At 38.7% G+C, this 1114976-nt stretch overlaps 55 protein-coding genes, 7 long non-coding RNA genes, 96 other non-coding genes and 5 pseudogenes across 200 annotated transcripts; 43 read left to right on the top strand and 120 right to left on the bottom strand.

Moving 5' to 3' along the window:
* Positions 1-4177: 4177 nt before the first annotated feature.
* Positions 4178-6182, bottom strand: LOC114146274 (tripartite motif-containing protein 16-like). The gene has a single exon (XM_028020214.1). It carries the CDS (start codon positions 6116-6118, stop codon positions 4448-4450), a length of 1671 nt encoding a protein of 556 aa, XP_027876015.1. The 5' UTR covers positions 6119-6182; the 3' UTR covers positions 4178-4447.
* Positions 6183-9550: 3368 nt separating this feature from the next.
* Positions 9551-112241, top strand: myo10 (myosin X). The gene is made up of 41 exons (XM_028020150.1): positions 9551-9938; positions 38528-38626; positions 44270-44428; positions 57540-57727; positions 70081-70215; positions 70304-70428; positions 70785-70798; positions 71043-71127; positions 71244-71347; positions 71807-71936; positions 72183-72301; positions 72937-73083; positions 75490-75590; positions 76159-76225; positions 76416-76508; positions 76944-77012; positions 77150-77232; positions 77330-77438; positions 77791-77871; positions 96610-96734; positions 97427-97541; positions 101325-101431; positions 101515-101739; positions 101815-101854; positions 102398-103378; positions 103725-103845; positions 103931-104174; positions 104253-104348; positions 104904-104997; positions 105104-105159; positions 105249-105391; positions 105943-106134; positions 106220-106377; positions 107230-107353; positions 107480-107777; positions 108729-108936; positions 109429-109565; positions 109654-109774; positions 109937-110410; positions 111594-111785; positions 111867-112241. The coding sequence occupies exons 1-41, from the start codon at positions 9918-9920 to the stop codon at positions 111975-111977; spliced, it is 6291 nt and encodes a 2096-aa protein (XP_027875951.1). The 5' UTR covers positions 9551-9917; the 3' UTR covers positions 111978-112241.
* Positions 112242-114425: 2184 nt separating this feature from the next.
* Positions 114426-118173, top strand: LOC114146355 (uncharacterized). Its single transcript, XR_003595879.1, has 3 exons — positions 114426-114702; positions 115108-115200; positions 117875-118173. It is a non-coding gene; the product is annotated as an uncharacterized LOC114146355 (long non-coding RNA).
* marchf11 (membrane-associated ring finger (C3HC4) 11) lies at positions 116284-131771 on the bottom strand. Its single transcript, XM_028020286.1, has 4 exons — positions 131177-131771; positions 118604-118759; positions 117888-118080; positions 116284-117163 (listed from the first exon to the last, which is right to left on the bottom strand). Exons 1-4 carry the CDS (start codon positions 131525-131527, stop codon positions 116841-116843), a joined length of 1023 nt encoding a protein of 340 aa, XP_027876087.1. The 5' UTR covers positions 131528-131771; the 3' UTR covers positions 116284-116840.
* Positions 131772-135922: 4151 nt separating this feature from the next.
* znf622 (zinc finger protein 622) lies at positions 135923-141451 on the bottom strand. 2 transcript variants are annotated; one of them, XM_028020248.1, is made up of 7 exons: positions 141306-141451; positions 139454-140012; positions 138406-138675; positions 137769-137931; positions 137522-137634; positions 137312-137455; positions 135923-136576 (listed from the first exon to the last, which is right to left on the bottom strand). In XM_028020248.1, exons 2-7 carry the CDS (start codon positions 140004-140006, stop codon positions 136446-136448), a joined length of 1374 nt encoding a protein of 457 aa, XP_027876049.1. In that variant the 5' UTR covers positions 140007-140012; positions 141306-141451; the 3' UTR covers positions 135923-136445. The 2 variants fall into 2 exon arrangements, with proteins under 2 accessions (XP_027876049.1, XP_027876050.1); XM_028020249.1 differs by having other exon boundaries at positions 141302-141429.
* Positions 141452-142138: 687 nt separating this feature from the next.
* On the bottom strand, positions 142139-144692 carry LOC114146270 (tripartite motif-containing protein 16-like). Its single transcript, XM_028020206.1, has one exon. It carries the CDS (start codon positions 144036-144038, stop codon positions 142332-142334), a length of 1707 nt encoding a protein of 568 aa, XP_027876007.1. The 5' UTR covers positions 144039-144692; the 3' UTR covers positions 142139-142331.
* A 1776-nt stretch (positions 144693-146468) lies between these two features.
* On the bottom strand, positions 146469-167341 carry retreg1 (reticulophagy regulator 1). The gene is made up of 9 exons (XM_028020241.1): positions 167086-167341; positions 165611-165717; positions 164060-164090; positions 149734-149851; positions 149536-149620; positions 149333-149455; positions 148916-148986; positions 148563-148686; positions 146469-148022 (listed from the first exon to the last, which is right to left on the bottom strand). Exons 1-9 carry the CDS (start codon positions 167289-167291, stop codon positions 147511-147513), a joined length of 1377 nt encoding a protein of 458 aa, XP_027876042.1. The 5' UTR covers positions 167292-167341; the 3' UTR covers positions 146469-147510.
* Positions 155930-158355, top strand: saa (serum amyloid A). The gene is given in 4 exon segments (XM_028020324.1): positions 155930-156941; positions 157030-157062; positions 157065-157204; positions 157799-158355. Coding segments are annotated over 4 exon segments (369 nt in total). The 5' UTR covers positions 155930-156853; the 3' UTR covers positions 157907-158355.
* Positions 167342-168885: 1544 nt separating the features above from the next.
* Positions 168886-170091, bottom strand: rnf182 (ring finger protein 182). The gene has a single exon (XM_028020300.1). The coding sequence runs from the start codon at positions 169928-169930 to the stop codon at positions 169124-169126; it is 807 nt and encodes a 268-aa protein (XP_027876101.1). The 5' UTR covers positions 169931-170091; the 3' UTR covers positions 168886-169123.
* Positions 170092-172217: 2126 nt separating this feature from the next.
* LOC114146333 (transmembrane and coiled-coil domains protein 1-like) lies at positions 172218-175678 on the top strand. Of its 2 annotated transcripts, XM_028020307.1 has the most exons (5): positions 172218-172390; positions 172882-173183; positions 173477-173612; positions 174530-174598; positions 174722-175678. In XM_028020307.1, the coding sequence occupies exons 2-5, from the start codon at positions 172900-172902 to the stop codon at positions 174800-174802; spliced, it is 570 nt and encodes a 189-aa protein (XP_027876108.1). In that variant the 5' UTR covers positions 172218-172390; positions 172882-172899; the 3' UTR covers positions 174803-175678. The 2 variants fall into 2 exon arrangements, with proteins under 2 accessions (XP_027876108.1, XP_027876107.1); XM_028020306.1 differs by having other exon boundaries at positions 172238-172390; positions 174530-175678.
* A 1205-nt stretch (positions 175679-176883) lies between these two features.
* Positions 176884-213740, top strand: ranbp9 (RAN binding protein 9). 2 transcript variants are annotated; one of them, XM_028020202.1, is made up of 15 exons: positions 176884-177542; positions 179911-180022; positions 182115-182167; positions 185115-185282; positions 186925-186947; positions 189694-189878; positions 192032-192144; positions 193068-193176; positions 193318-193472; positions 193705-193858; positions 194045-194166; positions 194454-194605; positions 194976-195087; positions 195463-195609; positions 213709-213740. In XM_028020202.1, the coding sequence occupies exons 1-14, from the start codon at positions 177326-177328 to the stop codon at positions 195591-195593; spliced, it is 1806 nt and encodes a 601-aa protein (XP_027876003.1). In that variant the 5' UTR covers positions 176884-177325; the 3' UTR covers positions 195594-195609; positions 213709-213740. The 2 variants fall into 2 exon arrangements, with proteins under 2 accessions (XP_027876003.1, XP_027876002.1); XM_028020201.1 differs by lacking the exon at positions 213709-213740 and having other exon boundaries at positions 195463-199069.
* nol7 (nucleolar protein 7) lies at positions 199862-203039 on the bottom strand. Its single transcript, XM_028020309.1, has 8 exons — positions 202801-203039; positions 202478-202538; positions 201975-202030; positions 201875-201900; positions 201755-201803; positions 201478-201599; positions 201080-201157; positions 199862-200421 (listed from the first exon to the last, which is right to left on the bottom strand). The coding sequence occupies exons 1-8, from the start codon at positions 203022-203024 to the stop codon at positions 200348-200350; spliced, it is 690 nt and encodes a 229-aa protein (XP_027876110.1). The 5' UTR covers positions 203025-203039; the 3' UTR covers positions 199862-200347.
* On the top strand, positions 203816-207422 carry epdr1 (ependymin related 1). The gene is made up of 3 exons (XM_028020314.1): positions 203816-204125; positions 205941-206149; positions 206910-207422. The coding sequence occupies exons 1-3, from the start codon at positions 203890-203892 to the stop codon at positions 207101-207103; spliced, it is 639 nt and encodes a 212-aa protein (XP_027876115.1). The 5' UTR covers positions 203816-203889; the 3' UTR covers positions 207104-207422.
* Positions 208584-210512, top strand: LOC114146397 (tripartite motif-containing protein 16-like). Its single transcript, XM_028020385.1, has one exon. The coding sequence runs from the start codon at positions 208584-208586 to the stop codon at positions 210174-210176; it is 1593 nt and encodes a 530-aa protein (XP_027876186.1). The 3' UTR covers positions 210177-210512.
* LOC114146280 (tripartite motif-containing protein 16-like) lies at positions 212299-216181 on the top strand (annotated as a pseudogene).
* A 1006-nt stretch (positions 216182-217187) lies between these two features.
* On the top strand, positions 217188-226536 carry stard3nl (STARD3 N-terminal like). Of its 3 annotated transcripts, none has more exons than XM_028020303.1 (9): positions 217188-217362; positions 221107-221432; positions 223528-223605; positions 223688-223765; positions 224045-224098; positions 224715-224832; positions 224911-225009; positions 225142-225209; positions 225901-226536. In XM_028020303.1, the coding sequence occupies exons 2-8, from the start codon at positions 221232-221234 to the stop codon at positions 225204-225206; spliced, it is 693 nt and encodes a 230-aa protein (XP_027876104.1). In that variant the 5' UTR covers positions 217188-217362; positions 221107-221231; the 3' UTR covers positions 225207-225209; positions 225901-226536. The 3 variants fall into 3 exon arrangements, with proteins under 3 accessions (XP_027876104.1, XP_027876105.1, XP_027876106.1); XM_028020304.1 differs by having other exon boundaries at positions 225142-225229; positions 225899-226536; XM_028020305.1 differs by lacking the exon at positions 217188-217362 and adding an exon at positions 217769-217841.
* A 279-nt stretch (positions 226537-226815) lies between these two features.
* LOC114146253 (solute carrier organic anion transporter family member 5A1-like) lies at positions 226816-261315 on the bottom strand. Of its 2 annotated transcripts, XM_028020178.1 has the most exons (10): positions 259812-259911; positions 258768-258889; positions 243884-244016; positions 242140-242360; positions 240789-240953; positions 235976-236174; positions 234746-234905; positions 233616-233860; positions 232981-233045; positions 226816-232266 (listed from the first exon to the last, which is right to left on the bottom strand). In XM_028020178.1, exons 2-10 carry the CDS (start codon positions 258841-258843, stop codon positions 231623-231625), a joined length of 1908 nt encoding a protein of 635 aa, XP_027875979.1. In that variant the 5' UTR covers positions 258844-258889; positions 259812-259911; the 3' UTR covers positions 226816-231622. The 2 variants fall into 2 exon arrangements, with proteins under 2 accessions (XP_027875979.1, XP_027875978.1); XM_028020177.1 differs by lacking the exon at positions 258768-258889 and having other exon boundaries at positions 259812-261315.
* A 1772-nt stretch (positions 261316-263087) lies between these two features.
* On the bottom strand, positions 263088-264863 carry LOC114146272 (tripartite motif-containing protein 16-like). Its single transcript, XM_028020211.1, has one exon. The coding sequence runs from the start codon at positions 264829-264831 to the stop codon at positions 263161-263163; it is 1671 nt and encodes a 556-aa protein (XP_027876012.1). The 5' UTR covers positions 264832-264863; the 3' UTR covers positions 263088-263160.
* Positions 264864-274290: 9427 nt separating this feature from the next.
* Positions 274291-279846, bottom strand: LOC114146396 (uncharacterized). The gene has a single exon (XM_028020384.1). The coding sequence runs from the start codon at positions 279844-279846 to the stop codon at positions 274291-274293; it is 5556 nt and encodes a 1851-aa protein (XP_027876185.1).
* Positions 279847-284447: 4601 nt separating this feature from the next.
* trnas-cga (transfer RNA serine (anticodon CGA)) lies at positions 284448-284529 on the top strand. Its single transcript has one exon. It is a non-coding gene; the product is annotated as a tRNA-Ser (tRNA).
* A 688-nt stretch (positions 284530-285217) lies between these two features.
* On the bottom strand, positions 285218-285299 carry trnas-cga (transfer RNA serine (anticodon CGA)). The gene has a single exon. It is a non-coding gene; the product is annotated as a tRNA-Ser (tRNA).
* A 1414-nt stretch (positions 285300-286713) lies between these two features.
* On the bottom strand, positions 286714-290964 carry LOC114146258 (uncharacterized). The gene is made up of 7 exons (XM_028020186.1): positions 290391-290964; positions 290020-290232; positions 289653-289915; positions 289065-289190; positions 288271-288533; positions 287769-288026; positions 286714-287680 (listed from the first exon to the last, which is right to left on the bottom strand). Exons 1-7 carry the CDS (start codon positions 290902-290904, stop codon positions 286894-286896), a joined length of 2424 nt encoding a protein of 807 aa, XP_027875987.1. The 5' UTR covers positions 290905-290964; the 3' UTR covers positions 286714-286893.
* Positions 290965-291629: 665 nt separating this feature from the next.
* LOC114146335 (uncharacterized) lies at positions 291630-293816 on the bottom strand. The gene is made up of 3 exons (XM_028020308.1): positions 293725-293816; positions 293381-293610; positions 291630-292791 (listed from the first exon to the last, which is right to left on the bottom strand). The coding sequence occupies exons 2-3, from the start codon at positions 293600-293602 to the stop codon at positions 292321-292323; spliced, it is 693 nt and encodes a 230-aa protein (XP_027876109.1). The 5' UTR covers positions 293603-293610; positions 293725-293816; the 3' UTR covers positions 291630-292320.
* A 687-nt stretch (positions 293817-294503) lies between these two features.
* Positions 294504-294585, bottom strand: trnas-uga (transfer RNA serine (anticodon UGA)). Its single transcript has one exon. It is a non-coding gene; the product is annotated as a tRNA-Ser (tRNA).
* Positions 294586-294716: 131 nt separating this feature from the next.
* Positions 294717-294799, bottom strand: trnas-aga (transfer RNA serine (anticodon AGA)). Its single transcript has one exon. It is a non-coding gene; the product is annotated as a tRNA-Ser (tRNA).
* A 155-nt stretch (positions 294800-294954) lies between these two features.
* trnas-uga (transfer RNA serine (anticodon UGA)) lies at positions 294955-295036 on the bottom strand. The gene has a single exon. It is a non-coding gene; the product is annotated as a tRNA-Ser (tRNA).
* A 139-nt stretch (positions 295037-295175) lies between these two features.
* Positions 295176-295258, bottom strand: trnas-uga (transfer RNA serine (anticodon UGA)). The gene has a single exon. It is a non-coding gene; the product is annotated as a tRNA-Ser (tRNA).
* Positions 295259-295410: 152 nt separating this feature from the next.
* On the bottom strand, positions 295411-295491 carry trnas-aga (transfer RNA serine (anticodon AGA)). Its single transcript has one exon. It is a non-coding gene; the product is annotated as a tRNA-Ser (tRNA).
* A 152-nt stretch (positions 295492-295643) lies between these two features.
* Positions 295644-295724, bottom strand: trnas-aga (transfer RNA serine (anticodon AGA)). The gene has a single exon. It is a non-coding gene; the product is annotated as a tRNA-Ser (tRNA).
* A 139-nt stretch (positions 295725-295863) lies between these two features.
* Positions 295864-295944, bottom strand: trnas-aga (transfer RNA serine (anticodon AGA)). The gene has a single exon. It is a non-coding gene; the product is annotated as a tRNA-Ser (tRNA).
* Positions 295945-296096: 152 nt separating this feature from the next.
* Positions 296097-296177, bottom strand: trnas-aga (transfer RNA serine (anticodon AGA)). Its single transcript has one exon. It is a non-coding gene; the product is annotated as a tRNA-Ser (tRNA).
* A 139-nt stretch (positions 296178-296316) lies between these two features.
* trnas-aga (transfer RNA serine (anticodon AGA)) lies at positions 296317-296397 on the bottom strand. The gene has a single exon. It is a non-coding gene; the product is annotated as a tRNA-Ser (tRNA).
* A 156-nt stretch (positions 296398-296553) lies between these two features.
* trnas-uga (transfer RNA serine (anticodon UGA)) lies at positions 296554-296635 on the bottom strand. The gene has a single exon. It is a non-coding gene; the product is annotated as a tRNA-Ser (tRNA).
* A 152-nt stretch (positions 296636-296787) lies between these two features.
* Positions 296788-296869, bottom strand: trnas-uga (transfer RNA serine (anticodon UGA)). Its single transcript has one exon. It is a non-coding gene; the product is annotated as a tRNA-Ser (tRNA).
* A 139-nt stretch (positions 296870-297008) lies between these two features.
* On the bottom strand, positions 297009-297089 carry trnas-cga (transfer RNA serine (anticodon CGA)). Its single transcript has one exon. It is a non-coding gene; the product is annotated as a tRNA-Ser (tRNA).
* A 151-nt stretch (positions 297090-297240) lies between these two features.
* Positions 297241-297321, bottom strand: trnas-aga (transfer RNA serine (anticodon AGA)). The gene has a single exon. It is a non-coding gene; the product is annotated as a tRNA-Ser (tRNA).
* A 152-nt stretch (positions 297322-297473) lies between these two features.
* Positions 297474-297554, bottom strand: trnas-aga (transfer RNA serine (anticodon AGA)). Its single transcript has one exon. It is a non-coding gene; the product is annotated as a tRNA-Ser (tRNA).
* Positions 297555-297707: 153 nt separating this feature from the next.
* trnas-aga (transfer RNA serine (anticodon AGA)) lies at positions 297708-297788 on the bottom strand. Its single transcript has one exon. It is a non-coding gene; the product is annotated as a tRNA-Ser (tRNA).
* A 153-nt stretch (positions 297789-297941) lies between these two features.
* trnas-aga (transfer RNA serine (anticodon AGA)) lies at positions 297942-298022 on the bottom strand. The gene has a single exon. It is a non-coding gene; the product is annotated as a tRNA-Ser (tRNA).
* A 138-nt stretch (positions 298023-298160) lies between these two features.
* trnas-cga (transfer RNA serine (anticodon CGA)) lies at positions 298161-298241 on the bottom strand. The gene has a single exon. It is a non-coding gene; the product is annotated as a tRNA-Ser (tRNA).
* A 151-nt stretch (positions 298242-298392) lies between these two features.
* trnas-uga (transfer RNA serine (anticodon UGA)) lies at positions 298393-298474 on the bottom strand. Its single transcript has one exon. It is a non-coding gene; the product is annotated as a tRNA-Ser (tRNA).
* Positions 298475-298626: 152 nt separating this feature from the next.
* Positions 298627-298707, bottom strand: trnas-aga (transfer RNA serine (anticodon AGA)). Its single transcript has one exon. It is a non-coding gene; the product is annotated as a tRNA-Ser (tRNA).
* Positions 298708-298860: 153 nt separating this feature from the next.
* On the bottom strand, positions 298861-298941 carry trnas-aga (transfer RNA serine (anticodon AGA)). The gene has a single exon. It is a non-coding gene; the product is annotated as a tRNA-Ser (tRNA).
* Positions 298942-299094: 153 nt separating this feature from the next.
* On the bottom strand, positions 299095-299175 carry trnas-aga (transfer RNA serine (anticodon AGA)). The gene has a single exon. It is a non-coding gene; the product is annotated as a tRNA-Ser (tRNA).
* Positions 299176-299328: 153 nt separating this feature from the next.
* trnas-aga (transfer RNA serine (anticodon AGA)) lies at positions 299329-299409 on the bottom strand. Its single transcript has one exon. It is a non-coding gene; the product is annotated as a tRNA-Ser (tRNA).
* Positions 299410-299565: 156 nt separating this feature from the next.
* trnas-uga (transfer RNA serine (anticodon UGA)) lies at positions 299566-299647 on the bottom strand. Its single transcript has one exon. It is a non-coding gene; the product is annotated as a tRNA-Ser (tRNA).
* A 152-nt stretch (positions 299648-299799) lies between these two features.
* Positions 299800-299881, bottom strand: trnas-uga (transfer RNA serine (anticodon UGA)). The gene has a single exon. It is a non-coding gene; the product is annotated as a tRNA-Ser (tRNA).
* A 138-nt stretch (positions 299882-300019) lies between these two features.
* trnas-cga (transfer RNA serine (anticodon CGA)) lies at positions 300020-300100 on the bottom strand. The gene has a single exon. It is a non-coding gene; the product is annotated as a tRNA-Ser (tRNA).
* Positions 300101-300251: 151 nt separating this feature from the next.
* On the bottom strand, positions 300252-300333 carry trnas-uga (transfer RNA serine (anticodon UGA)). The gene has a single exon. It is a non-coding gene; the product is annotated as a tRNA-Ser (tRNA).
* Positions 300334-300485: 152 nt separating this feature from the next.
* trnas-aga (transfer RNA serine (anticodon AGA)) lies at positions 300486-300566 on the bottom strand. The gene has a single exon. It is a non-coding gene; the product is annotated as a tRNA-Ser (tRNA).
* Positions 300567-300718: 152 nt separating this feature from the next.
* On the bottom strand, positions 300719-300799 carry trnas-aga (transfer RNA serine (anticodon AGA)). The gene has a single exon. It is a non-coding gene; the product is annotated as a tRNA-Ser (tRNA).
* A 156-nt stretch (positions 300800-300955) lies between these two features.
* trnas-uga (transfer RNA serine (anticodon UGA)) lies at positions 300956-301037 on the bottom strand. The gene has a single exon. It is a non-coding gene; the product is annotated as a tRNA-Ser (tRNA).
* Positions 301038-301188: 151 nt separating this feature from the next.
* On the bottom strand, positions 301189-301270 carry trnas-aga (transfer RNA serine (anticodon AGA)). The gene has a single exon. It is a non-coding gene; the product is annotated as a tRNA-Ser (tRNA).
* A 153-nt stretch (positions 301271-301423) lies between these two features.
* trnas-aga (transfer RNA serine (anticodon AGA)) lies at positions 301424-301504 on the bottom strand. The gene has a single exon. It is a non-coding gene; the product is annotated as a tRNA-Ser (tRNA).
* A 156-nt stretch (positions 301505-301660) lies between these two features.
* trnas-uga (transfer RNA serine (anticodon UGA)) lies at positions 301661-301742 on the bottom strand. The gene has a single exon. It is a non-coding gene; the product is annotated as a tRNA-Ser (tRNA).
* Positions 301743-301894: 152 nt separating this feature from the next.
* trnas-aga (transfer RNA serine (anticodon AGA)) lies at positions 301895-301976 on the bottom strand. Its single transcript has one exon. It is a non-coding gene; the product is annotated as a tRNA-Ser (tRNA).
* A 138-nt stretch (positions 301977-302114) lies between these two features.
* On the bottom strand, positions 302115-302195 carry trnas-cga (transfer RNA serine (anticodon CGA)). The gene has a single exon. It is a non-coding gene; the product is annotated as a tRNA-Ser (tRNA).
* A 151-nt stretch (positions 302196-302346) lies between these two features.
* Positions 302347-302428, bottom strand: trnas-uga (transfer RNA serine (anticodon UGA)). The gene has a single exon. It is a non-coding gene; the product is annotated as a tRNA-Ser (tRNA).
* Positions 302429-302580: 152 nt separating this feature from the next.
* On the bottom strand, positions 302581-302661 carry trnas-aga (transfer RNA serine (anticodon AGA)). Its single transcript has one exon. It is a non-coding gene; the product is annotated as a tRNA-Ser (tRNA).
* Positions 302662-302813: 152 nt separating this feature from the next.
* On the bottom strand, positions 302814-302894 carry trnas-aga (transfer RNA serine (anticodon AGA)). Its single transcript has one exon. It is a non-coding gene; the product is annotated as a tRNA-Ser (tRNA).
* Positions 302895-303047: 153 nt separating this feature from the next.
* On the bottom strand, positions 303048-303128 carry trnas-aga (transfer RNA serine (anticodon AGA)). Its single transcript has one exon. It is a non-coding gene; the product is annotated as a tRNA-Ser (tRNA).
* A 153-nt stretch (positions 303129-303281) lies between these two features.
* Positions 303282-303362, bottom strand: trnas-aga (transfer RNA serine (anticodon AGA)). The gene has a single exon. It is a non-coding gene; the product is annotated as a tRNA-Ser (tRNA).
* Positions 303363-303500: 138 nt separating this feature from the next.
* Positions 303501-303581, bottom strand: trnas-cga (transfer RNA serine (anticodon CGA)). Its single transcript has one exon. It is a non-coding gene; the product is annotated as a tRNA-Ser (tRNA).
* A 151-nt stretch (positions 303582-303732) lies between these two features.
* trnas-uga (transfer RNA serine (anticodon UGA)) lies at positions 303733-303814 on the bottom strand. Its single transcript has one exon. It is a non-coding gene; the product is annotated as a tRNA-Ser (tRNA).
* Positions 303815-303966: 152 nt separating this feature from the next.
* Positions 303967-304047, bottom strand: trnas-aga (transfer RNA serine (anticodon AGA)). The gene has a single exon. It is a non-coding gene; the product is annotated as a tRNA-Ser (tRNA).
* A 153-nt stretch (positions 304048-304200) lies between these two features.
* Positions 304201-304281, bottom strand: trnas-aga (transfer RNA serine (anticodon AGA)). The gene has a single exon. It is a non-coding gene; the product is annotated as a tRNA-Ser (tRNA).
* A 153-nt stretch (positions 304282-304434) lies between these two features.
* On the bottom strand, positions 304435-304515 carry trnas-aga (transfer RNA serine (anticodon AGA)). Its single transcript has one exon. It is a non-coding gene; the product is annotated as a tRNA-Ser (tRNA).
* Positions 304516-304668: 153 nt separating this feature from the next.
* Positions 304669-304749, bottom strand: trnas-aga (transfer RNA serine (anticodon AGA)). The gene has a single exon. It is a non-coding gene; the product is annotated as a tRNA-Ser (tRNA).
* A 156-nt stretch (positions 304750-304905) lies between these two features.
* Positions 304906-304987, bottom strand: trnas-uga (transfer RNA serine (anticodon UGA)). The gene has a single exon. It is a non-coding gene; the product is annotated as a tRNA-Ser (tRNA).
* A 152-nt stretch (positions 304988-305139) lies between these two features.
* On the bottom strand, positions 305140-305221 carry trnas-uga (transfer RNA serine (anticodon UGA)). The gene has a single exon. It is a non-coding gene; the product is annotated as a tRNA-Ser (tRNA).
* Positions 305222-305359: 138 nt separating this feature from the next.
* Positions 305360-305440, bottom strand: trnas-cga (transfer RNA serine (anticodon CGA)). Its single transcript has one exon. It is a non-coding gene; the product is annotated as a tRNA-Ser (tRNA).
* A 151-nt stretch (positions 305441-305591) lies between these two features.
* Positions 305592-305673, bottom strand: trnas-uga (transfer RNA serine (anticodon UGA)). The gene has a single exon. It is a non-coding gene; the product is annotated as a tRNA-Ser (tRNA).
* Positions 305674-305825: 152 nt separating this feature from the next.
* Positions 305826-305906, bottom strand: trnas-aga (transfer RNA serine (anticodon AGA)). The gene has a single exon. It is a non-coding gene; the product is annotated as a tRNA-Ser (tRNA).
* A 152-nt stretch (positions 305907-306058) lies between these two features.
* Positions 306059-306139, bottom strand: trnas-aga (transfer RNA serine (anticodon AGA)). Its single transcript has one exon. It is a non-coding gene; the product is annotated as a tRNA-Ser (tRNA).
* Positions 306140-306295: 156 nt separating this feature from the next.
* Positions 306296-306377, bottom strand: trnas-uga (transfer RNA serine (anticodon UGA)). The gene has a single exon. It is a non-coding gene; the product is annotated as a tRNA-Ser (tRNA).
* Positions 306378-306530: 153 nt separating this feature from the next.
* trnas-aga (transfer RNA serine (anticodon AGA)) lies at positions 306531-306611 on the bottom strand. The gene has a single exon. It is a non-coding gene; the product is annotated as a tRNA-Ser (tRNA).
* A 139-nt stretch (positions 306612-306750) lies between these two features.
* Positions 306751-306831, bottom strand: trnas-cga (transfer RNA serine (anticodon CGA)). The gene has a single exon. It is a non-coding gene; the product is annotated as a tRNA-Ser (tRNA).
* A 148-nt stretch (positions 306832-306979) lies between these two features.
* Positions 306980-307060, bottom strand: trnas-aga (transfer RNA serine (anticodon AGA)). The gene has a single exon. It is a non-coding gene; the product is annotated as a tRNA-Ser (tRNA).
* A 372-nt stretch (positions 307061-307432) lies between these two features.
* trnas-aga (transfer RNA serine (anticodon AGA)) lies at positions 307433-307513 on the bottom strand. Its single transcript has one exon. It is a non-coding gene; the product is annotated as a tRNA-Ser (tRNA).
* A 139-nt stretch (positions 307514-307652) lies between these two features.
* trnay-aua (transfer RNA tyrosine (anticodon AUA)) lies at positions 307653-307734 on the bottom strand. The gene has a single exon. It is a non-coding gene; the product is annotated as a tRNA-Tyr (tRNA).
* A 152-nt stretch (positions 307735-307886) lies between these two features.
* On the bottom strand, positions 307887-307967 carry trnas-aga (transfer RNA serine (anticodon AGA)). Its single transcript has one exon. It is a non-coding gene; the product is annotated as a tRNA-Ser (tRNA).
* A 152-nt stretch (positions 307968-308119) lies between these two features.
* On the bottom strand, positions 308120-308200 carry trnas-aga (transfer RNA serine (anticodon AGA)). Its single transcript has one exon. It is a non-coding gene; the product is annotated as a tRNA-Ser (tRNA).
* Positions 308201-308353: 153 nt separating this feature from the next.
* Positions 308354-308435, bottom strand: trnas-uga (transfer RNA serine (anticodon UGA)). The gene has a single exon. It is a non-coding gene; the product is annotated as a tRNA-Ser (tRNA).
* Positions 308436-308574: 139 nt separating this feature from the next.
* trnas-cga (transfer RNA serine (anticodon CGA)) lies at positions 308575-308655 on the bottom strand. The gene has a single exon. It is a non-coding gene; the product is annotated as a tRNA-Ser (tRNA).
* Positions 308656-308806: 151 nt separating this feature from the next.
* On the bottom strand, positions 308807-308888 carry trnas-uga (transfer RNA serine (anticodon UGA)). Its single transcript has one exon. It is a non-coding gene; the product is annotated as a tRNA-Ser (tRNA).
* A 152-nt stretch (positions 308889-309040) lies between these two features.
* On the bottom strand, positions 309041-309121 carry trnas-aga (transfer RNA serine (anticodon AGA)). The gene has a single exon. It is a non-coding gene; the product is annotated as a tRNA-Ser (tRNA).
* Positions 309122-309276: 155 nt separating this feature from the next.
* Positions 309277-309358, bottom strand: trnas-uga (transfer RNA serine (anticodon UGA)). The gene has a single exon. It is a non-coding gene; the product is annotated as a tRNA-Ser (tRNA).
* Positions 309359-309510: 152 nt separating this feature from the next.
* Positions 309511-309592, bottom strand: trnas-uga (transfer RNA serine (anticodon UGA)). Its single transcript has one exon. It is a non-coding gene; the product is annotated as a tRNA-Ser (tRNA).
* A 139-nt stretch (positions 309593-309731) lies between these two features.
* trnas-uga (transfer RNA serine (anticodon UGA)) lies at positions 309732-309812 on the bottom strand. The gene has a single exon. It is a non-coding gene; the product is annotated as a tRNA-Ser (tRNA).
* A 148-nt stretch (positions 309813-309960) lies between these two features.
* Positions 309961-310041, bottom strand: trnas-aga (transfer RNA serine (anticodon AGA)). Its single transcript has one exon. It is a non-coding gene; the product is annotated as a tRNA-Ser (tRNA).
* A 139-nt stretch (positions 310042-310180) lies between these two features.
* Positions 310181-310262, bottom strand: trnas-aga (transfer RNA serine (anticodon AGA)). Its single transcript has one exon. It is a non-coding gene; the product is annotated as a tRNA-Ser (tRNA).
* A 152-nt stretch (positions 310263-310414) lies between these two features.
* Positions 310415-310495, bottom strand: trnas-aga (transfer RNA serine (anticodon AGA)). Its single transcript has one exon. It is a non-coding gene; the product is annotated as a tRNA-Ser (tRNA).
* Positions 310496-310648: 153 nt separating this feature from the next.
* trnas-aga (transfer RNA serine (anticodon AGA)) lies at positions 310649-310729 on the bottom strand. The gene has a single exon. It is a non-coding gene; the product is annotated as a tRNA-Ser (tRNA).
* Positions 310730-310885: 156 nt separating this feature from the next.
* trnas-uga (transfer RNA serine (anticodon UGA)) lies at positions 310886-310967 on the bottom strand. Its single transcript has one exon. It is a non-coding gene; the product is annotated as a tRNA-Ser (tRNA).
* Positions 310968-311119: 152 nt separating this feature from the next.
* Positions 311120-311201, bottom strand: trnas-uga (transfer RNA serine (anticodon UGA)). The gene has a single exon. It is a non-coding gene; the product is annotated as a tRNA-Ser (tRNA).
* Positions 311202-311340: 139 nt separating this feature from the next.
* On the bottom strand, positions 311341-311421 carry trnas-cga (transfer RNA serine (anticodon CGA)). The gene has a single exon. It is a non-coding gene; the product is annotated as a tRNA-Ser (tRNA).
* A 151-nt stretch (positions 311422-311572) lies between these two features.
* On the bottom strand, positions 311573-311654 carry trnas-uga (transfer RNA serine (anticodon UGA)). The gene has a single exon. It is a non-coding gene; the product is annotated as a tRNA-Ser (tRNA).
* A 152-nt stretch (positions 311655-311806) lies between these two features.
* On the bottom strand, positions 311807-311887 carry trnas-aga (transfer RNA serine (anticodon AGA)). Its single transcript has one exon. It is a non-coding gene; the product is annotated as a tRNA-Ser (tRNA).
* Positions 311888-312043: 156 nt separating this feature from the next.
* Positions 312044-312125, bottom strand: trnas-uga (transfer RNA serine (anticodon UGA)). The gene has a single exon. It is a non-coding gene; the product is annotated as a tRNA-Ser (tRNA).
* Positions 312126-312277: 152 nt separating this feature from the next.
* trnas-uga (transfer RNA serine (anticodon UGA)) lies at positions 312278-312359 on the bottom strand. The gene has a single exon. It is a non-coding gene; the product is annotated as a tRNA-Ser (tRNA).
* A 139-nt stretch (positions 312360-312498) lies between these two features.
* On the bottom strand, positions 312499-312579 carry trnas-uga (transfer RNA serine (anticodon UGA)). Its single transcript has one exon. It is a non-coding gene; the product is annotated as a tRNA-Ser (tRNA).
* Positions 312580-312727: 148 nt separating this feature from the next.
* On the bottom strand, positions 312728-312808 carry trnas-aga (transfer RNA serine (anticodon AGA)). Its single transcript has one exon. It is a non-coding gene; the product is annotated as a tRNA-Ser (tRNA).
* Positions 312809-312947: 139 nt separating this feature from the next.
* Positions 312948-313029, bottom strand: trnas-aga (transfer RNA serine (anticodon AGA)). The gene has a single exon. It is a non-coding gene; the product is annotated as a tRNA-Ser (tRNA).
* A 152-nt stretch (positions 313030-313181) lies between these two features.
* Positions 313182-313262, bottom strand: trnas-aga (transfer RNA serine (anticodon AGA)). Its single transcript has one exon. It is a non-coding gene; the product is annotated as a tRNA-Ser (tRNA).
* Positions 313263-313438: 176 nt separating this feature from the next.
* Positions 313439-313520, bottom strand: trnas-uga (transfer RNA serine (anticodon UGA)). Its single transcript has one exon. It is a non-coding gene; the product is annotated as a tRNA-Ser (tRNA).
* A 152-nt stretch (positions 313521-313672) lies between these two features.
* trnas-uga (transfer RNA serine (anticodon UGA)) lies at positions 313673-313754 on the bottom strand. Its single transcript has one exon. It is a non-coding gene; the product is annotated as a tRNA-Ser (tRNA).
* A 139-nt stretch (positions 313755-313893) lies between these two features.
* On the bottom strand, positions 313894-313974 carry trnas-uga (transfer RNA serine (anticodon UGA)). Its single transcript has one exon. It is a non-coding gene; the product is annotated as a tRNA-Ser (tRNA).
* Positions 313975-314125: 151 nt separating this feature from the next.
* On the bottom strand, positions 314126-314206 carry trnas-aga (transfer RNA serine (anticodon AGA)). Its single transcript has one exon. It is a non-coding gene; the product is annotated as a tRNA-Ser (tRNA).
* Positions 314207-314345: 139 nt separating this feature from the next.
* Positions 314346-314427, bottom strand: trnas-aga (transfer RNA serine (anticodon AGA)). Its single transcript has one exon. It is a non-coding gene; the product is annotated as a tRNA-Ser (tRNA).
* Positions 314428-314579: 152 nt separating this feature from the next.
* Positions 314580-314661, bottom strand: trnas-aga (transfer RNA serine (anticodon AGA)). Its single transcript has one exon. It is a non-coding gene; the product is annotated as a tRNA-Ser (tRNA).
* A 152-nt stretch (positions 314662-314813) lies between these two features.
* Positions 314814-314894, bottom strand: trnas-cga (transfer RNA serine (anticodon CGA)). The gene has a single exon. It is a non-coding gene; the product is annotated as a tRNA-Ser (tRNA).
* Positions 314895-315045: 151 nt separating this feature from the next.
* Positions 315046-315127, bottom strand: trnas-uga (transfer RNA serine (anticodon UGA)). The gene has a single exon. It is a non-coding gene; the product is annotated as a tRNA-Ser (tRNA).
* A 152-nt stretch (positions 315128-315279) lies between these two features.
* trnas-aga (transfer RNA serine (anticodon AGA)) lies at positions 315280-315360 on the bottom strand. Its single transcript has one exon. It is a non-coding gene; the product is annotated as a tRNA-Ser (tRNA).
* Positions 315361-315512: 152 nt separating this feature from the next.
* Positions 315513-315594, bottom strand: trnas-aga (transfer RNA serine (anticodon AGA)). The gene has a single exon. It is a non-coding gene; the product is annotated as a tRNA-Ser (tRNA).
* A 156-nt stretch (positions 315595-315750) lies between these two features.
* On the bottom strand, positions 315751-315832 carry trnas-uga (transfer RNA serine (anticodon UGA)). Its single transcript has one exon. It is a non-coding gene; the product is annotated as a tRNA-Ser (tRNA).
* Positions 315833-315985: 153 nt separating this feature from the next.
* On the bottom strand, positions 315986-316066 carry trnas-aga (transfer RNA serine (anticodon AGA)). Its single transcript has one exon. It is a non-coding gene; the product is annotated as a tRNA-Ser (tRNA).
* A 465-nt stretch (positions 316067-316531) lies between these two features.
* On the bottom strand, positions 316532-316612 carry trnas-aga (transfer RNA serine (anticodon AGA)). Its single transcript has one exon. It is a non-coding gene; the product is annotated as a tRNA-Ser (tRNA).
* A 787-nt stretch (positions 316613-317399) lies between these two features.
* LOC114146395 (double-stranded RNA-specific editase B2-like) lies at positions 317400-319799 on the top strand. Its single transcript, XM_028020383.1, has 3 exons — positions 317400-317482; positions 317602-318493; positions 319691-319799. Exons 2-3 carry the CDS (start codon positions 317955-317957, stop codon positions 319797-319799), a joined length of 648 nt encoding a protein of 215 aa, XP_027876184.1. The 5' UTR covers positions 317400-317482; positions 317602-317954.
* A 1251-nt stretch (positions 319800-321050) lies between these two features.
* LOC114146394 (double-stranded RNA-specific editase B2-like) lies at positions 321051-324081 on the top strand. Its single transcript, XM_028020382.1, has 4 exons — positions 321051-321104; positions 321903-322020; positions 322861-323029; positions 323886-324081. The coding sequence occupies exons 1-4, from the start codon at positions 321051-321053 to the stop codon at positions 324070-324072; spliced, it is 528 nt and encodes a 175-aa protein (XP_027876183.1). The 3' UTR covers positions 324073-324081.
* Positions 324082-324334: 253 nt separating this feature from the next.
* On the top strand, positions 324335-328140 carry LOC114146338 (double-stranded RNA-specific editase B2-like). Its single transcript, XM_028020312.1, has 4 exons — positions 324335-324491; positions 324571-324752; positions 325944-326125; positions 327956-328140. The coding sequence occupies exons 1-4, from the start codon at positions 324364-324366 to the stop codon at positions 328130-328132; spliced, it is 669 nt and encodes a 222-aa protein (XP_027876113.1). The 5' UTR covers positions 324335-324363; the 3' UTR covers positions 328133-328140.
* LOC114146356 (uncharacterized) lies at positions 325889-327960 on the bottom strand. Its single transcript, XR_003595880.1, has 2 exons — positions 327761-327960; positions 325889-326113 (listed from the first exon to the last, which is right to left on the bottom strand). It is a non-coding gene; the product is annotated as an uncharacterized LOC114146356 (long non-coding RNA).
* Positions 328141-331955: 3815 nt separating the features above from the next.
* LOC114146278 (tripartite motif-containing protein 16-like) lies at positions 331956-334320 on the top strand. Of its 2 annotated transcripts, XM_028020224.1 has the most exons (2): positions 331956-332452; positions 332534-334320. In XM_028020224.1, exons 1-2 carry the CDS (start codon positions 331993-331995, stop codon positions 333652-333654), a joined length of 1581 nt encoding a protein of 526 aa, XP_027876025.1. In that variant the 5' UTR covers positions 331956-331992; the 3' UTR covers positions 333655-334320. The 2 variants fall into 2 exon arrangements, with proteins under 2 accessions (XP_027876025.1, XP_027876024.1); XM_028020223.1 differs by having other exon boundaries at positions 331956-334320.
* Positions 334321-335249: 929 nt separating this feature from the next.
* Positions 335250-340054, top strand: LOC114146298 (zinc finger protein 664-like). Its single transcript, XM_028020255.1, has 2 exons — positions 335250-335517; positions 338427-340054. Exons 1-2 carry the CDS (start codon positions 335358-335360, stop codon positions 339545-339547), a joined length of 1281 nt encoding a protein of 426 aa, XP_027876056.1. The 5' UTR covers positions 335250-335357; the 3' UTR covers positions 339548-340054.
* Positions 340055-342971: 2917 nt separating this feature from the next.
* LOC114146267 (zinc finger protein OZF-like) lies at positions 342972-346384 on the top strand. Its single transcript, XM_028020204.1, has 2 exons — positions 342972-343202; positions 343945-346384. Exons 1-2 carry the CDS (start codon positions 343004-343006, stop codon positions 345354-345356), a joined length of 1611 nt encoding a protein of 536 aa, XP_027876005.1. The 5' UTR covers positions 342972-343003; the 3' UTR covers positions 345357-346384.
* On the top strand, positions 343064-351142 carry LOC114146290 (gastrula zinc finger protein XlCGF28.1-like). 3 transcript variants are annotated; one of them, XR_003595871.1, is made up of 3 exons: positions 343064-343202; positions 347870-350795; positions 350933-351142. XR_003595871.1 is itself a non-coding variant. In XM_028020240.1 (2 exons), the coding sequence occupies exon 2, from the start codon at positions 347905-347907 to the stop codon at positions 349288-349290; it is 1386 nt and encodes a 461-aa protein (XP_027876041.1). In that variant the 5' UTR covers positions 346919-347241; positions 347870-347904; the 3' UTR covers positions 349291-350797. The 3 variants fall into 3 exon arrangements, 1 of the variants encoding a protein (XP_027876041.1); XR_003595870.1 differs by lacking the exon at positions 343064-343202 and adding an exon at positions 346919-347241; XM_028020240.1 differs by lacking the exons at positions 343064-343202; positions 350933-351142 and adding an exon at positions 346919-347241 and having other exon boundaries at positions 347870-350797.
* Positions 351143-356321: 5179 nt separating this feature from the next.
* Positions 356322-358673, top strand: LOC114146279 (tripartite motif-containing protein 16-like). The gene has a single exon (XM_028020225.1). The coding sequence runs from the start codon at positions 356373-356375 to the stop codon at positions 358029-358031; it is 1659 nt and encodes a 552-aa protein (XP_027876026.1). The 5' UTR covers positions 356322-356372; the 3' UTR covers positions 358032-358673.
* Positions 358674-359833: 1160 nt separating this feature from the next.
* LOC114146307 (zinc finger protein with KRAB and SCAN domains 1-like) lies at positions 359834-363239 on the top strand. The gene is made up of 2 exons (XM_028020267.1): positions 359834-360148; positions 361702-363239. The coding sequence occupies exons 1-2, from the start codon at positions 359950-359952 to the stop codon at positions 362736-362738; spliced, it is 1236 nt and encodes a 411-aa protein (XP_027876068.1). The 5' UTR covers positions 359834-359949; the 3' UTR covers positions 362739-363239.
* Positions 363240-366884: 3645 nt separating this feature from the next.
* On the top strand, positions 366885-374332 carry LOC114146273 (zinc finger protein 391-like). 2 transcript variants are annotated; one of them, XM_028020212.1, is made up of 3 exons: positions 366890-367135; positions 370090-370392; positions 371709-374332. In XM_028020212.1, exons 1-3 carry the CDS (start codon positions 366976-366978, stop codon positions 372914-372916), a joined length of 1671 nt encoding a protein of 556 aa, XP_027876013.1. In that variant the 5' UTR covers positions 366890-366975; the 3' UTR covers positions 372917-374332. The 2 variants fall into 2 exon arrangements, with proteins under 2 accessions (XP_027876014.1, XP_027876013.1); XM_028020213.1 differs by lacking the exons at positions 370090-370392; positions 371709-374332 and adding an exon at positions 367244-367411 and having other exon boundaries at positions 366885-367135.
* Positions 374333-377638: 3306 nt separating this feature from the next.
* On the top strand, positions 377639-381166 carry LOC114146309 (zinc finger and SCAN domain-containing protein 2-like). 3 transcript variants are annotated; one of them, XM_028020270.1, is made up of 3 exons: positions 377640-377930; positions 379266-379423; positions 379493-381166. In XM_028020270.1, the coding sequence occupies exons 1-3, from the start codon at positions 377732-377734 to the stop codon at positions 380291-380293; spliced, it is 1158 nt and encodes a 385-aa protein (XP_027876071.1). In that variant the 5' UTR covers positions 377640-377731; the 3' UTR covers positions 380294-381166. The 3 variants fall into 3 exon arrangements, with proteins under 3 accessions (XP_027876070.1, XP_027876071.1, XP_027876072.1); XM_028020271.1 differs by having other exon boundaries at positions 379266-379429; positions 379499-381166; XM_028020269.1 differs by having other exon boundaries at positions 377639-377930; positions 379266-381166.
* A 567-nt stretch (positions 381167-381733) lies between these two features.
* On the top strand, positions 381734-395007 carry LOC114146275 (zinc finger protein OZF-like). Of its 2 annotated transcripts, XM_028020216.1 has the most exons (3): positions 381735-382033; positions 392971-393648; positions 393733-395007. In XM_028020216.1, exons 1-3 carry the CDS (start codon positions 381835-381837, stop codon positions 394431-394433), a joined length of 1578 nt encoding a protein of 525 aa, XP_027876017.1. In that variant the 5' UTR covers positions 381735-381834; the 3' UTR covers positions 394434-395007. The 2 variants fall into 2 exon arrangements, with proteins under 2 accessions (XP_027876016.1, XP_027876017.1); XM_028020215.1 differs by having other exon boundaries at positions 381734-382033; positions 392971-395007.
* LOC114146337 (lysine-specific demethylase 5B-like) lies at positions 387023-389850 on the top strand. The gene is made up of 9 exons (XM_028020311.1): positions 387023-387088; positions 387791-387909; positions 387993-388118; positions 388335-388400; positions 388494-388582; positions 388661-388766; positions 388891-388996; positions 389325-389386; positions 389598-389850. The coding sequence occupies exons 2-9, from the start codon at positions 387892-387894 to the stop codon at positions 389691-389693; spliced, it is 669 nt and encodes a 222-aa protein (XP_027876112.1). The 5' UTR covers positions 387023-387088; positions 387791-387891; the 3' UTR covers positions 389694-389850.
* Positions 395008-395577: 570 nt separating the features above from the next.
* LOC114146299 (zinc finger protein 771-like) lies at positions 395578-399043 on the top strand (annotated as a pseudogene).
* A 1235-nt stretch (positions 399044-400278) lies between these two features.
* LOC114146311 (zinc finger protein OZF-like) lies at positions 400279-412705 on the top strand (annotated as a pseudogene).
* On the top strand, positions 406461-407340 carry LOC114146353 (uncharacterized). The gene is made up of 4 exons (XR_003595877.1): positions 406461-406579; positions 406793-406858; positions 406952-407040; positions 407118-407340. It is a non-coding gene; the product is annotated as an uncharacterized LOC114146353 (long non-coding RNA).
* On the top strand, positions 407380-408025 carry LOC114146351 (uncharacterized). The gene is made up of 2 exons (XR_003595875.1): positions 407380-407451; positions 407779-408025. It is a non-coding gene; the product is annotated as an uncharacterized LOC114146351 (long non-coding RNA).
* A 1324-nt stretch (positions 412706-414029) lies between the features above and the next one.
* Positions 414030-418098, top strand: LOC114146300 (zinc finger protein 771-like). The gene is made up of 3 exons (XM_028020256.1): positions 414030-414325; positions 415848-416525; positions 416778-418098. Exons 1-3 carry the CDS (start codon positions 414127-414129, stop codon positions 417170-417172), a joined length of 1272 nt encoding a protein of 423 aa, XP_027876057.1. The 5' UTR covers positions 414030-414126; the 3' UTR covers positions 417173-418098.
* Positions 418099-418669: 571 nt separating this feature from the next.
* On the top strand, positions 418670-432440 carry LOC114146277 (zinc finger protein OZF-like). Of its 2 annotated transcripts, XM_028020222.1 has the most exons (3): positions 418671-418969; positions 429906-430583; positions 430668-432440. In XM_028020222.1, exons 1-3 carry the CDS (start codon positions 418771-418773, stop codon positions 431366-431368), a joined length of 1578 nt encoding a protein of 525 aa, XP_027876023.1. In that variant the 5' UTR covers positions 418671-418770; the 3' UTR covers positions 431369-432440. The 2 variants fall into 2 exon arrangements, with proteins under 2 accessions (XP_027876022.1, XP_027876023.1); XM_028020221.1 differs by having other exon boundaries at positions 418670-418969; positions 429906-432440.
* On the top strand, positions 423911-426786 carry LOC114146343 (lysine-specific demethylase 5B-like). Of its 2 annotated transcripts, XM_028020318.1 has the most exons (9): positions 423911-424024; positions 424727-424845; positions 424929-425054; positions 425271-425336; positions 425430-425518; positions 425597-425702; positions 425827-425932; positions 426261-426322; positions 426534-426786. In XM_028020318.1, exons 2-9 carry the CDS (start codon positions 424828-424830, stop codon positions 426627-426629), a joined length of 669 nt encoding a protein of 222 aa, XP_027876119.1. In that variant the 5' UTR covers positions 423911-424024; positions 424727-424827; the 3' UTR covers positions 426630-426786. The 2 variants fall into 2 exon arrangements, with proteins under 2 accessions (XP_027876119.1, XP_027876117.1); XM_028020316.1 differs by lacking the exon at positions 426261-426322 and having other exon boundaries at positions 423925-424024.
* A 66-nt stretch (positions 432441-432506) lies between the features above and the next one.
* LOC114146276 (zinc finger protein OZF-like) lies at positions 432507-472815 on the top strand. Of its 3 annotated transcripts, none has more exons than XM_028020219.1 (4): positions 432509-432811; positions 434334-435515; positions 449542-449578; positions 472159-472815. In XM_028020219.1, the coding sequence occupies exons 1-4, from the start codon at positions 432613-432615 to the stop codon at positions 472220-472222; spliced, it is 1482 nt and encodes a 493-aa protein (XP_027876020.1). In that variant the 5' UTR covers positions 432509-432612; the 3' UTR covers positions 472223-472815. The 3 variants fall into 3 exon arrangements, with proteins under 3 accessions (XP_027876019.1, XP_027876020.1, XP_027876021.1); XM_028020220.1 differs by lacking the exon at positions 472159-472815 and having other exon boundaries at positions 432511-432811; positions 434334-435011; positions 435264-435515; positions 449542-450632; XM_028020218.1 differs by lacking the exon at positions 472159-472815 and having other exon boundaries at positions 432507-432811; positions 449542-450632.
* LOC114146251 (zinc finger protein 260-like) lies at positions 437184-476747 on the top strand. Of its 10 annotated transcripts, none has more exons than XM_028020168.1 (7): positions 437184-437455; positions 440254-440685; positions 457863-458294; positions 462902-463657; positions 471466-472137; positions 475833-475868; positions 475952-476100. In XM_028020168.1, the coding sequence occupies exons 1-7, from the start codon at positions 437257-437259 to the stop codon at positions 476002-476004; spliced, it is 2580 nt and encodes an 859-aa protein (XP_027875969.1). In that variant the 5' UTR covers positions 437184-437256; the 3' UTR covers positions 476005-476100. The 10 variants fall into 10 exon arrangements, with proteins under 10 accessions (XP_027875969.1, XP_027875965.1, XP_027875963.1 ...); XM_028020166.1 differs by adding an exon at positions 438394-438748 and having other exon boundaries at positions 437329-437455; positions 475833-476747; XM_028020164.1 differs by having other exon boundaries at positions 462902-463573; positions 475833-476747.
* LOC114146354 (uncharacterized) lies at positions 449091-449493 on the bottom strand. The gene is made up of 2 exons (XR_003595878.1): positions 449383-449493; positions 449091-449139 (listed from the first exon to the last, which is right to left on the bottom strand). It is a non-coding gene; the product is annotated as an uncharacterized LOC114146354 (long non-coding RNA).
* On the bottom strand, positions 463437-487116 carry LOC114146364 (uncharacterized). The gene is made up of 2 exons (XR_003595888.1): positions 486928-487116; positions 463437-463582 (listed from the first exon to the last, which is right to left on the bottom strand). It is a non-coding gene; the product is annotated as an uncharacterized LOC114146364 (long non-coding RNA).
* LOC114146308 (zinc finger protein 32-like) lies at positions 478635-481742 on the top strand. Its single transcript, XM_028020268.1, has 2 exons — positions 478635-478861; positions 480387-481742. Exons 1-2 carry the CDS (start codon positions 478663-478665, stop codon positions 481418-481420), a joined length of 1233 nt encoding a protein of 410 aa, XP_027876069.1. The 5' UTR covers positions 478635-478662; the 3' UTR covers positions 481421-481742.
* Positions 483218-485583, top strand: LOC114146315 (oocyte zinc finger protein XlCOF22-like). The gene is made up of 2 exons (XM_028020277.1): positions 483218-483468; positions 484045-485583. Exons 1-2 carry the CDS (start codon positions 483270-483272, stop codon positions 484986-484988), a joined length of 1143 nt encoding a protein of 380 aa, XP_027876078.1. The 5' UTR covers positions 483218-483269; the 3' UTR covers positions 484989-485583.
* Positions 487117-488668: 1552 nt separating the features above from the next.
* On the top strand, positions 488669-497395 carry LOC114146271 (tripartite motif-containing protein 16-like). Of its 3 annotated transcripts, none has more exons than XM_028020207.1 (2): positions 488669-490337; positions 496629-497395. In XM_028020207.1, exons 1-2 carry the CDS (start codon positions 488708-488710, stop codon positions 496673-496675), a joined length of 1677 nt encoding a protein of 558 aa, XP_027876008.1. In that variant the 5' UTR covers positions 488669-488707; the 3' UTR covers positions 496676-497395. The 3 variants fall into 3 exon arrangements, with proteins under 3 accessions (XP_027876008.1, XP_027876011.1, XP_027876009.1); XM_028020208.1 differs by having other exon boundaries at positions 488688-489931; positions 496226-497395; XM_028020210.1 differs by lacking the exon at positions 496629-497395 and having other exon boundaries at positions 488670-491720.
* Positions 497396-498921: 1526 nt separating this feature from the next.
* On the bottom strand, positions 498922-522539 carry LOC114146285 (WD repeat-containing protein 37). 3 transcript variants are annotated; one of them, XM_028020230.1, is made up of 14 exons: positions 522390-522539; positions 520156-520353; positions 508626-508722; positions 507786-507881; positions 507451-507515; positions 504368-504503; positions 503313-503384; positions 503173-503217; positions 503020-503096; positions 502711-502945; positions 501625-501766; positions 501383-501517; positions 500262-500376; positions 498922-499072 (listed from the first exon to the last, which is right to left on the bottom strand). In XM_028020230.1, exons 2-14 carry the CDS (start codon positions 520291-520293, stop codon positions 498941-498943), a joined length of 1485 nt encoding a protein of 494 aa, XP_027876031.1. In that variant the 5' UTR covers positions 520294-520353; positions 522390-522539; the 3' UTR covers positions 498922-498940. The 3 variants fall into 3 exon arrangements, with proteins under 3 accessions (XP_027876031.1, XP_027876032.1, XP_027876033.1); XM_028020231.1 differs by having other exon boundaries at positions 520156-520349; positions 522390-522535; XM_028020232.1 differs by having other exon boundaries at positions 520156-520312; positions 522390-522526.
* Positions 522540-526074: 3535 nt separating this feature from the next.
* On the bottom strand, positions 526075-535840 carry gtpbp4 (GTP binding protein 4). The gene is made up of 17 exons (XM_028020200.1): positions 535793-535840; positions 534223-534393; positions 534040-534143; positions 532940-533076; positions 532764-532864; positions 531874-531966; positions 531606-531797; positions 530191-530256; positions 530029-530118; positions 529830-529940; positions 529204-529281; positions 528291-528342; positions 528105-528205; positions 527691-527888; positions 527517-527582; positions 526585-526737; positions 526075-526484 (listed from the first exon to the last, which is right to left on the bottom strand). Exons 1-17 carry the CDS (start codon positions 535838-535840, stop codon positions 526332-526334), a joined length of 1914 nt encoding a protein of 637 aa, XP_027876001.1. The 3' UTR covers positions 526075-526331.
* Positions 535841-539178: 3338 nt separating this feature from the next.
* On the top strand, positions 539179-575022 carry larp4b (La ribonucleoprotein 4B). 3 transcript variants are annotated; one of them, XM_028020188.1, is made up of 17 exons: positions 539179-539719; positions 545830-545963; positions 554171-554315; positions 558185-558358; positions 559093-559165; positions 564448-564584; positions 565675-565778; positions 565953-566063; positions 566238-566291; positions 567381-567611; positions 568499-568605; positions 568696-568953; positions 569293-569317; positions 569403-569567; positions 570134-570312; positions 570398-570509; positions 571125-575022. In XM_028020188.1, exons 2-17 carry the CDS (start codon positions 545883-545885, stop codon positions 571452-571454), a joined length of 2286 nt encoding a protein of 761 aa, XP_027875989.1. In that variant the 5' UTR covers positions 539179-539719; positions 545830-545882; the 3' UTR covers positions 571455-575022. The 3 variants fall into 3 exon arrangements, with proteins under 3 accessions (XP_027875989.1, XP_027875991.1, XP_027875988.1); XM_028020187.1 differs by lacking the exons at positions 539179-539719; positions 545830-545963 and adding an exon at positions 550630-551280; XM_028020190.1 differs by lacking the exons at positions 539179-539719; positions 545830-545963; positions 558185-558358 and adding an exon at positions 550627-551280.
* A 4063-nt stretch (positions 575023-579085) lies between these two features.
* LOC114146246 (disco-interacting protein 2 homolog C) lies at positions 579086-744003 on the top strand. Of its 4 annotated transcripts, none has more exons than XM_028020155.1 (39): positions 579086-579360; positions 665939-666010; positions 682489-682599; positions 684965-685090; positions 687201-687518; positions 692485-692577; positions 696142-696306; positions 697394-697513; positions 698739-698936; positions 704877-704968; positions 708911-709021; positions 709587-709710; positions 712900-713009; positions 714337-714439; positions 714553-714617; positions 715541-715634; positions 716459-716578; positions 717887-718001; positions 718606-718745; positions 719753-719889; positions 719963-720171; positions 720276-720390; positions 721036-721237; positions 722875-722984; positions 727759-727839; positions 727994-728117; positions 728617-728738; positions 728854-728965; positions 729498-729607; positions 730902-731032; positions 732255-732423; positions 732502-732672; positions 734643-734717; positions 735559-735620; positions 739168-739225; positions 739318-739392; positions 740134-740308; positions 741054-741177; positions 742031-744003. In XM_028020155.1, the coding sequence occupies exons 1-39, from the start codon at positions 579282-579284 to the stop codon at positions 742281-742283; spliced, it is 4971 nt and encodes a 1656-aa protein (XP_027875956.1). In that variant the 5' UTR covers positions 579086-579281; the 3' UTR covers positions 742284-744003. The 4 variants fall into 4 exon arrangements, with proteins under 4 accessions (XP_027875956.1, XP_027875953.1, XP_027875955.1 ...); XM_028020152.1 differs by lacking the exon at positions 579086-579360 and adding an exon at positions 632351-632486 and having other exon boundaries at positions 734643-734672; XM_028020154.1 differs by lacking the exons at positions 579086-579360; positions 734643-734717 and adding an exon at positions 632351-632486 and having other exon boundaries at positions 722875-722975.
* LOC114146264 (tripartite motif-containing protein 16-like) lies at positions 673067-675592 on the top strand (annotated as a pseudogene).
* Positions 677486-679958, top strand: LOC114146261 (E3 ubiquitin-protein ligase TRIM16-like). The gene has a single exon (XM_028020196.1). The coding sequence runs from the start codon at positions 677546-677548 to the stop codon at positions 679580-679582; it is 2037 nt and encodes a 678-aa protein (XP_027875997.1). The 5' UTR covers positions 677486-677545; the 3' UTR covers positions 679583-679958.
* Positions 740880-772981, bottom strand: zmynd11 (zinc finger, MYND-type containing 11). Of its 3 annotated transcripts, XR_003595869.1 has the most exons (17): positions 772796-772981; positions 768715-768850; positions 764169-764328; positions 762078-762101; positions 756912-757073; positions 756345-756422; positions 755220-755312; positions 754457-754544; positions 753570-753625; positions 753372-753449; positions 752628-752746; positions 751728-752082; positions 750731-750805; positions 749579-749857; positions 749311-749496; positions 748309-748508; positions 740880-741050 (listed from the first exon to the last, which is right to left on the bottom strand). XR_003595869.1 is itself a non-coding variant. In XM_028020197.1 (16 exons), exons 2-16 carry the CDS (start codon positions 768843-768845, stop codon positions 748386-748388), a joined length of 2007 nt encoding a protein of 668 aa, XP_027875998.1. In that variant the 5' UTR covers positions 768846-768850; positions 772796-772981; the 3' UTR covers positions 746056-748385. The 3 variants fall into 3 exon arrangements, 2 of the variants coding, with proteins under 2 accessions (XP_027875998.1, XP_027876000.1); XM_028020197.1 differs by lacking the exon at positions 740880-741050 and having other exon boundaries at positions 746056-748508; XM_028020199.1 differs by lacking the exons at positions 740880-741050; positions 762078-762101 and having other exon boundaries at positions 746056-748508.
* Positions 772982-774483: 1502 nt separating this feature from the next.
* On the bottom strand, positions 774484-791123 carry LOC114146312 (tripartite motif-containing protein 16-like; annotated as a pseudogene).
* On the top strand, positions 777094-778754 carry LOC114146317 (tripartite motif-containing protein 16-like). Its single transcript, XM_028020280.1, has one exon. The coding sequence runs from the start codon at positions 777190-777192 to the stop codon at positions 778306-778308; it is 1119 nt and encodes a 372-aa protein (XP_027876081.1). The 5' UTR covers positions 777094-777189; the 3' UTR covers positions 778309-778754.
* LOC114146269 (tripartite motif-containing protein 16-like) lies at positions 779576-782769 on the bottom strand. The gene has a single exon (XM_028020205.1). The coding sequence runs from the start codon at positions 782727-782729 to the stop codon at positions 781008-781010; it is 1722 nt and encodes a 573-aa protein (XP_027876006.1). The 5' UTR covers positions 782730-782769; the 3' UTR covers positions 779576-781007.
* Positions 783706-786159, bottom strand: LOC114146282 (tripartite motif-containing protein 16-like). Its single transcript, XM_028020226.1, has one exon. The coding sequence runs from the start codon at positions 786117-786119 to the stop codon at positions 784494-784496; it is 1626 nt and encodes a 541-aa protein (XP_027876027.1). The 5' UTR covers positions 786120-786159; the 3' UTR covers positions 783706-784493.
* Positions 791124-799063: 7940 nt separating the features above from the next.
* LOC114147087 (tripartite motif-containing protein 16-like) lies at positions 799064-801376 on the bottom strand. The gene has a single exon (XM_028021629.1). It carries the CDS (start codon positions 801283-801285, stop codon positions 799627-799629), a length of 1659 nt encoding a protein of 552 aa, XP_027877430.1. The 5' UTR covers positions 801286-801376; the 3' UTR covers positions 799064-799626.
* Positions 801377-801495: 119 nt separating this feature from the next.
* LOC114147086 (tripartite motif-containing protein 16-like) lies at positions 801496-816055 on the bottom strand. Of its 2 annotated transcripts, none has more exons than XM_028021627.1 (2): positions 815262-816055; positions 801496-803566 (listed from the first exon to the last, which is right to left on the bottom strand). In XM_028021627.1, the coding sequence occupies exons 1-2, from the start codon at positions 815417-815419 to the stop codon at positions 801877-801879; spliced, it is 1848 nt and encodes a 615-aa protein (XP_027877428.1). In that variant the 5' UTR covers positions 815420-816055; the 3' UTR covers positions 801496-801876. The 2 variants fall into 2 exon arrangements, with proteins under 2 accessions (XP_027877428.1, XP_027877429.1); XM_028021628.1 differs by lacking the exon at positions 815262-816055 and adding an exon at positions 807531-807551 and having other exon boundaries at positions 801496-803538.
* Positions 815992-819253, top strand: LOC114147089 (uncharacterized). The gene is made up of 3 exons (XR_003596022.1): positions 815992-816001; positions 817174-817179; positions 819033-819253. It is a non-coding gene; the product is annotated as an uncharacterized LOC114147089 (long non-coding RNA).
* vipr2 (vasoactive intestinal peptide receptor 2) lies at positions 816333-862123 on the bottom strand. 2 transcript variants are annotated; one of them, XM_028021632.1, is made up of 13 exons: positions 861879-862123; positions 844205-844310; positions 838827-838940; positions 833600-833691; positions 826878-826975; positions 823236-823368; positions 820968-821118; positions 819892-819952; positions 819642-819711; positions 818797-818888; positions 817437-817560; positions 817318-817359; positions 816333-816762 (listed from the first exon to the last, which is right to left on the bottom strand). In XM_028021632.1, exons 1-13 carry the CDS (start codon positions 861927-861929, stop codon positions 816589-816591), a joined length of 1308 nt encoding a protein of 435 aa, XP_027877433.1. In that variant the 5' UTR covers positions 861930-862123; the 3' UTR covers positions 816333-816588. The 2 variants fall into 2 exon arrangements, with proteins under 2 accessions (XP_027877433.1, XP_027877432.1); XM_028021631.1 differs by lacking the exon at positions 861879-862123 and adding an exon at positions 845082-845209.
* Positions 862124-864418: 2295 nt separating this feature from the next.
* esyt2a (extended synaptotagmin-like protein 2a) lies at positions 864419-909542 on the top strand. 3 transcript variants are annotated; one of them, XM_028019912.1, is made up of 25 exons: positions 864419-864594; positions 867379-867766; positions 882334-882375; positions 883298-883432; positions 884200-884276; positions 884649-884721; positions 886467-886556; positions 891528-891583; positions 894467-894587; positions 895455-895631; positions 895851-895933; positions 896254-896302; positions 896951-897040; positions 897551-897646; positions 898478-898579; positions 901281-901343; positions 901906-901980; positions 902688-902774; positions 902856-903005; positions 903118-903548; positions 904857-904955; positions 905044-905175; positions 905262-905367; positions 905526-905575; positions 906839-909542. In XM_028019912.1, exons 2-25 carry the CDS (start codon positions 867386-867388, stop codon positions 906873-906875), a joined length of 2802 nt encoding a protein of 933 aa, XP_027875713.1. In that variant the 5' UTR covers positions 864419-864594; positions 867379-867385; the 3' UTR covers positions 906876-909542. The 3 variants fall into 3 exon arrangements, with proteins under 3 accessions (XP_027875713.1, XP_027875714.1, XP_027875715.1); XM_028019913.1 differs by lacking the exon at positions 898478-898579 and having other exon boundaries at positions 864420-864594; XM_028019914.1 differs by lacking the exons at positions 898478-898579; positions 901281-901343 and having other exon boundaries at positions 864422-864594.
* On the bottom strand, positions 907293-915898 carry LOC114146117 (properdin). The gene is made up of 11 exons (XM_028019915.1): positions 915685-915898; positions 914691-914829; positions 913835-913998; positions 913576-913743; positions 913091-913288; positions 912843-913010; positions 912575-912766; positions 911931-912104; positions 911454-911651; positions 910571-910682; positions 907293-910476 (listed from the first exon to the last, which is right to left on the bottom strand). The coding sequence occupies exons 1-11, from the start codon at positions 915881-915883 to the stop codon at positions 910347-910349; spliced, it is 1842 nt and encodes a 613-aa protein (XP_027875716.1). The 5' UTR covers positions 915884-915898; the 3' UTR covers positions 907293-910346.
* Positions 915899-917330: 1432 nt separating this feature from the next.
* LOC114146631 (receptor-type tyrosine-protein phosphatase N2-like) lies at positions 917331-1103664 on the top strand. 2 transcript variants are annotated; one of them, XM_028020895.1, is made up of 23 exons: positions 917331-917609; positions 929400-929450; positions 939554-939667; positions 952525-952639; positions 953749-953893; positions 956368-956641; positions 958498-958809; positions 959231-959259; positions 960304-960677; positions 965246-965332; positions 979001-979080; positions 1020589-1020653; positions 1050894-1051106; positions 1064292-1064489; positions 1072070-1072217; positions 1073346-1073419; positions 1077866-1077943; positions 1082022-1082141; positions 1082961-1083127; positions 1089774-1089827; positions 1093480-1093544; positions 1100570-1100643; positions 1102261-1103664. In XM_028020895.1, exons 1-23 carry the CDS (start codon positions 917525-917527, stop codon positions 1102330-1102332), a joined length of 2994 nt encoding a protein of 997 aa, XP_027876696.1. In that variant the 5' UTR covers positions 917331-917524; the 3' UTR covers positions 1102333-1103664. The 2 variants fall into 2 exon arrangements, with proteins under 2 accessions (XP_027876696.1, XP_027876695.1); XM_028020894.1 differs by having other exon boundaries at positions 958480-958809.
* The last annotated feature ends 11312 nt before the right edge of the window (positions 1103665-1114976 follow it).

Raw genomic sequence — 1114976 nt, 5'->3', positions numbered from 1 at the left:
CAGACAGTGTTAGTTCAAAATATTAGTGAAAGAAAGAGAAGGGAAGAAATAATGAATTATAAAAATACATGAGCCAGAAAGAGAGAAATTGAGAAAAATAGAAGAACAGAGCAGGAATGGAGGAAACAGTCAATATTTATAGATTAAGGAAACCATTATTTATTTATCTTCATAATACAAAATTAGAAAACAGAATATAATGGGTGCGAGGTCGTGTTGCTACACACACATACAGTAGGTGGCGGTATGCACCTAAAAGTTGCTTGTGATTCGCCATAATAGAAAAGAAGAAGAAGTATAGCAAACCTCAGACAAACAAATAATGGCAGAGGTAGTGAAACTAAATTTCAAGTAATTTCTGTCTTTTCAGCCGACAGGTAAAAAAATCCTCTAAGGTGTTTTTCATCAGATCTGTGAGGTTATTTACGGGAAACAACAGAGAAATCAACGATCAAGTCCAAATCTGTCACAGCCAGATGGAAGTGAGGGACACCACCTCTCCTTGGATGTAAGCGTGAACGCCACATTTTAAACGTACAAAACCGATAATAACTTAAGAGCTTGTGAAAATCAGCCTTCAGAAAAATGCTTCAAAAATAAAAAACAGCATAAAAAGATGCTTAAATGTAAATACAGCAGTTACTGCGTAACGTTTCATCAGCTACCATTGGAATTTACGCACATACAATAAAGCATAGAAACCTTCACTTATAGATTTTTGATTTGACTTTCATTCTGTGTCCTTATGATGTTTACAACCAGTTATGTGTTAGTTTCGTTCAACCGGACATGAGGTTGGCTGCAGGCCTTAATCCATTTCCTGTATTATTGAAGTGGATCAATAACAAAAAATCTCTGTTTGGAATAAATCCAAACAGAGATTTTGGAAATATACCAAATCATATTCCGTCCTCTAAACTCTCTGGGTAACGGCTGTCGGATTATCAAGTTCCCCACTGACAGCTTTGGACATGATTTCCTGTTATTTCCCTCAAAACTAGTGATGTTACGTGATGTGCCGAGGCTTCGAGGCGTGTGTCGAGTAATGGAGGGGGCGTTTCCGTAAAGCGCGTATCGAGGCTTCATTTAGGGGAGGAGCCGAAAACGATGACGTCCGAAGCCTCGCTGCCCGGCTGTACCACGTGACTGCTTCGGGAAGTGGCTCAGAGTTTGGCGCGGCGTTTGACAGCTTTAGAAACCCCACAGGCTCCATTCAAAATGTGGGTTGTTGTGGCGAGTTCCGGTCAGTTGAGAGAGTGGATAGAGTTTTGGTAGTTTGGATAGCAGAGTTTGGATAGTGGTTATTTAGTTTGAGACAGTTAGTTTGGTGTTTGGAGAGTTTAGGAGAGAGAAAGAGAGAGAGATAGAGAGAGAGAGATATAGATAGATAGATAGATAGATAGATAGATAGATAGATAGATAGATAGATAGATAGACAGACAGACAGACAGACAGACAGACAGACAGACAGACAGACAGATAGGAGTAGGATGGAGCCGGCGAGAAAGAGGAGGATTTCCCCTATGTGGGAACATTTTGATTTGATAAGCCCTAACAAGGTAAGGTGAACTGAACATTTGCAGATGCATTATGTTTGCTTATGAGGAACTGTATTTTTCACTGTTTCTTATGTTCTGTAAAGGTGAGGTGTTTATTGTGCTCCAAGGAGTTGGGGTACAATAATAACACCTCATCCATGTAGTGTCAAAAAAGAGAAATCGTTTGAAACTAAAAACTGTGGAGAAATTGTTGTTTCTTAATAAAAATGCATAAAATCATCCAAGTTACACAAGCATTAGCCTATTCACTGCCCCTCCCTGGTTCCACAAGCACTTTCACTGTCCTCTGCCTGATTAAGCCCAGGCCATTTTTCTAGAGTCACAGAAAAACTTTATTACACAATATGCCATATCACATGACACTACTATTTTGGGAATAATTACACACAGAGGATACATTCAAACAATATTTTATTATACACATATGTGTATACATAATTTATGTAGACAAATTATTTCGTCCTACATCTTTTGTGAAGTCCTTCCCAAGAGCCATAATAGACAAAAATTCAATGCATCACACGTGTTAAGATACAGCTGGCTGTGATTATACACCTGGCCAGTAGGTGGTTTCGTGTGCACATGAAGCTTCAAGAAATGAACCCTTTCTCGAACCAGTTGGCTCAAGTGGTTCAATGCCTCATGAGGCTTCATCTCACCATCACTACTCAAAATCTTTCTGCCCGCAGCGCTTAGCGATGACGGACCGGACATGTTGACGGAAGTTCAGTTCCTCCAGAAAAGGGGCGTCGGGACAAATAGCGACCGTCGATTGGTCAGTTCCTGACAAACCGCCTAGAATGATTGACAGGTTACGTCATGACAGGTGACGTAATATCACGTTGACATGTAAACAAATTGTTCAGTAGTTTCTAATTATTAATTTTTCTTTAAAAAGAAAGAAACACCTCTGGGAAAATAGTTTGTTAAAGTTTGTCAAAACATCAATGCTTCTTTCTTGCTTTGTATCACCTACAGTTGGACTCTAGGGGGCGGCATTTGCAAAGATCTAGAGATTTTTTATTGTTTTTTTTGTACAATTTTCGTCAATCATCTCCGGTGTGTTGACTGTTTGTTTTCTAATGTTAGATTTACCAGAAGCTTTTGTCTCTCCTGATGTCTGGTTGTTTCCAAACGCAGAAAGAGAAACCGGAAGTGGATCCAGGATTTTATAATCCAGGTGCAGAGAGGACAGAAACATTTAATCTGCCTCCAGCAGGAATGATGATGGATTTCTGTTCAGATCCTGTTAACTCTGAACCTGCTGCCAGTTTATATTAAATGGTCAATTCACCCAAACAAACCGTTAAGACGTTTTCCTTAAAGGAAGAAATGCTGAACACTTTAATCTAAGGAAACTAGAAATGAAAATAAGGATTTTTGATAGAAAATAAATTATTCATACATTAACTTTTATAAGAGTTTTTGTGTCCAGCAGTGATAATCTGTTTCTCACATATTTAAAGACACAAAATTAATTAAGAAAAATGTTTGTTTTTAATTTTCACTATGTAAAAATCTGAGTTTAAAAACATAAAACAATCAAATGTGAGATTAATACAATTAAAATAAAAGTTCAATAACTTCTTAAACAGCAGAGTAAATAAGTCACAGAATGATTCTGATTTTGTCACTAATACTAACAAAACATACAATAATAAACTGAGGCGTTTGGTTTTATAGTAAAAACTAAAATCTGTAATTTCATAGCTCATAAATGAGGGAACAAACAGTGAAATCTGGAACCAACTGAGTTAAGGTCGTGTTGCTCCTGCTGATCTTCATGTCTTTGGCATTAACTTCATAAATACATTTTTAAATGCAGATGACTTTGTGTTGTTTTCTGCAGCTCAGCAGGAACAAGGAGCAGAAATATTGAAGTTTCTGTGCTGAAGGTGAGCAGCAGCCTGTTGTTACCACTGAGGCAGACTGGCCTCAGGCTGCAGGAGGAAACGTTTAGCGCAGCTGTGAGGCGCTGCTGCGTTCAGGTGTTCATGACAGACAAACTGCTGCAGGAAACTCCAACATTTCAGACTGAACTATAAAGCACAGATCACTCTGAAGGATTTTCCAAATGCAAGGTGAAAAACAGATCAAATGAGCTCAACAACTTCAATTACTTTTGCTTTTTAATGTGTGAAAAATGAAGCCGAGTTCTTAATTTAATGACTATAATGAGGAAATCTGCATTAAATTTTACAGCTGTAATTCCAGAGTGAAGTCAGGATATAATAACATGTTTTTAATCATTTTATTGGAGCAAAATGTGAAACTTGGATTTAAATGACAGGAACCTGAAAAACCAGGATAAAACCTGGTGATTCATCAGAGCAAAAATTGTTTTCATTCTGCAAAATACAAACTGTGAACAGAATATTAAAATGTCTTTTTTTTACAAAACAAAGTTTATAAATCTGTGAGATTCTGGGAGAAAATCAGGGATTAGAAAGAAAAATGAACCCTGACAGTCAGATGAATTTATGGAAAAATTTTCTGTCTTGTCTCAATATTTTAATAATTTAATTTCCCTCTTTAAAAAGCAAATATCTGGTTTTATCTCTATGTTGCCTGAAAGTGATCAGAGTTTCTGCCTGTGATGAAAACGACTCAGAGACTCGTTTGACTTCAGATGATTTGAACGAATTTCTTTTCTTTTCTTCTGTTTTCATTCATTAGGAAACTTTTCAGAGTTTTTACAGACAATCTGAGGTTTCATGAAGGTTTTCAGGTTAAGAGTTTAATAACAGCAGAACAGAAACAACTTCAGAGGAAAATGTTCCTTTAAAACATGAAACAAGTCAAACTTTAAGACCATTTTACAACATCTTTATTTCCTCAATTTATAAAACACTTTGAGACAAAAGAGAAGAAAATCTGAGAGAGGAAATTTATTTGGGTTTACAGAACTCTGCAGAACTTTCTGATGACCCAAACCAAACTCCAGCATGTAGCGGCTCAGTGAATCTGGTCTGGACTCTGTGGATCAGAGTCATGAATTCAGAGACGCTGTAGAAGGACAGAATACCTGCTCTGTGATCCAGGTACACTCCCACTCTGGAGGAAACTGGACCTGATCTGGAGGTCCAGATGTTGTTGTGACCAAATTCAGAACTGTTACAATATAAAGCCCAAGATTTGTCATTACCTCCAAATCTACATTCATTCCCATCTCCTGCTCTGCTGATGTTCTTGTATGCGACTGATACAAAAACTGACCCTCTCCACTCCACCTCCCAGTAACAACGTCCAGTTAAACTCTCTTTACTCAGAACCTGAAACCAATCAGTGAATCTCTCTGGGTGACTAGAATAAGACTGAGGTTGATTCATCCTTGTCACCTTCCTGTTCCCCTCTGACAGAACCAGCATTGTGTGAGCTGTGTTTGGATCCATTGTGATTTCACATGAATATTTTAAGAATCCAGCCCTTGTCGTTGGTTCTGGTCCTGGTTCTGGTTCTGACAGTAGAACATCCACCTCAGTGACCATCAGTGAGATGTTTGTCCATGAGTCTCTCAGGACGTCCTGTAGTTTCTCTCTGAGCTCTGACACAGCTGCTGCCACGTCCTCAAAGTGTCTCAGAGGACGGATGTTGATGCTGGATGAGTGTGTAGACTCACTGAGTGCTGGCAGTGAGGGGTAGTTGAGGAGAAACTGGTTGTGATCCTCTGTGTGTGAGAGCTGCTCCAGCTCAGCGTCTTTCCTCTTCAGCTCAGTGATCTCCTGCTCCAGCTTCTCCTGAACATCTTTGACTCGACTCACTTCAGTTTCCTGCTGGGATCTGATCTGCTGCTTCACATCAGAGTTTCTTTTCTGGAGGAGACGGATCAGCTCAGTGAAGATCTTCTCACTGTCCTCCACTGTTTTATCAGCAGAGTGATTGATGGCCTCCACCTCCTGTTGAAGCAGCTTCACATCTTTCTCTCTGTCCTGGATTCTCTGCTGGATGTTTCCTTGTCTCTCCTCCAGCTCTCTCTGCCTCTCAGTCCTTTCTACTGCAGCTGACACTGTGTCATGACCTTTATGTTCATCCACAGAGCAGAGATAACAGATACGCTTCTGATCAGTGCGGCAGAACATCTTCATCACCTCATCATGCTTAGAGCAGATGTTCTCCTGGAGGTTCTTGGACGGCTCCACCAGCTTGTGTTTCTTTAAAGGAGCCACATCATAATGAGGCTGAAGGTGTTTCTCACAGTAAGAGGCCAGACAGACTAAACAGGACTTGATGGCTTTCAGTTTTCTTCCAGTACAGAAATCACAGGCCACATCTTCAGGTCCAGCAGAACGGAGATCAGCAGCAGCAGCATGGACTCCAGTCTTCTTCAGCTGCTCCACTAAAGCTGCTAGCATGGTGTTTTTCTTTAAAACAGGCCTCGGTGTGAATGTCTCTCTGCATTGAGGACAGTGATAGTTCTTCTTCTGCTCACCTTCATCCCAGAAGCTGTTAATACAGTTCATACAGTAACTGTGTCCACAGGGAATCGTCACCGGATCCTTCAGTAGATCCAGGCAGATCGAACAGGAGAGAGTTTCTTGGTCCGGCTGATTCTGCTCCATTTCTGCTCTCAGTCACAGCGACTGTGTGAGTTTCACTTCCTGAAAACAGAAACTGGGTTGAGCTCTGATCTATGAATGACGTGTCAGGGCAGAGAGGCTGCAGCCAATCAGCTTTCACCGTCAGCAGATTTAAATCAGGACGCTGAAGGAGGGTTATCAGGATTTTACTGCCTGTACAAGGAGCAGAACTGGGAATCTAACCTTTGTCTCCTCATTTACAATCAGTAGTTAAATATTTACCGAGTTTATTCTCTTACGTTCACCTTGAACCTTAAAATAAAACCTTTAACTTCACAAGGATCAAATATTTAGTTTGACTTTAAACATTTTAAACATAAATCATAAACTAGATCAAGATGAGTATTATATTCCACTCATCTATAGATAAAAATAACTAATTGACTTGACGAGTGTTTGCACTGACAGGTTAACTGATCAGTATAATAGATGCTTATGACTTTATTCTTTCTGCAGCAGAAAGCAGATTATTCTCTATGAAGGAGAAGCCAAACATCAGAACTCACAATTTATAATGAGGAGAAAACTTTCCACATTTTTCTCTAATCACTTTGTTTTACTGAAGAAAGTCAAAGAGACAGAACAGCAGACGTTTATTTTTCTGATCTGCAATGAAAGACTTTAGAAAATCAGTTTGAATTTGATGTTAGTTTCAGTTTTTTCTTTGGTTCTCAAAGTTCAGTTCACTTCAATCTGAACTGATTTAAACAAGAACAACATTTGTTCTCCAACAGATGAAGACAAACCAGAACATCCAAATCCATCAATACAAATATTAAAGCAAAACTATTATTAGCCCAGAGAAGTTTAGATTTTCACATAGAGAAATATTTCTGTCATATAAGAATGAAAGAAAACATCAGTAATTAAATCCTTTATGGTTCCTGGAACTCAGATAAAGTCATTTTATTTATAGAGCACATTTTCAGCAACAAGACAGTTCAAAGTGTTTTACATGAATTAGAAGGAAATACAAAGAAAATAACAAACCAACAGAAAGACAAAAATGTAAAAGTATAAAACTACATATTGGTTCCCGTGTTTAATAAGAGTAAGAATAAGTAATCCATATTTCATAAACTAGCAGGAGTTTCTCTGGATACTTGTTCTGATGAAACTAAATGTTTGTTCTCCATGTTAGGTAAGATCAGTGAGGTATAAAACTAAATGTTGGTTCTTCTCCATGGTTGATTCTTGTTCAGGGTCGTCTAGTAGATGGTACTTTCTAAGTTTGTTCTAGATTTGTAAACTAACAGGAGTTTCTCTAGGTCTTGTTTTGATATTAAAAGTATAAAGCTAAATGTTGGTGTAGAGTAATAAGTACTCCACAGTTTATAAAAGCAGTAAATTAAAAAGTGTAAAGTTAAATGGTGGTCTGAAGTAATGAGTACTAAATAATTTCTAAAAGTAGTAACTAAACGGACAGAAAGGGCAAAGAAATGATACATCAGGAAAAATAGGCACATGTAGCAACATGAAGAAATAAGGAACAGACCTGGAGCCAGCGAAAGGCGCTGACAATCATGGAGTGTATCTGTTTGCTGTGTGTGTGCATGTGTGTGTATGACCATGAACCGTGTAGCGCGGTCTCCCAGGCAACAGTCTGATACGATGGTCTTATCTAAGAGCAAGTCCTTGGGAGCGCTCTGCTCCACAGTCACACGGTGGTCTTCAGAGGGGAGTGAGGTGGGAAGGTGCATCATGTTTACAAAACATCCAGGAGATTTTTTGATAGCCAGCCAAGTCTGACACAGGGAGCCAGTTCAGAAACAGACAACATGCTTTATGTCGGGCGGAGCTTGCAGCCATCTTAATGAGGGTCTGACTAAAGGAGGGCGGAGCTTGCAGCTGCAGCTTCTCCCTGAAACCTCAGGCGGAGCTGCAGGTCATCACAGGTCAGGTGTTGCTATGGTGACGGTGTCCTGCCCGGTGACCCGTGTAGAACCGATAGGTTTAAAAACACCTTTGAGACAAAGAGGCGGGCGGAGCTCCCAGAGACACATGAACCAGGAAATTATCTCATAAAACATGTCAGGTTTTCCGTATCAAGCAGCAGGAAGCGACACACCTGCATCCTGCAGGTAACAGACCTGCTGTAAGTCTGACCCAACCTGCATAATCCTTTATTTACATATTTGAACACATTTGAAAGATAGATGTTTATTTGGTAAACTAAATATTTAGCTGGTGAATTAAATACTTAGTTTGGGACTTTGAGATTTGAATAACATGTTGAAAATATGAAAAATTAACGTGTTTTTTATCCATGACGGGCCGAACCAGAATATTGCTGCTAATCATTTTACTGTAACTTTTAAATCCCCCTCGTTAATCCAGCAGAGGCGGCTGGATTAACGAAGATTGAACTCATTACTTCAAAATGGTTTTATGCAAGTTAAAGAAAAAATAACCATCCAAGAAATCAATCAAGAAAGAGTAAAGAAGTTAAACATTTTGTAAAATATTTCTGCTTCTATCTGCTGTTTGCACAATTTTATTGTCACTTATAATAATTAGTCTGTTTTTAATGTTTAAATACACATTTTATTAAATTAACCTCCTCAGCTACACATTGTTTGAACTGGATTATGTTAATTTTATAGCATTTTATGTTGTAGTTTTACTGTACAGTATGATGTTCTTAATTGTGTGAATTTTTATCTTTGTGTGAATTTCTCCACTGTAGGACAATAAAGAATATTTCTATTATATTTAATATATTGAAATATCAATCATTTAATAATATGAACTCAAATTATCAGATGGATGAAATATTAAGTTATGTGCAAACTTTGGTATTTTGAAGACTAAAATAAAAATAATTCATAAATAAGATAAGAAAAGGTCAAGTTTGTCCAGTTGACCAGTAGAAAATAAATAACATTAGAACAACAAAGCTTTTGTGTTCAAACAGGATGTCTCACTTTAACAAAACTTTTGGACTTTCTGGTGATTTTTGTTCTTTATTCAGATAAGTTACGCACAACTCAAACTGACATTTTACTCAAGTAGAAGTAAAGTATATAATGTAGTGAAACCTAAAATAAAATGTTTCCAAAATGATTCATGATACATGAAGTAAATGTAACCAGTTATTACCACCGCAGGTTGTTCTGTCGGGGAGGGTAAATGTTAAAATATTATTCTGACTATTAGTAAATAGAAATACTTTTATTAATCCTGTAAACAAAAACAGGAAACGCTTAACCTGATTTAAAGTCAGGCAGTTAGGAAAACATAAAGTTTTTTTTTATTTTTATGGTTTATGTAAATATCTGGTCGGTCGGTCCTGATTTTATGACAAACTGACTTGCCATTTGTCGTCTTCCATTCTGGATGCTGGATGTTTAAAGTGTCTCCTGGTCCACATGTTGACAGCAGGAGGAGTCAGTGAGACATGAGGAAGAGGAGCCGGAGGAGGAAGAGCAGGGGGAGGAGCTTCACTGTCCGGCGGGTCGGGCTCAGGGAGTCCCGGACTGAAGCGTCCAAAGTTTCCGCGGCGAGCCGCTTCTGCTCCAGACAAACGGACCTCGGTCGGATCCAGACGCGCAGCCGCGGCTCGCCGTGAGCAGGACGCAGAGTGTGACCAGGCGGGCTTTGACTGTTCCCACCGGATGAAAACTCCCGAAACAAAGAGTGAATGTGACGGAGGGCAGGAGCATCCCGCAGCGGCTGGCAGGAATGAAGAGGATGCGCTGAAACTCTCACTAACTTTTACCTTGGAATGAGTTGGATCAGCGTCCACACAGGGAATCCTCTGGGATTAAAATAAAGAGGAGCGATGGATAACTTCTTCACAGAGGTAAGAAAAGCTGCAGCAGCTGCTGCAGCAGATCAGGAAACTCCTGCTGCAGCAGATTGGTTCTCATAGTTTCTGTGAAACGTATAAATGTGATGAGATTTTAGATCCTGAATTTATTTCCTCCTGCTGATTTATAAAAACTTTATATTTTCTATAAACCCGTGACCCGGTCCAGTGAGGCTCGGTGGGGTTTCATTGAAACATGGAGTACCTCAAAGGAGGTTCGGTTCGGGTCCGGTCCCAGTGGGTCTTAGGTATTTCCGCACCTCATTTTCTGGTTTCCTCCAATAAAGAAAGAAGACGGAGTAAAAACGTCCCTTAGAGCTTTTATTAGATTCTGAAGCTCAGTGGGTCTGCAGCCACCTGATGAGTGACGGTTCTGGTTCTGGTTCTGGATGCTTTGAGGTCCAGCTGATCGTTTCCCCTGCAGTTCTGCACCGGTGGCGTCAGGTCAAAGCAGGTAGAGGTTCGTGTCATCTGGCAGCTTCTGAAGCACCTGACAGTGACCGCAGAAGGAGACGAGCGTTTAAAACCTATTACAGCTTCATGCAGGTGAAACGGAGTCACGTTGTCAGCATGAGGCTCATTTGCTTCATTCTCAGCAGGTCAGTCACACATGAACTCTGCGACGGTCGCTGAGGTTTAATGCCAGCAAAACGTCTAGAGATTCTTTGCTGTTTCCATTAAATGAGAAATGTGATCAAAATCCCAGGGCAATAATTGATAAGTTGCCTGCAAATAATCATTTTACTGCTGTAGACAAACTGACATGATGCAGAAAAAATGATTTTATTGCAGTTTGGCAAAATGTTTACAGATATGAAAAAGATGAAGAAAACAAAACCTCGTCCCGCCCAAACAGTTTGCATCAAAACTTATTTATTTATGTTTAGAAATTTGCATGTTTCCATTAAGTAAATTTATTTTCATAATTCCAGTTTGCTCAGTTTTCTGCATTGATGATGATTGGCTGACCTCAGCATGCGAGATGCTTGAAAGTTAAAACTGATGGTTTACAGAACATTTTGATTAACCTGGATAGAAATTAATTGATGAATCACATCATAAACACAGATCACAGATTGAACTCTAACAGTTGGAAGCTCAGGCTACTGCCTGATGACTGACGCTTCTCTTCAGATGCCAACTCTTTCATCCTCTGCTGACTGAACCTGGAGGAGATTCTGTCCAAACCGAACCGTTGATCACATTCCTCCTGAACTCAGAATGACATAAAATACCTTCTACCTTTTTAATGGATTTCATTTTATGTTTGCTGGAAATGTTTTCCTTTAACTAGGCCAGTTAGCGGCTGGGAGATGAATGCTGGCAGAGCAGGTGAGGCTGTTTGATCCATTTGGTTTTACTACATCATGAACCACCTGGTAGTGATGATGTCATCCAGGTGGAGCGCGAGTCGAGTCGAGTCGTTCAGCTGCAGGGAAACGGATTTTAAAACCAGTTCTACCTCATCTAGATCTGTAACGGCCGTTAACTCTGACTTCCTGGTTCACAGCCCTTCCTGTGCTCTGATTGGTGCTGAGCCGGTTTTGAAATCCAGAAGGAGTTTTTAGTGGAATGAAAGGTCAGAGGTCATGAGAGCTTAAAGGTGCGGGTGTAAAGCAAACGCTGCGGTACCGGAGCGTTTCCCCTGCAGTGCAGCGTGGCGCCGGCGGTGCGGCCCACCAGGTACGGGTTTTTTCCTGCTTCAGAGCCAGAAGCAGGCAGACGTGCACAATAGTTTCAGATGTCGTTGGCTTGGCTTTATGTCTGCTAACTGATCAGAACCGGAACAAAGAGTCCAGTCTGTAAGGAACTGGACTCTTTGTTCGAGGAAGTGAGGAAGAATCAGGCAGCAAGCTGGAAGGAAACTTTTATTCTCTCTGCTTTAGTTGTTATAAAGTTTAAATAAAGCTGATTGTGAATTAATAAAATCTGTTTTTAAAGTTCTGCTCATCCAAACCTCTGAGTTTTTAAAATCTATTAGCATTTTAGAAAGTCTTCCTTATTCATATTTTTGGTGTTTTTTTTTTTACAAAATATAAATTTTTTTAAATCCAGGAATTTCAAAATGTTTTGTTCTTTTAAAATGAGACATTTTATTAATAAAAATAAATTGTAAAACAGAATTTGTTCCTCTAATCAAAAACTTTTAGTTTATATTCTAGAATTTTGTTAATTGTTTTGTTTTCTGACTTTATATCAAAGTTTAATCAAGACTTTTGATATTTTTATTATTTTTCAGCTTTTGAAGCCCTGTTGTTGTTTTATAAAAAGGTTGTTTTTGGTATAACTAATATAGTTAAAAACTGTTCATGTTTACTTATATTTAAGGATATTGAAGCAAAACTATTAGTAAAAGCTACACAGGATGATTATAGTATTAGTTTAATACTTTATTTGTTATTTTCTAAGACTGTCTGACATCATATTTGATAAAGGATGAACAACTTTCTTTAAAAGATGCCAAATTTTGTCGAGAAGATTTTATTCCCCTTTCCAGTGATTATTTAGGATCGTCATGACAACAGGAAGTGATGAAAGTTTAAAACCAAAAACCAGCAGATTATTCAGTCAGTTAAAGACGTTGGAGTTTGACTTTATAGTTCTGGTCGGTGGATCGTCGCATTAGAACATTTTATTTCAGTCACATCATTAGTGAAGCAGCTGCTTTTAAAACTACAGTCTGTGAGAATGAGGTTCATATAACTACAGTTTATTCTTCTGATCCGACCTGCCTGATCCACGAAGCAAGGCAGTTCTTCAAACATCAAATCAAATCCCAGAGTTGGGGATAATTTCACAGTCGCTGCAGATCCGCATCCGGTCATAAATAGCAGTTTGTGGTGTTTGTGTTTGTTTTCCAGGACAGAAGTGTTAGAGCCTGGCGTGGCATGAAATATGGACGTTAAAAAGCCACAATCTAGTTTTAGTTGTTGTTCAGTCGGTCACACGCAGAGAAAACTTGTTCAGTTGAAGTTCTTATACTGAGGCTGTTATACTTCCTCCAACATTGGTGCTTTTATTTTGAAGTAAAACAACAAAAACTCACTTTCTTTTAAACATTTTCCTCCAAGATGCTGGAAAAAGAAACTTTGGGGAACAAAAAATCTTCACCATTAGCAGCTTGGCTGTAAAATGATTTGATCAGAGAATAGGGGATGATGTTTCTGCACCAACCTGACAGTATGCCTCTCAATGTTTTTATTTCATTGTGTTTTTCTGTAGGATTTGTTTGATTTTTATGCTTTATTTGTTTAATTCTTCTCTAAAACCTGGGAACGTTTTGTGCGGTAAAACTGGAAACTCTGGGCCAAAAGGAGAGAAGAAGAGAAACTGAAACTGATGAATCTGAGCAGAACTGAGATCGTTTTGTTCTGCAGGACTCAAACTCTGCACAGATGTTCATTCCACTTTCTTTCTTTATCTTCCATTTGGCTTCAGAACCAGAATCACAGAGCAGCAGCACCGTGAGCCCGGTCCGGTGTGAAATGCCTCAGCTGCAGGGTGTGTGATGTTTCCTCTGGGTTTCTGCCTGTGGTGAGAAATGCAGCAGGTTTAAAGGAAGCGTTATTTTCTTCACTGAGCAGGAACACAGACCTCTGCTGCTGCATGGCCTCAGCGACACCGCCGTGTCACCACCTTCAGCAGAACCCTGCGTGTCTCTAATTACTGAGCTGCAGCCACAACAGTCTGGACCAGAGCCGGCGCTGCCTCTATAAATAGTGTTTCCACAAATCCACAGCGCCGTTTTTCATCACGTTGCCATTTAAACAAAAAGCCGTTTTCCAGCACAGCGACAATCAGCCAGAATTTCCCCCGGTGGATTTTTACAGGAAAGGTTCTGAGCTGAGAGACCCGAACCCAAAAAACTGCTGCAGATTTCAGCTCCACCATGAAGACAGGATTCATACGGCAGCATATTAGAGCCGTTTCAGAAAAACCACGGAGGAAATTTCTACCACAAAACTCAGAAGTTTTGAGATTAATTTCAGAAATTGTCTAAAAAAATCTTGCAATTTTCTCAGTTTTAAAATTCCAAAATTTTTAGACTTTTTGACATTTTCTGAATTTCAAAAGTGGAAAATTTTTGAAACTGAGAAATTTCTCTGTTTTTTCGAGATTAGTCTTAAAATTTCAGACTTTTTTCTTGCAAATTTTTGACTTTTGGAACTCAGAAATTTCCAGATTTTTGTAGAAAAATTCTGAGTTTAATCTCAGACATTTCTGAGCTTTTTGTTGGAAATAAACTCACTTTTTTCCACCTTAAGTGGCAGTAATATGCCATCGTAGTTTTAGGAGGAGAGGAGTGTGTGGAGGGATGTTAGTCGGTTCTGGTCTTGGCTCAGGTTCTGGACTCTCCAACCTGTGAGAAACTTTAAAATTAAATCAACAGATTAAAACGTCAGACATGTTTAAATTCCATCTGAAGAAGAAAAGCTTCCTGCAGGAAACGAGTCTGAAACGTTTTTAAACTTGTGTCTCGTTTTAATTAAAGTCTCATCAGGCGACTCATCAGGGCTGCACAGCAACATGATGTGATTGGCTGGTTCTGGTCTGATTGTGTCCAATAGCGAGCCGGCAGCGGGTCGGTTAGCGCTGACCTGGAGTGTGTTTCACCCGGAGTGTGTTTCACCCGGAGTGTGTGTCACCCGGAGTGTGTGTCACCCGGAGTGTGTTTCACCTGGAGTGTGTTTCACCTGGAGTGTGTTTCACCCGGAGTGTGTTTCACCCGGAGTGTGTTTCACCCGGAGTGTGTTTCACCCGGAGTGTGTTTCACCCGGAGTGTGTGTCACCTGGAGTGTGTTTCACTTGGAGTGTGTTTCACCTGGAGTGTGTTTCACTTGGAGTGTGTTTAACCCGGAGTGTGTTTCACCCGGAGTGTGTTTCATCCGGAGTGTGTGTCACCTGGAGTGTGTGTCACCTGGAGTGTGTTTCACTTGGAGTGTGTTTCACCTGGAGTGTGTTTCACTTGGAGTGTGTTTCACCTGGAGTGTGTGTGTTGACACGGCGCAGTCAGTCGGTTTGTTTTTATTTGACCTGAAGGCGTGGAGCCTCGGCTGTTAGCCAATCAGAGAGCAGCTCTGCCTCAGGTGTGTGTTTGTAGTGATCACAGTATTAGTGACAGTGAAGTCGCTCAGCAACGTTACAAAGGACAGGTCAAAGGTCAGGTCAGGGTCTGAACTGAATGAAACGTTTTGATATTTGTAGTTTTCTGAGTGTTTGGCAGCCGACTGGCGGACGATTTATTTCCATAAACTGTTTAAAAAACAGCAGCAAGTTTCTCTTGTAAGCTGCAAACTGAACTTTATGAAACATAAAGTTGGATTTATTGTGTTGAATCAATTATTTCCATAATCGCTAATTAATTTAGTAACTGATTAATGATAGTTGGATTATACGGACTCAAGAAAAGAACAGTTAGAGCAGGAAATATAATATTCAAAATAATCTAAACATTTTGCATTTGACATGAAATAAATCTTTGTTTTTAAATCCAGAACTCCACCAGTCACAGTTTTAGTTTCACCAGGTTCAGATTCTGTAAAATCTCCCATTAAAACCTTTTAAATCTAATTATTCATCGATTAATCAGAGAAATAATCCTCAGATCATCTTTACTACAAATAATCAGCCATTGACTGAGGAAATGAAGTAAAACAATCATTGGTTGTTGCTCTAAATGCAGCAGGTTGTTTCAGTAAACACTGTCCTGTCCTGGTGTTGCAATCAGTTCCTCCAGTTTCTGGTCTCCTGGTTGACGAGTCGTTCATCCCAACCTGATCCTGCTTTTTGGAAACAAATCATTTTGTATCCATTCGGTTTATTTCTCCTGAATATCAGATTATTATTATTATTATGATATTTTGAAGATAAAAATCCCAAAGATGCTCAGAAACTTTGGGAATGTTTTGAGTCAAAACTGACCTAAATTTGATGCAGAAATCAGTGAATTTGAGTCTAGAAAATAAAATGATCCTGATCATGTTTCCTGTCAGTGAAATGCATTGTGGGTAATATCAGTTAGTTGGAGGTTTGTGGGAATATGCAGGTTTATAGTCCGAGTTGGCACAGCTGTGTTGCAGTTATGCTGTCAGAAAATAAACCCTGCCGAAGATAAATGATAAGCAAACATGAACGGTTGCAGCAGCTGCAGCTCCGGCGGTCCAAGCTCAGTTCTGGAGACGATATTTGAGCACTTTATGATTCCAAGAAAAGTTGCTTAACCCGGACGAGCCCAGAGAATCCCACTTCTGCTCCACGCTCCGGTTTTCAAGGAGTCGGTTTTATTCCTGCTGCTAAAAGCCTCAGCTGCATTTCTCATTAAAACCCATAAAAAGGAACGGCCCAATCACCGCCGTTAATCGGCTCGCCGCAACAAAGGCCAGCCCTGCCCTCGTTCTGCAGCAGCGTTTTAATGACGGAGCCGCACAGTTTCTCTTCCCTCCTGCCTTTGCTTCATGGCCTGTTTTAATGTTGAAACACGACACCTGTGGAGCCGAAAACCCGAGCTGGAAGGAATTTAAACGGCCTCCGCTGTCCAACGCCAACATGAACAACCAAACTGCTCAGGTCTTTGTCTTCATCAGGGTTTTTTAGACAACATTGATGAGTAACTGCTGGGAGTCTGAGGCGTTTTTAGACACAAATGACTGACATACTTCTGTTTCTGACCTTTGATGTCGTCGCTTTGCGTGCGCTGAAGGATTTGTCCTTAACCTGGGAGAAGTGACATTTTTAGATCAGCATTTCCTGGTTTTTCCTGCTGGATGACCTCTCAGCGTAGCTTACTGGTTGGCGGCAGAAGCAACAGCATCATCTGATGTCAGAATCCATTGTGTGGTTTAATTTGATGTCAGCAAACTTTTTAAAAGAAACACAATAAGCTGATCTCCAGACCGGGCTGCTGTTCTTTATTTATCCGTCCCTCTGTCATCCGTCCATCTGTCTGCTTCTCCAAGTCCAGGAATAAAACTCAGACTTCTCCGTTCCAGCACGTTGTGGGAAATCCCAAAGCGTTCCAGGCAGGACCCGATCTACAAGTCCAGTTCCTCTGCCATGTTCAGGTCCCAGGATGAGCCTGATCGACCTAAAACCTTTAGACAGCAGTAAAGATGTTTTTTGGTGCGTCACACCTGCGTCCTCTGATCTCGGCTCCTTTTTGCACATCATCATTTTGGCTCTTTGACTTCCTGCTGTGATGAATCACAGGCGTAACGTAACTGACGTGATGTCAGCGCCCCACTGCACCATGGTGGACGTATAAAACAACCTGTCTGTGCGTTAGCCTCCTATTGTCACTTTTATTAAGTTGATTTCTCTGAGGAAAGGGTCAAAAAAACGAGGATGTAAAACAAACTTGTCGTTTTATCATAAACATTTTGATGAGGAAAGAAGACGGTGATGAAAAGCTGTCCATGGTGAGGACTGGCAGCCCGACTGCAGAGAAAATGTTTAATATATGAAGGTTAATGTTCAAATATCTAATAAACAAGATTAGTAAGATGTAATTAAATATTTCATGATGGAGAAGGTGCACGTCTAATTATCAGTAACTATGGAGAAAATGCCAAACCACCATGTAGCCTAGCATGTATGAAATGAGCTGGTCTGTAGTTCAACGTTTGCTCCAGTGAGGAAACAACATTTGTGACAAAACGGTAGAAAACTTTCAGGCAAAGTCTTTTTCTCAAATCAACAAACGAGTCAGGAGGTTTGGGTCGGTTATCAGCTGTTTAAGATACGGCTAACTAGGTGAGCTACAGATGAACTGGATCAGCTGAAACCAGTAGAAGCCGTGGATAAACTGGGAAAATCAACTTAGGAAATAGTTCAGCGCTCCTGACGTCCATCATGGCGCCTCAGGGTGGTTGATGCTCAGGGTCAAGAGGTCGCGTATGAGAGCATTTCTACTCATTAGCATAAACACCACGACTCCGAGTCGAGTCGACTGAATGGTTCGAATTCCACCGACTCATTACTGGGAATGTCATCCTGTTCCTACCTGGGAACTGGTTTTCTTTGTGTGTAAACTGGGTAAAACTACAACAGATTATATATTCTCACACTTCTCCACTGAAGCTGCTTCACTAACAGCAGTTCTGCTATAAATGTCACGTCTGCAGCCGTCTGGTTATGTTTGGAACAAGCCTGTCGCCGGAGCGTTGGGATCTCATTTCTTACATCATTTTTATTTCTGCCGGTGGGAAAAGAGGCAGCTGAGTTCAGCTGCTGGCTTTAAGTGCTGCTGTTAAAATAACACGTAGTTGAAGAGGCACGCAGTCTAAATGTTGGGCTGCGCTCTGCCCGAAGCTGGCCGCGCTGCTGCAGCAGTAAGTGCTGCAGGGAGGCGGACGGTGCTGTGGGAAACCAAACAGAGTCAAGGCTGCGAGTCCAGACCGAAACCCAGACAGGAAGCCGGTCGGTTCCCTCCGCTGGGGGCAAAACCAGTCCAAATGCTCCACTACCCTCTGGTCCCGAGTCAGTCTGAGAAAGATGAAGAAATATGAACCCAACCGAAGTGATGGAGCGTTTTCAGCCAGCTGACAGGCAGGATGCAGCAACAGCTGGGGGAGGGAGGGAAGGAGGGAAGGAGGGAGGGAGGGAGGGAAGGAGGGAGGGAGGGAGGGAAGGAGGGTTCTCTGTTGCTTTTTTCTTTTAAACGAAAGTATTTATTATATATAATAATACAATATTCATAACAATAGTAATAAAAAGAAAAAACAAAAAAACTATGGTGGATTAATAAATCAATATTAATGACAGTGTGTGAGTGTGTCGGGTGTGTGGGTGTGTGTGTGCGTGTGTGTGTGTGTGTGTGTGTGTGTGTTGATTGTGAAATGAATTAATTAAAACTGTAAAGAATTTAAAACAACAACAATCAAGTAATAATAGTGATTATAATAATAAATCAATTAATTATCTTTAAGAAGCAGGTAAATAAAATTAAACATTGAATCTATTAAGAGTTAAAAATTTCCTTCTAAGTTCAGTTTGTTGGATTATATAAAGGAATTAAATGGGATTAGAAAGTAAGAATAAAACAGAAAGACTGAGAGAAAAAAGGGGCAAAAATAAAAACGATAATCATAATAAAACCCAGAAGTAAATTTCATAAACAGACATAAATTCAGGTTTTTTTCTATAATGTTTCCCAAGAAAACATTTTTCTGTGAATTTTCTCTTTATAAATAAAATGAGCTGAACAGAATAAAAATTCGCTCTGCATTAAATAAAATCCAGATTATTGAGACGTTTGTTTTTCTTTTAACACAAAAACCATAAATAACCAGAATAAACGTTATTCAGCAGCTGCAGCCGAGCGAAGAGAATTTATCAAATCATTTATCGTCTTGATAAACTTCAGTTATTGATTGTAGATAAAAAACACTGACATTATGATCAGAAATGTTATTTGTGCTGATTCCTCAATTCCTCAATCTGGTTTCTGCTCTAATCTGGTTTCTGCTCTAAACTGGTTTCTGCTCTAATCTGTTTGCTCTGGTCTGTTTCTTGCTGGTTTTTCCTGCGTTCTGCTGGTTCCGGTCGGCCCGGATCGTCTCTAAATGTTTTGACTATCAACACGTCGCCGTGAAGATTAGGACTCAAGGTTGAGCGTTATTTTATTTGTCTTAACACGAGCAGCTCTTTCTGCTTCACCTCTTTACAGCTTTATGGCCTGAATGGGGGAAAAACTTCAGACAGAAACTTCATTCACCTTCCAGCTGGAGGCAGAAAGTATTTAGGTTTCTATCACGGACTAAACTAAAACAACAAGCTGCTGTTTTGACTCAAACGTATCAGTTACTGAATCATCACAAGGCAGGAATTATTTTCTCTGCTATTTAACTTGCTGATATCAGCTGAAGGATTAAATCACCTCGTCTTGTTTCTGCCTCCTCTCTCCTTCTCCTGGACCGTTTTAGCTCTTCTTGGCTTCCTGTCCAACTGTCAGCTTCCACATTCCTCTGGATCCGGACACTTCCTAACTCCTGGCCCGGTCCAACTCCGTCCACATGTTCTTGTTTGAATTCATCAGAGTCTCATGGAGGAAAACAAGACGGAGAATCAAACGTATTTATTTCTGTCTTTAGATAAAACCAGAGTTGGTTTATGATCGACGGTTCTGCTCTTTGAGACTTTAATTTTTTCTGGACGGGTTTTGTTTGATGAACCACAGTTCCTCACAGTCTTCTGATGCCAACATGTTTTTGCAGCAGTTGATCTCGGTTCTGGATTTGTTTTTTAATTGTTACTTGGAGACATTTCTCTTTTTATTGTTTTATTGTCCGGCTGCCACTCGTTATGCTGAACGTGTGAAACAACTACAGATGTAAAATATGTCACAGATATTCACCACGGCTCAGAAACGATCCAGTAGCACATCCTAATCTCATGCTGCGCTACGCAAACGCTCTGTCTGCACTTGTGAAGATTCAGTCGGCTCAGCATGCAGAATGCAGAGGAGTTTATGCAAACATGCAACATTTCAAACATTTATAGTTTAGTGCAGCTTTCATGCTTTGATTTAGGAAACTTTATTGCTGTTTTAACGAAGTTCTCTTGGATTTACTGTGAATTAGTTTTAATAAAGGATGAAATCTGATCCAAAACATCTGATACAAAATCTGTCCTAAACAAAAAACACTTCAGATTCACTTTATTACCAAATAAATCAAACATCTCACCTGGTGATGCTGCAGCCTGAGTTAAACTGACCTTTGTTCTGTTGTGACTTTGTAGTTTTTTAATATCTTGGTTGAAATATAATTTCTGTAACGTTTCCTGTTTCCTGAAGGATGTTTGAATCGTTGAGCTCAGTGAAACTGAACACAGATCAGATATTTAAGAGATAAAAATGAAATTGTGCTGACACTAATCCCTCTGGACTCTGAGATTCCTGCTGATGAAATGTTCAATTAAAACGGATCTCAGAGGTTCTGATCCGACCCGATGAACTTCACAAACATTCAGTTAAACTAGAAATCCAGAGACGTGTTTAGTTGGTTTTTCCTGATGTGGAGACACGTTTCTTTGAGTGGATGTTGTTTGGTTCGGATCTACCTGAAGCTCTGACAACCTGACAGAAAATCTCCGTCTGTTCGACGGCCAGCAGCTGCAGGAAGGAAACGATTTTTCCACTTTCTCTTTACGAACCGAGGAAAACGTGTTGAAGAGGCATCAGAGGCAGGAGATGTCTGACTGCTGTTTCTACGGATTAGTCGGTTACCGTACAGATCCGGTCTTCTCCACTGGATCTGGATTTAAAGATGATGCTGAACTTTGACTGGGACATTTTTTGATTTCTGTTGAGTTAAAACTGACTCCATTGATCAGTTCTTCTTAAGTCCAGGCTAGTCATAGTTTCATTGGCAGTAAAAACTTTTCAAACATAACTTTCCTCTTCCAATCCAAACCTGGTGACCGAACACCTTTACCTCCGTTTCTCCTCCTGACCCCCCGCTGTGCTTTGACTTTTTCTACGCTCAGACCTTCAGGAATAGTCATGAAGCATTTTATTATTTTATTTTAATTTGTTTATTTAGGAGAGGAAAGCGCAGTAACATTCAGTTTTATTGTGTGTAACAGAATAAGACTGTGACACATTTACCAGTTATGAATCATGAAGTTTTTATAGTCAGAGCTGAACTGCCAGCTTTTTCAAAACGTTTCCCACTCATTTTTAAAGGACATGGGAACTTTACTTTATGATGTTTTTATTTTTAAAAAATCAACCTGACAGAAATTATTTATATTTGTGGGAACAAGAGAATAAAAATCAGAGACTTTCTTCAGTTTCTCTGCTTCAGTTTGTTGTTTAGAATCAATCAGGAACATTTCCTCCTAATTAAAGTTTAAACGTCTAAATGAGTTCATTAGTGTAACGTCTGCTTTAGTTTATTGCTTTCCTGTGAAGATGCAGATTGCTTTGTGTGGTTCAGTACAGACCAGAGCAGATAAAGCTGGAATAATGTTTTAAAATATGAAATCTGCCTGCATGCATTTCACTGCTGCAGGATGTTGCTTGTTGTTTTGGACATCCTCAGTCGTTCAGTTCTGTTTCTGATCAGATCTGAACAAGACGCTGGAGGAGAGTTATCTGATCCAATGTGAATGCAACTTCCTGAAAAACCCCCGACTGCACACACGCACACACACACACACACACACACACACACACACACACACACACACACACACACACACACACACAACACAAATCCTGGTTAGACACAACCCCAAAAAACCCAAACATCCATTTCCACCAATTAGCTGCCTTCCCATGCGATGCTGCTGCCAGTGAGGATGTTGGTTTCTCCTCTGAGAGCGGCTCAGAGTCCTTAATGGTTCATTAATCTGTGTTTTATTTGCGCTATTAGCAGGAGAGGATGTGATCGAATGCGGTGTTTGTTCGCAGCGTCAGGCTGCAGAGCGTCTCCCATCGTTAGCTGAACTCCACTCTGAGTCGGAGTTTTTATTAAAAACACATCCGGCTTGTAGAGTTTCAAACGGCTAAATCATCAGTTGTATAAATAAAAACGGAATTTCTTGCTCAGCAGCAGAATGCAGGGCAGATTTGTGCATGTTTGTGTCGTGATGCTGCTCCTGTTTCAGTCACAAACCCACATCGTTTGAAAGACCTTCGCTCTCTGACTCAGGGATCAAAGCCAAACTGGATTCCTGTCTGCTGAGTAATAACTGCAGATCTTCTGCTGCATCAGGACAAAACTGAACCATCCGCTCCAGTTAAAGCTCCTGCAGGTAAACTGGAGACGCCAACCTGCCTTTGCTCTCTGGATGTTTGCTGATGACAGCAGGCAGGAAGTTGGGAGGCGGAGGAGAGGAAGTGAAACCTGAGACCAGAACAGGCAGCAGCTTTGAAAGTTTCTCCTGAATGTCAGAGTTTTCCTACCTGAGCTCAGGTAGAGACTTTAAGACCAGAGGAGGCAGAGAAACCTGAAATTATACTCCGCTAAGAGTATCACTCAAGTTAGAGTAAAAAAGTATTTGGTAAAAAGTTTACTCAAGTACTGAGAAACTGATTACATTATCAATAATTTAACATCTAAAAATTACATCATCAGTGGATCCAAAATATAAATATAGGTGGAAATTTTGGTGTTTAAGGATGAAAATGACAATAATTCATAGAAGTAACAAAATCAGGCAAAATAATTTTTTCCAAATTAGTTTCTTTCAATAAAAAACTGATCAACTTTAACGCTTCTGGTTAAAACGTTTGTTTTTCATTCACGGGGAAGAAAATCCAGAAATTTTGAAATATATTTCTATGAAGTATTCTTCATAACAAAATTACTCAAAAAAAAGTGAAAAGTACAACGTAGTAAAAATACTCCTAAAAGTACATTTCAGAAAGTTGCTCATCTGAACTCTTTATTCATGATTACAAATTTAGAAAATCTGTATGACTGAGTTTAGCTTTTACTTGAGTCTTAATTTTTCTTAGTTTTCAATGTTTTTTCTTTCTTGTTTGTTGTTTCAGTCTCTTATTTTTTTATCATATTTTACTTTTATGCACACTTTAAATTTCCTGTCACTTTGCTGCTGAGAAACCTGAATATAAAAAACGTTTCTGTTCTGTTTTAATGCAGAGTGAATAAATAGTTTTTGAGCTTGAAGGACTTGCAGGAGGCTTGCTGCTTCATGACGTTTGTGGGTCTCTGACCTTTTATTTAATGTGTGATGCTGATAAACTATAATAAAGTATAGAAATATCTCAGATCCATTTTTCAGGCTCAAACTGAGGAATATGAGCAGAAAATAATTAGATTTTGTGCAGAAAATCATCCTTAAAGTATGAAAGAAAGTAGGAAAAATGCAGCAGAAGAAACTTAAATTGTGGCAGGAGAATCTGGATGTGTGAAAACATTGAAACCTGCTGATGTTTCCAAGGTTTCCCGTCTCTTCCTGCTGATCTCTGCAGTGACTGGGTGAGACGACGGACGGCGTTTCTCGGTAAAATCTTTTCATTTGCAGCAGGAGTAAATTCCTGTGGACGTGTTCGGGCCACAGTGAGTTACGGCTTTAATTCGCTGCTGCGTTTTGTTGGACAAGCCGCCTGCTGTTGGTCCAGGAGAAATGAAGACGGTGTTCATGTTCCTGTTCTGTGGCGATGCCAGGCCGCCACAGCTGGGGAACACATGGCGCTCACCGACCCACAATGCTCTCTGCTTCAGGCCGTCTCACTTTCACACACTTCTGTAAACAACAGAACAATACAGTCAGACACACACTTCCCTCCACACACACACACACACTGCAGGGAAAGTAGGTCAGGTTGGCCTTTAAAAGACGTTTGGACCCGGTGATCCTCAGCGATGGGAACCAGTAGAGGTCCAGTTAGCTTCCTGTGGGCTCGTTGTTGGGCTCCACGCCGCAGCCTCCTGTTCATGCTTTGAATCTGTAACTCATCTCACATGAGTTTGATTTTCTTGGAAGAGCAGCCGATAAAAATCCGTTTGAACGCTTCCTTCCCAGAGATAATGTTTACGTCACATCACCTCGTTTTTCACTCCTCAGGCAGAAATAACGACATAAAACTCCCAGCTTGGAGCCGACCCGGCAGCAGAGCGGCTTCGTTGGGCTTCCTGCGGTCTGGTCCGGCTTCAGCAAATCTGGAAAGTATCATCTGCCGGTTCTGCAGCAGCAGGAAGAGAAGCGATGGTGGAATGAAGGACAGTGACGGCGGTTCGGTCGTCCTGGTGTTTATTTGCTGAGCCACTTTGTGGGCTGAACTTCTTGGAAAACCTCTAATGAACTTTGGGAATGACGTGTGAGGAGATTTAATGCTGGGCCACCTTTACAATAATCTTTTCCTCTGAGATTCTCACGGCATCGAAACCTCGAGAAAAACGTCCACAGCATCACAGTAAACCACAAACCACAGGAAACACATTTATCATGTTTTTTATTCTAAACAGAAAAACAAAAACTCATCATGCTGCAATAATCAGTCATTATTAGTTATAATGATCTTATTTTTATCCATTCAGGTTAAACCTCTCAGTGAATTATTAAACTTTTTCCTCTCCACTGTTACCACAAAACTAAAAATTCAGAGTTTTTAACTTTATTTAAATCTGTTTACATTTTTATTCCAGTTGAATTAAAACGTTCATTAAGTTAAACCAGAACGTTTTTTTTTTTTACTAAGAGTTCAACTTTAATTGGTTGGGATGCCTCTTTCCGTTCCCCCTCCATGTGAAGCAGCAGGTGGGGGAGGGGCAACATTTAAAGGACCTGTCGGCGTTTGGCTGCTTGCCGGACCCGCTTGGCTCTTACTGGTTCTGGTTCTGCCTGGTAAGCAGCAGTCTTTCCTGCCTACTGTCGCCTCATGCTTCCTCAGAGTCCATCGATCATCGTTTATCCATCTGCTCATCAAACTCTGCAGGTCCAGGAGGAAACCTGATCTTTGTGCTTCTGTAACGTAAATGATTTCTGTTTCCAGCTGGTTGTAAATCCCGCTCAGCTTTTCTTTCTGTTTTCTGCTTTTCGTCGTTTTGGTTGTGCTTTTCCAGCCCAGCTCAGTTTTTCTAGCGATGAATCAGAGGAAAGTCCCACTCCTGTCCAGGAGTTGGAAAGGCATCAAGCAGAGGATGAAAGCCGGCCCAGAATAGCTGCTCTCACTCGGCGTTCATGTTGTTATTTCTGTGGAATAATTTTAGACATGAAGGTTGAATCAAACATAAATTTGTCCTGCATGCCACTGAAATCAGAGCGCAGCCTCCTCTTCTCTCACTCTGCTAATCTACACAAAATAAAAAGACTGTAAACAACAAGATTAATGGGAGCTTCCTGCACGGAAACAATCGGCATGAAAGAGGGAAGGGATTCATTGACAGAACGGGGAGAATTCGGCCGACCCTAAAACCGTTTGCTGCGTTTTTGTGGCTGCTGCATGTTTGCATCAATGGGAACAAAAACAAGGATCTGCCCTGCAAGCAGAGCGGAGATTACAGCCTGGGTTTGTGGCATTCCCGCTCACTTTGTTCTGCAAACCCAAAAGAAGCCCAAAACGGCCCGACTCATCCAGAAACATCTGCTGGTTGTTTCTGGATTAAAGTTGTTTTTAGTTGCTGGCATGCAGGGTAGTTTCTGTCAAACGGGATCCAGCGACAGTCTGTCAGAGAACATTAGAAACCTCCAGGCTCGGTTTTTAGCTCTCCTGCTGTCAGCCGAGACAAAGTCACTGCTGGGATAAAAAACCTCCACTTCAGATCAGGAAGATAATCTGAAACTTTGCCTCCAGACAGGAAAAGCAAGCGGGAAATTCTTCACTTCAAAGCCGTTAGCGTTCAAAGGCCGTCGCTTTTGAACCAGTTCAGCTCTTTAGCGTGCACAGGATAAGTGTGTTTATGTTCGGGTTTGAACATTTAGCTGATTTTTTCGCCCTCTGTTGTTTCATGTGGCTGCATTGAAACAGGAAACCCAAAGCATCGTCTGAAGCAGCGCCAGCATCCAGGTGCTGGCAGCGAATAACGAGGCGATTCAAAGAAACAAGGAGGTTTCTGCTGAGAGGCGAACGAGCGAAAGGTCAAAGTGTCCAGGTGGCCGCGCCGCCTGAGAGCCGCATGAGGAAAAACGTCACCAGGAAACGGAGATTTTAAAATGATCTGCATCCACCGAGAGCTAAAAACTGTCCCTCACCGGCGCTCTGTCGGAGTTTAGAACAAACCTCATTATTTACCTCATGACTTCTGATGTCTTCATGCCATCAGGTTTAAAAAACGGTTTCTGACTGACTGTTTACGCTGCTAAATAAATCCTAGTGTTGTTATATGACCTTTGTGTTTCCCTGCTGCTGCAGCTCCACTGAGCTCTGCTGGTTAAACCAGTCGGATCTTCAGCCTGGCATGTTGTTGTCAGCGGCCATCATTGCATTAGTTTGGTGTGGAGTGCTCCTCTCTACGTTTCCACTGCTATTTAATCAAATGATCGGTAACCTTCAGGAACAGTTCTTCCTTTGGGTTTGTGTTTAGCAGCAGCTAAACGTTTCAGGACGGCTGCGCTGAACCACTGGTGCAGATTTGTTCTCTCCACGATGGTTCGCCACAAATTTCCACCATTTTGCCGCTACTTCAGATCACAACCTGCATTTCCTCCCACATCCTGCGTATCGACTTTATTTAGTGTTTGTAATAAATGATGGCTGAGTTTGACACGTCGGCTGTAAATATGTGACTCCTGAGTAAATAGCTGAACAGCAACTCTTCTGTTTTTCACGTTTGGCTTCGGCTCACAGAGGCTCTCTGGACGCCGAACTTTTCAAATCAAGCAGCTGTTTCCTCCATCAGCTCCAACTCGCCCACCTCTGTCAGATATTCACATCCGACCCCCAAACAGCTCGTCTCTCTGCAAGCTTTCTCTGCACAATTATTCATTTCTGCTTGTTTGTTTCTTCCTTTTCAGACTGTAATTACAGTTTGGTTTGGGCTAATCTGTCCCACATTCAGACAGGCTGGATGTTTGTTGTTGCTGAGCCTCTATCACTGCCCAGCTTGTTGAGCAAAGTTCGTTTCTGCTGTAAATTAAGCCCTGAAGTTTCACCAAGCAGGAAAATGTTTCCACATCCACATTATCGCGCTCAGAGACGGAAGGAGCCAGCCGCCTGAAGTGCATGATGGGTAATTCAGGGCAGTTTGGAGCGAATGCACGAGTCAGGAGCGCGTTACCAGAGCGTCGTCATGGCAACAGGGAAAGACTAACTCGTCAGGAGGTTCAGGACAACCAGAGCTGCTTCTCATCAGGTTTTCATCAAAACACTCAGACTTGTAAATATCAGTTTGTTCGTACAGGACGTCTTAAAACGCCTGACATGTTTTTCACCTTTATTTTATTTGTCTGAAAAAATCCAGAACAGCCAGATCTGCAATAATAATAATAAAAAAAAGCTACAACAGAAAACTAAAAACAAGCAGGAAATGAAAACAGAGCCAGGAAAAAAGTCTTTTCTCCTTTTTCCAGTTCCTGTGTTTAAAACATCCATGGAAACAAAGTGGAGCCGTTTTCATCATCTGTTCGTCTTTCTGTCTCTGTGACCTTCGTATTTATTCTCTGGAATTTGCTTTGAAACTCAAAAGTTTGGAAAAGTTTTGAATTTTAAAAACATGTTGGACCTTATAGATTAATATGTTATTAATCCACAAATTCCTCCTTTGCAAAGGTTTGGGGGTTTTTAAGTAAAGGTGGAGCATCTAGAAATGTTTCCAGCGTTTTTCAGGAAAAGCTGCTCCTTCTCCTGAAAAATAAAATCTGTTCATCATCAGAGTCCAGCTCTTCACTTTGTCCTCATTGTCCAAGTGTCCTGTTGGGTCACATCGATGGAGACGGTTGTTGCTGTTATTATTCCACTCAGTTTTCAACCACAGCAGCCAAAGTTTGACTCTTTATTCATTAAGTTCTCCGTCAGCGTCGGTGTTTCGGGGAACTTTGCTCCTCAGCTGAGTCAATCAGGTTTCATCATCAGAACTGAAAACCCGTTCAGAAACCTTCAGACGTGTTCAGACCTGGATCCTTTCGTGATGAGCAGCTCACAGAGGACGGGATTAGCTCTGCAGGAAAATCTTTTCAGGAGGTTTAGCTGTGAAAACTTGACACAAACCTTCAGTTTGCAGAGACATATTGAATGTTGGATTCCTTAGAACTGAGCTGGTTCTGACAGCGCCGTCGGGCCAGGATAGAAAAAGAAAAGAAGAGTTCGTTTTTGCCTAAAAATATCAGAAATTTTCAAGAAAATGTTTTTATTTTTATTTTGAAAAGCTGAAAATTTGGTAGAAAAAACTGAATCTTTTAGACAAATTTTCTAAATTTCTAAAAAAAATTGGGGGAAAAAAAATAAATTTTCTTTTACTTTTGAAAAAACTCAGAAATTGTCGTTTTCCTCAAAATTTTCGGAGATTAGTCTCAAAATTTGAGTTTTTTTACTAGCAATATTTTTTCTTTCCAAGCTCAGAAATATTTTTGTTTTTCAAAAATTTCTGAATTTTCAAAACTTTTTTTATTTGAAATGTTCTCTTCCTGGTTCTACCTACAGCGACCCTAATGTCGTAGGTTCTTCTGTTTCTGCTGAGCCTCTGATTTGTCACCATGGAGGCCGTGGCGGTTGACTTCCGGGTCCGGTTTGGTTCTGGTTCTGGTTCTGGTTCTGGTTCTGGTTCTGCTCACGTCTCTGCCGGGTCGGCCGGATCTGCTCTCAGGCAGGACTGAGAGCTGCGGCGTTCACAGCGCAGCGTGGAAAACTCTCCGCCGTTTTCATGGATTGAAGGCGATCAGAACATTTTATCAGTAACTGGAAACGTTTGAAAAGCAATAATCAGCAATAATCAGTAATAATCAGTAATAATCAGCAATAATCAGTAATAATCAGTAATAATCAGCAATAATCAGTAATAATCAGTAATAATCAGCAATAATCAGTAATAATCAGTAATAATCAGCAATAATCAGTAATAATCAGTAATAATCAGCAATAATCAGTAATAATCAGTAATAATCAGCAATAATCAGTAATAATCAGCAATAATCAGTAATAATCAGCAATAATCAGTAATAATCAGCAAAAATCAGTAATAATCATCAATAATCAGTAATAATTAGCAATAATCAGTAATAATCAGCAATAATCAGTAGTAATCAGTAATAATCAGTAATAATCAGCAATAATCAGTAATAATCAGCAATAATCAGTAATAATTAGCAATAATCAGCAATAATCAGTAATAATCAGCAATAATCAGTAATAATTAGCAATAATCAGTAATAATCAGCAATAATCAGTAATAATCAGCAATAATCAGTAATAATTAGCAATAATCAGTAATAATCAGCAATAATCAGTAATAATCAGCAATAATCAGTCCCTCAGCCTGTTGATCTGCTGACAGGAGGAAGACGATCCGCCGAACTGCTTCCTGCTGAGCCTCACCTTTTTGTTCCTGACACCCTGATGTGACCTCTGACCCCGGTGTTAATATGCCAGGTTTTAGCTTCACTTTTTATTCATTTTGAAGAGTTCAAATCCATAAACCTTCAAAATGTTGATATTTACTGCTTTACTTTGGGAGACCATAACGTTGTTTCCTGAAATGCTTCATTTAGTTCACCAATAATCAGCTGATCTAAAACTGATTCTGTTCATCCATCAAAACTGTAAATTCCCACTGTGTCCTTTAGCCTGTAAACGTGTCATTGCTGCAGGTTCTTATAGCACAGAAACTGTTTGTAAAAGCTTCATTTTCTGCGTTGGCCTCTCAGTGACGCTGTGAGTCAGTTTTACCTTTTTATCGTCAATGTTTGTTGAATTAAAGTAAATCTGCGCAGTGAGTTTGGATTCATCGTGAACCAGCAGGTCAGGAAGTTAGGAGTGGAGAGTGAGAACCTGATTGGTGCGTCTGAAGTTGGGAGGATTTTTCAAAACGTTTTTCTCATAAATACCCAGAATATTTCATGTTTGTTTGCAGGTTTAAAGTTTGAAGCTTTTGACCAGTTTGTTCTCTGCTCTCTGACTCCAGCAGGAACAGATTCAACACTTTCTCCATGTCAACCTGATAAAATCACAAATCTCACAGCCCAGAGGAAATGTCATGGATCGTAATCTGGATGTCAGTTCAGTGAACTCACGTTCAGTTGTGTTTTTAATTTCCTATAAAATCCTGACAGACGTTCGTTGGGAAACGTTTCTTTATTTTTCAAAAATCTGTTTAAAATCATTAACAGATCTGGTTTTGACTTTAGAGTTGCATGTTTGTCTTTGCTTTAGCAAGATTGAATATTAGACAGAAATGATGTCATTTCTGCTCCCTAAACTTCTTGATTTACAAACTTTTTTCTGCTTCTGTTGCCACAAAGTGAAGAAGTTTTAGGACTGAAACTGTGTGAATTTGGTTCGCTGTGGTTCAGCCTAGTCTGCAGAAAACTGGGCTTGGATTAAGAAAAATTCAAGAAATATGATGGAAAGATTCCTGACTGAGCTTAGATAAATGATTCCTTTGGACTGAGAATGATTTTATTTTTCTGCACCGGTGTGTGCCGGGATCTGATTCCTCAGTTTCTCTACAGAAACGTCCTGTAACTCGAGCCTCTGCTTGTTCTGCCTCTGAGAAATCAGCTGAGAACAAAACGAACTCTCCTGGTTTGAACTCTGCAGAGCGATTCCAGCCACACATCGTCTCCAAGTCCAGTCCGGCCTCTAAATGTGTTCCAACCGCAGAGCATCTGAGCTCACGATGACGTTAATCTGCGGCAGAATAAGGCGCGGAGGCAAATAAGTGAAAGGGTTGTTTAAAAGTAGATCCTGTGGTCGCTGCAGCTGGAAACGTCTGGATGGGGTTTCTGGAAGAATTACCTTTTGTTTAGGTCCAAACAACGTTTTCATGGGAAGCTGTTTGTACTTGCCGGATTTCTCCTCAGTTCAGCCCTTTAATGTGAAACAAAGAATCCTGTGGAAAGTTTCCGTCAGTTTCTGTCTCATTGGCCGTTAAAACGAGAACGGTGTGTAACGTTTCACCCGGAACATTTTGGACAATCGACACAGAACATGTGTTTACACGGTCCATCTGAAACCGGCATGTTCAGCTGATTCCACAGGGGGCGCTGTGGTGCTAACACCTGGCATTCAAACCCCAGAGTCAGAGCAGATCCCGGTTTAACACGAGTTGTATGGTGGAAAAGGTTAAAAAGGTCCTGGGTTCAAATCCCAGTTTGCATGTTTCCCTATGGAGGTGAAAGCAGACTGGTAGTAAACTGGTTATACTGTCGCAGGGCGGTGGCTCAGGGCGGTAACACAAGGCGGGGCGGTAACTCAAGTTACCAAAAACACGGCTACATTTTCTCAAAATTCTATTTTAATACATTTACTGGTTTATTTATATTTATTCCTGTCAAAATCGATCATTTATGACATAATGCAAATAAAATGTGGATTTTTTTCTACCTTGTCATATTTTCTCTCTCTAATCACAGCTTTAGAGCGACAGATGAAGAAAGATACATTTTGGAAGTTGAGAAGTGCGTTATTTTATGACTGTTTTGTGAAATCTTGCGTTTCCCTCTGAGCGGAGCAGCATGTAGTGTAAATCTAGATTATCCATTTTGGTTTTAATCTGTAAGTTATCCTTCTTCACGTCATTCCTACTTGTTCTATTTGCTGCTGCCTTAGTAAAGAGCTTCAAAAGCCCCAATTATCACCATTAGCTCTTTTTCAGAAATCCTTTTCATTCTTTATAATCTCTGGTTTATTCATTGTAAATGTAAACTGCTTAATCACATGTTTCCCTCTGTTTTACAGTGTTAATAGTGAGGGCTTGCTGCTGTGCTTCGTCATAAAGATAACGCTGCTAAAGTTTGCAGTCAGCAGGAACTAAATTGACCCAAACATGTAAGCAGCTACATGTGTGCAGTTCGTCCATAAAGGCCTCGTTAAACGGCTTCATACGTGGACTGCAGTCAAATTATTGCAGCCTGTAAAAAACTAATAATTCTGGTTTTAAAAGCAGTTCAGTCAGCGGCCGATTGGCCGGTTCTGGTGTTGATCCGGGTCATGTGTGCGCGGCCGCTGTGATTTCTTTCCCATCGTTGCGGATCTTTCCCTGCCGCTCCCTCCATACAATGCCGCTCTCATCCCTGTAAACACAACCTGCTTTGGGAACGCCAACGGAGGATTTACAAGTTTTATGCCTCTAATGTCTGCTTCCAAGCAAAAAGCTTTTTCATAAAACATCTCTAAACACTTGTTGATCTGGGATCAGCGTTAGTTTCTGCGTCAGCAGCGATCTCTGCGTGTTTTAATAAAACAAGTTCTGGTGGATTAAGGAAGAAATGTCTGAGGAGAAGCTGGACGGAGCCGATGCCACACACACGGTTTCACTTAATCACCTACAAGCTAACGGTCGTGTTTCTCATCCGGAGTTTTTGTTTTAGTGTTTCTCACAGGCGGATCCAAAGTGTTTCGCTCCGTTTCCTCTCCTTCAGGAAGCTGCAGTTATAAATCCTCCTCATGCGTTTCGGATGAAGCAGAAATATTCCTGACAGCCAACATGACTCTGATTCTGAACGGCTTGATTTGGATCCATTAAACTCAATGAGGAGGAGCTGGAGAAATGCAGCTCTTATTTTGACAGACCAAGTCAACATTTTCCTGCTAATAAAGCGGAAAATTGAGTTTTATCCTTTGGGAATTTTTATCTTTTATTCTGTTAATTCCTTCCTGCCTTTCATGACGTTTTCAAAATTATTTCAGCTTCTGGAACCAACCGGAGAAATGTTTGATATTGGGACAGTTAAAACCAGAAGCATATAGCTACACCATATTAAATATGCATTTTTTCCAGATAAATCAGAATAAATGTTCCTGTTTTAGGTCAGTTAGGATTAACAGAAATATTCTATTTTCTAAATGCCAGAATAATGACAGAGAAAATGTCTAAAGGTGATTTTTATTACTTACTTCAGTGTGAAAAAAAAAGTCATTTTCTATCTTGTGTGTAAACTTGTGGTTTGGACTCATTGTGTTGGCTGACTCAAAGCGACCTTCGGTTTGTATAATCCAGATATAAATACTGTCTGTCGGATTGTTTTCTGCATGTAAAACGATTTTATGCTTTATGTTTTTATGCTTTCACACATCTGGGTGCCGTTATGCTTCATTCCCACGGGAACATCTGATCACATCATGAATTTGCTTCCTGCTTCACTTTAATCCAGTTAAAATCTTTATTTGCTTATACTGTGAAACATTTGCAGACTTTCAAATCCAAATAACTCCTTCTGATTGGCTCCCTCCAAGGCCGTTGCTCAGTGATTGGTCGGTGCGGCAGTCATGGACTTCCTTACTGCTGGTTCCCAGCCTGCGGTTTCATCATGTGGAGGATAATTTTAGTATTTTCAGAGATGTTAAAGATAATTTCTCTTTTCTTTTGCAAAATCTGAGAAAATTCTGTTTGCTTCAAAATCTCTTGAAGGTTTAATTTATGATTGAAATAATTTAATTTCCTCTGATAAAAATGAATAATTTTAAAAATTATTTAGCAGTTATATTTGAAACGTTTCATCTGTTTCCTTCTGACGAATTCAAAGGATGCAGAAGGAGAGCAGGTGAGGAGAGACCGTTGCTCACTTTTAACCTCGGCTGTAAAACGTAGCAGTTAATAATTAATGTGACCTGATGATTGATCCGGCTCTTATCTGCAGAAAACAAAACAAAGCTGACACGCAGAGGAAAACACTGCAGGCGGAACGATTCGCTTCACAAAGAAAAGCTGCAGAAAACGCCGAATCTGCTGGAAACGCCTGTTTGCCTTTAAACGTTTCGTTTGTCGTCACCTGAGAGGAAAAATGATGAAAAAAACAAAACGGCTCTGAAGTCAAACCACAGCTTCATGTTCAGACTGGGGTGTGTGTTGACTGAATGGATGGACAGTTTTATAGCAGCTGCTGAATCACTGACTGAACTTTCATGCCCTGAGGAGTCAGATTATTACACCCATTCAGTTCTCCTGAGCAGGTCAGAGGTCGGCTGAATTTAGTTAGATTTTCTCTGATGATTGTTGGTGAAGAGTTTTCCAACTCAGAGGAAACAACCTGCAGCCTCACACACTCCTGATAAACATCACAGTGTGTGTGTGTATGTGGGTGTGTGGGTGTGTGGGTGTGTCCTGCTGCCTCTTTGTCCCACTCTAAAGTCAAGCAGCACTTCAGTCACATCTAAACTCGTCTCCTGAATCTCACTGGAGAAAATCATCCCACAGCATTTAGCTGCCATGTTTAGCATCATCAGTTTGGTTGCTAGTTTATATCTGCATATATTTATGATGTTGTGGATCCGTTCAAACAGTCAGACTGAGTGTAAACATAATACAACATTTACCAAAAATAGTTTTCTCATGGCTGAACTCCTCCCATTCCCCCTGCTGGGTTTTATTTATGGGTATCAGAGTAAAGAAGGATTTTATAAAGTGGTGTGCAGCGCTAACTAAGGTGTTATGCTAACAGTTAGCTCCAATCATAAACATTAGTTGAGCTAACGTTTATAATAAAGTGCCATTTTATTTATGAAACATTTTAAAATGCATTAAATTAAACTGAGAAGGATTGAAAAACAACAAAAGACAAAACGGAGAATAAAGGAATAAAACTTTCAGGAAGTTTTCACAGTTTTGCTTCTTTTTCTTCTAACTAAAAGTTTTATTTCCATGTTTATTATTTTAGCTCAGTAAATGTTGAGTCTGTGGTTCTGTCCCTTCAGCCGGGTGTTTTTGGACCGCAGCTGTTAAAGACGTTCCTGTTCTCCATCAGAGCCGGTTCAGACAAGGTCAAAGGTCAGCGGCAGGAACTCTGGGCTCTGATTGTAACTGGGAAACAGCTGGACCCCTCAACCTGTCAGGCTGGTTTTAGCAGTGACCTTCAGAGCCGAGGGTCGATCCAGAACCAGGAGTCAGAGAACGAGTCGCCATGGCGATGTGCAGCTTCAGCGCTCAGAGAAAAGAAAAAACCGTCCAGTGTTTCTGCGACAGAAAGGACGCCTGTGGCCGAGCACAAGACTCAGTCTGTTGCAGGAGAGGAAGTGGAATCTCAGACCGGACAGCTGCTCATTCCCGACCCCGATGGCGTACGAACGCCCCCGCCGCCCCCCTCAGCGCCCTGAGCGTTCAGCCACACATGTGGAGGTTCTGCAGGGCGGCGGGTCGTCGCCTCGGCCCGCGGGGCGGCGGTGTCGGTTGGTGTTTTGGTGTCGGGATGGAGAAGAACAGAACCGTCCAGTGACCTGCTGTTCCTGATGACGCCGTGTTTCTTCCTTCCAGCCCTGGTGTTTTCAGCAGCCTGACTCCCCGGAGTCAGGCTGAGCCGTTTTCTGCTGCAGCCTGAGCCGTTTTCTGCTGCAGCCTGAGCCGTTTTCTGCTGCAGCCTGAGCCGTTTTCTGCTGCAGCCTGAGCCGTTTTCTGCTGCAGCCTGAGCCGTTTTCTGCTGCAGCCTGAGCCGTTTTCTGCTGCAGCCTGAGTCGTTTTCTGCTGCAGCCTGAGCCGTTTTCTGCTGCAGCCTGAGCCGTTTTCTGCTGCAGCCTGAGGCGTTTTCTGCTGCAGCCTGAGCCGTTTTCTGCTGCAGCCTGAGCCGTTTTCTGCTGCAGCCTGAGTCGTTTTCTGCTGCAGCCTGAGCCGTTTTCTGCTGCAGCCTGAGTCGTTTTCTGCTGCAGCCTGAGCCGTTTTCTGCTGCAGCCTGAGTCGTTTTCTGCTGCAGCCTGAGGCGTTTTCTGCTGCAGCCTGAGGCGTTTTCTGCTGCAGCCTGAGGCGTTTTCTGCTGCAGCCTGAGGCGTTTTCTGCTGCAGCCTGAGGCGTTTTCTGCTGCAGCCTGAGGCGTTTTCTGCTGCAGCCTGAGGCGTTTTCTGCTGCAGCCTGAGGCGTTTTCTGCTGCAGCCTGAGGCGTTTTCTGCTGCAGGGCGGCTCTCTGAGCTCCGCTGTGCTGCAGCAGCTGGGTCCGGGTCCACGTTTCAGTCTGTTCCGCTTCAGTTTGTTCTGGATTTTACTCTGCAGCAGAAATGTTGGCGGTTTCTTTATCAGCTGCTCTGGGCAGATATCTGCTCCTTAACTGGGATTTTTATCCATTAACGGGATGAGCAGCTCGGCTTTTCTCCGTCTTTAGTCCATCATTAACTCCAAACTGGGACTTTGATGTGAGTTCAGGCCGTCAGCGCTGATGAATGAGGGAGGGAGACGTTTGGCTCACAGTCGTGTTTAGAGAGTCTCCTGCTGGATTAAAGTGTAGAAGAAGAAGAGAGGGAGGGCTGAATGGATTAGGAGAGGGGGCACAACGCGCCCTCAGACGGTGGGGGGTAACGTGAAGAGCGCGTGTTGCTGCGGGGCGGAGGGACGCTGAGGCCTTCCCTCCGGTCGCAGCGGATTCCTGCGCCGCTGCACATCAGGAATGTTTCTGCTGGTAAACAGCGCCGGCCGCGTTTTGTGCTCCTTCCTTTGTTTGGCTCCTTTATGGATCATTAAACAACCATCAACCTTTGTCATCATCATGACTTTCTTTTTGTTTTCCTTTTCAAATATGATTCCATGTGGAGTCTTTACTTTAAAACTGGTTTCATACAGCAGCTGTGATCAGAACTTCCTCACTTTCTCTCCTTTGACTTCAGTCCAAAACTAACGACCTGCTGCTAAACTGCTCAGGTGTAAAATAAATGAATTTCATGTAGAGCAGAACAAAGTGAGCGCTTTGCTCCGACCTCTAACAGGTCGATCCAGAGACGATTCTGTTCAGATTAAATCCAACCGATTCTCCAGTGGGAACTTCTGACCAGAAACTCACAGCTTTTCCACCTTCAGCCTGTCTGACGTTGAAACTGCAGAGCAGCGAAGCAAACGAAGACCAACGTCTGCTTTGAGTCAGATCATCTCATCGTTCCCCTTCGTTAGCTTCTGACTGGCAGAAGTTCAAATAGTTCAGAGGGGAAAACCTTTTTCTCACTCCTGCATCCACATTATTATTATTATTATAAAAATATGAAGCCAAAGGGAATATCTATAAAAAACTAAGTACACCCTATGATCAAGCCCCTGAACCTGCTGTGTTTCTTTTTTGTCTGACTTCATCAGATTCGTGCGTCGCCATGGAAACATCTGATTGCGCTTCCTAATCCCACGCTGCTTTATTTTACTGAGTTATGCAAATATTTGTTTTTGCACAGCTCTGAGTTGAAACCACAGGTTGAGGTTTAATGAGGATGTAAAAATATACAAACGCCTTAAAGGTTTTAATGTCTGTGGATAGAAAACCCGGATCAGCTGAAGGGAAATGTTAACGTCGGTACAGCGGCTTTTTAAATTCTGTAAATCTGCAACGACGGATTATTTTTTCTAACGTTCAGTCAGAGAAGAGAGCGGGGGGCCGCGGGGGGCTCCGGGGGGCCCGGGCCCCTCTCATCTGCTGCTGACACTGCAAACCTGAGCTTTACATTCATCTGCTGGCCTCCCTCCTACCAGGAGCCTCTGAGGGCCGTCAGGTCAAAGGTCGTTTCGTTTTGGAGGTTCAGAGAGAGGAGGAAGGCGGGAGGGCTCCTCCGAAGCACGGCAGGTGTTTCTCCCATCAGCGTTATCCGTCCGCTGATGAGCCGCACAGCATGTGGCTCAGCAGGGGTCCATCGTCAATATTTAACTGGAAACACCGGTTTGTGCTGAATGAAAGCAGCCAGGCGAAGCTGTCGATCAGGACGGTTTTATTTACACGTCTGAAGCAGAACGGAGGAGCAAACGGCCCAAACGGTCCGAACCGTCCGGGTTTCTCCAGACTCTGAGGATCAGCTGGTGTTCTGACCCAAACATGAAATCCTGCTGAGGTTTTCCTGAACGGATCGGGTCCGAAACCCAACACTGCCCTGGCTTTCACCTGGAATGCCCTCCTGGTTGAAGGTCGTTGCCTTGGTAACGCCATGGTAACGCCATGGCAACCGCAGATCCTGCCAGTCTTCCCATAAGAATCACAGATGATTCCTGGTGGCTCCAGATTTCAACGCTTCACAGTTAAAGCAGCAACTGGTTGGTTTTTAGTAACCGTGATAATTTTCTTGTTTCCAGGGGGATCGGGTGTGGCTCCGGGAGGAGGAGCAGTTCCTCCCCGGCTGCGTGTCTTCCTGCTCTGGAGGCGTCGTCGTCTTCGCCACAGACTACGGCCAGGTGAGAAACCTCAGCCGGTCCGGCCGGCCGGTCCGGTCCGGTCCGGCCCGGATCGGACCGGACTCTGTCTGAAACCCGTCTTAGCTCTTTCTGAAGGGAGTCATAAACCCTGACGGTAACGTCAGTCTAGCTTTGGGTCAAGGAGAAATCCGTTAATCTGCACAAAGATAAAAAACATTCCCAGTGACCTTGAGCCTCAGAGAGAAGAAGCGTTTCTGTCAGGATTGAATCCCTCTGATGTTTTAGTTTATGTTTTTATTTCTGTTTTTATTGAAGCAACTTTCTGTGATGCAAAAACAATAAAACATATTAATTGTGCATAAACTCTGACAAAAACAAATAAACAAATGTTCCAACATGGACATAACGATCAACAGGCAGATTTTATGGTTTTGGTTCTGGGTCCAGATATCTGACCGGTTCTGGTTCTGGGTCCAGATCTCTAACCGGTTCTGCCTCTTTCAGCTGTCGTCCTGCTTTAGGACTTGGCTTGTTAAGCAGAACCGGGGTTCTAACAGAACCGGGGTTCTAACTGGATCTACGTTGAGCAGAACTCAGCTGCTGCAGACGTTTTATTCATCTGATTCCACATGAATGAATCTGGAAACGTTTCTGTTGGGTCGTTTTTATAAGAAGCTTCAGTCTTTTTCTGCGGAGCTGAACGAAAACGTCGTTCCCACATTTATCCCGACTCAGCAGCACGGAGTCTTCAGAGGATCCGTTTGGTAACGTGGATCAGCTGCAGAGCCGCTGAAGCTCGGCTGGTTCTGCCTCACGGCACTGATCCGTGTTGTGGAAACAGACAGGAAGGTGAAGGATGCTTTGAGTCGGTCATTTATGTTTTGGATATAAAGGAAAGTGAATATTTAGATGTGATCAGCCGGGATGAAACCTGGAGCAGGAAGTTTTTACTGAGCAGCAGGAAGTGATGAACTGCAGCTTCCAGCATCTTCAACCCGAATCTCACAAATAAAATAAAAAATTTATTTAAATGCAAACAAACAAAAGAAATCAACAAGCAAATGATAAAATAATAAAATAAATAATTCAACACAACATCAAAGTTTTTCCACTCGTGTTTTAAACATTAAACAAAATCTGTGGGATTTTATCACCAGACGACCTGAACGTCTGGATGTTGGTGGATAAACTTTAGTTTTACCTGAAAAACAGACAAGAAAATAACTTGTTGTCTTTCCAGAGGCAGATTTAAACAGAGTAAACAGCGACTCTGGTGTTTTTCAGATGTAACCAGCACAGCTGGTCGCTCTGTCTGTGCATCTAAACTCGGATATTAGCAGAGAATAAGTGACGTTTGTCCTGCAGTTTTTTTCAGAGGCGTTGGAGTCGCAGCTCGTCTTCCTCGGGTTTCAGGGTTTGTGCAGACAGGCTCCTCCTCTGGCTGCTGCAGGACAAAGCAGCAGCAGATGAATGGTGATTCGAACAGCAGCTGCTGCTTTTGATGCTGACAGAAAGGAGAAGCTGGAGGCTTACCTGCCGACCTCGCTGACACACAGACACGGCTCGGTTTCCCCGTCATTCTGCCCGTCTGACACGATGATTATTAGCGTGAAATATGAGCTGATGGTTAAACGTTACTGGACCGATCGGCCGCTCCAGGTTCTGTCGGGATAAAACACCTGAAGGAGTTTAAGGCAGGAGATGAAAGTTTGTTCAAAAAGCAAAATAAAAACTGAGAACACCACTTCCTCTGATATCAGTGAATGTCAATCATATCTTATCAGTTTCAATACATTTATTAAAAAATAATCTGAGGAAAATAAGAAATACTAAAAATGAGAATATTTTACTGTAAGATTTAATTAAAAGTAAAGCTGCTGCAACATTTAAGGAGATAAAGAAAGCATCTAGAGTATTCAGACAGCCGCTATCATGACTGTCTCCTCAGAGGATCGATAGATACGAAGTCTGAGAGGCTGGAGAACAGAGCTGCAAATAATCGATTATAGATTCTGACGCGTAATCAATTCATCGAGAAAAACTGGAACATTCTGCAAATTTTTCATTTAACCAATTCAGTTTATTTTTTGAAAGATTGGAAATGCACAAAAAATAAACAAATGATTCAATTCCTTTTTTAAGTCTTTATAAGCCAGTTAACAATTAACTCGTTACTGAATTGATTTTTTTCAGTAATCGGTTAATCACGAGTAACCCAATTAATTGTTTCAGTCGTAGTTAATTGATGTATTTTCAATCCATTCATTGTTTCATGTCTTTTAGATGTTTAAATGTTTTGAGCTAAAAATATTCAGCGTTTTTAAACTAGAAGTGTAGAAACTCAGATTGTCTGTTTTGCTCATTTTCAAGTATTTTCTTTAGTTTTTCCTGTAAGTGTAAATTCTTTCCTGGACTCATCTAAAACACAGTTGATCCTGACGGATCCAAAAGAGAATCCTAATGACGTTAGCAGTTAGCATGATCAGGATGTTAACTGGTGGTGGTTAACATCACTAGGATGCTAACTGGTAGCGGTTAGCATCACTAGGATGCTAACTGGTGGTGGTTAACATCACTAGGATGCTAACTGGTGGCGGTTAGCATCACTAGGATGCTAACTGGTGGCGGTTAACATCACTAGGATGCTAACTGGTGACAGTTAGCATCACTAGGATGCTAACTGATGGTGGTTAGCATCACTAGGATGCTAACCGGTGGCGGTTAACATCATTAGGATGCTAACCGGTGGCGGTTAGCATCACTAGGATGCTAACTGGTGGTGGTTAGCATCACTAGGATGCTAACCGGTGGCAGTTAGCTCTCTCCTGCCTGCTGACTTTGTGGCCCAGAGATTTACCCTTTATGGCATCTGCTGCTGGGCTTAGCGCCCGGCCCCCAGGTTTTCTGTCGAGATGCAGATCTCTGTTGACTCTCCAGAGAGATAAATGAGCTAAATATAGAAACGTAATTAAGTGAAAATCTGGGGTCCTGCTGACGGAGCTCTAATTCTGGGATGTCTCCGGATTGGGAATGTTTGAAGGGATTTCTGCGTTTGAACTTTTCTTACATCCTTGAACTTCATGACCTTTAGTTGGTTGAGTAAACCAACTAAAGGTCATGAACAAGTCAGTAATATTGCTGTAAGAGCCTCTCCCTGGTGTGAATGAACCTGATGAAAACCAGGACCAGTGAGGCTTTCTGTTGGGTTTCTGCTGCCATCATCTCCTGATCAGTCAGCTCTGGGCGCCGGCCGCAGAACGCAGCGCTTTCTTCTGGAAGAGCTTCAGTGATGACCCGTTTGTCGCTGACGCGTCACAGCGGGAGGAATGTGAGAAACGAAGGCTGACAGGATGCTGGGGGGCTTCTCTGCTGTTAATGTGTGAGTGTGCGTGGGGGGGTCGGGGGTCAGAGGTGACTGACTCCTCAGACAGAGACCGGCTTGTTTCAGGAGTCGCTGCTCTGAACTGGTGGACCGCAGCTGGTCTCAGAGGGGCCACAGCCGTCCCCCGCTTCACAGTGTTAGCTCCACTTTATTATTTTATTACAGAAAATCTGCATCATATTTGAATCATCAGACATTCTCAACATGCCAGATCCTTTCAAAATAAATCGGATCGTTCCTTCAGTGTGTCTAAAACATGAAAACTGTTCTGGTCAGTTCGGATCAATGAGATCAATTTTGTTTTTCATAAAAACTTTACCCTGCAAATACTCAATAATTCAGTTTCTCCTCAGAACAATAAATAACTGCATTCAATATATTTATTTTTTACATTTTAATTACTTAATTTGTACATATGCTATAAAAGTGAGTTTTATCAGGATCTGAAAAAGGTACATCAGTGTCCAGTCATAATAAAATAACTGATCTGTGAGTGAATAGTTTCTCCTGCTTCCTGTAAACGTTTAGAAAAGACTCAGACTTTCTCCTAAACCTGAACAAGAATCAGCCTTTTTCTGGCAGCGTTTAGCTTCAGAGTCGTTTTCTGCAGCTCAGGATCAAATGTATCCTCGCTGCCTGCCAGATGTCACCGCTGTGGAAGCAGAAACGTAACAGGAGATGTGAGCAGGTTCACCGGGATGAGCAGCAAAACGTTTGCTAATGAGGAGGTTCTCTGCATCCCGGGTCTTTACTTCACAGGTGAACAGAAGTAGACAAATGTTTTGACTTCTGACTGTTAGTCAAACACATTTCATAAACTGTTTAGTATATTTGGCTCCCAACATTTAACAAAAAGCAAAGACAGCAGAAGATCAGATTCGGTACCGATCCAGGGACGATCCGGTTTCCTGATGTATGATGAGATAAAGTGATATTCAAGTAAAAGTAAGTCCTGGTCCTGGCTGCTGTCAAAGCTTGAACTCAGAGAAGATGTCTGTTATTAATATTTTTGTTATTTAATAAATTACCTTAAGAAAATTAAACTGATAGAAAGGATATAAGTTTTATTTATTTATTTTTATTTTATTTGTATTTTTTAGGAGGGGAGAATATATAAGTAGCTTCCCGATCCACACTCCATTCCAGCTGATGGCGGTAATGCGGTTGTTTGCCAACCGATACAAAAAAAGAAAAGAAGAAGAAGAATTCTGATATTGACTCTTTTCACGTGACGTCACGCTCTCCGGAGCCCCGCCCACTCCGCCATGACGGACCAAAACGCTCCTTTAAAGCTAGTCTGAAAACAGACACCTGTAACCTAATATAATTTTAAAGATCTTTTTAAAGTGAAACATCATAATTTCAGCTGCAGAAACAGAGGAGGATGCAAACCAAACTTGTCATTTTATTGTTTAACTTAATGAGGAAAGATGGAGGCGATGGATGGATGTCAGTAATAATGACTGATTGGTGGCGAACTCTTTTTACAAGGCAAGAAATCTAACATTAATGTACTTCATAAGTAAGTATGATAACAAAAATATCAAATATCGCATTATGGAGAAGGTATGGTAACTATTAGTAACCATGGAGACAGAGCCGCACCGTCATGTAGCCTAGCATGTACGGAAAGAACTGGTTAGCATCTCCTCTTTGTACGTGTTTAATCCTGCTCCGGTGTAAAAGGAAGTTTATGGCAGCGATATAAACCATGTGGTGTGAATTCAGGCAAAGTCGGTAATTTGATCATCACGGCCGGAGGGAGGAGGTTCGGGTCGGTTTCTAAGCTAGCTGTTTCCAACTGTTGTAAATCCCGCCGCATAGGTGCCAAACCAGGCGAGTTACGTTCACAGACAGATGAGCTCGACTGGAACAAACAACAACCATGAATAAAATGACAAAAATAACTCTGGAAAACAGTTTCAGTTGCTCTGTCCAGTGGTCCCGTCTCTCACTCAGACGTCCATCATGGCGCCTGTCAGTTTAAGCTTTTTTTAAAAAAAATAACCAAACGTTACAATTTTGGTCTCCAGTGTAACTGAGTCTACTGGACTGCCAGGTGTGGCAGTTTCCAAAATGAACTCCAGACCTTAAGAAACTCAAATGTTCCTTTCAAAAATAAATTTAGCATCACAGTGAATCTTCTGAATTCGACATCACACTTTAACTCTTCTGACACAGAAGATGAACGTTTTCAGGAGCTGCAGTTGGTTGGTGCGAACCGTTGAAGGTTTGAATGAGGTCCAGGGTTCCTGTCATTGTCTGGGTCTGATCCCAGTGTTTTCTGTGCTCTGGTCCAGGTCTACACCTACAAGCAGAACGCCCTCACCAGGCAGAAGGTGCAGCCCATGCACCACAGCAGCGTCAGAGGCGTGGAGGACATGGCCACGCTGGAGGACCTTCACGACGGCGCCATCATGCACAACCTCTACCAGCGATACCATCAGAGGCAGATCTATGTGAGTTCACTTCAGACAGAACCAGACCCAGAGATCTCACTAATCACTATCAATAATGATAAATTCCTCTGTAGATTTGCCTGCTTTTACCAGATCACCAATTATATCCTCTTTTCCTTGTGTTCATGTTGGATCCAGAGTTCGGTAGTAACCAGTTACATTTACTAAATTACATTTGCTTCAGTAACTTTTTGGAAAAAAGTATTTCTACTACATTGTACTTTTTACTTTTACCTAAGTAATGAAGTATTTTTACTCTTACTGGAGTAACTGAATGAAAACAAACATGTTTTAACCAAAACCCACCAGACACAGACACTAGCTAAACAAGTCAGAGTGACTGTCATTCTGAAATCCATCTGAAATGAAGTACAACAAACCAAGAGAACAACAGAAGCATCAGGCTTCTGGTCACTAATGATGAAACAACACAAATTCAAATCAGTTCAGAACCGCGTATAGCGATCGTAATGTTTATGCTAATATGGCTCGCCATCGCTCCTTCTCAGTCTACTCCAAACCACGCCCACACACACTCGAGCTCAAGGAAAGTCCATCCTGATTGGTTGAATCCCTGGGTTGACCAAAATTAGCCCCAATGAGCCGCAAACAGAGGGGGCGTGGCTAGACGCCTGTCAGTCATTCTGAACCGTCAGTCAGTCTGAGCCGTCAGTCATTCTGAACCCGTCAGTCAGTCTGAGCCGTCAGTCATTCTGAACCTGTCAGTCAGTCTGAACCGTCAGTCAGTCTGAACCTGTCAGTCAGTCTGAGCCCGTCAGTCAGTCTGAGCCCGTCAGTCAGTCTGAACCGTCAGTCAGTCTGAACCGTCAGTCAGTCTGAACCCGTCAGTCAGTCTGAACCCGTCAGTCAGTCTGAACCGTCAGTCAGTCTGAACCGTCAGTCAGTCTGAGCCCGTCAGTCAGTCTGAACCGTCAGTCAGTCTGAGCCCGTCAGTCAGTCTGAACCGTCAGTCAGTCTGAACCCGTCAGTCAGTCTGAACCCGTCAGTCAGTCTGAGCCGTCAGTCAGTCTGAACCGTCAGTCAGTCTGAGCCCGTCAGTCATTCTGAGCCCGTCAGTCATTCTGAACCCGTCAGTCAGTCTGAGCCCGTCAGTCAGTCTGAGCCCGTCAGTCAGTCTGAGCCCGTCAGTCATTCTGAACCCGTCAGTCATTCTGAGCCCGTCAGTCAGTCTGAGCCCGTCAGTCAGTCTGAACCGTCAGTCAGTCTGAGCCCGTCAGTCAGTCAGTCTGAACCCGTCAGTCAGTCTGAGCCCGTCAGTCAGTCTGAACCCGTCAGTCATTCTGAACCCGTCAGTCAGTCTGAACCCGTCAGTCAGTCTGAGCCCGTCAGTCAGTCTGAGCCCGTCAGTCAGTCTGAGCCCGTCAGTCATTCTGAGCCCGTCAGTCAGTCTGAACCCGTCAGTCAGTCTGAACCCGTCAGTCAGTCTGAGCCCGTCAGTCATTCTGAGCCCGTCAGTCATTCTGAGCCCGTCAGTCAGTCTGAACCCGTCAGTCATTCTGAGCCCGTCAGTCATTCTGAACCCGTCAGTCAGTCTGACAGACAGTGACGCTGAATGGGGCTGTCAGAAGTTAGCCCTTCGGAAAGACCCCAGGATTTTCCCCAGGTGGTTTGACACCAGGTTTGTTGAAAATGTAACAAAATTTGACACATTATTTATAACATTTTTTTATTTTTAGGTAGATATTTTTAAGTTGTTTATTTTAACAACTTTATTGTAATTGTCAGGGAGGGCTTAGCCCCACTTATACCAGCCGTCGCTGCTTATATGAATTATTGTTATTTTCGTCCTTAAAACACCAAAGTTTCCACTCAACTTTATGTTTTGGTCCATCTAATTAATTGATTGATAATTTGATCAGTTACTTGGGACTTGAGTAGACTTTACCAAAAATGTTTTTAGTCTTACTGAGTAATTTCTTGGATGTATATTTTTTACTTTACTTCCTTGAGTTAAAACATGTTGGAATATTTCTCCTCTTACTTCATTGGTCTTTGGGTTCTCTGCCGCCTCTGGATGGTAACAAACATAAATTTCCTTTAAAAATGTGATTTAAATGGATCTGGATCGAAAGAAGTCGTATTTCCAGTTTCTAAAATGTAAAACCTGATAAATTAAAGGTTCACACATGAAGGAAATCATTCCACCTGACATGAAGAAGAGTCCAATCATGGCCATCAGTGATTCAGCTGCCCGGGAACAGTGCCCTCTCTGACCTGCTCTCTGCTGGAATCACCCTGACAGCCTGAAACGGCTCAGCTCTGTTGCGTAACGGCGCTGATAACCGGCTGGATGTTGGCAGAGAAAGTGAAAGCAGCGCGGCTTTTAAAGTGACGGGAAACGTGTGTCATGCAGGGTTTGGTACCGATGTGTCAAAAAACGTCCAGCTTCCTGTCTCTGATGATGCATCCTGACTGGGCACTTTGTTCTGTTCCTGGGAATGTTTCGTAAAATCCCTGGAGGAAATGTTTGAATTTGCTGAGTTTAGGCCGTGACATCCAGGAAAACATGTTCAGACACAGCAGGAATAATCACAGGGGCCCTGACTGTTCGTAATGTTGCAATATTTAACTGGGAAGAAAAGATCAACCTTCAAAATTTATGTATCCAGCAGTTTGTGCAAGAAAGTAGAAGCTATTTTTATTGCAATCTGGATTGTTGCCTGTAGGTGCCACTAAATTGCCTTCTTTTTTATCAACAATGTGGCTGATTATTACAATATTTTCCTGTTTTTTGGTTTTTCTGAAAACAAATTCCAGTATTTGGTTTAGAAAAACAAAAGTCATGCGGGACAAACGGCTCGTTACTGTCCTGTTCCTGAATTCCTGGATTAATGAACAATCCCGACCCGACACTTAACGCAGCAAAACAAACACAAAGCCGGCCTTGTTCTCTGCAGTTGGCACGCATCAGGCGAAGTAACCTTTGACAAATGCCATGTTGTTGCTTTAATGACGTTTGAATGTTCCCGTATGGTTGAAATTATCCAATCAATTCATCACAGCCGGCCGATCTGCAGCCCGACTCGTTTCTTCTCTTTTTGGAAAGAGGTAGCTGAGAAAAGGGAAAATTGGACAGGAAGATTTGGTGAAGTGGATTGTGGTGAACCAAAGAGAGTGGCTACACACACACACCCCTAACGTACACACCCACACACCCTCACACACACACACGTTGTGTGTCTGGTGGAAATGAGCGTGAGTCAGAACTTTAGAATTTCAGGATTAGTTCTAAAATATTTTTAACCAGTACCTAGTAAAGTTGAACAAAGAGGACTAGCCTGTAAAAGAACCAGATGTTTGAATCTTTCCAGCCTGGAAACAGAAATGTTTTCTCTCTGAATAACTTCCCGAGAAGTCCTTAATTTTTTAATTTGCTGCATCACAGCTTGAGTTTTTGGCTAATTTATTCATCCCACCAGTGACAGAGAAAAATCCAGAGTTTAAAAACATTAAAACCATATTTTGATGTCTTTTGGCCTCCAGATGCTCCAAGTTTAAGATTTTCACCTCGACTTGTTTACATGTGAAACAAAGCATTATGATTTCCAGTAATTTAAACTTCTACAAGCAGAATCAAACCTCATTTTGGGGACATGCAAAAAAAAAACTCCCCATATTTTTTGTATTAAGAAGCCCAGAATGTTAGAAAAACTCCCAGAAAAATCTAGAAATTTGATTATGGAAAAGTCAAAATAACTATTTATTTAACTTCAGAATAATTTAAATTCTTGTTTCAAATTGCATGAACAAAATTTCTGATCTAGTAATGAGTTTCATTAAACATCTCAACGAATTCTGCTTTAAAACATTTGATGTGAACAGAGAATTATCCTCACACTTTGCAAATGTAAAATAAACATTATAACACACACAAGAGTCAGATCAATGTAACACACTCCCATCTCAGGGTACAACAACACGCCGCTAAGCATTCTGGGAAATAGTTCCCACTCCTGTCCTTTTATTCTTTCATTTCTTTAAAGTGCTAACCTAAAAAACTCTTGGAGGTTTGACACAATTTATGAAAAGTTAACACAACTTACTATAAGTTTATCTTTCACAAACTCACATTTAAGTTCAAAATCTAAAACTTGTTAAATTTATTTGACTTAAAGATAGTAGACACAACTAAATGTGGCTCAAATGTTTTACAGTGAAGTTTAACTTTGAGAGAGTTTGAAAAACGTCTCAAAGTTTCGTTTCTGGATAAATTTAAAAATCTTCAGTGTAGCGAAACAAGCCTGCACACTGCGAGACCTTTGTGTGTGTGTGTGTGTGTGTGTGTGTGTGTGTGTAACATCTTTAGCCACTGTGATTGCAACCAGCTGTGCTGTCGACCGGTGGCCTCCCTCGTCTCCTCTGCAGATTCTAGTGCAAGCATTCACACACACACACACACACACACACACACACACACACACACACATTTCCAGCAGAGCGAGGCTCCGTGTTCCCCCCCCGACCCCTCGCTCGGTTCTCGGACCTGATCCGTACCACATGGTGCGTCTCTTGCTCGCACCGACAGCCGTGTTCTCTGGTTGTTCCGTCCCACATGTTTCTGTTTCAGCCTGTCGGTTCCGTTCGCTTCACGTTTCTCTGAGCAGACAGACGCTGAGGAATGCGGCCCTCTGGATCCGTTTCAGGGCCGGACCCCCCGGCCGCCTGCAGGGGGTCAGTCCAGTCAGAAGCTCCAGGAATTCCTAATAAACTGGTTTGGGATCCTGTTTGCATGATGGGAACGGATTCCGATGGACTTTTCTCCTCATCAGGCTGTTGATTTTCACACAGAGGTCTTTAATTGACCTCTTTGTCTGATTGGTGCTTTAATTAGATTTTGCTCCCAGTTCTCCCACTGGTAACCAGCAGTGGATGATGTGAGTGGAACTGCAGCTTCTGGCTCCGTTTCTCACCAGAATAAAAACAAACAGAAAAACTGATTTAAAATCATTCTTCTTTCAAAACTACCAAAATAAGGCTCTAATATGGCTGATAACTAATCAGTCTAAACATTCAGATGACCAATCGTTTATCTTGTTTTGGTTCCAGTTTCATTTTACAACTTGATCCATTCAGAAAATCTAATTTGAACGTCACAGAGTGGAAAGTGTTTCATCCTCAGTAAAAAGGGCCAGAAGTTCGCAGCAAAACGTCTCCTTCACTCTGAAGCAGAGTCTGGAGACGGACGGGTCCGTGGCCTCAGTCGGAACCGGCTTCAGCTCCTCATTGTGTTTTCATGCAGGAAGATTCATTCATGACCGTCTTCAACGTTCTGGTTCAGGACAACTGAAGATTTCATCATCAGTTTGTTCCTCAATGCAGTGAAATTATTCTGCAGGTGGAAAACAGAAACAAACGTTTCCACCTCCGTTCATCAAAGTGAGGAAAGACATTTTCACCCCAAAAATCAGATTTAATTCACTTCCAGATGTGGAGCAGAATCACAAATGGTCTGCAGTCTGAACGCTCATGTCGCTTTTCATCCGTCTGCTGCATCACATGCATCATGATTCTGCACCAGACGAAGCCGGACGGTAAATCTGGATGTAAATATTGTATGAAAGTTATAATTGTGAACTGATGAAGGAATCCTGTGTCAGTGAAGGCATCGCATCCCAAACGCTCCACTCCTGGTTTAACATCCAAACACAAACAAATTAAAGCGATCAGAAACTGGAAAATGTATTTTCTTCTTCCTCTCCATCAACATGGAAAACTCTGCAGGATCTGAAACTTTCCACTTTGAGTTCTTCCAACAATTTAGATTTATTTAAAGACAAAAAGAGAAATCTTCTAATGAAGCTCACTCTTGTTTTTAGCTCATGTTTTATCAACTTATTTAATCGAGTCAAATGTTTTAATTGCTTAATCTGTTAGAAATGTTGATAGTTGTATTGAGCCCTGCTGTGTGTCTGTTTAACGTCTGACAGCAGGGGTGTGAACAGTTTTGTGATTTTGATGGAAAGTATTCCTTCATGTCTGAGCTCTTGACTTTTCCAGTGTGAGATGTTTGTTCTGCAGTAAAGCTGCAGCTCCCTTCAGGTCTTTTACACGTCGTTTCTCAGGGTGTCAGTAATTATGGGGTGCTTTAAAAATAGTCCTAAAATGTTTTGTTCTGCCTGGAAACATGTGAGAGAACATCTTGTACAAATTTCCCACAGACGTCCTTGATTAGGGAGGAATCTGGGAAATGTAAAATATGCCTGTGAGCTTTAGTTGTATGAAATGTGAGACGACTGAAGACGTGGAGTCGGACAGAAAGTGTTTGTTCTGCAGGAGGCCGGAGGACAGAGAGCGAACAGGAAGCGCTTTCAGCTGAACTCAAACCGTCCCGATGGAAGGTCAGAGTGAAACGCTCGGGTTGCCTTCATGAAGCACCAGCGTGAAAACCCACTGGGCTCCCCTCCTCCTCTTCATCATCCCAGTGTGATGGTGGTGATGAAGGCTCTTCCAGGTCGGCGTTGTCAGTGGATCGGAGTAACTGGGTTTTTTTCACGAGTCTCTGCTGTCGGCCCGCTGACAGACGGACTGCAGCAGGCAGCGGGCAGCAGGCAGCGGCTGCTCCGCTTTCACAGGTTCTGCTATCAAAACAGAACCAAACTGGACTGACGCTGGGACCGACACAGTCCATGCTTTAGTTGGATCCAAATCTGACTTTCATAATATCTGGAGGAGTGCTTACCCAGCTCCTGGGAGACGCGTTTTCTTAAAATAAACCCTTAAAGAAAGGGATTTAAAATGTCTTTCTGTCTGGAGCGAGACTCCTTCGTTTGATTTGATCTGTCAGTTCAGTTCTGGTGGTTCTGGAACCAAATCAGACCCATTCCTTTACTTACTGACCAGATCTCTGTTGGCATGTTTTCAGTTTTGAGCTTCCGAACACAATAATCTCATCTCAAGCTGCTCTTTTCCTGGCTAAAAATACAAAAACTTTACATTATTTGTAGGTTATTATACAGTTTGTAACTATTTTTACTTGAAACATAAAAGTATTTACCTTATTTTATGTGACCAGGCGTCAATGTGTTTTCAGGAGTTTGTAATGTCCGATTTATTTCCAAACTGAGTTGGAAAAAGTTACTAAATGCTGAAAAACCAAAACATTTTTGTCCAAGAAAGAAAAAAGCTCTCAAACTGCCGTCAGACTGTTTCATATCTTGACATGTGTGTCATAAAGAATCTGTTGTGAACAGTTCATGTATCCTGGGATCGAAGGTGTAAAATGTTAAACTGCTTCCGGATTCTTTACTTTTCCGTGTCGTCGTTATCTTTTCTTTTTTCACACATTCAAGGATCTACCGACCATAAAGTAGGTCAAGCTGTCAGTTTCAGTTTCAAGCATCCGGCTTACAGAGGCGTGTTAATCTTCATGAGCGCAGACAGAGTGTCTGCAGACTGTTGCATCTGAATTAGTTGTTGTGATATTTGAGTACGTTATGCAAATATCAGTGACTCACCTGTGTTGGACATGCTGCATCGTATTGTGCGTGTTAAATGCACTGACAGGCAAACCTAATCCATACTATAATCCTAATTTATTTGTAATCTATTACTTTTATTATCAGCAGTTAATTTTGGATGTAATCCCAGTAACTATTCCTAATTTTTACTGTCAGTTCCTGTTTATTCCAGTTTTGATCTTTTATTTTATTTCATTATTTTACAAACACAACATTTTGTCAGTGAGTCCAATCTGCTGCAGCCTTTTTTAATGTTTTACATTCTACATGTTCTGTTTCTACATTGCAGAACTTAGTTTCATCTGTGCAGCAGCTCATGTGGTGAAATGAGTTTAACTTCGTTTTCACATTTGTAAAGTCACTTTGTGGTCCAGTTTGAAAACAAAAACAGAATTTGAATGTGTTGCCGTTCAGTAAACGTGTTTTATGATCTGCTGAAAGGTTCATGTTGTCAGGAAACCTGTGAAAACCAGAAGAAATCCATTCATTCCCCCGGAGCAGCCGGCCTGTCACGTCCGTCAGCATCGACAGTGAAACCAGGCGGCGCATCGAGAGCGCTTCAAATGTAGCAACTGTAGGAATGTCTGCGGTAACTTCACCGTGTTCATCATGAAGCCCCCGTCCGTTTTGTCTTTTTGTCAGTTGGGTTTTCCTTCTCCATCTGGTCTCCATTTCCCTCTCTGGCTCTCAGGCAGATCTGATGTTTAATGAATCTGCAGCTCCGCCACCATCAGCAGCGACTGACGCCTCTCTGTAAACACAGAGCTGCTCTACGGTCACCTCCATTAATCTGATCCCTTATGAAAAGGGCAGCCAGTGTTTCGCCTGACCGCATCTCTCCATTTATCAGTGTCACTGCTGGATTAAACATAAAACACGAAACTGAGATTTTTCTTAGTAAAACATTGTTCAAATACCAGAGACTTAACCGAGTTTGACAAGCTGGATGAAAGGGAGGAGAAATTTAAGATTCAGCCTCCATCAGCATTAATCAGCATCACAGAAACAAACCATAAGACCTGCAGCTGAAGTGTTTCACTGCAGCCATCATCAGGTTTAATTAACTCGGCAGCCATTTTAGATCCAGTGTTTGGAGTTCGTAAGGAATGTCCAGATCAAATTTTGTTTTTTGACTAGGAAATGATCAAATTTAGACTTCCAAGAACAAAAAATGAAATGCATTATTAGAATAACCAACTTAAATGCAGATAATAAAGAACATAACATAATGGGATGATAAATATTACAAGTAAATTGTTTGTAAAAGTGACAAGAAAGACATGTTTGCAAACAAGCCTTTAAAACCAGCTCAGTTTTAAACTTTAGATTAACTTGTGGATGAAACTTATGAAGTTGTTCAGACTTGAAAATACGAACTTCAAAAAATTCCCAGTGTTTATGTTTCTGGAGGCGGGACGGTGGCCCGTTCCACTAAAACCGTCTCAACTGTCAGAAACGCGTCAAACTTTAACAAGTGGATCTGAAGTTCCTGGTTTTATCTGATGTTCGGCTGAGAGTCTTGGAGCCGTCAGGGGGAAAAGTTTCGGTCCAGTTAAAGTTGCAGTTAATGAGCCTGGAGGTTCTGAGAGGAACCGGTACCAAGTCGGACCCACATCAGGGTCCAACCGGCGGTAACTCATCACGCTAAGGTCAGACCGAAGCTTTCTGCTCTGGCGAACGCTCAGCGTGAACACAGAGGCTTCATGGCTGCATGCTGAACCAAATGTGACTTTCCTGAAATGTTTCCCAGTGGGTTCAGGTTCAGGGAAGCAGATCATTGGATCCGTTTCTCCCTGAAAACGACTCGGATCATCGTTACAGTTAAAGCAACAGAAAAAGTTTGACACTTTTCTGCAACATTTAAAAACATGTCACTCTGTCAGGACTGAACGTTGTAACTGCATGGAAAGCAGATTCAGATTCACTCTGAAAAAAATGATCCGCTTGTAAAAATCCTTTAACTGACGTTTATAGTTAAGGATCTAATAACAGCCAGTTTGTTATTCAGCAAACCTTCCTGCAGTTGTAACTTCTACAATGAATCAGTCAGCTTGTATTTTTCTAAATATTGTCAGATTTTTTTCTCCCTTTTTGGAAAAACTTCATGGATACTTTAAAAAGCAAAATCACACAATAGAAAACTAAATTGAAACCTTTTTCAGGGTCTGATTTTCCTTCTGGTCACTTCAGTTTTATTTCTCTGAGGCTGTTAAGGAAAGTATTCACATCCGAGTCGGGGAGCAGGTGTGAAGTGAGATTGATTCATAAAAACCAGCAAAGCTGCTGCTGTTTGCTGGTATCAACGTGCATCACTGTTTGATTGGGTAACTTGTCAAAAGTTGAGTTTTCTGTCTGCCTGTGGATAATAATGCATAATTTATTCATCATGGAATATAATCCTGTGGACACCAAGCTTTGATTTTAAACCTGCATTTAACTTTTATCATTTCAGTCAAACTGTGAATCGGATCCAGGCTGAAAGCATCCAGAATGTAAACAAACACCAACCATGATGGCGTCTAATTACCAGATATTTCTTTGTGTGTTTTTTGCTAATTACTACCAAAAAAGGATTTGAAATCCTGAAAAACATTTGCTCAAATATTTGCTCAAAGACTCCGCCCTCAGAGCCCAACTGCCACCTGTTTCTACTTCCTGCAGAGGAAACGCGTCTCGGCTTTGTCCCTTTAACTCTGTCACCTGAGACGCCGCGCTGTGTTTGCATGCAGCTCTGCCTGAGTTATGATCCATTATGCGTCGGTTTAAACCTCCCCCCGCTGTCCGGGCCCTGAGTTTGTCATGTAAATACGTCAGCTCAACGTTCCTTCCAGTGTGCATTTGCATCTGGGCTGAATGTAGGTCAGTCGGCCACGATGGAGGCGTTCCACCTCAGAGCAGAGCCGGACGAATTCTGGCTTCATGTTCACTCATAAATAGTTTTCATTTCAAAACCAGGAAATAAAAGGGCATAAAAATGACACTCACCTGCTGTTTTACACACCATGTATTAAACTATGTGTTTATGGATTTTTTTGATTTGCTGTGAAAGAAATGAAGCAAAAAATGTTTTATTATGTTCAGCTTCTCTATTTCAGACTATTACAGCAATGTTAGTGTGAGATGGTAGACTGATAAATACATTTATATAAAAATATAACTCAACATAAATGAGCAACACAGGTGAAGTTTAGACTGCTTTGTTTCTCATGTTCTTTATAAAACAGACCAGGATGGTGACAGCCTCAAAATAATAGTCTGAAAGTTCATGGCAACATTGTTTTCCTTCTGCAATCAAATCAAAAATTTTCTTGCAATTTTCTCATACAGTTTAATTAAGTAATCCTTAGAGAAAGAAAAAATGTTCATAATTGTGTGACAAGTTCAACTAACATTTAAATACTGAAGATGTGACGTTCGCTCAGTCTAAGTGGCAAAGCTGTTTTATGATAAAAGGTAAAAACAAACTGTATTCAGGTAAAACTCAGGCTTGCTACAGAAACATTAGTTTATTAAACCAAACAAGAAGGAGAATAAAACTGATGCAGCTGCAGAAAAACGTAGAACATCCGTAGATAGAATCTGCTTTGTAGATGAGATCTATTTGCTCCGGCAGAGTTTCAGCATGTTGTCATCTGTCAGGATGAAATATGGTCACAATGTCTGAAGTCAGGGATTAATAGCTAAGAAATGTTTTGAGTTAAGGGACCAAATTTTAGGAGTTAGCAACCAGCAGCTGCAATTAGCAACAGAACCAGACGATCTAGACTGTGACCACCAGGTGAGATTCTTTTATTTCCCATAGGAATTTATCAGATTCACAAGCCTAAGGAAGTTAAAAAACCCACAGTCAGTGGAAACATTCACCTGAACCTTCATTTTTATTTTTGAAAGAAGGTTGAGTTTGCAGCAGTTTCTTTTTTCTTAGCTCCTCCTCCTTCCTACTTGTGTTGCTCTGGAAGGTTTCCTCCACCGTGCCTCAGCAGCAGCAGATCCATTCATCCTGCGTCTGCTGGTGGGTTTTTCTGCAGCTCCTGCTGGTGCCTCACCAGTTGGAGCTGTGGGCGCTGTGGGTGGATGCATGCAGAGTTTAGTCTGTATCTGTAAAACAGGCACCAGGCAGAAAGAAGCTGCTGCTTCTGTCCTGAGGAAACCTTGAAGTGTTTTCAGTCGGTTCTTCCTGGAACAGTTTGCGCCATAAAAAACAGAACAAAGCGGTTTGATCTTACAGGAGGACTCAGGAAGCTGAAGGAATGCTCTCTGAAGGTCTGACTCCCTTAAAGGAATGAAATATTAATACTGAGCAGAAAACCTCCGTCTCTGGGGGTGTAAGCCAACGCTGCAGAGTGAAGAAGCTAACAGCCAGTCTGTCTGAATCTGTTTGTCTCTTTGTGTCTCAGACGGTTTCAGGTCTCAGAACGTCAAACTGTTTGACCTCAGAGAACTTGGATGATCTCCAGATCAAAATCTCCCACCTGCTCTTCCTACATAATGTGTTTCTTCTTTTTCTTCTTCTCCTTGAGGCATTGATTGATTCTCCCCGCCTTAATCTGTTGTTATGGGAACAGTGTGCACTTACTGCTGTAATGAGATTTTCACTTTCAGTCCAGGTTGCATCATAGAAAACATCCTAGATCTGATCAGAACAGAACCTGGTGAAATGTTAACAATAACAGGATAAAAACACTGTTTACTTGGAGAAAACTCACCAGGTTCATTCTAGTTAAACAGTTTATATCTGTGTTTTTATTATAAATGTGTTCAAAACATTTGTGATATTCTGCTAATGTAAAAAATGTTTAGAGTCCCTGGAAGGTGAGCCTCCACCTTCGGGGTTTAACTCCATCCGTCATCCAACTTTACCAGCTTCTCTTTCCCTGCTGAAGAGAAGCAATAAATGAATTTCAGACTCAGGTTTCCACTGCAGAAACATCTCCCTCATGTTTTCTGCCAGATTTCCTCTGTTTTTGGTGTCTGACCCGACCTGAGCAGCGTCTTCCACATGTCTGACGTTTCTATTCTTAGCACTCTGTCATTCAGACCAGATTATGGAGTGGACAGCTCATGCTTGTCCTTCCTGCTGCTGTTTTCCTCTGATGTCCTCCTAGAAATAAGCAAAGTCTTCTCAGAACAGCTGCTTCTGGTTGGGTTGGTTCTGCTGCTGCAGCGTTTCAGAGCATTATCCAGCCGTTTTCTCCCAGATGCATGCAGATGTTTGCTTTCTTTTATACCTCTTAGTCACCACCGCAGCACCGAAGCTGCAGCCAAGACATATTTTGGCTTCACAAGCTTCTATTTCAGCAGTTTGGTTAGTTTTTCTTTGAACTCTGAAATGTGACGCTGGTTTGGAGCAATCTGCTGCTGCAGAGGTTTGGGAAAAAAAGAAAAGCTAAAGGTCACAAACGTCTGAATGTTGGTCACTCAGGCTTTGTGCAGAACCTCAGAGTTTCTAGCTTTCTGTTTTCATATGCTGGGAAATAATGGGACAATCCTTCCTCCATCTTCACAGTAACATAAACGTTTTTTAAGACTTTTGTAACTTTAAACCCTTGAACATTTTCACACCATGATTTCCAGTCGTTACTCAGCTGCATGTTGCCTGTCTTCACCGTTCCTCTCTCCTTGCGGCTCCTCAGACGTACATCGGCTCCATCCTGGCCGCGGTGAACCCGTACCAGCCGCTGCCCGGCCTGTACGACCGGCCCACCATCGAGCTCTACAGCCGCCACCACCTCGGCGAAATCTCTCCACACATCTTCGCCGTGGCCAACGACTGCTACCGCTCGCTGTGGAGGAGGCAGCAGAACCAGTGCGTCCTGATCAGGTGGGTCATCCGGGTCTTTTTCCACTGAATCACCGATACTCAGAAAAACAAATACATAAAAGCTGAGAATCGCTCTGGATTGTTTAACTGGAACCTTAATCAAACTGTCACATAAAGACAGTTGCAAAGTCGGCCTGATGTCTCAGCATCAGAGAAACTCATCCATGTTTTTATCTTCTGTCACATTGATTACTGCAACAGCGTGTTCAGGTCTGCCTAAAAAATCCAGAGCGCTGCTGCCGACGTTCTGACTAAAACCAGCACATCACCCAGTTCTTCACTGACAGAATAGACCTTAAACTACTGCTGGTAGTTTATGAATCACTGAACGGATTAAAGATCTGCTGCTGGTGGATCAAAACTTAAAGAAAACTGCAAAACAGCCGAAACACTGAGTTCCTTTAAGTCGAGGCTAAAAACCCACCTGGTCAGAGCTGCTTTTGATTAGCAGTAACTTTAGCACCTATCAATATATTTGACATTTATGATGTTTTATCATGTTTAACATAAACATAAATAAACGTAACTTGATCTAAATGAGGATAAATCTGCTAAGTTTTAGTAAAATTGCCCCTTCAGATTTTTTTTTTAACAGAAATAAAACTTTTCTCCACCAAACCTCACCTGGCATCTCTAACAGCTAATACTTGTTCCCTGGCAGCTCGCTCTCAGGCCAGCTGTGTGGTCTCTTCTACGCCAACTTTCAGTAAAAGCTGCAAACAGCTGTAATTTTCCCAAAATACGTATGATTATATAAAAGTGTGCATAAAAGCAGCCTGTGGCGTCGCAAGCCTGTCCCTCCACCAGACGTTTGTCCGTTTGGTGGGAGGAAGTCGATGCGTCGGCTGTGGCTGACTGCAGATGATTTATTTCGGCTTGTTTAGGCGGGTAAGTCGTGTTATTGTCGGTCATTTTGGCTGGAACTGAAAAGCTGGAGACGGTCAGTGAGTCTCAGCCTTTTGCTCGAGGCGAAAGTCCAGCAGTTTTCTGACAATTAGCCGCCGTTGAGTTGAAAGCCGGCCGTTTCATCGGATAATCAGACACATGTGGGACTTTTAAAATCAACCTAAACACGTTTTACAACCTATAAAGTTAACAGCTGCTTCAGTTTCTGCTTAACAATTAATAAAATACTCACACAAAAAGATAGAAAATAACATAAGTTGTAAGTTTGTTGTTATTTTTAGAAATAGCAGCTCTACAAAATAAAATACATTTTAATATTATTAAAAATTCTATTTATTTTATAGATTACACACAAATGGATGTGTGCCTTTATTTCTGTTAATTATGTCTGTTTTACACTTAATTATCGAAAACAGAACATCAAACTTAGAATATTACAACAAACCAGCAAAAAAACTGTTTAATTACAGAAATGTAATGAAAAGTTAGTTTAATATGTCATAAAAAGTTCTTATTTTCAAAAAGTTCTTTTAATCTGACAAACGAGACTCAACTGGATGTTTAATCTAATTTACTAAATGTGATTCCAAAAGTAATTTATGAAAAATAAAAATATTAGCATGTATGTAAATGAGATAAAGTTCTAAAAGAAAAATGAAATAAATAACAACTAACTTCATCATCAAAACATGTAGAAACAAATGCATTTAAAAACTTAAAAACTGTTTTTTTCACATAAAATGATCAAAGGAAGTTTTCTAATATGTTTATTACAGAAATAACCATTTGTAGGAAATTAGTACCACCACATTTAACCATTTAATGTTTTTAATCGTTTTTAAACATTGAGGTTTATCCTGGACATCAGGAATAGTCTGTGAGGTTGAAGCTGATGAACGCAGCATCTCAGATCAGATAAGTAATAAAATAAAACCATGAAGAACTGTGGAACCTCATTAAACTCAGTGGAGGTGGTATTATGTTTAGATCTTTGTAAATGAAGAGCTCAATGCAGCGGATCAAAGATGTATTTTAATGGAAAGTTTGCACTCGGTTTGCTTTGACCCGATAAAAGTTAAACCCAGTAGAATTTCTGTCCTGCGTTGCTGAGAGTGAGACGCTCTGAAAGCTGCGTGCCGCCGCTTGCAGTCTCTCCTCATGTTCCCTCGGTCGTCTGCTGGTGTCATTTGCCTCCGTCCTTCTGTTAAGGGAGCAGAAAGGCCTTTTGTGTGGCAGGATGTCGGTCAGTGGGAGGAATATGCGCCGTGGCGCGGCAGAGCAGGCGTAAACACAAACATGTCCCACTGCGGCACAAAGCTGCGTTTCTGTCTGCAGATCTGCTTTGTGTTCCTTCACATCTCACTGATTCCTCTGACTTTTATCGCTACAACAAAGCTTCTGCTTTTCAGGAAGGAAATCATTATTTCCTATGGATTTAACACATTTTAGACTCATTTTAGAGGCCTGGAGTTTATAACACTATTAGTGTACCACAGAATGACCTGAAGAGGAAGAAAAGAGTTTGGTTGTGTTTTTGTTCCATGACAGCAGAGCGGTGAGGTCGGCCAAGAAGGAGAAACCACAGACCACAGTCGTGACCTTTTACTATAGTTTCAGCTAAAACACAACCTGGTGGTTTACTGTCTGCTAAAACAGAGTAAATGTCACACTGAGCTTTCCAATGCACGGCTGTAAAACTCCTCACCAGCCCTTTAGTCCAGTTACTTCAATGTAAAATATGTTTTAAATGTTGCATATTTAAATGTTTTATACATATAATGTTTCATCTTTGCCCTTTAATAAAAATAAATGTGAAGGAGCTGAAATGGGCCAAAGACGGAGCCCTGGAGAACTCCACAGACACCTGACGAGCTCTCAGAGATTTTATATAAATTACCAATAATAACAAACAGCTGACATCCTCTTCTGGGCAAGAGGTGAACATTTTATATAATTTTGCAAAATCTGATAAATTGAACCATATGTTCTGTAAATAACTTAAACATATCATCTTTAAATGCCTGCTTATGGCATTGATATTTTTGCATATGTAAATATAAGATTAGATTAATTTTCATGGTTGTTTTTAATACTTTGATTTGATGTGGTGGCAAGAATCAAACATGTAAGCAGAAAATTAGATAAATGTGTTTCCAGTTGTGTAGTGGATGTAAATTTATCAGGTCTGTGTTTTTTATCTCTTGTTTCCTTTGACCCAAACGTGTCCTGATAAAACACTCGTCTTTAAATGTAGAGCTGTTGGCCAGATTTTCAACTTAATCCTCAACAAAATATTAAACTAACAGTGGAGATCTGGACCTGTTGAATTCATCCTGATGGGAAGAAACAGAGAAACCTTCTGGAGCTTCAGTTGGTCTGTAAATGACGGATGTGTGAAGCTGAGAATAATTGCAGGGCGGAGCAGAAACCCCCAGAACAGCCCGAGGGTTTCTGCCTGGCAAGGAGGTCCGACCTCTGACTGAATCTGTGGAGGATTTAACTAGGCTGCTCACAGTTAGAGAGCAACATGAGGTTGATGGCTTAAATAGTGATTATAAAATAAAGACACTGAAAGAACAGAGGGAACACAGCTGTATCGGTGCAGATGCTCCACATGTGGAATTCAAAGTTGTAAAAAACAAACAGAAAACTTAAGTCCTAGTTAAATTCAACACAGGTTTTGTATAAAACCAACTAGGAAAAACAAAAGAGCTAATTATGTAAATGAACAATTTTTAAATGGAAAGAATAAATGCAAACATAGTTTCCAAAATCAAATAAAAACTACAACAGCATGCAGTTATGAACGGGTTCCAAGTCCTACAAAAGATTACAAAATATATAAATATGTAGATAAACAAAATAGATATCTAAAAAATAATGATCAGATAATTCCAAACTAATAATTTACTAAGCAAAGTAATTTATAAAATCTTAAAAAGTAGATGTAAAAAAAAAACTAAATAGAAAAAACATAGAAGTATATAAATATATTAACATAATAAAAAAGGGAATTAAATCATTAAAAAAGTAAAAGTAACAATCAATAGATAAATTGATTAAGTGCATTTAACTAAAGCAGTGGTTACTGATTGGTGCATAAATGTCGATGTTTACTCTTCTTTACTCTCCGTCTGTCTTACCAAACATCGTTTCCTCCTCAATTCTTGAAAGTCTTCATGTTTTCCAAACAGCTCTGTGGTTCTGGTTGGTTCTGTTGGAGAACAAGGCTGCCCTGCTTTAGCGACATGTTGCGTGTTACTGTGCAGCTTGGATCGCGACCTGAACCCAGATGGGTTTGCTGTTGGTTTTATTTTTAACAGTTTCTGTCAGTCTGGCAGTCGTTTTGCCTCAGAGTTCAGAGTTCTGCACAGCTGCTCCAGAACCTGAACCGGTTCCGGTGATCACTGACCCTCAGAAACATGTCTGCTGATGGCGGGCCAGGAAAACCCGGAGCGGACCCCCCATAAAACGAGGAACATGCCGGGTCCCCCCCCTTACACAGAGGAAGAGGAGCTATAAATCTGCAAGCTGGCACTTTCAGCCGAGACAGGAAGCCTTCCCTTCGGATTTAGGGATTGTTGGTAATCAGATCCAGGCGAATGAAACAGGAGCTGGTGTGAAAGAAGAGGAGGAGGAGGAGGATGAAGAAACCAGCTCTCACATGAGACCATCTGCTCATTAAAGCTCATGAATGCCAGTCTGCGTTTCCACTAATGCGGTACCTACCTGCAACCAACCACATTGCTTTAAAGCGCAAGTCCTGGGGAGATTTTATTGCACACTTAAGCAAAAAGCCATCCTCAACACAAAATTTCTTGGAAATCCTTCAAAAATTCACCAAGCACAGCAAAGGCATTTTTTTTCTCGCTAATTGAGCAATAAACAGCAGATTCAGACTCTAAGGTACATTGTTACAGCAGCAGGTCCTGCGTTAGCATCTCTCTGTTGGCTCAGCTGAACAGAACAAAACCGGATGGTGAAGGACAAGTTCTGCCTCTTTGGTGCAAAAGAGCCTAATTGAACTTTTCCAGACCCAGAACCTTCAGGGGAAACTGTGAGACGCCACATCTGCCAACACAGCGCCTTCACCTCCCAGAGCCTCTGGTGGGTGAACTGGGCTAATCCCCGGAGCCGGGGTCCGACATCTGGCTGAAAGGTTGAACCCAGGACAGCAGCAGCACCCTGAGCGTTTAGGATCAGGGTGCTGGGTCAGCTCCCGTTTGTTTGGGTGTGCTTTAGGGACTGATGTGGGTCCTGCGGGTTTTCCTGGACTGGAGATCGGACCTCCTCATCAAAACAAAAAGTTCATTTAATCTCTGTTTTACCAGCCATCAACACCAGAACAACTGGGGAACTTTCATGCAAACTAAGCTTGTAAACTAAGTTTTAGACTGAGAGAGGAAGATATTCAAACTTATTATCTTTTAACATACATGCTTTTTTATAACTTCCCTCTAAATTGTCTATTTGGTGCTGGAATGTTTTCTATATTAAGGAATATTTCTCCTGCAACAATATCTACCGTTGCTTTTGTCACATTTAAATTCATACACTATTCAGGAGTCAGTTTGATAGAAGCATTTTAAACTCAGCTATACTTCCGGTTTGGCCTCCAGTATTTTAAAAACTTTAAAAACTCAGTTTGGCGGTAAGACGGCGTTTTGACAGGCCTGGTTCTGTTCATCCTCTGGTTTCAGCTCAAAAGTTCATAAAAAACGGAGAAATCAGATATTCAGTTGGGAAAATCTCAAGCAAATCCACACACATTAAAAAGTTAACAGAAATAAACCCAAGTGATATCTGCTGTAGTTCTGACTTTAAAAGTCAAAGGCTTGTCAACAAACCTGGTCTCAAAATCCAATATGGCTGCCAGACGTACAAAACACAACAGAAAACTTTTTATCTAGTTTTGCTTTTTCACATTGAATCGTCCTAATCCAATCCCACACAAACTGTACAATGACAAAACATTATTCGGTTTAATTACATGAAATACAGAAGAAATGCTTTATTAGCTTGTTTAGCTAGTTAGCCTTTTCAGTGAGAACAACGATTAGCTAATCCCAAATGGTTTCCATCTCTTGTTGGAAATATTTAAGTTAGGTTGGACACTTATTTAGAAACAACCTAAACAGACTGTGGCCACCCTTTGAATAAAATAGCTAACGTGTTCCCTCAGTAAATACTTTGGCACTGAAGAGTGGTGTGGCAGTGTGCAGCTGATCAGAAAAGATTGTGTTTTTGAGCCGGTCAGTTCCGCTCACCAGCTGATTTCTTGGAGAATCCTCCAACTCTATTTATTAGCATGTTTGTGCAAAGTCTGTAGAAAAACAACAACTTTACTCAGAAATAACACTTTAAACACAGAGCAACACAGGAACTTTATCACTTCACTTGAAAAGTGACATCCTGTTCTTTATTGCCCAGAAATTGTATTTCCTGCTGGGTTTGAGATCGTCAGAACCGAGTTCAGACCCGTTCCGTCTAAATGAATCATCAGCAGGAATCTCCCTGAGTGAAGATGTAAGCTCAGTTTTGCTAAAGCTCTTTGCAAAAAGTTCTTAAGATTAAAACGACATGGATGAAACTCAATCTGCGCTGACATATGTACGCCGGATATGCAAACTGTAAGGGATAATTCTACACCATGTGTTCATTGTTGCTAATTATTTGAAAACACAGACAGCCGGACCTCCGCAGGGTTCATTAAATCCTCCAACAGGCTTTGGTTACAGCCTGTTGGAAAGCATCAGGATTTATTTATTTTTAATAAGAGAAACATCCTGGATCCTCATTTTAATAAGATCTAAGCTGACAGCCTCCAGTGCAGAGCTGCATGGCTGTTAGCCTGCACAGTCATCAGATCCAGACCCGGCACTTTGTCCCTGACCTCTTGACCCCAGAGGTGGAGCGTGAGGTCAACGCAATAGTCTCGATCCTGGTTAATTAGTCAGGCATCTGGGGTCAGGAAAGCCCAGCAGCGAAGCTCTGTGAAAACATGCCTGAGAGCTTTCCTCTGGGGATCTGCTGAGATTCTGTTCTGCCTCGTTTCCACTGGGAGTCACAAGTTAACTGTGACTAAAGGAAGGAATGGACCAGAACAAAGGAGGCCGTACGGCGTTCAAAAAAACGTCCCACCATGTTGGTTTTAGGTGCAACATGAGACGGACGGAGCATTTTTAATGCATTCATAACTTCTTAAAGCAAGTTTGACCTCATAGTAAGAATGAGGTTTTTATGCTGCAGAGTCCTTGTTGTTTTAAAGACAGTTGTGAAAGTTCACTTTCTACAAGAAGTTGCTCAACATTCATTTCCATAATCTAATTACGTCGGTAGGGCAGCAGTTATACATTCTGAGCCAAATCCAAACTCCCAGGTTATTAAAACAGGTTTAATAAGATAGAAGCTTCCATAAAGGCCTTAAACTCTGTCATGCTTTATGGCGTCATCCATCACAACAATAATAGATTTAGTGTCTTTTACTTGGAATCTAATTTATATCTGATTCACTTTTCGTTGCTCACATAAAGGTTGCATTAATAATGCAGACTCAGAAAGTGAACGTCTCAAATGTTTATTTTTTTTTATTATTTCTCTGAATTGTTTGGAATGAAGTTCAGCTGCTGTCAGACACTGAATGCTACACAGCATTAAGAGGAAAGCTGCGTGTAAAACATTGAATTATTCTGTACCAGAAAGTCTCCACTGAACTGCCTAATCAGGATTTGCAGAAAATATTTGTATTTGAAAAAAATGACTGTTATTCTACAACTGAAAGAAGTGAAATTTAAACAAAAATGGGACAAATTGATCACTTGTAAAATATCAATAATTGTTGTAGATCAAATTGTTTTCTCTCATATATAAAAACTGGCTGCAGTCAGCCAAGTTTAATTGTGTATTTCATTTTATTTCATGTTTTGTTTTTTAATAAAGATTGTTGTTTTGATTTATTTTTATACCAATGTGTTTTTGGAAATTAGGCAATAAATACAGGTAATTGTCCAACATTAGCTCTTCACTGTGAAGAGCTAATTATTATTATTTTATTCAGATGCAAATAAAAAGACTCAACAACCTAAATGACTTCCTGTTGAATCAAACTTTATACCAGAGTGAAGTCAAACCAGGCGTTTGTTTCTGTGGCGTTTTGGAAGCTGCTGTTGGGTTGCTAATGGTTGGGAAGGTAAGCGAAGGCCTGTTGCGAAGGTCTTTGTGAGCTGAATGGAGCTTGTTGTGGGACAGGAAGCCAGCTGAGGTTCAGCCTCTTCCACTCTTTGGATCTTGGCTCTGTGTGTAAACAGTTTCTGTTTGTGTTTTGTTGCCTGCGTCTCAGCAACCAGGAAGTTGCTCCCTAAATCCGAACAGAGGGTCGGATGCCGTCCGCCTCCCACAGAGGGGCAAAGTGGGCTTTAGCTGTGCATGCAAGAAGTAATTTAATCTTAATCTTCTTTGTTGCCTAACAAGCTGGTGTTTTATCTCAGTAAGATCATTTCACTGTTTTCTTGTAAAACACTTTTCTTTCCCTGAGCAGACGGTCGAATAACACCGCTCTCACTTTCAGTCACGACTCGACTCACTTTCTGAGAAACTCTTTCAGTGGACTCAGTCTGCAGCTCTGTGTTTGTACAAAGAGTCTGGGTGAGGTCCAGAGCTGTGCAGGCACTTTGTCCAACATGCTGTTTGGTGGGTCTAAAGACTCCCTCCTTCCTGCCGGTGGGGGGTTTCTACCTTGGGTGGCAACATCGTGTGGAGGTCCAGTGAACGGCACAAAGACCGCCTGCTGTTTAGATGGATCTGAGTGTGTGTGTGTGTGTGTGTGTGGGTGTGTGTGTGTGTGTGTGTGTGTGTGTGTGTGTGTGTGTGTGTGTGTGTGTGTTTGCCGCCAGAAGCCCTTTAAATGAGTTACCTTTAAGGACCTCTGTTACAGCCGACATCCCAATAGTCTAAACTATTTACAAAAGACTAAACATGTGAGAAAACGTCAAACACTGTAAAAAAAAAAAAAATTCCAAGTAATTTGGGTCATGTAGCATTGATTGAAAGTCACAAATCAGTTTCATATTTTCCTCTAATTTCTTGTTTTTGAGACAAACTGCACAAGAAAAACTGAGAAATCATCCAAAGTCCAAAGGAAAACTCTGAAAACATCCAGAAATCTCAGTGATTAAGATCACTTTAAAGTAAAGTCGCCGGTCAGAGATGCATTTCCAAGTATTTAAAAAGAACTAATTTTCTAGCATAATAATTTACTGAATAGATTTTTTAACAAAAAAAGCTTTAAAAGTGATGTTAGTGCGACGGTTGTAGCTGTCGGGACGTTTCTGTGGGTCTTCCTGCTGCTTGGTGACCTAAAGCCTGAATGCCTGCTGCAGTCGTCTCCCATGCGTGTTTCCAAACCTCCGTCTCTGCTGTCATAACATCCCACCTCGCCTCAGCTGCAGCCAGAAACCCTGAGTGTTTACTTCATCCTCGGTCCTGTTCTCCATCAGGACCGTAACCTTTTCCTGATCCACAGCTTACAGGTGAAAGTTCAGCTTCATTTTTAAACCTAAAGTCATGAATGATTGCTCAGAGGCCGTCAGGTATGAGCGTTCGCTGCGACTCAGCTGGAGTTGTTTGCTTGGCTGCTGCAGTTCTGTCTGTTCCTGCTCCACAAGGCTGTTAGAAATGTCTGCTCTGCTTTATCTGAACCCATTTTGTCTCCTGTAGGAACGAGGAACGAGTCATGGAGTGTAATAACACCAGTTAACCCAAGGCACATGTTGGAACTGTGACAACATGCAAACGCCTCAACATGCAGATTACAGCAGTTTTCACCACTTTAGTAGGGAATACTTCTCTACTGACTGGATCTAACCATTACACGTTATTCAGACGTAATGATAAAGTATAATTTCACATCTTTTTAACAGCACAAGATCCCTCAGTCTTTTTTTTCTGCTGGAGCTAGCCCAATTTTTATTGATATGACTCCTTTGAACACAAAACAGTTAAATTATAAATCAATTTTAAAAAAGGCTCAAATTCACAGAGGAAGATTGCAGAACATTCAGGAGAGAAAATGTCATCAAAACAAACGTGAGCATCTTAAAAAGTTAACGTCAGTTTTTAGAAAAGATCGATGGAGCCGCCAAAAAGTTTTTACACTTGCTTGAGATGGTTCATGGCTTTTCCCAAAAGCAGATAACTCACTAAAGGGGAGTAAGAATAAATTTTAATGTAGCGATCGCTCCTATCCACCAGTGGGGCTGTGCCTTACCAGAGGCACAAAACTCTGAAAACTGAAATTTCAGGCCTCCAGTTCCAGTTCTCCATTTTTCTGAGATGTTTCCTTCTAGTCTGCAAACTTTACTTCCTGTTTATTACAGCTACATGTAGCATTAACATAAACAAAGTGCTTAAGCTGCTAATCGCACTTTGAGAATTTAGTTTAATTGGGTCCAAACTTGTAGATGGAAACAACCCAACTTTCTTTCTTTTTTTGCGACATTTTAAAAGTTTACTCAGAATTTGCAAAACAACTGGATGGAAATGAAGCTAGTGACTGTTAGCTTCTTCTAGCTACACACATAAACACAGCTGAGTATCGTCAGCATAGCAGTGAAACACTATTTACTGTTTGTTATATTTTATAGAGAAACTATAGAAATAGAGGGATTAAAACTGGACTAAAGGTCTGTACATATTAAGTATTTTTTGGATATTTTGTTTCTTATGTTCTCTTTTCTGCAGCTTTCCCTCCCTTAGTGTTTCACCTTTAAAGTTCCCACTTTATCTTTTATAAGGATCTACCCAACCATTATCCAGAGGGGCAGAGTCAGATAAGTCACACTTACTGTTAAAAGATGTTTACAAACCTGAAGGCAGCACTCATTTGAACGTAGCTTTAATTTAAAGTCAGCGGCTTAAAGACAGAATTTCTCTCAATAAAGAAGATGAAGGAATAAACATTTAGTCCTTCAGTCCGGCCTGGTTGTGCCACTAAGAGCTCAGGTTAGGCGGTTTGTTCATCCATGGCGCTCTGGAGTCTTGCAGCATCGGAGAAGTCGTCACTTCATCTTCTCTGGTGGGAGATTCTCTCCTTACTCAGAGTTTCAATGTTCCTGCTTTGTTTTAAATGAAAACCAGGTTTGTGTTTTATAAGAACAGAACGGAGACAGCCAGCAGGCGGCGTCATGTCTTGGTCGTGGAACTGACTTGTGTCCGCTCAGTAAGTGATTAACTGGGAGTGACACGCTGCACCAGTGATTACAGACCAGTCCAACGTGTCTGACTGGATGGTTGGACATGCAGAATCATAGTAATCAACGCAGTGAAAGGAGAGTAGCTGTTTTAAGTGCCAGCTTAGTGTAACACACAGTTTATGGCTTTTGTTTGTGTTTCAGCCTGAAATGGTGATGAATATATCTGATTTTTGTCCTTTTAACTGTTGCAATACAAAAACAAGTTTCATTTCTGTAAGTTTTATTGCAGCTCTTAGAATCCAAAGAAACATTTTGGGTCTCAGCAGCAAAATGAAGCTAATTTAGAGCCGCAACTGCACCATAAAAAGACTGAAGAGTTGCTGAATCCTGCATTCAGTATCTACATTTAATTTGTAATTTTAGCCAAAGTTATTAAAAGTGATTATTGAAGGTCCAAAGAGTTCCTTACCCTGGTCCAGACCGGTGCTCCTCCAGGCTTTGCTTTTGATTTTGGCTGCGTTTTTATTCATTTTACTCCATAGCTCAGTGAACTTTGTGTGTTCAGACTAACGGTGAAGGAGACAAGTTGAGGCCCAAAGAAGGACAGAGGATTTAAAGGCCTCAAAATGAATCCAGCAGATGAGAAGTACCTGAGAGCCATGTCAGGAAGAAATGAGCAAAGTCTTAATTTCCTATTTAATCATTAACTGCTTCCAGATTTTCTGATTTTTGGGAATCAAAAAATAGATTTTCTGTCCGGTGAAGTAACAACTTGTGTTTGTGTAACTTTATTTAACTTTTTTTTCTTGCCAAATAAAATTGACAGGCAGATTCTGATATCTTCTGATGAGGATAAATGTAAACAAGTATCAGTAAATATGATGGATGATGCCAGGTGGGAAGCATTATGGCGCCACCTGGAGGCTGGTAATGGAACAGATAAAGATTTTTATAAAAGTTATTAAAAAAAATCAAATTGGACCACATTAGATTTTATTCAATTCGGGGTTGTGCTTTATGAACATATATATATGTTTGTATTATTTTTTGTATTTTTTATAGCGGCCTGCAGTGCTTCTATACAGTGACGGTTTTTACTAATAACTTTTCCACCTGAGATAAAAGAAAATAAGCAATGACCCAGGAAACAAAACACAAATCCTCTGGATCTGACCTGAAATTATGCTTTTTTATTGCCATTCTAGTTTTATAGCTATAAACTGTAAATATAATTTTTTTTTGTTCTTTTGTCCCCAGTGGAGAAAGTGGAGCTGGTAAAACCGAAAGCACCAAGCTGATTTTGAGGTTTCTGTCCGCCATGAGCCAACACTCGCTGGAGGTTTCCTGCAGAGATAAAACGTCGCACGTGGAGGAGGCGCTGCTGGAGAGCAGGTTGTTATCCCGGCTAACGCTAACGCTCCCTGCTTCCCACCTCACTTCACCTTCTGCCTGATGGTTTAACGACTCGTTATCTCTTTAGCCCCATCATGGAGGCCTTCGGAAACGCCAAGACCGTCTACAACAACAACTCGAGCCGCTTCGGGAAGTTCGTCCAGCTGCATTTCAGTCAGAAGGGAAACATCCAGGGAGGAAGAATTGTTGACTGTATCCTTTCAAACACACTCAGGGTTAGATGGACAGAAACTCATTTCCTCTTTTTATACCTGGAAAAGGTTTTGGAGAAATTAAAGTAGGAAGAGGTTAAAGTCGGAAAAGGCTTCCTCCAGATATCTGTTGAAAGTGAAATAGCTTTTAGATTTTCTTAAATCAGTTTTTAATATTTGTAAGCCTTAGTTTTATGGTTTGCAGCCAGATTATGACTGATAGATGGTTAGTATTATGTGCTGGACTGTTGAGGTGTTATTGTCTTTGTCTGTGGATTCATTTCTGACATTTTGATGAATTTTGTAACTGAGATATTTGACTGTTTTGTACCTTAACTGATAATTTTCTGATGAAAGATCTGCTAGAGAAAGTAAGTGCTTGTGATTCTTCCAAGTCTCAACTTCTGCTAAAGTGTAGCACTGATGTTTAAGTCTTCATGGTCTGACAGCTGATTAAAGCAACAGCCGGAGCTCAAGTGATGTTAAACGTTAAAACTTAGACTGAGAAAATATCACAAAAACTTTGGGAAAACTTCTCATTTGTCTGGAAATCTTAGTCATCTCTGCAAAAACATAAATGATGACAATATTCTGACCAGTATTTATCTTCTTCAGAATCGAGTTGTGCGGCAGAACCCAGGAGAGAGAAACTATCACATTTTTTACGCCATATTAGCAGGAGCCAACAACCAGCAAAGAGGTGAGATAAAAAAGAAATGACATTTATTTGAGAACAGTTTCTTTGGGTTTTGTCATTGCTGTGTAACATTTTGCTTTGTGAAGGAGGATCAGATTGTTTTCTGTTTGTTTCTGCAGAGGCGTTTGGGTTGACGCGTCCTGAAAGCTACCACTACCTGAGACAGTCCAACTGCACGGAGGATAAGACAATCAACGACAGCGGCACCTTTCAGGACGTTCTGGTACCGACACAGAGTCTCTCTGAGCAAACACATTCAAAACCTAAACGTCACCTGCACTTCTAGTTTAAGCACATAGTTGGTCTGATTAGAAAAGTCTGAAATCTTCAACATCAGGAAGAGAAATTATCTTTATTCTGTGCTGTTACTTTAAGGGTGGTTTAAACATAACTGATTTTTATGTCTATATGTTTTATTCTAATTTAATTTCAGTGTATATGTTTACTGCTTGTCTTTTTTATTTCCCACCTCAGTGTACGTAGGTTGTATCTTATCAATGTTTAAGAAGTTATTGATAAACTTCCACCAGTGAAAACCTCAAAACTGAGAACATATTGACTGTAAATAATGCCAAACGACACAAAGACATGAGACCAGTTTATTTAATAACTCAGCAGCAGATCGGCTGGTATTCATGCTGAGGTTTTTCAGCTACGTCTCCTTCGTGTCTGTGGTTTTCAGAACGCGATGCAAACCATGCAGTTCACAGAGGAGAACATCAGGGAGATCCTGCGCCTCCTGGCGGGGATTCTCCATGCAGGAAACATCGAGTTCATGACGGCTGGAGGCGCTCAGGTCGCCTCCAAATCAGGTTGGAAAATTCATCCTCGCCTTCCACTCTTCACTGTTTTTACGTTGCCATTTTCTCTACCAGCTCGTCTCTGTCCTGACAGAAAAAACATCCTGCATCTTTAATCATATCTGAGAGTTTTTGATTGTGTTGTAAAAATCTATTATGCATAACGAATGTTTTAACGAATGTTTGAAATCTTTCCAGAGTTTCTGAGTTTACTTGATATTTGTGAAAGCTGTGGATTTTGTTGTTTTTATTCTGCAGCTCTGAGTTGGACGTCTGAACTTCTGGGCCTGAACTCGGATCAGCTGGCAGAAGTCCTGACTCACCGCTCCATGATCCTCAGGGGGGAGGAGATCTCCACGCCGCTAACAGTCGAACAGGTCAGAGGTCAATGCATGTAGGATGAAATACAGAGAAAATGCTTTTATTTTAACAAAAGTTCTGAGCTGTTCCTGACAAAGTCCAGCAAGTGATGAACTCAGGATAAAAAGTTAAATAACAATAAAAAGCTTTTAATTATAACAAACAAGATTCGTTACCATAACTACGTAGATACAGACATTACAATGTTAACATCACAAACCTGTTGAAGCTCTGATTCAGAGACAAGTCGATGTTTATTCAGCTCAACGGGAATTAAACTTAAATTATTGTTTTTAAAGAGGAACAATCAAGAGTGAGCACACTGATTCAGTCATAAACTACTGATCAGGCCTGAAATCTGGGTCAGACCTGAACCTCCACAGTCACATAAACACAGTTACAAAGTCGGCCTTTTCTCACTAAAACTAAGAAATTACAGCACATCACCTCTGCTCTAAAGCCTTCCACTGGCTTTAAGATACTTGTTAGTTTACACTTTTTAACTCCCAGAAAACAACAAAAATCCTTTTTTATTATTCTAAATTAACTTATAAGTTTCATCAGCTTCAGTTCTGCTTATTTCTGTGGTGATTCATGTCTGCCTGAGTGAATATTAATGTAATCTGTTTTCTAATAATCTGTGTTTTTGAAGGCGGTGGACTCCAGGGACTCCATGGCCATGGCACTTTATTCCCAGTGTTTCAACTGGATCATTCACAAGCTGAACCACCGCATCCGGAGCAAGGAGGACTTCAAATCCATCAGCATCCTCGACATTTTTGGATTTGAGAACTTTGAGGTTTGCATTTACCTTATCTTTGATGTGTGAGATCTGTTGTTGCGCAACACCCCCCCCCCCCCCCCCCCCCTCCTTTCTGTCTCTACTCTCTCACTCTCGTACTTCCTCTTCTGAGAGGGGAGATGTGCTACCAGCTCTCCGTCTAACGGGTACGTTGAGTTTCCTAAATCTGCTGGGATTTACCCTGTCCAGAACTGAAGTAAACTCTGTTTAAGCTGGTTTCGAGAAACGATTCGCCTGGTTATCTGACGGCCTACATCCAGGTGTCCCACCCTTCTTCCCCCTGTGAATTAGCCAGACTGAGCAGCCTACAGCCAACTAGTTTCACAGAGCACACCTGTTAACGGTCGCTCGTTCTCTATTTTGCAACTTGCATTTGTTATTGAACCAGGTAGGTTTTAGTGACTCGGGCGAGTCCCAAGGATGAGGTTTTAAATATGGGCTACCAGCAACCTAAAAACATTTTCCACCTCTTCCTCTCCAGAATCAAACATCACAGCTATTTTACAACCATCAAAGAACTTTAAGGTGACTCATTAACTGAATGTCCACAACATCTTTTAGATTTTCTTTATGCTAAATATTTTATTAGTAAGGCATTTTTGCAAGGGTCAGTACAGCTTAATTCAGTAGCAGAAATAATCAAATAAGTAAAATCAATCATCTAGTCTATCTTTCCCTACTGCTGATACTGAGAACTAAAAAAGGGAACCTTTGAGAGAGACGGACGGAGTTTGGCGCCTCGAACCCCAGACCTGGCACGATGATGAAGAAGGTGTTGCAACAGGAGGAAGATGTTGATCGGCGAAGGCCAGGATCTCCGCAGGTCCGATGAGCTTCTTCTCCGCATGGATGCTGAGGTCACACAGGACTTGGTGCTGGCAGGAAAAAAGGCACTAGTTCTTCTTCCTTGTCTTTGTCTTCATCTTTGTCTTTGGGGTCAGAACCCAGCCGATGAGAGAAGTGCGATTCGAAGCCACAGATTGTGGGCCAGACGGGTTGGTCTCCATGTGCAGGACAGTCTCCGGCTCCGTGGCCCCGGCTCTTCTTCAGCTTCAGAGTTCTTTGTCCATCTCGATCTTGGCTCGAAGCTGCCCGGAGGATCCAACGAACGGTTCCTCTTTTGCACTCACCTTATATAGGGTTCATCCACCCCCCTGGTGCGCCTGCTGTCTGCTTAGACAGATGATCTCATATCCATCACTGTCTTACAGACATTTCCTGATGTCTGTGCCAATGTCTCAGGGTTGCTCAACCTCCTGTGTCCCTTGCCTGCACAACCTTTCACCTACTCTCTACCTCCAACATATCAGTGATGTTTAATTGCAGTTACACCTTTTTACACCATTTCAAGTTTAATGTCAAAATCACATTTATATCACATTTATTTTCTTTAGCTTCTCTGATTTAGCATTCATTTATAATTTTATAACCATAACTTATATCACATTTATTTTCTTCAGCTTCTCTGATCTATCATTCATTTATGATTTTATAACCATAACTTATTAATTATTCTTATTATAATCTTAATGTGAGTTATTACAGATGTTTTTCTGAAAAGAAACCAAGAATAATACATGATTCTAATTATTTACTACTAAAGTTACAGTTACTTGTTTTTCTTGTAGTTCCCACAAATATAAGTGTATTATTACAAGTAAACCAATATTCATATAAGTATTTTACTTTGAATCTTATCCAATTACTAATAATGTTTAGATTTCATTCTTTAAAACTTTCATACTTTAAACTAAGGAATAGTCTCAGCTATTTTTATAAATCTGCAGGCTGGAAACTTCCTCTTTTTCCAGGAAACCTGCTTTTCTTGTTTCATGAATCTCTCTGACTGACTATGATTTCTTATGATTAGATAGAAAAATGTAGAATTAAAGCAAAGTTTGCATGAGACAAAAACAACACACACAACTAGATTTATTTTATTGACACTTAAGTCTACTGTTGGGCCTTGATATCACTTGAGTGATTCATTTTAAAGATAATTTTATTTATTATTACTGTTAAACTAACTTTATTGACACTTAAGTCTACTGTTGGGCCTTGATGTCACTTGAGTGATTCATTTTAAAGATAACTTTATTTATTATTACTGTTAAACTAACTTTATTGACACTTAAGTCTACTGTTGGGCCTTGATGTCACTTGAGTGATTCATTTTAAAGATAACTTTATTTATTATTACTGTTAAACTAAAATCTCCAGCATGGGGAAGTGGGATGAGCTCGGATTTTCTTGACAGATCAATAATAAACACTTTATAACATGATCTTGTAATTCTGTTCATCGTATTCCTGTATTATCTGTGTATTTAGTTTTGGATTGATGTACAAACCTCAGGAATGTTTTACTGTTCATGATTTTAGTATTTTGCTTTGCTCCCCTCAGGTTAACCGCTTTGAGCAGTTCAACATCAACTATGCAAACGAGAAGCTTCAGGAATATTTCAATAAGCACATTTTCTCCCTGGAGCAACTTGAATACAACAAGTAGGTGGCGACGCTTCGTTTGTTTTCCTCCACGCAGAACGTTTCGTTCTTTTTCAGCCGTTTCAGGTCTGGGTTGAAATGGAAAGAAGGGAAACAGACGATGGAAAAACATTTAAAAACATTTCAGCTGTTCCACATTTTGAAAAAAATCAAATTGGATGATCTTAAAGTAAATTAAACAGTGGATGTGTATGGCAACCTCAGATCTTGAATTTAAGGTTTTAATGGGGACATTTTGTTTGTGACACACAGAGACTCGGTTGTGTCTCAAGCGATAGAGTAGCAGTTTTACATTCACTTTTTGGGTTTTATAAACAGCTGTTGGCACATGCAGATAAATACACTGAGTTTCTAAAAGGCCATAAATGTATCTATGTAGAATATTTAATGGAAACAGAGCCTCCATCTGGGGAAGTGAGAAGCTTTGAAATGTAAAATGTGTCGAAGGAAAACGCTTGATGTTTCATTTTGAACTGAAACAGTCCAACATAATTTTCCTGTCAGCTCTCTGTTGTTTCTTGTTGTTCTGGAAAACAAAACTGTTCGTTTGTTCCTGCTCTTCCTGCAGAGAGGGCCTGGTTTGGGTCGACATCAACTGGATGGACAATGGAGAGTGTCTGGATTTGATTGAGAAGGTACGCAGATGATTTCTTACTCCAAACTGGATTATTTTTAAAGTTTGTAAAACAATTTTACGTCAGATTAAAATGACACATGTAAATTAATGAGACAAATCAAGTTTATTTTGGTAATAAACATTTATTTATTATTTGCTCTAAACTCTGCAGGAACAGTTTGAATGTCAAACTTTTCATTTGTTCTTAGAAACTGGGTCTCCTGGCGCTGATGAACGAGGAGAGTCACTTCCCCAAAGCCACAGACGACACCTTACTGGAGAAGCTCCACAGCCAGCACTCGGTTGGTCTCCAGCATCCTCCTCTCGTTTTTAGTGTGGAGCCATTTTATATTTATGCGAGACGCACAAATTGTCATAAAATCACTGGAAAAATAAATTATAAAGTCAAAAGTCTTAAATCACATTTTTACATATTTATCCCACCTGAATGGAATGTTCTCCTGTCTTTCCCATTTTAAAAACAGGCTAATTTATGTTATTCAGTAGCTACGCATGGTCAATATTAATTTTATTTGTATGGATTGTTAAAAAAAAACAAAAAGGAGCTTCATAATTTATCCAAATAGTAAAAATGAGACTTAAAATTTGAATAAAATGAGCTCTGATTTAGCACTAGATTAATGAAAAAAGGGTAAATTATATATCTTGTGTGTCCTGTTTGACTTTGTGAAGCTTATTACCTGAGAATAATAATTGACTTTTTCTTTTTTCTGCAGAAAAATCCATTTTATGTGAAACCTCGTGTTGCTGTGCACCTATTCGGAGTCAGACATTATGCAGGAGAGGTAACCGCCTCTGATATTTTTACTGCTGTTGACTTTGTGTTTTTATTGAGATCTGAAAATTGTGAGGAGAAAAAAGTTTCTTCTCTGCTGTGCTTTGCTCCTGTAAAACCATGCTGCCCCCTTGTGGCCGTTTCCAGGTGGTGTATGACGTGAGGGGGATGCTGGAGAAGAACAGAGACACTTTCAGGGATGACATCCTCAACATGCTGAGAGAAAGCAGGTCGGCTGCGTGTTTTTACAGACCGGAGGGATTTTCAGGATGAAAAATGTTTTTGACTTTTATCACCTGATTTCTGACTCCGCCCTTTGTTTGCCAGGTTGGATTTTGTCTATGATCTGTTTGAACACGTATTGAGCCGAAACAAGCAGGACACGCTGAAGAGCAGCACCAAGCACAGACGGCCCACCGTCAGCTCCCAGTTCAAGGCAAGTCAAACTGGGAGCAAACAGCAGAGGAGCTTTCTATGTACTTTTTCTATAGAAAATTTTCTTACTAATATGCAGAATATAGAATTCTGTAGAAAGTACAGAATACCATTCCCCGGTATACTTTCTAGTATACCGGGGAATACTACACATTGAATACTATTCTCCATACTATATACACATAAATCTACATATATGTATACATACATTTTCTTTTTTGAATTTTGTTAATATATTTACAGTAATGAAGTTTCCACTAATTACATCAGTAAAAGTGCAAATTAAAAGTTGAATCTGTTGAGCTAAGAAGGATGATAGAAAGTAAGAAATAAGAGTGTTCTTGTTTTTCCAGGACTCTTTGCACTCCCTGCTGGCCACCCTGAGCACGTCCAACCCGTACTTCATCCGGTGCATCAAGCCAAACACACACAAGGTGAGTCCCTGGTGCTTCACACACGGCCACATGCACCGCAGAGAGCAAATGTTTGTGGGTCAGGATGTCACAGTGCTGACAGTCTGTGTGAACTGGTTGTCATTTAATCGTTAAACAGTCCTCCCCCCTCCACGAGGTAGATGGAAAAAAAATGTCTGGCTCTTTTGATGACCTTTAGCCCCAGGTTTCCTAGCAACCGGCTCTGGTAGTGAAGCATGCAGGGCTTTGGCAGACAGCTGAAATACAGAAATTGGTTTTGGGATATTCCATCTGCACTGTGGTAATTGTTTCTGAGTGGGAGGCTGCTGTAGAGGGGATGGGCCAAGCAAAATTCACATTTTGCACATTTTTAAAAGTCCATACTGCTTCTAAAAACCCAAGTATTTAAAAAAACTCCAGGCTGTTTTTTGGCCATTGGATTCTGGAAAATGACCTGTTTCATAAAACCTGCAGAATGTAATAAATCTGTGCATTCACTGCCCCTTCATGACTTCTCGGCACTAGTGACGTTTATTCAACTGTTATCAGATAGAAAGGTTTTAAGAAAAGAGGAAATAAAAAAGAACTATCCATATAAATTAACATAAAACCTATCGGTCACACCTTCCGTTTCCCTTTAAAAGTCACTGAATTACATTTTGATGAAAAAGGAAGAGGCACAGATCAAGTCAGGTGTGATGTCAGGTATAGTCACAAATATATGTGATGTCACTGATGACATCACAGACTGTTACTTCAAAAGTTCTTGAATAGAGACCACTTAGCCTGGCACAGCATTGCTATCATGGCACGTAAATCGCGACAGAGACGACGGTCCTCCGACGCCTACCGGCGCAGGAGGCCCCGCAAACCTACCAAGGCCCGCGGCCAGAAGAGGCGCCACAATGCCTCGTCTGTCCGCAGACGCATGAAGTAGGCTTGTTGTCAGTTGTTCTCATTAAGCATGTAGCATGCGCTTTTTTCTTTGTTTTTGGCTCTAGTGGCCTTTATTTGACTGAGTGTAAACAAAAAAAACGGTGTTATGAGAGAGGAGAGAAGGGAAAGGCATGTGGCAAAGGTCAGCAGGCCGGACTCGAACCTGTGACCGCTGCATAGAGAACTGAGGCCTCTACGACTGAGGCGCCGCGTGCTTTATCCCTTCACCACCGCCCAGCACTAGCATGCACGTTTCAGTTTTCCCTCCATCTTTTTTTATCCTTTCTTGTCAAACAACCACCCGTTCGGGCGTTGTCTCTGTTTTATGTCTTTTCTTCTGCAGGAAGCAGAAAACAGTTATGAGACAGAATTGAACTAAACAGTTAACAAACATTTCCACCAATTTAAATATGAAAATGTTTTGAGAAAATAAACTTCTGTATAAATTTTTTTCAAGAAAAGATGTCAAGAGGAATTTAGCAAAAAAGAACTAACCATATAAATTTAAAATCCTAACCTTTGACCTGATTCATTAGCGAACAGGTTTAAAATATGCTGACTTACATTTTGATGAAAAAGGAAGAGGCACAGATAATGTCAGGACTGATGTCATGCATGGATGTGATGTCATTGATGACATCACCAGCTGTGAATTCGAAAGTTCTTGAATAAAAGGCCACTTAGCTTAGCCGTAGCATTGCTACAATGGCACGTAGAGTACGACGCAGACAGCGATCCTCCAACGCGCCCCGTCGTAGGAGAGTTCGTAAGGCTATCAAATTTCGCAGCCGGAAGAGGCGCCAAAACGCCTCGTCTGTCTGCAGACGTGGGAGAGTCTGTTGTCATTAGTCGCTCTCGTTCAATTGTAGCATGCACTTTTTTATTTTCCTTTTTCTCGTCTTTCTCTTTTTCTATTCTTTCTTCTATTTTCTTTCCTTTTTTTCTAATTGTGATTTGACTCTAGTGCCCTTTATTTTGCTGTGAGTCAACAACAAAGTAGTCTTGTCACGTGACTCTTCTCCCTCTTTCACAACCGCATTGGTTACAATTTCATGCTGAGTAACAGTAACTTGATCCAATCAGTATATTCTGATTTATAATTAGCTAAAAACAAAAAAAATGTTGGCTTAAATGCTACTATTATGCTTACACTAACATGATGGCTAACATTAACTCAGTTGATTTAATAAGTCAACTTTAGTTTATTTTACTTTAAAAGCTTATTGCTATGTCTAGTGTCCAAAGAGCTACTCTTTAATTGCTTAAATACAATATTAACGTCACATTATGATGTCAGAGATGTGGGAGAAAATGGATGAATGCTGAAAACTGTTTTTACTTGGTTACAAACCACATCCTCTAACTTAGAAAATAAAATTGCCATTGATGTGACATGTACACCGTAGGTAGCAGGAAGCTTCGGTGAACAACCGTGTCACGTTTTGTGTTTGTACCATCAGCCGTCTAGGAGCTGTGATGATGCACATGTGGAAGTTTTGAATTGGAGCCATTTTAGTGAAAGTCAGATTTGTTGCTGTCAAACAGACAAAATTGTTGGCAAAGTATCGGTCAGGTTGGTCACACTTCACGCTAAATACGTTTTAAAAAGAAAAGGCACAGACATTGTCAGGTCTGATGTCATCAGTCATAGTCAGGCATGGATGTGATGTCATTTATACTTAAAAAAATTCTTGAATGAAAGACAACTTAGCTTAGCATAGCATTGCTACAATGACACGTAGATCATGACAGAGACGGCTATCCTCTGAGGCCTACCGGCGCAGGAGAGCCCGCAAACCTACCAAGGTCCGCGGCCATAAAAGGCGCCACAACGCCTCCTCTGTCCGCAGGCTTATGAGGTAGGCCTGTTGCTACATGTTACATGCTACATGTTTCTGGTAAGCGAGAAACATGTAGCATGTGCTTTTCAACTGAAAAGCGTTCCCTTTGTCTTTCTCTTTTTTTTCTCTCTGTAAATTCCTCCTTGTCAAACAACCAGTAGATCAGGGATCCTCAAATCCAGTCCTCCAGGAAGGCTGTCCTGCAGGTTTTATTAGTGTCTCCGTGTCTGGATTGTTTCAAGAGGACCTTATTATACAATATTCATTTTTTGCACATCTTTGTGGTTCAGTTTGGGTTTTCACGGCTCCTAGAAAAAGTCCTAGTGCTTAAAAAAAACACACGACTGTTTTCCAGCAATAAATTAGAGTTTTTTCATGTCTGGAAAATGAACCATTTTAAAAACATACCGAATAATAAGTCACAATCTGCTGCCACTAACCCGTTACCTAGCAACCACTACCCAAGGCTCCAGCACATTTCAAATTCAAAAATACTTTATTGATCCCCAAGGGAAAATAAATGTCTTAACTCATTTTAATTAAAGAGACTGTTTTCAGAGAGGATCTCCTGAAGCGGTCTGCATTACAGTAAATTCTGTGATTTTATCTAAAATCCTTCTTCCCGTCATCATCCCCAGAACAGAACCAGCCTTCTTTATCAGGTTATTGGGCCTTTTTAGGTCCCTGGCTCTGATACTGATGCCCCCAAAGGATGATGGCGGAAGAGATGACACTCTCAACAACAGACTGGCAGAAGATCTGCAGCATCTTTCTGTAAACCTTGAAGGATCTTTGCTTCCTCAAGAAGTCCAGTCTGCACTGGCACTTCTTATAGATGCTTCACTGTTGCGTCTCCAGTCCAGTCCAGTCTATTGTCCAGATGAACACCAGCAGGAGTCTCTCCAAGACCTTGTGGGATGTCAAGAGATGATGAACTAAACTGACTCTGTTGAAGAATGTGTTCAGCTCATTGGCTGTGTCCAGACTTCTCATCCTCCTTTTGCTTGAAGCCTGTGATCTTCTTCCTCCCTGACCACATTTCATCCTGTTCCTCTGCAGTTTGTCCTCCAGATTCTTCCTGTACTTGACTTTGAGCTGCTTCATCAATAACTCCCTTGTTCCATAAAGGTTCTTTTTTCTTGTTTAACAGTTCATTTGGGTCACTGGTGATCCAGAGTTTATTATTAGGGAAGCATCTCACTGTTCTGGTGGGGATGGTGCTGTCCACACAGGCGTTTATATAATCTGTGACTCACTCAGTCATAACATTGATGTCATCTCCATTTGGCTGGCAAAGGGAAATCCAATCTGTTGCTTCAAGATTGTGATCTGTTTTCACCAAAGGAGGTCTTGATTCGGAGATTTATGAATCAATGTCTTGTTTTCTCTGCTAGAGCAAGTGTTTTGAAATGATGGCGGTGTAGAAGAGAGTGATTAAAATCACCAGATATTGCCACATATGCATTGAGGTGCTGAGTCTGTATCTTAAACTTGGTCAGCAAGTTTTCCAACTGTATTCGCTGTACAATGGATGCTGGAAAAGACGAAGCGTTTTCTTGTTCTCTCACCATTCATAAACCGCTTACTGGTTGCGGGATGCTCCACTTCCTCTGTTTCTGGGTCTGACTGGAAAAATCAAACAAGCTTTGACCTTGAGGAACTGAATCTCAGTCAAGGCTATTGGAGCTTATCACTGTGAACGGGATGTGCTCATCGAGATTTGATGAAAAGTAATCAGAAAAAAATAGTTGATTGTCAGTAGGGAGCATCCATTTGAGAGGGCAGAATAGAGTTTATTCTATTTCCAAAACCCAAACAGTCTGGAAAATTGTAAAAGATGGATAAATGCCTCATGAGCAGCTGAGTACTACAGTGATCAACAGCATAACTACAACCTGTATGGTGGATTATGTCATCATTACATTGTATGCTACAGGATTAAATCACAGATTTAAGTGTAATGCTGGGTCCAAAACAATAAACATTGCAAATCTGTTTTTCTTTCAGTTTCTTTGTAAAGCAGTAACATGTGGTACAAATATTCCCACACACCAAATATTCAGCAAGAGATCGGTCACACCTCTCGATTCACTTTAAGTTATTTAGAACTACATTCTGATGAAAAAGGAAGAGGCACAGATTATGTCAAGTCTGATGTCATCAGAGATGGACAAGAATGGAGTGATGTCATCGATGACATCACAGGCTGTTACTTCAGAAGTCCTTGAATAAAAAACCACTTAGCTTAGCGCAGCATTGCTACAATGGCACGTAGAGCACGACGCAGACGACGCTCGTCGTCATCGTCCTCCTCTGATGACGAAAACCCTCAGAGGCGTAGGAGGGGTCGCAAGAATCGCAAAGTCCGCGGCCGGAAGAGGCGTCAAAACGTCTCCTCCGGACGTAGACGAGGGAGGCATGTCTGCTGTCATTAGCCGCTCACGTTAAACATGTAGCAAGCACGTAAAAGCACTAAAAAAGTCATGCAAAATAAGAAAGAAGCACAGATAATGTCAGGTGTGATGTCATGAGTGATTGTCAGAAATATGATGTAACTGTTGACATCACAGGCTGTTACTTTAAAAGTTCTTCAATTAAATTCTAATTCAAAAATACTTTATTGATCCAAAGGGAAATTATTGTAATGTATATTAATTAAAAATTCTTCAAAGACCCATTACTTCGATACAGCTTTGCTATCTTGGCTCATTGACAATGACGGCGACGACGCTCCTACAGGCGTAGGAGGCGTAGAAACAGGACGTACCGTTTATCTGACCGTATATGTAGGATGTCTGTCCTTCATCCTTAACCACCAGCACTCAACATGTAGCATTTCAGTCTAAGATTTTAAAAATTGAAACGTATATCAACCAATAAGGCCTACAGGGTTGTTTTGAGGTTACAGATCGGATTGTTCTTTGCCAGCCACAATTATATAAACGTCTGTGTAAACAACACTATCTCCACCAGAATAGTGAGATGCTTCCCTTATAACAAACCAGTGAGCTACATGAACTGTTCAATGAGAAACATTGCAGAGGAAACTAGATGTGGTAAATTCGGATGTAAACCATGGCTGACTCTGTTCGCCGATGTGGTGTGGCCGTCGTCATTAGCTGCTCACATTAGACCAAAACTCTCACCGGAAAAGTAATACAAGAATTTAATTTAATTTTTGACAAAATTCTTAAAATTAAAATAACTTACAAATTATTAAAATAAGAATATTATGGTGGAAAAGCAATTGAAATAAAAGACACAATAAAAAATACTAACATTTATACAAATTTACAAATAGAAATGTTGCAGAAAATAAATTTCCAGATAGATGATGATTAGCATAAAACCCAGGTTGATCATACGTCACTTTAAAACATCTATGGAGTGATGTCATTGGTGACATCACTCCACGTCATCACAATTTACATAAATGTGATGTCACCACTTCTGATGTCATTGATGACATCACAAGCTCTTATTTCAAAAGACCTTGAATAAAAGATCACTTAGCTTAGCGCAGCATTGCTACCATGGCACGTAGACGACGACGGCGACGTCGCTCCTACAGGCGTAGAAGGAGGCGATACTACAGGCGTAGGAGGCGCAGAAGCGGCTACTATCGCCGTAGACGCAGGAGGTACCGCCGTCGTCGTTATTACTAGTCACTCACGTTGACCATGTAGCAAGCAGTTAAAAAAGCACTAAAAAAAATTTTTAAAAAGGAAAAAATTCTGATTAAAACACAGATGATGTCAGGTCAGACGTCATGAGTGACGTCATCTCTTCTAGATGGATGGCTGTGACGTCATTCATGACGTCTGACCTGACATCATCTGTGTTTTATCCATAATTTCTTTTACTTTAACACAACAAAGACCCTTAATAAAGTGTTTGACGAAAAGAGCACAAGCTACTTAAAGAGACAGAGGCCCAATTTCACCAATGTTTAATATATACATATTTTTTTATAACAACTGAAAGTGACATAGTTCCAGTTTAAATTGTCAAACGGTCCAAAATGCTGTGCAGAATACATGAAAATATTTAAAACACTACAAATGGTATTATATGGACATAAAAGGTAAGATAAGAAAAAACTTTATTTTCACCAAAGTGGAAAATTTCCTTCGGAATCACAATAGCTACAATTTGTGCAAGAAGAAAACCTATAAGTAGATGTTGTCATTTACTTTGGCTTAAAATTGTTATTGCACTGCGAAAAAATTATTTTATTAAACCCAATAATGCCTTCATGAGCTCAGAGGTTCAAAGTGATGAAAAAGAAAATATTCCTTGCCGTCTTCCATATTCTTTCAGCAAACAATTGAGACGGCAATTTTTGTGGTTCCCCCAGTTTTACAGCTCAGGTGATCATAGCAGCAGGCAGGGAGATAAAAAGTTCAAACTCTCTGAACAATTGACATGAGTGGAGCACAGCTTACACAGTTGAAGTTGTTTTCCGACCGGAGCAGCACATTAACAATTTAATCCTCATTACAGTCCGTTGTGGCTGTTGCTTTTCTTTCCGCTCGCATGTATTAGGACGCAAAATAGGGACATTTGTTGAGTATCGTGACATTAAAGTCAGAGGAATGCGACCTGGACGTTGCGTTACATTTGAATCGGATCTGTGTTCAGACTGTCATGAAAAGACAGGTCGCATTAGGTCAAAAAAATTGGATTTGGGTCACTTCAGGCTGCAGTGTGAACGCAGCCTTAGTGTATTACCCACAGTAACCTTGGAAACAGTGGTGCCAGCTCTCTTCGGGTCATCGACCACCTGTGTGGTTCTGGGTTGATTCCTCACCTCAGTTAAAGCATTGAGGATGGGTCGTGGCTGGGTCAAACCCACTGGAGTGATTGGCAGGTGAAGTCATGTCAATTGGCCCATAAATGGCAGGATCTGTGCGATCTATGGCAGGTTTTTAATTTATAGCAATTATATAGGTCAAAAAGAAAAACTAGTGCTTTCTAATAATATAATAATTTAATGTAGAATAGATTAATATGCATTTTTAAATAAGTAATGTTAAGATTTTAAAGATAGAAATAACTGTTCACACAAATAAATGTAAAATCCTAACCTTTAACCTTTAACCTGATACATGAGCAAATGTTTCGCTTTAAATGGTTTAGAACTACATTTTGATGAAAAAGGAAGAGGCACAGCTAGCATCAGGCGTGATGTCATCACCAGTAGTCCAGCTTTGCTGTGATGTCATCGATGACATCACGGCTGTCACCGTGATGTCATCGATGACATCACAGGCCAGTACTTCATAAGTCCTTGAATAAAAGAGTATAGTGCTTAGCACAGCGTTGCTACCATGGCACGTAAAGCACGACGCAGAAAGCGCTCATCCTCTGACGCCCCCAGGCGTAAGAGGAACCGCAAAAATCCCAAAGCCCGCAGCCAGAAGAGGCGCAAAAACGCCTCCACTGGCCGCGGGCGAGGGAAGTGTAGCTGTGGTAAGTAGTTGCTCGGGTGTTAAAAACACTGAAAAATAATAAAAATACAAATCAGAAAACAAATAAGGAATGAAACTGGAACAAATTTGCTGCCACGTGATGTTACTGATGACATCAACAACAACAAAGGCTTTTTATACAAAGTATTGAATAAATATGAGTACGAATCATTCCATGTTATTGCAACTTAAATGTTTTTGGTTTCTTTCTACATCTGGATTAGCTGTATTGTTTCAACACCCGGTGAAAACTTCATGTCACATTGTAAAACTACTTGCATGAAAAATGGAGATGTTTTCAATACTTTTTAAAAAACTTTTATTTAAACAATTCCTTGGCATAGTCCACACTTATGTATTTTTACTTTGCAGCATAATTACAGATACAACGTTCAAATATGCGTAGTCCAAATCTTGCCCTTCCCCTCCCTCCCTACAATATCACAAAGAATCAGGCCCTATTTTCCAGGTATAGATTTACGGAGAACCATCTTTTATTATAAATCTCTTTCCGCAGTCTCCTGCAACAGAGTTGCTGTTAGTTCTTCCATCAAGTTGACAGTCCTCAGCGATGTTATATTCAGTTTGAAGTTGCAAGAAGGCTTTTAATATTATTCCTGTAACCCTCCTTCCATGCGTTGCTCTAGGGTGTCCCTACGCTCTTTCAGGTCTCATACTGATGTTTCCAGTTTTGTTAGAGCAGCCTTTGTCTCAGCAAACACACTCTGATTTTCTTTCCACAACTCCTTTAGTTCACGCAGGACTTCGGCTACCGTTTCATTAGCTTCGTTAGCTTTTCTTCTCTAGCTAGCTGTATTGTTAGCCTGCTGCTGGTCTTTCTTCTCTTTGGACGCTTTTTGTTCAGTTTATTGTTTACCAACGGTGTTTCTTGTTGGCATCGTTTTCTTATTTGCTGTTTTTTTAAGGGGATGTCCAGGAAATTATGTAATTTGTCAGTTAATCATCAATTTGTCAGTTAATCATCAATCTCACTGGAGCCTCCACCCAATGCAGCCATCTCAGAGCATGGCACCGCTGGAAGTCTTCAATACTTATTTTAACTAATGTATTTCATTGTTTTTGAAAACATTTTAATTTGATATTTATTTATTTTTTTGCCAATGACTCTGTCATAATTTTTCTTATTTTAAGAATTTTTAACTGATTTTAATTCTTTTCAATTTAATTATTTGTATAATAATTTTAATTACTTTCTAAAAACTGGTCAGTGGTTTTTATAGTATTTGCTAAATGGCTATGTGACAACAGACGAACCTCGGACATGTGAAGACAGGGGGCATTTTATAAACCTCATTATGATTTTTATCTGGATAAATCGTGTTCAGGATGCCGCAGCCTCTCCTATCTGTTTTTCCTGACAGCAATTGAACAGTTGGGTCTGCAAAAAAGTATTAAGAAGCCGTTCAACCACAAGCTTAAATAGGTCAAGAATGTTGCAATGTCATTTCTAATAATAAAACATCTAGAAAAGTGAATGCTGTTAAACAGTCTAGTATAAGAATGTGCATCTCTATTTGAACTGTTTTTCATTGGAGAATTAATTAATAAGTTGTAATAATTTATTCAGTGAGTGAAAATTTACGCCAACATACATTCTAAGTCTTGTTAGGATTTTGTTTTAATTTGTGGATTTACATTTTACATTTTTAAATGTCATCTGAACTAACATGATCTGTGCCTCCGAAGTTTTAGTTCAATTGGAACAGCACTAAAAAAATACACTCATAATGCAGCCATTCATGGCTTGGAGCTGCTCATGACATCACTTAAGAATGGCTGTGATGTCACTCATGACGTGAACAACGATTTAGAGCACTTACAAATTATAATAAAAAATAATGTAGGTATAAAAAATATTTTTTCTGAGGTAACAGCCTGCGATGTCATCGATGACATCACGTCCGTCCCTGACTGTCACTGATGACATCAGACCTGATGCCTCTTCCTATTACTTAAAAGGAAGAGGCACAGATGTCATGAAAACGAAGGTGATGTCATCGATGACATCGCAGGCTGTTCCTTCAGAAGTACTTGAATAAGACGACCACGTGGTAATATGAAGGCCTGTGAAGGCCATCGCTCCACCACGTGGATGCGAAAGCCTGTGAAGGCCAGGGATCCTTCAAGGACCTGGCCTGTGAAGGCCCTCGCACCCCACGTGGATGCGAGAGCCTCTGAAGGCCAGGGATCCTTCAAGGACCTGGCCTGTGAAGGCCAGGGATCCTTCAAGGACCTGGCCTGTGAAGGCCCTCGCACCGCCACGTGGATGAGAGGGCCTGTGAAGGCCAGGGATCCTTGAAGTCCCTGGCCTGTGAAGGCCCTCGCACCGCCACGTGGATGCGATGGCCTGTGAAGGCCAGGGATCCTTCAAGGACCTGGCCTGTGAAGGCCAGGGATCCTTGAAGGCCCTGGCCTGTGAAGGCCCTCGCACCGCCACCTGGATGCAAAGGCCTGTGAAGGCGTTTAAAAGTAGTAGAAAACATTGAGTACCTTTCTACCGTTTCTACTCTCTGCTCCTTCCATGCGTTGCTCTAGGGTGTCCCTACGCTCTTTCAGGTCTCATACTGATGTTTCCAGTTTTGTTAGAGCAGCCTTTGTCTCAGCAAACACACTCTGATTTTCTTTCCACAACTCCTTTAGTTCACGCAGGACTTCGGCTGCCGTTTCCTTAGCTTCGTTAGCTTTTCTTCTCTAGCTAGCTGTATTGTTAGCCTGCTGCTGGTCTTTCTTCTCTTTGGACGCTTTTTGTTCAGTTTATTTCTTATTTGCTGTTTTTTTAAGGGGATGTCCAGGAAATTATGTAATTTGTCAGTTAATCATCAATTTGTCAGTTAATCATCAATCTCACTGGAGCCTCCACCCAATGCAGCCATCTCAGAGCATGGCACCACTGGAAGTCTTCAATACTTATTTTAACTAATGTATTTCATTGTTTTTAAAACATTTATATTTATATAATTCACGTGGATGCGAGAGCCTGTGAAGGCCATCGCACCACATCGTTTTTGTGATGTCATCGATGAGATGCTACGTGGTCGTCTTTTACAAATTTATCAAGAATAGATGTGGATAAGTTTTAAATGGACCCCCTGCTTTTCTCTAAAAAAAATGCAAAAAACCTGGGGTCAGCCTGTTGACCCTCTGTATGTGACATCGCGCTCTCCAGAGCCAAAAAACTTTGCAAAACAATTTCACTCTGTACAGTAATCCCATCCCTCACTCTCACTTCTGTCCATCATCATGGCGCCTCCAATGATTAATAAATCAAAAGGACTCCGAAGCATTTCACATTACATTCAGTCATTTGACATGGAAACCCACAAGCTGACCTCTGCTGCTCAAATAAATACATTGAAAAGGCTCCCCAGTAGTGTGCTATCTTTGATGCACCAAAGAAATACTTGATCAAACTAAATAAATGTCATTACTGTTTCTGCTAAATGTGTGCAGCCAGCCTGTTTTTTGAAGAACGGCCATCTGGACCTTTCCTCAGATCGAATGTTAAACAGGCCTGGATGATGACCTCTGAGTGGAGCTTAATGTAGTGAGGTACAGAGGTGGAGAGCATGTTAGCGTCTCCCCAGGGGGGAAACAGGGGTCAAAGTAACTCGGCCCCCAAGCCCCTGAGAGGGACCCCAGTTTGCCTGTTTGATTCAGAGCAGGTGTCAAAGCAGGACAGGGGGGTTCAAGTGAAAGTGGTTTTAAAAGATTTTGAATGTTCAGCAATTAGGGGTTTATTCATCGATGTTTATTAAAATCAGATTAAAGGTCAGGCTTTAAAGAAGGGCATGAAAATACAGACAAAACTGAAGCTTTGCTTTACTCTGCATTGCAAAACAGCAGATTTAAGACTTGAGTGTGATTAAAAGCTGAACATGAAAAAAATATGTTAAACATTTTCAGTTAAGTTTAAAATAATCATGGAAAGATACTGTGCATCTTCCAATTAACAAGGTGTTAGTGTTTTAGTGGACAGTTACCATCAAAGCAGATTTCTGAATGATATTCACACTTTTCTAGCTTGAAAAATGGCAAAATAAAAACCAAAAAGCAACCAGGATAATCTTTAGTTCCTCCTTAAAATAATTACTAAAGTTTGTTTCCTGAGCCGACATCCTCTGGACCGTCAGTCATAAAAGATTTCAGAGGAAACAAAAGAACTCCACCTCAGCCTTTGTGTCTCATTTTGTCTCTGTGTTCGCTGACATCCAGCTTCTCTAGATGACAGGATGTTCTGCACAAAGACACGATGAAAACAGAACAACTAAAAAACCTCTCTGGTTCCTAAAAGCTGTCAGAACAACAGCTGCTCACTCGTCACCATAGCAACTCTTTGGTCTGCTGGCAGCACAACAGTCTTTGTGTTAATATGTGAAGTGACAGTAATAATGATGGACCAGCAGCAGGTCTGGGCCTTTTACACAGTAGACAGTAAAAATAAGAGGAAAATGTAAATGATGTAAAAATGTAGATGAAACTGATAAAGAAAATTAAGGTCACGATTCAGCAACAAGGCAGTTCGAAGAGCGTTACATCAATAAAACCATCATGCTAATTATGAAACATTGACCAATATGTTGGTCAATGTTCAGTTATTAAAATTCAAAAGCAGCATTACCAGGCGGGTGTTAGCCTTGATTTAGAGCAACTCAGTGTTTCAGCAATTCGTTCCATTTAGTTTTAAACGATAAACTTTAAATACAGTTAAATGATATTCAGATATTATTCTAGGTTTGCTGTGTGAAACTTTTACACTGAAACATTTTTTAGATTCACACAAACAACATTAGATCAGACATGACAGTATTTTCTGTCCCGACTCGGCCCAGTTTGACCACTCCATCAGACCAGTCAGCTGCCCTGTTGGACACGTTTGAATGTAAACAGCCAGCCCTTTTTCTCCCTCAAACACACACACACACACACACACACACACACACACACACACGCATGCAGTCAGACCCTACAAGTGGCCAGCACAAATTAGCCTCAGCAGGAGATGCGTCCCCATGACAACACGGCCCTCCCTCCCTCCCTCACTCCCCACGTTAAAAGGGGGAGTGGAGCTGTGGGTTTGAAAGCCTTTGTTTGGCTCCGTGGCGGATGAATGTGCGTGAAGGAGTCAGTGTGCTGGAGGAGCAGACGCGCGGATGAGCCGCAGCTTTGGGAAGTTTCTATCGGATCTGGAAAGAAAGGAATCCTGTAGGGAAAGGAGAAGCTAAGATGCAAGGTGAGACCTGATGCAGATCTGAGGTGAACAGGGTTTAAATTTGCAGCTGTGATATTAAAATAGGATGAATCTGTGTTTATGACACAAAGCAAGCTTCTGACGTTGTCTGAAAGTTGTAATTTGTAGTTTTATCTGGATTATAAAATGTGAGCTTTTAGATGTCTGAAGAGAGCTCTACAACTTTCACAATCACCTGTTAGGCGTTAGCATCAAGCTGCGGGAGATTGTCCGAACCTCCAGAAACATCCTGGAGTTTGTGTTTGGAACTGAAACATGAATCAAAGCTGCAAAACTAAAAGTGTTTGGTGCATTTTTCTGCACATGGCTCCTCTGATGTTTCCTGTTTCCTTTCTAGGATAATTGAACATGAAGGCTTTCAGCTCTGAAGTGATGCATGGTCATTTATAATAGTTGAGATGAAGCCAGTGAGCTTATCTTTGTGATTATTATCAGGCCTGGAGGGCATGAAATTAATGAGATTGGATATGGGATGAGCCGGCTGTTCGGTAAATGACAGGTTAATGAAGAGGAAGTGGCATTCTGTTCTCTTCTCTTTCTAATGAGATTACACTTCTACTTAAAGCAGATTATTTTCCCTACACTATCAATCTGTGATGCTATATTGGGATATAATTACCTAATTGCAGTGTTTTATCTTTCTAAAATGTTACTTGTACAATTTTGGATAATTTATTTAAAAAAACACAGACATGTTCTTTAGTCCAGCCCAATATTAGTGGAAGAAAAATCTGCAGCTGCAGAAACTGGATTCCCAGTTTCATTTCTGGACACCACAGAAATCCTTTAGTGATGATTTTCTATCGCCAGCCTCAGACCTGGAGGTTTGATCTGATCAAACTTCAGATCCTCTGAGGCTCAAACTGGAAAAAGATTCAGGGAAGGAGAGAAAAAATAATCAAATGCAAAAACAACAAGAAGAGCAAAATTATTCTGTGTTTTAGACTGGAAGAAAATAGTCTCCATACATCCTTTCTTCCACTTTTCCATCCATCTGAATTTCTTTCTGTCATCCATCTATCTTTCATCCATCCATCCATCCATCCATCCATCCATCCATCCATCCATCCATGTTTAGCCATCAGCATCCATCCTCATATTCCTCTCCGTTCTGTCCATCAGGTTGACATCCAGCTGTTATTGTTAATGATCAATACCACATATTGATCATAATATCACCATCTAGTGTTTCTATCAAACTGAGCTGCTGCTTCTCTGTGGTTTTAACCTGCACAGTGCGCCCCCTGCAGGTATGTTGAGTGTTGCTGCTATCCAGTCCTTCTTCAAACAGACTCGTCTTTAAGTCCAGCTGAGGCCGTTTGGTTTGGGTTTATCTGCACTTTACGCCCAGCGCCATTGTTCCTCCTGCTGAGCTGGACTGATCTTCCAGGGTTCTGATGGATCCCTCCATCAGAACCGAGTGTCTCACAAACAGCAGCTTCAGGAATTTCATTGCTCTCAGTTTGTGGGTCAAAGCAGGAATGTGGAAACTTCTCTCATACTTTAAACCTTAACAGTGGGTAATAAAGTTACTTTTAACATTACTCTGTAATGTGCAGCTGTGTCTCATATTGGAAACTTAAGGGTTACAATAACGTCAATGCAAACTCTTCTGTTGGTAAAACTGTGTTGCTTTATTCACAGCGTATTGACGATGTTATTAGATTGAACCTGCATTAATTAACCTTTAATTGAACCAGATGGATTTTCAGTTTGGTGATAACTTATTTAAATTTTGTCCCATGAGACAGCGTGAACTTTGTAAGTCTCAGACGGGGAAGGAAAATGGCGTTCTTTGAAATGTCATGAGATAATTAGATTTTTTTACATGCCAACACTTCAGAGTGAATCCTGTTATCTGATCAGTGGATTATTGGGAGGCTTTGAGTCGCTGCTGACCATCAGATACTGGAAACAGCTCTGCAGCTCTCCATGCCGTCTTACTGGGCTGAGTGATGGACAGCGAACCCTGAGTTCAGCTGCCCCCCCAGGTTTGGCGTTTGCCACCCCAGCCCCCCAGGAGCAGACCCCCACGCCCCTGTTTGTTCCTGTGAATGCACCGATCTCTGGAGACGTCAGGCTGAGGCAGCAGCTATTGTTGTCATCCGTCAGTCAGCAGAGGACCAGAGGCTTCTCTCTGCTGGAGGGCCTGATTGTTCTGTCGTTACTTATTACTACTTCCTGCTACTGCAGACCAACTAAATGCCAACAAGGGAAGAACTGGTTAAGATTTTTATTTATGAGCAAAATTATATTGGAAGGATAGAAAACGAGATTTTATTTAATCTGAAAAAGGTTCAAGACTGGAACCATCCATCCCTCCATCCATCAATCCATCCATCCCTCCAGCCATCCATCCATCCATCCATCCATCCATCCATCCATCTATCCATCAATCCATCCATCCATCCATCCATCCATCTATCCATCAATCCATCCATCCATCCATCCATCCATCAATCCATCCATCCCTCCAGCCATCCATCCATCCATCCATCCATCCATCCATCCATCCATTCTTTGGTCCATCCATCCATCCATCCATCCATCCATCCATCCATCCATTCTTTGGTCCATCCATCCATCCATCCATCCATCCATCTATCCATCAATCCATCCATCCATCCATCCATTCTTTGGTCCATCCATCCATCCATCCATCCATCCATCCATCCATCCATCCATTCTTTGGTCCATCCATCCATCCATCCCTCCATCCATCAATCCATCCATCCCTCCATCCATCCATCCAGCCATCCATCCATCCATCCATCCATCCATCCATCCATCTATCCATCCATCCATCCATCCATCCATCCCTCCAGCCATCCATCCATCCATCCAGCCATCCATCCATCCATCCATCCATCCATCCATCCATCTATCCATCCATCCATCCATCCATCCATCCATCCAGCCATCCATCCATCCATCCATCCATCCCTCCAGCCATCCATCCATCCATCCATCCATCCATCCATCCATCCATCCATCCATCCATCTATCCATCAATCCATCCATCCATCCATCCATCCATCTATCCATCAATCCATCCATCCATCCATCCATTCTTTGGTCCATCCATCCATCCATCCATCCATCCATCAAGCCATCCATTCTTTGGTCCATCCATCCATCCATCCATCCATCCATCAAGCCATCCATCCCTCCATCCATTCTTTGGTCCATCCATCCATCCATCCATCCATCCATCAAGCCATCCATCCCTCCATCCATTCTTTGGTCCATCCATCCATCCATCCATCCATCCATCAAGCCATCCATCCCTCCATCCATTCTTTGGTCCATCCATCCATCCATCTATCCATCAATCCATCCATCCATCCATCCATCCATCTATCCATCAATCCATCCATCCATCCATCCATTCTTTGGTCCATCCATCCATCCATCCATCCATCCATCCATTCTTTGGTCCATCCATCCATCCATCCATCCATCCATCCATCCATCCATTATTTGGTCCATCCATCCATCCATCCATCCATCCATCAAGCCATCCATCCCTCCATCCATCCATCCATTCTTTGGTCCATCCATCCATCCATCCATTTGTTGATCCATCAATCCATCCATCCATCCATCCATCCATCCATCCATCCATCCATCCATCCATCCATCCATCCATCCATCCATCAAGCCATCCATCCCTCCATCCATCCATCCATTCTTTGGTCCATCCATCCATCCATCCATTTGTTGATCCATCAATCCATCCATCCATCCCTCCATCCATCCATCCCTCATCCATCAATCCATCCATCCATCCATCCATCAATCCATCCATCCATCCATTCTTTGGTCCATCCATCCATCCATCCATTTGTTGATCCATCAATCCATCCATCCATCCATCCATCCATCCATCCATCCATCCATCCATCCATTAGTACGCCGATCCATCAACATCCCTGAATGTTACTTTTACTGGTCCAGCTGATATTGAGCCATTGTTTGCATAGAAATATCTGCCATAGATTTTTTTAAAGCTCTGAGGTTTTTGGATCTGGATGTGGGACATGGAGTCTTGTTATGACCAGGGGAAGGATCTCTGAACTCCCTGAAGGCGAAGCAGAAACAGGAAACGACGGTGAATGAAACAGATCCTGGAGTCAGAGGACGTCGTCCTGACACCGCCCGCCTTTGTACGGCTGCATCGCCGTCCGTATGCAAATGCTAATTATGCTAATGAAGCGCTCCCTGCGGCCGGTGGCATTAAATGGCTCCATTCAATCGGTCAGGGAGGGTCTGCTGGTGAGTTGGCCTCCCTTCTAGACGACCCAAATGGGCCATCAGCGGCTATCAGGGGAGACCTGCTGAATAAAGGGGGCATTACCAGTGGGAATGAAAGCTCCCACTTATATGGAGCTAACCCCACCCCGCTAACGCCCACCGGGGTTACAGGGTGACGAGCGTCGCCTCAGAGAAAGGCTTCCTCTGAATGCCGCTCTGTCACTGGTATCTCAGTGCTCCGTGTGCTGGGGTCTGACTGGTCTGAAGGTTTATAAAACTGTTAAAGTTGCAGTCTGTAACTTTTATAAAAAATATTTTTTTTACATATTTATTGAAACTGTCACTATATTGTGACAGTTTAGTAGGAGTCAGATAATGTGTGAAAACATCAAGCTCCCTGCCTAACTAGAAACAACCAATCAGAGCCAGGAGGCGGGTCTTAGCGCTGTCAGTCATTGTGAATGCTAAGGCTGTAATTGAGGCTCTGATTGGTTGATTTTGGTCGAGAGCGGTGCATTTATTTTAACAGCAATAATAGAACAGGGAGGAGATCAATCTTTTCACAGATTATCTGTCTCATAACAAACTGTCTGTACATGGTTACAGTTTTTAAAAATACGTTAAAAAAAGTATATATATTTTTATAAAAGTTGCATCTTGCAGTTTTAATGTTTTGTGTTTTTTGTCTCTTTGTTTCCATTCATCACCTCCAGACGTGTTATTATCAGCCTCATAATACCCAGAGAGCACAGTGTTTGTGGCTGTGATATTGAGTCAGACCAGACCTCCAAAATCAATCCTCACAGAAACGACGTCCGACGCTGTGCTGAAAAGGTCAACCAGTAGCAGTTATAGATCAGCCTGTGATTATGAGGGCAGAGGAACATCTGTATTCACATCCTGTTAGATAACAGCACACAGATTCCTGTTACTCCAGCAGGGGGCGGGGTCATTTAGTAACCTGATGTTTCTTCTGTTTCTCCTGCAGATGCCTGACCAGTTCGACCAGACGGTGGTTCTGAACCAGCTCAGATACTCCGGCATGCTGGAAACGGTGAAGATCCGGCGCAGCGGCTTCCCGGTCCGCAGATCCTTCCAGGACTTCTGCTCCAGGTCTGAACCAGATTTACACAAGTCCAAACACTCAGACACGCAGCAGAAATACTTAAACACACAATCAGTTTCTACTTTTTACTAATTCAGGAGTATCAAAGCGTGGTGCAGGGGCTCATTTATGGCCCCATTGATGATTTTGTGCGGCCCCTGACCAAACTTCTGGAGTCAGGCAAATATAACCTGCAAGCTAACGATTGGTGCAAATGGACTTTTTGTTTTTTTATGCTTTTTTTTAGATTGACAAATTTTACAGACAAATAAAATCTTCTTAAAAATACAACAAAAGTTTGATGCAACTCAAGTTTTTTATTCATTGTTCATGTTTTTGTGTTTGTTGTATTTTGTAGTATTATAAACTTCCCCCAAAGGTTCAGCGTATGCCTTACAGGTTTTTATGTTTTATATTAAAAAACTGATTTTGTTTGCTTCAACAAAGACTCGTGTGGTTTAGTTTATTATTTTAATAGTTTTGATATAGAATTAAATAATATAACATCTGTTATGTTGTCTATTTTGATTGTTGCTTTACTTTGTTTTTGTTTGTTCATTTATATGTATGTTTGTTTATCTTGTATTTTTCATGCTACTGCTAAAAAAATAGAAATAATAGATGTGTTACCACCAGTAATGACCTGTTACCATAAGAAGATGAACATTTCTGTTTAGCTCAACGTTTCGCTCTTCTTTAGGTACAAAGTCCTGATGAGGGGCGTCCTGACTCCAGATGACCCCAGGGGGCGCTGCAAGCAGCTGCTGCACCTCTATGACAGCAGCAGTGCAGATTGGCAGCTTGGCAAGACCAAAGTAAGGCCCAAACCTTTTGGTGTTTTCAGTTTCCCTCTCTATTGCTGTTGTTTTCAGGAAAGTCGACCAAAAAAATTTTTTTTTTTTCCCTGTTGCTTTGAGCTGAAACTGAAGTCAAGCTGAAGGTTTTATTGTAATTTAGAAAAAAGAATAAAACAGTTGAGTAGCTTCAAACAACACCAGAAGAATATTTTTACTTGGTTAATTCTTCTTGGGCTTATTAAACACTAACTGAAGCCAGAAAATTAATTTCCTCAAACATTTCTCTGTGGATTTGCGTTTCCTGCCTATCAGCTGTGAGCTCCGTGCCTTCTGCTCAGTCTGCAGAATAATCGACTCGCTGCTGTTAAGCGCTGAGTTCCTGAACGCTCCACCGCCCTTGTTGCCTCCGGCTAACATCGGTGGAAACGTCTTCTCCTCGCCAACACAGAGCCTGATTGGACGGAGACTCAGGCCGCCTCCGGAGAGATGCCAATCCATTCTGGCTTCTCTCCCTCCAGGCTTAATTTGGCTTCATGTGTCCTACAAATTCAGCTCCATGGAGCCATTCAGAGCCGCTGCCTCTGTGTGTGTGTGCGTGTGCGTGTGTGTGTGTGTGTGTGTGAGTAACCGAGGTCAGCATCACCTGAAGCGTGGAACGCCACAGTTATTGGATCCACATTTCAGTCACTCTCTACTTCCACCACACCGGATCAGGACGAATGGCTACTGCCAGAGTGTGTGTGTGTGTGCGTGTGCGGGGTGTGTGTGCGTGTGTGTGTGTCGGGGTGAGTTTGTGTGATTGCGGTGGGAAAGTGACAGATGGGGGACACAGACCACCGACCACAGCAGGACTGTGTGACGCTGCAGGAGGGAGAAACCTGTGTGTGTCGATGTTGGCTTGGAATGCAAGGAAGAGATAAAAACATGAAAAAATATGAAATTTGATTTAGATATTTTCAAAGTCTGAAAAGCTTTTCCTTCTTCCACACTTCCTCCTTTCTTCCTCCCATGCATCAGAATTTTCATCCACATTTCCTTACTTACTTACGCCACACATCCTTCTGCACTTCCTTCCGGACTTACTCACACACTTACAAAATATTCTGCAGAGGTGACCGAGTTCTGATGTTAAGTTTGGAGAAATCTGGAAAAGAAAAGACCTGTAAAAATCTGCATGACTAATATTCCAGTGTAATATTAACTCCAACAATCACTGATAAAAGTTAAGTAGAGATTTTATTCATTTCCTGTTCAGTTTTCTTGCAGTAGAAACTCAGAGTGTCCAGCAGATTGGCAGAACCGGTTTAAGACCAGAAAGAACCTCCAACATGTTAACACACCTCAGAGAAACCATTCATCAGTCTGTCCACCGGGGGCGCTGTGCAGTAGACACTTCACAAAGCTGTAGAGATCTGAGCCATCATGGCTGCCAACCGTACAAACTTCTCTCTTTTTGCAGTTGGAAGGTTTCCAGTGTGAAACCTGAACATCAGGTCTTATTTGTGATGTCACCTGACTGTTTCCTGCCTCCTGCTGTCGTTGGGCCACAGAGTCACTGTTAAATCAATGCTGTGTCCCTCTGAGGAATTCGTCCACTTTGTCCCTCAGACAGATTTACGGCCTGCAGCTCCTTTCAGTCGGCTCGTGTCCCGACTGTTGCCTCTGAGCTCTGCTTTGTGCTTTTAGAGCCTGAAACTTAATTTTGTGGAGGGGAAGCGGCGCCGCGTGGCTCTGTTCCCTCTGAGGACCCGACCCGAGCTGACCCGGAGCAGCGAGAATCAAACACAGCGAGGCTTAGCCGAGCTTTTTGTTGTGCTAATTAACACAGTAATGATTAAAGAGTTTTTGTTGTGCGACTCATCAGGATGCAAATGTGTGCAGTTGTTCAGGGAGGCTGCGTGTTTTCATGCTGATCCATGTTGGGCCAGGACGGGTTTGTTGCTTTCTGTTGGTTTCTTTTGTTCTGGGTCTGACTTCCCTCCTGACATTCATCTTTACAGATAAAAGCTCCTACTGTCTCTGCTGTCCTGTGATTGGCTGAGGTTCTGTCCAGGTTGCAGAAAAAGCAGGTTTGCTCTGACATTAACCGTGTTTCCATCAAGGTTTTTCATTCATGAGCATTTTAAAGCATCGCATTAGAAACAGTTGGTGGAAACGGCAAATTAAAAATAGATGCATTTTATTTATTTATTTTATAGATTTAATGCATTTCCATTAACTGTACAACTGTGCAAATTGGAATAACAAAAATAAATTTGCATAATGGAAATGCATCAATTTTGAATAAACTCACAACAGCAAAAATAAAAGTTTCCTCTAGCAGGAAGTGGTTTTTCAGCTGTGTAGAAATTATTGCAGTTTGCAAAAAACAGCAATGGAAATACTTTTTTTGCATCACACGAGTCATGTGATCAACATCCAGATGTTAACGCAGCATCAATATGAAATCATGCTCTCTGAGTCCCAGTTGATTCACTTCTTTTTTTTTCTTTTTATTACCTTCAAAAAGTTTGCTCAAAACGTTCATGATAGTTGGATGACGTCTCCTCATGTTCATGCATGTAATGCAGCAGTTAATTAACCTGCATGCAAATGGCATCCAGACGAGGTTACGTCTCCTCAGAAAATCTCTTTAGTGCCTCAGTGCTCAGGATCCACCAACACACACACACACACACACACTGAGCTCCTCATTCAACAGGAGAAATCTGTTGTTGAACCTCCCAGTCCTGGGATATTTCCCTGCTGCATCGGCCGCCGGAGATCGTGTCCCGTATCTCATTTTCCTCCTCCCTACTTGGATTAACCCGGCCGGCCCGGTGGGCCCGGTTCCTCCATCGACGGTTTGGCTCATAAAACGGCCAGCTGCTCTGAAGGTTCGGCCTTTTCACACGGAGCTGTGGCAGGAACGCCTCGCCGCGGTAATCTGCTGACTTACGAGGTTCCAGGTTTGATTATGTCATGAATAGCGGTGGATGAGTGGTGAGGCAGGCGCGGTGGACCCAGGTTGAGGTGAAAATGATGGTTTTAATGATGAATATAGCAAAACAAAGTTTTACTATAAACCTGGCAGCACGACTGAGCGGAAACCTGGGCTCAACGTCGGTAGTGCCAGGATAACCGAAGGGACAGAAAGACAGACTGACACTACAAACGACAGACTGACACTACAAACGACAAGGACCCGACAGAGACGCAGGTGACATTAAATACGCAGGAGGTAATAAGGGAACGAGACACACCTGGGAACAATCAAGGGGAGACAGGACAACATGGAAACTCAAAATAAATACATAGAAAAACACAGATCCTGACAGATTAACGCCAAACGTTTGTTCAAATCTTGATTTTCTGGAAGGGAGTTTCTTAATTCTGCTGGATTTTAAATCTTTTATTCAGGGTGAGTCACAGCTAGTGGATTTCTGCACCGGGTTAAAACAGAAGAGATGGTTAGAAATAAATCGAGCTAATTTAAATTTATTATGTGATTAATTAATAATTTTTTTATTTCCACAGGTTTAGGTATATGTATATATATGAGCCTGTATGAATAATTATGAACCTGCCTTGATTTCAGGTCAAATGGACGTAAACATTTAATCCCAGCTGAATGTTTGTGTTTATTGAGACATTTATTCAAACATGAGATGTTTGAATAAATGAGGCTTTTTTTCTTCATAGTTTTTAGGACGTTCTTGGATCATTTGGATAATTATTGTGCATTTTTTGCCATTAAATGTTGTGAAGATGAAGAGAGTAAAAGCAGAATCCTTCATGAATTGTGTTTTCCTGCCTTCTCAGGTTTTCCTTCGTGAGTCTCTGGAGCAGCGGCTGGAGAAGCAGAGGGAGGTGGAGGTGCTGAAAGCAGCCATGATCATCCAGGCCCACGTCCTGGGCTACGTGGCCCGGTACGCTCTCTACATGTTCACTCATAAACTCTAAAAAGTTTTTATCCACATTAAATGATCATTTTATGCGGCTTCGCCTCCAGGAAGCAGTACAGGAAGCTGCTGCAGTGCATTGTGGTCATTCAGAAGAACTACCGGGCTTTCTACTGGAGGAGGAAGTTCCTGCTGCTCCGCTGGGCCGCGCTCACCTTCCAGAAGCGCCTGCGGGGCCAGCTGGCCCGCCGGGCCGTCGGCCGCCTGCTGGACGAGAGGAGGAAGAGGGAGGAGGAGGAGGAGCGCCGCAGAAAGATGGAGGAAGAGATGGAGAGGTGACGTTCGTCCTAGTTGCTCCTCCAACCCGCCTGCTGATAAACGCTGACGTTTGGCTGTTTCTGTTTGTGCAGAGAGAGACTGAGACTGGAGGCGGAGCGACGCGCCAAAGAGGTGGAAAACATCATATTTTTTATTTCAAAGTTTAAATATGGGAGCAGGAAAGATACTGGTGGAGTTTAGTCAAGTTAAATGTAGAGACTAATTAATTTTGACAATTTAATCCTAAACATATCTACAAAATGAGCTTCGTTGTACGAGAAACGCATGAATACAAAGGTTATGGTTATGAAAAAAATACTAATAATTTACTAAAAAATGTACTGCATTAAATCTATGTAATTTTTCAATCAAAAGGAATGTGTTAAAGTTACAGACCTAAAAGATGCATAAACAGAAACATTTCTTACAGGAGTTGAAATATTTTTGGGGATAATGGAAATTTTTTTTAATCCATGTTTAATATTTCAGGGGTGAATAATTATTTTAAAAACTTTTATCAGAAACTTTTAAAATTATCACTTCTACTGGTTCCAAATTGTCCTCAGAAAGTGAAAGCTGTCAAAGATGAAACATTATAAAGAAACCATCTCAGCTAACTCACCATTGTCCAAAATGTGTTTCCATCAGAGTTTCATGGTTTTCCTCTGTTTCTAGGCTGAGGAGGTTCTGCGACTGGAGGAGCTGCAGCGCTCCCAGGAGCTGCAGCGCGCCATGGAGCTGCAGCGCGCCATGGAGCTCACCTCTCTAGTTTTTACTCAGTCTCAGCTGGAGGAAGCAGCTGCAGCTTTACCCGAAACACCGGAGGAGCTGGAGTCGGTCTTCGAGGAGGCCGCTGAGGAGGAGGCGATCCGCCCCCAGGAGGCGTCCCAGGTGGAGGAGATCCTCCGGCTGGAGCGAGAGATCCAGGCTCTGCAGAGACAGAAGGAGCAGCAGGAGCTGTCCCTGACGGAGGCGTCGCTCCACCGCCTGCAGCGCCTGCGGGACCAGGAGCTGCAGCGGCTGGAGGACGAGGCCTGCAAGGCGGCGCAGCAGTTCCTGGACTCGCTCAACTTCGACGAGATTGATGAGTGTGTGAGGAACATTGAGAGCTCCCTGGGCGTCGGGGAGGAAGAGGAGAAGGAGAACGGAGGGAGAAGAGGCAACGACGAAGAGGAGGTTGATGAAGGGTTTGGAGCCGACGACGAGGCTTTCAAAGACTCTCCCAACCCCAGCGAGCATGGCCACTCTGACGGCCAGCGGACGAGCGGAATCCGGACGAGCGACGATTCCTCTGAAGAAGACCCGTACGCCAACGATGTTCCGATCCCGGCGATGCCCCTCACCACCCTGCTCCACCAGCCGCTGCCTCCGTTACCGCCAGCCGCCCACAGCGTCTCGTCCAGCGGCGACTCCGCCTTCTGCCACCCGCAGGCGTCGTCCGAGGCGCCGTCCGACGACCTGGTGGAGCTGATTCCTCCAGACGAGGACTCGGACTACGACCAGGACGACTACGACGAGGGCGCCATCGTGTCCAGCGGCAGCGTGGCGTTCTCCAGCTCCCGCAGCGGGCAGTGGTCTCCAGATTACCGGGGCTCCGTGGGAACGTACAACGGCTCAGGGGCTTACCGCTTCAGCTCCGAAGGCGCTCAGTCGTCGGTGAGTCACGTCTCCTGAACGGTCAGACTGACAGATGTTACCTCCACATACGAGTCCAGTTCATGGCTGAATCACTGCTTGTCAAAACCCCACATCATCAGCCCTCCACCACCATGCATAACAGCTAGTCACAGTTGTTTGTAGTGAGATGCACAATGATCAAACATCTTTCCGAATCAGATTACGTTGTTCTGGGTGTTTTGTGCTTCATTCAAGTGCAGCTTTATGAACCTAACTTTTGCCCCTGAGCAAGGCACTTAACTTCAACAGGGTTAAAACTCTCATTTAAATCCCATGGAGCTTCAGTAGAAAACTGCTGAATCATTTCCTTTGACTTTTGTTGCAGTTTGAGGACAGTGAAGACGACTTTGACCGGTTTGACACGGACGATGAGTTATCGTATCGACGGGACTCGGTCTACAGCTGTGTTACTCTGCCGTACTTCCACAGCTTCCTCTTCATCAAAGGTAGCTCCTTTAATTCGCTCTGAACACTTTGGGAGTCGTTCTCCTCGCTGTAGCAGGAACTGCAGTCCTGTCGTCTCGTCCTCAGGGGGCCTGATGAACACGTGGAAGCGGCGCTGGTGCGTTCTGAAGGACGAGACCTTCCTGTGGTTCCGGGCCAAGCAGGAAGCTCTGAAGCAGGGCTGGCTGCACAAGAAGGGCGGCGGCTCCTCCACGCTGTCCCGCCGCAACTGGAAGCGCCGCTGGTTCGTGCTGCGGCAGAGCCGGCTCATGTACTTTGAGAACGACAGCGAGGAGAAGATGAAGGGAGTGCTTGACATGCACAGTGCCAAGTAAGGTCAAAGGGCAATTTTAGTAAACATGATCAAATCCTGGTTATGCTTCTAAGAACTCTTTTTTGATTTCTGCAGAGAAATCGTTGATAACACGGGTAAGGAGAACGGTATCGACATTGTGATGCCAGAGAGGACCTACCACCTGATCGCAGAGTCTGCTGAGGACGCCAGGTGTGTGTTCACACACCGCCTCACACTCCAACAGTAAAGACCACATCCAGTCTGAGACGGGAGAAAACCTAAAAGCTTGATGTTGTCAGAGTTAGTCTGATTTTACAAACTCTTATATCGAGGATTGTTTATATAATAACCTCCCTCTCTTTAGCTTTATTATTGAAAACAGGAGGCCAATGCTTCAACCTGAAAAATGAACCCAATTTTCAACATTAACTATGAAAGAAATCAGCTAATAAGTGAATTTTCTGCAAATAATTAGGAGTTATGTTCTACAGAACATCTATGAACAGATGAGTCAGAAAAATGAATGCTGATTAGTCGGAGGTCCACTGTACATGAATCTCTTCACTCAGTTTTGCAGGCATGTCAATCGAATGACCCGGTTAAAAGTGTCCCACATCACCACCTCGCCACTGCTGAGCTCTGCAGTTGGTATCAGGTGTTTTTATTAATGTGCTGCGCTAGCAGTTCTGCAAAAATGGCCTCTGCAGCTGAAAGACTTGTTGCTGCTGTGACCTATTGATGATGATTGTGTTTCCATGGTTACAGTCAGTGGTTCAGCGTGCTGAGTCAGGTCCACGGCTCCACAGAACAGGAGATCAGCGAGATGCACGACGAGCAGGCCAATCCGCAGAACGCCGTGGTGAGTTGAGCAGAATATCTGCCTCCTCCGGGAGGAAAAACAAATCCAGCAAAGACGCAACTTCTTCTACCTGTAATCCTTCAACGCCTCACCTGTCTGTCTTCAGGGAACGCTGGACGTGGGCATGATCGACTCGGTTTGTGCGTCAGATAATCCAGAAAGGTGTGTTGTTGATTTGTTTAGGTCAAACTCTTTATATTACTCCCAGATCTGGTTGTTATCTGACTCTAAGCTTCTCCCGTTAAAATTAGACCAAACTCCTTTGTCATCATCACTGCGGAGCGGGTGCTGCACTGCAACGCCGACACGCCCGAGGAGATGCACCACTGGATCACTCTGCTGCAGCGCTCCAAAGGAGACGCGCGCGTCGACGGGCAGGAGTTCATCATCAGAGGTACGACTCAGGATGGAGACAAGCAGCACAGACTGCTACTGGAGCAGAACCTGTTCATTAAGGTCTTACACAATCTGGAGATTCAAAGTGGATTTATACGGTTAATAGACTTTATTCTCTCTTTTGTAGCTTGTATTTTTAAAGTTTACCTTTGTTACATCCTTTCAAAAGCAGAAAGTTCACATAGACCATAAAAATAATTAGAAATGGAAAAAATCCAACCTACTTTAGTCAGTAAAATGATATTTGAGCTCAATGTCTGTGAGCAAAACCAACTGCGTCAAAGCTGGAGGGTTTAAAAAGCTGCTGCTGTATGGAGCTACATCCAGAACAAAGTTTGTTCAAAAGAAAAAATTTAAACTGAAAAAAAATATTTAAACCTGAAAAATTATTTTGAAACTGGAAAACAACTGAAAAAAAAAATTTAAACAGAAAATAAATATTTCACACTGAAAAAATGTTTTGCCATTGAAACTAAGATGTGTGAGAAACGAAGCAGGAGTTTTATGCAGGTAAACACTAAAGGACATGAAATGGCGTTTTTCCTCCAGGCTGGTTGCACAAAGAGATGAAAAACAGCACCAAGGCTTCGCTGAAGCTGAAGAAGCGCTGGTTCCTGCTCACCCACAATTCCCTGGACTACTATAAGAGCTCCGAGCGGAACGCCTTGAAACTGGGAACGCTGGTTCTGAACAGCCTCTGCTCCGTGGTGCAGCCCGATGAGAAGCTCTACAAGGAGACCGGTGGGTTAGAGCGTCTCTGACGGGGTTCATGTCCCGGTTCCCCTTGTTTTAACACGACTCTCGTGTTCTGGCTGCTCCGCGGCAGGATACTGGAACGTGATCGTCTACGGGCGCAAACACTCGTACCGGCTCTACTGTAAGCTGCTGAACGAAGCCACGCGTTGGGCCAGCTCCATCCAGAACGTCATCGACACCAAAGCTCCCATCGACACGCCGACCCAGCAGCTCATCCAGGACATCAGGGTAGGAGAAAAACTCCTCCATGTCTGGGTTAACGAGGCTTTAACAGCCTCACCGCCACTCCAGGGACAAAATACGTAAAGAAACATCGACTTTCAGAATGTTTTATTTCTCACTTTTATTCACTATTCAATAATTATTACATTCATCTCATAAATGCTGCCTCATACCTTCTGTTTTAGTCGGCCATCAGCTCTTAGGTTTGTTTGTAATCCTTCTGTTTCATGACAGAAACTTTTTTCTTCCCTCTAGATTTCTGAGTCCCGCACTTTGAAAACACACATCTTGCTCTGTGTGACTGAAACTGGATTTAATGAATGAATGAATGAAAATACTTTATTAATCCCAGAGAGAAAGTCACGTGTGGTTAAAGAAACATTTTAAAACAGCTGGCGGCATTCAGCTTCCCTTAAAATTACTTTTCTGGATAAATTCTAAGAAATTTATTTGGCTCTTTTTGTAAATGTTCCACTTTTTGTAAAAGTTTGACATTTGTGTTAAAGTTTTGGTCATCAGCTGTTAAAAATACTTTGAAGTCGTGAGTCTTTTACATTAACGCTCTTATTTTGACTGCAGAGTTTCCGTTTCCTCTCATCACTTTGTCTTTGAAACAAACAGTAGAAACCGAGATATGAATAAAATATTCAGAAGCGATATGCTGTCCTAGCACCTAATATATATCAGCACGTTTGAAGTTAGCGCCTTAGCATTAGCTTCCACTAAACAGCATGTTGGTGTAGTGCTTTAGCATTAGCTGAACTAATTATGATTAGTGCGTTAGGGTTAGCATAGCTAACCTTTCAGTTAGCGAGGCAAAGTAAAGGTTCTGACCCAGATATGTGGTTCTGTCTGCAGGAGAACTGTCTGAACTCGGAGGTGGTGGAGCAGATCTACAAGAGGAACCCCATCCTCCGCTACAGCCACCACCCGCTGCATTCCCCGCTGCTGCCGCTGCCGTACGGAGACATCCAGCTGAGCGGTGAGCCACAAACCTGCCAGTCAGAGGAAAATGTTGTTTTAAATTAGATTCTATGAAGAAAAAATAACTTAATCTTCCTGCTTCACCGGAGAGTGAATTTAATCCTCCTGTTCCTCCGTCACCCAGCGTCACGGAGCCAGAGCTACACCACCCTGCAGGACGAAGCCCTCCGGGTGTTCGGCTCCCTGCAGCACCTGGACGGCGTGGCCGACCCGGTCGCCATCATTCAGGGCATCCTGCAGACGGGCCAGGAGCTCAAGCCGCTGCGCGACGAGCTCTACTGCCAGCTGATCAAGCAGACGGCCCGGCCGCCGCAGCCCGGCGGCCCGGGGAACCTCTGCAGCTGGAAGATCCTGGCCTGCATGTGCTGCACCTTCATGCCCTCACGGAGCGTCCTCAGATACCTGAAGTTCCACCTGAAGAGGTGAGCACAGCGCCGCTTTGTTATTTCACAAACTCCTACCATATTTATTAACCCAAAAAGTACATTTATGGTGGAAATGAAAAAACTTTAAGAAATCTGTAACTACAGGCTAATATTACCAGTAGCACAAATGAAACAGACTGCTGGTTTTGATTTGACCAGCTCTTAACGTCTTTCCTTCATTTGGAAAACTAAAAATCTCATTTTTAAGATAGAAGAAAATTAATTTTTAAAAATGCTCAACACCAAAATACGTATCCTATAGAAAAGAGAACGTGAACTGTGATGTCATAATTCCACACCTTGTCATCTGAGGCCCCGCCCCCTTGTGTGGGGGCGGGGCCTCAGATGGTTTGAACATTAAGAAAAAATACTTTAATACGAAAATTAGTTTTAAAATTTTTTCAGCTTCAATTTTTCTTTTTCTTTTGAACAAACTTTATGGCCCCAATTTAGCCATTTAGGCGACAGGCTGAGCCTAGCCGGGGTTGCTAGGCGACAGGCTGAGCCTAGCCGGGGTTGCTAGGCGACAGGCTGAGCCTAGCCGGGGTTGCTAGGCGACAGGCTGAACCTAGCCGGGGTTGCTAGGCGACAGGCTGAGCCTAGCCGGGGTTGCTAGGTGACAGGCTGAGCCTAGCCGGGGTTGCTAGGCGACAGGCTGAGCCTAGCCGGGGTTGCTAGGCGACAGGCTGAGCCTGCTGATTTGTGACGTTATATTCGTCCTGAAACGGCTCATTTTCCGGACACCAGAAAAATAACTGGATGTTTCTTTTAAGCCTTTCGGCTGGAAGCCCTGTTTGAGTTTTTCTAGTCAAGTTGAGATGGAATAACATTCAAAATGCTTGACAGGTCTCCTTTAAATTCTGCATTGTTAGATCATAGATCTAGATGGGTTTGTTTTACCCGTGTAGTTTACGTCTGACCTGTGACCTGGATGTGATCTCTCTGCAGAACCAGAGAGCTCTTCCCCGCCTCAGAGATGGACCGCTACGCCGCCTTCGCCTTCGACTCCTTGAAGAAGACTCGGTCCAGGGAGAACGTGCCGTCGCAGGAGGAAATCCGCTCCGTCGTGGCCCGGCAGGACATGAGCACCACAGTGCACTGCCACGGCGGAGGCTCCTGCAAGATCACCATCAACTCACACACCACTGCAGGGGAGGTGGGTTCCTCACCCACCATCATCAGTAACATCTAAAACCGATTTACCATCACAAGTCCACTGATGCTTTCTGACAGAAACGATCAAATCTCAGTTTGGTCATAGATTAGTTCCAAGTAATTGGTCAGGAAAGGCTGTTAGGATTCAACTTAGGATGTTTTTCCTCCTGATGGTCCAGGAAACTCGGATCAATTAGGGACCAGAATTTGTTCCATCTGCGGTTCACTTTATCTGCTCTGAGTCAAACCAACCTGTTCCCCTCCTGGCCTGTGGGGGCGCTGCACCAAGAACACAGAAGGAAAAGACACACAAACCTCTGAAGACACTGAGAGCAACTTCCTTCTTCACCAGATGGAAACTAAATTAGAGTCTCGTCAGATTTGAGCTGTTGTTGGATTTTTCTTTTGTCTTTGGCTAAAAGCCATAAGTTCCAGAAGTTAATCAGAAAGATGTTCTTATTTCTACGTTCATCCCACTGCGTCCGTCTGCCAGGTGGTGGAGAAGCTGATCCGCGGCCTGGCCATGGAGGACAGCAGGAACATGTTTGCTCTGTTCGAACACAACGACGCCTCAGAGAAAGCCATCGAGAGCCGGACCGTGGTGGCCGACGTTCTCGCCAAGTTTGAAAAGTAAGACCCTCTGTGTGAGTTTCAGTCTGACCTAAATGATTTTTCTCTTCTGCGGGTCCAGTTAATGTTCTGAATCGTTGCTCCGCAGACTTTCAGCCAGCTCAGAGGAAAGCAACACGGGCTGGAAGCTGTACTTCAAACTGTACTGCTTCCTGGACACGGACGGCGTTCCCAAGGACAGCGTGGAGTTCGCCTTCATGTTCGAACAGGTGAAAAGCAAAAGTCCGTTTCATGAAACACATCTGCCATGTTCCACATAAACCGCCAGTCAGTCATTTTACTCTCAGATGAATCTCTGGTTTTTGCTTCTGATTGAATGTAGCGCTGATTTCTTACAGCATCGTTTTAATTGACGGATCGTCTGGTTTCAGGCCCATGAGGCAGTGATCCAGGGCCACTATCCGGCCCCGGAGGAGACGCTCCAGTTCCTGGCCGCCCTCAGGCTCCAGTACCTCCTGGGCGACCAGAACCCCCAGAGCACCGTGCCCGAGATGTCCCAGGTGTTCCCCATGGCTCGACTGCGGACCCGGGTCCAGAACTCGGCCAAGACGTTTTCCGGCGCCGGCTCTGTGGCGGAGCGCTCGGGGACGGCGGAGCGGAAACGCTCCAGCTTCCTGGAGGGAACGCTGCGGCGGAGCTTCCGGAGCGGCTCCCTGAGCCGGCAGAGGCTGGAGGAGGAGAACAGCCTGGAGGCCTGGCTGAGGGAGGAGGCGGCCGCCGTCCGGACCAGCGTCCTGGACAAGTGGAGGAAGCTGCAGGGCGTGAGCCAGCAGCAGGCCATGGTCAAGTACATGGCGCTGGTCAAGGAGTGGCAGGGCTACGGATCCACGCTCTTCAACGTGGAGGTGAGCGCCGAGCTAAAGCTGCGCTGGTCCAAACGCTTCCCACCCAAAATCAACAGGCTGAAATGATCTTTGTAATATTAATAATATTATTAAAAATAATATTATTGGGAATTTTCTCCTTTTAGAAATGTTTTACTCAAACCAACATTAGTTTGACTCTTGCCTTGATGTTTACCTTTATTTCATTCTTAGGCCAGTCGTCTCGTCTCGTTGGTCTCTGAGCTGATTTTGCTTTTGTTTTAAAACTTTTAAAAAACTTTTAAATCTTTTAAAACTTTTGTCGTTTGTTTCGGGTAAAAAGTTTCAGGATGTTTTGACTTCATGCTCTGATCTGCTGATGAAAGAAAAATTGTTTGTGTTGAGCATTTCAGATTTAAATGGAAATCTCACATTAAAATCATTTTAAAACGAGTCCATCTCATCTGCAGCGGCTCCATGTGCCGCACAGACAAATCACTCCAGGGGCCACAAATGGCCCCCGGGCCGCAGTTTGGACACCACTGCTCTAGTCTGAGCAGCTCTGGGTTTTATTTATTGTAATATAAATAAATCAAATGATTAAGATCAAAGAAACAAAGAAAACAAAATGTGCAAAAAATAATAAGCAGTTCAGTTTGTTAAATATTCATATTCATATTTTTATTGATATGGCAGAGACAAAAAACATAGAATAGAATAGAATAAACTTTATTGATCCCAGAGAGGAAATTGCTGAGTTGTTGAACATAAACTGCATCTAAAGTGTTGAATATTGGACAATTAAAATATAACTATAAGCAATTTATATTATATATAATTTATATAATAAGCAAATTCTAAGAAATTTAAATAAGGCTTGCCTATAAAATAAATAAAATAATAAAAAGCATATTTATGGAAATATGTTAATCTGTAAATAAATCTATAAATGAGTCCAGAGTTAAAAAAGCAGAAACGTTTTTTGTCACATAATTAATTTTAACAAAAATAACAATACTACTAATAATAGGAAAATGTATTAATATTGGTAACGATAAATTAACTAATTAATCCGACTTCAGGCTTTGTGTGTAACAGAGTTTTAGTTCATTTTTCTGTTTGTTTTATTCTAAGCCTTCATTCATAATGTGATTATCATAAAGATGAAATCATTATCTGCTGATGGAGCACACCGTGTGACCCCATCTGACCTCTGTGGTTCCAGAGCCGTGACGGAGCCTTCCCGGCGGAGCTGTGGCTCGGCGTGAGCCGGGAGTCCATCTCCGTGTACAAACGCGGCGAGCCGTGGCCCCTGGAGGTCTTCCCCTACGAGCTCATCCTGTCCTTCGGCGCGCCGCTGCCCAACGCCTACAAGATCGCCGTGGAGGGCCGGGAGCTGGTGTTCGAGACCCAGATGGTCGGTGCCGATGAACTCCACCTGCTGCCTCCTGTGAAAAGCTTTCTGTGGCTCATGGCTGCTCTCTGTCGCCCCCTGCAGGTCATGGACATCGCCAAGCTCATGAAGGCGTACATCAGCATGATCGTGAAGAAGCGCCACAGCAACAGTCAGTCGGTCAGCAGCCATGAGAGCAAAGGCAGCGCCTGGTGAAGCCGGACGGAGCCTCAGGGGCCCGCAGGCCGGAGCAGGGCCAGAACCGAACCCAGAACCGAACCCAGAACCGAACCCAGAACTGAACCCAGAACGGAACCCAGAACCGAACCCGAGTCAAGATGAAACCCGCTCCTTCCTCAGATTATATGAAATAGGTGTCAAATGTTTTTTTGTGTCGTTATAATTTTTAAGAAAAAACTAGTTTCCATAAATAAAGTTTCCATTTTTATCCCAACATTAAATCAAACAAAATGGATGCAATAGAATAGAATAGAATTACTTTATTCATCCCAGCAGGGAAATTATTTCGCAGTTACAGCAGCATAGAGACAAGACACACAATAACAACCACTGAGTAGCAACTGTAGACAAGATAAAATAAAAATAAAATATAACATGCTGTCAATTAAGTTAATTGTGCTGCATTTGTGCAGGAATGTTTTTGTTCTTGCCATTTTAATTTCTAAGATTTAAAAAAAAAAAAGACTTTTCCAGAGGTCAACAGAAATCTGCCGAGCGACCTCTGACCCCACGCATGAACAAAACTGATAGAAATTAATTGTGCAGCAAAATCTTTTATATTGATTTAACTTTTAAGATGATTTTTTAGCTTTTCAGAGGTCACTAGAGGTCAACCTGCCCTTTAACAAAATCAAAACAAATTGATATAAATTAATTGTGCTTCGTTTGTGCTGAATTTTGCATCAAAATGTTTGTTTGTACCGTTATAATTTTTAAGATTTTTAATAGAAAAGAGTTTCCAAAGGTCACCAGACATCAACCCGTCGTTTAATTATTGCTGCAGAAACGTTTGACACCAGTTTCATTTAATTTAAAGAAGGTGGGTCCAGCTTCACTCAGCCTGCAGCATGAAGGATGAAGGCTAACATGAAGGCTAACATGAAGGCTATGCAAAAAGAAAACCTCTGAGGTTTCTCCACCGGGTCCAAGTCGAGCTGCGAGTCTCCATGGAAACCTGAGCTCAGACCAAAGCATCGCGTCTCTACACAAACGGAGTATTTCCACCTGGAAGTGCTTCTCATCAACAATCAGTCTGGAATAAAATTCATCAGAAAAACGTAACATTTTCCATCTGGACCACCTGAAATGATGCTTTCAGAGAAGCGGATTGTGGTTCGGTTCAATTCCAGTGACAGGAGGAAACTTTCTGAAAGAAACTAAATTTTACCCAAAAGAAAAAAGAATGGAACAAAAGCTACCAAAGAAAACCAGAACTCATCGAGTCTCTGCTGACTTTTAGCTACTCTTCAACATGAGAAAGACAAGAAGACACGCCAGGAGACGTTACCGTTTCAGACGCTTCTGGCTGTGGAACTGTGACTGTCATGAATTGTTTCTTTAGAGAAGAGACTGTTTGAATGTATTTTCCTTTCCAGTCCCAAACAAAACAACGACCCTGAATCCGATTCTGATTCTTTTATTAGCAGACAATGAAGAAATCACAAGTGCCTGTTTCCATCCGGATGAACTCCGATCGGGTCCGAGGTTCTGCTGAGGAATAAAAACGGCGCTCCGATGTTTCTGAACCGGTCCTGCTGCACGAGCTCAGAAACAGCAACTTCTCTCTCATGCAAAGCAATCAGTTCCCAAATATTAAAGCTTCCTGACTGAGTTTTAGGCAATCTGTTGTTGTGGACCACAGAAAATCCAAAAATCTAACATTTTTAGGGCTTTTGAGATTTCTGAAAGGAAAGGTTCCTAAATTAGTGGTAAAAACTTGGGAACATTGTGGTAAACATGGGTAAAGTAACAGTTATGGTGACTGTTGTGCAGTTTCTGCTTCAGCTTGACTGAGCCGCTCCACCGGACCCGGTCCGGCAGCGCAACATTCCCACGTTTCCCTGGAGCTCCGCGGGCGGCAGATCCATCCAAAGACCAAGACCTGCAGGTTCCTGCCACAGTTCAGTGCCTTGTTGTAAATTCTGTACACTTCCTGTTTTACATGCAGATTGGTTTTTGGTAGAATGTGTAATGTAATATATATATATATATATTATATGTGATATAATCATGTGGACTGTACATTTCAGGTTTTTGCCTTCTGATTTATTATGCCAGCAGTTTTTCTTGCATCTTTTTTTGTATCTTTTTAAATCTGAATTATCATTATGTGTTAGAATATGAATTAGAATTATGTGTTGATTTACAATAAATAAATAAAAATATTTAGTCAGACGTTTTATTACAATCTGGAAAAAAACCTTAAAAAAATTCAAATGTGTTTAAGTTAGTTTTATAATTTTACAAAGAGTTTTCAGAATGAGTTTTAGGGCGACTGTCACTTTAAATCCAAATAAGCTGCCGTTGGCCACGCCCCCCTTTGCACTCGCGTTTTAAAATGGCTGCCAACTGACGCGCGATTATACAACCGAACATCTTTGAACAAAAACGCAGCGGCTTCTGGACGCAAGTCAACAACAAAACTCGTCTTTCCCAGCAGCCGCCGTTCAGCACAGAGTAAAACCAGCAGCCAAACGCTGGAGCTTAGCTTTGGTTGCTAGGTTACGGCGTAGCTCCGCCGTGGTTGCTAGGTAGCGGGCAGGGCCTGCTGATTTACGGCTCATTTTTGGTTCTTTTTTAAGAGCTTGGTTTGTTTTTAGCAGCTGGATCCCAAATGGAAGAACAAACGTGCAGAACTTTGCATGTTTTTGAAAAGTTGTTCTTGATTTAGGACGTTTACAGAATATTCTAGTCCAGAGATGTGAGTAGTTCTGTCTCCATATTGTTCTTCATTGGACTGGATGAAAACGTAAAGTGAAAAATTTGTCTCCTTACCAATTTCTTCCGTTTTTTTTTCTTTCAAAAAAGCTTTTTATATTTGACAAAGATATCCAGATTAAATAAAAAAATATACATCGTTTTAAAATGAGACAAACTAAACAAACCCACCTGGAAATGTGTGAAAATATGAGTTAACTTCGTTTAGCTGAAGTTTGTTTTATGCCCCTGATCTCAGCTCCACTGATCACATCCTGGAAACAGTCTGACAACAGGAAGCAGGCTGAACGAACAGCTGGGTTAAAACTATTCTGCAAGGAAAAGTGGAGTGTTTTGTTTTTTTTTTTTTAAAGTAAAATGCAAACTTTTTAACATCAACAATAATCAGCGGCGTCTGCAGCATCCAGAGAGTTGGATCGTTTGGGTCGGACCTGGTTCTTCATGTTTTCCATCTCACTGATGGTTTGGAGCCTTAAAGAAAGTAAGTCACATTTCTCTGTCTGTGTACAAACATTCTTTATACATGTCAACCAGGTTACATACAAAGGAAACAAATACAGTCACATTCAAGTCATATCTGTGCTGCACAATGAGACGTTAATATTCAGCCTCTTAAGGCACCAAAAGAACCAAAATGATCCAAAATCCCCCAGAACCAAAAACCCAGCGAGCCCAAACGTCTCATTTATCCCAACACTTTTATGTCGAACGTTGCTATAGCAACATATCCCAGCCGATGAAGGAAAACAGGAACATAAATGACTTCCTGCATCATAAATGAAAATCAACACCATTCTGACGTCAGTTTGTGCTCATTGAAGCCAAACTGGCTTCTGAATCTCAGCCGTCTTCTTTTGGATGAACTATAATCAGTTTGGCATTTTTCTAAAGATCCGGTTTGTTTCTAAGCCTGATCCAGTTCAGTCTGCAGATGTTTTCCAGCCTGTCTCTAGTGGCCACCTGCAGTATTGCACCGAGGGTTTAGCGGGAATGAAATTTAGTTTGCTTCCCGCATATTTCTTCTGGGATTTACAAAAAACAACTAAATTGAAAAACCATTTAAGATTTCTTCGTCATCTTTGCTTCCATGCAGAAAACGTCTCAATCGTGACTAAGATGGATTCAGATTTTGTTTTTGCTCAGGAATGTGGCAGATGGAAGAGAAGTTATGATGAAGAGATTCAGTCTTTAGATTTTCTCTGTCAGAACATAAAACTAATGTATTCATCATTCTGTAAAATGATATAACTCTAACCTCCAGCACACAGATTAACTGACCGTCAGCAGCTTAAACCGTCTGTAAAAGCAGGAGTTTTATCATCGTTACGCTCTGGATCACACAGGCGGGTTAAAAATTATGAGGTCGTTTCCTAAATGTTTCAGGTCCATCAGAATACAGAGGGAAAGTTTATTATGTTAACAAATCATTTAAGGAAGCTGCTAATCATCCCAGAGGCAAAATATTCACAGAAAGCTCGACACGTCCATGTCAGGACGCAGTTAGCAGGATGAAGTGTTGCAGTGGCCTAGTCAAAGACCAAACTCCAAATTGTGCCTTTACAAATCTGAGCCAGAAGAAACATTTTTATTACAACCTGACAGGTGAAACGCAAGAACCAAAAGAGTTGTTTCCTCGGAGAAGAAGAAAAATGAGTTTCTGACGTCGTTCTGCCTCACAGTGCTTAAAGTCTGAATACAGCCAACGAATTCCTGACTAAACTTCACTAAACTTTTCAACCTTTTTGTGGTTTTTTTCATTTAAATCCTTTAGGAGCTGCTTGTCCTGATGACCTCAAAGGAATCTAAAACAGTGACTGATTTGTGCTTCAGTTGGACTGAAATGATCTTCCTGATGCGGCGTTAAAGTACCAGAGAACCCGGATGCAACACAACAGTTTGGTCTTATATGCTACGATGTAAACTGTTCATGATGGATGAGAGGAATACGTCACAGTGCCAACCGAACACATCCATCTTTATCTGGCTGAGGCTGGTTTGGGGACAAACTACAAGCCCAACTCATTGCAAACACCGGAAAAGCAGCAACCAATAAATGCAGGAACGTTCAGACTAAAGTTTCACCAGCCGAGGTCAGGCTGACGTCACGCGGATCAACCGAGGTCAGACCGACGTCACGCGGATGACCACCTCCCCCGAGTCGGCGTCCTGGCTCAGGCTGTTTCCGGGCACCAGCCCGGGGCAGAACGGGGCCAGACAGAGGCAGGTCCACGGCCGCGGCCCGAGCTGGGTGGGGTGCAGCGGCCCGCTGGGCCCGAACGTTGCCAGGGGCAACCAGAGCGTCCTGGGGCCCAGCGAGGAGGGGCCGGTGCTCGTCTCCTCCATGTCCTTGGCCTTGTCGTAACTCTGGACGTCCCAGTGGAGGTTCACCGCCCGCCAGCGCATGAACACGTTGTACACTGCTGCCCCCTCGTGGACAATCAGGCCTGTTGCAACGACAGGAAATCACAATAAATCAATGTTTTCTATAACGGCTTTATTACGACTGATTTAGGGCCTTACTTAAAAAATGAAAATAAAATCACAACATAAATTACAAGCATTTCAGCTTTATTCTCGAAATATTAATAGAACTTAATATTTTGACTTTATTTTAATATTTTAAGTATTATTTTTAAATGATCATTATCATTTACTATTATTACTATTACTTTCTAAAACTCTGTCGTGGAAAATTAACCCTTTTTTAATGACCAGGTACAAACTAAACGTTTAATTATTAATCCATCTCTTCCTGTTTTCCAGTGATATAAATATGATGTGGAACAGAAGATAATATTTTCTATCACTTTTCAAAAAGACAAAAATTCACACCATTCATGTAACACAAACCTGCTTTGAGCCAAACTACCAGAACGTAAAAGTCAGAATAATAAGATGAAAGTTGTAACTTTAATTTAAAAAAATGTTTTTTACATATTTGAAAAAGACTGTCACCATGTTGTGACAGTTTGTTATGAGAGTCTGTGGACAGATGGAGGAGGAGGGGCTTAGCGCTGCCAATCAATGCTGCTCAATGTGTTGATGGCGGAGAAACAACTCACTGTTCCAGGAAGAGAGTCATGCTAATTAATGCATTAAAACCTAATCGATGATTTAATGAAAATGAACGTGTTGACGTTCCACTCGTTCCTCAGCGTGCGGACGGACCTACGCAGACCAGGTCCATGAAGCCGTACATGCCGTAGCAGATCTGGAAGAGGACGTCTCTGCGCTGCCAGACGGCCTGCGGACTGAGAGCCGACCAGAGCAGCCAGGAGATGCTGGCCACCAGGAAGAGCGAGCCCAGGAACACGGCGATGATCTGGACCTTCTCCACCAGCGTGATGGTGATGGGCTGCCACTGAGGGCGCAGGACACAGAAAACTTCACATCTCTACGCAAACGTGACATCAATTCATCTACACTGGGAATAAAACCTTAAGTTTTTAATGTATTTTATTGGGATTTTATGTGACGTAGCAACAAAAAGCAGTGAGGTAGAAGGAAAACGAGGCATTGATTTAAGAATGTTTCACAAACAGCCTGAAAAGTAAAAGTGCTTAAAACTCCTGTTTAACGTCCAGCTGGCTTCAGAGATTAATTAATAAACATAATTCACTTATATGTGAGAATTGAGTCGTTCTATTTAGACTCTGCAAAACCTGCTGAGTCATGAATTTATCTTTTATAATTTAATCGCTGCTCAGTTCAAAATCAGCTCAGACTAAGAGTTTCACTTTAGGACCTGAAAAGACAATTTATGTGAATATTAGGATGTTTAAAACGGTGATGCTGACACAAATTTAATTTACATAACGTCAGACTGAGCTCCAGTACTCAGCAGAAAGCTGCAGCTCTGCGTGTTTCTAGCACTTCCTGTTTACCTGCCACGGTCTCTTCAGGTTGATGGCGATGACCTGGAAGCGGTAGCAGCAGAGCTCACAGGTCCAGCAGCCGCGCTCGCTGATCCACTTCAGCAGACACTGCTGATGGGTGTAGCGGACCGAGCCGTCACAGCGGCACGGGTTCAACAGGTCGCCCTGCGGCCCGACACACACACACACACACACACACACACACAGGCTGGTTAACAGGGAAGCAAAATCCATCTTAAGGTGTGTTTATTATCACACACAAAAACACAGAAACATGGCGACATCATCCAGGAGTTATTGTCAACTGGATGAAATTATGAATAACTTTAAATACCAAACGGTTCTGGTCCAAAACATTCAGGTGTTTTCTAGAAATATGAAGAAGCAGTGGAGTTTTTTTTTTTATCATCATAGTGAGTCTGAGCACAGACCGACAAAATAATGACTTTATGATTAAAATTAAAGTTTAATAAATCCAGAAGCCAGACATAAACCTGACAGAAAATCTGAGAGATTATCTGGAGAAAGAAAACATACGGGGCAAAAGTCACAACTTCAAATGTTACAAGGTGACAGAGTAAAAAAAAAGAATAATTTGTTAGTTTTCAATGTTATCCCCCAGAATTACAATATTAGGGTGAAGTTTCAGCAAACAGCAGCAACAAATGGAAAATGCATCTCACTGCTGCAACAGAGAGTTAATCTGGGGGATAATCTGGTGGCTCCACAACGTCTGCTCCTGATTTCATCCAAACTTTTTATGCTTTCTCCTCTAAAGTGACGAAGCTCCAAACAAATCTGTTGTTATTGCAGCACAATTAGAAATCTCATGGCTCTAGAGTCAAACGTTTAGATTTTCCTCCTGATGCTCGTTGATGAACTGAACAGGTGATTCCAGGGAGGTGAATTCAGCTGCCAGAAGACAAAACGTGAAATGAAAAGCTGCAGACTGCAGAGTTCCTCAGTCTTTGGTTTAGCAGAGTTTGACAGTAATGCCTGGTTAGTTTCTCTAAGCGCTAACAAAGACACGCTACATCATCGCTCTCAGAACAGAAACTGTGGAACGACACTGAATGTAGAAATGATTCAGAGCAACTATTGTTTCCAGTTACTGCAGGTGTCTGGAAGGCAGGAAATCAAGCGAGCGGCTTGGTGAAATCTGAAATAAATGAACAATAACCTCTTTTTCCAGACTTCCAGACTGCAGCAGCTCGTGTCAGGAAGTTATTTTTTCAGGAAACAAACTGATTCCTTCCATGTTTAATCCTCACTGCTGTCATGGAAAGCTGGATCAAATATCTGCATCTATCAAAGTTACAGTTTTTTGTGTATTATTTTGCTTCTCCTGCCCCTTCAATAAGCTTCAGAATCAGAGAGAAACTGTCTGCTTTCCATCGATTGCCCAGGATTAATCCTCCATTCGTTTCCATGATCCGGTTTTCCCCATCGTTAAGAAATGCTTTGTTTTCCAGCCTCTGTTCTCCCCCAGCAGGTGATCCATCAAAGCAAACCCATAACTTGTCCACCAGAGGCGTAAAATCAATGATCATTTCTCAAAGCTACAGCAGGACGCAGCCTGGCATTAATCATCACAGCCTATCTATTTATTTCTCTTTCCTCCTTCCTGGAGGTTTTTTCAGCGCAGGCCCGACCCGCAGGCCGGCCGTGTCCGGCATATTAACAGGACATTAAGGTCAGCGGTCAGAGAGCTCGATTTTTATCTGGTCTTATTAACCTTGTGGGTTTAAAACGACCTCAGAGGGTTTTGGTTCAGGCGGGTCGGACTGCCATGGAGGACGGTTTGATGAAAAGTCGTGTTTTTGTAAGAAACTAAAGATCCCAGAGAACAGAGTTTATTTATGATCCCTGTCTGAAAGCAGATAAAGTTATCAGAACTAAATGAATTAACCGTGATGAAGCAGTTATTGAAATAATCCTCAACTACTTTAGTGATGGATTAACCCTTAACTTCAGTAAGGCAAACTCAAAACAGCCTTTTGCTGAACGAATAAACAGCAGTAATTAAGTAAAAACTGCACTATATATATATCTAGATCTATATAGATAGATCTAGATATAAACTTTGTCTACCCAGAGCTCTTCTAGTTTCAGTTTTATCTTCACCTGATTTAAATACTGTAAAAAATAATCAGCTGGCTCCACTTTTCACATTTTCTGTTTAAACGTTGAGTTTAAAGGAAACCTTAATATAAATGATCAATACTTCACTAAAGAAATGCATTTTAGCCAATAAAATGTTTATTCTCTTATTTAAAAAAACTAATTAAATTAAATAAATAAAAATGATTAAATTAAATAACTGAAATACTTTATTTTCATCTTTTATTGTATTTGTAATGTAGTAATAAAAAAGGCTGAAGTGGTTAAATGAAAAATCTGAAGACTTTGACAATTCTTTGTCCAATAATCCTTGGAATAATCAGTTACTGAAATAATCATTAGTTCATCATGTCAAACCGTGTGGATTATTTTTTATTCTTAGATTATACAGCATAGTGATAAATATTATCCTGTTGGAGACGATTTCAGACATGCTAACAAGAGTCATGATATAATATAATGAATATAATTTTCTGTCATAATAATGTCATTAATGCTCAGCTCCAAAAAATAACAATAAATCAACAAAGTTTTAGCAACTTTTTAAGTTTTTGATGCTACATGTAACATTTATGGAGATTATTATTATACCTGTTTCCATCGCAGGAACCATTTTATTCAATCAGCGCAGAGAAAGTTGATTCTGCACCATTAAAAAGTTTAATTACTTCAGTAACGTGGCTTTAAACAAAATTATTGTCTTTGGACTGAAAACATGCTGCTGACATCATAAATAGCTGTGATGTCACTCATGACATCTGACCTTTTATTATCTGTGCCTCATATTTTTGTTTTAAATAATAATTTTTTTTCCTTACCCAAATAATCTCAATATTTAGATTTTTTTTTAGTGGTTTTAAAACTGCTGGCAACATATTTAACATGAGCGACTAACGACGGCGGTACCTCCTGCGTCTACGGCGATAGGAGCCGCTGCTGCGCCTCCTACGCCTGTAGTAGCGCCTCCTCCTGCGCCTGTAGGAGCGTCGTCTGCGACGTCGCCTACGTGCCATGGTAGCAATGCTACGCTAAGCTAACAGCTCTTTTATTCAAAGGCTTCTGATGTAACAGCCTGTGATGTCATCGATGACATCACATCCATTCCTGGCCATCACTGATGACATCATCTGAGCCTCTTCCTTTTTCATCAGAATGTAATTTAGCTTCATTTAAAGTGAAATGTGAGGTGAGACCGACGTGTTTAAGGGCAGGCGGGAGTTCAGGACGCTGCGGCATTTTGTCCCAAACTAATAAAAATTAAAAAGAAATATTCATTTCTTTTTCATTTCTATTTATATTAAAATTATAATAAGAATCATTTCATATGTTTATGACATAATAAACAGTTTGTACGTCTATGAAGACATACACGTAAACACCTGCTGATTTGTGATGAAATTGCTCATTTTCCAGATACCAAAAAAAGTTTTACTTATTGCCAAAAAAATGGTTTGGTGTTTTAAAAAAAAACAAAATATTTGGGCTATTTGGAGAAGCAGTTGAGACTTAAATGACAATACAAAAATGTGCAAAATGTGAATTTTGCATCATTGTCCTTCTTTACAGTGGACACCCAATGGAGTCATGGAGTTCGCAACCTGTTACTGGAATTTTAGAAAATAACTTCTTATTCTTAAAATATGCACTTCCTGCTGCAGCAGCAGATGCATTCATGTGAGGCTCATTGTATTTCCAATGAGCCTCAAGGTGTTTACATGTATATGTCTTCGTATACGTACAGAGTGTATCTCTATATGCATAAACACGTCACTAATAAAGCATAGCATGCTTTATTCTCTCTAAGTTTAACTATTTGTCCTGTTTTCAGCTTTATAAATTGTTGGGAACAGAATAAATGTAATTTAATACGATAAAGTTACATCCACTGAGGTTTATGTTTGTAACATTTACGTTTAATAAATCTGAATGAGGCTCTGAAAACTCCTGATTTATTACAGTGGATCTATTTTAACTATTATAATATGAGAGAACTAAAGGGCAAAATGACATTTAGACACAATTTCATTATTTTACACAACAAAGAGGAGGAAGGATTTGCTTAAACACCTAAACTTAAAAAAATACCATCCACATGAATTAGCATAAAATCACAAGCAGCTTAAAACGAAGCTAAATTACATTCTGATGAAAAAGGAAGAGGCTCAGATGATGTCATCAGTGATGGCCAGGAATGGATGTGACGTCATCGATGACATCACAGGCTATTACCTCAGAAGCCTTTGAATAAAGGAGCTGTTAGCTTAGCGCAGCATTGCTACCATGGCACGTAGGCGACGTCGTAGACGACGCTCCTCCTACAGACGCAGGAGGAGGCGCTACTACAGGCGAAGGAGGCGCCGCAGCGGCTACTATCGCCGTAGACGCAGGAGATACCGCCGGCGTCGTTATTACTAGTCGCTAACGTTGACCATGTAGCAAGCAGTTGAAAAACTACTAAAAAAATCATAAAACAATTCAAAAATGTCTATAGATAATGTTGTAACGTTGTTAAAATGGTGACCGCAGAATGCGCGCCGCCATTATTGGCCCAGATGAGCCAATAATGGCGCCAGGTGATGGTTTGATTTTAATCAGCAGGTTAACTGGGTTACAGGCCGGATGTGTGTGGTTCTACAAAACAATGAATAAATACATGAACACAGATACTCATTTATAAACATATTATAATCATATTATTTGTCTGTTTCATTACTATACATACAGCTAAACATAACATGGTTTACCATTTTAGAATAGAAATTAGCTTAGCCTAGCCTTCGCTTATTCTAAGAAAAAACTAACAACAGAAAATGTTCAAAGTACTAAAATACACATATAACGCCACTCAAACATAAATACACTGTAACCTACCACTCATATGGACGCACAGTCGCACAAAATCACAAAACCCTCAAACACCGTCTGCTGACCTGCACGGCTTCTTCTCTTTTTATATATGAAAAACAAATACCACCCACTAACGGCCGCGCCACCTGATGGCGAAGCTAGGAACTACAACATGGCCTTCAGAACAGATAAATATATAATCTGTTGCAGCGTACACACGTACGTTGCATATTTATATATATGTAACACACAGCGGCTTACCAAAGTATTCATGACCCCTGAATTTTTCCATATTTGTTCACATTATAACCACAAACATAAACATGTTTATTGGACTTTTATGTGAAAGGTCAACACAACATGATATACAATTGTAACCCAGGCTTTCCCTCTTTAACCCTGCAGCTGCTGGAAGACACCCAATGGACTCTGCGTTGTGTTTGTGTGAGGGTGGGATGTGTTCCGTGCAGGAGAGGAATCAGACAGGCGGCTCGTCGTTGTGGGGAGACTTTGGCGCGTTTATTTTGTTCACCTTACAGGCAGTAAACACACTGACAGCATTCAATCGTTTTTTTCTTTTTACAAAATAATCAAACATCACCAAAACAAAATGTAATTTATACTTAACAGGCAAACTGAACAAACAGAGATGGATCGGTATATTAATATACTGTATATGTTACACCGAGCTAGCAGAGCTGCTGCTTACCTTACAGGCAGTAAACACACTGTAAAGAATACGGCAGTTCGCGCGCAGAAATCCCCTGCGCTACGGTGTCCCCGGCAGGACAAACATGTCGGAATTGTGGTAGTGCCAGCAATTACAGAAAACAACAGCACCCTCTTTTGGAACATTTATGCACTGCTTTACACAATCATGAAGTAGGAAGAAAATTATACTTGATTAAAGTAAAAAAAATTAAAAGTGCAACATGCAAACGTATTCAGCCCCGTTTTCTGCGTGCAACCAGTTGCCTTCAGATGTTGCCTGATGATTGCTAAGACTGACTGGAGTCCAGCTGTTATGTAATCTAATTTAATCTAATCTCAGTAGAAGTCCAGCTGCTGTGTGACGCCTCACAGATTATTGGGAGCAAACAGCATCATGAAGGAGCACAGCAGGCAGGTCAGGGAGAAGCTGTGGATTTATGATTTAAACAGATTTCCCCGGGCTGTGCTGTGGTGGCGCAGGGGGTTAGCACGCCCCACGTTTGGAGGCCTTACTCCTCGACGCGGACGTCGCAGGTTCGGCGGCCTTTGCCGCGTGTCTTCCCCCCTCTCCTCGCCCTCTTTCCTGTCTGCCTGCTGTCGCAAAAAATACAAGCCACTAGCGCCGCAAAAACTATCTATCATCCAGAGACTGAACTGTAAACACCTACCAAGACAAGGCCTAGTTAATCTATAGCGGGCCGGATTTGGCCCCCGGGCCTTCAGTTTGACACAGTCTCTCGGGTTAGCAGGACTAACATTTTAACGTCATGTTATGATGTTATTCCCTCATCAAACCCCTAACTGAAGTATGTTTTTGATTCTATCATGCATGTTGGAGAAATCCTTCAGTCTCCATGGCAACCATTCAGCTGTGCAAAAACACCTCCTCCTCCTCAGGTGTGCAACCCTAACCCTGAACCTGGGAGGACAGAGCTCCTCCTCAGAGCTGCAGCCTCCACTCTGCTCCTTCAGACTAGCCACCAGCAATTGGAAAACATCAGATCATAACATCTGACCTGACATCATCTGTGCCTCCAGTATGTTAATTATTATTTTTATTTCTTAAACATTGCTTTTATTAAATTTTTTTAGTAGTTTTTAAACTGCTTGCTACATGGTTAACGCTAGCGACTAGTAATAACGACGCCGGCGGTATCTCCTGCGTCTACGGCGATAGTAGCTGCTGCGGCGCCTCCTTCGCCTGTAGTAGCGCCTCCTCCTGCGTCTGTAGGAGGAGCGTCGTCTACGACGTCGCCTACGTGCCATGGTAGCAATGCTGCGCTAAGCTAACAGCTCTTTTATTCAAAGGCCTGTGAAGTAACAGCCTGTGATGTCATCGATGACATCACATCCATTCCTGACCGTCACTGATGACATCAGACTTGATCGGTGCCTCTTCCTTTTTCATCAGAATAGTAGATTAGCTTCACTTAAAACGTTTTTTTTGTTGTTGTTGCTGTGTTAAACAAGGAAATCCTTCAGTTCTAAACTAAACTAAATATTAATAAATAGCTGTTTCTGCATTCAATGACTGCTTCTTGAAAATAAATAACATTTAAGGTTTGATTCAATTGATAAAATATATTTAAACACACAACCTTTATCTTTAAAGTTATATTTATGTGGCCCTCAGTCACACAGAAAGTTGCGGCGGACCGGATTTGGCCCCCGGGCCTTACGTTTGACATGCAGTTAGCAGTTTAAAATCTGCTGATGTCCGGTTGGATTTCTGACCAAAGCCGACTGTGGTCAATAGATAAAAGCAATAACAGAGTTAGCAAAACTCAGTTATAAAACGGGAACCGTGAAAGATCTGTCTCCAGGCATGCAGCTCTTTTTCTTTCACTCAAGAAATACACCAACAAATTTGAATTATTTAACCAAATGGAGGAGAGGAACACATGTACATACTGCATTTATAAATACACAAATCACTAAATGTTGGACTTACTCCAACATTTAGAGTAAGTCTAAATGGGTTTTTATAAAAGCAACTGATCAAAAAAAAAAAAAAAGTACATACTAAAATCCAGAGTGAAAATAAAATGACTTAAAAACCTCAAAGAACAAAAATAAAACAGTTATGTACATGTACATATGTTACATTTTTCCTTATTTCTGATTAAAATGCTACATGTTTAGATGACATCACTCAGGAATGGCTTTGACGTGGCTAACATCTGTGACATCATTTGTGCCTCCAGAGTTTTAATCTTTATTATTATTTCTTAAACATTGTTTTTATTATATTTTTTTTTGTGGTTTTTTAATTGCTTGCTACATGGTCAACGTCAGCGACTAGTAATAACGACGCCGGCGGTATCTCCTGCGTCTACGGCGATAGTAGCCGCTGCGGCGCCTCCTTCGCCTGTAGTAGCGCCTCCTCCTGCGTCTGTAGGAGGAGCGTCGTCTACGACGTCGCCTACGTGCCATGGTAGCAATGCTGCGCTAAGCTAACAGCTCCTTTATTCAAAGGCTTCTGAGGTAATAGCCTGTGATGTCATCGATGACGTCACATCCATTCCTGGCCATCACTGATGACATCAGACTTGATCTGTGCCTCTTCCTTTTTCATCAGAATGGTAGCCGCACTAGAGGGGCGCAAAAACGATGCGGGTTTTTTTTTTCTAGCGAGCATTTTATGAACGTAACAGCAGAGATTATTCGCCCCGCCCCTCCTACCAGCCGCGGTTTTTTCTTTTAAATTTGAATTGTAGTAAAGCCTAAACAACAGGGAGCTAAAGATGGGCGGCAGAAAAAAACTCCGGGGCACAAAACAGAAAACGGAAGAGGGGGAAGGATAAAGATGTTGGAGAGACGAAGAAAAGCTTTTCAAAGTGGTTGAAAGACAGAAGGTGAGTAAAGTCAGTGTATCAACAAGAGAGCTGTAAATATTCAGGTTAGCTTAAGCTAGGCTACAATGACAGGCGGTTGTTGTTGTCCAACACGGGACGCGATTTATTCCGTATGGCTACAAATGTCTGATAGACGCACATATCACACACACCTCAACAATAAGTGTAATAATAATGACCAAAACAAAACAGAGGAAATATTAGGGTCAGTTAAATGGTCGTTTCGGGACCTAAATAGGACCCCGCGAACTGGCTGTTGTCATGGTTACCTAGAGACAGACACTACGCAGCCGCAGTGAGCTGCTGTCAACCCTCGTCTTTTTAAAATGTCCGCCCGATAAAACACCGTCCTAAAGTAAAACCTCTGGCAAAAATACAGACGCAGTGGGAAAATACAGGCTAACCAACCATAGTGACATTTAATAAGGGCTTAAAACAAATATGTCGGCGATATTCAGTAGGTTGTTTGATATCAGACAGAATGGGTCAGGAGAGGAACCGCAGAACCTAAAGAACCTAAAGAACCAGACATCAGTCTCTTCATCCCTCAGTCATTTCCTGAGACCTAAAAATAATATAAATGACTATTTAAAATACAAATAGATTAATAAATAAATTAATAAATATTGTGTAGACTAGAAACCGTTTATTTTTTTCGACATTAAAAAGTTTGTTAGGATTGTGTAGGAAAAACGTTGATATCTTTTATAAATAGTGTTTTGTGGTCAATATTATTTCACCATTTTATTAATGTAGATTGCCAGTTTGGGTCAGGCTTCCTGTCAAGCTATAAGAATGATAGAAAACATGCTAACAAAAAGCCTCAGACCTGCAGCTGTTCTGGACACAAGCTAACAGAACCGTTAGCCTGTGTCTCTTTGGCTCATTTATATGTTAAATGATGAAATATTGCCTTGTTTTTTGTTTCATTGTTTTTTAATTGCCCTGTAGGCAGCAATGTATTCACATATATGTACATTTATTATTATTGATACTTTAATTAAAAATGAGTTGTAAAGGTTTATGCCGTTGGGGGGCAGGGGGGGCAGATGACATGTTCGCATACCTCAGAAAGTATGCAGTTGCGTCACTGTTTAGATCATTTTGGTTGAATGTCTCTTCCGTGGATTGGGAACTTGATGCGTTTTTCTAAGACAGCGTGGAGCGCCGTCTGTGGAGGGTTTCACCCGGCATCCTAGCAACGGGTTTAAGCAAAAGGCAGATTGCATTTGAAATCTTTGGATAGATTACATCAATCATGAACGTCTGCGATGTCACTCATATCTTGCTGTGCCTCAAATGTTTTAATGTGCAATATTTTAGGAAGCACTTTTTAAAAAATCATAAAACAATTCAGAAATAAAAAAAAAATCTTTTTTGTTTTTTGGTTGTTTTTTTTTCTAAATTGTTTTATTATATTTTTTTAGTAGTTTTTTAACTGCTTGCTACATGGTCAACGTTAGCGACTAGTAATAACGACGCCGGCGGTATCTCCTGCGTCTACGGCGATAGTAGCCGCTGCGGCGCCTCCTTCGCCTGTAGTAGCGCCTCCTCCTGCGTCTGTAGGAGGAGCGTCGTCTACGACGTCGCCTACGTGCCATGGTAGCAATGCTGCGCTAAGCTAACAGCTCCTTTATTCAAAGGCTTCTGAGGTAATAGCCTGTGATGTCATCGATGACGTCACATCCATTCCTGGCCATCACTGATGACATCAGACTTGATCTGTGCCTCTTCCTTTTTCATCAGAATGTAAGTCAGAAGCGTTTCTGTTTAGTGGAGAGAGATGGAAGAGTTTTTCCTGCTACTGCGAGGATGATTACTAAATTAAATAACAACATTTTTCATAACCTAAACATCAAGCCTACGTTTTTATTCAGAAATCTTAGTCGAAAATAAAAATTCTTTCCCGTAATTTGGCAGTTGGAGGGCCCAGTTTGGTTTGCTAGCACCTGTAAATATCTGTTTTCAACTATTACCATAAACTTTACCTCAGGACTTTGACTAGGCCATGCTAACCAATATGCTCAGAGCTTAAGAAATTCCATATTATCTTCACCATATTTTCTCGTCTTGCCCATCAACTCTGATATGTTCCTCTGTTCCTGCTGATAAAACCCACAGCATGACACAACCACCACCATGCTTCACTGTGGAGACGTTTACATGTAAAAATGTTTAAACCGATTTACTCCTTTGTGTTTATCCATCATATAACATTCCAGTAAAACAGATTGAAGTCTGTGGTTGTAACTAAACAAAATGAGGAAACGTTATGGAGGTATGAAAAGTTTTACAAGGTGTAGATGGATAGTTTTATAAGTGATCTTACTGAACTTCAGAACCTCTAAATGTCAGATCTGGAATCAATAAAAAAAATCTCAAAAAGCTCATTTTATAATAAAAGATGAAATATTGGCTTTTATTGACAGCAATGTTGCATTTTAATGAATAGATCAAAAGTTTGTCACATGTGGCTGCTAAAGGAAAAGCTACAGTTTAATTCATCAAACTGATCTAATGATGCAACTTTAGGCAGCAGAAAAAGTCAAGCTGTGGATTTTATCAGAGTTTTTAAAAAGCAGGTAACTAAGCTTTTCCCAGCCTCCAGGCCTTCACAGCAGCCATGAGTCTGGACCCGGAGGCGGAGTTATTAGATTTGATCTGCTAACAGGCTGGAGCCCACGTTGGGAAGACAGGATGTCCACTTAGGCGTTTGCTGCCTGCTCTCCTGCTTCCCTTCAGCTGTGGCAGCGATGAATCGTCCCTCATCTGCTGTCACAGGCCTGCAGCGTCTCAGGTTTCATCCTGGACTGATGGTCCATTTGTCCCTGCATGTCCACGTCTGTCCATCCGCTTTCAGGAAGACGGGCAGACAAATTGGTGCGTCACTTTGGGATGAGATTTTAACCTGATTATGGTTGGGTCGCTGTCCTGATGTGACGGATACCCTGCAGCTCAGGGTTTTACAACACATTTTATGACTTTCTTACTTATTTTACGATAATCTGCACCCGAGTTTATCATTCTGAAGAATCAAAATCTTGATAATAATGACAATCTTATCCTGATGGATGATAAACCATGTGATTAAAAACTCGTCCCTAATGTTACGTCACACAAAGTGAAAAGTTCAGAAAGTTAGAACGACTTTTGCGAGGCTCTGTAAACGATGGACTAATTAAATCTTTAATCTTACTGTAAACGCCTCCTACACATTTTCAGTTTTTAAAAATTTTATTCATTTTAATAATTTTTAAAGATTTCTTCCCGATATAAAAACAACCATCCAGAACTCTCACAGTGATTCTATAGTTATACTGATGTACATGTCTAGAACAACAGATGAAGAACATATGATATGTGATCCATGAATCTCTATAGATATATGGATCTCTAGATATATAGATCTATACATTAGAGAATTATGCATCTCTCTCTCTTTATATATACGTTTATATGTATACAAACATCCTACTTTGTATATAGATATATCTGTAGATGTAGGTATAAACCTATAGGTGTAGGAATAAACATGGAAATATACATAAACACCTATTGGAGTATTTAAGTACAAATGGCTTATTTAGTACATATAGACATATGTCTTTATATAGTTACACACACTTTGTCTTTGCGCTGTCTTTAGTTACTACCTTGGCTTTCTCAGTTAACAATAAATTCAATTATCATATTCTAATTTATAAAATAACGTCTTCAACGAGCTGCTGTGGTAAATTAGAGAGGTCAGAGGTCACTTCAGACAGGTTATAGGCATCGACTTCCAGCAGTGAGTGTTTGGGTTCGTGTTTCTGGTTCCTCTGATCTCAGCAGAACTGAAAGTATCCAATCAGCAGCTTCACCTCAACAGCACGAGCTGCTGCCGTCAGCCAATCACAAGGCAGCACGCTCACCTTCAGCCTCACTTCACCACCAACAGAACCGCAGTTTGAGATCTGATCGGGTCGAGCAGGTGACAGATGTGCGACCAGACCCAGCAGACCCATTAGACCCAGTAGAACCAGCAGACCCAGTAGAACCAGCAGCCTACCTGTTCCGCTCCCTGGAAGCAGATCCTGCAGCTCGGGGTCGGGATGCACGTCTCGCTGCTGCAGGTTGAAGGCATCGCCTGCGTTTTGCCACATCTGCCCCCCACCGCCCCCTCCTCGCTGGAAGTGTTGCCCCCGTTTTCCTCCCCGATGATTTTCTCAGCGTCAGCCGCACGCGCGCGGCCCTCTGCCTCCTCTTCCTCATCCTCATCCTCTCCCGGCTGCGGCTCCTCCTCGCCGTCGGGCTGCGGATGTCCTTGGGAGCCGAGCGGGTCGCTCTCCTCCCAGGTGAGGCGTTGCTTGGCGGCCGGATCTCCCGCCGCCGGTCCAGCATCTCCCTCCTCTGCGCTCATAATAAAATGCAAAGTCAAAATAAAATTGCATAGATGCCTCCTCCTCCTTCTCCTCCCCCCCCTCCTCCACTGCGACGCGCTGAAAGCCGGCTCGGTTCGGTTCCGCTACAGCTCGGTCCGCTCGCAGAGCTGCACATCAGCAGCCGGAAGCTCCCGCTGCTGGAACCGCCTGATGCGCTCCGGAGAGCCGCGGAGGCGCTCCATGTTCCTCCTCCTCCTCCTCCTCGGAGCAGAAGCTGGGAAATAAAACCTGAATGAATCTCCTGCCTGTCCGGCTCCTCCTCACCAGCAGGAGGAACGTTCTCTGAAGACCCTGCGCTCTCAGGAAGCAGCAAACAGCATTTCTCCGCGGAAATGACCAATCAATCACATTATTATCCCATTAATATGATGGAGGAGGCGAGTTTCCCGAGGCAACCAGAGGGAGGGAAGAGCTGCTTCATGGACCCAGCAGCGGCAGCGGCGGCGGCGGCATCAGGACCAGCAGGAAGAGGCTCCAGGTCACCGGGCAGAGAAAATGTAATGTGGTGAAACGTGGCGACCCGCTGCACTCCTCCTCTTCCTCCTCCTCCTCTTCCTCCCCCTGGTCTTAAAGGAGTCACCTGCAGGCGCGCAGATGCTGTCATCATCATCATCATCATCATCATCATCATCAGCTGCTGCTCAGACCTCAAAACATCCAAAACAAACCAGTTTTCACCCAGCGGAGGAATTAAGACCTGAATAACTAAATACCAAATTTGGCCGCAAATTCAGGAGTTTCTGGAAGTTATTGGAAGTGACTGTTTTGATAAAAATGGGTAAACCCTCAGGGGCGCTGCCCTAGAGGGGGCGCCAGAATATGGTGTAAAATGTAGTTAGCATTTTCTGTATTTAGCAGCCGTGTATGTAAATGATGACATCTATAACAGAGGCACGCCTGTACTGTGTTCCCATATTCCTCAAAAAGTACAAAAAAGTTCAAATTTCCAAGTTTTTTCTGCCGTCTGTACCAGTTCTGCAGGTCAGAGTTGAGTTCTCAGTCATTTTCTCAACATTTTTAAAAGTTAGCTGTGAAGCTAAGGCTCCCACAAACCGAACCCTGTGAGGTCAGACAGCCGATGTTCCTGCTCTGGGTTCCTGTTGCTCCTTTTTGACTTCTGTAAATAAACACTGGAAGCTGATTGGATGGAAACAAAAACACAAACCTGGAAGGAGAATTAAATCTGGAGTCCATCTTTCCAGACTCATCAGGTTTTAAATGATTCGTTTTCCAGACTCTAATCCATGTTTATCACAAAAAACAATTTCTCAGTATTTATGTCAGAAGTTACATCAGCAGGAGAAAAAGTCTAATTAGACCAAATTCTCAAATAATTTCTTCTTCTTGTGTTGGTAACATCAGCCTCCAAAGCAAAGCCAACAGTTAATTTGTTACATTTTTGACCTGCTCCATCTCCCCAGTACTGTGTTCTGGTTTATCTGATCGGACCCCAGTAAACATTCAGCTGTGTGGCGCTGCCTCTCTAAATTAAAGTCTGTTATAAGTTTCCTCTGAATAAATGGGAAAGACCAGCTGGGTTTAGCTAAATGAAGCGTTTCCAGCAGGAATCTCCACGCCGCTTCACTCCGTCATCGTCTCCGAACCTGAAGAGAAACTTTGAGGATCTTCAGACGTTAAATCATTTCTGTGAGAAGAATCCATTTCCAAGAACATTCTCTGTTGTTTTTTTTTTCCTTTTGAGGATGTCTTTCACTTTCCGGAGAGCGGGTCCAGTAATGGACTCTAATGTAGCAAAGGAAATTATCCACTCATGTCCAATCACTACCTACACAGCGCCGATCAATACCAGGTCCCCAGGGCTCAGAGGGAGACCGGGATCATGCAGACTGAAGAAGGGATGAGAACTAACTCACTATTATCACTAATATCACTATTATTACTATTATTACTAATATTACTTCAGCTCCTGGATTCAGTTTTCAGTTCTATATGAGTGAATTTTTTCCTTATTCAGTTTCTTATATTGCACTAATTAGAACTTCACTGTTCCATTTTACTTAAACTAGAACTATGTGTGTATATCTATATAAATAAATATCTAGACAAGCTTTATGAAATGCCAGATGTTGCTTTGATCTGAAACTATTCTTTCAGTCTCAACAGATGTGAAGCTGTAGATAGAAAAAAGGACTAAATTTCCACCAAAACTCTGAATTAATCTCAGAAATTTTCTAGAAATAACTTTGACATTTCTGAGCTCAAAAGTAAAAGAAAATTCAAGAGAAAAAAATTATGTTAATGTCAGAAATATTTTTACAAAATATTAGAAAATTTCTGAGTTCAAAATTCAGAAATCTGCCAGAAAACAAATTCAAACATGTTGAAAAAAAACCTGGAAATTTTCTAAACTCAGAAATAGAAAATTGAAAGTTTCAAAAGTAAAATATTTTCTGCTTTTCAAGCTCATAAATTTCCAAGTTTTGTGTTGAAACTTTCTGGGATTGGTTTCCAAATTCTGACTTTTTCCAAATTCGGACTTTTTTTTTCCTCCAAATTTTGACTAAACTCTGACTTTGATCTCACAAGATTAAAGTCAAAATTCTGTTTTGTTTTTTGCCGGTGACCCTAATCCGTAGTCTCCTACCAAGTCAAATAAAAAAAATAAATAAATAAATGTTCCTCCATGTGGGACTTCCACCATCAGTCCAGAATAATGGGGTGATAATCTGCGGATTTCCTCTGAGGATCAGACGCTTCAGAGGAAGTTTGCACAGGAAAGTTTTTGCTGATAACAGAAATTGTCTAAACTCAGGAGTTATACAACGATTTGTCATTTCATGCAATAATGCAAAACAAGGCACCAAATCCACTCAATCATGCTGTTTCCAAGCATCAATTTAAACTTTTCATTAACAGCAGGATGTCAGAAAAACAGCAACTTAAAGACTTTGAAGGAAGCTCATAAATTCTTGGTGAAACTCGTCTCATAAATCAGCATCTGAGTCGTAAACGAGCCGCTGCGGCCCTCAGACATCCATCACTCCTCTCTGACTCGCACAGATATAATGCTTCATCTCTCTCCCACGTCGTCCGGATCAATTAGTCTCCTCCTCGCCGTCGGCCTGTCTGCGCCGCCCCTCCTCCGCGGCCCTTTCCTGTCGGCCGTGTGCAGCGGCGGCGTGCGCCCGGGCAGAGTGCCCCAAACCTCCAAAACCATCAAACACACTCAGGAAGTGGAGCGGCTGCCAAATATAAAGTGGAGAACCGCAAACAAATGGAGTAACTGAGCTCATTAATGCGGCGCAGCAGCGCGGAGGGGTCACCATGACATCATCCGCTCCAGGCTCACGCTCATTCACAAATCTGACGTACGAGGAAGAGGAGGGAGAGACGAAGTTCGGCTTTTATTTTCATCATTTAACAGAAACGGGTCCAAGTCATAAATAATACTATTATAGACACGGTGGATTCTCTGAGGCTATAACAGCTAAATGTTGAAAAACTAAATGTTTATCATATAAACAAACCAAATTAATGCAACTTTTATTAAAAATAGGTTTTTGTATATTAGCTAAAACTGTTACCATGTCCTGACAGTATAATATGAGACAGATCATTTCCTGGGCTGCTATTGTCATCTGAATGAATGCACCGCTCCGGTCAGAAACAACCAATCAGAGCCAGGAGGAGGGACTTAGCGCCGCCAATCATCCTCGTGAACATGTTGCTAAATGTGCTAACAGCGGAGAAACTGTTTACCCACCGTCACTGATGGCTATGCTAACCACAATTAGCATTCACAGCATGGTATGCTGATGTAGCAAAGCTGATTGACAACGCTAAGACCCGCCTCCTGGCTCTGATTGGTTGTTTCTAGTTAGCGCTGGGAAACGGCAGAGTGGATTGGTTTTTTCACACATTATGTACAAATTTACTTATTTATTTCAATAAATATGTAAAAATATACATATTTTAACAAAAGTTACATGCTGCATCTTTACCTGCTGCTGCAGTCCGGAGGTACGGCAGACCATCAGCAGCCGCCATGTTTGTGTTAAAAATGTTGAAAGTTGACATGAAATATGATTATCTAATTATGTGTTATTGGAAGATATGGTTAACGATACTTAAGCACAACTATATAGTCATAAAAAGCAAACAAATATTGATATAAATTACATAATTCAGTATTCAGCTATCGACTAAAAACAGGCTGTGTAACGCTGGTCACACTCAGAGCCGACCCAAGGAATAAGAGAACCAAGCAGCTGCTAACATTTTAACACGGACCAAAGATCTAGGACCTTAACCTGTTTATTGGGAATTTAATTTAATGGTTTCAGAAGACATACATTAAAATATTTTAAATAGTTTAACATTTAAATTTAAGATTCAAAGGAGTGAAGCATGAACACACTTCATGGATTTAATCCAACAGTTTCTGATCCGAGACGAGTTTCAGTTTAAAGTTTTCAGACAAAAATAATTTCCTCAAACAGCTGCAGAAAAAAATGATGAAAGGAAATTTGGTGTAAATTTTTTACTCAATGAGTGAATGAATTTAAAAACCAGGTTGAATCATTTCAGAAGCATCATCAGTTTGAAATCATTTTTAATCTAATTAAGCCTCACCTGGAGGAGAACTCCTGAATATTTTCATATTATATGTGTGACTGTATTAGTAAAACGTAAGAATAATTTGATGAATTTGAGTTTTGCTCTTTATTTTTACTTTAACGGTTGTTTTTCTAACGAAGCTGATCAGATTCAGTTCAGTTCAGGAAAACAGTTCCTCCTTTTTTCAGCTTTGCGGTTCGTTTTCAGCTCATCTCTGCTTTTCAATCAAGACGAGACAGAAAAGTCTGAGTTCCCCTCGTTTCCCGGCAGCCATCATCCAGCTGTAGCAGTCTGTGTCGCAGCTGCTTCCTCTCCCTCTCAGAACATAACCTGGGCTCTGAAGTGCTTCTGCTTGGTGGCGTTGTTGCTCATCCCCGTCTTCAGCATCCAGCGGGATTTCATCCTCTGGACGTACTGCATGTCCCTCTGTCTCTGCTGGACCGAGCCGCCTGGACGGACGGACAGACAGACAGACAGCAGGGGACAGACAGACATTTTGTTAAAGACACAGGAGGACAAACGTCCTGCTGAGGGAAGTCAGGGAATCACAAACAGTTCACTGACGTCACAGCTGGGTTTATGTAGATTTTTTGCGTTTCAACGATAAAAACACAAATCTGCTGTAAATATGAATCATGATTAACTGGTTATGGTCTGGTTGCTATGGTTACAATGATAGCTCCAGAAGAGCTGATAGGTAATTGAACCTACATTTAGACCTGAACTGATCGACTTCTGCAGGATGTTTCAACCATAAATGCTCTTTGCCTCCTTGTCCTATTTTATTATAAAATATTTATTTTTCATAAAGATTTTTCATAAAATATATAAAGATACATATATTTTTAAAATTGTTCTTTTTATAATGTATATCTATTTGATCAAATAAATGGATAAACTTTTTCACTGGGTCTGGTATATACAGCTGTCTATACTTTGATATATTAAAGAAAAAAGTTTACAGGAGGATGAATTATTGTTTAGGATATAAAAAATATTTGTTTGTTACTATTATTAATAGTAAACAAGCCAAATTTTGCTACAAAAAAGGGAAACGTTTTTTTTTAAAATCACGTCATGAAGCATTTCTAACCCAGAAGCATCAAACTGAGGATTCAGCCTCCAAAGTTTGATAAATGATCTTTTTCGTCATATTTTACTGCAGAGACGCAGCGGAGTCTCACCTGCGTCTCCCGCCCAGCCCAGGGCTCTGTACTGCCGCAGGACCCGGCCCACGGCGTTCCCGCTGCGGCCCGGAACCACGGCCCGCTGCGTCCCGAACCGCTGCCGGTAGTACCTCATGAGGGAGCGGTGGCCCACCTTGGCACCTGAGGAAACAAGCAGCGGTTTGAACGGCTTCCAGACCAAAACCAGCAGCTGGAACCGAAGGTCACCTGAAGGCAGCGTCAGCTCCATCGTCTCATCGTCGTACTCCAGGTTCTTCTCGTCCGGCAGATCCTCGTCCGTCCCTTCAACCGCTCCGTCGCTCCGGTCCGGGTAGCTGCTCCTGTTGGACAAACAGCAGCAGCACATCGGATCACGATTCCACAAAGCAAAGGAGGAAATCTGTTCCAACTTCAGGAAACAGTAAAGTTCATCGTCTCAAACTGAAGGTTAAAAACATCTAAACCAGAGAAACACCTGAAGTCGTAGAAATCTGCGAACTCCAGGGCGGTGTCTCCGTCTGTGAACAGCTTGCAGTGGCTCTTATCCGTCATGTGACTCTGCACCGCCTCTGTGGAGTAAAACGAACGCCCCTTCTCATTGCACCACAAGCAAACGTTCCCAGCACCGACTTTCTCTCCTGAGAAAAAAAAGTTCAGAAATCTTCTTGTTTTGCAAAATAAAACTGAAATATTTTTGAAATAATCTAAAAAAAAAAAACTCAAATAAATAAGGAGATTTCTGTGATCCAAAAGTCAAACCAATGCAAGGAAAAACAAAGTTTTAGATTAATGACAGAAATTTTCTAGAAAAAATTTCTAAGTTGAAATTTTTTCTAAAACATTTCTAAGATTAATCTCAAAATTAGATGTTTTTTTTGGCAGAAATGTACCCCTCCTTTTAAATTATGTTCAAGTTTAATGTTTCTTTTTTACTCAGCAAATGAAAAATTTAACCCTTTATGTTCTGGATAGAATCTTCAAACAAGAGAAAAGTCAGGTTTAAGAAAATAGCCACTTAACAGTTGATAAGATCAATCTACTCAGTATCCGATATATAAAGCTAAATATGTAAAGCATGATGAGGAATGTGCAGCGATGTCCGTGGGACCCACCCAGGTACCGGACGAGGCCCCTGAGGTCCACCAGGAACTCCACGTCTGGGATGAAGAAGCTGTGGACTTCGGTCATGTGAGCCACGTTCTTCAGCAGCGAGCGGGAGCGGTGGGAGCAGAACAGGCAGTGTGTGACGGGGACCGAGCCCGGCAGGGGGCCCGACGTCCCCGAAGAGCCGCCTTCCTCCTCCTCCATCAGCTCCTCTTCATCCACATCTTCCTCCATGTCATCATCATCATCGTCATCCTCGTCGACATCCTCCCACTCCTCTGGAGGGTTTTACACAAACAGGTCAGACACTTTTCCCACAGTGAAATTTATATATTTTTATTTTTTTATTATTTATCTATTTATTTTTTTGTGTGTGTTGAAAATTTCTTAATCTGGGATCTGAGTTCAAATTTCGTACCACAAACTGAAGCTGGTATGATAATAAATAACCTTGAATCCTTGAATATAACATGTCTGTCTAAAACACATCCTGAAAAAAACACTAATTGAATAAAAAAATCCCCACATTTCAATGACTTTAATGTGTAAAATATAAGATGGTCAATAAGTCACTGAGCCATTATGAGTAATAAAGATTAATTACATTGAAACAATCCAATCTAAGAGCTGAGATAAATCACCTTCATGCTAAATTAAATGTTCAGAATATAGAAAGAAAAAAGTCCAAACAGACGATAAAAATGTCCTCACTAAGCTTTCTGGTGTTTAGCAAATATAATTTTAGTAATTCTAACTGAACTAAAATAAGAAACATTTGGTCTGATTTAATTTTGGACAGTTAGAAAAAAATGTTCATGAGTCTTTTTCTGATGGGATTTAAACTGTACATTTCCAAATTTTGTTTATTAATGAAACTTTATATTCCACATTATTACCAAACTGTGCAGTTTGAATATTAAGCACTTTCAAGGACTTCACATAGAAATCAAAAACTTTCCAAACCCCTAATAGAAATCTGGGATTTTCAAGCACCAACCCTGAAAACAACAAATCTTCTTCATTTAAACATTTAAATGTTTTTTATTCTCTGTTTACCTTCTGCTGCTGCCTCTCCTCCCTCCTCTCTCTCCCGTCTCTTCACCTGCTCCTCCAGCCACACCAAGCGGGGCGGTTTCTCCGCCTTCGCCGCGGCGGCGGTCTGGACCTTGGCCGGATTGGGCCTGTGCTGCTCCCTCAGCGCCTGCTGCAGCGCCTCGTTCTTGGCGTCGTTGTCTTCCTTCTCGTCGCAGACGCCCTTCTCCAGGTTCTTCTCGTTCATCCTCTCCACCTTCCTCTGCGCCGCCAGCAGCGCCTGCCTCTCCGCCTGCTGGTGCTTGTGGGACTGCAGGTGGTTCTGGTAGGCGTTGGCGCTGGAGAACTTCTTGTTGCAGACGCCGCAGCTCTCGGTGGCGGCGACGTGGGTCAGCTGCTGGTTGGCGGCGGCCCGCTGCGCCAGCACACGCTCCTGGAAGTTCTCTGCGGTGACCGGTGGCATGTCGGCCACCTTGCGCTTCAGGTTGTAGCGGTGCCAGTCGGTTTTGTAATGCGCCCGCTGCACCTCGCCGTCGGCGAAGGCCACCCGGCAGCTGATGCACGTGTAAGACGCCATGGCGACCTGAAGGACACATCGCTCATGTTTAGACTTCTCAATCACAATAAAGACAAAAATATAACTCTTATTATCAGATTAAAATACAGAAATCCGTCTAAAAGTTTCTGTTTGAAATGTTTCAAACCAAATGTAATAATTACTTTTATTTAACCAGAAAATAAAATAAAAAAGTCAAGTGAAAGTTTATTTCTATAACTCATTTACAACCTCAGTGCTTCAAAACAATCACAACTTCACAGGTAGACAGATGATAAAACAGAAAATAAAATTAAGTTTGTTAAAAATTACTAAAAACTGATATGAATAAAAACCAAGATATACTTAATTTCAGCTGCAGTGATTTCACACAAAAACTGAAATCAGTGAAAAGGGGGACTAGGGTTAGGGTTACCCTAACCCTAGTCCTCTTTCTTTAATAGGCATGTCACAATAAGCAATAAATCAATTAATCACATGATGAATTAAAACAAGCTCAACAATTTCCACTTGTATTATTTATGGTTTTCATCTTTTCTCTCATTCTAACTAAAATTGGATGATAAAAGTTTCAGTCTGCTGAAACAGACCATTTTGTTTCCAGAGATTTCATAATTTATTTTATTTATTCTTTCTGTTGTTTTGTTTATTTATTTGTGGATATTTACATGTCTTCCAGCTCCAGTGCTTAATGTCCATTCGATTTGAAAGTTTATTGATCTTTGAGAATGACTTGTTGCATTATTATTATTATTTTAAGTAAGTTGAGTCCTTAAGAAGCCTATATCAAAGAGAAATGTTTTTCAATAATAATGTTTGTGGCGCTATGAATGCTGGGACATGCAGTCACAGCCACCCAGACCTTAAAATCATGTGATCCCTGGTTTAAATCACAGGTAGTCGCTTCCCTGATGTCAGTCAGCATGAGTTAAACTCGTCTTACTACATTTTGTTGCTGTTTTGGTTGTTTCTATATTTAACTGAGACCCATTTCTGTAATGTCAGCAGATAAAGACCGGCTGAAATAATAAAACGGTTTCTGGGCAGCTTCTTTCATCACATTATTTCAGAAGAAATTTAAAAACTTTTACACCTCAGCTAGCAATCTGTTAAACAGATTATCAATCATTTTAGCGATTACTTAGAAAAGATTAACCATAAAACGATACATGTTTAGATAAACTGCCCTGATATCTGTTAGCAACAAGCTAGCCAAACTCCCAGCTTAGAGTAAACAGCCGATAAATAACTGAAGTTCGAACCTTTTCTACCTTCAACCCCATCTTAGAAAAACTGCTTTTACATCCAGTAATTACTTACTTATTTAACGTTTTCGCTGCTAAGACTGAGAGTCCGAGCCGTTTATTCTTGTAAACACGAGGGTAAACTGAGCTTTAAACTTCTTCTTTGAACTTCCGTCCGAATCCCGAACGGCGCTCTATCGCCCCCTTCAGGAGATACCGACGTTCTCATCATAGAAAAAGGCTTGATACGTCAGCACGTCCGCCATGTTGTGAGTGTCAAGTGAACACGGAAACTGGCTTTTCCGACTAAAGCAAGCAGCGAAATGGACTTTTAATTCACTTTTGGTTTAATAGCATTTTGAACAAAGATTCACATTCATTGACACAAACACGGAACAATATGCAAATCAAAATAAGGTGCAACAAAATCTCACCTGGGAAAAAATCTGAAGGAAACTACACTCATTTTTCTAGTTTGTTTTGTTGAGAAGATTTAAATGACAAATTCTACAGACAGATATTTCTGATGCAATAGTAATTTTTTTAGGAGAAAGCTTCTGATAAGCTACATTTTTATATTTACATTTTAGTTATCTGTTAAAAATACTGCTAGATCAGGGCTTCACAAAAGACACCAAGTAGGGTATCGTAAAATAATTTTCATTGTCATAGGAATGTGAGCCCTGATGTGTATTAAGGGCCAATAGAGACAAAATTAATTAAATGAATAAAATTAAGTAAATAAATGTACCATTAAGTGTCTCATTAAATAATGTATTATGCATTTTAAGTGATTAAAGTACATAATCCAAAATAATTTTTATAAAATAAATTTATTTAAAAACTTATACAATTAAATAACTATATGTATTTTATGAGGTTGCCAATCTCTAGCAATGTTACTTTAAGTCACAAGGCTGAAAAGTTTGGAACCCCAGACAGCAGCAATGAAAACATTTGCTTTGAATTTTCAAACAGGGTAAAATAACATGTCCAAAAATTTTAAGAATAGACGAAAGTGACTCTCCACAGTATTTTTACATAAAACAGCAATACAAAACACGTCACAGAAAAATTCAACACAGAGAAATTCAAACTCAGTCTATCTGAGTTTACAGAACTCTGCAGCGTCTTTGGTGTAATAAATCCAAACTCCAGCATGTAGCGGCTCAGTGAATCTGGTCTGGACTCTGTGGATCAGAGTCATGGATCCAGAGACGCTGTAGAAGGACAGAATACCTGCTCTGTGATCCAGGTACACTCCGACTCTGGAGGAAACTGGACCTGAGACAGGAGTTTTGATGTTCTTGTGAAAAAATGTATATTTTTTCTGGTAACAATCCAACGCCCAAGACTTGTGATTCCGACCAAATGCACATTCATTCCCACCTCCTGCTCTGCTGATATTATTGTATGAAACAGCTACAAATCCTCCCCTCCCTCTCCACTCCACCTCCCAGTAACAACGTCCAGTTAAACTCTCTCTGCTCAGAACCTGACAACACCCAGTGAATCTGCCTGGATGACTTGGATAAGACTGAGGTTGATTCATCAATGCCACCTTCCTGTTCCCCTCTGATAGCACCAACTGTGTGTGAGCTGTGTTTGGATCCAATGTGATTTTACATGCATATCTTAAAAAGTCAGATTTGCTCTTTGGTTCTACTTCTGGCAGTAGAACACCCACCTCCCTGATTTTCAGAGAGATGATTTTATATGAGTCTCTCAGGACGTCCTGTAGTTTCTCTCTGAGCTCTGACACAGCTGCTGCCACGTCCTCAAAGTGTCTCAGAGGACGGATGTTGATGCTGGATGAGTGTGTAGACTCACTGAGTGCTGGCAGTGAGGGGTAGTTGAGGAGAAACTGGTTGTGATCCTCTGTGTGTGAGAGCTGCTCCAGCTCAGCGTCTTTCCTCTTCAGCTCAGTGATCTCCTGCTCCAGCTTCTCCTGAACATCTTTGACTCGACTCACTTCAGTTTCCTGCTGGGATCTGATCTGCTGCTTCACATCAGAGTTTCTTTTCTGGAGGAGACGGATCAGCTCAGTGAAGATCTTCTCACTGTCCTCCACTGTTTTATCAGCAGAGTGATTGATGGCCTCCACCTCCTGTTGAAGCAGCTTCACATCTTTCTCTCTGTCCTGGATTCTCTGCTGGATGTTTCCTCGTCTCTCCTCCAGCTCTCTCTGCCTCTCAGTCCTTTCTGCTGCAGCTGACACTGTGTCATGGCCTTTATGTTCATCCACAGAGCAGAGATAACAGATACACTTCTGATCAGTGCGGCAGAACATGTTAATCACCTCATCATGCTTAGAGCAGATGTTCTCCTGGAGGTTCTTGGACGGCTCCACCAGCTTGTGTTTCTTTAAAGGAGCCACATCATAATGAGGCTGAAGGTGTTTCTCACAGTAAGAGGCCAGACAGAATAAACAGGACTTGATGGCTTTCAGTTTTCTCCCAGTACAGAAACCACAGGCCACATCTTCAGGTCCAGCATAGCGGTGATCAGCAGGAGCAGCTTGGAGTCCAGTCTTCTTCAGCTGCTCCACTAAAGCTGCTAGCATGGTGTTTTTCTCCAGGACAGGCCTTGGTGTGAAGGTTTTTCTGCACTGAGGGCAGCTGTACATACCTTTCTTATCCTGTTCATCCCAGTGGGTGTTAATACAGTTCATACAGTAGCTGTGTCCACAGGGAATCGTCACCGGATCCTTCAGTAGATCCAAACAGATCGGACAGGAGAAAGTTTCTCGGTCCAGCTGAACTGCCTGCTGCTCCATTTCTGCTTTCTGTAACTGTGACTGTTGAGTCATACCTATATTTAAACTTGAGCACAGAAGGGGAAGGAACAAGCAAATATGTGACCTGACAGGAAATGGTGGGAATACCAAGAGGAGAGCTGTTGATCAGGTTTGGTCACAGTAAAATGTGACGCGTGTTTCTGTTTGAGTAAAGACTCAACCTGAAGGTTTTCTGTCAATCAGTTCTACTGTCCATTAAATTTTATTATGAGCTTCTTTTAGACATTTACTGGATAATAATAATAAAATTTTCTCCCTGTCTAAAAAAACCAAATGCTGATTTTTTTTTAAATGCTGGAGTTTAGTTCAGAAAGCATTTCTTAATGACAAAATATAGAAAACCTCAAGAACTTATAAACGTCACTAAATCCTAACTTCTGAGTAATTACTCTATAATTTTAGTTTTTAATTCCGTCAAACTGCGATGTTTTGTTTGTTTGTTTAGATTTAAGCAACATTACAGGCTCCCGGGTCTGCAGCTCCCCCTAGTGGTGAACATCCTAAATAGCAACTCAACAGAAATTTTTATGAGGATCAAAGATCATAAGATTTCCATCTGCTGACAAAAATACTGGCAGCAGCAGCAGCCCACTGAAATAATGAAATATAAACATCTCAAACTGAGATTTCTTGTTATTCTTGTATTTGTTTTGTTGACATTTAATTTTTTGATGTTAGATCAAGTTAGAAAGAAGAACTATAACTCCTGGAAATCCCCTCATTTGTCATTGGTGGCTTTAAAAAAAATATATATATAATTAGATAAACTAAAATAAAAGTCAACAATATTCCCTCATGTCTACAAATAAAAATATCATTAAGATCGAACAGGATGCTTTAAAATAATTTATTGAATTAATGACTTGAATGACATTAAAGTACATTAAATATTAGCATTTTTAAATTATTTTCCACCTCAATCATATTTTGTCCTTAAATCCCATGCAGTAAGCTAATCCAAATTCACACAGCTGAGCTTTTGAATTATGGCAGAAATTAATAAATAGCAATCAGTGGTCTGGTGGAAATACAGGCTGGGAGTTTTCACATTATCAAGCCTCATTCTGGGTCACAATAAGTCAATTTGTTTTCCGTTTTCTGCCATCTGCTGGTAAAATAATTGAGATGCATCACTTCTGATTAATGTGGTCAGAAATAATTGCTGGATTTGTTTGGTCAAATAATAAAAACAATGTAATCTTGATTCTTTATTATTATTTTGCATTCATATGACCTTGCAGTTTAAAGCAGAAACTGTCACAGCTGGAACTAACATCATAAGGTGAAACAAATATCAAAAATAAAAATGAAACAACAAATGAAAGAGGATAATATTGTGGATAATAAAAGTCAGTACAATTATATTATCAAACTTTTATTGTTCCAACAGAATTCACAGTCAGTCTAACTTCTCTGTTTTTCCTCACTGGGATCCCGTCTTTCCCAGCAGCTCTCCGCCATAAATCCACAAGATCTCCTAAAGTTCCTCTGTTGGATGTTTCTTTAGATATTCATGCATATTATTCTGAGACCAGCTGCACGTTGCATCAAAAGACAAGTGAAAAAGCTGCAAAATGTTTGATAAAGTAAGGAACACTAAGATCCTAACGCAGGAGATACAATGAGCCTGATTATCTTCTTTAAACCTTCATCATCAATCATCCAGTCATGAACAACGTTTTCATCTCAGCCTGAAAAATGTAACTATGCAGTGACTGTCACCATTAACTCGCTCACTTCTTTGGATTTCTGGGTAATGTAGTTGAAAGAACTAAACTACAGGACATCCTGAGAGACCCATCAGATTTCAGGTGATGGGTTAGGATTGCTTCTGTGGAGTCAGTATGAGTAGTCAGTGTCTTATCTGTGTTGTTTTCAAAAAACTAATTTCACGACCTCATACTGGACGAAAAGAAAGAACTTTGTAGGGTACAAGCAAGCTGGCAGCCAGGTAGAACAGCTTCACACCAAATGAGAAGTGGTCAATTATGTTTTCATGAGCAGGTTAGGATAGATCTAACAAAATCCTTCTTAGATAAAGACATTTTATTCTGCTCCGTTCTGCCTATTTTTGATCTCCTTTCACAATGAGCTGTTTCGGCGCATCCTGTTATTTTAAATCCAGATAAGATACTGCTGGCCACGCCCCCCAACTCAGTTAGTCTCTCACCTGAAAATGGCTGAAATCAGATCTGCAATTATACAACCGTACATCTTTGAAAAGCAGAAGTGGAGCCTCCTGCACAACCAACAAGAATGCAGCAAAGTGGTTTCTGGATGGCACGTCAACAACAAAACACTTCTCTTTTCCAGCAGCCATTGTACAGCACAAGAATTGGGAAAGCCAGCTGACCAAATGTGTTGGAGCTCAGCTGGGGTTGCTAACAGTGCAGTGCCTGTTGATTGTGATTTAAAAATCGGGGTATGTTTTTGAAATTACTCTTTTTCTGGGCACCAAAAAGCTTTAAATTATTGTCAAAAAATGGTTGGGTGTATTTTTCAGGCACTCGGGCTGCTTGTAGAAGCATTCGAGACCCAAATGGAAGAAGAAAAACATGCAAAAGGTGAATAAAACTCCAACTCTCTTCACATCAACATTTCTGGTCATTTTTGCTCCTGATAAATTTCTTCTTGGCAACGAGTAATCCACACTACAGTATTCATGAGAACAAGCACCCCAGTAACCTCAGACTCCTTGCTAAAGGAAACTGGGATATGTTGAGTTCCCAGTTGAGAAGCAATGCACACACCTCCAAATTGCACCCAGGATCTGCTGTACTGATCGGTGAGAGACAGAGAAGCTCAGAGTTTAACAATAAGTTTGGCCTGCCTGTCAAAGATAAACCTGCAGTATTGTTGTTAGAAATAAGGAGCAGGAAAGTGTGACGTTGGGTTTATAATTGTAATGCATGTTAATAATGTGAAGTCCTGCAGCACCAGCCATAAAACATCCTCAGACTGTAAGGCCTCAGTATGAGCACCTGAGAAAGATTAAATGTTGTTTTGAGGTTCATGATTTCCTCTGACTGGCTGCTGCAGGATGGCTTACACTGACTGTGGAGGTGCAGAAACTTATTTGACGAGAAATGTCATAAAACAAGTATTAACTTGTTTAAAGGTTGACGGTCTGACCTACTGCGAGGCTTTTAAGTTCTTTTTAAACTTTGTAGAATCTAGTGTGGAACCACAATGATAGGCTTGTACATTCCTAGCTTCCTTTTCTTTATCCAGGCTGTTTCACTGCAGACAGATCTCAAATCACAGGTTGTTTCCTTTAAGAACTTCCACATCGTGATGAGATCGACATTTGTACTAAAGTAAATGAGCCTCTGCTGCACATGTGCTGAAATAGATGTTTCAAATGTGAACGCTAGCTCTAGAAGATAAAAATTGTAATATTTTCTCCTCAAAATGAAGCCAAAAGTGACAGAAACTCTGACTGTCCTTCGTGACCATCTACCCTCCCTGCCAAACTTTTCACCAATCAGTGGCGTCTGAGGAGTTTAGAGAAGAATCCAGACGAGGCTGGTTTGTCGGTCTTGGCCGGTTCCTCCTCTTTGGGTTTCGTCTTCTCCTCTACCAACCCCAGCTCCCCTTCCAGTTGCTCCAGCTCAGACTGGTCCAGCAGCTCAAAGTCCTCCACCTCGCTGTCAGACTCCTCGGCCAGGTCCAGCAGCCGGCTCGAATCCGGAGGCCTTGACCTCTCGGGGTCTTCGCTCAGAGCCAAGCAGCCGACTGCGGCCTCTATCCTCTCCTGGATGGCGGACGTAACGGCGGCGGCGATGACGTCGCCGGCCAGCTGGTTGACCAGTTCCAGGGCGCTGTCGCCCGGTTGGCCTTCGTGTGACGGAGGAGGCGAACGCTTTGATTTGATTTGTTGAGGCGGAGGTAAGGAAAGGTCAAGACTGAGGTCGTCGTCACCGTTGGTTGTTGTGCCGTTATCAAGGGAAGGAAAATCTGGGAGACCAGCGGTGAACAATTCCTCTTTATCAAGTTCTGAAAGAAGCAGAGTTGGACCAAGAAATGATTAAGAAGCACAGAATAACCAACCAGGGCTGTCATGTCTTCATCCTCCATCGCCAGCTGAAGGAGGGCAGAACTGAGCTGTGAACATACAGACCTTCAGAAATAATACACAGTAACAAACAATACAGCACTTAAATATATGTACAATAAATGTTCTCAGAAAATATTTATAGCTTTTATAGCTTTGATTATTCTTAATCAAAGCTATAAAAGTCTCAATAAAAGAAATGCTGCTTTCTAACAAACACCTGAATTATTCTTAATCAACAGAAATATCAATTGGAAATTTGAGAACATACCAGCAGCGCTTTCAAAGACCAACTTAATCTTAAGAGGTTGCCGTGTTACTGAGAGAAAACCAGGCTTTGTGTCGCCTGCATGTGCTGTAATATCTAAATTCCACCACTAGATGGCACTAAGTGTATATTCTTGCAGGACAAACCTGTAAAATGTCAATAAACTGGCAATCCACAGACTAAGAAAGACATAAACAGGTTCTGTTATTCTGACCTTCCGAGTTCTCCGTCTGCGGCGTGTGTCCCTCTGACAGGTTGAAGGTGCCGTTATCCGTCCAGGTCACGTCAGACACTTCAGTATCTGACACCGACATGTCTTTACACACCGTGGAGTCGAGCTGGCTCACCAGAAACACACAGAAATGTTACCTTTTGCACTAAAAGCTGTCAGTTGTATAAAATGTAGGGAAAAAACTCTGACTTTGATCAACAACCCACCCGACTCCCGCTGGAGGTTTAACAAGCTAACGAGACTCATCAGGATCATAAGTGGTGAATTCCAGTTGTTCTAACTGGACCCTGTTAGTGAACAGAATCAGATCCAAAAGGCAAAAATCAATTACAAACCTTGGGAAACATTGAAGAAAGGTCGGATTCGACGCCTTCTCTCTCCATCTCAGCCTGAACGAGTCTCTTCTCTGAAAAGAACGAATCATCAAGGATCAGATTAAATTCAAATAAATGCAACTTTGTTTAAAAAGAAAAGACAATGAAAAACACCTTCATGGATTGAATATTTTAATTTATTTGTGAGCTTATTTGGAAGAAGTTTTTACAAAAAACAAATAAAGTTATACTGCATTTATCTAAAAATACATTATGGCTGCTATTGTTTAATATGTGGATTCAATATTCAGGTTCGGGTTTGCAGAGGGGAGCATGTTATCCCCCACTACAGAGTAAAATCATTTCAAAGGCCTGCAGACTTTAACAGATTACAAATAAGTCTGCTTATTTTAAAGAAAAATAATGTTTAGTACTTACCATGGTTCTGCTTGATTTTATTAAAAAATTGCCCGATGCCGAAGTCCAGCTTCTGCAGAACTGGCTTCAGCCACAAACTTTTGTCTTGAGATGAAATCAAAGGCCACAGGAAAATACCTAGCACTACAGGAAGGAAACAACAACGATCGATGCAACAATAATTATAAAATCAATAGAAAAGAGCGACAGGTCGCTTCACTCACATATGATATAGGAAATAACGATTCCTGGAACGTAGCGACCCAACACAGCGAAGAAGGTGCAGAGGCTGCAAACCAGCAGGCAGAACTACAGCAGAAAAAACACAAACAGAACATCCTCACTCCTCCTCCTGGTTTTTCTGATTTCTTTCTGTTTTTTGATTTTAACTCAAGCTCAGGTTGCCAGGTTGTCAGCCTCACCTTGCCAGGGTTTTGCTGTTTGAACGCCGACGTCTCCTGGATGAAAAGTCTCAGGGAGTCACCGAGCTGAGGTCCGGTTCTGGACCGGCTGTCCTGCCCAGAATCAATGATCTCCCAACTAGAATCACACAAACCCAGGAACCAGAATCAGTCACTGAAGCTGAAAAATGTGTCCCTTCTTCACATGAGGATCCAAAACAGCTGAACTATTAAAAAGGTTTTTCAATAAAACAGGCGTCTGTTTATTATTGGACAGATTTTTACCAAATTACATTAAGCAGTTTAACTTTGTATATATTAGAGTAGTAACACAAAAAAATAAAGTCAAGGTTTTTGGTTCCTTTAATAATTAGAAACAAATAAAAAATGTTTTTTAAACAAGACTGCGCAGAATAAAAATGTACACATCACTTTTAAGGTGTTTTGATGTTTAGATAATCCAATGCAAGCGATGTACTTGAATGCACCATAAAAATGCAACTGTAGGAAAAACAATTTTGAAAGACATGTAAAAGCACAATCATTGTTATCAAAAACAGTTTGTATTGATCAGATGTGATACTATAACCTCAATGGTCATGTTTTAATTAGCTCTAAGTGGAAAATCATAAATAACAGAAAGAAAGGCTTGAAATGATGTGTATGAACATCACTTGCTGTTTTTTTCTTTGCATAACTGATGTTGATGCATATATTTAGCTGAGGATTTAGTGCATGTAAAACAGCCTGTCAAAATCCAGTGTCACCACTAAATCTAGTCATGTCCAAAGAAACAACAGGAGGATGATTGCTACAACAGGAGTCGGACGGAAACCGGGAGGAGACGGACTTTTCCAGAGTAAGATGGGAATTCAGAGACAGCTGAAATATAAAACTTTCATTTCTTTCCTGGGAGTTCCCTCGCATCACTTTGTGTTTTTATTTTACATAACAAGGATAAACCGTGACTGGTGTGGGAAAAACCAGGTAAGAGTGTAAAATGTAAGGCATGTTTCCTCCTTAAACCCAGGCGCTGGAATGTTGATCCTTCATCTGTCCTTGTTTCAAAGCCAACCCAACACACTGGACGTGATAATACTCTGGTCATGCTGTGATGAACAATGATCCAACCCCAGGTCAGCTATGAAATATATGAGAGGCTTTTTAATGTATGTAAAAAATGTTATTACATCAGGAGTTGTTACTTTTTGGCTAAAACTATGTTTAAAATACAATATGTGGGGAACAGAGTGAACAGAAGATAACTGCGTAGTTTAACCCAGGCCAAGTGGAATTGTTTCTGGCTTGATGCCTGATTGTTCCTTTTAAATTTGTCGAGCTGTTGTTCTGGTCGTGTTCATCACGTGAAATGACTCAGCACTAAATTTAAGTCCAGCTGAGGATGGAAACTTCCTGTCCTGTGTGAGCAGCTGTCCTGGAAACAGCGAACAACTGCTGCAAAATCACCATGAAGATCAAGTTGCAGCAACAACTCAGTCATCTCCTCTTGGTCTTTACGACTCACTGCTTACACTTTAGATGGTTGTTTATTGGTTGGTGATGATGTTTGTATGTATTTTTTATAAGACTCAGTTAATTGGATTTGCTGTGATTAATCAAGGAAGTTCAGGTTTTACATCAATGTGGTTCTTGAATCAAAACGCACAAATATTTACTAAACACAAACATTTTCCACACCAACTGTTTACAACAAAAGAGCGAATAATGAATACAGAAGAATTCAACACTTCACTGAACAGCTAGGGTGTTACTTTTATACAAATACATTCAAACATGTACATACTCTATGTGAATTGTTCTTCCTGTTCTCCTGGGCAACATGGTTGAATTTAGAGCTTTAGCATTAGCGTCTGCTAAATACCTTGTTTACATAATCATTAAGCATTAGCTCCAGCTAAATACATTTGTTGGTGTAGCGCTTTAGCATAGGTTCCTCTAAATATAATCTTAATATAGCACTTTAGTATTCATATTTTCTAAATACAAGGTTGGTTTTGTAATTTAGCACTAGCTTCTACTAAACACCATGTTGATATAGCACCCCAGTATAGCTCCTGCTAAATACAATGTTGGTATTCCATTTTAGCATTAGCATCAGATAAATACAATGTCTGTTTAGCACTTTATAAGCAGAAATGAACATTTCAGAGCCTTTGTGTTAGTCTTGTGATGGTTGTATTTGATGCTTTAGAATTAGTTTCCCATAAATATCATGTTAGTATAACTACTTAGCATTAGTGGAGCTAATGTTTATAATTAGCTCCTTAGTGTTAGCGCTGCTAACCTTTCAGTTAGTGGTGCGAACTGCTGCATCTTTCCATTCATTATCTAAATCACTGAAACCCTGAAGTCCAGGAGGGTGAGATGTTTCTCCCTCTCCAGCATTCATTGGGCGAGCGGTGGGCTGCGGGGGGGTTAAAGTTGCCAGACTATCAGTTGCTCAACAACTCAGGCTAATCTGAGCATTCATAGCTCTCCAATACAGAATGGCCACTTAACTCCAATGCCAACGCATTTTCTTATTTTCCCATTTATTTGCTTTGGCTAAATTAGTAGCTGGCTTTAGCCTCCTTCAGCTTATTCTGAACCTCACAGCCACTGACCTCCTCCACAAACCCCATCACAAATGGTCAAGCTTTTTTGTTTGCTGTTTTAGCCCTTTTATAGGTTTCTTATTCTCAAGACACTTTACAAAACCAAATTCTATTTTATTAATTTTAAAGATGGTGCAACAACATATCCTGAGTCAGCAGAGGGCGACGGTGGACAGAAACAACTTCTTTTAACAGGAAGGAACTTCAGCAAGAACCACAGCAGTGGTGCAGTGAGGATTCAGGTAAACACGGACCAACTGGACCTGGTGAACGTTTAATGGGAAAGGAAAGCAAAGGAACAGAAACTATCAACCAGCATGTTGGTCTAAACAAATATTTCTACAGTGTTTATTGGTTGGTTCTCAATGATTTCGTCAACACATCTGATTTAAGTTGACATGTCATGTTCCAGATGTATCTTCCATATTAGCACATCTGGCAAACAGGTTTTGTTTTTTAAGTACAAACCGTTTCCATTTTCTGGAGACTCAGAACAGACCGTAGAAGGACTTTTTCTTTCCTCAAAGAAAAGCTGCTGGACTTTACTTAAGAAGCTGCTGGAAACAAACACAGGTGGCCACAAAAAGCCAAAGTGTCTCATATGCACCCACCTGACCCAAACGTCAGCGTCTCAAGTAACTCCTATGACGAAATGTCCGCTGAAACCCGGCCCACCGCACGACTTCCAAGCACACGCGCCTGTTAGACTCTGATTTCCAGAGAGTGTGATGTAGCCGAACATGCAGGGATGATTCTGCAAAACACTTGGAGCTGCATGCGCCAGATGAAAAGCATCTGCTCCTTCCTCCTGTAACCAAGCTGGTTCTGAAATTGTTTGTAAATCCAGATTTAAAGTGAAAGGATGGACCTCGTCAGGGTTTGATCCTTGGTAGCCAGACGTAGGCGACAAAGGGAGGAGCAGCTGCTGGACGGAAATCCTGTTTAACCCTATCAGGACCTCAGAAACAACAGAGAGGACGGCACGGCTCAGCCTCTAACAAGTCCGGTCATGACACTTTCTAAAATAGACCCAAGACAAACAATGTGACTAATGGTAGCAGAGTTATCTTATGATGCGGCTTGGAGGCGGGTGTTAATATGTTTACCCGCATGTTTGTGTGGCTATTTGCTACAGCAACCCTGCCTCTGATGCAACTAATCCCTGTTTATGTTCTGCATACAGACACACATACAGTAACCGGGCGGAACGGGGTGATCTGATTCCCAGTAAACGTCAACAGGAAAAGCCAACCAGCGAGTGTCGACACTGGAGACCAAAAATCTACGAGTAACTCAAGACTTCAGAGAGATGGGGAGACGCAGAGCTGGGATGCAATAACGCTGCTTTAGTTCTACCATGAAACCAGGTCAGAAATATCCTAATTATAGGGAACCAACTTCCAGGAATTACATCGAAGCATAAAAAGCTCAACAACGGTGGCTAAAGATGTGTGATGGAAGCAGTTTTATCATCCCCCAATCTCTCAAATCCAAGAACTCACAAGACAAGAAAAACCAAAAAGCATCACGTATCGATCAGACAGTAGCTCTTTGTCATAGCAAAGCGTTGTACCTTAGTCCTGCCCCACGATCTTCAGGAGACATCTCCAGATGTTAGCACAAGCCTCCAGAGGTGTTGAAGGAACTACAAGAACAAAGTTTTCTGGTAGGATGTAAGACTGAGGTTGAATTAGTGTTTTTCAGCAGCTAAATCACGGCAAAGCAGGCGACAGTCTGACAGCAGATTCTGTTTATCCTCAATGAAACCCAGCTTGGAGTATTTCAAGTGGGCTCGTCTAAAAATAACTGGGTCACGCTGCATTCCGCCCGGCAGCCGTCAGGAGTACAGAGGAATGGGGCTGAGGGTGGAGGGGGGTCTTCATGAAACAGCTGCCACCACCAACAACACCCACCCACCTGCCCAACATCAACATGACCCCACAAACACACACACACACACACACACACACACACACACACACACACACACACACGTCTCCCAGTGACAGCGATGGATGGACTGATGAGAGGACAACTCTGTCTCACATTCTGACAATGTTATCCGTAGGTTCAACTTCTCCATCCATCCGTACGTCTGAATCCATTTATCCATGCAGTCACAGGGGGCTGGAGCCCGTATCCAGCAGCCATTGGATGAGACGCAGAGTAAATCCCGGGCAAATCCCCAGTCCACACACACTCCTAACAATCAGTTCCTCCAGATGATGGGATGTTTTTTCGTGACTGTTGTAGCATAAAATTACAGTTTTTGTGGCTTCCTTTTCAAATAACTTCAGAGAAATCTGCACATTTTCTTAATGCTATATCTCTGCCATAATAAGCTTATAAAAAAGTTAAAATTGCTGCTGGGATGAATAAAGTACATCTATTCTATTCTATTCTATTCTATTCTATAAACCTTCCAAGAAAAGACAGGAATTTTAACATAATACTATTTAAAAGTGCAAATAACATTTTTCAAATACCTTCTTGAAATATCACAATTATTGCCAATAAAATCATGTCAAAAGAAGAATTTATTATTGGTCATTCAAGTTAACATAAACTGGTGTTAGTCTAATCAAATCCTACAAAAGATCTTCAAGAGACATAGTGAAACAGGAAGTTAAATAAGAATAGGGTTCAGGGGATTGGTCCAAATTCAGCCGATTTGCAGTGATTTGTCAGAAAAGAAGAAAATGCAGAAAATGTGGAAGTGATTGGTCAGATTTGTGGAAAAGTTTAAACGATTAGTGAAAACCTGAAGTCCAGGCAACATCTACTGATGAATTTGCATTAAGTGCTTCAATTATGAGATTGCAGCTTCCTGGAGGAACCGAATAATCTGTTTAATCAGCGCAAATCTAACCGGATCCTTTCTGCGTGGTGCTGGTTCTATTGAGTGATCAGGCCGGGACACGGTTTGTCTTTAAAATGGATGATTTCTGGATTTATTCTGACGAGAACAACAAACAGAAAACAACCGAGTTATGGGTTCCCGCTCCGAGTCCTACACAAAACAGAAGTACATTACAAAAAATTACTTAATAAATCTATAAATTATTTAGATGGAAAAATAAACAGAACACACTTCTCCCGCAGGACAACATGACTTCTTCTTTTTTATGGCGGTTGGCAAGCAACGTTACCCCCATCTACTGGAATGGAGTGTGGATCGGGATGCGAATAAAAAAAACCTGTATATACTGTATATTCTCCCACCAAATAAAAAAATAAAATAAATAAAAATTATATCCTTTCTATCAATTCCGTTTTCTTAAGGTATTTCATTAAAGAACAAAAATATTCAGAAATAGAAATTTTGTCCAAAATATCTTGTATATTTAACTGTAATCTATTTTCTTCCCTTCTCGCAACAGAATATTTAGAACAAAACAAAACATGTTTTAAGGGGCGCAAAGTTTTTAAAGACAATACCACAGAAGAAGAAATAAAAAGGAGGGGTTTCAGATCTTAAAGTAACGCGGTTAAAACAATGACAGAGTTTTTTGTAGGTGTTTCGGTCAGTTAAGGAAAAATACAAATAACATAACAAAAGAGAAATACAACCAGGTTACACAACCAGACCTGAGCTCCTTATGACAAAGCAAAAGGCGGCCATTTTGCTCAGGGCATTTTACTCATATCGCAACGACATGAAGAAAAGGGTAAAATTACTAATGCAAAATCACTGAGTTTGAGAACTGCCATCTAGTGGCCAGAGTCTGAATTACATGATGTGACACTTGGACAAGGACTGATTATAGGAGCTACACTGCAATTCACATAATTTAACTATAATAGAATAATGTTTTGTGGATAATTCAATTTTTAGACATTATTCACAGTTTTCTTTATAAATATTTAGAGAAAAAGGTCAGATTTACTCAGTTTTAATGACCATCCTGAGGTCCAATCAGAGGCACTCGCTCTCAAAACAAGCTACTGACTGAGCGGTAATCTGGTTAATCCAGAGGGGAGTTTCTACTCATGTAGAACCATTCTGCTACAAAAACTCTATGCATCTGTAAAAAGTTCAGCATAAATATGCAATTAGGAAAGTCAGCTATTTTTTATTATTAATGTAATTAAAAATATCCCAGAGAAAAGAAAAAGGAAAAGCAGGAGAGATTTTTTTATTGTCCCACAAACAGCAAAACAAAAAAACAACCAACAAAGTTATGGCCGAAAGGAGAAAGTAAGGGCAGGTTTAAATGAAGTGAAGTTGAAAGTGAAATAATTGTCTTTGAAATGTAGTGAAAGTGAAAAAGTCACTCAGAAAATAAATGCTCAAGTAAAGTGAAGATACTCAAAAATGTACAATAATCAAGTAAATGCTCTCTGTTATTGTCAACTGTCAATTGAGACAACTGTTCTTCTATCTGCAGTTAGAAGAACGAATTCTCGAGGTTTTACCAAACGTCTGCACAGTCTGAGAAGTAAATAGTTAATTTAGAAAATGACCCAAACCCTCTGCATATGTTGGTGTATTTCCAGCTTTATTTTGGTTTCAGACTTCTGCAACAATGAAGCTGCTTTTAGCAGGAATTGTTCTAATTTTCATGGCTGGATCTGAAGCTGATCGATATAATTTTCCTGTTCAAGCTGCTCAAGGTAGGAAATGTGACAGTCAGTCCTGGGGTTGGTACTGAAACTCTTAAGGTTTATATTCAATGAATATCTGGTGATTTTTTCTGTTAAGGAGCTGGTGACATGTGGAGAGCCTATCAGGACCTGAAAAAACCAAATGGATTAACAGTGATAAATATTTCCATGCCAGAGGAAACTGTGACGCTGCGCAGAGAGGACCAGGAGGCTGCAGAGGTCATCAGGTGAGAAAGAGTCTTCAAAGCTCAAACTCCAGATCTATAATCTACGTAGATCCGACTGAGAGACCAGATGATTACTTTAAGATCATTGTTTCGTGATGTGATGCATTCATGTGCAGAACTGTTCAAATGTAAAGTATTAAACTGCAGTTTTATGTTAAGAACAAGAACTTGTGGAATGATTCTGCAGCTCAGTCTTATGGTAATGCAAACCCTGGACAACATGGACCAATATAAAAATAACTCAAATGTTAATTACTGATGTGGTTTCCTCTTATAACACTTATATAAATCTCATCCACCTTGTGAAAAATCTTAGCCCAAGAAAACCACATTTTCAGAGAAAAATCCCTAAATATTCAGACAGAAGGTTTTGATGCTCAATTCAGATTTTTTGATAAAATCCGATATTTTTTGCGTGGTTGTTCATGCTACTGATTAAACCTCTGTGTGAACGGCTTATCAACTGCTAAAAGAAAACATAGCTGTCACACAGCAGCGCTCTGTTTACAGCCGGCAGGAATAATGGATGAAACTGTCTACAGATCAATTTGTTTCATTTTTGTAAGTTTGTTTCCTGATAGTGATATTGTGGATTTTCCTTTTCAGTGATCTCAGAGAGACGACGAATGAACCGGTCAGGGTCAGGGTCCTGAAGACGAAGCTGCCGATCAGGCGGCCAATCGCTGGGGACGAAGCGGAGGAGATCCAAACCGCTACAGGCCAAACGGACTTCCAGAGAAATATTGACAAATTTAAAAACTGCTGTTAAAACATTACAGTGTTGAAGTCTGGGTGACCTCAGTTACAATGTGTGGCAAATTAAAAATTCTTTTTCTCTCTTCCTTTTTCAGCTTAAAAGGATCCATGTCGGCCTAAATGTGTTGCAGTTTTCCTTTTACCTAAGAAATTGCTGTTTGTGATACCCCAAAACTCATAATTACTTCAAAAATTTAAATCTTTCGTTATAATTGTCACCCTGGAGGTCGCCATTTTTAAAAAACTGAATAATCTACAGTATTATTACTGCACTGTTTTTACACCTAAGATAAATATTTCCCAAATAAGGTCTATTTTTATAACTAATCGTGGTTCCCTATAAAACGAGATCCTAATGTATTCAAGGCAGTTTGATATTTTACTCTTGCTTTAAATAAACTATTACTTCACAACGGACAAAGATTTGTGATATACTCCCTAGCGCCCTCTACCTGTCACACAGTTATTTCACTCTTGCTGTCATGTTAGATCTTTGTTTTTGTGTCGTTTTCTGCTCAGAGAACTGATTTGTTTTCTGTTTTCCCTTGGAGATTTTTGAATCTTCTGTTGTGTTCATTCACCTGCTGCTGCTGCTGAGGTTTGAGTCATTTTCTCCTTCAGTTTTCTGTTCCTCTGTCAACTAACCCACGTTTTTATCATCAAGTAATTACTCTCCTTTGCACAGTGCTGTAAAAAGAAACGTGTCTTCTTACAAATTTTCTCTGTTTTGTTTTACTGACACCTAATTCTTAAATAAATACATTGGAGCATCTTTCCTGTATATTTTCAAAAAATTATAAGGAATTTTAGCTAAACGTATGAACAAGCTCATGAAAGAAAGTAAACACTTACAGTTAAACCTGTATTGTGTTTGTTTAGGAGATTTTTTAAAATTTATTTATCTAAAAAGTGAACAAAACATTTTTAACTCCTAACACAAATTGAAATGAAATTATTTTTTATATTTATTCTGGCATTTAGTTTTTTAACCAAACCTCTCTCTTTTAATTAACACTTTTAATTTCAAACCACTTTTTTATAAAACTTGGGAGGAGCTTGTTATAAGTTTTGCATATTGTCCATCATGTTCTGATCTCTAAGTCATAAACTTTTAAAGTTTGAAATGTCATAAATATTTCGTGGGCTGGATGACGATGACGTGATTCTTACAGCTTTCCTCTGAAGCAGGAAGTCGAGTTTGTGTTGGTTTTTAGCAGTTTCTACAGATCACTACATGAAATTTAATGCATGGGAATATTACACAACATTTCCTTTAGAAGATATTCTATTTAATATTGATATTGTTGACATGAAATTTTAGCTTTTAATCTGCCAATATGTGCCTGAACATGAGCTGAGGAGGAAATAAAGATTAAAGAAAACTGAACACAAAGAAATGAGCTGAAACATGAAAACCATGGGCGGTTTTAGACGGGGCCCGTTAGGGGCCACGGCCCCAAAGATCAGGTCCGGGCCCCTGCTGTGTCCACTGGACTGAAGAACAATTACATTAATTTCTTATGATTTGCGCTGGCACAGTACTTGGACTAAATTTGTGTTTTATCTTCACAGTTTTACTTTAACGGTGAATTAAATCAAAGTGTTACAGCATTATGATCAGATCAGTTTTTATCTGCTAGATCAGAAATCCACAACAATGGGTTTGTGGTTCATGTTGTATATTAAACATTAAAATATTCATCCGTTTGTTTAGTAAGTGTTGCATGTAGAAGGCTGTGCAGCATTATTAGCATTAATGCAGTCGAGCCAAATAAGGTCAATTTTAAAGATTTCCCCAGCAGGTTTTTGCTTTTCCACACGCACATAAAAAGGCACGTAGACAGAGAGATGGCTCCGATCCTGCAGCTGTCAGTTTGCATTTCGGATCAGCAGCTAATCTCCTGAACTTGCTGTAAGCCTCCAGTAGAGTTACCCACAATGCAACAGGGAGCGACAGCAGCAGGTGGCGGCGGCACAATCCCATCCTGCTAGCCAAATGTCACACTGACATAGAGACGGCGCTACAATGGGTGGCGCTCGTTCAAATGGCCTCCCACCGTCAACAGAGCCGTCTCCATGGCAACCTGATCAACTTCAGTCTTTGTAAAGCAGCAGCCATGTTGTTTTTATCTCTTAACAAGCACAACCTGGATCATCCTTGACCCCAAACTCTCCCATTGGTCTGTTACATAAGGCTGATGTGTTGCATCCAGGTGGCGCCCACTAATCCCTGACACCTCTGCTGAATCCCAGCCAGCAGCCAGCTGTGGCCGGGAGGAACGGACAAACCAAACACCGGACGCCGTTCCAACGGAGAGCAGCCTGCGATACTCAGCAACGGTCATAACTCAGGCCAAGGTGAGAGGAGTAAGGCTGAACAATAGGTCAATAACAATATCTACCCCAACAGACACACGATCAGCATCAATAGATAAAACCTCTGATAGAATAATTTCACAATCCAGAACCGCACGGCACTCTGGGAGATGTAGGCAGAGGAAAACCTTTAGCCGCTCAACCTGTCAGAGCTAGCAAAGCAAAAAGGTGGCTTCAACTAACTCACTCACTGTGGTTACCTAGCAACTCACTCACTACGTGGTTGCCTAGCAACAACCTGTTCAGTGACTTGCAGCAGTAAAGAAGATATGGTGAAAATCTTGTTTGAAGGATGGAGGAGGAGGAGTCACAGGAACCATCCTGCACTGCAAAAACACTCAATTTTATCAAGTATTTCTGGTCTAGTTTCTAGCGAAAACATCTTAATACATTAGAAATGAGACAAACCTAACTTATATGTAACTTTTCATCAAAATATAGGAGCTTGTTTTAAGTAAATAATTCCTTAAAATTGATGGAAAAGATGGCAAATTATTTCACTTTTAACTCGGGATAAATGTCTTGTTATAAGTGAATTTATCTGCCAAAGGAACAAATACATTGTCATCAATATTAAGGAATTATTAACTTGAAACACACATCTATTTATTACTGAAAAGCTGCTTGTAAGATAGTTTTGTTACATTTCAAGTGTATTAAGAAATTTGCAATAGAAACTAGACCAAAAATATTTAGAGTTTTTGCAGTGTAAGCATAATATTGTAGCTTTCATTAAACTTTCATTGTTTAACTGTATGGAAGCAGCAAAAACATATTTCTCTGAATATTTACTTACTGTGAATGAATCGATCTGCTAAGTGACCATTCAGTGAGTCATTCAGAGGTTGAGTCTCTGTTTTGGTTGTTTCTATGCTGATCACATGATTCAGCCTCAGATCAGAGGATTAGATTAGACGGTCATATGTGATCCATCAGCTCTGGAGCTGCAGTCCAGGTTGTCATGAATCTGTATAATTAGGTGGGCAGGATGTGAAAAATGCAATGAAATCTGTGTTTGTGTCAGAAAGGAAACTTACTGTGAGGTGTTGTTAAAAGAAAAATAATAAATTCGTCAAAAACGTCAAAGTCTGAACAGCTCAGGGTCTTTGTCTTCAGATTAACCAAGATAAACAGAATCCATTTTATTTCTATCCGTTCTAATAGAATCCAAGTGGAAAACGTCTCACTGCGTTAACAATCCCTTTGTGTCATTTATGTGCCAATTCAAAACCAGTTCAATTTAAATCAAATTATTTAAACAGTGTTACAAAAAGGCATGAAAAAGTAGCGTCAAATATAGTCAAAGTAAAATAATCACTTTTCTCAGACGGAAACTGATAAATATGTTTAAAAGTGCCACTCTGGATTTGTTGGTGTGTGTATATCAGGACGATAACATCGTAGGATGTCAGGGATGTTAAAAAAAACTAAACTTCAGACTATTTGGGACATCTGCTCACACAGACCAACGTTTGTTTTCTTCATAAACAGGAAATCAGGTTATTTTCTGCAAGTTTGGCGTAAAAACAGAAACAAAACGCAACTGTATATTAAATCCTCTCTAGATTTTTACCTCAAAATGTTCTGGAGTAACAAGTGAGCTGTTAATAAAAGTAATCATAAGCAGAACAAATGATTAAAAATATGATCAATTCAACACTTTAACAGTCATTTTCATTCACAGTTCATTACTCAGATTTTCCTGTTTAGATTTATGACTCATTTGACAATCAAGTCTTTAGCTGCACAAACTCTAAAGTCGCTGAATTTTAATGCAGAAGCTGAGAGCCACAGTGTTACATTTATGCATAAAAAGTCAGCAGGAAGTATTAAAAAATTAAATCTATGAAATCAAATCCAAATCAATAAAATCTACAGCCAGGATCATTGAGCTAATTAAACATTTATTTAGACTGAATCACATGCAGGACCTGACTTCCTCTAGTTTATGTAAATAAACTGGTTACATTTTGATCATATTAACTCTTATTTATGGATCTATTAGATTTCAGAAAGATCTAATAAGAGCACGAACTGATGCCAGATCTGAAGCTTCTATAAATTTCTCAAACTAAATCTGCTGCAGATTATGAAACTGCTCTGACCTTCAGTACAAACGCGGTTTGTGAGAAGATAAGATGTTTTTATTTGATTTTTAAAGTGGCAGGCAGAATCAAGCTGAAGGCTCTGGGGGATCGAAACGTTGAAACACTTTTCAACGTTTATCCATTCAGTCTCTACCTGCTTGTCCTCACAGGGTCACAGGGGGAACTGGTGCCTGTCTCCAGCAGCCATTGGAAGAGGTCAGAGGTCACTGACCCATCACAGGGGAACAGAGACACACAACCAAACTCCACACAGAAAGACAAAGGCCAGGATTTGAACTCAAAACCTTTTTTCTGCAAGGCAACAGAGCAACGCTGCAAAACATAGAATCTTACCAACTATATTTAGTTTCTGCTACAAATATCTAAGTAGACCTGAAATAAAATAAAACTAACAAGTAACTTTTTAGCCACATATAAGAGTTTGTTTCAATCAAACAATTAATTAATATCAATTTAAAACAGAACTAGTTCCTATGGTAGACATTTCTCCCATGTGAAAAAGTCTGGCAGTGGAACTGATGCTTTATTTGAAGTGCACTCAAATATTTACGCTAGAAACAACAACAAAAATGCTTGATTTTGCGTTTTTGCAGTACAACTATGCCACCATGCAGCCCTAACTAGAAATATATTTTGTTCTGTAATTAAAAATCACCATGAAACTTTTCTGTCCTGCTCAATTTGCAGCTGTAAATGTGTGAACTTTAAAGTTCTGAACACAAAGTAATAAACGTGCAGTAAACTCAGAAGGCCAGAAATCCCAACAAGCAAACAGGGACAGACTGAAACTCTGAAGAGGAACAAAAACGGACGACTGGAGAGTTGTAGAAAAACTACGTCCTCTGATGAATCCTGCTGAAGAAAATGTGAAAACTTCCTTCAGTACGATTAATAAATTCATTAAAAAAATTCATTTTTATCCAGGGGAGTGAGCTTCCTCCTGATTCACCACATCTTTATCTCCTGCCTTTCATAGCTTTTAATTGCCAATATGGACATTTCAATGCAGGGCTGCTGTCTGCATGATAAAGCTTTGTGGCTACTGATTAGTGCGTAGTATTTGCCTCAGCTGCTAAAACAAAGCTGGTCAGGCTGACCTTCCGTCAAACTCTGCAGCAGCTTTGTATCTGTGCATGATGGAGGTAAAACATGTAAACAACAAGAAGAAGCGATTAGAAGACAGCAGAAGTCTGTTTGCTTTCTGAACTCTGTGTTCTGATCCAGCTGAAGAAAATTAACTCGATTCTCCCTGCAGCCCAGCGTTTCTGTCCGTCCAGCAGAGTTAGACGTCTTCCACCTACTGGATCATGTAACTCCAATTTGGAGTCACATTTATCCAGTTAGACCTTCCTTCATGTGATGTCAACATGATCAGCTTCATGTTTCAATCAAGGTGTTTGGTTTTTACATCAGGCAGCCTGAGAGCCAACAGGATCCGTTTCACCGTGAAGAATCAGATATTTACCTTCAGTATGAACGTTTGATTCATTTGGGGATTTTAGTGACACATTTGGGTTTTTCTCTGATCCAGTGAAAATGTACAAACAGCCTCTGCTATCCCATCACCGCTGCTTGTGGGAAAAGTCTGACTGGATTTTTGACTCTTCCAGGTGAAACAAACATTTCCTGTTTTTTGTCCAGAGGGTGAATCCTGTCTTACCTGCTGGTCATTCTGCGCCACACATGAGCTCCTGTGGGAGGAAAAATCAGAATTTACCATCCAGCTCTGAACATAAATGGTACTTTACAATCTAACTACCTTAAATATATCAGTGCTGTTTTTTATTAGTGACAACTAATGGAAAAGATGACCAACAACAACAGTAATATGATGAAAAAATCAACCTAAAACACATTTATCCAGGTAATATGAGGGGGATAAAAAGCTACCGACTTTCAGCTCTTATGTCTGAACTAAATGTAGAAGTAGAGTCATTTTTCCTTCTTTAAAGAGGAATGCATTACCGACGAGACTCCACAGGTTTCAGGTTTCAGTGCCTCAACTTTACTCATCGGGATAAAAATGACGAAACATTGAATGAAATCATCTAACAGTGGAGGAACCTGAGTTTGGACCTGCCTGTAGTTTGAAACATCTAACCAGAGAAAATTAACAGAAGGATGTTCAGGATGATTCATTTTAACTTTTTATAACCTTTGAAAACAAACACTGAGACATAATCCCGTCCAGAAATGGCCCAATTACTGGACCAAGTAATAGAAATGTTTAATGACTGCAGGAAGACAATGAAAATTTTACTATTTCTTAGGATAAATTTACACAGAATATGAATAATGTCAGCATGAAAACTTGTCTTGAGACATTAAAAATTATAAGTATTTTAGAATATTTAGAATATTCTTTCTGAAGCTCAGCTAAGCATCTTAACAGGAACAGTTCATTTAATCGATCCATCAACAATTCACTGAACCAACCAATCAATAAATCCAGTCCAGTGATTAGTCAGATTTTAAAAAATTACATTCTGAAAATTTTTCAACTAACCAATTATTTTTAAACAATATTATAAATACATTAAATTGTGCAAATACACTAATAATTCAATTCATTTTTTAAATAAGAAAATGATCATTATATTTTCAGCCACAGAAAAAGATTCTCCATGGGAGATTTTTCTTCCTGAATTTGATCCAGGCGAAGCTGAAGCTGCCACTTTCAGATTTGTGGGTAGAAAAGATTCACAGACCAAGAAACTTTGAAGTCTTAAATTAAAATCATTTGTTATTTGCGTAGTTTTGGCTTGATTTCTGGTCTTGGCATGTTTTTTCTGAAAAAAATTTCCCTTTTTGAGTTTTTTAATTTCTCAAAAGACAGAACAATAATTTCTCTAGTGAAAATTAATTGATTACTAAATTAATTGATGATTATTTCAATAATCGATTCATCTTGATTAATTGTTCCAGCTCTGCTTTACTTGGTAAGAATGTGCATGCAGAGTGTTAATGACTGGCACCTGAGAGATGATGTCCAAAAATTACATCAATTCATGCACGGTGGGGCAGTTGCCTAGCAACAAGAAGGTTTTGGGTTAAAATCCCGTCCTGGGATTTTCTGCGTGGAGTTTGCATGTTCTCCCTGTGGGTTCTCTCTGGGTACTCCAGCTTCCTCCCACAGCTACAAACATGGCTGCTAGGCTCATCGGTCTCTGTAAAGGTGTAAGTGTGCAGATAATAGACGGAGGAAAGAAACCTTTGGTCCTGGTCCAAACAGCGTATCTTGCGGTTACCGTGACGACCAACAGAACCAACAGGATGGAAATAAGGCTGTAGATCCGAAAAGAACTGAAGGCAACAAACCTGGAGAGACACAAGTCTGAGTTTTAGTTCAAAGGAGGCAATTTGGTTTAAATAAGTGTCACAATAAACTCATTTAAATTGTTTTTATTGTTCAAAAAGGAACAAAAAGAAGAAATAATGATAAATAAACCATCATGCTAATATTCTGTAAGATATTTATACCTGTACAATATTGTTTCAGTCAAATAACAGTTACTTTTGTTACACCATTTAAACTTATATAGTACTTTATAGTTTCTATGTCTCATCAGTTATTATTAAACTAAATTATATTTTTTTCCACTTGTGTAAAATTTATGTTCTTTTTAAGCAAATATAAAGACATTTGGAAACAAAAGACCAAATTAAACTTTTTCTATTAAATGCAACTTTACAGATTGTGCAAAAGAAAACATGTCAGTGAGATTAGGATTGAAATTATTAATCGGATTAATCGATTATTTAAGTAATCATCAGCTAATTTAGCAATCAATTAATCACTAACTGGAGTATACAGACTTTAAAATAAGTTATTTGCTGAAAGAATAAAAGAATCAGAGCAATAATTAATCCAAAACTGTAAGAAAGAAAAACTACATTTTGCTTTTAAGATGAAAATTCTTTAAGTTTTACCCAGAAAGTAGCATAGTCTTAGTTTCACCTACAGGTTGAAATTCTGAAAAAAATTAAATAAAATCTCCTGTTGAGTACCTTCTGCATCCAATTATTAATCAATAACACAAAAAATAAATCACCAGACCTACACCGTATTGATTAGCTGCAGCTGTTAGTGTTCACTAAAGGAAAGCTGTTACTGAATTTTCAATTTTAGGAAATAAATTGTTTACTTTCTTATTTCAAAAAGAGATTGAATGATTAGTTTTTATTTATATATGTTATGTATTTGTAATATTGTATAAAAATAAGGTTAAGTAAATTAAATGAAACATTTGCAGAAAATGTCAGTTTATCAGATTAAAGTATTCATTTTCAGAATAATCATTTATTAAAGTAATAATAATATAAAATGTTGGTATCCTAGAGCTGAACTGAATAATGAAACTATTATCCGTTAGTAGATAATTGTGACATTTCTCAATAGCAAAACACTTTTTAAAAGTTTTATTAAGTATTTATTACAACCACATCATAATAATACATGAAACTTTAAAATTAAAATAAACTAATTTATTGTAATATCAACGTTTGAACTCCTTAAAAATATTTATAGAACCAATTAGACTTGGGAGTATTTACTCTTAATGAAAACTGTTCAAACCAAGTTTATAAATGAATCTAAAGATCAGGTTGATCGGCTTCATATTTTAAATTTGATCTAAAATCTTGATGTTTTAACAGGTTTGCTTGTCGCTGCGTCATGATTCCTACCAGATCACCGCGTTGGCTGCAGCAAACAGGGCTGACGTCCTGACCCGATGCTGCCTCCAGCTGACCAGCCCGCTGACACGCCACCCTGCCCGGCCGGGAGGCCTCTCCTGCCCGCGGTGCTCCGGGTTCAGGGGCCCCGAGGGACCCACCGACCCGGGGGCCTCTTCCTGTCCGCCAGCGGCACCTGCTTCCCGGCTGCCCAGCATTGCTTAACGGCTCTCTGCCGCTGCGCTCCACCTAGTGTAGCATGGTGTCAATTTCCTGTATTAACCAAGGCCATTTCCGGATTGGGGTTTCAAAATAAAATTCCGTGTTTGCGTTTAAACAAAATAAAAATTCAAAAGCACTTTGTTAATCCCAAAGGGAAATTAAATAAAGTGGGAAATAATAAGAGTTGAAACTTTATGTAATCTAAATAATGCGAATCTAAAATGTAAAATGTTTTATTTTTATTATTAATGTGAATAAAGTGTAAATCTTGTTATTGAAGTATTATTATGACGACAATCTGAGTTGGTTACATAAAATAATGACCAACAAAAATAAAATGTCATTCTAAAACAAAAACACATAATATTATTATTAATAATAGTTTTTAAAAAAAGATAATAGAACCTGTTACTTTTCTCGCATTTCTCACATTGTTGATCAATTTGGGACAAAATTCTGTCTTTTATAGTTTCACAAAACATATTACAGTAATTTACCAAATTACAGAAGCAAAGGAGCATCCAGAATTGTATTCATCTCTTGAATGTATTTTCATTTCATTTTTAAACTATTCATTTATTTTATTGTGAAAGGAACTTTGCTACACTTTCCATCTGATTGACTTTAATTCCCACCAGCTTGCAGTTTCTCGTTCAGCTGATTCTCTGGCTGTGTGTCAAATCAATGACGTCAGGTTTTGTTGTTTGTTGTCTTATTTATTGGAGTGCAACATCATTCATTTATGTCTCACCATACACACGCACTGCCATCCGCCATGGTGTGAAATAAAGAGGCAAACTGAAATAAAGTAACTACATATTAAATGTAGGTAATTACAGAAGCACCAATGAAAAACAACAAAACCGATCTGACTTTAACTAAATATAAAATAAATATTTTTGAAGTGAAACAAATAGCCTGTCAGAATAAAATCAAAGTGAACACATGAAGATATGAGCCTTGAATATTCTGTAAATTACATCTGAGCTGCATGTGGCCTCCTGGGCAGCAGGGGGCGGCCGAGAGCACTTAACTTAACCTGAAATTGGTAGTTGCATTCATCAACCATGTGAAATTAACTTTAAAATTGATTGCAAATAATCTCAAAATGTTCTAGAAAAGAATTGGAAATTTCTCTGTTTAAAAAGTTTAACATCTGTGACTTTCAAATTCAGAACAAAAAAAAGTCTAAAAAAATTATTAGGTTAATCTCAACACTTCTGAGATTTTTATTTTTAGCAAATCTTTGACTTTTCAAACTCAGAACTTTATGATTTTTTTCTAGAAACATTCTGAGATTAATCATTAAATCATCCCAGAATTTTACTGGAAAAACAAAGAAATCTCTGAGCTCCAAAAGTCATAATAATAATAATAAAAAAAAATAATCTCCAAAAATGTTTATATAAAATGTTGATATTTAAGAGTTTCAAAAGTCAAAAATTTGCCTGATAAAAATACAAAAATATCAGATTAATCTACAAAACTTTGAGATTTTCAACTATTCAAACTCAGAAATTTCCAAAGACGGTCTAGAAAAATTCTGAGATTGATCTCAATATTTTGACAGAAATGTATTCCTCCTTTTTTTCTATCAATAAAGGTCCTAATCAATTAAAAGGTTCATCTATATCGATACACAATAAGATAACAAATCCACGGATATTTAAAGGTTTTTGAAGCAGATTCCTTAGAGAATTAGTAACTGGGTTATGAAGTGAGACTAAAGGGGATAAAAATGAGGTTTATTTAGGTCGTTCTCTCAGTGTCTAAGGCGGAAACATCCACATTACTTTCAGAGCTGTGATTGACCCGGTTCTTCTGCCCGTCACGGTGGCAAGCAGTGCCGTAGCTCATAGCAGACACACTGACAGACGCCGTAGATGAGGATCAAGACGAGGCTGGCGGGCACCAGGCTCACCAGCAGCACCCCGACCGTGGTCCGCTGCATGATGAGCAGGTAGACCCCCATGGGCAGCGAGCTGAAGTACAGCAGCCCCAGAACCCACACCAGAACCCGGGCCGAGGTCTGGCACAGCAGGGCCGTGCAGGTCCACACCGTCCACTGCTGGGAGGCGGAGGCCAGCGAGTCCGAACTGGACGAGTCCCGGGTCAGTCTGCAGGAGCCGACCCGGAGGTCCTGGGCCGCGGCCGGTGGAGGCTCCATGAAGGTGATGACTACGAAGTTAGGAGAGCTCCTGATGCTGGAGTAGGGGAGGCTGGAGGCAGAGTAGGACGGGTTGTTCCCCATCAGGGCGTTCAGGCGCCGCGGGCTGAGCAGCAGCTCCGCCTCAGAGTCCGGCTGGATCCGGAGGTTCCTCTGATTCCTGCTCTGCAGAGCCAGCCTCGCCACCAGGCTGCAGTCATCCGGCAGGTTCCTCACAGCCCCTTCCAGGAACCTGGTGGCGCAGCGACAGAACGGACACACCAGGGCGTCCGGCGGCGACTCGCCCAGGTCCAGGATCTTACAGAGACATTTGGAGCAAAGCCGGTGGCGGCACTCCAGGACCTTCGGCCTGCAGCTCTCCAGATTATACGCAGAGTAGCAGATCTTACACTCCATCTCATCAGAACCGAGCCCATCAGCGTGGGGCCCGGCGTCAGTAACATCCTCAAGGTTCTGCAGCTCGAGCATCTCAGACTTACCTAAACCTCAACCAGCTTCACATCGAGAGACGCAAGTCTCCACTTCACTGGAAACCCACAGTCCATTCCTGGGTTAAAAAGGCAATTTCAAAGTTTGCTTTGAAGCTCCTCACAAGTTGAGGTGACTGTGCCGAGGTTGAGGGAACCAAATCCTTTCACGGGCTGCAGGAGAAAAAGAGAGGGAAGGCGAAAAAGACTCTGACAGCAAGAGAGAGAGATGAAGGGATAACTGTTAACACAGCAAACAGCCGCGAAACGACAACAAAGCCGAGCCTGTGCAGACCGGAGCTGGAATTTTCGAGTCTGATCTTTTGTTACTCAGTGAAATTCAGTCCAATTAGTGCCTGATGCACACACACACACACACACACACCTACACACACACACACACACACAAAGGAAGCATATTTAATTCCTGATTACAGAGTGTAGCGTGAAAGTGCAAGAAAATATGAATCCATGTCATCAGATGATTTCAGCTGTCTGTGTTTGTGCATGATGTGAGTCAGAGAAATCACCTTCTCTCCACTATATATTTACAGAAATTTACTGAATAAACAGTTACAAGTGAACAAAAAATACAATTCTGGGACTAAATCACCAGTATGACACCAAAGACTGGGCCGTGTGCAGAAAGCAAAGGTTACTAAGATTTCCCATCATCTGAATTATTCTGACTGATCAGATCGGATCTGTAATCAGTTCATGACCAGCTCTGATTTCTGAACTCAGAACTTTTCCACTTCATCATTTCAGCCAAAGAGAGTCAAACATTCAGTCGTACTTGCTGGTTGTTCAGTGGGACATTATTTGTTTTTATTAACTTTGGGTTTAAATGTATTTTCCAGGAACATGGAACCATTTAATAGCACAATCAATAAACTGTGTTTCCTTCAGAAGTTATGGAAATACAGAGTTGGGTAGTAACTAGTGACTTTTACTCAAATGCAATTAGTTTAGTGACTTGTTTTGAAAAAAATTACTTTATCAGTATTTTTGATCTACTGTTTGTTTTACTTTTACTTGAGTAATTTTATTATGAAGTATCTTTACTCTTACTTGGGTAAGATTTCTGGATTTTCTACCCACTGGAATAAAAATCAAATCAAATCAAATCAAATTTTATTTGTAAAGCACGTTTCAGCAGCAAGGCATTTCAAAGTGCTTCACATCATATCAAACACAGAAACACAATGCAAGATAGAATCAATAATCAAAACACATTAAGTCAAATTCCATAATTGATTACGTTTCAAATACAATCCTAAACAGGTGAGTTTTAAAAAAACAAACATGTTTTACCCAAACTTTCACACAGAAACTGAAAGAAACTGATTTGGGAAAAAAATATTCTGCCTGATTTTGCTATTTTTTTTATTAATTATATGAATTATTGTCATTTTCATCCTTAAAATGTCAAAATTTCCACTTAACCTTATAATTTGGTCCGTCTGATGATGTAATTTGTAACTATTAAATGATTGATCATTTGACTAGTAAAATTTGTATCAAATAACTTTTTTAGTCTTACTTAGATAATTTCTTGGATGGATACTTTTTGCTTTTACTTCAGTAAAGACATGTTGAAGTGGTGCTACTATTGCTTGAGTATAATTTTTAGGTTTTCTGCCTCTGTAGAAATAAAACAAATCAAATCATTTAAAAACACTGGAACAATGAAGGCCAGTGGTCAAGCAGTTTTTAATGTTGTCTGCAAAAATGACAAGAACATTTAAAAGTTTAATATTGTTTTGATTCATTTAAATTAGAAGTTTCTTTATTTATTAAAATTAAACAGCAGAAAGACGAACAACCAATCCTCCTAAAGCACCAGCAGAGGGCGACAAAATATACAAATCTGAAGAGTCTCGATTCAAAAAATCTGGAAAACAAAAGGAAAGAGAAGATTGAAATGTAATCTAACTTTACAGAATTTAAGTTCAATAAATTGAGAAATACTTCCAAAATTATTCACATTATTGTGAAAGAAATTCTTAATGTGGGGACAGGAAGTGGCCGTCGGTCTTTTTCGCCTCATTATTTCAGGAAAAGATTTCATCCTTGGAAAAAATACGGTCCTGAAGTTGGTTTAAAATCTGCTCTTATTTTCTTCATTTAGCTGTTTTTTTTTTTAAATTAACACGTCACTTCCCATGTTTACTTGAGACACATTTTAACACCTGGATTTCATTTCCCTACCTGTGCTCCTCAAAGGCTCGAGTATTTTTATTTTTCCATTTCTTTATTCAGAAAAGTAGACATGTGTGTTAGAAATCCTTTTTCAATGTTTTTTATAGCAATAAATCGCCTTTTTCCAACTGTAACTCTAACAATTTGTTGCTTAGCAACGTGAATGTAGTTCAACAGTTCAGCGGCGTCAGTCAGGTGGCGCAAACTATGACCCATTTCCGAACCCTGACCCGTTTCGGATGATCCGGTTTGAAGCCAGGTGAGTGAAATCATAATTCAGTTCAGCTTTTCTCATTTTCGTCTCCAGATCCGTTTTTGTTTGTTGGTGGAAACGATTCAAAACGGAGATGCTGAGCATGTCTGATTGATGCTAAAAAAAGAGCTGAATTTTTTAAATTAAACACTATATTGTGTAGATTAATTAATATTATTCATATAAACACATTTAAATAACGTGAAGAAGGACTTCAACACCGGATTATCAAAATAAAAGCATCTTATTATTTTTTGGAACAATCTAAGAAAATCTGGGGGGATGAAGGGGACAACAAAATTACTCAAATCTATACCAGGGTGTCCAAAGTGTGGCGCGGGGGCCTTTATTGGCCGGTGGACTGATTTTGTGCGGCTCCTGACTCCAATTCAAGAATCACACAAATTTATCCCTCAACACAAGCTGATGCATTTGGAGGCGTTTTATTTTTAACAGACAAATTTAAATCAGTGAAATTCTCCTTCTCCATCCGTAAGTCTGGCAGAGTGAAGGACATGCATGAAACCCACGAAGGTGAAGCTAGAGGCCGGAGGCACTCGTCATCCTCAAATTCTGTAGACAAGCTCCAGGCAAGCAGCACCAGAAGCAGATCTTCTTCCAGGGAAACTGTGAAGTCTCACAGTGAGAACAAAACCGCACTTGTGAATTCTGCGCTCACTGACATCCAGCACATCAGAGAAACCCATAAGTACCTCGAGAAATCCCTGAAAACCTTGAGAACCGAGTACCAGCGGGACCACAACCAGATGCTGCATGCGCTGGAGGAAGAAAGGTCAAGGTCAGTTCTGCCACTGCAAAAACAAAGAAAGGAACCAGACTTTTCCCTCAGAGTCCTGACTATAATCTCAGAATTAAGAATTTTTTGTCAAAATGTTTTTCAGAATTCTGACTTTTCTAAGAATTCAGATTTTAGTCTCAGAATTAAGAGTTTTCCTCTCAGATTTCTAACTTTTTTTCTGAATTTTGACTTTAACCTCTGAATACTGACTACATTATATTCAGAATTCTCACTTTTACCTCATAATTCAGAGTTCTGACTTGTTTTCGTGATGCGGTGTTTTGGGTTGGCAGGCTGAATGGTTTGGAGCGGGAACTCGCTTACCTGACTGAGCTCCATCAGAGGGAAACGTCGAACTTGAAAGAGGAGATAAGCAGCACAAAGAAAATCATTGACATTCGGTATAACGGCAAAGCAGAGGAGTTTTCTGTAAGCAACCAGTTAAGGTTTTCATGCATCACTGAGAGCCATGTTTCACTTCCTGCCTTAATACTCCAGATTTTCTGAAAATTCCAACTTTTTCTTTAAAAATGTACCTTTAATTCCCTACGGGAGACTCTTATGTTGTACATGGTATTTATGCTCAAAGAATCACATCTTGCTTTAATCCTGGAAATGTCCTTAAGGTGTTAGAAGTCTGACTTTGTAACTGTCTTTATGTTGCTCTGAATGTTCGGGTCTGAGTCCATCGCCACACCCAGACTGAAGTCTGACCTTTAGTTTCCAGTTGTAATAACTGAAGCTGTGCGGTGACTCTAGATGGTTCCTCTTTAGATCCAGATAACTTCAGTTTTATTTCCATTCAAATTAAACACTTGATATTTCTAACATGTTCAGTTTGAGATTTTGATGCTCCAGTAAAAGATGAATATGCTTTGAAGCTTTTTCTACAATAATTTTTCATGGGGTCCCAATATGACGGAAAAACTTATCATGATATGTTAGTCGACTTTAATAGCTATTGATTTATTGTTGTTTTTATATCTGAAATATGCCAAACCGGTGATGTGATCGTTTCTGTTTTATCCACAGTTTTCGTTCCACAACATTGTGTTTTATTTTTAAGCAGTTTTGAGGCACAGCATGAAACTGTTGCTGCGCAAGTTACTCGACAAGTTGTTGCTAGGCAACCAAAGAGTGAGTGAGTTAGTTGATTCCACTCACCTAGCTGAGCTAAAAGCCTTTCCAGATCCACGCGGTTCTGATCTGTGAAAGTATTGAGTATTTTATCAGATGTATTAGACATTGATAATGCATCTATTGCGATATTATCAATTTAGCGTTCAGCACCAGATTTCATTCCAATGATGTTATTTCCACTTTATCTCATCTTTTCTGTTCTGTAGGAAGCGCTGGAAAAATGCCAGAGCCATCTCCTGAAGATGGAGCTGCAGCAGCAGCAAGAGATGGATATTGTGAGACACGAAGACAGCATAGCACAGATTATCCTCGAAAAGCTGATCAGACTGCTGCTTGTTGTCATGTCGACCATCTTGGTGTTTGTGTGCACACTGAACCAAGGCATCTTGTTTTTCAAGTCATCCAAACACATCCTCTCTGCTGTTCTCCTGGCTGCCTTCCTCTTTCTCCTCTACAAGTACTGGAATACTGTTAGCTGATTGGAGCCCAAGAAGATGCAACAAATAAACCTTTTTGAAGACCATCAGCATTTATCTTATCTGGATCAATCCAGCTTGTAGTTTAGCTTGGAGTTCCTAGTTATTGACAAACACAAATTGTTTTAATAATTATAAAAGTCCTCAGTTTTGTTCACTGTCGTTTTAATTGATCATATATCCAAAGTTTGACCTTGTTTTCTCCAGTGCAGGCGTTTAGTATAAGCTTAAACCACCAGGGGGCGCTGTGGTCAATCCACTGCTCTCCAACATGTTTATCCCTGCATTAGCTGAGTGGATTAGCATTAGTATTAGTGTAATTGTAGATAGAAAAAAGACTAAATTTCCCCAAAAAAACTCAGATATTTTGAGTATGCTTCTCAGATTTTCTCTAGAATTTTTTCTTTAAAAAAATCCCAATATTCAAGTTAGCAGGCTTGGAAGTAATTTATTTTTCAAGAAGTTTATTTTTTCATTCACAGGAACATTTTAGGAAAGTTTCACCCCTTCAGACGCGTTCTCCAAACACGAGAACTGTTCCCAGAACAACTGGTCTCTTTTTGCTCATGGATCTCACGGATTAGAAACAATCCCTCCTGTTTCCAGAGGTCCTGATCTAAATCCGAGCAAATGTTTCCCAACGGGGAGTGAGACATCACTTCATCATTCCTTTATAGTGAGGAAATGAATTTTCCCACATGCTGCTGTGTTGTGAGGGACATTCACAGGCTGCTAAACCAAACAGGGAGGAAACGTTCTGTCTGTGCTTCACTTTTATTATTCACACCAGAATGTTTTGGCTCAAACAGGCCCAACAAGACGGCCTGCAGGACTGATGTTATTCTCACTTTACTACTTTGATTAAAAACGCCACATGTATATGTTGTACCTGCATCACTTTCACTATTGCAGTTTTGGTCTAACTGATTATAGACCTTTCCCTTCCACATAAACATTGACTTTAGACTGTCTTTAAGCAATTAATTTCATTTTCAAAGTAATTTGTGCAACTTTTTAACATCAAGCATTGCAAAAATAATGGTGATGCAGAAGATGTTTACCTTTAGAAAACCATAGCTGAGCTTTAAAGGCCAAATAATGTCTTTAAGATGTTTCTGGTTACTAAAAATAGATAATCTGAGCAAATACTAATTTCAGTTTTTAAATCATCAGTTCATTTATTAAAGGAAAATATTTTCCAAACCATTCTGACCTTGTGCAGAAAACTAATAGTCTCCTAACTTAGGAGAGTTGACTTAGGAGTCCTAAGTCAATTAGTTTTTGTCTTTACTGTCATTCTGGGGGAAATACAGCAGAATCGTTTTAACTTCATTTAGTTCTTAACCCATTTGGATGGGGCCTTCTTGTGTGCTTCTGGTCATTATTGTGCATAATAACTAAGTCCATGTAAGCTAAAAGTCATGAACTTACATCTAAACATCCTCAGGATTTTCTGTCATTCAGACAGCAAAGTACTGTTCATGTTTGAGCTGTTTGGTTGCCGGAAAGAGTCCGAAAAGAAGCAGACGAATGAAACCAGAACCAAATCAGATATTATCAGCACATATTTATTTTGAGAAGCCATGATGGGGCATCTTTTAAACTGTGTGACATAACTGAAGCTCAGCTGAGGTTTACAATAAGACTGATAATTATTGTTACAAGAGTTAAACTACCTCAAATAAATGCAACACAAGAATGAGGACAGACAGACAAATGAGGAATGTAGTTTGAACCAGTTTACATACTGGTTAAATATAAAAAAACATCCAAGCATTTGAATGGAAAGTTGAGTGGAAGAAAAACAAACAATGTATGTGGATTAGGGATAATTGGTGAAAACTTGAATAAACCAAATAAAATGACTTTTTATTCATGTCATATAAAAAGTTTGTTTGATTATTAATAATTTGATGTATTGAGGTTTATAATACAGACCGAGTGCAGTAGTGGGACAACAAAACGTAACAGTCTCTGACTGTAAAAGTACAGCTCAGTTTTTTGAGTACAGATTTGTCTGTTCATCTGTTTTTGCACATTCACAGTTACTGACTTCACATTCCCATAGGAAGTGAGTGGAGCTGCTCTCAGCCAATCAGACTCGCGGAACACGCTCCGACAACAAACAAAAGATCGAGCCTAGCCGAGCTTATTATACTTTAGTCGATCCGCCTGGACTAACGCTTTTGTTACTTGCTATCCACCCGGACCCGTTCGTCTGTGTCTCAGCCGCTCTCATCAGATCCTTTCCTGCAGATATTGTTCTCCGTAGTGTCTATGTTGTGGCTTTGTGTCAGCTAATGTCAACCTGAGCCATTTCAGCGATCAGTTCGGCTAAACACGTTAGCCAGGTTAGCTTCTAGGCTAACCAGCTCTGGCAGCCTCAATACGAACCAGCGAAGCCAGTTAGCTTAGCCTCCTAGCTAGCTAGCTTTGCTAACCCCCCTTTAAAACTCGACACTGACCGACTCCAGCAGTTCTGGCTTGTTACTGACAAGCCACTTCACCAAAAGCCGTGTGGTAGCCATGTCTGGACAGTCGACGGGCTGTGGGTTTCTGATGTCGGTCGTTGTTCACGGAGATTCGGCTCTGAACGAGCAGGAAAAAGAGCTAAACCAGCGACTTCGACGGCTCTATCCGGCCGTTAACGAAAACGAGACACCGCTTCCACGCTCCTGGAGCCCGAAGGACAAGTTTAGCTACATCGGATTGTCTCAGAACAACCTCCGCGTTCACTATAAAGGTATGACAAAAAGACACGTTCAGAGTTTGTCACTTTATTTAGTTTATGCTAACATGCTAGCCTAACTTCACCGCTAGCTTAGCGAAGGCAGCTGCTGTTTGTGGCTAAAAACAAAGTAGGCTGGGTAGACTGATCAACAACAAGGCGGAGAGGACATCTTGCAACCCGACCAGCTGGCGAGGTGCAGCCGCTGCCAAAATTCACCTCCCTGCTCGTTAGCTTCGCTTCTACCAGTTAACCAGCCTGCCAACCCCATTAACTGTCTCCGTGAAGCTTCCTGTGCTGACAGTCCGTCGACCTGTCATATTCTTTAATAAATAACCTACCAGAATAAACATTTTTGATTGAATACAGACTGTATCTGTTTCAGACAGGTCAGAAAAAGCCAAACTGTAGCAGGCTAATTTAGCATTACAGGTTGATTAGAAATGTGAGAAAATAGTGTCAAATGTCGAGGTTAGGTTCAAGCCTCCATGATGACATGTTAGATTAGTTCCTTGCTGCTAAGGGTTTAATATCAAGTGTCTTGTCTGACATCCTGGTTGGACTAGTTGCCTAGCAAAGCTATCATAGTGAAGGTTTTAGGTGTAGGCCTAGAAGAAAAGGCTAGGGCTTTAAAAAAAAAAGGTGCAACTGAGCTTCCTGGGTGTGTTCTGCTATTCTGGGTCTGACCGGGCCTCTGCACACACACACATCCTCTTCCTTGTTGCAGCCAGAATATTTTCCCCCTTTCCACAACAAATTCACTCCAATCCTACATAGCAAGCTTGCAAATGTTCAGCATCCTTACACACAGTAATACAAAGCTTGTATTTTTTTTTTTATCTCCGGGGAGCAAAGCATATTTCCAGATTTAAATCTGCAATTATCTGCTGATTTTATATAAAATTGTTTTGCAAGTCATTAGTTTTAATTAAGACCTATTTGTTTAGGATCTGCTTTATAAAGCTTTTTTGTTTTTGATTTAGTCTGTAAGTATTTTACTAAGCCTTTTATCAAATCTTAAGGCTTCACTGTTAAATATCAATTTACAGTAAAATCATTAGAAATCTGGAAAAAAACACTAGAAAATTTTCTAGTGTGCACTTATTTTCTAAACTGGAAATTAATTAAGGAGAAATGTATCCTTCTAGTGTTTATGCTAAATAACATTTTTGTGTTGCATTTGGTAATATAATACTGTTGAATCATCAGATTTACTACACAAATGCACTGTAAATAAAAATCACATGCTTTCACCATATTAAGTATGGTGAAAGCAATACTTAGAGATTGGAGTAAATATTGAAAACCAGTTATTTTATCAACTTAATACAATGAAACAGTTTTACTATAACAAGAACAAATCTTGCTCTCACTCCTGGAAGACATAAGTTATTTTTACTGGAAAGATTAAAAACTTTAATCATTTATTAATAATTAATTAATAATGCTTCTTTAATGTGACTCCATCTCAGAAGCTTTGGACAGGAGAACAAATCTAAAAATTTGCATGTGGGTTTAGGTATTTTATTGCAATCTGAGCCTGGAGCAGAGCTGACATTTACTGCTCACAGAAGGCAGCCTCCTATAATATGAACATTAAATCCTCATCATGTAATTTGGGTTTAAGTGATTTAATTGCAAAAAAAGAAAAAGCAGAACAAACAAAGCAGCCACCTGAACTCTAAATGTAGCATATTTTGTTGCTTTCGTCATTGCAATGACTCAGTATGTTGGGAATATTTGTTGTCCACATATTGCAAAGGCTCCAAACGGCTCCTGTCTAATATTCAGCCGTGTAAACATGGCTGATATTTGACCCCTAATGATGCACTCACTGCTTGAGCTAATGTTAGCTTTAAAGACCGCCAGCATGAGCAGGTTCACAAATCAGTACATGAGGTTCAGACCATACATGTAAACTCACCACATCTTACAGAGAAAGTCTATTTTAAATAACCAGAAGCATTGAATCTGATTTTCTTCTTGTTTTATTATAGAAATCTCACATTTTTAGCAAAGACAGGAGAAAATGATTAGAGATAAAGGAACCAGCTAGAGTAAAAAAATAATTTCAGCTTCATGTATGTTTTTGGTTATTGTGCAAAACATTTAAATTACTTCTTGCTCTGATTTGTTAAAGGTTTATTAGTGGTTTTGGCTCCGAGTCCAAACTGTAGTGACGGGATGAAAGCTGGATCAGATACCTGTGATCTGGGTTTCTCGTTATCAGTGAGGATAATACCTCAGCGATCAATTTAAATCTGCATACAATCCCTCTGCAGGCTTTACTGTAGTTGAGGAGAAGCTTTTCGTCTTTATTTATAGGAGGTTGACCTGATAGACATTTATTTTTAATAATAAAACATTGTTTACTCCTTCCAAGGTCATGGGAAAACCCCCAAGGATGCTGCGTCTGTGCGGGCCACCCACCCCATCCCCGCCGCCTGCGGTGTCTACTACTTTGAGGTGAAGATCATCAGTAAAGGCCGAGATGGGTAAGAGACAGCTAAATATTGCAGAAGTGTGGCTTTGATCTAGTTTAAACTGACTGTAAAGTTAATTGATATAAAAGTTTTCTGTCAACTTACAGTTGGAAGAAATGATTTTACTGCAGTTGTTGCATTATAGAAGTTTAGTCATCGTTACTCTGCAGGTTGTGTGAAAGTAAATTTAATAGATAGAAAAAAATCCCCTCTGTTTCACATTAAGCATCAGAATGTTTATTTTAGTCCTGCAGAGTTTTATCTTGTTAAGCTGAAGTGACAATAGAATGATTTGCATGTTTAAAAGAAGAACGGCTCCTCCTGCCGAGTTCTCATGCAATTAGCTTCAGACCCTCCAAATGAAAAAAATACCTTCAAACTCTAATAATATTCTCATCTGGGATGGTGGACTGTTTTTTAATAAGTTATTAGAAAAATAAAAGCACAAGTTATGTTTTATGTTAGATTAAAGGCCAGTAATCTCCAACTTCTTCCCAGATTATTCAGCAAGCAACAAACAAAATGTCTGGATTAGATTTTGAGTTTGCAGAAATGAAACATCCAGTTTTTAATCTGTGGTTTTTAGAGCTAAGCATCACAAAATTATTGAGTTTTAAATCCTCTTAAAAAACAACAAAAATAATGGTAAGGAATTATTTAATCATGTTAAAAAAAGATTAAATTAAAAACAACACTTAGATCAGTGCTTCTCAATTCCAGTCCTCGCCCCCCCGCTCTGCAGGCTTAGATGTGCTTCTATTTCACAACAACTGATCCAAATGATTGCATTACCTCTTCTGCAGGCATCAAGTACTACAGAGGCCTGCTAATCACCCATTGATTCAATCCAGGTGTGTGGCAGCAGAGAAACACCTAAAGCAATCATTGGATCAGCTGTTGTGAAACAGAGGCACATCTAAAACATGCAGGGCAGGGGGCCTGAGGACCGGAATTGAGAAGCGCTGACTAAGAAAAATCAAAAAGCAATATATTGCTTGTCACTCCACTCTGGTTTATCTGACTTGACAGCAAAGCTCTGAATCTGTATAGTTTGGTTCTGAGTTATGTTTGTGATTAGACACAAAAATACTTGTATGGTTATAACCCTAACTTTGCTTTGCATTAACTTTTATAAAGTGTCACAACTTTCTGAAGATGAGCCTAACATTAGGATCTAAGAAAAATGATGAAGGACTCCAAGATTTTTCTGTTTTGATGTGTAACTGTTGTTATGTGTTGGAGGAAGTGCAGAAAAGCTGCAAAGCTTTCTGGAGCAGCGCTGGAAATAAAAACGAAGCTGCAGTTCAGTTTTATGCTCCAACATGTCGGCTTTGTTTGAAGCGTCTCGGTGTGGAAGAAAATCTTATAACATTAAGACAGAATTCATCTCAAACATTGTTTTTTGTTTTAAAGCAACGTTTCAGTCATAGTTTGGCTGCAACAGAACAGAATGTTAGAAATGCTGGTTTATAGTTTAGCAAAATAGTTTTATGGTAATCTTGTTGAAATTCAATGTAGTTCAGTTGCAAAAATCAGCATTTATTTTTTTTATCTATATTTTCCTAAAAATGGTTGGTCCTACATGTTTTCATTTAGAGCTCTGTGGAAGGTCCAACGAGCCACTTGTGGCTCCGGAGCCGCAGGTTGAACACCACTGGTCTACATGTTTAGACATGTTGGCGTAAAAAAAAAAAAAAAAAGAGTTTAGCTCATTGATCTGATTAACCACAAAACAACTGAGACCAACTGAAAAAATTACATTTAAAAAGAAACCTTAAAAGCATTTTTCTGTTTGGTTTTTACATTTTTTGTCTTACGTTAGTTTAACCTTTGTGCTGATGATGCCAACACTTTGAAACAAACTGACTTGAGTTTCATCTTCCCTCTTTGTTCCTTTTTAAACCATTTTGTCCTTCGTCTTGAACCAGAATGTTTCCCCGTGATAACGGCTCTCTGCTGAGAGCTTCAGGTAAGCAGGGAGGAACTGAAGTCAGTGCAGCAGGAATCAAAGCAGCTGCAGCCATAGGAGCGTTTTTATTCTTCTGTGTCTATAAACATTGTGTCTTGCATGTCAGGACTGAGTTATTTGTGTTTCTTCTTCCAGCTACATGGGGATCGGCCTCTCAGCTCAGGGTGTAAATATGAACAGACTCCCTGGTAAGTTCACTGTGTGTGTAATTGTTGGTTTTCTTCTGCTTGTGAGGAATCTGCTGAGCAGGAGGAACGTCTCTTTGAGAGGAAACTTCAATTATCTGATTACATCTGCATGTTCTCTGTTAGCGAGGCTGGAACACGGTGTTTATAGGAGCTGCTGCAGACAGCAGGAAGACGAACGAGGGAAAGTCGTTCAGCCGACTGTGTTCTCACTCAAACTACCCAGAAAATAAACAGAAACGCACTAAAGCTGCGGATTAGACGTCAGCTTTTGAATCTGAGCTTTATTGTTGCCGTCAGCAGGGTCGCTGCACAATAAACCATGAATATATCGTCATCAAAATATTTGTATCGCAAAGGACAGTTTGGAGAGCAGTAATTGTTGGTTTAGTTTGTAAATTCTGAAATTGTATAATTTATGCTAATGCAACATTTAGCTAGTAGGACAGAGTGTCATGGCTGCAAAACTCACACTAGACTCAAATACTAAAGGTCACATGGATTAGGAAGATTAGAGAGGAAATATCTCACCTGATATTATCATTTTAGTATTTTCTAATATTGTGCAGCCCAGATAAGTTTTTTAAAAATATATAAATTCTTATTATTGGTATTTAAAATTGTAAAAACTGATTGTATTGTCTGGAATAATTATTTTCTCTAGTGGTGCACCAATTCCACTTTTCTGGCTGATTGCTGATTTTTATTTTTTAAAGGCCTGACCTTTTGATACTGATTTTATTTAATTTTTTCCCCTCTTCTGAAATGTTGCTAAACATAGCAAGAAAGTTGCTGAGTTGATAAAAGTGAAGTGACTATTGTTAACTACAAACATGCAGACCTGACCTGGTGGGCCGGTCGGTTAGTCAAACCTCTCAAAAAAGGACAATGGATGAATTTTAGATGTTTTAGGTGAGATCAGTAGATAAGATCGACTTCACGTCGGCCGTTCTCCGATTTGTAAAGATAAAGGGAATCTGGGCCAATTTATTGTTGTATTCTTTATTTTCTCCACCGTTTGTCCCATAAGTGCACCATTAATATGATTAAATGCAGTTACTATGAAGTTTAGTGGTAAGAATCACCCTTCTTTATGAAACTGGAGTCTTGACGATTATCTCACATGTGAATTTTTTTAAGAGCACTATGTGTTTTCAGGGAGCTAATTTTACAGATTTAAATGAACAAAATTGATCCTAAATTCATCCTGGGTGTTATTTCTGGGTGCCGTAACCCGGCTCTGATCCAGTTCTAAGACAGTCACCCACTTCTTGTTTCTATAAGAGGGTTCTCCTCCTGTGAGCGGGTCCATAAGACACGGCACCGCTTCATCAACGTCATCCAGCGAGGTTATCAGAGCGAGCAGGAGCCCAGACAGCCTTTCATTAGTTTAAAACTGGACCCACCCAGAGATAACAGGGGGGGCAGAGATGGATGGAGGCTAATGAAGGAGTGGTAACTGAAGAACGGCTGCAGCAGAGCCGCATGCAGGCCGGGCTGGATTACATTCTGCTGCGGCGCTGGAACGTCCAGCCTCAGCGGCCCGAGGCCAGCGGGGCTGAAAGTGTCGTCCTCTTCAGAGGACAATGGACTCGGTTCAAGTTTAGCTCCAGTTCAGGGAAACTGGGGCATGTTCGTCACTCATTAAAAACCAACAGGAAACACTGGACACACCTGTTAAAGGAACGGCACAAATAACAACCATATGAGGTCAACTGCTCAGGCTTTAGCTCAACTAAAGCCAGTTGCATTCTGGGTAAATGCAACTAAAAGAGGCTAGCTGCTGGGTAAAATAAGGTTGGATTGTTTAGAAAACCCTCATTTTAGGAAAACCTGAATGTGAATAGGATGGTATGTTTTATCATTAAGAACATACCAGGTAAAAACAGCAAAGGTTTATTTATGTTCTTTTTTTAGTAGAATCACCCAGAAGAGTCCTTCAGCAAGATGTGAGGTTCATCATTCCCACCACCCCAGTTTAGTCCACTTTAATGCGACTCCAGTCCGTTTGCCTAGAAAATCCGGTTCGTTTGTTGAGGTGTGAATGCTAATCAAATTCTCGTCTGCCTGCAAACCTCGGTCTGTGTTCGGTTTTAAACTCCGGTGCGAATCGAATGGATATGTGAATACTGAGCGAACTGGAGACTGCTCTAAAAGCTGGAAGCAGACTACAGTGCAGGGCATTCTGGGTAAATAAAACTAAAACAAACATGCTAGACAAAAAAACCATGAGCTATTTCTGCTAGTGGTAGAAATATCTCGTTTTTTTTTGTTTTTTTTTACCAAAGACTAATCGTCCAATTGCTAAACTCTGACGCCACTTCATGTCTGCTTACATTTAATGAAAAAGGAAGTTGCATTCGGTGTTTTCTTCAGAGGTTTTTGTCGTTTCCTTTAGTTATTCTTGGTGCAGCGCCCCCAGAGGCGAGGAGGGGAACAGGTTTCTCAAAGGGTTTGGTTGGTTTGAGAACCACAGCAGCTGAAAATGTAACAAATGTTGTAACTTTGATCCCCAGTCGAGCTGAATCTACCAGACTATCAGAAGCGGTAATACAGCCTGTAAATCCCTCCACGTTTCTGATGCTGCCTTTTTGTCCCGTTACCAGTTACGACCTCTAATGACTAAAGACAGCGGAGCGTGCTGAAGCATGAATTGTGGTATTTTTCTTGCCTCGTCAACATATTTGGACTCTCTGTTTCCCTGCAGAGTTTCTGGCTGCTGCTCATTGATAATTATGCAGATTGATTCAGGTGCAACCTCAGCAGTTTTCTTTCAGACACTCTCTTTGATCCTCATTCTGATGCCATCAAGAGTTTTATATATTTTTTAAATACTTCCAGTGTTCATTACTTTTTGATTTCCTCCTGTTGATGAAATCTGTTGTCTGACTGCATCATCACTGCGTCTCGCCTTCCCACCGTTCACCTTCGTTTTGCTTTCTTCCTTCAGGTTGGGACAAGCACTCTTATGGTTACCATGGCGACGACGGCCACTCCTTCTGCTCATCCGGCACCGGGCAACCCTACGGCCCCACGTTTACAACGGGCGACGTGATTGGCTGCTGCGTTAACCTCATCAACAACACCTGCTTCTACACAAAGAACGGCCACAGCCTAGGTGAGTCCCGCTCTGTCCCCTGCTCTGTTCCCCGCTCTGGTCTCTCTCTGTTCCCTGCTCTGGTCCCGCTCTGTCCCCGCTCTGGGCCCGTTCTGGCCCGCTGTAGGATCCATAACTACGTTCCTGTTGTTTCACTGGATGCGTTTTACTTCCTGAAACCAAACAGCTGCTTCTCTCTCTGTGCTGCTGGGAATCTGGTCAAAAGGCTGAATCTGCACCGGCTGCAGGAGAGAATCACATATTTAAAACGTATTTAAGCTGAACGTCAAGATTTATTGTTTGGCATTAAGCAAAACTGTCTGTATATTTACACAAAACAATAATTGTGAGTGCAGATGAAGTTGATTTGGGTCCACTCTAAGGAACAAACAGCTGAGCTGCACTGATGTGGCTCTGGGTCTCTTTACTGCAAAGCCAGATAGCGCTGCATACCTCCATGATGGGCTGATTGTCCTGGTCACATGCGCTGCTGCCTGCGGCTCTGTTCAGCTCAGAAAGGGACAGATTGTAATGCTTGTCGTCTTCTTGAAGCTTTTAGCTGAGGATCAAATCGGTTGGAGCTCTGAGACTTTCTCTGGTTTTAGCTTCACACATTATTTACCACGACGACGTCCCTGAATTCTGCACAGAGGCGAAAATGTTTAAATAAATCTTTGATCCAATTTCCAACGGAGTTGAAATGTTTCTGTTGAGTTAAATATAAAGTAGGAATGCAAGTTCTCAAATGAGTTAATCTGAAGTTGATGGGTTGGCTAAATATTAAGTGATAAGCAATTAAAAACACGAGTTTGTTTTGAATCAAGAGGATCTTTAAATACCAAAGAGAAAAATTCATCTTTGCCAAATATTGACCCACGCCATTTTTTCCAAAAGATGTTTTGGGGGAAAAAAACATGAACAAAGAGACGGTGTGCATTTTGCTGTTCTGGGATGCCTCTGCCACGATTATTTCCTGTACCACCTGCTGCTTTTGGATGGAGGCCAGTCTACACCACTGACAGGATGTCATCAGTTAATTGAATGGAACAAATTTATAAACTATTAATCGACTGTTAACTATTGATTAACAGTTGATCAGTTATCTTTTCTGAGATCTCCATACGTCCACATGAACACAGGGGGCGTCGTTTTCTCTCCGAAGCTAATTTCCAAAAAGACCTTTAAAACTCCCTGAAGCAACGTTTCTGTGAAGCGTGAAGACAAATAAAATGGCTGGAGCTCCCATTCTGTAAAACATTTTGAGCACGTTTACGTCAAATGGTCACGTTTTCTTCTCCTTATGCTGTGCATTCTTCAGCTCATATTTGCAGCAGTGACACAAACCAGTCACAAACTCTGGTTTAAACCCAGTTAGTTAAATGTTAAACTGGTGAACTGCAGGGTGTTTCTGCAGAGAAGACGACTCTGGTTTCTCCTGAACAGATTTCCAGATAAATTTCTCCGCTGTAGAAATCTGTGTTCAGCTGCAAACCAGATTATTCTTCATGACTGAAACAGTCTGCCTGGTTTGCACAGCTTTGATTAAATTAAGCTACAGCTGAAAGATAATGATCCCATGTAAACAGACTGAGGCCTTCTGCTGCTTTCCGACATGGAGAGGAAACTTTTGTTTATGCTGACACTTTCTGTTTTCTCTTTGCAGGTATCGCCTTCACAGACTTGCCAGTAAGTACCAGCTCCTGTTGCTTTTTCTTCTTTGCTAATGGTTTATTTGGCTGTTTCAACAGATGTTGTTTGTATTTGCTTGTATTCTGTGGATTTTATGACGACTTGAGGGAGTTTTAGTTCAGAGGATGTTTTGCGTTCTGGTTATTGACCTCTGGCTCTGGTCAGCTGTTGGATCACAATGTGCTGAGATCCACAAGCTGGAAGTGCTGAATTTTTAATGAATCCTTTTTGTTTTATTTATTAATATTTTCAGCTTTTTGTTGAACTAAAAGCTCTTTGCTCTTCATTATTTACTAGTTTTTCTTCCCAGGCATCATTTTTACGTGACAGCCCTGTGCCACACTCTTTCCTTAGTTAATAGTAAAACTGCTCATTGTTTAAATTACTCAAGAGTACGAGTTATTTAAAAAAATTGTGAATATTGAAAAATATTCTGCTTAAAAGTAGTTCCACGGGGGGCGAGAAGGTGAGACATTAATCATGGTTCTCTGAATTATCCCACCTCCAGGGATCAGAGAGATTTGATCATAATGCTGAGATTTAATAGTATTTTTAAGATAACTGAGTTTTTATCTTTTTAAATCATAAGGAGCTTTCAGAAATCACAAACTGCGTTTAAAGATGGAGAATCAGTGTAAAATAACTTGGTTTAAAGTTGAACCTTTGAGTAGGAACCCATCTGATGTTCCTGCTCATGGAAAAATTTTAATTTGATGTTATTTATTCAAGAATAAATCCTTCACATATTACTGATTGGTATAAAACAACCTGCTTTGTTAATAATTCATCTAAAATGGTTTGTCAGAAAGTCAAACTCACTAGTTTTTATGTTTTACACTTTTTGTTATTTTTCAAATAAGTATTTTACATTTTGTACTTGAGATAATAAATGCAGTCTAAATTTCTTTTTTAAAAATTACTTAATATGCTTTGGGAACGGAGTGTTTTTTTATCTGTTAAGTAAAATCTCAGATTTTTATTTAATTCTACCAAATCCAATTTCCGATTTTATTTTACTTTAAAAACAAATTACAAATGAGAACAATATTTCCAAAACGTTTCTCCGGGGGAGCTGTCATAAACTACGGAAGCCCAGAGGAGTGCGTTGGTCAAAAAGAAATCTGATTTTTCCAAAAATGAAAAATTCATAAGTGGCAATTTCTCTCCAGTGAGTCAAAATTCCTACTTAAACAATCTTTATTCTGTATAATTTTGATATTTTCTGAAACCTTAAGCTCTTATTCTTGTGTAAGACAGTTGAGTTGTTGGGAATGACGGATTTATGAGCCGTGATCAAATCAAAGCAGCTCCAACCTAAAAGATGTTATTTATTGAGGCATAAAGGGGGATATCCTTACTGCAGATTATAAAAATATTATTGTTGGTATGTAGCAGCTCCACAGTAACTTTTTCCAGGACAATAGACATGACTTTCATAGACGAGTACGAAAGACCCCAGAGGATCACTGCATGACCCAGTGGGAATTAGTCTGAAACTGAAAGTTTAGAGATTTTATTGCCCTTTTTCAATCCTCCTCCTCCTGCTTTGTTATGGTGAGGAACTCCTACACCCAGCAGGCAGAGGTTCTTTTGACATTCATGCATTCATTAACTAAGCTGAGAATGAAAAGGTTTTTTTCCCCCTGCATGCTCGGGTTAAAATGAAAACACAGGGTCTGTTTTCTCCTTGGCCCCAACAGTGATCTATTGAGCTGCACAACAGACTTGGCTCTGAGCCTGACATTCATGTTCCTCCAGAGTTGTGCAGTGAAGTGCGTCACCTCGGCTCGGCTGACCTTTCTGGCAACTGATCCGTGACAAAGACGAGTGTGACGGAGACACGTCCAGCGTTTATTCACTGCATTTATGCTGCATTCAATTTTGTTTCAGGAGTCAATCTTGTTCTGGTTGGAAAATCAGTCAGATTTCTTTTCTAAGCTGCTGTTAGCAAAACAAACTATATCAATGTATTTATCTCACTTCTAATGAGATAAATACTTTGATTTTAAGGTTGTTTTTATGCATTTCTTATTCTGTAGTTTTGTGTTTTCTAGTCCTGTCTTTATAACCTCAACATGCCAATAGGATGATAATTAGCCATCTGGCTATAATCTCATGTATTTACATGTAGATGTTAATTAATGTGTTTTGTCCCATTTCTAAAAATAAATGTAAACAAGTGAAGCTCATGTGGTTTGATGAAAAGCAAACTAAGTGCAAATGTGCAGTTCATATTTGCAATTTTTTTGTATTTTCAGCACAGCAGCCATATTGGATTCTGAACCTCCAGCTTTCCCAGTCTGAATTCCCACTATTCCAAGATTCATTCTGGGATCTTGGAAAGGCTCATTTTTGAGTACAAATGTTCCTGTTCTAATTTTAAGAAAATTTAATTCCATAAATATGCAACAGCATAAAGTTCATGTATATCTGAAGTTCCTTACGATATCAGAGTTTCCTGACAGAAAATCTACACCAAACATTTGTTTTTATTCTGTTTTTAAAAATAATTACCACTCCTGACCTTTTTTTTCTCATCTCTCCCAGTTTTATTTTTGGATTTTATGCTGAAGATGTATTTTAAGGTTAATTGCAGTGAAAATGTTATTTCCTCAGTTTTCCTCTTTCCTGTTTTTCCCTCTCATTACTTCCTGCTTTGATTTATTGTCCAGATTAAATTCCTAACAGTTTCCTCCACTTCTACCTACATTTAACCCGTCATGGCTGTGTGCATCCTCTGCAGCCAAACCTGTACCCGACCGTCGGCCTTCAGACGCCAGGCGAGGTGGTGGACGCAAACTTCGGCCAGCACCCGTTCGTTTTTGACATTGAGGACTACATGCGAGAGTGGAGGACGAAGATCCAGGCCCAGATCGACAGATGCCCCATCGGAGAGCGGGAGGGCGAGTGGCAGTCCATGATCCAGAAGTAAGGGGCTTAAAACACCAAACTCTTCCCGTTTAAACCTTTTCACAGCTTGAAAGTCCTTCTCTGAACGTTTTGTAGGAACCGTCGTCATGTAAAAATTAATGGGACAATCAGAATTCAAATCATTGATCATAGTGGCTGTTTTTAGTTGCTGATATTTGACGGTTATGTCCGTTTGGTGCTTTATTGTAATATTTTCCTAAAGTGGGCGGCTTCTCACCCTGCCTTCATCGTTTCTGTTTTAAAGTGTAGACATCACACTGCAAAAACACAAAGTCACACCAAGTATTCTTAGTCTAATTTCTAGTGCAAATATCTCAGTATACTTGAAACGAGAAAAAAATATCCAACTGTTCAGCAAAATGTAGGAACTTTTTCAGTCGATACTGATGAGAAAGTATCAGTTTCACTGGCAGATTGTCTCACTTATAACAAGATTTTCCTCCCATGTTAAAGGTGAAATAATCTGTGAAATAATGGAACTAATTCATGTTTGAAATAAAACATTTTGAATTGACATGAAGAAGCAGTTGAAAGTTGATTCACCTTTGACCCCGTGCTGCTTGTCGACACACACAAAATGGCTGCTGGCTGACGGATATTTATCACTTTTGTTTCTGTTGAAACTTTCTCCCTGCTTTGGTCCAAACAAAACATCTTCATCTGCTGCTGATTCAGATATGAGGCGTATTATGTCTTATGTATAAGACTTTTCTTATATTTTCCATTAATGATGCAGTTATCTGCTAATTTTAATGAAGCGTCATCCTTTAAACTCACTGACTGTTTGAACATTTCATTTCTCCGTCTAATCTGTCATTTCAAACATCATAAACTTTTACTGATTCCTGCAGGAACAGCAGATGTTTTCAGTGTTTCTGGGTAGATTTAACAACATGTCGCTAAATTTCTCTGTTCTCTGGCTCGACTACATGGGGGAGTTTTTTATGGATTTTTTTTTTTTTTAAAGATCATGAATAGTTGTGATTCATCCTGAAGCAGAAGATTAAATCACTGAAGCTAAACAGAGGAGGAAACAAAGACAAATTATTCTGTTCTGGATGTTTCAGAGGTTCTTTGTTCAGTTTTCTGGTTCTTAAAAGTGTTTTAGAACTTTTTCCTGGTTATTATGTTGTAGCTTTAGTTGAGCATTACTAGCCTGCTGATGTTCAGATTACATGATATCAATCTGATGTTGTCAGATCTGCTGGACTGATGGGATTAGTCTGCTGCTGCTGCAGTGACGGCTGGTCCTGAACCGATTAAATCTCCATTTGGTGCAGATTTCAGCTGGAAGGGAGGCTGGGTGCAAACAGACCTGTTTTAGTAACACAAAGAGGAAAACCTTTTGTTTTTAAGAGAAGAAATGTAAGAAATCAGCTGGTCAGTTTAGTTGGAGTCGGAAAACGACGTGGAAGTGAGAACAAATGCAGACTTTCCTTTGCCTACAAACTGACTTCCTGTTTTTAATGGGTCTGTTTGTCAGCTGTAATGTGCTTCTAGTTTTCCTGTTGACTAATAGAAAAGGTTCAAACTAGTTTCTGCTTTCAGTTTCATTCTTTTTAAGAGTAAACCAGAAAATCTTGAGAAAATCATGAGCCTTCAGGTTCTGAAATGGTCAAATAAATCCTCTGAGTGACGCTTCATTTCCTGGTGACGGCAAAATAATTCAACTACAGCCTCTAAAGATCAATAAACTTTCATTTCTAACAAGCATTTAGCACTGGAAGACATTTCATATAGCCTAAATAAATAAATAAAACAACAAATAAAAGTGTCTGTAAACAAATTGTCCTTTTAAAAACGTTTGTAGTTGGAACTAATGCAGCAGACTGGAAACTTTTGTGATCCAGTTTTTGGTTAAAAAGAAAGAGAAATCAGGAACAAATGGCCATGCAATTTATCAAGCAACTAATTGATTTATTGCACCAGGCTTAGTTTTAAACTCCTCATGTGAAAACACACCTACACTCCTGATGGTTACAGCTCTAATAAACGGCTGATATCCGTTGCAACACACAGCAGGTAACTCCCACCGTTTTTTCAGCTCTGAGCTGGAATAAACTCGTGACATTGAGACTTTGGGCTTCCCTACAGATCTAAAGGAGTTTCATCGAGTCTCTAACCGCTGAGTCTGTTTGGTTTCTCTGCAGAATGGTGGCTTCGTACCTGGTGCACCACAGCTACTGCGCCACCGCCGAAGCCTTCGCCAAGTCCACCGACCAGGCTGTGCACGAGGAACTCGCCTCCATCAAAAACAGACAGAGTGAGTTTATTTCCTAACCCGCCTGGGAGCAGCTCAGGAAATGTTCTCTTCACAACAGAAAGGAGAAATGTTCTCATTTTCTCCTGGTCCAGGTAACCGGTGCTCCAGGTGGTTCCGCTGAATCCTGCTGATGACTCAGATATTTAACACGGTTCAAGTGGCTGCCTGGAGTCCTTGAAAATGCTTGAATTTCAATTCTGTGTTTTCAAGGTTTTTAAAGTCTTGATTTTTTTTTTTTTACAAAGCCTTGAACATGTTTAATATTCAAAATGCAACGTGTGATAAAAAGTCTAAATTTACATTTGAACCCAGATATTTTCATACACTGAATTAAAAGTTGTTGTTTTTTTCTCTTGTGATGCTAAACTTTTCTTCCTTTAGTTCAGTTAAAATTTCCAGAATATTTTCCACTGGATAAATGGCAGAAAACTTTGCAAGAATTATATTTTATTATATTTTTGTAACTTTTTTAATTTTGTGTTTAAGCATTCAATTTGAGCAGGAAGGTCGTTTACTTTAATACGATTTGTTTGGATTGTTTTAAAATAAAGGATATGAATTATTTCTAACAGTTCGATTAATTATTGGACACATTAAATCAGTGTTTTGTTCTCGGAGCAATCAGGTGTGCGACAGACATTTCAAAACATAAAATGTTTTCATTTACCTTGTCCATTGTCCACATTATTAATGACGGTAATAAATTGTCATTTATTTGTGAATTGAAATGTGTTTTTTCAGATCATTTGGGTTTTTTCGCTGTTGCTGACTTTATGTTCTTGAAAAGCTCTTGAATTTTCTGTGGGAAAAATGAACGAACTCTGATTTACATCAGTTTAGAAACGTCTAAAACATGAATGGGTTTCTAATGGAAACAAAGGAAATGTCTCCTCTACGCTGACTGACGTGTTTGTTGGTTGCAGAGATCCAGAAGTTGGTGTTGTCGGGTAGAATGGGCGAAGCCATCGAGACCACCCAGCAGCTGTACCCCAACCTCCTGGAGAGGAACCCAGACCTCCTCTTTATGCTCAAGTACGACTCGGGAGCCGTTTCTGTAAAATGACCAATGTGGATGCAGATCCTGATTCCAGAACTTCTCCTTAAAAATCTGATTTTATATTTTTTGTCAGTAGTTAAAATGTCGTCTCCTTGATCGCCCCTCTGTGTCTCCAGGGTGAGACAGTTCATAGAGATGGTGAACGGGACGGACAGCGAGGTGAGGTGTCTCGGGGGACGCAGCCCTAAGTCTCAGGACAGTTACTCCGGCTCCCCCCGGCCCTTCAGCAGCCCCAGCCACAAAGCCAGCAGCTCCCAGCCCTACCTCACAGGTACGCCCCCTGCTGGGCGCGGCAGGTTTACTGGTTATAGTTTATTACCCCCATCAGCTGGGCTTCACACACAACGGATGACGCATTTAACATAACACAGCCATAAAAATATTAATTACAACAAAAAAACTTGGATTACTTTTCTCTCCTTGTTGAGAATATAAGTGGAGCTGATGTATTTATATGATGCGGTGTTTAATATTTTCAGCCTTTGTCTTTTTTTCCTCTGCAGGGTTTGACAGCAACTGCTGTAACGGCGTGACGTCCAATAAGAGCCACAGCTCCTCCCCCTTCAGTCACAAGCCCTGCCCCCCCAGCTCTGGCTCCGCCCTGCAGGGCTCTGAGGTCAGCCTGAACGGCAGCCGCAGCCAGCAGCCCCTAACCAGGTACGACCTCTGACCCCTGTTCAGCCCTACATTTCCTTTTCTAAATTTGTCTGGTGGTGGAGTTGCGCTTTGTTTCACAGAGGGATTATTTTCACTTTAGATGATCTCAGATGAGATGTCAGGTTGTTTCCTTGTTCTCTGGAACGCAGCGTCGCCGTTCTCACTCCACTTCCTGTTTCCTCTCAGTAACGATGTGGACATGGAGGTCGACCACTTCACCAACGGTGTGACCGAGTCCTCCTCCAACGGCTTTCTGAACGGCACCTCCAAACACGCCACGGAGCCCGACGACTGCGACGCAGACATGGGTGGGTTCGATGCTTAAACGCAACATTCGGCATCCGTGCTGCTGCCTGGTTTCTGTCGAGAGTTTCAGTCCTGATTAATGAAGCTCTCTATGTTAGCAGCTTCTCTTCCAGCATCAGACTGTTACGATGAGCTGCTTGTAAGATACTCCAAACGCAACGAAACAGCAGAAACCGTTTGGTCACAGCTGTAAAGCTTCTTCAAACCCTGGACTGTAAAAGCTCCAAATCACTGAGGTGACGTGTAAATTCTGCATGTCTTGCATGGCGGACCGGCCGCGGTTCTGCAGAGGTGGAGTCGGCCCAGTCCAAGAGGCAGCTGTGTGGCGGGAGCCAGGCGGCCATCGAGAGGATGATCCACTTCGGCAGGGAGCTGCAGAGCATGAGCGAACACCTCCGCCGGGAATGCGGCAAGAACTCCGCCAACAAGAAGATGCTGAAGGTTCGGAAACCGTACCCGGTTATTTACTGCTCTTCCTCTGATTGTTCTCAACTAAATGTCAACATTTTCTCCGTTTTCTGCAGAAAAAGTGTTTTTACATTGTGAAAAAAAGACAATACAGCAAATATTTTGGACAAACTGTGTTCTTTAAAATGGAACCAAAATATTATTTTTTTATTGAAATCATCAGTTTTTAAATCCGTCTTGAGTTTCAACAGATGATTATAAAACATCCAGAACATGAGCAGCAACAAAGACTGATCTTCATGTAGATGATGATTCTGCAGAACCTGGTTGTGTTCTGATGTTAGAACCTCTGTGTTCTGATCCGGTCGTCTCTTCTTCTTCTTCTTCTTGTGTTCTGCTGCAGGATGCGTTCAGCCTGCTGGCGTACTCCGACCCCTGGAGCAGCCCGGTGGGCTACCAGCTGGACGCTGTCCAGAGAGAGCCGGTCTGCTCCACTCTCAATAGTGCAATATTAGGTAGGTCCGACCGGGCCGGAACCGGGGGGGTCCGGCTGATCAGAGTACAGGAGTAGGGTGCTGTTATAGAGCTTCAGATATCAATTATTTTACTAATTGATTATTCTGATGATTGATCAGAAAATATGGCACATTCTGCTGATTTTCCTTTAACCGTTTAAGTTTTATCAATCATTTTTTCTTACTCTTCCATAAAGACCAGATTTCTGGGCTGTAAAAACTTTAGCAAAGCATAAAACAACATTTAAATGTTGAGCAGCAGAATCAGAGAAAAGCTCTGCATGATGCAAACTACGGGCGACATGTTGAGCATAAATCTGGAGTTGTGTTATTTTAATTCATTGTTTTTCTCTTCTTCTGTGTTTTTGTCTGCAGAGACTCACAACCTCCCCAAGCAGCCCCCCCTGGCTCAGGCCGTGGGCCAGGCCGCCCAGTGCCTCGCCATCATGGCACGGACTGGCATTGGCTCCTGCGCCTTCGCCTCTGTGGACGATTACCTGCACTAGCCACACGTGTACACACCCACACACACACACACATTCTGAAGGCTCACCCAGAAAGCTACCTCCCCTCGCTGCTGGAGTACCCGGCCGGGTCAGAGGTCGTTTCTGGATGGACCTTCAGAGATCGCCACATTAAAACGAACCGACCACCTCCATCGTCGTAAATAATAACCTTCACCCTGGTCTCTCAGAGGCGGCCATGTTTGCATCCTTCTGACAGGGAGAGGAAGTGGGGGGGGTTGGCTTTCAAAATAAAAGAAATACTCTGAGAGGCGAACTCGTGACTCGAAGCCGAAACACAAAAAACCTGATCAAACTTTAAAAAAAAAAAGGTTCCCAGTGAGCGCTGAGGACGCGCTCCGCCGCCGCAGCCAATCGCAGCCCTCCACCCTCTCTGCACCCCCCACCCTCCACTCACCCCGGGACGCGGCGCAGGCCCGGCGCTTTGGACTCGGGAACTCGAGGAAGCCGGAGAGAATCTGCAAGTCTCGACTGTCCCGTTTTTAATCTTCTGTTTAGTTTTTTTTTTTGAGCAGTTTGTGGGTAGGGGGCGCTGTGGAGGAGGGGTCACCTGCCGCCTCTTGTTTTGGTTTTAGTTTGTTTGTTTTCCAGGTTTACAAGGCATGGTGCAGACCATAATGATGATGATTATTATTATTATTCTAATTATCATTATAATTATTGTTACTTGCATTCACAGTATATTTGTTGAGCGCCAGCCAGAGCGAGTTCCACCGACTTATTATAATAAAGGTCCCGATTCCACCGACTCCCCAGTGACCAGCGTGTGTACATGTAAATGTTTCTATATTACAAAGTGGAAATATATCAATAGAGCGACATATTTAGTTACCAAAATAATAACAAAGAGAGAGAAACCTTTAATACTTTTCCTGACACCAGCAGACCCCTGAAGCAGGCTGGTTGTGTCCAGTTTGGCTCCAGGGTTTCTGAGCAGGCAGTAAAGGGACGACTACGTCAGGCCCAGCGCTCTCGGCTGTGAAGCTGTTTAAAGCCATCGTTTGTTTTCCTGGTTTATTTTCTGCTTTTTGACCCCGAAGAACTCAGGAGCCAGAGTGACGTTTAGTTTCTCCTCCAACCAATCAGCTGATGTGGGCCTCATATCCGTACACATGAACCCGGTTTGGATCAGAACCCGGTTTGGATCAGAACCCACAGACCTGAGGCCTGTACTCCCAGGCAGGATTACTCTTTAACAGACTTTAAGTTCCACATTTTTTCCAAGAAAGAGCTCACTTCCACCTTGATTGTTTGAAAAATATGCAAAACTGTAGAGAAAACAATAACTAAAAATCTCTTGAAACCTTAAACGAAAGTTAACTTAATCTGATTTTACAAGTTAAAAGAAATTATTTTAAAAAATCCCTCTAGAGCTGCAGCTAGTTGTTTTCTTAATCTCTTAAATAATTAGGAGGATCTGCAAGTTATAAAACATAATCTACACAATTCCAAATATAAAAATTAATTACAGATTTTGGTCCCAAACTAACTTAAGTATTTTCCAACTGCCTAAAATAAAAACTAGATTGATAAAATTCAACATAAATGGCCACAATGTAGCAATGTAACAGAAGTTGGCTCAAAATCTAATAAAATGTCACTAAAACTGCATTAAGTAATTAATGCAGAATGGAATAAAATCATAGGAACCCTTACATTTTGTGCCAATTAGCTCTTTGTAATGTAATAATTATTACTTTGTTACAAAGTAATAATTATTACATTTATTTAATAAACCTGAAACCAGAGTCTGTGTTCATCCTGATTATTATTATTATTTCTAATAACAATCATGTTTAAATTTAAACTTTAAATTTAGTTTTCAGACAAAACACTTCATGTCAATTTTAATATGTTGTTCAAATGAGAAACTTTTTGGTTTTAAATCAGTTTTTCATCTTTTAAACATCTTGAATTTATTTCCAACCTCTGACAGTTTGATGGTTCTGCACCGTCAACATTAGTTACCGTTTAGTTTCTAAAATCTGAGCTTTTTTTTTCTTTAATGTTTTGATAGCAGATTGGAGAAATTTAATAAAATGAATCATTTTCATGGTTTGATGCTGTTTAAATTCATCCATAACAACTTTGATTAAAATAAGGAACAAAGATAAAGTTAAACCAGTTCAAAGAACATTAATAATAAAGTTTGAGACTGAAGAGTGAAATGTAGAAAGAGAAATGATGCAAACTTTGGATTTTTTCAGCGTTTTTAGACCCTGGAGATGTTCGGAAGAAGTTCACTCTCCAGGTCTGGATTCATTTATGGGGAAAAACTCAGAAATACTTCAGATAGATGAATCAAATTTTATGGTTTGACCAAAGATGAACGCTGAGCTAAAGTCAACAGAGCCAATCGGATCAGAACCATAAGCAACCACAACAGAATGGAAGATAAAATAATTAAGTCAAATGTGATATTTGAGCTTTTTGATCATTTTTTTGCTCCAGCATTGATTAAATCTTTAACACTCAAGAGAAATTAACGAATATATGATGATTAAATACATAAAGCTTTGATAAATTAACAAGAGGCCGAGCGACATGAACGGATGATTCAGTTTTTAGTTTACTGAAGGTGCATCTCAACATAAACCAACATTAAATTAAATGTATCAGTTTCTTCTGTTTGTGTTTATTCTGAATATTTAACAAAGTCATAAAAACAATGAAAATGTGAATAAAGTTTCTCTTAATCCTGCTCCAAAGTACAGATCTCAGGTCTGAAAGTTGAAGCAAATCCAAAGGAAATTCATGAAGGATGATATTTTATCTTTGAGGTTTTAAAACTGCAGATTGAAGAATCTGATCATAAACATCTGAATTCATCAGCTCCTGGTCCAAGTCAGCGTAGATCTAGATGAACCTTTATATAGAAGCAGCAGCTCCAGAAAAATGAAACCATCTCTTTGAATCGAACATCCAGTTTCTGACCACAGTGATGAGATTTAACCGACTGGAAAGCACGGTGGTGGCAGTATCATGTTCTGAAAACAACAGGAGCAGGAAAAGAAACCATTTCTAAAACCCGACGGGTCGCCCGAGCGTCCAGCGACTAAACCAATCGGTTCTGGAAGGAAACGGCTCCGCTGTGTTTTAATCCGTCTGGTTCCCAGAACTCATCCAGGTGGAACTAATCTGTTCTGTATCATCTTCTGTTTTCCTCTTTTTTTATCCTTATTTTTTGCAGTTCACAAGCAGTCAGAAAAAAAAAAAGAAATCTTTAGACGAAGTGTCTGTTGTCTCTTTCTGAGTAAGGTCTGAACCTATGCATGCCATAGTAAAGTGGTGGTAAGATCCAGCTAGATGTCTCCTTTCTTTCGGTTCTCCTCCTTTTAGCCAGGAAGATGTCAACCAGTAAGTTGTCCACTGCTGACTGTGTCCATTGGAGATGATTAAAAAATGTGCAATTTGTGTGAGGGTGAAAAGATTTATATTAAAAACAACCATGATGATGATGATGAGAGCAACTTGTGTGGATGCTGCATGAGGCTGGAAGCGAGAACTTTTTAATCCCAGAAATAATCCAGAAAAATCCCTTTATGAAGCTTTGCATAATGAAATCAGACAGAAATGATTTTAACGAAAATGTTGCTCTTCTGAAAATACTATAGAAAAACTCACTTGTTGAAATTTTGTTTTTTTTTTTTCCTTCAAAGATTCTTTGAATTGCTGCGTTGCCAGAAATCTTAGTTGTTGCTCAGTTAGCATCAAGCTAACAGACATTTAAGCTACAATGCTAAAATATATTTTATAAATCTGTCTGTGTATCGATGATGTTTGGACTGACAGATGATTTATGCTCAAACTGATGGATGGACTTTTTCAAGAGGAAATATTAATTTTTTCCTGTACAGTTTTCTAACTTTCATGCTGAAGGTTAATATTTGAAAAAATGTTGCTGCTGCTACAAGATTCCAAGTTTTTCAAACTTTTTGAACCAATTTTTAATAAACTACAAAACTTTATGAATTAGTTGCAATAACCCAGAACAATTCCTTAAATGATAACGATGGCAGAATAAAATTGTCCCTGAAATGATCGTGATAAACTATATTCATGTTTTGAAACCATTTTCAAGTAACATATTGATAATTACATAATAATGTAAGTTCACTCAGACTCTGAACGCTGCAAAATATTACAACCAAAAACAAAATAAAATAAACTTACAACTGAAAGCATAAAAAAAATAAATTATGATTCTGTAAACAAAATGGCTCTTAAAAAACAACTCATAATGGAAATGATTGATTTATCATTTTAATTTATCAGGTGATTAATTGATTATTGCGACACGCTAACATCAATTGTGTGGATCAATGCTGGAATGAAAAAAACAGATGAGTTCAAAATTATTCATACCCCTGGAAGATTTAAAGCAATAAGTACTTTGGTTTATAGAACCAGCAGGAATATGTAAAGCACTGACCAGCAAGGACAATAAATATTTTCCATGGATTAAAAACTTTAATTTTTATAAAGTATAAAGTTCACCTTTATTGTTAAAAAATATTTACATGTCATAAGCAGAACCATTAGATCATTTCTCCATGTGAAGCTTCCGGTCCTGAAACGAGGCTTAAAGTCCATCCAGGTTTGTTTTTCTGAAACTTTCAGTTCAGGTGAAGAAGCTCCAGCAGATTCTTCCTCCAGCTTTCTGACGGCGGCCATGTTGGATGAGTCATGGCAGCCATGTTGGATGAGTCACTGCGGTTTCAATCCTGATGTTCCGGTCAGCTGGTGGGAATCTGCTGCTTGTGGATCCACCTCTTCTTCAGCTTCTCTGCTTTAGCTTTCTCCTTACAGGCTGCAAAAATCAGAGCAGAGGCCAAATTAAGGTCTTTCTAGTTAAAATAAAAACTGAAATTGAACAAACATTTTAGTTAACTGAAATAAAAATGGTAATTAATGGGGAAAACCTCTAACTAACTGGAATTACATCATACATTTATAAAACAAAACCAAACTGAACTTATAGATATAATATCTTCTATTTTTGTGTTTATGAATCGATTTATTAGCCTTTCAAATTGATGTGAAATTTATTTATTTTTCCCAACACAACCAGTTTACATCACCAGTAAATTACAGCCTCCATAATCCTCCATAATAGTGACAAAAGTTAAAATAAAACTCCAGAGTTGGTTTATTGTTGAACAATTTTTTTGAAAATTGTCATTTTTGTTTATTATTCATTACCCAGTTGATGTAAACATGATCAGAATATAATAACTCTGACTCTAACCCTACAAATTACCCAGTCTGAAAAAATTAATACTACTATAACTAATAAAAACTAAACTGAAACCAAGCAACATGTAACTAATAAAAACAAGCAGACACTAAAAACTAAACTGAATTAGACAAAAAGTCACAATAAAATAAAACTAAACAATAATGAAAAACCCTAAACTATTGAATTTATAACATTGTTTGCGGCTCGTTAATCGTGTTTTTGAACGCACCCCAGTCCTTTTTAACAAACTGCACGGCTGCACTCTTATCCGCCCTCGTCTTGTTCTGCAGGGACAGCATCTCGTTATCTGGCAGGAGGAAAACAAAGCGTGAGCCTGAGAGTCTGGAGGTCAGCCTGAACGCGGAGGATGTCCCCGCCGTGTCCCCAGCGGGACGTCCAGATGGACGCCTCGGAGACACGAGGCGGGAAGTTTCTGTAGCAAAGCTCAAATTGAGACAGATCATCGTCTTTGCAGACTTCTGCCACAGAGTGTAGCTTGCGCTTATAGAAGTTTTACCAAAATAAAAACTGAAAACAGCCGTCAGAGGATTCATGTCAGAAAATCCAGAAAAATCTCAAGAATCTCTGGGTTTGAATCAGAAAAGTCTGACAGGATCGTCTTCTTACTGGAGCTCCTGCAGCTTCCCGGTCCGTACAATCTGGACTGGATGAAATCCTCCGCCGCCTGCCGCTGGTAGTCGCTCTGCCCTCGATCCGTCACCGTGGAAACCGTGTAGCTCCCCTTCAGGCTGCGAGGCAGGGCAGCAGAGGAAAGACGTTAATCTGATCTGATTTATTTAAAATGAGCAGAAATCTGTTAGGATGGAGGAGAGTTCCTCATTTCATTTCCTGGATTTTAACAAATGTTTTTACGCATCATCAGACTAACAGCTTTGTTTCCTACTTTCTGACTCCTGTGGGTTTCTTTGTCTTCCTCTTCTCTTCCTCTTCATCTGAGTGAGAACAACATGAATTAGTGATTAACAGACATTAATATTTACAATCCAACAGGATTATACCGTACCTTTATCCTCAGCCTGTTTCTGTTTCCTGAAAGGAAAAAAAGAAATTTAAACATCGAGTGAAACGACAAACGGTTGAATGAGTCCAGGAGTTTTACTCACTTTGAAGGAACCGAGTCGATTTCCTCCAACAGGTCGGCTGAGAGGAGTTTCTTCTTCTGTGAGGACAATGGAATAAATGCTTAAAAAATTTATTTAATGTTTCTTTATTCTCTACAAAAAGGTTTTGTTTCAAAAAATGTATTGAAAAATAAATTTTGAAGGAGTTAAAATTAAGATGAACTATAACCAGTGTCCTTTATCACAATTTTCAGTGTCACAACTAGTTTCCTGAAATCATCTGCCTACATTAACTGGTTAATTTAATGAATGAACTTTTCTTAATAAAATACTTTTGTAGGGGTTTTTCCCTTACCTTTTCAAAATAAAATATTAAAACTAATAATAAATCAAACAATATGGCACTGAATAAGTATTGTATTTCTAATCTAACTAAACCCACTATTCAGGTTTGTGATCCACATTGCAGTAATGGCGTAAAAATTAGCTCCTAATTTATATAAAAATGAAATATTTATGATGCAAGAGAAAAAAGTTAAACAAACCTTCTGTTCCTGGAAAAACTCTTGTCTCTTCCTCCTTTTCTCCTTCAGCAGCTCCTTCTCTCTTGAAACAAAAAAACAATTGAATTGATACAAACTCCTATAAGTTTAAACTCGAGTTTAACACATTTCTAATTATTACTAAAATAAGTTAAATTAGACGCTGCCGATGAAACGAGTTACTTAAAATAAATCTGATTGTCTTATAAAATTGATCTTTCAGTCTTAATTCCTGTTATTTATCAGAGAAATCTCTAAAAGGTGAAATTTATTGAACGGAGTTCCGTGACTCGGTGTAGCTTCGGAGCTAACTGAGTGTTAGCCACCTTCTGGCCGTGTCCAGCGCCAGCTTCAGGCTCTCCACGGCCCGGGCCTTCGAGTCCTCAAACGTTACTTCTTCTGGTGCCTCATCGTCGCTAGAATCCAGCGCCAAGTTGAAATCATCGGCACCTTTTTTATTTTCTGCCTTTTTCTCCACAGAGGTGCCTTCCCCACGTTGTTTGTTCGCCATGTTATCCCTCTCTGTAGGGTCCCAAGGAAGTGACATCATATCTTCGCGCAGCAGCGTGATGTTGGACAGAAGACAGGTGGGGAACCTTTGCCCCCTAATGGCGTAAATAAGAACTACAGTAGAAAAAAAAGATTTTTCATTACGTTTAAATATTTATGAAGTCATTTATTTTACATAACTTAAAAATAGTAGTTTTTATACCAGTTGGTTTACATGTATTTGTATTTTAAAATATATATTTTCATGTATTTTAAAATAACACAACCCCAAAGTGGTTTGTTCTATATGCTCTTCCCTCCTCGCCAGGTTGTTATTATAAGAATTTGCTATTAATAATTCACCTTGTTAGATAAAGAAATAAAATAAAAAGTTTATTTTAAATAAAATAATATTAGATAGAACTACAAACCAGCTTCTCTGATGTTGAATGTGTTATTAAAAATAAATAAATACAAAAATAATATTTACAAATAACTTATAAAATGCACATTTCTAAAATGAGTATAATTTATTTAACATTAATTATAGTAATTCTTTATATCAATATATAACTATTGATTTTTAAAAATTTTATTCAATAAAACCATATAAAAGTTGCATTCACATCTTTCTTAATTCATTAACGCTCAGGTTTCCCTCGTTAAAGAGTAAAACATTTTCTTTTTCAAGATGTTGATATACCTATTTAAATCATTTTTTTAAAAACCCTTTTTAATTTATTTTTTCTTATTTTATTTCACTACATTGATGACGGCAACTTTTCGAATCTATGCTTTTATTCTGAAAGCTAAATAACTCTACCGGAAGTCGCGCTGCAGCTTATTTTGGTTACCTTGTCAGCAGCCTCTGCAGACCGCTTCCATCATCAGCTACCACCGGAGCGAATAACGGGACTCCGGGCGAAATGCACCGACTCTTGCTAGTGTTTGTGGCCGCCGTCGGGGTTTCTGGGTTCGGCCTCCCCCGCCTGGATGCCTCCCCGGCGGCCGAGCCTTGCGACGCCCCGCTGCAGTGGGAGGGAAAGTGGGTGTTGTACGACCACAGCACGGGCAGAAACAGCCGGGCCGCGGTCTCCTACGACGGCCAGAACCAGCGGATCCGAGTCCTGCAGCAGCACAAGAAACACACTCCGTGTCAGAGGTACAAACAAGTCGTGGTTCGGTGATGAGTTTTAATCTATTGTAAATGCTCCAAAAAAAAAATAAAAATCTATCTCATATTTTGTTGTTTTAAATAATTAAATTTAATATATACACTTGTTCACTTTAAATATCAATTTAAAGTATCTGAAAAAGACCAAAATATTTAATAAAGTTGAATCAGGTAATATTTCCAATGCCACTGAGCAAGTTGGTGTTTTTGTTGTAACAAAAATATTAAACTAACAAATATTTTATCAACATGTTGAATAACTAAAAAACACCAGTATTTATTCACCGATTGTATAAACAAAAGAGCAACATATTGCAGTTGATTCATTAATAATTGCCAGATCACAAATGAAGATACTCCTAAACGTGAATTAGTCGTAAACCAAGATGAGGTTTAATGAATCTGTTTTAGAGACACAGATAAGTTTCAAATATGAATCTTTTTTCTCCAAAACTTTGATTTATCCACCAGATTTTCCACGTAAAAACTAAAACAGAACAGAGTCAAAACTCCTCCCACATGTCAGGCGTTAAAATCTGTAATTATCAGCAATAAAACAAGAACTTAAACTGATTCTGTCACAGCCACCAAACTCTGTAGGTGAGATATTTTAAAGTGATACGACTGAATTATAACGCGGGAAACAAATTTAAAAATCAACCAGTTAGAAATATTTAGCACTGAATGAAAATGACTAATAAAGTCCCCAGAAGATCCTGGTAAAGTTTCCTGTTGTAGAAACATTTATTTTCAATATTTATTTTACTTTATAACTTTGATCACTTTGGATGTTTAAATTTCCCCATACATAAAAGTTGATAAAAATAATAACTTCATTATAAGTCTTGTTTTAAGATAAGCTTATTACTGTTATTACATGAACTAAGAATTTGCTAATATTGTGGCAGGTAATAAATAATAATTAATAAATTACTCTATTTTTTATTTAGGAGGAAAATAAATGGATTATTTTGGAGTATATTTTTATTTTGTTTTAACCTTATGTTTGTATTTATCTTGTTCTTATTGTTATCTTGCTTCTTTTTATTGAATTCATTAAACAACGTCTGTTTTTATGTGCTACTGTGGATAGTTTTTATTATTATATGAGAAAAAGTTGAGGAAGTTTATCAAATAAAAATACATAAAACTAATCTAATTTCTTTTCCATTTTTTTTCTCCGAAGACTTTTTGCGGCGCTAGTGGCTGGTATTTCTTTAGACAGACAGGAAGAAGGGTGAGGAGAGGGGGGAAGACATGCGGCAAAGGTCATCGGGACCGGGAATCGAACCCGCGACGTCCGCGTCGAGGACTAAGGCCTCCAAACGTGGGGCGTGCTAACCCGCTGCGCCACCACAGCACGGCCCCTAATTTCTAATTAATTTTCTTCCCGAGTGAAAAATAGATAAGCTGATGTTAATTTATTGATTATTAATCACTTACAACAATATAAGCAAAGTTTTTAGTTTGTAGTAATACATGTTTATCACCTTTCTTCCATGTTCAGACCTCTGCTGGCTGCATTTCTGCAGAGTCTGTTGTCTAATAATCAGCGGCGCTGCAGGAGTAAACAAGCACAAAGTCTCTGTGGCTCTGAGTTGTGAAACGGCGTCTGGCAGATAAACAAAGGCTCAGCCTGTTTAATCAGCGTTAGTTTGCTTAGTGTGCAGCTTGGTTTGACATCACTGCACTCAATAAAGCCAATAAAAACATGCTTGTAATGCAGCTTTTCCAAAAAATATATTGCACTGCAGACAACTAATGTTTGCACTCCAAATCTCCTTTGTTTTCTTGTATTTGCAGGTTTTTTGAGTACATCTACCTGTACCAGAGCAAGGTGATGTTCCAGATCGACCAGAAGACCAAAGAGTGCTCTAAGGTGGCTCTGACCGAGGCCTGGGATCCCTTCGACATCCCGATTAACTCCACCTTCGAGGATCAGTACTTCATCGGAGGCCCCGGGGACAACGTGGAGGTGCAGGAGTGGTCGGACAGGAAGCCGGCTCGTCAGCGTAAGAACGCCGCGCCAAGCTGAAAAAACATAAAGGCTGAACTGAATCTGGGAAAACGAACTAAATGCTGAGTCACTGTAGTTGGTCAGAACCAGCTGCTTCTCAGACGACTCCAAACTGAGCTAAAATAAATCAATAGATAATAACAGAAATAATACATAACAGTTCAAATCTGCACTGCAAAAACATAAAATCTTACCAAGTATTTTTGGTCAAGTTTCTAGTGCAAATATCTTAGAACAGTTTAAAAAAGACAAAACTAACTTACATGTAACATTTCAGTAAGATGTAGGATTATAAGTCAACAATTCCTTAATATTGATGAAAAAGTACCAGTTCCATTGGCAGATAAATTCACTTATAACATGAGAAAAATGTCTTGTTAAAATGAACTAGTACTTTACATAAAAATTAAAGAATTATAGTCTTAAAACAAGCTCATATGTCTTTCTTAAAAGTTACTTGTAAGTTAGTTTTGTCTTATTGCAACTGTACTATAATATTTACTAGAAACTAAACTAAAAATACTTGGTAGGATTTTGTGTTTTTGCAGTTCCTAGCATGTTTTTGTAGCATTTTGCTCTTTAGCCTGCATGTTATCAGTCCACCAGCAGAGAGCGACATTTGCAGATGTTAAAATTAAACCTGATGTTAAAACTCTGGCTGAATTTTCTGTTTAAAGTGTTACAGACTTCAGAATGAACAGCTAAACTCTCCTTCATCTCCTGGTCTTCATACCATCTGCTCATTTTTCCTCCAGATGAGACCTGGGTTGGCATTTACACCCTGAAGGATTGCTACCCGGTGCAGGAGACCTACACCAAGAACAGCACCGTCACCACCTCCACCCGCTTCCTCAGCCTGCAGCTGGGCATCAGCGACCCCAAAGTCTTCACCCCGCCCTCCACCTGCCAGTCGTCTCGGCCGGAGAGGATGGCCGGGTTCTACTGCTGAGGCCTTCACCGATAATCAACAGCCTTTTCAGTCTGTAGCTGCTTCCTGGTACAATAATAAACACTAAGAGAACAAAACACACGTAGCTGCTGTAGAAACTGTCACTAACGATGCCAAGATCTTCTGTTGAAACTTTACTTTATTAATTTAAATCTGAATGAATAAATTCTGAAATCACTGCTGTGGGACGAAGATGCCTAAATAAACACTGGTTTATTGTAATCTGTTGCTTTTCAGAGTGAAGGAAACTACTGATTTCATTCTTAATGTTTTTTAATATGTGATGCCCATATAATAAAAAAAACATTGTTAATCTGAATGAAAAGTGAGTTTTGAGATCATTTTCTTGTACATTATTTTGAAAATACTCAAGTAGTCTCCAGAATGGAGTCAGCCATCTTTAAGAAGTCCTTGACCGCGGCATGCCTTCCAGAACGAGCTGAGTCCAGAGGTCTGTTGGTTCCTCTTTACACCAGCCGTGATTTTGAAAGTTTGCTCTAAGTGGACGACAACTGAGGAAGCGGTGTGGCTTTTTTAATGCATCTATCCATCCCTTATCCAACATGCTTGTCCTTACAGGGTTTCCCAAAGTGAACAGGGGAGAGGCAGGGGACACCTGGACGGATCGCCAGTCCACTTTACAGATGCCTTTATTCTGTATTCTCTGAAAATGAGCCCTCATAGAGGGATCACATGAATGCCTGTGCAGGTGGACCTGCTCTGCAGACACACCTTCCAAACCGTCCAGATGGAGTGAAAGGTGTCGTGCATGCTCTGCAGTAAGTTAGAAAAACGAGGAAGTGTGCTGCAGCAGCGTGCAAGGGTAACGGACCTGGTACCTGTCGGTTCAGTTCGATGCAGGGGATCCATCCCCACCGCTGGGCTTTGACCTGAACCGACAGGCACCAACCAGGTCGCTGCAGGTTACTGTTGTGGATGCCGAACCCTGGGTGTGGGATGAATTCTGTGCATCTATTGAGAAAAACTTCCTTTTGGCATCAAGAACGTTGATTTAGTGCCTCACAAGCAGGGAACAGGACATGCTGCTGTTTGTCTTCTCCATTTTCCAAGAGAAGTGTGGATGCTGCCAAAACTACTCGGTATTCCTGGATAGGATTATAAGGAAGTTCAAACTAATGTTTTTCATATACATTAATAAATGACTGACAGCTGATGAGATGTGTGAGAAACAAAACTTTAAACAGAAACCAGAACATCAAATTCCCTAAACGAATGGGATGTTTTTAATGGTTCTTCTTTCTCTGAACACACAGTAGGTATTGTTTAGTTATATTTTCCTCTTTGCCTCCAAGTCAGGTGTGCAAATGAGGGCTATTAACACGCCTCTCGGGTATTTATGAGCTGCAAAGGTTCATTCATTTTGCACAGCCAAACAATTTGTAAACAGGAACCAAAGCTTCTGCAAATACTAGCTCAGTGTTGCGGAAGAGGCACAGAGTCACCATTAGATAGAGCAGAAATGGAGCAGAAAGGAGATCAGATGAACCAGGACCCCTTCTCCTGTTCGATCTGCCTGGATCTACCGAAGGATCCGGTGACGATTCCCTGTGGACACAGCTACTGTATGAACTGTATTATAACCCACTGGGATGAAGAGGAAAAAAGCAACAGCTGCCCTCAGTGTGAGCAGACCTTCACACCGAGGCCTGTCCTGGAGAAAAACACCATGCTAGCAGCTTTAGTGGAGCAGCTGAAGAAGACTGGACTCCAAGCTGCTGCTGCTGATCACCGCTATGCTGGACCTGAAGACGTGGCCTGTGATTTCTGTACTGGAAGAAAACTGAAAGCCATCAAGTCCTGTTTAGTCTGTCTGGCCTCTTACTGTGAGAAACACCTTCAGCCTCATTATGATGTGGCTCCTTTAAAGAAACACAAGCTGGTGGAGCCGTCCAAGAACCTCCAGGAGAACATCTGCTCTGTGGATGAACATAAAGGCCACATCACAGTATCAGCTGCAGCAGAAAGGACTGAGAGGCAGAGAGAGCTGGAGGAGAGACGAGGAAACATCCAGCAGAGAATCCAGGAAAAAGAGAAAGATGTGAAGCTGCTTCAACAGGAGGTGGAGGCCATCAATCACTCTGCTGATAAAACAGTGGAGGACAGTGAGAAGATCTTCACTGAGCTGATCCGTCTCCTCCAGAAAAGAAGCTCTGATGTGAAGCAGCAGATCAAATTCCAGCAGGAAACTGAAGTGAGTCGAGTCAAAGATGTTCAGGAGAAGCTGGAGCAGGAGATCACTGAGCTGAAGAGGAAAGACGCTGAGCTGGAGCAGCTCTCACACACAGAGGATCACAACCAGTTTCTCCTCAACTACCCCTCACTGCCAGCACTCAGTGAGTCTACACACTCATCCAGCATCAACATCCGTCCTCTGAGACACTTTGAGGACGTGGCAGCAGCTGTGTCAGAGCTCAGAGAGAAACTACAGGACGTCCTGAGAGACTCATGGACAAACATCTCACTGATGGTCACTGAGGTGGATGTTCTACTGTCAGAACCAGAACCAAAGAGCAGAGATGAATTCTTAAAATATTCACATGAAATCACTCTGGACCCAAACACAGCTCACACTTATCTAAAGCTATCAGAGGGGAACAGGAAGGTTACAGCTTTGGATCAACCTCAGTCTTATTCCAGTCATCCAGAAAGATTCACTTCATGGTGGCAGGTTCTGAGCAGAGAGAGTCTGACTGGACGCTGTTACTGGGAGGTGGAGTGGAGAGGTAGAGGGGCTTATATAGCCGCTTCATGCAAGAATATCAGCAGAGCAGGAAATGAATGTGGATTTGGTCGAAATGACAAATCCTGGGCTTTAGATTGTCACCAAAATAGTTTCACGTTTTGGCACAACAACACTGCAAGCTCCATCTCGGTTCCTCAGTCCTCCAGAGTCGGAGTGTACCTGGATCACAGAGCAGGTATTCTGTCCTTCTACAGCGTCTCTAAAACCATAACCCTCCTCCACAAAGTCCAGACCAGATTCACTGAGCCGCTACATGCTGGAGTTTGGCTTTACATCTGTGGGAGCGCTGCTGAGTTCAGTAAACTTTAATTACGTCTGTCTTCTTTATCAGTTACTGGGTGTAATTAGCACTAATATACAGTATATTGCAATATTGTTTTCATTTAAGTTTCCATTCTGTATTTTTAGCTCATGTAGATGACACAATATACCACTGCTAATGTTTTAGCAAATACAATAATCATGTAAACTGTAATGGGATCTACTGTTTGTAAAATGGCTTGAGCATTTTATTCATGCGTAGATATTTCTTCATCACTCTTTTGTTGTGGGTTGAATCAACTAAATGTTGTATGTTTTGCAAAAACTTTACCATACCAGCAGAAAGACTTGACTACATTGCTCAATAAAGAGAGAAAAAGACTTTTATTTGGTTTGTCATTTATTTCTGAGCTCCTGAAACTTCAGTGGCAGAACATCTGCAGGTGTTGGATGATGTGAAAACAAAGCGCCACAGATTATGAGGAAGCAACAATCAAATCTAGATCAGCTCACTTCTCACTGAGAACTAAGTGAGAAAAAGGAGAACAGTCTCAGGTTTGTTCCCGATAAAGCTGCCGGATGATAAACAGTCATGTGTCCTTTTGACCCTCTGAGTGACGACTTGTTTTGATGTTTTTTCACAAATATCTTGGTCTCTAAAAGTGGGAGAAAAGGTGGAGTCATTTTCAGCTCATAAAGCCTGAAAGCCTAATTTTTCCAGCTCTGGTCTTTAACAATTTTCAGCTCAGATTCATCAATGAGACACAGATATGAGCAAACACTCCCAGTTTTAACATATTTTCATCCAAATCCCAGTTTAACCCCAGCTTGTAAGCGTTAGAGATGGTTTGTCATTATTATTATGTCAAACTGAGGTTTAAGACCCAGCGAGTCTGAAAGCCTCTGCAGGTGATTTCTACGGCCTTGTTGGGTTTTTTAGGCCGTGTTGAGCTTAGAAAAAATTAAAAACCCAATCAGCGCCTCCTAATTTTATTTTTATGTTTGAACAGAAAGCATAAGATGGTATAAGGCTTCCTAAAATATTTTATGGTTCACTAAACTGTAAAAGGTTTTTCTGGTAAAATTTGACTCTTGAAGATTTGGGGATTGAGGTAAAAGGCCATAAGCTCTGGCACTACCTTTATATAAAATCCCAAAATATGTGGTAATTTTGTTCAATGACTTTAGTGAACTCTTATCTGTTTTATGTATTGATTATGACAGTTTAATAATTGTAAGAGATAATCCCCAAGACGGTCAAAAAGCTGTGAAACATTTCAAACTCGAGCCAACAACCAACTGCTTATCTTTAGATTTCCGGTTGTGTTCAGCAGTTGATTGAAGTCATTTTTCAGAATTTCATGTTTGTGTTTGGAGTTATTATTAGCATGAATGGTTAAATTCTCAGCTATTGGGCGGTCATAAAGAATTGTCAGTATTTTGTTCTGTTTTATTGGGGCAACATGTCACCTCAACATTCACCTCAAGTCCATCAACCTTCATTTCTATCAGGTCAAATCTCTGGAGAAGCTTGTCAAAGTCCTCTGTGGTGAATAGAGTCAGAAAGTAAAGCAAACCTAAGTATTTTACTGGAATAAACATTTTATTTATTGAAGGTTTTTACACATTTGTCCGAGTCTGCAGATGGGGTTGCATGTGAATGTGTGTTAACACTTCCTTCTTTTGTATGATAGCATCTATTCATGAACTTCCTTGATGAATCAAATGCTCACAAACAAACAAACACAAACAAGTTTTTAAAGAAAAACATTGACTAAATCTTTTGAAACAGAGAAAAAACATTCAGTAGGTAAAGATTATATGTCTGCACACATTAAAATATGCAAAGGTTTAGTGTTACTGTCCAGAAAAACAGTCCAGTGTGAAAACATTTGTAAAGAAGCAGCCTGTGCTCTTCAGAGAAAAGCCCAAGATGATTTGACTGTCAAATGACTCTAATGTAACTGCATGCAGCGCCTGCTTTGTCTAAGTTAGAAGGAGAAAATATCAAAGTTTGCATACTCACATATTTACATTTCTGGGAGCGGATGCAGAACTTCCTGGCAGCTACTTCTTATCCAGTTACAACCAGAACGGTGCCTTAAAAGAAGAAGATGGTTAAGATTAAGATAGTTGGTGTCATCAGGTATTAACAGAAACATCACTGCTTAAATCAGCTTTGTGAAAGTCAGTTTATGCATGAATGAGCTGCCTGAGCCTGAGGGCTAACTGTGTTAGCTCAGTGTGTTGGTCTGTTGGACACAGAGCTTTAAACCCTTTAGAAAAGGTTCAGACATGCCATAAGAAGGCCGGCCAGACGCAGAGCCTCCAAATGAAGGATTCTTCTCTAATGAAAGGCAGAACCGGTGCTGATCCAAACAGAAGTTCACTGGGAACTTGTTTGTAACTCTCATGACGTAATCAGCACAAAGAACCCAAAGACTGTACTCAGGTAAGAGTAGAAATACTTCAACATATTTTACTCATGTAAAAGTAAAAGTAGCCATCCAAGAAATTATTCAAGTAAGAGTAAAAAAGTATTTGGTAAAAAGTAACTCAAGTGCTGAGTAACTGATCAAACTACGCAAGTAAAAATTAAAAGTATAGCGTAGTAAAAATACTTCTGAAGGCACATTTTTTCCAAAAAGTTACTCAAGTAAATGTAATTGAGTAAATGTAACTAGTTACTCTCCAGCTCTGGTAATCAGAGTGTTACAGGAAGTTTCTGACCAGGATCAGATTTGAATATCAGTTTTTACTCTCAGTGTTTTGCATAAACAAACGTTGGTTAAACAGAAATCAGCCGTCTTCGCTGCATGGAGACTCTGATCAATATTAAGCAATAAATATAACAAAACCACAGAAAATACAACTTCTACACAATCTCAAGTGTTTAAGCAATAAATATCTTATAAAAACTGAAAGGTTTTGTGATCAGAAAACTTTGGTTCAGACTCAAGGTCCACAAAGAAAAACAACTAAATAAACAACCAAACAGATGTACACATCCACAATCATATAAAAATAAAATTACATCAAATGTAAAATGAAAATTACATGGAGTTTAATGACAGGAAGCTGCAGCAGTGCTCCACAGCTGTGAATAAAATAAATATCAACCGTGGGTTTACTACGGCCGTGATCATTTTATTTTCAGATTCATTTATATCTAAACTCAAACATCAGATTTCTAAGCACAGCCTGCAGAGTACTGACTCCAGCTAACTTAATGTCTTCTCAGGCTTCCCTGTTCATATTCTGTCCACAGGCTTACAGTATGTAGAGGCATAAATATGCTTCAAAAATATTTTTATCTCAACTTTTCTGACCACAAACTAAATTTTTGTGAAAGAATGTCACCGAGCATCCAACGTGCTCCTGTTGAGCGTTTATCTGCAGCGTGGACAGAACCTGGACAACCTGGACAGATGGTCAGTCCATCGCAGGACAACACGGACACACACACACACACCCACACACACACACACACGCACACACACACACACACACACACATACACACACACACACACACACACACACACGCACACACACACATACACACACACACACACACACACACCCACACACACACACACACACACACACACATACACACACACACACACACACACACACACACACACACACACACACACACACACATACACACACACACACACACACACACACACACACACACACACACACACACACACACACACACACGCACCCACACACTCCTAATGAGAATCTAGACAGACCAATTCAACAGATTTCCCTTAAAACACATCCAGTCTGTGCAGCAACAATGATTCTTTTATTTTATTAACTGATAGTGTGGAGAGATTAGAGTTTAGATGTCTGAGTTTTGGTGAGTCAGTCAGTTGTTATGAACAGAAAACTCTTGTGGACATTGTTCAACTGTAATACTTTCAAAGACTTTGTCTTCCTGGAATTAAAACTTGATATCTCTCACTGCTCTCAAACAAACCTTGATGCTGGGTGGAACTAAAACCTGATGAAGGTGAAAACTGATTGGTTGCAGCTTCTCTGCGCTGAAACATGATTCCTAGATCAGAGCTTCATCCTGTATATGTTTCCAGGAAACAAAACTCACACAGTCGCTGTGACTGAGAACAGAAATGGAGCAAAATCTGCAAGACCGAAAAACTTTCTCCTGTTCGATCTGCCTGGATCTACTGAAGGATCCGGTGACGATTCCCTGTGGACACAGCTAATGTATGAACTGTATTAACAGCTTCTGGGATGAAGGTGATGAGAAAAACTACAGCTGCCCTCAGTGCAGAGAGACCTTCTCACCAAGACCTGTCCCAAAGAAAAACACCATGTTAGAACCTTTAGTGGAGCAGCTGAAGAAGACTGGACTTCAAGCTGCTCCTGCTGATCACCGTTATACTGGACCTGAAGATGTGGCCTGTGATTTCTGTACTGGAAGAAAACTGAAAGCCATCAAGTCCTGTTTAGTCTGTCTGGCCTCTTACTGTGAGAAACACCTTCAGCCTCATTATGATGTGGCTCCTTTAAAGAAACACAAGCTGGTGGAGCCGTCCAAGAACCTCCAGGAGAACATCTGCTCTAAGCATGATGAGGTGATGAAGATGTTCTGCCGCACTGATCAGAAGCGTATCTGTTATCTCTGCTCTGTGGATGAACATAAAGGTCATGACACAGTGTCAGCTGCAGCAGAAAGGACTGAGAGGCAGAGAGAGCTGGAGGAGAGACGAGGAAACATCCAGCAGAGAATCCAGGACAGAGAGAAAGATGTGAAGCTGCTTCAACAGGAGGTGGAGGCCATCAATCACTCTGCTGATAAAACAGTGGAGGACAGTGAGAAGATCTTCACTGAGCTGATCCGTCTCCTCCAGAAAAGAAGCTCTGATGTGAAGCAGCAGATCAGATCCCAGCAGGAAACTGAAGTGAGTCGAGTCAAAGATGTTCAGGAGAAGCTGGAGCAGGAGATCACTGAGCTGAAGAGGAAAGACGCTGAGCTGGAGCAGCTCTCACACACAGAGGATCACAACCAGTTTCTCCTCAACTACCCCTCACTGCCAGCACTCAGTGAGTCTACACACTCATCCAGCATCAACATCCGTCCTCTGAGACACTTTGAGGACGTGACAGCAGCTGTGTCAGAGCTCAGAGAGAAACTACAGGACGTCATGAGAGACTCATGGACAAACATCTCACTGATGGTCACTGAGGTGGATGTTCTACTGTCAGAACCAGAACCAAAGAGCAGAGATGAATTCTTAAAATATTCATGTGAAATCACAATGGATCCAGACACTGTACATAATAATCTGCATTTATCAGAGGAGAACAGGAAGGTAACGGTGCTAGATCAACTCCAGTCTTATCCAAGTCACCCAGGTAGATTCCCTGAATGCTTTCAAGTCCTGAGCAAAGAGAGTCTTACTGGATGCTGTTATTGGGAGGTGGAGTGGAAAGGGAATGTAATTTATATCGCCGTTTGATACAAAAACATAAGCAGAGTGGGGAATGGAAGTGGATTTGGGTATAATAATAAATCTTGGTCTTTGTATTGTTACCAAGACAAATATGAATTTTGGAACAAGAAAAAGCCAACCTCCATCTTGGTTCCTTGCTCCTCCAGAGTGGGAGTGTACCTGGATCACAGAGCAGGTATTCTGTCCTTCTACAGCGTCTCTGAATCCATGACTCTGATCCACAGAGTCCAGACCAGATTCACTGAGCCGCTACATGTTGGAGTTTGGATTTTTAACTACAGAAATTCTGCCAAGTTCTGTAAGCTGAAGAAAAAAACGCTCAGAAATAAAATGTTGGGTTCTCTTTGCTTTTATTTTGAAAGCCAGTTGTATAAGTTTGCTGCTGCTTTCCTCTAAACATGTTTTTTCAAATAGAAATGTAAACTAATTTCTTCCTTTTTTAAATTTGCCGACATTCAGTTGTTTGGCTATATCTGTATTTTATGGGTCCAGAAATAAAATCTTTATTTTCATGTTTTGCATCGTTGGTGTTTAGAAATAAAAAAAAAACCTCCTGAATATTTACAGATTCATGATATGTTGTCACAAAATAGGTTCAGTTATATTCCTATTCCTCAATTTAATTGAATTTCAGAACTTTTCTTTGAAATGTTTTTCTTTATGATTATACCAGATTTATAAAGCTATTAATAATTTGGTTTAACAATAGTTCATCTGAAAAAAGTCAGATTTTACAGTTTAATGAATGCATCATAAATATTAAAGGTTTTGACTCCAATAAACTCTCAGAACAATAATATAACTATTCAACTGCGGTATCAGGTGAACTACCAGAAGAGGGCGCTACAGACCTGCTGCCAGGTCTGTAGCGGAAGCTTCACTCTGTCACCATGGATTTTCTGATAAACATTATTTTTCTCCCATCAACTGGGACAAAATTAGTCATGAAATGCTAAAAATGTAACTCAATTATTTTTCAAACTTACATTTTTTTTTGGATTCATAAAAAAGTTTTCAAAAAAATCCTTGAAATGTATGCATAAAAATACATAAAATTGGTTTGACGATTTTCCAAGGTGTGATGAAAAAAATGAATTGAATATAATTCATTTTCTAGCTAAATAAAACTGCCTTCCAAAATTTAGACTAGAAGAAAGAAACAACCTCATTGTGATTCATTTAAACAGCTTGTCTTGTACAAACAGATCAATGAAGACATTTTGGTGTAAAGAATGTTTAGTATTTTTGGGTTCCACATAGATTCATATAGTGCATAATCGCCTCTGGTTCCTCCTTTCCTCTGACTCCTCCATAAAGTCAATTTTCTTTTTATTACCTCCTTATAGTCCATCTTAAAACAGTCTCTTTACCTTTTTTTTAGAGTTTATTTATATTATATATTCATTTTTTATTCAACAAACACATTAAACAAAGTAAATAAAATATAAAATGAATACATAGCAAATAAAAAAAGAATAAATAGGCAATAAATAAGTGATATTTATTCTCCACCAGAGGGCTCTGCCGCTTGTACTGAGGCCGTTTCCGGTTCCAGCTGCAGACTTTAATTCCCAGAATCCTTTGCTCCAACCTGCCTGCTAGCATGACTTCCATCCTTCCAGAGTAGCAGACGAAGAGGAAACAGATGACTTCTCCGCCTCCCCGAGCCTGAAATCAGCCGCAAAAACACGTCCGACTGTTTTATCCAGAGAACATTAAATCCTGTCTGAGCGTCTCTAACAGGTAAGAGTTGTGACGGAGTCAAATATTAGATTTAAAGGAAACCCGGAGGACGCTTTCTTGCTAGCTAGTTGTCAAATGAACCCAGTGATGCAGGTAAAAACGGCCGGAGAGCTGATCAGGGGTCGTTAATCTCATTTTATCTGTTTATTTAGTCGCTTTTTGTTTTCCTACCTGGCCAGGTGACTCAGATCAGATGACCCTTTAAAGGGACATTCCGAAGTGTTGTGTTTTTTTAGAGGCCTTGTCAGCTTGTTTATATCCGTCAGCTGCTGAAGATGTAAATAAACCTAATTTTTAAACCTGATCTAAAATATCTGGGTCTATATAGACTTTCAAAGAGTTTGTTTACATCAATACTGAAATCACAGTTTTAATTTTATAATCTGTTCCCTCCCAGTAAAAATGTTTTGCAAGGTTCCTGGTTACCTGGTAAACAGGTGTGTCCAGACACATCCTGGAAGGCTGAGTCGTGAAGCAACGTCAGTATATTTCATCTTAATTTACTACATTATTACAATTATGTTAATATTTGAGGCTCTTCTCTTGTCGTGTAGTTATCTCTTAAAGCAGGGATGTCCAAAGTGTGGCCCCGGGGCCATTTGCAGCCCTCTGTATGGTTTTGTTTGGCCCGTCGGTCCACAATTCAAGAATGTAGCAAATTTCAATTTGAGATTTTTACAGACAAATATTTTTTTTTTTATTATATTTATTTACCTGTCATTTAAAACAGCAACTGTTCAAGATTGTGTTTGTATTTTGGATCGAATGATTTACAGATTCCTTTCCTACTTATTAAAATATTTTCTTTATTAAAATATCGTCTATTTAGTATATTATTGTCCACAGTCAATTTCTTAATAAATAAATCTTTTCAGTTTTAATTTAAAGAAAGAAATGTAAAACATTTTGGCCCTAATGTCACAAAGTTTGGGCACCACTGTCTTACAGTATTATTTCACTAGCATTTAATAGAAAACTCTTAAGGTAATGATATTAAAAGTAAAAATCAGAGCTGTTGTACTTGTTGTGTTCTTCCTCCTCCATCCAGTTATTTTTATGTTTTTCTGACAATCCGGTTTTGTTAAAGTAGCTGCTTGATCAAACCAGTTACACCTGCACTACCATCATCCTTACTGGGATTGTTTTCTCCTCAGATGTTTTAGATCAGTGTTTGTTTTAGTGCAGCGTTCCAGCAGTCTGAGGTTATTCAGAGTTGTCACCAGAGCAACTCTTTGAACTCCAATGTTTTTTGTTTTATATATATAAATCTCTATGAGCTTCTGCTCACTCTTTTATGCTTTTGCTGTTTTTGGATATGATGGTAGAAGTTTTCTTTGACAATTTCCTTCAGTCTGTCTGAAGCCAGCACCTCTGGGTAAGGTGCAATTTGGAGGTGTGTGTTGCTTGTCACACACCCTCTCCTGACTCATCTCAAAAGCTGCTACAAAAAAAAAAAAATTAAAAAATGTTTGGCTTTTTTTATTATTATTGTTCCTAAAAACTTATTTTTCTCTCAAAAAGTTCACATTTATTATGTTGTGCAAAAATAACATGGAAATAAATATCTATACTTCAGTCTGTATTTTCTAGCTCGTCTTTATCAACCAACCTGCAACTGAAACGTTTTTTATTAGCCACGAAAGCTCAGCACGTGTTTTAAGACTGAATGCAGCCACAAATGAGAAGTTGAGAGGTCATATTTCCTGTTGGTAGAAACGAATTCATCACATGAATTCATTAACAGTAACTTCCCACATTGGGGAATATTTAATTAGGTCATCAGATGCTGGGAAAGCTGCTCACCGGTTCTCTTTCTGAACGCTTGTCTCTTTTCAAACTTTTTCAAATTATCTGAAAGCGTTGGAATAAAAGAGTCCAACTGTGATACTTTGTTAAATTTATAACATGTTTAAAGTTAAAAATGCCTGAAATATTTGTGTCAAACCTCAGCAGCTCATATTGCAGCTTTAATCAACCATAATTTAGCAAATTTGGGTCCATAATATTGATTTATTTTCTCTTAAATTAATAAGATGAATTTTGTTGGCCATGTCAGAGTTAAACCAGTTAAAACGTAACGTTGCTCTGCGGGCTGAGAGGGACGTGAAGAGGAAGCTACAAACTGACTCTGTTCATAATGTGAGAGAGAATATCAAAACCGTTTTATTGCTCTGGTTTTACCTCACTGGTTCAAGATCTGGGTTTGGATCATGCAGGTCTGGATAGGTTTTGTGTATTATTGCTATTATATTTATTATATATATATATATATATATATATATATAAGTCTTTATTATGCAAAAATTTGAAGCTTTTGTCTCAGATTTTTTGCAAAACGTGGGTTTTGTGAACCTGAAGGAAACAGCATCATAAGCAAAAACACTGTTGGAGTTTGAAACATGTTTTTTGTTACTTTGTATGAAAACTGCTAACAGTTGATGCAAAATTACAGTTAGTTTCACTTCCCCAGGCGCCGAGCAAATACAGCCGAGGAGTTACAGCTCTACTAATAGCTTCCTGAGTCACAGGAAAAGATACTTTCATTGTTCATGTAAAATATAAATATTCCAGCTAAACTTGGTGAAACTGCAGCTTGACGGTTTGAGGAAATTGCTGTTAAAGGTTATATTTATTGAAGGTTAAATTAAATAACAGAAAAACATTATCTGAGGTGAAACAGTAGCTATGATTGCTGTATTGGGTTTCTGTATAATTATGTGTTTTAAAATATTAAATCAAAGACATGACTCACTAGTTTTATTCAGAGTATAAGGACAGTAGCAGCATAAGGACAGTAGCAGCATAAGGACAGTAGCAGCATAAGGACAGTAGCAGCATAAGGACAGTAGCAGCATAAGGACAGTAGCAGCATAAGGACAGTAGCAGCATAAGGACAGTAGCAGCATAAGGACAGTAGCAGCACCTTGTATTTTGAAACAGAAGCCATATTTGTTCCAAAAATTAAAATTTTAAGCTTATTGCTGCTGAACAATTGTTACAGCAACGATACTGCTGTTTAATAAAAATCTTTAATTTTAGTAAGAAGTTAATTTCAAGGACTAAACTATAAAGTTTGAAATATTCAACATATTTCTCTTGCATTCAAAGTTATTACATGTTTATTAATTTTCATATGTAGTATAGAACTCAAACAGAAACTGATTAAGTAAAACTAGTAACATTTGTTTGAGGGAAATGTACATCACTAGTTTTAAATACGTTTTCAAGCAGAACTGCAGCAGTAACTATGTCTCTATTGTAACTCTGACAGATGATATTCTGTTTCTTTTCTATCTAGAATTTGCAGTGGTTAGCGAAATGTTTCTAAATTTAAGATTATCTTGAGACAAAATAAGATATTTGAACATTTTACCTTATTCTGAGTTGATTTTCTTTAGACTAAAGGTCTATAATTGTCCCTGATTAAGTGGAGTTTACTGGAGTGTAAGGTGGGAAAACACAGTCATTCAGTATTTAGTCTCAGAACGACAGATACTAACTGTAGGTGGGTTTTTGTTGTTTTTTGGTTTTTTGCATGTACACTTAATTGTTATTTGTATGAAAATGGAAAAATATCCTGTGGTTATCACTGAAATGACTAAAAGAAAACATGTTAATGTTATAGAGCATGGAAGGGGACCAAGGACACATCCCTGTGGTACACCACAACTCAGCTGAACTATGAAGAATTTAAATGTACACTCTGACAAAAAACTACTAAATGTAACATTTTTACTCTTCCAGATGCTGTGATGCCGTTTTCCTCCACAAACTGACTGCGAACCGCCACATGACCCACCGCTGCCGCCTGTGAGAGCGCCGTTCTGAGCAGTGGGCGGGGCCTGTCCTGTCCGGGGGCGGGACCAGCGATGGACAGCAGGTGCAGCAGCGTCGATTCGCGGCTGACCGGCAGAGGGCTGGGCTCGGTCAGCAGCACGCCGCTGTCTGCCAGGGTGGAGTCGTATGAAGCCGGGGAGAAGAAATGCATCTCAGACGTCCGGAGGACATTCTGCCTCTTCGTCACCTTTGACCTCTTGTTCATCACTCTGCTCTGGATAATTGAGCTAAACGTAAGACAAGAGTTTTTGCACTGTGTGTCGGTAACACTGCATGTCCTAAAATACTGATTTTAAACAAATTATTTTGTTGTTTTTGAGCAAAAACTTTCCAGAGAAACTTTAGCAGATTTAAAACTGCAGCTTAAATTATATCCAGCTAAACTGGAGTTAATTATTGACTCCCAGAAGAAAAGACGTTATTGCTATAAATGATAATATTGTTGCTTTAAAATCATTTTCAAGTAATACAATGGCAATGGCATAATAATACAAGGACCTATTCTCAAAGCTCATTTTAAATATCCAAAATAAATAAACAGAAACGGCAAATAAAAATAATTATGAAGTTTCTGTAAACCAAGTTGTCCAAAGACCGAAACTGAAGACTGAAGACGTTTGTCAGTTTTTGGTAGAGAGAAAATTAAAAGAAAAATTGTATTTATCATGCAATTAATAGATTTATTGCTTATTTTGACAGGCCTACTGTTAATGTGTTGTTGTTGTGCAGCAAACATTTTCAAAGCTTTTTAACGTGGAACAAATGGAAGAATCACTGATTGTAACTAATCCTGCAGCTGAACTTTGACAAACCGAAGCGAACGATTTATAGTTCAGTCATCTGCTGCTTTCTAAAATGGCTCCATGCAAATGTTATGTCGTCTGAAACACATAAAACCTTCAGAGTCAAAGTCACAGCAGCTCATGTTGTAAAAAAAGTCAGTTTATGTAATTAGAAGCCATTTTACTAAGTAAATAATTTACTTGTCACACATGCAGGAACAGGCCGAATTACTGTCTGCCTTGTTGGGTTTATAGCTTCGCTGTAAAAACTGCAGATTTGGTCGTCTGACTGCGGTTGGATAGAAGGAGGTCAGGGATTTTGTGGAGGAGCAGATCAAGGTCAGGCTTCTGCTCAGATTGAGGAAATATTTGGGTTTTTTTCCTCAGACTCTTAAAAAGATCCAGTTACTGCTGGTTCAACCTCCAACACTGAAAAAAACTCAAAATAACTTATTTTTTTGATTTGTTTGGATGTCAGCAGTGACTCATCAGACCGAAGTGAATTTACTTCTGTTATAAACAGTTTTAGTGACTTTTTGACCTGCTAATTCCTTTTCCGACATCAGGAGGGCGGCGCAGTTGGTGGCTCTGCTGCCTTGCAGTAGGAAGGTTCTGGGTTCGAATCCCGACCTACAGTCTTTCTGCATGGAGTTTGCATTTCCTCTCTGGGTACTCCGGCTAGAAGGATAAAGTCCCCAAGATGCTGAAACCATTAACTGGATTAATTCAAATGAATCCACTATTGAAATAATCAACTAATTTAGTAATGAATTGATCATTAGCTGGAGTATTGGGACTCAAACACAGACCATGTGCTGAAAGAACGACACACTCAGAGCAGAAATTAAAACAAAACTGTACAAAATATATGTAGATTTTACAAAAAAGTATTTAAAACTTGTTTAAATGCTTTACTCAGAGTTTGTTTTCACTTCAAATTCTCTCAAATAAATTAAAAATAAAACAAAAACATTTTATTAGAACATTTTTTAACTAGTTAATCTGAAAACTAATCAGCAGATCAGCCCCACACTGTCAGCGTTACGTCATGTGAGCTTTTCACATGCTGCTGTTAGAAATATTATTTTATCTGCAGATGATTAGGAGTAAACTAGAGGAATGTTTGTTATTGCATTTTAGGCAATAACATGTTTTTCTTATTGAAATAAATATATTTATTTGCATATTTTAATGTATTTCTATTATGGTATGAAAAGACATGGGTGGTTTAATTAAAAATCTGCAGAATGTGTCAATGTTTGAATCCGATTTATTGTCTGAATGCTCCAACTCTTCAGTAAAATAATTTAGTTGCAGATCTAGATGGAAACATTTGCTCTGTTTTGAAAAGCTGCAGACTTTAAAATATATTTACTATTAAACATGTTTATCATATTTTCTAATTAGGGTTTGTTAATTTTTGAGTGATGCTTTTGGTTGGAGCCAAACCTTTACATGTAATATGATGAAAATATTAAGAGTGTTTAATAATTAACATAATTTTATTGAGCAAAAACCCAAAAGGTTCCCGTTTCTCCCGCTGCAGGTGAGCGGAGGCGTTCAGGCGCAGCTGGAGAAGGAAGTGCTGCACTACGACTACCATGCCTCTTTCTTCGACATTTTTGTAATGCCGTCTCTAGTTTTTACTCTATTTTTTATTTCATTATCTTTTTGTTTAATCTGACTGCCTGACTCCTTGTTTCCAGCTGCTGGCCGTCTTCAGGTTCGCCGCTCTCATCCTGGCGTACGCCATCTGTAAGCTGCGTCACTGGTGGGCCGTCGCTGTAAGTGTTTCTGCCTTTAGGCCCGTTTTTCATTACTTAAACTAGAACAGAATCAGATTATTTTACAAAACATATATGGAGAAAAGATCCGAACAAACTAAGTACAACTTTGTTTTTTTTAGCCACATCTAAAAGGAAGTGAGGATGTTTACGGCTTTTGTGTTTCATATTTTCTATATTTGTTAATTTTATTGAATTATTTTAATTTTAAGTTCCTGCAAAAAGCTTGATGGAGTCATATACATATTACAGACTGTGTGTGTTTTTCTCATTGTGCAGATAACCACTGCAGTCAGCTGTGCCTTCCTGATTGTTAAAGTCATTTTATCTCAGGTAAGAGGAAGAATAAAGCTGCTGCTGCTGATCCAAAACTTCATGCAAATATTTTTAGAATGAATTGATCAGATATTAATACAATATCAGGTTTATTAAAGAGTCTGTTTCTATTATGACCTGCTAAATATTTCCATCTCTGCTGATCATGGGACTTATTTCAGTTTTTACCAAAGAAAATCTCCACCTTTATTAAAGCTCGGTGTTCACCCACCTATTAAACTGATTTAAATAAATACAACATTTTATATTCTAAAATATTTAGATTAAGCCGTAAGACTGACATTTTATGACCATTAACAAACATAAAAAAACTAAAATCCTGGATCTTAAAGTGATATTAGCTCAGACAAATCTGAATCTTCCACATTTTATGAAGCAGCTTATATGTTTGTCCAGATGCTAAGCTAACAGTTAAGTAGCCTTTTGCATCAGTGCTGTATTGGAAGCCAATTTGCTTTATATTTTATGGAACTTTCAGATAATAAAACAGTCAAATCATCTAGATTTTATGATGAATGTTAACAAAAAAATGTATAAAGTTGAGTTTAAAAAAATTCAGTAAACTGAATTTCTGATTTCCATAAACGGTTTGTTGGTTTGTTTGTGAGCGCAGCTGCTCCTCCAGGGCGCCTTCGGTTACCTGCTGCCCATCGTCTCCTTCATCCTGGCCTGGATAGAAACCTGGCTGCTCGACTTCAAGGTGCTGCCGCAGGAGAACGAGGACGAAAGCAGTGAGTCTGCTGGTCAGCCGCAGATTAACAACCTGAACTCCATGTCAGACCTGCTGACGACGTTTGTCCCGTCTGCAGGATATCAGTCGTTCCTGGACGCCGTTGAGCGCGCTCCTCCCATGGGTCCTGGTCCTCTATCCGACGGGCAGTTTTACTCTCCACCCGAGTCTCTAGCAGGTCACTTATCCTAAACCAACATTTACTTCTGAGAAAAGAACCAGAACTTTCCTGTGGCCTCTTGAATGTGGTTTGTCTTTCTGTTAAAGCCGTTTGGATCGTCGCAGTGACCGTTTTCTGTCCTGTTTTCAGACTCTGATGAAGATCTGGAGGATAAACACGACCCAGAAAAATGCCTGATCCAGAAAGTCTCCTAACGGGTAGAAAACTCTTCCTGCAGCAGATAAAGTGTCTCTGATGTTGAGCTGATCTCTGTGTGGGAGTTTCGGTTAAAGATGAACAAAAACAGCAGCGAGACTCAAAAAAATACAGATTTAAGATGTTAAGAAGGAGGATTAAAAGTTTAAAACCAAAAAATAACAGCCAGATGATGTTTGATTACAAATTACAAAACTCAGATCGTGCAGCAGAGAGAGACCTCTAGTGGTGAGACCAGACCAGTGTTCCCAATGCTCCTAAGGCTGTGGTAGCCACACGTCTTGCCAATTTAATATGCAGTTTGTTTTTTTTCCATGTAATATTTTAATGCATCTGATTGGCTGCCAGTCAAATTGATCAAGTAATTTTAATCCTCAAGCCAGAAATGGAAAAAGTTTTGACAAAAAAGAAGAAACCGTTCTGCTTCCCTAACAAAAGACGGGATTGAGGTGGAAAAAATGATCTGGTAATTTATTTGACATCAGATTAATAGTCATAATAAATATAATCTGATGAAAATGTTCCACCGCAGAACTCATTATCAGCTAAAATCAGACGATACGAGGCAGCATTCACTGATTATTGATGTATTTTTAAGATTAAATGTATTCAATTGAGGAAAAGCTGCTTGAGTTTGACCTTTAAAAGGTTAAAGTTCACTGGATGAGTGGGTTTGTTCTGCTCGTCCTTCAGGTTTTCCTCCAGCCTTGAACGTCCTGCTCCTCTCTGGACCTGCAGTCAAACATCAGCCTTCTGCACACGCCGCTGCTCAACGCCGTCCGAGTTCTGCTTCCAGACGGCTTTTTGTCTTTGGACGCTTTGAGGGAATTCATTTTTATACAAAATTAACTTAAAGTCTGGTTGAACAAAAAGATCTTCTTTTTTTTTTCTGTTTTTAAAAAGAGCCTTTTCAGATTTCAGCCATGATTCACGTTTTGTTTTACACGTTTTTGGACAGCTTGTCTTAAATTTACACCATGTTTACTGTAATATTTGGTTGGTTTTGATTTTACTGTGACATAAATCCTGTAATTGGATGAAGGAATGAGTGAAGGACCAGTTTGTAGCAGCAGATCGAAGTCTGAACAAGCAGATCACTGATTTAAAGAGACTGAATAAAAGTATTTAAGGGAAAATGAGCCACTTGAAGGAACCTGCACTGTATGTATCATATATATATTATATATCAAACTGCTTTTAAAAGCTGACGTTGGAGGAGGAAAAAGTCAAACAATGTAATTATACACGTCTTGATGCATGCCATCCAAACTGGTTGGTTTTCATGGAAAGCTTGTCTGTGAAATGGAACCAATAAAAGGTGAAACCTTGTTTTCTTTTGTTTGTGACACTTTGTTAGGATCTAATGTGGGACTGTTTAGGTGAAATAGTTTCCTGACTTCTAAACAAGAACAGCATGTTCTTTTGTCTTTCCCATTTTGAATAGTGGTAAGAAAACTGTCAGTGACACAGGAAGTCGTTGAGCTTTAGATAATTGTTTCCAAACACAGGGTCGTTTTTTCCCCAACTGAATTTTCAAAAATCTTTAGAGACTAAAACAGGGCAGCTGTTTAAAGACTTTAAAATAATTAAATACAATTAAAACTGTGGTTTTCTGTAATACTGTTTTATTCAGTTTGTCACATTTTTAATCAACAGAAGTCAAGAATCGGAGGCAGGTGTGAACATCCGCATCCTGCCTCTCATCAGTGCTGCGTCAAAAACACTTTTCTCCAAAATAAATAGGATACTGACTTCTTAAAAAAAAAAAACTACTAACCTACGTCTGATCCCTGATCAGTCTGGAAACGAAGAGATGAACCAGAAACGACAGAGAAAAATCTGACTTTTGAGGTGAAGAACGTAACGTTGTAAACCTTTGTTGTTGTTTTTATTGATGAGTTTTCAGACATGAGATCCTTCATCCTGTGAGCGTCGTTTAAAAAATGAGACATGAGCAGCTGAAGCAGTTTAAATACAGACATGACAAAAGTTTCTATTTCCTGCTCTTTTCTACATGAAGACAGTCGTGCTGAACATTTTACTCCATTCTGCTTCTAAAGTGTCACTGAAACTAAGCATCAAGTTTTATTTTTTCTTCTTTTACAGCATTATGAGATGATCACTGGCTCAGACACAACAAAAATGCTCCATCAGATCTTAAAGTCTCCTGTTGCATTGAATGTAACATTCATCCTGCGTCTGTGAACAAATATGCATCAATGTTTAGATTCATTTTTTCTGCATTAAAATAAAACCAGAAACTTTTTAATCCAGGCGGAACGCTGAGCTCAGCAACACGTTGCTCCAAAATAAAAAGTTTGAGACATTTTGCAGATTTTTGGTTAAAATCTCAACTTTAAAAAATAAAAAGTGATGCAGAAACATTAATTTTAAACAAAACAATCAGCACAAAACATGGAACAGGTAATTCTAAAGGAATTAAAACCCTAAAGGGGCAATAAAATGGTGCAGATGCATAATGGCTGATTCACAACAAGCAGCTGCAAACCTTCATCAAAACAGCAGAAAATAATTTAAATATATCAAACTCAATAAGTTTGTCTGATTTTTAATAAGGCAGAAACTAAAAATTGGAATTTAATTTAAACATTAAAACATGTTATGGAAATGAGCAGAACAGACTTTTCCAATAAGAGAATTAAAATTTATATTTTTAAAATTGTTGCTGTAAAAATTTGATTTTGTCCTAAAATTCAGTTATTAAGGTCAAGAAAATATCAGATTATTAATCAATATATTGCAAAATGTCCAAATAATGAGGAAGTAATCATGATTTTGAATATTTTATTTAGAAATTGTCGATTTGAAAGTATTTTTTAAGTTCTAACTTTCTAAACCTTAATTAATAAACTGCAGTTTTCTGTTCTTCAGTTTAAAACTAGTATAAATGTTTGAATTATCATCAAAAGCTTCAGATTTAGATATTTATCTGCAGTTTTCTGTTTTGAAAGAGCTGGACTGAGTAAGGAATTTATAAATATTAAAAATTAAACTGTCTTTACAGCAGGAAAAAGTATTTTTATCTCCAACTGTGCAGCGTCTAAACAGCAGTCTGCATCCTCCAACTGAATCTTTTGTTTTTTAGACAAGAAAACTTGCAGATAAATTCAAATGATAAATGTAAAACAGATTAGATGTAATTCTGCTGATAATCTGCCTGCAGTTCCCAACGTGACCAGCAGGTGTCCTCAGAAAACACTTTATTTAGAGATTTGTATTTCCAGAAAATTTTAAATGCTGTTTTTTATTTTACAGACAAAATGCTAACATTTAACTCATCTCATAAAGAACAAATTTATTCTAAACTTAAAAATCTTAAAATGTATTTAGTTGTTCAGATTTCCTTAAATGTGGCATATTTAGTGGATCCAGTTCATTATATTTCCACGCAAAAAAAAGTCACCCGGTGCTGATATTTTAAAAGATTCAGAAACATTTGATTACATATGATGTTTTAATTTAGTTTTGATTATCCTGCTAATGTAGGGATTGTACTCAGCAGGGGGCGATGATGGACCAATGGTGCACCTTAATTTTAGGATTTATAGAAAATGTTTGCAACTAATAACAAAATTAATCTGTTTTTGAATGATTTACAACAAAAAAAGAATAAACAAAATCAAAACATTAACCTTATCTGGGCTTTGTGTTCACAAATCAATAAAATATCAAATTAAATTTCAGTTGGGGCTCTGGTAAGGAAGCTAACCTACAGGCGTGATTTTTAACTAACTGTTTTTAAATCAGCAGTTTCTGCCTGAAGACTTTATGACGGAAACTCCATCATCTCTTTCAGGCAGACGGATCTACAGTTTTTACACCAGAAACACTGAAACATGTCGGAGGAATGTGCCGAGGAATGAGGTCCGGACTTTGTTCATGGTTCCTGTTTACACCTTCAGCAGGAGAAAGCCTGAGGAAGTTCCTGTTGGGAACACTGGGATTCTGCTGTGGGAAGTGGGACTGGACAGCGTGGAAAGATCTCAGAGCTGCAGCTGCTAACCTGGAAATCTCTCCAGTATGTCCCTCCTGTCTAAATCACTTCAGGCCGAATTTCTCTCAACTGTTTTTGAAAAACATATTTACATTTTTTTTTTACCGTTATTAAAAAGCAGAATCGTTTACTTTTATGACAATAATTGCAACGAATCAGTTCCAGGCTGGTCTTTACCTGTAATTTACAGACCATTTAGATTTAAATGTGATTTTAGGAGATAATATTAAGCAGAAACACATGAATAAAATTCTGAATTTAAAGTTTTGCAGAACAAATATTGTTAAGTCACCTGTGGTGGGCACCACAAGCTAAAGAGCTAGCTACGCTAACACTGAAACGCTAATCAGAAACATTAGTTCCACTAATGCTAGTGCCACAAACTAACATGGTATTTAGAGGAAGCTAATGCTAACACGCTAAAGTCAGTGACCCAACGTAGCATGTCGCCCTCTTCAGGATGACTGTTGTGATTCTTTGGAACAAATTTTTCACTCATGGTTTCAGTTTTATAGTTTTTATAGTTGCTGAGTTTTGCTAACTCTGCTGCTGATTTTTGTCGGCGGTTTGTTGCAGATAAGATTTTACAGAGCTTACTGGAGAGCTACAGTACTTGTAAAAAGTTTCTTTAAGAAAAATAGAGGTGAGGGAAAGGAATCAATGGATAAATTATTTCAAAATAAGAGCATGTAGATAAATGTCTACATAAATTAAGTTCATAAACAAAACTTCAATATAAAAGTTGAACTTTATTCGATTAAACATTTACAGAGCAGCTAGATAAATCAGAGGTTGAGAATTTATCCAGAAAAATTAATTCAGGGGAAGCTATGCGCGCTAGCAAAAATGCTAAACAAGAGAAATTAGCTCTGCTATTAGCGCATTAGCAGATTAGCAAAAGAGTGCCCACCACTGTCAGTTACTAATTTTAATACTTTTTAAAAGACTAAAACAAAACCCTGTGTATAGCTTGGCTATGCTGATTGCTTGAATCGAATTTTATTTTTATTTTGGTCCTTCTATATTAAAGAACGTATAATATTGTCATAAATATACCAGATTTAGCTAAATGCTCATTTTCTTCTGTAGTCCCTCCGAGTGATGAAGCTGTTGTTCACCCGCTGAGACCAAAGAGCAGAAATCGGCCTGCAGGTGGCGATAAAGTTCAGCTAGAGCAGAAATGAGGTGGCGTGGTGAGGAGAGCATCTCAGTGGAGCTAAACCTATTCTGCGATCACTAGCAGCGCCGGAGTGTCATGAAGAGGTTTCTATATTTACTTCCCTCCAGAGGAGAGCGGTGAAGTGCAGCGAACTGATGCAGAGAATTTAATCTCGTTGTTTCAGACATTTTTCCTTTCACAGCTGAGAGAGACAATTTGATTTGGAGCCACATGGAGATCAGCTGCCTGTTTTCAGTGCATCTGCTGCTGTTCTATCTGAAATATCTCAGCTATTTCCTTCCTGGAACTGGAGGAGAAACGCTGATCCTGTTCAGGGTGAGCTGCTTGCTGGGCTGCTGAGACGTACGGATGGGTTGTACGGAGCAACAAAAGGCCCGACCGACCCGTTTAAAACAGAAACAAACATAAAGCTGGACTCTAAACGCTGTTTTCATGTAGCACCATGCCATCGGTTTCCAGTTCCTAACACTGAATCATCCTGTATCACATTTCCAGGAGTTTTTTTTTGTTTTTCTTAGACGAGGACGAACATCGCTCGCGTGGCGGTGAAGAAAAGAAGAAGAAGAAGAAGAAGACGGAGGAAGTGAGGAGAAAGCTGAGGTATCCGTTCGGGAGAGTCCTGCAGTCTGACGGGGAGATTTCTGCTTGTTCTGTTCATGTGAGGATTGAGGCGACAGAAGGCACCAGTAGCCAGGGCGCACTGCAAAACAAAATCTTACTTCTGGTCTGGTTTCTAGTGCAAATACTTTAGTGCACTTTAAATAAGATAAAAATAATGTTTTAGCAAGAAATATGAGCTTACTTTAAGTCAAAAATGTATTAAAATTGCAGAAAAAGTCCTTACTTGCAGATTATTTCACTTGTAACAAAACATTTTTCCCATGCTATAAGTGAGATAATCTGCCAATTTTTTCCATCAAAATTAAGGAATTAAAACCAGCTCCTATGTCTTGCTGATAAGTTACTTATAAGTTAGTTTTGTCTTATTTTAAGTGTAATAAAATATTTGCACTAGAAACCAGACCAAAAATACTTGGTAGGATTTTGTGTTTTTGCAGTGTTGGGGGTTTATGAGCAGTGAACCGCCGTCCGTCCAAACGGCCGACTGAGCTTTTCTCCATGTCACAAAGAAATCCAGCAGATTTTTCTCTTCTTTTGTCAGAAAAGCTCAAAGCATTCCGCTCACTAAAACATGTGGATGAATCTGGGCCTCCGGTGGTTTAAACCCGAACTGAGACGTGTTCCAGCGAGCGGGCCGGAGCCGGGGCAGGGGCCGGAGCCGGGGCAGAGGCTGGGGCCGGGGCCGAGGCCGGGGCAGGGGCCGGAGCCGGGGCAGAGGCTGGGGCCGGGGCCGAGGCCGGGGCAGGGGCCGGAGCCGGGGTAGAGGCCGCGGTCGGGGCCGGGGTAGAGGCTGGGGCGGCTGCAGTCGGACCTGCAGGGGGAGGAGTTATTGCTTTCAGCTCGTTGCCGGGGCAACTCTGCGTGCTGACGCCTCGGTTGAGGGCGTTAGTGGCGTGTGGCGCGGCGGGGTCGGTGCGGGGGATGTTGACGGGGCAGGAGCGGGTGCGGGCGTGGCCCTTGTGGCCCCCCGGGTGGCACATGAGGCTTCCCACGGTGTCGACAGGCGACAGGTGGCGCTTCAGCCAGCGCTCCACCCGCTCCTCCTTGTACTTGATGGAGTACCAGGTGAGGAAGATGAAGAGGAAGCCGAGGAACTTGAGGCTGGCGGCCAGGCCGAAGTAGACGAAGCGCAGGGAGGTGACGTCGTACTCCCAGCAGGAGCCGTGAACGCCGCAGTCCTGCTGCCACAGCATGCAGGTGGTGTCGATGACGGCGCCGAAGTAGATGGGCGTCGGGATGTAGGCTGGGAGGAAGAGGAAGATTCAGAAACCAATTTTTCTTTTCAGACGGTCTAGAGATTCTGTTTGAATTATGTGGCTGACGAGAGGAAAACACAGAAGATGCGTTTCATAACTGCACAACTTCAAATTTTGAAAATAAATTCTCCTAAAGGAAACACGGCAATTTCGTAAAAGTTCTCGTTCTGTTGATAAAATGTTATGATGCTATGATGAGGTGGTTTAAAATGTGGTTTATTTTGCAAGGGAGTCACATGACCAAATGTTACCATTGATGCAAACCACAAAGAAGAAGAAAACAGGAAGTGGTGGGATAATCATTGCTCGCATGTTTTTAATGTCTTATCAGATGATCAAACTTATTCATGTGTGATTTTATCTCTGTTACTTATTTCATGGAAACACTGCAATTGCAAAACTGATTTTTCGCCATCAGAGGAATATTGACAAAGATTTGTAAACATTTGTAAAGGAAAAGCAGCTTCTGTAAATAAAAAGATTATTTATTTAAAACTTTGCGTAGCCGCCTGGCTTTTTCTTAAATAAAGAAATATCAAAGAATCATCTAAAATTAAATTTTACAAAAGAATGAAGCAGATTAAAATACATTTTCTAGCATTGTGAATCGATTCAGGAATTGTTTTGTTATTTATGTGAAGAGAAGACAGAACCAAACAAAACTTAACCAACAAGAAAACAATGAGTTTGTTTTTGCTCACCAAGAGTCCTGAGGAGAACAAACTGCATCCCCAAAGCGAACGGCCGCTCCTGCTCTGCAACAGACCTGCAGCACAAAAACACAAAAACGCTCAGAAATGTAAAAATTAAGAAAAAAACAAAACAAGAAGCAGTGCTGTGTTACACTGCAAAAACACACAATCTTACCAGTTCTAGTTCCACTGTCACGTTATTTCACTTATTTTCAATATTATATGTGAAATAATCTGATAGTGTAACTAGTATTTTTCCAATCAGTATTAAGGAATTATTTAAATCAAACTCCTATATCTCGCTGAAGCGTTAGAGGAGTTATAGTTATAGTTACTGTAAGTTAGTTTTATCTCATTTCAAGTTTTCTAAGCCATTTCCACAAGAAACTAGACAAAAATACTTGGTAAAATTTGTGTTTACTGCTATACTTCACTGTCCCTGTTAAGGTGGGGGTTCCCACACTTTTTCCTTCCAAGTAACTTTCCATGAACATGGATAATTTTTGAGACCCAAAAGTGTTTTCATTACGACCCAGGGGGTCGTAACGAAATGGTACACTGCTTCAGGGTATTTCAATGTAAAGTTCTTAACTCTGTTGCTCTGTTGATAACCGAGCAGAAGCACAAGTGAGAAAGCGAATTACCTGAGGGTGACGATGATGGCGGAGGGCTGGGCGCAGGCGGTGATGAGCGTGACGATGAAGAGGAAGATGAGGAAGGGGATGAGGGTGTTGCAGGTTCGGTTGCACTTCCCTGAAACGGCGTAGCCGTTCTCGTTCAGGTAGGTTTTGACGATGACGAGCTGCAGCTGGTTGCTGCCCTGACCGCCGGACGACGGCGTTATGACCTGGCGGCTCTGGACGCAGGCGCAGTCCGAGTAGTTCCTGATCTGAACGACACAACGACACATCTGGAGGTTCAGATATCACGAGGAAAACAAGACTGACGAGGTGTGGAGCAAGACACACAATCTGATGGTGGGAATACATGTCGCATTTATTTTGAGTTTTTAATGATGACTTCCTTTGAATCCAAAGAATCTGCTGCAGGCCACGCCCCCAAACTCAACTTTACACTCACATGAAAATGGCTGAAAACAGATGCGCAATCATACATCTTTGAACAGCAGAAGTGGAGCCTCCTGCACAACCAACAATGCAGCAAGTGATTTCTGGATGGTAAGTCAACAACAAAACTCTTTTTCTTTTCCAGCTGCCATTGTACAGAGCATACAACGGTAATACCAGAAGACCAAACGTTCTGGGGCTCGGCTGCGGTTGCTAGGTAACAGGCTGGCTAAAGTTAATTTTCTGGATATTTTTACCTAATCCCTGACCCGTTTCCAGGAAACGAACCAATTTATCTGAACTCTAGAAAATCTGCCAATAAGATCCAAAAACATCCAGTCACAATGAAGACAAAAACTTTTAGATGACAAGAAAAGCATGAAAGCTAGAAGACATTTAACATAATATTAATGCCAGAGGGGCGAATGCTAATATTCGGGTCTGTCTATAATTTTGACAAAATTCTGCAACCAGTTCCTATTGTTAAAATTCTTTGATTGCATATGTTTTATAATCATTTCTGTCCATTTTTCAGGAATTGTTATTTTAAGTTTGTATTCTGTAGAATAAAAAGAAACTTTTCTGTATTTCTGACAAAGCTTTTGACTTGTCTTTTTTAATTTCCATATTTTTAAGGTTTGCTGCTGAAATATTAATAGTAAAACATCATTTGCATGTGCATTTCCCCCCTCCCACCCGTTTCTTACCCCGTTTGTGTCGTTGGCCACGCTGCCGCAGCCGGCCAGGCAGGGGTTAAAGTACGTGATCCCGTCGGAGCCGCAGACCGGCGCGTACTCGTGGATTTTACATCCACAGTTCACGTTACAACCTCCTGTCAGGTTCCTCTGAGTCATGGTGAGCGTCGGTCTGCAGAGAGGAAAACACACTGAGAGGCAAGACTAATAACAGGGGAGATGAGCAGGATGCAGCAAGAAACACGTGAATTAGTGACGATTTAGCAAAAAAAATGATTGAGCATAGAGTAAGAAGGGAGGAGAAAGAAAAGATGAAAGGAGAAAGGCAGGATGAAGGAGGAAGAAACACGTGAAAAGACCCGGCAGCAATCCAGAGCGTCTGTCCCAAGCTGTCCTTGGACTCTCTCCATCTGAGTCATGTAATCTCCCTGAGAGACGCTGCGTCCAAACAGAAAACGCCTCCGTTTACCGACTCGTTATGCAGCATCTCTGCTCTGATCTGCAGACTCCACGAATTTACAGATGAGCTGATAATAAAATGGACCCAGGGGCCAAACTGGATTAGATTAAAACCTTTTCTGCTTACCGGTGGAGGCGAGAAGAGGTGAGGGGGGGTAACCTGCAAAAAGCTGTTTAAAATGTCTGCAGGTTGTATTCAGAAACCAGTGCAGAAGTATTTCAGTCAGTCAGCTACACTGCAGCACGGCAACATAGCTTCAAATTTAAATCTACAATCTTTTTAATCCAAATCTCAAAAGATTTTCCATCCCTTGCTTTTTCCTTAAAAATAAGATTTAAATGACAATAAATATCTGAAAAAAATGCTTTTTTCACTTAAAACTGGGACTTTTTAAAAATCAGTAATAAGGAATAATTGACTCAAAACAAGCTCTTATATCTTGCTGAAAAGTTACTTATAAATTGGTTTTGTCTTAAGATATTTGCACTAGAAACTAGATAAAAATACTTTGAATGATTTTGCAGTGTGTAATTATTTCTAAATTAGGGTGGCTGAACACAGATGCATGCCACACTTTTCTGATTTTTTATTAGGAAAACATTTTAAAAACCATATTATGACGTTGGTACGTCACATGGACTTTTTTGTCACATTATTCTAGTTAATAACTGAATAAAATGAAGCAACCTGCAGGAAATTCTTGATCAGATTCGACATAAAAACCTGAAACAACTCGACATCTCTAAGCATCTCTCGCTGTGTGTCTCTGCGTCTCTCCTCACCCGGTGGTGTAGGGGATGTTGATTCCTCCGAGGTTGATGCTTTCGCAGCCCACGATGAAGAGCGTGGAGAAGCAGAGCAGCGACACGCCGCTGCAGATCATCGCCAGCTTGGCCGACTCCCGAGCGCCCAGCTTCAGCTTCTTAATGATGTAGCCGCCCAGCACGATGCCCACGCCGGCGCTGGGCACAATGATCACACCTGGGGGACAAAACGGTACCAGAGCATCAGAAGACCGGGCTGGCGCCGCCCGCTGAGCCTAATGATGCATTTTAAAGAGAGTCCAGTGAATTTTCACTTACAAAATAATGGAGCAGAAACAAGAAACAAGTCAGACAACTTAAAAATATCCAGAATTAAGTACATTTTTGTGCAAATTATATTTAGCTGTTTAATTGCAGATGCACCATGTTAATAACAGACTAACAACACTGTGGAGCAAATTCACAAAGATGTTTGCATACCAGAGTCTGTGCATCTGAATTCCTAATTCTCTGCTGGATGTGATGTGTTTAGTGTAAAGTCCATCGTTAATCTGATGCGCAAACACAAATACAGCGTGTTTATTTTTATGTGCAAAATGTGATAGAAATGTAGAAACTTTGCATTAGTTTCTGGATTCTGCAGTCAGAGATCAAACAAGCAGAAAAATGTAAACATTTTGAAGCTAAATTAATATTTTTAGGGAAACTGGCCGACAACAGAAGTATTGTTCTGGTTCTGTTCCTTAGTTTTTGCTTTTGTGCTTCAAAAGTCACTTTGGAGCATAAAATGCAACATATAAGCTTTGCAACAGTCAAAAAATGTCTAAAAATAGCTAGAAGCCAAAGAAAGGAGAGTAAAATGGAGAACATATCAGTCATTTCTGATTTTACTAACCAGGAAATGTTGTTTCTAGATAGTAAATCCAAGCCTCTGTTTGTCCAGGAAGGAAAACAGAAACACAACAATGTATTTATCTAAATTAAATTCAAACAAAGGCGCACTAATCCTGTTTACAAGCAGGACTTTAACTGTTTCTACATTAATATGACAGGACGCGATACCTCTTCTACTTTCCTGTCCTACAAACACAAAGATAGATGTTTTTGTAGGATTTTAATTCATTAATAATTAGAAATGACAAAAATGTAACTACAACTCTCTTCCCTGACCATCATAAATGTAAATAAGGCCGAGATGGAAGCACAAATGTGGTCTGAGGAACACCAGGGCGGTTTGTGAGTTTTTTATGGAGCTAAATTGGGGCCATAAAGTTTGTTCAAAAGAGAAAAACTTGGAACAGAAAAAAAGTTTTAATAAAAAAGATTTAAAACTGATAAAACAAACATACACACATTTGAAACTGGAAAAAAATGCTCAAAACTACTTTTTGGATTCAAGGTTGTTTTTCAGTTTCAGATTTGTTTTTTTCGGTTATAACTTTTTTTCAGTTTCAGGTGGTTTCTGTCAAAACTTTGTGGGGGTTTTAAGGGAAAATGTTTGTCTGTCGAGTCATTACTTTTATTATTGCATGAGCTTTTATTTTTTAATTACTATCTGGTTTCCTTTTGGACAAACCAGCTGTGATGTGAGAGCTCTGATCCATTTTCCCATTAATTTCTGTCAAGTTCAACTTTTCCAAGCTGCTTTTGTTTTTTTGCACCCATCAGTTTGCCCTAAACAGCCACCAGCAGTAGAGAGCTGAGCGATCCCAGCCGCAGCCTCCAGGCATCACCATGGCAGCACACAGCGAGTGGGAGGCCAGGCAGGATGGCGAGCGTGGAGCCTCTCAGCTTCTTCCCTACATGCATCAAATCCCATCAGCCTCTATTAGTAAACTAATAAAATGTTTAAAGATGACCACAAATTAAATACATGTCAAAAACACAAATTTGATCAAGTATTTTTGGTCTAGTTTCTAGTGCAGATACACTTGAAATAAGATAAAAACTAACTAAATATAACTTTTCAGCCAGATATAGGAAAATAATTATTTCACTTATATGAAAACATGTAAGATAAATAATCTGCCAGTGGATCTAGGACGTTTTCATCAACATTAATGAGTTACTGATTTAAAATAAGTTCCTATATTTTGCTGAAACGTTAAGTGTAAATTAGTTTTGTCTTATTTCTAGTGCATTAAGATATTTGCACTAGAAACTAGATAAGTTACATTATCTTGTAACTCTGACAAGATAACAGTTTTATGAGTTTTTAGTGACTGTCAGTGTGGCTAATATCACAAATGCCTGGCGGTGTGAAGTATGTCCGGTGAAAACAGATAAAAATCTGCGTCATTAATCCTCCAGTGAATTAGAAACCTGAACAGGAAACCTGGAAGCTGAACACAGCCTCCAGCTTCCGACACACAGTTCACGACCAACACCAAGACCATATGAGCTGAAGGACCAACTGAGGACAGTAATAACTTCACAATAATAACATTGTAGCACAACAGTGAAGAAAGTGCTTATAACGGCCTATCGTACAAGTTAAAACACCAAATATACCTTAATATGCATCAACACAGCAGAAACCGTCGCAGCGCAGCCGCAGAAGCTAACACCAACACCAACGGTCTTCCTTATTTCGAACTTGAGGGCTCAGCCAATCAGCATCAAGGGAAATGAATGCTGTTCTAGGATTGGCTGCTTTTACAAACGCCAACCAATAGTACATCAAGTAGGATTATCAGCTTTATATTTTAAGGATATTTTCGATAGGCTTTATAAAAATATATATATTTTAGGGCTTTAAGTTACAATTATTTTAGTTGTTGATTAATCGGATAACGGATCATTTAACCACATAAGCATTTTTTATATAAAATATCAGAAATACATTAACATGTGGATATAAACAAACAATTCGGTTCATTTTATTGTCTAAATGCAGTAACATAGTATTCCTTTAGTGTACACTTGATCATTTGCAGATTCTTTTTGATGAACTGATTAATAATTAGATAGCAAGAGATGCTAATGAATGAAATAACAGACTAAATCGAAGACACTTTACAATGCTTAATAGGAGATTTAGTTTTTACAGAATTTGAACCAGCTAATGCTAAAACGATTCTATTTAAGGAGTTCTAGATAGATTTAGATACTTCTTTATTTTATATGCAAATATGTAGGACTTATGTACAGCTTTGGCTTAATTACTTCAACAGGATAAGAATCAGGTGCAAATAATACATAATATATGTATTTCCTCCATTAAAGTTTGGGTTTTTTGAAAACATTCAGCTCAACATTACTATACAGCAATTAAAAAATGCTTTTTATTTTTGGGATTTTTAGAAATCTGTACCAAAATAAATGTGCTAAAATGGAGGATTAGATGCAACGTTTCAGGACAGGAGAGCTTTTTAAATGTAAAAGCTGCTCTCTGGGTCGGATTTTACTCTGATGGGCATAAAGTGGGAATCAAAATGTCTGTGTCTGAGTGGCAGATTAAACCACGACTTCACAGCCCACTCCTGGTCCAGCTGAGACGGTTATGCAAGCAAATGCTTAAAGATCTCAGATAACAGAAGCCTCCCAAGGTGTGACTTCATGAGCCGAATCTTTCAGAAACGTTTAACTTAATTATAAACTTCATGAAGAGATTCAGCGACTAACATGCTTCACTTTAACCTCCTTTTAAAATGGATGCTCCACATTTTTATCCCTAAAAACAAAACCACTCTGAGCATTATTTGGATTTAACAACAGATGTTTTAACAAACTGGAACAAAGGAAAAGTCACCAGCTGCATGTTGGGTTAGCCATTAGCTGGAAAATACACCGAAACGAAGCCTGAAGCTTCATTTAGTGATGCTTCACTATTTCACAACGTCACAATAAAAACACATCTTTTCTGCTCCACACTACTGCTGCCCTATTTTCTTTCCTAACTTGTAATTTTCCACATTTAATTATGGCTTGACTAAAATTTAATATTCCCAATGCTGCTAACCAACACTTATTAACTCTACAGATTCAAAATTTATTCTAATTTATGTCGGGATATTTTGGAGTAGCGGTGCATAATGTATCGGCATTAATTAACGTCGGTGTTTTAACATTTTGGTACGTTTCTGACAGGTAAAACTGCTGTTTTAAATAACCCGTGTTTATTTTTATCTTCTGGAAGAGGAGAAGAGAGGATTGGTCATGTGGTCAAACATAAAGGTATTAAATATATACTTATTTGTTATATAAATATTATTAAAAAGTCATAATATTACAAGAATAAAGTTGAAATATTACGAGAAAAAAGTCATAACTTATCGTAATATTTTGATTTAATTCGCGTAATACTATGAGTTTCATCTCATATAATTATGACTTTATTCTCAAAATATTTCGACTTTCTACAACTCTATTCTCAAAAATATATAACAATTTTATTCTTGTACTATTTCAGTTTTATTGATGTAATTTTATTTTTTATGTTTTCTTAGTATGGCCCTAATTCTCAGTGGTACCTTTCCTGTAATCATGCAGGTAAATTGAGTTTAAATCTTATAAAGTGTAAGAAGTTTATCAGTGTAAATGCTGATTTAACTTCATGTTTTTGTACATATCTGTGTTTGTTTGTGGGGGTTTTATGAATATTTGGAGAGCGGTCCTGCAGCTCCGTCTCCTCTGTGCTCGCCTTCATGTGGAGACCAGCAGTTTCTTTATTATTACTGCTGGCTTGCAGCCCTGGACGTCTCTGCAGAGCAGCTTAGATGAGCTGAACGGAGGAGAGCGGAGCAGGGTGTTGTCCCGCTGTCTGCATCTCAGACGTTAAAGAAAGAAACGTTTCCGTTCTCATGGAGCGCTGTGCTGTTCTCCAGCTCACCGGTGTAGATGCTGGCGTTGGAGGCCGGGATCCCGAACTGCGACTCGATGAACTTGGGGATGAAGGTGATGAAGGCGGTGACGATGGCGCTCTCCGCCGTGTAGGACAGGCTGACGAAGACGAAGGTCACGTTGCTGAGGATCCTCACCGCAGCTTTGGGAAGATCTGCAAGACAACGAGAAAAAAAAGTCTACTAAAAAAATCATCTGTGGAAAAATAATAAAGTTCTGCAGGAGGAAATCTGCAAAACATCAAGGATGTAGATTTTATTATGACGTCTGCTTCATATCAAATTAAAACTGGTTCTCTGTTTGTTCCCAATCTAATTCTTCTGCTCAATGAAAATCAAGCATTTTCAAGGCAAGTTTTCAAACTTTTCCAGCACCAAACTTTGGAGATAAAATTAATATAAAGGAACTAAAAAAAGATAAGATATGTGACATTATTGATTACTGTTATTAATCATGTTTTGTGAGAGTTTTCTACATTTTGTTGTAAGGAAATGGAAAATAAAATAAAACAAAATTTTCTGTTTTATTTCACACACATGACCTGGTAGGAGATCAAAACACTTATTTAACAAAAAATCTCCTAATTTTAATAACATTTTTTATGTATAAAATATAATTAGATTTTTATTTCAGTTTCACAGATCAATAAGTAATTAAACCATTAATAATAATAAATATTCATTATGTTGAAACAATTGCTCAAAAGTTAAATGACCTTCCTGTTCAAATTAAATTCTTAAACAAAATATAAAAATAAATATCTAAAAAATATATATATACTGTATATTTCTGGCATTTAGCCAATTGAAATAATCTTGGTAATTGTAATTAACCTAAAACACTAAACATTAGCAAGATTTAACTTCACATAGTGAGTAAAAAAAATATGTTTGCATCTTTTTTCTACTGCGACAGACTGGCGGCCTGTCCAGGGTGTACCCCGCCTCTTGCCCGGAACGTAGCTGGAGATAGGCACCAGCAACCCTCCCGACCCCATTAGGGACAAGGGTGAACAGAAAATGGATGGATGGATGGATGGATCTTTTTTCTAGAAGTATGAAAATATCTGGTTTCAACTGTACATAATGTTTTAATATTATGCTGTAATCAAACATTAAATTGCACTTTATTAGGATTCAATCCGTGCAAAACCTGAACTAAAGCTACAAACAAAGAAATTAAACTTTTATTTCTCTCAACTAATAGAAAAAAAACATTGAAGAAACTGAATATGAAATTATAACCACTAGTTTCTTTCTCAATACTTTGCATCGCAGCAGAGATTTTTTTGTTCTTGAAAGCGGCTCTAAGACAGAAGAAAGATGGCGGCCGGCTGAAACCTTTGATGTCCTTCCCGAAGCCCATGGACGAGGCGACCGTCTGCTGCTTGCTGTTGTTGCTCTTCTCCTTCAGCACGTCGTCGTCGCTGGACATGTCGTCCAGGCTCAGCTTTTTCCTCCTCTTCTTCTTCTTGTGCCGAGGAGGGAGCTTCTTGGGGAAGGTGAACATGGGGAAAATGACCAGCAGCATGGCGACGGCGCACAGCAGGAAGCCGCTCCACCTGGGGGACAGGAACCGAATCAGTCGTAAAAACCAGAAACCAGAAACGCCTCTCTGGTGTTAGATCACATTTCATAACCATTCACATCATTTTTAAATTGTGAGGTACAATTAAAAAAACCCCAGATGAAGATTCATAATACACTCAAGTTGTACGAGAATAAAGTTGAAATACATTAATAAAGTTGTAATAAAGTTGTAGAGTTATGAGAATTATGATAAAGTTATTAATTTCTCATAATGTTATGATTTTATTCTCATGCAAGTTTATTCCTGTGATTTTATTTCATTTTTTAATAGTATGGCCCAAATACTTTGTTGTAAAAAACCCTCTGCACACACAAATAATTTTCTGTGATAGACCAACACAAAGTGGTGCAGAAATGTGAAAAGGAAGGAAAATAAAAATAAAAACTCAGAAAGATTTAGCGTTCTTTGCTGGTAGGTGAAAACTGAAGATTTTGGTTGTAATGTGATAAAATGCAAAGACGTTTACGGGGTATGAATACTTTTGCACGAATATTAAATATTGGAGCCAAATTATTGCGACTCAAACATTTTTAAAACACCTCAGATTAACATTTTGAATCTGGAGAGTGGGAGCAGATTTAGCAGGAACATTACCAACATGTTCCAGTTTGTTTTCATTTACAGAAGCAATGGGAGATCAGGAAACACACACACACACACACACACACACACACACTCTGATCAGAGACACGAGGCGAGAACAGAGGCGATCTGGATGTTATTGGGCGTAAATGAGCCGATCCGTTCACAAACACCCGTCCTGCCTTCATCGGCTGTAATTCATGCAGGAAGTCGACGGCCGCTTCCTGCTGAGTCACCAGCTACGCAGGCGGACAGACGGCGGCTTCGCTAGCAGCTCTGAACATCTGAATCATCAGCAGCGGCATGTTCAGAGAGACGACAGAACGATTTATGAAACGCATCCAAACGGAAAGTTCAGAATGATTAGAGCTTCAGAAACAGAAAAGAAACAAGAAAACCGTCATAGAAAACGGCTTTGTTCAATTCGGATGGATGGATGGATGGACGGATGGATGGATGATTTAAGAACTGGACTTTTTTCATAAAGTTTTGCTTATTTTTTCACTTAAATCTCAAGTTAATCAGTAAAATAAAATGAAGATGGGATCACATTAAATCCCAGGCCTGTAAAAACATGTTTACTAAACATATTTACAAAAGTAAATAAATCCTAAAATATCCCGTCTGACTTTGGTCAGACTTTTTTTTTCTTTAAATGAATCATGTTTTGTAAACATCGTATTTTATATGCCACTCGTCATCCATCTCAGGTGACTTGTGTAGATATTTTGGGATTTTTATGAATATGAACAAAAACTGAAGTATTTGAAAATTCTGAAGTTATTTATTTATTGTTTTGGTAAAAACATGGATCCTGCGGCCAGGAGAAGTTCAGCCCTGGGTCTGACAGTAAACATGTTTCCTGCTGTAACCTTTGACCTCCTCCCCAACAGAGCAGCTGATTGGTCTCACCAGTTGCCGATGAAGCGCGGGTCGCTCTGGTCGATGTTCACCACGGTCTTTGGGTCGACGTAAAACCCGATCAGGACTCCGCCCAGCAGGTAACCGGCCGCCGGGCCCAGAGCTCCCATCACATACATGATGGCTGCAAGCAGAAACACATAAACATTAAATTATTACGGTTTTCATCGCCACATTTATTACCTTTACTGCCGCTAGGGGGCGCAAATACACATTTATAGCTAGAATGGTAAGGAGTAGATTAATTCTGGTTCTTGTTTCCTCTAGTTCTGCTTTTTTTAAACACCCTAAAACCATCTGTATTGTTGAGATTGTTAGTTTTAATATTTTATCCACTTTTGTGTTCAAGTAGAGCATCAATTAACACAAATCCGTTGTGTAATCATGAAAATATGATTAAATGCAGATGCTGTGTGAAGTTTAGTGATACAAATCACAATAAATGGTTATTGTCACTTTTATTGTCATAACAATAGTACCACAAAATATTGTGATAAAACTTTAAGCCCATGTTGCCGTGAAAATATTAATAAATAGTTGTCTCTGCATTTTTTTAAGTTCTTCCTAAAGTTAAATAATATTAAAATACTTTTGTTTTTGTGATGTTTTTGCAATGAAAATCAAAGATTTTGTGGTGCTAATTTTCTAATATTTCCACTTATGTATGGCAGTATGTGACATTTTGTTAATCGCAAAATCTGGAAAAACTGGAGGAACTGATTGATGTAACTTGGAACTATAGAGGTAAAAACTGCTTTATTTGATTAATAGAATAATATTTAAAGACACGAATGTTACCTTTAGGGTTCCGTTTGTGTGTCTGGAGTCAAGGGGGCCACATAAAAAGTTATGGCGGGCCGGATTTGGCCCCTGAGCCTCGAGTTCAACACAGGGTTTACTGACTACCGTCCATTTTCTGCGTTTTATGTGTGAAAACATCAGTTTCTTCCTCAGAACTACAGAAAAGGGCCTTTGACATCAATTTGCTCATAAACTCAGTGACATTTGCTAATTGTTTTTTGGATTTATGCAACAATTCACACCATGACTACTCAAACAATAGGAGCCGGTCATGTGTGCAGATCATATGACGGAGCAACAAGGGCCCGGCTGGAGGCTGGGAGTTAAGATTTCTCCAATTAGAGGGAATTAAAGCAGATAAATCCCTGGCTCCGGTTGAAAGCAAACACAAAAATGTGATGGCGTGACTTAAAACTCAAAGCTGGGCCAGGCACAGAACCAGACTGAGGCTTAGTTAACCGGCCCAGTAAACCCACTGGGAGCACTGGGTTCATGACACCGATGATGGTCTACTTTCAATAATGGTTTTATTTCTGACTCCTGAGTCTTTCTTAGATAATTCTGAAATACTTTTCTTTCAGCAAAAACAACAAATCTAGATCACACGTCTTAATACATTTCAAATAGACAAAACAGGATAAATGAATTTGTTTTAAGTAGTTTTAGTTTCATATGCAGATTTTTTCCACCTATAACAACAAAACGTCTTATTTTCTGTATTTTTAATTTGTTTAGAAAAGGGGATTTTTATGATATTTCTGTAAGACTTTTATTTTTCGTACAACTGAGTGGATCTCAGTAGTTTGATGTCAAACTGCTAAACTGATCTTAATTCAAGTTATGAACAGTAATATGGTCAAAAAGTTCAACATTTCAGCAAATAAACAGTTAAATAATTATTTATATAACAGCTTTATATTTGGGTCGGTCTCATGATGCAAGAGAATCAGAACCAAACTGCTTCCTGGCCCTCCTGCATGCCCTGACAGACAAGCGAAGCTCGGGATGATAAAACATACGGCCTGCGCCGACGGCTCGGCCTTCAGCAGCATGGAGGATAATCCTGGACGGGGGAACGAGGGGAAACCCAGCGTCGGCCTCCAGCCGCGTTACGCAACGAGCTGCAGAGCGTCGGGTCGGATCAGACAGAACCAGGCTGACAGAAACGTGAGGACGGACAAACACCCAGGACGGGAAACGTGATAAATAATCCGGACAGAGACTAAAGACGGCAAGCGATGCAGTATTTTCTGTCCTTGTAATAAAACATTGAAGTTAAAATGGTTTTTTATGCTGGATCCTCATTTTGCAGCAGATAAATAATCCTGCAAATCACTTTAAAGGGAATAAATCATGAACTGATTCTGGAATTATTCTGCTGCTTTTAATGTTGATATGTATTCATTTATTGGCACAAACAAAAATTTGTGAGAAAATCAATCAGAAACAAAAAGTTTTATGATCTAAAAACACCAGAAATTAAAGATTCTAATAATTTTCCTGCATTTTAAATATGCAGGAGTTTCAACACAGCAACAGTTAAGTGCAGCTTTTTACCACAGGCTGATTTATTTAGTTTATTCTAATGTTGAGGTAAGCATGAAGGTCAGGCTGCAAAAGAAATTAAAAATAGCAGCAGTGCAGAGTTTTGTGGAGCCAAAATAAAATAAAAATACACATGTACACGTTTCTGAAAAACAAAACCTCAGCAGGTTTTTTCTCCCATACATCTCCCAAAAAATTATTTTTCACAAAATAACAAGGACAAAAAAAATCTCCAACTGATTCTCATGTGTTCTGGATTTACACCACAAATTCTGCATTTTTTTTCCTTTGCTTGACGTCTCTTGTTTCCTCTGGTTTAAAACACATTTCAAAGTTAAAATTACTCAAGTAAATGTAACCGAGTAAATGTACCTAGTTACTGTCCAACTCTGATGAGAGTAAAGAGCCTCGGTTGCAGCTGATATTCAGCCTCGTCGTTCCCTGATTCTCAGCCTCATCGTTCCCTGATATTCAGCCTCATCGTTCCCTGATATTCAGCCTCGTCGTTCCCTGATTCTCAGCCTCATCGTTCCCAGATATTCAGCCTCATCGTTCCCTGATATTCAGCCTCGTCGTTCCCTGATATTCAGCCTCATCGTTCCCTGATATTCAGCCTCGTCGTTCCCTGATTCTCAGCCTCATCGTTCCCAGATATTCAGCCTCATCGTTCCCTGATATTCAGCCTCGTCGTTCCCTGATATTCAGCCTCGTCATTCCCTGATATTCAGCCTCGTCGTTCCCTGATATTCAGCCTCGTCGTTCCCTGATATTCAGCCTCATCGTTCCCTGATATTCAGCCTCGTCGTTCCCTGATTCTCAGCCTCATCGTTCCCAGATATTCAGCCTCATCGTTCCCTGATATTCAGCCTCGTCGTTCCCTGATATTCAGCCTCGTCATTCCCTGATATTCAGCCTCGTCGTTCCCTGATATTCAGCCTCGTCGTTCCCTGATATTCAGCCTCATCGTTCCCTGATTTTCAGCCTCATCATTCCCTGGTATTCAGCCTCATACAGTAGTTCCCTGATATTCAGCCTCATCGTTCCCTGATATTCAGCCTCATTGTTCCCGTCCATCCCAGTCAACAGGTCTCTGGTTCCTGCAGCGCCGCCTCCACTCTGCAGCCCGGCCGTCTCCTCATCCCTCCATGATGGAGTCATTTATGATGAAATGTGTGAGCAGGGAATCGGACCGGAACCTAATCGTCTCTCTTTGAATCTATGTAGGTCAACATCGGCCCCAATCAAAAGACTGGAGCGTGACCCGATTACAGGTCAGCAGCAGAGAGGATCCGGTTTCCTGACACCACCTCCAGAGCTGGGTAGTAACTGGTTACATTTACTCAGCTACATTTACTTAAGTAACTTTTTTGGAAAAAAAACAATACTTTAAGTAGCATTATTGTACTTTACTTTTACTTCAGTAATGTTGTTATGAAGTATTTCTGCTCTTACTTGAGAAAAACTTCTGGATTTTCTGCCCACTGAATGAGAAACAAACATGTTTCAACCAGAAATTCACCAGACACAGAATCTCATCTGCAGTTTGTGTTAAAGTTTCATAAGTTGTTTGTTCAAACAAACTTTTCTATTTACAATTTTTTTGTAATTATGTTATTTATATGAATAATTTTCAGTATGATTCCTAAAATACTAAACTTTCCACAAAGCTTTATATTTCGGTCCATCTCATGATGTAATTTTAAATATTAAATGACGCTTATGTTGACTGATATTTTGATGACTTACTTAAAACTTAAATAGACTTTTTACCAAATACTTTTTTTCTTGAGTGAAAATATGTTGAAGTAGTGCTGCTCTTACCTGAGTACAATAATTTTTGGGTTCTTTATCCACCTCGGACCACCGCTTAATTTCCATTAACATCCTAGTCATTTTAGAGATGCGCCAATCCAATAACAATATCTGATCGATTACAATATTTAAGAAAATTCTAGATCAGGTATTGGTGACAATATTCACGATCTATGAGGGACGATCTCACTCTTGGTTCTGTTGAAGTGAACTCCGATGCGGTACTAATGCAAAGCAGATCGGAGACCCCTCCAAAAGAAGGAAGTGGACTACAGAGCAGAGCATTCTGGGTAAATACAACCAAAACAAACGTGCTAGCCTAGCGCTAGTGGTAGAAATGGCTCGTGGTCTTTTACCAACAGCAAAAGATAAATCCAAGAACCAATAAAATCTGACGCTACTCCATTTCCTTATACATTTCATAAAGAAGGAAATTGTGCTCAGAGTCTTTTTTGTGTTGTTTCCTTCCGTAGTTCTTGATGCAGCGCCCCCACAGGTTCGGAAGAGAACAGGTTTTTCAAATTGTTTTATTGGTTTGACTCAGAGCAGAGAGATAAAATAACCACAGCAGCTAAAAATGTAACAAATGTTGCAATGTTGGTTCCCAACCAAACTGAGTCTATCAGGAGTAAAATCAACCTTAAGCTGCACATCACACCAACAGCTAGATGCTTGAGACCCGAACAGTTTGATGTTCAGCAGGAAGTTGATCCCAAACGCATCAAAACAAAACTTTTTTTGCACAAAACAAAATATTTGAACTGAATAAACAATACATTTCATCTGAAATGATGATTTGGGGTTTAACAGGAGCTAAACGGGGCTAATAACGGCATTCTCCTCTTGTCTTATTGCAGCAAAATTGCTTTGCTTTTTTCTCTTCTGCACTGAAAACATGTATATATTTATCCTTTAGTTCAGTTTTCTGACTCCTCTGCTTATTTTCCCAGGACCATACGCTTCAGAGGTTAAACAGTCTGATATAACAGCCTTACATCCAAACTATAATCTCCTCCTCAAGCGCATAAATATAACCTCCTCATCGCTGCATCCAGAGCGCTGGAGTTACAAAGTGTATCTGAACATGCTTCCTGTTATACAACAGGTAGATTCAGTCCCATCTGGTCGGATCTGGTTTGAGTCGGCGCTGCGGCGTGACTCATGTTTCCAGGCTGGAGAAACCAGCTTCTGGCTGAAAGCAGGTCCAAAACGATGCAACCTTCTGCTGGAGACGGAGTTCACTCCAAACCCATTCAATAAAATATTACTGAGAAGGCCGTTTATATCACCAAGTGAAACATTATCTACATTACACAAAGGTGCATGTTGGAAAGCCTTTATTTCTGTTAATTATGATTATTTTCAGCTGACAGCTAATGAAAACATGACATTTAAAATTAGAATATTACATCAGATTAATAAAAAAACATTTTTAATGTGGGTTTGCTTAATACCTGCTTAAAGGTGCTTTTATTATAATAAATAAAATGAATCTATTTTAATTCACTGAATGTGACTTTATGTCATAAGACTCAGAAGGAATGACTGTCTTTTCTTTTTTAAGGAAAAATATATTTTTGGTTGTTCATAATTAAATATTTCAGATCATCAGAGAAGTTTTGAAAAGAGACAAACAGAAACCGAGTAAAAACAAAAATCTATTTTTAGATGTATTTTAAAATGAAGGAATCAATCAAACTCCAAAACCTTCACCATGACGTTGGGCTGGTTTTCAGCAGAAACAAACCTTCATTTCTGACTCCATGGGGTTTTCTTCAGAAATGGTCACACCCCATCAGGGGCCAAAACTGCAACCTTCTCAGCTGCTGCGGCTCTTTCTCGCTGCTCTGAGCAAAAGCAACAAAACCCTTTGAAAAACCTGTTCCCCTCCTCGCCTGTGGGGGCGCTGCACCATGAACCATGAAGACTATTTAAGTACCTAAAATAAATAAACAAAACAACAAATAAAATTAATTATGATGTCACTGTGAACAAAACTGTCCTATAAAAAAAAACTGAAGACTTGTGCTGTCCAGTTTTTGGTGAAAAGGGAGAGAAAATAGAAAAAATGATAAATCATTGAAATGGAAATTATTGGGTTTGTTTTAATTTAACGTGATTAATAGATTTAAGTTAAGGTCCAAATCAGCAACATTAAGGATAGACATTTATCTTTTTGCACCTCAGCATTAATCTAAACGGCTGCGTTTGGATCTACAACCATTTAAAACTTCCTTTCCAACAACATGCTGCGTTAGAGGATCCTTCACAGAATCTGCTGATCCTGGTTACTCGGCCCAATTAATCGGTACATTCCTGTCCCTAAAATGATTAAAGTCAGCCCTGCTGCTGCTGCATCATGAAGGCGCGGAGAGCCTCGATCCTCCAGCTGCGGCCGGACGGCCTGGACGAGCCCGAACCAGGGAATGCATGCAGCCTCAGCTGATCAGAAATGTAAAGCATCACTTTAAACTGCTGCGTGTTTGTATGCAAAAGTCATTCAACAAGCTACAAAGCTTGTAAGCTTTCAATCGGCTAATGTTTCCCTGGCTGTTTGCCTCTCCGCTCGGGTTTATTTACGACACGCAGCACTTTTTCCTGCACAACAGTCAGAGTAAACGCTGAGCGAGGAGCCATGCGGCTTTGTGAGACGGGCCGACCGGGTCGAGATGGAAACGGGGAGCAGACAATGAAACGCTGACACAGCAGTCTGCGTCCAACGTCACCAACCAACCAGTTCACAACTCCAGCATCAAAACCCATGAGGACTGTTGAGAAGAAACCTGATGTTTTTAACCGACCAGGACTTTCCTGAAGAATTTCTTGTTGCCAGGGGCAACAGCTTAACAATTTGACTCAAAGTACAAAAGAAACCAGATCTGATATTTAAAACGGATAATTTCCTAAAGCAAAATGTCATTTTCTCAGCTCTGCTCTCCGATATGCATTTGGCTGTGAATCCACACGGCCTGGTTTGGGTTTGGGTCGTTTCAGGCAGGTTTTTACAGAGGTCGGGCCACTGAGGACAGAAAAAAGGAGTAAATTAACCCCCCAAAATGACATTTTTAGATTAAACGCTGAAATTTCCTAAATTAATCTCAAATCTCTGAGTTTTTTCTCAAATATTTTCAACTTTTGAAACAGAGAAACTTCCCAGTTTTTTAACATTTCTAAAATTGATTTCTAAATCTTAGTTTTTCTTGCACATTTTTTACTTATTGAAGTTTTTTCCTACAATATTTCTGAGATTAAAACTCAAACGTTCTGAGTTTTTCTTTTTTACTTTTGGAGCTCAGAAATGTTTTTTTATAGAAAATTTCTGAGATTACTCTCAAACTTTTTGCCGGAAATTTGAGCCATTTTCTCTCTACAATGACCCAAATATATAAACTACAATGCAATTCTTCCTCCTAGGACAGACCCTACACAGATTTCACTAGATTGAAAGTTCTAGAGAGGCAAGAAATAAAACAGGCTGATTATCTGAAGCCATTAGAAGCTCTGACTCTTTCTGCTGCCCATTTACACCGACTGATAAAACTGAAGCAATAACTGAAACTCTGCGTCCTGATGAAGCTGAAAACATGAAGACGATTCAAGGCAGGACAGCCGGAGCACAAACAGCTGTTTGAGAGAAAAATGTTTCATTTTCCCATGCAGGTCCTTCCAGACTGCAGGAACTTCATGGTTTATAAAAACATTGAAGGAATTTCCTTTACTTGCCAATTTATTACAACAGTTTGTGATTCACTGTAGTAGAAACATTAAAATAAACATAAATAATTTAAATATACCAACAAGAACTCTGAAAAATATAATTTTGTCAGATTAGTTCTTAATTATTTGGGTCTGGTGTTCCAATGATGAAGGACTTCTTGGTTTAAGTGATGATTAACTGAGCATAAACGTTTCCATGTTGGCTGAAAACCATAGTAACAGGGCAGAAGGGACCGCTGACCGTTTATAGAGTAACTTAACATCCACCAGAGCAAGGAGGGGCTGGACATGAGGCTGAGTCACAAAGCTGCACTGTTAAAAAGTCATAATGCATATTCACAGAAAGTTTAGTGGAAGGAAAAAGCACCAGGGCTACAGGCAGCATGAGAGGATTGTGAAGTAAAGTCTATTTATGAATTTTAGGTGAGCTCCATACGACGTGGATTGTGGTCAGAACAGATTTAGAAGAATAAAATATAAATATTATTTATTGTCCCATAGTGGAGAACTTCCTGTGAAACGGCAGCAAAGCAACGACTCACAAAAACAAATATAAAATATACATAAAAACAGATTAAAGAATGAAAATACTGCACAGTACGGGCAAAATTTCAACATAAATACTAAATAAATAGTTCACTCCAGTACAGAGGAATGTTAATTAAAAGAAATGTATTTCTTAATTTAAAAAAAATACATTTAATAAAATAAATAAAATAAAAAATGTTAAAAACAAATTCTCTTTTTAATAAAAAAAAGTGCATCTTTTGATGATTAAAACTTGATTAGCTCAGAAACGCTGCAGCAGTCTGACTGGAATGTAATTTGATGAGTCCATAAATAATCTGATTTTTAAGGATCTGTGACTGAAGCTGGTCGGCTGGACTGGAAGCGCTGCTGTTCAGCCGGTTGGTTGGGGTAAATAACTGTTGCATTGTGGGTCATTATGGAGCCTGGGGGTTCTGCCGTGTAACTGCCCCACATTTCGGCTACACAGATGACACAGTGGCCCAGTGTTGGGCAAACGACTCCCCAGGGAAACAGTGAGGATCCACCATGAGGTCGGCTTCGTGAGAACTGAAAACTTAATCTGTCAAGTTCTGGAAACGCTGCCTAGAAAATCCAAACTAGGAGTCTGCAGCTCCGGATCTGCAAAGATCTTTGGACTTTTCACAATTTAAATATCCAAAATAAATAAATAAAACAACAGAAACAACAAATAAAATGAATTATGAAGTCTCGGAAACAAAACTGTCCTGATCAGACTGAAAACTTTTATCATCCAGTTTTTGGTTGAAAGAGAGAAAAGAGGAAAACGATAAATCATGCAAATGGAAATTATTGAGTTTATTTTAATTAATTATGCACTTAATTTATTTATTGCTTATAGTGACAAGCTCAAAAACAAATGTTTATTTAGACTGTAAATGCTGCAGGTCCTGATCCAGAAGGTTTTCTTGGCGTCTCTGTTTGACTGTCAGACGCTCAGGATACCGCCTGATAAAACCATCACTCTAGTTTATGCTCTGTTCTAGACGAACTAGCTCTTTGCTAATTGAATCTCCAGCGTTTCCATCACTGATGTATATTTGTACCAAATTACATCTGAATCAAAACTTTCCTTCTGCTTCATGCAGCAAAATATCAGTTTCACTTTTTTTACATTTATTATTCTTTTCTGTCTTTTCTTGGACCGTTGAAAAAAAAAATTACTTTTCTTGCACAGCTTTAAAAATCAGAAATATTAGAATATTAAGAATCTGAAAAGTTTATGTTTTATGGATTCTGTTAAACATTATTATTGCATCTCATGGATGTTTAATGTATATTTTGTGATGATAATAAAAGTCCTTCACTAAGCAAAGTCAGAATCTCACAAAGTATTTTTATTTTTTTTAATAATTCATGTATTCAGGGTAGAGTAAGTAACAAATGCATTGCATGTTTTGGGACTTGCAGAAATCACATTAATTTATTGATCTATCTTCCCCCATGATGGGTCATTCTGTAATAATTCCTTATTTATGGGATCTAACTGACAGAAGTACAACTTTCTGTGTCTTCTGACAAAGCTTCATCAAAGTCAAGTCAAGAAACAAAAGCTGCTGTAATCTACTTTAAACCTAAATCTAATTAAACAGCAACATTGGATGATGTTCATTACTGAGTATTGTTGATGACGGCGCCGTACAGAGCAGCAGAACCTAGAAAACCCGGTTCTGCTCTGTTGACGCCAGTCAGGGCCGCTCCACGTCTACAGATTCATTTTTAAAGTATTCCTGCCTACATGGCGGCCAAACAGAGCGTCTCTTATTGGGGTCACAAAGAAATATTGTCCTGAATTATTCTGGCGGACGTCTGCCGAGCCTTCAGGCACCGACGTGTATCGAGGTCGACACACAGAAAAGCTCAAATCGGCCAAAATGAGAGGAAGATCAGTGACTTTGTCTTTTCTCATTTCACCTGAACTTCAGTTGAGATGCTGACGTGCAAAATGTTGACACAAAACTGTCGTATCTAATGATCTGTAAAGTTGTGGTTTCTTAAACTGTGGCAGTGGAAACAAGGAAAATATCTCTGGAGACACATTTTGATGAGATCTGCCAACGTCGGATGAGACGCAGTGAAATGTTTTTACTGCATTTTTACAGGAAGAGGAAAAAATTTGATCATTTTAGTTATTCAGGTTAAAGATCCGTCTCACCAGGAAGCAAAGATGCCATGTGTACATTTTCTTTTCACTGGAAAGCTTAGTGGAAGAAAACCTACTTGAACTTCCACTTTATAGTAAAAGGTTTTAAAATGTAGTAGCAGCAGGATAGAAGTTCAACAAGAAATCGTAACATTTTGGTAAAAACTAAATGTTTTGTAGAGCTGAAACATCGTCTTCAGGTGGTAAATTATTTAAATTTTTGTTCCAAGTTCCTGAAAAGTTTTTGAGCCAGACCTCTGAGGCCTCTGCTTCGTAACGTCTGGTCTAATCCTTTAAAAGTAGAACCGTTAGTGTTTGTAGAGCTCTAAAAGCTGATGCAAACGTACCAGCAGCTGGATTCTTTGTGTGAGTCGCCCAACATAAAACCCAGATCTGAAAATAAAAAGCCTCTTTGTGCTGCTGCTGGCCATGCTCCCAGGAGGCTCAACCATGTGGTTTAAGATTTACATGACTCTTTATTTAAAACGTTTGTCCCAGTCAGCATTTTCTGCAGAAAAAAAAAATCAGAATACACTTTGATTCAGAGTGGAAATATGTTTAAATGCAAGTCTGTGTCAGGAAATGTGTTCCTTGCTTCTACATTTAAAAGATTTAAAAAGGTAAAGCAGGTCAGTAAACTGTCTGTATGTGTAGCATTCCACAATATGGCTCCAGATTAAATAAATCCATAATCTGTCGTCACTTATCTCAAGCTCTGCAACTAATGTAATAACCCCAGAAGGCTAAGTAGCATAAGAGGCCAATGAATGTACAGTCAGCTCTTTGTGTCGATTTCAGACACACTTCAGGTTTCCACTCATGCAATGCATCAGATATAAAACAATAACTCTGTAAAAGCTGCAAAGAGGTTCCACCATTTAAAACACATCCAGCAAATTCACAAAATGCATGAAAAACCAAAAGAGTGGCAGCAAAACCGAATTCCTGCTGACTGGAGAACCCAAGGCTCTAAATGAGCTGCTGTTGATATAACCTGATCAAATATCTGTTTAAACATAGTGCAGTCTAAAAAATGTTATTTATTAAGAAAATTAGATATGTACAAGACAAGGCACTTAGGACTTAACCACTGATCCTTGCTAAGTCTGCACAGTTACAAATTCAGAGGTGAAGCGTAATAAATAACGACATATTAAAAAAGCCCAAATTGTCCCATTAGTGAAGTAAAACCTTTAAAAAAGCTTCTATGAAATGGGAATAAACTGAGAAATATGCTAACGAGTTTATTCTGTGTCTCCTTTTGAATTAAAATTTAACTCTGAAAATTTTACTTCATCGGCTTTTTCTAGCAGATTATTTAAAAATAGCAAATAATCGGCCCAATCAATCAGTCAACCAATTAATGTGGCAGCAATCTGGAGGTTATCTACTGAGGAAAATGCATTCATAATTAAACTTTGGGTTAAATATTGATTTCATAATATGAAAAGCTACAGAACTCGGATGTGAAATGAGAAACTAAAAGCTGATTTTCAGCTCCGTTCCAGGAACAGGAGAAGCTGTCAGCAGCCGTTAGCCTAACCGACGCGTTTCTGGAGCCAAACTGTCTGCAGCAGCTCTCTGCGACGTCCAGCAGCCGCCGATTGTCAAACGGAGACAAAAACTCTGGCATTCACCGGCCACAAAAGCAGCTGAACGGAAACGGGCCGAATGGATCAAGGAAGACAAAACATTCTGGGAGCCGGCCAACATGGCGGGTAGAGCGACTCTCCTCTCTGTCTGCACAAGTTTAAAGACTAATACATAATTTCATTTTCAAATAATGTCAGGTCCGCTCTCCTCTAGAACTTCTCTGAAAGTGTTTTGAGATTTACTAGCAGAGTTTATCATCTAAACCAGCCAGACACTTTCCAACAGCCTCACTTTTCATGCATATCTGTTATTTTTCTTTAAATCACAACATTTTGGACTTAAAATCCTGCAAATTTCAGAACAAATAGTTACGATGATAACCAGAACTTGTCAAAATTGCTGCAGAAAATTTAGTAACAAAATGTTGGTACTTCAGTTTTTAGATGTAAAACATGAAGCAGCAGGTAAAATAAGTATTGAACACATCATCATTTTTAGAGTAAACATATTTAAAAAGGTGTTATTGACATGACATGTTGGTAATAACCCAAGAAAGAAACCAAGTCAGTTCAATAATTTGTCATTTTCACATAACTTAACCCTTTGAAACCTGATAACATGAAACAATTATCAGAATATTCAGATTTTTCTTTTAAATTAAGTATTGAATGTGTTTCATTATACAAAATAAACCATTTTTGACTCAAATTGTTTTCTAAATTTGTTTCTGTTATAATTAATACATCAGACTTTCAGACTAAATCTGACTACTTATACTTATTTAACAACCTTTACCAAAAAACCTAAAAAGGAAAATACTTTATTAGAGATATAAGATATCAAAAATGATACATTTGGCATTAAAGGGTTAATTTCTGAATGCATTTGTTTTGGTTACTTTCTATATATCGATTACTTGGGTTTTTACCAACTTTTGGTGAAAATTTCACGTCAATATCACCTTTAGAAATAAGTTAACTATGAAAACTTGCGATGCGTTCAGTCCTTACTTTCCGTGCTGCGTTCCCTGACGTTTAAAGCGGATGCACAGGATTTTTTCTGCTGTTCTGGGCTGACACAGTTTCTGGGGTCTTAATGAAATGCCTGTTCTGTGACACATTTAGCTTGAAATACAACAGGATTACAGCGCAGCACCTCCCTGCTAAGCCCGTTCTGCTGCTGCCATATTAAAACAATCAGCTCCTCTTTACAGCCTACATTCAGATTAATGTTGAATAATTGTAAAAATTAAAAACAAATAATCTCTACGGTGTAAATCTGGACAGTTATTATCAGCAGCCAGAGCTCGAAACACCCGACATGCTGCTCTGAAAAGCTTTTTCATTTTTTTACATACTAAACTAAATGAACCGCTGATAAAAACACGAAAGCATCATTAATACACCAAAGTTTTTTTACTTTTAGTTCATTTTTCTTCAATATTTAGACAGAAACAGAGAAAAAGGTCTGAAAGCACAAACACGTTCCATTTCCAGACTGTATCTTTTTACAGAATCAGTAAAAGCTCAGGTCCAGTTCCCGACCCTGACAGGCCGATATGAACAGAACCACCAAGTTTTCAAAGCGCTGCTTCTGTTTACAACAATGCTTTTAAAAACGTCGGGGTTTCTGAAGGTAAAATTATAAGAAAGATTCATCTGAAAAAACTAGCATTGTTTAAGTGATTAGAAAATGACGTAGAAGCTGCACTTCCTGTCTGTTCTCAATAAATAAAATCTTCTTGATTTTTGGAGATCGGTCGATATTTATTTGTAAAGCTGATCTTATTTACCTCAGCGAAGGTTTAAAACTCAACACCGTCCTCTATTGATCGGCTCAGAGAGAAGTTTGACTGAAAGATCAGAATCAGAATTCATTTTATTGTCGATGTGCACAAAAGAAAGAACAACGATATTTAAAAATGAAAGCAAGCCGAATAATTAATAAAATAATAATAAGTTAGTAAATATTAAAATATAGCAAAAACACACAAAACAACTGGGATGTTAAGGAAAAAATAAATAAGCAAAGGTTTATTTATTTATTATATCAGGTCATGTTTGAACATTTGCAGCTAACATTAGTCACCCTGCTGTAGATATAGCAACTTTCTTTATTTAGCACAATTTCAGATGAAACAAGTCTGAAGTTAGAATCAGCAGGTCAGGTTTAAAACTGCAATAGTCTGTTCATAGTTCATAACGTGATTTACTGTTTCTACTTTCCCTCTATTTGAGAATCGAAGAGGATTGTAGACGCCTAGAAATGCTTCTGAAGTCACAGAAAGTTAGATTCTGCTGTTTGATAATCTCTTAAGAACAAACATTTGCATTTCCTCATTCACATACATTTACGCATTATATCCACTTCAGGTCAGGATTAAATAAATTCGACCATTCCTGCGGACTTTACTCAGCCTTGTTACTATTCTGGTCATTTCCAAAAGAACATGTAGTTCCAGCTGAGTCCAACCCTCTGATGGGATTTCAGATGTTTGCCCCTGACTACAGGAGAAGCACAGCAGACCTCCCTGTTCGCTCCACCTCCCTCGGCCTCCTTCATGAACCCTGCTCCCATTAGCTGCTTTAATTACCGCAGAGTTTGTTTGAGGCTACTGGGGTGAGAATTTCTGGGGTAGAATGTGAATGTGCTTACAGTAGCTGCAGAACTTTGTGGAGCAAATTTTAGAGGAAACAAAGAGCTTTCTAAACCCACCTGAAATCAGAGCTGGACCCTGCTGCAGAAAATAGGAGTAAATCCCTGCAGATAGGATGCAGAAAATCAACGTCATCGTTCAAAACTTCTCCTTCTGTTCGCTGATTGGCCCGGGATAAAATCTACCAGAGGCACCCAAGTCAATGGGAGAAAGCGAATTGACTTGGGCTTAAAATAAAAATAATAATATTAAATAATCTCGTCCGCACCTGATCGGTTTAAGAAAAGTGTTCATCCACACCAACCTGCTGAATGACGCTACTGAGCGTTGTTTTAAACATGCCAAACCTACAGGGGCCAGTGTAGCACCAAGCTAAAACCTGTCAGCCAATCACAATGCTTCAAAAGAACCACGACTTCCTGTTAGGAATTAAACATGGCGCCGGGAGATTAATTTGTGTGAACAGACAGTGAGGTTGAACTACTTTTAAATACTGTGGGATACAAGTCAATGTCGACTGGGAATCATGTTAAAGTAAGTAAGCTGAGACTGAACGGCATTGTGCCTCCATATTGGGGAGGGATAGCTGGTGTAAAACCTCCAATGAAACTCCACATATTGGAGCAGTTGGGCTTCTAAATAAAACAAGTAAAATGCATTAAGATCAGCGCCTCTTGGTGCAGAGGGTCTGGACTCTAAGCTGTTGAGAAACCCCGGCTGTGGTGCAGTTTTAAATCCCGTGGCCTTTGTAAATGCGCCATTTCGTAGCAATGAAGGTCACCGGAAGTTGACTCTGCTGTAAGCAACCATTCTACACTGCTAGAGAAGGGCCGATCCGAAGGATGCAGGTGTTAAATGTTAATTCAATATTTGGAAGCTTCGTTACTTCCTCCGCTGCCATTGCTAAAGCTACAATTTTAAAACAGCAGCAAATTGACGTCATCATTCCGAGCTTCTCCTTTTGATGCTGATTGGCCCGGTGAAAAACCCGACCAGAGACAATTCGAGTCAAGGGGAGAAAAGCCAGACTGTTCTGGAAGCAGGAATTTTGTTTTGAGTGGAGTTGCGAAGGAAGGCAACGGCCAGGCGATAAGCAACCTTACCCAGATAGAGCGACGCGTTCTCCTTCTTCACGTTGTCGTCCAGGTACGTGGGACCCAGCGTGTAGATGGGCGTGGACCCCATCCCCACCAGGATCTGCGCGATGACGAACAGCGCCACATACAGGCGGTGCTCGTTTCCGTCCTGGTCCCTAGGACAGGAAGTGATGTCAACCCTGCCGCTGGCGTTGCTGTTCATGCACAGCCCCTCGTTGGCCGAGGAAGAGTTCAGCTCCTGGATCTGGTAGGCCGGGGAGATGAAGTGAGGTAAGGAGAAGAGAGCGGCGCCCACGGCGATGAAGATCCCGCCAACCGCCAACCAGCGTGGCCTTTGACCCCGACCGCCAAAGTAGCTGATGAAGACCACAACCACGAGGCTCCCAATGTCGAAGCAGCTGACCAGGAGGCCCGACTCCGAGCTGCGGAGGCTGTAGCGCTTCTCGATGGTGGTGATGACGCTGCTGAGGTAGCCGGACACCATGAGCGACTGGATGAAGGTCAGGTAGCACATGCAGAACAGGAAGCAGCGCGAGTCCTGCAGGATGAGCCGCAGGTACTTCCTGCTCGGCAGGCGGATCTGAGCCAGTCTGGACTTACTCCTCCGGACCTCCGGGTTGTCCAGGTAGGAGCTCGGCCTGTTCAGAGCCGACTTCCCGGGCTTTGGCAGGTAGGTGCTTCTGGTTGGGGACTCGGCCTGGAAAGACTCGGTCCGGGCCGGCAGCTGGATGAACTCGGAGCTCTCTTCGGCTGCTATGGACAAGCGGGTCGAGCTGTCCAGTAAGGTTTTCTCCTGGGGAGCTGCTTCGTTTAAGACGGGCAGACTTTTGGATTTGAGGTTGGCGGCCGGTTCCTCGTCCTCCTTCCTGAGAGACTCCGCTTCCTCGTGTTCGGCCATCGCTTCTACAACCCAAAAACTCACAGTCCGAGACCACAGCTGCCCGTCATGTTTAGAAGAGGAAGCTTGCAGCTTATCTGCAGTGCAGACGCACCAGCTTGGGGTGGCTTTTGTTTATCTGCTCATGCACACTTGCCTTGTGTCTGGCTGGATCTGATCCGGAGGTGGAGACCACTCAGGCCTCCCTACTTCCACCCCAACCTCCCCTGAGCCTCAGCGGGGACTCTGCTGCTGCTGCTGCTGCTCCGACCAGGACCCGGCCAGCATCCCCGGCGCTCCAGCTCCGTCACAATGTCACCTCCATCAGCCCCGTCCAAGTCCTCCCCGAGTCAAGGGCAACCCCGCAGAGGCGGTCACTCGCGGCGCATCGGTCTTCCTGCGCTCCTCCGCAGACGGAGGGATGAGGCGCTGTCGGCGGCTGGAGGAGGAGGAGAGGGTCGGTGTGGGGGAACCGGAGAGGACGGAGCAGGACTGCAGCGATCCGCAGTGCTCCGCTCAGCTGCTCGGTTTTCAAAAACAAGTGAGGCAAGTTAAAGCTCCGACACCCGGAAGTACAGTATCAGCCCTTCGAAATAAAAGCAGAAAGCTTTGGACAGGATCCTCTCAGTTTCATTTTATTCTCCTCTTTCTTCTTTCATCTGTCTTCAGTTAAATTAAAACAAAATGTATTTAACCCCAGAGGGACGATTACGTCATAATACACGCACACTAAGGTTAAATACACAATATTCTTTCTCTCCATCCTCTTTTCCTCTTTTTTCATCTTTATTGGTTTTTACTTTCCTCTTTCTATGCTACTTCCTACAATCATTTATACTTTTTTAAGAAAATAATTTATAATTTTTTTTATTTATATGTAAATAAAGCAGAATGTATAATGGGAGAAATTACTGTGCACCTTTTAATAAAAAAGTAAATAAGTGAAGCTGAACGTACAATTGAATAGCTTTAAAATAGATATAGAAATGCATTTATTTATAAATAATAAATTAGCAAATTATATAAATAAAGTACTAATCTATTATGGGAAAAATATTTTATACCTATTAAAATAAATAAATACATTTATTTATATTTAAGTAAATAAAGAACAATGTAACAAGAACGACTTAATCAAGCATTTTATTTTGAAAGTTAATCCACAGCGAGCCTTCAGCGTCAAAACATTGAGTCCTGCCTCTAAAACGACGGGATGTAATTTAGACGTTTATTTAACATTTAAATAATAATCAAACAAAATGTCTATTGGTGAAATCATTAAAAAGAATCGTTCGAATAAAAAATATCTCCTTTTAAATATTTCTCTTGAAGGTTATCAAGTTTCTGTATGACAGAGAAAAACGAAACACCGAATATTTTTCTTCAAAATAAAAGCAGGTTGACTAGTAATCCTGAAGTTTATATTTTCCACTCAAGCCATACCTTAATAAAAATCATTATTATGTATAATTACAAAATATTTAAATCACAAAAAAGTACCAAAACTTTGCCAATTCTTAAAAAAGCATTATTAAGCATTAATGTGACTATTAATAAAAAAGAAGAAAAGTATGTAAATAATGTGATTAATTATAACGAAAAACTAACTTCAACATGTTTTAGATTTGTAAAGTAAAACACCTTTCACACTCTATATGGTGCATGTTTGTTTTCTACAATACAGATTAAAATTTTCATTTGTAGCTGAAGAAACGCAAATCCAAACTGATCCCACTGCAAACATAAAGTAAATTAATAAAAACTGAATTCATTTATTGGTAAAATCATCACAAGAACAAAAAAATAATTTGGAGTTTTAAACATAATTTTCTTTTGCATTTCAAAGGTTGCAAAAACAATTTCAAAAATACAATTTTCTGTAAAACTAAGTAAAAGTGACCAAAATGTAAAAATAAAAAATGTGTTTTATCAATATGTGGAAAAGAACATTTTGTTTCTACTAAGAGGAAATGAGCATTAATGTTACAAAAAGATTATAAACACATTTTACAATAAGCAAAGACAAGACAGTGACCTCTAGTGGCCAATTGTGTGAACTGACAGCAAATCTTTCAATAAATCCCAGAATAATAAAACTATATATATTCCACTCTTTCTAAATTCATAAGAAAACCTAATTAAATCATTTTTTAATGACTACCAGCTTCCTAATTATGCTTAACGATCAAAGCAGCGCTTCCTGTGGATCTATGAAGTGTGATCCCAGCCTGCAGCGGCTGAGTGAATCTGGTCTGGACTGTAGGAGAATCAGAGGCGCTGTAGGACAGAATAACTGCTCTGTGGTCCAGAGAGCAGAGGTTTTGTGCAACATGGTATTTCTCACTGCACTGACAGATGGCTTTATAAAATCAAATGAAAAGGAAATGTGTTCTATATAGACAGAAAACAACACAGGTCAAAAAAATTATCTGTTGTAGAAATAAAAATCTGAATCGAACTCACTGAACTGGATTCCATCTATTTGGGTTTACAGAACTTTGCAGAACTTTCTTTACCAACTAAAACTCCAACATGTAGCGGCTCAGTGAATCTGGTCTGGACTCTGTGGATCAGAGTCATGGATTCAGAGACGCTGTAGAAGGACAGAATACCTGCTCTGTGATCCAGGTACACTCCGACTCTGGAGGAAACTGGACCTGAGATGGAGGTCCAGATGTTGTTGTGACCAAATATGGAACTGTTACAATTTACAGTCCAAGATTTGTCATTAAATCCAAATATACATTCATTCCCATCTCCTGTTCTGCTGATATTGTTGTATGCAACTGCTACATAAATTTCACTCCCTCTCCACTCCACCTCCCAGTAACAATGTCCAGTTAAACTCTCTTTACTCAGAACCTGAGAATAATGAGTGAATCTGTCTGGATGACTTGAATAAGACTGAGGTTGATTCATCCTTGTCACCTTCCTGTTCCCCTCTGACAGAACCAGCATTGTGTGAGCTGTGTTTGGATCCATTGTGATTTCACATGAATATTTTAAGAATCCAGCCCTTGTCGTTGGTTCTGGTCCTGGTTCTGGTTCTGACAGTAGAACATCCACCTCAGTGACCATCAGTGAGATGTTTGTCCATGAGTCTCTCAGGACGTCCTGTAGTTTCTCTCTGAGCTCTGACACAGCTGCTGCCACGTCCTCAAAGTGTCTCAGAGGACGGATGTTGATGCTGGATGAGTGTGTAGACTCACTGAGTGCTGGCAGTGAGGGGTAGTTGAGGAGAAACTGGTTGTGATCCTCTGTGTGTGAGAGCTGCTCCAGCTCAGCGTCTTTCCTCTTCAGCTCAGTGATCTCCTGCTCCAGCTTCTCCTGAACATCTTTGACTCGACTCACTTCAGTTTCCTGCTGGGATCTGATCTGCTGCTTCACATCAGAGCTTCTTTTCTGGAGGAGACGGATCAGCTCAGTGAAGATCTTCTCACTGTCCTCCACTGTTTTATCAGCAGAGTGATTGATGGCCTCCACCTCCTGTTGAAGCAGCTTCACATCTTTCTCTCTGTCCTGGATTCTCTGCTGGATGTTTCCTCGTCTCTCCTCCAGCTCTCTCTGCCTCTCAGTCCTTTCTGCTGCAGCTGACACTGTGTCATGACCTTTATGTTCATCCACAGAGCAGAGATAACAAATACACTTCTGATCAGTGCGGCAGAACATCTTCATCACCTCATCATGCTTAGAGCAGATGTTCTCCTGGAGGTTCTTGGACGGCTCCACCAGCTTGTGTTTCTTTAAAGGAGCCACATCATAATGAGGCTGAAGGTGTTTCTCACAGTAAGAGGCCAGACAGACTAAACAGGACTTGATGGCTTTCAGTTTTCTTCCAGTGCAGAAATCACAGGCCACATCTTCAGGTCCAGCATAGCAGTGATCAGCAGCAGTAGCTTGGAGTCCAGTCTTCTTCAGCTGCTCCACTAAAGCTGCTAGCATGGTGTTTTTCTTTAAAACAGGCCTCGGTGTGAATGTCTCTCTGCATTGAGGACAGTGATAGTTCTTCTTCTGCTCACCTTCATCCCAGAAGCTGTTAATACAGTTCATACAGTAACTGTGTCCACAGGGAATCGTCACCGGATCCTTCAGTAGATCCAGGCAGATCGAACAGGAGAAAGTTTCTTGGTCCAGCTGATTCTGCTCCATTTCTGCTCTCAGCCACAGCGACTGTGTGAGTTTCACTTCCTGAAAACAGAAACTGGGTTGAGCTCTGATCTATGAATGACGTGTCAGGGCAGAGAGGCTGCAGCCAATCAGCTTTCACCTTCAGCAGATGTTTTTTCCTCCCAGCTTCAAGGTTTGTTTAAGAGCAGGAAGATGGAATATCAACTTTTTATAGCCTGTAGAATCAACAGCAGGGCTTTAAATCTGACCTTTGTCTCCTCATTTACAATAGTTTAAATATTTACTGAGTGATATAAATTCTTGGTTCCTTATTTTGAGGATTTTAAAAACAATATGTTTAGCTCATGTCGAAGTTTCCCAATACATTCTTGTCAGACTTTACTATGATTACATTTAAGGAGAATGTGGTCTTTATAACTGAAAGGGAAATCAAATATTTTATCTTCTCCAGAATTACATAAGACACTCCTGATAAACTTCAATTTTTGTCTTGATGTTAGGTCTAAATACCTATTAAACAAAACACAGGAAAGACAAAAGAGTTAAATTCTTTTTGTACTCGCGAGGAGAGCAGACAGAGAGATGCTTTCAGTTACAAATCTCCAACCGCTCTGAAAACACATCTCCCGCTCCCTCTATTTTATTGCTTTTTTAGGGGACCCTCTTACACTGAGCGCTTTAACTCTCAAAGGGAGGGGGGAAACAATTTATCACATTGTTGCAGCGCTATTGACATTTACTATTTAGACACATGTTATCTACACTCTAAATCTTTCTGCTCCAGTCGAGTACCAGACACGGCGTCGAGTACCACAGGAGAGCAGACAGAGTTGTCTCCGCTATCTCCATGAAGGCTTCACTGCTCTCTTTCTCAAAGAGGTCACAGAAAGGAATCATAATTATTCAACACACAGAGACATTACTTAGAATAGAGGAAAAAGAGAAAAAGCATATAAATAAACATTATCTAAATGTTACTACAAAGCTACATGATACAACGAATATTTGATAATTACTAAAAATACAATTTATCCAACACTTGACCTCCTGCAGACCTGTGAAATTAGATTTGTCCAGTGTTGCAACATAAATTTAGCTGCTGGTTTATTTTCCTCGAGACCTTTTTAATGTAGCTGCTTGTAGATCTGCAGTGTTGTGCAGATGAACACATCCATTCGTTCAGTTCACAATTTTTGAGAATTTAAAACTGAACGGTGGTGTTTTTAAAAGATGTGACATCAAGGGAACACATCTGATCTTGATGTCACCCAACGATGCTCCATTGGGATTCAGAGACACATTTACACATTGATTTAAGGACAAACTTTATTTATTTCACACAGAAAGAGCCACAGCAAGTTTTGCTCAATGTATGCAGTGAGTCTCTCTTGAGGATCCATATCTGTGTTTTAGGTATATGTGTCTCCCTCACTTTGATATTTGGCTATTTCACTTTTGGTTTTGCTACATGAAATTGCACTACAAGGTGAAATTTCCAGATTTACATTGATGCTTTTTGCTGCTTATTTTTATTTATTTCCTGCATGTAACGAACTGGGGGAATAGCAGATTTATTTACGTAGCTGAAAGTTTTGGCAGCTAATGTGTTTTAGGTAAGAGGAGCACAGGAGGTAAGGATTCATCTGGCAAAGAAATAAAAACACTTTGTAAATTTTCACTGAATATGACTGATTGACCTACAGAAACTCGTAGATGGCTAAAAACTTTTACGTTCAAAACTTTCACATTTTTGCTAAATAAACACCAACAAAATCTCAACATGACACAATGTCACCACTAGATGTCGCCATTTCCAGTAGATCATCAATAACCTGTAATCCTCCTAACATTGAGTCATTGTTCCAACTTGTGCATTAATATTTCCAGGCTGATCATATTTCTTTACGCTCTTCTGTTTGGTTTATGCATAAATCCCTGAATTTTTATGTTGGCTCATCTGAAGTAAACATGATTAAAAGTGACAGCCGGACGCCCGGGTCACAGTGACCCGATGGTGGATTGCTCCACACAGTGAGCCCCGCTGGGAGGTGAGATTTGATCTGCCGGTCTGTCAGGGAGGAAACCAACAGTAAATACTTAATCAGCCATTCGGTTCGCCTTTCAGAAACTCATGAAATCTAATCAACTTAATCACGGTGTCACTTTCTCACGGCGTAATTAAACTCAACGCCTGTTCAGTGAAGGGTGGCTGACTTTAGGGCTCCAGCCTCAAACACAAAAAGACACAATGCAACTGGCATGCAGAGACTGGTGGAAATGTTTAAGTGTTTAAACAGAAAATACTGGAATTTCTTTAATATCCAACCCAATGAGCCCAAAACGTCTCAAAAGGTTAACATTAAATGCATGACAGACAGTTAGAAACAAACCAAAAGGAAATTAAGGCAAAGCCTAAAATACAGAGTTGATGCTCAGTGAGACCAGAAAACTTATTTGTTGTTGTTTTTTTTTTAACACATTAAAACCAATAAAACCAAAAACTGGGGAAAATACAGAGAGACAGATTTGGAGCTGATAAGTTAATTTGTGATCTTGACTAAAATAAGAAAGATCAAAGCACTTTGCAAGATAAAAACATGATAACCAATTATGAAACAAGAGACAAACATGGCATTTTGTCAAATGTCATCAAAATATACATCAGATATATTAATAAATGTTCTTGTTATCATTTAAAGACAACGCTAAACAAAATTTTTTGATTTAAATCTAAACAAATTATTCATAAATCAAAATCAGGTTCTGATTTAAGGGTTTTTAAGTATGAAAAGCACTTTAAAGTTATTTAAGTCTAAGGGTTTTTAATTGCTTTTAAGTCTAAAAACTTTTAAGTTGAGGGATTTTAACCTTGATTTAAAGGAACTCAGCGTTTCATCAGTTTTGCAGTTTTTTTTAAAGTTTATTCCAAATGCTGGATGCTGCTTCTCCATGTTTGGTGTTATAAGGTAAAGCTCTGTATCGTCTGCATAGTTATGGTAAGTGATTTCTTAAATCTGAATGAAACCAAGAGAATAAATAAACACATCCTTCCCCATTTCCCTATGGAATAAAACATTTTAAATGATGATAGAATCACTTCAAATTCTTCAAAATGTATTTGAAAAACCAAAATCTGGACAGAAACTCAAAGCAAACAGTGAGAAACTTGGGATCAGTTCATGCTCTCATGCAGCCAGTTGCAGCCAAACCTGCTTGACAAAGCGGCAGGAAGTTCGCCTGAAGGCTGCAGAAGGTTCTTACAGCGGCGCTCCGTAATGTCTGGCCTGAGGAGAACATCGAAGAGCGATTTGATGGGACGCTGAGCTCATTTCATACAACACCTCATTCCCTGTGCCCTGCGGGGTTTTAGCCACAGGCTGAACAATCTGTGAAATCTGTGTTTCCCATCAGATGCAGTAATAACCTCTGTGTTGTGTCTGCGTGATCTTATCTACTTTATCTGAGTTTGAATGTCAGGAAGCGGCAGGAGGAGATACAGTGCATATTGTTTTTTTTACCACATTACATGAAATGGTTGCACACCGTGGAAACGTCCAGGTGCTTCATATGTGAGAACATCTGACTTTATCGCCAGCTTCCTCTGATTCCCCCGGCGTCGCATCGGGAGAGTCTGCTGCGAGATTTTCCTGCATGTTTCACAGCCGAGTTACCAGGACAATAACTCAGAACGACCCTGGCCTCATTTACGCTTTAATGTCCAGCAATGGTGCAAAGAAAAAAACATACAGAAAATATTAAAATTAAAATGATGTGGAAAAAGAAACAATAAAAATGAATAATAGCCAAATAAAAATAAAAGAAATTAAAGTAAAATAAATTCCTGGTAGTGACTTCTTTTGTGAAATTGATCCAAAATATGCATAGAATCATCTGTAAAGACTTTTCTGCATAACTTCATGAATTAGTGACACAAAACAAACAGTTAAATAACTAGATAAATATTTAAAAATGAAAAGAAGATAAGTTTTTTAAAAGGTTAAAAATCAATTTATCAATAAAACACAAGTAAATAAAAATGCAAATACAAGTTGCTCTATCAGATGATCCACTTGTTGAAGATGATTGACGGGGATTAAGCGGCGAAGGAGCGAAGAACAAGGAGAGAGGATTATGCAAAACACGTATTATTATGCAAATAGAGGAGAAAATAGTCTGGTGTCACATATTGTGTCATTTATCAGGGTGAAAAAACTAGATAGTCTACATGTATTTTCAAAAACTTTACACCGACTTAGAAAATTATTACCAACAAATTTAAAAAATGTAAAAGTTTTAAGGATTGAAAATATTTTCCTGTCCCACATTTCACCTGCTGCAAACTTACATCATCTTAAACTTACATGTCTGGAACCTAACTCAAAAAGATTATCCATAAATGAAGCTATAAAAATTAACTTTTTATTGGTCTATTTGTTAATTGAAATCATTGCTGAAAATGAGGAAGGCTAGTTTTCATCTTCTTCATCAGACGTTTGAATATTTTGTGACGTTTTCACAGTTTAATAAGTTTTGCTTCTTTAATGCTGCACAGTGGGAGAAACTTTACATTTTTGTCCAATATTATCTGATACTTCTAATAGTTGAAATATGATTTTATTTCTCTGTGACTAATTAAATACAAGCTGAAATGTGACATGATTATACAAAAAATGGTTATACAGTCAAACAAATAAAATAAAAATTAGGAATTCGACTCTTCTGTTAAATCTTCATTAAAATGTTGATCTGGATTTTAAAGAGTTTTCTAGCTGCACATATGGAGGATATTTCTGTGGAGTTTTGCATTATTTCTATTAATACGGGAAGCAAGTTAAGTTAAAAAATGTTTAGGAAAGTTGTTCAAAATGAAGGTATTGCAGTATGAAAATGAAATCTGTTGTTGTCAGGTTAATTTTTTTCACTCAAGAAAACTTTAAAAGCAAGATGTAAATCATAAAAGAAGTGAATAACATCCTGCCATGTCTGAGATAATATCTTTAGAAATATGTGCCCAACATTTCCTTAACATGGAAACAAAAGCATCCCTGAGTCACCATCCCTCCACCACCGTGCCCAACAGTGTAGAAAAGACATTGGTGAATTTGTTGATACATTTGTTTCTAGGAAGCTGGTCCTAAATGTTTGTTGGGTTTTTCTACATGCTGCAGAAAGAACAACGGCTTTTGTTTTGCTGATGATCAGCAGCGACTGGCTGCGACTTTAAATCTGGATGAAGCAGCTGAAATTCTGCATCAAAAACACAAACAGAGCAGAGAAGAGACTTTTTACTATTGTTTGTTCTTGAAGGACGTTTCAAGCAACTGAAAGCTGCTCACAAAGCAACAGAACAAAACTTTAAAGGACAGAAACTTTGAACTAAACAAAAGAAGGAGAAAACATGGATTTCTGCTCTTAGATTTGAAAACAAAAATGTTGTGACCTCCACTTCCTCCTCCTCCTCCTTCTCCTCCTCCTCCTCCTCATGATGTCACTGCCTGCTAAAGCCTCCAGCAGCAGCAGAGCGGCGGGGAGAGAAGTCATCCTCTCTGCCAAACAGTTTGGAGGTTTTTCTTGTTGCGTGTCGATCAGAAGGAGAAGCGATGGCACCGGTGCAGGAGACCTGCAGCAGGAGCATGCAGCGGTCAGATGGTGACGTGAGCAGAAGGTCCGGGAGGAAGAGGAGGAGGAAGAGGAGGAGGAAAGCCAAAGGTTGGTCAAGAATCTAAACTCACACTGAGTCGAACTGAACGTTACATCTGTTATTATTCCAGTTTCTGTTAGAATGAGATTCTGCAGGCTGATCTTTGTCTGTTTGAAATATTTTTATTAATCTTTGTTTACAATAAACTTAATTACTTAAATGAAACTTTTTTTTAACTAAGCTAAACTTGTTTCTCCCTCTGAAGCTCCAACACTGCAAAAACACAAAATCCTACCAAATATTTTTGGTCTAGTTTCTAGTGAAAATATCTTAGTACACTTAAAATAAAATAAAAACTAATTTACAAGTAACTTTTTGGAATGACAGGAGTTTGTTTTAGGTCAAAATCTCCTTAATGAAAAGATTCTTGTTTCATTAGCACATTATTTCATATTTCCCATGTTGTAAGTGAAATAATCTACCATTGAACCCAGAACATTTTATAAATATTTAGAAATTATTGACTTAAAACAAACTCTTACTGAAAAGTTACTTCAAAGTTAATTGTGTCTTATTTCAAATGCACTAAGATATTTTCACTAGAAAAAACACTTGAGATTTTGTGTTTTTGCAGTAAATAAAGTCACGTGTTGTTAATGTATTACAGTCGGACTCAGTTCAGTTTTTGCCTGATTTATAAGCATGTTAGTTTTTCTACAGCATGATGAATGTCAACATCGATATTTTGAGCATCGCCATCCAGTTTTCTGCATCTGTAAACTCACGTTTCACTCTGTCAAATGTGGTTTTGGATGCTGTTAGTTGTTAAAGTTTAAGTATGCAGGAAACATAATTCCAGCTGCTATTTTGGTAAATTTCATTCATGTTAACAAACAAATCAACAGGTTTCATTCAGTTTTAACTAAAACAGAAGGAAGGCGACTGTTTTATAAAAATGAAGGTGGAAGAAGAGGCAAAAGTATCACATTGGCTTCAGGGTTTGTTGAAAAGTTGTCAGCTCAGAAAAATGACATGAGACTTCACAGACTCTGTATGATCAACACACAGTTATCAAGTAAAAAGAAAAATGCAATTTACGTGCAACATTCCTCCTCACCGAGACATGCATGCAGAGCTCTGCTCCAAGATGCCAAACTTGACGGTGTGCAACGATCTTTATAGAAAAACAGAAAACTTTTCTATCATGTTGTCCATAAACTGGTGAATGACTGGAACTGGCGGTTGAGGTGCAGAAACCAAACGCAGGTTAGACCGTCTCAGCCAGAGGAAAAAATGAGAACTTGGGTCTGTTGGGATGTTTTTAAACAGTTTATCTGATTTAATCCAACCTGATGAAACTTTTTGTTGGGAGGAAATTTAAGCAAACTCACAGAGAAATTTCAAATAGTCTAATATTTTTGCACCACAAACCAGAATAATATAAAGCAATAATTAATTTTCATCCTGAACTATTCTGCAGATTGTTAAAAACAATCTAATATTTCACTGTTTAAACAGATGAGCAGAAGGAGTTCAGAGGTTAAATCTGTGAAGCAAAAGTCAAAATGCTGGATTTTCTGTGTGCTGTTTGCATAAACGTATTATCTGATGGAGATAAGCTGGAAGCAGAATTAGTCATAATTACAGGTCAGCTTGATGAAGCAGCCATTGTTCTGCACATGTTGATCCTCTAAAAGCTACAGATTACTCCGTCATGACTGCAGTTTCACATCCAGTTCTTACTTTAAATGCTTTAAGCTTTTTCCACTATTATTAAAGACCCATCAACCTTTTTATAAGTGCTTCCTTTAAACAAAGCCCTCCAGGAATCGTTACTCTGCACAGTCCATAAAATTATGTGGTTTTTAAACAGCTGACGCTTCTGTTTGCAGCAGGTATTTTACAAATGACGGCATCTTTTTCTCACTGAGGAAAATTACTATTGTGACACAAGGATTAAAAAAATCTTTCAGTTCAGAGTCACATAAAATAAATAAAATGTCACCAACTGTGTAGTTATAACTTCATCTTTTCATTACAATAATGATTACATATCATTAAATTTTCATGCCAGATGAAAGAAAGGTTTTCTCTGAGCCTGTAGAGAAATCCATATTATTCTGTTGTGAAATAAAAATATTCTGCATAAAACAAGAAGTTCTGCTAAACAGGTCACATTCATTTGTACATTTTATTTACTCCATCAGGGGCTGCACAGTGGCGCAGTTGGTAGCACTGTTGCCTTGCAGCAAGAAGGTCCTGGGTTCGATTCCCGGCCGGGGTCTTTCTGCATGGAGTTTGCATGTTCTCCCTGTGCATGCGTGGGTTCTCTCCGGGTACTCCGGCTTCCTCCCACAGTCCAAAAACATGACTGTCAGGTCAATTGGTTTCTCTAAATTCTCCCTAGGTGTGAGTGTGTGTGTGCATGGTTGTTTGTCCTGTATGTCTCTGTGTTGCCCTGCGACAGACTGGCGACCTGTCCAGGGTGTACCCCGCCTCTCGCCCGGAACGTAGCTGGAGATAGGCACCAGCAACCCTCCCGACCCCATTAGGGACAAGGGTGAACAGAAAATGGATGGATGGATTTACTCCATCATTGCATTGTGAATAATCATAAATTTCTACAAGAAGGTCAATCAAGTTGATGCAGAATCTCAACATTAAACATCATTTTAGATGTTTGTTTTTATGATAATCTGCTTCTTTCGCTGTGAGCTGAGTTTGAACTTGCTCAAACTTTTAAACCCTATCGCAGAGTTTCCCAATTCCGGTCCTCAGGCCTCCCTGCTCTGCATGTTTTAGATGTGCCTCTATTCCAGAGCAGCTGATTCAAATGATTGCATGACCATCAAGTGCTGCAGAAACCTGTTGATCACCCATAGATTCAATCCAGGTGTGTAGCAGAAGGGAAACACCTAAAACATGCAGGGCAAGGAGGCCTGAGAACCGGAATTGGGAAACGCCGCCCTATCGGATTCCGAATCCAACGCCTTACCCACTCGGCTGTTAACCTTTCCTGCTCAGTCTTCTGACCGTGGTCGGAGGACACAGGGGAGCTCTTCCTCCAGGGCCGAAGTGAACTCTACTTCGGGGTTAACTCCTTCATACGCCTTGTACATGAATCACACGGTGGCACGAAGGTGGCTGGAAGTTTACTTTTAATAGCGCCAGCTTACAGTTGGAAGTTGACAGAGTTTTTCCTTTTGCTACTGCCCCGGTCGTCGGCTACACTCACACCTCCCACATACTGTCTCTTCTTCGCTTCCCCAGCCTCCCGGTTCTTCTTGTTTACAGCATGCAGCGCCCCCCTTCGGACCGGAGGATGCCTGCCACACATCTCGCTCAACTACACTCAACATACACACCACTTACTGAGCTATCATCTCATACAGTGGAGGCACTTTCCGCAACACTACCCCCACTCTGGATGGCAATTAAGCAATAATTCCACTCCAGCTTTACAATGCATAAAACCGATACACAATCCCCATCGCAAACAAGAGATTACTGTGACAATCATTCATGCATATAGGTGAGGCGTAGCATCAAACCATAATTAGCCAGTGACATAATTAGCTCATTTAAGGTGTACCTCATGTGCAAAATTAAGCTTTACATGCAACAGGGGAGGAGAGGAATTACTCAGCAACATACATGACGACCGGGCAGGACACTAACTGAACTCCATCAGGTATGAGAAACATACGGCAAAACATGTCTTACGAGATAAACCGTTTGCTCTGCTGTTAAATTTTCTTTGCAGTTCGAACAACTGAACAGTAATAAAGAGAACAGACACATGTGGCCTTGTTGGACAGGTTCAACTAACTTCTGGAACCTTAAACTGAGTCCATGGTCCTACTTGGAACTATCCATGTGCCGAACCGGTCTGGTGCTCTACGCCGGCGCCTGGATCGTCGAACCGGCGGGCCCAGAGGAGGTGAATATCCCACCACACCCCCACCATCCTCATGGTTGACATGGGAAGGGGATGATGGGACAAACACACCCAGATTGGGATCCTTTGCAGTTGAGGTAGGCAGCAGAGAACAGCCAGCGCCTCCACTGGTTGCATCAGCAAACAAACCCTGTAAATCCAGGTCACCATCTGCAGAGTCCTCCTCTAAGGTTGGTGGTGGAACCTCAGTAGGTTCCCAGTGTTGACTTTGCTCCAGGACCCACACGTTGTCCAGAGGCTCCCGGCTGCGGTAATGCTTTAGCTGGTCATGGTGGACGACTTTCACCTTGGACCTTGGGTTCTTTTGTATCCGGTAAACTAGATCATCCAGTTGGCCTAGGATGAAGAATGGGCCTTCATATGATGGGAGGAACTTTTTGACTTTATTCTTGACATGACGTGTTCCTTTAATGAGATACCACACAGGGTCTCCAATTTTATACTGTGTGTGGCAGCAGTTTTTGTCATACTGTCTCTTTGCACGTGTGACCGAGTCCCTCAGGGCTTCTCTAGCAATTTGGTGGGCCAGCTCCAACCGTTCCCGCATCTGCTGCACATATTCTGGAGCAGTGAGCTGGTGTTCCGAATCAGGGGGCAAACCTGCGACGAGGTCCACTGGTTCACTTACTTCTCGGCCTAACATCATAAAGTTTGGAGAGAAACCTGTCGCACTATGTTTGGTTGACCGGTACGCCATCACAGCATAAGGAATCATCAGGTCCCAATCCCAATGACAGCGTGCTGCTGTAGTAGCCAGGATCTTTTGGAGGGTGGCGTTGAAACGCTCGACCTGACCGTCTGACTGCGGCCTGAATGGTGTCGTGTGAGTCTTGTCTATCCCAAACAAACTGCACATCCCTTGAAACACCTCAGACTCGAAATTGCGTCCCTGGTCACTGTGTAGCGCTTGAGGGATTCCATAGCGGCACACCCACTCACTAGCAACGATACCTGCAACTGTCACAGCTCGCTCGTTCGGAATAGGAAATGCTTCAGTCCACTTTGTGAAGTAATCTTGTATCACAAGCACATAGCGGTTTCCACGCTCAGTCTCATTCAGTGGACCCATAATGTCCAGTGCAATGCGTTCCATAGGGGCTCCTACCTGGACTGTTCCCATAGGAGCCTGCGGTGTCTTCTGGGGTCGAGCCCTTGATGCACAACTGGTACAGGTTTTACACCAGAGGGCAACATCCTCCCTCATGTGGTACCAGTAATACCGGGTTCTTAATCTGGTCAGGGTCCGCTCTACACCAAAATGTCCACCCACTGGCCCCTCATGCATCTGTCTCATCACATCAAGTTGTAGTTTACGTGGCAGCACAATTTGTGGGTAGAATTGGGTGTCATCAAGGCAATAGAACCGACGGACCAGAACTCCATCTCTGAAGTAGAGTCGTTTCCATTGAGTCCAGTATGTCTTAGTGGCTGGGCTGCATGGCGAGACAACAGGCCACGGGGGGCGTTTATCACTAGCCTTCATCCAGCTGCGTATGGGTGCAATGTCCACATCAGCATCCTGGGCCTGGCTCAACTCCCCCATGGTCCAGCCATGAAACAAAGTCGTGTCAAGAGTCTTAGCCACATATATTTTCTCAGTCAATTTCAAAGTGCACCCATCAGTTTGAACATTGTGATGCATTCTATCTGTATCAGTGGAAATGTTTTGGTCTAAAGTCTTTGTATCTGTTGTAAGGGTGTTTTGACTTACCCCCACTGGACAAACCTCTGTGGTGGATGGTTGGTCCTCCTCCCCCACTGAACTCAGCAACAGGGAACTGATGTCAGAGTTCAACTCACACTGGACAGCCTGATGGTTGATGGGTTTGGATGATGTTGAGAGTTCCTGCACTTTACATGGGCAGGACTGGCGGCAGGGTCTCCTGGAGAGGCTGTCGGCATTAGTGTGCTGTCGACCCGGACGGTGGATAATCTCAAAGTCATATTCAGCCAGTTTCTCAAGCCATCGAGCTAACTGTCCTTCTGGCTCTCTCATTTTGGTCAGCCAGCGCAGACTGCTGTGGTCCGTACGCACCTTAAACGGCCGGCCGAGGAGATACTGACGAAAATGGGATGTGAAATCCACTATAGCCAGAAGTTCACGTCTTGTTGTGCAGTAGTTTTGTTCAGGCTTTGCCAACTTGCGACTGCCATAAGCCAACACTCGTTCCACACCCTCCTGCCTTTGCGACAGTACAGCGCCGATGCCGGTGTCACTTGCATCAGTATCGAGTACCATTTCACCGCAGTCCAGGGGATAGCCGAGAATGGGGGCTGAGATGAGGAGACTCTTTAATTCGTCGAAAGCAGCCTGGTGCTCAGCATGCCACTGGAAACGAGCATTTTTCTTAGTTAGGTTGTGAAGGGGTTCAGCAATGGATGCAAAGTCTTTCACAAATCGCCGATAGTATGAGGCCAAGCCAATGAAACGTCGAACCTCCTGAATGGATGACGGCGTGGGCCACATTTGGACTTTTTGGACCTTGCTGGGGTCCGTAGCTACACCATGTTCAGACACTATGTGACCTAGGTAGGCCACCTCCCGGCGGAAAAGGCAGCATTTGGCAGGTTTTAGTTTCAGGTTAGCTTGTTGGAGTCTGTAAAACACCTGGCCAAGCCGCCGCAGCATCTCTGGCACATCCCTCGCCAGGACGATGATGTCATCCAGGTAGACTAAACAGGTCTCCCACTGCATGCCAACCAGGATGCGGTCCATCAGCCGCTGGAATGTCGCCGGGGCGTTACACAACCCAAACGGCATGACATTCCACTCGAAGAGGCCCGTCCTGGCACAGAATGCAGTTGCTTTGCGTGCTCTTGGCGTCAGCTCCACCTGCCAGTAACCCGAGGTAAGGTCCAACGTGCTGAACCATCTGGCAGTAGACAGTGTATCCAGCGTATCCTGGATGCAGGGCAGGGGATACGCATCCGGTATGGTTCGCTCATTGAGAGCCCTATAATCAATGCAGAGCCGATATGTCCCATCCTTCTTACGTACCATAATTATGGGCGAGGCCCAGCTGCTGTGGCTGCGTTGGGCGAGACCATTCTGCAGACTGTCGTGTATCTGCTGGTCAGCGTATTGCTGCTTCTCTTTCGCCATTTTACGTGGATGTTGTTTGATCGGGGCACCTGGACGAAGTACAATATCGTGCTGGACGAGGTTGGTCCGGCCCAGGTCAGCAGGCCCAGTAGAGAACACCTGTCCATAAGTAGAAAGCAAACATTTAAGTTGGAGGCGTTCCCCATCATTGAGGTCTTTAGAGCTCTGAGTATAGAACTCCTCTAGGTGCAGAGGAACCACCGGAGAGCTGACTGGCGAGTCTGCGGCTGGGGAGGCACAGGGAGGCTGCAGGGCCTCAGCTGGCTGGAGGAGACCAGCCAGGGATCCTTCTTTAATGGTCACAGCTTTATTGCCAGGATTAAAGAGGCGAAGGGGGACCGTTTTGGACGTCTGGGGATGAACTAAGACTCTAGCGAGGAGCACTTTGTGCTTCTCAATAAAACCTTTAGTAGGGCTAAGTATCATGTCGCTGCGGGCTGTCCCACTTAGATGCATGCTGCCCCTCACAACATACTCCTGTCCTGGTTCCACCACCACAGTTCTGGATATTTTCACTGCATGCGACTTCGGGTTAGATTCAGGTTGGTAGTAGGGCACTTCTTCACCAAACAGGGTGATGCGGTGTCTGCCGAAATCAAGACGGGCTTCAGCTTGTGCGAGGAAGGGATGGCCCAGCAGCACTTCTAACCCTGCTATCTCTGCTACAAGAAAATCCACATCCACCTGACGGTTGTTGATGTGGACAGGTATCTGGGCCTCACCCAGCACTGGCACATCTACAGGTCCCACCCCAAGTAAAGTCTCAACATTTGATGGATACAGTTGAGGTCTCACGTCAGGGTGGATGGAATTATAGTAGCGCAGCGGCAGCACATTTCTCCGCGCCCCACTGTCCAACACAGCACACACCTCCACTTCGTAGATTTGCATGTGGATACTCATTTCTTGGCTTTGGTCTTTCAGGTGGAGCACAGTAGGTTCTTGGGTGTCACAGGGGGAGCTGCTGGATGTCAAATCTTTGGTGGTCTTGTGGGGAGAAGGGCACTGCTTCTGGATATGACCCCAACCTTGACAGTTATGGCAGCGGACTTTCCCTTTTGTAGAATTTTTGCGGTTATTAAAGGCCGAGGGTGTGTGTGTGGCAAACCAATTCGGTGAAGAACTGATTACAGGTGTAGTTTTGATAACTCTTTCATGTTTGTCATTTGCTCTGACCACAGCAGTTCTGGGCCGTCGTTCAATCATGCTGCGGGCTCCTGGCTGCATGGCACTGGTGACATAAGCTGCAGCCCTTTTGGTGGTTTCATGAGCATGAGCTATTTCATATGCACGGGCGAGTGTGGCTGGTCGTTGCTCTAATAGTTTCTGGACTATTTCTGCATCACCCAGCCCATTTGTGAAAACTTCGACAGCGATAGAGTCCTGTTCAACTTCTGCCCTGTCGCCATAAGCCACCGTCACTTTCCCATAAATATCATCTCTGAATGCATGCAGGGCCTCTCCATGTTTTCGTACTCGCTGCCTTAGTTCTACTGCCACCGCAGCAGCATGATCAGAGGATGGACCATATGCAGTTTCCAGTTCGTCCACCAGGCGGCGGTAGCCCCACCTGGAAGAGCGAGGATTTCTGTGGACAATGGCCCCTGCTGCGCCAACCAGGCAGAATTTCAACTGCACTGTCATCGTTTTTTCGGACCAGTAGTTCGCTTCGGCGCAGCTCTCAAACCGGTGCAGAAATTCTTTCCATGGTGTGGTGCCGTCGTATTGTCCCGGACGCAAAGTGGGGACCCTCTCCCTAGGATCTCCATCCTCCTCACTGTCGGACAAAGGCTGCTGCAACATGAAACGGGTTTTATTGGCTTTTAATCGGGGTTGGGGCCGTGCAGGGGTTTGCCTGTAGCTTATAGTTCCATCCAGCTTAGGGGTACATTGCACGGCGGGAAATGCCACAGGGTTAAATGGGGCCGGCGTGCTGTGTACAAAGCTTCGTACATGAGCAGGAGCGAATGGGTTGGAGATACAATTATCTTTCGTTTGAAACGTGGGGGCTGGGTAGTAATGCGTCCCGTCGTCTGCATCCCCCCCATGGGCATAACCTTGACATTCAGCAGCAACGAATGGGTTGGTAGAGCTAGCCTGTGGTTGAGCGGGGCCGTATTGCGGTGCGAGCATGTCCCCTCCTTTGGCGTACGAGCCGAAACAGCGTTCGTCACACAGAAAAGGGTTGTAATGTTCACATTTCCTCACCGCCACATCTTCAGTAGCTTTTCTACACTCTGCACCCTCGCAGGACACATCCAATGTCATGAACGGGTTGGAATAATCTGTTTCAAGCCCATAGTTTTTACGGGAGTGACGAGCGGCGGCGTCCATCTTGCAGTTGTTCAGCCACGGGCTAATGCAGTCTCTCGGCTTTATTGCTAGCAGCTACTATCTCTCTTATTCAAAGCTCACCACTCGTCCAACAAGGCGTAGAAGTCCCTTCGTGGTCGCCAGTGTTAACCTTTCCTGCTCAGTCTTCTGACCGTGGTCGGAGGACACAGGGGAGCTCTTCCTCCAGGGCCGAAGTGAACTCTACTTCGGGGTTAACTCCTTCATACGCCTTGTACATGAATCACACGGTGGCACGAAGGTGGCTGGAAGTTTACTTTTAATAGCGCCAGCTTACAGTTGGAAGTTGACAGAGTTTTTCCTTTTGCTACTGTCCCGGTCGTCGGCTACACTCACACCTCCCACATACTGTCTCTTCTTCGCTTCCCCAGCCTCCCGGTTCTTCTTGTTTACAGCATGCAGCGCCCCCCTTCGGACCGGAGGACGCCTGCCACACATCTCGCTCAACTACACTCAACATACACACCACTTACTGAGCTATCATCTCATACAGTGGAGGCACTTTCCGCAACACGGCCATCACAGCGCCCTCTGCTGGAGCGGAGTCATGCAACACCATAATATGAAAACAACAGAAGTTCATTACTGTTCAAAACAAAAACCTTCTGGTTTAAATAAGAGACTTAAATGCAACTTTAAAAACACAACTCAGATTTTTAATCATTAAAACTGAAACCGTTAAAGTCACGGAAAATGTAATGAAAATCGCGTTTTAATGTTGATTTACGCATTTTAGTTGAGCAGTTTTATTTGATATGGTTTTGCTGAAGATTCACATTTAAGGCGATTTTATTTAATGATTTGATCAAAAAGGATATCAAGAAAAAACTCCACACGTTAAATAAATAAATACGCAAAGCAATTTTTGTTTTGCTTTTTTTAACAACTTGAAAGGACGATTTCTTCCACTTCATAATAAAATAAATTAAAGCTGCAAGCAGCCTCGGGCGGCCCTCGCAGCAAGCGCCGCTCCGGCCTATTGGCCACCGCGGGGGTTCCGGCCACCGCAGAAGCTCTCGCTCGGTTTCCAGAGCCGCAGCCCGCTCCCCACCGCAGAAGCTCCGCCGCAGTTTCCAGCACCGCCGCCCGCCAGCCGCCGCAGAAGCTGTCGCGCATTTTCCCCGCCCGTCCACCGGGCGATACGCGTGAATGCGTTCGGCGGCGCTGCCCGACGACTGTCGAAAAATCTGGCGCAGATCGGTCGATGCGTCGAGGAGATACAACCCATGTATTAACTTAGGGGGCGCAGTGGAGCCAAATTACATTTCAAACCCGTTGGGCTCTTTAGAGGTGAACAAAGGTCATACATATCCAGTTTGGCGCCAATCGGATGATCTATGCCTGAATAAGAGCCAAACGTATGCATATGGCGAGGGACTGATATTCGCCATTTGGCCACGCCCACACGGTTCAGCCAGCAGCGAGCATTGACAGAGTTTATCATCCGAATCATCTTGATTAGGTCAAGAGAGCCATAAACGGAGCTTTCCAAGTAAAAAAACGGCACTTCCTGTTCTGAGGGGGCGGGGCTTAGATGACGTCATAATATGATGACATAGGGTCGTCAAGGATCCCACCAGGGTCACTCGTGCAAAGTTTGGTGCAGAAGCTATCGACCATTCACAGTAAAATACAAGACTTCCTGTTGTCAGAGGGCGTGGCCTACGTGATGTCATCATTTGACCATTGGATATTATTCTACACAAGAGGATGATCAATAACTCAAACTTTGGTGTCTCTGTGAGTTTTTGTGTTAGAATTACAAATTATTTAATTTTTTCCTCTTTAATTCAACATTGAACTGTCATTCCGTAGGGCAATGCTGCCCTCTGGTGTCGAATTACTGAAATAATGAAACTATTTCAGTGGCCAGCAGAGGGCAGCATTGCCCTACAAACGACGAACATGGACTGTTTATTATGTAATTACACAGAAGATCTCTCTAATTCATTCTGAGGGGGCGGGGCTTAGATGACGTCATAATATGATGACATAGCATTGTCAGGCATCACACCAGGATGAGTCAGGCCAAGTTTGGTGCAGCTCGGTCGAAACATGTGGAATCTAGAAGCAAACGTATGGCATCGGCGTTACAGGTCACTTCGCCACGCCGCCACACCCAGCTGCTTCATCGCAGCCGGTCGGGGCTTGAATCCACAACACACCAACATGTCTTCTGTCTCTGGACACAGTTTCATGTTGATTAGGTCAAAGGGCTAAGATAGCGACCGTTCACAGTAAAACATGACACTTCCTGTTCTCAGGGGGCGTGGCTTAAGCGATGTCATCATTTCACCACAGGGTATTTTAGGACACCTATTGATGATCAATCACTGATCGTTTGGTGTCTCTGTGAGTTTCTGTGCAGGATATATAAGAGTTTCGTGTTTCATGGCGTGTAGGTGAACTTTGACCCCTGGTAATCCCCCTTCAGCAAGCTCATACAGTCACCAATTTGATAACTTTAAATCAAACATGCCTTATGATCAGACTGACCGAGTTTGAAGCCGATCAATCGAAATCCCTAGGAGGAGTTCGATCAAATGCAAAGGCTGTAAACGGCCACAATAGGGCCCAAAATGGACCTTCAATCCAAAATGGCCGACTTCCTGTTGGGTTTAGAGCATGGCTCCAAGAGACTTTTTTGTACGTCCTGACAAGATACACATGTGTACCAAGTTTCGTAATTCTAAGTTAAAGCATGGCTTGGGGCTGATTTTTTAAAATATTCTAGGGGGCAGTATAGAGAAATTAGGCCACGCCCACCAAATATCGCTATGGATTCCTGTTGGCGGGTGGATAAGGATCCATCCTAGTGAGTTTGGAGCAGGTCACCCCGAAACTGTGGAATTCAAAGCCAAACGAAATTCGACGGCGTTCGCAACGCCGCCACGCCCACCTGCTTCATCGCAGCCAGTCGGGGTTGGAATCCACAACACACCAACATGTCTTCTGTCTCTGGACACAGTTTCATGTTGATTAGGTCAAAGGGCTAAGATAGCGACCGTTCACAGTAAAACATTACACTTCCTGCTCTCAGGGGGCGTGGCCTACGTAAAAAAAAAATTTCACTGCAGAGTATTATAGGACACCCGATGACGATCAATCACTGAAAGTTTGGTCCCTCTATGTGCTTTTGTATAGGAAATATAAGAGGTTTTTGTTTCATGGCGTGTAGGTGAACTTTGACCCCTGGTAACCCCCCTTCAACATGCTCCAAAACTCACCGATTTGATAACTTTAAATCAGACATGCCTTATGATCAGACTGACCGAGTTTGAAGCCGATCAATCGAAATCCCTAGGAGGAGTTCGATCAAATACGAAGGCTGTAAACATCAAAATCGAGGTAAAAAATGGACCTTCAATACAAAATGGCCGACTTCCTGCGATACTTGCACTATGACATTACTTGTAAATTCTGAGCGTCTTAGTGAGCTCTACAACTGTACCGAATTTCAAGTCTCTACGATGAAGTAAGTGAATAGCAATGGGTCTGTTGAAAATTGCTAGTTGCCGGCGTTGAGCAATTTTTTTTGCGATTTTTGCGGCGACCTTAAAATTCAAAATTTTTAAACCGCCTAGTCGCTTCCGCCAAGTTTGGTGAGTTTTTGAATATGATAAAGCCCCCAAAAAGGCACACGAAGAGGGGGGCAGAATAATAATAAAACAGTACAGATACAATAGGCCTTCGCAGCGCTTTGCTGCTCAGGCCTAATTAATTCCGTAAAGCTGACACTGCTGGACAAGGGGACGACATGATTGAATTAGTAAAACAGATAAAAACATGAGATCATTGTGAGATTTTAGGAAAAAAAGTGTTTGGGCTGCAATAAAAACCCTTCTGCTGCATTTTAAAGTCAAATGAACGAGCTGTTATTCGCTGGCCGCTGCGTCTCGGGGAAATGATTGGATTGTCCCGCTTTCAGGCAGGATTACCGGCCAACAGCTGCTGTCCTCCGCGTCTGTCTGCGTTTGGACGTTTTCATGGATGGGATGTATTTTGGATAAGTGTCTCCATCGCTGCCTTCAGACCTTTGAGGCATTTCAACGCACAACCCCCGCTGATGGGCGTTACGATGGCCCTCACTCCTCTGGGAACATTAGCGCGATGGTTTTCATTCCGCATAATGTCATAAATCCTCTGCAAAACAATATTTTTATTGCTTGGAAAGGAAGAACTCTGGTGCATTTAAACCTAGAAATCGCTGATACTAAATAGAAATAAGAGAATTAGAAATCATTAACAAGCAGTGACTTATGTTTTTCTGGAACAGATGTAAGTTTGCTCTCATTAGACCACAGGGTGTTTAAAATGTCATGTACGGCCCCTGGACCAAAATTAAAGAAACTAGGACAAAAACTCAAACTTTTAAATGAAAATCTACTTACAAAAATATTAGATGCGACACAAAGTGGTCATTTGGTTTCCCTCTGTTGTCATGGTAACTAAGAACACATCTACTCTAATGCTTTTAACAGCCACATTAAAACTTGGCTGACTTGTGCTCTGAGTGACCTACATCCTGTTCTTATTGCTGAGGATAGATTCATTTTATTATTTTATTCCTTCAGTGTCGTGAAGCTGTGATGGCCGAGTGGTTAAGGCGTTGGATTCGAAATCCAATAGGGTTTCCCTGCGCAGGTTCAAGCCCTGCTCACAGCGAACAAAGTTCTTATCAGGATTAGGAGAGCAAACATTTATTTGCACCTAAAAAGTGTCACAGTAATAAGCTCAGCTTATTTGCATCAACTCCTCTGAGGTGTGTTATCTGACTTTGAATCTGTTTATGATGCATCGCTCCAACTATCAGCAATGTCTAAACTCAAGATGTGACTTTATTTAACTTATATGCACAAAATATGTACAGACTTGGACAGAACTGTCTCAGAATATCATTACTCTAATGAAAAACGGAGGGACGGCTTGATGCAGCAATAATTTCATAGCCTGGTGAACGAATGAATGAACCAATTATAGAACAGGTCAGATGTTTTAATTACATTTGTTTAGTGAAACTTTCACTAAATGAAATTATTTATTGAATGAGGCTGTCTATAAAAACAACATAACGCTGCAAACGGGTCTTAATCCAAAAAGTTTCCACATTCCTGTGTCCTTGTGGAAGGGCAGTCCAGGTTGCAGGTAGATGAGACAATTTGCCATTAATTGTTGTGTGAAAATGAAATTATCCACAGCTGTCAGACCCCAAACCGAGAGCAGGACTTCCTCCCACCATGTCTAACTTAATTATCCCAAACACAACCAGAAGTCAGATATGGATTTATCTTTTCATCCCAGAGTAAAACCTTCATATGACATCAGCTTAACAGATAAAGAATAGTTTCCACTCCGCTGTGAGCAGGATTCGAACCTGCGCAGGGAAACCCCATTGGATTTCGAGTCCAACGCCTTAACCTCTCGGCCATCACAGCTACGTGTGTTTACATCTGAATAAAAACCTGAAGGAGGGACATAAAGGAAGGAACAACACGAGATGAGAAACTGAAGAGAGGACTGAAATGGATGCAGACACTTGGAGTAACTTTTATATTATTGAGATAAATATTAAAAATCCAGATAGGAACTGGTTTTAGTCTTTGGATTCTTTGCAAATAAAACAAGACAGAAGAACTCGATTCATGTTTTACTTTAATATACAGGAAATTTATTGGTCTAGTATTTTAAACCAACTGATTCTCCCAGTCTAAAATCATTGTGAGCAGGATTCGAACCTGCGCGGGGAAACCCCATTAGATTTCGAGTCGAGTTAACCGCTCGGCCATCACAGCTGCCTGCCTCCCAATCAGAAGAAAAATAAATCCAACATGATCCAAGCCAGAGGTCAAGTCCTCTAGGGTCGCCAGTCTGGACAAGAAACAGGAAAAAATAATTCATTAAAATTAATTACCCAAGTAAGCAGCAGATTAACATAACTGTTGTGTTTGCATTACCTGAGGAAGCCAGAGTACCCAGGAAGAACGCACAAATTCAGAAGGAGAACATGCAAACTGGAGCTCAAGAAGTTATCCAGTCTCCTTAAATAATAGCAATAATGTATACCTTATACAAGAAAACCACCAGAAACATAGAAATTCATTTAAAAAACAACACAATAGATATTAACTATAATTAAAACTTACTCAGATTTCTAAGCTCAGTTTCAGAATCAGGAGCACAACATGTATGACATTTAAAAAGTTATTCAAATCATTTCAACTCTCTGGTTCTGGAATAATATTTAAATTTTTAAGTATTAGTGTTAAGAGAGATTATTTGTATTTTCCACGTATTGTCAATACTGTCCATTTATAGACAAATATATGATGAAATCACTGTGAACAGGATTCAAAACACACGAGGAAATAACTTCATTTGCAAAGTTTCTTCCTAAATGATATTAAGAAGATGTATTTTCTGAAATCCTGGTCATTTTAATACTAAAACCTTCCAAGGATGATTTATAAATCACTCGCTGTGAGCAGGATTCGAACCTGCGTGGGGAAACCCCATTGGATTTCAAAGCCAACGCCTTAACCTCTCGGCCAAAAATGGGGCAAAAGGGACTGCTAGAGGTGGGGGAAAAAGAAAGGAGAGGGGAAAGAAAGGGGGGGAAAAAGAAAAAAGAGAGAGGAAATATCTGAAGCTTCTTCTTAAGTTCATGCTTCAGATATTATTGTATTATTGTAGTAATAATACCTGTTTTATGCTCCACAAAGCATTTTTTACACTAATTTCAAGTTCAATATAGCATAACATCCACATTACTGTTAATTCTGAATTACTGAATTACTATACTGTTGATAGTATCACTTTTGAGAGGGCCAACAAAATTATAGAACACACAAATAAATGATCAGTGACATTTATTCACTCTTACACAACTACATTCACAGAGGACTAACAATATACCTCAACATGTATAAAGCAGCACCTAAAGGCTCACTAAAAACATACAGATAGCAACAGAGAGAACAAAAATGATGAGATATTAAAAGATGAAAACTAAAAAGAAAATCTTTCAAACAGTCACTGCTTCCCAAGAGACTCTTTCCATTCCAAAATGGTCTGTCCAGAGGCTGGACAGTACCATTTTCCCTTAATCTGTGTATGGCCAGTGCGTTTGTTTTTCGCCTGGCCACAAACTGAACACTGGTAGTGGTAGTCCTGCTTCCATTGGCGCTTTTTGGGAGGCTCCCCTCTTGCCAGGCGTTCCTGGTCTTCTAATTCTGCCCTATTCTGTCTCCACTTCCTGTAGCGATTCATGTTGGCTGGAGCCTGATCTGATGGTGATGATGATGCTGAACCAGCAGCAGCTGCTGGGATTGATGAGTGAAGTGGTGGTCTATAGTACTGATATAATGGACCCAGAGGAGATGGCAGGGGTGGGAACTGTCCTTGTCCAAATGAGGTCAAAACTGGAGCTGGTGGACCGTAGCAGAAACCCAAAGAAGTGGATGGCGCTTGTGGCATCTGGTTCTGCTCACAGTAGGACCAAGCAGATGATGGTGGCTGGTTAGTCTGTGGACACAGGAAGCTGGCAGGAACTGGGGCCTGTGAAAAGAGTCCTGGCTGGTATGAAGGAGGACATTGCTGGGCGGAGCCAGCTTTACCACCAACCCGTTGACGGATCAGTGCCTCGCCTTCTCTGTTTTCAGGTTCCTTAAACTCCATGCTTTTATGTCCATGTTCCACAGGAAGGGAGGGGAGCTGTCTCGCTTCTGGAAAGGAGGCGTCAGCCACGGACACCTTCGGAGGAAGATTCACACCTTGGAGAAGAGTGTCCCTGTCTGTTCTCTTCTGCCGCTCATGTAGCCTGAAAGATAATACAACATAAATTGTTTCCTTTCAAAATCAAGCCATCTTTAAAGTGCAATATCTGTTAAAAATAAAGGACATCTTACCAAGCACACACAGTGGTATTGTTGATGGTGACCAACAACAAGTTGGTCTGGTCCTGTATGGGCCTGGAGTCCTCAAGTAGTTGTTTAAAGTGGCAGTACGTTTGAACAATAGATTGTGGGATGGGTAAAACCTTCCCCTTGCTGTCTTTTGGTCGGTTTCTTGCTTGCTGATATTCTTTCAACAGCTTGAGGCAAACGCACTCAGACACTCTGTTTGCGTCAGGTCTCTGGGCAGCCTGGCCATGGGTCATGAAGAGTCTGTGTAACAAACAGGTCATTCAAATAGCAGAAAAACACAAGCTCATTAACACTGATTTGATTGGAGCAGTAATGAAATGCAGTAGAAAAGTTCTTCTCATTTTTATGAGTTCAGCAAACCCATATTAATCTCCTAAGCTTAATGCTAAGAGAAAAAAAATATTGTATTTGCAATTCATGACTTGGCTTCCATCAGTGAATATGCAATCAAGTTATCCATTGTGTCAAATATTAGACAGGTTACCTTTCAGCTGCTTGCTGACCAGGTGCAGAGCCACTTCGTTTCCGGGAAGCCCTCCAAGGTCCTGGTAACGTGCTCTTCTTGGTTTTTAAGGTGTATTTGGCAGGCTGCTTGTCCATAGCATGCAGGTTAGAATACAGCTGCAAGACATTTTCTACCTCTGTTGTTGACAATGCAGTTATTGTTCTGTTGAGGCTCAAAAGGTACTCTGCCAAGCTGTCAACTGCCTCCCATCCAGGAAAACCTCTGTAGTCACACCGGGTCTCCTTAAAAGAAAAATACATAGATACAGATATGCACACAGTCATTTCTTTATGTTATCTGAAACAATTTCCTGGAACTGATGGTTGATCGGATTGGATAATCCGTATTTCTACCAAAGAAAAAGGCCAACATGCCACAAAAGAAAAAGAGAGAAATAATTTAGTCTAAAACAGTGGTCCCAAACAAGTGCTGCAGAAGCCTTTTAATCATTTAAGTAAGCTGTTTGCAAGCAAGACACCAAAAACATGCAGGGAAGGGGTACATGAGGACCAGGTAAGGGAACTACTGGTTTAAATAAAGTAGATTAAAGCATAAAATCAAGTACTGTTTCAGATTTATTAAGAAAAAATGTTTAGATGCTGAGAAAGATGGAAAAGGGAAAGTAAATCAAGCTAAGCCAAAGCCTAATCTGGAAATATGATTTTATAACAACAACTACATCCCAAAATTGTCTATTGAACATAATCCAGCAACCAAGCAAAGTGTTGCATGCTGTAATGAAACAAAATGAACCCACATAGGTCTCACTCTACCTGGGATACTTGGTCCACCTGGGAACAGCTACTTGGTCCACTAAAGGAGTGGTCATCAGTAAGCTGACCTCCGACTGAAGCAGCAGCATGAGTGGGAGAGGCAGGGGTTGAGTCGATACTGGTTTCCTGTAAACACACAGAAGCGACAGCAAATGTTCCTTATATCGCCCCAAAAAAACCTTTTTCTCTGCACTCATGATGGCAAGGTATTTATAGTGGCTGCTTATTTGTTTCAGTGTAAACCACTATATTAACGTGACAATGGAATCTTATTTTTAAGAAAATATCTAAATATGAAAATGGCGTACACAATAATAAACAATGTTACAAACTGACATTTTTGGCTCTTACAGTATTTATAACATAAAAGTTTGAAATGTTTTTTTTTTTGCTTTTGTTCATCTCATTTACATGATCATCACCAAACTATTCAATAACAACCATCTTCAGTTACTGATGATAATCTCATAAATTATAACAATAGATTGTAAATGCCAATGTAGAAGCATGGAACACATGAGGGTAATTTGCTCTGTTAATAAGACAAATTACTCACTAAATACAAGTGTAATGTAATTAAAGCATTACCTGAGATGACATGGGAGAAGATTCTTCCTGGAGAAAAAGAATGTTAGGGGATGGCATTTCCAACTGGCTTTCACACTGTAGGATGTCGTGGGGGCTCTCTGAGAGAATGTCAGTGACGTCACTGATGGTGACATCAGGACTGTCCTCCTGAGCGTTAGCTGGCATCTCTGGCAAAATAACTCCCAGTTCGCTGTCCTGCTGGGGACCTAAGAGGTCTCCTCTGTCTGACTGTGCAAGAAGATACTCCACAGCAATCCGCTCACCTTCAAGGAACATAAAGGACATTTGACAATTGTATTTGAAAGTGGCAAATTTGCTGTACAAAAATCAGCATTTTTGTGGAATTTGTTAGGTAAATGTCCAATACCTGTGGGACAGCCTGGGGGAACAAACTCTGGCAAGAGGGCATGACCCAGCACTTTGTTGCTCAGAGTGTTGAGGTTGGACATCAGACGAACATCATAGAGTTTACTGTGCGATCTGCGACTCATATCTAAAGCTTCTTGGGTTCTTTTCATGTTCCATCTGGATCCACCCTCAAGCATATACATTTGAGTGTGCATGGCATTGCTTCTCCATCCTTAAAAAACAGAGTTGCAAAGATTGGCAGCATTTATGAAATGATAACTTCTATGGAATTTTTTTCAGAAATTATGCTTACTCTCATTTTTAGATGTAAGGTTAAAATTCTGGTGTTACAAAAATGAATGACATCAAATATACCAATTCACAGTTTACCTGGTATGAAGGAGCACTGGTGTCGATGAAAGCTTTCAACTGAAGACGAGCCCCTGCTACATCTGAAGGTTTGAACTTCTTTGTCTCCCTTTTGTGTTGAGCGAAGCTTGGTGTACAGTTCAACACCAGGTGGATCTTGGATGCATGGCAGGTGCTTCTGCTGCACTTGCCACACATGAGTCATGCTCTCAGGGTTGATCAGGCGGAGACCTGAGGTGTCAGTCAGTTCCCACATGGAGTTTAATAATTCCTGAATGAGGTTCCGGGTTTCTTCTACCCCTCTTGTCCTTCTTCTGCAATGTTTAGCAAGCTCACTCGAATTAATGTTGGCCAAAACTTGGGCGTCAGTGGGAGGATGACCAGTATATTTTTTCTTCAGCTCTGACCTCTTTGCTTCTTTAAGGCAGCTGACATCATCTTGATCCCATTCAAAAATGCAGCAGGACAGCTTGGAGCAGAAAGTTCCATAAAGAGGATGATGTTCTGTGGTGAGACCGGTTGTGAATCGTCTCATGTAATGAAAGATGTCAAGCCTCACTTTAGTTTTCCATGGTCGAAACCACTCAAGCACTGGAGGCACGCCTGTTTAAGCAAAAATAAATATATAAATAAAACACAAATTAATCAATTCTACAGCAGTTAATTTACCTTATGACTCACAGCTGATTGTATTAATGTTGCTACATAAAACATAACTGCTACATAGATCACAATACCTTGTTCAAAATACATTTCTTAATAAAATAATTAAAGTGACCCTAAAATATTTTAAACTTTGAACTGTAAACAAATGTTACAGTGAAGTGCAACGAGGTCTAAAAATCACAAACCTGATTCACTACAGCAGTCTCTGTCAACATAAAGGATTTGTGGCTCTGGTTCCCCAGCATTCCGGAAGCGCATGACAATTCCTTGGCAAGGTTCCTCCAACCCTGCTCCTTCACCTGTGGTCAGCACACAGTTCAGAACCTGGCCATATTCATTGGTGATGTTTGTCATCCATGTAGCGGTCTCAGAAATTCCACCAGCAAGTTTCTTGGTGATCTGTTTGGTAAAAAAAAAAAAAAAAGGTAATTATAATCTGATTAGAATTTGGAATGCAAATTATAATCAGAATAACAACATATTTTAGAGGTGTTTTACTGTACCTTTTTGGTTGAATCAAGCTTTAAAATCCTTCCATATGTTGACGTGATGACACCCTTCATCTCGGACAAGTGACAGAGTATTTCATTGGCATGCACAGTCTCAAACCACTGTGCAAGAGGAAGGGGGCTAAACTCTGGTGGATTCTGATAGACCACTTCATGGATCCTACTTAACGCGCTCTTCTTCTTGTGAAGCTCACAGTCAGTCAGATAATCGATGGTGCGTTTTGCCCACTCCTCACTGTGCAGTTCTTCTAATGCTTGCTGCACGTAACTGGAGCTATTTCCAACAGTGCGTGGTTTCAGCAAAGTCACACACCTTTTGTCCAGAGCCAGTTGTGTGGTGAGAATGGCTGGAAACCTGTTTCTATGGGCAGGATCTAACTGATTTAGCACCTCTGTGCTCCATGGACAAACAGGAATCATGCATTTACTGCACCGTGGATAATCTCCCCCAATCAAATAATATCTTGAATCAAGATCTATAACTTCTCTGACCTTTGTGTAGATCCCAGAGTGATGCATCTTGGTGTTGCATTGATGACACTTAAGAGAAATACCCCACATCCGCATAGGTGCCCATAAAAACATCCTCTGCCTGAAGTAGACCAGGGGATCTGGAGGTGCATTCATTATCTTTGGTAGAGAGGGTGGATGAAACCAGTTTTGTGAGAAGTGTTGTTTAAACTGTCCAGTAGAATTATAAAGGCACTGTGCAATCCATTGCTGGTCTGCTGGCTTGATGACCCGCAAAAACTGCTTGGGAAGAAAGCTGACCCAATTCACCTCCGGAGGCCTAAGGTGGGGAATAGATGAAGCAACTGAAGGAGTTGGCTGGGGGTGTTGCACTGTTGCAAGGCACTGTTGTGGCTCAAGTGCTGGTTTCTGGGGAGGTGTTGCTGGTTTCTGGGGAGATGCTGCTGGTTTCTGGGGAAGTATTGCTGGTTTCTGGGGAGGTGTTGCTGGTTTCTGGGGAGATGCTGCTGGTTTCTGGGGAAGTATTGCTGGTTTCTGGGGAGGTGTTGCTGGTTTCTGGGGAGATGCTGCTGGTTTCTGGGGAAGTATTGCTGGTTTCTGGGGAGATGCTGCTGGTTTATGGGGTGAAGTTGCTGGTATCCCATGTAGTTTAAATACTTGATGTTGGTCTGGCATAGATGGTGATGTTTTGCCTGGTGGCTCATGACCTTCTTCAATATGATGAAGCAAACCAACTGCACCCATGACCTTTTTCCCACAATGTTCACAACATTGCTCTGCATGAAAGTCAGACAAATGTTCAGAGAAAAGTTCCACATTGACATCTTCACTACATAATGCACACTTTATCTGATTTGGAGTTTGACTGACTGACATAGTGGGAAGTTGGCAGCTCCCTGAACTTGAGCTCCTCTGCGCTGTCTGGTCAGCTGGAACTGTGCCTACACCTGAAATGTTTTGTGTGGCTGGATCTGCTGCAGCTTCAACTATGCTTGAGCTCCTGTGCATAGCAGGATTAACTGTTTTTAAAGCTGAACTGATTTGTGGGCTTGAATCTGCAGCAGCCCTAGGTACATCTGTGCTGCTCCCTGCACCTGGCATGCTTTCTGCTTCAATCCCTGTTGTATTTGCCTGCTCAGCTGACTGTGGAAAAACAACATTGAATAAACTTGTGTAATAAATCATTAAATTCTTTCCGGTGTTCTATAGCCATTTCGAATTATTGTCTGTTTTTGTCTTACATATTAAGATAGGTAACAAAATAATAACAAAAACTTAAGTGAAACACTTAAAAATGTCAACACTCACTGGTATGCAACATAGCCTTTTTTAATCTATTGTATACAATAAAAGAAATTAACTTACCGTATGATAACCACAGTTGCAGGGAATTTTTTTCCCAAATATGTCGATTGTCCTGACTTTTTGGTTGAAGGCAGGAGTCAGTGGGCATGTGTCTATCCGCTGGATGACAGATTTCCATCTTCTGGCTCCAGGTCTCTTCCCGGTGGTAAATCGGAACTTGCCCTGAGCATACAGCTGCATAACACCAGCCCAGTAAGAGTCCGGTTTTCCTGTCTTCGTCATCTTTAAAACTGTACAAATCACAGCAGATGTTAGAATAATATTCCAAGCAACAGTATCTTTTTATGGTGGACAGTAACTATCCACCATATAAATAAACTATTAACCATAAATACTCATTTTACCTCGATTAAACAGTCAAAAAGTAGGAGACGGAGGAGCAACAACATTCGTTTCTTTCCGCGCAGGTCACTGCGCATGTCATACGTGATGACGTAACACGCAAAATCCTAGGAGTTTGTTCGGATTGGTTAGGACTTTGTTAGGAATTGTTAGGACTTTGTTAGGAACTTGTTAGGACTTTGTTAGGACTGTTAGGAATTTGTTAGGAATGTTAGAAATTTGTTAGGAACTGGATTGACGGCCAGTCGGCAGCGGGTCACAGCTGCTTAAGGCTTAGGTAAATCTGAATAAAAAAACATAGATGGGATTTAAGTGGTTGGAAGGGCAGGGATGAGGAAAAAGAAGATTTTTGGAAAGAAAGAATTAATTGGGATGAAAAAATCCTCTAAAAACAGATGAGAAAGTGGAATTAGATGGAGAACAAAACTGGGAGTAAATGATGGTTCTGAAAATGCTAAGAAACACATAGGTGGAATAAAAAGGGTTGTGAAAAGGGGTAAAGAAGATCCTGATGATACTTGACAACAGGGAGAGTTCAACTTTTTAAAATCTGTGCATCAATTTCAGAAGATTAAATCAAACCCAGGGAACAAACTGAGATTTGGTAAATGCAGGATAACATCTGTGAAAGTCAACAAACAAGAGTTTGTGTCATCTTTAGTTTAAGATTTTATATCTGCTTTTGTTTCATGTGGAAATCAGAATTAATCGCAATCTAACAAAAAAACTGTCACACTTAAACTTTCATTTATTTGATCTACAACATTTTACAGTAAAAAGTCGCTGTGAGCAGGAATCAAACCTGCACGGGGAAACCCGATTGAATTTCAAATCCAACGCCTTAACCGCTCAGCCATCACAGCTGGTCAATGTGATACGCAGCAAGCGACCACTGAAGTAATAAAGACAAACATAAACTACATAAAGAGATCTCAGATGCTCTCCCTCGATCTGTTAAACAGCTTCATCTGTGTTGCAGCGTGTAGGCTAAAATCGCTGGGAGCAGGATTTGAACCTACGCGGGGGAAACCCCATTGGATTTCTAATCCAACATCGTAACCACTCGGCCATCACAGCTGGATGTTCTATTATGTAACCAAGGAGTAAAAGATGGATGTAACAAGTCACTGGAGAAATGAAGGCAACCTTGAACTAAACCAGGAGATCTCGGATGCTCTCCCTTGATTATTTGTTAAATAAATTCAGGTGGGATTGACCTTGTAGTCTAAAATCTCTGTGAGCAGGATTAGAACCTACACAGGGAAACCCCATTGGATTTCAAATCCAACGCCTTAACCGCTCGGCCATCACAGCTGGATGCCTTGACGTGTTATCAAGAAGCAACAAGTGAATGTACTACTGAACCTGAAATCTGAAATAAAGCATTGTTTTTCTGCAGCTTCTCATCAACCAAAGAAATAGCTCAGATATGGTGGACCCTGGAGTCTAAAATCACTGTGAGCAGGATTCGAGCCTACGCGGGGGAAACCCCATTGGATTTCAAATCTAACGCCTTAACCACTCGGCCATCACAGCTGGATATTCTGTTATGCAACCAAGGAGCAAAAGATGGATGTAACAAGTCATTGGAATAATAAAGGCAATCTTGAACTAAACCACAAGATCTCAGTTGCTCTCCCTTAATCTGATCAACAGCTTCAGGTGTGGTGGACCCTGGAGTCTAAAATCGCTGTGAGCAGGATTCGAACCTACGCGGGAAACCCCATTGGATTTCTAATCCAACGCCTTAACCTCTCGGCCATCACAGCTGAATATTGTGATATGTAGCGAACGATCAGAACATGGATGTAAAAGGTCACTAAAGTAAGAAACAAAATCAGGAGATCTTCAGAGCTGTTGGATGCTCTCCCTTGATTAGTAGCTAAATAAATTCAGGTGTGTTGGACCTGGAGTCTAAAATCGCTGTGAGCAGGATTCGAACCTACGTGGGAAACCCCATTAGATTTCTAATGCAACGCCTTAACCTCTCGGCCATCACAGCCTGATGCCTTGACATGTAATCAAGAAGCAACAAGTGAACGTACTACTGAACCTGAAATCTGAAATAAACCATGGTTTTTCTGCAGCTTTTCATCAACCAAACAAATAGCTCAGATATGGTGGACACTGGAGTCTAAAATCTCTGTGAGCAGGATTCGAACCTACGCGGGAAACACCATTGTATTTCTAATCCAATGACTTAACCACTCGGCCATCACAGCTGAATATTGTGATATGTAGCGAACGATCAGAACATGGATGTAAAAGGTCACTAAAGTAAGAAACAAAATCAGGAGATCTTCAGAGCTGTTGGATGCTCTCCCTTGATTAGTAGCTAAATAAATTCAGGTGTGTTGGACCTGGAGTCTAAAATTGCTGTGAGCAGGATTCGAACCTACGTGGGAAACCCCATTAGATTTCTAATGCAACGCCTTAACCTCTCGGCCATCACAGCCTGATGCCTTGACATGTAATCAAGAAGCAACAAGTGAACGTACTACTGAACCTGAAATCTGAAATAAACCATGGTTTTTCTGCAGCTTTTCATCAACCAAACAAATAGCTCAGATATGGTGGACACTGGAGTCTAAAATCTCTGTGAGCAGGATTCGAACCTACGCGGGAAACACCATTGTATTTCTAATCCAACGACTTAACCACTCGGCCATCACAGCTGGATATTCTAATAGGTAATATTAGGAGCAAAAGATGAATGTGATAAGTCACTGGCGTAATGAAGGCAACTTTGAACTACACCAAGAGATCGGAGATGCTCTCAATTCATTAGTTGTTAAAAAAATTCAGGTGTGTTGGAACCTGTAGTCTAAAATCGCTGTGAGCAGGATTTGAACCTGCGCGGGGAAACCCCATTGGATTTCAAATCCAACGCCTTAACTGCTCGGCCATCACAGCTGGATATTGTGATATGTAGCGAACGATCAGAATTTGGATGTGAACAGTCACTGAAGTATTAAAGACAAACCTAAACTACATAAGGAGATCTCAGATGCTCTCCCTCGATCTGTTAAACAGCATCAAGTTCGTTGGACCCTGTAGTATAAAATCGCTGTGAGCAGGATTTGAACCTACGCGGGGAAACCCCATTGGATTTCAAATCCAACGCCTTAACCTCTCGGCCATCACAGCTGAATGCCTTGACATGTAATCAAGGAGCAACAAGTGAACGTATTACTGAACCTGAAATCTGAAATAAAGCATGGTTTTTCTGCAGCTTTTCATCAACCAAACAAATAGTTCAGATATGGTGGACCCTGTAGTCTAAAATCGCTGTGAGCAGGATTCGAACCTACGCGGGAAACCCCATTGGATTTCGAATCCAAAGCCTTAACCTCTCGGCCATCACAGCAAGACATTGCCAAATGTTGCCAACGATCAGAACGTGGATGTAACAAGTCAGTGACATAATAAAAACAAATTTGACCTGAATCGGGAGATCTCAGATACTCTCCCTTTATCTGTTAACAGCTTCAGGTGTGTTGGAACTTGTTGTATAAAATCGCTGTGAGCAGGATTCGAACCTATGCGGGAAACCCCATTGGATTTCTAATCTAACGCCTTAACCGCTCGGCCATCACAGCTGGATATTCTGTTATGCAACCAAGGACCAAAAGATGGATGTAACAAGTCATTGGAATAATAAAGGCAATCTTGAACTAAACCACAAGATCTCAGATGCTCTTCCTTAATCTGATCAACAGCTTCAGGTGTGGTGGACCCTGGAGTCTAAAATCGCTGTGAGCAGGATTCGAACCTACGCGGGAAACCCCATTGGATTTCTAATCCAACGGCTTAACCGCTCGGCCATCACCGCTGGATATTGTGATATGTAGCGAACGATCAGAACATGGATGTTAAAGGTCACTAAAGTAAGAAACAAAATCAGGAGATCTTCAGAGCTGTTGGATGCTCTCCCTTGATTAGTAGCTAAATAAATTCAGGTGTGTTGGACCCTGGAGTCTAAAATCGCTGTGAGCAGGATTCGAACCTACGCGGGAAACCCCATTAGATTTCTAATCCAACGCCTTAACCTCTCGGCCATCACAGCTGGATATTGTGATATGTAGCGAACGATCAGAACATGGATGTAAAAGGTCACTAAAGTAAGAAACAAAATCAGGAGATCTTCAGAGCTGTTGGATGCTCTCCCTTGATTAGTAGCTAAATAAATTCAGGTGTGTTGGACCCTGTAGTCTAAAATCGCTGTGAGCAGGATTCGAACCTACGCGGGAAACCCCATTGGATTTCTAATCCAACGCCTTAACCTCTCGGCCATCACAGCTGGATGCCTTGACATGTAATCAAGGAGCAACAAGTGAACGTATTACTGAACCTGAAATCTGAAATAAACCATGGTTTTTCTGCAGCTTCTCATCAACCAAACAGATAGTTCAGATATGGTGGACCTGTAGTCTAAAATCGCTGTAAGCAGGATTCGAACCTACGCGGGAAACCCCATTGGATTTCGAATCCAACGCCTTAACCTCTCGGCAATCACAGCAAGACATTGCCATATGTTGCCGACGATCAGAACGTGGATGTAACAAGTCAGTGACATAATAAAAACAAATTTGACCTGAATCGGGAGGTCTCAGATACTCTCCCTTTATCTGTTAACATCTTCAGGTGTGTTGGAACTTGTTGTATAAAATCGCTGTGAGCAGGATTTGAACCTACGTGGGGAAACCCCATTGGATTTCAAATCTAACGCCTTAACCGCTCGGCCATCACAGCTGGATATTCTGTTATGCAACCAAGGAGCAAAAGATGGATGTAACAAGTCATTGGAATAATAAAGGCAATCTTGAACTAAACCACAAGATCTCAGTTGCTCTCCCTTAATCTGATCAACAGCTTCAGGTGTGGTGGACCCTGGACTCTAAAATCACTGTGAGCAGGATTCGAACCTACGCGGGAAACCCCATTAGATTTCTAATCCAAAGCCTTAACCTCTCGGCCATGACAGCTGAATATTGTGATATGTAGCGAACGATCAGAACATGGATGTAAAAGGTCACTAAAGTAAGAAACAAAATCAGGAGATCTTCAGAGCTGTTGGATGCTCTCCCTTGATTAGTAGCTAAATAAATTCAGGTGTGTTGGACCCTGGAGTCTAAAATCGCTGTGAGAAGGATTCGAACCTACGCGGGAAACCCCATTGGATTTCTAATCCAACGCCTTAACCGCTCGGCCATCATAGCTGGATATTCTGTTATGCAACCAAGGACCAAAAGATGGATGTAACAAGTCAATTGGAATAATAAAGGTAATCTTGAACTAAACCACAAGATCTCAGATGCTCTCCCTTAATCTGATCAACAGCTTCAGGTGTGGTGGACCCTGGAGTCTAAAATAGCTGTGAGCAGGATTCGAACCTACGCGGGAAACCCCATTAGATTTCTAATCCAACGCCTTAACCTCTCGGCCATCACAGCTGGATATTGTGATATGTAGCGAACGATCAGAACATGGATGTAAAAGGTCACTAAAGTAAGAAACAAAATCAGGAGATCTTCAGAGCTGTTGGATGCTCTCCCTTGATTAGTAGCTAAATAAATTCAGGTGTGTTGGACCCTGTAGTCTAAAATCGCTGTGAGCAGGATTCGAACCTACGCGGGAAACCCCATTGGATTTCTAATCCAACGCCTTAACCGCTCGGCCATCACAGCTGGATATTCTAATAGCTAATATTAGGAGCAAAAGATGAATGTGATAAGTCACTGGCGTAATGAAGGCAACTTTGAACTACACCAAGAGATCGGAGATGCTCTCAATTCATTAGTTGTTAAAAAAATTCAGGTGTGTTGGAACCTGTAGTCTAAAATCGCTGTGAGCAGAATTTGAACCTGCGTGGGGAAACCGCATTGGATTTCAAATCCAACGCCTTAACTGCTCGGCCATCACAGCTGGATATTGTGATATGTAGCGAACGATCAAAATGTGGATGTGAACAGTCACTGAAGTATTAAAGACAATCCTAAACTACATAAGGAGATCTCAGATGCTCTCCCTCGATCTGTTAAACAGCATCAAGTTTGTTGGACCCTGTAGTATAAAATCGCTGTGAGCATGATTTGAACCTACGCGGGGAAACCCCATTGGATTTCAAATCCAACGCCTTAACCTCTCGGCCATCACAGCTGGATGCCTTGACATGTAATCAAGGAGCAACAAGTGAACGTATTACTGAACCTGAAAACTGAAATAAACCATGGTTTTTCTGCAGCTTTACTTCAACCAAACAAATAGTTCAGATACGGTGGACCCTGTTTCTAAAATCGATGTAAGCAGTATTCGAACCTACGCGGGAAACCCCATTGGATTTCGAATCCAACGCCTTAACCTCTCTGCCATCACAGCAAGACATTGCCAAATGTTGCCAACGATCAGAACGTGGATGTAACAAGTCAGTGACATAATAAAAACAAATTTGACCTGAATCGGGAGATCTCAGATACTCTCCCTTTATCTGTTAACAGCTTCAGGTGTGTTGGAACTTGTTGTATAAAATCGCTGTGAGCAGGATTTGAACCTACGTGGGGAAACCCCATTGGATTTCAAATCTAACGCCTTAACCGCTCGGCCATCACAGCTGGATATTCTGTTATGCAACCAAGGAGCAAAAGATGGATGTAACAAGTCATTGGAATAATAAAGGCAATCTTGAACTAAAGCTCAAGATCTCAGATGCTCTTCCTTAATCTGATCAACAGCTTCAGGTGTGGTGGACCCTGGAGTCTAAAATCGCTGTGAGCAGGATTCGAACCTACGCGGGAAACCCCATTAGATTTCTAATCCAACGCCTTAACCGCTCGGCCATCACAGCTGGATATTCTGTTATGCAACCAAGGACCAAAAGATGGATGTAACAAGTCATTGGAATAATAAAGGCAATCTTGAACTAAACCACAAGATCTCAGATGCTCTCCCTTAATCTGATCAACAGCTTCAGGTGTGGTGGACCCTGGAGTCTAAAATCGCTGTGAGGAGGATTCGAACCTACGCTGGAAACCCCATTAGATTTCTAATCCAACGCCTTAACCACTCGGCCATCACAGCTGGATATTCTAATAGGTAATATTAGGAGCAAAAGATGAATGTGATAAGTCACTGGCGTAATGAAGGCAACTTTGAACTACACCAAGAGATCGGAGATGCTCTCAATTCATTAGTTGTTAAAAAAATTCAGGTGTGTTGGAAGCTGTAGTCTAAAATCGCTGTGAGCAGGATTTGAACCTGCGCGGGGAAACCCCATTGGATTTCAAATCCAACGCCTTAACTGCTCGGCCATCACAGCTGGATATTGTGATATGTAGCGAACGATCAGAATGTGGATGTGAACAGTCACTGAAGTATTAAAGACAAACCTAAACTACATAAGGAGGTCTCAGATGCTCTCCCTCGATCTGTTAAACAGCATCAAGTTGTTGGACCCTGTAGTATAAAATCTCTGTGAGTAGGATTTGAACCTACGCGGGGAAACCCCATTGGATTTCTAATCCAACGCCTTAACCTCTCGGCCATCACAGCTGGATATTGTGATATGTAGCGAACGATCAGAACATGGATGTAAAAGGTCACTAAAGTAAGAAACAAAATCAGGAGATCTTCAGAGCTGTTGGATGCTCTCCCTTGATTAGTAGCTAAATAAATTCAGGTGTGTTGGACCCTGTAGTCTAAAATCGCTGTGAGCAGGATTCGAACCTACGCGGGAAACCCCATTGGATTTCTAATCCAACGCCTTAACCGCTCGGCCATCACAGCTGGATATTCTAATAGGTAATATTAGGAGCAATAGATGAATGTGATAAGTCACTGGCGTAATGAAGGCAACTTTGAACTACACCAAGAGATCGGAGATGCTCTCAATTCATTAGTTGTTAAAAAAATTCAGGTGTGTTGGAACCTGTAGTCTAAAATCGCTGTGAGCAGAATTTGAACCTGCGTGGGGAAACCGCATTGGATTTCAAATCCAACGCCTTAACTGCTCGGCCATCACAGCTGGATATTGTGATATGTAGCGAACGATCAAAATGTGGATGTGAACAGTCACTGAAGTATTAAAGACAATCCTAAACTACATAAGGAGATCTCAGATGCTCTCCCTCGATCTGTTAAACAGCATCAAGTTTGTTGGACCCTGTAGTATAAAATCGCTGTGAGCATGATTTGAACCTACGCGGGGAAACCCCATTGGATTTCTAATCCAACGCCTTAACCTCTCGGCCATCACAGCTGGATGCCTTGACATGTAATCAAGGAGCAACAAGTGAACGTATTACTGAACCTGAAAACTGAAATAAACCATGGTTTTTCTGCAGCTTTACTTCAACCAAACAAATAGTTCAGATACGGTGGACCCTGTTTCTAAAATCGATGTAAGCAGTATTCGAACCTACGCGGGAAACCCCATTGGATTTCGAATCCAACGCCTTAACCTCTCTGCCATCACAGCAAGACATTGCCAAATGTTGCCAACGATCAGAACGTGGATGTAACAAGTCAGTGACATAATAAAAACAAATTTGACCTGAATCGGGAGATCTCAGATACTCTCCCTTTATCTGTTAACAGCTTCAGGTGTGTTGGAACTTGTTGTATAAAATCGCTGTGAGCAGGATTTGAACCTACGTGGGGAAACCCCATTGGATTTCAAATCTAACGCCTTAACCGCTCGGCCATCACAGCTGGATATTCTATTATGCAACATAGGAGCAAAAGATGGATGTAACAAGTCATTGGAATAATAAAGGCAATCTTGAACTAAACCACAAGATCTCAGATGCTCTCCCTTAATCTGATCAGCAGCTTCAGGTGTGGTGGACCCTGGACTCTAAAATCGCTGTGAGCAAGATTCGAACCTACGCGGGAAACCCCATTGGATTTCTAATCCAACGCCTTAACCGCTCGGCCATCACAGCTGGATATTCTGTTATGCAACCAAGGACCAAAAGATGGATGTAACAAGTCATTGGAATAATAAAGGCAATCTTGAACTAAACCACAAGATCTCAGATGCTCTTCCTTAATCTGATCAACAGCTTCAGGTGTGGTGGACCCTGGAGTCTAAAATCGCTGTGAGCAGGATTCGAACCTACGCGGGAAACCCCATTGGATTTCTAATCCAACGCCTTAACCGCTCGGCCATCACCGCTGGATATTGTGATATGTAGCGAACGATCAGAACATGGATGTTAAAGGTCACTAAAGTAAGAAACAAAATCAGGAGATCTTCAGAGCTGTTGGATGCTCTCCCTTGATTAGTAGCTAAATAAATTCAGGTGTGTTGGACCCTGGAGTCTAAAATCGCTGTGAGCAGGATTCGAACCTACGCGGGAAACCCCATTAGATTTCTAATCCAACGCCTTAACCTCTCGGCCATCACAGCTGGATATTGTGATATGTAGCGAACGATCAGAACATGGATGTAAAAGGTCACTAAAGTAAGAAACAAAATCAGGAGATCTTCAGAGCTGTTGGATGCTCTCCCTTGATTAGTAGCTAAATAAATTCAGGTGTGTTGGACCCTGTAGTCTAAAATCGCTGTGAGCAGGATTCGAACCTACGCGGGAAACCCCATTGGATTTCTAATCCAACGCCTTAACCTCTCGGCCATCACAGCTGGATGCCTTGACATGTAATCAAGGAGCAACAAGTGAACGTATTACTGAACCTGAAATCTGAAATAAACCATGGTTTTTCTGCAGCTTCTCATCAACCAAACAGATAGTTCAGATATGGTGGACCTGTAGTCTAAAATCGCTGTAAGCAGGATTCGAACCTACGCGGGAAACCCCATTGGATTTCGAATCCAACGCCTTAACCTCTCGGCAATCACAGCAAGACATTGCCATATGTTGCCGACGATCAGAACGTGGATGTAACAAGTCAGTGACATAATAAAAACAAATTTGACCTGAATCGGGAGGTCTCAGATACTCTCCCTTTATCTGTTAACATCTTCAGGTGTGTTGGAACTTGTTGTATAAAATCGCTGTGAGCAGGATTTGAACCTACGTGGGGAAACCCCATTGGATTTCAAATCTAACGCCTTAACCGCTCGGCCATCACAGCTGGATATTCTGTTATGCAACCAAGGAGCAAAAGATGGATGTAACAAGTCATTGGAATAATAAAGGCAATCTTGAACTAAACCACAAGATCTCAGTTGCTCTCCCTTAATCTGATCAACAGCTTCAGGTGTGGTGGACCCTGGACTCTAAAATCACTGTGAGCAGGATTCGAACCTACGCGGGAAACCCCATTAGATTTCTAATCCAAAGCCTTAACCTCTCGGCCATGACAGCTGAATATTGTGATATGTAGCGAACGATCAGAACATGGATGTAAAAGGTCACTAAAGTAAGAAACAAAATCAGGAGATCTTCAGAGCTGTTGGATGCTCTCCCTTGATTAGTAGCTAAATAAATTCAGGTGTGTTGGACCCTGGAGTCTAAAATCGCTGTGAGAAGGATTCGAACCTACGCGGGAAACCCCATTGGATTTCTAATCCAACGCCTTAACCGCTCGGCCATCACAGCTGGATATTCTGTTATGCAACCAAGGACCAAAAGATGGATGTAACAAGTCAATTGGAATAATAAAGGTAATCTTGAACTAAACCACAAGATCTCAGATGCTCTCCCTTAATCTGATCAACAGCTTCAGGTGTGGTGGACCCTGGAGTCTAAAATAGCTGTGAGCAGGATTCGAACCTACGCGGGAAACCCCATTAGATTTCTAATCCAACGCCTTAACCTCTCGGCCATCACAGCTGGATATTGTGATATGTAGCGAACGATCAGAACATGGATGTAAAAGGTCACTAAAGTAAGAAACAAAATCAGGAGATCTTCAGAGCTGTTGGATGCTCTCCCTTGATTAGTAGCTAAATAAATTCAGGTGTGTTGGACCCTGTAGTCTAAAATCGCTGTGAGCAGGATTCGAACCTACGCGGGAAACCCCATTGGATTTCTAATCCAACGCCTTAACCGCTCGGCCATCACAGCTGGATATTCTAATAGCTAATATTAGGAGCAAAAGATGAATGTGATAAGTCACTGGCGTAATGAAGGCAACGTTGAACTACACCAAGAGATCGGAGATGCTCTCAATTCATTAGTTGTTAAAAAAATTCAGGTGTGTTGGAACCTGTAGTCTAAAATCGCTGTGAGCAGAATTTGAACCTGCGTGGGGAAACCGCATTGGATTTCAAATCCAACGCCTTAACTGCTCGGCCATCACAGCTGGATATTGTGATATGTAGCGAACGATCAAAATGTGGATGTGAACAGTCACTGAAGTATTAAAGACAATCCTAAACTACATAAGGAGATCTCAGATGCTCTCCCTCGATCTGTTAAACAGCATCAAGTTTGTTGGACCCTGTAGTATAAAATCGCTGTGAGCATGATTTGAACCTACGCGGGGAAACCCCATTGGATTTCAAATCCAACGCCTTAACCTCTCGGCCATCACAGCTGGATGCCTTGACATGTAATCAAGGAGCAACAAGTGAACGTATTACTGAACCTGAAAACTGAAATAAACCATGGTTTTTCTGCAGCTTTACTTCAACCAAACAAATAGTTCAGATACGGTGGACCCTGTTTCTAAAATCGATGTAAGCAGTATTCGAACCTACGCGGGAAACCCCATTGGATTTCGAATCCAACACCTTAACCTCTCTGCCATCACAGCAAGACATTGCCAAATGTTGCCAACGATCAGAACGTGGATGTAACAAGTCAGTGACATAATAAAAACAAATTTGACCTGAATCGGGAGATCTCAGATACTCTCCCTTTATCTGTTAACAGCTTCAGGTGTGTTGGAACTTGTTGTATAAAATCGCTGTGAGCAGGATTTGAACCTACGTGGGGAAACCCCATTGGATTTCAAATCTAACGCCTTAACCGCTCGGCCATCACAGCTGGATATTCTGTTATGCAACCAAGGAGCAAAAGATGGATGTAACAAGTCATTGGAATAATAAAGGCAATCTTGAACTAAAGCTCAAGATCTCAGATGCTCTTCCTTAATCTGATCAACAGCTTCAGGTGTGGTGGACCCTGGAGTCTAAAATCGCTGTGAGCAGGATTCGAACCTACGCGGGAAACCCCATTAGATTTCTAATCCAACGCCTTAACCGCTCGGCCATCACAGCTGGATATTCTGTTATGCAACCAAGGACCAAAAGATGGATGTAACAAGTCATTGGAATAATAAAGGCAATCTTGAACTAAACCACAAGATCTCAGATGCTCTCCCTTAATCTGATCAACAGCTTCAGGTGTGGTGGACCCTGGAGTCTAAAATCGCTGTGAGGAGGATTCGAACCTACGCTGGAAACCCCATTAGATTTCTAATCCAACGCCTTAACCACTCGGCCATCACAGCTGGATATTCTAATAGGTAATATTAGGAGCAAAAGATGAATGTGATAAGTCACTGGCGTAATGAAGGCAACTTTGAACTACACCAAGAGATCGGAGATGCTCTCAATTCATTAGTTGTTAAAAAAATTCAGGTGTGTTGGAAGCTGTAGTCTAAAATCGCTGTGAGCAGGATTTGAACCTACGCGGGGAAACCCCATTGGATTTCAAATCCAACGCCTTAACTGCTCGGCCATCACAGCTGGATATTGTGATATGTAGCGAACGATCAGAACATGGATGTAAAAGGTCACTAAAGTAAGAAACAAAATCAGGAGATCTTCAGAGCTGTTGGATGCTCTCCCTTGATTAGTAGCTAAATAAATTCAGGTGTGTTGGACCCTGTAGTCTAAAATCGCTGTGAGCAGGATTCGAACCTACGCGGGAAACCCCATTGGATTTCTAATCCAACGCCTTAACCTCTCGGCCATCACAGCTGGATGCCTTGACATGTAATCAAGGAGCAACAAGTGAACGTATTACTGAACCTGAAATCTGAAATAAACCGTGGTTTTTCTGCAGCTTTTCATCAACCAAACAAATAGTTCAGATATGGTGGACCCTGTAGTCTAAAATCGCTGTAAGCAGGATTCGAACCTACGCGGGAAACCCCATTGGATTTCGAATCCAACGCCTTAACCTCTCGGCCATCACAGCAAGACATTTCCAAATGTTACCAACGATCAGAACGTCGATGGAACAAGTCAGTGACATAATAAAAACAAATTTGACCTGAACCACAAGATCTCAGATACTCTCCCTTTATCTGTTAACAGCTTGAGGTGTGTTGGAACTTGTATAAAATTGCTGTGAGCAGGATTCGAACCTACGCGGGAAACCCCATTGGATTTCTAATCCAACGCCTTAACCGCTCGGCCATCACAGCTGGATGCCTGGACATGTAATCAAGAAGCAACAAGTGAACGTACTACTGAACCTGAAATCTGAAATAAACCATGGTTTTTCTGCAGCTTTTCATCAACCAAACAAATAGCTCAGATATGGTGGACCCTGGAGTCTAAAATCTCTGTGAGTAGGATTTGAGCCTACGCGGGGATACCCCATTGGATTTCAATCCAACGACTTAACCGCTCGGCCATCACAGCTGGATATTCTATTATGCAACATAGGAGCAAAAGATGGATGTAACAAGTCATTGGAATAATAAAGGCAATCTTGAACTAAACCACAAGATCTCAGATGCTCTCCCTTAATCTGATCAGCAGCTTCAGGTGTGGTGGACCCTGGACTCTAAAATCGCTGTGAGCAGGATTCGAACCTACGCGGGAAACCCCATTGGATTTCTAATCCAACGCCTTAACCGCTCGGCCATCACAGCTGGATATTGTGATATGTAATCAAGAAGCAACAAGTGAACGTACTACTGAACCTGAAATCTGAAATAAACCATGGTTTTTCTGCAGCTTTTCATCAACCAAACAAATAGCTCAGATATGGTGGACCCCTGAGTCTAAAATCTCTGTGAGCAGGATTCGAGCCTACGCGGGAAAACCCCATTGGATTTATAATCCAACGACTTAACCACTCGGCCATCACAGCTGGATATTCTGTTATGTAACCAAGGAGCAAAAGATGGATGTAACAAGTCATTGGAGTAATAAACACAATCTGGAACTAAACCAGGAGATCTCAGATGCTCTCCCTTAATCTGATCAACAGCTTCAGGCGTGGTGGACCCTGGACTCTAAAATCGCTGTGAGCAGGATTCGAACCTACGCGGGAAACCCCATTGGATTTCTAATCCAACGCCTTAACCGCTCGGCCATCACAGCTGGATATTCTATTATGCAACCAAGGACCAAAAGATGGATGTAACAAGTCATTGGAATACTAAAGGCAATCTTGAACTAAACCACAAGATCTCAGATGCTCTCCCTTAATCTGATCAACAGCTTCAGGTGTGGTGGACCCTGGAGTCTAAAATCGCTGTGAGGAGGATTAGAACCTACGCGGGAAACCCCATTAGATTTCTAATCCAACGCCTTAACCTCTCGGCCATCACAGCTGGATATTGTGATATGTAGCGAACGATCAGAACATGGATGTAAAAGGTCACTAAAGTAAGAAACAAAATCAGGAGATCTTCAGAGCTGTTGGATGCTCTCCCTTGATTAGTAGCTAAATAAATTCAGGTGTGTGGGACCCTGGAGTCTAAAATCGCTCTGAGCAGGATTCGAACCTACGCGGGGAAACCCCATTGGATTTCAAATCCAACGCCTTAACCTCTCGGCCATCACAGCTGGATGCCTTGACATGTAATCAAGGAGCAACAAGTGAACGTATTACTGAACCTGAAATCTGAAATAAAGCATGGTTTTTCTGCAGCTTTTCATCAACCAAACAAATAGTTCAGATATGGTGGACCCTGTAGTCTAAAATCGCTGTGAGCAGGATTCGAACCTACGCGGGAAACCCCATTGGATTTCGAATCCAAAGCCTTAACCTCTCGGCCATCACAGCAAGACATTTCCAAATGTTGCCAACGATCAGAACGTGGATGTAACAAGTCAGTGACATAATAAAAACAAATTTGACCTGAATCGGGAGATCTCAGATACTCTCCCTTTATCTGTTAACAGCTTCAGGTGTGTTGGAACTTGTTGTATAAAATCGCTGTGAGCAGGATTTGAACCTACGTGGGGAAACCCCGTTGGATTTCAAATCTAACGCCTTAACCACTCGGCCATCACAGCTGGATATTTTGTTATGCAACCAAGGAGCAAAAGATGGATGTAACAAGTCATTGGAATAATAAAGGTAATCTTGAACTAAACCAAAAGATCTCAAATGCTCTTCCTTAATCTGATCAACAGCTTCAGGCGTGGTGGACCCTGGACTCTAAAATCGCTGTGAGCAGGATTCGAACCTACGCGGGAAACCCCATTAGATTTCTAATCCAACGCCTTAACCACTCGGCCATCACAGCTGGATATTCTAATAGGTAATATTAGGAGCAAAAGATGAATGTGATAAGTCACTGGCGTAATGAAGGCAACTTTGAACTACACCAAGAGATCTGAGATGCTCTCAATTCATTAGTTGTTAAAAAATTCAGGTGTGTTGGAAGCTGTAGTCTAAAATCGCTTTGAGCAGGATTTGAACCTGCGCGGGGAAACCCCATTGGATTTCAAATCCAACGCCTTAACCGCTCGGCCATCACAGCTGGATATTGTGATATGTAGCGAACGATCAGAATGTGGATGTGCACAGTCACTGAAGTATTAAAGACAAACCTAAACTACATATGGAGATCTCAGATGCTCTCCCTCGATCTGTTAAACAGCATCAAGTTTGTTGGACCCTGTAGTATAAAAACGCTGTGAGCAGGATTTGAACCTACGCGGGGAAACCCCATTGGATTTCAAATCCAACGCCTTAACCTCTCGGCCATCACAGCTGGATCCCTTGACATGTAATCAAGGAGCAACAAGTGAACGTATTACTGAACCTGAAATCTGAAATAAACCATGGTTTTTCTGCAGCTTTTCATCAACCAAACAAATAGTTCAGATATGGAGGACCCTGTAGTCTAAAATTGCTGTAAGCAGGATTCGAACCTACGTGGGAAACCCCATTGGATTTCAAATCCAACGCCTTAACCTCTCGGCCATCACAGCAAGACATTGCCAAACGTTGCCAACGATCAGAACTTGGATGTAACAAGTCAGTGACATAAAAACAAATTTGACCTGAATCGGGAGATCTCAGATACTCTCCCTTTATCTGTTAACAGCTTCAGGTGTGTTGGAACTTGTTGTATAAAATCGCTGTGAGCAGGATTCGAACCTACGCGGGAAACCCCATTGGATTTCTAATCCAACGCCTTAACCTCTCGGCCATCACAGCTGGATGCCTTGACATGTTATCAAGAAGCAACAAGTGAACGTACTACTGAACCTGAAATCTGAAATAAACCATGGTTTTTCTGCAGCTTTTCATCAACCAAACAAATAGCTCAGATATGGTGGACCCTGGAGTCTAAAATCTCTGTGAGTAGGATTCGAGCCTACGCGGGGATACCCCATTGGATTTCTAATCCAACGACTTAACCACTCGGCCATCACAGCTGGATATTCTATTATGCAACCAAGGACCAAAAGATGGATGTAACAAGTCATTGGAATACTAAAGGCAATCTTGAACTAAACCACAAGATCTCAGATGCTCTCCCTTAATCTGATCAACAGCTTCAGGTGTGGTGGACCCTGGAGTCTAAAATCGCTGTGAGGAGGATTAGAACCTACGCGGGAAACCCCATTAGATTTCTAATCCAACGCCTTAACCTCTCGGCCATCACAGCTGGATATTGTGATATGTAGCGAACGATCAGAACATGGATGTAAAAGGTCACTAAAGTAAGAAACAAAATCAGGAGATCTTCAGAGCTGTTGGATGCTCTCCCTTGATTAGTAGCTAAATAAATTCAGGTGTGTGGGACCCTGGAGTCTAAAATCGCTCTGAGCAGGATTCGAACCTACGCGGGAAACCCCATTGGATTTCTAATCCAACGACTTAACCACTCGGCCATCACAGCTGGATATTCTAATAGGTAATATTAGGAGCAAAAGATGAATGTGATAAGTCACTGGCGTAATGAAGGCAACTTTGAACTACACCAAGAGATCGGAGATGCTCTCAATTCATTAGTTGTTAAAAAAATTCAGGTGTGTTGGAACCTGTAGTCTAAAATCGCTGTGAGCAGGATTTGAACCTGCGCGGGGAAACCCCATTGGATTTCAAATCCAACGCCTTAACTGCTCGGCCATCACAGCTGGATATTGTGATATGTAGCGAACGATCAGAATGTGGATGTGAACAGTCACTGAAGTATTAAAGACAAACCTAAACTACATAAGGAGATCTCAGATGCTCTCCCTCGATCTGTTAAACAGCATCAAGTTTGTTGGACCCTGTAGTATAAAATCGCTGTGAGCAGGATTTGAACCTACGCGGGGAAACCCCATTGGATTTCAAATCCAACGCCTTAACCTCTCGGCCATCACAGCTGGATGCCTTGACATGTAATCAAGGAGCAACAAGTGAACGTATTACTGAACCTGAAATCTGAAATAAAGCATGGTTTTTCTGCAGCTTTTCATCAACCAAACAAATAGTTCAGATATGGTGGACCCTGTAGTCTAAAATCGCTGTGAGCAGGATTCGAACCTACGCGGGAAACCCCATTGGATTTCGAATCCAAAGCCTTAACCTCTCGGCCATCACAGCAAGACATTTCCAAATGTTGCCAACGATCAGAACGTGGATGTAACAAGTCAGTGACATAATAAAAACAAATTTGACCTGAATCGGGAGATCTCAGATACTCTCCCTTTATCTGTTAACAGCTTCAGGTGTGTTGGAACTTGTTGTATAAAATCGCTGTGAGCAGGATTTGAACCTACGTGGGGAAACCCCGTTGGATTTCAAATCTAACGCCTTAACCACTCGGCCATCACAGCTGGATATTTTGTTATGCAACCAAGGAGCAAAAGATGGATGTAACAAGTCATTGGAATAATAAAGGTAATCTTGAACTAAACCAAAAGATCTCAAATGCTCTTCCTTAATCTGATCAACAGCTTCAGGCGTGGTGGACCCTGGACTCTAAAATCGCTGTGAGCAGGATTCGAACCTACGCGGGAAACCCCATTAGATTTCTAATCCAACGCCTTAACCACTCGGCCATCACAGCTGGATATTCTAATAGGTAATATTAGGAGCAAAAGATGAATGTGATAAGTCACTGGCGTAATGAAGGCAACTTTGAACTACACCAAGAGATCTGAGATGCTCTCAATTCATTAGTTGTTAAAAAAATTCAGGTGTGTTGGAAGCTGTAGTCTAAAATCGCTTTGAGCAGGATTTGAACCTGCGCGGGGAAACCCCATTGGATTTCAAATCCAACGCCTTAACCGCTCGGCCATCACAGCTGGATATTGTGATATGTAGCGAACGATCAGAATGTGGATGTGCACAGTCACTGAAGTATTAAAGACAAACCTAAACTACATATGGAGATCTCAGATGCTCTCCCTCGATCTGTTAAACAGCATCAAGTTTGTTGGACCCTGTAGTATAAAATCGCTGTGAGCAGGATTTGAACCTACGCGGGGAAACCCCATTGGATTTCAAATCCAACGCCTTAACCTCTCGGCCATCACAGCTGGATCCCTTGACATGTAATCAAGGAGCAACAAGTGAACGTATTACTGAACCTGAAATCTGAAATAAACCATGGTTTTTCTGCAGCTTTTCATCAACCAAATAAATAGTTCAGATATGGAGGACCCTGTAGTCTAAAATTGCTGTAAGCAGGATTCGAACCTACGTGGGAAACCCCATTGGATTTCAAATCCAACGCCTTAACCTCTCGGCCATCACAGCAAGACATTGCCAAACGTTGCCAACGATCAGAACTTGGATGTAACAAGTCAGTGACATAAAAACAAATTTGACCTGAATCGGGAGATCTCAGATACTCTCCCTTTATCTGTTAACAGCTTCAGGTGTGTTGGAACTTGTTGTATAAAATCGCTGTGAGCAGGATTCGAACCTACGCGGGAAACCCCATTGGATTTCTAATCCAACGCCTTAACCTCTCGGCCATCACAGCTGGATGCCTTGACATGTTATCAAGAAGCAACAAGTGAACGTACTACTGAACCTGAAATCTGAAATAAACCATGGTTTTTCTGCAGCTTTTCATCAACCAAACAAATAGCTCAGATATGGCGGACCCTGGAGTCTAAAATCTCTGTGAGTAGGATTCGAGCCTACGCGGGGATACCCCATTGGATTTCTAATCCAACGACTTAACCACTCGGCCATCACAGCTGGATATTCTATTATGCAACCAAGGAGCAAAAGATGGATGTAACAAGTCATTGGAATAATAAAGGCAATCTTGAACTAAACCACAAGATCTCAGATGCTCTCCCTTAATCTGATCAACAGCTTCAGGTGTGGTGGACCCTGGACTCTAAAATCGCTGTGAGCAGGATTCGAACCTACGCGGGAATCCCCATTGGATTTCTAATCCAACGCCTTAACCGCTCGGCCATCACAGCTGGATATTGTGATATGTAGCGAACGATCAGAACATGGATGTAAAAGGTCACTGAAGTAAGAAACAAAATCAGGAGATCTTCAGAGCTGTTGGATGCTCTCCCTTGATTAGTAGCTAATTAATTGTTAAAAAAATTGTTAAAAAAATTCAGGTGTGTTGGAAGCTGTAGTCTAAAATCGCTGTGAGCAGGATTTGAACCTGCGCGGGGAAACCCCATTGGATTTCAAATCCAACGCCTTAACCGCTCGGCCATCACAGCTGGATATTGTGATATGTAGCGAACGATCAGAATGTGGATGTGAACAGTCACTCAAGTATTAAAGACAAACCTAAACTACATATGGAGATCTCAGATGCTCTCCCTCGATCTGTTAAACAGCATCAAGTTTGTTGGACCCTGTAGTATAAAATCGCTGTGAGCAGGATTTGAACCTACGCGGGGAAACTCCATTGGATTTCAAATCCAACGCCTTAACCTCTCAGCCATCACAGCTGGATCCCTTGACATGTAATCAAGGAGCAACAAGTGAACGTATTACTGAACCTGAAATCTGAAATAAACCATGGTTTTTCTGCAGCTTTTCATCAACCAAACAAATAGTTCAGATATGGAGGACCCTGTAGTCTAAAATCGCTGTAAGCAGGATTCGAACCTACGTGGGAAACCCCATTGGATTTCAAATCCAACGCCTTAACCTCTCGGCCATCACAGCAAGACATTGCCAAACGTTGCCAACGATCAGAACGTGGATGTAACAAGTCAGTGACATAATAAAAACAAATTTGACCTGAATCGGGAGATCTCAGATACTCTCCCTTGATCTGTTAACAGCTTCAGGTGTGTTGGAACTTGTTGTATAAAATCGCTGTGAGCAGGATACGAACCTACGCGGGAAACCCCATTGGATTTCTAATCCAACGCCTTAACCTCTCGGCCATCACAGCTGGATGCCTGGACATGTTATCAAGAAGCAACAAGTGAACGTACTACTGAACCTGAAATCTGAAATGAACCATGGTTTTTCTGCAGCTTTTCATCAACCAAACAAATAGCTCAGATATGGTGGACCCTGTAGTCTAAAATCTCTGTGAGTAGGATTCGAGCCTACGCGGGGATACCCCATTGGATTTCTAATACAACGACTTAACCACTCGGCCATCACAGCTGGATATTCTATTATGCAACCAAGGAGCAAAAGATAGATGTAACAAGTCATTGGAGTAATAAACACAATCTTGAACTAAACCAGGAGATCTCAGATGCTCTCCCTTAATCTGATCAACGGCTTCAGGTGTGGGGGACCCTGGAGTCTAAAATCACTGTGAGCAGGATTTGAACCTACGCGGGGAATCCCCATTGGATTTCTAATCCAACGCCTTAACCGCTCGGCCATCACAGCTGGATATTGTGATATGTAGCGAACGATCAGAACATGGAGGTAAAAGGTCACTGAAGTAAGAAACAAAATCAGGAGATCTTCAGAGCTGTTGGATGCTCTCCCTTGATTAGTAGCTAAATAAATTCAGATATGGTGGACCTGTAGTCTAAAATCGCTGTAAGCAGGATTCGAACCTACGCGGGAAACCCCATTGGATTTCGAATCCAACGCCTTAACCTCTCGGCAATCACAGCAAGACATTGCCAAATGTTGCCGACGATCAGAACGTGGATGTAACAAGTCAGTGACATAAAAAAAACAAATTTGACCTGAATCGGGAGATCTCAGATACTCTCCCTTTATCTGTTAACATCTTCAGGTGTGTTGGAACTTGTTGTATAAAATCGCTGTGAGCAGGATTTGAACCTACGTGGGGAAACCCCATTGGATTTCAAATCTAACGCCTTAACCGCTCGGCCATCACAGCTGGATATTCTGTTATGCAACCAAGGAGCAAAAGATGGATGTAACAAGTCATTGGAATAATAAAGGCAATCTTGAACTAAACCACAAGATCTCAGATGCTCTCCCTTAATCTGATCAACAGCTTCAGGCGTGGTGGACCCTGGACTCTAAAATCGCTGTGAGCAGGATTCGAACCTACGCGGGAAACCCCATTGGATTTCTAATCCAACGCCTTAACCACTCGGCCATCACAGCTGGATATTCTATTATGTAACCAAGGAGCAAAAGATGGATGTAACAAGTCATTGGAGTAATAAACACAATCTTGAAATAAACCAGGAGATCTCAGATGCTCTCCCTTAATCTGATCAACGGCTGCAGGTGTGGGGGACCCTGTAGTCTAAAATCACTGTGAGCAGGATTCGAACCTACGCGGGGAAACCCCTTTGGATTTCTAATCCGACGTTTTAACCACTCGGCCATCACAGCTGGATATTCTAATAGGTAATATTAGGAGCAAAAGATGAATGTGATAAGTCACTGGCGTAATGAAGGCAGCTTTGAACTACACCAAGAGATCTGAGATGCTCTCAATTCATTAGTTGTTAAAAAAATTCAGGTGTGTTGGAAGCTGTAGTCTAAAATCGCTGTGAGCAGGATTTGAACCTGCGCGGGGAAACCCCATTGGATTTCAAATCCAACGCCTTAACTGCTCGGCCATCACAGCTGGATATTGTGATATGTAGCGAACGATCAGAACATGGATGTAAAAGGTCACTGAAGTAAGAAACAAAATCAGGAGATCTTCAGAGCTGTTGGATGCTCTCCCTTGATTAGTAGCTAAATAAATTCAGGTGTGTTGGATCCTGTAGTCTAAAATCACTGAGAGCAGGATTCGAACCTACGCGGGAAACCCCATTGGATTTCTAATCCAACGCCTTAACCGCTCAGCCATCACAGCTGGATGCCTTGACATGTAATCAAGAAGCAACAAGTGAACGGATTACTGAACCTGAAATCTGAAATAAACCATGGTTTTTCTGCAGCTTTTCATCAACCAAACCCTGGAGTCTAAAATCGCTGTGAGCAGGATTCGAACCTACGCAGGGAAACCCCATTGGATTTCTAATTCAACCACTTGGCCATCACAGCTGGATATTCTAATAGGTAATATTAGGAGCAAAAGATGAATGTGATAAGTCACTGGCGTAATGATGGCAACTTTGAACTACACCAAGAGATCTGAGATGCTCTCAATTCATTAGTTGTTAAAAAAAATTCAGGTGTGTTGGAACCTGTAGTCTAAAATGGATGTAACAAGTCATTGGAAAAATAAAGGCAATCTTGAACTAAACCACAAGATCTCAGATGCTCTCTCTCGATCTGTTAAACAGCATCAGGTGTGTTGCAGCCTGTAGTCTAAAATCGCTGTGAGCAGGATTCGAACCTACGCACGAAACCCCATTGGATTTCTAATCCAACGCCTTAACCGCTCGGCCATCACAGCTGGGTGTTAAGTAATGTAGTCAAGGCACAAAATATGAATGTGTGGCAAAATAAACTGGGAAAATTAAGCCAAACAGTCTTCAACTTCAAGCCTGAAACTTTGAGACGCATCTCTGCATCAACACATCTGAGTGAAATAATGAGATCAGTAACAGGACTCTGGAGGACTTCACAGCCAACCGAGGAAGTGATTAGTCAGTTTGATTCATTTTCTTGGATCAGTGGCTCATTTAAAAGTTGCTGAATGAATCGACAACACAGAGTCTAACAGGAAAATCAACCCTGCACTCTCTCACACCAAAGGACAGCAACCAAATAACCTCAATGTCATACAAACTCTTTCCAGGAGTCAGAGAATAATTTCCTTCAACAAGCAGAAATATCAGACTGTGTCTGGGCAGGAGACAAATCTAATCTGGACCAAATTGGGTCACTGGTTTAGTGATTTATAAAGGAAGTTGTGTTTGCAGGGTTTTTCTCTCTAGCTCAGTTGTAAAATAGAAAAATAAGATTTAGGATGATGATACAAGAGGAAAGATTCTGTACAAATCCTGACTTAACAATGTTGATTGACAACAATAAAAAAATAATCAATTTAATTCATGCAAAGTTTTTAAAGTTAGATGTTCAGTACCTTCATGCTTAATGCAGCCACAGGTAAAGATACACAATAAGCCTTAAAATAATGTATTTATTACTGGTGTAGCCATAAATGCCTCCAGTTCACTGGGGAAAATCCAAATTTACTTTTAAAAACTGTCATGTTTTTGTTTTTCTGATTCAGGGTGGAGTGATTTGGTATCAACCCTCAACAGACCCTCAAAATTCTGTGAAACTGCTGCAAATCCAGCCAGAGCTGCTGAAAAATCAAGTGAGTTTTTCCTTTTTCTCAGATGAAAATTCACATTTTACACAGATAAATGTTTTCGAAATATAAACTGAAAAATACCTAATAATATATTGATGCTCTGTGTTTTTATTTCACAACAGGGGAGACCAGTTTAGAGGTGAAAGAGAATAGAGAAGTGATTGGGATTCGTGACTTTTTCAGCAGATATCAGCCATCAGCAGTTTGTGCTGTTTCCTCCAAACATGAGCAGAGAAATCCATCGTTTCTGTTTGGGAAAGGTCGGTGGTGTTTCCAGAAGCAGCCATGTTGTAAAACATCAGCCTGGACAGAGTCTCAGAGGAACGCAGTGGTGCAGCTCAACCAGTTACGACCCGGCTTGCAGTATCAGGTCGAGTCTAAAAGCGGCCCTCTGCACGCCCCGGTGTTCTCTGTGGGAGTGGAGGTTGACGGTTTCCACTTTGAGGGTCAGGGAGCTTCAAAAAAGCAGGCAAAGATGAGAGCAGCTGAGCTGGCTCTGCAGTCCTTCATCCAGTTCCCGATCTTCTCTCAGACTCACACCGTCACGGAGAACTTTGATTTCACTGCAGATTCTTTCCTAGCAGAGTTCGAACCGTCGCTGCTTGAAAACTGTAATTTCCTGCACAACAAGACGACAAAGACTGAAATGTTTCCCAACGTCAACAAGAACAGAAAAACTCATAATTTCACCCTGGGCTTAGTTTCCTCAGCAAGTCCAAAAGGGCAGCTGAATCCGGTGGCGATCCTCAACGAGCTGCGACCGGGACTCAGATACCTGTGTCAGGTGGAGAGAGTCCACGGTACGCCAGTGAGGAACTTCATCATGGTGGTCAGACTGGAAGGGAAGGTGTTTGAAGGTTGCGCTCACAGTAAAAATCAGGCCAAGATTCAGGCGGCGGCTGCAGCCCTTCAGGCTCTTTACAGCATAAACCTGAAGCCAGAGAGGAAACTGATCACCCTGCCTGCAGGCAGGACCGAATGTCAGCTACCTCAGGTAGGCACATCTGAATTTAGGTTTCTTTTGCTAGTAAAATGCAAAGTATTTGTTAATAAATCTAATCTGTCACCAGGAAGGAGCCAGAGTATGTTTATACAGACAGTTAAAAACATAAATTTAGGAATTTCAACCTATTTTTGCAAGAGGACAAAAATAGGTTGTCCTCTTGCAACCTCTTGGGGATCAGTTGTCCCCAATCATGACAGCTGATTGGTGAGTTTACCATTTATTCTATTCGGTGCTGTGTTTTATTTTGCTCAAGATTAAAGATCAATTTATCAATCAAACAATCAAATTTTATTTGTGTAGCACATTTCAGCAGCAAGGCATTTCAAAGCGCTTTACATCATATCAAACACAGAAACACAAAGCAACATAGAATCAATAATCAAAACACGACAAGTTCCATCAATAAATTTGTAATTGATTACGTTTCAAATACAATTCCAAACAGGTGGGTTTTTAGCCGAGTTTGCATCCATAAATTGAAATAGCAACTTCTTTATTTCCTATTTGCATTTATTTGGGTTTGGACTTTTTTGCTTAAAATATGGTTTATGAAATTCCAAAGATTTATTTCTTAAAAAACAATTAAAAGTAGTAAGGTTGTAGAAGCAACCTCAGGGTGATTTAAAAAGACATTAAATGTTTCTCAGACTTTATAAACAACCATGAAGAATATGAAATTTTGATGAAGCCCTGCTACACTGCAAAAACACAAAATCTTACCAAGTATTTTTGGTCTAGTTTCTAGTGCAAATATCTTAGTACAGTAGAAATAAGACAAAACTAACTTACAATTACAGAAAATAATTGTTAAATTGATGAAAAACTATTAGTTCCATTGGAAGATTATTTCATTTATAACATGGGGAAAATATCTTGCTATAAGTTAAATAATCTGCCAAAGGAACTAGAACTTTTTCATCAATATTAAGATATCACTGACTTTAAAAAAAAGCTCCTATATGTTGATGAAAAGTTACATGTAAGTTAGTTTTATCTTATGTCAGGTTTAGTAAGATAGACAAAAATACTTGGTTCAGATTTTGTGTTTTTGCAGTGTAAAGCATTACAGACACATTTTACTCACCTTGAAGCACAGAATCAACTTCATGCCCTGATGTGAGTTTGACCTTCGTCTCTTCAACGTTTTCCACTTTCCTAAACTGTCCAGTTAGATGAGTCTGAGGTGCATGGCACGCCCTCCTCAGTCTGGCCCTGAGGATGGTGGACGGTGTCATGTCTGCACCTCTGCAGCATCTAAACAGCTTCATTATGAGCCGAAATGTCCCTATTCTCATGTTGATTCCCAGAGGCTGAGGTGGGATGTGGCTCAAATGTGCAAAACAATGTCAAAAGTCAATGTGAAATTGGTAACCGTTTGTTTGAAGGAGCGTGCATAACACTGACATAAACATGAAAGAGTCAGTTTTCACTAAGTGTCTTATGGAAGATTAAGCACACTTTTAATGCAAAGTTGCATTGAAAGAAACAAATGACACTTCATGACGACGTTCGTGAAAATTCATGTTCATAACTGGTGTGATGCAGAGGTGGGTGTAAAAACTGTCCTCAAGCAAGAGCAGCAAGACTTCAACATATCTTTACTCCAGTAAAAGTAAAGAGTAGTTATCCAAGAAATTACGCAAAAAAGAGTAAAAAAATATTTGGTACAAAAGTCTACTCAAGTAGGAGTAATCGATCAACTTCTCAGTTATTCAGTATTTTAAAATTACATCATCAGATGGACCAAAATATAAAGTTAAGTGGAAATTCTGGTTTACAATAATTCAGATATTAAGTATCAAAAAATTACAAAATCAGGCAAAATAAAATTTTTCCAAATCAACAGAAATCTTATGAAACTTTAACAGAAACTGCAGGTGTGTGTTTAGGTCTGCTGAATTTTTGGTTAAAACATGTTTGATTTTCATTCAGTGGGTAGAAAATCCAGAAATTTTGCTCAAGTAAAAGTAGCAATATTTTATAATAAAGTTACTCAAGTAAAAGTAAAAAGTATAGCATGGTATAAATACTGCTAAAAGTATGTTTTTCATCAAAGTTATTCAGGTTAATGTAATTGAGTAAATGTAACTAGTTACATGTTGCATAACGTGTTAATGTGAGTCTTTTGCACACCATCAAATTTATTTATATTGCTCATTTCCAACGGCTCGAACTGCACAAAGTGCTTCACAAAATAAATGCAAACAGGAAAAATACATAACAGTGGCACAACCAAATCTAAAAATTTTTTTAAAAAGGCAATAAAACAACAGAAACAAACAAACAAACAACTGTAACATGTATAAAGCCAGTTGATAAAAGTGAGTCTTCAATAGTGATTTTAAAATATCCTGTGTCTGTACAGATCTAATACTTGAAATCAAAAATATATAGAAAGTTTATTACAGGCTGAAAGAGATAGAGTGGTCTAAATTTAATGGTGTAAATCAGAAAACTTAAAAAAGCTGCAAGCTTTGTCAGAGCGTCCTGAGTCTGTTTATTCCCTGCTTCAGTGTCCGTCAGGCAGCGCGACGCATTAATGAACGTTACTGCAGCGCATTAGGGATGGAGCAGCAGCAGCAGCAGACCAAGGAGACGCCTGTGGAGCAGGAAGATGGTGTGAAGGGCAAAATGATCATCAGATAATTGTTTATCTGACAGAAAACACTGAGAATCAGAGAAAATATTGTTTTATTTATAATCACGCTGCAAAAATACCAAATCTTACCAAGTATGTTTGGTTTAGTTTCTTCTGCAAATAGCTTAGTAAACTTGGAATAGGAGAAACTCACTAACAGCTTTTCAAAAAGATATAGTCAATAATTCCTTAATCAAGATGAAAAATGTTTCACTGGTAGATTATTACACTTATAATAGCAAAAAATGTCTTGAGCACTTTTTTTTATAAACATTAAGGAATTACTGCCTTAAGACAAGCTCCTGTTTCTTTCTCAAAAGTTATGTATAAGTTAATTTTCTCTTATTTAGAATGTAATAAGATATCTAGAAACTAAATAAAATACTTGGTAAGATTTAGTGTTTTTGCACAAACGTTTTCAGTTTATGAATGAACTTTTTCCCTGTAAAACGATGAATGGCAAATTATTTAGAAATGACCTTTCAACCCTTCCCAGATTTATTGGCAGCCTCAGTTGCTTCTCTTACGTATTTTGTTAAAATTGTACAGTTAAAGATTTAAGTATTCACACCACTGGTACATTCAGATCTAACATTATTTTTGTGTTTCCAAAATGAGGCAGGCATCATTAAAAGATAATAAATAAAGTTTGATAAGTTTCTCAATTTACAGAGATTCCGGTGGTCGGATTATAATAAATACATATTTGACCTCAAGAAGACAAGAACATGTTTTTTGTGCATGCTCTTCTGTCAGCTGTAACATTTCTTCTTCTGCAGTTTTTTGCAGAATCAATCTACCGCCTAGTGAGAGAGAAATACTCCCAGCTCAGTGACGGCTGCTCCTCTTCCTCTCACGGCCGTTACAAGGTGCTGGCCGGCATCGTAATGACCCGAGGTGAGAGAAAACAAACCCAGGAATCTGAAACCTGATCCTGCAGAATCTCTCACATTAAATTAACAGAATAATTTTTCAAAATTTATCTTTAGCTTTTAGCTTCAGGTTGTCTTGGCCTCCATGTTTCTCTTTGATTCTCAGTATTTGGATTTTGTTTTTTTCTTTTGCAGTAGGTTGCTCTGCCCTGTAGGTGTCGTCAGATGCTCTACGTGTCAAAAACTCATCTGCAGTTGCTCTTTTTCATCTGATTTTATCAGTTTTGGTTTTTCTTTGCCTCTCTAACCTTTGATCATTTCTGTTTTTCTACAGCAGTTGACTTTTTTTCTGACATTATCATCTTTCAATTCATGGTTTTCAACTGTGACTCACTTCAAATCTGCCAAATGAAATTTTAAGACAGATCAGGTATTTAAGTATTTAAAATGATTGCCATTAATATTACAAAACAACTGAAGACGTAATACTTTCCATCTTCCCACCTAAATAGAGTTCTTTGTCATTATATTTTTGCTAATACAAATCTTTAAATGACGAGTATTTATATCGGCGCCAGCTTCACAGAAAGAGATCTAAACTTACGGTCAGTCAGATTGGATGCAGAGCATCAGTGAACATCAGTTTTCAAGTTTTTCCACAGATCTTTTGTAAGTAGGCCTGGACTTTGACTGGCCCATTATAAAAAGTTTTGCCCATCTTCCCCAGTCATGTGTTTTGTAGCATCTGACAGTTTTTCATCCAGAGTTTAGCTCAGTCCACCTTCCTGTCAAATTTAACACTCTGTCAGCCCATCACCTGCATATTCACCCCTGATTTTATCTCATTTTCCTCTTTTATTCTCAGAATTTGACCTCGGATCAGCCCAGGTTGTGTCTCTGGCCACGGGGACAAAGTGTTTGGACTCGGACAGACTGAATGAAGACGGATGGACTCTGAGAGATTGCCACGCCGAGGTTCTCAGCAGACGGGCGCTGGTTCGGTTCTTCTACTCTCAGCTGGAGCTGCTGCTTTGGTAAAATCTGTTTTCTTCCTGTCAGCTCAACTTTATCAAACATGGAGATGATCAAAGGTTTTGGATTTGAGCATCAAAAAAGTTAATATGATAAAAATTTAGCAAATCTGTATTATTTGAATTAATTTCTTGTCTTGTCTGTCTAGTTTATTTTACTACTTTTAGAAATTGTGGAGTACTCACAGACCAACATAATGCTTTAGATTATTATGCAGAGAAACTCGTATTAGTTTTTCCAGAGAAACTACTTCTATCTTATAAATTATGGAGTGCTTATAATTACTCAGAAACCCAGAACAGGAATTAGAACAAACTTAGGATCCACCAAAACTACTTCCATAACAGGAACATTTAGTTTTTATACTTTAGATCAACATTTAGCACCATTTACTTCACAGAATCAAACATGGAGAATCAACATTTAGTTTTATGGCTACTTTTTTTTTTTTTTTTTTCTCTTTTTGCTCTTTCCTTTGGTGTACTGTTTTGTTTGTATTTCCTTCTAGCTCATGTAAATCACTTTGAAATGCCTTGTTGCTGAAAATGTTATATATACAGTATATAAAAATTACCTTACCTATTTTACCAAAAATCAGTGTAGCACATTTGTGTAGCACATTTCTGCAACAAGGCAGTTCAAAGTGCTTTACATCATAAAAATAGAAATAAAAGCATCACACAGTCACCAATTTGAGAAATAAACATAACATTTTGTTGAGTGCATCATAAAATTCATCAACACACATCATATATCTTCCAGCAGCTCTACACAGGTCTAATCTTTCACCACTTAAATTTGGTTTTAGGCTGTAAAACGTAAAAGAATAAAATATCTTTTAGTATTTTGTCCCTGAAGTGAGCAGCGAACGGAGGGGCAGGACCCGTCGATATTTGTTCCAGATAAAGACTCGACTCACCGTTTCCGACTGCGGGAAGGAATCCGATTCCACATGTACGTCAGCTTGTCGCCGTGTGGAGACGCTCGACTCAACTGCCCGTACGAAACCGCACCCGCATGTGAGAAATCCCATAAAACCCATTAAGAAAAGGAACAAGTCAAGTTTATTTGTCTAGAACATTTCAGCAACAAGGCAGTCCAAAGTGCTTCACATGATAAAAACACAAGAATACAAAGTCATCATGTTGGTTTCATTTATTATGGTTCAAGAGCAAATCTAAACAGGTGGGTTTCTAGTCAGTGTTTCAGCTGTTTGCAGTTTTCCTTTAAGTGAGGAGAACGTTGAAGAAATGTTAGCAGTGGATGAGACCATTTTGGTCTGAACTGGTTTTCTTCTCTGTCAGATCCCAGCAGGAGGTTTCGCTGCCACCTCAGGATGAAGGTGAATGGTGGCGAGGGGACTCTGCCTCTCGTCTCAACCAGAACCAATCAGAAATTGACCGGAGTGTCACTGGGTCAACATGTCTGCATGGCCAGCATGTCCTGCACAGACAAAATTGCAAAGTAATTATATTCATTGTGTATTTCAATATTCTATTGCACCTAAATGTCCAGTAAAATAAAATAAAAACTGTTTTGATAGATGGAGTGTGGCTGGCCTCCAGGGGGCGCTCCTTTCTCAACTGGTGGAGCCGATTTACCTGCACAGCCTGACAGTGGGCAGGCTGAGCCACACGGGTCACCTGGGCAGAGCCGTGACCCGCCGTCTGGCTCGGGTCAAGCACCTGCCGTCCCTCTACAGACGACAGCAGCTGCTCCTCGGCTGTAGGTTCACCTGAAACCAACGGCCATTTTTACAACCGAAATTAAACATTCACATGTTTCCACTAGGCTGCGCAGTGGCGCAGTTGGTAGCACTGTTGCCTTGCAGCAAGAAGGTCCTGGGTTCGATTCCCGGCCGGGGTCTTTCTGCATGGAGTTTCCATGTTCTCCCTGTGCATGCGTGGGTTCTCTCCGGGTACTCCGGCTTCCTCCCACAGTCCAAAAACATGACTGTCAGGTCAATTGGTTTCTCTAAATTCTCCCTGGGTGTGAGTGTGTGTGTGCATGGTTGTTTGTCCTGTATGTCTCTGTGTTGCCCTGCGACGGACTGGCGACCTGTCCAGGGTGAACCCCGCCTCTCGCCCGGAACGTAGCTGGAGATGGGCACCAGCAACCCTCCCGACCCCTTTAGGGACAAGGGTGAACAGAAAATGGATGGATGGATGGATGTTTCCACTACATGTGAATTTATTACCTTGTTACTTATAGTTCAGATTGAGAGATAAAAGGTGAAAGTTGAAAAGCATCTCATGACTACAGGACCCAACAGGTTGCATTCTTTGTGATTCGTTGGAAGGAGATTAGACTGCATGTGAATTTCTTGGGATTTTTTTGTAAGGGTAATTCCCTAAAAATGACACGTTCTGGAACCGTGACAAGTTTCGGCAATAGAACTGCAACACCATTGTAATGCTACAAGACAGCCACACACATAAATGTAAAAGCAAGTATATGAAGCCAAAACGTTTGTGTTTCAATGTGAATTTAAATATGGAAACCCATTTCTGCCATAAATTAAAAAATAAAAGTCCAACAAGAAGTCATAAATTCAACTTTCAATGAGATGGAAACTCATAAAGTCATATATATGAGATTTGCATTCATAAATATGAGATTTAACATCACATTTAAGAGATAGAAAGTCGTAATTTCACATTTTCTCATCCAAAGGAGCAATATTTTCTTAGACCTGAGATCAAATTAAATAGGAATCTTATGGAATACAAAAACAAACAAATAAATAAAAATTATGCATCTGTTTTTTTTTTAAAAATCATCTCCAGTAACCCATCTTATGAGCCATATATGTTTCACATAAAAAACATTACAGCATGAAAAGTGTGTGACTATTTCCTTTGGTTTCTTAAATTTTCAAAAGAACTGTGACGTAATATTTTTTCTTCTGTCTTGAAGGTTTGAGCAGCAGAGAGGTCCGCCCAGCTGGAAGAGCAGGCGATGTTTGTGTGAACTGGAGTTTCGGTGAACAAACTCTGGAGGAGATCAGCAGCTTTACAGGGAGGAGCAAAGATTCAGGGAGGGCGTCACGAATATGCAGACGCTTCCTGTTCAGCTGCTGGCTGAGGCTGGAAAACAAGGTGATAACAGAAACTACTGCAGTTTCACTGAATGAACATTTATCTGATGCTCAAGATAAAGACTAAATAAAACAAATAGTGAATTACTTAGTAATTATGAACTCTTCAGTCTGAGAATAAAAAAAATTAATAAAGTTTCAAGTTTCTGTCTTAGTTCTTTCTAAAATGTGGAGCATCCGGTGTTTAAAAGCGTTTCCTTGTTTCTTATTGTTCAGATTGACAAATAAAAGGTGAGAGTTGAAAAGCATTTCGTGACTACAAGACCCGACTGGTTGCATTCTTTGTGACTCGTTGGACAGAGATCAGTTTGTTGATTAGTAGAAAGTCCCGCATTGACTGTAACTGACAGCAGCAGCTGTGTCAGAGGTCAAAGAGAGAAAATACACGACAACCTGAGAGTCACACAGTCACGTTCAACAGTGTCAGCAAAGCCGGAAGTGGAATTGATTGTAAATTTGGTCATAATAACAAAAACGATTGTCACTAAAATAGTTTTAAATTTGGCCACAACATTATCCCAACCTTCAGGGTCAGAGTGCACCTGGGTCACAGAGCAGGTATCTTCTAAGTTACAGACAACACTCACATCTGGTTGGGTTAAAATCTAATTCAGAGTTCTGTAAACCCAAACAAACAGCATAAACTACTGAATCATTAAAATGTTGCTTCTTACTTCCTAAAACTTTATATATTTTTTCATAAACGTGGGAAAGGAAGAACTGAAAGACATAGTTTTCAGTAACAAGTCCTGATTTTATGGAGGAAATTAGTGTCTAATCAACCCTGTCTCTCAGCTGACGATTTTTAGTAGAAAAGTCAGAAATAGAAAGGTTTGTTACTGTCTCACAGTGGAGAAATTCAGCAGCATTGGGGGCAAGGAGAAGCAGCATTTAATGTTAGATTTATTCTACCATGTAAACTGCCATGTTGCTGAAATGTGCTTTACAAAGAAACTTGTCTTGAGTTGCATAAAAGAAGAAGTTAGACTCCTGACAGCCTGTTACTTCTGGGAAAACAGCTGTTTTCTCTGGCAGTTACAGGTGCGTTGCACAAGATCTCTCAAGATTTCATGCATCAGTAGGTAATTTATGAACAGGTTTGTTTGTTCCTGGAAGTGATACCTTCAGGCATTTTGCTGCTTTGGCAATCAGTGAAGGCTGATTGCCAAATCAGAGAAGAGTTTCAGACTCTTCCAGACTCTTCTCTTCAACTCTTGAAGATTCCTTTACCTCTTGTAAATTTTAGTTAAAATTTGTGATTGAGTTGGTTGAGTCAAGAGCACAACTAAGCTCTTTTTGAAGGAATAAAGTGAGGAGAGAGCTCTTGCTTTCAGTTAAAATTACATGCAAAGATAAAGTATGATCCACCGCCATTATCGCCCCTAAGAAGCTTTTCTGGATTGTTGTTGTTAAGCTCAGTAAAATTGTCTAAGTAGGTTCAAATACTTGTCTGTAAGATCTGCAGACAAGAAAAGTACAGACTAGAACTTGTCCGACTCAGAGAAGCTCATGATAAGCCATCTATACTTTATTTCTTCAAGAAGATATAAGTCGTCTCTTCCAATTCAAGAGCCAGGTTAAAGCCACCATTAAATGAAAATACAAAATCTATTTTGTCTTAAAATACTTTCCTTACCTTTTGGGTTGATCAGTTGAACAGCAGAATCTGCCATCTTCAAACCCGAAGACGTTCTAATGCTGCCACTGTCAACATTCAAGGGCACAACATGACTGACTAGATGTCTCTCTTCAAATTTATAAGGACAGTGAACTTCTCAGTTACTCAGTAATATTAAAGGGCCTTAGTAAGCTACTTCTTCTTCTTTTACAGCTAAACACTCCTGTTTCGGGTCCTGGTGCCACCACAGCGACTTATCAGGCATCCAAGATGGCTGCTGGGCGCTATCAGAAGGCAATGCAGCAGTTTAGCAACGCTCTGCAGGATGTGGGTCTTGGTTTGTGGCCCAGGAAATCTCAGAAAGTTGGTTACGTTAGTGTTAATGTGTAAACCATGCAGTAAAGTCTTACTATGTAGAAAAAATAAGGTTCTGAGAAGTCTGACATGGACATACAAACAAGTATTGTGTTATAATCTGGAAAGAGTTAGAAATAGATTAAGTCAAAGGAAAAAGCTGGACTTGCCTTCAGTGGATGTTACTTTAGTGAAGGTGAAGTTTTCCAGCTTTGTTTTAACAAACTGAACAATGTCTCTGGAAAACAATCCTGATCTGTTGTCTTGATGAAAATGTTGAGTCATGGTCTCATTCTCCTGTGTGAAAAGTCTTAGATAAATAGGTTGTGTCCATCAGTCCATTAAAAGTTGTTTTGGATGAATCAGTGTTTATATTTTTATTTTGATCCTTAGAGTTCCTCAGTCTTAAATTGAATCTCAGTCCTGAGCTGTTTGTCTGTGTGCCACCCAGGAGGGTAACATAGGAGAGACCGTGTGCAAACCTCTTTCTTTGCTGGTGGAGGAAGGTTGTTTCTGGAACTGCAGGACCTTTGGACATCAAAACTATGCAGGCGACTGTATTGCACTGTTCGATCAAAGGAATATACCTTGATCATGGTTTGCTCCGAATTCTGCAGAAAGAACCTTATAATTACAGGTTCTCCGAGGCTGCTGTTGAAACCACACTGAGGGAGAAGCATAATAGCTGATGGTTGTTCCAGACCTGAGAAACCCAGCTTCACCAAGTCTGGCCACGGGCCAGGCAGCACAGCTGATACCAATTTGATCATCAACAGTGTGGTAGCACAAGCTTGCCTGTCCTTGGGTACAAACAGGGCACAGAGCCTCTGCTATCAACAGTGTATCGATAGCATAGACCAGGGGTGTCAAACTCCAGTCCTCAAGGGCCGGTGTCCTGCAACTTTTAGATGTGCCTCTGCTGCACCACACCTGAATAGAATAATTAGGTCATTAGCAAGGCTCTGGAGAACTGATCTACACAAAGAGGAAGTAATTAAGCCATTTCATTTCAGTGTTTTGTACCTGTGGCACATCTAAAAACTGCAGGACAGCGGCCCTTGAGGACTGGAGTTTGACACCTGTGGCATAGACTATTGCTACACTGTTGTATTGGTAGCCTATAAATAAGCTATCAATACAACACTACTGATAGTTGTACTGATAGGCTTGATAAAAAGGTCATATTTAATTATGTGACATGTGCTTTCTCCATTTAGAAAAGTTTTATTGTCATGAGTTGTAGGCTTTGTGGTGAGGATGGACACAGTTGAACACAGGCTGTGATGAAAAGTGATAGTTTTAATGATGAACACAAAGAGTGAACAGAAATCCAGGCAGCACAGGTGAGCAGTGAGGCTAGGAACTCAGGCACTGGTAGCACTTGAACAAGTCAGCGATGAACAATGATACCACAGTAGACACACGACAAGGATTCGACAGGGAGCAGGGGACACAGGTGAGGTTAAATACACAGAGAGTAATCAGGGAACACAAAATACAGCTGGGAACAATCAAGGGCAAGACAGCCACGGGGACTAGATAAACCAAAAAACAATACAGAAACCTAAATCCTCACATTTATTCAAGCTAAAGATACAGGTAGCTCTAAATGCTAAATATTTTAAACATGGCTTTTCATCAACAGCATAGTCCACCGCAGCAGGTTAATGACATTCATAAACAGCTAATATTGTTACTTACGGTGTTCCAAGCTTCAAGGAAATTGATTAAAAAGCAAAACAAGGGGCATGCCGTGGTGGCGGAGGGGTTAGCGCGACTCACATTCAGAGGCAACATAGCCTCGACGCGGCTGTCGCGGGTTTGACTCCCGGACCCGACGACGTTTACCGCATGTCTTTCCCCCTTTCGTGTCAGCCTATTTTATAAAAAGGGACACTAGAGCCCACAAAAAGACCCCTTGCGGGGCGATAAAAAGCAAAACAAAAGTATTCCATTTTGTGAGTGGCAACATGCTCCCGGTTTGCCATTTTGCTACTCCAAATTATTAAGTGATCAATGTGGGAACAGATAAATAGATTAAGAATGAAGATTGAATGGGTTAATCAGTCAAAAATTGATGAGACATTACTTCTTTGAAGTAATGTTTTGTCTTTTGCATTGTAAAGTGTTTATTTTGTCAATGTGCCACTGGCGAAATCTTTCAATGCAATCCTTGGTCTTTAAAAATACATGTTCATACTGGACTGTGATTTTACTATATATAATTTTAATGGTTATGGTTTTGGTGCGTGAGGACACTGAATATTTTTGGTGTAGTGAATCCTCCTGGCTGGCTCGCCACTTTGTGTAACCTAAGCTGTACCTCACAAATACTAGGTGGGCAAGTAAGTTTGGATTTCAGACCAATGTTGTAGTTGCAACTAGTCTAATTTTGTAAAATTAAAAGAATACATATGATAAAAATTATTGTGCACTTCTACAGTAAAAAGTATCCAAGTTTAGCATTTATTGTTCTCCTCTCCTTGTCATGAAATGGTGGTGTATGGTGGTGAGGAAAACGCAGCAGGCTCAGGATGAGATGAGATATGGCGGTTTAATAATAATCCATGAAATAAACACAGTCCAAAAACGGTCCCAAAGCCAGGCAGCACGGCCGAGCTGAAGCCAGGGCTCGACGCTGGTAGGAACCGGTAAACGAGGGACGAGAAAACAGACTGGGCACACGGAACGAACAAACGCCAAGAGCGGCAAATATCGACAAGGACCCGACAAAGACACAGAGACACAGGTGACACTAAATACACAAGAGGTAATCAGGGAACGAGAAACACCTGGGGACTAATCAAAGGGAGACAGGACAACACGGAGACACAGATTCACAGAAAACTCAAAATAAACACACAGAAAAACACAGATCCTGACACTCCTTCCTAAAGGGTAGTCAATCAGTTTCAGTTTCTTTATGTGTGACTGTCGCAAGTCTTATGTGATGTGGTTATGTTAGCAGCAGCAGTGTACGAGTCAGTAGATAAAAGAGATAGAGGAAAACACAGAATCCATAACATCAGTCAGTCAAGTCAGTTTGTTCAACATAGTTTGTCAATTCAATGAAATCCCAAAATGTTATCTTCGTTCAATGCAAGGCAGAAAACGGATCCAGCAGTCTCAGGTCTTGTTTTGAAACCTGGAGGTTCAGTGCCTCCAATCCCAGCTTACCAAGGTCCACATGTCTTATCTTTACACTCTGATAAAAAGCTACCTGCTAACACAAAGAATCCCTGTCTTTTAGGTAAGACTTACACCTGTCAAGTACTGTACAACTCAACTCTCCAGTCACTTTAATAATGTCATGGACAACAGTTTCATTTGCTGAACTGAGGTTCAACAATACCATCACTGTGGGTCTTTCACAGTTTGTATTTATGTGGATCTCATTAAACACTTTGACACGGGCTGTCTCAGTACCGTGGTGAGCACAGAAACTGAACTGAAAGATGTCAAACCATGTTTCTGTTGTTGATATCATGCATAGTGATGAAATCATTAACAATGACTAATTTTTCTCGAGAAGAAAGAATGAACAACCAAATCATGGGTCAGAATGCAGTGTCAGTCATATCTTTAACTTTTAAATATCAAATGATATTTTGCTGTTTATTTAATGTAGTCTGTGGGGTCGCATCTCAAATGGGCAAGACCGTCAGTGGGTCTGGTAAAAACAAACATTATTGAAAAACGTGTCTCTGTTTAACCACTTCCTCGCAGTTGCTCCAGTCTATCCACATTCTTCCTTTAGACTTGACGGTTGAAGGTGGGTGTTATCATTATGCAAATTAGTGTAAGACTTGAGAGTCTACATTCTTCTGAAGGAATAAATGCTCAGAGCACATTTTCTGGAAGTCAAACTCACACAGTCACTGTGACTGAGAGCAGAAATGGAGCAGAATAAGCTGGACCGAGAAACTTTCTCCTGTTCTATCTGTCTGGATCTACTGAAGGATCCGGTGACGATTCCCTGTGGACACAGCTACTGTATGAACTGTATTAAAAGACACTGGAATGTGGAGGATCAGAAGAGAATATATAGCTGCCCTCAGTGCAGGGAGACATTCACACCAAGGCCTGCTTTGAAGAAAAACATTGTGTTTGCAACTGTAGTGGAGGACCTGAAGAAGACCGGACCCCAAGCTACCCCTGCTGATCACCGCTGTGCTGGACCTAAAGATGTGGCCTGTGATTTCTGCACTGGAACAAAACTGAAAGCCATCAAGTCCTGTTTAGTCTGTCTGGCCTCTTACTGTGAGAAACACCTTCAGCCTCATTATGATGTGGCTCCTTTAAAGAAACACAAGCTGGTGGAGCCGTCCAAGAACCTCCAGGAGAACATCTGCTCTCGTCATAATGAGGTGAAGAAAATGTTCTGCCGCACTGATCAGAAGTGTATCTGTAGTTTGTGTTTAATAGAGGAACATAAAGGTCATGACACAGTGTCAGTTGCAGCAGAAAGGACTGAGAGGCAAAGAGAGCTGGAGGAGAAACAAAAGAAAATCCAACAAGTGCTCCAGGAAAAAGAGAAAGACATGAAGCTGCTTCAACAGGAGGTGGAGGCCATCAATCACTCTGCTGATAAAGCAGTGGAGGACAGTGAGAAGATCTTCACTGAGCTGATCTATCTCCTCCAGAAAAGAAGCTCTGATGTGAAGCAGCAGATCAGATCCCAGCAGGAAACTGAAGTGAGTCAAGTCAAAGATCTTCAGGAGAAGCTGGAGCAGGAGATCACTGAGCTGAAGAGGAAAGACGCTGAGCTGAAGCAGCTCTCAAAGATAGAGGATCACAATCGGTTTCTCAGCGGTTACAGTTCCGTTTCAGTATTTAGTGAGTCTACAAACTCATCCAGCATCAATATTCATCCTCTAAGATACTTTGAGGATGTCATAGCATCTGTGTCAGAGCTCCAAGTTGAACTACAGGACATTCTGAGAGACCCATGGAGAGGAAGCTCACTGAGTCTCACTGAGGTGGATGTTTCACTGTCAGAACGAGAACCAAAAAGCAGAGCTGGATTTTTAAGACTTTCATGTGACCTCACACTAAATCCAAACACTGCAAATTCGTGGCTGGCACTATCACAAGGGGACAGAAAGGTGAAAAGGATGGGTGAACCTCAGTTTCTTCCTAGTCACCCAGAAAGATTCACTCAATGGCGACAAGTCCTGAGTAGAGAAAGTCTGACTGGATGTTGTTACTGGGAGGTGGAGAGGAAAGGGAGAATTTATGTAGCAGTCGCTTACAACAGTATGATCAGAGCAGGAAGAAGTAATAAAAGTTTATTTGGAGCTAATGACAAATCATGGGCATTAGATTGTTGTTTACACAATTTTAAATTTGGTCACAACAACATTTGGAAATCCATCTCAGGTCCTCGTTCCTCCAGACTCGGAGTGTTCCTGGATCACAGAGCAGGTATTCTGTCCTTCTACAGTGTCTCTGACACCATGACTCTGATCCACAGAGTCCAGACCACATTCACTGAGCCGCTACATGCTGGGCTCTGGATTGGTTTTGCATGTTATGCAGAGCTCTGTGAACCCAAATAGACAGAATCCAAAAAATTCTGTGAGTTTCAAGCAGATTTTTAATTCTCTAACAGATTTTCTTGATTGTTTTTGTTTTGTGTCTAAACTAATCAGACATCAATAGTCAGAGATTATCAGGACTTGTGTGTCTTCAAACCTGATGTCTTTGAATTTGGTTCTGTTGAATTTGTTATTTTTTCTACATACATCTCTAAAACAGCTGATTAACACAAGACTATTTGCTATCTTTCACTCCTTGTTGCTTTTAGTGGCAAAAACTGTGAACTCAGTAATAAAATGACAAATTATTCCTCTGATTGAAAAAGTGAAAAATGTTTTTAGATTAAGATTTTGTTTTGATATATTTTGTTGAGTCCTGACAGACATGAGACAATATAGTCTCTGGGGATCTAAGCTGATTTCATGTCTTGTTGATTTTTTAAAGGAGAAACTTCAGGGGGGGGGGAAACTGTCACATGTCTTCACTGGTTAGCTCTGTTAGTGATGGGATGCTGCCCCCTACAGGACGATTGCGGTTTTACATGGCATTGAATCTAGGGTTGTTTAATATTGATTTATTATTATTAGTTATAGGGAAGGAATATGTGTTTTAATCACTGTAAATACAATTCCGAATTAGTTATTTCTGTGGTTGTGTTTTGTGTCTATAAATATAAAGTCAAATTTAAAAGTTGTTTTTTATTTGGATTGATAATAAAATCTTCAACAGCCATCTGTCTTTGTCATAAAAAAGAACATCAAGTCAGTATTGCAAGGAAATACAAAAAAATGTTCCAACATGAGGAATTGTGATGAAGCAGTTATATGGATTTATATCAAATATCAAAAAATATATAAAGACAAAATCAAACATAAAACAAAGATATAAAGTGCAATAAAATAGCTTCAGCAGAGCTGATAGGCACTATAAAGAAACTTATAAGAAATTATCAATAGCTCTGGTTGACAAAGCTTCATTGTAAAAATACAGTAACATGGTTTGCCATAATACAGCATAATGTTTTAAATAGTAAAATTAAGTCTGACCATTTTGAATTAATTGTCTATATACCAAATTATTAATAAAAACATTTCTCAGAGGGAGAACATTTGCAGTCTTACATATAGAGTAAAGAAGAGGTCTAAACACAAATCCAGAAATTATTTTTCACTCATTACAAAGTGGCATTATCATTTCTACCAAAATAAAACAACGTAAATTAAAATTTGCCTTTCTGTGTCTGTTCTAAGATATGTGCAATGTGAATAATATTTTAATGTAGCTTTAAAGCTAGGTAAATGTAGTACAGTTGTAGAAACATTAGTTCAAAAACAAGTGACAGATATCCTTGAAGAATTAAAGGTGGAAATAAACACTGACTCACGTCCCCACAAGTATTATTAGAATGTAACACATATGAGGATAGTAAGACTCAGAAACAAGCACTGAAACAGCTGGAAATAACTTACTGTAGAAACTATTCTTGGTTAATATCTGCTCCATTAATCAATTTTTTTTATTTTTTATTTATTTATTTATTTATTTTATTTTATTTTTTTACCACGTTGCGGTTCCACTCCAGTCCAGCAGGGGTGGTGAATGGACCAATCAGCTACTTTGTCTCATTTCCGGCGGAAGTAAAACAAAAAGGCTTCAGCAGCAACTTGTGTGGACTCGACTGGAAAACGGTTGTGCTGTGTCTCAGCTGAATATTTAATTAACCATGTCTTCAGTTAAGCATCTGAGAGAGTTTATCAGAGAGCGACTAACTGCTGCTGCTGAAGAAATCTTCACCGAGGTTGAGAAAACCATCGTCCGCTATGAGGAAGACATCAAACTGCTGGAAACCTACTGGAAACCTCAGATAAAACTCACCAGAGTCGGTAAGAAGTAACAGAAGCCGGCTAGACCAGGCTCCGAATATCATAGAGAAAGTAATAAAATAATAATGAATGTTGTTTTTTCCCCTGTTACCATGGTAGCTGTTAGCACCGTCCAGCTGCTAGCTTTAGCACATGCCAAAGTTTGTATTCAGTTCAGCAGCTTTACTAAAAACAAATTTCACTTCAATCACGTTCCAATTGATCCTAGTTATCAAATAGTCTCAGTTAATTATTAAAATTGGATGAAAAAGTTTATATCAATGTAAACCCAGCAGATTGCATCGAGTCGTTAACTTGCAGGGAAAATTAAATAAGTACATTTTTAGGCCCGAGCAGCGAAGCGCTACGAAGGCCTATTGTTTCTTAATCTTATTATGGTTCCACCAGATGAATTAGGGTTGGGGAGAGGGGCTTCATCATATTCAAAAACTCATCAAACTTGGCGGACGCGTCAACTCTCCGTGAAAATTACGTATTTTAAGGTCGTTAGAAGAAACGGCTCGACAGCGCCACCGGTCAACTTTCAAAATATCCTCCGCATTGACCTTAGTTTATCATAGAGACATGAAATTTGGTACACTTGTAGAGCTCCCCAAGACGCATCGAAGATACAAATAATTTCATAGTGCAAGTCAAACAGGAAGTCGGCCATTTTAGATTGACTCCATTTTGGCCATTTGCAGCCTCTTCATTTGATCAAACTCCTCCTAGGGATTTTGATCGATCAACTTCAAACTTGGGCAGATTGTTCATTAGACATGTCCGATTAAAAGTTACAAAAACGGTGAGTTTTTGTGCATGCTAAAGGCATTGCCATGGGTCAAAGTTCGCCTATTCGCCACGAAACTGTTATATCTTCTACACAGAAAGTCACAGAGGCACCAAACTGTCAGTGACTGATCATCATCACCCCAACGGTGCTTGCAGCTTTAATTTACACTTGTAGTCAAACTCGTATTATTTTAGGAGTCAAAATGGCAAACTCATTTGATATTAAGTAAACATTCATATTTTTGAAAACTCATAAAATGCACTTTTTAATTTGATTAAGAAATGTCTTATTGATCCCAAGAAGAAATTATATGTTGTTGTAACAACTGCTATAGCCTCTAACTGAAGACACTGCTATTGTACTTCAGTCTCATGAAATGCATGCTCAAGACTGTCCCTGATACTCTTGATTATATAAAATACTTCTTTACACCATCATCTCCAGTGGTTCCGCAATAGTCCCGAAAACAGAGACAGCCATCTTTAAGAAAGAGAGATAAAAGAAAAAAAGCAGTATTCTATCTTTTTAGGAAATTTGTTGTAAATCACAAGTGTTTTCTTTTCCTTTGCTTCCAGTTTTCATTCTAAAACAATCCAGGTCATTGTTGAGTAATCTTAAGTCTTATTACCTTTGACCAGAGCATAGTAAGTACTGTAAAGGAGCAGAATATCCCTTTAGTCAAACACCAGATCAGTTGCTAACTTCAGCATCGTTCAGGATTCCAACACATGAAACAAAACCATTCAGTGCCTTAGCGCAGAATTAAATTTCTTTGAACCAGGGATGCCAAAATTCCAGTCCTTCAGGGTTTATCACCTGGACTCTGAACTAATGTTTACCATCACATCCTGCTGCCTCTGAGTCTGAGCGTGTGATGGACAATCACATGCTCAGATAATAACCTGTCACAAAACTTTTGAAGTGGACACGCTAGACCAGGGGTCTCAAACTTCAGTCCTCGAGGGTCGCAGTCCTGCAACTTTTAGATGTGCCTCTGCTGCACCACCTGAATAGAATAATTAAGTCATTAAGGCTCTGGAGAACTGATCTACACAAGGAGGAGGTAATTAAGCCATTTCATTCCAGTGTTTTGTACCTGTGGCACATCTAAAAACTGCAGGACTGCGGCCCTCGAGGACTGGAGTATGAGACCCCTGCGCTAGACACTATAGATGTTACTATGGTAACCAGTGAAGCAGACACCTATTGAGTGCGTAGGAGACTCCATAGGTCCAGACACTGTTCAGTCGATGATGCTGAAATCTACATTTCAGATTTTGCTCCATGAATGTTTCGCCAAACATTCTTAACTATCCAGATCTTTACTTCAAAGCAAATCTGTCTCTTTGTTCCTACAGACCAGCCACAGCAACATGTCTGCAACAAAGAGGAAGTTCAGACTGACCCACAGTTTTGTAACCAGGAGCACCGAAGTCTGTTACATATCTGCTGGAATCCCCACATGAAGCTTAACAGAATCATTATATGAAGCTCTGCGCTTTCCGGGAAACTGGTTCATCACTGATGAACCAAAATCAATGCTGGATCTCTGAGAAAGATCCTTGTTATTCCAACTGAACTGGATCTGGTTTGAGATGCAGAGCAGACCAGAACCAGAAGTGATCTGGAAGGTTGATACAACAACAACATATCTTTAATGTATTTTGGTGCTAAGACATTCAGTGATTTATAAACTAAAACAGTGTTTTAAAGTATATTCTCTGAGGTACATGGATCCAGTGGAAGGACTTTACAACCAATGTGATGTGCTCTATCATCTTGGCTTTGCTGAGAACCCAAGCAGCAGCATTCTGAATCAACTGCAGCTGTTTAATACATTTTTTTAGGCAGACCTGTGGAGACACTGTTGCAGTAATCAACAAGTTTCTCTAGACCTTGCTGGGACATTAGTCCTTTAATCCTGGAAATGTTCTACAGGTGATAGAAGGTCGATTTTATAACTGTCTTTACGTGACTCTGACAATTCAGGCCTGAGTCCGTCACTACACCCATATAGACAGTGTTGTGAGATTTATTTGACTTTCTCACAATCCAGGATCATCAGGACAAATCAGGCTGGTGCATGAGACGGTCATCAATTTAATTATATTAATGATGTCTTCATTTGCCCCCACAGACCTCCAAAATCCACATTTCTCCATTGAGGAGAAAACTTCTGCCATTCAACAGGTCTATATCCATGGGATGATGTCCAGTCATGACCAGGAGGAAGCAGGACTTCAGTGGACTGAAGAGGAACAGATGGAACCAGAACCTCCACTGATTAAACAAGAAGAACAGGACACAGAGCCTCCACTGATAGAAGATCATTGGAAAATAGAACCTAAAGGGACTAGAGAGGAGGAACCAGAACATCCATTTATTTATGAGGAAAATGAGGAACCAGATTATTCGCTCCTTAAACAAGAACAGCAGGAACCAGAACATTTACCAATTGGACAGGAGAAGAAGGACCTCTGCAGCAGTCAGGAGGGAGAGCAACTTGTCCAGAAGCAGATTGTTGCTTGTATGGATACTTCTAATTATCAGGAGGGTGATTTGAGTAGAGGACCAAAAACTGACTGCATCTCTAATGTAATTGAGAGCAAAGATCAGGACGGAAGCAGCTTCACTGTTTCTGAGAGTCAGCCTCATACTGACACAAAGAAAAGGTCTTTCAAATGTGATGTTTGTGGGAAATGTTTTGAAAATCAGCTTAACTTTAAAACACATTGCAGAACCCATATAACTGAAAGGCCTTTTTCATGTGAAATATGCAGTAAATGCTTCTCTCATGTTGGTAATTTAAATGTCCATAAGAGAGTTCATACAGGCGAGAAACCCTTTTCATGCCAAGTGTGTAAAAAAACATTCTCTCAAGTTTGTAATTTAAAAGTCCACATGAGAATTCATACAGGTGAGAAACCTTTTTCATGCCAAGTATGCAGAAAAAAATTCACTCAGATTAGTATTTTAAAACGGCACAAGAACATTCATACAGGTGTGAAACCCTTTTCATGCCAGTCATGCAGAAAAAAATTCACTCAATTTTGCAGTTTAAAGGTCCACATGAGAATTCATACAGGTGAGAAACCATTTTCATGCCAAGTATGTGGAAAAAAATTCACTCAACTTAGTTCTTTGAATACACACAAGAAAGTTCACACAGGTGAGAGGCCCTTTTCTTGTGAAACATGTGGAAAAAGCTTCTCTCAAACTAGTAGTTTAAATGTTCACAAGAGAATTCATACACGTTAAGGAGCCATTTGCAAAATCTGTGGAAAAGTTTACCCTCAAATTCATTACTTAAATATACACACGAGAAGCCACACAGGGAGGGCATTTTTAATGTGGAATGGGTCTGTAACAATTCATCATATGACTCGAGGACCTTGGTCCAACTTGGTCCAAACTGTGTCACCAGCAGGACAAGAAAAGAATAACAGTGTTGGAATGGCCTAGTCCAGGGATCTCCTTCCCTAGTCCTCAATGTCTACTGTCCTGCAAGGTTTAGATGCATCCCTGCTCCAACACAGATTAATCAAATGATCGAATTCGTCTTCACCATGCTGTCAACTAAAGAGCCATTCATCAGGTGTGTTGGAGCAGGGATGCATCTAAAACCTGCAGGGCAATAGATCTTCAGGACTTGGGTTGGAGATTCCAGGCCTAGTCAAAGGCAAGACCGAAATCCAGAGAGCTGTGCAGAAAAAGATTTTTGTAAACATGAGAAAAATTACAATAAATTACTCTGTATGCAGCTTCCTTTGACTCTTATGTTTTTAGAAAAAGCTGATGATATATATATGTATATAGCATGTTCTCCCTGTGCATGGTGGGTTCCCTCCAGGTACTCCGGCTTCCTCCCACAGTCCAAAAACATGACTGTCAGGTTAATTGGTTTCTCCAAATTCTCCCTAGGTGTGTGTGTGTGTGTGCATGGTTTTTTCCTGTCTCTGTGTTGCCCTGCGACCTGTCCAACGAGGGTCATTTTTGCCACCAAAACAGATATATAGATATATTATTATCAAATAAAAGTGCAGTTGCTGTAGGTAAACTGCCTTTATTTCCTCCCTCACAGTCACTGGCTCTGCTGCATCAGTGCATCCAGGCTACCTGTTGCACATTTGAATACTGTTTTTTTTTTTTTAGAATGAATCTTCTCCAATTCTTTTGTCCAAATCTGGTCCAATTCCAGGTTGACCCCGCCTTTCGCCTGAAACGTTCGCTGGAGATAGGCACCAGCACCTCCCGACCCCACTAGGGACGTGTGTTAGAAAATGGATGGATGCATGGAGATATATGTATATAGAAAGAGAGAATGTAAAAAAAACATATTTTTATAAGTCAAATGCTCCCCTTTTAAGTCATCCACATACTTAATTTGTTTTTATTTTGTTTTGTTTTTTGTAACCCTGAATAACAGCACATATAAATGTTTGCATAGCAACAGGGGATTATCTAGGGAGAGCATAAATGAAAAATAATAATGAGATGACAGTCTCAGAAGTTTTGCAAAAACAAAGCAACAGTACATAATGTGGCATATTTGTTAGGGATCCTTGTGCAAATATAATTTATAGTCAGCAGATCTTCCACAATTCCAAGTTTTTGATTAGTTGAAAGTCTGTTTTGGGTTTTTTGTTGTTGTTGTTTTTCTTGTAATTTAGCTTAAACGATTCTCCAAATTGTCCAGTTCTTAAAGATACAGTGTTTTCAGCAAAGTTGAGCTGACTGTCCAGGAATGACACAAGGAATTTAAAATTTGCCACAGTTTCAACAGGTTGGCCATCAAGTGAAACTGGAATCACTTTCAGGTCTTGTTTATGTCATGTCGAGGTGGGGCTGCCCGCTTCACTGTGCCACTGGATCAGAGACTTCCTCACCAACAGGCCTCAGGTGGTGAGAATAAGTAGCTCAACATCGTCCCCACTGGTCCTCAACACAGGCACGCCGCAGGGCTGTGTGCTCAGCCCAGCTCTCTTCACCCTGTTTACACACGACTGCGTGGCCATCCACCCCACCAACACAGTCGTGAAGTACGCGGACGACACAACAGTAGTGGGTCTCATTTCAGACAACAACGAGACCCACTACAGAGAGGAGATTCTGCAGCTCACTCAGTGGTGTTCAGCCAACAACTTGGTGCTGAACACAGGGAAGACCAAGGAGGTCATTGTGGACTACAGAAGGTCCAGGAGGTCGGCTCACACTCCCCTTCTCATAGATGGAGAAGTGGTGGAACGTGTGGACAACATCAAGTTCCTGGGCCTCCACATCACGTCTGACTTCTCCTGGAACACAAACACCTCCCACCTGGTGAAGAAAGCACAACAAAGGCTCTTCTTCCTCAGGAAACTGAGACGGGCTGGACTTTCCTCACGGCTGCTCGTGAACTTTTACAGGGCGATGATCGAGAGCATCCTCTGCCTCAACATGACTGTGTGGTATGGTAGCTGCACAGCACTGGAGAGGAAACAACTGACACGGGTGGTGAGAACAGCACAAGGCATTGTGGGATGCCCCCTCCCAGACCTGGACTCCATTTACACAGACCGGGTCAAGAAGAGAGCTGGATCCATAGCCATGGATTCCAGCCACCCGGGCCACAGACTGTTTGTGCCGCTGCCATCAGGCAAGCGGTACAGGAATATACGGACTACAACAAATAGACTGAGAAACAGTTTCTTCCCCACAGCCGTCAGAGCCATTACTCCCTGCCGCCCCCCCCCCCCTCCCACACATATCATAACCTTGCAGTCACACATACATATCCCCCACCCCCACACAGCCATATTGTTCTGCACTTTGCACTGTCACATTATCTGTACTTTGCCATAATTGGACCTGCTGCTACTTCTTTGGTGTGGTTGAGTGCCTTTAGTTCCTTTAGTTAATTTAGTTGTATATATTGTTATTATTATTGTTGTGTGTTTGCTTATTTATACTGTATATATTTGACCTTTTGCACGGGAGCTGCAATGGAAATTTCGTTGAATTCTGTTCAATGACAATAAATGCTATCTATCTATCTATCTATCTATCTATCTATCTATCTATCTATCTATCTATCTATCTATCTATCTATCTATCTATCTATCTATCTATCTATCTATCTATCTATCTATCTATCTATCTATCTATCTATCTATCTATCCATCCATCCATCCATCCATCCATTGTCTGTTCACCCTTGTCCCTAATGGGGTCGGGAGGGTTGCTGGCGCCCACCTCCAGCCACGTTCCAGGCGGGAGGCGGGGTACGCCCTGGACAGGTCGCCAGTCTGTCGCAGGGCTATCTATCTATCTATCTATCTTTAATTAGCTCTACATCCTTAAGAAAATGAAAAAAATATGGTGTTTTATAAGATAATTTATCTTTTACGGTGCCAGAAATCCCGAAATTAATAGTAAATAATAAAGACTTTGTGGTATTCTGATTTAGTAATGTAATTAGATTAGTTGTGTTGTTCCAAATAAGGTATGAGACTGACAGTGGTCCTTCCCCGCCCCTTTCTGTTTGCTGCAGCGAGGTCCTTCTCTGCCAATCTGCGGTTCCACTCCAGTCCAGCAGGGGCGGAAATGGACCAATCAACTGCTTTGTCTCAACATGACACCAAGCGGAAGTTAAACAAAAAATGGCCTCAGCAGTTTGTGTGGGCTGAGTTGGAAGATGGTTGTGTTATCGTATTTAAACTGAATATTTCAGCAACCATGTCTTCAGCTCAGCATCTCAGAGATTTTATCAGAGAGAGACTAACTGCTGCTGCTCAAGAAATCTTCACCGAGGTTGAAAAAACCATCATTTGCTACGAGGAAGAGCTCGATGCTCAGCGCAGGATGATGGGGATCAACTGGAAACCAGAAATTAAGCTACACAGAGTCGGTTCGGAGCTGCAGAGACAAAGTTCTGGTAGGTCTGGATAAAGGTGCTGATGTTTTCACTGAAGACAGCAGAGATCCGTCAGCGGCGATAGTTGCTGCAGCTCCAGCTGCTGCTAAACGGGGCTGAACATTTTTTAGCTGCTGGCTTTGATGCTACGAAGTTTTATAGTGTTGCAACTCAGATTAAAGTGTTGCAGAACAAGTCAAACTCACCACGAACTGTCCCCCTGTATGAAATGATAACTGGAGTTAACTAATGTGAAAATCATGCATAAATGCATGATTCTCCTTTAAGCGTGTAACAGAGATCTCACCATCTCCGTTCAATTCATTGTCTGTCTAAGTTCAGAGGTAGCAGCAGTGGGTAACTTCACTGAAACACCAGGTTTGAGCTTCCACAGTGGCTGTAGTTCCCATGTGGTCCGAGCAAAACTCAACAATTGTGAAGTAGATAGAAACTTGCAATGGGCTGTAGATATGGGCAAATTTGGGGAATATATGTCCTCAAATTAAATTTGGTGTGAATTTGTGCTGCTGCAGCAAAAAATATGAATTTAACTTAAATCTCTTGATCGTCTTTACCAGGGCTGCCAATGTGTGGATGACACTTTACACTGCAAACGTTACCGTCTCTTCAATTAAGCATTACAAAATAAGTTAAGATGCAAAAAGTGGTGCTTACAGTCCAGGATCATCAGGAACAGCCAGGTAGATGCATGAGACCGTGACCAATTCAGTTAGCTTAATGATCACTTCCTTTGTCTCCACAGACCTCCAGAAGCCACATGTCTCCAAAGAGGAAACGTTTGCCATCCAGCAGGTCTGTCATCAAGGGAGGAAGACCAGTCACAACGAGGAGGAAGTAGGACATCAGTGGACTGAAAAAGTACAGATGGAACCAGAACTTCCACTGGAAGAAGGAAAAAAAGAACCAGAACCACCACTGATCAACAAAGAAAAGGACAAAACAGATACTTCTGCACTTCCCTGTGAAAAACCAGAACTAGAACATTTACCATGTAGACATAACCAGATGGACGTCTACGGTAGTCAGGAGAGAGAGCCGCTTGTCCAGAAGCAGATTGTTGCTTCGATGGAGACTTCTACTCTTCAGGCAGATGGTTTGACTGAAGAGGAACCAAGAACCGAGCAGCTTTCCCTTCATATCTCTCCTGTAGTCGAGAGCAAAGATCAAGAAGAAAGCAGCTACACTGTGTCTGAGAGTCAGTCTCATACTGACACAAAGAAAAGTTCTTTCAAATGTGATATTTGTGGGAGAAGTCTTAAAAATCAGTGCAACCTGGTTAAGCATTACAGAACCCACAAAGGTGAGAGGCGTTTTTCTTGTGAAACATGTGGAAAATTGTTCTTAAAGAAAGCAACTTTGACTGTTCATATGAGAATACACACAGGTGAGAGACCTTTTTCATGTGAAACATGCGGTAAATGCTTCTCTCAAATTGGTCATTTAAATGTGCACAAAAAACTTCATACTGGCGAAAGACCCTTTACATGCAAAACATGTGGGAAAAGTTTTTCTCTAAATTGTAATTTAAATGTACACAAAAAATATCATACAGGCGAGAGGTGTTTTTCATGTCAAATGTGTGGAAAAAGTTTCTCTATAATTCAACATTTAAATGCACACCAGAGAGCCCATACAGGTGAGAAGCCCTTTTTATGCCAATTATGTGGGAAAAGTTTCTCTCATGTTGTTAATTTAAATTTCCACAAGAAGATACACACAGGTGAGAAGTTTTATTCATGTCAAAAATGTGGAAAACGTTTCTCCCTGATTCATTATTTAAATGTACATCAGAGAACACACTCGGGTGAGAAACCGTTTTTATGCAAATCATGCGGAAAATGTTTCTCTCAAATTAGTCATTTAAATCTTCACATGAAAACTCACACAGGTGAAAAACCTTTTTCTTGTGAAACATGTGGAAAATGTTTTGTAAATGTTTCAAATTTGAATGTTCATAGAAGAACTCACACAGGCGAGAGGCCTTTTCCTTGTCAAACATGTGGAAAAAGTTTCTCTCACATTAGTAATTTAAATCTCCACAAGAAAACTCATACAGGTGAGAGGCCTTTTTCATGTGAAATATGTGGAAAAGCTTTCATTAATCCTGGAAAACTGAATCTCCACAAAAAACAAACACACAAATATGGGAAGTAGTCATTTCACTTGGATTCACTAATATTCAAACTTTTCTTTGTTGTTCTTGCAAAAATACATTAGAATTCACAAATTCTGTTTAGGCATGCTTTCAAATGAAGATGAGATGTTGGGTTTATCAGAAATTTTTAACCAGATCTTAGGAAACTGCTGTGTGTGAGCAGCAGCAGCAGCTTGAACTTATTTTGCAGCTAGTTTGGAGTCTTTTATTCATTTTTTTAGAGCATATAAAATGTTCTACAGAAAATGCTTGTAAGGAAGCTTAAATAGATTTAAAACTACTTGGCCATTTGCAAAACGGCTAATCCAGAAACACAATTTATTTTCCTTTCTACTGATATGTTGTACCCCCAATATTAGAGGTTAGGAAAAACTTTTAATGTTTGCTTTTGTGGTTGTTCTGAAACTGTTTATCAGAACAACCAAGAAACGGTTTCTGTTGTTCCGGGACAGTTACTAGTACTACTACTATATACTTTGGTGATCAAACATCAAAGTATATTTGGTGTTTGAAATGTTAAAATAGGCAGTTTTAAGTATTTTGAGAGTCTAAAGTATTTGTGGATTTAAGCAATTCGTGAACTGGTCAGGATGTCCAGAGATTTGTGCTAAATATTTTTTTTAGTCTAAAGCAGGGTTCAAAAGAAGACTGCATAATGTTATAGCATCATTGCACTATAACAATGATGATGTTGAAGCTTTTCTACCTTCTGTTGATCTCTGAAAATTGTACTAATTTATTTGAAATGGGCTTCATGTTATTTTTTTGTGTGTGTTTTAAATGCATCGAAGTCCCTGGTTTCAGTTTCGAGGTTTGTAACACCATACTGATGGTTGTTGACATGTTTCATGTTTATAGTTTGTTCGTTTTACTTCTCAGTGCTTCTCTTCACAATGCTTCACTTAATTTCACACATGATACATTCATTTTGGGATTTTTATGGTGAAAATCAAAATGTTGGAGTAGTTTAGCACTTCATTTTGTAAAAAAGAAATGAAATAGACATGAAATAAATGTTTAAAATACACGAAGACAGTTTGCTTTCATTCTAAATGTTTTCAGATAGCAAAGTTTCCAGTGAGCATTAGGTTTATAGAAAAAGCTGTTTTAGGTTTTGGTGTTTGAGATGAGTAGCCAGCTCCATTGTGACTCACTTCAGAGGCCCCAGATTGATGGAAAATCAGGGTTCAGTTGCTTCAGATTGTCTGCAGATGAACACTGTCTCAATATTGTCTCTATGGATGCAGGCTGTAACTATGCTTAATTATGTTAACGTGGGGAGTAGGTGTGTGGTGGCTGGTTAACCTCTGCTCTCTGGAAACCTTTTATTATTAATATCTTTAAAATTATAGTGGCAAAAACGAACATTTTATATGCACAAATGTAGCACAAACAAATTTCTATTTGTTCTACACAAATTTTGTTTCCACATTAGAATGTAACACATATGAGGATTGTGGGAAAACACATTTTAAAGAAGCAAATATTCTTGGTTAACGTCTGTTCCATTAATGACAGTTTGTTTTTGCTGCCAAGCTGCTGTTCCAGTCCAAACCTGCAGAGGGCGGAAGTGGGACAATCAGCTTGTTTCTCTCATTGTGACCTCAAGCTGAAGTAAAACAAAAAGGCAGCAGCTTGTATTGTCTTAGCAGAAGGACGATTGTGTTGTATCTCATCTGAATATTTCAGCAACCATGTCTTCAGCTCAGCATCTCAGAGTTTATCAGAGAGAGACTAACTGCTGCTGCTCAAGAAATCTTCACCGAGGTTGAAAAAACCATCATTTGCTACGAGGAAGAGCTCGATGCTCAGCGCAGGATGATGACTGGAAACCACAAATAAAGCTCCACAGAATCGGGTCGGAGCTGCAGAAACAAAGTTCTGGTAGGTCTGGATAAAGGTTCTGATGCGTTCACTGCAGACCGAGATCCGTTAGCGGCGATATTTCTGTAGCCTCTGTTTTTAGCTGCTAGCTCCGATGCTACAAAGATTGATAGCTTTTAGCTCAAGCTAAAATGTTGCAGCACAAACAGAAAATGTGTTAGTCTCTGAAAAACCAGATGGAGTTCATTTATATCCACGGATTAAACATATCAATGCTACCAATGGTCTTAGTAGTGTTTTCAGACAAACGTTCATTTATCATCAAAATTTAAACTCAGTGTAAATTGCATTGGCATGTATGTATAGTAAAATATGTGCAGTGTGAGTCTTACTGCCTTTGTTCATTATGTATGTGTTTCAGAGAAAGTATGTGTAATATAGGGGTGTGTGGCCAGCTGTACCTTCAAAAATGTATACTGGCCACTGCTTTAAAGAGACGACAGCTGCTACCTGGCTGCAGTCACATGTGCAGCTTTTTGATTCACATTAATTTTTCTGTTGTGGACACGTGACAGTTGCTGGGAGGACAGTTTTTCATGAGGTTCCTGGAGGTCCTGGACCTCCAGACTGATGAATGAAACAGTCATCAATTTAATTATATTAATGATATCTCCCATTGTCCCCACAGACTTCCAAAAGTCACAAATCTCCATTTAGGAGGAAATGTCTGCCATCCCCCAGGTATGTCACCACAGGAGGAGATCCAGTCAACAGGAGGAAGCAGAACCTAAACAGATTAAAGAGGAAGAAGTCGACCCGGAACAATTGCAGGTTAAACCATCAGAACCAGGGCATCCATGTAATACTGAGAAAGAGGAGGAATCAGGTCTTCCACTTATTGAACAATGGGAATATTCTGAATGGATTAAAAAAGAAGAGGATAACACAGAATCTCCACTAATAAATGAAGGAAATGAGGAACCAGATCCTTCAGTGGTTCGACATGAACAGCAACCACCAGAACATTTACCAACTGGACAGGACCAGAAAGACCTCTGCAGAAATCAGGAGGGAGAGCAGCTTGTCCAGAAGCAGTTTGGTGCTTTGATTGAGACTTCTACTCTTCAGGAAGGTAATTTGATTAGAGAACCAAAACTTGAGGAGTTTTCCTTTGATATATCTAATGTAATTGAGAGCAAAGATCAGGCAGGAAGCAGCTCTTCTGTATCATGCAGTCAGTCTCATATTGACACAAAGAAAAGGTCTTTCAAATGTGACATTTGTGGAAGATGGTATAAAAATCAGGATAACTTAAATAACCATTACAGAACCCACACTGGTGAATGGCCTTTTTCATGTGATTCGTGTGGAGAAGGTTTCCCTAAAATTAGTGCTTTAAAACGACACAAGAAAATTCATACAGGTGAGAAGCCTTTTTCGTGTCAGTCATGTGGAAAAAGTTTCACTCGAATTGGTGATTTAAATGTCCACGAGAGAACTCATACAGGTGAGAAGCCTTTTTCATGCCAGTCTTGTGGAAAATGTTTCTCTCGAATTGGTGATTTAAATGTCCACGAGAGAACTCACACAGGTGAGAAGCCTTTTTCATGCCAGTCGTGTGGAAAATGTTTCTCTCGAATTGGTAATTTAAATGTCCACAAGAGAACTCATACAGATGAGAAGCCTTTTCCTTGTCAAACATGTGGAAAAAGTTTCTCTCACATGTGTAGTTTAACCATTCATAAGAGAATTCATACAGGTGAGAAGCCTTTCTCTTGTCAAACTTGCGGACAGAGTTTCTTTCAAATTAGTAGTTTAATCAGTCACAAGAGAAATCATACAGGTGAGAGACCTTTTTTATGTAAAGCATGTGGAAAAACTTTCTCTCGAATTGATCATTTAAATGTACACTCGAAAATTCACACAGGTGAGAGATCTTTTTCTTGCAACATATGTGGAAAATGTTTTAAAACAAGTTCAAATTTGAATGATCACAGAAAAATTCACACAGGTGAGAAACCTTTTACATGTGAAACATGTGGAAAAAGCTTCATTAATGTATGGAAATTGAATTTACACATTAAACAAAAACACTTGACTGTCACATAGATTAACTATTATAAATACTTTAACTTTTCCTGGTAGTAGTTATCTTTGCAAAGTATATTAGAAAAAGAAAATTGACTAAACCAGGTTATAGGAAACCTCTCCAAGTCTGTAAATAGCAGTAACTTGGACCTCATGGACAAACACCTTTTTCATACTGTGGTTGACTGATTCACCCCTGCTATTAGGGATACGAGCATATCTACAATATAAAAATGCAGCTTAGGGAGCTGAGTTTGGCGTCAAGTTTGGAAATAAAATGTCATAACTGTGTAGATGCCTTATAGATGTAGTTCAGCTTGGTGATGGAGGACTGATGATGTGGGCTTGTTTTAAACACATTAGTTCAATATGAAGTCTTCTTTGTATTAAACTCTTCTAGAAAAAAAATCGGTCCATCTTTTGCTCATATCTGTAAACTGAACTTCAATACATTTTACATTTTATTTTATGTATGTGTATTTTAAATGGATCAAAGTTTCTGCTTTTAATTTGGATGTTTATAAGAGACGATTGATTGATTGATTGATAGATTACTTTATTTTCCCAAAGGGATAATTTCTTTCATGTCATTACATTTTCCAAGTTGAATTAATAGATGTGTCACAAAAAGTACATCATCACAAACATACACAGCAACAAACATTTTCCCACCATTACCCTCACACAGTCAGACACAAACAGATATAATATGAATAGCATGCATTCCTCCTCCCCCCTGTTCACCTCATTAGACATAGCAAGAAACATCACTTCACTGAAAACACTAGAAAATGGATGATTGTCACAGACGTTTGCTTTGTGCAATGTGCAACTTTTCTTAAAGGGACAGTACTATGTAATATAGACGTTTTGAGTTTTACATCATGTTATATTGTTATTCACTTATCAAAGATGTACCTGGAGTTTTATCTTGATTCTTTCTTGCATGTTTGAGAAATCCTTTAGTCTCCATGGCAGTTATTCAGCTATGCAAAACACCTGGGTGGACCTAGCTCCGCCTTCGAGGCGCAGCACTACCACGACTCTTTAACTGAACTCCTTTAGACTAGCCAGCAGCAATTAGCAAACATCTGGTGGAACTGCACAGCTACTTAGCTCATTGTACAAGCTACTTCTCAGTAAAGCCTATAGAGGAGCCATGTTGTGATGACTTCCTGAAGGCAGAAAGAACAGGAGTTTTTAAAGAGACAGACGCATAATTTCAAGGCTTTAAATTAGGAAGTCAAATTTCTTTTAAGTTATGTTTGATATGTAGTATTTCTGTAACAAATTAAGGTAACATAGTTATTTGATTATGCTTGTAAAATGGCACTATGTGGCTAAGCAACATATAATACTGCCCTTTGAAAGTGGGGTTTTTCCCAGCCTGCAGTTCTCTATCCTCTGCCAAATAGGAGTAAAGCAGTGGTGTCCAAAATCAGTCCTCAAGGCCTGGGATCCTGCATGTTGGTTAAACACAAGCAAGCAGGGGCCTGCTAATGATGGCTTATTGACATGCTGAGAAGGTGTCCGTTATCCTGCAATAGCTAGCCCCGCCCACTTCATCACAACCCTCCGGGGCTGACTACTGACCAGTTCTCTGTCTAACAGGTCCGGAAAATCTCTAAGACCTGGGTATTACCCTAAATGAGACCTATAAGAGATAATCTATTCAAACTGGTGTCGAAACTAGAATTAAAACATGCAGGATGCCAGCCCTCAAGGACCGACTTTGGACACCCCTGCCTTTTACAGGAAGGTTGGATTGTTGCATGACTTTGAGTACAGATATTATTTATTATTGCTTTATTACTATTGGTAATGTAGAATAAATCTTTGTTTAATCACTGTAAATAAAATTCTCATTGTATTATTTCTGTATTTGTGTGCTGTATGTCCTATAAATATAAAATAAATCTACATGGATCCAAACTTCCATAAGCTCCGAACATTTTGTATTGCTGTTCAGCTCTAACTCTTCATGTCTCAACCTAAACTGTTTCTGTAAAGGCCCTGAACCCACATAGACCACTAAATGTTGTAAAGACCAAATAAGAGCAAGGGTCTCTTTTTCAATAACTGAGTAATTCAGCTGATGTCTATTAAATTTCTTAGAAAAGAAATCTTTTAATTGAAAAACCACCCATTTCATAAAGGACTCCCCCCTGTACCAACATGACTGGCATCAATTACATAAATAAAATAAAAAATAAAAATCATTTGGCTGCATTCACTGGAGCTATGCATCTGCCAGAAGGTCAAACAATGTCGTTCCAGGAGAGAAGACCAGGTACCTGAATACACAACAATGTCCTCCAAATACACAGCACAACCCTCTAAATGCCCAACAACTTTATTTGTCAAAAGTTCCCAGCCCATTCCTCAACTGGAAACTGGAATGAATATGAATTATGTATGAGTATGAATTCAAACCATGGGGTGTAAAGAAGACAGATTTTTTGTGTCTTTTTAGATAAAGGGACCTGCCAATCAGGTAGGTCTATCTTACTGATGAATTTAGCATTTCCAGTTTGGTCAATACAGTCATCCATAAGAGGCAGAGGGTATGAACCACGTTTAGTTATGTTATTGACCTTTCTGAAATCAGAACAAAACCAAAACGTTTTGTCTGATTTTGGAACCAATAAACAAGATTTGTTTTCTGGTTCAAATTTGCAAGAGATGGGTTTAAACATGTTGTGACTGGGAAACAGATAAGTTACATTCTTTTTGTTTCATGGGGAAATAAAATCGGTTTATTGTTCAAGGAAATAAAACTCATTCTGTTACTGATAGCAGCTGTGTCTGAAGTCTGAGATAAACTACACGACATGCAGAGAGGAACATGGACAAAACGTCCACTGATGGCACTTAGATGGATGTTTTACTGTCAGCACCAGAACCAAATAGCAGAGCTGGATTCTTAAAATGTTTGTGTGAAATCACATGCAAGCCAAGAGTTACATCCATCCATCCATTTTCTACCACCCATGTCCCTAATGGGGTCAGGAGGGTGCTGGTTCCTATCTCCAGCGAACGTTTTGGGCGAGAGGCGGGGTACACCATGGACAGGTCGCCAGTCCGTCGCAGAACCCAAAAGTTGCATGACTTTGGTTAATTTTCCAAAGTCAAGTTCAACATGTTGAAAATCAAGCTGGCTTAAACTGGTTGCTGTGACATTATAGGAAGGAGGTGAGAATGTTTTACAGCTACTTACAGGCTTTTTTAGAAATGTTCACAGCAAACACTGACAAAAAACCGCTTATGCTGAATAATAAGATGTTGCAAATAAATTGCATTAAAAACAATAAACAACAACAAAAAAATATGAATTGTACCTTAGCTGCAAAAGTGAAAAGAACAGTGAGACAAAACATTATCCTGGACTTCTTGGGCAGCAGCAGAGCAGAACTGTGGTCTCCTGTCACTCCGGTCCGAAAAGTTGCACTTGACTTATTTTCTGAACAATGACCAACTTCATTTTCAGCAGCCTGGGAGAAAATGGTTTTAAGTTTGGTCACAACAACATCTGGACCACCCTCTCAGGTCCAGTTTCCTCCAGAGTCGGAGTGTACCTGGATCACAGAGAGTATTTTCTGTCATTCTACAGCGTTTCTAAAACCATGACTCTCCTCCAGAGTCCAGACCAGATTCACTCAGACGGTACTGGCTGGACTTTGGTTCAGTTTATATTTAGTGCAAGCAACCCAAAGAAACAAAATCCACTGTGAGTTGTTTCTTTTTCAGTGTGTGATTTTATGTATAAATGGGTGAATCACTGAATGTAGTGTGAAGTGCTTTGTGCTCCGCTGGATTAGATAAGCGTTATTCAAGTACAAGCTATTCCTGAGAATACAAGCTACTTCTTAAAAAAGCATGTACTTGCAATTCTCAGCTGCTCCTGAGAATTGTATTCTATTTTTAGAAATAGGTGGGGAAAAAAATAATTAAAAGATGCACATTCTATCAGCTAAAATTAGTTTTGGCATGAAAGTCTGTCTTTTAATGAAGGAGGAACTTAAATTCCTGACATTGCTATCCCTGCTATCCCAGCCAGATTAAGAGAGAAACCTCAGCATAAAATAACTGCAAGCAGAGCCTAATCACATATTTTTCTCATAAACTGTAGTGGTCCAAACCTAAAGAATTTAAGATTTAAACTCAAAGTAAAAAAGCTAACATCTTTGGAAAACAATAAATGTAAAGTAGCTTTTAGAATATGTTAGATAATCTTAGCCTCTCAAAATAAATACAATGACAAGTTTCTGTTTTAATTAGCTTCTTCTTTCTTCCCCTGAATGCAGCAGATCCAGTCTGTCAAAAAAGTTGTTTCCTTGTTCTTTCATGTTCAGATTGGCAGATCAGAGGCTGCTATAAACAAACATTTTGTGACTGGGAGAACAAACCAGTTCTATCAAAAAGATCAGTTAAGGACATAAAACTCACACTGGCAGCAGCTATATCAGAGATAAACTGTAGGACATCTTGGGAGACATGTGGACAAAAACCTCAGTGAAACTCACTGAGGTGGATGTCTTGAAGGTCAGAATGGACAGAGATAACACTTATTGTATTCTCCTCTGAGTTTGTTGGAGTGAGGAAAAAGCACAATCAATGAAAGAAATCATCAACCAATTTATTCCAATAAATGCAACAATATATCTTTGGAGATCACACTTACACAGAGAAACACCATCTCAGCTCGGCTGCAAAGTGATCTGATCAAACGGGGACGTCACCCTTTAATATATTGTTTCCCGCACCCCCAGCTGTATAACAGAAAGGTTCTCAAAGATGCTCTCTGTGCCTAATATGGAGTTGTTTATCCTATCTTACAGACTCCAGTTGGTGGAGGACAGGAAGCACTGTGAACAGTGAGACCTCAAGTTAACCTTTAACCTGCACACCCTATATATAAAATCAATAAAATTATAGAATTAATACACAATTATTTCCCCTTTTGATCTCTGCTAAGAGATCACCTCAACCTGATGTGAATAAAGTGTCAAATGGATCAAACACCTTTGAAATCACAAAGCCAAATTTTGTTTACAGTTATTGCTGACAATAAGCCAAACCCTGCAGTCCATTTCCATTGGAGAAAGTCCACCGTTTCACCTCCTCCCTCCAGCACTGTCTGTTGTTGACTTCTTTCTTCAATGTCTAGGGTAAATAACTTTGTACTTGTATAGCACCTTATCAAGTCACACTACAGTGATTCACCCATTCCTGCACACAAGCTGATGTTGGCTGGCAGATTCTGTCAGATTATCCTCTCTGACAGAAGTGAGGCCGCCATGCATCCCCACCAGCAGGCAGTAACACAATGACAGAGGCGGGTGGAGTGGGGATCAAACCAGCAACCCAACATGGTTGCCACTAGGATAGACTGCCCTGACACCTCTACACCACAAGAGGGGATTATTCTAAAGTACAAGTCTGGTGCTGTTAATTCTGCACCAGTTGGTTCAGAACTGTGGACCTGGAGCTTCTCCTGGACCTCAGTTAGTGGACGCTGTGGTTCCACTGCTGCACGCTGACTTCAAGGAGCCTGTTATTTGTTGGCCACTTGTCTTGAGAACGCTGCAACCAAGGTTTGAAGTTCACTAAAAAATGCTTTGTGAGTCAAGCCCTGGTAGTTTCGTCAAGGGCCCTGGAAAAAGCCTCCTGGTTTGGAGCTTGTGAGGAGTAAAACCAGTGGTCTGGTTAACAGAACACCTAGCAGACATCAGAGCGACCTTGGTTGAAACGCGTCAACCAAGGTCTGTGCACATATTTTTGCCAATCTGGTTTTTATGGTTTGATTCATTCTCTCCACTTTTTTACGTGACTGGAGATGGTAGACTGTACCAAATGCATGCTTAAACATTGTTTAAACCTGCTGCAAATCCTGATTTTGCAATGAGATCTGTCTCATTGTCAGATCTCACCTTTTCAGGAAAATTGTGTCTTGAAATATAATAGCTAATGAGATATTTGATCACTGACTTACTGTCCTCTCTTTTGGTAGGCCAACCCTCATGCCATCCAGAGTAATCATGTGAACGTTTTAGTGCCTTTTGAGGTACTACACATCAGCACATACCTGCATCCTCTCACCTGCACTACCATGTCTGTGAAATCAATAATAATCTCCTTTCCTGGTTTTGTCTCCAAAGGTTGATGTGGGTTGATGGCTGGTGTATTTGCCAACTTCTTTGCAGAGAAAATGTTAAAAATTTGAAGGTTAATGCTAAATCCAATACCAATGCTATGCCCAGACATAACAAATGCAGAAAAAATATCATACCCACAGCTTTCCTTAAGAAAGTACCGCCTGTCATTGAAAATTATCTGATTCTCTCATTTTCTCATCAGCTGTTTTCCCCCAGGCTTTAAAAACAGCAGTTATCAAATCACTGATAAAAAAGAATAATCTGGACAAATCACTACTGCAGAATCACAGGCTGATCTCCAACCTTCCATTCGTCAGTAAAATTATTGAAAAAGCTGTTTCAACAGTTAAATTGCTTCCATATGGTTGCCAACTGCTTCCATTATGTCCCTTTTAATCCTGTCTCTTCCTCGTGTTACACTGCTGTCTATTTTCCCTGGATTTCTGGGGGAGTTTTGTTCTCCTCTGGCTCCCTGTGCTCCAATGGTTTTTTTGTAAGTTTTTGTTCTTATTTCTTCATTAAATCTTCAAATCAGTTTGTCACCCCAGTTTCTCTGCATTTGGATCTTCTTCCATCTGCATTGATTATGACAGTATCAGTCATATTTTTAACTGATAAATATCAAATAACCTTTAGCTAAATATGATGCTATCTGTGGGGGTAGCATCATATTTAGCATCGAGATTATATCTCGAGAATAAACAAAGCTCTGAGCTGGTCTGGAAATGGAAAACATTATTTGAAACACAAATTTTTCCCTCGTTAATCACCTCTTCTCAGCAGCTCCAGTCTGTCTAAATCCTTCCTGCAAAACCAAAGGTTGGATGGGCGTTACCACCCTGTAAATAAGTGTAAGACCTGCAAGACTACATTCTTCTGAACAAACAACAGCTCACAACACTTTTTCTCAAAGGCAGAATCACACAGTCTCTGTAACTGAGAAGAGAAATGGAGGAGAATCCGCTGAATCAAGAAACCCTATCCTGTTCCATCTGTCTGGATCTACTGAAGAGTCCAGCAACTATTCCCTGTGGACACAGTTACTGTATGAACTGCATTAAAACCCACTGGGATAAAGAGGATCAAAAAGGAATCTACAGCTGCCCTCAGTGCAGGGAGACATTCATACCGAGGCCTGTTTTGAAGAAAAACACCGTCTTTGCAGCATTAGTGGATCAGATGAAGACTGGACTCCAAGCTACTGCTGCTGATCACTGCTATGCTGGACCTGAAGATGTGGCCTGTGATTTCTGTACTGGAAGAAAACTGAAAGCCATCAAGTCCTGTTTAGTCTGTCTGGCCTCTTACTGTGAGAAACACCTTCAGCCTCATTATGATTCATCTGCATTTAAGAAACACAAGCTGGTGGAGCCGTCCAAGAACCTCCAGGAGAACATCTGCTCTCGTCATAATGAGGTGAAGAAAATGTTCTGCCGCACTGATCAGAAGTGTATCTGTAGTTTGTGTTTAATAGAGGAACATAAAGGTCATGACACAGTGTCAGTTGCAGCAGAAAGGACTGAGAGGCAAAGAGAGCTGGAGGAGAAACAAAAGAAAATCCAACAAGTGCTCCAGGAAAAAGAGAAAGACATGAAGCTGCTTCAACAGGAGGTGGAGGCCATCAATCACTCTGCTGATAAAACAGTGGAGGACAGTGAGAAGATCTTCACTGAGCTGATCCATCTCCTCCAGAAAAGAAGCTCTGATGTGAAGCAGCAGATCAGATCCCAGCAGGAAACTGAAGTGAGTCGAGTCAAAGATGTTCAGGAGAAGCTGGAGCAGGAGATCACTGAGCTGAAGAGGAAAGACGCTGAGCTGGAGCAGCTCTCACACACAGAGGATCACAACCAGTTTCTCCTCAACTATCCCTCACTGCCAGCACTCAGTGAGTCTACACACTCATCCAGCATCAAGGTTCGTCGTCTGAGACACTTTGAGGACGTGGCAGCAGCTGTGTCAGAGCTCAGAGCTGAACTACAGGACGTCCTGAGAGAAACGTGGAAACAAAGCTCACTGACACTCACTGAGGTGGATGTTCTACTGTCAGAATCAGAACCAGTTAGCAGAGATGGATACTTAAAATATTTGTGTGAAATCACTCTGGATCCAAACACAGCTCACAAATGGCTGGTGTTGTCAAGGGAAAATAGGAAGGTGACAAGAAAGGCTCAACATCAGTCTTATTCTAGTCACCCAGAAAGATTCACTCACTGGCGCCAAGTTCTGAGTAAAGAGAGTTTCACTGGACGTTGTTACTGGGAGGTGGAGAAAAGAGGGAGAGTTTATGTAGCAGTCGCATACAAGAATATCAGCAGAGCAGGAAGTGGGAATGAAAGCTTATTTGGAGGTAATGACAAATCTTGGGCTTTAGATTGTCACCAAACCCATTATAAATTTGGTCACAACAACATTTGGACCTCCATTTCAAGTCCAGTTTCCTCCAGAGTGGGAGTGTACCTGGACCACAGAGCAGGTATTCTGTCCTTCTACAGCATCTCTGGATCCATGACTCTGATCCACAGAGTCCAGACCACATTCACTCAGCCGCTACATGCAGGAATTTGGGTTGGGTTTGCATGCCATGCAGAGTTCTGTGAACCCAAATAGACAGAACCCACTTAAGGTTCTGTGGGTTTGATGCAGAATCTTAATCCTGCAACAGATTTGTTCTTGATTGTTGTTATTTTGTTTCTAAACTGCATATAAATCAATAGGTAGAGATTGTAAGCACTGGTTTTTCTTAAAGTCCGATTTTCTTTAAAACAGCTGATCAGCACAAGAATATTTACTGTTTCCACTTTCAGGCTTTGAACTCAGAAATAAAACGACATACTACTCCTCAAGTTGAAAAAGTGAAATCAGTGCATTGATAATGTTATTGTTTTAACTCATTTACCAATGAATATGACCAATTATAATATTACTAATTACCAACAAATTGATAATATATTAATTTACCAATTAAATTAATATTTATTAATGACACAACATATACTGTCTTATGTGGACTTAAGCTGGTTACATGTTTTGTTAATTCTTAGGCGGAAAACATTCAGAATAAAACTGTCATGTCAAATCTTCACTGTTAAGCTGTGTTGGTGATGGGATGCTGCCCCCTACAGGAATGTTTCGTTCTTACATGACAATGGGTCCAGGAAATGTTTATTATTGTTTCATTAATATATAGAAAATGAATCTGTGTAAATCAAAATATTATTTGATCATTTCTATATTTGTGTGTTTTGTATAAAAATTAAAAATAAATAAAGCTTTGATTTATACATGAACACTTCCAGAATATTTTATATAGGAAATATATCAACAAAACCACATGATCCAGTTTCTCCATAGAGTTCTGATCGACTCTCCTGCTCAGAGTTAAATCATCATAAAACCAACAGTAAGAAACCATCAACGTCCACACAATATTCAAAAAGCGTTTTGTGACAAATTAGGGGGTTATAATTTAAGAGGAAAAGGAAATTTTAAAAAAGAAATAATGTATTAAAACACCCAGAAAGAGTTTTTGTACATCAGTGTGTGGAGTAGATTTATGGAATGTATTAAATTATAAATTTAAGTTGAAAAGCAGTTCAAAAATGAGCTTATGGGGAAATATGTTGTATAGGATGGGTGTCTCAAAGACCAAACATACTATTGTTGATATTAAAAATGCATAATTTTACATTTGAGGTTGAGAATGTGAGGTTAGCATGTCATTCAACATGGGACGAATTTAAGAGTTTTCCTGGGGAGATTTAAATATTTGGAAGAATATTTGATGGGTATGAGAAGGGTTCCTTTTCTGACAAATTATGTAATAATGATTGCAAAGGGCATGATCATGTGTTTTATTACTTTTCACTGTTTTTACTTTTTGTCTCTTCAAAATAAATAAATATATAAAACTGTGTTGCCATGGCAGCCAGCACTATGGAAACACAGACAGACAAATGAAGGCTTGTGTTTCTTTGACTTTGTTGGTTTCTGATTGACTGGAAACAATCAATCAATCAGTATTTCCTATTATTATTGAAAACCTGTTTTTAATAATAACCTGAGAATTGTGCTGCTTTGCTGCATCTCATTCACAGTCAGTGGAAACATTATTTCAAGCAGCGTCAAAGATAAATGTGAATAATCTTTAACTACAGCTTCAAAGCCACCAAGTAAAAGTAAAAGGACAGTTAAGAACATCAGTTGTAAAAAGAACTACAGGGAACTAAAAGCGGGTTTTGTTTGCTTATTAGAATGTAACACATTAGGATAGAATGAAGACTGAAACATGCACTAAAGGTCCAGTTCAGCTAATGTGTTGTTTTGCTGACAAGCTGCAGTTCCACTCCAGCCCAGCAAGGGGTGGTAAATGGACCAATCAGCTTTTTGTCTCAGTGTGACCCGAGCGGAAGTAAAAAAACAGAAAACAAAAAGAAATTAAAGAAAATAAAACGGCGCCAGCTGCAGCTTTTGTTAACGCATCAGAAAACTGCTGCATTGTCCCATTCCTGCTAATATTTCAGCAACCATGTCTTCAGCTCAGCATCTCAGAGATTTTATCAGAGAGAGACTAACTGCTGCTGCTCAAGAAATCTTCACCGAGGTTGAAAAAACCATCATTTGCTACGAGGAAGAGCTCGATGCTCAGCGCAGGATGATGGGGATCAACTTGCAGCAACAAATAAAGCTCAACAGAATCGGTTCGGAGCCGCGCAGACAAAGTTCTGGTAGGTCCGGATAAAGTAGGTCGGCGATCAGGGCTGAACACGAACTGTTTTTAGCTGCTAGCTGCGATGCTACAGAGGTTCGGTGTTTTGCAGCCCAGGACAAAATGTAGCTGCATGATTAGAAAATGTTTGTTAGAGTCTCTGAAAACCATTTAAGCCCCATAATTAATTATGTTAATGCAAACGATGCCCGAAATAATAGTAAATGTTTTCAGACAAACTGTTCAATTAATAGTAAAATTCAGACCCACATTAACTTGTACTGCTGTGTATGTGAGTCACACTGCTTGGGTTCATCATGTTCCAGAGAGAGAGGTTATGTTGCTGCTAAATGGCTGGGGCTACATGTGTAGCTTTCTGATTCACATCAACCCTGTTGTAGATTTTAGATGTGTCGCCTGAGCTGAATCTGACCCAACTTGGCTTCTGTGACGCATTTTAATAAGCCTATGACAGCACAGATAGTACTAGATGCGAATGCACAATGTAATTAGTTTTTAGCTATTTATGAAAGGCTAAATAGAAAAGTAAGTACTTTATCCTGCTGAAGAAAAAAAGAAAAGCAGTGCAGAAGTTAATTAGATTGTAACAAGCGCAGCGCATTGCACAACTAATGCACACCTGGCTCCGCTCCCATCAATCACACATCCCAGAGGATGTTTACTGCAGTTACGATAAGCGACGAAATGGACCTGGAATATGTTAAATAATAGACTACTGTGCTAGCAGAGGTAAAATCAAAGGTTTGGAAGTATTTTTAAGCTGGTAGTTGACAACAGGAAGATATACTTTGGCTTCATGGAATGTAGTAAATGTGGCCCTTTTCTTTCTTATGTAGATTTACTTCGAGTTCGGGCCTCTAATTAAAGCTAATTGACTGAGTTGGATCTTGCTCGGACCGGATGCGTTTGGATTGTTTTAGGTCTGATCTATAATATATTCTGTTTTGGACACATGAAGGTTGCTGGGAAGACTGTTGTCTTTGCATTTTCATGCAGAGAATAGTGGTGAAGATGGCCAGCAGAATAAGTATTTCAGCCAAGTGCAGCAAGTTCTGTAAATTCTTCATTAACAAGCTCATTCAGGACCTTGTAGATCCTGAAGAATGTTGTTACTTCAGTCATCAACCATGCCACAAATGTCATATTTACACTCCAAACAATAATATGCTTTACTAATTAAAGTTCCTACACTGTCTGGTCAACTTTAAAAATTGAGGTTTTAAATACTTCAGTTACGTTTATTTTGTAGGAACTGTTTGTGGCGTCAGTTGCTGTAACAAAGTTCACCACTGAATAAATGTCTCAAAATTAGAGGCTTAATTGTTCTTTTTACTGTAATACAATCAGAATTTATCTTACATTTTTTAAACATCTGTGCCAGGGCTGCCAATTAGTGTGGAAAGTTTTTCCTGAAAATAAATAAGCACTACAAACTAAGTTTAGATGAACTGTGTGACGCCAACAGTCTCGGATCTCCAAGAACAACCAGGCTGATGCATAAAGCAGTCATCAATTAAATTATATTAATGATCTCTTCCTTTATCCCCACAGACCTCCAACAGCCACATTTCTCCATTGAGGAGAAAACTTTTGCCATCCAACAAGTTCGTAACCAGGGGAGGAGGTCCAGTCATGACCAGGAGGAATCAGGACATCAATGGACTGGAGAACTAAGGGAACCACGACCTCCATGTATTAAAGAGGAAGATGAGGACCCCAAATCACCACTGATTGATGAACAGGACATTCAAGGAAATACATGGATTAAGGAAGAGGAGGAATCAGAACCTCAACTGATAATTGTAGAAAAGAAGGAACCAGATTATTCAGTGCTTCAACATGAACAGCATGGACCAGAACATTTACCAACCAGGCAGGACCAGAATGACCTATGCAGCAGTCAGGAGGGACAACATCCTGTCCAAAGGCTGTTTGTTGCTTTGATGGATACTTCTACTCTTCAAGAAGATGGCATGAGTGATGGAGGACCACAAACTGAGCAGCTCTCCTTTCGGATATTTCCTGTAGTTGAGAGCAAAGATAAGGAAGGAAGCAGCTCCACTGTTTCAGAGAGTCATTCTCATAATGAGGCACAGGCACAGTTTTACAGAACCCACACATGTAGGAAGCCTTTTTTATGTGAAACGTGTGGAAAAAGTTTCACTCGAGTAGATCATCTAAATTTTCACAAGAAAATTCATACAGGTGAGAAGCCTTTCTCATGCGAAACATGTGAAAAACGTTTCTCTCGAATTAGTCATTTAAGGCTTCACAAGAAAATTCATACAGGTGATAGGCCTTTTTTTTGTGACACATGTGGAAAATCTTTTATTCAGAGCTCGGACTTAAATGTCCACAGACGAATCCACACAAATGAGAGGCCATTCTCTTGCCAGACATGTGGAAAAAGTTTCACTCGAAAAAGTAATTTGAATGTTCACAGGAAAACTCACACACAACAAAAAAGTTTTTCATGCCAGACATGCGGACAACATTTTCTCCGTCTTGGTAATCTGATTTCCCACATGAAACTAAAACATAACAGTGAGAGGGAGACATTTGACTCTCACACACAGTTAACATTATAAATATTTAAACTTTTCTTTGCAGTTTTCAGTTTATGAAAATGAAGTAATTTTGTGGCACTTCTGAGTAGTGCCCCAGATGTTCAGCTAAATAGCCAATTGTTTGTGGTTGCTTGTTGTTGTGGTTTCATTGGAACCTGGTTTAGTCTTCCGGTTTTCTGGGTTAATTTTTGTTTGTAGCCATGATTATTTCGTTATATACCAGTGTGTTTTTGTTTGTTTAGGTTGAAAGGCCTCTGCTGTCTGGTGTCATTAGTTTATTCTCAAAAACTTTGTTTTGATAGAATTTAGACTGCTTTTTGTTCAGCGTTAAATTGTAGGTTATCACACGTTACTTTGATATTCCTAAATACTATATATTTTGCAAGTTAAGGAAGAGAACTTTAATTTTTTGCTAATTTAGCCTTCCATGTTATTTTGCCAGTTGAAGAATATTATATCATTGTGGAGTTGTAGTCATTTTTTTGATCGTTTATTTGAATCTTTATACTGGACTAGGAAGGGCTTTTTTCACCAAGTCTTAAGAGACTTCTATGTCTGTGAACATCAGCAGAATTTATGAACAAATGTCAGATTTTGTGCTACAGTCCACTCACGTTATTCAGGTTATGCCTATTTACAGATTCTTGTTTTCATAGGGAGTATCTATGAAATATTTGAAAGAAATGCTGCATGGGAGGCTAAAATAGTTTGACAAAGTGCTACTGGACACACTATTGGCTGGTATTTGCAAAGCAGCCACTGTATAAGCACCATTTATTTCCCTCGCTGCTGATTGGCTGCACTCTTAATACTGGAGATAATGAAGTCCTCTGATTTTGGCTTTTGAGGTCGTCTCAAGATTGTACAATTTCCTCTGTATATTTCAGTGCATATAAAGGTGTATATGCTGTTTAAACTTTTTCAGTTTTTGATGTGAAAAGCTGCGGAGAGTTTTGAGAAATGTTTGCTTGAGGAAAACAAATGCTTCGTAGATATTATCCAGCATGGTGGTGGAAGCTGATGATGTGGGCTTGTTGATTGGTTCAACAATCGTCTTTGTCCCAAACTCTTCTTGAACCAAATGTGGGTCCATCTGTCAAGCAGCTGAAGCTTGGTCCAATCTGGGTCATCAACAGGACAACAACACCAAAATAATTGTAGGGTTCAAATGGCCTAGTCAAAGGCCAGACTTTAACATTACTGAAATCTTGATTTCCATAGAGCTGTACTGAGAGGATTTTGTTTTTTGAGCCTAAATGATCCAAAGCATGGTTCTAAGGAAGACTGAGTGAAAGTTGATCTCCAACAATGTTGTTTAAACTAAGTTACCTTTTGTTGATTTTTTTTTTTGTAGATTTTAAATAGATCAAAGTTTCTGGTTTCAGTTTTGAGGATTGTAACAAACTACTGATTGTTGTTGATGTGTTTCAAATTTACAAAGTTTGTTCATTTGATTTTCAAATGTTTTTGTTCAGTGTTTAACTTTTTCACATATTTGAAACATTTGTTTTAGACTTGTGAAAACCAAAATGTTAGAATAGTTAAGTTTTTCATGTTACTGTAAAAAAAAAAAAATTAAGTTAAACTTTTTCAAGAAATGTTGAATTTAAATACATGAATACTGTTTGTTTTCATCAAAGTTTTTCTGGCATGAACCAATAAATCTTTAGCTTCAGCTTGATTCTCATCTCCCTCCAGATCTCTGTCTAAGATTTCTACCATTGAACTTCATTTTTCTGGTTTAATTTCAACCGGAGAAATTGGCGAACAGAAGGAGCGGTTGCATTGTTTTAGAATTGTAGTTTTGAAATGGGAACGGAGGATGTAAACGAAGCCGTTCGGCCCATTTTGGCCACTCTTAGCCATTAGCCATTGGGTAAAATCAGATCCTATTGTCTCAAACTTCAACAGAGTTCAAAACCCCAGCAAGCAATCGCTTCTCAATAGCCGAGATCAGAGAGTCTCTACGAAACAAGGCTTAGAACGAGGGGATGGTTATTACCAGGCACTTCACAATGATCTGGGTTCTAGTTCTTCAAGTTCTTTTTGCAGATCAAAGGTATTAAGGTAAAATTAAAATTTGTCAGGGGTTAAACACTTGGCATTGTCTCTATGGGTACAAGCTTTAAGTAAGCTCTGCTTAATAGATAAAAATCCGGAAATGATTGCTGATTACTTACAAAGTGACGGCATCTTTTCTAATGTAATGTCTTATCAATTTGCTGAAACAGAAATCAATAACTGTTTGGGCAATTGATTCTTAATCTATTGATCAGTCACAGGACTAACGTATGTAATTTAGTATGTTGGAATGCAAAGAATGTGAATTTAGAGTGGGTTGCCCTTTACAAGATGGTGGCTTAAACCCACACAAACAAACTGATGCTTTGTTGTTCTAACAGTCTTTTATGTCCAAAACACAGTAAATATTTTTTTATATGGTTATTTTTTAACAAGGTCAAATACATTCAATATTGGCTCTTAAATAGACCTAGATGCTATGGATACATGTTTATAGCAATAGCTAATTTGCTACTGAGTCATGTCCCTGTGTAGCCTTCCAGGAAGACAGATTTAAAAAGCATAGAGGATTCAGATATTGTAACCAGTAAAATAAACACATTTTACTGTAGAAAACAGTATTGATTAAAATAAGATAGACATTCTAGAAGAAAGTTTAGAAAGAAACTTCCGTTTAGAAAAGTTTTGGACTACGTTCAGAGAATGTAGTCTATTTTTGCGGCCAAAATGCTATTCCGGTTCAGTCCAGCAGGGGGCGGAAATGGACCAATCAGCTTGTTTGTCTCAATGTGGCACCAAGCGGGATGGACCTTACCTACAAAACGATGAATGCCTGACTTACCCAGCCTTGCAAGAACAATAGGCATCAGTGACCTTGTCCACAGCTTTATTGATGTAGAGCAGGGCTGCGATAATTAACAACAACAACAAAAAAGGCGACTCAAAGACCGACTAGCTCATTTAAACTCCTGCTCTGCTAGTCAGTCAACCATCGCTGTGTTCAGGGAAGCGCTGATTAATAATCCAGAAATAAATATCAAGCCTGGAAACTTGATACCGTAACGGACTGAATGTTATGTTTTTAACGTAATTTTTGCTCGTCTTGCGGGGCGCAGGCGGTTGCCACGGTAACAGGTGTGATTAAACTACACAGAGAGAGAGAGAGTAAAAAGGTAGGAGTGGTTTTGAGTTGATCACCTGTTCAGGTTATTTTACCTTTGTTTCCCTTTGCTGTGGCGCATTACAGCCGCTGTAGTTTCTAAACGTTGGACTAATTACCTCGTTCGTTTGTGAGTTTACGTCATTCACAACAAACATCAAATAGAACAAATATATTTCATAAAATTTTAACAAACAAATGGCTTCTACCGCGGTAATTATGTGAAATTAAATTAATTATATCCCAACTTAAGAAGATTTGCCTTTACCTTTACAGAGCTCTTTGGTTCCTCCTATCAGGCTGTAGCTTCTCATATTGAGGTCAAAGTTCAGATCTACCATAACTGACTGACACCTGCTGGTCTCAGGTTTGCAACCAGCTTGTGACTGAGAAACCAGTAACCTGCTTCCAGTGGCAGAGTCTCACTGAGGAAGAAACTGTATTAGGTTCTCTATAACTGATGTATATTTGCATATAAAATAAGTAAATAGAGTTTAATTTACAATTTCTATGTCTTCGTGTCATGAGGTAGATCTCAACCGGCTGGTGAGAGAAAAAGTAGATCTTGATCTCAAGAAGTTTGGGTTCCCCTGATGGGTGTGTGGATCTGCCGTTTTCCTCATCGAGCGAAAGCATTTTGCTGTGACGTGAACAATGTTGGAGGCTCAAACACCTTGATCTCATCCAAAAAAGATGACATGAACTTCTTAGTTCCTCTGCCCATTGTAGTAGCTGATATATTGTGAAAATCCGGTAGAAATGACTCACTAATCCTCTTCCGCATTTACATGAGAATTCTGAGATTTTTGATTTCTGGGCCATAATTTTTTTTTTTTTTTTTCAGTGGCCCTAATCCTCTTCCATAATAATCAAATCATGTTGTAGAAACAACGCGCCGCGAGGCTTTGTTTGTGAGATTGTGAGTCACGTGGGATTTTGTAGGTCGGTTGTGGGCGGAGCTTGGTAGGCTCCATAAACCCCGACTCCTTTTTTCTTTTGTGTTAAGCAAGAAGGACGCGGCTGGAAGGCGGTTGTGTTGTTGTACCTCAGCTGAATATTTCAGTAGTTTCAGCAACCATGTCTACAGTTCAGTATCTGAGAGATTTTATCAGAGAGCGACTAACTGCTGCTGCTGAAGAAATCTTCACCGAGGTTGAAAAAACCATCATCCGCTACGAGGACGACATCAAACTGCTGGAAATCTGCTGGAAACCTCAGATAAAACTCAACCGAATCGGTAAGAAGCTACGGACCCAGGCTAGTTCAGGCTCCGAAAATCAAAGAGATTTAAAATCAAGTTCTTGGTTGAGATTTTGGTGTTATTATGGCGGCTGTTCTGCGACAGACTGGCGACCTGTCCAGGGTGTACCCCACGTCAGCTGGAGAGGGGAACCAGCTAGCACCCAGCCCTCCTGAGCCCATTTGGGAGAAACGCGTCTCCTGTCGCGGGAGCGCGCATCGCTCTAAACTCGCATATTGATGAGAAAACGGACTGAAATATGACCGAAGACGAAACTTTTAAAGATACTCGTAACATTATCACGTTTCTTCAAATATCAATAGGATAATATTTGAGGAAAATAGAGAGGGCATGCAAATTGTGGCAGGCTAATATTAGGCTTTGCTGTAAAATGCATCCCCTGCTAACATGGAGAAATAAAGAGTTAAGAGTGAAATAATTTTTTCTACATAATCACATTTTTTCCCTTAACTGCTGGTATAGGTTTTATATCAACAGAATTATATTTGGGGAAAATATTTAGGGCCTGCATATATTGGCAAGCTAATAATTTGCTATGCCAAAAAATGCATCCCCCTGCTAACTTGAAGAAATGAAGAGCTAAGAGGAATTTCACCTTTTCTACATAATGACACTTGTTCTCTGAGCTTCTGCTATAAGTTTCATATCAACAGGACAATAGACAAATATTGGCAGGCTCAAAAATTAAAATGCATCCCCCTGCATTATTGAGGATGATATAAAATGTTCTATATAACGGGCTTCTGCTTTGTAATGCTTTAAGCCATTATGGTGTTAAAAGAAAAATCGGGGAATTTCAAACCAACTGCGGAAAACATTTTCATCAGACACTGACTGAAAAACGTTCGACTCATATGTCTCAATAAAGCTATAAAAACCGTATTTATTTCAATTAATCTGCGAAATAAAACCCACCGTTTTATGGCTTACATGGTTAAAAAACGTGATAATGTTACGAATATCTTTAAAAGTTTCGTCTTCGGTCAGATTTCAGTCCGTTTTCTCATCAATATGCGAGAGTTTAGAGCGATGCGCGCTCCCGCGACAGGAGACGCGTTTCTCGGCATAACACCGTCCAGCTGTTGACTTTAGCAGATGCTAAAGTTTGTATAGTTGAGCGAGGCTAAAGGCCTATTCTGCTGCATTTAACGACTCTGGACTTGTGTTGGACAGTAAAAACAATTTCAGTAATTTATGGAGGAACAAAAAGTCAACAATAACTTTAAGGTTAAGAATAAAAATCCAATAAAAGACAATAGGCACAGCATAACATCCAGGATGTAAGGTCACCATGATTTTGTAGAGGAATATAATTATATTAATAGTTACAAATTATGTTGTTTGGAGCGTGCCGTGGTGGCGTAGTGGATAGTGCGACCCATATTTGGAGGCCTTGAGTCCTGCGGGTTCGACTCCCGGACCCGACAATATTTGCCGCATGTCTTCCCCCCTCTCCTTCCCCGTTTCCTGTCAGCCTGCTGTCATATAAGGGACACTAGAGCCCACAAAAGACCCCCTGGAGGGGTACATAAAATAAAAAATTATGTTGTTTGGCTGGTTCGCACTAAGATACGTTTTAACCTAAAAGAAATGGACTGGGTCAATCTGACCTAAAAGTCAGGAAGGAATTCAGATTTGGAGAGATGTGGAATAAGAAGAGAGGAAAGATGTTAGTTTTAAGCTGATGTACAAGAAAGTTCTGGTATCCATCATTTCCCCTGCTCGTCTGCGAAGGAACTGGGCCAGAACCCAAGACTTGGGAAAGAATCTCTGTTTGGACAGATAAGGAACAAACAGTTTGACTAATAGTTCTTCTGATGGAGCAGATTTAATTCCAGGAAGTCGACTCCTAATTCTTGGAACTTCTAAATTATACATCCGGTGTAAAACGGAGCCAGAATTGTTACGCAAATTAAGTCCAGTAACTGGTCAAAGCTTCCCACTACACACCAGTAGAACTGAGACTCTATAAAAAACTGATGTCACACATAGAAGGAGAGATTTTGGATTTCTGGAACGATGTTAATGTGATGTTCTGGTTCCGCAGATGTGTATTAAAAATCTCTCTCGTTTGGTTTATGAGTAAATGAAGAATCGGAGTCCTGTGTGTCATTTCCTATTCAGATGTTCCTTGTTAGCCACTTTTAAATTCCTCCATAATTTACAGATGTTTACAAAACTGAGAAGAGAATAAAATCTGTGGTGTGAGCTTAATTTTCTTTGTTTTTGGTTCTACAGTACACTGATATATTTGCTATTTTACTGCAGGTTATGTTTTTGCATCAATGTAATGCTAATTGAGATAGTTTTGTTATTCATTCATAAATGTCTGCTATTCTGAAGCGACTTGAGTATTGTTTCATACTTTTCTGACAATAAGTCTGAGTACGGTAGTTATTACTATCTTGTCACTCCTTTTAATTTATTTGTTCTCTACATGTGTAGTAAAAATGATTGTTTTTGGAACTACATAACTGAATTATTTAATATTATAACCTAAATATTTATTCTATTTGTGGAAACGCATCAAATGCACTCGTGGTGGGAATTTGTTGTGAATCTCAAACCTATATTTTATTTTGCTTACAGTTCTGATTCTAAAAGTATAATTCAAAACTGAGCTTTAAGTCAGAGCAAATAGTTACGTTTGAGCTCTAAATTAATATCACCATCACATTCTGATGCATCTCAGTTTGAACATCTTGCTGATAACAATGTTTCATCCTGACCTTTTAACCTTTTAATGTTAACCTCTATAGATGTTGCCATGGTAACCAGTAAAAAGGGCAGCTGTTCAGTCCAGGAGACTCCATAGGTCCAGATATTGTTAAGTGTATTTTGCTCAAATCTAGAGAAACCTCAAGCTCTGTTCCTCCATGAATATTTCACCAAACATTCTTAACTGTCTGGACCTTTTTTTCTAAATACAGATCAGCGAAAGCAACATGTCAGCATCAAAGAGGAAGTTCTGCCTGAGCCACAGATCTGGAACCAGCAGAGGAGCTCCATTCAGGAGTCAGAACCTTTACAGATTAAACAGGAACCAGAACCTCTAGAGATAAAAGAGGAGCCAGAACCTCCAAAGATACAAGACATTATGGAGGAACCTGCTCATCTTCAGATTAAAGACGATACAGAGGAACCAGAACTTGGAGCTACTGTGGTCTGGTACCAGGAAGAACCCAGACTGCTGGATATCTCCTGGAATTCCCACACTACTCGCAACAGAATGGGTATGAAGCTCTGAGCTACCAGTGAAACTTTGGTTCTCTGCAGGTTTGAACACTAGCAGAATGTAGATGATTCTGGTGGTTCTGCAGCCAGCGGCTGATTTCAGGCATATAGTCAAAACCAATAAATAGCTTGAATTTGCAGGTTTTGGTCCTGATCGACCACAACAGTACCTGTTGCTAGGTTTTACTCATTTGAGATTTAGAAATACATTTCTATGCAGCAGACTGGGAGCAGATTCTAGAAATGATCTTAAATCTCAAATGAAAACAGAATAAATTTTTTGCATCATTCTAAAGATCAAGTGCAAATGTTAACATTTGGGTCAAAGTAGACTTAATTCAAAGGGAAGGTACCAGAGCCACAGTGACAGTGATTCAGTGAATATGTTGGGTAGATGTAGGAGAGTGAAAATGGCAAATAACTAAGATTAATCTTCACATTGGACTCAGTTTCTATCTGTTTTATCTGGGCCAGATGAAGCAGAAAGAGTTCTTAGGGTCTTCTTGCCAAGTGCTGAATTCCTTCCTGACTCTCAGGTCAGAGGGGCCCAGTAAATACACACACACACACACGCACACACACACACGCACACACACACACGTCCTCAAATTATCTACATTCTGCCTTCAACAGTCAGGCAACCCCAGTTCTCTCAATGCCCTGACTTTATGGCGACTCAGGCGCCTGAATATCTCCTTTCTGTGATTTTACAATTTCCTGTTCATTTTTGCTCAAGGTTTGCATGCAACAAAAATGCTAAGTACCACCTTATTGATTGTATTAAAATATTTTCATACTCTTAATTCTTTTTAATTAAAAAGGGGTATTTGTCAGATCTCAGCTATTTTTCCTTGTGGTCCCTGACTGCGATGTACAGTTATTCTCTGTGATTCAAACAATATTTTGATTAAACTGTATAAATCAGAGTAAGTGTATAGTCGAATTGTTTGTGGTGACAACAGCTATGGCAGTGGCAATTTTGTTAAAGGTTTCTAAATGTGGTGTGAGTTTCCCACTGAATAAATACTCTCAAATTACAGGTTTAGTTGTTCAATATTTTTTAGGTATGAAATTTTGGTGCTGGAATAAAATCAGGATTTATTTAAATCTTTTAAAGATCTTTACCAGAGCTGCCATTTAGTGTGGATGACACGTTAACCTGCAAGCTTCTCCTATTTTTCAATTAAACACTACAAAGTAATTTTGAACTAACCATCTCACACCTACAACAAGAGATCTCAATGAACAAGCAGGCTGACGAATGAGACAGTAATCAATTTAATTATATTAATGCTGTCTTCATTTTTCCCCACAGACTTCCAAAAGCCACAAGTTTCCTTTGAGGAGAAAGCTTCAACCGTCCACCATGTCTGTCACCAGTGGCATGACCAGGAGGAAGCAGAAGCTCCAGTGACTGAAAAAAGGGAACCAGAACATCCATGGATTAAAGAAGAAAAGAAGGGCCCAGAACTGGTTCAAGAATGGAAAGATCCAGAAACTAAACAGATTAAGGAAGAGAAAGAACCAGAATCTCTGTCAATACATGGAACAAATGAGGAAGTAGATATTTCAGTGCTTAAACGTGAAGAGAATATTTACGAAGTAGACAGGGCCGGAAGCACCTCTGCGAACCTCTGCAGCAGTCAGGAGGGAAAGCTGCTTGTCCAGAAACAGGATGTTTCTGTGATGGAAACATCTGCTCCTCAGGAAGGCGATTTCAGTGAACAAGAAAAAACAACTGAGCAGCTTTCCTTTCAAATTTCTCCTGGAGTTGAAAGCAATGATCAGGAAGGAAGCAGCTCCTCTGTGTCAAAGAGTCAGTCCCTTACTAACAAAAAGCAAAGGTCTTTCACATGTGATCTTTGTGGGAGAAGTCTTATAAGTCAGTGCAACTTGGAAAGGCATTACAGAGCCCATAATGGTGAGAAGCCTTTTTCTTGTCAAACATGTGGTAAAAGTTTCAGCCAAATGTATAGATTAAATGAGCACAAGAGAAGCCACACAGGTGAAAGGCCTTTTTCTTGTCAAAAATGTGGAAAAACCTTTGCTCGAATGGAATGTTTAAACGTTCATAAGAGAATTCATACAGGTGAGAAGAGTTTTGCATGCGATACGTGTGGGAAAACTTTCTCTCACGGTTTTTATTTTAAGCTGCACAAGAAACTTCATACAGGTGAGAAGCCTTTTTCATGTGAAACATGTGGAAAATGTTTTACAATTGGTGCAAATTTGAATGTTCACAAAAGAATCCACACAGGTGAGAAGCCTTTTTCATGTCAAAAATGTGGAAAAAGCTTCTCTCGAATTGATCATTTACATAAACACCAGAGCATCCACACAGGTGAGAAGCCTTTTCCATGTCTAACATGCGGAAAAAGCTTCTCTCGGATTCATCATTTAAACACACACATGAAAATACACACAAGTAAGAGGGATTTTCCATGTGAAATTTGCAGAAAGCGTTTCATGTATGCTAGTAAATTGGATTACCACAAGAAACAAAAACACATAAGTGAGAAATAGTCATTTATCTCACACAGATTTATTATTATACATATTATTATACATATTAAAGCTTTTCTTATATCAGAAAATATATCAGAAAAGGAAAAGGCAGAAATTCTGTTTAAACATGGTTAGGAGTGAGGTTTGGAATATTTGGTTTATCACACCTTTCGGACCAGGTCTTAGGAAACCTCTCTGAGTCTGTGAACATCAGCAGTTTGGACCTAATGGACAAATGTCTTTTTCATACCACCGTCGACCCCTGATTAGTTGGGAGACGTCTATTAATGTTTTCTTTCTGTTGCGCATATTAATAAAATATTCAAAAGACAATATTAGACGGGAAACTGAAATGCCTAAGTGAGATGCTACTTGATATATATCTGATGTTTGCAAACTCTATATATCTGATGTTTGCAAAGCAGCCAATCCATAAGTGTCAGTAATTTTCCTTTCCTTTCCCCAATAGCCGAGATGAGCAAGACCTTGGATTTTGGCTACTGCAGTCATGCCAAGACTTGTTTACACTTAAGGTATATTTGGTGTTTAACTATCAAAATAGGCAGTTTTATGTGTTTCAAAGTCTCAAGTGTTCTACATCACCTAGATAAAATACATCTCAGTTTTTACATTTGAAATTTGGTTACTTAAGACCAAATTAAGTAACTGTAGGTAGTGCTTTGGTCCCGTTCCAGACCGGGGCCTCTGGACTAGTTGGAATTTTTGTAATTAGCATTTTGACTAGCGTAGTGAGGTTAGAGTCTTTGTTGGTATGATGTTTAGTCCTTGTTAAGGCTGCACTGATTGTGGTAGAAACAGATTGATCTCTGTGGAGACGTCCACTGAGAGAGAAGTCCTATGACAGCCAACCGGTAAAATGGCATCAGAAAAATCCAAGCTACTAGGGTCTGCCTGAAAGTCCCATAGTAGACTGTTGTAGTATGCTTCTTAGCAGGTGGTTATAGTTGTTCCCAAAGGACTGGTAAAACTGGTCTCCATGAAGTGCACTAGTTTTTGGATTATGTTGCAATTTTTCTGCGTAATGCCATTTGCTTTTCTGTCATCACATCTTCCCCTTTGTAGCAAATCAGTAATTTTTGATTGAGAAGTTAACACTGCTTCCCCATGCAGCATAGTTGAATGAGCGCTGTTTGGGTGAAGCTTAATGAGTGAATTTACGCCTAGCCTTCATTTGCTGTTTTTCACTCTGTGCTGTTCTTAGCAGCAAAGACTGTAATAAAATACCAAATGATTCTTTAAGTGGAAAAAGTAAAACCAGTTTTTTTTTAGCATTCTTGAACACATTTTGTTGAGTTCTGACACATTAAATAACAGTCGTTTCACTGTGGACGTGAGCCAATTTCATGTGTTGTTGACTTTTTGGAGGCTCAACTCCAAAATAAAGCCGTTATGTTGCTTCCAACATTCCAAATTTGAGTCGGACTTCTTGGATGCATTTTTTATGTGATGTCTAGTAATTAAAGGAGTGATTACTAGACACTCCTATCTAGAGTTGACTATCTAGAGTCAAACTTGACTCTAGATAGTCAAGTTTGATCGTCTTCTCGGCGCTCCGCCAGGGGCCGTGGCCGACCCCCGGCGGGGCCGATCCGAGGACCTCACTGAACCATCCAATCGGTAGTAGCTACGGGCGGTGTGTACAAAGGGCAGGGACTTAATCAACGCGAGCTTGTGACCCGCTGAATCTGATGCACAAAGAGAGAATAACTGATAAAGTTGTTCAACATGTGATAATTTATGACACCTAAACACACATTCTGTGACGTGCAGCATTGAGGGAACACCAGGAGATAAAAGCTTCTTAAAGGAAATATTCATCTGTTGGACTGAACAGTAAACAACAGTAATTAAAATCCACTTGCATAAACAGCTTGTGTCTCAGTATTTGCTCTGTTTGTTTTACTCCAACATATCAGCTCAGAACAGGTCTGGTAATGAGCCATTCATTTGATCCTTGTGTGTTGGAGCAGGGATGCATCTGAAAGTTGCATGTGGTAGCTCTTGAGGACTGGATTTGAGTAAACCTGTTGTAGTCTTTGGCTGCTGCCGAACACTGTTACCTTCAAGTCTACTAAGCAGATCCACAGGGGTGTTCAGTAAATATGGATGTTTGCTTTTGATCTCAGAATGGTAACTTAATTCTTACTGCTAAAAACAAGTAAAACAAAAAGCAATATTATTGACAGAGGCCCTACTATTTTTCTATTTATAAAAAAACCTAAAAAAAACCTTATCGATCAAAGACCCTTAGACGTGTCCTAACTTTCCCCCCTGTATGCAAGCTGAAATGTTGGCACTGAAAATTAGCAAATGTGCAGATAAGGTTAAAATGTTTCTTTTTGGAACTTAAGGCACTGCGTTGTGCCTTAAGTTCATCTGTGGTGTAACTACAGTAAAACTATGATGAAGAAACTGCAAGTAGCCAATCAGGACGCTTTCAGAATCCTCCTAAAATTAGTAGCATACCAACTTTTCATGTTTTGCTGACAAATTTCATGTGTAAATTTATGTGCTGCTTGGATGTAACAAACAACTAAATAAAAGCTCTGACACCTGACATAAACATATATATTTCTAGCTTTTTTAAACTATTGGAATAATTGTTTATCTGCTTTGTGATGGGGTTTTTTACTTGATGATTGGTGCATTTCATTTTTTTTCTAAATGGCATGGACTACTTGTTGTCTCGAAATAAAGATTAATTAAAGCTGCAAGCAGCCTCGGGCGGCCCTCGCAGCAAGCGCCGCTCCGGCCTATTGGCCACCGCGGGGGTTCCAGCCACCGCAGAAGCTCTCGCACGGTTTCCAGAGCCGCAGCCCGCTCCCCACCGCAGAAGCTCTGCCGCAGTTTCCAGCACCGCCGACCGATAGCCGCCGCAGAAGCTGTCGCGCATTTTCCCCGACCGTCCACCGGGCGATACGCGTGAATGCGTTCGGCGGCGCTCCCCGACGACTGTCAAAAAATCTGGTGCAGATCGGTCGATGCATCGAGGAGATACGGCCGATGTATCAACTTAGGGGGCGCAGTGGAGCCAAATTACATTTCAACCTTGTTGAGCTCTTTAGAGGTGAACAAAGGTCATACATATCCAGTTTGGCGCCAATCGGATGACCTATGTGTGAATTAGAGCCAAACGTATGCATATGGCGAGGGACTGATATTCGCCATTTGGCCACGCCCTCACGGTTCAGCCAGCAGCGAGCATGTACAGAGATTATCATCCGAATCATCTTGATTAGGTCAAGAGAGCCATAAACAGAGCTTTCCAAGGAAAAAAACAGCACTTCCTGTTCTGAGGGGGCGGGGCTTAGATGACGTCATAATATGATGACGTAGGTCCGACGGGCATCCCACCAGGATCACTCAGGCCAAGTTTGGTGCAGAAGCTATCGACCGTTCACAGTAAAATATGAGACTTCCTGTTGTCAGAAATACAAATTTTCATTTTTTCCTCTTCATTACAACATTAAACTGTCAATCCATAGGGCAATGCTGCCCTCTGGTGTCGAATTACTGAAATAATGAAACTATTTCAGTGGGCAGCAGAGGGCAGCATTGGCCTACAAATGACGAACATGGACTGTTTCATATGTAATTACACAGAAGATCTCTCTCATTCATTCTGAGGGGGCGGGGCTTAGATGACGTCATAATATGATGACATAGTATTGTCAGGCATCACAACAGGATCAATCAGGCCAAGTTTGGTGCAGCTCGGTCGAAACATGTGGAATCTAGAAGCAAACGTATGGCATCGGCGTTACAGGTCACTTCGCCACGCCGCCACGCCCACCTGCTTTATCGCAGCCGGTCAGGGCTTCAATCCACAACACACCAACATGTCTTCTGTCTCTGGACACAGTTTCATGTTGATTAGGTCAAAGGGCTAAGATAGCGACCGTTCACAGTAAAACATGACACTTCCTGTTCTCAGGGGGCGTGGCCTACGTGATGTCATCATTTGACCATAGGGTATTGTAGGGCACCCGATGACGATCAATCACTGAAAGTTTGGTGCCTCTATGTGTTTTTGTATAGGAAATATAAGAGTTTCGTTTTTCATGGCGAGTAGGTGAACTTTGACCCCTGCCAACCCCCCTTCAACATGCTCCAAAACTCACCAATTTGGTAACTTTAAATCAAACATGCCTTATGATCAGACTGACCGAGTTTGAAGCCGATCAATCGAAATCCCTAGGAGGAGTTCGATCAAATACGAAGGCTGTAAACGTCAAAATCGAGGTAAAAAATGGACCTTCAATACAAAATGGCCGACTTCCTGTGATAGTTGGCTTATAACATTAAATGTAAGTTCTGAGTCTTTTGGTGAGCTCTACAAGTGTACCAAATTTCATGTCTCTACGATGAAATACGTTCATACCATTGTGTCAACAGAAAATTGCTAGTTGGCGCCGTTGAGCAATTTTTTTTGCGATTTTTGCAACCTTAAAATTCAAAATTTTTTAATTTTCTAGTCGCGACCGCCAAGTTTGGTGAGGTTTTGAATATGATAAAGCCCCCAAAAAGGCACGAGAATAGGGTGGAAGAATCGTAATAATAATAATAATAATAATAATAAACAGTACAGATACAATAGGCCTTCGCAGCGCTTTGCTGCTCGGGCCTAATTAATACAAAGTTGTTTTTTCTTCTCTATTTATCACCTGTCCACACTCCGGTTCAGTAGGGGGCGGTATTGCACCAATTTCGTTCTACATCAACCGCAAAGAAAACATCGAAGAAGAAGAAGCTAGCATAAGCTAAGCTAGAAAACTGCTGCATTGTCCCATTCCTGCTAATATTTCAGCAACCATGTCTTCAGCTCAGCATCTCAGAGATTTTATCAGAGAGAGACTAACTGCTGCTGCTCAAGAAATCTTCACCGAGGTTGAAAAAACCATCATTTGCTACGAGGAAGAGCTCGATGCTCAGCGCAGGATGATGGGGATCAACTGGAAACCAGAAATTAAGCTACACAGAGTCGGTTCGGAGCTGCAGAGACAAAGTTCTGGTAGGTCTGGATAAAGGTGCTGATGTTTTCACTGAAGACAGCAGAGATCCGTCAGCGGCGATAGTTGCTGCAGCTCCAGCTGCTGCTAAACGGGGCTGAACAGAAACTGTTTTAGCTGCTAGCTACAGAGGCTAGCACAAACGTGTTTATGAGTCAGGGCCCATGACTGATATATGACCCCAATTGTTATTAATGATGAAAATCCGGAATACAAGGTGTAAATGCTTAATTTGTAAACTCATACATGATTTTGTAAGTCAGAGCAGTGGAGAGTATTATGATGGAGACGCGGAATGAGCTGTTATTTTTTCATTGGGGCACAGAAGAAACGGAAGAAATAAATAACGACAAAAAGGAAATGGGCAAACTGTGTCAAAGTAGAAACATGCAAATGATTTTGTCCAAATCTATATTTCTCAAATGTGTTTAATGAAATATCTCTCTGTCGCTGCTCATTAGTAGTGTGGGACATAGTCAAGTTAAATAGATCAAATGATTCCAACTGATTACAGGAAATTATTTCTTTGTGTTATGTCTCTCAAACATCCAGTTTTCATGAATGCAGTGTCTGATGGTTGCTATGGAGACCTGATGCCTCCAGGATGTTCCTCTTGGCTGCAGTTCTCTTACAGAGAGACCTGGAGATGTGTTGACCTGCTCCACCATCCTCCTCAGTGTGTGGTGTTGAGATAAACTCATCCAGCCTCAACTCTCACACAATCAGTTACTAAACTAAATGTACAGTCAGAGCGATAATGAATAGGTTTCAATGTTAGGCCAGTCCTTTTGATCTTTTCTTGCATCCACTTCCTCTTGAACATCAACACATCTGCCTTTGTTAAGGAAATGATGTCTACTCTTTCTTTTTTGAATAGTGGCTTAGAGAAATGCGTCTCTGTCTCATCATATTTATAACCCAGAGAACCAGACTGTCATGTTTTACTAAATTAAATTCCTACACAGTCTGGTCAACATTAAATAGTGAGGCTAGACATAAGGTTACAAGTGAGATTAAAAACATATTTTGTTAATGTATTTTGAGATCTTCAATGGTATGAATGCCTGAAAATTAAACATTGAATTGTAAATAAAAAATATGTATGAAACTGTTCTTCTAGATTAAAATCTGAATGTATTTGAAATCTTTTTAACATTTTTGCCATGTCAGCAAATTAATGTGGAGGACACGTCACCTGCTTTTTAGTTAAAATCTACAAACCAATTTTATATGAACTATATGATGCTTACAGACCAGAATCTCCAGGAAAACCAGGCTGATCCATGAGATAGTTATCAATTAAATTATATTAATGATGTCATCCTTTGTTCCCACAGACCTCCAACAGCCAAGTGTCTCCAATGAGGAAGAAGCTTCTGCCATCCAACAAGTCTGTAGCCTGGCAAGTAGGTCCAGTCAGGATCAGAAAGAAGCAGAACATCAGTGGACTGAAGAGGTACAGATGGAACCAGAACCAAAATGGATTAAAGAAGAAGTGAATGTACCAGAACCTAACTGGATTAAAGAGGAAGAGGAGGAACCAGAATCTAAATGGATTAAAGAAGAGGAGGAACCAGAACCTGCACTGCTCAAACATGAGGAAGTGGATTATCCACTAACAAATGTAAAAAAAGAGGAGTTGGATTGTTCAGTGCTTCAACATGAACAGCAGCCACCAGAACATTTAACAACTGGACAGGACCAGAAGAACCTCTGCAGCAGTCAGGAGGGAGAGCAGCTTGTCCAGAAGCAGTTTGCTGCTTTGATTGAGACTTCTACTCTTCAGGAAGATGATATGAATGAAGAAGAGACAAAAATAGAGCAGCTTTTCCTTCATATCTCTCCGGTGATTGAGAGCAAAATTCAGGAAGGAAGCAGCTGCCCTGTGTCGGAGAGTAAGTCTGGTGCTGGCACAAAGGAAAAATCTTTCAAATGTGACATTTGTGGGCGATATTATACACATCATTGTAACTTGAAAAACCATTACAGAACCCACACTAGTCAGAGACATTTTTCGTGTGAAACATGTGGAAAAATTTTCTCTCTAACAAGAGATTTTAATCGCCACAAGAGAATTCATACAGGTGAGAAACCTTTTTCATGCCAATCATGCGGAAGAACCTTTTCTCAAATTAGTAATTTATATCGCCACAAGAAAACTCATACAGGAGAGAGGCCTTTTTCATGCCCATCATGCGGAAAGAATTTCTCTAGACTGGGTCACTTAGAACGTCACAACAAGTGTCATACAGGTGAGAAACCTTTTTTATGCCAGTCATGTGGAAAGAGTTTCACTCAAATTTGTCATTTAAATCGTCACAAGAGATGTCATACATTTGAAAAGGATTTCCACGACAAACTATAAATTAATCAACAGTAAATAAATATATGCTTAATAATAAAATGATGGCTATAATATTACTTCTTTGTTTTCATTGTCTCTCCTTCTACAAAGAAACTGGATGACAAAGAATTAGTCTCCCGTGCCTCCTGCTATTCCCTCCCCTGTCATTTTATTGGTAGCGGCTAAACACACAGGGAGCTAAAAGTGTAAATTTTCTTCCACTCCGGCTGAACTGAACACCTGGCACACGATAGCGATGATAACAACAAAAGATGAAAGGTTTCCAACTTTCTTGCATAGCGTCTATAGGTGTATGAGCTAGAAATGTCACATGCATGAATTGTGTCTTTTGCTCAGCTGGATGAGAGCTAGCGACTCTCTTCTCACCCCGCAATCTCCATAAGAGGGAGAAGCGCCGTCTCCTGTCATCGTGTGACCATTACTTCAGTTACCTGCTGGGCTCCTTGTCTCCTACCACACAGTGTAGCATAAAGCCTGGTGAGGAGGAGCAAGAGGTCTGGGAGCCTCTTGGATTCAAACTACAGTCTATCCATGTTTCTTATTGACAAAGTTACTGATAAAGAGAAACTCTTTCATTTGTCCTTTTCTTTTTTCTCTTCTTTGAAAACCTGGATGTTATTTTCTTGACTGCATTGTTCCAGTCAGTCGTTGTAGTCTTTGGCTGCTGCTGAACACTGTTGCCTACAAGTTCACTAAGCAGGAGCAAACCATTTAATACAGATCCACAGGGCTGTTGAGTAAATATGGATCTTTGCTTTTTGATCTGGGAATGGTAACTTTTAATTTTTACTGCTAAAAACAAGTAAAACAACAAATTATATTATAGACAGAGGCAGTAATATTTGTTCTATTTATATAAAAATGAACCCCTGTCGGTCAAAAGCCTTTGGGATTATCATAATGTTTCCTTCCTGTATGCAAGCTAATGTATTGGCACTGAAAATTAGCATCTGTCCAGTTAAGGTTAAAATGTTCCTTTTTGAAACGTATTGCACCGTGTTGTATATAGCTCATCTGTGGTGTAACTACAGTAAAGCTATGATGAAGAAACTGCAAGTAGCCAATCAGGACGCTTTCAGAATCCTCCTCAGATTTCCACGATGAACTTCTGCAAGTCAACTGTTTGCCATGAGTAGCATACCAACTTTTAATGTTTTCCTGAAGAATTTCATGTAAACATTTGTGCTGATTGGATGTATTAAACAACTTAACAACTGCAACATATGGTGAAATTAGATATTTCTAACATTTTTAACTATTAGTCATTGTTTATCTGCCTTGTGATTTTTACTTGATGATTTGTGTATTTATTTTTTTCTAAATTGGATGGACTACATTTTGTCTCGTAATAAAGATTTATGAATTAATACTAAGTTGTTTCTTTAACCTGTTTTTCGGCTGTCCACACTCCACTTCAGTCGGGGGCGGTATTGCACCAATTTCCTTGTTTGCCAATTTCCAAAAACATCGAAGAAGAATTGTGCATGGCCTAAGCTAGAAAACTGCTGCATTGTCCCATTCCTGCTAATATTTCAGCAACCATGTCTTCAGCTCAGCATCTCAGAGATTTTATCAGAGAGAGACTAACTGCTGCTGCTCAAGAAATCTTCACCGAGGTTGAAAAAACCATCATTTGCTACGAGGAAGAGCTCGATGCTCAGCGCAGGATGATGGGGATCAACTGGAAACCAGAAATTAAGCTACACAGAGTCGGTTCGGAGCTGCAGAGACAAAGTTCTGGTAGGTCTGGATAAAGGTGCTGATGTTTTCACTGAAGACAGCAGAGATCCGTCAGCGGCGATAGTTGCTGCAGCTCCAGCTGCTGCTAAACGGGGCTGAACAGAAACTGTTTTAGCTGCTAGCTACAGAGGCTAGCACAAACGTGTTTATGAGTCAGGGCCCATGACTGATATATGACCCCAATTGTTATTAATGATGGAAATCCGGTCTTGTGCGCTATTCAGTTCCCCTGCGAAAATCTGTTCCCCCTGTGTCGGGAGCGCGCATTACAGCCGGAGAGGCGGATTTGACCATTTTCACGGCGCTTCTGATCGATTTCTCGGTAAAAACAACTCAGTGAATCATGTCAAGCTTGTAACATTTAGTTTAATCGGCAGCTGTTGTTTGCAAAATTGTAAAAATAATTAAATAAACGAGGTCTTTTTACGCTGTTTTGTGTTATTTTAAACGCCAAGAGAATCGGTCTTTTTCTAACTTTTGTCACTTACGCCTGACAGAAATAAGTCAGTCAACACTTAGTGTGTATTTATAATTTTTCATTGCTGATATAAGACGATTGCTGAAAGCATGGCACAAATATTAAGACTTCCTGAAAAGACGAGAGCGTGGACTTTCTGGTAAATGCCTTTCTAATGTAAAATATGACAGATTACTGTAGTAAGGAAATTTCTAGTTTACTACAGGCTATCACACATAACAATTTTTGAGAATTTGGCAACAGTTGCCCTTTATTCCCAAACGTTATGGGGGGAGGAGAGTAGAGAATGAATATTTCAGCTGCCTGAAATAATCTGTTCCCCCTCCATAACATGGGAACAAATTAATTCACCAACAAGTCTTTAACTCTGTTTATTCCTCTTATCATCAACAATGAATCCTGTGAATTTGGTAACATTTGCTCTTTATTTGACAAAGTTATGAGGGGGGAACCATATATTTCAGCTGCCTGAAATAAACCATTCCCCTCCATAACATGGGGAGAAAATAAGCAAATCCTGTGAATTTTGAAACTGTTGGTCATTATTTGTCTATATATCGTTTGAAGCAATTAATTATTTGATATTTTGAAATCTAAGATTGTTATAATAAATATTACTGTTGATTTGATTATCTTTATGTAATGTATGCTCTGTTTAAATGTGTATCTTCCAAGTTACAAATATGTTGCAGATTTTACATCTAACAATGCACCTTACAATATAAACACATACGGTGTTTTCTAAAAAGTCAAAAATCACGTGGTGCTGTTGCTCCAATCAATTATGCAAATGTGCAGGTGTTGGGCAGATTGTTCGTCACGTTTTGCTTTAAGTTAAGCCAACTATTTGAGTAAGTCGACACTTTTCTTAAATATGGACAGTGTTGAATATGAAACGCTCTTTAACTATAAAGTTAAAGGCGAATATCCACCGCAGTCAACGAAGGAAAGAAAATATGTCATTCGAAGGAAAGCCTCGTCGTACAAGATTGAAGGTAATTATCTTTATCTTCCAGATTGATGCATTGACGGTAACCTCTACTTTAATATGTAGCAAATAGTGGAATGCATAAGTTATCTAAAAACAGTTAGATAACATTCAATGTTTTTTTTGTTATTGATTTTTCTGCTGCATTTAATTTCGATTAATATGTGTGCACAGGGCTGCACAGTGGCGCAGTTGGTAGCACTGTTGCCTTGCAGCAAGAAGGTCCTGGGTTCGATTCCCGGCCGGGGTCTTTCTGCATGGAGTTTGCATGTTCTCCCTGTGCATGCGTGGGTTCTCTCCGGGTTCTCCGGCTTCCTCCCACAGTCCAAAAACGTGACTGTCAGGTCAATTGGTTTCTCTAAATTCTCCCTAGGTGTGAGTGTGTGTGTGAATGGTTGTTTGTCCTGTATGTCTCTGTGTTGCCCTGCGACAGACTGGCGGCCTGTCCAGGGTGTACCCCGCCTCTCGCCCGGAACGTAGCTGGAGATGGGCACCAGCAACCCTCCCGACCCCATTAGGGACAAGGGTGAACAGAAAATGGATGGATGGATGGATGTGTGCACACACGAACGTTACTCCACGTTATAATGCAGGAATAACGCACAATGTTCCTGACTGCAGATGTTATTCATGTGAATTACACTTGTACTCAGTTCTATTTCTAAGTTGTGTTGTAGAAAGATTCCCGTACTTCTACATTCATCAATAAAAGAAACAAAATCTAGCAAAGTGGACAATTGTGAATAAAAACCATTACGTCAACAAATTCACAGACATTACTCCTTCAAATGAGCACTGTTTATTTTTTTCTCCAAAAGTAAAATTTTAAAATAAATATGCATTTGATAATGTCTTTCTTCCTGTTCTGTTTATTGCATGGTTCTTGTTTCAGCCTCTATGTATAACTCAGTAGTAGTAGTATACATTTGCATATTTGTAGAATTATAAATGTATTTTAATAATAGAATTTCATGCTTCGGTCATATTTTTATTGGTGTTCTTTATCTTTTCCAAGGAAATGACCTCTTCTACGTTAAACACAAAGGCAATTTGTCCTCAACAAAGGTCAAAGTTGTTAAAGGTGCTGAGGAAGCCGAAAGAATATTTGTTGACTCCCATGCCAGCCCTACAGGTGCACATTGTGGACAAACAAAAACAACAGATGCCATCTCAAGGAGATTTTATTGGCCAGGAATGTCTGTGGACATCAAGAAATGGGTATGTTACATAAGCAGTGGACTAAATAAATAATTTTCTTTCGTAATACCAAATACAAGATTTAAATTTTAGGAAAATAAATGTGTAAGCCTTATTTGTTTTACCAATATGAAACTATAATTGTCCAATAATGTCAACTTTGCATGTCTTAAATTCTTGTTGGTTTTTGTGTTTCACTCACTTCCCAGGTCTCTGAGTGCTCATCCTGTCAGGCCAGTGCCCCAGCACTGAAACAGCCATCAGATTATGCTCCCATAAAGGTAAGGTAATTCATAGTAAAAAGAAACAGTTTTAGTGAGACTACATGGTAGTGTGCAGCAGTGCAGTGGTTGGTTCTCCTGCTTTGTCCATGTTCTCACAAAGGGCCTACATTTTGAACAAGTTGATGTATAAAATTAAGGAATGTATTTTTATTATACTAAACATTTTACAATATACTGAGAACATATTATTTTAGCTTGACAAAATACTGCTTATGAAGCTGCTACCCCCGCGGCACGACCCCGGATAAAGCGGAGGAAAATGAATGGATGGATGGATATACTGCTTTCAAAGATTTTCCTGTTCTATTTTTTTTTATTTATTTATCTATTTAATCTTTCATTTAAGGTTACCCATCCCTTTGAATTAATTGGGATGGACCTCATTGGAAAACTGGCCGAAACAAAATCTGGACACAAGTATATTTGTGTCATGATTGACTATTTTACGAAGTGGCCACAGGCACATCCACTAAAGAGTAAATCAGCACCTGAAGTTACGGAATGCATAATTAAGTTTGTGCATCAGTTTGAAGCCCCCAAAAGGATTTTGACAGACCAAGGACGAGAATTTGTAAATTCTGTAAGTATTTATTTTGAATCTCTTAGAGAAATTTAACACAATGAATGTCCTCCTTCACACTATTTTGTTCGATATGTTGTTTAAATATGCAGTCTATTTTGTCAGAGTTAATTGTTTATAAATTTTCAGATAAACCAAGAAGTGTGCAAAATTCTCAATATCAAACGAAGTCTGTGTTCCCCATACCATCCCCAAACAAATGGGTTGGTTGAAAAAATGAATGGGACCATTCAAAGGTGAGTACTATCTCTAATCTATACATTTTCAAAGAAAGATCACAAAACAAGGCGTGTATTGGCTAAACTACTTACAAAATAAGGCTAATTGTAAGAAATCACGTGTTATGTGTGACATCTTACACTTTTCATGTATTTTAGAGCTCTGAGTAAGGTTGTGGATGGCCATCCACACACCTGGGATGAGTATTTGGATGCTGTGATGTTTGGGATACGCACCAAAAAACAAATAACCACACAGTATTCCCCATACTTCCTCATGTTCGGAAGAGAGGCACGCTATCCCTCGGAAGTCCCTGAACATTACATGGTAGGGTTATGGTCAATCTTTCCATTTCATGGTATTGTATTTAAGTAAAAAATTCTATTTTTCAGTTACCACTTGAGTTTCTTCAAAAACATTTTATGTTTTCTTGCATAGTCAGGAAGACTTTGCATCTGAATTAAATTTCAGTGAAGTCATGAATTTATGTAAAGCATCTACTTTAAGTGCATCATTCACAAAGGACTTTATTCTGAAAAGGTTTTCAGAATTTTTTCTATAAATGTGAAAATTGTGTAAACCATTTCAAGAGACATTGTCAGTATACTCTTTTCCAGAATATATTGTGATATCTCACTGTAGCATGCCATAAATATGATGAGTGTATGCTTTCTAAATGACAGATTTGAACTGACACTTGAAATATTAATTTTGTGTTTAAAGATTGACGGTGCTGTGGAGGACATCGTTGGAGTGGAGGAGTTGGCAGAGGACGTCAAAATACAAGAAAGCCTGAGGAGCATTGTCAGCGACAGTGTTTCCAAAAAACAGGAGAAAGCAAAGGGCAGAGCACAACACCTTGGCACTGTGTTTAAACCTGGTGACCGAGTGTGGAGGCAGAACATACGCAGTCAGCAGAGAAAAGGTGGGAAATTGGATGCTGGTTTTCTCTGACCCTTTACAGTCATCAGTATCCAAGGCAAAAATGCAGATATTCAAGATGATAATGGTGTGATATTCCGGAAGATAAACACTGACCATCTTAAAATCTGCATTAGAGAGGGTCCCCGACTGCCACATTGTTTAAAAAATCAAGGAAGCAAAATAAATTTTGCTCAACCCCTTGCTGATGCAGCACTACCGCCTTATGATCCAGCATCACCCCCCTCTGCTCCAGCATCACCCCCCTCTGCTCCAGCATCACCCCCCTCTGCTCCAGCATCATCTCCAGCATTATCCCCCTCTGCTCCAGCATCATCTCCCCCTGCTCCATCATCTGCTACCCAGAGAAAATCTCTAGCAGAGAAATGTAAATTTTATTTTAAATTCACAAAAACTGTCTGTCTTTGTACTAATATGCTTTCGTCTTGTTTTAATGAAAGGAATAATTTCAGTCAGTCAGTGCAACAAACTGCTTGCTTTATTATTAATTCCTATGTAAAAAATAGCTGTATGAATCAGTGAAGTTAATACTTCCTCAGACTCCAATCATATGATTTGCATAATATGGATAACATCCATCCATCCATCCATTTTCTGTTCACCCTTGTCCCTAATGGGGTCGGGAGGGTTGCTGGTGCCCATCTCCAGCTACGTTCCAGGCGGGAGGCGGGGTTCACCCTGGACAGGTCGCCAGTCTGTCGCAGGGCAACACAGAGACATACAGGACAAACAACCATGCACACACACACTCACACCTAGGGAGAATTAAGAGAGACCAATTGACCTGACAGTCATGTTTTTGGACTATGGGAGGAAGCCGGAGTACCCGGAGAGAACCCACGCATGCACAGGGAGAACATGCAAACTCCATGCAGAAAGACCCCGGCCGGGAATCGAACCCAGGACCTACTTGCTGCAAGGCAACAGTGCTACCAACTGCGCCACTGTGCAGCCCTATGGATAACATATCAAATGTTTTGTAAAATTAAATGAAATGGGTGTCATGACAATGAAACTAATCTTTAACTTTTTATTTGTTTTCCACTCCTCACCCCATCCTCATCATCAGATGTGCATGATGCTTTTACTGGAAAAAACGTCTTTGTCCTTCTGTCAAAAGTGAATGCATATAAGTTGTTTTACTTTGACATTAATAAAATTGGTCCTGACATGGAACTGGAGAGTCAGGTAGGTACAATGACTACATTGTTTTCAAATATCACAGCTGTTACAGTATTTAACTAATCTTTTTTCTTGTAATACATTTGCAGTCTATTAATGCATTTCTGGCCGTCATCGTGAAGGAATACAACAGCAAGAACACAGGACAGGCTGTGTTCATAGATTCATTTGCAATGACAGCAATGTGGCAGGGAAAAAGTCCTAGATTAAAAAAGGTAGATCTTACACATTCCACTGTGCTTCTGTGTTACTCTTCCATGTGTTATTAGTATTTTTGAATCGATGAAAAGAAAATGTTTTGACTTTTATATGATTTTACAGATTTTTCTGTATCACCTATAAAAAAGTATAATCTCAGTGCTATGTGTGTGTTACTAAACATATTTTGTCCTTGATATGAAAAAATCTATGTTTTTTTTTATTATTCACAGATGAACCCAATGAATTATGAAATAATTCTGGGAATCAACAATCAACACCACCACTGGACTTTAGTGGTAATAAATGTTTTTATACTCTAAAAACAATCTATATCATACTTATCTCATAGACAAAAACCACATGAAAACTGTCGAATGCACACTTTCTAGGTGATCTACCCACAAGACAAAAAGTCTTTGTTCTTGAATCCACTGGGGGAATCAAAACAAGACATCCAGAAATGCTTGCAAATCACAAGGTATGGTTAAAAATTTAAGTTTAACTCAAGTATGAAAATCAAATAAAGTTGTTCTTATTAATATATCTATATTTACAGGGCATTTATGAGGAAGAAGGGGTGCAATGTCTCACGTTGGACATGTGACACAGTCAAGCATCCGAAACAACAGGATAGCTCATCATGTGGTGTATTTTCACTGAAGGTGCATACATATTGTCACACAGTGTATGACTTTAGGATTTTGATATATATTTTGAGACATGTACAGTGAATTACTTACTTTGTTACTTAAATTTAAAGATATTAAATGAAGCTGTTCATTTCAGTTTGCAGAAAAAATCCTGTCAAAAGAGGTTGTGGATTTTCCTGTTTCCAGAGAGGCGGTCCACAGCATGAGGTTGGAAATTGCTGTGAGACTAATCCTTAACAGTGGTGAGGATAACATTTATATTCTTATTTTGAGTGTTTATGACAATTGTTATCATGATTACTATTATTTGTATGTTTGGCTAAAACATCTGTACTTAGCAAAACTTAATACATTAACATGGACTCTGAAAACATTTATTTAAGGAAATTGTTTGTCTACAAATTAATAAGTACAATCATTTCATCTTCTATATTTTTTTCATAAATGACTGTGTTGGTGCTTAGCACATCCTGTGTAATAGTTTTATACACACACAAACACACATATATACGGGCACGATTGTACATGTATAATTGTGTGTGTGTGTTTTTATACTTTTGTTGTTAACAGAGGACCTAAAAGACTTGTGTCACTTCTGTGGAGAGATGGAAAGTGACACGGATGTGAACTGGGTAGGAAAGTTTTTAGAATTATTCAAAGACTTAGTGTTAGTAAACTAAATGAAGAGGACAAGTTTTATCTAATCTTATCTTGCGTAAACAAGCTATGATATGATCCTCCAGCAGTTGGAATATAAGGGAATCTAAAATGATTGATTATATATTGTAATTGTAAAGACATATTTTTCTAAAAAAAACCTGATATTTTTGGTTTCTTTCCTAGATCCAGTGTGACGTGTGTCTGAGGTGGTTCCATCATGCATGTGTGGGAAGCCCACCAACTGAAAAAACATATCACTGCTTTGCGTGTTTGCCTTAGTTGCCTTTGTTCCTGAGTTTGCTGTGGTGTGCTTGTTTATGTATGTTGTTTAAAGGTTAATAAATTACATTTTGAAAACTGTTTGATATTTATACTTACAAGACTTTGATATAAGGCAGCTATGGAAAAAAGTTTAAATCCCAAGGCCCCTTATAACTTTGTCAAATAAAGAGCAAATGTTACCAAATTCACAGGATTCATTGTTGATGATAAGAGGAATAAACAGAGTTAAAGACTTGTTGGTGAATTAATTTGTTCCCATGTTATGGAGGGGGAACAGATTATTTCAGGCAGCTGAAATATTCATTCTCTACTCTCCTCCCCCCATAACGTTTGGGAATAAAGGGCAACTGTTGCCAAATTCTCAAAAATTGTTATGTGTGATAGCCTGTAGTAAACTAGAAATTTCCTTACTACAGTAATCTGTCATATTTTACATTAGAAAGGCATTTACCAGAAAGTCCACGCTCTCGTCTTTTCAGGAAGTCTTAATATTTGTGCCATGCTTTCAGCAATCGTCTTATATCAGCAATGAAAAATTATAAATACACACTAAGTGTTGACTGACTTATTTCTGTCAGGCGTAAGTGACAAAAGTTAGAAAAAGACCGATTCTCTTGGCGTTTAAAATAACACAAAACAGCGTAAAAAACCTCGTTTATTTAATTATTTTTACAATTTTGCAAACAACAGCTGCCGATTAAACTAAATGTTACAAGCTTGACATGATTCACTGAGTTGTTTTTACCGAGAAATCGATCAGAAGCGCCGTGAAAATGGTCAAATCCGCCTCTCCGGCTGCAATGCGCGCTCCCGACACAGGGGGAACAGATTTTCGCAGGGGAACTGAATAGCGCACAAGACCGGAATACAAGGTGTAAATGCTTAATTTGTAAACTCATACATGATTTTGTAAGTCAGAGCAGTGGAGAGTATTATGATGGAGACGCGGAATGAGCTGTTATTTTTTCATTGGGGCACAGAAGAAACGGAAGAAATAAATAACGACAAAAAGGAAATGGGCAAACTGTGTCAAAGTAGAAACATGCAAATGATTTTGTCCAAATCTATATTTCTCAAATGTGTTTAATGAAATATCTCTCTGTCGCTGCTCATTAGTAGTGTGGGACATAGTCAAGTTAAATAGATCAAATGATTCCAACTGATTACAGGAAATTATTTCTTTGCGTTATGTCTCTCAAACATCCAGTTTTCATGAATGCAGTGTCTGATGGTTGCTATGGAGACCTGATGCCTCCAGGATGTTCCTCTTGGCTGCAGTTCTCTTACAGAGAGACCTGGAGATGTGTTGACCTGCTCCACCATCCTCCTCAGTGTGTGGTGTTGAGATAAACTCATCCAGCCTCAACTCTCACACAATCAGTTACTAAACTAAATGTACAGTCAGAGCGATAATGAATAGGTTTCAATGTTAGGCCAGTCCTTTTGATCTTTTCTTGCATCCACTTCCTCTTGAACATCAACACATCTGCCTTTGTTAAGGAAATGATGTCTACTCTTTCTTTTTTGAATAGTGGCTTAGAGAAACGCGTCTCTGTCTCATCATATTTATAACCCAGAGAACCAGACTGTCATGTTTTACTAAATTAAATTCCTACACAGTCTGGTCAACTTTAAAAAGTGAGGCTAGACATAAGGTTACAAGTGAGTAGGCCTGTCGCGATAAACGATAAATCGATTAATCGTACGATAAATTAAAACTATCGACGTCATTTCAATTATCGGCACTATCGTCTCTTCCGGCCTTTTTTCTCTTTCTGTTGATGACACCGAATGAAAAAAGGCTCAACTCCGGTGCTCTCCACTGACCCTCCTTCCTCATTTCCTTAGTGTAAAGCCCAGCGTACACGACACGATCTTAGAGCTGTCGGCCGATTGTCGGCCCATTTTTAAAACCTGACAGACCACACATTAGCCGACAGAAATCCTAGTTATAACGGTTCGATCGGTTCGTTCCTGCCGTGTGGTGTCCAACAATGGGCACAAAATAATGGCTACAAGTCCAGTGAACTAATTTTAAAATCAGGCATTAATCAATGCTTTACTACAGTCTACCTGCAATGCATGTGGCTAGTGTCAGCGTAAAGTCCTGACTGAATGAAAATCATTAGAACCTGTTTACGTCACGTTAACGAAGAACAGCTGAAAAGTTACCGGGTTTATCAACTGCGGTAGCAATTTCGCTCCAACTCCTCCTCTTGTCATTTCTATATTCTTTGCATGTTGAATAAACATTAATGTTGTTTCCGCTGGACTTCGGGTCGTGTCAGCTGTTTGGGATTCCCCGAGGTAATTTCCCCTCAGAAAACACGGAGGAGAATCCTCGCTTTCTGATTGGCTACCTGTCACATTCAACAGGTGTAGTAAAGCTCCCAGTCGGGAAAAACCCCTGATTTAGATCGGAGCGGCAACGACGATCTACCGTAACACACCACACAATCTTAGAAAGACCAACGTGCTAAGATTGTCATAAGGGGAAAAATAGGAACAAAACATCATATAGTGTGAACTATTGCATCAGGTAGTCGATGTGCCCATCTTCTCTATTTAAATCTAATTATTACTGAAGGGCAACATAATATACAGACTCCATAATCTGCCCTCTTTTGGTTGAATGCAGTATTTATTTCCACTTTGGCTTTATGTTGTTTAGTTTTTATTCAAGTACATTTATTGTTAATGGAGACTGAGAATCCATTTTATTTTTGTTTTTGGTTGTTTAGTTTATTTTGTTTATCAGCTCCAGTGTTAAATATTCTTTTGAAAATAAAGTGTATCTATCTTTGGCAGGAAATCACATGCATTATTACGTCATTTCCATTAAATCAGTGTAAAAAGGTCTTCAAACAATATTATCGTTTATCGCAATAATTTTTTGAGACAATTAATCGCTCAGCAAAATTTGCTATCGTGACAGGCCTACAAGTGAGATTAAAAACATATTTTGTTAATGTATTTTGAGATCTTCAATGGTATGAATGCCTGAAAATTAAACATTGAATTGTAAATAAAAAATATGTATGAAACTGTTCTTCTAGATTAAAATCTGAATGTATTTGAAATCTTTTTAACATTTTTGCCATGTCAGCAAATTAATGTGGAGGACACGTCACCTGCTTTTTAGTTAACATCTACAAACCAATTTTATATGAACTATATGATGCTTACAGACCAGAATCTCCAGGAGAAACCAGGCTGATCCATGAGGTAGTTATCAATTAAATTATATTAATGATGTCATCCTTTGTTCCCACAGACCTCCAACAGCCAAGTGTCTCCAATGAGGAAGAAGCTTCTGCCATCCAACAAGTCTGTAGCCTGGCAAGTAGGTCCAGTCAGGATCAGAAAGAAGCAGAACATCAGTGGACTGAAGAGGTACAGATGGAACCAGAATCAAAATGGATTAAAGAAGAAGTGAACGAACCACAACCTGCACTGCTCAAACATGAGGAATTGGATTATCCACTAACAAATGTAAAAAACGAGGAGTTAGATTGTTCAGTGCTTCAACATGAACAGCAGCCACCAGAACATTTACCAACTGGACAGGACCAGAAGAACCTCTGCAGCAGTCAGGAGGGAGAGCAGCTTGTCCAGAAGCAGTTTGCTGCTTTGATTGAAACTTCTACTCTTCAGGAAGATGATATGAATGAAGAAGAGAGAAGAACAGAGCAGTTTTCCCTTCATATCTCTCCAGTGGTTGAGAGCAAAGATCAGGAAGGAAGCAGCTCCTCTCTGTCAGAGAGTCAGTCTGGTACCAGTACAAAGAAAAGATCTTTCAAATGTGACATTTGTGGGAGATGTTACCCACAACAGAGTAATTTTTTAAACCATTACAGAACTCACACTGGTGAGAGACCTTTTTCATGCCAATCATGTGGAAAGGGTTTTTCTCATATTAGTCATTTTTATCGTCACAAGAAAATTCATACAGGTGAGAGACCTTTTTCATGTGAAACATGTGGAAAAAGTTTCTCTAATATGAGAAATGTAATTCGTCACAAGAAAATTCATACAGGTGAGAGGCCTTTTTCATGTGAAACATGTGGAAAAAGTTTCTCTAATATGAGAAATGTAATTCGTCACAAGAAAATTCATACAGGTGAGAGGCCTTTTTCATGTGAAACATGTGGAAAAAGTTTCTCTCGAATAAGTACTTTAAATGACCACAAGAAAATTCATATGGGGGAGAGACCTTTTTCATGCCAATCATGTGGAAAGAGTTTCTCTCAACGTAGTGATTTAAATCGTCACAAGAAAACTCATACGGGGGAGAGACCTTTTTCATGCCAATCATGTGGAAAGAGTTTCTCTCAAATTAGTGTTTTAAATCGTCACAAGAAAACTCATACTGGGGAGAGGCCTTTTTCATGCCAGTCTTGTGGAAGAAGGTTTACTCGAAGTAGTACTTTAAATGACCACAAGAAAATTCATACTGGGGAGAGGCCTTTTTCATGCCAGTCTTGTGGAAGAAGGTTTACTCGAAGTAGTAATTTAAATGAACACAAGAAAATTCATACTGGGGAGAGACCTTTTTCATGCCAGTCTTGTGGAAGATGTTTTACTCGAAGTAGTACTTTAAATGACCACAAGACAATTCATACAGGGGAGAAGCCTTTTTCATGCCTGTCATGTGGAAAACGTTTCATTCGAATTAGTCATTTAAATGCCCACAAAATAAGTCATACAGGTGAGAAGGGTTTTCACGATAAACAATAAATTAATCAGCAGTACATAAATATGAGCTTAAGAATAAAATGATGGCTATAATATTACTTCTTTGTTTTTATCGTCTCTCCTTCTACAAAGAAACTGGATGACAAAGAATTAGTCTCCCGTGCCTCCTGCTATTCCCTCCCCTCTCGTTTTATTGGTAGCGGCTAAACACACAGGGAGCTAAAGCGTCAATTTTCTTCCACTCTGGCTGAACTGAACACCTGGCACACGATAGCGATGATAACAACAAAAGATGAAAGTTTACCAACTTTCTTGCATAGCGTCTATAGGTGTATGAGCTAGAAATGTCACATGCATGAATTGTGTCTTTTGCTCAGCTGGATGAGAGCTAGCGACTGTCGTCTCACTATGCAATCTCCATAAGAGGGAGAAGCGCCGTCTCCTGTCATCGTGTGACCATTACTTCAGTTACCTGCTGGGCTCCTTGTCTCCTACCACACAGTGTAGCATAAAGCCTGGTGAGGAGGAGCAAGAGGTCTGGGAGCCTCTTGGATTCAAACTACAGTCTATCCATGTTTCTTATAGACAAAGTTACTGATAAAGAGAAACCCTTTCATTTGTCTTTTCTTCTTTTCTCTTCTTTGAAAACCTGGATGTTATTTTCTTGACTGCATTGTTCCAGTCAGTCGTTGTAGTCTTTGGCTGCTGCTGAACACTGTTGCCTACAAGTTCACTAAGCAGGAGCAAACCATTTAATACAGATCCACAGGGCTGTGAGTAAATATGGATCTTTGCTTTTTGATCTGGGAATGGTAACTTTTAATTTTTACTGCTAAAAACAAATAAAATAACAAATTATATTATAGACAGAGGCAGTAATAGTTTTTCTATTTATATAAAATTGAACCCCTGTAAAAATTTGTGCTGATTGGATGTATTAAACAACTTCACAACTGCAACATATGGTGAAATTAGATATTTCTAACATTTTTAACTATTAGTCATTGTTTATCTGCCTTGTGATGTTTTTTACTTGATGATTTGTGGTATTTATTTTTTTTCTAAATTGGATGGACTACATTTTGTCTCGTAATAAAGATTTATGAATTAATACTAAGTTGTTTCTTTAACCTGTTTTCGGCTGTCCACACTCCACTTCAGTCGGGGGCGGTATTGCACCAATTTCCTTGTTTGCCAATTTCCAAAAACATCGAAGAAGAATTGTGCATGGCCTAAGCTAGAAAACTGCTGCATTGTCCCATTCCTGCTAATATTTCAGCAACCATGTCTTCAGCTCAGCATCTCAGAGATTTTATCAGAGAGAGACTAACTGCTGCTGCTCAAGAAATCTTCACCGAGGTTGAAAAAACCATCATTTGCTACGAGGAAGAGCTCGATGCTCAGCGCAGGATGATGGGGATCAACTGGAAACCAGAAATTAAGCTACACAGAGTCGGTTCGGAGCTGCAGAGACAAAGTTCTGGTAGGTCTGGATAAAGGTGCTGATGTTTTCACTGAAGACAGCAGAGATCCGTCAGCGGCGATAGTTGCTGCAGCTCCAGCTGCTGCTAAACGGGGCTGAACAGAAACTGTTTTAGCTGCTAGCTACAGAGGCTAGCACAAACGTGTTTATGAGTCAGGGCCCATGACTGATATATGACCCCAATTGTTATTAATGATGGAAATCCGGAATACAAGGTGTAAATGCTTAATTTGTAAACTCATACATGATTTTGTAAGTCAGAGCAGTGGAGAGTATTATGATGGAGACGCGGAACAAAGGGATGAAACACAATAGGAGAATATTTGTTTGTTTCTTATATTAATTGAGCCACAGAGGCACTTGCAGGTCCAGCGCTGCAAGTTGCACAGCCCTGATATAGCAGATAAAAACGATAAATCTGCATTTTATTTCATTCTTGAAGTTAAGAAAATAAAGCTGGACTAAGATATCAGTTAGTTCTAATTAAACAAATTATTTACTGTTATCGCTTCAGTTCAGGGACCCAGACCAGTTCTACAGGGAAATGGGGAAACTGTGTCAAAGTAGAAACATGCAAATGATTTTGTCCAAATCTATATTTCTCAAATGTGTTTAATGAAATATCTCTCTGTCGCTGCTCATTAGTAGTGTGGGACATAGTCAAGTTAAATAGATCAAATGTTTCCAACTGATTACAGGAAATTATTTCTTTGCGTTATGTCTCTCAAACATCCAGTTTTCATAAATGCAGTGTCTGATGGTTGCTATGGAGACCTGATGCCTCCAGGATGTTCCTCTTGGCTGCAGTTCTCTTACAGAGAGACCTGGAGATGTGTTGACCTGCTCCACCATCCTCCTCAGTGTGTGGTGTTGAGATAAAACTCATCCAGCCTCAACTCTCACACAATCAGTTACTAAACTAAATGTACAGTCAGAGCGATAATGAATAGGTTCAATGTTAGGCCAGTCCTTTTGATCTTTTCTTGCATCCACTTCCTCTTGAACATCAACACATCTGCCTTTGTTAAGGAAATGATGTCTACTCTTTCTTTTTGAATAGTGGCTTAGAGAAATGCGTCTCTGTCTCATCATATTTATAACCCAGAGAACCAGACTGTCATGTTTTACTAAATTAAATTCCTACACAGTCTGGTCAACTTTAAAAAGTGAGGCTAGACATAAGGTTACAAGTGAGATTAAAAACATATTTTGTTAATGTATTTTGAGATCTCAATGGTATGAATGCCTGAAAATTAAACATTGAATTGTAAATGAAAAATATGTATGAAACTGTTCTCTAGATTAAAATCTGAATGTATTTGAAATCTTTTTAACATTTTTGCCATGTCAGCAAATTAATGTGGAGGACACGTCACCTGCTTTTTAGTTAACATCTACAAACTAATTTTATATGAACTATATGATGCTTACAGACCAGAATCTCCAGGAGAAACCAGGCTGATCCATGAGGTAGTTATCAATTAAATTATATTAATGATGTCATCCTTTGTTCCCACAGACCTCCAACAGCCAAGTGTCTCCAATGAGGAAGAAGCTTCTGCCATCCAACAAGTCTGTAGCCTGGCAAGTAGGTCCAGTCAGGACCAGAAAGAAGCAGAACACAGAACATCAGTGGACTGAAGAGGTACAGATGGAACCAGAACCAAAATGGATTAAAGAAGAAGAGAACGAACCAGAACCTGCACTGCTCAAACATGAGGAATTGGATTATCCACTAACAAATGTAAAAAAAGAGGAGTTAGATTGTTCAGTGCTTCAACATGAACAGCAGCCACCAGAACATTTACCAACTGGACAGGACCAGAAGAACCTCTGCAGCAGTCAGGAGGGAGAGCAGCTTGTCCAGAAGCAGTTTGCTGCTTTGATTGAGACTTCTACTCTTCAGGAAGATGATATGAATGAAGAAGAGAGAAGAACAGAGCAGTTTTCCCTTCATATCTCTCCAGTGGTTGAGAGCAAAGATCAGGAAGGAAGCAGCTCCTCTCTGTCAGAGAGTCAGTCTGGTACCAGTACAAAGAAAAGATCTTTCAAATGTGACATTTGTGGGAGATGTTACCCACAACAGAGTAATTTTTTAAACCATTACAGAACCCACACTGGTGAGAGACCTTTTTCATGCCAATCATGTGGCAAAGGTTTTTCTCATATTAGTAATTTTTATCGTCACAAGAAAATTCATACAGGTGAGAGGCCTTTTTCATGTGAAACATGTGGAGAAAGTTTCTCTAATATGAGAAATGTAATTCGTCACAAGAAAATTCATACAGGTGAGAGGCCTTTTTCATGTGAAACATGTGGAAAAAGTTTCTCTAATATGAGAAATGTAATTCGTCACAAGAAAATTCATACAGGTGAGAGGCCTATTTCATGTGAAACATGTGGAAAAAGTTTCACTAATATGACAAATGTTATTCGTCACAAGAAAATTCATACAGGTGAGAGACCTTTTTCATGCCAGTGTTGTGGAAAAAGTTTCTCTCGAATTAGTCATTTAAATGCCCACAAGAGAAGTCATACCGGCGAGAGACCTTTTTCATGCCAATCATGTGGAAAGAGTTTCTCTCAACGTAGTGATTTAAATCGTCACAAGAAAATTCATACTGGGGAGAGACCTTTTTCATGCCAGTCTTGTGGAAAACGTTTCATTCGTATTAGTCATTTAAATCGTCACAAGAAAATTCATACAGGTGAGAGGCCATTTTCATGCCAGTCTTGTGGAAGATGTTTTACTCGAAGTAGTACTTTAAATGACCACAAGAAAATTCATACTGGGGAGAAACCTTTTCATGTCAGTCATGCGGAAAGAATTTCACTCGTCTTAGAAACTTAAATCATCACAAGATAAGTCATACAGGTGAGAAGGGTTTTCATGATAAACAATATATCAATCAGCAGTTAATAAATATGAGCTTAATAATAAAATGATGGCTATAATATTACTTCTTTGTTTTTATCGTCTCTCCTTCTACAAAGAAACTGGATGACAAAGAATTAGTCTCCCGTGCCTCCTGCTATTCCCTCGCCTCTCATTTTATTGGTAGCGGCTAAACACACAGGGAGCTAAAAGTGTAAATTTTCTTCCACTCCGGCTGATCTGAACATCTGGCACACGATAGCGATGATAGCAACAAAAGATGAAAGGTTTCCAACTTTCTTGCATACGTCTATAGGTGTATGAGCTAGAAATGTCACATGCATGAATTGTGTCTTTTGCTCAGCTGGATGAGAGCTAGCGACTCTCTTCTCACCGCCGCCAATCTCCATAAGAGGGAGAAGCGCCGTCTCCTGTCATCGTGTGACCATTACTTCAGTTACCTGCTGGGCTCCTTGTCCTCCTACCACACAGTGTAGCATAAAGCCTGGTGAGGAGGAGCAAGAGGTCTGGGAGCCTCTTGGATTCAAACTACAGTCTATCCATGTTTCTTATTGACAAAGTTACTGATAAAGAGAAACTCTTTCATTTGTCCTTTTCTTTTTTTCTCTTCTTTGAAAACCTGGATGTTATTTTCTGACTGCATTGTTCCAGTCAGTCGTTGTAGTCCTTTGGCTGCTGCTGAACACTGTTGCCTACAAGTTCACTAAGCAGGAGCAAACCATTTAATACAGATCCACAGGCTGTTGAGTAAATATGGATCTTTGCTTTTTGATCTGGGAATGGTAACTTTTAATTTTTACTGCTAAAAACAAGTAAAACAACAATTATATTATAGACAGAGGCAGTAATATTTTGTTCTATTTATATAAAAATGAACCCCTGTCGGTCAAAAGCCTTTGGGATTATCATAATGTTTCCTTCCTGTATGCAAGCTAATGTATTGGCACTGAAAATTAGCATCTGTCCAGTTAAGGTTAAAATGTTCCTTTTTGAAACGTATTGCACCGTGTTGTATATAGCTCATCTGTGGTGTAAACTACAGTAAAGCTATGATGAAGAAACTGCAAGTACCAATCAGGACGCTTTCAGAATCCTCCTCAGATTTCCACGATGAACTTCTGCAAGTCACTGTTTGCCATGAGTAGCATACCAACTTTTAATGTTTTCCTGAAGAATTTCATGTAAACATTTGTGCTGATTGGATGTATTAAACAACTTAACAACTGCAACATATGGTGAAATTAGATATTTCTAACATTTTTAACTATTAGTCATTGTTTATCTGCCTTTGTGATTTTTACTTGATGATTTGTGTATTTATTTTTTTCTAAATTGGATGGACTACATTTTTGTCTCGTAATAAAGATTTATGAATTAATACTAAGTTGTTTCTTTAACCTGTTTTTTTCGGCTGTCCACACTCCCACTTCAGTCGGGGGCGTATTGCAACCAATTTCCTTGTTTGCCAATTTCCAAAAACATCGAAGAAGAATTGTGCATGGCTAAGCTAGAAAACTGCTGCATTGTCCCATTCCTGCTAATATTTCAGCAACCATGTCTTCAGCTCAGCTCATCATCTCAGAGATTTTATCAGAGAGAGACTAACTGCTGCTGCTCAAGAAATCTTCACCGAGGTTAAAAAACCATCATTTGCTACGAGGAAGAGCTCGATGCTCAGCGCAGGATGATGGGGATCAACTGGAAACCAGAAATTAAGCTACACAGAGTCGGTTCGGAGCTGCAGAGACAAAGTTCTGGTAGGTCTGGATAAGGTGCTGATGTTTTCACTGAAGACGCAGAGATCCGTCAGCGGCGATAGTTGCTGCAGCTCCAGCTGCTGCTAAACGGGGCTGAACAGAAACTGTTTTAGCTGCTAGCTACAGAGGCTAGCACAAACGTGTTTATGAGTCAGGGCCCATGACTGATATATGACCCCAATTGTTATTAATGATGGAAATCCGTCTTGTGCGCTATTCAGTTCCCCTGCGAAAATCTGTTCCCCCTGTGTCGGGAGCGCGCATTACAGCCGGAGAGGCGGATTTGACCATTTTCATCGGGCGCTTCTGATCGATTTCTCGGTAAAAACAACTCAGTGAATCATGTCAAGCTTGTAACATTTAGTTTAATCGGCAGCTGTTGTTTGCAAAATTGTAAAAATAATTAAATAAACGAGGTCTTTTTTACGCTGTTTTGTGTTATTTTTAAACGCCAAGAGAATCGGTCTTTTTCTAACTTTTGTCACTTACGCCTGACAGAAATAAGTCAGTCAACACTTAGTGTGTATTTATAATTTTTCATTGCTGATATAAGACGATTGCTGAAAGCATGGCACAATATTAAGACTTCCTGAAAAGACGAGAGCGTGGACTTTTCTGGTAAATGCCTTTCTAATGTAAAATATGACAGATTACTGTAGTAAGGAAATTTCTAGTTTACTACAGGCTATCACACATAACAATTTTTGAGAATTTGGCAACAGTTGCCCTTTATTCCCAAACGTTATGGGGGGAGGAAGTAGAGAATGAATATTTCAGCTGCCTGAAAATAATCTGTTCCCCCTCCATAACATGGGAACAAATTAATTCACCAACAAGTCTTTTAACTCTGTTTATTCCTCTTATCATCAACATGAATCCTGTGAATTTGGTAACATTTGCTCTTTATTTTGACAAAGTTATGAGGGGGAACCATATTTTCAGCTGCCTGAAATAAACCATTCCCCTCCATAACATGGGGAGAAAATAAGCAAATCCTGTGAATTTTGAAACTGTTGGTCATTATTTGTCTATATATCGTTTGAAGCAATTAATTATTTGATATTAAATCTAAGATTGTTATAATAAATATTACTGTTGATTTGATTATCTTTATGTAATGTATGCTCTGTTTAAATGTGTATCTTCCAAGTTACAAATATGTTGCAGATTTTACATCTAACAATGCACCTTACAATATAAACACATACGGTGTTTTCTAAAAAGTCAAAAATCACGTGGTGCTGTTTGCTCCAATCAATTATGCAAATGTGCAGGTGTTGGGCAGATTGTTCGTCACGTTTTGCTTTAAGTTAAGCCAACTATTTGAGTAAGTCGACACTTTTCTTAAATATGGACAGTGTTGAATATGAAACGCTCTTTAACTATAAAGTTAAGGCGAATATCCACCGCAGTCAACGAAGGAAGAAAATATGTCATTCGAAGGAAAGCCTCGTCGTACAAGATTGAAGGTAATTATCTTTATCTTCCAGATTGATGCATTGACGGTAACCTCTACTTTAATATCGCAAATAGTGGAATGCATAAGTTATCTAAACAGTTAGATAACATTCATGTTTTTTTTGTTATTGATTTTTTCTGCTGCATTTAATTTCGATTAATATGTGTGGCACAGGGCTGCACGTGGCGCAGTTGGTAGCACTGTTGCCTTGCAGCAAGAAGGTCCTGGTTCGATTCCCGGCCGGGGTCTTTCTGCATGGAGTTTGCATGTTTCCCCTGTGCATGCGTGGGTTCTCTCCGGGTGTTCTCCGGCTTTCCCCAGTCCAAAAACGTGACTGTCAGTCAATTGGTTTCTCTCTAAATTCTCCCTAGGTGTGAGTGTGTGTGTGAATGTTGTTTGTCCTGTATGTCTCTGTGTTGCCCTGCGACAGACTGGCGGCCTGTCCCAGGTGTACCCCCGCCTCTCGCCCGGAACGTAGCTGGAGATGGGCACCAGCAACCCTCCCGACCCCATTAGGGACAGGGTGAACAGAAAATGGATGGATGGATGATGTGTGCACACACGAACTTACTCCACGTTATAATGCAGGAAATAACCGCACAATGTTCCTGACTGCAGATGTTATTCATGTGAATTACACTTGTACTCAGTTTCTATTTCTAAGTTGTGTTGTAGAAAGATTCCCGTACTTCTACATTCATCAATAAAAGAAACAAAATCTAGCAAAGTGGACAATTGTGAACCATTACGTCAACAAATTCACAGACATTACTCCTTCAATGAGCACTGTTTATTTTTTTTCTCCAAAAGTAAATTTTAAAATAAATATGCATTGATAATGTCTTTCTTCCTGTTTCTTTTATTGCTGCATGGTTTTGTTTCAGCTCTATGTATAACTCAGTAGTAGTAGTACATTTGCATATTTGTAGAATTATAAATGTATTTTATAATAGAATTTCATGCTTCGGTCATATTTTTATTGGTGTTCTTTATCTTTTCCAAGGAAATGACCTCTTCTACGTTAAACACAAAGGCAATTTGTCCTCAACAAAGGTCAAAGTTGTTAAGGTGCTGAGGAAGCCGAGAATATTTGTTGACTCCCATGCCAGCCCTACAGGTGCACATTGTGGACAAACAAAAACAACAGATGCCATCTCAAGGAGATTTTATGGCCAGGAATGTCTGTGGACATCAAGAAATGGGTATGTTACATAAGCAGTGGACTAAATAAATAATTTTCTTTCGTAATACCAAATACAAGATTTAAATTTTAGGAAAATAAATGTGTAAGCCTTATTTGTTTTACCAATATGAAACTATAATTGTCCAATAATGTCAACTTTGCATGTCTTAAATTCTTGTTGGTTTTTGTGTTTCACTCACTTCCCAGGTCTCTGAGTGCTCATCCTGTCAGGCCAGTGCCCCAGCACTGAAACAGCCATCAGATTATGCTCCCATAAAGGTAAGGTAATTCATAGTAAAAGAAACAGTTTTAGTGAGACTACATGGTAGTGTGCAGCAGTGCAGTGGTTGGTTCTCCTGCTTTGTCCATGTTCTCACAAAGGGCCTACATTTTGAACAAGTTGATGTATAAAATTAAGGAATGTATTTTTATTATACTAAACATTTTACAATATACTGAGAACATATTATTTTAGCTTGACAAAATACTGCTTATGAAGCTGCTACCCCCGCGGCACGACCCCGGATAAGCGGAGGAAAATGAATGGATGGATGGATATACTGCTTTCAAAGATTTTCCTGTTCTATTTTTTTTTTATTTATTTATCTATTTAATCTTTCATTTAAGGTTACCCATCCCTTTGAATTAATTGGGATGGACCTCATTGGAAAACTGGCCGAAACAAAATCTGGACACAAGTATATTTGTGTCATGATTGACTATTTTACGAAGTGGCCACAGGCACATCCACTAAAGAGTAAATCAGCACCTGAAGTTACGGAATGCATAATTAAGTTTGTGCATCAGTTTGAAGCCCCCAAAAGGATTTTGACAGACCAGGACGAGAATTTGTAAATTCTGTAAGTATTTATTTTGAATCTCTTAGAGAAATTTAACACAATGAATGTCCTCCTTCACACTATTTTGTTCGATATGTTGTTTAAATATGCAGTCTATTTTGTCAGAGTTAATTGTTTATAAATTTTCAGATAAACCAAGAAGTGTGCAAAATTCTCAATATCAAACGAAGTCTGTGTTCCCCATACCATCCCCAAACAAATGGGTTGGTTGAAAAAATGAATGGGACCATTCAAAGGTGAGTACTATCTCTAATCTATACATTTTCAAAGAAAGATCACAAAAAAGGCGTGTATTGGCTAAACTACTTACAAAATAAGGCTAATTGTAAGAAATCACGTGTTATGTGTGACATCTTACACTTTTCATGTATTTTAGAGCTCTGAGTAAGGTTGTGGATGGCCATCCACACACCTGGGATGAGTATTTGGATGCTGTGATGTTTGGGATACGCACCAAAAAACAAATAACCACACAGTATTCCCCATACTTCCTCATGTTCGGAAGAGAGGCACGCTATCCCTCGGAAGTCCCTGAACATTACATGGTAGGGTTATGGTCAATCTTTCCATTTCATGGTATTGTATTTAAGTAAAAAATTCTATTTTTCAGTTACCACTTGAGTTTCTTCAAAAACATTTTATGTTTTCTTGCATAGTCAGGAAGACTTTGCATCTGAATTAAATTTCAGTGAAGTCATGAATTTATGTAAAGCATCTACTTTAAGTGCATCATTCACAAAGGACTTTATTCTGAAAAGGTTTTCAGAATTTTTTCTATAAATGTGAAAATTGTGTAAACCATTTCAAGAGACATTGTCAGTATACTCTTTTCCAGAATATATTGTGATATCTCACTGTAGCATGCCATAAATATGATGAGTGTATGCTTTCTAAATGACAGATTTGAACTGACACTTGAAATATTAATTTTGTGTTTAAAGATTGACGGTGCTGTGGAGGACATCGTTGGAGTAGGAGTTGGCAGAGGACGTCAAAATACAAGAAAGCCTGAGGAGCATTGTCAGCGACAGTGTTTCCAAAAAACAGGAGAAAGCAAAGGGCAGAGCACAACACCTTGGCACTGTGTTTAAACCTGGTGACCGAGTGTGGAGGCAGAACATACGCAGTCAGCAGAGAAAAGGTGGGAAATTGGATGCTGGTTTTCTCTGACCCTTTACAGTCATCAGTATCCAAGGCAAAAATGCAGATATTCAAGATGATAATGGTGTGATATCCGGAAGATAAACACTGACCATCTTAAAATCTGCATTAGAGAGGGTCCCCGACTGCCACATTGTTTAAAAAATCAAGGAAGCAAAATAAATTTTGCTCAACCCCTTGCTGATGCAGCACTACCGCCTTATGATCCAGCATCACCCCCCTCTGCTCCAGCATCACCCCCATCTGCTCCAGCATCACCCCCCTCTGCTCCAGCATCATCTCCAGCATTATCCCCCTCTGCTCCAGCATCATCTCCCCCTGCTCCATCATCTGCTACCCAGAGAAAATCTCTAGCAGAGAAATGTAAATTTTATTTAAATTCACAAAAACTGTCTGTCTTTGTACTAATGCTTTCGTCTTGTTTTAATGAAAGGAATAATTTCAGTCAGTCAGTGCAACAAACTGCTTGCTTTATTATTAATTCCTATGTAAAAATAGCTGTATGAATCAGTGAAGTTAATACTTCCTCAGACTCCAATCATATGATTTGCATAATATGGATAACATCCATCCATCCATCCATTTTCTGTTCACCCTTGTCCCTAATGGGGTCGGGAGGGTTGCTGGTGCCCATCTCCAGCTACGTTCCAGGCGGAGGGCGGGGTTCACCCCTGGACAGGTCGCCAGTCTGTCGCAGGGCAACACAGAGACATACAGGACAACAACCATGCACACACACACTCACACCTAGGGAGAATTAAGAGAGACCAATTGACCTGACAGTCATGTTTTGGACTATGGGGAGGAAGCCGGAGTACCCGGAGAGAAACCCCACGCATGCAACAGGGAGAACAGCAAACTCCATGCAGAAAGACCCCGGCCGGGAATCGAACCCAGGACCTACTTGCTGCAAGGCAACAGTGCTACCAACTGCGCCACTGTGCAGCCCTATGGATAACATATCAAATGTTTTGTAAAATTAATGAAATGGGTGTCATGACAATGAAACTAATCTTTAACTTTTTATTTGTTTTCCACTCCTCACCCCATCCTCATCATCAGATGTGCATGATGCTTTTACTGGAAAAAACGTCTTTGTCCTTCTGTCAAAAGTGAATGCATATAAGTTGTTTACTTTGACATTAATAAAATTGGTCCTGACATGGAACTGGAGAGTCAGGTAGGTACAATGACTACATTGTTTTCAATATCACAGCTGTTACAGTATTTAACTAATCTTTTTTCTTGTAATACATTTGCAGGTCTATTAATGCATTTCTGGCCGTCATCGTGAAGGAATACAACAGCAAGAACACAGGACAGGCTGTGTTCATAGATTCATTTGCAATGACAGCAATGTGGCAGGGAAAAAGTCCTAGATTAAAAAAGGTAGATCTTACACATTCCACTGTGCTTCTGTGTTACTCTTCCATGTGTTATTAGTATTTTTGAATCGATGAAAAGAAATGTTTTGACTTTATATGATTTTACAGATTTTTCTGTATCACCTATAAAAAGTATAATCTCAGTGCTATGTGTGTGTTACTAAACATATTTTGTTCTTGATATGAAAAAATCTATGTTTTTTTTTATTATTCACAGATGAACCCAATGAATTATGAAATAATTCTGGGAATCAACAATCAACACCACCACTGGACTTTAGTGGTAATAAATGTTTTTATACTCTAAAAACAATCTATATCATACTTATCTCATAGACAAAAACCACATGAAAACTGTCGAATGCACACTTTCTAGGTGATCTACCCACAAGACAAAAAGTCTTTGTTCTTGAATCCACTGGGGGAATCAAAACAAGACATCCAGAAATGCTTGCAAATCACAAGGTATGGTTAAAAATTTAAGTTAACTCAAGTATGAAAATCAAATAAAGTTGTTCTTATTAATATATCTATATTTACAGGGCATTTATGAGGAAGAAGGGGTGCAATGTCTCACGTTGGACATGTGACCAGTCAAGCATCCGAAACAACAGGATAGCTCATCATGTGGTGTATTTTCACTGAAGGTGCATACATATTGTCACACAGTGTATGACTTTAGGATTTTGATATATATTTTGAGACATGTACAGTGAATTACTTACTTTGTTACTTAAATTTAAAGATATTAAATGAAGCTGTTCATTTCAGTTTGCAGAAAAAATCCTGTCAAAAGAGGTTGTGGATTTCCTGTTTCCAGAGAGGCGGTCCACAGCATGAGGTTGGAAATTGCTGTGAGACTAATCCTTAACAGTGGTGAGGATAACATTTATATTCTTATTTTGAGTGTTTATGACAATTGTTATCATGATTACTATTATTTGTATGTTTGGCTAAAACATCTGTACTTAGCAAAACTTAATACATTAACATGGACTCTGAAAACATTTATTTAAGGAAATTGTTTGTCTACAAATTAATAAGTACAATCATTTCATCTTCTATATTTTTTTCATAAATGACTGTGTTGGTGCTTAGCACATCCTGTGTAATAGTTTTATACACACACAAACACACATATATACGGGCACGATTGTACATGTATAATTGTGTGTGTGTGTTTTATACTTTTGTTGTTAACAGAGGACCTAAAAGACTTGTGTCACTTCTGTGGAGAGATGGAAAGTGACACGGATGTGAACTGGGTAGGAAAGTTTTTAGAATTATTCAAAGACTTAGTGTTAGTAAACTAAATGAAGAGGACAAGTTTTATCTAATCTTATCTTGCGTAAACAAGCTATGATATGATCCTCCAGCAGTTGGAATATAAGGGAATCTAAAATGATTGATTATATATTGTAATTGTAAAGACATATTTTTCTAAAAAAAACCTGATATTTTTGGTTTCTTTCCTAGATCCAGTGTGACGTGTGTCTGAGGTGGTTCCATCATGCAATGTGTGGGAAGCCCACCAACTGAAAAAACATATCACTGCTTTGCGTGTTTGCCTTAGTTGCCTTTGTTCCTGAGTTTGCTGTGGTGTGCTTGTTTATGTATGTTGTTTAAAGGTTAATAAATTACATTTTGAAAACTGTTTGATATTTATACTTACAAGACTTTGATATAAGGCAGCTATGGAAAAAAGTTTAAATCCCAAGGCCCCTTATAACTTGTCAAATAAAGAGCAAATGTTACCAAATTCACAGGATTCATTGTTGATGATAAGAGGAATAAACAGAGTTAAAGACTTGTTGGTGAATTAATTTGTTCCCATGTTATGGAGGGGGAACAGATTATTTCAGGCAGCTGAAATATTCATTCTCTACTCTCCTCCCCCCATAACGTTTGGGAATAAGGGCAACTGTTGCCAAATTCTCAAAAATTGTTATGTGTGATAGCCTGTAGTAAACTAGAAATTTCCTTACTACAGTAATCTGTCATATTTTACATTAGAAAGGCATTTACCAGAAAGTCCACGCTCTCGTCTTTTCAGGAAGTCTTAATATTTGTGCCATGCTTTCAGCAATCGTCTTATATCAGCAATGAAAAATTATAAATACACACTAAGTGTTGACTGACTTATTTCTGTCAGGCGTAAGTGACAAAAGTTAGAAAAAGACCGATTCTCTTGGCGTTTAAAATAACACAAAACAGCGTAAAAAACCTCGTTTATTTAATTATTTTTACAATTTTGCAAACAACAGCTGCCGATTAAACTAAATGTTACAAGCTTGACATGATTCACTGAGTTGTTTTTACCGAGAAATCGATCAGAAGCGCCGTGAAAATGGTCAAATCCGCCTCTCCGGCTGCAATGCGCGCTCCCGACACAGGGGGAACAGATTTTCGCAGGGGAACTGAATAGCGCACAAGACCGGAATACAAGGTGTAAATGCTTAATTTGTAAACTCATACATGATTTTGTAAGTCAGAGCAGTGGAGAGTATTATGATGGAGACGCGGAATGAGCTGTTATTTTTCATTGGGGCACAGAAGAAACGGAAGAAATAAATAACGACAAAAAGGAAATGGGCAAACTGTGTCAAAGTAGAAACATGCAAATGATTTTGTCCAAATCTATATTTCTCAAATGTGTTTAATGAAATATCTCTCTGTCGCTGCTCATTAGTAGTGTGGGACATAGTCAAGTTAAATAGATCAAATGATTCCAACTGATTACAGGAAATTATTTCTTTGCGTTATGTCTCTCAAACATCCAGTTTTCATGAATGCAGTGTCTGATGGTTGCTATGGAGACCTGATGCCTCCAGGATGTTCCTCTTGGCTGCAGTTCTCTTACAGAGAGACCTGGAGATGTGTTGACCTGCTCCACCATCCTCCTCAGTGTGTGGTGTTGAGATAAACTCATCCAGCCTCAACTCTCACACAATCAGTTACTAAACTAAATGTACAGTCAGAGCGATAATGAATAGGTTTCAATGTTAGGCCAGTCCTTTTGATCTTTTCTTGCATCCACTTCCTCTTGAACATCAACACATCTGCCTTTGTTAAGGAAATGATGTCTACTCTTTCTTTTTGAATAGTGGCTTAGAGAAACGCGTCTCTGTCTCATCATATTTATAACCCAGAGAACCAGACTGTCATGTTTTACTAAATTAAATTCCTACACAGTCTGGTCAACTTTAAAAAGTGAGGCTAGACATAAGGTTACAAGTGAGTAGGCCTGTCGCGATAAACGATAAATCGATTAATCGTACGATAAATTAAAACTATCGACGTCATTTCAATTATCGGCACTATCGTCTCTTCCGGCCTTTTCTCTTTCTGTTGATGACACCGAATGAAAAAAGGCTCAACTCCGGTGCTCTCCACTGACCCTCCTTCCTCATTTCCTTAGTGTAAAGCCCAGCGTACACGACACGATCTTAGAGCTGTCGGCCGATTGTCGGCCCATTTTTAAAACCTGACAGACCACACATTAGCCGACAGAAATCCTAGTTATAACGGTTCGATCGGTTCGTTCCTGCCGTGTGGTGTCCAACAATGGGCACAAAATAATGGCTACAAGTCCAGTGAACTAATTTTAAAATCAGGCATTAATCAATGCTTTACTACAGTCTACCTGCAATGCATGTGGCTAGTGTCAGCGTAAAGTCCTGACTGAATGAAAATCATTAGAACCTGTTTACGTCACGTTAACGAAGAACAGCTGAAAAGTTACCGGGTTTATCAACTGCGGTAGCAATTTCGCTCCAACTCCTCCTCTTGTCATTTCTATATTCTTTGCATGTTGAATAAACATTAATGTTGTTTCCGCTGGACTTCGGGTCGTGTCAGCTGTTTGGGATTCCCCGAGGTAATTTCCCCTCAGAAAACACGGAGGAGAATCCTCGCTTTCTGATTGGCTACCTGTCACATTCAACAGGTGTAGTAAAGCTCCCAGTCGGGAAAAACCCCTGATTTAGATCGGAGCGGCAACGACGATCTACCGTAACACACCACACAATCTTAGAAAGACCAACGTGCTAAGATTGTCATAAGGGGAAAAATAGGAACAAAACATCATATAGTGTGAACTATTGCATCAGGTAGTCGATGTGCCCATCTTCTCTATTTAAATCTAATTATTACTGAAGGGCAACATAATATACAGACTCCATAATCTGCCCTCTTTTGGTTGAATGCAGTATTTATTTCCACTTTGGCTTTATGTTGTTTAGTTTTTATTCAAGTACATTTATTGTTAATGGAGACTGAGAATCCATTTTATTTTTGTTTTTGGTTGTTTAGTTTATTTTGTTTATCAGCTCCAGTGTTAAATATTCTTTTGAAAATAAAGTGTATCTATCTTTGGCAGGAAATCACATGCATTATTACGTCATTTCCATTAAATCAGTGTAAAAAGGTCTTCAAACAATATTATCGTTTATCGCAATAATTTTTTGAGACAATTAATCGCTCAGCAAAATTTGCTATCGTGACAGGCCTACAAGTGAGATTAAAAACATATTTTGTTAATGTATTTTGAGATCTTCAATGGTATGAATGCCTGAAAATTAAACATTGAATTGTAAATAAAAAATATGTATGAAACTGTTCTTCTAGATTAAAATCTGAATGTATTTGAAATCTTTTTAACATTTTTGCCATGTCAGCAAATTAATGTGGAGGACACGTCACCTGCTTTTTAGTTAACATCTACAAACCAATTTTATATGAACTATATGATGCTTACAGACCAGAATCTCCAGGAGAAACCAGGCTGATCCATGAGGTAGTTATCAATTAAATTATATTAATGATGTCATCCTTTGTTCCCACAGACCTCCAACAGCCAAGTGTCTCCAATGAGGAAGAAGCTTCTGCCATCCAACAAGTCTGTAGCCTGGCAAGTAGGTCCAGTCAGGATCAGAAAGAAGCAGAACATCAGTGGACTGAAGAGGTACAGATGGAACCAGAATCAAAATGGATTAAAGAAGAAGTGAACGAACCACAACCTGCACTGCTCAAACATGAGGAATTGGATTATCCACTAACAAATGTAAAAAACGAGGAGTTAGATTGTTCAGTGCTTCAACATGAACAGCAGCCACCAGAACATTTACCAACTGGACAGGACCAGAAGAACCTCTGCAGCAGTCAGGAGGGAGAGCAGCTTGTCCAGAAGCAGTTTGCTGCTTTGATTGAAACTTCTACTCTTCAGGAAGATGATATGAATGAAGAAGAGAGAAGAACAGAGCAGTTTTCCCTTCATATCTCTCCAGTGGTTGAGAGCAAAGATCAGGAAGGAAGCAGCTCCTCTCTGTCAGAGAGTCAGTCTGGTACCAGTACAAAGAAAAGATCTTTCAAATGTGACATTTGTGGGAGATGTTACCCACAACAGAGTAATTTTTTAAACCATTACAGAACTCACACTGGTGAGAGACCTTTTTCATGCCAATCATGTGGAAAGGGTTTTTCTCATATTAGTCATTTTTATCGTCACAAGAAAATTCATACAGGTGAGAGACCTTTTTCATGTGAAACATGTGGAAAAAGTTTCTCTAATATGAGAAATGTAATTCGTCACAAGAAAATTCATACAGGTGAGAGGCCTTTTTCATGTGAAACATGTGGAAAAAGTTTCTCTAATATGAGAAATGTAATTCGTCACAAGAAAATTCATACAGGTGAGAGGCCTTTTTCATGTGAAACATGTGGAAAAAGTTTCTCTCGAATAAGTACTTTAAATGACCACAAGAAAATTCATATGGGGGAGAGACCTTTTTCATGCCAATCATGTGGAAAGAGTTTCTCTCAACGTAGTGATTTAAATCGTCACAAGAAAACTCATACGGGGGAGAGACCTTTTTCATGCCAATCATGTGGAAAGAGTTTCTCTCAAATTAGTGTTTTAAATCGTCACAAGAAAACTCATACTGGGGAGAGGCCTTTTTCATGCCAGTCTTGTGGAAGAAGGTTTACTCGAAGTAGTACTTTAAATGACCACAAGAAAATTCATACTGGGGAGAGGCCTTTTTCATGCCAGTCTTGTGGAAGAAGGTTTACTCGAAGTAGTAATTTAAATGAACACAAGAAAATTCATACTGGGGAGAGACCTTTTTCATGCCAGTCTTGTGGAAGATGTTTTACTCGAAGTAGTACTTTAAATGACCACAAGACAATTCATACAGGGGAGAAGCCTTTTTCATGCCTGTCATGTGGAAAACGTTTCATTCGAATTAGTCATTTAAATGCCCACAAAATAAGTCATACAGGTGAGAAGGGTTTTCACGATAAACAATAAATTAATCAGCAGTACATAAATATGAGCTTAAGAATAAAATGATGGCTATAATATTACTTCTTTGTTTTTATCGTCTCTCCTTCTACAAAGAAACTGGATGACAAAGAATTAGTCTCCCGTGCCTCCTGCTATTCCCTCCCCTCTCGTTTTATTGGTAGCGGCTAAACACACAGGGAGCTAAAGCGTCAATTTTCTTCCACTCTGGCTGAACTGAACACCTGGCACACGATAGCGATGATAACAACAAAAGATGAAAGTTTACCAACTTTCTTGCATAGCGTCTATAGGTGTATGAGCTAGAAATGTCACATGCATGAATTGTGTCTTTTGCTCAGCTGGATGAGAGCTAGCGACTGTCGTCTCACTATGCAATCTCCATAAGAGGGAGAAGCGCCGTCTCCTGTCATCGTGTGACCATTACTTCAGTTACCTGCTGGGCTCCTTGTCTCCTACCACACAGTGTAGCATAAAGCCTGGTGAGGAGGAGCAAGAGGTCTGGGAGCCTCTTGGATTCAAACTACAGTCTATCCATGTTTCTTATAGACAAAGTTACTGATAAAGAGAAACCCTTTCATTTGTCTTTTTCTTCTTTTCTCTTCTTTGAAAACCTGGATGTTATTTTCTTGACTGCATTGTTCCAGTCAGTCGTTGTAGTCTTTGGCTGCTGCTGAACACTGTTGCCTACAAGTTCACTAAGCAGGAGCAAACCATTTAATACAGATCCACAGGGCTGTTGAGTAAATATGGATCTTTGCTTTTTGATCTGGGAATGGTAACTTTTAATTTTTACTGCTAAAAACAAATAAAATAACAAATTATATTATAGACAGAGGCAGTAATAGTTTTTCTATTTATATAAAATTGAACCCCTGTAAAAATTTGTGCTGATTGGATGTATTAAACAACTTCACAACTGCAACATATGGTGAAATTAGATATTTCTAACATTTTTAACTATTAGTCATTGTTTATCTGCCTTGTGATGTTTTTTACTTGATGATTTGTGTATTTATTTTTTTTCTAAATTGGATGGACTACATTTTGTCTCGTAATAAAGATTTATGAATTAATACTAAGTTGTTTCTTTAACCTGTTTTTCGGCTGTCCACACTCCACTTCAGTCGGGGGCGGTATTGCACCAATTTCCTTGTTTGCCAATTTCCAAAAACATCGAAGAAGAATTGTGCATGGCCTAAGCTAGAAAACTGCTGCATTGTCCCATTCCTGCTAATATTTCAGCAACCATGTCTTCAGCTCAGCATCTCAGAGATTTTATCAGAGAGAGACTAACTGCTGCTGCTCAAGAAATCTTCACCGAGGTTGAAAAAACCATCATTTGCTACGAGGAAGAGCTCGATGCTCAGCGCAGGATGATGGGGATCAACTGGAAACCAGAAATTAAGCTACACAGAGTCGGTTCGGAGCTGCAGAGACAAAGTTCTGGTAGGTCTGGATAAAGGTGCTGATGTTTTCACTGAAGACAGCAGAGATCCGTCAGCGGCGATAGTTGCTGCAGCTCCAGCTGCTGCTAAACGGGGCTGAACAGAAACTGTTTTAGCTGCTAGCTACAGAGGCTAGCACAAACGTGTTTATGAGTCAGGGCCCATGACTGATATATGACCCCAATTGTTATTAATGATGGAAATCCGGAATACAAGGTGTAAATGCTTAATTTGTAAACTCATACATGATTTTGTAAGTCAGAGCAGTGGAGAGTATTATGATGGAGACGCGGAACAAAGGGATGAAACACAATAGGAGAATATTTGTTTGTTTCTTATATTAATTGAGCCACAGAGGCACTTGCAGGTCCAGCGCTGCAAGTTGCACAGCCCTGATATAGCAGATAAAAACGATAAATCTGCATTTTATTTCATTCTTGAAGTTAAGAAAATAAAGCTGGACTAAGATATCAGTTAGTTCTAATTAAACAAATTATTTACTGTTATCGCTTCAGTTCAGGGACCCAGACCAGTTCTACAGGGAAATGGGGAAACTGTGTCAAAGTAGAAACATGCAAATGATTTTGTCCAAATCTATATTTCTCAAATGTGTTTAATGAAATATCTCTCTGTCGCTGCTCATTAGTAGTGTGGGACATAGTCAAGTTAAATAGATCAAATGTTTCCAACTGATTACAGGAAATTATTTCTTTGCGTTATGTCTCTCAAACATCCAGTTTTCATAAATGCAGTGTCTGATGGTTGCTATGGAGACCTGATGCCTCCAGGATGTTCCTCTTGGCTGCAGTTCTCTTACAGAGAGACCTGGAGATGTGTTGACCTGCTCCACCATCCTCCTCAGTGTGTGGTGTTGAGATAAACTCATCCAGCCTCAACTCTCACACAATCAGTTACTAAACTAAATGTACAGTCAGAGCGATAATGAATAGGTTTCAATGTTAGGCCAGTCCTTTTGATCTTTTCTTGCATCCACTTCCTCTTGAACATCAACACATCTGCCTTTGTTAAGGAAATGATGTCTACTCTTTCTTTTTTGAATAGTGGCTTAGAGAAATGCGTCTCTGTCTCATCATATTTATAACCCAGAGAACCAGACTGTCATGTTTTACTAAATTAAATTCCTACACAGTCTGGTCAACTTTAAAAAGTGAGGCTAGACATAAGGTTACAAGTGAGATTAAAAACATATTTTGTTAATGTATTTTGAGATCTTCAATGGTATGAATGCCTGAAAATTAAACATTGAATTGTAAATGAAAAATATGTATGAAACTGTTCTTCTAGATTAAAATCTGAATGTATTTGAAATCTTTTTAACATTTTTGCCATGTCAGCAAATTAATGTGGAGGACACGTCACCTGCTTTTTAGTTAACATCTACAAACTAATTTTATATGAACTATATGATGCTTACAGACCAGAATCTCCAGGAGAAACCAGGCTGATCCATGAGGTAGTTATCAATTAAATTATATTAATGATGTCATCCTTTGTTCCCACAGACCTCCAACAGCCAAGTGTCTCCAATGAGGAAGAAGCTTCTGCCATCCAACAAGTCTGTAGCCTGGCAAGTAGGTCCAGTCAGGACCAGAAAGAAGCAGAACATCAGTGGACTGAAGAGGTACAGATGGAACCAGAACCAAAATGGATTAAAGAAGAAGAGAACGAACCAGAACCTGCACTGCTCAAACATGAGGAATTGGATTATCCACTAACAAATGTAAAAAAAGAGGAGTTAGATTGTTCAGTGCTTCAACATGAACAGCAGCCACCAGAACATTTACCAACTGGACAGGACCAGAAGAACCTCTGCAGCAGTCAGGAGGGAGAGCAGCTTGTCCAGAAGCAGTTTGCTGCTTTGATTGAGACTTCTACTCTTCAGGAAGATGATATGAATGAAGAAGAGAGAAGAACAGAGCAGTTTTCCCTTCATATCTCTCCAGTGGTTGAGAGCAAAGATCAGGAAGGAAGCAGCTCCTCTCTGTCAGAGAGTCAGTCTGGTACCAGTACAAAGAAAAGATCTTTCAAATGTGACATTTGTGGGAGATGTTACCCACAACAGAGTAATTTTTTAAACCATTACAGAACCCACACTGGTGAGAGACCTTTTTCATGCCAATCATGTGGCAAAGGTTTTTCTCATATTAGTAATTTTTATCGTCACAAGAAAATTCATACAGGTGAGAGGCCTTTTTCATGTGAAACATGTGGAGAAAGTTTCTCTAATATGAGAAATGTAATTCGTCACAAGAAAATTCATACAGGTGAGAGGCCTTTTTCATGTGAAACATGTGGAAAAAGTTTCTCTAATATGAGAAATGTAATTCGTCACAAGAAAATTCATACAGGTGAGAGGCCTATTTCATGTGAAACATGTGGAAAAAGTTTCACTAATATGACAAATGTTATTCGTCACAAGAAAATTCATACAGGTGAGAGACCTTTTTCATGCCAGTGTTGTGGAAAAAGTTTCTCTCGAATTAGTCATTTAAATGCCCACAAGAGAAGTCATACCGGCGAGAGACCTTTTTCATGCCAATCATGTGGAAAGAGTTTCTCTCAACGTAGTGATTTAAATCGTCACAAGAAAATTCATACTGGGGAGAGACCTTTTTCATGCCAGTCTTGTGGAAAACGTTTCATTCGTATTAGTCATTTAAATCGTCACAAGAAAATTCATACAGGTGAGAGGCCATTTTCATGCCAGTCTTGTGGAAGATGTTTTACTCGAAGTAGTACTTTAAATGACCACAAGAAAATTCATACTGGGGAGAAACCTTTTCATGTCAGTCATGCGGAAAGAATTTCACTCGTCTTAGAAACTTAAATCATCACAAGATAAGTCATACAGGTGAGAAGGGTTTTCATGATAAACAATATATCAATCAGCAGTTAATAAATATGAGCTTAATAATAAAATGATGGCTATAATATTACTTCTTTGTTTTTATCGTCTCTCCTTCTACAAAGAAACTGGATGACAAAGAATTAGTCTCCCGTGCCTCCTGCTATTCCCTCGCCTCTCATTTTATTGGTAGCGGCTAAACACACAGGGAGCTAAAAGTGTAAATTTTCTTCCACTCCGGCTGATCTGAACATCTGGCACACGATAGCGATGATAGCAACAAAAGATGAAAGGTTTCCAACTTTCTTGCATAGCGTCTATAGGTGTATGAGCTAGAAATGTAACATGCATGAATTGTGTCTTTTGCTCGGCTGGATGAGAGCTAGCGACTCTCTTCTCACTACGCAATCTCCATAAGAGGGAGAAGCGCCGTCTCCTGTCATCGTGTGACCATTACTTCAGTTACCTGCTGGGCTCCTTGTCTCCTACCACACAGTGTAGCATAAAGCCTGGTGAGGAGGAGCAAGAGGTCTGGGAGCCTCTTGGATTCAAACTACAGTCTATCCATGTTTCTTATAGACAAAGTTACTGATAAAGAGAAACCCTTTCATTTGTCCTTTTCTTTTTTCTCTTCTTTGAAAACCTGGATGTTATTTTCTTGACTGCATTGTTCCAGTCAGTCGTTGTAGTCTTTGGCTGCTGCTGAACACTGTTGCCTACAAGTTCACTAAGCAGGAGCAAACCATTTAATACAGATCCACAGGGCTGTTGAGTAAATATGGATCTTTGCTTTTTGATCTGGGAATGGTAACTTTTAATTTTTACTGCTAAAAACAAGTAAAACAACAAATTATATTATAGACAGAGGCAGTAATATTTGTTCTATTTATATAAAAATGAACCCCTGTCGGTCAAAAGCCTTTGGGATTATCATAATGTTTCCTTCCTGTATGCAAGCTAATGTATTGGCACTGAAAATTAGCATCTGTCCAGTTAAGGTTAAAATGTTCCTTTTTGAAACGTATTGCACCGTGTTGTATATAGCTCATCTGTGGTGTAACTACAGTAAAGCTATGATGAAGAAACTGCAAGTAGCCAATCAGGACGCTTTCAGAATCCTCCTCAGATTTCCACGATGAACTTCTGCAAGTCAACTGTTTGCCATGAGTAGCATACCAACTTTTAATGTTTTCCTGAAGAATTTCATGTAAACATTTGTGCTGATTGGATGTATTAAACAACTTAACAACTGCAACATATGGTGAAATTAGATATTTCTAACATTTTTAACTATTAGTCATTGTTTATCTGCCTTTGTGATGATCTTTACTTGATGATTTGTGTATTTATTTTTTTCTAAATTGGATGGACTACATTTTGTCTCGTAATAAAGATTTATGAATTAATACTAAGTTGTTTCTTTAACCTGTTTTTCGGCTGTCCACACTCCACTTCAGTCGGGGGCGGTATTGCACCAATTTCCTTGTTTGCCAATTTCCAAAAACATCGAAGAAGAATTGTGCATGGCCTAAGCTAGAAAACTGCTGCATTGTCCCATTCCTGCTAATATTTCAGCAACCATGTCTTCAGCTCAGCATCTCAGAGATTTTATCAGAGAGAGACTAACTGCTGCTGCTCAAGAAATCTTCACCGAGGTTGAAAAAACCATCATTTGCTACGAGGAAGAGCTCGATGCTCAGCGCAGGATGATGGGGATCAACTGGAAACCAGAAATTAAGCTACACAGAGTCGGTTCGGAGCTGCAGAGACAAAGTTCTGGTAGGTCTGGATAAAGGTGCTGATGTTTTCACTGAAGACAGCAGAGATCCGTCAGCGGCGATAGTTGCTGCAGCTCCAGCTGCTGCTAAACGGGGCTGAACAGAAACTGTTTTAGCTGCTAGCTACAGAGGCTAGCACAAACGTGTTTATGAGTCAGGGCCCATGACTGATATATGACCCCAATTGTTATTAATGATGGAAATCCGGTCTTGTGCGCTATTCAGTTCCCCTGCGAAAATCTGTTCCCCCTGTGTCGGGAGCGCGCATTACAGCCGGAGAGGCGGATTTGACCATTTTCACGGCGCTTCTGATCGATTTCTCGGTAAAAACAACTCAGTGAATCATGTCAAGCTTGTAACATTTAGTTTAATCGGCAGCTGTTGTTTGCAAAATTGTAAAAATAATTAAATAAACGAGGTCTTTTTACGCTGTTTTGTGTTATTTTAAACGCCAAGAGAATCGGTCTTTTTCTAACTTTTGTCACTTACGCCTGACAGAAATAAGTCAGTCAACACTTAGTGTGTATTTATAATTTTTCATTGCTGATATAAGACGATTGCTGAAAGCATGGCACAAATATTAAGACTTCCTGAAAAGACGAGAGCGTGGACTTTCTGGTAAATGCCTTTCTAATGTAAAATATGACAGATTACTGTAGTAAGGAAATTTCTAGTTTACTACAGGCTATCACACATAACAATTTTTGAGAATTTGGCAACAGTTGCCCTTTATTCCCAAACGTTATGGGGGGAGGAGAGTAGAGAATGAATATTTCAGCTGCCTGAAATAATCTGTTCCCCCTCCATAACATGGGAACAAATTAATTCACCAACAAGTCTTTAACTCTGTTTATTCCTCTTATCATCAACAATGAATCCTGTGAATTTGGTAACATTTGCTCTTTATTTGACAAAGTTATGAGGGGGGAACCATATATTTCAGCTGCCTGAAATAAACCATTCCCCTCCATAACATGGGGAGAAAATAAGCAAATCCTGTGAATTTTGAAACTGTTGGTCATTATTTGTCTATATATCGTTTGAAGCAATTAATTATTTGATATTTTGAAATCTAAGATTGTTATAATAAATATTACTGTTGATTTGATTATCTTTATGTAATGTATGCTCTGTTTAAATGTGTATCTTCCAAGTTACAAATATGTTGCAGATTTTACATCTAACAATGCACCTTACAATATAAACACATACGGTGTTTTCTAAAAAGTCAAAAATCACGTGGTGCTGTTGCTCCAATCAATTATGCAAATGTGCAGGTGTTGGGCAGATTGTTCGTCACGTTTTGCTTTAAGTTAAGCCAACTATTTGAGTAAGTCGACACTTTTCTTAAATATGGACAGTGTTGAATATGAAACGCTCTTTAACTATAAAGTTAAAGGCGAATATCCACCGCAGTCAACGAAGGAAAGAAAATATGTCATTCGAAGGAAAGCCTCGTCGTACAAGATTGAAGGTAATTATCTTTATCTTCCAGATTGATGCATTGACGGTAACCTCTACTTTAATATGTAGCAAATAGTGGAATGCATAAGTTATCTAAAAACAGTTAGATAACATTCAATGTTTTTTTTGTTATTGATTTTTCTGCTGCATTTAATTTCGATTAATATGTGTGCACAGGGCTGCACAGTGGCGCAGTTGGTAGCACTGTTGCCTTGCAGCAAGAAGGTCCTGGGTTCGATTCCCGGCCGGGGTCTTTCTGCATGGAGTTTGCATGTTCTCCCTGTGCATGCGTGGGTTCTCTCCGGGTTCTCCGGCTTCCTCCCACAGTCCAAAAACGTGACTGTCAGGTCAATTGGTTTCTCTAAATTCTCCCTAGGTGTGAGTGTGTGTGTGAATGGTTGTTTGTCCTGTATGTCTCTGTGTTGCCCTGCGACAGACTGGCGGCCTGTCCAGGGTGTACCCCGCCTCTCGCCCGGAACGTAGCTGGAGATGGGCACCAGCAACCCTCCCGACCCCATTAGGGACAAGGGTGAACAGAAAATGGATGGATGGATGGATGTGTGCACACACGAACGTTACTCCACGTTATAATGCAGGAATAACGCACAATGTTCCTGACTGCAGATGTTATTCATGTGAATTACACTTGTACTCAGTTCTATTTCTAAGTTGTGTTGTAGAAAGATTCCCGTACTTCTACATTCATCAATAAAAGAAACAAAATCTAGCAAAGTGGACAATTGTGAATAAAAACCATTACGTCAACAAATTCACAGACATTACTCCTTCAAATGAGCACTGTTTATTTTTTTCTCCAAAAGTAAAATTTTAAAATAAATATGCATTTGATAATGTCTTTCTTCCTGTTCTGTTTATTGCATGGTTCTTGTTTCAGCCTCTATGTATAACTCAGTAGTAGTAGTATACATTTGCATATTTGTAGAATTATAAATGTATTTTAATAATAGAATTTCATGCTTCGGTCATATTTTTATTGGTGTTCTTTATCTTTTCCAAGGAAATGACCTCTTCTACGTTAAACACAAAGGCAATTTGTCCTCAACAAAGGTCAAAGTTGTTAAAGGTGCTGAGGAAGCCGAAAGAATATTTGTTGACTCCCATGCCAGCCCTACAGGTGCACATTGTGGACAAACAAAAACAACAGATGCCATCTCAAGGAGATTTTATTGGCCAGGAATGTCTGTGGACATCAAGAAATGGGTATGTTACATAAGCAGTGGACTAAATAAATAATTTTCTTTCGTAATACCAAATACAAGATTTAAATTTTAGGAAAATAAATGTGTAAGCCTTATTTGTTTTACCAATATGAAACTATAATTGTCCAATAATGTCAACTTTGCATGTCTTAAATTCTTGTTGGTTTTTGTGTTTCACTCACTTCCCAGGTCTCTGAGTGCTCATCCTGTCAGGCCAGTGCCCCAGCACTGAAACAGCCATCAGATTATGCTCCCATAAAGGTAAGGTAATTCATAGTAAAAAGAAACAGTTTTAGTGAGACTACATGGTAGTGTGCAGCAGTGCAGTGGTTGGTTCTCCTGCTTTGTCCATGTTCTCACAAAGGGCCTACATTTTGAACAAGTTGATGTATAAAATTAAGGAATGTATTTTTATTATACTAAACATTTTACAATATACTGAGAACATATTATTTTAGCTTGACAAAATACTGCTTATGAAGCTGCTACCCCCGCGGCACGACCCCGGATAAAGCGGAGGAAAATGAATGGATGGATGGATATACTGCTTTCAAAGATTTTCCTGTTCTATTTTTTTTTATTTATTTATCTATTTAATCTTTCATTTAAGGTTACCCATCCCTTTGAATTAATTGGGATGGACCTCATTGGAAAACTGGCCGAAACAAAATCTGGACACAAGTATATTTGTGTCATGATTGACTATTTTACGAAGTGGCCACAGGCACATCCACTAAAGAGTAAATCAGCACCTGAAGTTACGGAATGCATAATTAAGTTTGTGCATCAGTTTGAAGCCCCCAAAAGGATTTTGACAGACCAAGGACGAGAATTTGTAAATTCTGTAAGTATTTATTTTGAATCTCTTAGAGAAATTTAACACAATGAATGTCCTCCTTCACACTATTTTGTTCGATATGTTGTTTAAATATGCAGTCTATTTTGTCAGAGTTAATTGTTTATAAATTTTCAGATAAACCAAGAAGTGTGCAAAATTCTCAATATCAAACGAAGTCTGTGTTCCCCATACCATCCCCAAACAAATGGGTTGGTTGAAAAAATGAATGGGACCATTCAAAGGTGAGTACTATCTCTAATCTATACATTTTCAAAGAAAGATCACAAAACAAGGCGTGTATTGGCTAAACTACTTACAAAATAAGGCTAATTGTAAGAAATCACGTGTTATGTGTGACATCTTACACTTTTCATGTATTTTAGAGCTCTGAGTAAGGTTGTGGATGGCCATCCACACACCTGGGATGAGTATTTGGATGCTGTGATGTTTGGGATACGCACCAAAAAACAAATAACCACACAGTATTCCCCATACTTCCTCATGTTCGGAAGAGAGGCACGCTATCCCTCGGAAGTCCCTGAACATTACATGGTAGGGTTATGGTCAATCTTTCCATTTCATGGTATTGTATTTAAGTAAAAAATTCTATTTTTCAGTTACCACTTGAGTTTCTTCAAAAACATTTTATGTTTTCTTGCATAGTCAGGAAGACTTTGCATCTGAATTAAATTTCAGTGAAGTCATGAATTTATGTAAAGCATCTACTTTAAGTGCATCATTCACAAAGGACTTTATTCTGAAAAGGTTTTCAGAATTTTTTCTATAAATGTGAAAATTGTGTAAACCATTTCAAGAGACATTGTCAGTATACTCTTTTCCAGAATATATTGTGATATCTCACTGTAGCATGCCATAAATATGATGAGTGTATGCTTTCTAAATGACAGATTTGAACTGACACTTGAAATATTAATTTTGTGTTTAAAGATTGACGGTGCTGTGGAGGACATCGTTGGAGTGGAGGAGTTGGCAGAGGACGTCAAAATACAAGAAAGCCTGAGGAGCATTGTCAGCGACAGTGTTTCCAAAAAACAGGAGAAAGCAAAGGGCAGAGCACAACACCTTGGCACTGTGTTTAAACCTGGTGACCGAGTGTGGAGGCAGAACATACGCAGTCAGCAGAGAAAAGGTGGGAAATTGGATGCTGGTTTTCTCTGACCCTTTACAGTCATCAGTATCCAAGGCAAAAATGCAGATATTCAAGATGATAATGGTGTGATATTCCGGAAGATAAACACTGACCATCTTAAAATCTGCATTAGAGAGGGTCCCCGACTGCCACATTGTTTAAAAAATCAAGGAAGCAAAATAAATTTTGCTCAACCCCTTGCTGATGCAGCACTACCGCCTTATGATCCAGCATCACCCCCCTCTGCTCCAGCATCACCCCCCTCTGCTCCAGCATCACCCCCCTCTGCTCCAGCATCATCTCCAGCATTATCCCCCTCTGCTCCAGCATCATCTCCCCCTGCTCCATCATCTGCTACCCAGAGAAAATCTCTAGCAGAGAAATGTAAATTTTATTTTAAATTCACAAAAACTGTCTGTCTTTGTACTAATATGCTTTCGTCTTGTTTTAATGAAAGGAATAATTTCAGTCAGTCAGTGCAACAAACTGCTTGCTTTATTATTAATTCCTATGTAAAAAATAGCTGTATGAATCAGTGAAGTTAATACTTCCTCAGACTCCAATCATATGATTTGCATAATATGGATAACATCCATCCATCCATCCATTTTCTGTTCACCCTTGTCCCTAATGGGGTCGGGAGGGTTGCTGGTGCCCATCTCCAGCTACGTTCCAGGCGGGAGGCGGGGTTCACCCTGGACAGGTCGCCAGTCTGTCGCAGGGCAACACAGAGACATACAGGACAAACAACCATGCACACACACACTCACACCTAGGGAGAATTAAGAGAGACCAATTGACCTGACAGTCATGTTTTTGGACTATGGGAGGAAGCCGGAGTACCCGGAGAGAACCCACGCATGCACAGGGAGAACATGCAAACTCCATGCAGAAAGACCCCGGCCGGGAATCGAACCCAGGACCTACTTGCTGCAAGGCAACAGTGCTACCAACTGCGCCACTGTGCAGCCCTATGGATAACATATCAAATGTTTTGTAAAATTAAATGAAATGGGTGTCATGACAATGAAACTAATCTTTAACTTTTTATTTGTTTTCCACTCCTCACCCCATCCTCATCATCAGATGTGCATGATGCTTTTACTGGAAAAAACGTCTTTGTCCTTCTGTCAAAAGTGAATGCATATAAGTTGTTTTACTTTGACATTAATAAAATTGGTCCTGACATGGAACTGGAGAGTCAGGTAGGTACAATGACTACATTGTTTTCAAATATCACAGCTGTTACAGTATTTAACTAATCTTTTTTCTTGTAATACATTTGCAGTCTATTAATGCATTTCTGGCCGTCATCGTGAAGGAATACAACAGCAAGAACACAGGACAGGCTGTGTTCATAGATTCATTTGCAATGACAGCAATGTGGCAGGGAAAAAGTCCTAGATTAAAAAAGGTAGATCTTACACATTCCACTGTGCTTCTGTGTTACTCTTCCATGTGTTATTAGTATTTTTGAATCGATGAAAAGAAAATGTTTTGACTTTTATATGATTTTACAGATTTTTCTGTATCACCTATAAAAAAGTATAATCTCAGTGCTATGTGTGTGTTACTAAACATATTTTGTTCTTGATATGAAAAAATCTATGTTTTTTTTTATTATTCACAGATGAACCCAATGAATTATGAAATAATTCTGGGAATCAACAATCAACACCACCACTGGACTTTAGTGGTAATAAATGTTTTTATACTCTAAAAACAATCTATATCATACTTATCTCATAGACAAAAACCACATGAAAACTGTCGAATGCACACTTTCTAGGTGATCTACCCACAAGACAAAAAGTCTTTGTTCTTGAATCCACTGGGGGAATCAAAACAAGACATCCAGAAATGCTTGCAAATCACAAGGTATGGTTAAAAATTTAAGTTTAACTCAAGTATGAAAATCAAATAAAGTTGTTCTTATTAATATATCTATATTTACAGGGCATTTATGAGGAAGAAGGGGTGCAATGTCTCACGTTGGACATGTGACACAGTCAAGCATCCGAAACAACAGGATAGCTCATCATGTGGTGTATTTTCACTGAAGGTGCATACATATTGTCACACAGTGTATGACTTTAGGATTTTGATATATATTTTGAGACATGTACAGTGAATTACTTACTTTGTTACTTAAATTTAAAGATATTAAATGAAGCTGTTCATTTCAGTTTGCAGAAAAAATCCTGTCAAAAGAGGTTGTGGATTTTCCTGTTTCCAGAGAGGCGGTCCACAGCATGAGGTTGGAAATTGCTGTGAGACTAATCCTTAACAGTGGTGAGGATAACATTTATATTCTTATTTTGAGTGTTTATGACAATTGTTATCATGATTACTATTATTTGTATGTTTGGCTAAAACATCTGTACTTAGCAAAACTTAATACATTAACATGGACTCTGAAAACATTTATTTAAGGAAATTGTTTGTCTACAAATTAATAAGTACAATCATTTCATCTTCTATATTTTTTTCATAAATGACTGTGTTGGTGCTTAGCACATCCTGTGTAATAGTTTTATACACACACAAACACACATATATACGGGCACGATTGTACATGTATAATTGTGTGTGTGTGTTTTTATACTTTTGTTGTTAACAGAGGACCTAAAAGACTTGTGTCACTTCTGTGGAGAGATGGAAAGTGACACGGATGTGAACTGGGTAGGAAAGTTTTTAGAATTATTCAAAGACTTAGTGTTAGTAAACTAAATGAAGAGGACAAGTTTTATCTAATCTTATCTTGCGTAAACAAGCTATGATATGATCCTCCAGCAGTTGGAATATAAGGGAATCTAAAATGATTGATTATATATTGTAATTGTAAAGACATATTTTTCTAAAAAAAACCTGATATTTTTGGTTTCTTTCCTAGATCCAGTGTGACGTGTGTCTGAGGTGGTTCCATCATGCATGTGTGGGAAGCCCACCAACTGAAAAAACATATCACTGCTTTGCGTGTTTGCCTTAGTTGCCTTTGTTCCTGAGTTTGCTGTGGTGTGCTTGTTTATGTATGTTGTTTAAAGGTTAATAAATTACATTTTGAAAACTGTTTGATATTTATACTTACAAGACTTTGATATAAGGCAGCTATGGAAAAAAGTTTAAATCCCAAGGCCCCTTATAACTTTGTCAAATAAAGAGCAAATGTTACCAAATTCACAGGATTCATTGTTGATGATAAGAGGAATAAACAGAGTTAAAGACTTGTTGGTGAATTAATTTGTTCCCATGTTATGGAGGGGGAACAGATTATTTCAGGCAGCTGAAATATTCATTCTCTACTCTCCTCCCCCCATAACGTTTGGGAATAAAGGGCAACTGTTGCCAAATTCTCAAAAATTGTTATGTGTGATAGCCTGTAGTAAACTAGAAATTTCCTTACTACAGTAATCTGTCATATTTTACATTAGAAAGGCATTTACCAGAAAGTCCACGCTCTCGTCTTTTCAGGAAGTCTTAATATTTGTGCCATGCTTTCAGCAATCGTCTTATATCAGCAATGAAAAATTATAAATACACACTAAGTGTTGACTGACTTATTTCTGTCAGGCGTAAGTGACAAAAGTTAGAAAAAGACCGATTCTCTTGGCGTTTAAAATAACACAAAACAGCGTAAAAAACCTCGTTTATTTAATTATTTTTACAATTTTGCAAACAACAGCTGCCGATTAAACTAAATGTTACAAGCTTGACATGATTCACTGAGTTGTTTTTACCGAGAAATCGATCAGAAGCGCCGTGAAAATGGTCAAATCCGCCTCTCCGGCTGCAATGCGCGCTCCCGACACAGGGGGAACAGATTTTCGCAGGGGAACTGAATAGCGCACAAGACCGGAATACAAGGTGTAAATGCTTAATTTGTAAACTCATACATGATTTTGTAAGTCAGAGCAGTGGAGAGTATTATGATGGAGACGCGGAATGAGCTGTTATTTTTTCATTGGGGCACAGAAGAAACGGAAGAAATAAATAACGACAAAAAGGAAATGGGCAAACTGTGTCAAAGTAGAAACATGCAAATGATTTTGTCCAAATCTATATTTCTCAAATGTGTTTAATGAAATATCTCTCTGTCGCTGCTCATTAGTAGTGTGGGACATAGTCAAGTTAAATAGATCAAATGATTCCAACTGATTACAGGAAATTATTTCTTTGCGTTATGTCTCTCAAACATCCAGTTTTCATGAATGCAGTGTCTGATGGTTGCTATGGAGACCTGATGCCTCCAGGATGTTCCTCTTGGCTGCAGTTCTCTTACAGAGAGACCTGGAGATGTGTTGACCTGCTCCACCATCCTCCTCAGTGTGTGGTGTTGAGATAAACTCATCCAGCCTCAACTCTCACACAATCAGTTACTAAACTAAATGTACAGTCAGAGCGATAATGAATAGGTTTCAATGTTAGGCCAGTCCTTTTGATCTTTTCTTGCATCCACTTCCTCTTGAACATCAACACATCTGCCTTTGTTAAGGAAATGATGTCTACTCTTTCTTTTTTGAATAGTGGCTTAGAGAAACGCGTCTCTGTCTCATCATATTTATAACCCAGAGAACCAGACTGTCATGTTTTACTAAATTAAATTCCTACACAGTCTGGTCAACTTTAAAAAGTGAGGCTAGACATAAGGTTACAAGTGAGTAGGCCTGTCGCGATAAACGATAAATCGATTAATCGTACGATAAATTAAAACTATCGACGTCATTTCAATTATCGGCACTATCGTCTCTTCCGGCCTTTTTCTCTTTCTGTTGATGACACCGAATGAAAAAAGGCTCAACTCCGGTGCTCTCCACTGACCCTCCTTCCTCATTTCCTTAGTGTAAAGCCCAGCGTACACGACACGATCTTAGAGCTGTCGGCCGATTGTCGGCCCATTTTTAAAACCTGACAGACCACACATTAGCCGACAGAAATCCTAGTTATAACGGTTCGATCGGTTCGTTCCTGCCGTGTGGTGTCCAACAATGGGCACAAAATAATGGCTACAAGTCCAGTGAACTAATTTTAAAATCAGGCATTAATCAATGCTTTACTACAGTCTACCTGCAATGCATGTGGCTAGTGTCAGCGTAAAGTCCTGACTGAATGAAAATCATTAGAACCTGTTTACGTCACGTTAACGAAGAACAGCTGAAAAGTTACCGGGTTTATCAACTGCGGTAGCAATTTCGCTCCAACTCCTCCTCTTGTCATTTCTATATTCTTTGCATGTTGAATAAACATTAATGTTGTTTCCGCTGGACTTCGGGTCGTGTCAGCTGTTTGGGATTCCCCGAGGTAATTTCCCCTCAGAAAACACGGAGGAGAATCCTCGCTTTCTGATTGGCTACCTGTCACATTCAACAGGTGTAGTAAAGCTCCCAGTCGGGAAAAACCCCTGATTTAGATCGGAGCGGCAACGACGATCTACCGTAACACACCACACAATCTTAGAAAGACCAACGTGCTAAGATTGTCATAAGGGGAAAAATAGGAACAAAACATCATATAGTGTGAACTATTGCATCAGGTAGTCGATGTGCCCATCTTCTCTATTTAAATCTAATTATTACTGAAGGGCAACATAATATACAGACTCCATAATCTGCCCTCTTTTGGTTGAATGCAGTATTTATTTCCACTTTGGCTTTATGTTGTTTAGTTTTTATTCAAGTACATTTATTGTTAATGGAGACTGAGAATCCATTTTATTTTTGTTTTTGGTTGTTTAGTTTATTTTGTTTATCAGCTCCAGTGTTAAATATTCTTTTGAAAATAAAGTGTATCTATCTTTGGCAGGAAATCACATGCATTATTACGTCATTTCCATTAAATCAGTGTAAAAAGGTCTTCAAACAATATTATCGTTTATCGCAATAATTTTTTGAGACAATTAATCGCTCAGCAAAATTTGCTATCGTGACAGGCCTACAAGTGAGATTAAAAACATATTTTGTTAATGTATTTTGAGATCTTCAATGGTATGAATGCCTGAAAATTAAACATTGAATTGTAAATAAAAAATATGTATGAAACTGTTCTTCTAGATTAAAATCTGAATGTATTTGAAATCTTTTTAACATTTTTGCCATGTCAGCAAATTAATGTGGAGGACACGTCACCTGCTTTTTAGTTAACATCTACAAACCAATTTTATATGAACTATATGATGCTTACAGACCAGAATCTCCAGGAGAAACCAGGCTGATCCATGAGGTAGTTATCAATTAAATTATATTAATGATGTCATCCTTTGTTCCCACAGACCTCCAACAGCCAAGTGTCTCCAATGAGGAAGAAGCTTCTGCCATCCAACAAGTCTGTAGCCTGGCAAGTAGGTCCAGTCAGGATCAGAAAGAAGCAGAACATCAGTGGACTGAAGAGGTACAGATGGAACCAGAATCAAAATGGATTAAAGAAGAAGTGAACGAACCACAACCTGCACTGCTCAAACATGAGGAATTGGATTATCCACTAACAAATGTAAAAAACGAGGAGTTAGATTGTTCAGTGCTTCAACATGAACAGCAGCCACCAGAACATTTACCAACTGGACAGGACCAGAAGAACCTCTGCAGCAGTCAGGAGGGAGAGCAGCTTGTCCAGAAGCAGTTTGCTGCTTTGATTGAAACTTCTACTCTTCAGGAAGATGATATGAATGAAGAAGAGAGAAGAACAGAGCAGTTTTCCCTTCATATCTCTCCAGTGGTTGAGAGCAAAGATCAGGAAGGAAGCAGCTCCTCTCTGTCAGAGAGTCAGTCTGGTACCAGTACAAAGAAAAGATCTTTCAAATGTGACATTTGTGGGAGATGTTACCCACAACAGAGTAATTTTTTAAACCATTACAGAACTCACACTGGTGAGAGACCTTTTTCATGCCAATCATGTGGAAAGGGTTTTTCTCATATTAGTCATTTTTATCGTCACAAGAAAATTCATACAGGTGAGAGACCTTTTTCATGTGAAACATGTGGAAAAAGTTTCTCTAATATGAGAAATGTAATTCGTCACAAGAAAATTCATACAGGTGAGAGGCCTTTTTCATGTGAAACATGTGGAAAAAGTTTCTCTAATATGAGAAATGTAATTCGTCACAAGAAAATTCATACAGGTGAGAGGCCTTTTTCATGTGAAACATGTGGAAAAAGTTTCTCTCGAATAAGTACTTTAAATGACCACAAGAAAATTCATATGGGGGAGAGACCTTTTTCATGCCAATCATGTGGAAAGAGTTTCTCTCAACGTAGTGATTTAAATCGTCACAAGAAAACTCATACGGGGGAGAGACCTTTTTCATGCCAATCATGTGGAAAGAGTTTCTCTCAAATTAGTGTTTTAAATCGTCACAAGAAAACTCATACTGGGGAGAGGCCTTTTTCATGCCAGTCTTGTGGAAGAAGGTTTACTCGAAGTAGTACTTTAAATGACCACAAGAAAATTCATACTGGGGAGAGGCCTTTTTCATGCCAGTCTTGTGGAAGAAGGTTTACTCGAAGTAGTAATTTAAATGAACACAAGAAAATTCATACTGGGGAGAGACCTTTTTCATGCCAGTCTTGTGGAAGATGTTTTACTCGAAGTAGTACTTTAAATGACCACAAGACAATTCATACAGGGGAGAAGCCTTTTTCATGCCTGTCATGTGGAAAACGTTTCATTCGAATTAGTCATTTAAATGCCCACAAAATAAGTCATACAGGTGAGAAGGGTTTTCACAATAAACAATAAATTAATCAGCAGTACATAAATATGAGCTTAAGAATAAAATGATGGCTATAATATTACTTCTTTGTTTTTATCGTCTCTCCTTCTACAAAGAAACTGGATGACAAAGAATTAGTCTCCCGTGCCTCCTGCTATTCCCTCCCCTCTCGTTTTATTGGTAGCGGCTAAACACACAGGGAGCTAAAGCGTCAATTTTCTTCCACTCTGGCTGAACTGAACACCTGGCACACGATAGCGATGATAACAACAAAAGATGAAAGTTTACCAACTTTCTTGCATAGCGTCTATAGGTGTATGAGCTAGAAATGTCACATGCATGAATTGTGTCTTTTGCTCAGCTGGATGAGAGCTAGCGACTGTCGTCTCACTATGCAATCTCCATAAGAGGGAGAAGCGCCGTCTCCTGTCATCGTGTGACCATTACTTCAGTTACCTGCTGGGCTCCTTGTCTCCTACCACACAGTGTAGCATAAAGCCTGGTGAGGAGGAGCAAGAGGTCTGGGAGCCTCTTGGATTCAAACTACAGTCTATCCATGTTTCTTATAGACAAAGTTACTGATAAAGAGAAACCCTTTCATTTGTCTTTTTCTTCTTTTCTCTTCTTTGAAAACCTGGATGTTATTTTCTTGACTGCATTGTTCCAGTCAGTCGTTGTAGTCTTTGGCTGCTGCTGAACACTGTTGCCTACAAGTTCACTAAGCAGGAGCAAACCATTTAATACAGATCCACAGGGCTGTTGAGTAAATATGGATCTTTGCTTTTTGATCTGGGAATGGTAACTTTTAATTTTTACTGCTAAAAACAAATAAAATAACAAATTATATTATAGACAGAGGCAGTAATAGTTTTTCTATTTATATAAAATTGAACCCCTGTAAAAATTTGTGCTGATTGGATGTATTAAACAACTTCACAACTGCAACATATGGTGAAATTAGATATTTCTAACATTTTTAACTATTAGTCATTGTTTATCTGCCTTGTGATGTTTTTTACTTGATGATTTGTGTATTTATTTTTTTTCTAAATTGGATGGACTACATTTTGTCTCGTAATAAAGATTTATGAATTAATACTAAGTTGTTTCTTTAACCTGTTTTTCGGCTGTCCACACTCCACTTCAGTCGGGGGCGGTATTGCACCAATTTCCTTGTTTGCCAATTTCCAAAAACATCGAAGAAGAATTGTGCATGGCCTAAGCTAGAAAGCTGCTGCATTGTCCCATTCCTGCTAATATTTCAGCAACCATGTCTTCAGCTCAGCATCTCAGAGATTTTATCAGAGAGAGACTAACTGCTGCTGCTCAAGAAATCTTCACCGAGGTTGAAAAAACCATCATTTGCTACGAGGAAGAGCTCGATGCTCAGCGCAGGATGATGGGGATCAACTGGAAACCAGAAATTAAGCTACACAGAGTCGGTTCGGAGCTGCAGAGACAAAGTTCTGGTAGGTCTGGATAAAGGTGCTGATGTTTTCACTGAAGACAGCAGAGATCCGTCAGCGGCGATAGTTGCTGCAGCTCCAGCTGCTGCTAAACGGGGCTGAACAGAAACTGTTTTAGCTGCTAGCTACAGAGGCTAGCACAAACGTGTTTATGAGTCAGGGCCCATGACTGATATATGACCCCAATTGTTATTAATGATGGAAATCCGGAATACAAGGTGTAAATGCTTAATTTGTAAACTCATACATGATTTTGTAAGTCAGAGCAGTGGAGAGTATTATGATGGAGACGCGGAACAAAGGGATGAAACACAATAGGAGAATATTTGTTTGTTTCTTATATTAATTGAGCCACAGAGGCACTTGCAGGTCCAGCGCTGCAAGTTGCACAGCCCTGATATAGCAGATAAAAACGATAAATCTGCATTTTATTTCATTCTTGAAGTTAAGAAAATAAAGCTGGACTAAGATATCAGTTAGTTCTAATTAAACAAATTATTTACTGTTATCGCTTCAGTTCAGGGACCCAGACCAGTTCTACAGGGAAATGGGGAAACTGTGTCAAAGTAGAAACATGCAAATGATTTTGTCCAAATCTATATTTCTCAAATGTGTTTAATGAAATATCTCTCTGTCGCTGCTCATTAGTAGTGTGGGACATAGTCAAGTTAAATAGATCAAATGTTTCCAACTGATTACAGGAAATTATTTCTTTGCGTTATGTCTCTCAAACATCCAGTTTTCATAAATGCAGTGTCTGATGGTTGCTATGGAGACCTGATGCCTCCAGGATGTTCCTCTTGGCTGCAGTTCTCTTACAGAGAGACCTGGAGATGTGTTGACCTGCTCCACCATCCTCCTCAGTGTGTGGTGTTGAGATAAACTCATCCAGCCTCAACTCTCACACAATCAGTTACTAAACTAAATGTACAGTCAGAGCGATAATGAATAGGTTTCAATGTTAGGCCAGTCCTTTTGATCTTTTCTTGCATCCACTTCCTCTTGAACATCAACACATCTGCCTTTGTTAAGGAAATGATGTCTACTCTTTCTTTTTTGAATAGTGGCTTAGAGAAATGCGTCTCTGTCTCATCATATTTATAACCCAGAGAACCAGACTGTCATGTTTTACTAAATTAAATTCCTACACAGTCTGGTCAACTTTAAAAAGTGAGGCTAGACATAAGGTTACAAGTGAGATTAAAAACATATTTTGTTAATGTATTTTGAGATCTTCAATGGTATGAATGCCTGAAAATTAAACATTGAATTGTAAATGAAAAATATGTATGAAACTGTTCTTCTAGATTAAAATCTGAATGTATTTGAAATCTTTTTAACATTTTTGCCATGTCAGCAAATTAATGTGGAGGACACGTCACCTGCTTTTTAGTTAACATCTACAAACTAATTTTATATGAACTATATGATGCTTACAGACCAGAATCTCCAGGAGAAACCAGGCTGATCCATGAGGTAGTTATCAATTAAATTATATTAATGATGTCATCCTTTGTTCCCACAGACCTCCAACAGCCAAGTGTCTCCAATGAGGAAGAAGCTTCTGCCATCCAACAAGTCTGTAGCCTGGCAAGTAGGTCCAGTCAGGACCAGAAAGAAGCAGAACATCAGTGGACTGAAGAGGTACAGATGGAACCAGAACCAAAATGGATTAAAGAAGAAGAGAACGAACCAGAACCTGCACTGCTCAAACATGAGGAATTGGATTATCCACTAACAAATGTAAAAAAAGAGGAGTTAGATTGTTCAGTGCTTCAACATGAACAGCAGCCACCAGAACATTTACCAACTGGACAGGACCAGAAGAACCTCTGCAGCAGTCAGGAGGGAGAGCAGCTTGTCCAGAAGCAGTTTGCTGCTTTGATTGAGACTTCTACTCTTCAGGAAGATGATATGAATGAAGAAGAGAGAAGAACAGAGCAGTTTTCCCTTCATATCTCTCCAGTGGTTGAGAGCAAAGATCAGGAAGGAAGCAGCTCCTCTCTGTCAGAGAGTCAGTCTGGTACCAGTACAAAGAAAAGATCTTTCAAATGTGACATTTGTGGGAGATGTTACCCACAACAGAGTAATTTTTTAAACCATTACAGAACCCACACTGGTGAGAGACCTTTTTCATGCCAATCATGTGGCAAAGGTTTTTCTCATATTAGTAATTTTTATCGTCACAAGAAAATTCATACAGGTGAGAGGCCTTTTTCATGTGAAACATGTGGAGAAAGTTTCTCTAATATGAGAAATGTAATTCGTCACAAGAAAATTCATACAGGTGAGAGGCCTTTTTCATGTGAAACATGTGGAAAAAGTTTCTCTAATATGAGAAATGTAATTCGTCACAAGAAAATTCATACAGGTGAGAGGCCTTTTTCATGTGAAACATGTGGAAAAAGTTTCACTAATATGACAAATGTTATTCGTCACAAGAAAATTCATACAGGTGAGAGACCTTTTTCATGCCAGTGTTGTGGAAAAAGTTTCTCTCGAATTAGTCATTTAAATGCCCACAAGAGAAGTCATACCGGCGAGAGACCTTTTTCATGCCAATCATGTGGAAAGAGTTTCTCTCAACGTAGTGATTTAAATCGTCACAAGAAAATTCATACTGGGGAGAGACCTTTTTCATGCCAGTCTTGTGGAAAACGTTTCATTCGTATTAGTCATTTAAATCGTCACAAGAAAATTCATACAGGTGAGAGGCCATTTTCATGCCAGTCTTGTGGAAGATGTTTTACTCGAAGTAGTACTTTAAATGACCACAAGAAAATTCATACTGGGGAGAAACCTTTTCATGTCAGTCATGCGGAAAGAATTTCACTCGTCTTAGAAACTTAAATCATCACAAGATAAGTCATACAGGTGAGAAGGGTTTTCATGATAAACAATATATCAATCAGCAGTTAATAAATATGAGCTTAATAATAAAATGATGGCTATAATATTACTTCTTTGTTTTTATCGTCTCTCCTTCTACAAAGAAACTGGATGACAAAGAATTAGTCTCCCGTGCCTCCTGCTATTCCCTCGCCTCTCATTTTATTGGTAGCGGCTAAACACACAGGGAGCTAAAAGTGTAAATTTTCTTCCACTCCGGCTGATCTGAACATCTGGCACACGATAGCGATGATAGCAACAAAAGATGAAAGGTTTCCAACTTTCTTGCATAGCGTCTATAGGTGTATGAGCTAGAAATGTAACATGCATGAATTGTGTCTTTTGCTCGGCTGGATGAGAGCTAGCGACTCTCTTCTCACTACGCAATCTCCATAAGAGGGAGAAGCGCCGTCTCCTGTCATCGTGTGACCATTACTTCAGTTACCTGCTGGGCTCCTTGTCTCCTACCACACAGTGTAGCATAAAGCCTGGTGAGGAGGAGCAAGAGGTCTGGGAGCCTCTTGGATTCAAACTACAGTCTATCCATGTTTCTTATAGACAAAGTTACTGATAAAGAGAAACCCTTTCATTTGTCCTTTTCTTTTTTCTCTTCTTTGAAAACCTGGATGTTATTTTCTTGACTGCATTGTTCCAGTCAGTCGTTGTAGTCTTTGGCTGCTGCTGAACACTGTTGCCTACAAGTTCACTAAGCAGGAGCAAACCATTTAATACAGATCCACAGGGCTGTTGAGTAAATATGGATCTTTGCTTTTTGATCTGGGAATGGTAACTTTTAATTTTTACTGCTAAAAACAAGTAAAACAACAAATTATATTATAGACAGAGGCAGTAATATTTGTTCTATTTATATAAAAATGAACCCCTGTCGGTCAAAAGCCTTTGGGATTATCATAATGTTTCCTTCCTGTATGCAAGCTAATGTATTGGCACTGAAAATTAGCATCTGTCCAGTTAAGGTTAAAATGTTCCTTTTTGAAACGTATTGCACCGTGTTGTATATAGCTCATCTGTGGTGTAACTACAGTAAAGCTATGATGAAGAAACTGCAAGTAGCCAATCAGGACGCTTTCAGAATCCTCCTCAGATTTCCACGATGAACTTCTGCAAGTCAACTGTTTGCCATGAGTAGCATACCAACTTTTAATGTTTTCCTGAAGAATTTCATGTAAACATTTGTGCTGATTGGATGTATTAAACAACTTCACAACTGCAACATATGGTGAAATTAGATATTTCTAACATTTTTAACTATTAGTCATTGTTTATCTGCCTTTGTGATGATCTTTACTTGATGATTTGTGTATTTATTTTTTTTCTAAATTGGATGGACTACATTTTGTCTCGTAATAAAGATTTATGAATTAATACTAAGTTGTTTCTTTAACCTGTTTTTCGGCTGTCCACACTCCACTACAGTCGGGGGTGGTATTGCACCAATTTCCTTGTTTGCTATTTCCATAAACATCGAAGAAGAATTGTGCATGGCCTAAGCTAGAAAGCTGCTGCATTGTCCCATTCCTGCTAATATTTCAGCAACCATGTCTTCAGCTCAGCATCTCAGAGATTTTATCAGAGAGAGACTAACTGCTGCTGCTCAAGAAATCTTCACCGAGGTTGAAAAAACCATCATTTGCTACGAGGAAGAGCTCGATGCTCAGCGCAGGATGATGGGGATCAACTGGAAACCAGAAATTAAGCTACACAGAGTCGGTTCGGAGCTGCAGAGACAAAGTTCTGGTAGGTCTGGATAAAGGTGCTGATGTTTTCACTGAAGACAGCAGAGATCCGTCAGCGGCGATAGTTGCTGCAGCTCCAGCTGCTGCTAAACGGGGCTGAACAGAAACTGTTTTAGCTGCTAGCTACAGAGGCTAGCACAAACATGTTTATGAGTCAGGGCCCATGACTGATATATGACCCCAATTGTTATTAATGATGGAAATCCGGAATACAAAGTGTAAATTTTTCATTTATAATCTCATACGTGATTTTTTTAAATCTTAAAAAAAAAAAACTACATGCTGTCCGTCCACACTACGGAGCCCCCTAGGGGACATGGGGATTTTTTTTCTTTTGCGTTTCCTCGCAATAATCAGTTCTTGCGGCATAATTGAATACTGTACGCCTTTCTTACGGTGTCCATCGTTCTTTCTGCTATAATATGAGGCTTTCGTGAAGTTTTTCTATGTATGTTATATCTCGTTATGAAGTATCTGAAGATTATAATCTTTTTCATTAGGATAGAAATGGACCACAAACCTATGACTCAAGCAGAAACTTTCCCTAATCCTCTGATGCGTGAGTGATTGACCATACAGTCTTCCGTGAGTGGGTCTTTTTTGACCCGTGTTGCAATCAATGTGTTTTTATGCTACTTTTGTCATTTTAATTCAAAATAATGCTTTGGATAATACTTTCTACTGTGTTTTATTTCACACAAGAGTTATTTCTTGTTTGAAATATTTTCATTTGTAGAACATTTGTGACAATTTGTAGAATATTTTAAAATGAAATGGCAATTTTACAACAATGGGATAATGTCAATATCCATTATGTGTGTGAGCAGTACATATGTGAGAAAGGTCATGTTCTAGTTAACATTACTGCTATGTGTATATGTATTTGTGCATTTATTTATCCATCCATCCATCCATCTTCTTCTGCTTATCCGGGGTCAGGTCGTGGGGTCAGCAGCCTAAGTAGGGAGGCCCAGACTTCGCTCTCCCTAGCCACTTGTTCCAGCAACTTCGGGGAAATCCAAGGCATTTCCAGGCCAGCAGGGAAACCTAGTCGTGCCCTGAGTCTTCCAGAGCCTCCTCCCTGTGAGAGTGGGCCCAGAACACCTCGCCAGGGAGGCATCCTAACCAGATGCCCGAGCCACCTCAACTGGCTCCTCTCGACATGAAGGAGCAGCGGCTCTACTCTGAGTCCCTCCTGGATGATCGAGCTTCTCACCCTATCTCTAAAGGAGAGCCCAGAAACCCTATGGAGAAGACTCATTTCAGCTGCTTGTATCTGTGATCTCGTTCTTTCGTACGTGACCCAAAGCTCATGACCATAGATGAGGGTAGGAACTTAGATCAACTGGTAAATCAAGCGCTTTACATAAAATAGTTTTTATGATCTCCCGCTCCATTTTTCCCTCATTTGTGAACAATATCCCAAGATACCTAAACTCCTCTACTTGGGGCAGAACATCCCCTTGGCCTGGAGAAGGCACTCCATTCTTTTCTAGCTCATTTATTTATGCATTCATTTATATGGCTATGAATTTTTATTTTATTTATTGAGATGATGAAAGAAAGAGCCTTGAACACATTGATCAACAGGTTTTGCTTGACATTCAACACATCATCCAGGGTGTCAGACACACACAGACGCACACACACAAATAATACACATGCACAATAAAATATAGACAGTAATGTTACCTAGCTTGGTTGGATAACTAGTGTTAACTAACTTCAAAACAGGCTAATATGTTGATTCGGGACAATAACACTGTCAGTATTCATGATTGACTCACGCACACATTTGTGAGGTAAAAAAAAAAAAGATAATATGTAAAAGTTCTTGCTGTGTAAAGTATCATTACTCAGGGTTGACACTTAGGACTCAGTGTGTATGGTTCACAGACAAATGTTTTTCTGACAGTCACAGTTGGTAAGAAACAAAGATTCCCATTAAATTCCATAGGAAATTAATGCAGGTCATTTTTGACCCACTCGCTGAAGAATGGGGTAGTAACATAAAACAGAATATTTCTTAAAAGGTAAATTAAAAATTTTAATACAGTGAACCCTTGCTATAACGCGGTTCATCTTTCACGGCTTCGCTGCTTCGCAGAGTTTTTTGTTCAGTTTTTCTTCACAGTGCATTGTGTTCCGCGTCCTGATTGGCTAAACAGTCTTCGTGCTTCTTCTCTACCTGTGTGCCAATAACGTTACGGTATTTAAATATACTTAATACATCTTGGCAAATTTTGGCAAATATTTTTGCCCAGAAGAAAAAAGAGTGACAACAACTACTGATAATTATGTTCTTCTCTCAAAAAAACACACCTGCACCACAGGCTTCAGAAGAAAAAGCCACTGGAGAGCGGAGTCAGGCCGCAGTGTCACAGTCAGAGGCACAGTGAAATACGCGAGTCACAATTTGTCCTACTGTACTTCGTATTGATGAGTAAAATGATTATTTTATAGTTAAATGGTTCTTTTCGCAACACAACCCCTGCGAAAAACGAGGGTTCACTGTACCTGGAATATAAAGTGATGAAGACTTTTCATTACAAAGATATTGCAAAAAGATAACCTTACTGGGTCAAAAAGGACCCACTTACGCATCAGAGGGTTAAGTAGGAAAGAGGAAAAAATACATGACCTAGAAGCTATTGAAGAAAAGTTTTGTGAGGCGGTTACTTGACTTGCTTTTCAGTTAAACTCTACAAAACAGGCCAGCATCTCCAGGACAAACCAGGCTGATCCATGAGATAGTCACCAATTAAATTATATGAATTATGTCGTTTTTTGTTCCCACAGACCTCCAACAGCCAAGTGTCTCCAATGAGGAGGAAGCTCCTGGCATCCAACAAGTCTGGAGCCTGGCAATTCAGTCCAATCAGGACCAGAAAGAAGCAGAAGATCAGTGGACTGAAGAGGTACAGATGGAACCAGAACCAAAAAGGATTAAAAAAGAAGAAAACAAACCAGAACCTACACTGCTCAATCATGAGGAAATAGAATATCCACTAATATACGTAAGAAAGGAGGAGCTAGATTCTTCAGGGCTTCAACTTGAACAGCAACCACCAGAACATTTACCAACTGGACAGGACCAGAAGGACCTCTGCAGCAGTCAGGAGGGAGAGCAGCTTGTCCAGAAGGAAGCTGAGCCCAGAATGATGGGGATCAACTGGAAACCACAAATAAAGCTGCACAGAATTGGATCGGCGCTGCAGAGACAAAGTTCTGGTAGGTCTGGATAAAGTTGCTGATGCTTTCTCTGCAGACAGATATTTGCTGCAGCTCCAGTTGCTTCTCAACGGGTCTGAACAGGAACTGTTTTTAGCTGCTAGCTCTGATGCTACAGAGGTTGATAGTTTTGTAGCTCAGGACAAACAGAAAACGTGTTTGAGTCAAGCTCCCTGACTAAGTATATTACTCCAATTGTTATAATGCTGGAAATCTGGAATATAAGGTGTAAAGTATTCATTTGTAAGCTGATACGTGATTTTGTAAATCTTAAAAAAAATAATAATCTACACACATCCAGGTCAGAGTAGAGCAGTGGAGGTTATTAGGAAGGGGAGGGGGAGACACAGGACAGGTTGTGTTGTTTTTCATAGGAGCACAGAATAAATGGATTAATCAATTAAGGGTAATAATTCATTGTTTATTGTAATAATTGCGCCACTTGCAGGTCTGGAGTTGCAGGTTGTACAGCCCTGATTTAGCAGATCAAACCTGTGGTCCTATCTATCATGGGGGGAAATCCCATTTCATTATTGGGGGGACCATAAACAGGGGCAGTTCCTCAAAGTTACATATATTGTAAAATGCGATTTAAAAAGTTTTTATGTATTCAGGTTGAAAGACTAAAAATGACTTGCAAGTGGCAATGCACATCAAACGAGTCTTTTTCAGTAAACAAACTGTTGAGACCCATATTTAGTCAAACTAATATTTAAATGTTTAATTATGAGTTTGGTTCAGTGTCACAGATCAAATCTCTGCTACATCTTTACAAAAACTTAAGGCTCTAAATAAAAACAAGTTTTAATGAGTAATTCCACTTGATCAAATTTCCCATAAATGTAGATTTATTATTGTGGCTCTCGATACAAGTTATGTGTTATTTAAATTATCACTTGTTAAGTTGCTTTATTTATAAACATTTTTTATTCCCATGTCCTGGTTGACTGAGAACCTATATCTATGCAGAACTAATGAAAATCTTGGAAGCACTAACTGAAAAAGTCAGCCGGGGGGCGGGGCTAATGACCCCAATTGTTATTAATGATGGACATCCGGAATACAAGGTGTAAATGCTTAATTTGTAAACTCATACATGATTTTGTAAGTCAGAGCAGTGGAGAGTATTATGATGGAGACGCAGAATGAGCTTTTGACACAACATGCTCAAACAGTTCACTGATGAAAGGTGTTCCCGTCTGAAATAAGGTAGGATGGAGAACCATGTTGGGCAAATATGTCGGTGATGAACTTATTAGCAGCAACTTGAGCTGTTGCTTCCCTCACAGCGCTCACTTCAATCCATTTGGAGAAATAGTCCACAAAAACAAGGATATATGCATTTCCCCTTTGAGTGTGGGGTAGTGGGCCAATGTAGTCCACACCCATGTACTCCCATGGTCTCTGTGGTTGGATTGGTACCATAAGACCTGCTGGTTTTCTCTGAGTTGGCTTAGTGGTTTGGCATGAACAACATGACACCACATATTTTTTTACATCAGAGTTCATGTTTGGCCAGAAGTATCTGAGACGCAAGCGTGCCAGAGTTTTTGCAATGCCTAGATGTCCGGCTGCAGGATGATCATGGTAATACTTGAGCAGATAACTACGGAGTGCAGTAGGAGCAAAAAGTTTAATCTGCTTGAGTGGGTGAAGACCACACTTTGTTTTTGGATCAATGAAACATAAGAGTCCATCTTGTACAATGTACTGTTGCAGATCTTGGTTATCCTCCTCACTCTGTTGGTCATTTTCGAGTTGACGGAGCAAGGCACCTGTGACTGGGTCCTCCAGCTGCAACTGATGAACATGAGGACGGTCTGACACAATCACAGAAGGCAGAGCGCAAAGATTCATGCTTCCGATCATGGCATAGGGAGGAAGAAGATCAATAGGTGCATCCACATCAGGAGGGGGTTACGTGAAAGGGCATCGGGCACCTTATTACGTTCTCCAGGTTTGTGTATGATGCTGAAGTCGAAATCCTGAAGGCGAAGAGACCACCTGGCAAGCCTACCAGAGGGATTGGGTCGAGACATCAACCACTTGAGGCTGCTGTGGTCGGTGTAAATAGTCACATGTAAACCTTCAACATAGGGACGGAAATGTTCCAATGCCCAGATAACAGCCAGACATTCTTTTTCTGGAGTCGAATAGGGCTTTTCTGATTTATGCAGAGCACGGCTAGCAAAAGCCACAGCTACATCTTTGCCATCCTCATCCTTCTGCATCAATGCTGCTTCAAGTTCAGCATCACATGCATCAGTGTGGATGAAGAACGGACACGTAAAATCTGGGAACTTGAGGACTGGTGCCGAAGTTATGGAATGTTTTAGAAAGTCCACAGCTGCTTGGCACCTGTCACTCCAGTTGAACGTCACATCTTTTTTTGTGAGAGTGAAGAGTGGCTCTGCATGACTGGCATAGTCTTGTACAAAGCGGCGGTAGTAACCTGTTAGGCCAAGGAACTGTCGCACCTGCTTTGTAGTGGTTGGCACTTTAAATTCAGTCACAGCTCTCACCTTGTCGGGGTCAGGATGAATGATAGATGGTGTAACACGGTAGCCGAGGAAGGTGAGTTCTGTAAGGCAGAATTGACATTTGCTCAGTTTCAATGAGAGGCCAGCAGATTTAAGCCTGCTCAGGACCTCCTCTAGATCAAGTAGATGCTGCTCGAAAGTTGGTGATGTGACAACAATATCATCCAGATGCCCTGCACATGACTTATAAATCAGGCCAGCCAGAACATTGTTCATAAGTCTTTGAAAAGTTGCAGGGGCATTACATAGGCCGAAAGGAAGGACTTTGAATTGAAACAGACCACAATGCGTGATGAAGGCAGTCTTTGGTTTAGCCCAGTGGTTCTTAACCTTTTTTGAGGTACCGAACCCATCAGTTTCATATGCACATTCACCGAACCCTTCTTTAGTGATAAATAATTATTTTATTTTTTTTCCAAATTGAAGACATAGGTATGAACTCACAGCAAGTTACAGTGTTACTTCATTCTGGCCCCAAAAAATATTTTGGCCCCATAAAAGAATTTCAGCCCCCAAAATATGTTTTTTTTTTTACTATTTTACTAATTTAAAAATAAATTTAGATTTTTTCAAAGAATGACAAATTTTTTAATAACTTAATTTTTTTACTTTAAATTTAGTTTGTTTTTTGTCATTTTGAATCCACAAAATACTTTTTTGGGGCCAGAATAAAGTTTTGCACAAATGACATACCTGCAAATCAGTGTGACTTCTGCTGTTGTCTTTGGGAGACCAGTTCAGAGAGGCGTGGCTTCACCTTGGCAAGTGCATCTTCAGAGCAAAGTCTGTTCATTTTCTTCTTTTGTTTGCTCGACATATTAAGTATGGATTAAAATATTAAGAAAGAAACCACGCGACGTACAACTACGACAGCTGCTAATACTTCGCGCACTAAATTCCCAGCACTGATTGGCCGAGCAACGTAACATGATCCTCTGCAGCAAGTGATGGCCAAGCGGGGCGTGTCATCACGTCTTTACACAAGTGTGTCTTTACCTCCGCGGCAGAGTCTCCGCCGAACCCCTGAGACCGACTCATTGAACCCCTGGGGTTCGATCGAACCCAGGTTAAGAACCACTGGTTTAGCCTGTTCAGCAATGGGGACCTGCCAGTAACCTCGAGCAAGGTCTAATGTTGTCAGAAACTTTCCTCTTGATAAAAAGTCCAATGATTCATCCACTCGTGGGAGTGGGTAAGAGTCTTTCACAGTCAGCTGATTTAGACCCCGGAAGCCAACACAAAACCGTGCTTCACAGGGGGGTTTGTTCACAATAACTACAGGAGATGCCCATGGTTCAGATGCAGGTTCAATGATGTTATCCTTTAGCATCTTTTGTACTTGTTCTTCAATGATTTGCTTTTTAGCTGGGAAGGTGCGGTAAGGTGGTAGGTTAACTGGCTTTGCATCCCCAGTGACAATGACATGTTCTGCCAAAGAAGTGCGACCTAGGTGACCATCAAACAGATCACTGTAGTTATCTAGCAACTTTAACAGTCCTCCTTTTTCCGCAGAATTTAAGTTAGCATCTTCAACTTTTTCCTTAAGTGAGACCTGTGGAGTGTTCTGCAGAGTCATTGTTCCACACTCCAGATCAGCCTCCACAAAGTCGTTTTCACAGGGTTCATCCAGAAATGGGGGATTGTCATCCATAATTACTGTTCTGGTTGGGGCATGAATTGTTAGCGAAGTGCGAGTCATAAAGTCCATCCCAAGAACTAAGGGGGATGACAGGCCCTGCACTATAACAAATTGTTGATAGACTGACTTGCCCATAAATCCAATGGTCAACCAAGTTACTCCCAATGGATTGCAGTCAGTGCCGTTGGCCAGTCTTATGGGTGGGGAATGCCACTGATTCTTTAATGAGACATTTTGGGTCTTTTCAGGTATCAAGTCTGCATTTACTGCTGAAAGCGACACACCTGTGTCGAGTGTGGCCTCCAGAGCTGTTCCTTTTAAGTTCACTTTAACTCTGAAAGGAGTGTTCCAAGATGATTGTGAAGCTCCATCTTCAACGTGATTGAGCATAGGTGGTGAATTTGGGACTGACACAGGCAGTGAGGGCGGAGTTACTGACTGGGGGGAGGGTTGGCCCTGTGAAAAACTCTCCCCCCCTGAAGTTTCCCTGCTTCCTACCTGTTGGGTTTGGTTCTCTTACCACGTTAGCGCTTTTTGGTTCTGCAGTCTGTGTCACAGGATGATAATCTGCAGGTGGAGTTTGGGGACGCTCTCTGGCAGGTCTTGTAGAATGTCGAGCTCCATAATACTCAGTGGAACAGTTCGGACATGTGCGGGATGTAACACCAGGCATGGAACATTTAAAACAGTAGGGTCCATCATCAGTTCTATTTTTCATCTGGACTCTTGATGGCTGTAATGGGCTGGTGCCGAGAATAGAATGTAGCTCATGGGCATGCAGCACCAAATCAATTACTGACTTGATAGGTGTTCCATACAGTGCCACTCTGTACTTCTCTACTGCATGTTTACAGATAAGATCAATCTGCTCTTGCTCAGACGGAGGGTTCCTCAGTCTTTTGAACTCACTGAGCATATGGGCTGCAAATGTTGGGAGAGGTTCTTCGGGGTGCTGGAAACTGTCCAAGATACCTCTCATAATATGCTCCTGGTTGTCAACAGGTAAGAACACAGTTCTGAAAAGTTCACAAAATTCAGTCCAAGTAGATACATGAGAGCTGAGAACACTAAACCACTTCCTTGGTCCCTTAGCTAGGAAATGTGGTAGTTCTCTGAGAATCTGAGTGTCTGTTAAGTCCAGTGAGGTCTTGTAAGCATTGACAGACTGCAGCCATTCCTCTGGATGAAGACCACCATCATTAGTGAACACAGTCGGTTCTAATTTTGCTTGGTGCAAAGCGGCAGCGAGGACTCTGGTAGTATTAATTAACTGCAGCGAATCCGAATGTGTCTGAGACGGAGCCCTCATGGACTGAGTGGGGTCAGGTGCTGAGTTGTATTGCTCTTTTTTTCTGGTACGTAGACTAGGCACATATGGAGTAGATGACACCTGAGGGAAAGGTTGCGTAACCTGAGCACTTGGGACTTTAGGGACTGTTTTAGCTTATTGAGTCCAACGCTCCAAAATATTTTTCTGGAGATCCAAAGACTCATGTAGACATTGTTGAAGCATGTCCACCTCTTCTTTTAAACTTTGTACTTTATGTTCCAGGTCAGGGGTATTGTGTCTGGCAGCATTGTGGTTTGGGAGCAACCTAAAGTCCAAATCATCACATAGATCAGTCAAGTCAGGATGAGTAGCCATAATGCACACTTATCTGAACCCAAGTCTGTATAATGCAAGTTATGCTGGAATAACTTCAGTTTTGGTCACACAGAAATAATTCCAAGAATGTTAGTTATTAATTTTAGCAGTGTGAAAAGTTGAAACACATTTACCTGTACACAGACATAAACTTAGAATTTCACATGGGTAGATTTTTATTTTTTATTTTTTTAAGTCAAACACCCTTAAAGATAGTTTCCAAATAGGAACCTTCAAACCAGTAAAATCACAAGTCAGCAGTTAGGAACACCTTCAAATTATTGTTTTTTTTTTGTTTGTTTGTTTGTTTTGTTTTTTATTGTCCTCCTTTGTCTTTTTCAACAAAAAAAATTATGCTGCTGAGTCCGACGAATAGCTTCCGTATATTTGTCTTAATCCGATCAGAGTTTAAGACTTTTCTTTGTCCCATCTTCTCTTATTTTGCTTTTCGAATACTCATGGCTTCAGTTCGTATCTTCTCAGATGAATTTGTCTTGCAGCTCTGATCCGGTACAGAGCTGAGTCCAGTGAGAAAGTTCCGAAAGATCGTTCAGGGAAAAAAAAAACAAAGCTTGCGGCGCGCTCAGCCGCTGAGGGTTTTCCACTTCACTCCGCTGTGCATACATGCACATTCAGAAATTATAAAGCATAATCCGTCTCATGTCCAGGCAGCGCAGTTGATCCAAAGTTGTCACGGCGAAGGGTTTTAATAGGGAACCATATTATACACCGAAAACAGCGTTGAAGAATCCGCTCGTTGCCATGGACGAGCCGTGGGAACGGCTCATTGTCCGTTCCCACGAGGTATGTCGGACATCCACTATTTTGCAAAGTACCTCCTCAACGTTTCAATCATCAGCTGGTAGAAGATACTGCATTCTGAGGTCCAAGATAAAATGTTCGGGCGCCATTTGTAACGCTTGGGTTGTATTTAAGGGAGGAGAGGAGGCGTCAGCCTCGTCAGGGAGATCAAAAACGCACAACCACACTGGTACTGGGAATTTCCACAGTGTTGTCTTTTAATAAACACACTCTTCACTAACCTTACAAGCCCGGTTAAACGGCTGCTATATTATCAAGCATGAAAGTGAGCAGAGTCCAAACAACCCGTAACATTACTTAAAGAAAGCTAACATGTCCGTCTAGCACGTTTCTCCCACGCTCTCTACAGAGAAGCCGTGGCGCATACTTGTGACGTCATTAGCAATACTAAAGTATCTTAAAGAGACACTACACAATTACGGCTGTTACAAAGTGTTGACCTGCTCCACCATCCTCCTCAGTGTGTGGTGTTGAGATAAACTCATCCAGCCTCAACTCTCACACAATCAGTTACTAAACTAAATGTACAGTCAGAGCGATAATGAATAGGTTTCAATGTTAGGCCAGTCCTTTTGATCTTTTCTTGCATCCACTTCCTCTTGAACATCAACACATCTGCCTTTGTTAAGGAAATGATGTCTACTCTTTCTTTTTTGAATAGTGGCTTAGAGAAATGCGTCTCTGTCTCATCATATTTATAACCCAGAGAACCAGACTGTCATGTTTTACTAAATTAAATTCCTACACAGTCTGGTCAACATTAAATAGTGAGGCTAGACATAAGGTTACAAGTGAGATTAAAAACATATTTTGTTAATGTATTTTGAAATCTTCAATGGTATGAATGCCTGAAAATTAAACATTAAATTGTAAATGAAAAATATGTATGAAACTGTTCTTCTAGATTAAAATCTGAATGTATTTGAAATCTTTTTAACATTTTTGCCATGTCAGCAAATTAATGTGGAGGACACGTCACCTGCTTTTTAGTTAAAATCTACAAACCAATTTTATATGAACTATATGATGCTTACAGACCAGAATCTCCAGGAAAACCAGGCTGATCCATGAGATAGTTATCAATTAAATTATATTAATGATGTCATCCTTTGTTCCCACAGACCTCCAACAGCCAAGTGTCTCCAGTGAGGAAGAAGCTTCTGCCATCCAACAAGTCTGTAGCCTGGCAAGTAGGTCCAGTCAGGATCAGAAAGAAGCAGAACATCAGTGGACTGAAGAGGTACAGATGGAACCAGAACCAAAATGGATTAAAGAAGAAGAGGAGGAACCAGAACCTGCACTGCTCAAACATGAGGAATTGGATTATCCACTAACAAATGTAAAAAAAGAGGAGTTGGATTGTTCAGTGCTTCAACATGAACAGCAGCCACCAGAACATTTACCAACTGGACTGGACCAGAAGAACCTCTGCAGCAGTCAGGAGGGAGAGCAGCTTGTCCAGAAGCAGTTTGCTGCTTTGATTGAGACTTCTACTCTTCAGGAAGATGATATGAATGAAGAAGAGAGAAGAACAGAGCAGTTTTCCCTTCATATCTCTCCAGTGGTTGAGAGCAAAGATCAGGAAGGAAGCAGCTCCTCTGTGTCAGACAGTCAGGCTGATACCAGTACAAAGAAAAGATCTTTCAAATGTGACATTTGTGGGAGATGTTACCCACAACAGAGTAATTTTTTAAACCATTACAAAACTCACACTGGTGAGAGACCTTTTTCATGCCAATCATGTGGAAAAGGTTTTTCGCATATTAGTAATTTTTATCGTCACAGGAAAATTCATACAGGTGAGAGACCTTTTTCATGTGGAAAAAGTTTCTCTAATATGAGAAATGTAATTCGTCACAAGAAAATTCATACAGGTGAGAGGCCTTTTTCATGCCAGTGTTGTGGAAAAAGTTTCTCTCTAATGAGTACTTTAAATGACCACAAGACGATTCATACAGGTGAGAGACCTTTTTCATGCCTGTCATGTGGAAAACGTTTCATTCGAATTAGTCATTTAAATGCCCACAAGAGAAGTCATACCGGCGAGAGACCTTTTTCATGCCAATCATGTGGAAAGAGTTTCTCTCAACGTAGTGATTTAAATCGTCACAAGAAAATTCATACTGGGGAGAGGCCTTTTTCATGCCAGTCTTGTGGAAAACGTTTCATTCGAATTAGTCATTTAAATCGTCACAAGAAAATTCATACAGGTGAGAGGCCTTTTTCATGTGAAACATGTGGAAAAAGTTTCACTAATATGACAAATGTAATTCGTCACAAGAAAATTCATACAGGTGAGAGGCCTTTTTCATGCCAGTCTTGTGGAAGATGTTTTACTCGAAGTAGTACTTTAAATGACCACAAGAAAATTCATACTGGGGAGAGGCCTTTTTCATGCCAGTCATGCGGAAAGAATTTCACTCGTCTTAGAAACTTAAATCATCACAAGATAAGTCATACAGGTGAGAAGGGTTTTCATGATAAACAATAAATCAATCAGCAGTTAATAAATATGAGCTTAATAATAAAATGATGGCTATAATATTACTTCTTTGTTTTTATTGTCTCTCCTTCTACAAAGAAACTGGATGACAAAGAATTAGTCTCCCGTGCCTCCTGCTATTCCCTCGCCTCTCATTTTATTGGTAGCGGCTAAACACACAGGGAGCTAAAAGTGTAAATTTTCTTCCACTCCGGCTGATCTGAACACCTGGCACACGATAGCGATAGCAACAAAAGATGAAAGGTTACCAACTTTCTTGCATAGCGTCTATAGGTGTATGAGCTAGAAATGTAACATGCATGAATTGTGTCTTTTGCTCGGCTGGATGAGAGCTAGCGACTGTCGTCTCACTACGCAATCTCCATAAGAGGGAGAAGCGCCGTCTCCTGTGTGACATCGTGTGACCATTACTTCAGTTACCTGCTGGGCTCCTTGTCTCCTACCACACAGTGTAGCATAAAGCCTGGTGAGGAGGAGCAAGAGGTCTGGGAGCCTCTTGGATTCAAACTACAGTCTATCCATGTTTCTTATTGACAAAGTTACTGATAAAGAGAAACTCTTTCATTTGTCCTTTTCTTTGAAAACCTGGATGTTATTTTCTTGACTACATTGTTCCAGTCAGTCGTTGTAGTCTTTGGCTGCTGCTGAACACTGTTGCCTACAAGTTCACTAAGCAGGAGCAAACCATTTAATACAGATCCACAGGGCTGTTCAGTAAATATGGATCTTTGCTTTGTGATCTGGGAATGGTAACTTTTAATTTTTACTGCTAAAAACAAATAAAATAACAAATTATATTATAGACAGAGGCAGTAATATTTTTCCTATTTATATAAAAATGAACCCCTGTCGGTCAAAAGCCTTTGGGATTATCATAACATTTCCTTCCTGTATGCAAGCTAATGTATTGGCACTGAAAATTAGCAACTGTCCAGTTAAGGTTAAAATGTTCCTTTTTGAAACATATTGCACCGTGTTGTATATAGCTCATCTGTGGTGTAACTACAGTAAAGCTATGATGAAGAAACTGCAAGTAGCCAATCAGGACGCTTTCAGAATCCTCCTCAGATTTCCACAATGAACTTCTGCAAGTCATCTGTTTGCCATGAGTAGCATACCAACTTTTAATGTTTTCCTGAAGAATTTCATGTAAAAATTTGTGCTGATTGGATGTATTAAACAACTGCAACATATGGTGAAATTAGATATTTCTAACATTTTTAACTATTAGTCATTGTTTATCAGCCTTGTGATGATCTTTACTTAATGATTTGTGTATTTATTTTTTTTCTAAATTGGATGGACTACATTTTATCTTGTAATAAAGATTTATGAATTAATACTAAGTTGCTTCTTTTACTTGATTTTCGGCTGTCCACACTCCACTGCAGTCGGGGGTGGTATTGCACCATCATTTGCTACGAGGAAGAGCTCGATGCTCAGCGCAGGAAGATGATTGGGATCAACTGGAAACCAGAAATAAAGCTGCACAGAATTGGATCGGAGCTGCAGAGAAAAAGTTCTGGTAGGTCTGGATAAAGGTGCTGATGTTTTCACAGCAGAGATCCATCAGCGGCGATAGTTGCTGCAGCTTCAGCAACTGTAGCTCTGATGCTACAGAGGTTGATAGGTTTGTAGCTCAAGACAAAATGTTGCAACAGAAAACGTGTTTACGAGTCTCTGACAACCAGATGGAGATCATTCAAGCCCCGTGATTAAATATATTACTTCAATTATTATCAGTGCAGGCAATTATGGAATGCAAAGTGTATGTTCTTCATTTGTAAGCAAAAATTCCTAGTATGTTTTTTTTTTTTTGGCAGTCATTTTTTTTAGGACAAATACCTAAACTGTGACCAGTCCTTCCATTTTGGATTACAAAGTCAGGATAAATTCTCAAATTCTTTCCCAATTCTCAAATGTTTGCAAGCTTATAATCTACGTACTCAAACACTTACTGTATGTACACTTCGACTGAGTCCACATTTCATAGAGGGGTGTAAGGTGCAGTCTGAGCATTGGGACGGGGCCAGGGAGACCTGGAGATGTTTTGTCCTGCACCACCATCTCCCTCAGAGTGTGTTGTTGAGAGAAACTCATCCAGCCTCATCTCTCACACTTCCAGTTACTAATCTAGATGCACAGTCGGAGCAGTAATTAATAGGTTTACATTTCAGGCAAGTCATTTCAGTATTTTATTGGATCCACTTTCTTTTGAACATCAACACATCTGCCTTATTAAAGAAAATTCCCTCTTCTTTCTTCTTTTGAACAGTAGTTTAGTGAAAGACGTCTTGGTGTCTCATCACATTTATAATCCAGAGAACCAGAATGCCATGTTTTACTAATTAAAGTGGGTTATAAGTGAGATTAAAAACATATTGTCTTAATGTAGGAACAGTTTTTTTTTTCCAAAATGTATTTATGCTTTAACATGAGGTACAGTGTAAAGGTAATGCAATACTTATATAGTTACAGTGTACCTTTAAATACAAACATAATTGTGCTAGAACAAGCCCAATTATACCCACATATATACACCTACACGAAATACATAAAATGGATCAAGTCAAAGTAAACATATTGCGTTGGCGGACAGAAACAGATACATCATAAGATAAACAAATAAAATAAAAAGGACCACAGTACTAAATATATGTACATTTCTTTCCCTCAACCCATACAAACATACACTCGAAAAACAAGAAAAAAATAAAAGTAAATAAATTTTTAAAAAATCAGGTGCCAGGGGACACTGTTAATGTATCAGCCAAACTTAACTCAAGAAAGATGAAAGAAAAAGAGATATTGATTAGAATAATAAACATCAGCTTCATACGTACTACCTTGTCAGTCTGGAATATTAGGGAAATTAATCTAAGGGTTCTTAATAAGGGGCTCCACAAACCCAAAAATCTCGTAGAAGAGCCTCTTAAAGTAAAACGGATTTTCTCAAGTTTAATGAAATACAGTGTATCTCAAAGCCAGTGGGTATATGCTGGAGGTTGAGGCGACTTCCATTTTATTATAATCACTCTCCGTGCCAAAAAAGTCAAGAAAGCCAAGGAGGATTTCTGAAAGGAGGACAGGGTGGACTGTGGAGGTGCAACTCCAAACAAAGCAGTCAAGGGGTCAAGCTCCAATTTCTTGTCAAACATTTCCGACAGAATAGCAAAACTTTGGACCAATAGTTAGAAAGCTGAGGGCAAAGCCAGATAGTGTGGATAAAATTGGCTGGAGAATGTTGGCATCTATCGCAGGCAGGAAAAACGTTGGTGTAAAACTTGGCCAGACGTGCTTTAGTATAATAAGTGCGATACACAAGTTTGCATTGAATTAGATTATGTCTGGCACAAATAGAGGACTTATGCACCAATGACAGGATTAGTGTCCAAAGATCCTCTGAAATGGTCTGTCCAAGGTCTTCCTCCCAAAGTGATCTATAGGAATTCAGGGTTTGTGGGCGTAGAAGCGTGATTTGATTGTAAATAAAAGATATGGCTCCTTTCAATTTGACAGTAGGTTTTAGAAAAATGTCTAAAGGTGAATCTTTGGGAAGGTTGGGAAAATCTGAATAAGTAGAGCGGACAAAGCTGCGCACTTGCAAGTATCTAAAAAAATGATGGCGCGGGATACCAAACTTTTCAGAGATTTGTTGGAATGAGGCAAAAGTATTATCAATATACATATCATGAAAAGTTGAAATTCCTGTTCTCCGCCACGACAGGAAGATACCATCTGTGAGAGACGGCTGAAAGGTATGATTTGAGGCTATAGGGGAATAGACAGAAAGAGATTGCAAGCCAAAATGCCGTCTGAATTGCATCCACAGCCTCAAGGATGCATCAACTATTTTATTAGAAGAAGTATACGGTTTAGTTGAGGACTGTAATGGTGAATGTAGTAAGGCTGCCAAGGACACAGGTTTTACAGAGTTGGCCTCCATAACAAGCCAAGCTGGAGAAGAAGGGCTATCTGACTGGAGCCAATATCTAAAAAGTCTAATATTTGAAGCCCAATAATAATATCTATATTTGGCAAGGCCATCCCCCCAAGCCTTTTAAGTCTTTGTAAGAATTGAGTGCGTATACGAGGGGCCTTCCCATTCCAGAGAAATTTGGTAATTATACTATCGAGTTTGCTAAAAAAGGACTATAGAATATTCAAGACGATTTCAACTGATGTGTAAGTTCAGATATTGAGGTGTTATGTTACTTGACATGCTACTTGCCTACATTTGCAAAGTAGTAAATCCAAAAGCCAGACTTTTTTTTCTGCTGACTGGCTGTACCCCAATAGCAGATATAAGGAAAACATTTGATGTTAGTTTCTTTAGTTGTGCCAAAATTATTTCCACTAAATATGTTCGTGTGTATTACGGTACATTAGGTATTTGAATTGTTAAAATAGACACCATTGTAGAGTCTCAAGTACTCTGAAATACATCAGAATGATCAGGTTGGAACTGCCTACTCCAGAGGTCTCCAGCCCAATTCTTCAACATTTAATATCCTGCAGGTTTTAGATTCATCCCTGCTCCCAGGGTGCTGCCAGAAATATTGGCTCCCACTGCGGAGGGAGTTGCTGTCATTACTTTTTGTCTGTCTGACCCTTTACAAGATGTTTGATACATCCAAAAGTTGGATGTATCAAACATCTTAAAAATAAAAACATCGACAATTGCAATAAATACCAATTTTTGATATATTTCTAGTTTTTTTAAAAACTATTTGAATAATTGTTTATTTGCTTTGCGATGGATGTGTCTTTTCTTACTTGATGATTTAAATATTTTATTTAGTTTTTTCTAAGGGGTATGGACTACTTTTTGTCTCAATAAAGACTTATCAATTAATACGAAATTGTTTTTCCCCCGTTTATTGCCTGTCCACACACCAGTTCAGCAGGGGGCAGTATTGCAACAATTTCGTTGTATATTAGCCGCCAAGAAAACAACGAAGAAGAAGACCGCATGGGTTAAGCTAGAAAACTGCTGCATTGTCCCATTCCTGCTAATATTTCAGCAACCATGTCTTCAGCTCAGCATCTCAGAGATTTTATCAGAGAGAGACTAACTGCTGCTGCTCAAGAAATCTTCACCGAGGTTGAAAAAACCATCATTTGCTACGAGGAAGAGCTCGATGCTCAGCGCAGGATGATGGGGATCAACTGGAAACCAGAAATTAAGCTACACAGAGTCGGTTCGGAGCTGCAGAGACAAAGTTCTGGTAGGTCTGGATAAAGGTGCTGATGTTTTCACTGAAGACAGCAGAGATCCGTCAGCGGCGATAGTTGCTGCAGCTCCAGCTGCTGCTAAACGGGGCTGAACAGAAACTGTTTTAGCTGCTAGCTACAGAGGCTAGCACAAACATGTTTATGAGTCAGGGCCCATGACTGATATATGACCCCAATTGTTATTAATGATGGAAATCCGGAATACAAAGTGTAAATTTTTCATTTATAATCTCATACGTGAGTTTTTAAATCTTAAAAAAAAAAAACTACATGCTGTCCGTCCACACTACGGAGCCCCCTAGGGGACATGGGGATTTTTTTTCTTTTGCGTTTCCTCGCAATAATCAGTTCTTGCGGCATAATTGAATACTGTACGCCTTTCTTACGGTGTCCATCGTTCTTTCTGCTATAATATGAGGCTTTCGTGAAGTTTTTCTATGTATGTTATATCTCGTTATGAAGTATCTGAAGATTATTATCTTTTTCATTAGGATAGAAATGGACCACAAACCTATGACTCAAGCAGAAACTTTCCCTAATCCTCTGATGCGTGAGTGATTGACCATACAGTCTTCCGTGAGTGGGTCTTTTTTGACCCGTGTTGCAATCAATGTGTTTTTATGCTACTTTTGTCATTTTAATTCAAAATAATGCTTTGGATAATACTTTCTACTGTGTTTTATTTCACACAAGAGTTATTTCTTGTTTGAAATATTTTCATTTGTAGAACATTTGTGACAATTTGTAGAATATTTTAAAATGAAATGGCAATTTTACAACAATGGGATAATGTCAATATCCATTATGTGTGTAAGCAGTACATATGTGAGAAAGGTCATGTTCTAGTTAACATTACTGCTATGTGTTTATGTATTTGTGCATTTATTTATCCATCCATCCATCCATCTTCTTCTGCTTATCCGGGGTCAGGTCGTGGGGTCAGCAGCCTAAGTAAGGAGGCCCAGACTTCGCTCTCCCTAGCCACTTGTTCCAGCTCCTTCGGGGAAATCCAAGGCATTTCCAGGCCAGCAGGGAAACCTAGTCGTGCCCTGAGTCTTCCAGAGCCTCCTCCCTGTGAGAGTGGGCCCAGAACACCTCGCCAGGGAGGCATCCTAACCAGATGCCCGAGCCACCTCAACTGGCTCCTCTCGACATGAAGGAGCAGCGGCTCTACTCTGAGTCCCTCCTGGATGATCGAGCTTCTCACCCTATCTCTAAAGGAGAGCCCAGAAACCCTATGGAGAAGACTCATTTCAGCTGCTTGTATCTGTGATCTCGTTCTTTCGTACGTGACCCAAAGCTCATGACCATAGATGAGGGTAGGAACTTAGATCAACTGGTAAATCAAGCGCTTTACATAAAATAGTTTTTATGATCTCCCGCTCCATTTTTCCCTCATTTGTGAACAATATCCCAAGATACCTAAACTCCTCTACTTGGGGCAGAACATCCACTTGGCCTGGAGAAGGCACTCCATTCTTTTCTAGCTCATTTATTTATGCATTCATTTATATGGCTATGAATTTTTATTTTATTTATTGAGATGATAAAAGAAAGAGCCTTGAACACATTGATCAACAGGTTTTGCTTGTCATTCAACACATCATCCAGGGTGTCAGACACACACAGACGCACACACACAAATAATACACATGCACAATAAAATATAGACAGTAATGTTACCTAGCTTGGTTGGATAACTAGTGTTAACTAACTTCAAAACAGGCTAATATGTTGATTCGGGACAATAACACTGTCAGTCACTGTCATGATTGACTCACGCACACATTTGTGAGGTAAAAAAAAAAAAGATAATATGTAAAAGTTCTTGCTGTGTAAAGTATCATTACTCAGGGTTGACACTTAGGACTCAGTGTGTATGGTTCACAGACAAATGTTTTTCTGACAGTCACAGTTGGTAAGAAACAAAGATTCCCATTAAATTCCATAGGAAATTAATGCAGGTCATTTTTGACCCACTCGCTGAAGAATGGGGTAGTAACATAAAACAGAATATTTCTTAAAAGGTAAATTAAAAATTTTAATACAGTGAACCCTTGCTATAACGCGGTTCATCTTTCACGGCTTCGCTGCTTCGCAGAGTTTTTTGTTCAGTTTTTCTTCACAGTGCATTGTGTTCCGCGTCCTGATTGGCTAAACAGTCTTCGTGCTTCTTCTCTACCTGTGTGCCAATAACGTTACGGTATTTAAATATACTTAATACATCTTGGCAAATTTTGGCAAATATTTTTGCCCAGAAGAAAAAAGAGTGACAACAACTACTGATAATTATGTTCTTCTCTCGAAAAAACACACCTGCACCACAGGCTTCAGAAGAAAAAGCCACTGGAGAGCGGAGTCAGGCCGCAGTGTCACAGTCAGAGGCACAGTGAAATACGCGAGTCACAATTTGTCCTACTGTACTTCGTATTGATGAGTAAAATGATTATTTTATAGTTAAATGGTTCTTTTCGCAACACAACCCCTGCGAAAAACGAGGGTTCACTGTACCTGGAATATAAAGTGATGAAGACTTTTCATTACAAAGATATTGCAAAAAGATAACCTTACTGGGTCAAAAAGGACCCACTTACGCATCAGAGGGTTAAGTAGGAAAGAGGAAAAAATACATGACCTAGAAGCTATTGAAGAAAAGTTTTGTGAGGCGGTTACTTGACTTGCTTTTCAGTTAAACTCTACAAAACAGGCCAGCATCTCCAGGACAAACCAGGCTGATCCATGAGATAGTCACCAATTAAATTATATGAATTATGTCGTTTTTTGTTCCCACAGACCTCCAACAGCCAAGTGTCTCCAATGAGGAGGAAGCTCCTGGCATCCAACAAGTCTGGAGCCTGGCAATTCAGTCCAATCAGGACCAGAAAGAAGCAGAAGATCAGTGGACTGAAGAGGTACAGATGGAACCAGAACCAAAAAGGATTAAAAAAGAAGAAAACAAACCAGAACCTACACTGCTCAATCATGAGGAAATAGAATATCCACTAATATACGTAAGAAAGGAGGAGCTAGATTCTTCAGGGCTTCAACTTGAACAGCAACCACCAGAACATTTACCAACTGGACAGGACCAGAAGGACCTCTGCAGCAGTCAGGAGGGAGAGCAGCTTGTCCAGAAGGAAGCTGAGCCCAGAATGATGGGGATCAACTGGAAACCACAAATAAAGCTGCACAGAATTGGATCGGCGCTGCAGAGACAAAGTTCTGGTAGGTCTGGATAAAGTTGCTGATGCTTTCTCTGCAGACAGATATTTGCTGCAGCTCCAGTTGCTTCTCAACGGGTCTGAACAGGAACTGTTTTTAGCTGCTAGCTCTGATGCTACAGAGGTTGATAGTTTTGTAGCTCAGGACAAACAGAAAACGTGTTTGAGTCAAGCTCCCTGACTAAGTATATTACTCCAATTGTTATAATGCTGGAAATCTGGAATATAAGGTGTAAAGTATTCATTTGTAAGCTGATACGTGATTTTGTAAATCTTAAAAAAAATAATAATCCACACACATCCAGGTCAGAGTAGAGCAGTGGAGGTTATTAGGAAGGGGAGGGGGAGACACAGGACAGGTTGTGTTGTTTTTCATAGGAGCACAGAATAAATGGATTAATCAATTAAGGGTAATAATTCATTGTTTATTGTAATAATTGCGCCACTTGCAGGTCTGGAGTTGCAGGTTGTACAGCCCTGATTTAGCAGATCAAACCTGTGGTCCTATCTATCATGGGGGGAAATCCCATTTCAATATTGGGGGGACCATAAACAGGGGCAGTTCCTCAAAGTTACATATATTGTAAAATGCGATTTAAAAAGTTTTTATGTATTCAGGTTGAAAGACTAAAAATGACTTGCAAGTGGCAATGCACATCAAACGAGTCTTTTTCAGTAAACAAACTGTTGAGACCCATATTTAGTCAAACTAATATTTAAATGTTTAATTATGAGTTTGGTTCAGTGTCACAGATCAAATCTCTGCTACATCTTTACAAAAACTTAAGGCTCTAAATAAAAACAAGTTTTAATGAGTAATTCCACTTGATCAAATTTCCCATAAATGTAGATTTATTATTGTGGCTCTCGATACAAGTTATGTGTTATTTAAATTATCACTTGTTAAGTTGCTTTATTTATAAACATTTTTTATTCCCATGTCCTGGTTGACTGAGAACCTATATGTATGCAGAACTAATGAAAATCTTGGAAGCACTAACTGAAAAAGTCAGCCGGGGGGCGGGGCTAATGACCGGGTCATTTATACCCAAATAATAAAGCTCATGATAATTTAACTTTACAACATAGACATGCCCGCAACAGCGGATCTTACAAGTTTCACCACCACAGAGAGAAACTGTCATTCAAAATCCACCTGTCATGAAGTACAACAACGAACCGTGGATGGGTTCGGATCATTTTGACACTTTATCAATTTCACCTAAGAGCCTGGAGCAGCTAGCAACTGCTGAAGCTAGGTTTATTGTTGACGCGTTGAACCGAGCACGCAGCAGCCGCGTTGAAGCAGGAACGCAGCGGCTCGCGCCGCATGCGCAGTATATCGCAGCACCTCGCGCACATCTGGATGTTTGTAACTTGGTACGGATCGCGCGCCGCCGTTCGCACAAACTGGACGATCTGAAAGATGCTCTTCAAAGCGGCTCCAATGAAAACCTTAACTATAAACACCATACTGCTGTCTTGGCTCAAAAACGCTCAACTCGAACTGCTGAAAGCGACTATAACTCAGCCGTCTGTCCCTGACATCACCGCTGTACCACCGACAGAGAGAAAAGGGGATGTAAGCTCGGCGGCTCGGCTCATACAGTTTACAATCAGTCTACAGTTAACTCACATTTGTGAATAATGTCAGAGCTGCTACCTGTAACTAGTCCAGCTCCTTCGCTGGGCTGCCAGTTTTGACGGGTCTGAATCGCTGCCAACAAAAGGGTTCGGTTCGTCTCCCAAGACGAGGAACAAAATATGCGTCCAGTTTTTGGCTTTTCCTTGCTCTGTTTTTTCCATCCTTTCCACTTTGCCGCTCCATGGAGCTCCACTCATGTTAACTTAGTCTGTAGAAATGCTCTAGCTAGTTTGCCATCTGTTGCCAAGTGACTGATGATGACATTGGTGGACGGCCGGTGACAAGCTTTACCCAGAATACACTTGGAGACAATATGGACGATCCACTTGTAATTTTGTGTGTCAGAAAGTTAAATGTAAATAAAGCCAGTCCTGTAGCACATTTTATTCAATATTTTACACCCACTATGTCACTAAAATCAGTCGGTCTTGTAAGGTTTTTAGCAACCATGAGTCAACATTGACTGGGGCACCATACTATATAATCCTACATACATCATACTCAACAGGAGAGGGCCGCTTTCTCCAGCTCTGACGTGATAAAGGCTTGGATCCATGAAGTCATACTCTGGCTCCCATCCGCAGCCCCTCCTGCCCCCCCTGAATTTCCGCCCCTGCTTGGAAGTATCGTAACTTAAACGTAACGATGAAAGCACCAGGGATTTTAAGGACAAATATTAAATTTTTTGTGGTTTTAAAAAAATTGATGATGGCAAGAAATAAAAGCATACCTTTCAGTTTTTCTGTTTTCTGTTTCTCGGCTCCCACACAGAGCTGTCAGCTAGTTGTAACGCTCAGCCCCTCCCGCCCGTTTCAAACTCTTCTCATTGACGTAAAAGTTAGAGAGCAAAATATGAGTGAAACATTTGCTACCTTTGACAAAAAAGCTCAAGTCTATTAAAGCAATGTAGCCAGTTTTTATTTCCAATGAGGCAGATCAACAAAAGAGAAGAAAAGTGGATCGACAATCTATGGCTATAAACCGGAGTTGCAGTGCCAGAGCTTGGAGAGCCCACTTTCTAACAGTTAAGGATAACATTGTTTAAATTGTATTTTCAGATATTTTATTGGACACTTACTTAGACACTTGGACAGTAAGGTAATATACATTATGCCCCTTTTCCACCGGCTGGGCTCAGCTCTGCTCGGCTTGCTTTGCGAGTATTTCCATTAGGTTTTTTTTGAGGCTTGCTCTGTTTTTTAAGTCTCTGCTTCGTATCTATTTTGTTCTGTCCTCAACTGGAGAAATTCACTTCCTGACCCCCATCTGAATTTTGCACGGCATCCGGGTCACGTGTCTGCAACCCAGCAATTGTTAATGGGTTTCTTCCTCTTGAGCAGTGAAAGTAAATAAAAGGTGTTACATGTCTTTTGCTGTAAGTGTTTACTTACTGGAGGGGTTTTTGTTTGTGCTGGAGAGCCACAGCTAGCTCCTGACTCTGAGAGGCTGTACCGTTCAGCGCAGTTGTTGCTCCTCCTACACATTGGACTGAATCGTTGACCGGAGAGGGAACCAAAAATTTTTAATTTGATATAGTATACAGACTTCATAATCTGTACTTTTTTGGTTGAATGTAGTTTTTATTTCCATTTTGGTTTTATGTTGTGTTTACTTTTTATTGAAGTGCATTTTGTAATGGCGACTGAGAGTCCATTTTATTTTTGCCTTTGGTTGTTTTGTTTATTTTGTTTACCAGTTTCAGTGTTAAGTGTTCTTTTGCACATAAAGTGTATTTATTTTTGGCAGAATGTGCTTGCATTACAGTTATTACAGTTTAAAATGGTCTTCAAACAATATTATTGTTTGTTGCAATAATTTCTGAGACAATAGTTCAGCTAGATTTATCATGACAGGCCTACTTTTGCATTCCTTGTTCATGCATGTGATCTTATATTTCTATGATGTTTGAAATAAATAAATGAAGTGAAATAAAAACTTTTTAGGGAGGCACAATTCTAGACTTTTCTAAGATTGACGGGGGTCCAGATCCCCCCGAGCCTCCTGGGATTTCTGCCCGTGATCTCTATTCAGCTGAAGCTAAAAGTGCATCATCTTCATTTTAATTTATTGTTAAATGTAAAAAATAAAATCAGTCTAAAGGACTGGTAAAAACATAAATGTAGTGTTCTCACTTCACTTCAGGGGTCCAGACCAGTTATATAAGGAGACTGGTAAACTGTCCAAGTAGAAACATGCAAATGGTTTTCTTCACATCTACATTTCTGAAATATCTCTGTCACTCCAAATTTGTTCTGTGGGACATGTTTAAGTTAAATGGATCAGGTGTCTCCAACAGTGATGACAGGAAAGGATTCTTTGTGGCATTTCTCCCAAATATTCAGTTTTCATGAATGCAGTGTCTGATGGTTGCTATGGAGACCTGATGCCTCCAGGATGTTCCTCTTGGCTGCAGTTCTCTTACAGAGAGACCTGGAGATGTGTTGACCTGCTCCACCATCCTCCTCAGTGTGTGGTGTTGAGATAAACTCATCCAGCCTTAACTCTCATAAATTCAGTTGTTTCCCTATGTGCGCAGTTTGAGCAATAATGAATGGGTTTTAATTTTAGGCCAGTTTTTTCTATCTTTTCTTGGATCCATGTCATTTTTAATAACACATTTACCTTGTTTATGGAAATGATGTGAGATTAAACACATGTCTAATGTAGGTCGAGTTCGTCACTGTATAAAGACCGAAAGAATAAACGTTTAATTGTGAAAGAAATGTAAAATCTGTATGAAACTGTACTTCTGGGTTAAAATCTGAATGTAGTTGAAATCTTAACATTTCGCCCACAGCTCAAATTTAGTGAGGAAGACTTTACCTGATTTTTAGTTAAATTCTATAAACTAATTGTAGATGAACAGTAGAATGCCTACAGACTAGAATCTCCAGGAAAAAACAGGCTGATCCATGAGATAGTTATCAATTAAATTATATTAATGATGTCATCCTTTGTTCCCACAGACCTCCAACAGCCTAGTGTCTCCAATGAGGAAGAAGCTTCTGCCATCCAACAAGTCAGTAGCCTGGCAAGTAGGTCCAGTCAGGATCAGAAAGAAGCAGAACATCAGTGGACTGAAGAGGTACAGATGGAATCAGAACCAAAATGGATTAAAGAAGAAGGGAAGGAACCAGAACCTGCACTGCTCAATCATGAGGAAATAGAATATCCACTAAAATACGTAAGAAAAGAGGAGCTAGATTCTTCCGTGCTTCAACATGAACAGCAGCCACCAGAACGTTTACCAACTGGACAGGACCAGAAGAACCTCTGCAGCAGTCAGGAGGGAGAGCAGCTTGTCCAGAAACAGTTTGCTGCTTTGATTCAGACTTCCACTCTTCAGGAAGATGATACAAGTGAAGAAGAGAGAACAGAGCAGCTTTCCCTTCATATCTCTCCAGTGATTGAGAGCAAAAATCAGGAAGGAAGCAGCTCATCTGAGTCAGAGAGTCAGTCTGGTACCAGTACAAAGAACAGATCTTTTAAATGTGATGTTTGTGGAATATGTTACACACGACAGTGGATGTTGAAAAAACATTACAGAACCCACACTGGTGAGAATATTTCATGTGAAACATGCGGAAAAGGTTTCTCACAAATTTGTGATTTAAAAATCCACAAGAAAATTCATACAGGTGAGAAGCCTTTTTCATGTCAGTTTTGCGGAAAAACCTTCTCTCTCATTCACAATTTATATCGCCACAGGAGTATTTATACAGGTGAGGAGCCTTTTTCATGTGAATCATGTGGGAAAAGGTTTTCTAAAATGAGTCAATTAAATTACCACAAGAAATCTCGTACAAATGGGAGGCCTTTTTCATGTGAAACATGTGGGGAAACATTCTGTCAAACTAGAAGTTTAAATCGTCATAAGAAAAGTCATTTAGGTGAACGGCCTTTTTCATGCCAGTCATGCGGAAAAAGTTTCTCACAAAATAAGTATTTAATTTGTCACATGAAAACTCATACAAGTCAAAGGCCGTTTTGAAGCCAAACTTGTGGAAAAGTTTTCTGTGAAATTGATCATTTAGATAAACTCAGGAGAACCCACATGGGTGAGATGTGGTTTTCGCATGAAATATGGGATGAAAAATGTCTTTCATTATGGTAAACTGAATTTGCACATGAAACAAATATATAACAAGTATGTAAGAATGATGGAGTTGGAATTGCAAAGTCCAGAACTCTCCAACCCAATTCTTTATTATTTAATGTCCTGCAGGTTTTAGATTCATCCCTGTTCCTTGGGCGCTGTCAAGAATTTTGGGCCCCATAACAAAAAAATAAAATTGGTTGCCCCCTGTGCAGTTGTCACTATTTTTTGAGCCTGTCTCACCATTTAAAGAGTAACTGTAAATCCTTGCAATTTCCTTGATTTCTTTGGTTCAATACTGGCACCATCACAATGTTTACTGTTAGTGAATTATACATGCAACAGTGTAGTACTTTATCTGAAGCAAGATTAAAAGCAGTAAAAGTAATGTTAACTCTTTATTTGACCGGTTGTGAATACGACTGTGATGACACAGTCATAAATATGACATAACACCTGAACTCATGAACATGAGTAAGTCTTCATGAATATTTATGACTGTTGTCATAAAGTGTCATTTGTTAAATCATGACACTTTTAATACAAAGTTGACATTATTCAAAATGTCTTTGTTATGACAACTTGACTTAACCAAGAAATCATGATCTGACATAAATTTGTTCTAAAAGTATTACTAATTAAACTTTATCTTTAATAACATAAAGCTACATAATTTTTTAAAGTTTTATCAGTGTCAGTGGAGCAATCTATATGTGTTCAGTGGAAGCTGGCATCCAGGTAAATAATTTAAAATCATTCTTGGAATTTCTGTCTCAGTAAGGTTTTTTCACAATTAAATGTTCTAATATTTTAAGTTTTCATTTCTGAGTCAGACGCCCAGAATCCCCCAGGACTGGGATGCTGGGACAGATATTCCGAGTTAAATTTCCTGTATTGTTACAGAAGAAAGTGAAATGCATCATAAAAATTATAGTATAGACATAAAAAATTTAAAGGCTTTGGTAAAAGGAAAAGAAAAGAGTTCAAAGAATTAACTCAATGGAGTGGAGTAAGGCAAACCGAACATTGCTAAAAAAGTTTTTCAGATCAAACGTTATCAGAAATTGGAAAATACACTGCTCAAAAAAATAAAGGGAACACTTAAACAACACAATATAACTCCAAGTAAATCAAACTTCTGTGAAATCAAACTGTCCACTTAGCAAGCAACACTGATTGACAATCAATTTCACCTGCTGTTGTGCAGATGGAATAGACAACAGGTGGAAATTATTGGCTATTAGCAAGACACACTCAATAAAGGAGTTTTTTTTTTTATGTTGAGCTAGTTTATTCCACGCATCACACTTTGACATGCATTTTACACAAACGGCTCCTATATCCTTTCCACTCCACAATGTCATAGTTCTTTTTATACTTCTGCATTTTTATGAAGCTTTTGAGCTATTATAGTCAAAGTACAAGGAAGGTGCCTTTAACTGTTTTTATAGAAGTTAGATTTTCATGAAACATCACTCTGAAGTCGTCTTCCATTTGCTTGATTTTAGTAAATACAGATTCTGTGATATGCTTACTTCTATTTGTAGAAATGTGAAAATAGCAGTATCAAAGTTTTGTACAGCAATTACACCAAACTCCAGGTCCAGCTTAAAAGTCTTATTTAAAGTGGTTGAGAGGCAAACTCGGGCTGTAACGTTGTAGAAAACTAAATGGGGAATAAAATCTGGACACCCAAACATTTTTCCATACTAACCCAGACCTAGAAAACGACGAGATATTTTATACTTTCCTAAACTTCTCAAGACTTTGTAGAAACTCTGGTCTAACAAAAATAGAATAAATGAGAAGCAGACAAAAACACAGTAGGAAACAAACAGTGTGAGGCCCCTCAGTGATCATTTAAAACAATAAGATCACATAGACTCAATAAAGGAGTGGTTCTGCAGTTGGGACCACAGACCACTTTTCAGTACCTATGCTGTCTGGCTGATGTTTTGGTCAGTTTTGAATGTTGGTGGTGCTTTCACACTCGTGGTAGCATGAGACGGACTCCACAACCCACACAAGTGGCTCAGGTAGTGCAGCTCATCCAGGATGGCACATCAATGCGAGCTGTGGCAAGAAGGTTTGCTGTGTCTGTCAGTGTAGTGTCCAGAGGCTGGAGGCGCTACCAGGAGACAGGCCAGTACACCAGGAGACGTGGAGGAGGCCGTAGGAGGGCAACAACCCAGCAGCAGGACCGCTACCTCCGCCTTTGTGCAAGAAGGAACAGGAGGAGCACTGCCAGAGCCCTGCAAAATGACCTCCAGCAGGCCACAAATGTGCATGTGTCTGCACAAACGGTTAGAAACCGACTCCATGAGGATGGTATGAGGACCCGACGTCCACAGATGGGGGTTGTGCTCACAGCCCAACACTGTGCAGGACGCTTGGCATTTGCCAGAGAACACCAGGATTGGCAAATTTGCCACTGGCGCCTTGTGCTCTTCACAGATGAAAGCAGGTTCACACTGAGCACATGTGACAGACGTGACAGAGTCTGGAGACGCCGTGGAGAGCGGTCTGCTGCCTGCAACATCCTTCAGCATGACCGGTTTGGCAGTGGGTCAGTAATGGTGTGGGGTGGCATTTCTTTGGAGGGCCGCACAGCCCTCCATGTGCTCACCAGAGGTAGCCTGACTGCCATTAGGTACCGAGATGAGATCCTCAGACCCCTTGTGAGACCATATGCTGGTGCGGTTGGCCCTGGGTTCCTCCTAATGCAGGACAATGCTAGACCTCATGTGGCTGGAGTGTGTCAGCAGTTCCTGCAAGATGAAGGCATTGAAGCTATGGACTGGCCAGCCCGTTCCCCAGACCTGAATCCGATTGAGCACATCTGGGACATCATGTCTCGCTCCATCCACCAACGTCACGTTGCACCACAGACTGTCCAGGAGTTGGCGGATGCTTTAGTCCAGGTCTGGGAGGAGATCCGCCACCTCATCAGGAGCATGCCCAGGCGTTGTAGGGAGGTCATACAGGCACGTGGAGGCCACACACAATACTGAGCCTCATTTTGACTTGTTTTAAGGACATTACATTAAAGTTGGATCAGCGTGTTATTTCACTTTAATTTTGTATGTGGCTCCAAATCCAGGCCTCCATTGGTTAATAAATTTGATTTCCATTGATGATTTTTGTGTGATTTTGTTGTCAGCACATTCAACTTTGTACAGAACAAAGTATTCAATGAGAATATTTCTTTCATTCAGATCTGGGATGAGTTATTTGAGTGTTCCCTTTATTTTTTTGAGCAGTGTAAATATGAATAACATGAAAATCTATGAATACATTATGAACAACATAAAATACATAACAAACTTTGCAACAACTGAAAATAAAACCAGTGAGTATCACACAAGGAGAAACTATGAAGGAATTGACAGAAACAAGACTGAACTGAAAAAAACTGAATACTCAAACTAGATTGACTAGAAGCACTAAGGAAGGGCAGAAGTAGACTCTCACTAAAAAATAAAGCAGGCATAAACATAACTGGAAACACTACAAGGGACTGAAATGATAAAAGAAACAAGTAAAATCCCAGCCCTAAACTCAGAGTCCTGACAACAGGAGTCTCAAACTGCCTTAAATCAAGTAATATTTATTTTATGTAAGTGGTTTCTAGGTTTAGATTCAAGCCAGAATGTAAAGTAGATGATAGCAATTATCTTGATTTATTAGGACAAATCAAGATGTGCTCTTTGGGTTTGTAATAGAAAAGATTTAGTATTAGAAATTCAGCACAGTTTATTTAGCGCTGGCACTGATGCTTGGTTCTGTTGGGTACCAGGACACGAAGGTGTAAAAGGTGATGAAAAGGCAGACAAATTAGCAAAAAGGGATTTATTGGGGCCAATAACGATTACAATTCCTTTTGGAAAAGAGGGAGGGAAATCAGTTATTAAGAGTAAAAGAATAGAAATATGGCAAAAAAAAAGATGGAATGAAGATAAGGGAGGAAGGAGTTTATATAAAGTACAAAAGTCAGTAATAATTAAAAATATTACTGAGAGAAGCAGAAGGGAATAAATAATAATGATGAGATTAAGACTCGGTCATACCAATCTAAATGACATTTTATGTCTAATAGAGAGGAAAAATAATGATAAAAGTGAAGGATGAGGAGAGAAAGAAAATATATAACATGCATTGATGAATTGTAAAACATTTTACAAAGGGAGAGATTGAGAAGAATGGTTAGAAGGACAGGAATGGAGTCTTTACAGGAATGTTGGGAAATGAAGGAAACATAGTGGATATTTACAGATTAAGGAAAGCATTATTTATTTTTCTTCAGAATACAACATTAAAAAAATAAACAGAATTTAATGCATGTAATGTTGCTACACACTCATGTACAGTAGGTGGCGGTATAGCTTAAAGTTGCTTGCGATTCGCCATGATAGAAAAAGAAGAAGCTAGCATACGCTAAGCTAGAAAACTGCTGCATTGTCCCATTCCTGCTAATATTTCAGCAACCATGTCTTCAGCTCAGCATCTCAGAGATTTTATCAGAGAGAGACTAACTGCTGCTGCTCAAGAAATCTTCACCGAGGTTGAAAAAACCATCATTTGCTACGAGGAAGAGCTCGATGCTCAGCGCAGGATGATGGGGATCAACTGGAAACCAGAAATTAAGCTACACAGAGTCGGTTCGGAGCTGCAGAGACAAAGTTCTGGTAGGTCTGGATAAAGGTGCTGATGTTTTCACTGAAGACAGCAGAGATCCGTCAGCGGCGATAGTTGCTGCAGCTCCAGCTGCTGCTAAACGGGGCTGAACAGAAACTGTTTTAGCTGCTAGCTCTGATGCTACAGAGGCTGATAGTTTTGGAGCTCAGGACAAAATGTTGCAGCACAAACAGAAAATGTGTTTATGAGTCTCTGAAAACCAGATGGAGATCATTCAAGCCCCGTGACTAAATATATATTTTTCCAAGTATGATCAGTGCTGTAAATTCTGGAATATAGTGTGTAAATTCTTCATTTATAAGCTCATACGTAATTTTGTAAATGCTAAAATAAATAATTGCATGATGTCCGTCCACACAGCTCCAGGTCTGATTACTGCGGTGAAGGTTATTAGGAAAGAGAGAAGGGAGGAAGGATGAGCTGTGTTGTTTTTCATAGGAGCACAGAACAAACGTATGAAACAAAAAACGTGCAATATTTCATTGTTTCTTATAATAATTGAGCCACAGCGCCAATTGCATGTCTGGAGCTGCAGAGGTTGCACAGCCCTGATCTCGCAGAGCAAAGCTGTAATCCCTTCTCAGACCAGCTGATGCTAAAAATGCAAAATCCTCAAGACTTTTAAATTGTATATTGATGCATTTTAATGTGTATTTTTTGCCATCTTGGAAATATGGCAATGTTCACAGAGCAAGCTGTATCTGTTGCAAAAGAGAGAAAAAGGTCAGTTTTTAACAGTAAAGAATTGAAATAATTGTTTTTCACTTTGCTGAACATGTGATTAAATCAAATTTTGCTCTGTATTCAACATGGTGGCAGTACACAAAGCTGCGTAAACCTTTAAGAATTTGGGGCGAACAGGTGATTATGAGCTGAAAGAGGACTGTACGGTCAGCTTTGGAAGCAAATACTAACAAACAAATTATTTTGTACTAGAAGCCGTCTGGAAAACTGGACTATGTGCCACGTCAGCTGAGAGTAAACCCAACGAGAAGTGGCAGTCATCTGTGATCAAGTCTCTTCCAATGGCTTTTGAAACTTCTCCAGCAAGATGCCAGGCTGTTTCTCACTTTTTGAGAAGGTTATGGAACTGGAGCGTAAAATATTAATGCTACGTAGGACACAGGACGCGGAGAACTTCATGGACACCGTGGTGATTGACCAGACTCAGACGGTGACCACTGCACAGCTGACTGACACCATACCTGTAGAGGTTGACAAACAACCCAAGAGTTCCACCCCTGCGCCTGTGGTTCACAATATGGTCAGTGATCCTCCAACCATTGGTTCACCGTCGGCCATTGACAACTTGTGTCCAGCGGGGGAATCCAGTCAAACACACTGGCTTCAGCATGGGGCAAGACCCAAGCAGAAGACCCAAAGCGACAGAGGGTTTGGCATGAATAAAAGCTCTGCTGCCCGAATGCTAACCAAGACCAGAAGACAGACTCACATCACATCTGTTTTAAAATCGTTGCATTGGCTCCTAGTATGTCTCAAGATTGATTTTAAGATTCGTTTACTGTTTTTTTAAATCTCTTAATGGTCTTTCACCATCTTATCTTGCAGAGCTGCTATTACCTTACGAACTCCTGCAGACCCTGAGGTCCTCTGGCACCGAACTATTAACTGTTCCCAGAGTCAGAACACACTCTGAGGGTGAAACTTCTTTCCAGTGTTTGGTCCTCGTTTGTGGAACGGTCTGCCAGAGAACTTGAGGGCTCCAGAAAACGTTGTTGTCTTTAAGACAGGGCTCAAGACCCATCTTTTTAATTGTATTTCCTGAATTGACTCATTTTTGCTTAGCCTTTGCATTTTCAGGGTGTTTGTTTTTTATTGATCTGTACGCTGCTTTTAGTGTGAAGGGTGATTTATAAATAAAATTGATTGATTGAAGTTATAACAAAACACATTTAAACAATCAAATATCTCCAGCAAAAAATACCTATAATGTACATATAAAGTCAATTTTTGGTTGTAGTTGTACTTTTTAGGAGCACAAATACCTAAACAGTGACTAGTCCCACCATTTTGGATGGCGAAGTTAGAACACACAGGAGCGAACTGTCCCAATTCTCAAATGTTTGCACGCTTGAAATCTACAGACTGAAACCCTTGTGTGCTGTTTGACTGAGTCCACACTTCATAGAGGGGTGTAAGGTGCAGCATTGGGACCAGACCAGGGAGACCTGGAGATGTTTTGTCCTGCACCACCATCTCCCTCAGAGTGTGTTGTTGAGAGAAACTCATCCAACCTCATCTCTCACACTTCCAGTTACTAATCTAGATGCACAGTCGGAGCAGTGGTTTACGTTATAGGTTTACTCATCACATTTATAAGCCAGAGAAACAGAATGCCATATTTTACTGACTTAAGTTTTTACACAGTCTGATCAACTTTAAAAAGTGAGGTTACACGTAAAATTAAAAATCTATTGTCTTAAGGTAAGATGAGTTCTTTACTGTATGAATGCCCTAAAATTAAACATCTAATTGTAAAAATAATATCTGTATGAAACTGTACTTCTGGATTAATATCTTTAGAGCATTTTTGCCACAGCTGTAATTTAGTGTGGTGGACACTTTACCTGCTTTTTACAAAAGGTAAATAACTCTACAAACTTATTTGTTATTAACTAGATGATGCCTACAGACCGGAATCTCCAGGAAAAACCAGGCTGATCCATGAGATAGTCATCAATTAAATTATATTAATGATGTCATCCTTTGTTCCCACAGACCTCCAACAGCCTAGTGTCTCCAATGAGGAAGAAGCTTCTGCCATTAAACGAGTCTGGAGCCTGGCAAGTAGATCCAGTTATGACCAGAAACAACATCAGTGGACTGAAGAGGAACATATGGAACCAGAACCAAAATGGATTAAAAAAGAAGAGGAGGAACCAGAACCTGCACTGCTCAAACATGAGGAAATAGAATATCCACTAACATATGTAAGAAAAGAGGAACTAGAGTCTTCAGTGCTTCAACATGAACAGCAGCAACCAGAACATTTACCAACTGGACAGGACCAGAAGAACCTCTGCAGCAGTCAGGAGGGAGAGCAGCTTGTGCAGAAGCAGTTTGCTGCTTTGATTGAGACTTCTACTCTTCAGGAAGATGATATGAATGAAGAAGAGAGAAGAACAGAGCAGCTTTCACTTCATATCTCTCCAGTGACTGAGAGCAAAGATCAGGAAGGAAGCAGCTCCTCTGTGTCAGAGAGTCAGTCTGATACCTGTACAAAGAAAAGATCTTTCAAATGTGACATTTGTGGGAGATGTTACACACGACAGTATAAATTGAAAAACCATTACAAAACCCACACTGGTGAGAGACCTTTTTCATGTGAAATATGCGGAAAAAGTTTTTCTCTAAGTTATATTTTAAAATGTCACAAGACAACTCATACAGGTGAGAGAACTTTTTCATGCCATTCAATCGAAGGGATAATTTGAACAGTCACATGAAAACTCATACAGGCCGGGGACTGCGTTGAAGCCAAACTTGTGAAAAAATTTGAAATATATTACTTATTCTCTTTAGAACCCACATGGGTGAAATGTGTTTTCCACATAAAATATGGTGGGGAAAGTGTTCTTTTATTACTGTGAACTGAATTTTCACATAACACAAAAGTGACAATTAGGCATTTAACTCACACAGATTCACTGTAATAAATATTAAACAATGTCTTGGATTGTTTTCACTTTGCAATATACGTTAGACCCTCACCTATTTTTGGTTGCCCATTAATGGATTTTTAAAAAACTATTATTTTAGAACATGTATACACAGACATACATTTCTATATAGATATAGTTATATATAGATATCTCTATATAGACATAAAAAATCATTTATAAATGTATGTGCCACTTGTATGTCTCTAACAACTTAGGAGCTCTGACAACTGCAAAGTAGAGTGATATTAGTGATGCTTTTAGCTTTTTTATATATTTTAGGATTACTGATTTGTGGCGGATGTGTAATTTTTACCTACTTGATGATTTGTGTATTTTATTTTGTTATTTTTTGATAAATGGTTTGGACTACTTTTTGTCTGGAAATAAAGACATTAATTGATATGGAGTACCCCCCCCCCCCCCGTTTATCGCCTATCCACACACTGTAGTTCATCTACTTTCACTGTGAATGCAGATGCTTGACGCGTTTCACGCGTCTCCTATACATGACTATGTAGGGGTAAAGATAGACATATTTAAGAAACTCGCATTGTGATTACCTTAAAATATATTCAGACGGTTCTAAGAACATTAAAGGATGTGTGGGAATATATATACCAGATTTTAAAATATATATTTCCAAACAATTAGACCAATTATCTGTTTATACAGCGGAAATTGTGGCAGTTATACTAAACTTGTAGTAGGTTGAGGAGAAAGGGAGAGATTGAGAAGAATGGCGTTAGGAGGACAGGAATGGAGTCTTAAAGGAATATTGGTAAATAAAGGAAACATAGTGGACATTTACAGATTAAGTAAAGCTTTATTTATTCTTCTTCAAAATACAACATTTTAAAAAAAAAACTAAATTTAATGCATGTAATGTTGCTACACACTCATGTACAGTAGGTGGCGGTATAGCTTAAAGTTGCTTCCGATCCGCCATGATAGAAAAGAAGAAGAAGCTAGCATACGCTAAGCTAGAAAACTGCTGCATTGTCCCATTCCAGCTAATATTTCAGCAACCATGTCTTCAGCTCAGCATCTCAGAGATTTTATCAGAGAGAGACTAACTGCTGCTGCTCAAGAAATCTTCACCGAGGTTGAAAAAACCATCATTTGCTACGAGGAAGAGCTCGATGCTCAGCGCAGGATGATGGGGATCAACTGGAAACCAGAAATTAAGCTACACAGAGTCGGTTCGGAGCTGCAGAGACAAAGTTCTGGTAGGTCTGGATAAAGGTGCTGATGTTTTCACTGAAGACAGCAGAGATCCGTCAGCGGCGATAGTTGCTGCAGCTCCAGCTGCTGCTAAACGGGGCTGAACAGAAACTGTTTTAGCTGCTAGCTCTGATGCTACAGAGGCTGATAGTTTTGGAGCTCAGGACAAAATGTTGCAGCACAAACAGAAAATGTGTTTATGAGTCGAGCTCCTTCACTATATACATTATTCCAATTGTTATAAGTGCTACAAATCTGGAATATAAGGTGTAAATACTTCATTTGTGAGTTCATATGTGATTTTATAAATCCTGTAAAATAAGTACATCTCCAGGTCTGAATACTAAAATGGAGGTTATTAGGAAGGAGAAGGGGAGATGCAGGATGAGCTGTTGATTTTTTTCATATGGACACAGAACAAACGTATGAAACAAAAAACGTGCAATATTTCATTGTTTCTTATATTAAGTGAGTCACAGAGCTGCAGGTTGCGCAGCCCAGATCTAGCAGAGCAAAACTGTAATCTTGTCTCAAACCAGCAGAAGCTAAAAGTGCAAAATACTCAAGACTGTTAAATTGAATATTAATACATTTTAATGTGTATTTTTTGCCATTTTGGAAATATGGCAATGTTCACAGAGCAAGCTGTCTGTTGCAAAATGGAAAAAAGTCAGTTTTTAACAGTAAAGTATTAAAATCATTTTTATTTCACTTTGCTGAATGTGTGACTAAATCAAATTTTGCTCTGTATTCAACAAGTCATAACAAAACACATATAAAAAGTTAAATATCTCCAGCAATAAATGTGGAATGCGAAAAACCTATAGTGTACATTTAAAATCATTCTTTTGTTGTAGTTATGCTTTTTAGCAGCACATCCTCCTCAGTGTGTGGTGTTGAGAGAAACTCATCAAGCCTCATCCCTCACACTTCCATTTACTAATCTAAATTTACAATCTCAGCAATAATGAATAGGTTTTCATTCTAGGCAAGTTTTTTCTACATTTTCTTGGATCCACTTTCTTTTGAACATCAAGACATCTTCCTTATTAAAGAAAATGTTCTCTTCTCTTTCTTCTATTGAAGAATGGCTTAGAGAAACAAGCCACTCTGTGTCTCATCACATTTATAATCCAGAGAGCCAGAATGCCATGTTTTACTGATTTAAGTTTCTACACAGTCTGATCAATTTTAAAAAGTGAGGTTACAATTAAAATTAAAACATATTGTCCTATGGTAGGATGAGTTCTTCTCTGTATGAATGCCCTGAAATTAAACATTTAATTGTAAAAACTAATTTTAAAAATCTGTATGAAAGTGTATTTGTGGATTACAACATTTTGAATATTTTTGCTATGGCTTCAAATTAGTGTGGAGGACACTTTAACTGCTTTTCCGTTAAACTCGACAAACTAATTTTAGATTAACCGTATGATGCCTACAGACCAGAATCTCCAGGAGAAACCAGGCTGATCCATGAGATAGTTATCAATTAAATTATATTAATGATGTCATCCTTTGTTCCCACAGACCTCCAACAGCCAAGTGTCTCCAATGAGGAGGAAGCTTTTGCCATCCAACAAATCTGGAGCCTGTCAACGGGGTCCAGTCAGGACCAGAAAGAAGAACATCAGTGGACTGAAGAGGTACAGATGGAACCAGAACCAAAATTGATTAAAGAAGAGGAGGAACCAGAACCTGCACTGCTCAAACATGAGCAAATAGAATATCCACTAACAAATGTAAAAAAAGAGGAGCTAGATTCTTCAGTGTTTCAACATGAACAGCAGCCACCAGAACATTTACTAACTGGACAGGACCAGAAGAACCTCAGCAGCAATCAGGAGAGAGAGCAGCTTGTCCAGAAGCAGTTTGTTGCTTTGATTGAGACTTCTACTCTTCAGGAAGATGATATGAATGAAGAAGAGAGAAGAACAGAGCAGTTTTCCCTTCATATCTCTCCAGTGGTTGAGAGCAAAGATCAGGAAGGAAGCAGCTCCTCTCTGTCAGAGAGTCAGTCTGGTACCAGTACAAAGAAAAGATCTTTCAAATGTGACATTTGTGGGAGATGTTACAGACAACTGTGTAAATTGAAAAACCATTACAGAACCCACACTGGTGAGAGACCTTTTTCATGTGAAACATGCGGAAAAAGTTTCTCTCTAATTAACTATTTAAATGACCACAAAAGAACTCATACAGGAGAGAAACCTTTTTCATGCCAGTCATGTGGAAAGAGTTTCTCTCGAATAGGTAATTTAAAGGACCACAAAAGAATTCATACAGGAGAGAAACCTTTTTCATGTCAGTCATGTGGAAAGAGTTTCTGTCAAATGAGCATTTTAAGTCGTCACAAGAAAATTCATACAGGTGAGAAGCCTTTTTCATGTGAATCATGCGGAAAGAGTTTCTCTCTAATTAACTATTTAAATGACCACAAAAGAACTCATACAGGAGAGAAACCTTTTTCATGTCAGTCATGTGGAAAGAGTTTCTGTCAAATGAGCATTTTAAGTCGTCACAAGAAAATTCATACAGGTGAGAAGCCTTTTTCATGCCAGTCTTGCAGAAAGAGTTTCTCACGAATTAGTCATTTAAATCGTCACAAGAAAATTCATACAGGTGAGAAGCTTTTTTCATGCCAGTCTTGTGAAAAAAGCTTCAATCGAAGGGATCATTTGGTCATTCACATGAAAACCCATACAGGTCAAGGGCTGCTTTGAAGCCAAACCTGAGAAAAAGTTGCCTTTGAAATTGGTCACTTAATTATTCTCATTAGAACCCACATGAATGAGATGGGTTTTTCATGAAATATGGAGAAGAAAGTGTTCTTTCATGCTGGTAAACTGAATTTTCACATAACACAAATACACAAATTAGTCATTAACTCACACAGATTCACTGTAATAAATATTAAACCCTGTCTTGGATTGTTTCACTTTTCAAACATTAGACCTTCACCTATTTTTGGTTGCCCATTTAAGGATTTTTTAGCAAATTTTGTTAAATTTTCTAAAGAATATTTAGAATATTCAAAGTGATTTCAACTGGCTTGGAAGTGGAAATATTGAAGGTCTACGCTACTTGACATGCTACTGGCTGACTTTTGCAAATTAGCCAATGAGGACCTTTCAGAACCCTCCTCAGATTTCCAGGATGTGGAGGAAAACATTTGATATTAGTTTCTGTAGTTGTGCCAAGATGATTGCCACTAAATATATTAATGCATATTATGGTATATTTTGTGTTTGAATTGTTAAAATAGACAGTTACACACCATTTTAGTCTCAAATACTCTCAAGTACATAAGAGTGACGGAGTTGGAATTGTTTACTGCAGAGGTCTCCAACCCAATTTCTCATTATTTAATGTCTTGCAGGTTTTAGATTCATCCCTGTTCCTAACGGCGCTGCCAAGAACTTTGGGCCCCAAGACAAAAAATAAAATTGACTGCCCCCTGCGCAGTAGCTGTCTCTATTTCTTCAGTCTGTCTGACCCATTTAAAGCGTAACTGTAAATGCTTGCAACTGCCTTGCTTTCTTTGGTCCAATACTGGCACCATCACAATATTTACTGCTAGTGAATTATATATGCAGCAGTCTGCATACAGTTTGCAATTGTAAAAAGAACAGAGAAAACAAAATTCCTCCCGTGGATGACGTTAACTAGCCTAGCATGTCAATGAAGAGTGCTGCTCACCTTTTCAGGAATAGGGAGAAGTTGGCTGTCTGGGGAGTTAGGACTGCTGCTGACTAAAAATCTAAAAATCTTAAAGTAGAAGAAAATGTAACTTCAACAATTTTACAAAACTGTTGGGAACATTCAAAATTCAGGATTAATGGATTCAGATGGATTGTAGATAAATGGGCTAAAATGTACGGATTAGAGAACAAGCAAATACTGCAGTTTAATTTGATTAGTGTTGTTCCTCCTTGGCTATTTCCTGATGTAAATATAGACATGAGACTTCATAAAATGAAAGATGATTGGAATTCAAACGAAGTAGGGGTAAAGACAGGTACATGTTTAAGAAACTCACATTCTGATTACATTAAAGTATATTCAGATGGTTCTAAAAATATAAAAGGATGTGTGGGAATAAGAATATATATACCAGATTTTAAAATATATATTTCCAAACAATTATCAGACCAATTTTCTGTTTTTACAGTGGAAATGGTGGCAGTTATACCAAACCTTCAGTAGGTTGAGGAGGTTCGACCAGATAGGGAGGTGGTATGCATGGATTCCAAAGCAGTAATAGAAATTATTCAGGTAGAAGGAAATAATTGAAAAGACTTAATATTAGAAATTCAGCACAGTTTATTTAGGGGTGGCACTGATGTTTGGTTCTGCTGGGTATCAGGACACGGAGGTGTAAAAGGCAGAAAAATGAACAAAAAGGGCTTTTTAGGGCAATAACATTTACAATTCCTTTTGGAAAAAAGGGAGGGAAATCTCTCTCTTTTGTTAAGAGTAAAAACATAGAAATATGGCAAAAAAGATGAAATGAAGATAAAGGAAGAAGTTTTTGTAAAATACAAAAGTCAGTATTAATTAAAAAATATTATTGAGAGAAACAGACGGGAATAAATAATGATAAGATTAAGACTCGGTCATACTAATCTAAATGACATTTCATGTCTAATAGAGAGGAAAAATAATAATGGATTTAGAGAGAATAAAATACATAACATGCATTGATGAATTGTAAAACATATGAGCCTGACAGGGAGAGATTGAGAAGAATGGTTAGAAGGACAGGAATGGAGTCTTAAAGGAATGTTGGGAAATGAAGGAAACATAGTGGATATTTACAGATTAATGAAAGCTTTATTTATTTTTCTTCAGAATACAAAATGTAAAAAACAGAATTTAATGGATGTAATGTTGCTACACACTCATGTACAGTAGGTGGCGGTATAGATTAAAGTTGCTTCCGATCCGCCATGATAGAAAAGAAGAAGAAGCTAGCATAAGCTAAGCTAGAAAACTGCTGCATTGTCCCATTCCAGCTAATATTTCAGCAACCATGTCTTCAGCTCAGCATCTCAGAGATTTTATCAGAGAGAGACTAACTGCTGCTGCTCAAGAAATCTTCACCGAGGTTGAAAAAACCATCATTTGCTACGAGGAAGAGCTCGATGCTCAGCGCAGGATGATGGGGATCAACTGGAAACCAGAAATTAAGCTACACAGAGTCGGTTCGGAGCTGCAGAGACAAAGTTCTGGTAGGTCTGGATAAAGGTGCTGATGTTTTCACTGAAGACAGCAGAGATCCGTCAGCGGCGATAGTTGCTGCAGCTCCAGCTGCTGCTAAACGGGGCTGAACAGAAACTGTTTTAGCTGCTAGCTCTGATGCTACAGAGGCTGATAGTTTTGGAGCTCAGGACAAAATGTTGCAGCACAAACAGAAAATGTGTTTATGAGTCGAGCTCCTTCACTATATACATTATTCCAATTGTTATAAGTGCTACAAATCTGGAATATAAGGTGTAAATACTTCATTTGTGAGTTCATATGTGATTTTATAAATCCTATAAAATAAGTACATCTCCAGGTCTGAATACTAAAATGGAGGTTATTAGGAAGGAGAAGGGGAGATGCAGGATGAGCTGTTGATTTTTTTCATATGGACACAGAACAAACGTATGAAACAAAAAACGTGCAATATTTCATTGTTTCTTATATTAAGTGAGTCACAGAGCTGCAGGTTGCGCAGCCCAGATCTAGCAGAGCAAAACTGTAATCTTGTCTCAAACCAGCAGAAGCTAAAAGTGCAAAATACTCAAGACTGTTAAATTGAATATTAATACATTTTAATGTGTATTTTTTGCCATTTTGGAAATATGGCAATGTTCACAGAGCAAGCTGTCTGTTGCAAAATGGAAAAAAGTCAGTTTTTAACAGTAAAGTATTAAAATCATTTTTATTTCACTTTGCTGAATGTGTGACTAAATCAAATTTTGCTCTGTATTCAACAAGTCATAACAAAACACATATAAAAAGTCAAATATCTCCAGCAATAAATGTGGAATGCGAAAAACCTATAGTGTACATTTAAAATCATTCTTTTGTTGTAGTTATGCTTTTTAGCAGCACATCCTCCTCAGTGTGTGGTGTTGAGAGAAACTCATCAAGCCTCATCCCTCACACTTCCATTTACTAATCTAAATTTACAATCTCAGCAATAATGAATAGGTTTTCATTCTAGGCAAGTTTTTTCTACATTTTCTTGGATCCACTTTCTTTTGAACATCAAGACATCTTCCTTATTAAAGAAAATGTTCTCTTCTCTTTCTTCTATTGAAGAATGGCTTAGAGAAACAAGCCACTCTGTGTCTCATCACATTTATAATCCAGAGAGCCAGAATGCCATGTTTTACTGATTTAAGTTTCTACACAGTCTGATCAATTTTAAAAAGTGAGGTTACAATTAAAATTAAAACATATTGTCCTATGGTAGGATGAGTTCTTCTCTGTATGAATGCCCTGAAATTAAACATTTAATTGTAAAAACTAATTTTAAAAATCTGTATGAAAGTGTATTTGTGGATTACAACATTTTGAATATTTTTGCTATGGCTTCAAATTAGTGTGGAGGACACTTTAACTGCTTTTCCGTTAAACTCGACAAACCAATTTTATATGAACTATATGATGCCTACAGACCAGAATCTCCAGGAAAATCCAGGCTGATCCATGAGATAGTTATCAATTAAATTATATTAATGATGTCATCCTTTGTTCCCACAGACCTCCAACAGCCAAGTGTCTCCAATGAGGAAGAAGCTTCTGCCATCCAACAAGTCTGTAGCCTGGCAAGTAGGTCCAGTCAGGATCAGAAAGAAGCAGAACATCAGTGGACTGAAGAGGTACAGATGGAACCAGAACCAAAATTGATTAAAGAAGAGGAGGAACCAGAACCTGCACTGCTCAAACATGAGCAAATAGAATATCCACTAACAAATGTAAAAAAAGAGGAGCTAGATTCTTCAGTGTTTCAACATGAACAGCAGCCACCAGAACATTTACTAACTGGACAGGACCAGAAGAACCTCAGCAGCAATCAGGAGGGAGAGCAGCTTGTCCAGAAGCAGTTTGCTGCTTTGATTGAGACTTCTACTCTGCAGGAAGATGATATGAATGAAGAAGAGCGAAGAACAGAGCTGCTTTCCCTTCATATCTCTCCACTGGTTGAGAGCAAAGATCAGGAAGGAAGCAGCTCCTCTGTGTCAGAGAGTCAGTCTGGTACCAGTACAAAGAAAAGATCTTTCAAATGTGACATTTGTGGGAGATGTTACACACGACAGTGGTACTTGAAAAACCATTACAGAACCCACACTGGTGAGAGACTTTTTCTATGTGAAACATGTGGAAAGAGTTTCTCACAACTTAGTGATTTAAAAGTCCACAATAAAATTCATACAGGTGAGAGACCTTTTCCATGCGAATCATGCAGAAAAACTTTCAAACGAATTGGTGATTTGAGAGTCCACAAGAGAATTCATACAGGTGAGAGGCCTTTTTCATGCAAATCATGCGGAAAGTGTTTTTCTCAAATTGGTCATTTAATTGCCCACAAGAAAACTCATATAGGTGAGAAGCCTTTTTCATGCGAATTTTGCAGAAAACGCTTCTCAGAAAATGGTAGTTTAAATGACCACAAGAACATTCATACAGGTGAGAGACCTTTTTCATGCGAATTATGTGGAAAAAGTTTCTATCGAGTTAGTAGTTTAAATGCCCACAAGAAAATTCATACAGGTGAGAGACCTTTTCCATCATGACAATCCTGTGGAAAAAGCTTCTCTCGAAGGAATAATTTGAGGATTCAAATGAAAACTCTTACAGGTCAAAGGCTGTTTTGAAGCCAAACTTGTGGAAAGGTTTTCCCTGAAATTGATCATTTAGATAAACTCAGGAGAACCCAAATGGGTCAGATGTGTTTTTCCACATGAAATATGGGGTGAAAAATGTCTTTCATTATGGTAAACTGAATTTCCACATGAAACAAATATATAACAAGTACATAAGAATGGTGGAGCTGGAATTGCCTAGTCCAGAACTCTCCAACCCAGTTGCTCAACATTAAATGTCCTGCAGGTTTTAGTTTCATCCCTGTTCCTAGGGGCGCTGCCAGACTTTTGGGCCCTATGTCAAAAAATAAAAAATGTTTATACTGCGCAGTTGTTGTCACAATACTTACTGCTAGTGTGGAGCGAGAAAAATTAACAAAGTCCAAACCTTGTTAAAGAGAAAGAACAAAACACAGCTTTATTTTACATCTGCGCAGATGGAGAACTCCGAAGAGATCTAACTAGACAAAGGAATCACCTCTCTATATATACTGTATACTGTCCTTCTCCCACAGACAGAGTGTCATCACCAACATTCCCAAGGAGCTAATCAGATTAATACACACAGAGAGAAAAATGCAACTTTCAGTTAAAAATGTGTTTCAGACAGAATATTCTGTGTCTAATAATAATCGCTCCGCCGTCGGTCTGGTCTTGTCCCTCCGCAAGGTATGACAACTATTTACTTATCGCCTGTTGCTAAGCTTCTGACCCACTGAGGCAAAGTGTGAAGGCTAAAAAGAGAAACAATGACTCTGTAAGACTGAGTGAGACATAATAAACTGATTAAACATTGTAAGATAAATATTAAATAAACTTCTAATAAAAGTAAGCACACTGGAAATAATTATTTTATTCCACACTAGTGAATTATTCATGCAACAGTCTGAATACAGTTTGCAAGATTAAAAGTAGTAAAAGCTAAATATTTAATATTCCGTTCTTAGTAATGTATGGAAAAACGACGCAAATATGTAGAGATGCATCAAAAGAAGAGACTGATAAAACAGGGATAGCAGCATACATTCCTAAGCAAAAAGTTATTATAAAAAGGACAGCAGATAATTTATCATGTTTTTCAGCAGAGATGTTTGCAATTATTTTTGCATTGCAATGAGTGGTGGAGGTGAAGCATGCTAAGATAGGTATCTGTTATGAAAATGTATATAGGTTGGCTAAAGAAGCAGGTAAGGTAAGTGCAATTGAATGCAAAGTCTCATTCAGCAGAACAAAAATTAAAAATGATTATTGAAGATGAAATAATACATGGCAGGAAAGATATAGACAAAAGAGGGAGCTGTAAAAAGTAGTAGTATAATGAATAAGAAAGAGAAAATATGGATAAACAAGTTGAGGATTAGGCATACTAGTTTAAATAGTGATTTAAAAATTATAGGAAAACATCCATCAGGTGATTGTTCTTATTGTGTGGACATAGAAGGAATAAAACATGTTTAGGTTCATTTTAAGTAATTTATAAGAGAAAGAAAAGAAATGGAAAGGATAAGAGGCATTTCAAAAATTATGGCTAATTAGGAAATCATCAATCACAATACATAAATCAAGCATTTATTAAATATTTAAGATACAAAATTAGCTGAGAGAATTTACTATGTATATGTGTGCATGTATATAATATAGTTACACATCCGTCCAGTTGATGGCGCTAGTACACAAAGTCTGTAAATTGCCAGTAAAGACCATAGAAAAAGAAGAATTGTGCATGGCCTAAGCTAGAAAGCTGCTGCATTGTCCCATTCCTGCTAATATTTCAGCAACCATGTCTTCAGCTCAGCATCTCAGAGATTTTATCAGAGAGAGACTAACTGCTGCTGCTCAAGAAATCTTCACCGAGGTTGAAAAAACCATCATTTGCTACGAGGAAGAGCTCGATGCTCAGCGCAGGATGATGGGGATCAACTGGAAACCAGAAATTAAGCTACACAGAGTCGGTTCGGAGCTGCAGAGACAAAGTTCTGGTAGGTCTGGATAAAGGTGCTGATGTTTTCACTGAAGACAGCAGAGATCCGTCAGCGGCGATAGTTGCTGCAGCTCCAGCTGCTGCTAAACGGGGCTGAACAGAAACTGTTTTAGCTGCTAGCTCTGATGCTACAGAGGCTGATAGTTTTGTAGCTCAGGACAAAATGTTGCAGCACAAACAGAAAATGTGTTTATGAGTCTCTGAAAACCAGATGGAGATCATTCAAGCCCTGTGACTAAATATATATTTCCAAGTATTATCAGTGCTGTAAATTCTGGAATATAGTGTGTAAATTCTTCATTTATAAGCTCGTACGTAATTCACAGAGCTGCAGGTTGCACAGCCCTGATCTAGCAGAGCAAAACTGTAATCTTGTCTCAATCCAGCTGAAGCAAACGTGCAAAATCCTCAAGACTGTTAAATTGAATATTAATACTTTTTAATATGTATTTTTTGCCATTTTGGAAACATAGCAATGTTCACAGAGCAAGCTGTCTGTTGCAAAAGAGATAAAAAGTCCATGAGATAGTTATCAATTAAATTATATTAATGATGTCATCCCTTGTTCCCACAGACCTCCAACAGCCAAGTGTCTCCAATGAGGAAGAAGCTTCTGCCATCCAACAAATCTGGAGCCTGGCAAAGGGGTCCAGTCAGGATCAGAAAGAAGAAGAACATCAGTGGACTGAAGAGGTACAGATGGAACCAGAAACAAAATGGATTAAAGAAGAAGAGGAGGAACCAGATCCTGCACTGCTCAAACATGAGGAATTGGATTATCCACTAACAAATGTAAAAAAAGAGGAACTAGATTCTTCAGCACTTAAACGTGAACAGCAGCCACCAGAACATTTACTAACTGGACAGGACCAGAAGAACCTCTGCAGCAATCAGGAGAGGGAGCAGCTTGTCCAGAATCAATTTGTTGCTTTCATTGAGACTTCTACTCTTCAGGAAGATGATATGAGTGAAGAAGAGAGAACAGAGCAGCTTTCCCTTCATATCTCTCCAGTGGTTGAGAGCAAAGATCAGGAAGGAAGCAGCTCCTCTGTGTCAGAGAGTCAGTCTGGTACCAGTACAAAGAAAAGATCTTTCAAATGTGAAATGTGTGGGAGATGTTACACACAACTGTGTAAATTGAGAAACCATTACAGAACCCACACTGGTGAGAGACCTTTTTCATGTGAAACATGCGGAAAAAGTTTCTCTCTAAGTTATATTTTAAAAAGTCACAAGAAAACTCATACAGGAGAGAAACCTTTTTCATGTCAGTCATGTGGAAAGAGTTTCTCTCGAATAGGTAATTTAAAGGTCCACAAAAGCACTCATACAGGTGAGAAGCCTTTCTCATGTCAGTCATGCGGAAAGAGTTTCTCACGAATTAGTCATTTAAATCGTCACAAGACAAGTCATACAGGTGAGAAGCTTTTTTCATGCCAGTCTTGTGAAAAAAGCTTCAATCGAAGGGATAATTTGATCATTCACATGAAAACCCATACAGGTCAAGGGCTGCTTTGAAGCCAAACCTGTGAAAAAGTTGCCTTTGAAATTGGTCACTTAATTATTCTCATTAGAACCCACATGAATGAGATGGATTTTTCATGAAATATGGAGAAGAAAGTGTTCTTTCATGCTGGTAAACTGAATTTTCACATAACACAAAAGTGACAATTAGTCATTAACTCACACAGATTCACTGTAATAAATATTAAACCCTGTCTTGGATTGTTTCACTTTTCCAAACATTAGACCTTCACCTATTTTTGAAGGTCTAATGGTTGCCCATTTAGACCTGCATTTTGCCCATTTAAGGATTTTTTAGCAAATTTTGTTAAATTTTCTAAAGAATATTTAGAATATTCAAAGTGATTTCAACTGGCTTGGAAGTGGAAATATTGAAGGTCTACGCTATTTGACATGCTACTGGCTGACTTTTGCAAATTAGCCAATGAGGACCTTTCAGAACCCTCCTCAGATTTCCAGGATGGACATCTGCAAGTCAAATGTTTGTCATGAGAAACACACAAATATTCATGCTTTGCTGAAGAATTTCATGTCTAAATTTATGTGAGACTTGGATGTAACAACTTAATAAAAGCTCTGACAAATACAACCTGTAGCAATTTCATATATAGATATTTTGCCTATTGGAATAATCATTTATCTGCTTTGTGATGTGTTTTTTTTTTTTTTACTTAATGATTTGTGTATTTTTTTAAAAATGGTACAGACTACTTTTTGTCTAGGAAGAAAGACTTATGTATAATACAAAGTTGTATTTCAGCTAAAACACATCTGGTTAAATTAGGCAAATTATTCAATATCAGGCTTTAAGATTATGTACTAGAGCATTTAAAACCACATCAACAGCAGCAATATAAGGAGAAATTCAGTTAGATTTAAGAAGCCAAAACTAGAAATAAACTATTGGTTCAAGTTACAAGGCAATAACTTTGATCATCCAACTTGGGAAATTTGAAATCCATGGTGGGAAAAAGAAAAGAAAGAAATGAGGAGTTTTGGGTGGATAATTGAAAAGAAAAAATAATTTCAAATGAATAATTTAGAAATTATGGTAGTCAAACCCCAATATCAATTATACCTCCCTGGATTCTACCAGAAGCAATAGTAGACATGTCAATAATGGAATAGAAACAAGATAAATCTTTCATCATAGATAATTATTCAGTACAATTATATTTAAAGAATTATCAATATATTCAAATCTATACAGATGCATCAAAAATAACAAGAAAAATAGGAATAGCTTTTCTAGTACCAGAATTCAGTATAAAAATAGAAAAACTAAAAATGTTGGCAATATTATTAGCTTTTCAATGGGGAGAAGACATAAAACCATTAAAAACAATAATTTGTTCAGATTCAAGCTCTGCATTAAGTTTAAAATATAATCAATCAGATAGTAGGATGGACATTTTATTAGAAATATTTTATACATTATTCAGAATACAAAATATGGGTTTGATAGTTATATTTGTGGGTTCCAGCATATATTGGCGTAGAAGGAAATGAGAGGGCAGATAAAATGGCAATTCAAAACTCTTATTAGTTTTACAGTTAAAACAAGTAAATATGAGGGAAAGTGTATTATTAAACAAAAACTGATGAAAAAATGGTGGGATGAAGAAAAATCAACACAGCAGGAGAAAGTAATTACTTGAGCAGCTTGTCCAGAAGCAGTTTGCTGCTTTGACTGAGACTTCTACTCTTCAGGAAGATGATATGAATGAAGAAGAGAGAAGAACAGAGCAGTTTTCCCTTCATAACTCTCCACTGGTTGAGAGCAAAGATCAGGAAGGAAGCAGCTCCTCTGTGTCAGACAGTCAGTCTGGTACCAGTACAAAGAAAAGATCTTTCAAATGTGATGTTTGTGGAAGATGTTACACACAACTGTGTAAATTGAAAAACCATTACAAAACTCACACTGGTGAGAGACCTTTTTCATGTGAATTTTGCAGAAAAGGTTTCTCACAAAATAGTACAATAGTTTAAATGAGCACAAGAAAACTCATACAGCTGAGAAGCCTTTTTCATGCCGGTCTTGTTATAAAAGCTTCTATCGAAGGGATAATTTGAGGATTCACATGAAAACTGATAGAGATCGGGGGGGCCTTGCCTTGACATGTCTTGCTGCTGAAATAAATAAATAAAATTTCATTGATTGATTGAAGCCAAACTTGTGGAAAGATGTTATTTGAAATTGATTATTTAGAGACCACATGGGTATATCTGTTGTTTGAATTGTTAAAATATACTTTTTTTTTTTTACACCATTTTAGTTTTGCAAGTACTCTCAGGTATTAAAGAATGATAGGCAGTAGATCCTGAGGACTTGGTTAGAAGAACCTAGCCTAGTCAAAGGCCAGACTTCAACCTTACTGAAATCCAGATTTTTTTTCAGAGAGCTGTGGAGAAACAGATTTTTGTAAATCTAAATGATCTGCTGCAGGGTTCTAAGAAAAACTTAGTGAACATTGTTCCACAAACATGATGTTGAAGCTTTACAGTTACATTTGTTGACTTCTGTATAGATTTTTTTTAAATCAGAGTTTAATTTTATGTGAATTTGAAATGGACCAAAGTTTCAGTTTTGAGGTATGACCCCCAACTTCTGTTTCCTCCACTGCAAAGGGTGAGGCTGATTGTAATACCTTATCTAAATCCAATGTAGTTGCATGGATATATTTGTCTTGTTTTAATTAATTAGATTTAAGTTATTTTTCAGTATCCCACTTCCTTTTATCATGTTTCATTAATTTGATTTGATCCCCAGTTTATCACTAAATGTATTTTCCATCAGTTGCTAAATTGCATGTCAGTAGTTAGAGAAAAGTAATTTTTTGGATAATTCAGCTGTAGTGTTTGGCTATTTTGTTAAACTCTAAGACTTGATTGGAAACAAACGTGTCTGTGATCGTTCCTTCTTGCTTGAAGAGTTTCTTCTGTCGGTAGTTTGAATTAATTCCTTCAGATGTAACTTTCAGGTTTGACTTATGATTCCAGAGATACTGGAATTCATACTGTGATTCAACAAAATAAACTAATTTTATTAGTAAAAAATAACATTTTTGTATCATAGTTAATATTGATGCTAATTTTGATTCCCAAACCAGAAAGACTACAAAATTCCAAGCAAATTCCTTGTATGATCAAATATATTATTGATCAATATCTGGAGGGGCTAAACTTCCCTAAAACAGACATAATGACGTAGATGCTTACGGCAGAATTTAACAAGGTTGACTCTGTGGACCGTTGCTGGCCCTTGTGGCATGATTTGGTATTAAACCAGGAGTAAGTTTCTGTTTCCAGAAAACACAAAGTTAAGTAATCCAGATGCATGTGTTACAAAAAACAGAAGTTTATCAAGAGTGTCTCATTTGATGCTGGAGAAGATGAGGTCTCTGGTTTCACATTCATTTACCAAGAACACTGCTTATGTTTACAAAAGAAAAACATTTCAGTACAGTGACGTTTGAAAAATCCCTTTTGAATTTCTGAGATGTATAGGACAATTTTCAAGCTGGAAAAAGTTGACAACTCTCCCTCTTCTTCTTGCTCAAACATGTTGAAGCTGGGTGAAACCAACAGCTGCTGAAGGTGAAAGTTGATTAGCTGCAGCCTCTCTGCAATGACACATGAGTCATAGATCAGAGCTCAAACCAGTTTCTGTTTTCAGGAAGTGAAACTCACAGTCGCTGTGACTGAGAGCAGAAATGGAGCAGAATCAGCTTGACCTAGAAACTTTCTCCTGTTCGATCTGCCTGGATCTGCTGAAGGATCCGGTGACGATTCCTTGTGGACACAGCTACTGTATGAACTGTATTAAAATGCTGTGGGACAAATATGAGCAGAAGAAAAGCTACCACTGCCCTCAATGCAGGCACACCTTCACACAGAGGCCTTTCCTGCAGAAAAACACCATGCTAGCAGCTTTAGTGGAGCAGCTGAAGAAGACTGGACTCCAAGCTGCTGCTCCTGCTGATCACCGTTATGCTGGACCTGAAGATGTGGCCTGTGATTTCTGCACTGGAAGAAAACTGAAAGCCATCAAGTCCTGTTTAGTCTGTCTGGCCTCTTACTGTGAGAAACACCTTCAGCCTCATTATGATGTGGCTCCTTTAAAAAAACACAAGCTGGTGGAGCCGTCCAAGAACCTCCAGAAGAACATCTGCTCTAAGCATGGTAAAGTGATTGATATCTTTTGCCGCAAGGATAAGAAGTGTATCTGTTATCTCTGCTCTGTGGATGAACATAAAGGCCATGACACAGTGTCAGCTGCAGCAGAAAGGACTGAGAGGCAGAGAGAGCTGGAGGAGAGACGAGGAAACATCCAGCAGAGAATCCAGGACAGAGAGAAAGATGTGAAGCTGCTTCAACAGGAGGTGGAGGCCATCAATCACTCTGCTGATAAAACAGTGGAGGACAGTGAGAAGATCTTCACTGAGCTGATCCGTCTCCTCCAGAAAAGAAGCTCTGATGTGAAGCAGCAGATCAGATCCCAGCAGGAAACTGAAGTGAGTCGAGTCAAAGATGTTCAGGAGAAGCTGGAGCAGGAGATCACTGAGCTGAAGAGGAAAGACGCTGAGCTGGAGCAGCTCTCACACACAGAGGATCACAACCAGTTTCTCCTCAACTACCCCTCACTGCCAGCACTCAGTGAGTCTACACACTCATCCAGCATCAACATCCGTCCTCTGAGACACTTTGAGGACGTGGCAGCAGCTGTGTCAGAGCTCAGAGAGAAACTACAGGACGTCCTGAGAGACTCATGGACAAACATCTCACTGATGGTCACTGGGGTGGATGTTCTACTGTCAGAACCAGAATCAGGACCAGAACCAACGACAAGGGCTGGATTCTTAAAATATTCATGTAAAATCACTCTGGATCCAAATACAGCTCACATTAAGCTGATACTATCAGAGGGGAACAGGAAGGTGACTTGGATGGATCAACCTCAGTCTTATTCTAGTCACCCAGAGAGATTCACCGTTTATCATCAGGTTCTGAGTAAAGAGAGTTTAACTGGACGTTGTTACTGGGAGGTGGAGTGGAGAGGGACAGTTTATGTATCAGTCGCATACAAGAATATCAGCAGAGCAGGAAGTGGGAATGACTGTAGATTTGGAGGTAATGACAAATCCTGGACATTAAATTGTTGCCAAAACAGTTTTAAATTTGGTCACAACAACATCTCAACCTCCATCTCAGGTCCAGTTTCCTCCAGAGTCGGAGTGTACCTGGACCACAGAGCAGGTATTCTGTCCTTCTACAGCGTCTCTGAATCCATGACTCTGATCCACAGAGTCCAGACCAGATTCACTGAGCCGCTACATGCTGGAGTTTTGGTTGTGGGTTCAGCAGAGTTCTGTAAATCCCAATAGATAGAATCCAGTGAAGCTTCTGTAAATTTGATTCAGATTTTACTCCTCCAACATATTATTTTGTTAGTGTTTGTTTTAAATCTAAACTCCTCAGAAATCATTATTCAGAGATATCCAGGTTATGTTTTTCTTCAAATAGGATGTTTCTGTTCTGATTAATTTGTTCATTTTTCAACACTATTCTCTAAAACTGGTGAGAGTAAACCCAGGCTGCCCACCAGGCTTTCGATACATTGGGATAAACCCTGCAATAAATGACTGAAAAAATATTTCTAGGTCAATGAATCTTAATTTCAGCTGCCACATTCTTGGTGAGGTCAGAATTTGGCATTGCAACATGCAAAGGTTGAGAGTAGTGGTGGCATGGTGCACAGCCAAAAGAAAAGCATGCCACACTTTTCAGTAAAAAAGTGTGCATCTAAAAACGTGTACTAGTTTGTGTTGTTCTATCTAATAAAATCCCTATAAAACACATGGTAGATGAAGGCTTTAACAAGTTCCAGGGATATGAATACTTTTGCACTCCTTATCACCTCTATGATTTTTAAAAAGAATACAATTAAGTATGCAAAACAATAAGTGTTAGAATAATCAATAATAATATATAGTGTATATTATACCTAGAGAAATAGATTTGGAGTGTTGTAAATGCTCTAGTTTTAAACAGATTGTCTTCCTGATATTCAGCGTGAAGGGGAGAGGGGTGACTGTGTGTGTGTGTGTGTGGGGGGGGGGCAGTTGTGAGAGGAAAAAAGCCCCTGCCCTTGCATAAGAGTGAAACATACCTCTAAAACACAAGCATCTAAAGGAAACCTACAGTTTAACTAGTAGCACGACTAGTCAGTGCTGATTACGGGTCTGTGATTTCCTTCATCCATTCAAAAAACTAAATCTGTAAGAACTAAACTCTTACAGATTATTTTTTCTGTAACACTTGCTAGTGTGATACATTTCAGTAAATGTTCCTCATCTGTACATGTATTTCTTAAGAATATGTTACAGGCACTAAACAGGCCTTGGTGAAGCTGTTCATATTTAACTTTCACTTTTTCCCCAAAATAAAATCTGATTAAAAGTCAACCTGTGTTTTTTTTTCTTAAATATCCTCTCAGAGAGATTTACTTACATCTTCTGACAGCTAGCCCGACTCATAATAACATTGGTTAAGTTTACTCACTACACAATCATGCTCCAAGAGTTTCTCACAACATGAGGAATTGTTTTACCTTTAAAATTATCTTCAGCTTTTGTTCCTTGGTTCTAATGATGCTTTTTCCTTCCATCCAGTAACTTAACACACTTGTCTTAAGTTTATTCAGTAACAAAATATAATACACCTGTAGTTGTTGAGGTTCCATTACTAAAGCTTATAAATGATCAATGTGAAGCATCATTATGTATTACAATATTTAATACAATTAGTATTATTTATTTAGACTTGATGTTTTGATTTGTGCAGTTGGATTTCTATCGATTCTATCAAGTGATGGTCTGTAGAAATATTTATCAAACTGAATGGCCATTCAGGTTTTGTATAGTTTTTTTTTCTTTGGTGTTTGTTACACAAATTCAAATATATGCTGCATATCAAACACAAATTCAATCAGTGAATCTGTGTTTATTCGTTAAATACCCTTTCTCACGGAGACTTAGTTACATCTTCTATCAGGTCACTGGAAATTAAAGGCAATGCACCTTACCAAGCTCCGCCCACAACCGACACAGTGACCGCAAGTCTCACAAGCAAAGCCTCTCAGCTCTTTGTTTCTATGTAAACATGATTAGTGCATCATTTCTACTGGATTTTCACAATATATCAGCTACTAAATGAACAGAGGAACTAAGTTCATGTCATCATCTGGGAGGAGGTTACTGGTTTCTCAGTCACAAGCTGGTTGCAAACCTGAGGCCAGCAGGTGTCAGTCAGTTATGGTAGATCCGAACTTTGACCTCAATATGAGAAGCTACAGCCTGATAGGAGGAACCAAAAAGCTCTGTAAAGGTAAAGGCAAATCTTCTGAAGTTGGGATATAATTAATTTAATTTCATATAATTACCTCGGTAGAAGCCTTTTGTTTGTTAAAATTTTATGAAATATATTTGTTCTATTTGATGTTTGTTGTGAATGACGTAAACTCACAAACCAACGAGGTAATTAGTCCAACGTTTAGAAACTACAGCGGCTGTAATGAGCCACAGCAAAGGTAAACAAAGGTAAAATAACCTGAACAGGTGATCAACTCAAAACCACTCCTACCTTTTTACTCTCTCTCTCTCTTTGTAGTTTAAGCACACCTGTTACCGTGGCAACCGCCTGCGCCCCGCAAGACGAGCAAAGATTACGTTAAAAACATAACATTCAGTCCGTTACGATATCAAGTATTGAGGAAGAATTTATTAAAACTTTGAACAAAACGTTTGGCTCGTCTCTTCCTTAACACAGCCGGGTTCTTCTCGGCAGGCAGCGGCCAGCTGTAAAACGAAACTAACACAGCGTGTTGACGTCACAGATCACAGAGTTTAATTCATACAAAACAACGCATGAATCAGTTAACAAAGCTGCAGAGGTACAGAGATATGCATTTTATCACAAAAATACAGACACACAAGGAGAGACAGACACAAAGAAACACAGAAGACAGACAAAGGCGCCCACGTGGAAAAAGAAAAAAAAAAACTCTCTCTCTCTCTCTTTACACTTCGTTTTAAACAAAAGGGGTGTTTCCGTATTTTAATCTATGCAACGAAGGCGTTCCGTTGTTCAACCAATCAGAGACCTGTTTTCGGCCCCAGAAAAACCCCGGAAACTCCCCTATACAGCTCAGAGGTCTGGTTTTTATCTCAGTAAGAGGGCCACTTCGTGCTCATCTCTGTCTGGCACGGGGAGAGGCGCCAAGAAGTCTCTTGCCCCCTATCGGAATGTAAATTTATTACTCTGTCTTCAGCGGGGGAGGAAAAAGCCCTGCTTGTTTAAATGTCTGCTATTGTCAGCTCCCACATGCTCAACAGAAAACTGTTCCAAATAAAAGTGTTGGCTATACCTTTACACATGTTGTAAGTATTTTAGCACTTAAATAATCATTTTCCTTTACACAAGTTTCCAGGCTTGATATTTATTTCTCGATTAATAATCAGAGCTTCCCTGAACACAGCGATGGTTGATTGACTAGCTGTACTTGGTGCTAGAGTGGCTAACACGAGTAACAGTTTAGTCCAAAGCCTTTTCTGCTAAAATAAAATCTTTAGTGAATGTCAGATACAGACACATTGCATATTGATCTGTTTAGCTAACATAAGACTGTGTAGCAGACAGGCTTCAAGGTGTAGAAGTTGTATCAGTTCTGCCATTATGCTGCACTTAGCTAACGGGAAGCTAAGTGTGTTTGTGAGACGGCCACGCACGTGACCACGTAGAATGGGCATCAGCCAATGAAAAGCGGCCCCTGTGGTAAGGTCCATTAATTATTAAGGTCATAAATCACTCCAACAATTACATTTTGACATAAGGGTGTCTATATAGTCTCTATTGATCAGTTATGTATGTTGTTAAAGCCTGATCCTGATGCTGTGAAGCATTATATTTAGTATCTGGGTTAAGGTGTAGATTAAGTGTAGACTGAGGTTAGGAGTAGTTTTCTGTTCTGGTAATGTCAAGGTTTGGGTTGTCTAATGGTGCATTCACACCAAACACATTACGCAATTGAATTGACTCAATAAATTGTGTGGCATTGTGGCACATAACACAGCTCTCCATTATTTAAATATTTCTAGGACAAAACTGAGAAAACTTTGTCTCATAACTAGATTGACTCTGGACTGCTGCTTCCTCTGTGTGGCATGAATTGGTATGAAACTAGAAGTAAATTTCCATTTTTGAAAAATCTCAAAGTCATCAGTTTATATTTACAGAAAATGTTGCACCCTTAAAAAGAACTAAAAAAACTCAAAGGTCTTCGCTTTTGTGCAACTTTATTAAAACAAAATCCACGGTTCAGCATACAGCGTGTGTAGTTTTCTGTCTTCTTGTATCTATACACGTCATGAACTTTTTACTCCCATCATGCATTGTGTCTTTCTTAAAGGGGTATTATCATAACAGAAATCTATGAAATAAAAAATAATAAAGTAGTCTAATTTAACATTATCACGTCATCAGGGCTCTACAAAAATCAACCAGAAAAAAAACAAACAACTGTCGCATAACACTTGAGTTTATCAGGAAAGTCTCGTGTTGCTGCGGGTATTTTTGGTTTTACTGAGTTATCAAGAACACTCCTTACATTTACTGGAGAGAAAAATCTCATTAAAGTTTGAAATGTTCTTCTGAGATGCATCAACAAAACCTAAATTAACTTTGAGAAAATAATAAAATGGAGATGAGAAGTTTCACTGAGGAGCATTAGTAAATATTTAACAAACTTTCTTGTAAATGAGGAGATAAATTTAGATTTACAGCTGGAAAAATGTGATAACCCCATCTCTTCTTCCTGCTGCTAAACAAACTTTGTGGCTGGGTGGAAACAACACCTGCTGAAGGTGAAAGCTGATTGGCTGCAGCCTCTCTGCAATGAGATATGAATCATATATCAGAGCACAACCCTCTTTCTGTTTTCAGGAAATGAAACTTACACAGTCACTTTGTCTGACAGGAAAAGTGGAGCAGAATCAGCTTGATTTGTCTGGATCTACTGAAGGATCCGGTGACGATTCCCTGTGGACACAGCTACTGTATGAACTGTATTAACAGCTTCTGAGATCAAAAAATTCAGGAAGTTTCGTCTGTCGACAACAGTCCTTAGTGCAGAAAAAACTTCTGTATCGAGCTCTTACCTGGAGAAGAACACCATGTTGGGAGCATTATTAGAGCAGTTGATGAAGATTGGGCTCCTGGATGCTGCTGCTGATCACCGCTATGCTGGACCTGAAGATGTGGCCTGTGATTTCTGTACTGGAAGAAAACTGAAAGCCATCAAGTCCTGTTTAGTCTGTCTGGCCTCTTACTGTGAGAAACACCTTCAGCCTCATTATGATGTGGCTCCTTTAAAGAAACACAAGCTGGTGGAGCCGTCCAAGAACCTCCAGGAGAACATCTGCTCTAAGCATGATGAGGTGATGAAGATGTTCTGCCGCACTGATCAGAAGTGTATCTGCTATGTCTGCCCAGTGGATGACCATAAAGGCCACATCACAGTGTCAGCAGCAGTAGAAAGGACTGAGAGGCAGAGAGAGCTGGAGGAGAGACAAGGAAACATCCAGCAGAGAATCCAGGACAGAGAGAAAGATGTGAAGCTGCTTCAACAGGAGGTGGAGGCCATCAATCACTCTGCTGATAAAACAGTGGAGGACAGTGAGAAGATCTTCACTGAGCTGATCCGTCTCCTCCAGAAAAGAAGCTCTGATGTGAAGCAGCAGATCAGATCCCAGCAGGAAACTGAAGTGAGTCGAGTCAAAGATGTTCAGGAGAAGCTGGAGCAGGAGATCACTGAGCTGAAGAGGAAAGACGCTGAGCTGGAGCAGCTCTCACACACAGAGGATCACAACCAGTTTCTCCTCAACTACCCCTCACTGCCAGCACTCAGTGAGTCTACACACTCATCCAGCATCAACATCCGTCCTCTGAGACACTTTGAGGACGTGACAGCAGCTGTGTCAGAGCTCAGAGAGAAACTACAGGACGTCCTGAGAGACTCATGGACAAACATCTCACTGATGGTCACTGAGGTGGGTGTTTTACTGCCAGAACCAGAACCAAGGAGCAGAGCTGATTTCTTAAAATATTCATGTAAAATCACTCTGAATCCAAACACAGCTCACATGCGAATGGTATTATCAGAGGGGAAAAGCAAGGTGACAGTGGTGGATCAACCTCAGTCTTATTCCAGTCATCCAGACAGATTCACTGATTACTGGCAGGTTCTGAGTAAAGAGAGTTTAACTGGACGTTGTTACTGGGAGGTGGAGTGGAGAGGGATACAGGTTATTATAGCAGTTGCATACAAGAATATCAGCAGAGGAGGGGATGAATCTTCATTTGGTGATAATGAGAAATCCTGGGCATTAGAATGTCGCAAAAATGGTTATGAATTTTGGCACAACAACATCTCAACCTCCGTCTCAGGTCCAGTTTCCTCCAGAGTGGGAGTGTACCTGGATCACAGAGCAGGTATTCTGTCCTTTTACAGAGTCTCTAAAACCATGACTCTGATCCACAGAGTCAAGACCAGATTCACTGAGCCGCTACATGTTGGAGTTTATTTATCATTGGAGTCTACTGTTAAATTCTGTAAACCCAAATAGAGAGAATCCAATTCATTCTCATGCAGATTTAGTTCTGATTATTGTTGTTTTATGTCTCAACTGTTCAGAAATCATGTGTCAGAGATTATCTGCGATTGTTTTTCTTCCAATTATATTCTAGTTTTGTTGAATTTGTTCATTTTTCAACACCCATCTCTAAAGCATTTGATCTGCACTAGAATATCTGCTGTCTCATCCCCTTGTTGCTTTTAGCTGCAAAGATGGTGAATTTGGTAAAAAAAAAAAAAAAAAGACAAAAGATTCCTCATGTTGAAAAAGTGACACCAGTACTTCAGTCACATTCTTGTTTGAACACGTTTTGTCGAGTCCTGACACAAACAAGACAACAGATATTGTCTCATTGTGGATCTAAGCTCATTTCATGTCAGTGATTTTTAGGAGAAACTTCAGAATAAAGCTTTCATTATGCCTCACTGTTTAGCTGTTGGTGATGGGACGCTGCCCCCTACAGGAAGGTTGTGTTTTTACACAACATGAACTCCAGGGATTGTTTATCATTACTTAATTTTTATTAATTGTATAAAATGAATGTGTTTAATCACTGAAAATAAAATAGTTTATTTCTGTATTTATGTGTTTTGTGTCCTGTAGATATTAAGTCGGATTTAAAATCTCTTCTGTTCATCTGCTTAGACAGGAAAAGAGACATTTCACCATCCATGCCATAAAGGAGAACATCAACTCAGCTTTACATATAAAAACAAATCTTCCAAAATCAGCAGCCATGAAGCAATAAGATGGATTTACATGAAAAACAAAGAAAAAAACATACATTCTGAAGACTAATTTGTTTTTTTAGCAGAACGGAACTATATTCTGTAAAGAAATTTATAAAGTAACAGATGAAAAAGATGTTAGAAATACACTACTATGATTTGTCAGTGTTCAGTTTAATGGTTTAAATTGTAAATTTTATATCTCAGAATTTAGTGAAATATCTCTTATTTATGGTAAATTATTTTTAAAATAGTCAACCTTAAAAATACCAACAAAACTAATTCAGTATTTCAGTAAAAAATGGCAAAGCAACTAAACATGATTTTATTTAAATCTTAAAATTTACTGGATGCAAAATCTGTAATAAAGGCAGAAATATAATATGGACTAAGGATGTTTTATAGAATTAGGCATAGCAGAGTTACACTGTAAAAATAAAATGTATATGTTTGAAGTATATTGTGTTCTTGACAAAGGTTTGAAATATTGAAGCTCTGATTTATTTTAAGGAGAATTTACTGCATCTGTTCCACTAGTTTACCTTTAAAATGTTTTGTTTTTTTTAATTTTAGCATTTTCCCCATATTTTTCAGGCTTATTTAAGTCAGATTCTTTTATTCAAATGTTTTAAATTTGTCTGCATTTGCTTTTTGACTGCAGAACTGCATTGATTTCATTGTAACTTAGTCTACTTTAAACTCTTTTTGTTATTGGAAACATTTGTCTATCATTTGTAAAAACATGCAATACTTTGTGTTGCTCCATCTAATAAAATCCCAATAAAACACATTGTAGTTGAAGGTTTTAATAAGTTTAGGGATATGAATACTTTTGCACATCAGGAAACAACTCATCCATAGTCAATCTATGACCACAAGTTAAACAGTAAAGAATTTTCCCTTAAAAAATAAAATCTGTAACAGACATTATTTTAAACAAACAAAAACAAGGTGCATAAAGTTTCTGCAGAGATTGAGAACCTCTGAAGAGAAAACTGCCTAAATAATCAGAAATCTGTTGCTGATCTGACCTACCTTCTGTCTGTCTGCAAGAGGAAAACATGGCTCTAAATTTATACAGAAAAAACTTAAGAGATAACAAGGATTATGTGCAACACCAAACCAGAAAATTCACAGATGTTTCCTTTAATCTGCCACCTGAAGCAAACATTAGATCTGGAGTTTTGGAGCTAAAAGCAGCAGGAAGCAGCAGAGAAACATGTTAACTTGCAGTAAGCAGGAGCTTCTGTACATTGTTTGTGCTTTCATCAGTGAGTGGTTCAGAGGTTTGCCTTTGTTGCTAATAGTGACGGAAAGTGAGACAGATGATTTTCAAGCCCCTCAACCTGGAGAAAGTCTGATCTGAGGAACTTCAACAATCCTTAGGCTTTAAAGGCCGACTCCATGGAGTCACTCTAACATCTAAACTAAACTGCTTACATCTGTCGAGACACAAACACACGCTGTGGGTGAGGTTTCACTGTGTGCTAACAACGTGAAGAAGAAGAAGAAAGAGAAGAGGAGGATTTTATTTCTCCTGCAGCAGAGCCGGGATGTTGATGTTCCAGCCGATGGCCTGCCTGTCGAAGCCGCAGGTGAACAGGTTGCAGGCGGTGTTGTCCTCACACCAGGCGGAGCAGCAAACCATCCGACGGTGACCCTGAACAACATCCATCAACAATCACTAAAAATTCAATCAAAAGCTCCTTCAGATATCACTGGAAGCGTTTTGACAGAAAATAAAGTCATGAAAACATTGGGAGTGTTTGACTTATTTACAGATTCTCAAAGTTTGGATTCTAAGCTTTCCAATGATGTCGAATGGAAATCGAGCAATAAGTTGTTCTTTACCAAGAGTTGTGTGCATTAACAACATTTTATTCAGAATTTTAAACAGAATTTTGTTTGTAATTCAGAAACATAATAAAAGCCAAATAGACTTCAAAGAGAATCCTTTGGTAAACTAACTGCATGCGTCGCACTTTAAGCTAACGTCATGGCAAAAAAACGTTTGTTTACATGCAGTATCTTGCATATAAACAAGATGTTTACAAGCCCACGGACCACCAGTTTGAGAAAAACAGCTGTAGGGCGATATTTGTAGCCATGAGGATGAGTTAAAAACTCTTCATCAGTGAATAAAAGGACGGTCTTCCTCACTTTAACTTATCGGCCGTTCCACTCTGAAATCTGACTTTTCCCTCAAACTTTGCAGCATTTAGAGGGAAGATGTAGAAAAACTCTAAGAGGAATCAACAAGCCGTCTTCACCTCTGAACAGACCACAGATTTACCTACAAACTGAAAGTTAAATGGTAGAAACTATGATGAGAGAAAATCCTCTAAAGCTGTGGATTTTCAGGATTTTTCAATTCTCGACTCCATTCATTCCCAGGGTATTTCTGGCCAATTACATCGCCATGGTAACGCCATTTGGAAATAAAAATAATATCCCACATCTTGAGATTGAGCTGAACATTTCAACATAACTTGTGGGATTTGAAGACAGTACATTACAGATGGTACAAAATGCTGCGGCACGACTTTCAGTTTCATCGTCTCTTCACTGGCTTCCTGTTGGATTTTGAATCTGTTTTTAATTTTTTTAATGGTCTTACTATTACATAGTGAAAGTTTCTTCATTTTTGATGCTAAAGAAAGGTGAATATTTTACTCACCTTGCTTGGTTATGGCAGAACCAAATTACCATGAATGCAAAAACCTGGTCAGTTTGGACTGTACCAAATATTTTTTAATTGAATTTTATTTATGTAATTATCTATAAAATTGATCACCCTTAAACAAACTAAAAACAAAAGTCCATCTGGAGTTCACGTCCTGCCGACTGACCTGCCTGTTGCTCCGCGGCAGCCGAGCCAGCCGCACTCCGGACATGTCGAACAGTCGGACCTGCCGATTGTCGTGAGGAAGGGCGATGATCTTCTGGTTCACCGACACGCTGATCCTGATGGGAAACAGGAAGTAGAATAATTATTCCTAACTCCTGCTGCACTTGTGACGAAGAAAACAGATTTAAAGGAGATGTTGGTGATGAAGTTACTGGATGAAAATTTGAGGACAGATTGTTTCCCACAGCTGAGCGCAGCCTAAAGAAATTAATCATTCTGACTTTGTGAGAGGATTTCCCTTTATTTGGTGGTAAAAATGTGATTTAATTAGGATTTAAAGAAACAAAGTAGAATGAATAAAATGTAATAATAGAACCTATAAACTTCTGTTTTCACCTTTATTTCATGCAAACCCCCAAAACAAGTAACCAATTAGGCTTCACAAATAATCATAAGTTTTATTTTCCCAAGTTTTTCTAAATTACTTTTGAGGAATGAAGTATCCATTTTGAGCAAGTGAAACAGGTTTTGTAGTTCTTACTGATTTAAAAATGGACGACGCATTGTTGTGCAAATGTACCAAGCGATGAGAAAAACCATGAAAGCCAAAGATTCTCACGGACTGCAGAACGTTTTCACATTAAGTTACATGATTTTACGCTAAGACTTTAACTGAGTCACTTTGGAAACAGGACTGATGCAACAAGCTGAACATGGGATCATTTCTCATGTCTTTAGTGCTTTTGTATTTGGGATTTACATGATTTTCATTTGTTCAAATCAGTTTAGCATCAACAGTTCAGGTGAGACGATGCTTTGCTGCATTTTTTGTCTCCAGCTGTAAAGAAAAAGTTTATTTTCCTCTCTATGGCGTTATTCGAGCCACCAATCTGCATGTGCAGTGAGACCGATCTGGGCGCACATATCTATGTACATAAACAATAATTCAAGGTGTGTGTTTGAATTTCACACCTTCAAACAGGAGATCTTTCCTAAAGCAAAAATGTTACTTTTGTGCTTTTAGTTTTAATATGTTGTTATTGTGATTGCCATGATGATTTTTCGTCAGTCTGATTTTTTGTTGGTGTTTGACGAGTATCAGCAGGTTTGCAGCTCACACACCTGTTGACAGCAGAGTCGGTGCGAATGGTTGCTATGGGCGACCGCATGTTCTTCAGGTCCCACACTTTGACGGTGCGGTCGTCGCTGCCCGACACCACGTTGTCTCCCACGGTGAAGACAGCGGACGTCACCGTGCTGCAGGGGACGAGGGCACAGCTTTCACACACTCGCTTTCATTCAGGAAACCTGCAGAATTTTAGTTATTTTCTAGATTTTTAAATGCTTATTTGCGTCAGACTGACTCTGTGTGTCCCTGGAAGACGTTGACGGAGTGGATGGACGGGTCTCTGAAGTCCCACAGCCTGAAGGTGGTGTCTCTGGAGGAAGTGACCACCAGGCGTTGGTTGGGGTGGGTGCAGCAGTGGGTCAGCTCCTGATCGTGACCTTCACAGACACATTTGTTTCAAAGCTTTGATGTGTCCTTTGTCCCACAAACTTGAGTTAAATGGTGAAACTGCCTCACTGGCCTCTACAGAGCTCTGCTAAAGAGCGAATACTGAAGCCAGGTGCTGAAGCACAGAGACATCTAAAGATTACAGGTGTTTGAGACGTTAAGATGCTTCCTTGAACAGGTTAGGACAGATTTATACAAATCATGTCCATTACTTTTCTTTTTGCATAAAAACATTCTTAGATAATGAGGTTTTAGTCTGCTCAGTTCTGCCTATTTTGATCTGCTTTTGTGTGTCTTTTCACTTTAAATCCACATAAGCTGCTGCTGGCCACGCCCCCCCAACTCAACATTCGTTTAGCAGCAAATTATACAACCGTACATCTTTGAAAAGCATTAGTAAAGCCTCATGCACAACCAACAAGAATGCAGCAAGTGGTTTCTGGATGGTAAATCAAGAACAAAACATTTCTAATAACAATATTAATAATAATGGATTTAATTTATATTGCACTTTATATCTCTAGATGTCAAAGGGCAAAACAAAAAGAAAACAAGTAATTGGAATGGATAAAGAGATTAAAACCAACATCTAAGCAGCAGCAGCCACTGTACAGGGCATACCCCTGTATGCCCTGTATCACCATAAAACCAGTTGGCGAACAGCATGGGTTGCTAGGTAACGGGCAGGGCTTGACTGGGGTTGCTAGGTAACAGGCTGGGTTTCTGATTTGTGACGTTACATTCAGGAACATTTTTAAACAGCTTGTTTTCAAGACACTAAAAAATATAAACGTACTGCCTAAAACTGGCTGGATGTTTGTTTTTTAGTCTGTTTTTAGAAGCAGCTGAGATCCAAATAGAAGTACAAAATGTGCAAAATTTTGCATAACTTGTCCTCTTTAAACTGAACCCGACTAACCCCGGAGCATCCTACCAGTGAGCGAGTGGACTAACTCCGAGGTCTCCACGTCGTACAGGTTGGCGGCTCGGTCCCAGGAGGCCGTCACCACCTGTTTGCCCCCCACCAGCCAATCGGCAGCGATCACCACGCCCTGATGGCTGCGCAGCGTCGTGGTCGGTACGCGGACCGAAGGGCAGTCGTTTGGGCCCTCCGCATCGCCGTCGCCGTCGTCTTTATCCGAAGAGTCCACATCGTCTTCACAGGGCGTCTGCAGGACGGACAGGGGAGTGAATCAGAAATAAAATCTGCTGTGATGAGCGAACAGCTGCAGACCAAGCTTACAGTGGTGTCAGCGATGGGCTGAGGAGTGGGAAGCTGCACCAGGTACCTCCAGATGTGAGCCGTCTGATCTCCAGAGGCTGCAGAGGAGAGACGGAGGGTTAAAACGGATCTGCAGATAGTAATTATCTGAATGATGGAAGCGTGGATGGTTACCAGTCAGAGCCATCTGTTCACTGGGGTGGAACTTAATGGAGTTAACTGAGGAAAAACAGACCAAACATCAATGAAACTTGCTGTTTCTATACCGTCCAATAACGCTACAACACATTATGATCAAATATTTTGGATGCTACCTGATCCCTGGTGACCCAGGTACTTGAGGAGGCACTTTCCGGTCTCAATGCTCCACAGCATGGCAGTGTGGTCTGTCAGGATAAATTCAACAGTCTGAGGTTTTTCATAGAAAATAGTGTATAATGAACAAACCCTTGCACTTTTCTGCAGGTTTATTTCAAATTTTGAACAAAAATACCCCAAAACACCAGTGGGCGGCACTGTTTCCTACTTCTACTCAGGGGTCACGTTAACAAAATATTCTTGTTTTTGATCGTTTTTTTCTGAAATGGTGATGGAAAAATCTACAGATTGCAATTCACACACTTGGACACATTTTTATTTTACACAGATTATAGATACTTGTATCCATTGTAATTGGTTTGTTTTTATTTTTGTCCTTTGAGATCTAAACATATAAAGGGAATTACAAATAAAATCTATTATTATTTTTAGTATTTTACCAAATAAATCTAAAGTCCAGTTTTTGTTCTTTATGTAGATTTTGGACATGAGAAATAAATATTGTAAATTTATTGCAAATATTTATAAAGTAGAACCACACAGATCTGATTTTGATTGCAAAAAATACTAAAAATAATTGTGAAATCCTGCATTGTAGATGCATATTTATAGTTTTTAAACTGTTAAACTAAACCATTTATGTTACAAGGTGTCTGAATTTGATAAGGATTCAGGTAAATATGTTGGCATGCTTGGAAAAGGTAAATGTAAGAAATATTAGAAAAACAAATTATCTAAAAAGAGAAAAAAAACACCAATAACACAATTATTAGACACTATTATTACTTCTCCTGTAAACAGAGAACTTCAAGTTCAATTAAAGGTATTTTTTTCTCAACTGCGTAAATGAACGCAAATTAAAGTTGCCAAAACATTCATTTCTCTCCAGGTTTTTTTTTTTTTTTACAAATCTCTGACAATAAATCCGTCCAGGTTTTATTGGACAAACAGCAGAAGAAACCTAAATATTGAAGGCAGTACAGGAAAAAAAAAACGAAATACATTTAAGTTGTATTTAAAAAACAAAACAAGGTGAGTTAGTCCTGCGTACCTGCAGATGCGGTGCCGAGCACCACAGGCTGGGCCCGCGTGGTGCTCAGGTCCCAGATGCCGTCCCTGTGGCCGACATACTCCTTCACCAGCTGGCAAACCGCTCTGGACGTGGTCGCTTTGAAGCTGGACACAATCTGACACCGACGCCACACCAACGTTACAACAGAACGACGAAAATGCAACGGCAGGGTTCCTGAACGCAGCTTCTTAAAATGGAATCACTTTTTGGTTTTTCTTTTTATTCTGAGGGATTATTTTAGCTTTACTGGCACCTTTTTAGTCAAATAAAGCTCCTTTTCTTTAACTTTATTTGATTAATTAGGCTAATCTCACTTTGTTTAGCTTTAACTGATCCCATTTTATCTTTTCAGAGCTGTGCAGGAATCCTGTTCTTAGGGAGGAAGCAGGTCAGGAGGAGATGCTCTGCAGGGTCCTTGTAGTACGCCAGGGCTAAGAAGCTTTAAGTTTACATTACATATTAGTCTGAGGCCATTTGTTGACCAATTTAATACCCTGTTGTTTGCTTTAAAATCAACCAGAGTAGGTATAAACCCTGCAAACCTTATGCTGAAAACAAAAAACATCGGCTAATGGCAAAAACAGATCTGCAACATAAAGATCAAATCAACATAAATGGGTTCAATTGGATCAGTAGATAAAAAGGTAAATTTATCAAAACAGCTCAAAGGATAAATAAAAACAGGGTGAAAGCTGGTGGGACAAGAAACAGGTTATCGTTAATGTATCAGTTGAATCAAGGTTTGATGGAGGCGTTTACATTAAAGATGGGAATGATGCAAACAGGAGTCCTGGTGCGTTTTGGACACAAACTGCTAAATAAGTTCAGACTGAAACGAAGGAGGAGAAAAAAGGCATCATTCATCTGAAAGGAAGTTCAGTCTTCCTGTTTAACAGAGACAGTCTAAAAATATTTATTTCTTCAAATGACTCGAGCAGATGGAAAACACTGCTGCTGATTGTTAGTGAGTAAAAGACTCCAGCAGCAGAAAACCAAGGGGACTTTATGGGACAGAGAAGTAAATTATTGTTTTCCCACCTATTTGTGATGGATCCAGAAATGATTCCAGTTCAATACTGATGCATGATGATGCAGTTAAAGTAAAGCAGCAACAGCAGCAGGGACTGAGGGGAGTTTATGGTTTTAGCACTGCAGAGTAAAGCTGTGAGCACCGAGTCTGAAGCACTCAGCTATTAGTGAGCTACAGTTTGCACTGCAAAAACTCAAAACCTTACCAACTATGTTTGGTTTAGTTTCTAGTGCAAATTTCTTAGTACACTTAAAATAAAACAAAACTAACTTGCAAGTAATTTTTCAGCAACAAACATTTGCTTGTTTTAAGTAAATAATTCCTTAATTTTGCTGAAAAAGTGCTTGTTTCATTGGCAGATTATTTCACTTATAGAAAGACATTTTCCTGTGCTATAAGCAAAATAATCTGCCAATGGAACTAGAACTTTTTCAGCAGAATTAAGAAATTATTGACTTATAACAAGCTCCTATTTCCTGCTGAAACAGTATGTATACACTAAAATATTTGCACATGAAACTAAACAAAAATACTTGTTAAGATTTTGTGTTTTTGCAGATTGAGGTGTGCAGTCTGCTGCAGCCAAACAAAGATTCAAACCCAAACGCAGAACGCCGAGCAGGACGTGAAGTCTGTCAGAAAATAAACGGATTTAGACGAGATGTAAGCGGTCCCTGCAAGGTCTGGGGAGGTTTTCTGAGGGAAGCAGAGTGAGTGACGATGCACAGAACGTGGCTGAGCTGCTGAGCTGTCAGCTGGACTCTGGATAGATCCGACTGGTTTTTTTCTGCTACCTGTTCTCCCTTTAGTTACCAGAATGTGTGTTTGTAACATGTGGCACTCAGAGAGTATTTTAAAACAACTCTAGGGTGTTTGCCACTGTCTCTGTAGCATTGTCAGGAAGGTAAACAGTAAAAAACAGTTTATGTCCAGGATGTGTGTGGTCTGCATAGGTGCTAGCTGCTTTTTTCCTGAACCCAAACCTGTCCTGTTCTGTGGCTGAGTCAAACCACACAGTATCTGAGTTTTCATTACAAATGTGTGGAAAACACTGTCAATATTCCACTAATGTCAAAAAACGCAGTATCGCAACTGTGGTGTTTCAATTAAATAAGAAACACAATAAAAATCACGTGAATAAGTTTGTACATCATCAAACACTTCCTGTCGTCTTCTTTGTGGTCTCCATCAGTAGAAACATCCATCCGGTTGTTGATCACGTGATACAAAAAAAGTGTTTCAATTGCAGTTTTGCGAAATAAACTAAAAATAAAAATAAAATAAAATAAAAAAAGAACACCTCATCCTAGCGCCAAAACGTTCTATCCGGTGGTTGCAACTCTTCAAAAACTCTTCACAAAGTGAAAACATGAGGGGCTGAGCAGACTGCACATTGGATTGCAACTGAGCAACAGTTTATGTCAGCATCTGAATCCCCCTTCTGGGTGAATCTCCTACTTTTGGCATAAAAAGCGTTTGTAAATAACAACTGCTTTAAACTAAAGACATCTCCACAGTGTACCATTATGTGAATGCCAAAAAGAAGCTAACTCAAAGCCAAAGAGATGCAACTGAAAACAAGCCTGTTAGTGAGATAAGAGGAGTTTTATCTCAGGCAGAAACTGAGAGAAAAGCTCAAACTCCTACATTTGAATGACCAAGTCTCGTGGGGAGGAAGTGTCGACCCCCTGGCTGGGCTGTTCATGCATATTGGCACACAGGGGGGGGAGAAATTTTACAAGTTACCCATGAGTCTCCACCCCACAACTCCCAACTGGTTACGTTGAAGTTGCGGGATCCGCCTACTACTCTGGCATGGCAAGAATTTGAACGCGGCTATGAGTGAAAAAAGGGTGAAAAGACAGCAGTTCCTCTCTTTAACATTCACACATCAATTCATATTTCACTCAAGAATGCACAGTTCTCTTCTACCCATATCTAAATTAAATATTATAACATTTTATTTAACCTTCAGTTAACAGAGCAATAACAGTAAATGAAAAACGAAATCCATTGGTAGTGAAGTCTGTACCTTGCTTGTGGACGCCTTGTAGGTTGTTTTCAGTTTCTGAGACAGCTGGCTGGTGCTGTGGCTCGCTGCGCATCAAAACAGAAAAAGACAAAGAAATCAGAGGAGATTCAGCCACAAGCTGAAAACTCATCTTTCACACGTCAATAAAAGACAAAAACCTAAACTAAACTGCGATATTGAAAAGAAAATTAGTATATAATTGTTATTGCACCTACCAAACAAAAATGATCTTAAGCAGGAAAGATTTAGCCTAGTTTATTATAAGATGGGGATAAAATGAAAGGTTTTGTGCATTTTTATACTTTCATTTAAATATGTCTGATAAAATGACTCACCTTTCGTTTTCAGAGCTCCTTTAGCTAAATCTGCTCCTTCGACAGCTTGTCCGTCTGCAGCCAAGCGATCGTTCAGGGATTCGATTTCTCTGCGGACTGAAAGTCACAGGATGCTTCGGTTAGCAGTTTCAGTGGCTACAGGAGGAGGTCCTGGAAAGTTTTGGTGTTTGCACCAGGTCACAAATAGATCTTTGTTCACGGTGATTAAGAATCTATGTAGAAAAGCTCTGGACAAGTTAGGTCAAATATAAAACATTTAATTTCAGTTCATTTAAAAAAATGACCTTAAAAACAAGAGAGTGAAGCTTTTCCATCTAACAAACCTTCAAGTTGTTCATAGAAATGATTTTTAAACAAATGCAACTATAAAACTGGAGCAGGAGAAATAAAAAAGTCTAAAAATGATTACTTTCAGTGAAGCTAGCTTGAAGGCAAAGCTCAGATTTATTCTGTTGAGTAGTTTTCAGAAGTCATTAGCTTACCTGCATCACATGGAACCATTTTCATTTCATTTGAAGTTGGATTTCAAATTAAACTTACAGTATATCAAGATATATTTTAAACCTCTGCATTGGAGAGCTGTTCATTTTAATGCTAAATTATTATTTTTATTGAAGAGGACCGACAATAAATTGACTATTTGGTCAGTACCTAAGCTAAGCTAACAACAACTAGAGCTTCTTCTGAATATCCAAACTGTCCTACTGATGTTGAGTTACATAACAGATTTAGAAGCTGCTTGGAGACTTTTAGAATTAAAATCTACAACTAAAATATTAGAAAAAACTTTGCAAATATTACAATCAGACAAAAATCTCCCAGCAGTTTTGGAAAACTTACGTTCAATATTTTCCAGGTAAAGGTTTTCGAACTCTCTCTCGATCTGACTGAACAGATCCAACAGGTTGGTCCTCAGGGACAGTGGCAGTTTGGAGTCCTGCAAGACGAAAGAAATGCTAATATAAGTACAACTGGAACCAAATAAAAAGACATTTTCTTCCTCACTGTCTGAAGTTAAATTAGACAAAACTTTTCTTGTTTATAGGTCATTTAGAATCACTAAAATTATTTATATTTTCTGAATGCCAGAAAGCTGGGTGAACCCAAAACGTTCGACCCAAGTCATCCAGTTAAAAGAAAATTATCCCTGATATTGTAAACTTCTGAATTCAAAAAGAAATTAAAAAAAACTTTCTTGCTAAGTTTTCTGGCATTAAACAAATAGAAAAAACTTTGGTGATTCTAATTTACCTAAAATGAGAAGTTTGGTCTGAAAAAATGTGTCTGTGTATGTAAATATACGGCTTCAACTGTATTGCAAGACTGGTTGTAAAAATTATTTAAAAGTTGTGCAAAACTTTAAAATTTGCAGCAGTTTGCAGCTCGATGTCCATAAGACCTCCAAAATGAATCAAACACCTGCTGACTGGCATCTAAAACAGAAAATCCAGATCCAAGAAGAAATAATGTTAACGTAAAATAAATTCTGGTATCTGAGGAAGGAAGGAAATCAAAATGAGCCGAGCAGATTTGTTTCCTTCACAGAATATAAAATCAAATCAGGTTTAGACTTGCTGGTTCACAATGATAATGAGCTCATGTTATAAAAATGTTTTGTGAGTCTGATGTAAAAGTAGTTTCTCTCTGCCAGTTTTCACCTCTATCCAAACACAGATTTATATATCTTTTCCTCTTTAACATGAATTATCCCTCAATCTGTTTTAGCATCTTAAATCATGAGCACAGATTAAATCCTGCATCGTTTACAGCTGCAGCTCAGCAGGAACAACACAGCTGCATTTCCTTGGCGAAGCAGAGAGCAGATCTCTTTGTTTCAGCTGAACTGATTCTTGCTGCGACGTTTTTAAAGAAAACCAGTCGAGTGTGACGAGCCTGAAGCCGACGGCGGAGAGCTCAGTGCCACGGCACAAACTCTGGGCAGAAATGAAAGGCTTGCCAGGAATCACGGCGCGGCGGCGTACCATCAAATGAGACGTGATTATGAGAATAATTTACAAAAGAAAGCAATGATGGAGCAGATTTCTCAAGCCCTGTATTCAATAACTTTGATTTATGTTTAATTATGATCATTTTAAAAAGGGCAATATAAAACTCCCTATATTTAACATAAATAATTAGGAACAATATACTGATAATTGACCGAAACAAAGATCATTATTTTCAAAAGGAGGATGGTGGAAATATTCATAAACAGTAGAGAAACAAGAAAGCTCTTTACCAGGACTAATCTGATAACTGGTGTGAGTATTAATAATTACAAACACTTAATTTAAATGTTTGGTTGCAAACTAGAAAAAGAAAAGGTGATGCTGCTTTTATTCTTTGCCAGAAATCAAAATACACTGTCTGCTAAAATCTATCTATCTATCTATCTATCTATCTATCTATCTATCTATCTGTTGGGTAAATTGTATTATTAGTATTATCAAATATTTGTTGTATTATGTAGCCTTGTAGTTACATTTAGATAATGTTTCTGTGTGTTCATTAATTCTGATTTCTTCCTAATCCCTCCTTGGAAGAGGGAGGTGACAGATATTCTCAGCAGGACTCCCTGAGAGATGGAGGTGTTAGTTGTTCCCAGCTGAGTTTTACAACCCTGGAGGAAACTCTGCTTTGTTCTTTGTAATACAAAGCCGTTGCTTTGAAGCTATACAACGTGTCCCATTCGACGCCGTGCTTGGAGGCTTTGAAGATATACAACGTGTCCCATTCGACGCCGTGCCTGGAGCAAGAAGGATTTAGATTGTAGATAACATATGTTTAGTTAGTGAGTGTTATTTAGCACTGCAACTAAAATGCTTTGACCCCACCCTTTTAGAGTTCCAGTGCTCTCTGTGATAGGGACTCTGAAATCAATAAAACAGAGGAGCGAGAGATGTGTTTTCAGAGCGGTAGGAGATTTGTAACTGAAAGCACATCTCTGTCCGTTCTCCTCGCGAGAAACAAAGAATCTAACTCTCTTGTCTTTCCTGTGTTTGTTTAAAATTGTCTCTAATAGGTATTTAGACCTGACATTTATATGGTCCTTCGCAGCCGGAAGTCAACATACCGAACAGATCCCAGCAGGTCTGGTCGACTCCGGTAAAGACCGTGCGCACGGCAAGTTTCTTATTGGAAACTTCTCAAAACCTGTTGAAGGGCTGGTGTCGGCCTACCTGTTGGAATCTGACGGTTGACGACTCCGAGGGGAAGACAGAGGGTGAGTGGATTCTTGTTTAAAAGTGTGGCGAATGACTGAGAATGTCATTGCGCGAATACAAAACCCTGTAAATTCTAGACTCTAACAGGTAAAAATAGAGCACAGAAATCCGTGAAGGGCGTACGAAGTCCTTGCGCAAAATTTCGTTGAAACAGGTGCACGGAGCCTGGTGCAAACCTGCTGTAAAATTTAATTAATTAGGCGATAAAAAAAAAAAAAAAAAAAAAAAATTTTTTTAGGCGATAAAAACGAGAATAATAAAATTTAATAAATTCGGAATAATAATAAAATGATAACAACAATAAAATTTCCTCAATTCGATATATAATAATAAAATTTAATCAACAATAAAAAATATTTAAATCAGGCACTAAAATTGTAATTGGAACGGACGGCGGAGTCCGGCGAAGTAGGCGCTTAAAGTCCGCAACCAGTGTGTGATTGTGCGAGTGCTTGGAGGTGTAAATACCACTTGGTATTTTACCTCATATAAAACAGTAGGATTGTAACCAGCAAACCTCTTGAGGATGCAGAGGTAAGAACCCCCACTCGAAAGAGTTGAAGCGTGGGTTACCTCAACAGGTTGTTTCAATTGCTGGCCTACTGAACAGAACCCCAGTTTTTAGGACTCCCTAGGCGTCGACAAACTGGGCCAAATTTTATAAATAAAAAAAAAAAAAATGGGGAAAAATATAAGTAAGAATAAGCCAACAGACAGTTTAAAAACAACTGACTGGAAATATGTTGAAAATCAGGATCCGCATAAAATAAAACATTTAGATAAATGGATAACAAACTATAACTTTGACGGCCGTCTAAACTCACAAAAACTAACAGTACTGCAGGATAAAATAAAACAAAAAACAAAGTCAAATTTAAAGAAAATGCACAAAGACGGGTATGAGGATGTAAACTTTTGGTTAGAATTAGCACAAAAAAGAGAAGAGGAGGAAGAATCGTTTGATGAATACAGCCTGAGAATGCATCAACATTGCATAGGATTGAGGACTGGGATTTTAGATGAATACATCAACCACGCTATACACGCAGAAAAGGTCTCAAAAGAAAAGAAAAAGGTTTCAGGAGCCTTTTTCCAAGATGAGGAGCAAATATTTAATCAAGAAAGGAGAGGAAGAGGAAGCTTCAGGGGTAGAGGTCAAAACCCCAGAGGACAGAAAGGGAGAATGGGAAGAGGGAACTACAGACAAAATAATTTCAGACATAATAATTTTAAACAAAATGATTTAGGATGTTGGTGTTGTGGGAAGGAAGGACACATAGCCAGAAATTGCCCAGAAAAATACACAGATCAGTCAGCATGACTAGAATCAGAAAGTTTAGAGAGTGAAGAGGTCCAATTAAATCTACAGGATTTATTATCTATGGATAGTGTAAGACCAGAAATAACTCTTTTCATGAATGGTAGGCCTGTAGTTTTCCTTTGTGACACTGGTGCATGTAGGACAACGTGCAGAGAAAACATTTCTGGGGTAAAGATTAGTGGGGAAACTGTCGTCGTGAGGTCAGCTGGGGGAAAATTAACACAAGTCAATGAATCGGAGCCAGTCTGGCTTAGAGATCCACAGGGACAAGCTTGTCAGTTGTCCATTTTGATGCTCCCAGAATGCCCAGTAAACTTATTAGGCAGAGATGGCCCTATATAGCTAGGATTAGCTTTGATTCCAACCACTGATGGGCACATAGCAGTTAAAAGGCAGTCAGAAATAAAAAGGGAGATTTCTTTGTTGTTAAGGGAAATGCAAATCCACACTATTGTTATACATTAGATGTGCCCGACAGACCCCCACATAACTTTGCTCAGGCACTCCTGACAATTTACACATAACTCTTTGGTTCAAGAATGCGGCTGGGCCTGACAAGAATTATGAAGACAGGCTCAACAAGGTCACTCCAGCTAAGATCACAGTGACCTATCTGTATACAAATACAGAACACACAGCCGTTGCAGCTGTTGATCTTCCTGATGATTTAAAATCTTTAGACAGAACGTGGACCTCCCCGCATGTATCTCTGTTTAAACAAAGAAATGAGCAGTGGAATCAATTAGGTAATCTTGTTGAGGAAGGAGAAGCAGTTACCGATTGGGTAACTACTTCCTCAAACATAGAAACTAGTGCTTCCACAGGGTTAATTAACTATTGTCGGAACTGGGTGCCTAATTATGCAGAAATTGTGGCTCCTTTAAGCAAACTAATGTATGATAAAGATCTAAAATGTCTTCCTTTTTGGAATGGACAGAGGAAGCAGAAAAAACACTATGTGAAATACAACAGGCTCTAGTGTCGAGTGCTGCGCTCGCCTTACTAGACTATAAAAAAACCTTTTTTTCCAGATGGTGGATTGCAAAGGTCAGCATATGACCTCGGTACTAGTTTAACAACATGGTGATAAAATGAGACCAATAGCATATTTTTCTTCCAAACTTAATAGTGTGGCGTGTGCCTTGCCTTACTGTGTGAGAGCCGTGATTGCTGCTTCTATGGCAGTAGACGTTAGTGCTCCTATTGTACTGTTTTATCAGTTAACATTAAAAATGCCACATGCGGTTTTAGACAAACAAATATGACTTTTTTCGTCTGCAAGGCATCTCTCCTGTATGAGCACATTCTTATAGCAACTCATGCAGACAGCTGTGCAGCTACCAAATCAACTGGCGATTTGTAAATGTGCCGCACACACCACAGGGAACGATAAAGTGTCTCTAGGGAACGCCTTCGCTGATGAGAGGACAAAAAAAAAAAAAAAGCAGCGGAGGGGCAAATAAAGGTCTTCCATATGGTTAAAAAATTCAACATATGACATAAGATCCTAAAAGACATGCAACAATTAAGTCCTGAAAACGAAAAAGTTCTTTGGATTAAAAATGGAGCAAAAATAGAAGATCAAATCTATAAGTGACCTGCAAATAAGCCTATCTTGCCGACAAATTTGTATAGGTGGGCTGTAATGTTGAGCCATGGCGGTTTTGCATGTCTCAACTGGGGGGATGGTAAGACAGATACAAAAGTGAATAAATAAATAGAAACAGGCTCTAACTGTAAGAGGCATTGCTCAGATAACAACAAACTGCAGTATGCAACCGATTCTAGATAGTTTCACAATCAGTCTTTTTAAACTGACCAAAACTTTAGGATAGATAAAATATTATTAAATCTACAAGAATTATGGATGATTAAGACAGAATAAAATAGAAGTAACTCACTTGTTGACTAGAAATTGATTGAATATAGAAAAAGTTTGCTACACTGTACAAAATTGTTGTTGAAGGATAATATTAAGTTAGAAATAACTTATGGGTTAATCAAAGAGGATCTGGTGGAACTTTTGTAGAGAATAATGTAGATCAGGGGACTTGCAGCCCCCCTTGCAGCAGCTCCACAGGAGGGCCACATAGCTGGGCTGTAACTGCTACCCCACTAGATTCAACTAATTAACGTGTGAAGCCTCTTTGCATACCACTATTTTTAAGTGCGAAGTAACTCCCTTGCAGCAACTCAGCGGGACAGAATGGGAAGGTGTGATGTAAATCACTTTCTCTCCCATCATCTAAAAGTACCTCCTGACAAAATATCAGAATATAAGTTACAATTTTAGTAGTGGAACGACAAAAGGTTTTTAAGTTCAAATTTTAAAATTAGAAGAAACTAAAACATATCTGATGATTCGAGTGTCAAAGCCTAATAAAGCAGTAGAAAAATTAAGAGTTCCTCCTAAAATCCTTATTAATTCTCTTTCCTGCCATAAAGTCGGTCCCTCTGAGAAGTGAGGGAGGGGTTTATGGTGGGTATAAGGGTTTGTTTTGTGATCTGACAATAGAGGTTGCTCAGATTAGTGTAGATAGTTTAAACAAGCAAATACTTAGTGAGCATTGAAATAATGTGGAAAATGTTAAATGTAAGTTTTTTGCATCCAATCACTGAGTCTGTGACAGCTGTCCTGACTGTCACACACAGACACTATTGGTAATGATTTTCTGTTTTCTTTTAATATTACTTTATATATTGAGTAGTGAGTAGTTTGGATTTTTATTTTTGAATTGTTTTCGTTGGTCTGACTCTTTGGTTGGCTATTTGTTGGGCACTCATTTAGTTAACTTTAAGTATCAGTGCTTTTATTTTGTTAAATATTACTAATTACTTTCTTTCATTTGTAGATTTAGTCATATACTGACCAGTATTTGTTAGGGTTTTGTTGTGTTTAATTACCCCTTAGTGTGTGTTAATGGTCTGATCAGCCATTATCTAATGTCCCCTCATATCTGTGTTAGGTCAGTTTGTGTTTGAGTTGTTCTGTTACTACCTGTATTGTGTTTTTGTTATGTTGATTTCAGTATGGGTCCAATTTATCATTTTTTGGATTTTCTTTATTGACTATATTTTGAATTTTCTTCAACGTCTCTCTGGCTGGTTTATGCAAAACCTTCACAGAGTCTTAATTGGTAAACATGCTTTGTCAAACACTAGTGAAAATTTTTGAGGAGTTTGTAAAATGAATTATCTGACAATCATAAGAGTAAAATGAGATAAGGAGCTTTAAAACTGTAACGTGAAGTGTTTTGGGAAAATAGTAATCTTGAAGATTTAAAGCATGCTAAAATAAATTGTTTTGTTTGTTTTGACGAGTTTCCCTTTTGGGAAAAAGGCAGCATTGAATTTGGTAGAATTTCTCAGGGAACATCATAAACCTGTTTCATAAACATTGTTATTTAAAGTAGTAGAAATTGTGATGCATTAGCAGTTAATGCGTCATCAGGGGGGAGAATATGTTATAGGTTTATCTTTTATATTACTTAAAAAAAATTTGAAGAACATGTTTGATCTGTGTTACACATAAAAAAGTGAAAGGAAAGATATGGTCTGGTGAAATATGTTTCTTTTGAATGGATTTGAGTCGTTCTCCATTGAAAGATGTTCTGACAATGGGCTAAAGTATTTTGAAACGATAGATAGCAAATTTATAGCGATTAATGAAGCATATTTTGGTAAATTAACTTGGGAAAACAATTATAGAAATTAAAAATATTATTGTGTTAGCCATTTTCAGAGCATTAATTTAATGGAGCAAGAATGTTTTAAGAAATGTTTTGAAGAATCTGTTATTGATTAAAGTTATCACTAATCAGTAAAAGTACTCAGGTGGGATTATGGTGATTTTTCTAAACTTGATTTTGTTTTGATTTATATCCATTTAAAACGATTTTGAATAAAACTTTAAATTCAACGACAAGTAAAAGACCTAGGTAAAATTGGTATATGTTGAAAATGTCTAGATTTGTTAAGTTGACATTATAATTTCTCCAAGTTTAAACCTTTTGAATTTTGTTTAAGGAAAGCATGTTGAATGTTTTAGATAAATAACCAGTAAGATCCAGTTTGTACTATAAAAGTAATTTAAACTGGACTGTCTAATTCACATTGATATTCATTGTTTTGATGATAAATGTAAACTGTACAACTGCAGCAAATTTTAAGCTTTTGTTTATTGTTTTGTTTTGTTTGTTTAGTTCTATTTTATAAGATTGGTTTAAGAGGAAGATCTGCATATGTTTAACATTTTGGCAAAACATTACTTTGGAAACGTGTCTTTTGAAGCTGGTGATTACAGGGTTTTGGTATTTTCCATCGGTTGGAGTTGTGATATATATATAATTGAAGCATAGATTGAATAGATTACATCCACCATTTAATGAGCAGAACTGGACAAAGTAGGAGATAAGGCTTCACGTGATGAGTTGCTCATGGCTAACTACATACAGACTGGCTTGGAGTTCTGAGCTCCAAGCCTGACTCTGAACTCTGCAACACAAGCTGTTGTCTCTGAGGCAGAGTGCCACTGCTTGAAGAAGCGGTTGCACACTTGTTTTGACGATAGCAGCCACAGAGCCACGAGCGTTGGAGAATTCACTCGGACACAGTGAATTGAAGATATTTGTGATGACTACACAAATGAATTGATGCCTTTGGAGAATCTGATCTCTGTTTTGTCATAACAGTTTTGCAGCTGTTTTCCTGGTGCCCTGCGGATGTGGTCTCATTCAAGGTCTGCTTCTTTGATAAAAAGGATTAAAGTAATTCCCTTGATGGAAAATGACAAAGCAAATTTACTTTCTTTAAGTTAAGCCATTGTTTGATTATGCTGACACTGATGATGACGATGACACTAGAGAATGTTGTGTTGTGCTTATGTTTAAGATGCTAATGAAAACTCCTGTCGATGATGTAATGTCTGTTTTTACAACTTGTGATAGGTGAAGGCACAGATGTATCCTTTATTAGAGAAATAATCTGACGTTGACAAAGGATACTCTGATGAGGATTCTTCTGACAGGTATCCAGATCCTGGCTTTTGGACTGGGTGTGACCTCTGAGTGTATACATGTTTGCTTTCCAAAACATGAACTCCCAGCTGTAAATCATTTGAAGTGACTGTTTTTAGAGGGATAAGGGGCATGGAACGGAATATTCGATAAACAGGAGGGAAATGTTGGGTAAATTGTATTATTAGTATTATCAAATATTTGTTGTATTATGTAGCCTTGTAGTTACATTTAGATAATGTTTCTGTGTGTTCATTAATTCTGATTTCTTCCTAATCCCTCCTTGGAAGAGGGAGGTGACAGATATTCTCAGCAGGACTCCCTGAGAGATGGAGGTGTTAGTTGTTCCCAGCTGAGTTTTACAACCCTGGAGGAAACTCTGCTTTGTTCTTTGTAATACAAAGCCGTTGCTTTGAAGCTATACAACGTGTCCCATTCGACGCCGTGCTTGGAGGCTTTGAAGATATACAACGTGTCCCATTCGACGCCGTGCCTGGAGCAAGAAGGATTTAGATTGTAGATAACATATGTTTAGTTAGTGATTGTTATTTAGCACTGCAACTAAAATGCTTTGACCCCACCCTTTTAGAGTTGCAGTGCTCTCTGTGATAGGGACTCTGAAATCAATAAAACAGAGGAGCGAGAGATGTGTTTTCAGAGCGGTAGGAGATTTGTAACTGAAAGCACATCTCTGTCCGTTCTCCTCGCGAGAAACAAAGAATCTAACTCTCTTGTCTTTCCTGTGTTTGTTTAAAATTGTCTCTAATAGGTATTTAGACCTGACACTATCTATCTATAATATGCAGAGGTGGACAGAGTACCCAAAATTGTACTCAAGTAAGAGTAGCACTACTTCAACATGTTTTTATTCAAATAAATATAAAAAGTAGCCGTCGAATAAGTTACTCAAGAAAGAATAAAAAAGCATTTTGTGAAAAGTTTACTCAAGTACTGAGTAACTGATCAAATTATCAATCACTTAATATTTAAAAATCTTCAGATGGACCAAATTATAAAGTTAAGAGGAAACTTTGGTATTTTAAGGACAAAAAGGACAAAAATTGATACACGTAACAAAAAATAAGAAAATCAGACAAAAGAAAATTTTTACAAATCAGTTTCTTTCAACTGATTTGAAAGAAAATAACCATCATGTTATTTTCAGTTGTAATTCGAGAGTTGGCCACTTGGTGTCACTGTGTGTACGATGTTGGACGGATTATTGATCTGTGAATCCAAAACAACATCAGCAGATTCCAGAAAGCAGTAGATCAAATAAATGAGATCATTAAAGGCGAGCAGAAGATCATGAGAAAAGCTACTAGAAGGAAAAATGTTCTCCCAATTTCCCCTTTTAAACACCAACATCCCAGAACTGGATTTACCAAAACTACTTACTAAATAACTGCCAGAATCATTTCAGAGACACAACACTTACTCTCAGCTCTAACAACCTACCCTAAACTATCAGGGCTGTTGGCTCCTGCAACTTACCTCCATCCTCCCAAAGGAGTCCAGATTATCAGAGGACTGAAACCAGAAGGGACCAGAGTGAAAACATAAAGTCGAGAGGAAAAGATCACAACAAACGCTTACAGGGGTTCAAATCCCAAAATATTCATCTCCTGTGTCTTCAGAATCTGAAATTATGTCTCTATTACACAAAAAATTCCCACAAAAATACGTTTATTCAAAGCTAAAATAATATCAAGTGTTCAGTTTTAACCTCCCACTGGTAAATAACTGGAAGCCATTATAATAAAGGCAACTGCAGATGTTCAGATTTCCCATTAAACCAGTAAGACGGATATTACACTAAAAACTGAGACGCTAAAAGTCTAAAAAATCCTTCTCGATACTAAAAATATTGGAAAATAAAAATATTAATCCTGATAATGCTGTTGTTTAGTTCCAGAAACAAAAGACTGCAGAAAAATAAAGAAATTAAAAAATTAAAACGTGAGAGAAACTTTTTAAAGCTTTTAACCAAATATCTGAATCTAAAAATAAATTCTAAATTCTACTGAGCCAACGCTGGAACTGGAAGACATTTTAAATATCCAAAATAAATAAACAAAACAACAGAAACAACAAATAAAATGAATCATTGAGCCTCTGTAAACTAAATTGTCCTTCAAAATAAGAGCTAGTTGAGACCAAAGCACCAAACTGAAGACTTTAATCATCCAGTTTTCAGAAGAAAAAGAAAAAATAATAAATCATACAAATGGAAATTACTCTGCTCATTTTAATTGATCATGTGATTGATTTATTGCTGTTTGCAACAGACCTAGTCATAAAGTTTACTAAAATGCTCCAGCTAAACTTAAAGATTTGCTTTTTGCTCCCAGTTTAAATAAAACAACATTCCTGCCTAATAAAAGAAAACAGCTGGCAAATGAATGCGTCAAACAAATTCACATAGAGAAGTTACTCTCCCCTTTTCAACACTAGCATGACTCTTTCTTTCTCACTGCTTTACTGTGTTCGGAAGGTAAATATAGATAAATCTGATTTATTCTGCATCCAACAGCTTTAATTCCTGTCAAACTGAAGCAAAACCAGCATCTATCCAAGCGATTCTCCTAATCCAGCTGTTCCCAGCTAAATTAAAATAACCTTACATCAATAATGCAGTAATTGTGGCATGCTTAACCCAGCAATAATGTCCTCTAAACGGCTGCATTAAAAGCTAATTGGCTTAGGCTTACAGGTGCAGCCAGCAGGACGGCGGGCTAACAGCGACAGGCAGCAGTTTGACATTTAAACAGGAGCAGCAGGAGGTTTCTGAGGAGTGGGAGCGTGATCACCTGTCCCTCCAGCAGCTCCCTCTGCAGGCCCGAGCGGTCCTGCTCCGTGCTGTTGGTCCGGCGGATGGACAGGCTGTGGGACTTCCTCTTCTGCTTGGCCTGGCGGGAGCCGGAGCTGCTGCTGCTTTCCACTGGCATGGCTCTGACGTTGGGCGCTCTGAAGGAACGCAGAGAGGCGGATTGGACTTGGCAGCCTGGCTGGTGTGAAGGTGTTAACCGGCGGATGAAAGGAGCGTGAAAACAGGATTGGAGAGCGTATTTATTCAGTGGGAAGCATAAGGTAGAAACAAAAGAGACTAAATGACAAAGCAGAAATATCATGATGAGACCGAAACATGAAAAATGTCTGCAGATGCATTTCTTTATGTCTATTTTCTGCTCTTCAAATTGAAAAAAATGCAATTATGATAATATATGATAATTTTTTTTATTGATTACAGCCCATCTGAAGTCTGTTTGTGCTTTTGCACATTAATATCATTTAACATCAATTAATTAATATTTAAAAATCAGACAGACTATAATATAAAATTAAGTGGAAATTTGGGTATTTTAAGGACCTGAAGAAAGTACAGCATAGCAAAAATACTCCTAAAAGTAATTTTTTTAAAAAGTAACCCAAGTAAATGTAACTGAGTAAATGTAACTAGTTACTACTCAACTCTGGTTATAGGTAACTTTTCAGGAATCTTGTTTTAAGCCAATAATTCCTTAATATTAATGAAAGAGTTCTGATTCAATTGGAAGATTATTTCACGTATAAGATGATAAAAATGTCATATTATCAGTGAAATAATCTATCGGTGGAATTAGCAGTTTTTCATCAACATTAAAGAATTATTGACTCTAAACAAGCTTCTAAAACCTTCTGACAAGTAACTCGTAAGTTTATTTTGTTTAATTTCAAGTTTACTAAGATATTTGCAATATAAACAAGACCAAAAATATTTGGTAATTTTTTGTGTTTCCATTATATTACTTGAAAATGGTCTCAAAATAACAATATTATTATTAATCACAATAACATCTGGGACTATTTAGCACCAGAAGTATGATCATCACCCAAATATTGCATCTAATAAGCTGAAATTGATGCTGCAGCAACAACTGTAATTCAATATATTGTAGCGCTATAAACAAAACTCCAGGAAGCAGCAATTGTTTGCATGTTTGGCTTTTCTATCAAGCTAATCTGGCAATAAAATATGACACATTGTTGTCCTTTAATGCCCAGAGTAAATATTAGTGGAGATACTGGAGCTAAAATAAACTGTTTTTAATGTCATGATGGTAGAAAACAAGAGAAGAAGCAACATTTTAATGTGGAATACTGTAGATTAAGGATATAGTGATATTCAGTAAATTAGAACATGTGACAAATATTTGAGAAAAATAAAACTTTAATCAGGTATTAAATATAACATTCTGTATCTGAATATATGTTTTTATTGTTCTTGTGTAACATTCTAAATTTAAAAATCATGTTTTCATTTATTTTAATGGGAAAATCATCATAATTTATATAAATAAAGGCCTAAAAACGTCAGTTTGTGTGTAATTAATCTATATAATGTGTTTGAGTTTTTTAAATAATTCAACTTTTCTATGCTTCGCTTCAAAATAGTTACGATTTTTACATAAAATTGTTGCAACTGCCTTCTTATTTCAGCTTTTATATTACAAGAAATAATCAATAAAGCTCTTTTTTAATGCACAGCCCTTTTTTGTAAGAACAAGCTGGATGAATGTTCAGGATGAATGTCAAAGATTGATCAACACGCCCTTTATTGTCTTTCATTTCTGGGGAAAGTCTAAGGATGTTGGCAGATTTAAAGCTAATCGCCGCTGACTCGGTGCTTTTTATTTGCCCTTGAACTAACAGAAGGTCTGAGGACACTCAAATAAAACATCTGTCCTTCTGTCTTCAGTTTTCCAGCAGACACTGCTCCTCTCTTCTCCAGCAGAATAAAACACCTTTGTCTGGCTTATCACAGTCTGCTCGGCTCCTTTTGTTCACGCAACAAAAATAAAAACGCAACGTCAACACACTAAATGCTGAAAATCTGTCACTTTAGTGTGAAATAAGATACGTTTAAGACGCGGCTCAAGTTAAAAACAGAGCCATTTCTCTGGACTCTTAACACGTTAAGTCAGGCTAACGTTATGCTCCCCCTATTAGCAGCTAATAGGCTAACGGAAAAAGACGACCGGGCAAAACACTGCAGCAAACTTACCGGAAAGTCCGCTAATGCTGCTTTTTGTTCCGGGGTGTGGTTCCTGTTTTTGTTCCGTTTGTCATTGTTTTTATTTGCGCTAAAGGTTTGCGATTTAAATCCGTGTTGACCGCGTCATAGAACCGTTACAAGTACGTGAGAAACGGTAACGAAGCCAATTCCGGCCCGAAGCTTTTCACAATAAAAGCACGAACATTTAAATCATAAAAACGGTAATTTTCTCCAAGAACATAACTAGTCTCTGCTGAGTGTTTATGTATAAATACACAGCAAGAACAAATGTATATTTTTAAAATCCCTAAAATCAATATACGGAAAAAATACTCCTGAAATAAATTCGTGATAATTATAATTCTTACTAGGGCAGTAGCCCAGGGCTCCATTTTTTGGAGGGAACCCCAAAGGGTTTTATCTTCTTTTTTATATATATAGATGCAAACGTACATAATGTAAAACTCAGGATCAAAATTCAGTGAGTTGCATTAATATGTTGGATTGTAATTACAAACAATATTCAAGTAATTGAAAAATTACAAAGCTTAAGTACATTTCTTTGGGAACAACATGGCATTATTGTCTAGGAAACATATCAAACCTATGTTTTTCAAACATAGTAATTTAAATAAAACTCATACAGTCAAAATTAGGTGAGTTGTATTAATATTTTGTGATTTTTACAAATATAAATATCAGGTATTTGAAAAATTAAGTTATGGTGCAGTTCTTTGGGAAAAAGATTGAGTCATTGGTTAGTGGATGAATTAAACCTAGCATGCATCAACTCATACCTGCTGATGTATAGGATTACCAGTTAATTTACTGTAATTTACATAAGTAAAATAATCTTTTCTTATTGGTAAAAAGGACCCACATCCTTGTAAATCCGGCCCTGGCTAAAGTAATTGTTTCAAAGACAATATTATTTTGATTGAAAGTCATAATTATAATATAAAAAGTGAAAAATGATTCAGTTTTGCTTCTTAAAAATAATTATAATTCAATACCATGATATTACAATTCAAAGTCTGAGATTAAACTGTGATCTACATGGTGATAATTACAACTTTGTATCTCATAACTTTAAAAAATACATCAAATATAGTAAAACTATGCTTTTTCTTTAAGTGGCACAAACGAGCTGTGAAACAAAGGTTTCCTCTAAAGACAAAGCAGCACATGTACTAGATAGATAGATAGATAGCATTTATTGTCATTGAACAGAATTCAACGAAATTTCCATTGCAGCTCCCGTGCAAAAGGTCAAATATATACAGTATAAATAAGCAAACACACAATAATAATAACAATATATACAACTAAATTAACTAAAGGCACTCAACCACACCAAAGAAGTAGCAGCAGGTCCAATTATGGCAAAGTACAGATAATGTGACAGTGCAAAGTGCAGAACAATATGGCTGTGTGGGGGTGGGGGATATGTATGTGTGACTGCAAGGTTATGATATGTGTGGGAGGGGGGGGCGGCAGGGAGTAATGGCTCTGACGGCTGTGGGGAAGAAACTGTTTCTCAGTCTATTTGTTGTAGTCCGTATATTCCTGTACCGCTTGCCTGATGGCAGCGGCACAAACAGTCTGTGGCCCGGGTGGCTGGAATCCATCGCTATGGATCCAGCTCTCTTCTTGACCCGGTCTGTGTAAATGGAGTCCAGGTCTGGGAGGGGGCATCCCACAATGCCTTGTGCTGTTCTCACCACCCGTGTCAGTTGTTTCCTCTCCAGTGCTGTGCAGCTACCATACCACACAGTCATGTTGAGGCAGAGGATGCTCTCGATCATCGCCCTGTAAAAGTTCACGAGCAGCCGTGAGGAAAGTCCAGCCCGTCTCAGTTTCCTGAGGAAGAAGAGCCTTTGTTGTGCTTTCTTCACCAGGTGGGAGGTGTTTGTGTTCCAGGAGAAGTCAGACGTGATGTGGAGGCCCAGGAACTTGATGTTGTCCACACGTTCCACCACTTCTCCATCTATGAGAAGGGGAGTGTGAGCCGTCCTCCTGGACCTTCTGTAGTCCACAATGACCTCCTTGGTCTTCCCTGTGTTCAGCACCAAGTTGTTGGCTGAACACCACTGAGTGAGCTCCAGAATCTCCTCTCTGTAGTGGGTCTCGTTGTTGTCTGAAATGAGACCCACTACTGTTGTGTCGTCCGCGTACTTCACGACTGTGTTGGTGGGGTGGATGGCCACGCAGTCGTGTGTAAACAGGGTGAAGAGAGCTGGGCTGAGCACACAGCCCTGCGGCGTGCCTGTGTTGAGGACCAGTGGGGACGATGTTGAGCTACTTATTCTCACCACCTGAGGCCTGTTGGTGAGGAAGTCTCTGATCCAGTGGCACAGTGAAGCGGGCAGCCCCACCTCGAGTAGCTTCAGCACCAGCTTGTCTGGGATGACGGTATTAAATGCTGAGCTGAAGTCTACAAATAGCATCCTGACGTAGGTGTTGGGATGCTGCAGATGGGTCAGGGCTGTGTGCAGAGTGATGGAGACAGCATCCTCTGTTGACCGGTTCGCTCTGTAGGCGAACTGAAGGCTGCCCAGGTTTGTGGGGATGAAGTCTCTGATGTACCTCAGAAGAATCCTCTCAAAGCACTTCATGATCACCGGGGTCAGAGCGACGGGCCGGTAATCGTTCAGGCTGGTGATGGACCTCTTCTTCGGTACAGGGATGATGGTGGAAGACTTGAGGCACTCAGGAACCATGGCGAGCTGCAGGGACAGATTGAAAATGTCCAGAAACACTCCTGCCAGCTGGTCGGCGCAGGTTTTCAGCGTCTGGCCTGACACCTTGTCCGGTCCTGGAGCTTTGTGGGTGTTGATCCTCCTCAGGGTGGACGTCACCTGATGCTTCTGTAAGACGAGGGGCTGGTGCTGCTCTTCCAGTTGGGGTAGATGTACAGCTTCTCTGCTGCCCGCCGTGTCAAAGCGGGCAAAGAAACTGTTTAAGGTGTCAGGCAGGGTGGGGTCGCGGCTGGTCAGCTGAGTGCTGTGTTTGTAGTCCGTCATGGTTCTAATGCCTCTCCACATGCTTCGGGGGTTGTTGTTGATGAAATGTTCCTCAATCTGCTGTTTGTACTGGAGCTTGGCCTGCTTAATACCTTTTTTCAGTTCCGACCGGGCCCTGCTATAAGCCAACCTGTCTCCAGACCTGTAGGCAGCATCCCGGGCTTTCAGCAGGGCCCGTACTGTGCTATCCAGCCATGGTTTCTGGTTTGGAAACACTTTTATGGTCTTAACAGGGAGGACAGCGTCGGTGCAGAACTGAACATAGGACAGAACGGACGATGAGTATTCCTCCAAGTCTGCGCCGTCCCTGAACACACTCCAGTCTGTATGCTCAAAGCAGTCCTGAAGTGCAGAGGAGGCCTCCTCAGTCCAGACCTGAACTATTCTGGTGGTCGGCTTAGTTCTGCAGGCCAGAGGCTTGTAGACAGGAATCAGCTCCACTGAGATGTGGTCAGACATGCCCAGATGTGGAGCTGCTACAGCCTTGTAGGCTCCGGGGATATTGCAGTAGACCTGGTCCAAAATGTTATTGTCTCTGGTGGGAAAGTTTATGGATTTGTGGAATTAAGGTAGTGAGTCAGTGGTGAGGTGTGCGTTGATGTTTGTTTACATTCAGATCAGTTTTGAACTGTTTTAATTGATGTGTCCAGAGGTATGAAACCTAGACATGGTTTCGTTCAGGTATTTGTTTATTTGGCTTCCTTGTTACAAAGTATTTAGCAAGAGAAGACCGTACAGAAAACATCGTCATCACTTTATCCGAAGAGCCACAAACAAACCAAGAGGTTATTTTGGACAACAATTCAGCAACTCAATGATATCTGAAATCAGTGTCTAACTGATCATTTCATTTCTGTCTCCGTTTCCATCCTAAAAATATGGCTAATATAGTTGGGTTGTTTTATTTCAGTCCAGAAAAATCCGTTTTTTATCTGCGATCTTTGGTGCCCGACTTCCTCTTCCCGGACAGCAGGTGTTTGGGTTTGAGGTCGAACACGTGTCTGTCAGACTCTCCTTTCCGGGCCTGGCGGTTCATGTCTCTCTGGGAGTTCTTCATCATCTTCTTCGCCTTCTTCACCATCTAGAAAACACCCGGCACGACGCCAACAGTTGATTTTAATTTTCAGATATTAAAAGAATAAGCTGATACATGATGAGGTCATAAACGCATCGTCACGCACCTTGACGTCCCGTAAGCCCGACTGGTCTCGTGGAGGACGGGAAGCGCTCTGGCTGCGGGTTTTGGAGGTCGGAGGCGCCGAAGCTGCCGAAGCTTCACGTTTGCGTTTCCTGGTGACGCTGCGTGAGCGCCGGGCCTGCAGAGCGTAGTGGCTCTGAAAATATAACGACCAAAAAATTATTTAAAATGCTTAAACATGTTCGTCATCAGCATGCACAATCAAACAAACAATTAGCAATAAAAATTATAATTCTACATCAAATAAACAGTTAAAATGTGTTTGTTTAAAAGCTATACATGTACCAAGTGCTATGCTTTCTTTGTTCAGTTTTTTTTCGTGTTTTCCCAATTTTAGGTAAATTTTTTTAATGTATTCAATGAATGTGGAAAATTTTTGATGTTCATTTATACAAAATTTAAAATAAGTAAGAAAAAAAAAGGTTTAATATGATGGTAAAGAAGAGTAAAAAGCCTCAAAACTATTTCATATTTGTTTTGAGACTTAAAATTTGCACTGAAAAACATTCATAAAAATCTAACTTCTAATTTCAGTTCATTTATTAAAGGCAAAAAATCCAGACATTTTGCTGATAGCTTTAATAGAAGTAATTTATATTTTTTTTCTTGCTGAATAAATATAGAAAAAACAAAAGTTGGATTTCTTTACATTTTTCAGGGTAAGAAAATAAACTAAAATTTATTTTTAAAAGGCTTTTAAAGTATTTATTACATTTAATAAATTAAAAAAAACATATCCACCATCATTTCAAACTGCAGGATGTAATATTTTTTACTTAAGCATAATTTATTTTTGTCTTTTGAACAGAATAAGAATATTTCAGTTGTTTTAATGTTTAATTCCTGTGTAAAAAAAAAAAAGCATGAAATTATTTATTTTATCCCATAATTAATTTTTTTAAATGAAGAACTTACATCATTCTTTTCGGTCATGTCCAGACCGAGGTTACTCATCTCCTTCTCCAGCTTCTTCTTCTCAACCTTTGCAGAAACAAAAACAAACATGCGAGTTATTTAAATATTTCGAAGACACAAAGCGTCTCTCGTCCCAGGTAGCAGCAGCCGTTGCCATGGAGACCCTCCTCCCACCTTGGTGGCGGTCCTGGGCATGCGCGGCCCGTGGACGTCCTTTTCCTTGGACTCCAGCACCAGGAGCTGCTTCTTCTCCCGGATCTGCTTGGCCAGGGAGCGGATCTCCTGCATCTCCTCGTCCTCGCTGTCCTCGTCCGACTCGTACTCCCCGGCTCGCTCCTTCAGCTCCTCCTCCTTCTCCAGCTCCTCCAGTTTCTGCAATGCAAAACGGAAATTTGATCAATATCAGGCGACATAGTTAGAAATATGAGTCCAGTTTGGGTTTTAAAGTCTGAGCTGACTAAGAATCGAGTAAAAATCTAAACTTAAGCTGCTGCTAATGTCTAAATAGTGTGAAAATTGTGTATCCCAGCTACAAGCCCAAGAATTAAATAATAACCATCAGAAAGAGGAACTTTTTTAGAGACTTACCCTCATGATGTCGGGGTCGATGTAATCTGCAACGTTGTGGCCTTCCCACACTTCAGGGATCTTATCGTTCTTCTCATCCTCGTTCATCAGATCCCAATATTCTTTAAAATAATTAGAATGATCAGTAAAACATAGGAAAAAAGCAGCTGCCACTTCTAAGTTTATCAGAAGTGCAAGTTTTCTCACTCTGCAGGTCCAGAACGTAATCGTCACCGAGCTCCATCTCCAGGTCTCTCTCCTGAAACATGGAAAGTTTAAGATCCACTTAATAAATCTGCCTATAATCACAATATGTTCATAAATTTTTCACCCGAAAAGCTCCATCAAACAGACTGAAATTCCTTCTGTTGTATAAAAGTTCATTTTTTGCTGTTTAATCTGCAATAATTCATGATTTGTATGAACTTTCAGGGATGTTATTTTTAACCTGAGTGCAGCAGATGGCTGGTTGGAGAATCTATGCAGACATTATAAAGATAATTCATGAACAAATGCAGCTTTACTTATTATTACTATGCTCAGATTTATGAAGAAGAATGAAGCAAAAATAAATGCTGAACAATTACAAGTTACCATTTATTTCAGATTAATTTGTTGTTCCACATTTATTTCTGCAGTAAAATAGGATTTATAGAAGGACAAAGAACTTTTTTTAAAAAAATCATGGTAGATATTATTTGTATGACTTTTTATTTATTTATTGCTTAAAAATGCAAATATCTTTAACTAACAGTGAATACAAATTTTTATTTCAGCATGTTGATAGCTGAACTAAAAGGACCTGCTGATGTGTTTGCAGCTGATTTTTATGAGATAACACTATTTTGTTGTTCATAGTTAATAAAACAAGGATTGTGGAGAAAAAAAAATTCTTTTTAGATATTTTCTGTTAAATGACTAAAATTCTCAGGACAAAAAGCCTTAAAGAAAAACAAAGGAGTCAGATAAGAAAGTAAAAAATATACAAAAATTCAGTCCAAGCATCCAGATCTGAGTTTAATAAGCATCTGAGTAACTCAAGGGTAAGGTGAGAAGATAAGGATAATATAAACTGTAAGCTACTTTTCCAGGTGAGCGTGTCGCTGTAATGTTTACGTACCAGTTTGCGTTTGGGTGTGTCGACCTCCATGGCTTTCCTCCGGTTCAGAGCTCCTTCTGGGATGAACGGCGGTCTCTCCTGGGAAACATCAGAAACCCGTTTTTAACCTGAACTCCTCAGAGATGCTGTTTGGCTTTAACCAGTGATATCAATCAATTAAAACAAACTTAATCAGATTAATCACTCTCTAGCTCTGTGATTTATTGCCATTAATCAAAATATAAACAATTATTTGATTTTTCTTGTGGGAGAAAGCAGGTCATGTGAACTAAGGGAAACTTACTTCACTACTTGAATGCAAGTAGCAGCAAACTTCTTCAGGGGACAACTGACAGATAAAATTAATTATATTTTCTAGTTCTTGGGTGCCCCACCCATTTTTTGTTCCCGACCTGGGCAACTGCCCATATGAAAAATGCAAATATCTTTACATTTAAAAAAAAAAATGTTTAAGAAAATAGTTTATTGTCTCAAGCCAAACATGTCTTCTCAGGTTTTTATACTCAGGGAGGTTTAAAGGAAGCCATTTTGTTTTAAACATCAATACAGAAATGTCGTTCTCCATTAATTTCTTATGGAGATTAAAATGTTCAGATTAATTTTTGACAGCTCCAGGCCTAACCGACCTTCTCATCCCTCTTGGAAGGCATGGCCAGGTGGAGCCTGTTGAGGACGTCATGGACCTTCTTGCCCTTTATCTTGGTGTTGACACGTTGAGCCAGGAGTCGGTCGCAGGCCTGAGGAACGCAGCGGCGTTAAAAAAAAAAGATCCGATAATAATCCCACCAGAGCGTCAGAACGAGCCCGCCTGCTGTCGGATCTCACCTCGGTTTTCACCTTGATGACGCCCTCCTCCGTCAGCGTGCTCGTCTCGATGACCGGGATTTCCTCTGCGGAGAGATCCGCGAAGATTTTCTGGTAACAGATAAAACCTTCAGCTTAGAGAGGCTCAAAATAAAACGATGAGCGGAGGAACTGACAACCGACCTGGTTCTCCTCCGACAGCTCGCTGATCTTCTTCACATCACATTTGTTTGCAACAACAATGAGAGGCTGCAGGAACGAGAAACAATTAGATGGTTTTGGTTTGATGTCACAGGAAAAAGTAAAAGCATAAGACAGGATTCATATTTTAAAATATCCCCAACAGAATAAGTTGAGCACAGTTTCTGAAATAAACTGAAACAAAAACACAAAGATGTGGAAAAATTTGCCAGAAAATCTTTTGTTGGTTTCCCTCCGACCTCTAGAGGGAGCCAAAGTTCACTGAAGAAAACAGACGTTCAGTTTTACTGCCTTACAGTAATTATTTCTGGGATTTTTATGCGATAAAAACAGATAAAAGTCTGAAAAGTGTGGCATGCATTTGCATGAAGCCCCTGACTGCATCTTTCACTGGAGGTTCAGATTTACACACCTGCAGACATTTTTATCTTGGATGGAAGGAGTCTCAACATAAATTTTTGTCTTTCCACACACTGAAAAATAGCGTGAGGTTTGGACTTTGACTAGGCCATTTTAGAGCCATTTTATTGCATCTCCAGAAGGTGAACGTGCAGCCTCAAATATGTTTTCATCCATGACTCTCCTGGATGTACCTCCATCCATATTCCCAATATGAATTCTCAACACTTTCCCCTTCCCACAGCACGACGCTGCCACCACCATGTTTCAGCAGATGGGTGATTTATTCAGTTTCATGAGTAGAGTTAAGATTTCCAACAAGTGTAAACCAAAAACTACAAATCTTTACATCTTCTCTCCAATATGGTGTGCTTAGATTGCTCCAGGAAGCTGGGAATTAAATATTAACAATGTTAATTTTTTATTTTTTGGCGAAGGTTGTGTGCAGCAATTTAAACTTTTTAAAGATGCAGTTATGGCAAAAATAGGGCTTAAAAAATATGCAATTTTTTGAAAAAGCTGCTGATAATTTGGTCATTTTAGACCACAACATCCAGGAGGGACTGACTTATAAATCAAAGCTGGACTCTGTTTACAAAGGCTGTGTTTTATTAGAGGGTATAAGAGTAAATGGGGCTGAATGAAAATAAAACACTTTGCAGATTTTTTCTGTTAAAATTGCAGACACAAGATGAATCCTCATCCTTCTACTTCACATCCATGTTCTCTGTGTTTGTTTACTACAAAATAAAATTATAATATTCCAAGAAAACACATAAAAGTTAGTTTTCAATGCGAGTAAAATCAAGGGATGTTAACTTATTTTATAGTTATTCTGTTGTTATGTCTGAGGAAGGTTCTTGGTATTTTAAAGAGTAAAACAGGAGCAAGAAAAGACTAAGAACACGATGCTTCTTCAGTAAATATCCAGAATGGTGGCAGGAAAACAGATAATCTTTTCCTCTTTGTTTTTAATATGTCGGGTGTGGAGGTCGCACCTTGTTGGCGAACAGCGGCCGGATGTTGCTGAAGAGCTCCAGCTGCTCCTGCAGCGTGTGTCCGCACTGCTCCGACGGATCCATGACGTACAGCACCGCCGCCCGCAGGTGAGCCAGAGCCGTGATGGCCTGCATCTCGATGGTGTTCCTCTCCTCCAGAGGGTGGTCCAGGATGCCGGGCGTGTCCACCACCTGCAACCAAACACCAAACATTCAGCTCCTCTGCAGCAGCAGCGGTCTGCAGCGATCTGCAGCAGCCGAGTGGTACCTGCCAGCGGAGGTATCTGTAGTCCATGTGACCCACGAACAGAGACTTGGTGGTGAATGCGTACGGCTGCACGTCAACATCTGCTCTGGTGACCTGAGGGGAAAGGTCATTTTACACGTCGTCAGAATTCCTGCGTCAGCAGCCTATTTCTGACAATTAATGGGTTATTCAATCCACTACTTTGATAATTAATTGATTACTCAATAAATTATTCTGTGAATTAATTGATTCAAATTCTGCAGATATTTCATTTAATCACTGAAGCTAATTTTACATAACAATAAATACTTAAAACTGTAAGCAAAATAAAAATAATTATTTTTTAAGAAATAAGAAAATAAACATTTTATTGCCTAAAATACTATAACATTGAATTTTCTTAGAGTACTACTTAATTATTTGGAGCAAAGGATGAATCCACAGCTAAAAAATCCTTCAAACACGTCTGAAATGATTGCAATAAATTATAATATTGTTGTTTTGAGGACATTTTAAAGTAATATAATGTATCCAAAATAAAAAAAGCAACAATTAAAATCAATAAATAAAAAAACAAATACAAACAAAACCATAAATATAATGAAATATGAAGTTTCTGTAAACAAAAATTGTCCTTCAAAAATATTAAAAATTAGTCTCAAACAGGGAAAACTGCCAGTTTGAACTGGAAAACTGCCACTTGAGGAGTTTTGAATACAACAGATTTATTATTTTAAATTAAAACTGTTTTGATTTTTTGTACATATTTAGCTTTATTTCAGCTCTGAGTGTGTTGTTCTTCCAGCAGATGGCCTTATTTTGAGTCTGTACACCCCAGTTAACAACTAACCAATTACTAAAATAGTTGACGATTATTTAAATCTTTGATAAATCGTTTCTGCGCTGCTCACCTTGTTGATAAAGCTGGACTTGCCTACGTTGGGGTATCCACACAGCAGCAGGGTCCTGGTGTTCGGGTCGATGCTCGGCAGACGGGACAGATGCTGACGAACTGTTTGGGATCAGAACCAGAAGATTTAGCTAAAGATCCGCCTGAGCGGACGGCGGGTCATCGCTCGCCTCTCACCTTGCTCCAGGTACTCCAGACTGGACTTCTGCCTCTTCAGGATGGTGCACATCCGACCCAGAGCGGCTCTCTTCAGCTGTTTGCACCGGTACATGGAGTCTCCATACTTCATCAGACGCACGTAATCTTTGGCAACACTGGACGAGTTAAAAAGAGACACCTTCAAAATAAAAGCCTTTGGGAATCTCCTGCAGGTTGGTTATTTATGCACAAATGTATTTTTGATTATATATAGACTGATGGGATTTAATACAGTGTTGAACCACATAGAACTGTTTTAAATACATGTTCCAAATGTCATCTCCTCTTGTTTGTCACATAAGTTAAAAAGAATATCAAAAATTGGTAAGATTTTCTATTAAGGAATGTCTAATATTGACGAATGTCCGCCATAACAGTGACATCAGATATCAAAGTTTCATATCAATCCATCTCTAGCAGAAGTTTCTAATCCCAAAAACCAAATTCAAAACACACTGATCACCACATCTGTGACTTTAACAGATTTTCACTGCCAATAATGAGCAACAATGTAACTCAATTATATTCACTTCAGTGAAGTTTTTTTAAAATTTACTTTTAGGAGTATTTTTACTATGCTGTACTTTCTACTTTTACTAGAGTAATTTTATTATGAAGTATTTCTGCTCTCACTTGAGTAAAATTTTTGGATTTTACCCACTGAATCAAAAACAAACATGTTTTGACCAAAAATTCACCGGGCACAGACACACACCTGCAGTTTTGTTCAAGTTTATAAGATTTTTATTGAAGGAAATTGATTTGGAAAAAAATATATTTTGCCTAATTTTGTTATTTTTAAATCCATCCATCCATTTTCTGTTCACCCTTGTCCCTAATTGTGTCGGGAGGCTTGCTGGTGCCCATCTCCAGCTACGTTATTTTTAAATATTTATATTAATTATTGTCATTTTGGTCCTTAAGACACCAAATTTCCCACTTAACTTTATATATTGGTCTGTCTGATGGTGTAATTTTTAAATATTAAAAGATTGATAACTTGATTAGTTATTCAGTAATGGAATGGACTTTTTACCAAATACCTTTTTACTCTAACTTGAGTAATTTCTTGGACTTACTTGTCGATGAGGTTCCTGGCGATGTTTATCTGTCCTAAGGCCAATTTGTAGTGGTCTTTGTCATACAGCACGTTCATCAGATCAGCATAAAACGGATGGATATCCTGGGAAAATAAAGAGATGATCACAACCTGCCTGCAGAAACCAGATCAGAACAAAAAAGACTCAAATCTAGGGTCTTACGTCGAGTTTGGGGAAGTCGGTGAGGATCTGCGTGAGTCGGTCGTGGTAGTTCTGCTGCGTGAATTTCACCTTCCGCATGTAGAAGTGCCGGATGCGGTGGATCTGGTAATGCTTGTGTATCACTGTCGGCGTCTTCCTTTGAGTTTTGGATAAAGTGACGTCGATGAATTCCTGCGGGGATGGAGATGAAGGCGTGACTCGCAGGTTAGAGACAGCAAACAAAACGCCGGCGGTTTGGTTTTTCAGGAAATTTCTGAACATAACAAAAGTTATCAGAGCAGGAAAAATATCTGGACAACAAGAGGAACCCAAATCTGAGCCGACATGCAACAGATCAGCAATTAGGAAACTTTTCCCTACATTGTTTTAAGATTTCAACTTCAGAAATTAATTGCTTTGATTTTTTTTGTCATGATCAAATTCTGCAGCAAGAAAGCTAATCAAAAAGACTCAGTGCTTCTTATTTAAAAGTCTCTAAGTTTTATTATATCAATGCTAATATACAGAAAGCCTTGCTCAGTCAGTCAATCAAGTTTTCAGAAACCAATTTCATACTTAAGTGGAAAATCAGAAGGACAATTTTTAAAATATTTTCTTTTAACAGCAAATTTATAGTTTAAATGTCCAGCAACCTCCAGTTTTATCTCCCACTTTCACCATAAATACAAGGATTGCTATTGATTTTTCTAATATCCACCAAGGATATCCAGTTACATGCCATTTCCTAATTTATTTTTTATCATAAGTGTTAAAACATTTTCACCTTAAAGGTACAGGAAGCCCATTTTCTCACTAATTTCTTCCATAAATATCCAGTTTTCTGTTGATTTCTAAAATTTACACCAAAATGTCCAGTTAACTGCTGTTTCTTTTTGATTTCCACCATAAGTGTCCAGTTAGCTGACATTTCCTCACTTATTTTAACCACAAATGTCCAGATTTCCAGTTTAAAGCTCCAGAAACCCGCTGTTTTCTCAACCATTTCCACCATAAATGCCCAGATTTATGTTGATTTCACTAATCTCCACTAAACACTTCCTGCTAACTGCGTTAGACCCAGTAATCTCCTGTTTTAGCACCGTTTTCCACCATAAATATCAATTTAGCTGCCATTTCCGGACCTATTTTCAACAACAAGAAAAAAGCCTCAAGATTACTAATCTAAAGGTCCAGTAACCTCTTGAATTATCTTTTATTTTGACCATAAATAATGGCTTTCTCTGGATTTCTCTCATTTTAACCAAAAATGTCCAGCAAGCCGCCGATTTTACGTTTAAAGGTCCAGTAACCTCCGGTTTTCTAATTTCCTCCATAAATATCCAATTAGTTGTTAATCTCCCACGTAATTCCACAATTTTACGTATAAGTTGGCCGTCTTTCATTACATTTTCATTACAAATGTCCTGTAAAAATTAATTTCGCCTCTAGTTTGTTTTTTAAAAGCACACTAGGCAGCTGCAGTAAAACACGTGTTTTCCTTCGGTGTTTTCTTTCCTGTCTTTTGATCATTTCTCACAACGACTTGAGCGGAAATCTGTTTAAACCGCGAAATTAGCGAAATAAAACTTACCTTGGCGGTGGGAACCACCATAATCTTTTTAAAGTTATAAAGTGCCATTTTGTCGGGACACGTTTAGGTCCACTGACGGCACCGAGAAGGGAAGGGAACCGGAAAATACGTTACAAATGAAGATGGTTTTCTGTCTCCTTATCGCCCTCTGGCGATAGGAGTGAGGAACAGCAGGAGGAATTTTAATAAAAAACGTTTTAAAACCTAAAAATCGGTTTGATGTTTTCGCTCACATTGTTTTACTTCATAATTTATCATATATGGTATTTAGTCAGGTTCATCTTTATCTGTTAATAATATTTATTGATTGATTTGAGGCAGTTTAATGCAGCAAAAATTACATTATCCATGTAAAAATAAAAAATGTTAAACTAAGCAACATAATCGAACCCTATCTATATAATCTTGTAAATAAATATTTTTAGACCATTCACTTACTAATTTTGGACATAATAGACTTACTCACAATGCTCAATTTCTTTATTCTTTGGGTTTAAATGCAATAAGTAAATTTTTTTTAACAAGACTTTTATCAAAGCGTTATGAAACGTTAACTGAAGCAAAAATAATAATAACTTCAAATAGAGTCTTTTTTTAAAAAAGCAACAACAACTAAACAACATAATTGAGACCTATCCATATAATTTTAGAATTAAATGTTTTTAAACAATACATTTATTAATTTGGGACCTAATAAACTTAATAATGCCCAAAATACCTGATTTTTACTTTTTTTAGATATAAATTCACTAATTTATCTATTGCCTTTTTTTAAAACGGCACTTTTCTTAAAGCGTTTAAAAACTTTAAGACACAAAAACTAAACAAAAAACGCAAAAGAAGGAAAAAAACACTCCGATTTGTTGTGAGCAGCGCTAATTAGAAATTACCCAATCAGAGAGCGCCGCTGTTCCAGAGCCCCGCCCATCTTCTTTGATCACGAGAGAAGTTCGCGTGCGCCCTCTGGCCGTCTGGACCAATCAGGACGGCCCGCTGTGTACAGAAAAGCAAAATTTTTTGCAAAATTGAGGAAGTTTTTTTTAATATTGCCATTTCCATCAAACTTTTATAATTTGATACTTCGAAATGTGCATAAAAAACTTTGATAGATGGACACAGGACAGACTAATGGAAGAATATATGATCACTGTCATGTTAACTATAAAAGCACCAGACAGTGTTTAGGTTGAAGTGAGACTTCCTGTTTTTTTACTAGCTTTGTTCTGATGCTGTTTTCTGTCTGCTGAGCCTGGCGGCCAAATATGTATGAACACATTACCCACTGTTAGTATTAGTTTGATTAATTTTAAACAAAAAAATTATATTTTGGAAAAGTTTCTTAAGCTTTGAAATTTTTGCAATTAATTATATTGTATTTTGTCTTAAAAATACAACAATTTGCTCATAACTTTACAGTTTTTTGTCTTTCTAATGATATCATTTGTTTATTAAAAGTACTTTTGTAGTCAATTTTTCTCTGGAGTAAATTTTTGAATGGTAAATTTGTAATTTTATCTGAGTACAAATACTCTTACTTTAGCACAATTATTGGCTACTTTATCTAAAGTCTCCTTTCAGATAAGATGAAATTGGGAGAAAACCTGTTTCCTGCTTTTCCCCCGTAAAACCTTCTGCTTTAATCACTTCCAAACAGAATGGACTACACCTGATTGTGGTCATTTCCAGGCGCAGGTTAAAATTTCAGAGGCAGTTTTAATGTAGCATTTGGAACACTGACTTTTCACAATATAACTCCAAAATTCTTTTTTTTTTAGTTTATTTTTTTCAATTTGTGGCTTTTATTTTGGTAAAAAAAGAATTGTTGCATCACATTTCCAACAACTTTTATAACTTTTAACTGGAACAGGATTAGTTTGGGTTTGATATAATCACTTCATGTAAATTCTAATTTTCACATTTGAACCCAGCATTTTCCCTTAAAAAGATTTCTTTATTTGTTTTTACAGAAGAGGATTCTTAGGAAGAAAAACGGCGAGTGACTGAGGGTCACTGCGCGTAACGGAAACCCTGTAAATTCTAGACACTAACAGGTACCATAGAATTGCACAAAAATCCGTGACGGACGGCGGAGTCCCAGAGTGAAATTCCATGAAAGGTGTATGGAGCCTTGTGCCAGAAGCCCATTAAAATGCTGTTTACATCGTTTTAAACTGTGTGATTGTGAGCGTGAGTGGGAATAAAAATAGCAACAGGTATTTTGTTCCATATAACACAGTAGGAGTGTAACAGGTAAACCTTCTATGGATGCAAACTCGACTAAAAACCCACCTGTTTAGGATTGTATTTGAAACATAATCGATTACAAATTTATTGATGGAACCTGACTTAATGTTGTGTTTTGATTGTTGATTCTATGTTGCATTGTGTTTCTGTGTTTGATATGATGTAAAGCACCTTGAAATGCCTTGCTGCTGAAATGTGCTATACAAATAAAATTTGATTGATTGGAAAAATAATACTGACTTTAATAATAAAAATGTACTTCCCCCCCCCACACAGATTTCTATTTTCCCCCAGAATTGTGAGAAAAAAGTCAAATCACAGAATTCAGCGTTTTCTAAATCACAAGTTTAATTCTCAAATTTAGGTTGGAATCGTAACCTTAAGGTTGTAATCCTCCAATGTATTTTTCACATTTCTTCTTCTATATGAAATTTCCACACATGTATACATTCATTCATTATTTCAAGGCTCATGAGTTCTTAATCAGAATTGCAACTTTCTTAATTTTGAGGGGAAAACACAATATTTTGAGATTTAATTTTTAATCCATAGATGAAAGTGAGAATTCTTAGATTAAAATCTGAATTTTGAGATTAAAGTTAGGATTCTGATTTTCCTTCTCATAATTTTGAGGAGAAAAAAAACATAAATTCTGATATTATATTTTTAATTTGGAGATAAAAGTCAGAAAATTAAATTTCTTCCTCAGAATTCTGAGATGAAAATCTGAATTTTCACATTAATCTCATGAATCTAGTTTTTTTTTTTTGTTCTTTCTTAAAAATTCTGAGATTAGATCGTATTTGGACTTTTCTTCTCAGAATTAGGAGAAAAAAACTAATTCTGAGATTAAGTGTATAATTCTGAGATTAAAGTCAGAATTGTAACTTTTCTTCTTCAGAATTCTGAGATTAAAATCAGAATTTTGTGATTAAAGTCAGAATTATTTTTATTTTAGTGGCCATAATCCTCTTCAGTAGTTTTCCCATTTTTGTTTTCCTTGTGAAATTTTCACGCATTCGTTCTGTTAATGCAAAATGAGCGATATCCATAGTCTAATAATGAGAATGACATTTTAATTCTCAGAAATGTTCTATTTTGTCTCCAAACTCGTTGGAGTGACTACTCTGCGGACCAATAGACGATCTTAGTGCTGCACACGAAAGGGAAAGGAAACGCCGACTTCTCCATTCCAAAATCCTCTCTGCCTCATCTTTTAGCACCAACGGCTTGTTTGATCGATTTGAAGCTTTGAGACGCTCTCTCCTTGGCTTCAGGGCTACTTTCGGTCGCTTTTCGACTGCCTCTTTGCGCAGAGCCCGCTGTTGGCCTGGAGAAATCCATCACCGCTTGAGATTTGAGGCGCCAGATTTATTGAGCCCGAGTGCACAAAGTTGATAGTTAGCCACCTAGCTAACTGTTAGCTCGCAGCCCTTTTTTGGTTCCAGCTTCGGGGGCATCGTTTTGCGTTACATTTGGCTCCCGACAGCTAGCAGCTACACCTGAATGCTCCTTTTGGTGAAGTTTAGAGCTGCTGTCGGTAGAGAAGGCGCTCCATATTGGCTGCTCGCTGATAAGTCAGCGTAAAAAGCCCGGAAGGAAGCCAAAGTGAAGGCCCGAGTCCAGCAACACCAAGAGCCGCCTCCGTCAGTGTTTGTACCGCCGCGCAGTGAGAGTTGACAGGTGAGTGAGAAACCGCCTTTACCATCCCGTTGAGGTGGGAATGGATTGGCATCCACGTTTTCTGTTATTATAACTAAATATTGATGTTATCTGTAACAGTTGAGGGGTTGGGAATTTCGCGGAATCACGCCATCTTTCCAGTTATAGTTAGCCGCGGTTGCTACTTTCTTAGCCCAGTTAACTTTACAGCAGTGCTTTTTAACAGCTGGGCTATGTTGGCGTTTAAACGGTCATATTCGGACCGAACCGACCTCTGATTAGGTCTTTATAGTACCCCCCTCCACCTGCAGACCACAGGCCGGTCATGGCCGTGGCCTTTAGCCCGGGAGCTGCAGTCTTTCTCGGCTCAGAGTCTGCATTGCGTCTGTGGTGGAAGTTGCTGTGTTGACTTGGAAAGTTGATCCAAACAAACATGGCTGTTGTGTTGGGAGGCGTCGTTATTTATAGCTACATTTTCACTATTTCTACCCTAAAGGTGGATGCTTTATACTTTTTGTCTCAAAGTTTTATGTTTTTATTATTTTTTTAATATTTACAAAAATACAGCGTGTTGCATTATGTCAAGTCTTTTGTTTCGCAAATCCAACGGAATGGGTGGAAGTATAAGCTTATCTATGTAACATGTATTACATGTCTAATACAAATATATAACATTTAAACACGCATTTATTAGTTAACCCATCAATATAATATCTATTTACATTTAATTACAGCAGCAAGAACCTCATTATTTTTTTAAAACAATTGACTGAAAACAAGTATCAACAACAAAAAAACACCAATAATAATAATAATAATATTTATGTTTGTGTGATAATTTAAAAAAAATCAAATTATTTCACAGTTTAATGCCACATACTGAAGTTTTTTTCTGGTAGTTCTGAATTAGTAATTGTTCATTTTTGGGTTTGTAAAGAATTAGATCTGTCTGTAGTTTAACTATCGATGAATTTTAATAATTTAGGTTTTACAAATAGTTTGTAGGCCTGTCTCAATAAATAAGTAAATCTCACGATAAATTAAAACAAACCCGATATTCTCCATTTGCATGATTTATAAAAATTTTTTCCTCCCTTTCTGCCAAAACCTGGATAACAAAAGTCTTCAGTCTGTTGTTTTAGTCCCAAGTAGCCCTTTGTTTGAAGGACAATTTTTGTTACAGAGACTTCATAATTCATTTTATTTGTTGTTTTGTTTATTTATTTAACACTTACTGATATTTGAGAATGTGTTCTTGAAAATTATGTCAAACCAACTATATTATAATTTATCGCAATAACTTCTTATTTGCAATTTATCAATTTATCATTCAGCAAAATTTGTTCTTGATTCAGGCCTACGGTAGTATTGCTGAGAACCTCCGAAATTCCCTTGAGAGACGTCTTTTCTTTCAATGTTTGTGTTTTGGGTAAACATTGCACAAAATTTAAGTGGTTGTATTGATCCACTTAAATTATATGTTTGCTTTGCCAAATCCCAGTTGAATTTTTAACATTTTATCGGTCAGGATTTTTAAATTGTCTTTTTGACTGAATGTTTACCCATTCAAACAATTGAAGAACAATTTTAACCACCTTTTCGGATTTTAAATGAATGATATTAAAGTAGAACTGGACCAGAAATTAAACTGGAGCTGATTAAAATGCCAAACATGGCTGTGAAATAAGATTTGAAAATGTTTACAAGCAGAATCAAGGTATCAATCTGGAATGGGTGATATTTGTTTGAAATCTTTTCACATATATATGTTTTATGGATTTCTAAAATATTTTTGATATCATGGAAACATTAGAAAAATAAGATGTGAAACTAAGATTTATATTTCTCTTGCTCTTATTTTTAAATACAAAAGCAAATTTTTTTCCTAATTCTGCTGAAATTAAAGATGCTTTTCATTAAATGACAATTATAATAATTATTTGTGTTGGTAAAATCTAGAGTTGTTGCAAAACATTAACATAGTAACAAATTCACCAATATTCACAAAATATCACAATATAAGCGTTTTATATCTATACTTATTGATTTGTTTTATGTTTTAAATATCTGAAATACTACCAAACTGGTGGTGTGACCTTTCCTGTTTTATTCAGTTTTCACTTCACATCGATGTTTGAAACTCTGAAGCAGTTATGAGGCACAACCTGAAACTGACTGCACAAGTTAGTCATCAAGTTGTTGCTAGGTAACCAAAGAGAGAGCGAGTTGCTGGGCAACCAAGGAGTGAGCGAGTTAGTTGATTCTGTCAAACTAGCTTAGCTAGCTGTGGGAGACTTTAAATAAATATTAAATATTATATCACATGTATTGTCTATTGATATTGATCACATGTTTATTGGAATATACTCTATATATATAGTTATTGGTTTTTTTGTTTAGAGACGCTTGAATCGATTTTTGTAGTTGAATTTTTGCATTTGAGGTTTTAGGGCAAATTTATACAGACGAATTTTTTTCTTCTTTTTTAGGTGAATTTTTAAAGGCAACTTTTTGTCAGTTAATTTTTACAAAGCGTTGCAGTTGGGTTTTTAAAAGCAAATTTCTGCCAATTATTTTTGTCTTATTTTAATTTTAGGTGAAATTTTAAAGGCAAATATTAGTAGTTGCGTTCGAGTGTTACAAGGCAATTTTCTTCAGGTGTTATTTAAGGCAAATTTTTCAAAGGCAACCTTTGACCGTACAAATTTTGATAGGCAAAATTTTGAAAATGAAATTCTTTCTGCCGAATTTTAAGTAAAAGAAACAAAATTGATAAATATATTTGCAGAAGATTAAAATTCAGTGTTATAAATTAAATGCTTAAAAGTCATCAGATTCTAATTAATCTACATATTTTCCATAATAACCTTTTTTTAATTGATATGCTTATTTCTCAGAGTTTTTGTTTTTTAGATTCTTGATCTCAGTAGACTTCTGTTCGCTCTTAAGAAGCCAATTAAATCTGTGTTCCAAGACTCTGAAACAGAACCACTTGTTTGTCTGTAAAAAAGTCAGACTGGAAACATACTTGGTGGACCACTGCGGCTTTTTGCGGCAGATTTATTTCAGAGAACCACGGGGTCATAAATTACTCTGTAAAATTATGCAGACGGAAAACAAAGGTGTGGAAAAAGGCGGGAGGGTGGAGGATGTTTTGGTTCAGGATTGTCTAGACAATGAGACTGACTGACTCACTACCCTACTGTTCATGTGTTTTAACCCGGGTCATGGTTTCTGTTATGTTATTATTTTTAAGCTGGTTTGACTTGGAAATCACTGCTTCAGCATCTCTTTACTCAAATAAAAGTAAAAAGAAATTATTCAAGGGGAAAACATGTTTAACAAAAAGGCTTCTCAAGTACTGAGTAACTGATTATGATATATTATTTAATATTTTAAAATATCAGACTGAAAAATATATGAATTGATGTGCAAATTCTTGTACCTTAAAGACTAAAATGGAAAACGTATATAAATGCACATAAATTAGTAACAAAATTATAAATTCAGGCAGAAATAATATATAATTCATAATTCATTTTATTTGTAGTTTCTCTTGTTTTGTTTATGTATTATGGATATTTGAAATGTCTTAAAGTTCCAGTATTAATTATTTATTTTAATTTGAAGTTTTATTGATTTTTGAGAATGTGTTCCTGCATTATTATGCCATTACCATTAAATATGGTCTCAAAACAATATTATCGTTTATCACAATAACTACTGGGATGATTTATTATCCAGCTAAATGTGTTATTGTGACAGGCCGATGTTTATTGTTTCGTCTTGGTTAGGGCTGAAACGATTCCTCGAATTTGAGTATCTCGATTATTAAAATTCCTCAAGGAAAATTTACCTGCCTCGAAGCTTTGTTAATTTATGTTTTATTATTTAGCGCACCGTGTTCCGGCCGGAACATTATGTGCGTTGTGTGGAGCTCTGACTTCCGGCTCTGAGTTGTTGACAAATGTTAAGTGTTAGCGGCATAACGTCCAATTTTCAAGTTTGACCCGTGGGAATTTTATTGATTGCTGATAACGCCCGGGTTTTCATCGTTTTTGGGGGACCAATAGGCATTCTTAAAATGACTGGCGCGATGCCTGGAGTACGGCAACCTTTCTCCTTCGGGAGCTGCTGGATGCTAACCCTAACGGTGGGGAGAGCGGTGTGGGAGTATTTATACAGGTGAGCGGATAGACTGAACACGGCGGGCGGCTGAGTAGTTGGTGGTTACAGTGTAACAGTGCATCGTGGCGGTACATGGCTGGTAGATGAGTTTCTGAGTGTGACGAACGAAGGTGCCATAAATATCCCGTATTGCTCCCCCCTTTCTTACTTTAGTCTACTGGTCTACCGGTCATACATTACGTTTGTTCGTTTGTCTCTCCCCCCCGGACTTATACGTTTGTTTGTCTGGTCTATTTCCTGCCCTCCACCCTATCTTGCGTTCGTTCGTTCACCTGCCTCCCACTCCCCACCCTAAGCCCACAACTCCAGGAGACATTTCCCGTTTTCTCAAACCCAAAGCTTGACAGGTATGGGGCAAGATGTGAATCCATCTATTAAACTGACTGAAGATGAATACATAATCTAAAAGCTGGAGCATAGACATTTTTCATAAGCGTATTTGTGAGCCTGCCTCTTTATTATTAAATTGAATATAATTTCAGATTTTGTATAGCTTCAGGTTAACTTAGAAAGTGAACTATTATTGTTACAGGTTAGTTTTCTAAACTATAAAAAAGTAACTGTTAGGGAAGCTCAAATATGAAAAATTGGACTGATATTTGTGCACAAACAAGAGGTCTCACTTTGACATAAGTTGTAGGTGTTTGTATTCGTATCGGCCCAAACAGTGAAACTGGGTCAATATTGTATAATATAAGTTACATTAACTGCTGTCTTTGTGCAAGTACATCTCTGACCCAACTGTGTACTGTACATTTCCAACATTATCACTGCTTAGTTTTAAAAGTGCAGTTGCTCACTGCAGAATATAGATCTAAACCAGGTAAGTTTGTGTAAATAAATAACTAATAAAAAGTTATTTTACTCCAATATAGTGCATAAAACAGCTTTTAATTTTAAAAATTAAAAAGAAATAATCTAAGAATAATTACGTAATTCTACAATATTTTTTAAAAATGCTTTTAATTCTACTGTTCAGGAAGGTTTTGATCCTAAAATGTTTTTTTTCTTTCTGAGCTTCATTCATATCTGTGGAATGACACACTGGCTGTGTATCATTGTCATCATGTGGTTCAAAGGTCACCAGTTTTACAGCCATGCCATTCTCTCCCTGCTTTGTCTGCAAACACAATCAGAGCCCGTGTCACAGGCAGGCACCGATTGTTGGGCAGGATTATCAGCGCTTCACACACAGCTTCAGCAGAACAGCAGAAAATACGTGTTTCCACCTCTCAGGAGTCAAGTTTTAAAAATGAAAATGTCAGCTGAGAGAGAGAAAACTAGAGAGACACAAGTAGTTACGAGGCCTATAAAAAGTATTTGCCTCTTTTATTGATGTTGCAAATCAATCAAGAACAACAAAATTGTTTGTTTTTGGAAAGAAATAGAAAAAACCCCATTTAATATCAAAATGAAAACTGTTTTCTACCAAAATGCATTTAAAATAAAAATACAAATGATTACATAAATATTTAAAGCAACTGAGTTAATTCGACAGAGGTCCAGTCAAGTGGTGATGGTCGTCTCACAATGAGGGGACTGGAGATAACCTGAGTGCAGTGAGTCTTTCTGTAAAAACACCTGGTCCTTTTACTAATCAAATACATGCTCAGTCTTTGCCTTTTAATACAAAACATGAAGACGGCAAACAAACATTGTAAACAGAATGAGAAAGATATTTTTACATTTTTATTAAGTTTTGTGGAATTAAAGGTCAATTGTTTTTGCAGCTCCACAAACAGAAATACAGTTTAAAAATAAAAGGTTCACCATGCTAATCACGTTAGATTCACTTCTGTTGGCCACATCTTTGTCTCTCCTTAAAGTAACTGCCGGCCACTGACCTTTGACCCGCTCCATCCACCCACACGTCACAGCTGATATTTGCTAAACATCCGCGTTCAAAGCTAACATGTTTTCGTCTCCGTTTGCTCCCTCTGAAGCTTACTTGGTGACACAGAGACTTCTCCCTGAGGAGCCAAGAAGCAGACGGCTCATGACTTCTGACCAGGACACGAAAGTTGTAGCTGAACCACAGGTGCAGCAAGTACAAGAGGCAAAAGAGAACTCTCATTTGGTGAGTTTTGTGATTTTTCTTTTGCCATTTTTCAGCGTTTCTGTTTTGGTTTGCAGCAATTTAAGCAAAGCGGTGTGACTTTTGCCACCTCTGATGGCTCAAATTGTTGCTCTATCTAATAAGCCAACATGTGGCCTGACAATGGTATTGTGTTGAGCTATTTGCTGGCTGATTTCCCACACAGATTGTGTTTTATGAAGAAGAAATTCTTGGTGAATGATAGGAAAACATCTCCTGTAACTAAAGAACCACGACCTGCTTTTATTTCTCTCCTTTCGTGAGTTTAGGACAAATAAAAACCGAAACAAACTGGAAATGTGCAGGATTGTTTGTGTGACCACTGGAGAAACAGGACTGTTTATATACATTTTTGATCAATTTCATAGTGATTTACGTTTTAAATTGTGTATCTATAATTCTGGAGAATATAATTTGAGACTAACTTTGAGTTTATGTTCTTATTTTGTCAACATTCAAATAGAAATCCAGCAAGAAACAAACAGAATAGTGAATTGTAGTGGTGCATTCTGGGGGCATTTTTTTTGTCAATTTAGTTAAATCTGCAGTATGTAACTTTATATATGTGTTTTAGTTTCATATTTGTTAAAAATGTTAGCATGTCATTACAGTATAATACGAGGCAGATAATCTGTGAGAAGATCAATCTCCTCCACCTCCTCCCAGAGCTGCTATTATTGTCTGAAGAAATGGACCAAAAATAACCAATAAGAGCCTGGAGGAGGGTCTTAGTGCTGCCAATCATTCTCATGTAGTCGCTGCTAAATGCTCTAATGGTGGAGAAACGACTTACTGCTAAAAGAAAACCATTTGTCAGGCGTCTTTGGTGACCATGCTAACTAGCCTTAGCATTCACTGCATGCTATGCTAGCTGCGGTGACACACAAAATAGTGCTTGATGGCGCTGAGACCCGCCTCCTGGCTCTGATTGGTTGTTTCTAGTTAATAGGGATTAATATTTGTAATATATTTTGTATTACAATTGTGCCTAAGTTTAGCAATATTTTGTTTGAAAAATGTTTTAATTTTAACATTAGAAATGTGGGGTTATGCTGAAAACTTAATTTCCTAATTCAAGATAACAATTGAATGCAACAGGTTTCTAAGTGTTAATGAAACAATGTCTGTTTTTGTAAAGCAGAAAATGTTTTTTTTTTGGTTTTTGCATCTTAAGTTCTGATGAAAAGTGCATCGTGGGAAATCGGCTATCTGTTGGGTGATGGGTGTGTCGGAAGGGCCCAGTGTGTTGATCCTCATGTAAATCCAGGTCTGTCATCACAGTGATGGAGAAGCCTCAGTCTGTTATTATTTCTGAAACCTTTCTTAGAAAGCGTTGCATCAGGACCTGCGGATAGTTCATCACTCTGATCCAACAACACAAGGCTGCAGCCATCAGTCACTTCCCTCCCTTTGTTCCCAGATGTTGAGGAAATGGCTTCCTCGGCTAGAAACACGCTTTACGTGTTGAAGTGATTCAAATTAAACGCCTCTGTAATGTTTATCTGCGGCCTGTTTTTATTTTTGGAAATGATTGGTTTCATTGTAAAGCAGGGATTAAATTCTGACCCGTCTTCTCTCTTTCTCCCCAGTTTTGAGTAAAATAATAATTATTATCACTATAGGTGAACTGTAGCATGTTGGTTAAATGTGATACTTAAAAGTTGGAAAAATCAGTCTGATTTAAATTACCCGGTTAGTTTTATAATAAACACAGCAGTTACTGTTTGTTTACACATCTTGAAGTTGCTGATCTGCTCATGTAGCTTCACAACAAAGATTATGTAACTTCAGGATGAGAAATCTTTCCAAAGAGAAACGGTGGCTCCTAGAGATAAGACATTCAGACTCTGCAGAACGTCTCCAAATTCAGGGAGCGGAACTGAAACCTACACATCCAGAGGTTTTAAAGAACTGAAAAAACGCTCATGCCAAAGCGATGCAGGCTGTGTTTACTTTTCAACTCTTCTGCCTAGTGTCTCTCCTGAAGGCATTCAAACAGCTTGCATGGCGTATTATTCCTCCATGGAGCTGCTTGGACCTGCAGAGTTGATTGATGGAAACACATGGTAGACTTCTGCAGTGACTGTTTGGGCTAAATGTGGTCACTGGGTGGGAAGCCCCAACAATATACAACGGAATCGAGTTTATAGTCCAACAATTTGGTCTGATTTATGATTTTACCTTAGAGTGGGTTTTCGGTCAGATGTTAAAGCTACAGTATACAACTTTTATAAAAATCATTTTTGCATATTTGTTAAAACTGTCACCATGTTGTGACAGTATATGATGAGGCATGTAATTGCATGATAAATGAAAACAAATACAATAATTTCCATTTGTATGATTTATCATTTTTCTCTCTTTCTACAAAAAAACTGGATGACAAAAGTCTTTAGTCTGGTGCTTTGGTCTCAGCTAGACCTGCTTTTGAAGGACAATTTTGTTAGAGAGACTTCATAATTCATTTTATTTGTTGTTTTGTTTATATATGTCGGATATTTAAAATGTCTTCCAGCTCCAGTCTTAAATCTTCATTATTATTTAAAGTTTACGGATCTTTGAGAATGTGTTCTTGCATTATATTACTTGAAAATGGTCTGAAAACAACAATTTTATCGCTTACATCACAATATCTTCTGGGACAATATATCGTTCAGCAAAATTTGTTATTGTGACAGGCCTAGATGGAGACAATCTGTCAAAAAATCAATCACCTCAATATCCTTTTTAAGCTTCTACTGCTGTCTGAAGAAATGCACAGTTCCCGACCAAAAACAACCAATCAGAGCCAGGAGGCGGGTCTTAGCGCTGTCAGTCATGCTTCTGTACTCTGCTTAATATGCTAATGGTGGAAAAACAACTTACAGCTACAGGAAAACAGTTTATCTACTGTAATAAATGTCAGGCTATGCTAGCTGCAACAAGGGGAATGAGCAGCGCCACATGATGTTGGTATTGACAGCGCTAAGGCCTGTCTCCTGGCTCTTAATTGGTTGTTTATAATTAGCTCAATTAACACACATATATATATATAAAAGTTACATTCTGCAGCTTTAAATGGGTTAAAATTTAGTGTGACGCCTTCAGGCATTGGAAGGAGCTTTTACCCTGCAAGCTGCAAAATTCGGAAAAGGAAAGATCATGATAAAGACTGGAAAACAGATAAGAAGCAGCGGAAATGGAAAGGGGGCAAACTGATGCCCTGATGGCGTGTGGTGGGGTAACGCTTCAGGCTGTAGGTCTCATTAAAGCTGCTGGTGGTGGAAAAGCAATCAGTGAACCAAATGACGGCTTCCAGCGTTTTTAGCATATTCAGTTCAGGGAGATTCAGCTCCACTGCAAACAGAGAGGAAATTCTTTCCATATTGGGAATAAAGGGACATGCAGCAACTATTTCTACATCACAGAAAAATAGCTAAACTAAATAATTATGGTAATTTTATTGATTTATCTCAAAATGTTAAGCGTAGACCTCAATATATGCACTATCTGAAAGTAGTTTTCTCAACTTTTAGCATTTCCTGCCAATAGTTTCATATCCGTCTGCATTTTAAGCAGCTGAAATCTGTTCTTCCAGACCAAACGAACCCATATGTTGAGCACATATGTGTTCAAAACGCATTGGATATTGACCTATGTCATAGGTCAATATCCTATGAAATAGGATATTGTTCAAGTCAAGGCATTTATAGTTCAGACATGAAGAAAGGCAAAGACTGTAGTGAGTCTGTTAGAAAAGAGAGCACCAGTTGTTTCTGTTTGGTTTTTCGCCAGTAGATAACATGGAGACAGTTATGTAATAAATGTCAGTTTGACGGCTGGTACAAATTGTCTTAATGGAAGAACTTTTAATCCTGAATGTCCGTCTGAGGAAAATGTTTTTCTTTATTTCAAAACTTAAAAGAAGAAAAAAAGTCATGTTTCTTTGAAAATGACAGAATATTTCCAAGTGTGATTTATAAAACAGTATAACTTATTTTCTTATTTGTACATAACTAAACTAACATAACTGGGAGAAAAGAAAAAATGCACACATCCTATCTTCTTCTTCACTTTTGGCTTAATTACTGCTCTGACTTTGTTGGTCTTTCAACAAATGGCCTTTTTTTGAGTCTATCAACTAAATTAGCTGATAATTATTTGAAAAATAACCATCAATCCAATTTCTTTTCTGCCGTAGTTGACTGTTTTCACTCTGATTCCAGAAGACGTTTGTTGTAGTATTGTATGCAATAAAAATAACTACCCTGGTGTTTCTCAGTTCATACCAAGCCTCTGATTGCTCCTGATGTTTGCACACCAGCAGATTAGTCCAGATTCAGCTGTTTGCAGTCGCTGCTCTTATCTTGGCGGTGCTTCATCAGCTGCTCTGGGATGACACCGGCAGTAACTCGCCTCTGAATCACTCCAACAAAAACAGAACCGTCTCTCTCTCTGTCATCACGCCAGCCAACCTTTTCACCCTCGTTGAGGAATAGGAACATTTAAAATCTCTAAAGGTCAAGCAATGCCCGGTTTAAAAAAAAAAACAAAACAAAAAAAAAAACGCATCTGGTGATGTCAGCGGGGGGTTTCTATGGCAGCCGACTCGGACAGGAGCTGAAGCTTTAGCACAGCCTGCCGTGTGTGTGTCTGCCTGGCCTGGACCTGCTGGTGCAGCTTCCAGTTGGACTCGTCTGTCTTTCTATGGATCTGTTTCTTGTTTTGACTTGTTTCTCCTCCTGTAAGAGGAAACAGGTTTCACTGTGTTTTCGTTCTGCTCCCAGCAGCTAATTAGCGGAGTTAGTCCATTAAAAGACTCATGAGGGTTGAGCTGTAGCGTACGTAAAGGCTTCAGGTGAGCGCCTCAAAGCCCCATGGACGTCTCCGCTGTTTTCCCAGAGAATGACTCAGTGCAACGGTGACAAAAACAAAAGCAGACACGGATGCTGAACAGGAGGAGGCAGCCACTCAGCTTGTGCAACGTCAGCCTTGCCCACCAGGGCAGCCGAGCCTCTCTGCTGTCATCAGATTTGTTGAATCGACGGAGCAGCTCGGAGGAGACGGAATCAGAGGAGTCCGGCTAAAACTCAAAATCACACGGGGATGATCGGAGGTCTCATTCTGCCTGCATGTGGGAGCGTGTTTTTACTGAGTTCTAATCATGGATTGGATGGAGTGGAGCTTTTTACCACCTTCTACAGGAGGCTTCTGGCCTCCAGTGCCTGAGGAGTTAAATGATGCGCTGGCTCTCACCACGGCTCTGGGTTATGGTCTGTTTGCCTGCGAGGCGTGCAGGCTGAACTACTCCTTTAATCCTGTGAGTATTTCCAGTGGGTTTAGGCCACCAAGACCCTCAGAAATACTTTAATTTCTGCTTGTAATGCAAAAAAGTGAATGATTTCTAACGATATAAAAGTTCTTTACTTATTTAGAACCTAAATACAACTTTAAAACACCATTTAGGTGTTTAATTCAGTATAATATTTCTATTCATTTCTCCATTTTTTCCCTATAAAGGAGGGAAAAGGGTACTTCAGGATCGAACAAGACGTTGCAGAAGAGTGCGTCTATTCACCTGAAATCTGGAATAAACTTCCTTAAAACTGAAAAACGGCTAAAACACTGAGTTAAATTGACAGGTAGCAGTCAATTTAATAAGTTAACAGAGTTAACTTATTAAATTGAGATTTAAAACCCCTCCTGTTCAGAGTTGCGTTTGAACCATAACAACTGAAAATTGAATAACATATTTGATGTGTATCGAGGATTTTAACTATGGCACTTCACAAAATGTAATGTCTGCTCCTGATTTTCACAGTTGACTCTGTCATGTATTTATGATGATTTTGTTTTCATGATGTAAAGCACTTTGAACTGCCTTGTTGCTGAAATATGCTACACAAATAAAATTGATTGATTGATGATGAAAAAGAAATGTCAAACTCAGGTATCCTCCCATGACAAAGTAGGAATAGCAAAAAGTCTCTCTTGAATTTAAGCTCATAAAGTGAAAATCTATATTGAAATTCATCCTGTGAGGAGGAGGAAATAAATGGAATAGAATCAATAGCTGGAGCTTGGAGCAAACCGGCACCCCTGTCTGCTTGTAATTAACTCCAGGTGACAAAAACTATGATTTGACACGACAAAAGTCTGATGACATAGTAATTTCTGCTCCAGTTCTGACCAGTATTATTACTGGGCCTGCATAAATATGAAAATTTGGGCCAACATTGATAGCCGATATTAAGACGGGCTATTAGGCTTGTCATGATAACAAATTATGCTCAACAATAAATAGTTCCAGAAATTATTGCGATAACTGATAAAATTGTTGTTTTGAAACCATTTCTAAGTATATATAATAATAATGTAAATACAATCTCTCCAAATCAATGAACTTTAATATCTAAAAAACCTTCAGCACTGGAGCTATTGATGCCGATGTATCGTGGATCTCTAATTGTTACTCTGAACATTAATGTTAAGAGTTAATGTTCAGAAATAAATGTCTTTTACTTCTTCTGACAACATTACACTAGAATACTTTATATTTGACTTGGAGGGATTGGGCAAGTCTCACATTTATCCACATAATCTGAGTTTTGCTTGTGAGAATTAGGCGTATATCCCTCTGCTGGTTTAGAGTGGATCAATCAGGCTACGTAGATGTTGGTGCTGCATAAACAGGAAGTCCCCTTTAGCCTTCACCTTTAACTTCTTTTTCAGAAAAACCAAAAACCACTGCACACATTTTTGTTTTTGCAAAACTAAGGAAGTTATTTTGAATTTTGCCTGAACCCAGCTGCCTCTGGTTCTGTGGTCTGTTTCATTCTGGTCTGGTAACATGTGCGTGGGATCAGTCTCTGCAGATAGTGCTTGGTTAAATTTCATCTGAATCAAGAGTTACAGTTTCTTTTCTCTGTTGGATTATTTGTCACTAAACAGTCTTGGAAAAATTGCCCATGCCGGTGAACGATAAATCACTCCATGATGCCTCCCTGTCTCTGATTTATGTTTTATTCACTATTGTTTGCTGACGGTAAAATCAAGCTGGAATGTATTTAAAATAAACATTAATGGCAATAGTGTGAAGTATTTAGGTGCTATATAAATGTCTGTCACGATATTTGTTTCCTTCTTCATTTGTAGAGAAAATGGGTGAAAGTATTGTGAATGTAGGCCTGAAATAATTGTGATGAATCTATTGTTAAAATAATCATTAACCAATTTAGCTATCCATCGGTTAATCGTTAACTGGAGTGCACTCTAAAACATGCTATTTGCTGAAAGAACAGCAGCAGTTAAACCAAAACTGTACAAAAATTATATAGATTTTGCATTTAAGATAAAAACTCACCTTTTCTGAAAAATATTTTCTACCCAGAACTCCTCAGGTAGCAGTTTTAGCTTCATAAGTTCATAAAACTTCTATGAAGAAACTTTTACTATCCCGTTATTGATAAGTTGATCCCAAAAATAATCAACAGATCAGCCCTACACTGTATTGATGTGAAGTCAGTCAGAAAGGGTTGAGCTTTTCACACGATGGCTGCGGCCTTTGGCAGCCGTCTACCCATGCCTTCTGATGTTAGTTTTTAACTTTTGGTTCTTTGGATAAGCTCTATTGAAACAAATTTTGTTATGCTTCTTTGCGACGACAATAAAGGCTGATTCTGATGTTAGGATTGTTTTTAGCTTCACATGCATCCTTTGCTATAAATGACGAAGTGTACACTAGTGAAATACTGTTATTGTATTAGGTAATGCAATGTTTATTTTCCTAATTGTTTGTGCCTATTTTGAATTTTGAATTAGAATGGCTTAAGTGCTTAAATAAAAAATGATAAGAATGTGCCATCTTTTGATTTGATCACTTGCCAGAATAATTTGATTACTAAAATAATTGGCGGTTGCAGCGTTAGAATGGAGATTTTCCCGTTTCAGCCAGCAGCTGTTTGTGTGTCTGTGGTTTGAGGTTCCCTCTGCTCTTGTGCAATTTCCTTTGTATTGTGGGAGGGTTTTTCATTTTAAATTTATTTCCAAGTTTGAGCTTTCCTGAGTGCCTTACATCAGTTTTATTGTTAATTTCAGAAGCAATCTCCATTAAACAGAGTGAAAACTAGAGTTGGCAAACCACAGATCTATGTTGCTTCAGCACAAACCTTGGCTTCTCTGACCGGACCGTGTTGTTGTTTTTCTCCCAGGAATCAGCCAAGGTTTCAGACCTCAACCCCAATGCGAAGGCATGGGCCAACCACATGTTTAGCCTGGACACCAGCGGGACTGCTGACACCACCACTCAATCATGGAAGGAAGGCTGCGATAGTTCGGCCGACCCCGGCCCAGAAGGTCAGTTGCCCGTTTGGGACACACATGCAGACCACTTCCAATCTTACAATCAACTCTTTTAGCTACCATGATATGGAAGACCAAAACTGACATAATTGAAAATAAAACCTTAAATGCATATTTAAGGAAAAGGATAAACAAAATATATATACAAAGGGATAAGTAATAGAAAATACTCAAATTCCTGTAAAATAGAATTTAAATATCCTTTATTGTTCCACACTGGGGAAATGCAGTTCACACAAAACATCCAAAAGTGTTAAAAAATATATTTAAAAAATTTATAAAAATAGAGCATTTATCAGAAATAGAAACATACTCGCTATCCAAGGGATGTACAACTCGTTAGGATTAGGCTCTTTTCATTAAGCAATAAATCAACTGCATGAGAAATTAAAACAAACTCAACAGTTTCTATTTGTATGATTTATCGTTTTTCTCTTTTCTCTCTTTTTACCAAAAACTGGATGACAAAACTCTTCAGTTTGGTGCTTTAGTCTCGTCTAGCCCTTTTTTTTGAAGAATAATTTTGTTCACACAGACTTCATAGTTATTTGTTGTTTGTTTATTTATTTTGGATATTTAAAATATTAAATGTACATTACTATTTAAAGTTTATTGATCTTTGAGAATGCCATTAACATTATAATACTTGAAAATGTTCTCAAAACCGATTTTTTTTATCATAATAACTTCTAGAACAATTTATCTTCCAGCAAAATATGTTATCATGACAGATCTAAATATGACTCCTTTTCATTTTTTATGTACTTAATGTGGATGTGTTTTGAACATTAAAAAGTTAACAGACTATTTACAATGCAGTACATCAGTGCAGTGCAGACAAACAGATGCGTAATAACGGCAAAAATGTGATTTAAAAATGAGCAAAAAGACAGTAAATTGTTCAAATACCAGCAGGGATGCCGTTGAGTTTGTTGGGAGCAGTGATGGTTATAAAGTCTGATAACCACTGGGAGGAAGGATCTGTATTAACGCTCCTTTGCGCACAAAGGATGCAACAGTCTGTTGTTGCTCTTCAGTTCAGCAGTCTAAAATGTTTTTGAAGCCAAATTACAGCAATAGCTTCAGATTGGTTAGGAAATGAAACAAGCTAAACCATTTATGGCAGAATCGTATAGCTGAGCCCAAACAGGCTAAACTTTCTGATGAGTAAAAAAAAAAAGAAAACAACCTTCAGGTTTATTAAAGACTTTTCCTTCAGGCTGATTCCTTGGAGCTATTTTTAGGTGTCAGTTGGAGGCATTTTAAGAGTTGTGCCACTGAACACTGAGGGCGAGTCTTTTCATCTTGAAACTCTGACGTCTCATTTGCATGTGGGTATTAAAGCTACACTATCAGCTCATTCACAACAAGCTATTTTTACTCTCCTGTTTGCCACACATCACATTTTTCATGTGTGAAACACGTCTTTAATCATTCATACCCAATTTAATATGATGCATTAATATATTCTATCCACTGTTCCCTGAATGTAACTGATTAACGTCCAGCGCAGAAGCAACAAGGATATGGTTCGGAAACCGAAAGCAACGATTAGCTCTGCTCTCACTTTATTTCATACAAACGAGGATATTTTATAGAAAATGTAATCCAACTGACAGTGTATTTGTGACTGTTTATGCGTCTTTAAAAAACTTAGAAAGTATATTAATAGCTGTTCATGAACCTTTGTATTGGAGATTTAGTTTCAAAATGGAACTAAAGAGTAAATTTAAAGAACTGAAGTGAGTCTGAACCACATCCTGATATCACAGCTTTTCCACCAATATAAAGAAAAGCTGAAGTCATTGTTTCCATGTTGCTCAGCTTCTGCCTGTTTACTTATTGACTTGTTTTTGTGGCTGTGTTAAAAATCATTCTCTTCCAGACATTTAAATAATTTTCTTCAGTTTACAGAATGAAGTTTCTGCATGTTTTTAGCGTAAATGCTGCACTTTTATGTGCTATAAAAGCATGAGCAGTGGTTTACCTTTAATGGCTGAACTGCTGCTGCAGAGCAGGTAATTGCAGGTTTATTACCTGTAAAAACCAGTATGTTGTTTGGAAGCACAGTGCATTTACCTCAGCCATTACCTGCCAATCAAATGATGTGGAAGGCACTTTAATGTCATGGCTGATTTTTGTTTGTCTGCTTTTGCTGCTGTGTGGCAGATGATGTTTGAGACGGCTTGTGATGTTTTTATATATTGGAATAGAAAAGAAGTATGTTTGTCAGCAAAGTGACAGCCGACTACAAGCGCTTAGATTTACACAAAAAAATAAAAATAAAACATGGACCAAGAATAACCTACCGTACAGGAAGGGCAAATTTACTGCATTAGAAAATATTGTGCAGTTATTCAAAGTAGCATTTTCAGAGTCTAAAAAATGTGGAACTGAAAAGCATAATTTAAAGATGCAACACATGATCTTGTATATTTGTGCATAAGAACAACAGATTATTTACAAGAAGTGAAACAGAACTTCTTGTAAGTGGAATGTTGTTTGAAATGCGGGAAAACTGCAAATACAAGCAGGGATTTAAACATTTCTTGAGTTTGTTGGAAGTATTGTTGGTTTTAGAGTCTTAGCAGCTGCTGTGAGGAAGGATTTACGATTTATGCTATTTTGTGCACTTAGGATGCAGCCTGAAGGAGCTCATGCATGGGGTTGGAGATTCATTAATTAACAGGCAATGTTTCAATATTTTATAGATTATTTTTCATATACACGTTAAAAGTGAAGAGATCTAAATTGAACTTTGAATTAAATCCTGCTGCTTTTATTCTCATCAACATGTTTTGGTATCCCAAACTGATCTAAAACAGAAATGGGAAAAAGGTTATGTGGCCTGTTTGTGAAACGTCTGGAAAATAATAATGTTGAAAATTAAACTACCCAGTAAATATATTTGTTTTCTTTTTTTTTCTTTTCTAAATGCTGGTCCTAGACGACATGCTTTTGGTACCAAGTTGATTGCCCGTTACCTTAGGTTTCCAAACCAGATTTCTTATCTCAAATTAGCTGCCTTTTAGTCCTTGACTGTTTTATTTAAGATCTCTGCAGAGGGAGAATGAGTTAGAGCTGGACAATATGGCTGAAAATCTATCACAATACAAGTGTTTCATATTGGCCAATACAATAATTATTGGTTAGTGTTTTGTTTTAAATATTTAAAATACTGTCAAACTAGTGGCCTGACATTTTCTATTCTTATTCCACTCTGTTGTTTATTATTTTTAAGCAGTTAACCATAAACTGCTGCGCTAGTTACTCAAAAGGTTGTTGCTTGGCAACCAAAGAATCAGTAAGTTGCTAGGCAACCAAAGAGCGAGAGGTAGTTGAAGCCACCAACCTAGCTTAGAGGTTGAGCGACTGAAGTATTTCCTATATCTCTCAGAATTCTGTGCGGTTCTGGATCGGAGTTCAGTGAAATCATTGAACATTCTATCAGATGTATTATCTATTGATTGATTACGTCTATTGCCATGTATATTGTTATTGATTTATTGTCCAGCTCTGCATTGAGTTTAAAGAAGTGTATTATAGTGAATTTTATTGACTGATAATGGAGTTTTAGGGATTTGATGGTTAATAGTAACAAATATTTTTCAGTATTTGACCTGATCAGAACCAATCAAGGGAAATCTTCTCTTCATCTCTTAATTTGTTTATGTTACTCATGCATTATTTATTCTCACATTATGTAATTTTTCATCCTTTTATTTAATTTTTTAGGCAAAGGTTAGACCAATTAGCTAATGTGCCAAAGTGAAGCTGATGGAGCTCAGATGCAAACAGGCTGGTGATGAATCATTATCTTATTGCCTGTGTTGTCAATAATTGATGCCCTTGTTGATTGCCAGGCTTTGAAGCCAGTGAGGACAAAGCTTACAAGGAGCCTGAGCTAGCTGACCCAGATGAGCCTCCACCAGAACCAGTAATGCTGGCAGAGCCGGCCCCGGTTGCCACCGTCACACTGGAGGGCCCCGAGCCCGCCTACCCAGGGTACCCCGACCCTGGGCAGCCTGGGCACACAGGTGGGCTGGCTAGTGACTGGGCGGTTTGTGGGCTTTCACAGGTTACTTTACGTAAACCAGTTTGGAGTTAAACCCAGCAGGTGAGCTCCCTGGGAATGTGTGTTTTTTATTGTGAGGATTTAAGAGGTAATTATGCAGGGAAATGACCCGGGTTGTTGACGTGGACTCGGCCCACTTTGCTCCACCAGATAAATCATGAAGTAATTAGAGGTGAATCACCTATTCAGCCGTACCTGCAGTAGAGTTTTAATTCTGGGAATGAGATGGCTTCATCCAAGTAGAGCTCATCCTCCACTGGTTTTCATTTTCTGAGGAGGCAAGTGGCCACTTTAAAAGGTTTAATTCACAGCAGCATTAAAATTTGATGATCCACCCAGATTTTTCTCTCCAAGCGCTCTCTGTTTGAAATAAGCACAACAGTAACAGAGCCAAAAATGTTCTGCAGGTCACTTTGGGTGTTGATTGACAACAGATTCAAACTCTAAGCTAACATAACTGAACTGAAGAAACTGATTATATGTTTCATCCACAGCTGTATAGGCTTATAAAGGCAGCAGTAGGGAAGATTTTGCCAATTTCCTTTTTTCTTATTTCTGCATTAAATATTCATTGTTCTATTTTTCCTCCATTTATCTCACTTTTTGTTCAGTTTGTTTGTTTTGTACCAAGTTTTTAAAGATGTATTTATTATTTCTTGCTATTAAAATAATTTTTCTTTCCTGTCTTATCAACAGGCAGTGACTCTGACAACACCCAGGAGGGCTTAAGAGAGAACCTGAAGAAGACCCTGGAGTTCTGCCTGTCCCGGTGAGTCCAACTTCTCATCCATAAGCTACTTTTGGTTCTTGACAGGTTCTATAAACTTGGTTTCTATGCATCCTTAAGTCTTGCATATCTAAAACTAAGGTCTTAAAGTGTCTTAAATTGATTTAAAAAATGTAAGTTGACCTAAATAAGTAAATCACAGGTCTTAAATATTGTTGTGGCAGGACTATTTACTCTTGTATATCCTATGTAGTTTATTTTTCTTGAGGCTACCAGTAACTAGCTGCTAATGTGCCCTTACTATCTTGCAAGGTAGCTTTTTGCATCTATCATGGGTAAGTGTAAATTCAAACAGGTTCCTATTTAATTGTAAGCCTTCTAGTAAAATCCTAGTTAAAACTCAGTTCAGTCAAGTTCAATTTATTGGGCCAATTTGTAAAGTTTTCTATCAGAAGAAGACGAGCAATTTTTCCTCCTGATCATGCATGTGGCGACAGTGGAAAGGAATCATCCCATTTTAGAATGAGGAAACTTCCAGCACAACTTGGATTTAGAGTAGAGATGTCTGCACATCCTTAAAATGTCTTAAATTAACATATCTAAAATTACAGCCTTAAAATGTCTCACATTCATTAAAAATCAATCGGTTGGCCTTAAATATGTTAATCGGAGGTCTTAAATTTTGTTGTAGCAGGACTATTTAATCTCATATGATGTAGTTAGTATGTAGTTTTCTTTCTTGTTGACCTTTACTGTTATGCAAAACTTTAAGAATGAGTTCACTGCGTTCTGTGACTCAAAGTGGTTTTGTCTACCTGTAAGTAGCTGCTAATATATCCCTATTAGTTATTTAGCTGGCTATTTATCTAGCAAGATATTAGCTTTTTATTGTCCATTACGTGAGAATTTATCGGCAGTTTGCTTACTTCTGTTGCCAACCCATACGATTTGAGATTTTCGTTTGTGCATTTCTGTCTTGATGAAAGTCTTAAATACCATTCATAACAGTCTTAAAAAGTTTTAAGTTTGAGTTTGTGAAACCCTGGAGTAAGTGATCACTTGCCATGACTTCCTATTGTTAGAAGAAAACACACAGGCGTGTTAGCAACGTTAGCTCTATTAGTTACTTCATCTTGGGGAGAAACTCAGTTGAACCGATGAGCTTTGAGTCTAAATTCGGCCATGAAACAAACTGGTGAAGTCAGAAATGGGGTTTATGGGCTCTGTGGAAAGTATCTGCTTTAAGTGAAGCTGTATGCTGCGTTGACCCACTTAAAATCTGTGACAGGTGATGATAAAACCCAACAGGAAGATGAGAGACGGTGAGCTCATGTTGTTTCTCTAATGTTAAGTCGTATTGATTATACTGTTTATTGGTTAAATGCATCCAGTTAGACCATAACTAGTGTTAGAGCTAGTAAGTGTTTAGTTGGCCTCTTCAGCCCCTGGTGAAACCTATTCTTTCTCTTTGGCCAATCTAACAGTTGATGCTCAGATAGCATCACTTTATTGGTACCAGAGCTTGTGATTGAATCAGAAAGAAGCGTTGCTAAGCTGACTTTAGCACCAGTATACCACTGGAATCATTCTGATAGAAAAGAAGACATTTTGGTCTCTATCAGCAGCTCAGTTGTGTGAAGTTACTTTTTAATCAGGTGTTATGCATAATTTTTTTTTTTTACCCCTCCAGGGGGTCTTTTGTGGGCTCTAGTGTCCCTTATCTGACAGTAGGCTGACAGGAAACGGGAAAGGAGAGGGGGGAAAATGTCGTCGGGTCCGGGAGTCGAACCTGCGAAGGCCGCGTCGAGGACTCAAGGCCTCCAAATATGGGTCACGCTAACCACTACGCCACCACGGCACGCCCCAGTGTTATGCATAATTAATAGCTTAATAGAACTTCAGTGCTTTAATTTTGATTAATTAATTACCAACATTTTCAAACTTTACTGAAGTTATTATTATTCATTTATTTATTTATTTAAAATATATATATGTATAAATGTTTCGGCCGAAACTTTTGTACATATATATTTGAGTTGGTGAAACCCTGGAACACAAACGACACCTGCCCACATCAGTGAACAGCAAAGCCATCTCTTTTGGTCTACTTGAGGTTATTTTTTCTTGGAAAAACAATTCGATTGTTTTTCCAATAAATATTGTTTTCATAAAAGGAATTGGCCGATCAGCGAAGCTATTCAAGCCTAAAACAGCATCTTAATTCTAAACATGTTGCAGCTAACGTCAGCATCCACAGCCCACATTTCTAAAAAAGGTGCATGAAAAACTGGAAAGCTGAATGGATAGAATAGCGCGGATGGTTGAATAACAGATTAAAACAATAAATATCTTTGTTGTTGAGCTCAAATGTCTATTTATGCAATGATTTAGCAACAAAAAACGTTTTTTTAATTGAAAAGGTTGATTGTTTTTTTGAGGTTTGATTAAAATACGATTAATTAATCACACACCCTGCTAATAACTCAATTAAAATTTTAATTAATTTGGTTAATGTTCCTAATTAAAGCCATCTATTTTTCCTCACTATCCACATTAACTGATCGCTGAATGTCGTCCACCTGTTTTCCTGTTGGAGCTTTAACAGTGAGCCAGTAGCTGTGGATGATTCATGAACCTCGAGAACAGCAGCTTTTGTGGTCCACAGTGGGGTCCCGTCGGTTTCCTTCCTTCTTGTGAAACTCTGTGGATTCGTGTTGCCACCGTCACAACACGACTGCATTCCGACACAGCAGTGTTTTTCCCGTGGCGGTTAAACCTCAGGGGCCCTCTGTAGTCTGCAAGATGTAAAGGTTATCAGCTGCTTGTGGCCTCCAAGGAGTACATCTGCTGGCAGCTCACAATATGTGCCGCCTGGCCAGCTGCATGCGTCAACACAAACAGAAACCCAGAAAACAGAAACGAATCTACGTCACTGTCTGCGTTAGACCTTTTACTTCTACCTCTATTCAGAAACTCCACACTTAAGCTTAATCAAGATGATTTAAGTCAGTGTCACTACAGACTTTTCTGCAAATGTGATGCAAGATTTAGGATGAAACCATCTGTACCAATACCATAGCTATGCCTGAATAACAGCTAAATATTCTGTCTCGACAGACTTAATCTTTTATCTTTTTATTTTTGCTTGGCCTGTCTTGATAACAAATTTCCTGGATGGTAAATTGCCCCAATAATTATTGTGATAAGTGATAATGTTCAAGTAATATATTGATAATGGCATAATGATGCAAGTTTACCCTCTCAAAGACCAGTAAACGTTTATTTTGTAAGAAAAACTTAACAATGGAACTGCAAGATATTTTAAATATCCAAAATTAAAACACAACCAAAGCTATAAATATAATGCAATATGAAGTCTTTGTAAACAAAATTGCCCTTCAAAAAATATGAATTAGAATGGATATGATTGAGCCCATTTTAATTTATAATTTGATTTTTTATTGCAACATTCTTAATCATTGCATTAATTAGTATTTACTCAAATTTATTTTAAATCTGAAGATCTCAGATAAATAACCAGGTGAAGCTTCTATTAAACATTTTCCATTAATAGTTTTACTCCAAAAAGACAGGAAAATTATTGTGCATGTTTTAAATTATTGCCAACAGAATTAATAAAAGTTTACTAGAGAATCAAAGAGTTACTGTAGATGGTGATGGCTGTTGGCAGGAAAGGTCTTCTGCAGCAGTCTGTATTACAGTGAATTTGAAGAAGCCTCTGACTGAAGTTACTCCGTTTTCCCAAGACAGTATCATGAAGAGGATGGTCAGGGTTGTCCATAATTTTCTGTATTTTATGAATAAAACAAAAATGATAAAATAAAATTAAAAGGATAAAAATAAAAGAATAAAAAATAATAAAACAAAAGAAATATTCTTTGCATCATCAGATTCCACATTCTCTAATCTAAGAAGGCTGAAAAAACTTCTTATCTCCAACACAGGTTTTGTCTACAAAGCAGCCGAATGCAACCCAAAAACATTTGCATACCTGTCACTGGTCTATGTTCGCATCAAATTACATTTAAGTTCCTTCTGGATGTTCAGCTTTATTCATTCTTTATTCAGAGCTTTACTCTGCCATGCCATAAGCTATACCACGATAAGTGCTGCTTTCACCGAACGTTATGAGTTAATTATTTATTTAGGCCTGAGTCTGGCCCCAAGTGAGGCTGGACTCTGTTTAGGCATCTGGTTGTCATTGTTCCTCTGTGGGCGTCAGGCATGGTCTGAATGAAAGGCCCGTTTCAGAGCCTTTAAACGCCTCTTCAGTGCTGCTACTCACAAGTCAAAACCTTACAAATTTAGATTGTTTTCCTCTTTTCTCATTGTTCTGTACACTTTTATTTATTTGTATACTTTGTTTTTATAAAGTTTATGGATGGACAGTTGCATGTTTGGACAGCTATTCCCTCTGGTTCTGGATGCTGTGCAGCTGGAAGGATTTTTGTTTTTACTTTCTTACTTTCAGACAGTTGTTGTGGTGCGTAACCATGGCAACAAGGGGCTGCGTTTACAACCGGGAGCAGCTGATTAGCATTTCAAATCATAGTAACTACTCCAACATCTCTTTCTAAATGGCTTTCTGATCGTACAGCCAGACAAAGAGGAGTAGCAAAAGAAAATGAGGTGGATTAGCAGAGCAAGCCAGCAACTGATGGTGTCATAGAGGACATTTTCTCTGAAATATCCTCTTAGCTGCCTGGAACTTGAGCTGTTAGCATGTCATGACAGTCATGTTATAAAGCAACAGTCTTCAGTCAGAAGCTTTGTTAGATTTGATGGAAGAATGTCTGCTACTGGACATCTTTACCATCCACAACGAGTTGGTCTAGTTACCTAGAAATTACTGATTACTTCTCTAAGAAAGTAATCTAATACTCATTTTCAGAAGTAATAAGTTACCTTAAAAATTACTTGATGATTCACTATCTGAATCAGTCTTTTTAAGCCTCCATCCTATCACAGTTAATCTTAGTCTTTTTAAAACTCTTCTTAATTTCACTCGTTTAACTTTATGGAAGTTGCATCAAGCAAAGATAAAATTAACTGCAATGAATTTGAAGAATTTTGTTGAACATTTAAGACTATCTAGTTCAAATTTCTCCACATTTTAAGAAAATAAACTCTTTTGTTAACCTCATATTCTGCATTTTTAAGATTCTTTTTCAAAACCCTTGACAGAAACCAGATGTGCGCTGCTTGGTTATGAAATACTAGTGGGTAATGATTTATGCAGAAACGGAGAGCTCCTGCATCACTTTCTGATTTCAGTCCTAACCCGTTTCTTCTCTCTCCGTCAGGGAGAACCTGGCCAGTGACATGTACCTCATCTCCCAGATGGACAGCGACCAGTACGTGCCAATCGTGACGGTGGCCAACCTTGACCACGTCAAGAAGCTCAGCACTGACGTGGAGCTGATAGTGGACATTTTACGATGTGAGTAGAAAACTCTTGTCATGTTGCTCACCTCCATGTTTAACCACCGGCTTTAAAACAAACAGCGTGACGTCAGTCAGCTGCAGCAACCGCTCAGGAAGTGGTTCACACTGATTTAGCTGGACTGATTATTAAGGTGCATTTGATTTAAACGCAGACTTCATTTACAGCCTAATTTGAAGCTACTTGCTTTGTTTTGTTGCTCAATCATGTCCTTCCAACAGCTTGGATTTACATTTTTATTTAAATTAGAGAGCTGGCGCTGCTAAAGTGTTAAAATTAAATAAGATTTATTTTTTAAAGAAGAAATATATTGTTTTTAAAAAGGTTTATCATGCTGTCCGCCTGTCCATGTACATTCATGTCTGTGAGCCAAAATCTGCAAAATTAAAGTAATCAGATTAAAAACAAAAATGTTTTCTGATTAAATTTTCTTTTCAATAACTTAGGCATACAATATTTTAATTAAACAAGCTAGTCAGATATTTTTAAAGTAAATAAATTATTTTAAGTAAAAAAAACAAAAAAAAATCTTTCTCAGACTTTAACCCTAAAAAAAAAAAGTTTTTTAAAATGTCTTTTAAAATCAAAATCTGGTGTTAGAAAACAAGGCCTTTCAGCATGATATTGATCCAAACCCTATAGAATCAGTTCCTCGAGGATTTCACCATCGCTTTTAATTACTGTTTTGTAGTCAAACTATCTGATCTTGTGGCACTACTTCAGAAATATTTGCAAGAAATTTTGTGATATTTGGCCATATCAATCACGACCTATAACTTAGCATCAAGTAAGACTGAGACAGTGGAGTCGTAGAAGAAATACTGCCACCTGCAGGTGGGAGTTATAGCATCACTTACAGCCACTGTTTGACCATTTTGGCTGAAACTTTGCTAGAAACTTGCACAAAAACTGGATGATAAGAGCATCAAACTGAGGAAGGTGGAGAACCAGAACATGCAAGTTACTCAGAAAAGATTTGAGATTCAAACCAGACTTTAGTCCAGGACCATTTAGTCCAAAGCACCAGAGGATTTAAAAAAAATGTCTACTAATTGATTTTTAAAAACTTCTCTATGTCGTCCTGCAGCGTTGCCATTGGTCCAGGTGGACGAGAAGGGGGAGAAGGTGCGACCCAATCAGAACCGCTGCATCGTGATCCTCCGAGAGGTTCCAGAGAGCACGCCTATAGAGGTCAGTGTCGGCCAGATTAAACACAGCCTGATGGGATATTTTCATTATTCACACAGATCTCTTTCCGTCTGTTTACAATATTTTCATGATCTTGATTGTTTTTACTCTGGATCACTGCGTTTTTCTGTTTTGGTTCTCCTCGGTGTGAATAACGTTCCCTCGTTGTTTCTCCAGGAAGTGGAAGCCCTTTTCAAAGGGAACAACTTACCCAAGTTTATCAACTGTGAATTTGCCTACAACGACAACTGGTTCATCACCTTCGAGTCAGAAGCAGATGCACAGCAGGTAACCAGCGTTTCCTCTCCAACCTGAGTCAGATCAATAAAGTCCCAAGAGAAACTGGGAATACAACTATCCATCTGTCTCTCTCTCTATCGCTCTTCCTCCTCTTTCTCTCGCTCTCTCTAAAAAATCTGAAACTGATTTACTTTTTTTATCCCATCATTTTTTTCTCCAAAGGCATATCAGTATCTTCGTGAAGAAGTGAAGACCTTCCAAGGGAAGCCAATTAAGGTATCTATCCGGCCATTTACAGCCTCTGAGGTGTCGTCACCTCTCTGTTTTTCACTCATTACTTCATGTTTTTAATTATGGAACCAGAACACAATTAAAAACATTGTGTTTTTCTGTTGTCAGAGCCTTGCTGTTGTTTTCTTTTTATTTAAAAGGATGCCTAGATGTCAGTCCTGTTATATAATTAATTAGTTCTGTTTATTTAGAAATAAACTAATCTCCACTGAGCAGTGAGCTGACTGGCTTCAATAAATCCTTTGATTTATAAAAGCTAACATCTGTTTTAGATCTTCATCAACTTTTCATGCAGCATGTTTGCAGCAGAGTAAACATCCATATTTAATAACCCGGGATGCTGTTAGGAGAAATCACCGCAGATATGAGTGCTTGTACTTCTATTTTCAGTTGATCTAAACACAGATTTTATTTTATTTATTTTCTGCACACGCCTTCACCAGTTTATGAAATATTATGTCGATTTAAATTTGTCCACATACAGTGGTGTGAAAAAGTTTGTCTTCTCCTTCATTTCCTATTTTTTGCATGTTTTTTCACATTTCAGCGTTTTAGGGCATCAGAACAATTAAAATATATCAGTCAAGTTATATCAGTTGACGGATATTTACATTGTTTTAAACTTCTGAAACACTGAACATTGCAAAAATATAGATATAAGAGCTTGTTGTAAGTCAACAATTATTTAATTTTGATGAAAGATTGCTATTTCCATTGTCAGATTATTTCACTTATAATATGGGAAAATGTCTTGTTACAAGTGAAATAATCTACCAATAGAACTAGTACTTTTTCATCAATATTATGAGCAGAAAAATTCACACTATGATTTTTTTGCTTACATTGCTCAGTAAAAAAATATTAAATAGAAACTTCTCTGAAGCTGAATTTTATTAAAGTTATAGCTCTCGACAAAAATGAACCCTGATTCATTCCAATCACCCTTAAATTCAATAAATACAGATATAAATTACCTTTCAGATCAATTCGAGGTCAAATTCAGCTCAAAATCAACTTTCCTTGTGATTACCGATATTTCTTGTTTTCTAAATCTAAGACTTTTCTCCCCGCCAGGCGAGGATAAAAGCGAAGGCAATCGCTATCAACACTTTCATGCCAAAGAACGGTTACCGGCCAGTGGAGGTGAATCCCTACGCTCAGCAGCAGCAGCAGCAGCAGCAGCAGCAGCGCTACACGTCCTACTACATCCCGCCTGTTTACAGCCCGCAGCAGCAGTTCCCTCTCTACAGCCTCATCACGCCGCAGGCCTGGTCCACCACGCACAGCTTCATCGACCCAGCGCTGGTACGCTTCGCAACACACACTGGATTACACACCATGGGCTTAAAGCGACTAACTGAAGTAAACTCTGTACCAGGATGATGATTTATTGGACCAATCTGAGGGGAAAACGATCATTCCAGACAGAATAATTCAGCTTTTATGGTTTGATTTGTTTCGAAAAGTGTGAATTTTTCTGTTTAAAAGTTCAGAAATGACTCCATCCAGTTCTGGATTAATAAAATTAATCACGATGTATTGATTATTGAAATAATTGTGAACTAATTTAGTAACTGATTGATCATTAACTTGAGTGTACAGACTCAAAAAAAAGCTAATTGTCAAAGGAGTTATTAAGCCAAAACGACTCAAAACAAAAACACATTTAAACAAAATAAAACATTTGACTGTAAAGATTTTCTACCCAGAACTCCTTAAGTGGCAGTTTTGGCTTCACTTGGCTCAAATTTGGTAAAATTTCTCCTATCAAGCATCTTTTTCAACCAATTAATCAGTTAATCCAAAAAATAACCCCTAGATTAGCCATGCACTGTATTAATGTTGAGTCAAGCTGAAAGAATGGTTCTTTTATCTTAAATGGAAAATCTTTGTCTTAATTTCTGCTCTGATTATGTTGTTCTTTCAACAAATGGCCTTCTTTGAGTCTGTATTCTCCAGTTAATGATGAATCAATCACTAAATTAGTTGACTGTTATTTCAACAATAAATTCATCGCGACTAATTGTTTCATCTTAGGTGGTTAAATGAAAAAAACTGCAGAATTTGGCCATTTTTCAACCGATTAATCATCAGAACAATCGATTAATCAATTACTAAAAGTAGTTGTTAGCTGCAGCTTTAACACAGTTCACTTCCTGTTCATGAAGCTGATAAATGAATGAATCTTCCAGGTCACCCCCTTTCACAACAACCAGTTCATCAACGGATTCACCACGTCACACAGCTTCAAACCAGCAACGTCGCCGCTCACCGTCAGACACTTCTCCCCCAGGAACAGGTTGGTCGGTCTCTCTGATGCCCAAAACAAAAACGTTTCCAGCACCAGAACCGTGCAATCATCACCTTCAACTTGATGTTTTCCGTTCAGGAATCACAGCAAACCCCACCTGAGGCCGAGCATCCCCACGGCGGACCGCAGCTCCGGCCTCCTGGACAACCCCAGCCTCTTCCCCGGCTTCGCCAGCGAGAGGCTGAACGGGGTCCGCAGCAGCCCGCCGGCCCGGCTCCCCTCAGGCCAGCCCAGAACCAGGCTGCCCTCCACCGCCGCCTTCCCCCGCCGCGATGCCGCCGGCACCGGCCGCGTCACCGAGCCGCTAATCCCAGATTATTCCCTCGGCCGGGGAAGGTGAGTCTGTTGTTCTGCAGGCGGTGTGATGCGTGCTTGTTTATTTAAAAAATTAAATCTTCAAAAACTAAAAATGCGATTAACCAATGAAATTTAACTAATCGCTAATATCTTATTCATTGGTAATGTTTGCTTAATTTCTAAAAATGTGATTTATTACCAAATGGTAATAAGTCACATTTTTTGATTGTTAAATTTGGTTAACATGTAAAATTAGATAAATTGAATAACTGATCATATTTGATTAATCGGTCAAATTAGATTAATCGCCCGCCCGGTCAGGTTTGAAGTGAAGTTTTGTAAATTCCGTTCTTAAAGGAAAACTCTTTCTTCTTCCAGGAAAAAGAGGGATGAAAAGTTTACGGTAAGTGTTCCTCCTTCCTGTCGTCCATCAGAAAGGTTCTGATGTTGCTGTCTCCGGTTCTGAGTTTCTGTCCGTCTCCGTGCAGAGAGCGACGCCCCAGTCGCCGCCGCCCAAGCCCCCGTCTCCCAGCTTTGAGCTCGGCCTGTCCAGCTTCCCACCGCTGCCGGGCGCCGCTGGGCAGCTGAAGGCGGACGAGGCGTTTGACAGCCGGCTGGCGAGCAGCGTGGTGCTGGGACCCACGAAGGAGCGGGTGAGAACCGGACCTGCTAACCTGTCGGGTTTTATCCTGATCAGCGGAGGACCAGCGGTGGGTCCGAATCCTGCGAGGAACGCCACCATATTTAAAGGATCGAGGCGTTCCTCAGGGTTCACTACTTAAAACCCTGGAAAAGTTTGGAATTTGATTTAAGGTTTTCCTTCCTTCCTTCCTTCCTTGTTTACTTTTTTACTTCCTTCATTCGTTCCCTATTTGCTTATTTTTTCTTATTGCCTTTCTTCCTCCCATCCATCCTTCTTTTTTTATCCTTCCTTGTATCCTCTCTTCCTTCCTTCCTGTTTCTGCTGTTTCTAGAATATTTAAATCTCGATCTAGAAATATGGTCCATAGATTGAACTGTAAACTTTAGTTTCGAATGTGGGAAAATCAAATCTGGAGTTTTTTTTAATGAAAGAAATGTCGGAACCCTGATTCCCTACTCCAGTTTTTGGCCTGAAACACCGTAAACACGATGAACCGCGGAGCCTGAAGGTTTCTTACAGACTCTGATATTTTCCAGGAACTGTTCCTTTAACCAGATCTTTTTCTTCTTGTTCCAGACTGTGAATCCGGACCCCAGCGGCGGCACTGTTCCTCCAGCCGGGCCCAAAGAGCCTCTCCGGTCGTCTGCCTCCCCTCTGCCTCCCAGCTTCCAGCCCTCCCCCTCGACCCCGACCGCCCCCCCGACCTCCACGTCGACCCCCGGCACGCCGCTGAGCCCCGCCCCCTCGGCCTCGCTGTAAGAACCGCAGCGACGAAAACAACGGAGACGATTCTGAAGTCCAGACTTTATAAACTCTCAACTTCCTGTTTCTGTTTTCCAGGGAGGTGAAGGGGGCGGAGGCGAAGCCGAAAGAGGCGCCGCTATCGGTGGAGCGCGTTCCCGGCACGCTGTCCACCGCCAGCAAATCAGTGCAAGTCAACGGCGCCGCCACGGTCAGTATTGTCAATACGTTTTAAGTTTCACTTATCATCAAACTTGATATATTTATCAAGTTTATTCCTTTGACTTATTTATGTTCAAAACTACAACAGAATTTGGACGAAGTTTATAGGTTTCTACAAAATATTTTAATAAGATATTAAAATGATTTCTGTGCATTTTTCCTAGACAAAAATATAAGAACTTCATTTGCCAATCCGTACAGTTCCAGTTGCATTCTATCGCAAACCATTTATAATTTGTTTGGTCCTAAGTTAAAAGGAAATTTTGTTATTTTAAGGGCCAAAATTATAATAATTCATATAAAAAATTTAAATCAGGCAAAAGAAGATCAATTTCTTTCAATAAAAAACTGATGAAACTTTAACATAAACTGCAGGTGTTTTTCTGTCTGGTGAATTTTTGGTTAAAACATGTTTGTTCAGTGGGCAGAAAATCCAGAAATATTACTCAAGAAAGAAAAAAACACTTTACTTAAATGTAACTAGTTACTCTCCAACGTTCTGCCCCCAACGTTTTTTTGGTCTTAAATTTAATTCCATGTATCATTAAAAATGTTTTAAAAAGTCTTAAATCTGATTTGCTGAAACCTTTTTTCCGGCCGTCAGGAGCTGAGGAAGCCGTCCTACGCAGAGATCTGCCAGCGAGCAAAGGATGCCCCCACGCCGCTGCATTCAGCCCCCCTAAAGGAAGCCAAGCCAAGCTGCGCTTCCCCCGCAGGCGAGGAGAGGAAGTGCAGCGATGCCTCCTCTGCGCCGTCAGGGGAGCACAAACCCAGAGAGACTTACCACCCGCCCTCCAAAGCTGGGCCCGCCTCCACAGCTCGGCACCTGAAGGAGGGTCGGAGGCCGGTGGGGCGCTGGGCCTCGCCGCCCCCCCACCCAGGGAAACCCTCCAGCAGAGACGCCCACCACACCCCGCCCAAATCGCCGCAGTGAGGCGGACCCTCCTCCTCCTCCACTACGCTCCACAGAAGTCTAAAAAACGAGTCAGGGCTACTCCACTTCTCCCCCAGTATCACCAGTCGGCAACAAGCATAGAGGACGCCTTCTTCTCTGGATCAGGGCTTGCAGACATAAAGCACTTTACTGTGCATGTAGAGCTCTGTCTCTTCTTTTTCTTCTGCTTTTCTTCTTTTTCTAGTTTATTTATTTGATTTTTCAAATAATTTTCATTTATTTTCCCTCACTTCTCTGCAGCAGCCTGCCATTATGGCGGCACGGCCCAAACGGACTTCGTTGTGGGATTTCATCATCGATAAATTTCCCGACTTATTTACACTAACTTTCATTATTTTTCCATGAGCAGTTACAGTTTTCTGCCACTAGGGGTCACCCTTTTTTTATATATATTTTGCCCAGCCTGTAACGGCGGCAAACTGTCTCTGATTCAAACTTTTCTGCCGGAAAAAACTGGAAGAAATCTGTCGAAAATCCATTAGTTTTGATCCGAGTTGTTGGGAAACCACCTGGGAAAACTGTAACACTAGCTACCATCCAGGTGTCTGCAATTAATCGGAATATTTGAAAGATGGTGCTAGATTCCTGGAGTCAGTCTCTGCGATTTTTCTCAGTTTACATTTACAGATCTTTAATTAACACAAGAGAAGCAGGAGAGAATTGGGTCTTGATAGTTTTCTGGACGGCTTCTTAAGGATGATTTGTTTTTCCCGTTGAGGCGGTTGTTGCTCGTGAAGCGCTGGTTGGCGGATGGTGAATCCAGAAAGTGCGAAAAGCTGGAATGAACCTGGAATATTTTCAGGGAAGCGGAAGAGATTTGTGTTTGCTTGCATGTTGAAGAGGCAGAAGCAGGTCGGGTCGGTTTCTCCTGGTTTAGATTCGCTTAGGGTGGGAAGACTCTTCCTTAGATATCAACTTAAGCACACAGAGTTAGATTTTTTTCCTGGCCTCTTCTCTCTGGTTTTCCGCAAAAAGGAACCGGAATTTAAGCACAGAGAGGGAATTTTTGTGATTTTCATTAGATTTGTTTACTGTAGCAGCCACTCTGGCAAAATCTTTAAAATATTTAAATTTTTATGAGAAAATAAATATTTTTGTCTTTGCGGCCCCGTCCAGAAATAAGAACCACGTCTCGATCAAGTCTTCCTCCAACACAAAATCCCACTAAAGGAAAACCGGAGCCCATTTGGAAAAGGAAAAACCTTCTTTTTCATTAGTTTTTATGCTGCTTTTCATTTGGATACCTACTTTATTTCTTCTGTTTTTGTTTTGAAGGACTGAGATGCACTCGGATGGATTGATTTATTTTTTCCCTTATTGGTGGAAAATGATGAAAAAGTTTCCATATCCAGTTATTTATAAAGCAGAGCTGTTTTCTTTTCTTTTTAAGTGAGAAGATTTGGGGAATGAGAATCCATGTTGAAGTCTCTGCACACATAAAATGTAAAAAAAAAAAAAAAATCCATCCAGTGTTTGAAAAACTTGAATTTTATTTAAACTTGAAAAATAACTTTGCCTTAACTTTTATACAAGATGAGCATCGAGTTTTTATTTCTTCTCAAGAGGAAAAAAAAAATCCCCCCCGGATGTTAACGAGCTTAACGAAGCGACGCCGTGGAAAATATTTAGTCTTACTTTAGACAGAAAATCTGGCAGCGTTTACTTTTCTTTTCACTGATTTCTGTAAAAAATTGTACGAAAGACAAATGTTTTTGTTCTTACTTTAGTTCCAGGTTGTTTCTGTTTGTTTGGTTTCTTTTTGGAGGGGGGAATCGTTCTAAACCTTGTAAAAATGCAACTAGTCCAAACTGTATTAAAATGTGCACTTTGAAGTATGTGCTTTGCTTGTACAGTTGTAAATACTCAGAAAACTATAAGAGGTACCTTAAAATGATTATAAAAAATATATTGATCCTTGTTAACTATAATGTCGCTGGATGTAGGATATAAAAAAAACACACAAAACAAACAAAAGTGTTGTGCTTTTGGAAAATAATTCTTTTTAAAAAAATAATTAGTTTGCAGAGTTTGATTTCTGCTGAAATGTTTTGTTTTTCGTTGGGTTTTTGTCGTCTGGCATTCCATCTTTGTTGTCACCTTCGTCCCTCCTCTTCCTCCTCTCAAGCCGGCTTCTCTTTCACCGCATTCACAAAAAAAATCTCCCAACAAAAAAAAGCACTACATATTTATTTTTTTGACATCAACTGGAGCCACTATTGCAGAATCTGTCTAATCCAATATAATTAGATTTAATTTAGAAGAAAAAAAGTATTATGGCATCTGAACACTAAAACAACAAACTGCTTTTCTATGTATTGGTAAGTTTGCCATCATTAAAGAATGAGTTTTAGGTGCAGAAATGATCTAAAATATACAATTTGCTTGGAAATAAGACAAAAAATTTTTTGGGAAACTTCATGAAAAAGATGGATAATCATTTTATTGTTTAAAACATTAATAAGATCAGTTTTTGCTGAATGATGAATAAATTAAAGCATTAGCACAGTTGATTCATCTGGATCTGATGGAAGTCTTTTTTTTCCATATTTTCCAATCCTGAAATTTTTCCAGAAACCGTCGGGAACGTTACGGGAAAAACAGAAAATTTGAATCTGGTGAAAGAGAAACTCAACTCTTGGCTTTTAAAGAGTGGTGCTTGATCCCCCAAATCAAATTATGTTTGTTTAATTTTTTTTTTTTTACACCATCTGTTTGTACAGCAGGTGGCGCTACAGAGTCGATTCAGAAGTTCTGGGGTTTTGATTTGCTGAAGGATAAAAACTTTTGTGTGACACAAAGAAAAATATCCAACTTTTTGTGCGTTTTCTGGAGTTTTTCCCCTTCTTTCTCGTTCTCCTGATAAATGTACAAAAAGATAAAATTTTCAGGCTTCAAGGCTCAACTGGAATCACTGATTAGTTTGTTTTGGGGTTTTTTTCTTCACCGATGCCATCACACAGGCCTGCTGTTCATTTCCTGACTGAGCTGAAAACGTCTCACGATGATTATGTTGACGAGCCGAGGAGTGTCTGGTTGCATGTTTCGGAGAACAAAACCAGAGGAATCCGGACTGATGAGGAAAAAAACCAACCTCTGGACCTGGAAGAAAAAAAAAGCTTCATATCGATCTTCTCATCTCTGTTCTCACGGTGCCATTCTTCGTTTGGGTTTCTCTCTCGCTCTCTGGTTGCATATCTGACTTTATCAAAGACGCGACAAAGAGAACGCGACGTCGGACTGCTTAATCGGCTCACTGTGGTCTAACTCATTAACTCTTCCTGAGCTAACAGCTGTGGACAATCGGGGGCTCGGGACTTTTACCCCAGTGGGTCAAAGGTCGCAGCAAAGAGGGCTTCTTTCTTTTTGTTTTGTTTTTATTTTCTGGGGTTTGTTTTGTTTTTTTTCTTCCATTGAGACTGGAATCAAGCGTACATGTCGGCTCTAGATAATTTAAGTTACTCTTGTGTCATGATGTAAAACTGTCTAATTTGGAGAAAAAAATGTAGCTTACTGAAAAATAAAGATTTAGGCACTGTTGAAGAGCCAATGTCGTCGTCGTCTTCTCTGTAGAACCAGTTTTCTTGATATTACTTTTACAAACATTTTGAAAAAATCTGATTTGCTCTGGAAATAAGAAGTCGCATAACAAATAGTAAGGAGAAAAATCACAATTTTCAATTTTTTTATGAATAAAAAGCTGAAAAGTGTGGCTTGCACCTGTATTCAGCCCCATTGGATGAATTGTCTTGGGAGTAAATCTCTGAAATTTTCTTCCGTTCTTTAAAAAATTAATTGAGATTGAATGCAGGATTAATTTTCAAGTCTGGACTTTGAGTAGGCCATTCTAACAGCTAAATGTCAATCAATCAATATAGTTTCATATTTTTTGTTTGAAAGATGTGAGGTTTGCCTAATTTTGACAGCTACCTTGACAGCAACAACAGCAGGGAATCCAACATCTCACCAACTACAGGACCAACCTCGCAGCTGCGGAAGGCGACGCCACGCTGGCAGAGGAGCTGAACCTCTTCTTTGCCCGCTTTGAGGTGAAGCCAACAGAGGCAGCCACACTACACCACACCCCTCGTTGTAGAGGAGCAGGAGGTGAGGCGCACACTGCGGGCCGTCAACCCAAGGAAGGCTGCTGGACCTGATGGCGTCCCTGGACGTGTCCTGAAAGACTGCACCGATTAGCTGGCTGGAGTCTTCACCAGGATCTTCAACCAGTCCCTAGCCCTGTCTACAGTCCCATCCTGCCTGAAATCTTCCACCATAGTCCCCATACCCAAGAAACCTCACATCTCCTGCCTCAACGACTACCGGCCAGTGGCACTAACCCCTGTGGTGACGAAGTGTTTTGAAAAACTGGTCCGGGGTCACATCACAGCACTTCTCCCTCCTGGCTTTGACCACCACCAGTTCGCCTACAGAGCCAACAGATCCACAGAGGACGCTGTGATCACGGCCCTCCATGCTGCTCTGTCACATCTGGAGCAGCAGGGGAGCTATGTGCGGATGCTCTTTGTAGACTACAGCTCTGCTTTTAATACCATCCTCCCTCACAGACTGGTGGACAAACTGGGGGACCTGGGCCTCCCTCACTCCACCTGCATGTGGATTCTGAGCTTCCTGACCAACCGACAGCAGAGAGTTAGGGTGGGAAAACATACATCCACTGCCCTCAGCCTTAGTACTGGCTCTCCACAGGGCTGTGTGCTGAGCCCCCTGCTCTATTGTCTGTACACATACGACTGCACCTCTGCCCACCACAGCAACACCATCATCAAGTTTGCTGATGACACCACAGTGGTGGGGCTCATCTCAGGAGGCGACGAGTCCGCCTACAGGGGTGAGGTGGAGCGGCTGTTGCAGTGGTGCAGGGAGAACAATCTGCTCCTCAACAACTCAAAGACAAAAGAACTCATAATAGATTACAGGAGGAATAAAACGGACATTACACCACTAACCATTGGGGGAAAATGTGTGGAGAGGGTAGCTGATTTCCGTTTCCTGGGGGTCCACATTGAGCAGGGCCTCACATGGAACATGAACACCTTGGAGCTGATAAAAAAGGCCCAGCAAAGACTGAACTTCCTGAGGGTTCTCAGGAGGAACAACATCAAGGAGAAGCTGCTGGTGTCCTTCTACAAGTGCTCCATAGAGAGCATACTGACCTACTGTATCTGCGTCTGGTATAACAGCAGCACTACGGCTCAAAGGAAAGCTCTCCAAAGGGTTGTGAATACAGCCCAAAAAATCATTGGCTGCCCTCTCCCCTCACTGGAGGGCCTGCACAGTGACCGCTGTCTAAGAAAAGCACAACACATCACAAAGGGCACTTCTCACCCCGGACCTTCTCTGTTAACACTGCTGCCTTCAGGCAGAAGATACAGAGCAACCAGAACCAGAACCAACCGTCTCAGAGACAGTTTCTACCCGATAGCAATAACAAAACTAAATACAATCAAAAACAACCATTAATCATCATAAATGATGTATGTGAGAATGTGGCTGTTCTTATTTATTTATTTTTTCCAGTTATTTGTTAATTCTTACATTGTGTGTGAATTGTGAGACAGTTATTTTTTGTTTTTAAGCATATGCACTGACTGGCACCTTTTAAATTTTGTTGTTCTTGTGACAATGACAATAAAGATTTATCTATCTATTATCTATCTAATTTAAATGAAAGCATCCAGTTTTCAAATGTATTTAGATAGAACAATAGAAAATTCTGAGCAATATCAATTTGTAACAAAATGAGAAGATCTTATCTTTTTAATCATGTCAAGTAGAATAAAAATACAAAAATATTCACTCTGAACTCAGATTATTGTACATCGCCCCCTGTCCCCAATTCTCTCAAAATTTGGGGATTTTTAGTTCACGTGACAATTTATTAATTTAATGAGAATAATGTAAAAAAAAGGAAAATAAATTAAAATGCACTGTATTTGAATTAGAAAAACGTCACTTTACAGCACTAAGTCTTTATTTTCTATGACTTGTCTAAAAAAATTTATCGGTTTGGTGTGAAATACCCCGAGTCGCCACCAGATGGCAGCAACGTCTCACAACAGATTTACTTTCTTCCGGTTTTAAATGATCAAATCAAATCAACCCTATATCAGTTCAAGAATAAACAGCAAAACAGTGCATGGATGATAGGATGTAAATTATAGGTTATGTGATTTGATAAATTATATCTATTATGATAGAAAAAGTCGATGGTAAATATATGCAAACATACTTTCAACTGTACATATTAAGTTTTGGTTATAGCACCAAAAACAGTGTTTACACAACAGTTTTGTCCAATTTATTGTTAGTTTGAAGATTTTCTTTATCAAAGCAGTAGTAAAATTAATGCTAATTAATTGAATAAATGACTTTTAAATTATCTTATCTTAGCTTAGCATTTTTGCAGAACCAGGTCAAATGGTTACATCTTTCATGGTTCCCACTTTAAATGGTAACATGTTTATTTTCTCTTCAACAAACACACTGTCTGAAGTTTGTTTCTGTTTTAGCTTTTCTGTTTATTCATAAACACCAGCCCATTTTATTTTTTAGGTATTTTGGGAATAGCTAACATACAGATTTCTAGTATATGATTAATAAATAAACGTGGTAGAATTAGTCAATTAGAAGTAAATAGTCAGAAATGTTCATTTGTTCCATGTATCCATGTTCTTTATTCTCTTTAATGATCTACAGACACACAGTTCAGGTGGTGTTTGATGTCATAGGTAGTGTGGCCATTATTTTATGAATAATAATAGTTATAAGATCTGTATATTTGTTGATGAAAACTTTAAACAGTTTGAAACTGTGAAAAAAGAAAAGTTGACATCTGGCGCCCCCTCGTGGCTCATTTTCCGCTACCTTTATTTTTTTATTTTTTATTTTTTTCCACATCATTTTTCTTGGAAACACAAACACACTAAACATATTCTCCCCTTAAACTGGGAAAACAAAGATACAACATCTAATAATTCTGTTCATAGTCTCTAGTCCTCTAAATTATACCTGCAAGTAACAGAAAGTTAGGAATAATTTACCAGACACTAAACAGGAAATGCAATCTAATTTCAATCTCAAATTAAAAGCACAAGAAGCGGATTTATTTATTATTATTATTATTATTATTATTATTATTATTATTATTATTATTATTATTGTTGTTGTTGTTGTTGTTGTTTCATCATTTTATCTTTTATATCATCGGATAAGGAAGAACATTACAAAAATAAAGAATTTGTTAGCAATAAAAACATCAATATGTAAAAAAATTTCATTCATTATTATTAATATATTTATTAATATTATTTTAACTTATTTTGCAAAACATTTTTCCATTTGCTAATAGTTGACTAAAAGGTTAATTTAACAGTTTTAAAAAAAAAGCTTTAATGATGTTTGTAATGTTTTATCCACACACAAAAAATAAAGTTAATGATGTAATGATATGAATTAAACTTAGCAATCACACTCTTGTCCTTGTGTAAACTTAATAAATGAAATTCGGGATTTATCAGAAGAGCTACAGGTGTCTGACTGCTACCGCTCTTATTTTGAAAGCTATCTCACCGGAAGTCTCTCCAGCCTTGCGCTAGCTTGGCGCTTGTTTTGCGGAGTCTCCGCTGCCTCTCACGGAGCCACACGCTTAACGCGGACTCGGACCGATTTTGGATTTCTGCTTCTTTTTTTCCCGGGGAGTTATTCGGAGGAAAAAAAATCCTGGAGGGACAAAACAAGGAGTAAAGAGCCGGAAAACAGAGCTTAAAGTCGGCTTGTGTCGGAGGAATGGCGGACCGGGACCCGGTGCCGCTTCCTGCAGAGGTTCGGGCCAAACTGGCCGAGCTGGAGCTGGAGTTATCGGAGGGTGAGTAGGGGGATTTCCCCCCGCTGAGCTCGGTTCTGGTTCTGGTTCTGCTGTTTTGATGGGATGTCAGCTGTGAGGTGTTTTTTCTGCTGCGGGTTGGAAAAGTCAGAAGTTCAAGTCCGGCTTAATGAATTCACACATGGCGCTGATTGATGGAGGGATGCAGAGGATGTGCTGGCGAAGCTGTTTGGCTGCATTTGTTTGCAAAAAATAATATTTATTGTGGCTTGAAATCAGTGATTAATGAATGTTTTTGGAATATGAATTAAACCCCCAACTTTTTAATTCACGCTTTCTGCATGTTTTGGAGAAATAATCAGCTGAATGTGATCTGAAGCAGGAGTGGACAAACTTTGTTTAAATCATTTTAAGAAATCACCAAAAATGTTGCAACTTCAAAAACAAAACAAACAAAAACAAACAACCTCAACAATAAATGCGTTTTAACTTTTGATATTCCACTTCCGCTTATTGACAAGCTAATTTGCGTATTGGCTAAATATTTAGCTTGGACCTAAATATTCAGTTGTCAATATTTATTGTTAATGTTTCGGTTGTCAATTAAATGCTTGAAACTAGATATTTAGTTTGTTAACCTAATATTTATTTTGAAAGTTAAATATTTAGCTCAGACTTAAACATTTTGGCTACAAATGTAAGTATTTAGCTCCCTAACCAAGCTAAATAGTTAGCTAGCTAGCTTTGTTACCTTCTTAACTAAAGCTAAATATTTAGCTCAGACTTAAATATTTTAGTTAGGAAGCTAAAAATTTAGCTTGTTTAGCTACCTAGTAAGTTAGTTAGAAAGCTAACTACGTACTCGTTTAGCTTGACTAAGTATATCATTTGTAAACTAAACATTTCGCTTGTGAATTAGATATTTTGCTGGGAACTCTGACATTTATGAATGTTTACAAAACTTTGTAAAAATATGACTTTGAAAAATTAACATTTGCATTTTTTTGTCTCTGGCTAAATAAACCAAAAATATTACTGTTAAGTTTTTACTGTGTAACTTTACAAATGGGACCCCATAGCATTTAGCCAAGCTTTATTTCAGCAATTAAAAGCAGATTTGGGTCAGTAGCTCCATTTCCATTACAAATGTATGCAAAACTTTGTCAATAATGTAAACCCCCTCCCTCCCCCCCCCCCCCCCCCCCCCCCCCCACACACACAATTTAGCAAACGTGGTGTTTCCATTAAATAAGAAATGCAATTAAAATCACACGTGAATAAGCTTGTTGATGTGATAAATCATTTAAAAACAATCTTCCTCCAAACTACTTCCTGTCCTTTTCTTCTTTGTAGTTTCTGCCAGTGACAACATCCTGGTTGTTGATCACGTGACTCATGTGATGCTAAAAAAAGTATTTTTAGCAAAATGCACTAATTTCCAAAACTTTTTTAAATTGAAAAATGAGTTGTTGTTGTTTTTTTCTAAATTGGTGTTAATTTATTTACAGAATGTCAAATTGCATATTGATGTAGAGGAACAATGCTTGGAACATTGTAGTGAGTAGATATTAATTTAAAAGTTGCCATTTTGTCATGGTTTATTTGATTTATTCTTGAATTGTGGTCCAGGATGGCTGCAGAAAATCATTGTAGGGGTCCTCAAATGGCCCCTGCGCCTCACTTTGAACATCATTGATGTAAAACATCCAGAAAAGAAGTTTCCACACCTAGAATTTGGATTTGAAGGGGAAAAACAGAAGCAAAGAAATGATTAGTCACACACACCCTGCAGCCAGGTGGTTTTCCTAAAGAAGGAATCTGTTTGTTATTATCCAGTTTGCAGACTGGGGTTGATTTTCTAGATGCAGAGATGCTGTCTTGGTATTGATTTTCTCATTAGCTTTCCCTCCTCCCTGCTTGTTTCTTTTATTTTTTCCCAGATTGATATGTCGCTCTGCTGCAGCCTCTCTCTGTGCGTCAGTGTCATATTTCAGCAGTTTTCCCTCCTGCAGGGACTCAGCCTTGTAAGGAGAAAACCAGAGGAAGAGGAAGTGTGTGTGTTTTTCTTTTTTTTTAAACAGCTGAAATGCAGAGGAGTTTAAAAAAAAAACAGGTGACACACTTTCATGTGAAATTTCTCTTTATGTAAACAAGAGAAATGGGGTCAGATGCCCCATTGCATTATTTACATGCTTAGCTGACGAATCCAAAGCTTTGACCCAATTTTGCAACCCCCCTCTGTAGCCCCTTGTCGCAGGATTCCTGCACTGCCTCAAAGAGATAGAAGACGCCCTTGAGCAAGGCATTATACCCTGGTGACTCTGGAGGAGCTGCAGAGAGCGATGGGGCTTAAAAATAATATCAGATCCAATTTTAATCTATTTTGTGCTCACTTACTTTTGAAAAAAAGAATATTTGAGAGCAAATATTTTCAAAAATGGCGTGTATTTAAATCATCCCATCTGTGAGTTGTGTGATGGAGTAATTATGAGAAAAAAGTCATAATATTAGCAGAGTTAGCAATTTTAGCAGAAAACTGAGGAAAAAAGACGTTTTAATTGAATCAACTTCCACAAAATCAGCTGAGGAAGGTACATTTCTAACTAGTTAGAAGTTAGACTAAAATATAATGTTTTGTAAAGTTTGAAATTTAATTTCTTTCTTTTTGACATTTATTTCTAAGAAAAGAAATGACAAACTTTCAAAAAGTGGCTTATTTTTCAATCATCCCTTTTCTGAGTTGTATGACAGAGAATCAACGCCGGGCTACAGGACGTTTTGTTAGTTTATAAGCATAGAGTCGTAATATTAACAGAATAAAGATGCAATTTTATTGGAAGAATGTCTTAAAATTATGAGAAAAAAGTTGTTTAATCAGAAGAAACTCTGATAATTTTGTTATTTTTTTGTCTTTACCTTCCTTGGAGTTGAAGAAGTTCTAGTTGAGACCAAACTGAAGAATTTTATAATCCAGTTTTTGGTAGAAAGAGAAAAATGATAAATCATGCAAATGGTAATTATTGATTTATCACACAATTAATTGGCTTATTGTTTATTGGGACAGGCTTAAGGTGTCTGCTGCTTTTTTTTATTGATCAGTGGGATTTGGGTGCAGCCTGACCTTTGGGTGGTAGCTTTATTGCTCAGAAGGAATAAAAGCGTTCACCTTATCTGTGAATGTGAATAAGGATTTTTACGGCCGTCTGTGACTCATAAACAGAAAGCAGAACTGATGACTGATGTTTCTGATTGTCAGTCTGTGTAGATTTGACTCCACTGCTGGCTTTAAACACCAAACATGGTCAGATTATTTACAAAAAATGTAACTTTTTAACAATGCTCGGTTAAACCTGGAAACCGCAGCAGACTGTTATTCTTTAAATTGTTTAACCTTCCAGTAAAGCTGCCATTGGTCTCCAACATAACCATCAGCTTCAGCTAAAGCAATCAACTCCAAACATTGATATTTTCAATCAATACATGATTTTTATGGATTATTCTCTTAAACCTTTCAATAAAATTAAAAACAGTTGTCCTGCTATGGGTGTGTGCCCACTCTGCTGTCTGCAGGGACAGGTGCATGTGTCTGTGGGTGTGTACGCGCCGTCAGGTGTTGACAAAACTATCAAATTACTGTCAATGGAGCCACTTCATACAAGGTTTCGAACACTCGACCTTGAGGCACGCCTGATTTTAGTAAATTGCTAATTAACAGGTTGAGTCAGGTGGGTTAAAGCAGGAAAATATCAAAAATATGGAAGCATTTATTTAGGGTTTCTTTGAAATTGGAAAAACTCATAATTTAATCCATTAGGGACTCATTGATCCACTGTTTTTTGCTACTGAAATCTGAGATGTAATATCGGCCAATACCGATCCCATGCAGAAAAACAGAGCTGAATTGACTTAAAATGTTTCTGAATGACAAATTCAGCAACATAAACTCACCATTAGCTTCACAAAGTTGGGCAAACATTTAAAAACAACTTTTAATTTGCTTAGTCAGTGGAAAGTGAATAATAAACTGAAAAAACAATCGGTTGAGTACTTTTCTCAAATATGTAAAGATAAACAGCTACAAACACTCGTTCAAAAAGAATCAAAAACTTGTATGCTGTCTTACCAACTTTTCCTGAAAAGTTACTGCTTAGTTTTGTCTTATTTCAAGTGTACTGAGAAATCTGCACTAGAAACTATACCAAAAACATTTTGTAAGATTTTGTGTTTTTTGCAGTGTAGATTTAGATTGACTAGATCTGCCCTTGGTGTCATAAATACCTAATCTGTATATGTTTTATATATTTATTTATATATTTTTTCTTCAGTATTGGGACCGATACAAATATTAATACCTGATCAGTTCATCTCTACAAATCCAAAAGGATTTTACTGTATTGGGAGTTTAAAGATAGATTAACTGAAATCAATAAAACAATCTGTTGTTTTTACTTTGAAGGTGAAACTTTCAGATTTTCCCAGCATTGTTTTTGTTGTTGTCAGTTTTACGGCTGATGCGTCTCTTCTTGAATCACACCGCCCCACCTGCAGGCCCACCGTTGCCATAGTGATGTAATTTCCTCTCCTCCACCCTGACAGAGGGAGAAGCTCGTTTGGAGACCATAAATTCATATTTGCTCCCTCTTTTTTTTTATTTTTTCATCGGTAGTTTTCCCCTCCGGGTTATCTGCTCCAGGGTTTCCCACTGAAACCAGCTTTATTTGGATGGACCAGAAAAACGCTCAGGAACTTTAGGGAGTTTTTTCTTCTTCTAATATGAACAGCAGGAGCAAAACAGACTAACAAAGCTAAATTTAAAGCTAGCATGAACTAGCATCCCTCCTCCTTTTGTTGTTGTTGTTGTCCACGTTCGTCATCGGCTGTCAGCCGTCTCCGGGTGGCTTCTCGCATTAATATTTATCGGCCCGCGCTGTCAGCCTGCCGGCGCAACAAATCTGAGGGCTGGAAATGTCAGCGGGCCGAACAGACGTTCGTTTCAGGCCGAAGACAGGTTGACGTCTCCTCAGGAAATGGCCCGGATGTGAAGGGAAAGGGGAATCAGTGGCAGATTCACCAATTAGTACTTTAACCTGAAGAAAAACGCAGTTTACTTTACCTGTCTGCCATTTTAGCTACTCAACATTTCAACAGCTTCACATGCAGAAAGGTCTTAATTTGCTAATAAATCACCATGCCTACCAGTTGGTGTTGGACATGTTTAGTTAGGGCTGATATGTTTGCTTTTCTTCAGATATGATGCTGTCAGACGTCTTTTGGGTCCTTTCAGATGCAGGTTTAAAAGGATCCATGACTAGTTGAACATGAACATCTTGTAATCTTTCTTTTAGCCCAAAAGTTGTTGTTTGAGATATGTAAAAACTCATAATTACTCAAAAAATTTAACATCTTTACTATATTTTTCACCAATTTATTCACCTGTGCAATGCATTCTGGGTCAATGATGCGGGTAGCTTCAGTCCACAAAATGTCAGGATTGACACAAAGTTTTAATGACCTTTGACATCTGTTGAAACAAAAAAGACAGACTTTTGAGCTACTGTTTATTGTGCTAGCTTGAGATGACAACATGAACAAGAGCTAACACCATTAGCTATAGCTAAAAGTATTAACAGGAGCTAACACATTTAGCAGGAGCTAACACATTTAGCAGGAGCTAACACATTTAGCAGGAGCTAACACATTTAGCAGGAGCGAACACATTTAGCATGAGCTAACACATTTAGCAGGAGCTAACACATTTAGCAGGAGAAAGGCCATGCAACCAGTTTGGAAAAATTTCAGATGTTGAAAACAAAAATCTAATAGATCATTATTGATTTGAACTGATTTAAAATGCTTATATTGTGTTAAGTTTTTCAGGCTCTAGCCTGGTTTGTAATCCAGCTGTGAAATCTCTCTTCTCATCTCAATAAAATGTTGTTTTTTTTGTTTGTTTTTTAACAAAGCTCTTCTGAAGTGGAGTTCTGGGCAATAAAACCACCAATAACTCACTGATTCATAATCCTACTGTTTGTTTTTATTCAACAACTGTTGTTGACCGTTAGCGAGGGCTAGAAGTTGTGTTTATTTGGAAAAACGTCCCTTGTTTTTACCCTGTCTTGTGGGATATTGTTAAATTAAATTCTGGGAACTGCCTTTGTGGCAGCTTGAGGTTTCCTCACTGCTGTTGGAAAATTTCTCCCAACGGCCGCCTGCTGCCCTGCAACCGTTGCCCCGCCGTGTTGCCTGTCAGGGAGGTGATGTCATTGCTGGAGCAGCCGGGAGGACGGGGAGCGGAGAGAGAGAGAGAGTTTTTCACTGCGTTTCTGTCAGATTGCATCATGAAGCGGCTCAGTCTGCCGCTTTCAGCTCACATGTTGCCATTTTCCTGCCTCTGGTTGCATTTTTCCAAAGCAGCAGCACCTTATTTTGCGGTTGCCACTACGAAAACAAATAAAATCGATTGGGGGGAACGCATAAGGATGTGTTCTCGGATCTGTCCAGGTTTACAGTGTGTGACCTCCTGACCTCTATGCTCCCACTCACCTCCTCTCTGTTGTTGATTAGCACTTGCTGTGTCTCAATGTCAACGTTTCGGTTGTGCAAAACTTTCCAGTCAATCCCTAAGGTCTTTATTTCTCTTGATCAGTCGTCCTTCCTGGAGTTTTTTCTTGGCTAGTGATCCTGGATGATTGCGGCTGCTGAACTCCGTCCAGGTCGGCTTTTTGCCTGCAGCCTGAGTCGGCACTTAATCCGTTTAAACAGTTCAGCTTTATTGGATTCACTTTAAAGGAGCGGGACAGTGGAAGACTTCCCATCCACTTTGGACCGGAAGATACGGCTGGAAAAACGTGACAATAAGAAACTATTTATTACTTCTTTTTTTAGGTGTGTCACAGCAGTTATAGCCTTACAAACTCAAATACTTCTCTTGATAAACCATTTTTAATGCTCTTCTTTTGGACTCCAGTCACATAAAAAAGTGTGATTTGCATCATTAAACTGCTCACAGTAACTATATTATTAGTCATGTTTTCTGATTTATTGGTATTTATTGATGCTTTCATTGACGAAACAGTGGAGAAAACTATAAAACTAACTATCCCAAACATCATTAATGCATACGTTCTCATGTGACGTCAAACGTACGGGGACCTTGTAGCTGACAGCCATCTTGGTAGGTATCCATAAATAACTGTCATGGCCGTTTCTATGACAACAGTAAACAAACCACATTCTTTGTCTCTGTTCGATCCTGACAGTAGCGATTTTGTTGACATGTTTCTCTTACACATGAATTTCAATTTCATTTCTTTTTGTTAGTCATCTGAGCTTTGCCTACCAGGACGGCAGTTCAGTGGCGCGCATCTCTTCCAACTTTGTGGGAACTATGTATAAGACTTAATTATGACGACAATAAACCAAAGGTTTTCAGCCATATCGTCTTGTTTCAATGACGTAAAGGTTGGACAAAGGTGGCATGATTGTTCAGACGCTTTGAAACGATGATTTGAAAACTATCAAATCATCGTCCATAGCTCCACTTATGGACCTGGAAAAAATTTGCAATTTTTTTGTGAAAAGATCGGAATTGGGCCTTGAAAAGGATGGATATTAGGACAAAAAAGATTAGATTTAGGTCGCATTTCCAGCTGCAAAGCTGAAGCCCTATTGATTGTTTGTCTGTTTATGATACTCTGAGACTCTCCAGCTTCTCCAAACAAAGAATAAAAGCAAATTTGTTCAAGGCAGCAGAGTTTGGTTGCTCTGCCTGTAAAGCCTGTGGGAATCTGCTGAAGTGAAACTCCGTCACACTTTCTGTTCTCCTTGTGTAAACAAACTGTTCAGTAATGTTGAAACTGTGAAATAGCTCCAAATTAGCCAACATAGAGGATGTGAAGTCAAGCTTCACAGTCCAGAATGATTTAAAACACTGTTTTTGAGAAGGGCTGATTTTGATTTATAATATTTTCTAAGCTATAAATGTTCAATAATGTCATGTTATCAAACCCTAGTTTGATATGAAAGTATTTAATGACTGGGGTAGAAAAGTTATCATGCTTTTCTGACTTCCTACCTGGTGTAAATATTGCAAAAAAAAAAGGTATTTTAATGTTTTTCCTAATTGTTTGTACTTTTGTTTCTTAAACCTAAGGTCAACCTCACTTAATCAGAAATGAAATCAAAACAAAATCCATCCATCCATCCATCCATCCATCTTCTTCCGCTTATCCGAGGTCGGGTCGCGGGGGTAGCAGCTTCAGAAGGGAGGCCCAGACTTCCCTCTCCCCAGCCACTTCTTCCAGCTCCTCCGGGGGAATCCCGAGGCGTTCCCAGGCCAGCCGAGAGACATAGTCCCTCCAGCGTGTCCTGGGTCTTCCCCGGGGCCTCCTCCCGGTGGGACGTGCCCGGAACACCTCACCAGGGAGGCGTCCAGGAGGCATCCTGACCAGATGCCCAAGCCACCTCAACTGGCTCCTCTCGATGTGAAGGAGCAGCGGCTCTACTCTGAGTCCCTCCCGGATGACTGAGCTTCTCACCCTATCTCTAAGGGAGAGCCCAGCCACCCTACGGAGAAAACCCATTTCGGCCGCTTGTATCCGCGATCTCGTTCTTTCGGTCATGACCCAAAGCTCATGACCATAGATGAGGGTGGGAACGTAGATCGACCGGTAAATCGAGAGCTTCGCTTTTTGGCTCAGCTCTCTCTTCACCACGACGGACCGGTACAGCGCCCGCTTGACAGCAGACGCTGCGCCAATCCGCCTGTCGATCTCCCGCTCCCTTCTTCCCCCATTCGTGAACAAGATCCCGAGATACTTAAACTCCTCCACTTGAGGCAGGACACCCCCCCTGACCCGGAGAAGGCACTCTACCCTTTTCCGGCTCAAGACCATGGCCTCGGATTTGGAGGCACTGATCCCCATCCCGGCCGCTTCACACTCGGCTGCGAACCGATCCAGCGAGAGCTGCAGATCACAATCTGATGAAGCCAAAAGGACCACATCGTCTGCGAAAAGCAGAGATGAGACCCTGAGGCCACCAAATCGGATCCCCTCAACACCTTGGCTGCGCCTAGAAATTCTGTCCATGAAAGTGATGAACAGAATCGGTGACAAAGGGCAGCCCTGGCGGAGTCCAACTCTCACCGGAAACGAGCCCGACTTACTGCCGGCAATGCGGACCAGACTCTGACACCGGTCATACAGGGACCTGACAGCCCGTATCAAAGGGCCCGGTACCCCATACTCCCGGAGAACCCCCCACAGGGCTCCCCGAGGGACACGGTCGAACGCCTTCTCCAAGTCCACAAAACACATGTAGACTGGTTGGGCGAACTCCCATGCACCCTCCAGGACCCTGCTGAGGGTGTAGAGCTGGTCCAGTGTTCCACGACCAGGACGAAAACCACACTGCTCTTCCTGAATCCGAGGTTCGACTATCCGACGGACCCTCCTCTCCAGGACCCCTGAATAGACCTTGCCAGGGAGGCTTAAGAGTGTGACCCCTCTATAATTGGAGCACACCCTCCGGTCCCCCTTTTTGAACAGGGGGACCACCACCCCAGTCTGCCAATCCAGGGGAACTGCCCCCGATGTCCATGCGATATTGCAGAGTCGCGTCAACCAACACAACCCTACAACATCCAGAGCCTTAAGGAACTCCGGGCGGATCTCATCCACCCCCGGGGCCTTGCCACCGAGGAGCTTTTTAACCACCTCGGCGACCTCGCCCCCAGAGATTGGAGAGCCCAACCCAGAGTCCCCAGGCTCCGCTTCCTCAGTGGAAGGCATGTTGGTGGGATTGAGGAGGTCTTCGAAGTACTCTGCCCACCGGCCCACAACGTCCCGAGTAGAGGTCAGCAGCACACCATCCCCACTATAAACAGTGTTGGTGCTGCACCGCTTCCCCCCCCTGAGACGCCGGATGGTGGACCAGAATCGCCTCGAAGCCGTGCGGAAGTCTTTCTCCATGGCCTCTCCAAACTCCTCCCACACCCGAGTTTTTGCCTCAGCAACCGCCCGAGCCGCATGCCGCTTCGCCCGCCGGTACCCATCAGCTGCTTCCGGAGTCCCACAGGCCAAAAAGGCTCGATAGGACTCCTTCTTCAGCCTGACGGCATCCCTCACCGAAGGTGTCCACCAACGGGTTCGAGGGTTGCCGCCGCGACAGGCACCGACAACCTTGCGGCCACAGCTCCGATCGGCCGCCTCGACAATGGAGGCACGGAACACGGTCCACTCAGACTCCATGTCCCCCACCTCCCCCGGGACGTGTTCGAAGTTTTGCCGGAGATGGGAGTTAAAGCTCCGTCTCACAGGGGATTCCGCCAGACGTTCCCAGCAGACCCTCACAACACGTTTGGGCCTGCCAGGTCTGACCGGCTTTCGCCCCCGCCACCGGCGCCAACTCACCACCAGGTAGTGGTCAGTGGACAGCTCCGCACCTCTCTTCACCCGAGTGTCCAAGACATACGGCCGCAGATCCGATGAAACGATGACAAAGTCGATCATCGAACTGCGGCCTAGGGTGTCCTGGTGCCAAGTGCACATATGGACACCCTTATGCTTGAACATGGTGTTCGTTATGGACAATCCATGGCGAGCACAGAAGTCCAGCAACAGAACACCGCTCGAGTTCAGGTCGGGTGGGCCGTTCCTCCCAACCACGCCCCTCCAGGTCTCACTGTCGTTGCCCACGTGAGCGTTGAAGTCCCCCAGCAGAACAAGGGAGTCCCCAGGAGGAGCACTCTCCAGTACCCCCTCTAAGGACTCCAAAAAGGGTGGGTAATCTGAACTGTCGTTCGGCCCGTAAGCACAAACGACAGTCAGAACCCGTCCCCCCACCCGTAGGCGGAGGGATCCTACCCTCTCGTTCACCGGGGTAAACCCCAACGTACAGGCGCCGAGATGGGGAGCAACAAGTATGCCCACTCCTGCCCGACGTCTCTCTCCCTGGGCAACTCCAGAGTGGAAGTATGTCCAGCCCCTCTCAAGGAGACTGGTTCCAGAACCAGAGCCATGCGTCGAGGTGAGACCGACTATTTCTAGCCGGAACCTCTCGACCTCACGCACTAGCTCCGGCTCCTTCCCCACCAGAGAGGTGACATTCCACGTCCCAAGAGCCAGTTTCTGCAACCGAGGATCGGACCGCCAGGGTCCCCTCCCTTGGCCGCCACCCATCACACAGTGCACCCGACCCCTTTGGCCCCTCCCACGGGTGGTGGGCCCATGGGAGGGAGGGCCCATGTTTCCTCTTCGGGCTGAGCCCGGCCGGGCTCCATGGGTAAAAGCCCGGCCACCAGACGCTCGCCATCGTGCCCCCCCTCCAGGCCTGGCTCCAGAGTGGGGCCCCGGTGACCCGCGTCCGGGCGAGGGAACACCAAGTCCAAGGTTTTCCTTCATCATTGGGGTCTTCGGGCTGCACTTTGTCTGGTCCCTCACCTAGGACCTGTCTGCCTTGGGTGACCCTACCAGGGGCATGAAGCCCCAGACAGCATAGCTCCTAGGATCATTGGGGCACTCAAACCCCTCCACCACGATAAGGTGGCAGCCCATGGAGGCTAAACAAAATCCATAAACGTAGAAATCCTGATATTAAAAAAAAACAAACCGGCATGAAGTTTTCCTTTAAAACCTTTCCTTTCAAACTCAAAACCAGAAAGAAAGAACGAAGAATTTGCCAAGTAACGTTAATCAGAGACTCGGTCAGGAAATGCTGAGTCACTGGTTGCCATGGTGACTCCCACCTTTTTGTGATGACAGAGGCAGTGAAAACCCACAGTAAGTTTTTCTTTAAAACGGTTGTTTAATTTAGAAGCAGGAAGAAAGAAAAACCTGCTGAGTAATGCAAGAGTCTTAGTTAAACATAACTAAAGCTCCAATTATAGATGCCCATATAATAGTTTGGAAATATGCTATTAATTAATCTCTAAACTCTTTATAAATCATGAATACATGTTTATTATGTATTAGGGACGAGAAGAAAATAAAATCTACTGGTTTCTTGTCAAATCGTCAAATTTGTTCACCAAAATAGTCGATCTGGAGTTGTTATCCTGAACATTTCAGACTACCTCGTAAGCACAATAAGGCTCCTTCTCACCGTCCTAAATTAATGCATAATAAACTGTTGGTAATGATTTATAAAGTGTTTATAGATTAACAGGTCTATAAGCTATTTATGTTAGCCATCCATAAGGCTCCCCTATTGTAAAGTGGTATAACATTTCTTTTGCTTTTAATTAACTAAATGCAATTATGTGGAACTTGTTGAAAAGAAATAATTTATGTTAAGTTAATGATTAATGTTTTTGCATTTTCCTTATTTGCATGCAGATGTGAAAGTTGAGACTTGAGTTGAACTTTTGGATCTGGCTGCTGATATCGATCAGGACTCTGAAAAAGCTGCGTTCTCGTAATCGTTTGAAACTAATGGCTTGTAAAAGTTCGTGCCTCGCTGGTTTATGGACACGCAGCGGAGTCGGGGCCGGCCCTGAACATTAGGAGGCGAGCTGCAGAAAGCGATGAACTCCATCTGTTTCCCAGCAGAATAAAAGCACCTCTCTTACTTGTCTTATCCCAGGAATCTGCCTAGAATTGCCCCCATATTTGACCGCATTCTCCAAACCGGTTTCAGCCACTTTCTTCTTTTTTTTTTTTAGATTAGAGGATTGGCTTTAGGAGAAACAGGGGGGTGGATAAGGAAAGCATTGTGCTGCGAACGTTAACAACGCCACGGCTAGTTAAAGGGTTTTGGCTCCAGGTTAGTCTCTTGGAACGCTGGAGTGATAAAGTTTTTGTTGGTCCAAACAGCCTTCCAGGAAAAGCTGCCTGCCGGATTAGTTAGAAGATGATCCTAACATCTGCAGGAACGAGCTGCTCTTTATGCTTGAAACATCTGGATTTACCTGCAGAGTTTAGCATGATAGCTATCTGCTTTCCAGGCTAAAACAGATCAGGCCACAGTGCATGACTGGAACGCTGCAGAAAAAAAACACAAACAAAATCCACCTCCACTGGAGCTGCTGCTTCTGCCCAAAAAAGTCCAGATCTTGGCCCGACGCTCAGGGACATACTGAACTGACAGAGCAGAAACAGCCGCACAGCTTTGAGCCTCCTGTATACAAACCACGTCGATTGTCCCCCAGAGTGATGGATCCGACCCCCGGGGCCGACTGGTGGGAGTCTGGAGCGCAGCCAGGGCTGGCTGGAGGTTTACAGAGCTCCAGATGGCGTTTTCTCCATTTATAAATAAAATTACCTCTGCACATCACAAACACTCTGCTCCACAGTTTGCCTTATTTCACCTTAAAAGGGACATATTATGCAAAATTCACTTTTTGCATGTTTTTGTACTTTGATTTGGGTTTCTACTTCTTCTAGAAACAGATCAAATGCTTAAAAAGATCAGCCATTTTTTTTTGTCAATAAGTTTTTGGTGTCAGGAAAACGAGCTGTTTCAAAACTTTCCGATTGTTAAGGCACTGTGCCGTTACCCGGCAACCCCAGATGAGCCCAGGCCGTTACCTAGCAACCCAAGCAGAGCTCCAGCACAAAGACAAAGCACATAAAACCGCCAGTTAGTTTTCACTTTTTTACAGAAGTCCTAACTTCTTCATACTCTGTATCAAATGTTTGCTGCATTTTTCAAAATGGCGGCTTTTCGATAACAATAAAGGATAATATGGTGCAAAATTCTCATTTTGCTCAACAGAGCGGTTTTTTGGCAATATTGTTTTTTGGTGTCTGAAAAATGAGCCGGTAAAAAATCTTTTGTATTGTTAAGGTGCTGCGTTACCTAGCAACCCCCGTTGTTAAAGGTAAAGTGAAGCACACAGATTCAAACTGAGGTAAAAGAATAAAATAATTGGAACTGATTGTACAGTATTTCACATTAGCACTTATACTGTCACAATAATCAATAAATCAATTAATTAAAGTTTCCATCTATGTTGTGTTAGTAAAGCAGAAGGATTGGAGTGAATTTGAAGTGCAGGCCTCAGAGCAGCAGATGACCAGGGATGCAAATTTACTGACATCATGTAAATTTGCACCATCCAGGTGCAAAACTCAAGTTTAAAAACATAATTTTTAGAAACATTTGACAATTTTAGAGAAGTTTGCTCCTTCTTCATGTTGTGCTTCAGTTCAACTTGTAACTTAAAAAGCTGAGGTCAAAGTCTTTTTGAATTTATTTTTTTGTTGTTGATAGATTTTGAGCGGAGGATCAAGCTGATTTGCATTTCCCTGCTGGTGGAGCTCCACCACCAGGAGGGTTGGATTTATCTCAGTGCAATGAGCAAAGAGGGGAGCCGCCTTTGAATGGAGCAGAGAAGATGAGCTTGAATGAGCTGCAAGTCTGAATCCTAAAGAACCCGAGAAGTTCAATGCTGGAAAACTGAACGGGCTTTTCTTGTTAAGCTTCAGGATGTGTGAATGTTCAGAAGGGCAGAAATATTGAAGAGGATCTATTATGCAAAATTCAGATTTTGTATGTTTTTGTACTTCCATTTGAGTTTCTACTGCTTCCTAAACTATCAAACCGTTTTTTGGCATTATGTTTTAGTGTCAGGAAAATCGGCTGTTTCAAAAACCTCTGGATTGGCCCGTTACCTAGCAAAGCCCAGCCCAAGCTGAGCTCCAGTACATTTGGTCAGCTGGTTTAATGGCTGCTGGAAAATACAAGTGTTTTGCTGTTGACTTACGATCTAGAAACCACTTTGCTTCGTTCTTTTTGGTTGTGCAGGAGGCTCCACTTCTGCTTTTCAAAGATGTACGGTTGTATAATGGTGTATCTATTTACAGCCATTTTTATCTGGGTGTGAAAACATGGAGGTGAGGGATGCCACTATGATCATGTCGCTATTTGGATATAAAGAGACAGAGACCTTATAATAGGTCAGTAGAACTTCACAGCCTAAAATCTCATTATCTATGAATAATTTGGTGCAAAAAATGCAATGAAAGTTTTGTATTACCTATAAAGACATTCTAACCTGTTAAATGAAGCATAATAGGTCACCTTTAAAGTGTAGCATCATTTTGAAGATTAAGGGAACCCCACAAACAATCACTCAAATGGAGATTATCTCGCTTGTTTTGATTGAAAACATCCTCACCTGGAATTGAACCAGATTTTTTACTGCAGCTGATCCTCAGAGTCGGTGCCTTAGAGTCCAAACTCTCCAGTGGCATGCTGGGAAACATTTCTGACCCTTTTGAAGAGGAGTGGGAACCTTTTTGACCCACTTCATCTATTAATGCTCTGCGTCTTCATTATCTGCATCCTTCTAACCGGCAGCGTGATGAAGACGAGTGATTTATGGATGCCCTTTGTCCCGCTCACAGCAGGGATAAAGGATAGGATTACCTCATTTTTTTGCTTCTTTCAGGTTTAAAATGGCTCAGGGAAACACACCCACATCTGTTTGATCATCAGTGAAATCGTTTGGCTTTCATTGTGCGATCCGTTAACTTTTCTCCGCCGTTAAGAAGGAAATGTGTTGAGCTACATAACAGCAAATATTGCCTCAGATTATGAGGCGACGGTGAATTCGACCAGCGTAAGCCTCTGAAATGTCTTGCACAATTCTGGCTTAGTTTAAAAATGATGAGGGTTATGAACTTTTCAGCATGAGGTCATACGAAAACTTCTCTGCTTTTAACGCTGATGCAGGAAAACCAAATGATCTTTTAATCCAGCAGCAAAAGGATAAACAGATGACCTCATGTAGTTAGAGTTTTATTTCCTCTCCTGGAAGTTGGACGAATAAAACCCCAAGGCTGATCCCCCAGTGTTAAATTTATCACAAAATCAACTTTTCCACGTTTTGTTCTATTATAACTTGGCTGTTTTTGGCGGGGATATTATTTAAAAAATCAGCACAAAGTAGCACAAAACAATGAAAAATGGAAAATGATTCATATTTTTCGCCTTTTTATTAAAAAAAATCAAAATCCTAATCCAGAGTTTTATCTTGATTCAAATTAACTAACAGAATATATATTATTGCATTGCATTATTAAACGTGCCAAACCATCATCACTTCCTGTTTGTCTTGTTTGTCATTTCTGCCAGTAGTAGCGTCCTGTTGATGATCATGTGACTCGTGTGATGGGGAAAAAGCGTTTCTATTGCACTTTTGCAAAATATGATTGAAAAACTGCCTCATTCAACTTCTAAAAACAGGAGTTTGACTTGTTTTTATTAAGCTAATTTATTTGCGTAATTTGAAGGTCCATGGAAACGCAACTAGTTAAAATTTTCAGTTTTTCTTTGTTTGCCTTGAACTGAACAGTTGGATGGAAATATATAAGAAATGTTTTGCATCTAAACACAAACTAACCCAAAATATAAATTTAGTTGAAATTTCGTCACATATACACTTGGCTTCAGATTTGAGAAATTATTAAAACCGTAACGTGGCTGGACGGATTTCTCCTCCATGTCCTGGTGGCTCCTTTCCAGCTGTTTTCAGAGGAATAATGGAGGTGCGTTTGCTGGCTCGGAGCTGTTTGGGTTTTATTTTATCTCCCTCCTACGCTTGTGTTTCTGTCTGGTGCTTCCAAGTCTGTGCTTCAGGGACATTTCTAGGTTTTACCGTTTTTATCTCCAAGACACAACATGGTGATCCGGAGGTCTTTCTCCGCTCATCTGTGCTTCCTTTTTGTGGAAGATTAAGAGAAGAACAAATCAGTGAAATGTAAGATGAACAGAAAGCAAACTCGACCTGGACTTAATTGTTTCACTTCTGCTGGATCAGCAGTAACTGGAATACTGATAAATATTTAAATATAACTGAAAAGATCCTTTAGAAACAGCTTTTATAAAAGTGTTATTTCCATTTCCTGAAGGTTAACTGCTTAAGTTTGACGGAAACTTATGAAACAAGAACCAAAGCTATGTTAAGTTCGCTGTCATCGAACTCCAGTCCATTTGAATCGGAAGTGCGTTTCGTTTGGGGAGGTGTGAATAAAAATCGGTCCAAGAACTCTGGCCAGCCTAAAAATCTTGGTTTTATTTAGTTTGAAGTAAACTCTGGTGTGGTTCAAATGCATATGTGAACGCCAAGCGGAACGTAGACCGCGCCAAAAGCAGGACATGAACTACAGCGCAGGGCATTCTGGCTAAATACAGTCAAAACAATCGTGTTAGCCTAGCACTAGCATGAGAAATGGCGTACTCAAAACAAGAGAAATACTATGATCGCTAAAATCTGACGCTTCTCTGTTTTGGTTTTCATTTCATGAATAAGGAAGTTGCGCTCAGTGTCTTTGAGGATTTTGAGTCTTTTCCTTCCAGTGGTTTCTGGTGCAGCGCCCCCACAGGTGAGGAGGGGAACAGGTTTTTCAAAGGGTTTGGTTCATTTGACACAATGAAGTAAAAATATAACAAATGTTGCAGTTTCGGTGCTCAGTCGAACCAAATCTACCAGACTATCAGGTGTGAAAATGCAGTTAACTAGCATACAGGGGCGGATCTACTGGGGTGGCATGGGGTGGCAATTGCCACCCCAACTGAGAGCCTTGCCACCTCTGTTGCCACCCCAGCTGCCGATAATGAATTTAATAAATAGTTATGGCAAATCGGACATTAAGCGCATGAATCTCTTTTTTCCGACAACATTGAATGCAACACAATGTAACCTGACAGCTACTGCTAAGTAGCGGGAAGTGAGAGAGAAACTGGAAGGACAGAGCTCGAGGCAGCAGCATCAATATGGATATATATTACTGGATTAGACATTATATGACTTATCGTGCGCCACTGCTGCCCATTGAGTCAGGAATATTGGTGGTCAGGAAAATACCACAATCACACAGAGAATCTGAAAAAAGGACGTAATATTTAGCGGTTAATTCAACCCTTTGACAGCCATGGATAACAAGATTCAAGGGTTTGAGATTTAACAGGTGAGAAAAAAGTTTTAATTTAGAGAAAAAATTGAAAAAGTGAGCAGTGGGTCAGCTATGCTAGCCTAACTGTTGCTAGCTGCTATTGACTTTGATAACCTTAACATGTTGTGTGCAGTTCGGTGTGTTTTGGTTCCGTTGGCACTAAAAGGGGACAACCCGCACACCAAGTCATCAGTAGAGCAGGTTTTTAAATCAGCTAATCAACTGCTGCTGTGTTCAGGCGAAAATGTATTAACAATCACAATATCAAGCCTATGTCAAGCCTGACAACATAATGTAACGGACTGAATATTCTGTTTTGGTGTTTTTGCATACTTTTTTGTGTGGGAAATGTTAGTTGTTTGGAATTGATTCCCCTGAGGCTTGAACATAATCTCCGCTCTATCTGCTCGTTGAGCTGATGTCTGTCGGTTGCCATGGCAACGGGTCCGCGTGTACGGTGATGCCGACACACAGAGCGAGAAAAAGCAGAATGGAAGTGGTTTTATCTAGTTTTGTTCTTCACATGTTTATCAGCTTTATTGCACCTTTATTGTGGCGCAAAACTTGTAGTCGCATCACATGGCGACTAATAGGCGCTGTCCAATCCAGTAATGCATATTAATTAGCAGCAGTATGAAAGATGTACAAATAATTAACTATACTACACTAAGAAATTATATTTAATCCTCAGAGCTACATGAAGCTCATTTTGAAACAATGCAAGTTAAAAACAATATTTTGCAACAAGTAAATTAAGTCGAATGTTATGTCTATGCAAGCTAAATGTGAGAATGAGATATTATATATAAATAAATCCTTGCCCCCCTCTTTTCACCTTGTAGATATTTTTCTAGAGATGCCCCTGCTAACATATCAAAACATCAAGAACTTTGGTTTTCTCCAAGCTGTTGCTTTAAAAAAAATGTTTTTTTAAATTAATAATAGCTTATAAAACGGTGGTAAAAGTTCTTAAAAGTTGAACAGGACTTGATCTCTTTTTTTATCCAAATTTGCACTTTTTAAAATAAAGTTGAGGATTTAGTTCATGTGCAAAAGTCTTCCATTGCAATGATTTTTTACACACAATTACACGTATGGCACTAGAGACTAAAATATTTCTCTTGTTTTTAAAAAGTGGTCTTTGAGTCATTATTCACATCATCTAAAGTTCAGCTGTACATGCGTAGCTTCACGTTTAACATGTGTTGCCATGGCTGCCGTCATGGAAACTGGACAGTGACTCTGCCAAGTTAAAACTGGAACATGTCATCCTCTGCAGATTTCTGCAGGAGTCTGGTTCTCATCAAAACATCTTCAGGTGGAAAATAAATCATCTGCTGAGCTCAACAGAGCACATCTTCACGGCTCTGAACTGCTTCAGAAAACATGGTGAATGATCTGAGTTACGGATCAAATTAATCTGTCAGCAAACTCAAATAATCACCTGGACTGTTTCCAACATGTAGACACAAACTAACAAAAACGCTAAAAAAGGAACATTTGTTTGCTAGCCTTGAGGCACCTAAAACACATTTTCCGAGTACTCTGGCCCTTAAAGTTGCTGTATGTGACTTTTTTATAAAAGTTTTTTTTACACATTTGTTAAAACTGTTGGGGGTGATTGACAGCGTTAAGACCCGCCTCCTGTCTCTGGGTTGCTTCCTGTTACCACAGGGAGAAGGCAGAGGAGATTGATTTTTTTTTTTCACAGATTTTCTATTTCATGTTATTCTTCAGGACAGTTTGAATAAATATGTAAAAATCTACTTTTCATATACTTTTACAAGTAACTACCTTCAAACTACCTGTCTTTCTTTATTTTCCATATTTATAGAAAAGACTTGCCTCGTCCTACAAAATACTTTTACTTTTGTAACAGAGGAGTCTGATAATAGAAATTAATTTTAGCTTCATTCTGTTAGCTTGTCGGCAGCAGAAAATGTAAGCTGAGGTCTGCAGGAGACAGTGGGGTCTTCAGGTTGATGGTGGATGTGTAACTCTTGGTAAACATGAGGTTTGAAGTGAGACGACAAACATAAACTTTTCACAAACACACAGAAAAACGCCGCGAAGCGCCCACACTCAGTTTATAAACTCCCTCACACATGTAAACCAGCGCCAAGCTTCTGCATTCCCACCAACATGAGTCAGGCGACATTCAACTGGTTCATAAAATGTATTTGTTTTTGGAAATAAGATACCTTGAAGACTGGTGAAATGGTGGTGAGGTGTGTATGGAGTTAAATTGGGGCCATAAAGTTTGTTCAGAAGAAAAAAAAAATGTAGTGAGCTATCAGTGATGATCCCACACCACCGTCATCTGACGCCAAAACAGGGCCACAAGTTTGAAACTGAAAAAACTTTGAATCTAAAAAGTCGTTTTCAACATTTTTTTTCACTTTCAAAACATCTTTTTCCAGTTTCAAATAATTTTTTTCTTTTCAAAACTTTTTCATTTTCAAATCGTTTTATTTCAGATTGAAAATATTTTTTAAGATTAAAAATGTTTTCCTTTTGAACAAACTTTATGACACCAGTTTTACTCCACAGGTGTGTGGTAGAGTATTGGTTTCAAACCAATTCTTTTCCATTTCAAAACTTTTTTTTTTTTTTCAGTTTTAAATGTTTTTTCAGTTTCAATTTTTTTGTCTTTTGAACAAGCCTTGTGGCCGCAGTGTAGCTCAATAGGTGTGCGGTAGCTGACGGGTTTAAGGGTGGGGAGAAAGGACAAAAAGCTCAGATTTTGAGAATAGAGCTGTAATGAAACACCTGAAACCAAACTGCTTTTATTGCAGATCGCTGACAGCGTTTCATAATGCCAGCATTGTTTGCAGAGGTCAGAAGGTCGACCGACTTCCCACAGTCCTTGAACAAAATCTGATTTTCACATCTTTAAAGGGAATTTTGTTGGTGGAAGAGGATCATTTGTGAAGCAGTGGAAGGACATGATGAAAGGTAAAACTTCAGGCGGCAGGCAGGAGAGTCGTTGCAAGGATCAGGAAGCCGTTGTGTAAATCCAGGATGTGTCGAGCTGCCAGACGCAGAAGAGAGGATTAAAATGACTGACGGGCTGCAAGGTGGCGGCGAACCTCGTTCGAAGACAAACCTCCAGCACAAACTGCATCTAAACTGTGATTGTTGCAAGGGATTAAAGACAACAAACCTTTAGATTGTTAATTAAAGCTGCTTTAGACTCATAAATTAATAACTTGTTCAACAATTTGAAGCATAAATCAGGTAACAATTCTTTAACAAGTTCAAGTCAAACAATTTTTAATCTATTTTAGTTTAAGTTAACTTTTTATCGAGGGTCAAGTTGAATACAAGTAATTATTTATATTCATTTTTTAAGTGAGGTATTGCTTTTATCTGGAGAACTGCACCCATATTTTGTACACTGGTTTTTCCTCCCAGATTTAAAAGATTTTTCCTGTTTTTAACTGAAATTAAACCATCTCTGTTGTCAGTATTTATGCCAAGAAATCCAGTTTTTGGTGGGTTGTTGGACATTTTTAGGGATTATTTTGTAATCCTTTGAAGTGGGCTGTGTTTTAATTACATTTTTATAATGAAGCTCAGTTGTTATAGTGAATATGAAACCAATTGTTGGCCTTTAGAAAGGTCGCCTCTCCCTGTTGGCCTTTAAAACAGATCCACCTCCCCTTACATCTCAATTAAAGCTTTATTCTCTCTCAATGTGACAGTATTCCTGTTTCTGATGTCCTCCTTTCCCTTATTAACCTCTTGAGACTTTTATGTCTTTTTGTCTGGCTGTAAAGATTTTCCTTCCTTTTCAACTTGGTTTCATCAATTTTCCCTCCCTATTTTCATCCTTCTGGTCTCCTTTTCTTCAAATTATTTACAGATTAAAGAATCTCTGTGCCTCTTCATGTGTGTCATGGTTCACACAGAAACTATTTTATTTCCAAACCATGTGTGACTACAGTTGGTTTTGTTGAATATTTAACGCGTTGGATTGAGAACGGACCAGCCGGTTCTCCTGTCCTCTGACCTGCCTTGGGAAACTTTCCCAAGCAGATGGTCTCTGAGTTTTTGGATGGAAGTCAGGGCGTTCATCAACACATGCTTCACCTCCTGTAAGTCTGAAAGGTGGCTTCCTGTTGCCTTGCCACCATATGTTGCTGATAGTATATAGAAAGCAAGGTGAATTTTGTTTTGGTAAAGCTTTTCTTTTCAGGTTATCAGTATAAAAGGCGAACAAATGACACATTTTTCAGATATTGTTTAAAAACGTACTTTATGGTACTGTGTCCCAGTAAAAAACAATTAAAGTCATAATTATGTCACAAAATGTGATAACTTTGGGTTAAATTTATGTCATTAACTAACTCACTCACTCTTTGGTTGCCTAGTAACTCACTCATTCTTTGGTTGCCTAGTAACTCACTCATTCTTTGGTTACCTAGCAACTCACTCATTCTTTGGGTGCCTAGCAACGACCTGTTGAGTAACTTGCGCAGCAGCAGTTTAACGTTTAAGGCACAGCGCCTCATTGCTATTTAAAAATATTGTGGATAAGACAGGAAATGTCACAGCACCAGTTTGGAAATATTTTCAGATATTTTAAACAAAAAAAATTAATTGATAGTTATTGATATCACCTGATATGAAACACTGATATGGTGATTTTTTGAGTTTTGTGCTGGTACTTTTCGTCCCAGCAATCTTCCATTATTTTGCTGGAAAACAAAATATGTTCTTAAAAGTTGGTTTATTTACTTCTCTGGAAAAAAAATTCTATGAAAAGTTCAAATTTAACAGATAATTCTACTTAATTGCACAGTGCCTATAAAAAGTATTCACCCCATTGGATGTTTAATGTTCTTATTGGTTTTACAAGTTAATCAAGATCAATAAAAATGACCAAGAAAACCCCTCAAAAGTCAAAGTTTAAACTGATTTCTACAAAAAAAGACAATTAAATAAAAATATTTAACACAAAATAGGGACTTCAAACCAGAATATCCACCAGATTGAAACAAGAGACAATGCAGCATCTTCTCTGATGCCCAAGATGTCCATTTTGGATTTTTGACCCAAGACTTGAATTGAAACCTTTTCTTCATTATTTTGAATCTGACTCATAGACAGACAAATAAAAAACATTATTTTTTCATTTTTATAAATTAAGAATAAATGAAACATGCAGAACGCCAAAGACATCATCAATTTTCAGAGTGTGGATGCATCACACCAAATATTGCGTCCAAGCCGTCTGTTGCCATTGTGATGATGATTGTTTTGATTTAATTTGTTGTACAGGTTTAGTTTTCTCGCAGTAAAATGTGGCAGCTGCATTGGGGTCTGTTTTCGGTCGTCGTTTTGCCGTCAGACATGACGAATCGAGTTAAATCGCTGAGGATGTGTCCGTTTGTTCTACTGCTGCAGATTTAGCCTCCAGGGATGAAGGTTGGCTTGTGAATTGGGTCATCACCAGTCCTTCTGTTTGATCCCATTGTTGCCAGGCCCTTGCCCCCAAACAAAGAAATCAACACTATAATTTCCACTAATCGAAAGTCAGACGGTTAAATTATTGATTATAGTTTAGCTTTAGAGCTCAGATTTGCTTCAGGATACAGTTTTCTGTATCTGTTTTCTGTTTTCCGGTGGTTTTCTGTCTTTTCTTGGGTTTTGTTTCCTGCGGCCCGCATACGGACAGGTCCAATAATCCCCGCCGGCTGCAGGAGGGGCCCGTATGTTCAGCCCTTCTGTTTCTGCTCTTATTTCTGGGAGAACCTGCAGACTGAAGAAGAAAATTAAGGAAAAGTTTACGTTTTATCTGAAGAAAAGCTTAAAACACCCGAATGTTGACGTATGAACTCAAGTAAAGTTTGATGGTATTGTTATTGATAATAAACAAGTCAGTTCAAAGTGTTTTATCTCATAAAATTAGTAATAAAACAAGAAATAAACATTACATTTAGTCAAATATCAGAATCATCAAGCAAATATGTTGATCAATGTTCTGCAGGTGAAGGAAGGCCGACTTTGTAACTGTATTTATGTGGCTCTGAAGGTTAAGATCTGAGTCCAGGTCAAGTTCTAGTTTCTAGCTGTATTAACTGAAGTTGACTCTAGATAGTTGAAAAAATAATAACTCCAGGTTTGTTTCTGTTTAGCTGGAGAACGTTTTGGCACCTCCATGTTGGTTTTTGCTCCTCAACGTGTCGCCTTGAGTCAGTTGAGGTCAACAGAGGTCAGAGTTGACATTTCCAGCCCCCTCTACTTCTTAAACCTCCTAATTCCTCTCTACTTTCAACTTCTCTCCTTCCACAATTACAATTATCTGAAGAGGCAGCAGAAACCCGTAAATCACAAAAAGTCGCACTAGTTTACATGTGAGAGGAGGGAAAAGGGTCTAAGGAAGTGCAGAGTGAGACGGGATGTTACATAACGAGCGCGGCGTGCTGAGGGATTGGCTGCCGGCCGATCGGGTCGGGTGTTTTCCAAAGACTTGCTCCAGAAACCCAGTTAGTGCTGCTGACTGGACCGGGCCCAGAGACGATGCCTGCCTGAACAGCTGATCTCCAAGAACGCGCGGATTAAACCCGCCGTTACACAACCGGCGGCGCCGTCCGATTGGACGACGCGGTTCAGCAGCGGCTGGCCGTTAAAAGCTGCTGAGGTAATTACTGTTGGAGTAAACCAGTAAACCAGTCTGATTTCCTCTGGGACTGGTGGAGCTGGTCTTAGACAAATCTTTGGGTTTTATTACTGAGTTTAGGTTTTACTTTTCTAATCTTTTAGAACTAAAAAAATATATAATTTCTATTGCTTTTCAATACATTCACAGGAAAAACAAAAAGGGTTCCCTGATGTTAGGACTGCAGAACTGCAAAATCTCAATGTTTCATAATCTCAGTATTTTTGGTCTAGTTTCTAGTGAAAATATCTTAAAACACTTCAAATGAGACAAAACTAACTTATAAGTAACTTTTCAGCAAGATATACAAACTTATTTTAGGTAAATAATTTCTTAACATTGATGAAAAAGTAATTGTTACATGTGGAGATTATTTCACATGGGAAAAATATCTTGTTACAAGTGAAATAATCTACAAATGGAGATAGAAAATTAAGAAATTGACATGAAACAAACTACTATATGTTTCTGAAAAGTTACTTATAAGTTAGTTTTGCCTTATTTCAAGTGGACTAAGATATTTTCACTATAAACTAGACTAAAATTAATAACAGTCAGTGGTCTAGTCAAAGTCCAGACTTTATCCTGATGAGAAATTTCTTCCATCATGATGTAATAAACTGATAAAGGTCGACCGCTGAGTTTTTTCTCTTCATGGCTGCTCTTTTATTTTCCCGAGACTCTGGTTGGTATTTTAGCTTTCCCAGTTTGCAGATTACTGAACTCTACTGGGAGCAAGCTAATCTGTAGCATGTTTGTTCTTTATTTGATGAGCTTAATCTGAGTTTAGAAATGAATCTTCAGGCTCCATCCTCTGAACAAACTTGAGGTTTTTAATTAGATTTTTTCAGGCTCTTCAATGTGACTTTAGGCTAAAAGTTTAAAAACTAGTGGGCCGAATTCGAGTCAGGTTAGTTTTAAGTAAAACTCATGAGGAGGTTGTGAGAAAATGGCTAACGGAGGAAATGAGGAAGACGGATGGCGGCAGAGGAGATGATGAGACGGTTTGGGGAGTAATTGAGTTTGATGAGAGCGCAGCTTCAAGTGTGCAATAATTCAGCTGTGGATGTGTGGCTGGGAAATGATTAACATGCAGAGTGAGAAGCAGCAAACGTTTCTCCTGGTGGCCTTTCGTCTTTACTCGGACCTTAAAGTGATTTCCTTTTTCGACCGGTCCAGAACTCTGGAGGAATTCTCATCGGATGCTCTGTTTCTGTAAAAAGTATTATTTACATAAATATTTTGTATAGATTTGGCTTTGACTCGATGAAAACACATCAATGGAGTGTGTTTTGGTTAAAATAAATGTTAAATGATTCCTTTAAACCCACTTCAATAAACTCTTATAGACCAACCTTTTACAGATTCTTCTACATCTTAACATGTTCAAAGTTTTTGCACAATTAATTGTATTTTTTTTACATACAAAAGTCCTGAACCGGAACCAAGGTTTGTCTTGATGAGCAGTAAATGAAATTAAAACTAGCTCAATATTTTCTTTTTGTATGATTTATCTTTTTTCTACTAAAAACTGGATGATAAACGTTTTTAGTCTGTTGATTTGGTCAAAACTAGACTTTTTTGATGGATAATTTAGTTTACAGAGACTTAATAATTAATTTGATTTGTGTCTTTGTTGTTATTTTTTTTTAGCTATTTAAAATGTCTGCCAGTTCCAGTGTTAAATGTTTGTTAGAATAAAAAATGTGTTATTGAATTATTATGGCATTACCTTTTATTATTACTTGAAAGTGATCTCAAAAGAGCAACATTGTCTTTCATAGCAGTAATTTTTGGGACACTTCTTACCATGACATGCATACTGGAACCTTTGTATTGCGTTTCTGGTACGCCTGTAAATCTGACGCACAAACTACATCCGCTAACAACAACTATGAATAAAAAACCTGCTTTTCTTGGCTCACTGGTCGATAATTTTAGCTTCAAAAAATGATCTGATTGGTCACTGGAAAAAGACTATTGTGCTAAAAGGAGTTAGCCTCTTAGTGAAGCTATGCTAGCCTAAAATAGCATCTTAATGCTAAACATGTAGCAAAGACGCTAATGTCAATGTCCACATTTCCTGAAACACTGGAAAGCTGATTGCTTCAGACGGAGACTTTTCTTCCAAACATCATATGTGATGATCTAATCTTCCATATTTTGAGTGAGGTTTTCTGCCATTTCATTTTTAAGATGCTTTTTAAATTAAATTTTCTTCATTTCTACACAATTCTACCCTCAAATTAATCAATTAATTGCTACATAAATGTATATAGTGCTTTTTAGCACAATCAGACACTTTACAAGAGAAAATAATATTTCAAAAATACGTTGTGTGTCTTTGCAGTTTGACTCAAATTTACTGTGAAATTACCTGCAGCACATATTTTTCTCTGTGACCTCAGCATCTCCTCACCTCCTATAATCATTGTTTTATTTAGTTTCAGTCGTAATTAACACCAGCTACAGGAATATTTACGGTTTTGAACGATCGGGTTGATCAAATGCGCCTCACACAGAACGTCTTTGTGTCGTTTTTAGGGGTTTTTTTTGCTCTGAATCTTCTGCAGTCACGCTTTGTTCCCTGGAAGTCGCTTATGAACGTCTCATGACTGATTCCACTTCCCATGTTCCTCCAAGCAGAGGTCAGAGGTCAGGAGATCATTTTTAATATTCCCAAAAAGGCTGCAAAACTGCAGCAACGATTGTCTGAATTGTTGAGTATTTTAGTGGAGAAACTGGATTAAAGATGGAGAAGTTGGGCAATTAAATGTTTTGGAAGTCAATAAACTGAACTCCAGACCTGTTTTTGATTTGGTTTTGGTGGAGATGTGCGGTGCTTTGTGGGAGACTTGAGCGACATTTCCATTCTACTGTCATGTGAATTTTGAACAAACTTTTAAAATGCCTGAAAAAAGAAATCGCAAAGTAGGTGTATTTCCATCTACTGGCTACGCAAAGCGTGATTTCATCAGAAGTTGGCGCTATGCATGGCGGCAATAAACAATGTTGTAGAAATAGCAAACATAGAGTTGTGGAATTTGAAATTTTTCAGAGTTTAGTGGATTTTGCAAAGTTCGATACGTCAGAACGTATTCGGCAAAAGTGTTTCGATCTTCCCTTTTTTTTTTTGCACATTAGCAGAAAACTGAGCGTATAAACGTTTTTTTGTAAAATTGAGGAAGTTATGTCACCCATCACCATTTCCATGAAACTTTTCAAAATTTATCACTCATTTTTCTTCCAATCTTTGCTACTAGTACTCTTTACTCCTCGATTGCCAGGGTTACCTAAGCTTCTTTCTTCTTCCTCTCTCCTTTTTTTATTTCTTTACTTCTTCTCTCCGTCGCTCCTTCAGGAATGCAGTCATGTGTTTGGGACTCTTCCCTCCAAACACAAACATTCCTTCTGTTTCAAACACCCCCCCAACCCCCCAACCCCCCCACACACACGCACACACACACACACATACACGCCCGCAGTCTTTGTCGCCGTGATCAACTGACATTCAACGAACCTCGGATGGAAAAACGGGCGTGGCTGAGCTGAAAACGCGCAGAATGAGCCTTTAACCGTTGGATGTGTGTCAGTCAAGGATCTGGACTCAATTTCTGAAGCTTGCGTTCGTTTCACTGAAGTCTTGCGGCTCTGCTGCGATAAAAGGAACCCTATATGGTCAGCCGGAGACGGACAGAGCCGCCGTTGTTCCCTGCGGACAGAAGAAAGGGGGTTATTATGTCCAGAGGGTTCAGCAACACTTAACTCTCCTTACTTTACCCAACTTTCTCAAGCAGAAAGTCATTTTTGGCCTGAGAAAACTATTTGTATTCCTGGTTTAACTGTTGAGGCGAAAATCCAATTCCGAAACACACAGGAATGTTATGAAACCTCACAGCGCAGAAATTTAAGTTAAAGTTAACTCAAAGTTAAATGTCTTAAAATAGCAGCTTTCAGTGGTGTTTTAGACAAACCTGTTGAATTTTCAGTGCGTCTCCCAGATTGGACTTGAAATTTCTAACTCCAAGTTTCTTAGAGAAGAAATGTTTCTTTTTTTTGTAACAAGGTAGCATCCAATATTGGGCAACGCTAGCTAAGAAGTTAGCTGTGCTGACACTGAAGCGCTAAATTTAAACATTAGTTTTGCTAATGCTAAAGCGCTACACCAACCTGCTAATGCTAACACGCTAACTTCAATTCAAATTATATTATTCCTTGAAATACTACAAAATTTCATTTTTCCATAATGTTTTTATCTTGTTGTCTACCGTGTGTGTTTAATATGAAGTCATTGGGGGGGAAATAGAACGCTAGCAGAGGAAAAAAAATCTTCATCTTCAAAATAAGAGCATGAATATAAACATCTAACTACTTGAAGGATTCATTTACCAAAGCTTCAGCACAGACACCAAACTTTATTGAACCGAAAGTTAACAAAACGGTAAATAAATTGGCACTTTGGAATTTGTGGTAAAATGAATTTAAGCTAAGTGCGCTAAACATTTTCAAAGTTAGCAAAAGCTCTGAACAGGCAAGCAGTTGGATGCATTTTTTATGAGTTTCAAACTGGTTTTAGTGATTATTTCATTACAATCTGCTGTTTAAAAGCTCAAAAATCAGATATTTTTCTGATCAGTGAACATACCATAGCTAACCACTGTCTGGTCATGCTTTTAAACCCTCTTCAGTGTGGATACTGTTACTGAGAGAAGATTTAAAGTTTACCGTATAAGAGAGATGTTTCAAAAGGAAGGCAAAACAAGTTCAAATGACCTGAGATATTTCTGCAGGTCATTAAGGCTGCGAGAGGGTGAGAGAGAGCAAGACTTTAAGCAAACAACAGCGAGGCTAAATGGAAGACAGTAAAACTGTTGTATCATTTTGAGTTTTCAATCTCAAAATGAAAACTTATGGATATGCTGGATTGAGAAAACATTTAGGAAAATCCAAGATTTACAAAAATTGCTAAAATACTCTTGGGTCCAATCAGAGTTTTATGTTTAACAAAATAGCTGTAGTCTTTTCCTGCTTTTCTTAGCTGCAGACTTGAATAAAAAAGATTTTACCTTGACTGAAATGATTTAAGGCCAAGCTGTGAATTCAAAACCACAAAGGAATTTCATCCATCTCTGGGAACTCATTGTTCTTTTTCAATAACAATGAAAGCAGAAAGGAAACTGGGATGAATTAGTGAACATTTTCACTGTGGCGGTCCAGGTCGGTTTGTCCTGCAGAAAAACTGGAAGACACTGCGCCTACTTTAACAGTGTTGGACATTTTTACAAAGATAATCCAGATCATAAATGTGTAAACATCACAAAATGGTTTTGTTAAACATCTCAGAGCTGCCAGCTCGGTTTTATTGCAGTTTTTTTCCCTCTCGTTTCTGCTGTAAGTCAAACAGCATGAACAAGTGCAGAACCTGTTGATTTAACTGGTGCAGAAGCCAGAACACTGCAAAAAACACAAAATCTTACTTAGTACTTCATGTCCAGTTTCTAGTGAAAATTTCTTAGTCATTTGAAATAAAGCAAAACTAACTTATAGATAAACTTTCATGAAAATATATGATCTTGTTTTGAGTCAATAATTCGAGGTAAACTGGATAACAAAAGTTTTCACTCTGGTGTTTTTTTGAAGGACAATTTTATTTCCAGAGACTTCATCTTTAATTTTACTTGTTGTTTCTGTTTGTTTATTTATTTTGCATATTTAAAATGTCTCCCAGCTCCATTGTTAAATATTCACCATGTTTTAAAGTTTATTGGTCTTTGAGAATGTGTTCTTGCATTAGTACTTGAAAATGGTCTCAAAACATCATTATTGTTCATCGCAATGACTTTATCCAGTAAAGTCTATTGTCAAACAAGCCCAGTTTACTGAGGATAACAGTAGAAGAAAACATAATGGGATTGGGGCATTTGTTCCTAAATTTTAGTCATTTTAAAAAAGTGGAAATCATTGAGATTTATTGGAAATTTTTCTCTTCAGGGATCCAAAAATTACAGTTTCCTTCTGTGTTTCTTTATAATTCCCTCTCAAAAGTGCTCTTGTTCTTTAATTTTTTTTCCTTTATCTCCTGTTGCATATGTTTTCCTGTTTGTTTCTGTGCAGCACTGAGGCCAAGCATGAATCCAGCTGAAAAACTGCTGGTTTGGTGTATTTTTGTTCGGTTCAGTGGGTGTGTAGCTGGAGAAGGAATGCTCTCTGTCTTTCTGATGACCAGTGACAGATGCCCAGCTTGAGGCGAAGCCAACATCTGTGTGTGTGTGTGTGTGCCGTTTTTTTCCAACAGGCAGTGGGGGAAAAAAAAGGCTCCTTTGTTTGTGTGTTTGTGTTTTATTGCATGCCCACGTGGAATTATGGGAGCAACAGAAAAACTCAAAAACAGAGAAGTGATACAGCAGTTTGTGAAATGTTTTGAACTGAAGTTTGTTGATTTATTTAACTTCATTGTCAATTTCTAAGAACTTGAATCAGTTTTGGTGTAAAGAAAACTGGACCTTCTCTGAGAAACGATTAAATTCAAAATGATCGTTCATAGTTTCAGGACAGGATCCCGATGATCTACTCCAGTTTGCAAAAAAAAATTTCTTATAAAATCTCTATATTATTAAAGATCCAAAACATAAAAAGGGCTTCAGATTGTTGACTTATTAAAAAAACACACAATTTTCAAATTTTTTCAATTGTTTTCTGTTTGTTTACCATTCTTGACTTACGATCCAGGGTTGAAATAATTTCCAGGGCCACAAATGGCGTCGTCCAAAATGGAGGTCGACAGACAATAAATTTTTTTCATCTTTGAAACTTTTTAAACTTGATTTGAGACATCTTATATCAATCCTGAATCATAGTAAATTAGAACATTAATCTTTTCTTGGCACAGCCCTACTATATTGGCCTTTATTGTTGAATTACAATGTTGATTATGATAATTCCTCATCTTCCTAACTATCCTTTCTTTTCTCATCTCTTCCTGACCTTTCTGACCTTGGTCACCAGCTTTGGGTAAAAATCTATCCAAATTATGAGATTCAATACTGGTATAGAAATGATAGAAGATAATGCATCCAATTGGTCCTTTGGGTTTGTGTTTCTCCAAAACTAAAAACATACAAATCAAATAATGAGCAGCAAGTACGCAGCACAAAATGCATGTGGACTTCACAAGTTAATGAAAATTTTTAAAAGCCCTGTTTTAATCGGTCGTACAGTTTATAGTAAGATTATTTGCATAGCACCTTTGGTAATTCTTTGTCTCTGTTCATCCCTGCTGGTTTTCCCAGTAAAATCCGAGCAGTTGTCGTCTATTTTCAGCTTCCTCTTTTATTTCTGCGTTATCTCGCTGCATCCCTGCCCGGCCCCTGAGAGTGATATTTCAGGCGCCGACATGGACGCCCTTTCAGCAGCTTTGGAGAAACAAAACGTCAACCTTTCAGTGAGTGATCTCTGCCGTTTGTTTGTTTTGTGGTGTAATTGTCTTCTCTGGTGCGGTTTAATTCCATCATCACCAATTCGAACAGAACGCTACGGCGGTTATGAATAAAAATATAGAAATCACAGCTGACCACAGTCAGGTTGGAGAAAGCAGAAATAATTCTCTTTGATGTCCAATTGAGTTTTCTGCATGACGTGAAGATAAATATTACAGTCACTCCTAAAAAGTAAGACGATAGTTTATGCAGGAGAGAAAATAATTTCTAACATCTAAGCCAAACTTAAAGGAATTTTTAAAACTAAACCAAGTAGTTTCACTATCATAATTGATAAAATTGTTCATTCAAGAACAGAGCTTTAATAAAATGTAAAAACTTTGCATTTTTACATCAGACGTTCAATCTATTATAGATTATCTTAAAAGTTCACAGTCTAAAAATGTGCTAAAACCAAGGTTTTTGTTTTAAATGAGCTACTTAAAAAAATGTTTCTGTGCTTTGTTTTTCTAAATAGTTTCACGGTTCACACTAAGCAAACCATAACTGTAAAATCCAAAGACGGATGTAAGCACTCTATTTAGAAAAACATTTTTACCCCATTAACATGGAGAAAAAAAACAAAGAAGGCTCTTTATTTCAACAAACACAAAGTGATTAAGACGGCAAAAGAAGCTTGATTCAAAGAAAACAAACATGGCGTCTGAGATTTTTGCTACGTTCCCCAGAAGCTGAATTAAATGTCAGTTTCCAATGAATAAAAAATGGTTTTATTGGCTTGGGTGTCTGGAAAATGAGCCATTCCATAAACCTGCTGGTTAAGTAACAATGTGTCGTTACCTAGCAACCTCAGTTGAGCCTGGCCTGTTACCTAGCAACCCAAGCAGCAGAGTTCCAGGATTTTTGAGCTGGTTTTCCCGCTGTATGAAGTGTTTTGTTGTTGACCTATCCTAACCTGTTCCAGGAAGGAAGCTTTAAATCGTTTCCTAAACGTAATCAAAAAGTTTCTCCAAACCAAACTACAGTGTGCATACAGACTCCAGAAAAAGAAGGAGAATGGGAGAAAAATTTAAACATTGCTGTTTATTTTTGGGTTGCATCTTTTTATATAAAGACCAGTCACTCTAAATAAGTAGTGTTATACTTTAGTGGTTTCTTGTTTGCCAACTATTCCCAACACAAACATCTTGACAGCCGGTTTGTTCCTAAATCAGCTCTACTGACGCTAGCTAGGTTTCCACAACAGCAGCCAGAAGCACGTTAGCTCACCGTCTGTTGTGGGCTGAAGCTACTGGGTCTTGGAGTCTCTATGAAAGTCCTAGAGAAATAAAACAGATGCCTTGTTGTGAGTCTTTCTGTTCTTGCGGCTAAATTAGCTAAACGGCGGCGTATGAGATCACAAGGCGGGCAACAGTTGCTGGAGAATACAGCTTCCTTTGTGTTGAGCTTTAGTTGGTATCTATGACTACCTCGCTAACACACCAAAATATAGATAGCCACACACACAGCTGAGATTCTGTGTTGTTTAGTGATCAGGTGGCAGATTTTATTCAAAATTAAGCAGCAAACAGACTGTGATTGATTTAACCAAGCAGAGAGATGAATGAACCTTTAATATTTCCCCAATTTTTTTACTTTCATTTCTTATGTGCAGGCAGGCAGTAAAATCAGGACCAACAATATGACTAGAATGTCAATTTGGCTGTTCCAGGCTGTCCGAGCATCCTTGAAAAGCCTTAAATTAATATATCTTTAATACAACCTTAAAATGTCTTAAATTAATTTAACATATGACCTATGATTAATATGTCAATCATTGCTCTTAAATTTTGTCTTGTTTAACTTTAATTAAAAGTTTCTGTGACTCAAAACGTTTCAGGCTATCGGTAACGAGCTGCTAACAAAAGCCTCGCTAGCTAGCTATACCCTTGATAGCCTGGTTACTAGCAAGGTTTTTTGTGTCTATCATTGGTAAGTTCAAATTTATTGCCAGTTGGCTGGCAATAAATTTGCTGTATTTCTGTTGAGATACAGGTCTTAAATTCCACCCATAATGGTTTTTGAGAGGTCTTAAAAAGTCTTAAATGTGAGCTGGTGAAATTTGTTTTCTGGATAGATATTAGAACATTTTTATGGTCAAAATCTCTAAATTTGCATCGCCTGTTGGAACACAGGGCCGACTTAAACTAATTTTTCATTGGATTCTACAGCCTGACCTTTAACCTTAGCATAAACTCAGTTCACATCTCACTGCCAAATCCAACCCAAAAACAACACTTCTTCCAATGTCTTCCTGAGATTTGGGCCCCATAAGGAACTGTGGGTCCTCACAACGTAGGATTTGTTGGGAAAATGGGCCTTATGAAGTGAGAAATGCTAACACACACACACACCCACACACACACACACACACACACACACACACACACACTCACTCACTCACTCTCTGCTGTGGTTGGCATTCCAGTCATATGAGCAGCAGCGTTGGCAGTCAGACCCTCAGCTGCGCCTGAAGGTCACAATGAACACACACACCACCAGAAACACACACTTCCTGCTTCAAACAGGAAAACACTCACAGCTGAGTTCATTAATGTAACTGGAGCGCTGTGCTGCTTTTTGTGGATAATAGATCCAGTGTTTCATGTCTTTATTCATTGGTGTCCTTATTAAAACCATGTGAAACAAACTATTATGTGTTTCTATTCCCATGGGTTATTGAATAAAAGCAGGTATCTAACCCAAATATTTGTCTGATGGGGCGTTTATTATCCCGCCTGAAGCTCAGCTTTGTTGTCTGCTCTAATTCTGTGGCAGGGTAGCTTTTATAAAGGTTTGATCAGCTACAACACACATTTATTAGGACATATTTCAGGTTTTATTTTGATTTATTATCTGCTGTTGGGACACAAACGGGTAAGAAAATACTGCAATCGTATGATTGTATAAAAAAGCTTTTTAAAATAAATTAACTGTTCTAAATGTTTAATTATGGTTAAAAACACTGTTTGGTTAAACAAGAATGCAAGAAATTATGTAAAATTAAGAAATTAAAAAATCGTTTTAACCAATTCTAAATTCACAAACTTCATTTTTACAAAAACTGAAAGCTTTAAAAATAGATTTCTGCTGAAATGACATGAGCATAGCTGCAACAAACAAATAAAAAGTAAAATATTTGTAGTCATAAATATGAACTTTAGGGGAATCTGCATTTTTTAAGTTGTAGTTAAAAACTGAGCTGATTCAGAGACGTATGTAATGTCTAATTTCCTTTAGTTTTCTTTGTGGGAAACATGACGGAAACACATGCAGACACATGGAAAATATAAATATAACGTCTTTGGTAAAAATAGGTAAAAACTAAATGTGCTGCTCTTGTTTCCCACGGTCCGTTGAGTTTACTTTAACAGAGCCACTGCTCTTCAGGAATAAGTCGTCTGGTGGTGAGACCACCTGTTGGGTATTATTTAACCACGTCTCTGCTGCTCCTCCTGACCCCCAAGCTATATTTACATTTCCATTTTGGTTTCTATTTCAATGACATGTTGTAGTTCTGCTGTTTGTTTTTGGTAAAGTCGGATTTAGATGTTCATACAAAGATGGAAGTGGTTATGTCACACGTTTCGGTGGTAAGAAATTCAAAATAACATGCCTGTTTTTAAATCTGAGATATTTTAATCCAAGGATGTCCAGCTCTGTTCTCTTTTAGTAGGATGTGTTGACATAATATGTTGACAAAACTAACCTGGAAAACATAATTTGCAATCTTTTTTTTTTTTTAAAATGTTTTTTTTATATTTTACGTGCTGGACAACATGGCTAAAAACAAGCATTTCATATCAGTCCATAATTGATTAGTTTTTTTGGATTAAATATGTGAAATCCTGCCAAAATGATGGCGTGACATTTCCTGTTTTATCCATGCTGCTGTTTTTCATTTTTAAGCAGTTATGAGGGATGGTGCAGAAACTTTAAACTGTTGCTGTGCCAGTTACTCAACAAGTTGTTGCTAGGTAACTAAAGACTGAGTTGGTTACTAGGCAACCAAAGAATGAGTGAGTTAGTCAGTCCTTTGCTTAGCTAGCTGTGAGAACTTGAGCATCTATACTATTTATTCTGCCTGCGTCTCCCAGAATGCAGTTTGGTTCTGGATTGGAGTTCAGTAAATATTTTGTATGTTGAATATTCTATCAGATGTATTATCTATTGATATTGCTCATGTCTATTCCAATATGTTAGTGGTTTATATCGTTATATGTTATTGATTTATAAGTGTCATTTAAAGAACAATCCGATTTGAGCCAGTTGTTTTTAAAGCATCTGAAACATTTTATTTAACTTTTACGTTGTTTACATGAGACATGAGTCATAATTCTGCACCGGAGGAAGCCAGCCATGGTGAATCTGGCTAAACAATGGCTGAAAATTATAATTATGAAATTATTTTTAGTCTTAATCCTAACTACGCATCCTGCTGATTGACATCTACATTCTTCTTCTGTGTTTTTGGGACTCTTTGGGTCGAAAAAGTTACCAGAGTCAGATTGTGGTCTTTATTTCACCTTTGACACGTCTGAACACACTCTGCACTTGTTGCTTTGTTTTCAGAGAGAGCTGCCAGAATACATTTCCTCTGGATTTTGGAAGGAAGTTGTTGGCTTTTATAATTGATGCACCATCAGGCTGTAAATTATTGCTGATGTTGAACTTAATTGCGACATGTTTCTCTGGGAGTGTTGTTTTACCTTCAGCTTTCACTGCGATGAAGTATTCAGGAGGAGATGACATGAAACATCGACTCCGATGGGTTCGGTAGCGTCGTCGGCTTGTGATTCATAAATATTTTAGGCTTTCATGTGAAGGTCCGGTCCAAAATAACTTTGAGCTGGCGCGGGGAAGGATTGAACTCTGTATAAACTCAATAAATGCAGATTTGACGTGTATTACCAGCTGGTAAATCATTCAAATTGGATCAATAAAAAAGCAGACAACGCCTGATTGTTCTTCTCACACACGGTCTCCTGTGATTGAGTTTAGCTGGAGCTCCATAATTCGGTTTGTTAGTCTCTGATTTAATTTAGCATTTAGGGGTGATTTTCAAATCACGGCTGGATGAACGGCAGGCTTATCCTCGGCAGTAGAGCTTTGTTTCAGGATGTTTGTCTTAATCTTTTCCATGTTCTGGAGTTAAATGCTAATGCATTTTTAAAAGCTCCCTCACTGCCTGTAACGCTCTTCTCCTATAGAAAGGGTTTGTGTATGTCTGAGAGTGGTGCAATAAAAGGGAGGATTTAAAGAACATTCACGCAAATGTAAAAAAAAAAAACCCACATAATTTAAACAGTTCATTTCTTATCCAAACTATTCATTCTTTTTTTTCTAGCTCTTGTCTTTTTAAGATGGGGAAAATTAACATTTCCAATACTAACCCGGAACCTGCAGGTTATTCAGGTTTCATTGAACTTACCTTCACAAAATTGTACTTTTCCGAACTTACAGATTTACTTTCTGATATGGTTGGAAAATGTATCACAATACAAGCATTTTATATCAGTTGATATCAATAACTATCAATTAGTTTTTTGTTTGAAATATCTAAAATACTGTCATACTGTTGACATGACCTTTCCTGTTTTTTATTTTTAAGGATGAGGCTCAGTGGCGAAACCGTAAACTGCTGCTGCACCAGTTACTCAGCAAGTCATTGCTACGCAACCAAAGAGTTTAAAAGTTAGTTTCCAGAAGTCTCAGGCTCATTAAGCTTATGTTACTTTCTAGGAAGCTGCATATTATTTTCATAAAATTTCCAACGTACTTTCCAGAACGTGTGTGCTTCTACATTTCACTCAAAAATGATGACTCAGACGGAAAACGGCTACATAATACAATGAAGCGTACAAAACTTAGTTTTATAGTAAATGCAAAATGTTATGCCATTTTCATCTATAAGCTAAAATGTAAGAAATGTTTAAAATTTTGCATAACAAATAAGTTATTTGCCTTTCTGAAAAGGTGGTGAAATTATCGGTGTTTAGAGTTTAAAAACATTTTTAATGTTTTTACTCTAAAAAATGTGCATCAAGGAAATTATTTGCATTAATAAACTAAACTTAGAATTTTTTTTTAAGACTTAAAACAAAATCTAGGGGTAGCATGGCGGAAATAATTGAGAACCACGTCTTTATATCAATAAACTGATCAAACATTGACAATGAAACTAAAGAGCATCACTACATTTTGCCGTAACACAGACCCAAAGCAACGTCTTTAGTCAGATTGGCAGAATCACTTGAAAAAGGTCAAGAGCTTCTGCTTTCCATCAAAAGGTCAATAACATTGTTGACCTGCTTAACAGGGCAATTAGACCAATCAGCTGCGGAGAGCTAAAAGATGAATAATACTCAGGCATCTTTCTAGATGTGTTTTCAAGAGTTTTATGTTTTCAAGCAAGTGACACTTGATTTATTTGGTGGAAACGTTCAGCTGCAGTACAAAGTGTGAATTCAAACAGCAACCAGACAGTGCTGCAGCCTCACTGCAGTAGCATACAGGCAGAGTTGGTGGGTTTTCTGCGGGACTGCAGCCTGTATGGGGCCCTATGATTTCCATGATGCAGAAAACACAGACACAATTTAACAAGCAAAATTAAATACACAGTAAAACACAGAATTTCACAGTTTTGTGATGATGGCCAGCAGAATAAGCTATACAGGAGTTTCTGTAGTCTTTTTGTCTGCTGCAGCTCTCATGCCCGTTGTTACCTGGTTAGGTGGACCTCGGCTCAGCTGAATAAAATATTCTTCTGAAACAGAGAAATCCTCCAACACCTCCCCAAAATCTCAAAGCTTAGTTCAATGTTTAGGCCCAGCGAGTTTATGAATCAAAAGAAAAACTTGTCTGTGCCCACTGGTGACTGGAGGCGCCAGGATGGTTTAGTCTGCTTTAGTAAAAACTCCAGTCCGTTTGCCTAGAAAGTCCAGTTCTAGGACTGGACTTTCTAGTCCACATGGATGGTTGCCATGTGTCGATGCATAACCGTACTGTTGAAGTGAACTCTGTTGCAGTTCGAATACAAGCAAACTGGAAACCACTCCAAAAGCAGGAAGTGGACTAAAGCGCAAGCCATTCTGGGTAAATACAACCAAAACAAATATGTTAGCCTAGCGCTAGCGGGAGAAATTGCTCAAAATCCTACAATCGACTTTTCATTTTTGTTTACAATTTGTGAAGAAAGATGTTGTGCACAGTGTCTTCTTCAGAGGTTTTTGTGTTGTTTCCGTCAGTGTTTTTTGGTGCAGCGCCCCCACAGGCGAGGAGGGGAACAGATTTTTCAAAAGGCTTGGTTGGTTTGACTCGGAGCAGAGAGAAAGAGAACCACACCATAACTTGATGAATGGAGAAAAGAGGAATTTGAAAAAAATGAGACAGAATTTGGAAGATGGATTTCATAGTGAACTTCCTATAAACATGGATGTTAGCCTGACTGGCTGGTCTAAACTGCCTTGTGATGTGAAAGTGTTAGTGGGTGTGCGGGGTGTGTGTGTGTGTGGGCATGTGTGTGTGAATGGTGGCTGTTCTCTTGTGACTGTGTTGGTTTGCACATTTTCTCATCCTGCTGGGATAGACTCCAACCTTACTCACTTTATTCCCAGACAAACCTGCTGTTCTGTTTTTGGCTTTTTTTCCTGATTAAAGTGAAAATATTTTGCTGTTTGTGACTATAAATTACAAACTTTCAACACATTAATGTACCTGCCACACCAGTACAGCTGTTTTTGCCTCCTCTTCACACTTGCATAATTATCTTCATTATTAGCTAATGAGCTGGTGATTAACCTCCTCCGGCACTCTTCCAGCTCCCCATTTCTTCCCTCCTTCAGGCCTGTTTCCTGGAAATGTCACCGTGCCTCTGTGAGGTGGAGAGGCTGGATGGTTGCCATCTTTAAGGCTGCGCAGGATAATCAGATGTGACGTATTGGCATGAGGAGACCTGCTGCTGTTACTGAGCTGTAATGATTATTTTCCTCAGCAGAGTGAAGCTTTTAGCCCAACGGAGAGATGAGGATGGATGGAGTTAAAAAGAGAAACGTACAGGAGGCATTGATTTATCGCCACAAAAATCCCTGATTGATACCCACTTGATTGGTTTGGACATTTGTTAAATTTCAAGCTCTACAGAGTCATTCATAAGACAAGACAGTTAAAAACCTTTTTTTTTAGTCTAGCATCATGTTTTCTTTCCCATTTTCAGGATTTCCTCCAGAAAACTTGCTTGTACACTGCAAAAACACAAAATCTTACCAAATATTTTTGGTTTAATTAGTGCAAATCTCTTAGTTTTGTCTTATTTCAAGTGTACAGATTTACAAGTAATTATTTTTACACTTATGGTGTATTATAAACCTGTTTGTAATAAATAAAAATGCAACACATGACCTGGTGGGCCACATACTCAAAGATCAATAAACTTTAAATTCAAATGAATATTTAAGAACAGAAAGACATTTTAAATACCTCAAATAAATAAGCAAAACAGAAACGACAAATAAAATGAATTATAAAATCTGTGGAAACTAAGTTGTTCTTCAAAAACAGATTAGTTGAGACCAAAGCAGACTGAAGAGTTTTATCATCCTGTTTTTGGTAGAAAGAGAAAAACAATAAAGCATGCAAATGTAAATTATTGAATTTCTTTTAATTTATGATGTGATTGATTTATTGCTTATAATCAAGACATGTCCAATTCAGTAACTTACACATCGTCTTCCTTTGCTTCTCCACCTCTGTTGTGTCGGTTGTGGTTTCTCTCTATCCTGCCTCTCTCCTTCTTTTCTCCTCCGTCCTTTCCTCCCATCCCGCCCCCTCAGGTCTACCCGGGTTTCTCTCCCCTGCCTGACTTTGCAGTGTGAGTGCAGAGGTGATTCGGATCACATCGCCGCTCTACTGACATTGCAGTTTCCCATGAGAGACACATTTAGTCTGGGAAAAAAAGTCTCCTAAGATTCAAAATGTCACATTTGGAGGTTTTATGTTTTGCCCACTTTTAGAGAAAGATTGTGTTTTTGTTGAGGTTACTGCAGCTCTTGTGTCTGTAAGAAAACACACACAAGCTAAATGCTGTTATTTATAGAAGCGTCAGGGTGACAATGTCAGTTCAACCTCAACCCTGGCCTTTACAGAAAGCTTCACAGCTGAATCTAAATACGCTTCAGCTTCTGTTAGTGAGTCAATATTTTTTAATACATTAAGATCGTTCAATGAGATTTTTTTATTTTGCTTTAGATGTTAACGTTTTCTAATTTACAAAACATTTAAACTGTCTGAGTTGAAAATGGAGAAATGCGAGATGCCGTTCCTCTCAAATTTAACTTAAATTATTTTTTTTCTTATTATTGTTATATTTTGTGGTTTTATGCTGCAGAAACTTTACATTTCGCCAAGTATATTTGTCTTGTTTCTTTAGCAAATACCTAGGTACTCTTGAAATAGGACAAAACTAACTTGCAACAAAATTTTCAGCGAGATGCAGGAGCTTCTTTCAAGTCAATAATTCCTTAATATTGATAAAAGGCACTAATTCCACTATATTTTTTCACTTTTAACATTGGAAAATGTTGTTATAAGTCTGCCAGTGCAGCTAATCCTTTTTTCTGTTGCAACAGACTCATTACTTATTGTGTCGATGACTTCACAGCAGTTCCTCACACTGACCATGCATATTTTATTTCCTGTTTATTGTCATATTTACATAAAAAAACACACAGAATATTACCAAGTATTTTTGTCTAATTCCAAGTTTATATATCAAAGTGGACTTGAAATAAGTTAGCTGTAGGTTACCTGTTTTTGTCAACAAGTTGCTGTTTTTTGTTGTCTGGAACCTGAAACCTGCTGATTGGTGGGTCAAATTTTAGCAGCACTGCTTGTTACCTAGCAACCCCATCAGAGTTCCACCCGTTACCTAGCAACCCCAGCTGAGTTCCAGCATGTTTGGTCAGCTGGTTTTAAATCAGCAAAAGGTGTTGTTGTTGACTTGCCATCCACAAACCTGCATTCCTTGTTGATTGTGCAGGAGGCTCCACTTCTGCTTTTCAAAAAATGTAAGGTGGTATAATTGCACATTTGTTTTGCAGCCAGTTTCACTTGTGAGGATTAAAGTCACAGAGGCCCTAAAACAGCTCATTCTGAATGAAGTAGACTAAAAGGTGATTATGTAAGAATGATTTTGGGCAAAACATGTTTTGTAGACCCATGTTAAAATGTTCAAGGTATAAAACGGGTTTCATTTTTGGGAAATGAAAATATATTAATCAGTTTTAACTTATATTTTATTGAGAAATTTGCCAGTCAAAAGCAGAAATGTAGAACTCTTTGGGGATTGATCTGTTGAATTGTTTTCAGTCTCCATAATTACATTTTTTGGGATGGTAAATATGGTTGAAATGGAAAAACTGGTAATTTGGAAAATAATAAAACTGATTTCATCCTCCTCCGCCGTCATATTGACAGCGTGACCAACCTGTTTAGAGCTGACAGACTGGTTTAACCGTCCAGCTGCTCTCACCGCCTGTCCATGGAATAATCTGCGGCGTCAGAGCCGCTCGTCGGCTGCCACGCTGCGGGTTCATGGGACGGAGCTGCTGATGTTTTCCTTGGACTGACTCGGTTTGGAGCCGCAGGGTTCTGGAGACGCCGCAGTGACTCAGCGACTCGTCAGAGCCGAGTTTCTGTTCTCTGAACGGCTTCAGGAATCAAAGACATGGGAAGTTTTCCTCCTTTAATCACAAACAAAGATGAAATCTGGAGACTCTTTTGCACCGGTGTTATAAATCTGACAGACTTTGTCTTTGTTATCTTGTAAACCTCCAGAAATATTCTGCCTTTCTGCACTTTGTTGATTTTGGATGGATTTCACTGCATTATAATTAACTCTTTAACTCCCAGATGGAGCTGTGAATTAAACGTTATTAATCAGGATCGATTTGTTTGGACACACCAAGTTGGTGGTTTCTATTTCTCTTCTTCTTGTGAATTAATTACATAATCAGAACAATCTGAAGTGTTTGTTCCTGTCTCTCCACCCGGATTGCGACGCAGCGCTGCAGGGCTATCTTTGGACTAATGTACCGAGAGTTCTGGTTCTTTTTCCATTACAGAACAGCCGTTTCTGGACTCACGTGGTTTTTATATCCTGCCTTTAAGAGTCTCTCCCCCAGTTGTGTAACAGCAAGAAGCTGACGTAACGGCTCAAACCGACCCTGAACCAACATAGCAATGCAGCTGGAAGAAGCATCAGCTGGTTCTTTCATATTGGCTCATTTTTCTTTACTGAAACCGAAAATAAGCAGATTTTTAAATTTGTTTAAACAAAGTAAACTTGAGTTTGAAATGAACTCTGGTGAGAGTGATTGGTACGGCGTTCCCGCTCGTAATCTTGGCGGTTGAGCAGAACCTTTTGGTATGTTTTCATATAGGACCAGGTTGATTTCTCTTTAGTTATAGAAAACATAATTTGAGAACTGCTTTCTGTACATCCTCTGGCTGTCTTTGTCTGATATCAAAATAAATCGGCCTGTCTATGAAACAGTTAAGTTTGACACAAAAAGAAAAAGAGAATCTCAATTAATTAAACTTTTTCCTTCAGCCAAAAACTGAATATTCTACTTTATAATGTTGACTGACTTTTGCATCTAAACTATGGATTGCCTATTGGAAAATTACAGTAAAATAATTTAGAGAAATAATTTGGGTTATTCAACCTGCCATAAGAGAACTAATTAAAACTTAACTCCAAACTAAACATTCAGTAAGCAAACTAAATGCTCTACAAACTAATCTATTTTAAAATTGCTAGCTAAATATTTAGTCTACAAACTGAACTATAGCTTATCTAACCTGCTAACTAAATATTTAGTCTACAAACTAAATATAGTTAGCTTGCTAGCTAAATTTAGCTAGCTAAATATTTAGTCTACAAAATAATTAGCTAGCTAAATATTTATCTTGTTAACCAAGTATTTATGAAGCTACATTTTTAACTAGCAAGCAAAATATTTAGCCAGCTAAATATTTATCTTACTAATTAAATATTTATCTTGAAATTCTGATATTTACAAATAAACGATAAACATGGGAAAACTGTAATTTTAAAAAGTTTGATCCCCCATTCTCTTTGCTCTTATGTCAAGCTAAAGGACCCAAGTTTTACTGTGAAATTTTGACATTGTTTATGACTCCATGCTAAACGATGTTATGAGGTTTAAAAGCTGCAATGTGTTTTGGATCAATGAATCATTTAGCTGCTGCTGAATGTGTATAAAACCAGCCGGATCTGTCTGTTCATACGTGTCCCGGTTTGGTTTGAAGCTGTTCCAGTAAAATCTGTTCTCAGATAAGAGCCAGGTGTTACATCGTGAAGCTCTGTGTAAAAATAGTTATCAAAGGTTTCATCAGCGAGACTGCTGAGTCACCGTTAAACAGTCTGTAGACTGTTTCAGCAAAAAGCAGTGAGCTCGAAGGTATTACATTAACAGGATCTTAGAGGGTGTGAAGGACCTCCGTGGAGAAAATCCCTGACCTGGCGTTAATCTGGATTAACACGGTTTAGATGCGACAGAAACACCTGAGAGGAGTTAGAGTCTCTTCAGGGAATTAGTTCAGCAACTGGGGGTGTCAGGTGGCGTTTTCTTCACATCGCTGCTGGAAGAAAATTAGATTATTTATTTTTAGTTTGGATGGATTTACCTCTTTATCAACTCCAAAATGAAAATATGATTTTTTTTTAGTCACTCCTTTTGGCTTCTTGTCAGTAAAATCACATTTCCTTATTTATTTATTTATGCAAATAAAGTCATGGCAAATGAACAAGATTCCTCTCTTATTCAATATCTACAGGCTCCCACTAACTCTGATTATAACAAATAATAAGATTAGCTCTACGTTATAATATAAGCTCTGAAACCATCCAACACTGCAAAAACACAAAATCTTACCAAGTATTTTTGGTGTAGTTTCTAATGCTGATATCTTAGTGCACTTAGATAAAACTGACTTACAGGTACATTTTTAGCCAGACATAGTGGCTTGTTTTAAGTCTATAAGTACCTAATGCTGATGAAAAAAGGAAAAAAGACTAGTTACATTGGCAGATTATTTCAAGACTTTTTTCCTTCTTATAAGTGAAGTAATCTGCCAGTGGAACTAGTACTTTTTTGTTAATATTGAGGAATTATTGACTTAAAACAAGCTCCTATATATTGCTGAGCTTGATATAGGAGCTTTAAGTTATTTTTGTCTTATTTCTAGTGTGCTAACATATTTGCACGTGAAACTAGACCCAAAATACTAGATTTTATGTTTTTGCTGTGAAGCACAAACCAACATGTGGAGGTACCATAATTTTCTCTAGCTGAACAGAAACAAAACTGAAGTTATTATGTTTAGACCAAAAGAGGAACGATCTAGAGTCGGTTATTACAGGTAGAAACTAGCAATCAGGCCTGAAATCTGGTTCTGGTTATGGATTCTGACATGAACCTTCACAAACGCACAAGGACAGTTACAAAGTCGGCCTTCTATCCTCCTGTCCTTTTTAGAGCTCCTTCTGAACCATAATCACAGGAACATTGACCAACATATTTGATGTATATTGATAATTTTGATGATGGCACTTGACTGGTTTCTCAATTGGCAACTCAGAATTTCCTTCTTTCTGGAATGTGCTTTACAAATAAATGGTTGATTGACTGATTGATTGATTTCGATCCGGCCCAAAATCTGGTTGCAGTGATGGACTCAGACCTGAACCTTCAGAGTCACACAAAGACGGTGAAAAAGTCGGCCTTTTATCACTAAAACCAGGAAGATGGAGCACATCACCCCGTTCTAAAGTCCTTCCACTCAGAGAAAAGACTTTAAAAAATTTTTAGTTCTTAAAACTCTGAACCAAAATAAATCAAAGATCTGCTGCTGTTGTCGAACTGACTCTCCAGACCTCTCAGGTCTTCTGGAGAAGCAGCATTCAGCTTCTATTTGCCACAAATCTGGAACAAATTTCCAGGAAACTGCAAAACAGATGAAACACTGAGTTCCTCTAAAAACCCAACATGGTAGAGCTGCCTTTGATTAATAACTGGAACATTTATTGTTTCTGGTCTGGATTACAACTTTCCATTATCTGTTATTTTTGTTTAATTTTATGTTTTTCATTTAAAGCCCTTTGAGTGGCCTTGTTGCTCAATGTGCTATACTAATAAACTCATAATATGCAGTGTCATACATCTTATTAAAACTCTTTGCTTAAGATAAAAAAGGATTTTATGATGAGTTTTACAGCTCTGCTGATCTAATGCATTTTTAATTTTTAAATTTTCTGATGTGAGGCTTTAAACTCTTGAGTAATCATTTAATATTTGGTTATGAAGACTTCCACTTAAATTAGGTTTTATATTCTGTTGGTTAATTGCTTTTCTCAAGGAGAAATAACTTCTGTGGCATCTGTTTTATGTCTTTAGAAACCCATATTTCAGACATAAAACAAATCATTGTGTTGCTTCAACAATCTACCAGAAACATTTGCTTTAAAAAGATTGAAAATGTTTTTTTTTGTATTATTTCCTTCTTTCTTTCCTTTCGTTGCACGTCATTTCTCTTCCTGATCCTGAAGCAGTCTCTGGTGACCCAGTTTTCCTCATGAGGGAATTCAAATTCCCCAGCTCTTTGCTCACTCTTCTACCTACACAAAACGGTAGGAGAACCAGGTGTTTGGCCTTTTGGTTGCTTTCATGCCTGTTGACTCAAAGATGCCAAGCAATTTCAGCCATGTTTTGGGCTAATCTGCAGGAGATTGACTTTTGTCTGGTCTCATGTGCAAGATGGGAAACAAATATTAGCGTTAGTGGTGTGAATTTGCTTTTTCATCTTCATATTTTCCACTTGATGCCCATAGAAGTGCTGGAGTGTTTTTTTATGTTTGAAATGTTCCCAGAATGTTGCAATGTTTAGATTTTTATATTTTTAACTAAGAAAAGAGGTTGATAGGCCGTTTTATTCCAGATTACACTACCAGACAGAATATGATCATGTCGGCCATCTTGAATTTGGGTTTCTATAGATTTTTTGAAACATTTTTTCCAGGGTGGAATAATGGTAAAAATTTATTGCAGTGCTCCTATGTAAACTTGAAGCAGAACGAAAATGAAACCTCTGATTTTGATATTAGATGAATGTCATTTAGTGAAACATTTCCACAAAACATCCCTACACTGTAAAAACACAACATCTACCCAAGTATTTTTATTCAGTTTCTAGTGCAAACATCTTATTACACTTCAAATAAGACAAAACTAACTTAAAAGTAGCATTTCAGCAAGATATAGCAGCTTGTATTAACACAGTAATTCCTTAATATTGATGAAAAAGTACTTGTTCCATTGGCAGTTTATTTCACTTATAACAAGATGAGTACTTTTTCAAAACCATTTTAAGGAATTATTTACTTGAAACAAGCTCTTGTTTCTTGCTGAACAGTTACTTGTAAGTTAGTTTTGTCTTACTAACACATTTGCCCTAATTAGACCAAAAATACTTGGTGAGATTTTGTGTTTTTGCAGTTTAGGGAGTCGTCTGTGTTTTTCTTTCTCTGACAAGAAGATTGAAAGGTTGACAAAGAAACTATGTGTTATTGGAGGACATTACGATACATAAACACCAATCATAGAGACTTAAAAAATACTAAATGTTAATTTAATTGTAAGTTAGTTTTGTCTTAGTGTACTAAGACATTAGCAGTAGAAACTAGACCAAACACACTTGGTGAGATTTTGTGTTTTTGCACAAAAAACACAAGATTTTCACAAGATTTGTTCAAACAAATCTTAGGTTGTTTGAACATCCTAAGATTTAAAACAGTGATTTTTACCTGTTTTGATCCCCGTTAGAGATTTAAGTGAAAAGATGGAGGCTCTTTTAGCTCTCTGCATCACCTCTTCTCACCCTGCAGTGCAACTCCGCTTTTGTTAATGTCATCAGAAAGAGCCGCGCATCGCTCCTATCAGCACTCTGCAGCACCTGCTTTCTCTGCTGCGCTGTTCAGCTTTTTCCCTCCGGATCTTCCGTCCGACCCGCTCTCCGCCTCTGATTGATGGCTGACGGAGAAGTTGGACGGAGACCTGACTTGCTCTGCTCGGTGCTATTGATTCTTTTTCACTTAAGCCGTAATGAAGTATTGGTCAGCCTGAGGGAGGGAGTCAGCAGTGCTTAGTGAAGCAGCAGGTGAGCGCAGCCTCGAGACACTAGACTTAATTACCACCGGTCTTTGTGTTTTCAGCTTTCCGTTGAGCTGCATTGATGGTGTTGTTGTTATCTCTGTGCCGGAGTCAGCTTATCATGGAATAAAATAGGAAGAGAGCCAGACGGAATGGAAAAACCTTGATCTCTTACTCTAGAACAGTCAATATCCCATCTAGAAAATGGATAATGTGACTTTTCAGTGTTTATTTTTACACATAATCTTGCAAAATTGTAATATTTTAAATCCCTGCAGTTTAAAGGGACAGCATCATGTAAGATAGACTTTGTGAGTTCTACATCATCATATGATGTTATTCCCTGAACATACCTGGAGTGCTGCCTTGATTCTTTCATGCATGTTTGAGAATTCCTTTATTCTCCATGGCAACCTTTCAGCTGTGCAAAACGCCTTGGCGGACATAACCCCGCCTTCGAGGTGCAGCTCCTTCAGACTAGCCAGCAGCAATTAGCACCTGGTGGAACTCATAAAAACATTGTTAAAGGAGAAATGTTGTGATGACTTCCTGAAGGCGGAGCTTGAGAAAAAATTAAATTTTTAAAGAAACAGAAGCTCAATTTCAAGGCATTAAATTACAGCCATATTTGATATGTTAGTTTAACTACTGAACGTAACATAATTACTTGATTGTGCTATAAACAATCAAGGATGATTCTTTGGTCCACAAAATTTCTCATTTATCATCAAAGTAGTTTTATGAAGTACTTCAACTTACAAGTACAAATTATTGTGACAATTATTGCGACTTCTGTCAAATGACTGAATTTTTGAACATTTAAATCCTTCTAAAATCAGATCTACGAGGATTAATCCCTGCATACATTATATTTGAGATGTAGCGGCAGCAGCTGGAGCACCCTATGTTGGTATACATAAGAGGAAATATTCCCCCCAGGCTCCTCATTTTGCAGAAATCCTGTAAAGATATTCATACTGGAGACATATGCTTGTGGCTGAAACTGTACATTATTCATGGCTTCCTCGAAACGACACCGGCCGCCTGTCACCTGATCCACAGGAAACCATGTGTTTCCTCCGTTCAGATTCATCTTACAATAATTTTGAATATTTATGATTATGCCCCCAAATCCACAATTCCTCCAACTGTCAAGGAGTTTGACGAATGAGGCTTATTGGTTTTATGAGTCTTATTAGAGATAAACAATGTTTTGATCGACATGCTTTATGTAAATTTGTAAAACAAATAGCCTCTACATTCTGGTTTGGTTTTTGACTGTATTCACGATAAAAATCAAAGATTTAATTGATTTGAATTTCTTTGCTGGACAATTTTGCTAAACTGGTTGGTAGAAAAGAACAACTTTACCTTAAATCTGAGCAGTTTAATCTCTGTCGGCTTGCATGATTTATCAAGATTTATCACAGCAAGCTGCCCTTAAATGGCCACTAACACGCAGTAAACACCGGATGAAGAGCAGAGGAAGAGAAATGGGGAAAAACGTGAGAAGTATGCAATAAAAGGTGCAACAGGAGAGAAAAATATTTTAGAAAATATAAACAAAAGTTTAGAGGAGAAATGAAATCCAGCTGGAGACATTTTTAATAAGAAAGGATTGTAAAAAGGACATGAACAAAGTAAACACCAAAAAACAGTTTTATCTCTAATATGGATTCAGTAATAAATTAGAAAACGTTGTTCTTAAAAAAAAAGTAAAATTGTACATTTTTAAAGATGCATAGAAGATAACATAGTTAATTTATTAAATAAAAGCATTTTAAAGCTGCTGATTTTAAAAATATCTGACTGAAAATGTTAGAAACCTTCACTATTACACACTCTTAAATGCTTTTCAATTAAAAATGTTTGTTTCTGCAAGAAAAGTTCAGTCTTTTTCCTCCTGGGGAATTGTGACTTCATTGGGATTTAGCTATTGGAGTTTGTCTATTTCTGGAAATAACAAAAATAGTTTTGTATTGTCCCTTTTAAACAAATATATTTTGTTCGGCCCCTGAGTTATAAATATCTGCTGAAGCACCTTAAGTAAAAATTAGGTTTTATGTCCATTTTAGCTTCCATTTGATCTTTAATTGGAAAACACTTTAATTTTGTCTTATTCCAAGTATTCTAAGATATTTGTGCTAGAAACTAGATCAAAGCGACTTGGTAAGACGTTTTGTTTTTGGATCAGTTTGGTTGAATCGTAAATTGTTCCGGTGCTTTAATATTTATCCCTTTGGGCTCCATTCACTTGTCAGCGGTCAAAGTTTTATGGCTGACCTGAGCGTCGGCCATGTTAGCGCAGGTTAACATATGGACCCTCCTGGCGTTTTGGGTTGGTGCGTAATGGATTGTTTTGGTCTTGCTCACTTTATACAGTGAAAGAAATATTACTGCCAGCTCACATTCCTTGCATTAGGTGCGTGCGTGAACGTGCCAGCTGTTGTGCACGTGGCCAGCAGGGCCCTGTCAACCTGAGTGCAGCGCGAAGCGAAGTGACAGATTTGGATCAGCGGGGTGTGGGGAGAGACCGGCCACTGCAAACTGTGCCGCGGTTAAATAATGTAGCAGCTCTAATTCATTCCCCTGAATTATGGAGGCTAAGCAGTTGTTTCTCGGGAGCATTTTCATTGTGACACAGTCGGTCTGCGTCTGACTGCTTCAGGCGAGAGACATCAGCCCTTCAGACTGTCTGGAGGTCAGTCAGGGAGAGCCTGCGAGCTGACAGACGCCCTGAACGAGGTAAATAGATTGACTTTTTACACCTTTTTGTCTGCAGGGTATTAACTTTAAGTCATCCAAAATATGTTCATGACTTATGAAACTAATTTAAATCAGCCTTTGGTTGGTTGTTGTAGCAAAAACTTGTGTATTTGATACAGTATTTGAAAATTTGTAGTAGGTTAAAGTTTTTTTTTAAATCATCTGTCAACTTAACTAATTTGTTTCTGCATGATTGAAAGATAAAATTTTTTTAAATGTATTTAGTAGGCCTGTCGCCAAAAACCACAAATCAATCGTATGATAAATCAATAATTTATCGTTTTCCTCTTTCTACCAAAAACCTGATGACAAAAGGCTTCAGTTTTATCAACTAGCCTGTTTTTGAAGGACAAGGAGACTTCATAATTAATTCTATTTGTTCTTTTTGGGGTTTATTTATTTTGAATATTTAAAATTTCTTCCAGTTCCAGTGGTAAATGTTCATCAGGATGTAAAGTTTTTGATTTTTGAGAATGTGTTCTTGCATTATGTTACTTGAAAATTGCCTCAAAACAGCAATATTATCGTTTTATTGCATTAACTTTTGGAACAGTTTGTCCTCCAGCCAAATTTGTTGTCGTTCCAGGTCTGGTATTTGCTGTATTCTTGTAAAAATAATGAGTCACATGGTGAGTTTTTAGCTCCTAAGTTAGCGTGCTTTATCAGCGTGCTGCAGGTGTTGCAGTGGTGAAGTATGTAATTAGAGGACATGGTTGCAGTTATAATGTGTGTTATTTAGACACCATGTGGCCGAATGGAGGGAAAAACACACACACACACACACACACACCCAGCTACTCTCCCCTCTCTCTTTCACACATTCACTAACCGACAGCAGCGATAAGAACCCTTAAAGGTCGTGTGAGCGTGTGCGGTCCGGACTGAGTTATTTCAGCCGACACCTGATGTCAAAAGAGTGGACTTCCTCTGCAGGAGTCACGGCTCAACGCGCCACATCTTGTGTCACGTTGGATTATTGTTTGGAGAAAATTCCAATATGTGTTTGTTTTTGTTTTTTTAATTAAAAGGATTTGTGGGATTTTATTGGAAATACTTCACTTTTTAAAGCTACAGTATATAACGTTTATAAAAATATATATTTTCTTACATATTTGTCACCATTTTGTGACTGTGTGGTGTGACACAGATAATCTGGGAAAAAATAAAGCTCCTCTGCTTTCTCACAATGCTGGCTGAAAAGAACCAGTCAGAGTTTCTGTCTCTTTCTGAAGCTCCACCTTCAAGAAGTCAGGAAGTCATCATAACATGGCTGCTCTATTAACTCGTTAGCAACATTTTCACCAGATTTCCTCTGAGAAATGGCTCCTATGATGAGCTCAAAAGATGCGCAGTTCCACCAGGTCTTTGCTAATTGCTTCTGGCTAGTCTGAAGGAGCTGAATGGAGCTGCGCCTTGAAGGCAGGGCTAGGTCCAACCAAGCGTTTTACACAGCTGAATGGTTGCCATGGCGATTAAGTGATTTCTTAAACATACTTGAAAGAATCAAGCCAACACTATTGTATGTTTTTGATGAGGGAATAATATTACCACATGATGTAAAGCTCATAAAAGTTGATTTGAAATAAACTTAAATTGTTACTTTTGATGGGAAATTTAGCATCCATATTTGAAAGGGCTGCGGGCACCCCAAACCCACCCCTTGGATTTACCCCTGTAAAGACAAAACAAAAGCATCTTGTTAGTGATATTTTAGCTATTTTGACTTTAAAACAGGTAGATTATTAAAGATAAGCGATAAGAGAATGTCATCATCATGACATGGAGGCTCCTGCTTGTTTTTTATGAGGTACTGAGGAGAGACGGAGAAACGGGAATACTCAGGAGATCAAATAGAGGATGAAAGAGACGGCAGCAGAAAGGTAGACGGACAGGGAAGTGCGCGGCAGAGAGATGAACCAACGTCCCCCAGCAGGACGAGGGGAAGGATCTGTCAGCGCGTTTTGTTCCAGAGCGCGTTATTGTTGTTGTTTTAGGCAGCATGAAAGATTCGGGGAGATGAAAAGAGCGGCTGGTCGGCAGGGAGGAGGCAGCTCTGATGCTGCAGCGCCAGCAGACCAGGGGCAGCTGGGGTCGTCTTCGTCCTGCAGATCTATAGAAATACAGCATGATGAAGAAGGTAGGACTCAAAACGTCCTGAAAAAACTTCTCCTTTGCTTAAACTAATTAAATGTAACCTCAGTTGGTGAAAATTACAACAAAACTGAGGATGTTTACTAAAAATTTCATAACTTTTACTTAGTTTGTGCTTTAAACTGACATCTTTATGAACATATTTCCATTTTGTTTTTGCTGCTGTTGACATTATGGGCTTTGATTTTGATCTATTTTAATGTAGCAATGAAAGAAGGAAAAACCCCTGCGTGAAATAACCTTTAAATCTTTGGGCATTTGGATTAAACTGTCCACTAATCTGCTTGTTGCAGCAACAATAAAACTTTTGCAGAAAATGTTTTTGAGTGATGTAATCGATTTTAATGTGATTTTAAGAGCAGGGAATTGAAAATAATTGGGAACAAATCCCAAACAGATGTCAAACTGCAATGGTAGTGTATTTAATAAAATGATTTTAATATAGAAACATAAAAATGCAAAAGTATATTTAGTTTCAAATGTATGTAGAAACATTGTTGAATCATTAACATTGACTGTAAACAAGATTTTAAGATCTTTTAGAGAAGAAAAGGTCAAAATCTATAAGCTGTTGTGTCAGCAGAAGCCTTTCTATTTAGTATTAAAAAAATCTCATTAGAGAATGAAAAATAATTGGAAAAATACCAAACAGATGTCAAATTGCAATAGTAGTGTATATAGTGAAATGGTTTGAATGTGGAAATATAAAAATGCAGAAAGATATACAGTACAGACCAAAAGTTTGGACACACCTTTCTAATTCAATGGGTTTTCTTTGTTTTCATGACTATTTATAAGGCAAGAAATCCCACTTATTAACCTGACAGGGCACACCTATGAAGTGAAAACCATTTCAGGTGACGACCTCTTGAAGCTCATCAAGAAAATGCAGAGTGTGTGCAAAGCAGTAATCACAGCAAAAGGTTGCTACTTTGAAGAAACTAGAATATAAGGGCTATTTTCAGTTGTTTTACACTTTTTTGTTTAGTGCATATTTCCACATGTTATTCATAGTTTTGATGCCTTCAGTGTGAATCTACAATGTCAATAGTCATGAAAATAAAGGAAACTCATTGAATTAAAAGGTGTGTCCAAACGTTTGGTCTGTACTGTATTAGTTTAAAATGCATGTCAAATATTTGAAGAAATGTTAACATTCGCCCCAAAAACTAGAATTTGGCTAATTGTTTTGCTGTTTGCGCCAGCAAACCCTGAAATTTTGCAAAAATAAAACTGAAACCTTCAAAATAAAGTCCACAGTCCCAGGACTATTAAACAAAAATTGAGTTTCTTTCACTTCTTTTCATTACTTTCGATAACAGGGATGTCTGCCAGTGTTTTGCTGTAGTAAGCAAAACGCTGCGTCATCAGTGTAGCAAAACAGTTCATGTTGTTGCTATGGTTAGCATTAGCTTGGCAATATTAGACACTTAGTTATACTGAAATTATTCTTACGTCTCCCCTTTAAGAAGTTGTAATTTTGTCAGAGTATTCTTCATTTTTCTGTGCAGAAGAGAGAAAGCGTGCACCAGTTGTGAGGGCTGAACAGACACTGTGACGCCTGTGAAGCTGCTTCTGCTTTTTCAAGGAATCATTGTTATCTCGATTGGCCTCAGAGCTCTAGTGCTAATCATGTCTGGTGTGACGAGGTGCAATCAGCTCTGAGAGAGAACATGTTGCTCCCTCAACAAGGAGCAACACGTCTTTACCTGAGCTGTCAGTAGTTGATTAAAAAAAATTGATTATAGAATCATTCTGTCACTAAATAAAGTGTAAAGCTACAACAAAACATGATTTTCAGCCAATATGTTGAGCTGAGGGGCACAAGATTTAGCACAAATTGGAATAAATTGGTGCAATTGAAGTCCAGTTCATTTCAGTTCTCTCCAAATGTCACCTAAAGATATTTTATAGGATCTGATCCAATCTGATCCAAATACAATAAAAATCAGTCTAATGAAACAACCTACTGACCTTAGGCAGGATGTTGTTCATCCAACCAAAGACAACATAATCACAACATGTCTGTCTGTCTAACAAAAGTTGCAGCATTTGTTACTTTTTCAGCTGCTGTAGTTCTCTTTCTCACTGCACCGTCAAACCAACCAAACTAATTGAAGAAACGGTTCCTCTCCTCGCCTATGGGGGCGCTGCACCAAGAACTACTACAGAAAATGACACAAGTACCTCTGAAGAAGACACTGACTTCAACTTTCTTCTTTACCAAATGTAAACAAGAAAGAACAAGTTTTAGCGGTTGGACGATTTCTCTTTTGTCTTTGGCTGAACACTATGAACTATTTCTCCCGCCAGCGATAGACTAACTCGTTTGTTTTGGTAGCATTTACGCAGAATGCTCTGCTTTGTAGTCCACTTCCTGCTTTTGGAGCCGTCTCCAGTCCGCTTGGCGTTCGCATGAACATTCGAACCGCACTAGAGTTCAGCGAGGATTGTAGGCAGACCAGAGTTTTCTTTTTTAGTTAGATTGCATATTCACACCTCCCCAAACGAACAAGACTTTACAGACAAACGGACTGGAGTCTGATTGAAGCATCTTAAACAGAACAGGTCTGAATGCAGTCAGATCTATTCAGGATTTTTTAGCTGCATTTATTCCACCATACGTTTAAAACATGGATGATCTAAAGGCTTCTTGATACTGCTTTTGTTCTATAAACATCTGTTGTTGTTGTTGTTCTATTTGCAGTTTTTCCTATTTTCTGCCATTGGTTTTAAATCTTAAGCTGTGCAGAGTGAAGTATAAGCTATGCAGACAATAACATCTGTTCCCATGTTGCAGAACAGAAGGGGTTTGTTGAACTGTAATGGATAGATGTAACGTAATACAGAGATTACAGCAGCTCGATGTAGACGGTGTTGTTCAGCTTTCGCCCCTCCTGGTTTACCTTTCGCCTACATTTCCTCTCCTCTGACTCCAGCCATAAAGCGATGGACTGGCGCTGAATGCTGATTCGCTGGGTGTCAGAGGAGGTCAAATCCGTCCAGGTCCAGTTTCATATGTGCTCAAAGAGACAATCGCATGAATCCTCTTCACTGTGCCTTTCTTCTGTCGCGTTCAGAACAATTCAATCCACATTATTATTTAACTGCAGGGGAAATTAGGTTTGGAGCAATAAAGCACAAACTCTAGGAGAGTAGCTCCACAGATTACGCTTCGATTAAACTTCCTGCACAGACTTGTTTCCCTATAAAAACTGAACGACTGACTTGATAAAATATTGAAAGTCAAAGTGACTTATCTGCTGCCAGAGCTGGGTAGTAACCAATTACATTTACTTTTTAGAAAATGTAGTTTTAGGAGTATTCTTGCTACTCTGTACTTTTTGCTTTTACTTGAGTGATTTTAATATGAAATATTTCTACTCTTGAGTAAAATTTCTGGATTTTCTACCCACTTTTGTTCCATTTGATTATGTTTAAGTCATGTAAATATTAAATGATTGATAATTTGATCAGTTACTCAGCACTTGAGTAGACTTTTTACCAAATACCTTTTTACTCTTACTTGAGTAAAAATATGTTGAAGTAGTTTACTCTTGAGTACAGTTTTTGCCTTCTGTAGAGAGGATATGCTCAGACATGTTTTACAAGCTGACAAAAACTGATCCAAGTTGTCTAATAACTCGTAAAAATCAGGTAGAACTTCCTTTACTTTCCCACGGTGGCCAGTTCTGCACCAGTTCACATACTGGATGATGGTTTGGGTGGATCTGTACTTCTAGGCTGCAGATGAACTGTTCACAAAGTGAATCTGCTTTTACTGAGTTGATAGTTTGAAGTCGACTGGAACCTTTCCGGTTGTTTTCTTATTTTTAATCTATTTATTAACATTTATTAAATGTTGAACAGAACCAGATGAGTTTTTGGTTCTTGAAGACTCAAGTGTTTATTAAAACAGATATTCAATGTATTGACTGTATTTCAATACATTTTTTAATTGCTAAAAATGCTATTACTTCCCCACCCCTTAAAAACAGAATAAAATTTTTTTAATTTTTTGCGTGGTCATAATTAAATGCGGCTGTGTGAACAGAACGACCCACATGCACAGAAGAGCAGCGAAAATGTCTCACAGCAGCAATCTGTTCATGAAGTTAATGATGGCCGCCGCCTTGTATGGATCAATTTTCAAAATTCACACTTTGTAAAACGTTTTTTACTTCAATTTTGGTTTCAATAAATTAAGTCAAATTCTACTGACACTACACTGTTACCTAGCAACCTCAGCTGAGTTCCGCCTGTTACCCAGCAACCCAAGCTGAGTTCCAGCACTCTTGGTCAGTGTCAGTGTTTTGTTGTTGATTTGCTTTCCTTGTTGGTTGCACAAGAGGCTCCACTTCCGTTTTTTGAAGATGTACGGTTGTATAACTGTGCATCTGTTTGCAGCCATATTGGTATTAAACTGTTTCTAATTGAAAGAGTACAACTCAAATGTGGTTTTTCCTGATGTTTTTCTTTATTTTTTTTACTCATTTCTAATTTCAAATGCAACTTAGTAAAATACTTTACTCAAAACAATCTCAAGGTTTCCTGCAGCAGATAGGTTGCACCTAAATACAGTAAAGCAAGTAAGTTACTAGTTACTTTCCACCCCTGCTCCTAGGTATGAGTGTATTTGCATAGTTATTGTCCTTCTTTTCCCAGGAGATAATAGGACAAACCTTTCAGTAATGAGCACTTTTTTAGTAGCTGACAGGTTAAGTTGACCTTAAGGAGGTCCACACTTTGTATGGCAGGCCGTTTTAACATGTATTCAGTTTCGTTTGACCCTCTGTAATAAGATTCTAGATATCTAAAAATGCATTTTGACTATCTGAAATAGTAATTTCAGATATTGACTTGCGACAGACTCAGAAGGTTTTTACTAGTGTTGGAGGCTCAGGATGCAGAGATAACGGTGTTAAGCATCTGTTTGTAATCTAGTATAAAATCTCATTTCTCCCTGCAGGATCTTTGGATCTGTAGGCTGATTGTTAAACTACTTTTACAAGCGTTTATTTTTTTCAGTCGAGCGACTTTGAGGAGAACCGAGGTCAGTCTGAGAGTCAGTTCCCCTTCCTCCTGATTTATGGTGTGTGTGAGCACTTTTTCCTCGTGTTAACGTGTCATCATGTCTGTACAGACGTGTGTGTAGAGTGTGTGTGCGGGTTTGCAGCACCTCAGGATGTCTGCGTCCTGACTGGTTTGGCTTCTCGGTTCCCTTTGCTTTTCCCAGCATCCTGTTTTCACACACAAACACACACCTGGATCCTCATCGATCTGAGTCGAGTCACGCATGGTTTCCGCAGCATAAACTTTTTTTTTCCATTAGTCAACTTTTATTTTATTATTTACAGAACATAATGTGTCTTTTTTTTTTTACAAAGTAAAAGCTTTAGATGCAGGTTTACTTCTCAAAGTTGTCAACAATTTGTTAAAAACTGCACTGTGTGCTGAAGCAACAACAAACACTGCTACCATTTTGCTGCCAACACTTCAAAAACACAAAATCTTATAAAGTATTTTAGTCCAGTTTCTAATGAAAATATTTTAGCACACTTGAGCTGCAATGTTACTAAAATCTGCTACAGAAATAAACTTAATTTTATTTAAATGTACACATGGCCGCCTTCTTTAATTATATAATTAATTGTTAAAATGGGATGTGAGCTTAGCTTAGTTGGCTTCATTAATTAATCCTGTTTAATGTGGAGAAAATATCAAAAGACAAGATTTGAAAGTTATTTGATTTTATGTTAGTGACATTTTAATGCTCCCCCATATTCTATTTTACTTTAATTTTGTTTTGGAATGTAATTCAGTCAAGATTTTAATTTTCAAGTATCCTCAGTAGGCCTGCCACAATAACAAATCTTTCTGGACGATACGTTGTCCCAGACGTTATTGCGATAAACAGTAATATTGTTTTGAGACCATTTTCAGGTAATAATAATAATAAAATCCATAAATATCAATAAACTAAATAAATGAGCATTAAACATTGAAACTTGAAAAAATTTTAACATACAAAATAAATAAACATACAACAAAAACAACAAATAAAATAAATTCTAAAGTCTCATTAAACAAAATTGTCCTTTAGAATAAAACTAGTTTTAAGTCTAGTTGAGACTAAAAAAACAAACTGACGTGTTTAATCATCCGGTTTTTGGTAGAAAGAAAAGAGGAAAGACGATAAATGATAAAAATAGAAATTGTTGTACTTGTAATTTAAGGCTTAATCCTCAATTCTGTTGTTTATAGATTAAAATCATATCCAAGAGTCCAACGCTGCTGGAGCCAAGTCATTTATTATGGTTAGTATTTGTGGTGTATAATCCTTATCTGAGTGCAGTTTTAACGGATTGTTTCCCCTCCAGCGCTTCGTTGAACTGGAGCTGCCATTTAGTTTGGAGTCTGAACTGGATTTTCCAGATAAACTGGAGTCGTTGTGGGTGTGTCTCGCCACACTGCCTGCAGGTTGAATAAATAAACCTTTAGAGTCCCGTTACAACAGGTGCAAGTTTATTTGTTTTATCTAACTGCAACACACATTTTCTGTTGTATTTGGCAGAGATTTACATTTTCGTTGAGAAGTGTGAAGGTCACATAAGGTGGTTGCTTGGCTCTCAGCCTTCTTTGTTACCAGATAATGAATCTCCCATTTCTCCTGTTATAAAATTTAAAAAACACATTTATGTACACAGAGAACATGTAAAATATGAGTGATTAGATGAAAATAGTAATAAGAGATGCGTAGGTGCAAAGTTTTTGCTTTTTCTTCAAAGTATAGCAATTTATTAATGCATAAATAAAGAATATTGTGTTTTGGTTAAAAATATGCATTCATCATCTTGATGACTAAAGCTTTCCCTTATCAATAAGCCTTAAAAATGATGCTAAAGTTAACTTATATCTTAACTGTACAAATTTAAGTGTATGGTGGTATTTTAGGCTTACGCGAAAATAAAGTGACTAAATGTTAGTGTCTTGCTTTTAGTTAACTTCTAACTTTTCTGTGTTTTCATTTTCATCACATGATTTCAAACATTCAACCAGCCACATAATATCTACATCTGGTTTCTAGTTTTAGTTACTAGAAGAAGCTTTACTACTTTCTCTGATTTTTAGCCTCAGGATTAGCTTTTAGAAAGCTCAAGTTAGCTAATAATTTAAAAGTTAGCGTCAGAAGTTTTGAACTTATGAGGCTTAAGATAGCTTTTAAATCTAAATTAGCTTCCAGTTTCACCACATTGTTTAATTTCTAGCTTTGTCGTGTTATATAACCTCATTTGCTAAATTTAGCTTTTGGTTTAAGTTTGCTTATTTCTTTAACTTCTAGCTAAAATATAGATAGCTTAAGCATATGTCACTAACACTAAATTTTAATTACTTACTATATTTAGGTTAACTTTTAGCTCAAGCATATCTTTCTAGTAAACCTATGTGTCTAAAATTAGATAAAGCTAGCTTCTGGCTTTAAATGAAAGAATAATGCTTTGTATTTGTGCTAAGTTGGTTTCCAACGTCAGTTTATGATTTTAATTTAATAAAATGTTTCCAGGACTCGACGGTTTCAGAAATTATTATGGTTGGAAGAAACGATTGATTGTTTTCACTTTGAGTTTAGAGTCACTTGTCTGAACTGCCACCCTTCTCTAATGTTTTGTAAACAAATGTCATACAACGCTTCGCTATTGCAGTTGAAACACAAATATTGGCTCTCTTTGTTTAAATGTTTTTTTCCATCTGGATTTTGCAAATGTTTGGTGAAGTTGTTACTTTCAGGTTTTGATTTTTGCAATCCCGTCTGTCCTCCAGAGCCAGGCGCGTTGGGAGTGTGTCACTTTAAGTTAAATGTCAGAGTGACGGAGAGTCAAAGCGCCACCTGTTGATCCTGTGGTGACGCTGGCGATGACTGGCTGCTACGCTGCAGCCACTCGTTCTGATTTTCTTTGCTCCCAGATGGAACCAGTTTGTAAATGTGGCTCATCAGCGTGAGTATTGGTTTGTTGGATGAGCCTGGAACATGTTGCTGCGGTGAACTCATCACAAATATGGCGGCTGCTCTCTCTCTCTCTCTCTTTCTCACTCTTTTTATTTTCCTTTCCCTCTCTTGCTTCAATCGATTTTTTCCCCCTGCAGCCTCGAGGCAAGATGTTAACTCTAAAAGTCACGGTGTGTGAATGTGTTCTTATATTTTGCTGCATCACTTGTCTCTATGAAGTCAATTCAGTTCATTTTTTTACACCAGTTCATCATAAAATATGTTGTAACACTCACTTTCTTGTCTTTCCAGATTGTATTTCTCTATTCAGCTGTTACAGGGACGACCCGGGGGGTTAAATCAATCTTCTTGATACATAGCTAAATTCTCCTTCTATATGACATGGCAGGAAAACAAACCAAGAGGGTTGCAGGGAAATAAAAACAGACACACATTCAGCTGGAACCAGAGAGGGAAAAAAGCCTGGAGCCTCCCAGGCATTTTACTCATGCAGAGAATGTAATGAAATCTGAGCTACTCTTCCTCTCCTCCGCTCTTCATCGCTTTTCTCCACAAATATGGCAGATGAAGCAGATGTGTGTTTTGCTGATGACTCTCATGTTGATTTTTAGCATTTTCTCTCATTTTATAGGTCAGAAACACTCAGATGTGCCGTATTTATGAGGTTTCCTGAAGTTAGTGGAGCCAAAAGTTTTTAATTTATTCACCAGTGAGTGCATACAAAACAAACATTACAGACTAACAAGCAGATATTGATATACAAAATAACGACAGCTAAAATAAAATAAACAACTATTAGGGCGATTAAAGTGAAAGCAAAAATTTAGTTATTAAAAGATTAATAATTGTTAATTTTTTTTAATCAGGGAAAACTTCACTTTAGATGTTGATATGCTTAAAAAAACAAAGTCTGGTGAAATAAATCTGGGATATTTTGGAACTGTCAACAAGGGCCACACAGAATCATTCCAAAGGCCACAAATGGCCCCTGGGCCACAGTTTGACCATCCCTGAACTAGATGTTGCTGTTGGATGCTGGGAAAAATCAGCATTGTGGCTCACTTTTCATTTATATTCTGTGACTAACACCTTGTTTTCCTGCTCACTATTCACTGGAGCGACTATAATCACAACTAAAATGAAATTCAGACAGAGGTTGAATAAAACAAGAGATTTCTTCACTCTGAACTCCCGTCCATCACCTCAATATCCCTAAATTACCTCCCTGGACTTTATTAATTTAAGAAAAATTTGGTGCTGAAGTAGGAGGTGTTGGAAACGGTGTTTGTAGGTGGATGGTGGTTTATGGATCTTAATGGGCTCATCTAAATGTAAATGAGTGGCGAGGAGGAGACAAACTGTCTGCAGCTTGGATGGGAAAATGTTTCGCCGGGAGGCAAATCATGTTTGGCTTCAGGGTTCATTTCAGTTCTTCAGCGTGTTTTACAGCCAAGAAAGGACAATAATTCAGATGGTTTTTGCTGGATTGTGTTGGAGGGTCGTCTAGTTTTTCTTGGTTTAATGAAATATAAAAGTGTTAATGGTGAATTGAAAACAATCCAGTGTTAAAATCTTAAGTTGGGTCAAATTTTCAATGGCGGTCAAGAGACACTGAATAGTCAAGTTTGTCGTCGTGTTTCAAACAAAAGGTTGATGGAAATGTCAAAATTCAAAATAATTTCCTCAATCTTACAAAACTGCAAAAACACAAAATATTTGTTTTTTATCTGAATATCTTAGTTTGGTCAAACTTCAAGTGTACAAATTTGAAAGCAATTTTTCAGCAGCTATGAGTTTGTATTATGTGAATAATTATTGATTTTAAAAAGGTTCCGGTTTTAAGGGAAATAATCATTTGTTTTAACCAAAATCCACACACCTGCAGTTTTTGTTGAAGTTTCATAAATTTTATATTGAAAGATTGAAACTGTTGTGTATTTTTTTTTTTTTTGCTTGATTTTGTTATTTTTTCAGTTATGTTATTTATATTAATTCATTTTGTTCCCAAAATTTCTGCATAGTTTTATATTTTGGTCTGACTGATGATGTAATTTTTAAATATTAAATGATTGATGCTTTCAGTACCTGATAGTTTTTTTCCTCTAAACAAATTTTCTTGATGGCTGCTTTTTACTTTTACTTGAATAAAAATATGTTAAAGTAGTGCTACTCTATGTTAAACAGACAAAAATGAAATTTTAGCCTGAATTTTTATTGTTTTTTCTAAAATACAGCAACATTGTTATTTTTCAATGCTGCATATTTATACTACAATAGTGTTATACTTTTAAAAACACTTTTTATTCAGTTTTCCACCTGCAGTAGCTGTTTGGTTTAAACTGGCAGATGAGCCTCCAGCTGCTCTGTTAGCAGGTCAAACTGGGATTTGTGTGGTTGATTACAGCCCAGTGCTGCAGATATAACCACCCATGGTCTGACTCAGAGTGTGTGTGTGTGTGTGTGTGTGTGTAAAGGAGGATTAGCTTGCTGTATTAGCCATGTCAGATACACACATGTGGCTGGCGCAGATGCTGCTGAAACTCAATCTGTACAGTTGGAGAGGCATAAAAAAACCGTGGATGTTCTGGAGGTTCTGGAGGTCCAAACTGGTTCAGGACCAGCCGAGCTGCAGCTTGTTGCATCTCAGGTTTCCGGTTCCAGAATATTCTGGCCTGGATCCAGGATCCGGGAGGATGATGTCCAGCTTCAGATGATATTTCAGCTGCGTTACTGACAGACTTCACATCGCCATCAACATATCATGCATAGTAATTTATTTATAGTGTCATTTCTGAAAGTAAGTGCACCCCCTTTCAGTTCTGGGGGGGGTTTGCATTTCAAGAAATAACCGCAACAGTTTCCACATTAATTTTAATTAATTAATTACATAGATTTGATCACGTTAAACATTTTCCCATCACTTTTTAGCTGCAATTTGATGTTAATTCCAGCTTTTTTGGTGCAATAAATCAATAACAATGTATATCGATATAGACATGTGATCAATATCTATAGATAATTCATTTTCTTTAATATTTAATATCTGAAATATTCAGTAGTTGGTGGCTTCAACTAACTCACTCGCTCTTTGGTTGCCTAGCAACAAACTGCTGGGTAACGAGCAGTTTCAAGTTCGGCCCAACTTTGGTTACCCAGCAACAACTTGTTCAGTAACAGCTGCAGCAGTTTCAAGTTTCCCCACCGCGCCTCGTAACTGCTTAAAAATAAAAAACGACATCGTGGAGCAAAAACTTTAGATAAAACTGTGAAGGTCATGTCAAAGGTTTTTCAGGATTTCAGATTTCTGAAACAAAAGACTAATAAATATTTGATGCGTTTTTCAGCCATAAAATTGAGCCGTCCAGACTGCATAATTGACCACAACTGATAATTTTGATAATGGTCATGATACTATGAGACAAAGGTCATAAGTTTCTGAGAATGTCGTATTCTTACGTCAATAAAGTCGAAATAATATGAGAAAAAAAGTTGTACTTATTCAAGAATAATAAAAAATTATAGGAAAATGATTAAAGTTGTAATATTATACTTTGGTTTTGGTTTTATAAATAAGGAAATGCTTCATCTTTTAACACATCAACATAAAATTATCAGTAGCAGAACTTTGAAACAATTGTACAAATGACTGAATCCATTTTAAATAATTACACACTTACCAAACGTCCGACTTTGATCACTTTATAGAATCTTTTTTCCTCTTTCTTTAAAACTTTTTTCTCATAATTTTACAGCTTTCTTCTTGTAATACTGATGATGAACTTTGTTTAAAAAGGAACAATGTACAACTCAAACCAAAAGTAACCATTTGTTGCTCTGTACCGGATCAGAGCAAAACCTAATTTGTATCTGCAGTACCTTGACAAGTAATACTGCCTCTTTATTCTGCTAACATATCAATGTTTTTTGAAATACAATCTTTGTCTTTTCTTTGGCGATGTCTCTCCTTACAAACTTAGTCGTCATCAGGTAAACTCAGATCTTGGTAAATGATGGATTTTGTGGCGTTTCACACCCAGTTACTGTGGTTGTATTTGGCTGGTTTAGCAGTTACACCCCTAAATTACACATTTCTGCTTCCAAACCAGGTTCAGTCCTCTCTCAACTTTTTAAAAAAATCAACTGTTCCTCTCTGCGTCGCCCTGCTGAGCTGCAAAAACATTCTGCTCCTATTAGTCATTTATATTGTCTTTTTCCTTTTGCTTAAAGCTGAAAGAAAAGCTATGAAGAAAAACTAAAGGCTTCACGCTGAAATATTAGAAGTTCAGCTGGACTTTGTCTCACCCAATTATTCAACTCAAACTGACTCAGTTCCAACAGAAAGAGACGTCTACTGTTTCTTCCAGTTGTGTTTTTAATCATCTGAGCTTTTGAACCTCCTCTCTGCTTGGAGACGAACTTTTCTTCTTTCAGAAAGAGCTGCTGTTAATGCAGCTGCAGCAAAGTTTGACTTGGGACGAACCCTGCAGCGTAAGAGGCGGTACATCGACGTTAAAGGGGAAGTTTTTGTTGCACGTTTTTATACCTCATTTTTGGTCTCAACTGATTCTAAAAACAGCCTAAGCTTTAAAATAAGAACACTCTGCTGTTTTTTTGTCGTCCGGAAAACGAGCCGTTTCAAAAACCTCCCGATTGTTGAGCCACATTCCAGGTGCACTGCACCGTTACCTAGCAACCCCAGTTAGGTCCTGCCTGTTACCTAGCAACACAAGCAGAACTCCCAACACATTTGGTCTGCTGGTTTTACCACAGATTGTGCCATAGAGAGTGTTTTGTTGTTGACTTACCATCCAGAAACCACTTGCTGCAATCTTGTTGGCTGTGCATTAGACTCCACTTCTACTTTTCAAAGATGCACAGCTGTATAATTGCGTAGCTATTTTCATGTCTGAGTGTAAACGTTGCGTTGGGAGTGGGAGGCGTGGCCACCAGCGGCTTTTTTGGATTTAAAGTGACAAGATGCCCTAAAACAACTCAATCTGATTATCAAAGAATGATTTTGTACAAACGATGTTATCAATCAATCAATCAATCAATCAATCAATCAATCAAGTTTGTTTCAGCTTCAAATCATTTCAAAGTGCTTTACATCATATGAGCACAAAAATACTAAGTCATAAAAAACAACATACAGTCAACAATTGAAAAAACCAATAAAAACATTACGCCACCATAATAATCTTTACACATCAAATAAGCTGCATTTATTATTGTTCAAAAGCAAATTTATTTTAAAGTAACTCAGTGTTTCAACTGTTTTGCAGTTTTCTGGAAGTTTGTTCCGATTTGTGGTTCATAGACGCTGAATGAGCAATGAACATATTTTTCATAACCAATATGTATCTATATCTTAATCTGTTAAAAGAAACATTGGTTACCTTTAATCAGAGGTGGGCAGAGTATCTAACATTTGTACTGAAGTAAGATTAGTGATATTTTAACATATTTTTACTCAAGTAAGATTAAAAAAGTACTTGGTAAAAAGTCTACTGAAGTACTGAGTAGCTTATCAAATCATCAATCATTTAATATTCTCAAATGACATCATCAGGTGAAGGAAAATATAAAGTTAAGTGGAAATTTTGGTATTTTAAGAATCAAAGCAACAATATAAGTAACAAAAATAAGGAAAATAAGGCAAAAGAAAATGTTTCCAACTGCAGGTGTGTGTCTGACTGGTGAGTTTTTGGTTAAAACATGTTTGTTTTTCATTCAGTGGGAAGAAAATCCAGAAATTTTACTCAAGTGAGAGTAGAGATACTTTATAATAAAATTAATCAAGTAAAAGTAAAATGTACAGCGTAGTAAAAATACTCCTAAAAGTATTTTTTTTTTCGAAAAAGTTACTCAATTAAATGTAATTGAGTAAATGTAACTTAATGTACCTTTAAGAGAGTTTATCCATTAGCGTTAAAGTATAGAAAGTAATCTGATAAGCGTAAAGTGCAAACAGTTCATGCAGTTAAAAGTTTGCACTCTGCAGCAGGAGTTTTAGAGATCAGCTCGACTCAGATTGAAACCACATTGTTGCAGCAGCACACGCTGGTATTTCCTCCCTGTCAGAGCGCTGGGATGCTGGGTGGAGCCCCGACGGGGGAATGCGAGCGCCTTGCCAAGCAGCACTGCAGCTGACTCTGGTTCAGCACATGGATGGAAATACCGCCGCTGCTCCCTCCATGCCAGGCGGGAGACAGCTGTGCTGCTCTGGAAACCAACACCAACACTCAGTGACTCCCAGCTCCGAGACAAAACGCAGAATCTCTGAGGACTAAAACCGTCTTCTTATTTCATTTTTAGCACTTTACTATGGAGCAGAAACATTGATTCATGCTTCTGAGGGAATAAAGTGTTAGTTGGATTTAGTATGAGCAACAGAGGGCAGACATTCTGCTAAATGTTTTAAGTAATGTTTATTTAGAAAAGTAATATTGGTTGTTTATAGGGCTGGACAACATATCAAAAACAGTATATTGCTAGATCAATTAATCACATGATAAATTAGAACGAGCTCTATCATTTGCCTGATTTGTCGTTTTTTCCTTTTCTCTCTCTTTTGGTCTCAACTTGAAGGACAATTTAGTTTACAGATTTCTTAATCTATTTTATTTGTTGTTTCTGTTCTGTTTGTTTATTCTGGATATTTAAAAATGTTTTCCAGTTCCAGTGTTAAATGTACAGTTGGATCTAGAGTTTAGTGGTCTTTGAGAATGTGTTCTTCCATTACTATGCCATTATTATTACTTTAAAAGTCTCAAAACAATAGAATTTGTTATTGTGACAAGTCTGTATATCACAATAAACGCGTAATCAATATCGTAGATAATATATCTGATATAATATTCAAAATATAGAATATTCAGTAAACTGATTCAGAACCGCACAGCATTCTGGGAGATGTAGGCAGAAGAAAGACTTTAGTCACTCAACCTCTCATTCTTTCTCTCATCGCTCTTTGGTTACCTAGCAACTCACTCATTTTTTGGTTACCTAGCAACAACCTGTTGAGTAACTTGTGCAGCAGCAGTTTCAGGTTTTGCCACCATGCCTCATAACTGCATAAAAATTAAAACACCAACCTAAAGTCAAAAAGTGAATATAACAGGAAAGATCATGGCACCATTTTGGCCGAGTTCTAGTGTAAATATGTCTGTAAGGTTACAAGAAGCTTTAAAGCAAGATGTAGGAGCTTGTTTCAAATCAATAACTCCTTATTATTGATGAAAAAGTTCTAGTTTCACTGGAAGATTACTTCATTTATGGAAAATAAGTTAACATATTTATGTTATTACATATCCAATAAGTAAGGAAAATTGTTTATTTTTTAAATGTAACCGATAAATTAAACCAGAAAGATAGAAATAAAAAGCACAATATGTTGTCATGGTGATGAACAGAGAAAAATTAACCCAAAATCCAGAAGCTTTGAGCTTCAGAGGACCTGTAGAAGTGGAGAGTCGTCCTCAGATGCCAACTAAACCCTGTAGCCGCGATCGGTTTGGCCTCTATCCTCCACTTCCTGTCTCCATCTAACTCTGTTTGATGGTTTTATGCAACCAGTGGATTATACTGTGTTTGTGTGGGGTGTGTGTGTGTGTGTGTGTGTGTGTGTGAGAGAGAGAGAGAGTTTAATCTGCAGGAATTATGGTAATTTGTGCTGAGAGACTGTGGGCAGCTGTGATTATGGGGCAGTGGTGTTTAGTGAAATCAAATCCTCGGATTTCGTTGAAGCGTTGGCGGCGCTGCCATCACTCATGATCGCTTTAACCTGCCGCTTTATTAACCCAGTTAAAATAACACTCATTCTGGGCTTCACTGCTGGACCAATCTGATAGAAAGGCTTCATTATGGGAAAAAAGCAGCAGTAATGTCTTTCCACACTCTGATTTTGCACTTTTGACCTGCTAAACTTTGGCTTACTGACCTCTCACCCGCTGATTGGCACATTTTGTGTCTAAACTTTGTTCTTTATTCAATAAAAACAGAAGCTAATCCTGTATTTCTGCTGTTGTGTGTAAGTAACATGTATGAAAAGGTTTTATTTTACTATGTAAAATTCTAATTTTGCACATTTTTGTACTTCCATTTGGGTTTTTGCTGCTTATAAAAACAGGCCAAGCACTTAAAAAAAATCCACCCAGCTGTTCTTTTTGTCCGTAAGTTCTGGAAAATGACCCGTTTCTAAAACCTTATAGATTGGCAGGCACTGCCCCTCACCTAGCAACCCCAGCCAAGTCCAGCCTGTTACCGAGCAACCTCAGCAGCATTCTGCCTGTCTCCTAGCAACCCAAGCTGAGCTCCAACACATTTGATCAGCTGGTTTTACTGATGTATGCGCTGTACAATGGCTGCTGGAGTGTTTTGTTGGTGACTTCCCAGCCAGAAACCACTTGCTGCGTTATTGTTGGTTGTGCAGGAGGCTCCACTGCTGCTTTTCAAAGCCATATATATATGTATTGTATAATTGTGTGTCTGTTTTTCATTTATTTTCATTTGTGAGTGTTCAAAATAGGCAGAACTGAGCAGAGTAACATCTCATTAAGAATTATTTTGTGCAAAAAATAATGTGACCATAGACGTATCCTAAGCTGTTCAACGAAGCGTAATGGGTCACCTTTAAAAGCTTAATTTGCTGATCTGCTGAAGGACTGGGCTCCAGTCTCTGCTGTGTTGTAGGATTCCTGGTGAACACAGCTGCTCCGGCGCTTTGCTACCCCCCTGAGATCCACACTCAGCTTCACCGACAGCCACAGTCTGGGTCACTGCTTCCTCCTCCTTCTCTTCCTCCTCATCCTTTTCTTCAGATTGCAGCTGGCGGATGTAATTGAAATGAGGAGGAAGCATTTTCTTTGGCATGCATTGACACCAATGATGTGGACTCATCACCTATGGCTGTTTTTATTTAGTTTTTAGAGTTATTGATATTCATGCGGTTTTGCAGCTTCGTACTCACACATATTTGGGACAGAAATATCTGGCTCAACAACTTTTCTGCCAAGTTGTAGAGAGATGTTTTGTGTTTTTCTGGGCACCAGAGAGTTTTTTCCTGAATGTGTCTAAATTGTTTCTGTCTCTTACCTCAGAGCCAAACCCTCAGACCACAAACTGCCAACAACGGAGCGACGTCCAAAATCATCCCTCTTATCATTTGAAATTATGGTTGGGCTGTTTTCTACGAATTTCTTTGTTTCTAAATACCAATTTTTTCCCTACTTCACAGTTGGAAAGGTTTTTCTTTGGAAAGATTTAGAACAAAGGAAAACTGTTTTGAGGACATTACTTTCTAGCTAACCATTTTAGCTCGCTAGCTATTCTAATCTAATTGTTAAAATTTAGCATTTAGCAGGCTTCAATTTCTCTTGCCACTCTTCAAAATGGCTAACAGCCATCTTTTTCTCTACACCACTTTTTGAAATGGCTTGCTAGCTATTTCAAGTAGCTTGCTTTACCAATCTAATGGCAGAAACAGGAAAGCATGTCTTTATTATAAAGCAGCATTTGGTCGAAGCCCTGTGAAACACTCCGCCTCCGTTGACGACGCAGCACTTTGTTGGTTATCGACAGGCGGAGAGGTGTCCGCTGAACCGATCCCCATCAGATCTTTCCCATGATTGGCTGCGTTCTCTCTTCACCTGCCAGCTCCAATTAGGTTCAATCCTTCATTCACTTAAAGAGCTTTTAACTGATTCCTTTCTCCACCACAGATAATGTGGAGATTATAGGTAAAAAGGTCAGCAGCTAAACTGAGAACCACTTGTCTGTGTTTGTGTTTGGGTTGGGCTGAACTGATACCTTCATCACCTTCTGTTATTTATAGTCAGGCCTGGAAAGACGAAGCAGGGAGAGGAAATGGATGGATTGGTGGATCTGAATAGCATTTAATCTGTTTGAGAACTTGGACTGGGCCAGTGCAACATTGTATTGTTGGTGACCAAGCTTCAGTAGGCCTCAAATTTTACTGCAGAATATTTTGATACGCAGAAGGATTCATGGTCGACTCAAAAACACAAGGATCCAATGTACCCAGGTCTTCTGGGTGAAAAATCATCCCTTCACCTCGATGTTTGAAAGTGGGTAAAACATCTCCACTTTCAGTCTGGAGGACATTGTGCTTTCTTCTGATGCAACCTTGATATTCAAAGTCAAACTTTGTATATCTTCCTGTCATGAACAGTAATATTTAACTGCTTAGAGAGGCCTGTGGAGTCTGAGATGGAGCTGTTGGGCTGCAGGTTAATTTTTCTGAGCATTGGATTCACTGACCGTTGCCTCCTGAAAGGATTGGCAGCTGTCTGTGAAATCACTAGACCAGGATCATGAATGTTCTTAAAGGGCCGGTTGTGCCAGAATGTATTGATAAAACAGTTCACAAACTGTTAAAATATCAATATCAATTAATTCTTAAAATTAGATAATATTATTGATCATCTTTTCAGTCCCTCCAGGATGATTCTTTTTGTGATTTTTTTGTGGTTGTGGTACTAATTTGGAAATATTTACAATATTTGTGCTTATTTATGTTGGTAAATGCGACTTTTTATTACTCTTGGTACAGATCATGGGCTATTACCTGATATCCATTAAGGCTGAGGCAGCTGTTTAGTACAAGGAAGAACATTTTTGATAATTTTTGAGAAAAATCTGCAATAAACTCTCAATTATGTATTGGCTCAAAAAATTTGGGGGATTTGCTGATTTTGCGTAAATTTCCACGAGAAATATCAAGAAACTGGAGGGACTGATTGATACAATTTGGCAGCATACAGATAAAAACTGCCCTGATTTGATTGATAACATAATGTTTAAGCACATTTAGTGTTTAGTCTAGAATCTAGAGGGCCACATAAAAATATTTGGCGGGCCGGATTTGGCCCACGGGTCTTGAGTTGGACACATGTGCAGTAGATGACCAGTATTTGCGGTTTTCTGAAGGCGGAGTTTCAGAAAGAGTAGAGATCTTAAAGAGACAGAGTCCCAATTTCAATGCATTTAATTACAAAATCAAATTTCATTTAGGTCATATTTGATATATGTACCACTTTAATGACAGAAGGTAACATAATTACTGGATTATGCTATAAAATATGCCTGGAAAACACAAAATAAATATATGAAGATCAGATAATCAGTACATCTGATCCGCAGCACTTGGTTGTTTTTTTTACTCTTTCATCTTAAGTACACACAGAAACCAAGCAATGTCTTGTTTGACTTATCATTTTTGGTAGTATTCAGATTTTCTGCAGATTGAAGTTTTTATTGAAACTCTGCATCTGTTTTTTTTTTTAGAGAAGGTCAATCCAGGGGGAAAAGTTAGCATTGAAATATTTTGGCTGATTTTAACCATGAACGTTATTTTCAGTGAACAGAACCGGGTTTTTGAAGGGAACCAGATTGAAACGCCTTTCAGTCCGGTCAGGACAGATGAGAACCCGGGTCAGGGGTGAGGTTGTAAAGCAGTCGGTTTGTTTGGGTGATTTATGTGTTTGTCAGGAGTCTAACTGTCACCGTCTCAGCCCTGAAGGTAAATATCATCGGACTGACAGCCGGCTCGGCTTTAAGCACAGGTGCAGGCCTGCTGTTTGCATGTGGGTGTCGGACATCAGTATCAAAGGTTGTCCTGGCCTATTTCGGGAATTTTATTTGACTGTTGAAGCTCAGATTTTATCCCTCGTCCTTTCAGACTTGATCTGAATTTCTCACTGCTTTCTTCTCCATTTCTGATCTATTTCTGGAATATTTAGAGTAGGAAAGTTTCCGGCTCCCACCTTTTGTGATAAAACTCCATCTGCATCCTGGTGTGATATCTGGATCAGGAAAAGTTCATGTAAATGAAGGTAGACACACAGGAGAACGCATCAGGACAGTTTTAGCTCACTGAAAGGTCAGCTAACCCCACCTGTAAGCTGCAAACAAAAACTGAGCTGCCCTTATTTGCATGCAGAGATCAGATCTCAGTGAGGGAACAGCCAAACCGGCAGCAGAGCATTTTAACATCAGGGGGAAGTCGGTGTTCAGTGCAGGCTAATTCCAGATTAAGTTCCTCTTTTCTCTCCCCTTATAGATGGATTATAGTTTATAGATATGTTATACACGCATCTATAAACCCTTTAACATAAAGAAGGAGACTATATGCTAAAAAAATTATATTTACCAATGCATATTGTGCTTACAGATTATGAAATGTTTAGAATAACAGCTTCAGATAAGTGAGCAGACTCACTATTTGGCAAGAACCGGTAGATTATGTCTTCTTCCCACTGTTAATTAATGCATAATAAACAGTTATTAATGATTTGTAAAGTGCTTAGAGATGAATTAATATATATAAACTATTTATTAGCCACCTATAAGTTTTCATTTAGGATAATAATGGCAAAGTGTTTTTGCATCACTGGCTAAAGAATTAGCAGCGCTAACTGTAAAGCAGCAATCGTAAACATTAGTTCTGTTAGCTAAGGCTAAGGCCAGCTCTAAGGTTACCTTCAATTCAAATTATAAATGCTTTGAAAAACTACAACCTTAAAGCACCGATTTGATATTGACATATTTTACATGCTCTATAATATTTGTTCTTGTCTGTATTTTTTTTTCCCTGAACTTTTATTTTTCAGAATAAATTTCTTGGGAAAGGTGGGGGAGGAAACGGAATTACTGCGTCTTCAACCTCTTCAAAATAAGAGCATGAATATAAACTCTTAACTAATGGGCTCTTTGCACCTCAGCTTCCGCGTTCGGGGAAAAGCGGCTCATTTTTGTCCGGTCTATTAAAGATGTCATTTTACAGTCGGTGTTTGCAGGGCTTGCCAAAGCTAACAATTAACGATGTACATCGTATTTGTAAGGCGGGATCTAAAGCCCCATCAAGCAAACTGGAAAAAGTTTTTAAGATGTACGTATCGTCATACATTCATGGATATGAAGGTGAGTCTTACTTTAAAGTTCTTTAAACTTCGTGGCTAACATTAGCTTTAGCTTATGCTAATAGGGAATATTCTCCGACATTTTACTAATACAATTGTACTATTTAAATATCTAAACATTTTTATTCTTTCTAACGGACAATGTTCTTACGTTATTTTGTATTCATTTTTAAGTTTATTGCTTTAATGTGTGTTTTTTGTCGTTAGTGTCAAACAGAGACCAAGTAACGGGGAGATTACGGTTCGGGCTTTTTGCTTCCGAAGCATGAGGAAGCACGAGAAGCCCCATAATTTTTGTTTATTGTATTTTTGAGTTCAGACATATTTAATTAAGAAACCAGAGGTGGGGCGAGTAACACAAATTTTAAAAAGAAAAAGGTTTGTTGCGGTGTGGATGCTTACCTCGTGTAAAATCGGATGTCATCATCAGACCCTGCGAACCTTTGTAATCCGAAGGTAGAATGGATTTTCAGTTCTTCGATCTGGCTTGTTAGGGCTTTTATTTCTTCTTTTAATTTCTGGTTTTCATTTATTACCATGTCCAGGCCAGCTGGTTCTGGGACAGAGCAATAATCGTGATCTGCATACGTGCATTCCACAGGCGGATCAGTTGCGCCGCTGTCCGGCTCTGGTCTGCTCACTCTTTCCCATACACTGGCTCTTCCAAGCTGAACACAGAAGTTGTTCCATTGAAATAGCACAGGGACGGCTCCTTTTTTTAACCATTCTTCTCCTGCCAGGAGTTTTAGGCTGATGAAACTGATCCGGAGGGAAGTGAAGGCTGCAAACTTTGCTATGCGATGTTAGCTTGAAGTTGTCGCAACGAATATTGACAAGCCATGGTCTTTGTAAGTCAGGATCGCTTGGAAATCCATGAAAACTTAAACGACTGTTATATTTAGAAGACGCTGTGCACCGTGGAACACAACAGTGTTCATGGTATTGCTTAAATTGCCTTTGAAATACGAGTTTGTCTTTCCTTGCGGTCATGGTCACTCAAAAGGAAAAAAATGAGCCGTATTTGCGCATGCGGATGTGACGTCAGAGCGGCAGGTGCAAAGAGCCCATTGAACGAATTTCTAAAAGTCGATAATCAAAACTTCAACACAGATGTCAAACGTTATTCACTTGAAAGGCTACGAAGCAGTCAACTAAATTGGTGCTGAAAAAGTATTTTGAGGACGAAAACCATGTTGCATTTTCATAGAATTCCTGTAAAATATATTAAGGTTTGTGGTTATAACTTGACAGAACGTAAAAATGGTTGAAATACTTTGGAAGCACACCATATTTTTCACATTAAAAGTGGGATAAACTTCATAATAATCCTTATTTTTACATCTTAAACAGCCGTCCTCTAACCAGGGGTGTGTCTGGTTTCTAGATCCTCTGTAAAAGTCATTTTAATTCAACCCATGTTGTAATCTTATATAATAGACACACGACACTGCTGGAATAAGTGACCCCATGACCCAGATTTTCCACAGTGAAGAGCTGCGCTCGCATCACAAGTCTCTCGGCTCGATGAGGGGACTTTTCTCGGACATATAGGTCAGTCAGCCGAGCCCCCATGTCACGAGGAAACCGATGTTCGAATTGTTGCGGAACGGGTCCGTCTCTCTCTGCCTCTGCCTCCCTCTTTCCTTTGGAGTGTCTGTTTTTGTTTCAAACGCAGGAAGTGAGATCACCCCGCTGGATTTGTTCTTGATTAAAGATGACTTCATTAGTTTGGTCGATCTCCCCTGAGCTTCTTAGCGTTGAATCTGGGAAATGTTTGGATTCTTTGTTGAGTTTCAGTAAAATGTGGAACCAAAAAAACTTCTGGATGACTTTGCACTCATGAGGAAATGTCGATACAGAACATGTTACGATCAATAAAACGAGGGGAAAACTTAAGTTTAAGTTATTACGTCTCAGTTTTCAGTAGTAGACAGCATTGTCTGCACCAACAATCAACAAATACATAAAATATATTAAAATGCCAAAGAATTAAAATGAATAACAATGTAATGAACGCTAAAGATACTAAGTTATTAATGTAATAGCTCAAAATTAAGATTAGGAATCTCATAATCTCATACTCTAGTAACATTTTTGGATATTTAATCATTTTTTTCAGGACAAATAAGTTTCAGTTTCAAGAATTTTGCAACTTTAGTATGAATTTAAACTTTTATCCAACATTTTTGTTCTGAAGAAACCCAAGCGTTGCTTGTACACTTTGATATTTTTTACTTTTAGTTAAAGAAATAAAAATTAATTGTTTTTTAGCAAGCTTCTGGTTCTGAAGAACCTAAAGATCCAATTTAAAACTGGTTCACCTCATGAGTTTATTGGCCTTTTTGTTGCTGATTAATTTTTCTGAAACTCTAAAGTTGATTTCCCACCTGATAGTCTGGTACACTAGCACATTTGTTTTGGTTGTACTTACCCAGAATGCTTTGAGCTGTAGTACACTTAAATTTACATATGCATTCGAACCACACCAGAGTTCACTTTAATCAAACCGAGACCGAGGTTTGTAGAAGGATCAGAGTTTGCTTTTTTTGGTCCGCCTCAGAGTTTGAAATGAACCGGACTTTCTAGGTAAACACACTAAAGTTCAATTAAAGCGGATTAAACAGGGTTGGTGTGAATTCACCCGTAATGTCTGTTAGAGTCCTGTGATGCTAGTGTCTTGGGAACAGATCTAAAACTGAGCTCAAAGATTACTGGGCTGAGAACACAGCCTGGTGGAACACCCACTAGGAATCAAGCTCCTTGTAGACTGTTGCTAAAAAATCTTGTGAACTAGAAACTAGCACTAAAGTAGCTAGTTTGTTAAATCTACATCCAGTCTCTTCTTAGCTTTGTAGGCAGGTTAGAGTTCCTTTTTTTTGGTCGGCATCAGAGTTTGATTTTGTTTTTACATCCCCCCAAACAAACTAGACTGATCAGTGCTGGTGTGAAATTAGAGGTGGGTGAAATGGAGTTAAAGTTTTGTCGTAATATTTTGTGGTACCTTTGTGATGACGATAAAAGCGACAAGATGAACTATTTATTGTCATTTTTAGGTAACTTTTAAGACGCCAGTCACGTAAAGAAATGTAATTTGTATTACTAACCTGCACACAGTTTCTGCATTAATCAAATTTTCATATTTATTGGTGTTTATTGAACAAACAGTAGAGAAAGTAGTAAAACTACCAACCCCAACAATGTGAGCAGTTTCAGGGTGTACAGACACCATTAATTGGAATTTATCATAACAAAGAAAAATCAAAATTCTTATCTTCAAGATCTGAATGATAGATAAATGCCTACCCCTTAGTGAAATCACCATGATTACGGTTGTGTTCTGGTTTAAAGTTGAGCTAAAAAGCGGCCAATGTCTAAAGAAAAAGAGAAAAGTATGAATCTAAAAAAAATCTGTTGCCTTTAAGCTTCTTTTCCATACTTTATGTTGAACATTTAGAGAAAACCGCCCATAAAAGTCAAACTTCCTTCACTTTGATGCAGAAATGTTGCGGTCGCTCATGTGAAATAGCAGTTAAAGTGGTTGATCTTGACGTATTTGTCACTGTCTGCTTGAGTTCAGCTGTCAGACAGATGTCTTCTCTGTTCTTCGGTTGGTTCAGACCATTAAAACCAGCAGAAAAAAGCCCCTATTCAGTTCTACGTTTGCTTCCGTCAGGCTAACGATACCATGGATTACGCTTCTCCTCAGCCTGGTTGGCGGTTATTGAGCAAACAAAAGAGACGGGAATCAAACTTCCCGAGGGTGTGTGCGTCCTGATCGCCTCCCTGTGAAGTCGACCGACAAACAAACTAATTTGTTTGCTTTGCTGATGTCGCCGGGCGGCGTGTTTGGGCAGGCGGAGCTTTTTATTTTAGCCTAACACACAACACTTTGAACTCGGGGTTGGTGAAGCAGCTGCCAGCAAATCGGCTGCAAAATGTGCATGTGGGCGTGCAGGAGAGAGTGTGTGCACATGTGCATTTGTGTTAACAACAAAGGCAGCAGCGAAATATCAGGAAACACCTTCAGCCTTTTGTCTTCAGAGCAGCTGGAGCCGCTCCTGTCGCTAACCAATGAGCTGCTTCTCGCTGAGTGTGTGTTTAATTAGGAGGGTGGGCGTGTGTGTGTGTCGATGGGGAATGCGCAACCTGTGTTTTCACGAGATGCAAGGAAAGTTGTTTTTCTTTTTTTAACTCCTAATCACTCTCACAATTATGCATGGTGAGTAATTTTCAATCTGCTTTATGAAAGTTTTAAAAGAAATTTTATTAAAATTACTGCGTTTTTTTTTTTCTTCTTGTTGCTCTTATGTCTTTCTCGTTTCTCAAAGTTTCAGCCTCTGTGTTTTTACCCGCGCCGGGTTTATTTTGTGTCTTTTTTTCTGTGATGTCATGCTGCCCTGCTGACCCTGTTTTTAGAGCTGCAGGATGATCCTCGCAGCTGTTTCTGGATAAACAGAGGATGTAAGTGCAGCGTGCTGACGTAGGCGTGTGGAAACCCCTCACTGAGAAGGATTTCACCCACAGTTTCAACTCCTTAAAACGGCTCCATTTAAACTATTCAGAAGCAGTAGCACTTTACTGAAAGGGGAACAAATAAAAGCAGCTGTTTGACCCAGTTTTCTGCGTATTTGTAGCTACTGTCTACATTAAAAATCTTTGTCTATATTCCACTATCCATCCATCCATCCATCCATCCATCCATCCATTTTCCGTTCACCCTTGTCCCTAATGGGGTCGGGAGGGTTGCTGGTGCCTATCTCCAGCTACATTCCGGGCGAGAGGCGGGGTACACCCCGGACAGGTCGCCAGTCTGTCGCAGGGCTATATTCCACTAATGTTGAAAAAATACAAATTTGCAATTGCAGTGTTTCCATTAAACAGGAAATTAAATTATACGATAAAAATCCTGTTTTGGGGAAATTGTAGTCGGTCATTTTACAGAAGAGCCTTGCATTCAACACTTTGTAAGGCCACACATATTTTTACAAACTGTGTAATATTGAGAGCTGCACAAAACAGCAAAAACAAACTACAGCCCACAAAGAACACAACTTCCTGTTGTCTTCTTTGGCGTTTCTGCCAGTAGTAACATCCAGCTGTTGATCATGTGACTTGTTTGATGCGAAAACAGTGTTTTGATACGGCTGAGAAACCACCTCATCCAAAAACTGTTTATCAGAAACATTAGTTTTTTTCAACATTTGCGCGTTTCCATGAAGCAAATTTATTTTCGTGATTTAGATTTGCACAACTTTATGGTTAATATAAATGCAGCAAGTGACAAAGATCATTTACTAGAATCAGTGTCAGATTGTTACAATATTGTGATTTAGTCTGGATGTTATCAGACTGAGTCTCCTCAGTTTTGTAACTTAAGAAATAAAAATAATTAAATGAAGGTGGGTACAGGTTGCCATGGAAACGCTTTTCAATTGTAGCGATTCAGAGCTCTTAAGTTGAACAAAGGTCAAAGTATTCCCCAGTTTGATTCCACACTCTGGCTGTTATTGTTTTTTTTGTGACTGGAAATGGCTACGTTCAATTCTGATGTTTTTTTTTGGGTTTTTTTGCTGAATCCGGTTTATTTTATTTTTTTTGTGTGGTCAGTGACTTAAAACAGAAAGCCCAGAAGTTATTGAGATAAATAATATTGTTGTTTTTAGACCGTTTTGAAGTAATATAATGGTAAGAATGGCACAGTAATGCAAGAACACATTCTCAAAGAAGAATAAACTTTAAATGCTAAAGAGAATTTAACACTAGAACTGGAAGATATTTTTAATATGCAAGATAAATAAGTAAAACAACAGAAACAATAAATGAAACTCATTATTTAAAAACTTTCTTTCAGACCAAATCACAAACTGAACACTTTTGTCATCCAGTTTTTGGTAGAAAAGAGAAAAACAATAAACTATGCCAATGGAAATAATTAAGCTTGTCTTATGCGATTAATGGATTATATTGATTATTGTTACAGGCCTAGGCCATAGCAACAGGTGGGGAAGGGGGAAGAAAACCTGAGTCTTTCTCTGACTTATGTAATAAAAACTTTACCAATGGTTTGTTTGCCTGGAAAATTTTGTGGTATCTGAAAATTATTTGTTTTGAACCATAAATTTACACTGAAAGCCAGAGACTATGGTTTTAAATAACTATTAAAACTGCTTCTCCAGCCAACCAAACAGATTAATTTGAGCAGAAACGTCAGTTCCTCTGGTTTCATTCATGTTATTCATCAGCTGCCATGTTTCATGCTGGCCTTAATGGATTCTTTCTGCTCGTTAATGAACTGACCGCTCTAATAAAGCCGCACGTTGCAGACAGATTCATTTCCTCGCTGCTTCGTGAGGTCAAACCCAAACCGAGACGCTAACTTCTCCATCCTCACCTTCGTACTGGAACCCTGGTTAATTTCCGATTCTCCAGATGTGAGCCGTAAATCCTTTGAAGTCAGGATTACAGTCCAGCTTTCGTACCGTATTTATGATTGCGTAAATATGGCATGAGAAATTATGGTTACATGTTTCGGTGTTAAACTTTATGGTCTAAACGTGGCGCTTTAATTCCTGGGTTAGACTCTGGGTTGTGTGTCTGTTGTTCTTGGGAAACAAATTTTAACTTAAAAAAAAAAACAGCTAAAAATCAAATTTCCGGTTTTTGAGCGATTCTTGATTCAGGATTTGCCTGTTCGTCTGAAATGTGACAAACAGACTCTATCTGAGCTGTTTTCTTCTGCCTGTGTGGCTTTCAGTCCTGACTCAGCTTGTTGTTTCTCTAAACACCTGCTGCTTCCAACCGCCATCGGATCCTGGGGTGTGTTTGTGTTTTCCTTTCCCTCGTTCCTCAGGGAGTCCTTGGGTGTTTCCTCCAGACTCCTGTGGGACTTAAATTATACTTTTTATGTGAGAAACCTCGCTTTTTCCTTCTCGTTAGTGTTAATTGACTCTTTGAAATGATTAAGCCTCACAATTAGCAATAAATCAATTAATTGCACTATAAATTAAAATTAGATCCAGGTTTGCACTACCTGCCACTTAGCCTGTATTATAGCTGTACTACTTTGGCTACAGTGACTTAATAATCCAATTTTATTATTGTTGTTTTCTTTATTTTTTTATATTCAAAAGGTTTTCCAGTGCCAGTGTTAAATAGTTTTTAGAAATTAAAGATTTTTTTTATCTGAAAATGGTTTCAAAATGACTTTTATTGTGTGACACAATCATTTTGAATTCTGACAAGCCTAGAAATTATAAGTAAGTATACATTTTTGTAAAAAATAAAATGGGGAAATATAGAAAAAGTACTTATTGTTGCTTTTGACAATGCTTTTCATATTTCATAAGAGAAGTTTTAGATTTGTTTGGCATGCCACCATATAAATCTTGGTTTTCGTTTTCAGAAACTAACCCGCTTTAAGATGTCACACTGTGCAAGCTCAATAAAATAACATTTTTATTACAGTAATTCCTTTCCTGCTGTAAGATGCAAGATTTCTTTTGCCACAGCAGGATCCCGTCACAAACATCCCGCAGAGACAGCAGGCTCTGCTGTGGAGGCTCCATTTATTAGATCCAGGCTGTAAAAGGATGGATGGAAATGCAGGCTCAGGTTTTTAAATGTTTCACCTGTTTGCTGACATATTTGGTTTGATTCTGAACCAAAATTTGTTTTACTTTTGGCTGCTGCTCTTTCACAAAACACTGTCAAACCAACCAAACCCTTTGAAAAACCTGTTCCCCTCCTCGCCTGTGGGGGCGCTGCACCAAGAACCACTGAAGGAAACAACATGAAAACCTCTGAAGAAGACAATGAGCATAACCTTCTTCTTCTCAAAATGTAAACAAAAACTGAGGAGCGTCAGATTTTATCGGTTGGAGGATTTCTGTTCTTTCTTTGGTAAAACACCGCTAGCGCTAGGCTAACATGTTTGTTTTGTTAGTATTTACCCAGAATGCCCTGTGCTGTAGTCCATTTTTAGAGCGGTCTATGGTCCCATTGGTGCTCACATATGCATTCGAACTGCAGCAGTGTTCAGTTTAACTGGAGACAGATTGAGGTTTGTAGGCAAACCAGAATTTGTTACTCATTCTGACCTCAACAAACTGGACTTTCTTGGCAAACGAACTGGAGTTTTATTAAAGCGGACTAAAGAGGGCTGATATGAATGCACCCTAAATGTTTGCTAATCCTGTGATGCTTGTGCCTTGGCAACAGGGCTAAAAGATTGCTGGGCTGAGCACACAGCCTTGTGGGACGCCCACCAGTAATCTGGTTTCTGTAGTCTGCTGCTAAAATATGTAACTAATTTAACTAGATTGCTAAACCAACATCCAGTTTCTTGAAAATTCAGCACTCCTAATGATCAGACACTGGGTTAGGGTAGTTAGGGTAGTAACTATTACATTCACTCAGTTGCATTTACTTGAGTAATTGTTTTGAGAAAAAAAAAGTACTTTTAGGAGTATTTTTACTATGCTTTACTTTTTACTTTTACTTGAATAATTTTATTTTTAGAGTATTGCTACTCTGGAGTAAAAAATTTTTTTAATTGAAAGAAAGTGATTTGGAAAAAAATTATTTTGCCTGATTTTAACATTTGTTAATATTTTTTTGTCATTTTGTTCTTAAAATACCAACATTTTGACCTCCCAAATTATATAATTCTTAAATATAAAAAATATTGATAATTTGATCAGGTACTTTGTGCTTGAGTAGATTTGTTTTTTATTACCAAATACTTTTTCAGTTTTACTAGAGTAATTTCTTAGATGGCTGCTTTTTATTTTTGCTAGATTAAAAATATTTTGAAAAACTGCTACTTTACTTGAGTACAGTTTTTGGATATTCTGCCCACGTCTGAGAAAATAATGATTAATAAACACAAACCCGTTCAGAACCGACATTTCTAGTGTGAAAACTTTAGAATAAAGTTTATTCTTTAAGAGCTACACAGATACAAAACTCCCAGCCTCCATTTTCCTCTCCTGGTTTTAATTTTCTTCATTCACCTTTTCCCTCGTATCTGTGTCTCTCATGACATGTCTCTCTGCTGCTGCCTCTCTTTCCTGCTTCTCTCTCTCTGTATATGGTCATAAAATCTTAGCTGGCTGTTTCAACACTAACCAGCTTCCCACACTCGCATTCTTCTGCACCGGGACGGTTGTTTAGCTGAGAAACGATCCACCCAGGGTGTGAGTGTTTGCAGAGTAAGTCTTAACTTCAGTATAATGATTATCATTTCTGTTAATATCCTGCTAATCTTTACTCATCTGGATTCAGGATGTCAAACTGATGCAGAAACTAGCGGCCGGGTTCTTTTGATGCGATGTTGGTGGATAAAAATTTTTGTATCCTTTCCAATTCTCTTCCACAACTCAACTCTTCTGACAAATACATAAGAAAATAAATATAGTTTCCCATCTGGAGAAAATAAACGCTGATTTCTACAAGGTCAGAAGAGAAGCATGAACATATTTTTTAATATATTTCCATGTCTGGCTTGGAATGATAATAGAAAATAAAAGTGTTTATTAGGGCTGCACTGATTGCAGTTTTCTGGCTGTTCACAGAAAATAATTCTGATTTTGGGCATTACCAGTTTTTAAAGTTTTATGTCAAAATATATTAGGGATGTAATTAATGATTCATTTTAGTAATTGATTAGTCTGACAATTAATCGGATAAATTTTTTTTTCATTTTATAGAGGAGATACGTTGTGATGACTTCCTGAGGGGGGAGTTTCAGAAAGAGCCGGAGTTTCTTAAAGAGACAGAGACCCAATTTCCAGGCATTTAATTGGGAAGTAAAATGTTTATATAGCAGTTCTCTAACATCTGAAGGTAACATAGATACTTGATTGTGCTATAAAATGATACTATGTGCCTGGAAAACTCATAAAGCTGCCCTTTTGAGGCAGCTTGTAAAGTGTAACTGATCTGAAACCAGTTACCAGTTTCCTCCTGAACCAGTTAACCAGAGACTGAGAGAGAAGTCCAGACCTCCAGCTTCTCTTTCTCCTCCCAAACTGAAGCATTTACCGGTTTCCTCCTCGTCTCCGCAGGGCGTTAGATTCCCTGTCGGAGATGTTAATTACCGGCTTCGTGCCACCAAACGCTCGCTCGTTCCCTGCAGCGACGGCGGCGCGGATGACGACGGGATTGCTGATCCGAGCCAGTTAGTCGTGTTTCTGTGTGTTTAAGAAGGATTTGTCAGGTCAGCCGAGCGAACGGCTTATTTTCCATGTTGGACAGATCTGCTGCCGGTTTAGTGTCACTTCGCTCTCATTTATCCTTCCCTCACTGCTTAAATCAGACTGAGCTCCTCACTGTCCGCTCCTCTCACTTTCACCAGCACAAATCTTTTCTCTTGTCAGTTTTAGTTCTTAGAAATAATCACGCAATTCTTACTTTCTTTACAGAAACCTGAATAAACAGTAATAAATAATTACTGATCATCTATTTGGCCATCAAATGTGCTTATTATCAAATTAAATGCACCATAAAGTGCCAAACAAATGTACCAAAGAACCCAAACGCAAGCCTAAATCTTCCTGTATTTCCTAATAAAATTTTAAAAAATGAATTCCTCCTACTTTATTTATTTTGGTTTAGACAGATAAAAGCATGTTTAGGAATAATATTTAGTATTTTTTCTACACTGCTGCTTTAAAACGTGCATGTTTAACATTCACAACGCCTGCTTTCCGCTTCAGGGCTTCTTTTCCTTTATTTACTGTCTTATTTTTTTAATTCTTGCACAATGAATTCAAATTTCTCTGCAGCTGCCGACTCAGCAAGAACTTTTCTATAGCATCCAAATTCATCAGGTTTGGGAGTTACAGGCTTTCTGCAGGCTGCTGCTGGCTTCCCCCTCATTTATCATAACATTGACAGAGTAATATTTCAAAAAAATATTTACTTCTTCTGTGTTCCTTGTTGTATTTACAGATGTTTATGCGTGCAGCTTCTGGACAAATAATAGATTGTATGTATGCTGCAATGCATTATGGGGGTACGGTGAAAGAACAAAGACAGTGGACTGACTGAAAACTTCTGTCAGTTGAAGTTTTCAGACATTTCCATACTACTGGAGGTCATTTAACATTTTAAACCTCTGCCAATCCATCCTGTACGTCTGAGCAAAGGAGAAAAACTCTCCAAAAACAAAATGGAGCTTTGAAATTTGACTAAAATCTTAATAATCAATGACCTTTGGAGTTTAGATGTTTAACTATAAAGCAGAGTTCATTGCTTGGGAGAAAACCAAACTCATACAAGCTGTCAACCTTGGTGCAAACTGGGTTATCAACAGAAGAGAATCACTGGGCTGGAATGGTCTAGTCAAAGTCCACCTCTGCGCCTGATTGGGATGCTGTGCAGAAACAAATATCTGCAACTTTCAATGAACTGAAGCAACACGGCACCTGCTTTTTGTCCAAATAATGTTTATGAAAAATTTAGCCAATATCGATATCTGATGTTAATACGACTGTTATAGCCAATAACCGATATTTATTGGTATTATATATTTTTTCCTACACTTGTAACTCCATATAAAAGCGACCACAGTGCCTACATTACTTCTCTACTTTAGTTAAACACACCGCAATCCAGCGTTGCATAACTATCGATGTCACATGACTGAAAATACCCCACAGATTTATCTAATTTCCCATTGGGACCAATAAAGTATTTCTGAATTGAATTGAATGACCAACTAGAAACACAAAATGGAAATAAACATTGGTGGTTAGTAGTGACCCAGTTTTACTTATCGTTTGACCCATTTCATAATTATATACATACCTGGATGGTAAATTGTCCCTGAAATTATTGCCGTAAACAATAATATTGTCGTTTTGAGACCATTTTCAGCCAATGAAACTAATTTTCCCAGCATGCTTCACTAAATTCCCTTATAAGATTGTTTTTTACCCGAATATTTGCTCTTCGCTGCTATAAAGAAACCCTGTTAGGTTTAAAATTTTCTCTTTATTTCTTAAAAACACTTGTTCTCTAAAACTCTCCAAACTTCTGCTGCTGTTGTTTCGTGAAGGTTTGCTGAGCATATTTTCAATAATCTGTGCTATTGGATTCAGATGTGTGTTGTTCTGTTTGGAAATCTGCTGATTTGTCACTCGATCAGCAGCTTTGAGCTGAATTATTGTGATTCACGTCCCAGTTCTCCTGCAAACGAACAGCACCATCTGGTTTCTGCAGGAGAAAATCAACATGTTTGAACCCGGAGTGTTTTCTCTTCAAAAGTCTGAACTTGGTTATATTTATTTGAGTCATTGTTTCTTTTTCCTAATGGGTTTTATGAGGGAAATTTGAGGAATGTTGTTTTTCCTGCCGCTTTTTATGACCTTAAAAAAATCTTGAAGTTGTGTTATTCTGAACCAGGAAGTGTTGGTTTAGTTTAATCTGCATGGTTAAAAGGATTTGATGATTTAAGGAAAGTAATCGCTCCTCTTTTTCTCTCTCTTGCAGGTGACATCACACAGAAGGGCTATGAAAAGAAGCGATCCAAGCTGATTGGAGCCTATTTCCCCCAAACTCCAGGTAAAACAACTTTCTCTCTTCATCTTCTGCTGCTGTTCTGATCTGTGCTTTAAGTTTGGATTAGAAATTGTGGAAAATTACAATAAATTACTTAATGAGTGACTTTAGATAACCATGGAAACAGTTGCTGACTACTGTTGCTAATGTAGTTTCTATCAGTGCTAGCTTACAGTTGGTAACACCAATGTTGTTTCTTTTGGAGTTTATGGGACATGAAGTGTAGTTTGAAAAGTTTGTGCACACCTACAGGTTAATGTGATTTTGTCACACCAGAATGTTTCAGAAAAATGAACAATAACCTGAGTAAGTAGAAGTTATAGATCAAATGGTGATTTATTTTATTAGAAGAAAATCTGTCTAAACAAACATGATCCACTATGAAAAAGTAATTGCCTCCTAAACCTAATAACTGCTTTTTGCAGATTTTCTTAAAAATAGCCCCATTGGAGAGTTTTAGAAGTTTATGGGTGTTTTTACACAATAGTCTGGTAAATTTGGTTAGATTGAGGGCCAAAATTGCAACATTTGTTACATTTCTCCTGCTTCTTTGGGTCAAACCAACCTGTTCCACTCCTCGCCTGTGGGGGCGCTGCACTAAGAACCACTGAAGGAAACAACACAAACACCTCCAGAGAAAGCCTTTCTTCCTCACTAAATGTAAACAAAAATAGAGTAGCATCAGATTTTAGCAGGTGGAGGATTCTCTTTTGTTTTTTGTTAGAAAAAAATCACAAATCGTTTCTCTTGCATGTTTGTTTAGGTTGCATTTACCCAGACTGCCCTGCGCTGTAGTCCACTTCCTGCTTCTGGATTTGGACCAGAATTTCTTCTAGTAGAAAGCAGAGTTTTTAGACCATGAAAAGGCCACCATCTTGTTGAAAAATGATGTTCTTCAGTTGTTTCCCATCTGGATGTGGAGTCACACTTTCCAAAAAGTTCAACTTTTGTATCATCACTCCATCTGATATTTGGCCAAAAATGGTAAAAATACTTTACAATTTAACAAAGAATGCGAGGGATAACTTTTTTTATTGAGCCAGATTGGTTTTGCCCCCAAGTAAAACAGTAAATACTGTTTTGAAAGCTTCATTGTGCTTTATGTTGGGTATATTTCTCTCTTTTTCAACTCTTTGTTGATATGGATAATTTAAATGTCACAAAAAAGCAAAAACAGGAAAAAAGGAGAGATTAATTGTTTTCATAACTGCCTGTACTCTGTACAAGCCCACATTAAGCCCTGATTATTGTTCTGTAGTGGTACCTTTCATAGTAATTTGAATGCTTTATTTAAAAACAACATGCCCTGCTGTGCAAATGTTGAGTCATAGCAAAGAAACTAATTTGTCTGAAAATAATTAGGAAGTGGACATAAAGTAAGTCAAACTTCAAAAGACCTTCAGAAAGGCAGGAAAATTGGTGAAGAAAATCAGGTTAAAGGTCACGGGGAAGTAAGGAAGCAAAATATTTTAAAATTCAAACTTAGATTTACTTTAAAATACCAAAGAGGGAAAAAATCTTTTTGCTGATTAATTCTTGGCTCCTCCTTTACTGGGTAAATAAACTCATCATACTATTCTACTAACAGCTGCTGCTGAATGTAGTAAATATTTAAAAATCAGCTTTTGTGTAGCTTTAAAAACAGTTGACTGCAGTGGCCAGCAGAGGGTGCTACATCACCCTTTTCTTACTTCCCATTGACTTGCGTAGAAATGTTGATCTCGCGTCAATCTTGGTTGTCAAACTTGAATGTTTTCCATGTGCTGCAAAAAATAAAATAGTTTACTTTGATATAAACCTGAATTCAAACTGAACTGACTAGTTGGAAGGAAACAACAAAGCTAATATATTTATACGATCAAATCTTCAATCTTTGACTTTGATCTACATGTGGTATAATCCCTGTTACCATTTTCATGTTTATCTTTTATTTTGACCTACTTTCTGGTTGCTGTTGTTTGTAGACCAGTAATAACTGGTTGACTGCTGGGAAGCTCTTACTGGTTCTAGCTACCAGCAGTTACAGTACCAGGAATGAAATCCCAGATGGATGTGACTCAACACTGTGTGACTGATCCAGCTGGTTGATTACCTTCATATTTACTTTACAATTATGCAGCGGCACTCGACGACCTTTTTATTAACTATCAAGAATGAGTGATGTCATTCTTGCAGGAAAGAAGGTCAAGGTTTTCCAAAAAGAACCAGTTGGTCCAGATTCCTTGGATTGTTCTGTGAAGGAACAGTCAGAGGAATTAAATCTGTCTCAACTACTGCAAGTGAGGCACAGAAGTTATGTAATAAGAAAACATCTGTTAGAACTAAATACTCTGGGAAAGTCATGGGAACTTTTTGGGGGGCTTTGTGAATCATGGCCCAAATACCAACATTTTTACCTTTTTCCTTTATTTTGCTGATAATAATTAGACATTTTGTCAATGTAGTAACTTTTATTAATAAGTACATCAATTATCCAAACACGTTTTTATTGAAAGAGCCAGTATTTCCCAACTTTCAGTGAAATCACCACAGATTCCCAGTGTTGTGACCAGTGGTGGAGTTTCAATACCACTTGTTCAAACATTCAGTGTTTTTGAACCATAAATGTTGCTTATACAGTTTATTAGCCAATAAATTGTAAATTATATTCTATTCCCATTTATATTAGTTGTGAACCAGGACTTATAAGATATAATACATTTGGACACGATGTCACAAATGTATCGGTTGTATCGTAATATCAGTGTGTAGAATATTTACATCTCAAACGACTGTTTGGAGAGCAATAATTGTTCACTAATATATTGCAAGTGTTATAAACTTGCATTTTTCATTCTGACATATTTTAAAGTCTCACACCAGCAGATTCTCACACTTTGCACCAATTATGATACCCAAAATGCTAAAGGTCCCACAGTGATGGAAGCATAGACAAAAAAAGACCCATATAGCAACAGATATCCCTCTTTAAAGATTTTCTACAATCGTAACACTCAAATACAGAGAAAAACCAGATTTGTAGCATTCATAAAAGAGGTAGGATAATCTCTTCATGAAAACGATGGCAGACGTGCAGCATAACTTAAGTTATCTACAAAAAAATTATGTTTTTCTGTCATTCTGCAGGTGTAGAAGCAGACTTCAAGGGTGTTGATGTGTATTCTCCCTCAATCAATTGAGTTTCTTTGTTTAGCACCTTCTAGCAACAAGCAGTTCAAGGTACTTTATGTCATAAAACACAAAAAGTCACCAATTGAAAAAACATTACATTTTGTCGAGTGCCATCATCAAAATCATCAATAAGCATTAAGTATGTTGGTCAGTGTTCCATTTATTATGGTCCAAAATCAGCACTAAACAGTTGGGTTTTCAGTGCAGATTTAAAGGAACGTGGTGTTCCCTCCTTTATTTCCCTTTAAACCTTTTTCCTACTGTTCTCCCTTTCTTTTCCACCTCTGTGTTCATTACATTTGAAATAGACCCAAGGCAATTTCTAATGAAGTTTTATGTATACCAAGTGCAGCATCATAGCGAACGCTTGTGAAAGTAAATCTGTTGGGGTCCCCTTGACATTATTCTGTATTATATCACAATATATATAGCAGGATTAGAAAAAATCTCTTGCAGCCCTAATTTGGACCTCACATCAAATTCTAAGAACCTCTTTCTCGTACAAATTGTTTATTGCTCTTGTGCAACCACATTTACTTCCAGTAGAGTATGAGTATATAAAAGAAAATGACTTTCAAATGTTCGTTGTCACAGCAGTGCAAAACTGGTACAAATTAAGGCCTGGTTGGCATGTAGATGGTACCACTTGGTACCCACAAAGAGGCGGATCCAGAAAAATGAGAACTGCAACAGTTTGAATTGTCAAAGGGGCAAAATGGCCGCCAACAGAATCGGTATAATGAGGAAGATTACCAGTATGTGTGTGCTTATAAGCTGTCATAAGCTTATTGAAGCTGATGAATCATCACCAGTTGACCAGTTTTTCTAATAAACCACAGATGGATGCTGTTGAGTCTATGAGGAATGTAGATGTCTGTTTTACAGCCAAGGTGGTTTGAAGTTTGAGGTCACAGTGGCACCATCAGAGCTATTACTGGAAAACAGTCTCCTCCGTCTGTGTGCATGGAAATACAGAGTCAGAGAAGAGTGCATGTTGTCTTCGAGTTTGGGAATCTCAGGAAGTGCTTTGTGTTCAGGAATGAGGTGAGTGGGAGGGAAAAAATGGTTGGTATTCACATTGAAACAGTGTTGGGGTCCCAGATTCGCTTTGAGGGGACAGATGACTCAAACCATGAACACAACCACACAACACAGAGAGTTTTTCCATTAGTTCAGAGAACATTACAATTGTAGGACAAACCACACATCTAACCAAAACCTTCAGTGAAACTTCCTCTTCGGGCCATTTATCTTCTGGGTACCAACAGACCGAGACAGATTATTGTTAAGATTCATAAAACTTGATTTATCCCAAACGGGCAAATAAAGGAACCAAAGGAGTGCTGTGTATAAATTTGTGCTTGAATTTAGGATTTAAAAGTTTACATGTTTGATTTTTGGACTTGGGAAAATTAACAAGGAAGAAATTATCAAGACTCATTTTAAAGATCCAAAGAAAAAAATATTGAAATGAGGGATGACTCAAAACTTTTGCAGTAAAAAGTTCTGTTTGAACTGCTACAGTCTAAGTCTAACTTATCAACAATGAGAACTTTAATAACGTTATTCCTAGACGTCATCACCATCACTTCACTTTATTGTCGATAACCTAATGGGTCAAAATAGCAGACCTTTCATTTCCACCAAAAAGCTCAGGTTTTTGGTGGAAGACGGCAAGACGTATGTCCTGAAAAAATGCCTCGTCTGACACATTTATAAGCCAGCAACAGTCCAATGAACAAATCCAATGACCCACTCAGCAACTACATGAAGGGGATGATCTGGGTTCAGAACAGAAATTTGATAAACTGGCAATAAGCTCTTATGGTTAAGTGGATCAAAGGCTTTTTTATGGCCTCTCTTAAGAAACCCTCTACAGTTTAGCTCTTCCATTCTCCATTTTCTCAAAGTAAACTGTGTTTTAAGAGGTATAGTCTTTCAAAAAATCTAAATTACACTGAATGTGGACAGCTACTGAAAACAGAACAGAAGATAGTAGTTGGTTTGTCCTTGGTCAGTATGATATTGTGGGTTTTCTCTTTGTGAGAGAGGCCTAAAAATATATTATAATTGTATGTACTGTGATCTGAGAGGATGTGAGCACTACACTGGTTTCCTGCTCTAATTTCCAGTCTTTGGCACATTCCATGTGTAAATAGCTGCTAAGCTGTGTGGACCAGTTTTACCAGCGACTCGATGCCTTTCTCCAACATTTTGCATCCCACAACAGCCACAGTGAATGTTTCTAATATTGTATTTCTGGACAAAATATGTAAATTGTTCACTTAACCAAAACCAGGCCAAGGAGTTGTTAAAAGTTTTATTTGGTCCAGATGCCAAAAGGGTGAAAACCATCAACATGCATTCAGGTTTTAGGTGCTTTGCTCAAATGGGTTCTTGAAGACCACAATAGTATGTTTACACACCATCTATACCAAATCTTAAAAGTATATATATTCTTTTTGAACCAGAATACACTTTTAATGTGTACAATATTTTTTTATAAAATATAAACAAATATAAATATGGTCTCACCTCCAAATTATGCGTTCATAATAACGCCCACAATGCAGTGCAGCAAATGTTTATTCTCTACCCAGAATGCATTGCTCATAATAAATGGCAAATACATTTCCGCAAATGCATTAACAGCAGAGCTAATTTTTTTAGTGTTTTTATGTGCGTTTGCTTAGCTCACTTGGCTTCCCACAAATAAATTTTCTGGATAAATTAAAAAGCACTAATCAGAAACATTAGTTATAGTTAAAGTTAGTTGTAGTTAGTTAGATATACCAACACAGTGTTTAACAGAAGCTAATGCTGAAGCCCCAACATCAGTTCAAATTATATCTGCTTTTAAGAGACTACAACTCTCAATCACAATTTAATTTTCACATTATAATTTACATGGCCTATTATGTAAACTTCTACTTGAAGCTTGCATATCAATCTCGGTGAGATCAAACTTTAATCTCTGTGTTAAAATTTAGTAAAGTAGTTAGATGTTTATGTTCATGCTCTTATTTTGAAGTTGGTGAAGACTGTTGATGCTGCATTTCCATTTCTTACTCTCATGTTCTCTTTTTTTAAGAAACTTCAATGAGCAAATAGTAAGTATGTAACAAAGGAACAAATTAAGTGTATAACCAGAGCTGTTAAAATGCATGTAAAAATGGAATATCTGTGAATTGTTTTGAGTCCCTCCACCTTCTCCACTCACAATGCAGTGCAGCAAATGTTTATTCTCTACCCAGAATGCATTGCTGTAGAACTACAGCTTGTATTTCCTACAGTAATCAGTTCAAAATATACTGTTCAAGGTGAAATCAGCAACAGAGTTAGCAAAACTAAAAAACCAGCGAACTATGAGTGAAAAGTCTGTTACAAAGAATCTCTTCCTGAAGCACAACCGTAGAGACGGGTGTGTAATTACAAAATTTACCCTGCTGAGGTTGTTGCACTATGTCGCAACATGTTGCCATTGACCAATGGTAGCTGTCAATATGGTTGAATTTAACACTTCTGCAGTAGCTCCAGCTAAATATTGTGTTGATACGCTTAGGGTTTAGGGCTTAGGGCTAGTTCATCTAACTTTTAGGTAGTATCGCACACCACTGTTGGTTACTCAGCAATCATACAGCTAGGTAACTACTTGTGAGTTTTTATATAGTTGTTTATTTGATCTCATCCAACAACAATGACTTCTCAGAATAACTCACATTTTTCCTCTTATTTTGGTAAAGTTCCAAACTAACACAGATAAACTTTACAAGAACGAGGATAGACCTTCTTGTTTGAAGCCGCTCCTGCCTCTGGAATGAGGCAAAGCTTGAAATACTATCCTCACCCCAGCTGTATATGTTCTGGTGAGGTCGAGCAACTTCAGTCATTTCTCCTCATTTAGCTGTCTGGTACGTGACAGAGAAAATAATGGCTCAAGGGATTGAACTGGAGCGAGAGAGATTCTGCTGCTCTCTCTGCACCAATCTACTCAGGAACCCAGTGACCATACCTTGTGGTCACAACTTCTGCATGTTCTGCATCAGCAAACGCTTGGACAATGAAGAAGGTTCAGGCATCTACAGATGCCCTCAATGCAGAGAGATCTTCATATCAAGACCTATGCTGATTAAAAACAACATTATAGCACTTGTAGTCGAACAGCTGAGGAAGACTGAAGTCCAACCTGATGTTCCAGATATGTACCGCGATACTGAATCTATAGACGTGGCTTGTGATTTTTGCTCCGAGAGGAAGGTGAAAGCCGTAAAGTCCTGCCTGCAATGTATGGCTTCCTACTGTGCCACACATCTCCAGCCTCACAATGAGGTGCCTCCTTTAAGGAAACACAAGTTGGTGGAACCAACTGCAAGTCTCGAGGAGAGCATCTGTCCTGTGCATCAAGAAGTGATGAAGATGTTCTGCCAGACCGATCAGCGGTGCATCTGTTATCTCTGCTCCAAGGACGGCCACAAAGGCCACAACAAAGTCTCCTTGTCTGCTGAAAGGACGGAGAGGCAGAAGGACCTTCAAGTGGTTCGGCAAAAGATACAGCTGAGGATTGTGGAGAAGAAGAAAGATGTGAAGACTATTCAGCAGGAGGAAGATGCAGTAAGTCACGCTGCTGATAGTGCACTGAGTACTACTGAAGTGGTTTTTGCAGAACTCATTAAGTCAATAGAGGAAAAACTCTCTCTTCTGAAGGAAAAGGTGAATTCTCAACAGAACATTGATTTGGGTCGCTTCAGAAAAGTTCGGAATAAAGTGGAGAAGGAGATTATGGAGTTGAACAGGAAAGATATTGAACTGGACAAACTGTCCCGCACAGAAGACCATGCAAATTTTTTGCTGAAGTATCCGTCATTGTCTTGTCTGAATGTCCATAGAGAACATCCAAGCATCAGGATCCGCCGCCAGCGTAACTTTGATCGAGTTCCTGCCACTGTTTCAGAGGCCAAAACGAGACTGCACAAGGTTCTCGATGAAGAATGTGAAAAGATTATGTTTGCAGTTAATGTGGTCATGGCTTTGCCTAATATGCCTCAGCCAGAGCCTGATGTGGGCATCATGGAGCCCAGACCTGATGTCTTACAGACCGAACCAGATCCAGAACCAGAATTAGAACCATTACCAGAACCAGAACCAGAACCTAGCTTTTGTCTTCCTGTGACACGCAGAGAAGAGGTTTTAAAAACTAGAGATAACTTCCTATAATATGCCTGCCAGGTCAAACTGAATCCAGACACTGCATTCCAAAAACTGTTGCTAACTAAGGAGAACAGAAAAGTAACGTTTGTAAGTGAAGAACAGGATTACCCCAACCACCCAGACAGGTTTGTTTACACCTGGCAGGTCCTGAGTCAACAGAGCCTTACTGGCCGCTGCTACCTGGAAGTGGAGAGGACTGGGAAAGGAGTCATGGTGGCGTTGGCTTACAAAGGCATCAGCAGAGCCGGGACCTTCAGCGACTGCATGTTTGGACAAAACGGCACCTCTTGGGGTCTTGATTGTTTTAAGAACAGTTGCGAATTCAGACACAACAAGAACAAAACTCCCATCCCGGGCACGTGGTCCTCCAGAGTCGGAGTGTACCTGGATCACAGAGCTGGTATTCTGGCTTTCTACAGTGTCTCTGAAACTATGACGCTCCTCCACAGAGTCGAGACCAGATTCACCGAGCCGCTCTACGTTGGACTCTGGCTCTCAGATGGCGCAACTGCGGATATCTGCCAACTATTGTAGAGTTGGATTTTTACCATATCAGCCACTGGTGTGTGACCAATAAGTGGAAAATGTCTCATCATGTATTGACCTGTAACCACTAGTGATCATGGTCAAAAACTCCAGCTAAATCTTGAGAGAGAATGAATTGGACTATTTGTGTTAGGAATTTGTGCAACAAATCTGAGGAGCTGTACGGGAGCCAGAAGATTCTGTGTTTTTTTGGGAGCCATGTGAGGACTTTCCATCACTAGTAACCATGTTTTTCATCAATGACTCTATTATTTGCTTCTGCCTCTTCTAACTTCAGTGTTTTGAAAGCCATGTTCTGCTTTATGAAAGGGAAAAACATGTTAATGTTTTCAAACTTGAGACTGTTGCATTGAAACTTTAGATATTTTGTGCAAAACAAAAGTTAGTTAGTTGAAAATGTATTTTTCTTTTTCCAACTTTTCCACTTAGATTGCTTTCTCTATGTTAAAATGTTTCTTTCCCGTTTTATGAAAAAATGACTTGGACTTCAGTAAAAAAACAAAAAAAAAATTTAACACTTGATTGTTTTTGTTTAAAGTCAAATCCTTTATTCGGCTGCTTACGTGTCAATGTACAGATTTACACACCAAGCTAGCATCAAAATGAACTGAATTATGCAGTAAAACGTAATTTATCTATTTGCACCTTTTGTCTTCTGAACAATAATTGTGTTAAGTTTTGAACTTATTGCACAGTGAATTTATTTTTCAAATGCAGTTTCTACTTTATTTTAATACATTCTATGTTCAGAACTGAGCAATCCAACATGGTGCATTAAATATAACACCAAAAACTAGTTTTGGGACATTGAAATATGACGAATTAGATTTAAATTGAGACACTATTATGTATGTGGATGTAAGACCAGCTTGAGGCCACGTCACAAAATTCTGGACTAATCAGAGAAGAACGGTTCATCATCAGCCTGGATTTACTCCAGAAATCAGCTTGAACCATTTGGAAAACAAAAACCTTTTGAATCGTATCAAGTTGATTTTATCCTTCATTATAACAGAGAAACATGTAAAACAAACATGAAACGGTTAAAAACACTTTGCCTGTAACTGTTGAGTATTAATTTTATCTGGCAGAACATTTATAAACTGTTCCTTTACATTGGAATCCAAGATTCTGAGACATTAAAGATGGCCTGAAACTTTTGCACATTACAGTTGATGTGTAATTTGTTGTCTTTTGTCTGTTGTTGACTTTTGGCTCCTTCAGGTGATCTGACACGAGGAACTTGAGTATCACATTCCTTGTGAGGCATGTAATTCATTTTCTTGTCCTCCAGTGACAGTCACTCAGAAATTCCCTTCCTTCTTCCAGAAAATTGTCAGCTCAATACTTTTGGGGCCTGATCTTTATAAAGATTGCTAGTATAAAAACAGGTGCAGCTTGATAGCACGTGCAAACTTGATCTACAAACAAAACGCAAACAAGATTGCACCAGCAAAATGACCTGCATAATAGACACAATCGATTTAGCTTGTATGCTTTTATGAACATTTAAAACAAAGTGTTTTACCCAATCTTTTTGAGACAAAATACCATAAATTAAAAAATATATTGTTTATGAGTGAGCTGATAGTGAGTGCAGTCTGTTTGGGAATTTTGGAATGAATGCTTTTAAATAGCTTAGTGTGGAGGAAATACCTCCACACTAAACAATAAAACAGTCAAGCTTACCTTACAGGAATATGAATGAACAAACCACTTATTGAAATGAAGTTTGAACAGTTTGAGTCATTGACAGCTTCAGTTTGAGCGTATTATTAAGGCTCAGCCAGTATGATGTTGTGGGTTTTCTCTTTGTCAGGGAGTTTTAAAAATATACTATAATTGCATGTACCATGATCTTAGAGGACATGAGCACTACACTGGTTTCCTGCTCTAATTCCAGTCCTTGGCACCTTCCATGTCTACATAGCTACTAAGCTGTGTTCACTGCCACATCCCTGGGGCAGTCTGACGACGTGAAGCTGCCATGTACCATCTCTACCAAGCCTTCTGACCACCAACAGCAGGCAAGGCGGGTGAAGTGTCACAACGACAAAGATGGTCAGAGCGAGAGTACGAATCGACAACAACTGATTACAGGAAGAACTGTACCTACCTCCATTGTCATCGCTGTGACGTTGGAGTTGGCCTGTTGCAGCAAAGGGTTCTTAGAGGCCATAATAGTATATTTGCATACCATATCTTCCCAAATCTCCTTGGTATCTTTATGAAACAGAATATTCTCTTGATGTTTACATGTCTATAAAATGTTGAAAAATCCAGATAAAAGTTATCTATCTCACTTCCACACTCATGTTCATTATTCTGCTTCACTCAACCAGTCATCTAGTTTTTTTCTTTTATAATTGTTTCTTTGTTTTCATCAGACGACAATGACTTGTCAACATGACTGGCATTTTCCACCCTTTCTGGTAAAGTCCCAAGCTCTTGCAGTCAAGCCTTACAGGAACTCTGTCTTGAAGCCACTCCTGCCTCTGGAATGAGGCAGAGCTTGAAATGCCATCCCAGCTGCATACATCCGGATGAAGTACAGCAGCTTTAGTCATTTCTTCTCACTTAACTGTCTGGTAACTGCGTCCGACAGAGAAAATTATGGCTCAAGGGATTCAGCTGGAGCGAGAGAGGTTCTGCTGCTCTCTCTGTACCAATCTGCTCAGGGATCCAGTGACTGTACCTTGTGGTCACAACTTCTGCAGGATCTGCATCAGCAAACGCTTGGACAATGAAGCAAGGTCAGGCATCTACAACTGCCCTCAATGCAGAGAGATCTTCATATCGAGGCCTACCTTGGTTAAAAACAACATTATAGCACTTGTAGTCGAACAGCTGAGGAAGACTGAAGTCCAACCTGATGTTCCAGATATGTACCGCGATACTGAATCTATAGACGTGGCTTGTGATTTTTGCTCCGAGAGGAAGGTGAAAGCCGTAAAGTCCTGCCTGCAATGTATGGCTTCCTACTGTGCCACACATCTCCAGCCTCACAATGAGGTGCCTCCTTTAAGGAAACACAAGTTGGTGGAACCAACTGCAAGTCTCGAGGAGAGCATCTGTCCTGTGCATCAAGAAGTGATGAAGATGTTCTGCCAGACCGATCAGCGGTGCATCTGTTATCTCTGCTCCAAGGACGGCCACAAAGGCCACAACAAAGTCTCCTTGTCTGCTGAAAGGACGGAGAGGCAGAAGGACCTTCAAGTGGTTCGGCAAAAGATACAGCTGAGGATTGTGGAGAAGAAGAAAGATGTGAAGACTATTCAGCAGGAGGAAGATGCAGTAAGTCACGCTGCTGATAGTGCACTGAGTACTACTGAAGTGGTTTTTACAGAACTCATTAAGACAATAGAGAAAAAACTCTCTCTTATGAGGGAAAAGATGAATTCTCAACAGAACATTGAACTTGGTCTCTTTAGAAAAGTTCGGAATAAGGTGGAGGAGGAGATTATGCAGTTGAACAGGAAAGATATTGAACTGGACAAACTGTCTCGCACAGAAGACCATGCAAATTTTTTGCTGAAGTATCCGTTATTGTCTTGTCTGAATGTCCCTAGAGAACATCCAAGCATCAGGATCCGCCGCCAGCGTAACTTTGATCGAGTTCCTGCCACTGTTTCAGAGGCCAAAACGAGACTGCACAAGGTTCTCGATGAAGAATGTGAAAAGATTATGCTTGCAATTACTACCTCTACGGCGTTGCCTAATATGCCTGAACCAAAGCCTGAAGAGGACATCAGGAAGCAAAAACTTGATTTCTATAATACTATAGAAATTTCTAAACCAGCACATAGACAGACCACCACTCAGTTTATGCAAGCCAAACTCTTGCAGAACCTTGATAGTACCACGCCTTTCAGCTATATAAAACCCAAACTTCCTGACCCCAGTGGTAGCTTAAGACTACCCAGACAAAAGTCTGAAGACTTACCCAGCAGTGAATACTTTACTGGCAAAAAGGCTACATTTGAACAAACCAGAAACTTCTTCCCTGACAGGGGATATGACAATCCTGATCTTATACCACCAATTGATAGACCTGATGTTTTACCTATCAGTCCTGTAAGAGGCAAAGGAAATCTTTTAAAAACTAGAGCACACTTTCTAGAATATGCCTGCCAAATCACACTGAATCCAGACACTGCATTCCCCAAACTGTTGCTAACTAAGGAGAACAGAAAAGTAACGTTTGTAAGTGAAGAACAGGATTACCCCAACCACCCAGACAGGTTTGTTTACACCTGGCAGGTCCTGAGTCAACAGAGCCTTACTGGCCGCTGCTACCTGGAAGTGGAGAGGACTGGGAAAGGAGTCATGGTGGCGTTGGCTTACAAAGGCATCAGCAGAGCCGGGATCTTCAGCGACTGCATGTTTGGACAAAACGGCACCTCTTGGGGTCTTGATTGTTTTAAGAACAGTTGCGAATTCAGACACAACAAGAACAAAACTCCCATCCCGGGCACATGGTCCTCCAGAGTGGGAGTGTATCTGGATTATAAAGCAGGTATTCTGGCTTTCTACAGCGTCTCTAAAACCATGGCGCTCCTCCACAGAGTTGAGACCACATTCACCGAGCCGCTCTACGTTGGACTCTGGCTCTCAGATGGAGCAGCTGCTGAGATCTGCAAACTAGTGTAGAGTTGGATTTTTAGGCTTTGGACTTTCAGAACTGAAACTGGGATGTGACCAATAAGTGGTGTAATTAAGTAAGTCAGTGAATTGGTGACAAGAAACAACTTGACATGCATTCTGTATTTCATCAATGACTCTAGTCATTTTGCCTCTTGAGGTGAATTTTTAATTTCACACTTTGACATTCATTTTTTATATTTTTACTTTATAAAATGGAAAAATATTTCAAACTATTGTAACAAAATTACACAACTGTCTTTGTGCTTGGCATAGGATTATTAAATTTTATTTGCTTTTTTGACTGTTGTTACCACTTCTTTTTTGTTTTTCTGTAACTTTTGCTATTTTTCCTCATAATTTTGAAAATAAAAGACTTGAACTGCAACAGAAAATTATAGTTATTCTTTATTTTAACACTTTATATTTGTTTCTGCTTTTGTCGAAAGTAAATTCTTTCCTTTAGTATCTACATGCTGAGATAGAAATATTCACACACATAATCTTATGCAGTAAAGAGTATTAACTTCTCCATCAGCACCTCTTTTTCTTCTAAATAAAAATGTTTCCTTGTAAATAGTTATAAACATCACATAGTTTATAACAGGAAAGATTCTTTATTATACTATAAAAACAGTTCAAAACTAGTACATTGAATGTAGCATCAAAAACCAGTCTGAACAGGCTGTGTGTTTGTGTTCAGCGAACTAATGATTCATTCAGGTTGCTGTTCGGCATTCCTTTCATTGTTCATCTGGGAAAACTTGAATAATGCAGCCACTCTAGCTGAGAGCTTCATAAACTCTAGAAATGTGTTTCAGTCCAGATGAAATAAAGGCCTGTGGAAAACGTAGCACAATGAAACTTGAAGCTACTTTAACTTGTCTACTGCTAATAAAAATCACATCCAAACATTTTATTGCCTAAAATGCAATAACACAGCATTCATTTAGTTTGTAGCAAAGGATGAATCTTCAGCTAAAACATGTTTGCCAAAGTCTGTATACTCTAGTTAGTAATTATTCAATTACTAAATTAGTTGACAATTATTTTAGCAATCGGTTAATCATGATTAATTGTGATTAATTGAGTCATCACTATTCTGGATGCTTGTTTTTATTATTGATTGCTTAGAAAGTACATCATTACATCATGGGAGGTTTATTTATGGCCAATTAACTCTTTATCATACGTATTAATAGCAGCAATTGAACTACTTCCTTGTACTTCCCAGCTGTGGTGGTTTGCAAGGAATGTCACTTGTGTGACAGCTGGAAATTTTTCCCTGCAGCACGCATTCAGGTGCCACAGAGACTAGATGTCATAAATGTAAAGAGCTGTGATCATGTGTCTGACTTCTATTCACTGGAAACCTTTTGGCTTTGTTAGATTTGAAAACCTTTAGAGCACCACTGTTTGAGTCAAGATGGCTGTACTCTACTTACACAGAATAAATAACAAGATGTATCAATGTACCAGGATATATTTAACTGCCATTCGTTATTTAATTCACCTTTTGCATGTTCTTGTACTTGAGTTTCCACTCCTAAAAATGGCTCAAGTGCTAAAACAAGAAAGAGAAAAAATACAGTAAAACCAGCTATCTAGATGGTCTGGAGCTATGCTTGGGTTGCTAGGAAGCGGGCAGAATTCCGCTTGGGTTGCTAGGTAACGGCACAATGCTGATTTTAATGTGATTTAAAAATCATAAGGCTTTTGAAATGGCTCATTTTTCAGACACAAAAAAACATGAATGTAATTCCAAAAAACTGCTGTTTTTTGGAATTACATTCATACATTCATTCATACATACATAGCTCCAGGCCATTTAGATAGCTGGTTTTACTGCTGTATGCGCTGTACAATGGCTGCTGGAAAAGATAAGTGTTTTGTTGAAACCACTTGCTGCATTCTTGTTGGTTGTGCAGGAGGCTCCACGTCTGCTTTTCAAAGATGTATCTGTTTATACTCGCACTCAAATGTTGAGTTGGGGGACATGGATAGCAGCAGCTTATTTGCATTGAAAGTGACAAGAGGCTCTAAAATAGCTCATTCTGAACTTAGAACTGAGCATGCTAAAATGTCATTATTTAAGAATGGTTTAGTTCTAATAATGCATTGAAAATATTTTGTATAGACCATAGACATATGTGAAACTTTAAGGCGTAAATAGATTAGAAGCAGTCTGCTTGCTGAGCATGTTGGATAAGGAAAACTAAGGGCAGCTACTCTGACTCTGGAGAAGAGGGGAATCCATCCATTCATCCATCCATCCAGACTCCCGAGAGGAAACAAGAGAGCGAGGAGTTTCCCAGACTGATTCCTCTGCTGCCTGGTAGTCATTAAACGCTTGGCTAATCAACTTTTAGCTCCTCTCCTGAGCAGCAGCGGCTCGCCGAGGCGCTCTGAGAGCTTTTAATGAAGACGGACGAGGGTGGAAGTGTGAGGCGCGGACGGATGGTCGTGGATCATCAGTGGCTGTGGAGAAGTGGTAGCTGTCAGTTGCAGTTAGGTGGTTATAATCGGACTTATTGATTGGTGCCTGCAGAGGAGTTTTTCTACATCTGTGGATGCTTAAACAAAATGTTTGAGGGTACCACCACTAAAATAAACAATAATAAAGCACTGTCATGTTTTTATAACTGACTGGACATTCATTTGTTTGATATAACTGCATTAGCTTCCAAAGCAATCAGAGTTTAAATTCTTGAAATAGTTTGGTTTCCTGGAGCTGTTGCATTCCTTGTGGGTTTCAGAGGACTACTAATAGTTCCTCTAATGACTAATTGTGGATCAGAAAGTTTCGACACCTGACACCAACAAAGAATGATTAAACCTAAAGTCTAAAAGTCTAAAACGTGCCAATTGAATCTGTAAAATTTAATTATGTTCATTATCACACCTGGCTCTTCCAGGAATGGATCCCTCCATGGGCCAGGAGAGGAGAACACCGGTCACCCCCTCCTCGTCGTCCCGCTACAACCGCCGGCGGTCGTCGGGCTCCAGAGATGAACGCTACAGATCAGGTAATATGTCTAAAATATTTGTTTCAACCGGTAAACATCTGGACTGCTGCTGCTTTCAGATGAGTTATTTTATTGGTTGCTGTTCAATTATCAAACAAACCCAATTGGTCTGACTTTCATAGATCCATTAACATAGAACACAACGATTGAAAACAGAGTAACTGTTTAATAATCTGATAATATGACCTTTTTAAAGGGGACCTATTATGCAAAATTCTAATTTTTCACATTTTTATGCTTCCTTTTGGGTTTATACTGCTTCTTAAAAAAACACGCAGCTGTTTATTGCAACAAGTTAGTTACCTAGCAACCCAAGCTGAGCTCCAGTATCTTTGGTCAGCTGGTTTTACCGCGCTGTACAATGGCTACTGAAAAAGACATTCTTGTTGTTAGTACAGGAGGCTCTAATTTTGCTTTTCGAAGGTGTAGAGCTGTATAATTGCGCATTGGTTCACAGCCATTTTCGCTTGCGAGTGTAAACGTGTTTTGTGGCCATCAGCAGCTTATTTAGATTTAAAGTGACAATTTGCTCTTTTCATTCTGAAAGGACTCAAAATGTGGTGAACATGTTTTGTATAGGCCATAGACCTATCCTAACTAGTTCAAGCAAACATACAGCAGTAAATCCAGTTGACCAAAAGTGCTGGAGCTCAGCTTGCGTTTCTAGGTAACGGACTGGGCTTTGCTGGGGTTGCTAGGTAACGTCACATTCCAGAGGTTTTTGAAACGGCTCATGTTCCAGACACCAAAATACATTAACTCATTGCCAAAAACCAGTTGGGTCTTTTATTTATTTATTTGAAGCACTTGGGTTGTTTTTAGAAGCTGTAGATCTGTCAGTGAATCTCATTCACAATAATATGGTAAATTGGAGCTGGTGATGTTTTTGGCTTACATGAAATACCTTCAATAGCCTTATTTTGAGCTTAGATGCTAAAGATGAGTTTAATCTTGAGAAAATCCACTGGGAACAACAAACTCACTTCTACGCACTCTGCAGTCAACCTCAGTCAACAACAAGACAATAAAAGTTCAATTGAGATTGAAATTACATCCCCCCCTACAAAAACACACACATGCCAAGTAAACACACATTTGAGAGCTGCATTCATCCTGACTAATGTCTCACTTATGTCATTATGGAGCAAACAGTCTCTGTATCGTCTGTCGTTGTGTTTGCCTTCTGCAGACAACAGGCTCCTCTCAAACAAACCCAGCTGTGGCTAAATCAGAACGCTTTATCTCGCTGCTAGAAACATTCATTTACAAAACGCCCTCCTCTACTTCTGCCTGAACTTAATCTGGTTGGAAAGCACAAGGCCTCATGGGAGCTGCTGTCAGCCGGGGGATGGTTGTGTACGAAACTCGATGTGAGAAAATGGGAACATGGTGTTGATTGTAAAAGGAATGTTGCTTCATAAAGGCTGGATCATAAACCCGCTGGTGATTCCTGCAGAAAGCTGGAAGTCTTTATATTTACTCTGCTTGGAAAAGTAACATTTAATTGTTTTGCAATGAACTTCAAGTGAATTTTGTTGGGTAATTTTGCTTTAGAAATTCCCTTTGTTGTTAAACATTCTCATTTTAATAAAGCAATAGTCTGTTTTTCTCTTCTTTTAGTTTTGTTTTCATATATGTCATTGTTTTTTAGGTCTGCTGTTTAGATGACTTATTAGGGCCACTATAGATAGAAAACTGAAATTTCTGAGCTCAAAAAGTTGTAAATTTGCAAGAAAGAAACTCAAATGTTGAGAAGAATCTTTAAAACTTCCTTAGGGAAAAAATAGAAAAATCTCAGAAATATTCTTTCAAAACAGAAAGAAATCTCTGAGTTCAAAAAGTTGTAAATTTGTGATTAGAAAATCTGAAAATTTCTGTTTAGTCTTAGAAATGTTCTAGAAAGAGCTTTAAAATTTCTAACCTCAAAAAGTTGTAAATTTGAAAGAAAACTCAAATATTGAGATTAATATCAGAATTCTTTTGAAAGAACTTGGACATTTCTTATCTCCATAGGTAGAAAATAAATTGCATGAAAAATACTCTGAATTTTTAAAATTAATCTCTGAGATTTTCTAGAAAAAACTGAAATTTCTGAGTTCAAAAATTTGTAAATTTGCAAGAAAAAAATCTGAAATTTTCCTGTTACTCTTCAAAAATGGTCTAGAATAAACTTGGAAATTTCTAAGCTTAAAAAACTCTAAACTTGCAAGAAAAACTCAGAAATATTCAAATTAATATCAGAAATTTCTTAGAAAAATCTGTGTCTATTTTGTCCACTAAAGTTGCTGGTAAACCAAGCTAGATTTTTACTTCTTCTATTTGTTCCTTTCACTGTAAAACCAAAATATTGTGAATGTGTTTCCAGATGTGCACACAGAGGCCGTGCAGGCGGCCCTGGCGAAGCATAAGGAAAGGAAAATGGCCGTGCCGATGCCTTCTAAGCGCCGATCGCTGGTGGTCCAGACCTCCATGGACGCCTACACACCACCAGGTAAAACTAAACTACTCAAAATTATTCATAGCCCTGGCAGGTTTAGGTTCAAAGCTGGCAGGTTGGGCCACTCCCAAAACAACAAGAAACATAAATCTGAATATTGAGGGAGGGAAATAAATATTAGGGTGATGGTTAGGAGGAGTTCCTACCTCAAAGTCAGACCAAAAAAAAAGAGAAGAATATCAGTGGAAACATGATTAGCGATGATCAGTAAAATAGTTTGATTGCTGTAATGCAAACAAAGATTGTTCCATTCATATTAATAAGTTTAGGCCAGCCATTTTGAATATGTAAATAAAACATACATGTTTGCATCAGTGTTTTTTTTTTTGCGTATTTTGAAGTGTTGCATTTGAAAAGGTTGACAGAAATTCAAAATAATCTCAGTTTCACAAAAAATGTTTTTAGGTAGAGTTTGCAAAAAGATTTAATGCGCTAAAGGGAAGATGGAAACATTTACCGAAAAAGTTCTGATACAGCAAATTGTTTTTCTTCTCTTTTGCAAAAACCTAAAACATTTGGTCAAAATTCATTTGACAATTGGATGGAAACACAGCTGTATTACAAAACCTTAAAGTTGCACTATTACTTTATTTTATCTCTATATCGTGTCATAATGTCATTCCCTCATCAAAAACAAACCTGGAGTGTTGCCTTAGTTCTTTCATTCATCTTTGAGAAATATTTAAATCTCCATGGCAACCATTCAGCTGTACAAAACGCCTGGGTAGACCTAACCCCGCCTTCTAGGCGCAGCCCCTCCCCTTCTGAGCTCCTTCAGACTAGCCAGCAGCAATTAGCAAACACCTGGTGGAACTTTGTATCTGCTGAGCTCATTATTGGAGCTGCTTCTTAGTGAAACGCTGGTAAAAACGTCGTTAAAGGGTTAATAGAGGATCCATGTTGGGAGAGTTTCAGGGCGTTACATTACAAAGTCAGATTTCTTTTAAGTCACATTTGCTACATAAAGCATTTTTATATCAACTGCAGGTAACAGGAAGTGGACCACACTCACTTATCTAATGCTGTTAATGCCACAAAGTATTGAACTTCAGAGCATTTCTTTGCTGCAGAAAACAGGTTTGCAGTTTTGCAGCTTTTTTGAAAAACTTCTTCTGATCATCCATTTTTTTTCTTCTGATTCGTTCATCTTTAATAAACTCAAACCTGGTGAAGAAAACCTGAGGCTCGTTCTGGTTCTTGTTGGAGATCATCAGCTTTCATTTGCCTCAAGATTCATTAATATTCTGCTGGTTTCTTTGTTTCTTTGTTCTGGTTTGAGGCTTTTGAAGGCCAGATGGAGATGATCCAAAGGCGCCTCTAGGCCCTCAGGTCATATTTTTATTTTTTTAGTATTAAAAAAAGCAGAAGATTGTTTCAGCTGCCAAAATCGACTACAGTCTTCCTGGATCTGTTTAAAAAAAAGAGACAGTCCTCACTGAAATGTATCGATCCTTTTCCTTTAAGGGCAAACATTCACGCTCTCATGAGTGCTGCAGATGTTTTTAATTGGCTCATCATGCCAAATAACATCAGTTATAAAATATTTAATATTTTAAGATCACAATGACTTCTTATCCAGCTCATTCCTCTTTTTCCTACTTTCAGACCATTACAATTGAAACTCAATGCCCACTTGTGTAAATCAGCATAAAATAGCATTTTTTTAGGCAGAAAGTAATATGTAATTTTATGTGCTATTAGTGGGAATATTTTACTATTTCACTATTCAATTCAACAACGATTTGTGATTCAAAACAATTATTCGTAATGATTTTTGCTTTACTCTATAAGTGTGGACACGATCCTCAGGATCTACTCCAGTCAGTTTTGCAAGACAGAATGACATTAATATAAAAGTTTAAATATTAATATCAATATTTTAATATTAGGCTGAATTATTCCCTCCCTGCAGCAGCTTCCATTTTGTTTTTACAGACAGTGAAACAAGTACTTTTCAAATAATATTAATTAATATTTTACTTAAAACAAGCTCTTATATCTTTCTGATATGTAAAAAGGTTGTTAAAATCAAACGTAGTGGATAACCCAGAGTTGATTAGCATTAGCTTCTCTGATTAGCTCTCTGCCTGGTTTTCTTCCTCAGACACTTCCTCTGGATCGGAGGGCGAAGGTCAGGGCAACGGCGACGAGGACGTAGGAGACGGAGAGGAAGAGGACGGCGGAGGAGGCGGAGGAACGTCGTCCAGCAGGGAGGGGAGCATCAGCATGGAGCACTGGATCAGCCGGGCGGTTCACTCCTCCACCACCACCACTTCCTCCACCGCCTCCTCCTCCTCCTCCACCCGCAGCGGGGGCAGTGGGGCGGCCGCGGGCCGGCTGGCCGACGTCCTGGCCCAACACGTCCACATCTCCGCCCAGCAACACCTCCGCCACCACCGCCATCATCACCGCCACAAGACAGGTGACGCCTCCGCAGCCGTCAAAGTTTTCCACCCCTTAGATCCTGACACATGATCTAAGGGCGTGACTTTTCTTTACAGTGTGGAACAAGAAGACATTTTAAATATCCAAAAGAAATAAACAAAAACAACAAGTAAAATTAAAATTGTCCTTAAAAAAGGACTAGTTAAGACATTGAAAACTTTTTTCAGCCAGTTTTTGGTAGAAGGAGAAAAAAGAAAAGAGAAAACCGATAACTCATGCTTTAGTTTATCATGTGATCAATTGATTTTTTTGACTTAGAGCAATTTTTGTGCAATGTTATGACCAAAATAAATATTTCTATTTGCTGTGGTCATGAGTTCAAATTCTGACCTGGGATTTTTGCAAACAAAAGTAATTTAAAGCCAAACATACATTCACTCCTGTTGATCACGGCTATCAAATAGTACAGTAAGCTCGGTTTATTAATTCAAGTCATGTGTATTTGTGTAGGACCTTTCAGATACAAGCTGAGAAGACAAAGTAGATGCACAAAAGTAGATGCACAAAAAAGAAACTAAAGAACTGATGTAGGATTTCCATGTTACATAATCAAACACTGGTCTGCCTACAAACTCGGTTTCGGTTCGGTTGAAGTGAACTCTGATGTGGCTCGGATTAAAATGTGAACCAGAAACCGCTTCAAAAATAGGAAGCAGACTACAGTTCAGAGCATTCTGGGTAAATACAACCAAAACAAACATGCTAGGCTAGCACTAGCAGGACAAATGGCTCAATGTTTTTTTACCAAAATAGAGAAATCTCCCAACTGCTAAAATCTGCCACCACAATTTTGTTTAGATTTTGTGAAGAAAGAAGTCACGTTAAGTCTTTTTCTGAGGTTTTCATGTTGTTCCTTCAGTGGTTCTTGCTGCAGCGCCCCCACAGGCAAGGAGGGGAACAGCTTTTCAATTAAATTGGTTTGTTTGACTCAGTGCAGTGAGAAATAGAATCGCAGCAGCTGAAAATGCATCAAATTTAGCAAAGTTGGTCCCCAATCGAACGGAATCTACTGGACCATCAAGTGAGAACACACCATAAAAATTAAATAATATTTTAGTGCAATCCTTACTGACATAACACAGGAAAGTTTTAGTCTGACTTAATGCCAGAGAGTCTAGAATGTCAGTCTTCTCGCAAAAGCGTTCACGTAAAGTTTGGCTCATTCTTCCTGAAAGAACTAATTTATATCAGATTAAACTGAAATGACACCAAAGATTTTGATGAACCCAAAAATTTCACTTTAATTTGTAGTTTCCAAGTTAAAATCTGCCCTTGAATTATACAATGAACCCGTTCAATCGGTGCAGCCTTGTCAAATTGATGTTCTTCCCACTTTCCGGCTCAGAATAATAAACGGGCCATTTTCATGTTGTTTTTTAACGGAGTTAAAACCCATCAGGACCTTTTGAAGGCCTCCATTTTACAGCAGCCTCCCTCCAGGTTATTTTTAGCTGTTTGCAGTCGAGCTTTCTAATAAAAGTGAGTGGATCTGCTTTCACGAGGTAGCTGGGTGGGCTTACTGTTCAGGCTTTGATGTTTATTGGTGTTAACTGGGAGTGTTGGATGGGAACTGGTATTTATGTCCATGTGTATAGTGTGTAAATGCAGGTTTAACTGTGAGCCAGCTTCCTGTTTGATCGAAACGCTCCAGTTTGTGACATCACGCTTTAGAATCTTTTGTCAGTAAAAACAGACTCAAAACATCTGACGTAATATTAAAAACAAGAAAGCATTTGGGCTAAATGTTTTCCTTCTATTATATCTGTGTTAATAATAATGTTTTGGACAAATTCTTTTATACCTCCAAATCCACTTCTAACTCTGAAAATTATCATTCCAGATTGTGTTGAATGCTGGGATGTGTTCATATTACTGCTTATTTATTTGCTGTATAGTACCTTGAAAAAAAGGATGCACACCTGGTGAACTTTTTGCAGATTTTGTTACAGTTGAATACCAGCTGTTCGCCTTTAACGTAGCTCTAAATTATTTGCTTGAAATGTGTCTGTTTTTGGATTCTTTCATAAATATTTGAAGAAAAATGCAACTTAAGAAGCTTTAATACGTAGCAGTAAAGCTACTTGACATTGCTTGGCATTTCGCAAAGCAGCCAATCCTAGAGCCCCATTCATTTTCTTGGTGCTGATTGGCTGAACCCCAAAAAGCCGAGACATGGAAGACTGTATGTGTTAGCTCCTGTTTTAGTGCTAAGATGGTTTCCTCTGTGCGTTCTGATGCATGTTGAGGTTTATCTGGTGTTTGAACTATTAAAACAGGTGTTTTTTAGGGTTAGGTACTTTCTTAGTAGCTTCTGCTAATGTTGCTTTAGCTTCCACTAACTAGAATATTAATTCAGATCTTTAGCATTAGCTTCCACTAGCAAGAATATTGGTTTAGTGCTTTAGCATTATATTCCGCTAATTAGAATGTTGATTTAGCACTTTAGCATTAGCAGAACTAATGTTTATGATTACTGCTTTAGGGTTAGCACAACTAACTTTAAGTTAGTGCTGGTGCCCTAAAAATTATAGAACATATTCTTTATCTTTCACTTCACAATAATGCACTACTTTGTGTTGGTCTACCACATCATACAAATGGAAATTCTTGGTTGTATTATGATTAAATATGAGAAAGTTCAAGGATTATTACTTTTGCCAGTCCCTGTATTTAAGGGTTTTACTAAACCGTTAGCTTTTAGCTTGCCACCAGAAAACAGAAGGGCAGAAAATGATTTTAGGGCAGGTATAAATCTGGCGAAAATCGCCCCGCAGCGGCTCCATGGCTCCTGCTTCCACCTTTTTCCTGTCTCTTGCTGAGGGAGCGTCATGACTAAACATACTGGCGGAGGTTTGCTTGTTGTCACGCCGGCGCGGTTGGTATCCAGCTCTGAAGATATCGCACAGAGCTTCCTGGCAGCTCCACCCCGCCAACATCCATGGCCCAGGTTCTGCGCACGCCGGCCGTTTGCTGGTGTCTGTTTGTTTGGGGCTCATTCCCGCTGATTTCCTGCGTCACTCTTCCCTGCTGGCTGTAATTAGTGGAAAGTTGTTTCCAGGGAGGCAGAAGCAGCAGAAAAGCATCGAGACCTTGACGTAAAAGCACTCAGCCGACCTCGGATAAATGAAACAAGAAAAACAGGCGGTGAGATGGGACTTGGAGACGTGTTGAGTTAAAAACACTGCAAAAAAACAAAGTCTTACCAAGTATTTGTAGTGTAGTTTATAATGAAAATCTCTTAGTTTAATTTTATTTCAAGTGTGCTAAGATACAAGTAACGTCAGCAAAGAATAGGAAAATGATTTAAGCTAATAATGACTTGATTATTTCACTTAAGATATTTTGAAATAATCTGCCAATGGATTAAGGATTTATTTACCTAAAATAAGCTCCTATATCTCGTTGAAAGGTTATCTATAACTTAATTTTGTTTTATTTCAAATATTTTAAGATATTTGCACAACAACTAGATCAAAAATATGTGGTAAAATTTTGTGTTTTTGCAGTGAATCTGTTAAAATATCAACAAATAGCATTCAATGAGTACATCTTAAAGTTAAATAATGTTGAACTTCTCTTTACATTGATGCATTTTGGAATTATACAGATATTGATTGATAAAATGTTTTGTATTCATGCATCCCTGATGAGTCGTCAACTTTTACAATCCAGAGAGACATTTTGGGCGTCAATAATAAAACATGTTCAGAGCCACATATGTTTCGGAAAAGGCTATTTATAATTAATTATTATTATAAGTATCTAGAAAATCTATTTTTAAAAAATCACTATTTTATTTCTATTTTGAGAAATAACATCTATGTTAAAAAATGCACAGTTTCCAACTTAATGACAAAAATAAATCTAAAAATACTTATTTTGTAGAAATTGAGTTTTATCATTCCATTGCTTGTTGTTATATATTTCAAAACATTTGTTCCTTTTATATTATCTTTAGCCAAAGTTATTAAGAGTCATTGCATAAGGTCTAAAAAGCCACTTATTTGTATAAAACTTAACAGTTTTAGATGAGTGGGAAATAATCCAGTTCTTTTTGTTGGAGGTCATTTCTGTTCACCTTTGACTCTGTCATTACCGAGGATAATTTAGAGCTGATTTTTAAATGTTCAGGCCTTTTCTGAACATTTTAAGCTGTGTTTGAGTTATGACTGGTTCTATATTTAAAGTTATCGAGGTCTTCTGTCTGTCCACTTCCCTCAGCTCTGTCTCAGACCATGAAGCTTTAATTTGTGGCTTCATCGGAGGGAACAACTTTACTGCAAAGTGCTGATGAACGACTCAAGGTTCAGCGTTATTTATGTCCTGATGGTCGACTGTTTTACTGTTGGAGTGAAGCTCTGGCAGCTCCGTGTTTTTATTATCCAGCTTCAAATGTTTTCTCCTTCAGAACTGTACAAACATGGAATCTAAGCCTCAAAATGTAATTTTTAACTTGTTTTGTTTCCTGAGATAATTTTCATTACAGAGGATTTTCTTTGCAGAATCCTGATGTTTAGAGATGTTCTGCTTTTCATTTCCATGTTTAAGGTCAAAGTTGGAGGACACGGTTGTCCAACAGTTATTGAACAGTTATTCTGAGGAGGTGTCAACATGCATTTATTTATTATTAATGTCCCTATTACCAGTTGTTAAACTTCTTTGCTTCTATAATCATTTCATTTTTTTAATTTTTCAGCAAATTGACCCTGTTGGAATATTATTTTATAATAATCTAATTCTAAAATAATCATTAGATGTTTAAACCATTTAAACTGACTAAACTTGGTCTAGAAATCATCTTCTAAATTTTTTTTTTTTAGGTTTAAAGGATTGTTGGGTTTTATTGAGCTGGGGTTGTGTGAGGTAATTATGAGCGGTGAGTGTCTTACTGAACGGCTCTGCTGGCGCCTTGATTCAAGGTTCCCTCCGCTTTTGTTCTTCAGGCCTTTTAAGCCACCTCTCCTTGAGGAAGAGGAGGAGGAAGGCAGAGCCAGCTGGTTTGGTACAGAACGGAAACTCTGAGCCTCAGCGCTCCGGTAAGTCGGAGATCGGAGAATTTACCGGCCGATCTCCTGCCATCCTTTGACGCCGATATGGATGTCGTGTTTCCCATTTTGCTGCTCAGTTTCCCCTTCCACCCTGATGATTGTTTCCTGAATCCCTTAGCTTGTAGCTGTGCTAGCGTGGAAATGCTAATTTCAATGCTAATTCCAATAGCATTGAGCTACTGATGCATGAAAGTAAATAAAAGCTGTGAATTGTTGATAAAAATCAACAATGTGTTTGAAGACGTTTAAAAAAAAACATCTCGTAGTTTCCCTTGTTTTTTTTTCTCTTCTGTTTGGTGTTTATTGATTTGAGTATTTCTGCAGCATGTTTCTGTTTTCAGAACAGTTTCATCTCAAATCAGATGTTGGAGGAATGAAGACTGTTTTCCTGCTCTGTGTTTCTGTTACTTAAAATTATTTAGATTAAGTCAAAAACTATATACATAGTTTCTATGGCAACTAAAAATGACTAAAATTGTTATTTTTGACTGAACGTTCAGCCAAAAATAACTGGGTACAACTTAGCATTTTCCAGAAAATTCAAATAAATTTATTTGCATCGATTTATTTTCTTTCTCTGTCTTTTCTGTTGTTTTATTTGTTTTTTTCCATGGGAAAGTTTGAGTTGTGCAAGGTTGAAGCTACCCTAGCTACCTAGCTAGATGTTTTAGAATGTCTTAAATTTATTTTTTGAAAGTAAAAATTATTTGGCTTAAATACATTTATTGCAGGTTTTAAATTTGATTTAATCTCATGTAGTTTTTTATTTACTCATGGTAGTTTTCTAACAGGAAAACGTTTGTTGCATGCAGATAGCTGACTCAAGATGGTTGAAGCTGCAATTAGCTAATTTAGCCTTAAATACATTAATTGCCGGTCCTAAATGTTATTTTTTTAATGTAGCTTTGTTTCTTTTGGGACTTCTCTGTCAGACAAAAATTTTAGTCATGCTTGAACATCTTCATTGCAGTCACTTACTCAAAGCGGTTGCCGCTACCGTTAGCTAGCTGCTAATATACACTTGGTAGCTAGATTTTTTAAGGCCTTAAAATGTATTAAATTTTGGGGGGGAAACCTACGAATTGGCCTGAAATTCAATAATAACAGGTCTTAAATGTGTCTTAGCAGGACTATTTCGTGTAGGGTTTTTTTCTCCCATGGCACTTTTCTGTCAGGAAAAATATTGTCACATGATGCAGATATATTCGTTGCTTTCTGTGACTCAAGGTGGTTGAAGCTGCTGTTTGCTAGCTGCTACGATATGTTAGCTAGCTGGATTTTCTTGTGTCCATCGGTAGATGTAAATTTATCGGTAGTTTGTTGGACAAACTTTGTCTTTGCCACTAGCTTAGCATTTGTTATCCTTTGTTGCTAATCTATAAGAGGCTAGGTGTATTCTGGGAGAAAAAACCAAAAACTTTAAAGCTTGGCACTACAGGGGTTACAGTTATGGAGAGCAAAAAACAGAGAATGAAACTTCAGTTTTTGCTCTTTTTGATTGTAATGCAGAATCCCCCAACTATCCTCTTTATTTATAGTTTTTCAGTCTTAAATTCTACTCCAGGTGGCATTAAAAACATCTTTAAAAGTCTTAAATTTGGCCTTAATTTACTCTGCTTTATCCACATGTAATGTTATCAAGGTTTCTCTGCACAGTCTCTAACTATGAGTCCGTTTTAAGCTGTATTTGGGAGACGGACTGGCTTATTGGTATTCCTGCAGTGAACCAGGCGTTCCTCATCTTCCTCCTCAGCTGGCTCTCATCTTCATCTCCCTGTTGAGGTCGGTGGAGTTGCACACGCTCGTTTCCAGACAGACGAACTGCGCCTGACTTTTCGTCCAACAGCCCAGATGTTGCTGAGACTGAATGTGCAATGCGCTGCAGGAATTAGCATGCCGACCTGCATGCCGCAGCGTTATTATTCAGCGCAGGTCCGGACGAGATGTTCTGTTCGTCTGGCTGTCTACGGCACGCTGCGTCACTGCCAGCAGACTCCCCATCTTGTTTTCGGGACTTTTTTACGACCGGTCTGATCGATTTGGGCTCAGATTTCAGCCATCTGAACAAACAGGGATGAGCTGAACTTCCTGAAAGCATCTCAGTGCATCAAAAACTGTTTTTTAAGCATCAGCAAGGGCTAAATATTGTTTAACTTTAAACATTTCCATTTTTAAGTCGCTTTTTTGTGTCACCATAAGAAACAGTGTCAATATTTATCTTAAAAGCTTACATTTAACCAGAAATAGGCTAAAAGATAAGGAAGAAAGCCTTATTTTCCTTTTTTCCCTATAAATTTTGCTCCATTTTTATGAATCTTTACTACCTTGAACATTTTTTATATACATTTTTCTGTTTAAAGGAAGTGAATACATGAAAGGAGAGTTTGCATATAAATCAGTCAAAATAGAGACTGAAGATTTCTGTGAAACTCTAATTTGAGATTTTGAAGTAAAGACACGAGTGTTTGTTATATTTTTCTCTAAGTCTGAATCACATGTGAGAAATAAGATTAAAAGCTGGATTGTGTCTGAGTTGATACTCTAAGAAATAAAATTCTACTCTTCAGGGATCAATTACCATCAATTAAAGATATTCTTCTCATATTTCACTTAGTGCCAAATATTAACCATAATACATCGTTGTAATAACTTGAGGAAAATTTATTGCAGCCGCAGCATAAACACATCAGTTTGCTGAATATCTGTCCGTCTTTACAGATAAAATTCACAATTTCACTCATTTCAGTTTCGATTCATCCCATCACAGTACGTCTGTGAGCGGCGTCCAGCAAAGAGAGGTAAACACCGTTTGATGCCGCTAAACCGCGGTCGAGCTGTAAAAAAAAAAAAAAACAGACGCACATGTGAAGAGTCTGAGGCTCACTGGGAGCTTTGAAACATCAGAAACAGATAAATGGTTCCTAAATGTGGCAAAAATGGGCTGAATATCGAAGGTCTGAGGACAAAATTGAGTCTTTTTAGTTGATTTTCAAAGACAGGAGTTGCTGCATTCAGGGGAAGTGTTGGACTGTTGGAAATCAGAGTTTTTATTAGGAAAGGTTTTGGTTAAGGTGGATTTTCACTGAATTGAGTTTTTTCTGCTTTTATTTTGATTTTCTTCATTTAAAACCAACTTTAGCAGCTTTGACTGGCCGGGATTCGAATATAGAACCTTCTTGCTGAGTTTTCTTCATTTCAAACCTTTATCCAAACAACAGAAACAACAAATAAAATGAGTTATTTGTTGAAGTCTAACCCTCTGCACCAGACTTAAGACCTTTATCATCAGTTTTTGGTAGAAAACAAGAGAGAAAAGAGAAAAACGATAATGATACAAATGGAAATTATCCAGTGTGTTTTAATTTATTATTGATTTATTACTAATTGTGATAAATCTAGATGCAGAATCCACCCTCTTGATAAGCATTCGCTCAATAAAACAGTTTTTCCCAATGTTAACTTTAAATTCAAACTTCAGATTCAGCAGCCGGCTTCCTTCACGTGGATCAGCGTAGTGCGGTTGGTTCTGACTCGCTCCGATATCTGTTTCAGAAAACCACTCTGCACCCCCAGATGTGACCGGCTACACCAACAACACGGCCAACACCACCGCAGACGGGATCCAGGTGGAGCGGGCCCCACCTGGCGGCGGCGGCTCCGCGGCCCAGAGGCAGACGCCCAAATATGGAAACGCCGAGCTGATGGAGACCGGAGACGGTGAGGAGCAAAAACCTGCATGTTGTTCATTATTTTTCTTTAAAAACTCTGACACACTGGAGTGGTTTGTCTTTCTTGTGAGTCCTTTTAGAAATGTTTAAACTGAAATGAAATGATTTAGAATCATAAAAATGAAATAAAGAGAGAAACCCTAAGCTGGATTTTATCTGGTAACAATCAGATAATTACCAGATTTCTCTACATTTCTTTCAGGCTTTTAATCTCCAGCTGTAGAAAATCATTATAGACTCTTACTAACTTGTCATTTCACCTTATTGAGGTTGATAAACATTTCGGGAATAAAGAATAAGTCTGGAGTCTGAGTGAGGAGTTTTTAGTTTGTTTTTTAACTTCATATAAAAATCCATGGTGTAAAAATAGGAGAAGCTTTTTTCTAGTGTGAAGAAAATCTGTTTGTTAATTTAATCGTGTTTGGGGAGATAAAACATTTTTAAAACTACATTAGCATTGTTTTGCAGAACAGGATTAGGGCCCCTGGGGAAAAGGGAGAATTCTGACTTTAATCTCAGAATTATGATTTAAAATCTCAGAATAATGACTTTAAACCTCAGAATTTTGACATTATTCTCAGAACTGTGATTTTAAATTTGATAATTGTGACTTTAATATCAGAATTTGGCTTGAATTATGACATTAAATCTCAGAGTTATGACTTTATTTTCAGAGTTATGACTCTAATCTCAGAATTATAAGTTTTTAGTTTTAAATCTCTAACTGCTTCTTGTTTTCTTTTTTTGTTGTTTCCAGGAGTAGCAACATCAGGTTGTTAATCATGTGATTCTTGTGATGCAAAAAAGAGTTTCTATTGAAGTTTTGCAAAATAAATTTAAAAAAACCAAGACTTTTGATCAACTATTTTTTTCCAAAGCTGTCAGTTGTTTCCATTCAGCAAATTTACTTTCAAAATGACAAATTGCGTAGTTCTGTGGCCAATAGAAACACATCTGCAGCCTCAGCCTTTAATCTCATTTTGATCCTTCGGTTGTTCTGCTTCGTTTATGGTTTGAGGTAAAGCTTCAGGAAATCCCAGATTAAACCTCAGATTAAACCTGTTTTTGCTCTGCAGGCGTTCCAGTCAGCAGCAGAGTTTCAGCCAAGATCCAACAACTGGTCAACACCCTGAAGAGACCCAAACGGCCGCCGCTGAGGGAGTTCTTCGTCGATGACTTTGAGGAGCTTCTGGAGGGTAAAAAGCTTCCCTTTATTTTAAAGAAAATACTTCAAATTCCCATAAATCTAGTCCCAGATTGGGATTTACTGCCGTTTTTCTTTCAGCTTGTTTTACAACCAGCATTTTTTCACCTCATGAAGCTGAAAAATACTTAATTCAGACAAAATCGCCACATTCCCTCGACAACGCCGAGCCACGCTGATGAATATTTTCTTCTTTTTTTAAGAAGCTGCAGAAACAGAAGTTAATTCATAATTTAAGCATGAATAGTAAATGTGCGTTGTTAAAATTCATCACCGTGGATGAAACGTGTTGTTTTTACTAAAATGCTCAGAGTTTCCACTTGGAAGGCCTTAAAAAGCAGGTTAGTTTGTTCATGGTGGATGATTTTTTTATTGCTTTTAACAGCTAAAATGTTATGAACAGGCACAAAAGGTGCTGCTAAATTTTATGAGAATGCAGTTTAATTTGACACAATCAAAGCTCCACCAACACATTGTGGTTGTGTTTAGTTACAGATGGTAGAATCTCTGTCAGCTGACAAAGGACGTCAGGGACTAATTGGATTGGATACGTTTGTTTTAGAGAAATGAGGAGGAGAATCATATAAAAGTCTAAACAGCTACAAGTACCAAGATGATTGGTGGAAACATCTGAACAGGAGCTGTACAAGATACACTGCAAAAACACAATGTCTTACCAACTATTGCAAATTTCTTAGTACACTTTAAATAAGACAAAAATAACTTACAAAAGTAACTTCTCAGCAAGAAGTATGAGCTTGTTTTAAGGTAGTAATTCCTTAAAATTGATCAAAAATTACTAGTTTCACTGTCAAATTGTTTCACTAAAACATTTCTTGTTACAAGTAAAATAATCTGCTAATTGAGCTAGTACTTTTTCATCATTAGAAAGAATTTATTATTTTAAATCAAGCTCATATTTCTTACTGATAAGTCATTTATAAGTCAAATTTATCTTATTTTAAGCGTACTATAATATTTGCACTAGAAATAGACCAAATTACCTGGTAAGTTTTTGTGTTTTTGCAGTGTATGTAAACATATTCCTTATTAAAGTTACAAACTGCAGCCTTAATGAAAACACCACATTTACGAAAAAGTCTTTTTAGCAGAAAATAGCCGAAGATTTGCACACGTCATCAACAGATCTAAATCGTACGATCCAGTGACCTCACCCCTCTTCTTCTTCTTCTGATGTTTTTTCCTCTCCTCTGCAGTCCAGCAGCCAGACCCCAACCTTCCCAAAGCCGAGGGAGCGCAGATGGCGGCCATGCGTGGCGAGCAGCTGGGCGTGGTGACCAACTGGCCGCCGTCTCTGGAGGCGGCGCTGCAGCGGTGGGGCACCATCTCCCCGAAGGCGCCGTGTCTGACCACCATGGACACCAACGGCAAGCCGCTCTACGTTCTCACCTACGGTAGGAAGGTTTTCCGAAGTGGGAAAATTATCCACAAAAAGCAGCATTTCTATTCCCACGTGATCCTGTGCAAAATGTTACCAAGTTTTTTTTAGTTTCTAGGCTAAATATCTTAGTACACTTGAAATAATACAAAACTAACTTACAAATCAATCAATCATGTTTATATGTATAACATATTTCAGCAACAAAGCCGTTCAAAGTGCTTTATATCATAAAAACACAAAAATTCAAGGGCACAGCCAACAACTGAAACATAAAATTTTTCCACGTGCCGTCATTACACATAAAAATGTTGATTAGTGTTTCATTAATTATGGTACAAAGGCAACTCTAAACAGGTGGGATTATAATCCAGACTTTTAAAATAAATTCTGTTTCAGGTGTTTGTGTCTGAATGTTGCTTTTGTTGCTTCAGCAAGAAGTTTGAGCTTTAATAATTCAATAATTTCTCAATATTGATCAAAAAGCACTAGTTCCATTGGCACATTATTTTTCTCATAAGAAGACATTTTTCCCATGTTATAAGTGAAATAATCTGGCAATGGGACTAGTACCTTTTCATCAATTTAAAGGAATTATTGGCTCCTATATCTTAAATTGTAAGATAGTTTTGTCTTATTTCAACTGATCTAAGATATTTGCAGTAGAATCTAGACTACAAATATTCAGTAAGATTTTGTGTTTTTGCAGTGCATGATCCAATTCTTCCTCAAGGTTGTTGTGTGGAGAGAAAAATGCTAAAAACAATTAAGTTTTACGCCGAGAGCTGATTAACTGAAGCACCAAACAATGCCTAGCGCCCGCTGTGGGAGCATAATTCCCCTAATGGCAGCCAAGCAGAGCACTAAGCACATTAGCAACCTGTGAAAAAGATGTTTTAAAGAGTGCAGAAGGAGGGAGCGTTTGATTATTATTTATTTTTATTTCTTTTGTTTGTATTTCTCTCCCGAAGGTCCAGGTTCTCAGAGTTTCCTTTAAATCAATTGCAAAGTGAATCATTCAAATAAAAACTTTTTTACAGCCTCTGCAGCAATGAGGGAATTGCATCTCACTTCAGACTGTAACTCACTTTTTAGCAGATTATAGTTGATAGTTTTAAAACTGACTGTTCCCATGAAATTCGGGTCAGAAACTGAAAAAATGCATCTGATGGAGCAATAAATAAATAAATAAATAGATTTAAAGCAACTTTTGCTCCACTTCAAGGCATCAGAGTAAAAAAGGTTAATTCCACTTGTACAACATGGCCTAAATATGCCATCCAGTTTGGAATAAAGTAATTTAAAGTGATATGAATATATATCAACTATCTCACACAGTTCCAGCTTTCCAGATTAATTTGCTCCGGCTGAACCGCATTACGGTCTTCTCTCAGGTTTGAGTTTCTTTGTTCTGCAGCCGGAGCCTGGAGATTGATTAGAGAAGCTAACAGCAGCAGAGAAAACGGCGTAAATAAGGAGATTTAGCTGCTGTGAACAGGGCCGCAGGTCCTCATGAATTTAGAGCCAAACGTCCCGCTGAGCAGCCGAGTGAATGAAATGATCCTCAGACACATCGCAGCGAAAGCAAAGATTATCACACAGAGACGCACCTGAAAGGAGAACAAGGTGAAATGTTTCTTTAAAAAAACGCCTCGGACGTTAGATTAGTTAAGGAGTGAATTTGTGTCTTAAAAGCTTTGTCAGCTTGGTTGCTGGAATGACAACAATTTAATTGTTTTATTCCATGTTTTTAAATGTGGCCTGCAAGATTCCTGAAGACTTCATTTTTTTTCTTGGAACTAAACATATATAAACAATTTTTTATGTGCAATTAACAAACTATAACATCATAATTTATTCTCTTGAGCTCTGTTAAATAGCAATAATAATAGACATTAGTTCCACTAACACTAAAGTGATATACCAACATAATGTTTAGCAGAAGCTAAAGCGCAATAACAACATGGTATTTAGGAAAAGCTAATGCTTAAGTGCTATATCAACACAGTATTTAGTGGAAGCTAAAGTTAAAGTGCTTTTTAATATTGTATTTCTGCTAAATACAGTGATAGATAACACTGTATTTAGCAGAAGCTAATGCTAATGCACAAGACCAGCATAGTATTTAGCAAAGGGTAATGCTACAGTGCAATACCAGCTAACTGGTATTTAGTGGAAGCTAACGCTAAACTACGAGACCAAAACGATGAAAGTGAAAGTGCTATACTAACATAGTATTTAGCAGAAGCTAACGCTACAGTCCAATACTAAAAGTTTTAGCTGAAGTTAACATTAAAGTGCTATATCAACATAATATTTAGCAGAAGCTAAAGCGCAATAACAGTATGGTATTTACCAAAAGCTAATGCTAAATGGAAGCTAAAGTTCAACTTCTGCACCAACATAATACACCGTGTTCCAAATTATTATGCACATTGGATTTAAGTGTCATGAAGATTAAACATTTTTTTTGTGCTATTAAATTTCTAGATGGTTTTGTGTGTCAGGGCTCTTTGAATCACTATAATTCATTTCAGAGAGCTGGTTGATTAGTTTGTCTGGTGAGCTCAATTAAAGGAAATCTACTAAAGAAGGATGTTCCACGTTATTAAGCAGGTCACAGGTTTCAAGCAATATGGGAAAGAGAAAGAATCTCTGCTGATGAAAATCATCAGATAGTGTAGTGACGTATGACAAGGTATGAAAACATTAGATATTTAACAAAAACTGAAGCGTTATTGTACTGTGAAGAGATTTGTGGCTGATTCAGAACAAAGATGGTTTTACAGATAAAAGCAGAATGAGGAAAGTTTCTGTTAGACACATTCATCAGATTAAGAGAGCAGCTGTTAAAATGTCCTTACAAAGCAGCAAACAGTTATTTGAAGCTCCTGGAGCCTCTGGAACCTCAAGGTGGAGGATCCTCCAGAGGCTTGCGGTGCACGAACCTACTATTGGGCCCCTAACCAGAGCTCACAAGCAGAACCGGTCCCAGTGGGCCCAGCCGGACATGAAGATTAATTTTTAAACAGTCTTGTTCACTGATGACTGCTGTGCAACCCTGGATGGTCCAGATGGACGCAGTAGTGGATTGGTGGTGGATGGTCACCACGTCCCAACACAGCTGTGACGTCAGCAAGGAGGTGGTGGAGTCATGCTGTGGGCCGAAATCATGGGGAGAGAGAGAGAGAGAGAGCTGGTCGGCCCCTTCAGAGTCCATGAAGGTGTGAAAATGACATCAGCAAAGTATATGGACTTTCTGACTGATCACTTTCTTTCATGGTTCAAAAAGAAGAGCCGAACCTTCAGTAGCAAAATCATCTCCATGCATGACAATGCACCATCTCATGCTGCAAGGAATACCACTGTGTCATTGGCTGCTATGGAAATGAAAGAGGAGAAACTCATGGTGTAGTCACCATCCTCCTCTGACCTCAAGCAAGCAGCAGTTCAGGTTGTGTGTGACTGATGTCAGTGATGTGAGAGGCGTTTGCCTGCTGTACATGATGAGACGATATGAGCGTTCACCAGACTGTGAAATGTCTCCAGCCTGCGTTCAGGACTCGACCACAGGAGACAGAAACACGGTGAGATTTCAGCAGGTGTGTGTGTGTGTGTGTGTGTGTGCTGAATCTAAATCTCATCTTCTCTCTTTCCTCTCTATCTCTGATTCCTGTCGTGTCTCGCCTTTGATGTCGGCCCACAAAGACAAACTTGTTTTGTTTCCTTCCTGCCGAGCCGTCCTTCGCCCCCAGAGAACGGAGGGAATTCATGATGCCCACTTCTTCATCCCGCAGCTCATCCACGCTGCACTGCTGATAACCTCTCATAGCAGCCAGCAGAGAAACACACTTTGATTCATGATAGGAAAAGTTTTCACACAGTTAGGAATTTCTCTGGGAGATTTAAATATACCAAGATATCAACTCCAAAATATAAGGAGGAATTTTGAAACCTTCTTCTGTTAGTCACAAATGATCATCTTTATCTGCTCTGGAGGAAAAACAGATGCTTGGTCATGTCAGAAAATGCTGAGTCACTTCTAGCCATGACTTAGACAGATGAAAGAAACATTTAACGTGCAAAAACTCCAAGAGGCAGAATCGTCTGGTGACAACGCAGGAAGATCTGTGTGTTTTCAGTAATTCATGTAAAGATGTGATAAAATAAAGAGTTCGAACTTCTGGTAGGAAAATAAAACTAAGGAAAAGGACAACTGAAAAAAATAACAATGTTTTCCTTAGATTTCTGACTTTAAAACTCAGATTTCTGACTTTAATCTCAGAATTTGTTTCCAGTGGCCCTAATGCTCCGCAGGAGTGCGATAGTTAACGCCTTGATGAACACACCGGCTGATTGTAGTCAAAAATTCCCAAAATGTTTTGGTAGAAACCAAACATATGTAGGAAGTAGGAGGAAGTTTGAGTCTCACATTTTCAGAACGTTGTTTCATCGTGACATCGTAGTCTGGGCGAGATTCATCATTTATCCAGGATAAAACAACCCAGATTATTTCCTCTAAACTGTAGTGTTTGACAGAGTTTGCCTTTATTTTTGTTTGCTTTGCGGCGCGTTAGCGGTAAATCTGGAGGGAAATGGAATCAACCGAACAGGAAAGCTTTTCCATCTTGTTTTGCCTCCGTTAATAATTCAGACATGAAAACACGGCGATTTACGTCCACGTCTGCCTTGAATCTCCAAGATCTCATTATCTTCTATTCATTAGTTCTGACAAACACTTGGAAGAAAGAAAGAAAATCAGTATTTCACGCTGGATTGCACATGCATAATGATATCAGTGTAACAGTTTGAATTGAGGCATAAAAAGGGAGCGGATGGAACTGATTCCTTTGTTTTGGGTTACAGCATTAATGAACAGAGCTGGCAGGCATAATGAAACTGATCAGAAAGATTTGACAGTGTTTATTGGCTTCATGTAGCTCTGAGGGATTTTTAAAGTGACTTGCACCTTTTTCCAGATGGAAAAACTTATTTTTTTTATGCATTTTCCTCCTGAAGAGGTGAAAGGTTGATCTGTGTCACTTAAACATCTGTAACAAATCCCTCCTCTGGCCTTCATCTCTTCTTCTGGTGTGTTGTGGGTTTTCAGTTTGACTGCAGAGCTTCTCTGTACACGGCTGTAATTAAAAAAGCCTGTTGAGTTTATTTCACATTGAGAGATCTGTGATCATTTTTAAACCATTCCTCCCTCAAGACGCAGCATCTGATTGATCAAACGCTTTTACACAACCGGGATCGTCTCTGTTCTGCAGGATCTTGGCTGTGGGGAGTAATGATGTCATAAAAGCTGTTACTCAAACACCAACACAAATGTCCAAAGTCTGTATTGTGTGCAATCCAACACAATACAAATAAAAACTTTTAGTCAAGGTAAAATTTTAACCAACATATTGGAAAATGTAAAGTACAACACAAAGTATTTGGCTTTTTATAACCAAGCTGTTATAATAAGAGACGTTTCTGAAAAGTTGCCTAAATCAGCTTTTAATTTGAAAGAAAGTGATTCAAATCTTATTCTTATAATTTAGTAAATTTGTTCTATTAAGCCCGAAAGAATTTCATTAAAAAACAAACTGTCTTCAATCAGAGGTATCTTCAAATTCACTGTAACACAGACTGCTACAGGAGATGACTCCTGTTAATAGCCAACACTATCTGTAGCAACTCTTTGAAGAAATTTAATTAACAACATTTAATTTCCATATTTTTGAATTTGATTTAGTTTCTTTCAATACAAAAATGTTGAATCTGTCTTTTTTCTCCAAAACACAACAAAATCAGACAACTTTATTGGCCTGATTTTATTTTAATCTTCCTATTTTTATTGTTTTGGCCAATAAGTGAATTTGACATGTTGATTTTGGCCCACGTGACAAACGTTTGGACACCCCAGGTGTAAGTAGTTGTAACCTGCTCTGTTTTGATGCGTTTGCAGGTAAACTGTGGTCCAGAAGTGTGAAGGTGGCGTACAACCTGCTGCACAAACTGGGAACCAAACAGGAACCGCTGGTCCGGCCCGGAGACCGGGTGAGTTTAAAGAAACATGTTTGGTTTTCTCCAAACACTACCTGTGAAAACGTCTCAACTCTAATAGGCAAAACTTTGCAAATCTAAAATTGTGCTGCCATGTTGTTTAAATTGGAGGCAAATGCAACACAAATCAGATTTCTTTTCACTGTGGTTTGATTTGCGCCACTGCCATATGTGCAACTAAATCAGATTTGTATCGGATAGTTTTCAAAGCGTCGGCAGTTTGAACCGTCATGTCGCATTTTCTTCTTTTTGTTTATTTCATTTAGTTACAGTTTAAAATTAACATGTTACATGTTGGCATAAACAAAAGTTTTGAACCAAACTGAGTAGTTTGAAGAAAAAAAGTCTGTTTTCCCCTTCAGACTAAATATTTTTGCTTTGATTCTGTTAAAAATATCTCAGTACATTAGAAGTAAACTTCAGTAAGGTATAGAAGTCAACAATTCCTTAATATTGATGAAAAGCTACTATTTTCACTAATTACTGTTATAAATGAAAAATAATCTCAGTGGAATTAGGACTTTTTCTTCAATATTAAGGAATTATTTGCTTCAAACAATCTCCGATGTCTTGTTGAAAGGTTACTTGTTAGTTTTGTTTTATTTGATGTGTTATTTGCACTAGAAACTAGACAAAAATACTTGGTGAGATTTTGTGTTTTTGCAGTTTCTCCACCTGCTTCAAGCTGCAGTCAAACAGCAGCTGAATGCAAATCATATCCAGATCTTTTCACCCCCCAAAATTCCAGTTTGTTTGTCTTACATATGTGAAAGTAAATTGGATTTGCTTTTGATAGTTTTTTGCAGTCTGAACGGTTGTGACGCAGTTTTTACGACTTTTACATTATTGACGTCATAATTCTGCACCAGAAGAAGACAGTGTTTACTTTTTATCGGATTCCTTCGTCTTTTTATGATCATGTGACGATACCGCTGGCTCCCGTTGCGCAACAACTTTAAAATCCATCCATAGATGGCGCCGTTCATTATTATTTCCATAAACAGGAAGTGAGACATTGATTTCCTACGCATGTGAGTCGCTTTGAGTTTGTGAACCGTTCAACAGAAGTCTGATTACGATCAAGTTTAATTAGCAGTATGAACGACCGTGAATCAAGATCTGCTGTGCGAGTATGAAAGTCAGGGGTGTTCAAAGTGTGGCTCGGGGGCCATTTGTGGCCCTTAGACTGATTTTGGGAGGCCCTTGATAAGGGTTACATTCTAATTGGCTCTAAAACAACAAACAGATGATTAGCAGCAGATAACTGATGCTGTTAGTTATCGGTTTGAATTAATCCCAAACACCAGACCTCATCGTTTCCTCCAGATTTAGACAAATCCCAGTGCAGCTGGGCTGAATTTATGATTTTTATCTGATGTCGTCGCTCAGACTGTTTAATTTAACGCAGCACACGGCCGTGTGAGAACTTCCTCTCTCTGTCCCGTTGTGGACGTGTGAACCCTTCGCTCAGGACATTAAAAGAAATTCAAACTGAAACGGAAAACGCCTCAGCTGCAGCCCTGCTGCGTGTTTCTGATGTCATGTGACGCCCCGAGTGTCTACGCTGCTTCGCTTTCATCTTTATTTTAAGTTTGATCTGGAGCTCAGCTGGAACATGAGTCAAGGCTGACACAATGCTGGGTAACTCAGCACTGGTTTAATTATGACTCCTCTGCGTTTTCCCCCTCCTGCTCTGTGGGAATTACAGACCAGCCTTTGTTAGCTTGAAGACGCTGCACTCTTCAAGGATAAATTAGTTTTAAGGCAAAATGTTTAAAGGCAGATTCAATTACCCTGAGAGTTGATTATGGACTTTTTATCTGAAAATGGCTGAATTTTAAATTGTTACTGCAGGTTATTTAACTTTATGTAATTCTCCATTTGTATGATTGAAGGTGTTTAATTCAGACTCATCTGATTTTGCAATTCTCTTATCACTGAAGTTTGTGTAAAATCTTCACATTTTTTGTTCTACTGCAAAATTGTGAGTCTGTTGCAGATGTTCAGCAAAAATGGTCAAAAACTTTGGGTTTAAATGATGCTAACTCCCACCTGCAGGTGGCAGTATTTCTTACTGCTAACATACTGCTGCCTCCACATTACTTAATATGACCAGTAAAAAAAGTCACATTTATCGTAAAAGGCAAGCGTAAACGAGAAAATTTGTGATTTAGATTACAAATAAATTACAAAAACATTTTGGAGGAACTTAAATAATTTACACATTTTCCGCATTTAAGAACTAAAAAAAAATTCTGGTGAATTATTTCTTTTTTTATCTGCACAACAGTGAATAAAGCAGATTTTTTCCCCCATTTGTCTTTAAAGTCACTTAAATTTTATGGTTAATTTTCCATTTTTTAAGTCTACAAATATTTTTAGAAAATAAGACTTTTCTTTACAAATTTTGCTTCTTTTAGCCAAATATACTGGATGGGTGTGCCTAAAATTTGCTCAATTTTACCATGAGATAAAAGTAAAAGGAAAAAAATTAAGAAAAACTTACTTAAAATGTTCAGTTTAAGAAGATACAAACTTTATATAAATATAAAATTACGAAAAGTGTTTCTAGGGCGACGTTTGTGCCATTCTTGAATTGAAGTCAGTCCATGAAAAATTCATCCACCAGAGGCCCACGCGCCGCATGTTGGACATCCCTGATATAAGTTATTAAAACTTCAGAGAATTATTTTGGGACCAACAGAGCACAAAGCTGAGAAATACAATAATCACATTCCAGTGATTCTTCTGCTAAAGAAGAAAACTAATAACTAAAAATCTCATTTTTCAATTTGATAAAGTATCAATTAATAATATAGTAATATTTTCAGTCAGATTCACAGTGAAAAGACGAATAAACCAGTTATCCTTAAGATTGGTTTCTGTTGTTTCATTTTGCTGCAACACATTTTATATGAATAAATTATAAACCAAACAACCAATCAGAGGCTCTTAAAACATCTTTATTTTCTGCGTCTGATGCGTCCTCTCTGAGCAATTATCTGCAGATGAATCCTGAGCGGCTCAACGCATCAATATCTGTTAACGCATCATTACAAGGCAGCTGCACTTAGCTTATAGCACACAGAACATATCTACTGTAGTAATGTGCATAAAAGCTATTTAACAGCACTTCACTGGGACTTACTGGTAATGTCACAGCAGGCAACTGGAGCTGAACTGGATCCAATAAGGCAGAGATAACATGGTGCAGGAGCATGTTAGCTGCTGATAAGTTCATGTCCTGTGTGCTTGATACACATGGAGACTTATCTTAATGGAAGTAAAAACATTTGCAATCAATAAAATCCTGCAGTAAAAGGTATTTAACAAGCTTACGGGTCAGGAAGAGAGCAGATCTGAGCACAAGTGAAGAAGCATTTACAACAAAAAACAAAAAAAAAATAACTTGTGGCATCTTATGGAAGAAAAATAAACTTTTTGGCATCATGGCCAAGTTGAAACTATTCTTTTTAGCAAAAAACAAAACAAAACATTTTTTAGTAAAAAGTAACGTCTTTTTAGCTAGATTTTTTTTGCTACATTACTAAAGATTTTTTTTGAGAAAAATTATTTTAAAAAGTCTTATTCTTTAATAAATGTTTTTTATTTTATTTTATTTTTTTACCAGCTAAATAAACAACAAACTCAACACACAACGTTTTAATGAAATAAGCTAACCAGTCGTATTTCTGTAGACGACAGCAAACCAAAACTGATTTAAGCGAAATGTTACAGAAATAAAAAAGAGACAAAGAGGTGTTAGCGGGACGTTTTCAGTTTTTATTTTTTCTTATTAGAAAAACAAAAGTCCGGTCCGGTTTTGTCCCAAATTCATTCTTTCCCAGTATAGTCACGCTCATATGTGCAACTAGTTCGACTTTCTTTCCTTCCGAACCTCATTTTTGTGACACTAATTTTTCTTTGTGTCTGTAGGTGGCGCTGGTCTTCCCCAACAACGACCCCGGCGCCTTCATGACGGCTTTTTACGGCTGTTTGCTGGCGGAGGTCGTCCCCGTGCCGATAGAGGTACCGCTGACCAGGAAGGTGAGAATTCATCATGGACCTTCAAAACAGAAGACATGAATTATTATTTAGTAAATATGCTTTCAAAGTTAAGTGGAACGACCAACGACCAAAATGACAATAATTCATATAAGTACCAAAATAATAATAAAATCGGGCAAAATAAATTTTTTCCAAATCAGTTTCTTTCAATATAAAACTTAAGTGACTTTAATAAAAGCTGCAGGTGTGTGTCAGTGTCTGGTGAATTTTTGATTAAAACATGTTTGCTTTTTATTTATTGGGTAGAAAATCCAGACGTTTTACTCGAGAGAGTAAAAATACTCCTAAAAGTAACTTTTCTCAAAAGAAGTAAATGTAATTAAGTAAACATAACTAGTTAATATCCAACTCTGAGAATTAAGAATGCTTTACGGTAAGTAACATAAAATACTGTGCAGTAATCAGAAATAGCATAATTTGATCCCAACGCATGTGCAATGAGTAGAATAAAATGAAGGCGTGTCGTGAAGCGGATCACCTTCATCAGATCGTCAGCAGGAGTCTTCATCAGCCCTGATGATGTTTCATTCTGCTGCCTTCGCAGGACGCCGGCAGTCAGCAGATCGGCTTCCTGTTGGGGAGCTGCGGCGTTACCGTGGCGCTGACCAGCGACGCCTGCCATAAGGGATTACCCAAAACCCCCACCGGAGAGATCCCGCAGTTCAAAGGTCAAACACCCAAACCCCTTCTCCACTCTGACACTTCTGGCTAAACAAGCATGATACCTGAACAGGATCCATATTTGGTTTTTATAACACCTGGGATGTTGACGCATTGTTAGGAAGCATGCCCATATTAGGAAATGTTGCAAAGTTAACGAAAACTGACTTGTATTGTGATTTTCTAGCTTAATAATTGTTTTAAAATTTTACTGTTTTTAAAAATTTGTACAGAAAAAAAGAACAGCTATTTTTCAATTGGGAACCGCCAGGGGGCGCTATTTTATGTGTTTATTTTGCTTATTTAAGGTTTGCCATTCTTTTTCCTGGAGTCCACACTACAGACATTACAATAAAATTTTACTTTTACAAATATATTTTAAAAAAAAGACATATTGATAGATAAATTTATTCTAATAAATTTTAAAATCTTACAAACATTACAAAAATATATTAAAACGTTCCAAAACGTTGGAGCAAAGATGAAAAAAAAGCTCAATTAAAAAATATATAATCCATAAAATTTTTAAATCATAAGTTTTATATTAGCTTTTAAAATAAAATATAACTTCTTCTGTAATAAATATTATAAAATGTGTTAAAATACCTTATTGAAATGTTATTCTTTCTGATTGGCTGTCAAATTTATCAAAACTGTGGAGACAAAATAAAATTGGATGTGATTAGTATAAAATATTACACATTTTCTTAGAATCAAAAGACATGAAATGTCGTGAAAAATGTTATTATTAGGTAAGATATTACGACATGGATATAAGATTTATTAAGAAATTTTGAATTAGAATAAAATTTTTCATGACAAAACCGACTAAAATCACAAGATATGAAGCAGAATTTATGAAAGTAATAACTATTAAATAGTGGAAAAAAACGTTCAAAATGTAAATGTTTCTTTACATATTTTATAAAAATCCAAACATCTAAGTTATTTTTGGATACTTCAATTTGAACTAGTTCAGATTAGGAGTCATGAGCTATACAGATATAGATTAATTTATTTAAAATTAATAACATTTTTAATTTACTGCCCCTGTAAACTGGTTGCTATGAATGATTGAAGTGGAAAAACGTCAACAGAGCGCTGGAACGTCAGAGCGGAGCCAGATAACAAATCTGAATAGAAAACAAGGAGCTAATGCAGGAGGATGTCTTATTATCTGGCAGCATTTCTTTTACAGGCTAATTATAAACAGTTTATTTCTACTATCTGTTTCTAGTAATGGGGTGTTCAATTACCTCCTGGAAATGGGAATTCCAGCACTCTAAAGCCTGGAAAACCTGTAATTAAGACTCTATAAGGGAATTTTCTGCTAAAGTTAAGAGAAAAATGAAAACTTTGATGGGTAACTATTGTCAAAAATGACAAAAATTATTTAATTCTGCAGTAATTCCTAAAATGTTGACTTCAGCAAGAAAAAAAACGCATCATCTGTCCGATTTAAAGTGTTTTAATTGTGTAAATAAACTAAACTAAAACAGGGGTGTCAAATTGTGGCCATTTGTGGCCCTGGATTGTTTTTGGTTTTTTGTGGCCCCCTTTACAAGAATTTGTAAAGAATTTCATCAGAAAACGGAGCGTCTTCAGCCAGAGGTCTCTTCACATTTGCCGTAACACAGACTGCTACAGGAAGTTTGTCCTGCCAAAAGGCATCAATATATACAGTAACTCTTTGAAGGACTTGAGTTAATATGAGCAACATCAAAATCTATTTTCCCTTTGGGATCAATAAAGTATTTTTGAATTTGAAGATTAAAATGATTTTACTATAGAAAATCATTTTAAAGAGTTCTACAAAAAACAACTAAATTAGACAACTTTAATTGCTTGATTTTGTTTTAATCTTTATATAATTGCTTTTTTTGGCCCATAAGTAAATTTGACTTGTCGATTTTGGCTCACATGATAAAAAGTTTGGACGCCTCTGAGCTAAAATAACCTGACGGAGCAGAAATCAAACGTTTATGCAGGTGGATTTCCACTTCCAGGTGATGCAGATCGATAGAAAAACAAACGTCAGCTCATAAGACAGGATAAAGGAGAGGAATCTCTCTGTTATAAACAACCTCGGTTTGCTTTGCAGTAATGGATTTATAAATAGAAACATGATGCCAGCAGATTTAGGATTTGCTCATTAAAGCAAAGTGCTTCTCATATCGATCAGCCTAAAGCTCCTCTCAGTCGCACGGCTGCTGCTTTCCTCCATTTCTCTTCCATCTGCAGTAATTCAGACATTAGCACGACTCAAACTCTCAGTTTATTTTCAGTATTTGACACCCAGGCAACATTTCCACACCGACTGAGCAGCACATGATTCTTTTAGCAGCTGAAGAAAAACCTGAAGACTTAAAGACAAAATTCACTTTTCCCACGTTTTTGAACTCACAAAAGCTTCTAAAAACAGGGACAGTTCATAAAAACAAACACCCAGCCTTTTCTGGTTAATGTTTTTGATGTCTTTCACTCAAAAACACAAAATACTACCAAGTATTGGTACAAACATCTTGGTGCACTTGAAATAAGTCTAAACTAATGTACAAGTAACATTTTTAGCAAGATATAGGAGCTTGTTTTGAGTAAATAATTCCTTAATATTGATGAAAAAGTTCTTGTTCTATTGAAAGATTATTTCATTTATAACAAGACATTCCCCCCATGTTATAAGTAAAATAATCTGCCATCTCTTTCATCAATATTAAGAAATTATTACCTTCAAACAAATTCTTATGATGCTGAAGGTTTCTGGCCTTGCCTCATTTCAAGTAAGATATTTGCACTAGAAACTGGTGAGATTTTGTGTTTTTGCAGTAAGAAACTTCTCTATTGTTGAATCACATTCGACGGGCGCTGCTCCGTTACTTAGCAACCCCACCTGAGCCCAGTCCCGTTACCTAGCAACCTGAGCTGAGCTGAGCTCCAGCACATTTGGTCACCTGGTCTTACTGCTGTAAGGCTGCTGGAAAAGACAAGAGGTTTATTGTTGACTTGCCATCCTGAAACCACTTTCATTATTGTTGGTTGTGCAGGAGCCTCCACTTCTGCTTTTCAAAACTAGTCATCTGTTTGTAGTTTCTTTTTTTCTTTTTTTTTTTTACCTCTGGCCCATCCTAACCTGTTCAAGAAAGCATAATAGGTTATCCTAAATAGATTTCTCCCTGATCTGATGTTGTTGTGTCCAGGTTGGCCCAAGGTTCTGTGGTTCGTGCCGGAGTCCAAACACCTGTCCAAGCCGCCCAGAGATTGGTTCCCCCAGATTAAGGACGCCAACCAGGACACCGCCTACATCGAGGTACGGCGCTTCCTCCTGTCGCGTCAACGTCTTCCTGGAGTAGAGAGACGCCGCTCCTCAGCAGCGCAGTGATTGATTTGATTTTTAAGTGACGTCCTTTTCGGCGGCCGGGTGGTAATTGCGCCGGCGCTGAGGGTGAAATGCCTCCTTGATTGCATTTTGGATCGAATGAGGCTGAAACGGAAACTGATGAAAGGAGAGGAGTGATTGAAAAATGACCTCCTGTTTTCCTGACGGAAGCAACTCTGCAGATAAACCCAGACAGAAGAAAATTACTGCAAGACTTTTGGTTTTTCTGTGGATGAAAAAATATTATTTCAGAAAAATAACATCAGAATGTGATTTATCGCCTTCATAACAGTCTGGTCTGACAGAGTTTTAGACAGCAGAAATCTTATTTTAAAGTAAATCTGATGGATTATTGTGACTCAGCAGCTTTCAGAGAGAGTTTTCGTTTTTATTGTTCAGATCTGTCATTTTTTGTTGTTGTTGTTTGGAGTCCCTGCAGATGAAGAACTGACTGACAGCTAATATTTACTGCTGTGGAGCAAAAATGTTTTCATTCTGGCCAAAACTGAGAAGCAATAAAAAATCAAAATACAGTGATGTAGGTGGTTATGACAATAATATAAAAATGTCTATGAGAAAGTCAGAAGCTGTAAACTTTTTGTTCAGAATTTGACCCTCCCAAATTTAGGAATCGTAGTAAATTTCATTTTTAGCAAATAGAAATGATCACAGGGCAGATTAAAATTAAGAATAGCTACTTTGAAAGTATTACAAGTATTACTGAGAAGCTATTTAAGGCTTTTTAAGATTTACAGATTTGTTTTGCAAAAACTGCACTGCAAAAACGCAACATTTTAGCCTAGTTTCTGATGCAAAGTACATTTGAAATTAGACTAAATTAACTTGCAGATTATTTAATTTGTAATGTGGGAAAAATGTTGTCATAAGTGAAAGCTCCTGTATCTTGCTATAAAGTTATTTGTAAGTTAGTTTTGTTTTATTTCAAGTCTGCTAAGATATTTGCACTGGAAAGTAGATCAAAAATACTTGGTAAGATTTAGTGTTTTTGCTGTGTCTGCTAGTTTCAGAACCTGAAAAGTTTCTTTAAAGTTTCTAAAACTTTTGGGTTATTTTCCTAGAACTTGCAGGTCACTTTTTAAAACTTTGATGCTATGAAACTCAAACGGTGCATTTATTGTGTATGCTGTGTATTTATGTGTATATATATTTATATATTCTAGTTTTTATCTATCAGAATTGTGTTAAATGATGGTTTTAATGTTATGATTATCATCACTTCCTGTCTTTGTGCGTCCAGTACAAGACGTGTAAGGACGGCGGCGTCCTCGGTGTCACGGTAACGAGGACGGCCATGCTCACCCACTGCCAGGCCCTCACACAGTCCTGCTCCTACACAGAAGGTAACACACACACGCACGCACGCACGCACACACACACACACACACACACACACACACACACCTCCACCAGTTTCCTGCAGTGAAATCTGATTCTTTGTTTTTCCTGTTTGCAGCTGAAACCATAGTGAACGTGTTGGACTTCAAGAAGGACGTGGGTCTCTGGCACGCTGTCCTGACTGTAAGGAAAGCTTCTGCCAACCTCTACCGCCTTAAAAGTATTAAAACTGAATGTTACTGTGTAGTTTCTACTCTGTTTAATTGTGTAAGAAAGTAACAAGTCTTGAATTTTGCTTGACTTGTTTTAGTTTTTACAGATAAACTGCCAAGTTCAGTTTCTGATTCCAATAGAGATGATTTTATTTAAATTTGATCAACAATATTATCCAAAATACCAGTCTATCTAAATCTGACTTATTTTTCAAGATGAAGTTTGTATCTTTTACTGGGTAGCGACAAATCGGCACAGTTAGATGTTCCTGCTAGATAAAATTCTTCAAAATTCGTATTTATTTCTTAGGTTGGTAACCTAATTTGAAAATTTATTTTACATTTATTTGTTTTACTTTTTTTTTTTTTATCAATTAAATTATTTTATTTTATTCTAGTTTTAGATTTTTTTATTTTTCTCATGAGAAATATTACACATTTGTAATTTTTACAATAAAATTATTATAAGTTTATATAATTATATTGCAAAACATTTTTCTTACTATAATAAGAATAAAAATAATGTAATAAAATATATAAAAAATAGTTATGTTATTAATTATAATATAATAAAATAAATGTACGTTTATTTTTTCTGTATAATTTATTTAAAAAATAATAATGTGTTAATAACACATTTATGCTTCTGCCTCACTCCTTTCAAACCGTTTTTAAAAATGTTTATCATGGTGTTTGAATGTCTGAAATAAACAAGCAAATAATTATGTGAGTCATAACAAATTTAAAGACACTAGTTGGGGAAAAAAAACTGCAGAAAAATGCAGGAATTATTGCGAAATATCAAATCTAACAGACCAATCAGGGCTGCATTTGTAGATAAATGAATAGTGAAACTCTTTGATTCCTGTTCTCTTCTTCTTCTTCTGGGGTCAGAGTGTGATGAACATGATGCACGTCATCAGTATCCCCTACGCCCTGATGAAGGTCAACCCGTTATCCTGGATCCAGAAAGTCTGTCAGTTCAAAGGTAACCCAGACAGACATGTTTGTCCTGAGTCAATTAGCAGCAAAAAAATGTTCAATTGAGACGTTGCCATGGTGATTCCCTCCTTTTTCGTGAAGTTAGCAACCAGGAGGAAACTGGTCGCTAAATAGTCAGTTAGAATAAACAAAATTATTTCTACACCAGAAAACGTACCGAGAATTTCTTTTTTTTTTTTCTTATTATTTTTGTAACTTTCTTTGTAATTTACCTTAATGTGATTTATTTTCTTCAGTAAAATTAATATTTATTATTTCTAATGGCTCAATGACTTATTGGTTGTGTTTAATTAACAATTAGACTTTGTTCTTGGTCTGAGAGAAACTTTTCAAAATATACAATTTTGTAACATTTTAGTTTATTTTGTATCTGCTGTAGAATGTAAAATACTGCCATAAAAATGATTTATAACAGCAATAAAATATATATAAGAGTGAATTAAAGTTAAAACTTTTTTAAAATCCTTTTGCTGGAAAAGTTGATGATCCCTGAAGAAAATGCATTTTATATCATTTTATTTATTTTTACCAGGATAAAAACCTATTTAGATTAATTAAGAAATAATTTATCTAAATGCTTCCCATATAGATTAATTTAATTTTTTTACACAGTTAAAATTTTTTGATATTGCTACAAGTACTAAAAAGAATAATGATTGCAACAAAATAATAATAAAGGCTATAAATCCTTTTTTAATAAACTTCCTGTCTTGTCTCTGGGCTTTTTTAGTGGAAACTAATGACTTTTAATGTAAAATCATTAATTTGCTCATAAATAACCTTTTAGATGCTGTTTAATGTTTCCTGCAGCGAAGGTGGCCTATGTGAAATCGCGGGACATGCATTGGGCCCTGGTGGCCCACCGGGACCAGCGCGACGTCAACCTCAGCTCCCTGCGGATGCTGGTAGTGGCCGACGGTTCGAATCCCTGTAAGAAAACATTCCCTACTTTTCTGTCGTCTCATATTTGAGCTTTTTATGGGGCGAAAACACCAGTTTTATACCTGGAAATCAGCAAAAACAAAACAAACAAACGAAAAAACCCAGGAAAACCAGATTCCTGCCACTTTTATGTAATTTATGAGGAGGAAGTTTCTGCTGGAGGGGTGTCCAAAACCTTTGTCAAAATCAGCAAGTTAAAAGTCTTTCTATTAATGATAATAGAAAGACTAAAATAAAATCAAACAAATAAAGTTTTCTGATTTTGTTGCTTTTTGTAGAAAAAACGTAAAAATAATTTTTGGACATTTTCTGTATTAAAACAAATGTAGTCTAGTTTTCAAATTTAAATTTAAAAATACTTTATTGGGGCGTGCCGTGGTGGCGTAGCGGTTAGCGTGACCCACATTTGGAGGCCTCAAGTCCTCGACGCGGCTGTCGTGGGTTCGACTCCCGGACCCGGTGACATTTACCGCATGTCTTCCCTCCTCTCCTTCCCCCTTTCCTGTCAGCCTACTTTGTAAAAAGGGACTCTAGAGCCCACAAAAAGACCCCCTAGAGGGGTAAAAAAATAAATAAATACTTTATTAAATGTTGCTCATATTAATTCACATTTTACAAAGAGTTTCTGTCGATCCTGATGACTGTTGGTAGGACAAATGTCCTGTAGCAGTCTGTGTTACAGTGAATTTGAAGAGGCCTCTAACTGAAGACGCTGTTTTCCCAGTACAGTCTCATGAAATTCTTTTAAATTCTTTTGAACTTGATTCAACAAATTTATTTGAGTGACTTTCTTTCAAAATATTCAACATATTTAGCCAAGTTTAATAAATTAAATAAAAACTGATTTAGTCACAGCAAAGTCGACTTTTCAGTAAAAGTCTCGACTTATTACAAACGTTTGGCTATAAAAACACAAATGCTTTGTGTTGTACTTAAAGTTTTCCTTTGTCAGAAAATTTGGGTTTCACCCTGAGTAGAAATAAAAAACGTTTACGATTGTATTAATCTTGAATTGGGAATGATAAATTAAAACGAGCTCAGTAATTTCCATTTGCATCATAATTAATAATTTTTTTCTTTCTACCAAAAGCTGTCGTCAATAACTTCGTTCAGCTAAATTTACCGTGACTCCAGGGGCCAAAAATGGCCCCCGGGCCACACTTTGGACACCCCTGCTCTAACGGAAACATGTTTTGCGTTTTAACTGGATTTATCTGGGTAGAATTGGTTTCTCCTCCTCCCAGTTCAGATGTTTAACTGGGACGAGAATCCCCAGTAACGCTGTCTGTGTCTCAGGGTCGATTTCGTCCTGCGATGCGTTCCTCAACGTCTTCCAGACCAAAGGTCTGAGGCCAGAGGTCGTCTGTCCCTGCGCCAGCTCCCCGGAGGCGCTGACCGTCGCCATCCGCAGGTAAAACATCAAATCTTTTATTTGCTAAATAAATAAGATTTAGAAAGTATTTACAAATCTTTCCTCTCTTTCTCTGTGCTTCAGCGGTTTTACTCTCATAATTTTGTGGATTTAAAACAATATCTGAACCACAAACGATCTTCATGTTTGATGTAATTTACCGCTGTAACACTATTTAACTTTAACTTTGTGTTAGTCAGACATTAAGATATGAAGTTTGAAGCCATAGAAACATTTAAAATTAGAAAGTTAAAGATTAGACGGCATAAAGGAAATTTTACACAATATTCATAGTAAGGATGCAAGTTATCAATTTTAGGAAAAAATATTTTAGAATTAAACATTTAAAGTTGAACTAAAACAAGCTAAAAAGCTACAATTGGACATGAATATCCTCCAGCTGGCTACATGATGGAGTTTTTCTCTTAATTATGGTAAATATTTGTTCGTTTGTTGTGATCAGTAGGAACAGTGAGGTTCCTGCTGTTCTGTTCACTATTGATGAGACAATTTAAAGACTCCAGTCTGTAAAAATGTTGAAGCTCTTTGCGTGTGGTCTGTGAGTGGTCTGTGATCCGCGTGTGGTCTGTGATTCGTCCGTCAGGCCGCTGGAGGAGGGCGCGACCCCGCCGAGCCGCGGCGTTCTGTCCATGCCTGGTCTGAGTCACGGGGTGATCCGGGTCGATTCGGAGGAGAAGCTGTCCGTTCTCACTCTCCAGGATGTTGGTTCTGTGATGCCCGGAGGTAAAACCCGACCCAGTTCACCTCAAATAGCGTCAGAACTTTAAACTTCATGAAGTTATGATGGTGTGAACGATGTCTAGGTGTTATGATTACTGCTCCAAACTGTATTATGTTGCATTTTAGCAACATAAATTGCTAAAATTTATGTTTTAGAAATGTTGATGTGAATACATAAATGATTTGCTTATTTTGGGCCGATTTCACATTTTGACCTGTTGCTGTTCTGAGAGTGAATCTTCACCAGTCCTGTTTAATCCACTTTAGTTAAACTCTGGTCCATTTGCCTAGAAAGTCCGGTTCATTTGGGAAGGTCTAAATGCATAAACAAGCCAAAAAAAACCTCTGAACTCTGGTCCATCTACAATCCCAGATCTCTGGTTAAAGTGAACTCTGGTGCATATTGAATGCATATGTGAATTAAAATTAGACCGGAGGCCACTCCAAAAGCAGGAAGTGAGCTGCAGCACAGGGGATTCTGGGTTAATACAACCAAAACAAACGCGTTAGCCTAGCGCTAACGGAAGAAATGACTCGTTGTCTTTTATCAAAGAGAAATTGTGCAATCGCTGAAATCTGACTTCACTCCATTTTCGATTATATTTGGTGAGGAAGGAAATTGCGCTCAGTGTCTTCTTCAGAGGTTTTTGTGTCACGTCCTTCAGTGGGTCTTGGTGCGGCGCCCCCACAGGCGAGGAGGGGAACAGCTTTGACTCAGTGCAGTGAGAAAACCAACTGCAGCCGCTGGAAATGTAACATATATTCCACTTTTGGTCCCCAAACAAACAGAGTCTGCCAGACTAAAACATCCTCAAAGAACAATTAAGACAACTGGGATTTCAAATTATCTTCATAATCTCCATTGGGCCAATCAATATATAAAAGTGTTATTGGAGTGGGTAAGGAAAAAACAAAACAAAGCTTCTTTTATTATAGAAGGAAAATGTTTGCCTTTTTTGTCATATCCCGCCTGGTTCATTTTTGACCTGATTTATTTATTTTGTCTGCAGCTTTGATGTGCGTTGTGAAAGTCGAAGGCGTTCCTCAGCTCTGTAAAACCGACGAGATCGGAGAGATGTGTGTTTGTACCGTCGCCACGGGAACCTCCTATTACGGTTTGGCCGGGATGACAAAGAACACCTTCGAGGTAAATCTGGAAAGGTTTGATTCCTCGTCTTCATGTCTTCGTGTCCTGAAGTCTTTTCAAACGGACCCGTCAGGTCTTCCCTGTGTCCAACAACGGGACGCCCATCAGCGAGTTCCCGTTCACCAGAACCGGCCTGCTGGGCTTCATCGGACCTGCCGGCCTCATCTTTGTCGCAGGGAAGATGGACGGCCTGATGGTGGTTGGAGGACGGCGCCACAACGCCGACGACATCGTCGCCACGGCGCTGGCGGTGGAGCCCATGAAGTTTGTCTACAGAGGCAGGTGGGACAAAATCCACGAACCTGCCGAGGTTCAGGAACGGATGAGGAGCGGCGCTGACCCGGTGTGTGTGTGGGCGTGTGTGTGTGTGTGTGTGAGAACGGCAGGATAGCGGTGTTTTCCATCACCGTGCTCCATGATGAGAGGATCGTGGTCGTAGCTGAGCAGCGACCGGATTCTACAGAGGAAGACAGCTTCCAGTGGATGAGCAGAGTGCTGCAGGTTCATTCATTCATTCATTCATTCATTCATTCATTTGTTCACTTCCTTCTCTGCTTGCTCTTTATTCTTCCTTCTTTCCTTGATTTTAATTTCTATCCTTCCTTCTTTTTCTTGTTTTTATTTTTTTCCTTCCTTGTTTTTTTCTTTTTATCCTTTCTTCCTTTGTTGCTCCTTTCTGTTTTCCTTACCTGTTTCCTTTGTTTGTTTTTCCTTCCTTCCTTTTTATTTTTCTTTCTTTGTTTTTTCCTTTTTGTCCTTTTTCCCTCCGTTCTTTATCTTTTTCTTTTTTTCTCTCTTCTTTTCTTCCATTCTTTCTTTCTATCCTTTCATCACTCCTTCCTTCCTAACTGCTAGTTGATAAAATATTCTGATGTTCTCTGATTTTTATTTTTTATTTTTACCACCAAACAAGGTCAGAAGGGGGAGGACTGGTTGACGTTTCCTGACCTCTGAAAACATTTATTAATATCTTTAAAATAATAGCGGCACAAACAAAGATTTTTTCTGCACAAACGTTTTACACCAATTTTGTTAGATTTCACTCAGGTCTGCATTTGTGCTGTATTCAGCTTTAGTAATTATTAATTTATGTTAAATTTAAATCTTTTGGTATTTTGACCTTGTTTGTGCACTCTGACCTTCCAGGCGATAGACAGCATCCACCAGGTGGGGGTTTACTGCCTGGCCCTGGTTTCCTCCAACACGCTGCCGAAGACGCCTCTGGGCGGCATCCACCTGTCTGAGGCCAAGCAGCTCTTCCTGGAGGGGGCGCTGCATCCCTGCAACGTGCTGATGTGTCCGCACACCTGCGTCACCAACCTGCCCAAACCGCGGCAGAAGCAGCCAGGTGAAGCATCCAGACAGGAGGAAAAGTTAAACAGATTTTGGATACTATAAAGTTCACTGAGGGGAAAAAACTAATTAACTACTTTAATTATTAAAGCAGGCAAATTTAAAACTGGATTGATTTGGTCTGAGTGTAATTGGATTTCAAATGGAAGTGTTTACTTTCTCTGTAAAGAGTATAAATGGAGATGAGGTGGTTTGTGGTGATTTGGCATTAAGCAAACTTAAAATAATAAAGTTAAAAACATGCAATTAAAGAAAACACGTTGAGAAACTCTTTATCTAAAATCTTTAAATATTGATTGTTCTTCTGGATCCTAGAAAATTTAGAAAGATAAATTTCTACAAAACATTGAAATCCCCCCCAAATAACCTGGGATTTCACAGAAAGTAACCAGAATGTTTTCAGAAAGTAACCCGACAGTTTCTAGAAAATACGCTAAGATTTCCTTAAAAGTAGGAACTGTCGGGCTTCTTTCTATAAACTCTCAGGTTACTTTCTAGAAAATCTCAGGTTACTTTCTAGAAAATCTCAGGTTACTTTCTATAAACTCTCAGGTTATTTTCTATAAACTCTCAGGTTACTTTCTAGAAACTCAGGTTACTTTCTAGAAACTCAAGTTACTTTCTAGAAACTCTCAGGTTATTTTCTAGAAACTCAGGTTACTTTCTAGAAACTCGGGTTACTTTCTAGAAAATCTCAGGTTACTTTCTAGAAAATCTCAGGTTACTTTCTAGAAAATCTCAGGTTACTTTCTATAAACTCTCAGGTTATTTTCTATAAACTCTCAGGTTACTTTCTAGAAACTCAGGTTACTTTCTAGAAACTCAGGTTACTTTCTAGAAACTCAAGTTACTTTCTATAAACTCTCAGGTTACTTTCTAGAAACTCAAGTTACTTTCTATAATCTCTCAGGTTACTTTCTAGAAACTCAAGTTACTTTCTATAAACTCTCAGGTTACTTTCTAGAAACTCAAGTTACTTTCTATAATCTCTCAGGTTACTTTCTAGAAACTCAAGTTACTTTCTATAAACTCTCAGGTTACCCTCTAGAAACTCTCAGGTTATTTTCTAGAAACTCAGGTTACTTTCTAGAAACTCAGGTTACTTTCTAGAAAATCTCAGGTTACTTTCTAGAAAATCTCAGGTTACTTTCTAGAAACTCTCAGGTTATTTTCTAGAAACTCAGGTTACTTTCTAGAAACTCAGGTTACTTTCTAGAAACTCAAGTTACTTTCTATAAACTCTCAGGTTACTTTCTAGAAACTCAAGTTACTTTCTATAATCTCTCAGGTTACTTTCTAGAAACTCAAGTTACTTTCTATAAACTCTCAGGTTACCCTCTAGAAACTCTCAGGTTATTTTCTAGAAACTCAGGTTACTTTCTAGAAACTCAGGTTACTTTCTAGAAACTCAAGTTACTTTCTAGAAACTCAAGTTACTTTCTATAAACTCTCAAGTTACTTTCTAGAAACTCTCAGGTTACTTTCTAGAAACTCAGGTTACTTTCTAGAAACTCGGGTTATTTTCTAGACACTTTGAGGTTTCTTTCTAAGAACCGTCTGGTTACTTTCTATGAACTCAGGTTATTTGTTTCTACCTGATAAGTTGGAACCTCTTCTCTCCTCTCTCTCCAGAGATCGGTCCTGCATCTGTGATGGTCGGGAATCTGGTGTCAGGGAAGCGGATCGCTCAGGCCAGCGGCCGGGATCTGGGTCAGATCGAAGACAATGACCAGGCAAGGAAGGTGTGTGTGAGAGGGGGCTCTTCTGGTTTTCATCACACACACACTATGCTTTATGTTCATCCTCATTACGCCTCATTTTCACACATTCGTCATCATGTCATGCCAGTGTAGCGAGAATCCTAAACAGAAATGTTAAAGCTGGAGAAAACAGTCTGGAGAAACAAAGTTTAAAAAGAGCAGGTGTGGAAATAATGTCAGACAGAAAGTGATGGATCACAGGAGTTTGTCGCTGACAGAAGCGACTTTCTTCCCTCCGTCGTGTTGGAAATGTCATCAGTTACAGGTTTCAGATTCCCCGCAGCAGAACACATCCTGTCGAGCTTAATGAGAAGAGACAGATCCCAAAATACAAACTAGACCCGTCACAGCTGCCGACACGCCGCTTTGCCTCCGCGTTTCCCCGGAAAGCCGATGTATGGGAGATAATTCCTGCCAGAAATACAGGCTGGATGCTGCTCTGCTGTGATTAGACTGATGCCACTTCAGTGACAAGAGAGATCCATGTAACCTGGAAAGATCTGAACCTACCCTAAAAATATGACTAAGTTATGTTCCAGGGGGAAAAATCAGATTTGGTGCATCAGCTCAATGCTTAAAATCCATGAAGCTGATTTATTTTTCTACTTCCAATTTGAAAAATTGTGCAGCTCCTGTTGAGATGCTCATGTTCGCTTTTCAAATTCTTGTAACAGTTTTAAAGTAAACAGAACAAACTTTGGTGCGAAACAGAACTTTATCATGAAAAGTTAACACATTTACTTTTGTATTATGATTATTTTTTATGAAGAAATAAAAAGAAAAAGATTAAGAAAAGGTTCAATTTTCTCCATTTTAAGGGCTAAAACTAACCAGTTTAATCCAGTGTTTTCATTAAAACACATGAATTTCTCCATTTCATGGATTCTTACATCCTGCTGCTCCTCATCTCCTGATCCATGTTCTTCATCGTCCATCCCGGTGGAAACCAGGCCCTCAGTGTGGATGAATGCCTACTCAAACCGTTTTATGTTTTAACTTAATTCAACAAAAACACATTTTTAAAATGAGTGTATCTGTAATATTTTCATTTTTAGTCCTTTATTTTTATTTTTTTTAGTGAAAAAACACATTTTATTATTAGCTTAGACAGTTATTTATTTAGTTGAATGTTTTTATGATTGAATATTTTATACATTGTGGTTGAAGCACACAATGTAGTAGATTTTAGGTGTTTATTTTTTATATATTTTTTTAGGTAAAATACAAACAGGAATCTGAGAAAATTTTATGTCAGAACTTAATTATAAATATGCTTTCATCTTTTGCTCATGAACTCTTTTTTGAAAAAAATAATTCATTTTTACCTCATTTGAGTGTAAAAAGTGTTTTCTGGTAAAATTTTCTTTTTTTCTTCTTTTTCAAATTCAACTTTTCCTAATGCGATACTTTAAAATGCATTAAAAAAACAGAGATGGAAACATGGCTGCTGTTCTTTGAATGTATTTGAAATGTTTTCAGTATTTTCCCAAAAGCAAATTCTCCTACTTGAAGACGAATTGTGTTTATTATTCTTGGAACATGACCTCCATCTGTCCGTCCGTCTTTCCTTCCTTGTCGAATCTTTTGTTTTCTCTCAGGTTTCGCTGCAGGAATCCAGGTGGGATTCATCATAATTCTGCTATTTTCATATCATTTTAAATGTTTTTATTTATCTCTCCCTGGATTTTAACTGTAAAGGTGAATATTAATGAGTGCTGTGTGTCATGTGACTGAGTTATTGCTGACATTATGAAGTTAATGATGTTATAAATCTGTTGGGTTTGTAGAGTAAAAGGTTTTTTTGAGCAGTGGATGTTAAATCAGGCAGCAGGAAACTTTTGGTTTCCGTTGAATCGTTTTATTTTAATTCAGAGTCGACAAGAAGCTGAGCGATGTTTTCATCTGAGGAGCAAATTCAGATTTAAATCTTCGTTATTCCAGAAGCCGGAGCTCGCAGTCGGAGGGAAACAGGAAACCTGCTGGAGTGATGCATTCAACAGGCTGCGGCGCTGCACACTGACTCTGATTAACAAGCGTCTGCTGACGGCTTGTATTAAACATGGTGGGAGCAGGATGATTTATCATATCGTTTCAGGTGCTCAGAGCAGCAAGGCTTTAGCAATCTGGGCTTTCTGTCGGCTGAATCTGCCAGTAGAACCAGAAGATTTGATCAATAATCAAGAGTTATTGACTTAAAACAAGCTCCTGTATCTTTCTGAAAAGTTACCTTAACAAAGTGTCTGAGTAGCCTTAAAAAGTCTTACATTTTGTATCTAAAGATCAAAATTTAAGACCTCAAAAAGTCTTAAATTCATTTTAAAAAGTTGGCCAGTTCTTAAGCTTTGCCTTGATTTAATCTTGTATATTCTTTTTTTTTCTTACAAATTTTTTTGTCAAGCAAAAGTTTAGTCACACACGGACATTTTTGCGTTCTGTGACTCAATACGATTAAGTTGTTAACATGCCTTTGCTAGCTAGCTGTCATTTTTACTACTATCATTTGTAAGCGAAAATTTCTCGACTGTTGGCTGGACGAAGTTTGTGCATTTCTACAGAGATGTAGGCCTTAAATTACACTCACAAAGGTCTTAAAAAGTCTTAAATTTGAGTGGGGGAAACCTGTAGAAACCCTGTGTAAGTTAGTCTACTGAGATATTTGCAAAAGAAATTAGATAAAAATACTTAGTTGGATTTTGAGTTTTTGCAGGAGCCGGTTCTGATTTTCTGGTTTGGGTCGAGCCTCGTCCGTACCACCATTACTTACAGACATCTCCATTGAATTCTGTGATTCGAGAGCTTGATGCTACTGCTAACTAGCTAATAACATACCCCTTCTTGCTAGCTAGCTAGCTTTTTCGGTTTCTCATGAGTAAATGCAATTTATGTACCACGTTTGTACATTTATGTGGAGATAAAGGTCTTAAATTCCTTTCATATTGATCTGAAAAAGTCTTACATTTTAGTTGTGTAAGTTTGTTGCATTAGAAACTACTTGGTAGGATTTTTTGTGCTTTTGCAGTGTAGCGACCCAAATCGCAGCGGTGCTGCAGACCGGTTCAGTTCTGATTGTCTGGTTTGGGTCCAGGCTCATCTGTCCTCACTGTGACTGACTGGAGGAAAAACCCCAAATAGTAATTTAAAATGGACTTTCTCTACTGGAACCGGCAGAAATCCTGAAAAATTTATGAGACAGGAAGCTTCCTCTCCGTTTTCTTCCTCCTCCACCTCAAACCACCCTGTTTCATATTTCTCCTTCCTCTTAATTTCCAAACTGTGATTTTCCGAAGCTGGATTTTCCTCTGAAACCTCGTTGGTATTCTGTTTGAAGTTTCCTTAAAAACTTCCAGCTGGAAAGAGTTAATTTGTTGCTTTATAAAGACTCACAGTGGTGATATTTATTGTAAATGTCAGCATTTGTGCAATTTATGATATTTATTGATGAGAGAAAAGTTCCTGACCACCGACTGGTCCGTTTCCTGTCAGCATGCTGGAGGAGCTCAGCAGGCTCCTGGCTGATTATCCACCTGAAGGAAAACATCTGCTTTTTTATTCAGTCCTTATCAAAATCAACATACAGAGCTGTGAACAAGCATTTCCCTCCTTCACCTTTGCTTTTTTTCCTCACAGTTAACAGTTTGAGGTCATCAAACAAACCTGAGTAAATAAAGAAGCAGTAGAGCAGGTGATGAAATGAGCTAAGTAACCAGGCGATAGCAAAATAAACATCAAACCTGAAAACATTTATGATCATTGCTGGTTCTTAATGCATCTAAAAAAACAAAATGGGGCGCGCAGTGGTGGCGCAGGGGGTTAGCACGCCCCATGTTTGGAGGCCTTAGTCCTCGACGCGGGCGTCGCGGGTTCGACTCCCGGTCCCGACGACCTTTACCGCATGTCTTCCCCCCCTCTCCTCACCCTCTTTCCTGTCTGCCTACTTTACGAAAAACGCGAGCCACTAGCGCCGCAAAAAATCTCTCCGGAGACAAAAACAAATAAAAATAAAAAAACAAAATAACCATCTTCTAGTCTGAACTGCTTACAATCAGTGTAGTCTGTTAGAATCCAACTCCCGTCCGTTTACCTAGAAAGTTTGGTTGAAGTGAACTCTGGTTCAGGTTTAATGCAAAATATGAACGGCAAGCGAACCTGAGATCGCTTCAAAAGCAGGAAGCAGACTACAGTGCAGGGCATTCTGGGTAAATGACTCGTGGTTTTTTAAGTGAAAAGAGAAATCGCCCAATCGCTAAAATCTGACGCCACTCCATTTCTGTTTATTTTTTGTGAAGAAGGAAGTTGCGCTCAGTTTCTTCTTCAGAGGTTTTTATGTTGTTTCCTTTAGTGGTTCTTGGTGCAGCGCCCCCACAGGTGAGGAGGGAAACCGCTTTGTTTGGTTTGTCTCAGAGCAGAGAGAAAGAGAACAGCAGCAGCTGGAGATGGAACAAATGTTGCAGTTTTGGTCCCCCATAGAATTGGGTCTACTGGACCATCAGGAGGGAAAACAACCTTAGAGATGTTAATGTGAGACTTAAAGGTTCTGCAAAGAAGATTAATCAAAATCTTCTCCACAGTGATGTAAAACCGCCAGTTTTCACAAACACTTGATGGCATTTTGAGGTGTGATGACTTTTTCTTCTTTTTTTTAATTTAGTGTGATCTGAAACATTTCCACCCGATAAAATCAATCAATTTCTGGTTTGGAGTTTATTTAGCATAGAGACGGTAAGTGACGTGGAATTTTTTTTGCTTTATTTTTTAGTTCCTCTTCCTGTCTGAGGTGTTGCAGTGGAGAGCGCAAACGACTCCGGACCACATCCTGTACACTCTGCTCAACTCCAGGGTAAACAAATACACCACACATCATAAAGATATGAATCTGTTCAGACACTCATACATGCACTTATTTAGAGGGTGACATTTGAAAATCATAAGAGAAGTGAAACAAGACAATATTTTTATTAAAGGCATGGATCACTTCTCTTTGTGACCTGTAGGGGGCGATAGCCAGCTCACTGACTTGTGTTCAGCTGCACAAAAGAGCGGAAAAGATCGCTGCCGTTCTGTCAGAACGGGGCCACCTGCAGGACGGAGACCACGTCGCACTCGTTTACCCTCCAGGTGAGCTCAGCGCGTTTCTCCGTTTTATGAATCGATCAAATATGAGAAAAGGTTCATGTAAAAATAAAAACTGATTCAGTAAAGTGAGATTAATAAATAAGGCATAAGTTATGTTGCAATAATCCAAAACTCAATGGAAAGTTCAGCTCTTCATGCCTCAAGGAAACCAAAATAAAGGTTTTTCAGCGACCTAGTCAAAGTCCAGAGTAACATTTAGTTGAGAATAACCTTAATCATTAAAACAAAACGTCCTAAACAATTAGACAAAATCACACTGCAAAACCACAAAATCTTACCAAGTATTTTTGGTCTAGTTTCTAGTCCAAATATCTTATTACACTGGAAACATAACAAAACTAACTTGCAAGTAAATTTTCAGCAAGAAAAGGGAGCTTGCTATTCCTGAAGACTGGAGAAAAAGTAATTTTTCCACCTGCAGATTATTTGACTTATAACAAGACATCAAGTTAAATAACTTCTTCTTCTGCCCTTCCTGCAGGTATCGACCTGATTGCTGCGTTTTACGGATGCCTTTACGCCGGCTGCGTCCCGATCACGGTGCGGCCTCCTCACCCGCAGAACATCGCCACCACGCTGCCCACGGTCAAGATGATCGTGGAGGTAAAAACTCTGGTTTAACCTGCCAGCAGTCGTTTTGACTGCCGCCGGTGCGGCTTGCTCTGTTTGACGGCGCTTCCCTCCGTTTTTTTCTGTGTTTCTGTGATGATGCGTTCAGGTGAGCCGCTCGGTGTGTGTGATGACCACGCAGCTCATCTGCAAGCTGCTGAGGTCCAAAGAGGCGCTGGCGGCCGTGGACATCCGAACGTGGCCGCCCGTCATAGATACAGGTACGCCACCCGCCGAGAAACTAAATGATAAAAAGACTTTTATTTAAGAGAAAATGTAGAACAGAGAACTAATTAATTTATTTGAAAGGGTTTATAAATGTTTATGTATTTATATAAAAATAAAAGCATCAGCCCAAAATAAGCCGTTGGACCCAAAACTTAATTCCTCCGTAGTCAGGCCTGTTTTCACACGTTTATTTAGTAGCGTGAAAAAATACAAATAGAGAACCAGATTTCAGCAAATAAAAATCAGAATTGAGCATCAAGACTGTGAATGTAGCTAAAGTCTGAGGCTAATGCTTCCTGGGTCAAAGGTTAGTCTGAAATTGATCAGAAACTTGGCTGAAAAAACTGCCAAACTGAAAGAAAGTCACTGCTAAAAGCAAAAATATACAGAAACAAAACCTTTTTTTATCAATACTCTCCCAAAACAAAACCAGTTTGGTTCTCTTTGATGTTGCTCCATTCTGTCTCCAAAGTTAAAAAACAAAAACCTTACAGATCTGTTTTACGATTGAGTTTTTCCTTCCAGATGATTTGCCAAAGAAGAAGCCTCCCCTGCTGTACAAACCGTCCAACCCCGACACGCTGGCCTACCTGGACTTCAGCGTCTCCACTACCGGCATGCTAGCTGGAGTCAAAGTGAGCATGCACACACACACACACACACACACACACACACACACACACACACACACACACACACACACACACACACACACACACACGCACTGCAACCAGAGGGTTCAGCTATTTATTCAAGCCTGAGTTTTAAAACTTCAAACTACGGCTGGAGATAAATACATTTTTATCAATTGACATTTTGGTTTTAAAGATGTAATTTTTGGAAAGTGAGTGTTTTTTTTCACTAAAGAACTCCTTGGCTTTCCGTAGTTCAGTGATGGCGGCCATCTTGTTTGGCTAGCGTGTTTTACAGCTTCTATTTATTTGGGCTTTGAATTCAGGTCAACTCTACAACAAAATATAAAGGTTAAATATAAAGGCCATTCTTAGCTGTTTTATTTTTTATAAGAATGAAATCATAGCAGTACAAGAATAAAGTTGTAATATTAGGAGAATAGAGTAATTTTATGAAAACTAACAAAAACTACAATAAAAAAATAACATGAAAATACAATTTGAATATTTTATTTTACAAAGAATACTTAATATTTTATTAAAAATGCTTAAGAGTGAGACATGTTTACCCTGAGTGAATCCTAATAACATCCAAATTTCACCTTAAATCTTCCAACAATTTTTATTTTATTTTATCTAATTAGTTCTGAAGGCGCGCTCATCATCACAACAGAAAAGAAACACAAAGCATCATTATTGAAGGAATCCAGGGCAGCAGGAACTAACACCGGTGTGTTTCCTCTTGTGCCGCTAAATCGCCTGTTGATTGTGATTAATCACGGCGCTTAACGAGCGGACCAATTAGCACTGCGATGTTAAAGCTGGCAACAGAAACCACAGAGGAAGAAACACGAGGATGCTGCTGCAGCCACACTTTGGTTATGCTAATCAATACTCTGCATACTCTGTCTTCAATACTGAAGGTGTCCTTAAAGTCACAAAGTCCAAAATGTGGGGACCGATTGTTTTAATGACCTTCAACTGCAATTCAAAAATCATACAGATTTGGGCCGTGGATGCAGATGGACAGTTTTAATTTGTAATCAGAGTAAAAATTGTTACCAACATAAAATGTAATGTACAACACAAAGTATTAATGGTTTTATAGCCAAGTTTTAACAAAAGTTAAAACCAAGTTTATCCAAAGACTTTTACTTTGCTGCACATGAATCAGCAGCAAGTTGTCGACTTTTGAGTCTACAACTCGTCTTGTAGACAAAGAGACATAAATATTCAGGACATTTATTAACTGACTGACGTTTAAACTTTGTCTTTTCTGCGATTCGATGCGTCTCAGATGTCCCACACCGCCACCAGTGCCTTCTGCCGCTCCATCAAGCTGCAGTGTGAGCTCTACCCGTCCAGAGAGGTCGCCATCTGCCTCGACCCGTACTGCGGCCTGGGCTTCGTCCTCTGGTGCCTTTGCAGGTCAGACACTTATGAACGAAAAAGGGTGAACGCCAGAAAACGTTGAAACAGATCTGACTAAATTCTAAACATCTTTTTCTAATTTATTTAAAATAAAACTGAGCAAAAAGTCAAGCCCCTACAAATATCTTGATCTAAAATTACCCACATTTAATAAAAGCAACATAAAAAATAAAAAGGTAAAAGAAAGACAAAAATAAATGTATAAAATACTGGAAATTCACTCCACAAAATAGAGGTCCTCCAGACCACCGGGGGGAGTCAACCACCAGATTTCACAGGACCAGACTCTCAGTAAACACTGGATGTGATAATTTTTAAAAGTTGGATGAAAAAAAAAAGGTGTGTTAAATATTGTAACTCCAAACTCCCCCTGGTGGTCAGGAGGACTTCTGTTTAGTGAGGGGAGTTTGCAGCGTTTTATCCTATCTGCTGTTTTTGCTACTGGCAACGTTTTCACTTTTACTTTTGTTTCTTATGGTTGCAGCATTTTGCTGTTGAATTTATTTATTTTTTTTGTGTTTATGTGTTTTGGAGATCGCATCAATCATGTGTTAGCAGGGAGTTTTGCATCTAGCCGCGAGTTTGAACCCTTCAGCTAACAATAGACGAAATCCGGGAATATATAAACCCTCTTCTAAAAACACTTAGAACTGCCTATAATAATAGTTCAAATGAAATATACCTTAATATACTTTAATACACATGAATACTCAAAACGGAAACCATCCTAGTGCTACCACAGAAGCTGATACTCACAGCAACATGTAGGTTGTTTAAGTCAATAATTCCTTAAAATGGATGAAAATGTTCCAGTTGTATTGGCAGAAAATATCTTGTTACAAGTGAAATAATCTGCCAGTGGAACTAGTACTTAATATTTTCATGAATATTAAGAAATAATTGATTCAAAACAAGCTCCTATATCTTGCTGAAAAATAATATGTGAGTTTTGTCTTATTTCAAGTGAACTAAGATATTTGCAGTAGAAACTAGACCAAAAAAATACTTGGTAAGATTTTGTGTTTTTTCAGTGCAGTCCTACAGAAACAGCTTTCTTTCAAATAGTTTTTGTATTGTGGGTTAAAGAGCGTTATAGTCCTTAAAACCAGGCCTTAAACAGTGACTGTTGCTCCTAAATGAAATGTTTTTATTAAATTATCTCTCCATCTTAGTTCTTGCAGCTTTATTTCCATTACTGATATTTCCTCGACCTCCTCAGCGTGTACTCAGGTCACCAGTCCATCCTCATCCCTCCGTCCGAGCTGGAGGTGAATCCGGCTCTCTGGTTGTCGGCCGTCAGTCAGTACAAAGTCCGGGACACGTTCTGCTCCTACAGCGTCATGGAGCTGTGCACCAAAGGCCTGGGCCTGCAGACCGACTCCCTCAAGGTAACTTCAGCCTCAGGATTTCAGCCCCATGAGCCTCTGAGTCTCGTCCTGACGTCCGTCCTGCTTCCTGTCCTCCAGTCCAGAGGAGTCGACCTGTCCCGGGTCAGAACCTGCGTGGTGGTAGCGGAGGAGAGGCCCAGGATCGCCTTGACCCAGTCCTTCTCCAAACTCTTCAAAGACCTGGGACTCCACCCGCGCGCCGTCAGCACCTCGTTCGGCTGCAGGGTCAACCTGGCCATCTGCCTGCAGGTCAGTCGCAGATTCTTCACTTTCAGTCAAAATGGAGGCTGAGTTTGGAGCTCAGACTGGAGAAACATTCAAAACGGCTTCAATATTCAACTAATATCAAAAATGATTTATATTAGCAGTGTTTCCATTAAAGGTGACCTATGATGCTTCCTTGAACAAGTTAGTATAGGTTTGTGGCCTATACAAAACATGCTCATTACATTTTTTTCACACAAAATCTTTCACAGATAATCAGATTTTAGTCTGTTCCTTTCAGAATGAGCTGTTTTAGGGCATCATGTCACTTTAAATCAACTCAACGTTTACACTCTGCGTGAAAATGGCTGCAAACAGATGAGCAATTATACAACTGTACATCTTTGAAAAGCATTAATAGAGCCTCCTGCACAACCAACAAGAATACAGCAAGTGGATTCTGGATGGTAGGTCAACAACAAACACTTGTCTCTTCCAGCAGCCATTGGACAGCGCATAGAGCGGTAAAACCAGCTGACCAAACGTGCTGGAACTCAGGTCAGGTTGCTAAGTAACAGACTGGACTTGGCTGTGGTTGCTAGGTAACAGCACAGCGCCTGGTTATTTATGACTTTACATTCCAGAGGTTTTTGAAACGACTCCTTTTCCAGACACTAAAAAACATGAACTAATTACCAAAAAACAGCTGAGTGGTTTTTTTAGCTGATTTTTGAAGGACTAGAAACCGAAATGAAAATACAAAAAACATGCAAAGTGTGAATTTTCCATAATAGGTCCCCTTTAAATTATAAATGCAATTACAAATAAAGCGAATAAGTTTATTCATGCATAAATCATTAGAAATCATCAGAGTGACAAATGTAAACTCTTGAGATATTTTCATATTTCAGCCATCAGAAGAGGAGTTGGCATTTTATCCAGGCGTTGGAGCAACAAGCAAACTTTGTTGTCATTGCACATGTCACAGGTACAAAGCAACAAAATGCAGTTTGCATCAATCCAGAAGTGCTTAACAAGAAAATAAAAATATATTACAAACGTACATTGAAGTTGTTTTTTTTTTTAAATATGGGAATAAGTGAAATAATCCACCAATAAAAACATCACCCTTTCATCAATATTAAGGAATTATTGACTTAAAACAAGCTTATATTTCTTGCTAAAAAGTTACGTGTAAGTTAGTTTTGTCTTACTTTGAGTGTACAAAGACATTTGCACTAGAAAATAGACCAAAAATACCTGGTAAGATTTTGTGTTTTTGCAGTGTATATGTGATGATTTTACAATAGAGTGACGGATTCAACACGCAGAGGAATCCAAGTGAATGGGAGAAAGCGAGATTTTAATTGAGCAGAATTGCACAGGAAGACGATGGTCAGGCTAAGAAATAAAGTAAGGAACGAAGGAGGGACACGAGGAAAGAAAGAATGAAGGAATTTTACTTATTCAAACCTTAAAGATCCTAAATTCAGATCAGATAAATTCCACTTTTCCAGACTCTTCCAGATCGATCTTGTATCACATTCAGCTTCTCTTCCATGTTTCTCTGTTCAGCTCCATCCATTCGTCCATTTCAAGCTGATCATTCCTGACACATTCAGCTGTGACTTACAGCCTATTAATATGTAAAAACATCAAGAGAAAAAGTTTACACTTTTTTATAGGAACTTTTCAGGTAAACTGGAAACCATAGATTTAGCTGTTACCTCCAGCTGTTGCTGTTTAGCACAATTTAAGTGAATAAATGAGAAACGGATTAAAAATGCAGCTTTTCCACTTTGAAAGACTAACATCCTACTGAACCACCTTTTTAAAATCTAACTGCTTGTTTTGTTGCTTTTGAGTTTGCATTTTGACTTCCCTCCTCCCTCTTCTTTTGAAGCATAACCCCACCTTCATCTCTCATTCTTTGTTCTGTCTCCGTCCTCCCTCCTTCTTTACTTCCTTTGCTTCCTCTTTCGTTTCCTCCTGGCCCTGCCTCTCTGCTGCTGCAGCCTCACAGGCTGGGAAAGCTGGCCGACCAGGTAGGGAACCTCCATCAACCTCCCCTGCCTGACGAACAGCACCGGGTTTGTCAGCACAATCCTATTCCAGCCGACTTTAGGTCAAAAATTAACATGGATCTGAAGGAAATTTCTTATTTTTTACACTTTCTGCACAAACATTTGAACGAATGATGAAAACAACCATGTTGAAGTTTCTTCTTGTTTAGTCTGGAAGCAGCATTTATTTACCAATAAAACCTTAGAGCTTAGCTAGCTAGCAATGTTAGCTTCCAAGTAAAGATGAAGATTTAGATTTTTCTGGTGTGACTTGGTACCAGTTTTAAGAACAAAACACCCTGCTGTGCCTCTATTGTGTGTGTAATTTACTGGCAAAATCCAAAAATGTAAATAAATTCTCATTTTGTGGTAAAATCTTGAAGCTAACATGGTGCTAATGTAGCTTGACAAAGTGGAAATGAAGGATTAGCATCGTGGTTTTCTGTCAGGTGATGGATTCTCAACAGAAAGAAATCAAAGTTGTTGGTCTTTATTCTTTCCTCTATCTCCATTTTCTCTCCAAACTTTAATTAATCCAAATTTGAAAAACAAATGAAGTTGGTTGCTTTGCTTTTAAGTCACAGTTATCACCCTTTACTTTCCTCTATTTCTTCCCTCTTTAATTGAGGCCTTTTGTTTGCATGTCGGTTCAGTGGAATCACGTTTTACAGTGCCGTATGTATTTTATTTTTTGCTTGTTTTGCTCTGTCACCTTCCACCTTCCACTGATCCGGTGGACAGAAACCTCACATGAATGCGTCCACAGGGAGGAAGTAGCAGTAGTAGTTTTTGGTGTGTGGTTGTATGATAGTATTTTGTGAGATTTTTCTGTTGCTACAGGTTAATTTGACTGTTTTTTGTTTTTCAGGGAACATCAGGACCCGACCCCACCACTGTGTTCGTAGATATGAGAGCGTTACGACACGACAGGTAAGAATTTCTTTACCTGATTTTTTTGACCAACATTTAGACAAAGTCTTCATCCTTTGGTTCAATATTTGATTATTTCTAGTTTCTTGTTCTAAATATGGGTGTAAATCACCTGTTTTATCACAATTATTAATTTATATTGATTTGTTTAGACATTTCTCAATTTGTGATCGATACAATTCAATATCACATTCCAATCTTACACAATGAAAACAACTCAAATTTAATTTAACCATTTTATTTTTAAGTTATTACATTTATCAGGAATTTAGATAAATAAGAAAACAAAAATAGATCACCTGTTCAATATAGTCTAAAATTTCTCAAGTTTAAAAGCATTTTTAAATCGGTTGTAAATAAACAAATATTCTGACTCAATAGACTACTTGTCTACAATATTAAATATATTGAGCTTTAATAAATTCACGTAAATATTTTATAGACTTTTAAGCCCTTTTTTTATATATACATTAAAGCTAAATTAAAAATTTTACCCCTTTTTAGTGTCTCAAATAAAAATTTAATCAAACTCATCATTTGACCATAAATGTAGTTTTATTGTTAAAAAAATCCTTGTCACGGTTAAATTACGTTTTATCCTTATGATAAATTTCATTTATTGATATTCAATTAAAACTATTTTCTCCACTTTTGTTCCACAAGAGCCTCAGTAAATATCATTAAATTCACAAAATATGATTAATTGCAGCTACTTTTTGCATTTTAATGAAATAAAATGTTTTGAGTCAGTGGCGTCCTGAAGAAGCCAATTTCAGATGGATTTTCAAGAACAATATTTCCGTTTGTGGCGCCATGATGCTGCGCCGGGCAGTCACCGCCCTGCAAAACCTTAAAAAATAAGGAATAAATAGTTTTAAAATAACAATCTTTATCGGTGTCATAACAGTATCACCAAATGTTGCGATAAAGTTCCACCATATGAATGAAGAACATTACTCACACTTTGATCAAAGTTAAATGTCATGTATAGATTACTTAATGGATCCAGTTGTTTTGACTCTTTTTAACTTTTTTGGAGCCGATATACCGAATAAAGTGGCTGCTGAATGTTTAGGAATATGTAATTTAACATATTTGCTAGGAATTACGAATTGTTTATATTCATGTGTTTATTTCTGGATAAATCTGCCTTTATCTCAGAATGAGCCGTGTTTGATTTACGCTCTCAGCTGCTTGTCTCTCTGCTCACGCCGCCGTTTCTTACATTCTGCTCCCATAAAGAGTCGGCCTGCGGTCCGCAGGGATCCTGCAGCCGTTCTGCAGGACGTCTTCAGTTGTAAAGTTTATTACTGCGATTCAGCCGAGTGTTTGGGAATAAGAGACGGCAACGCTGAAAACAAATGGAAAAACGAGAAATGTTCTCCTCGGCTCTGGTGAGACAGTAAAAACTGGGAGCTGAAAGTTTCTTTGAGATGATGAAATGTTTGCTGGCTGGTTTTAAGTTGAGCCACAGACTAACATAAAACTTGGATTAGTTCAGGGAGAGAGTTTCAGTCTGAGCTTTATGATTTCAGAGGAAGAAAGCATTCAGATTTTTAAGAGAAACCAACAGAGACACCCTGCAGGGAAACGTAGCAATATCTCCTTGCATTGTAGGACTCGCTTTTAAACATTTTAATTGTTAAAATTTCTATTTTGCATAAAAAATCAGTTTAAAGTTTTTATAAACCAGTGACTTCAGGTGAAGATGAGCTGTAATCATCCAATCGATCTAGATAAACAGCAGCCTGATGGCTACAAGGAGACATCTTGTTGTGCAAGCAGTGGTTGTGTCATAAGGAAAAGTGAACAGCTATCCTGGCTTTGCAGGGAATTGCTGCTCAACATTATTTTTGGATCATTAACAAATTTGAGCTGCATTAAGGAATAATTCAGGATGTTTAAAAAGTTCAACAAGAGCCACCAGACAGACTGGAAAGTGTCTCAGAAATGAAAAAACAAACCAAATGTCCAGAAACGTCCGTTCCCTTTAGCTATGGCCACACAGTCTTGAAGTCTTGAGGCTCAATTCCTTCTGTTTTCTGCTAAAATCCAATTTCTTCTGCATGTTTGTTAATATCACTAATTGAATGCAACTTCTGTGTGAACGGCTTATGAAATTGATCGATTATAAAATTATTCAGAGTGATGAGATCGTCACCAGATCAGAACCAGACGAAGAAAACTGGTAAGAACAAAGCCTGTTTAAAGTCTGTTTAGATTCGTAGTCGGGACTAAAACTGGTGCGACTGTGATGAGATGAGTTCACTGACTCAGCCTTCTTTCATAATTTCATAATTGCAAATTTACCCATTATTTAAATCCAGATTTACAGCGTCTGGCTTCTTCTGGTGCAAAATTATGATGCACGTCTCACATCAATGATGTAAAAGTTGGATGAAATACAACAAGACCAAACTTTGAGAACTATCTGATGCAAATCTGATTTAGTTCCACATCAGGAAGTGGAACAAACCAGAATTTCTTTGTAGGTGAAAAGATGGGAATTGGCTCATTAAGAATGAAAAATGGAAATAAATGGATTTGGTTTGTATTCAGTTTAAAGCAGCTGGAGAAACTCTGCAAAAACACAAAATCTTACAAAGTATTTCTGCCTAAGTTGTACTGCAAATATCTTAATACGCATTAAATAAGTCAAAACTAACTTACAAATAACTGTTCAGCAAGATATGAGCTTGTTTTAAGTAAGTAACTCCTTAATATTAAAGGAAAAGTAGATTTTCATTTCTTTTAAGATATTTTACTTCCTAAGTGGATTTTTTAAATCAATATTAAGAAATTACTATCTTAAAACAAGCTCCTGTATCTTGCTGAAAAGTTACTTCTAAGTTATTTTTAGTGCACTAAGATATTTGCACCAGAAACTGAACCAAAAATACTTGGTAAGATTTAGTTTTTTTGCAGTAAGAGGTTAATAAGATGTAATCTGTCTGGATTTGGTCCAGAGGTCGATAATCCAGCATGTCAGAGAAATTTGCTGAAGTTACGAATAAGAAACAGTAAATGTTCTTCATCGTCCAGCAGACTGAAAACCTGCTGACTTCCAGCCACAGCAGTGAGCGAAGCTCTGCTGGTCGTCCGTCAGGGTGTGATTACATGTAATCACTGTTGATTTAAACGGGCCCGGTTCTTCCGAGACGCGCCGCTTGTTTGTTTTTAATCTGAGGAACCACTTCTGTCGGTTTTTATTTCCTCTCAGGGGTCAGAACTGTTACTTTCTCCCTGCATTTTGGATTTAATTTTAGAAACTGAGGTTTCCGGAAACTGATTGAAATAATCTGTTCCCAGAACCGTCTCCATTCAGCGACACGCAACCGTCGTCTTTTTCAGTCAAATGACTCAAAAAAGATTTTAAAACCATAAAAATAGTTGAACGTTTTGTCACTTTTAGCATATAGTCCTGTTTGCTGAGGCATTTTTTATTCTCCAATTGTCACATTTTGATATTTTTAAGGCTTATAAGATGTGTCCCAGTCAGAAATATATGGAATAATGAATGATTTTTGTTATTCATTTTGCTGTCCAGGGTCAGGTTAGTGGAGCGGGGTTCGCCACACAGTTTACCACTGATGGAGTCTGGGAAGGTACGCTCTTTATGAACTTATTAAATAAAAACTCATTTATTATTATTAGAAACAAACCGATGATCTGTTTATTGATTTATTTAAATGAGCAGATCCTGCCTGGAGTTCGGATCATCATCGCCAACCCGGAGACCAAAGGGCCGATGGGGGAGTCGCACCTGGGAGAGGTCAGAGTTCGTTTATTTTTAAATTTAAAACTTAAAATTATGACTTTGTTTTTCACTGAGGGGAAAACAACAAAATAATAGTTTTAATTCAGCCGTAATGAGGAGTTTTTATGCATAAACAGCCTGTTTAAAGACAATCACAGGACCTTTTGGTGAACTTTGGATCACTGTTCTAAAACGATTAATCATAATTAACTGATTAATGAAATAACAGCCATTTATTTAAGTAGTAAATTAATCATTATTTGGATTATACAGACTCAGAAAAGGCCATTTGTTTTGTTAAAGAACATAAACTGAGCAGTAATTAAGCCAAGATTGTACTAAATCTGAAATATTGATATCTTAACATATTTAGCTCCAAACTATCATTATATATTTAATGGGAAGTAGACTACCAAAATAAAAGTTTATACAGGTTCACGGCTTTTATTTTGATAGTCCACTTCTGGGTTTTTGCCAAGTAAATTTTCATATTAACCCGATATTTAACTTGAAGTTGTGACATTCATAAATAAATAAATAACAGGGTGGAAATATTACTGATTAAAAAGAACAACCATTTTTTCCCTCTTAAATCTGAAATTATTTGTGTAACTTTAGAAATGGCTAAAGGAGAAACGAGGAATTTGTCTTATTATCTGAATTAAATCCGTAGTTTCAAATCTAGCAAATGGAGGCTTTTGATTGGCTGTTGGTCTCCCTGAGCCCGCCTCCAACCATCGTTGTGTTTGTTTGTAGATTTGGGTGCACAGCGGCCACAACGCCAGTGGTTACTTCACCGTCTACGGAGACGAAGTTCTGCAGTCGGACCATTTCAGCTCCAGGCTCAGCTTCGGCGACACTCAGACGGTTTGGGCCCGGACCGGATACCTGGGCTTCCTGCGGCGGACCGAGCTCACCGACGCCAGCGGAGGTAAGGCTACTAACCTTCAGAGGCGTCTCCTCGCTGGAAAAGCAAACAGCTGCAGTCAGGACAACACGGCTGAAAAACGTATCATGACATCAGGGATTAATATCAGTCGATGTCGATAATTATTGATTTGTTTTTCTTTTTTAAATATCTGAAATTCTTCCAAAATGGTGGCCTGAATTTCTTGTGTTATCCACAATTTTCACTCCACGTTTCTGTTTTTTATTTTCAAGCACTTATGAGGGACGGTGGAGAAACTTTAAACTGCTGCTGCTCCAGTTACATTAGAGGTCGTTGCTAGGTAACCGAGGAATGAGTGAGTTGCTAGGCAACCAAAGAGAGAATTAGTTGATTCCACCAACTTTGCTTAGCTAGCTGTGACAGGCTGAACGGCTTTCCTCAGCCTACAGCTCCCAGAATGCCGTTCGGTTCTGGGTCAGAGTTCAGTGAAATTATTGAATATTCTATCAGACGTATTAGCTATTGATTTTGACCATGTGTCTATTTATACATATTTATTGTTATTGATTTACTGTACATCCTGAAGTCGAAGTAAACTGTTTTATTATTTTAAAAAAATCTTTTTTTTCCTATTTTAATTCTATTTCTTAACTCCAAAAGTATTTATGGTGTTAAAATGTGGGGAAAAACTAATAATTTTTAAAAAAATGCCTTAGAATTGAACTGAACACGCGTGGCAGAAATCATGGCGTCCTACCAGTGTGTTTGTGTGTTTGTGTGTGTGCAGAGCGGCATGACGCTCTGTATGTGGTCGGCGCTCTGGAGGAAGCCATGGAGCTGAGGGGGATGCGCTACCACCCCATCGACATCGAGACCTCCGTCATCCGGACGCACAAGAGCATCACAGAGTGGTGATCAGTTTACCAAATATTGTGATCAATGTTGCACTCACTAATAATCAACTTCAGCTCTAAACAGGAGGGCTGAAGCTTTGATTTGACGGAGCTCAGTGTTTCAGCAGTTTTCTGGAAGTTCTAGCCTACTCTGCATGGAGAAATGACTCACCGTTCAGGAAAACTGGATCCGTTATCCATAGAAAAAAACCGGAGTACATTTCCACCAAAAATGTGGAAATTGCTGAGATACAAGAGTTGAAAATTTGTGTGAAAAGAAATCTGAAATTTTGGATGCTTTGGTGGTGCAGGGGGTCAGCACAACCCAGACATGGAGGCGTTAGTCCTCGACGCGAACGTCACAGGTTCGAGTCCCGACCTGACAAACGTGGAAATTTTGTAGAAAGAATTTCCGAGTTTGAAAAGTTGTAAGGAAAAGCAGAAATTTTGAGATTAATTTCACATCTTTTCTAGAAAACATTTTCCAGATTTCAAAAGTTTTACAAAGTTTTCAAGTTTATTCAAGAAAAATTCTCATATTAACCTAAAAAATTCCGAATGTTTTTCTCGCAAATGTTTTAGTTTTGTAAGTTTTGTAACTTAGCTTTTGATATTTTTTCTAAGATTAATCTCAATATTTCTGAGCTTTATTTGTGCAATTTTTTGAGTTTGGGATTTTTTCTAGAAAAATCTGGGATTAATTTAAATTTTTTTTAGTTCTTCTGGCAAATATTTTATTCTTGTAACTCAGAAATGTTCAAGTTTTTCTAAAAAATGTCTAAGATTTTCAATATTTACAAGTTTTTTTGTGCAATTTTCAAAGTTTTTCTAGAAATTTCTGAGATTAATGTCTATATTTTTGTTCTTGCAGCGCGGTGTTCACGTGGACCAACCTGCTGGTGGTGGTGGTGGAGCTGGACGGCTCGGAGCACGAGGCTCTGGACCTGGTTCCACTGGTCACCAACGTGGTTCTGGAGGAGCACTACCTGATCGTCGGCGTTGTCGTGGTCGTCGACATCGGCGTCATTCCCATCAACTCCCGCGGCGAAAAGCAGCGCATGCACCTTCGCGACGGCTTCCTGGCCGACCAGCTCGACCCCATCTACGTGGCCTACAACATGTAGCGCCCCCTGGTGGAGGGAGGGAGGAACAGACTTGAAAACTGAGGGGAACAAACTGAAGTTAGCCCTGCGCTTCGTCTTGCAGGCACTTTTAGTTTCCTGGGAAAAGGGAAGCTGGTTTCTGGCTTCTGCAGCAACATCTGGCGCTCTGTTATTTTTAAATGTCAGAAAGGTCCTGGCTTATTTTTTTGAAAATGATATTTACACACACAAAAAAAACTGAAATATTTTGTGTTTTTACAGCCATTAAAGTGTGGGGTATGTTTTGATATGAGGGCGGGGGGTAAAGGGTTTACCAGGAGGTACGTTCATTTCACCTAGGATTTTAATTTTTTTTAACCGACCAGCCGGTCCGTTTCACCAGGTGCTCAAATCCACACAGGCGCAGCCTTTAACTCCGGTTACTATCCGCAAACAGCTCGTATCTTGTAAGTATGTACAAAAAGAAACCGATTTAATTTATTTTCTCTTTTAGAAGTCTATGATTCAAGTTTTTGCTCTTGAATATTTGCTAATATAAAAATAAATTGTATTATCTCGAGTGACGCAGACTTAAGCATATTATAATAAAAAAAACACAAATATATGATGATAGATTATATTGCAGATGAAGGTTAATATCTCAGAGGAAAGCAGGTTGATTTGCGATGCTGCAGTTCAGTCTGAAATGTATCCAGTTTCCAAAAGGAAGGTCCAAATTTTTTACTTACTGACTTTAAGAGCTTGTTAAATCCTCTAAATGTTATTAATTGCAATTTTGGGTTCAAAATCAAGTTTTTGGAAATGAAACAGAACTACATCTTTAAATCTAAAGTGATAAGATGAGGGGAAAATCAGATTTGAGGCAAAAAGTTTCCCCTAAACACAAACTAACGTTTCTGATCAATGCCGTTGCTGCCCTCTCGTGGTGACCAGCAGTATTACATGCAGTCTTTTTCTTAAATAACCTTCTAATGAATTAATCTTGCATTCAGCAGCACGATTTTATAGAAAATCAATAATTTAGGTTTACTTATTGTTTTTTTTGTTCTCCGGAAATATTTTATTTATTTTGGTCCAAAACTTTTCTAGTAGATAATTTCCACTGCAGATTCAGATTCACTTTATTTTGGTAAATTAAAACAAAAATACTTTACAAACCAATAATTTAATTAATAAATTGGCTAATTTAGTACTTCCTGGCCAAATCTGCCTCAGTAAGATAATCTGTGCTCTAATCTCTCCAATTTTGAAAAATAGCTAAGACATGAATAGCTGCAGATTAATTCATTTCAGAGTAAAACTTTCTCCATTAAGACTGCTGATAATCCTAAGATTGTGAGCAAACTTGTTTAATAAACTTTAAGTTGAGATGTTTTTACTCACCTTGACTGGGATGAAACTGGTCCCAGTTCAGACGGACCAGCAGCAGCGGAGTCGGCCTCGTTTCTGGATCTCTAGCTGTAAATATGGAACAGAGGAGCCGTCATATTTTTCCATGCGGCGGTTCAAGACTCAAACAGTGATGTCATAAGTAGAAATCAAAGCGTTTTATCAGAGACCCTTTAACTCATTAAGGAGCTACAGAGAATGTTTCTTTAAAAAAAATACAAAGCACTTTCTTCACCTTTTCTCTTTATTCATTTCAGGAAATGTACGTCAAGTTTTTTTTTCTAAAGTTTCAAACGTTGTGTTGATGTCATGTCTTTCATTTAAATAAACATTTCAACAATTTTGACACAAATTTAAATGCTGTTCTTGTTTATTTAAACCAGACAAGAAGTCATAGCTTACTCAAATAATTAGTTGCAACACTAAAATAGATCACTTTGCAAGGAATCTAGGCAAAACAGATTTTTGTCACTAATTTAGCTCCATCCATCCCAATTATTAGATGAGCATTTGATGATTTATATTAAATCTTCTGATAGTTTGAAACTTAATTTGTTGCAGAACAATACGCTAAAGTCTGCTGCTATTTTAAAAATTTATCAAATGTACAATTTAGCCCTTTAGAAATATAAATTCACATTTAAAATCTTTGTTGGTTTTAAATAGTAAAGATTTTCAAATTTAAGGTATAAATTACAAAGTAAGAAACAAAACAAAGTATATAAAATCTGTTAACCGTCAGAAATGAACAGAACAGGAAGTTATTTTATTTTGATATTAGCAGTTATGTGATGCCACAAAATGTGGAAAAGTTTCAGAGCTGAATAGAGGCGAGAAGCAGTAAATATGGAGGACTAATATGGCCAAAATTAGCAATAAATCCAGTAGTAAATGGCTTAATAAAGTGAATACATTTCAACTAATTCATTATGGTGTAAAATAAATGAATAGTTATCTTGTTCAACTTTATTAATTTTCAATTTTATTTTTATTCTGTATATAATACTTTTTTTCATTTTCTGTCACATTTTATTTACTTATTTTTCAAAATTTTCCCATCATTTATTAGTATCATTTTATTGGTTTGGTGACACTTTTTAACACACCAATTTACTTTCTCTTTTATTTTGACTCTTTGTACATAAACTGACACATACGGAAGGAGAATACGGGCAGGAATTCAGTCAGCTTCTCTCCTATTGGTCAACATCAAGCCTCAGTCTGTCGCAATAAGCCATTAATCATTTGATAAATTAAAGTTTATATTTATTGCCGGTTTTGGCAGGATCAGTCCTCCATAATTAAATGGAGAACTTGATCATTCAGACGAGTTCCTTCATCAGAACAGACCAAAGCAACAGAAAACCTTACAGTAAATGAAGCAGTTTCTTTATAAAACAGTGAGTTAATTAGTCTCACCTGGAACCGTTTCCCGTCCTGCTGATGTTCCTCCATTTCTCTGTCCAGAAACAGTTTCCTGCTCACTTGTGTCAGTTTCTCATTTTCTCTGGGAGCCATTTTGTCTCCAAGCAGAGATTCGTCTCAGTTCTACGACAGCGTATCATTGCAGATAAAAAAATAAATAAGAGTAAATTTCTGCCAAAATATCAAATTGAGATTAATCTCACAATTCTTCTAGAAAAAAAACATGTTTTTCTAGCAAAACATTTGCTGTCACTTTTTGTGAAATTTCTTTGAAAAGTAGAACATTTGCTAGAAAAACTCAGATTTTGAGGTTAATAGAAATTTTCTAGAAAAAACAAGGAACTTGTTGAGTTTGAAAAGTCAAAAGTTTGTTAGAATTTCTTTTGAGATTTAACAAATTTTCTAGGAAAAAAATATTTTGGAGTTTCACAAATTTTAGAATTTAGGAAATTTTCAATCAAGTTGAAAATGTAAACATTTAGAAAAGGTGTTAAACATTTTAAACTTTTGAAATTCTAATTTTATTTTTTCAAGTGAATTTCTGAGATTAATCTCAATTTTTTTTTGGAAGAGTAACATTTGCTGCAAATACTCATTTTCTAGAAAAAACATGGAGATTTCTGAATTTCAAAAATCTAAATTTCACATTTGGAAATTTTGTGAGTTTCAAAATTTAACATTTTCAACCTTTAAAACTCAAATTTTCTTTTATTGGTAGAAAATCTCAGATTAAACTCAAATTTGGACTTTTTTCTAGTAAATTTTCCACTTTTGTGGCTCAAACCTTTCCTTGTTTTTTCTAAGTTTTTTTAAAGGTTTTTTGGCAGAAATTAACGTTTTTTCCCCCCCACTTCCATACGCCGTTGTATATTTAAATCAGCATCATCCACTGTTGCAGGTAAACTGTTTCTGGTGAAGCTGGTTTCACGTTTTCATCATGAATCCATTAATCAACAGAATAAGGAGAACTGAATCACACTGACTTGTTGATACATTTATTTCCCCCATGTTAGCACATAGAATATATTTATATACATATTGCTAGCTAAAGTGTTGGGAGCATAAAAAAACGTTGCCTTGATTAATGATAGTTTACATGTGAACAGAACAGAAGAGCATGTTCTATGAGAAGCGAAAACAAAGGAGACGTCACACTGACTTTATTCCTGGTGTTTGTACTTTGAGTACAAGGAGAATTAATGCAATCACACAGTAATATTTACAGAAATACCCTGGAATAAGAGCAGGTAAAGTCTGGATTAAACGACTCACTTCTTCTAGCTCAAAACCTTCCTGGGAAATAAAAATCCACGTACTGCATTTCTCAGATGAGTGCAAAAACATTTTCTCTTTACATCCGGGGAGGAAAAAAAACGGAATAAAAACAGATCTGAAGTGGAGTCACATACTTGATTTCATGCAATAATAATAATAAAAAAAAAATGAAATGACATCAAAAAGGTTACAAACACATATGAAAAGAAATAAAAAATAAAAAAAAGTTACAGCTGCATGGACGAATATAAAAAAACCAGAGGAGAAATTAGGTTGTATAATGTGTAACAAAATGGTGTCATCAGCAAACGATGTGAGTCTGGAAGGACAGGCTCGTTTATTCAACTTAAAATAAAAAATAAAAAAAAGCTGAAATATTTTGACTTGATGAAGGTGCAACAAGATAAACGTCACTATGGCTGATATGACAAACGTTGTACATTGTACAAAACTAGAACTAACAGTCATGGAAGATCTCTGAAATGAAATGTGGATTTAAAGTGGGATTTACTGACGTATTTACACGTAGTGCAATGATGAAAGACGAGTCTGCGGGTCGTCGGACTTTCTGAAAGCCTGAGGAGAACTCAGGCCAAATATTCTGAGAACATAAAATCCAACATTTTATTTGAATTTTAACTAGCTGTGGCTCTTGCATTATTTTTCCATGCCGAAAACAACATCAACAATATTGTTTCTGCGCATTTAATTAACATTCAATGAGAACATAGTCAGAAAAACAAACAGGTTCTGAAACTGAAGAACTTTCTGTCCACGATGCAAAATGTTTCATTGTCTTTTCCAAAAATATAAAAATAAAATAAAATTTGATGAAAACCTAAATAATCTGTGAGGAAAAAGGCAACAGGAAAAATTAAATAAGTAGATTTTTTCTCTTGATCATCAGTTAAAATAAGAAAAAAGGATCAGAATTTGGCAATTTCATTGCCTCTTTTCCGTATTAAAACACCAGCACATCCAATTCAGGCAGGGGATAAATGTTGAACGCTCATGTTTGCATAAAGTTTCGTAACTGTCCGTCTCTCCTCGTTTTTCTTCTTGTTTTCACAAAAAAAAAAAAAAAAAAGAGGGTGAAGCTATCGACATGCATGTTGGCCTCACTGGCAGAAAGGAAAACAGGCACCAACAACAGCAGAACGCAGCAAGAAAGTCTTTAACTAGCGCACACCACGAGAAAAATGACACAGATGACGTTCGCAAAAATATACATTTGATCGTCCAGGCAACGTGTCCGATCTTCTCAGGTAGGTTCAACAAACCGGGCAGAGGGGGATTAATCGGGCAATTTTAGATTGTTAAACTCACAAACAAATTAGTCGACTTTTATAAAATTCTCCAAATTTAGAGCAATTTTTAAACCTTTTCTTTATCTTCAGACTCATAGAAAGAGTCTAGTCAGCAGAGAAGCCAAACTGGTGCATTATTTATACCATTTATGATCATATTAATCTACAGTAAGTGGAAGATTTACTTGTCAACTGGCTTTAAAAGTTGACATTTTAACCCTGTTCCCAATGAATGATTGAGGACAATAAAATTTTAGGTAGACATGATAAAAAAGGTGCATCCACCACCATAGATTTATAGAAAACAAAACCAAAGAAAAAGACCTAACATGACTTTAAAGTCTGTAAGCCGAACCACTGACAGTTCAGGTTGCAGAGTTCATTCAGTAAGGAAAAAAAAAACATTTTCTTTATAAATCCAGGTCATAAAATGTTTTCTATTAATGCTCACTTAAATAGACGCAACATCAGTATTTCATTAAAGAAAACATACAAAAAAAACAACAAAACATAAAAATCTCTGCAGTGGAGAAAACTTCACAATTCAGGAGAAAAGAAGAGAAAACGATGGCTACATTAAATAAAACGAGAGCAAGTCATTCGCCACGCAGCAGAAACATCCGGTCCAACCAGTTCCCAGGGAGAAACGCTGTGTGTGTGTTTGTGTGTGTGTTGTTCACTGACTGAGGGTGGGAGCCAATGAGGTGCGAGGAGGGGCGGGGCTTGTTCATCTCTTCCTGCGGCAGGTTCGTTTGTGGTCTGCGTGCCAGTGCTCCTGCTGACACTTGATGGAGCAGTAGGAGGTGTTCCAGCAGCAGTGGTACATGGCCTCCTCTTCACAGTTATAGCACTAAAAAACAGAGCACAAAACACCGTTGGCTGTGGTTTATTTAACCAGCTCGACAACAAACAACAAAGAAGCATTTTAGTTAAAGGAGCAGCATGTAAGTTTTATAAAAACGTACCAAAAACAACCAATCAGAGCCAGGAGGAGGGGCTTAGCGCTGCCAATCAACATCATGTAATCGCTGCTAAATGTGCTAATGGCAGAGAACGGTGGCCATGCTAACTAGCAATTGCACTTATGCTAGCTGCAGCTTAGCAGAGAGCAAGCGGGGAGGATGAGCAGCACCACACTGAGGGTGATTGGCAGCGCTAAGACCCACCTCCAAGCTCTGATTGGTTGAGAAGGCAGAGCAGCTTGATTTTTCAGATTATCTCTTTCATAAACTATCATAACATAGTGACAGTTACAACAAATAAAAAAAAAAGATTTTATAAGTTGCAGCTCTAATCAAATAAAGGAGTTTGATTTTTTTGTTGGAAAGAGAAGTGTAGATCCAAAACTTCAAAAAGGTTTTCCTTAATAAAACAGCAATGAAGACAAACTTCGTCCAGCCAGCCAATGATAAATTTGCACTTATAAAAGCTAGCTCAGTAGCTAGCAAGGCTACATTAGCAGTTAGCGGTAGCCTCAAGTCACAGAACGCAATGAAGATTCGACTCAAATTTTTGCCTGACAGAAAAAAACCTACATATACAGGATTAAATATTCCTACCAAGACAATATTGAAAACCTCACGATGTTTTAAGGCGGCGCGGACACCAGAGGAGGATTCTGTCGGAACCAAGCGTCCGTCAGACTGACTCACCCACTGCTTCTTCTTGGTCTGGGAGATGAGCTGCTTGTGTTGGGCCACCAGCTTCTTCACCTCCTCCACCAGCTCCTCTTTACACTTCTCCTTCACCTGTTTGCACTTCCTCTCCATCTCCGCCTGGACTCCAGCCACGGCCTTGCTCACCGCCTGACGTTTCTCCTCCTCCATCTCGGCCCGAAGCTGCAGGAGAAGCACAAAAATCTGTTTTTTAGAGGAAAGAAACGATCGGTTATTTCTGGGAGAGCTCCAGAACCGAGCGGACCTTCTCCAGCGCCTCCCTGACGACGCGCTCCGTCTCCCTCTTGTTGTCGGCCTTCATCATCTCCTTGACCTCGCCGAACACCTTGCTGTATTTCTCGTGGCACATGTTGTGGCAGGGCCCCTCGCTGTTGGTCTGCGTGCCGCGGTGCAGCATGCGCGGCGAGCCGCCGCTCGCCTTCTTGGTCTGCGTCGACACCGACAGCTTCTCTGGCGGCGGCGGCGCCGACAACACCGGGATCTCCTGGCTGGAGCTCACCGCCTCCATCTCCGGCTCCGGCTCCTGGAAAGAGCGACCCGGTCCGGTTATAGAGCAGAACTCAGGGTCAGGTCAGCAGCGTTTTACTCCATTATTTTTCTACCTTTCACATTTTTCTGTCTTTTTTTTTTCCTGTTTTCTGCTTGTTCTTCTATTTTAAAGTCCTGATTTTGAACTTTATAAGTTATAAAGTCTAAAAACATTCTTTGAAAATCCGTAATAATCTCCCTTTAAATTGTGATTAAGGTGCTAAACAATCTGCTGGACATTAATTTGTCCCCGAAACTGTAATATTGTCATTTTGAGACAATTATCAAACTAATATATTGAAAATGGCTTAAAGTTGTTCATTTTAAATATCAGGAAACTTTAATTTCTAATGAACAATTAACATCGGAACTGGAAGACATTTTAAATATCCAAAAAAATTAAAATAATTAACAAAAAAACCTAAAGGAATAAATAAAATGCAAATAAAAACCAAAGACAACTGAAATAATAATAGTTTGTTATTAATTTTTAAGTGACTTTATGTGTTATGTAATGTTGTTTTTGTTTGGATCTGTCTGTTTATCTATCAAATATAATAGATTATGAAGTCTAACCAAATTTGCCCTTTAAAAAAAATAAACATTTTGTGATCATCCAGCTCTTTTTACATTATTATGCTATTAATTAATTTATTGACATGCTTGTTCCACCTAAAGATTGTGATGTAATAATAACATTAACATGTATTTTAATGACTTGATGGAGTCGTATCTTAATAAAAATTAAATAAATTCTCTGTCCATGTTGGATATTTAATCCCCACCACAGATTTTATTTTTTCAGTCTTCTGAAAACTTTTCAGATTATCCAGAAAGTCGGTTTGTAACAAACAATCTGCTGACTTACGCTGGCTTCCTCTTTGGGTTCAACAATTAGAGTCCTGCGGCTTTTCTTCGCTTTGGGCTCCTGGCTGCTTTTCAACTGAAAATTACAACAAAAAAAAACAACATAAATCAACAAGATTATTCTACAGAAGGAGCATTATGGTCCATCCAGTCGGATCTGAGTCTGGGGCTCTTCCCAGTTTTTTACTCAGTTCTTTATCACAACGGATAGTTTCACGCCTAGCAACAACTCAGTTCAATTTTTAATAAAAACAAAAACAGTATTTTCTTCTTTTCACATTGAAATTCTATTAATTTGGCTGCATTTTATTATAGCTAGGCTTAAATTTGTCAATTTGATTATATCTCTTTAAGTGAGACTTGTTGGGAATCTAAATAAACTAAACTGAACTCAAACAATAAGATTAGAAGTTAAACTAACAGTTTTATTGTTTACAACTCTGCTGGCCTTTTCAGTTTTGATGATTCTCAGTTAAATAGTCCAGAGCTGAGCTCAACAATATAGGATGTCATCCAATATGTCTGCAACCACAGAAAGTAGAAATAATAGATGTTTTTCTGCCAAAGGTACTGTTGTTTTACCGCTAGGTGGCGCTGTTGGACCTGTTACAGATAACAGGATTTGTTTTGCTTTCCAATCAAGATTCAGTTCAATTCAGAATCAAATTAAGCTGCATTTCTTATTTGTTTAGTTCATTACAGTAATTAACTTATGACTCCAAAATCAGATAAAAACATAATTAATACTGTTTTGGTTGTCAACAATTAACTGTGAAAAACATTAGACATAATTATTGACAATTTATCGACCAGTAAAATTTGTCATTGTGTAAAATCCCTTTATTTTGTGTTTATTTAGATACATTACGGTAATGGATTTATGACTCCAGAATCAATTAAAAACAGAAATAATACTGTTTTTGTAAGGGTTAGGGTTAGGGTTATGAGTGGTAAATATTGATCGTAATTGTTCTATTTATTTCTGTGACCCGACTCACGTGGCGGATCTGCTCGTTGCTGGTGGACGAGATGCTGGACTCGGCTTCGTCCGTCCGCTCCGGTCTCTGCGTCCTCCTGCTGGCCGCCTCCTCTTCGCCCTCTTCTTCCTCCTCTACCTCCTCTACCTCATCTTCGTCTTCCTCCTCGTCCTGCTGCTGCTTCCGCTGGTTCTGGTTCTGCTGGTGCGGCGCAGGGCTGTCCTCCATCTTTGTCTTCCAGAAGCGGCCCTCCCTCAGGAAGCGCTGGTACACCTCTAGCTCCTCGCACGCCTTCTTCCAGCCGTTGCTGCGCTTCACCTGCAGCTGCTGGACGCTCACCTTGATGTCCTGGATGTTCTCCGACGGGATCCACGCTCTGCGGACCGGACCCGAACCAAACACATAAGGATCAATGGAACCACACGAGGAAACACTGCTGGAGAATCAACCGATCCGATATTAAGATCTGTATCGATCTCGATATTTTAAAGAGTTTAAATCAGGTATCAGTGACAATGTTCCAAGATCTATTCAGTCTATTTCTATGCTTTGTGCTCTGAGTGACGTCATGCTTTATATTTCATCCTAAATTATATTTAGGATTCAAATTCTAAAAAGAAGTGTGAAACAAATAGGAATGCTTTTAGAGCAGTATTTGTGTTTGTGGGGCTATAGACTTAGACTTGTACTTTATTGATCCCTTGGGAAGACTCCCTCAGGAAATTAAAGTTACCAGCAGCTCCCAGGCAAAAAACAAAGATAACATAATTAATGTGTGTTTTTTAAATGAAAAACTTTAAGTCAGTTCAGCTGTTTTTCTGAATCGGGTAGATATCGGCCGATACTAGACCTCAGATATCGGTATCAGAAACACTGGATCGGTGCTGGATGGGTGAATCCCTGTGTTTCAGCTGCTCTCACCTCTGGTGCTGGTGGCCAAAGAAGCGCACATCCACCTGGTTGTCTTCCCTCTGCAGGACTTTGGCGGGCCAGTAGCCGAAGCCCTTCATCTTGGCCCAGACCAGGTCGTGGCTCGGAGTCTGCAGAGGAAACAGAAACAGAACCTCAAAACTTCAGAACCTCAGAACTGCTTCTCTGCATCTGAAGCAGTCGAGCATTTTCAAGTATGAATAACAAAAATTCAGCACAACATGAACTTTAAGTTTGTATTATGTAAGGCTGCAAACTAACGATTATTTTAGTAACCGATTAATCAGACAAAAATAAAAAAAAGACACATTGTGTAATTTTTAAATTAATTCACTCAAGTCTTTTATATTCAACAGTTGAATTACATTAAAAGATGGAAAATAAAAATAAATAAATTAAATTTTGTTTTTAAAAAATGCCTAAATTGCATTAACATTCCAACTAAGTAAATATAAAAAAAATTCCACTTGAGTTTTGGGTAAAACATATCGACAGATAAAAGTGTTTTTATCTTAAATTCAAAATGTTTTGGCTTAATTACTGCTCTGAATATGTTGCTTTTTCAGGAAATGGTCATTTTTGAGTCTGTAAACTCCAATTATCAAAATGTTACTAAATTGGTTGGTTATTTCAATAGTCGATTCACCACAAATAATCTGATTAATCATTGGTTCAGCCCTGGTACAGTTATTTGTGTGATAGTTAGTCAATTAGCTTTGGTTCGGCTCTACTCACACAGGGATAACAGAACCAGTTTTCAGGCCGGGCGTTCGACAGGTAGAAACAGTTCTTACACAACACCAACTCATTCAACTGCAAGAGACACAAGAGGCAAGAAAGAAAAAAGTTTAATGTAAATATATATATTTTTAAAATCGACACTGATCGTTGAAGTGTCGCTGCTCTGAGCGTGAAGGAGAAACTCCAGCGTACCTCGTGGCATGTGTCGCTAAAGAGCAGCCGCGCGATCTCCGCCTGGTCGCTGTGAACTGCGACAAACACAATGAGACAAACCGCTAAAGTGTTCAAAATTCATCTGTTGTTTTCCAACCGGCAGTTTTACAGTGAAGATTATAAAATAATCCAAATTATTCGCTGATTTGTTTGAGAGTTCATCTAAAATACTTGAAAGAAAATTCATCCTGGGAAATTTTAATACCAGCATTAATGCTACTTGACCTGCTATTGGCTGGCTTTTGCAAAGCAACCAATCCAGGAGCAGCATTTACTTTCCTTGGAGCCGATTGGTTGAACTGAAGACTACATGTATTAGCTTCTGTGGTAGCGCCAAGATGGCTTCTCTGAGCATATTAATGCATGTTGAGGTTTATTTGGCCTATAAACTATAAAAATAGGCAGTTAAAGTTTTTTAGAGACATTAATTTAGAGATCAAGTATTATACCTCAAGAAGTTTCAAAGAGAAACAAAATATTTCATGACCATTTTATTAACAGCAGATAAAAAGGATTAAAAATAATATATAATATAAGAATAATAATTCTCAATCACAAGACTGAACAATTTTGTTTATGGTGGTTAAGTTTGGAGGAGGATGTGAAGCTCAAAAGATCTGATTTAATTTTTAGAGATGAAGCTTGATGAAACTACCACTAAAACATTGTGATGTTGTCTTCATACGTTTTGTAAGATTTGCTTCCTTGGGAAAGAATAAATACTTTAAAAAATGTTTTTATTCACATGTTTCAGCTATTTGTGAGCGGTTATAATGTACATAGCATCGGTAAACATCGGCTATCGGCCATAACAGCAGTATTAGTATCTGTGAGTTATCAGAATGCGGTGTGAATGTGTGACCCACCTCCATACAGGATAGCAGTGTTATGAACAATCATCTGAGCGTCAGCTTTGAACTCCTCGAAGGTTTTGTATTTTCCTTCAGTCAGATTCTGAAACAGAAGGAAACACATGGAGACAAAACCGACACAGAGAGGAACATTCACACGAACGGTGTGCGACTGTGTGTGTTCGATCACCGACATGGAGGGGTTCACGAGAGGCCAGTGTGCTTATTAACACACACACACACACACACACACACACACACACACACACACACACACACACACACACACACACACACACACACACACACACACACACACACACACACAGGTCTGGGCAGGAAGCCAACATTTCTGGCAGAGGTTTGCTGCTGTGATGCTCCGCTGATCAGAACCCAAAAACCCAGTCCACCCACACTACAGACAGAAACCCTCCCACCAACACGGCCAGCCGTTTGGTTGTTAGGGCTTATTTTAAAAATGAATTCAAACTTGTGGAAATTTACAGTATTTTTTATACTATAGTCAACAAAATGTTTCATGAAGAGGAAAAAAAAAGTTAAATATCTCAGGGCTCAAAAGTAAAGATTTCTCAACTCCATGAGAGAAACTCATCACCTTTTTTAAATCTCTTCATACAGAGATTTTATTTTTCTTCTTAAAATGGAAAATGTTTGATAAGCATTAAAGTATTGATCTTTTAATAATCCTGTTTGTTTGTTTGATGATTAATCTGTATTAGAAACCAGTCAGATGGTGAAATCGGGAGCGGAGTTTTACCTCGTGGATGTTGGAGACGTCCAGCGCGCTGTGGATCAGCCGTTTGTACATGGGGTGTTTAGTGTCTTTGCCCTTTTTGTTCAGATCCACCGCCTGCAACGGAGAGCAAGGACAGACAGGATTTAATGTGAGCTCGTAAAGAGGAGCCGGACCGAGCCGACGGGGAAAACGAAGAGGAGGAAATGGAGAGGAGAGTTAATGATGAGCTTCAATGTTCCTTCACAGGGGAGAAATAAAATGAAGTCTAATGTGGAAACAAAACAAGGACATTTGAGCTTGATTCAGGCAGCAACCTGTTAGTTATTGTTGGAAGTTGCACTGCAGTAGAGATTTAAATCCAGCTGAAATGTTTAAACTAATAAATTTTCTGGGTTTTATTCATAAGTTAGTGGAGAGAAAACAAGTGAAAAACAGCTGGATCTTACCATGTCCACCACCAAGAAAATGCATTTTCATTTTCACACACGCTGCTTGTGGAAAGTGTTTCCACATATTAAATCTTTTACATAAATTACCTAATATTGGACTTTGAAACACATTTCCAAAGTCTATAAAATGCTCAGTTTAAGTTAGTCTGACCTTTCTAATATTCACTTTATAAAACATCTAATAAGGTCAAGCAATAACATTTCTGTTTACGAAGATTTAATGAGTGACGTCAGGATGTTTTACAGCTTGCTTTTTGTTAGATTTTGAAACTCCCAGAAGGGAGGATTGAAGTAAAAAAAACAAAAACATTTTTGAAATATATTTTCTGTAATTTGTATTTTCTTTTTTTAAAAAGAAAGGAAGAGGTAAAAATAGCTAAAAATCAGAAAGTGAAAAACCTGAGATTGTATTTTTCAAGCCATAATCATCCAATTCTAAGATCTAATAAGCCTGTTTGTAATCTAACAACTAAAAATCTGATTAAAAAGCCACAGATCAATGTGAAACTGCTGGTGTTTAAGAGGACAGTCATCATTAAACCCATTAAAAGACTAAAAACAGAATATAACTTCTAAAAAGCTAAAATTTTCTTTATACTTTGCATTTCCAGCTTCAGGAATAAAATAACATTGATATGCAAGACATCAGTGGTGTGAATATTGTGACAACAGAGTTATGAATATTAGCATTTCTTACCCTCTCTTTCATCCGCTGGATGATGAAGCGCAGGTATTTACCCATCTCCTGTTTGTTCAGGTTCTTCTTTTTACTTCCCTGAAGGAGGGAAAAGGACAGAAGTCGGCTTTAAAAGACGGCTCCAATATTTTAATAACTTTTTTCCAAACATTATCACCTTCCACTGGCTCAGACAGTAGCTCAGAGAATAGACTTCAATACTTCTGGTAGTTTAGAAATCACTGAACAACTTGGCAGCAAAAAGAACCAGAACCAAACATGGAGAAGCAACATCCAGTTTTTATGCACAACAAATGTGGAACAAACTTCCAGAAAACTGCAAAACTGCCGAAACACTGAGGTCCTTTAAATCAAGGCTAAAAACCCGCTTGGTTGGAGTTGCTTTAGAACCATAATAAATGAAACACTGACCAACATATTTGATGTGTATCGATGATTTTGACTCGAACATTAATAACTGGTTTCTGAATTAATATTCACCTTACAAATATGATTAATTTATTGAAATCAGCTTCATGGATGACTTACATAAAAACAAATAAGCATCTGTATTATTAGAGCACGTACCCTGCAGACGACGCACTGCCAGTGGGAGCCTCCGTCTCTGGGTTTGCACTCCTCCGACAGACATTTGAGGTGATAGACCCGGAAGCAGTTGTCGCAGGGCAGGACGTCGCCTGGTAGGTGGCAGTCGAAGCAGTACCAGTCGTGGCTCTCCGCCTCCCAGTCCTGCAGAGGACAAACAGCAGAGAACAAGTCTGGGTGACCCCCCACCCCATCCACGGCTAAGCGCAGCAGGGGAGGAAACGAGCTTCTCCATCCTCCAAACTACATCCGACATGTTTGTTCTGCTGGACGGGATTCAGGGTGTTTCTAAAAAAACAACATCTATTTCCTAAAATCTGCTCTGATTGATTCCTATCCAGGATTTTTTTTGCCATAAACCACCATTAGTGCTACATTATGAGATATTAATTAACAGGAAGCATTCTCTGATGTTAAAATATGCAACCAACTTTGACCAAAACTTCACTGGGAGTTAAATTTCTGTCAAACAATGAAAAAGTGCTGCAATGCAAGAAATCTGTGTCCTTGATTAAAACAAAAACTAATGGATAAGTAAATATTTTACACTCTGAACAGGCAAGAATAAAATTTTATACTGAAAACGTCTGTAAAACGTTTAAAGCTACAGGATGAAAAATTGTGTATTTGGTAATCATATATCATATAGAAATTGTTAATAGTAGCTTCTTTTGTAGATGATAGGATCAATGTTTAATTTAATACAATTCAGTGCTAAACAATTATGTTTCAGTATTAGATATATATATATCTAAACCACTAAACCCCAACCCACTACATCAGATAAAAACCCAGATAATTTGATGAAAAACCTAAAAGAGTGCAGGTATTCAATCTCAGGATGAAAACAGCAGAGCTTGAGTTATACTTTAACCTGGCAAGAACTTAAATTTGTTTTCATTTACTAATCATGACGCAGTCGGATCAGCACCTGCACTGTGATGTAGTTTATCAACGATAACCAGGAGATTTTCGTGTCCACACACTCGTCCCGCTCCAATTCCTCCCACACAACGTCTGGGCAGATTTAGGAGCAGAGCGCCAGAAATTTGTATCAAACTGCAGCTTATTAAAAACTAAACAAATTAATAAATCAAAGCTCTCCCTGTTGTGCTCATGACCTGCTGATGTAGCTGCTTTAAGGTTATAAACGCAGCAGCTGCCATGCACAAAACATCCAGCAAAGGTCTGGTTTCTGCATTTTAACATTTCTAAAACTGGAAAACTGGCCACATGAACAAAAAAACCACAAGGATCTCTAAAGAGAAAAACACTGAAGTAGCCCGCTCAGCAATAGAGATATGTTTTTACTGCAACAATGACAAAATCTGAAGCTTAATTAGTGAAAACTAAACCTAATAATGCTAAAATAATGTATGACAGGGATCTGGAAGTTCCCAACGGCAAAACAAAACAGAGAACATCTTTATTGCATAACTCTGAGTTGTGACACAAAAAGTTATAAAACGTAGCGAAGGGATAATGGAGAGGTTCCATTTTGCAGGTTCGATGGAGCAAAGAACTAAATAAATCCAGATTTATTCTCATTTAAAATCTATTAAGGCTGTATTATGCGTGTTCCAGGCACAAAGTGCCGTTTTGTAGCACAGTCAAGTAACAAGGCTTCCTTCAGTTGTTAGAAAAATTTATATATCAAAGATGACAAAATAAATTTCACTGCAATTTATCGACTTGAAATTGGGTCTCTGTTGCTTTAAGAAACTCCTGCTCTTTCTGAAACTCCGCCTTCAGGAAGTCATCACAACATGGCTCCTCTCTTAACCCTTTAACAACGTTTCTCTGAGAAGTGGCTCCTATAATAAGCTCAGAAGATGTCTGCTAATTGCTGCTGGCTAGTCTGAAGGAATTTATAACATGATATAAAGCTAAAAAAATTATTTTACATGATACTGTCCCTTTAAAAGGTTTTAAATCCAAATCTATTTATTCTGAAACCCACAACAGATTTCCCAGAGGACATCTACTTTCTCTTCACGGGTAATAGACTCTTCACCAGCACAAACACTTGAAAACATGTGGATGGTCCTTGTGCTCTTCAGAGTCAAGAGCCGCTCTCCTGTTGCTACTCTGATCAAAGATAAGTGGCATACTTCAGAGAGCTGCAGCTCTGAGCCAAGGACACGCTGCCTGAGGTCTACTTCAGATCAAAGCGTTTCATCAATGGACAGCACACACACACGGCCACTTCATTAGGTACACCTCGCCAGTATCGTATGTTTCATAAAGTATAATCAGCAGGGTGTCAGAAACCTCCGTCGAGGTGACATGGCCGCCTGGTGCAGCTGCTGCAGGTTGATGCAACCAGTGGTTATTAAAACTACTGGTTCCTTTATTCCACTGGAGATTTTATCTTTCTGTCAACAATTTCCCCTAAACTCTTGAGATAGAAGAAAATTTAGGCCTGTCGCAATAAACCAATCATTCACCAAGTTAAAACGAGTTTAATAATTTCTATTTGCATGATTTATCATTTTTCTTTTTGCTCTTTCTACCAAAAACTGGGTGATAAAAGTCTTCAGTGCTTTTTATTTGTCGTTTCTGTTGTTTTGTTTATTATTTATAATGTCTTCCAGTTCCAGAGTTAAATGTTCATTAGAATTTAAACATTATTGATCTCTGAGAATGTGATTTTACATTATTATCCCATCAGCATTACATTACATTAAAATGGTCTCAAAACAGCAATATTGTCGTTTATCGCAATAGCTATTGGGAGAATTTATAGTACAGGAAAATCATCAATAATGATCAACAGTTTCTGAAATATACCACGTTCAAACTCTTGTGAAACAAATGCCGTTGTTTGGTTTTAACACCAGGTCTAAAGTTAAGAAAACGGCCTTCACCACGTTTAGATCAAGGTTATGAACAAAAACTAATGAAATAACAAAACGCATCGGACTGATGCATCGTTTCTCCAACACACCAGAACCAAATGAACGACTCGTTACCTCTGCAGAGCTGACTGACCCACTGCTGTGGTTTCATTTAGGTGTGTTGTTGAAGGAAGCGTCTAAATGTTTTAGGAAAGTAGTTTTCTAGGGCTGGATTTGAGCTCAACCTGCCATAAACAACCTGATGATAGAGATGTGAAACACCTGCACTCAGTATGGAATAATTTTAAGAAATCTTTTTCAACTGAAGGATTGACTGATAGAAAACATAATTTTGAGGTTCTGTCAGGTTTAGAATATTTAAAACAGACAATAGTTTTAAGCTGTGTGGGACAAATATACAAGAATAAAACAAACAGCCTGACCTTTGACACCTAGCTTAGCACTGTCCACACTTATTTACCAGCTACATTCACTTGAGTAACTTGTTTTGAAAAAGAAAATGTACTTTTAGGAGTATTTCTACTACACTGTACTTTTTACTTGTGAGTAGTTTTATTATGAAGTGTTATTTCTCTTGAGTAAAATTTCTGGATTTTCTTCCCACTGAATGAAAAGCAAACATGTTTTAACCAAAACATTCACCAGACTTAAACACACACCTGCAGTTTTTGTTATAGTTTCCTAAGTTTTTTATTCAAAGAAACTGATTTGGAAAAAAATATTATTTTGGCTGATTTTGTTATTTTTGTTACTTACATGAATTATTGCCATCTTTGTCCCTAAAATACCAAAATTTCCACTTAATTTATATTTTTGATTCATGTAATTTTTAAATATTAAATGATTGATAATTTGATCAGTTACTCTGTACTTCACTTTTCAGCAAATACTTTTTACTTTTACTAGAGTAAAAATTTGCTGAAGGTACACCTCTGTTGCTAGCGGCAACAATTATTGCCATGGACACATTTACTCTTCTTACGATTAAAAGATGCTTGCAGGAATAAAATTATATTTCAGTACAAACCATTTGAAGAACATTTGTACAAAATATTTTAGTTACGTTTATTTGTTCATTAAAGTATTACATTGACTTCCTCTTGTGTAAGTTTGAGACAGGAAGTAAAGAGGTCTGGTCATGTGACATGAAATTTATTAAATAAAATTTAAATTAGCTGCCTAACGCCAAAACAACGCTTCCAGAAGTGGAAAAAAAAAAGCCTGGCAACAATTGTTGCCGGTGGGATTTAACAGGTTTTTAATTTTTGGACACAGAGCAGCAACATAAAAATGCTTTAATCAATTAAATACAGGATAAATTTAAAATAAAACAGCTTAATTAGTTTGAAATACTCAGCAGTTTTTCAGGACCTGATCATTTTGGTGAAACCTGGACTCAATCCAACCTGACCTGAGGCAGAGAGTTGAAAACTTTGGTTTGTAAAATTTATGTTTGGGATGGAAACGCAGCAGGTTTCTGATTAAGGAGCAAACATTCCTGAGGTCAGGCAGAGGACGCAGCTCAGGCCAGCTGGACTGAATCCAGGTACCGGCGGAGGGAGAACGGACCTCCGGCCTCACCATCACACTCTGCTCTGTCCTTTCAGTGACTTCTCTCCTGAAATAACCAGCAGGACGGGTTGCTAGCAGCAGGCAGAGACAGCTAACCCCTCCCACAGTTCCAGTCAGAGCAGAAAAAGCATGCCAGACAGAGGCAAGATCACAGCAGGACACACTTCTTCTGAAAGAAACTACAACTACCAAGCTCACTAGGGATCGCTACCGACCTGCAGCTAAGCTGAACCTGCTTGACGTCTCATGATGTTATGATTTGAATTATTTGCAGGATGTTTCTCCAGTGGAGAAGCTTCAGGTTTTGGTTTGATTTTAACTCAAGCAGCAGCAAACCTGCAGGTTGGCAGCCAGTACCTGTTTCAGTAAAATCATCGCTCACTTTCAGGAAAAGTAGCCACAGCGCTGCGTCAGACCGTCGTGAAGCTTTTTTACAGCAGAGCTGAGCCCAGAGCTTAAGGCTGAGAGGAAACATAGAGAGTCATACAACTGGAGGAAAAATGTAAGATTTTCCACCATTTTTTAGTTTTAAATCAACCTATGTGAATTTTTTCTGCAGCCTGCTGGGAAAAAAAAGATTCACTCCGATCCTTGACGGCACCGTTTGTGGCAGGACTGATTTTGATGATGTTAGTTGGGCGGAGGGGGAGGCGATGAGGGGCAGCAGAGGATCAAATGAGAAACAAACCCTGGTTGGAAACAACAATGCAGGCCTTACCTTGCTGCCCTCGGCTTTCGGCTCCTGTGATTGCAAGTGATTCAGAGAGGAGTGTTTAAATGATGCTAACATGACTGCAGCTCCTCTGGACATCACAAGCATGACCTAAATCTGCATTTTTCCACAATTATACATATATTTTATAATGATGTAACTAACACGATCTGCAGAATCCACTGTTCGTTCATGATGAAAACAAAATGCAGAGATAAATAGGAGGTCAGAACAAATGTTTCTGGTTTTGGCATTAAAACTTTTCCTCTTTTGACTGATTAATCCAATATTTCTAAACGTAAAATATGACAGGAATATTGCCAGAACTCATAGACAACAGATAATTACAGAAATAATCAAACATTTCATTATAATTTCAGAAAAATTGTCAAATTGACCAGGTTTTGCTAACGTTCAGCTTAGTAGTCAGTAGTAAATGTAAAAATCACAACTAAGAAACAAAAACATGAAGGAAAAACATTAGGAACAGATTTGAAGTACAGCGCTTTGCAACAGTATTCAACCAGAAACTTTTGTTGTTTATGTATTTTGTTGGGATTTTATGAGACAAACTAGTGAGAAGTCGTGAAGTGTAAATCAATAATTCTTTATTAACTAAATGTACTGGTTCCAATCCAATGTCAGATTATTTCACTTACAACAAGACATTTTACTATAACTGAAATAATCTGCCAGTTAAACTAGTATTTTTAAACCAACATTTAAGGAATTACTGATTTAAAATAAGCTTTTATATCTTTGTGAAAAGTTACCATGCAAGTTAGAAAACTTGAAATAAGACAAGACTAAGACATTTGCACCAGGAACAGTCACAAAAATATTACAAGTTTTTGCAGTGCAAAAAAAACTATCTTCCATCATTTTGTTTTCATTTTTTATCACATAAAATCCCCTTAAAACAATAAAGTTTGTGGCTGCCTTAAGTTGAAGGTGTATGAATACTTATGGTTGTTGAGTTTTGTTCTAATTTCTCCAACAGAAATAATTTCAGCGCTTTTTGTCAGCACTCCATTTTGTTTTGAGACGTTTATCAGAATAAAAAGGAGCTCAAGGACGATCTGCAGCGATTTGCTGGAGCGGAGACTCGTAACGGCGTGTTGACAGATGGTCTCACGCCGTCTGCTGCGCTGTTCGTTACTCATCACCGTTTACGACTGCAGTAACAGAGGACTACGACATCTGCAGACGTCGCATCTGCCCCCACATCAGCCTCATATGGTAACAGATTCATTTATGGTGAGAAAATCTCAGGCATCCTCACCTTTATGGTGATTTCCACTGAGAAAATGTAAACTCTGTTTTCAGGTATTAAAAAGCCTACAGGCACAACTAAAGGAGCCAAAACATTGATACATTTATGAATTAGGAATGCACTGATCCACTTTTTTAATTTCTGATACCGATATCTGAGGCAGAAAAAAACTGTGCTTAAAGGCTTAAAACATTTATTTTTTTTCCAACACAGATATAAATGTACTGAATTACAAATGTGTCTGTTAACGCTGTGACAGTACAGCACACGTAAATACACCAATAGCTTCACTAACTTGGTCAAACATGCAAAAACAACTTTAAATTATAAAACAAATAATAAAGAAACTGAAACTGGAAGAAACAACAGGTTGACTATTTTGGTGAAACGTAAAAATAAATGGCAACAAACTTTTCAAATTGTTCAGAAAGTTCAATTAAAAATTCTGAATATAATGTAAAATAAATAATAAAGCGTGACATCACTCAGAGCACAAAGTATAGAATTAGACTGAATAGATCTGCTCTTATTGGATTACACACATTGTCACTGACATTCAATCTAGATTTTTTTTCAATATCGGGATCGATACAGATATTAATATCAGTTCAGTGCATCTCTAATATAAATCAAGTTACACTAACCAGCGAACTCTAAACTATCTCACCAGATTTTACTAAACCATGTGTGTAAAAGGAAATGCAGGTTACTACGATTAACAAATTAACAGAAATAAATAAGGAAAATGTGTTTTTTTTCCTATCATTTTGTACGTTTTTGCTCCCGGTAACCTTTAGGAGCTGGGATCCGGTTTCTGGACTCACCATCTCATCTCCAGGCAGCCAGTAGCCCTCCTGCTCGATACCGGCCTTGGAGCCCTTGCAGCCGACGGTGAGGGTCTCCACCACCAGCCCGTCCTTCACCGCCAGGCTCAGCTGCCGCGCCGTCTCCTTTGGGTGCATGCTGAACACCCGGCTCAGGTACCTGCAGACAGAGCCAAGAAAAGGCCTTCAAGATGTTGCGCCTCGAAGGCGGGGCTAAGTCCAGGCGTTTTGAACAGGTGAATGGTTACCAAGGAGATTAAAGGATTTCTCAGACATACATGAAATAACCAAGACAACATGAGGGAATAACATTATAACATGATGTAAAGCTAACTAAAAAAAAAAGTTTCATTTTACATGATACTGCACCTTTAAAAGAAATAAATACAAATTTTGAGATTGAAATGTTGAGGCTGAACAATATGACCTGCATGTGGGTCACTCTCTTTGCAGACTGCTGTTGTACTGAGATTAACGAAAGGGTCTATCCAAAGCCTGCTTTTCAGTAAAAGTTGCTAAATGTTTGTGGTCCTACTAACTGCTACATCAAGCATAAAAACTATTTTGTGTTGTACCTAAAAACTTTCCATTTTAAGATTTTATTAGTGGAAATCTAAAAATGAAACAGTATCCATCTGGTGGGTCAGATTTGTGTCATTCTTAATCCTCAAAGAAATCATTCCAAGGACAGTGAACTGGCCCCTCGCCGCGCTTTGAACACCTTTGTTTCATCCTTTAGAGCTTTCTGCCTCTGAAAACAATTGAGGTTTGTAACATTTTGGAAACCTCAGAGTTATGAGAAGAGAGAGAAAAAGTTGGCAGACCGCATCAGCTGGATTAGAGAAGTCATAAATATACAACATGTTCTTTCAGCTTCAAAATTTTATGTGCAACTTCTTTCTCTCTCACTTTTTAACAACGTTCCTGCTTGACAGCTGAACTTTAATTTGAAATTCTTCTCTGATTCCTGCAGCTGCCTGCTGACTTGCAGGGAACCTCAGTGTGAAAGGTCATGGATCCTGAGCTGTGGCCTTGAGCCAGAAGGTCGCTGTCTGTGTTTGGTCGTTAACAACGTGGGAAAAGAGCGGAGCGTGCCTCATGGCTGAACCCAGGTCAGTGAAGATTACAGAACGAAACGGTCCGAGCGTCAGGAAGCCCAGGGAAATGATTCAACTCATTAAAAATATGAAGACTGAACGTTTCCTGCAAGCAGCTGATTAACACAGAACAAGAAATAAATCAGCCAGACTCTGGATCACCTGCTATAAATATGTGTTTGTTGAGTTTATGTATTGTTTCATGGCCTCACATTGTTTTATTGATTATTTTCATATTAAATGTTGCATTAACTGCATTTAATTGAATGAATTATTAAATGGAAAAATCTAAGCAGAATTTCATGTTTTGTCAGGAGTTTTCTCCAAAACTGTTACTATTGTAATCAGATAAGAGGTGGACGAAACAAACTTAAATATTTTGTGACACTATTGTACAATTACTTCTTTTTTATGTAACTTTTGGTATGACATAGCTCCACAAATCCTCCTCTTAAAAAAATCTAGTAATAAACTTTTTTAGGCCACCAGTCACATAAAGAAATGTGATTTAATCATATTTTCAAATGTTTTAATATTTAGTGATGCTCTCAATGAAAAAGAAAAAAAGTAGCAGAAAATTGAGACGAACAATCCCAAAAATACAGACAACATTGGGAGGTTTTAAACATCATTAATTGAACATTATTGTGACAAGAATTTATTTAAATTCTTACACTACAAAAACGCAAAATCTTAATAAAAAAAAAGCAAAACAAAACTAACTTAAGTAAAATATAGGAGCTTATTTTAAGTAAATAATTCCCTAATATTGATGAAAAAGTTCTAGTTCCATTGGCAGATTATTTCACTTATAATACGAGGAAAATGTCTTAAGAGTAAAATAATCTGCCAATGGATCTAGTAATTTTTCATCAATATTAAATAATTATTGACTTAAAACAAGCTCCTATATGTGGCTGAAAATGCTCTTTTAAGTTGATCCACTTGAAATAAGACAAAACTAAGATATCAGCTCTAAAACCTAGCCCAATAATACTTGGTAAGATTTTGTGTTTTTGCAGTGTCTCTTGATAAACGATACAATAAATGCCCATCCCTAAACAAAACATGAAAATAGAAACATATTTGTCTCATTTAACAACATAAAAACCTGTATTTGTGCTCTTCTTCTCAATAAAAAACCAGTAGGATATCTGCAGGTAACTGAACCTTTTTGGTAATAAATAACTAATTGATCTGAAGCTGTTTGGTTGGCTAGCCGGTTAATCATTCGCCCACCGCCGTCGCCCTCGGTTCCTCCAGAGCCAAAGTAATCACCGCCACCTCGCCAGCCGCTGAGCTCACGCTGAAATTAAGCTGCAGAGGGGCGAGATAGGGTGGAGGCCAAGAGAGAGAGAGAGAGGGGAAGAGAAAGAGAGAGGGGGGAGCTATCCGTTGCATGCCGCTGCGTACTGTTGCCACGACAACAGCCACTCTACGCCGACACTCATTTGGCGAGCGGCCAGCTCCCAAGGTGCTCGCCAACTTGCTGAAAGCGTTTGGTTTGGTCTGCAGCAGAGGAGCTGTTCATTAATCTGGACGCTGAGCCATAAAGCATGAGAGCGGTGGAGGATCATCAACCCGCCACTGAGGGAGAGGTGATGCATTATGGGATGGATGAGCCTCGTGTTAGCAACGCAGCAACAAGTATTGATCACAGTTTTAGTGGCTTCTTTGTCTGATGTTTTTAACCTCATGTTGCCAAAAGAAGGAAAAGGTTAACCAACCAGAAGAAGCTTTTTGGAGATTTCTCCAAACATTTTGTAAATCAAAACACATTTTGAGTTTGTGGAAAATCTTCTTCCATTTTTACCTTTTAAAAGCACTGATAACTGGACTCTGACCTGAACCTTCAGAGTCACATAAAGTCAGCCTTCTATCGCCTGAAGAACATTTCCAGGAATAACTAATGTCCCAACAAAACCTGGAAAAACTCATCCATGCATTTATCTCTAGTCACATTGATTACTGCAAGTGTCTTCACAGGTCTGCCTTAAAAAAACAAAACTTTTCACTAAACCCAGGAAGATAGACACTCCCACTAGCTCTAAAGACGTTAAAATACTGCTGTTAGTTTATAAATCACTGAACAGTTTAGCACCAAAATGCATTAAAGATCTGATGTTGTTGTATCAACCTTCCAAATCATTCAGGTCTGCAGGATTTACTGCACACATCTGGAACAAACTTCCAGAAAATGCAGAAACACTGAGTTCATTTAACTCGAGGCTAAAAACCCACCTGTTCAGAGCTGCTTTTAGTGGTAATAAATTGAACATTGACCAACATATGATTTTGATGATGTATAATGTTTTTATGAGGTAAAGCACTTTTGAACTGCCTTCTTGCTGAAATGTTCTGTACAAAGCAACTTGACTTAGTAAAGAAGAGAAAATCCATCTGTAAAGCCAGAAGAAGCAGCATAAATGCCATTTCTCAGTTAATACTGTTTACTTTTGCTTCCATGTGTAACACAGAATAAATCCAGAATGTTTCTGAAACCTGAAATAAAACAAACTGAGATTTAAAAAGAATCACAATGTGGAAGAAAACTTATTGTCTGATTCTGGAAATTATTTTTATTGACATTAATCACCTTTTATTAGATACATCTTGACTATTGTTTTAATTAATGTAAATTAGAGATGTATGATTTTAGGAAAGTATTTCACTGCAATACTGTTATTTATTAATATTTCTTCCACTCCATGAGCTCCAACATTATCTAATATTTTTCCAAACATTGCTTTGTGACGGTGATATTCTCAATGAGAATTGCAATTTGATATATTGAGCAGCGCTAATGTAAATTATTAATTTAAGCCACGTTTGTTCAGCAATAAATTGACATTAAACACTGCAAAGAAAGATCTGTATTCAATACAGTAACATCTAAAAAAATAATATTGTGAAAGAAGTTTAATATCTCAGAAAGTAATACACAGATTCATAAGAGTGAAACATTTCAAGACTTTATTTTCTGTAACTTTGATGATTTCTGCTCATGTGTAATGAAAACCCAAACTTGTTTTTCAGTTATTTTTATAAGCTACAACGTTGGGTGACAACAAACACTGAACTCTTCAATATTCGCAGTCTTGCTTGTCTTTCATTAAAGTTTTAAAATCTAAAATCTGAGCAGAAGATTCAACGCAAATAAAATCCATATCAATGGACCAACACTTTTAAAGTTTTAAATATGATTCAAAGTTTGATCTAGAAGGCGAAGGCTCTGCTAGTCCACTGTGTAATCAAGTTCTAGTGACGCCATGTTTCTTTGTCAAAGACCACAAACTCCTCCAGTTGCTGCAACAAACAACCAAAATTCAAAGTTCTGAAGTTTGTTGCGTACAGATTCGGTAGAAATAAAATTGCTCAAGCAAATAAAAAAAGAATCCTCTCCACAAGCCACCAATATTACTCGTGATGCGTAACTGCGATGAACTTACTTGGAGATCCGGTCCATGTTTGCGATTTGTTTCTGGTTCCGAATGACTTCGATGGCTTCCCACACGTACTGGACCACCTTAGGATCCGCCTGCCTCTTCCTCACCACACGGGACATGATCTCCTTATTCATCACAGCTTTAAGAGAAACAAACAACAACACAGAATCAGCATCAGTTTGATTTATTTAGTGATTTAAAGTCAGAATTGGCAAAAACACAGAAAAGGAAACCGTGTTTCTGAGAGTAAGAGGGCAACTAATAAGGAAAGAAACAGATGATTCTGTTTTGGCATAAAAAAATGATTAATTTACTGGTTTTTAAGCGCAACTAATACAGGACAATGTGACATAAACTCTGTTTCTATTACAAACGTGCACAAATCTTTATCGATATTCTGCTGTCATAAAAACATACATTTGTAACTGCAGTGTTTCCATGAAATAAGAAACGTAATAAAAAAAATACATGTGAAAAAGTTTGTTTACACAATAAAAAAATACCAAGCCATCGTCCTCCAACCACTTCCTGTCTTCTTCTTTGTTAGTTTGCACCAGTGGCAACACCTTGTTGTTGATCATGTGACTCATGATGCAAAAAAGTGTTTCCATCACAGTTTTGCAAAAAGTACCACCAAAACTCACAGAAATTAGTTTTTGTTTTTTTTTAGAAATTGGCATTTCCATTAAGCAAATTTATTTTCAAATTGTCAAATTGTGCAACTATATTGTCAATGCAGTTAAATTAAAAGATTGTCTATTACTGTGGTATTGATTAAACACATTTATCTAGTTTTGACATTTTATTTTAGTCATTAAATCCCCACAAAAACATAATTATTCTTCTCACCCCAAAAATTCTAACAGAAATTTCACAGCCTGTTGTTTCAGCTCCTGTAATGAATGTTTTTCAGTCAATGAATTCAAATTACAAACACAACAGTTCCGCTTCAGGTACACAATTGCATTTTTTATGGAAATCAGCTGTTTGTTTCTGGTCTGAAAGGCCTAAAAGTGTATTTAATACAAGGTTACAATACAGAGTGGATGTAAAAATATAAAAAGAATGAACACTGCTGTTAAAATGCCAAGAAAAAATAATTCTTTTCAAGGGGAAAGTAAAGTAAATACATTTTTCTGGCTTTGTAGAGACAACAGTCTCTTCTTGAGTCGATGCTTTGGGATACGGCGGGATGATAAAAGCTTTTTCAGACAAAGAAAAACATCCAAGCACTGCTAGATTTTGCAAAAATACCTTCATGTTTCCAAAAAACCAAATAGGAAAATATTTAAAGGTCTAAAACCAAGTGAAGAGGAACTTCTATGAGTACAAACTATAAATCTGAATCCTGGCTTAAAGCTCAGAAGTGGCCTAACTAAAGCCCAGTAGATCTGATAGGAGCTGAGCAGCTGAGATGTCCTCAAGTTCAGACAAATTTAAAGTGTTTTTCTAAAGAAGAGTTTAATAGGATGCACATTAATGGAACTACACATTTTCATTTTTTCCCTCCTGAATTAACTGACTGCTGTCTAAATAAAATGTACAGGTTATAGTCGCAACAGGAATACGTTCATTTTTATCTCAACTATACATAAAAACAAATCCGTTTCTCCAGAGCAGGCGCACATTACACCTAAAAAGAGTTTCTTTGTAAAGAAACGGTTCTCAGCAGAACTACCTTCCTGTGTTGCAGGAGGCTGACCTAACCCAGTATCTTAAGAAATCCAATTTCATGCAATGCTCCTCTAAACCATCCATGAAACCAAAGATGTCACTTTCATAAATCTCAGCCACAAGCTACACATAAAAATAGTTAAAGTGCGCTGATTGCCCTGAAGAGCAGCGAGCCTCAGTGGAGACGTTTAACAGAGGAGGAGGCAGCAACAGACGTCAACAAGGATGAACATCCTCACATTTTCTGTCATGGAAGCACAAACTACAGTTTACAGAGACAAAAAACAACATCTGAGGTTAGGAGACAACCAGTTCACAATAAAATAAGCTACTAAAGTCTAATCATAACCTGGAAAGTGTGATTCACATTTTGTGCAAATTTTAATCTAGTGTCTTTAAATGAGAAACAATTTTAAAGTTACTGAATCCAATCATCTAACTAGAGAGGTTTAGGAATGATTTCTACAAAAACTAATATAGACTAAAATATAAGAGGCTATTTGTTTGCCATAATAACATCAACAGCATGTATGAGCTTTGGTAAAATAAGCACTGGTAACCGCTGTTATGTTTGGGAAACAGTGGACAAGATCCTGACAAACATATTATTTTGAAAATACATTATTGTACAGCGAATTTCCACAATTGACTCAAGTTTTTGCCATTTCAAAATTATGTAAAATAATGCAGATTTTCTTATATTGAAGTTAGAAAGACGCAGCGACTGAAAAAATAAACTTTTTATCAAAGCTAGATGAAGGCGAAAAGATTTTATAATGTGACCAAATCAAAATCATCCGACTCAGTTATCTATTTCTGATGACTGCAAGGTGTTTTTTATGTCATAATCTTGTAAAGTATATAGATTTTTTAAAGTACCTTTTGATATTTTTGTGAACCAATATACCTAAAAATTGCTGTTGCACTTGTATTTCCACTCTGTGGAACAATAAGGGATATTTCTGTTCCATTTGCCTAAATTAAGTGTTTTTGGACTAAACTACCTGTCACACAGACTGGTAGTTTAGTTGAAGTCTACCAATGCATATAATTTGGGTTAAGAAATCAGAACAAACAAAACAACAATCAAATTACTTTCAAAATTGACACCAAGAGCCAAAAAGCATCGTGTAGGAGTCATTTAACATTTTTTAGCTCATAATCGACAAAAACTGTAATAAAGCATGTGACAACCAACCCCATGTAGCCAAAGAGTTGCACTAAAAACAGAGATGAATTTATCCTAAGTGAGTTCATCGGTGGAAGGATGGATGAATAATGATTAGAAAAGCAGAACAGGTGGGTGGATGTACAGAAGCGTGAAGGGACAAATGGATGGATGCATAAACAGACAGATGGATTTATGATGTGGTGCAGTTCCAAGAAGGTCTTGGCTTTGAAAATGAATGGCTGAATGATGTGCCTTTTCTATAATAGAATGACAACAGAGTAATGTGTTGGAATAGAAGCATTTTCCATACTTTGCTTTTTCCATTCCTATCCATATATGAACAAGCCACACTTTTCTAGCCTGACTTTGGAACCATGCGCTTAAAACGGGTTTGATTTTTCATTTGATCAAAAAAAACAACCAAGGGATCCCTACGGAAACATTACCAGGTTTTTATTGATGACATAAATGACTCCTCATTGACTCCCAATCATCAGTGATATTCTGTTCAACCAGTCCGGCTGTCTAAAGTGTGCAGCTCCAGGTACAGAGTTTGGCACCTCACTGACCATTAAACCCGCCAACAGCAGGATTGATTATGTTATTTACACCAACTAACGCCTTCTGGGACTGCAAACCTCGGCGGTTCGATATAAAATTGTGACATAAAACCAAACTAGACAACAGTCTACAGTCATCACTTGAACCCCGGCAACAAAGAGGCAGCTGCGGAGGCCATTAAAAAGCTCGGTGTAGCTTCTGCTAGCCAGCGAGCTAACGCCTGAAATACAAATAGTCACGACAAATATATACTAGTGAATGAATAATTAAATAGTCTCTGCTGGGGATATAAACAATGACACAAAATGGCATCAAATAATGGCAATGTTACAGGAGCAGTAACGTTTTTGCAGCGAGTAATTTATGTTTTTTGTTAGCCAAGATAAACTGATACGTAGCACTGTTAGCCGCTTAAGCTAACAAACTTATCAGCAAACGTTGCCAAAATTTATAATCAATGAAAATAGATGGACATATTTACAGAATATACTCGGAGTAGTTTGTTGTCACAAAGTTTTCTCGGAGAGAAATGTGCTAACTTGATTTGCTTTAGAGATCCCCGTGTGCACAATCCTTCATGCTAAGCTAACAGTGCTAGCGCCTGTAGCTGCTGTCTGTCTGGTCGCGCAGTGTTTGAGTCACTGAGCCATTTTTCACCACAATGATCACCAAACTCACCTTCGCCACGGACAGTGGCACTAACACACGGTGTAGCGGACAAAAAAAATCCCAGAAGGATGGAACACCAGGCAGCTTACATCAGTATTTCTGGCGCACCGGGCAGAAGATGGTGCTTTTTGTCCAGTTTGCCACCGTTACAGCAGCGCTGCGATTGGGAGGTAAACACAGAGAGGAGCAGGTGAGCTGCAGGGAGACCTCTAGTGGTGGAACAGCGCACATATTATGGCTTAATATGTGTATATTAAGCAATATAACACCACATATTATGTGGTTATAATTCACAGCCCAATTCTCCTGTTTTTACAAAGCTCTCTGATCAATTCAGTTCTGTTTAGCATCTCAGGAAACTTTTCACAATAAGTAATTATACACTGTACTCTCCATTATAATATTCCTAATAATATTCACTTAATGATTAATCCTGAGCTCATGGCTGCTTGGTGCTGCATCTTTATTCTTACGGTTTGACAATTATGGGACATTGCATCATAAAAATATTTAAATTATGCAAAGTTATGTTATATTCCACAATGTCACACAGTTCATAACTTGTTGCTTTTTAATTGGTTTTCCTTACACAGTAACTCTGAACAGATACATGAACTGTGAGGAACTTGTAGAAGTCTGCATCTATAAACTGATTATATACTGTATATATATATGTATATATATATATGTAAATATGTAATTACACAAAACACACAAAGACAGAAATAATCAAACAAAATTGTAATTTTATTTACAATGAATAAAAACACATTCATTATATAATGAATCGATAATAAACAATACCATGACTGTAATGATACAACCTTCCTGTAGAGGACAGTGTCCCGTCACCGATAGAGATAAACAGTGAAGCAACAGGATAATTTTATTTCTGAAGTTTCTTCGAGACATGAAATCAGCTCAAGACAACAGTGAGAAAATATCTGTTGCCTCATGTGGGTCAAGATTTTTTTTTTTTAAAAAGTGTTCAAACAAGAACAGGATCAGAGAACTGGTTTCACGTTTTCAACATTTGGAACCATTTGTCATTTTAATTCACACTTTGCTGCTAATAGAGAATAGTGTTAGGAAATGAACAAACTAATCAGAATCATAACATCAAATCTGAAGACAAGCAAGTGCTGACAATATCTGACTATTCACTTCTGAGGAGCTTAGACATAAAACGGCGATGATCAAAAAAATAGTGTCCCTGGGTTACATGTTATTTTAACCCTGCAGGACTAATAGAGTTCTGTCAGCTCACAGAACTCAGCAGAAAAGTCAAACTTAGCAAAAACTCCAGCATGTAGCGGCTGAGTGAATCTGGTCTGGACTCTGGAGGAGAGTCATGGATTCAGAGACGCTGTAGAAGGACAGAATACCTGATCTGTGATCCAGGTACACTCCGACTCTGGAGGAAACTGGACCTTGGATGAAGCATCAGGTGGTGTTGTGAACAAATTTAAATCCATTTTGGTAACAAAATAATGACCAAGATTTATCGTTAAATCCAAATCTACATTAATTCTCACTTCCATCTCTACTGATCTCCTTATTTGAGATTGCTATATAAATGTCTTTCCCTCTCCTCTCCACCTCCCAATAACAATGTCCAGTAAAACTCTCTTTACTCAGGACTTGAGAATAATTAGTGAATCTGTCCGGGTGACTAGAATAAGACTGAGGTTGATCCAGCTTTCCTGTTTCCCTCTTATAGTAACAGATAACTGTATGTTGTGTTTGGATCCAGAGTGATTTCACATGAATATTTTAAGAATCCAGCTCTGCTCTTTGGTTCTGGTTCTGGCAGTAGAACATCCACCTCAGTGACCATCAGTGAGATGTTTGTCCATGAGTCTCTCAGGACGTCCTGTAGTTTCTCTCTGAGCTCTGACACAGCTGCTGCCACGTCCTCAAAGTGTCTCAGAGGACGGATGTTGATGCTGGATGAGTGTGTAGACTCACTGAGTGCTGGCAGTGAGGGGTAGTTGAGGAGAAACTGGTTGTGATCCTCTGTGTGTGAGAGCTCCCAGTGATCATCCCAGTGATCTTTAATGCAGTTCATACAGTAGCTGTGTCCACAGGGAATCGTCACCGGATCCTTCAGTAGATCCAGACAGATTGGACAGGAGAAAGTTTCTCAGTCCACCTGTGAACTGCCTGCTGCTCCATTTCTCCTCTCAGTCACAGCGACTGTGTGAGTTTGTTTTTCTGGGAACAGAAACAGGTTTGAGTTCTGATCTGTGAATCATGTGTCAGTGCAGAGAGGCTGCAGCCTGTCAGCTTTTACCTTCAGCAGGTGATGTTCCACCCAACTTCAAGGTTCAGATCTAACAGAGAAGGAACAAGAAATTCTGCTGACAGAGAATAATTGCTGTGTTTAACTGAAACTTTAGTGAAACTTTCTGTTTCACTGAAGTTTAATGCAGCAGTAATGGAATAGGCAGCTGTGCATAATGATGCAGAATTTTGTATCTTGTTGTTTGTTCATGGTTGAAACAAGGAATTGGAACGAAGCTTCCTGTACATAACAATAACTAATAATTGTGGGTTTAAAAACCCTTTGAGTCCTGAAGGGTTAAAATTGGTCTTTATGTCTATTTGTGTAAAATATTTAAACCAAATAATGCTTTCCCATTTTCTGTTTGATCTGTAAAGGAGATTTTCATACACTGATTATTGTGCCATCACTAAATAGCAACGTTACTGTTTCCTATTCACCCTGTTGTAGCCATTTATGCTAAAGCTTTGTAGTTTATAATTTCTACCAATTTCGTTTTGTTCTTTGGGTAGTTAGAATATATTTAAGTTAATTTAGAATCAAAATTTGTAATAAATTTTTATATTTGGAATTGTTTAGATTACGTTGTTAATTGTTAAACCCTCCCACCAATTTGAGTAATTAAGAACACACAGGGTGCTTGGTGGATTGTTTGGTAAATGTCTGGTGTGGACGGGAGGTTTGGTGAAATGATTTTTTGACCACTTATTTACACTTGTTTACACCTTCAAACATTAGATTGAGATTATTTTTTGTTTTGACTAAGTTACAAGATCTTTTTTGGTAATTATTTTATTTCTACTTTTACAATAAATGAATCAATTAAAAAGTGCGTACAAATCCAAAACCACCTGTTAAGACCCACAGCCTTTATTGGAATTTTTGGCTTTTTGGGAACGAAAGGCTGCAACACACCCTGTTACATCAAAACAGCGTAGTCCACAGAACATTATCTAAAGTCATAATTTGGTTTTATTGTCTCTCCAAGACCTTTTAGAACTGTAAAAATAACTTTTAATTTATTTCAGTTTTTTATGTCAGAATTAGTTAATATGGGTTTAATTAGATTATTTGACTCAATGTTTCTCTGTAGAAACTTTACTTCTGTTTTGCATTTGTAAAGTTTGTTTCCATGTAACTCGAGCAACAAAGAGAGGTTTGCAGTGTTCATATAGAGCCATAGTTGGTCTTTTGCCAACATATTTATTTTCATTTCTGATACACAAACAATGCAGTTGCATTTTTCTCTCCAAGTCATTCACTCCTGTCGGTTTCTTCACAATGTTCATAGATCGATGGAGGGCGATTGTTTTTGTTCCTTCCTGTCTCTTTAAAACCAGTTCAACCAGAACCTGAAGAAGCTTTTCCAGTAAACTCATCTTAAAGATGAACACAAACATCACTGGATATTGTTTCTGAACAAAACTAACTTACAAGTAACCATTCAGCGAGATATAGGAGTTTGTTTTAAGTAAATGATTCCTTAATATGGACAAAAAATGATTTTGGAAAATTATTTCACTTATAAGAAGTGAAAAATGTCTTGTTACAAGTGAAATAATCTGCCTATGGAACTAATACATTTTCATCAAGATTAAGTAATTATTGACCTAAAACAAGCCCCTATGTCGGGCTGAAAATTTACCAGTAAGTTAGTTTTCTCTTGTTTCAAGTGTACTAAGATATTAGTTCTAGAAATTTGACCACTTGGTAAGATTTTTCAGTCATCAGGTGACCAGGAAGCTCCTGTAAAATCCTTTCTCTTGTTTTAATGTCAGGCATTTCAAAGATTCAAGGCAACATAAAATACATACACAATGTTAAAAACAGACAATACACACTAGCACCAATGAAAGACAGGAAACTTTCTATGCTAACACTCATGTTTTTCTCTTAAAGCATTTCTCTGACTGGAATAGCAGTCATATTTCCTCCATATCTTCCTTGTATCACATTAGGTCCAGTCTGTTCACATATTTCTTTACCCATCCCTCCGTCAGCATACAGATGGGTGTAACCAACAAAATCTGACAGATAATATTGTCAGAGTTTCTGCTCAGAGTTCAGTTTGTGTTTTAAGGACGTGAAGCTGGCACAGTGACTGTCACTGAGAGAAGACATGGCAGAACAGGCAGTTCAGATGGACCGAAACACCTTCAACTGTTCGATCTGTTTGGATCTGCTGACCGAGCCGGTGACTATTCCCTGTGGACACAGCTACTGTATGAACTGCATTGTGGGTCACTGGAATGAAGGAGTCTACAGCTGCCCGCAATGCAGGAAAACGTTTTCACCGAGGCCTGTCCTGAAGAAAAACATCATATTAGTAGCTGCAGTGGAGCAACTGAGGAGCAATCGACATGAAGCTGCTGCTGCTGATGCTACTGCTCCTGCTGATCCCCACTATGCTGGACCTGAAGATGTGCCCTGTGATTTCTGCTCTGAAAGACAACGGAAAGCCATCAAGTTCTGTTTAATCTGTCAGAACGGGTACTGTGAGGAACATCTGGAACCTCATTATGAAGATTTCTTGCTAGAGAATCACATTCTGGTGGAGCCGGTCAAGAACCTCCAACAGAACTGTTCTTCAGCAGAGGTACTACAGAGCCTGTTATGGCCTGAGGTCGAACTCTACACTGAATGTGTTTTAATGCCAGAACCAGAACCAAAGACCCGAGCGGACTTCTTAAAATATGTACGAGAAATCACACTGGACCCAAACACAGCACACCCTCAGCTATTACTGTCAGAGGGGAACAGGAAGGTCACGTTTGCACGTCAACAACAATGGTGCTTCAGTCACCCAGACAGATTCAGTGAATGGTTTCAGGTTCTGAGCAGAGAGAGTCTGACTGGACGTTGTTACTGGGAAGTGGAGTGGAGAGGGATGGGGGTTTCTGTAGCAGTCGCATACAAGAATATCAGCAGAACAGGAAGTGTGAATGAATGTGGATTTGGACATAATGATAAATCCTGGGCTTTACTTTTTGACACAAGTAGTAATTCATTTTGGCATAACAACAACAAAACCCCCATCTCAGACCCTCATTGCTCCAGAGTTGGAGTGTACCTGGATCACAGCGCAGGTGATCTGTTCTTCTACAGCGTCTCTGAAACCATGACTCTCCTCCACACAGTCCAGACCAGATTCACCCAGCCGCTGCTGGCTGGAGTTAGGATGTATAATACGGCACTTTCTGCTGAGTTCTGTGATCCCATAGATACGTTATTCACTTAAATCGCTTCACTTTTATTTTGGTTATTATTGTTGTTCATTAACAAATGGACAGAAATGATTTTAGTCTGAAATTTATGTGCAGACAGTTTTTTCCATAGCCAGGTTGAAAATAGTTAAACCAGCTGATCATTTTTGATTTTGTTGAGCCCTAACACACATGAAACAACAGATATGGTCTCATTATGGACTGGAGCTGATTTTATGTGTTATGTTGTTGGTTTTTCTTTGTGGTAAATAGGATAAAACTCACGTTATTTCATTGTCTAGAACTGTCTGTGATGTCACACTGCCACCTGCAGGATAGTTTGTTATTACAAAACACCTAATCCAATAATTGTGATTATGGATTAAGGAGAACTTCTCACAGATTTCTGTTAGACCTTCATCAATATTAGTTATGAATACATTTTGGATCACCATAAATAAACTTCCTATTTGTCTAATTCTTTGTGAGATTGTGTGTCTATTTATTCTGTAATTTAGCAGCAAACAGAGTTTTTGAATGAAAAATTTTAATTTTGTAATCTTTCATTGTATAAGTCAATATTATGCATACTTGCACTAATTAAAACTTGCCTTCTCTTGTAATATTACTTGTTACATATATATTTAAACAAACGTTTCACTAAATACACAGCTATAACATTTCTTTTCTGAACTTTGAACAGTTTTGTAACTAAAATTAATGTTTGATCCAACCAAGAAGCTTTTAGGGTCTGAAATGATCTGAATAAAATTGAGCAACTGATATGAGATTCCTTGACCTTTTTCTGGATCCAATAAATTTAAACTGATACAGATGCTAAAATGTAACTAAATATGTTTAATGAAGAAAATAAAATCTGGATTCAAACTTTACAATAAAGTTTCTCCTCTTAAAAACCAAACAGAGACATGAAATCAGCTCAAGTCCACAATGATGTATCTGTCCTTTCATGCATGTCAGGACTCAAGGAAATGAGTTCAAACATGAAAGGATCAAAGAACTGCTTTCATTTATCATTTTATTGAAGTCAATAAAATCTCCTGCAGAAACTGTCAGCAGGTTAAATTCCCATGAAGCTGAGATTTATTTTCCAGGTTCACTGATTGTTTTTAGAAAAACCTCACAGAGTCGAGGGATGTTCAATGTTTGTAGAGCTAGAAAACAACATGGTGGAGAGGTTTTTAAAATGGCCGCCATGAAGCAGCAAAATCTGTCAGAATAAACTGAAAGGAAGAAATTATTGAAGGAGTTGCTGATATTAGAATAGATTAAAATCATAAATCAAAGAATTACAGATTATATTTTTCTAGACAACTTCTATGTTCACACTTTATTTTGATTCACATTTATGCAAATTACAACATTATCATGGAGATATTCAGAGAACTGGTATATAAAGAACAGAAGAAAACAGTTATTGTCATGAGTTGGTTGTGAGGCGGTGAAGTTAGACAAGAAAAGTACAGATAAGTCCAGGCAGCACAGGCAAGCAAAAGGCTAAGAGCTCAATCACTGGTAGTAACTGGTTACGAACGAAAGATAAAGACACAAAAATATGACTTCCAGACATCTGACAATAGACAAGGACCCGACGAGGAAACAGGGCCCAGCTGGGATCAATCCAGGGATAGACAGGATGACACAGGAACTAAATAGACTAGAAAACAAACACAGAAACCTAAATCCTTACAGTTATGAGATTGTATGTTACAAAATGATTAATTTGACTGAAACGGGTCCATTGGTTTTAAACTAAACAGAAAATCAACCTGATTTAAGTAACAAGAATACAAGTTCATGTAAATGCCATCATCGCCTCAGTTTCCTGAATTCACAGAATAACATCCATGTTAAGAAATTAAACATTTTTATTAACATTGATGAATTAATTTACAACAATTACTCAAAATATAATGTTAAAACTCATGTTGAACCCAGTCAGCGTTAAGTCAGATATTGACAAACATCTCAGCACAACAGGAAGGCTCATAAGTATTCATACCTCTTAGAGATTGAGGTTTAATTACAATCAGACCAACATGTTTCGTCTGACTGGATTCATTTTGTTCAAAATCGATGATCCTTGTATTCATGATAGATTAATAGATGTCCTTGTTTGAAAATCATTTTAAATGTAAATCTGACAAAATCTAAATTTTGTTTTGAACTGAACAAAAAAATCAGATCATTATTTTCTTACGTTGTTAAAGAACCACACTGAACCTAAAGTAGAAAGAAATGTAATCGAGTAACTGGGCTTTGATTGAATTTACTCATGTAGCAAAGCATAAAATTACTCGGAGATCCTGGAAACCATATAAAGGAAACTTTGTTAATTCATTGTTCCAGCTGACAATAAAACAACTTCAAACAAATATCTGTAGGAACACAGACTGCTTTTATGGAGAGAAGAAGAACTGATGTTACAATATTGAAATAAAATAAAAAAATATATACAACAGATACATATTTAGCTCAGCCTCTGTCATTTTGTTTTAATTAAAAACTAAACTGAGTGACTGATCAGTGGAGGTTGTAATCCTTGGTAATATCATCAACAATTTAATGAACGTCTCTGTTAACTGAATCACATTTATTAAAAAATATGAATCCCTCTGATACGAATGTAGAGAACTTTGCCCTTTGCTTCTCTGAGCTGCTGCACAGTAGAATATCATTTCCCTGCAGATATCAGGCTTTTCTTTCTCTCACATTAAAACACAGGAAACTTTCTGACCTGTCTGAGTTCACAGAATTCAGCAGAGTCTCCAGTTTCATACAGTCGTATCCCAGCCAGCAGCGGCTGAGTGAATCTGGTGTGGACTGTGTGGATCAGAGTCATGGTTTTAGAGACGCTGTAGAAGGACAGAATACCTGCTCTGTGATCCAGGAACACGCCTATTGTAGCTGAATAAGGAGCCGAGATCAGAGTCAGAGTTTTGTTGTGTCTGAATACATACATGAGTCGGCAGCACTCCAGAGCCCAGGAGTTTTCATTTTTCCCAAATGTGCATACATTTGTTCGGCCTGTTTCACTGATATCCTTGTATGCAACAGCCACTGTGAATCTACCAGAGCTCTTCACCTCCCAGTAAGAACATCGACTCAGAGAGCCTTTACTCAACACTTGGAAGCTTCTATCAAACCGTTCAGAGTCGTCTTCAAATTGTTCTGTGTCCTTCTTTACTGCTCTTTTTCTTGTGACAGACAAATATCTGTTTGCTGTCTTTGAGTCCAGTGTTAGCTCCTGTGAATACTTCAAGAGTTCATTTCTGTCCACCAGCCCCTCTGTGGGAGTTGATGATGAAGCCTCTGAATTAATCTCCTTCAGGGAAATCTCCATCCATTTGTTATTCACAATTTGCTCAACTGTACTTTCAGCCTCTGAGACGGCTGCTTTTACATCATTGAGGAGCCATATTTTGTGAAAAGAAGAAATTCTTCTGTTCTTAAAAAAATTCAAAAATTTAGTTCGGAGAGAATTGAAGGTGTGTCTTGGTTCTGGGATGTAATTATTCAGAAACTGGATGTTGTCCTCTGTGTCTAGGAGCTGCTCCAGTTCAGCGTCTTTCCTCTTCAGCTCAGTGATCTTCTGCTCCAGATTCTTCTGTTCATCTTCAGCTTCACGAACTTCAGTTTCCTGCTTTGACCTGATGTAATTCTTAACATCAGAGCTTTTTCTCTGGATCAGATGTATCAGATCAATAAAGATCTTCTCACACACTTCAACTGATTTATCAGCAGAGCGATTCATGTACACAACTTTCTCTTTTTGCTCTTTCACATCTTTCTCTCTGTCCTGGATTTCCTGCTGGATGTTTCCTCGTCTCTCCTCCAGCTCTCTCTGCCTCTCAGTCCTTTCTGCTGCAGCTGACACTGTGTCATGGCCTTTATGTTCATCCACAGAGCAGAGATAACAGACACACTTCTGATCAGTGCGGCAGAACATCTTCATCACCTCACCATGCTTAGAGCAGATGTTCTCCTGGAGGTTCTTGGACGGCTCCACCAGCTTGTGTTTCTTTAAAGGAGCCACATCATAATGAGGCTGAAGGTGTTTCTCACAGTAAGAGGCCAGACAGAATAAACAGGACTTGATGGCTTTCAGTTTTCTTCCAGTGCAGAAATCACAGGCCACATCTTCATGTACTGTGTAGCGGTGATCAGCAGGAGCAGCTTGGAGTCCAGTCTTCTTCAGCTGCTCCACTAAAGCTGCTAGCATGGTGTTTTTCTCCAGGACAGGCCTTGGTATAAAGGTTTTCCTGCACTGCGGACAGCTGTGGATTCTTTTCTGATCCTCTTGATCCCAGTGACAATTAATGCATTTGAAACAGTAGCTGTGTCCACAGGGAATCGTCACCGGATCTGTCAGTAGATCCAAACAGATCGAACAGGAGAAAGTTTCTCGGTCCAGCTGAACAGCTTGCTGCGCCATTTCTACTCCCACTCACAGTGACTGTGTGAGTTTCACTTTCTGAAAACAAAAACTGGTTTGAGCTCTTATCTTCCAATCAGGTTTCAGTGCAGAGGGGCTGCAGCCAATCAGCTTTCACCTTCAGTACATGTTGGCTCCACCCTGCCTCAAAGGAAGACTGGGAATAAAAAGGAGTTTCTAAGTTTTAAAGCAGTAAGAAAGTGGAGTAAATTCAGATATTTATTCCAGAAAGAGGACCGGTTTGAGTATAAAACTCTCAGTGGGTAATGTAATTACATTCAGTTCAGTAGAGCTTATTTATGTTTTATTTAACACAAAGTGAGGTAAGAAATAAAATCTAAAAATTCAAAGTAATATTGTACAAATAAACTGAAGGGAAATTGAACATGAGATTAGTTGGAATAGTTTACCCTATCTCCGTGTAATTTACACCATGAGGGCAAACAGGAAGGTAAGCCAAAAACAAAATATGTTAGAAACAGATTTAGCCTGATTCTGTTTTATGTTTCAACTACCTTCCCTTAGATGTTTAAATATGATGATAAACAATTCATATTCCTAATCTGGTCTCTATAAAGCTCCAGGATGTGTTGGAGTTAAAGTATCATGATGGAACTTCAGATTTTCATTTTCTTCATGAATAATTTCATCCAAAACATTTTCAGTCCTAAAAGGCTGAAATGTTCTGGTTCCGTCTGATGATGACTGAGGATCATTATGAATCATAAAAGTCCTGAAGGAAAAGTTTGTTTCCAAAAGACTGAAATTTCCCTCTGTAACTCACTGTGTTTGTTTCTCTGTGACAATGATGCTTTAAAGCTGATGAATGCTTTTATTATTTAATAGTTACATTTATTTGAATGGAAGCAGTTCAGGCTGGAACATGAGGAGTTGAAGCTGAACAGGTTTGAATGAGGAGATCCTGGGAGTCTGGATCCAGTTTTTATATTTACAGGATAGAAATCACACAAATACAGAAAGAATCAAATTAGAATTTTATTTAGTGATTAAAAACACTGATTCATTCTATGTAAGTAATAATAATGAAGCAATAATGAACAATTTCTGGATTCTGTCATGTAACAAAACGATTGTCCTGTAGATGGCAGCATTCCATCACCAACAGCTAAACAGTGAAGCAACATGACAGTTTTATCTTAATCTGTTCACAATCTTTTGTGTTAAAAGCAATAAAGAGTAAATATTCTTGTGCTTATCATCTGTTTCAAACAATAATGTTGAAAAATGAACAAGTTTATCAAAACCAGAACATCAGATTTGAAGAAAACAAACGCTGGAAGCTCTGACTATTAATTTCTGAGCAGTTTAGACAAAAAAAACAAAAACAATGATCATCAAAACAATCTGCTTCAGGAGTAAAACTTAGAACCAAACTCACTAGCACTAGGATTACCAGGATTTTGAGAAATTCCTATCTCTACCAAGATGGGCCAAATTGGGTATCTTCCTAGAACTACCAAGAGAGGGCCAAACTGGGTTATTAGTATCCAAATGTGGCCAAACTGACGACCCTGAATGGTCTAATTAGCATCCCTGTAGATGTGACCATAGCCTGAGGGACCAGCAGGGGGGAGGAGAGCCAAACTCACTACATCAACTTTCACGCTGATTGTCCTTGGAGTGCGTCAGTAATGGCCTTATTTACATAACAAAGGCGCCTCTTCACACTCTCTCGTGGAGGGCCAAACTGGCCCCTCTCTGGTACCTAGAGGAAGATTCCCATTTTGGGAATCTTTGGTAGTTCTAGTGCAAGACCTCCAGTGGATTCTGCCCATTTGGTTTACAGAACTCAGCAGAACCTCCAATATTACAAACCCAAATCCCAGCGTGTAGCGGTTCAGTGAATCTGGTCTGGACTCTGTGGATCAGAGTCATGGATTCAGAGACGCTGTAAAAGGACAGAATACCTGCTTCATGATCCAGGTACACTCCGACTCTGGAGGAAACTGGACCTGAGATGGGAGTTGACTCATTGTTGTGAAAAAAATGATAAATGTTTTGGTAACAATTTAATGCCCAGGATTTGTCATTACCACCAAATCCACTTTCAATCCCGCCTCCTGTTCTGCTGATATTCTTGTATGCGACTGCAACATAAACTCTACTGCTCCTCTCCACCTCCCAGTAACAACGTCCAGTCAGACTCTCTTTACTCAGAACCTGATAATAATGAGTAAATCTGTCTGGGTGACTAGAATAAGACGGATGTTGTTCCATCACTACCACCTTCCTGTTCCCCTCTGATAGTAATAGATAACGGTGAGCTGTGTTTGGATCCAGTGTGATGTCACACAAATATTTTAAGAATCCAGCCCTTCCTGTTGGTTGTTGTTCTGGTTTTGGTTCTGGCAGTAAAATATTCTCCTTAGTGACTGTCATTGGGATGTTTTTCCATGTGTCTTTCAGAAGGTTCTGTAGTTTTTCTCTGAACATTGACACAGCATCTGTCATGTCCTCAAAGTATGGAGGAAGGAAAGAGAAGCTGGAATATTTGGTAGACTCACTGAGTGCTGGCAGTGAGGGGTAGTTGAGGAGAAACTGGTTGTGATCCTCTGTGTGTGAGAGCTGCTCCAGCTCAGCGTCTTTCCTCTTCAGCTCAGTGATCTCCTGCTCCAGCTTCTCCTGAACATCTTTGACTCGACTCACTTCAGTTTCCTGCTGGGATCTGATCTGCTGCTTCACATCAGATCTTCTTTTCTGGAGGAGACGGATCAGCTCAGTGAAGATCTTCTCACTGTCCTCCACTGTTTTATCAGCAGAGTGATTGATGGCCTCCACCTCCTGTTGAAGCAGCTTCACATCTTTCTCTCTGTCCTGGATTCTCTGCTGGATGTTTCCTCGTCTCTCCTCCAGCTCTCTCTGCCTCTCAGTCCTTTCTGCTGCAGCTGATACTGTGCTGTAACGAGCGCAGATGTTCTTCTGGAGGTTCTTGGACGGCTCCACCAGCTTGTGTTTCTTTAAAGGAGCCACATCATAATGAGGCTGAAGGTGTTTCTCACAGTAAGAGGCCAGACAGACTAAACAGGACTTGATGGCTTTCAGTTTTCTTCCAGTGCAGAAATCACAGGCCACATCTTCATGTACTGTGTAACGGTGCTCAGCAGGAGCAGCTTGGAGTCCAGTCTTCTTCAGCTGCTCCACTAAAGCTGATAGGATGGTGTTTTTCTCCAGATCAGGTCTCTGTGTGATGCTTTTCCCGCACTGAGGACAGTGATAGCTTTTCTTCTGCTCACCGTCATCCCAGAAGCTGTTAATACAGTTCATACAGTAGCTGTGTCCGCAGGGAATCGTCACCGGATCCGTCAGTAGATCCAAACAGATCGAACAGGAGAAAGTTTCTCGGTCCAGCTGAACTGCTTGCTGCGCCATTTTCCCTCTAGTTATAGTGACTGTGAGTTTCACTTTCTGAGAACAGAAACTACTTTGAGCTGTGATCTACCAATCAGGTTTCAGTGCAGAGAGGCAGCAGCCAATCAGCTTTCACCTTCAGCAAACATTGGCTCCACCCAGATTGAAGTTTCAGATCAGGAAGCGAGAAAACAAAGAAACCTGGGAATAAAGAGAAGCTGGTGGGTTTAAATGCAAAAAGAAAAATGAGGATTTTCAGGGACTGATTACAGGAAGAGGTTAAAAGAGATTAAAACTCTGAGTGGGTAAAATAATAAACAATTTTATTCAGTTCAGTTCAGTTCAGAAAAGTGTTTCTATAATTTATTTATCAGGTCAGGTAAGAAATCTTAAATAAAAATTGAGAGTAATGGTGTGAAAGAACAAACAGAAATGATTTTAGTGCTTTGCAATTTGAATAAAAAAAGTCTGAGTTTGATATTCGAGAGATTTGTAGATATTAACTTGCAATCAATAAATCAATGAATCAGGCAGAAGGTCCTTTCCACATCAGCCAGTATTTCAAGGAATGTGAAAATATACACAGTAAAGATAATCCTGCTGCTGCAGCCAGGTTCCTGGGAGACAAAATAAATCTGATTATCACAAACAAAGTCAATAATTAAAGTGTTTGAACAAAAAAACACAACACATTGATTTTTTTCATTGTTCGTTTATGCGAAAAATCCAGATTATAAAAGAACCTCATCTGAAAAACAGTGGAGATTTTTTAAATCAGGCTTGGGTCATAAAATGATTCCCCAAGATTTGAACATTTCACTGTTCAATCTATTCTTCAGAAATGGAAAGAATCTGGCAACACTGTAAACCCACCAAGACAAGGCCTAGTCAAAGTCCACCTAAACTTCCAGGCTGAACAAGGAGAGCTCTGATCAGCGATGCAGCCAAGAAGACCATGGAGACTCTGCACCAAATGATCCACAGCTCAGGTGGGAATCTGTCCACAGACCGACTATTAGCCATCACTGCATTAATGTTGTATTTATAAGACTGGCAAGAAAAAAGCCGTTGTTAAAATAAAACCATAAGAAATCCTGTTTGCAGTTTGTCATGCTGGTCACAGCAAACACGTTGAAGAAAAAGATTTAGTCAGACCAGAACAAAATTCAACTTTTTGGCCAAAATACAAAAGTGAAGTCAAGTCAAAGTTTATTTATATAGAACATTTACAGCAACCTTAGCTGATCAAAAATGTTTCACAATCATTTCATCACAAGTAGATAAATGATAAAACAAGAAGTAAAATTAAGCTAGGTAAAAATGACAAGACAATTATGAAATTGGCAGAAAATACCTAAAAATAATCATATGGATAAAAACCAAGACATACTTAATTTCCCAAGTATGGATGTAAATTGGACGTGAAGATGGATGGAGCCAAATTCAGGCCAATCTTGGAAGAAAACCTGTTCAGTCTAAAGACTTGAGAGTGGGATGGAGCTCCAGCTTTAAGGATGATAATGACCTTAAACATCAAGACAGAGCTACAATGGAATGCTATAAAACAAAACATATTCATCTGTTAGAATGGCCTAGTCAAAGTCCAGACCTAAACCCAACCTAGAACCAGAAACAGCAGGAAAAAAATAAATGGTTGAGCTCAGTCAGATTAGAAGAATGGGCAAAAAATTCAGTCAGTAGACAAAACCCTAAAAGACTGGCAGTCATTCGTAAAATGTTTCTAAGTCTGAATAATTTTTGTTCTGCTTCACAATTGTATACCACTTTGTGTTTGTCTGTCACTTTAAATTCTAATGAAATATTTTTATGGTTGTGGTTGTAATGTGAGAAAATATGGAAAAGTTCAGAATATGAAAACGTTTGCATGCCACTGTACATGAGATCAGGTAAACATGTGACTGCGGGTAAAACAACTTCAACTCTTCTGGAAAGTTTTTTTTTAAATGTGTTTTTATTAAACGTTTTGATCATTCTTTCAGAAGTGCATCTGTGAGGTCAGACACTGATGTTGGACAAGAAGGCATGGCGTACAGTTTCTGCTGCATTTCATCCCAAAGCTGTTCTACCAACTTGCAGTCAGGATTCTGTGTAACCTGATCAGGTTTGTTAGAGAAGATTAGAGAACAAACAGCATCAGGGAGAAAATGGAGGAGAAGTTTAAAGCAGGGTTTGGTTAAAATGTTTGACTTGCATTTAGTGAAGCTCCATGTTTATCTTGTTTCTCTTTCTCAGCAGAGACAGTCTGCTGGAACTTCAGCATCCAGCTTCACATTTCTCAGCTTCTCTTTTCAACTCTTTCTACACTCTTCGCAGCATTTATGTCAAACACAAAATTTTACCAAGAAAAAATTGGTCTAGTTTATGGAGAAAGTATCTTGGTAAACTTAAAATAAGACAAAACTAAGTTGCAAATACATTTTCAGCAACAGGAGCTTGTTTTAATTAAACAATTTCTCTAAGTAGAATAGGAAGCTTTAGTTCCATTGGCAGATTATTTCACTTACAACAGGGGAAAATTTCTTATTTTAAGTGAAATAATCTGCCAATGGACTACAAAACGTTAAATGTCAAAACTAGTTAAAATAAAATAAATTGAGTTATTTATTTGATGTTTGATGTTGATTTGACGTTGAATTTATGTTTTTTAACTGAGAAAGTATTACAGCAAAAACTAATACAAAAATTTGAAGTTTATACTAAATATTTACACAGAAAACAATCTCAAATTTACAATGAACATACAAATAAAAACATTATCACACCTATAAGAATTTTATTCAAAAGGGTTAAAACAACTGTATACAGTATATTGATTCAGCAAAGCTAATAATTATGAAAATGACAATGACTTCAGCAACAACTGACTGTTTAACACAGCTGTCCTGTAGGGGGCAGCGTCCCATCACCAACAGAGATAAACAGTGAAGCAACATGACAGTTTATTCTGGAATTTCTGCTCCTAAAAATCAACTAAACATGAAATCAGCTAAAGTCCACAATAAGACCGTAACTGTTCTCTTATGTGTGACTCAACAAAATGTGTTCAAGCAGAATTAAAGAATTAATTTCACTTTTTCAACCTGAGGAATCTTTTGTCATTTTATTTACAGTTTTTCCTGCTATGATAATTTAAAAGAAATTTTCTTTTAATAATATGCATTTAAAAAAACTAATCAATTGCTTTAATAAAACAAAAACTTTGAGACCTTAATGTGTGTGATTATAGTGTACAAAGTTTATTCTATTTAAGTTGACAGAATTCAGCAGAGTCATCAAAGTTGTGCAGCAAAACCCCAGCATGCAGCGGCTGAGTGAATGTGGTCTGGACTCTGTGGATCAGAGTCATGGTTTCAGAGACGCTGTAGAAACACAGAATACCTGCTCTGTGATCCAGGTACACTCCTATTGTGGAAGAATCAGGAGCAAAGATGGAAGTTTTACTATTGTTGTGCAAAAATTCATAATTCTCTCTCTTCAATGAGATTAAAAAAATGTCATTTTGGGAACAATCTAATGCCCAAGATCTGTCATTGTACCCAAATCTACACTGATTCCCTCTCCCTATTCTTCTGATGTTCTTGTAAGCGACTGCTACAGTAGTTTTTCTGTCTGTCCACTCCACTTCCCAGTAACAACGACCAGTCAGACTCTCTTTACTCAGAACTTGTTCACATTCAGTAAATCTGTCTGGGTGACTAGGAGACTCAGACTTATATGTTTTTGTCACCTTCCTGTTCCCCTCTGACAGTTCCAGATATCTGTGAGCTGTGTTTGGATCCAGAGTGATTTCACATGAATATCTCAAGAATTCAGCTCTGGTTGTTGGTTCTGGTCTTGGTCCTGACAGTAGAACACCCACCTTAGTGACCATCAGTGAGATGTTTGTCCATGAGTCTCTCAGGACGTCCTGTAGTTTCTCTCTGAGCTCTGACACAGCTGCTGTCACGTCCTCAAAGTGTCTCAGAGGACGGATGTTGATGCTGGATGAGTGTGTAGACTCACTGAGTGCTGGCAGTGAGGGGTAGTTGAGGAGAAACTGGTTGTGATCCTCTGTGTGTGAGAGCTGCTCCAGCTCAGCGTCTTTCCTCTTCAGCTCAGTGATCTCCTGCTCCAGCTTCTCCTGAAGATCTTTGATTCGACTCACTTCAGTTTCCTGCTGGGATCTGATCTGCTGCTTCACCTCAGAGCTTCTTTTCTGGAGGAGACGGATCAGCTCAGTGAAGATCTTCTCACTGTCCTCCACTGTTTTATCAGCAGAGTGATTGATGGCCTCCACCTCCTGTTGAAGCAGCTTCACATCTTTCTCTCTGTCCTGGATTCTCTGCTGGATGTTTCCTCGTCTCTCCTCCAGCTCTCTCTGCCTGTCAGCTCTTCCTGCTGCAGCTGACACTGTGTCATGGCCTTCATGTTCATTCTTTAAGCAGAGACTACAGATGAACTTCTGATCGGTGCGGCAGAAAACATCGATGACCTCATCATGACGAGAGCAGATGTTCTCCTGGGGAATCTTGGCTGCCTTCACCATCTTGTGTCTCTTTAAAGGAGGATCATCAAAGTGAGGATGAACATGTCAACTACAGTAAAAGGCCTGGCAGATGAAACAGAAGCTGATGGCTCTCAGTTTTCTTCCAGAGCAGAAATAACAGGTCATATCTCCAGGTCCAGCATAGCAGGAATCATCTGGAGCAGTTTGGAGACTGATCTTCTTCAGCTGCTCCACTAAAGCTGGTAGTGCAGTAGTTTTCTCCGAGGCACCACTTGGGTTAAAGGTTTCCCAGCATTGAGGACAGCTGCTGGTTCCTCTCTCCTCTTCTTCATCCCAGTGGGCTTTAATGCAGTTTATGCAGAAGTTGTGTCCACAGGGAATCGTCACCGGATACTTCAGTAGATCAAAACAGATCTCGCAGTAAACATCTTCTTCATCAATCCGAGCTCTTTGAGTTCTTTTCTGTGCCATTTCAAATCTCAAAGCAAGAAGCTGTGATGCCTTGGAGGCAAAAATCTGTCTTGAGTTCACAAGCTCTGCAGGGAGAACAGCGTTTGTCAGTTCTTAAATACAAGATGGTTCCACCCCTCATACCTTGGAAAGGTAGAAGGACCAGTAAGGGAGGGAAAATCAAAGAACATGGAAATACATTCAAACTGCATCACCTAGAAATGAGTGAATGTAGTTTCACTTCCTGAGAAGAGAAACTACTTTGAGTTTTGTTGATCAAAACAACAAAACTCCCTGCTGGCTCCAACCATCACCGGTCTAGGGTCTGAAAGGCCATCTCATAAAACTTCATCCCATGTTAGTAACACTCATTTCTCATATCTGACTTTGATTACTGAGAGATGAGCTGAGAACAGGGCATAAACAGGCGTAGACACAGTTTAAAGGTTATGTCACCTCACAATAAAAGGCGATGTCAAGATAACTTTCTTAAAAGCAATTGAAAGCAATTTCAGGACAAACCAAATACAAAACAACCAAGAAAAGCATTGAGATTATCTTGAGACAAGTCTCGAAAATCACAGAAACATATAATTATTTGATCATTTATGTTCTGAAACTTTTTTCTTGAAAAAGTCTTATTTCACAATAAGACTTCTGGAAATAGGCCCCAGGCCCTGCAGGGATAAGCAGGTATAGACAATGGATGGAGTTACACTGGTTTCACACAAGTTTTCAATTTGCAAATCAATAATGACTCAGTTAAAACATTTTCCTACAGGCTAGTTGCAGACATCTTCAATCTGCTGAGCTGAAGGGTAACGGATACAGAAATATGTTTATAGAACGGAGATGCTATGTGGGAAGTCAGAAAAAAAGAATAAGTGTTGTGCAGGTAAACTAGGTGAATATAAACATATTTAAACTGAAAGTATGTTTCTCTGCAGACTTGTGAATTTTGTCTAATTTTTTAAATGCTTCATTCTAAAGAAAATGTGGTCTTTCAGTTCACTTCATGAAGGCAATATTTATGCAAGGTTTGTTTCTAGGAACAGTTCAGTTAATCAGAAACGAAACTTGTTTATGTCCAGGTGTGCAAATCACGCCCACTTCTCCTGTTTGAAAAAGAGATAAACACAGGATATGAATCCTGAAGGGATGAGATAAGAGAGCTCATCTGCCTCATGGGAACAGAAAGAGGATGTCAAAGCAACATTTTGAAAACCAAAAATGACACATGAGCTGATTTGAATAGAAATCTAATAATAATAATAACAAAAAAAAGTAATAAAATCCAACCACACAACAAGCTTTTGGTGTTTCAAAAATTGAAAATGCCCCTCGGAGACATTTAAAGTTATTTGAATTTGAAACCTACAGAATGTAACGTCACAAATCAGGAGGCGCTGCACTGTTACCTAGCAACCTCAGTGAAGCCCAGCCCCATTACCAAGCAACCCAAGCAAAGCACATCCCCGTTACCTAGCAACTCAAGCAGAGCTCCAGTACATTTGGTTTCTCATTTGTTTACCTTTAGTTCTTTCTCTTTATTTCCATATTTTTCTGTGTTGATTCTCACGTCATTCACTTCACATCCTTAAGAAGCCAGCTAGAGGATGGTTCTGTTCATCACCACTGGATGAACAGTGGTGCAGTGCATGGTTCTGTCATGTTGGTGCAACATGGTTTGAATCCCGCCCTGGAATCTTTCAATCAGTTTCAGCATTGTCTCTATGCATGCATGGACTTGTGCCGCGTACTTCCCACAGCCAAAAAAATATTACTGTTACTAAAACTGTTCCTTGGAATTGTCCTTCAAGGTCTGTGTGCGTGTGTTTGTGTGTTTGCTTGGTTGTTTGCTGTGGGTTTCTCTAGGTTGTTCTTAGATTAACTGGCAACCTGCGCAATTAATCTCCTGACCTCTCATTGGACGACAGGATGGAAAATCGTACCTCTTGCCCAATGACTGCTGGCATCAGACCCTGCAGGGAAAAGCAAGTCTAGTCAATGGATGGCTGGATGAGTTGTGCTTTCACTTCCTAAAACAGAAACTAGTTTAAGTTTCACTCAATTTTTTACATTTGTGACAAAATAATGAAAACCTCACTTTGTACATTTAACTACACGCTAGTTACAGACATTTTAAACCTGCTGAACAGGAGGGGAAGGGAACAAAGAAATATGTTTACAGAGTAAATGTCGTGTTCTGTGTTTTTTGTGTGTTAATTTCGAGTTTTCTGTGTCTCGGTGTCTCCGTGTTGTCCTGTTCTCCCCTTGATTAGTTCCCAGGTGTTTCTCATTCCCTGATTACCCCCAGTGTATTTAGTGTCACCTGTGTGTCTGTTCTTTGTCGGGTCCTTGTCTAATGTGCACTCAGTCTTTCGTGTTCCAGTCTTGTTAACGGTTGCTACCGGCGTCGAGCCCTGGCTTCCGCTCGGCCGTGCTGCCCGTTGCTGACACTGTGTGTTGCACTATTAAAATCACTATTCATCTTACCTGGGTCTACAGCGTCTGCCTCACCACCTCAACACCACACTGTTTCATGACAGTAAAGTTATAGGAAGTCAGAAAAAAGAGCAGGCATGTGCAAGGGGGATGAGATAGAGGAGGCTTGAGCTCCTTTTATCCTTGATGCCCCGAATCCCCTTTTTTTGAGTTTTTTTTTCAGTTTTTAAAAAAAAAAATTTACATTCATTTATTTGTGCATCAGGAGGCTTGCTTGTGCCCCTCAACAGTAGTATAGTTTAGCTAACAATAACAATATTAGCAAAATAAATCAGTCTGGCTGCCCGCGGTCTAACAATGACTAAACGGATTGTTAGTTCCTCTGCCTCCATGTTGTTAAGGCCCATTGGTGGGTCGGATCTGCGCTCTCTAACAGATTATGGGCAAAAATTGATTTTTTTTTTTTCTTTACACTTGTTTGTGAATAAAACCATAGGTTTAATCTTAAAGGTAGAAATATTGCATTTATTTATTTTTGTAATTGTCATAGCAGAAAAAACCCCTCCTGTGACTGTCACTGTGAAGCGACCTCAAAGCCCCGGTACCACCTGCTCACTGTTCGCTCTCACCTTAACAGGCGGATTTACAAGGTTGCTGATGGGATCTGGGCTGGAGGTGAGTGGCTGTGAATCAAAGTTACTGCAGAACCTCAACTGCTACAGAAAGATTCGGCCCATATCACATAAACATACTGTACCAACAATTTGGACTGTAGCATAAAGTCAAACATGCCACAATTAAATAAATCAAGATGTTGGAGCCTATTAAGAATTAGAGTAATTTATTTGTTATTTTTTGCTAATATATTACTGTTAGGGTTAGGGGTCTAAAGTTATGTGAATGGTAGATCTGTTGTTATTTGTTTATTTATTGGTTTTGCTTAGACCCTCCTCCCGGTCAGTCAGCCTCCTGCTGTGATTAACAAGCAGAAGCAGCTGCTGTGGTTGATCTGACTGTTTGGTTTAAGATTGAGGAGTGAAATAGTTTTTCTACCACCAAATAAAGTTTATTTTTACATTTTTTGAAAGTGAACTCGGAGAGTGTTTCTGTTCATTTTGTACGTAAAGAAAGCTCACATTTTGCAACCAGAAAACTCTCCGCTAGTGCTTTTTGTTTTGGATGAGTTGAAAACCTCCTCCTAGAAACGACTCTGGTACCTTTTGATTTTGGAAACTTGTTATCATGCAAGAGTAGCCGTAACACAAGATGTCCCAAAAGCAGGCGCGGACTGGAATAACGAGGGATTCCCCGGTGGGCCGCTCTGTTAGTGGGCCTGTGGACCGTCCACACAGCTCCATGCCAAAGCCCATGGCGCGCTGCACCCTCTTGTTCTGCGTTGCCACGACACCTCAAACTACATCATATCAATGCCTTTTCTACCTACCTTCTGCCTTTTCAGTCAGGCAGGTTTTAGCAGTGGCTGCAGAGTGAACCTGTAAACACATTAATCAGCATAACAGGTCAGCCTGCTGAATGAAGAGAACCAATCGGAAAATAATCCACTCCATGAAGCCCAAGGTAACATAGAGCCTTAGGCAGAATCTGATTTAGAGGCCCCCCTTCAGCATCACTAAGTATTTAAATATAGATTTAGTGAAGTCTGTGAAAGGGAGCCCAGGTTAATTGGCAAACACTGATTACTGGCTATTATTTACTGTATATACAGTACAGACCAAAAGTTTGGACACATCCTCTAATTCAATGGGTTTTCTTTATTTTCATGACTATTTATAAGGCAAGAAATCCCACTTATTAACCTGACAGGGCACAGCTATGAAGTGAAAACCATTTCAGGTGACGACCTCTTGAAGCTCATCAAGAAAATGCAGAGTGTGTGCAAAGCAGTAATCACAGCAAAAGGTTGCTACTCTGAAGAAACTAGAATATAAGGGCTATTTTCAGTTGTTTTACACTTTTTTGTTTAGTGCATATTTCCACATGTTATTCATAGTTTTGATGCCTTCAGTGTGAACCTACAATGTCAATAGTCATGAAAATAAAGGAACTCATTGAATTAAAAGGTGTGTCCAAACCTTCGGTCTGTACTGTATGTGTGAACAAACTGAGCTCAAACACAAAGATTACAGACAGCATCAAGTTGTAGATGCCATGTTAACACAAGTTGCTAATATGAATGTTAATATTATTAGGGTTTATTTAGTAAAATAGAAGAAATTTGCTTATTTCATAACATACTTTATAACCAGCGACTTTCTCTCATATGATCTTTTTAACAACTACTCAGATCAACACAGCCCTCCAGCTCTGTCAGCAGCAGCATTATACCTATCGGGGAAAACATAGACTAAATTTGCTTCGCAGTGTCCCCACATGATGACAATAATACAGTGTTATCCTATAAAATATTAGAGTAGAGATTAATATGCCACGTTGTTGTATGGTGTTTTAAGATTTTGCTCTATGTGCCCCTTTTTAACTTTGGGCCCCCGCCCCTCCAACGGTCTCTGCACGGCCCTGAAAAAGAGGACAGTGCAGAGGTGAATATAAATATTTAAACCGTCTGAAATGTGTTTTTCTGCAAACTTGTGAATTTTGTCTAAATTTTACAAATAAAAAGAAAAGAAAATGTGGTCCAGCAATCCACTTCATAAAAGCAATAAAAATAAAAGGTTTGTTTCTGGAGACAGTTTCAGTTCCTCAGAAACAAAACTAGTTTTTGCCCAGGTTTGCAAATCACACCCGTTTCTTGTGTTTGACGTTGATCACATGAAAGATAAGCAAATTAACACAGCAAGGGTCACAAAAAAGAGGAAGCACTGAGGAGGTGATAGGTGCATATAAACATATTAAAGCTTTATAGAAGTAAGTAAGTAATAAAAATACAAGGTTTGTTTCTGGAGACAGTTTCAGTTCTTCAGAAACAAAACTAGTTTTTGCCCAGATGTGCAAATTACCTGGTAGTGGAACATCTGTGCCACGGCCATTTCTCATGCTTGACTTTGATCGCATGAAAACGAGACAAAAACAGGATGAACTGGGAGAACTCGTCTTCCTCATGGGAACAGAGCGGGATGTCAAGGAAACATTTTAAAACTGAACATGAAACATGATTTGCTTTTGAGTAGAAATCTAATTAAAAAAACATCTAACAGAATCAAACCAAACCACACAACGAGCTGAAAATCACAAACATTAGAGAATGTGTCCATATTATAAAGGCTAAACAATAAGATGTTTAAATTTGCTCATAAATAAATAAATGCAGATTAAGAAGACTCTCAAAGGCCAACATGTCCTCAGAAAGAACATCATTGGTTTCGGAGCCTATTAAGAATTAGATTAATTTATTTTTTACTAAACTATTAATGTTACAGATCCAAGATTATGTGAATGGTAGATCTATTGTTATGTATTTTATTTTTGTGCTTAGACCCTCCTCCTTGTCAGTCAGCCTCCTGCTGTGATTAACAAGCAGAAGCAGCTGCTGTGGTTGATCTGACTGTTTGGTGAAGGACTGAGGAATGAAACCACAAATTAACGTTTATATTTAAAGCCAACTCGGAGAATATTTCTGTTATTTTTATAAGTAAAGAAAACACACTTTTTGAAACCAGAAAACTCTCCGCGAGTGCTTTTTATTTTGAGTGACTCGAAAACCTCCTCCCAAAAAACTACTCTGGTGTTTGGATATTTGAACCTAATTAGGATGCAAGAGTAGCCATAACATTTGGATTTTCCCAATTGCTTCAAACATCGTCCCAATTGCTTCAAACATCGTGGTCTTATGTTAATTTATGACTTAAAAAAGAACATAATCTCAAATATTTCTGACACTTAGGTAATTCTTACTTTTTATTCTTGAGTTATTCTTGCATTTTTTTTTAGTTTTGCAAACTAAAAAAAGGAAACACTCAGTCTGATTTCATGTCAGATAATCATAAAAAAATTACCTTTGTTTAGAAACTGGACCAAAGAACAGAGAATATAACAAATGTCTGATGATGCAGATTGTGATATCATAGTTCTACTATTGCACTAAAGAAACATTGTAGCTGTTTCTGACATCTAGTGGTAAAGTTGGAGATTGCAGTCATCTCAAACTTTGCCCAATAACTCGCTATTATTTGTTTATTTCCACTCTTTCGCTCTGATCTCTTTTAGCATTTTTTCTAAGCTCTTAAATTATATACCTTGTGTTTTATTAATGGCTTATAAACTTCACAGATTTGTTATTGACTGCTTTATCAACTATTTAATCATTTTTAAGTTGAGGTGTTAATGTAAATGGGCAATATTACCACTTTTTCAGAGCATCAGTAAATGTATGACAAATTTTCTATATTAATTTAGCTAAGATTTAGTGTTGTTCAGAGGAGGTCAGGTAATTTTAGCAGATTGTTAATTGTATTCTGTGGATCAAACTGATAAAACTGAACTTTTTTTTATCACTTTGAGATTCCCATCTGACAACAATCTGAAAGTCATGCTGCAGCTAAGAGGTTTTATTCCTGTACTAAACACGGGGCTGAAAACCATAACTGAGTTATTTTGTGCATCTATCAGACTTGATAATTTTAGCTTAAAATATATTTTTTTATTAGTCATCCAATCTTCCTTACACTTTTGCCTTATTTTGAAATAAATCTAAACAGAGATAAAACTTTAATACAGACATTTGCATCTCATCATGGCATTAAACAGATTATAGAAGTACTTCTTAGAGTAATTACAAACCAATTGATAAGTAATTGTTTCTTTTTTTCCTCTGTATTATATATATATATTTTTATTCCCTTCTCACCCACCACGGGTGGTTCTTATCCTCTGAGCTCGGGTCCTCTACCGATCAACATTCAAATGCTTTATAAATGCAATTATGCTGAACTGTATCTGGTGTTTAGCACTTTAACTAGTTAGATAATTAAAAACTATGGTCTTGCATGTGTGTTTGGAGTGTGTCCTGTTTGCTGCTGCTTTGACTGAAGTGTTTACTGTTTGGATTTATTCCAGGTGGCAGGAGTGGTCCAATTAAATACAATTTTTTTATATTGTCATCAAATTAAAATGCGGTCTGACTGGAACACAGGTGCTACAGCTCCACCTTTTTTACACTTTTTGAGCAGTAGATTTAACAATCTTGCTTGCAATGCCTTGTTTCCACTGAGTGTTAAGTCATGGATCGGTTCAGTTTAGTATATTTTGTCTGCTTCCATTGTAAAAGTAGCATAAACATCTGACTGTACCGCCTTTTTACTTCCTCCTCTGTGCAGATCAGTGTTGCTGCTGAGTGTCAGTATTTTCTAACTGAAATTAATTAAATAAAACCCCTCTTCCTTAAACCTCATATCCCCTTCAAGGTCAGGATTACTTGTCTTTTGTCTTTGTTTAAAACATTATAATAAAATCCATGTTCTGTTTAGGAATATGTTTGTAAAGACTCTCTTAGAACATTAAAGTTTAGTTTAAAATCTAAGTGATAGTTTGCTGAAAAAATTATATTTTAGAAAATAGAGATGAGTAGAAAATGTGGAAACAGTAAAAGTACTTGAAAAAAATAATTTTTATTATTTACCACAAACTATTAAAAAACAACATATGAATAATTTGATTCTATTCATTCAGAAAGTGATGAACATGTGATGCAACAACACAATCTTCCAGTAGGTGGCAGTGTAGCCACTAGAGAATCATTAAGACAGATCAGAACAGGAAGGTAAAAACAGACATTATAATGAGAGACAACATTAAAATAGATTTGGATTCAAACTTTACAATCATTCCCAACAGAACTGAAAGTGAATCAACAAGACATTAAATCAGCTCAAGTTCACAAAGAGATGATATCTGTTGTCTCATGCGTCTCGGTACGCGAACAAGAACATGACAAAAAACAAAATGGTTTCACATTAACAACCTCAGGAATAATTTTACATTTCATTTAAAAGTCTTCCTATTAAAAGCAACAAATCAGAAAAAGCTGTGGTGAAAAGAAAGTAGTGAACATTTTTGAAGATTATCTTTTTTAGGTCTAGACATAAATTAATGGTTTTAAATAAAAGCTTGCAAAAAAGAAAAATAACCAATTGAACTTTAACTGAATTTTGTTTATTTAAGTTTACAGAACTCTGCAGAATCTCCAGTTTTACAGCTAATGCAAACTCCAGCGTGTAGCGGCTGAGTGAATGTGGTCTGGACTCTGTGGATCAGAGTCATGGTTTCAGAGACGCTGTAGAAGGACAGAATACCTGCTCTGTGATCCAGGTAAACTCCCACTCTGGAGGAAACTGGACCTGAGACGGAGGTTGAGATGTTGTTATACCAGAAGATATTGTTTTGGTAACAGTCTAATGCCCAAGATTTGTCATTACATCCAAATATACTGTCATCTCCTTCTCTGCTAATATTGTTGTATGCAACTGCTACATAAACTCTCCCTCTTCTCTCCACCTCCCAGTAACAACGTCCAGTCAGACTCTCTCTACTCAGAACCTGAGTATATTCACTGAATCTGTTAAGGTGACTAAAATAAGACTGATGTTCATCCATCACTGTTGCCTTTCTACTTCCCTCTGATAGTAACAGTTGTATATGTGCTGTGTTTGGGTCCAGAGTGATTTCATGTGAATATTTTAGGAATTCAGCTCTGCTCTTTGGTTCTGGTTCTGACAGTAGAACATCCACCTCAGTGACCATCAGTGAGATGTTTATCCATGAGTCTCTCAGGACGTCCTGTAGTTTCTCTCTGAGCTCTGACACAGCTGCTGTCACGTCCTCAAAGTGTCTCAGAGGACGGATGTTGATGCTGGATGAGTGTGTAGACTCACTGAGTGCTGGCAGTGAGGGGTAGTTGAGGAGAAACTGGTTGTGATCCTCTGTGTGTGAGAGCTGCTCCAGCTCAGCATGTTTCCTCTTCAGCTCAGTGATCTCCTGCTCCAGCTTCTCCTGAACATCTTTGACTCGACTCACTTCAGTTTCCTGCTGGGATCTGATCTGCTGCTTCACATCAGATCTTCTTTTCTGGAGGAGACGGATCAGCTCAGTGAAGATCTTCTCACTGTCCTCCACTGTTTTATCAGCAGAGTGATTGATGGCCTCCACCTCCTGTTGAAGCAGCTTCACATCTTTCTCTCTGTCCTGGATTCTCTGCTGGATGTTTCCTCGTCTCTCCTCCAGCTCTCTCTGCCTCTCAGTCCTTTCTGCTGCAGCTGAAATTATGTTGTGGCCTTTATGTTCATCTAGTAAACAGAGACTACAGATACGCTTCTGATCAGTGCGGCAGAACATCTTCATCACCTCACCATGCTTAGAGCAGATGTTCTCCTGGAGGTTCTTGGACGGCTCCACCAGCTTGTGTTTCTTTAAAGGAGCCACATCATAATGAGGCTGAAGGTGTTTCTCACAGTAAGAGGCCAGACAGACTAAACAGGACTTGATGGCTTTCAGTTTTCTCCCAGTGCAGAAATCACAGGCCACATCTTCATGTCCAGTATAACGGTGATCAGCAGGAGCAGCTTGGGGTCCAGTCTTCTTTAGTTGCTCCACTAAAGCTGACAGGATGGTGTTTTTACACAGGTCAGGTCTTGGTTTAAAAGTCCTTCTGCACTGAGGGCAGCTGTGGATTCCTCTCTGATCCTCTTGATCCCAGTGAGTCTTAATGCAGGTGAAACAGTAGCTGTGTCCACAGGAAGTAGTCACTGGATTACTCAATAGATCCAGGCAGATCGAACAAGAGAATGTCTCCTGGTCCATAAGACGTTGCTCCATTTCTCCAGTCAAACTGACTGTGAGTTTCACCTTGTGAGAATATATTCTAAGCTTTTGTTTATTAAAGAATGTTGTCTGTCAGGTCTGGCACCTACGTATTTACTACCCCAGCTGTCACTTCTAGGAAAAGGTTGAATGTGGAATGACTGGTACTGCATGAAAGCAGGAAGAAAAAGGGGGAATGTCAGACTTACAGTCTGAAAGGACAAATAGTTTAAAGAAGTGGTCCCCACCCCCGGGCCGTGGACTGATACCGGTCCGTGGACCAATTGGTACTGAGCCGCCCAAGAAATAATTAAATACTTCCGTTTTATGTGTTGAGTCTAGAGGATCTTTTATTTTGAAAATCCTTTAACCGGGTTCTGTCGGTTACGTCTTGTGCGCCAACATTAAGCCCACAAACAGCAGAATGAGCAGCTGAGCAGCAACAGCATCTCGAATTTGATCAAAACAGGACAGAGCTGGTTTCACTTCTTCAACTACTTATAATGATGATAAACTATTTCAGTGAAAAAGGTCACAGGTAAGAGATACTACACCAAGAATGAATAAAAAAGTCAGAGAATAGAAATTCAAGACAAGAGTCTGAACCTAGAGTTCATTCTTTCTAAGCTTGCAGAACTCTGCTCTGTGTCCACTGTAATAAAACCTAAAGCCAGCCAGCAGCGGCTCAGTGAATCTGGTCTGGACTCTGTGGATCAGAGTCATGGATTTAGAGACGCTGTAGAAGGACAGAATACCTGCTCTGTGATCCAGGTACACTCCGACTCTGGAGGAAACTGGACCTGAGATGGAGGTTGAGATGTTGTTGTGCCAAAAGGTAAAACCATTTTGAGAACAATCTAAGGCCCAAGATCTGTCATTACGTGCAAAATTACACTCACACCCCTTGCCTGCTCTGATGATGTTCTGGTATGAGACTGCTATGTAAACATGTGTCTCGCTCCACTCCACCTCCCAGTAACAACGTCCAGTCAGAGTCTCTCTACTCAGAACCTGACAGTAATCAGTGAATCTGTCTGGGTGACTGGAATAAGACTGAGGTTGATCCACCACGGTTGCCTTCCTGTTGTTTTCTGATAGAATCAGGTATCTTTGTGCTGTGTTTGAATCCAGTGTGATTTCACGTGAATATTTTAAGAAATCATCTCTGCTCTTTGGTTCTGGTTCTGGCAGTAAAACACCCACCCCAGTGACCATCAGTGAGATGTTTGTCCATGAGTCTCTCAGGATGTCCTGTAGTTTCTCTCTGAGCTCTGACACAGCTGCTGTCACGTCCTCAAAGTGTCTCAGAGGACGGATGTTGATGCTGGATGAGTGTGTAGACTCACTGAGTGCTGCCAGTGAGGGATAGTTGAGGAGAAACTGGTTGTGATCCTCTGTGTGTGAGAGCTGCTCCAGCTCAGCGTCTTTCCTCTTCAGCTCAGTGATCTCCTGCTCCAGCTTCTCCTGAACATCTTTGACTCGACTCACTTCAGTTTCCTGCTGGGATCTGATCTGCTGCTTCACATCAGAGTTTCTTTTCTGGAGGAGACGGATCAGCTCAGTGAAGATCTTCTCACTGTCCTCCACTGTTTTATCAGCAGAGTGATTGATGGCCTCCACCTCCTGTTGAAGCAGCTTCACATCTTTCTCTCTGTCCTGGATTCTCTGCTGGATGTTTCCTCGTCTCTCCTCCAGCTCTCTCTGCCTCTCAGTCCTTTCTGCTGCAGCTGACACTGTGTCATGACCTTTATGTTCATCCACAGAGCAGAGATAACAAATACACTTCTGATCAGTGCGGCAGAACATCTTCATCACCTCATCATGCTTAGAGCAGATGTTCTCCTGGAGGTTCTTGGACGGCTCCACCAGCTTGTGTTTCTTAAAAGTAGCTGAATCATAATGAGGCTGAAGGTGTTTCTCACAGTAAGAGGCCAGACAGACTAAACAGGACTTGATGGCTTTCAGTTTTCTTCCAGTACAGAAATCACAGGCCACATCTTCAGGTCCAGTATAACGGTGATCAGCAGCAGCTTGGAGTCCAGTCTTCTTCAGCTGCTCCACTAAAGCTGCTAACAAGATGTTCTTCCCAAGATCAGGTCTCGGTGTGAAGGTCTTCCTGCACTGAGGGCAGCTGTGGATTCCTCTCTGATCCTCTTGGTCCCAGAGATTTTTAATACAGTTCATACAGTAGCTGTGTCCACAGGGAATAATCACTGGATCCCTGAATAGATCCAGACAGATCGAACAGGAGAAGCTTTCTCTGCCCAGCTGATCTTCTTTCTGCTCCATTTGGTCTCTCAGTTATAGTGACTATCTGAAAATCTCTTGTACTTTTAGATCTCAGGCATGAAGGGGAGGAGTTAAAGAAATATGAGAGCTGCTGAGTTATCAAGGCTTTAGAGGTTGCACCCATCGGAGTTTAACCTTTATCGCCTCATACAATGAAACGTCTGTTAATCATTAACATGATTCTGCATGACAACCTCAATTTGTCCAGTAAATTGTTTTTATCATGTTTTAAATTTCAAAGAAATTTAGATTTTTGGAAAATTCTGTCACAAACCATAAAATAGCCGAAATGAAATGTTCCCCAAACTCCACCAAGAGTTCTTCTTGAACTCCAAACATTAGTCCATTACAATCAAATTAAATATTAATAGTTTGTCATGGAGTGTAAAGCAGCCAATCTTTAAGGAATATTATAATATTCAGTTTTAACCTTCAATCTGATAAGCATTTAGATGTAATATCAGAATAAAATAAAGGAGTTGTGTAATCAGTGTGTAACTAAAAGTGAAACCAAACATGTTATCTTAAGTTGAGAAACTCCTGGCATTTTTAAACCTTTGGACTTAAGCTGGAACTCCTTTAAACATCGTCAGCATCTTTAAATCCCTCTAAACTTTTTACCTGTTGAGTATCCACTCTGTTATATAATATACAGTTAAATCAGATGCTTCCAAGCACTGTACAAAAAGGTAGATGACTTTTTTCTCTCTCTATCTGACATTAAATAAGATTAGTTAGGATGATCAAAATAATTTCTATTTACTTAAACTTTTGGAAAGCATTTTATCCAAGATATTGACGTATTAAAGACAAACAAACTGCCTCTCATGTGACATCATGGACAAATCTGAAGAAATCAACCCGGAGGAAAGTTATGACCTCCACATGTCAGGTTTGTCTTTTGGTATCGAATTCATCCGTTTTTAAAGTGATCATGATTCTCCATAATAGACGACAAACTTTACTCTGTTTCTCCTGTTTTTTCCAGGAGGAATCAGCCAAAATCCCAGCAAACCAAGAGTCAGAAAGTCTCTTCTACCAAATAAATGTAGTGACTGCAAGAAAGTTATAATAAATATCAAATTATTCTGGTGTTTAGAGAAAATAAAATATTTTGGTAAGAAAGGTGTGATTTAATGTCAGCCATTCTGAATCCTTTTAAAGCTTCAGACACAAAACTTACACATTTTTGGTGACATTTGCATAAATATTTAGTAACCTATTTACTCTCAAAGCCTATTGGTTTACCTGTAAACACACCTGACTGTTTTATTGTTTGACCTCAACCTGAGTCACTGATCAGAGTGATAACACACATAAAGTGTGTGAGATGCAGCATGAGTTCATTTACTCTTGTGTGAGATTTTTTATTTGTTTACTGGCAGCTCCCCTCAGTTATTGTTTCCTTTCTTAGTTGGTATTTCTGTTGCATTCAGGTTCGTGTGGCTGTAATAATTCTTTACCTGCATTGTGTGGATAGATTTGAGACCAAACCAGTCTCGCTTTTCTTGACACAGTTCTACTTTTTATTAAAATGTTTCATTATTGATGCAACTGCACATCTAAGCAATTCTTTTGTTTCTGCAAGGTCTCAGTCTCTCATGAAAGAGACGGAAACAAGTTGAGAAAAGGTTGTTATTCACCGTGAAGCCACCAGGTGGCGAAAGAGCAACATAGAAATTAAACATCTCAGTTTTTCTAGTTGATTTTTTATTCAAGAAGTAAGAAAAATACATTTTCTTTATTACGTGTCCTTACATTCTGTAATACTCTTTACAGAAAACATCCCGTTTCTATTTTGTTTCAGATACAACATTCAAAGATTAAAAACATGGATTTATATTTTATAGTCACTTTCCTAAAATAATGACCTAAGTCATGTTTTTTTGTAAAAAGATGATTTAGGCAAAAAGAAAAAAAAAATCACTTCTGATAAAAAATGACTGAGGCCATTAATTTAGGAAGGTGTTATTTAATATATTGTTGCTGAAATGTGCAAAACAAACAAACTTGACTTGTAAGAAAATGATGTAAAATTATTAAACTCTTCAAAAGGCCAAATCAAAGTCACACCTGATTAAACTGAAGGTAAACTACTGGATATTATTTTTATCCTCTTACAGTGAACTTGTAGTTTAGTTTAGCTTTGTGACCCTCCAACATAGCCGCACAATCTTCCCATCAGCAGGTCACACAAAGAGCCGCTGTTCCTGACCTGCACCCTTTAATTACCAAACGGGTCCGGTTCCCAGATCATGGTGGACGAGGTCAGCGACCTAAAAGGTCCCAGTTTGTTTACGCTGCACTGAGACCTGATCAGTAAACGTGAATAAAGTGACGACAGAGACGGAGTCGAGCTTCAAACAAAAGAGAGATTGCTGCGACGCATCGTTGGCTCCAGCTCACCATGAGTTTCTGCTTTTTGACCTGCAAACCTTCGACTGTTTATGTTTAGACATTACATGAAGGTTCACCAGCAGACAGGAAGCAGCATATGAAAACTAGTAGCAGGAAATAATTTACCGATTTACTGTTTTATTTATTTTTTAAACTTATAAATTGGATTTTTAAGTTGATTAATAGTTGTATCAATAGTTCTTTAGGCTTCCCACCAAAGTTTCTCTTCAGAATTTGGTTAATTCAAAGTATTTATATATTTTCTGTTTCACCTGTTGTCTCTTCTTGAACTTGAACTGAGCAAAATAAGCAAATATAAGATCATAATATCTCTCTTATTGAAAATGTGTCTGATTAAAATGTTTAACATTTTTTGCGGTACATAGAATAATAAAGTTTAAGCAGTTATTGGAAAAGGTGCAATCTTAAAACAAAAAACTATAAAATAATACTAATTACTTAATAGAATATTAGTGAAGGTGAAATGTCAGCTGCTGTATAAGTGCAGTCGTTTCATAATATTATAGATATTAGGTGATATCATCACTTTATGTCCCAGTTTTTAAAGCCCAACAGTTCAGATGACTTGAAGGCAAAAGAGTCGCCTTATTACTGAACACTGAATGTGACATATATAGGAAATGTTGCAGCTCCAGGAGACAAGAAGAGATGAAAAGAATCAGATTTTATTTTTGGAAAAGCTCCGGGGAGGGACTCCAGGTTGGACTGTTAATTTACCATTTTCTTCATGGTGCTGCTATTAAAACTTTAGGTCAGTAATGAAATGTCTGCAAAGCAAAGCGGGACGACTCGGCCCAGATACCTTCAGTTATTCACAAACTGCAAATTCTGATCTGCTTCTTCACAAAGCTAAATGGGTCAATAAATATATCAGACAACAAGTCATCCCGACAAACAGCAGAGCCACAAATACACTGACAAAATGTTAAATTGAAATAACTCCAGGGCAGCAAAAAAAACAAAAAAAATTTAAACCAAACTTTTCGTGAGTTTTTAAAAGTTATCTGCTCAATAATAAACTAAGGTCAAATTTTAAATGATTGTAGATACAATCTTATAAAACGATTGTGTTATAAGATTTCTTCATTTTTGGGGTTGATCATTTTCTTATTTGAATGCTTTGAGTTTGAGTAAAAGTAGGTCGATGTTTGTAGTTCTAGTTACTCCAAAGCTGCATAAATGCAGAAAGATCATTAATAAATGGGAATCTGTATCTTTGTACCTCATATTTTTAAGGACTTCACTGTAATAAATCTTACTCTAAAAGATGAAAAAGTGTCGCACAAAACGCCTCAGAGGGCCACTGATGGCTTCTTTTCCTAAATTAATCCTGAAGGAACCGAAAATAAGAAGGAAAGTTTATTATTTCTGTGAAAATAAAGGACTTATGAGACACAGAATTCGACAGAGAGCTGATTCTGTTTTGTTTTTAAGCTTCCTGACACGGATCTGCTTTGGGGTTGATCAGGAGAAGAAGAGATGATTTAATGTGTGACAGCGACGGCGAGAAGCAGCAGCGATATCCTGAGGACGACGGCGACTGCGAGCTCAACATTTAGGGACTTCTCCGCCATCACAATGAGAATTTAATAACTAGATATAACAAAGTTTGATGCTGTTTCTGCCCTCCAGAAGTTAAATGACAACTTTCAGAAATAATATCAACTTTTAAATGTCGCATATCTAATTTTAAGGGAGTCTCAAAATGCAGTGAAGCTTATCTAACTTTCAACACACATTGTAACTTTTAAATGAAAAGTTGTGAGCTGGACTTGCAAAAATGTAAAATGAAATTGGCAAAAACTTCTCAATAATGTTGATTGATCCTTACAAGTTTGGAAATTAAAATACATGCACTGCAAAAACAAAAGTATTTTGGATTAGTTTCTAGTGCAAATATTTTCGTAAACTTTAAATAAAACAAAATTAACAAAGTAGTAACTAGTCAGCAAGACATAGGAACTTGTTTAAGTAAATAATTTCTTAATGACAAAAAAGTACTTATTCCTATAATTATTTCACTTATAACAAGGGAAAAATGTCTTGCTATTGGTGAAGTAATCTTCAGTGCCACTAGTACATTTTCATCAATATTTAGTAATTATTTTCTTAAAATAAGCTCCTATATTTTGCTGAACATTTACTTGTCTTTTTTCAAGTGTACTAAGATATTTGCAATAGAAACCAATCAAAAATAGTTGGTAAGATTTTGTTTTTTGCAGTTTGAACTCACGGTAAGCCAACTAGCGAAGCTAACTAAACATAGCTCAGACTCAGCTTTGTGGTAAAGACATAATATTTCCATGGTAACCGTCCTTTTAGCTCTAAAATTGAGTCTAAATGATTAATTATGCACTTACAGTATGTAATCTCTGTTTGTAACTTAAACTATTCCAAAGGTTTATTTTCTGTTGAGCAGCATCGGCATCATTCAGCTAGCGGAGCAGTAAATCTATCGAGCTCGATTTAAATTTGATTCACTCTAAAAAGGCTGAGGACGGAGAAAAGGAAGGAAGTTGCACTTTTGTTGGCAGACTTAAGGTCAACGAGAGCTGAGAGGAATTAAATTTGACTCTCATTTGAATTGATTTCATTCTCAGCCCTCTCCAAGGTGACTAGGTAGCGCGTCGGCGCTGACCGCCTGCGACAGACTGATGGCTGCAGGTTCAGACGGCTGAACAGGACTGACAGCTCAACCCCTCTGGGTGTTGACGCTGGTGACCTTTGAACTCAGGGAATGTCTAACCGCAGAACACCCAGGACAGGATGTCCGTCTTACCAAACCCTAAGGAGTCGCCTCGAACTTCTCAGTCAATGAATTTAACATTATGTGAATGAAGTAACAACTGGAATCTCACTGACATCACGTTTACGTTGTGACACATTTAAGTAAAAGTACAAAAAAATGTACTCTAGTAAAAGTGAAAGAACCACATTAACTTAAGCAAAAGTAAAGACTTCACATGTGCTCACTGTATGAATATTTTTCTTTTATTCATTAAGATTTAGCAAAAACAAAACCTTACAAAGTATTTTTGGTTTCTAGTGCAAATTTGTTCATACACTTAAAATGAAAAAACTTATAAGTAACTTTTCAGCAAGATATAGAAGCTTGTTTAAAATAAATAATTTCTTAATATTAATGAAAAAGTTCTGGTTTCATTGCCAGATTATTTCACTAAAACATGGACAGAAGATCTTGTTATACTTGAAATAATCTGTCACTGGAACTAGTATTTTTTGTCAATTTTAAGAAATTATTTACTGACAACAAACTCCTATGTCTTACTGAAAAGGTACTTGTAAGTTATTTTTGTCTTACTTCAAGTTTAATAAATCAATACAGAAACTAAACAAAAATACTTTATAAGATTTTGTTTTTTAAGTGAGACATTTCAACTCCAGTTTGTCATTAATTGCAATAAAAATACTCTGTATTCAAACTTTTTATGGATCAATAGTGAACAACATTTTAATTTCCTGACACCATTTAGAAAAACAGTCACTTTTTGAACTGGTAAACTCAAATAAGTCACTGATTCCTTTCAAACTAACGGAAAAAAAGCAGTGTGACATTTAATGCAACACATTGTGTAAACGTAGTGGAGTAAAAGCTTAAAGCACCAACAATTAAATCGATCAGAACGATTAAAAGTGCAGATAAATGAAGAATTCTGCTCACAAATCACTGCAAACTTAGGAACCATCAGACCCAGTAAACCCGTCTGATTTATTCTGAAAATAAATACATTTTCTGAAAAACGAAGCAGAAATCTCTCTGAAAACGTCTCGGTGTTCTTGTATTTGTCATGGTTATTTATGCGCATGCAGCAGCTCATTCCTGCAGACACCAACAGATCTGAAGGTGATTTATGATGAACGTCGACTCAGAAATGATGTTTATTTATTTCACCATCATCAGAACCTTTAGGTGAACAGAGCAGCCCAGATTTATGTCTCATTCAAACAGAGGCAACAAGGAAGTACTTTAAATTCAGTTTATCAGTCAGATCAACTATATTTAATAATCAATCAATTCTACCCATTGGGAACTAATTGGTTTTTAATTGCTTCACACAAACATAATCAAATCAATAGTTTCCACTTAAAGTTGAAGTTCTTAAAATTAATCAGTTATATTAATTGCTACTTTGTTGTAGTTTTGTTTAAGTAGACAATTGTCGAACTCTTCTGAATGCATCATTAAATAAATCATTTACAGCAAAATAATATGAGAATAAAGTAGAACTAATGAGAATAAAATCATAATACTTTGAGAATAAATTAATAATTCAAGACTAAACTGTATGAGAATAAAGTATAAAATATACTAGAATAAAGTCAGAACATGAGAATAAAGTTATATTACAAGGTAATTGCAATTTTATAACTTTATTCTTGTAAAATAATTGTTTTTTCTTCCAAGGCCCTAGCACTCCTCCATATGTTATTCCTTCAATTAATAATAATTCATTTTTACTCACATCGTATCATCCTGACTAAAAGAAATACTTTAGTGAAAAAAAATCTAAATGTGACATAAAAATTATTTTTCCTGTTTTTATTCTTAATATTCAAACGACGGCGTTTTGTTTTCTCCAAGTAATTTCGGGTAAAGACTGGGTTTGGACGATTCTGCCGTTCATGAACAACCAGTGACGCAAAGCCAAAAGTTCAGTCATCGCCTTAACGTGAACGCCGCGCTCCAGCACTTCCTCTCCTTCCCAATTAGCAGCGTCTTTGCCTCCAGTGTCTCTGTCAGGTCCAATCAGGGCGGCCGTTGTCCCGGAGATGACTGAGCATCCAGCGCGCCGCCGCCAGGCCCGGCTGTGAGGATGCAGGAGCGAGCGCAAACGAAGGACACCGGAGAGGTGGAAGACGGAGAAAATGGAGCGAAAATTAGGAACCAGCAAATATCTCCAACTCTGCTGTGGAGAATCTCAGAAAAAATGATTTTAGGGAATTTTATGTTGTAAAGTTTGGGATGGATAACTAAAGTTGGTTTCAATGACGAGAAAAAGGCAGAAATATGTAATATGGTTTATTTGGCTTTATAGTTACTGTGTAACACTGCTCTTTATTAAAACCTGCCTCAAGGGCGTTTCATCACCACTTCATCTCACTTTATTAATAAACTGTTTGCTGTATTTATAGTGTAATGGATTTTAAATAAGTGAGTCATCGCCTGAAGGTTTAGCATGACGAGATGCAGAGTTGAGTTTTACTTCAGAAGAAAAAATAAAGAGCTGACATTTGTATAATTCAGTGCAGAAGTCGAGTAATTAAAGTGTCAAGAGGTGCATCTAATTTCCCACTGATATTGTTTATTTGTGCTCAGTGAATTCTTAGTTATCAGTGAAGGTTTCTGATATGAGGGTGGTTGCTCAGGGCTACATTGGAAGTGGGGCGGATAAATCATTTTTATACCAAAACGAGCTTTATATTGCTTTAATGCATATGCAGTTAATAAGGATTTGGTGTCATGTGTTATCTACACAGATTTAACATTTATACAACCATAATATTCAGAATTATGGGAAACAGAGTTATCTTCACCAAACTGCAGAAATGTCAAAATCTGTAAATTATGAGTTATTCTCTCACACGGATAAAGTTGTTGAAATGCGATTCTTTAATTTGGATAATACAAAGTCAAGAAATTAATATAAACACCATCTCCAATAGACAAATAATAATCTACTTCTTGAGTTCAAATTTCCAAAATAACCCAAAAAACATCAAAAAGCTACATTCACACAGTACATTGCTTAGAAAGACAACCGTTATCATATCTAGCATGACATTCATTGTGTGTCAATACAAGTACAATGGTTCAAAGTGGAGCCACTGATCAATAATATACATTATATATTAACATTGAGAAAACAGTGCGTTCTACATGGCAGTGTGTTTAAGAACTTGTGGTTGAGCAGAAGAAACACAAAGTGAAAACTAAGTGAAATGTGAGATTTTTGGTAACACTTTTTTTAAGGCATACAGCTTCATGTCAGAACGAGTTGATGTTTTTCTGTTTCCTTAAATCTGTGCAAACGCAAAATGTTTTTACACATGTGGTGCCTTGTTATGTTTTTTATGTAAAAGCCTGAGCAAAAACACTTGAAAAAGTAAAATTACATAATTACTGAATATTAACAGTTGAAGTTAATCTGTTATGTAAGTTATTTGGGGTTCCACCAGGTGCTATACTTGGCTACTAGTTATTGTCATGGTAAATGTGGCTGAATCTAGAAAGTAAAACATTCTCTGTTGATATTTATAGCTACATAGAAAAAAATTAAGTTGCATTTATAAAATCTACTTTTTTAACAATTTTAGGGCAAAAGATTTACGCTCAACATTTTTGCGATCCAGCTGGGATCAGTTTGAGATTTCACTACTGTGACGTCTTTAAGGCACATTGATATCTTGGACCGACTTATTATAAATGGTTTTTGTGTCTAATAAAGTACTAAATACAAAAAGAGCACTAACAAAAATTATTGGCACTCACTTAAGACATTTAGCACACAACAATAATGTGAAATTATTACCAGAAAGCTGGTTGTCTCTCTGTATGCCTTAAGCCAAGTGTCAGTTTTTGTTTATTTTATAGCAACAATGTAAAGCAATATTTAATATTCATAGCAAAAGCTGATCTATTTTCTTTGAAAATAAATATACAACAGAATATTTAGCAATACACTAAAACGATAATTCAGTAAAAGCAAAGAAAGAAGGCGGTTAATATTAAAAGCATTTGATAAACATTTATCCGCCTCAATTATGAGCTTTGAAGAGTTTCTGTTACCAATAAATTTCAGGTACATTTCAAGATTTACACAATTAAACCCAAAATTATACCAAACCCTGTCAAAATCAGGTTTGAACTTTAAAAGAAGTGCAGGTTCCATTGGCAGATTATTTCCCTCATAACAATGGAAAAATGTTATAATGGAAGCATCAAAATAATAATAAAAAATATTTAGTTAAAACCAGCTCTTGTATCTTGCTGAAAAGTTACTCATAAGTTAGTTTAGTAAAAATAAACGGTAATATTTTGTGTTTCTGCAGTGAGACTGCAGATATTACCGTAGCTTCTGTTGTAGTGCAAAATAGTTTCCACTGAGCATTATATCATATATTACGGTATCTTTGTTCTTTGGACTATTAACATCAATTGTCAGATCTACATATCAGATTTAGATTAATATCTAAACCTGCCAAGAGTATGAATAATTCTGGGTTGTTTAATTTTAATGTCCTCAAATCAGGTTACAAAGAAAAATGTGTTGCTTTAAAATACTAAACACTGGAGAGAAATTGTATGACTGTCATTTAAGAACTGTGAAACTTTGACACTTTAAAGAAATAAGTGAAGTTAAAAGTGAATGAGTGAAAATAATAAGTCTGTCAGAAGAAATATTTGCTTTTTCAGGCCAAATCAGTCATTTGAATCACAAAACGGTCTCAGAATAATTTGTTAAATTGAGATTTTTGTTGAAACGCCAATATGAAAATAAATGGGAAACTTAAGACTCTCAGTGGAGATATTTATGTTACAGTTAATAACACAGATATAAATCAGCAAAAAGATGTTCTGATAAATTAATTTCCTGAGACAAGAAGAACAAAACAACCTGCTGGATGGAAATAATGTTATTTAATTGTTGTTTATGCACCAATGTTTTCAATTGTTAAAGAAGTTTACTGTTAATAACTTACTGTTGTAGTTTCAAAATGTTGTTGTTTAAAGAAATGTGAATGTTTGCTTTCCAATATTTCTCTTCATAACAAGAAAATGAGACAAAAATCCTTTTCAGACGGGCAGTGAGTGTGAATAAATATCTACAGAAAGATAAACAACATTAAAACAATCTAGATTCACATTAAACTCTTTTTGAAGAGTTTTAGTTGAATTTCTCTCATGTAGTTTTTAGAAAATATCTCACGTTCATCTCTTCTCTGAGCAAAAACCAAAACACTGTGAAAAATCTGCAGTTTAACTGTGAGCACTGTGCTAAATATCAATTATTACACGCTTTCATGAGCTCTCGTTCTATAATTAAAAACATTATCACTGCTTTACTGCAGCAGCGAACACAAGCTCAGACCCATTAAAGCAGCTAGCAAAGCATTCAGAACATGCACAGCATTTTAACAAAAGCAGCTTAAGAAAAGTACATTAAAATTAGACCATTTTCCAGATTCTGAATTGGTACAAACTGCACTGTAAATCATCAGTGCAGCATGAAAAAGCTCAGACAACCTGAGCTGAAGAGCTGACCTGGGTCAAACATGGTTCATGGCCGCAAACAGGAGGACAGTTTACCAAATCAGGTTCGATTCAAAACTTTTAAAGATGCTACTCATTTTCCTGCTCAAGTAAAAGATCAGTTATACTGTGTTCAGAGAAAAACAAATGCACTTCATCTTTCCGTTAAAATTAATGCTACGTTGTAAGATTTTAACAAAAATGGGAAACACCTGAATTTTCCTCTGTTGCCTGTCCTCTAAAAGTCGACATTTCCTGATGTTTCTGAGGCATTTTGACATTTTTTGCAAGTGTTTCAAAAGGATAAAATGACCATTTTTGCATTATTGCATTATTTCATTCTCACATATTTAAGCACAATTTCATTAACATCACAAAAGCATTTCAGCAGGCAGCTATTCACACCTTCAGTTGATATTTAATACAAATATTGTTAACCTCATAGCATAATAAATTGAGATATGGGCATAAAATCGATCACTTTACGCTGAAACATCATCCTTCCTAATTGTCTATGTCTTTGGGCGATCAGAATCCAAAAAAATCGATTTTTCCCATATTTTAACTTTTTCTTTTTAAATGTTAAAATTATGCTGGGCTAACAATAAAACTCTAAATAGTCAAATTCAAAATATTTGTATTTCTAAAATGCAGAATCATAAAAGCTTCTTTAAAGTCAAACCATTAGATCACATCATAAGTAAACACGGAGCAGGACCCGATCGCCTTCAGCAGAAGTACATTTATTTGTTCTGAGAGTTCTGGTGCCCAGTTTGGACAAAATGGCGGCATCAGTCAGGTCTGCCACCCTACTCCACTGCAAAAACACAAAGTCTTACCAAGTATTTTTGGTTTCTAATGCAAATATCTCAGTACACTTGAAATAAGACTAACCTAATTTACAAGTAAACTTTCAGCTTGTTTAACTTGAAAAATAAATTTTTTTCCTTGTTATAAGTGAAATAATCAGCTGATGAAACAAGAATCTTTTCATCATTAAGAAATTATTGACTCACAACAAGCTCTTGTATTTTGCTGAACAGTTTCTTGTACGTTAGTTTTGTCCTTTTTCAAGGGTACCAAGATATTTGCACTAGAAATACAGACAAAAACAAAACAAACTTGGTAAGGTTTTATGTTTTTGCAGTGTAACCTCTGAGGACCTCTCATGCAAAAATCGATACAGAAGAGATTAATAACTCCATAAAAATGACGCAGTTTACCCACAAAGCCTCTTAAAAGCAGCAAATAGAAAATTTAAGGACAGTACCAACCGGTTTATTTGATTCCTGACTCATTAGCCAAACATGGCACCTTTAACTGAAAGCTACATTCACTGCTTATATACAGTATTTCCTAAGAGTCATGTTATGCTTGGTGCCTCTGATTTACAAAAGATATTCACTCTAGTCGTTAACGCTGCCATCTTGTTTTCATCAGACGTTGCTATAACGATTGTTTTTGTTTTGTGATGTTGAGACAGTTTTGGTCTTCCTTTTATTTATATCATTACCCACTTTGTACAGCAAAACTGATGGCTTCATGCACATTAAGATGACAAAAAGATAAACCAAAAAAGCTCCTCAAATATATTTAATGAGAAACATTCATTTTAAACCTCCAGCAGAATCAGTTGAAATGTAAAACTCTCACAGCTCTGAGGAAACTCCTGCAGATATTTCTGAAGCTGAAACCAAAGTTTGCAAAAATAAATGCAGGTCTCGCCCAAATCTGTCCAAAGATTTTACTCAAGTAAAAGCAAAACGTAGACGTCCAGGAAATTACTCAAGAGTAAAAAAAAAAAACGTATTTGGTAAAAAGTGACGGATCAAATTATCAGTCATTTAAAAATTAAAAATTACATAATCAGACAGAGCAAAATATAAAGTTAAGTGAAAATTTTCATGTTTTAAGAATGAAAATGATAATTCATATAAGAAAAAAAAAAAATCATCCAAAAAAATAAGTTTCCAAATCAGTTTCTTTCTGTAAAAATCTTTTGAAACTTTAATAAAAACTGCAGGTGCGTGTCTGGTCAATTTCTAGTTAAAACATGTTTTCCTTCAGTGGGAAGAAAATCCAGAAGTTTTATTGTCTTTTTAGTAACGATGTTCCAAAAAAAAACATTTAAATCAAGCAAAAGTAAAATCTACAGCGTATTAAGAAGTACTTCTAGTGAAAAAAGTTACTCAAGTAAATGTAACTGAGTAACTGTAACTCTGCGCCTGTGTGTCCTTCCTGTCGGGTCGCGGCTCTTTCTCAGTGAGAATTTGTGGAACGGTTTGACCCAGGTCAACGCGGGGCTACGTGTCGCTTTGCATGAAACGCCCGGCCGGGACTCACAGAACCGTGGTCTCGGACTGCAGGATGGACTGGGCTCTGGAGCTGCGCTGGAACTGCATGGTTTGCTCCGACCCGTTCCTGGAGGCGAAGTTGTTGTTGAAGTGTCTAACTCTGCTCAGGTGGCAGTTCAGACACATGCTGCGCCACTTCCTCTTCAGCTCCCCCTGAACCTGAGCGAAACATGTTTTAAACCCCAAGAACTGCTGCAAATTATCACAAAAATGTTATTATGTTTCTACTGAATGCTCTAAATCTTGCAATGTTCCAACATGGCTGCTTGTTTGGTGCTGGAGACTTTAACTGGTCCAAACCAGAGGAGTAGCCAAAAAACAGAGCATCACTACTTCAACAAAAAGTAGTAAAAATTACTCAAGTATATAGGAACGGATTGGGGCTACTGAATAAAAATAAAACAAAACAGTAATTCTGACTTTAATCTGAGAATTCTGACTTTTTCTAATAATTTGGACTTTAATCTTCTGAGAAAAAAGTCAGAATACTGAGTTTAAAATCAGAATTCGGAAAAAAGTCCTCATTTTGAGAAAAAAGTCAAACTTGAGAAGAAAAGTCAGAATTTTGAGATTGAAGTAAAAATTCTGATAGAACAAAATCAACATTTATAGTTTAAAGTCAAAATCTTGAAAGTGTTTGTAACAAGAAAACGACTTTTGGGTGAAAAGGTTAAAACATTTCCGGCCTTTTATTGGTGATTTATTAGAACTCACCTCACTGTTCAGGAAACAGTACAGGATGGCCACAACCAAACCCTGGAAAAACAACTGCATTCAGTAAAATCAAAAGATGCCTAATTATTATAATTATTCAAAGAAAGTAGCAAGCACACCTGGAAGGACCCGAGAGCCAGGTCAAAAAATATCTTATAGTCTTCAGTGATGGATTCGTCGATGAAGACGACGTAGTGGATCCCGAACAGGGGAATGAGGAGGAGCGTGGATTTGGCCAGCCGCCTGACGACAAGGAGAGAAAACATTAAAATCTAACAGTTTGTCCAAATCCCAGCCTGGGATTTTAGTTTTGTTTACATATTCCCAGTGCTTATATGAACTTTATGACTCCTCTGGCTTTCTCCAAAATTACAAAAATATAAATGTTTGATCAACTGACCACTTACTGCGTAGATTATCTTAATAGATACATTGCAAAACACAAAATATTACCACATTTTTTAGTCTAGTTTTTAGTGCAAAGGCCTTCCTGCACTTGAAATAAAATAAAACTAATTTACAAGTAACTTTCCAGCAAGATATAGGAATTTGTTTTAAAGTCAATAAATCCTTAATATTGATGAAAAATATATTTTTTAGGAGACTGACAGAATCATGTATGTGAATTTAATCGTAAAAAATAAATTTATAATGTTCAAATAGGAAAAAGGATCAACATGATACTACAATAACACAAGATTTGACAATTATTAAAGAGAAAGTAAGAGGTATTAATCCAGGACAGGTGATAAAAATAGGTGAGTGATTATGCTGATGTGCAACAGCTCAGTGAGAAAAGAACAAGAATAAACACAGATGATAAGATATCAAATAAAGCGTAAGGAAATAGCTGACTACATATAAACACAAAGAAGAACGAGACAAAAACGTATTTAAAACATGAAACAAATAAGATTCAAAACCAAATCTCAGAGGAACAAAACACATTCACAGATTTTATAAAGTTTCTTCAAGGTTTGGTCAGAATTTCAGGTCTAAATGAGGGATAATAATCAAGTCAGCTGTGGAACAAACTGGATTTTTCTAGCTTTTCTCCTTCTACCTTTTATTACTGTATAAGTTCAACAAAGCTCAGATTTCAGGATAAAGATGCTTGAAGCTTCAAAACATAGTTTCTAGTTGGGAGGCTTCATCAGAAGGTAGAAAAAGATGCAACACAGCAAAAACAGAGATTTCATCCTCTTTTTAAAGGCTGCATCATGAGACGCTGCCTTGGTCAGTTAGTGTTAGGAAACCCTCAGCATTTCTGACAGCTGGAGAATACAAAATGCACAACACAAACTCTGCTGATCTGTTTTTCTAAATATATTTTGAAGCATTCAGCTGAATTTACTCCGACTGACTGAGCAGGTGTAAACACACAAGTGTTGACACATATTGTCAGCTCCTATCAGCGATTATTAGCATAAATGCTAAATAAAAGCAAGGTTTGGGTAGCAGGATGTCTGTGTGGGTTACCTGTACTGTGATTGGTCGTTGCCGCCGATGTCAGGACATCGCAGCTTCTGAACCAAGATCCGAATGATGTTGATGAACTGGATGAAGTTGACCTGGAGACAGAACAACAAAATCAGGAAATAACTGACAAGCTAAAGCAGAAATGTGAAGTTTCTGAATGTATGATTTAAGCAGAGTTGGGGAGTAATTTATTACTTTTACTCAGTTACATTTACTTGAGTAACTTTTTGAAAAAGAAAACAAAAGTACTTTTGGGAGTATTTTTATTGGCTGTTCTTTTTACTTTAACTTGAGTAATTTTATTATGAAGTATCTCTGCTCTTACTTGAGTAAAATTTCTGGATTTTAAAATGCATAAAACTGCATCCCCGTCCCCACAGCTGCAGCATGTTTAATGGCTGCATGGCTCCGTTTCTTCAGAGTAACTTCTCCCTGCAGAGACCTTTAAAGGTTGACAGAGCTGACTGTGGGATGCCGGTCAACAGGAGGAGAACCAGCAGGAAGTCCGGTGATTTTAATGTCCACAGACGAGGATTTCTCAAACCTGAAAGCACAGCTACTGCTGGAGCAAAGCTCACTGGTGCATGCTAATTAGACAGCTTTTTCAGGCTCATTAAGACCACAAAAGATGGAGCCATCAGTAGAATTTATTTGTCTTTAATTCATACTTGGAAAGCAGCACAAAAAAAAAAAAAAAACATTTTTCACTTTGTTTATGTTTAGATTTCCAGAAAAAAAAAAAAAAAAAGAGAAACATTTCAACACCTCCAATAAGTTGTACATTTACATCTAGCCTCATAAATGTACTAGTTATTAAAAGAAAGCGATAATAAACATCAACCTACCAAAATGGAGACTACAATTGGGCCGTTGATCACCCAGTTGGGAATGGGGTTGTCGTTCCTTTCCCAGCATCTACAAGGAACATCAGTGGAAAACAAACCCTTTACATGTGAAGTAATAAAAAGTCAAATTAAAATCTGGATTTTTCTACATTGTTCAAAATAGTAAATTTTAATTATTTTCACACATCTTATGTTGGAGTGAGCCAGATGTGAAGTTGTTTATGGACAGATGGGTAACAGAGGGACTCACCCCGTGTCTTCCAGGTAAATCCTGGTCATTACCCACACAGAGACGAACACAGTGGGGATTCCTGAATAAAAGAGATTTTTATATCAAATCACAAAGAAGAACTTTGAAAATGAAAAATCAGTCCTCTGCTACTAACAGTTTTTGCTTATTTTCTCAAATATTCTTATTATTAGTGCTTTGTAGTCTTAAAAAATTTAGGTTTAAATTTACTTTTTATAATTTCATAGTGTTTCCTGAGATTCTTTTGTTTTGGACATATAATAAACTTTCTGATGCATGAAAAAAGTGCAACAATTAATGCACCACTTAGTTCCAACTAAATCTTGAAAAACAATTAGCCATTTTTTGTAGTGATTTCTGTAAGACAATAATACATCCTGAGATTTCCCACATCCTGTCGATACGTTTGAACTATATAGTCTATGTTCTCAAATAATAACAAAAACAACCCCAGAAGTACAAATTAAATTAGATTTAATTCAAAAATATTTTATTACTCCCAAGAATATGGGATTATATACCAACAATGTCACATTTGGAAGAAAATGGGGAAACTTGCAAGCCTAAAAACAACATCTGGACTGTAAAATACAAACTCCAAAAATAGATATCATGAGAAAAGAACATTATGTGGACACAATCAGGGAAGTTAAAGCTTGGGTATGAATGGCTCTTCCATGAGACCATGACCTGAAAAATAGAGCCAAAGTACGTAGTTACAAAGTGGATTTTGGTAAACAGAGTGAATGTTTAGGAAAAGTGGTTACAAAGCCCTGATGTTAGTTTTATAGAAAATGAGCGGTCTGAACTGAAAAACTTTGTTTAAGAAAAACAGGGACAAAAATTCCCACAAATTATTGGGGGAAGCTTGTGGAAGGAAATCCAAATGTTTATTTAGCAATTCTACCAAACAGAAAGAAAATTTAACTTAAAGTAAAAACAGTCTCTTTTATTACTCTGGAACAGATGGACAACAGAAAAAGTTTTATCTAATTTAATGTCAAACATTGAAAAATGCCTCTTTTGTTATATTATACAAATGATTTTTTAAATCTGCCATTCATCGGGTTACCTACCCCAGCCGATAAACATGTAAACGATGAAGTGTTGGTTCTCGGAGAAGATGACCACCAGCAGTGTGTGGAGGTAGAGGCCCTCCACCAGCAGCCAGAAGAAGTTAGCCATGATGAAATAATGGAAAAACACCAAACTGGCTTTACATCCCACCTGAAGGAAACACACAGAGCTGCTAATTAAACACCAGTTCAAATTTCTGACAAATCAACATTAAATTTGGTTTCTAATATGTGCAGTAATACACTCACTGCAAATGGTGTGACTGTTTGTTTTAGATAGAAAAAAGGAGCAAATTTCCACCAAAATATTCAACCATATTAAGAGTTACAGAAAATTTCCAAATAAAAAAAGGACATTTCCTGAGTTTCAAAAGCTGAAAATGTTCAACTTTTTAAAATTTCTAAAAGTCACAAATTCTTGACTTTCCAAAGTAATTGGACATTTCCATATTTTTTCTACAAAATTTCTGAGATTAATCTAAACATTTCTAAGCTTTCTAAGATAACTAATTTTCAAGTTTTCACACTCAGACATTTCAAAGTTTTTTCTAGAAAGTTTCTGACAAATTTCTACATCTTTAAATTCAGACAGTTTTTTTCTAAAAAATTTCAGAGATTAATCTCAAAATTTCAGAGTTTACTCTTTTTTTTCTACCTACTGTGCCCTAATACTGTGTCGTGTAATGGGGAGGTGGAAAGAGACCAATATTATTCAAATGAAAATATGCTCATTTGTATTCAGCGCCTCTTGGTCTTTACTCTGTTGAGGCATCTTTTGTTACCATGGACTGCAGCAAAATCTTTTTAAGAGGTGTGAAAACTTTTGCAGAACTCCATAAAACTTACTTGTTATTGTTGGACTTTTAAAATGTCTTTCTGACCAGAACAGCAGAATTAATTAATCTGTTTGTGATGCTTTTTATTCTGCTTTAAAATTGGGTCACTGGGAGGACAAACGTCATTTTGCAGCACATAATGTCACAAGCAGTTTAAAGTTCAGAGTCCCTGCAGTTATCAGAACATTTTCCCAATGTTAGATGTAAGCAGGTAGAGGACAAACATGAGTAAAGTCAGATTAAGGGCAAAAGAAAATAAACTTTTATTGGTTTAGGGGCTCAGAAACACTGAGGATGTTATGGAAGTACAATAAGGTTTCACAACATGAAGAACTGTGATAAAAAATCCTGTTGGGTCTAAATTTGTTTCTAAAAACGTGTTTAAATATTGAGAGTGAAATTACATAAATAAAATCATCTTCATAGTGATAAATATAAATAGTCCAACACATTAGGAAAAGAAAACTTTGTAACTCCAACACTGAAACCTGGAAACATTTCCTTGTTAAAAATGACTCAATTCCTGAAATTATGTAAAGATGGGAAAATGTAAAATGTTTTGGGAGGTGATATTACAAACATAGTATGTGCCGCAATAAAACAAAGAAATAAAGAAATAAATACATATAACAACTCACAGACCATAATTTAATAAAATGTATGATTTCTTCTGGGCTGAAACTGCAGTGTAATGAATAAAAGAGGTGAATATATCACCATTTCTACTGCAAAGTTGTCACTTTTAATGCAATTTTTAATGTAACGTTTTGAAAACAAAAAGAAATTCTCCATATTAATCTAACCTAGAAATATTCTCTAATTGAGTAAGACCTTCACTGAATATGGGTTGTTCTCCCATTTGCATGTGACCTCATTTCCTGGGTCAAAGCAGAAGTCATTGACCCGGGTTTAAGTAATTGTGCATTCAGGCTGGACGTGACTGCACAGAAAGCGGCAGAAAATTAACCCAACAAACACGCAAACCACAGATTTATGCCCCCATCACATTTAAACACTGGATTTTTGAGTTTTAGTTTGTTTGCAGTGGCCGCAGTTTCACCAGAACCACGACAGAAAAGCAGCATTCAGCTTCTATGCATCACTAATCTGGAACAAACTTCCAGAAAACTAAAAAGATACCGAAACACTGCGTGCCTTTAAATCAAGGCTAAAACCCATCAATTTAGAGTTGCCTTTGATTAGTAGTAAATGGAACATTGATGGAACTATTTTATGTGCTTTTGTTTGATGACAAAATTTAATGTTTACTGCTTGTTTCATATTATTTTTTATGGTGTAAAGCCCTTTGAACTGCTTTCTTGCTGGTATAATTTGTGGCTTTGTTTTTACTGTACTGTGCCTGTCTCTGTGAAATCCCTTAATGTTGGAGTGACTCGTCGTTTTTCTGGCTGAGGAGAAGTCGTGACCTCACCAGAGACGGCTGGTTGGAGCACTGCGAGCTTCGGTTGAAGAGGATGGCGTCTTTGACGAGGACGGCCACGGCTCTCAGGATGAAGGAGATGAAGAGGTTGAGGTGGATGTAGTTCCTGGTGCAGTGGAGCCTCCTGTGCAAACGTTGCACAAAATAAAGATAAAAGAGGTAAATTAGTAAAATATTTGTTGATATGACAATACAACAGTCATAAGCTGTCGCAATAAGCAATAAATCTCATTATAAATTAGAACAAGTTTGACAAAAGACTCAACTATCGCCTGTTTTGAAAAACAATGTTTACAAAGACTTTGAAACTAATTTTTGTTGTTCTTTTGGTTATTTAATTTATTTATTTATTTGGGATATTTAAAATATCTTCTGGTTTCTTTGTTGAATGTTTGCTAGAATTTAAAGTTACTAACCTTGAAAATGGTTTCAAAACGACTTCTAGGACAATCTATCATCCAGAAAATTGTGTTGTTTGAATTATTTAAAAGCATTAACAATGATTAAAAAACATTTGATCTATACATTTTTCAATTATAATCTTAGGAGGTGCAACATTTTTCTCTTAGTCATAAAAAACTTTCTCTATCTTCTTTGCAATGGTGATTATTTTGTTTTCTCAAAAATGTAATTAATGCAATTAAAACGTTAGAGCTGAAAACAATAATTAAATTTCTCATGACCTGCAGAAACAAACACTTTTAACTTGAGAAATGAGAAAGCTGTGAAATGCAAATGTGATCCATTAGTCGCAGAGTCAATTTAAAATCCAATTAAACTCACTGGAGGCTCTTTCTCAAGCTCTATTGATCTGTCCAATTAAAGCACAGAGGGACAAAGACATGGACAAAGACTTTGGTGGCTTAAAATTAAATATTTCAAACATAAAATGTGGCTTCAGTTTTTGATGGCAAACAAAAACTTTCAAAGGATTTTTAAAGAAAATTCAATCAAATGAAAGGAAAAAAGGGAGGAAATGGAACAAAAACATTTAATTTTTATGACAAGTGCAAAACTTTGAATAAAGCATAACAGACAAGAACTTAGACAGAAAATTAATACCTAAAAGCATTCAGAGGGAGCTGAATACAAAAGTGTCTTAATTATTCTGGGGTCTTGATTACTAGCTTGAAGATGCTTAGCATGAGGTAATTATTACAAGTTTGATTGCCTGCTGTCTGTGCAACCTGGAGATTTACAATCAAAGTTTGAAGAACCGTTAAAAGAAAGTATAAAACAAGTGAAGAAAAGGGTCAAATACTGTAAATGTGTCGTCAGTTTTCCCAGTTGGAAAGTTTAAAAATTTTTTCCGACACCCTATTTATGGTTTCCATTCAACAATTTTCAGATAATGCCTAAAATACAGTTTTAGTACAAAATCCAATAGTTGACATATGAGGCTTGTATTTACACTAAAACTTTAATGATGTCCAGTTTCTAATATTAAAGCTTTACCAAGTTTAAATCTGTGTGTTAAAATGTAAATATTTATTGGAGGCCGCTGACTATTTTGTCATTTGTGAGGTCAAGCACTGATGTTGGATGAGATTATCCGTCTCACAGTTTTCACTCTAATTCATTCAAAATGGTTTCTATCATATTTAGGTCAAGATTCTGTAACAAGTCAGTAAAAGTCTTGAGCAAACCACAAACAAACACACAGTATTATAATGGCAGGAGTAGTGAAACTCAATGAGTTGAGACATTTTTGCCTCATCAGCCAACACTGAGGCAAAGACGACAGGCAAGAAAATTCCCCAACAAGTTGTATATCAGGTTTGTAAGGTTATTCGCAGGGCACAAAAGATAAATCAGCATTAAAACCCAAGTCTTTAGCAGTCAGAAAAAGAATGAGGGACGCAAAGAGTGAACACTGTGTCAGAAGCATTTTGCACATACAAAATGAGTGAATAATAATTTTAATGATTTTATGAAAATCAACCTTCAAGGAAAATGCTAAAAAATAAACATTAAATACCGCAGTTACTGCAGCACATGTTTTCATGCTGCCATAGACATAACATGCATAACATACTGTTGAAATATTTGGTCTTTGTTATGGAGGCCAACTCTGTAAAACCTGTGTCCTTGGCAGCCTTACTACATTCACCATTACAGTCCTCAACGAAACCTTATACTTCTAATAAACTAGTTGATGCATCCTTGAGGCTGTGGATGCAATTCAGACGGCATTTTGGCTTGCAATCTCTTTCTGTCTATTCCCCTATAGCTTCAAATCATACCTTTCAGCCGTCTCTCACAGATGGTATCTTCCTGTCGTGGCGGAGAACAGGAATTTCAACTTTTCATGATATGTATATTGATAATACTTTTGCCTCATTCCAACAAATCTCTGAAAAGTTTGGTATCCCGCGCCATCATTTTTTTAGATACTTGCAAGTGCGCAGCTTTGTCCGCTCTACTTATTCAGATTTTCCCAACCTTCCCAAAGATTCACCTTTAGACATTTTTCTAAAACCTACTGTCAAATTGAAAGGAGCCATATCTTTTATTTACAATCAAATCACGCTTCTACGCCCACAAACCCTGAATTCCTATAGATCACTTTGGGAGGAAGACCTTGGACAGACCATTTCAGAGGATCTTTGGACACTAATCCTGTCATTGGTGCATAAGTCCTCTATTTGTGCCAGACATAATCTAATTCAATGCAAACTTGTGTATCGCACTTATTATACTAAAGCACGTCTGGCCAAGTTTTACACCAACGTTTCTCCTGCCTGCGATAGATGCCAACATTCTCCAGCCAATTTGATCCACACTATCTGGCTTTGCCCTCAGCTTTCTAACTATTGGTCCAAAGTTTTTGCTATTCTGTCAGATATTTTTGACAAGAAATTGGAGCTTGACCCCTTGACTGCTTTGTTTGGAGTTGCACCTCCACAGTCCACCCTGTCCTCCTTTCAGAAATCCTCCTTGGCTTTCTTGACTTTTTTGGCACGGAGAGTGATTATAATAAAATGGAAGTCGCCTCAACCTCCAGCATATACCCACTGGCTTAGAGATACACTGTATTTCATTAAACTTGAGAAAATCCGTTTTACTTTAAGAGGCTCTTCTACGAGATTTTTGGGTTTGTGGAGCCCCTTATTAAGAACCCTTAGAAAGATTAATTTCCCTAATATTCCGGACTGATAAGGTAATACCTACTTTATGTAGCTGATGTTTATTATTCTTATCAATATTTCTCTTTCTTTCATCTTCTTCCTTGAGTTAAGTTTGGTTGATACATTAACAGAAGTATCCCCTGGCACCTGATTTTTTTTTTTTATTTTATTTATTTATTTATTTTTTCTCTCGTTTTTCGAGTGTATGTTTGTATGGGTTGAGGGAAAGAAATTTACATATATTTAGTACTGTGGTCCCTTTTTATTTTGTTTATCTTATGATATATCTGTTTCTGTCCGCCAACGCAATATGTTTACTTTGACTTGATCCATTTTATGTATTTCGTGTAGGTGTATATATGTGGGTATAATTGGGCTTGTTCTAGCACAATTATGTTTGTAGTTAAAGGTACACTGTAACTATATAACCATTGCATTGCCTTTACACTGTACCTCATGTTAAAGCATAAATAAATTTTGGGAAAAAAGAAATATTTGGTCTTACCGGAAGAGACAGAGGATGGCGGTGCCTGTCGTCAGAGCGATCAGAGACAAACTGTGACCCAGTGTGTACAACGTCTGAACGACCACGTAGAAGACCAGCTGCGGACAAACAGAAAACACTTTAAATCATTTTCATGTGGTTTCATATGCTCTCCGCCCCGTAAGAAAGCACTGAAGCTTTTATTTGACATTGAATGCTTTATTTCTCAACAAGAACATTCTCTTTACACCATGATGCTTTAATAAAAACAAAGTAGTTAAATTCAAGATAATCAAATCTTACACCAAAACAAAGAGCAGAGACAGTGCTCAAAAAACTTAAATTAAAAAGCACAGTAAGTATTACACATATCGTCAAGATTTCATAGATTCCAAAGCAGACTTTTGATAAATGTCATTTATCCCAATATTTAAGCATTTCACACCAAAGACCAATTAAAATACAGCCTTCTGCATCTTCAGTCATCAACATCAGGAAATGTAACATCAATCTTAGGAGCATGCCAGAAAGAAACCTTTTCTGTTTCACCATCACAAACTGCTTTTCTAAAATCTAAAACATATAGTCAAATCGAAACAAGTAAAGTTCAGCGGATATAAAATCAGCCTTCTTTCAGACGAGGTGAGGAGAGCAGGGTTACCCAACTGCATTCCTATCCTAACTGAGGGAACTACAGCACAGGGCATTCTGGGTAAATGCAACCAAAACAAACGAACTGTCTAGCGCTAGCGGGAGAAATAGCTCATGGTCTTTTACCAACAAGAAGGAAGTTGTGCTTTTGTCTTCCTGAACGGTTTTTGCGTTGCTTCCTTCAGCAGTTTGTGGCACAGTGCCCCCACAGGAGACGGGGGGAACTACTGGTTTTAAATGCAGTGTGAAAGCAAACCGCAGAAGCTAAAAATGCCAAATGTTGCACTTTGGTTCCTATAATCGAAATGAGTCTATCGGACTATCAGGTGCAAAAACATATTATGTCTGGTGTCCAGAATATTTTATGTTGATTTGTTTAGGATTATACAAAGTACAAATTGTAAGGGAGTTAATGTTTTTAAAAACAATTCATTAGTCTGGACAATAAATTCAAAAAGTGACCGTTTCAAATATTGTGATGGCAAAAGAGCTGCCTTCTGTTAGCTGGAGCTCACCAACTAGAAAAGGTAATTTAAAAATATATATTCTAGTCATTTGCTTCAAGTTACATAAACTCAACTTTAGCTTCAGATTTCTAGCACAATGATTAAAACGGCTTGCTGCCGGGTCAAACAATAAAGACAGAGTTATGAGACCACTAATCGTTCAGTCCTCCTTCTGGATCAACTAGTTTAAACGACAAGCAGCATTAGAAGCTTAAAGTCTTACTGACTGCAGCGTTATTATATCACAGCTCCATGTTTCTGTTGAGCTAGCCTGCTTACAGCTCGGTGATTTCAGCTGAAATTAAGAGAGGAGAGCAGGACAGGGTGACATGAAGCGAAAGAGAGAGAGAGAGGACAGCACAATGGGCAATTTGTGACACAAAACGAGCAAATAGGAGGAAGCCGCGGTTGCACAACAAAAAAAAGAGCAGAAAACAGGAGCAGAGTGGAGAGCAGAAGGTGGATTTCACGGCTGACATGTCGTACCGAAGTCCATGTGCATATCATTAAATGTTTTAAAGATATGCACATGGACACCCTGGTATGTGTTTCCATTTGGTTTTCCTGTGACGGATATTGGGCAGTTGAAGGTTCATGCAGGGAGATGAAGACAGAAATAATCTCCTGACATTCCTAGTGGTCCTCGAGGCGCCGCAGTGACAAACGTTATCCAGAGCAGCTGTCAATCCAGATGACAAACAGCTCTCTGCATCCGCTATGACAGCAGCAGAGTCACTTATTCCACAGAAACAGGACTTAACTCGTCTTAAATACCAAAAAAATGAATAAAAATGTTCCAACAAAACCTTCACTTGGAAAATAATGACCTTCTGATGCTGAGGGAAGTTTTTTCCCGTTATTTAACAAAATACATAATATAAAACATACAAAAAAAATAGAAATGACCATTTTACATTTAGAATGCTTTCCAGACATTATATCTTAAATAGTCATCTAATAACACACCTAAAATAGGAATATAGGGATATATAAACAAAAAAATAACAACAAAACCACAATAAAGAATTAAAACCAAAATAAAAACCAAACCTGAAATTTATAGTAAATTAAACTGATATTGAGAAAAGTTTGACTAAAGGTTGTAATTTTTTTTTTAGAGATTTACAAAATAATTGTTTTTAATGCTTTCTCGACTGGGAAAAATGTTGTTAAACATTTATGAATTACTCAAATTTATTTGCATATCTCAGTAACAAAGCAGTTCAAAGTGCTTTGTCATAAAAACACAAAAATATAAAGTCAAAGAAACACCAACCAGTGAAAACCAGTAAGAAACATTTTGATGATGACCATCAAAAAAATAATCAATACACATTAAATAGGAATGTAAAATTTGGAAAGCAGTACAATATTTTTTTATTCCTTATTGAAATTACATATCTTCCAGAAAAATAATCAATTTGAAGAAACTTAGATATCAACAAGAATTGTATTTACTTCCAAATATCATTTACAATCTCACTATAAAATCATTTTCTAAGTTTTTTAAACAAGTCCGTGAACTGTTTTCTTTTTTAAGTGATTTTCTTGAAGGTTTTTTTGTGGGTCGCTGCAGAGCTGGTGCAGAGAGGCAGCTCTGTGCATCTTGTGAGCTGAAGAGCTTCATTAACTCGACTGTGTTGGAGGGTGAAAGGAAACTTGAAAAGAACGCTGATTACCAATGTGAACATAATTATTCAGGCTTTGTTAGAGATAAACGTTTTTATTCAAAACAGTCTCTTTGCTTCGTAAACCTCGGTTTGGTACTAGAAACATCTTAGCTTGACGTGAAAATGACTCTCATACCTGCGTGGAGAGCAACAAATACAGAAACGGACGAGTGGAGCATGGAAGCCTCAATCTGCAACATTTAATCCAACATTTTTATTCTTCTTCTGTTAGAGGCGGGGCCGATGACATCATCATCATCGTTTATGTTAGAAAAGACACCTGATTACCAGAGTTGGGCTTCTCTGGTGTAAATGTTCACTTACTAAGGAAATTACAGTCTGAGGAAGAGAATGTAATGAGTCACAGGCAGTGATCCAATCGCCCAACAGCTGGTCAAAACATGATGTCTCCTTGGACATTATGACCATGACTGGTGTTTCCATCCATCCATTCAATATCAATCTATTCTTCACCCATTCATCCTTTTCTCCATTCATCTATCCATCCAACTGTTCATCCACCCACCCATCCATTATTATTTATCAATCTATTCAACATCCATCCATTATCAATCTATTTGTCATCCATTCATCCATCCAACTGTCTAGCCATCCATTTGTCCATTAATACAAACATTTATCAATCTGCCCCTCCTTCCTTCTATCCATCTATTCAACATCAATCCATCCATCCTTTAATTTATCCATCCATTGGTTCATCATCCATCCATCCATCTGTTCTCCATTGAGCTGTTCATCATCCATCCATTTCAGATTCCATATTTTACTCCTGACCAGTGGAATTTGTTTCCTCACTTTACTTAAAAAATTGACAAAGACTTGATAAAAGAAACACACGTTTCATATTTACTCTATTTTGCTTTTTCTGTCCAGGAAAACCTGAACTGGACCGTCAGCGAGTCTGGATGTTCAGAAAAATAAATCCTGCCCACGTTTGTCACGCTGCTTTTCTTTTATGTTCAGTCATCTTAAAAAAAACAAACAAAAACCTGAGTTTTTGGCACTTTGAAAGCTTTTTCATATTTTCCTGTGAGATATACATAAAAATCTGTGAATGCATTCGGTAATTGTTGTCCTGTCTTCCTTTGTCTGGAGAGACGGTCCAATTTTCTCTGCCAGAAGCTTGTTATTGTTTAGGATGTTGTGGCTGTTTGGTTGAGTGTCAACAGTGAAGCTGAACCCAGAGAGACCAGCTGGAAGTTAGAGGAGCACAATGGACGATTCAGAGGAAGAATGGGACCCTGACTGAGCCGCAAACACACAGAGGCCAAACACTGTTCATACCACAATTCCTTCTGAAGGGTCCAAATGTTTGAGGAAAGAGGAAAAATAAAAATCCAGAAGTGGTTTTAAAAAAGCTAGTGATGAAAATGCTTCATGATCATTTCTATGTGACGATGTGCACAGATGAACACTAGGTGGCGCTACAGTACTTTCCCCTAGACGAAAAAAGTGCCCTTTTAAAATACTTTTTTTTAAGGTCTATTATTTAATTTCTGAATTTAAACAACACAAAAATGAATCAGAAATTTGTTGAGCAAATAATACGATGAAGTGTAAAAAAGTTGTTAGAGTGTAAAATGAAGCGGTGAGATTATATTTCTCCTATTTTAGCTTCCCTTCATTGTTAAATCCAGAACAGAATTTTAAATTCTCCTGCTCACATATAGAGTTCTAAATCAGCTGACCCACTTCTGCCAATAACTTTGTGTTTTCGTTGTATGTATTATTCTCCTGACTCTTTAAACTCGTATGTCTGAAGGAGTTACGGCTGCAACTACAACTCTTACAAATTCAGCTTCGATTCAATCCAAGATGGAGGAACTGAAGGAATTACAATCAGCTTTACTTTCTAAACCTGTTTGCACAAACAAGAAGCTTAACTTTGGTTTCTCAAGTTCACAGCATAAATTTATTACTGAATATAAATAAAATTTTCAGCTGTAAAGTGCATTGAGGTGACATTTATTTTGAATCAGCCTTAAATAAACTGCAATGAACTAACTTGCATGTATTTTTGAAATGTCAGGTTGCAGACCTCCTCCACTGAATTAATTTAAGTTAAACTTTTATTTTAGCCTTCATTGAGGTTGTGTCTCTTCACCAGCCTTACTGAAGCAGATGAACACATCAGAACAAACTTTAAAAGGTGAAATATGTGATTATATGAGCAAGCACTTCCTTTGAACCAAATTAAATTGGACAAAGTCAATTTATTTAAAATCTTGAGAACAGCAGATCCACAGCTATCAGAGCATACTTATTTAAACATCTGAACAAAACATTTCCAGTGTTTTACTCAGTGTGGATAAATGATCAGATGTTTCTTTAATTCAGACACAGGTCTGAATTTCTGCAGATGGTGGGAGGAAGATAAAGTTTGAAAAACTAAAAAAAAAAAAAAAAACAAGCAGCACTGAAATGTCTGCAGAGCCTTAATTAGGTAGAGAAGAAACACAACAAGTCTGCAGCCGTTTTGATGGGATGTTGTGGGAAATCTCTGAATGCTCCAACGGTTAGCGGGAACAAAAACAACCGAAGATCCAAACAATGGAGACTTTTTAATACCACAGAGTCTGTAGTCTGTAGTTATCTGTAGATAACTACAGACTCTGTGGTGCTTTTATTTTCATTTAAATTAATTTTAATGCAACTTTCAACAGTTTTTCTGATCTTATACACACGTTGAAGAGAGATATGGTGTAAATAAAGTTGAATCGAGCGCCACCTCATTAACTCTGTGCTGCATTAAATATATAATTAAGGGTCAAGAAGTGTGAAGTACACTGTAAATTGTAACATTGTATTTAATTGGGAAAAAAAAGAATAAATATAACTTGATTTTGGTAAAAGTTTTGAAAACAGTTAAACTAAGTCCAGCAAATTTAAAGAAGATTTAAACGTACTTTTTAAACGTTTATACTAAGCACTTTAAATAAGTTGAAGGCCTTAGCTTAGTTTAGTTTATATGACATGGGGATTGGCCCGGAAGCTAATCCCACAATTCATTGTGCCAACACCAGCAGCAATAATAAAAAGCACTTTTTTTGTCAAAAAGATTGTTTTAAGACATTTAAGGGCAAAAGGAAGAATGAGTCTTTTTCAGAGAAATGCAGTTCTTATTAGCCATTTTTGGCATTTACATTTGCACACATTAAACACCATGAGTGAGTAGAGAAACAAATAAAAATCAGCAGCCAGGAGTTAGTTTAATCAATAAATGTTTTTCTATACATAGATTCAAGTTTAAAAAATAAAATAAAATAATTAATGCTATTAGGAAACTTTGGGGTTTGTGTACAATGTACAAATGCAACGAGTTTTTTAAAATAAAGAGAACTAAATAAATTTTGCAGTGTTGTCTGAAATTTCTAAAGCATTATATAAGCTGCTTTTTGTTGTTGCTATTTTTCAAGTCAGTAACTTTGTTACTTGTGAAGAAAATTTCAGAATAGAATACAAAATAAGTTATAATACTTTTCTTTTAAACACAGACTCGATTAGTAAGAAACTACATTTTCCCTCATTATTAACTACAATCTAATGCAGATTTACAGTATTAACAGTTGTGCTCCATCACTCAGTCAGTGCCTGACAGCATGAAATGAACAACTTAACATCGATTTGCTGCATGACTGAAAGCAAATGGTTTTATATACTGATGGAGAAACCAAACTAAACATCTCTCTCAACCGTTGTGCATATTGACCTCTGAACGATCCAACCTCCTGCCACTAACCATTGCTAATTAACAGCCAAGCCTGCAGGCCTCGTCGATTTGAGGCCACTAATGATCCTGACGATGCTGCAGCTTCCTGTCAGCATCACAGGCACGATCTGTCTAAGATTGGTGGGAATTTAAAAACAGAGTAAATCCAAAGGGAAGGGACGCTACCTTCTCCTGGCGCGTGTCCAGCCCACACACGCTGCTGATGTTTGGGAAAACCTCCGACCAGCCGGCTGCCGTGCAGTTCCTGCTGATGTTACCTGGGAAGAAAAGATGAAGCGAGAAAAATCACGGCGAGTCCAAAAAAAAATATTTCTACTAGCAGCAACGACGATCTGGCTGCACAACTGCTTCAAATGTAGAAATAAAGGGAAACTGAAGTAGTGCAGTCAAAGTGCGAAGGAAAGTGAGAAGTAAACATAATCTGCACTGAAAAAAACCCACAAAGTCCGACCAAGTCTAGTTTCTAGTGCAAATATCTCAGTATGCTTTAAATGAGACAACATTTTATTTATTTACAAGTAACTTTATAGGACAATAAAGAAGTTTGTTTTGTGTCAATAATCTCTTCATATTAAAGTTTTAGTTCCACTGGCAGATTAATTCATTTATTAGATGGGAAAAATGTCTTTTTATAAGTAAAATAAATTGTCAGTGAAACCAGTACTTTATTATCAATCTTAAAACAAGCTCCTATAACTTGCTAAAAAGTTTTAAGTTTTGTCTAATTTCATAATCTAAGAAGTTATATACACTAGAAACTAGACAGAAATACTTGGTAAGATTTGTTTTTGCAGTGTAAATTTTATTATCTGACATCTTAAACTCCCATCCCAAAAATCCTACTAGTTTTTAGTCTGTATTGGTAGAAAGTAGGTGAAACCAAACAGACAACTCTAAGCAAAGCAGCAGGAATGACATTATTGATCTAATTTACAAACTCATCTACACAACTAAAGGGTCTGCAAAATGAAACATTTGATAGAGAACAACTTTATTTAGAGTTTATTACAAAGAGAATAAATACAAGGAAAAACCTTCCACTTTGTTATATGCAAACATAATGGTGATTATAAAAGAAACAAACAGATGTAATTTATTAGAAATTTATCTTAGAACATTCAGATCTTTCCAATGGTTTAGTAGTTTTAGCTTTAAAAACATATACAGGCATAAACTTCAACATAATGTTACCACAAACAAACCCCATATGTGAAGTAAAGTCACAACAGCAATGTTCAAACTAAAGCATTATGAAATTTAGAAATATATTTAAGACATCAAGAGGTAAATAAGTTCAATCTCAACCATTTTGTCACAGACACAAAGCTAAAACTTAATCACATTTCCAACTCTCCAACATTTAAACGATTACAGATAATGTTGGGAGTTCTTAATCTGTCCCCCCCCCCACTTATTATATTGGAATTCATGCAAAATATATAAACAAAGACATTGCATATAATTTAGCAAAAACAATACATTTGTTTGATAAAATATTTCAACCTGCATAAAAAACAAAAACAAAAAGTTTCTCTGGAGAAACATATTAAACTTCTGATACTCTGGTCCTGATACTAAATTATGCAGCTTAAACTTAAAACCACATGACCTTTTTGTCAAAGGTCATCATTTTTACTGTCTTCTCAGTATATTTAACTTAAACTGCTCCTGAGAGAATAAACAGACTTGAATAAACCCATTTTGTCACCTTTTCTCTGAGTAGCTGTGACATTCAGAATGAAAGTTTGGTTAAAAATATAAAGATCTTCACACTGCAGAGCTGACATGTACAGCTTTAGCAGCATCTGTGCTGTTCAATTATGCAGGTGTAAATATTTCATCAAAGCTCTCACTGTAACAGAAAGAGTCAAACACTTAAGGAGGGAAAGCTCTGCCACAAAGTCAGGCGTTCTGCACAGAATTCGTAATGAAAGGCTGGTGAAACGGCGTGACATTTACGAGTTGAGAGTAATGCAGCCTGCAGGATGGAGTCACACCGCGCCAATGGACGTTACAGCAGGATTATGCTTCAAATTATGACCAAGAACAAGGCAGGATGATGCAGCCCATCATAAAACTGGTGAGATACCAGAAAAAAATAAACTTCAGCACAAATATCTGACTTTTTCAGTGAACATGAAAGTCAGATAAACCATGATGGATCATAGGAGAGATTTCATTTAAGTTTGATTCTTTTTCTTGGTTTCATGTAAAGCAAATATTAATTTATTCTTCCATTAAAAGGTTCTTATCCAATTCTTTTAAATCCTAGATGAGACATGATGCGAGAAGAAAAAGCTTTAAACATTTGAAACATTTTGAATGGTTAACCAGTCAAAAGTTCTTAAAACTTTGTTTGTTTCTTTCTTCTGTGTCAAATTAAATAAAGAACAAAAAAAACATAACTAAGAAAATTAGGGATTAATATTTTAGTTAATGGGCTGCACGGTGGGGCAGTTGTTAGCACTGCTGCCTTGCAGTAAGACAGTCCTGGGTTCAAATCCCATCATGGGGTCTGTCTGCATGGAGATTGCATGTTCTCCTCATGACTTCTCTGCCTTTTTCCAATGCTCCAAATGCTAACTAGAAACAACCAATCAGAGCTAAGGGGCGGGTTTTACTGCCGTCCTGGTTACGGATAATGGTGTTTAAACGTTTTTTGTGTAATGTTTTGTTTTTCTCTGCCATTCGCACATTTAGCAGCACGTTCACACGGCTCACTGACAGCGCTAAGCCCCTCCTCCTGGCTTTGACTGCATTTCCTCAGACGTCAGTAGCAATGTTTTTTGCTCAGGGAAGAGGTGAAGGAGATCAATCTTTTTAACAGATTATCTGTCTCATACGACACAGTGACAATTTTAACAAATACGTTAAAAACATTTTTTTTAAATAAAAGTTACATACTGCAACTTTAAATGAATTTATTTTTGTAATTCCAATTTATGCAATTTTATGGTCAACTAAAAAAAAGAAAACAGGATACTTCTAGGGTATCATTGTGACAAAATGTTGCAGAAAGCTCAAGATCAAATACTAAGAATGTAAATTTGTTATAATCCAGTTAGACATTAATGGTCATGGCGTTGAAGCACAATGTACTGTGACCTTAATCTGGTGTCAATCAGGTCAGTGGAACATTTAGTGATAAGAAGATTCAACATTTCCACCAAAAGTCTGGATTTTCTCTCCCAGTCTGTCACTAAAAACATGTTTTATGAGATTTTTATGCAGCAGCATCACAGCAAATTGGACTCTAAGAAACTACAGGATAAAGAAATCTGACGATGACCTGGGGGCAGCGTTGAACCGTGTAGAGCTTAGAAAGGAAACATTCTTTAACACTTTAAGACTGCCAGAACAATTTCCCTGAGGCCATGTATAAAACACAGTGAACATCTCACAAGTTGTGGAAAATTACCGGTAACCATCCCGTCTCGTTGCTGGAGCAGATAAGAAGCTTAATTGCGTTTGTAAATAAGTGCCATGTTCAGTAAACTGTGAAGTGCTGAGGGACATTTTCACTGCCAAAATCAGAGCGGTGCACTGCGAGTTCAGCTCCCTTTGGAGAAGCCCAGAATGCACTGCAAGAAGCTCAAAGCATCACTGGCTTGCCGAGTGGAAGTAAGCACACGTCTGCCCTTACTGTGCCCCTAACAAACCCTCTGCACTGTTATCCTGCAGGCTAAACCCAGCCGAAGCCCCCAGATTATGTCCGTGGGTGCAATGCTTGCAGAATATTGCAGTTCTCAGGAACCTCAGGGCAGGGGGAGGTCAGGAGTGAAAAAAGTTTGGATGAGTAGAGCACGGAAATATTCAGGTTTTAGACTGAGAAAGATATAAGGCAAAAGCTAAATCCCTGCATTTAAAAATGCTAAACTTTGAGAAAACTGTGCAGTGATTTCTAAAGGTCAACGAGCAGCAAATCCTCAAATTTAAGAAGGTAGTGCTCTAAAAAAAGGCACAAAATTAACCAATCCATTGTCTAAAAATAGCTAGTTATTGTAATTTCATGTAAAAAGAAATTAACTGTTAAGTACTTTTTTTATGGTTTAAACTGGTATTTTAACCATTTTCTTTCTTTCCAACAAGAATCCAACAAGTGTTTGTAGTTGGAAGTCCTCTTTCCAACATTTTTAAATTTGCAACACTAACCCTCTTGAAAACAAATGAAATTATTCTCAAAATTTACTTCCCACAAATTTACGACATTTTGAGCTCACAGAATGTTTTTTCTTGAAAATTTCTGAGACGAATCTCAAAATTTCTGAGTGCAAATCTACAAATTTTCTAGCTAAAAGTTTTGTTTTTTTCTTGAAAATTTTTGCAAAAGTACATTTTGATGACAAGATGTACTTTTTTTTTCTATGTTCAATGGCCGATGTAGGCTGTAAATGACATTTAAATTTTTGATAGAAACAAAAATAGTTTTTATGACACATAAAAGCCTGATTGACACAATGAACACAAGTCACATCAATAAGTTACTTTCCAATCACCAACAAAAGTAAAAAGCTATATTTCTAATGAATAAAAATAAAAGAAAGAATGAACAAAGGTTGAGATTCTGGAACTTCAGGGAGCATCCTGTAGATACTAAATGTTATTAAATGTTAGTCCAACTGCGTAAGCGTGAAACATTTCAATAAAAAGCTTCGGTAAAAACGCTGCGACTTTGGCGGGGAGGAACTGTCCCACAGAGAGAAGTGTCTGTACGCCGCCGGGTGCTTAATAATGTTCAGTCATCAATTTGGAAATCGGAGCAGAAACCCAAACTGTCGTGCAGGGAAAATGTGATGTGGAGTCAGGAGGGAATCCAGGAGCCGCAGAGTCACTCAGACGAGACGATAAGTGAGGGTGAATCACGGGACATGAAGGACAGAACGTCTGCTGAGCGAAAACTGTCTTCTGACTCGCTGTTTGCATTTAGAAATGCATTTAGAAATGCATTAAATAAAAAACATGAAAGTCTCTGGAGGATTGCAGCAATCTAGACACAGTTGCATCATGAATTGTATTGAAGACAAAGAAATATGTTGCAAAATGTTACATTTTTGTTTTTATTTAATAATGAGATGTTTTTGTGCCCTTAAAAATGTTATGTTACTTTGAGAACTTATTGTTTCAGAAATGTATCACCATGTGAAACACACTTATGCACAAATGCTTGAAAGCCTTTATTTTTGTTGATTAAGTCTTGTTTTGTTAAAAAGCCTGATATTTGAAATTAGGATATTACATCATACCAATAAAAAAAAACATTTTAAAACCAGAAATGTGGGTTTAATGAAATGTATGTTTAACACCTGCTTAAAGATCATTTTCAAAAGACAAAATAATAACAAAAAAACATCTTTATTATTTTTTTCACCAGATTTATTAAATCATAGCTTACCATTTCTGCTGAATAATAACTTGAGGGCTCGAGGACAGGGGATGGTGACTGTCTCTCCAAATTCAGCTCGGTCCCAACACGCGATGTTGTCCCAGGTTCCTCTGCATCCCGACTCTGTCCAAAACAAACAGAACTCCTTAGTAAAATACTCGACACAGTTTCGTAACACGAGCTGAACTGAAACAATATTTGCAAACTGTTTTCTTGTGATTGTTGCAAACAGATGCAAAATTATTGAATTATACATCTTTGAAAAGAAATAGTAGAGCCTCCTGCACAACCAACAAGAATGGAGAAAGTGGTTTCTGGATGGGAAGTCAATAACAAAATACTTTTCTTTTCCAGCAGCCATTGTACAGCTGATACAGCGATAAAACCAGCTGACCAAACGTGCTGAAGCTTCTTCTTGCTTGTTAACAGCGTAGAGTGAATTTGCTCATTTTCCAGACACCAAAAAACGTAATACTTATTGGTTTGGAATAAGCTGAGACCCAAATGGAAGTACAAAAATGTGCAAAACGTGAATATTTTTCACATTTTGCAGATCCCCCGTAATCGCTTCTAATTAACGCCTGTATACTGCATTATGCATGATTTGTCCCAAAAATTGCCGTACAAGTGGAGAATAGGCTTGAAATGGGCCAAAAATTGCACATTGTACGCCAAAGAAAGCGGACTGCAAGATGCAATAATGAGTCTAAAAAACAAAAGAAAAAAATGACAAAGGGAAAAACAGTCATGCCTGAAGAATTAAAAAAATATCAAAAAGATTGCACAAATTTTATTTGCTGAAGAAAAAGTGAAACCATCTGTAAGACAAAATAAAAACTGGAGCGGAACTGGACGACACAACATGACAGAGATCCAAATCATTCCAGTAAATCCAAAAAGAGCTGACTGAGAATCAACAAATAGAAAAATCTGGGAGATTTGGCTAGTAGAAGGGTGTCCATTTTTTAAGACTAACTTTTCCTGAGTTAGAAAAAGTGTTTTAGATCTTTTTGTTTTATGCATTAAAACAACAATTTAAGCCACCATCTTTTCCAGAGATAAAAAAAAAGACGTTTGCACATTTCTACATAAAAAACTGAATAATTAAAAAGCGGTCCCATTTTTCGTTACCCAACACTAACAAGACCAAAGAAGAAAATGTCTGTACATATTTGTCTGTGCATCCATCTCAAGCTGACTAAAAGTTTGAACAGAGAGAAACTTGACCCTGGGTTGACATGAGGGTAGCACCGACCCTGCAGAAAGACAACAAATAAACTCTGGACAGAAATAGCTCCTCCTGCTCTCAGCGTGAGTCCTAATGGTGCTACGCTGCTGATGGCAAACAGTCAACTGGGCTTTTTACTGATAGATAAGCGGAGACAGTGTGTGTCACATGAAGCTCTGCTCCACAACATCTCTGCTAAAGATCCTTTGCTAGCATTTTTATAGCTGTAAAAATACTATAAAACAGGCCCAAAATAATGCAGAGAGAGAAACAAAGCTGCAGCCCAAACTGGATGTGACATTTTTATGTTGCTCAGCTGAAGATCATATCAAAAATCTGAAGCATAGCTATTTTGTCAGAAAATATTAAAGACACTGACAGATCTAGTTTAGAGCACGAAGGTCAAAATGTGTAGCGTTGAAATCTAAACTAGTTCAGCAGATATTTCCAGAGACATTTACTTACAGCAAAATTTCTCTATTGTTTTTATTTGAGCTCAAGACCAAAAGATATTTATAAAAATCTTTCTGCTGATTTTTCTCCAAGTTTGATCAATCAACACATTTATCTGCTGTAACGATCCACAAACTGCTTCTTCTTCTTCTCTGATGGTTTATTTCCAGGCATTATTGTCAAAAGGTCTGAATGTGTTTTCAGTGAAATATCAAGTCCTGTGACATCCAGTAAGTGTATCATTTATGATGTGCTTCCTTTGCATAATATATATTGCATTCATATTAGAGAAAAAAGTAGAAACTCTACAATCTGTCAATGCAGGGGAAGTAGGTTTCCTGGTGTTGCTGTCTGCATTTAAATTAACCTTAAAATTGTACAAATTGGAATTACAAAAATAAATTCACCTAATGGAAACATTCCAATTTTTTTGTGCTAGAATGAGGTGGTTTTATCAGAATTACTGTATTTAGCATAACTGCAATGGAGACACTTTTTATGCATCACATGAGTCACTTGATCAACAATCAGATAATATTTCTGGAGAAAAAGTAAAAGATGATGGCATGGCATGTTTTTTTTATTATTGCATGAACAAACTTCTTTATGTGATTTTAATTGCATTTCTTATTTAAAGAAACGTTGCAATTGTGAAATCTTGCTTTTTCAACATAAGCGGAATATTGACAAAGTTTTCCTAACATTTGTCATATTGTATTTTAATTTTCCCTCACATGATAATCTCAAGCAGAAAGTTCAAGTTCTTGAACAGAAAAAGGTTAAATAATTGTTTGCCATATGAATCAGGAAGCTGAGCCACCTACTACGTCGTGTCAGCCAAGTCAAGCATTCAGCATGCTGAGTTGGGTGAATCTTCATCAGAGTAGACATTAAGTAATGGTACAACGGGGTTATTGCTGCAACATTTACATATCAGCAGTTTCTATTAACAGAATTTATTGCATCTCTAAAGATAGCAAAACGTTTCGGTGTTCAAAAGACAATCAGTGGCGTAACTGAAGATATGATTTTTATGTTTTTGATTTCACATTAAAATTACCCACTAGGGCAAAGATCGAGTGCAAGAAAAATTATTTTTTTTTTTTTTACTATTTTCTAAATTTAAACAAATATTTACTGCTAAAAGAAAGAAAACTCCCAACAGCTGAGATTAAAACATAAGTGAGGCAAAGTCATTGTACTGACTATTTATTTTCCCACAAATATTTGCGTCTGAGCCTTAAAAGTAGCTAAAGGAGAAGGTCCCAGTTACAACCTGGGAACTCTCTCAACTTCTGATCTGAACGTTTCGCTGCTGGGAAAGGGTCAAAATGGCTGAAACTGAAAGAGTTTGAACCTCTTTGCTTGTTTGTCTAAATCTGAACAAAAACACAAAACTATTTGAGGTCACATTTAATTTCAGAGTTATTTACCGACTCAAGTTTTGATCCAGTCCAATTTGAAAAAGTTTCCATTGCATATAGTCCATTTTCTGTATGTACTTTTGCTTATTCTGGGAACAGGACCAGCACTTCCACCTTCTGTTCTTTAACAAAGAGAACTTTAGCTGTACGCTTTAATTGAAAACATCTTCTACATCAATTTGGGTGAAATAATATATTTATACATTTTGAATTTAAGCTCACCAATCATGCTGTAAACTCTGGTTTTTGTTGAGACTTAACTTTTTAACCAGCATTTAACTCCTTCCTTTTCCACATTTTTAAATATTTGCAGTAAGTTTTTGTCTTTTCTCCTCTCTCCATTTCTATCCATCCTGCATTTTCTCTCCGGCTGATTGGCTCTTATGTTGATTTTGCTGTACAGATATTACTCTATTCCTCGAGAGGTTTCAAGACATGGGGCTCATTTGTTCCAGCCTACCACTTCTGACCGCGCAACAGCTCCCTGCGGACGTCTAATGCAGCAGCAGCAGCAGGCTATTCTCTTGGAGGCCGCAACAAATATAAATGTTTCACTAAATGGAAAAAAAAAAACTAAATTTAGATTCCATCCTCTCCCAGAGTTTTTATATCAGCAGATTGAAAGAAAAAGTCAGTGGATAAATGGGTAGAAAGAATGTGAAAGTAGAAGTGCGGTAGTGGAGGGTAAGAGACGACAAAAGAGGAGGAGAGAGGAAAGAGTGTGAGTGTACTTGTCCCGGGGGCAAAACAACTCCAACACCAATCCAAAATCATTGGTGCATGAAAAAAACTCAGACTAAGTGATCCATCCTTTCACAAACACACATCAGAGGCGAGACCCAAGGTTTTAAGCAACAACTCTTAAAAAAGCCAAATGTAAGAAGAAGTCACTTTAACAAGCTGAATCGAACAACTGTACTCCCTAAACCTCCTTTAAATATGGATTTTTGCTGCAGGCAAACTTTGATCTATTTTTACTGCAAAGTCCAAATGCTTCCAACATGTTGAGGTGTGTCTCATTGAGAAATACTCCTCACACAGCAGAGTTAGCTCAGACAGGACGGGATGCACCTCAGGAGTTTTATTTCAGGCCAGCCATATCTTCCAGAGAAACCGTGAAACTAATCAGCTTCATCTATAGAAAACTCTTTCCTGCTGAATCTTTCTGCATTTAGTGCAAAGCTGAACTTCTGTCAAATTTCAGCCATTTTGTCACATTTCCAAAATCTTATTTTTTTCTACTTTGTAACACTGGCTGCAGACACTAAAGATCCAGAAGCAGGAGTTAATAAACAGAGCATTTACTGTGAAGAAGCGTGTGTGATTGATATTCTTCAGATTGACTGATGTGGATTCTTCGCAAACATCTTGGAACTAATGATCAATGGAAAACCACCCACCAAGAAGTATTTCATCTTTGATGTTAATGTCACCATTTCCACTGCCTATTTTTGCATCCTGTGATAAAGAAAACAGCAAAAAGAAACCCATCTCCATCACAGAGTCCTGTTCTGATAGAATCATAACAAGCGTTGCCGTCATCCAAATTTGGGCAAACGTAGAGGAAATCTCATGCCTCTCTAATCCAGTTTAGTTCAAGTATGATTTGCTTGTAATCCATTTTTAGTCCAGTAAATTGTTCAAAGAAGACCTGCCCTGAACTTTTATAGTTTGTTTATGTGTTCTGAATCTAGCAGGAAAGATAGAAAATCACCAGATTTAACAAGATCTGAAACAAAAAGCTCTAAATTTAAGACCAGACATTTTTAAAAAAAGCTTTTTCAGTCTGTGCTTCCTCTTCATGTTTCCTCTTTTAAAGATGCTTTCAGCAACAAGGACATCAGAAAAACAGTACGATTAATTTAAAACATCTGTTTAATGCTGAGGTTCCTGCAACTAAACTAAAGCGACTGCATGCTGATTAACTCACAATCCTACAGCAAAAGAAAATTAACACGGGATGGTGAAAATTTGACCAATTAGGCAATTTTATGCAAGTTAAAAAGCAATAATTAAACAAAATTCAGTTCTTTAAAAGTCTTCTTGAATTGTTAAAAAGAAGACATGAGCAAAGAGTTGCTATCTATGTTGCATATTCACACCACTGCTATGAAATTCACAGAAGTGTTTGCTATGTAATTGTTTTTGCAATAACAACTAATGACATGTTATTCCATGCAGATGCTCTGTCTGCACTGCCGAAGACAACTCACTACAACATGTTGAGCATGTGCAGAGGCTGTAGCTCATTAAAATGACAGATATTTCTAAAAAATACTAACCTTTATCGTCGCCAGCAGCCTCCTCTTCCTTCAGCTTCCTCACACAGTCCAGCCGATCTTTTTCCACCTCCAGCAAGAAGCTACATGTTGGATGTCGAGCGACAACCTGTGTGGAATAACAGGATTCAGTAAATGAGCTTAAGCTGCCAAAACCCAAGTTTTACTTTAAAATAAAATAAATAAATGGATTTAATCAAGAGTAAGTGAGGATGTCTGAAGAGGAACAAACATAACGCCTGAGGCCAGAAAAGACTGAAAAAAGTTTATTTATTTGTATTATTTATTTGCACAGGACCTTTCTGCAACAAGGGAGATGAAATTCTTTACATCATAAAAACATCATACAGTCATCAATTGTGAAACAAGCAGTAACATTTTGTCAAATTCCATCATCAAAATCATCAATGCACATCAGCTATATTGGTCAAAAGCAACAAACAAGGCGAGTTTTTAGCCTGGATTTCAAGGAATTCATTTTGGATGCACCCTGTTAACTTGAGTGCTGAACCATGATTGATCAAATCCAGTTTCAGTTCAAGTTCAACTCCATTCACATGACGAGAATTTCCCACACAGCAGTTTGTTATAACATCCCAAATAAAAAACAGTTTGTCCAAATGGTACCGTCCAAAAACTCCATCAATTTGTTATCAAACTTGCAATAAAACTGTTCTCTTTTACCACAATGCAGTATTTCACTGTATTATCAAGTCACTTTTTTGTAAATTGTAAAATCCTTTTTCAAAAACAATATGAAAAACATAACATTTTACCCAAACAAAGTAAATTTTATATTTGAGTTAGATAAATGCTATTATTCAACAATAATATGCTAGACAGAATAAAAATCTAAGTGAAAAGCCCAGAATATGCTCACCAAGCTCACGATGGGGACAACAGTAAGGTGGCTCTCAGTCCCAACATGTGGGGCACTAGATAACATATCAAGGTATGTTTTTTATTCTTTAACCACAGTGATAAGACATTTCTCCGTGGATAAAGTATCCTATATACTTTATTTTAGACATTACCTTTAGCTGAAAGCAGAACGAGATGAACTTTCAGGAAACTAACAGCAAATAAGGGCTAACGAGGCTAGCTAGGTAGGCCCAACAGTACTCGTTAAACTCCAGTCTGTTTACACACGTCAGCTGCTTCCAGCTTTGAAGTTGTCTGATAAACGGCAAAAAATATTTGCTATCTGTCTGTTGAACGTTTATGTCCAGTATTTTTCGGTTTTAAACTACTCAAACTCTCACGCTGCGCAGCTCCACAGACTCCTCCTCATGTCGCTCTCTGCTACTCACATAACAATGAAGAAGGGCGGGACCTACAACCACAGGCTGCATTCTGATTGGCTGAAACACAGTGGAATCTAGATTTTCTATTTGTTAGGTAGGCTATCCTGCTTTCCTAACCTCTGGTTTCTTAAAGAGGCAGTGTCATTTTCTGTTGGTTGCATAAGGACTCTAGAACTGGGATGATGTGCTCTATCTTCCTGGTTTTAGTGAAAACGCCAGCAGCATTGCAATACTCATTGAGACTGAAGTGAAATTCACGGATGAGTTTCTCTGGCTCTTGCGGGAACATTAGTCCTCTAATCCTGGAAATGTTCTTCAGGTGATAGAAGGCCGACTTCGTAACTGTCTTTATCTGGCCCAGATTCCATCCTGATCTCTCGTTTCTAGCTGTTCTAGCTGTGTGCTGACTCTTGTTATTCCTCTTTCGGTCCAAAGATAATAACTTCAGTTTTATGCTCAGAAGATTTATTTTTTCTTTTTATATGCAATGTAGTACCTGAGCAACAAGAACACATTTGGGATCATTTACAACAGTTTTAGGTTGAATGTATGAAAATAAATCTGATTAAACTAACTGGAAGATAAAAAATCTCTAAAGGGTTTTTTAATACATAGAGTAGATGTTTAAGAAAGAATGCTGTCTTTCTTAAAGAAATTAAATCATGTTAGTCTTTGCTTGCTCTCCACTTGTGTTTTTAACATTCCATGCATTTTTGTATCTTAAATTCAAAATGTTAGTTTGTTGCATTTCCATTCTATGTCTTTATTATACCTGCATATCTCTACCATTTAATTGGGTGTGGGTCTGTTTTGTGTTTAATTTTTAAAGCATGTTGTTATGAAAACGGCTAAATAAATAAAGTTTTATTAATTATAGATTGATAAATCACACAAGTATAGAAAAAAAAGCATTTGCAGTAAAGTAGAAGCAATTTAAACCCAATACAGAGAGATTTATACATACTTTCAAAGTATAAGTTTCATCTTTTCTGTTTATCCTTTTAATAGTTTAAAACCACAGACTGCATAAATTATTTAGATGTAGAAAAATATTAAACAAAATGCTGGAAGCATCCAATAACAGTAAATATGCCATCATTGTGTATAAATATGTGTTCATGAATTTCAAACGTCCCGTTCTGATTCCAAACTCATGTAAAGGACACAGATTTCCTACAGGAGAAAATCTACTTAAGTTTCTGGCAATGATAGGAGAAACAACCTGTAAGGTTTAATCGCTCTCAGCTGGATTAATCGTTCTGGAAAAGGATTTATTTTTAAATCTCTCCAATCCCTGCAGCCTCTCCTTGAAGAGGAGGGCTACTGTCTCTTCTCATTAGTTTCTTGAAATGATCCAAAGTTAATCTGCTGACCAGATTTATTTACTGACCAAACTGGTCAGATTTGTGGATGTTGCATTTAATTTAACATGAAAACTTCAAACAACCACTTGACCTTTAAAAAACAGGGTTTTTTTAATGGGTTCAAAGGTCAGTTTTTAGGGTTTCAAATTTAGGTTTATGTTGCACTTATTGATTAATAAGTTTAAATAAATTTCTAGATGATGGACAACGTTTTGAGGATTTTTTCAGACTTACTGTAGCTGCACATCTTGAATGATTTCCATGTTTTAACATGCTACGCCTATAAAAGTTTAATCCCTATTATCACACTTTGTGTAATAATTCAACATCTCCTTTATTTTAACGCTCCTAAATAATATCCAGAACAACCAATTACCTTTTGAGATCACCTAGTTAGTACATAGAGTCCATCTGTGTGAAATTTAATCTGAGTATAAATCCAGATGTTCAGTGAAGGCCTCAGAGCTTCATTAGACAACCAACATCAATAACCTCCTCTTGTCTAATAAATGTTTTTGTTCGTCCCTCAACTGAAATCTGAGAGTGAGAGAAATCTGTCGGCTGATGCAAATGGAAAGTTTGTTTACTGACAAATTAAAATCCTTTTACATGTGAAGAAGGGCAAGACACAACGCATTTGCCTTTTAATAACCAAATCTTGGTCTTTTAATTTTTTTATTTGATCATAAGTAAGACTTTTACTAAAAAGAAGTAAATGTATTTACTTAAGTTATTGAACTTTGCTAAATGTTAGAAGTGTTTTCAAAGAGAGAGAGAGAGAGAGAGAGAAGGATAAAAAGACCCAAATTCTGTTTGCTGTTACCAAAAGTAGCCAAAAAGAAAAAAAAAAACTTGAAAACTACAACGAAGTATTACAGCCACTGTCATAAAATAAAATTACTAGAATAAAGTCATAAATTACGACTTTATTCTCGTAATAAAGCATCCAGCCAGCAACCAGCCAGCATCCAGCCAGCATCCAATCAGCATCCAGTCAACATCCAGTCAATATCCAGTCAACATCCAGTCAATATCCAGCCAGCATCCAATCAGCATCCAGTCAACATCCAGTCAATATCCAGCCAGCATCCAACCAGCATCCAGCCAGCATCCAATCAGCATCCAGCCAGCATCCAATCAGCATCCAGTCAGCTCTCCTTCAACATGCACATGTGGCAGCATCTGTTCTTGCGAGATGGAAGAACAGATTCTGATTCATCTTTTGAAAGAACTTGCTCAAAGGTCCTGAGCAGCCTCACGTCAAACCAGAGCGGCCGAGCTGAAGGCGACTGAATGAGAAGATGACTGAAGTGTCTCAAAAGTCCTGAAGCTAGATGACTAAAAGCTACAATTTACTCTTTACATTGATGCTGATGAACTCCCGTTATGCTCTTTGTGTGGATGAAAAGTTGCATCTTTCTTCAGTTCGGTGTTCTCTGAGTCCTTTAGAGTTTGGCACCGACTAAAAACCCAATGTTTTTCTGACCACTTGTCTTAATTTCTGATTGGTTCTCCAGTTTCCACAGAGGAGATTGAATCCCCTGGTTCTCTGTTTGATCGTAACGTTTCACTTTTTTATAGCTCCATCTGGTTGAGCACTTCAATCTAAGACGGCTCTGCATCCTGTGTCACCTGAAAGAAAAGTTTCAGGATAAGTTTTCTAGTTTCACAACATATTCTGCTTTTTTAGGTAGCACAGTTCAAAATTTCTGACGTTCTTTTTTTTTTTTTTTTCAAAATCTGACTTTTTAATGTAATTGAACAAAAGAAATTATAATAACGGTGTGAAGGCTTATGCAAAGTCCTGAAATTTGTGATGGAAGAAGATAAATGCTTTCATCGCAGTAGAACCTGATGGTTTTATTTCTGAAGTCAGGTGCAGTTGTGTCCAGAGAAGCAGGACAAATTCAACAGATGTTCAGGATGTTGAATCCCATCGGTCGGATTTATCTAACTTACCTTACTAACGTAAGGGAATATTGCTGCTGAGCTGAACTTTTCTGCTAATATTCCTGCTGCGGCACTCCGCTGTGACTTCCCTGCCCTGGATTTCTGAAAGGTCATCTGTCAATCAAACATGTAGGCAGCATATCTTCTGCTTGTTTTGGTCATAATGGATCTTTCTTGTGCTGCTGCCCATCTGTTTCCTCACTAAACAGCAGATGAAGCAGAAGCTACAAAGCACAACCAGACACACATTTCCAGCTGTGGTTTGGCTCCTGGGAAACAAGCTGGATAAAAAGCAGACAGAATCAGAAGTTTGTGACAGAAGCCAAAAATCTGCTCTTCATTTGAAGGTGAGACTAGAAGAGGATAACGTGGCTTGGATCTGATTCACTCAGAGGAAATCTGTTCAAGTCAGATGGCGTTTTAGTGGCTTCTCCTGCCGACATGTCTCCCCCTCTCTCTCTGTCTCCTTTCAACTTTCTCTCATCTCAATTTATTCTGCCCTTTTTTCAGATTTCCCTCTTTGAAGAGGGAAGCTTCTATGGCTCCTCGCTCCCACACCTGCGAGGAGACTGCATCGCTCCTGAGCAAAGTGTTTGTCAGACTGGTTTGGTTAGCCAGGGACGGTTCAGGTGGTGAAAAATACATCTTTATCTCAAATTATGGATTTTCCAGACAGTTTTTAAAAATATATAGTCAGTTTTATGCTGATAGAGCCTCAAATATATGAACAAATGGACAAAAATCAATTAATATTTGAAGGTGATTCTAGTTTGTAAGTAATAACTTAGGATACCATGAGGTTTACAATGCTGTTTTCAAGTGATTTCTTGTCTACTTTGCGATGAAAATATTTTAATACACTTGAAATAAGACAAATCTAGCTTACAAATAAATTTTCAGCAAGATATAAGCGCATATTTTAAGCCAATAACCCCCAATATGGATGAAAATGTACTGGTTCCAAAAGCAGATTATTTCGCTTACAATATGGAAAAAATGTCCTGTATAAGTGAAATAATCTTACAGTGGAGCCAGTACTTTTTTAAAATCAGTAGTAAGGGATTATTTATTTTAATCAAGCTCCTATATCTTGCTGAAATATTACTGCTAAGCCAGTTTTGCCCTATTTCAAGTGTACTAAGGAATTTGCACTGGAAACTAGACCAAAGACTCTTGGTAAAGTTTTGTGTTTGTAGTGAAGCGCCTTCCAACAAAGATCCTCTCTGAAAGAGAGCACACACTCCCACAAAAAAAACACACATCAGAATTCTGACAATATGTCTGATTTGAATTGATTCAATTTAACTTAATTAAAATTGAAAAGGTTTGCTAAAGATCAACAATTATTGAATGTTAGCTAATAATCTCATTGCATTTATCTTTTCTTTTTGCATTTTAGATGTGTTTACATAACCTTTTGTTCAATATTCACAGTAAATGTTATGTACTTTGGTTTCAGCTGCCAAACAGTGAACTGGATCAGGATTTCTGACTTGGTAGTGCTTCATTAGGGCAAAACCTTTAAAAACACAGTTTATTTTCAAAAAGTTTAAGCTTTAAAATCTTTTGGACTATAAAAAATAAGGAGTTTTTCAGCAAATCATCATTTTAATTTGAATGTTCAATAATAAAGTGATTTTTTGCAACTTAAAAATTGAAAATAGTTAAAATATTCTATCAAAAAAGCAAAAAAACTAATTTACAATACAGAATATTTATGAATGAATTAATCTACATCCCAAGTTTTCTCCTACCAGCTTTACAAATGTTAACATTTTTTTTCTTCTGCTGCTTCAATCAACATTGATGCCCAACAATTCCTGGCATTCATCAGACGGGTGCTGTTGGGTAAAGACTGGCAGAGCTCCAGTTGTACAGATGAAGGGATTGCAGCAGAGGTTACTGGAGCAACAAGCAGGTCCAGGAAAAAAAAGAAAGAAGAAGAAGCGGGTCTGTAAAGCCTCTAAGGCGACATTCAGTGCATAAACCTCCAGTGTGAGTTACAGACTAATTACAAAACAAATGAAGTCTGAAGGTGAACCAAGAAGTAGCAACAGATCCACACTCCTGCTGTTTTTATCTTATTAAAGGAGGAGTTCCCAACTTTCTTCTAGAAAACCGAACAAAATTATCACCGTCAAAAACCTTCTAAAGCCGAATTTCTTTCACTGGAAAGCGATCAATATCAAAAAGTGTTCAGCTGCAAGTACAAGTTAGTTTTAGTTCTACAAGCAGAAAAACTATAAAGGGGAATGAGGAAAATCATTCATGTTATCAGGTTTTAATAAGCTTTGGAAAGCAGAAGTTAATGTCTGTTGTTATACCCAGAATGGCAGAAGGTTGATTATGTTCATCCAATCAAATGAACAACAAGTTGAGTTGGGAGGAATTTATTTCTGATACTTTCAAATTTACAGGCTGCTGTTTGCTTCCAGTGCAATATTAGAGCATTTGAAATGATGTGGTTATTCTTTTCGTTGCTGCAGCAGCATAAAATAAAGCAATTAAACAATAAATAATAAAAAGTGAAGATTTATTATGGCTCTGGACTGACTTATTGTAAAAAAATTTAATGTGGAGCAGCTTAACAACTTCATTAAATGCTCACTTTACATATTCTGATGAGGAAAAAGTGAAGTTTTTCTTCTCATATCAGTTTAATCTAAAGAAAGTTGAAAAAAATGCTTCCAATCGCACTAATAATAATGTTGAAATAATATTTTCCACCCACGCTATTGCGAAGCGTAGCTTTTCGACTTAAACAAATCTTTTTAAATAAACATGAAAAATGTTAGAGTCTCTTGTATTTAAGCATTTTGAATATATAAATGAACAGTAAAATGATGCAGATATGCCAACAAAAAGCTGTCTTGTTCATGATACAATCAAATCAAATCCAGCTTTTAAGATGTTTTTTCTGGGTAAAAAGAAAAAGGTGAGTTCTAACCAAATTTAAAAGGCATGAGACACATTTCAATTTTGTAACAATGAAGAGATCCCTTTGATATTGATTACTATTTTAAAATAAATCTGTTTTTTTGGAGATAATCTCAAAATCCTGAGTTAGTGTTTTGTGATGTAAGGAGGGATCCAGAAAGAAGAAGTAGGTTCAAGGCTTCACATTACCAAAGGAAACGCAACACTTGCTCCTATAGTGATGAAAAAGTTGCTCCATTAGCTCCAATGAAAAGCCAACTTTGATCCTCCGTCTTCGAGGGATCACTAACAATCTCTCTCTTGTTTTTATGAAGTGAATAAATCCTTCTTTTCATCCCGACTAACACGCTATCTAAACAGCCTCAAGTGGCAGCGCTGCATACGACATGAATAAAAAAAAACTATTGTGTTTGAAGCCCTGAAGCATGTTGACAGATTTTATCAGCTGCTCTGTTTGAAGCCTGTTAGGAGGCAGAGCTCAGTGTTCCTGATTGTTCAGATAATCCAGAGTCCCTTCATCTCCCAGCAGCCACAGGCACTGATGATTCAGATATGTTTGGTAAAGTTTAGATTAATAAGAAGTCAGTAAGAAGTCATTATCCTTCTCAGTGTGCAGCAGCCTCTCTACACTGCAAAAACACAAAATCTTACCAAGTACTTTTGTCTGGTTTCTGGTGCAAATATCTCTGTGAACTTGAAATAAGTAACTTTTTAGCAAAATATAGAAAATTGTTTTAAGTAAGTGAAATAATCTGCCATTGAGTTTAATCAATATTAATTATTTACTAAAAACAAGCTCCTGTATTTTGCTGAAAAGTTACGAGTAAGTCTGCTTTGTGTAAGGACTTGAGTTTTTATGAGTGTTTATTTTAGGTTTCTGTGTCTTTTGAGTCTCTGTGTTGTCCTGTCTTCCCCTTGATTGTTCCCAGGTGTGTCTCGTTCTGTGATTACTCTTTGTGTATTTAATACCACCTGTGTCTCTGTCGGGTTCTTGTCGTACCACTCTGTCAGTTCTGTCATGTCGCATTTGATTTTTCCAGTTGCTACCAGTTTTGAGCCTTTGTTTTCTGTTCATCTGTGCTGCCTGGATTATTTTGTGCCTTTTTCACCATTAAACCTTTTGTTCATCACTCCAACCTGGGTCCTCCGCCTTTAGCTCACCACCCTACAACCGCACCTCACGACACTTTGTCTCATTTGAAGTGCACTAAGATATTTGCCCTAAAATGTTTTGTGTTTTTGTAGTGCGAGTCAGAGTTCGTTGGTAGGGAAGACTGCTGCTCATTCCTTCCTCCAGCTGGTCCTTTAGGGAAACGGCCCAGCTTTCCTGACCCTCAGGTCAGAGTTGCCCCACATCTAAAATGATATAAATAAGCAAACGTCCACAGAAATGACTGTTGACCTCTGATGGGGCCCCCGAAGCGTGACCCCACCCTGAGTTCACCATCTGCTGCAGGGATGCAGCGTTACTCAGAGAACTCAGTCATCTTCATCACTGCAAATTTACACTTTTCCTCTTTTTCTGTTCTTTCTTCTACAGCATGAAATGAATTTGGTCTGTATTTTATTGACTGAACTCAGAAACCATTTATCATGCATTAATTTAGTTAATCTCAACATCTGTTCATTAGAATTGGAGGCAAAATAAACATGCAACCAGATGAAAAAAGATGCCTTGTACTTTTCTCCGCAAATGAAATCACAGTGTAGTTGTCTGCATCCCTCCACCTTCTTCAATTTGACATAAAATTGGTGTCAATCAACTCAACTAGTGCAGTTTTGAAGCTATTAGTAAGCGTTATTTTTGTTTGATTTCATAACTGTGGAGTATTGGTTGACCTCTGATGACCTCTGGAAAGTTTTTATCAAAATTATTTTTAATCTTGTAATCGCACAAATAAAAATTTATGCAGCACAAACGTAGAAGAGTTCACTTACAATTTTGTTTTACTCAAAGAGGACAGGTTGGCTTGTTGCCCTTTCATGACTTCTGGTTACATTAATTAATATCTTTAAAATGATAGCAGCACTGTTTTTTCTTGTTGCTGCACTAACGTAGCACAAACGTTTCACACCAATTTTGCTTGATTTGAGTAATTTGTTGCACTTGGTTGACCTGTAAACCTTCATTAATAACTTCAAAGCAAAAGTCGTAGCACAGTCGATTGACACCAATTTTGTTTGATTTCATATGTGTGGAGGACTGACTGACCTCTGATGACCTCTGAAAACATTTATTTTCTTTAAAATGATGCCTTGTACCTCATTTTAAAAGATAAAGTGGAACAAACACATATATGGCTGGTAAACGTTTGACATCAATTTTTCCAGATTAGAGGAAGGTGGCTGGGTTGACTTCAGTCTGTACCAACTCACAGTTTGTTGCTGATATATTTCCGTAGCAGAGGGAGCAGCTGCAGTCTTTACATCTGAACCCCTTCAATGAATCAGTGGTGACTCAGCCCAATGAACTGCCGTCCAGCCCCATTTACCCATTTAGAGAAGCTGCAACAAAAACACACACCCTGGGTGGTTCTCACTTCCACAGAGACCTGTGTGTGCCTCATGGCGGTTCATGAGAACGGACAGATTCATTTTTCTGAAAAAGCTGGTTTGGATGTCAGCTTTTTTAATCTTCAACTTTTAAAAGTGCTTTTCATTAAACCTACATTTTTGTATTAAAATGTTTTTTTTTTATTTTAAATGCCATGTTTTTATTTGCTGTAAGTAGGAAATTAATATGCCTAAAGCTGGAGTATGTAATTTTTATGAAAAAAAGTTTCATACTACAATATAAGACAGATAATCTATTTAAAAAAAACTGAGCTCCTGTACAAAACATGTAAAAATTAGGTTTTTGTAAAAGTTACATACTGCAGCTTTTCCTTTGAATTATTTCCTTAAAACCTGGGACAAAATTTAGATCAAGTTTAAAGGGGTCTACAAAATGCTTTCACATTTATATGTGATAAACAAAAACAATACAAATAAAAAATTTTACTCATAGTTTTATATATAAAAAAGTACAAGCATTGTAATTTAAGCACAAGTCAAAGCAAAAACCTTTTTATTGCCAAGTTGAGAAACCGCAATACAAAGTTAAAATGAAATTTCAAGAGAAAATCTGAAATTAAAGTATCAGTCTAATAATGCCAGATATTGACACCAATATTATTGATATTTTGTATCAATCCTCCCACCTCCAACCCCCCAGACTTATGCATCATGACCGAAACAGACCACTTAAAGAAAAAAACTAAATACCAAGCGACAAATTACAGTTTGTGTTCAAAAATACTAACCAAGAGTAAAACACTGTGTTATTCAGCATTCAAAGCACGCTTCCTGTGACTGTACTGGGTCAGATCTACACATCCTGCCGTCCACATCCACAGAGAAGAAAACTAAAACGGCGATGTCACTGGAAACATGTTCACACCTGAGTCCCTGCTGTCCTCCAGCGCTCTGAGGATCCAGAGAAACACCGAGCAGCAGATCATCATCTCTTTCTGAAGAAATCCCACTTGTGTCTCGTATGTGCTTTAATTGCAACTGATTGACGGTTCTGGGACACCAGCCTTTACTTAAAAAAGTAAAATAAATGAATAAAAACTAAGTCACTTTCTACTCGCACTTTTATAAGAACCTCAGCATCTATGAACTGATTTGAAAGAAAACCATATCAAACAAGTTTTTCAATTCAATTTTCAGTTACACTTCAGAGTTTGGCATTTGCTTCCTGTGATCATAATGAGTTCTGTTGCGAGATTCAGCCATTTCTCTTGTAAGAGTTAATTCTAGAGAAATGCCAACCCGGCTGTCTCAGTTAGACTTGTGCGCTATATGAAATTTAAAGGGTAATGACTTCATTTTGCAGCAGAGATTAGGTCTGAAACAAATACTGTCTGACAGTGAAATTCAGCTCTGTATTCTGTTAAATGGCACTTTAATTTACCTCAGATACCTCAATCCAACCCTAGAAAACTACCATAGTACAACTTTTAGCCCATTATCTGGGTTTTTCTGCATGGTGTTTACATATTCTCTCCATTCATGCATATGTCTTTGACATGCATGAATGGAGAGCCATGTTCTGTCATTTTATCCTGCTTTGTGTTTAGTTTGTTTATTATAGTGAGAGGAAACGGTGTAAAACATTTCAACTTGATCTGTTGAAAGGTCTTACATGACTGGAAGGTGTGTGTGACTCCTAGTTTCATTTTAAAGGCAAAAGCACAAGTCACATTTATCGACTGACTGATTATTCTGTTAATTGCATACGTTTGATCATATTATCCAGACAAACTGCCAGGCAGAAGGTAAAATCAATCAGAGTGACTAATTATGTAATGTTGGGATGCTGTTACGTCTCCAAGCACAGCTATGTTTGTTTTTTACAGCTGTTGCTTTCTGCTCAACTCTTTCTCTTAATAAACATAATTTTCTTATCCAGACTAAACTGTCACTAGTACAGAGATAGTATCTGCCATTCAGGATGTGCAGTAAAGAAAACACTAACATTTCTGCAGCATCTTTACTTCGTTAAGTCCTGTGTTTTCCTGTGAGGTCAACACAGATACACTTCCCTCCCACTGAGATGATGCTTCCTCATGGTTTCTCTGTTTATTTGCTTTTGTTGGATTGACATGACTGCACTGATTCAGTTTTAGCCAAAAGCTCAATAAGAAACATTTGACTGTTTTATAATCACATAACCCAATTAACAACCACAGACTCTGTTTCTTTCTCTTTCCACTGCTTTTAAAGGGGAAATATTATTTATTTTAAAACAAAAAGGGATATTTTATGTCACAATCAAGTAACTATGTTACCTTAAATTATTATGTATCAAATATGACTTACAGGAGATTTGTCTTGGTAATTTAATGCCTTGAAATTCAACCTTTGTCTCTTTAAAACTCCCTGGTCTTTCTGAAACTCCGACTTCAGCAAGTCATCAAAAATGACTCCTCTATTAACCCTTTAACGACATTTTTACCAGCTTTGCACTGAGAAGAAGCTCGTACAAGGAGCTCAGTAGATGTTTGCTAATTGCTGCTGGCTAGTCTGAAGGAGCTGTGCAGGGGAGTTGAGAGAAAGGGCTGTTCTGGTAAGTAGAAACTTGGAAACTGCAGCTACGAGTAGGGACATAGCCCCTCCATGAAGGAGGGGCTATGTCCAACCAGGCGTTTTGCACAGCTGAATGGTTGCCATGGAGATTAAAGGATTTCTCAAACAGACAATAAAAATCAAGGAAACTCTCCAGTTTTATTTTTGATGAGTGAATAACATTATAACATGATGTAAAGCTCAAAAAAAGTTGATTTTAAGTTGTTCAGGGTCAGCAAATATTTAAATCCAAACAAGTTTGCACAAACAAAATATTTTTGAATTAATTAACAATTAATTTGATTTCATTTTTAGGTCTTAGGAAAAATAAAAATGTAAAACTTTTAAACGCAGGGGGGGAAACACACGTTCTTCAGTGAAATTAGTCCAATTAGTTCTTTAAATACAGAATTGTGACTGAATGCAGCCTTTCCTATTGTATTAATATAAGAAATAATGCTCATTTCTGAATAATAAATTACAAACATTCTTAAGGAGAAGCTAAGACACTTTCTGCAGTTATTCTGCTAGCAACCCTGAGGACTCAGAAGCTGATTTAAAGTAGCATCAAAGGTATAAAATCTGTTAAGTGCATATGCACCTCATATATGTTAGTAATGATGAAAATAAAAACGCAGTGCTGTTAAAGAGGATTACCATAGAAACAGCTGAGGGTGACTGCCTGGATCCTATTTCTGTCACAAGATCTGATGATATGTGGTAGAAATCAGACTGCTGGTTGAGTTCGACATGAGTAAACAATCTGTGTTAAAGGAGCAGTATTATGTATTTTACAGGCACATAGTGCTGTTTTATGGCACAATCAAGTAATTATGTTACCTTCTGCGTTCTAGAACGGCACCTAGAATAGAAAACTTTGGTAAAACTTTGGTAAAAAAACTAAATGTGAAAGATTAAACTCGATACTCATAATGTTTTCAGTTCTTTTCAGGTTAATCAAGTCTTCGCCCAGATCCACCTTTAGACTTTTTAAATAGTCTCCTGTGACATTTTCACATAGTTTCAGTTTGATTCAATTTAAAATCTTATTAACAGCACACACAGAGCAACAAATCCTGACATTTAAGAGGCTTTTAGAAGAGAATATTTGGCATTTTAGACTGATTAAATAAAAATAAATTAACACCTGCTGCAGGTGTGTAAAACATCAAGCAAAATATATTTTGTGTGTCTGAAATCAGTTTTCCAGGTACCAGCCGTAAAGTTACACAAAACATCCCTAAAGTACAAAATACTCCTACTACAAATTAAACATTTTTTTACCCAGATATCATCATTAACTGATTTTGGACCATTGCTTTAGAACCTGCGCTGCTGGACTGATAGCAAAATGTTAAAATTTGACATGTTTTAAACACAAAAACCAACTGGCATGGTGTTAATTTATTCATTCGTTGTTTTGTTTGGCTGAGTGTGAAGTAAATGAATCATTGTTGAAGTGTTGATAATCACGGTGGTCAATGTGGGAACTGATCTATACACATTTTTTGGAGGATTTTGGAGAATGCTACATTTAAACCATAAGGAGGATTGACTCAATTTCAACTAAAAATAGGAGATATGTTTTTGAGTGTGGATAACCTCAATTATTCCTTTATTATTATTATTATTATCAGTTATTGGAATAAAACATCCAGAAAGACGTACACAGCTGAAGTTAAATGCAAATTTGTATGCAAATTTTCATGCTTCTGTGCCATTTTTAAAACTTTAATGTTTTTTTCTGCCAATCATGCAGACAACCATTGGTTGTAAGCTGATGAAAATGTTTACTCTTTGTTTTACTCACATTATACCTGCCACTTCTTCACCTGATGCTACCTTTTGTGTCCCATCTGTGTGCAAGACGATTCATTTTCCCTGCAGGTTTACATGTGGTTCCTTAAATTTGTAAAAGTAGAGTGGAAGACAGAGCTTTAATACAGCATAGCTATAGTTACTGTGAGTTGAGTTCAAGTGGTTTGGGATCATTGTAAAACCCAAACCTTAACCTTTTAAGGAGCTAAAACAGGAAAGGTTTATTTGGGTTTAATGTCAGACACACAAAAAAGTTCAAAGTCTTACATACAGGGTATGTAAACATGTGGTTTCAACTGAGTCTAGCCACTTCAGACTTCAAATCTCTGGATTAAATTATGTCTCAAACCTTAGCATTCCTTCAGACTTAGTGTAAGCTTTCATCGACAGCGGGTGGATATCTTAAAGATGAGGATTATCTAGAGATATTTAAACACCACTGTAAATCAGAGAGTCTGTTTGAAAGATCTACACAGTTGTTTAATGAATCTATAGATGATGGGACTTTTCCTGTCTGGGACTGATGACAAAAACTGACATCATTCTGGGATCACTGAAGAGCTGCACTGTGACTAACCAGTTCAACACATTTTAATCTTCTTAAACTACATCTTCAAACAGCTCAACACACAATTTTGTAAGATTCTATAATCAAAATTATAGTGTTGAAATTGGTTTATTTTTCAAAACTACAATGGAGACACTTTGTTCACATGACACGAGACACATGAGCAACAACCGGATGTTCCTGCCGTCTTCTTCGTGAAGAAGAAGACGGCAGGAAGTATTTGGAGGATGATGGTGCAGCATGGTTTTAATGATTTATCGTATGAGCAAATTTATTCACATGATATTTTAATTACATTTCTTATTTAATGGAAACACTGCGATCGCAATATTTAATTTTTTTCAACAATATTGACAAAGATTCATGTACATTTGTAATGGCAATGCGACCAGTCTTATAATTTATTTTATAATAGATGTTTCTGGTCATTTTGGAAGCGTCATGAACAGAGCAAAGATTCAGACTAAATCCCACTCACACTAGCTGTGTTTTCATTACAAATGTGTGCAGAACTTTGTTGATATTCCTCTAAAGTAAAAAAAAACAACAACACAATTTCACAATTTTCCATGATTGATGACTAAACTTTCCATAATTGTTCATGTGATAAGTAATTGAAAAACATGCCGTGCCATAATCCTCCAACCTCTTCCTGTCATCTTCTTCTTCATGGTTTCTGCCAGTGGCAACATCTGGTTGTTGATCATGTGACTTGTGTGATACGAACAAAATATTACCATTGCGGTTTTGCAAAATAAACCCATTTGAACATGACCAAAACAGCATCTCCCGCCAGCGCCAAAACCTTTTATCGAGAAGTATGATTCTTTTCTTTTTCAAAATTTCATGGTTTATTTTTGAAAGATCAAATTGCAACTATATAGTCAATGGAAATACAGCTGCTTGTTTCTGGTTAATTTAAGGCAGAGAAATGTAAAAAAGCCAAAAGCAGAATTTAAAGCTGCTAAATCATTTAGTTTTATTTGTTTGCCTTTGAGCATGATGAAAACTTGATCTGTTTAAACTACTAATTAAATAAAATTGTGATTGAGTAAGTAAGAAGATGAACCACAGAACACTTTGTGTCACAGCTGCCATTTCTTTGTGTGTTTGAGGTGGCAGAGTGCTTGGATTTACACGATTAAACACACATTTGTTTGAGGTGACAAGAACATTTTACACCCCAGCCTGCATTTAAAGTGTCTAGGCCTGCGGGCAGAGACAGAAACCACTTCCACTGTTGGTCCTGCGAGGCGGATTAGTGCAGAGAGAGGGCTGATAATGTCTGACGTTAAAAAAAATAACAAAAAAACTGGGGTTACAGCTGGAGGAGGCCTCAGAAAGAACAATCAGACAGTGTGAGGTTAATTCTACAAATTATCTCAATTAATCAAGACGCAGACGCCTCTGCTGCAGCAGCAAAAAAAAAAAAACCCAGCAGTGCCTGCAGTAAATGAAAAACATGCTTTATTTATTAGTGGCTAAATTATGAAAATGTAATTTTCTCTACAAATTAGTGATTTGATTATTAATCAGAATCAGAATGAAAAGATGTCACCTTACCTCATCTCACCTTATATCATTTACAAAGTCAAAGGAAATTTTGGAATTGTGAAATAAACTAGAAAGCGATGGTCACATTGATTTGTAAATAGTTTTATGCCATCTTGACTAAATATTTAAATACCTGTTGACCCTATTTATGTTGGAATACAGCAAAATTATGCTCTTATGACCAACTATCTATAACATTTTATTATTTTATTATGATTGGGTTCTATCTTAAATTTATTCAAAACAGTAAAATGGGTGTACCACAGGGTGTTATATAAAGTTCCTCTGATTGTGTATCAGCAAACTAAATTAAAGCAGCTGATATTAGGAAAAAGTGCCCAAAACGGTAAAATTTTGGTCACTTTGTTCTGATAAGATGATGACTGCCTGTTGACACTACCAAACTAGATTTATCTGCACTACTTTTGTCTTACCTTTCCAGCAGAAGAACAACTTGTTACCAAGGAAATCAACTGGTTTTAAAACGATGCTGTTGCATAAAAAAGCTCAGAAGATTTTAGATACAAAGAAATGAAACGGCATGGCTGAAAAATGTGAGAAAAATCATAATTTTCTAAACTTTTATTTTATAGTACATATTTATTTTATAAAACAGACTTTTAGATGTGTTAAAAATATATTTTTTAATAACCCAGTGAAGGTTATTAAAATGTGTTTAAAACCGACATGACAAAAAGGTAGTAAAGGAAACTCAAATTCAGTAATATTCAAAATATCTTTTAGGAAAATTTCTATTTCATTTCATTGAAATGGTTTCTGGATGAACAGAAGAATAATTGTTTTCCTTTTTGCTGAAATCAGTAATCCTGATGAAATATAGCGTGCACCCAATTTGAAAATAATTTCTAAAGGAATTAATTGGATTGCCAATAAATGCATATGCACTATTTGGTTGACGTTTTAAGCCAGGACCGTTTTATTCCAGGTCCACAAACAGGATAATCAGGATTAACATCTTTATTTGAGCTTATATTTCTGAAAATCCCACATTTTTACCAACTTCCTTGCTGTGCAAGACTTTCAAACATGAAGTTTATTGTCATAAAACTCACCATGAGCGGAAACATCCAGAGAAAAAAGGTGAGGAGGCTCAAACTTCTCATGATCAGTCCTCAGGTCGACAGAAACCAGTCAGATGTCCAAACAGGAGAAATTCAGGCTTTAATCACTTCATTTGAACTCCAGTCCAGAGTGTTTCTTTCTGGTGAAAAGAATTTGAATCATTGTTAATTTCCAGAAATGGTGCGGAAGAGAAGTGCAAAAGCCCAGATTGTGATGTCTTGTATCCACACTAGTCTCTTCCACTGAGCTGAGTGAGCAGAGAGATCACTTACCCTCAGCTGACTTCTGCTGTCAAGCTGGCAACACGGGAAGCTCCATTTCTCCCTCTGACTTTCAAAATAAAAACCAAAAAGACCCACGATAAGTGGGAAATATTTGTTTTAGATGTAAAAACAATACAGTAATATCGCTGATGGCTGTTTAGAGTTTATACATTTTAATAAAATATTGTAACACGGGTGGCTTTACAGCATTCAGAGGAAAGTTAGCATAACGAGGAGAACAGGATGAAATAAAGAGGAGGAAACGATTATACCCAGATTATGTTTTGGTCATACAGGGTTAAATAAGTTATTTACAATGAGAAAACATCCTACAGGAAACTGTGATTTTTGTTTTCAAGAAGAGACAGTGAAACATTTTTTACTGTTTTGTTCTAAATCTGACAAAAATGTCCTTTCAAAATAACATTTAAGACTTGTGATAAACGTATTTAATGCCAACTTAAAATTTTTAATGAATTTAACCTTTTTAAAAAGATTTTTTAAAGTGTTAAAACTATCTGAAAGTATCTCTCTTGCTTTGGCTATGAATGATCTGGATAGTGCTGAAAAGTTTCCACAATTTTCTGCAGAGTTTCCTTGCAACTATCAGGAACTTTCTTAAGATCTTCAAAACACATGTTGACTAGACAACCTTTCAAGAATTCCCAGTTACTCCCAGTAACGTTCTCTGATGTTTTTTTTAGTAGTTTCTTTTTCAGATTGCAGGATCATGAGAGGTTTTTCTGCCACCGAGTCCTCTCTATTTTATTTAAATCATCAAATAAATACTACTGTCCTCATAATGTAGCTCCAGTGGTAAAGTTGTCTGAGGATCCTGTGTTTTGTAGGAAGAAAGCTCACCAAATATCTTTAAAGGTCAGTTTCAGTGTGAGCTGATAAAATATGCAGTGTGATCCCAAACACTTCAAGTTGGGGTGTCTGGAATTAGAAGAGAACAGAAATATACCCTTACAGGAACATCCCTCTCCTTCTATGTAAACACTCTCTGCTTCTGTGTACATGGTTTCCATCTGGAAGCAGAGTGAGGATCAAGTGGCACAGATTCACACAAAGCCAGACCGTCGCTGGCCGAGTGCAACGGCGTGTTGAAATACGCTGGCACAGGAATGCTAACCAGCCATCAGTTGTTTCCTGGTGTTTATGGCTTGTGTATAAAACAGATTTAAACATCGCAGCTTCTTTAACAAAATGTACCCTCCAATTTGAGACAGAGGAGGAAAGATGTCACCAGGTTGTTTTTGTCTGTCTTCTCATTTTTTATCACCATCTAATTTCTTGCTTTAATCAACAATAAATGTTTAAAAGTACAACTAGCCTGATTAAGTGTCAACTAAAGATAGACCTTTTATAATAATAATAATAGTAAAAAATAATAAAATGTGTCTTAAGAGAGGTTCTTCATGAAGTGATCATGAAGCTGTGATATTGACTGCATTTTTACCACAGCTGAGCTGGCAGAGAGATTAGGCCACAGATAGAGAGGTTTCAGTATATAAGCACTTCTCTGACATCTAGTGGAAAATTATTTCTGTGCAAACTCTGTTGACTGACCACTGAGTTTGACAATGATTGCATCTGTATCTGGAGGTAAAAATAGAATAGACAATCAAGCAATAAACTTTAGCGAAGGCCAGTCCAAGTCCGATCAGGAGGCCATCTGTGGCCACTGGACTGTTTTTGTTTTGAGGTCCTCACATGCTATTCTGATTTGGATCTCCAGCACAGGTTGTTGATGCTAATGGACACTTTTCATTTTTAATTAGTCCTTAATTTCAAAGTAAAGGACACTTTGCTTTGTGGCACCCAAATGTGCTTTTAATAGATTAATTACAATTCAAATGTGGAATGGTGATCATAGAACATTTATTTCAGACCGTTTGCTAAAAATATGTCAAATTTATTACTTTTTCCATTTTGATCACAACGTTTTACACAATTTAATGTGAATTATGGGCAATTGAACCTTATTTCAGACTTAGAATGGTGTTTTTTAAATTTACTTCTATTAATGAGCTACACAATTTTGGCGTCAATTGAATATTTTCTCTCATTAAATATAGTCAACCCTTCTTTCTGTTGTTTTTACACCTACCTCTCTGAACTGAACGTTCGCCATGAATGAATGGATGAGCCGAGTGGTTTGGATAACGTGACCGTTATTTTCCGCCACAAGATGGCGCCCGGGTCTGTTGCAGCTGCGTCTGTTTGAAGCTCCCTCCTTGTCGGTGACCTGTTTTCTCGCGATGACAGCTTCCTGCAGATTTGCTGAGACGGACGGCTCTCCTTAACAGACTGGAGGATGAACAGAGAAGGCAACTGGGTTGTCGGAGTTTAGCTGGTCGGCATGCAGAGGAAGCAGCTGCTCGATTGAATTTTCCTTGTTTTTTGTTTCGGGTAGAGCGAATGCTGCTGGAGGATATAGGTGAGTGGGCTGCTTGCTCAGTTTTAGCCGTTGAGGAACAAGTAGTTGTTTTTGTTTTTTACTGTACGTAACACCGGTGAAGTGCCTTCATACGTGTCACTGTGTCGTCAGGCGGACTCGGTTCAAAAACTGCTCTAGTTAAGTTACATTATATCAAACATCAAATACAGACACATCAAAAGTGGTTTGTCGATAAAAAATGGATTAATTATTGTATTTTATTTGATTCGGCTTTGACATACCCTAAAAAACATTCAATATGTTGGTTAAATCTCTGCTTTCATAACAGCTTTGAGCATTCGTTGCAGTGAGTAATGGTAGAGGAATGAAGTAAGAGACTTTTCAAAGCTAAAATATTAAACAAACCAAAAGAGTTGGGAATTTATTGTTGAAACCGAATTTAAGTGAATGGCCTGCATAGTTTTCCTGCAAGTAATTTCACTATTAATATTCTTTTTAATACTTTTTAGATGGCATGACAGCAGATGAAGTTGACTTTTAATAACAACATACTGTGATTAACAAACTCAAGATTGTTTATTTGTAGTAGCATTTGTTTAAGGATGGTACCAAGTGACATAGTTTCTCTGTTTAATGACAGTGAAAAATGCCATGCAGGATTGCAGGACTTCACAAAATACATCTTTTTTTTAAGTGAACTAAAAAAATGCAGAGTTGTTTATATATATGTCAGTAGATGACAACACAAAAGGGATAAGAATCCAGCAGATCAGCTGGTGTTTGAAAACATTGAAAGCATTTGAGTTGCAAAGACTCCACCTTTTATGTTTTAGGCACAGTCTGGGCTCATTTTAACTCCATCTGTCTGCCTCTACTGTTGTTTTCGACTGAAGTAATGGGTGGAGTGGCAGATCTGCAGGAAATGTCATTGAAACTTGTAAATCACCTTATTGGAATATATTAACCAGTGCATTTGACTTTTATAGCTTCCTGGCTCAACGTAGTTGATGAAGTCAGCCCTGTTCTTCTTCAGAACTATATCTATATATGCGTGCCATTGTTGCTAAAATAAATGCAGCTGAAATGTTTTACAAGTAAACACAATGTGGGAGATACTTAATGAAAACATGTAACAACAACAAAGTTACAATTGGGCATACTCAAAAGAACTCTGAGCAATTTCCTTTTGCCTAATGTGGCGTTGCCACAGGCATGTGCAGAAGAAAGCTTGTTTTAATAACAATTTACAACAAAATAGCAAAACAGCATTTATGGGTATCAAACTGTATTTAAAGAAAGCTTGATTTTAAAGAAAAGTCAGGCTAATTGCTTCAAATGAGTTGAAGTAGTTGACATTTATAGGATGTAGAGTTTCTGGATGGCAATTGCTACCATAGATTTATAGCAGTGGTATTTATAAAGCTTTTTCATTTGTACATAGCAAAGGTGACTTTTCACATACCAACGTTTTATGACAGTGCTATTAATCTAAATCTCAACAAGCTATATTCATCTAAATTTGGCATATAATTCCATCCATCCATCCATCCATTTTCTGTTCACCCTTGTCCCTAATGGGGTCGGGAGGGTTGCTGGTGCCTATCTCCAGCTACGTTCCGGGCGAGAGGCGGGGTACACCCTGGACAGGTCGCCAGTCTGTCGCAGGGCAACACAGAGACATACAGGACAAACAACCATGCACACACACACTCACACCTAGGGAGAATTTAGAGAAACCAATTGACCTGACAGTCATGTTTTTGGACTGTGGGAGGAAGCCGGAGTACCCGGAGAGAACCCACGCATGCACAGGGAGAACATGCAAACTCCATGCAGAAAGACCCCGGCCGGGAATCGAACCCAGGACCTTCTTGCTGCAAGGCAACAGTGCTACCAACTGCGCCACTGTGCAGCTGGCATATAATTTTCTTTTTAAATTCATTGTTGCACCTGATGCTTATTTGTATTTAATGGGGTTATCACCATGTAACTATTTAGGTTAAACTTATTAAAAACACAAAAACATGTGTACAGCAAACTCATGTGTTGAACATGTGAGACAGTTTGTTTTGATGCTGTCAACCTGAATCTATGTTCATATTTTAAATAGATAACTGGGCCATTAGCAGGGCTAATGAGACACAGTGGCAAAACTTTCAACTGCTGCAGTGCAAGTTGCTCAGCATGTTGTTGCTGGGTAACCAAAGAGCGAATGAGTTGCTAGGTAACCAAAGAGCGAGTGTCAGTTGATGCCACCAACCTAGCTTAGTTGGCTGTAAGAGGTTGTCTTTCCTCTGCCTACATCGCCCAGAATGCTGTGCAGTTCAGTGAATTTATTAATTATTCTCTCAGATGTTTTATCTACTGATATTCATCTATTTGATTTACTTTCCAGCTCTACCCATCAGTAATAAATACATTGCCAGTTATTTTTGTAGCAGCTTAAACAATCTTCTTTTTAATAGACAGTTGAGCTTTATACCTGCTGCAATAATAATGTCTTGTCTCACACTTATTCCCTTGTTTACATTGTCTTCATTGTTTTCTGAGCCCTGAAATCCTGCTCTAATATTCAAATCAAAGTCATAACCTTCTTCTTTCATTTCTAACTCCAGCCAGTTTATTTAGCGCTATGTTTAGCCTGCTGACTGCCAGTGTTGCAGCTTTTCACCGGCCCATGCCAGCTCTGTCTGTCTGCCTCTGCGGTGTGCCAAAGCCCTGTCACCACCCTATAAGAGCGTACTGTCCGAGGACGACTCCATATCCTTGTGATAATACTGTGAAAGGCTCTTCTATAAGTCACTGCCAAAAATGTCTTTACAGTGAGGAAATGAGCAACAGGATGGAGGGCACAGCAGGACCAGGCACCAGGGCGAATGGACCGGTCCCGGCACCCAACGGGAACCAGGTACCGCCGCCACCAGGTCCACCTCTGGCCCCGGAGCTGGAAGAAGAGCAGCCGTCTTCACTGACCGACGTCTCTCAAATGTGGATTAAATTTGCCAAAACATTTGCTGTTATATTCCCCATCTACGTGCTGGGATACTTTGAGTTTAGCTTCAGCTGGGTTCTGATTGGACTCGCCATGCTTTTTTACTGGAGGAAGAACCATGGCAGCAAGGACTACAGGATAAACCGGGCTTTGGCATTCCTAGATCACAAGGATACGGCCGCGAAGCAGAGTATGCCAGCAACGGAGCTGCCGCCCTGGGTGAGTCCTGATTTGATTCTATCAGCGTTTTGATTACTTAGGAATGTGGCAATGCATCAAACATCTTGGATCAGGGGCAGAATCTCAGCCATGAGTAACACACTCATTTTTACCTTCTTTCTCCAGATTGGATTTGGTATTAAGTAACTCTTTAAGTTTGTTAAAAATGAGAAGTCCTAGTTCAATCACTGGTTTATCCAACACAAAAGAAGGAAATATCAGAAATCTGTTATTTCTTTGTGAGGAAGTCAATATTTTTGCTTGTTTTTAAAGAAAATCTTAGTCAATCTACCTCTTGATCTGTTAATAAACAGGAAATTTCGTATTTTTCTTTTTTTTAATCAAAATCTGATCCGTAGACACTTAAAATATCTTGGTGGTCAGTAAATGTAAATATACAGTATGTTAGTCTAAACCTTCAAGTGTATGAAGCAGTTCATATGAATTTTTTATTTTTTGCAAGACTTTCCACCCAGAGAGTTTTTTAGTCAGAATTTGTCCAGACTAGTCACTCCACAATTTCCATATTTAATCAATTAGTCACAAGATGAATTAAAATGAGCTTGATAATTTTCATTTAGATGATTAATATTTTTTAAGGGCAATTTTACTTACTTATTGTGCCATTATCAATACATTGCTTGAAATGGTCTTAAAACAACAATATTATCATATCACAATAATTTCTGGATTAGTTTATTGTCCAGGAAAATTTGTTATTGTGACAGGATTAATTCAGACGTTTTTGTTGCTTTTGAAAACAAAATTAGTACTATAAGCTAAAAAGTAGGTCTGCATTCTATGTTTATGAATTCCATACATCCTAAAACCACTTAAAGTGTTGCTTTTTGTTGACATTTCATCTGACATTTTTACCAGATGTAAAGGAAGAATAATTATTAAAAACTTTAGACAAATCGTTTGGCTCGTCTTCTTCCTTAAAACCCGGGTCCTCTCAGCGGGCAGGGCAGCCGCTAGAAAGTGGAACCACCACACTGCGCGTTGACGTCACAGATCACAGAGTTTAATCTCATACAAAGCAATCGACAACAAAGCTGCAGAGGAACAGAGATATGCATTTTTCTCATAAAATAAAGACACACAAGGGGAGACAAAACAAACACGAAACAAAGACAAACAGCAAAGACGTCTTTGGAGAGAGAGCCAATGCAAAAAAGCAAAAAGGTGGCAACTTTCTGACAATTTAGTGATGACACTAAATTTTATACTGAGTGGGTGTTTTCCTATTTAATTTATGCATTCTAGGCGTTCCTCTTGTTGGCCAACTGGAAACTCCCAGAGAAACTTGGACACTCCCCTCAATCTACGCAAAGATCAAAGGACCATCTGCCTTCTACCAAAACAAAAGAGCGGATAGCTGATTGCTGCGCTCTGACCGCTCTGACCCCCCGTGGCTCCCACGGTCATTCTGAGTACAGAACGATCCTGAGATAAGACCTCACAGATACCTGAGAAATCTAACGTCCCTGTCTCCCAAGAAAAATGCTAATTTTATGGCTTCGCCTGTGGCCCGGCCTCACAGTGGGGGTCCCATTGAGAGATCTCCCTTAATCTGCATTTGGTTCCTGTGTCTCTGAATACTTACCCATCTGGTTTAGTTTTAAATGCTTAACACAAACCTGTTCAAAATAAGAGTGTTCCATATATCTTTTAAGATTAACTGTATTAAGCATTAAAAATAATCATATTTCCTTAACACAGACCATCTGTTCCAGTAAAATTAGTCTGGTTACATCGAGGAACAAAAACAGAAAAACAAATCAGCAACATCTGATTTTTCTGTCATTAAATTCAGTCATTAATATGCTGGCTGGCCTGACTCTGATAATTAACTGCTTTGTTTTCATTTCTCTTGTTAGAAATGCAATTAAAAGCCAGTGAACTGTTGAAGTTGTCCTTCAGGACTCAGTCTACTGTAATTCCTGTCATTCTTTTCATAGTTGCCCCTCGGCATGTAGTGAAGCTTATTAAATGGTTGAGGAGGAGGCCGACTGAACACACAACTTCCACATTGCTGTCATTTTTTTCTTCGTATTGACAAATGTCATGCCGTACGAGACACATGACCAGTCCCTTGCATGCTGAGAATGCAGGAATGTATTTGAAGTGGGCGTGTGCGTAAAAGATCAGATATGTTGGAGTGGAAAATTTTGCTCGTATGAATCGATTCATTAGGATTTTATTTTCTCGCCTTACTAGCTCTTTTAAATGGTATTATAAGAGCTGCACTGATTTGATATTAATATCTGTATTGGTCACAATTTTAAAAATAGTTTAGAGCGGATATCAGGGCAGATCTAGTCAGTCTAATTTTATGTTTTGTGCTCTGAGTGACGTCATTTATTTTTCATTATATTTAGAATTTCTTTTTGCACTTTCTGAACCATTTGACTAAACATTTGTTGCAGTTTATTTTTACAGGTTTGACCACAATAGTCAACCTATTGTATTTATCAGTTTCAGTTTCTTTATTATTTGTTTTTCATTGGCTGTTACACTCCTAATTGCACTGACTGAACAAATTAAAGTGTAATCAAGCTTGTTAAGCTACTGGTGTATTTAAGAGTGCTGCACTCGTGGAGTCATCAAATACTTTTGTAATTTAGTACATTCCTGTCTGTTTTTAAAATAAGCGCTGTTTTTCTGAATCGGATCGGTATCGGCCGAAACTGATCCTCAGATATCGGTATCAGAAGTGAAAAAAGTGGATCGCTTCATCCTTAGGTACTACATCTGTCTGATTTCTTAAGAGTAAAATAAGTTTTCCATAAGTGCAGTTAAAGAGAAATAGTACATGATAAAAGGCGAGTCTTTTAAATGAAGTTTCTTTCAGTGCAGCAGATTGAGCAATGCCATCTTTCATGTTATAAGCCCATACAGCTTCTTACTGAGCAGCACAAATATGATGGTCATCAATAACAGCCATAACAGAGGAGAGAAAATGGCTGACTACTGCGTTTCACTAGATGTAGTTCACAGAGGTGTTAACCTGCTGCAGCAGCGTTTCTAATGAAATCAGACAGAGCCGCTTGTCAGCTCGGTGTTTTCCTAATTTAATGAGTTGATTCGTCTAACATGAGGTGAAACTGTGACAAGCAGCAGTGAACTTTGACCCTGAACGACACTCAGCTTTTGCCACTGCTTCGCTGTCCTCGCAGAAGATACTGTATCTGGTTCACCTCTGTCACACTGACCTCAGAGCTCCCCATGCCACTTTCACACAGTCTGCTCAGAGCTCACAGCTGGGACTATACGCTCTGAAATGTTGGAATCAAGATCAAATTTATCTATCCTGACTGTAAAATTACAGGCAGGATGTATTAAATATACATTTAATATTTGAGAAAATCATCTAATTAGTTAAGTAAACTTTAATATCACCTGGGGGCAATTTGTTGTTCAAACAGCAGTGACGACATAAAAAAATACATGCAAAAATAGAGACAAGTCTATATTAGTTCTTATAATGTGAATCTGAAATTGACCAGGTTAATATCTGCTGTAAAAACTGTTCATAATAATAATAATAATATGGCATTCTGTATTTCTGCCCAGAATGTAAATGTTTTTTTTTATATGGTGTTAAGGTTAATAAGTTGATACAGAATCTCTGAAAGGACTGTCGGATGTTTTATTTGTAGTTGTCTAATGAGCATTAGAAATTTTATAAAGATAGTTCAAGGTTTTGTAATTGAGTAATTAGTTAATCTAATTTTTATCAATAAGCAGAACTTAATGTTCAGTCTTCCTCAGTAGGAGTTTATCTGGATCCCACAGTTTGACCTGAATGCAGTTCTGAGATTACGCCAAAGTAATTGCAGATGAATAGCTCACAACTTAAGGCAATCTTTTAATTTAGTTTTTTTTTTTTATTATGGAGAAAACGTTACATGTATTTATCTGGTTGATGTGCACAACTCTGTTCAGCTTGTTGAGTATTATTTAAACCGAATGGAAATTAAAGGCAATTGAATATGTTGTTGCTATTATTTAAAAACTGACAGAAACCTCAATTTATTTGAAGAGAAACTCTTGCATGGAATCAGTTGCACCAGTATATGATAGATTGACATAATAATAATGAACCCAGTGGTTTAAGAATGAGGCATAGACAGTGTGGTAGCATACAGTAGATGTGTGATATTGAATAAACACACTCTTGGTGGTAAGGTGAGCAGTGAAGCAGTTCTGATGATATTTCAGTGGCCTCATTCTCTCCTGGACTTGATATTGTCTCCCTGCAAATATTCCTGAAATGAGATTTGATCGGCAGTGTGGGCAGCAGCACAGAGTCTGAGGTAATAGCACACTTTGATTACTAAGAAAATAAGTTCACAGTGAACGGCTCTTTCATGTTGTGCTGTAGTAGAAACAAAGGGTGACTCAGTTTTTATTGTTCCAGGTCGTTGGTCTTGTTTTGCAGCTTTTTAAGTTTGGCTTTAATTGTCTTCCAAAGTCTTAAACCAACTCTGAAATGATGAATATAGAGTTAGATTCACAATCAAGCTTTATCAAGCTTTAGAAAGTAGTTCAGTTTCAGCTGTTCTTCATAATTACTTGATTAACCAGAAGGCTGGAAAACCAGAGGAGCATAAAAGGAATGTTGTTAAAGCTATTCATGTGATCATTGAGGGAAACAAGTTGTTTAACTCTAATAATTTCAATGTATAAAAAGCTTTTGATGCTCAGATGTGGTTCATTTCATGAGACATGTTGAATTAGATGACTAAACTTTATAGTAGGAAATGAAGCTTTCAGGTCAGTGTATCAAAAGTGTGAATTATCTGTTTCTGAAGGAATGAAGTCAGACGGGTAAATTACAGGCTGCAGTCAGAACCAATACAATGTTTTCTGTTATCATGACGCATAGAAACGCAACTCAGACTGAACAAATTAGCATATTTATGAAACCTTGAGAGAATATGCCTCAATTATTCCTTTTCCTCCAAAAAAGCATTGCTGCGGTGAAATTTGAAGCAAAAATGAAGTTTGTAAAAGCGATGCTCCGTTTTCCACTGAACTGTTTGTAAGCTGTGATATTTCTGTGCAGGTTTTTTATTCCATTTTTAATAGTCTGGAAAAAGATGGAATTAGAAAAGAGCGTATTCCAGGTTGGAGATGTAAACAAGCAACCTGCTTCTTCTGCAAATCCATGCAATCTGTCAGTGAAAAAAAACTTTTAAAGTAATTTGAAAATAAACTGAACTTGACTGCATTGTCTGACATAATCCATTAGGAATTTATGTATTTGACCGGAAATCTGCCTGGATGATTTGATTGAATTCACAGTTGTTTTTTTTGCAGAGCCTTCAGACCAGAGCCAGTTCTAAGCCTCTTCTTATAATAGCTTGAATTAACTTTTTTTATTTATTGAAATTTTTTTGGTGTCTAGTTTGTTTTTGATGGTTTCTGTATTAATAAACAGAAATGTTTTAACATTTAAAGAATTTGTATAGACATGGCACAACAATCCTAGTGTGATTGTTGTGCCTCTAGTTTGACCTTTTCTTTGTGTTTGAGATTTGTTTTGTCCATAAACATATCTCATCAAATTATAGGCTCCGCCCCCTCTCCCAGGTTTCCCCACATTTGTACTGAAAAACTGTTAATGGTGCTGATGTTTTGAACAGAACGGGCCCCGAAACAATTTCTGCTTAAGGCCCCATATGACCTTTGGTTGACGTGTTTTGAATTGGTGCCATATAAATAAACAGAATTTAATTTAATAGAGATATTGTGGAAGGAAACCCCCCTAAAATTTTCCACTTTAACTTACAGTAAGTTACACCAACATATGTAATAAGTTGGTTATTTTGGATGGTTTAATTTAAGATTTGATATGTTAATAAAGTAGGTTTAAATGAAGTGTGGTCTGACAGGTGTAGTTGTGCTGAAGATAAAAATAAAATTAAAAATATTCAAAAACAGCAAAGTTAATTCAGACATCTAAAGGTTAAATTGGTGCAATTCCCTAAATAATCCTGTTCTCTTAAAGTTACAGTGGATTTGAGGCAAGTCTGAGTCAGAGGAGTTTGGTTGAGATGAGTTATTATTGGGCGTGACTTGATGGCGAATAGAAAGGTTTTGGTGAAACCCCTTTTTGTTCCCTTCACCGTTGGTGTTAACCTTGAAGGAAACAGTCAGTCTGTTCAGCTCTTTCTCACAACCAGCAGCAATGAAGTAATGGAGCAGTTTCCTCCTTCCTCCTCCTCTTCCTCCTCCTCCCACTCTTCATACTGTATGTGTGCACTGGTCTGACACGGCCTGGGTGGAGATCTCACGTTCTGAAGTGCCAAAGGGCCGGGCTGCTCTCTGCTCCGCTCTGCAGGAGGAATGGAAACAATGTGAAAGGAACAGAAAAGCCTCTCCTTTACTTTAACCTACAAGTGTTTAATCTGCACATTTTTGTCGTCATCGTTTGAATTTGTAGAAGGAATATTTGTCTTTTTGTTATATAAAAAAAAATCTAAACCATGCCTTAACGTAACTGTTTTAGCACCTCCCATGTTGTAGTACATCTAAAATATCAATGTGTGAAAAATAGTAAATCTACTTAACAATCGGCTCCCTGTTGAAACAGATGGCCTTTTGTGTTGTGATACAGTGTGTCGCTGTTCTTCCCTGGAGCCATATAGGCTTAGCAAGCCTTACTGGGAGCTGGTTTCCATTTAAATCCATTCAAAGCCTGTCAGCCGGTCGCAGCGTTTAGAGGAAACAACCAGTATAACTAGAAGTGGGAGAGATGATGATCTTGGATGATAAGTGATTAAAAAATGTCGACGACCTGCATAAGCTGAAAGATTGAGATTTTTCTATATTTTTTGCATTATATTTGAAGTTTAAGTTTAGTTTTTTTTCTTTTTCCTTTAACTAAACTTGAAAACATATATTTTAATGAAGTAATTAAGCCTCAGACTTCAGTTTGATGTATTAGTCTTCACTAGCCCCTTTTTTAGAGACCAATCACCATTTTATTTGTTTTTTTTAGTTGTTTTTGTTTATTTATTTTGAATACTTAAAATGTCTTCCAGATCCAGTGTTAAATGCTTGTTAGACATTAAGGTTTATGGATCATTGGGAGGGCAAACTTGAATTATTATGCCATTATTATTATATTATTTGAAAATGGTCTCAAAACAACAATATTATTGTTCATGAACTTCAAGTATTAGCATGAAGCTAATTGAAAGTACTTAGCGTATTCGCTCTGCTTAGCATTGTGTATTCAGACTAATTACGTAATCATTTAATACAGCAGCCATGAGTAAGATGAAAATTAAATGATACTAATACCAATAATAATAGTAACACTAATGCTAAAGTTAAGCTCAGTTCACACAATAAACATGATATAAATGTTTTTTTTTACTGTTCAATACGTAGAAAGTCTTAATTGACCCGATTGATGTTTTAGTTAAAAAGTTTAAGGTCTTAAAATTGGCAACATATTTCTTAAATGATACAGATGAGCAAAATTGTACACACTAATTAGAATCTGGTTAGAAATCTTTTTATTGAGTCATGGTGTTTTTAAGAGCTGTTAATATGAATTGGATAACTGTAATAAAAATAATTTTTTACTGTAAAGAAAGTGGAGATATGATATTTTTGCAACCCACAGGTATGTTGGTAACCCACATTTTGTATACCTTCACATTGCATTAATGTGAAGTCAGGGGGTTTTCAATGGTTTGCTTTATTTTAAGCAGAATGATGAAAAGTCTGCATGTTAATATTTATATATTCTATTTTTTTGGATGTTGTTTTCTTGGCTAATTCTCATTTGCTGTTTGTGTTAGTTGTTTTTGTTGTTCTTTCATTGCTAATATCTGCATCAATGTGAAGAATATAATGGCCTTTTCTCATGTTTGGGTATTTTTAATTGACTTTTGTTTGGACTGATTGCATTTTAGATTGATGATTGGTATCTGGTCTATGCTAGACACTTTCAGTTTTTAATACAGATCATAGAAAAGACCTGTTAGATTAAATGTTGATGGTAAATGAGTGATTGAAATTGATCAGTTTTGTATAGATTTGTGATCTGCAGGTCAGACACTCAAAAAACATATTCATGTTTATAAAATGTAAAAACTCCCAGTTTTTTGCTCTTTCTCTCCTTATCTGGTTTCATACATACTGAGCTGGAGTGTGAAACTCTTTTTGAGATTTTTGTACAGATCCATCTAAACTTTACCCGACCTCTTAAAGTTGCGCTTTCATCTTGAATTGATATGCTGCTATCTGATAATCTTATTATGCTGATGTATTTTTAGATGAAAGATGCTGTTAAAGAAAATCAAACTTAAGCCAGACTGTACTCTGCTGCAGATGGATTGAAACACAAACCCTTTTACAAATATTGCAACATATGTAATGGGTTTGAATGTTAGTTTTATAACTGAGAGCTTTATGGCTTATAGTTTTGTAAATTGGGTGTCGACCTTGCTGCAGAAGTCCTCAGGTTTAAGAGTTGCTATTGCATTATCATGCGGTGGCTCAGATGACTTTATGTTGCAGCTTCATTGCTCATGTTGAAATGTGGGTGTGTGCCATATTAAATTATTGTGGACTACCTTCAATTACTCTGTGTTTTAACTGTGTGGGAATACTTTGATTTGAACCAATAAAAACTACAGGTGATTGTATTTGGCCAATCCCCAGTAGCCTGTTTGTCTTGTGTCTCTCAAAGTATTATTGACTCTTGAACTTTCTTCAGTTGGTGCAGCAGACACGTGGAACGTGATGCAGTGGTTCAGACTCAGGTATATTGATGTTAGAATATTCTAGTCCTGAATCTGAGGCAAAACCTTAAACTGATCTTCATGAATATTCTCCATCCAATCTGACCTAGGTTGAGGTATTTTGCAAAGAGGAATGGACGATGATTTCAATCCCTAGACTGCAAAATAAAAAAATGCTGTCAATTGTAATTACCAAAGACTGAGAACAACTTTTTCTCAAGATATTTTAAAAATAGGACAAAATAACTGTCATGAAGGCCCAGAACGTCTGGTGACCATCGTAGACACCTTTGTAATGTTATTTCTGTTAAAGATAGAGAAAAACTATTGCCTTTTTCTTTCTCCCAGTCGGCCATGTTTGTTTACCCTGAAGTCACGTTTGGTCTCGAGAGGTTTTGAGAGAGTTCCCGTCTGGCATCTGAATTTTGGTGAAGGAAATCGATTTGTGTGACTCAACATCACACAAACCAGTTAGATTTTTTTATTGTTTTGTGTGATTTCTTAGGTTTTGAAAATTGCCAGACAGTTTTAAAATTCATGTGAACCAGGAGGAAGCAGCTTGTTCTGCTGTCACCATGTTAGGAAGAGGAGATTTTTGTTTCAGTTTACATTTTTACTCGTCTCCCCGTTCCTCTTGCGCTCAGATTTTGAGCTGGAGGTGTGGCTAAAATAAAGTGTAGGATTTCCACACAGCTGGTGCATAGCTGAAGCATGACTCTCATCAGAAGCACAAATGGAGATGCTTCAGCTTGCTGCTGATTGGCTGTCTAACAGTTAGTCTTCAGTGAGTCATGGTTTTGCCTGAAGTCTGATTCTGTTTTTTTAAATTGCGGTTGGATAGAAAACAGCTCTGTGGATCAGAACCTGTGGAGGTCTGCACTGCTGTTGCTGCAGGCATGAAACATGATCCAGAAATGCGTGTTTTTACACTGCATCAGCAAGTTAAATGATGTAAGGACACTGCAGATTATCCAACTAACATTAAATCTGAAAAATCAGAATATAACGTGTCACACAAACTGGAAGATTTGCTAGTTTTTTGTTATGTATGTGAAGATCAGTTGGTTTTTACTCAATCCAGTGTTATAATAAATAATTTTGGTTCTCCTGGTTGCCCCTTACTGGGTGAAACAGAAGTCCTAAAATGACCTCTTTCATTTAGCGTCTCTGGTTTTATGAGTTATTCATGAAAAATTAATTGGTTCCCTGGTGACTCAAAGTAATAAATGTTTGTTGTTGAATTTTTGCTCCCAGTTCTTGGAGCAGATGTGTTGTTTTTCTTGCTCTCTCATTCTGTAAGCTTCACTTTTGGTCATAAATTACAGGAGAAAAATAAACACATTTACATGTTGTTACCTGTTAAAACCTGAAGAATGAAGCACATGTTGAATCAAGCTGTATGGACTTCATGTGACTCATCTTTTATTTTCACATAAGCTTCTTTATTCAAGACGACAGTTCAGAACAACACAACGTTTAGCAGTAAAACTTCTCAGCTGTCATGTTCTGTATTACTGTATCATTCTATCAAGTCATGGTGGAAGAATTAACGGTAGGTTTAGGTTTAGACTTGCAGTGCCTTTAGTCTTTTTAGTCATTCTTTTATAAATTTCTGCTCCATCAGAGATTATTGTCCCAACATCGAAACAAGTTGGTTGGGCTAAACTTCATCTGTCACATAGCTCGCCTCATGTTTGACTCTAGAATACTTCGATATGCAGTTATCAAAGGTGATTGTGATTGAGACGTTTTGTGATTTTTACCACCATGCTTCACAATTGTAGAAGGTATTTGTGTTGATTTTGAATTCAGTTTCCTTTATCCAAAGGACATATTTTCTAAAACTATCATGATATAGTTTCAGTTGCATCTGATTAATTCAGATGCAGCACGAGTCATGTTGCAAATTTACTTTCCAAAGACTGAATTTGATGGGATGAAAATTTGCAACGTTTGCGATTGTTCTTGTGATTTTAATTTTGCAATCAAAAGCACTCATTTTGATTGCAAAATGTATTTTATGGTGAAATGTTAGAAATATTTGCAAGGCATTTTATAATGTTTCTTCCTTTTTAAACCCCTTCCAAATGTATGTATTAAAAAACAAGATCAGAAAAAAAAGAAGCAGAGAGATTGTACACAAACCTTTTTATACTTTAAAAAACTTAAATAGCTAAATTTCTGCTACTCTCCATTTTGATCACTCACATTTTGACTACAAAATGACATCAAGAAATACGATGTTATAAGAGTTAGTATCACAAAAACGCAATATTTTCTAGTATTTTTGTAGAAAAGTAGCAATAAGCTTATGATTATGCATGATTATGAAAAAAATGGAAGGATATGTTTATTTTACATTAATTTCTGTGATTGCTGGATCGTGAAAACCTGGAGAGACTGTTAAATATTTTTCACCTGTAAATACATTTGTTGGAAATGGTCATAAATCCTTTCCCACATTGGTCGGCCGCTGCAGTTGCTGCTCAAAGGCCATTGCTGATATCCTTCCTTTTTGGCATTGTGTTAATATCTAAGGAGCAAAAATCCTGCTATGATAGTCTTCTGCTCCATATTTCCATCTTGAATCATCCAGAAACGACAAATGATGATTAAGTTTCCACATGACTTTATTTACAGTCAGGGAAAATCATTTCTGCATGCCTATATTTGAAATTCTTACATCTGTTTTCTGCATTTTCCTCTAAAAGCTGAATCATTTAGTCTTGTTTGCACCTAAAATAAACCGTTTACTTTATGCCGCTGCTTGTCAGTTGTTGTTGTTTTAGCTTTAGATTTTTGCTGTCTCATCTAACATTTTAGCCATGTACCTGAAACATTTCTCTTCATCTCAGAGACAGCTTGCTTGAGAGATGGCTGAACTAACATTCTGCAGCAGCTTCACCTCATGTTTAACCTTTAATAAACCTCCAGGAACACACACTGACAACACACAAGGATTTGTGTTTTATTTGCATATTTAGCTGCATTTTACCTCATGTTTGACTTCCCTGTGTTCATGGAGTCAGTTGGATTTAATGAGAACTAATTATTTTCTTCTTCTTTTAGCCTTGTATATTCAGGTCTGTTTGGCTTTTTGTAAAACATTCAGCTGTTTAGTGAGCTTTTCATCCAACTTCCTGATGCATCATTATTGCGTAAATACCAAAGTAACAACAGTTACGTCTAGATATTTTTTTACTTTCCAGGTTTTTTCCTTTACAAGTTCAACAAACTTGTATTACTTTTGATTCTATACCATATGAACAGATGATTTACAATTAAACTGTTTCTATGCTTTCTTTTACATGAGAGTAAATTAGACAGGCTAGTATGTAATTTCTGAAAACATCACATGGTGATGTTGATGATATCAGTGTGAGGTTGTTTGTTTAAATTTTGGATGCATGATTTTGTGCATGTGAGTCACACTGTATGTACTTCCTGACTGACCTCGTGTGTCGCTCTGGGTCACAGGAGCCTGTTAGCCTGACACAGTGGCAGAGAGGCTTCATCCAGCAGCTTGTTTTATTCATGTATTTATGTGTAAAGTAATTAAAGTCCAGCCTGTATACTTTTAGCCCAATTAACAGTTTTAAGAAGGTAAAAAAAACAGCAGATAATTAACTTTGTCTTTAGGAATATCAATCTTAATTTATGCTTTAAAGTCACTTTTCATCAACATCTTTCTACTTTTCATTATCAAAGGTGATTGTTTTGTGATTTTTACCTTGGACTACGCTTTCTACCTCAGAAAAAAATACAGTTACAAAACAATTAGGGCTGAAACAATTAATCAGATTAATTGGAATAAATGATTGTTGAAATAATCAACTAATTAAGCCAAAGCTGTACAATATATATATATATATATATATATATATATATATATATATATATATATATATATATACCCTTTGCATTTAAGCTGAAAACGCCTTTGTCTATAAATATACTTTAGCCAAAACTACTCAAGTGGCATAGTTTAAAATTGATCAGATTCATTAAAGGGTTAAAGGGAAAAATTCATTTATTTCAGTTTAGGCAATAAAATATTAATTTTCTTCCTTTAAAAAAGGATTTGATTTATTTATATGCATCTTTTCATGTATTCCTAATGTTCTGTAAGAAAGAAAAAAGGCTTATTAATTCAATTAAAGGTCCGTAGACTGTGCCGATTTTTTTTTTTAATCCGATATCTATCATCATCAGAGTGATCAATTACTAATATAATCGTTAGTCGCAGCTTTAAGAACAATTATCCTTTATAATTTCTGTTGAAAATCATAGAAACAGAAACCAGCTGCAAGATAGAAATAACTATTGGTTATTAATATAAAACATGACAAACATCGGCTGATATGTCGTCTGTGCTGAATGCTGAAGTGAGGAAAGAAAAGGCCAGTTGCATCTCAAACTGATGTGTGGAGATGTTGGGCGCGGTGTTTTAAATAAATTAAATTTTTCTGCTCGCTTATAAACATAAACTTGTGCAGGTTCCTGTCAGTGTGTGCATTATATAACAGCCGTGTCTCTCCTGGCAGTCTGCTGCAGCTCTGCCGCTGCTGCACAGGCAGCCTGCCAGACTCTGTGGAAGCGTGATCAGCCTGTCTCAGTTGTCACAGATATCCCACAAGCCCCGGCGCTGAACCTCAATGTTTTTTTTTGGGAGGCTTCTTTGATTAGGCTAGCTGTCAACTGAGCATCATGACTCTACATGCCACAATAAAACCTACTGGTTAGGATTTGGGTTGTACTTTTGAATTTTAGGGAAATGAGAGAATATCTTTTGTAGAATAGTTAAATCAGCAACGACTAAGATGCTGTATAATTCTGGATTTTTGGAGTTCACCTTACAGCAGCAATCATCAATGCAAGAGGTCAGTCGCTGCCTAACAAAAGATTTATTGTTAGTCATCACAGCAAATATGTTTCCCCTTTGGATGAAGTTCAAAATGATGTCTTCATTGAATGACATTTTTTATTTTAGTTGAAAACAATGACCTGTGTGGTTTTAAATGGTGTTGAAGGGGCAGGACATAAATAATATTGGTAAATATCGGCCATAACCTCAATAATAATATCACAGTATTATGATATCATAAAAAAGGCTTATAATAATCTGATATCATAGTATCAGATTAGATTTTTATATCAGTGCAGCCCTACTTTTTTATTCAAGCATCACCCTAATATTTTCTTCTTTAAACAGATGGGATTTTCTTTAAATGATTGTTTAAAAGCTTTTTATATTACTAAATCACAGAATTCACATTAACCATATAAATATATGAAATATAGTTTACCTCACAGATTTTTAAAAAATATTACTTTAATGATTGTAGATTGTTTTTTTTTGTGATTTATTGACAATGCAATAACTTTTTGGAAACACATTTTAAAAAATACATCATAAAATCTGTGATTTTTGAAACAATACTGTTGGCAACTTAAAACTGTATTCTTACAATATTCTCTGCTTCAAATTGGTTTGCAGCGATGTGTAGTCAGGTCAGTGGGGGGCATTTTAAAGTTTTAGTGTTTGGACTGCTAAACTGATGTGGATCGGGTGCATTAGTTCACCTCCAATGGTAGCAGGAGAGAAACCGTCCTCAAAACGTCTGGAGTGTGTCAGATTGTCTGGAACAGATGTTGGTGCCAGATGTGAACAGAGTCACTTTGTCTTGTGACTCAGATGAGTTCAAGACTAACAAATATTGACACAGAAACTTTAAAGAGTGGAGGTCCAGTAAGGACCAGTAGTTCGTTGATTCTAACTTTGACCTTTCCGTTTTTTTCCAGGTTCATTATCCAGATGTGGAGCGAGTGGAGTGGCTCAATAAGGTACCGATAGAAGCTGTTGTTGTTTCCAGCACACACAGACATCCACCAATTACTTCTCATCGTCTCTTATTAGCAAGCCAAAGTGGTGAGATAGGGTTTAAAAAGGGATCTGAACCTGGAGCCCTGAGGGACCTCGTCCCAGTTATAGAGACATGAGAATCTGATCAGTTCCTGGAAGAGATTCGCTGACGATAACTGTTTCTTCCCAGAATATTCCACGATCACCAACCAAACACTCAAATTGATAATGATGCTAAATTATACATGTTGTGTAAGCACTCAGAGGAGATTTCCAGGACCTTTTAAAGGTGATATGTGCTCCTTAAATCACACCATTAGCAGAAGTGACCTGAGATGTTCCTGCAGGATGACAGAGTGTGGAATGGGAGATCTTCGGTGTTCACGTTTTAGTTGTTTTTCTTCTTTCACCCATTAAGTGCAGACATGCTTTAGAACCTTCAGCCTAAAACTTTCCATCAATAACATTATTGGACTCTGTACTTGTTATGAAAGGTTTAGGTGCAAACTGCACGATGAAAAGTATTAAAACAAATGAAATTTAAGAACTTGTTTTATAAATGCCAAAGTAAAGAAATCAGCAAAGCACTTACAAAAATAGTTTTGCTAAAGTATTCACACCGCTTGCAGTTTTCCACATTTTGTCATGTTAAATCTGTAAGCTTTGATCTATTTGATTAGGATTTTATGTAACAGACTAAAACAATATTGAGCATGAATGCAAACGAAGAAAATGACACATTAAGAAGCTACTGTGCATATTGTGCCGTGCCTGCTACTTACTGTGCAGCTTCTCTTTGTTGTGGAAGAAAAAGAACATGTGACTGAGAATCAATGAGGTCAAATAGGATTGAAGAAAAGTTCTTCCCCAGTTAATTTTCCATTTCTCTCTGCTTTGCTTCAGACGGTGAAGCAGATGTGGCCGTTCATCTGCCAGTTTGTGGACAAACTGTTCCGGGAGACCATCGAGCCGGCTGTGAAGGGTGCCAACCCTCATCTCAGCACCTTCTGCTTCACCAAGATCGACATGGGAGACAAGGTAGGGAGAAAAGAGTCAGGCTTCAAAACACCGGGGTCACCACTCAGCTCACTGATTCCAGTTAATATCACCCTAAAGCAATAGCTTTGAGTCTTCTGGGTGGTTTTGTGAAGTTCATGTCAGTCGTCAGTATCTTATTTGCAGCAGAATCAAGTTTTACTAGGCCAAATTTATAGAATGAGTAGACCAGCAGTAACATGGATCATACCTTTTTGATTTTTACAAACTATATCCAGTAGAAAACATAAACTGGATATTTACATTTCTGATACTTGTCTATGTAATACAGTGAGCTGCTTCTATGTTTTTCTTATATTTTGGAAGTTTGTAAATAAATTAACTTCATATAGAGCTGAATTATTCTGTGCTCTAATCTGCAGGACCAAAGATCTTATTTTTCTTCTGACTTTCTCAATTAAAAAAAAATCTTTCACTCTCTTTGTGTATTCAAAATATCGGATAAGATTAAAGGCATTCCAGCGGTCTGCAGAGACTTTGAATTGTTTCTTATTTTAAAATAAATAAGAACTGTTTCAAATCTTCAGTAGCTGTTTAATCTTTCTGTTGTTGCATTTCTATTTTTATTCGTTTTGTGCTCCTGAACATCAGAAGCTTCCAGATGCAGACTCTAAAGAAAAGCTGCTAATTATTCACCTGAGCTGAAAACTGTTCCTCACATTTGACAAATACTTTGCTCACTCTCACCTTTTGTTTTCTCTTTGTGTGTGTGCGCGTGCGTGTGTGTGTGTGTGTGTGTGTGTGTGCAGCCGCTCAGAGTGAACGGGGTGAAGGTTTACACAGAAAATGTGGACAAGAGGCAGGTCATCATGGACCTGCAGATCAGGTAGGCCTCCCTTCTGCACTCACAAACTCACCATGATGCTGCAGACACAAGATTTTATTTTGCTTTTGTAGTTTTAACAACAGAATGCTGCCTGTAGATCCTTACAACCAGTCTGCAGCAGAGTAAAACTAAACAGAAGTTCAATCCCAATAAATGTTGATTAAAGTTTGCTTGGTGTAGAATCAAAGGCCAGTAGGGCTGTAATTATATGGCATGAAACAAAAGTGAGGGCAACACTTCTTTCACAAATAATGACTATTTTTACTTTTTGTTATCTCTGTTAAAAAAACACAGCATATCTGTTTCCCTTGGCTACTGTCTTGTCTATTAACAGGTTTAATTTGCTTATTTTTCTCCCATTTTTACTTTTAGTTTTGTTGGTAACACAGAAATTGACATCGACATCAAGAAGTTCTACTGCAGGGCTGGAATCAAAAGCATACAGGTATGACTGATTTGTTTTTAAAAATTCGCATTAAAATTTCCCCAAAGTCTCTATAAATAACTTCAGGTACAGAAACAGTTTACATCAAGGAAAAGTTCATTGTGTTGTGAAACGTAAAATAAACAGTTCTTATTTATTTTAAAATAAAAGAGAAAAGGTTCCTGCACAATCTGGAAAGGTCTGGAAATATAATGAATCTTGAACATGGAAGTAGAAAATGAATTGTGGCAAATATTCATATTTTCAGTTAATGTGATAAATATTTGTAGTTCTAAAGATGGAAAAGATGCTCTTAAGTAATTTTTTTCTTTGACTATAACGTGTTAATTTTGATTAATTAATCCTTCAAAATATATGCAGTTAATTGCATTTTCTTTTTACACACAAAAGTTTATGTTTGTATTTGTGTGTTTCTGGTACGCCCATAAATCTGATGCACAAGCAACATCAGCAAATAACAGCAATGGACGACAAAGCACTTTCCACCAATATAAAAAATAGATTAAAAACAATATATATCTCTGTTGTTGAGCTCATATGCACATTTATTTAATAATTTAGCAGAAAAAAGGGTTTTTGAATTGAAAATAATTGCTTATTTTGTCAAGTTTTGTTTTTTGATTAAAATTGAGTCCCACCACTAATTTTGAACTGTAAAATAAAAATTAAAACTATGTTCTGCCTTGTAGCTGCGCAGTCTGTCCCTCGTTATTCATGTTGTCAGTCAGACAGGACTGTGCTCTGCTTCATTCCTTTAGCTGTGACCCCTGCAATAATCTGTGACCCCCTCAGAGAGAATTTTACATAACGTGTTGACTCGCGTCTGATAAAGCAGACGTTATCCATTCAGCTGTTGGCATCCGATCAGGCCATGTTTGCTGTTCAGAGATTAGCGGGGAGAAGAGAAACTGCTGCTTCTCAGTGTCTGCCTCTTCTGTTCATTTTACAGCTGCAATAAAAGTTTCTATGGATGCTTTTCACCGCCTGTCAAACTTGACTAGATTATTCTAAGCATGAGAATAAGCCATGAGTCATTATTTTCTTCACTTGTGTCACATCTTTTATTTATAGATTCCTCCTCCGTCCTGGTGGGACTGCATTATAGGTTGCACATTATTTATAAAGCGCCCTCTTTCAGGCAGCAGTGGGCTGCAGGAGGAAACGGACATAAACAAAACTAATGCCTATCTTCAATCTTTTTCACCAGATTGATTTTGATGACCAAAGTGCTCTGTGATTGCTCAGAGCAAGAAGCTATGACCAAATTTGGTGCTGCAGACATGCAGTCTACATGTCTGAGGTTTGACTCACAGCAGCACAAAGAAAAAAATACCCCTCAATGCCCCTGGTTTGGCTTCTTGCTCTCAGACTTTAAAAGTTAATAAATTGTTGCAATAAATATGTGAATTATCTGAGAAATAGACGCCGATAAAGCCGCAAACAAAGTACAAAGAAGGGAACAAAAAAAGGGGATGTTTTGTATTTCCAGCTTCATAAAGAATTTTCTGTGTTGTTGCAGTTTTTAGTAAAATAAATATCAACATTTGAACCAGTAAAAGCAGTTCAGATGCAACACTTCTTACTCCAAAATCTTTTCTAATAAATCCTCTACAAGGGAAATGGCACCAAACTCTGAGACTTAATTCAGACCCAGTTATTGTAAATAGGACTTATGTTCTCCAGAAGTCAATATTTGTTGATAATTCCTGAGCAGAAACAGTTTGATGATGTTTTGTTGTCTGCAGCTTCATGGCATGCTGAGGGTGGTGATGGAGCCTCTGCTGGGGGACATGCCTCTGATCGGAGCCCTGTCTGTCTTTTTCCTCAAAAAACCTGTGAGTACTTTGATTCCTCCTCTCAGACTTTGGTAACTTTCACTTTGACAGAGTTTAAATAACACTATGATGCTCCCTCCCTTAGGTTGAAAGAAATTAACATATTGTTTGACCACTTCAGGAATGCAAACCTGCTTTCTAGACACAAATTGTCCAAAAAAAGATTCATTTTCCTTTAACGTTTGCTGTCTTTTTGGAGATGGCTGAACTCAGTTTTCAACTTGAGTCTCTTCTTTTCTTTATCTGTGTCCTCACTTCCTGACTGCAGTCTTCCTTCCTGTAGTCCAGAACGGTGTATCTTCCTGATCCAGGCTTTGATAGAAGCATCTAGAGGAAAAGAAGCACCATCAAGATGCTCTAAACACAAACAAGAAATTATCCCATCATCCAACAGTAGAAACTTCAACTTAGGAGCCGCTTGGAGATTTTTGTCCTTCTTTTATGAAATTTAACTTCCATTTTATATCTTTGTTTTTATTTGTTTTATTTTTGTGGGTGCTAAATGTTTTGAGATAATCAGAGTATGATTACACATGACTCACACATATAGTTGCTCATATGAAGTTTTCTGCTAAAATCAGCATTTTTTTCACATTCTGCTCAAAATAACACCTTCAGCTGATGAAATTGTGCACCAGTGTGAGTTTCATCAGAATACACTCATGCAATATGCTGAAGTTTGAGATGTAGTGCTTTTTCATATACTGTCACTGGACTCATCTTTGCAGCAAAGCCACAAAACTGCAGTTTTAGACTTAAACACTAAGGATGCAAGAACAGCTTCACTGCAGATGATGACTTTAAAGCAGGGGTCCCCAAACTCCTCGAGGGCCGGCATCCTGCATGTTTTAGTTTTCTCCCTGGTAGTACCAACAACCTTTTCAGCATAGTAATCTTCTTCTTAGGCCTTCTAATGAGCCACCATTGGATCCAGGTGCATTAAACCAGGGAGAGAACTAAAACATGCAGGATGCCGGCCCTTGAGGACCGAGTTTGGGGACCCCTGCTTTAAAGCCTCAGTGAACACAATCAAACACAGTTTATTTTAGTTTATTTATTTACTCGTTGCTCTTTTCTTTGTTTCTGAAGAAATATTACTCAAATCCTTGCATCTTTGGTTTAAAAAAAAACCAACCGGTAACTGATGTTCCATCATCAGTCTGAAACACAAGCCGTCAGCCACAGTGCATTGTTGCTGGTTGTGGTTGTTTGGTCGTTGGTCTTGTTTCTTCCTCCCTGCTCCACCCTGTTAGCCTGGTGAGTTGTGACAGGATGCTGAGCTTTCAGTATTACAGCTGTGGTGTGACAGCCGACTCACCAGGAAACCAACCGTCTCGTTAGTTTAACCAGTTTATCTCTCTCTGTGCTCCTCCTGCTGTTGTTGTACCAATGTATATAATTTGATATAGTTGTCAGACTTGGCCCTAGTTATAAAAAAAAAACAATGTAACAAAGGGTTTATGGAGAAACCAACATCTGTCAAATGCAAATGTTCCCTCTCAACTTGAGAGGTTTCTGCACCTCCATCACCATTTTGCTATTCTGTGGAGGTGGAAACTGAATGTTTTTTTTATTTTAAACCACGCATTAGCTTGTGGACTTTGAAGAAGTTTGGACACAATAAATAAAATCTTTGTTTTTCAATAATCATTGTGAAATTCTTCTAAATTATGAAGCTATTGGTATTGATTATTATAAGGATTATAATCCTAATCCTAAGGGTGTTCAGTAGACTCAATTGGGGACCGAAATTGCAACATTTTACATTTACAGCTGCCTCAGTTCAAACCAAACAAACCCTTTGAGCAACCTGTTCCCCTCCTCGCCTGTGGGGGCGCTGTACCAAGAACTACTTATGAAGTTAACACACAAACCTCTAAAGAAGACACCGAGCAAAACTTCCTTCTTAACAAAATGCAGTGGCATCAGATTTTAGTGTTTGTAGGATTTCTCTTTTTTCTCTTTTTAGCAAAAAATTACTAGCCATTTCTAGTGCCAGCTCTAGACTCATGTGTTTGTTTGGGTTGTATTTACCCAGAATGCTGTTCGTTGTAGTCTGCTTCCTGTTTTTGAAGCGCTCTCTGGTCTAATTTGGTGTGTTTCCATCTACTGGTTTGGAGCGAATCAGTCAAGTAACACAAAGATAATTTCACCAGATTGTTGTAATAAGTTAAATGTAGAAATTACAAACTAGCATGGGGCACATGTCTCAGAAAAATGGAGAATTGTCTCTCACAAGCTGGGGGTCTGGGCTTAGAGTCTCGTGCCTCTGGTAAGGTGCAGACCTGGCAGGGGATGGTGAGGTTTGTTATATCTGAACTTATTCAGCTGATGTGTTTCCATCTCCCCTTTAGATGGTTAACTCTTTGTTGGAAAAGTCAAAAGCCACCTCAAGCAAACATCATTATTTTATTCCTTATTTCCAAAATTGAGGAAGGATTTTGATTTTTGCCGTTTCATCAACCTTTCCTAATGCAATACTCAATAAAAAAACATTGGTGGAAAGACAGCGACTGGCATCTGCTTTCACTCTTAAAGTGAAGTCTGCTGCAGTTTTAATATGCCCTGGAAAAAACCAGCCCCACTGCCCTGCAGAATCCATCCATGGTTCTGGTTAAGTTTGACTGTGACTGCGCGGTCTGGGCCTGACGTGAACGGGGGGCTAGCTGTAGTATTTTCTCTGCTGTTCTGTGGAATCCCCCTTCTGTTTTCTCCTCTTCCTTACCCAGTCTGGGTTTGCTGCGCTGTGGTGAAGCTGGCCTACTTCTAAAACCACAGATTCATGCCAGTTGGTGTATTTTTTTCTCTAAAGCATGATAGAAACAAACACTGGCAGACTTTTACACATTTAAAATTTTTCCATAATTTCATTTCCTACTTTTATTTTTTGATCTCCAGTAACATCTTTCACAGTTTCTTTTACAACCTTTTAAAGCTTCACAGTCTCGTCTTATCTCTGAACAAACTGACACACATTCAGACTTCTCACTCTTATCTCCCACAACATAATCTGACAGCCGATAAAGCAGTGAAGTTCTGTATTATTAGGTGTCTCAATAGAAATGCCAACAATGTCACCTGACTTACAGTCCTGTTATGGTCGGTTCACTGGTTCTGAATTGAGCCAGGAACCTAAAAACAGCGTGGTGACTGAAACACTGCAGGCCTGCTCTGGAGTTTGCTTTTCAAATTTGGAAAAAAAAGCAAATTGAAAAAAGAAATCAGTATGGGTAAATGGTTTAGCTTCCTCTCTATTTTCCTTATTCTGTGTGATTCCACTGCAGCTTTGCAAAATATATTAATTTTGATACTGCTGAAAAAGCACCTCACGCTACCGCAAAAAGTTTTTATTGAAAACGGGAATGTTTTTAGAAATTGCCATGTTTCTATTGAGCAGATACATTTTTGTGATTCCAATATTGCACATTTATATGGTCAATGGAAACTCAGATACTGTTGAGTTTAAATCTAGAGTTTTTAGATGTATCACTCAGGGGCGCGTAGTTCTGATGCTTTTTGTCGTTTTTGCTGAACCACACCTGAAGCCAGATTTAGGTTTTGTAACCTTCCTGTTTTAGTTTTCTTTTGCAGATCTTTTTTTCCTCTGACATTTCTTAACTGAAATGACATCTGCATTGTTTTAAACTGAGTCTTGATGAGTTTGCAGCCGACAGTCCTCTGGATGCGGGCGTGTCAGGAATGTCTGCGGTAATTTGTCTGTTTCACTGCCAGGGTTCCCTGGGAAGGGCGATCACTTTTCTCTGAACTCGTCACTCAATGAAACCTGGAAAAGGTGGAGCAGAGGAAGAACTTATTGTTTGCTGTTAATCTTTTCTTTTTTCTTCAAACAGGTCACTTTCCCCCGCAGGATTTCATCCAGTCCTCCTCCCCAGATGACCCAGTTTAGGTTCCTATAAAGGCCGAGTAACTGGGTTAGAGAAGCAGGTTAATAAGTTCCTGCTCTGAACAAGATGGCAGCCGTTTAAACACCTTTACTTTGTGCAGAGTGTGAAGGATCATGTACCAGATTTTCAGCGTTTGTTTTCATCATCAGAGATAATTGGCAACTTGTGATGCAAACGAGAACAAGCTGGAGCAGCACCTAAGTTAAAGTTCTGTCTGTTTGCAGAGTTAAACCCAGATTTTCTCTGCAGCTGTTAAGGTGTGTCTGGATTTTATAGACAGGATTTATGGAGCTGGATGAATTTTGGGGGGTTTTCAACTTGCTAAAGAGAACTAAAGCTCCAGCTGAACTTGATGAGGATTTTTATTTTCTGTTTGAGGCGTCCACAGATGACGTCAGGAGTTATGATTGACTGAACCTTTCAGAAGAAATGACATTATTGTTATGCTGATCTTTATTTTAACTTCTCATCATAGTTGGAATAATATCTGCAGACGGAGTTGGATTTAGCCTTCATCATGTCCTTCCTGTCTGTGAACCTGAGCTGCCCTCCTGTATTGATGAGCATATCGATCAAATTAAAAGCTCCTGAGCTGCTGTTTGCTGGCTCACTGCAGGCAGTGAGGAGCTGAGGAGAAATCGCCCTCAAATCAACTTTTACTCTCAACCAAATAATGTCTCAGTTTGTACATGCAGCTCTGTTTGGTTTTTACAGGCACCTAAGTTTAAAGAGTAAAAGCTTGTTAAACCTCTAATGTACATCAGGTTGCCAGATATTTCTATACTCAAGCCTGCAGAACTTTGATACAATTTTAAATGTAGGACAAAGTAATGTCAAATATTGTTGTATTTATTATGGTTTTAGTATCTTTTCTTGTGGTTTATGTGGAACTGAATGTGTGAATCATTAAGCCTGACCACAAATTAACCAGCACAAACTATTATAGATGCATTTAATTATTATTTTATATACTTAAAAAATGTTTCCTCTGTATCTTTTTCTGATTTTTGTAGCCATTATTTTTCATTTTATGAAATTAAACTGATGCTGACTTTTTGTCTTCCAGAGGTTGGACATTAACTGGACGGGACTCACGAACATGTTGGACATTCCAGGTGTTGAGTAAGTAAACATCTGTCCTAACATCATTCTGCTGTTTGACCAAAGGGGGCAGCACTGAGGCGGTTTTAGGCAAAATAATGCAGAACTAAACAAATTTACATAAAAATGTCTACAATGATAGAACCCTAAATACCTATTTAGACTGTTTATCAGCCAAAAAAGGTTCTTTTGGGCTTAGTTATAGTTAAGATCAGTGGATAAAATCAGTTTTATAGTAAAGAAACAGTTGACTACCTTGGTCAAACATGTAAAAATAAACCGCAACAAATCTTTCAAATGGTTCAGAAAGAGCTGCTAGGAACCCTAAATATAGTGTAAAATAAATAATAAAGCATGATGTCACTCAGGACACAAAGCACACAATTAGACTGAAGAGATCTGCCCTTATGGATTGGGAACATTACCACGGATTCCTGATCTACAATTATTTTTGATATCGGGGCCGATATAAATATTAATATCAGATCAGTGCATGTGTAGTTAAATCGTAAGTACTGTTTTAGTTGAACAACTCACTTTATTAATTTAGAACATTTAAAACACCCCAGTTATTACTCTAAAGCAGTAGAGAAAGCAACTCTGTAGCTTACCTTAAAGACATTTATCTTTACAGCTTATTGTTTTTGTGTCCTGATTGTCCAGTAATAAATTAACTCTAAAACTCCACAATAAGAGGCTACTTTTAGCTTTCTATTCTTTGTGAGTAAATAACCATCAAGGATTTAAAAAACTGAAGGTTTGTCCTGATTATGCTAAACACATTAACTAAAGCCTCTTTTCATTCACACGTAATCGCACGCCTTAGTCTCTCACGCCTCCTGATGTATATTAGGTATCGAACTGAAACCCGACCATCTGGTTGCTCTGCTGGACATGCAAGCTGTGGGGATAAACAAGTATTCAGGAGTGGTCCCACCCACTCACACCGAGAGGCTGGCAGGTATAAGGCAACACTCAAAACCAGGAAATTATATGATGGCTGCATCAACATGTGGTTGGGAAATGAAAGGACATATTATGGCCCTTTTATATTAAATATCCAAATTTGTGGATGCACAAGAACCTCGCTGCATAATGCGAGGTTCTGTCGTACTTCATGCAAACCGGTAAAACCTTTCATGCAAACCTGAAAAATGACTGGTGGACGGTTTGTTTACGTATTTTCTTCCAAATTTTGAGAAAAATTAATTTAACCTTAAAGCAACAGAAGGTTGCTGTGAGTGAGACGTCGCCCCTGCGAAGACCTGCATTTGTTTCCTTTGTTTACTGTTTGTTTTTAGGCAGAGATTGGCTCTGAAAGACTCCACCCAGCGAAATGTTGCTTTCCTCGTTGAACTAGTTTGAAGGAAGTCACTTGCTGCGTGTTTATTTGTGTGTGTGTGTTACACTGCGTGCTTTGATCAGCCCTCGCCGCACCCTCCTATTCCTCCCCATGCGTGTGTGAAGCCGTGTTCACTCAATAACATTTTATCCCCAAAAGATAAAAAATGTGATCTTCATGTCTATAATGCAGAAAATAATGAGATGTTTGAAAATATCAATGTTTATGAATGTATAGAGAGGACGCAGAATTTCAGGTTTCTGAAAATATTTAGTTCTTCACTTAGTAATCATATTGTTGTGATACTTTTTTAAAATTATATTTGTATTTCATTTTTGGCGCAAGCTGATCCAGATTAATTTACTGCAGTGGGAAACTTTAGGTGATCAGAGGCAGGATTCTGCTGCCACCTAGAGGAACACTGGTGAAATGTCAGGAGATGGTTTGTGAAATACACATGAACGTTGTATCTCTGTAAATTAGAATATGTATATTAATTTGTGGTAGGGCTTGATTAATTTCAGGGTCTGTAATTAATGATATTTTAATATAAAACCATATACTGACAAAATAAGCAACATTTTTAATTAAAGAACTTTTTTTTGTTGCTGAATTACTGAATAGATAAGCATATGAGTTCACCAACATGAATACTTATTGTTTATAATCTGTTATTTACCATCAGATTGGTGCAAATTGCTACTATAAATTAAAAATAAATTTCAAACATCTATTTCTTCAAATAGATGCCGACAAATAACACTCACTTAGTAATCAGATGTTAACTTGGAGCTTGCAAACTCCATGCAGAAAGAACCCAGTATCTTAGAATATATTAATATTATATAAAACCATAAATAAAATGATTTGTAATGCAGAAATGTCAGTTAACTGAATAGTACATACATATACTGCAGAATAGATTCACTTAGTTCTTGGTTGGGGCTCCTTTTGCATGAATGTCAGCATGATAGCAGACTGGCATGGAGGCAATCTGCTAAGTTGTTAATGAAGCCCAATTTGATTTAATCAGATGCTATAGAGTTTAGGTCAGGACAGTAAGTAACAGAAATAAATGTAAATTATTACTCTTTTTTTCTTGCAGTTTTTTAAAAAACAAAACCGTAGCATATGTTTCTACAATTGGTCTCTGCAGTTTCTTTGGAACTTTATGGTTTTATTGTTGCCACAAACAGACAAACTTTCAGCTAAAGAAAGCAGAGCAAAGTCAAAACACTTTTACTACGTCTTGTTCCTCTTTCAGGTTAGGTTTGAAATATACTTTTTATTGTCAAATCTGTAGAGTTTATTTTGGTAGTTTTGTGTGTTTAGACACACATCAAATGACTCATTTTGAGTAACACTGTGTTATGTTGCCGCTCTAAAACCCAAAATGACGACTGCATCATTTCTTCCTTTGCTTGACCTAACAAAAGTTTGCCATTAAGTCCAATAATGTTGTTGAATGAAGTAGACTCTGTTTATTCTTTTCTTTTGCAACAGGTTTTTTTTTTTTTTTACTGAAGTCTTACTTTATTTTCTGTCTCTTTCTGTGCCTCCAGTGGTTTGTGCGACGGCCTCATCCAGGACATCATCTACAGCTACTTGGTGCTGCCGAACCGCCTCAACATCCCTCTGGTGGGCGCAGCTGAACTGGCCAGAATCCGCTTCCCCATTCCAGAGGTATCACACACTCTAAACAAGGAAAACTCTCCTGGTACACACATTTCTTGTGTGTTCTGGAACAGAAATGTCAAATTTTTTGATTCAGACACACAGATAAGGATGCAAGTCATAAACTGAAGAGTTAATCTAAAGTTGATATTTTTCCTTAAAAATCTGAGTTTTGTTTTGTATCGAGTGCCAGCTGTCTTTCCATAGCATGAAGGGCTAAGTTTAAAAAATGGCTCAGTTAAAAAATATCATACAATTTCAACATTATTTCTGTCAGTTGTATTACATAATAGACATAAAGTACTTTGTTCTTACAAAGTACTGTCCATGGTTGCTCATCAGTAAGTTTTGGTTGAGATGTTCACGCTGCTCTGCCACTAAGGTAAAACTTTAAGGAGTTTAAGTGTTTATATTTCATAACAAAGCCACATAAAGTTGATTTCGCACCCCAAATCAAATCCTGTTTGAACTGTTTTTTCCCCATTCTGCTATACCCCCGCCATCTTTATTTCTGTATCAACTGGTTCCTCTTAAGGATGACCAACGTGTCCCTCTGCTGGACAGAAGCCAAACTACAACACTAAAAGAAGATTAAAACAGACGTTATTTGTCAATCTACTGGAACTAATTTCAATCAAATAAAACATTACTAGATTATTACCAGACAACATTAATGTAGGTACATCTTCAACTCCTGTTTGAGGCAAAGATTGACCTCTGACCTCTGTGGAACGACCCACAGTCAAAATGTCAGAGGACAATGTGGAAGCTGAAAGCAAATTATCTAAAAATTTAGTTGTTAAACAGCAGGTTACATGCATAATGAATTTGATAACCACTTTTCATCTACTTTTCTTCCATTTTCTCACTCTTAAGGCCTTGGTACGAATCCACTTTATTGAGGCCCAGGACCTAGTGGGCAAGGACAAGTTCCTGGGAGGACTAATCAAGGGCAAGTCCGACCCATATGGAGTCATCCAGCTCGGCACACAGGAAGTCAAGAGCAAAGTCATCAAAGAGAATCTCAATCCTAGATGGAACGAGGTCCATGAGGTGAGCTGGACTCAGTTTCCTGCCTTCTTTTTAGAGGATTTGCTCTTAGTTATGCCGTAAACTGAAGATATTTATGTAGGATGTACGTCCTGATTGTTATTGATGTTCATCGGTTGATTTTTAGAGGGTTTTTTAATGTTATCAGTCCCTAGGCATTTCAGGAAGTTTGTAGCAGACATTGAAGAGAGTATTAATGTTTGTTTATGTGTTTCTCTTCAGTTCTTGATGTACGATAACACGGCAAAAACGATGAATATTGTACTGTTTGATGAAGACCCAGATGAAGATGACAAACTGGGAAAGTAGGTTCTTTTTGTTTCACTGAAAGTAAAAACTGCCTTTCATTAACTATTACACTGTGTGCACCATTATTAGGTCAGTGAGTATTTTGACCACATCATTTTTGCAGAATATGGCAAAATTAACATTTTAGACAGTTTTATTTAACGGTAATTGAAATTTATTATGATAATACATTTTTCACAATATATTGTAAACAACACGATAAATGTTAAATGATGCCATAAATAATTGTGCACACAGTGCATACAAGCTAAAAAAAAAGCATTTGTCCTTCTGTTAAACATTTTGAGCTGACGTGTTTTTACGATTCGTGTTTCAGTGTGATGATCGACATGACGGAACTCAAGAAGGAACAAATTGTGGAGGAGGTGATTATTTTTTCATAGTTTTTAGTAATAATTGTTGAATTTGCAAAGCGTTTTTGCAAGGGAAAAATCTTCTTTCTTTCATTTTTTCTGTTAAAATTGTAATACCTCAATAGACGCAAAGATCTTCAGCTGCTTGAACTCAACAACAATTAGGTTTTTGTTGTCAAATATTTCGATTTTTCTAGTTCTAGATGTTAAGATGTAGTCCATCAATATGGCTTGTAGAACAAAAACACGACAATAAGATCAAAAATAACGTATAATAAAGTTAATAAGCAAGTGTGTGTTAATTATGACTTTTTTATGTAAAAAAAAAAGTGAAGAGCAAAAGGCTTTTAAAATAAACTTACTGAGATGTGAAGAAATATAATACAAAAATATAAAATATTGGTTGAAATAATTTTCATTATAATAAAGACAGTATTTTTCTTTCTTTGTTACTGAATTTCCTTTTTTAAGGCGTCCAGTTATAAGCTTTAACCAATATTGATTGATATTGATTTAAAAAATATGCTTTTAAATAAGGTTTTTGTAGCCTTCTTAAGAAACTTTAAGATTTCTTTTAAAAAATGTAGTGGATGCTCCCAGACTGAGCTGGAAAATGATACAATCAGGTATTGATTATTGATTACTTTTCCCTCCTCTTAGTGGTTTAATCTGGAAGACGTTCCCAAAGGAAAGCTGCACCTGAAGATGGAGTGGTTGTGTCTGCTGCCCTCACCTGAGAAGTTGGATCAGGTACAACTGCACAGATATACTTCCAAACAGAACCAGACTCTGTTCAGATCTAGACTCTGGTCAGAACCAGACTCTGTTCAGCTTTAGACTCTGTTCAGAACCAGACTCTGTTCAGATCTAGACTCTGGTCAGAACCAGACTCTGTTCAGCTTTACACTCTGTTCAGAACCAGACTCTGTTCAGCTCTAGACTCTGTTCAGCTCTAGACTCTGTTCAGAACCAGAATCTGTTCAGATCTAGACTCTGTTCAGAACCAGACTCTGTTCAGAACCAGACTGCTCAGCTCTAGACTCTGTTCAGCTTTAGACTCTGTTCAGAACCAGACTCTGTTCAGCTCTAGACTCTGTTCAGATCTAGACTCTGTTCAGAACCAGACTCTGTTCAGATCTAGACTCTGTTCAGAACCAGACTCTGTTCAGATCTAGACTCTGTTCAGAACCAGACTCTGGTTCAGGGGCCATATGGAGGGAAAGTGTCTCTCTGATCTGATCTGTTCTTCTTCCCTCACAGGCGTTGTTGCAGATCAGGGCGGACGGCTCTCGCTCCACCGACGGGCTTTCGTCCGCAGTGCTCATAGTCTTCCTAGATTCAGCCAGAAACCTGCCGGTGAGTCAGTCTGGTTTATAATCAACGGAGCTGATTTTAGGTTTTACAGGCTTTTAGTGGAACTAATGTATCAGTTTTTAAGGCTTGGAGCGTACTCATTTTTAGGAATATTGTGAAACTAATGGTTACAGCAGACTTGATTTCCCTTTTTTTGTTTGTTTAAATTACCTTTATTTGAAGTTAAAAATGATAGATAAATGTAATCTCTCTTATCTACTTTCTTGCTTTTCTCTCACTCTATTTTCCATCTTGTCCTAAAATGTGAAGCAGTTGCAAATCTGACATATCCATTTAAATTGGTTTTATTCTTTAATGTGATTGGTTGCTTCAACTAAACTTGCAAAACTGTTGACAGCTTTTCTGTTAATGCAGTAAGTAAACAAATATAAATACAGCAATACAGTCAGTGAAGCATAACTCATGTTAGCCATTGGTGAGTCTCTAATATTAATATTTCTACTTGTTTTGTGATTTTTTTTTCTACAGTAGAAGAAATTATCCCTTATGTATTTCTATTTGTATTATGCACATTCATATGCTGTTTGATGTGCAGCTTTTTAAACTGATCACATTCAACAAATTCTTGAATTATTTACAACAAATTCTTGAATTATTTACAAAAGATTTAAACTTGTAAAATTATGACACCGTAACTGTGTTTGAGATTACTTTGAGTTTAGTTTGAGAGTAAAAACAGGAACTCCGTTTTATTAGCAAGCACACATTTGTCTGTAGTAACTCAGATGAAGCACAGGCTTCACTTTTCTCCTCTCAGCCTCCTCTGCTTTTTCTTCTTCTTCTTCTCCTCTGTGCCTCCTCGCTGCTCTGAAGAGCGTCTTCGAGGGGAACTTGGGTTCAGGCTACTTAAAAGAGAGGCGCTCTGCGGGCCTCGTGTTTTGTGAGAACACGTCTTCTCTCTATAGGACCTTGTTTGTGAGTCCACTAGCTGATCTCTGCATCTTAGCAGTATGAGGAATGCTGAAGAGTGATTATGCCTCATTTTGCCTGAACAGCATGAATCCTCTCCAGTGCATGGGTTTGAATTCTTGTCTTAGCATTATACTTTGGTAAAGTTTCTGTTGGGGTTTCCAAAAGCGAAAGGAAAGGATGGGACATAAAATACATCCAAACAACTACACAAAAACAGAGAAAACTTTAAATTTTAGGATGATTAGTGGCAGTCTTCCTGCTAAACCTTTGCATGCACATCCTCATTTAATAAGCTTAACTTTCAATTGGTGAGGTTGTTTTTTCTTTTTACTTTGGAAGAAAAACTCCACATTAATTTTTGTAACATATGGTTGATGGGAAAGTTAAAGAAGGCCTTAACATTTCTGCTTCTCTGTAGAAGACTCATCCAGAAACATTCCTATGCAGTCAATATATCTCTTTAAGGAGAAAATTACAACCTGGTAGTTTTATAATCAACAGGACTTGACTGCAGGTGATCAATTTCTACTTATTACATTACAATTTACATTGTATTTTACATGGAAACATGTAATATGAAGTAATATTTGTGAATACAGCTTAAGTGTTGCTGTACTTTGCTTTACGTATATAGCAAACATCATCAGACAATAAATATTGAAAACATATTTAAAAAATCATAATATTCATCACTGATTTCATGTAAAAAGATGTTTCTGGTTGATTTCTTCAGTAAAACAACTAAGCTGAAGTTTAACCACCTCTTTGAATTCCCTCATTTTTTATGCTGCATTAAGCAACAAATATCACTGAATATATTTGTGGCAAAAAGAGCCTGAATGTTTGGTGCTTCAATAATTATCCAACATTTGAAAATGTTATTATCTAGACGTGCAAAGCTTTTAGAGACTCCCATAAAAACTTAAAACTGTAATTATATTTAAGGGTGGGTTTGCAAGGCATTAATTCACATATGTATATGCATACATATGGCTGCATACATATGACACACATCAGATTTTATTTGTACAAAATGTTGAAACTCATGTATTCTTTTCCATCTATTTTACATTAATGTGTTGAATTATCTCACAAAATCTCAAATGATACATATTATTTAGGTTTGGGATTGTCGGATGACAAAATGTGAGATGTTTATGGCCTATAAATGGTGTTGTAAAGCACAGTGTTAGGTATTTAAACTAAGTAGGAAGGAGTCATTCATTTTTAGTTTGGGGAGGTATTCAGAGCAGTGAAGGCAAATTGTGGTTTTTTGGATTGCTTCCCTTCATCATTCCTGGTTTTCCTTAAACTGTTTGTACAGTAAAAGATGGACAAGTTCAGCTTTTCAGTCGTTGTAACGTTGATCTCACTCCAGGTCTCCGAGGTTAAACATCAAGGTAAAAAAATGTAGTGAGACCAACTTTTGCAGCTGAAGCTGTTGGCCCCAGCTGGTGATCAGAGCAAATGCTGATTTTAACCAGTTGGGTTCTGTCCATATTTTATATCCAGTTTATGGTTTGAAGTCATTGTGTGTTCAGTTTTTCCCTCTTCCCTTGACGAGTTCCTCAGAAACTCTGCAAATCAAAATATGCATGCTCAGGTATCTTACTCTGCTCATGTGACTCACAGCATCCCAGATATACTATGCTGGTAAAAATATGAATAAGTGTGAAACGGAAAGCATCACAATAAAGACATCAGAATACAACGTAGTGATCAGATACACTCATATCAGAACATACATGTGGTTTTTGCTTATTTTGTATCACAACAGAAGCACTCCACACCAAAGCAGTGCAGCAGTGCGTTGCTTTGGTGTGGAGTGCTTTAGAAAGCAGAAACAATCCTAAGCAATCCTAAACATTGTTTGTCACGTTTCATTTCAGGATAACCTAATGAGACAGATTAGTTGTAGGCGTTTATCATAGCGTTTGTTATTTATTGTGATAAACCTCTTATCATGATAGGGATTTTTGATTTATTGTCATAATAAGTTCCAATTAGTGACATTTAAAAATCCTAAAAACTGTTTGGATTGTCAGGAGTGTTAGTTTTACTGTTTTTTTCACTTTTTGTTCAATGAAAATATCAATAACTATCAAAAAATCAGTTACTGTGAGCAGTTTTTAATACCCTCCTGAAGAAGTGTATTATTGCACAAGCTGTTTTTGTGTTTTGCAGCTATGACTGCTGTGTCACACAGTCAGTTACCTAAACAAGAAGTGATAAATATTACTTATTGTCTTTTTTATCTTTATCACAAAGTACAGCAAAACATCACAATAAAACATTTATTCCATATCATCCACCAATACTGTAGATTATCTGATGTCAGTATTTTGTTCAGAATACCACTAGAGGAAGCTCTTCAACCAGTTTGTATCCAAATAAATGTTGAATAATCTTATTTCCAGTGTAAAGTTTCTGTCTGAATGTTGTTTATTCATCTCTACCTGTTGCTTCATTAAGTGGGGAATGACATTAACCATGTGATCATCCATGTTGTCTCTGTGTCTGTCTCACTCTGGGTGCATCCCAATCCTTTGGTGATGCTGGCGGTGGTGGTGTGTTTCATCAACTTCTCCTCCTTCTCTTCCTCCCCGCATGCCCTCTCCCATCCCCTAATTAACCTCCCGGTGTGTGTGTGTGTGTGTTTCTGTGTGTGTTACTCTCTCCTGCCTTCACTGGGGGAAAATCAAAGCGCAATCCATTAGAGTTCAACCAGACGGGGCTGAGGAAGGCCTCGATCAGTAAGGCCATGAAGGTAACAGCAACAGAGAACACAAATACGGCTCAGACACTGAAGGGAAACGTAGAGGAAACACGAAGACGTCTCCACAAACACACACAGCTACAGCAGGAGTTTTATTTTAATCCGCTCAGAGCTTCTGTCATTTACTGACCATCATGTTGCCCGACTAAAGCTGTGTCTAACAGTGTGTGCATTACTGCCTGAGCTACATTCATGCTTTACGATTGAATTTCTTCTTCGAATTGAATCTGGTGTTTTTTTCTGGACTTTTTGGGTCATGGGACTTTTACCTGCTCTTTCCCAAAGTTTCTATTCTAAATCTTCTGTTATTACAGCCCCAAATTAATACTTGATGAGCTCAACTTATTGTTTTTTTTTTACATTTATGAAACTCTTATGTGTTTATAAGTGGATTATTTTGCGAAAAAAAGAAGCCATTGTGAACATTGAGCTAATTTTAATGAAAACATAATTGGCTTCATTGCTGTTCAGGTTGTGTTAGGAAAACCTTTGTTTTGATCAAAACTTCTCATTATTCCTGTTTGTTCATTGAAACCTGTTTGTTTTCCTGCAGTCTGGTAAAAAAATGACCAGTGATCCCAGTCCAGTGGTCCAGTTCAGAGTGGGAAACAAGTCCTTTGACAGCAAGGTGAGGGCTCATTTGGTTTACAGACTTAGTTCAACTATTAATGATATGAATAAAATTATTTAAAGGAATAAATATGTACTTTGTTGATGTAAAGTCAATTTTACATAAGGAAAGTGGTCTGGTTCTGAATATTGTTCGTTCATTTTCTGAAAAAAATTGAAGAAAAATATTTTCAAGAAGTTGCTTTTATTTCAATCATCCTTCCTGTGAGTTTTACAACAGAGTACAAAAGCCAGGCTATGAGAACTTCTATTTGATGACAATGATATAGTCATAATATTAGCGTCATCAATGATTTGTTATTAATTAGCCAAGTGCCACTATGTAGGAGTGTTGTAAAACAGAAATCCTGGGGGAAAATCATGAAATGATACAGTGCCACAAAAAAACCCTGACTTTATTCTTGTAATGAAAAAAAGGAAAAGGTTAACCCGGTCCTTATGCTCCATTGCAGAGTTGACCAAATAAATAAAAGCTGTGAAACATTCTTGTCACACAAGATGACAGGCTTGATGAAAAAAACATCAATATTTTCCAAAAAATTTAATCTTAAAAAACCAAAAAAATTGTATTAATCGATACTGTTGATTTATCACCAGCCCTATTCCAGACTCTACACTTCTTCTCAGATCAGCTGGCTGTCTGAACTATGGCACATCGTCTGTTTTCCCCTCTTAAAGTTGTCTTTCATCTGCATCTTTTTCCAGACCAAATATAAAACCAATGAACCAGTGTGGGAGGAAAACTTCACCTTCCTCATCCACAACCCAAAAATGCAAGAGCTGCAGGTCGAGGTGAGGATGTTTCCATCTGTTCTGTGACCCAGAGTGTTTCCCTCGTCCCTCCGCTGAGCGTTTTAACCCCGGCTGTTTCAGGTGAAGGATACAAAGCATGAGTGTTCGTTGGGGACGCTGGCTCTGCCCCTGACCCGTCTCTTAGAGGCAGAGGACATGACTCTGAGCCAGCGCTTCCCCCTCAAGAACGCTGGACCCAGCTGCACCCTCAAGATGAAGATGGCTCTGCGGGTGAAACACCTTGGATATCAGTCACCTTTTGCTCTAAACCTTTATGTATTTGCTGAGCCTCTAATCGTTTTTTTTGTTTATGTTTTTTGGTTTTTTTTATTATCTCCATCAGGTGTTGTCTCCTGAAAAGATACCAACCTCGCCTTCAAACTCCACCCCATCATCCGTCCAGGTCCGCAAGTCCAGCTCTTCCACTCCTATCCCACAACCCTCCGTTTCCTCAGAGGCCAGCAAGCCTCCGCCCTCCATCTCAGACGTCCCCCGCTCCTCCACCGCCTCCGTCCAGGACCTGTCCAACCGGCGGAAGGAGTCGGAGCCCCCAGTGAAGTCCGTGGGGAGCGTGGACTTGGAACAGGCTGGTGTTGGAGGAAGAGCTAGAGGTCAGAGCCTAGCAGAAACTGGGAAGAGCACATCCTACCTGGCTATCTCTGGTTCCCAGCAGTTCCTGAACGGGGGCAAGGAGCCAACGCCCAGCATCGCTTCGGATATTTCCAACCCCTACGCTGCTCAGGAGCTGCATCAGAGACTCCAGCAGCTGCCCAAGTGAGTGTAGTTAAAGCTGCAGGATGTGACTTTCAAAGAAATATTTTTTTACTTATTTCTCACCATGTTGTGAAAGTTTCTTATGGGAAATATAATCTGTGAAAAAATTTAGCTCCTCTGCCTTCTACCAGTGCTAACTACAACCAACTAATCAGACGCAGGTCTTAGCGCTGTTAATCACCCTCTTCACCCTGCTACATTACCACAGTGTAGTTAGCATGGCCACCGATGACAATGGATAAACGGTCTTTCTGTAATGTTGAGTTGCTTCTCCGCCATAGTGAAAACACGAGGTTGATTGACAGCGCTAAGCTCCGCCTTCTGGCTCTGATTGTTTTTTTGTTTGGGAGGATTGCATTTCTTAGTCATTAGTAGATACACGCATGAAATAATCAAAACATCACATCAGAAATGATTTTGATGAAGGAGTAACATTATAACATCACATAAACCTCAAAGATGTGAATCTATGAGAGATTTGGGGTCATACTGACTAATTATTATTACATTTTAGAGCAAAGGCTTCAGAAATTATTGTGAGTCATAAGTAACATTATTTTTCTCATTAAAGTTTATGGGAGTATGTTAGGTATAAACAACAGGATAAAAAATTAAGGAAGGTCAAGTCATATCTTACAGAACTTTAAAGCAAAAGTTTAAAAATTGTTACAATCTAAAAATGAGTCTTCATTAAATGGCTTACAGACGTCGGCAGGTTGTGATGTCATCAAGTCCAGATCAGAGGAGTTGTAAAAAAAATATACCATAAAAATAAAAGTTTGTAACACCTGTAATATATTAGCCAACAATTATTGTGCTCTAAACAGCGAAATGATTACGGCACACTCTGATAACGCAGTGGTAATATCCTCATCATTTGTTGTCCAGTTTTAGCTGAATAGACAACTTTGCATTCAGAGTTGCACTTTAAATCTGTTTGAATGGATCAAGAAGCTCGTTAAGTTTTAAACTATCAGAAAAAGACATTTTGACATGAATTTAAATAAATAGTTCATCACAATGCCCTCGGGTTCCTAAACATTACATTTAATTAGTAAAAATAGTTGAATAACAAGTTTTTACAGCTCAATCTATTGACAATAAAATGCTTTGTCTTGACTACACTCTTGCTTTTTATTCATACTTAGAATCTTCTTTTCTTTTTCACTGTGTTTTCGTTATCCATGTGTGTTAAAGATTTATTGACTTTACACTGGAACTGATCAGCTTTTCATTCTAAATCAGAAACTGTGAGAAATGCTGGGCGTGTGTGGAAATAGACGTGATGTGTTTTTTGTGTGTGTGAAGTGGTTCGGATTCCAGCCACAGCCCTCTGGGCACCATCCAGCTGACCATCCGGTACAGCACGCAGAGGAACAGGCTCATCGTGGTCGTTCACTCCTGCAGGTAGGCGGCTGTCAGAATAATCACAGCAACGCCTTTACGTTTTGTAAGAAAACTCTATTTTTTAGAATCTTTTTGTTGACTCCTGCAGAAACCTGATCGCTTTCACGGATCACGGCTCAAACCCGTACGCCCGTCTCTACCTGCTTCCTGACAAAAGGAGGTCGGGACGGAGGAAAACTCACACGCATAAGAAAACACAGAATCCGAATTTTGACGAAACGTAAGTCAAACTGTTAAAACTCATTTCGTTTTCGTGCCTGGCTGCGTTGTAGCTGATGAAAAGCTGCGTTTCTCCTCCCTGGTCAGGTTTGAGTTCTCTGTTACCTGGATGGAGCTCAGTAGTCGCAATCTGGATGTTGCAGTGAAAAACAGTGGAGGTCTGCTCTCCAAACATAAAGGTTTTCTTGGAAAGGTACTTTCTAATTATAGTTTTTATCATATACTTGCTTAAAGAGATCTTAAAATACGTGAATTAGTTTCCTGGCTGTGGGGAAATCTGCATAGGTTAACGTCTGCAAGTTTGTTGGCTTGGAATCTTTCTTAATCAAATCTTTTTTTTTTTCACGTCAGGTCTTGGTGGATTTAAATCATGACGATATAACCAAAGGTTTGACACAATGGTACGTTTTCTCTAATGCTTGGCAGGAATACTATTTTAAATACTTTTATTTCATCTCCTACCAGTAGCCTAATTTATTTTATTTTTTTACACAAGTCTGTCTACGGTTTTCATACCACAGTTTTATTTTGCCCTGAAAATTGAATTCAGCTGCTGCTAGAGATGGGAAGCCTCAAAAACGAATTACACAAATTTACATTTGTTAAAATCTTCATTTTCATGTCCAGAGAGATTATTTTTTTTAACTTACCTTTAATTTGATTTGAATTGAATGCAGCATGATGCATCAATAAGTGAAATCAATAATCGGTATCACTAATTTCTCAATTCCCATCCCTTGCTACTATTCCAGACGTCCTGGATGGTTAAAATACACAATAAGGAAGCATTTACAGTCAAATACATAAAGATAATGAGTAATTATTGCTTTATTTAATAACACATTTTGCATTTTGACAGAAAGCATAAAAAATAACCACAAAACACTTTTACCATTTCAAACTGAAAGTTTAACAAAGTAAAAGCGCTCATTTCACCCATTTTTGTTGTCCAAAAAATTTAATTAACATTATCCCATTATATTGTTCTCCATTTTTCTAAAATGATCTTCCATCAAATGGAAACATAATCACTACAAATATGACACATATATGACTCCATATATGACAATCGCCTTTGCTCAGTTCCAGTTTGGCCACTAAAGGCTCAGAAAAGGGATTTTGTTTATTTTCTTAAAGCCGACAGAAAGACTGATTAAATTATACAAATATTAGCATTTCTTTGGCCAGTGTTACAGATTACTATGAGTTTAATATAAATGGTAAATGTGCTTGAATGCTCTTGCCTTTCTTGTTGTTTAGATTGATATTACAGTTTTGCATGAAACAAGATACATGTTGAACTTTTACACCAATATTTATGTCCATAAACAGCAATGAATGATTTTCTTGATGGATTTTTGTGCTTGAACGCACAGTTGCACATAATTTTGCAGTAAGAGGAAAATAATACAAAATCTTCACTAATAAAAATCTCTGCGAAGGCCCCCCAGTAGTCCAGTTCCCTCATATTTCCATGTTTTTAGCAATAAAAATCATATAAAAAACTGGCTGGAGTTTTGAGTCTCTCAGCCTGTTGGGTTACATCCCGTTCGTTTCTTAGAGGTTGAATGTACATCTCAACCTAACTTAAACCACCAAGCTCTATAGGAGGTAAAATTCAAAATGTTCACTTCTAAACTTTACAAAATGTCTTTTTGCTGCAGGTATGACCTGACTGTCGACGGCCAAATTCAACCATAAGAAGTCTTCATCATCACCACACTTCCACTTATGTCCACAGTACATTTTTTTTTATTATCCTCACGCTTTTTAAATGTGTAAAAACTAAGAGAAAAGCAGCTTTAGACACTCATTAATCGCATCAGTCGCAAGGCAAGGCTTCCCTTTAAGAAGTGAGTAAAGAATTTCAGAAATGTAAAAAGAGTATATACAAGTTAATGTGCCAAGATGGAAGTTTTATCCCATATTTATAGAAGCTAGAACGGTTTATTTTCTGTTGCCACATACACTATATATGTATGTTTGTATATACTGTAAAATGATGACGGACAAACTAAAAGACGGTTTATATTCTGCACATATTAGAGAGGCTGGTGTCTTAATGGCCAAAGGATTGTGTGTAATTTAATCTGATGTTTTCTATTTTTTTTATTTTCATCCAAACATTCTTGATGGTTGTTGAAGGGGAGTGTGTGTGTGTGCGAGGGGGCAGTTGAACCAAAGAGACGAGAAGTATTTTATTGCTTTAGCTCAGATAACACAACTACACGCTGGCTTTTTAGCACTGTTGTAAAAAATAAAATAAAATAAACAGACACGGGTGAAAGAACCAAAGAAGAAGAAGTTCACTCACTAAGTTGTTAATGGGGTTTGTTTGCTGTGCAGAAACACTCTTGTTACGATGAAATAAGACCATTACCAAGTGTTACCTTTTTGGAATTGAATGTGACTCTTTGCACATGAATATTTTAAAACCTGATAACAATCATTAGTATTGAGTGTCAACATTACATCTAGCGAAGTGGATGGAAAAGCCATAAAATGGTTACGTTTCAGAGATGATTGTTTTTTAAAGGGAAATCTTTCCATTCAGATCAAGCCTGTTAAAAAGACAATTAAATTAGCTGTTATTTTATAATATACTAATTATAGAACTGGTCTATGTTTGGCCATACAGGCTAAAATAATTAAACATGCTGCTGCAGTTTTAGTTTTTAGCATGTTTAAATAGTTGCAAAATGTTGGTTCCAGGTATTACCTTCAATTTCTTCATCATACTGAAGCCACTATGTGCAGATTTATCAGGTTTCCCTACATACATCCTATTAAAGCAAAACATACATTATCAATTAGTTTAATTTTCTGATTTAGAAATCAAAAATTTGAAAAAAAATAAAATAAAATATGTGATTTGGCAAAAATCCTTACTGAGAAGTCGGGCTCCTTCAGAAATAAAGAACATTAAACAGTTTGTACTGAAATGTCCATCCTGAGTGTTTTAAAAAGGAAAATCTTGGGAATGTATCTAATTTTGAAATAAAAAACTTGAAGGAATCCTGTAATTCAATTCTTTAATAGAAACTAAAAAATGGTTTATCATTTTTAATTAAGAACTGGTCCAGATGATTAAAATTTAGTTTTTTCAAATTAAATTTTTTCACATAAACACATCATCACTTTGCATTGATCTACATGGAGACACCTGGTGCATTCAAAACACCGTAGTAACCACTGCATGCCAAGCCTGCAGGTGGCGCTGTAATGCTGTGAATGTTAATGCACCAAAAAAGAAGATGCACCTGGGATTAAAGGGTTAATTTAGCAGTGGGGCTTATGGCCACTCTGATTTCATGTTTTTGCAGTTAAACACAAGTGAAAAAACTCAACACATAATTCTGCATTTTATTTATTTTATTGCCAGTGTTGCTCTTTTCATCCATCTGACTAGCAGTGCGCAGCAGCATGTTGGGGAGGTTCATGCTGCTCTGACTCCAATCCGGTTCCACTCCTACTTTCAGAATAAAACCAGTTAATTTGGACTGGAAACATGATGGAGACTTTTTGGAAGATTTACTTGACGGTTTCATTCCTGATTAAATCTACACATAGTGGCTTTAAAAACATAAATATGTCTAAATTTGGAACCATTTTAACATTTATAACCTTCACAGCGGGCCTGGTTGTCACTTATTTTACAATAAGCTCTGTTGTCAGTACTTTGATTTGTTCACATTCTGTCTTTAGAAACATTCTGTCTTAACTTTTTATGTTTCATGTTGTATTTAAAAGGAAACTCAGAAGATGGCATTTAATTATTATTTTTTCTATAAATATATATCTATATATACATTCTATTGAGCAGTGCTTTTGCTTTACAGCTCTACTTCAAAAGGGAATAGTATGAGCAGCAACATAACGTAGGTCTTGGTATGAAACGCTTTAGATAAATCTGCTGCTGCTGTGTTTGACACTACAGAAGCAGCGGTTTTCTGTTGACAACCAGGATGTTAGGTTGACATTTGACCTTCTAAACACCTAAAACCTGTCGATTTCTGCATGTTGCGTTTACATCAAGCATTGAGAAAGTATTTTAAATGTGTATATGAATAGTTTTGTGTGTTTTCCAGCTGTTTCGCCTTTGTTCTATTCTGTTTTGTAAGAAGCGTTGCGTTCTCCTGGAAGCTGTCGGCTTTGAAAAGCCTCCGAGGCTGATGTTGCCTTCTAAAGGTGGTTCTTCTCCTCCATCTTTTTAATTTATCTTGTGCCTTACGAAACACGTGACCCAGAAATAATAATGTATGTATACGTGTTGGGAAAGAGGCAGCCGGATGCTACATGTGTCTCAATGTCTCTTTGATGTCTTTCAAACTGAATAAAGAGCTTTAAGCTGACAGAAGCAGCACAAGGCTGGTACATCTGTTGTGGTTTTTTATATTTGTTTCAGAAGTGATCATGCAAAAATCCGGTCTGTAAAGCACCAACTAGATTAGTTTGATTTTACTTTATTTTTCTGTGTTGCTTGTTATGTCTTTATTTTGTTTATTAATATATAGCCCTGTTCTTTACCTTGTTAAGCACTTTGGGTTTTTTTTAGACCAATTGGAGCTGATGCAGATGGACACTGTTTGTGTTTATGGACACTTTTAGGAATCAGTTTGTCAAAAGACGATCCTAAATAAATGTACTTTCTTTTCTATTAGTCACATTTGTTTATTTTTATTTTTTGTTTGCTTTAGTTTTCATTTGAATATCATAGTATGTAGGGCCACAAACAACTGAGGACTTTGACCCAAAACATTTAGAAACTGTAAAAAAAAAAAATTCCTAAGGCAAATCTTTTGGATACAGAATAATTTTAAATAAGACGAGTGAACAACTTTCTTTGGTTGCGACTGGAAAACTGGCAGAGTTTTAAGTGTGACTTAATTCCTAAAATTTAATTACTGTTTCAGAAGCGGAAGAAACGCAGTATGTTTTACAGTCGGATTCATGCTTATTTATTTTTTAGTCTAATTCTTTTATAGCTATTACAATAATAAAGAATCTGATTTGGATGTATAAAGAATGACAAAAATCACAAAAGCAAGGCAACAAATTTACCCATCTTGCAGAGTAAAAAGTTTTGAAAACAGACTTTCAAATGCAGTTTCTGCAAATATGTCACCAATAAAGCTAGCTTTGACATTGTTGACGTTGTCGGCTGATGCACTGTTAGGTGCAGGAAGGGACATTAAGGCAGTCTTCAATTTCATACTTCTTCTCTCCATCAGGAAGCGCGCCACAGTCGGCGTTTGGCTTTCCATGGAAATGTGCTGGTTCCCGCTGACGACCAATAGTTGGACTGAAAACACATTTTTTATTTTTTAGTAAAACCTGTTTATTAGGGAATCTGGACTCTTACTGTATTAATATTGGCTTGTGGATTTAAAACATACTTGTACTCGCTGTAGTCAGGTTTACAGATTCGGAACCTCCTACGTTTAGACGAGACTCCGCAGGGCGGTTTACATAAACTCCAAGGCTCCCAGCCATCCCAGGATCCTTTCACTGCAACACATAATGTTAGTTTGTAAAGCAGTTCCAGAAACTTAAAGGGACAGTGTTAGGTATGTTCCAGACACATAGTGCCATTATATAGCACAATCAAGTAACTGTTAAGTTCAGTTGTTAAATAAATGCTAGATATTTCAAATGTGACTGAAGAAAATGTAATTTAATGCTTTGAAATTGAGCTTCTGTCGCTTTAAAAACTCCGGCTCTTTCTGAAGCTCCGCCTTCAGGAGGTCATCACAACATTGCTCCTCTATTAACCCTTTACTTACTTTTTTCTCTCTTTTTAACTAGCGTTGCTCTCGCACTACAAGCTGTGCGGTTTCACCAGGCTATGATAATTACTGCTGGCTAGTCTGAAGGAGCTGAGTGGGGAGTTGTGGAGGAAACTACTCTGTGAGGCGCAGGCTCGGAAACCTGAACGCTGTAGTTCCGAGGAGGAGCTACGTCTAAAAGGCGGGGCTAGGTCCACCCAGCCGCTTTGCACAACTGAATGGTTGCCATGGAGATGAAAGGATTTCTCAAACATGCATAAGGGAATTACATAACATGTTGTAAAGCCCACAAAAGTCGATTTTACGTAATACTGCCACTTCAAAATTCCGATACAATTGGTTGTCAGACAGCTACAGGCATCAAATATCCATCAATATATATATATAACTTCAAGTAACTATTTACATTGAATCTGTGCCTCACATGATCGACCTAACTGTTGATCAATCTAATAGAAAAGGCAGGAAAGGGTTAAAATATATCTGTACTCACGATAGCATTTATCGACGTTGTAGCAGACCTGAGTGTCTGTCAACTTTCCGTCGGTGCAGATGGAGCCATTGTGAGCTCGATGTAGGCAGGTGCGGCTTCGAGTCTGCTTGCCACCTGTTGTCTTGCAGCGGATATCTCTTCCTCCAAATGCATACGTACAGGCACCCCAGGCGGACCACTCGGCCCACACGCCGTCCACTGTAAACCAACACAATTTCATATTGATAAGTGATATTTTTCATTTTTTTCAATATTTGAGAGCTTAACAGTCCAGCCTTTTAAGGCATTACTCTTTAAAATTCTCAGAGTTGTATATTTGTTCAGTTCAATTTGGAGAGAAAAGCACCAAAAGTCCAGCTATTATTAATTAAGTCACATCTGCTTAATTTCAGGCGGATCATATGAGTGACATCAGAAATGTGAGAAACATTCTGGAGAAACAACAAAATGAATCTGAAGCTCTTGAACCTGCTGTACCTGGGCAGTGGACTTGTGTTGAGCACAGTTTGGTTTGCTTATCGTTTCCAGGACATGGACGGCCACCATGATTGGGAGCAGGGTTGTTGCATCTCCTCTCCGAGACCTGAAGAGCCACGCCACATGTAACAGGGCATGGAGTGAAGGCTGACCAGGGACCCCAGTTGCCATCCACTAAAAAAGAGAGATTTATGAATGGGAATAATATATTCTTAATTATCTCTGCGTGGACCAATGGGAGCCTTGGAGTTTAATTTAAGACCTTAGTGCTCCCATTCATCCATTTTCTATAGGTTCATTGGGAGATTGGTGTTTATTTTTAGTTGGCATTGAACAAAAACCTAAGGAACATCCTAGAGAAAGTTGCCTGTTAAATGGCAACTTGGAGACACAGGTTAAACGTCCATCCATGCATGCAGAAACTCCTCAGGGCCTTTTAGAGGGACTATTTAACCTTAAATGTATTTTTGATCTGAGGCTGGCTGCCCATGGTAAACCTATGACTGTACCAGATGAACACTCAAGCTTCAGGTAAGGAACATTTTGGTTGATCAACTGGCAGTTGGGATGAGCTCTGTCGGTAGACCTGTGGATGTTATTGGGTACATTTTAGTGGTCATATTTAAAGAGACATGCAGGTATACCTGGGCAATGAGGTAGGTGGTTGCAATGTTCCGTTTGGGAGTTGTCACCTTGGCATGCATTACCAGGTGGGTTCAACGACGGGGCAGGGTTAGAACAAGATCGATGGCGAGTCCTCAATGAAGCTCCGCCAGGTGGGATACAGGAAGATGAACAGTCGCCCCAGTTTGACCAACCAGACCAGACTCCATGGACTGAAAGACAATGATATTCACATCATGTTTGAATTTGAGTGTTATAGATTTAATGATGTGCATGTTTGTGGCTTACAAGGACAGGGTCTATTACAGACGCTGCTCTGAGTGCTTGGCCCCTCGCAATATTTGCCACCATATTTAGGGCTAGGGTTGTCACACCGCCTAAATGACAGCTGCAGACCCTCTCCACAAGAGACGGAGCACGGAGCAGGTGGAAACCAGAACCCCCAGTTGCCATCCACTGAAGAAAAAGTCAATCTTAGCTTACTGCTTCCTACTGCTATTTAAGAGATCAGGTCATCAGTGAGCTTCCCTTCTTACCTGGACAATTAGGGAGTTCGCTGCAGTCCTGCGTCTCAAGAGCATCACCAGGACAGTTGTTGCCTGGTGGTACCGTGTCAGTAGAGGGGGCTGGGTTGGAGCAGGTGCGCTGTCGTACCTTTGTGGGCATGTTTTGGTCAGTGATACAGGAACCAGAGCACTGTGACCAAGCTTCCCAACTGGACCAACTTCCGTGGACTCAACCATAAAAAAGAACACAGAGATTGTGACGACATTTAATTAACTTAAAAGGTAGAATAAATCCTTGTTACATAAACACTTTGGATCCATTGCTACCAACCCTGGTTCTCCAGGTTGTGTAGCAGTGAAGTCATGTAGGACAGTGAACCCTGAGGACCAGGATTGGAGTCCATTGATATAGATATCTGGGTTGGGTTTCCTGGACCTTTCATGTTTTAATAATTTATCTGAACATTGCAACAACCCTGGTATTGTCTTAGAGCTGAAAATAGAGCCAACCTCACCTGGACACCTGTTGCTGGCCTCACAGGACTCTTTCTCTTCTTCAGGGCCAATGCACGCCGAGCGACATTCAGGAGGACTGGAGCAGACTCTCTGCCTTGTTCGGGTTCCTGTTCCTCCACAGGTGACTGAGCATGGAGTCCAGGGGTTCCATAAGCCCCAGCCCTTATCTAACTCAAGAATACATGATAAATAGTACATGAAGGAATCAAGGTATAGTGTCTTTTAGTATTTCTCATCTAACTTTGAGCATTTATATACCATTGCAGCAGGTGCCGCTGCACACGTCTGTCTGCAGTGTGTCCAGAGGGTTCTCACACTCTGCTTTTCCAATGCCATGACACTTCCTGCTTTTCTGTCTCACGCCCTCTCCACACAGAACATTGCAGAATGACCAAGATGTCCAGGGAGACCATGTGGGTGGGCTGGAAGAACATTTTTTTTACATTTTATTTTAACAAGTGTTTGGTTTCAGGATAAGTACAGTTTTATGGAAGTTTGTTCCAGATTTGTGGTACATAGAAACAGATGCTGCTTCTCCAGGTTTGGTCCTGGTTCTGGGAGGGCAGAATCTTTAATGTATTGTGGTACTAAGCCGTTCAGTGATTTCTAAACTAATAACAGTATTTTACAGTCTATTCTCTGAGCTACAGGGAGCCTATTCCAACTCACATACAAGTTTGAATAGCTCTTGTCTAGGATGTTAGTTCTTTAATCCTGGAACTGTTCTTCAGGTGACAGAATGCCGACTTTGTAACTGTCTGTACGTGACTGAAGGTTCAGGTCTGAAGAAAGATCCACAGAGCATCAATCCTGGGCTCCCTTCAGTTGTAGATCCATCAGTCAATCGTTCAGTGCGGTTTGGATGGAGCTACTGGTTTCACACAACAGTCTGTTGATGGGAGGAGAGAGAATCTGCACTGCTAGCAACAAGTACAAGACACACTAATGGATCACGTTTGTCAACTAATAAGATGCAACGTTTGGTATTTGGGTCCAATTGGTGGTGGAAGCTCTCCTGAATATGCTGGACCTTGAAACTGCATACCAAACTGCACCGTTCTGTTCCATACCGCTCAGTGGAAACGAGGTGGATGTGACTCTGTGTGACGCTTACCCACAGGAACGACATGATCCATCTTCTGCTTCGTAGCCGTATTGGGAGTTCTGACAGCAATCATCTTCGTCCACATCGCCCAAATCTTCACTACACTCACCTGTGGTCAGGTCAAAAGAACCAAAACACCGCACACACTCTGCACACACACAGAAATATATTTATTCATTAAAAGATGACTAGAACAAAGCATTTTATTATTATATATGGTCACATATTATCTTCAACATAAAAGCCTAAACATTTGTTTATTCAGAGTTTCTGTTCCATCAGTTTCTGCAGAATTTTGAGTCTTTACTTTCAGGCCTGTTTTTGTCATGAGAACTGACATGTCCGTCAGATGAGTACCCAGGATTTCAACACAGGAGAAAGTTTGTTATGTTCTCTCTGAAACATTACGCAATTTTTAGGCAAACCTTTGAACGAGCAAACATGAATCTGTGGAGATTTGCTTTTATTTGACAGCTGACAGCAAAACAGAGCTGTTTTCTTGTATTATTATGACGCTATTACAATTGGCATTTAAAATATAATCTTATTGATTGTAAAAAATAACATTAGCACTTCATGAAATCAAATATCACAGAGGATAGAAACATAAGAAAACCAGGAGTGCATTTTTATTGTAGTTCTTCATTCAGATTGTAGGTTACAGAAAGGAATACTTTACTGTTAGTTTGGACAGTATGTTTATGTACATGTTGCTGTTTTTTTTTACTTTTAAATTTACTTTGTATGTTTTGTATTCACAAGATGAATTTTTGTAAGCTCTTTTGTGTGTAACCTTTAGCAATACTTAGCAGATTTCACTTTTTCTGTGGCTGTTCTGTCTAAAACGATTTTGTGATTACTCAGCTGTAGAAAAAAACTTAGAGGAGAAAGTTTTGCACAAAGTTTTGAAAAGGTATTGAGTCCCACAGATTTCTTCAGCTGTTTTATCTTTTTGCCATCCTAAGCTGAAAGTCTGGCTGAATACGTTTATATTTGGACTTACCTGAGCGCTCCACAGAAACCAGTAGAGGAACCAAAACCACCAGAAACCTGAACGTTTCCTTCATCCTGGAGATCCTGGACAGAATTAAAGCTTCACTTTCCTTTTCCCTGAAACTGGTTCTGGTTCTGGTCCGCCCCCGCTGACCTTCTGCTGACCCAAAATCTGTTTGGATGAGCCGCTGATCAACATTGGTCATCATTTCTGCAAACTGAGATAGGTGGGGTCAGGAGGTTGCCAGGTCCTGTACAGCAGTCAAAGTATTTATTTTTTTTAATGGAAGCATTAAATTCTTATTTTCAATTTTTTATTCTTCTTATAGTCTTTGTACAAATTGTGCATTTGAGGCTTCCTGATAGATTTATGACAGAATTAAGGTTGTTAGGCATTTTATTTAAATATGTTTCTGCAGCAAATATTTATCAAACGTACTCTGACAAAGTTAGATTCATCCATATTTAGATGCAATTTTGAGTTGATTTTTGTTCCTGTTTCTGCAGAGACGTTGCTCAATCAGGGATCTGTTTCAGCGTTCCCTCCCAATGCGCTGATCTTCACTTTCTTTGACATTTCTTCACACATTGGAACATAATGTGAGTCATCTTGACAGTGTTTTTCATTTTAAAATATGAACAGCTAAAATGCATCAAGACCTGTTTAATTTGTAACATATGTACAAAACTATTTTAACCAGGAAAAACAGATTTTTACACTCAAAATGGAAAAAGACAGTAAATCTGACTCATCTTTTTCCTGTACACGGGCAAAAGTTGATCCTTTTTGTTAAAGGATAGTTTAATTAAAGAGGGAGAATTTTTTAGATATATATTTTTATTCCCTCTGCCAGTCAGTCCAGGCTGCATAATATCAAGGCTTTGCAAGATTCTGCTTATTTTGCAAAACCTGAGATAACTGGAGGTGTACCTTTGGATGTAAAACATGTTTTACATGATCTACATGATTCAATTATGAATCCAATTCATAGTTGAATTGATTAGTTTCAATTCAATTATGAAACTAATCCTGGAACGTGAGAAAAAGTTTGTAATATTACAAGAATAATTTCAAAGTATCACGAGAATAAAGTTAAATTGGTGACATCATGAAAAAAAATTCAAAAAAAGTCATCAAAAATTTCAAGGTTGTGTCCAAAGTCACAGGTGTCCTTCATGTTTTAGGTGTTATTCTGCTTCAACACAACTGAACTTAGTGAGGTTTTAGAAACAGTATATTAGTCACTGGGTTTAGATGTGTTGGAGCCTTGAATGCTGGTTCCTGCAAGCAGGAAGGAATGACAAACTGGGTTAGAGCTGATCTCACATCAGCTTTAAAGCTTCATTATCCGAGTCAAAACTAGTATATGATGCAATGGTTCTTGTGTTATTATTTGCTTAGAAATGTGCAAATTAAATATGTGCAAACCATATGTCCAATAAATCTGCCATGAGTTTTTGAATAAAGTACAGAAAAGAAAAATAATCGGCTTTTTTCCAATTCATGCATATATATTTGGAAACAAAGTCTACAGAAATGATTTAAAAGTCTCATCATCCTTCTTCTTTTTAAACTCTTAGAAAATAAACTTCTTATGGAGCAGAACATTCTGGGAGCGTGAGGTTTATTGTGAAAGGTTTCAGTCGGAAGCGCTTCCGTGATGATGATGTTGTGAGCGGCCGAGCCTCCAGCAGCAGAAACGCCCTGCATCCTCTCTGCTCTCCCCCAGCATCCATCCGCCTCCTCCAGCCGGGGAGGGGCCGCTCTGGACGGCAGGAGAGACTCAGCAGACCCCGCTGAAACCGATGGCCTTTTAAACCCTCCGGAGAAAACTAAACCCAGCCGAGAAATGGATTCCCTGCCTCCCTCCTTCCTCCTCCTCCTCCTCACCGCTTCCCCGCTCTGCTCCCCTGCTGCTGCTGACAGTAGAATCGGTGAGTTTTAAATTAAAATATGATTATTAAAGACAAGCAGAGCTGGAGCTGCAGCTGCAGAGGTTGTCATTACCGAACCTGACAAATCCAGACGTGTTTGTGCTGGAGATGTGTGATCTGTGTCAACACTGGATCAGGAAGCGGGGGGCTTCACCTGAGCCGGAGAAAAACAAACACGGCGGATCTGTAATTCATTTCGCGACAATAATCCTCCGCAGATCACAAAATGTGCAAAAATATGAATATGAGCCTTCAACACCGTCAGGAGTAAGTTGGATAAATGAAAAAATAGATGCATTTTAATATCAATTTCATGTATTTAAACTAGCTTTTAATGAAAAGCAACAATCTGAATCTATAATGAATGAGCAACAAAAATGTTAAATAATAAATTAACACACACACTCCTGCATGAAGGCGTGTGTGTATGTGTGTGTGGGGGGGGGGGGGGCAGGAATAATTGGAAGAAACATTAACACTTAAGTTAAATGAGAAGTGGAAAAAAATGTAAACAATAAAAATTTGAATTAAAGTGCAAAAAATCTGAAATCAGTACAAGATAAATATCAAGATTTAGTTACATATAAGTCTAAATAATTAATAATGGATGGTACAAATTTAATGCATAAATTAAAATGTTTGAAAATGTGGCCAAAATGTAGTTTGTCTGAAAAATTTAAATACAAATTTTAGGAGTTGAATAAAGTTACCAAACCTCTCCGATGAAATAAGAAAAGTTTTATTTATATAAACAAGCCATGTAAACAAACATGACTTCAGACATATTTATAAAAATGATGTTTCTAGAAAATAGAATTTGTATAAAATTTGAAATTGCAAACTGTTGCAATGAAGAGAAAACAGTTATTAGTGCCAAATCAATGAAAAACGAGACGGCACACATTCCGGCCTCCGTTGTTTCTTCCTTATAGACGCAAATATTGATCGGAAATTTAACGTGCGAGTTTATGACGTCTCTGGCACGATACCATCTATTTATAGATATCTAATATTGCCCCACTGACTTCACCGTGTGGCGGCTGCAGGGTGAGTGATGCAGGGAGAAGCAGCGCAGAGGGAGACCCTCATCCTCATCGTCACCATCTTCATTATCCTGCGCTCTTCCTCAGATTATATAAGAAGCTCGCTGAGGATACTGCTGCGTCAGTCTGCTGAGGAGACGAGCCACTAAAGTCATAAAGTCAAGATCTGTAGGTCATTGAAATAAAACAATGTAGATTTTATATGCAGCATGCAGTGATTTATAACTGTAGCTACTTTTCCAAACGTCCCTATGTCTGTCTCAAGCTGGAGGTCCACGGGCGCCCCTTAGTGGTCTGCGAGGTACTGCACGTAAACGACCGTTTATGTTCCGTGACGTTTAGTTAGCGCAAAGCGCGACGCTAAGAAGAATAAGACAGGAATGGAGTCTTTGAGGAATTTTGTGAATTGAAGGAAATTTATAGGATATTTATAGTGTTATTTATTTATCTTCATAATTCAAAATGTAAAAATAGAATTTAATGGGTGGGAAGTAGTGTTGCTACATAATACAACAGGTGGCAGTATGTTGCTTGCGGTCCGCCATTATAGAAAAGAAGAAGAGGAAGAAGCAAGTGCAGCGCTACTGTTAGCTTACCAGAGAATTGTGTTTGAAAATAACAAATGTCTTAAGACCGGGTGACTAAAAAGAAAGCCTGGAGATACCGGTGGAGAGTTTCTCAGGGTGAGTTGCAGAACTTTTGTTTTTGAACACTATTACGATACAGATCTCTGTCTGCAGTATTCTGAATGCTACATGCAGGTTGAGGCGGTGAACTGCTCAGCCCCACGCTGACTAACTGCATCTTAACATCTAAAATACAATTATTTATGTTGGACTGTCTACTGGCTGAAAGAAAAGGTTTGTTTTTGCCAAAGCAACTCGGGTATATTCTTCTGTTATTATGCTTCTAAAGTACAAATAGTCATAAATCTTTAGTGCACACAACACCTGTAGTGCAAAGAGCTTTTTTGATTTCCATGCGTTTCCTATCATTTATCAAAGCTTAGTATCCATACTTTGAGAATTTATAAATAACTGAAAACGCCCTTAATAGACTTGTTCATGGTTTTATCAAGGCCAGTCACATTTATAAAACAGCTTCACCCTTCACTTTAGGAAGAAAAAAAACAATGAGTTATGAGACTAATATTTTAATTTCAGATTGTATATATTAAGATGTTGTGTTATTGCGGGGCAATTTCAAGTTAGGTGGTCCTTGAATGTTTGTTAAATGGGGTAAGTGGTCCTTGGCCTGAAAAGGTTTGAGAAACGCTGATCTAGATCTACATTTATGATCTAGTTTATAATGTAAATGTCTTAGCACACTTGAATTAAGACAGCACTAACTTACAAGTAACTTTTCAGCAACTTATAGGAGCTTGCATTAAATCAAGAATTCCTTAAAATTGATAAAAAATGACTAGTTCCACTGGCAGATCATTTCACTTAACATGGAAAAAATATCATGGCATAGAGATAATCTGCCAATGGAGCTAGTTCTTTATTTATATCAATATTAAGTAATTACTGACCCAAAGCAGTGGTTCCCAAAGTGTGGGGCGCGCCACTTTGTGGGGGCTGGGGGCGGGGGCAGAAAGCGGTATGAATGAATGAAAAAAAACCAAACGGTTACACAAAAGCGTTTCACTGTAAAGATGGTTTGTAGTGTGTTTTGTTGCAACCTGAAGTGTGAAATAAACTTCAGTGGAGTTTAAAAACAAAATATGTGTATAGGTTTATGTCTGGTTGAACGATGTGTGTGCCCAGTTGATTTTTTATTGTAATCCATAGGGAGGCCCAGAAAATCTTTGGGAACCACTGACCTAAAGCAAGCTTCTCTCTCTTATTAAAAAAGTTATTTATAAGTTAGTTTTGTCCAACTAAACAACACTTGGTAATATTTTGTGTTTTTGCAGTGTACATTTGTAACAAGTAATTCACTCAGCTTTACCACTTTGTTTTGCTTTACTTCCTATTAGTTGCTCACACATCAAGTCTGTCATTTTTGGAGAGGTAGCAGCCATGCAGCTGCAGGTCAGAGGACAGATGTTGCTCTTTCATATCAAAACAAGCCAGACATTTGAACAGGATGAATGCATGCATGTGTGAAAAAGTGGATGGATGGATGAATAAATGAAGTTTGAATGGATGCTTAGAAAGATAGATTGATGCAAACTTAGTTATGCAGGAAAAATCTGAATAATAGTTTTTAAATTCCTCTACAATGTGAAAAAATGTTTAAGTAGGTCAGCAGAAGCTTGTTGATAGAGTGATCCTCTTCTATTCAAGAAGGGAGAGTGCAAAATTAATTCAGTTCTCTTTTGGGTGTTTCACATAGATGGTATGATATAAGCATAAAAATAAAGTAAATGTTATCATTACATTCATAAAATCAACATAATTTGTAGAAGTTTTTAAAATTCTCCTCACAAAAAGATCCTAAACTTAAGCATTTCATTAACAGTAAAAGTAAGTGGGTCACGTTGTCCCCAGTGGGTTGGGTATATAAGTTTTTAATCAAATATGACTCACCGTGACCTTGTGAAAATAATATTTGAACACTATTTTAAAGTGGAATAATTTGGCTTCAGGGAGCCACAGCAGTGAGAAAATCATGACCTGTAGTTTTCCTGCTTTCCTCGTCTTCTGTACAACATAACACTCCAATAACTGAGTCAAAGTCATTTAGAAATCCATGTAGGAGTTTATTTGATCTTAAGATTGTGATCTTGCTGTCAGATCACAATCCACTGTATTTTATGTGGATGTTTTCTACAGAATGGATCAAAATAAACTTTGATTTGCAAGGTATTGTTGTATTTTGTGATTTAGTGCAGCTGGTTGTCATTTTTTTTTTAGCATGCTCACCTGATGTGTGAGCATATTGAGTTTTTGTTGTTTCCTTTTTATTTCTTCAATTTGTGCTTTTCTCCCCTGCAACTTTGCTTTTGATTTCATTTATAATTTATTTCTGCTTTCCACTAGATCCCTACTTCCTCCTCATTAGGTCATGCTCTGATTCAGATAACTTTGAGTAGATAGAATAAGAAAAAGTAATTAAAAATCAATTGGATGGCATTTTTAAAAATTTTGTTCACATTTTTTGTAGTTTTGCAAAACTCTGTTTAAAGACCTCGTCACGTTTATTTTTATTGCATTGTAAAAAAGCAACAACTGTTGTTTTAGGCTTCAGTTACCAATATTTTTTTTTCATAAATGTGTAATTTGTATTTGTGGTGAGATCCTGACCGATCAGATGGTGTTTGTGCGGTAAACACTGTCTGAGCTGCTGACTCAGTTTCCTTCTGGTTTCCTTCTGGACTGAAAGATGGGGACAGGCTCAGCTGTGGGACTTCTTAATCATTAACTTGGACCTAAATAAGGCCGACACTGCTTGATCTGGTGTGACCGTCACCTAGGCAACGCTCATTACCATTTCATATGTGATGACTTGCTGGCCAGCTCGGTGGAAAGCTGCAGAGTTGCTGAATGAGTAAAAATATCTGATTTACCTAGAGTTTCTGAAGGAGATGATTTTAGTAAATATAGTTAAATAAAAAGTAAACTAAAGGTAAACAGTAGATGTATGTGAATACAGAAGCAAATCAAAAGCAGAAACGATCAGAACAACTCAAGACAGGACGATATTCTCAGAGGTTATGTTTGTTTTAACTGGTTAAATGACAAAGCAAGACATAAACAACAACCAGATTTTTAGAAACTAGATTGAATTTACGATCCTGAGTCAGTTCTCTGCAGAATCACCTTTCATTGCTGCTGCAGATCTTTTGAGGGTTAACTCTGCCACCTTCACAATTTACCACCTGAAATTCACGTTTGTTTTTTGCATAACGCATAAATCTTTGATTGAATTGAAGAGCAATTATGAACAGTAATATTGAAGTCTTAATAAAAGATCTGGGTTTGGATTAGGCCACTTTAACACACACATTCTCCTCTCTACCTGTAGCTGTGACTCTTCGTTTAGGATCGTCTGACTTGACGGTAAACCTCCACCTCTAAAAGATTTTCTTCTTGGATTGCTACCTTTAAACAAAGAAGCATTCCCTCAGGATAATTCTGCCATCACCATGTCTCAAGTGAGGTGAATTTTACACTTAGCATTCAGGCCGCAAAGCTTAGTTTTGTCTCATCTGACCAGAGGACCTTATGTCAATGTGTCTCCTACATAGCTTGTAGCAATCCGAGCTGCAAGCTACAGAGCCTTTTCTGGCTTTCTTCTCGGCTCTCGCCTATAAAAGGAAGGTTTTGTAGATTGCTTGTTGTCCCATTGATGAATATTCCCAGCTGACCTCCACTGTCACCATGGCTGCTTATATAATTAATGCTCTCCTCTCCCTGTCGGTCAGATTAGGTTTGCTGTTGTGACCTTGGAGTAGTAAAAGTTTAAGTGATTTTCATTTTTATATAAACTTCTGTGAAATGCTTTAGATTTGTCTTTGCGCTAACAAGACTATTGTTTTCTAGACCTGTTAGCTTCCAGGGATAATGTGTTTATTATCACATTATTATGTGGGCGACTGTGGCTCTTTGGTAGAGTAGTCGTCTTGCGATCGGAAGGTTGTAGGTTCGATTCCAGCTTCCTCCTGCCACATGTCGATGCGCCTCTGGGCAAGGCCGATCTGCGTATCGGTTTATAAATGTGTGTGTTTGTGAGTGCGACTGGGTGAATGTGACTCTAGTGTAAAGCGCTTTGAGTGGTCAAAATAACTGGAAAAGCGCTATATAAGTTCAGTCCATTTACCATTTTATCTTTAAAAAATGTTGCACATTAATAAAACTTGTTAACATTTAACCGCTGTTCCATTTATGGTTTACTTTGCCGTTCCATTTATGTTTTACTTTAAATAGCTGAATAGCTAACAGTTCGTTGATGTTGAAACCGATGGCTTTAGAGGAAAACTTGTCACTCAGATGAGTTCTGCTGCCAGCTGCTTTTCTGACTGTGTTGACTGAAATCTCTGTGTTCTGGTTTCCAATCAAAGCTCCAGCAAACATGCATCCGTTCTGAGTGTGTTGCTCTGTTTGGCCCTGCAGGGTTTGCTCCTGCTTTTCTGTGATACTGGTAACTCTTGGAAGTTTACACATTAAAATAGTTTCCACACAACAGAGAATTTTGAATGTTGAAAGTTTTTACTTTACATGCATATGCATGAAGAATCCCATGGTTTGCTTTTTAGTCAGTAAGGTTTTATCTTAACCTTGTTGAGATCAGAGGATTCCAATAAGAGCAAGTCTGAAAACAAAGCCTAAAGCTTGGTATAGCAATAAAGGAAAAAAGAATCACAAGAAATGAATGTGAGAGGGCGTGACGGATTAATATTTTGTTGCTTTGAAAGACAGAAATCTGCCAATTTAAACAGTCTGGATGAGCAACATCTTATACAGAAATAGATTTCTCTGCAAAATTGCGAAGTTCAGCTTTTTCTGCTAAATGCTTCACTTTTTTATGCTTGCCTTAATGTTCTGGTTGCATGTTGTTCTGATTGATCGTTTCTGCCAGAGCTGCCACCCAGGATAATTGGACGTTTAAAAGGAGGCCAACAGAGTGAGAGCCTATTCTTTGTGCAGTAACACGGACATGGACGACATGCAGTTGGCCGGTTTTGCCATCCATGGGGAAATGCTTTGATAGTTCATTAGAAAAGCTGAAAATGAAACTACAAAGTTGGTAAAAGCTTTTTAGTGACTCTGGTTTCTCATCTTCTAGCCAGAAACATAAACACAGGGGAAACGATGTGTTTTCAGGAGAAATCTGAAAATAGGAAGGAATTGATCAGAAAGAAGGTCTGAAGGAGTTTCACACCAAATATATTTGGCTTTGTGTTTTTCTCTGAGTTCTGTTCCTCTTGGCAAATAAATTATTACATTACTGCCCGGTAGCTGTGCATTACCTTTAGAATCAAGATGTCTGTTTCTAATTGAACTTTAGAAAACTTTGGAGTCACTGGCTCAGTGGGTAGAGGACTTTTCTTCCAATCGGAAGGTTCTGGGTCCAATTCCAGTTTTCACATGTTGTTGTGACCCTGGACAAGTATGTTGGGTGGTCAATATAATGGGAAAAGTGGAATTGCTTAAATGTACATACACTGTATAAAGAGATGTTTGATGTCTGTATTTTCCAAATAATTAACTAAAGACAGAAAATGTTTTCTTGAAGTCATAAATATGCACATTTATTGATAATTTTATGCAATCTAAGCATATTTTACTTCTGCCACCAACTGTTTTGGAGGGGAGCTGCAGGCGTTGCTATCCACTGGCTCTGACCCTGGACTAAACTTTGCTTGTTCTAGATAACTTAAAATGACTTCAATTATTTTGATTTGCTGAATTAAAAAACTGAAAGAAAAAAAAAAGAGAGTTTTTAAAAAAAATATATTTGAATTTGTTTTTAAATATATATTTTTCTCTTCAAATTCAGTATTAATACAGTATTAAAAGGCAATTCTATCAAATACCTTTATTATTCAGACATTCATCTAATAATAATGTCTTGATCATACTAACATAAAAAAGAAAAATTTGTCTGTTTTTTATGTTGGACAGTGAGAGGAAAATGTATTATTTCTTCATATTTATGTTTCTAGTTTAGAAACATTTATTTTTTCGTCATTAAAGGTTCTTGCAGATTATTTAAAAAGGTTAAGAACTGTCAAGTCTTTGGACAAAATAGAAAATATTTTTAATTATCTGCTTCACAAAATGTAAAACGTATCTATTCAAGGTCACCACTCTCAGTCAGACTGTCAGATTTCTCCCCCAGGTGAAGCAGGTGTTTGACACAAGTCGACAGACGGCACTGTGGGAAATGTAGTGCTTGTAAAGGCCTTGTGGCCTGACTGCCGCCGTTCCCTCACAGAGTGAAGCTGATTGAATCGTGGCCGTCCTGGCAGCGGTCCACAGCACAAAACTGGTTGCAGAGAAAGGATGAAAAACCAAAGCAGGAACTTTGCGTGGAGAAAAATAATGGAGCTTCACCTGGGTGCTGAAATGCTCAGATTTAAGATGAAATATGGAAAATAATGTTTTTGTAGCACAAAAAGCAGGTTACATTAGAAGCAATGCTATTCTATTTTATACAACATCTTTATTGTTCTACATAATTATGAATTAGCTTGTTTGTGGTTTAAAAGCACTTATTCAGCTCAGACCATGCTGTCCAAAGTTTGGCCCTTGAAATTATTTTGTTCAGCCGCTGAACACAAGTCAACAATAGTCAAAATTTGGCCAACAAATTAGAAAATAAATCTGAAAATTGTCTGTTTTTTTATTAAGGAAACATTCTGAAGCCCTTTTAAAATATGATTTTAGATTTTTTAATGACTTATAGATTTCATTAAAATGTTTTTTTTTTGAGTAGGTTAAACTAAAACTGCTGTTTGATCCATGACAAGTCATTATTTTAAATAAGATTTAGTTTTTAATATCTCACCTGGTTAAATAAATAAAACAACCACAATAAACACATTTTTGGCTTTTTAAAATTATTATTATTTAATGAATTTCATGGCCTGCCAGTAATTTAAATTAGCCAGTTTTGGTCCCCAGAACAAAAAGTTTGGACACTCAGATTGTCCTTATTTAAAATGTGTTGCTCAGTCAGACAAAAACAGCTGAAAAACAAAATCATATTTGAATCAATCCCCTTCACTGGTCTTTGTCTTAAACCAGTTCTTAGACTGGGACATAAATGTAAACTGTAATTAATACATTTCTCTGCTGGTAAATATTCTGATGGAAGTCAGAAGACCTTCCTTCTGCCAAAATAGGCTTACAGCGTTCCTCTTTCCAATATTATAATTCCTTTTTATTCTGGGTAAGCCACTTTGGATTCCTTTCCCATCTCATGTATTTTTGCTCTTTTAATTCGGCTCTGCAGGAATTAATCCAAACACTACACCAGTGGCTCAATGCTTTGCTAATGAAAGTCAGATTTCTGCTTTCAGTGAAGCATGAATGTGTTTATTTATACAGTTGTCCACAAATAAAACAAACCGTTTTTCATTTCAACGACATGAAAAAGCTTATTGTAAATGATTTCCATAAATACATCTTTACTGGAGAAAGAAGCCGTCACAAGCTAATTCATGTTTGCTTTCATTTGTCATGTAGCTACATGCAACAGAGTAGTTCTTGGATTCATATATTGATTGCCTTAGAGGATTATTTTATAGAAATAATTTGGTTTTCTATATTTACATGAAGCAATTGTTTGTTATAACCTTAACTTCAATGGAGTTTGATTTACCAAATTGGTAGAAAAAAACATCTTTTTAAGATCTTATTGTAAAAACTTGGATTTAACTTTCAGACTTATTGGTGACAGAATAATTAATATTTTTAAAAACTTTTCCCTCTTTTAATACTCCATGGACCTGCACCTTTTAATGTTTCAGCATTCTTAGGTGTTTTTGTGTTGGAAAGTTACAAAAAATAAAAATGGCAATTTCTTTGAGTTCATTATTTGGTGCTTGCAAAATTGAAAATAAAGATTTTTTTCTCTTGAGTAAAATGGGATTTTTCTTTCTGTAGACTATAGGAAGTAAGCCATACTTAATGGGGAAAAAACACTGTTTTGAGTATTAATGGGCTACAAGAGCTGACTGAAATGAGATTTTAATACATTTGACCTTATCTCATTTTTTTTTTACATAATCACATTTTTAGTCTTATGAATCCTTCAGATTTTTGTGTGATTCTCTTCCTTCTCCACCTCATTAAATTCTGTTATTATCTGAAAATGACCCCAGAGGTCAGCGAGTTCACTCCCACATTAATGATCAGGACAGGAATGAAAACAGGATTGAAAAAGCTTCCTTAGAATCATAAAAACACATTTGTGGATGTTTGAAGGCTCTGGTTAATTAAACATGACAGTTTTTGCAAACTGAGTTCTTGTTTGAGGCTAAAATTCAAGGATTAGCTGTTTTTACTAAAGTTGAGATCAGTGTGCGCCCTGCAGCTTCTCTCTTTGCCGCCTGCAGCAGTTTGCAGGCTCTCAGGTGTGAACATGTGCAGCTGTTTGATAGTGAAACCAGGAGCCTGGCGGTCGCTGGAACTCTTTGATCCCTGAAAAGACGGAGAGTTTTTTTCTGAGAGCAGCAGGTGTTGCCATGGTTACAGCATCTCTGATAATTTGCTCATCCAACCCGACGCTTGTTAATCTTGTGGCAGCCGGTTTTTCTTTTGCATTGATGTTTATTCTCAGGCTAACCTTAACGGCCTTCGTTTCTATAATCAGACGGATTGATTTCTGAAAGCTTTTTTTGCACAGTTTTAGGTTCCTATTCACAGCTTTTCAAGTTAAAGTTGATAATCACTTTGAATAAAAAGTGACGATATAAACACTTTAATTTAGATGTTTGCTGAATAGTTACAGATTTTTTTCCCCAGAGCATAATAAGCTTTAAACAGACAACACACACACGCACACACCAGGTGGACTTTACTAATACATATTCATTTTTTCAGATTTTTATTGTGAAAGTTTTAAAGGGTCAGTATTATGTGCTTTCTAGGCACATAGTGCCATTTTATAGCATAATCAAGTAACTATGTTACCTTCAGTTGTTATAAAATTGCTGAATATATCAAATATGACTGAAAATAAACTTTTATTTGTAATTTAACAACTTGAAATTGTTGTTTGGTATATTTGGTATATTGAAATTGAGCCTCTGTGTCTTTAAGAAGCTCCTGGTCTTTCTGAAACTCCCCCTTCAGGAAGTTATCACAACATGGCTCCTCTATTAACCCTTTAGCAATGTTTTTAATAGCATTTCACTGAGAAGTAGCTCCTATAATGAGCTGAGCAGTTCTACCAGGTGTTTGCTAATCGCTGCTGGCTAGTCTGAAGGAGCTGAGTAGGGAAGTCACGGGGAAGAACTGCTTTGTGATGATGTAGCGTTCCAAAAAGTTAATTTTACATAACATGACCCCTTAATTTTCTTTTAGTATATTGTATTTTTTAAAAATTTTCATAACAGAATTAAAACTCCATCTTTGTTTCAGCTCAGTTTATTCACAAAATATACTGAAGTCCAATTCTGTCCAATAGCATCCAAAACAATCAGATTGGAAGACTATAAATTGTCATAAGAATGAAACCAGTGTGTATTGCATGATGAAGATTTTTCAGAAATAAGTCCGGATCCAGAAAGATTTCAGTTTGTTTTATGGAAGCAGATTAAACAACAGCGATTGTGTCCTGCTCTCTGCCAGGTCTCCTGTAAGCGGAGCAGAATAAAATATGGCCGACTCTTCTTCTCTCCCCAGAGAGCTCTGAAGGAGCTGGCCTGATGCATCATTCTGTTCTTCTTCACCCCAGAGTTAATTTAGGATAACTGCAAGCATTTACTGCCCACAGCTGACGAATGTAGCAATAAGAAGCTGCAGCTGAAAACAGAGATGATGTCTTAGTAAGTCATTAACTCTCATATTGCTGTCTGGAAATAATAATAAAAAAAAACAATCTGAAATTGGGTTAGAAAGTTTTGGAAATGGATTCTTTTATGGAGGAACTAAAGAGCAGGTGTAGCTGACTTGTTGTGTCTCATTTCAGACATACAAGTCTAATAAAAAACATTAAGTTATTGTTTTTTATAAGTATGCATCACTGCATACAAATCTCCTATTTGAGCTCCTAATATTCTGCCACAAATGATATGTGATTCAGCATTATAAAAATAAGTTTGCATCTTATTTTTCTGTTTCTCTGACAGGTTGCCTGTTTGAGAACGAGTTGTGTTCTTCATACGAGATCTGTGTCAACGGTAAGAAATCTCATCTTCAAATGTTTTCAAAAAGTTTCCAAGAAGCTTGTTGATCTTTTCCACTTTATGTCATTGTGGAAAATACTTGAATGTCAGAATTTAAGTCAAATTTGTTTGCATAGAACATTTCAGAAACAATCAGGAAGCAAGAAATAAAGACCCATTAATGCGAATGATAGGCTGTAAACTGGTGGGTTTTAGCCTTGATTTAAAGTCAGTGTTTTTAATTTTTTTCACTTTTCTGAAAGTTTGTTCCAGATTTGCGGTGAATAGAAGCTGAATGCTGCTTCTCCATGTTTGTATATTGAACTCTGAACCCTCTGGAAATGCTGTTTTTGCACCATTTTTCTGAGGCAAAGTGATTGTACAGCAAAATATACTAAAAATAATTAATCCTTTCTTTTTAGTATAAAACATTTTTCATTTTTTCTTTACCTCTCACTCTTTATTGTAATTTTGGTCCATTTCTCTTTCCAATGTTTCAATCCTTTGACCTTTGCAGCTTCCTTACGGTCCCACCATAGAGCTTTGATCATTCAGTACTTTGACTAGGCCATTGTAGAACCCCTATTATTTTCTTTTTAAGCCATTCAGTTGGCCTCATATTTGACTCCAGAATCCACTGAAAAACCCAAATCATCACTGCTCCAGTTCTCTTCTTGACACTTGTGGTTTTGTGTTTTTTAACTACATTTTTTGATGTGTGGTTCATTTTTAAAAAGAAGCTTTTTCAAAAGCCATATTGTTTGTCTTTTAATTGTTGTCTAGTCATTAACTTTAATATTTAGCATGGTAATGTAGCCATATTCAGATCCTACAGTTTTCTGGTTATAATTGTGTTTGGCCACATCCAAAGTGTCGGCATCCTTTGTTTACGTCCAGATTTACTGCGTGTGGCTTCTGCTGGTGCAGTTATGTTGCATGTCCAATGTCAGTGACATAAAAGTCAGATAAAATGCAACATGACATTCAGACTGCAGCCACTTTGAAACCGAACATCGCAGTCTGTTGTCTGTTATTGGTGGAGAAGCCTGGATCCAGCTGTATCTTTGCTGTAAATTTATTAGCTCTCTCATTTCCCGTATTGATTGCGTTCTTTTCAGATGCACCCATAATCTTGTTCCAGTGAAGTAGGAGCGGAGAGAGAAGGATACAGGTTGTTTCGTGTGGTGATGAAATCATTGTCTCCAGTGGGGAATGTTATTTTTAGCAGAGCTAAAGGCTAGCTCTCTGTCTGTGTTGTGACCTTTTTATGTCACCCACACGTCTTTAGCCCTAAATATTTCATCACACACTGAGGAAACCCTTGGAAAGAAACTCTGTTTTAGAAAATGCACAGAGAGAAAGACCAAGTTTACTCTGACTGTTGAAACATAAATTGAAAGCAGCAAATTTGGTATAGCTTGTTTTAGATGAAAAGCCAACAGTAGCTGGGTTTCCATTACAAATGTGCAAAAAACTTTTATATTTTGCTAATGTCAAAAAAAGAACTATTTCAAAATTGCAATTAAAATCATGAGTTCACACCAATAAATCGGTTAAAAAAAAAAAAGTGCAGAACCCTCATCTTCGTCTTTTCCGCAAATCTAAAATCCAGTTGTTGATCTATTGAGTCGTGCGATGAGCCAAAAAATTTCCATTGCAGTTTTACGATTTAAAATAAATATTTCTATTCAACCGACTGCAAAAGTGTTTTATTGAAAAAGTGAGAATTACTGTGTTTCCATTAAGCAAATGTATTTTTGTAACTGCAATTTGCACAATTATATTTACACACGTTGCTGTTTGAAACAGCCAATCAAGGTCTCACATAAACTAATTCTATATTTAGTAAATTACTTGTATTGAATTCCAGTTTTAATAAATTCATGACATATTTGAATAACTCTTTCATAAGTTGTGTATTTATTGTAATTTGACACTCTTCACTCTATGTACTTGTTCACCTAGATTTTAATCTTTTATTATCAAATTCTCTTTTGTTTCTGTTTCCTCTCAGTTCCCATCCCGTCTCATCACAGTGGGATAAAAAAGTGTCTGTGAGAGTTTCAGAACATTAATCCACTAGATTACGTTTTAAACATCAACAGCATCCAGGCAAAGAATCACCTCTGCTTTATAGTTTATCCTTTTGCATCACTTTTAGGTCGCTGTAGGGTTTTAAAGAGAATAAAATCACTTGTAAAACCTCTTGGCCTCAAAAGCTGAAGAACACATTTAATTTGAGTCTTGCAAACATTGTTTGTTCAAGGATTTTGGCCATAAAATGTCCTTTAATCAGCTTTAGAGTGCAAATACTGTATGTTTTCATGTTTTTCACATGGAAATGCATAGAAAGCTTAACCTGAAAATATGTTTTGATTACTGAAATCTAAAGGGATTTCAGCTGCTTTGTAGCTTTTAATTTAGTGTATTTCAGCTTTTCTTTATTAGAAACTCTCTGTCTCTGCACATCATTAGTAATTAGGCTCAAGTGTTTTGTTTTTGAAATTTGCAGCAGAATTTCAGTTTTTAATTTGCTGATTGTCATAAAATGGGGAGAATTGTAATAATTCAGAGGCGAGCTTCACTAAGCTTTAATTCAGCTTTACTGGCAAATATTTATGACTTCTGTTTTCAACCACTCACAGCATGTAGCTGTAAAGTATAAAAGTATAAACTTTATTAAAATAAAATATTAGGGAGGTCGATGCAGGGTCCTCTGTTGAAAACAACTTCAAATCTAAATTCCTAATTCAACCATCAAGGTAAAATCATGTAAATGTTTCTGTTCACTGTTTTGGACTTGGATGTTTTTTTTATCTGATGCAGCTGGAGGTTTCCTCTGAGGTCCTGAAGGATCTGCTTTTCATCCCATAGATTGTTTTTACAGGTTTGGTGCTCATATTGTCACATTGTAAATTTAATAGCATTGTCTACAGTTAAAGAATGATTGCAAATGACACGTAATGTGTTATATAAGTATTTGGGAAAAATGGGCCTCAGCTAATAGTTCATAAGTATCAGTCAGTTATGTGTCTGTAAGATAAATAACGGCTGAAGATTTGGTCTTCAAACTGAATTTTTATGGTAAAAACAACCATTTTTTCCTTTTATATATTTACTCTACATACATCTGGTTTATTTTGACTGGTGGGCTTCATTTAGAGATTACAGATGGAAATGTTTACATCTAATTTATCTGATAAAACTGCCTTCAACTCATGGTAGTATGAGCGTGGAAGAACATATTTATAAATGCATGTAATAACTGTAAAATGCATTTTGATTGAAATCTTCAAAGTTATGCAGCAGTAATGCTGGCAGATGAGTTTATCCACAAAAATTAAAAATCGGCTTTAGAAAAAAATAAAATAAAATAACGGTTTGTGTTGTAAGATATTTGTAGCGGCCTTCGATTTAAAAAAAAAGGAGGAATAAACTTTAAAAACCAGCAGCTCGGGGCGTGCCGTGGTGGCGTAGTGGTTAGTGCGACCCGTATTTGGAGGCCTTGAGTCCTCGACGTGGCCGTCGCGGGTTCGACTCCCGGACCCGACGACATTTGCCGCATGTCTTCCCTCCTCTCCTTCCCAGTTTCCTGTCAGCCTGCTGTCATATAAGGGACACTAGAGCCCACAAAAGACCCCCTGGAGGGGTACATAAAAAACCAAAACAAAAAAAACCAGCAGCTCTACTTATCATGGCAGCCACATTTGAGCAAACACTGCAGAAATATCTGCCTCATTACAGAAAAAACATTTCATCTGATCCAATTACACAGACTGACTGGATTAGTAATCCAGATTTAATCTCCATGTGAAGAGACTTGCTTGGTTCTGGAACGTTTGGTGGTGGTTTTAATGGCCAAGTCCAGATTAGAAACACAAACATTTTTTATGATAATTATATAATAGTAAAGTAGTGCCTTAATTGGCTTTCTACAATAATCTACTGTATTTATTGGTTCTTATTGTGTAATTCCAACCCTTTCTGCCCATCTGCCATCTTTAACGCCCAGGCTTTCTGGTGAAAATGTCGAGCTGCGGATCAGTCAGAGGTTCCTGACCTTTTCTCCTTTTGTATCTGCTCACATTGAGTCTTGAGATGGAAAAAAGCCAAAGGTCACAGGGGTCAACTAGACATCACAAGCACTGGCTACTACATTATGATCTATATTTATTTATTTATTGAACTATTACATTAATCTCAAAATGTCAGCTTCCCCTTTTTGGATCTTGCAGGCAGAGGTCATCATGAACATGTTGTCCAAGTAACTGATGACGTTTTTTGAGCGACTTCTACATTTTCAGTTGCTTTATTTAGAAACAGTTCATGTATTTAAGTCTTTTTTTGATGGAGATCTTACCCCGCTTTACAAAAAAGTTCATACATTCAACATTTTCTATCTTTTGTTGCATTGGAGCGACAAACTCTAACGTCATTTATTATTATCTTATGAGATCACCTGACAGGAAGTAGTTGTTTATTTTTGAAGTGGATACAAATAGTCAAATTATGAAAAGTATCGTTTGCATTTGTATTCTTCCCTCTTTTACTTAGATACCCTGAAATAAAATACAGTGCCATCTGAAGTCACCTATTTTCATTAAGATAGTCAGGGGGGGTTAATCAACTATTTACAATTTCATACAAACCCTTCAGGACACCACTTACATAGAAATTAGGGCCAGGACTTTAATGTGTAGCAATTAATTGATTGCAAACACTGCAATTCACGCAATAAAAAATTTTAATCCAGTCCCACCACTAATAAAAACTTTTTTTTTTGTAAATGCACATAATAGCTGCATTTAATCTTTTAATCATCATTTGATTTTTATTTACACCCCCAAGGAAGCAAAAAATGGAGGAAATAGTAAAACTTTCTGCTTATTGAAGAATCAAACTCTGCTGGCTTTGAACTTCATGAAAAAAAAAACACCAGAAAATTTGTGAAAGAACCACAATACCGGTAATAAATAGAAAGTTCATATTTAGCCTTTAACAAATTACAGCCATCATTAATCCAGATTTTACATATTTATTGCAATAAAAGTAATTTTTCCCTATTTTCCAGAACTTTAGTGATTCTCCAGAACCATGTATGATCTTGTTAGGTGCGTATTAGAGGCTGTGTTTCTGTAGAAATCCTCAGAGCTGTTAGCTTGTCCTTCATGAACCAGATGAACTTGAATTAGGCTCTTTGTTAGAGGATAATCCTGTTATCAGGACTTGATTGCCCTTCTCACACATCATTTGTCCCTAAACCGCCCAAACATGACGTTTGAATGCAAAAATTAAAATGTTTCCCTAAATCAATAAAAAGTCAGTGACACTGTAGAATATAAATGTCAGGTTGTGCATTAATCACCAAGTCATCTGTTTGTGCATTTTCTTATTTCACATTTTATTTTGTCAGACATGACTGATGAGTCAAACTTTGATCACTCAAAGGTCGTTCCTGATTTTTAAATCAGCAGCAGCTTCTGTTTAAGATGGAAGTGGTCGCTCAGCATCATCCATACCGAGTCGTACACCAGGTGTGACCCAATTGCCAACATCACATCATCACATTTTAGTTCTTAGTGGGTTTTGTCATTAAATACTAAATATAGTGAATGCACACAATGCAGTGCAAAAACTCAAAATCATACCAAGTGTTTTTAATCTAGTTTAGAGAAAATATCTTGGGACACTTGAAATAAAAAAAAATTTAACTCACAAATAACTTTTCTGCAAGAAATAGAAACTTGTTTAAGGTCAATAATTTCTTAATATTGATTTAAAAAGTTCTACTTCCGCTTACAGTTGGGAATTTATCGTATTGTTTATTGTAAGAAATTTCTTATAAAAATTTTGATTTATCTTTGTCACAATAAATTTCGCTTAAATGACTAAACTAAACTAAAAAACCCTAAATTTTCAAGATTATTTTTTGTATTTTCTCCAGCGTGTTCAATGAGAGTGTGAATAAATATAAATTTTTGTGTTTTTCCAGAGGAGTGTTTGTGCTTGTGGGGCTGTGGTCATACAGTCACGGCCATACAGTTACCTAAAACAGATGCAATAAATAGTTCTTATCACAATATCACCACAAAATGTAGTTATAAAACTTTAAGTCCGTATCATCCACCCCCAGTTACACTGGCTCATTACTCCACCTATAAGACATTTTCTGTGTTAAACACATTTTAAATCAAATTGTGCATTGAGGCTGTGACCAGATAAAATGCTAGCTGTGATCCACGTTAGGAGACAGTTTGGAAACAAACGGCGCTCTGATTCTCCTCACCTAATCTGGGCTGCCTCGATTAGCTGTGAGAGACCAGAAGCCCTGTAGCGGGCGTTGCCATGACAACAGTGTGAGAGGCGTGCGGCTCGACTGTCTCATCACCCACCTGCGACCTGTTGCATGCTGTCTCTAAAACACAAACAGAATCAGTCTCAGTATGTCACGCAAATGGAATGCTGCTGTTATTATTTATAATCATTAGGTTTCTATCTGCAGCTTTCTTTAAATTCAGCTTTCGAGCATCTCTAAACATCTCAGGTTTATTCTGCTTGTGTTTGTAGTTGGATAGTCCAGTTTCAGTTCTAAAAGCTGCTTTTAGGAGCTTTCAGAGTCCAAAAATATATTTTTACCTTCAGATCAGCTAAATAACTCATTTAGAGCTGCAAATAATGCATAACATTTTGAAAAAAGAAAACTTGTGTTTGCCTTTTTTAAATGACGGAGGGTTTTCTTTTCAGTTCTTCAGCCCACCTACAACTAATTATGTCCATAATTTTAACGTAACTTTAATTTGTTTTGTACAGCTTTTTTTTTTTTTGTAAAATCATCACTTTAATAAGGTGCTGAACATTTGTGACAGTCGTGTTTGTTCTACCCCGAAGGAACACAAAGTAATAACCAAATCCTAGGACGCTACCTAGTGTAAAAAAAAACAAACAAAAAAAAAAACAAAAACATAAAATGACCTTTGACATAATCCAAAGATAAAATATTCACAGTGTGGACAGGAGGAGGGGATTGAATGCACTGCACTGGATAATTAAGGTTTTGGTTTTATGATAAAGAAAAACAAAACATTTCCAAAAAGATGGATGGACACGTTTCCTTTTATGGAATGTTAATATATATAATTTTTGTGGGAATTCAATGCAATTATTCCACAAAAAACTGAAATGTTTAAAAACTTGCATTTTTCTAATCGATAAAAAGAAAATTATTCGGGTCTTTATCATTTTTAGCCATAGTTAAGAGCAATAGTCCAAGGTTCAGAGAAGCAGTTGTAACTTCTGAACTGTTGAGTTTTTCTGTTTCTTTTCCTTGAACTAAAATATGAAAACCAGAAGCAGCAGTTAAGAGCCTGAGTGATTAAAGAAATGACATTCCCATAATTCTGGAAGCGCTTCTTCGGTTTGCAGCAGCTACTTAAAGGGCAGCTGACACAGAATGACAAACTGACCCTCTGTGTGTTCAGCGGGCTGATGGGTTATTGATTTTGACCTTTGCTTTGATGTGTTATCATCAAATTACCATCTTACACAAGTAAAAAAAAAATGTTTGCGCACTCCATCAATTTCCATTCGAGTTCATTAGAACTGAAGCGATTTTTCTGTTGGCGGGATCTCAGAGGAGAAATGGTTTGGGCAGTAAGACGGTCCTGGCTTCAGTCATGGCTTTTCACAGCCTTTAAAGCTATTTTAGATTTAGAAAAACTGATTATTTTATTAGTTCAAACTCCAAATGCACCTTAACGGTACTTCCAGTTTTTTGCAATTCAACAATCGTGAAAATTCAGGCAAAATTAATAGATCCTCTCATTTTTCTGAGATTTTATTGCAAATTTTCTGCAGAAATGGACATTGAGTTTAAGTGATGCTAACTCCCATCTGCTGGTGGCGCTATTTCTTACTTTTACTACACTACTGCCCCAATCTTACCTGATGTCAAGTTATAGTCCATTGGATGTGGCAAATAACAAAACTTTACTCGCATGCATAACCACGAATGACCAATCATATTTATGAGTTATGGCTGTGTCTGTTGATATTGAGATATTTAAGTTCTTTAAAGGATAAAAATGTTTGTTTCCAATCTGTATGGATTTTATTTTTATGCCATCTTGATTCCTCTATATGTAGATTTTTGGAAAGGTTTTAAAGATGCAAAAATATCTCAAATTTTCTTTCAAATATTTCTAAAGTACGATAGCACCAAAAATCAGTGATTTTGATTTTAAATAATTAGATCCTGTAAGGACAGCCTTAAAACCACATTAGCATACACAGTGGAAACCATTTTATCATTACCACAGAAGCTAACATCTACAGCCAATCAGCACAAAGGAAAATAAATAGCACTCCATGATTGGCTGCTTTCCAAGCACCAGCCAATAGCATTGCGCCTCAGTATTCCAGCTCCATTTTCTTAATATTCTAGATCCTCTCTATAAAAAGATTCCCAAATAATTTGAAGTTGCCTTCTACAGAAAAATACCTGAACAAGTGAATCCTCAAATATTGAACCATAAATTTATAAGTTCAGGATTTACAGGTTTTCTATTGTTTTTTTGTGTGTTTTTTTTAATATACCAAGTGTTTCTGAAACCTAAGCCTAAATACGTTTTAATTTATAATTAGAACTTTAGAAAAAGTCACACTCACTGGTAAGCTGTAGTTCAACTCTTCCTTTAGATATAAAACTCAAATAGACTGTTAAATCTTTTTAGCTTTTCGTCTACTTTAAAGCAAAGATTCACCAACCAGCATGTAGTGCAGACTGAATGATCAGGCCTGGATAAGCTGGAGAAAAGTGAGTTTTCACTGACGATCTGCATCCTTCGCAGGTTATATTTAACCTGATGCCGCCACATTCGGTTCGTGATTCCTTGTCCGTCTCCTTCATCCTAACGGGGCCTGTGTTTCTGAGAATAGCCTTGTGAATCTTTTATCTGCTCTAATCGGCACCATGAATCACCAGAAGACGGGCCTAGCTCTGAGTTATGGCAAACCAGGATAAATGGAGTCGACTCAAAGTCTGCGAGAGTTATTTAATCACGACTAAAACCGCGTGGTTGAGGTTTCGTCTCATCTGATGGAAGAAAAAATAAATCATATTTACTTTTATAACTTGTAACATAAAATCTAATTGTGAATCATTTGTTCTGCAGGGTTTTTTGAGAATATCAGACAGATTACTGTAGTGTTTATTCTGCACATAAGGCCAATTAGACTGATTAGAAATGAGTTCCTGTCTGTTGTGGATCATTTCCTCTCATCAGTGTGATATTTTTCTGCAACCAACTGGATTTCTTTGAAGGCGTTTCTGTGAACTCTGCCTGTGTTTGAGGGATTTTTTTTAACCTTGCATTTATTTTTTGTGGCATTCCTAGATGCAGTGGATGTGTAAGAGATTGTTTTATTAGATATTTTTCTCCTTCAGAGATTCTCACTTCCTTTATTTCATTCCTCATTCCACACTGGCTGCATTTCCATTACAAATGTGCACAAAACTTTGTCAATACAATTTCACAATTGCAGTGTTTCTATTAAATAAGAAACATGAATAAGTTTGTTCACGCATTAAGTCATTAAAAACATGCAGGCTGGGTTTCCACACCCATTGTCTCTCTATGTAGTTTGAATTTGGTGCAAAAGCTTCCTGTCAGTCGAGCAGGACTCTGATTGGCTGATAATTCAACCTTTTGCAACTTTAATCATGTCAGTTATTGTTTTATTGTCTAATAGTTTACTAATGAAACTATTATATAAGCTACTGTTTGGGAAAAACGTAATTTCTCTTCATATTAGAATCAAAATGCAAAGAGAGCAGAGCAGTTTTGCTCTGACATTCATTTATTTCTCCTAGATATTTGTTAGATGCTAGAGAACTATAAAGTTCATAAGCCATACATTTGGTTGTAATTTGATTCCCTACTGAATGGAAACTTGACAACTTATGAAAAGCAAAGTTGATTCATGTGAAATTCACATTTGAAATGCATAATGCTGATGATTTTCTGTGCTGTAACTGAGTGACTAGTTTGTGATCTCAGGGTGAAATGGCAGAAATAGATGTGTGTTGGTTTCTCTGATGAAGTCTATTTCTGTGCTCACAGATGGGATGTTTGGGAGGTGTCACTCTGTTCCAGTGAGGGACGTTTACACCTACGACGTCTCCCCATCTGTAGTGCAACGTTTCCGCATTCTGCTGGAGAAGCTGTCCAACAGAGGTACACACACAATGTTATTCAGCAACATAATGTTTTTGCTGACAAAATTATTTAAAAAATCAAAATATATTGTTAAAAATCTGTAACTTGGTAAGTTATACCATTGGTAATGCATAGGATTTTTAGTAGTTTTGCATGGGAAGTTCAAGTTTTGCTAACCTGATGCAGGTAAATTCCTTTGTCTCCTAGAAAAATGAAATAATTAAAAAAGTCATCACTGGAGACATAATATTGGCCTTAACATCTTTTATGAGTTTTTGTATAATATTAGGTACAAATGTACAATTTATTCCTAGCTAAATAGTTATAGACATATTCTTAAATTTCCTTTCCTCAATTTTATGGTTTACAGTCCTGGATTATAACTTGGTTACATTCCTGTAAATTTAATATACAAAATTCTTCATTTTTTAAAATGTCAGTAAATTTAAACCCGCACCTCTGTTTGATTTTCTTGTTTTTTATTTTTAGTTATTTTTCTTAATGCCTCATATTTTATGGTTGTGTATTTTGGTTGGATTTTTTTGTTGTTATTGTGACAACAGAAAGTAGTCCTGAAACCAATTTTTTGTTACATTTGCACGTTTCAAATATATAATGTATGTGGAAAGATCTGTTGTTGCTTTAATAAGCTGCAGTTGGCGGAGTGATCCAACAGAGGGCAGCGGAGCCCAGCCTAACATGCTGCAGCTGCATTTCATCCAGTTTCATCATGTAACTTTGAACAAAACCTCCTCCAAAAACAATGAAGAGAACTGATCACATTCTGACAGTCTGACAGATCACTGTCAGATGTAAAACCATTGTTCCCGAGGAAGTTTCTTCTTTGCTTCATTTTAATAAACGAAGCAACTGCAATAAAATAAAAAAGTCCCTTCCGTTCAGTTCAGTAACCAGAGGGCGAGTTGGAAATGTTTTGATTCCACAACAACTTGATAAACCTGTAGCTATTTGTCTCTGATGTGAAATGAAAGATATTGCAATAAGTTAACATTTGCAACACAAAATGCTAAATGTCTCCAGGTTTTTGTTTCTTGAATCAGACTGAAAGCAGCTTGTTTTGTTTTTGTTGAGTTGTCTGGATTGTTGGTGATGTTGCTCTGAAATCTTTTGTTTTTTTCACCGTGTGTCTTAGAAAAAAAACATCGGCCTTAGAGGTTCAGAACGTCTGAAATGGTATGAAGCCTCCCCCTGAACCTTAAATCGGGTCGAGACTTTGCTTGACTGTGAATGTTCTGCGGTTGTTGGCCTCCATTTCAGGCTGTGATAAATCAGACACAAAACATTTTTGAGTACTGCAGTGGTGTTGGATACGGGTGGAGTGGCTGGATTTCCCTGTGGATGCTACAATCGGTGGTAGATGGAGGTGGAAATGGATTAGAAAAAGCAAAGGTTTAGAGTAAACAGGATTATTTGGATATCTGCTCTTATTTTGAAAATAATTGATTCTCATCGAAACACAACAAGACCCTTCAAACTACCATGTTAAAACAGACCAAAACCTGTCTGGCAGTGACTTTACTACCAGAAGCTGCTCAACAAGGTCCACGAATAGAAAATGAAAGCAGAATCTTCTTAAAATCCATAAATTAAGTCAAGAGGATGTGTTTGTTTGACTCGGACTCGTCACAGAATGCTTTATGTCCAAAGATTTTACCAAACTGAATTTTATTTTGTATTGAATCATTATCTACCTGTGACATTGTAGAGCACTTTCATCAGCTGAGGTCGTTGTAAATATATATGTAGTTGTATATACAGTAGAGACCAAAAGTTTGGACACACCTTTTAATTCAATGAGTTTCCTTTATTTTCATGACTATTGACATTGTAGATTCACACTGAAGGCATCAAAACTATGAATAACACATGTGGAAATATGAACTAAACAAAAAAGTGTAAAACAACTGAAAATAGCCCTTATATTCTAGTTTCTTCAAAGTAGCAACCTTTTGCTGTGATTACTGCTTTGCACACACTCTGCATTTTCTTGATGAGCTTCAAGAGGTAGTCACCTGAAATGGTTTTCACTTCATAGGTGTGCCCTGTCAGGTTAATAAGTGGGATTTCTTGCCTTATAAATAGTCATGAAAATAAAGAAAACCCATTGAATTAGAAAGGTGTGTCCAAACGTTTGGTCTGTACTGTATATATATGTTTGTGTGTGGGGGTGTGTGTATGTACTGTATATGTAGGCATGTGGGAGTGTATGTAGGTGTGTATGTGTTAAAATCCGTCTGTTTGTTTGGCACTGCATTACCCAAGATGCATCTGTTCATTTTGTAGTTCTAATTTTACGTAGCTGAGCAAGTTGTTTTTCTGTGCTTCTGTGTGGCTCGGTGGCATGGAAGTGGCATCCGAGGATGGCATCCACCATCAATCCTTCTTTGGTTTTGCGTGTATGAAACCTGTGTGCGTTTTATGATATGACCACACACACTCACACTCACATATATGTAAATACGAAACATCAATAAACCTTCTAAGCTGCACCAGTGGAGTCGCTATATTCCTTCTGACCAAGGAAGATTCAATTGATGAGAGATCTGGAATTAGCGCCTGTTAGACGCACAAAGTCTTCTTCAAGTGGTCCTTCGAGCCGGAGCTCATTGGTCGAATCAACAACATGGAAACTTCACAAGACAACGCTTCTCAGGAGAAAAGTCATAAGCATAGTCCCCGTCCACGCAGGAGCAGGAAGCTTCCGGGACATCTGGCGGAGTATGAGCATGACCTACCTAATCCAGAGGAGTCAGAGTCGTCAACAAGCAGCAGCTCAGAAGAACCTGATAAGGATAAGAAGCAAAGATGGGACAAGATGGAGGCAGTATGGGGCAATGTTTTAGAAGCGATGAATAAGATGCAAGTCGCTATGATGGAGACCAGTGGTGCATTAACCAAGCGTGTGAAGCAACTAGAGCGAACGTGTAAGTCATGCAACCCTCTCCTGCCACACAGTCACGCTCAACAGCATAATAGAGCAGAATCCCTTCCTGCATTCCTACCACAGCCTTGCAGTGTGGATATATATAGCAGTCACACCAGGGATCAGTTGAACATCATGGCACCAGCAAGGCAGGATAACAGAACACCTGTGAACCTACTAAGACCAGTAGAACCTGCTGCATCCTTCTCATCTCTAAAGGCAAGCCCCACAGTACAGACAGCACCATGGCCAGTTCCACAGCCATATGTACTTGCAGCACCACAGCATATGCTTCAGCCACCACCTGCGTCCCAGCCTTGGATAAACACAGCCTTCCAGCCTGTAGGTCAGTCTGTACCTTCACCTGTTCCACAGCCCAGAGGCCCTCCGGTTTATCCAGGAATCTAGCCAGCATCGTTACCAGCTCCGCCTCCTAGAGTGAGACATGTGATACAGCCTGCTCTACAACCTGACATCCAAGTATCACAATCCAGGCCTACACTACTAGGTGTACTCCTCCACTTCCGTCAGTATCCTGTGGCAGTGAGCGGCGACATAAAGGCCATGTTTCACCAGATCTGCCTGCTCCCTAAAGACTGTCCCCTGCTACGGTTCCTGTGGAGAGATGGTGAAACAGATGTACAGTATATGAGTGGAGAGTCTTGCCCTTTGGGACAACTTGTAGACCCTGCTGTGCTACGTTCGCCCTTCAGAGACACGTGAAGAAGCATCAAGACACTCATAAGGACATCTATGAATCTGTCCATACAGCCTTTTATGTGGACAACTTCCTGCAGTCCTTTTCTGACCCACAAGAGGCCAAGTTGCTCATCAACAGGATGAGAGAGTTACTCTTCCAAGGTGAATTTGAGATAAGACAGTGGGCCAGCAACCTCCCTGAGGTGGTTGCCCATCTGCCCAGTATGGCCAGGTCAGAAAGCTGTGAACTGTGGTTGAACTTCAAAAGTCTTGATCCACAGGAGTCAACATTGGGTCTCAGCTGGCACTGCCCAACTAATGTCCTGGGATACAAGCATCACCCAGTGTCCTACACAACTGTCACGCTGCGCAATATTTAGAAGGTGCTAGCCAGTCAATATGACCCATTGGGTTATATTTGTCCTTACACTACAAGAGCAAAGCTCATTGTGCAGGCCCTGTGGAATACACAGAAAGGATGGGATTAGCCCATAGAAGGAAATATGCTTCAGTCGTGGATTGAATGGGAGGAAGAACTGTCTAATCTCCAGCATATCATCATCCCTCGCTGCTACAGCCCTCACAGCATCACTGGTGCTACCAACGAGGTTCACATCTTCTGTGACACCTCTGAGAGATCCTATGGAGCTGTTGCCTATCTGAAAGCCACAGAGCAACAGGCACACATCTCCACCTCCTTCATCATGGCACCCTCAAGAGTTGCACCCCGCAAGCAGGTGTCGATTCCCCGACTGGAGCTGTGTGCTGCACTGACCGGAGCCCAACTAGCCAAAGTGCTCCAGACTGAACTCTCATTACCCCTTCACTCTATCTACCTGTGGACAGATTCTACGACAGTGCTGCAGTGGATCCAGTCTAGTGCCTGTAGGTACAAAGTTTTTGTTGGGACTCGGATTTGTGAAATACAGGAGTTGACCTCCTCAGAGCAGTAGGGGTATGTGAACTCTGATGAAAATCCAGCTGATGACATCATGAGAGGGAAACCACTGTCAAAGCTCACTATCTCCAGCCGCTGGTCACAGGGCCCACACTTTCTCACACAGACTCCTGACACCTGGCCGAAACCCCCAACAGAGTTCACAGATTGTGGCAGTGAAGAACTCAGAAATACTGCTTTCTGTAGCTTCACATCTATATCTCAAAATCTACCAGATCCGGCACAGAGCACATCATTAGAGGACTTGACTCTGGCCACTCACCAATCCCTGCATGGGGCGGCTGCCACCTCCTTCTCTGCTGCCGAGTGTCTAGAGGCAGAGACTCAGCTGCTTCGCTCTGCACAGAAGCTCAGCTTCCCAGAAGAGGTCCGAGCCCTCCAAGCTGGTGACTCTGTCCGCCCAACCAGTCATCTTAGTGCTCTTTCCCCTGAATATGACAGCATCAGTGGACTGATCAGAGTTGGAGGCCGCCTGCGCCAAGCTATAGATGTAGTCCCTGACAGCATCCATCCGGTTGTGTTAGCTCCTGATCATCCTCTGACTCGTCTCATCATAAAGCACTACGACTCTCAGCTGTTTCATCCAGGTGCAGAGAGACTCTATGCAGAGATACGGCGCACATATTGGATTCTCCGAGGTCGACAGGCCATTAAGAAACTCCAGTACCAGTGCGTGGACTGTAGGAGATGGCGCGCCTCACCTTCCACACCAAAGATGGCTGACCTTCCCTCAGCTCGTCTGAGACTCTACAAACCCCCATTCTGGTCTACAGGCGTAGACTGTTTTGGTCCCTACCTAGTTAAGATTGGACGTCGAAGAGAGAAACGCTGGGGGATCATTTACAAATGTCTGACCACTCGATGTGTTCACTTGGATCTCCTCCCTAGCCTTGACACTGACTATTTCCTGATGTCATTACGCAGGTTTATTGCTCACAGGGGGAAGCCGTATGAGCTGTGGTCCGACAGAGGCACCAATTTCAGGGGAGGCCACAAAGAATTGTAGAGCGCCTTTGAAAACATGGCCGTAGTGTTGCAGCAACAGTTAGCCAGACCATCAACTTTAACTTCAACCAACTCATCTGGAGAAATCAGAGGAGGAGGTGACGATTCTCGACAACCTGAGAGCTGAGTATGCCGTCCTCCAAGAAAACACAACAGAGATTAAATTCCTGCACGAGAAATACAGGAGTGCCCAGGCTGAGATGGAGAATGTTAAAGGTTTGTACCAGGAGCTACAATGTCTGTATGTCACTACACTGAAACAACAAGCAGAAAGATACCAGCAGGAGATAAAGCAGGAGAGAAACGCTCATCTGGAGAAATCAGAGGAGGACATGGTGATTCTCGACAACCTGAGAGCTGAGTATGCCGTCCTCCAAGGAAACACAACAACAGAGATTAAATTCCTGCACAAGAAGGAAAGGAGTGCCCAGGCTGAGATGGAGAATGTTAAAGGTTTGTACCAGGAGCTACAATGTCTGTATGTTACTGTATGTTACTACACTGAAACAACAAGCAGAAAGATACCAGCAGGAGATAAAGTGTGTCAAAAATGATTTGGAAAGAGCAAGAGAGGATCTACAGCTGCTCGACTTAGCGTAAGTCGAGCAGCTTAGCGTTCATAAATCGGATCAACCTTGAGCTAAACGCTCCTTACTCCGCGGAGCGCGAATATCCAATATCCAACTTGAAACAACTTCATTGCGGTCGGTAGCACAATGAAAATGCTGGAAAAAGTTTATTTTGGTCTGTGGCCATACAAGATGGCGCCCAGCGACGTAAATGTCACACGCAGTGACGTCAGTTCCAAAGTTCTATTGGAAAAAGGTGGGCAGCACGGTGATGCAGCGGTTAGCGCTGCATCTTCACAGAGACGATCTGTGTGGAGTTTGCATGTTCTCCCCGTGATTGCGTTGGTTTTCTCCGGGTGCTCCGGTTTCCCCCCACATCTCCTAAAACATGTAGGTCAGGTCAGATGGTCACTGTAAATTGCCCCCCCAAAACAGTTTAAGAAACTCCAAACATACAGTACAGACCAAAGGTTTGGACACACTTTCTCATTGAATTCAATGAGGTGTGTCCAAACTTTTGGTCTGTACTGTATGTGCAGTATTATTGTTAAACTTAATTGAATTAGCCGTACGTTAGCCCTTTTCCCTTCGCTGTTTTAGAGGCAGATGGAACAGTGCCGCAACAACACTGGGCTCAATATTTATAGAAACGTATTGATTCAAGAATTAAAATTTCTTCTTTTAATAATAATGATTTCTGTTTGTCCTTTAGTTTACCTTTTCTACTCGATTTTTATATTAAATTGCACTGAATCGCAGCTCATTACACTGTGTTTAAACCTGTATTTTAAAAAAGATTAGCAAATGGATCATGCAGTGGCTTTTTTAGGGTGACTGTGGCTCTGTGGGTAGAGTGGTCGTCTTGTGACCAGAAGGTTGTACGTTCGATTTCAGCTTCCTCAGCCACATGTTGAGCTGCCCCGGGGCGGGGCACTTAGCGGCAAGTTGCCCACCGACCTGCATGTCGGTGTAAATGTGTGTGTGAATGTGACTGTAGTGTGAAGCGCTTTGAGTGGTCAACATGACTAGCAAGGCACTACATAAGTTCAGTTCATTTACCTTTTTTTCTTTAATAAATCCTGTTTTTCTTTTTACACCAAACATAAAAAAGCTGATTTAACACGTTTGGATTTCTTCAGGTTCCAGGGTGTTAAAATAAGATTAGAGTTAAATCTGTACATAATTTTAGATGATAATTGTAATCACAATTCAATACTCTGGACCATAAAGAAGCCCAAACTTGTTATATCTGGTTTGTTTGTTATAAGAAAAAAACAGGTTTTATCAAAAATAAAAGGAACTGTGTGATCTTTCTGTTAGTCTTTATTTAGAATAACAGATTCAAGATAGTATAAAAAACTTAACAAAAAAGTGCAGTTTAACATGAAAAAGTGTAGAAAAGGGAAAAAAGAAGAACAATCTATGAAAGTACTAGAACTAGAGAAACTTAATCAGAAATCATTTCCATTGCAGGAAAAAATCAATTCTTAGATGAATACTTTGTAATAAATACGAAGCTTTTGTGTTGTTGAGCTTATGTGCTGTCTACTTGTATAAAAGAGAAGAAAAAGGGGCAAAGAAATGCCTGATCCAGTAATTTTATAACCAGTTTTACAATAAGACTGCAACTTATGTTTTGTTTAGGATGTTACTTATAGGTTTTGTTTGTCAACCTGGGTTTAATTCCCAGTTTTGGGGAATCTGCTCCATCTCATTCCCTTCTCTGTCCTCCCAATTTCCTGTTAAACCATTGTTAAATAATGGCCACTAGAACCTAAAAAACTTTATTAGAGCCTAAAAACTTTAAAAAAAAACCCCTAAAAAATACATTTCACCTCACAAGTGGAGGCGCTTGCAAACTGACCAGAAGTCAGAATATGCTTACCACCACATTGAGTTAATTTCCTCATGTTAAAAAACGACTTTCTTCCTCTCTCTTTAATTTTCTCCCTTACATAATTAATAGGTTACTTAATATATACACACATACATGCACACATTTACACGTCCCCTCCATGGCAAAAGTATATATATACAGTACAGACCAAAAGTTTGGACACACCTTCTCATTGAATTCAATGAGAAGGTGTGTCCAAACTTTTGGTCTGTACTGTATATGTGTGTGTGTAACCCTTCTCGTTTTTCACAGCGCCAGTATAGCCTTGGTTGGTTGTTGTCACCTAGTGCGATATAAAATGAAACTCTCACAATGTGACTGACTGCACGCAAGTGGTCCAACAGCTCCACCAGCGTTCCTCAGAATTCTTTATTTTATTTTTTTTTTTAGATGTGATCGTATAGTTGGGCTGCACAGTGGCGCAGTTGGTAGCACTGTTGCCTTGCAGCAAGAAGGTCCTGGGTTCGATTCCCGGCCGGGGTCTTTCTGCATGGAGTTTGCATGTTCTCCCTGTGCATGCGTGGGTTCTCTCCGGGTACTCCGGCTTCCTCCCACAGTCCAAAAACATGACTGTCAGGTCAATTGGTTTCTCTAAATTCTCCCTAGGTGTGAGTGTGTGTGTGAATGGTTGTTTGTCCTGTATGTCTCTGTGTTGCCCTGCGACAGACTGGCGACCTGTCCGGGGTGTACCCCGCCTCTCGCCCGGAATGTAGCTGGAGATAGGCACCAGCAACCCTCCCGACCCCATTAGGGACAAGGGTGAACGGAAAATGGATGGATGGATGGATCGTATAGTTTAAACAATTTCTCAAAAACAAAACAAAACATTCTTATTCCATAAATCAAACAGTCTGTTAAAATAACAGACAATAACAGACAACTGTTGTTGTCTGTTATTTTAACAGACTGTTAACAGTTTCATTCACAAAACACTTTTTTTTTCTCTAAATATACTGTATATACATTCATAAATTTACACTTTGAACCCACGTATTGCGATATTAAATGAAACTCTCACAATGTGATTGACTGCACACAAGTGATCCAACAGCTGAAAAACAAAGACACAGTTAGCGTCGTGACTGAGCGGTCAGCCACAAACACCAACTGGCGCAGCTCCCACTCATAGGGTCATATTTTTCCAGCCCAACCACAAGAAAACTTTATAAATTATATTTGTAATTGTTAAATGATCTTGCAGTATTTCGTTAATTGTTGAACTAGAAAAATATGACCCTAAGTAAAAAAAAAATAGCAAAGAGCTGCCTCTCTCGCACCTACCTCCACCAGCGCTCCTCAGAATTCTGGTGGGGGAAGCCGAGAGAGCGCCTGAAGGACCCGTTGCATGCTGTCACTCATCTACTACTACAAAAATACTACTACTACTACCACTAATGGAATAACATAAAACCAGCGTGAAGCGTGACTGCGAGGAGAGCGCGAAAGCTCCTCATCGGGCTGAACCTGATGATGAGGTTAGCGCTGGTTCGTAAACCACTAACGCTCCAGCCAGCCGGGACCACAGACAGAAACTTTCCAGGAAAACACAACCGCACGCTGGGCAGTGTGTTGAGATGTAAACACCGCATATAATTCTTTGTTCACAAAGATAAATCTCACCGCTCCCTCAACACGCACATCTGATTTCGCGACTACTAAATTAAAAAATTAAGCGATTTAAAAAATTTTTTAAAAAAAATTATTTTCCTAAAAATATAAACAAGCAACGCTTAGTCTGGCAGGGGGGTTAGTAAAGCATGGCGGGCCACCAGGCTTATAATACACCAGGGGAATCCCTGTATAATATACATAAACTTTGACAAAGTTTCAGTTATATTCTGAAAACAGCAGCTGTTTGAGAGATGGTTTGAGCTGCTCTTGACGTCTCTATGGAAACCTGAACGCAAATCTGATGAGGCGTTTGGTAATTAACAGCTTCACTAAACGTTTTTCTTTAGATTCATCTTCTATTGAAGCCGTTCTCTTCAGCAGCAGAGTTTCAGTTGGAGACATTTCCACATGTGGAAGCATTAAACATCTCAGTTTGCTGACACGCTTCTGCCCACCGCTCAGTCAGTGAGAGGCGTAGAGTCTGTGAATATCCTGGCAGGGGCTCCGGCGTTCATTAACCTGTCGTGTCAGATGCCGTCTGTTCGCCCAACGCCAACTCCCATTTTCACAGCCACCCTTGCTGCCATTAAAAGCTCCGTTTTATGGCTCTTTGATGGGGAAAGCTTTGCCCGACACGCTGCGCAGCTGTTGGAGAGATGCTTGTGCCCCGATTGGCTGGCAGTCAAGGTCGTAATTCATTTTGTTGGAGTGTAAAGAAGCTGTCCTGGGTCTGAAATGTTTCGTTACGAGTTGAACTCGTGGTGTAATTCTCTGTTGATAAAGGTTTGTGAGAAAACATTACAGTTATTGGTAGTGGTGTTTTCAGTTTCACATCTGCTGGTTTTTATGACGACATATTAGGGTAAATTTCAGCCAAATAACTCAGAAATTTTCTAGGAAATGCTTTGAGATTTCTTAGTTTGAAAAGTCAAATATTCACTAGAAGAAACCTCTGAATTTTTTTATTTAATATCATACATTTTCTAGAAAATACTCTGTGATTTCGGACTTTGAAAAGTCAAAAATTTACTAGAAAACAACTCCTGAACCTTTGTGTTTAAGGTTCAGCAATCGCTTGCGGCTTGTTTTTGATGCCATAGAGAAACCTTTCCAGAAATCTGATAAGTGTGATAAGTGCAATAGCTTGAACACTTTTTATGGTTAACTTTCCTAAAGATTGAGACCGGTTTATGGATGTGTCCTCAAGCAACCCGATCCCTCAAGCAACATTGACGATACATGCAACCCAGTCAGACCCACAATATTCAGAGTCTTTAGCATTTCTGGGAGAATCTTCTCCGCCTCTGGTATTTTCTGTTTTTTATCTACTTCAGTGATTAAATTGACTTGGCTTTGCCCAAGTCTTCAGACTTGGCCTGTTTCTCGAAGGACCTGAATATTGAATAAAGGAGATACTCAAAGTTTTCTTTCCACTAACAAACAGACCCTCATTCCTAAGTTGATTCTCATATGATGCAGTTCAGATTTATAGTTTCAATTACAATTTTTTTTATCATTAAAATTTGTTTAGTGTGTTTTTAGATTAAACATGTTGAATGTAGGAAAGAAAATGGGATTAAGCTTCCAGGTTTTGGGTTTAAAACTAGCGAACAATGTTTCAAGAAACTTCGTTTTGAAAAAGAGGTAAATATGACTCTTGTTGCAAGTTATGTTTGCTTTGGAGGATGAACATCTAAACATTTTAAATTAATTAAAATTCTGATATTTATTGCTTTGAGAAATTTAATCTTAGCTCAAGCAAATGCTTCTCGGGTTCAATTCATGAGTCTCAAGACAACCTTCTGTGTGGTTCTAGTTTTGATAAAAATCCAAATTTAATCTCAAGTGGCAGTTTTATTTCTCTAATTGATTATTATCATAGTGCAGACTGAAGTCACTTTAAAAGTCCGCCATTCTTCTACTGTGCCATTTTATGATTTTTTTTCTCAAGGAAATAATAATCATGTGTTTAATAACACTGATCAAAGTTTGTGATTTTAAGTTAATTTTTACATTTTTTGTCACCACTCTGTGCTGTCAAGGTTCCAATCTAATCTACACTTCTTGTTGTTTCTACTAACTACTTATTTAGTTCTTGTGCATGTCTTTTTATTGCGACTATTGTGTCAAAGCAGAGTTCCTGTTCCTGATTTATGTGTGTGTCCCCCATCCCGCGGCTTCACATCTGGACTCGTCGCCTGCGTTACTTGCGTTCTTTCGGTGGCGCCATCGCTCATCTGCCAAAGGCTCCTGTTCGTGTTGTGCTTTGCGCGCCGCAGCCATATTTCCGGTAACACTTCGTTCCGCTACCCCATCTGGCGCTGGCGCCTGCCCCTCTGTTCGGCTGCCAAAAAGCCGTGTTTGGATGCATGTTAAGCATAAGCAACAGACGCGAGTGGCCGTGCAGCTCATCCAGCTTGTCCTTTCGCACAAATGCTGGAAACAAAAGGAGATCTTGTTTTGTGTTGTCACTGACGTTGATATTAAAAGAACCATTAAGACACAAATGTTGCGCGGACTCCGTTGCAGACGCACTTTGACGCCCAGGTAATAGATTTTTACCTGGAAACGAACAAGTAGAGACGACACGAACAGCTGTTGGTTAATATTCAAAGAAGCTCCATTTGCACATTGCTTTAAAAGAAAATTCTTCTAGAGGGAGAATCTGCTAATGGCATGCACAATTGACTTTTGTATTGAATAATTCAGGCAAAAATGCTAATTTTACTCTTTACCCATTAATTGTTCCATTTTCAATAAAGCAGCAGGATTCCTTTTTTCTTCACAAGGTGATTAAAGCTGGTAAATGTATTTGACGGCCTCTTGAGCCCCGACATCCAGGCTTCTCCTATGTTACGTTAATCTTTTTAAAATAAATTGCCGACTACAGAAGTGTGCTTAAATAACTGCTTATAAAATTCCCAACTCTCTCATTAAACCTTCCCTAATAAACTGTAGAAGACCAGAACTTGTTTCTGCTTAGTCACTGAATCAAACTCTGTTGCCTCGTTTCGTCTGCTCATGATCGACCTGATGAGTTTGGAAAAGCTGCGCCGGCTCAGCAGTTTGTTGCTGTTCTGCTGCAGGTTTTCTACCTTATTTTCTTTCACCAGTGCAGTTTTGCTTCAGGATCATAACTGCAGACATGTATCCGGACTCTGTGTCCTGATTCATCTGTGATTGTGGCTGCAGGTTTGACCTGGGAAGATGACACGACCCAGCAGGTTCTGTCCAGTGAGTTATCCAGACTCAGGAGGATTCCCTACCGGCCGCAGCAGAAAGGGCCGATCTACAGCAGCAGCTCCAGGTCACATCTACAAACCGATTCTGTGTTGGCGAAAGATCATCACTTATTTAATTATTTTAAATCTCTGGAGCTGGAATCATAGCAGAATAAAAAAAGAAATCAGCTTCAGGATTAGATTTTTTTTTTAATGAATTCTTAGATATTATTTTACATAACACAGCTGGAACAGCAGTTTGTTGAGTATTAGGGCCAGAAGTTTAGATGTGAATCATAAACCCAGGAGATGTTTCTGTTCTGACTAAACAAAACAAGAACTTTTTGGTCAAGTCTGACACAAAATTGTCAACATCATAATCTGAAATTATTCTCCTGTAGATTTGGAGGTTTTGTCAATGAAGACAAAATTATGAGCAATTCCAAATAGGTTTTCATTAGAAAAATCAATCAGGTTTGCAAAGAAGCAAAGAAACATTTTTTCTGCAGCTGCATTTCCATTACAGATGTTTTACAAAACTTTATCAATATTCTCTTAATGTCGAAAAGAAAAACAAATTTGCATGTGCAGTGATTACATTAAATAATTGCAATTAAAATCACATCTGAATACGTTTCACGTTTTATTTGATGACTTCACCCAAGTCATTAAAAAACATTCCTCCAACCACTTCCTGTCCCACTTCATGTGACTGGTTTGATGCAAATAATTTCCGTTGCAGTTTTACGAAATAAATAAATTTTGATATGGCAAAGAAAAAAACATCTTATCCAACACCACAACTTTGATCAAAAACCAGGAAATTTTTTCCATTAAGCAAACTTACTTTCAAAATTTCATATTGCGCAATTATATGGTCAATGGAAATACAGCTAGTGAGTTCAAGCACATGTTCATTGAAGCATCAACACCATGGTTTCAACAGAAAATAAGTTTTGTAATGCCTAATATTGAGAAATATTATCAAATCAAGTAACAGGACAATTTTTAAACAAATGCTGATTTGAAATGATAAAAAATATCGGCTGCACAGCTTTAAAACTGGGTTGTGCTAACAATTATAGCTTGAACATTTTGCTTCGATTGTTGACGATGTTACTTGTCATTAATGAATCTTTTTTTAGAAGCTCTGCCTGCATTAGAAACTGTGTGGATGGTTGTTCCTCCTCTGCAGGCCGGCAGCTGAAGCGATGGACCCAGAAGACCAAAGGGGGAAGCCGGTGGAGGTGGAGCTCAACAGGAATCTGCAGACTTACCTCCAACGTCTGGGCCTCCTTCCCAAGACGTCATCCGCCTCCAGCCTCAGCAAACCTGGCAAGGTCAGATTCTCCTCACTCTGCCATTCTTCGCTGGTTTCCGGTTCATGACCGTCTTCTGCTGCTGCAGTTGGTCTTTGCTTTTCATTTTTAGAAAGCCAGAAAGTCAGATGTTTACTGCAAGTATTTCACTATGAACAGTTACATTCACAGTTTCACCAAAATATCTGGAGGACAAACGATGTAAAATCTCTCTCTTGGAGAAAAATCGGTATATGCCAAACTGGAACACGTCAGACCTGTAGAAAAACTGATAATCTGAACAAGCCAAGAAAACATCTCTTTAATCTGTAGCAGCATTTCAATCTCAAAATGTGTGCAAAATGTTTACAGTATTCCACTAATGTCGAAAAAAACAACACAATTTCGCAATTGTAGTGTTTTCATTAAATAAGAAACGTAATAAAAAAAAACGTGTTTATATTAGTCATTGAAAAGCTCGCTGTGCCATCATCCTCCTCCCACTTCCAGTTGTTTTCTTGATCTTTTCTGCCTGTAGTAACATCTGGCTGTTGGTCACATGACTTTAAAAAGTGTTTCCATTGCAGTTTTGTAATTTCGATAAAGATGAAAACTTGCTAGTGCAAAAACTTCTAGCAAAAAACATGATTTTTTTCTCCCCTAAATTTTCATGTATCCATTAGGCAAATATATTTTCATAATTCTTTTCTGCAAAAGTATATTTTCAGTGGAAACGCAGCTAGTTGCAGTGGCGTTTATTCTTTATAAACCATAAATTGCAAAGTTGGCCTCCTACCAGCTGAAGAAAATTTCAGGATTAAAGGACTAATGACTCGGCAAGATCTAGAAAATCTCATCCATGCACTTATTTTCAATTGCATTGATTACTGCAACAGTGCCTTCATAGATCTACTGAAAAAAAATCAATCCTCCAGCTGCATCTGATCCAGAACGCTGCTGCTGGCGTTCTGACTAAAACCAGGAAGCTAGAGCACATCACCCCACTTCTAAAGTCCTTAAAGTGGAACTGAAATGTTGCTGAAATGTGTGTACAACTAAAATTTGATTTGTAAATAAACGTGGGCTGCTGTGAGGAATGAGCTATCCTTTGTCTTTCTTTTCTAGCTTTAGACCTCTCACAGCTTGACTGTTAATAGAGAAATTACACTGTATTGGAGTTAACAAGTTCATTCCTCCCATTAATAACTCATGACTTGACTCGTGGCTCCGCCGGGTCCTCAGAGGGCTCTACTTCCTGCTGGGAGATTGTTCTGAGGCTGCAGCAGGGCAAAGCCCACAGGCAGCGCTCAGGGCTTTGAGGACCTTCAGTCCAGATTCACCTGTTTGGAAGTGAAAACAATGGGGCCAGTCGGACTGAAGGGGGCCTGCAGGGCACAGGCACTGCAAATAGATGGAAAAAGCTGATACCTGGTGGGAGTCTGCACACACAAATCATTATGCATGGCAAGTGAGAGGAGCCGTTTATTGTAATTTTGCCATTACTCAAGCAGGTGCTGCTTCTTGTCTAGTGTGGGCGTTAATGGAGCTGGCGGTGACGACTCGCTTTTGTTGTTGCAGATGAATTCACTAATGTAATTTTATAAGAGAATTAATAACTTCTCAAGACCGTGGCTTTTTCCAGCTCTATTGTTTGGGCTCATCTGATATTTGCATTAGTGCTAAAACGTGTTTTCTGGCATCAAGATGCAAAATGTTTGTAATAAATCTGATGTATTTTAGTTAAATGGTGAAAGAATAAACCATTTATTCTTAGTTTTAGTATTATTAAAGCTAATACTAATTTTATTAGTTTGATTAAACTAATACCATTGTATTAGTTTTATCAATTTAAATTCTGCCTCTGGAATAAAGATGTTTAATAAAACCTTTAAAGTGTGGTGAAGAAGTTATTTACGTATTTAAAAAAAAAACCTGTAATACCTCATAACCCTTGGTTATTATTGTGCAGTATTTAACTACAGGCAAACATCTGTCCAAAGATCTGTTTCTATAATGTATGATAGGGACTTTAATCTGGTTCTTGAGAATATCAAAGAAAATTATGAAGTCAAGTGGAGTTGTAGATTCTCTATTATTGTTAGTATCTTACATGTCATGATAATTGATATGCATGAAAGTTTATTCCAGTAGTTGATGAATTTATGTTCCCTGAATAGTTGACTTTTCACTGAATATAATGAATAGTGCTTTTCATTTCTTTAATTGCAGAAAATTGAAGTCGGAATTTATCTTTTGTTTTTCAGTGGCTCTAATCCTCTTCTGTATTTCTGTCATTGTTTTCATAGTTTTTAAAAAATTACGCTTTTTATCTAAGATACTAAAATATTTTAGCCTGGAACAGGGCAGCCACTAACAAAAAGGATGACTCAATTAAGTGAGTCTGCTGCATGTCATGCCTGTTCAGTCGGGGATCCTTGTAGGCTTCCATCTCTCCACAATGATGTTGTCAGCTCAAATCTTTTCACTCCAGCTTCTCATCTTTTTTCCGTTTCTAGCCGCTGCAGAAGCAGAAGCCGCTCTCCAGCCAGCTGCTCGCCTCGCAGGCAGATGGGGACCTTCTCCTGGCGGCCCTGAGGCGGTTTCTCTCCGCGCGTCTCGCTCTGCACAGCGCTAGGATGAAGCAGGAAGCTGCCTCTCCTCGGCTCAGGCCCTTCTACAACAGCGGCGTAGAAAATCCCGGGTTCAAGAAGGAGACGCCACAGTCCAGGCTGGTGAAGACGGGAAGTCCTTCTGCAGCTTCAGCCAAGGAGCCGCTCACATCTGTGGATGGTGTGTGTCTTAAACGCTTTACATTTAATCAAAAAGAGTACAAAAAGAATACATAGAGTTAAATTTGGAAGTTAACGGACAAAACTGGAGAGCAGATTTATAAGCTTATCTTTAATCTGAAGGAAGTTTATGTGAAAACCACAGGACTGTTTAACTGTGGAAGAGGATTAGGGGCACTGGAAAAAAGAAATCTAACTTTAATATCTTCTAAGATCAAAATCTGACTTTTAATCTTTTGATCTCCGAAGATTAGACAGGATTCTGAGATTAAAGTCTGAATTTTGACATTAAAGTCAGGATTCTGAGTAAAAAAGTCATATTTTTACATTTTATTTTTTCCAGTGGCTCTAATGCTCTTGTAGATTAACATATTTTTAGTTTCAGGAAATCAATTAGTTGTTGTTTTGCCAACACGCAGCATTCCCTGATGGTGGAACATTGAACTGAAGGACATCTCCCCCAAACTCCCCATCATATGTAAATGATCATCTTTTGTTCAGTGCAGCTTTCTGCTGGAACCCAGCTGAGAGTGCAGCTCTACCAACACAGCACAACGTCTCTGAAATGAATGAGGAAGCAAAAATGTCTTCCACTGTGCTGCCGTCACTCTCTACACTGTTATAGCAACATTATGCGCTCTCAGCATGATGCTGCACATTTCCTTAGCTGGAAAAAAAAATCTCTGTCTAAAATCCACTTAGTATTTCTCCAAGCCTCTCTGCTGTTTCAAATAAAATCTTCAGAAAATGCAGATGTGATCATAGAAATCTTTTGGTTGAATTCCATATAAAACCATACCTCATTCAAATTCAAATTCTAGTTTATTGTTCTTCTCAACCTTTTAGCATTCTGTTTGACTTTATGTAAAAACTAAGCTTCCAATACGGCGAGCATTTGTTGGTCATTTAAAACATTGATTGCAGTCTTCACCTCTTGTAAATAAAGTCAAAGTAATTAAAGGATGACTCTGTAGAAACATCCTTAACTTAAACATTAAATTTGTTCTGGGTAAATTATTTTATTTACTTGGTTTAACCTTGTCAGACAGTCTCGAAGTATTTAGATCTGTTTCTATAGACGCTCATAAATTCTACTTGGCTGACAAAGACACAATATACACACCAAAAAATAAATCAGGCCAAAATTAGACAAAATATTGACAAAAAAAACCCCTGTTACCTGAATATTTAAATGATCAGTAAAATATTTGTTGTAAACTCAGTTTAAGGTTCAGATGGATCAACATTCCTAATCATTTTCATTTATAGAGACTATAAATGTTTACACATTTATGCAGTTAAAGCTTTTTGAAACTTCATGAATTGATCATATTATTTTTAAATAATAAGCAATAAGCAATATTCCAAACGGATTTGTAAAACGAGAAAGCAAATGCAACTTAAAAGAAATTGAGATTTTCAAAAAAAAATTAGATTCAGAACGGCGATGACGGTGTCAGTTTATGGAACAATCTATAAATCTATTTCTGCATTTAGATAGAATTTGAAAGCCATTATGAAAAAGCAATATGGCATTGAATAAGCTGATGTCTTGTGTATCTTTTTCTTTCTTTGTATGTATTTCTTGTGTTATTTGAAGTTTCTGTAATAGTCTGAACTTAAAAACTAATTTTCTTTTTGTGAATAGGTGGCAGATATAAGTTTATTCTTCTTTCTGCTCCTCTCATTCAAGTTTTCTTTTGTTACATGAATTATTCATATTTATTGAGTTAATGAAATTTTAAAAAGGGGTAAAATAAGGTGTTTTGTTGTTGGCTGTAGCTTTGAAATAAACCAAACCTCTATTTAAGTTGGAACATGTTTTGTACGTGTTATGAGGCTGTGTCTCCTCTGCAGAGCGGTTCATAGAGAAGGTGGTGAAGAACGTGGGCAGACAGCATGTGGACGTGGACAGCCTGACGCCGCAGGACCTGAGCCAGCTCTCCAGCCTGATCGCCGACGCTCTAGTGGTGGTGGACCAGGACCAGGGACCGGACCGGCCTCTGAGCCGGGATCAAGGGCCCGGACTCAGAGACCTGGAGGGAGAGCAGAGCGACTCGAGTCAGGAGGCTTCCAGAGCTGAGGAGGATGAAGTGCTGCTGCAGAACGTTCCCACTCTGAACCCTGAGCCTCAGGAAAGCACGCCGTTACCACTGGCATTGCTTCAAGGTACATTTTACTATATTCACTTCTGTTTTAACATCATACAGCACTAAAGGAATGTTTGAAAGCTTGTTTCCAATCAAAAAATAAAAATTAGTGTGGAAGCAAAGACGGTTTTCATCCAGAGCAGAACATAAACAGTCTGTTAATGGCTGTTTGCCGAACGAGGCCATTAGGTCTAAAAGTGCTTCCATAATGGCTGAAACTATAAAGCTCATTTAACATGGAGGAAATAAATGTTGTTTACTTAAATATTACAGCTTGGCTTGCTGAGTATCTAAATGATAATCATTTACATTTTGGTTGTTTTTTTTAGGACAAAACTAAAATCTGGTTTAAACAAATGCGTTTTGAAGTATTAATTTTTGTGTAAAAGCAATATTCACATATTTTAATTTTCTTGAAAACATTTTGTTTCTCCCAACAGAACGGCACACAGATGCAGCGGATGATCTGGTAAGCAATCAGAACCTGCGATGTCCTTCAACCTTACAGAAAACTGTAAATGTTTTTGCATGGCTGGAATGTTAAATTAAAAACTAATAACTGAAGAAACATGGCAGTCCTTTCAGAGGCTGATTATATTTTATGGAAAATCTACAAAGTCTAGTTTTGTACATCTTGTCTAAATATCTGCGTGTCAGACGGTGTCGAGCTCTGCATGGATTTTATCATTATCGAGATTTTCAGTGTTGCTTATTGTCAAATAAAAACATTTGAATCTGATTTGACAAGTCTTACCTACAAGTGCTGACAGGAGAAGTCATGCTGTGGGAACATGAAGTGTTGTAGCAGTTTGAGTTCAATCCAGACAGTCTGCTTCTTCCTGTCGATCCTCAGCACATTCTGAGTTCGTCAGATTAGATTTCGGATTGCTTAAAGACGGAACGAAAGTGGATTTTGGTCCCAGTGTTTCTGCTGTTGTGACATTCAGTTCCTGATAAGACGAACAATTAGCCTGAAGTCAGGACCTGCAGAATAATGGCGCATTTTTTTATTTTGCTGAATTTATAAAATAAATTCAGAATTTCAGAATTTAAAATAATAGCTCATCAATTTTTTGAAAGTTATGGATGACTTAATGTTACAACTTGATTAAAATAAGTACAAAAAAGTACGTATGCTTTTTATTCAAATTATCAAATTTATTTAAAAACTAAAAGAAACAATTTACTTTATAAATTCTACAACTCAGAGAGAATCACAGAGGAAGACTTTTGCATTGTTTTAAGGACAAAGGGGGCTTACTTTGTGATTATTTACTCACATTCTGCCCACATTATTCTGAATTTTGCAGTTTTTTGTAAAAATCTAAACCATAACAAAAACCCACCAAATTATTAAGGGGGGCTTAAGAATACTTTAGGGGGGATTCAGCCCCCCTTAGAATCGGCGTAGTGACGCCACTGGACTGTACAAAGAGAAATTTTCAAGTTTTAATTGCATGACTTTATTTAATTTTATTCACCCAATAGAAATGTCCTTGTATCTTCCCTCCAGGCTCAGAGCAACAGCCTCTTCAACAAACTCCTGGCCTACCTGAACAAATCCTCTCTTTCCGATCCTTCGTCAGTCAGAAGCCGCTACGATGTCGCGGCGGCGGCCCCCAGGAGCCGGCAGGTGGGCCTGGAGAACGTCCAAAGTCACACCAGCGAGGCAGCAGTGGCGGTGCAGAAGAAGGACACCACCCAGTCGGTGGAGGAGGTATCAGAGGTTGCTGGCTGGATCAAGGAGGTGGTGCCTCCGCCCGCCTCGCTCGTCTACGAGGAGCCGCACAAGAAGACGATTCACGCGCCGGAGCTGCAGCTGGACGTCAAAACGGACAGGAAGAAGCCGGACGACGACATTTTCGGCTACGTCATCACAGACACGGAGTGAGTAATGAGTTACACAGATTATCCAAATATAAGAGATGATGAGCATCTTCTTCCAGAGAGACGTCTGTTCTGTTTATTGTGAAGTGCTAAGAATTGAAATGGCAAATGCTGAGTTGAAGATAACTTTCATCCTTGGTCAGTGTGACATTTTCTTTTAATTCACTGGTGTCAAGATTGTTTATAATCTGTGGTTTGGAAAAAAGTGTTTGAAGTTAATTTTCTTATCCATGTTTCCCATGTTTTAATTTTTTAAACATCAGAACATGTGCTGCATACACGTGAGTGAGTTGCATTGATTACTTTATGGCTGAAGTTTTAGACCGAAGGTTTGTTGAAATCCTTGGTCTTGTGTTTCTGCTGCTGCAGGTGCAGCCCTCAAGGTCTTGGTGGCGTGCGTCTTTCCATCTTTTCATCTTATTACCTTCATTCAAAGCTATTAAGCAGAAAATCCATAAATGTTGTGTTGGAGGTCACAGCCAAAGATTCACACTGAAAACACAATGAGCAGGACCTTCTTCCTTCACTCTGCTCCATCTTATAAAACTGATCATTGTGTTATAAGTTCAGTGTTTACTCTAATCTCAGTCCGTTCAATTCTACTTAGAAGTCCCAGTTTTGCTCTAAAGCTGAATAAGTGTTTGTGTTGCGTAAAAAGAAACAACATACAGATGTTCTTATGCCTTAACATTTGACAAACAGAGGTGCAGTATCTACACTCGGGGCTTTCTTCCTCTTCATGATCTTTTCTTTACTCTGTGGTTCCTTCATATGCACATAAAAAGCTCTGTTAGACTCATGTTCAGTCATTCCATTTTTCTAAGTGAAGTTTTGATGTTAATACTTTTTTCTTTTTTTTCCATTTTTTTCTCCAAAGAGTTTTTGCGGCACTAGTGGCTAGTATTTTTTGTGACAGTAGGCAGACAGGAAAGAGGGGGGAAGACATGCGGCAAAGGTCGCCGGGACTGGGAGTCGAACCCGCGACGTCCGCATCGAGGACCAAGGCCTCCAAACGTGGGGCACGCCAACCCCCTGCGCCACCACAGCACGCCCCTTGATGTTAATACTTAAAATATTATTGATATTTTATATTTACAACTACAGGAAGACACAGAAAAGCTGTTTTACCTTCCAGTTAGCAGAAGGTCCAGTTTCTTCTCCAGGGCAGATGTCAACATCTTTAGAGTATTTTACACATTTCTCTCTCCAATCCTTCCTTATTCACTTCTGCTTCTCTTGACCTTCGCAAGTAACATCTCTGAAATTCAAATGTTAACATGAACCAAAGTCCCTTGCAATTCACTAGTGAGAAAATGTAGAGGTTAATATATGTGAAGCATATAACTGAATGATTTCCAGTAGGGCTGCATGATCTTACAGTGACAAAAATATTGCAAAATCAATATTGGGGACAATATATGCCTGCTTTCGTCTGTGTTTCCATTACTGTGACCTTTAGCATCTTGGGCAATGTCATTTGTGTCCAGTGTGAGCATCTTGACCCATGAGAATCGATACAATTGGTTAAATATTACATTAGCATATAAAATGTAAGTTCAAAACACCTGGAATATATTAGTGAAGAATTATTAGACTCCAAACAGTCTAGCGATATGAATTGTGCCACCGTATTTATTCTGTATTTCTTCCATTGACAAAAGTATGATTGAAAACCAGTTTGACTACAGACTGCTGCTGGGAGACCAATCCTAAACTTTATTCTCTCCATTCACTACAAAAATCTGTCAAATAATGCAAAGATTTGAGAACTACTGAATTAGACTGAATGGATTTGCTGTTATGGATCAGACACTGATACCGATCTAGAATTCTTTTCCATATCAGGACCGATACAGATACTAACATCAAATCTGTGTTCTTATACCTAAAATGGAGAATATCTTTATGTTAGAAAGTGTGCATTGAAATTGATCAAAGCTCCTAAGTGTGAGGGGAACCCCCTGTAGTCTGAGTGTGGTTTCTCAGACGGATCACGACACGGCCCACAGTGTGGCGTGGAGCTGACGTCTCTGTAGCAGCTGTCAGCTCTCTGCATCTGCAGGCAGCAGCAGTGATCACCGATGTCAGCTCAGAGGCTGCTGCTCTGCACGACGCCACACTGACTCATAGCATGTGGGCTGGCGGAGCTGCTGTCTGCTTTCCAGGCTCAGGGAAGAGAAATCGAACAAAATCAGGTTTTCTGTCAGCAGTAAGTCTGACACAATCCACCATATTCTATGAACTGGTTTACTTAGGCGTACAGCTGCTTTTTCCACTGTTAGTTTATTTTCAGCGCAATTTCTGGACAATAAATTCATCCTTAAATGTTTTTGATATTAGTGTCAGAGGGATCGGAGCATGAGATCATCTTGTGCTTACATGAGGAAGAAAACCTTGAACAGCAGGTCTGTAAATCACCAGTTGCTGTGCTGAAAAACATAATTTCTCAAAATGTACAGCAAGTCTCTGACCTGTTTGCAAAAAGATGATGCGACCTGGAGGTATCTACAGGTTCTTTCTCAGTTTGAAGTCAGCCGAACCAGAAAGGGGGGCTGGAGGTGGGGTCAGATGAGGTCACGGCACATAGGAAGCAATTAGTTTAGAGCTGGGATATTGATCTTTAATCAGGTCTCCCATCCACACCACACAAACACACATAAAACAAACTCTCTGCTTGTTCCGCCGGCCTTGTGCACACACTCAGACTGGTTCAATGGACTTTTTAATGACTTGAACCTTATTGTGTAAGATTGTTTCCACTTCGGTGAGATGTCAGTGGGTTTACACTGTACAGAAATGCTACAAGTTTTCTTCAGATTTTGAGCACTTTTATGTAAAGATGCACCGATCTGAAAATTCGGACCAATATCTTAATATTGAATGTTGGTAGGTAGGTAACATTTCAACACTGTGAAAAAATAATCACACAACTGACATCACTTGTTTCCTTCATCGCCTCTCCCTCCTGAGACACAAACAACAAGATGAAAATGTCAATTAATATCAGCCAGGTTTTACTTATTGTGTCAAAGTGTTTGTATTTAAGTTGTTCTCTCTCTTTAAAAAACAAAATGTTAAATATTCACCACCGGCAACTAGATTGAATTGAACTTACAAGAGCAGAACAATGAATAATATTACACCCACCTTTATTCATTTAAAGCTTAGTTTTATAAAAAAAAAAAAGCTTTAAATGGACCATTGTAGACCATTAAAAAATGTAAAGAGGTTTTAAGATTAATCTCAGAAATTTTCTAGAACAAAAACATGAACATTTGTTTCAAAAGTCAAACGTTTTTAAATGTTCAAAATTTCTGAGACTTTCTCAGAATAGAAGAAAAAAAAACTTGTTTTTCTACAATTTCTTTTAACTTGGTGATATCTTTTTTGTTTATTTTTATTTACATTGACTCTGATATGCTGCTGTATATTTGTAATGTAAGGCTTGAAGTAATATATTCAGATTTTTAATCCAGAATTATCTTTTATAAATTACCATCTAATGCAGCATTAAACTGGGAATGCATGATGAAATAACTAAAAACCTGACATTTCTAGCAGAAGTGTCACACATATTTTTTTTAGTTTGTTTTTATTAATGTTTGTTTTGTACTTAAGTTAAACCTCAAAGGAAATTTTATCAGATTTGGCTCATAGAAATGACATTCTATATGTGAACCAAAATAAGAGCAGCAGCTGGTGTTCAGTGAAAGTTCAGTGATGCAAAAATGTTCAACTTCAAATCTAAAATGCAACCCCATGTTATCAGGGTGCAGTTTTTACAAGATGGTGCTTAGTAACACGAGGTGACGGTGCCCCTCATTTACTCATCATTTTGCTTTCATCAAGAGACGTACAACCAAAGTTTAGGGACTAAAAGTTGCATTAATAAATGTCATTGGGCAAAAATGTCCACCAAAAATATACCGTCTAGAAAAGCCAATCAAATTGCAGGATGAAGGTTTTTATTTTCCATATAGTGGAGGTCAGACCTTCTGCCGTCGACCCACTCTGTGCACCCCGCAAGTCGCGCCGCATTCTTATTTTTGTTGCAGTCAGACCTGCTTCATTTGTGTTTGGGTCCTGACTGTGTCATCTGTTGTCAGAACAAACTGAAAAGAGACGGACATAAAATGAGGAGGTGATAACAAGCTTTCTGTCTTTGACCTTCCTCGCCTCCTCTGTATTCACCACACAGCGCTCCCACTTCCCCACCTTGCACCTTTTCTGACCTCCTTTCCTGCAAAAGTCAAATCTGTCAGCAAGTTCTTCCTAACTTCCATCACTGGGTCCAACTTAATAGCGATGTGAGATGTTTTTTTTTTTTGTTGTTGCTCATGTCTCCACTTATTAGTTCTTCTATTTTCCTCCATTTCCACCTGCAAGTAGAATAATAAAAATAGATCAGGTTCAACATTCTTTTGGTATATTCCTTTTATAATTATAAAAACATTACTGCTGTGATGTGTCAATAAAAATATTGATCACTGTTAATTTACTTCTTTGTGAAAAGAGGAAACTATTTTTTTTTTTTTGTTCTCTGATGTCCATCTTTTCGTCACCCGCAGTCGGCTGCAGACAGACGAAGGCCTTCACCTGATGGAGATCTTGGCTCATCGGGCAAATATCCAGATGACGGATTTCGCTGAGCTCTTGTACGTATCTTCTTCTTTTAAACTCATCATTCAGTAGTTAAACGCAGCTGTTTCCATCCTTCCTACTGGTTTTACTGGTGTTTGGTCATATACAAATATTTGCTTCAGAGTGTGAGGTTTATACAAACTGCCACAAATTTTGGCAATACATTATTTTCTTCTAAGGTGAACTGATTACGCTTGTTAGTTTAAATACATACATAATTTTCCAAATTAGATTATGTAAAAAAAGTGTTTGTTTTTTTTTAATATATAGAAAAAAAATAGGTCAGTTTCTGAAATAAACTGAGTTTTAAATGCCTGGCCTGGCGTACCTACTACAACGATTTCAGTGGCGCCGCATCCTGTCATGGGGACGGACATTTTATCCTAAATGTCTCCAATGTTTAGTCGGGGCTTTAGATTATAAGCAACCTTGGAAATTAAAATTAAGAAGTCCTCTATGAAATTCAACCCCAATTAAGACACTTTTTGCATTTATTTAGCATTAGCTTAACATTCTGTTAAAATAACTGCCACCCTATGAAATATTACTTTTGCTGTTAATTGATTAAAAGATTTAATCAGATTAGTCACACTCCACCACTGTGATTAATAACTATTAATCACTACGCTTCACTTTGTAAGCTTGAAATGTAAAATTGTTTCTTTTTTCATAAAATGTTCTATCTCAAACCAAACAAATCAGCTTTTCAGGTTTGTGTCTTCAGGAGGGTTTAAAAGAAGTCATTTTTCCAAAGGCAATTAAAAATGTTGGTTATAAACTGCTTGTGCTTTGGTGGAAGGAAAACTTTTCAAAGTCAAATTTGCCGCTGCACTCACCACTCTGACTCTCTTCGCTCGTCTTTTCATTCACATTTGTGACTCTGCATTGCTGACCGCAGTACAAGACGGTGTACCACGCTGGTTTGACCCAGGATCTCTCTGCAGGACAGAGGCTTTTTCTGTGATTGATCTGCATTATGTAACATTAACACGTTAAGCTTTTCAGATTAATCACATTTTAACATTAACAGCCTGATTAGTTACATGTCGAACATTTTTCCTCCTGTTCTGTGGAAATTTTAAGCGCTTTTGGTTCCAGCTGGTTGATGCCTTTTGCCAGATCAGCTCGAAATAATGGAGTGTAAAAGTGCCTATAAAAAGATCAAAAACAGAAAAAAACATCTAAAATGATGGTTACATACTCTACGTTTTGAGGAACATCATTTAGATTATATATTTCTACTGTCTTTGTCTGGTCTTAGAGTTTTTTTCTTCACACATTTAGCAAGCAAACTAATCCTGATAAGCTTAGTCAATAGTTTCCAGTGAACCATTTAATATAGATCATCTCTTAAGGCAACAAAAGTTTAATTGACCACAATCACATTTTATTTGTAAATAAAGCCTTGACCTTCTTGAAGCTCACTGCACAATACCACTCACACACCCTCACACACACCCCCCCACACACGCACACACACACACAAACTACCAGAGAGTGTCAGTGCCGCCTGTTTCTTATGGGAAACTAAAAATACGAGCCTCTAAAATGATTCTAATGTCCTCTTTGCCCTGAAATGTAACGGTGCCCGTGGGCATGAAGCCTTCCCAGCTGTCAGACTGCCAAAGCAGTTAAATAGAAATGAGAATTGCATCAAGAGAAAACCTTCAATTCAGCAGCCATTTAAAATTACAACCAACTGTGTGCACAGACTAAAAAGAGCCCAGCATGGAAGCAGAGGTCTGGATGACTCATGGCGTCCATACTGCGCTTTGCTTTCCTGACCGTCTACCTGCAGGCCTGAGTGGGCGGCCCTCTTCCCAAAGGGGAGCATCACACAGTAACACTTTTCAAATGTTCTCCCCCATAAGACGTGAGTGGTGCCGGCTCCAGCATCCCCCCCACACCCAGCATGTTGGATCACAGAGGGCAAACTGGTGGGATCAAAGCAGAGAGGCACAAGGCTTTAAAACCTGAAGTGAAGAAAGGAAAAGAAAGCAAGATGCAAACCAAGTGGACTTATTTTCCTTTCAACATTTCCCCCCTGCGCTGATGGGATGAGGACATGCTTGTGCATGCCGACGAGTCAAGCCACTACTCACTGCTATCATTTATTAATGATACCAAACTCTGTCTGAACCCACTTGGTCTTTTCTCGCTCACTGTACCTTTGTGGTTTTATTATCATTCCCTCAGCGATTCGTTCCTTTTTCCACCTTTTCCCCCCGGTTAGATGAGCTACAACAGAAAAACTGCTTTGCAGGTTGTATCAAGTTTAACACGGAATTTTCTGTTTTGAGTTGAGATGTTTTCACACTGGGATGATCGCTTATCTTTTTCATTTTGAAGAATGCAATTGAAAAATGACGTTTTTGTCATATTTACACCCCAGAGAAAAACACAGACAGGTTTCTATACAGCTCAAGAAAAAGTAAATATGTATTACAGAATTGCTTTCTTACTAGGGGTGGACCGATTGCCAATTACTATTCTGTAAAAAGCCTGACCTGCCGATTATAATTTTAGCCAGTGCCAATTTATTTTGTCTAACATGTTGCTAAATATAGCAAGAAAGTCGCTGAGTTGGTAACAGTGGGATGACTGTTGTTAACTGCAAACGTACAGACATGACCTGGTGGGCCGGTGTCTCCCGTCAGAGTCAAACCTCTGACTGAGAGCAGCAGAGGACAGCTCCTGATTTTTACACCTTTGCAGAGGTTGATAAGATTAGTGGATAAGATCGGCTTCACATGTAACTATCGGCCGATTCCACACCTCTCAAAGGTAAGGAATTCGACACTGATTAATCGACTAGCCATCGAATCTGAGCTCCCCTACCCCTTACATTATGCGTTTTCCAGGCACATACCGCCATTTTATAGCCCAATCAAGTTACTATGTTATGTCTCTTTAAGAAACTTCTACTCTTAGGAATTCCTTCTCCAGTAAGTCACGACAATGCTTCTCCAGGATGCCATTTACAACCGTTCTTAGGAGTGTAGCAGTTTGTATAAGTTCCTCCAGGTGTTTGCGAATTGCTGCCGCCACTAGTTTAGGGGAGCTGACTTTGATTCACCTCCGAATGGAATTTTCAAATATGTATTAAAGAATCAATGTTTTTGATGAGGGAATGACAGTGTAACATGATGCAAAGTTGAAGAAAAGTTGAAGAGCCAAATGTTTTCCAGCCCCTAAAACTTTATTAAATGAACAGGATCCATCTTAAACGATCTGTCCGCTACATGCCAGGAGTTTTCACAGTCTCTGGGACATGCTAATTGTTTGAAGCGTTCACGTCTCAGAACCAAAATTGTATGCTTGCTCTTACTCTTTAGCTTTATTTTGAAACGAAAGAATGACAGTATGATGTATACTCTCTACTTTAATTGCACCGTTTCGGAGCACAATGCAAAGCTGACATCATGATTCTAGGGAGGAACAATAAACGTGGCGTCTGCAAACCCATCCAGTTGAACCGTGCTTAAAAATAAAAAGAAAAATGAACTTGTTGCCTGCTTTTGTCATCTCTTTTTTATATCAAGCTTTATACTTTTGCACACATTTTTTTTTAACTTCCAGGCAATTATGAAGATTTGATTATGGTGATCTGAGTTGAATAAATAATTTGAATGTCTGTTATCTTGTCAGCACAGCTTGTCTCTTGTCAGCTGGGTTTTGTCCTCTAAAAGGTGTTTCTCTGCAGCAGTCGATCGCTGCAGTATTTTTGATTTAATAACTTTTTCTTGAGTTTTGAGTAAACTAAAGCTTTGGGAAGCTGCCTTGAACTCGGAGCTGTAGTGAGAGAGAAGTGCATGTTCGTGTGTGTGCAGGCAGGTAGGGGATTGGGTGGCTGGTGTAGCGCGATTTACACACACACAGCTTCGCCCCCACACTACACACTCTTTCCACCCCCGCTGTTGTTCACCCAGCACCTTGCCGCGTCGCTCGGCTGCTGTATTGAGTCCCTGGGTGGGCCGCACTGTTCTGCTGTTCTAATGCACCTTTTGTCTTTGCTCCGTTATCCCGGGAATGAAAAGAGGGAGCCACACACGGGGGGGAGGCTGATGGATTTGAGGTAGAGAAAGCGAGAGTAATGGCAGGGAGATATAGATGCAGAAAGAAAGGTGGTAAGCCGGGGGTCTCCTTTTGTTGCGAGCGCAGTAAAAGCCCAGCAGGGGGAGCCGCCTTGATAATTTGTCAGAGGCGCCACACGTATTTTTCAAGGCTGCCTGGCTCCTCGCCGCTGTGGCAACAGCAGTCACCTTCAGGAGAGTGATTAAGCCCAGAGACAAAAGTCTCAGGCTGACGCTGATTTACCTCGACTACCTGTGGCTTCTACCACCCAGCTTTTCAACAAATCTTCTTTACCTGCTTCAGTACCTCTCAGTCGCAACATATGGACTTTTCTTCTGATTTTTTGATGCTATAACCACAAATTTTATTCCCTTTACTAGGATTTTATGTCCAACACAAAGTGGTTCATAACTGTTGAGGATGAAGGAAAAATATCCATGTTATTTTTTACAAAATCTAACACAGATTTATCTAGATAAATTAATCAAGTGTTGTGTCTATAAAAACTGTCCGCTTTACTCTATAACCACTAAATAAAGTCAGATTTGTCCAAATGCCTTTAGAAGTTACAGGTTGTATGTACCGTATTTTCCGCACTATAAGGCGCACCTAAAAACCTTCAATTTTCTCAAAAGCCGACAGTGCGCCTTATAATCTGGTGCGCCTTATATATGGACCAATATTGAGCCACAACAGGTCTCGCAACTACGGTAAGCAGACGCCGACTTTATTTTCCCCATAGAGGAAGAAACGGGAAAGCAGACGCCGATGCAGCCAGCGGTGCAAGCTGGGTTTTGTGTAAAGACCCCAAAATGGCTCCTATTAAGAGACATGCTTACAACGCAGAGTTTAAGCTCAAGGCGATCAGTCACACAGTAGAACACGGGAATGGGCTCTTTGCACCTGCCGCGCTGACGTCACAACCGCATGCGCAAATGCGGCTCTCTTTTTTCGCTTTGAGTTACCATGACAGCTAGAAAAGACAAAGTCTTATTTCAGACGCAAATAAAACAATACTATGAACATTGCTGTCTTCCTAATATAATGGGCTTTTAAGTTTTCATGGATTTCCAAACGATCCTGAATTAAGAAGACGGTGGCTTGTAAATATTCGTCGCTACCAGTTAAAGCTAATGCAGCACAGCAAAGTTTACAGCCTTCACTTCACTCCGGATCAGCTTCTTCAGCCTAAAGAAGAAGGTAAAGGAGCTTTCTGTGTTATTTCCATGGAATCACTTCTGTATTCAGCCTGAAATAGAGTTTATGGGAACGAGAGATCAGACCAGAGCCAGACAGCAGAGCTACTGATCCGCCTGTACACACTGCTGTAAACACCGTCCTGCTTCACAAGAAGCATGCAAAACTAATAAAGTGAAATAACACGGAGACCTTAAGGAACACGGCCATATTTTTCTAAAAGCAACAACTTTGAACCTGAACCGTCAGCTGAACTAGAACTCCGACACCAGAGCTGCTCTACTGTTAAGCTATGGGCTTGTGCTTCAGAAGCAAAAAGCGTGAACCGTAAAATCCCCGTTACTTGGTCTCTGACACTAACGACAATAAAGGCAGGTAATATACTTGAAAACAAGGTAAAAACATTGTCTGTTAATGAATGATGAAAAATGTTTAGATACTTAAATAGCACATTTTTACAAGAAAAATGTCTAGCATAAGCTAAAGCTAATGTTAGCCACAAAGTTTAAAGAAAGTAAAACTCACCTTCGTATCTGTGTATAACGAGGCGAACATCTTAAAACCTTTCTCCAGCTTATTGTTGGGGCTTCGGCTCGATGTTCATCATTAAGCTGAGGTGCAAAGAGCCCATAGAGCAGCAGAGAGAGAATTTAACATGAACAATGGTGCGGAAGTGGAGGAAGCAACAGCTGTTCATTTTGGGAATGAACGAGTTTTCAGAACGCTGGTTTGTAATCTATTAATAAAGTTTGACTGACCTATCTGACTATTTTGTCGACATTCCCTTTAGCGCAGCTCCATCTAATGGATGCATAACATAACCCCAGCCTCTACTGTAGCGTCTATTCTATGCGCCTTATAATGCGGTGTGCCTTATATATGAAAAAAGTTTTAAAATAGACCATTCATTGAAGGTGCGCCTTATAATGCGGTGCGCCTTATAGTGCGGAAAATACGGTAACTGCATCTTGGTTTAAATCCAGCTGTTTACTTTGTTCTAGAACATTAGAGAACAAACAGCATCATGGAAATGAAGGAACCCAATTCAGGAGTAAAGCTGAGGAGAAGTTTAAAGTTGTGCTGCGTTATTAATTTTTAAAAAAAATTTAAAAGGTTTTCTGGACAATAAATTTTCCCAGTAAATATTGTGGTAAACAATAATTTTGCTGTCTTGAGATAATTTTCAACTGATGTTGATAATGGCATAACAATGTACGATTTACACATTAAAAGACCAAAAAACGTCAATTTTGTAAAGAGCAGTTAACACTGGATATATCCAAAATAAAACACTGCTATAAACGATAAATGAAAAAACTGACGGTTCCAAAATCACATAAAACAGCTGAAAAGGTTTACCCAAATGAAATCAGCTTCTGTTCTTGAACAATTTGGAGCACATGCAAAAGCTTGGTCTCTTTATGAAGATGACAAGCTAAATTTTCAATTTTTTCAGTCAAAAATACTTTAACTGTAAGTAGTTTGTAGCTATTACCTTTGTAACACAAAAGAAATTGAAAAATTTTGATTCACCCAGATTTTTCATTTTTATTTCTTGTAAATGCACATTGAGTGTTGAATGTATGGACTGGAAAATACAATAAATCTGTAGAATAAAGAACTCTGCTCTTGGATTTCAAGACTGATTAAAATAGCACAAAAAGAGATGCCGTTTTGGACATGTTTATTTTTGAGGATGTACGGGTGTTGTCCAAGTGTGCCGTTTGGAGTCTCCATTTGGAGTCTCCAAACGGCACACTTGGACAACATCTGATATACAAACTTTAATTGACTGTAACTCCTCAGAGCTTCAACATACAGTCATCAATGAGGCTCTAATGAAAGATAATGACCAGAGGAATCCTAAGATAGACACATAATTACTGATAGTGGACATTACTTATAATTATATAAATAAAATAGCATATCTGTCAAGTTTTGGAGGGACGGACGGAGAGGTGGTCAGTCAGACCTCCTCCCCCCTCTTGCAATACGACGCCCTCCTCTCGCCCTTTGCCAGTTAAGGGGTTAAAATAAATTATGATGTCGATGAACAAAATTACCCTTCAAAATATATTAGTCATCATAACAGAAATCATAATACAATTGATTAGTTGTAAAACAACATTTCAACCTTTAAGCATCTAGAGCTTTGTTCAAACCCTCCAACCTTACAGTCGGTCCGGGCCACTTGTACTGAACCCGGTTTTGGTTCTGGTTCTGCTGGAGGTTTCTTCCTGTTAAAGGGGAGTTTTTCCTTTCCACTGTCCCTACATGCATGCTTAGTATGCAGGACAGACTCTGTCTGAAATATAGTATGGCAGAACTCTAAATTTACAAGCCAATGCCGACTCTGGAGGAGCTGCAGAGATGCTTTGGTGAAACAATCTACTGAGATGTAAAAGTAATTTAAAAGAAGTGTTTGACAGTTTGTCAAATGTTCAGTACAAAGACAACATGAGCAAAAACCTCCTCTAGTCAGATGATAATCCAAACAGTTAGACTGCCCCAAACTCACAATTCAAGTAAGAATCTGGCAGTACAAGACAATTTTGCAAGGAACAATGGAAAAATGTTTGCTGACAAAAGAAATATTCCAAAAATATTGGCGCTTTAATTACTCTATTTATACTTTGTGTTGGTCTATCAAACAATGCAATAAAATACATTGAAGTCTGTTGGTGTAATGTGACAGATTATGTACATGTAAATACGTCTGCTGGGCATATATTCCTTAAACATGTAAACATATGCCGGAACAAAATATCTAATATTCAGTTAAAACCTCTTTTTATGATGAACAAATTACTTCTTTAATATTTATTTTTCCAGATTGAAGCAGCTTGAGTGAGAGTGCTGCATAAAATGTAAAAAGTCAGTGTAGAACATCACTCTTTTCTTCCCCTTTCCACTTCATTTTTCAAGCTAACCTGCTTCCATTTACCAGGCAGCAACCCTGCAGGCAGCCCGACCCTCCACCTTGCTCAGAATCAGCAGATTAGCATAGAACAGCAACAAAAGTGTCTGTGAACAAAGTAGTTTGGTGACCTGTACGCCCCTAGCTGCTGACAAAGGCGGCTAAACTTCCACTTTTCCAACAATTCCCTCTTGGGGCTGCAGCCGGAGAGCGGCGGCGGTTCATCGAGCCTGCAGCAAAAAAAAAAACAACAACAAAAAACATCCAAACTGGAAAGACATGAATCATAAAAGTGAGCCTACACACTGCGCCAGGACACAAAACAAACCTGGAGTGACTCACACCCTCACATTTCATTTGGAACAATTCAATACTGATTAGATAACACTGACGGTGAGCGCTGTGCGCTGTTCAGCGAAGCGGCCCTGGAAATGTTTTTAGCTGCAGCCGTGGCCCGGTAGTGGTGGAGGGCATGGCGACGGGCGGAGGGGGGGAGAGCGCTGCTGTGGGCGGATTCTCTCAGCCTTTGATTGTGGCTGACTGTTGAATAATGAAAGCTGTTGCATAACATTACTGAGTGTAGACCAAAGGTTTTATTTTTTACATTTTTTTAATTTAGTATTTTTCCAAACACGAGTGCTGGGGTGATGTAATGTCTGTCTGAGTTGAGGGGTCATATCAGAGAGCCGCCACCAGGAGGAGAGAGCGGGCCTCCACTGGATGGATGTGAAAACGATGAAGGCTGAAGAGGATGAGGCTGGTAACTACAGAATGTCTTCATCAGTCACATCGGCACCGTTTGTTTTAAATAACCATGTCTGCTCAGGCTGGGAGACAAAACCATTTCCATTCAGTTCAGGCTCAGAAAAGCTTAGGAAATGGATGGATGAGCAGAAGCAGTTTACTAAAATCTTAAGGTGAAACTCGTAAATTAAAAGACTCATAAATGATTTCAGATGAAAAATCTTTCTACGGATTTATTACATTTTTTTAATTTTAAACTGTTACTTTTAACATGTTTCAACCCTATAAAGCAGTGGTGTCCAAAGTCGGTCCTGGAGGGCCGGCATCCTGCACGTTTTAGTTCTCTCCCTGGTGGTACCAACAACCTTTAGGTCTTCTAACGAGCCATCATTTGAGGCAGGTGCGTTAAACCAGGGAGAGAACTAAAACATGCAGGCTGCCGGCCCTCCAGGACCGACTTTGGACACCCCTGCTATAAAGCCATTGTTATGGAAGAGGATTAGAGTCTCCGAAGAAAATATAAGAACTCAGACATTTTTCTCAGAACTTTGACTTTTTTCCTCTCAGAATCATTTAAATTGTTTATGCACCATTTGGCAAATCTGGTCTTGAAACTTTAATGTACCAAATAAATTTGGGACATAACTCCGATGTGGATAAAGTCCAGGTTTACAAATACTATGGCAAAAAAACAAACAGTTATGTGATTTTTCTAATTGACATGCATCTAAGAAGGTTTGACCATTTATTTGGATTTTGACATAGATTGACATAGATTTAGAATTCGGAGGAAAAAGTCAACATTTTTCAACACTAATAAGGTCCATTTCTCACTCTTCATTTAGTTAATTACATGTGTGAAATGACATCAAGCTGATTATAAACAGCACTGGTATGGAGAGAAATGCATCTAATGTGCAAACTGCCGCCTGGTGCATTCAACCAGCCACAAACGCCAGCAGCAGGTCGTCCTTCAACATCTCGCAGGGATTTAAACAATTCTTCTATTGTCAGAGCTCGGCAAAGCCTCCAACAATTCATAAATACCAAGTGGTAGATTCCTCCTTGTTGTGACAATGACAAGACCAAACAACTAACGAATCCTCAACACTGTAAGAGAGGTTTTTGCAGAAAGCATTCTTATGGGCAAATATTCAGTTATTTGTTTTGTTCTTGTAAATGAAATTAGTTGAGTTGAAGTTGGTAACCTTGTAAAATAAAATGGCTGAGAATTTCTGCTTTGTCCATGTGTACCTAGGAATGTGTGTGTAAAAATGTGCTAATAAGTCAGAATATTAAGGTGTGTGCCCCTAAATAATCAAAAATTTGGATTTCTGACTCTAAATCAAGATTTAAAAAGTTGAAAAAGAAAACCTCTACACTGCATTACTCTAAACTCCACACAACTTGAGAAATCTCTGGCATTTATACTATGGCAGTTTATTTTCCATTGGCTTCATGATAATAGTTTATTGTGTTGGCAAGAGTTAAAGAAACTCTGAAGTCCCATCATAATACACTGGAACAGTTTATTTGTATTTATTTATTCATATTAATCAATATAATGCAATGTAAATGTGTCAAAGTTGTCTAAAGTAATTTTCACCAGTAGTCCCATTGCCAGTTATTAAAGCCAGTTGAGTTAAACCCGACTTTCATAGTTTTATTTAGGAATGTTTGTGAATTCATCACTTATTTCGCTGTAATATTTCTAGTTCCTTGTTTTTGTTTTACTCCCAATTAAAAATATTATGAATTTAATTAAGCAACCTTTATTTGTTCCACTGTGTTAAATCTGTTTACAGTGGGGAACAGTTTATTTTGATCAAACATCACTGAGACAAACAAAGATGGAGGTCATGATTTCATCCTGGTGTCAACCAATCAAAATCATAACTACTTGATTTTGTAAATAATATATATAGATATAAGTAGGTTTTAAACACATCAAGATGCTAATTAGTCTCCAATAATTTGAAATAGTTCTAATCTAAATAGAACAAACTAGTGTTAAACATAGCTGTTAAAATGTTTTATATTTTCCAAGCATGTGGCAGTCGTGTATTTATTCCTAAATGACAAATATGAGTGATATAAGTGAAGAAGTGATCTTCAGTGAGATCTGTTTTCCCCGTGAAGTTATTTATAAGCTGTAGTCGATGTTGTACCTTTGTGCCGCTGCTGCCCTTGGTAGCAAGGGCCGACATATGGACATGTGATAATCTCAACGTGAGTGATTTTTTTCTTTTCCCTCTTCATCGCACTCTGAGTCTTTGCCTGGGCTGGCTGATGAATCGCTTCATGGATGTGGCAAATAAATCAGCCTCAGAAGACGGAAAAATGGTCAAAGAAAATGAACTGTTGCGTTCCAGGAGACCGAGCGGCTGAAATCGGGCGTTCTGTCATGGTTGTTTCTTCTGCAGCAATGTTTATATGTAGAGTAATGTGTGGAAACAAACAAAACCAAGGAAAGTATAATGAGCAGCAAAAAGTGGAGTATTTTTACATTTCTTTTAGCACTTAGCCTTGTTAAGTTTCCCCTTGCGGTGCCTTAATTACATTCTGTCTAATTAGTTTACCTTAAAGATTAGAATACTATAAGATCACTGCTGCATTAAAAACAACTAATGAGTATGGCCAGGTCTTTCTTTGACATGTTGGCCTCAGGGCCAAAGAAAACAATAAAAAATACACATTAAATGAGGGCAAGGATTTAATTGTTGTCCAAACATCCCAAAGATTTGCAAAGCAAAGACTAAAGGTTTTTGTCAACAGTTGGCTCAGAAAGTTAGAAAGAAAGAAAAAAATTAGCATTTTCTGTTCTGTTTGGCTTCTACAGTTTATGGTGGAAAAGCATACCAATCATGGGACCCATATGGGTTGGAAATGGTTCAAAACGTTCCTGTCTGTGGGCTCTAAAATGACCCAAAGTAACTTCCCTGAAGACATTTTATGTTGGACAGATTCAGGTAACACCTGCAGAGTTCTCAACTCGTTTAGCTTATATCCGTACGCTGGTGTCAACAACCCAAGTTGATCCCAAACAGTAGATCCACTTTCATCAATCCTGGATCATCCACACTCTTCAACAGTTTGTCAAAAGTTAAGGATTTATTAAGGAAACACAACATTCTCCCAGAGGAATTAATCCATATCTTAATAAAAGACTATTGAAGTGAATTGTTGCTAAACTCTGAATCTAATATTGTCAGAATATGAATTATTGTCCATTTGATGTCTTTTCATTAAGAGTGCTTTTTTAAGATTAGGAAGAAGCATTAATTTATAAATTAAGGATTCTGAACATTTGTAAAAATGTTTATATTAAAAATAGTTCTATTAATTAACTTACAGCTTCTCATGTTAGCCATTAATTTATTCTTGGTCCAGTACTACAAAGAATCCAGACAAACTAATGTGAAATAATCTTGGCCAAAGTCTGTTAGTTTTATTTCTTATGAATTTATCTTTGAAACCTAACAGTAACTTTTATTATAATTAACTTTTATTATTTTATTATTAAATCATTTGTCAGTCAGCCAGAATACATTAGATTGCTGAATTAAACACATTAGTTAAAAAATCCAAAACATAATCAATTGGATTAAAATGATAAACTCAAGGTAGAATAATTTCTTCCAGAAGATTCCTAATAATTTTGTGATTGGAGTAGAACTATAATAATAAGCAGTATAAAGACAAAAATCTAACCTTTAAAATGACACTGAATAATTTGGTTCATTTATTGTCTTTTCTGAGTTGGTTGAAGAGATTTGACTGTTTGCTACGACATGCAACTTTATTTGGATTAAAAATAACTTGGAAAAAGAAAATCACTGCGATGGGAATGACAACCTTTCCTAATAGGTTTGGATTGTGGTGAAGAGAAAATCGAGCTTTTATTTTGTGCATACCTCTTAATTATTTTGCTGATCCTTTTACTTTAATTGTTTGAACTGAAGAGGCCTGAAAAATGCACTCAACCCCCGCACTGAAAACGGTTCAGATCCATCAGCGGCGAAAACATTTAGAGCTTTTTCTTCTCCAGCAGCGGTAGGACGGCACCGGCTCCACAGCGATGTCGCCGTATTTTCTAACTATGTTGCTACCGTAGAAGATGCTTCCTACTGTGGTGCAGAATGCATCCTGGAGGGGAAACTCTCTAATGCTCCTTCCTGCTGAGCTTTTAATCTGAATTACAGCAGAAAAACAAAAGGTTAATCACATCGGGAGACCCCGCTTTGGCTCTGGCCACCCAGTTTCCCTCTCTGCTTCGATTCAAGGTGGATTATTGATGATAGATGCTAGAGGGAAGATGGAGGCGCAAACTTTGCTATTCCTTATCCTCTCTGATGGTTTTTGACATCAATGCATTTACATCAATCTCTATAATGCACATTTTGCTATAAATGTTTGAAAAAAGCAGCTTCCTGCGATGCGTTCCCACTGACCAAAACCTCTGCATCCTCACCCACCTTATCTTTATTTTCTGGTGTTTTAAATGCTGGCAGACGCCTTGCATTGAGATTCAGGAGGTTATCTCTCGGCGGTGATGGGGATTGCAGTAGCCTAAATGATTGCCACAGGTTAACGCTCCCCCACCCCCTTTTTTTAAAGCGCTATGTTTAGCTGAACCTTAATGAGCACCGCTCCTTTTCCCTTTGAAAAACAATACAAAGCCACAGAGGGAAATGGATTCTAAGTGTGTCTTTTGTAAAGCTTTTCAGATGTGTATTTTTGTGTCTTTCAGGGTGGTGGGACCGGCTGTGACCTTCAAAGTGAGCCGCAACTCCCAGAACGTCAGCACTGCAGATGTGGCCAACGTGGCTGGTAGGTCCTCCTCGGCTCGGCTGATGCCATCTTTATATTGACAAAGAAGAAGACGGCCCATTATCACTGGCTCGCTGCTGCACCTGGGGCCCCGGTGGGCCTTTCTCAAAACCAGTGGCTTCCCCTTCAGTGTTTGCTGGTTTTTCCTTAAGCCAGTGTTCCTTCATTTTCAGACTTTCATTTTGCAGGAAAACGGTTTATTTTAGTTTGTTGTTGCTTGATATGGTAAATTATTTAGGATTTATTTCATTAGTTATCCAAACACATCCACACTGCAAAAACACAAGAACCTACCAAGTATTTTTGGACTTGTTTTTGGTGCAAATATCTTAGTTCAAAATAACTTATAATTACAGGTTAGAATTTGTACCTTTAAGTTAAAATAACCCAACTAATAACAGGTTCACTGTCTTGTTCTGTGGTTTGAAACCCCAACCTCGACATCTCTTAATATACTTTGCATCACTGTGGCTATTTAGCTCAGTCTTTTTCTTAAACATTAACATTTTCTTCAGAAGGAAACTGACTTTTCCATGTTGGTCATTAGAAATTTCAATCATGCTCAAAGGTTTCCGTTATGGAACAGGAGTTTCTCTCTTGCCCAGCAGCTTAATGCCTTTCCTGAATTTGTTGGTTTCAGAGTTGTTCCTAACTATTTTTCTTCCAAACAACACTTACAGTTTGTGTCAAAAGGTGGAAACTTGGAAATGATGGACAACTTTGACCAATTCTGCCTTGAGCGATCAGTTGGATCAAACATCCTGACAGAATTTAGCCAGAAGCTCGCTGCAAAGCTTTGGACATGTGGTTGAGGTTCAGCTTACTAAGTGACATTTACCAAATGGTAGTGAAGGTTTATGTAAAACAATGAGCCTGTTGGCATTATTCTAGAGAAAATACACTAAATTCACAAATCTTTTAAGAAGAACAACAAAAAAACTGTTATAATTGTACCCTACCAGGCAGGGTTCAAATGAAGCCTCTGTCTTACAATAAAGCAAAATAAGCATAAGTAAATTTGCAAAACTCTGTTTATTCTTGAACTTTCAGTAATTTAATTAATCACATTAAAGAGACAGAAATACTGTGGCACATTAAATAAAGTGTTTGCAATCTGCTACATTTTCCCAGCTCAGATTCAAAGCCTGAACGTGTACATCGCCGGCTGATTGCAGTAACCTGCAGGAATAATACCTGAATCAGCTGCTCTCAACTTTCCAGCATGGTGCACTTACAATCAGGTCATGTTTGATGCTTACCTGGAGGAAAGTTTCAGAGAGTTTAGCAATCAGAATGTATTCACTTTAAACTTTTCTTATACTTTTGATTCTCAAAAATCCACAAGTGTGGAAAAGGAAAAAAAATATATGTTAGAGAACGTAACGTAACGTAACACATATACAGTAAACTCTTGTGTAAAATATACTAAAATTAAGATATTCTAATATTTCAACAGTTTCTGAAGCACTCAGTGTCACTTAAATCTTATTTCTTCCCACTTGGTTGGAACTTGAAGATGTTTTTAGCATGTCCAGATGCCCAAAAGTATTCAGCTGCCACAATGTGGTTTGGCTAAACCACACTTATTAGGTACTAGTGTACCTAATAAAATGGCCAGTGTGTGTAACTTTCATAAATCTACATGTTGCAATTTTTTTTACGACCAAACATGGAAGTTTTGCTGTTCAGCTAAACCAGTACAGAACCTCCTTTATTGTTGTGAAATTAAGACTTTAAGCTTCTTCCGTTCACTGCCATTATGTTGTACACCAGCAATACATGGCTTACTGGTGTAATATAAACTAGTAATGGAAGAAAGGACTTGCATTATTCATAAACTTTACTGTCTGCTGAGAAAATTCCAGATTACAGTTTGATGTAAAAATATAAAAAATAGACTGTTATGTTGAGGTTGATTGTTGTATTTCACTATATTAACATCACGGATGGATTTCCGAAACTAGTCTCAAAGCTCAGAGAGCTAAAGACTCAATTGTGCATGTGTGTGTGCGTGTGTGTGTGCGTGTGTGTGTATGAATCTTCCATTTGATTGACGCAATGTCAGCATTACAAGCCTGTCAATTTCAGCTAAAAATCTTAGAGCCCTTTCACACCTGGTAGTCTGATAGACTCGTCCCATTGGGGACTTTTGTTACATTTTCAGCTGCTGTGATTCTCTTTTGCGCTACACTGTGTCAAACTAACTGAAAACCTGTTCAGCCCCTCGCTTGTGGGGGCGCTGTACCAAGAACTATGGAAAGAAATGACAAAGAAAACGACACATTAACCTCTGAAGACACTGAGCGCAACTTTCTTCTTCACAAAATGAAAACAAAAATGGATTGTCAGATTTTAGCAGTTGTAAGATTTGTATTTTGTCTTTGGTGAAATGCAAGACATTTCTTACACTTGTGTGTTTGTTTTGGTTGTATTTACCCAGAATGCCCAGTGCTGTAGTCCACTTCCTGCTTTTGGAGCGGTCTCCAGTTCGCTTGGTGTTCACATATGGATTCGAACCGTGCCAGAGTTCACTTTAATCAAACTGAGATCAAAGTTTTTAGTCGGACCAAAGTTCACCTTTTTGGTCCACATCAGAGTTTGATCACACATTCACACCTCAACAGGTGAACCGGATTTTTTAGGCAAACGGACTGTAGTTGGATTAAAGCTGACTAAGCAGGACTGGTGTGAATGCAGCTTTAGACCTTATGAAGAAATTAAATGGAAGTTCATAATTATTCAAAGATAAAACCCAGAACAACATGCTTCCAAGCTTCCTGTTTGCCACATTTTAAAAACTCCTCAGTAATCCTCTGGGAAGCCAGCATAATTCCGGCCGTTCTGCAACATGTAGAGCGACAGTAGCGATCTTCCACGCTGGAATCCAGCTGTGGAGACATTGTAAAGGTGTGTGGGAGTGTGTGAGGGTACGCACAGAGCTGCTGTGTGAGTCACTGTAACGAGAGGGGGTGTTAATGAAGAGGGGAGTGCAGAAAGGAGGAACGTTTGCCATTAGCCAAGCTGTCAGTCCAGAGAGAGAGAGAGACTTTGCTGATATTCCCTCAGTGTAACACACACACAAACACACGCCATCATTTCACCTGAACAAGGAAAATTGGGTCAGTCAAAGTAACGACATCAGTAGCTCACTGTCTGTTTTTCTTGTTCTTTTTATCCCTGCTTGATAATTGCAGTCCCACCTCTTCATAGGCACTAAATTCCTCTTTCAGCCCCCCTCCATCCTCCTCCATCCTCCTCAAATTATTTTTTATTTTAGGTGGAGATTATGCAACGGCTGCAACTGCTTCGCTCCGCTTTTAAGTGCCATTGTTGGCGTTCTCGTTTGGCGCTGCAGGGTCACGGATGAGCCTCGATTGCCTTTAATGCAAACATTTGACAGAACGTGCTCCAGATGAAATACAGCATCCTCTCGGCTAAAGTGCAATGGTGTGGGTGGTTCCGTCTTTAAAGTGTCGTTTGTCATATTCAACCAGAATATCAATCCATTCCAATGGCTACATTACCCCTCCATCCCCCCATCTCTGGGTTTTATAGAGGTTTTCTAAAACATTAAGCTTAACATGGCCATTGTAATGATGTCGTTTTATCATCATTTATGGTCGCTCAGCAGCGCACAGGGAGGATTGGACGGCCGCGTGTTCTGACACAAACTGGTGTGTTTAAGCATTTGGCAGCTGTGCTGCAAATGATTTAGTTTTTATTTGATGTAATCTCAGCCAATATATCAGCACGACATGTTTGAGGGCCAGAGGAGAGCTGAGCAGTAAGACGGAAAAAGATGTTAGTTTTCCTTTATGCTTGGAAGCCTTTAGAGATGTTTGATTATGATAAAAGGAAAAGAGCTGACATGTCTGAAGGTTTGATGCAGCGGAACTGTGAGGTCCAACTTTTCGCCTGTCTGCCAAAATCAGCTGACTGAAAGTCCTCAGGGTGGCACTTCTTTTTCCAATTAAAATGCTGCATAATTTTGTGTTTTTTTTTCTTCTTACCTGCTCAGCAATACTTTGAATATACAATACTTTCAATATGCAGTACTTTGTGAAGCAAAGTAGAAAAGAACAAATGGGTACAAAAAACGGCATCAACTCCATTTACTGGAGGGCCAGATTTTTTTAATTTCTGAACCGCAGTGGCCCCCGAGCCGCACTTTAAACAACACTGGTATAGAATAAAACTTTCTGTCGTTACTTCATACATGTGAAATCTGGGATTTTCAATTTGATTCATGATTTATCGTTTAGAAAATAATCTAAGTCATATTTCTGCTGAGCTTATATTAAAGTTTCACATGGAACAATGTTTCTGGTTTTTCCTGATTTTTGTTTGAAGTATGTTTGTGGCTTTTGTCCAAAGTGTGCCATTTTTCCTTCCAATTAAAACAACACATGAAAGGGAAATAACTTTTAATTGCAAAGTTTATGTGTAGAAAACTTTAGAAATAAATTCAATTTTTTTTTCAAAGCCTTGCATGGATTTTATTCCACAATATTTTTAATGATGTTGGGAAATTGGTTTTAGTTATTTTCTAAATGTAATGTAATGTTTTTATCTTCCCAATTGTCTCGTTTTAATTAAATTTAAAAACCTGACATGGTAAAATCAGCTGAATTTACAGAGTTGGGTTGAACAAACTAAGTATTTTAAGCTGATTTCTTTTCAAAGCTTTCCCCTCCTTTTTTTAAACAGCTATGTTTGTAATAAGTTTAATAAATTAATTTGGAAAGACATATTCACTTTCCAAGATCTATTTTTCTTTCATATGATGCCATAGTTCTTGTAGAGTTACAAGTTAAATGGAACAAAAGTTTTACTAAAATATGTGAACTTCTAAGTTTGAGTTCATTTGGTTTTTGTAGCTTTAAATGAAAGAAGTTTTCCATTAAATTTTTCAAAAACCTGTCATTACAAAGATTAGGTAAAGCTCAGAAGAACCAAAAACATTAATTTAGCAAGACTTAATTCAATTAAAATCTTTATAAATATCTACTTAGGCTTATATATTTCTCAAACAAGCAGAAAAAACGACAAACAAACAAGTGAACGTAGCCATCTCCAGATATACAGATTGCTGAAACATATTTCATGTAGTGATATTAATGTGCATCTATTGATTTGTTCCTTTTATTTGTAAATATTTCGTCTTTCATATCTGACATTTTGGCTGCTTTTCTCCCCCATATCCAATCCATGGAACATAAAACCAATAAAGGAGCATTTTAAATTCCTAAAATATATTAGATGTCTTAGAAAAACATTGTGTTGTTGAGCCTGTTTAAGAACCTCATTTCTCTTAACTCATGGCATGGATTGCTCTTCCTCTCACAATGAACTGATTGTGACCTCGGGGCCCCAAGCAGCCAAAAAGAGTCAGATTAATGCTTCTCTCCTGACCAGACCCAGAGTTGCATTTTAAGCATCCATGATGCCGCTTCTGTCACGCGCCTCCACCCATTGTGGTGGGGGGGTGAGGTTGGAGTGGAGAGGTTTGCTCTGGGGCCACCGGGGGGCCATTGTCAAATGTGGGGGTGGATGTCAAGATGGTGGGCAGCGAGGTGGTGACCCTCATTGTCCGGCGAAGGGTGGGTGGAGGACCCAGAGGCAGCTTCCAGCCGTGCGTCTCGGCCGTGAGAACGGGACCCCGTGAATAGGCCGGGGGTCAGGGTCAGGACGGTGGGCAGCTCAATTAGCACTTAAAGCAGGAGGAGAGCACCTGACATGGCCTTATCCCGGCTCCGTCTGCTGGCCTGACTTCTGCCGTTTTTATGCCACCAGCAGTTGTTTTTGAAAACATGCTAATGACGGCTCTCTGTGTGAGGAGAGTTATTCATAAATGCCCCAAAGCTGTCCTCTCTAGGGATTGTTGACCGTTAGAAGAGTTTCTGCTTTTACTCAAATTAAAAATCGTTCCTACAATAATTTTTATCCCGGCTTTAAGCAATCGGCTTTGGATTTGCAGTTTCTGCTTTTACTTGACGCTTCGAACGGTTGCTTTAAAATATTGGACAAAACGCCAGAACCACATCGTGATTTAGTAGTTTTCATATTTCTTCAGGAAAGGGAATTTGGGGGTAGATCATATTAGCAAAAACTTCATGGGATTTAGATAGAGACCTTTTTTTGTTCTTTACCTTTTTCAAAGTTAATATTCCTGAATATGTATTGCCCTCAAGTCATGGTCATATTCTTTGCATTCACAAAATCACTTACATTTTTTTTTTGGGTGACTTCTTTATACATCTCCAATAAAGCTAAACATTTTAGGCTGGTCTCATAAATGCAAGAATTGTGCATTTCTAACTTGGCTTTTTAACATAGGAGTTTGTTTGTAACATCATTTTTTAAGATAAGAGAAGATTTATTTGTCATTGTCATCAACAGATTACAACGAGATTGAGATATATTGCATCTAAAGGCACATTTCAAAAAACAGATCCAAATTACATTGAAATATAAGGATTTCATTTCATATTTAGTTAATATCAGCAAAATCCAGAGAAAGGCAATTGATATACTGCAGTTCCTTAAGCTATCGGAGAAACCTCAGGCAAGTGCATAGAGTCATCAACTTTTCAGCGGGCTCCTGAACAAGCATGTGGGAATGGTGGGGAAGAACCACTCCATCTTAACAAGAAGAACGATATAACACTTTATTTCACAGACGCACAAAGCAAAATAATTTGCTTTCTGAATTTTTCACTGGTTCTTGATGAGTTACTGACTGACAACTGAACAACAGCTTTCCCCTTCTTTCACAATGTTGTGACACTTTCCACACAAGAATGTAATGTAGTGTAAAAAATGGTTATTATTTTTTTTTTTTCTAAATAATGACATATTTAAACTTCTGGAGGTTGAATCCTGGAAGATACTTAAACTTCACTGCTTAATCAGAGTTGAGCAAACCAACTTTGAACCCATTTTCTTTATTTTTTTCTGGAATCTTTTATTTTGTTGAGTAACAAAGTTCATCAGATTGTTTTGTGTGATGAATGAGGCGATACGTTGCTGTGTAAGTTCAAATGTGTGTGTTTGAACTTTAACGGTGTCCTACATATTATCAGATGCCTGGAACTGAGTGACCCTGAACATAAACTGTGGCGTTGCACGAGCAACAAATCCTCATTGTGGCTTTTGACTTTGTTGACCCTTCTGAGCCATCATAGTTTTCAGATCAATTAGCTACTAGGTGCATTACAGTGTGCAAGTCTTTCATTTTCTTCCTGTTAGTGTCACCACATATACACTTCCTCCAAATAAAAGTACTTCCTGTTTTATTCATTCAGGAAGTAGTCTTTATGTGCTGTCAATGTATAAAGTATAGTTTTTTCGAGATGGTAGCAAGCTAAGTTGGCCTACTGGATAAATGAATCTGAACTCTTCACACTTGAAGACTTTTGGGATGCATCTGATGTAAGGCTGTTATTTTCAGTCATTTGAAATTCGACTCTGACTTGTAAAAAATGACTTGTGAACGTCTCTGGTGCCGGCTCCAGTCACAGATCTCTCTGCCACCTCAGTGGGATCGTGAGGTTGATCCCTGAGGTGAAGAGCAGTCCGGGTTCCATCAGCAGCATCCCCAATTTTCCTCCCTCCTACTCACAGCTTCTTCTCCTTTTTCTTCAGTCTGACTGGATTAGCATAGATCTCGTATGCCGACAGAACTGACCTTCACTGCAGCTAAACACTTGTCAAAATGCCAAATGTGATTACTGAGCTCTTTAGGTCAAAGTAATGCGTTTCATCCACCTCCCTTCTCCTCGTTATTGATGTGGCGGCCCTCAGCCCACGGGGGGCCATCTCCCCTCTCGCACCAGTGCCTCACCAGTTTGTGTGTCATAACAAAGTGAGGAAATGTAGCCGTAATTATGTCTAAGTAATGCGTTAAAATTGCGTGTTGCTGCTTTGCTGGAAGTCTTTCTGTGACTTTGTCAGCCCACAGCTCCCGGATCCTGTCATTACAGACAATTTCAACTTACCTCAGAGTTGGAGAGAGCGGCAGCAGCACTGCCTTTCAAAGGTCCTCATCATAGCCATTATTATTCTCCTGCAAAGTGCATGCTGGGAAAGCTGTTTAAGGGTTGTCTCTTAAGGGAGACTTTCTGCATTTCTTAAAGGGGAAAAATTATGTAAAATCAAATTCTTTTTCTTTATGTCATGTTATAATGTTATTCTTTCATCAAAAACATACCTGGAGTGGTGCATTGATTTTTCATGCATGTTTGAGAAGTCGAAGGGCAACCATCCAGCTCCACTCAGCTCCTTCAGACTAGCCAGCAGCAATTAGCAAACACCTGGTGGAATTGCACATCCGCTGAGCTTATTACATGAGCTACTTTTCAGTGCAAACCTGGTAAAACTGTTGTTCTGACACCTGTCCACTTTGTAGATGCTCACTCTGATTCTGCTTTAAGGGGTAATAGAGGAGCCATGTTGTGATGAATTCCTGAAGGTGGAGTTTTAGAAAAAGCAGGAGCTTTTAGAGAGACAGAGACTCAATTTCAAGGTATTAAATTAGGAAGTAGAATTTCTTTTAAGTTTTATTTGTATATTAAAGCATTTTTATAACAACTGAAGTTAACAGTTACTTGATTATGCTGTAAAATGGAACTATGTTGCTGGAAAACACATAATGATGCCCCTTTAAATATGCATTTACTGTCTACAATTTGAAATACATGACTGTTGGTTCTTTTGAATGTAATTTAAGTAATATCATTCCATCTGAAAAGTTTCAGGGAAAGAGTTTAATGGTTGCATTCGACAGCCTGCCTACATGTGCTGTCATTATTAACAGCAGCGAATGATTTTGTGTCATCGTCGTCATTGTCTGGAACTCCTTTAATTGTTCCCATTGATTGCCTGTGTGATTGCATTGGAAACAGCTCTGGCATTGGGATCCGTCCAGCGATCTCCCCCTGCCCTGCAGGAGCTGGCAAATCCATTTCAGTTAACTTCATTTCAGCTCACCTGCTAATCAGTTTTCATCGCTTGCCGAAGGCTTATTGATTCGAGCGGTTCCTCTCACCTGTTGCCAAAGAAAAGAATCAGAATGGTGAGTGAGGGAGAAATGGGGGGAGGGGTCCCGTTGTTTTTAGTGATGCGGCTCTCTGAAATACACGCTGTGCTTTTTATTTTCTCCGTCGTCGTCTGAATTGCAAGATGCCTCATCTGAGCTTTCCAGAGCTTCGCTGATCCAGAGTCACCTGTGGTTATTTTGGTCCGACTTCAGAGAAATTGGAAAAGCTTTCCACCATCCTCAGGAGCTTTGCAAGCATCTGCGAGTCCTGCCGTCAAGTGAGAGGGAGGGATTGGACGGAGAAGGAGTGGGGAGGGACACAGGTGTTGTGCCGAGCTGGAGTTTGCACAGCGGTGCAGCGTGATCCTCCCAGCCAACCCCACAACCGCCCTGCCAGCCACTCAACCATCCAGCCGGCCCCGTTTCCCCCGTCGTTGGCACGGGCCCGCTGGCACCAACAGCCCCCTTTCCCACTCTCGCAGCTGGCAGGATCTCTGCGAGTTGGCCCGAACTCCTGACGTTCACAGCGGGGTTGGCAGACCTCGCCCAGATGGCCACCTTGTAGCAAAAGCTGGCTTTGCGCTTGCATCACTTTTACATCATTACCTCAGCTAGCGAGTCGGGAAGGAAGGAGATGGACTTCGGCTGCCAGCACTGATGCATTTTTGTTCGTGAGATGTGGGAGTGCTAAACTCTACTGCAGCTTTCACACTTTCTAATGATGATTTGTGCTGTTTGTGTAACTGTCTTTGTACAACAGCAGGGAACAGTTCTCAGAGCGGAAATGGGAAAGATTTCTTACCTCAAAGGGCCGTGCTTATGCAGAGATTAAAGCTGCTAGGGAGACCTTTCTGTAAAATTAGTTAAGCTTATTGTTAAAACAGGTAGCCACATATAGAATAACACAAGGTCAGTTTTTCTATTTCATTATATTTTGGCATAAATTGCTAGTGAAGACCGAAACTGCCCTCTGAAAATCAAGCTTCCATTCACATAACGCCACTGATCACTTACACTGCAAAAAGGTACTTTTGTCTAGTTTCTAATATAAATATCTTACTACACTTGAAATAAGGCAAAACTAACTTTTACAAGTAACTTTTTAGCCTTATTTAGAAGTACTATCAGATTATTTCACTTATACCAAGTCATTTTTTCCCATGTTTTATGTAAAATGGTCTTCCAGTGGAAGTAGTACTGTTTTAATCTACATTAAGAATTAAAGAGTTAAAAGAAGCTCCTGTATCTTGCTGAAAAGTTACCTTTGTTGGTTTTGTCGTACTTGAAGTGTACTAAGGTATTTGCACTACAAAATAGACCAAATGTACTTGGTCTTATAATATTAGTTGGTTCAAGAAATCTTTAAATTATGGGAAAAGGGATTTTCACCAAATGACAGGCTTTACTTTTCAGATTTGCTGTTTTTCGACTTGCTCAGAATGTTTTGGGTTTTTTTACATCAGACGGCAACAAATTTTTTTCCACTTCAAATACTCCTTCAAAAGTTATGTTCTGCCCAGCCTCAGGCCATCTTTGGCTTGTAGGTAGGAAAACTATGGATTTACAGGAAAGTTTTTGCAACAATTAAACATATGGAAGCTGTTTGTGCAGAGGACTGGCCCAAAACCAGACTGGACTGACCAGATTTCATGGTCAGAGATGCTCTCTGATCATTTCAAGTAAACTTCTATTTTATGATCGGGTCACATTTCAACAATGTTTCCTGCTGAACTGTTGCATCACCAACTTCTTCCAAATACCAGCCTGACTTATAAAATGAGTCCAGTCCAACCAGTCAGCCTCACTGTGCGTACACCTGCAGAAAAGCCCATATTACAGGTATTAGTAACAAAAACTCTATGGTGATGGAGAGGATTTCTAATGCAGAAATATTACAATATGGCCGACACGATGATTAGGAAACTTGCTGATTTGACAGTTGTTCGCTAGTCAGTGAAACTCTCCACAGAAGAGAATAAAAAAATAGCAGCGCCACAATGCAAAAATTAAATGTATGGAAAAAGAACAGCAGCCAAATATTGATTGTCCATACTATGCTTTTTTATGTAGACTTAAAGTTTGCGTTTGAATATCTTTTGTTAATCTTATGTAACATCCAGATTTTCTGAGAAAAATGGACAAATGTCTGAAAAATGTCACTTGAATATAATCTATCATGAGTTTTTTTAAACTACATGAATAATTTTAAATGATTTAATTTATTTCTGTACTTGCATGTCCAAATATGTTGCAAAATGTTTGCAAAATAATGCAATGAGCTTGATCCCGTGTCTCACAAAGCAGAATAAGTGTTTTATTTCTTCATAGTGCTTTTAAAAAAAACGTTATTTTGTAAAATCCTGCAGTTGGATTTCATACTTCATCCATATATGACATTTGGAAATCCATACTTTAAACCTACAGATGCGACTAATACCGATTCTCAACTTAAATGTGATTAGGTCATGTATGACATCATCTCTTACATTCAATACGACAGTACAGTGTAGAGGTGTCTCTCAGCTACATCTATTATTTATCACCTAATTTAAATTCTTCTGTATTTCCTATAATTCATATCTTCTCTGTGATCTCAACTGAACAGAAGAACAAGCCTTGTCCTCTCTGAAACTTGTTAGCACTGAACTTGAATAATTTAATATACATTTTTAACGCGCAGAGTGAAGTCATTGTAGAGAATTTTTCTAATATCCTCAGATTTAATCAGCATGTCGGCCTGATGACTGTTCCTAATTATCAATTTTCATCCTGCTGATTTTTCTTGGTTATAAGCTTCCTTTCCGCCACAGAGTATGACTTATAGCACCCATAATATCCCCAAAATTACAGCTGCTGAAATATTAAGACATTTTTATGGAATGGCCATGAATACACTGAAGAGGTTTTCACATTTGTTGTCGGGGAAATGTTTATCATCAATATTAATTTGGAAAAATGCTTAAAAAAATTTTACTTTGGTTTTTCTGCATCAGCCCTCAATGTAATTGAAATGTTAAGATTCCAGATTGTCCTGTGGTGGCATCACTAAACAAATTAATACAATAAACAAACCGGAGAAATAATCAACATGCATATGCAGGACTGAATAAACAACGATACATTAAGAATATAAAACCAGCTGGCATCTGTCTGTGTGTTTTATCTGTGTGAAGCCACTGCAGAAATACACTGCATGATCTGAATTTCACACATTTGATCTGTTTTTACTGTTTTGTCATACATACATGTATCACATCATCAAACAATTGTAAAAGGTTCAAAATGAAATGAGGAAAAATGAAGATATTTTTAACTATCAAAAATGTATTTTGTAGCCTCATTTGAGCCAGAGAGTGAAAACGTTCATGTCTGCTGTGGTAGAAATGATCATTGTTTTCAGCTGATAGATGTCAAATTACTGTGGATTTTCTGAGAACTTTTAATTTATTTCATGTCATGCAAGTTCTGTTTAAGTGACGTCTTAGTTTTCTATGGCAACTTCATTTTTCCATTAACCACCAAAATTAATTGGTCACCACTTTGGAACATGCAAAATGTGGAAGCACCACAGTGGATGTGGAATGGATCATAAGTTTGGATTTAATTTGAGTTTCGGTTTGGTTACCTCATGACATTATAATCAATAATAAATTGTAAAAAAATCCTTTTGTCGCAGTACCGTGGTCATTATGCCCTTTGACCATTTCATTCTTCAGTTATTTGGTTGATTCAACCTCATCTTGTGTGGATATGAAATCTAATTTTCATACCCACTAAGAAATTATTTCAGCTAACGACAGATGCAGCAATATTTAGTAAAAGTTTATGAATAAATGTGGCTCTACATATTACAAAAGCTTAGTTATAAAAAGATTATTATTTAGTGGTAACATTTTCCGTTGTACGAAAATTACAATATTGACGTCGTACAATGTTCATTGTATTTTGTACAATGGACATTAGGTGCACTGCATGATATGGTTGTTAAACATAATAAGGATATTATGTCGGTAATTTACCCTGATTAAAATAAAAATCTGCACCTAGCAGTTGTGCTGGATGGGTAAAATTTCCCTCTTTCTCAAATTTCACAAAATCAATCTAAGGGCCACAAATCGCCCCGGGCCACACTTTGGACACCCCTGGTTTAAGTCCATCCATGATATTATTGGATCCAAATTGGGAGCATGGATTAGTAAAGTGTCACATTACACACATCTGTAGAAGTGGCTAGATAAGGCTAGTTATCTTTCCATCATTTTGACCAAATCGGAGACTTTCATGACGTTTTTTCTTCTCTGAATCGGTTATTATAGACTCTGAACTGAAGTCGCCTATTATTCGCCTGTTGTCTTCTGAGCTGCCCAAAGAGCCTGTCTGGGCCCCGCCGCTCATTTTTAGCTGTCTTCACGATGCCTGATGAGATGTAGAGGCAGACAGCTGGATTGATTGGCCCCTCTTGAGCGCACAGGCCTTGATTGCAACTGCACTCAAGTGCCGCCGCCGACTCCTCCACTTTTTTCTTTCAGTCCTCTCTTTAGTCAAGCTCCCTCCTCTGTGCCTCCTTCTTGCTCCCTTTTTCCCATGATTTCTTTCACCTACAGAGGGAGAGGGTGATTGAGAAGAAGCTGAGGACAGAATTGAAAAAAGGAGACAGAAAGGCCAGGCTTTGTTTGTTCCTGATTTCACTGAAAACTAGATCAGGGTGAGGATGAAGATTGCCCATTAAGGACTGGTTCTGGCTGAATTTAGAATCAGGATTAAAGCTTTGATGTGTGGAAATTAGATCAATAATTTAAGCGCTTAGTCAGTACACAGCTAATAGTTTATTAATTTAGAATTTCTCTGCAGAAAATAGAAAATATTTAGCTTGCATAACCATCCTAACACTGTCAACTCTCCATGTTTCTGTTCATTGCCCCATAATCCTCAGGGAATCAGCTCATTCTCTCTAAGTCTCATCAGTTATCAACTTCTAAGAAATGAGCCTCATGAGAAATCCTTCATAAAAACACACAGCAAATCTTTGCTGAATTAAAAACACATTAGGTATGGTGCACTGCATGATATGGTTGTTAAACTTAATATGAACATTCAATTTCCTTTTTCTTTGTAAAGTTGACTGCAGTCACCTTCTGAGTGCACTTAAAGCTGCTGAAGGAAATTAGGGCAAGCAGGTCAAAGGGGAGCATGGCTCATGCTAATTAACGATTGCTACACCCTGTTGCTGTGTTGGAGCCCTTTTGCCTGCAGCACTGCCTGAATTCTGAATGGCAGAAGTTCAGCGAGGTGTGTGAACCTCGTTTTGATTCATATCGACATGTGATCACATAGTAGCTGCAGGTTTGTTGGCTTTGCATCTTTAATAAGAATTTCCCGTCCCAGAGGAGAAGTTTAGATTTATGGCCCGACCTGAAATTATTTCCTTGATGGTCCGGTTGGGCTCTGGGTTCTGTGGCGCTTCTAATAAGCCTATATGACATCCAACACAGAGGAAACCAAATTCACTGTTGAGGAAAGAAAGAAATAAAGATACAGAAGTTCATTAGACTGTAACAACAATAAAAGTGCTCTGCTCCTATCAATCACACATCCCAGAAGATTTGCGCTTGACTCCAATTTGTCCCTTACAACAAGCAACAAACTGGAGCTGAAAGATGTTCAACAAAAGCTACAAATGGGAGATGTTATGCTGCTTATACAAATTACAGTCTAAAAAGGACTAAAGTAGTAACATCTTAACTGAAATATGTCGGGTTTACTGTGGGTTCGGGTCTCTAATTAGTGGGTCAGACGGGCCTCGAACACAGTGTCTACAGCTTGGGCCAGTTGAGTAGCACGATTCAGAGGAACTGGTTCTTTCTGATCACTTTACTGTCTTTCTCAACCCGTTCCCCTCCAACAGAACTAATTTAACTGCAAAAAGCAGAAAAGATGAAGCCCAGACAACCACCTCTCCTCTGTCTCCACACCCTGTGCATGCACACCAGAGTTGATCTGTAACTTGTAGCAGCCTTGGCCTAGTTCAATCCTCACTGGGAACTATCTAAACTTTGTTCCTAGAATGCAGACTATGCAGCTCTTTGCATGGCTACAATCTATTCTTTCTGCATGACGTATAACATCCAAACATTTTATGACTTCATGATAAAGTTAGCAACTTAGTAAGGCTAAAGATCTCGTTCGCTATTCCACAACAAACCTCTGCGTTTCTCCTTAATCCAAAGTTCAATAATTTAACGGGTTTTTTTTCAGTATGCTTATGCTATTTTATTATTTACTTTTATCTTCTAATGCAGACGCACTACTTTTATGCAGAGTAATAAAATGATTTATAGTTGGTACCTTAAGACAATGGATTCACATTAATTCAGCAGACTGTATAATATTTACTTTGCACCAGTATCAGAAATGGCAGCTGTAATAGCTTATAACTCTGCAGCAACGTCTGCAAATGTTTAAACTCTCAGATAACATTCAGTCTGTGTGAGCCAGATTTAGTATACATTACTTATCAATACATCCCTGCAACTCTGCGACAGTGATGAATTCCAGCAAACAGTCTCTAATCGGAAACACATCTTATTTGCAGGTTTACTTAGTAAGTCGATTTTCACACATTGTTCGAAATGCATGCAACACCCAGGTTTACAGTACTGGCAGAGCGCAGATTATTTTTCTTCATCTCTCTGTGAAAGGATTGCAACCACAAGGTAAAATTTCCATCACCATTGCCGACTGCGTCTGTCTGCGGCGCTTCGTTTCATTCAGAGGAGAAATGAGAGACAAAGCCAGTCTAGAACTTCAAAAGCTCTGGGTGACATTTAGTGCTCAGTATCTTCAAAGAGCAGGCCCTCTTTTGTAGTATTTCTTGTTGTGTATAATTAATGGAACCTTTCGTAGGGATTATTCCTCTCTTTTTACCTCTCACTTTGGAGGTGGATTAGGACGGCAGATTAAGGAAGTCCACCTTAATTTTCAATTTGCATTCTGGTGAGTTCAAGCTGCTGAGCAGAAAAGATTTCTCCAACTGGTGGAGATGTTGGACTGGTTTGTGTAGTCATGTGATAAACAATAAATGTACTAGAAAGAAGTGTGTTGCACAGCAGGGTTAGGGCTGAAAATAGACCTAATTTTACACAATAGCATTCATACTGCTCTGATGCTTGCACTGTAGTTGTTATAATGTGAAAAAAAAATTAGTTTTTTATTTAGCTTGGAATAATTTGGATCTAGAAGAAATGACAAATGTTTTTCTGTTTCAAGTCAGGAAAACATGCAGGATTAGCTCATTCATTAGCCACACCAAATCCTGTTAGCAATGCATTTGGAAACCTGTGTTTTAAGCATTTAACCGAGAAAACCTTAACACACATGGATGTTGTTTCAATTCAAACTTTAGCAAATGCTGGCATCACCAAGTATGTGTTAGTTGGCAAGAAAGGGCTGCACAAAATTTTACTTCCAAGTACAACATCATTGTAATAGGCTACTATTTAAAGGATTAACGCTACTTTAAATAGTAACGTTCCACTTAAAAATTTGGACCAATATTTATATCCAATATTAATATTACTGTTACTGCCAATAACTAATATTTATCGACACCATTTCCACATTCTGAAACTTATACAGAAACGACAAAAAGATTTGAATAAACATTGTTGGTTGTTAATATCTGCTAGGTTCCACTTATTGGACCGATACCAATATGCTAAAAAAATGACTGATATTGACCAATACTGATGTTGACGTCAAAATATCAGGCATCTCTAATTTCCAGTTGTAAATAACTGAGATCCATTAATTTGGTTAAAATTATAAATATTTTTAACTGTAGGTTTTGTTTTTTTCAATCTAAGTTGCTCTTTTCAGATAAAATCAGATAAGAGTTGAGCTCTCATCTACAACGTTGTGGTCAATCAGCATAATGTATTTCCTTATCAATTTTTTTAATTTAAATGTTATTTCTATGTCAGTTTTCTGTGTGACATGGATACACATTATTGTATTCTTTCACATGTTTTCTGTGAAAAACTCTTCAAGGACTGGTGCGCCAATCATTGTGTTGATTTTCATCTCTTAAATCACATTCCTAACTGGCAGTTTGTAGCTGTAAACTCCAGTGTAATAGACCAGTAGGGGCCAGGGTGCTAACTCCTGTGTAGTCTGGTGTTTGATGTTGGGAATGCTGCTATCCAAACACTCTTGTCTAATTTCTCTTGTCAACACACAGGTGAGAAAATCACTTTGACGGTAATAAGATTGAGGAAAGTGTTGCATTAGCACCTTGAAGTGTAAATAGCTTCTCATATTGCCTATTAGACCCAGATAACCTGGTGAGGTGGAGGTTGATGGCGTTGTTTGTGTGTGTGGGAGGGGGTAATTCACCGAAAAGCATATTAGCTGTGTCAAAACAGTCAGAAAAAAGCACCAGCTCCAGAGAATATAATTAGGGCTGCCTTTTCTATTCCTTTTTCTGTCTGCATTTTAATCTGCTATTGATGAAAGACGGGTTATTTGTTTCTTCAGCTGCACTCTCCTGCAATATCCTGTCACCCTGGCTCCCAGCAAAAAGAAATATCTACTCGCGCTACCTCTCCCCTCCTGTTCGCCGCTACCTCTGGGTTTTGCATTATAAAGAGATTTCATCTCATCCACCTTCAGCCAGGATTTGCCTTTGATATTATTTATTAGCTCCCGTATTGAACAGTTCACGGAGCTAGAACCTTGAATGGGCCTCTTCGCCGTCCTCTCCCCACAATCAATACCGCTCCACATTACATATACATCGGCTCCGAGAGCAATATCGCTCACTCACAACCTGCGGCCTAATTAAAAAGATAAGCAGCTTCGTTTGAAGCCAGCTTTAATAGGCCGCTGCCTTGTTTCTAGGTGTGAATATTGAACAGAATCATAACTCTGAGATTCGGCTCATTTTTTATAGATCCTTCTGACATGCTTTGAAACTCTACTTGTTGTCAGGCCAGAATCATGTGGAGCCAAAGCTGGATCCTGCATAATGTGCTATTTTTATGTGTGCAGTGCAAAAATATCAGAACATTATTGTGATAGAAAGTAACATTTAACTTGAGAAATCTCTTCTTTTCGTCATTAGAGTTTAAACACTGGTTATAATTCAAATTTTCTAAAAGGAAACATGAATTTATTTATTAAAATACATTTAACTGTAAACATCTGAAAAGGTTGTATAAGGGAGCTTTAAAAATCAGTTTTTTATTCTTTATATAAACTGTTTTTAAACTGTAGTTGACCGTACATAAAACTAAAATATTTCCTTGGGAATCGTTTTGTTTTTATGTGTTTTTTCTTGTCATCTACACAAGTGCATTGCAAAGACATTGCTGTATGTTTTACCTGAGAAGACAAAGTATTCTTGATTTGATTGCAAGTAAGAAGCAAATCGTTGTTGCTGTGCAGTCTGGATAAAAGGCTCATTCAAAAGTGCATGTTTAATCTTTTAGGTTTTATTGTTGACTTGCATGCTTCCCTTAGGTAAACAAAGGGATAACACTTGCAGACTTTTTTGTTACTAATCATTCACAGTCAGCTTTAGATATGCAGTGTCTGTCGAGTTGCCCCGTACTTTTAAGAATGTGCAATTTGCCATTTCTGAAGGTCCAGTTGATGTTGAGCCAGGGTTAAAGAAGCAGTTTCTATAATTGTCTTTACATTTAGACATAGTTCATTTGAATCACGTTTCTCAATTCAGCCTGAATTTTATTTATATTTATTTTTTTACCATCAATTTCCTGGTTCCTGTATTTTATCCCCACTATCATTTCTTTGCTTTTCCACAGTGGGGTTAAAATTCAGTTCGTCTTACATCTACTGTCGTTGCTCCGCCCATAATTATATGTACATCCAAAAAGTCATGGGTAGACAAAACAGTCCCAGAAAACTCCTGCAGGAAAAGTTCCTTCAGTAAAAACCACATCTTTGGTTAATCACTATGTTGTAAAGTCAGCTGGTCGATTGTTACCACTGGTGTTTATTTGATGCCGTCCTCCTTTGCTAGTTTTCTTTTAAGCCTTAAACTGTGAATGTGAATCTTGAAATTTGTCAGACTTGTTTCCAATGACTGATGATGACCTTTCACCTGATGTAACACCACCACATCGTTGCTGTTTATTGACTTAGAGCTGGAGATGAGAGTAAACAGATTCCAGTTCAATGGCTATGATTTCTTTCAGCAAACAGACAAATAAATCTTAATGAGTTTCAAATCACTCTGGGGTATTTTAGTCACCAGAAATAAATATTTTATGTCCTTAAAAGTGTCAGATATATTTTCCCCCTGAACCCAAACCGGATTCTGGAAAGAAAAGAAAATTTGTATTTTATTCAGAATATTAAAGAGTCCAAGAGGCGTGATGTAGATGAGATTACTCTCTATGTTGATTCAGTATCCAAACATTAATTAAATTTTTATTGAAACATATTGCTAGGTGAAAAGTAAAAACACTAAAGTGCCTCTGGTTTCTAAACTGTATTTCTAATATCAGTTCTCTAATTTCTGTCCTTTCTGTGAAGCACTCTGCAGCTGACTGAGCAGTTGTTCTCAGGGTCGCGATGCTTATATTAAAGGTCAGATTCAGTTCAGATTGAGAGGACAGACACTGATCAGTAGCACAGAGAAAGACATCACTACAGCGCAGAGTTTCTGTGATAGCAGTTTTTCTTTTAAAGATCTATAAAAAATATAACAGGAAAAATGAAGTAGGTGGTTGTGAGGGCGGGTGAGTCAGTCTGTCTGCTCGTTAAATTGCTCTCTCTTAAAAGCTTTAGCTGCAACTAAATGCCCCCTGTTGCATTATAGTGAAGTCGAGATAGGCATTTAGAAATGTATGATAGTTTTTATTGGGTGGTGTTTTTGCACTGAGCAGGGAGAGTTTTTTCATACCCTATTTCATTTTATTTTGCTTCCAATAACATAACTTTGCTGTGATGTTTAAAGTAGACTTGATCAGTAGTTCTTTTCATTTATTTTCAGGTATGGCTGATGATTGAAAACTTGACATTCACTGGGAAAATGGTTGTGTCTGGTCTTTGTTTGTTTTTTCATCCTATTTACTTCCTTTTTGTTTTTAAGAACCTGCTTTTATCATAATACCAAGAGTTCAATATCCACATTTATTAAGAGCAACATTACTCAGGCGGATCGTAGCATCTAAATACTCAGTTAATCTAAACTAAATATTTTAGCCTAAGTTCTGATTGTTGTATCTGAAACTGAGGTTCCTTGAACTAAGCAACATTGTTCCCATCTCTTCTTGTTCAACTTCAGTGAACCTTGTAAATAATTTTAGCCTCAGTTTTCCTGTTTTTAGTGGTGCTGCTGTGATCCTCTGCTGTTGTAACCCAGCTGCTTCAGGGGTCATCATGGTGCGTGTTCAGAGATTTTACTTTGCATTGCTTGGTTAAAACAGTTATTTGAATTACTGGTACCTTTTTCTAATTTCATACTTGTCTTCCCATTCCCCTCTGACTTTTACCATTAACATATTTTCTGTTTTTCATACCATTATCTGTAAAACTGACAAGGTGGTGATCAAAAATCTAGTATTTTGACTGTAATTTGACCCAGTCCAATCCTACTGAGTCACTCAACTTCCCTTCATCGCTGATTCAGATACTCAACTTAAGGAAGTTGTCTTCATCACCAGTAGGCTAAAATTACTCCTCATTAATATTCAAAATAAAGACATTAGAGGACAGTATGTTTTTTTTCACAAAATGAATTATATTTTGTTGAAGAGATCATTGTGAAATATCCATCTTACAATTTTTCTTGAAGACAGTTTGTACCTACGGCAACTCACAAGCACACTAAATGGCATGCAGCCAATGTGGAAATGCGTATTTTAGTCATTACAGACTTGAAACTGTGCTGGAATTTGGAGGAACTAAACACTGAAAAATGTATTTTGTTCTTACCATAGCCCTGTTGATATATAATGTTAAACATATAATCAGACAATGGTTCAGAAGTGAGTCGTCTATTTAATCTGCCATTGGTCTTTTGGCACGGTGGTGAAAATAAGTCTCTGAGTAGAAAAAAGGAAAAGTCAGTGGGGGTGTACCATCAGCCAGAGCATGTGGGCATCAGCAGTGTGTTAGAGACACATAGTTGGATCCGCCACTGAAGCAACATTCCTCCAGACGCTTAGCCAGGCCGTTGCTTCCGTGACAACCAGCTGCTTGGAGGGGAGGCTGCCCCAAACACACACACTGACACCGCGCAGGGAAGGGTGAGCATCAAATCAAAGAGCACGCCCACACACACCCCCCGTCATGCTCAGTCACACACTCACCGCCCCCCATCCCACTTCTGTCCTGGCTGGCATGGTACCAAGTCCGTAGAGGCTCTGCCAGGATGCGTCTGCTCACCAGTTAACTGACCGTCACCAGCTGCCTCCTCGCACAGAAACGGGCATTTTCTGTACTTAAACCTCACATCAAGGAGTTTTGCACAAATAATAATTCAAACTTTTTGGATTGTATACATTTTTGCCTTTCTGATATATGGAAACATTTATGGCTTTGTCACTGAAGATTAATGAAGGGTGGATTTGGTCATCTATGATACAAAAATGAAATATTCGATCAAATATTTAGAGTAAAATCAGCTTGTCTTGTCAGCTGACTTTAGCCAGTCAGGGAACCGAAGCAGCTGAAATTGTCACTTTTTTTTTTTTTTTTTTTACAGTTTAATAAACTGACTTTCATTGCATTACAGAGGTGTAGCTTTTAAAATGTTATTATAAGGAGAATTCCTTTCATGCCCTTTATACTCAGTCTGTTTAGTTTTCTTGCAACTAATATTTGGTCTGAAGCCAGTCAAAGTAAATGCTGCACAGGGGAGAAGTTAAAATACTGATGTACAATCACACAGCAGCTGCAGTTAAAGGCTCTCTGGTTTATTTGGTACATTCATGCTATAAAAAAATTATGAGTGGTTATTAATTTTAAGTAAGGCAATCTGTTTTGAGTTGACAGAGGACAAATAAAAAGTAATGGTAACAATAAAATAAAACATTTTTTTAATCTGAAACGCCTCATGTTTTATAAGACACCTGTGGTTGACTCTGGTCTGAGCTGTCGGCTGTGACTGTGACATGAACTGTCATCTTTAGGTTGTTCCTTTTGGTTAAGTCTTTTGGTTAACTGATATAAATATCAAAAATCAATTTTACACAATACTGTCCCTTTATAAAATATAGCATTTTCAGATCTGAAATATTTTTGCATTTTTAAAACTTGGTTGGAAGCAGCAAAACGCTGATACCTCTACTAACAAATCTTCACCTGTTAAGGTCATAATCTGTACCAAGCTGTTCCACCGGTCACGCTGGTATTCTGCTCAGCAGACGTTTTAGACGGTTTTACGTCAGGAAGGAACTGCCGACACGCAACATAAACTTTCCTTGAATGCGCCGAGATCAAATGAGGTCAACTGCTGGGTCACTTTGCATTCCCTTCAGCATTCTGATCTGTCTGAACAGAGAGCGGCCACTCCTGATTTCCTCCTGGGTCAGGGATCAGGAGGCAGCCGCTCTGAGCTCCTCCACCGCAGAGTTAGGCGGCTTACCAGCCACCGTGGCTGCCAGAAATTTGCTGGATCCTGATGGACACACTGTGTGATTTACTGCGACAAGCGGAACAAATGTCAGCAATGAGGTCACCTTGGGCTCCAGGTCTGCAACCGATGTCTGAACCTGATCGGCTTCTGAAAAACGCTCACACAAACCCAAATGCCTTCACGGAGAATAACAAGCTACTCAGCTCCATTCAGATACAAGTAACTCAGTAAAATTACTGCAACAAAGATTCTACTGACATCTACCAGGCATTGTGATTAGTTATTTGGGTAGTGTTGACCAAAAATAATTGCATTATGGGGTGCTGTGGTGGCGCAGGGGCAAAGCATGACCCACGTTGAGGCCCTAGTCCTTATAGCGGTGGTCGTAGGTTCGATTCCCGGCCTGGCGACATTTGCCGCATGTCTTCCCCCTCTCTGATTACCCTGTTTAATGTCAAACTACTTTCAAATAAAGGCCACTAGAGCCAACAAAACCTTTAAAAAATAAAAATAATTACATTATTAATGCATGGTGTGCAAAATAAACCACAAGCTCAGAAAAAGCTTGAAAAACCTTTAGAGACATGAAAGTTTACTTAATTTTTTTGTTGTTACTCAACAGAAAATAAAATAAAAGATCATTTCAATCTTGTAAAAATTGGCAAACTCTGGAATGCTAGGTGAAATTTATTTAAATTGCAATAAAACTCATTGAAAGCTGGATTATTAGGATTTATTAGACCCTACCAGCCATAGTAAAGATTTTCCATGTGAATAATCTATGGTGTTCAATATTTCCTACTCTTGTTTTTAAATGCTGTCAGATTATCTGCAATCAACAGCATTCAGCACATAAAGATTTAAATGTAAACAATAAAATAAAAAAATCTGTTTTAAAACAGACAACTGACATGAGAGACATTTGGACTAGCTGGTGTGTAGCGGTTCAAACTTGAGTTGTAGCAACGTTCAAAAGAAAAAAGTCAAAGTAGGGTAAGGAAGTATGCAGTGATCTGAGGGAAGGATAAGGTAGTGAGGTACGGAAATAAATAGGATTGGGTAAGGAAACATGTCAAGTTATTCAGCAAGTGAGGCTTATAAATAACAAGGAAAGTAAGAAATGAAACGGCGTAGGCTAAGGATTCAAGTTGGGTAAATCCATTTTTCTTCTTGCAGGTCTGTTGTGTTCAGTATTATGAACCTGTTTGGTGCCCATAACTCATTGTCAGAAAGGATAAGATAACTTGTTGAAGCACAGCTCACCAGGAATGAAGGAGCAGCTGAATTTTAAAAGCAGCAGATGAATAAAAAAGCATCAAACACTCAGAAGTAGGATGATATAAAACAAATCTTTATTTGACATCACAGCCACGATGAAATCTGTGCTTCAGTAAGATGATTTATCAAGGACAACACAGAATATTATTTTACAGTCATGCTGTTTTTTCAACAAACCGGTTCTTAGCTTATAGGTTTAGTGAGTGAAAGGCCTCACATACAGTGCCGACTCCTGGGAGCAGGAATATCTGCCTTTTATCCTTTGAGTCGACTTCACAGATGTACCTTCTAATACCAGTTTACTCGCTGGTCACATACCTGACTGCTGTTTGATTTCTCTTCTTGTGTGCTTGTTTTAGACTTTCATTTCTATTTTTTAGCACTTTTATCTGTGTTCTGTCAGTATTTTGCCAGTGGCGACCATTTATTTACAATCCAGTCTATTGCTCTGACTCATGAACTGTTGATGCCAAACCTTCTCCATCCTAGCCTCCCTCTTTCCTCCTCTTGTTTTGGAGAAATGCCAGATGACCAAGAGCAAATATCACTTATGTTCACTAAACGAGTTCTTAATAAAATCTTTTTAAAAGCAGCTTTAGGGATAAGGCAGCCAATAACAACTATTTTTGACCTCAACCAGACACCGTATGTGAACCAGGCTGGAGGACAAGCTGTCACTCCTCAAAGTTTCTCACCTCTCCAGTTTTTCATCCTGCCTGGATGTAATGAACAACTGCTGGATGAGATGGCACGTTGGGCGAGGATAACATCTTGATATGTCTGGAAAAATTCTCTTATCGTAAATTTACGCATCAGGTCGTTGCTGCTGCAGGCTGTGTTGATATCTGGATGCATTTACTTTGCGTCTGTCGTTTTCAGTGGCTTGTCTTTGATTTGATGTTGCCATCGCAGTGGAGGGCGTCCTGCAGGCAGGCAGAGTTTTCTAAAGGAGAAAGTGACACAATTTATGACTTTATTTCAACATGTTTCTCTTAGCGATAAGTCAGGACTTTGCTTACAGCATCAGAGAATATATGGAGCATCTCATTGGACGCTGATGTGGGGCGTGATAAAGATTTAGGAAGATGAAAAGTTTTGTGTCCTACGTGAAGCTGCCCCTCTTTTCGTGTTTATTCTTGAGACCAATAATGGATTACTTTTACTTTGACTGGACAGTTATATCAAGCTAAGTGATGTGTTAATGTGCTGTGTAGAGTTTGTTGAATATGGATTGAGGTCAGACCCCTCTTTCTCTCTGTTCTTCTCAAATGATTCCTAGCTGTTGGAACAGCTGCATCACTCAGGTGGAGGCGTTTCCTGGCTGATGTGAACCCAGCAGACTGCTCACCTGTGTTAGCTTTCTGACAATTCACGTAAAGCATCCAGACATAAAGCCAGGTGCAAAATGGAGGAATTTCCAGGCTCAATTTACACTATACCAAAATCGCCACTAATAAAGTGCCAGAAAGGTAATGAATTGTTGTTCATGAGTTTAGTTGAAGGATTCTCTAGATGAAGCAAAGATTATGGGACTTCAAATTTCTTCACTGTTTCATACAAATGATGTGGTTTCTGTTCAGCCAGGATAAAGATTATCAGTTTGAAATCTGGGGTTGTGGTTTTCAGTGGATAAATGTTGGATTTCAGCTCAGGCAAGATTTTCTGCCCCAAGTCGAAAAGTTTAAAGGGGCAGTACTAAAATCTACTTTTTTCATCATATTTTATTTCTTTATCAAAATCATACCCAAAGTGTTGCTTTGATTCTTTCACGCATGTTTGAGAAATCCTTAATTAGACACTTAATTGTGCTATAAAATGGTTTTAAACCCCGCTGTTTAGAGCTGACTTTCATTAGTAGTAAGCAGAACATTAATTGATCAATATATTTGTACTTTTACTTGATGATTTTGATTATGGCTTTTGAGAAAATAAAATGTTTGTTGCCTGTTTATAGTTGATTACTTCACTATGTTTTTATGTTGTAAAGCAGTTTGAACTGCCTTGTTGCTGAAATGTGCTCTGCAAATAAACTTTACTGCAAGTAAATAGTTATGAGGCAGTGCTGCTCAGCTAATGTGAAACTTTGAATTTACTAGAGGATCCACATTCTGACAGCAGCCGACCAAAGTACTAACATTGTCCTATGAGTCGCTCCGTCTCTGAACCAAAAGGAGCCAGTCGAGCTGATGAGGATCTGATGAGCGCTCCTTCAGGATACAGGAGTGTTTTTCGGACACGTCCATCTGGGAGGAGGCCTTGAGGCCGAACCTGTACTTGCAGGAGAAAATGTTTTAAAGTTGTGCTGGGAATTTATGTATCCTCAGATGAGTTGGAGGAGGCAACAGAAGAGAGATTTGTCCAAGACAGGATTCACACTTTTAAATAAGTACTGGAAGATGGATGGAGAGTAGAATTAAATCTAGTCTGCTGAGTATTTTAAAGTGCGTCTTTAAAAGGCCTAAATGAAAATAAAATAATCAATTGTGAACATAGCACTAAAACTCAAGTAACACTGACAACGGAAATGTCAGCCTTTGCTTAGAAATCACTTTTTCTGTTTCTGTTGTTCGGTTTAAAGGCTTTTCCATTTTGTACTATGACAATAAAAAATCATTCACTGCTTCTTTCCCTCTTGTTCTAGCTGCTGTCAGATTTTTCTTTTCATGTTTTACCCATATTCTCTACAGTAAATCAGTTTTGGTCCTGGCTTACAGTCGATCCAGTGAAAAAAAAGGGAAACCTCAAGCATTTAAAACAGAGATCATTGCACATGCAAAATGAGGAGGTGGGCAAAAACATTTGAAAGCTTAAAGTTCTTTATGCTAATGATTAGACCGCTTGTCCTCCCTCCAGTCATAATGGACAATTTCTTCCCTTAAGTGGAGTATCAGCAGTGCTAAAGCCTGTGCAAGTCTCCAGTGAGAGTCTTCATCGTCTAACTGCAGAATTACTTGTCCTTGGCTGCAGTGCGATGCCAGCGGGCTGCATGTGAAAAAACACGCTCAATGCATGTATGAACACAGAGAACAAAAACATTCATGTTAGAACATCCTTTTTAAACCCAGATGTGTTCAAACATTCTTAAATTATTCCTTTAAAAACCTTTCATAGGATATTCTTAATAGAGACAATCCAGAAAACTTAGATCTTGTAGCTAAATTAAGTGCATGTGTTAAACACAAAGATGTATAGATAAAGTGTAGAGACAAGCTAAGCTACAAGACAAAGAAAATGGCATGAAAGCAACAACAACAAAAAGTAATATGAAGAAAATGGATATAATCTCTGAACACAGCACTTCAGAATTTAGTCAAATTTAGATTCCAGTACAGTCTGTCCTGTTAAGGACTGGAAAGTCTAATGAAGTGGACCATTGTCCAGCAGAACACATTAAACATCTCAAACATGGTTGGCAGTGTTGTTTTAAAAAACTCAATCCATGTTAATTTATCTTGAGAACAGAAGATTCATCCACGACTGCCTTTGTGGATACACAAAGTCTCACTCTCTAAGTGAAAAAATAAATAAATAATGATGGGAAATACCTGTTGAAGTGACCTCTGGTCGACCCCTGTCTCCATCTCAGTTAGTTCTAGTACTATTCAGATATTCAGCGCATTAATAATATTGAATAAGATGGTTACTACATGAGGCATCTCCTTATGCTCTAAGGCTACATTCGCACAGCAGGTTTTATGCTGAAATCATGTTATTTTTGTTTTGTTTTTAGTGATTATTGTTCAGCTATCACCATGTCTTGACAGTATGGTATGAAGGAGATCATCTGTGAAAAGATCAACCTTTTCCACTTCCTCCCTGAGCTGTTACTGACTTCTGAAGTAATGCATTATTCATGGCCAAAATCAGCCAATCAGAGCTAGGAGTCTTAGCGCTGTCAATCAACCTCGTTGAAAATAGTTTACCTGCCGTCATTGGTGGCTTTACATAGCCTGTTATGCTAACTGCAGAGGGAGTAATGAGCAGTGCTAAGACCCGCCTCCTGGCTCTGATTGGTTGTTCCTTGGAAGCACTTGGAGATGAGCTTTATCAGAGGTGTGACCAAGTCACTGTGTTGCAAGTCTCAAGTAAGTCTCAAGTCTTTGTCCTCAAGTCCGAGTCAAGTCTCAAGTAAAGAAGGCAAAAGTCGAGTCAAGTCTCAAGTCAGGAACCTTTAATTTCAAGTCATTTCGAGTCGTTTTTATTTTTTATTTTTTTATAATTTGCAATTATACATAAAATTCAAATAATAGACCATTTGTTCGTTTTAAAATATGTATTTATCTCAAATGATAGAACATGTGTAGCTGAACACAAAGTATAAAAAACATTTTTAAATTGGACCACTTTATTGCGCAGTTCTGTTAAACTTGACATTCAATAAAAAAAGACGAAAATGCTGACATTTCCACAGCACAATACAAAGAACCATAACAGCAGTTTTTTCCTCTTTTCTCTGACCTGGTCACTGAGTGAACATGTATTTTTATGTGTCCATGTTTTGAGTGACATAAGAAACAAAACAAATATATCAACTGAACAATTAACAGAAATCTGCAATTGAGGATACTGTATTTCAGTTAACTATTCTGCATTGCATTTGCAAAAGACCAAACTGGCCAAAACTCTGTCTGTCATTTGTGCACGATGAGGACGTAAAATGATGCCACCATAGCTGAAGACACGCTCCACTGGAGCACTGCAAGCAGGCACTGCCAAAACTCTGGTGGCCACATTAAACAGTGAAGGAAGAGTGTGCATGTTCATTGCCCAGAACAAGAGGGCGTTCTGTCCATCAGCAATATGGAGGTAATGACTTAGCTGTAGTGCTGGACTTGTCTGGACATCCTTCTTCTGCCTCTTACAATAAGCAGCAAACAGTCCTCCATCTTCACAGTCCTCTTGATCTTTATCACCAGGAGTCACGTGTTGCTCCAACTTTGCAGGATCTGCAGCATTTTCCAGGATCAGATCTGAGAAAACATCCAAGTAACAGCGGCAAACGAGCCTGTATTAGAATTTTAGACAATAAATAAATAATACAGAAAAAGAACACCAAATACAGTCTTTACCTTTAACTTTTTGTGTCACTTCTGTCTTCATGTCCTGACTGCCCAACACATGGTGTTCCACCCACAACAGAGAAAACGCTGGATCCAAAGCAGCTGCTTTGAGGTACACTGGATCTGAAAAGGGTGCAGTGATCCCTTCTTCTGCTCTCGCCATTTGTACACTGATAAAAATTCCAAGAAATCTTTTGTTCAAAGATGCCTGGAGACTGCTGACCAGACCATTCAGGAAACGGACTTGGATGGAACGGATGGAACAACAGCACTGATCGTGACTATTTTCTCACCTTGTGTCAAATCAGTTGCTTCTTCAAACGGTTTCAAGATGTCCACCATCTCCTTCAACAAGTTCCACTCTCGTATTGTGAACAACAACTTCTTGTGCCCGGCCTTTTCAAGAATAGCACAGAGTTTTAGATGTTCACATTGAAGAACCGCCTTCACTTGTCTCACTGTTGAATTCCATCTTGTGATTACAGAAGCAGGAATGCTTTTCCGTTCACCAAATTCAGCTTCAAACACATCTTTCAATGTTGTGCTTGTGTGCAGCAGTGAGCTGAGCTTAGATAGCTTTGAAAGGGCAGGAGATGCCACTTTGGTCTCTGTCAGGCCATCTCTCACCACCAGCTGAAGTGTGTGAGCAAAACATTGCAGGCGATGTTTCTTTCCCAAAGAAGCACCGACTGTTTCCTGATCTTCCAAGGGTAAGTCATGCCAGAGCTCTGGGTCGTCAAGACGATGATTATCATCAGGTTCCTCACCTTGGTCAGTGGGAAAGCATACAGTGAATGCTTTTCGCATATTGGCAGCATTGTCACTTATAATGTAATCTAGCTTATCTTTGATGTTGTATTCATCGCATACAGCTTCAAACTTTTCACAGATTCTTTCACCTGTGTGCGAGCCTTTGAAGCGCTCAAAGGCCAACAGTTTTGATTTTACCTCGAGCCTCTCAATTCCTTTTTGTATCCAGTGCACAGTGATGCCAAGGAAACCCCTCATCTTTCGGTCTGACCAAATGTCCACTGTCACTGAAACATGATCAGTCTGGCTCAGCTGGGTTTTTAACATCAAATGTTTCTCAGCAGCAAGATCTTCTATTTTTGATGTCATTGTTCTGCGACATATTGGGCTGTATTTGCTGTCGACTACTGTCAGAAAGTGTCGAAAACTCTTGTTTTCCACAATAGACAGGGGCAGATTGCAACCAATAATTAAGTCACGTAGTAAGGCATTTGTAATGGCTTTCTGCTGTGGATGATTCATACTGTACTGCCCAGCACGAGTGTCCAGAAATTGTGATATGGAAGGCTGTTGAGGTTCATTTGTGATCCTCTTATTCATCTGGTATTCTTCAAATCTGTCAGAAGTAAACAGATGTCAGAAAATAAATTACAGCCTTTCATGAATTACATTTGACTTCAGTTTACTCCTTCTATTCATAAATAAACATCAACACTACAACAATCATAGTTTTCAAAAAATGAAATAAGTATAAATGAAGTTATCACAAGTAAACTCAGGAAGGTCTGGTGCATTTATTTTTCTGCTTTTATTTCTAAGTAAGTTAGTTTCAGTCCTCCGTAAATATGGGACAGATATTCTAAACACAAAATTTATTTGGGACAGTCACTGTATTTGGTCTTTTTTTTTTTTCCCAGCAAAGCTATACTACTTGGAAATGGGCTCTGTGCGACATGTGACAGTCACGCCGGTCAGTGCATTAAGTCAAAAGCAGTTGACTTAATGCACTGACTGCAGTAAACAATATATTGTCAATATAATTTCCCAATGTAGATGTCTTCAAATACACCAACCATCCTTAGATGATACTAGACCCGGTTCATCATCATGATGGGACAGAGAGACTCTGTTCCCTGTGTTCAGGTCCAGAATCTGCTTTCTGTTCCGGAGCCCCGCTCACTATCCACCGGCTTCCTGAGCTAACACGGTGCACATTATTTGTGGAGGCATTTGAAGGACCGGATTTATGGTAAATAATCACCAATTTAACCCTTTAGCTAACACGAAGTTAGCTAAAGTCAGCTATCTTACAGCAAAAGAAAAGTGCCACCTACCGATCTTTGTGAAGCTTCAAATGCCGGACAAAGTTGGACGTCGTGGCATCTCCATCCGATATTCTCTTCTTGCATGTTTTACAAGTTGCAGTTCGTTTTTTAGTCGAAAGTTCATAACCTACGTAGCCAAAAGAAATTACTCGCGGAAGCATATTCGAGCGGTTATTTCGTATTTCGTTCCCTGAGCTCTGTAGCTTAGCCGCGTTTTATTAAACGTCCAAATCCTGTTAATTTGATTGGTTGTGCTGCAGCTACGTACACAAACATACATAAGGAGAGAGGAAAACCATAGTGACGGTCTGCGCATATTGATACGGAATGAGTGACATTAATTAATGATGCCACTTTATAAATAATGTGTTTTAAATTTTAAGACTTTGAGTAAAAAATATCAAGTCTTTTCAAGTAAACAGCTTCAAGTCCAGTCAAGTCCCAAGTCAATGGCATGAAAGTCAAAGTCAAGTCCGAGTCTTTGAGCATTTTTTCAAGTCAAGTCTCAAGTCGTGATTTTAACGACTCGAGTCCGACTCGAGTCCAAGTCATGTGACTCGAGTCCCCACCTCTAAGCTTTATTGTTTCACATATCTGTCTCACACCAAACTGTCACAACATGGTGACAGTTTGAACTAATATGTAAAAATATATGTTTTATAAAAGTTACATTTTGTGACTTTAATTGATTAAAAAAAAAACCTTTCATGTCACCTTAGTTCACTGTTTTCATAATTGGTAGTTACTGGTAGTAACTTTTATTTTGTCTTGAGGATAAAGATTTGGTAAACCAACCAGAACACAGCAATGTTTACATGCACTTATGTTTTTAGCTAAATCATCCAAAATGTAAAACAAATGTTCTGCTGTTTTTGCTAAGCATCACAGGTCTATTACAAGCTGGTTCCTTTGAAAGAAAATGGTAGCATCCACCAGAAAGCAGCCCATATGGTTGCTTCCATCATATCACAACTGATGGTGTTATTTCTATCAGCCTTCCTCATCGCTGCCTTAAAATATTCCATCACATATTAAACTATGTGAACCAGCCCAGGCTGCAGCAGCTGGCGATCAGTCAGCGAAGCTGCTTTCTGGCCAGCAGCTCTACCGTCGGCTCTCAGCCTCTTGAACGCGTTCTGTAACCCAGACAGCCCAGAAGATGAGTCATGTGTACTGTAAAGGTCATCCATCAGAGCGTAAGAGCGGCGAGGAACGAGGGAGACGGAGAGAGGGGGATGAGAGGAAGGCAAGTGATGGAGGAGGGAGGCGTTAAGTGTTGGCTTTCCATGTCAATTTTTCTGTCAGAAGCAGTAAGTGGAGCCTCTTCTTCTGCTGCTTCTTTCTGCACTCACTTTGTAGTGTTTCTTCTGGCAGCAGGCGCCAACACGGTCCAATTTAACCTCAGAGCATTAACACAAGGAAAGATTTTGGCAGAATTTCAACCATGTTATTTAAGCTGACTGGCTTCTAGCAAAGGTTTGGTTAGTCAAAGTATTTTAGGTTCTATATTTGATGATGAAAGTATCTGGGTGATGCGTAATGAGACTGACTTTACGTTAGTGAGAAATATTATGGCTTTAATCTTGCAGTTTTACCTTATAAAATATGAACTCTTTACCAGATTCAAAATTAATCTGACCTTCCATACCAAAAAATACAGAAGAGGATTAAGAAAAAAATAATTATCTCAAAATTCTTTTTTCTCAGAATTCTGAATATTTTCTGAATTCTGACTTTTTTCTGAATTCTGACTTTATTTTCTGATTTCCAACCATTTTTTTCAGAATTCTGGATTTTTGATTTCCTGAGATTAAATTTTGATTTTGAGAAAAACTTTTTTTTTGGTTTTGTTTTGTTTTTTTCCCCTGCGGCCCTAACAATACATTTTGACGAAACACATATTGAAAAGTCCTTGGGACTTTTTTCAACAACAAAGCCAAGCTGGAGACACTTGTGAAAAATTTTACAGCCCCTACCCCCTCCTCAAAAAAAAAAAAGTATATATATATATTTATATATATATATACATACAGTATATATAAATATATATATATCTCAAAACAATAGAGTGAGATCCAATGTTGCTGTCAAACTGTGCTGTAAACCCAGAGAGCTGTTGACAACACAGATTGAGACTCATTGTCTTACCAGACCTTAATAATCCTGTAACTACAAATCCATCTGACCGCCTTAAATCAAACACCAGGCAGTATTTACTCTGACTATCCCCAGAGTTTTTGCCGTACTGTCATTTCGGTTTTCTTTCATCCGAAGATGGAGAGCTGTTACCTTTTCCGCACCTCCTTCGCCTCCTTGGCGGCTTGAAGCCGATGGCTCGGCTGCGGTAGGTTTGATAGATGGGGGGGCTTTGCTTTTGGCAGCCTTATCTCCGGGCTCGCCAAGCAGTCGTCATCTGCCACTTATCGCGTCTATAAACACCTCCTGTATAGACTCTGCTTAGGGGGATGGGAGAGAAAAAATGGTGGCAAAGGAAGAATGCTTCAGGAAATAACCTGAAGAAGAAGCAAATACTCATATTGATAAATTGGACAGAGTATAAAATATGTTTGTCCTGCTGGCCATATCTGTTAGCTTCCTGATCTATAACAAACAACAAATATATGATGGAAGAGCAAGGGAGAAAGACAAATATGAAAAAAAAAACAATAAAGATTGGAAAACGTAAATAAAGAGGTTCAGGACGTTTTGAGCGCAAATAGAAACAGTATAAAAGTTTTAGGAAATGAGATTCCAGACGGGCATAAAGTACGTTAGCAGCTGAGCAACATGATAAAATGTTAGCATTCCTTCCTCTGAGTTTTGTCTGGTTAGTTTATTTCTGATGTAGTTGTTGGTGGCGTAGTGAACTGTGTAATTAGAAGCCGTCACCCATTAGAAATTACAACAAACATAAAACAGAGTTATAGGGTTTTTGAAATAGTCAGCAGGAACTAAAAGTATTCAAGCTTTACACGGTTTGTGTGTTTGGTGCTCAGCAGAAAGAGACTTTTAATAAAAGGCATTAAATATTTATAGTTGTATCTGTTGTTACATAATGTACAGATTACTGGACTCCATTCTTACATCTGGCTGAAACATTACTTGGACGTTAGTTTTGTCTTATTTGAAGTATACTAAGATACTTGCACTAAAAATTAGACTGAAAATACTTGGTATTTTTTTGTGTTTTTGCAGCGTCTTACCTCGAGTTAGAGATTTTTTGCTTAATGAAAGGAAGTTCTAGATGTAAATTATTGTGAAGTCTGCTGGTTGTTTATCTGAAATAACTGTTTTATGAGTTTAATGTCAGCATGCCAAAGAGTTTTACCATAAAGAAAGTGTAGAAGAACCAAACCCACAAACATTAACTGTTTTTCGTAAGCTAAAATTGCGACAAAATGAATTTGAAACCAATGAAAACATTAAAGTGTTGAGTTGCAGTGTTTTATGAGTGAGACAGAGACTAAAGAAGCAATTTGAGAAAATCTTTTTGGAGCTAAAGTATTTTAGAGGTCACTACCATTTGTGGAGGATTTCTTTTTATGACTCGACTCGATTTCCCAAAGGTCAACTCCGCTCACTTCCAGAAGGAAACCCAGTTTTTTCAGACTTCCTCAGCTGCTCCCATAGATGCTGTTTTCTATGATTTGAAGAACTAAAAGTGTATTTTATATGAGATTTGTTTGCTGTGTGTTTTGGTAATGAATGCTTTTCGTCGGTGTGCTGTGTCCAGAAGTTTGTTGTTTTGTGGGTATTAATTTGTGAGTGGTCAGGATGCTTTCCTGTCGGTGTCTCCAGGGTCTCGTGTGTTTAATAAATTGTACATAGACTAACGGAAGTGTTTATTACTTGCCTTTTAAAATGTCAATGAATCATATGGAGCGCAAGCAAAGACCTAAATGACATCAATTAAGGCGATAAACGATGTTTAACACATGAAGGGACACGGACACATTATGGCTGTTGGATAAGTGCATCACATCGAGTTCAACCTCAACCAAAATAGTTCAACATAATTAGAGATGGAAACTCTGTAACCCTGAGGTTACATTTAAGGCCAAGAAGCGTTTTAATTACCTTTACTTTATGAGTTTTTTTGTTGTGAGATGTATTCAAAACAGGGCCTTTATCATAGATTCTTTTATCTAAAGATACAAAGGTTATCCTTGAGACCAAAGTTTCTACTTGTGATAAAAAGCGAGCACAGATCAACTTCCCAAACTCCTGTATTAATATAAAAGTTACACTTTCCAAATAACTTTATCTAAAGAAATCTAAATGGAAGATGATCATCCTTCCACCATTCTTTAGTTCGTCTGAGGTCTTCCTGGTGATAAAGTGTTTATTTTCCAAACATGGTTATATGCATAAATAAATGTTTCCATTTCAAGTCATGTTTTCTATTCACATAGAACTGAGTTGTGCTGTTGTAGGTAACCGCTCCACAAAGCCTGGGTTGATCAATCCTGTTCTGTAACTGTAGTGTCACCAATGTTGTTCATGGAGCTTTAACTGGTTGTTGTGTTTTACTCTTACGTAGCTCTGAGCTACTAGGACTGTTTTTGGGCTGCAAGGTTCATTCAGTGTCATTGGTAAGTTTCCCAACCTTTGAGTAAAAGCAATACGTTTATTTTACTGACATGTTCATGCTTAAATTTATTAGGTCGAATTTGCTGATATTTAACACATTATAAATTAATTGATCACCCTCAGTGGGTCAAAGTGACCATGGAAATATTTGATTACATTGACTACTAGAAGATTTAGCTTTATATTGCTAGGCAAAAGATTAAATAATCAATATAGTACTTGCACAATGTGTACAGAAGCTCACATGACTGAATAAAAGAGATTAGCATTTTTTATTTTTACTTCTACATAATCTTAGCATAGTAATTCAGCAAAAGTTGTAGTTTGACTTGAATTAGATGAAGGTAATTCCTGTCTTCCTCTCTGAGTCTCTTCCCTGTGATGTTCCTCTTCCTCATTTTAGCTTGACTGTTTTCATTATTTCTCATTTTCCTCATACAAGTGTCACTTTCCACTGTGAACAAGTTCTCACTGTTTACTGTACACATCATTTTCTTTCTTCACCAGCTGATGTCTCTGTCATCATCTTTCTATCGTCTCTCACATTTTTTACTCCTCATTTAATAATGTTTTGTCCTCAGGTGAACTCTTGATGCTCCATTTGTTCACTCTTTTTAAATGCAATTATTTGTGGCGTTTCTTTCGAAGCCTTTGCAACTAATAACGCTTTGCTGCTTTTTTCTAGATTAATGCAGCCAATAACATCAACCACTGGGGGGTCGAACTCAACCAGGAACAGATTTAAAGTTGAAAAATTGATATTAAAAATTAAATTAGAACCACTGAGACTCAACTAATATTTCTTTCTTTGTAGAAACAAACAGATAAGACTTAGGTCATTCAAGCAACTTTTAAGTGTCGGTAAATGCAGCCTCATAATTTTCTTTACTTCTTGAAAGCAATAATTAACCTCAAGCTATAAAAAACCCATTTTAACTAGACAACTGGTGTAGAATGTGATTAAAGTTTAATTTTAATTTATGTGAAATCATTTGTGAAACATTTCCTAAGTTTAACACTTTTAATTACTGTGATAGACTTAAACGTCTTTATAAAAACCCATTGAAATCTCTTTTGTGCTGTGAAAGCCATTTTTCACAAATCTTTTTTATATTATTCTCATATAACTTCATAAAAAAATCTTTTGACTAAAACATTCGTCTTCAAAGGAAAACATCTGGAATTGTCACGTTGTAAAGTTGATCTCAATATGTAATTTTTAATTACTTTTTTCTAGGTGTACATTATGCAAATAAATTTAAATGCTTGAATAACTGGAAAAAACAACATTTCTGAGTCTTGGCATGAACTTTGGTGTTGAGTCTAACTGCTATACTCAATTTAACTTTCCTTTCCAGTCGCATGGAGCACACGTTACTTATTTTTATTGTTAAATTAAAAGGTGCTTTAAGAAAAAATATGTGAAAAATCCAGCAACACATTTTTCCTTGCTGAACATTGGAAACATAACAAACTAAGTTTGTCATATTAATGTTATGCGTTGCTGTGAAGGCGCCTGGCTCTGCGCCTTTGCTTTTTGACAGATAGCCCTTATTTGTCCACATTATATGGCCTGTGAAATGTAAAGGTGAGCAGGATGTGTGGAGGTTGTGTGGTTGGGGTAGCGGTGGTGGTTAGCGTTTGAAATAACGACCCATTCTGTTGGTCCAAGACTGTTGGAGCCAGCCGGGGCCTTTTTCTTTTGTCAGCGGTGAAAAATGAAGCATTTCTGAATCCACAGCACTCGCTGTGCTTCCCTCTAGGCGCCTCAGATACATTGAGTTAACATAAAGCAAAATTCAAGATGGGGGCGGCACCGTTGACAAATGAAGCGCCTCCGTGTGTTTTGGAGGACAAATAAAGGGCCCTTTTCTGTTTTTGGAAATAAGATTTGCTCCATGTTTGTTCCCATCAGGTTCAGTTTTTCACTGTAGCTTGAATGTTTCTGAGAATGACGATGGAAGATGGAATATTCTTGAAACAGAAAAAACCAGAATGATGTGAGCAAAGACCATTTACCTTCAGCCTGCAGACCATTGCTGCTTCATTCCCATTTTGTCACATTACAGCTTATTTTCGCACCGTGCTGCTTGTCAGCCTGAAAGAAAAGTCGTCGCTCTGTCTGATCACGGCACCTGGTCTGTTGCAGCCTCTTAAAAATGGATCCAATTTGGGTTTCGGCAGCGAGAGCTTGCTGGGGTACAAATGAGGCACCTCAGCTCGGCTGTCCACAAGCTGTGCTCTCATCCGACTTGGACTCATTTACGGTCTGCAGAAGAGAGGAAGAGCGGATGGTCCGAATAGCCGTTGGCTGCGTTTCGGGGAGACCGTGGCGTTTCGAGGTCCAGAGACTTGTGGGCTAATTAAAAGGAGCTTGCGGCCTGTGATGTAGTCACGCTCACTGGCTGCTATGGCCGCCACTCCAGGACGCCAGACAGACGGTCGCCTTACGGTACAGTTTCCTCGTTCCCTCCGGATGAAAATCATGTTGAACATTCTCTCATGTTTGTGTCTGAGAATGTCTGATTTTGTAGCAGCCATTAAATGTGTGTGCATGGAGGTGTGACGCTCTGTGGGAGAGAGCTCGTCTATTAAAGCTTGCCCAACACTGAAACTTGAAGAGGTTTGGCACATTCAATTATGATGGTGTATTGAGGATCAAAGTCTTCTGTTGTTTCAGGGAGGTGAGAGCTAAATCTGGCTCCCAGTTTTCATCTACGATAGATTTTTAGTCCTTTAAGCAATTAATCAAAGGGGCAGTATTATGTAAAATTGACTTTTTTGAGCTTTCCATCATGTCATAATTCCCTCATAAATAACATCCCTGGACATGTATGTTTGGGAAATCCTATAATCTCCCATGATAAGCATTCAACTCTACAAAATGTCTCACACAGGAGCCCTCTCCCATAAGTCCCCCATTCAGCTCCTTCAGACTAGCCAGCAGTAATTAGCAAACACCTGGTGGAACTGCTGAGCTCATTATAGGAGCTACTTCTCGGTGAAACGCTGGTAAAAATGTTGCTAAAGGGTTAATAGATGACTTCCTGCCCTTTTCAAAGCAATAAATTACTAAGTTGAATTTCTTTTAAGTTATATTTGAAATAAATAGCATTTTATAACAATATAAATAAATATTAAGATAGTTATTTGGTTTTTCTATAAAATGCCACTCTGTGACTAGAAAACTCATAATAATGTCCCTTTAAAGAGTTAATGGAGGAGCAATGTTGTGGTGACATCTTGAAGTCGGAGCTTCAGAAAGAGCAGGAGACAGATGCCCAATTATGAAACATTAAATTACCAAGTAATTTTTTTTAATCATATTTGATATATTTATCATTTTTACAGCCACTGAAGCTATCATAGTTGCTTCATTGTGCTGTAAAATGGTACTATTTGCCTGGAAAAATGAATAATACTTCCCCTTTAATATTTAATAAAGCAACACTTCAGCACTGGCACAGACATTGTGGTACAGGAGATCTAATATGAAGCATTTTGGTGTGACTGGACACAAAACCAATCACTTTAGATTGGTTTAAAAGCACCTCACCTCTGTGCACCTCTGAATAGTCACTTGGGCGCACTTTAAGTCACTGGAGTTGGAGTAATTACCATGGAGAAACTGTGGTGTAGAAGAATTATATCACCACAGCCGAAACGTCATGTTTCCTGTAAGTAAAAGTCAATTAATAATTCATGCTGCCTTCAAGAGTGAGCTGATAGTTCATCACACAGAGCTGCTGTACTTCTCGGTGTGGGCTGAACTACTCAAGCATGACGTACTTCTGCCCACTTCCCATTCCTTGTTGCTACAAGGTTTTAATGTGAGAGGAATCTAAAATCGGGGCAAAAGGGAAGGAAAGCCTCAGCTGGTTGTAACACCAAACCAGAAGTTTGTTCAGGTGTTTCTCAGCGAACAGATGGACAGCTGACAATGACAAACCAAGCCAGCCCCCATTTCTCACTGAAGGGAGTCTGCAGATGCCGAGCTTTGACAGAGCCATTAAGACACGTCGGCTTCCTGGGACGTCACAGACAATACTTTCATCCTACTTTGTCCAATATCTTACATGAAGCAATCACTTGTTACTCAAACACTTCACTTTGTTGTAAATTTGCTGCATCTTCTTTCAACTTAAAAATAAACGCTCTAAACACTAATATTTTTGAAGCTGTTTTTATCCAATGAATGATTTTGCATTCATTGGATGCAAAATTGATTTATGCTTTTTATTTTGTATGGGAACACAGACCTGCTTCAGAGCATAGCCTATAAAGTTCACATCAATGTGAGCACAAGACTTTTGTAAGCATAGTTCAGAAGATTATTGATAACCTGCTTTATCCAAAACCAGCTCTATTGTGTTTTTGGGGCATTGTTCCCTAAAATATTTCCAACTAAACTTAAACCATATCATGAACAGATGAAAAAATGAAAGAAAAATGTAATAATTAACCGTCAAATCTGCCATGAACTTGGAGTAGCTGGAACAATGTGTTCACAGTGACCGACACAAACTGGAAAAAAGAAACAGGACCAACTACAAACTCAGATAATTCAAGTTGAAATGAAGTGTGCAGCTCCGCCCAAAATGAATGAAAGCAGTGTATCCTGTATAGTTTGAAGGAAATTCATGGTGGATTTTGTTGTATTTTCGGTAAATAATCATTACACCCTTAAAGAAGAAAATAATGAAAATGACATTCCCACCCATGGTAGCAGATTGTAATCTTCTCAGGGGAACTGTAGTTTTTAGACAGTTGCAGCTGACTGTGCTTTGCCATTAGTACAGTATGTCATCTGATTTTCTCCAAAATACATTTTAAGGTCAAGACCTGCAATATCTCCACACGTTGCATAAGGTTAGCAGAGAATCGTGCTCTGACAGATTGAAAGTCTAATTGTTGAAGCTCTTTGGAGGAGTATGACAGCATCAAGACTTGCTATTTGCATATCCTTCATCTGCCTGGTGTGTCAACAAAGGAGGTTTGCTCTTTCCACTGCTGTATTCAGATGCAAAGCAAAGTGAATGTAATTATGTATGCTTTCTTTTTTTCAGAACATTTTGTTCTGGTTTTAATATGCTCTCTGTCATGAATTTCAATTGAAGTCTTCTTTGTTTCCCTTTACATTAATGGGTGAAAAAAGAGAACTGTGCAGGGTTTAATTGTATTTGTGTGGAAATGTGTTTTAATATTTGCCTGGCGGCAAGTTGGGTTAAAAATTCCTATTTCATAAAGAGATGATTTGCAGCAGTAATGGCTCTTTTAGATCACCAGCACTGCAGAGGTGTTGCTGGCCTAATGTGGCCAAATGTTTGGGAAAAGATCCAAAAGACGACATCACTGCCTTTAAAATCTGCTCCACAAATCAAACGTTCAGCAGTTTATCTTCAGCAAAGAAAAATAATAAACACGAAGGAAGTAGAATATGACTTGAACAAATCAATCAGAATATTCAACTCCCAGCATCAGAAAATTCTAGAATGTAAACACCAACATCTCCTTCACCTGCGTACTCAAATAAATGTTTTCTAAAGACTCATAAAAGCTCCAAGACAAACGAGCTTCAGCTTCTCCCCGGTGTGATTTAATGATCGTCAGGAAAATAAACAGATAGATTTTTTTTTTTCCTTCAAGTTATTAAAGCAAAACATTCAAAAGCCTGTTTGGTAGATTTCCTTCTGCTGATTATCACCAACAACAATATAAACACAAGTATATACAGCATATTTATGAAAACTTCACAGATCATTCAGTAGAAACAAGAGCAGGTCTGGACTATTTCTTGAGCTTCACCTTTTTTATTGTGCTGTTTTTACTGTATAATAAATATTTTTGTCTGTTTTCTGATTGCAGTTAAACAAAAAGCTGATCTGGAGAAGGAAACTAAGCTCATCATCCTGGAGGCTGGAGTCGCTGATGTGAGTCCAACCTTTCGCTTCCTGTTTCCTCACAATTAGACTCAGATTTAAATGATTTTACTGCTAAGGCGCAAACTAGTTATTTAAAGATATATAAGGAATGTTGACAGAATGCTCACATTGAATTTTTATTGAATATTGGGGAATGGAGTGATTTTATAATTGAGTCAGAAAACTTTCTGTTTAAATGTGAGAAGCTTCAGATCACAACCCAAACAGCAGGTGAGTGGCTGATGACGAGCAAACGTTTTTACTCTTCTTATAAACCAGAACTGTTTTTATCCCTGAAGCTGTTTGTCTGTGTGATTGCTGCTAGTATGAATGCACAATGAAGTCAGGTGTAACTGAGTAACAGTGTGACCTCAGTCACAATACCAGAGCAAAACTAAAGTTGTGTGAAGTATTTCTTTTATCCAGGCTACTCTAAAGCAAGCTTTGTTGAGCTTATTACACCTGAAAGGTAAGTTACTCACTCTTTGTTAGAGGTTGTAATAGAATTATTAGTGGTTGTTATTGAGAGATTACTAAATCTATATGATTATTTATTAATAAATTTAGATGTTAGGTGTAGTAGTAATTTATCATTATAGTATTATTAGTTTTACCTCTGAACCACTGATCTTAGCATGAATAAAACAACAAAATAAAAACCAAACACTCCTTGAAAGTAAGCAGAACTTCATCACCATCCTTAAAGTTCAGCTTCTCTCTCCTTCACGTTTCTCCTGTCATCTCCTGCATGGTTATTCTCCACCAGCTCAGCCGTAAATGGACTGCCGAGCGTCTGCTCTCCACTATTGATTCAAGAGTTATTTTGTAACGATGATGGCATGCTGTTCGCCGCGCTTATATAGGAGGAGGGAGCAAGAAATGGTTTTAGAAACGAAGGCTTGCAAGAGAAAAGAGAAAAGTTTGAGGGCTGAAGGTGAGGGATGGACGGAGGGTCTGCTGAGGTGATCAATACCAGACAATTATTGCCAATCGACGATATGTTGTCAGAGAGAAAACTATAGGAAGTCCCGTCATCTCAAGCTGCAAGACCAAAGGGAAGCAAAACTCTGCAGCTCCCAGCCTGCAACACAGCATCCATCACAGCCCTCACTCTGTGTTTATTATAGTTTTATCACATACTCTAAAGTGAGAATATTAGCATACTTCATCACACTGACAGGTTGAAAATAAAACAGATGAGAAGTTAGTTTCAGCAGTGGAGAGGAGGCCATTTGTTCACTCGCAGATTTGCAAACTGAAACTAAAAAAAGGCCCGTAGCTTTGAGCGTGGGGTTTATTTGGCAAGCACATGGGTGAGTTGTCGTTTTCCTGCACGATAATGGCCTGATGTAGTAGTAATGTGAAAATGTGTTATTCCAGTGAAATGATAACGGGGTGAGCTGCATGCAATAAACCCGAAAAGACAAAAGAGCTGAAAAGTAAAATTAATCATGATTTATTGCAGGGTTGTAAATGTTTATGCACCTTAGAAAGAAGCTGTGAGTAAGAGTTACCGGCTGAGAGTGGATCAACGAAACTGATGGACAATGTTTGTGCTCATCCACATGAAATATGACAAAAAATCTACACTTAGAAAATGTCATGTTTGACTTTACATATTTGACATCAGATTTCAGACCAGTAGTAAATTAAAATGATATTCAGCTACAAGGGTTAGCTGGATATATTCGTTTCACTGCAAAGAAGTGGTTTTTGTGCTGTTTTTTAATTTGCCTGATTAAAATGATTTTGCTTAATTTCTTGATTTCCACTTTTTAACTCCAAATTTACAGCCGTTCTTCTGTGAGAATCAGATTTTAAGGATAAAAACAGACCTTTAATGGTAGCTGTTTCTATTCACCAAAGAGATTATATCTGAGCTGCAACCTAAGCATGAATATATATACTAGTGTATTTAGATGTGATGAGTAACAGTGGAGATTGTGCTCATGAGTACAGACTACACTGACAACGACAAGACAGAGGTTGGAGCACAAAGTTTTCCATTTATAACCCAAACCAGGGTGCAGAGGAACTTTGATCATTTTAACAATTTTAAGAAATTTGAAAAGGAAAATATATATTTAAAAAAATCTATACTGCAGCTTTAAGCAGTTCTTTGTTTCTTAATTTTTTGTAATGTACTTAATGGAAACAGTGCAGATATTGTAAAATATGACTGATTTTGTTTTGACAATAACTTACATAAATATACATAAATATTTTGGGCTGGATGGATTTTTAAAAGTTATTTCCTTTCGAAGCTAAACATAAATTTCTATGCCAGGCATCACATTGGTATCAGTGAGCGGGTTTCAGTTCATTTCATGGAAAATGTGCAGCGGTGTCGATTTTATTTTATTTTTATTTTTTTAGTTTTTAATGTGGATAATGATGACACACAGTCAGAACTGGCAGCAGAAGAGTTTTAGAAATCAACCATGCTGTCACGTTTGAATAATTTTCATGTCTTGCTCGATATTCTGAGAGTGACTCAGCAAATCTCCTGCTGTTCATGATTCGTGACGCCTCTCAGATTTCTTTTCCAGACAGTTACTCTCTAAAATCCGTCATTCAGGTTTTTTCCTCTTTTACTTGGAGACTTAAGTATTTTTCGTTGCGTGTACCTATGTTTTTCTGAATTTTTGCCTCCAAGGCGTGAGCAGCTTGCGTAAGGAAAAAAGTCACTAAAAATTGTTATGCAGAATGTGAGTCTGCATGCATGCTCCTATACTTGATTAAATCATATAAAGTTTGTACATTATGATGAGCTTGCAAACTAAAGTGACAGAAGAAGTTGATTTTCCTTTTCTTTGACATTCTTCCTTCAATTTATTCATTAATTTCTTTTGTGTAATCATTTGGGCTTCCAATCCATTTAAATTGTAAATGGTGACATTTTTAAAAATTTTTTAAAATTGAACTTTCAATTGCATTTTTCATGAACTCTGTTACCCTGTTCATACTTTTGCAAGGACTCTTAAAATGTTATCAATTTTTTTAGAAACCTTAATTTAGAGCTAATTCTTTTTACTTATCGGCCACGTCTGCAGTCGAGGTCCAGTTTTGCGTTGACACCTTTGTATGAAGTTGGAACTATTATGGTTATGAATGAAAGAAAATGACACATTTTAAAGGCTAAAACAAAATGCTAAGTTTCAGAAACTTACAACATTTTATTACAATTACCTTGGATGGATATAATGTGGTACTTTTTTCAGTGACTGAGGCTGCAAGGTAAACAAATGTTCTGAAATCATCCTCATTACCAATGAGGTAGTTTATGCCCTTGAACTAATAGCATGTAGTAATAAAACAGGACTAGAAAAATTCACCAAGCTGCACTGTTTGCTTTATTTTATAGGCTGGATTAAAAAACACATTAGTTTAACTAAAATGAATACGTTTACTTAAATTTTTGCATCAGGTCACAATCTTTTTCCAGTTACAAATATAAAAAATATAGAAGTGATCAACAATATGGAAAAAAATATTCTCCTCTTCAAGCACCTGGTCCGTTCATCAGATCATGGTGAAATTCTAAGAGCAGCTTTTGACTATATCAAAGAAAGATCATATTCAGGACAGCATTATTGAAATAAAAGGCAATACAGAGGATTTCATTGCACCGCTGCAGGTAGTAAAAGTAGCAGAGAGCGCCTCATATCTATATAAAAACTATAACGGATTCATTTGACCATAGAGACGATTGGCTGCAGCTAGAAAATGTTCTTCACCATCTAGATATAAACCACCATCTTTTATACTGATCTGATTTTTATTCTATGAAGACAGGGCAGCAGCAGCAGGAATATTGGCTGATTTCACTTTGAAGAATGTTTAACAGCTCATTTAAAATGGTACACTTTTTAAAAATGAACAGTTATACATGCATGTAGTATCTGCAAATAGGTCTGTGAATGTGTCTCTAAGGTTTAATCTTTATGGTGAAATACTGTAAATACACAAATATTAGCTTGGTTTAAATTCGAACCCTTTACACCATCAGACCTCCTCAGACTTTATGCAGACTGACTTGCTCTTGATTTGTCAAATATTCGGTATACAACAAAAGCATTTTTGTTTTAGGTTTTAACACTTGCTATAAAAAAGATTTAATAGTAATATAACCTCATATAAGAATTGTAAGCATAACCAACAATTTTTAAAAACTAACAAGTTAAGTTAAAAAATTTGACCAAAGTGGGTGGAGAGAAGAGACCCTGAGGAAAGCAAACACCCTTACAACACTATTTACATAGTTTATCTGCAAAATTATTCTTTAAATAAGTCAGAAAATGTCTTATTTAGTATGTAATTTATCGTTTTTTGGTATTTTTCATTCCTGCGGTTTCATCCCTGTCTGGAGAATATATTGTGTTGAATAAAATCTGAGTGTATTGTTGGTTGTCTTGCTCTAGCCACAATGAAAATTCTCCGTGACGATTTTACAGGAAGTATTTTCCTGCCTGTGGTTTCGAAGGTTCGGATGATGGTATCTGTTGTAATGACACACTATTGTTGTTTGCAGCATGAAAGCAGGGGTGGATTTGAAAGAGCATATTCATGAAGCATCGAGACCCGGATCAAGGCTGTCTGTTCGCCATGTCGCTCTGCCCTACCTGCAGTTTTTGTCACAAAGACAGAAATAAATAATCGAAACCCAAAACAATGACATGCTAACAGAATGCAAAGGAGACTGAATGTACATGAGATTTAGATCTGTGTGTGATGGAGTGAGAGTAACCCTGAGTGTTGTGTGTGGGTGTTTTTATTTTTTTTTCACATGCACTCTCTGCACTCTTTTATCCTTGTGCATCGCTTTCTGTAGATATTCAAATGGGTTCATGCAAAAATTAGATGGAGAGGCTGTTGAAGTGTTGGTTCTCCTTTCTGTCTGCAACCAAAAAGTCTTTGATATGATAATGACAGCTCGCCACAGGGGCATTAAAGGCCAGATGCATTCAGAGATTCAACCCAGGTGTCTGTCAAATTCTGAGCTCTACCTGCTTACAAGACAGAGAACGGAATCAGTCTAAAACATCAGTTTTCTGTTAGTTTCTCAAAATCTTGTCATGTTTTGTACCAATCTGCACTGCATGGTTGTTAGTATAGACAGTTTCTGCATAGAGACTCTGAACCCGTCTGGCCCAGTCTGAGCTGGAATGCAGACCAGGTTGCAGCTGATCTATCATTAGCGCCCAAAAGGATGTGATAAAAAAAAGCCGACTTACATTTGTATTTCATAAATATGGAAGTACTATTTGTTCTCCATGTTCTTTGTTTACTTAGAAGACTTAGTAGTTCAGCGCTGTCTTTCTTCTACCTGTTCTGCATTCTACTCAGCATGTTCAGCTCACACTGTTGTGACTGTGAGCTATGCTTCAGCAGACCAGCTTGTTGCTTTCAGAGGCTGACGGGCGCCCGCTGGTCTTTCTGGCAAACAGCCTGGCACAACAGACATCTGCTGTGCAAGGCTCACACCTCCTTTTTCTTGTGGCACAGGTGCTAAGTAGGCTGTTAGGCTCAGTGCAGGTCACCTGGATAGTTAAAGTAGGAAATAAAAGGCTATATTTTCAATGCACAGTGAGAATAATTTTTGTCTTTCCTCACATAACTTGCTTCAAAGAGGCTGTTCAAGCTGAAAAGGTGTGTGTAGTGGCAGCAGCATGGAGCCTGGTATTATAAACCTGTAGACTCGGTGGAGTGTCCTGAATATTAAACTGATTTTAGCTGGACAATGCGCAGCATTAACACTTCCTGTAAATGCATCACTGAGCAAATGGCTTGGTGATCTAAAATGGCCTGTCTCATCAGTAACGAGTCACGCTTGATTGACCAGGAGTATCTTGGCTTGGTAGGAGTCTTGTATTGTGGTTAGGTCGCTAAATAATTACAATGTCAGTGTGTTGTAAGAAGGGCTTCACCAGTTACATCCAAAGTTACCTGCATGCATAAATAAATGCATCAGGATTTAATCATGCGATTCTGACCTGTCAGGTTGAGGACAGTCGCAACTTTGGACTGGTTTATATCAGAACAGAACAAAACGCAGAAATGAAAATGTGCAGAAGTGTAAGTTAAGCAAGTATTTGTCATAAGCAGTTTTTTTTTTTTCCACTGAACACCTGCTTTGCTTAAATCCTCCGGTTTTCCAGCCACAGCGACATTCTCCACGCACTGCGTGGCATCTGCAGCTGAAGGTTCCTGCTAGCTGGGAGGCTGCTTGCTCATCTGCATAGCTCATACCGGACTCTGGCCGTCTGACCGGAAGACACAGGCCGCTGTGCTCCACAGGTGGGCATGAAAGGGTTTGTTAGAGCCTGCAAGCCTGAGCCGTAATCACCGCCGCCCACAACAGCAGCCATTACAAGCTCACCGGAATATTTCTGCCTCCGCGGGCTGATGTGTGCTGCCACCCTGCAGCTGACGGAGCTGATGTGCAGCGGTGGAGTGATCTGTTTGTACAGCTGCGGTGTGGGTGTGTGTGCAGGCGGTAATGGACAGAGGTGCCTGTGGAAATGTAGAATGCATCTATGTACATAAACGCAAACTCGAGAGGAGTAGGCACGTAAACAATTCAGTGAAACGAATGGAGGGATCATAAATACAAGCTGGGAAAGTGATTTAAGTTTTCATTTAATTCTATTTTTTGACTTTAGTTTAAAATGTTTGGGTTTATGCAATAAAACTGCATAAACATATATTTTGGAAAAATATATTCGGTAAATATCTTTTTCTGAATAATAAAGTACTGAATAATGAAATTAGCCTACTCAAGCAGGCTGCTCTGAAATTCATACATTGAATATGTGCAGCACTGGCTGCAATTATTATTCAATATTTGCTTTAATCTTGCAATACCATTAAGTTGTCACAAATGGATCAATGTTTGTTAGCACCGCTTTTTGGTCTTGATAAAATATTAAAGGTATACTGATCCACTAAACTCTGATACCAACATAATTCAAATTCTCATTTCTAAAAGTTCTTTAAGACTTCAAGCTTTCATTTAAACAAAAAAGTAAAAAAAAAAATCTTCTGGTTTTCAATTTTTGTGTGTAAAGCTTATGCCATTGTGTATTTGTTCTGTTGTAGACTTTATTCATGTTTTTTTGATTTTTTTGGTGGAGGCGTTGCATGTTTGAACCATTGTTCTCTCTGGTTTTAGATGCCGTGCAGCTGGAAGGATTTTTGCTCTCACCTTTTTACTTTATAACACTCGATGCTTAACCTTGGCAACAAGGTGTTGTTTTTACGACTGGGAGCAGCTGATTAGCATCTCAAACCCTCAAATAATACCTGAACTATGACCCCAAATCCCAGGGGAGTTAAAAGGAGACAAAGAGGAAGTTCAAACTGTCTCTGTTTATCATAACGGGTTTGGATCACATCCTCAACTACCTCTTCCTGGTTTTCTATCCAGACAGAGATTTAAAGTGGAGCAGCAAAAGCAAATGAGTCAGATTAGCAGTACTTTATAACTGATGGTGTCAACCAGAACTTGTTACTTTGGAGTATTGTCTCTGCTGCCTGAGAGCAACAGTCATTAGTCAGAGGCTGTCAGGTTTGTCGTGAGACTGACTACTACTGGGGATTCTTACCGCACATAACTTCACCATCCATAATGACTCATTGAAGATACATAGATATGAGTAATGACTTTAACTTTAGCATGAGCAAAAAAATTTCTTTTGATTCAATTTCAAACATGATGAAAACAAGTGGCACACTCCAGCGGTGTTATCTTCTGTTATATTACAGTTTTCTCTATGAATTTAGGATTTTTTCTACATCATCTGTTTCTTAGCCAGTCTGCTGTCTTCACCTCATCACAGTTTGGGTCACAGGACAGAAGATCCATTAGGGAACCCCAAAGATCTCTCTACGCAGGAACGCATTCTGGGTGATCTGAACGTGCTATAGAGCTTTACGGGATAGATGTTCTATACAGTGAGTTCTGCATCTTTTTGAGGTCTCCTCTCAGTAGGATGAGCCTGGAAAACCTCCAAAGGGAGGAACATGAAGGTGCCTTATAAGAGCTGCGTTCTTACATGGCAAATTAGTCTCAGGGGAGGGGAGCGATCCATTCAGCTCTGACAGCGGGCCGTGTAGATTGGTGAACCTTGCTTGCATGAAGGGGGCCGGGGAACCAACATGGGGGAGGGGAACACACCCGATTGCTTGATGGTCAAGCTTTGACTCCTGGAGCTTTTCTCCACCCAAACGACTGGATAAACAGAAACGCTGGAGTTAATTTAGGATGTTTGTGTTGGTTTGTGACTGCTGTCATTTGATTAAGGAGTGTTTATTATTCTTTATAGTGGTAGGAGTGAGACAGTTTGAACTGATTTGAAGAAATGAGTTATTAAAAAAAACTTGATATAAATTATAGTACTATACTAAATTCTTGAGTCATTCTTCATTTCTGTGTTCTGTAGTTCCTGAGGTCCAGTTTAAACCTAAATCTAAGTTTTTCTCTTTGATATATAAGTTACTTAGAAACAAATTCCTCCTAAACTCAGAGTTCAGTTGTTGAGCCAAAAGACAACTGAAGTTTTGATACTTGCCTAAAATGTGTGAAAAAAGTCAAAAGAATAGCTTTGACAGACCTTGACAAAACTATTACGATCAATTTAAAAGACTGAAAAGAAGATCTGGTTGCTTGGAAACAAAAATATAAATACGTTTTTTACGGTACCTCCAAACTATTAAAACACACTATTGTTTGTATAATATATCAATCATCTTTTTTGCTTATTTCAGTTTGTTGCACTGCATTGGCCATAAATGTTTGCTAGTTCAGCTTAACCTTTCCTTATATGTTTGAAACGCAGCAAAAGAGTGTTTTTATGTATTTCAATTAATGTTCAGTGAAGCCACAATGAGTGGTGTGCTAATTGTTCACATTTGGAGTTAATTATGATCTTGGTTGTGTTTGCTCACATCTGTAGTCAGGGCAGTGTAAATGACCTGTCGTTGTTCACTTTGCTCTCATCAGTTTTTCTTCTTCTGCTGTGCAGCTATGGACCTATTTTACTTCAGTCTGTCACATTCCAGTTTGCTAATGTAGCCGTTTCATTTGCAGCATGAAGAGCTTGCTGAGTTATTAACACTAATCTATTCTCAGGTTTATCACATTACTGTCAGCTCCTGTTTTCCTGCTGAAGACAAATGGTAGAAGATTGATATCTGTATCGATGATGGTCAAGTTATTCACTCTGATGGGTCTAATCTGATTCACCATTAGGCCTTTTGGTGCTTTAACCAATAAAAACAGGCTTAACTACACCTGTAGTAGGATTAGACAAAAAACTATAAATAATTTAATATCTTTCCATTATGTTTTAGAAATTAGTTCTAATGGTGATGCTCATCTATCGGGTTAAAGGTAAACAGATAGAACATTTTAATTTTAGTTGGAGTAATTAACACCAAAAGCTAGTATTGGTGTTCTTGAACTATGCTACACTGTACCTTTTTTTCTCACAGAATTGAATTACTTTATTTAAATGTTTATTTTCTGTTATTAATTTAAATTGCGTATATTGACAAAATAAATGTGTTCAATTCAAAAACCTTAATTGCTCCTCAATTATAGAAAAAATAGACATTTGAGCTCAACTATTGTTTTTAATCTGTTATTTAGGTTTTTCAACCATCAGATTCGGGCAGATTGCTATTTTTCAGTTTTCCAGAGTTTCAGGAACTCCTGATCAATCATGGAGCTTCTCTGGAAATATGGACTGTGTCAGATACTTTTACAGCAGTTACACTCTAATGTAAATGTTGGTACTGGTAAACAGTGCTGCTATTGCTAGTGCTGCTGAATAACAATCCAACCAAAATCAAAGATGGCTGAAAGGAATGATAAATAATGACAGGTATGATTTATAATCCAAACTTTGTTTTCTTTTGGGCGGCTGATGTTAAAGTTGCTAGAACTGTTTAGCCTTTATAGAGAGGTTTATTATTACGACAGTATAACACAAATGGACGCCTTTAAAAGTGTCTTTAAACTTTTAGACGGACTCAACAGAGCCTTCACCTGACCTAAAACGAGTTTTGAATGCAACCATTTAGTTGTTGAAAAGTGTACATTATCATCTGTGTACCAGTTCTTGACTTCATTACGAAGCTCAGGGTGAAACAAAGTGAGTGGTAATGCTGTGAAAATTCTGTTTTTATGCTTTTCTTGAACCACTAAGACATCGCATCTTTAATGGTCCTTTTTTTAAAAGAAAGTTTAATGCACCAGACATTATTGCACTCCAACTACCTCCGCTGCTGTTTTCCGAGCAGTTTTGCAACTTTAAAAGTGCACTCCAGGCAAACAACACGGTGCCAAATAATGTTTTCGATCGAGCAATCTCCCACAGGTCTGACCTTGGCAGCTTTTATCAGGTGATGAATACTTTCAAAAGATTGCAACGGCTTGTTTATAGCCAGCCTCCAACCAAATACTGGAATTCTCTCTGCCTTAACCTTCCTGCCAATAAAAAGGAAGATAATACTTGATTGTAGATTTCATCGCATTGATAATTTCATCTAAATTGGAAAAAAAAGAGAAGGACATTTAACTGTTGATGGAACTTTATCTGCTATTTCTTAAAGGACATCTGTGGCTCTTCCACATTTAAATTCCCGTTCCCCGACACATTCTGCCTTTCCTCTGTTGGATCCGAATGTTTGCAGCAGTAAATAAACCGTTTGTGTTTTGATAAAGCTTAAACAGCCAGTATCGAACATTCAGCAACCATGAAATGAGAGCAATGATCAGCGTGATGAATGACTACCTGTCTTCTAGGTGTCTGTCACAACCGAGTGATTGCCGTCAATTAGAAAACTCCACAAGGGAAGGCTGATTAGAGAATTAACTGCAGGAAAGATAAAGGGTTGCTTGGCGATGATTCTTCTTGTTTACCTGATACTTACCAATAGAAAGCCAATTACTTTATTTCAAAGTTTACTTCAGATAAACTCTAAAGGACAAGATGTGAATTCTTCTAAAATAAATCAAACAACAATTTTTTTACTTGGAATTTCATAAATTGACAATTGAATAATGGATTTTGATATGGGTATGTTTCATTGACGGCATTCACTGTATTCCCTAGAAAATGTTGTCTTACCGTTATTTTGAACTTTCTAAAAGGCTGTTACACCATTTTTCTTGATCAAAAGACATTGAAAGCTCAAATGAATGAAATAGAGGAACGTTGCTGTTATACGTTCAGCTTTCCTGATGCCATTGAATCTCAGCCTGAATGAACTGCTGACATGCCTTCATAGGACATATTGGGATCGTTTAAATTTGCTCTCTGCTTGCTTTCTGGTTTCTCTGATTTCTGAAGGTAAATATTCTTTCCAATCTCATAGACTCACAGCTAATCTGCAAACATAAATTATCAAAAATATCAATGGAAACATTCAAAAAGCTGATCAGCAATGGACTGATTTTATAATGGTACATTATAGTGCCACTCTACTGCAACTTCAACCTGAGAAATTTGCTGTATTGCCTTTAACATGTTGCTAAGGAAGTTTGTGAAGAAAGAAACTGTAACTAAAAAAACTGTTTCTGGCAACAGTTTCTGGCTAAATCATGAAACCAGAAACTTTGCCAAACCTACCGACTGAGCTGTGATAGTTTATAGTGAAATTAGAGGTTTAAAGAATTGTATTTGCTTACTTTGGAAAACAACTCTAAACTCTTTGAGCTGCATTCAAAGGAATACAAGTTGTGGTGTTTACTGCTGAATATCAAGATGTTTCCTCTACTTTTCAGCGTATTTGATCCTAAGTTTTAAGTGGCGCCTTCTTACGAATGAGGATAATAAATGATTCAACTAAAGATTTGCCTCAGGAAAGAAATGTCACTTTAGCTGAAAGGCTAGGAATTTCATTGGATGAAACAGTCATAACTCACTTTCATATAATAAATGTGATTTCATTCACTATTCTTTCCTGAAGTTGTTGCGAGCTGCCAAAACTAAAACAAGATTAAAACAAGAAGCACGACCAGATTTATGCTTGTCGTCAGTTTGCCAGACTGATGCGATCGAACCCAATGACGTAAATCTTGGATCATTAGAACTTGAAGTTTATTTCTCTGTAATTTATTCTGTTTTAGAGCATTAAAAGCCAAACAGTATCCACTCTGGGGATCGCTCAATTGAATTTTCAGCTTCTTCCATCATTCCAGCCCTTTTCTGGCTTGGATCACACCAAAGAGTCTGGCTGTAAATCTCTCACCACCTTGTCCTGACACTTTTTCTCTCAGCGACTGCTGGCCGCCGGCACGTGCGTCTCATTAGCATTGGCTCGGTTTCCCCAGATTAGCAATAATTAAACTGTGAAATTGGAGCCGTTACCTTAAACTGGGTCGCAGCTAGGACGCCATGAGCGCCGTGACATTGCCGGGCAGGACGCTGGTGGAGGAGGAGGGGAAGATGGGAAAGGCTGGTAGACTGGCTTCCTGCCACAGGTCCTCCCCTCTGCTTTGAGGAGCAACAGACGGTCCGTTCATGAAAAAGGCTTGCCAAAGAGCAGCCTCAACTGACACGAACTCAAAGCGTTACCTATTTAAATCTCTGTAATGAAAGATCACTAAACTTTACGATTCAGTTACCCAAACAGAGACATGTTCGAACTGCTTCTGGTCTTTTCTCGTGTGTTTCAGTCCATATCTTTAGAGACATTTTGAAAATATTCACAACAAAGTTTTAACATTCACATTTTTCTTCTGTTTTTGCTGTTTTGGAAATCTTTTAGCTCATGAAACACATAAAGATAACCTGGTCCAAAACAAAATGCAGTTTTCAAATAATTAAAGATATTCTAAGGAAGGTGTTTTCTGAAACTTGCATGTTTCAGCTGAAATATTTAATGCCAATATTGTCCTATGCCCGTCTTAGTTTTATGACCTCAAGTCGCTGTTTCCGTTACAAATGTACACAAGTCGTTGTTCATGTTCCACTAATGTCGAGAAAATTGTTTCAAAATGGAAAACTTTAATGATATGATTTCAAGAAAACATTTCAATATTAACGCCTTCATTTCCAACAAGTTATGTAAGCAAAAGTTAAAAACAATGGTGGGTCGACTCTAACAAAAACTTGTGTTTTTCTTGAAGGGCTGCTTGTAGGCCTTTAAGATTCTGGTCTGGTCCTTTACACAATAAGGTAAATCTTATTGGTTTTCTATAGGATTCAGGTATGGAAACTCCATTGAGGTACCCCAGCCTGCTTAATGATTTTTTTTTTTAATCAAAGAAACATATTTCACTTTCATGTCATAAATGTGGTAAAGCATTAAGATCCCCTACCTTCTTCTGTGTCTTCTCTTTTATCCACTTCTGTTTTCCGTCTTTTTTCAGGTTGCTCTCCGTTGAACACACATAGTCTTTAGAGCGCTTTGATGTTTGTGTTTTGTTTTAAAAATGCATTTTGTTGTTTTTTGCTTCAGCCTCCTCCAGCCTGAGGTCTGAGTTGTTTGTCTCGTCTCTTTTTCTTCTCTGAGAATATATAATATAAAGTAGGACACAAACCCTCTGTAATATAGATGGAAAAGATTTGATTATACAACAGAAACATGTTTTTTTACGTTTAGCTGGACGTCTGTGTTGCGCTGACCAGAAGCAAGATGAGAATTTTACCATGAAAATAATTGGTAGAGTAATGACTGACTTCTGTTTACTGAGTAGTCATTTTTAAATAAGGTATTTAAATAATCCCAAATATATACAATGATATTTAAATAGTTCTTGAAATGGTTATATTAACTATTACATCATTGTTTCTGAGTAGAATAGAATAAAATGGAATAGAAATATTCTTTGTTCTCCCACAGTGGAAAAATTCTGGTGTAACAGCAGGACATTGAGGCATGTATGTTCACACAAAGATAAAAGTACAAAATATAGAAAACAATAAGAGTATTATGCCATTATGCAAGGGCAGAATTACAACATAATATACTGTGTGATTATCAAAAGAATACCAAATGACTGCGCAACTAAGCAGGATAATTTACAAAAAATCATGTGTATTTGTGAATTTAAAAAAATGCAATATATGAAAAATGTGCAAATACCAGCAGAACTGTTATTTTATAAATAAATAGTAGAACTATGCTGATACCAACAGAGATGAGTTGTTTATAGAGTCTATCAGCTGCTGGGAGGAAGGATATGTGATAATGCTGCTTTGTACACTTAGGATGTAGCAGCCTGTCACTGAAACAGCTCTTGAGTTACAAGATTAAATTGTAAATAATAGATATCTAAATGTGTCTGAGCAAAGTTCTACCACTTGAGAACTTTGCTGTTTTGCATTTATCTGATCCAGAATTATTGTGATATTAGCTTAGGGATGAAAGCTTGATTGGGGAATAAAGGACATCCGACCCAACTGGCTCTGGTTGTCATTCCATTGATAAAGCTGTTGGAAATTACATTAGATCTATGTAGGTGCATATTGTTTTCTGATAAGCAGTTGAGAATTTAATTCTTATCACAAAACCATATCTGACTCATATCACATGCAGAGTAGTCATCACTATTCAAGTTGAGTAATAAATATGTTTAATAGTAGTTAGTCCTAAATGATTGAAAAAAATAATTAAATTTTCATAAAAATTATTGGAATATTTCATGTCTTTTAAGAACATCCTAAATGTTTTAAAGGAGCATTTTCACATCGTTGCTGGTAACCTTCACTGTTTCCTGCAGAACAGCTATATACAGCAGCTTTGTAAATTAATCACATATCTATTTGTAACACTGGGGAAGGAAAACAACCCACAGGGACCGCCAAGCAAATGTAAAAACAGCTTTAATGACATGAGAAAAGTCATGGTTATCGCCTTCTTCCTCAATCTGCATCTTGGAGGAAAATAACCCTCAATTTATTTTGCAAGGCTCCGAAGCGGGATCCTCGAAGCGGAGAAGATGGCTGATAAAGGTGAATGTTGAAGGGGATCCATCCTTCTTGGCCTTTCTTCCCAAACTCCCCCCCTCTATCTTTTGGAACCAGATAGTATGTATTATTTGAGGTAATAGAAAAACAGAGCGCTCAGTCTTCTCTCTGAAACCATTTGCATCTCCTAAGCACTAAGTGTATCCTTTTGGACGTTTGCGATTTTAAATTAATTCTACTACTTATTTTGAGGGCGATTATGTTACCAAGTATTTTTGGTCTAGTTTCTTGTGCAAATATCTTAGCATGCTTGAAATAAGATAAAATTAACTTGCAAGTAACTTTTCAGATATAGAACCTTGTGTTAAGTCAATAATCCCTAAATGGTGATGAAAAAGTATTAATTCCACTGGCAGATTATTTTACTTATAACATGGGAAAAATGTCTTAAGTGAAAGACATTTTCACTGCCAATGCAACTGGTACCTTTTAAAATCAATATTAAGTAATTGTTTACTTGGAAAAAAATCTCCAATAACTTGCAGAAGTTACGTTTCTCTAGACAAGAGAAACACATTTTTGTCAACATGTGGTGATCAGCCTGTAGCTCTTATGAAGATGCTTTTCATTGAGCCTTCAGCTCATCCATTTTGTTGGATCTGGTGTCTTTCATCGTCCTCTTGACAATACAACATATATTCCCCATTAGGGTCAGGGAAGTTTATTGGCCAAAGAAAACACAGATAACGTCATTACAGCAGGTATTCTTACTTTCGGCAGTGTGGGCAGGTACCAAGTCCTGCTGGAAAATTAAATTAGCATCTCCATAAAGCTCGTCAGCAGAAGGAAATACAAAGTGCTCTAAAATGTCCTGGCAGGTGGCTGGGTTGACTTTTAAGTTGATGAAACATAGTGGACCAACACCAGTAGAAGACATGGTACCCCAATTCATCTCTGGCAGTGAAGAATTATAGTAAACCTCAGGCATGATTCGTTCTCTTTTCCTCCAGACTCTAGGACCTTGATTCAGAAAATTACATTTAAATTTTACCTTAATTTCAAAAGAGGACTTTAGATTACTGAGCCACTATTGAGTATTTTTTCCCCTTAGACCAGTAAAGATGTTTTTGGTGTCGTCTTTGCTTTAAGAGTGACTTAACGCCAGGGATATGATGGTTGTAATTGGCATTTTTAGCATTTACTGTTTGTAGCTTACTGTCCTTGTTGGGGGTGTAAATAGCTGTGCTTTCATTGACCATATAATTGTGCAATTTGACATTTGAAAAATGTATTTGCTTAATGGAAACATGACATTAACTCGTTTTTGATATGTTTTGTTGCTAAAAAATAGTTTTTTTTGTGGCATATCAAAATTGGTTTATTTTGCAAAACTGCAATGGAAACAGCTTTTTTTTCTTATCCCACAAGTCACATGATCAACAAACTGGATGATGCTACTGGTGCAAACCATGGACAAGATGACAGGAAGTAGTTGGGGGATGATGATGCAACATGTTTTTTAATGACATGTTGCGTCATCATCATGTCACTGCTTGAACAAACTTATTTATGTGACTTTAATTGTGTTTCTTATTAAATGCATTAGCAGAAGTTTTGCGTATGTTTGTAATGGAAATGCAGGTTTAGTGACTTTAGCCGTGTTATCCATGATGTGTTGATCAGAGATAAGATCGTTGGGTTTTCTTTGTTGCTGTTGCAGTCATTTAAAATAACAAAAATAAACAGTATTTTGTTTACATAAATAATTCAGTATTTTGTGTGTAATCAATCTATAGGAATTTGAATTACATTATCTTATATAGATGGAGAGATAGATGAGTATATGCAATTGTAATGGTTTGGCTTATCTAACACATCTAGCCAATCAAATCTGTGTTGAACCACTCATAGTAGATATAGAGGACCATTTTACAGATCCGAGGAGGGGAGGGAGTGTATCTTTTGCTGGGTGGCCCGTAAAACCTTTACTTATTTGAGCAAACGAGCGACAGACGTTTTTATGGCGAGGACATTCTCTCTGTACTTAATGGTGGGGAACAACAGTGAGGACACGGCGCCTTTAAGTCCTCAGGATGTGATCGGACTGGTGAAAGGGAGCTCAGAGACTTAGACAGTCTGACGGTGATGCAGCTCTGTTTGAGACTGTCAGGAGGATTGTTTCATGCTTGTCTTTGTGACTGCAGAGGGGAGACAGTTACATTGGCCACTTCTGTCAAACCATTCTACAGCTTTGTGCAGTGAGCTTAGCCATAGGTGAAAGACGGTTGGGGTGTGTGTGTGTGTGTGTGTGTGTGTGGAGAAACTGAAGTAGAAAAGAGTGCAAGAGGAGAAATAAACCATGTCTGTTTCTACTAATAAAGACAGACTTAATCTAGAAAATCTCTTTCTATGAATTGACATGTGATCTCTATGATATTTTCTTGTTAAATGATTTTTGACAAATAAAAAGGTTACACTTTACTACTGAATTTCCCCCCCAAAAATGCATCACATATAATGTCAATGCTACCAAAAAAATGAATTGACATAAAACAGAAATCGACTAAAGGGCTGCTGGCCCTGATTGACTGATGGAAGATACCAACTTCCAACGTTACTACCATAAGCCCTGGATTTCTACTGAACACAGAGTCTTCCTCATGAACACAATTACTGTGGAGATGGAGCAGAGGGCATGCATATTGGCTGAGGGGCCTCGTCTGTGCCATGACCCGGTTGTTTGATAAAACTGCAGGACAAAACATCAATCTCACACAGGACTTAAGGATTATGTTCCTGTTCTGGAAAATCCTGCATGATCTAAATTACACTGATACCAGTTATCAATGGATGGGAAGGCAGATTTTCAGAAACGGATGTGAGTCCAGGACCATGGATCTTCACCACATGCTCCAGTCTTCCCACCGATTTATAGGAAATCTATTAGAAACACAACAGCAGCTATTGGAGTTCAAATGTTTAATTTGTCCACTCAGTTACTCCTGTTTCTTCTTTCATAATTTTATGATGTGCTCAAAACTTGGTTACGATTAAGCAGCTGAAAACCAAATGCCTTCAACTTCTCCACCTGTATGTTATAACACCCTATGAAGCCTTTCATAGCCTGTGAGCATAGCTTAGTAAAAATGCTGAAACACAGACAGAAGTAGCTGACATTATGTTACTTTCAAAACAAATTTCATTTACATATTTTTCTGTTTTTCCAAGATTGATGAGCCAGTTTTGTAATTTCCAGCGGTTAAAAACAGTAAGTTAGGGAAAAGATTGCAGATGGAAGGACATGAAATGAGATATAAGTAATCCATTAAGGCTGTAGTTCAACAAAACACTGAAACTTTTGTCTTGGAAATTGACATAACAGACACAAAAATGTTTTTGAAAATTCACTTTATACTGTATTTTCAAGATTATACTTAGTGTTTTAAATTACAGATAGTCATTAGTGTTTTTCTTTTCATCTCAAAGCCTGTAAAAGAAAAAACAATAAATTCTTAATTAGTATCTTTGTACGTTTAACTCTCTTTATCCTGCATCACTCCAGCTGTCTCAGTTGGGGGTCTTCCTGACACTCACCCAGGCTTTGCATTACCATGACGCCATTGCTAGATGCAATTAATGACATCACCTCTGCTACCAAATGTACTCAATTATTGTAATATCACCCATCCAAAGACAATACCACTCAGCAAGAGAAAACCTATGGCATTAAAATAGTTTAGTGTAATCAGTTTGTGCAGTATATTGCATGAGATCTTTCACTTTGTATAAAAACAGAAGGTCAGTTCTTAGTCTTTTCTGTAACATTTTATAAGTTGGGGGCATACATAATAGCATCTTTGATCCGTCATTTTTGAACAACATCTTTGATTTTGTGTCTGGTGAACCGTTTTGTAGAGTTAACCAGGTGTTTTACGTCTTTTTCCTCCTGAAACACTCAAAGAAGACCCATATTTTGTTTCTTTAGCGAAGACTGCTTGGTTTTTATTCAAAATGTTTTGCTGTTTCTCTGGGTTCATGCACTGCAGTAAGATTTTCAGGCTCTTTGGAAGAGAAACAGCCCCACAGCATAATAGATCCTCCACCATACTTACAGTGGGTATAATGTACTGTAATCTTAGTCTGTTCTGACTAAACCATTTGGTTCCAGTTAGAGTCCCAGTAGATCTTAGGAAACTCAACTTGTTTGTGATGGTAAGACAGAAACAGCCTTTTTGTTGCATCGCTCAAAGTAAAAAGTCTTATTGGTAATTTTTGAAAATACAACTTTTTTTTATATGCAACAAATCCAGTGTTTGGATATGTTTTGTTTTTTTTTAACTTTTTGTAAAATGAATTAATTTCAAGGCCTTTTACACATTCATGTCAGGTGTGATAAGTGAGAGGAATACTGCAATTTAAAAGCCATTTGAGATGACATTTTTATATTTTGCACACCAAATTCCTATAAATTACCTTTGTTTTACAGTCAGGAGATAAATATTTTGCCGTATAGAAATACGTCTGTCATAAAACAATGTTACTTTTTGATATTAAAAGCAAAAAAAACAAAACAAAATTGGAGATATTATTTGCAAAGTAACAAGCTCTTTTTTTCTCATTATTTTGCAGTTAGGCTGGACAACTTTCACAGTCTATAAAATAAAACACTTGGTGTCAGTTTGTCAGTCAGACCAGATGTTATGCTTGGCTACTGTACGTTACAGACTCATGTCCCAGGGGGCATCAGGGCGGTGGGGCTACCGTATAATCCGGATGATGGCTCTTTTGTCTTGGGTGCCATCCTCGTCAACAATGAGAGCGAGGGCAGCGCGGTGGGTCGCAGGAATCCCAAATATCTCGCAACACACAAAGGACAACAGTTTGGTGGTCCTGAGCTGAATGAGCTGTCATTTCGGTAGAAAAAAAGGAGTGATTCTTTTATTTGGTCTCCGTCAGTAACCGTTTGAAAACAACGCAGGCTGTTTGTGAGTATCCAACCGATGATGGCCTCTGATGTTGTCGCCATGTGACAAATCTGACTGCAGAGATTATGCCGGTATTGTTCTGGAAGCATCTGAACAATGGGCCAGACCTGACTGTTTTCACAAGAGTGAGGTGTGTGACGTTTATCAAGCGTTTTATGTGGAGACCTTGAGTCTGAAATCTTCCATCTGTGTATTTGTAATTGGAGTACAATTTAACGATGCAATTCAAGAATGTTTCTCTGTCAAGTTTTCAATGTCAACGGTCAATCCATTGAAATTAGAAACTATTCTTTTCAGAAAATTTTTATCGGTTAGAATGACGGGAAACTAAAAAATAATAAAAAGAATTGTTCAAGATTTTCGCTCCATACCTTCATGACTTTGCATGAAAACGACTTTACAGTTTTGTTTTTGATTCAGGATGAAAACAAAACTATGGAGTCAAATTTTTGAAGACACAGTGCAAATCTCTGTTTCACACAATCCGCTCCTCCTCAGGTCTTTTACAGCGCTCGCATAACTGTCCTTCTATTCACATCAGCACTGTTCAAAATATGTGCTCAAGATCTTAAGGTGGAGGTGTTTAAAACCAATAATTATCTTGATAATTATTGATGACCTTACGTTTCTTTTTTAAAGTAAACCTGATTCCTTTTAATAAAAACTGTGACCATTGATTGTACAAACAGTCCTTGAAACAGAAATATTTAACATATCCAACCCTGTGAGCCAATGAAAAAGACTTTAGATTTTCAAAACTCTTCAAAGTGAAGAGTTCTTACAAAACAGTGAAAGATGTTTTGACAGAAAAAGAAAAGCACGGCTAAATTTTAAATGGCCTTCTCGTGTTGTTCCACGCATAAGCACAACAGGCAACATTTCTAAGGCCTGCTGCTGCACAATCATTGATTTATTTCAAAGAAGTTGTTGAAATTGGCCCTTCCGCCCATAACTGTTACCATACTCATGTTTATAGTTGTACTAGGTCTTGAGTTTGCATCTTTGCAGGGGATGTTATCCAGTAAATTGCATCATGCAGAAATCTTTTGCTTGTACTGTGGTACTAAACAGTTGGAATTATGAGCCCCTTTTGTTCTGAAGACATATTTCTTTATAGAACAAAATGGATTTTAATGGCTGTGGTTTAGCAGCTTAAGCTAAAGCAAATTATAAATGTAACTATGTCTATCTGTCTCCTGAGGATGAGTGGTAGTGATAATGTCTGAATTACAGCAGTAACCAGTCATTACCCCTTAAAACTTATCTAGAGTCACTGTAAAAGTGATTTGATTTGCAAAAGTGTGACTGAGACAAACTTTAGATTAATTTAGCAGATACAAACTTTGATGTCTATTGCATTTGAAAAGAGAAAAACAGTCCGGATTAAAATCTGGAGTTCAGCAATAACTTACACACAAATTGTCAAAATAACAAAAAAGCTAGTCAGGAACTAAAAAAAGTGTTTGATTACTGCAGAGCCAATAAAAACTTTTCAAATCAAAGAGAACTAGTTCCACTGGCAGATTATTTCACTTATGGGAAAACTTTCTTGCTACAAGTGAAAACAATTGCCTGTGCAACCAGTACTTTTTGTTCAAATTAAGGAAATATTTACTTAGAACAAGCTCCAATTCCTTGCTAAAAAGTAACTTGTAAGAAATATTGCATTGCACTAGAAACTAGACAAAAGATACTTGGTGAGATTTTGTGTTTTTGCAGTGCAGTCATCAGCCTTGGTTTTCTTTAGGGAGCTTGCTGGTTTCCTACATTAACATTTAGAAATGGTAAGAAATACTTGGAAGTCTGTAAAAAGAGCTTTACTTTACACAATCCAAATTTTATGTAGGTCATAATCAAAGTAAACACATAATGAAATAGGCAATCTGTATTACATTAGGTAAGATCATAAAGAACATTAAATAGAAATAGAAACCTTGACATCAGTGGTATAACTGACAGTAGGCCATGAGGGTAAGGAAAATCCTGGTGTTTTATGCTCATATTGTCCTTTTTCTGATCTTGATGGCGTAAAATAATGCAAAAGAAATGTGGTTGATATTTCAGATTTTGCTTAAGCTGTGATAGAAATGAGCAGACGAGGTAATTAAACATTTTCTTTTACTTAAGATGCTAAGCATGCAGACAGATCAGGCACATCTGGCAGTTTGGTTGCTGGAACCGAGTGGCTGCAGTGAATAAAAGCTTTAAATATTTTTTTTCTTCCTACTCAAAGAAAGAAAGAAAGTGTTGGCGCTCAAACCGCCGAACATTTTTCTTCCAGCTCCATTAGTTAGCGTTCGAGGCAGTGAGAGTCAAGCAGGTGGAGGTCGAGAGAAGTGGTGGGGGGTGGCTTGGGCTTGATATAAACTGAAAGGCCCGGCCCCCCTCCCAAATCACCAATCACAAAACGAACGCCCCCCCAACCCCTCCACCTCTTACACCGGCATACTGAGTCTAGTTGAGGGTCTTCGCCGCCTGCCACCTCCAGCTGTCGCCAAGGGGGACAAAAGGTTGCATGGGGGTCTCTGTGAAGGAGCTGGGGGTGGGGGGCAGTGGGGTGTGTTGAGCGGGTTGAATAGAAAGATAAACTGAAGAACCCTTCTCCGAGCTGCACACACACTAACAAGGAAGGACCTTGTCAGCTGCATTAGGCAGCATCTTTTTTTTTCTTCGCCTCTTTCCTTTCTCCTCCAAGCTGAACTGCAAACACTGGTGAGATGGGAGTTGTCAGCCTGCGCGCACTCACAGCCAACAAACAGAAAAAAAACACTGTATACAAATATACCTGAAATCCACGCATAAAAAGCTAACATGTAAACACCTATTTGACTCATGCATTCGCACAAACAGACCTACTGCAGCCGGTTCCTGACTCGGTTTATGAATTCTCTGCCAGTATTTGCTGCAGCTGGAAGCCTACCGTTGGCTGCTTTGCACCCTCAGCATCTACTAATCAACCTATTTATATTACACAGGGTTGAGGGTGATGTTTGTATGTGAGGTCATACACCGGTCACCTCTGCAACACGACAACCTTTCAGTTGTTTCTCTTGGTCAACAAAATAACAAACCTATGTACTGATCGAGATGTAGGTGAATGGCGCCATCTTGACTAACTGTGGCGACATTTTAGGTAAAAATCCTGAGTTGGTAGCAGTAACCTGTCTCTTTGAATGAATTATCAGCTGCGAATGCAAAGAGAGACAAATATAAAGATTCTTTTAGTGTTACACCATCTGTGTTTCCATTGCAAATGTGCGCTAAACTTTTTGATATTCCGCTAATGTCAAAAAACACAATTTTGCAATTGCGGCGGTTCCATTAAACAAGAAATATAATTAAAATGTCATGAATAATGTTGTTCAAATGATAAGTCGTTACAAATCATGGTGACTGATTAATGTAAACAATTACATGAGATAAATTCATAATTCAGCTATCAGAGGAGACGCCAGCATCTTGTTGGCGTCGGTACAACAAGCTAATTATACTTGGAAGCAGCAACATGTGCAGCATTTTGGTCGTTGGTGATTTTACAGAACAGTGATTTTTTTCTTCTTTTTTTTTTAATTGCCATGTTTCCACCTGCTTCCTTGATTTTTTACGTTTTACAAACATTCAGTACATGAAGAAGAATAAATATTTAGAAGCATTGACTAAGTTGGTTGTTGTAAAATCCAATGACACAGTTAGTCTTTCATATTTTAGTTGCCAAGATGAAAAGTTGTGACTCTGTAGCTAACAAATAGACGGATACGTCTATGGTAGCTACATTTAACGGCTTTTACCACTTTTATTCTCAACGTATCGCAACTGAGTGAACTTAGTTGCTCTCAGCTAAATCTTGACTTTCTTCTAAGTATGAAATAAGTTTTTGGTGGCTTTCAGGTTCTCAATTATTGTAAAATATTGACCCACTGATTATGATTTTAGTTGATTAAGAGCTTAAACACATTTAAAAAATAATCCCAGCAGAAGTAGTTGCTGTTAAACTATTTCACTGAAAACAAAGACTAATTGATTATAGTTGATATTTTAGGCTGTTATTGAGTTACTTGGTTATCATTAGGAAAACAATAACCTGTTTATATTTTTGTCACCTCATATGTAGATTGTCATCATCACTCTGAGATTACAGAAGGTTGTCATAAATCCAACAAGATTTATGATAAAAACTCAGATTTATCAAGCTTCAGTTGGGCCTTCCAGTTATCTGCTGAAAGTCTCGCTCTCTCTCGCTGTCTAACAGCTGGCATGTCTGAATGTGCCACACAACACAGCTTCCTTCTAAGTTTCTCCTTACTTCTCTGTGCTTCCTCTGACTTCACCTCACTGATGCAGAAAATAGCTGCTTCTTCTTCGCTGAGGATTTTTAACGACAACCTGGTGGCTGTTTTGCATGATGCATTCACTGCCTGCAAAAGGATCTGACTTTTGACTTTCTGATTGGCCAACTGAACTTTAACACCTTCAGATTTCAGTCGGCAGCTGATTTCTCAGAACATTTACTCAAAGAGAAACATCCAGATGAAGGTTCAGATAACAGAACATTAATTTTTCTATTTATTTCCCCTTTTGTTATTCTGTAGATTGATTTTGTATCAATCTACAGAATAATTGTGTTACAAAACAGGAAAAAATAAATCAGTAATATTTTGATAAAATTCCCTCTTATTTTCTGTTCATCCTTCCTTCTTTTTATGTCTGTGTACTTTCTTTCCTTTTTTGCCCTCAGACACCCCTCTCTTTACCCTTTTTTTTCTCGAACTCCTTTTCCTCTCACCTCCTGTCGGCAACATGTGGAGCCATCGCCATGGCAACGAGGGGAGGTGACATGTGCTGTAGACAGGCAGGGAATGGAGGGAGGGATGGGAGAAATATAAGGAGGAGCCCCATGGAGCACTTTGTAGCCTCTCTCACTTTTTCTCTTTCTCTGGAAGTAAAAAAAAAAAGAAAACGCATCTCAGTTGTCCATGTGGAAGCGCTGGATGCTGCTGCCTGCAAATCTTCATCACTTTCTAAACATGTACTTAACCTCATCTAGGAACAAAACAGAGAATCCGCGTCTTTCCTCTTTTTAATTTTTCTTATTGAGATGGTGTAGAGAAGGAAAAGGAGGAACCCGGGAACTTTCTTTTCCATTTTTTTTGTTCATCTTCAAATGAGGTAGAAAGGATGATGGGAGGAGATAAATCTCTCTCCAGCTCCCTCTTGCTCTCCCCTGCTCCTCCTCCTCCTCTGCTGCTAGTGAGGTGCTGTCTGTGGACCCAGAGTTGAATGGGAAATAGGAGCGGGAGAAGGTTTCCACTCCATCTCTCATCAGGGATTTTTGGTAGGACTCGTTTCACTTCATATGTTTTTACATGTAAATGCTGAATTTCCATCTGCAGCTGTAAATGTCTCTTCCCTAAAGGTCTGTGTGAAATCTGAGGAAATCAGTCCAGTGTCGGGCTGAGGAGTGTTCCTTATTATTTTCCTATATTTATATTACAAGCCATGTCTTTTCAATCATTTGTTGTCCATTTATTTGCGTTAAAATGATTGAAACAGTGCATATTTGTGTAAAAGGTGTGTTGGGAGTATCCTCAGAGTTGAGACGCTGGCTGACTGATGGCTCCCCGGCTCGGGGATTTCACGCAGCGGCATCTCACCGTAACGTTGTAATAACAGTCACTTTAATGGGATTTGCTGCTGTTTTCATTTTCTGGAGCTGCCGCTTTGCACCGCAGGATGTGCGACATTCAAATCATTTTTAATGTCATCCTGGAAGAGCATCCAGTCTGTCTGCAGGTTGGCGCCTCACAGAAATGCGTTCGCAGCACATCGCTTTAATGTTTTATATGCTTTTTTAAATTTAAGGATGAATTTAAAGTGAACTTTGAGTTTGATGATCAGCATTTATGTGCACAGTGTGGGATATGAATCAGTTTGCTGTGGAACGTGACATGTTTAGGGACTCTATGTGTGTATGCATGTGGTGAGGAAGGGTGTGTGAAGTCCCGCCAGCTTGTAGAGTTGCTGTGTTTCTGTTTGCTGAGAGGTTCCGTTAACACAGAGCTGAACTTTCGCAAATGCCCAGGATGAATCAGAGATGAGAGACAGATCTTTGTTTCCTCCAGCAAGTCATCACAGAGGAAAACAATAGCCGTCCGCTGCGACCCCGCTGACCCCTTCGCTTTTCCCCCTTTCTTCAAATCATTCTGAATAAGCCAAAGCCGTGCAAATCCATCAGCCTTTTGTCTATGGGAGCTGGGCTAATCCACACCCCTATTTACACACACACGCACGCCCCCGCACACACACATCCAGTACCCTAACACTATTAATCCAGCACATCTTGACATCTTAAAATAACACCACGTTTAATCTTGCTTTACAAATTTCTGCACTACAATTTAAGTTTTTTAACAACCATAAGAGCATCAAAAGATGCTAATTACGTCACTATCAGCACAGCTAGCGCTGATAGTTTAGTGAGAAGTAAAATCTCAAATTTATATTGTCAAGTTCAGCATGTTCTGTCTGTAGCTGGTCGCTGTGTTTCCAACAGATTCAGTGCAGATAGGCAGTCTTCATCCTCGGTGGGCTACGCTAAGGCTGTACGAAATTGCGCACTCAGTGTGATCCACAGATTCTTCTGGCAAATTGTTTGCGAAACCAAAAGATTTGCAAGTACAATGAATTTTGTGAGAGCAGATGGGTGACAGAGGGTGGAAGTCCCTTCAGTTCGTTGCTTTTCGGGGTGTTGGTGTTCTTGCATCATTTTCAAAGCCCCCGGATAAAAAGAAAATAAAATATTTTTGTTGTTTTAATAAATACAAACATAAAAATAATATTTGAGTTTTTTCTCCTTTTTACTTGAATGAGTGCATAAAATTTGGTTTGGCTTCATGCTGACACTCCTACCTCCCCATTGAGCTCGTGTGAAATGTAATTTGAGTGAAAGTGTTGAGCCACAGGAGGGATAACAGCGAAAGGCCACAAAGCTGCAGCGCCGAGCTGATAACCCCTTATTATTCGACACGTATAGCGCAGTATAGATAGCACATGTAGACAGAGATAGAGGCTATTAACATACTCGCCTGGAGCTGCACATCACACAGGAGGCTGCACGGTTTGATGCATGCATGTGCATGCATCAGTGTTCCACCTCCCATCTGGAGAAAACATTTGATTGCATTTTTTTTTTTTTGCTCTGGTTTCCTCCTTAGTGGCTGCAGACACACACGGCTTCCCTCCTTTGCTGCTGCTACTAACAACTGCAACCAAACTTGTTTAAGCAGGTGGGGTCAAGCAACATTTGTTTGAATCAATAGACAGACATGCCAGGCAGCCATGATAAAGAGACCAGGGGAGGAAGAGGAGGAGGAAGAAGGGGAAGTGTGCGTTGGAAATGCCGGCGTCTGTCCCGTGAAAGATGACTGAACTGTTACAGTTAGAACTCTGAATTATGGGCCATTACTCGCCGAGCAAGGCGCGATGGCTCGCCATGAAACTTCATTTGACAAAACAGTGAGACGACTTGGGGAGGAAAATGACAAATGAAGTTATTTGATCAGCAGTATTGTGGGTTTGGGAAGGAAGGGTGGGGTATGTGTGAAGAAAATAAAAAAATAATAAATTTAACCAAACATTACTCCGCTGGAAGCGTGTGGGATCAGCAATAATTCATTATTAATGGCCGTGCCAAGCCCACAACACTTCCAGACTGCTGCTCAGCCACTTCTCTTCATCAGGCCTCCTTAATGGCTGCTATTCCTGCTGCAGTCTTTTACATTAAAACCACATTAATGAAAAGAAACTGAAAATAGACACAATCAGTTCCTTCTGCTCCTACAGATGTCCGAATTAATATGTGCAGCCATAGAGGTGTGATGTAATTATCCTTCCTGCATTATGTTTGAAGCAGATTGATGCACTTCCATCAGGTTTTTTCTTAGAAAGCGCTCGCTCTTTTGAGGATCGTAACATCGTGGCCAAGCGTAGCTGTGCGCTAACTGCTGGCCCCCCATTCTGCAGCCGCTCTTTATGAGGTGCTGAATGCAGCAGCAAATGAATGCAATCATAGAGGGGGGTCGGGTGGAGAATTATCGAGTGTTGATGGTGGCGACGGTGTTAAGGAAGAGAGGCAGGGGGAGTGGCACCCTGAAACCTCACAAGAATTCCCGATTTGTGTGCGGCGCTCCTTTTTTTCCCCCCGTCTTCCCAGAGTTCCTCTGTGCTGACAGGCAGGCAGGAGGGATTCAGGAGGACCTCTCCCCTCCCCTCTCCTCCTCACCGCTCTGCTCTCAAAGCCTCCATTCCATTAACTCACCACGCTGCTCCACACCTAATCTCTGTGACCTCTACTACTGAGGGACAGGGGGTTTTTTTCACCCCCCTCGGTTCTTCTCTTAAACTTGAGTGAGAACCTGCTGCTTTTCTCAGATGTGAAGAGACCCAGCATTGCAAACAAAATTTTCCCAGAAAAAAAAAAAAAACGAAGAAGGTAAGGAATTGCGTTTCCAGAAAGGGACGAGCTGTTTCTGCTATTGATTTCTATTGAACAGTCTTTGTCAGGCTTGTAATTGGCAGTGCAATTTGCAGCTCTCCCCCGTTGGTTCTTGCCTCTGTCTTTGTTGCCAACATTGTTGCGCTGCATGTAATAATGGGGAATTATGTTGGCTTTTGTTAACTCTTAGTTTGTCAGGTAAAAAAAAGAGAAATGCAACAGGCCCCCATTATGTCAGAAAATGAACAGCGAGCAGCAGTTTGGAACTGCAGCACTTAATTAGGAGTTCAATAAAGACTCTCTTCCTCTTTCTCAAATTATTGCAGCCGGTTTTTTTTCTTCTTATACACTGGTGAAGCGGGGCAGGCTTTTATCGCACACTTTGTGTTCATTGTGTTATCTGGGGCGGCAGAGTGGACTGGAAGGACGTTCTTTAATCTCCAGTTGTTTGCTCAGGGAGCCGGTTCTCACGCGTTGAGTTAGATTGCAGTCGAGGTCGGCGGAGAATCCCACATTCTGCTCAGATGTACCTATGGATTAGCTCAGGGTTTATTAAATGCAACTCTTTGCCTTAAAGATAGTGGAAGAAGCTGTATTTATCTTGCAAAATTATTTGTAAATTTCCTCCTTGAGGGGAGAATCATTAGTATCAAAAATAGCTTCATGCTCTTAATGCATTTCACGCAGATTACCTTGTTGGGTTTTCGTTTTTTTGGCCTGTGTTTGCAGATGCTTTAATCCAGGGGTATGAAACAACCCTGCAGTGACGATCCGTCAGCCTGCAGGGTTGTTCCCATCCCACACGCTGCCAGATGTATCCCCAGATTAGCTCCTCTTGTCTGACTGATCAGGAAAATCACCTGAAAACATGCTCACTTTAAAGTGTGTGTTTTCACACACCCCTGCAGCTCACAAGTAACAACCTCCGTCACACAGTTTGTAACAGGGTGGATGAATCAGAACTCTTACTGTACGCTTACAGAGGCAAAAGCATTTATGACTGATCTGCTATCAGTTTATCTGGACAACCGAAGGCCTTTTGGGTTTTTTGTTTTTTTAAAGAAAATTGATTCAATTTGAGCAAATTTTAACAGCTGAGGCCCATTCAGAGCAGTCATACATTATGTTTCATGCAGGGCTCTAACTCTGAGTAGAACAGTGGTTTTCATGCTTTCTCTCAGTAATATTTTATTCAGAGTACTTCAGTGAATTTGTTTACACACATTTAACTCAGCATGCAGCTATTACTTCACTGTAAAACTATAACTCTCTTTGCTGTAACGGTTGAACTGATTTTTATATTAAAGAAAGTCTCCAGGTTCTCTTTTAAGAGCACAAATATAATGTGTAGCTGATGATGCCTTTTCTTTTATTTATGTATTTTTTTAAAGAATAATGAATTTCTTTTTTGGCTGTTTTAATTTTATTTTTCAGTGTTTTGTTCTCCTGTTGGGGTTTGCATGAGCTTTGAGGGTGAAAACTGTTTATCATTCCTAAAATCTTTTCATTTATTATGCTTTTTAATCTGTTAATTGAACCCTTGCTATTGGTTAATAATGCAATACTCCATCTAATTTTAGATTATTTAAAACATGAACATTAACAAAAAAAAGTAAAAAAGACTCAAATTGGTTAAATTAACTTAAAAGAGCATAATGAAGAACACGTAAATTATACAACTCTAATAATTTGAGTCTGACTGTATTAAATTAAACTAAGTGGCTAAATTAAGACTGAAATGGATGAAATGTGATTTGAAATTCAGGTTTTACAAATAGCAAAATGTGTCTCTTATTGTGAAATGGCCACTTGAATGTGAACTCTTTTGTGTCTCGTCCTGTTTGGTGGCCAACAGGGAAGCCAGATCAAGCAGATCCCCACCAAGTACAGCCAGGGAGAATCCACCAAGTTCCTCATCCTCACCGTTGTGTGCATCCTCTGCATCGTCGGCGTGCTGCTGGCCTCCACCGTGGTCTACTGCCTTCGCCATCGCTCCCACAACAAGTTCAAGGAGAAGCTCACCAATCTGGGCACAGACAGTGGCGGCGATGCTACTGCCACCTATCAGGTAGGAGGTGTCACTGACTCCTCTGAATCCAAAAAGAAAAGCTTTAAATATTTTATATGTTTTGTGTTACATGCAAAGTCTTTTTAAAATCTCTTTTATGCTAATGTATTCAAACAAAGGCATCATTTTAAACTGCCAGCAGCACAATTAGCCATTAGCATTGTAAACCGTAATGTTGAAAGCGTTGTTGTGTTTATGAACAGCAGCTTGAATGAACCTCTGTAGAAAACAGTTTTGTATTTAGTCTCCTCTCTAGACATTTTGTTGTATTTGTAAACACCACACTGACACTAAGCCCATTTAGTTTTCTTCCTATAGTAACAACATCCACACCGAAGAGGGCAGCTGCTAGCACAGCCTGTTGTTTCAAAATCCAATTTTCAAATTTAAGTTTAAAAAAAAGTTTGTTTTCTAGGAGCATACCTTATTGGTGTAAACTTTTATTTCAATTAATGCAATGAATAGTAAACATAAAAGACTAAAAAAATTGTTTTGAGTCAAACAGAAAATTAAGAAATTGATTGATTTCCACTCACACAGACATACTCAGTATCCAGTAAAATTACCATTACAGACCTTATGTCCCTAACTTTAACTCAAAACAAAATGCTTCAAATAAAACATACTATGGCACATTAACAGTCTGGAAAAATTAAGAGTTTTAAGTTTTAGTGCATTTAATAAAAAAGGGAAAAAACATACACTAAGTGAAAAATGGCAGATTTTTATCACACAGTAACTTATTGATACTTAGCTCTAAACATAAAAAACACACATTTAGTATTCGGTTTGACTTTTTGTTGAGCCTGATCTTTAAGCTGGTTTGTTGAATTTGTTGTATCAAAGTTTAAGTTTTATGCTGCTAATGTGGCTAGCTGAATGCTACGTTATCCTCTGTTTCTTGTTATATTTAACAGCTGATTGGTCAGCCTGAACAGGTTCTGCCCATCACATCTGTCCTGCTGAAATCTAAAAAAAAACAATTGGTAGACTGAGGGTGAGGACAAGCTTGTGAGATATGGAAGGAGTTTTCTACCCTTTTTCTTAAATTGTCAGAAAAAGCTCCGTTTTTTCACCTTTGTTCTCAGTTTTGATTATTATATGATTGCATTATTAATATATGTGACACCAGTTTCTCTTTATACCTTCTGGTGAGTGAACTACAGGAAGCTGTTGCTGATAAAGATTTTCTCGTCATGTTTTAAACAAGTGAGTGCTATTTTGTGTCTCACCATTATTTCCTGCTTAGGGCTTGAAGCAATAAAACAAACCCAACAGGTTTTCTGTTTTTTTTCCTCCTCCAGTTATTTTTATTCCTCCTCGTTTGCTGGCTGCAATTATCCTTTGGCCAGAATAGCCGAGTGTGAAATTTAATTTACAGAATCCAATATTAAGTGGCTTTTTGAGCAAAGAATTAGATTGAGATTTTTTTCCATCGCTCTTGCTGACCTTTTCCCCGCCATGTTTTTAAATGAGAGGGGTCCTGTGAGCATTGATTTTATAATGAGCCCCCCCACACACACGTCAGTGCCTACACTTTCTGCTCTTCTCCAGAGATTTTTAACTCCTGGAATAGACTGTAATGCTGCGTCAGACAGCACAGCAGTTTGACGCTAATGTTTGTGGATAAATTGTTGCTTAGCAGTCAGGAGAAAGAAAGAACCAACAAATATCAGAGTAAAATTATAGAATAGAATAGAATAGAATAGAATAGAATAGAATAGAATAGAATAGAAGTACTTTATTCATCCCAGCAGGGAAATTACTTCGCAGTTACAGCATAGAGACAAGACACAATAACAACAACCACTGAGTAGTAGTTGTAGATAAAATAAAAAATAAAATATAAAATGCTATAAATTGTAAAATATAAAATGCTGTTAATTTATAAAAAGCAACTTAAGAGCAGTCCTTGCAAAGATTCAAAAAATGCAGATATGTATATGTAAATATATGTACAGCCAGTGTGCCACAGTGCAGTTGTGCAAAATCGGACTGATTAGTGCAGGACAATGATTTAGCTTTTATTGTACAGTGAGATGGCATGTGGCAGGAAGGATTTCCTTTATCTGTCCCTACGACAGCGGAGGTCTGTTAGGATTTGACCACTTGTTCTCAAAACTTCACTTAATATGGAAACAAATAACTTTAAATTGTGTGTTTAGTCATAAATGATCAGGGTTATGCCTGACAATAAAGTCACTTTTTGCTCGTTTTTTACTTGTTTGAGTGGATCTGATCCCCAGAGGTTCCTCTGTTGATCCTGTTCTCTCCATCGTCTTCGCTGAGTTCTGGCGTTGTCATCCTTGGTGAAAGACCTCGCTGTTCAGCTCCCATCTTAGCCGTGTAAACCTGGTCTCTTTGTCGGCACGGCGGTGTGGAGGGGTTCCCTGGGTTGGATCCTGAATGTGTGTGTCTGAGTAAGTGTGTGCAGTCTCTGGGGCTACAAGCAATTAAAGCAGACAGAAAGTGGCAGGCTGCCTGAAGGCTTTACTACTGCAGCTCCTTCATGCTGACTGTCAAACGTACACACACACACACGCCCACATTTGTGCGTGCTCACCAGTCAACTGCATGTTAAGCATTCTTGCCCCTGTGGCCTGTTTGTTTGAGGCCTCGCTTCGTACTTTTGCTCACACCCACTCCACCTTCCATCTATTTGGCCACAGCCCCCACCCCCTCCCACTCTCGTCACCGCCCCGTCTCTCAAATTGACCGGGTGTAGCCGCAACATGGGATTGGCCGGCGCAGACAAAGGAGACGTTGATTGACGGGCGTTGACGCAGCATGGCGTATCGGAGCGTTTGGCGAAGAGTTGGTAGATGAATCTTGTCAGTCACTGAATCTCTGGACTGCTTCATGACTGAGCCGGTGTCACGTTTAGATTATCTCTACTGCTCAGCTTCCATCTAAAGTCCTTTTTCTTCTTTCAGCAGATACTATCAAGGGATGGAATGAAAAAAATCTGCCTATTTCATTTAGAGCATGAGACATTATCTTGATTGTTTCACTCATTGAGAGATATCAGAAGGTAATGCAAATATTAAAAATGGTCCCTAAACTACAAAGAGAGAAAACAAACACATTCAATATTTAAGATTTTATTGATGATTATTTGTTTTTCGGTCTAAATTCATGCCTTTTATTGGTGCAAATCAGATTCTTGCTATAATTCAGTTTTGATAGCAAAATTGCTTCCAATACTAGATAGAAATTTTGTTTGTTACATTGATGAAATCTATATTTTCCATCATAAATACCTCAGCAATCTTAAGTATTTATGCACCCTGCAACTATAGTTGCTTCCATTGACGATAAAATTGTACACATTTGAATTATGAAAATAAATTTGCTTAAAGGAAACACTAAAATTTAGAAAATGTTTTGATAACTTTTGAGGTGATTTTCTGCCATATCAAAATTGGTGTTTTGTGCAAAACTGCAATAGAAACACTTTTTTTGGACCATGCTGGTTCATATCCTGCATCAACCTGCTTATTTGTAGAGATTGGCCTTGGTGGACAACGACCAGCTGATGACTAGTACTATCACAGCATTTCATAAGAGCAATTCAGCAATTCATAAGAAGTTGTGTGTCATTCAAAAGTGTTGGATCCATAGCTCTTCTGTGATATTACCAACTATAATTTCCCCAAAATGCGGCATACATCGCCGCTCCCAACTAGGCGGGGCTTGTCACTCCACCGTCTCCTGTGATGTTTGATGGAAGATGAGCGCTAGCGCCATGGCCGAATTATGAGTATATCTCAAACGTGTTTAAATCTGTAATTTTTAATGGCTTATCATGTGATCAAGCTTATTCACGTATGACTTAACATTAGCAAAATATCGAAAAGGTTTTGCACACGTTTGTAAAGGAAACACCACTTATGTCAAGTTTGTGCATCAAGCTTAGAAAAAAATCAACCCAACTGGCCAAGTATTTCATTTACATACAGAGTGTAAATTAATGGGACTTTTACTCTTAGCTTGGTAAATATTACATCTTTTACCATCACAATATTGTACATATAAGCTTGCAAAATGGCTGAATGGAGTTGACTGTGGATTTAACCAAATCTGGATTTAACTGCAACATTTTGGGTCATATTTTAATGTCACAGTGAAATAGAAGCTCAGCTGATTCAACAGTCCAAGCCTCACCTCAGAAAATAAGGATAACGAACAAAAGAAGGAAACATTTCACTCAAAACACTGAGAATGAAGTACAAATTTAACAGAAATCCAGAGACCAAGAAGAATTTAAAATGACAAAAGGTATCATGAAAATGTATCAAAAATATTTTATTTTGATATATTTGGTCATTCCAGATCTCCGATTGTTTTATCATGGTCTGTGCTTCTAAGGAGAATGAGTGCAAGAGTCATTATATTGAATACAAGGACCTGTCATAAGCTCATAATAATGCAGTCTAAATTGGCAATAAAAGATTTAACTGTATTATAAAAGGCATCATGACGTCACAACTCCATGGCACCGTGACCAATGGAAGAGCTCAGTCTGACATTAACCTGTTTGCTTTATAGCCTGATGAAATCACTTAAAAGGATCTGTAATGAGAGAACTATTTTATATTGCCTAACCAACTCAATAAAAACTAGAACATTGATCAATTTTATTACCATTACAGTGGCTCATGATACTGGAACAGTCTGCCAGAGCAGAGAATGCAGAAGGGAAGGAAGATGCATAAGGTTCAAATCTGAAGAGCGGTTAGATTAGACTGAGGGACCGAGGTGGAGGGGTCAGATCATGGAGGAACAAACACAACTGGTGGCTGATTATTACAGAGCGCATCTAACAATCAAGATGATTTCCTCCTCTGGTACAACATGAACATGTACTTTAACTTTAATTGTAGCACACATTCCGATTGCATCTTTAGGACTTAATGAAAAATGTATTTTAGATATTGGAAAATTGAAATGAAACTAACTGGAGATGACATGTTGAATCTGCTCTAGCATGAACCGCTTTCCATCCAGACATAACATATTCATTTATTGACAACCTTTGAATTATGATGCAGAGAAAAATATGTTTTGTTTTTAGGGATTTGTGGCCTTAGCAGCCTTTAGTAACAGTATCAAGATAAGAAATGGGAGAGAAGAAGAGAAGACAGGTGGCAAAGATTTACTTCTGCACCACACATAAAACTAAATGCTTCTTTATGTATCAGTTAGATTTGGCTGCATTCAACCTTCATTGTTTGTTTTCTGATTGTTTAAGAAAGCTAATCTGCAACACGGCAGTTTTTAACCCAGGAAATGACCTTTTGAAGACCACATCCGCATCTTAATCATACAATTTGTGCTTGATATCCTATCAGTACACATTCATTTTGACAACACATTTAATCATCCATAGGTACATTCTTACCTCAGGCTATGCAGAAAAAATAGGTGATGAATGATAACCTCTGATTCAAAACGTCCTACACAAGAAGAAATTAGTCTCAAAAAACCTGCACTGTTTGCAACCAACAGGAAAATTCAGCTGCACCCTCCAACCCCAGGAGGGCAGCACTAAGATGGCTTTAGGCCAAATATATTGCAAAATTAAACAAGTTTACATGAAAATGTCACAATATAGCGTAAAAGTAGAACTCTTAAGAACCTATCTAGGCAGTTTATCTGTAAAATGAAGTTGATTTTGGTTTTAGCCACTGCAAAGCTTTTATTTAAGTTACAACCATTCCTGAGTACTAACATATCAGACTGCATGAGATTAGGAAAGGGTTTAACTTTTATTTAATATTGAATTGTACCAGCCAACGCTGTTAAGCCCTCAGATCAAGTAAGGTAAAACAAAACAAAAAAAGCTCAAATAAAAAATAAGTATTGTAGTGCCAGATTACTTTTTATCACCTAATAAATCCTCGGCTAAACACAAATCTGTGCAGGATTTTCTTCTTTTTTTTCACTTCAGCTTCCCTTTAGCCCCCACCCTCCACCATATTTATTCCGCCTTTCATTTGTTTGTGCTTTTATTCAGCGTTCCAACACTGAGGCCTCTGAATTTGTTTTGGCCAGAGCAGCATGTAAACAGAGGCAGCCCCCTTCCTGCCTTGATGCAGAGACACGCCTACTGTCACCCCATGGTGATGCATGCAGTCCCTGAGAGTCCCCGGCCTGTCGCCTCTAAGAAGAGGTGTTGGGGATGTTTTAATGTTCGCCGGCAGGGACGCACTAAAGGGCACAGATCACACAAATACACCAGTCTGTCTCGGCTTAATTGCAGGAGCTGCGTACGTGTTTCTTCTGGTCTACATGGACGTCTTCTCTGAAGATGTCATCTATCTCGGCATCTTTCTTCAAGAGTAATTGAATTTCATTGATTTCTCTGCTGTTGTTGCCAGAAAATAAATACAGCAATCCACATTCATTGGCACTATGGGATAAAAAGAAGAAAAAAGCCTTAAAACAAATTAATTTTTTATTGCAGCAGCATTATTTCCCACTGTGAACTGCTCCGGTTCTCAAACAAGTGAGCTGTGGAGATATTTATTCCGATTCCATTAATCCCCACACCTGTACCGTCCAACCTTTAAACTTTTTATTTTAGCTCTGATTGCAGATGTGGTTGAGTCAGACCAGCGACTGTTTTCCTGTCTTTCTCCTTTTGAACATTCTGTGTAAAGTCATATTTATACCACAGGGAAAAAAAGAATTGGACTCAATGACAGATTATTCTTTTATGTTAAAATATAAATTACAAAAATGTCCCAGTTGTATTTAGTTCACAGGGTCAGATGAGTCTCAGTAAACTGAGATGTGCGTAACGATGAGGCTTGTCTGTCAGATGAAAAGAACCTTTTGAAAAGATTTTGCCTTCAGCTAATATTTATGTATTAAAATGTTTTTAATTGGTCTGATATAATCTATCAAATGTTGTGTTTTTATAAGGTGTAAGGGGAATTCAACAAATATATTTTTGCTTATTGAGATGGATCTTTTTAGGCCATTAATGCCAGTAAGGTGGACAACGATTTAAAAGAAAAAAAAAATCATTGTTGTCCAACTATATATTTCTACTAAATTTCTACTTTATATAAAGGTACAAATACTGTAAATATTAAAAACATTGGTTATGAACAAATAAAAAGTGAATCTTTACTTTTTTTAATTTCAAGTCAAGAAAAGAAAAGTCTTGTGTATCAGTAAAAAATAGTCAATATCATTGACAAGTCAAAACCAGAAAGGTTATTTTAAAAAAGTAAGTCTTCTGTCCTCCAACTGTGACTTAAGCTTTTATTTTTCACTTTTTATCTATGCCAAAAAAAAGATCTGATTATCATTTTTATCTGAGAGTCACTTTCAATTTTAACATTGTCCTCCCTTCCAGACACATTCATTTTCATTCATTTAATTGTATTTTAAAGCTGATTTGAAAAGCCTGACAGAGATAAATAATCTATCATTGTAAACATTGATCCACTTATCTCATAAAAGTCAAAGTTAATGTAGTTGTTGAAGCGGCTGATGCAACGTTTTTGATTTGCCAGAAAGCAAATGATTTAAGAGCCGTCCAACACATTCATCCCAGTGACTGAAAAGGTCAACGTGAATGTCCTGGAAAAGACAATTTCATCACTGCTTTACGATCAAAACGCATTCTCAGACGACTTTCAATCTACCCACACTTAGGTTTTACTCTAAGGTATTAAAATGTATTGGAAACATTAAGGTTCAAACAAAACTTTTCTGTTCAGGCCGGACCTGACTCATAAACTTAAAAACACAAACAAAAGCTGTAAGCAGTCTCAGCAGAGTGACCTCCATATCATAAAGCAGTGAGATTAGTGGCATGAAATGTGGGAATCAATACAGTGTAAACAAAGATTCTGGTGGTTGTGTGCTCGCAGCTCAGAGATCGGAGGTGTCAGAGTGGTAAATTTGGACTCTTTACACTGTAAAGCTGTCTGGGTTATACAGGTTCTTTACATTTTTTCACTCTTTGCCCTCTAATTGGTTCTCAGAGGAAAGCCATTTTGAAGCAGCTTTAATTACATCATAAAAAAATTTGCTGCAGCTGCAAAGTTCATTGTGTCGGGATCGTTCTGCGATTTCCCTCTGAGGCACAAAACCGTACAAACAGCCAGAGTCAGACTAATTCATCGAGACCATATTTGATTTTTATTAAACATATAAAACAGCAATGTTGTTGCATCCATCTTCAACCCCCTCGTCTAACTAAAGAACAGTTTATGTTTTAGATTTTTTCCACTTTCTCACCAGTTTGGCACGTGAAACACGTTGGCCCTGAGCCTCTGTTCATTGACTGGAGAAAAATATTTTTTATTTCAAGATAAACTTCTCTGAAGAGTTAATTATAAAACTGTACTTGAAATGAAGAGATATTCGTTTTTAGACTGATTAACTCAACTCACCATCTCAACTCATCTTGGGCTTGAGGGGAACTCATTTTAGGTTTTTATTGGTTTAATTAAACTGTTTTAATTAAATGATATTAGACACAACATCAGGAAATTGAAAAAATAGAAACTGGAGCATAAGTTTGGATGAAATGGGAATTATCTTTGATCAACATTTGGTAAGAATTATTTATAAATTTTCCCAGACAATAACGAGTTTCTGGCGTCATTCTGGCTGGATGTTCGGTCACTGTCACCTTACGTTGTTTAAACTTTTGGTTTCTTAGACCGCTGTTACGGACCTTCACCGAGTTGTCAACAGTAGCTGTGTTTCCAATGACCTTATAATTGTGCAATTTGACATTTCGAAAATAAATTTGCTAATTAAAAAAAAAGCTTCTGATGAGCTGGTGGCTTTAAAAAGACCATTACATAACCTTCAAACGTGAGTTTATCTGTTTCAGAGCCAGTATCGTTATTCTCTTGGAGCACTGAGTTTATTCCTATATTTTAACCATCTAGCTGCTTATTTGTGGTGATGAAGAATGTTGAGGTAGTCCCCCATTTTTACTTTTTTATTTAATGTTCTGGTATTGGCAGTTTGACAGCCGGTTTGTAGGTTTGAAAAACTCACCTGGACACCTATGAACACCCTGCTTGTCACTGTGGCCAAATACCTTGAACAGTTTTGTCTCATCTGAACCTCCAGAAGACTTTTGGTTTCTGCAAATTTCAATCCAGCTTGTTTCTATAGACAGAATCTTTTTTCTTCCTGTTTCTATTGTGATATAAAAAGGACTTTCCTGTGGGCAGTGATAGTGTTCCAGTAGTTTCCAGTTCATGACACACTGGAACCTTGTTGTTTTCTAACCAATTTCATATCATCTGAAGCAACTACTTCCAGACTTTGGCAATGATTTTAAATATTTGGCTCAAACTGATATTTGAATCTGTAGTGTTTTTAGAAAAATCTCCAAAAGATTTTCTTAATGCAAATCTAAATTTTTAAGGATGTTGAGTTCCTTGGACTTAGTATTCATAATCCAAAGAGTGCTATAAAAAATACTTTTAGGACAGTTCCAATAAATAATGAATCATTTCATAAAACCCAATCCCACATTGGACCGTTTGGTGTGTTAGAAAGCATGTTGGCTCAGAATCTTGTAACAACTCTGTTTAACACTCAGAATCAAGATGGATAAGAATCATTTTAAATGTGTGGTAATACTGAGAGCCGGTCTGATTTTCTCATTTAGAGAGCTTTATCATACATTAATGGTGCTATCACATGGTTAATTGTTTCGTGCATGAATCATTTGATTCAGAATATTGATTGAAAGGGCTTTTGTTATGAGATAAGATGATTTACTCGTCCAAACGAACAGCTCTGTGGATCAGTAAGCAGAGACTCTCGACTAAATCTGAGAAATCCATTAAGTCTGCAGCAATCAGTCAGAACTTTATTACTCTGTTTTCATTTTGTGAATTGCAAAAAGTCAAATGTAAGGAAACAAAACGGGTGGGCATGTAGAAACAGTCCTTTAAAGATACTTCCTGTTGGAATATTAAGACATTTGTAGCTGGAGATGTTTAGACATTTATTAAATGATGAGGCGATGTTTTAAAAAAGCAATCTTAGTTTCTCATCTCAGATTTAAAGTCTTTGTATTTTATTTACTAGAATAACAGTCTTGCATCCCGTGCCAGCCTGTTTTCACCTGCCTTCTAGCCATAACCCCTAAACCCAGGTGCTTTAATAATCTGAACGCGTTTATGAGTCCTTGTCCGAGCCCATAGATCAGTGTCAGCGTGCCGACCTGCGAGAACATCCGTTAGATCTGATATGGACTAATGAAGGCCCTCTCACATTACCTCTGCTGTCAGTCAGACACGCTGTCGGTTAATCATCAGCATCTCCCTCATTAGGAGACACAGATTCCCACGGAGATTGGCTCTGCTGTCCTGCTGTAGCTGCTGTCCTTGCAGTTGGAGCTCTGTGATTTACGGAAATACGTTACAGAGCCTGTGCCAATGTGACAGGTTAAGCTTTTATTTCCATGTCTGTCTGGAGTCAAATACAGTTTTCTGAAGGTGTAATTAGTAAATGAGTGGTTCTTACTGATTAAGATCTGAATCTCCACCAAAGTGCTCTTACATAAATGATGTCAAACATGCTTCAGATAGTAACAAGAAGTGTGCTGGTAACACTTCATTTGAAGAGGTGTGCATAAGACATAACATCTGTTATGAACAAGAAGAAGCCTTCATGAATGTTTATGACTGTTGTCATGACGTCTCATTTGATAAATTGCGACACTTTTAATGCACTTTTTAATTAAACTTTGCATTTAAAGTGTCATTATTTACCAAAATGACACTTCATGACAACAGCTGTAAATATTTATGAAGGCTTCTTCATGTTTATGACAGGTGTTTATGTCATGTTTATGACAGTGTCATGTCAGTCTTATCCACATCCCTTCAAATAAAGTGTTATCGTATGTTTTACTCATTTCATAATGAAGCTGCATTTGACTCCAAAAACTTCACCCTTATTCATGTAATTGTTAAAGTTAAAAAGATTTGGTGATTTCTTGAATTTGCAGAAGTTGATGGGTCCAAGCGACCCTAAAGGTTCATTCTAGGCTCTTTTGTTTGTTTGGTCTTCCTGAGGTCTCACCTTTTCATTGCTGCTGTTTGTTGACATGACTTTATTCTGTCTTCGTGTTTGCAGACAGAAATGAGAGAAGGAATAAATCTGGATCAGTGGCAAAATGTCCGCAGGCTCGGCTCACATAGTTTAACTCTCTATGGTGATTAGTCTGAAAATCTTCCTTCCCTCTCCCATCTCAAAAACAAATGAGAAGTTAAGTGTTGTTCTGTCAGCGCAGGCTTACCAACTCATTTGCAGTCTGAGTAAAATCATAGCCGTGCATTTAGAGCCACATTGTCTCCCGGCATTGTCCTTTCCATCTGCGGAGGGAGGCGCAGTCGCTCATTACAGCAGACTGACGTTACAGCTCGGAGCTCTGCGACGGAGACATGAGCCAGAAGTTAGACACTGTGTTAATATTTCATTGTGGTCACGTATCCAGCAGACAGAAAATGACAGTTTGCTCAGGCGTGTGAATGAAGATATTGTATTTGCTGCAAAGAGATTGTGGCAGACAGCTTTTCTCTGAAGTTTCCCTAATTTAACCAGTGAAAGCCTGCTGAGCAGCTAAGATTTACTGGACAAAAGTCAGGAGTTGATGAAGTGCCTGAAATTTCACGTTTTTCAAAAGAAAATTAGAAAAACTTAACTTTTAAATATTGTAAAAGTTGTTTTATTCTTCAGCACCAACACTTAAAGTTGGGCTTAAAAATATCACTGCCTGCCACTGATCCCACATCATCTGGCTGTGGAAAGAAAACATAGTCTTTGCTATTTGGAGGTGTTGTGGATCTTCTGTGTTCTTTGGAGGTTTCTGGACTTAACCGACTGAATGGACATGTTGACCCAGAACGTGTTTGAGGGTCTCTGTATGTCCTTCAGGTCTGGGAAAACCTTGGTGTCTCCAGAATCAGCTGGGTAGTGTTGTTTGGTAGAGATTTCTGGGTTTCATGCCTGTGAGCTCAGCAACTTGCTTGCAACCAAAAAAGCAAACTCTGGTTCACCTAAAAACCTTGACCTTGGTTCAGTTGAAGTGAACTCTGGTGCGATTTGTGAATGCCAAGAGGACCGGAGACAGCTCCAGGAGCAGCGGACTGTCGCTCAGGGCATTCTGGGTAAATACAAACAAATCAAATGCAAGAGTCTAGCGCTAGAGGGAGAAATGGGTCATGGTATTTTACCAAGGACAAAAGAGAATTTCTATAACTGCTAAAATCTGATTCTACTCCATTTTTGTCTACATTTTGCAAAGAAGGAAGTTGCGCTCTTGTCTTCTTTGGAGATTCTTGTGTCGTTTCCTTCAGTGGTTCTTGATGCAGCGCCACCACAGGCGAGGGAAGTCAAATGATTCAAAGGGCTTGAATAATTTGACTCAGTGCAGTATGAAAGAGAAGCACATCAGCTGAGAATGTGAAAATGTTGCCATTTTGGTCTCAAATCAAACTGATTCTACAGAACTATCAGGAATAAAAACCTGGTTGAGCTGCTGTTCTGGTAACGTCCTCTTTAATGTTTTAGAGCATCATAACAGCCATGTTTAGAGTTTGTCCCCAAGTTTTGGATTTCTTGTACAACATATTTAAGTCTCATGAAAGTCAGATACCTAACTTAAAATAAAACTAAAATGCACTCTGGTCAAGAAGGTGAAGTTTGTCAAAAGGAACTTTAGATCTCATTTGAAATCTTTTTGAAAACTCGTCGCTTCCCCTGGCACATGTTGAGCCCCACTTTCCCTAATGTTCATCCGCGATCTGTAAAATAAGAGTCTCAATGTAAAAGTACTTTGAGTAATCGGAAAAACCCTGAAAGTGCTTTATGAATGCAGTCCATCTACATTTGATGTCATGTTTTACGTAATTAGAGTTAAGTGCAGTGATGGCTCGGGGATAAATCTGGTCTTTACTCTGACTGAGCGGCATTTGATCTGACAGGAGGGATATTTTATCTACACCCAACCACATTTTTTTATGTCTTTACTCTGTTGTCTCCAGTTGCCAGGTTTCACATGGTCCCTGTGAAGACTAAGTGGTAAAGGGTATCTGTTGTGTTTTGTATAACTCTACATCACGTCTCTTCAAGACTTGTTTTCCATCGAGGTCAGCTGTGATTGATGAGTCCATGTCCTCCACTCTGCAGGAACTGTGTCGGCAGCGCATGTCGGTCAAACCTTCCGTGGACCGTCCTGAGCCCATTTCCTCCAGGATCAACAGCGTCTCATCTCAGTTCAGCGACGGCGCTTCGGCCATCAGCCCCTCCGGACGCGGCAGCATCTCCTCCTGGAGCGAGGAACCTGCCCACTCCAACATGGACATCTCCACTGGCCACATGATACTGGTGAGTCTCCAGTTCAGTCGCTTTACTGTTATTTCGCTGACTCATCTTTCACTTCTAAAATTATGCATTTTGTGATCATGAAACATTTCAGATCAAAATTTAACACATTTTAGATCTACATTTCAATGTTTGTTGTCTATGAATTTGCTTCACCCATCTGTATTTTGGGTTATTCAGATTAAAACATGCAACTGTTTCAGTAATGAGCATCAAAAGTCATTTCAGAGGGAAGCTTTGAACTTAAATTTTAAAAAAAACTTTATAAGATGAGGAATTATGTGCTTAAATACTTAATTCCTAATAAAAAACAAGTAGATGGAGTCTTTAATCCTGCAGATTATATTTCCAAAAGTTACATCAGTTTTGATGTCTAACAGTTATTAAAACAAACAACAAGAAACTTTGTCTTCACTTCTTCCTACAAACTCTTTGTGTCTTGATTAAACACATTCTGCTTTGTAGAACTGAAGTATGGTCTATGCAGTAAAAGCATGGACTTTAAGGACAACCTTTGGCCAGATGAAAGAGAATGTGATGCGTTGATGGTCAGAAAAATCCACTGAAACATCATCCCAAGTCAAAGTTTCCACTTCGAAAACTTTGACTCTGATTCAAGGGAACATAAACAAGGGAATAACCAGATCTTTCTCCTGGGTCATCTTTGTGATTTTATGCTTAAATTACTGCTAAAGTATTTCTACTTTGCAGATATTACCTTCACGGCTCCTTCTCAAAGTTAAAAAAACATATAAGCACAATGTCTACATGTTAATGTCCATCATCCATGACCTGATAAAGCGTCCTTTGCTCCCTCCATCTTCCTCTCTGTCGTTCCTGAAAGCTTTTTTTCGAGAGCTAGCTGAACTATTTTGGCCCTGTGTGAAACATGGCCGTCTGCTTTTTCTGCACTCGCAGAACATTCCCTTCACGTGCAAACACACACCTCTTGTTCCTCTCATCTTTCCCCTGTACTGCGTGTCTCTGCGCCTCTGTACATCTCATTACACCCACAGCTTCTATAAGCAGCCCTCTCAGCCTCGTCTGTTCCCGCAGATAAAAATCTCGATTGAACCTCAGTTGCATTCTGTCGAGTGCCGTCGTAATTTCGATGTACAGCTACTCACTTCAACAGCCCACCTCCTCTTCATCCCTCCCCTCCTCTCTCGCTCTCCATGTATTATGAAGCTGCCGGCGAGATGTGATAAAGGAGGCTGCTTCTTTTCTTTTTTTCATTTTTTGATGTGTTCAAAGATTCTAATTACCCATGAGATTTGTGTACGGCTGAAATGACTCCCTCTGCAGCCTCTGCAGCGAGTCCCTCTGTTGTTCCACGCAGGCACACAATCAAGCTAAAATATTTCTTTGACAAGCGCAGCCACAACACAGAATAGCTCCTGCGTTTGAAGTGCTGAGGTTATATGTGGCTGTAAATAAATTTGAGTTTGTTGACAAATAGAGGTGAACATGTTCAGGTAGGTTTTCTTGCCGATCTGATGAAGCCGATATAAAGAATAAAATGAGTTATTCATAATTACACACTAAATTAATTCATTTAATGCATGGGGTCAAGGTACTGGCTCACATTATGCAGTATTAGAATATTTGTAATATGTAAATAAGGTGAGGAGTTCAGCTGGAATTGGAAATGATGTCATTCTGAAAATAATATACTATGAAACATTGTTTTAATACTGAGATATTACCATTCATAAAAATTGTATAGTGATATTTGGACGACATGCCACAAAAACCTAATTACAGAATGTATAAACTCTATTAAAAAAACAAGGTTTGGTAAAACTGAAAGTAGTTTCATCAAAATTTGTAAATGTCAGATTAGGTAACGAATAGATTTAAAAAAACAGATATTACCTTATAGATCACATCTATATTGATGATCAGAGTCACTCTTAGTTGTAGAGTGACTCTAGTTAGTTGTAGTGTGTAGTTGATCAGAGGAAACTTTGAGCTTCCTTGTTGAATTTGATCTTTCTACCTCGTCTGACCTGCTGGAGTCAGAGCCACAGCTGCCTTCAGCACCATGGACAGCTCCTCTTGCTCAGTGATGCAGGTCTGAAGCAACGCTTCTATTACTGTCTCACAACAGAAACAGAAGCGTTGAAAAGACATAGCAATCCCTGCTCCAACACTTTTTATGCAGCCAAAATGTGAACCTTTCGAAGCTGAAGGAAGTGTGATTTGTTCTCTAATAATTGTTCACAAATATCAATTATTTGATATTACTGGGTTATGAGAAAAGAAGTGGGTTTACAACCTGGAGAAGAATGAATATGCAGACAGGATTCCTGCAAGTTCCCAAAAACGGTTGAGAAAATGTTTACAGAAATGATTTTTCATAACATGGGAGGAAGGGCAGTTAGTTCACAAACCGGTTTTAAGCAATAAAGTAGATAAAGATACATCCAACCGTGGTGACCTGCAGATGATTGTGAACTAACCTGCATGGATCACTGCAGCGTTCCCACCCTCTGCCCAGGTTCTGCTTTGGATTAGGAACAGGACTCAAAACATTGCGTAATCCTCCTCACGCCCTCTCCTTGCACTCTTTGAACCATCAGATAAACTGCAGGCCCATCGGACTGCTTCACAACGTCCTGCCTCAAGCTGTTAAGATTTAATTTATTTTATTGCTAACATTCTCAGTTTTCTCATCTTTTTTGTGTTAATCTTTTCTATTTTATCTCATTTTGAACAATAACTTGCTAAATGATTGCAGAGAAATGCTTTGAGTTTATTGTCAACCAGAGCACAGTGTGTTTCTGGACTGTAGTGAAAGTTTTGACGTGTTGTCTGAGGAATCCTCCATGCTTATGAAAACTCACAGTGACTGACGCATATCAGCGCCATTTAAGTGCCTCCTACTGTTGAATGCAGGAGAAAAAAAATCAGAAATGTGAACATGCATTTTAAGGTGAGCCAATTTGCTTTATTGCAGTCTTTCAAACTACATTACATCATACATCATCTCCTGCTGCTCCATTTCCCTCTCTCCTTTTTTATACTTTTGAATTAGGCATTATTCTCTTTAATTCTTTCTTCCATCCTTTTCTTCCTGTCATTTATTTTTTTTCTATTCTGCTTTGTACCCACGTTTTGGAACAGTGCCTGTTTGTGTGACTGCTCATATTTCCATTTCGCAGTCAAAACTGTCAGCCGTACAAAAATATTCACACTTACAAGAGACCTCATTTCGAATTCCCACCATGATGTTAAGTGCAGACAGGAGCCACAGGAGCAGAGGGTTTCCTGGCAACAAACCTGGGCCCCGGTCGACATGTTTGAGGGGGAAACTCGAGAGACTGGAAACATTTTTCGTTTTTTTTAGGAGCGATATCACATCAGGAGTCACAATCCGTTGCGAAGCAGCAAGAAAAGAAAAAGCAAATATTTGATCTGACGGTGCAGCCCGTCCTCGGATGGGCAACTGCTGAGCAATTATTAAGAAACTACAACTTAAGAGGAAGAATTGACATTGCCACTGATGAGTTGCTTTCCCCCCGCTCAAATATTAATTGCCACTTGTAAACCTCTGGCAAATTGTGTCATCTTCTACTCAGTGACTTTAATATGAGGAGAACTAGCTTTCACCATCTTATCCAAGTTAATGTAGCTCCCCCGTGACGGTCTCTTCGAGGACCCTTCACCACCCCCACATCCTCTTTGCTTGTGTCTTAAGAGGATTAGGCCACTCTCTATATAAAGCACATTATCTTGTCCTTTGTTGCTGGCCAACTAAGTGTCATAGATTATATTGCTGCTGGAGACTCCGCTGAGATTTGCCTTGCTGGGAATGTGTCTCCTTGCTTTTTCGTCGCTCCCCTCCCGGCCAGGCGGGACGTGATACGCAAAGTTGGAGTAGGTCACAACGCAGATGGGGGGAGGAAGAACCGGCTTCGGGAAATGGATGTTAAATCACTTTAATATGGTCAGCTGAAGAGGGGAAAGACTGAGCTGCAGAGACGATGTACTCATGTAACGGGATGATGTCAGCTTCTAAAACTGAGGCAGCTGCTTCTGCAAATAAAACTGGATGTAGTTTTATTACCTGAATTATGACTCTATGTATTAAAATCAAACCATGTCCATGTATCAAACTGAGGCTCACTGGATATTCTCTCTTTTCCTGACCATCATCTGAGTGAGAGAATCCCTGTAGACTCCCTGAAGTACTACGATCTTCCTGTCTGCCTGCAGTTTGAACCTAAACACGTCGCCTTCAACATGTCACGATTCCTAAACACATGGAGGTGCTTCCGTGTGATTGGCTGACCCATCATTTCTTAGGCTTGTGCATGTCTGGCTGATACAACACGCATCTCTGATTCAAGAAAAAAAAAAGACATAATATGATTCACCGGTTCAGATCTATCATGATGCAGATCTATTCAGTATTCAGTTAACCAAAGTAACTGATTATAGCTGATCAACTCAAGCAATCAGCTAAGATTCCTCCTATATTTTACTGGTTTTCCAGGAATTACTCTGAGACTCAGACCTGGCCACAGGTACGCCTGATATTCGTCAAGTTAAGGATGACAAACGCCAGGGAATAACTGAAATCCTCAAATACTTGAAAAAACCTCCTCCAAAATTGCTTATTTTAATATATCAAACACCAAATGTACCATAATATGTATTAATATACACAGTAGAAACTGTCTTAACTCCACCACAGAAGCTAACATTCACCATCTTCCTTATTTACACTCTTGGAGGTACAGCCAATCAGCATCAAGAAAAGTATATGGTTCTCCTGGATTGGCTGTCAAGTAGCACTGCACGTTGGTATTTTAGTTTCTCAAGCTGCATTTTCTCTTGAATATTTTACATATTGTCACCTTCCTAAAATACTGATCTATGTCGGGATTTTTTGTTTTGTTTTTGCCAAAGGTGAGTTGGTTTTTTGCCTAAAACATCTTTTAGAAAGAAAGAAATAGGTAGTGTTTTTTTATTTATTTTTTATTTTTTCCAAAATCACTTTTGGCAAGAATGCCATAGACCATTATTTTAGGAAGGTGATGATTTGCTCTAAGAAAAATCAGTGAATAGGTGAAGGTGCAGTGCATGTCGACCAGCATGGAGAGATTTGTGATGGGAATGTTCAGATGTCCGAGAGGATATATATAATAAATAAATTGGTAGAAAATGATGAGCTAAAGCATCTGTCTGATCCTATTTTGATGCAACTGTCAGATCATCACCATTAAGCCATTTTTAGGCCTCCTCAATTTATTCAAAACTCAAAAACCCTTCCAGAAACCCTAAAACCTTTGCCTGTTTTAAAAAGACAAAAATCATATCTGGCGCAGTGGAAGATGGTGGGTGGTTTCACTTTTCCTCTTCTGGAAGTATCAAAAAGACATGGTTTATTAAGTAATAACAGAAATAAAACACTAAATAAGAATGTGATAAAGGGCAGAGTTGCATGCTGGCCTCTCTTCCTTGCTGAGTAACTGTGTCCAGCTGTGATTTCTTCCACCCGCTTCCCCTTTTCATTCGCCATCTCAGTCGATCCAAAATGGCTCCTGCATTATGTCACCTCCCATGCGGCCTTGATTTCATGCTGCTGTTTCCTACAGGTGCTTCTGGATGGTGCATCAGAGCCACAGTGGCTCCGGTAGCGTTTTTTATTGAGCACCTTTGGCAGCTGCGCGCCTCCTCCCTCCCCTGCTGTAAGGGGATTATTCAGTGTTTGGCCGCCACATGGTGATCTCAGCACCTCCTGATTGGATTGCAATAATCCCTTTACACAGCCACAAAACCCTATTACTCTGGCATTAGAGGGGAAAAGGGGAGGTAGGGGGTAAAGGGCGGTTGGAGGCAACTAATTTGGACAGTGCATGTTTGAAAGTGTCTTCTGATAGATTCGGGTAAATTTCTGTATGTTTGTTTCATGTGAGTTGAATTTGATTTCTGCTTCCTGTTTATTTCTGTGTTTTTCTTGTTCTGTGTGGGTGGACTTGTTCTCTGTCATTATTTGGACCTCCTGCCATTAATAAGCACAATGCAGGTTGAGGTTTGCACCATCCGACCTCCTGTTACATCATGGCTGCTTTTAGCAAGTATAATGGGGGGAAGCGACCGCAGGAAGGAACGGCTAATGTTACACTGTGCATGTCATCGCCAACTGGGCACACAGAAAGACCTAACGGCCTATTTTCCTCCATCTTCCTCAGCTGCTGCTTCCTTTTTATGAACAAACTTTTTTTCACTTCAGCCTGGAGCCATTAGGCCTTTTTTGGAAGCTAATTCTGATTAAGATAAGCCCCTCGTTTGTAATTGTCACCATAAATCACCGGCGGATCCATTTAAAGAACCACCCCACCTCGTTTCGGACTCTCATCTATTAAAGACGATGGCCGGTATTTTGCGTGCGTTCGCCGCCGATTCTCGACTCAGAAACAAAGCCGCATCAGATACAAGTGGAAAAGCTACGACTTTTCCACTTGTTTTGGTCTGGAGCCAAGTTACTTTAAGGGCGATTGTTCAAAGTCACCTTGCCGCCTTTAATTATGAAAACTGGCTGAATGTAGGTAATAACGAGGATGAAACTCGCCATCATGACTCAGAGCAGGAGTAGATTAAACAGGCGCGCAATGATTAAAATGACATTGGTGCATCTAATAAACTGAAGAAATTATGCGTGTGGACATGTAGATATGAGGCTAATGAGGTGTCTAAATGATTTGTTTTTCTTTTAATCTTCAGAGAAGATCATCTGAAGAGAATCTTCATGTGGTTCAGAAACACGGTTCAGCTTGACTATTCGTTTATTTAGTGCCACAATTTTTCTGGATTTCTTGAACTGTTGAATATTAGATCATCTCCAAATGGAACATAAATTCTCCTTATAAAGGTTATGTTCTTTCATAAAAGAACCAGAGCCTTGTTGCTCATTCTGTCAGTTTACTCTGAAATTATAAACTACTAAATTTAATTTTAAGATAATTCTCAAGGAGTAAAATGTATGTATTTTACTGTGATTTTAAGATATAGTCATAATAATCGTTTTTAAAATGTTTTCCCACAATGAAAGCCTTTGAAGTCTTTTCCAGATTTGCACACATATCATAATTTTTTTCCCATTCTTCTTTGTACAGTAACTCAATCCCAGTCAGTTTAAATGGAGATAATCTGTAAATATCAAATTTGAGGTTTTACCACAGATTATTAATTGTATTTGAATCTGAACTTTGACTGGGCCACTCAAACACGAGTATGATTCAATGTAAGCCACTCCGTCCATTGTTAAACCCTTAATGGATAATAGTGGTGCATTTATGGCAATGAGAACAGCTGATATTAAGATTCTTAGTCTCTCAATTTGGGGGTTTCAGATTTAAAGAGGCTCATTTCAAAACAATGACATTCTCCTTCCTATTCAGTGTGTAATGTAAATTTTTATGTCACAGAATCAGATTAAAATTCATTGATCTGTACAAAATGCTGGAAAGTTCCTAAAGGAATCTGTTCAATGTTTGTACTCAGAACTGAATCTCCTTCTTCCCCACATGAATATTTTAACTTTCTGCATTTTCTCTTCTTCCTGCCTCCTTCAGTCTTACATGGAGGATCACCTGAAGAATAAAGACCGCCTGGCGAAGGAATGGGAGGCTCTGTGTGCTTATCAGGCTGAACCCAACGCAACCACCACCAGCCTGAAGAATGGCAATGCAAAGAAGAACCGCTCCACTGCTGTGGTGGCATGTGAGTACAGCTCAAACATGTCCTTGTTTTATTTCCTTTTTGATAAATTACAGTACAAAAGTGTTAAATTCCCCTTATTTCTTTCCACTTTACAGTGAAGAGGCTAGAATCTTAAAGTGGTCTCGATCAATAGTTCTCTCGGTTTCTGAAGCTTTTCCAAAGCTTTTGTTTTTTTTTAAACAAATCTTTAAGAAAATACCCACCAACTCCGACCTAATTTGGGTGTTTCACCTCCTGGTATCATTCAGACATGGAGGTGTTAAACTCTCGTCTCTGTTTTCCAGGCCTTTTCTCTATAATCAGAAACTAGGAGCAGATGCAGCGAGCAGAAGGGTTGTAAATTAGTTTTCTATTAAAGCTCTCCTGCACAGGCCTCATCAATGATTAAAATTTCTAAGCCTTTGTAGAAATGGCTCCATCTAGAAAAAAAAGGAAAAAGTGCTGTCCCAGTCTCTGCAGCGGGCCGAGGCTTAATGAAATCCAGATTGTGAACTGGGAAAGCGGTTTGTCGAGAATAAATTGCGCTTCCAATTTGAAGCACCTTAAGCTTCTGTGAGCATGAAAAAAAAACTGAACTGTTTTTGCCAATTTGGCTGGTGAGGTTTGACTTGTGTTGAATAAGAAAATTCTTCGTTAAAAAATGAAGCAAAGATGATGAGCAGCACATCTGCTTGAAGCTAAAAAGAATCTTTTCAAGTCACTTGATGCAAAAGTCACCATCTTAGCCCTAAAATGTCCTTGGATTTCTGCTTGTACTTCTGTAATCTTTGGGATCAGTGTGATATCCCTTTGATTAAACCTTTGACACATCAGTGCGCCTGCAGTTTCAGAGCTTCACTGTACAAAGTTTGAAGTGTGGTGACAATTTGTTAGATCTTTTTGGATGAAGGGAGAGATTTAGGGATTAACCCATCAAACTTCAAGGAGCATCTCCAGTTTTTTTCTTCCCATTCGGCTCCACCAGTTCAGTCGTGAGCTGAAGATTAACTTGATTCATTATAAGAGAAAATGCAAGTTATGTTTTAAAAGTTTGGTCAGCAGATATGCCAACTAAACATTCTGTTTTCATACTAAAACTTGCTTGAGTGAGACAAAATAAATGCTGAATCCTTCATTTTTCTGTTCCAGATGATCACTCCAGAATCACCTTGAAGGTGGAGAACAGCCAAGGCAACTCCGACTACATCAATGCCAGCCCAGTAGTAAGCACCTCATCTGCTTCCTAAACTCTGCATTTCATTCCCCCGCCCCCCCGTGGGGCGTCACAGCAACACAAGCAGTCTACCGTTGCCCGATGTAAATTTTGATGCAACGCTTGCTTAACTTTGGTGGCAGACTCGCAGTGAGCCCGCGTTCTCCGCCATGAATATTAACGATCTCCATACAGCAGACACCCCGGGCGGGTGTTCGTTCAGAGGGAGGACATGCACAGGACTCGCTTTACATTTGGTGGAACTCAAATTGATCTGCGGGGTCTTGGGAAATGATTGTTTCTGACCTTGGGTTATGCTAATTCAATGCTGCTTTGTGTTTACTGTTGCGCCTGTGCTCGGCGTGCTGAGCCCCGTTCTCGGCACAGTACCGATTTAAGGAGGGAAAGCAGCCTGCAGGAAAGAAACGGGTGGGGGAGGGGGAGAGAGAGAAACAGCCATGTGAATTCAGTAAGTGAGGGAATCAATTTGGAAACCAGTGTTGGAATAGTAGGTTTATGCTTCCCTCGAGGCAGATACACTGGTATTCCATTAAAAGCAACAGAAACACTATGCATTTGAAATCTGGGCGCCACACCAAAAAGTGGCTCACTCTCTGCGTGTGTGTGTGTGTGTGTCAGCGAGAAACCAAACAAATCAAAACTATTCGAGAACAAAAGAGCAACTCTGTTGAACGTTAAAAATGCAACAACTGATCCGACACAGAAATCAACACATGAAGCCGAACATGCCCGAAGAGGAGCACAAGTTCTGCCGGGGTGCACATGCATGGAGCAGTAAACACACCCCCACACACCCTCACACACACCCCTACATAAAAGAAATAGCAAACACCCACACTGACACACGATCACTGTCAGGCGTACGCTCCCACCTCCCACACGCTCTATTAATACAGCATGGCTGGATGTGAACGTATGGCGGATGCTGCGCTTATTTGAGGAATTTCCTCCATCCTTCGCTCGCCCACGCTCCGACCAAAGGAAGAGGACCGTGTTTGGGATCTTCTTCCAGCAGCCTGTCAATAACCATAAAACTCGTTTATTTAAAAAGGTATTGGCTGTGGAGCTAAATATAATTCGATTCCCTGCTGTCATGTTGGATAAACCGCTTGGTTCTGATTCATTCATTGACTCATACTCTTAAAAATTGAAAAAATGTCATATATTTTTATTTTACATATATGTATAAATAAACATATTTATTTATCAATCTTTTTTCCAGAAAATAAAACAAACGCCTAGAGGTGATGCTTTAATTTGGGTGATTACAGCTGCTTATCAAAGATTGCAGGGCCGTGTCTACGATTTTTCTGGTCAGAAGCCACGTTATGTAAACAGCAGATTAGTGAGGAGGTAAATTTACTGGCACTAGTCCTCACATCCCTTAAACTTTTTAACATTTGATCATTTTAAAATCAAAACGTCAATTTATTTTATTGATATCACATGTGATGTGCAGTGATATGACATCTAATAAAAGATTTGATGCTAAATATTTAATTGGAATCTTGATGTTGAAACAAATGAGATAATTACAGTTAGGGTGAAAAAAGATGTTGGGTTTAGGATTCAGTTTGTAATTGAGTTTATTTGCGTCGAACTGATGCATTCACAACATGCGCCAAAAGGTATTGTAACCAGAAATAGTATAGTTACAGACGGTTGCTGGAGCCTCCAACAGTCAGTCAAACATGAGCAACCCAGAAGAAACTCCGTATTTGTCTTTTAAAGAAGAAATCTAAAGGGATTGTTTTTGGGGTTTGCATGCAAACAGACGTGTTGAGAACACATCTGAAAGTTTTAGAGAAAGTAAGTAGAAATAGACGGAGCAAAAGTTCTGTTTTGTCCTTTAATAGGAGCCATTGTTGCTCATCCTTAGAAATAGCCTCAGGTGTCACGCGGCTGTAACAGCCTCCCTCGTTGTCAAACTTCCTCCCAGACTTAAGGCTGAGTGATGGAAACAGCCACTGGATTTGACTCTTTCTGTCTTAGTGAGGAAGAGACAAAAAGCCAGCAGAAGGGATAATTACATGTGTCACGTCCCACACGTTTGCTTTTTGTTTAAAGCAACATGTCTGAAAGGTAGTAAGAAAGACAGTTGTCCTTTTCCAGCTGCATTAATGGCAGGGTTTTATCCTGGAGACACTTTGACAAGTCAGAAAGCATTTTGTCTCCGCTGAGATGGAAAAGAAGAAAAAGAGATGTTGGGAGATGGAGACAGGTGATGAGTTTGCAAAGTCTCCCTGATCCCAGGATCTTTGTTTTCATCATCTTTTTCTGTCAGTTTTACCCATTCTTTATCTCCAGCTTTTTCATGCAGCAAAGCTTTTTCCTGAGGAAAAGTATTTGTCAAAAAAGTCTCCAGGCAGGACATCTGGAGAAGTTCATAGCCAGATGATTTGAAGAGTCCATGCTGTCTGTGTTGTGCTGTGAGAGTTTTAAAACCTCCATTAAACTGGAAAAAACACATTCAATTTAGAAAAATATTTTACTTTCCATAGTTTTTTCTAATATTTAAGAGATAAAATCTTATTTGCAAAAGAACTGCATTTTCTATCAAACCTGTAGACAACTGTGTTTTACATTCCCAATACAGACCCCACATAGTCAAATCACTGCTTTTCTTGTCCCTAGAACTTCTGAGATGCCAAAAAATCTTTAAAACTTTTTTTGCGCTTTTACAAACAGAATAAAGGCATCAGAGATCCAAATCTGTGTCGAAATCTGATCTGACGAGTCTAAATTTTTAGCAGCTGATCCAAGTTGCCAAGTTGCTGATCCAGATGCCACCAAAATACTGGAAAATCAGAGGCTAACGTTAGTATCGCTGTTTCACATTTTGATTTATGTGCACATAATAAAACGGCACCTGAATAAACTAACAAATAAGCTGACTATGTCAATGTTACATATCGAAACAATAATAAAGTGAGTTTTCCAGACATGTTTTCCCAATAATTCTGCATTAGATCTCATTTATGGGGCTCTATGGGACTGCAACAAGGCGTTCTTCTTAACTGAAACATCATAAAAGAATTTGAATTTCCTTTTATGGAAACTTATTGTCACAAACAGGAGAACAGCCCCAGAACAACAAAAGTAGATGTAGGATAGACATAAACCTCCAGACCTCTGCCTTCATTTTCTAGCTGATGTTTTAATGAGCAGAGCCCCCCAGCAACATGTCACCTTTTTTCCCTTTTCTCTTTCTTTTTTCTGCCTCTGTCTTACTACCTTTTAAGTTCATTAGACATTCATTATTGTTTGGCATTCACAAAAGCCACCGAGGACCATTAAAGACAATTTGGTGTGCGGAAAAGCCCGAGAAATTATCCTTCTTCCTTCTGTAATTGCCTCCAGTTAAATTGGTCGCGCCAATTATTACATTTATCGTACAATTTGCATGCTAATAAGCGGGGGTGTCACTCACTTCCTGCGCTGGTTCTGCTCGCGCTCCGTCTGCCGTCTCCTGCTCACGACGCCTACACCATCCCTCTGCACTTTTCATTAAGTTTGAGAAGAAGTTGAGTTCCTGTTCGACCTCTTCTCTGCAAAGCTTCCAGCTGTGAACAGGAGGACGAGGAGGGGAGAAATGGTGCTGTGACACGGTAAATGGACTACAGTTTCAACCCAAAATGGATTCAGGCTTATAAAGTTCCATTCTTAGGTTTGGGTAGTTTTAGAAATGGTTCCCTCGATTTGTCTCTAATGTTGCTAAAGGTTGAAAATCAAAGAGAAGCTTTTTTTTCCCAGCTTCATTTTCATGGCTCTGCTCATTAGATTTTTTTCTCTTTCTGTGCAACAACGTGTAGAATGTAATAATGAACCCTAAGGCAGCTTGAACACTTTCAGGCCCAAATTTCTTCACATACTATCTTGTTAGTGAAGTAGAAAGAAAATAATACATGATTCCAAATTTTTTTTTTTTAGAAATAAAAAACTGAAAAGTGCGATGTGTAAAATATTCAGCCCCCTTTTCTCTGAGTGCAACCAGTTGCCTTGAGAAGTTGCCTGATGACTGCCAACCCTTAATCTAATCTAATCTCCAGCTGCTCTGTGACGCCTCGGAGGTCGGTTAAGAGAATATTGGGGAGCAAACAGCATTATATTTGACAGAATATGGAAAAGTTCAAGAGATATTAATACTTTTGCAAGCCACTGTATGCATAGATTAGATTACACCAAGTAATTTAGGATTTCTTTTGTGAGGTAAATAAAATGTACGCCAGACTTTCACATTGCCACTTTTGACCACTTTGTTGGTCTACTCCTTCAAATTCTAGTGAATTTGACTGAAGTTTGTGGTTGTAAAAAGAAAAAAATGTAAAAACAAGTTCAAGACTTTGTATATGAATACAAAAAATTACATGAATTTAAGAAATGAAGAGAACAAAGCAAACAATCTGTTAATCCTTCACTTCCTCTCTCCCTACAGATGGATCATGATCCCAGGAACCCGGCTTACATCGCCACTCAAGGTCCCCTGCCCTCCACTGTGGCTGATTTCTGGCAGGTAAAGACACAAGAAAATCCACGTGCACAACACATACATATACACCATTACAACGAAAATCAATACACCCCCCTTAAACAAGAGCTAGCCAATTTTTTATTAGAGCAGCAACTCACACAGGAGACCGTGTTGTTTTGTGGATGTCATTATTAATCCCTCCTTCCACATAAGGCTCAGTGCCTCCACCACAGCGGCGCACACAGACATGTGCAGCGGTCGACAGTGCCATACATCGTTAACGTAGGAGGTGGAAAACCCTTTTCCCGCTGTCTCCAATGTTGGATTGGGTTTGAATTGGAGAGCAGAGGATCGATAAGTTATTTTAGCCGGTGTTGGGGTGGAGGGTGTTTGTGCCGGGAGGAAAGGTCGCCTTGTCAAACAAGTAAAGTCTCTGTTAGGTTTGGAATTGTGCAGGTAACCGTGAACGAGGAGCAGAAAGAAAATAAAAGTACTTCAAGGTAGAGCACGTTCTCTCAACAGTTCTGGAATAAAATCCTCAAAATAAAAGATGAAAACAATTTTATTTCACTCAATCTGAAATGAAAAGGTTTTGTCAAAGCACAGAAAAACAAACGACTTACAAGAGTAAGTCTTTTTAGCTAAAGTAATTTAAATGTAGGACTTACATTCTCGGCTCTACACAGTTCTGTCTTAGTTGTTTAATTCCCATCTGTTTGACATACATTTTACTGAATTTAATTACATTTTTTTGTAATGATTTCAATCCAGTTCAAGATAATTATAATCCATTTCCAGCTCCAGTCTTGCTTAAGACAATTTAGTTCAATCTAACTCACCCTAAATAAATTCAGGTTGCCATCTTTCAAAATGCATGCAATCAAATTAGCTGTTCTTTAAGGACAAATAAAATGTGATTTAATTCCAGAAAATTCAGTCAAATTCACTTGAATATTCAAGGTAATTAAAACACAGTTGAAGCCAAATTGTTGCAAATAAATAAATTCTAATTCTTCCCACCTCAAACAAGTTAAACTGGAATAAGTAGGTTCTGGTTCAAAACAACTGATTTCAAAAATATTCAGTTCACATTCAGCCAATTCCAAAGAATCAATAGTTCATTTCAATCCAAATAAAACTCGTATCTATTCATTCTTTTCAGTGATTAAGAGTCAAGTTCAAGTCAGTTCAAATCAAATTTACCTATATAAATAATTACAGTACACTGTGTCTGATGCAATTTTAGCAATTGATCTAATTTCTCAATAATTTTCTAATTCAGTTGAGCTCAGTGAATTATAACTCACTGCACAGTAAAAGTTTATCTACTGGTTTATTTATATTAAATGTGGGATTCTTATAAAAAGCTACACTGTAAAACCAATGCACATAGTTTTCATGCAGAACTCAATTCTGCATGAAAACTAAAATATTAGGGTAAATCATGCTGCACTTTTTCATTCATACAACAGAAAATCTCATTTACCTCATTCGTAAGAGCTGAAATATTTCAGTGGCCATTTCCAGCGGTCATTGTGCGAGGTAAAAAACAGATGTTGAAAAATCTGTGCTTGAATTGTATTTAAAATAAAGTCTGCTAATAATCTTGCAAACCCAGAAATACATTCAGCTTCCATAAATTTTGGTTTCAGCTGACCTGAGTAGGAATGCTGCCCGCCTCTAAAATGAACTCAGTGAAAATGGAGCACTATTAAATGCTTTAGTAGTACAAAGACATTTTTGTTAATTTTTACTGACAGGAAAGCTGTTATTTAAAGAAAAGATGACGGCTAGTTTGCAAAATCCGTTTAGAAAACATATATAGAGCACAAAGCTTTATGCCTTCAAACCATAGAAGAAAAAGTTCAACTCATATGTGAAAATATGCATTTGGCATCTTTAGATTTACCAAATGGTAAAGGTGAACCTGATGTTAAAAACCTTTGATATCTACACTGTTATGAGGCCTGAGGAATCTGCGAAAGTCAGAAGCTACAATACGGCATTAAATTAGATATTCATTTGCTGATGAAGTTAAATCAAAGAAAAGATTTAAACCAAAGCAGAGTTTAAATCTGAAACCACAACTGTTAAACACAGAGGTGGACCAATTATACTATAGGCTGTTGCTTGTGATACGGAGCGAGAGGATCTGTTAATGGCAAAGAAAGAATAAATTAAAAGAAATACCAAAACACTGTGAGAAATGGTGATTTCATTTAGGGAAGATAAAAATTTAGAAGCGTTTATGCCGGCACAATGTTCCTCAATGGATGAAAAAAAGGTGCAAAAATATACGTAAAGCTATAAATCAAGTGAAAAACTAAAACTTCAGCTGTACATGCATCTGTTTCTGCAGGTGAAAACATCTGGAGCTGCTGTTGGTTTTACACTGCTGCTCATTGGTTAACCTCATTTACTGTTTCATCAGATTTCTACGTTTCAAAACTGGCCAATGTTGTTACAACACATCCATCATGCTGCAGATCAACCTGCCAGACTTAAAGAATTCAACATGAAGCGCTCCTGGTGCACTTAACTTTAATACCTGAAAATATGGGTTGGAATAAAATGTGTATTTCACAAAGCTCAGGTTTTGATAAAGGGAGCTCGTCCACGCGGCTCCAGGAGAGTTCTCACCCTGTCAGCTAAAACAAATTAACACCATTTCTCAAGAAAGTGCAACGTCACGACTTTGGATCCGCGAGGCTGATCAGTAAAGGAGAAGGGAGCACAGAGGGAAGGGGTGGAGAGGGGGCTGTAACTCAGAACCGACAACAATTAACATCGGTTAAATCACCATCCAATGAAGTGCGCACGCAGCCATCTAGCACAGTCATGTGAGAGCGCTATTGTTTTATAGCTCCCATTAACGGATGGCTGTTATCTCTGATCGGAGAGGAATGGATCTCCTGAGCGGCGCGGCCCGCCCAGCTGTGAGAATATGGCCGCCATCAGGAAAAATACGAGCGGGAGCCAACGTTTCGCTGTCGAATGATCCAGTTGAGGAACAGAACGGCCTTTACAGCAACAGTAATTACTTTTCATAGCGCTTGATTTCTAACCAAAGTCTGAGAACGTGAGCGTTCTTTTTCCCTCCCACCCACATAATAGACTCTTCTGTCCTTACAAAATAATAGCAATCTGAATAAATGTAGACTAACATACAACTGTGTGGGTGAGTGGAGATCCGTGTCGGAGTCCCAGTTGGCAGACTTCGAAAGGCTCATCTTCCATCTTCCAAATAAAGCTCTCTGCCACTTCACACGAATAACTCTATGTACCAATCTGATATTAATATCTGCATCAATCCCTATATTTAAAAAAAATTCTAGACCAGGTATCAGTGACAATGTGCCCAATCCATTAGGGCAGATCTATCCAGTCAGATTCTATGCTTTATGCTCTGAGCGACATCATGCTTTATTTATTTTACATTATATTTAGAATTCCTAATTCCTCTTTCTGAACCATTTGAAAGAAGGTTTGTTGCAGTTTACTTTTTTCAGGCAGTCTACTCATTTTCTTTTGTCAGTTTCAGTTTCGTCGTTATTAATTTTACATTGGCTGTTATATTCCTCACTGCACTGACTGAACAAGTGAAGGTTGTGTTTAGGGGTGCACCGATTGCAGTTTTCTGGACGATCGCAAATTATAACCTTGAAATTCAAATTTTGGATGACAGTGATTCTTTTTGTCTGAAATGTTGTTAAATATAGCAAGAAATGGGTTGAGGTGGTAACAGTATGGGCTGGTCGAATTATCAATGCACCCCTAGTTGTGTTGTTTCTACATGTGAAATTGGCCCAGCTTGTAAAGCTGTTGGTGTATTTAAGTATTTAGTACTGGAGTAGCATTATCAAATAAATTTGTATTTCAGTACATTTATGTCTGTGATAAAAATAAAATCAATTCAGCACCGTTTTTCTGTATCAAATCGGTATCGGCTGACACTAAATCTCGGTGTTGTTCATCCCTAATCTATATGATAGCCATCTAAGGAATATTGATAAATTTAGATTTGAGAAAAAATTGAGTGTTTTTCAAACAGAGTCCTGTCCAAAGCTGAACCTGAAGGATAATGTGTTTAAGGCGTTTTAGTGAAGTGTTTTATTTGCAGATGGTGTGGGAGAACGGCTGTGTGGTCATCGTCATGCTGACTCCTCTGGTGGAGAACGGGGTGAAGCAGTGCTACCATTACTGGCCCGACGAAGGATCCAACTTGTACCACATCTACGAGGTAAAGGTCGCTCTACCTTGAAATGTTTCAGCTCATACCTGTAAGTTATGCTTGAAAATAATCTAAGATAAATCATTTAATGACATCCAAATCCAAAGCTTTCTAGATGAAACAGTCTGTTAAATCAGAGGCTCTCTTCTGTCCTGACCGTGTTTTATACATTGTCACCATTACTCATGCTAATCTTGTCCACTTACATCTACAATCCCAACTCGTTCTGGGCCCACAGTGGCACAGTGCGGCCTTTGACTGCATAAAAATGCATCGACAAACTAGAAAATCAAAGCACAGGAAGCCATGTCTCCACATTTTAGTTTGATGCTTCTTCTCCACACCTTGAGTTTGCATTTAGCTGAATACAAAATGCAGAGTTATGGTATATGCAGTATGTATGGAAGATTTCCAGGTTCTAATCATCAGTTTTAGCCTTGCTGAGGTGGAGGAAACATTGTCAACATTTCTAAACCTGATGAGATCAGATAAGGTCATCATTTCATTGTGCAACGTCAAGCTAGCAGCAGCATGAGATGATGAGTCCAGGTGAAGGAGTTTTTACTGTAGGACTTCCTGCTTTTCTCCCCAAATGCAAATAAAGACCAGCAGATGTTGGCAACATCAGTTTCAAACATGTTTAAAAGCCTTGATGATTTTCTACTCTCCATTTTATGCAATAAGGAGCTCAGTGCCTCTGTTCTGGGACTCTGCACTCAACAGGAAGATTCATCAAAGACAACACTCGTTCTGACTGTGTTGTGTTCGTCTTGTTCCGTCACAGCAGGCTCTTTTTTAATCAAGCATGTCTGGTCGCTATCCTGACAGGTGAACCTCGTGTCTGAACACATCTGGTGCGATGACTTTCTGGTTCGGAGCTTCTACCTGAAGAACATGCAGACCAACGAGACGCGCACCGTCACTCAGTTCCACTTCCTGACCTGGCTCAACCAGAACGTCCCGGAGACCAGCCGGACCCTCCTTGACTTCCGCAGGTAGTACTTCAACCCAGACATACGCAATCATGTTTGTTTCTCAAAATTTCTCTAAATCAATGAGTTGCTGAAGGAACCAAATAGGTTTGGAGTGAACATTTGATGCTGCAATTACTCTTTCATCCTCAAGAACTAAATGTTTTCCATCAATGCACACAATGCTGCATTACAACCTGAGTCTGTCGAACCAACAAGCAATTTCATGTTTATCTCTGCTTACCTACTGATAAACACTTTCAGGCTGAATTGTATTTGAAGTGCTTACGCTTCCCTTTTAATGTGGATTGAGAAGGCTTTGAGCTTTTGCAAGTTGCACTTTAATTCCTAATAAGTCTAATAAATCCTTTTTAATTGAAGTCCTCATTTACTCTTTTTTTAATTTTACTTTGCTTTGATTGCGCAAAGGAAATTCTAATAAAAAAAAGTTCATTTGCAAAACAAACTTTTTCAAATTGCATCTCTGGTGCCGACTAGTGCTTACAGTTTCCGCACATCTAAAATAAACTCTGATTTAAACTTTAGGATTTAATGTCAAAGGGATATGAACTTACAACAATATTTCTTTTGATGTAACATATATCCTAAAACAAATTTCCTGCAGCGTGTCTAAAGTATTTGGTTCTCCTGCACTGTTAAAATGGTTTCCACTATTAATGCATATGAAGCTATATTTAGTGTCTGTACTATTAAAACAGACATTTATTAATGTTTGTAGAATGGGTCTAATGCATTTATTGAGCTATTTGCATGTATTTGTGGTCTCTGACCAGAAACCCACTGTAAGAAATGACCGATTTGATCTTCAGAAGACAAAATGTTAAAAAAGCATCAAAAAAAGGTTAAAAGGAAAAGTATCGCTTTTAAAGATATGCAGTTATATAACCTGGTTATTGCACCTTTATTCTTTATATTTCCGTTAAACATGTTTGTTTTGAATTTGGGGTTATGTGATTTATTTTTTAAATGTACTTTAAAGGATTCACAGAACGAGGAAAGTCACTCAGCAGACATCAACAGTATTCTCCTTCAGTTAACAGGAAATTGGAAATATGTCAACAAATATCCCCCAAATAATTGATGTTTCACTTCTAGAAACAATTTTGAACAGATTCCAGGAACACCATGCATGCTTAAAAAATATTTGACAAGTTTGTTTTAATATTTTTCACTAAGATGCCCCGCTTCCAGCACTCTGCACGGGACTCTGGTGTTTTACTAACTCTACAGCTCTCTGGCCTCCATCTTGTTTTTGATTAATGCAACTTTTACCACTGACCTTATAGAATGATTTGGAAAAACTAAAGGTTTTAAAAATCCCAAGGACCAAAAGAAAAAAAAAACACAATTGAATTCTTTTCATCTTAATCCATAAAAACGAGTATTTTAATGAATAAAAGTTGTTTGTTTGCACCATATTCATAACCCTGTGATGCAAAGAGAGAAATATCTACATGTCCTCAGACATCCATGTTTACTGCTGGATTTATTGAGGTGATTCAGCCATGTAATCTTTTATTGGTGGTGCTACTTCCTTCCTGCTGACCTTTGACCTCTTTTTAAACTGATGTACTGTATTAGCTGTTAGGTGTGAACTTTCCTTTCACTCACTGTGGATTTAGACCCCAGCCCTGTTTCATATATAGAGCTGGTGTCACTGCACATCAATTAGGTGGGATATCAAGAGTCACAGCTTTTCTAAGGGGGCCTGGTGGGCGTCGCCACACACCATCAGTTTGGAAATATTGCCTTTACTCACAGGGCAGCAGGGTCACAACGCAATGAAGGAAGCGTTCTGGGAGATATTTTTCTTTTTTATTACTGCGGTTATTTCAAAAATAATAATAATGAAAAAAACCTGACCAGTTTTTTTTTTTTTTTCCCTGCTCTGATGTGTTGAAGATAATGGCTGACGTATTCCTGTCTGTATGCTTTGGCCAGCATGTACTCACAGTGGACTGACTGAGCAATCCTCTCCAGCTTCTCCCTTCCTGTTTTACCAGCTAACTAGCGGTTGCCAGTGTCATTTTTGTGATGTTGCAGCTAGTAATATGAGTCCAGTTGCATAGTCACAAAAGTGATCATTGGAGACTGTGACTCTACAACCAAGCACCACTCCTCTTCCTCCCTCCCCACCTTCCTTCTCCTCCTCCTCCTCTCTATCCTCGGTGTGCTCGGTGATCTGAAATGACCTCTTCCCTTGTTGCTTGCTCCTGGTTTGCTTGACTGCCTCCGATCTTCGCTCCTCTCTCACCATGTATCCCTTTCTTTCGTGGTTGCTTTTGTCTTCCTCTCCCTCCCCTTTCCATCCGTCCCTCAGTGAGTTTCTGCTCGTCTTTTCTGAAAACCTCTGACCCGTTGAGCTGAGAATACGTCCAACACAAAGATGAGGCTTCTCTCTGTTCTGTCGGCTGCAGGCTGGGAGAAAAGAAGGACACTATTTGCTGCCTCTAAGTTTTTTTTATTTTAATCACATATATTAAATGCCGACACAGGAGAACTTTATCAATGTAAAGTGTTGATCCACATCATTGTTCAGTGGCATTCTGGACTGTCCATTAGTGCAAATAAAAAGTTCTTTGAATCCAAATGTCTATAAAATTATAGGACTGTCACAAACTTTTATCACCATTCCTCAAGTGTATATTTTCTCCTTCTTTTGCTTCTAAGCTGGCAGAGATTCTTGTAATATTTTAAAGATCAATATTTCCTTTCATTTGATCTTTAGCTGCTTTCTTACTTTGTTATAGTTATTTTATTTGACTATAATGATGTATTGTGAAATGTTTGCTAAAACATTTGGAAATTGGACAAGTGGCAGACAGAAGACACATCAGCTTTAAAAGTAAAACAAAGTAGAAACTAATAGTGGTATAATAGAGAATCTATGGAGGCATTTGAAGAATTTTGGTTTCTTTCCAAGTTCAAAGAATTGGAGCTTATTACCAACGATAAAATGTCAAAATAGCCAACAAGCTGATCATCAATTCTCAGAAGGGTTTGGTGGCAGTAATATCAATAAAAGTTTTCCAGTTTTTATTAAGAAGAGTATGAGTAATTTGTGGCATGCTCTTTGTAAAAATAAAGTGTAAATAAAAACATTTTTTAAAAAAGAAGTGACTCCTCTAACATTGTTTTGTAATTTCAGAAATTACAGAAATGAAATTAACTTGGTCTGATTCTGTTTTAGCTGATTTCTGGAAGTTTTTCTATAAGAAATAAAAAATGAATGTAGTCGTAACTCTGGACCTGGACGTTGCACCGTCACACTGTGTGGAAAATTTCAGAACTTTTTAAATCACCTTATTGCTGCTAAAATTATGAAACTGAATCTAAAGAAATGGGACGACACCAAACCAGGGAAAAATATCTTCGTAGTCAAGTTTCTGACAAGAAATTCATACCTGATGATGCTAATAATCCAAATGATCGACACATACAAAAAACAAAACAGTGTATTGAGTGTAATAAAGTGAAATAACCCAAGGAAAATATATAGATAGGTATAAAATTTGACAACCACATTCTGAACCGTTCCAACAGTTTATTTTACTTGATTTTTGTCCTCTCTTTTATTCTTCTTAGTCTGATCAATTCATCCTTTCTTCCACTCCATGAAATCTGCCAAAACCGTTTGGTGAAACACATCATGACCTGAAACTTCACTGTCGGGATCCTGCTGTTGGTTTTATGTTGTCCAGTTTCTTCTCCAAGCCTTGTGTGTGCAATGACATCCAGAATGTTAAATTGCGGCCTAACCTGACCAAACTGCAGCATTTCATGGACTAAATGTTACAGCAAGCTTTTAATCAGGTTTCAGCGTACATTTCTTCAGCAGTATCATAGGTTTTTCAAGATAAACATATAGAAAAATGGCCTGTTTTCTGTTTGTTGATTCAGCAGCAGGAAGCTGTTTGCGTGTATCTTTTGTTTCATGATGAAAGAAATTTGCCCAGAATAAAAATCTGGATTCTTTATCACTGAAATACAGCAAGAATAAAGCAAAAAAGAAAAGAAAAACACATTCTTTTACTGAGACACTTTATTGTCTCTTTTAAGCCACAATAATCTAAACTTGTTTACAGTGGTTACGGTTTGATTCCTTCCTATCTGGTCATCAGTCTGTAAATTTTCTTTACCTGACCATTAATCTGGCTTCTGAAGGCATTTTCTTTGATTTTAGCTCCCCCTCTCTACTTCCATACCCCTTCAACCGCCCACCCTGCTCGTTGGCCATCCTCTCCTGCCTGTTTCCATGGTAACGTCACTAGTGATTTTCCTCAGGGAGCTCTGCCGATTCTGTGTAGGGTTTTGTGTTAGGTGGGGAGACGTTTTGACTCGAGTTTCTTTGTGGTTGTTCATTTATTCCTGCCCTAAAATAACTGAAGTTCACGTGTAAAGTTGACGTTACTGCGTTTGGTTGCTGATACACAATCCTACACAGTTAGCCACTTGTTTATTTCAGAGAAAGAATAACTGGCTTCATATTGATATTCTTCTTCTCCTGCAGGTTTCCTCTGGTTAGAATTGACAACTTGGAGAAACAAAATAATAGGCTACCACTGTTAATCAGATCCTACAGATGGAAACTCGTTAAAAAAAAGAAGCAATCAATGGCAAAGTGGTCACTTTACTCCACAAAAGGATTCTGCTATTTGCTTTTTGTCTATCTGTGTAATTAATTTTACCACTCGTCTTCTATAATAAAACTCTGCATCAAATTGTATTTGTACAAAAGGCAGACATGCGCTGTGTGTTTATAATAATTCAAAAGCTTTCCCTTTTTTCCGTTTCAGGAATGATAAAAGTATACAAACCATCTTGAATAGTGGTGAGATCTCTTGATCAAAACATATATTTATTACTGAAGTCATGAAATAATATTTTACTTCCGATGTATTCATTTGAAACACCCAGCACAGATTCACACCTACAGAGTACAAAACTGTTTCATAAAGTTTTCCTCTCAGTTGTTTAGGTAAGCAGTTTGGACCTCAATTCATATAAATATTTTTTGTGCAATTCTTTTTAGAAGTCTTATTAAATTTCAGCTTGTGTTGTATCTGAACATTTTTTTAAAGAAAAAATTTTGCAAACCTCAAAAAAAAAAAAGAAAAAAAGACAGTTATTTACTTTCACCTGATTCTTTTTTCCTGGCTGCAAACAACCAATAGTGTGTAAGGTATTTTTCTGGGTTAAATACAAAATGCTTCTCTGGGATTAAACTGCTTTATTTTAAATAATGAAACAAATAATTCAATGTTAGAGTTGTTAGGTAATATGCAGTGTGCAACAAAGACCATCTTCTTCCTGTCTGTTGATTTGTCTGCCTTGGTGAGAAGATTCCTGCACTTAAAAAACTTTATTATCATCTGGTAATAAAGTTATTCCCTCAAGTTTTCACCTCACCAGATATTTGTTAGTCAGCATGAACTAGTTCTAGTCATTTTTTTATCTGCCTTTAAATGTTGGCAGCAGAACTTCTAGCAGCCACTGGGTTTCTGTCTTTCATTGGCAAGAACCTGAGAAGAGACAATTACTGTAAATATTTGAAAAAAAAGAAGCAAACGGTTTCTTGGCCTTCAGCAAAGTAAAATTCAGATTAAAAGTTTTCGATGAAGTGGAAAAAAATTGTTTACAGACTTTGAAATAAAATCTTCCTTCATAACTCGCTGAAAGCCTTGAGATACTGAATGAAGTCATCTGATCCTTTAAATAAATCCTAGAAACCTTGAAGCAGTAAGTTTTATTTAGTTTAGTTTTTTTCTTCTTTGTAAACATTCTGTAAAGATGTGGAGAAAGCTAAAAGAAACACAAAAAATGTATTTTTTTATTTTTAAAACTGCAGGACAAAGTAATCTTCTTTGTATGTGTTTAATCTCTTTTTACTGTGGCCCATTCTTGTGTCGGGAATAAATACTAATTGATTGATTGATTGATAAATATTACTAAAGAAAATGTAAACTGCCATTGTTAATCTCTATTCCAGATTATTATAAGAGGTTTTGAAATCAGTTTTTTAAGTACCATGTTTTTGCTTTAATAGTTGTACATTTTACTTGAAACACGAATTACTGTACAAAGTTCTTGTTTAGAGGTTTTAAAAGCAGCCAGATTGAGGTGTAATTTTTTCATGTCTCTCATGCACACTGCCTGCTGTTACATAATTTGTTTGGGTTGAATGTAATTAATGCGAGGTGTCATCTTGAAAAGAAAAATCTCCAGCTGGGATCAAGCCGTTCTGGCTCTGGGTCAGCCAGCAGCTTCATGGTTTCACAAATCCACTGAGTGCTTTAAAGAAAAAGTTCTGCTTTTAACCAAATCTTCAGAAAGGGCCGGCGTCCTTCAAAGGACTCTTTTGCTTTTTCATTATGATTCTGCTGAAAATCTAAAATAAACTAAATTCAGAATCTTGAAGCCACATAGTAAAACCATAAACACTGACAGCAGAACACCTGGTAGCCAGATGTTGACTTGTCCTGACACTGTTTTATTTTAAAACTAAGATCAGGTGAATTTTGGTCAATGGCCCAAAGTTGAAAATGTTCCAGATGTATTAATTGTAATTGTATCCGGGAATAAATCAGTTTGTTTCTGCATGAATGACATTTACACTGACTTCCTGTTTTGTCTTTGTTTTGTCTCATAGGAAAGTTAATAAGTGCTACCGGGGTCGCTCATGTCCCATCATAGTCCACTGCAGGCAAGTATAACATCTACATAAATTACGTCTATGATGTTTAAACAAAAAGTTACCATAGCAACATAGTCTTATTTTTGAAGCGGGCAACAAAGTGGCTGTTTGCACTCACTGTGATGTTTCCTTTACAGAAATTCATAATAAAATTTTGATATAAAATATGTGAGGGGCAAATTAGCCTGGGTCCTTGTTTAACATAGCATTAGCATAACATTAAAGTCATGTAAAGTATTTGCTACTGCTTAGATGTTTACAAATTGTGGGTGGAACAAAGTGGTACAGAAGTGAATTTGATTTCACTGATGAACAAAATGACATTGTTTAATATCACGCAATAGCTCCAACACAATAATAACACTGTACTTTTCAGAGCATATTAAATAGACTTTATTGGGAAACCATCTACAAAAACATGATCTTCCTGATTTTCCTTGTTTATCCTTATAGGTTTACAAGTAGCCACTAATAAGATAAATAGAGAAATTTGGATTTTGGGACCAAGAATCTTTGTATGATTATTTCATAAAGTGTGCCATCTTTGCTGTTTTTAATTTTTAACACATTTTAAGGTATATTATATTTGTTTGGGAATATTTCTAATTACTGCAAAGAGTCCAGATTTACAGGGTCTATTCTTTCTCACATATTCTGGATATCAACATCTGGACCAAATCCTTAGTGATGGTACCCCCCTTCTCTGTATTGGTTCTTGTAGTTTAGTTGGTTAGCTCCTGGGTTAGTTCATGAGGTTTTCTGTGGGGTTAGCATTTAAACATTTACATGACGAAAAAGATCAAATCTCTTGAATCTCATCACACATGAACTGAATGAACTGTGGTGCTTTTCTGCGCCACACGACTCAAGGCAGCTCTAATTTAATCAGCTATATTTTCATTTCAGCCACAGAGTCTTTAGCCTCGTTGCCAAAGCAGTCATGGAGTGTTATGTCTGTCTTTTGGATGATATGAGAGAATAAGAAGAGAATCTGTGACATCTAAATTCATACTTTAATAAATATGAGAGAAACCTAAAAAAAAAAAAAAGAATAAATGTACCAGGTTTGTTTGAAATGTTTTGTGTTGAACCACTGCTCCATGTTTCTCTGTTTCTTTCATTTTTCTTTTCCTTCTTTCCTCCTTGTTTTCTGTCTGTCATTGTGAATGGATTCATTCACTGCAATAATGTTGACTTATTATTTTAAAAAACAATTTATGCTGAATTGTTTTGATTTTTAATGGTGCTAAGCATTTGCGTTGATTCTCTTATTCAATCATTATTTTCTCTGGGCTCCTCTAAAACAAGGTGAAACCAGACATTATTTTAGTTAACAACAATCCCATTTGTAGCTGAAATATCCAGTTAAATGTTTCCTTTTTTGTACCACTCGTAACACTTTAAAAAAAATGTATGTACCCGACCTTGCCATTGCTCAACCTAACACAACCCCACTGTGCATCATAAACATGCAGAACACAGGGCTGAGTTGTAAGTCAAAGGATGAAATTGGACCCATAATCCGTTGATGAATCTAAGAGCAGACCAGCCCTGTGTAACGGTAGAGCAAAGAAAAGACTGAGTGTGGATACTTTCATTTCCAAATGGGTTTCTCAGAGCCAACATTGCAGTGCCATTTATCGCCCTAATGTATACAGAGAGCAGGGTGAAGCAATCAGGAAGAGAAGTGAGCGAACAGAGGAGTGCAGATGCTGAAATTCAATAACCTTACAGCATCTCTCCTGCTCCATCCTTCTTCTGGTGTCCGTTTCCATCTTGTCTTTTACTTTTTCTTTTCCTTCTTTCCTCCTGTTTTGCTGTCAGTGTCATTGTGGATAGATTAATAGACCGCCGCAGACATCCTGACATGTTCATTCACAGCCCTCAACTCTGTTCTGTCATGATTGGATATCAGACGTTGTGATCACCTTGTGATGAAAGCACACACGCACACCTACTTCCATGTTATCTTTCAATTAATGCAAACTTACCGGTGAAAATGGAATATTCTGATTCTGAGGGCAAAGTCATAAAGTTTGTACTTCTATTAATATTAGAACTTTGTATCAACTTCCACTCATTTTTAGAAACTCCAAGTTTTCACCTAACACTGATCCAATGCCCGTTCATTCCTGGTATATTTGTAACTCAAACTTTAGGACATGCGGCAAAGGTCGCCGGGACCGGGAGTCAAACCCGCATCGTCCGCGTCGAGGACTAAGGCCTCCAAACGTGGGGCATGCTAACCCCCTGCGCCACCACAGCACGCCCCAAACTTTGACTTCAAACCTAAAAATGGGGATCCGGTTCATCAGAACTGAGCTTTAGTCTGTATACGACATATTGCACTTCAGAAGGTTTATTGAATTTATAGGAAAAGGTACTAAATAATTTGCATTAACAAGTCTACACACACACACCATACACAACAGATGTAACATCTCATGAAACAAACTTTTAGGATACATTTATCACTTTCCCATGCTTGAAATAAATCCATAGTACAAAATATTCTTTCCATATACATTACTTTGTCTAATAAATCTTCCCTCTCTGTTTCCAGTCTGTTACTTATGTGGAGCAGAGGAAAATGTATTTATGCCTCGTGTTTAAGTGAAATACTCTTCATATTTCAGCTTTCCCCCAAAGACTTTAAGCTCTTTACAACATAAATCTACACATCTGCAGCTATTTATCCACTTGCAGTAAAAATAGTAAAGTCATAAAAAAAGACCTCATTCGTCTGCTTAAGACTGTAGTCGGATGACATCAAACCAGAATAGAGCAATACGAAACAGTGATACTCCTGGAAAACATCCCTATATGTTGAATAACTGAATCCTACTTAAGATTTCTAACTTGCTATTTTTTATTAGAGTAACTTTTCACAATGAATTTGAGACGTAATTATTTCTGTGGACCAGCAGCCCTCCCGCCCCCACTGGGGACAAGGGTGTACAGAAAATGGATGGATTATTTCTTTGGTGTGCTTGGTAGCATTTTAGAAACTAAATGTGGATACTAGGTGATGACGGGTCAAATGGACCTACAGAACTCTACTACTAACTGTTGACATTGCACTAACATAAAAACTAACCAGTAGTTTAGCATTGTTTTGTGCTGACACTGAATTAAATAAGTAACTTAATCATCTTCAGGTTTTTAATAATTAATTCTACAACCCATCAAGTATATCTGTAATGCATTACATGATACACTTCCTTAGCTAAATAATGCTAAAGCATTGCCGTCCTATATATTTATTATTCTAGCATGCATAAGTTAAACTTGATTTACTTCTTCATTATGTGGTTAGTTATTAAACCAACTTATGAAGAATAAGAATCTGATTTCCAGGTGGTTTTTTATCCTTAAATTTAGGAAAGAAAAATAAAACAAGGCGGTGACCTCATGGCACAAGTAACTCACTTCATTCTGCTGCAGCAGTACACTGTGAAGTGGTAGTAGTTTGTTTTTATTTAAAATGTTTATTTGATTTTATTGGCTGCTTTAAATGTAGCTGTTCATTCAATAACATTTAGTTTTTTGTCTGTGATTTAATATAATCTGAGGATGTTTTGATGAATTTTCCAAACCAAAATGATCCACTGATGTAACTAATGCCTGTTTCTGTCCATCCTTTGCTGCTCCGCCCCTACAGTGACGGTGCAGGAAGAACCGGGACCTACATCCTGATCGACATGGTCCTCAACAGGATGGCTAAAGGTGAGCGTCGCCTCCATGTCCTTCCTTCCTGCTGCCATGGAGAGGCGTTACCATAGCAGCATGTCTATCTTCTACGGACTAAATCAGGCAATTTCATTTCCAGTAATGATATTTAATTACATAATTACAGTAATTAGCAGGCAAACATAATGTCACATTTTATGAAAACACTCAGTTGTGTTGCCTGTTACCCTTTGAGCAACAGAAAACAAACTGCTTTTGCATTGGTGATTAAATGTATTGATTTTTATGAGAAAGATGCTGATTGATGCCGTCTGTTGATGCTTTTCTTAAGAGAATATTTTTGATGATCAGTAAACATTTTTAAATGATTTAAACCTAAGAAAATGCATGTTCTATTGCTGGACAATCCCATCTACAAACCTGGTGGATTTGTTGGTGTTGAGGTTGTGATGTGGTCATGGTGGTAAACAGAGAGTGCGGTACACATGACCTTTCACCCTGACCTACTGCTGCCTCTTACACCTGCAGCGGGATCCTTAACACAAGCACTGAGAGTTTTTAATCATCCTTAGAAGTTGTTGAGCTTCGGCCCATACAGCCTGTTTGCCTTCAGGACAGATTTTGCTTTACCGATCTATATGCAGCAACGTCCCTAAGATTTAAAAGCAGCATTAAGCGCCTGCAGCAGTGAAAAGACCTCACCAGTCAGCCATGGTTTTCAATTTTCCACGTTTCTTGATGGTTTTGGTAACAGTCATATGATCTATGCATTTTCTAATGAAGCATGTGACAAACTCTGTGTATCTCTGCAGGCCAGTGATGCAGTTAGTTGTTGTTTCCTTTTATTTGCATCCATTCTAACAGTGCTTAATGTTGGAGTACTTGATCTAATATCTTGTTAACTCTAGTTGCACATTTTGATTGCACATTAGACTTTTAGTTTTTGGACTAGAGATTATATTATGCAATCCAGATTTAATACAAAAAAAGCTGTTGAGTTTAGCATCAGATTTTAAAGTAGGTGCTAATCTTAGCATCGGGAATATGTAAGCACACAAAAATGACTTTTATCTGGTCTGCCTCTCTGTCAATTTGTTGTTGTTTTTTGTTAAGTATGCTACTTAACAAGATAAAAGGGCTGAAGACTTCTTCATTTATTTATTGAAACTGTTGTCTGATGAAAAGTCTTTGATTCAATCAACACAACAGAAAATCTCAAGAACTCTCAGCACTCATCTTCACATTCTGGGTCCAAAATAATATCTTACCAAATGAGGTTACATGCTGACAACTAAAAAAAAGTCAGGACTTTCTTTCTGAGGTACAGTGGATTTTATCGAAATGAAAAACCAATGAAAAACTAAAAACTACCAGGATCAAAACGATTAGCTCTTTAAGATCTGGCCTTTTTGTTTAGCCAGAGCACAAATCACTGCAGAAATGTTTCTCCTGGCCTCAGATTCAGAAAAAATGATAAGTTGCTTGTTTACAAATGATACCAAAAGGTTACTTTGTGCAGCATATTGTCATGGCAAGGATTCAAGGTTTAGAAACAGGACTGAGTCTTCTTAATGCAAGGAACAAATTAAGAAGAATTAGCTTTCACTTGTAGATTGTTCATCATGTGCAGATCTGAGCCATTTAGTCGGTACTGCAGTGATTTCACAATGCTGCTGCATTATCTTTGTGTTCCTTTGTGTCCCATGGTGGTGCTGCCACTGTGGCAGAACGAGCTCCTGTGTCTTTAATTCCACATCAAAGGGTCAGCAGTCGGTTCCCAGGCTGTCACACTGTGATCACACTCTTCAGCACCCAGGGGCCGGGGACCGAGGGGCCGAGCTGGGAGGGACGGGATGGACACCGGGGCGGGGGGCGGTCAAGGACACATTTCTGTCTGTCTGGAAAGACAAAACTCAAACTGCAGACAGCAGGAACATATCAGTTATAAAAGCATTTTTGTACTTACGTTGTTGCTTTCGGTTCCAGTCTTTTCAAATATGCCTCCAGAATTTATTAATAACCCTAAACTTCTGCATGTGCCACATCACAGCCACAAACTGCAGTGGATTTCCATACGATTTCATGTGATAAACCATTATAAGACACTTCATATCTGTACCGGTTTAGCATATTCAGAGGTTAAAATTGTCCACCTGAGCTGTGGCCCGCTGCAGCTCCTCCAGTTACATTCTGATTAACAAACTCTTTGTCTTGCCTCAGGTTAGCTGGGCACCTATGAATTGGCTGGTTTGTTGTTGTGCCAAACTCTTTATTTTAGATGGATTGAACATGGAGATGTTTTATGACCAAATGTCGCTTTAAGAATTCGCCACTACTTTCTTTTTGATCTGTCTGTTATGTTCTCAGGAAAACTTAATGTTTCAATTGGTTTTTTGTGTTTTTATTATGTAAAGCACTTACATCGTCAAATAAAATTTGATTGATTCTTAATACTGACATTAAATTACAAACAAGTGAACTCTATTTATTGGGAGATGTGACTCTAGAGCCAATATGTTGCACTTGATTTTATAGAAAGGTGTCAGAGTAAAAGGGGCTAATAAACATGCATTTTACACTTTTTTATATTTTATTTTGAAAACCCTGCCACACTTTCCTTCCTCTTATTTGTGTGTGCTGCTTTGTGACCCTGTTTGTTCAGACAAACTTCAAGTTTTCAAAATGTAGTTTTTATTTTTGCTTGTTTTACTTTTTGAATAAGTCTGATCCACATCGATTTGATTTAATCATATTTCTGACGATGTGAGCAGTTCAATCAAAATCCAGGTCTTGTAGAAATTTACAATCAGGTTTTAGAACATTTTAAATACAAACATGGTAGATTCTGGAAAACTAGAAATGACTCGTCATTGGCTCTTTATGATGATCCTAAACAGGATGATCTGGGGAGATTGCTTGCATTAAATGTGAATTTAAGGATTTTCAAATTGACATATCTGTACCAAATGTGTTGGAGGGCAGTCAGTTTTACTTTACGTAACCATACTGTTGGAAAGTCTGGTCCTAACGCCAACAAATTCAAACTGAAAACGGATTAATCTTCAGGAAGACTGAAAATATGGGTGTGGTCAGAAAGGCAGCGCCCTCTGGTGGATTCCAAAGAACCTGCATGTAGCACTGTTGTAATCTGCCAAAGCAAACTGGATCGAATTTGATTTATTAGTGAATAAATCAACAGCATGATGGAAAGTAAAAAACATTTGGAGCATTTTAAACATTGGGATTTGATGCTGCAGTGCAGCTTTACATAATTCATGCTTTTCTTTCAGTCCCTGCTTTACAGAGAGAAAAGACAAGTGAAAGTTTTAATCTAATTGTGGTTTAATGAGAACAAAGCATGCAGAGCAGCGTCAAGGTCACAGCTGCAACTTAAAAATGGGTTCTTTAGAATAATTATATTTTGGATCAGCATATCCCAATAAGATAACAAGCACTAACATAATGCATTATTAGCATAAGCATTGCATCCCATAAAAGCAGCATATATATATATATATATATATATATATATATATAGTGTCAGTTAAAACCTGTGGGTGTTTTTGAAATTGTTTGTTCTGGGTCAGTTTCTGAAATAGGTTACTTAAAATTGTTTTGCTAGATGTTAACATCCAGACTTGTATATTGTGTAAACATCAGATGTTTCAACATCAAAAACAAATAAATAATAATTGGTGTAAATTTGATTTATATTTATGCACATTTCTGAAAATGCTTTTTAAAAAGCTTCTCTGTGTTCACTCTTATCTTTCTGAACCTTTTTGTTTGCATGCGTTTTACCCTCACCTCTCTTCTTCCTGTTTAAACAACTAAAAAACAATCCTCCTTTCCCCTCCTCCCAGCTCCCACAGCCCTTTGCTTTCTCCTGATTGCTCCAGCTGCTCAGAGGGAATTACAAATTTTCTGGGGAATTACGGTGAGGTATCAGAGATGAGAAGGTATTGCTCTGGTTCTGAAAGGCTCGCTCCATTCCTTGCCCCTCTCTGTTAACCCCTACACCCCCCTCCGCCACCACCGGCCACATTTCTCTTCTTCTTAAGACTTACAAAGCCCATGAAGTGGTTGGAGGTTTTTAACTCTCTTTCAATTCCCTTTGAAATGTTACGGGTTTTTTATTTTATTTTAGCTGATTAACAGTTTGCCTGGCTCTCAGCTTCAGCTTTCTTTTGGCTTCCTCAAGCACCCCAGCTTTATTTTATTTCCTAAATTCTACATCACTACTTATAAAATCACTTTTTCCCTCTTTTCTTGTCCAACTCCTTGACCTCCACCTAAAATCTGGAGTCTTACAGAAGCTCAAAAAAGCCGCTCAGGTTTTAAACTAACCCCCTCCTTGGTTCCTTTTTCAAACCTCAACTCCGACAAAGGAGCTGTACAAAAGGAGAGCTTTTTGTTTTGTTTTTTTCTTTTATTTTCCTGAGATGCGATCCGTTTTGAGGCTTATCAGAAAGTTTTTCGTTTAAATTCTTTCCCTCCAAGTGAAAGAGAAAAGCCAAACCTGTGAGCTGTGTGTTTCCACTTTTCTGGCTGGACAGGAGTCCATTGTGTTGAAAAGAAGAAGAAAAAAGACTGCAGCACAAAACCTGTGAAACAGAAAGAGAAAACTCTGAATGAACTGCACTCCCACCATTCATTTTCCTCCTCAGGCAGGCGAGAAAAAGAAGCGTTATTATGTGTCTCAAAAAAATAAGTAATTCTTGTGTTTCTTTGTATCTGAGGTTGGATAAAAGATGCTGAGAAAAAAGAGTCAGAAAACAAATTGAATATTCTTCACTGCTCATGTTCTTTGTGAATTTAATTGTTGCTCCCACATCGTCTTTTCAGTTCAGCTATTTCTTGTTTCATTGAGTCCTCTACCTTTATTGTAACATCTGCTTAAAAAAACTTTTATGAGAACTCCTTTGTCTAATTTCTTTGCCCTCATCAATATTTTAATCATGTCCCATAAAAAAATAAGGTTTTAAAAAGATACTTTATTAATCCCAAAGAGTTGTTGTAAACAGTGAGGACTTTGCACAGGAAGGATCTCCTGTTGCAGTCAATATTACAGCACCAGGAAGAAGCTTCTAACAAAAGACACTTTTCTTTTATTCTAGTTTCAAGAAGAGCAAAGTTTTCCAGATTTCTTTTTTCTGTTTTAATTTAATGGATCATTCTGATGCTGCTAACTGACGATGATCATCATCATCACTCTCCACCACAGACTAATAGAAGCTGTGCAGCATCTTTCTGCAAACACTGTTCCACATAGAGTTTCTGAAGACGTACCATCTGCTCTGTTGCGTCTGTGGTCCGGTATTATGCCACGGTGAAAAGAGATATTTTTACTCTTCCGCTTCTTTTCCCATGACAAAGTGTTTGATTTATTTCTGTTTGTTCTGAAATCTGCAATCATCTCCTTTGTTTTGTTCACAGTAAAACTCAAGGTGGTCAAACAGTTTTCTGTGCTCAGCTTTTCTGACTCACTGACTGCAGTCACCTGAGTATTCCTGCAGATTATCCTAAACTGGGAGAGTGAGGTGTAAAAATGGTGAGAGAATAACGCCCGGAATTAGAGGTACGGCTACTTTAATGGTAGTTACAACCCTCTAATCAGCAAAGATGCTATCTGGCAACAAACTATTAACTACTTAATGGATGGTGTCAATACAAAACATGTTTTTACCTTACAATTACGGAAAACCAACCAATTATAGGACAGAAACGAACAAACAGGAAAGTTCTAAGCTTCTCAGCAGTGGCAAAAAAACAAATGTGAACAAGTGAAAGAGCAATCTCATGAGGAGAGCCCCCTAGAGGTCACTGACCGTAACAATGGTTCCATTAATTTTCTAAACTGTGGGGCGTGCTGTGGTGGCGTAGTGGTTAGCGCGACCCACGTTTGGAGGCCTTGAGTCCTCGACGTGGCCGTCACGGGTTCGATTCCCGGACCCGGTGACATTTGCCGCATGTCTTTCCTCCTGTCCTTTCCTCTTTCCTGTCAGCCTGCTTTCATATAAGGGACACTAGAGCCCACAAAAGACCCCCTGGAGGGGAGGAAACATAAATAAATTCTAAACCGCAAGCAAAAGAAAAAAAAAATACAACCACCGGAAATGTGCTTCTTTTATTCAGTTATGTAACTTGATGTTAGAGGCGATTCTCATAAAAATAAGAGCAACACAAAGTTCTTTGCAAAAGTTCAAATAAATGGGAAGAAACAAAACCTTTAGAAATGGTAAAAGTACATTGAATTAATTTAGACAAAATCAATAAAATAGAACAATTTTGAAGACTAACATTTTAAAGTTATCATTGAAAGAAGCAAAATAAATTCTATTGTTCCTGCTACTTTTTTTATAAACCACAGCACCATAATAATCGACATTTCTTGGCAGAATGACTCATGTTTCTGGTAGAACTCATCACAAAAAGTAGCTACTAGGAAACATTTCTGTGCTTCAGATTATTCTGGTTCTTTCTCACTTCTCAGACGAACTAAACTGTAAAAATGTTTTCCTCAGATTAAACTAATAAACTCCAAAGCAAATAAAAGACCCAAGTTTTTACTTTAGCAAGTGGGTTTACAAAAGCAATAAAATATAATTTGATCTGAACTGTGATACCACCAGATAAATTTCCCTCTGGAAAATTACCCAGCAGGTATCATTTAATTTAGCAATAATAACTTTGACTGTAAAGCAATGAAGACTAAAAACTTTTTGTACACCCTAAAGACGGGACTATTTCTTGTAACAGGCCTGTGAGCGTTGACACTAAGGAGTGACAAGGCTCTGTTGTGTCAGCTCATCATCAGACTATGATGCACCTCAAGGATGGCTGCTGACGGCTTCTTTTGTCAGATTTTTTTCCATCCATACAAAACATCTCAAGGGGGGTTTGAGCGAAAAGCTTGAATGCATCTTCTTTTTGCTTTAAGAAAAAAATTTGTTGTAAACGTCGTATTTTTTGACAGATCTTAGCCCGATCGTCTTCCCTGCGCGTTCAGCTCAATGCAGCATCATTTTTCATGTGTCTGTTTTTGTTTGTGTGTCTGACAGGTGCCAAGGAGATTGATATTGCAGCCACTCTGGAGCACCTGCGGGACCAGAGGCCAGGAATGGTCCAGACCAAGGTAACACACCTGAGACCAGGATGTCTGCTCTTCTCCAAACTCTCTGTCTAGCTTAACTACTAAAGAAATGTCATCGCACACATGAATTAATAGGTTTAAATAATTGACTCAAAATCCAACAAGTTCTTGAAGTGCACTGGTTTAGCTTTGGTTTACATAATGAAGCTCAAAGTGCATGATGGAGGATCCATGAATGAGAAAAAAACAGTTTCACTCAAAGAAAAAATAAATCCTCTAACTCAAATACATTGAACACCATTTCACAATAAAATTACCCTGAATAAACATGCAACATAAATGCACAGTTTGGTTTGACGTTCTTTTTAATGAGTAGGTTTATGCATTGAAGACATTGGTTGGATGAAAGACAGTTAGTCTTTGGCCAGCCTGGTAAATCTGACATAGCATCATATTTATGACTTACCATCTTCCTGACAAACTTTAGAGGAAATATTGATGAAAAAGTTCAACAAGTTGATCACACTGATGTTTGCAGATATTGTGTTTCTAGCCTATTGACTTGAAAAGTACTTGAAACCTTGGATTTTTGACCCACAGTTTATATTTTTCTTGCCAGTTTCCAGCCGGAGAGTTTTTCAGTTGTTTGGACAAACAACAAAATCACAAACAAAAATGGAAAATCTTTCTAAATTTATCATGATCTCATTTTTCTTGCTAAAAATCCTGGCATTTTAACAGGAATTTATGCAATTTGGTTTACTTAATTTCATTTGTTTCATTTCATTTTCATTTAATTTCATTTCACCAATTCACCAGTTTTCTCAAGACGAAAAGGTCACATTTTTTACACAATCAGTTATAGTCACAGAGATTCAATTCAGTCCGTTAAAATTAAAACTACTGATAAAACAAAACTGCCACAATCTGTTTATTACACCAGCTGCTATAAAGGAAAGCATCTATTTAAGGAAACCAGCCAGTTTCTTCAAGTCAGACTTTCCCTCATACTGAGCAAAAATACCTGCTTTTAAGCATTAATAAAGCTTTGAACATTATGTTGAAAGGGTTTCTTAAAACCAAAATCAGCTACCTGGGAAATAAACGCTCAGTAGTTTGTGAAAAACCTGCGAATGACCCGCCTGCTCTGTGTTGGAAATTTCTCCTAGAATGAACTCATTCCTCACCACGTTGTGCACGGAGTGACTCCAGGCTGCTGTGAAAACAATTACTGGCTGATATGAGAACATAATTAAAAAGAAAGGCAAGAATGTGTGTAGAACATCTGCTGTATTGATCGTGGCCGTATTAAAGCCTGCGGCCTGAACGAAGTGTGTCGTCGCCTTTCCACCATTCCCCCCGCGGTCCGGAGTCCCGGCTTCAGCTCTCACAGCCTCAGGTCCAATTATGACCGAGAAGGCTTTCAGACATGAAGCTCCAGAGGCTACAGTCACTACAATGGAGTACTTCCAAAAAAATAAAAATCCTCATCGTCTTTGCTAAAGGAACAATACGGTAACTAGGTCAGGAATCAGAAAATGTTGCGTTGTCGAGCTGGGATCGATAATTCCTCCAGGAAATCCTGCTTGCCAGACGTCTTGAGCTCCATGTCGCCTGGAGTGTCGCTATTTTTCACTTCCTCTCCTGTTTCTCCTGCAGGATCAGTTTGAATTTGCGTTGACGACCGTGGCTGAAGAGGTGAACGTGATCCTGAAGGCTCTTCCTCAGTAGAAAAAGACGCTTCCTGCTGAAGAATTGTTCCTGTTGTTACTTCTCTTCATTTCCCTTCGTCTTTGTCCAATTATTTCCTGTCTTGTTATTTTGGTGTTTTAATTTCCCAGCTGTCTGTTAACCTTGTCAGTTTTCCCATCTTCATCTCATTAGAGTTCCTCTCTTTGTCCATGTCATTGTCTTTTTTTCTGTTTTGCCACATTTTTCCATATTTTCTTACTAGCTTACTTTCTGTATTCCTCTCCATTTAAATATTCTCTTTTTGACATTGTGGCTGGAAGGCTCTGTATCCATCCTGTACATAGCTGACTCTCCTTCTGTTATCCTAAAGCTTATTTTCCAAAGTGACGCAGCAAATTATCACATTTTGATTGGCTGATGTCTCAGATTATCTATATTAGTTTTGTGTTTGATCATGAGGAACCTCATGGGCATCAGTTGGGTGTAACAAGGTTTGGCAACATAATCAAAAAAAAATTTAGCTTTGTTGTTTATAAAATTAAGATTTATTTCTTGATTGTAAAGTGTCTTACACAGTGCTGTACAAATAAAGCATGTGCTGGTTATGGTCAGAATAACTGATTTCTGTCAAATGGTTTTGTACTTTAATTTAGTAAATTAGCTCTTTATTTGCCAAACCTGAATGTTAGACTGAACTGATGTCTTTGCATAAATAATTGTCAGGCTTCGCTCATGTTTTCATGCTGTATCTTAGAGAGTAATTCGGTGTTGCTCAGTGTGGTACTTTGGGTACAACTGATTTAACCTCCAATTAAAGCTTGTTTCATTTCACTGGGATTATATTTTAGAAAACTGAACACGATTCTAATGTTAAGATATGATTATTTTGTTGTGGTATTTTTAGTGTGAGCAATATTATGTTTCTTCAACCTGAACTGATCTCTTGTGGACAACCAATATTGTGGCTCGTCAGTGAAGTTACAGTCATGTCTGCCTTAAGAAAAAATATTGTAGGAAGACTGTAAAAAGCCACTTAGGTTGCTAAACCTACATTTAAATTGCCCTTATTTCAATTGATTATGGGTTATTTGTGCTCAATATGACTGAAAAAAACATAATTGTATTTTTGTTCTTGTGATTACATCAAATATCAAGGTACTGCAGCTGAAGCAGAAATGACTGGTGTAAGGGTAGGATAGTGGGTTTTAAATAAATAAATTGATTATAAAATGGTTTAGTTTTGCTTCTCAACAGATCTTATATGTAGCATAAATGGATGATTTGTAAATATGAGTAGCAAAATCTGTTTTCCCTTAAATGCATCCTAAAATTGTTTGCTGATGCTGTAAATTAAAAAAGCACAAGAAACCATGAGATGGTCTGTGTTTTTATTTTTTATTTTCCATGCACAAAGTAAACGTAACTTTGTGCATGGAAAATGCAAAGAAAACATAACTTCATTTCACTGACTGTCACATTATTCCCCTCAGGCTCTGGCTTAACTACTGCAGGTATATCTGTAAAAAAGTAGCCATAACTATAATAATCAGCAAAGTAAAAAGACTCTCCACCCTTTATTTACCTCTTTGTAATCATTCATCTTTCAGCAAAGGACCTAATTCTGATATTTGTGGAAATTTTCTCAGATTTAGACCTAATAACTTCTATTGCTGTGGATTCTAATTGTTCTGCTTAACCAACTACAATCTCAAGTCTGTGGATGAAATGAAGGATAAGTAGCAGAGCTATTAGTAGCAGTAAACTCCATATTGGGACAAGAAAAAAAAAATCTAACATCAAATTATTTTCTTTCTAAGAATATTTGACTCGCATTTATTGCATGCCTGTTTAATTATCATCCTGTTTTCAAAGCAACCTAAAATACCATAAACATAACAGGAATCAGTCAAATCTGTACCTGAGGTAACCATGGTTACAGCAGGGCAGACACCCAGGCAAAAGAGCATTATAACTTTACCTTAACAATACTTTTCTTGTTTTAACTATATTACATAAAACATTTTATGCTCTAACAAGATATTGTATGAGCACAATCATTTATTGGGCAAAAATCAAAAACAATGTCTCATCAACTTAGAACAATGCTAAACATAAAGCGTCTGATTTTTCAGAAATGCCATCAACTGTTACATCTATGCATATTCAAAAGGCTTCAGTTTGTCGTAGGAGATGGACTTTTTCTCCAGCTTTAGTTAATTTGTCCTAATTTAGTCTTTGCTCAACCCTGTTTGGATTCAGGTTTATCTGAAAATGTCTGATGATACTCCGTCGACGCAACCTGCCCGCCTGCAGCTCAGGTCGTCTAGTTTGAGTCCACAGATCTTCCCTCATCCTGCTGGCCGATCACTGAGAAACGCTGCCGCCTCGATCGCTATATATATATATATACAGTATATACTGTATATATATACAGTATATATACAGTACCGACCAAAAGTTTGGACACACCTTCTCATTGAATTCAATGAGAAGGTGTGTCCAAACCTTTGGTCTGTACTGTATATATATATATATATATACACACACAGTATGTATATATATATATATCTATACACACAGTATATATATATATATATATATACACACACACAGTATATATATATATATATATATACACACACACAGTATATATATATATATACACAGTATATATATAAAATATTGGTTATAATGTAATAAATATGTGTATTGTAATAACATAATAAAATATTGTATAAACATGAAAATTATATTAGTTTGAACACTAAAGTCTTGATGTTTCCTGTGTCTGATGAAAAACTCTGTGTTTCCATAATGAGCTGCTGCTGAACCAACATGATGCAACTCAGCATCAATATGGACTCATAAGTGGATAAACTCAACTTTCCTAATAAAATGTGGTAAATACTTTGAATTATAGTTTTCTACTGTAAAATAATAATAAAAAAAACACCTGGATATCTCAGAATGTGAAATGAAACACTGTAGAGATTGTGTTGAAGTTAAAGCTGAACTGATCTTTCGTGTGAAGTTGTTTGGTTTTTTTTCCTTCAGCTGGTTGAAATGTTGCTTTAACACAACAGAAACATTTAGTTTGTGAATAAAGTCAGTGGTGATGCTGATTTGTGCGTCTGCCACCACTGTACACTGTTTGGAAGGCAATTATCCACAGTCATTTTCACCATCCGGGTGGGCGTTCCAACCATCTGTTTTATGGAGGAGCGAACAAACAGCTGTGTTTTAAATCACACACAGCGTCATTAGCTTTAGGTGTGGGCCAAAGTGGAATCCTGCAGTAAACTGCACCGCAGCTTGTGATTCGCTCATTTCATCCCAAGCACCACAGGAGGCGGTTTTACTGTTTTGTAAACATTATGCATGAGATTTCACAAACAAATATCATTTTTGTGAAACCCTAGATGAAGTTTCATTAAGAAATCTCATGAAACCCTCAAAGGTTTTTTTACTTCAAAGTTAAAAAAGAAGTTTTTTTTTATCTTTGAGGATTCTTCAGCTTTAAACCCTGTTTGACGCTGAAGAATTGCTTTAATTCCTGTAATTTATTTATAAAGTAGAGGGTAAAAAGCATCAGCCAAAACTGAAGCTGAAATATTTCTCCTCATGTGCGAATCTGTAGAGTTTAATGGAGCCTGAAAAGCTTTTTCATACGTTGAACTTTTGATCAATATCAAACAGTTTCTAGATTAAAATAAAAACATTACAGGTTCACAACTGGGAAGAAAACTTCTGATGTAAAGACGGATTTTGAACCACAGAACAATTTTCTAGTTTTCAAAATATACACACACTCCAAAAAAGATCCACATCCATATGCTTTTAGCCGTTTCCTTTTGTATTAAAACAACATTAGAAAAGTTGGTTAAACTGAAAGTCGTACTAGTAATAATATTTAGGTACAGACTAATGAAACTTCATCCTACTTCAGATTAATTTGAAAGCACCTGAAATGTGTCTGAAGGCTTTTTTGAAGTATAACTATATTTGCGCAGTAAAACAAACAGATGAAATTGAACATTATTGTTTTCCAGGGGAATCTTATCCCCACAGAGAGCAAAGGGATTCCTGCATAAAAAAAATATATGAATTAGTTTTTAAGCGTCCATTCTCTGTATTTTAGTTCAAGCTTTGAACAGATTCAGAGAGCAAACTAAAATATATTATAATTCTCCAATTAAAAAAAAAAGTTCTTAATCACAGTGTGTCAAAATTTGGGATTCCTCACAGATCTCTTCTTGGATCCTTGCAAAGATCCTCAAACATTAAATCATCATGACCTTTTTCCTCCCTTGTGCTTCATATTCACCATCTTTTGTCAATCCAAGTATTATCCCTTCTACCTTCACTTCCTCCTTCAACCTGCCTTTTTACTTTCTGTTGCTTTGATGATCATTTGTCTTTCTGTACAATGACATTATCATTTTACAGCACTATAGTCCTGCCTGAACGCATCACCACTGCAAATGATTTTAGGTCTGATGTAACTCGTACTTTTCTTCTCTAGACCTGCAGAAAGTGAAACAAGCAAACAGAACTGAGAATCCACAGCAACAAACAGTATAAGCTCATATAATAATAATAATTATGTCATCACGTCCCGACAGAGTGGATCTGAAAAACAAATTAATCTAAACTAAAATAAGACATTTTTGATGGAAATTATTTTCATATCCAATTAAATCAAGTATGTTTTAGTTCTTAATACATTTTGACTGTGGGAATTTTGTTTTGTTTCACATATTAATATTGCTTTAACTTCATATTGCACAGTTGTTTAAGTTGTATAAATTTGAATGAATGGTGTGACATCAATACTTTCTGTAAAGACAGATTGATGCAGAGTGGAGGTTCATCAAAGGGTTGCATCAGACCTGCTCATCATCAATTACCAGATAGAGTTTCATTTGATTTCTTTTGGTCAGAGCAACATTTCCTCAGCTCTAAATCCCATTTCAACATAAATATTCAGGCTCAGGAGGCTCTTACTGTGTATAACCTGATGAAAAAGGCTTTGTGATAAATTAAGGGGATTGTTTTCACCCTTCTGTTGGCAAACTCATCACAAAATGAATAAAGATATAATTGGAGGAGTGCACCACGAAGTGTCAGCTTTATTTACACAACTCTCTTTGATTTGGCTCAGTTAACTGAGGATACAAATCTCATACTTATTTAGAGAAGATCAAATATGCAGCTGAATGTGGCTGTTTGCCTCCAATTTATATGAAAAAGTTATTTTTACTCTTACTATAAAGGTGGATTTATATAACTGGTCTTGGCTTGTCAGGGTCCCTCATTAAAATGATTATTCTGCCAAAGGTGTTATCCACCCTGCAGATGATCACCTTACACATATAATAAGGAAAAGAAGTTACTTTACGGCTCAAGTAGGGAACTATTCCCTGGATCTGTAGAAAGTCCAGTGAAATTTTCAGGGTTGGAGCTAAAAAGAAAGAAAATATCAGAAATCCCAAAGCAGAAACATACAGTATGCTCCTCTTGATGCTGCACAAATTTACTTAAATCCACTGATCGTTTCTCATTAATCACTATACTATATTTCTTTTTGGTCTCATGCAAAAGCCCCAAGACTAAAACCATTAAAATAATTTTACAAACTGGTTTAAAAAAAACCCTGTAAGGCATCATTATTGTCAGATTCTTTGTAAATATAACATGTTGAGTTTTGATAATTTTATCGGTTACTCTCTTTCAAGATTCTAAACAACACTGAGCAGTTTTTTTTACAGCTCTAGTCTAAGACAATTAGATCATGCATCGCCTAACAACTGCATGTTACATCAAAGAAGCTCAGACTTTGCACAGACAGCCTTTTCATATAGAGCCATCAAAGAACACGAAACCCTCCCAGTTATTCTGAAATTATGCCCCAACCTGCATGATTTACCACAAAGTGTTAGAAATGATTAGGAAACCAGCACTGCCAACATTAACTACGGTTATTATTTGTAAGGTAAGTTGATGTTACTTATTTTAACTGTTAGACTGAAGTGTTGTGTAAATGGTTGTAAACAGATCTAAATGAAAACAAAAGCTAATCGTTCAATTAAAGGAAGAAAACACTTATTTTCCAAAAACCCTGTGTTTCCCTCTACGTTTTTACTTCATCTGATTGGATAAGCAACGGCTGCCTGAGGTCTCATCCCTTCTGTGTCCGACCTTCTCTGCCAGCTTCTTCCACTGCGAGGACACGTCTGGCATTTAGTTGATTATTTGAATCAGTGTTGCACGTTTGATGACCCCAATATTGCCTGCCGTCACTCATCATTTTCATGTTTGTAAGCATGCTAAGAGAGGCCCTCGTGGGGAATTGAACCGTTTGTGAGCAAAAATTGCTTTCTTGCAGTGGAGGAAGGAGGGGAGGGCTTAGCAGGACTGAACCGACATGTAGGAGCTTTGGACTGAGCTGTGATTAAATACAAATGTGTCAATCATGGAGTCTTTTCATTTAACATAAGTGACAGAAGATATTTTTTTCTACTCTTGAGATTAATAAAAGAAAAAACAAAGATTTTGAACTGAATTTACACAGAGATTTTTTTAAATGAGTTACAATTTATAAGTTTTGAGATTTAGCACTGCAAACCAAACCAAAAAAATCTTTTTAATGCCGTTATTTATGCTATCTATTTATGATCAATAACAATTGACATCCTCCTACATCAGGACAATTAAAAACCTGGTTCTTACAGGTTCTGAAATTATTTTAATCCAACCTCAAGCATATAAAAGTACATAAACACATTATCCTACCATCTACTTAATGAAAAACTAAAAATGAAAAGAGGTGTATAAATAGTCTGAAGCATTGTGTAGCAACAATGCTTCCTGTTATAACTAAATGTGAGAACTTATATAAATGCAAAGGTAGTAGCAGTGGGCTGAGCTGGAAAATGTAGAATTGTCTTAACCAATAGGAAGACAGAAGCAACATCTGGTGAGGGCTGAAGAGCAATTTACAAACTGTTTCAAGTTGATCAAAATAGAATAAGAAAAATTATTCAAAAATAAAAAACATTAAAGATGGCTGCCCGTCTTCCCAGGTTTTCCATCAACTTCACCCAGAAATCGGAACATGACATATGATGCTCAGAAATGACAAAGTCCTGAAGACTCTACAGTATTTAATAAAGTTTACAACAGGACAGTTTGAGAAATAGGAAGAATGTATGACTTCTTTGGAAGGACTGCCAACAGAAAATCTTTTCTTTAATAACATGGTGGAACAACTTACACTTGCAAACTTGAACCTAAAGGAAAGTCAGAACTTTCTGGAATAATGTAATTTAAACAGCTGAGACCAAAGTAGAGACGGTTGGCCATGAAACAAAGGACTTATTTGGAGAAACCGAAGCAGCATATCATCACAGATAACTTGTAACAGCTGAAGATGGCAAAGGTGGGATAATAACTTTAAATCACTTTGCTTTTATTGAGAAAATTTCTCAGCATAGTGGACTCCTATACTGAGAGGGGGTCCAGTTTACCCTCCCCTATTCACAGATGTTTCAGAAGACACGTCTTAGGGTATAAGTTTGTTGTTCCAACTATTAAAGTTGGCAGTTATAAGGGTTTTTAGAGATGATGAGTGGAGAACTGATCCAAACCAAAGTACAGAGTTGCAGAAGTCCCCACCTGCGAGTAGTGAACAGATGAATAACATGTTCAGAGACATTAGCTGGAAGGTAATCTTTACCTGACCTAGTTCTCATTTGGAAAAAGTTAGACTGGATTATTGCATTACATGGTTTAAAAGAACTATCAATGCAAAGGTCTCTAATATTCTCATAAGAAGAAAGGACCAGAAGAATTGTCAGTATCATCACTAAGAATTGGCAAAACTGACTATTTGTTTTTGTTTGATAAAAAAAATTAGGGACAGCCACTTTTGATCATGTTCAAGGCAACACATCACCAGCTAAAATGAGTCTCTCACAGATATTAATGGCAAATAAATGTGCAAGTCATATTCAAAGCAGTGAAATGAACGTTTATACCGTGGACTCAGGGGACAACTTATATAGAGCAAACAAGGCTGAGCCTGAAGACAGCTGTGCAGAAACAGACGTCTGCAGACCTCAAAGAACTGAAGTCATGTTGGGTTCAGTCAGAAAATGACTGAGTTCATCTGCTAATGCTGGTTCTACAAACTGGTGAGTCATTCACAAGCAGAAGCTGTAAAGATCATTTACAGTTTTATCTTGAGCTCTCTTTGTCTGTCACATTTTTTAATTCCTGAAGATCTCTTTTCAAGTCTCTCAATGTTTAGGTTTTTTTCTACTATTGGAAGAATTATTGCAGCAATAAGGTTGTTCCACATCTGGCCATTCCACCCAAACAGACCCCCAATCCTGAAAGATGCAAGAATGTATCCCAATGACTGACCCTCCTCAGATCATTGACCCATGTTAATCTGCTGTAATGTGGCTGCTCCATGTTTGTCAAATATCTGAGCAGAGTTGCACCAGGAGCACAACTTCCCATCAATACCATTACTTGGCCAACTTCCCTCTTAATCTGTCTTGCTCCGGTGCTGTTGGCAGTGGAGGAGAAGACTTAAAGGTGATAACAGAGTCACAGATAAAACGGACAGAGGCAACACGCACACGACGAGCAGCAGCGTGTTCAGACGGATGTGTTGGAGAGCTATTAGAGCCCGTCACAGTTGGCTTGTCACGGATCAGCTGTACACACACATTGCACAATACTAATTCTGTGCACACATATGAGCTGACAGGCCCCCCTGCTGTGGCACTGATGCAGAGACATCCCTGGCTCAGTGTTACTGACATGCACACTGCCTGCCTTCTGTGGGAATAAGACAGCAGCAGCAGGTATTTCTGATGTGCAGACTTGAGCAGTCTTCAAAGATAAGAGCTGAGGCTGAGTAGCTATGCTGCCATCTGGGTAGAAAGGAGAGAGAAGGAAACACCGGCGGTCCTTTGGATACGTTTTGCTGAGACCTGCGAAAGTAACAGGGGTTTTACTAACTTCTAAGAGATTCTTCCCCATCAGAAACAAACAGCTTGGTTGACAGTAAATTTACTCTGAATCATCACCACGTATATAGAAATGGACACGTCCTAATCAAGATCTACTTAATTTGACGCAACTAAAATATGTTCAAGACTGAAGCAATTTGATTCTGGCAGACTCAAGTTTCTTGTGCATTTTTAAACCTTCACTCAGAAATCAAACATTTTCCTTTCTATAGTATAAATACGATGCGACGCAAACCAAGTTTTCTTAGAGTAAGTTCAAATTCAGGGGTTGCATCATTCAAAACGCCGCGGCTAAGCAGGCCGAGTGCTTCTTCGGTCGCAAAGACTAGAAATGAGCGGCCATGAAATTAGACAGTCTAGCTTTCAGATTTATTCTGGCCTGTACTTTGGCGTATGTCTTGTCACCTAGCAACTGTGACAGCACTAACCACAATGAGTGTGCAAGGTTCATTTCACATTTAGAAAGTTCTGGTCATTTGCCGAGTCTTTTCAGATGATTCACCAGAAAAACAATCGAGACTACCAATTATATTTTAACACCTAAAGCATATTATGAAATCATAAACCCGAGCAAAAAACTATTTTAATGACTTCAGCAAATTTTAAATGAAAACAAAAAGTCAACTAATTTATGTAAAGCAGTTCAGATGATTTATCTACAATACCTATATCTAAAGAAAAAAGTTTCTTTTTTATCAAGCCGAATAAATGTTTCATTTCTTACATCAGTGGCACAAAGTTCTCAAAAAAGAAATTAGAAATCTGAAGGTTTTACAGAACCGCATGGGAAAAAAGCAGTTATCATGCAGAGTTGGAGCTGCTAAAAGTGAAAAGTGTTGCAGAAGTAGTTAACTCTCAGTTCACAGCAAAAGACACTGGAGATTATTAGAACATGAACAGGAAGTAAAACATTACATCTGGTTAAATGGGGGGAAATGTACGTCCTTCTTCTTAGAAACCAGATTAATTTATACGTCTTTATTGAGTCATTCAGTCTTCAGAGGAGATGATTGGTAAATATAAACAGATATATGTTGTCTGTATAATGATTTAGACCGTGAATATCTTGAACGTTACATATGATGATGAATGTATGAGATCAGGTGCCTGAAGAAAATCTATTTTGAAGGTTTTGACCGTAACTCTAGCAGTAGTTACACATAACAGATGGAATCAGATCTAGTCAACATTTAATGGTAAGAGTTTATAAAGACAGATACAACCAAATGAGATTTTTTTTCACATGGTTTTGCTTTTCTTTTTAAATGTATGTTAAATAAAACTCATTCAGTGGTGAGGGCATGTGTTTGAATTAGATTGTAATTTTTTTTAATTTGTCTTTTTACCTTGATAGCCAAATTAAACACAACTCAAAGTAACCAAACAGCTCAACTTTTAAGATAAATTCACACTCATGAAGGTCTGGATTATAAAAAGTTGACCAGATTAAAAAAGACATCATCATCACACTGGCATCCCTCATGTCCCGTTTTGTTTGACCATCACTGTACAGCCAAACATATTTCAACACATTTTCAGACACCACCACTAACTACCATGTCAGATGGTAAGAATTTTTCAATGAGATTTTTCTTTTGCCATGTAATATTGATGGTTCAAATTTCATCATAATGATCCATTGTTACTTGCATGTTACAAAATATTTGAATTAAATTCATATTTTTAGATATTTTAACATAACAGAACTCCTTTCTGTGCAGTAGTTAAAATGCTGTTTACGTCGTTTTAAACTGTGTGATTGTGAGCGTGAGTGGGAATAAAAATAGCAACAGGTATTTTGTTCCATATAACACAGTAGGAGTGTAACAGGTAAATCTTTTATGGATGCAAACTCCACTAAAAACCCACCTGTTTAGGATTGTATTTGAAACATAGTCGATTACAAATTTATTGCTGGAACTTTACTTAATGTCGTGTTTTGACTGTTGATTCTATGTTCCATTGTGTTGCTGTGTTTGATATGATGTAAAGCACTTTGAAATGCCTTGCTGCTGAAATGTGCTATACAAATAAAATTTGATTGACTGATTGATTGATAGTTCTGTGAATCCAAACCCCTGAATCTTCATGTTTTAAACCAGATGTTGGCACATCAAATCAAGCATGTGCCTGTGACATCTGAGAGATGGAAAATTTGTTGCCTTTCAAGTCAGCAGCAGGGTCATGCATTGCTTTTTTCCCCTCAATGCAAAGCTGGCCAAAGCATCCAGGAGTGGCTGCAGACGTCTGGTGCCAAACATCTGTAATTTAGGAGGAATTTACGACAGGCCAGTGTGAGACGAGAAGACACTGACTGAGATGCTGGGCTGTCTCCTTAATGAGGAGAGGAAGGAACTTCCTGTTACAGAGAATATAAATATACAGGAGGAGCCTCTGTGAATGAGTCTACATACAGAAACGGCTCCTGTTTTTAAAAACATTGCCTAGAGCCATGCAACTGCAACTATGTGCAGATCAGTATCATCTGAATGTGGTGTTTGAGAAAAAACGAAAACAGAAAGATGGAAACGCAGAAAGAGGAAAATAATGACAGAGTGAAAAAGGGACAACGATGGGGGCTCAGAATCGCTCCTCCATGAGGAAAGCAGCCATCCATCCATAATGCATCACAAGTCTCCTAGCAACAGCCAGAACCTAGCAACAGGATCTTAGCAACAGCAACAAACTGCCCCCTCTTTGTGTACTGGCCAATAAGGGCAATGTGAATCAAATTCGAGGCGCCCAATCACAAACCCCGTTGCTTCAACAAGAGTAGAGTGGGTGTGCTGCTTCACACGGCTCTGCTGGGCTCAACACAGAAAAAGTACAAACACAAACAGGAAATCATGGTGTCAAAAGCTGTCAGGGGTCTCAATCAGTGCAAGTCCCGAAACACACACACTTCCAACACGGGATGATTGGGACGCCCACACTTAGAGGGTGGAGCTTTCACACATGCCCACACACACCAACACACCCCCGCACGCGCACGCCAGTTTTACCAATCACTAACACTCCCATATCATATTCACTGTTTAATACAGAGCACTAATAAAGCAAATGATTAAACGCTGTCTGGAAACGTGTTCCACAGGGTGTTTGCTGCGTTTTTGCGAAACGCAGCAAACACCTGCGAAACAAAAGTTTGGCATAATCATAATCCAAATAAACTACAGATTAAGTGAGGAGGCACATTAAGGCAATCTAAAGGTTGAAGCTTCCAAGGCCTTTAAAATCTAAATGAACAGTACAAATTCACACACTTAATCTTAGCACCATTTGCCTGTGTTGCTCTCTGTCAAAGTTAACCTTAAGTTAATTTAGTGAAACCTAATCACAACCTCTACATTCATGACTCGTCATTCCTGCTCTGTTTTCTCTCATCTCCTCCTTCTCGTCCTCTGAATCGATGTTTCCCTGCTTCTCTCTTCATCTCCTTGCTTGGCATAACTACTTTTTTAATTTGGTCTCACATTAAGATCGGGGAGGAGAAAGTTAATTACAAAGCATTTTGAATTATGAATTGCAGTTCAGTTTTGTAGCATATTTCTCACTGAAGCCGAGATGAGAATCTGCAGGTATGGAAGGTGGGCACAGTGTTCGGAGTGGTCTTCTATATTAGATGAATTTTATATTAACTCG

Source organism: Xiphophorus couchianus, chromosome 6 (assembly GCF_001444195.1).
Source record: "Xiphophorus couchianus chromosome 6, X_couchianus-1.0, whole genome shotgun sequence".
In the NCBI taxonomy this organism is placed as follows: domain Eukaryota; kingdom Metazoa; phylum Chordata; class Actinopteri; order Cyprinodontiformes; family Poeciliidae; genus Xiphophorus; species Xiphophorus couchianus.
The sequence above is the reverse complement of the archived record's forward strand: the minus strand, read 5'-3'. Positions and strand labels throughout refer to the sequence as shown.

Coding starts and splice junctions, on each gene's coding strand:
- LOC114147087 (XM_028021629.1), bottom strand. CDS start 801,285: ATGGAGCAACGTCTTATGGACCAGGAGACATTCTCTTGTTCGATCTGC.
- LOC114146277 (XM_028020221.1), top strand. CDS start 418,771: ATGTCTTCAGCTCAGCATCTCAGAGATTTTATCAGAGAGAGACTAACT. Junction 418,970..429,905: donor GCTGCAGAGACAAAGTTCTG/GTAGGTCTGGAT, acceptor TTGTTCCCACAG/ACCTCCAACAGCCAAGTGTC.
- gtpbp4 (XM_028020200.1), bottom strand. CDS start 535,840: ATGGCACTTTATAACTTTAAAAAGATTATGGTGGTTCCCACCGCCAAG. Junction 534,144..534,222: donor CCGACTTCCCCAAACTCGAC/GTAAGACCCTAG, acceptor TTATTTTCCCAG/GATATCCATCCGTTTTATGC. Junction 530,119..530,190: donor AGCTGTCGGAGGAGAACCAG/GTCGGTTGTCAG, acceptor ATCTGTTACCAG/AAAATCTTCGCGGATCTCTC.
- vipr2 (XM_028021631.1), bottom strand. CDS start 845,147: ATGTTATCTAGTGCCCCACATGTTGGGACTGAGAGCCACCTTACTGTT. Junction 833,692..838,826: donor GTTATTATTCAGCAGAAATG/GTAAGCTATGAT, acceptor TTTTCTTCCCAG/GTAACATCAGCAGGAACTGC. Junction 816,763..817,317: donor ACTGTTTCCTGAACAGTGAG/GTGAGTTCTAAT, acceptor TGTTTCGCTCAG/GTTCAGGGGGAGCTGAAGAG.
- LOC114146317 (XM_028020280.1), top strand. CDS start 777,190: ATGGCAGAACAGGCAGTTCAGATGGACCGAAACACCTTCAACTGTTCG.
- LOC114146338 (XM_028020312.1), top strand. CDS start 324,364: ATGAAGGTGAATGGTGGCGAGGGGACTCTGCCTCTCGTCTCAACCAGA. Junction 324,492..324,570: donor TGCACAGACAAAATTGCAAA/GTAATTATATTC, acceptor CTGTTTTGATAG/ATGGAGTGTGGCTGGCCTCC. Junction 326,126..327,955: donor GGCTGAGGCTGGAAAACAAG/GTGATAACAGAA, acceptor CTTCTTTTACAG/CTAAACACTCCTGTTTCGGG.
- LOC114146270 (XM_028020206.1), bottom strand. CDS start 144,038: ATGACTCAACAGTCACAGTTACAGAAAGCAGAAATGGAGCAGCAGGCA.
- LOC114146272 (XM_028020211.1), bottom strand. CDS start 264,831: ATGGAGCAGAATCAGCTGGACCAAGAAACTTTCTCCTGTTCGATCTGC.
- epdr1 (XM_028020314.1), top strand. CDS start 203,890: ATGCACCGACTCTTGCTAGTGTTTGTGGCCGCCGTCGGGGTTTCTGGG. Junction 204,126..205,940: donor AAACACACTCCGTGTCAGAG/GTACAAACAAGT, acceptor TTGTATTTGCAG/GTTTTTTGAGTACATCTACC. Junction 206,150..206,909: donor CAGGAAGCCGGCTCGTCAGC/GTAAGAACGCCG, acceptor TTTTTCCTCCAG/ATGAGACCTGGGTTGGCATT.
- LOC114146117 (XM_028019915.1), bottom strand. CDS start 915,883: ATGATGACCAATGTTGATCAGCGGCTCATCCAAACAGATTTTGGGTCA. Junction 912,105..912,574: donor CCACCTACCTCATTGCCCAG/GTATACCTGCAT, acceptor TCTCTTTTTTAG/TGGATGGCAACTGGGGTCCC. Junction 910,683..911,453: donor CAACGTCGATAAATGCTATC/GTGAGTACAGAT, acceptor TATGTGTTGCAG/TGAAAGGATCCTGGGATGGC.
- LOC114146315 (XM_028020277.1), top strand. CDS start 483,270: ATGTCTTCAGCTCAGCATCTCAGAGATTTTATCAGAGAGAGACTAACT. Junction 483,469..484,044: donor GCTGCAGAGACAAAGTTCTG/GTAGGTCTGGAT, acceptor TTGTTCCCACAG/ACCTCCAACAGCCAAGTGTC.
- esyt2a (XM_028019912.1), top strand. CDS start 867,386: ATGAGCAACAGGATGGAGGGCACAGCAGGACCAGGCACCAGGGCGAAT. Junction 896,303..896,950: donor AGGAACAAATTGTGGAGGAG/GTGATTATTTTT, acceptor CCCTCCTCTTAG/TGGTTTAATCTGGAAGACGT. Junction 901,344..901,905: donor CGATCAGTAAGGCCATGAAG/GTAACAGCAACA, acceptor GTTTTCCTGCAG/TCTGGTAAAAAAATGACCAG.
- LOC114146258 (XM_028020186.1), bottom strand. CDS start 290,904: ATGAGACGATTCACAACCGGTCTCACCACAGAACATCATCCTCTTTAT. Junction 289,916..290,019: donor TCCCCCAGGCTGTCCCACAG/GTATTGGACATT, acceptor TGTTCCTTGAAG/GTGAGCGGATTGCTGTGGAG. Junction 287,681..287,768: donor AATACCACTGTGTGTGCTTG/GTAAGATGTCCT, acceptor ATTATCTTTCAG/GCTACATGAGCGGCAGAAGA.
- LOC114146276 (XM_028020218.1), top strand. CDS start 432,613: ATGTCTTCAGCTCAGCATCTCAGAGATTTTATCAGAGAGAGACTAACT. Junction 432,812..434,333: donor GCTGCAGAGACAAAGTTCTG/GTAGGTCTGGAT, acceptor TTGTTCCCACAG/ACCTCCAACAGCCAAGTGTC. Junction 435,516..449,541: donor TCACAAGAAAATTCATACAG/GTGAGAGGCCAT, acceptor AAATTCATACAG/GTGAGAGGCCTTTTTCATGT.
- LOC114146279 (XM_028020225.1), top strand. CDS start 356,373: ATGGAGGAGAATCCGCTGAATCAAGAAACCCTATCCTGTTCCATCTGT.
- myo10 (XM_028020150.1), top strand. CDS start 9,918: ATGGATAACTTCTTCACAGAG. Junction 107,778..108,728: donor CTGAAGTTCCACCTGAAGAG/GTGAGCACAGCG, acceptor ATCTCTCTGCAG/AACCAGAGAGCTCTTCCCCG. Junction 111,786..111,866: donor TGGTGTTCGAGACCCAGATG/GTCGGTGCCGAT, acceptor CGCCCCCTGCAG/GTCATGGACATCGCCAAGCT.
- LOC114146396 (XM_028020384.1), bottom strand. CDS start 279,846: ATGGACGCCGCCGCTCGTCACTCCCGTAAAAACTATGGGCTTGAAACA.
- LOC114146308 (XM_028020268.1), top strand. CDS start 478,663: ATGTCTTCAGCTCAGCATCTCAGAGATTTTATCAGAGAGAGACTAACT. Junction 478,862..480,386: donor GCTGCAGAGACAAAGTTCTG/GTAGGTCTGGAT, acceptor TTGTTCCCACAG/ACCTCCAACAGCCAAGTGTC.
- LOC114146335 (XM_028020308.1), bottom strand. CDS start 293,602: ATGACGAAGACAGGAAAACCGGACTCTTACTGGGCTGGTGTTATGCAG. Junction 292,792..293,380: donor GCAACTGTGGTTATCATACG/GTAAGTTAATTT, acceptor ACTTTCATGCAG/AGCAATGTTGTGAACATTGT.
- LOC114147086 (XM_028021627.1), bottom strand. CDS start 815,419: ATGAGAGGTCCTCAGAGGTTACACTGCAAAAACATAAAACCTTACCAA. Junction 803,567..815,261: donor AATACAAGAGCTTGTTGTGA/GTCAATAATTTC, acceptor ACTATAACTGAG/AGACCAAATGGAGCAGAAAG.
- stard3nl (XM_028020303.1), top strand. CDS start 221,232: ATGGACAGCAGGTGCAGCAGCGTCGATTCGCGGCTGACCGGCAGAGGG. Junction 223,606..223,687: donor CCTCTTTCTTCGACATTTTT/GTAATGCCGTCT, acceptor CCTTGTTTCCAG/CTGCTGGCCGTCTTCAGGTT. Junction 223,766..224,044: donor GTCACTGGTGGGCCGTCGCT/GTAAGTGTTTCT, acceptor CTCATTGTGCAG/ATAACCACTGCAGTCAGCTG.
- LOC114146307 (XM_028020267.1), top strand. CDS start 359,950: ATGTCTTCAGCTCAGCATCTCAGAGATTTTATCAGAGAGAGACTAACT. Junction 360,149..361,701: donor GCCGCGCAGACAAAGTTCTG/GTAGGTCCGGAT, acceptor TTATCCCCACAG/ACCTCCAACAGCCACATTTC.
- larp4b (XM_028020187.1), top strand. CDS start 551,125: ATGGATTGGATGGAGTGGAGCTTTTTACCACCTTCTACAGGAGGCTTC. Junction 566,292..567,380: donor TCCAAGGGAAGCCAATTAAG/GTATCTATCCGG, acceptor TCTCCCCGCCAG/GCGAGGATAAAAGCGAAGGC. Junction 569,568..570,133: donor TGGGACCCACGAAGGAGCGG/GTGAGAACCGGA, acceptor TTCTTGTTCCAG/ACTGTGAATCCGGACCCCAG.
- LOC114146271 (XM_028020207.1), top strand. CDS start 488,708: ATGGAGCAGAATCAGCTTGACCTAGAAACTTTCTCCTGTTCGATCTGC. Junction 490,338..496,628: donor TGAGCCGCTACATGCTGGAG/TTTTGGTTGTGG, acceptor TACATGTTGGAG/TTTATTTATCATTGGAGTCT.
- retreg1 (XM_028020241.1), bottom strand. CDS start 167,291: ATGCTGGGCAGCCGGGAAGCAGGTGCCGCTGGCGGACAGGAAGAGGCC. Junction 164,091..165,610: donor TGTTTGGACCAGGACCAAAG/GTTTCTTTCCTC, acceptor TTCCTCCCACAG/GAGCTCATGTGTGGCGCAGA. Junction 148,687..148,915: donor TTTCTTCAATGTTTCCCAAG/GTTTGTAATTGA, acceptor CTGGTGAGCCAG/CTCGACTCCACGGTGTGTAA.
- LOC114146273 (XM_028020212.1), top strand. CDS start 366,976: ATGTCTACAGTTCAGTATCTGAGAGATTTTATCAGAGAGCGACTAACT. Junction 367,136..370,089: donor GATAAAACTCAACCGAATCG/GTAAGAAGCTAC, acceptor TTCTAAATACAG/ATCAGCGAAAGCAACATGTC. Junction 370,393..371,708: donor CACTACTCGCAACAGAATGG/GTATGAAGCTCT, acceptor TTTTCCCCACAG/ACTTCCAAAAGCCACAAGTT.
- LOC114146274 (XM_028020214.1), bottom strand. CDS start 6,118: ATGGAGCAGAATCAGCCGGACCAAGAAACTCTCTCCTGTTCGATCTGC.
- znf622 (XM_028020248.1), bottom strand. CDS start 140,006: ATGGCGTCTTACACGTGCATCAGCTGCCGGGTGGCCTTCGCCGACGGC. Junction 138,676..139,453: donor AGGAGAGGCAGCAGCAGAAG/GTAAACAGAGAA, acceptor AAAACCCTCCAG/AGGAGTGGGAGGATGTCGAC. Junction 137,456..137,521: donor GGAGCTGACGCTGCCTTCAG/GTGACCTTCGGT, acceptor TTGTTTCCTCAG/GTGCCAAGGTGGGCCACCGC.
- marchf11 (XM_028020286.1), bottom strand. CDS start 131,527: ATGAGCGCAGAGGAGGGAGATGCTGGACCGGCGGCGGGAGATCCGGCC. Junction 118,760..131,176: donor GCTTCCAGGGAGCGGAACAG/GTAGGCTGCTGG, acceptor GTCGGGCCGCAG/GGCGACCTGTTGAACCCGTG. Junction 117,164..117,887: donor CATGGACCTGGTCTGCGTAG/GTCCGTCCGCAC, acceptor TCGTTGCAACAG/GCCTGATTGTCCACGAGGGG.
- LOC114146343 (XM_028020318.1), top strand. Junction 425,933..426,260: donor GAGACTAATCCTTAACAGTG/GTGAGGATAACA, acceptor TGTTGTTAACAG/AGGACCTAAAAGACTTGTGT. Junction 426,323..426,533: donor GTGACACGGATGTGAACTGG/GTAGGAAAGTTT, acceptor TTTCTTTCCTAG/ATCCAGTGTGACGTGTGTCT.
- LOC114146282 (XM_028020226.1), bottom strand. CDS start 786,119: ATGGCGCAGCAAGCAGTTCAGCTGGACCGAGAAACTTTCTCCTGTTCG.
- LOC114146278 (XM_028020223.1), top strand. CDS start 331,993: ATGGAGCAGAATAAGCTGGACCGAGAAACTTTCTCCTGTTCTATCTGT.
- LOC114146285 (XM_028020230.1), bottom strand. CDS start 520,293: ATGCCAGTGGAAAGCAGCAGCAGCTCCGGCTCCCGCCAGGCCAAGCAG. Junction 503,385..504,367: donor GCTCGGCACCGCATCTGCAG/GTACGCAGGACT, acceptor TTATCCTGACAG/ACCACACTGCCATGCTGTGG. Junction 501,767..502,710: donor GTTAGTCCACTCGCTCACTG/GTAGGATGCTCC, acceptor GTGTCTGTGAAG/GTCACGATCAGGAGCTGACC.
- LOC114146333 (XM_028020306.1), top strand. CDS start 172,900: ATGCATGAAACCCACGAAGGTGAAGCTAGAGGCCGGAGGCACTCGTCA. Junction 173,184..173,476: donor CTGGAGGAAGAAAGGTCAAG/GTCAGTTCTGCC, acceptor TTGGGTTGGCAG/GCTGAATGGTTTGGAGCGGG. Junction 173,613..174,529: donor GCAAAGCAGAGGAGTTTTCT/GTAAGCAACCAG, acceptor TCTGTTCTGTAG/GAAGCGCTGGAAAAATGCCA.
- LOC114146300 (XM_028020256.1), top strand. CDS start 414,127: ATGTCTTCAGCTCAGCATCTCAGAGATTTTATCAGAGAGAGACTAACT. Junction 414,326..415,847: donor GCTGCAGAGACAAAGTTCTG/GTAGGTCTGGAT, acceptor TTGTTCCCACAG/ACCTCCAACAGCCAAGTGTC. Junction 416,526..416,777: donor TCACAAGAAAATTCATACAG/GTGAGAGGCCTT, acceptor AAATTCATACAG/GTGAGAGACCTTTTTCATGC.
- LOC114146395 (XM_028020383.1), top strand. CDS start 317,955: ATGAGAGCAGCTGAGCTGGCTCTGCAGTCCTTCATCCAGTTCCCGATC. Junction 318,494..319,690: donor GTAGGCACATCTGAATTTAG/GTTTCTTTTGCT, acceptor CGCCCTCCTCAG/TCTGGCCCTGAGGATGGTGG.
- LOC114146261 (XM_028020196.1), top strand. CDS start 677,546: ATGGCTCAAGGGATTCAGCTGGAGCGAGAGAGGTTCTGCTGCTCTCTC.
- nol7 (XM_028020309.1), bottom strand. CDS start 203,024: ATGATGTCACTTCCTTGGGACCCTACAGAGAGGGATAACATGGCGAAC. Junction 202,031..202,477: donor AGTTTTTCCAGGAACAGAAG/GTTTGTTTAACT, acceptor TTGTCCTCACAG/AAGAAGAAACTCCTCTCAGC. Junction 201,804..201,874: donor GAAACAGGCTGAGGATAAAG/GTACGGTATAAT, acceptor GTTCTCACTCAG/ATGAAGAGGAAGAGAAGAGG.
- LOC114146298 (XM_028020255.1), top strand. CDS start 335,358: ATGTCTTCAGTTAAGCATCTGAGAGAGTTTATCAGAGAGCGACTAACT. Junction 335,518..338,426: donor GATAAAACTCACCAGAGTCG/GTAAGAAGTAAC, acceptor TTGCCCCCACAG/ACCTCCAAAATCCACATTTC.
- LOC114146251 (XM_028020162.1), top strand. CDS start 437,257: ATGTCTTCAGCTCAGCATCTCAGAGATTTTATCAGAGAGAGACTAACT. Junction 440,686..457,862: donor GCTGCAGAGACAAAGTTCTG/GTAGGTCTGGAT, acceptor TTGTTCCCACAG/ACCTCCAACAGCCAAGTGTC. Junction 458,295..462,901: donor GCTGCAGAGACAAAGTTCTG/GTAGGTCTGGAT, acceptor TTGTTCCCACAG/ACCTCCAACAGCCTAGTGTC.
- LOC114146394 (XM_028020382.1), top strand. CDS start 321,051: ATGGAGCAGCAGCAGCAGCAGACCAAGGAGACGCCTGTGGAGCAGGAA. Junction 322,021..322,860: donor CGGCATCGTAATGACCCGAG/GTGAGAGAAAAC, acceptor TTTTATTCTCAG/AATTTGACCTCGGATCAGCC. Junction 323,030..323,885: donor CAGCTGGAGCTGCTGCTTTG/GTAAAATCTGTT, acceptor TTGTCCCTGAAG/TGAGCAGCGAACGGAGGGGC.
- LOC114146309 (XM_028020269.1), top strand. CDS start 377,732: ATGTCTTCAGCTCAGCATCTCAGAGATTTTATCAGAGAGAGACTAACT. Junction 377,931..379,265: donor GCTGCAGAGACAAAGTTCTG/GTAGGTCTGGAT, acceptor TTGTTCCCACAG/ACCTCCAACAGCCAAGTGTC.
- rnf182 (XM_028020300.1), bottom strand. CDS start 169,930: ATGCTCGAGCTGCAGAACCTTGAGGATGTTACTGACGCCGGGCCCCAC.
- LOC114146253 (XM_028020177.1), bottom strand. CDS start 260,703: ATGGCCGAACACGAGGAAGCGGAGTCTCTCAGGAAGGAGGACGAGGAA. Junction 236,175..240,788: donor CAACGCCAGCATCTACACCG/GTGAGCTGGAGA, acceptor TTTGTCCCCCAG/GTGTGATCATTGTGCCCAGC. Junction 234,906..235,975: donor AACATCCCCTACACCACCGG/GTGAGGAGAGAC, acceptor TCCTCTCTGCAG/ACCGACGCTCACCATGACTC.
- LOC114146397 (XM_028020385.1), top strand. CDS start 208,584: ATGGAGCAGAAAGGAGATCAGATGAACCAGGACCCCTTCTCCTGTTCG.
- LOC114146337 (XM_028020311.1), top strand. Junction 388,997..389,324: donor GAGACTAATCCTTAACAGTG/GTGAGGATAACA, acceptor TGTTGTTAACAG/AGGACCTAAAAGACTTGTGT. Junction 389,387..389,597: donor GTGACACGGATGTGAACTGG/GTAGGAAAGTTT, acceptor TTTCTTTCCTAG/ATCCAGTGTGACGTGTGTCT.
- zmynd11 (XM_028020197.1), bottom strand. CDS start 768,845: ATGAATAAGGAGATCATGTCCCGTGTGGTGAGGAAGAGGCAGGCGGAT. Junction 755,313..756,344: donor TCCAGCGGATGAAAGAGAGG/GTAAGAAATGCT, acceptor TCTCCGTTGCAG/GCGGTGGATCTGAACAAAAA. Junction 749,858..750,730: donor AACCCAAAGAGGAAGCCAGC/GTAAGTCAGCAG, acceptor CGCTCTTTCCAG/GAGCCGGAGCCGGAGATGGA.
- LOC114146631 (XM_028020894.1), top strand. CDS start 917,525: ATGGATTCCCTGCCTCCCTCCTTCCTCCTCCTCCTCCTCACCGCTTCC. Junction 939,668..952,524: donor GGAGAAGCTGTCCAACAGAG/GTACACACACAA, acceptor TTGTGGCTGCAG/GTTTGACCTGGGAAGATGAC. Junction 960,678..965,245: donor TACGTCATCACAGACACGGA/GTGAGTAATGAG, acceptor CGTCACCCGCAG/TCGGCTGCAGACAGACGAAG.
- LOC114146246 (XM_028020155.1), top strand. CDS start 579,282: ATGGCGGACCGGGACCCGGTGCCGCTTCCTGCAGAGGTTCGGGCCAAA. Junction 718,002..718,605: donor CTGACCGTCGCCATCCGCAG/GTAAAACATCAA, acceptor TTCGTCCGTCAG/GCCGCTGGAGGAGGGCGCGA. Junction 739,393..740,133: donor GGGAGTCGCACCTGGGAGAG/GTCAGAGTTCGT, acceptor GTTTGTTTGTAG/ATTTGGGTGCACAGCGGCCA.
- LOC114146275 (XM_028020215.1), top strand. CDS start 381,835: ATGTCTTCAGCTCAGCATCTCAGAGATTTTATCAGAGAGAGACTAACT. Junction 382,034..392,970: donor GCTGCAGAGACAAAGTTCTG/GTAGGTCTGGAT, acceptor TTGTTCCCACAG/ACCTCCAACAGCCAAGTGTC.
- ranbp9 (XM_028020202.1), top strand. CDS start 177,326: ATGTCTGGACAGTCGACGGGCTGTGGGTTTCTGATGTCGGTCGTTGTT. Junction 180,023..182,114: donor ATCAGTAAAGGCCGAGATGG/GTAAGAGACAGC, acceptor TTCTTCTTCCAG/CTACATGGGGATCGGCCTCT. Junction 185,283..186,924: donor AAAGAACGGCCACAGCCTAG/GTGAGTCCCGCT, acceptor TTCTCTTTGCAG/GTATCGCCTTCACAGACTTG.
- LOC114146290 (XM_028020240.1), top strand. CDS start 347,905: ATGTCTGCCATCCCCCAGGTATGTCACCACAGGAGGAGATCCAGTCAA.
- LOC114146269 (XM_028020205.1), bottom strand. CDS start 782,729: ATGGCGCAGCAAGCTGTTCAGCTGGACCGAGAAACTTTCTCCTGTTCG.
- LOC114146267 (XM_028020204.1), top strand. CDS start 343,004: ATGTCTTCAGCTCAGCATCTCAGAGATTTTATCAGAGAGAGACTAACT. Junction 343,203..343,944: donor GCTGCAGAGACAAAGTTCTG/GTAGGTCTGGAT, acceptor TTGTCTCCACAG/ACCTCCAGAAGCCACATGTC.